This window comes from Schistocerca gregaria, chromosome 1, assembly GCF_023897955.1.
Source record: "Schistocerca gregaria isolate iqSchGreg1 chromosome 1, iqSchGreg1.2, whole genome shotgun sequence".
Taxonomy (NCBI): domain Eukaryota; kingdom Metazoa; phylum Arthropoda; class Insecta; order Orthoptera; family Acrididae; genus Schistocerca; species Schistocerca gregaria.
In genome coordinates this window covers 229,168,107-230,321,539 of record NC_064920.1, presented here as the reverse complement: position 1 = coordinate 230,321,539, position 1,153,433 = coordinate 229,168,107, and the positions used below count along the sequence as shown (strand labels likewise).

General features: G+C 42.4%; 5 protein-coding genes, 2 non-coding genes and 2 pseudogenes across 11 annotated transcripts; 5 read left to right on the top strand and 4 right to left on the bottom strand.

Moving 5' to 3' along the window:
* The first annotated feature begins 71,002 nt into the window (after nt 1–71,002).
* LOC126289065 (5S ribosomal RNA) lies at nt 71,003–71,120 on the top strand (annotated as a pseudogene).
* Nucleotides 71,121–421,096: 349,976 nt separating this feature from the next.
* Nucleotides 421,097–422,044, top strand: LOC126338161 (WD repeat-containing protein 82-like). Its single transcript, XM_050001528.1, has one exon. It carries the CDS (start codon nt 421,097–421,099, stop codon nt 422,042–422,044), a length of 948 nt encoding a protein of 315 aa, XP_049857485.1.
* A 63,129-nt stretch (nt 422,045–485,173) lies between these two features.
* On the top strand, nt 485,174–516,092 carry LOC126338145 (probable maltase). The gene is made up of 10 exons (XM_050001527.1): nt 485,174–486,386; nt 486,533–486,709; nt 486,799–486,956; nt 487,322–487,447; nt 488,156–488,385; nt 502,753–502,957; nt 507,561–507,735; nt 508,605–508,791; nt 511,031–511,180; nt 515,828–516,092. The coding sequence occupies exons 1-10, from the start codon at nt 485,864–485,866 to the stop codon at nt 515,907–515,909; spliced, it is 2,013 nt and encodes a 670-aa protein (XP_049857484.1). The 5' UTR covers nt 485,174–485,863; the 3' UTR covers nt 515,910–516,092.
* A 12,946-nt stretch (nt 516,093–529,038) lies between these two features.
* LOC126338093 (uncharacterized) lies at nt 529,039–533,966 on the bottom strand. The gene is made up of 2 exons (XM_050001524.1): nt 533,458–533,966; nt 529,039–530,463 (listed from the first exon to the last, which is right to left on the bottom strand). The coding sequence occupies exons 1-2, from the start codon at nt 533,791–533,793 to the stop codon at nt 530,155–530,157; spliced, it is 645 nt and encodes a 214-aa protein (XP_049857481.1). The 5' UTR covers nt 533,794–533,966; the 3' UTR covers nt 529,039–530,154.
* A 21,956-nt stretch (nt 533,967–555,922) lies between these two features.
* On the top strand, nt 555,923–1,005,906 carry LOC126338067 (spastin). Of its 2 annotated transcripts, XM_050001523.1 has the most exons (9): nt 555,923–556,598; nt 945,316–945,486; nt 952,379–952,609; nt 965,129–965,295; nt 967,541–967,732; nt 973,725–973,982; nt 985,177–985,367; nt 989,533–989,726; nt 1,002,095–1,005,906. In XM_050001523.1, the coding sequence occupies exons 1-9, from the start codon at nt 556,097–556,099 to the stop codon at nt 1,002,256–1,002,258; spliced, it is 2,070 nt and encodes a 689-aa protein (XP_049857480.1). In that variant the 5' UTR covers nt 555,923–556,096; the 3' UTR covers nt 1,002,259–1,005,906. The 2 variants fall into 2 exon arrangements, with proteins under 2 accessions (XP_049857480.1, XP_049857479.1); XM_050001522.1 differs by lacking the exon at nt 952,379–952,609 and having other exon boundaries at nt 556,139–556,598.
* Trnat-ugu (transfer RNA threonine (anticodon UGU)) lies at nt 647,453–647,526 on the bottom strand. The gene has a single exon. It is a non-coding gene; the product is annotated as a tRNA-Thr (tRNA).
* LOC126287726 (5S ribosomal RNA) lies at nt 702,170–702,287 on the top strand (annotated as a pseudogene).
* Nucleotides 826,474–826,548, bottom strand: Trnat-ugu (transfer RNA threonine (anticodon UGU)). The gene has a single exon. It is a non-coding gene; the product is annotated as a tRNA-Thr (tRNA).
* Nucleotides 1,002,069–1,049,556, bottom strand: LOC126338109 (mediator of RNA polymerase II transcription subunit 29). 4 transcript variants are annotated; one of them, XR_007565100.1, is made up of 7 exons: nt 1,049,245–1,049,553; nt 1,042,827–1,042,888; nt 1,042,665–1,042,749; nt 1,036,214–1,036,415; nt 1,023,381–1,023,547; nt 1,006,073–1,006,202; nt 1,002,165–1,002,252 (listed from the first exon to the last, which is right to left on the bottom strand). XR_007565100.1 is itself a non-coding variant. In XM_050001526.1 (5 exons), exons 1-5 carry the CDS (start codon nt 1,049,425–1,049,427, stop codon nt 1,023,540–1,023,542), a joined length of 540 nt encoding a protein of 179 aa, XP_049857483.1. In that variant the 5' UTR covers nt 1,049,428–1,049,554; the 3' UTR covers nt 1,022,349–1,023,539. The 4 variants fall into 4 exon arrangements, 2 of the variants coding, with proteins under 2 accessions (XP_049857483.1, XP_049857482.1); XR_007565099.1 differs by lacking the exon at nt 1,006,073–1,006,202 and having other exon boundaries at nt 1,002,069–1,002,252; XM_050001526.1 differs by lacking the exons at nt 1,002,165–1,002,252; nt 1,006,073–1,006,202 and having other exon boundaries at nt 1,022,349–1,023,547; nt 1,049,245–1,049,554.
* Nucleotides 1,049,557–1,153,433: the final 103,877 nt, after the last annotated feature.

Sequence of the window (1,153,433 nt, the reverse complement as noted above, 5' to 3'; positions counted from 1 at the left end):
TATGTGCGGAAAGTGGACCCTTTCGTTTTCCTTTAATACGTCAATAGTCGCAAAGGCCAGCAGCACTATTGCTGTTGTTTTGATAAAACAGCTTTACGACTAGAGCCCCGCTCACCTTGTCCAGATCCGCGTTGACTGTCTGCAACTTGTAATACACACTCATGCTAGTGTTTCAACCCTGCGTCGCCGTACCAGTACCTGCGCGTAACGGAAAGTCAGGACATTAACACTACCAACAACGCAAATCCTGCAGTGTACGGTCTGAACATTATTCCTACATACTTATTTGGATACGGTGTCCGAAAGACCATTGATGACCTGCAGGCGTCTAGAACGAAATTAGAATTGTATATATACCTTGAGCTGCTGACGGGCGTTGATATATATTAACGGAGACAGGTGAAAATGTGTGTTGCGACCGAGACTCGAACCCGGGATCTCCTGCTTACTTGTCAGACGCTCTATCCGTCTGAGCTACTGAGGGCACGGAGGATAGTGCGACTGCAGGGACTATCTCGCGCACGCCTCCCGCGAGACCCACATTCCCACCTTATATGGCCACACACTACCTTCGTAGTGTCCCTACCCAACACACTCATTACTCGTGGAAGACAGTTTACCAAGTCCCGTAAGAGTTCGGGGAACATGTGTACATCTCCACAGAAGAAGGACACATAAGGAGAGAATGTGGGTTTCGCGGAAGGCGAGCGCGAGATAGTCCTTGCAGTTGCACTAGCCTCTGTGCCCTGGGTGGCTCAGCTGGATAGAGCGTCTGCCATGTAAGCAGGAGATCCCGGGTTCGAGTCCCAGCCGGGTCACAGATTTTCACCTGTCCCCATTGATACATACAGGGTGTTTCAAAAATGACCGGTATATTTGAAACGGCAATAAAAACTAAACGAGCAGCGATAGAAATACACCGTTTGTTGCAATATGCTTGGGACAACAGTACATTTTAGGCGGACAAACTTTCGAAATTACAGTAGTTACAATTGTCAACAACAGATGGCGCTGCAAGTGATGTCAAAGATATAGAAGACAACACAGTCTGTGGGTGCGCCATTCTGTACGTCGTCTTTCTGCTGTAAGCGTGTGCTGTTCACAACGTGCAAGTGTGCTGTGGACAACATGGTTTATTCCTTAGAACAGAGGATTTTTCTGGTGTTGGAATTCCACCGCCTAGAACACAGTGTTGTTGCAACAAGACCAAGTTTTCAACGGAGGTTTAATGTAACCAAAGGACCGAAAAGCGATACAATAAAGGATCTGTTTGAAAAATTTCAACGGACTGCGAACGTGACGGATGAACGTGCTGGAAAGGTAGGGCGACCGCGTACGGCAACCACAGAGGGCAACGCGCAGCTAGTGCAGCAGGTGATCCAACAGCGGCCTCGGGTTTCCGTTCGCCGTGTTGCAGCTGCGGTCCAAATGACGCCAACGTCCACGTATCGTCTCATGCGCCAGAGTTTACACCTCTATCCATACAAAATTCAAACGCGGCAAGCCCTTAGCGCCGCTACCATTGTTGCACGAGACATTCGCTAACGATATAGTGCACAGGATTGATGAAGGCGACATGCATGTGGGCAACATTTGGTTTACTGACGAAGCTTATTTTTACCTGGACGGCTTCGTCAATAAACAGAACTGGCGCATATGGGGAACCGAAAAGCCCCATGTTGCAGTCCCATCGTCCCTGCATCCTCAAAATGTACTGGTCTGGGCCGCCATTTCTTCCAAAGGAATCATTGGCCCATTTTTCAGGTCCGAAACGATTACTGCATCACGCTATCTGGACATTCTTCGTGAATTTGTGGCGGTACAAACTGCCTTAGACGACACTGCGAACACCTCGTGGTTTATGCAAGATGGTGCCCGGCCACATCGCACGGCCGACGTCTTTAATGTCCTGAATGAATATTTAGATGATCGTGTGATTGCTTTGGGCTATCCGAAACATACAGGAGGCGGTGTGGATTGGCCTCCCTATTCGCCATACTGTGACTTCTTTCTGTGGGGACACTTGAAAGACCAGGTGTACCGCCAGAATCCAGAAACAATTGAACAGCTATGCAGTACATCTCATCTGCATGTGAAGCAATTCCGCCAGACACGTTGTCAAAGGTTTCGGGTAATTTCATTCAGAGACTACGCCATATTATTGCTACGCATGGTGGATATGTGGAAAATATCGTACTATAGAGTTTCCCAGACCGCAGCGCCATCTGTTGTTGACAATTCTAACTACTGTAATTTCGAAAGTTTGTCTGCCTGAAAATGTACTGTTGTCCCAAGCATATTGCAACAAACGGTGTATTTCTATCGCTGCTCGTTTAGTTTGTATTGCCGTTTCAAATATACCGGTCATTTTTGAAACACCCTGTATCAACGCCCGTCAGCTGCTGAAGTTATTCATATATCATTTATTCCTACACGGTCGTGTCACGTTAAAGTGAGCACCTGACAAAAGCCTGAATAACCACCTTTTGTAGCGCCGATCGGTGCGAGAAGTGCAGGAAGAGGAATTTCCCGAAGGTACCGAGAGGTATTTGAAGCCTTCCCCTCCAGTTCCGTGGCTAGCTACGACAAATTTCAGGCTTGGTTGCCGAAGAACGGCAGTCAGCATGGGTGCATCAGCCAGACGCCTGCTGCAGAGGTCCATGTGTGGTGTCACCGCCAGACACCACACTTGCTAGGTGGTAGCCTTTAAATCGGCCGCGGTCCGGTAGTAAACGTCGGACCTGCGTGTCGCCACTATCAGTGATTGCAGACCGAGCGCCGCCACACGGCATGTCTAGAGAGACTTCCTAGCACTCGCCCCAGTTGTACAGCCGACTTTGCTAGCGATGGTTCACTGACAAAATACGCTCTCATTTGCCGAGACGATTGTGTAGCATAGCCTTCAGCTACGTCGTTTGCTACGACCTAGCAAGGCGCCATTATCAGTTGCTATTGATATAGTGAATTATGTACCGTCAATACCGACATTAGTCATTAATGGATTAAAGTTAACTATTCCACCAGCTACATCCGTTTTTCTAAATTCTAATCTCCTTGTCCTGTTCCAGACCTCACGCCAGCCTGCGTGAGCTAAAACGCGTGCCTTTCGGCCTCCTCTAGTAACACGGTGTTGGCTCTCCGGCCAACCACAACATTGGCGACGAGGCAAAACCGCGTTCTTCTCTAAACTGCCCTGATTTACTTGTGTAATGTCTTCGTCACAATCTCCAGATGTACTGTCCGAATTTTATCGCTTACAGAATCAGCAGACGCAGGCCTTACTGGATGCCCTTGGACAGCTCGTCGAGGGTCAACGTGCGATGCAAAACGATGCGGCAGCAGACGCTTCACCGCTAACTTTTCGGCCTTTTGATGCTGCACTGGAAAGCTGGACGGAGTGGTCACGCCAATTTGGATTCCATCTCGCCGCCTACAGAATTCAAGGTAACGAGCGGCAGTCTTTTCTCCTTTCATCCGTCGGGGTACAAACGTATCGTGTGATAGTCAAATTATTTCCCCGCTGCGACGTAGCAACTCTGTCCTACGAAGAAATTTTGTCTGCATTAGAGGCATATTTCAAACAATCAGTCATGTAGTTGCGAAAAGATATACCTTCTTTCGTACAAAACGTACGGCAGGTCAGACTAATCGGGAGTGGGTTGCAACCTTGCAAGGCCTTACTAGGGATTGTGCTTTTGAGTGTCAATGTGGACTCCCTTATTCAGATACTATGGTACATGATGCAATTGCACAGAACGTTTCTGATGATCGTAAATCCCTCCCTTCAACAAGTGATGGACATATTGGATCGGCAGAACACTTGACTTTGCTCAGGAATCATTTGAAACTTCGCCAGCAGTGTGTCAGGTTAACCGGTCCGCCGGGCGAGTTGCACGGAGCAGTAAACAGCCCTCGCGCCCGGCCGCGCCGCTGCCGCCAGGCTCTCAGCCACGTGTGCCGTGCCGGCACGCAATTACAGTGATCAAATCATGCCCACGGTGTGCTACTAAACATTCGCGTGAGAATTGCCCGTCACGCCAATCTATTTGCTTTTATTGTAATAAAAATGGACATGTTCAGAGTGTTTGCCAGAAAAAGCTCAGATCTGAAGCTCAAAACCGTTCCAGGCCCTTTGCTTCACGCCGGAATCGGAATCGAACCAAGGATACTCAGGCTCGCGAAACTTCGCCCATGGAAATTCATGTAATTAATTCCACTCCGCCCAGTGCCACTCTCTCTAACAGTGACTGTGTTCGTCCCAAAAATACTGTGCGTCGACATCGCCGGAACACCCGTCAAGTCGCAAGGGATTATGTACCAGTGTCAGTTCACGTTGCACGAGACAGTCGCTCTTGTCGTCAGCAGGACAATAAACTTTTTGTAGACTTGGACATTAACGGCACAGTGATACCATTCCAGCTCGATACCGGAGCTGCAGTTTCACTGATCAATCGAGACACTTACAAACTGCTGGGCACACCTCTGTTGCGTGCCGCAAATGTTAAGTTAACTAGCTATTCAGGACAAGATATTCCTGTGTTAGGACAGTGCAGTCTTCTTGCAACAAACAAAGGACAAACAAAACATGTGTCATTTTACGTCCTTCGTTCTTCTTCTGCAGTGAACTTATTTTGTTTAGATTTATTTCAGTTGTTTAACTTGTCTATAGTAAATCAGGTCCTATCAGTGAACCAGACTGTGCTTTCAGACAGTGTTTCTCGTCTATGTGAAGAATTTTCAGACATTTTTGCACCGGACCTTTGTTGCGCTAAGAACTGTAAAGCACATTTGGAACTGAAAGTAAACGCGCAACCGAAATTTTTCAGAGCGCGCAATGTTCCCCACGCGTTGCGTGATGAGGTCGCAAAAACATTACACGATTTGGAATCATAAGGTGTAATTGAACGTGTGCAGGCTTCTCTCTGGGCATCCACCTTAGTAATTTTGCCAAAACCTTCCGGAAAGTTGAGACTTTGTGTGGACTTCAAGGCAACAGTGAAACCACAACTAGTGATTGCAACTTTTCCTTTACCCCGTCCGGAAGATATTTTTCACACACTGTGCCCGGGTAAATATTTTTCGAAGTTGGACCTAGCAGATGCGTACTTGCAAATACCAGTGGACGAAGAATCTCAGCGCGTTTTGGTGGTTCACGCGCATCTTGGGTTGTATCAATTCAAACGACTGCCATTCGGTTGTGTATCCGCCCCTGCATTGTTTCAGCAATATCTACAAAGTACACTCCTGGAAATGGAAAAAAGAACACATTGACACCGGTGTGTCCGACCCACCATACTTGCTCCGGACACTGCGAGAGGGCTGTACAAGCAATGATCACACGCACGGCACAGCGGACACACCAGGAACCGCGGTGTTGGACGTCGAATGGCGTTAGCTGCGCAGCATTTATGCACCGCCGCCGTCAGTGTCAGCCAGTTTGCCGTGGCATACGGAGCTCCATCGCAGCCTTTAACACTGGTAGCATGCCGCGACAGCGTGGACGTGAACCGTATGTGCAGTTGACGGACTTTGAGCGAGGGCGTATAGTGGGCATGCGGGAGGCCGGGTGGACGTACCGCCGAATTGCTCAACACGTGGGGTGTGAGGTCTCCACAGTACATCGATGTTGTCGCCAGTGGTCGGCGGAAGGTGCACGTGCCCGTCGACCTGGGACCGGACCGCAGCGACGCACGGATGCACGCCAAGACCGTAGGATCCTACGCAGTGCCGTAGGGGACCGCACCGCCACTTCCCAGCAAATTAGGGACACTGTTGCTCCTCGGGTATCGGCGAGAACCATTCGCAACCGTCTCCATAAAGCTGGGCTACGGTCCCGCACACCGTTAGGCCGTCTTCCGCTCACGCCCCAACATCGTGCAGCCCGCCTCCAGTGGTGTCGCGACAGGCGTGAATCGAGGGACGAATGGAGACGTGTCGTCTTCAGCGATGAGAGTCGCTTCTGCCTTGGTGCCAATGATGGTCGTATGCGTGTTTGGCGCCGTGCAGGTGAGCGCCACAATCAGGACTGCATACGACCGAGGCACACAGGGCCAACACCCGACATCATGGTGTGGGGAGCGATCTCCTACACTGGCCGTACACCTCTGGTGATCGTCGAGGGGACACTGAATAGTGCACGGTACATCCAAACCGTCATCGAACCCATCGTTCTACCATTCCTAGACCGGCAAGGTAACTTGCTGTTCCAACAGGACAATGCACGTCCGCATGTATCCCGTGCCACCCAACGTGCTCTAGAAGGTGTAAGTCAACTACCCTGGCCAGCAAGATCTCCGGATCTGTCCCCCATTGAGCATGTTTGGGACTGGATGAAGCGTCGTCTCACGCGGTCTGCACGTCCAGCACGAACGCTGGTCCAACTGAGGCGCCAGGTGGAAATGGCATGGCAAGCCGTTCCACAGGACTACATCCAGCATCTCTACGATCGTCTCCATGGGAGAATAGCAGCCTGCATTGCTGCGAAAGGTGGATATACACTGTACTAGTGCCGACATTGTGCATGCTCTGTTGCCTGTGTCTATGTGCCTGTGGTTCTGTCAGTGTGATCATGTGATGTATCTGACCCCAGGAATGTGTCAATAAAGTTTCCCCTTCCTGGGACAATGAATTCACGGTGTTCTTATTTCAATTTCCAGGAGTGTATTTGTGCGTCGGTCCCTACTGCAGCAAATTATCTGGACGATATTGTGATCTCCGGAAAGACGGAAGAAGAACATTTGGCCAATCTCAGACCATTATTTCAGGTCTTGCAACAAAATGGTCTTCGCTTGCGGAAGGACAAATGTGTGTTTTTTGCTCGGGACTTGCCATACTTGGGACATGTACTCAATGCCCAAGGCATACATCCCAGTCCAACGCACCTTCACGCCATACAAGACTTGCCGTCGCCGCAGAATTTGAAGCAGTTACAGAGTGTGCTGGGAAAAATAAACTATTATCATAAATATATTCCGCATGCCTGTTCCATTTCAGCTCCGCTTCATCGCTTACGCCGTAAAGGTGTTCCGTTCGTCTGGACGACGGAATGCGAACGCGCCTTTCGCCAGTTGAAATCGGCGTTGCTTTCCAATACTTGCCTTACGCCATTCGATCCACAGAAGCCACTTTTGTTGATGGTGGATGCATCGGATTTCGGGATCGGTGCTGTGCTTGCGCACAAAGATGGATCCCAAGGTCGCCCTATTGCCTTTGAGTCCAAATTGCTCTCGTCTGCGCAAAGAAATTATTCACAGATCGAGAAAGAAGCATTGGCTCTCGTATTTGGTGTTACAAAGTTTCATGACTTCTTGTGTGGTCGTCACTTTACCATAATCACAGACCACAAACCTTTGACATCGCTTTTTCATCCGAACAAGCCTGTACCTCCACGTACAGCGCAGAAATTCATTTTCCTCTCGCAGTACCGCTACGATATCTTGTATCGGTCCACTGCTAAGCGCGGAAACGCCGATGCGTTGTCCCGCTTGCCTGTTGCTCAGGATAGAGCATTCGATTCCTCCGACCTTGCTTGCATGTTCATTGATGCGGAAACCGATGACGTGGTCGAATCGTTTCCGATTGATTTTCGTCGTATAGCTACTGCCACAGCTGCCGACCCTGTCCTTGCTCCCGTTCTGCGTTTTGTTGCTACGCAATGACCCTTGTCAAAGTCACGGATCGGGGACCCGTTGATTCGCCGATTTTTTGCTCACAAGGAGAGACTTTTTGTACGACGTAGTGTTTTGCTGTTTCGTTCTGATAATGATCAGTCCAGGGTGGTGGTACCACGTTCGTTACAGTCCTCTGTCTTACAGCTTCTCCACCAAGGACATTGGGGTATAGTGAGAACGAAACAACTTGCTCGTCAGCACTGTACTTGGTTCGGAATCGATGCCGCGATTACGAATATGTGTTCTTCTTGCATGGTGTGTGCCGAACAACAATCAGCACCACCGCGGAAATTCTTTGCATAGCCAAAAGCCACTTCCCTTTGACAACGCTTACACATCGATTTTGCTGGTCCATTCTGGAATGCTCGATGGTTGGTTGTGATAGATTCATTCAGTAATTTTCCTTTTGTTGTCCGGATGTCTTCCGCGACGTCATCTGCCACCATCCAAGCGTTATCCGCTATCTTTTGCATTGAAGGTCTTCCACAGACTATTGGTTCCGACAATGGCCCACAATTCATGTGCGCAGAATTTCAGTCATTCTGCAAGGCCAATGGTATTCAACATCGGACGTCCGCGCCGTTTTCGCCACAGTCATACGGTGCCGCTGAACGTTTGGTCAGGACTTTCAAGTCACAGATGTTGAAGTTAAAGGAGTCGCATTCTCGGGAGGACGCGTTATTGCTCTTTTTGTCCTCGTATCGCTCTCAGCCCCGAGATGGTCGCTCGCCGGCTGAGTTGCTCCACGGTCGCCCTCATCGAACCTTGATGTCTTTGCTACATCCGCCGCTTCAGGTTCATGTGCAGCGGCAGACACCTGCTTTTGCTTCAGGCGACGTTGTCTACTATCGCCACTACCGAAGTTCATGGCGTTGACTCGAAGGGCGCATTCTTCGCTGCCTCGGACGCGCTATGTATCTGGTTTTGGGGGCCTCTGGTGAGGTGCGCCGGCATCTCAACCAGCTGCGCCTCTGTCGTCGTACGGGATCTGCCGCTCGCCGTCTGCTTTCAGCGACGGTGCCGTCCAGTCAGCGCCCCGGGGACCCATCTACTGGCTCTCCTCAGCCCCAGGTGTTACCGACGCTGCCTTCCATTTTGCCCCCTGACGAAGCGCCGCCGCCACCGCCGCCGCCGCCGCTGCCTATTCGCCCGCCGGCGACGCCCGCAGTGGACGCGTCGCTGCAGCCGACGGGCGCCTCCCTGGGTCAAGCGCCGCCGGTCGCTTCCCGTGACCAGTTGTCCTCCGACATGGAACTTTTGCCCGCTCCGGACCATATGTCGTCTTCGCCCGTCAGGTGCCACGGCCCGATGGAGGTCGACCCTTCGGCCCCTCCAGTCTCTCTACAGGCGCATACACCGCATGTTGGCGTGCACCCTGGAGCAGGTTTTCAGGCGTTTCCTAGCTCCCCGCGTCCGAATGGCAGGGTGCGGGTGGCACAGCCCCGCCTCGTCGAATACATCAACATGCGGTCCTCCCCACGGCGGGCGGAAGCCTTATGCCACAACCGTACGCCGATTTGCGGGGGAGGAATGTGGTGTCACCGCCAGACACCACACTTGCTAGTTGGTAGCCTTTAAATCGGCTCGGTCCGGTAGTATACGTCGGACCCGCGTGTCGCCACTATCAGTGATTGTAGACCGAGCGCCGCCACACGGCAGGTCTAGAGAGACTTCCTAGCACTCGCCCCAGTTGTACAGCCGACTTTGCTACCGATGGTTCTCTGACAAAATACGGTCTCATTTGCCGAGACGATAGTGTAGCATAGCCTTCAGCTACGTCATTTGCTACGACCTAGCAAGGCGCCATTATCAGTTGCTATTGATATAGTGAATTATGTACCTTCAATACCGACGTTCGTCATTAATGGATTAAAGTTAAGTATTCCATCAGCTACGGCCGTTTTTCTAAATTCTAATTTCCTTGTCCTGTTCCAGACCTCACGCCAGCCTGCGTGAGCTAAAACGCGTGCCTTTCGGCCTCCTCTAGTAACACGGTGTTGGCTCTCCTGCCAACCACAACACCATGAACAGCAACATTCCTTCAATGTTCGTTGAGGAGACACTGTTGACTGTCCCCTGTTTCACTTGGGTGGTCAGTTGCTCAACAGTTGCGTATCTCTTTGCCCGTGCACATCTCCGTAGTCGTCGTTGATCCCTTTATCTATGGCCTATGGCGCTGGTTTTAGATAGCGCCATTTTGCCGTGCTCAAAACACTTTAACCACGGTGGCACACGAACAGTTTACAAACGTAGCCATTTTGAACATGCTTCCAGCATTGGTCCAAAAGTCAATGATCATGACCTTTTGGATATAAGAAAATCTGGTCCTTTTCCACATTACGACAACAATTTCACTGTTTCTCCGCATCCCCTCGACAAAATTGGGCTCCTATACGATAAGTAGTTTTCGGTTTTCACTGCCTCAAATAGCCAAAGTTTAATTACAACCGCCATGTATTTTGAAAACTCATAATTGGGTTCAAAAGCTGTATATCTATGAAAACTACCAGTTTCGACCAATAACATGCCATATTAGAGTTCGGAAAACGACATAAATTACAGGACATGTGTTCAATCACGATCATTGATGTCTAAGACACCTTTGTACATTAACTGCATCAAAATTATAGAATGCAGGAAAGTACCTGACCTATACAGAAGGCAAGATGTTGACAAAGTGAACTTAGCTACTATGCCAAATGTTGATTTTTCAAAAAAAACTAGGTTTTTACTGCGGAAGTCTGTGGATCAGATGTCATTTCGGTGATCCAGATTAACGTTTTCCTTGGTTCCCTGATTCGCTTAACGCGATGCCAAGATTTCATTCCCCTCTTCGAACTTATGCTCCATTTACAATGACCGCATCGTCGATAGTGCATTATGCCCTGAGATGATAGCGGTTCAGTGCATAGTGAATTAGAAAGACGACCACAATGTACTCCGCATACGCGATCCACATGAACTTATCAAAAATTCGATACTGCAGTGTCTGTTAGCGTAAGAAGTACGATGCAATTTTCATCCAGATATGCATACTTGGCTGAGGGAACATTACATCGTACTGTTTACAAACACAGGCACTGCAATATCGTACGAGGGGTATTCGGAGAGTAAGGAACGATCGGTCACGAAATGGAAAATGCAGTGAAAATCAGATGAAGCTTTGCATAGATTTGTTGTTCACTGTGCCTAGTACGCCCGTCCATCGCATCATGTCGCTCTTTTCAATTCTGATCTCGCAGTGAGAACGTAAAAAATAGCGTCTCCCGCTAAGTATGAGGGCCTCGGGGAAGGATTTCGCCTGAAGCTATGCAATCCACATTACATAACTGTCATGCGGTTCGTTCTGCACGACAATGCTCGGCCGCACTCTGCAGGGGCAATGGAGATGCTCCTGCAGCGTTTTCGATGGGAAGTGCTTGGTCACCAACAATACAGTCCGTAATAGGCTACCCCTGAGGTTCATCTCTGATCAAATGAACCGCTGGATATTAAGACAATATTTTGACACAGACCACGAGCTGCAGTCCAGAGTAGAAAATTGTCGAAAAGCAAATGGCTCTGAGCACTATGGGACTTAACATCTGTGGTCTCAGTCCCCTAGAACTTAGAACTACTTAAACCTAAGGACATCACACACATCCATGCCCGAGGCAGGATTCGCATCTGCGACCGTAGCGGTCACGCGATTACAGACTGAAGCGTCTAGAACCGCACGGCCACACCGGCTGGCGTCGAAAAGCACTGGCGGCTGTCTTCTCTAACGAGGAAATTGAAAAGTTGGTACAACGCTACGACATATGTCTAAGTCTGAGCGGCGACTGTGCAGAGAAGTAGCTGGAAGGTGTAGCTAACCGTTGCAAATAAAATAGTTTTGATTTTCACTGTGGTTTCCATTTCGGGACCTATCGTTCCTTGCTTTACGAATAGCCCTCGAATTTATCCGTCGATATCAGACTAGTGAGTTTCGATAAAACGGCCTCACAATATTGGAATTACATTACGAGTGTAGGTTACTCACATACGAACGACGACATAGATAAGTTTGGGTCTGCCCGTGAAGCTTGCAGGGATAGCTGGAAATGTTGAGGCGACCACTCGCGAAAAGAGGGAATCCGGGTTCGAGTCCCGACCCGGGACAAATTTCCAATGTCATCATTCCATTCTACAGTTGGAGGTTGCCATATTCGCAATTGCAAATACATTTTACCAACCTACTGAATTAAAAAAAATCGATAATCGCTTTCTATGTCTATAGTGGAGGAGCAGTTCAGTAGAGACGCCTCTACAATCGTGAACGAGACACTGCGGCTTGTGCAGATCGTACAGTCGAGCGAGAATTCTGGAAGGGCCATTCGAAACTCAGGTCGTACGCCTATCTTCATCTGACGGCAAGGAGTGTTGGCAGCATAGAAGATGCCCGCCCTATTGGCATATAGCACAGTGACGTCATTCGAATGTTCAGTTGTTACCGTCATGTACTAGTCATTGCAGATCTTCCCCGTAGTAGTTGCGCGCTGTTAACAAAACCAGCTGATGACCGATACCAACAAATTATGGCTCGTTGGTATCGCGAGAACGATGCAACAGCACTGCGCGTTGTCTACTTGGATGAACTTGTGAGGGCTAAGTCGACGCAGACAGTACGAACACGCACCTGTGTCCACGTGATACATTAGGCTTCTCGCCGTCCATTACCAGCTACAGTACATATCCTCCAGCACTATGGTATGCGTGCAGTGTCGTATCAGTAACCGATTCCTCACGCGAGAATGAACATTTCGATTTTTAAGTTAATTTAAATGTCTCAGCTGCTATTAACAATTATCAGCTTCAGAACAGAATACCGGACTACTAAGGAGGAGTGTGGTATAGCCTGATTTCCTTGACACTTCGCTCAGTGAAAGAGGGATCAAAGTAAGCGCTCACGTGTCTCGGCTTATCCGTAGACACTCGACCGTTTCTGAGAAACGGTGGTCAAGGATATCGAGCTACTTTATATGCCTTTTAGCGCGTATTAGTTTAATCGAAGCTTCACACTTTTGCGCTCGTGTTCGAAACCTGATTACTTTATTTATTTTTGTTTTTCATTTATGTACCCACGTCCATAGAACATTACTGCACGAATTTTTTTTAATGTACGAGGGTCACTCCAAAGGAAATGGACACTTTTTTTTTAATCCATCTTTTATTCTACATGTTTGAAAGTTTTACAGTGTGTAGATACATCCTTTAGGAACAATATTTTCATTTCTCCACACAATTTCCATCCCTCTCAACTGCCTTACGTCATCTTGGAACCAGTGCCTGTATACCCGCACGGTAAAATTCTGGACCAACCTGGAGCCACTGTTTGGCAGCGTACACAAGGGAATCATCATCTTCAAACCTTGTAATACGAAGAGAGTCTTTCAGTTTCCCAAAGAGATGATAGCCACACGGAGCCAAGTCAGGATTGTAAGGCCGATGTGTCAGTGTTGTCCATTCGAGTTTTGTGATCGCTTCCATGGTTTTTTGAGTGACATGTGGCCGTGCATTGTCGTGCAACAGCAAAACATCCTGCTTTTGCCGATGTAGTCGAACATGACTCAGTCGAGCTTGAAGTTTCTTCAGTGTCGTCACATATGCATCAGAATTTATGGTGGTTCCACTTGGCATGATGTCCACAATCAAGAGTCCTTCGGAATTGGAAAACACCGTAGCCATAACTTTTCCAGCAAAAGGTGTGGTTTTGAACTTTTTTTCTTTGGTGAATCTGCATGATGCCACTCAATTGATTGCCTCTTCGTCTCTGGTGAAAAAGGAGGGAGCCATGTTTCATCACCTGTCAGAATTCTTCCAAGAAATTCATCTCCACTATTCTCGTACTGCTCCAAAAGTTCGCTGCATACCGTTTTTCTTGTTTCTTTGTGAGCCACTGTCAACATCCTGGGAACCCACCTGGCACAAACCTTTTTTAACGCCAATACTTTCAGTATTCTGCAAACACTTCCTTCTCCTATCCCAATGTAGAGTGACAATTCGTTCACTGTGATGCGTCTGTCAGCAGTCACCAATTCGTTAACTCTCTGCACATTGTCTGGAGTGTGTGCAGTACGAGGACTGCCGCTGCGAGGACAATACTCAATATTGCCGTGCCCGCTTTCATCACGTAACCTGCTTGCCCACCGACTAACTGTTCTGCGATCGACAGCAGCATCTCCATACACCTTGTTCAACCTCTTGTGGATGTTTCCCACTGTCTCGTTTTCACAGGACAGGAATTCTATGACAGCACGTTGCTTCTGACGAACGTCAAGTGTAGCAGCCATCATGAAGACATGCTGTGACGGTGCCACTCACGGGAACAGTTTGAACTAAGTTTCAAAACAAGCGGGAAGGATGTATCTACACACTGTGAAACTTTCACACATGCAGAATGAAACTGTATTTTTACAAAAATAGTGTGCATTTCTTTTGGAGTGACCCTCGTATGTTTAAACAACGCTGTCATTTGTCTGCTAATTGCCTGTGATTAATGAATTGAAAAAAGAAAATGAATGTGAAAATTATTTGAGATTGTTTTCAGTGAACTTTCTGTACTGTACCTTGGTTAATATACAACTGCAAGCCATAGTTTTCGGAAAAGTCATCCATTATGCGTGGTTTGCCGCGAAATTATTGGAAGGCGTTAAATCTTCAGCAATGTTAAAGGGGTTTCTTTCTCGAGTGAGTTTCATACGAAGAAATATCCCTGTGGCAGACCTGCCTTCACGTGATGCTCTTCGTGTTTGGGATTTCTGTGTTTCCAAAGTTTTTGCGATCAGGATCATCCAAGGGAATGCACCATATATTTCTGTAGAATAAACATAATAATGAAATATATCTATTAAAATAAGACTTGAGAAAAGAATTAAATATAGGAATATTATAATTTAAAAATATTGTAACCCCTTAAAATATCAAATACACATATTAATAAATTTTATTCACTTATTATGAAATCCAGCTGTAATTTTACAATTAATAAAACGCTCTTGTATCTCCTAATTTGATAAGCAACATTCGTGTAATCATGTGCTACAGAAATGGGTAAACAAATGAAACTAAAATAAGACAAAAACAATAATCTGTTTTCGACACGGGGCGCAAAATTGTAAAGCCACGACTCTACCCAATGGGCTAGCACTTCGAGCGAACTTGTATGCTAAAAATCATATGAATTACAGCGGAAACTAGGCTACGGCGGAAACTACGCTACTAGCATCTCTCTTATGCGAGTAGCGCGAAATCTGAACAGACATCATCTTTCAGATGTAAAAACACGCCTACCAAATTGCGTTTATGTCGCACAACTCCGTCTTGGGGTAGCGATGTTTTTCAGTCGGTGCATTTATAAGGGTAGTACAATTTATGCACCTACTGGTACACAGTAGGAAACTTGATTCGTAACTTGCCCCATTTGTAGATGCTTAGAAAATTAAATGTAGTGTTTATTTTTCTCCGAATTCGCAGTCTTCAAAACATATACCATAAACAACATCCTGCGGTTGGGGATGGCCTTGTTTAAACAATTTTGTAACTTACTGTTTAGACTATAACAAATAAAATCTCAAAAGTAGTACAATTTAGGTAACCCTCCCCTATCTGTAGATTGGTGTATGATTTCGCGATTCGATATGTGGTCGCAGTGCTACATGCCGTACGTGGCGGATGCGCTGTGTGGCAACAGAACCGTCGGTCTGCATCTCTGCACAGCATATTCACAGGCTATTAATACTGCCTCTTAATGAATGATTAAATATCGCTACGCTATAAAAAGATGCTCAAGGGACGAAGTTTTACTACCACTACGTTCTACTTCTTGCGCCAGAACGAATATTGCTGTCACGGTATAAAAGACCGCTCGCGTTACTAAGGAACTCTATATCAATTTCATAGAGCGAGGCTGATTTTGTACCCTACACCAAAAGCTATCAGCTCATTATACGTTGACGAGCAGTTAACTGCAGACTTATTCCTGTGCTCCCTCGGGCAATGTCGTTTACGAGAGATTAAAAAAAAAGATGTCGCACAAAAGTTGTTGTTTGAAAAGCACATTCTATTAGTGGCGGTCACCTTAAAAATAGGACCCAGTTGAGTCACAATCGCCGACTTTCTTTAGCTTGGAACATTTATGGATCTCGTTTCCCGTGAGGCAGCACAATAACTCTGTCACCTTTGATTTACGGCGGGGAGCAAGAACACTTATATAACATATGCTCGTCGATTTCCAATTGAGTTGATCGGATTTGTTGAAACCTCTCAAAGCGGAAGGACACGGTCCAAGATCGAGAAACTAACACGAAATGACAAATATCAGCAAGCTCGTTTCTTTTGAGCAGAATCGGTGAACAGCTTGTTCAACTAATGAATTACTCCTAAAACCACCCTCCAGATCTGTCGATAAGTGTTTACTGGCTCTTGCTATAGTGCTTTCTGTAACGACTGAGACGTCATGAACATGGAATTATAATTTTAATTTTTTTCACTTTCTGGAGCTATTATTTTGGTTCCAACAGATTCCATAGCCTCCAGAAATTTTTAACGATAATATTTTACCTCAGTGGCGACCTTTGAATGAAGTAAAATTGCCCTTTACTTTGTTTCTATTAATATACAGTTAAGGCTGTTAAGTCATTTTGAAAAGTATGGCAACCACAGCCCATCACAACGGCCCTACGTGGATCATCGTCCTTGAACAAATCACACCAAAGATGTAATAGTGTAACCTAACGTCCTGCAGATCTGTTGGGTAACTATTTCGCTAGATAAATCTGTCATGCCTTTTATTGTGAAGTCCAGTGTGGCCTGTCTTCTATCATTACACTATTACATGCGTGATTTGATGAATTTTTTAACACTGACCCACATAAGGCCATTTTGATGGCTTTTACTCTGACGCATTTTTGCAAATGGCATCACAGCCGAAAATGCAAATCCATGGAAGCAAAGTAAAGAGAAGTTTTACTTCACTATGTGACAACCAATGTGCTAAAATGTTGTCATTCGAGTAGCTTCTTGTTGTCCCTTATTAAATGTTTCTATTTATTCCACACATACCACGATCGTGAGATCGGTGGACTAGATGTTTCTTCACATCTCAGGCATATCTCCTTAGTTTCACTTTTCACTGCAAGTATCATTCGCATATTCTGCTAATGTAAAAATTTTGCATCCGAATGCCAGTATTCTAATACTTGCAGTAACAGCAGTGATTTTAAAAATTTTCTGCATCTGCTGTTATTACTGGTTAAAGTATATCTGTAGGCAGCTGCAGTGGTCTGACATTACCTGGCTCTTTGCCTAGAAGCTCTGGCAACGAATAAAAGCTGCTGCTACTTCCGACGTCCAATATGTTTTGCACGGCAACGATAATTCCAACTCTCATGCTGCACAATGTAGCCTTTATCAGTGAATTAATAACTAATTTGCCTTTATCTATAAGTATAATTAGGATTATCTGGCAGGATCCTAGAGGAACAGTACTCACGAAAAGGCAGGATCTTTCCCCAAGTGACCTCTTCCTGGACAACTGAATTGTTCCAATGACCTGATCGAGCGGAACGAGGCAGTGGTAGTTCCTCTTGTTTATTTCATTTGCCGCAGCGTCACTTGTGTGAAGTTACCCTCAGTGTTATAGCGGAATTCGTTCCTTGGAAATGCATGTCAAATGCAATTTCTATCACACAAGTGTGTGGTTACCGCATTCGTGTCATGTATACTGGTCAAGAGGAAACCAGCTTGCTACGTAATGGAAGTGGACACGTTCGGTCTAATTTCCCGCGGGAGGGTTTTTGTATTAAAGGCGTCATTACTGCAGCGTCGCAAATTGACTGTTGCTGATCTTGTTCCTTTCACTCCCGACGTCAGACCAACTTCTTCTTCGGATCATAATGAACAAAAAGTCGATTCTGATAATCGTGTAAATTAATTTCCGCCTTTAGCCCCGCGATACGTTTAGAATCCTGTTGCCCCCAGGACAGAACCTGTAACGGTGACAAACAAACGACGTCGCACTCACGATGGTGAGAGTGAGGATTTGACTGTGCCTTCTGTCCCTACCTCCTCCGCATCGATTGTTTTCCCTGCTCCTCTCGATGCTACGATACCTCCCGTCCGTGATACGGTGAATGGCGAAAAAGTTCTCTCCAGCATCCCTCCTGCTCGTGAAGTGGCTCCTGAGCTGCCTCCCCTCCCCCCCCCCCCCCCTTCGTCTTTGTGTCCTCTGTTACAGTCTGAGACGATGCGATGTCCTCCTGCTCCTTCGTCTTCAGCCACCGACGGTTTCTTGAATTTGCAACCTACAGCAACTCCCGACGAGCATAAAATTAGCGACCAAGTATCACCTATTGCAGTGGCAGTTCCACAGAATGCTTACGCCTTAGGGACTGGACCTGCATCATATTCCGAGGGGCAGGAAGCTGTGCCTATGAACCCTCTCACACCTCCATCTGCAGAGGTCGCCATGCCACGTAGCCGACAGAAGAAGCGTATACAATCTGACCGTTCGGTGGCACATAAGAAATTTAAGAAAAAGGTTGCGATGACGGGGGTTCTGGTCCCCCGATGTTGATTCATCTGTGGACTCCGCAGTGGACCTTCACGCTCAGCTGTCTACCCAATTCCGCTCGGCACGATCCGTACATTCCCGTATATCTGTGATCAATGACCCAAGCATATACTTTCTTTTCTTTAAATATTGATCGTGTGGAATCAGAATTGCGATTGGCTTTGCTGCGTCAGTTCATTTATGACTGGCTTCGTTACGTCAGTTCATTTATGATTCATGCGCAGGTATTTCTGCTTACCTGATTTCGTGTGATCTTTAATGTAGTATCTGAATAGAAGGCATTCCTACTGCTGAGGTGGAAATGTTGGATTATGGCAGCGGCATCGGTTGTTAGCTTTTTAATCTTACGTTAGCTCTTTTATATGTCCCTTCTGGCACTGGTCGCACAGTGGATCTTTCGCGTTTTTATAAAAAGGAAATTGTTTATGTATTGCGTAAGAGACCTACTGGTATTCAGTAGGGGGGGGGGGTTATTTTAACTGTGTGTTGTGTCCTGCAGCTCAGTCTCCAACTTTTAATTTCTCTCGTGAATTACAGGAATTGGTCCGCTCTTTATTCCAGAAAGACGTCTGGATATGTAAATGCCCGACGTTAGTTAAGTTTACCCACTTCACTGCGACTTCTAGTATCAGTTTAGATAAATTTTACTTACCAGACTGTCTGCACGATAGTATTCTTAATATTGAAGTCATCCCAGCTTCCTTTTCGGAACACTGTAAACTACAACTCTCAATCTTGGACGGCAACCGGCCAAATTGTTTCGCACTCCGTAGATGTTAAACGTCGATCACCTAGCTGATCTCTCTCTCGATGTCGTGATCCGAGCCGTGAGGGAGCGTTCTCTACGGTCTACTGGGAAATACTCTTCCATTCTTGACTGATGGACACTGCTGGCAAAACCGAGCCTCAGGCAAACTTTGATACTTCCGTGCTGCCAAAGCGCGAGACTTTCGGAGAACTTACAAATATTACTAATCCATCGAGCATGAAATTTATGCTTCTGCAGATCACGCCCCTCTGCGAATTATGGATGTTAGACGTGTACAGGCAAAATTTTTGACCTTCAAGAGAATACAAATGAAAGGCTTGAAATTGCGATCCAAGGCACGTTCATTGGTGACGGAAGAACTGACTTCCTTATATCATTTGCTTCGGTATCATACCCGACGCCGACGCGTCGACATATCGTAATGGCCAAAGCTGATACAGTGCGTGTCTTACAACAATACTATAGAAACATCTTCGACATCGACGAGTCCAGTGAAACGTTTTACGATCCACTAGTCAGCATCTTGGATACGATAATTGCAACTGAACAGAATGTAACGCTCTTAGCTGCCTTTCAGCCTGAGGAAGTTTACAAACTTGTTGTGGGATCGCCTTCTCAAAAGTCCCCTGGTCTGGATGGACTTTCCAAAGAATTTTACGTGTGCTTTTGCCCGTTGTTGGGTGCTACCTTTACGTCCCTTTTGAATGATGTGTTACAGACCTCATTCAAAGTGGGAAAAATTGTTTTAATCCCGAAACGCCTTGGACCAGCTGCCCCCGATAGCTTTCGCCCAATTGCTTTGTTAAACTTTGACTAGAAGACTGCCCCGAGAGCAGTTAATAGTAGGATGTGGGCTCTGATGGAGAGGATTGTTGCATAACATCAAAGCTGTGTACCTGGTTGTACCATTCTTACCCCTGTAATCGAGTGTCCTGACGTGGTTTCGGTTAGTGCTGTAACGTTCGCTCCTTGTGCCCTTGCTTTTCTAGACTTCGATAAGACATTTCATCCCGTTAATCACGAGTTTCCGCTTCGGATTTTGGTGGCAGTTGGTTTTACTGTTGACGCAAGGCGAGTACTTTCAAATCTGTTTACGGGCGTTTCACCTTCGGTGGTTGTTAGTAGCCAAGTGACGTCTCCGATAAATATCAGTCGCGGAGTGCCTCAAGAAAGCCCGCTGTCAATGACTTTGTTTGTGTTGTCTCTGCTGCCCCTATTTCGGATGCTGCCATCCCAGCTGAAAGGTTGGACGCTTTCCAGAGGGACTATAGCTGTTCTTGTGTACGCAGATGACGTGATGTTTCTACTCCGCAAACCTGCTGAGATACCTCGACTGAAGGCTGCAATCTATGATTATTGTCGGATTTCAGGTGCGCTAAATAATAAAGGTAAAAGCAGGCTTCTTACTTTGCGAGGTTTTGATGACGCGGTTGTTCCGTGGGATACTGCAGTAGATAGGCGTGTGTCTGTCGGTTTCATCACTGACCGGGGTCCACTTAAAATGGCGACGCTCAACTGGAAGCCTCTTACGGAAAAAAATCAGGGAGCGATACTAGAACATGAAACTCTACTCCAGAAAGTCCATATACTGGATACATATGTCTTATGCAAAGCTCATTACGTGGCCCAAGTTTTTCCGCTTCCCTCGATGATGCCAAAGAAACTACAACTGTCAGGTCGTTTCTTATCGAAAAGGTATATGTTTCGCTTACGGTATGAGGTGGTCACTTTCCTTTTTTTTTTGGGGGGGGGGGGGGGGGGGGGTTGGCCTGGCTAATATACGAAAGAAGACGCAGATGCTATACGTATGACGTACTGTTTTGACGATGACTCAAGAAACTCACACATTCAGGTCTCGTTTATTTCTCTGTGTCCGTCCTGCTAATCTTGTAACCTCTATTGATATTGTTGGCATAAATTATAAGTGAAAACACATTCGGTGAGCTATTTAGGGGCTGACATTTTACGAAGACCCGCCCTCACCATGAAATTCCTAAAGACTCGTTGGAAAGCAGTTCCTTGCCCGAATCTCGCTGAAAGAGAATTGCCGCAAACAACCTGGACGACACTTTGGTTGAATATCAGTATTCCGATTTTGCCGATGCGGTGGCGTCCTCGTGGTACAAGGTAGTAAATAACTTGATTCCAACGAACGAGCGACTTTTCCGTATTGGGCTTAGCGACACGAATTTATGTAGTCGTTGTACGTCTAAAGATACGAGACGACATTGCTTTATTTGTGGCGGTCATATGGCAAATTGGTCTTGGATTAGGACACAATTGGCCTGCCTTACTCGATCGTCTGAGACTTTATATACCACGAACATCATATTGCGCCCTGATTCTTCCTTCTTTCCACGGTCGAAAACCCGTACCGTTATGTAGTTGCTGGGTTACTTCGCTCATTATGTTCTAGAAGGCGAGGGGGAGGTCACATGAACTTCATGGAGTACATGATTCCGGCCTATTGGACATTCTTGTGAATGCCTCGATATCGAGACCTCTTCGCCAACATGTTGAATCTTATTTTCCGTCGGCAATGTGTTGGTTAATTTAATTTTTCTGATGATAGGTGTTTTCTTTGTTATCTATGTTCCCATCTGATTTGCTTCGACTTGCTCTCTCTTAGTTTCCCTGCTCGTTTTGTTTTGTGTTTTGACTCGGTATCGCTCCAATTCTATTGTAAAATGTGTATAAATGAAGTATATACACATGAGCGTATACAATCGTTGTAATCAAATTCGAATTTTTCTTAGTTTGCTATTTAGAATATAATCTAATTTCGTTGTCCTTCTGCTTTTCGATTCCATATAAAAACTAAAATAATAAATTTAAGAAATAGAAAATAAAATTAAGAAAATATAAAAAACTATATACAAATTATTGATACATATCACGAGAGCTTTGTGGTGGTTTGTCGGCTATGTTCTCGGTTTTTTTCCATTCTCTTTTTATTTATTATTCTGTTATCAAAATTAATCTTTTCTCCTATTTGCAGCTTATATTACATGATTATTTCACTATGGCCTACTGAAGTTTCATGATGGTACCACGTCACTCTGATGTTTAAAAAAAGTGGTTAGCATACTGGACTCGCATTCGGGTCTGGCTATCCTGATTTTGGTTTTCCGTGATTTCCCTAAATCGCTTCAGGCAAGTGCCGGGATTGTTCCTTTGAAAGGGTACGGCCGATTTCCTTCCCCATCGTTCCGTAATCCGAGATTGTGCTCTGTCCCTAATGATCTCGCTGTAGACGGGACTCTGAACACTAATCTCTTACTCCTCCTTCTTCTACTTCCAACCACTTCTCTTTTTACCAAATTTCTGTAGTTCTCCCACCTCAGTGTTCCACAGACAATAAATTGTAAATGTAACATCATTGTGACATTTTCTAACAGCTTATGTCAATGTTGCAGGTAAATAATGTAAGATATTTTCGCAAGCTTACTTGCGCAACTACACAGTTGTTTGTACCGAGTCAGCTGCCAGCTCGTATTCCAAGCGCTGTTTACCTGCTATTCTTCCCAAATTTCACAATTTTCTTGCTTTATACTTAATAGGCTCAATCTAGATATAGGGAGGGTCAGTGAAGTGAAATGAAAAGACGACAAGGATTTCCGATGAGTATAGGATAATATGAAAAGCAGCAGAAAACGGTACAATGCGAGTAGGATTCGTTATGAATAGGAAGGAAGGGCAGAGAGTGAGTTATTGTGAACAGTTCAGTGATAAGATTGTTCTCATCAGGATCGACAGCAAACCAACATCGACAACAATAGTTCAGATATACATGCCGACGTCGCGAGCAGAAGATGAAGAAATAGAGAAAGTATATGAGGATATTGAAAGGCTAATTCAGTACGTAAAGGGAGCTGAAAATCTAATAGTCATGGGGGACTGGAATGCAGTTGTGAGGAAAACACCGGAAGAAAGGATTGCGGGAATTTATGGGGTTGATACTAGGAATGAGGGAGGAGAAAGACTAATTGAGTTCTGCAATAAATTTCAGCTAGTAATACGGACTACCTTGTTCACGAATCACAAGAGGAGGAGGTTACTTGGAAAAGGACTGGAGATAGGAAAGATTTCAGTTAGATTATATCATGGTGAGACAGAGATTCCGAAATCAGATACTGGATTGTAAGGCGCATCCTGAAGTAGATACAAAGTCAGATCACAATTTAGTAGTGATGAAGAGTAGGCTGAAGTTTAAGAGACTAGTCAGGAAGAATCAATGCGCAAACAAGTGGGATACGAAAGTACTACGGAATGAAGAGAGACGCTTGAAGTTCACTCCGGCAATAGATACTGCGATAAGCAACAGTTGGCAGTTCGATTGAAGAGGAAATGACATCTCTAAAGAGGGCAGTCACAGAATTTGGAAAGAAAAACATAGGTCCACAGAAGGTAACTTCGAAGAAACCATAGTTAACACAAGAAACACTTCAGTAGAGCGACGAAATTCAGGATCATAGAAATACAAGTCACTTAGGAATGAAATAAATAGGATGCGCAGGGAATGGCTGCACGAAAAATATGAAGAAATCGAAAAAGAAATGGTTGTTGGAAGAACTGACTCAGCATATAGAAAAGTCAAAATAACCTTTCTTCTTCTTAGCGTGCCTGTCCGATTCGGACGTTGGCGATCATCATGGCTATTCTGTCTTATCAGTTGCAATGCGAAACAGTTCTTCAGAGCTAATATTAAACCAAGATCTACGTTGTCGATCCAGGAAATTCTTCTTCGTCCCGAAGGTCTCTTTCCCTCGATTTTTCCTTGCAGGATACGCTGAGGCAGCTCATATCTTTTTTAATTCCTCATGGAGTGGCCAAAATATTGTAGTTTGGGACACTTGATAATGTTGATCTGCTCTGGGCTTTTGTTAACTCGACTTAGAACCTCGACGTTTGTCACTTTTTGAGTCCATGATATTCTCAACATTCTTCTGTATAGCCAGAGTTCAAAGGCTTGGAGTCTGGCAGTGGTTGCCTTTGTAAGGGTTCATGTTTCTACAACATACAAGACAACTGAGAACACATAGCAACTTAGGAACCGCATTTCTGTGTTCATGGTAAGATCGTGACTCCTGAAGGCTGAACTCATCGAGTTGTAAACACTCCTCGCCTTTCCAATGCGACACTTTATCTCCTGCAAGTTGTCCCACGCTTCGTTAATGATGGTGCCCAGATACGGGTACCGTGAAACTCGCTCAATGCTTGTGCCACTGATGTACAAATTCACACCTTGAATGTTCTTCCTGCTGATGATTATAAGTTTTGTTTTGTTTGTGTTGATGTCCAAGCCATATGTATTGCTTATCTCAGAAATTTTGTTTATCAGCTTCTGCAGCCCTTCCATTGCATCCGCAAACACCACGGTGTCATCTGCATAACGAAAATTGTTGAGTGTGGCCCCATGCACTGAGATTCCTTCTCTCAGGTCAACTAAGGCTTCTTTGAATATGTGTTCTGAATACAGGTTAAAGAGTATCGGCGATTTTATGCAGACCTGCCTGGCGCCACGTCGTATTCTCACTTGTTTTGATTGGTCTTGACCTAGTCTCATGACTGCAGAGTGGTTCCAGTATAAATTGGAGTCAATCTGCAGTCATGAGAATAGGACAAGACCAAACAGCCTTTGGCGAAATTAAAAGCAAGGGTAGCCGTTAAATGCAGGGGAGGGAGCGGGTAAGTGGAAAGAGTACACTGAAGGCCTGTATCAGAAGGAAGACTTGTCTGATGACGTGATAGAAGAAGAAATAGGGGTCGGTATAGAAGAGATAGGGGATCAAGTATTTGGATCAGAATTTAAAAGAACTCTGGAAGATTTTAGATCGAGTTAGGCAGTAGGGAGGAATAACATTTCATCAGAATTTCTAAAATCATGTGTGGGGGAGGGGGGGGGGGGGGAAGTATCAACAGAACTACTATTCACATTGATGTGTAGAATGTATGAGTCTGGCGGTACACCATATGACTTTCGGAAAAACGTCACCCATACAATTCCGAAGATTGAAGTACACTGCAAACATCGCAACACAACAGGGAATAACAGGACAGTGTGGAGTGGGCATTCATTTGTCACACTGGAAAAGCACACACACTAGTTCAGATAACTACTCAACCCTCTTCTGGGTAATATTGCATGTAAATGAAAACACACAGACACACATACAACCTGACATATTTATCAATATTTTACTAATACCTTGCTTACTTAACCGCAACCATGGTATTATATGCTCTCTACATGGAATTAGACGTCAGTTATTAGAATTTTTGAATGTCAACTTATTATTCCGTCGGTTCTTGGTAGAACAACATTATAATAAATGAAAAGCAGTATACTGCTTATGTTCTACAAGATAAATGTTTTAAGTTAACCAGTTTTTTGCTTACAAAGTTAAGCCAAAAATCGGTTAACTCAATAAATTATCCTGTAGAACATAAGCAGAATAGGTTTATTAAACTTAATGGGCGGTAGTGTATATATCTGATGCGAACAAACTGTCAGACTTGACCACAGTTTTCTCCCATTTGATTGGCCGTTTCGAAAGCCGCTAAAATGAGGGTCACGAGGTTTTGAATAGCGTAAATTCTTTACGCGGACCCACAGAAAGTAGGCCAGCGGTGCCCAATCTGGTTATCTTGGTGGCCAGCCAAATGTCCAACTGTCTTCCCCTGCCTATACACTTGTCAGCAAGAGCTACACCCAGATTCGTTCGAGCAATGTTGCTGAAGCGGACTGTGGTAATAATGTGTCGGCTTGCCATTAATAAAGCGTACTCAGATTGCAACAACTGGCGTTAAAATTTCACTCTCTTCTCCACCTTAAGACACTTAGGCCCGAGAGCTCAAAGCTAGTAGTGTTTTCATATCATTCTCCTACAGCAAACACGTTTTCGGCTACTTTATCCTCCTTCGAAGTTTGTAAAGAAGCTTTTATTCATCCGAGAGATTTAGCGCAGGTGTTGAGATACTGGATTCTATCCCGAAGGAATAAGATTCACATTCCCGCATGAGCAATCCTGATATAGCTATGTCGCGGTTTTATTAAGTGATTTGACGTGAATGGCAGAATGATTTATGAAACAGACCTCAATCGCTTGCTTCCTTCGCCTGCCTCCAGCTGCGCTCGTTGGTTGTCCCCAACCACCTCTACATTGACTAGCCGTTAATCTTAAACCTTCTTTCCATCATTCCTTCGGCTCTGGCCTATCCATATTTCTATTATCAGATCTGCTACCAACTACGAAGGTGGTTAACAATCAATTTCTCAGTTTAATTTTTTCATCTGAAGTATTTGCCCATTCTTTGTGAAATTAGTTTATTCCAAGCAACCATTAAATCTAAAACAGCCGTATTTTCGCTCCACTCCCTCTATCTAATGAAGTCGCACAGCTGGAGGTTGTTTGATTCTAGGATATATCCGGTGTCAACATGCGCTATGCTTGTTTAGCTGCTATGGTAGCTCAGGACATAATTATTGCCTGCTTTGTAGCCTGTTGGTATGACTATGGGACTGAAACAATTCCCTGACTTCTACAAGTTTTTGGTACAAGGCAAGAAATGTAGACATCACATGTATGTGCAGATCTCATGCAATCGCTTACGCTACATTCGATGACATTCCAGATCGACATGATTAATATACCAACCATCTGTGGGAAGGACTTGAATTGCACAACAACGGCAGTGCAACTGAAAATACCATGCCGAGGAGGCGAGGCACTGGACACGGAGGGATGCAAGTAAAACGTTAACAAAGTACACAGTTTTTATGCTGGCTTCTGGCCAATGGTTGCTAACATAGGCATACGCACGTTCGATCGACGATGTTCCTGGAAAAGGCTACTCTTACTAAGATTATAGACATTCTCTGTTGGGAAGCATTGATTTACGTCCATGGAACCCATTTCTCCTTTCCGAACAATGTACTCCCCTTCCTGTTTCACCAAAGCTTTGCACTGGCTTAGTTTTATGTTCTCGCTAGTCAAATGCTTCTCACATGTTGTTCACTTCCGGTATAAAACAATCATGACAGCAACTGAATATCGCTCTCAACATCCTATGCCTTTTGGCAGGTTCCTGATACAACTGCTGTCTCCATCTGGTCCTGTTCCAGGCCAACTGCTTCGTAGTCTTCTCATTCCTGTTTGCTTCTGTCCTTCCACTGCACCTTCAATAGTTGTCAGAATTCCTTTTCCTCAAAGCATGTGTTTCACTCAGTATACTTTCCTTTTCTTACCCAGGTGTAGGAGACATCTTTATTTCTTTACCCTTTCCAGTACTTCACTGTTCTTCACTTTATCCACAGAAAGCCACATCTCGATTGCTTCATTTTGGTCTTTTTATTTCCTCTTCAATGCCCAGAAATACGGACATCAGATACTTATGCATGGAGTCGCCTTTGCTACATTCGATAACATTCCAGATGTGTGTGTGAGATCTTATGGGACTTAACTGCTAAGGTCATCAATCCCGAAGTTTACACACTACGTAACCTAAATTATCCTAAGGACAAACACATACACCCTTGCCCGTGGGAGGACTCGAACCTCAGCCAGGACCAGCCGCACAGTCCATGACTGCAGCGCTCGGCTAATCCCGCGGGCTAACATTCCAGATCGACAACGTTAATATCCCATCCGTTTGTTGGAAGGACTAGCAACTTAGAACACTTGCGGTGCGTTCAGAAAAACACTGAGTACAATACATGTAACCGAACTTTTTCTTAAATTCCCTGCTTAATAAGTATTTCTTTTTCTACGAAGCTTGATTTGCCACTGCATTTCTTGATTTTGTTTCTTTTTTCCTCCTCCAGTTACCAGTCAGCATGCTCGCCAAATATCTGTACTGTGCAACTTCTCCCATTTGTCCTTCTGTTTTTTTCACTTTGATATTTTCTTTTGCATGTAATCTAGTCACCTTAGTTTTCATTGTGCTGGTTTTCATTCCGTCCTCTTGCAGTCTTTCTAGAAGTCTGTCAACAGTTTTTGAAAAGAGATTGTGTCTGCCACCTGTCCCTACTTCTTGCTTCTCTTTTAGTATTAGCGTCTTCATTATCAAGTCTTCGGTATACATATAGAAAATAGAGTTGCTGAAGGACAACGGCCCTGTCTTACTCCTCTTCCGTTTACAAACCAGCTTTTTACCATGTTTTAGCTTCGTGGTGTCTTCTGCCTTGTGTCTAACTCCTTAATTCGTCTCTTATCCTTCCACTTCACCTTCTTCAGTTTTGGATATTCATCTTCTTCTCCCATGTCACTCGGTCAAAGGCCTCTTCTAGATCTAAGAACACAAACTGATCCATTTGCCACTTCCTATATAGGAGGGTAATCCCAAAAGTAAGGTCTCCTATTTTTTTATAAGTACATAGACTTGTTTATTTCTACAATGGTTTACATAAAAATGGTTCAAATGACTCTGAGCACGATGGGACTTAACTTCTGAGGTCATTAGTCCCCTAGAACTTAGAACTACTTAAACCTAACCAACCTAAGGACATCACACACATCCATGCCCGAGGCAGGATTCGAACCTGCGACCGTAGCGGTAGCGCGGTTCCAGACTGTAGCGCCTAGAACAGCTCGGCCACACCGGCCGGCGGTTTACATCAGTTTACAGCTTGAAAATTTAGTTATTTTTCGACATAATCACCATTTCTGTCGATGCATTTTTGTAGACGAATGTGGCAGTTTTTCAGTGCCCATGTATTACCATCTCGCCGCCATGCTGTTCAGATAGTTATGAACCTCTTCTTTCACCTCGTCGTCGGAGCTGAATCGCTTCCCAGCCGAATGTTCTTTTAACCTAGGGAACAGATGATAGTCACTGGGCGCCAAGTCAGGGCTATAGGGTGGATGGGTGATTATGTTCCACAGAAACTGTTGCAGGAGAGCAACGGTTTGCCGAGCGATGTGTGGGCGAGCGTTGTCATGGTGGATGTGTACGCTCCTGCTCAACATTCCTTTTCTCCAGTTCTGAATTGCCCGTTTGAGTTTTTTCAGAGTCTCACAGTAGCTGTCAGCGTTAATTGTGGTCGCAGCGTTTCATCTCCGACGACGAGATGAAAGAAAACTGCAACAGCGTCTACAAAAATGCATCGACAGAAATGGTGATTATGTCAAAAAATAGCTAAATGTTCAAGCTCTCAACCATTGTAGAAATAAACAGGTCTACGTACTTATAAAAAATAGGAGACCTTACTTTTGGGATTACCCTCGTATGTTCCACCAATCATTCTAACTACTCCAACAGCGTCTCTTGTACCTCTCCCTTTTCTCGAACAAAACTGTTCTTCCCATTTGTTCTCTCCCAGTATGCAGTTCAATACGCTCAGCATAATTTTCACAGCATGAGAGTTGACGCTTATTGTTCTGTATTCTGAGTGTTTGATGGTACCTGATTTTTGGGGATTTGAAGTAGGTACCTGATTTTTGGGGATTTGAACCATATTGTCTTCGCATAGTCTTCTGGCCATACTCGTATATCGCTTTATACAAATGTGTCATTTTTGCGGTGTCATTCACTGAAATAATTCTATAAAAGAGAATCTAGTCCAGTAGATTTACCTCTCTTCATTTCCATAGCAGCTGTTTCTACTTCAAAGGTCGGAATTGATAGTACGAGCCTTGTAATTTCCACGATAACTAGTACCCGAGAGCCGTGCCATCACATTCCTTCTGTCGTCATCGTTTAAAAAGCGATTTCCCCCATTACCTACGTAAGGAGTCGAATGAATTATTCCCCTGCATCCACAGAACCTATGATGTGTCGCGTGTGCCAAGGACTGAAAATGCTCCATTGGGTTCATAACAGCCCAGCTGCCTACTGTGACTGCCTGAGACACTTTTCGAACAGCAAGTTGCGAAGATCTCTATCCTTACCAAGATATAGTATTCACACACATCTCCGACCCAAATGCTGATTTGTTGTCTTTGTCATTTGGGCCAAGATTGTACAACTCGGTGGGTATTAATTCCCAAACTAAATTGTTATACTCTCATGCCTAATGAAACCCTATATATAAAAGTAAAAAGTGATAAAAACAAGAAACGAAAATAATAAAAAGAAAGAACATAATAATTGTAATTAATGATTTCTAAAGTTCTCCGCAGTAGGAATAGTTAGTTCGTCAAAATATGATAGATGACCAAATTAAGTTCTCCTTCCGAACGTTTTGTACGTAACAAATCAACAAAAATAGTTGAATACTAATTGCTTCTGCTATTGGTTAGTCACGTAGTTCTAACATCTAAGAATAAAATCTAAGGCTCATCTACGAGAAGTGCTGATGCTTTGAAGGCTTGCACTCCTAAACTAAGAGCAATACAAATGTCACCTGCGGCCGACGGTAGATTGCAGAGCTGCACAGTACACTATAGTGGCAGGAAACTGTTATTTGACAAATATTTTTCTGCTGCATTGCTTACTGACTAGCCTCTTACCGATATGAAAGTGTTAAAGATATATTAAAATAAGGGGAAGACATTAAACTGGGGATAATCGTTACGTAATCCTATTGTCGCGTCCCAAGCGTGGGTTTTGCGAGGGATTGAGCGACACGGTTCGTAAACGGGAATTAGCCGGTTGACCTAATTGAGAGGGAGACTTTTGATCTGGCTAAGATGTTAAATTCCCTGGTGTGAAGGTACAAGGCTAGGATGTTGGTAGAAGTAAACTCGTATGGACGTTATAAAAGTTCTAATTTATTCATAAAGAATACAGATCACCCTAACTGCGTAGTGATTGTACCTACAGAATAGCCAAGCCCATTACAGAGACGGTGACTGACTTCCACCGTTCTGGCTGCCTGATAGAACTTTCCAGCACTTTGCTGCCCACACTAGCACCCTACGTCAGAGTCCCGCGGTCGCTGCCTAAACGCTCATCGGCGACTATCTCCAACTGTCTGCCTGCAGCCCGCCCTCAGCCCAAGTCGGCTGCTACTCACGCTGACTACCGTCGCTGCCTAAACCCGAGAGAGAGAGATCCCCGGAGCGGCGTGCCTCCGAGTTTTGTTAGCTCTTCCCCTTCGAACCCGCCAGCGCTTGGCATGACGTAGCGTCGAGTGCAACTTTTCCTTATTAGGGATTGTTTTAGTATTAACTTCAGTATTTTTCTTCAGAAGCTGGGTGGAGGGGTAGAGGGGCCTCTCCCTATATGGTCACGCACTGCGTCCTGAGCCCTTCATTGGCTCCTCATGACGTAGTGCGGTCCCCACCTAGGGCCCTCTTTCTTTCTCTCTCCGCTCCCAGACTTCTCCCTCTAGCCAAGAGTGTTGATACTGTAAGTTATTGCTTATTAAGGGACCTGCCCAGAGCGCCCTTTTTATCTTAATAGCTGAGTCTGCTTCCTTGCTTATCACGCGCAGCTGCCTGGCCGCTTGGACCGCCGCCTCGGCTATCTGGCTGCGTCGTTATCTTTTGTGACCCTCTGACACGCCTGGCGTCCCCTGTTAACTCTATCTCCCCGTATGATTTCTGGTGTATCGTCTGAGAACAACTGCATTTAGACTTGGCTTTTCTGGGGTTACAACACTATTCAAGTACAATCTGTGCTAATCGTGTTTTTGAATAACGTAGGCTGTGCCTACATCAGTAATAGACTAACTAATAGCGTAATACCAAGCGCAAAAATATCCTAGTAAGTTGAATTTAGATTGGTTCAATTTCTATGTAACCTACATAACAAAGCTTTCAAGCATGTTTTCCAACAACATGGCGGTACAGTCATGGGACTACGCTAACTGGTAGCACAAGAAACCACCAGTAATCCGTAGATGTCAATCAGTCCAAATAAAAAATTAATACTGCGACGTGTTAAATATCAGGAAACGAGATGTTAGAGATGACATAATACTTAAAGCTTTTAAACTCAATTTCCTTAAAATTAGTGGAATTCCAAACGGCATTTCAAACGTGTTACTGTTCTGATTAGGAACGTTTGAAATAACTGAAACAAATAATATCTACAAATCGATCACATCATTCATTCAATACGCTTGGATAAAATAATTTTTTTGTGAATATAGAGATTCTGCAACAATATTTGGATTCTCGAAGCTTTGTGATGATTAGGAATATTCTTGCTCTTTGTAGTATGTGGCGTCTCTCAGAACCATTTCGGGTCTATCATTCACAATCTCTGGGGTAAAAAAAATTCTTCGAACAAATGAAGTTAAGCCTCGATTCCAATTCTTAACTGATTTCAGCACAAAGGCTCTCATAAGATAAATTGAGTCTGTTTGTGTCTTGGAGATCGTTCTGTGCAATTACTAAGAATAATGAACAGCATAATTTAAGAAATCTTTTTGCAATGAACTAAGTCAATCAGAAAAAAGACTCAAAGTTTTTGGGAACATCATGCTCATAAAAAAGACGAGGTAGCCTGCAATAAACATACTAAAAGTACTGTTTAGTTCAACGTATTTTTCTGTGGTGTGGTATTAAATTAGCAGATTGCTAGTAGCACACACATTCTATTCACTGCGCAGCAACTTTAACAATGGATTCCAGTACATTCCAGAAATGTAGTGCAACAAAAGAGACCACAGCCCCTTTCATGTTTTGTTACAAAGCCGTGGAGGTTTCACTTAAATCGATTTCTGCGTTAAAAGCAGAATACTACTACTCATTTACCATTCCCAAAAATGTAGCTTAAGTATCAACAGTGACGAATTATAATAATATTACGTAAAATTCATAGCCCCACTTTCGAATCGGAGAAGAATCACATGATCACTCTCACACTGTTCCATACTCAGTTAAATGTCGTGTTTCGAATTCCCGACTCTATACAGCCACCTCGGTGTAAATGGATCCATAATATCAGTAACATGTATTTCTTACAAAGACAGACATGCTGTCACTATGAATAGATCTAACTGAAGTGTCTGAGAACACTACTACCTGTAATTCGCCCTCGTAATTCGTCCTTTACGCTTAATGAAACATAAAAGTTACAATTTTTTTAAATAGGCATTGAAATTGCCTCAGCTGCAATTATTCACGTTTGATAGTTTCGATCAGGTTTAATGATCGTCTGTGAACGAAATAACGTAGTGACATTTAAAAATTTAAAATTCTTGAAATTAGATCTAATTAATCACGAGTTGTGAAAAGTCAATTTAAAAAATAATATAGTCATAAGCAGCAAAGTAAAAGGATCAGCCATATAGTACACGAGTGACAACATTCAGTGACATCCAGCATTTTACTTAACTTATTTTGCATTATACAAACCATGTGTATTGGCGATGGGTAGGGGAAGGAGGAAGGTGGGAAAGAGAGAGAGAGGAAAGGCATTTATATTATGCCATAGTAAAATGTAACAAAGGTATTACATAAAAGATGTAATGCAATTAATTCCAAATCAAGAAGCAATTTGGATAATGCACCTGATATTGATACATGAAACATCTTGTTAACTGCATAACTAAATTAAAACATTGATCTAAAACATTGAGTGCATAATGTTTTACAAATTTTGTTGTTGCGACATTTCCCATTACAATTTGTCATCCATTACTAAAATTTTGGCAAACTCTCTACACGTGTTTGGAAAAACAACAAACCCTCTTTGACCACCAACGTTCTTGTATATCAAACTTGCGTCCTCAGCATCCTTTTGTATGCATCGGAAACATGGACTACCTATGCCAAACAAGAACGTCGCCTTAACGCTTTCCACATGCGGTGCCTGAGATCCATCCTCGGAATAACGTGGAAGGACCGAGTGACCAACGAATCAGTGCTATCTAAAACTAACTGCAACAGTATTTCAGCTACCTTGAAGCAGAGACGACTCCGATGGCTGGGGCACGTCCACCGTATGGATCCTGACAGATTACCACGTGAGGTGATGCTTGGAGAGATCCATATAGCCAAAAGACCTGTAGGACGTCCTGTATTGAGGTTCAAGGACTCCTGTAAATGAGATATGGAGAGCTTAGGAATCGACACAAACAGATGGGAGGCACGGGCTAGCATGAGACCAGAGTGGCATGATGATATATCATCTGGAATGTCGAAGCATGATGAAGGCTTGTTAGACAGATTAAGGCAGAAAATGCTTCGCAATCCTACCACTGCTCCTGCCTCAGGAGCCAGATACACTTGTGACAATTGAAGCAAGAGATGCCGTGCTGCCATTGGCTTGACAAGTCATATGAAAAAATGCAACCCATAAACACACAGACACTGCAACAATCATCTACCAAGATGTCGTGGCCAATATATATACTAAAATTACCAGTTGTGCACTTTTGAAATTTAAGCAGCATGACGAAATGTTTTGTTGTTAACCTAGATTTAAACCTGTGTGGCTGAAGATATCGTCTTGCGAAAACGTTTTGCAGATTTGAAACTATATGTGTGTGTATGTTTCAAATCTTTATGAATCGTGTTGCTTTGTTCTGTATCCAACTGCTTCAGTCTTTCAGGCGCCTGCACCAGCCCAAAATTTGTGTAGACTACAGAAAAAGCCTCCCGAAAGCGATACCAAAGCAACAGTCGTGCCAAAAATGCTGTTGTACTGTCTGACAGAAGCGAACAAGTCCGGCCCACCCCGCTGTTTTGAAAGTCAAACATTTCACTCAAAGCTGGCAACGTGTTACAGGAAGCAGCCAACAGCTTATAAATAAGTATGAAGGCGACAATAGGAAAGCTAGGAGGATAGCCTTAATAGATGAGCACGATAGCCCTTAAAGTTCTCAAGAGTGTTATTTTGCATCAGAATAAAGCACTCACGTAGGCAAGTTCCGTCATCAAGATTGTGCAGCCACTAGGCAGTAGAGTCTGTGTTGCACTGAGACATCCGGATAGATTACAACTGTGGAACACATCGCTGCTCGAACCCAGACCATTGGCGTATATTGCCGAACTCCACAGATGATCTATTGCACTAGGTACGCCGTTTAAAAAATTCCACATCTGTCGTAATGTCTTTTATTATTATTATTAGTCGTAAAGCTCCCATGTGGAAGACGCTAAGTAAAGCTGGTTCACTTTCCGTTATTCTTGGTCTTCTGGTTCTTTTTATTTGCCCACCAGTTTTTCATTGTTGCGAAAATTTAGTTCTTCTTTCTTCGCTCCATTTTGTTCCGGTTCTCGGTGATTTTGTCTCTGGTTTAACCTCCCACTTTTCAACTTTTATTCTAAAATTGTTCCTTGCAGCTATTTCTTCTTTAGTAATTTTTGCTAATTCCAAATCTTTTTTAACTTTTTGGATCCATTCTCCTCCATTAACAAGAGAATCTACGTATTTTACAATTCTTTTTGTTAATCTGTGTTCAGGAAGTCTCATTATGTGGCCATAGAATTTAAGTCGTCTTTTCCTCATGTCTATCTCTATGTTAGAATATTCTTCAATTTTTGATGTTTTCTGTAATCTATATCCATTCTCGGTCCATCTTGGTCCCAAAATTTTTCTAATTATTTTTCATTCTTCTTTCTTTAGATTTTCTAGATCAGTTTTCCTGTTTAGTGCCAAGGTTTCGCTGGCATATAACATTGATGGTTTAATGACTGTATTGTAATGCCCAATTTTTGCATTTAAAGATAAACATTTTTTATTATAGAGGTTTTGCACTAATCCTAAACCTTTACGAGCTTTTTGTATTCTTTCTTGTTGTGCAAATTTTTCCGAGATAATTTCTCCAAGATATTTGAAGTATGGTACTCTGTTGATTTCTCCGTATTTTGTTTGTAATTTGGAAATTTCTAAATTTGTTGTTGTAAACACTGTCTTTTCAAATGATATCTGTAGGCCGACTTTTTCTGCACATTCTTTTAGAATTTCTACCTGTTTTATAGCCATCTCACTAGAATCTGCCATTATTGCGAGATCGTCTGCAAATGCTAAGTAGGGGATTCTTAGGTTATGTTTCTTGGTTCCTAATGAAATTGGTTTCCAGCACTTTTCTTCTTCAAGTTTCTTCTCCCATTCTTCCATGACTCTATCCAGAACTACATTGAACAACAAAGGCGACAACCCATCACCCTGTCTAACCCCAGTTTTTATTTCAAATGGTCTTGAAAGTTTTCCCATAAATTTCACTTTGGATTTTGTATTTGTTAACGTCTGTTGAATGATTTTCTGTATTTTCCGATCCAATCCTTTTTCCTCAAGAATCCTAAATAGTGTGGGTCTGTGGATTGAGTCATATGCCTTCTTGAAGTCGACAAAGACATACACTGTAGGCTTGCCTCGCATCTTCCTTATCCTTGTGATTAATTTTAGGATTAAAATTTGCTCTGGGCATGATCTGTTTGGCCTGAACCCAGCTTGGAAATCTGAGATTTTGGGTTCTAGCATTTCTTGTGCTCTTTCAAGAATACAAGCCGATAAAATCTTATATGTGACAGGAAGTAGAGAAATTCCTCTGTAATTATTTACATCATGTTTATCCCCTTTTTTGTGTAATGGATGTATTAAGGCACACTTCCAATCTTCTGGGATTTCTTCGGTGACCCATATATTTTGAATAATTCCTACTAGCTCCTTTCTTGAATTAGGCCCTAGATTTTTGAGAAATTCAGCTACAATTCCATCCTCCCCGGAGGCTTTGTTATTTTTTAGTTTCTTTATGTGTTTGATAATTTCTTCTTCTGTTGGCGGTGAGGAATCTTTTTGCTGCGGGGCTTTGGTGTTGAATATTGGGAGGGTTTTTGTTGGTTCTGGACAGTTTATCAGTTTTTCAAAATATTCGGCTAATACTTCACAGTTTTCTTCATCGCTTAGTGCTAAATTCCCATCTGGTTTTCGGAAGCAAACATTTTGAGGGTTATAACCTTTAATTTGGTTTGCGAAAGTTTTGTAGAATCCATGTGTATTATAGTTTTTAAAATCTGTGTCTATTGATTCTAATTGTTGGATTACATATTTTCTCTTCTCTTGTCTGATAATTTTATTCGAAAGCTTTCGTGTTTCTAGAAAGTTCTGGTGATTCCCCTCATTCTTATTTGAGCTATATTTCTCGAAGGCTTTTTTGCGTAATTCAACGGCATTTTCACATTTTATATTCCACCACGGATGTTTGGGTTTCTTCTGTAACGGTATTTTTTCTTTGGCTATTTCTGTAATTTTTGTCTTGAATTTTTCCCAGTTGTTTGCAGGAGAATTTTCCCATGTTTCTATTGTTTCTGAATCTGTTAGTTTCTGTAGATTAAATTTTGGTACTACCGGTGGTGTTTGCGGTGTTTTTCGTTTGGAGTGAATTGTACTCGAACCCTGGTGAGGTAGTGATCAGAGTCGATATTTGTGCCTTTCTTAACTTGGATATCTCTGATCTCTTTTTGGAAGTCATAAGAGATGGCTACATGGTCGATATGAAATTCTCCAAGTTGGTTTATAGGGGATCTCCAGGTCTTTTGTTTGCTAGGTTTCTTGTTGAAGGAGGTTGAGCTGATTTTCATGTTGAACTGTTGGCAGAGTGGGATTAGTCTCATACCGTTTTTGTTGGTGAATCTGTGTGCTGGATATAAGCCAACTGTCTTCCTAATTTTTTTTTCCTTGCCAATCTGTGCATTGAAATCTCCAAGAAGTACTTTGACGTCGTTTCTTGGTATTTTAGAGATTTCAAGTTCTAATCGTTCCCAGAATTTGTCTACAGCTTCTCGGTTCTTCTTATTTTCAATGTTGCACGGTGCATGGACATTAATTACGGTGTAGTTTTTATTCTTATTTTTAAACCTAAGAAGCATTAGTCTGTTGTTAATGGTTCTTACAGACTTTATAGATTTAACTGCGGATTTTTCAACAATAAAGGCCATACCAAGCATGTTCGCCCCTCTACCAATTTTCCTATTAGTTCCACTTTTGAAGATTCTGAAGCCATTGTAATCAGTGGTTTGATCATCGGGGAACCTTGTCTCTTGTACTGCTAGGATTTGGATTTTCAGTTTCTTTAATTCTTCTGTTACAATATGTAATTTTCCTGGTTGTATCAGTGTCTGTATGTTTATTGTTCCAATGTAATTTTTCTTCTTGTTTTTGTTTTTGGGAAGTTTTCCAGAGTGCTCCGACTCACTCATAAATCGTGGAGGCACGCGGGAACATCCAGCCACATGGCTAAGGATAAGCTCCCAGTCTCTAATTTTGTATCAAGAGGCTATACAAGGAATGTACTACAGAAAATTCCGAATTGCCTTCGAAGAAAATACGTAATTTTTTGCTATACGCTCGCTGTGTGGCCTCTTGGCTGCTAAGCTTCCTGGTGCCAGGGATCAAGCAAAATTTGAAAGATTTATTTCAGTTGTCGTTCGTCGTCTTACTCATAATGTTGTTGTCATAACCGTCGGAGCGTGTTCCTTTCGCAATGAATAGGCTCCATAAGAATACACTCTGAGATGACAAAAGTCATGTCATGCCAGATGGCGGTAGTATTGCGTACACAAGGTATAATAGGGCAGTCAGTTATGTTCTAGGGTCAATAAAGTTTAAAAAATATGACGCATTGACACCGCTTGTTTGCAATAAATAGGAAGATTCTCCACCAAAACCAGTCTTGCCCTGAGGAAGGTCGTTGTAACACATGCAAAACGTTGGTTTTAGTTTATAATTAAAGTATTTTATACAATGACGCGTTACAACACCGTTAATAACACTGTCCCAATAGCTGGACGTGCATCTCAAAGTGCATGTCAATACCTCGGTATTGTTATATAACATAGGGTGACCAGTATTCAAACAATGTTTGGCAATAGCAGATCTACTTCGCTGTTGTAATCGTGTGTGCCGTTTATGCTCTGACCAATGCATGCTGTGCCACAGCTTCAAGGAATGTGATATACACCCGACTTACGCAAACCAAGGTCATCCTTAACAGAACCCGGAAAGCACCCTAATTTTAGATGAAGGTCGGGAAACAAATTTCACATCGTTTTTCCGTAAAATACGACCGATCCTGTTGGAAGTGCTTCCTACGTAAGGAAAAGAGGCAGTAGACTTCGGCGTCGACTCAGTATTATCATCAGTCACCCGATGCACAATGTAGCTTCAAATGGACCAGCTCAGGTGGCATAGTCTCAGTGTCGGAAATGAGATGTACCCTGTGTATCACGGTACGAAGTACCCCATCACGCTGGGCGGATGGTGACAACTATCAACTCGCAAATACACACATCAGAAAAGTTTTGCATCAACCCATTTCCCAGAACTCCTGAAGACAGACGTTGACTGTGGATATTGTATCACAGACAGTCCCTTTGGCTGTTCAGAGATATCACTAAGCCCGCCCAAAAATGTAAACAACCATGCATGAGCAGCGCCTATTAGACGGAGGGGGTCCGATACCCGATCATTTGCAGTCATTTCACCAAGGAGGTGCATGGCTCGTATTGTCTGTAGTTCAATTATGCCTAGACGGTCAATAACGCGGTTCGATCGCGTCCGCATTGTTACTTTGTGCCAGGAAGGGGTCCCAACAAGGGAAGTGTACAGGCGTCTTGGAGTGAACCAAAGTGATTCTGTTCGGACATGGAGGAGAGACAGAGAGGCAGGACCTGTCGATGATATACTTCGCTCAGCCCGCCCAGGGGCTACTGCTACAGTGAATGACTGCTACCTACGGATTATGGCTCGAAGGAACCCTGACAGCAACGCCACCATGTTGAATAATGCTTTTCGTGCATCCACACACAGGACGTCGTGTTACAACTCAAACCGTGTGCAGTAGGCTGCATGATGCGCAACTTCGCTCCCGACGTCCATGGCGAGGTACATCTTTGCAACCACGACACCATGCAACGCGGTACAGATGGGCCCAACAACATGCCGAATGGACCGCTCAAGATTGGCATAACGTTGTCTTCACCAATGAGTCTCGCATATGCCTTCAACCAGATAATATTCAGGGACATGTTTGGAAGAAACGCGGTCAGGCTGAACGCCTTAGACATACTGTCCAGCGAGTGCAGCAAGGTGGAGGTTCCCTGCTGTTTTGGGATGGCATTATGTGGGGCCGACGTACGCCGCTGGTGGTCATGGAAGGCACCGTAACCGCTGGACGATACGTTAATGCTATCCTCCGACCGATAATGCAACCATAACGGCATCATATTTGCTAGGCATTCGTCTTCATGGACGACAATTCTCGCCCCCATCGTGCACATCTTGTGAATGACTTCCTTCAGGATAACGCCATCGCTCGGCCAGAGGCCAGCATCTTCTGTAGACATGAACCCTATCTAACATGCCTGGAATAGATAGGAAAGGGCTGTTTATGGACGATGTGACCCACTAACCACTCTGAGGGATCTAAGCCGAATCGCTCTTGAGGAGTGGGACAATCTGGACCAACAGTGCCTTGATGAACTTGCGGATGGTATGCCACGACAAATACAGGCAAGCATGAATGCAAGAGGACGTGCTACTGGGTATTAGAGGTACCGGTGTGTAAAGCAATCTCTTCCACCATCTCTGAAGGTCTCACTGTATGGTCGTACAACGGGCAATGTGTGGTTTTCATGAGCAACAAGGGCGGAAGTGATGTTTATGTTGATCTCTATTCCAATTTTCTGTACAGGTTCGGGAACTCTCGGAACCGAGGTGATGCAGACCTTTTTTGGATGTGTGGTTAAGTCAGTGCAGGTACGTTTCCGGAAAACCGCATGTCCTAATGATCCATCAACCTTCCTCCTAACCAAAACATCAAGAAAGGGCAGGCCACCTCCATCGTGAAACGAAAGTTCGGGTAGGTCGAATTCAGATATTCTAAAAAGGCTTTCAGATTCTCCCTACCATGAGGCCAAACAACAAAAAAGGCTTCGACATATCTGAAGAAACAGGCGGGTTTCAAAGGCACCGACTCGAATTGACGTCCCTCGAAGTCTTCCATAAACAAATTTGCAATCACAGGAGACAACTGGCTACCCGTCGCAACTCCATCTGTCTGCTCGTAATACTGGTCACTGAATAAAAGGTAAGTGGATGTCAACACACGTCGAAAGAGATTAGTTAATTCAACACCAAACCTTACCTCAATTAACCGCAACAAATCAGACAGAGGAACACGAGTGAAGAGAGATACCACACCAAAGTTACTAAAACATCAGAGTCATTCAACAGCATTCCATCCAAACGACGTAAGAAATCAGATGAGTTCCTAATATGATGTTCACACCGACCAACTGGTGGGCTTAAGAGACAAGCAAGATGCTTGGCTACACGATATGTCGGAGCGCCGCCGGCCGCTGTGACCGAGCGGTTCTAGGCGCTTCAGTCGGGAACCGCGGTGCTGCTACCATCGCAGGTTCGAATCCTACCTCGGGCATGGATGTGTGTGATGTCCTTAAGTTAGTTAGGTTTAAGTAGTTCTAAGTTCTAGGGGACTGATGACCTCAGAAGTTAAGTCCCATAGTGCTCAGAGCCATTTGAACCATTTTTGATGCTCTAACAGAACCTAGATTCATCCGAAAAAATGACGTTTTGCCATTCGTGCACCCCGGTTTGTTGTTGAGTACACCATCGCAGACGTTCTTGTCTGTGATGCAGCGTCAAGAGTAACCGCAGCCATGGTCTCCGATCTGATAGTCAATGCAGCAGGAGACGTCGTCGAACTGTTCGAGCAGATGGTTGTTGTCTTGTAAATGTCCCCATCTGTTGACTCAGGGATCGAGACGTGGCTGCACGATCCGTTACAGCCACGCGGATTAGATGCCTGTCATCTCGACTGCTAGTGATACGAGGCCGTTGGAATCCATCACGGCGTTCCGTATTACCCTCCTGAACCCACTGATTCCATATTCTGCTAACAGTTATTGGATCTTGACCGACGCGAGTAGCAATGTCGCGATACGATAAACCGCAATCGCGATAGGCTACAATCCGACCTTCATCAAAGTCGACCGAGCGAGGTGGTGCAGTGGTTAAACACTGGACTCGCATTCGGGAGGACGACGGTTCAATCCCGCGTCCGGCCATCCCGATTTAGGTTTTCCGTGATTTCCCTAAATCGCTCCAGGCAATGCCGGGATGGTTCCTTTCAAATGGCACGGCCGACTTCCTTCCCCGTCCTTCCCTAATCCGATGAGACCGATGACCTCGCTGTCTGGTCTCCTTCCCCAAAACAACCCAACCCCCCCCCCCCCCCGCCCATTATCAAAGTCAGAACGTGATGGTACGCATTTCTCCTCCTTACACGAGGCATCACAACAACGTACCAGGCAACGCCGGTCAACTGCTGTTTGTGTATGAGAAATCGGTTGGAAACCTTCCTCATGTCAGCACGTTGTAGGTGTCGCCACCGGCGCCAACCTTGTGTGAATGCTCTGAAAAGCTAATCATTTGCATATCACATCATGTACTTCCTGTCCGTTAAATTTCGCGCCTGTAGCACGTCATCTTCGTGGTGTAACAATTTTAATGGCTAGTAGTGTAGTTACATCGCTCTTTAAATGAGTTATCTTCCATAAATCACAATAAGTTCATGTCAGCACATTACCATCGTCAGGTATTCTGTAAACAACACTAACACACCACACACAACGAAAAAGGAGAAAGCAACATACGTAACCACAACTTATCTAGGAAACAAAATAAACAAATCCTTCAACAAAACCAATATTGTCTTTGCATATCAAAACAGACACAGCCTCGAACACAAAATCTACAAAGGCAACTCGACAGTTCCCATTCATAACAATCCCGGCATTTTTAAAATTTTCGTGTAACAGATGTCACAAATTATGAGCATGACGAACCGCCAGACACTTCAACATTAAATAGCACACCAGAGACAGTGAAAAGAACCCATCCACATTCTTTCAACATGTGTAAACAGAAAAATACGACATATAGTCCATAAACGAAGCACTGGGAATCCTCCATGTTACGCAAAATGGAGCAATAATGAACATCTTTGAGTTCACATGGCACACGACAACCGTCTACATTTACTCAACGAACAAACCGACACCAAATACAACAAATATTTTGGAAACTTTGTTGGCATCATAAAAACTAAATAACTAAGTAACACACATCTACACTATGTGATCAAAAGTAAACGGACACCTGGTTGAAAATGACTTACAAGGTCGTGGCGCCCTTCATCAGTAATGCTGGAATTCAGTATGGTGTTGGCCCACCCTTAGCCCTGATGACAGCTTTCACTCTCGCAGGCATACGTTCAATCAGGTGCTGGAAGGTTTCTTGGGGAATGGCAGCCCATTCTTCACGGAGTGCTGCACTGAGGAGAGGCATGGACGTCAGTCGGTGAGGCCTCGTACGAAGTCGGTGTTCCAAAATATGCCAAAGGTGTTCTAGAGGATTCAACTCAGGTCCCTGTCCACACCAGTCCATTACAGGGAGGTTATTGTCGTGTAACCACTCCGCCACAGGCCATGCATTACAAACAGGTGCTCGATTGTTTGAAAGATGCAATCGCCATCCCGAAACTGCTCTTCAGCAATGGGAAGCAAGAAATTGCTTAAAAAATCAATGTAGGCCTGTGCTTTGATAGTACCCCGCAAACAACAAGGGGAGCAAGCCCCTCCACGAAAAACACGACCACACCATAACATCACCGTCTCGAAATTTACTGTCGGCACTACACCCAACGGCAGATGACGTTCGGACGGTGTTCTCCACACCCTGTCATTAGATCGCCACATTGTGTACCGTACTCGTCACTCCATACAACGTTTTTCCATTGTTCAGTCGCCCAATGTTTAATCTCCTTACACCAAGCGAGGCATCGTTTGGCATTTACCGGCGTGATTTGTGATTTATGAGCAGCCGCTCGACCTTGAAATCCAAGTTTTCACACCTCCTGCTTCAGTGCCATAGTAATTGCAGTAGATCCTGATGCAGTTTGGAATTCTTGTGTGATGGTCTGAGTAGATGTCTGCTTATTACACATTACCACCCTCTTCAACTGACGACGGTCTCTGTCAGTCAACAGACGAGGTCGGCCTGTACGCTTTTGTGCTGTACGTGTCCCTTCACTTTTCCACTTCACTATCACATCGGAAACAGTGGACCTAGGGATGTTTAGGAATGTGGAAATCTAACGTAGAGACGTATGACACAAGTGACACCCAATCACATGACCACATTTGAAGACCGTGAGTTCCGGAGAGCGCCCCATTCTGCTCTCTCACCATGTGTAATGACTACAGAGGTCCTGATATGGAGTACCTGGCAGTAGATTGCAGCACAATGCACCTAATATGAAAAACGTATGTTTTGAGGGTGTCCGGATACTTTTGATCACATAGTCTATTGTAACAGCATAAACACTATACAACGAAGATATAACACGAATAATTATCACAAACCATAACAAAAATATTACGTAAAAGTAAAAATAAAATATAATAATCTCAACAGAAATTAGACGAAATTTCTGGTAAAAAACATAATCAGAACCAACCTTAAGAAAATAATCAAAACATAACCGAATTTCCGCACATCACGTACTTCTAGTGCTAACTATGGAAACATGTAATATCGCAGATCCATTGGCATCCACGCTGTCAAGAGGGAAAGTAACTAATCTATAACTGACTAATCTATATCTAGAAATCTGATATAACAGTACGTCTACAGCGAACGGCTAGGTAACAAAGATGTCCAACAAAGATAACGTATGGCAGCATCTAAATTACCTGTAAGGTAAAAATACCTACCGAATGAATAATATCTTTACGATCATAGTTACAGTTTCCAATATCACGTGTTAATGTATTTACAAAAAGCCTGACGACGACAGTATGCCGAAATGAAACTCTAAACAGGTATAACTAGCATATTATTGTCATAATCATGTCCTAACAAGTAGTGAGGTTTTGTAGAAGTACTTTACAGAGTCGTTCATATTCATATATGGTACTTCTTTGTATTGTCTTGAATAATTTGAAATAAAATCAAGCCGCTTCTTATAAAAATATTCAATGAGTAAGAGAGGTATGCCATTTAAAATATTTATTAAACTTTTACATCACAAATACTATAACCCAGTTGTGCAAAACAATAATAAACGGAGCATGGAGTACAGTAAATTAGACTCTAAAAAAACAAAAGATTCAGAATGGAATCAAACTTTACAGTAAATCAGACTTCAAAATCAGTAATTAATCAGTGTTCAAATTTATATTCTGATGAAAGAACATCTACGTCTTTCACTACAAACAGCATAGTGAACGCATTATTGTGGCCAAGATAGATACGAAGCCCACACCTACTACAGTAGTACAAGTTTATATGCCAACTAGCTCTGCAGATGACGAAGAAATCGAAGAAATGTATGATCAAATAAAAGAAATTATTCAGATAGTGAAGGGTGACGAAAATTTAATAGTCATGGGTGACTGGAATTCGGTAGTAGGAAAAGGGAGAGAAGGAAACGTAATAGGTGAATATGGACTGGGGCAGAGAAATGAAAGAGGAAGCCGCCTGGTAGAATTTTGCACAGAGTACAACTTAATCATAGCTAACACTTGGTTCAAGAACCATAAAAGAAGGCTGTAAGAGAATAATTTCAGTTATATCAGTACGTGTTTTGTTTTCTTTAAGCGTTCCATCTGAAATGTCCTTACGTAAATCTGTGGTACGCATACCACCATTTGGATACCCATGACGTAAATAGTCATTTTTTCCTCGCTCTATTTACGAGTGCAACAGGAAAGGAAGTAACTAGCATTGGTAAGCGGGACCTTCCGCCATGCACCGTAAGGTGGCTTGCGAAGTATGAAAGGACCAGGTGTACCGGTATGAAATGAGCGTTTTTTGTGAAAATGAACATTAATTTGGAATTGAAAAGTAAAAACCTTTTATTCAAAGTACTGACCATTGCTTTCTATACATTTTGACCACCTTTCTGGCAATTTATGGACACCACGCGAACAGAAATGTTCGTCTTTTGAAGCAAACCAATCAGACACTCAAATTTCGACTTCTTCGTAGGAATCGAAGTGTTCCTCAGCCAATGCGTGTCCCATTGATGAAAACAAATGGTAGTCTGAAGGGCCAAGTTTGGTGAATACGGCGGGTGGGGTAGCAGCTCCCAGCCAAGTGTTTTGATTGTATCCTGAGCCAGTTTTGCTTTGCGTGCAGGTGCATTGTCGTGTAAAAAAATTACTTTACCATATCTTCTGGCCCATTATGGTCTCTTTTCGATCAATGCATAGTTCAAATTAATCATTTGTTGTCTGTAGCGATTAGTATTCACAGTTTCACCGGGTTTTAGAAGCTCATGATACACCACACCTTTCTGATCCCACCAAACACAGAGCATTGTCTTCTTGCCGAATCGATCTGGTTTTGCAGTCGATGTTGATGGTTGTCACGGATTAACCCATGATTTTTCCCGTTTAGGATTATTAAAATAAATCCATTTTTCATCGCCAGTAATAATTCTATGCAAAATTGATTTTCTTACATGTCTCTGAAGCAAAATTTGACAAATGTTTTTTCGGTTTTCCATCAGTCTTTCACTCAATTCATGTGGCACCCATTTTCCACACTTTTTGATCTTTCCCATAGGTGTCAAACGATCAGAAATTGTTTCTTGGGCAACATTTATGATTGCCGCCATTTGCTTCTGACTCAAAGTATCATCTTCATCCAATATTGCATACAATTCGGCGTCTTCGACTTTTTTGGTGGTCTTACATGTTCTTCATTTCTTAAATCAAAACCATCATTTCTGAACCGTTGAATCTTTTGCATGTTGCTTCTAATAGAGCATGATCACCATATGCCTCGACAAGCATTCGATGCGACTCTGCAGCACCTTTTTTTTTTCAAATGAAAACAAAAAATTAATGCTTTCCGCAAATCATCACTTTCTGGTACAAAATTCGACATTGTTAACACGATGAAAACATATGATGTTCCATGACTTAATGTATACTAAATATCTTTGACAGATGTCATACCAACCAAACATAAAAAAATTAAGGCTCGTTCACAACAAATGTTCCCTACCGACACATTCGTATCTTAACACTCATTTCATACCTGTACACCTGGTAAATGTAGATGCACATGTACATTTATACTTTCACCCATATCAGTTTACGCTTCTATTCTTTTTCGCCCTGTATACAAACTTTGCACGTGGTCGCCTGAAACGCCCCTCTCTACTTGGCGCCCCCAAGCCGTTGCTTGTGTCTTATGCGCCTCAAACCGGCCCTCACTGTGACGACGTTTTGCTGTTGAGCTTGTTTTTTGATGACAAGCAGAGAGAGAGAGAGAGAGAGAGAAAGAAGAGAGCAAAACTTGGGGGTAGCACATAGATTATTCCTGTTAAAAGCGCCAGTGTGTCCGTCAAACTTAACTTGTGTGGGACACTGTGGAGTAATTTAAATTTTGTCAGTGAAAGATAAAAGCTAATACGAGCACAATGGGAACTGTGAATGCTGATCGGCTCGCTTCACCCCGAGTAGATACGAGCGATATTTTTGTCGTTATGTGTTTAACCCGCTCCACGCCCATCCTATTGGCAGCTCGGTAAAAATAAGTCTCTCTCTCTTCTACGAGATAATAATCGTACTTTTCCTCGAACTAGTTCTGGAAGCTTCGTCTCCCTCTGGTGTATAAAGAGAAGGATTCATACCTTGGCCCTTACCAGCACTGGCACCCGGGAGCATCGTCCGATACATACGTGTTCCATCTGTAACGAGCGTTGATGACTAAGACTTGAAGCCCACACCCACACGAGTTATAATGAGCACCGAGTCCGGAATGGCGAGCGGCATCGCGATTGGCAAGAAGCTATTCTTGGGTGCGTTGACACAGTTGCGAAGCAGCTATGACCCTTTTCCTGCCCATCTAACCGCTGAAACTGACCGCTAAATTTAAGTTCCGTTACGAATTCCGCTTGACGGATTTATTGAGGCATAACATTCCGGCGCAGTAACATATCAGAACAGAAAATAGGGCAAGCGAAATTATATTTCAAAGAATAATAGCGGCGTCTGTAACATACATGCGAGGGATGAATAAATGGAAGATCTCGGCTGTCAACAGTGGCTAGCGACAAGCTGATTCTTTTGAGAAATTGTGCGCAGTAAAGTTTCAATAAAATCTCACGAATAAAGTATTTCATTTATATCCATGTTCTTGTTGTGGTCTTCAGTCCTGAGACTGGTTTGATGCAGCTCTCCATGCTACTCTATCTTGTGCAAGCTTCTTCATCTCCCAGTACCTACTGCAACCTACATCCTTCTGAATCTGCTTAGCGTATTCATCTCTTGGTCTCCCTCTACGATTTTTACCCTCCACACTGCCCTCTAACACTAAATTGGTGATCCCTTGATGCCTCAGAACATGTCCTACCAACCGATCCCTTCTTCTAATCAAGTTGTGCCATAAACTTCTCTTCAATCCAATCCTATTCAACACTTCCTCATTAGTTATGTGATCTACCCATCTAATCTTCAGCATTCTTCTGTAGCACCACATTTCGAAAGCTTCTATTTTCTTCTTGTCCAAACTAGTTATCGTCCATGTTTCACTTCCATACATGGCTACACTTCATACAAATACTTTCAGAAAAGACTTCCTGACACTTAAATCTATACTCAATGTTTACAAATTTCTCTTCTTCAGAACCCTTTCCTTGCTATTGCCAGTCTACATTTTATATCCTCTCTACTTCTACCATCATCAGTTATTTTGCCCCCCAAATAGCAAAACTCCTTTACTACTTCAATTGTCTCTTTAATTTTCCTGTAGGCAGTATCTATCTTACCCCTAGTGAGATAAGCCTCTACATCCTTACATTTGTCCTCTAGGCATCCCTGCTTAGCCATTTTGCACTTCCTGTCGATCTCATTTTTGAGACGTCTGTATTCCTTTTTGCCTGCTTCATTTACTGCATTTTTATATTTTCTCCTTTCATCAATTAAATTTAGTATTTCTTCTGTTACCCAAGGATTTCTACTAGCCTTCATCTTTTCACCTACTTGATCCTCTGCTGCCTTCACTACTTCATCCCTCAAAGCTACTCATTCTTCTTCTACCGTATTTCATTCCCCCATTCCTGTCAATTGCTCCCTTATGCTCTCCCTGAAACTCTGTATAACCTCTGGTTCTTTTAATTTAGCCAGGTCCCATCTCCTTAAATTCCTACCTTTTTGCAGTTTCTTTAGTTTTAATTTACAAGTCATAACAGATAAATTGTGGTCAGAGTCCACATCTGCCCCTGGAAAAGTCTTACAATTTAAAACCATTATATAATCTATCTGAAACCTGTCAGTATCTCCAGGCTTCTTCCATGTATACAGCCTTCTTTTATGGTTCTTGAACCAAGTGTTAGCTATGATTAAGTTGTGCTCTGTGCAAAATTCTACCAGGCGGCTTCCTCTTTCATTTCTTTGCCCCAGTCCATATTCACCTACTACGTTTCCTTCTCTCCCTTTTCCTACTACCGAATTCCAGTCACCCATGACTATTAAATTTTCGTCTCCCTTCACTATCTGAATAATTTCTTTTATCTCATCATATATTTCATCATCTGCAGAGCTAGTTGGCATATAAACTTGTACTACTGTAGTAGGTGTGGGCTTCGTATCTATCTTGGCCACAATAATGCGTTCACTATGCTGTTTGTAGTAGCTTACCCGCATTCCTATTCTCCTATTCATTATTAAACCTACTCCTGCATTACCCCTATTTGATTTTGTGTTTATAACCCTGTAGTCACCTGACCAGAGGTCTTGTTCCTCCTGCCACCGAACTTCACTAATTCCCACTATATCTAACTTTAACCTATCCATTTCCCTTTTTAAATTTTCTAACCTACCTGCCCGATTAAGGAATCTGACATTCCACCCTCCGATCCGTAGAACGCCAGTTTTCTTTCTCCTGATAACGACATCCTCTTGAGTAGTCCCCACCCGGAGATCCGAATGGGGAACTATTTTATCTCCGGAATATTTTACCCAAGAGGACACCATCATCATTTAATCATACAGTAAAGCTGCATGCCCTCGGGAAATATTACGGCCGTAGTTTCCCCTTGCTTTCAGCCGTTCGCAGTACCAGCACAGCAAGGCCGTTTTGGTTATTGTTACAAGGCCAGATCAGTCAATCATCCAGACTGTTGCCCCTGCAACTACTGAAAAGGCGGCTGCCCCTCTTCAGGAACCACACGTTTGTCTTGCCTCTCAACAGATACCCCGCCGCTGTGGTTGCACCTACGGTACGGCTATCTTCTGTATCGCTGAGGCACGCAAGCCTCCCCACCAACGGTAAGGTCCATGGTTCATGGGGGGGGGGGGGGGGGGGGCGATTCTTTTATTCAGTTAAGTTATTGTTTTCAAATATTTGTGCTGACTACATGTTTGTTTACTTGGCCATTGACACGGTTTAGCATCCTTATCACTGTTTACTTGCCGTCCAGGTTAACGAAATTTTACTGTGAAACTTTACAAAAGTACATATTTTAAAAAATGGTTCAAATGGCTCTGAGCATTATGGGACTTAACATCTGAGGTCATCAGTCGCCTTCAACTTAGAACTACTTAAACCTAACTAACCTAAGGACATCACACTCATCCATGCTCGAAGCAGGATTCGAATCTGCGACCGTAGCGGTTGTGCGGTTCCAGACCGAAGCGCCTAGAACCGCTCACATTTAAAAGTCCCGAATTTTTTCAGTGACGATACTGAGATATGCACTATCAATTTTTGCAGTAATAAAGGACAACAACTTCAAAAATTAATATATGAATCAGTACAACATAAAATTAAAAAACAAACCCCATATTGTTTACATACTGTAGTAAGGCGTTAAAAAATTAATTTTATGTTGTATTGATTCATATATTAATTTTTTTAACGCCGTACTACAGCATGTAAACAATATGGGGTGTTCGTAAAAAAGTTATCCAAAATTAACCTTTAATTGTGAAAAAGGCAAGTAACTTACAGAAATTTTTGATACAGCACTGGTTGCAGTATATTTTCAAGTTTTATTCCAACCTAACACTGGTAGTTCCCGACGTTCCCGCTAGGTGGCATGTGTAAACAATGAGTTATTCAAACAATCACCATTTAGTCGTACAACGGTGCAGAGCATACGCAGTGTTGTTTATGGTTTCATGAATTTAGATCCGCTACTCCAGTTCAGAGACAATTCAGGACTAAATATCGCATCCCATCACCTCAAAGACAAACTTTTGGTAATTGGTACAAATGTTTCACGGAAAGTAGATGTGTATCACATACGACGCCAAGTCAGGGTCAGCCAGCTGTCTCTGATGCAGCAACTGAACACGTTCGGCAGTCAATTTTAGCTAGATGTGCTTCAACAGTATCTAATACCTCAACTACGACAAGATATGGGCACAGAACTTATTTGTCCTTAAGATAGCGCGCCACCACATTACCATCGCGAATTGCAGCGTACCTCCGTGGGTACTGCATGTGCCGTCTTGGACAGGGCGTGGGGGAACAATTCCTGGCCACCACCATCATCTAATTTAACCCCGATGGACTTCCAAGTATGGGGTTACATTAAAGGCAGAGTGTTTGTTAATCCGCCTCCACAAAAAAAAAAGGTCTTGCTTAATAGGATTTGGCAGGAAACTGATTACATATGGGACATTTGTTGTGTTACAAAAGGTGGCCACATTGAACATTTGTAAATAAAACTTGAAGATATAATGCATTCAGTGTTGTATTAAACATTTCGGTAAGTTATTTATGTTAAGGATGGCCCTTAAATTTATTCCATTACACTTTCACGGAAATTCACGTAAACTATGGTAAAGGGACACAACATTGTTCACTTGCTCAAATAATTATTCACGTTTACCTGACTACCGACAACTTTTGAAGCACATTTGCGATCAGGAACGTATTCTCGATCTTTATCTGAGCCACAATTGTTGACATCATCCACGGATTTGTGCAAACTATCTCTGACAAGTATTTTCCTGACATGAAGTTCCAAAAGTTACTACTTCTGGAATGCATGTTTTTGGTACTTACCACTTCATGAGCACACATCCTGACAATGCTGCCGCTATTGAGGATCTGAAAGTGGACATAGAGCTGCAATTTCTCAGTTTGTCGTGGAATAAGCAACCAATATGAATCAAGCAACTCACGTATCATGTTTCTCATCGACTGTCCCTTACTATTGTTTGCAACCGATATCTTCAAAAAATGTTCAGATGAGTGTGAAATCTTATGGGACTTAACTGCTAAGGTCATCAGTCCCTAAGCTTACACACTACTTAACCTAAATTGTCCTAAGAACAACCGCACACACATGCCCAAGGGAGGACTCGAACCTCCGCCGGGACCAGCCGCACAGTCCCTGACTGCAGCGCCTGAGATCGCTCGGCTAATCCCGCGCCGAATCCCGCGCCCGATGGCTTCACTTGATTGTAACGGATTCTTCTAAAATCTTTGGTTTGGCTCACGTTAATGCCAAACCCCCCTTCTAACGTCATCCACCGATCTCCAATTAAGCCATCGTCTCAGTCTTTTCTTATCATGTCGTATACAGCAAAGAGCTTTAGTTAGCCTACCACGCACTAAATTTTCATTAAAGCTATAATTACATCTTCCACTCCACTTAATTTCCTAATTCATTTCTTTGATTTATTTGGGGGAGGGGACCAAACAGCGAGGTCATCAGTCATCGGCCCCATCGGATTATGAAAGATGGAGAAGGAAGTAGGCTGTGCCCTTTTAAAGGAACCATCGCTGCATTTGTCTGAAGCGATTTAGGAAAATCATGGAAAACCTAAATTAGGATGAGCGGACGAAAATTTGAACCGTAGTCCTCCCGAATGGAAGTCCAGAATGCTAACACTGCGCAACCTCGCTCGGTCATTTCTTTGTTTTTATGTCTCTCCTTGCAATTTTAAAGATGAATGCTAAATAACCCTTGGTTTTTGAGTGGTTTTCACATACTGTGAAAACTGCATGTTAAACAGCCCTGTCAATTCTTGCTTGTTTTATTTAACTCGCGATTCGATCCTCGGAAACTTTCGGGATACATTCAGTAACTAGTATCGATATGCAGTGAAGACTCTCGTGAGTTGTGTCTGTCTGAGGCACTGCCGAGTACCATGTTTACCTTCAGTGAGTTTCTTACGCTTCCAACCAAGGAGAGGGTTCGGCGGTTAGCTTGGGTCATATTTTCGAGTCTCAAAATAGTTGGTTCCGGGTGATAGTGGGAGGAACTGTGGAAGTTTAGCAGCGGAGGCAGCAGGTCGGAGATTTGGTGAGATCATTCCATTTATTTCCAATGTTTGCTAATAATCAAGGTTTTTAGTCACTCAATTCGTGTGATGTTTGTATCTCACTATTCATTTTTCTATCATTTTTGTGTCGCACTGTTTATTTTGCTATCATTTCGTGTGCTTAACTAGAGATGAATTCTGGAGGTGAACTGAGATTTAGGCACTAGGTGTTGCAGAGGCTCAGCGCCTGTTTTTTTTTTTTTTTATGGTACCAAACTGCTGAGGTTATCGGTCCCTATTGTCACGGTTCGCGCGGCTTCCCCCGTCGGAGGTTCGCGTCCTCCCTCTGGCATGGGTGTGTGTGTTGTCTTTAGCATAAGTTAGTTTAAGTTAGATTAAGTAGTGTGTAGGCTTAGAGACCAATAGCCTCAGCAGTTTGGTCCAATAGGATTTCCCACAAATTACCAATTTATCTGTCCCTAGGCTTGCACAGTATTTAATCTAACTTAAAATAACTAACGCTAAGGACAATACACACACCCATGTCCGAGGGAGGACTCGAACCTCCGACGGGGGAAGCAGTGCGAACCGTGACAAGGCGTCTGAGACCTCACGGCTACCCCGCGCGGCTCAGCGACTTTGTGTTTTTCGTTAAGATGGAAGCTGGTTACAGGATCATATTGTAGTCATTCAGTATGAAGTATTAGGCTCTCTGTTCTGTCATTCACTCCTGCAGTTTAGGTTGTTATATGCTTGGGTAGAAATCCCATATGCAGGGTGAACCAGCTGCGCGTGCATAAGGATTTAATGCAGCCCGCTACGCTTTCAGATACAACAATGCAGATTTTCACATTCTCCCGCTCACTATGCGCAAATTATTGTTCCTACAGAAGAAACGAACATGACCTTTTTTTAGGAAATTTAATGTAGTTGAATTTTGTTCTGGAGTACGTTTTCACTAGAGGCTGTAGTTCTCGAATTATTCAAGAAAAACGTACTAAAGTTACGTTCAAGCATGTCTTTGTTGAATAACTCGAAAACCGAGTCCTCCAGCGAATAGGTATACCAGTACAAAAATATCCTTTCATTTTTCTGTAGCACTAATAACTGCACGTAGCGAGCAAGACAATATGGAAATCTCACATGCGGTTTTGAAGGCATAATACTTAAACATTTGTGATGGCTAGAATTTCGATTATTGTTTCGTGTGTACTGAGAATCCCATGTGGCTTGGATCCACTGTTGTTTGACTTGAAGATAATACAATTCTTAATTTATTTGGCTTTACAGTTCCTTGTTTCTGCTTTTGTACATGACTTACTGCAGTTTTATATGCATTTATGGTGTATTTCTTGTCTGACCCCATTTTGTGCACACCTATTCCAACCATTCCTTTCTTGCCGATTCGATGGTTACAAATGGTGAAGAGAATGAAATAACTCAGTTCAAATACAGCTTTCGCATATTAATAAATATCCCTTTCTCGCCAACTGTAAATTTCATGTGCGGGGGTTGGTTCTGAAGCTGATTGCTGAATACAGGGTTGCGGAAGTAGATTTTCTCTACATAGTGTATATTTTCATGTCTCCATGAAATAGCTTGCACAGAGCATTGTACTGATTGTTTCATCATTTCGTAATAACTCATACAAATATATCCTTTCGAGTCACGTCGTTATTCAGTTGATTTGAAGAGGTGTTATCAATAATTAACCATCTTCATATTAAACCATTGTGATTGCAATTGAGGGCCACGATCTCATTGCGCATTTTCAGCTATAAGATATACAGCTATACACTCTATAGTTCTGATTAGATCTTAAGAGTGATTTTCACGGTATTTGATGTTCAAGTACACAAACTATGCGTGCTAATTACTAGTTGCGCTGTTTATTACAAACTGGTGCTACGGTCACTATTTACGTTACAAAATTGGTTATTGGGTCATGAGTTCATTGATTATGAGGCATAGTTTCACTAAATCAGGGTCTAAGGACAGTACAGTCGACTATGTCAGCCCAGCTTCTAAAGAGTAGGTGCCTACAACTGGTAATACACAATGATTATAAACTTTCTTTTAGTCATATCAGAAGTTCAGTTTTGTAAACCATATGAAGACCTCGGCTGTAAAGAGCGATAAAGGACGAACGCTTTTTTGAGAAATTGCAAAACAAATTATCAATAAAATCTCATAGTATATTTCAGTACATCCATCGTAATTTTTTGTCAATATAAGTCATTGTTTTCAAATGTTTCTAGAGTAACGACATATTTTTAAAGTAGTAATTGCTGTCCAAAAATTTATTCTTAAAAATACGTCAATGTGTACTTAACATAGTTTTCTTACAAAATGAATGCACTTTACATGAGTTACCATTGAGTTATCCCTGTTTACTTGCTGAGTAAGTTTACGAAACATTACTGTGAAACATCTAAAAAGTACAAATTTAAAAGGTTCGAAATATTTCAGTTTATAATGCTAAGATCCGCATTACTACGTTTTGAAATAATGAAGTATAACGACGTCAAAAAGTAACCTATAACACTAAGGATGTCACGTAATATTTCTGCTATCATACTATCACGTAAGTTCACCTAAAAAATGGTAACATAAAATTGTTTACTTGCTTACAACTTTACTCACAGTTACCTTCTTAGTAACAACTTTTGAAGCGCATTTTCGTTGAGGACCATTTTCAGGATCTCTGAGTCGTAGTTATCAGCATCATCCAAGGCATTCGTGCAAACCTTGACACGAACCCCGCTCACGTTACAACAACTGGCTCTCATGTTTTGGCACTTACCACTGTGTACACACACACGGCTTGACAAAGTTGCCTTTAGCGGCCATCTGAAATTAGAGGTAGAGCTCCCATTTCTCGGTTTATCGTGGAACTGCCAACTAATATGAACAAAGCACTCCATCTGTGCGTTACTGTTATTCACAGCCGAGGTCTTCATATCTGGTTTACCAAAAACTATTCCTCCTAGTCGTTATCAGTTGCCCCAACTCAATAAGTCAAGTAGTGCTGCAACACCATTGTTAATTTGTACTAGTTTATTTTCGATGTGTTCGTTGTAGGTTGTTAGACGGATATCAAACGTGAATGATAAATAGTACAAATAAGAAGACAATATAAGCTTATCAAATGTGGCGCTACACAAATGGTTCAAATGACTCTGAGCCCTATGGGACTTAACATCTGAGGTCATCTAGAACTTAGAACCACTTAAACCTAACTAACCTAAAGACATCACACACATCCATTGCTGAGGCAGGATTCGAACCTGCGACCGCAGCAGTCGCGCGGTTCCGGACTGAAACGCCTCGAACCGCTCGGTCACAACGGCCGGCGGCGCTACACAATAACATAGATGGGTATATCGGATAACTAATGAAGAGATCTGAATCGAATTAATGGAAAAAAGAGATTTGTGACTCAATGTGACTAAAAGAAGAGATCGGTCTGACACTTCAGTTAATCCTGTCGTATGAAACGCTCAAACAACTTACGGGAATGTAGCTAGATGATTTCTTCGATGACAGTCGATATTTCGACAGGAGCACACCCTGTCATTTTCAAGGCACAAATGCAACGAGAGAGCGTTGTGCTAGGAAGTTTAAAACCTCGGTTATCTGGGCTACGCCGACCAAGGACGACAAAATGGCATGTGCAAAAAGACAAAACACACATTACGGACAACTAGCGCCACCACAAAGCCAAAGATGACCAACGTCAACGTTAATAACAGTATCCCAATAGCTGGAATTTCGCGCTAGAATCTCTCTGTAAACATAGCAGTTCAGATTAAATTAACAAGTAACCCTGGTCAAACAGCAAAGGGATGGAGATAATGCTACGTGATAATTAATATTCAGTGTTGATAACTCCATTAGCTTCTGGTGGAAGTGTTTTGATTAAAAATGCCAACTTGCATCATTTACAGGTGTTCTATGCATTCTTGATTATAGTCTCAAGTATAAAGGAATCACATTTCATTCGTGACTGGACTCGTTCAGGTGATACTTTCTTTTATATAAATGAAATTTAGTTGCACTGATTACTTTTAGTGGAGTGGTTTTTTATTTCTGTAATTTGACTGCATATTTCCAATCTGCACAATTCGGAGTGAGCTCTGGTTGAACGCTGTGAGAAGGAAATATGCCAAGCCGTCCAGAGAAATTAAATATGATCTCACAATTTTTGGTAACAGAACCTAAGTGGAACATCAGTTTCGTCATTCCGTATTAAGCAAGTGGTGGGTTACGAAAGCAGCCTTCTTAGTTATTTGGAAAGTATAACAAAAAGAAAGTTACATTACAGATGCCAAATGCGTCGTATTACTTGATGAAATATGCCCTTTAAAACCAGAAAACATCTGAAAATGCCTCCCTGGCACTGCTATTCACTAAAGCACTGTAATACGTACTATTTAAAACAACTGCTGCGTGGACACTACAAAAATTAAGAAGAAGAAGCAATTGCGAACAGTAGTCTACTAAAGTTCGCTGAAATAGCAGGGCCGATCTCAAACTAATGTAATGTGTAAGTCTAGAGGGCCACTTCCATGTGTTATGTGCTTGTCTTTCAACATATGGTGTATTATGGTACTACACGACCACGACATTATTCCACTTGGCCCCCATGGACGTTATCGGAAACAAGATGTGATGTTACGCTGAACAAGTGCAGTGGTCATAATTTTATATAACTATATCGAAGAACAACGATCTTATTGTGATAAAATTATTTAAAAGTAGTCTTGATTGCAGTCGATGTTAACTTTTGATCCGATTCGGCCTTTTAATTACGGGCCACGATCAGAGTTTGCACTGTAATAACAAAAGTAACAGTGCTATATTACATAGAGAAGCCAAACTTCTAAAAGTATACTCTATGTACCATTACCCATCGCCGTCATCCAGATGGGTAATGAAGCATCGTTTTAGAGTATACTTTCACAATATTGGCTTCTCTATGTAATATAGCACTGTTACTTTTGTTATTACAGAGCAAACGCTGATGATGGTCCGTAATTAAAAGGCTGAAACCGGTCAGAAGCTAACATCCACTGCGATAAAGACTGCTTTTAAATAATTTAAGTGCAGCGGTGACTAAAGAAAACGCATCACAATGTGAATGATTTCAAGACAGCTGTGCATATACGAGGGTCACTCGAAAAGAAATGCACACTATTTTTGTAAAAATACAGTTTTCACTCTGCATGTGTGAAAGTTTTGCAGTGTGTAGATAAATCCTTCCAGCTTATTTTCAAACTTAGTTCAACCTGTTCCCGTGAGTGGCGCCCTCACAGCATGTCTCCAAGATGGCTCCTACACTTGACGTTCGTCACAAGCAACGTGCTGTCATAGAATTCCTGTGCTGTGAAAACGAGACAGTGGGAAACATCCGCAAGAGGTTGAAAAAGGTGTATGGAGATGCTGCTGTCGAACGCGGTACAGTTAGTCAGTAGGCAAGCAGGTCACGTGATGAAAGCGGGCACGGCAATATTGAGGATTGTCCTCGCAGCGGCAGGCCTCGTACTGCACACACTCCAGACAATGTGGAGAGAGTTAACGAATTGGTGACTGCTGACAGACGCATCAGTGAACGAATTGTCACGCTACGTTGGGATAGGGGAAAGAAGTGTTTGCAGAGTACTGAAAGTGTTGGCGTTAAAAAAGGTTTGTGCCAGGTGGGTTCCCAGGATGTTGACAGTGGCTCACAAAGAAACAAGAAAAACGGTATGCAGCGAACTTTTGGAACAGTCCTGACCTGGCTCCATGTGACTATCATCTCTTTGGGAAACTAGAAGACTCTCTTCGTGGAACAAGGTTTGAAGATGATGACTCCCATGTGCACGCTGCCAAACAGTGGCTCCAACAGGTTGGTCCAGAATTTTACTGTGCAGCTATACAGGCGCTGGTTCCAAGATGGCGTAAGGCAGTTGAGAGGGATGGAAATTGTGTGGAGAAATGAAAATATTGTTCCTAAAGGATGTATCTAGACACTGTAAAACTTTCAAACATATAGAATAAAAGACGGATTTTTTTTAAAAAAAATAGTGTGCATTTTTTTTTTTTTTTTTTTTTTTTTTTTTTTTTTTGAGTGATCCTCGTAATATCATCTGGTTCAGCGTGTCCTCGTGAAATATCAAGATAAGAACTCACTCACAGGTGCAATAATATTTCGGTCGAGAACAAAAGACGGCAAAGCCCTGCCTATTGCTTGCACAGCTCTCTGTCGTATCTATGTCTTGAAAACGGCGAGGTGCTCACCTGTCGAAGTATAGGCGGTCGCCGAGAACGTCACTCGACTGCATTGCTGTAAATTGTTTGAATGGGAATCGGGTGATAGGACACACCCTAAGACATCTAGGATCGTCACTTTGGTAAAAATTGTAGAGGGATACTAAGGCTTCACTATAACATACAGATTCAGGTGGATGCAGGCTGCAATAGTTATGCAGTGGCGACCGGGCGTTTACGAGATAGACCAGAGTGCAGAGCTGAGTCAACATACAAGAGTTGTCCTGAAAGTTAAATCCGGTTTCCAAATGGAAACAACGGTGGAAATCAGAATTGTTTTACTTGTAACAGCTAGTTACACCTTCTACCCACTTCTCCGATCCGACTTAGACATTTGTCGTAGTGTAGTACCAACTTCCCAACACCGTCGTTACTGAAGGCACCTGCCTGTGCATTCCCCCAGTTCTCTATGCTAGTTGTCTGTGCTCAAATGTTTTCTTCATAGCCAGCAGTTCATATGAGCAGAGACGAAAATCAAAAAGAGCTGTATAGTGGGTGACAAACACTTCCAGTCGAAAACGCTCCAAGAGCGTCTTCATTGCCCCTGCAATGTGTGGCCCAGAATTGTCATGAAGAAGTAAATGCCTGACAGGTAAGTTATGTTGGCTGTGTGAAGTCTGGTGAAATCTCTCGGCAGGCTGTCATTTTTGGCGGGAGACACTATTGTTCTAGGCATCTTTATGGGCTTACTATGCACTCAAAACAGCAAAGTGCAACGTGACGCTATCGATGGGCGTACTGGCTCTGCTCGACACAGCTCTGCAAAGCTTCATCGGATTGTCATTGCGGTTTCCATTTCGCGACCGATCGGAGCTTATTTTCTGGACACCCCTCGTATTTTTGGACTGAAGACTATTAACAACAACAACATAACAACAGATTATGAACGTTTTATTGGAAATTGGTTTTCGAGCCAACTTTTAAAATTATTGTTTCAAGGTACTTCAGGTAGCGTGTATCTGTGTTGTAGGAATCAGCATCGCGTTATCAGGCATTCGTCTGGAACTCCATCTCCTTACCTCAAGTTTCTTTTAATTCTTAATTTTTCATTATCTGATGACAGCTAATACGAGCTGCAGCGCTGACGTATAAGAGGTGAAACCGAGCAGCACCGATGAGATTTTTAAGCGATATTTCCTCAGTGTTCTGATATAAGACAGCAGTTGCCTCTCACGTGACTCGTTACAGAATAATACGGTGCTGGCCGCTGTGGCCGAGCGGGTCTACGCGCTTCAGTCCGGAACCGCATGGCTGCTACGGTCGCAGGTACGATTCCTGCCTCGGGCATGGATGTGTGTGATGTCCTTAGGTTAGTTAGATTTAGGTAGTTCTAAGTCTAGAGGACTAATGACCTCAGATGTTAAGTCCAATAGTGCTCAGAGTCATTTGAGCCAGTACGATGGTGCGGTTGCAGTCGCTTCGGGAGCAGTTCAGCATAGCGCTGATGTGGCGCTTCCAATCCATGCAGTGAACCCATACATGACATGCAGAATGTCAACACTTCCTCAGTAAACGTATCCATACTACTTGAATGACTGTTCTTGGACAAGTAACTCTGCAGGATAAAGAAATCCAAGACATAACTGAACATTACTGAATGCAAGCTTCAAGACTAAGAGTAAATTGGATGTACAGCGAGTGAATGGAACAAGTTTGTTTCCACGCAAGACGCACATTGCGTGCAGTCGACACGTGCAGATATTTTCAGTGCAATACAGGTACAAGAATAAATAGAGGCAAGAAACCAAACGAAATGCAGTTAATCTGTAATGAGCCACAGGGACCACGTTTCCCATAAAACAAAACCCCGAAATTTTATAGGCGGTGTTACGGTTCACGATGCATATTCTTCAGTGTACTATCATAGGCGTCAATGCCCAGTTTCTCAAGTGTGTTAGTACTGACTTGGTGAAACTGACTCAAAATGTTTCTCAAAATCTACGAATACTATACAGAGTCGGAATTGATATTCATTTGTCTATTCTATAAATTGCAAATTATAATACGAGGGTAGTTTGGAAAATAAGGAACGATCGGTCGCGAAATGGGAACCACAGTGAAAAATCAAAGGTGTTTTCTTTGCACATTTAGCTATGCCTTCCAGGCACTTCTCTACATAGTCGCCCCTCCGACTTAGACATTTGTCGGAGCGTTATACCAAATTACCAATACCATCGTCGTAGAAGGCAGCCGCCTGTGCTTTCTGATAATTCTCTACACTGGTCTATAGTGCGTAGCCTGCACCTAAATGTTGTCTTCGTATCTGGCGTTTCATGTGAACAGAGATGATACTCAGGACGAGCCAATTAGGGCTGCGTTGTGGGTGATCGAACACTTCCCATCGAAAAGGCTGCAGGAGCATCTTCACTGCCCCTGCAGAGTGCAGCTGAGAATTGCCATGAAGAAGGAAGTGCGTGGCAGTTGTGTTAGGTGGGCTGCATTCACTAAGGCGAAGCCTCTCCGCGGGCCCTCCTACTTGGCGGGAGACATTGTTGTTCTAGGCACCTTTACTCGCTCACAGTGCGCCCACAACTGAAAAGAGCTCTTGATGGGATCGACGGGCATACGAGAAACACTGCCCAAAACTCTGTGAAAAGCCTCGTCGGATTTTCACAGTGGTCTCCATTTCGCGACAGATCGTTCCTCATTTTCCGAATAGCCCTCCTATATCTACTTCAAAAGCCAGAGCGTTTTCCTTTGCGCGAGTAAAATCTCACATTTCTTATGTGCTGTTAAAGACAAGGTTTAATGAATAAGAGACTGATAAGCCAATAGTTTACGTTTGGCATGTCTCCTTTTTGGTGGATTAATAATACCTATAGAGATGTTTTTGTTTTATACTATACAAATATATTTGTTAGTTCCTATTGTGTGATTTTTCCTCCAGCTTCAATCATTATGAAAGGGCTTTTTTTTTCAGAGTGGTAGCAATTCTGCGCGGAATAAATTGTAACAGGAAGAAATAACAGCGTAGTTCTATTAGATAATTTTCAAAGGACTAGTGATCAGTCGGAAACTAGTATTTAATACTAAGTAACGCAGTTTTTTTTTTTTTTGTTTATTGGAAACATCATTTTTCCGACATGCTGTATAGTGGTGCTCGCAGATAAACAGGTCCATATTTCAGGAAACCCTCTGCCGAAATCCTGCCAGAAAATACAGATTAACGATCTTGTCATGCGGCGGAACAGTCTCTCGCTCATTACGACAGTAAATCCTACTGCTGCTAAGACGCCTGGAAAGCAGCCAACAAGTAGCGCGCCTTTAATCAAAAGTTATTTTAAAGAGTCGTGTCCGGCGTCCTTTCTGCATTTCTACGCTTGTGTGTCCAGAAATATGTGCCCAGTGATTTGCCGAGCTGTGGAACCAGTAATATGAGACAATTACTAGATCTGTTTAAGAAAATCAGCAAACTTTCCTCGTGTGCGGTTTTTACCTCATTTACAACCCTCCCGCATAGACGAGTTGTCTGATGCGCGGCTGTGCTGTACTGTACCATTCGGACGTATGTGGTTCGAACTGTACTGCCTTCGTCGCTGACTCTTAATAGCGCTTCCAGACCAGGCTCGAATCAAAACGGTGTGCCCCACTTTGCAACGGCGGTAGTAATCGATAGGCCGCTGGAATTCTAATAATGACCCACCGACTGTGTAAGGCGACAAAAACGGTTCTATTTGCAGGGGGTTAGTTTAGAGACTGAGGGAGATTGGTGACAAAGATCACCACTAAAACAAACAAACAGCAGTTTTAACAGAAACAAACGAACAAATCCTAGTACGACCCACTCTGAAGGTTCCACACAAATTTAATTATATTCCGGGCGGTTAAAATTAAAATGTAACTATTCACTGAGGTCCAGTATTGGTTGTAATTATGTTATGGTAGCGAAACTAGATATGCTAATGCGTTCATGCTGAACCGGTTTATGCTGACAAAAAATAGTACCAATGTTAGTCGCCAGGTGCAAATCTGGTGCTATTAACATCTCGTCTCAGTTTCAGGTGCTCATACTGAACAAACTGTGTAAGTGGCGGTTAAGAATAAAAATAACATTATGCCTTTCTCAGTTGTTTGACCTTTTCTGTCCACGTCCCATTTTTAATCCATTACATATGAAAATATTTCAATACGTCTTTCCTGCATTCACAGTGTCGTATATTCACCTGGTGGCCAAAACTGGAACTGTTTATTTCACGCCGCTTTGAGTGGCCGCGCGGTTTGAGGCGCCATGACAGGGATTGCGCGGCACGTCCCGCCGTATGTTCGAGTCCTTCCGCGAGAATGGATGTGTGTGTTGCTCTTAGCATAAGTGAGTTTAAGTAGTGTATAAGTCTAGGGACCGATGACCTCAGCAGTTTGGTCCCTTGAGAATTCACACACACACACACACACACACACACACTTTAATTTCACCGTAAATCAGTTTCGCATTAGCGCATTAAAATATCTATCAAGTTTCTCTGCCATACGATAATTATAGCTCACTTTGGTTTCTGGTGGCTCCTGACATCATTGAGAAATAAAGGGCCGGTCGATGTGGCCGAGCGGTTCAAGGCACTTCAGTCCGGAGCCGCGCTGCTGGTACGGTCGCAGGTTCGAATCCTGCCTCAGGCATGGATGTGTGTGATGTGCTTAGGTTAGTTAGGTTTAAGTAGTTCTAAGTCTAGGCGACTGATGACCTCAGATGTTAAGTCCCATAGTGGTTAGAGCCAATCGAACCATTTGAATGTGAGGGTAGTTTAAAACGAGGAATAAAAATTCCTTGGAACGTTCCAAGGAATCCCACGACCCTCGGTTTCCACGTACGCGCTTTACCGCTAGACCAACAGACTCGACATATACAGGGTGTTTCAAAAATGACCGGTATATTTGAAATGGCAATAAAAACTAAACGAGCAGCGATAGAAATACACCGTTTGTTGCAATATGCTTGGGACAACAGTACATTTTCAGGCCGCCAAACTTTAGAAATTACAGTAGTTACAATTTTCAACAACAGATGGCGCTGCAAGTAATGTGAAAGATATAGAATATAACGCAGTCTGTGGGTGCGCCATTCTGTACGTCGTCCTTCTGCTGTAAGCGTGTGCTGTTCACAACGTGCAAATGTGCTGTGGGCAACATGGTTTATTCCTTAGAACAGAGGATTTTTCTGGTGTTGGAATTCCACCGCCTAGAACACAGTGTTGTTGCAACAAGACGAAGTTTTCAACGGAGGTTTAATGTAACCAAAGGACCGAAAAGCGATACAATAAAGGATCTGTTTGAAAAATTTCAACGGACTGGGAACGTGACGGATGAATGTGCTGGAAAGGTAGGGCGACCGCGTATGGCAACCACAGAGGGCAACGCGCAGCTAGTGCAGCAGGTGATCCAACAGCGGCCTCGGGTTTCCGTTCGCCGTGTTGCAGCTGCTGTCCAAATGACGCCAACGTCCACGTATCGTCTCATGCACCAGAGTTTACACCTCTATCCATACAAAATTCAAACGCGGCAGCCCCTCAGCGCCGCTACCATTGCTGCACGAGAGACATTCGCTAACGATATAGTGCACAGGATTGATGACGGCGATATGCATGTGGGCAGCATTTGGTTTACGGACGAAGCTTATTTTTACCTGGACGGCTTCGTCAATAAACAGAACTGGCGCATATGGGGAACCGAAAAGCCCCATGTTGCCGTCCCATCGCCCCTGCATCCTCAAAAAGTACTGGTCTGGGCCGCCATTTCTTCCAAAGGAATCATTGGCCCATTTTTCAGATCAGAAACGATTACTGCATCACGCTATCTGGACATTCTTCGTGAATTTGTGGCGGTACTAACTGCCTTAGACGACTCGTGGTTTATGCAAGATGGTGCCCGGCCACATCGCACGGCCGACGTCTTTAATTTCCTGAATGAATATTTCGATGATCGTGTGATTGCTTTGGGCTATCCGAAACATACAGGAGGCGGCGTGGATTGGCCTCCCTATTCGCCAGACATGAACCCCTGTGACTTCTTTCTGTGGGGACACTTGAAAGACCAGGTGTTCCGCCAGAATCCAGAAACAAGTGAACAGCTGAAGCAGTACATCTCATCTGCATGTGAAGCCATTCCGCCAGACACGTTGTCAAAGGTTTCGGGTAATTTCATTCAGAGACTACGCCATATTATTGCTACGCATGGTGTATATGTGGAAAATATCGTACTATAGAGTTTCCCAGACCGCAGCGCCATCTGTTGTTGACAATTGTAACTACTGTAATTTCGAAAGTTTGTCTGCCTGAAAATGTACTGTTGTCCCAAGCATATTGCAACAAACGGTGTATTTCTATCGCTGTTCGTTTAGTTTGTATTGCCGTTTCAAATACACCGGCCATTTTTGAAACACCCTGTATATAGATAGTTCCTGCATAGGTTCTCATGAGTGAGTTGGCGAGTATCAAAATATATGACATAAATGGCCGTATCTTTTGACTGCATTGACTTAGAAGTTTAAATTTTTCACGCCGCCAAGGGACCGTAGATCTTAGTACGTGACATAAATTTCAACTTGAGACCACTACTCCTTCCTGAGAAGAAGGGATCTTAACAACCAGACAGACCGAGGACCACGTAATTTGGTCCCTTCCTCCCTCTTTTAAACCAACCAACCAGACAGGCAGACAGAGCAACAGACAGACGACGGAAATCGGACCGATTCTATAAGGGGACCATTCCTACCGATTGAGTTATGGAATCCTAAAAATGGATATAATGAGAGATTATAGGTTCACAATATCCAACCAAAGGCAGTCTTCACTCTCCTTATGCACTCCTAAAGAACAGTACATGAAAAGAAAACTTATATGAAGTGCACAGAAAGTACACAAATCGATGCAAATTTACTTGCATTATAGAAACGCTAGTACTGTACTGAATACAGAATGTTATAGGGAATTTGCTTAAATTAGAGAGAAAGAGTACTGAGACACAAAATACCGATCCAGGTGACAAGCGTGGGAGGTCACGATAAAATCTTTCCACATGGATAGTGTCGTTAGTCTGTGGACGTAGCGGGAGAAAATCGCGTTCGCCATACGAATCTAGCGGCGGGAGCACGTGAGCGATATTGTCGCGTACTGTTCCAGGTGGTGAATATCTAAACTGTTACTAAAGGCCGGTCAGTAACTGCCTGCAGCAAAACGCGTCCGCGACGGACACGTAACTGCATCCATAGGTCGGCATCTAAGCTGCAACCGAATAGGATTGGGGCGTAGGTAGTCCGACCTTGAGACATCGGAGGCGCCACCCTCAAACCATTCGAGGAGGAGGGGAAAAAAAGAAGCCCCATTGCTAGCTTACGAGGAGGAGCAGGGGCCAAAATCTACCTGCTGTAACATAGGGGCGCTGGCCACATCTTCCACCGGCAGAAATTTCTTTTTCTGGTTCAGTCCCAGTTGCCGGAAAACCAGTCAGTCCTGTGCCTCCACATGGTAGAAGAAGGAACCGTTTAAAACTTACGGAGTTTATAATGGTTGCCGTCATTTTGAGTAAATTTATAACTTCTCTCAAAATCGCCACAGCAGAAATCTGTTTCCATACTTCGGTTCCTCAGCACTTAAATAATTTCTCCTTCCTCTCGAAATTTAGCCGTTATTAAGTGGTTAAACTGCAATTGAAAATTAAAGAAACCCAAAATAAAATTAGCATTAAAATGACTGCATTGGTTACTTGTTCATTGGTAAAGGGTCCTATATCTACGAGGCGTGTTTTTTTAAGTAAGTACCGTTTTGAAATTAAAAAAAGACGTGCTAAGATATCTCAATAATTTTATTTTTGCATGGAAGCCTGTACCTTAATCTATGCTCTGACGCCATTACAGTCTGATTCTTCCTTGTTTACGTTGTGTACTGTGTGTTTAAGATGCCTCCGATAATCGTGAGTCCCGCCGACTGTGAAGTACGGGCTGTTATAAGATTTCTTAGTGCTAAAGACCTAAATGCGATCGATATTCATCGTGAGACCTGTGCAGTTTACGGAGCAAACATTATGACTGATGGAATGGTAAGAAAGTGGGTGAGAGTATTTAAAGATGAGTGCACAAATGTGCATGATGAACAACGGAGTGGGCGTCCTTCGGTCGTTAATGAAGTGGACAATAAAGTGAGAGAAAACAGACGCTTTACGATTTCCTCCTTGCGGGATGACTCTCCTAACTGAGCACGTTAGGTACCGAAAATGTTGACGGATGTACACAATACCAAACGTTTAGACAGTACATTGACTTTCCTTGAGCGGTACCACAAGGACGGTGATGATTTCTTAAGCCAAATTGTTACGGGCGATGAAACATGGGTGGTAAACGTCACACCAGAATCAAAGCAACAGTCCATGGAAGTTGAGCAAGGACATCGTTTTGCTGCAAGACAATGCCCGTCCGCATGTGGCGAATCAGACCAAAGATCTCATCACATCTTTTCGGTGGGAAACTCTAGATCATCCTCCGTACAGCCCCGATCTTGCGCCCAGTGACTTCCATCTGTTCTGCACTTGGAGGAACACCTGGGCCGTCAGCGTCTTCAAGACGATGACGAAGTCTAAACAGTGGTGATGCAGTGGTTAACAAGTCAGGCGGCAGACTTCTATGAGGAGCGTATTCGAAAACTGGCACAAAGTTGTGACAAGTGCCTAAATATTGACGGAAATTATGTAGAATAGTAGATTAAGGTACAGGCTTTCATGTAAAAGTAAAATTATTGAGATAGCAAGTCTTTTTTAAATTTCAAAACGGTACTTGCTTAAAAAAAACACGCCTCGTACATCCGTGTATACATCTATTCGCAACAAGATACATTTTGGGGTGTGGCGAACGGTACTTTGTTTCTCACTGTGACTTCCCCTTTTAGGTGACCATATCATTTCGATTTTTGTAAATTATCGATGTGTACGTCAGAGAGAGAACACGTAATCTTACAGTTGAACAATCTTTGGTCTGGTTGGGGCAAACACTTTGCCTCTGTGCAGTCTGATACATTCTTAGCTGAAGTGTGGTAGGTGAAGGGCGTCTTCTGTAGTGCTGTCTTCATGTGTGGTTGAGTGTGTTACATGATGAAAGATTTATTGTAAAGGACAGCAAGGATGAATATGATACATAGGTTGAAAGGCGAAAAGAGTATAAATTTTGAACTCTTTTTTACTGCAGGACTGCGCAGATACACTCCTGGAAACGGAAAAAAGAACACATTGACACCGGTGTGTCAGACCCACCATACTTGCTCCGGACACTGCGAGAGGGCGGTACAAGCAATGATCACACGCACGGCACAGCGGACACACCAGGAACCGCGGTGTTGGCCGTCGAATGGCGATAGCTGCGCAGCATATGTGCACCGCCGACGTCAGTGTCAGCCAGTTTGCCGTGGCATACGGAGCTCCATTGCAGTCGTTAACACTGGTAGCATGCCGCGACAGCGTGGACGTGAACCGTATGTGCAGTTGACGGACTTTGAGCGAGGGCGTATAGTGGGCATGCGGGAGGCCGGGTGGACGTACCGCCGAATTGCTCAACACGTGAGGCGTGAGGTCTCCACAGTACATGGATGTTGTCGCCAGTGGTCGGCGGAAGGTGCACGTGCCCGTCGACCTGGGATCGGACCGCAGCGACGCACGGATGCACGCCAAGACCGTAGGATCCTACGCAGTGCCGTAGGGGACCGCACCGCCACTTCCCAGCAAATTAGGGACACTGTTGCTCCTGGGGTATCGGCGAGGACCATTCGCAATCGTCTCCATGAAGCTGGGCTATGGTCCCGCACACCGTTAGGCCGTCTTCCGCTCACGCCCCAACATCGTGCAGCCCGCCTCCAGTGGTGTCGCGACAGGCGTGAATGGTGGGACGAATGGAGACGTGTCGTCTTCAGCGATGAGAGTCGCTTCTGCCTTGGTGCCAATGATGGTCGTATGCGTGTTTGGCGCCGTGCAGGTGAGCGCCACAATCAGGACTGCATACGACCGAGGCACACAGGGCCAACACCCGGCATCATGGTGTGGGGAGCGATCTCCTACACTGGCCGTACACCTCTGGTGATCGTCGAGGGGACACTGAATAGTGCACGGTACATCCAAACCGTCATCGAACCCATCGTTCTACCATTCCTAGACCGGCAAGGGAACTTGCTGTTCCAACAGGACAACGCACGTCCGCATGTATCCCGTGCCACCCAACGTGCTCTAGAAGGTGTAAGTCAACTACCCTGGCCAGCAAGATCTCCGGATCTGTCCCCCATTGAGCATGTTTGGGACTGGATGAAGCGTCGTCTCACGCGGTCTGCACGTCCAGCACGAACGCTGGTCCAACTGAGGCGCCAGGTGGAAATGTCATGGCAAGCCGTTCCACAGGACTACATCCAGCATCTCTACGATCGTCTCCATGGGAGAATAGCAGCCTGCATTGCTGCGAAAGGTGGATATACACTGTACTAGTGCCGACATTGTGCATGCTCTGTTGCCTGTGTCTATGTGCCTGTGGTTCTGTCAGTGTGATCATGTGATGTATCTGACCCCAGGAATGTGTCAATAAAGTTTCCCCTTCCTGGGACAATGAATTCACGGTGTTCTTATTTCAATTTCCAGTAGTGTATTTTGTGGGAATGATTATCGTTCACTTGCTCAGCGTTGAGAGAAAGACCACCCCACTTCCCTGAGTTATGCATTTACACGTCTACTGATTAAGCTGTTTAGTTTTTATAGAAATTTTCTGTTAATATTGTACCTTTTTTAAGTCATTGTCGAAAGTGTTAAGCGTAGGACTGTCCAGACCAACGTTATGTGTGAAGATCACGCGAAATTTCATTCTGTGTTTTTTTTAATACATACTTCATTCTAAACTCCTTCTCTTGGAATATCATTTCACAGGAATACTTACTCTCGCATCCCATCGTTTAAAAAAGGCTTATCATTACGCATTACCACAGTGCACCACTTCGTATGCAACAGTCTGAATAGTGCTTGGAAATTTCATTTAAAAACAGAAGTCTAGCGTAGTCGCTGGCCTGCTTGCTGTTTGCTTTTGTACTTTCGTGAAATCTGCAACAATGCTGCCAGACACGAGCCAAGTGGAAACTTTGGTTAGGGCCCGATAATTATTTTACTTCAGTTGCGCATTTAATATAGAGACAGGTTGGATTCAGACCAGTTGCAGTTCAATTTAGGTTCTGTTCAGTCAAAGGTTAGCATACGAATTTCAGTCAGATAACAGTTTGTGAGTACATAGTTTTGGCAATCCGTAAGATTTTTATACTGTGGGAGGTAAATCTGGGCGGCTAGATTTCATACAGAAACACACGGTGGGGAACTTCCACCCCTTTTCTTGTTCCAGTCACGTATAGTTCGCGGGAAGAACGATTGCCGGTAAACCTCCGTGCGGGCTAGAGTCTTTCTAATTTCACCTTAATGGTCTTATTATGAGATACATGTAGTAACAATATATTGGTTGAATCTTCTAGGAACGTTCACTCTCTGATTTTAGCAGTAGACCAGAGTGTGACGCGCCAACAGCATTGCCGCAGTGGCAACACCGGTTCCCGTCCGATCACCAAAGTTAAGCGCTGTCGGCCTGGGCTAGCACTTGGATGGGTGACCATCCGGTCTGCCGGGCGCTGTTGGCAAGCGGTGTGCACTCAGCCCTTGTGAGGCAAACTGAGGAGCTACTTGACTGAGAACTAGCGGCTCCAGTCTAAAAAATTGACATACGGCCGGGAGAGCGGTGTGCTCACCACATGCCCCTCCATATCCGCATCCAGTGACGCCTGTGAACTGCGGATGACACGGCGGCCGGTCGGTACCGTTGGGCCTTCATAGCCTGCTCGGGAGGACGCAGCATATGCCACGAGCTTATTTATAATGTTTCGCGCTTACTACATGCTGCGTTCTGTGTCACGGTATGGTCTACTGTTACAATTCCGACACTGCACGTTCCTAGAAGACTTAGATTAAATTAGATTTACTTTCATTCCAATTGATCCGTAGTGAGGAGGTCCTCCAGGATGTAGAACATGTCAGAAAAACAATGATACATAACAAATATTTACAACTCAAACAAATAAGCGAATGTACCATTCCACAGGTCCCAAGTGCAATGATCATCATTTTTTAATGAACGTCATATGAAAGAATCATTTTACAAACACTAATACACGGAATTAAAAATAAAAACGTTTTTATTTATTTATAAGGTAATAAACATGTAATACAATAACTATAATACTTATTTACAATGAACACATTACTGCTATGAAGAAGTTAGATTGTAGTTACACACACACACACACACACACACACACACACACACACACACACACACGCACGCACGCACGCTTATCACTTATTTACAATGAACACATTACTGCTCTGAAATTGTGCAGAAGTTATATATACAAATCAATTGCTTCTACTGATAAATTTATCAATGGAGTAGGAGTTGGCCATCAGTAAATCCTTTAGACTTCTCTTAAACTGAACTTCATTGGTTGTTAAGTTTTCTATGGCTGCTGGCAAGTTATTGAAAATGTGTGTTCCTGAATAATGCACACCTTTTTGTACAAGAATAAGTGACTTTAAAGCCTTGTGGAGATTATTCTTATTTCTAGTATTGATTCCATGAACTGCTGCTACATACATCTCACGAAAAGACCATTAAGGTGAGTATCCCAAGCTGACGAGCAATATTCAGGTACTCGTCGAACTAGTATTTTGAAAGCTGCTTCTTTTGTTGATGGACTACATTTCTGAAGATTCTTCAAATGAACCTCAGTCTGGCGTCTGTCTTACACGCGATAAATTTTATGTGGTCGTCCCACTTAAAATCACTCTGAACGCATACTCCTACCTATTTTATGGAAGTAACTGCTTCCAGTAATTGTTCTGCAGTTGTGTAATCGTACAATAAATCTGATATCAAAGTCCTCGGTCACTGACTTCTATTAGCGCCTTCATTAATTTGGTGGCCTATGTTAGGCACACAAGCTTGGTCGGCCGAACACGTTTCGTTACAGAATCCTGGTGGTGGAAGATATGTTCGCCTCCAATATCGGCCGGCACGGGGAGAAGTGGTGACGTCACTGTTCACGCTCAAATTCCAAACGTCGTCGCAGCATACCATGAGCGAATTACCCCTCTGACTGTTCTCTGCTTTCCGTGCTGAACGCGGCGTCATTGCCTCTGTGCTCCTTGCCAAATGCTTCTATCTCTACTGAGAGCCGGCGTTTTGGCCGCTATGAAATATTCATCATCCGATTTTAAGAAACCTATATGCTGAAAAAATTTAACTTTTTTTACAGCTTGCAGTCTGATAGCTTCGCTCGATAAAGGACTGAATTTCTTTTAGTCATTCGCCATAGTTACTTTCCTGCAAACAGATTAAGAAAAGCATTTCACTAATGTTTAAAGAGTTTGCAGCGGTAAAAACGCGTTGTGTAAGCTTTGTGTTTGTTGATTTTAACTCGCATATTGTCGTATATGAAATATAGATAGGATATTGAACTTTTATTTAAAATTGAGAGCAGAACGGTATCTCGTTCCAGTCTTGAGTTATTGGTTTTTACTGCTTTTGAATCATGTTTTCATAACAATTGTCATATTTCATAAGTGGTTCAAGATACGGAAACGAGGCATATATGTGGTATGGAAATACTTGAAACTCTTCGATTCTCCGAGATAAAATGACTTCAGAAATCAGCGAGTATATTACTCCAACAGATTCAGTCTCTTTTTGTATAATTATGTTGCAATATAGGTTGTAATGTATTTGAAACACATTTAACAAAAGAATAAGAGCGACAAATAACTTACAATCTAAACCAATAAATATCATTTAAACTAAAATGGGCGTTATTAATACACTTTTTTACCCTGGTCTCCAAAACAGTTACCAAAAACTACTTTAAGCAACACCAAATTTTATCAATTTGTCGGTGGAGGACCCCAACTCTCCTTTTGTTAAGCGATATTCCAGTCCCCCAAACCCTCTCCCCGCCCCCCCTCCTCCCCCTCTGACCGACTTCTAGAATCGCCTCTGTAAGGAAGTAACTCATCCTCAGCAGAGATAGAGTTGGCGGAAAGGGACGCATAAACGCCGGCCGCGGTGGTCTCGCGGTTCTAGGCGCGCAGTCCGGAACCGTGCGACTGCTACGGTCGCAGGTTCGAATTCTGCCTCTGGCATGGATGTGTATGATGTCCTTAGGTTAGGTAGGTTTAAGTCGTTCTAAGTTCTAGGGGACTAATGACCACAGCAGTTGAGTCCCATAGTGCTCAGAGCCATTTTTTTTTCTTTTTGGACGCATAAACGTATCAATAACGCTTAAGGAAAACCCAGATACAACGTTTAAACACATCCTCAGCACCTGGGGAGTGGCAGAGCATGCCATGTTTAATCGTCCACAGCTGTCATACGATCAGAAGGAGAGAACCGAAGAAATTTCTCTCCTCAGAAGAAAGTATTGCACAGTAGTGATCGGAATAACTGAGCGAAGACATCAGTTCCGTCGGTTACTGGAATACAATCACCTCATTCGGTTGTAGTTTCACAAATAAAAACTAAACTCTGTTGGAACAGGCTGTGAAGGCCCAACGGTACTGACCGGCCGCCGTGTCATCCTCAGCTCATAGGCGTCACAGGATGCGGATATGGAGGGGCATGTTGTCAGCACACCGCTCTCCCGGCCGTATGTCAGTTTCTGAGACCGGAACCGCTACTTCTCAGCCAAGTAGCTCCTCAGTTTCCCTCACAACGGCTGAGTGCACCCCGCCTGCCAACAGCGCTCTGCAGACCGGACGGTCACCCATCCAAGTATTAGCCCAGCCCGACAACGCTTAACTTCGTTAATCTGACGGGAACCGGTGTTACCACTGCGGCAAGGCTGTTGGCAGTTTTACATATAGGTAGAATTATGTATTCATTCTTTTGAGTGAAACCAGTCTGTCGGAGCAGCTGAATGACTACAGTCGACGCAGTTCACTGTAGTTTTGACAACTGACTGAATTACTCCATCTTTCTTTTCAAAAGTAACCAGTCTGTAGTTCTTCTGTCAACTGAGCCACGTGTATCCATTCATTCAACTGAAACCGCTCTTTGGTGTTTTAGTTCACTGAGTTATCCATTCATTTTTGTGAATGAAACTGGTATGTAGCACTTTTATTAGTTAAACTGAAGCACTGGTATACAGCCGAGGTACACATACCCACGGAGGGGAGTTATGTATATACATATAGTGTAGAGAAGACACTGAATGTCCGCCACAATTCCAACTCTCAGACTGACTTTGAGGCAATGGCTGCCACCATAACTCCCCAGTTTTCAATCATGAGGGACATCAACCTACTGGACAAAGGTAGTGCGATAAGGCGTTGCAGATCGTGCGTCATCGACCAACGATATCCATCCCTCCGTGAATCGCTTGTGCCGCGCCTTGATCCTTGGAACGGACATGAACTGATCTCCGTGCTCTTGTGCCATCCATTGGTGAATTTCCGTTCCCCGCATTCCTTCCACTGTCAGGAAACGCGCTGCACCCCTTTGCTCTTGGGCACCTATATTTGAAGATCTCAAAAGGAACCACCACAAAGCCATTCTAGGTATTAAATTAATTATACCCTTGTTATTTAATAATCTTCGTCAACCTAAACGTTCATAAATAATATTAGACAAAATAATCCAGAAGCATCCTTTCCGCTTATTTCACTGCCGGCTTCAGTTATCTGTATATTTCAATATTTTGACCATGCTGGGTGTCGTATTTTTGGCTGATTTCAGTGCCACTTTCTGACACCCTATTCATCTAAATCTATATTCCAAAATCCAACTTACAGTTTGTGGCGAAGAGTATTTTGTGTACCCCTGTCTCTAACCCCTTTCCCGTTGCAGCCGCACATGGTGCACTGAGAAAACTATTGCTAGCAAATCTTCGTACCGGTTTTAATCTCTGTAATTTTAACTTCATCGTATTATCGTGAAATATATGTCTGAGGTAGCAATATGTCTTTTGTCTCTTCAATGATTGTTTTTTAGGAGCAAACACAACGTCATGCGCAACGCCCTTCTACATCACATACTTTTGCCATTAGCCTGTCCTTTCTATGTACACTTACGTTTACCCTAAAAATCATACTGCTGTCAGTTTTGAATGTTAGCTGCTTCCGTGCCTTACAGTGCATTCATGCAAAAGACTGTACCAAGAGACGATGCTGGATTTATAGCTACGAAATTTCGATTTCGTCGGAATTATAAAGTCTGAATTCTTTACTCGAGATATATCAGTCAACCATAATTTACTACTGAACAATTTTGAAATGGCTGAGCCAGGAAATTCGCAACAAAGGAGTACAGCTGCGATAAGGTGTTCACGAATCATTTATCATGACGACATGCTTGGCCACTCAGCGTTGTCAATTCGAGAGTGTCGAAAACTAAATGACTGTCTTCCCTCAGCCGCCATAATTCCCAGAGTTCGACCCATGGGACTCATCCAAAACTAAAATCATTGGTTTGCTAAAAGTACGATGTTTCTACACTATTGATGACATTAAGGAGAATTCGTAATTGGCACTGGAACATTTCAAAATAAGTTCTCCAGGAGTGTATGGTGAACTGGAAACACCAGTGGGACAACTATTGGAATTGAGGAGGAAAATACCATGTGTTCCACTCAAACCTCCCTGATTTCAAAGACCTAGGGGAAAAAAACCACAGTAGATATGATAATGAAGAGTGCGCCACATTGTAGAACATCTCAAAGAATCAACACTCCTGGAAATTGAAATAATAACACCGTGAATTCATTGTCCCAGGAAGGGGAAACTTTATTGACACATTCCTGGGGTCAGATACATCACATGATCACACTGACAGAACCACAGGCACATAGACACAGGCAACAGAGCATGCACAATGTCGGCACTAGTACAGTGTATATCCACCTTTCGCAGCAATGCAGGCTGCTATTCTCCCATGGAGACGATCGTAGAGATGCTGGATGTAGTCCTGTGGAACGGCTTGCCATGCCATTTCCACCTGGCCCCTCAGTTGGACCAGCGTTCGTGCTGGACGTGCAGACCGCGTGAGACGACGCTTCATCCAGTCCCAAACATGCTCATTGGGGGACAGATCCGGAGATCTTGCTGGCCAGGGTAGTTGACTTACACCTTCTAGAGCACGTTGGGTGGCACGGGATACATGCGGATGTGCATTGTCCTGTTGGAACAGCAAGTTCCCTTGCCGGTCTAGGAATGGTGGAACGATGGGTTCGATGACGGTTTGGATGTACCGTGCACTATTCAGTGTCCCCTCGACGATCACCAGAGGAGTACGGCCAGTGTAGGAGATCGCTCTCCACACCATGATGCCGGGTGTTGGCCCTGTGTGCCTCGGTCGTATGCAGTCCTGATTGTGGCGCTCACCTGCACGGCGCCAAACACGCATACGACCATCATTGGCACCAAGGCAGAAGCGACTCTCATCGCTGAAGACGACACGTCTCCATTCGTCCCTCCATTCACGCCTGTCGCGACACCACTGGAGGCGGGCTGCACGATGTTGGGGCGTGAGCGGAAGACGGCCTAACGGTGTGCGGGACCGTAGCCCAGCTTCATGGAGACGGTTGCGAATGGTCCTCGCCGATACCCCAGGAGCAACAGTGTCCCTAATTTGCTCGGAAGTGGCGGTGCGGTTCCCTATGGCACTGCGTAGGATCCTACGGTCTTGGCGTGCATCCGTGCGTCGCTGCGGTCCGGTCCCAGGTCGACGGGCACGTGCACCTTCCACCGACCACTGGCGACAACATCGATGTACTGTGGAGACCTCACGCCCCACGTGTTGCGCAATTCGGCGGTACGTCCACCCGACCTCCCGCATGCCCACTATACGCCCTCGCTCAAAGTCCGTCAACTGCACATACGGTTCACGTCCACGCTGTCGCGGCATGCTACCAGTGTTAAACACTGCGATGGAGCTCCGTATGCCACGGCAAACTGGCTGACACTGACGGCGGCGGTGCACAAATGATGCGCAGCTAGCGCCATTCGACGGCCAACACCGCGGTTCCTGGTGTGTCCGCTGTGCCGTGCATGTGATCATTGCTTGTACAGCCCTCTCGCAGTGTCCGGAGCAAGTATGGTGGGTCTGACACACCGGTGTCAATGTGTTCTTTTTTCCAATTCCAGGAGTGTATTTATCATCAATACACCTCTACATGTGAACCATTTTTAGCATTAAGTATATCGAGTCTATATTCAATTTCTTGCCACGTTCTTTGTAACATTTCCTGTTATTGTGGCAATGTAGGAATTCGTCCACTTTGATCACATGTGCACAGTCCTTCACGAATCTCCACATGAAGAAATCAAGCGGCTTAATGTCAGGTGAATGTGGTGGCCAGGCAATGGGTCCTCCATGTCCGATCCAACGATTGGGGAATTTCCTATCCATGAACGCCAACAGCCGTTGAGCAATTCGGCGGAGCTGCATCTCATTGAAAAATGATGTTGGGTTGCAAGTCTTGTATCTGAGAGTATACAAACTGCTCAATCCTGTCCAGATACAGATTTCGACCTGTGTCAGGTAATTATCAATGCAGTGCGGAATTGTAGCAGTTGTTCGTGCTCAAGTGAAGTTCAACCATTGAGTAATGGTTGAACTGTGTAAGCATTCACTTGAGCACGAACAACTGCTACAATTCCACACTGCATTGATAATGACCTGACACAGGGCGAAATCTGATCTGCGTTGTGACTATAAATGTCATATTAAAGCAACTTAATTCCACGACAGATTGCTGCTCTATCCAACCCAATATAACCACACTCGTTGCGTGCACCTACCCCATGGAGGGCAACCTGAAAATGTTTTTTTATTTTCATAGTGGTCTCCATTCCGCGACCGATCGTGTCTTACTCCTACATTGCCCTCGTATATATTCTTCGAGTCACTATATGGTGTATGTCGGTGGGAACATTGCACCACTACTAGTCGGTTCATTTCCTATTCCACACCCAAACAAAGCGAGAAAGAGAGGTACAATAGTGTAATAGAAGCTCTTGGAAAATTAATTTGGAATGCTTGGAAGAAGGGCGGCATAGTTCTTACGAAACCCCGTAGGAAAAATGTAAGGAATATTTATTCGGGGAACGTAGTTGACAGTGACAGAACAGTGTTAGGAAAAGAGTGAAGGGGACAAGGGGACAGTACCAGCAGGAGAGAAATAACAAGAAGAAGTAAGTGGAAGTCGGTAAAAGCTAGTGATGATGATGATGAGAGAGAGAGAGGGAGAGAGAGAGAGAGTCCATGGAAACAACAACGAGGAAGACGGAGATAGCAACAGTGAGAAGAGACAGCAACAGTGGAAAGATATTCGAGAGGAGAGAGTAGTAGTAGCACAGAACTGAGGAGATTGTGGCTGTGTAACAGGAGACAATGACAGAGACACAAAAAGATAATGAATTTGAGTCGGGCTGAATCAGTGAGTGAGAACGGGCAAGGCAGCGTGGATGGGGATGAGCGGATTATGGCGATGGAGTAATGGGTGTGGCCGAGTTACAGTTAGGGAAGCTTGCGGAAGTGGGAGCTGAGGTGCGTATTAAAAAGAACGCGAATATTATTGCATGCCAAAATTTTTGGAAAAACTTTAAAGGTGCTTAGGAAGGTGGAATAAATCAATCTTTTCATAAACACGAGTATTTAATTATAACAAAAGCTATACCCGTATTTTAGTTGTGAATAACCGACATTTTTCGGTATCTGTTTGGCCTCAGTGATAACAGCTATTTGTGTTTGTTTACTAGTAACCGAGTAAAAACCGAATTATGAATTAGTCATAGGAGCGGTGCTAAATGTTTTCGTTTTTAAATACATCACTGTAAAATTTGCATTGGTTTCAAGCACAGCTTATTATAGAAAATCGAAAAAGCGACCAGTGTTATTTTAAAACAATAATAATAATACTTTTAACAAAACAGACAACACTTGCTGCCATCTGCTGTGCATGGTAATTTCTCGTTGTCGTAGCTGGACATCTATTGTATTGCAGGCTGGCACCAAGCCTAGTCTGAAACTATTTTTACGGAGTGACGTAGCAATGACTTGCTTTAAAAGATTAAAGATTTGTTTGCCATTTCTATGAAATAATAAAAGAGGAAGGCAACATATCATCTACGCCACCATGAAAACTGCGATAAGCAATCACATTACGAAAACGGTACACTCCAACCCAGCGGCCCGTCCTGTCCTTACAACAGCAACAATAAACCAACAATTACTATTTCTAAAGGCATCATTATTACTAACACTAAAATGAAAATTGCACCCTACAAAAACGCGGGTGCCATCAAGCAGATTGGTACAACCAACGCCTTTCGGTTTATTTTTCGCGACGCTTACTCCAGTGCTGCTCTTCACTGAAATCGTACCTTGAAAACAGACAAATCACCACGACAAAATAGAATTCTTCTACCACATTTCACTCTCTACCACTGACTGTTCGTAATGCCCAAATAATGATATGTTCACCGATTAAAACATGATTTTCGAGTAGTTTCCAAAAATTCTAATTAATAGAAGAATACTGGTGATTTCTTGTAATATTCAAGCACTTATCACTTTTCGAGCAAAGCAACGAACGACAAAGTTTTCTTTTGTTTCCGTTTAATATTTTGATTCTGTGTAAAAATTCTTCAACTTTTGTTCGGTTTCTACGTTTATTACAGGAAATAATAGGAATAAAAAACAGAAAATCAGTTATTTCAGAAACCTGTTATTTAGTCACGTTCAAGTGATGTGCAAAAATACCTATATAACTGGAAACCGGTTGTTTCAGCGATAATCGCCATCCCTAGCTTCATGGTTTCCTTCTGGATGTTCTCTCGGGTTCCTATTTCTATTTCATGGACAATATCTCGACCTCAACCTGGTCGGAGTGCAGGCAAGGAGTACGCACAACAAAACTCGCAGCAAAAACGCGCCGATAGTGGTTTGCCCAACAACGGTGGATGCATTTGGGATGAATTCTGGTTTTGCCCACTATCACGATGACCGTTTCCGCTTGAGGAAGATCCGAGGAGAATGGACGTTGGCAGACTGCTTCCGTCATCGTTATACAGGCCTAGCTCCTCGCGTGATGATATGGAGTGTCACTGGGTACACAACGCGGTCACCTCAGGTATGCGTAGGTGATAATTTGGATAGTAGCAGTAACATTTCTGACGTGTTGAGGCCGGTGCCCATAATCTTTTTTCGAGATCTCTGTCACGTTATTTTTCAACAAGATACGGCAAGACCGGCGGATTTACCACCCACTGAAAACATATGGTCATGGGTCGCGGAGAAACTGGCACGGCACCACACGTCAGCCTCTGTGATTGATAAACTCGGAGTTCAATCAGCACGGAATGCCGTACATGTATATGTTATACAAATTCAGTTCGACTCGATGCTGTAGGAAGTCTACGATCGCTTAATCAGAGATAAACCTTTGCCTCACAAAGGTCGATAGTAAGTAGAATCGATTGTTAAGTGCCGCGAGCGCTAAGTGAGTGAATATGTAAGTAGTCTGGGCATAGCAGTCGGTCAGAGAGCATATCGTGGTTGGAATGGCGGGAGAAAGTATCCCGTGATGTCGTATCGGCTGAGAGTGTCCCCACCGCCGCAAGGTAAAACATTATCCCGATTCATGACAAGTGATATTACTGGCGAGTGTTCAGAAGTTTATAGTCCGCTGAAAATCCGCGTTCGCATCAGCCGCGCTGGCCACACTGGACTGTAGTCCCGATTGTGTGTGCTAACAACTGATCAAAGTGTGGCGATATACCAAAGTATTGGTCTGTACTGAGATTAACCGTAACGACTTCCAAAACAGCTGAACGCGATTAACCTTTGTCTGTTAGGTCACAGTCACGTAAAAATTAGAACTCAGGCTGCTATTCGGTTGCTAACAATCGACAGTGTGTAATCGTATAGATATTGTGTTGTCACTTCAAAGTTGGTGATGCGAATCGATACCACAGACTTTACCGACGAGGGCTCACTGCAGTCCACAACGACGTATGGGAGGAGCTCCTGAACACCACACCTCCCCTATCAGCCCTGCAGCGCCCCACACACAGAGCATGCCAGAGCTGGCTCAGTTCAAAACCCTTGCTAGAGCAGTTAACATCACCGTGTACGACCAGTGACTAGTTAAAACTTCTCATGAAATGTACCTCATAAATGTTGGTTTTTGTACTGCAAGAGCGTAGTTTGTTAATTAGTGCATCGAGTGATGCATTCTTACTCCATGACAGAAGCAAATAACTCCTGTGGCAAAATTAAGTAAACTTTCATTCATTTAAGTAATAAAGTTAACTACACTACTGGCCATTAAATTTGCTACACCACGAAGATGACGTGCTGCAGTCGCGAAATTTAACCGACAGGAAGAAGATGCTGTGATATGCAAATGATTAGCTTTTCAGAGCATTCACACAAGGTTGGTGCCGGTGGCGACACCTACAAAGTGCTGACATGAGAAAAGTTTCCAACCGATTTCTCATAACAAACAGCAGTTGACTGGCGTTGCCTGGTGAAACGTTGTTGTGATGCCTCGTGTAAGGAGGAGAAATGCGCACCATCACGTTTCCGACTTTGATAACGGTCGGATTGTAGCCTATCACGATTGCGGTTTATGGTATCGCGACATTGCTGCTCGCGTTGGTCGATATCCAATGACTGTTAGCAGAATACGGAATCGGTGGGTTCAGGAGGGTAATACGGGACGCCGTGCTGAATCCCAACGGCCTCGTATCACTAGCAGTCGAGATGACAGGCATCTTATCCGCATGGCTGTAACGGATCGTGCAGCCACGTCTCGATCCCTGAGTAAACAGACAGGGACGTTTGCAAGACAACCATTCTACACGAACAGTTTGACGACGTTTGCAGCAGCATGGACTATCAGCTCGGAGACCATGACTGCGGTTAACCTTGACGCTACATCACAGACAGGAGGGCCTGCGATGGTGTACTCAACGACGAAACTGGGTGCACTAATGGCAAAACGTCATTTTTTCGGATGAACCCAGGTTCTGTTTACAGCATCATGATGGTCGCATCAGTGTTTGGCGACATCGCGGTGAACGCACATTGGAAGAGTGTATTCGTCATCGCCATACTGGCATATCACCAGGCGTGATGGTGTGGGTGCCATTGGTTACACGTCTCGGTCACCTCTTGTTCGCACTGACAGCACTTTGAACAGTGGACGTTACATTTCAGATGTGTTACGACCCGTGGCTCTACCCTTCATATGATCCCTGCGGAATCCTACGTTTCAGCAGAATAATGCACGGCCGCATGTTGCAGGTCCTTTCTGGATAGAGAAAATGTTCGACTGCTGCCCTGACCAGCACATTCTCCAGATCTCTCACCAATCGAAAACGTCTGGTCAATGGTGACCGAGCAACTGGCTCGTCACAATACGCCAGTCACTACTCTTGATGAACAGTGGTATCGTGTTGAAGCTGCATCGGCAGCTATACCTGTACACGCCATCCAAGCTCTGTTTTACTCGATGCCCAGGCGTACCCAGTTCTGGGTACTGATTTCTCAGGATCTATGCACCCAAATTGCGTGAAAATGTAATCACATGTCATTTCTAGTATAATATATTTGTCCAATGAATACCCGTTTATCATCTGCATTTCTTCTTGGTGTAGCAATTTTAATGGCCACCGGTGTAATATTTCATGTGTTCTAGTTCAATGTGCAACCTCACTTGGCAACCAAACAACTTCCTGTTGTGGCCGGACAAAAATTTAATAGGGAGTGTTTCAGTGCCCAGATGTTGGAAGTTGGCACAGGATACTAGCGAAGTGCACGTGCGCAGTCAGATTAGTGTCCCAGCGATCACACAAATGTGACCAGCTCTCTTTCCTTTGAGCAGGATGTCCGTTGGTTAGCGTCAAGCCTGCGGTGTCCAACAGAGATGAAATTTCTTTTCGCCGGCGCGTGGCGAGCGCAGATCCTGTTGCGCGGGCCCGAGTGTGACGTCACGAGTGGGCAGATATTCTTAGCGGGAGCGGGCGGTCTGCCACGTGGGCACGGCTCGCCGGGGTTTGCACCACTGCTGCCGTTGGCCAAACGACGACTGACAATGGCCATCTGGAAAGCTTCCCTCGTCACGCAACGCTGCCGGCTGCTCCTACGCCACACACTATCCGCGAGAAATCGTGGGTCCCACACAGTACAGACACGTCTGACTGGCTGCTTCTCATTCCAGTCACCTATGGGAGAAGTTGCCAATTTTAATTGGAGGCAAAACCGGACAACTCAAATATTTATTGATATTATTATTCACAGCACATTACACAATACATACATTGTAGCTCCTACAAGACGCGATATTCACTGTAACATCCACGAGATAAATTTTAGCTACAGTGCAACGAGAGGAAATTATGCCTGTAACAGTTATAAACATTATCTATTCGACATATGAAAAAATAGTGAAAACGATGATAAATATTAATTATTTACATAATACTCTATGATGTAACTGGACATATCGATGTGTATCATACAAAGACAATGATAATTGTAAATTCCTTTTATGATCTGCGTTTGTCTTCCTCTGTTTTTACCTTTTGTAGGTTGCGGACGCACATCAAACTGAGGTCTGTTAAGAAATTGTGATCATTTGTTAATTATTACTTGAGAATAGAGTTTATTATTATTATAAATATGAGTGGATAATTATTTGTAACTTTAATTCCTCTCTCAGTAAGCGTTATTTGTGTTAATTATTTCCTTCCGCTGCAAGGAGCGCAGCCATTGACGATAGCGATTTGTCTGTGTTTTCCTTACAAAAAATCAAACGTTTGCTTGATGAAGTCTAAATAGTGCACAATACGAATGTAGAGTTTAATAAGCGTTTCAAATACTTATCTTATTTGCTCTAACAATAGAAAGACTCTATCAATTGTCTGCCGCCATCTTAACAATTATCTCAGCGGCAAATTCAAATTACGCAACTCTGCAGACATAAATGCCGAACGTAATATAAATGTGTAAAAATAAATGTGCACCGGTGGTCCTGAACTCATTTTAATGAAAATGATGCGAATCAGATTGGTTCTTTAAAAACAGTGCTCATAGCACGATCCTTATAACAAACTTTTCTAGCTGATGTATGGAGCCGAAATTAATTACGCACGAGTTGCGAAGAGTATTGTTTCAGGTAACATACGTCAGTGTTGTGCGCGGCTTATATTCGGTGGTTTTAATGATCATTTTGCTGAAGATGACTGTTTCCATCATAATCAATAGTCGTATAGAATCTGTTGTATAAACTATGATTTAGTGACACCTAACTTACAGACAACACTTTAGCACAACGTTACCTTGGAGTTCGTTAGCAACTTGAACAAATCTTTAGCCGGGAGAAAAATCATTTTGTAATTACTCATTGTACTAAAATAAGATTATCATTTTCATTTACAAATTAGTTACATGCCAAACCACTGAATAACACAGCGAACACCACATCACGCTAGCTAGATTTTGAAGTTATACTTCTTTTCTGACTTCTCGGTATTAACAAGTTCTTTTCCATTGTCAAATCTGACGAATTTACCAAATTCAGCACATTTCATACGGTCGTTAAATTTCACAAATAGCTCAGCTTTCACCATTTCCACTTTCAGTCTGTTTCTTTCATTGCTGTAGATATTTAGCACCACACTGAAAATCCTGTCTGCAAACGCATTGAACGGTGGCTCTGCTAGCACACGTTGAACGACTTGCAATAAATTCTGTGCTATGCATCTCTTAAAAAATGTCACCCATTTGTATGAAATTTTTGAGTCTGGTAAGTCCTTAATGAATGGCAAGACATGATTCAGTGCACATATTTCAGAAAATAGTTCATAACCGTTTATCTTCATGTTGAAAAAACCTATTTGTTTCATTATGTTTGCCGTCCGGAGTGGCCGAGCGGTTCTAGGCGCTGCAGTCTGGAACCGCAGGGCCGCGACGGTCGCAGGTTTGAATCCTACCTCCGGCTTGAATGTGTGTGGTATCGTTAGGTTAGTTAGGTTTAAGTAGTTCTAAGTTCTAGGGGACTGATGACCAAAGAAGTTAAGTCCCATAGTGCTCAGAGCCATTTTTTCATTATGTTCCCCATTGTAAGGGATTCTTCAAGATGTAACTGAGAGCTAAACTTGAAAATTGAAGCTTCACTGAAGTCAAACCATTTTTCTAGTTACTCAGAATCCTAGTATAAACTTGCTCTGCTTCTCCAACAAATTTTGCTTGTTCATTTTGCAGACAATTTTTTAGCTCTTGTAATACCTTGAATATGAAGAAACTATTTCTTTGTCTATTAATAATTTCTGGAATTTCAGGAACACAGAATATATTTCAGTTATCTGCATATAATCACTTTCCACGTGTTGTGTGATTGTATTAAATAAATGCATAGCATCGTGGACAAAATAAATCTAAATTTCTGGGAGTGTTTTCATAGTACACTTCACTGTCGTTTTCATGGGCTACATACGCCCAAGTAAGATTGGCAGTAGTGTCTTCACCAGGGCCGTCTTTAACCTACTGGAGGCCCTGGACAGATTGGGATAACGGGGCCCCTATGACCTTGACAGAGAACTACACTCCTGGAAATTGAAATAAGAACACCGTGAATTCATTGTCCCAGGAAGGAGAAACTTTATTGACACATTCCTGGGGTCAGATACATCACATGATCACACTGACAGAACCACAGGCACATAGACACAGGCAACAGAGTATGCACAATGTCGGCACTAGTGCAGTGTATATCCACCTTTCGCAGCAATGCAGGGTGCTATTCTCCCATGGAGACGATCGTAGAGATGCTGCATGTAGTCCTGTGGAACGGCTTGCCGTGCCATTTCCACCTGGCGCCTCAGTTGGACCAGCGTTCGTGCTGGACGTGCAGACCGCGTGAGACGACGCTTCATCCAGTCCCAAACATGCTCAATGGGGGACAGGTCCGGAGATCTTGCTGGCCAGGGTAGTTGACTTACACCTTCTAGAGCACGTTGGGTGGCACGGGATACATGCGGACGTGCATTGTCCTGTTGGAACAGCAAGTTCCCTTGCCGGTCTAGGAATGGTAGAACGATGGGTTCGATGACGGTTTGGATGTACCGTGCACTATTCAGTGTCCCCTCGACGATCACCAGAGGTGTACGGCCAGTGTAGGAGATCGCTCCCCACACCATGATGCCGGGTGTTGGCCCTGTGTGCCTCGGTCGTATGCAGTCCTGATTGTGGCGCTCACCTGCACGGCGCCAAACACGCATACGACCATCATTGGCACGAAGGCAGAAGCGACTCTCATCGCTGAAGACGACACGTCTCCATTCGTCCCTCCATTCACGCCTGTCGCGACACCACTGGAGGCGGGCTGCACGATGTTGGGGCGTGAGCGGAAGACGGCCTAACGGTGTGCGGGACCGTAGCCCTGCTTCATGGAGACGGTTGCGAATGGTCCTCGCCGATACCCCAGGAGCAACAGTGTCCCTAATTTGCTGGGAAGTGGCGGTGCGGTCCCCTACGGCACTGCGTAGGATCCTACGGTCTTGGCGTGCATCCGTGCGTCGCTGCGATCCGGTCCCAGGTCGACGGGCACGTGCACCTTCCGCCGACCACTGGCGACAACATCGATGTACTGTGCAGAGCTCACGCCCCACGTGTTGAGCAATTCGGCGGTACGTCCACCCGGCCTCCCGCATGCCCACTATACGCCCTCGCTCAAAGTCCGTCAACTGCACATACGATTCACGTCCACGCTGTCGTGGCATGCTACCAGTGTTAAAGACTGCGATGGAGCTCCGTATGCGACGGCAAACTGGCTGGCACTGACGGCGGCGGTGCACAAATGCTGCGCAGCTAGCGCCATTCGACGGCCAACACCGCGGTTCCTGGTATGTCCGCTGTGCCGTGCGTGTGATCATTGCTTGTACAGCCCTCTCGCAGTGTCCGGAGCAAGTATGGTGGGTCTGACACACCGGTGTCAATGTGTTCTTTTTTCCATTTCCAGGAGTGTATTTTGTTAGAATAGACATAGATAAGCGATGTTCTATGTATATTTTTATTTCTTTACAGTCGCATTAAATGAATAGACAATATAATATAACCCACAAAAGTAACTCTTAAAAATCTACGTTGATTGAAGAGGTACCCTTCCAGATTTGAGATGGGTAAAATCGTTTACACTTCTTCAAAATCTATATTTTTGAGCATATCACATTCTATGGACATCAACGATAAACTGGTTTATCTCTCTTGAAACACTGTACTTCGTAATTCATTTTTTATTCTTGTCTATTTGGAGAAGGAGCGTTCCGCACTGCAGTTGGTTACCATCACGCTTAAAAAGATTATCATTGCGATTTTTGCATTTGGAATTTTATCTTCAGTTTTATTTTCTTTCAAAACGTGATATATTTCCAATATACTATTGCTTCCTCCATTTTTACTACAAACTATTTTAAAGTATTCTGTTAACTGCAGACATTCCGTTTCCAACGCTTGCTTGATAAGGTCTTCATAATAAATTTCAGGAAATTGTTTGCAGCTTTGTCTCGCCTCTTCGGAATTCAAAGTCTTCAAGCGAAAAAATAAACCAAAACGTAGACTAATGTTCTCAGATGAACTCAGCCGCTGTTTTAGATGAACGTTTAGGGTATCAGTTATGGGAAGAAAGGCTTCTACTTTGACTTTCTCTTTTCCATTCAGTTGGACTGACGGTGCAGAGCCATCAAGAAAACTCTGGCGAGAGCTTCTACGTTTTGTTGTTTGTGATAGGTCCTTGTAATCAGATTCCGAGTTTCTTTCTTTGCTGGACGATTCTAAGTCATCAAATTTATCCCTGAGGTTAATGATCGAATCTTCAAGTGAAGTGAACAAATTAGTTGCAGCGGGCAGTGTTCTTGTATCTTTCTGAAGATGGTTACTAGTTTTGTCTATTGTTTCCAATATTGAGCTCCAAATTTCGATTAGCGTAATAAACTCTAGCTTTCCCATTTTTCTGGACAAACTGAGGGCTTCGTCTCTAGTTTATCTTGCCTGTTCTGTATCTTCTGCGATGCACATCAAAGTTTCTATAATTTGTTTATGACTTTTATACAAGGCACTTACTACATCAGGTTGGGCTGACCATCTGGTTTGTGAAAAACTTTTCTTGAACCTAAATTTGTCAATATATTCCATCGGTGGTAGAGCTGTACGCTTTATGAACCATTTCAAAAAACTTTGTTGCCTAGGGTGACCATATTTTCTGGGGACAAAAGTGGGACTTTCATACATTTTCTTGGCCGAAAGGTGGACAATTTTTATTTCTCATTAAATATCACTTTTAATGTTAACATTTCTTCTTCCTCTGCAAAGACAGCCTTCACTGATATTTGTGTGTGTGTGTGTTTGTGTGTGTGTGTGTGTGTGTGTGTGTGTGTGTGTGTGTGTGTGTGTACAAAACCAAACAAAGAATGGAAAGACTGGAAAAAAGTACATTTACAGTTTTCAGCAATTTACTTATTAAGAAATGTAACATTTTTAACACGGAATGTAGAAAGACATACAGTAACAATCACTACCAAAAAAAAGTTCTTCGAGAACACAAGGAATTTATGGTTTTGTGGATTCCACACTGCAATCATATTTCTTCGAAGATGAAATTTCATTCAGCAACTCAGGTTTGCCTAATAGGTATGAATAGCAGTCAGTGCAACTGTATTTACTGAAGTTTAAACAGGTCAGTAAAATACACATAACGCTCCTCACCGTAAATCTACTCGTCTCATCTGTCCACTGTGCTGATAGTAAGATGAAAACTCTTTCAACATTTGCATTGTGGGCAGGGACTGAAAAAACGTACTGCACTATATAAGCTATTCTCTGAACTGTTCATTACAGTGGCAAGATCTGAAAAACTTACACCATTTTTCATGTGCCATCTACTGAGTCCATTGTTCACTGTCTGTTTCCACTTGTTGTTTTACAAATGACTGTATATGAACTATTTCATCAAATTCGAGGCTGTCATATATTAGAATGCCTTTTTCATTTAGCCACATTAAAGTCTTTTCAACCTCTGACCATTCTGGTGGTTCTGTGAGCATCATCCATGAGAATACAGAAAACTCAGCTATTCCCTGTAACCATGAGGATAAATAGTCTACTGAAGCATCATGTTGTTGTTGTTGTTGTTGTTGTTGTTGTGTTCTTCAGTCCTCAGACTGGTTTGATGCAGCTCTCCATGCTAATCTATCCTGTGCGAGCTCCTTCATCTCCCAGTACCTACTGCAACCTACATCCTTCTGAATCTGCATAGTGTATTCATCTCTTGGTCTCCCTCTACGATTTTTACCCTCCACGCTGCCGTCCAATGCTAAATTTGTGATCCCTTGATGCCTCAGGACATGTCCTATCAACCTATCCCTTCTTCTAGTCAAGTTGTGCCACAAACTTCTCTTCTCCCCAATCCTATTCAATTTTTCCTCATTAATTATGTGATCTACCCACCTAATCTTCAACATTCTTCTGTAGCACCACATTTCGAAAGCTTCTATTCTCTTCTTGTCCAAACTATTTATCGTCCAGGTTTCACTTCCATACATGGCTACAATCCATACAAATACTTTCAGAAACGACTTCCTGACACTTAAATCTATACTCGATGTTAACAAGTTTCTCTTCTTCAGAAACGCTTTCCTTGCCATTGCCAGTCTACATTTTATATCCTCTCTACTTCGACCATCATCAGTTATTCTGCTCCCTAAATAGCAAAACTCCTTTACTACTTTACGTGTCTCATTTCCTAAACTAATTCCCTCAGCATCACCCGACTTAATGCGACTACATTCCATTATCCTCGTTTTGCCTTTGTTGATGTTCATCTTATATCCTCTTTTCAAGACACTGTCCATTCCGTTCAACTGCTCTTCCAAGTCCTTTGCCGTCTCTGACAGAATCAGTGTCATCGGAGAACCTCAACGTTTTTATTTCTTCTCCATGGACTTTAATACCTACTCAGAATTTTTCTTTTGTTTCCTTCACTGCTTGCTCAATATACAGATTGAACAACATTGGGGAGAGGCTACAACCCTGTCTCACTCCCTTTCCAACCACTGCTTCCCTTTCATGTCTCTCTAACTGCCATCTGGTTTCTGTACAAATTGTAAATAGCCTTTCGCTCCCTGTATTTTACGCCTGCCACCTTTAGAATTTGAAAGAGAGTATTCCAGTCAACATTGTCAAAAGCTTTCTCTAAGTCTACAAATGCTAGAAACGTAGGTTTGACTTTCCTTATTCTTTCTTCTAAGATATGAAGCATCATAAAGCGTTGATACTGCCATGTCAAATTTCTTAACAGACTGGTCATCACAATCATTCAGCAGTTTTTTTTTACGCTTAGTGGTACAAAATGTTCATGTTTCCTTGAATTTAGACTTGTCAAAGCTTTATTTAAGACTGATAATGCTTCACATGTGGAATTATTCTGTTTCTCAACGCTCAGAATGGATTGTTGGAAAACACTCATTTTAGAATGTACAAATAGTAAATAACATTCATTTATAGAATCACTGAAAAAACTCTTTAAGATTGCAGGGCACTTTGAGTTATACTGTGACAAAAAGTAAGATTTCAAAGGTTCATACATTTTCAAGATCCTTTCTATGGCTGCCAACAATGAAAGCCACCTTGTTTTGGAAAAGGAAAGTAAATTTTTGTAAGTGCCACCAACAAATTCACAGAATTCAGTGAGTTCTGCAACAGGAATAGAAAAAATATGAAAATGATTGTACAACTTCATGACAATGCAGTCAATGTCAACAGGTAAAACATCACAAGCGCTTTGAAGTGTATTATGAACAACATGTGCTGGACAATCTATGCCAACAATATTAGAGTTTTTTAATTTTTCTTTCAGATGTGTGAAAACATTATTACCCTCTTTCTTCATTAACCCCCCAAAATTACTGTTACCATTGTCTGCACCAAATGCAACACACTTTGAGATGATACTGAATGACTGTATAACACGAGAAAGATAATTGGAAAATACTGAACTATCACAGGAAAAATTTTCTGATGTCGATGGTTGCTAGCATCAGTAGATATTGAAAAGTATTTTGCACTGTTTACAGCAGCTATTACCTGTTTCTGGGAATGCGGAGCTATAACATTGTTGATAATTCCTTCACACTTTGTTCTTCCACACGAAACATTTTCTGCAATCTTAGAATCAGGAAAAATTTTATTTTTTAGTTGAACACTGCAGTCATTAGAACAATAGCTTTGGTGGTGTTTAACAACATGGAATGACAGGGTTCCTTCTGCGGCTACATTTTTCTGTTCCTGTGTATCTGAAGTTACAAAAGATCTCGTCATTTTTTGCGAGGAACCTGCCGATCGAAGATTCTTCATGTTTTTCTCTGATCCCATATGATGCTTGAGATCTGCAGCACCACCATTCGACACAGATACAGAACAGTTACATATGTTACATTTTGCTGAACAGTCATTGTCTGTAGCAGTGAAGCAAGGAAATTTCCTCTGAAGCTCTTCCTAAAACTTTTATTTTCGTTTCGGTATCGCCACGACGTGCTAGCACTTCACGAAACTGAGTGCTGACAACAATGGCAAGCAAAAGCAAAGAAAATAAGAGTACGCAACAATTATAGTGCTTAAGCTGTACATTATCAGGGGGTACCAACGTACGGAATGTCAGTTTCAATTGATAGTTTATAAAATCAACACTAAGAAAATATTTTAACCACTTTGTAAATGTCTGAAAATAATCCTTGAAAATCGAGACAAATTGCTTGTGTTTTAAAAAAAGTCGGATCAAATTTTTGAGCCTCAAAAACGGGACAATCCTGATTAATCGGGACGTATGGTCACCCTAGTTGCCTCTGATACACACACAGCACCTTGGACACCTAGCAAATTTAGTGAATGTCCCGCACATGATACGAAGATGTCAAATTCACATTTCTCCTTGATTCTTGCTTGTAGACCGGTGTACTTCCCTGACATATTTGAAGCATTGTCGTAGCTTTGTTCACTGCAATCTTTTATTGGAACATCATGATTCTCTAAAAAGTTCAAGATGGTTTCCGCTAAATACTCAGATTGATGGTCTTTAATAAGTATAAATTTCATGAACTTTTTAACTGGAACACCGTCTTTTACGTATTGAATTATAAAAGTTAGCTGGACAACATGAGACAGACAATATATTTTACTAATTTAACTTCAGTTATAATTTTTTTGAGGACATGTTTTCCCATTACGTCAATAAACTCATTACAGATATTCTCTGATAAATAAGACGTGTTACCTTTCCCAGGATTCAGAAATGGGTTGAATTCACTCAATAATTTCACAAACCCCAAATAATGTCCAGTATTGGAAGATCCTAGGATTTCATTGTCTCCGCGAAATGAATGCCTTCTCGGTGCCAGAAATTTTACAACAGCTACAATCCGTTTAAGTACACTTGTCCAGTAAATCACTTCTTTTTTATGTTGAGATAATAAGTCTATATCTATTCTGCCAACCGCTTTACTTCCTGCCACACAAGTCATCATTGATTGCCTATGTACTAGGCTATTTTCATGTGTTAAAAGTGTGATTAATGTCCTTCCAGTCATTACATCTACTCGGAGAGCATACATTTACATCAGAAGGATTAAACAAGCAACATGAAAAACAAAATACAGAGTTTTTGGAAGGTGAGTACAACAACCAATTTCTTTCGACGCTTTCGTTGGTCTTTAATTTGCAAATGAATAATGTTTTTTTTAAATATCTAATTACTGATTTATTACCATCTTTGTTTGTTCTGGATGCCTCGAAAAAGTCAGAATCTTTATTTTGAAAATATACAGGTCCCATACGAATCAAAATTTCCCGATTTCTTTCCATCAAATGTTCATGAAAATAATCACCGGGATTGCGTGATATTTCTTCTGGGTTGGAAAACTGTTGTTGAATTAACACAGTTGTCGGTGTTGAAGTCACCGTAGTTGTTGCACTTTCGTCATAGGGACGGTCGCATTCTGATTCAATCTCTTTTCCTAAATTGGTAGAAATCTGAAATTCGTGTGCATGAACATTAAAAAATTCCCGCAATTTGTGATCGACACGACTCATCATGTGGAAGGTTTATTATTTGATTCCTGCTTACAGAAGTTGCTCCGTTTTCAAAATAAATTTGAATTTCGTTAATAAATATCGGTTGTCGTGTGGTGATCTGGCAGGAATTAGGGGGACCATATCGATCGTGGCTCTCTGGGCAAGCGCCCACTGTGAAAGCGTGGCTAGAAAATGGGACTTCAGCAATCGCCAGTTCCCAAGCAATCTATCCACAACAGAATAAAAGAGTCAAAAACCGTGTAGGGACATGCCGGGGCACTCTGATTGCGGGACCTGAAAAAAGTTCTTTAGCTCACTCACCTTCTTCGCGTTTGATAAAACGCATTAAATATCTTAACCACTAACGATTTAACATCGTATGACAGTAGTTTTAGTCCATGTTTCACAGTATTTTGCAGTACATGCATGTGACAATGACCTGCAACAAGATGTGGTGCTTCAAACGATTTTTTTTTACTCCACGAAAACAGATTAGTATTTCTCGTAATTGACGGAACACTAGTTCCGTTGCTGAACTGCTTCTTCCTCACTACTTCTCTCTGGCACGAAATACCTTTGGGCGCAGTAGTTTCTAAACACATCCCACACCTTATCAATATGAGTCTTGGTACTGGCATGAGATGCCTTACCACTTTCACCGAGTCGTATTACATGTAAAACATATATGGCGTGTTTTACAATATCCGATATTTTGTATCGAAAGCCACCCCGTAATGTCTGTTTCTTGTAGCCATTTGTCTTTGAAATGGCACTCACAGTGCTGTTTTTAGGACGCTGCGTTTGAGAAGCTCACTATAATTCGATGTTGTATACATACACATATCACTCAGTCATTACAATGCCGTTCTTGAACTCTTCAGTTTGAACTAAACGCCTGTTGTGACGTTCATCTAATACAGCCACGACAAAAATACTTCACTACATCAATCAGCTGCGCGCAACAATGGGTATATTTGACGCGTTCACTTATTCGACAGCGGTATTCATTTTAAAATTAGGTCTTTATTGCGAGCATCGATAATAAAATGAAAATGCGACATTTTCACAGCCTGTTGTGTTTGTTGTTTTTTGCCGTTATATAATATAACTGTGCAGTAGAACAAATAGGTATAAACAGTTATTGTTGTAACTCTGCTTTATTGTCCACGTGGAAGGGACATGCAGCCGTCATACGAAAATAGAAGCTTTTATAGGCCTGTCTTTCATAGTTCGTTCTTAGGAGCGGTCTTCAAATGATGTGACGACAGTGTACAATGATGGACACTGCGGTGTAATTAAAAATACAAAGCCTCTTTGGCACGGCTTGTCGAAAAAATGAAAGCGCCAACTTGTATTAAAATACATTGGAATGTGTGGCGTCAAATCCACAATGCTACCAACTTGTGACACAAACTGATACAAAATATTGAATCAAAGAATAATCAAACTGAAAAGTTTCGCTGACTCCATTTTCATTATTTGGCTTCCGTAAAAAATTTTAAAAAATGATATTAATAAATATTAATTTAGCCTATTGTAATAAGGTCCAGAAACCGGACTTCTGACGTCCGGTCGGGACGTTCGATCAGATATCACAGCTTTTACTTAAAAATCGGAGCCGCGCGGGATTAGCCGAGCGGTCTGAGCGCTTGAGACATGGACTGTGCGGCTGATCCCGGCGGAGGTTCGAGTCTTCCCTCGGGCATGGGTGTGTGTGTTTGTCCTTAGGATAATTTAGGCTAAGCAGTGTGTACGCTTACGGACTGATGACATTAGCAGTTAAGTCCTATAAAATTTCACACACATTTGAACATTTTTTTAAAAACTGGACTGTCCGGTCTAAAACCGCAGAGTTGTAATCCTGCCTGTGGGGCGCGAGAAGAATGGAGGTATGCATTTGTCCGTGCTTTAATTAGTCTACTTTTGTCATCGCGGTCCTCGTGGGAGAGATTCGTAGAGGGTTGCAGTGAGAGAACTTCAAAATGTAACACATGATTATGGTAGCACATAAACTTTTATTGAATGCTGCACTTCTTTTGAAAATCACACAGAGACAAGACGGTTTCTGACCATAGTTACCAAGTGTCTGTAAAGAACGGTCGGAATGCACCTCAGCGATAGAAATCCGTTGGTTGGTCACCGAGCCGTTCGAGAATCGCTGTGTGGACGTCCTCGTGGCAGGAATGGGAGAAACCGACCGGTTAAAGCCGATACCGGTATTTTAGTTCTCAATAATAGGTACTTTTCGGTAATTTTTTTGTTCTTGGTTATAACAGGTTTTTTATTTTTACTAATAATCGGATAAAAAACCGTAATATGAATTAGCTATAGGAGTAGTGCCAAACTTTTGGTTTTCAAATATTTTTTTTTAAACGGCAAGTAATTTTTATTCGAAAAATTTCCTTTGCGTTTTTACAGATAATGGGGAAAGTGATCAGTCCTATTATAATAACAATGCCGACAGAATCGACCAACAAACACATAGCATAAGAAATGGTACAGATTTGCTGAAACAATAATGAGCCTGTTACCATGAGACGTGGCCTATAGATGCTACGTGTCGTGCAGTGTGCCCCATCTGATCTAGAACGTCATGCTAACATCTTCGGATATTAGTTGTATTTCACAGTGGCACCATCCGTAGTCTGGAAGTATTTTATGAAGTAGGGTACCAGTGAAGTACAATTCCCCAGTTCTTTTAAAAGTTTAAGAACGGACGAAACCACAACAAAGGAGAAAGCTTGTAACTTCAAAATTCATTCACAGTTTGGAATAAAAATTGAAGGTAGCTGAACTGTTGCTTATGTCTAGTTAATATTATCAGTTTACCTTCCATTCAGATGGCTGTTGCACTCAGCGACTGTTATATTGACTTGTAAATAATACAGTTTAACTACCAGTCGTCGTTTTTAAATTTTATTAGCAGATCTAGATTTCAGCTAGAAACTAGCCAATGCACTATCATTTTTGATCAATGTATGTAATGCCCGTTGGTCGGGCTTCATCCACAGTTCATTCAGTATTCACAGTATTCTTTGAGTATTCACAGTTCATTGAGAATGGCTAGTTTCTAGCTGAAATCTAGATCTGCCGATAAAATTTAAAAAGGACTGATAGTTGACTGTATTATTTACAAGTCTAGTTAATATCACTGCTTCTAGCCAACGGACAAGTTAACGCGAAAAATAGAGTTCTTCAACTTCAGTTTTCACTCTTTAACAGTGACTATTTCTAATTCAGAAATAGTGATTCGATCATCGATTACAACATCATTTCCGAGTAGAGGTTCAAAACGTTAGAATCAATAGCAGAATACTACTGATCTTTCGTAGTATTCAACCACTTATCACTTTTCGTGAGAAGCAGCGAAAGGCAGCGACGGATTAGGTTTACTTATTTAATTCACTAATTTGATTCTATATACACTCCTGGAAATTGAAATAAGAACACCGTGAATTCATTGTCCCAGGAAGGGGAAACTTTATTGACACATTCCTGGGGTCAGATACATCACATGATCACACTGACAGAACCACAGGCACATAGACACAGGCAACAGAGCATGCACAATGTCGGCACTAGTACAGTGTATATCCACCTTTCGCAGGAATGCAGGCTGCTATTCTCCCATGGAGACGATCGTAGAGATGCTGGATGTAGTCCTGTGGAACGGTTTGCCATGCCATTTCCACCTGGCGCCTCAGTTGGACCAGCGTTCGTGCTGGACGTGCAGACCGCGTGAGACGACGCTTCATCCAGTCCCAAACATGCTCAATGGGGGACAGATCCGGAGATCTTGCTGGCCAGGGTAGTTGACTTACACCTTCTAGAGCACGTTGGGTGGCACAGGATACATTCGGACGTGCATTGTCCTGTTGGAACAGCAAGTTCCCTTGCCGGTCTAGGAATGGTAGAACGATGGGTTCGATGACGGTTTGGATGTACCGTGCACTATTCAGTGTCCCCTCGACGATCACCAGAGGTGTACGGCCAGTGTAGGAGATCGCTCTCCACACAATGATGCCGGGTGTTGGCCCTGTGTGCCTCGGTCGTATGCAGTCCTGATTGTGGCGCTCACCTGCACGGCGCCAAACACGCATCATTGGCACGAAGGCAGAAGCGACTCTCATCGCTGAAGACGACACGTCTCCATTCGTTCCTCCATTCACGCCTGTCGCGACACCACTGGAGGCGGGCTGCACGATGTTGGGGCGTGAGCGGAAGACGGCCTAACGGTGTGCGGGACCGTAGCCCAGCTTCATGGAGACGGTTGCGAATGGTCCTCGCCGATACCCCAGGAGCAACAGTGTCCCTAATTTGCTGGGAAGTGGCGGTGCGGTCCCCTACGGCACTGCGTAGGATCCTACGGTCTTAGCGTGCATCCGTGCGTCGCTGCGGTCCGGTTCCAGGTCGACGGGCACGTGCACCTTCCGCCGACCACTGACGACAACATCGATGTACTGTGGAGACCTCACGCCCCACGTGTTGAGCAATTCGGCGGTACGTCCACCCGGCCTCCCGCATGCCCACTATACGCCCTCGCTCAAAGTCCGTCAACTGCACATACGGTTCACGTCCACGCTGTCGTGGCATGCTACCAGTGTTAAAGAATGCGATGGAGCTCCGTATGCCACGGCAAACTGGCTGACACTGACGGCGGCTGTGCACAAATGCTGCGCAGCTAGCGCCATTCGACGGCCAACACCGCGGTTCCTGGTGTGTCCGCTGTGCCGTGCGTGTGATCATTGCTTGTACAGCCCTCTCGCAGTGTCCGGAGCAAGTATGGTGGGTCTGACACACCGGTGTCAATGTGTTCTTTTTTCCATTTCCAGGAGTGTATCTTGCAACTGAAGGAGATGAAATTTTTGAATCTTTCTTCGATTTCTACGTTTATTACTGGAACTGTTGTTGTTGTGATCTTCACTCCTGAGACTGCTTTCATGCAGCCATCCATGCTACTCTATCCTGTGCAAGCTTCTTCATCTCCCAGTACCCACTGCAACCTATATCTTTCTCAATATGCTTAGTGTATTCATCTCTTGGTCTCCCTCTACGATTTTTACCCTCCAGGCTGCCCTCTAATACTAAATTGGTCATCCCTTGATGCCTCAGAACATGCCCTACCAACCGATCCCTTCTTCTTTCAAGTTGTGCCACAAATTCCTCTTCTCTCCAATTCTATTCAATACCTCCCCATTAGTTATGTGATCAACCCATCTAATCTTCAGCATTCTTCTGTAGCACCACATTTTCGAAAGCATCTATTCTCTTCCTGTCCAAACTATTGATCATCCACGTTTCACTTCCATACACAATCCATACAAATACTTTCAGAAACGACTTCCTGACACTTAAATCTATACTCGATGTTAACAAATTTCTCTTCTTCAGAAAAGCTTTCCTTGCCATTGCCAGTCTTCATTTTATATCCTCTCTATATCGACCATCATCAGTTATGTTTCTCCCCAAATAGCAAAACTCCTTTACTACTGTAGGTGTCTCATTTCCTAATCTAATTCTATCAGCATCACCCGACTTAGTTCGACTACATTCCATTATCCTCGTTTTGCTTTTGTTGATGTTCATCTTATGTCCTCCTTTCAAGACACTGTCCATTCCGTTCAGCTGCTCTTCCAGGTCCTTTGCTGCCTGCTGTCTCTGACAGAATTACAATGTCATCAGCGAAGCTCAAAGTTTTTATTTCTTCTCCATGGATTTTAATTCCACACCGAATTTTTCTTTTGTTTCCTTTACTGCTTTCTCACTATACAGATTGAATAACATTGGGGAGAGGCTACAACCCTGTATCACTCGCTTCCCAACCACTGCTTCCCTTTCATGCCCCTCGACTCTTATAACTGCTATCTGTTTTCTGTACAAATTGTAAATAGCCTTTCGCTTCCTGTATTTTACTCCTGCCACCTTCAGAATTTGGAAGAGAGTATTCCAGTCGACATTGTCAAACGCTTTCTCTAAGTCTGCAAATGCTAGAGAGGTAGGTTTGCTTTTCCTTAATTTTTCTTCTAAGATAAGTCGTAGGGTTAGTATTGCCTCACGTGTTCTAATATTTCTACGGAATCCAAACTGATATTCCCCTAGGTCGGTTTCTACCAGTTTTTCCTTTCATCTGTAAAGAATTCGCGTTAATATTTTGCAGCTGTGGCTTATTAAACTGATAGTTCGGTAATTTTCACATCTGTCAACATCTGCTTTCTTTGAGATTGGAATTATTACATTCTTCTTGAAGTCTGAGGGTATTTCGCCTGTCTCATACATCTTTCTCACCAGATGGTTGAGTTTTGTCAGGGCTGGCTCTCGCTCGGCTATCATTAGTTCTAATGGAATGTTGTCTACTCCCGGGGCCTTGTTGCGGCTCAGATCTTTCAGTGCTGTGTCAAACTCTTCACGCAGTATCATATCTCCCATTTCATCTTCATCTACATCTTCTTCCGGGTCCATAATATTGTCCTCAAGTACATCGCCCTTGTATAGACCGGTTGTTTCAGCAATAGCCCCCATCCTTATCTCGTCGCCGGGGCCGGCCTGTGTGGCCGAGCGGCTCTAGGCGATACAGTCTGGAACCGCGCGACCGCTACGGTCGCAGGTTCGAATCCTGCCTCGGGCATGGATGTGTGTGATGTCCTTAGGTTAGTTAGGATTAAGTAGTTCTAGGGGACTGATGACCACAGCAGTTAAGTCCCATAGTGCTCAGAGCCATTTCGTCGCCGGTAAATCTGCGAATGCTGTGAATCATTTCTTCGATTACCTGGCCATTGTGATCTGTGATCGATGTTGATAGCCTTACTTTCCAGTCAGCATTGCCCACGTCTGTGCAGCCTTAGTCAAATTGTTGGTACCAAATCACTGCGGCAGGATGTGACGTGGTAATTGGCCCATACGAGGGGCGTTTGAAAAGTCCTTGCAAAGTCCAAGAGTTGGCACCACCGGCGCGTATCGCGGTCGTGTTTAGTTAGTAGTCACTTTCGAAAGAACGCACACCAAGTTTCAGCCATATTGGTCTATTTCTTTGTGTTTGGCATTCGTGTGAATCAAGAAAGTCGAGTGATTGTCAAAAAATGGACGAAAAAGAATTTCGTTTGGTGATTAAACATTGCTTTAGGAACGGCAAATCGCCTCAGGAGACTAAAGAGAAGCTTGATAAACATTACGGTAACTCTGCACCTTCGATTAGAACAGATTATAAGTAGTTTCAAAATTTTCGGAGTGGTTATGAGGGCACATGTGATGCTGAACGTTCTGGACGCCCTATGGAGGTTACGACTCCAGAAATCATTGATAAAATCCATGATATGGTGATGGATGACAGAATAGTTAAGGTGCGTGAGATTGGTAGTGCTGTGGCATCTCGAATGAACGGGTACATAATTTTTTTGCATAAACATTCGGACATGAGAAAGCTATCCGCAAGATGGGTTCCGCGATTGCTCACGCTTGACCAAACACGGAATCGTGTGAAGTGTTGCAAGGATTGTTTGCAGCTGTTCAGAAAGAATCCGCAGGACTTAAAGCGTCGTTTCGTCACTGTGGATGAAACATGGAAGCGTTACTATACTCCTGAGACCAAACAACAATCAAAACAATGGGTTACCAAGGGAGAATCTGCACCAAAAAAGGCAAAGACCATTCCTTCGGTCAGAAGGGTTATGGCGAGTGTCTTTTGGGATTCGCAAGGGATAATCCTATCGACTATCTGGAAAAGGGTAACACTATCACAAGTGCATATTATTCATCGTTATTGGACCCTTTGAAAACCGAGCTGCAAGGAAAACGCCGGCGATTGGACGGCAAAAAAGTTATTTTCCATCACGGCAATGCACCAGCATACACCTCAGTTGTGGTCGCAAAATTAATGGAAATAAGATTTCAACTCGTTTCACATCCCCCCTATTCTCCAGACTTGGCTCCCTCGGACTACTATTTGTTACCCAATTTGAAGAAAGGGCTGGCAGGACAAAGATTTTACTCAAACGAGGAGGTGATTGCAGCAACTAATAGCTACTTTGCAGACTTGGACAATTCCTATTATTCGGTAGGGGTCAACAAATTAGAACAGCGTTGGACGAAGTGTATAAGTTTGAAGGGAGACTATGTCGAAGAATAAAAAAGGTTTACCCCAAACATGTAAGTAGTTATTATTTTTGCACAGACTTTTCGAGCGCCCCTCATATAACGCCAGAATTTCACAGTAAACCTTTGTGCAATCCACACGTTTTGCCCACAAGAATCTCACTGTACCGCGTGCTTCAACTATGGAGTGTCTACAGTTGCCGCGCTATTTCTCTCCCACATTGTGATGCATCTGTTATATCACAGCTATACTGCGTCATGCAGGATGATTAATCGGCATCAGGGCGGGGTTTCCTCCTCCTTCTTGTCCAACTGACATAGTGCTCAAGCTCCACTGATCGCAACGACGATTACAAGTTTAATTACATGCCGTCCTTGCTTTCCGTTTTCGCAAGTCGTCTGTGACATCTTCAGTACGTCGTACGTGATATGCGTGTGCACGAGTATCTCTTAATGAGACACATCTGGGACCGTGGTGACAGTCTGTGAGCCAGTTATTTTTACACGCTTGTAGGTATCTGGAGAACGATGTTTATTGTTTACAGTCGTAAAGTGCCTCGTAAGACAAATATTTACGTGTTTCTGGATACATATCAGCCCAGAGACCTAGATCTTCGATCGTACTGTCGGAACATTATTTATCACAAATCTACACTGGCAATTCTAGTCTAAACAACTAAACGATGACCTGTTCTTCTAGCCGAGAGTCACAGCAGATATGGGGAGCTTGTGTATCCAGGGCAGCCACTGGTCACACCCGTGATGACGAAATGGCTTTATTTGCCATTTTCGCAACGTCACTCACCATATTTTCTCATGTCTATTTTAGCGAAATCTGTCGTTTTTCGCGTAGCTACGGAATGAGTCGACGAAGCTGCACTTGCGTAATTCTTCCATTAACATGATATTCGTGTTTCACCACCTTTTTTTTAGAAGTGTTATGTATCGTTAAATTCCTTTTCCCCTATCTGTGGTCTCCATTTACTTATAAACTGCATTTCGGAAGGATTCTGAAGGCATCGTCAAGAAGTTTAATCAACACGTGGAGAAGCTCACGTCAAATACAAGCTGCTATTTACGGAATGGCTTGCCTGTCAGAGTATACCATCAAAACACCTTGCGTCTGCAGGAGGAGGGGTTATTTGTGCTCCGCCAACCTTTGCTGTCCATAGTTAAATACGGTGTGGCATAAAATAACCAATTTCTTCTAAATATTCTTATTATTTCAGAAAGTCTCTTTTAATGCCGTTGAAACTTACAGCTATACTTAGGCAGAACTTTGAAGGCGTCTCTTACCTGAATCATTTGCAACTGACACGTTAATAAGTGGGTGTAGAGGGTCGACAAAATCTTGATTTTTTATCTTACTGCGAAGAATCTGTTTTAAAGAACTAGATTATAAGAAACTAAAACACGACTTTTCAAAAAAAGTGCTAGTGTACATTGTATTTCAATTCATTGTTTAGTTATTTAAACTAATGTCACCGGACAGCTAATTATTTATCCCGCTGCTATTCGCGTTGACTACGGCCAGTAATTTTAACTATAGATACACTGGAATCTCTGAACTGTATTTAACAATGAACCATTGCGTTACGCTGCAATCAATTTTCGAGTCATTTTCAATAACTGCTACTCTACAGACAGTGGCACAATCAACAGAAAAATGCGAGCCAGTGATCATTGTCGGTATCAAATCAGTAAATCAGTCTGGATGATCATGAGTAGAAACCGTACGTATAACAGCTGCACAAACAACGTCACGATGTTGTCTTCGCTCAGTGCCACAGTACATATCAGTACTGATATGTACTGATCAGTAGAGTACCTCCTTACCAACACAGGCAAAACTAGTGTTATCACCACCTCAAGAAGACGGTGAAAGGAAAATTATTATATCAGTTGTCATTATCATTTCTGTGAACAATAAGCTTATTTTTTCATTAGCAAAAGTACGATCATATGGGGCTTACAACGAAATTTGTTGATTGTATTGGCGATTTATTTGTATTGTATTTGTCGTGGTTGGAGGGCCGTCAGTAGGTGCAGGAACAACTTCTGGCTTGCCACTGGAAATTGTGTTAGAAATATAGAAGTTCATGTTGTATATTAATGAAGTGGCAGACAGTATTAAAACTTTTCCCAGATGATGCAGCTATCTACAATGAGGTATAGTCTAAAAAAACTTAACAGATGTTCAGTCTGATCGTGTTAAGATATCAAAGTGATGGAACAACTCACAAGTTAAGGAATGTAAATTTGTTCACTTCACAAAAAGAAGAAACGTTGTGTCCTATGACTACATCCTCCCGCCGGAGGTTCGAGTCCTCCCTCGGGCATGGGTGTGTGTGTTGTTCTTAGCATAAGTTAGTTTAAGTTAGCTTAAGTAGTGTGTAAGTCTAAGGACCGATGACCTCAGCAGTTTGATCACTTAGGAATTCACACACATTTGAACTATGACTACATCATCAATGAGACAGTATTGGAATCAATCTCTCTTGATTCATAGTGATTACGCGACAGTGACTGCTTAAATATTTATCAAGGAAAATCGCCAAACAGCCGTATGTTTTGAGAAATTATTTTATTTAGACAACCAGTTTCAGCATCTCATTAATGCCATCTTCGGGCTCCTACATATTCCATGTGTAGACAGTCAGATACATCGGTACCTGCGTAACGGAGCCATCATCTGGATTTCGTGAGCTTGTTTCTGGAGTGAAAAACGAATTCACGGAATGCAGATATTGATGGCTCTAGTTATGCAAGTATCAATATATCTGATTGTCTGGACATGGAGTGCATAGGGGCCTGAAGAAGGCATTAATGAGTTGCCGAAACTGTTTGTCTAAGTAGAATAACTTCTCAAAACATACGGCTGTTTGGCGATTTTCCTTGGTAAACAATTTTAATCAGCCAACCGATACAAATACTTGGGTGTAACAATTTATACTGATATGTAATGGTATGATCACATTGGCTCTGTTTTTGGTAAACCATAAGGTGGACTTCGGTGGCACCACACCAAAACCGGTGCTAATAGCATAGGCACTTAGGGAACAAACACGACACAGATATGTAAGTCCACGGTATTGGTGATAAGTTGAGAAAACCGTCCCGAAACACCTTTGCTACAAAATACCACTGTTTCCTGCGCATGTACCCCGATATCAATATGGGATATGATCACCATGCACACGTACACAGGCCCCACAGCGGGTTCGCACACTCTGGATCAGGTGACCGAGCAGCTTCTGGGGTATAGCCTCCCATTCTTGCACCAGTGCCTGTCGGAGCTCCTGAAGTGTCGTAGGGGTTTGAAGACGAGCAGCGATACGTCGATCGAGAGCATCCCAGACGTGCTCGATGGGGTTTGGCCACTCCAATTGCCTGATAATATCTATTTCAAAGTACTCCTCCATGATGGCATCCCGATGGGGCCGTGCTTTATCATCCATCAGGAGGAAGGTGGGACCCACTGCACCCCCGAAAAGGCGGACATACTGGTGCAAAATGACGTCCTGATACACCTGACCTGCAACAATTCCTCTGTCAAAGAAATGCAGGGGTGTACGTGCACCAATCCTAAACCCAACCCTCACCATCAAATCACGACCTTCATACAGGTCCCTTTCAAGGACATTAAGGGGTTGGTATCTGGTTCCTTGTTCACGCCGGATGAAAACCCGACGAGAATCACTGTTCAAACTATACCTGGACTCGTCCGTGAACATAACCTGAGACCACTGATCCAATGACCATGTACTGTGTCCTTGACACCACGCTTTACGGGCCCTCCTGTGACCAGGGGTCAGTGGAATGCACCTTGCAGGTCTCCGGGCGAATAAACCATGTCTGTTCAGTCATCTGTAGACCGTGTGTCTGGAGACAACTGTACCAGTGGCTGCGGTAAGGTCCCGAGCAAGGCTTCCTGGCCGTCTGCGGGCACTGATTGTGAGAAATCAGTCTTCTTGTGGTGTTGTACACTGTGGACGTCCCGTACTGCAGCGCCTGGACACGTTTCCTGTCTGCTGTAATCGTTGCCATAATCCTGGGATCACACTTTGTGGCACACGGAGGGCCCGTGCTACGGCCTGCTGTGTTTGACCAGGCTCCAGTCGCCCTAGTATTCTACCCCTCGTAACGTCATCAATATGTGTTCTTTGAGCCATTTTCAACACACAGTCACCATTAGCACGTCTGAAAACGTCTGCACACTTACTCGCTGCACCGTACTCTGACATGCACCAACACTCCTCTGCGTATGTGGACTGCTGCAAGCGCCACCGTGCGACGACCGCAGGCGAAATGCACCGCATGGTCATACCCCGAGGTGACTGAAACCAGCAAACTACCCAGCAGAGCGCTGTTTCACTATGTATCAGCATTATCCTTAATTTATGAGCATGGGTGTACTATCTGTGTACAAAGGAGGTTGCTTACACAACACTCCTAGGATGTTTCTCAAGTGCGTGGGACTCACTCCAAACAGAACTAATACGGGATGTGCAGCGTATACAATGAAGGGCAGCTACGAGTGGTCACAAGGTTTTTCATTCTGCATCTACATCTACAACTACACTCCACAAGGCACGTCACGGTGTGCGGCAGAGGGTACTTCGTGTACCAGTTGCACTTCTCTATTTCCCTTTTCCAGTAACCTATGGTTAGCGGGAAGAGCGATTGCTGGTAAGCCTGCGTGTGGGTTTGAGTCTAAAAAAAATGCTTCAAATGGCTCTGAGAATTATGCGACTTAACTTCTGAGGTCATCAGTCGCCTAGAACGTAGAACTAATTAAACCTAACTAACCTAAGGACATCACACACATCCATGCCCGAGGCAGGATTCGAACCAGCGACCGTAGCGGTCGCTCGGTTCCAGACTGTAGCGCCTAGAACCACACGGCCACTCCGGCCGGCGTTTGAGTCTCCCTAATGTTATCTTGATTGTCTTTTCGCAAGATATGCGTAGGAAAGAAATGGTTCAAATGGCTCTGAGCACTATGGGACTTAACATCAGAGGTCATCAGTCCCCTAGAACTTAGAACTACTTAAACCGAACTAACCTAAGGACATAACACACATCCATGCCCGAGGCAGGATTCGAACCTGCGACCGTAGCGGTTGCCGCGGTTCCAGACTGAAGCGCCTAGAACTGCTTGGCCACACCGGCCGGCTATGCGTAGGAAGAAACAATGACGTTTTCGCGTTTACTGAATGAACCTGTAGCGAAACGCGCTGCTGTTCTTTCGATCTCCTCTGTGTTCTCCATCAGTCCTATTTGGTGAGAATCCCACACTGACGAGCAATATTCAAGTATTGGCCGAACGAGTGCTTTGTAAGCTACATTTCCTGGGGATTCTTCCAATAATTTTGCCTGGGACCTGCGTTACTCGCGATTAATTTTGTGTGGTCATCCCACTTCATATCGCTCCACATACATACCGGGACTCCTAGATATTTTATGCAGGTAATTGCTTACAGTGATGGTTCTGCAATCTTGTGATCATACAGTAAAGTGTGTTTCTGCCTATGTATTCGCAATACGTTACAATTGTGTATGTAGAGGGTCAATTGTCACTTCCTGCACCAAAAGCCAATACTCTGCAGGTCCTGCTGAATTTCGCTACAATTTTCTAGCGTCGACACTTCTCCGCATACAACAACATCATCATCCGCGAGAAGATCCATGAAGCTTCCGACGTTTTCTACTAGTTCATTCACCTATATTGCGAAAAGTAATGGTCCCATACACTCTCTTGGGGCACGCCCGAAGCTACATTTACGTGTGAAGACTTCACGATGATATACTGTATTCTGTTTGCTGGTAGAGTGTCCCAGAGATGCTGAAATGTTCTCCATCAGTCCTATTTGGTGAGAATCCCACACTGACGAGCAATATTCAAGTATTGGCCGAACGAGTGCTTTGTAAGCTACATTTCCTGGGGATTCTTCCAATAATTTTGCCTGGGACCTGCGTTACTCGCGATTAATTTTGTATGGTCATCCCACTTCATATCGCTCCACATACATACCGGGACTCCTAGATATTTTATGCAGGTAATTGCTTACAGTGATGGTTCTGCAATCTTGTGATCATACAGTAAAGTGTGTTTCTGCCTATGTATTCGCAATACGTTACAATTGTGTATGTAGAGGGTCAATTGTCACTTCCTGCACCAAAAGCCAATACTCTGCAGGTCCTGCTGAATTTCGCTACAATTTTCTAGCGTCGACACTTCTCCGCATACAACAACATCATCATCCGCGAGAAGATCCATGAAGCTTCCGACGTTTTCTACTAGTTCATTCACCTATATTGCGAAAAGTAATGGTCCCATACACTCTCTTGGGGCACGCCCGAAGCTACATTTACGTGTGAAGACTTCACGATGATATACTGTATTCTGTTTGCTGGTAGAGTGTCCCAGAGATGCTGAAATGTTCTCCATCAGTCCTATTTGGTGAGAATCCCACACTGACGAGCAATATTCAAGTATTGGCCGAACGAGTGCTTTGTAAGCTACATTTCCTGGGGATTCTTCCAATAATTTTGCCTGGGACCTGCGTTACTCGCGATTAATTTTGTATGGTCATCCCACTTCATATCGCTCCACATACATACCGGGACTCCTAGATATTTTATGCAGGTAATTGCTTACAGTGATGGTTCTGCAATCTTGTGATCATACAGTAAAGTGTGTTTCTGCCTATGTATTCGCAATACGTTACAATTGTGTATGTAGAGGGTCAATTGTCACTTCCTGCACCAAAAGCCAATACTCTGCAGGTCCTGCTGAATTTCGCTACAATTTTCTAGCGTCGACACTTCTCCGCATACAACAACATCATCATCCGCGAGAAGATCCATGAAGCTTCCGACGTTTTCTACTAGTTCATTCACCTATATTGCGAAAAGTAATGGTCCCATACACTCTCTTGGGGCACGCCCGAAGCTACATTTACGTGTGAAGACTTCACGATGATATACTGTATTCTGTTTGCTGGTAGAGTGTCCCAGAGATGCTGAAAAATCTGACTGGAAGATGCTTGAAGAAAGATTCGAACTACAACGCGGAGGCCTATTTGATAAGTTCCAATAATCAGTACTACGTGAGGAATGTAGACATGTATTACAGTCTCCAACGTTTCACTCCCGTAAAGACTGCGAGACAAGATTAGACTAATTGCAGCGCGAACGGAGGCATTTAACCTGTCATTGTTCCTGCGCTCCACACGGGAAGAAGCTCTGGAAGAGGTCAGATGTGAAGTACCCCGCCCGTGTACTTCACAGTGGTTTGCAGAGAGTACATGAAGATGTAGAAGGACATTGCCATGACCTGTAATGTTAATAGAAACTGAAATAGTGTGTTAGATATGTTTCGCATCGCTCAGTTAATCACTAGCAACTGATTGTATGACCCTACTCGAAGCAATCTGTGCGTGAACGTGCATAAATCAATAAAACTGTTTTTGATATGTATTTTGTAAAATAGCAGGAATGGTAACAGCACCTGAGGAGCCGGGTGCGCCGCTTCGCTGTGAGTATGAAATGAGAAAGTAGCAGCCCCCGCAGTCGCCTCTGCCGAAAATTCTGCCAGAATCTGGCGTTCCTGGCACCGAGCCCCGCGCGTTCATTTGTTACTGCAACAACAAACATGAAAGCAGCGTCGCGACTACGTAACGGCTCAAATGCGGCACGTCCGGTGTTGGCCCTTTTGCAATAAAGCGTGCTATCCTGTGGCGCTATGGCGGCGAAACAAAGCTCGGTGTCCATTACAGCGTATACTCCGACATTCTCTGTGAGGAAATAAAAAGAAGCGTGTTTCATGGTTACATTCGGACAACATTTGTGAAGATGAACACAACTAATCGCCCACATGTCTGAAACAGTGCGATTTAAGCGTTAGCTACCAACGATTTTCAAACATGTTGATGTCAGTGCACGTTGATTAATACTGGCCACTGTTTTTCAAAGAATTTACAAACATTTCCGTGCACTGCTTAGAAAGCATATGGACGACCGTCACTTAGGATTTGGCCGTTCACTTCTTGTGCACATTCATTCATTGCAAATACACTGTCCTGTCCCGTTAATGTGACCACCTACAGTGAGAGACGTCCAGGAAGATGGTTAATGAGTGTCTCGAAAGTACCGACACGGATGTGGCTCCATGCCGACTTCAGCGCAATGGTCAGTTGCGATGGGTTTCTCGGTTACGTATCAATGAGGCCCGCCAGGTTGGCCGTGCGGTGTAAGGCGCGGCTTTCAGGGCACGAATTTGTCCGGCGGGTTTGTGTCGAGGTCCGCTGAGCGGGCCAGTCTGTGGATGGCTTTTAGGCGGTATTCCATCTGCCTCGGCGAATGCTGGCTGGTTCCCCTCATTCCGCCTCAGTTACACTATGTCGGCGACTGCTGCGCAAACAAGTTCTTCTCATACACGTACACCACCATTACTCTACCACGCAAACATAGGGGTTACACTCGTCTGGTGTGAGACGTTCCCTCGGGGGTCCACTGGGGGCCGAACCGCACAATAACCTTGGGTTCGGTGTGGGGCGGCGGAGGGGTGAAGTGGACTGCGGTAGTCGTCGTGGGGTTGTGGACCACTGCGGTTGCGGCGGGAACGGTGCCTCTCCGTCGTTTCTAGGTCCCCGGCTAACATAACATACGTATCAATGGCGCGAAAAGTCCGATCGACGCGGTCGCACGGATACTCGATTGGGTTTAAATCCGAATACTTCAGTGGCCGGGGGCGTACGGCAAATTCATCCTGGTGCTCTTCGTATCAGGCATGTGCACTGCGACCTATATTCAAATGGTTCAAAGGCCTTTAAGCACTATGGGACTTAACATCTGAGGTCATCAGTCCCCTAGACATAGAACCACGTAAACCTAACTAACATAAGAACATCACATACATCCATGCCCGAGGCAGGATTCGAACCTGCGACCGTAGCAGCAGGGCGGTTGCGGACTGAAGCGCCTAGAACCGCTCTTCCACAGCGGCCGGCTGCGATCTGTGTTATACGTTGCATTGTCCTGCTGGTAGATGCCATCGTGGTGAGGAAAAACAAACTGTATGTATCGGTGAACATGGTCCCCAAGGATAGATCAGAATTGCATTGATCTATTGTGCTTTTCATAACGACAACTTTACCCTGGGAAGGGGCCGTGAAAACATTTCCCAAACCTTAGCACCTCCTCCTCCAGTCTGGACCCTTCTGACGATTGCAAGCTGTCTGCTTTCTGACGTTTCACGCCGGTTGAGCATAAAACGTGATTCATCTGTAAAGGCCACCTGTGGCTACTCACTGGACTTTCAGTTGCAGTACTGGCGTACAAATTCCAGCATTCGTCGCTGCCGAACAGCAGTCAGCTAGGGTGCGTGAACCAGAAACCTGCTGCGGAGGCCCATTCAGACAACGTTCGCTGAACGACCATTGAGGAGACATTTTTGGTAATCCCTTGGTTCATTTGGGCAGTCAGCTGCTCAGCAGTTGCACGTGTGTTCGCCCATACGCATCACAGGCAGTCGTTCACCCCTGTCAGCTATAGGCCGTGGTGGAACACAATTGCCGCGGCGCCGGTTTTGGTTAGTGCCATTTTGTGATGCAGTGTATAATTTAATCACGACGACACGCGAACAGTTTACAAACGTAGCCGTTTCGGAAATGCTTCCACCGTTCGCCTAACATCTACATCGTACTCAGCAAGGCGCCTAATGATGTCCTTTTGGATGTCAGTTTCCGCATTACGACGACTGCACTATTCCTTCCCTACCGCCGTCCAAGACGCTTTAAATACACTGCTAGCCATTGAAGTTGCTACACCAAGTAGTGACTGGCGTATTGTGACGAGACAGTTGCTAGGCCACCATTGATCAGACGTTTTCAATTGGTGAGAGATCTGGAGAATGTGCTGGCCAGGGCAGCAGTCGAACATTTTCTGTATCCAGAAAGGCCAGTACAGGACATGCAACATGCGGTCGTGCATTATCCTACAGAAATGTAGGGTTTCTCAGGGATCGAATGAAGGGTAGAGCCACGGGTCGTAACTCATCTGAAATGTAACTGTTCAAAGTGCCGTCAATGCGAACAAGAGGTGACCGAGACGTGTAACCAATGTCACCCCATACAATCACGCCGGGTGAAACACCAGTATGGAGATGACGAATACACGCTTCCAATGTGCTTTCACCGCGATGTCGCCCACACGGATGCGACCATCATGACGCTATAAACAGAACATGGATTCATCCGACAAAATGATGTTTTGCCATTCGTGCAACCAGGTTCATCGTTGAGTACACCATCGCAGGCGCTCCTGTCTCTGATGTATCGTCAAGGGTAACGGCAGCCACGGTCTCCGAGATGATAGTCCATACTGCTGCAAACGTCGTCGAACTGTTCGTGCAGATGGTTGTTGTCTCGCAAACGTCCCCATCTGTTGACTCAGGGATCAAGACGTGGCTGCTCGATCCGTTACAGCCATGCTCAAAAAATGGTTCAAATGGCTCTGAGCACTATGGGACTTAACAGCTGTGGTCATCAGTCCCCTAGAACTTAGAACTACTTAAACCTAACTAACCTAAGGACATCACACACATCCATGCCCAAGGCAGGATTCGAACCTGCGACCGTAGCAGTCGCGCGGCTCCGGACAGCGCGCCTAGAACCGCGAGACCACCGCGGCCGGCTACAGTCATGCGGATAATATGCCTGTCATCTCGACTGCTAGTGATACGAGGCCGTTTGGATCCAGCACGGCGTTCTGTGTTACCCTCCTGAACCCACCAATTCCATATTCTGCTATCAGTCATTGGATCTCGACCAACGCGAGCAGCAATGTCGCGATACGAGAAACCGCAATCGCGATAGGCTACAATCCGACCTTTATGAAAGTCGGAAATGTGATGGTAAGCATTTCTCCTCCTTACACGAGGCATCACAACAACGTTTCACCAGGCAACTGCTGTTAGTGTATGAGAAATCGGTTGGAAACTTTTCTCATGTCAGCACGTTGTAGGTGTGGCCACCGGCGCCAGTCTTGTGTGAATGCTCTGAAAAGCTAATCACTTGCATATCACAGCATCTTCTTCCTGTCGGTTAAATTTCGCGTCTGTGGCACGTCATCTTCGTGGTGTAGCAATTTTAATGTCCAGTAGTTTACCTTCCACTGCTAGTGCTGTGAGTCGTTATTTATAGCACGTTGACTTCGAGCACAGGTATGGTAGTATTAAAGTGACTGGACCGTGTAGTATTAGCGTTCTTAGATATTGGGTGCCTGGTGGTTCGTGTTTTGATTGGCTGATGCAAGTCTAGATGCAGTTTTCTCTGCGGGGACGCTAAGGAGAGGAGAGAAGCGAAGATTTTGGGGAACTCTGGTATCAGATTCCGAGGCGTACGGGCTCTCCGGTTCACTCTCCAGCGGAGGAAGACGATGCCATCAAATTCGAAAGGGTACAGAACGCTGCCTTCAGACGTTGACCTCGACCTTCGTTTGGTAAGCGCTGCTTCGCTGGATAGTATATATGGAAGTTTGAGTGGCCGTTCTAGACGCTGAAGGGATTTTATGGAGAGCCATGATTTAGTCAGTTCTACGCCAATGATACCGTTAGTTCTTTTATTTGATTCGCGATTGGACGTATTTAAACCATCGAATGAATCGTGTTTACACGTTTCTGCAACGTTGCTCATACAGTGCCAGGTGCAGGCCAATAATTTCTTGCTTGTCTGATATACGTCCCCTTTATATAACAAAATCAGTGCAAATGTTTCTAAATCTGGCAGAAAACCTTGTAGACAGGGTAACCACAGCCGTTACTAACCATTTTGTGGATTAAGAAGCCGCTTCAGCTATATTCAATCTTTCTATCATCAGATCACAAACGGTTTCGTGCCACTGAAAACAACATCCTCAGGTAGCTTCAGTATAACAATGAATCATGGCAGACTAACAGATTCCAAAATACCCACTAATATGAAAAAATTTAAAGAACTTTTAAAAGCATATAAGGTAGAGAACATTGTACTCACGTAACTCAGCCGGACACAGGGATCCAATAGATGGTGGAACCTAAACAAATTACATCTCGGTAATCCTCTGATGACGATGAAGTCCCATACTCCTTAACAGAGCGTAGGGAACGATGTGGGAGACCCGCACCGCCGTACTACGCAAGATCGTGGTGGAGGTGGTTTGCCATTACCCTCCTCCAACCGTAATTGGGATGAATGATGACGATGACACATCAACACCCAGTCATCTAGAGGCAGGTGAAAAATCCCCGACCCCGCCGGGAATTGAACCCGCGACCCCGTGCTCGGAAAGCAAGAACGCTACCGCGAGATCACGAGCTGCGGACATAACAGGAAGGTAGATAAAAATCCATATGGTCTAAACAAATTACTTTCGTTAATCTCCTGGAAACAAGTAGGTACATAAAATCCATATGATATTATCTACAGACATATGTATGCTTGATTTTTTTCACGCTTGCGGAAACAATCAGTCGCTGCCTAGGCGTTGACAACTGAACACGTGTAAATGATAGACGTAGAATTTTTTGTTGTGAGCAAAATGGCAGAAAAATGGAATATCATTATTGCAACAAGTTTTATTTTAAGTAGAAACAATCCCAAGAGGCGACAAGTGCTTGGAGACGAAGCAATGGGTTCCACAAATATAAAATAATGGCACAACTGCTTCAAAGATGGGCGATCATCAGTGAAGGACGGAACACGTTCAGGTAGACATCCACAAATGATGTTGGTATTGATCACATAAGGACCCAGGTGATGCAGAAAATACGAATCACAACCAGGGAACTTGTGGACGAGGTTAAAATTAGTATTGGATCCATTCAGTCCATTTTAACGCAATATTGGGACCTCAGAAGGATCTCTGGAAAAACTGTGACGAACTTCGTTTGGAAATAGCACAGGACATGCTGGATACTGTGAACAGTAATACCAGCTTTTTTAACTCAGTGATCATTGGGTGATGAGTCTTGGGTTTATGGGTACGACACAGAAACAAAGTTCCAGTCATTGAAGTGGAAGCATCCATCATCCCTGAGACGTAAAGAATCGAAGCAGATCCACTGCAATGTGTAAACCGTGCTGACAGTCTTTTTTTAACTAAAAAGGTGTGACCTGTCACGAGCATGCCTCAGAACGGACTACTATCAATAAGGAATACTGCCAAGATGTCCTGTATCGCCTTCATAAAGCAGTGAGCCATAGACAGCCGGACTTTTTGCCAGTGGATAGTTGGCACCTTCACCACAATAAAGCACCCGCTCATTGTTCACCATTAATTCAGAGGTTTTTGACCAGAGACAACATGGCTGTGGTTTGTCAGCCTCCCTGTTCCCCCGACCGAGCACCGAGTCACTTCTGGCTTTCCCCTAAACTGAGAAAGACTCTGAAATGGACCAGTTTTCCGAACACGGAAGACATTGTGCACAATTCGACGGAGCAGCTGCAAATCGAAGCTTTCTAGCGATACTCGTAGCAGTGGCAGCAACTTCGCGATACGTGTGTGTAGAAGCTGAAAGCGACTACTTTGAAGGTGAATCGTGTCAAACAAGTGTATTTGAATAGAGAATGGTTTTATAAATAAAAGTATACCTTTTGGAGAGCCCTCGTATAAGTTGAGCAGAGAATAGAAATAATTTGGGCTTACCAATAAACGTTTCCAGTTAAATCCGTGGCGCAGTAAGACGTGTAATTTGCCTCGTGCGCTTCATATAGCCAAGAATGCGTAGATTCAGGCTTCTGCTGTGAGCGTGTCTTCGCCCGACGCTGCGGAGGCTCCGAGAAACAAAGACGAGATGTCTCCACATTGCACAGTGGTGTAAGGTTATTTTACATGCAGGCATAATTCATTTGGCTATAGAACACTGACATGATATCAGTTGCAGACAAAGGACTACATAAAAAATAAATCGACAGATTCTGGAGACCGTGTAAAGGGAGATTACACTGTTAATGTAAATAAACGTTACCACTGATACATTCGTTGTTCATTTCGTCCCTTCCTTGACGCTTCCGTGGTACCGCACGTGTGGTCGTGGTCAGAACCCACAAGCACCTGGCGATGTACGGAGCTCCAGACAAATTACGAAACATACATCCGCCGATTTAATTCTTCTTCCTCTTCTTCTTCATTTTCTTATGCCTTTGTCTCGCATCGGTGCAGGGTCGGCTTCGTTATTTACAGATTTTTCGTGGCTAATGTAAGGGGTGGCCGGATGCCCTTCCTAAGCACTTATTTAAACTATGTGAAAGTAAGAAGTCATAATTACTGAATGACGGTATTCAGAGTGTTAATAAATGCAACATAATATATCTGTTTTGAGTATATTGTTACACAGAAAAATGAATTATTACTATACATTATGAATGAAAACACACAACACTGGTGCCATACACTACAATATTTATTATTTATTTCACAAACCCTTGTTCGGCTGTTACGCCATTGTCAGGTACAAAGATAAAATGTTCACCAAGAACCGACGGAACAGTCGATCAGTGCAATTACCATACACAATTGTGTTATTAAGTACCTTTATAGGAGAACCAAATAAAGTGGCCTACTGTTTCTCAATACTTTTGAACCTAAAACATTAAATACGTTCAGTATTAAATATATAATTCTTAAGTGTTCAGAAAACTGTCCTAAGTTCACACAAAAATGAACGCAAAATAAATGACTGGCCACTTGTTCACAAAACAAAAATTCATACATAAATGAATACAAAACGTGTTACAAAAGATGGCACTTCTGCCGTAGGCTACGTCTTCAGCTAATTATAAAAGACTTTCTTCTGTAGATCTGTAATGTACTTCACTAATTTCTTCATATCACCTTTCTTCTTCTCCTTGTTAAGAGAAATTTCCTGACATTTACTTCTGTTTGAGGTAGCCTGAAGTTCGTATTGGGAAAAAAGGGTACTGGCATTCACTTACGTAACTGTAGGGGCTTCGAGTCCTCCGATATAGTACTACTGCAGTGGTACTCACCTGAAGATGGCCATAAGACTCTGCGCCGAAATATCGCGGAAGGACGTTACTGACATCCGGCAGTTCTCCCGTGTTTTTATGGAACAATCAGTACGCCGGGAAAACTTTAAACGTCACATACTTGCCTTTTCTTTTCTGAACAATATGGCATACTGAAAAGTAATCTAGCTTACCTTCCTTTCGTTTTTTTGATTTACCGCTATTATTTGAAACTTCATGTTCTGAGCTGCTCATTCTGATATTAACTGCGAAATAGTTAAAGTTCACAACAGAACTCACAATTGGTTCAGCATGATTCCACGCCGGTCACACATTTATTTCTCAAACGTCACGGCTTCTGGAGTCGTCCGCTATTAGAAACAACCCATTTTAGTTCCAATCGATGAAAATCAAAACCGACAAAATCTGCACATTTTATATATTTGAGGATTTATCGTCTTTTAGTTGTAAGCGATTCCATTTAAGGGGCGATCGAATGCCCTTCTTGTCGCACCCCCTTGGTGGCGAAGTCGCCTAACGCTGTTAACATTTTCTGCTTAAATACCTTTACAGCATTTGGTTTCAGAATAGTGGAGCACATAAATTTAAGGTACGAAAGATCTGATTTAGATTCTCTTTGTAACGCATACAAAGAGATTTACGAACAATCGCTAGGTCACGCTTCTAATTTTACTGAAGTGCATGTATGAAACTACACTCCTGGAAATGGAAAAAAGAACACATTGACACCGGTGTGTCAGACCCACCATACTTGCTCCGGACACTGCGAGAGGGCTGTACAAGCAATGATCACACGCACGGCACAGCGGACATACCAGGAACCGCGGTGTTTGCCGTCGAATGGCGCTAGCTGCGCAGCATTTGGGCACCGCCGCCGTCAGTGTCAGCCAGTTTGCCGTGGCATACGAAGCTCCATCGCAGTCTTTAACACTGGTAGCATGCCGCGACAGCGTGGACGTGAACCGTATGTGCAGTTGACGGACTTTGAGCGAGGGCGTATAGTGGGCATGCGGGAGGCCGGGTGGACGTACCGCCGAATTGCTCAACACGTGGGGCGTGAGGTCTCCACAGTACATCGATGTTGTCGCCAGTGGTCGGCGGAAGGTGCACGTGCCCGTCGACCTGGGACCGGACCGCGGCGACGCACGGATGCACGCCAAGACCGTAGGATCCTACGCAGTGCCGTAGGGGACCGCACCGCCACTTCCCAGCAAATTAGGGACACTGTTGCTCCTGGGGTATCGGCGAGGACCATTCGCAACCGTCTCCATGATTCTGGGCTACGGTCCCGCACACCGTTAGGCCGTCTTCCGCTCACGCCCCAACATCGTGCAGCCCGCCTCCAGTGGTGTCGCGACAGGCGTGAATGGAGGGACGAATGGAGACGTGTCGTCTTCAGCGATGAGAGTCGCTTCTGCCTTCGTGCCAATGATGCGTGTTTGGCGCCGTGCAGGTGAGCGCCACAATCAGGACTGCATACGACCGAGGCACACAGGGCCAACACCCGGCATCATGGTGTGGGGAGCGATCTCCTACACTGGCCGTACACCTCTGGTGATCGTCGAGGGGACACTGAATAGTGCACGGTACATCCAAACCGTCATCGAACCCATCATTCTACCATTCCTAGACCGGCAAGGGAACTTGCTGTTCCAACAGGACAATGCACGTCCGCATGTATCCCGTGCCACCCAACGTGCTCTAGAAGGTGTAAGTCAACTACCCTGGCCAGCAAAATCTCCGGACCTGTCCCCCATTGAGCATGTTTGGGACTGGATGAAGCGTCGTCTCACGCGGTCTGCACGTCCAGCACGAACGCTGGTCCAACTGAGGCGCCAGGTGGAAATGTCATGGCAAGCCGTTCCACAGGACTACATCCAGCATCTCTACGATCGTCTCCATGGGAGAATAGCAGCCTGCATTGCTGCGAAAGGTGGATATACACTGTACTAGTGCCGACATTGTGCATGCTCTGTTGTCTGTGTCTATGTGCCTGTGGTTCTGTCAGTGTGATCATGTGATGTATCTGACCCCAGGAATGTGTCAATAAAGTTTCCCCTTCCTGGGACAATGAATTCACGGTGTTCTTATTTCAATTTCCAGGAGTGTATCAGCGGTATCAAAATTTTGTAATGCTCGATCGTTTACCGCTTGCTGCTGGAGATGTTGTTCAGGCTGATGTCACACAGTTTCAGGAACTAGGCGCCATCCCATGGGTTTCGATCATTCAATTGGCGACGCCTATGATTGTCACTGAAAAAACTAACGGGTCTTTGCGTATTTTTGGCGATTTTGAGGCAACTATCAATGCTCAATCAAACATTGAGATCTGTAATGTGCCATGCCCAGAGAATTTGTTAACCAAACTAGCCGGAGAACACTATTATTCAAAAATTGTTTGGCAGGCCGGAGTGGCCGAGCGATTCAGGCGCTACAGTCTGGAACCGCGCTACCGCTACGGTCGCAGGTTCGAACCCTGCCTCGGGCATGGATGTGTGTGGTGTCCTTAGGTTAGTTAGGTTTAAGTAGTTCTACGTTCTAGGCGACTGATGACCTCAGAAGAAGTCCCACATTTCTCAGCGCTATTTGAACCAAAAATTGTTTTGAAAGACGCTTATCTAAAATTATCCATGGATTTTAATACCTACTCCGAACTTTTCTTTCGTTTCCATTACTGCATGCTCAATATACACATTAAATAGCATCGTGGAGAGGCTACAACCCTGTCTCACTCCCTTCCCAACCACTGCTTCCCTTTCATGTCCCTCGACTCTTACTACTGCCATCTTCTTTCTGTACAAATTGTAAATAGCCTTTCGCTCCCTGTATATTACCCCTGCCACCTTCAGAATTTGAAAGAGAGTATTACAGTCAACATTGTCAAAAGCTTTCTCTGAGTCAACAAATGCTAGAAATGTAGGTTTGCCTTTCCTTAATCTTTCTTCTAACACAAGTCGTAGGGTCAGTATTGCCTCACGTGTGCCAACATTTCTACGGAATCCAAACTGATCTTCCCCTAGGTCGGCTTCTACCAGTTTTTTCCATTCGTCTGTAAAGAATTCGCGTTAGTATTTTGCAGCTGTGACATATTAAACTGATAGTTCGGTAATTTGAGGTTCACCGATGACATTGTAATTCTGTCAGAGACAGCAAATGTCTTGGAAGAGCAGTTGAACGGAATGGACAGTGTCTTCGAAGGAGGGTATAAGATGAACATCAACAAAAGCAACACGTGGATAATGGAATGTAGTCGAATTAAGTCGGGTGATGCTGCGGGAATTAGATTAGGAAATGAGACACTTAAAGAAGTAAAGGAGTTTTGCTATTTGGGGAGCAAAATAACTGATGATGGTCGAAGTAGAAGAAGAGAAATTTGTTAACATCGAGTATTGATTTATGTGTCAGGAAGTCGTTTCTGAAAGTATTTGTATGGAGTGTAGCCATGTATGGAAGTGAAACATGGACGATAAATAGTTTAGACAAGAAGAGAATAGAAGCTTTCCAAATGTGGTGCTACAGCAGAATGCTGAAGATTAAATCGGTAGATCACATAACTAATGAGGAGGTATTGAATGGAATTGGGGAGAAGAGGAGTTCGTGGCACAACTTGACTAGAAGAAGGGATCGGTTGGTAGGACATGTTCTGAGGCATCAAGGAATCACCAATTTAGTTTTGTAGGGCAGCATGGAGGGTAAAAATCGTAGAGAGAGACCAAGAGATGAATACACTAAGCAGATTCAGAAGGATGTAGGCTGCAGTAGGTACTGGGAGATGAAGAGGCTTGCACAGGATAGAGTAGCATGGAGAGCTGCATCAAACCAGTCTCAGGACTGAAAACCACAACAACAACATATCTCAAATTTCTGTTAGACTGCGAATTACCACAGTTAGTGGTCTTAAATACGCCATTCAGCTTGTACCAGTAATAGTTTACCGTTTTGGTTTGCTAGTGTCCCAGCCATATTCCAGAAATACTTAAGCTCTTGTTTCACGGTATTCCACTTTGCGTCAATTATTTGGATTATGTCATTGTAACAGGGGGTCGCATGTGGAACACCACACTAACCTTAAATACCTTTTCAAATGGCTCTTGGATAACACTGTGAACTACAAAAGTGCAGTTTTTCATTTTTTAGCTGGGGCACATCCTCAACAGCAAAAGTATCACTCCCACGAGCGATCACGTTGACACAATAACAAACATACCTTCGTTCGCTAACCTCGAACAGTCATTTCTCAGCAAAACGACATGTTGTGCAAAGTTTTTACCCTAAGCAGCGCAAATCGCATACCTACACAATCAACTGCACAAAAATGGCGTCAAATTTGTGTGCTCAGCTTCCTGCCAAGTCTATTCAACACCTTAAGGATTTCTCAAAGCACTGCAATACAAAATGCTACATACACTGGACCTGCGGTTGACGCTCACAACAGATGTGTCCCAGTAAGGGATTACGATGGTTTTGTCCCACAAATTGTCGAACGACTTTGGAAGACCAATAGCCTTTGCCTCCAAAACACTAACAGCGACGCAACTACGCTAATCATAAATTTCGAAGGCGGCTCCAGCAATAGTTTACGGTATAAAGAAGTTTCATGTGCATTTGTATGGCAGCAAATTCCACTTATTAACCGATCACAAAATATCGATTTTTGGGCACCAGTCATAGGTCACGGAAAACACAGCGTAGCGTCCACAGTGTTGGGCATTATTTTTAAGTGGGTTTAACTACGAAATTCACTTTTGCCCAACATCTCAATGCAGACGCTACATCTCGCCTTTTCATTGTCATTGACACAGACTTCGATCGCCAGGATATGGTTTATTTCAGGCTCGATCAGCACCTACCACAAACTATGGACCAATTCCTGCTGATAGAATGCAAGACTTAGTCCTGTGCAAAGTTTTGCCAACAGTGCAGTTCAGGTGGCCAGAGCACATATCAGACCATGCAGACTGCCATTTCGTAACTATTTTGTGATGCGTCATAGGCTCAACACCACAAACAGCATCTTAACATTGGCCACAGACGATTCTGAATGCCCCCTTTCCAGCCCTGCATCCTCCAGTTTCTCCATGCCACACATTGGTGGACGACGTGCATGAAGGCTTTAGTCTGGAGGCATGTATACTGGCCCAGTATTGATGCTGAAATCGACCCCATGTGCCGCTCCTTTCGTGCCTGAAACCTAAACCATGTGGTCTCAGCACAACATTCCTCTCAATAGCCACTCCAAGAATACTCATAAGAGGGTTGAAATGGCTCTGGGCACTATGGGACTGAAAATCTGAGGTCGTCAGTCCCCTAGACGTAGAACTACTTAAACCTAACTAACCTAAGGACATTGAGCCGTGGTCGGCTCACGTTAATGCCGTTTCTCCTTTTGGGCATTTTGTCACCATCGAGTGGCGTTATTCATCCCTCAGTTACTATCTGAACGAGTTGCTCACTTGCCTCGGTCAGTGGCAGCAGCAGCGTTTATCGATACTAGTACTGCTGTAACTTCTTTGGTGTGGCAGTTATATTTCCGTGGCATGGTTTGTGTGGGGCAGTTGGTCGGTTGCGGCGGAGCAGCGAGGAAGTCTCTGAGGCGTGTGATCGAGCCGGGGCCACTGGCGGCGATCACGCACCGTTGGAGTTGTGTGGCACAAGCTGCGAGAACTGCTAAGTTCGTCGGCCACCGCACCTGTGTACTGGAGTTGAGTAATCTGTGAACCTGCCATGACAGCTCAACCGTTGTGACATCTCTTCGTTAATTGCTGGTTGTTGCATCCTGGGCTGTCCCCGCAGGCAGCAACGTGATGGTGCGTTGGAGTCGGCGAAATTTTGCAGTCGTCTCCCTGTATGGCGTTTAACCTTCGAAGTAATTATAATTTATTAGTGAAGTGCACCAGCAGTATCTTCTGCCTTGCGGCCGTTAACGTTCCGGTTACGTGCCCTGGTCGTTAGTGTAGTTTTGCAGCAGTGTTTTTTTCCTCGCCTTGTTGATGTTGTCCGGTACGGTGCGTAGTTCGTAGTTAGACAGCCTGGTGTTGTTCTCTTCTTCTCTTTGAGTGTTTATTCTGCCTTTACTGTGTTTATACGCCAATTATAAAGACACAATCCTGCTGTGATCCTCGCCTTCACTGGTATCTTTGGTTGTGATGCTGTTGGTCAGGTGGAAGCGAATTGATTAGGCAGTTGGTTGGTTTGTCAGCCATCCGTAGGTCGTGCTGCAACCCGGTTGTTTAGTGTTACGCTTGGCTGTCTGTGTCACCCAAACTGTGGTTCGAGTTTCCTGACCAGGCCGACCCTTGGAACACTTCTGAGCACCACTGTTAGTTGTTTATGATCGTCATTTTATTTGGTCGCAGGTACTGAGCCAGGCTTTCAACCGTGTATTAATATTGTCCCTTTTATGTTCAGTATATGGCCTTCAGCCGAATTTCATGACAACTTTAAAATTAGGCCTTCAGCCGCGTTTGTTTCAGAGTCTGTGGCTTTAATGTGTAAATCCTTGTCTGTAACGTTTCTCTTCAGTTATTTTGAATTCTTGAAACGGCCTCCAGCCGTGTTCTGTAAATGTTTAACTTGAGGTTGTCTCTAATTATTCTTGCGTAATTGCTTGGGCCTTCAACCGACAATATACTTCAATCACAAGATACTTCAAGTTTTCTTCTTTAAAGTCTCTCTTTTATTATGAAAAAAAATTTTTTTAATTGGTCTTTCAGCTGAAGAATTAACTTGATCTTCCTTAGTATGACCTTTCGCCGGAATTTTTAAATGCTTGGCTTTTAAAGAATTTCCTTAGCTGATCTGAAATATTATTTCGGCTTTTAGCCGAGAAGATATTGAAATTTTTAAGTAAGGCCTTCTGCCGTTACTCTAAATCCTGGTGTTTTAAAAGCAATTATTTAAACTTATTCTGGAGAAGTTAATTGGGCCCCCAGCCGTGAATTGATCTTTGTTGTTTTAAAGAGAGAACTGTGCATTGGTTTAAGGAATAAAGTTGTGTGTGTTCTTGTATAACTAGCAGTAATTGACCTTGACCCCTTTCCACAACCTGATCTGCTCTGTCCTGCGAAACCAGATTTCAGACATCACACACAGCCATGCCCAAGGCAGGATTCGAACCTGCGACCGTTGCAGCAGCGCGGTTCCGGACTGAAGCACATAGAATTGCTCTTCCGCAGCGGCCGGCCCATAGGAGGGTGTATACACTGATTTTGCCAGACCATTTCAGGGAGCTATGTGTTTCTGATGATGGTCGATGCTCTCTTCAACTTCCCCTTGTGACATGGATGTCGTCCACCACTCATGCTATCATATCATCCGTGTGTGACAGCAGTCCACAGTCCACATCATCGTAGTTTGAGGCTTTCTGTCAGTGCAGCGCCACTGAGCACCTGACCACCATCCCCTTGCACCTAGCTTCCAACGTAGAGGTCAAGTGGATGATTGGGATGTTTGAAGCTAATTTTTTAAAAAGAGGTGGAGCCCCTCCAGGCCTTTGCTAGCTTGATGACCATCACAAAAAGTTCTATTGTCACCTCCACACTGTAGGCTTCACAGGATGCAGGTCTGTGATGTTGTCTGTATGTCTGGGCCTGATCACCCACTAATACAGTCTCGTCTAGGAGAGAGCTGACAGAAAGCGATTGAATGGTAGCAGCTTTAAGGGCAGAGAGGAAAAAAGCGCAAGGGCAGGTACCACAGGGAAAAAACCCTCTGTGGGCAGGTAGTACAGTTGATGGGTTTACGCCAGCGGCGACAGTTCATGCTTAGGTCTTTGCAAATGTTAATGGAGTGATTACCTTTATATTTGGTATCTGACGAAGTCAGTGTACCTATAACATACTAAGCGGTTACCTGAGTGGTCAATTTGACTATAAAATTGGCCATTTGTTTTCTGGAGTTGTGTGAGGTATGTTTATATCACGTGTATTTGGCTTCCCTTTTTAAGCCGTCTAATTTGCTTTATGAGAACAGCTGCTGGTGCCAGTCAGATTTGCTGTAATACAGAGGTTCGCCAAGAAAACGTTGTTTGTGTGCTCAATTTAAACCTGCAACAGGTATTAATTTTCCCTATACAAAAGTGTTTTTGAGCGGTTATACTTCAATCTGTGGTTGTGATCATAGTTCGTCAGATTCAGGATGAAGAGGTTGTCCGAATGTCTTTAGTTCCTGTACAGTCCTCCATGAGAGTATCACTTCAAGCTCAGACGTGTAAGGCCTTGCTGGCGACATTGACCGAGGATCGTTCTACAGCTTCGTCACAATGCACCAGTCCATCAACGTCAGCAGCTGTTTGATATCGCAACTGATCACAATCTCATGACCTGCCACCGAAACCAGCTTTAGCTGTGACAGCAGTCACCAACAGCATCCCCACACCATCCTAGCGGCCACCTTTGACAAGTAACCTGACATCTGGCAACTACCCACCGTTCTTTGCCACCAACTCACTCGTACAATCTATACGCTCATTACACATTCGAAAGCAAGCATATGAGTGGACCAGAGTGTGTCCAGAAGAGACCATGCCGCTCTGTCTCTTGGCGAGAAGACCAGTCACGCCTCCCACATCAGCCATTCTCGACCCTACGTGCCGATTAGAGGGGGGATATACACTCTAAGGATAGAAAAAAAAAGACACCCCGCAAAGGAATTATCCGGAAATCGGTAGATGTGATGAACATAACAGACAAACATATGAGTACGGTTACAGAAAAATTGGATAATTTATTCACGAGAATGCTGCATTGTGCTGTAGGGCCAGCCGGAGTGGCCGACCACTTCTAGGAGCTTCAGTCTGGAATCGCGCGATCGCTACAGTCCTGCCTCGGGAATTTATGTGTGTGATGCCCTTAGGTTAGTTAGATTTAAGTAGTTCTAAGGGACTGATGACCTCAGATGTTAAGTCCCATAGTGCCCAGAGCCATTTGAACCATTTTGTGCTGTAAGTGTGCCCCACATAACAACCAAAGGGGTCCTGCTATAAAATGAAATGGTATCCCAGGCCATCGCTCCTGATTGTCGAGCAACAAAAAAATGGTTCAAATGGCTCTGAGCATCAGTCCCCTAGACTTACAAACTACTTAAACCTAACTAACCTAAGAACATCACACACATCCATGCCTGAGGCAGGATTCGAACCTGCGACCTTGGCAGCAGCGCGGTTCCGGACTGAAGCGCCTATAATCGCTCTTCCACAGCGGCCGGCTGTCGAGCAACAGACAGGTTGGCATCACACCACCGTCTGTGGCGTCTCCAGACATCGCCCCGACCCGGAATATTATCAACTGGAGTAGAATCTCTTCAGTGATGAGTCACACTTCGAACTTAGCCCTAATGACTAGCAAGGACGTGTCTGAAGATGCCATGGACAGCAGCAGAGTTCCAACCTGAATGTTGGTCGCTTCACAGCCCAACAGCGAGGAGTGATGGTTTGGGCTGCTCTTTTCATAGTAGGGCGTCTTTGGTTGTCATTTGCGGCACCTTTACAGCACAGTGATACGTCGACGATATTATACCCCTCGTTTTCTTGTCCTTCTGGGCAAGCCATCCTGGGCGTACATTTGAGCAAGATATTGCCTGTCCGCACACGGCGACAGTTTATATTAATTGTCTTTGTGATTGCCAAACTCTATCTTTCCCAGCAAGGTCGCCGAATCTCCTCCTAAATGAGAACGTTTGGAGCATTATGGGCAGGGCACTTCAACCAGCTCGGGATTTTGACGATTTAACTCGCCAATTGGACAGAATTTGGCACAATATCCTTCAGGAGGACGTCAAACAACTCTGCCAATGAATGCCAAGCCGAATAACTATTTATATAAGGGCCAGAGGTGGACCAACACATTCACTTGCTCAATTTGTGAAGAGTTTTCCACTTGAATTAATCTCCAATTTTTCTAAAATTGTAGTCATTTGTTCAAAGAGATTTCGGGCTTGAAGCCGGTCGTCGTAAACTTCATTGCACGATATTTCGGATGAACAACTGCCAACAATCTTCAGGTGAGCCGAACGAGGACTGACGAAGACGTTGTCCGCTCCATCTTATATAGTGCGCTGAAGGTACTGCCGCGTTCGGCTCACCCGAAGATGGCTGACAGTTGTCCAGCCGAAATATCGTGCAGTGAAGTTTACGACGACCGGCTGCAAGCCCGAAATCTCTTTGAATAGTGGATTCGCTGGGAAAATTTCAAATTGTAGTTATTTGTTTGCCTGTACAGGAACATCACATCTACTGAAATTTCCTGGCAGATTAAAACTGTGTGCCCGACCGAGACTCGAACTCGGGACCTTTGCCTTTCGCGGGCAAGTGCTCTACCAACTGAGCTAACCGAAGCACGACTCACGTCAGGTAATCACAGCTTTACTTCTGCCAGTACCTCGTCTCCTACCTTCCAAACTTTACAGAAGCTCTCCTGCGAGACATGCAGTTCGAGTCTCGGTCGGGCACACAGTTTTAATCTGCCAGGAAGTTTCATATCAGCGCACACTCCGCTGCAAAGTGAAAATCTCATTCTGGAAACATCCCCCAGGCTGTGGCTAAGCCATGTCTCCGCAATATCCTTTCTTTCAGGAGTGCTAGTTCTGCATGTCTCGCAGGAGAGCTTCTGTAAAGTTTGGAAGGTAGGAGACGAGGTACTGGCAGAAGTAAAGCTGTGAGTACCGGGCGTGAGTCGTGCTTCGGTTAGCTCAGTTGGTAGAGCACTTGCCCGCGAAAGGCAAAGGTCCCTAGTTCGAGTTTCGGTCGGGCACACAGTTTTAATCTGCCAGGAAGTTTCATATCAGCGCACACTCCGCTGCAGAGTGAAAATCTCATTCTGATCACATCTACTGATTTCCGTCCCATTCGGATAATTCCTTCGTGGTGTCTCTTTTTTCTGCTTTCTTTAACGAAGCGCCTAGCATCCAGCGCACGATAGTCTTATCGAGTATTCATATGATTTTGAAACGCATCACTGTTTGTTTTTTAGAGTTTTGAACACATTCTAAGTTGATTTCTGACCGATTCGTAAGTCAAATTTTGAATATGTGCATAGTGTAAGTGATGTTTCTACGAAGGGAATCCCCGTTGATCTAGGAATGAGGAAATGTCTTGCCTGTCTCTTGTCTGTACTGGTTTTATATTTCCTACATTTAATCTTATATTACACAAAAGAGAATGTTATTACCCAATAGACAATTAAGAGTGGCAAATTTTCTGAAGAGTTCTTGTTCTCTGATTACAAATAATCCCATCCAGTATTAACTGCGAGTTTTTTTATTTAAAAAAATGGGGGGTTGGACGTCAAATCAGTCGACTAAGAGCAGGATAGGCACCACAGGGGATTTAAATTTCCACTGTCCTGAATGTGTACGATGGCTTCCATTACAAAATATACACGTTTGTATTCCACAGAGCGAAATACAGTGAAGTGCGATAGAAGAATGCCGTGTGAAAAGGCGTGGCACTGCACTTGGGCACACTTAATTTCCTCGAACACATTTGTTTTACATATCAAACTCTTCAGAAATATGCGCTCTACATATTTTTGAAAAATTAGTTTTTTTTAAATTTCTGACATCCTATCTCTAACGCCTGAGGAGGGGGGGGGGGAGAGGGGGAGGGTGCCATTATCAAGTTTTTGCCACGCTTCGGAAATATCGTAGATCCAGGGCTGTTTGGACTATTGTATTGTATTAAGCTGGGGACCTAGAAACGGAGAGGCTTCGTCCCGCAGTAGCCCTCAATGGTTCACAACCCCATAACAGGCCACATCAGTCCACCCCACCCCACCCCACCCCTAATCCAGGGTTATTGTGCGGTTCGGCCCCCAGTGGACCCTAACCTGGAACGTCTCACACCAGACGAGTGTAGCTCCAAATGTTTGCGTGGTAGAGTAATGATGTTGTACGCGTATGTAGAAACGGTGTTTGCGCAGCAATCGCCGACACAGTGTAACTGAGGCGGAAACCAGCCCACATTCGCCGAGGTAGATGGAAAACCCCCTTAAAAACCATACACGGGCTGGCCGACACATCTCGACAATAAATCGCCGGGCGGATTCGTGCTGGGGACCGGCACGTCTTCCCGCTCGGGACTACCTTGTTTTCAGTATTGGTGTACACTGAATGTGCAGCGACGGCGACACTTCCTCTGTTTATGGTTTACACTTCTCTATCGGGAATGGACAGAAAAGCTGTTGTCATTTTCAGAAGAAATACAATAAATGAAACACAACGTTAAAACATATTGGTTTACTCCAGTACTGAATTTGTTACATGCGTGATAGATTTTTTTTTTATTTCCTAAAAGTGAAGAACGAAATTTTATTGCGGACTCAGAAGAATAAAATAGGGACTGACTGGAGGATCTTACATGCAAAATTTTTTAGGAACTGACGTGCTGGTAAAGTATTCTCTTGTTCTGTAATTTCCCGAATTATTTTGCCATTCGTCTCAAGTTACGAAACCAGACATGGGTTGCCTAAGATGTCCAGAACTAAAATATTACGTCAAGTGAACAATTTCCGGACTGATTGACACTTGCATTTTAGAGTAAGTTACTGAAATAACGAGCAGGTGTGGATTCGCGTTTGCTCGTCTCTGGTGCATTTCACCGCAGACAGAAGTTAACAGGCGTCTCCCTGAAGACTGCAGTGCCAAGCGGTAATGCAACCCGCCAGTAAGTCGTGCCAGCAGGAAACTAAAAGAAACATGTAAACAGATCAAAGCCAGCTGTTCTTCCTTCGAGAATATTCCACGGCAAATTACACACTGTGTAACGATTACATATCCTATTTAAGTCAGTGTCCATTAAATGCGTTAGCTGATTGTACAAAGAATGGGAAAAATCTCAGAATGAAAATTCAGAAACTAATTACTCGAAGTGACAAAACGTGAGCAGGTAGCTCAACTTCAGTGGCAGGTGCATTAACCACTGCGCGATCCGAAGGAACAGATACGACGCAAAATCCGCAGCTGTTATAAATTGTGTGTCAAGTCAAGGTGGAGAGGGGAAGAAAGGAAATAGAAGGGATACTGCTGTCAGCTGCACCGGAACATTACACAGAATCAGTAGCGACTAGTGAAAATGTGTACCGGACCAGGATTTGAGCCCGGGTCTCCTGATTGCTACGCAGGTGGATTAACCACTGCACCATCCAGGACACATTGTTGCCACACCTCCACGGACTATCTCAGCACGCCTCACAGCCGATCCACATGCCCATCAAGTGCCGCCTATCACTTGATTGGCCTAGCTGGGCAATGGATGCACCTTCTTCACTGCGGATGCGCAAATACGTCCGACCTCCTGTGGGAATCTCAGAGTATGGAATACGGAGGATATGGACACGGACTGCACTGAGTCCTGGATGGCGCAGTGGTCAATGCACCTGCCTAGCAAGCGAGAGATCCGGGTTCCAAACCCAGTCCAACACACATTTTCACTCATTGCTGCTGATTCCACATAATGTCTGAATGGATCGGACAGCAGTGATCCCTTACATTTCCTTTCCTTTCTTGAAAATGGTTCAAATGGCTCTAAGCACTATAAGACTTAACATCTGAAGTCATTAGTCCCTTAGACTTAGAACTACTTAAACCTAACTAACCTAAAAACATCACACACATCCATGCCCGAGGCAGGATTACATCCTGCGACCTTAGCAGCAGCGCGGTTCTGTACTGAAGCGCCTAGAACCGCTCGGCCTTTCCTTTCTTCCCCTGTCGACCTTCACTTCACATATAACTTCGTAGATTTGTTTCACTTGTCACTATTTTGGTAGTCTAGCGGCGCCAGCATGTTCCATCAGAGGGATCGCTGCCCTCTGCAATAAAAAAAAACTGAGTTAAACATTCCATGAAGAACTTGAAGGGGGAGTCATGTGATGTCCGCCCAGACCAAATGTGGAGAGCAAAAAAACAAAAATGGGGTAAAGTGCTTGCTGGAAACCAAGAGGTTGTGGGATCGAATCCCTGTCGGATCACGGATTTTTCAGTCTTAGTTTTAATCCAGACGTCACCTCTCAACGATGAGAGTTGTCGCCGGAAAAGACACGTGGTTCTGATTCTGTGTAAAGCTGTAGGTCCCCTTTCCCCGGCTGCATAACTGAAGGAGCAGATGCCATGAAGAGTATAGTGCAAGGAATTCGCGTGGAAGATCTGTCACGGCCTATATTTCTCCTAAATCTCAAACGTTCGCGGAGTCGGATGAGTTGGTTTCGTATATTGAAGAATTTTGGTTTAGTGATGAGAAATGTGATGTAGGGGAGTAATGTGTTAATGCAATTGGGTAGAAGCCAGTGAGTATGCAACCTGATCATAAAACTGATATTGCCACCAATCCAGTCTGTTTCTGATGAAATAAAGAAGAGCATATCATGTGTGATTGTTACAGAGTTCCATGTAAGAGAGAAAAACGATCAGAGAACCGTCAGATGTTTTAAGTATAATCAGGAAGGACGTTTCGCGCGTGAATGCAGAAAGGGACGGAGTGGAGCTAGTGGTAGTTGATGCCAGAAGTAAGTACAGTGGTGCAATAATACTGAGGCGTTAATTAGAAAAACGCATGAAGTCGGACAAGGGTCAGTACTACTCTGCCTTTTATTTGTTCCACTACTCGTGGCGAGAGTCTGCCCGCTTTTAGACTCCGGAAAACTAGTATCAACATCTTGTGCGTATGTTCAAAGCTCCATGGGTTCGGAGGTCTCATTTACTTTGTTGTAGTGTCAATGAGGAGGTTATCCCAGTGGCAGGAATGGTTGTTCTTTGTGTTAAAATTCATGAATTGAGTTGGCCTATTGAGGGGCTCGCTATGCGTGCCATTATCGGCGGTGATTTCCTAAAGAAAACCGGCTGTCTGTTACATTATGCTAACGCTGCTGTCCAGTTTCAATTTCGTCCAGTGTTTAAATTTTTTTGGTGCCAACATCAGTGTCGACCGAGAATGTATAACTTTCAGGGTAGCAATCCCAAGTTTGAAACATCACGTTCAGATCCGGAGCAAAGTAAGGCCTTTTAAGGGTCTTAGAACATTTTCCTGAGATACTTACGGACAATTTGGTGGTTACGGACCATATTGAATATACCTTTCAGTTGCCTGATAAGATTCCTGTAAGTTAGTCTCCGTATTGACTGCCTCCTCCTAAGTTGCGAGAATTAAGAAATCTGGTGGATAAGATGCCTGCTGATGGGGTAATTAGGCCGTCTTTATCTCCTTATGCTTCACCTGTTTTTTTTAGTAAAGAAACCCCATGAACAAGGTCATAAGCCAGTAATGGACTACAGGGCATTCAGTCAACAGGTTGTGTCTGAATCGGTTCCGCTGCATGATCTACATAATCAGTTTTGCATGGTTTTTCTGGTGCTAAGTATTTTTCTAAACTTGATTTGAATCAGTCGACTGTATTCTTCTCGAAATGGAACTTATTCGAATACAGCCGGTGCCTTATGGTCTTGCTACGGGAACTGCCGTGTTGAATCGTTTGTGGCATGCTGTGTTGGGCGATATGAAGTACAAATGTGTGTAAAACTATCTTGACGACGTTGTTATTTACAGTGGCTGTTCTGGGGATCATTTGAGCCATATTGCTAAAGTACATGGGCGGATCCGTGAGGCGAGAATTACGGTCAAGCCTTTTAAGGTTGATTTGGTTGCGTAAGGAAATTTCATTTTTGGGTCATATAATTTCTGCTGAGGGAGTCCGTATTGACCAGCAACGAACTGTAACCGTGCACAGGTTATCTGCGCCCAAAAGTAAGAAAAAGATCGCGAGGTTCGTTGAAATGGCGAATCTCCTTCGAAAATTCGTTCCGAATTTTATGCAACTGGCTGCTCCATCTAATCATTCGCGGTGCAAGCTTTTTTCTGTGGGCCTCCGCAACAGGCGTTATTTGAGGCTTTAAAAACAGCATTGGCTAACGCTCCAGTGTTGGGTGTTCCAAATTATGATAATTTAGGTTACAAACGAATGCATCGAACCCGGGGATTGCTACAGTTTTACAGCTTGAGGAAAGGAGAGAGATAAAACCCATAGCTTATGCCAGCTGGGCTCTATCTCAGGCCGTAAGGAAATACTCTGTGCACGAGTTAGAAAGCTTATCCGTCTTGCTTGGTCTTGAAAAGTTTAAACTCTTATTTACAACATAGGCCGTTCTTTATCAGAAATGGATAACCATACGTTATCCTGGGTGTTGGCTAGTCTGGGGAAATTCTGGAGATGCTATCAAAGCATTCAAAATTTAAAAAAATATAAGAATAATGGAAGGGGTAGATAATCACAAATCATGTAGACCATTGTTTCAAAAAAGGATGATCCTGCCACTTCCTTGCATATATATATATATATATATATATATATATATATATATATATATATATATATATATATATATATATATATCCAATTTTTGTCTTGTATCATAGCTGTGTATTGTGTGATTTTGAGTGATGAGTGGTAATTTTGTATGTAATTTTTACTTTAAATACATTTATTCTATTTGAGAATAAATGTATTTAAAGTAAAAATTACATACAAAATTACCACTCATCACTCAAAATCACACAATACACAGCTATGATACAAAACAAAAATTGGATGTACATGTTCAAAGCGCCAACACAAAGTTATCATCCTAGTATCAAACAATACAATGCCTTACCAGATACTACTAAACACATACAAAACATTGGTCACTTCAAATCTAATTTGAGGTCGTACTTGGTTGATCACTGCTTTTACACAGTAAATGAATACCTACAAAAATAAATTTTTCTATGTTAACCCAAAGTAGTCTCATACAGAAGAACATTTGTATATTATATCTCTGTATATAGCGTAATAACATTTATTTGAGTATTCATCATTAATTGATATATTAATGTGTGTTATTATGTACAAAGATACATTATATGTAAAACTGTTGATATTAACATAAAAATCCAAATATCTCTTGCACATTGTGCAGCTGTAGATGAAAATGGATCAATCAATCAATCAGGCATATTTGTTTTCAGGAGCTCTTTGTAAACAACTGAAATATTTCTAGTATGTTTTATTGTTAGTTTGGAAGTCCACTGTGGAAACTAACAGTAGGAGTGTAGATCATGATTGTTTATTTCCTGGTGGAAAGCATTTGTTCCAGTATTACTGACTCTGCTGATTCCCATCATGGGCATGTAGTAAGTAATAATTAAATTATGATGTGCAGGATCAAAATTTCGCTTATATTATTACAGATTAGTAATTTAAATTCATAAATGCAATATATAAACACAAATTGGAAAAGAGTACTTAATTTGCCTTGTTGTGGTACTGGCTTATATCTTCACATATGAAATATCAGACGGTGGGCAGTAAGGGGTCATTTTCTTGCAGTCGGTCAGATTTGTTTCATATATAATTTGGAAAAGGGGAGGGACTTACAAGAGGTTCTAAATATGTTGTTCTTGACAGACAAAGATAAAGAAACATTGTCTGACATATTTGATGCATGTCAGGAGCTGGAATTTGTAATTGTTCCACCAAATGATGGTGAGGGCACTGATAAAGATGATGCAGAAGGACAACCCACCACTGTTGCTGCTTTAGAGAAGAAGGCTGTGGGTCAAACTGCAGAGATAAGAGCAGTAAATACTTACAGCATTGTTGAAAATGTTACATCTTTATCCACTCAAAAGGAAAATCCCTGCTGTTACAAATCACGATGGCAATCTTGAGTTAGGAAAACAAGACACTGGATAGAACGAAGACTAGACTCTTCACAAAAATTTGAGGTATCTTGTGATTCTACGCCTGATATAATAGAACATCTCTGCACATCGAACTCAGCTCCAGTAGATATGTTTGTAAAGTTTTTGATGCTGATTTGGTTGAGATTCTGATGAGAGAGACAGTAAAATATGCTGTTCAAAAGGGACACAACATACAAATATGTAAAGATGACATCTACAAATACATCACTATTTTGCTGTTACCTGGATACTGTAAGGTCATGCATAGACGTATGTACTGGGAGACCAGACCTGACACAAACAATCTCCAGAAATAATTTTGACAAAAGTCATAGATTCTTCCATGTCAATGAAAATGACAGCATTGAAAAAGAACATAAAGTTTACAAGGTTCGTACATTAATTTCATGTGTAAATAAGAAATTTCAAGACATCATAGAGCCTCTAGGGTCAAACTCCTCCTTGGATGAGGCCATGGAGCCTTATTGTGGCCACCACTTGGTGAAACTGTTTATAAGAGGCAAGCCAATTCATTATGATTTTAAATGGTGGTGTTTAACAACATCTAATGGATATCTCATCAAATTTGAGCCATATATTGGAGTAAGTCAAAGAGATCCCCATAAGCCACTGAGATATTCTGTTGTTGAAAAGCTCTGTGTGGGTTACATCCCTCAGAACTGCACAGTGTACATTGATAATTACTTTAACTCTTTCCCCCTACTTGAATGTCTTACTTTATAGGGAATCAAATCCATAGGAACCCTGAGAAATGACCACTTGGCAAAGATACCCATGCCAGATATAAAGACGGCACCACGCAATACTAATCATTTGATACAGAGAATTCTATCACACTTGTAAGATGGAATTACAATAGTCAAGTGACTCTGGGAACAAATCTATTGGATGAAGGTGTATTAGGTGAAAGTACATGCTTGAGATGGAGTAGAGAATCAAGAAAGATATTTTGGATTTGAGGTCCGCCAGTTATGCAAAACACCGTTTTTCTTTAACACCCAAACATGTTTCGGCACCACTGTGCCATCCTCAGTGGGTTTCCTTTTTATTTTGCACTTTACATTTGATGAATGTGAAATTTACAGATCCCTTTTATGTTGTAGCTTGTCATAGTTTTCCGTGGCCAGCACTCTCATTTCCCGCATTATGTTGACGTGTAGTGATGCACACGCAAGTATAGCCGGTTTTATCACAAATATCTTGATGAAAACACTTTTCCACCTCGCCAAAACACAGTATGATCACGGTTTGTTGTGTGTCCCAGCCCAGTCGATGTTCACCGCGATCATACTGTGTTTTGGCGGGGTGGAAAAGTGTTTTCATCAAGATATTTGTGATAAAACCGGCTATACTTGCGTGTGCATCACTACACGTCAACATAATGCGGGAAATGAGAGTGCTGGCCACGGAAAACTATGACAAGCTACAACATAAAAGGGATCTGTAAATTTCACATTCATCAAATGTAAAGTGCAAAATAAAAAGGAAACCCACTGAGGATGGCACAGTGGTGCCGAAACATGTTTGGGTGTTAAAGAAAAACGGTGTTTTGCATAACTGGCGGACCTCAAATCCAAAATATTTTTAACTGCAAACACGGCCAATACAAGGAGCTGCACATCAAAAGGATGAATATAAGAATCAAGAAAGGTTTCCATACCACAGGTTCCCTTGTACAGGGGTATAATCACCACATGGGAGGGGTAGATCTTTTTGACAAAATACGTCTTCTATACCACATTTGAATCAGATCAAAGAAATGGTACTGGCCAATAATCAGGTTCTGCCTAAATGGTGTTATTAAGAATATGTGGATCCTATAACGGCAGCTAAATAACAATGTAAGCTTACTGGAATTTATCAGACATATTCTACTTTCAATTCTGACTTTGTCCAACATTGAAAAGCCAAGAGGTGTGATGCCAAGATTTCTGTCACAGGTGCAAGAAGATATAAGATTTGATAATGCTGGAGACATAATTCATGAGCCGAGCATGCAAAGATGATGTGAACAGTGTGGTAAATGCACAAAATTTCACTGTGTAAAATGCCATGTGGGACTCTATCCAAAGCACTGTTTCATTTTGTATCACCAACACTAAGAAGACTTTAAGTTTTCTAATAAACAATTATTTTTGCCATTTGTCCTTTATTATTACAATGTCTTACTTTATTCATGTAATGCAGTAAAGTTATTTTGTAGATTCTACTACATGAAATTGCCATTTATACTTCATGTATAAATAAATAATGTAACGTTAAAATATAAATGAAATGAACATTACAATAACTGGAAATTATTATTGTAATCTTTCTTCATTTATCCATGTAATAAATGATAATCACAAAAATTCAACATATTACTTGTGACAAAATTGTATAAGGAATCCTACCTCTTACTGCCCATCGTACTATATATCATACCTCAATAATTTTACCCCTTACTGCCCATCATATGATATATCATACATTTAAAAAATTATAAATTTAAGGCCACCATCATAAATTAACATTAATAACATGATTATTAATCCATGTGGGTAGTGGATCTGAAATTTTATCAAAATCTAAAAAATATATTAATCAGATGAAAGTTGTCAGTAACCAGGGTAAGTGAAAGCACATGTGTAAGGTTTGTTATGTCATTAATCCCCAGTGTCTCATATGAAAGGGGGGGGGGGGGGGCAGGGAGGTTTGAGCCATACACTCTGGCCTTGTGACCAGAGTAGTTTCTCTCTGGTTACTGATGGTTGTCTGTTGTTTAGTTTCTATTAAGAGATTTTAGTCTGAGGGTCTTTGACTGGAATACTATTTAAGTGCATGTCGATTGCCCTCGAGTCCTTCTAGTTTGGTTCCATGGTGGTGCAAGGACTCTCTACAAGGGGGCAGGTCACACGGCTGCTGGCAGAGGGAGAGAGTGAGCAGACAGTGCAGTGAGGGAGAGTTGTCTGCTGTGACTCTGAGGAGCCAGTGTAGTTGCTTTGTAAGTGTGCAGTGAGGGTACTGTACTTGAGTCTGAGAGGCCAATTTGCACTGGTGTTCACAAACAGCAGTGACCATGAGTTGGTTTGGTGGGGAAATCTTTGGATCGAGGTAGTCAGGTGGATGCACTGTTTCTTCATTTATGAAAAGCACACACATGCTTATTGCCAAAAGTTTGATCATGTGGAATGACTGAACTGAGGACTTCTTGGTAGGGAGGATGCAACATGTTATCTTGGATGGAGAGCTATCATCAGATGTATAAATATCTCTAGGTGTGCCCCATGGCACTGTTTTGTGACCCTTGCTGTTCTTGTTGTGTATTATCGATCTTGCAGACAATATTAATAGCAACCTCAAACTTTTTGCAGATGATGCAGTTATCTGTAATGTAGTAATGTCTGTAAGAAGCTGCCTAAACATTCAGTCAGAGCTATATAAGATTTAAAACTGGTGCAAAGACTGGCAAATTGCTTTAAATGCTAATAAATGTAAAACTGTTCACCTCAGAAAATTAAAAAATGTAGTATACTATGACAGTAATGTCAGTCACAGCTGGAATATGCCAACTCATACAAATATCTAGGTATAATACTTTGTAGGGATATGAAATGGAAGGATCACATAGGGTCAGCTGTGGACAAAGCAGGTGGTGGACTTCAGTTTGCTGGTAAAATACAGGTACTGTGAAAGTGTAATCAGTCTACAAAGCAGATTGCTCACAAATAACTTGTGTAACAAATTCTAGAATACTGCTCAAGTGAGTGGGACCCATACCATATAGGGCTAACAAGGGATATTGAACGTATACAGAGAAGGGCAGCACAGATGGTTTGTTTTACACATGGGAAAGTGATGCAGAGATGCTGAAGACACTGAACTGGAGGACTCTATAAGATAGATATAAACCATCACGAAAAATCTACTAACAAAGTTTTAAGACCCAACTTTGAATGATTATCCTGTGAAAGAGTGCAACCCCTTACATACTGCTCACATAGACATCTTGAGGACAAGATTAAAATAAATACAACATGTACAGAGGCATTCACTCATCCTTCCTGCACCCTATATGTGAATGAAACAGGAAGAAACACTAATAATGGTTCAGTGGAACGTACCTTCTGCCATACACTTCAGTGCTTTGCAGAGTATAGATGTAGAAGTGAGTAGCTTCTGCAGTTTTTCTAGACCTCTCAAAGTCATCTGATATTACAATGCACCACAACTTCATTACGAAACTGAAGTGGGCACATATTGTGGAACCAGCCCATGGCAGTTAAAACTCATAGCTACAAAAAAGAGAGTGAATAGTTGAACTTGCATAAAATCATATTACTCAGAAAGATTTTAATAAGTATAGTGTATCACCGGACTTCATTATGTGATTGGATTTGTTTTTGCACTTCATAAATGTGCTGAAACCAACCAGCCCACATCACAAGTACATTATATTTACAGATGATACACACATACTAATGTTGAAAATGACTGAACAAAACTTATGGAATGAAACCAAAATATGCACCTCACACATTACAAATTGATTTCTGGCAATAATCTAATAATTAATACATAAAACAAGTTACTATGAATCACCACACAGTACAGAATAAACATCCATTAACCCTAAATACACAGAGTTATTCACCGGAAACAAAGAATACATAAATGCTACAAAGTTTTTTTGGAGGATGAATCCAAGAGAATCTGAGATTGGCTCAGCATACAAAGTATGTAACAAATAAACTGAATATCACCCGCTGCTATATAAAACTTCTCTGAAGTGGCACATCAAGGGAAATAATTAAAAAAATGTATACTTTGTACAATAGAGCCCCTACTGTGATGTGGAGTAATTTCTGGGTAAAGTCAAAAGCTATTCAAAGTTGTTTCATGGCCCAACAGGAGGTTGCGTATGCCATGGAAAGTACAACAACCAGAAACTCATGTAAGCCTTTATTTAAAGAACTTTTGAGTCTTTCCGTTGCCCTTTTTTTTATATTTTTTACAAGTAATGTAGAGGCAGAGAGAGAGAGAGAGAGAGAGAGAGAGAGAGAGAGAGAGAGAGAGAGAGAGAGAGAGAGAGAGAGAGAGGGGGGGGGGGAGGTGTGTGTGTGTGTGTGTGTGTGTGTGTGTGTGTGTGTGTGTGTAGCTCAACAAAGGATTTATTTTGAAACTATCAAGTCTTTTTTTCTTCTTTTGTGTGTGTGCTTTTGACAACTCAATACTTCTGCTGCTCAGTGAGAGGCCCCCTTTACTCCTAAACTATTTAGTGATAATAACCAGCACCTGGGTATTCAGTACTCACTCATGTAACACAACAAAAAAACAGGATATGACCATCCAACACTAAAACAAAAAGCCACTCCCAGCAGAAAACAAGCTATACAACTACCTTGTGGCATCAAAATATCAAAGATATTTCAGCTGTTTTGTTGTTAATGCCTACCTACTTCAGAACCATTATTATGGTGTAGCTAAGTACTCATTGTCCACATGCACTCAGTAAGTCAGTAGGTAGTTCAAAACACCTCCTCAGTTTATGAGAAGCCACAGGCTCAGCTGACTTAACCACACTAGAATTATAAACAATTCAGTGATCATCCACCTAGTTAATCTGTACTAATGGTTGAGTAAAAAGAATTGCCTTTAAAGTGCAAAATATCTGAAGTACAGTAAAACAACAACAGCACTTGATTGTTCTTTAAATATGAACCCTGTACTAAACTACAGCCAGCCTACATTAAGAGATTTCTTAATGTCCAAATAAACTTGAACAGCAAAACATGCACAAATTACAAATACCAAATCATTTAGACCAACCAGCTGTTTCATAGCAAATATGCTCAGTAATGCTGACCAGTCACACAATGGCATATTATAGTGTAACTGTCCTTGTACTTCTGCTGTAACCAGGCTGTCGGACACACTACTGCTTTAAACAGCCTTCAGGCATCAATCCAACCAATGGTCACCATTTTTTGTGAACACCAGTGAAAATTAGTCCCAGAGACTTGTGTTTAATACCCTTGTCACCTTGTGGCGTATCCTTGCACCACCACGAAACCATACTTGAAAGACTCGAGGGCAACCAACATGCTGTGCACACTTAAATATTCTTCCAGTCAAAAACCCACAGACCAGCATTTCAGATCAGAAGACTAAACCACAGTCAATCATCAATAACTAGAGAGGAACTACTCTGGCTCAATCCTCCCCCCCCCCTTAAGATGAGACACTTGGGGTTGGTGGAGTAACAACCTTTACACTAATGCTTTCACACACCCTTATTACAGACAACTTTCAGTTTGTTAATGTATGCTCTCATTACCTTACCACCAGGTGTTTCTTGATCCACGAATGTGACTGGAGGCAGCATCTTGATGACCTCATATGGCCTCAAAAAACATGTCATCATCTTTGATTTAACCTTATTGGCACTTTGCTCTGTGCCCAAATATTTTTCAAATGTACTAGACTACCAATGTGCAGAGTGATGGAACACTGACCCTTGTTGTGATCAGGCAGCCCTCCCTCCTCTGTGCACGCAGGATGTTGCTCCTAGCCACCGCCAAATTTCTTTTAAATAGTCTGGATGCTATTATTGACCAGCAAGATGTCATTAATTGGTCAGACATTAGACAGCAGTGAATTAATAGTGAAGGCAGGTGTTGTCTGATGTGATTCGTGACATGCAGTATTCATTGTAAACGTGAGCCGTCCAGTTGATTGGGCCCATCGAGTTTGACTGTTTGAATGAAATGTGATGAGAGCAGACTTGAAGCTGCGATTGACATGTTCAGTGAAGGTCAGCTGTGGATAGTACAGTGTGGTCACGACATGGTGGATGACACTCCCAAAACTAAAGCTTTTAATATCTCTGGATAAGAGTGCCTGATCATTGTGACCACTAACACCTGAGGTGTGCCAAAAATTGAGCAGACCTTAGACAGATGTCTCCTTATCTTGGAAATACTTGCTTTACTTACCTCAGCTCAGTACAGCCGATAAAAACACAAAAAAAAACGAAAATTTAAGCTCCTAGCTTTCGGAATAAATGTTCCTTCATCAGGGAGGAGAGAGGGGAAAGTAAGGGAAGAAGGGAAAGTGGATTTAGTTACTCACAACCCAGGTTATGAAGCAACAGGGAAAGGAAAACAGGGAAGGTAGCAAGGATGGAGGCAATGAAGAATGTGGACCATATAGGTGATCTAACTAATTAATGGAAAATCTCATATAAAGATGTGAAACAATTACTAACAAAGAGATAGAGGGGCTGGCCAGTACTTACCTCAGCTCAGTACAGCCGATAGAAACACAAAAAACAACCGAAAATTTAAGCTCCTAGCTTTCGGAATAAATGTTCCTTCATCAGGGAGGAGAGAGGGGAAAGAAAGGGAAGAAGGGAAAGTGGATTTAGTTACTCACAACCCAGGTTATGAAGCAACAGGGAAAGGAAAACAGGGAAGGTTTTCCTTTCCCTGTTGCTTCATAACCTGGGTTGTGAGTAACTAAATCCACTTTCCCTTCTTCCCTTTCTTTCCCCTCTCTCCTCCCTGATGAAGGAACATTTATTCCGAAAGCTAGGAGCTTAAATTTTCGGTTGTTTTTTGTGTTTCTATCGGCTGTACTGAGCTGAGGTAAGTACTGGCCAGCCCCTCTATCTCTTTGTTAGTAATTGTTTCACATCTTTATATGAGATTTTCCATTAATTAGTTAAATACTTGCTTTACTCAGAAACAACATCAAGAAAATGCATTAAAAACCACCAACAAACATCTACATCCCTGCTTAGTGTGTGAGAGGTGTTAATAAAAATCTTATCCATGGGTGTCTCTGCTGTCTCAGAATTCAATTCTCCCTTTCTTAAAATGCATATTCTTTGACGCATCTTTTCAAAAAGCAAGAATTCTCCAAGCACTTGAAAGTACATACAACATTTTCGACTGTCAATAATAAACTGATTATTGAAAACAGCTGATAATGCAAATATACATCAGGAACGTACATACTGACAAGGTAAAAAAAACTGGAAATCGGATGCATAAATTCCATGAAATGAAAAAATTTCCATTACTTTTCTATCACATCTCATATATTTAAAAATTATATTACTTAAACTAGGAGGATACAATATACAATTTCCTTTAGTTTTGTGTGTATTCCAATCCCATAAATAAAACTCAAGATGTTATAGAATAGAAAGAAACTTCCACATGGGAAAAATATATTAAAAACAAAGATTCCAAGACTTAACAAGCGTGAAAGCGCCAGTAGACAGGCACAATAAATAAAACACACACAGAATTTCTAGCTTTCGCAACCGACGGTTGCTTCTTCAGGAAAGAGGGAAGGAGAGGGAAAGACGAAAGGATATGGGTTTTAAGGGAGAGGGTAAGGAGTCATTCCAATCCCGGGAGCGGAAAGACTTACCTTAGGGGGAAAAAAGGACAGGTGTGTGTACACACACACACACACACACACACACATTTGTAAAGGCAAAGAGTTCGGGCAGATATACTAATTATGGGAAGTACCTGCGGTACAATGTATAAGAGTGCCACCATGCCAGAAGTGCATTACATCAGTGTGGCTGATAGAAAATCATCTTGTTGTTTTTGGAATACCCACAATTTTGTACTTTTCATCTATAATCATCATCTGGTTGTTCAACTGATCCATTAAAATGTGCAATGAATGTGTTTAATGCTAATAAAATCCCACATCTCTGCAGTAGCATTTTGTATAAAGTGATTGCTTTCTCATTTGTTTCTGCAAAATAACAAAGACAAACAAACATATCAATGATTAGGTCACACCACACACTGAAAGAGAAACTAAGTTGGAAATAAGTTTCCTCTGTGTCTTGTGTGAACTGATGCCATCATAAAAGGCACTCTCAAGATTAATTGAAGTACAATGCTAACCAAATAGACAAAGTGATAGCATGGGGTTAATTTCTCTTATTTGTATACTTTAGCTGTTCTGCAAAAGTCTGTTGTACATGTTGCTCATTCTGTTGTTTCTGTGGGCAGATAAATGGTGTTGAGTAGACTCATACTGTTAGCATGAAATGTACCACTTTATAAGCATAACTGATTGTACAATATAAAACACACATGTTAACACCATAAGTACACAGCATAGCATCTCCAAAAACAAGAAGAAAGATGGTATTATGCACGTATAATGTTTACAATATATGATTTTATGTGTCTGTATTGGTCTGGGCATGGCACCACAAAATCCCCTCCCCCACTTACAATAAAGGGAAGGATGAGGTGGGAGGGGAGGGGGGGCAGAGTGCTTGGCTGTAGTGAGAAATGGGAGGTTTGCCATTGTCGTTACTTGGTAATGGTGGCTCGTTATCGAATTCTTCCAAGAAAGAAGAACAGTTGGAATGAAGATCCACTTTGGCTGAAGTGGATACAAATGTAGATTCCTCTGGATTGAAGCACTGGACCAAGACCATTGTTGGTTTGTTGTGAACAGGACAGAGAATGTTTGGTCACAGTGGTGGAGCACCCTGTGGAAGCCTGAATAGAGTTTTTGAATTGCTGAGCAAATAGTGTCATTGTAGAGTATCACATGGGTACAGCCCCTCAATTATTTATGTACAGAAACCAGCCATATGCTGTAAGCTTGAGGCGGCGGCATACAGATATGAGCTATACATTTTGTCCTTGTCAACCAGAGACTGTAACTTCTATGTTGCCACCATTGCAGGTGGCAAGAGGAAGTCCACAAGGAGCATCAAACATTCACCATATATTGTTTTAGCTAGGAAAGATTTCATCTTCTTTGTAAGTGGTCTAGATTCTCAGTACTACCCACAGTAATGATTCAATCCAATGTGAATCATGACACACCAATGAGGCCTCCAGAGTACAGTGCCCACATTCAACCTGACCATTGCTTTGATGGTGATAGGCTGTAGTGTTGAAACATTCCACACCATTCAGTGTATACAGTTCAGTGAAAAGATGTGATTAAAACTACTATTCCCTGTCATTCATTCTTGGCAATGGTCACTTGAAATGAGCAATCCATACATTAATGAAAGAAAATGAGGTAGACTCGGCTGTCATGTCCTTTAAGGGTACAGCTTACATCCATTCTGTCATCCTGTCAATTGCCAACAAAATATATTGGAATTCATTCAATTCAGGTAAAAAGTCGACCAAGTCCAAGTGAATGTGTTGAAAACAGCCTTTTGGCATGTTAAATCTACCCTGTGGTGGAAAGATGTGGTCCCCTGTCTTGCTGGGTTTGCGGGCAAGACAGATGCATGTCCACTTTCTGCAACCAGCTTTCATCCCTAGCCAAAAGAAGTGCTCAGTTACTAGCTTTGTGATGGGCTGAGCAGCAGAATGCAATAGGTTATGAATACTATCAAAGATGAATCAGTGGAATTTTCCTGGAACCAAAGGGCAAGGCCTGCCCTGCAAGGTATCACACCAAGGCACAAGTTAGTGTTGGGAATCTGAAGGTGTTCCAGCTTCAAACCAGTGCTGGTGTCTTCCAAGAATGCTGTTAACTGCTAGTATTGTGCTTGTTCTGCAGCTAATTCCCCAAACTCAATCAGTGCACTAAGTGTGAGAATATGTGCCATAAAGTCTGAGACCACATTGCCCACCCTGTTTATGTGTTGGATGTCAATTGTAAATTGTGATATGTAGTCAAAGTGTCTGAAATGACAGGGAGAACTGTTCTCAGTTGGTTTATATATTGCATGAACTAATGGACAACAGTTGGTAAAAACTGTACATCTCATTACATCTCTCCCTTACAAAACGCCAATAATTAATGCTCTAAAGCTGACCATAAATGTAGTGTTTCAGTCAGCTTATGTGAAAAGAACCACACGGGTTACTGGATGCTGTTTAACCATCTGTTTAATCACTTTGAAAGCACATAGCATTTCTGTTGCCCAAAGTAAAGGATGTTTCTCATTTGGAAAGGGCAAGTCAAAAAGAACATTACACTTTTGGAATGATACACAGGGTGGAGAAAAATTGTGTCATGAAATTTCAACCCTGGCTAGCTGATGCCAGTAGGAACCAAAATCACTAATTTTGTGTAAGTCAACAACGCACAATTTTTAAACTATGGAAACCTTGGTGCCATGGACTCCGATTAGCTGCGGGATTGCCTGTTGCCGGATGCTCTGGACAATGCAGGACCACGAATGCTTTGCCTGCCTGAGACCGCAATGTAGCCAAGGCGGCCCGCATGCTCGGCAGCAGAGTGCCAGCCTTCCTCTCTGGGGGCCTGGGAGCAAATCCGCCAGGGTCCCTACACATCCATTGTAGTTTCATGATAAGATGTACTGGGAACAAATCTGCCAATAGCTGTTAGTTCACATACAGAAAGTCTTTTAGAAATTGTGTCAGCCCTGAAAAAGGCCTTTTTTTAGCTAGGACATTGTTTACTTATATCAGGTGATAACACTGGCAACCCTCTGACACAACACAAGCTTGGTAATGTCGAACGGTGTTTTGCTGAACTCTTTCAAATATTTCTGGTATTACCCTGATGTGACTGGCAGCATGTTGAATGTGATCCGTTAATTACTCTTTTGTTTCTAGGTGGTTCACATTGCGGTGGGTAAACTAGAACTTCGAAGAATCCCCACTGGAAAAATTCCGGTGATGTGAGGTCTGGTGATCATGGGGGTCATGTCCTATGAGCACTTCTGCCAATTACCCGGCCGTTGAAGAGTTCATTTAAATATCTGTGCACAGCATGACTGTTATGTGCAGGCGCCCCATCATACTGCAACCCCATGCGTAGCCGTATCTCCCGGGGAACATCTTTCAGCAGACTGGGTAGAGTTTCTTGCAAAAAGTGTAGGTAATTTGCCCCGCTAAGTTGAGGAGGTAGACGGACCAGCCCAATCAGATCGTCACCCACAATGCCTGCCCAAATATTGACAAAAATCGTTCCTGGTGTCCATGGACGTACATGACATGAGGATTTCCCCTTGCCCAGTAAGAAACATTTCGAGCATTCTAAAAGCCATCTCAATGGAAGGTGCACTCATTGTTAAGCAACACAATATTGGGGAAGTTGGGATCTGATGAAACACTTCGCAGAAACCACCAGCAAAACCCTAGCCTGTGTTCATAGTCCACTACAGGATTTATGTCTTGGACAGGGTGGAAACTAAATGGATGCTGGGTGTCATCCCTCAAAACCTCTCAGAGTAGCCGATGAGTGACCTCCACATCATGTCCAACTGCTTGAGTACTTGTAGGTGCTTTCTCGAAGCACTTGAGAACAGTCTCTTCAAATGCAGCACCCCATTATGTTCGAGGTCTTCCAGCATCACCATGATATCCCAATAATAAGCGTGTTTCGCCAAGTCGTTGGTGAATTGCGTAAACATTCGCGGGTGTGCCTGGTGTCTTGCTGGGTATCATTCCTCATACAGCCATCAAGCTTCATGCACATTACTATCGGCTAGTCCATAAACAAAAACCATATCTAATTGTTCTTCAAATGAGTACAGTACAGTACAATACAATACAATACAATATGCTTACTGTATGACTAAATTGCAGGTGATCTGTGTGTGCTCTGAAACAAAGCTTATGTGTGAATGGCTCTGATGTGAGGTGAAGACAAGCAGCAAGAGCTATTCAACACTTCTGCGTATCACATTGGAGCAGTGAGGGACATTTGTATGTGTGAACCGACAACCACAGCACTGCCTGTCAACCGATGAATGGCAACAGGGCAATCCCACGGCCAATCGGAGCATGTGGTGCAAAATTTCTTAAGTTCAAAAATGGTGCACAACACTAGTAATTTTGGTTCCTACTGGCATCAGCTATCCAGGGTTAAAATTTTGTGACACAATTTTTCTCCACCCTATATAAATTTCTTGAAATAACTTACAGAATTAGTAGATATCATGTTGTAGCAAACAATCTCAAGTTTGATTCATGTAGTCCATCAGCATCCAATTCCATAACCAAGTGTGCCTGTGAAGTGCACAGTTAAAAAGGCTACTTTCACTGGTGCAGAGCATGTTCACTGTGTGTTTTGGTTTCATGAAACGAACTCTACAACAATTGTTTGCTGTAAATTTCACACTAAATTTGCTAAAGGACCTCCAAGCAGGCCTACAAATTACCCTAGACCCAAGAACTTTGTTGAGATTGGTTGTTCACTGCAACATGATAAATCAGCAGGTCAGCTGCATGTGTATCTGGATATGATTGAAGATGACTGAGATGGAATGGCTTACTACCAACAAAGTGGTGCACCACCTCGTTTCCTCAAACAATTTTGAGGTTCCCTTGATAATCACATCCCATATCATTGGATTGACCATGAAGGGGCAACTGCATGGCACCTTGCTCCCTTTCTCTGGGGCTTCATCAAAGGCCGTGTGAATGTTTCTTCCCTAATAAAAAGTTTAGCTGACTTGAAAAATTTAATCTACACTGCACTTGCACGAATTATGCCTAATTTGCTGTAATGAGTGTGGGGAGACATTGCTTACCAGTGGGATGTTTGCCACATCACTAATGATAGTTATATTGAAGCAAAATGACACTTGACACTTTTTTGTGAAATTTGTTGTTTGCTACAAAGTGACACATCTACTGATTCTTAAGTTATCTCAAAAATTTCTATCTCACTCCAAAGTAGTAAAGTCCCTTTTGATTGACCCTGTATTTTTATAGCCAGGGTTGTTGGTTAGTAGGGTGTAGATCTCTGCAAATCACATTTAAGTACCTGGCAGAGGGTTCGTCAAACCACCTTCACAATTCTCTTTTACTCCAATCTCGTATAGCGCTCAGAAAGGTTGAAAACCTATATCTTTCCATACGAGCTCTGATTTCCTTATTTTATCTTGGTCATTGTTCCTCCCTATGTAGGTCAGTGTCAACAAAGTATTTTTGCATTCGGAGGAGAAAGTTGGTGATTAGAATTTCAAGAGAAGATTCTGTCACAACGAAAAACACCTTTCTTTTAATGATGTGCAACCCAAATCCTGTATCATTTCTGTGACACACTCTCCCATATTTCACGATAATACAAAATGAACTGCCTTTCTTTGAACTTTTTTGATATACTCCATCAGTCCTATATGGTAAGGTTCCCACACCACACAGTAGTATTCTAAAAGAGGACAGACAAGCTTAGTGTAGGCAGTCTCCTTAGTAGGTGTGTTACATTTTCTAAGTGTCCTACCAATAAAACGCAGTCTTTGGTTAGCCTTCCACACAACATTTCCTATGTGTTCATTCCAATTTAAGTTGTTCATAATTGTAATACCTAGGTGTTTAGTTGAATTTACAGCTTTTAGATTAGACTGATTTATCATGTAATCGAAGTTTAACGAGTTCCTTTTAGCACTCATGTGGATGACCTGCTTAATAAAATTTATCATCTCTGTAAACCTTCTGACTTCCTGGACCATAGTAGGCCTACATGCCAGTCTTATTAGCTCAGTTCTCTCTTCTGTCAGGATCATCCTGAGACGTCCCAAAAATGTCACCGACCGCTGGCATAATTGATATGTTTCCTTTCTCAACACAACATCAAATTTATTCAACATATTAAAGACCTGTTGTGGGTGCTCTTACTGAGGTGAATATGAAAAAACTAACACTTTATCCCAGTAAGGGAAGCTTGCCCAGAGTGGAATCACATCTGCACAGGTTTTCAAACTGATTTGTACAAAAATTTGAACAACCCAAAGGGTATAACAATCATCTTTGTAATATCCTCTTTAGCCATACGTATCTATAACTAAGCTTTCCACAGTCTATCACACTAAAGACTGAGGCACTTACTAATGAATGAGAGAAATCCTTTACATTCAGTATAGGATACAGGTTGGGTATAGTCTATGCACTGAGAGCTTTCTAGTCTCCACACATTTGAAATGTACCATCCATTTTGGAGACTAAATATATCAAGGAAGTACATGCACTGTTTGAAGGGTGTATGCTGCTCTTTTTTAATAATTCTACATGGCACTTTTTGCTACCTGTAATTCAGCAAGGGTTAGCTGCCATGTTTGTCAAAGACTACTCATCCTTTGGTAGTGTCTACCCTGTTCAGAGTATCACCCTTATTTATTTATTTATTTATATATTTTGATACAACATCAACTGATTACAAAAAAAAAGTTTTTTTTTGTTCCAGTCTTCTGGATAAGTCAGAGCCTTGCTTACTAGGGTTACATATTATTGGCTGGAACTTTTATCTACACAACTTTTTCTAAATTTAGTTGAGAGAACAGAGTTACATATGTGGACTATACATAAAAAGATTGTTATTGCCATACTTGTATTTTAAATTCTTCAAACAAATTTCTGCATGACTCCCTGGCACATTTCTTTCCCATAATTCTAAGTGACTTCTTTCGTAAGATAACTACACTTTTCATATTACCTTTACTGCTGGATTCCCATACCTATATTCCATAGCTTAGATGGGATTCAAATAGTGCAAAATATATTTGCCTCAGAGTGGTGATGTTACAAAAAGGTGTCAGTTTTCTTAGGACATATATGGTAGTACATAGCTTTTTGCAAATATCATTCATATTATCAGACCAGTTTAATTCCACATCAAGTGTCAGGCCAAGAAATTTGGTCGAGTATTGTTTTTTAATGTATTCGTCACCCATTAAGATTTGGTTTCCATGAGTTTTTTGCCTCCCAAGATCAAATTCAATATACACAGATTTATTTGTGTTTAATTTTAGTTTGTTTTCCTTCAAATACTGCAGAATCAAGCCTGCTGCAGTATTGGATTCCACTTCGAGCTGCAAATAGCTTGGATTGCAGCATATTAATGTGGTATCATCTGCATATAAGATAGCTGTTGCATGGTTTATTATGGACTGAATATCATTAAAATAAATAATAAAAAAAGTGGTCCTAATATTGACCCCTGTGGAGTGTCAAAATTTAAGTCAGTCATTTTTGATTTGTATGCTCCCTCTGTAGTGCTAATAGACACCAACTGGTTCACATAATTTAATTGTTCCTTCTAATGAATATTTACTTACATTTACAGAATTAAAATTGAATGTGCTTCTTACGTACATTGACACACCCCCACCTCTGATAGCAGATCTGCAAAACTTATTAGCTAGTACCATGTTTAGAGGTTTAAAAAATTCTTATTTGGCATCAGATAGCCAGTGTTCACTAATACCAAGCACGTCAGGCCTAGTTTCATTTACAAACACGTCTAATTGTTCATATTTCTTGCTCAAGCCCTGTACATTCCGGTGGATTATTTCAAAGTTTCTAAATACCTTGTTGAAGATTTCTCTGCTTTACCAACTTAAATAGGGATTTATCTCTGGCATGGTGGGTATGGAGTTGAGAAGCATTAATCACACACGTGTTGAAGTTCCTGTCACAGAGTGCACTGTCACCAACCTGTGATGTTCCATTACCACTAGAATAATTTTGTTATGAAGAGGAGTTGGTGTCACCATCAATGATCCCATTTGTTCAATGCATTACGTGGGAAGGAGGCATTATGTAAGAAGAGGTTCCAGGACAATGAGGACATGAAATAGTTTGTGGGAAATTGGTTCACATACCAAGATAAAGAGTTTTTTGGAGCTAGAATAAAAAAGCGTGTAGCCTGTTGGAACAAGTGCATAAATGTTCAAGGAGATTATGTTGAAAAGTAGAAAAAGTATTGTTTTGTAAAAATAATCACTTCTTTCTCCAGACCAATTTGTCTCTTTAATTATTGAATGACCCTCGTAATTTCATATGCTTTAAGGTTCATATGTGGCCCATTCAAATGCCCTAAGAAAATCATCAGGTGGATTTGTTGTTTAGGTAAGTTGCATAATCTTAGAAATAAGACCACCGTTAGCAGTCTCAAAGTTGCAAAAGGCAGATGGTGACAGGATTAGATGGCTGATAAAAGAAGAGTTCTCTCTGATGTTACACGGTAATGCAGAATATTTTGCTGTATCATCAATGAAGTCGTCAACTGAAAACACAGGTCCCAATATGGTGAACCATTGTTGTGGTTGTTCCAGCAGGAACTGTGGCAGTTTAGGTAACACATGCTACACAGTGGGTCCAACAAATGTAACTCCATTGATTGGCAGTTTGTATGATCTTTCTGTGATTGTCGTAATCAGCTTTCTGGAGCAAACATGCCGTTAAGCCCTGAACAAGCTCCAAAAGCTGTTGCTTAGGTGGAAGATAGTTGAAGCATGCATTACATTGCAGAAGTGTTGTGGACTACACCTACCATGATTTCCAAAACCGTACAAATATACGAGGAGACTGGGGGCTTTGGAAGGAGAACAGGAACAGGCCCAAAAAGAGCAACATCAGAGAGAGGTGATCACTTCTTACAAGTTCTGACAACCGCCACACCAACGCTATTGAAGCACAACATCGACTGCGTCAGGTTCGAGGGGTCAAAGTTAGTGAGAGAACCATTCGAAGAAGACTGGGAGAATCCAATCTTTAGCACAAATGACCTGCAACAGGTCCAGAACTCACCAGAGAGCATTGCACAGCTCAACCACGTTTCACAAGGCAACATCTTGCCTTGACAGTACAACAATGGGATCATGTGTTCAGCAATGAGGCTCACTTTGATACCGTCAAACAAATCTCTTCTAGTGCAAGCTCTTTGCTTTCCATATTTTGGGAAGTAGTAGTATGGACCAAAAGAAAAAAAAAATGTCCAATAAACATGTGCACAAAAATGCATACCTTAAAAGTTATGAGCACTTTTTCATTTCAAAATAGCAAAAGTGAACAAGTGCTCATAGCTCGTAAGTTATGCATTTTAGGGCACATGTTTACTGGACTTTTTTTCTTGTTTTAGTCCATACTACCACATCTCAAAATATGGAAAGCAAAGAGCTTGCAGTAGAAGAGATTTGTTTCGCAGTATCAAAGATCAAGAATTACTCATAGACCCCAAGTTTACTTGACTTCTTTGTTTCAAATGATTATTCCTGTTATATCCTTGAATATTGACTATCACTTCTAGAACATCCTGTATATGAGTAGGAGGCTAGAAATTTCACTCTATGCACATACTACATAAAAACTTTGATCAAGTACTTCTTGGAAAAAATTTAAGATCAAATAATTAAGACTAGAACACTAAATTTTACCTTCTCAATAGCTTCACTGGAGAAGGTCACCTCTCAGTTCCTGCATATGTACATCACATAGATGTAAAAATAAAGAGCAATGCAGTTCGTACATATGAATATTAAGTGGATGCAAATATAATATATAAAAAAAAATAAGGAAGCACAGAACTGTGTTCATACATCATGTATTGTAGATCTCATCAAGAAGGCGAACCTCCTCTTACATGGAAATAGTCAAGGTACTCATTAACAAAAGAAAAGCAACACTTAGAAGCTTGATCTGTACATTCTGTTAACCCTTGCAGACCCAAATTATTCCCAGCCATGGAAAAAATATCTGTTCATTGTAACAGGTAAAAACGTGTGTTGTGATTTTGTCTGGAGGGTAACCTTGTGTAGAAATGAAACATGGAGGACAAACAGTTCTGACAAGAAAAAAAATAGAGGATGTGTAATGTGGTGCTACAGAATAATGCTGGAGATTAGATGGGTAGAATGGATTACTAAAGAGGATGTACTGAATTGCATTGGGGAGAAAAGAATTTATGGAAAATTTTGACTAAAAGAAGGAATTTGTTGATAAGATACATCTTGAGTAATCAAGGAACTGTTAGTTTGCCAATGGAGGAAACTGTGGGAGGTAAAGATTGTTGGGGTGTACCAAGGTTCAGCTGTAGTAAGAAGGTTCAAATGCATGTAAACTGTGGTAGTAATGCAAAGATCAGAAAACAAATTAACTAAATTCTGTAATATTATGTTAAGACTAAAAACTTTTGCTGCCCCGTTAAGGAAATACAGAGTATATGGTCAAACTCAGGACCTGGATGTGCTAAATTTTGCAGAAAGACCATTCAAATCTAGGACAATATATATGTAGCAGTGAACTACCTTGATCAATCGATATAGCCAAGACTTCATGGAAAATAATAAATAAATTTCGCAAAGTCATTCCAAAGCCAGAAACTGAAATTGTAAACTTCAGATATGTAGGAAACATACCAATGCAGTCTGCAACATTTTTAGTAAATGAAGACTGAGAAATTATTATAAACTATGTTCTGTATGCCAATAGTTTTAATTATTTACCTTTCCTTTAAATTCTCGAGAAAGCTATTTTGATTTTTCTATGTGCTGAATCTTTCATTCTGAGACAAAGATATCTTAATTTTCTTTCTATCTCACTTCACCATCCCTATTACTTCAACCTCTGCATTACCTTTTTCAGGTTTTCTAGCTTCCCTACCACAATCACATTTCTGACATTCCACAATCCATGTCATAGAATGTTACCTGTCTGTTGGCTTTCGAGTCTTTTTCTCATGATCATCTCCTCCACCATTGCTTATAGAGAATTGAACGTGAGGCTAATTTGAAATGTTTTGCAATTGGGGAGATCATCATGACACATTTTCAATTACAAGCCACATTTCCTGCTGATACACATCATGTGTCTTTAATTCAGTAGTTACAATTGCTTTCTGCTTCCCCCTGGCACTCATCAGTATTGATTCCTCCACATTTAGGAGCAGTTTACCCCTGGAGGCAAGAGGGTGCCCTGAACCTCTATTCACTTTTTGAGCAGGCTGTTGGCAGAATGAGAATGACTCTTTATGCTGTAAGTCCCCAGCAGCGACAATTGACAATGTTTATATCAAAGTCTAAGACCTCACTGGAATCAGATCTTGGAACCAGAACCTTTGGCTTAGTAGTCAAATATTGTATCTGTGGATGCTACTCACAGATCTCTCTCTAAAGTACACTTACTTACAGTCTCCTCCAACAGACTTATCCACTCTCACAACCAGTCAACAGTTACTGCTGCTGTATTTGTTTAGCCTCCCACTGTTTTCATAAATTTAAAATCTGTTCACTGTAAGTAACAAATGTAAGAGATAAGCAAGAAGCAAAAGGTGAAAAATTGAGTCTAGTGCCAAATAACCTCACATGCTACCACAGTACACACTGATGATTTATGGAATCAGTGACCTGAAGCATGGCCATTCTTAATTATAGACACCTCAATATATGCAATAACAGCTTATCAGGTTCATATTTACAGTGTGTTTTTCTAGTTATACATCACATTGCATTACAACCAGAGTTTCGTATGATTCTTCTGCATCACTTTTGTGTAAAGATTTAATTGATCATAAAATTGTTGAAAAATTCCTGAAATCCTGTAGTTGCAAACAGGTACTTTCATAACAACATCAGTTTTCACATTTGAAAGTGTTATTCAAGCTGCAAAATGATATAACAACAACTTATTGTATTTTATTTTAATTTCTTGCTGAAGAATCCAGTCATTCATTCATTTAGTCAATCATTAATACACTGTCTTCTATTGATCCCATCATCAAGCAGAGTTCTGAGAGATGCGCAGAAAGTCAGGTTATACATTAACTGGCAGAAGCTATCACTGCTGGCTACTTCTGTAAAGTGTACTCACAAGAAATTATGACTAGCATTGATTGACTCAAACTGATAATTATGGTGATTACATATAGTTTACTTTGTATAAGTATGTTAGGAGAACAATAGTTACATTGGAAGAGGCTACTACTAATCCTTATTTGCTACTCAAACTGGCAATCTGTTACAGACTTTTGCACCAGAATATAAAACTTCTTTCTGAACCCTTGAGAGGAATGCACAGCCTATATGGGAATTATTTCCACTTCTCATACTCCACCATCCATTTTGGTACTCTTTATCCAGCCAGTGCTTGGTTGGGACTGATATGGTACATCTCCACTAATGCGTGGAATGAAGATACTGAGTCACAGATAGGCACAAGAAAAAGACTGTCACAACATAAGCTTTTGGCCAACAAGGCCTTTATCAAAAATAAATTACAGATACACACACACACACACACACACACACACACGCACACGACTGCAGTGTCTGCCAGCTAGCAGCAGCAGTGCATGATAGGAGGGCCAAGTGGGTGGAGGTAAGGAGGAGGCTGGGGTGGAAAGGTGGAGGGAAAGCAGAGTAGGGGTGAGGGATGGTGAAGTGAAACTGGGGAGCATGCAGGGGCGAGGTGGAGAGAGGTTAGGGCAGCTAGATGCAGTAGGGAGGTTAGATGAAGGGCAAGGGAGAGAGGGAGAGTTAAGGGGGGGGGGGGGGGGGAGGGGGGTAACGGAAAGCAGAAAGGGAGAGAAGAGAATAGATAGGGTGCGTTGGTGGAGTAGAAAGCTGTGTAGGGCTGGAATATTCACTGATGACGTCTTTGTGATCTGGATCGAGGGTGAGGACACCCTGTCCACGTTTCTCCAGAACCTCAACAGCTTCTCCCCCACTTGCTTCACATGGTTCTACTCAACCCAACAAGCCACCTTCCTAGACGGTGACCACCACCTCAAAGATGGCTACATCAGTACCTTTGTGCATATCAAACCTACTAACCATCAGCAATACCTCTACTTCAACAGCTGCCACTCATTCCATACTAAGAAATCCCTTCCACACAGCCTAGCCACCTGTGGTCATCTCATCTGCAGTGATGAGCAGTCCCTCTTGAAATATACCAAGGGTCTCACTGAGGCCTTCACAGACTGTAATTACCCTCCCAACCTTGTACAAAAATAAATTTCCTGTGCCTTATCTTTCGACTCCCCAACCACCTCCCAAACAAAGTCTCGCTGTCCGAACACAGAGAAGCATTCCCCTCATAAATCAGTACCACCCAGGCCTGGAGCAACTGAATTACATTCTCCACCCGGGTATTGACTACCTCTCATCATACTCTGAAATGAGAAATGTTCTGCCCACTATCCTTCCCCCCTCTCCCACAGTGATATTCTGCCATTCACCAAACCTACACAATATACTCATCCATCCCTCCACAGCCCCTGCTCCCAACTCCTTACCTCATCTCTCATATCCTTGTAATATGACCTAGAAAGACCTGTCCCATACACCCACCCAGCACCAACTGCTCCAGTCCGGTCACAAACATCAGCTATCTTATCAAAGGCAGGGCTACCTGTGAAACCAGTCATGTGATCTACAAGCTAAGCTGCAGCAACCGTGCTGCATTCTATGTGGGCATTACAACCAACAAGCTGTCTGTCCGCATGAATGGCCACTGACAAACTGTGGCCAAGAAACAAGTAAACCACCCTGCTGCTGAGTACCCCACCCAACACAACATTCTTCACTTCAATGACTTCTTCACAGCCTGTGCCATATAGATCCTTCCCACCAAACCAGTTTTTCTGAAGTGTGCAGGTGGGAACTCTCCCTGCAATATACCCTACATTCCTGTATCCATCCTGGCCTCAACCTTTGTTAGTCATTATCCTCACCCATCCAGCCCCTTCCCTGTTCCCATTCCTGCACTACACAGCTCTCTATTCCACCAACGCACTCAGTCTCTTTTACTTCTCTCCTTGATAGCAACCCCCCCCCCCCCCCCACACACACACACACACTCTCTCTTTCCCATCATCAACAGCCCACCTGCAGCACCCAGCTGCTCCCCCTCATCCCTGCATGCTCCCTAGCAGCACTTCACCATCCCCCACCCCTACCCTGCCATCCCTCTGCCTCCCTGGCCCAGCCTCCTCGTGTTTGTGTGTGTGTGCGTGTGTGTGCGCTGCCTGTCATCTATTTTTGATAAAGGCCATTTCAGCTGAAAGCTTATATTGTTACATTATTTTTGTTGTGCCTGAGTAGCAAATATACTTTACATAATATTGTTACATTCCTTCCTGGATTTTCCAGTGTGTAGAATGAACCATACCTGTTCATAGGCCATTATTAGGACTGGGGTCACCAATTGCACAGAAATTTTAAAGCTATTACCTGGAAAAGGAACCAGGGAAGCTATAACGATATTGCCAATTAACTCTCAAACAAGAATTGAGATGAACAGGAAAATGTATGGAGCATCCATTGAGCATGCTTTTGATGGGGGATACTATATAGGGAACTGAATAAAACTGGAATATATTGGAAAAAATATTTATTCTCACTTTATACTAAAACCAGACTACAAAATAGATATCAGCATTACTAAGAAATAGGCGAGGATGTGAACATGTGTAAAATCTTAGTTTGATTCTGACACTTGTTTATGGGAATTTAGATTAAGAAGAACTGACAGTGACAACCAGGCAGGTCATAGTGTCTTGTAACACAGGGTATATGGAGAAGTGTGAGGAGGTAGAAGGTAATGTGTTCTCAGCCTTTATAATCATAGACAATGAAATTAACTCACAGCTGATCAAAAGCTTAAAGCAAGCCAAAACTGCAGATTATTTTAAAGCAAATAAAAGAAAAAAAACATATGGACATACTGTATATTCTTTAGCTGAATGTAATTTTTTATGATGAAAGTATTTTCTTTTAAACTCATAAATTGTCGTCTATTTCAGAAGAAATAAAACAATATTCATAATAATCTATCTTGATTCCTTTTTTTTTATATTATGTAAACCAAACATAGGCCTATATCACACAGAAATGCAAAAAAAAATTAAAAAAATAATCACAGTACAGTAAAAAAAAATCGTGGTTTGTAAACCTTTGTGTCGATAATATCTATGCATACACCAAAGAATTTACACTCACTGCATATTTTCCCTAATATATTACTAACTTGAGAATCAAAACAATTTTGCAAATCACCAACACTAAAGAAAATTATATTTGTTTTTTTTTTTAAGTTGACTTTTAGATTGTCAATATTGAAACTTGCCCTTTGCCATATCGATAAAATTTTGTACGCCTACGCCTACATTAAACATATCATTTCCACATCAAAGGCCTGAAGTGTCATCTTCATACATTGTAACGAAGGTATCATTTTAAATGTATTTTGGAAGTTTCTGACATAGCGATTAAAAAGGAATGGGCCAATTATTGATCCCTAAGGCACACTGAATTTTTATATTCCTGATCCTTGATGTGTAACTTTTTAATGTTTCTGAGTGTGACTGCAGTACACTGCCCCCTTATATATATACACAGGGTATAAGAAGATGCAGAAGTTTTCCACTGATGCCATCTCTGGCCAATTTTGACAGGAGTATCTCATTATTAACCCTATTACAAGCCTTTGATATATACATCTACATCTACACATATACTCTGCCGACCAACATGAGATACATGGCAGAGGATACGTCCTATTGTACCAATTATTAGGATTTCTTCCTGTTTCATCCACTTATGGAGCATCGGACATCATAACAATCCTAAAACGGTGGGATGACTCTTAGCAGCTACGGCGAGGGTGGGCTCTATGGTCCCTTCAACACTTTAAGGATTCAACTGTGGAGCTTGACACCGCCTTAACTGGCGAGGCCTCCAACTCCCATCTAAAACAATTCATGATGACCCTGCACACTTGTTGCAAGGGTGGGCACTGTGACCATCCTAAGTACAAAACAGATATTCCAAGGATGGACTTATTCACTAAGGTGTAGGCATATTCATGTGAAAGAAAACTATAAGGGCATCACACTACCTATGTGTGTGGTAATTTCATTTTCCACTTTCATGTAAAACACACCCCACAGTACTGAATCAAAATTTCTGATAAAACCAAACACAATTTGACAACAGACACTACAGGCCACAGTGGAATGGATCAGACAGGAATACTGGAAGAGGATGGAGACATGCTCTTCTCTGCCATGTCACATCATGTGACCTGTTCCCATGATCTCCGTAGCATGATGAAGCTCCCGACATAGTGACAGCAAGTCACTTTTGTATTCGGTCTACATCCTTGCAACATACGCACCAGATACACCCTTGTTTACCACCTATGCTACATGCTTGAACTTTGTTTGGTCTTTGACTCTGGTTTCATTTCACATAGCAGTACAGTGGGTTTCCTCATGGCTTGCAGTAATTCATGTTGTTCTTTCTTTGCAAAACTGCAGCCAGGCAGAAGTTTGTGCCATTCAACGAACTCTTAATCTGTATCGAACCTGTAATGTGTTTTTGTTCAAATAAGGGGAACGGAAGAGCTGTTCTAGCACCTGTAATCTTTTTCTCAAGTAGAAGCTATACAAATTTTGAAACCAGTTTAATTTTTCTGCTAAAGCTCTTGTGGGAAGAATGATTGTTCAAATTCCTCTGAGTGTGCAGAGTAATTATTCTAATCTCATCCTCATGATCCACATGTGAGCAATACATAGTATATCCGTAGAGTAATCAATTAAAGCAAGTTCTTGAAACTCCATTAGTAAACTTTCTCAGGATAGTTTACATCTGTCTTCAAGAGACTGCCATTTCAGTTCCTTCAGTATCTATGTGGCGTTCTACCATGGATTAAACAAACCTGTGGAAATTTGTGTTGCTCCTTTCTGTATACATTCAATACCCCCTGTTAGTCCTGTCAGGCACAGGTCCCACACAGTTGAGCAATATTCTTGGATGGGTCACACGAGTGATTTGTAAGCAATCTCATTTGTAGACTGATCACAGTTCCCCAGTATTCTTCTAATAAACTGAGGTCTACCACCTGCTTTACCCATGAGTGTATCTATGTGATTGCTTCATCTCGTATCCCCACAGAGTGTTACAGCCAGGTATTTGTACAAGTTGGCCAACTCCAACAGTGACTCATTGATTTTATAGTCATAGGATACTATGTTTTTTCATTTTATGAAGTGCAGAATTTCACATTTCTGAACCTTTAGAGCAAGTTGCAATCTCTGCACTGCACTGAAATTTTATCAAGATCTGACTGAATAGTTATGCAGTTTCTCTCAGATAGTACATCATTATAGATAACTGCATCATCTGCAAAAGCCTGATTTTACTATAAATATTGTCTGCAATGTTATTAATGTACAACATGAACAACAAGGATACCAACACACTTCCCTGGGACACACCTAAGGCTGCTTCTACATCTGATAATGACTCTCCAGCCAAGATAACATGCTGCATCCTTCCTACTTAAAAGTCCTCAATCCAGTCACAAATTTAACTTGATACCACATATGATCATATTTTTGACAATAAGTATATGCGCAGTGCTGAGTCAAATGCTTTTTGGAAACCAAGAAACACTGAATCTACCGGATTGCCTTGATCCAAAGCCTTCAGCATGTCATGTGAGAAAAGTGTGAGTTAGGTTTCACATGATCCATGTTTTCGAAAACCATGCATTGAGGATGTCATTCTGTTCAAGATACCTCATTATGTTTGAGCTCAGAATATGTTCTAAGTTTCTACAACAAATCCATGTCAAAGATATTGGATGGAAGTTTTGTGGATCACTTCTGCTACCCTTCTTGTAGACAGGTGTGACCTGTGCCTTTTTCCAAGAACTTGGCATGGTGAGTGAGCAGAGGGGCTAATTCAGCATCAAATTCAGTATAGAATCTGACAGGGATTCCATCAGGGCTTGGAGCTTTGTTCAATTTTAATTACTTCAGCTGTTTCTCAACACAACTGACACTAATAATTATTTAATTCACCTTTTCAGTATCTGGGGCAGTTCTCATGGGTTTTCCTTTGCAAAGGAAAATATGAAAATGGAGTTAAGCATTTCAGCTTTAGTTTTGCTACCCACAATTTCAGTTCCTGTCCCATTTACTTGGCTCTGGACATTAACTTTGGTGCCACTAACAGCCTTTACAGATGACCAGAATTTATTTCAATTTTGTGAAACGTCATTTCACAATATTCTACAATGGTTGTCACTGAAGGCACCACACATTGCTCTCTTGACAGCACAATGTGTTTCATTCAGTGTCTCTCTGTCTATAACCTTATGCTTTGCTGTACACCTACTAGGCAGTAATCTCTTTAGAAGTTGTTTTTTTTTTTCAGTGAGTGTATACCATGGAGGTTCCCTTCCACTATGAACTGTTCTGCTGGGTACATGTCTATCCAGTGCGGGGTCAACTAGAGCCAGAGTTCCTATAGATGCTCCTGATCTGAGCTGAAAGTTTCAAGTTCCTCATTGACAGACGACATTACTGATGTTTTCTGTACTTTTCTGTTGTTTTAATTGTCTTTTGTGCTTCGGTGACATTGTTACCACAACCACATCATGGTCACTGGTACCAGTTTCAGCATGGACATTCTCAAAGAGGTCAAGTCTATTTGCTGTCTTTAGATCCAATATAGTTCCATCACGAGTTGAGCTTCTATCTATATGTTCTAGGAAGTTTTCGGAGAAGGCTTTTAGTAAAGTTTCACAGGGTGTCTTATCACACCCACCACTAACGAAACTGTAATTTTCTCAATTAATTGTTGGATGATTAAAGTCTCCACCAATGATTACAGCATCCAGATTATTATATCTAGGAAAATTCCAGTTACTTGCATGCCTTCATCAATTTTGTCAAGAACTTTCAGAATAAATTGTAGTGCTGCTGCCATGGTGCTATGGCCACTTCGAAAACGATGCTGGAGATGTTGCAGGAGTTTTACAATCGTCAATCATAGAGTTCAGAATTACTTTTTCAATTAACTTACTAAAAATGGAAGCAAGTAGTCTGTAATTTTCAACTAATTGTTTACACCTTTTTTGCACTGAGGTTTAGCAATTGCTAATTTTAATATGTCGGGTACCAGTCTTTCTTTTAAGGCACTATTTATTAGTTGCATTAAAGGATATGCTAGATTATTTTGGAATTGTTTAAGTAAAAATGGAGAAATTTCATCCCAGCCAGTAGATTCTTTGTTTTTACATTCTCTGATGAGCTACAAAATATCCTTGAGTTCCACTTTGGGAGATGATCAGGTTCAGAGTTGGCCTTAGAATGATTTCCAACATGTACTTTATCTGCAGTACAAAAGTCAGTTTCTATATCTACAAGAAAGTCTTTAAAAATGTTACTTATAACCTGAGGATTGGTGACAATATTGTTTTTAGATATTGGTATGTTGGTGTTTGTTTTTAGTTTTGCTTTATTGTCTCTTATTTCATTTACTTTGGACCAGCAGGTCTTTTAGATACAATCCAAGTCTTGTATTTTTAAGTTAATCTTCTCAGCCTTCAATCTTTTGACTTGCTTGCGAAACTGGTACTTATATTGTTTGTATTAATCCCTATGCTCCTCGTCTTTGTCGCTCTTTCTATCATACACATTTCTTCCATTTTTTCTTTCAGTTCTCTAGTAAAATTATCAAATTCTACAGGTCTTGACTGCAGTGCCTTATTCTTACTTATATGTATCTTTCTGATAGGAATAGACTTATTTAGATGAAAAGATAATATACCTAGGAAGACATCCCATGTATTATTTCTCCTTGGGCTTGTAATGCTAAATATTGAGATTCCTGACTAAGGCTCTCTCTCAGTTTGGCTATTTTGGTAACAGAGAGAGTTCTTTTGTATTCATAAATTTTGTTTTAATTTATACCATGACCTCCCTTTAGTACTAATATTAGGCCTAGATGGTCAGAGATGTGACCTTTTACAACAACAGCTGTAACAATAACCTCACAGTTGGAAATAACATGGTCTCTAGAGCTTCTACATCTACATCTACATCCGTACTCCGCAAGCCACCTGACGGTGTGTGGCGGAGGGTACCCTGAGTACCTCTATCGGTTCTCCCTTCTATTCCAGTCTCGTATTGTACGTGGAAAGAAGGATTGTCGGTATGCTTCTGTGTGGGCTCTAATCTCTCTGATTTTATCCTCATGGTCTCTTCGCGAGATATACGTAGGAGGGAGCAATATACTGCTTGACTCTTCGGTGAAGGTATGTTCTCGAAACTTCAACAAAAGCCCGTACCGAGCTACTGAGCGTCTCTCCTGCAGAGTCTTCCACTGGAGTTTATCTATCATCTCCGTAACGCTTTCGCAATTACTAAATGATCCTGTAACGAAGCGCGCTGCTCTCCGTTGGATCTTCTCTATCTCTTCTATCAACCCTACCTGGTGCGGATCCCACACTGCTGAGCAGTATTCAAGCATTGGGCGAACAAGCGTACTGTAACCTACTTCCTTTGTTGTCGGATTGCATTTCCTTAGGATTCTTCCAATGAATCTCAGTCTGGCATCTGCTTTACCGACGATCAACTTTATATGATCATTCCATTTTAAATCACTCCTAATGCGTACTCCCAGATAATTTATGGAATTAACTGCTTCCAGTTGCTGACCTGCTATTTTGTAGCTAAATGATAAGGGACCTATGTTTCTATGTATTCGCATCACATTACACTTCGCTACATTGAGATTCAATTGCCATTCCGTGCACCATGCGTCAATTCGCTGCAGATCCTCCTGCATTTCAGTACAATTTTCCATTGTTGCAACCTCTCGATACACCACAGCATCATCTGCAAAAAGCCTCAGTGAACTTCCGATGTCATCCACCAGGTCATTTATGTATATTGTGAATAGCAACGGTCCTATGACACTCCCCTGCGGCACACCTGAAATCACTCTTACTTCGGAAGACTTCTCTCCATTGAGAATGACGTGCTGCGTTCTGTTATCTAGGAACTCCTCAATCCAATCACACAATTGATCTGATAGTCCGTATGCTCTTACTTTGTTCATTAAACGACTATGGGGAACTGTGTCAAACGCCTTGCGGAAGTCAAGAAACACGGCATCTACCTGTGAACCCGTGTCTAAGGCCCTCTGAGTCTCGTGGACGAATAGCGCGAGCTGGGTTTCACACGATCGTCTTTTTTGAAACCCATGCTGATTCCTACAGAGTAGATTTCTAGTCTCCAGAAAAGACATTATACTCGAACATAATACGTGTTCCAAAATTCTACAACTGATCGACGTTAGAGATATAGGTCTATAGTTCTGCACATCTGTTCGACGTCCCTTCTTGAGAACGGGGATGACCTGTGCCCTTTTCCAATCCTTTGGAACGCTTCGCTCTTCTAGAGACCTACGGTACACTGCTGCAAGAAGGGGGGCAAGTTCCTTCGCGTACTCTGTGTAAAATCGAACTGGTATCCCATCAGGACCAGCGGCCTTTCCTCTTTTGAGCGATTTTAATTGTTTCTCTATCCCTCTGTCGTCTACTTCGATATCTACCATTTTGTCAACTGTGCGACAATCTAGAGAAGGAAGCACAGTGCAGTCTTCCTCTGTGAAACAGCTTTGGAAGAAGACATTTAGTAATTCGGCCTTTAGTCTGTCATCCTCTGTTTCAGTACCATTTTGGTCACAGAGTGTCTGGACATTTTGTTTTGATCCACCTACCGCTTAAATTGATTGAAGTGATTTTAGTTGGTAGATCTCCAAACAGATCTTTTGCACCTTACTAATAGAAACAGTCTTTAAAGCATTTGCTTTATTGAGAATCTTATAGACAAGAGTTTCACCCTAATAGTACCAATTTCACAGTGCAAATCAAAAGAATACTTTTTTTACCCAGGATATATTTTCAGAAGATTCTATTAAGTTATTTCTTCTCAGGTACATAGCCACTCCTCCATCTTTATGGTCAGTACAACAGTGAAAACCTAGATAAGCAATAATTTTGGATTTTAAACAAGTGTATGTTATCTGCAGGTTTTCCTAGGTCACTTCAAGTACATTCCAAAAAGGTTCCTTCACCAAGAGCCCAGCCAACCACCTAGCCTGTCCTCAAAAAGTGTACTTATGTACTCTGTGTGGATATATATGTACTCTGTATGGGTGTATATTTTTAAGCTACTTACTTTTATTATATTATGATGAAAAAACCTGTATCACTGTAAGATGATTCCTGGGTGAATGAATGAAAAAATAAATAAATGTATAACAGTTCTGAGAAAAGTAAAATTAGTTTGTTTTGTCAGAACATTAGGGGTTGAAAACAAGTAGACAGGCTTGTATACATCTAGAAGATGCGGAAAATTCTGAAGTGATAGAAGTTCTTTGCCTCTCTGAACACCATGTAAATGCAGGGATAAGGAAGTTAAATGTCAGGGATTGGAGAATAACATAATTTTTGCGTAGAGTCAACATGAAAAGAGGAGGAGTTGCATTGTATGTAAAAGTTGGACACGAAGTCAAAAATATAGGTATTGTGTAGATTAGAACCTAGGATCATGTACTTGTGAGTTGTTACTGCAGAATATGTGTCTTGTAATTATAACAAACTATACGTCCCCTCCAAGAAACTTTCAGCAATTTATGATAAATCTAAATTTATTATTATTCAATGTGATTTCAATACTTAATTTTCTAAATTGTGTGTAATTTGATTATAAAAAAATTATCAGGCAGTGCTCATGCTGAAGTAATTAAAGTGTACTTAGTTGTTAATGGGAGGCAATGGCATGGCCTTGCCGCAGTGGATACGCCGGTTCCCGTGAGATCACCAAAATTAAGCGCTGTCGGGTGTGTCCAGCACTTGGATGGTTGACTATCCAGGCTGTCATGCGTTGTTGCCATTTTTCAAGGTGCACTCAGCCTTGTGATGCCAATTGAGGAGCTAGTCGACTGAATAGTAGCTCCGGTCACAGAAAACCATCATAACGACCAGGAGAGCGGTGTGCTGACCACACGCCCCTCCTCTCCGCATCCTCAACTGAGGATTGGTCCCAATGGGCCACTTGTGGCCTGAAGACGGACTACCAATTGTTAATGGATTATCTGACAATGATACACAATAATGAGTAATCAGTGTAGCACTTTACAGCTCTGAGGCACGTTCATACAAAGCAATGAGGCTTACTAATGATTCCAGGAGACAGTGTATTGAGAATAAGTTGAAAGAGGCATTATGGAATGAGGTACATATGGAAATAAAATTTACGGTTGAAATCATTATGGGATGTTCTACAATCTAAATATTAGGAATGAAAATGGTAAACATACCACAGGAGTTTTTCGAAATCATATGTGTACTGATGTAATTTTATATTAACATTCTAACCATTCCAGTCAACATAAAAAAATCATTTTTTAACTTTACCATTAATAGGATATTGAAGCTTCCACTGTCAGATTTTGATCACAAAACAGAATTTGATGTCATCAAATATATTGCAAAAATAAGCAATTATCCTGAAGATCATGTATGTAACATTTACAATAAAATTGCAAAGACAAAGGAACAGGAAATAATAAAATTTGGGACTAATAAAGTTAATGACAGCAACAAGAAGTTTGTTATGTTGCCCTATCATGGCACTATTAGTACAAGGATAGGCTCTACTTAAACTACTATTTTCAACTGAAAGTAAACTTGGTTATTTGTTGGCTAATAATATACTAAAAACTAATATTCTTCAGGAATCAGGAATATAAAAATTACAGTATACTGACTGCAAAGACTGTTATGTGGATCAAACTGGGAGAAGGCTTGAGATTAGGTTTTGTGGGTGTGTGACGTTAGAGAGGAGGGATAAAGATGAAAAATAAAATTTTGCTGCCCATCTTGTTGACACTGGGAATGGCCCTCTTGCTCTGACCTTGCAACTGAAGCTCCTGCATAGAGGTGATACAGGCATATTTTTCGATCTCCCTGAGGAGATGGAGATATTTTATTACCAGAGATCTCCTCATACCGCTTTGCTCAGTGAGCAGCTGGCAGTAAGAAGCATCCAGTTTTAAAAGCTTTTCAAAAGCCATCTCATTAATAAAAAGAAAGGGCTTTTAAATGTCTAAAGAGGGACACACACCACCTCATAAATACTGCTCTATTAAGTGCAAAGTGACGGCTCATTGAGAACAAAATTCATAGAACATGAACCAAACCATTTTCCCAGTAACCACTGACAGTGTATGTGTCTGCATTACTGTTAACATCAAACCAGATTACATATGTTTCTATATATGTACAAACATAAGAGTTTATAAGTCATTTTGTAATTGCATTTTCCATGAAATCAGAACAATGGTTAATAGTTGTAACCATATACAGTATGTTACTTTCATAATGTAAGCCAATATGGGCAAGATAATTATGTACTAATTCTGTGACATATACTCATAACATGTATCTTGTTTTTTAATATCACAACTGGTTTTAGTTTTTATAAAAGAAAATTTAGTAGTACTTTAATTTGTGCCACTTGCAGGTGGACCTTTCCTCATGTTTTAAAATAACTATGGATATATTTTAATAGTTAAACAAGATGTTGCAATTTTCTGTATTTTTATTATATTTTATCTTTTCAATAATTTAAAAAAATATAAAACAACTGTCAGTAATAACAAGGGCCCTAGTTACGACTGAAATCACATTCCACGGTTATCTGCATGGGAATGTAGGTAGCAAGCCCAGTTTAATTGGTGTTTGTTACCTGTAACGTCAAGTGGTATGGTGTGCTATTATATTTTTGATAACTCATCAGGACTTGGATACAAAGGTACGTAAATTTACACTGTACAAGTTGATAAGTTGTGATATAGTTTTCATTTATAGTTTCATGCCTGGATCTCATTATGTTCTTGTGTTCATGTAGCACTGAAGGTAGTTACAAAGTAGCTGAAATTGATCTGCAATAAACAGATTAAAAACTTATGACAAATGCTGCCCTTTCTCCCATCATGGACTTCAGTTTCTTGTTTACTGTGACAAATACACCACCTCCATTTCCCATTAGCTTGTGCTTTTGATATACACTTAAATTTTCTCCACAAATCTTACTGTTATCAACTTTGGAGTTTAACCAGCTTTCTATAGTTGGTAATATGTAAGCTTGCTTTTCTGGAGCGTTTAGAACTCTGACACTTTTCTGCAAATGCTTCAATAATAAGTTTTAGGGCACCTGTAGTTATCTGGACTGAATGAAGAGTCACCTAATCTTAAAAAAAACCTGTTGTGCACGGCACACGCATATCTGCCTCTGATGTGCAATGCGCACCTCACCCATTTATTATATGTGTAGTAAAACAAAATTTGTGACTAGGTTGAGTATTTCTTGGAAGGGAGGATGCAGCATGTCAACTTGGATGGAGAGTCATTGGCAAAAGTAACTTCTAGTGTATGCCAGGGAAATTTGTTGGGACCATAGTTGTTCACGTGTATAGTAATGTCCTGGCAGATATTATTAATATAGAGGTTTGAAGTGGAAGGATTGCATACGATCAATTGGCATCCTCAAAATTTTGTAGAATTAAATTTCTATTATTTGAGATATGGTTGTTGTCACATTTATGGATATGTTCATTTGCAGCACTGTTATTCATACTGGCAGCATTCATGAAGGAGGTGTTGAAATCATCCATTGTGATACAACCATCACATGAATTATTTTTGTTCACATCTTTATTTCTACCCAAATGAGTCTTGATAACAGTCCAGGTTGCTCTGCATTATTTTGGGACTTATTAACATAATCATCATTTGCCTTGCACTTGCTTAACAGAAATCAGTAACAGAGTTCTGATCCTTTGTAGGTCAGGTGTGAACCAATTATGCACTGATGTGAGACCATGTTTCCTCATAGTTCCCTTATTTTTTCTCATTACTTTAGGGCAGCAAGTTTTAAATGTATCTGACAATGCACTGATTAATAATGTAAATGCTTTTTCAATATGATTACTTTCCAGCAGAATGTAATTCCAAATTGTCATCTTTATTTGTGTTCTGTAGTTATCAATGTTCTCTTCATTCAAAAGCCTAATGTACTTAATGTTATTTGAGACAAATGCTGGCTCTTTTGTTATCAATTTTAACCAAATACCTTTATAGTCAGATAAAAAATGAGTATTGAATAGCCCTAGTTCATACCGATTTGTATCAACATTTGTGATTACATTATCAAGGCAGGCAGACTGTCTTGTTGGGTTTTCATTAATGCAGTGCAGGTCATGTGATCTTAGCATATTCAGAAGATTGAGTTGTTTAGGTGTGTTCTGCCTTATATCAATATTCATGTCACCAAAAATTAAAATCCTATATTTAGACCACTTATCGAGGTGTAGTATCAGTTTCTGTAAGGCCAGTGCAAATACTGCAACATCATTATCAGGTGTGCAGTATACAGACACAATTATGAGTTTTAACATGGGCAGTAACATTGTTGCTATTTCCAGTACATTTTCTATACAGTAATCATTAACACTAAGGGCGCTGTAATCCAAGTCTATACTACTACTAACATATATAGAGGCTCCCCCATAGTTGTGTGTTGGTCTACAATAACCTGTTACTAAATCGAAGCCTGGGGGTACATACAACTGCAGTTGGTCTTCACTTAACCAGTGTTCATTGATACATAATATAATATTCTTGTTCACTCCTAACAAAAAACTCAGGTCATCAGTTTTGTTTCTTAATGACCTGATATTTATATGTACAAATAATAACGAGTCATCCTCACAAAGGGGTAGGTCTGGATTCCTCTGTAGCAGTCCACTTTGCTTGTACATTCTTCTTGCCTGTGAAAAACAAGACTATATTACCTGCTTCAATCAATCACTGTTGCATCCAGGTTCTGTTACTAGAACGATGACAGTACATTATAATCAGTGTTCTGTCACTGTCCACCAATGTGTTTCAAATAAATATTATTTGTGTCATGTTCACCTGTTGAGCTTCTATTTTTTTTTTTCTTCAATTGCAGGAATTCCATAAAATTTCAGGAGAACTGCTAGAAGTCGGCAACTTGCAGGGGAACCTTCATCATCATCGTCTTCAGATGTTTACTGTCAATAGTGCCCCTCTACTTAAGACCTTGACAATGCAGTGACTCACAAGTACACTGTGCATGTACCCATGGGATTTTGCAAGTGCTTTGCTTACTGCTGTGAAATCTCTGCAGACTGTTACAGAAAGTTTTATATTAAGATAGTAAAGGAAAAAAGAAAAGTGTATCTCTGATTTAGACTAGGATATGGTGGCAAAGGAAATCTGGAATGCCTTTTTCAGGGAATCACTTAGGTATTTTCATGATACGGTTTCAAGAATGCTGAACTTGACTTCTAAACCCCACTTCTCTGGAATACAAGTCCTATATCCTGTGACAGTCAAAAAATAGCAAAAACATTGGATTTGGATCAAGCTTATCATGATATACCTTGGGAGAACACATTAAAGTTGATGGTTCACAGCCATTTGAAAGGGAGTCTGTTCACTTTACATATTCATAAGGAATTGGAGAAAAAATAGTTTTTTGAGGGAATATCTTCACTTCATATATTCATTATGAATAGAGGGAAAAAAGTATGGCAAATTTCAAGGACACCACAATTACTCTAAATAAAGTCACTGTTACACCAATTATAACAAATGTTTGAATACTGTGCAATGTATTTAGAGCAAATAGATCACTTAATGAACTTATACTGTAAATATATTAAAAACAAAGATTCCAAGACTTACCAAGCGGGAAAGCACCGGCAGACAGGCACAATGAACAAAACACACAAACACACACACAGAAATACGAGCTTTCGCAACCGGCGGCTGCTTCGTCAGGAAAGGAAAGAGGGAAGGAAAGGGAAAGATGAAAGGATGTGGGTTTTAAGGGAGAGGGTAAGGAGTCATTCCAATCCCGGGAGCGGATTGTCATACAAGTTGGTTTCCAGAAGAACAAATCACAACTGTAGAACATGGCACTGGTAAGTACACCAGGGGCATAATGGAAAACATCACAATACAGTTGGACACACTGTTAATTACCTTGATGACAAGCAATAGGGATCAGGCATTACTGTGATATTCGAACAGTTGTTTCAGATACCTGAAGCGGTTTATCCACATGGGACATATGGGCACTCGGGTTCCCGCAGCTGCACCACTAACTTTTTCCTGTAAAAATAACTTGTTAATGGTTTTGAACTGAAAATAATAGGGGTTATTTGTCCATGTCTGTGCAGTATTTTCAAAGCATTAGGAATAATATATCACTGATGTAAAATTGTGTGTATTTTACAATATTTGAAGAATTCATTTCATTGTAATTCTGCTTAACTAAATCACGTCTTATGTAGTACACTCTAGCATGCGTTTCATGTATGTGATCTAGACTGCTCTGGTCTAGTATGTATTTTATGTATGTTTCATATACACTGTAGTCTATAGCTCACACAAAACCCAGGAACATTTTATTTTATGTAGTGTTGCCTTTGGCAAATAAAAGAAAATTGCAACAACTAGAGTCTAAGACAGTCAGTACACCAACATAATACTTTTCAGGCATTAAAGATAGATATAGCTAAACCTACACGTAGAAACATAGTGTAGATATGAATATTTACCATTACATGCACATAATATATTACTAAATGTATCTAACAAACAAAAATTGCTAAATGGAAAGGCTTTCTACACGACAGAAACTCAAGAGCAATGATCATGGCTTACTGAGCCTGCAGATTATAGTTCCATGGCATTGCTGCTCAGTTCATGCAAAATGGAATCGATGGGTTCAGGAGAGCAATACTAATTGCCCCATGAAGGATCTCAGTGGCTCCACACATCTAGTGCCCTAGAGATTATTGATTGCTCGGTCGTGCTGGATCGTAGAGGTGTATCATACAAAATGGGTTTGTTGATACCAAAATAAGTATCCTCAGGACAATGTGATGACATCAGATGTACAGACTGTTAACACAGTGAACACTGTTGTGACTTCCACTGATGCCGCAGCAGAGAGTAGTGTGTCGACAGTGGTGCTTCTTAGCCCTACGACTAAATTAGATACAGGACATATCGAGGATGTCCAGTTGTTGTGTTATTAAAAAAAAAAAAAAAACTGTTTCCGAACAGGCCCTGAAAGCTCAACATTACCGACTGGGCACCATGTCATCCTCAGCACTTAGGCATCAACCAATTAAGATGCAGAAGTGCATGTGACCTCCCACCTGTTATCAGTTTTTGTTATACGCTGACGGAAAAAAATCGCTACACCAAGAATGAATTGTGCAACAAACGAAAGTTGGTAGGGGTATTTCTATATCTCAAGAATGATGTCCATTCAAATTTCGTGCCAGTTGTTTAAGAGTGGTGCTAATAGCATCTATACAAGGATACAAATAAGGTTTGCTTTAAATACGTGGATTAACTATCACGAACACTAGTTACATTTGAAATTGGACATAGTGAGTAGAGTTTAGTTAAGAATGCTTATAAGATGACACAGACGCCATTATCAGCACCTAACCAAGTTTGAACGAGATTGTCTAATACGGCTACGAGAAGATGGATATTCCTTCTGTGAAATTGCAGAAAGGATTGGCACGAATGTAGCCACTGTATATGACTGTCGGCAACAATGGTCACGAGATGTATGGTTGCAAGACGAAAGGGCTCTGGACAGGCATATGGCATGTGGCATTTTATACACAGAAGACCATGTATTTGGCATATAACTCTGACGCATCTTACTGCATTTGTACTAGCAATTTGAGCAGCAATTGGCAGCACAGTGACAAAACAAACTGTTACAAATCGGTTGTTTTAAGGACAGCTCCGAGCCAGATGCCCTGCCCTGTAGGTACTAGCTCATTACCAGTAATGGGCGTAAGTTGGTTAGACGGAAGTCAGTTCAGGAAGCAAGATTCCGTTTAATATCCTGTCAACATCGAGGTCATTATAAACGGAGCACAGGCTCGGATGGTGTTAAGAATGGGAAGGAAACTGGTCGTGGCCCTTCAAAGGAACCATCCCGTCATTTGCCTGAAGCGATTTCGGGAAGTCTAAATCTGGATGACGCGCGTATCGACCGTCATCGTCCTGAATGTGAATGCAGCATGGCCAGTTGAGGGCGTGCCTGATTGCCGTTAGCTGCCACCTACGCCCTGCCTCCCTCGCACAGTGCAGAAGTCCTGCTTTTACGCCGGCCACTGTGGCAGAGTGTGTGATGTTCTTAGGTTAGTTAGGTTTACGTAGTTCTAACTCCAGGGGACTGATGACCTCAGATGTTAAGTCCCATAGTTAGAATTATATTATAACCTTCAGCTGATGACGGACGTTGATATACAGTATATCAACGGGGACAGGTGAAAATGTGTGCCCCGACCAGGACTCGAACCCGGGATCTACTGCTTACATGGCATACACTCTATCCATCTGGGCCACCGAGAGCTCAGTGGATTCTCACCTTGTATGTCCACACACTACATTCGTAGTGTCCCACCCCAACACACTCATTACTCGTGGAAGACATTCTTATCACGTCCCGTAAGAGTTCGGGGAATATGTGTGGATCCGCACAGAAGAAGGAGGTCATGGCCGGTATTGCCAGAACTATGTCCGAAATAACAGACACCATATCCATATAAGTATAAAGTCCCATAGCGCTTAGAACCATATGAACCATTTTTCCCGCTTTTACTGTAGCTGGTATGTCATGTGGGAACTGACATATCGCTGTTGGAGAGTTGCGGAACTACTCGGTTAAAGCATGTTTCCCACAGAGGAAGCAGTTGTAGTTACTAACTGTTGTCACTGCGAAGAAACGCAGCTTAGCAGAAGAAAGAATTTGTTCCACCCAAAAAGTAGTTTTCTATTAAGTTTTAAGTGTTTTCATTGCCTTTGAGAAACAACTCGAGCACACGTTGAGAAATATTCCAACTTCCATCTTATGTCACTGATGTTATTTGACGAGTCCCGTACAGTAGTGAAATCTTTCCTCCAATTTGTGAATGTCAATAACAGGGAATATGTAACTGTGGAGGAGAAGGTATATGAGTGTCTGAGGAGAGTGCAAAATGAACGTCTTTGTAGCAAAATCATGAAAAATGTTGTTTGAAATGTAATAAGTTACTTCTTACAAACCCGTATATTTCTAACAAAATACAAGACCTAATATCGAAAAAGTATTTTTCCCGACTTTTAATAGCTATTGAGAGATTAGATCAGTTAACAATATGTGAACAGCAACGTTCTGAAGTGCTCGGAATTGACTAATTATCCGATGTACCAGGTGATCAAAAAGTCAGTATAAATTTGAAAACTAAATAAATCATAGAATAACGTAGATAGAGAGGTACAAATTGACACACATGCTTGGAATGATATGAGGTTTTATTAGAACCAAAAAAAAAATACAAAAGTTCAAAAAGTGTCCGACACATGGCGCTTCATCTGATCAGAATAGCAATAATTAGCATAACAAAGTAAGACAAAGCAAAGATGATGTTCTTTACAGGAAATGCTCAATATGTCCACCATAATTCCTCAACAATAGCTGTAGTCGAGGAATAATGTTGTGAACAACACTGTAAAGCATGTCCGGAGTTATGGTGAGGCATTGGCGTCGGATGTTGTCTTTCAGCATCCCTAGAGATGTCGGTCGATCACGATACATTTGTGACTTCAGGTAACCCCAAAGCCATAATCGCACGGACTGAGGTCTGGCAGGCCAAGCATGACGAAAGTGGCGGCTGAGCACACGATCATCACCAAACGACTCGCGCGAGAAGTCTTACATGCGTCTAGCAATATGGGGTGGAGCGCTATCCTGCATAAGCATCGTACGTTACAGCAAGTGTTTATCAGCCAGGCTGGGGATGATGCGATTCTGTAACATATCGGCGTACCTCTCACCCGTCACGGTAGCAGTTACAAAACCAGAATCACGCATTTCCTCGAGAAAAAAAGGCCCGATAACGGTATATGTGGTAAATCCAACCCATACCGTAACTTTCTAGTCGTGCAATGGAGTTTGCACGACAGTCCTAGGATTTTCGTTTGCCCAAATTCTGCAGTTGTGGGCGTTGACAGACCCTCGGAGCGTGAAATGAGACTCGTCGGTCCACAACACGTTACTCAACCAATCCTCATCTTCCGCCATCTTTTGAAACGCCCACACCGCAGATGCCCTCCGCTTCACTAAATCGCCAGGTAACAGTTCATGATGCCGATGGATTTTGTACGGACAGCATCGGAGGGTACGCCTCAGTGCCAACCAAACAATAGTGTAAGGAATGCCGGTGCGACGTGTGACTGCACAAGCGCTGACTTCGCCGTGCGTAGACGAACCCGTTAGTCTCCATTTCTTCCTGAACTGTCTCAGCAGCATTAGCCTTGTGCTCGGTCGGCCACTACGGGGTCTATCGTCTAAACAACCCGTGGCTTCTAACTTCGAAATCATTCTCGCCACAGCTGCATTTGTCAACGGACCTTTACTCGTTCGAATCCCATTCTTATTGCGATAGGATCGTAACGCTGAACTAGCACATTCCCCATTCTGATAATACAGCTTCACTAAAAGCGCCTTTTCAGGTAACGTCAACATGCTGCGACTGCTGGCGCATCTGATTCTCTCTCTCATTACAGCTCCTTTTATACACGATTGTCATGCGCAGTCACTGACGTTTTGCTGTCTAGCACCATCTGTCGGCCTTTTTTTGGTTCTAATAAAACCCCATGTCATTCCAAGCATGTGTGTCAATTTTTACCTCTCTATCTACATTATTCCGTGGTTTATTAAGTTTTCAAATTAATACTGACTTTTTGATCACCCGGTATTTTCGATTTCTGGGTAGTGGCCAGTACCAATGGACTCCGAACTTGACGAGATGTACTGAAACTAGACTTGTAGGGCGATGATAAATACCATGCACCACTGGCGACAAGTTGCTCCCTGCCTCCCATCTGACTTCGTGAAAAGCTAGTAGCGGAAATTTCACGGCATCAAGAAGTTCTGCGTCTCTTCTGGGAAGTGACGCAAGAGGTTCAACGAAATCTGCTTCGGCTCTTTGCATCTACATGTATGACCTCACGAGTGGAAGGGACCTTAGCGTCAGAGAACAAGTCGTTACTCTATGTGCTGACTTTCGTCGTGATCCAGCGCAAATTTCGTGTCAGCAGGTGCACGGAGATGACGATGAATAATACGCCAGTCAAGCTTCAGCCGAATTGCCTCGCTACATTGAGGGAAGGCCAGAGAGCACATCGGCTGATTTGCAATCTTTCTCAAAACTATTTTAAAGAAATTATTTTAAAAAAATGTCTCTTTCGGATCTTCCAAGTCCATGATGAACGTCCTATGTTTTCGTTAACAGTAATAGATGACGAGCTATTTCGAAATTAAGTAACCCAATACGGGAAATTCGAATAGCTTTCAAAGAAAAATAATAGTCGATGCGAGATGTCATACATTGTTGCGCACGAAATGTAGCTAACAAATTGATTTTTTTTAAACTTTGGAGGGGATTTTACACTGTCTAGCCATGCTGGTAGATGCTATCGTGCCGAGGAAAAACAAACTAGATGTAGCTTTGGACATGTCCACAAGGATAGATGCGTACTTGTGTTCATCCATTGTGCCCTCCAGAATGACGAGATCAGCAAGGAATGCCACGGAAACATTCCTTAGATCATAACGCTCCCCCCTCCGGTCTGGACTCTTCCGATGTTTTTGAAGGGTGTGGGCTTTCTGGCGTTTCACGCCGATGGAGCATAAAATACGATTCACCTGAAAAGCCGCCCGCGGTGGCCGAGAGGTTCTAGGCGCTTCAGTCCGGAACCGCGGGACTGCTACGGTCGCAGGTTCGAATCCTGCCTCGGGCATGGATGTGTGTGATGTCCTGAGGCTAGTTAGGTTTAAGTTGTACTAAGTTCTAGGGGACTGATGACCTCGAGTGTTAAGTCCCATAGTGCTCAGACCCATTTGAACTTTTTTTTTTTCACCTGAAAAGGCCACCTGCTGGCACTCAGTGGGACTTAACATCGGAAGTCATCAGAACTACTTAGACCTAACTAACCAAAGGACATCACACACATCATGTCCGAGGCAGGATCCGAACCTGCGACCGTAGCAGCAGCACGGTTACGGATTGAAGCGCCTAGAACCACTCGGCCACAACGTCCGGCTACTGGATTGCAAATTCCAGCCTTCATCTCTGATGACCAGCAGTCAGCACGAACCAGGCATCTGCTACGGAAGTCCATACGCAGCAACTTTCGCTGAACGGTCGTTGAGGAGACACTGTTAGCAGCCCCTTGTTTCATCTTGGCGGTCAGTTACTTGACAGTTGCATGTCTATTCGCTCGTACGTATTTCGACAGCCATCATTGGCACCTGTCATTTACGGCCCGTGGTGCAATACAGTTCACTCGGCACCAGTTTTGGCTAGTGTCCCTGTGCCATGCACAATATACTTCAACCACGGCAGCGCGCAAACAGTTTACTAACTTAGTCGGTTCAGAAATGCTTGCACACTTGGCCCGAAAGCCAACGAATACACCCTTTTGGACGTCAGATAAATTTCTCCGTTTCCTCATTACAACTGCACCGTTTTCCACGTCCCCCAACACGCTTTATATACCCTCCACTGCTCGTGCTACCACATGCCGTCTGTGAGTGGTTATTACACGTTGACCTCGAACATATGCGGTGGTCATATTAATGTGCCTGGACCGCGTTTTATCTACCTCCACTCTCGAGAAATGTATTATGTAGAGCGCACTCACTTCTTCCAAACCACCACTATACTTCAGAAGTAAATTAGTCATAGCATCCATCATAGTTCATAAATGGTTCGAGGTGTCGAAACAAAATTTTGGCAAATGACAGCATGCAATGAGGGGATTATTTAGTCGTTAATTTAATTTGCGAAACTCTCTAACTATAGCGATATAGAAATAACTTAAGTTCTTTCCAGTGGCATAATATAAATTATTTAAGCACCATGCACTACCGTAGAAAGGAGAATTTGTGTGGGTTTTCAGAAACATAAGTGAGGAATTCACACATTTATTTTTATACCGACAATGAACTTTCTCATAAGTTATTGACGTCTTGTCCTCAACTGCTTGTTTAATAATGCCTTCGGTTTCAGTACTCCTCCACTGTTGCAACTGTATTGCCATGTTAGTGATGTTAAAGTTGTAAAACTGTGCTGTGTTTTGGCAAAGGAAGGCCAATTTAACATGGCAACAAGAGAAATGTAGGCGAGACTTCCGCGCAGAACAGAAGCCATTGCTCTCGCTAGCTGTAGTGTGACAAAACATTATAACATTAAACTATATTACATTAACAGGACCAGACTCGTTAACAGGGATTAAATACAGGGAGTGAAAGGTGTTAACAACTTGTACAGAAATCATACTGCAATTATAACTGTCAACAACTTGTACAGAAATCATACTGCAATTATAACTGTCGAAGGGCATGAAAGGGAAGCAGTTAGAAGGGAGTGACACAGGGTTGCCCCTGTCCTCGATGTTATTCAGTCTGTACAGTGAGTAGGCACTAAAAGAGACCAAGGGCAAATTAGGAGAGGGAATTGAAGTTTGACGTTTGCCAATGACAAAAAAAAATGGTTCAAATGGCTCTGAGCACTATGGGACTCAACTGCTGTGGTCATTAGTCCCCTAGAACTTAGAACTACTTAAACCTAACTAACCTAAGGACATCACACACATCCATGCCCGAGGCAGGATTCGAACCTGCGACCGTAGCAGTCGCACGGTTCCGGACTGCGCGCCTAGAACCGCGAGACCACCGCGGCCGGCAAACAACGAAATTTGGCGAATAAATTATTAAATAATTAGGTGATTCGTGGATACACGTGGAGTGAAATTTAATAGTACACAGCTCCCACCTCTGGCAGCCAGAACCATTCAAATCTGATTAGAAATTTAGTAGAACTAAGCTTTGATGATGCACATGCGTATATGTATGCTGTTGCAACTATACGCCAGAGGTCAGCAATCGTAGCAGCTGGCGACTGGTGGGAACTACTCTCTTAGAAGCCGTGACCATATGTTCTCGGTCATACTGCCTAGGGCGACTGTCAGCACCCTTTATCGAGGTGGGTAAGGACAACAAGGACAACACGTAGTCTTGCAACATCTTGTTGAAAGCTAACGTCACAGAAGCCATGAAAATGCGTCACAACAGAGGTCTCAAGATGTCAGCAATGTAACATTTGACGTACAAATTACCATCCCTCCGAAACAAAGGTGATCGTGTTGTATATCCATAAACCTGTATACCCATACCACCATGCCAGTGCGGGTTGCTTATGGCAATGACGAAAGCAATCTGACAGCGTCTCATCACAGCCTGCACATACGGATACGTTCACTGTGATTCTGTATGCAGAACTGAGATTCTGAACAAACGATGTCATGCCACTCCTATCCAGTACAGTTGTTGAGAGTATCGTGCCAACAAACATCTCTGTGCTGCTGCGTTAAGGGAAGCAGCAACAACGATCGCTATGTTGACAACCCGTGGTGTTCAAGGTGTCGTCACATTGTCCCTGTTAATATGTCTTGTTGAAAATACACTGACAGAAAAAAAATCGCAACATCAAGGTGTTGTGCGACATAAACGAAAGTTGGCAGGTGTGTTCCTACATCTATTCAAATTTCGCGCCAGTCGCATAAAAGTGCCGCTAGTAGCTCCACTATGAGGATGCAAATCAGTTTTTCTTTAAATACACGTTGTAACGGTCGTGAGCGTTAGTTACCTTTGAGATTGGACGTGGTGAGATGATGTTAGTCAAGAACGCCTATAAGGCGACAATGGTGTCATTAGCAAAACCTGAGTGTGGGGTCGTGTAATAGGGCTAACAGAAGCTGGGTGTTCCTTCTACAATATTGCAGAAAGACTTGGCAGCAGTGTAGCCTCTGTTCGTGATTGCTGGTAGTGGTGGTCACGAGAATGTATGGTCGCAAGAAGACTAGGCTCCGGATGGCTTGATGACACTAACGAGAGGGAAGACTGCTGTTTTTGGCATGTGGTTCTGGTGCATCGTACTGCATCTGCAGCAGCAATTTGAGCAACAGTTGGCAACACAGTGAGACAACGACCTCTTAAAAAGTGGTTGCTTCAAGGACAGCACCGAGACTGACACTCCATAGCGTGCATTCTACTGACCCAAACCACCTTCACTTGGGACTTCAGCGGTGTCAAGCGAGAGCTCATCGGACGACAAGGTGGAGGTCTGTTGTGTTTTCTGATGGAAGATGGTTCTACCTCGGTGCCAGTAACGTCCGTGTGTTGGTTAGAAAGAGGCCAGTTGAGGGCTTGCCACCAATCTGTCTGCATACTGGACACACTGGACTTACACCTGGAATTACGGTCTGGGATGCGATTCCGTGGCTATTCCACGCAGCCTGACTACATATTTGTACGCGAACCTGCTGATTCGACCTGTTATGTTTCTGTTCACGAACAGCATTCCAGAAGGTATTTTCCAACAGGATAACGCTCGCCCAGATACCGCTGTTGTAACCCAAAATACTCTACAGGGAGTCGACATGTAGCCTTAGCCTGCTCGATCGCAAAGAGCTATCTCCTATCGAGCACATATGGGACATCATCGGACGACATCTCCAGCATGATCCACAAACCCCATTAAACGTCCCCGCATTGTCCAACCAAGTGCAGCAGTCATGGAACTCATCTGACAAACTGGCATTTGGTGCCTGTACAACATAGTGCATGCACGTTTGCATGCTTGCATCCAACTTATGGAGGTTACACCGGTTATTAATGGATTATTAATGTCCTAGCATTTCACATTCCCAATGGATTATCAGGCGCTTGCATTAACCTGTCATCTTGCAACGTTAATCTCTTAAATGTGTTACCCAAACAAATATATTCCCGTGATTTCATTGCCCTACAGTAATCATTTTTTGCTGCTGCGATCTTTTTCCCGTCTTTGTATTTTAACAGCTATTGCACCCCACTAAATTCTGGATGCAGGGTACACATCAGTTACGCTAAAAATATGGTTAAGGTAATTTTTCAATCTGTCAGTATTAGGTAATGCGGTGTGAAACTGTCATTTGTGCGATATTCAATTTATATAATCTATTTAACACTTCTGCAAAATGGTGCAAATTTTTGCAAAATATTGGGTTACTTTAGCCCGGGCGAAGCAACCCCATAATGTTTCTCTGATGTGCAAAAGATGTCTAGAACAATAAAATGTTGAAAGATAAATTAGCATTCGGGCAATATGGTATAGTTTTATACGACGAAGAAGAATATTCCGAAACTTGGACTGATGTGAGTAATGAGAGTGCTGACGTGAAATGTATGGGAAAGAAAAAGTCCTACTACAAATGACTAGAACAAAAAGATAGACTATTTTATCCTTGGGAGGATTTGATAAGAATAATCAGTCCAATATGACTAACAAAACATGGCTATTTTCAAGTATCAGAGCTTCAGTAATTTGTGTAAGAAGGCTCATATGCATACCGTACAGTTTTCTAAACATATGCTATAATCTCTTCGCGTATAGTTACCACAGTGCAAAATGTAACTTGAAAATTAATTGGTCATTTGACGAAATGTGCGACACTTGTATATTTACTGTATCACTTTCCAAATGAATTTCAATATTCCCTGTCCTTGCATTCAAAATTTAGCTTTTTATTTGTTCCTCGTGTTCCTGAATGTCTACGCTACGTATATTCATCGAGTTGGCTTTGTCCCAACTTCATATTACCACATTTTCATGAAGAATTGACTGGGGGGGGGGGGGGGGAATCAAAGTAACCGAGTGCAGGTAACATTGGCCCATATTTATTATGGTACAACAGCAACAAATATGATGTATTTTGTTTAATATCTTTTTTAATTGATGGTACAAGTCTTTGACGGCACTAGAAAAATGTATTTTAAATTTTCTTTCTGTCCTTTGTTTTCCTGTCACACACAAAAAGACAGCCAAAAACTGGGCCAAAGTAGCGCCAGTTTACGAAAACGCACTCGATAATCTTTTCACAGATACAGAATATATGGACTTCTGAAAACTCTGTAAGATTCATCGAGTGTATTTTTCCTCGTTTTACTACTTAGTTAGAGGGGATTAATCGAACCTAGTTTGTGCAGTTGCGTTGAAATGCTAACAGTTTGCCTATCCAAATATATAGAACACTGCAGGCCTCTTTGAAGTTGGTTGCAAGATGCCTTTACGATGTTGCAATTCTAATTCCCATGAGTGTACATTATAATTATACACCGAGGTGACAAACGTCACAGGATAGTAATAAACACACAGACAGAGGGCTATAATATAGGGTACACGTGATGTAAAAGGGCAGTGCATTGGCGGAGCTGTCATTTGTACTTTGGTGATTCACGTGAAAATCTTTCCACAATAATTATGGCCGCACGACGGGAATTAACAGCCTTTGAAAGCGCAATGATAGTTGGAGATACACGCATGGGACATTCCATTTCGGAAATAATTAGGAAATTCAATATTCCGATATCCACAGTGACAAAAGTGTGCCGCGAATACCAAATTTCAGGCATTATCTTTCACCACGAGCAACGCAGTGGCAGATGGCCTTCACATAACGACCGAGAGCAGTGGCGTTTGCTTAGCGTTGTCAGTGCTGACAGAGAAGCAATACTGCGTGATATAACCGCAGAAATCAATGAGAGACGTACACGTACGTATTTGTCAGGACAGTGCGGCAAAATGTGATGTTAATGTGCTATGGCAGTAGACGACGGTCGCAGATGCTTTTGCTAACTGCACAATATCGCCTGCAGAGCCTCTCCTGGGCTCGTGACCATATGAGTTGGACCCCAAAACTACTGGAAAACCGTGGCCTAGTCAGATGAGTCACGATTTCAGTTGGTAAGAACTGATGGTGGGGTTCGAGTGTAGCGCAGACACCACGAAGCCACGTTGTCAACAAGACATTTTGCAAGCTGGTGGTGGCACCATAACGGTGTGGGCTGTCTTTACATGAGAATGAACGGCTCCTTGTTATGTTCGGCTACTTGGAGACCATTTGCAGCCATTCACGGATTTCATGTTCCCAAACAAAAATTGAATTTTATAGATGACAATGCACCATGTCACCGGACCACAATTGTTCGCGATTGGTTTGCAGAACATTCTGGACAATTAGAAGGAATGATTTGCACTACCAGATCGCCCGACATGAATTCCATCGAATATTTATGAGACAATATTTTCCTAATTAAGACTGTTACAAAGGCAGCAGGACTCAATATTTCTGCAGGAGACTTCCAACGACTTGACTCGATGACACATGGAGCAGCTATATTACGCTGCGCGACAGGAGGTTGGACATGATATTAAGTGGTATCCCATTGACTTTTGTTACCTCAATGTAATTCATTACAGAGAACTATCAGTTCGTTAGACAACCCACTCATGATGGTAGTGTAATTGACCACTTAGGGTGTGCAGTTACTAACAAAACATTAACTACAATTACTAACAAAAAAGATTGTAATAAAAATCCTGCAGTTTTCGTTATAACGTCAAATTTATTTCTGGAGAAGTGCTTCCCACGTGCAAAAAAAAAAAAAAAAAGAAAAAAAAAAAGAGGTTCAAACGGCTCTGAGCATTATGGGACTAAACATCTATGGTCATCAGTCCCCTAGAACTTCGAACTACTTAAACCTAACTAACCTAAGGACATCACACACATCCATGCCCGAGGCAGCATTCGAACCCGCGACCGTAGCAGCAGCGCGGTTCCGGACTGAAGCATCTAGAACCGCTCGGCCACAGCCGCCGGCCATTTTCCTCGTGGAAAGAAAGCATAAAATTTAATTTTCTGAGTGGAGCAGCTGTCTGACTGTACGGAGCAGTTCATTCACCGATTGGAGCAGGAAATTGCTGCTCAACAGGTGACCAACAAAACGACCGCAGAACAAAGCTAGCGCTCGGAGTAAAAGTGGATCGACGACTCTGGAATTTCGCACTTTCCCTCAACAAAACCTTGGTGTACAGCGAGTGGTGGCTGCTGGCGTGGTTTCCAGGCGAAGCAAAAAGAAGACGTACTGTTCACCGGCGCTGAGGTTCAACGCCGCGTATGGAATTTACTCGACTCGCCACTTGATAATTATGTCAACTCTACAGTCGTGGAAAATCAGTACTGACCCGTAAATTTTCCTATCCTGTTACTAGAGTTCAAACCATGAATGGGAAAAATCGACCGGTTAAAACAGACACCGGTATTTTTTACTTATGAACAACCGGTATTTTTCGATATTTGGTCTCGGTTATAACAGATATTTTTCTTTTTTACTGAGAACCGGGTATAAAACCTATTCGAAATAACTAAAGAAAAACAACGCTACAAATTTTACACTAAAAGCTTATTATTTGTCTGCCTCTATGAAATAATAAAAGATAAAGGAAGTTATGGCAAGAGCAGTAAATTAAAAACTTAACAGTTCATTAATAATTTATAATATCAATAGAAATTAGCTGATCTCTGCTTGTTCTACATAATATGCCTTTAGATGCTTTCGTCCTTTTGAAACGTAGGACTTAACACGAAAAATAAATTTATCCAACCTCAGTTTTCTCTCTTAGCACTGACTCTTCGTATGCCCAAGTTGTGATATGATCGCTGATTACAGCGTGATTTTTAACAGAGATTTAAAAAATTAGAATCGCTTAGAGAATATTGGTGAATTTTTTTGTAGTATTCACATCCTCATTACTTTTCGAGAAAGGCAGTGAACGCTAGACGGACAAAAAGTACTTTCATTTATTCCTATTTTATTTGATGTATTGATTCTATGAATCTTGAAACATATGTCAAATTATGAGGGAGTAGTATAATGTTTCAAACTTTGGGCAACGTCTATATTTATTGCTGAAAATAGTAACAATAAAAAACCGAAAATTACTTATTTCAGAAACCGGTTACTTTGAGAGATTTTAAGTCAGTTTGAAGTGGAGACGAAAAAAAAAGGTGAAAACGGAAACTGGTTGTTTCAACGATAACCGCCATCCCTTATTCAAACGCTTCTCGGGGGATTCAATTTCTGCTGAACTATAATACGTGATCAAACCTTTTTCATACCATATCTCAAATTTTTTGTAAGTGAATCATTTGTTTAGGCATTATAAAATGGGTTTACTTTAATAACTTTTCTAATGTCTTCACACCCTTTTTTGATTTCCAAAAACACCTTACGCGTTTCGACATTCAGTCATTTTCAAAGGCAGTTTCATGGTTGGTTAGTTGATTTGGGGGAATGACCAAACAGCGAGGTCATCGGTCCCATCGGATTGGGGAAGGATGGGGAAGGAAGTCGGCCGTGCCCTTTCGAAGGATTTAGGGAAGTCGCACAAAACATAAATCAGGATGACCGGAAGCGGGTTTGAACCGTCGTCCTCCTGAATGCGAGTCCAGTGTGCTAACAACTGTGTCATCTCGTTCGGTGCAGTGTTATGTCAATCGCACAAAATTGTTCCTTGGATACAGTGCATCATGTGAACATTCTCTATCACGAGACAAGTGAAAATGACGGAATGTCGAAACGCGTAAGTTGTTTTTGGGAAAAAAAGTATGGCCAAGACATAAGAAACGTTATTAAAGTGCATCCAAATGGCCTCTTCGTCTCACAGAAGTTTCATGCCAATTGCAAAATGGGTTTATGGACCTCGGCTTTTCAGTTACATGACTGTCACCCAATATCTGCTTAAAGTTTTATTTGAAATTAATCATTAAGGAAAGTTAAACACTTCAACGCCAGTTTTAGATTTACAGTTTACTTATTTCGGCAGTTTTGGTTTTACTCATTTCATTCCACAACCGAAAATAGGGCTGCATTTTATCTCTTTTCACAAAACTTAACTGAGCGGAGCCAAACTAAAAACTTAGTTAACTGAAACGTCTTAGCGAATTAAAACTGTTTGACCGAGCGGGACTCGAACTCGGAAACTTCGGGGGCAAGAACTCTACTAACTGAGCTACCCGAGTACGACTAAGTACCATGTCTGCACAGCTTTCCTTCCACCAGTACCTCATCTCCTACCTTCTAAACTTGACAGTTCTCCTGCATATGGTTCAAATGGCTCTAAGCACTATGGGACTTAACATCTGAGGTCATCAGTTCCCTAGAACTACTTAAACCTAACTAACCTAAGGACATCACACACATCCATGCCCGACGCAGGATTCGAACCTGCGACCGTAGCGGTCGCGCGGTTCCAGACTGAAGCGCCTCGCCCACCATCGGCCGGCTCTCCTGCATACCTGGCACAACTAGCAAACCTGGAAGAAAGCATATTGCGGAGACATGCCTTAGGCGCAGCCTGTGTGAGTGTTTCCGGCATGAATTTTCTCTCTGTAGCAGAGTTTGCGCTAATTTGGAACTGCCTGGCTGATTAAAACTGTGGAAACTTACGAGGGCAACACGAGAAGTGCCATAACGCGATTTCCCAGAAAATTTGCTCAAAGGAAGAGGACTAGGAAGTGAACACGTGTCTCGTATTACCCGTAGACGCTCGACCGTTTCCGAGAAAACGACCGTCAAAGTTTTCGATGTAATTCAGGTGCCTTTCAGTACACTATACATCAGCGCGCCTGGTGGCGTAGTCGCTAGTTTCTCTCACTTTTGCGTTCCATGTTCCAAACTCGATTACTGTTTCTATTTTTATATTTCTACCCGTGTCCATGAACGTTATTACAAGACTGTTTCTTATCAAGTTAGGGGATAGAAAGGCGTTTTATTAATTGTAAATTTACAGCTGGGTTTCACAACAAATGTCATGCATTTATTATACGTTCCCAAACACACTGACGGGAAAAAATTGCAGTTCCAAAAAATAATTTGTGTAATTTCGGCAACGCATCTGTCTAGGTAACATATTTAAGTGATTAAAATTGCACGATCACAGGGCAATGGAGGCGCGAGATACATAAGTCATTGTGAATGTGAAATGCTGGTACGTTAATAACCAGTGTTACCGCCATAATGTGTGATGCAAACGTGCGTGAAATCTGTTGTAGAGATGCCGGATGTCAGTTTGTGGGATAGAGTTCCATGCCTGTTGCACTTGGTTGGCCAATACAGGGACGATTAATGCTTGGCTGTCAATGACGCTGGAGTTGTCGTCCGATGATGTCCCATATGTGTTCGATTGGAGACAGATCTGGTGATCGGGTAGGCCAAAGCAACATTTCAACACTCTGTATAGCACGTTGGCTTACAGCAGCGGTATGTGGGCGAGCGTTATCCTGTTGTAAAACACCCCCTCGAATACTGTTGATGAATGGCAGCACAACAGGTCGAATCAGCAGATTGACGTACAAATTCGCTGTCAGTGTGTGTGGGATAACCACGAGAGTATTCCTGCTGTCGTATGACATCGCACCCCATACCATACATCCAGGTGTAGGTCCAGAGTGTCTAGCGCGCAAAGAGTTTGGTTGCAGGCACTGAAATGGCCTTCTTCCCACCAACAAACCGCCATCACTGGCACCGAGGCGGAACCATCTTCCATCAGAAAATAAAATAAACCTCCACCCTGCCGTCCAATGAGCTCTCGTTTGACACCACTGAAGTCGCAAGTGGTAGTGGTTTGGGGTCAGCGGAATGCACGCTACATGGCATCTAGCTGGGAGCTGTTCTTGAAGTAACCGATTTATAAAACTTTGTTGTGTCACAGTGGAAGCAACTGTTGCTCAGATTGCTGCTGCAGACGGAGTACGATGCGACAGAGCCATACGCCGAACAGTATGGTATTACCTCTGGGTCGTGCCACCTGGCCGAACGGAGCCCGCTCTTCTTGTGACTGGTCATTCTCGTGACCACCGTTCCGAGTAATCATGTGTAGCGGCTACATTTCTGCCAAATGTTTCCGCATTAGCGAAGAAGGAATATCCAACTGCTCTTAGCTCTGTTACACGACCTCATTCAAATTCAGTGAAGTGTTGATAGTGGCATCTTTGTCGTCTTAAAGGCGTTCTTGGCTAGTATCAACTCACCACGTCCATTCTCAAAGATAACTAACGCTCACGATCGTTAATGTGTGTATTTAAAGCAAACCTAATTTGCATCCTGTTACTGGCACTACAAGCGCCACTCTCACACGACTGGATCGGAATCTGAATAGACACCATGTTTCAGATGCCGAAACATGTCTACCAGCTTTTGTTTATGTTGTAGCTACTCCTTCTTGGAGTTGCGATTTTTTTTCTGTCAGTGTAATATATGAGGTGCGACAATAAAGTAATGAGACTGATTTTCTTTGCATGATGTGGCAGCCCTGCAGGCTTGCGTAAGCACAATATCTTCGATCTTGGTCTACAAGCTGCTTCTACTCCAAGCGGCACATCGATGCAACTGCTCAGTCATGAGTTGTGTTGTAATAAGTTTACACGTGTTTGTGTCTCTCTTCATGGAAGTGGAACAGCATAATATTGCGCAACGGTATGCCATTTCTTTTTGCGTTACATTGAGTGAAAACGCGACGACACCTTACAGTAAGCTTCAGAAGGCTTTTGGAGAGGTTATGTCAAGAGCTCAAGTTTTTCGTTGGCATAAAATGTTTAAGAATGTAAAGGCATATCTCACTAGGGGTAAGATAGATACTAGATACTGCCTACCGGTACATTAAAGAGACCTTTGGAGTAAATAGAACCACTTGCATGAATACCAAGAGCTCAGATGGAAACCCTGTTCTAAGCAAAGAAAGGAAAGCAGAAAGGTGGAAGGAGTATATAGAGGGTCTATACAAGGGCGATGTACTTGAGGACAATATTATGGAAATGGAAGAGAATGTAGATGAAGATGAAATGGGAGATACGATACTGCGTGAAGAGTTTGACAGAGCACTGAAAGACCTGAGTCGAAACTAGGCCCCGGGAGTAGACAACATTCCATTAGAACTACTGACAGCCTTGGGAGAGCCAGTCCTGACAAAACTCTACCAGCTGGTGAGCAAAAATGTATGAGACAGACGAAATACCCTCAGACTTCAAGAAGAATATAATAATTCCAATCCCAAAGAAAGCAGGTGTTGACAGATGTGAAAATTACCGAACTATCAGTTTATTAAGCCAGAGCTGCAAAATACTAACACGAATTCTTAACAGACGAATGGAAAAAATGGTAGAAGCCGACCTCGGGGAAGATCAGTTTGGATTCCGTATAAATGTTGGAAAATGGGAGGCAATACTGACCCTACGACTTATCTTAGATTAAGGAAAGGCAACCTACATTTCTAACATTTGTAGACTTAGAGAAAGATTTTGACAATGTTGACTGGAATACTCTCTTTCAAATTCTGAAGATGGCAGAGGTCAGATACAAGGAGCGAAATACTATTTACAATTTGTACAGAAACCAGATGGCGGTTATAAAAGCCGAGGGACATGAAGGGGAAGCAGTGGTTGGGAGGGAGTGAGACAGGGTTGTAGCTTATCCTCAATGTTATTCAATCTGTATATTGAGCAAGCAGTAAAGGAAATAAGAGAAAAATTCAAAGTAGGAATTAAAATCCATGGAGAAGAAATAAAAGCTTTGAAGTTTGCGGATGACATCGTAATTCTGTCAGAGGCAGCAAGGGACCTGGAAGAGCAGTTGAACGGAATGGACAGTGTCTTGAAAAGAGGATATAACATGAACATCAACAAAAGCAAAACGCGGATAATGGAATGTAGTCGAATTAAGTCGGGTGATGCTGAGGGAATTAGATTAGGAAATGAGACACTTACAGTAGTAGATGAGTTTTGCTATTTGGGGTGCAAAATAACTGATGATGGTCGAAGTAGAGAGGATATAAAATGTAGACTGACAATGGCAAGGAAAGCGTTTCTGAAGAAACGAAATTTGTTAACATCGAGCATAGATTTAAGTGTCAGGAAGTCGTTTCTGAAAGTATTTGTATGGAGTGTAGGCATGTATGGAAGTAAAACGTGGCCGATAAATAGTTTAGACAAGAAGATAATAGAAGCTTTCGAAATGTAGTGCTGCAGAAGAATGCTGAAGATTATATGGGTAGATGACGTAACTAATGTGTAGGTACTGAATAGAATCGGGAAGAAGAGGAATTTGTGGCACAACTTGACTAGAAGAAGGAATCGGTTGGTAGGACATGTTCTGAGCCATCAAGGGGATCACCAATTTAGTACTGGAGGGCAGCGTGGAGGGTAAAAATCGTAGAGGGAGACCAAGAGATGAATACACTAAGCTAATTCAGAAGGATGCAGGTTGCAGTAGGTACTGGGAGATGAAGAAGCTTGCACAGGATAGAGTAGCATGGAAAACTGCATCAAACCAGTCTCTGGACTCAAGGCCACAACAACAACAAGATGGCATTTTCAGGAATTACAAACTTTATACTTCTCATATTCTTATAATTCGTTCTTATACAAATTTTTATATCTTTTATTTTACTGTTACGTTTATTCTTTAATAAGATTTGGTACATTGCCTTGGGTGATACCGGACGTAGAAACAATCGGAGCTGGGAATGCCACCATGACATCTCTGGGCAAACACATTCACCCACTGGGATTATATACAACGCTGCTACAGAAAAGGTGTCCTTTCCAATTGGGCATACCTTATAGTGTAACAGTTAATAGGACATCGTACGCTGTGCCCAGCGGATGGAAGCAGTAGATCAGTCACAACAGTTTATGTGAGAAAACTGTGAGAAAAATTCAAAGACTCAGATGAACTAATTGTGAAGAAGAACTTAACGCTTTGTTCAGAGAAACTTTTGATTCACCAGCATGACGACGGCTAAAATAAGAAAGAGGAAAGCCGTAAAATAAAGAGAGCCTGGATTTCCCCTCTGCAATGACTGATAGCAAGCCGGAAACCATGCCTGCAGTGATGAAAGACTTGCAGGAAATGTCGCTGTGGGCTCATAACTGCGGACTCGATTCACAAATGGTTCAAATGGCTCTGACCACTATGAGACTTAACATCTGCGGTCATCAGTCCCCTAGAACTAAGAACTACTTAAACCTAACTAACCTAAGGACATCACACACATCTATGCCCGAGGCAGGATTCGAACCTGCGACCGCAGCAGCAACGCAGTTCCGGACTGAAGTATCTAGAACCACTCGGCCACAATGGCCGGCCGACTCGATTCAACTCACCACCAGTAATGTAGGGCAAATCTTTGACAGAAACAGCATCAAACAGCAGTCTGCTGAAAGACCCAAAAGGAAAACCAAAGCAGCACACCAGGAAGCGGCTAATATTGACACGACAGCTGCAAGAAAATTTACTTAAATCATTACGAGTACATCGTTATCTCACTCGGATCATTGTTCAGATTTCTTCTGCATATTAGTGGTGACTGCACGTAATCTAGACTCTGAATACTTCGTGTGTCTTAAATCTGGGTCAAGACTTTCAAGTGGACGCCACTTCGGCCAACTTGCGGACCTCTAAGCTATACCAGTCATACCGTGGAAAAGGGTCCTATAGTTTATGGCGGAATCTGAACCACGCGTCGTTCCTGGTGACTCCTCTCATTTTTAAGAGGTGAAGACTAGATTTATGAGAGGCTGAAAATTTCCATGGTCCGACCCAGATTAGATCCTGCGACCTCTCAGTTACCAGGCATGTGTTGTGCCATTAGATCATCTTTTCTTTTCCTTTTTTTTCTGTCCTGTTTTTTAATTGGGTCTCCACCCTCGCCTACAGCCCTTCCTTGCCCACAGCAAATGTGGCTTGATCGGTCTGACTTCAGCACCATTGTCACTATATTTGCATCTGTCCATAGTGAAATAATAACATAGAAACCTTCTGAGTTGGAGGTTTTAGCCCCCACTGTTGAAACTACAAAAGGAGAAAACGCTGTCGTTCTACCGACTTCAGAAAGAAATGAAACTCCTTAGTCGAAAACGACAAACTAAAAAGTATGCACGTACTGCTTTGGACAAAATAAAATGCATTTCTTCACACGTGAAGAGAAAATGAAGTCCTTTTTTGGAAAATATGGAAGAAATTAATCGTATTTGCATTGAAATAATTTATTTCTTCTAATTAAATAAAAGCAACTTTCCGTAGTTGATAATTATGAAAGATTTAGCTTCCAAATGAATAAAAGTCACTTTCCTTTTTTGTTGGGAAAGTTATGAAGATGCTAGCGGTCCGCCCCGGCTTCGCACGAGTAATATTAAGTATCTAATTACGATCAGACGACATGATTGGCATAGCGTACTTTGTTTGGGAGCCACGAATAAAATTCAGAGACCAACGTTCAGTAACTGAAATACCATCACTTTCATATAAATTTACGCGATGTAAGCAGTGGACGTCAGGAAAGCTGTCTGGAGGCATGACTCTAGTATGTTCTGTATATAATTGACGTTTGAAGTGACATCTCATGGCAATGATGGAAACACAACCCACGTAAATATTGTACATGGGTGCATATACATGTGTGAGTGATAAGTATGTAACGGAAGCTGACTGTGGTGGCACAACTAAAAGGAAAAATAAGGACAAACACACATGATCTACATGATTAGCTCGTGTTACGGCACTCCTCTTGTGAAGCTTACTACGCCCTGTGATACATTAATGAGAGTCATTGCCGCAATTCTTTGTCGTGGGTTCTTTATGGCAGACTCCTTTACTGTGCCACGTAAAGAATCGTGTCCACATCTAAGTTTGATACAAGGAAAAAGTTGAAAGTTGAGTCATCTGATGCGCTGCTGACACAACATATATATGTAAATGAAGCAAAGTTTCTGAAGCTGCTGAAGTAATTTTACGGAAAACATTTCATTTATAGAAGAAATAATTGAACACCTCACGTTTTGGGTTCGCATGTTTTTCGATGTTCAGTTGTACTCTAACGATTGCAAGGAAGTTATTGGTTAAAAATATCTGATCATTTCAATTGTACGTCTGACTTCACAGCCTGATGATAGGTGAGACTATCTTTTCGTTATTGGTTATATTCAACATGAGTCTTCAAAGTTGAGTAACTCACCGTCTGGTGTTCGAAGAATTTGCAGTGAATAAGGGTGCGAATCGTGACTGGTAACGCAAGAGAAGCAGAAATTGGCAATCTGAAATTGTCATCATATTGCGAAATGACTCTCTCAACCAACGGTATAAGTATTTCGAAATTTCGGGTAGTCATCTGCGAGAAATTTCTGAACCCCATAAAGAAGGTCGTGCTCATGTCTGTAAGATCTTTAAAGGCCTAAATCTCTGTATCGCGAGTGGAGAAGCATTCGCCACGTTCATGTTAAATTTGAAAGTGTCCAGACACAAAATATCTTTCACCCCACTATGCAGAGCCGCGCGGTCTAGGGTGCCTTGCAACGGTTCGCTCGACTCGCACCGTCGGAGGTTCGAGTCTCCCTCGGGCATGTGTGTGTGTGTGTGTGTGGGTGGGTGGGTGGGTGGGTGGGTGTGGGTGTGTGTGTTTTGTTCTTAAGTTAGATTAAGTAGTGTGTAAGCCTAGGGAGCGATGACCTAAGCAGGAACTTACCACAAACCACCGCCACTGCGGAAAGTTGTATACTGAGTCATCTTCTGCACTGATACAAAAATTTCTTTACGTAAACGAAGTAAAGCTGCATCCCATACTACGTTTTATTCTATGCATAGGTAATTAAAACCCGCAGGTTTTGGACTCACATGTTTTTTCGTTATTCAGTTGTTCTGGAACGATTGCAATTATCTGCATGTCCCTAACCAGTGATCCAACGGGCAAATGGGAGCTGCAGTGTAATGTGGAAACCGAGCAACGTCAATAAGTGAAGCAACCAGCATTCGATCCCACCCCAAACGCTCTACCTCGAGACCATCACACGAGAAACAAATCTGGCTACGATTTCTGCTGTCTCAATCCTACAGTGTTCCCTTGAGTTGTGGTGGCTGTTCGCTAGATGGCAGTCCAGGACGCCTACTACCGGGGGCAAACGTACCTCCGCCCATCATCACTTAGCTAGCAGGCTGAGAATAAAGTATAGTGTAGTCAGGTGTTTCCATATGAAGAAAAATGATTTATAAGTCGGTACAACGTACGTTTTTAACATGGTCGGAAATGGAACTCTTTTATGACTACTTACAAGTTGTCAATCGTCTTGATAAATATTAAAAATATTCCATATCTCCTGGTCTAGCCCCCTCTCCCTCATCCCGCCCTACAAAGTATGGTATGAGTGTCCTTGGTGGCAGTTGCATGGTTTTACACCTTACCTTTAATTCATCATAATTCAGATAATTCGTAAGAAATTTTTAAAAACTGAATACAAAACTCTTTCGCGTGAATCAGTGTATCTATCAGTAAAAAGCGGATCAAAATCCCTACAGCAGTTGCTGAGATTAGACGACGCGGTGAAGCGAGTTTAATTTATACATAGAGAGACGTAACCATGTAGTTAATGAGACTAAATTGAAGTTCCTCTAACCAGCTAAAATATTCCATCTGTAGTGTACAACAACAGAACACAGAAACACCAGGACAGCGAATAACACGTGTTTGAGGTTTTGTTTCCCTGTGAATAATTACCTTCGGTATTTTTCCTTGATTGGCTTCTTCTATTCTTCACTGACCACCAGGCCCAACAGGATACAGATACGTACAATATAGTACTAAATGTTATGTGGCAGGTTATTAACACTGCCCAGATCGTTAAATAAGATGAATTTGTTTGTTATAGCTACCGGGAGCCAGGGTTTGGTATGGGTGACCAGGGACAGGAACAGAGAGGGGGGGGGGGGGGGCGGTGAGAGGTCACTTTTTGTTGGTCTCCCCCTTCCCACCCCCACTACACTTGCCATCACACACACTTTTAACGTGCCCTGTGATTATATTAACAAAAGCAATAAAATAATTAATATATTTTTGATATGGTAATAATTCGATTACGTCAGTACTTAGTACGCCGCTTGGGTCTAACATCCAAGAGACTGCATTTTAGAGAAACATAACATGTGAAAAGTATTCGAAAATCTGAGAACAACATGCGTCATCCAGCTACTTTAAGAAGTATAGTGGTAATAAACTCTCACAACTTTGACAACGTCATAATTTGCACGATATAAAATAGAAGTGGGCCCTCAGCATTATCAGTATTTCACTTAGCACAGTCTAACAGTGTCTTTTGGACGGCCGAGTAAAATGTTATAGCGTCCACTTGCTGTTAGCATGGGATGCGTGGGCGGTAGTTCCGGGTAGTGCAGAATGTGGAATACGGAAAACTTAGTTTTACCATTTATTAATAAAGACGGTGCGACAATGCATTACGCGTGTCTGGTAACCCGTCAGCACTGTGTCGAGAGTGATACATGTTCACAACTGGCCGATCTCAGACTGACTGCTTTTCGTAGCCGGTGGCACATTGCATTTACCGTCAGCATTCCGCGTGATAAGCGAACAGCGTGGCGACTCTGGCGCTGTCCGCTACGGCCGTACAATTGTGCCGTTACAACAGCGACTGAAAACACAGATCCGTAGGCTACAACTTATGCCACCGCGTTATTTGCTGTTTTCCTATAATAAACTTCCTTTGTTTTGTTGGTACTATTTGTGGATTTTTGAACCACGTCTTATTTGGTGTTATTGCAGGTATTGTCAGACTGGGATTGAGCATCTTCACCTGTCTCGAAAGTTGCCTGCCACGTCGTAAGACCATACATGTCGTCAACAGTAGCCTTTAAACGTAGCTTGGGATTTATATATAGAACCCCCTTGTCACTTTCGAGACTCTTTAGTTTTCATGCTCAGATAAAAAAAAGAAAGGTTATCTACAACTTGTACAGAAGTCAGACTGCCATTGAAGAACGTGAAATCGAAGCAGAAGGGAAAATTTCAAAAGGCAATTAAAGTTCAAGGAGAAGAAACCATTTTTTAAATGGTTCAAATGGCTCTGAGCACTATGGGACTTAACATCTGAGGTCATGTCCCCTAGAAGGTAGGTGTACTTGAACGTACCTAACCTAAGGACATGACACACATCCATGACCGAGGCAGGATTCGAACTTACTACAGTAGCGGTCGCGCGGTTCCAGACTGAAGCGCCTAGATCCGAATGGCCACACCAGCCGGCAACTATAAGATTAGCCAACGACGTTGTAATTCTGTCAGATAGCAAAGGACTCGGGAGAGCAGTTGAAGGTAATATATAGCGTCTTGAAGAGAGGTTATAAACACGCGAGGTGGCGCAATGGTTAGCACAATGGACTCGCATTCGGTAGGACGACGGTTCAATCCCGCGTCCGCCCATCCCGATTTAGGTTTTCCGTGATTTCCCTAAGTCGCTCCAGGCAAATGCCGGAGGGTAGCTTTGAAAGGGCACGGCCGACTTCCTTTCCCGCCCTTCCCCAATCCTATGAGACCGATGACCTCGCTGTCTGGTCTCTTCCCCCAAAACCACCCACCCCACCCAGAGAGGTTATAAGATGAACATCAACAAAAAAAAAAAATAATGTAATGCAATATAGTCGAATTAATTGGACGATGCTCAGGAATTATGTATGAAAAAAGACACTGTAAGTAGTGAATGAGTTCTGTTATTTGGGCAACAATGTAATTGATTACAGCTGAGGTAGAAAGGATATAAAATGCAGACTGGTAATAGTAAGAAAAACATTTTTAACAAGAGAAATATGCTGAGCCTGGACATACATTTAAATGTTAGGAAGTCTTCTCGGGAGGTATTTGTCTGCAATGTAGCTTTATTTGGAACTGAAACGTGGACATTAAAACGGTACAAAGAAGTAGGGAATAGAATTTTTCGAAATGTATTGTTACAGAAGTGTTGTCTAGCCAGTGGCGTGCCATAGCATCACGCCAGATGTTGAGCATGTGAGAGCTGATCGGTTAATTAACGGTAATTCACCGAAGCGAATTAGGGAAGAGAAGAAATATATGGCACAACTTGGCTAAAAGAAAGTATCGCTTGGTAAAACACATGCTGAAGCATGAAGGAATAATCTGTTTGGTAATGGAGTTCTACCGTGTATAAGGAGAGGGAGGGAGGAGGGATTAAACATTGCAAAGGGAGAAAAAAGGTTGACTACAGTAAACACGTTGAACAGATGGGAGCTGTAGTAGTTATACAGAGGTGAAAAAGCTTTCACAGGATAGATTAGCATGAAGAGATGCATCGAACCAGTTTTCAGACCAAATACCACAACATGGGGTAAGAGCTAACGAAAGTTGCTTTTTGTTTAGCCTTTGGATTCCATTTGAACACGTCTGTTCGCGATACATACAAAAGACGTCCAAAATTCCTATTCTTTTTTCACTCTTCTTACGACGTTGTCGAACCAGAGAGAACGAAAACTGCTAGTCCGCATCGAACCACACATGGTCGCACGCCAGTGCAGCAGCTAACGAGGCGCAGGTACAGAACTGGTGTCTCCCTCACAATGTGACACCACCGCGTGCCGACCATGCTCACAAGATGAGGCCTCAGCGATGTCGTGAACAGGCGGATGCGCTATTCTGACCTACCTACGTTTGGGCGCTCGTGAGTCCTATTCACAGTGGAGATGTTCGGACAGTGGCGTTTGAAAACTTGCTCTACCGCGCATGCGCAGGGTGGACGGTGCGAAACCGTCACACTGATACAAAGCGTCTTACTTTCCTCATAGATGGTCGCTCAAAGTAAATGCTAGTTGCAACGTGGAAGTTACTTTGCACGAAGAAAAGAAGTGACCGGAAATACGATAACTTTATTTCCCGCGAACTCATGTCATTTCATCCAAATCCACATGGCAATTTCAATGTGCAATATCATGTGATGTATCCGCAACGCGGAGTTCACATTTCCTGTTTCACGTCTGTAGTTCAGCCGGCGGTAAGTTGATCCCTGACAGTTGCAGTGCGCTGGGCGCGACACCTTCGCGGGGTAGAGAGCCTGCTAGAGAGCCTGTATAGGGAGAGAGTGGCCAACCGGACGGTACGGCGGCCATTTTTCTGCCAAACTGCGGGCGGGACTTTTGAATGGCCGGTAGTGGAGGGCACACTCACCGAATCAAAAGCACAAGACAATATGGGGAAATCATTCATTAAATGCCTTTGTTTATAAGAATAGTGTGTTATAATAATTTTCACACAGCCAATTTACAGGTCTTGGTTCAAATGGCTCTGAGCACTATGGGACTTAACATCTGAGGTCATCAGTCCCCTAGAACTTAGAACTACTTAAACCTAACTAACCTAAGGACATCACACACATCCATGCCCGAGGCAGGATTCGAACTTGCAACCGTAGCGGTCGCGCAGTTCCAGACTGAAGCGACTAGAACCGCTCGGCCACATCGGTCTGCTGATTTACAGGTCTGTTTTCAAATTTAACTATGTATATTGCAAAGTGATTTATATGTAGTAAAAAGCAAAAACGACTTACTTCGCATAGATAAGAGTACTTGGTTGGTTTCCGCAAGGCTCCTGTTTGATTTATGTCAGCCCTGTTGACTGCGACTGCCCACAGCATTCGTCTTTCTTCATTGCGTGGAAATGCTAACATGCGAAATCTACCTTCGCCTCTATTGGAACAACCAAATGCAGCACAACCTCGCATCGTTTACGAACGTCTTCAGAACGAATTACAGATGTCAAAAACAATACTGTACAATTACTACGGCATTTACTTCAAACATGTAGGCCTACCGATTTCATCAATAACGCTTCATTATTTCAGCTCAAACGCTAATTACGTACTAAAAAGACATACAACTAAATCGAACATGCATGCACAACGCATAACAAGTCTCTCAATAATTCAAATACCTTTTAATCATTTCCAAAAGTCGTCTGAACTTCAATTCAGTTCAAACGCACGGCGAACATAGGAAGCGCGAGAGACGTTTGGCGCCATTTTCTGCCAAAGCTAATCAACCAATCACGTGCAACTTCACCTATGGCCACTGCCTTGCTGGGTGCGACACCTTCGCGGGGCTACCTCAACCAAGCATCTCTATGGAAACGCCTCAGTGTTGTCACAGTATTGCAGATGGCTACTGTTAACGCCAGCAGCGGTTAGCGCTTCGTAGTTGAAAGCTGGCAACTGCGCTAAGAACTATTAGGTAGCTACTTAACGCCGTCTTGACTATGACACTGGGCATTTGTCGGGGTTTTAAATCTGCTGTTATGTGTGTCCACAGAGAAACAGAATTGAAACTAAAGAAAATGGACACATTTACTGTGTATGTTTTATGAATAAAAGTCCATCAACTGTCTGTCTTTCAATTTTTATTTCCTATACGCACTTACGAGGAAAAGCTCCACAATGCCACTCGCGGCATTTTGTTGCGGTCTGGTGCAGCGGTCATATCACGTAACTCAATAGGTGACTTTTCTGTAACGTATACCACGAAATGGGCTCTCTGGGACACCTATGTTTAAACCGAGATTTATAGCAAAAATCATTTGAAATTTTTAATTTACGCTGTATAACATTTACTTTTACAATTATTTAAGTGTTGTTTAAATGCTTCTAGTTTATTTTACTGCGCTAAACAAAGCCTGCAGCATTTTACTATTCATCACACAAAAGCACATAATTTTGTGTGGTTCTTTTAAATAGTACACATAAATGAACTGTTAGGGTACTGAATTTTACATTCTGGAAAATTATACAATCTCTGTAGAAAATAAACTTCCGAATAAAACTAAATTCCAGGCTTTAAATTTGCGCATATAAATTCCACCCGATAGGTACAAAAAGAAAGTCTGTCAAATTGACATTCATTGCTGGAAACTACATTTTTCTTATCACCACTCAGAACACATTCGATTTTAACAGACACTTTAAGTATTTCATTGTATAAACAGACAGATCTTCGATAGCAGAACTGTGTCCACTGGCTAATGTAACATCGTCGCTTTTTTTTTGTTTTAATCTATATCACTGACACCTTCCTCTATAGACCAACTAACAATTTCATCAAACTAGGGAAAGTTAAAACTGACACATTCGTGCGAACACATTTTGAGCTATACGGCACCGTACTGAAGAAAACTGGTACGTAATTTACGAGGCGTGGTCTAAGGAGACTCCAACATCCATCAATAACACGTGTCAACAATAAACACAGAAGGCGATAGCACAACCGACAGCAAAACATCGTAGGCTTGCCAATTTAAGGAGGGTACAGGGAGTATAGAAGCATACCACCAGACCTCTTGTTTTCGCTATTCTGAGGGTGACTTGTAAAAATTTTGCTTAAAAAAGCTGGATTCGGTATTCAAATCTCCACGGTCAAGTGTTGAAGCGGAAATTACGTTTTGATCATCCATGGCTGTCTATGACGTCCCAGTTCCGCAATTGAAGTGTAGATCTTTGCTTTGTGGCTTTGACGACTCGAAAATACTTATTTTGCATGTCCAGAGGCGTAACCATCTTATTTATTTAATTATTGACATGTTTTGCCGGCCGAAGTGGCCGTGTGGTTCTAGGTGCTGCAGTCTGGAACCGCTGGACCGCTACGGTCGCAGGTTCGAATCCTGCCTCGGGCATGGATGTGTGTGATATCCTTAGCTTAGTAAGGTTTAACTGGTTCTAAGTTCTAGGGGACTAATGACCTCAGAAGTTGAGTCCCATAGTGCTCAGAGCCATTTTTTATTCACATGTTTACATCCTTTGTGAGCGAAAAAAGGAAGTGCAAATTAACTGACAAATTAAACAGAAATGTGCTTGTTTTGAGAATAACCGAACCTGAGTGAAGCAAAATGTGTAATTTATGATACATCGGTGTTCTTATTTCCACCCTTATGTGGTTCAAACAGTGGCCCTAACCTATCACTAGTTGGCCATACACGGTCGGATTTCCGCGACCTGCTAGAACCACGGACCAGTTGCGGACCTGACCCACCAATCTGAGGTCCGTATTTCCCCACTCCCAGCCCGTCAGATCCAGCTCTCCGTACTGTACGGAGGCCGGGTCCGTTCGTGTGTGGGGGCAAATCGGCAGCTTTTCGTGATATCCCGCCGCGGATATATCCCAGGACTGCCGTGCATGCGTTACAGGCCAGAGGCCACGGGTCATTAACTGCAGGAGTCGCGACTGTGTCTCGTTGCAAGTACGAGTACAGTGCGACGTTTTATAGGAATTTCGTTTATTGTAGCACATTTTCGCAATTTGAAAGTAGTTTATATATTGGAGAGGAACTATGAACGATGCTAGGAAGAAAATTGTGGCAGGCGCTGGCTGTTTGAGACTTTGTTAAGTATATGCATAATAGCCTACATGAACTTAGTACAAACAGTATTTTATTGGCGCTCATTATTGTGTTGCTGTATACAACCCATCCCCCTCTTTTACTCCTCTTTCTAGGGAACCACACCTTTCTGAGATCATTTCAGAAATTATTGAAGGTATTTTAAATGCGTCTTTACAACTACAACAAAATGCGTATCTTTGTCATCAAATAAAACATCATCAGTGGTCTGTAATGAAACATTTTTACACTCTAGCTAGGTTTCTGCACCTAAAAACAGTTCGTTACAAAAGATGTTTATGGTACTTAAGATATATTATATGAATGCACAGAGTCTGTCCTTTCAGACACGTCCGAAAGAACTGAGACCACTAGGATTCCGCAGCTGTGTTCACAATATAGAGGGCGTTACAAAAAGGCACGGCCAAACTTTCAGGAAACATTCCTCACACACAAAAAAAGAAAATATGTTATGTGGACAAGTGTCCGGAAACGCTTACTTTCCATGTTAGAGCTCATTTTATTACTTCTCTTCAAATCACATTAATCATGGAATGGAAACACACAGCAGCAGAACGTACCAGCGTGACTACAAACACTTTGTTACAGGAAATGTTCAAAATATCCTCCGTTAGCGAGGATACATGCATCCACCCTCCGTCGCATGGAATCCCTGATGCGCTAATGCAGCCCTGGAGAATGGCGTATTGTATCACAGCCGTTCACAACACGAGCATGAAGAGCATTTGGTACCGGGGTTGCGTAGACAAGAGCTTTCAAATGCTCTCATAAATGAAAGTCAAGAGGGTTGAGGTCAGGAGAGCGTGGAGGCCATGGAATTGGTCCGCCTCTACCAATCCATCAGTCACCGAATCTGTTGTTGAGAAGCGTACGAACACTTCGACTAAAATGTACAGGAGCTCCATCGTGCATGAACCACATGTTGTGTCGCACTTGTAAAGGCACATGTTCTAGCAGCACAGGTAGAGTCTCCCGTATAGAATCATGATAATGTACTCCATTGAGCGTAGGTGGAAGAACATGCAGCCCAATCAAGACATCACCAACAATGCCTGCCCAAACGTTCACAGAAAATCTGTGTTGATGACGTGATTGCGCAATTGCGTGCGGATTCAACATTACCTTCCTTCAATTGGGCCAACTGGCGGTGAATCGAGGAAGTACAGTACATACTGACGAAACTAAAATGAACTCTAACATGGAAATTAAAGAGTTTCCGGACACATGTCCACGAAACATCTTTTCTTTATTTGTGTGTGAGGAGTGTTTTCTGAATCTCTGGCCGTACCTTTTTGTAACACCCTGTATACAAATTGAAGGTGAAGAAGGGGAGAAAGAGGATTACTCCGCGTAATGTCCCGACGCATTAGACATCCTTCCCTCCTTCATCTTCAATTTACACTTAAGATGTATGAAATTAGAATTATATGAATACCTTCAGCTGCTAACTGGCATTGATATACACTCCTGGAAATGGAAAAAAGAACACATTGACACCGGTGTGTCAGACCCACCATACTTGCTCCGGACAATGCGAGAGGGCTGTACAAGCAATGATCACACGCACGGCACAGCGGACACACCAGGAACCGCGGTGTTGGCCGTCGAATGGCGCTAGCTGCGCAGCATTTGTGCACCGCCGCCGTCAGTGTCAGCCAGTTTGCCGTGGCATACGGAACTCCATCGCAGTCTTTAACACTGGTAGCACGCCGCGACAGCGTGGACGTGAACCGTATGTGCAGTTGACGGACTTTGAGCGAGGGCGTATAGTGGGCATGCGGGAGGCCGGGTGGACGTACCGCCGAATTGCTCAACACGTGGGGCGTGAGGTCTCCACAGTACATCGATGTTGTCGCCAGTGGTCGGCGAAAGGTGCACGTGTCCGTCGACCTGGGACCGGACCGCAGCGACGCACGGATGCACGCCAAGACCGTAGGATCCTACGCAGTGCCGTAGGGGACCGCACCGCCACTTCCCAGCAAATTAGGGACACTGTTGCTCCTGATGTATCGGCGAGGACCATTCGCAACCGTCTCCATGAAGCTGGGCTACGGTCCCGCACACCGTTAGGCCGTTTTCCGCTCACGCCCCAACATTGTGCAGCCCGCCTCCAGTGGTGTCGCGACAGGCGTGAATGGAGGGACGAATGGAGACGTGTCGTCTTCAGCGATGAGAGTCGCTTCTGCCTTGGTGCCAATGATGGTCGTATGCGTGTTTGGCGCCGTGCAGGTGAGCGCCACTGCATACAACCGAGGCACACAGGGCCAACACCCGGCATCATGGTGTGGGGAGCGATCTCCTACACTGGCCGTACACCTCTGGTGATCGTCGAGGGGACACTGAATAGTGCACGGTACATCCAAACCGTCATCGAACCCATCGTTCTACCATTCCTAGACCGGCAAGGGAACTTGCTGTTCCAACAGAACAATGCACGTCCGCATGTATCCCGTGCCACCCAACGTGCTCTAGAAGGTGTAAGTCAACGACCCTGGCCAGCAAGATCTCCGGATCTGTCCCCCATTGAGCATGTTTGGGACTGGATGAAGCGTCGTCTCACGCGGTCTGCACGTCCAGCACGAACGCTGGTCCAACTGAGGCGCCAGTGGTAATGGCATGGCAAGCCGTTCCACAGTACTACATTCAGCATCTCTGCGATCGTCTCCATGGGAGAATAGCAGCCTGCATTGCTGCGAAAGGTGGATATACACTGTACTAGTGCCGACATTGTGCATGCTCTGTTGCCTGTGTCTATGTGCCTGTGGTTCTGTCAGTGTGATCATGTGATGTATCTGACCCCAGGAAAGTGTCAATAAAAGTTTCCCCTTCCTGGGACAATGAATTCACGGTGTTCTTATTTCAGTTTCCAGGAGTGTATATCAACGGGGACAGGTGAAAACGTGTGCCCCGACCGGGACTCGAACCCGCGATCTCCTGCTTACATGGCAGACGATCTATCCAGCTGAGCTACCGAGGGCACAGAGGATAGCGCGACTGCAGGGACTATCTCGCGGACGCCTCCCGCGAGACCCACATTCTCACCTCGTATGTCCACACAATACATTCGTAGTGCCCCAACCCAACACAATCGTTACTCGTGGAAGACATTCTTACCAAGTCCAGTAAGAGTTCGGGGAATATGTGTACATCCGCACAGAAGAAGAAAAGAAGGTCATGTCCGGTGTTGCCAGAACTATATACTTATATGGATATGTGTCTGTTCTTTCGGACATGTCTGAAAGAACAGACACCATATCCATATAAGATGTATGATGTCAGAAAATGGCGTAAACGGAGTCTGCTTGCATGTTTTTCATGTATTCCCTCTTCTGGCAGTAACAACCCTTTGGGCCACAGTTTACTGTCTAGAAACGTTTCATTTTTTTCCATTGTTTTTTCTTTGGCGTTCAAGTGTCAATTTCCACAAAAAACGTATTTCATAGTACAGTTGTATACGTTTCTCGATTGGTCATTGGTCCCCTCCTTTTCACTATATGAGGGTTGGAACTTAAATAGTGGCAACTATTTATTCACAACCGATACAAAGGAGTTACATGTTTGATCCTGTTACTGTCCTTCAAAGTAGTCACCGGCGTTGTGTAGAACCCGTTGCCAGCGATGTGGAAGGCGCAGTATACCGCTAGCAGTGCCTGTTCTGTTGATGGTGCGAAGGGAGCGGTCTAGTTCCTGTCGAATCTCTGGAACAGTGCTGAAGCGAATGCCACGAAGTGGTTCCTTCGTCTTCGGAATCAAATCAAAATCATGAGGACTTAAGTCCGGGGAGTACGGTGGATGGTACAGTACTTCCCAGTCCCATCGACCGAACAGAGCAGCCATAGCTTGCGCTGTATGAGCCCGCGCATTGACATGCAAAATGATGGGTGGGTTGCGCAGAAAGTGTCGACGCTTCTTTCGCAAAGCTGGTCACAGGTGATGCTCCAAAAACGAACAGTAAATACTGTCCATTGACGGTCTGCCGTGGAGGATCGTAATGCGTTACGGTAACACCAATGAAGTCATACACGAGAGTCACCATAACTGTCACCATACTGGAGCTCTAACCCACTTTCGACTTTCGCGGCGACCCATAATGACGCCATTCGTTGGATTGGCATTTCAGTTTTTGCTCGTAGGATGTGTCCATGTCTCGTCCAGTGTTACGAAACGGCGTAAGAAAGCCTCTCCTTCACGCTCAAAGCGCTCCAAGTGCGTCTGAGCAGCGTCATAACGCAACCATTTCTGCGGGACCCATCGTTATGCAATTTTTAGATGCTCCAGCGATGCGAAGCACAGTCGTATACGCTAATCCGGTTTCGTGGGCTAGCTCACGAATCGTATGGCGTCGATCAGTCCTCTAACGCGGCAACAGCATGCGCTTCTGCTTCAGAGACGCTAGGACGACCTGCCCGATGCATGTCTGCCACAGTTTGCCGACCTTCGTTGAAGGCTTTGCCCAACGTGCAATTGTTCTGTACGGCAATGCCGATTCCCCGCACGCCTCTTGAAGATCTTGATGACACTGTCGTACTGTACGACCTCTGGCACATTCACACTTGATCCAACACCGTTGTTCCTGTTTCGAAAACATAGTGACCGTTGAGTTCGATCGCTCGCTCACAAGTGACTGATTCTCTCGATTGTGCGCTCGCCGGTGACGTGGGACGGGCGAGTCCATTTGCTCGGAGGTAAGGTAGGCATGTCAACAACGTGTGCTATCAGCGACAATAGTAGATTCCAGTGCATAGTGTCTCCACAGCAGTGTTGCCACTATGTAAGTTCCAATCTACACACAGGGTGTATCTAAAAGAAACATGACATTTATAAAAAAAAAAATCATAATTATCATGTTATTTGAGACATGTGCTAGAATAACGTACTGTTGGAAAGAGTTTTACATGGGGCACTGTCTAACTGGCTTCTGGAAGTGCAGTAATTTTTAAATCAAAGGATTACTGAACGATGGATCGGTTGCACCGGATCAAATGATTCAACATTACATTACTGGCCTCCAAGGTCACTAGACCTGACTGTTCGTGATTATTTCTTGTGGAAGTTTATACAAGACTTTTTTTATGTGCCTCCATTACCAAAAATGAACTGAAACATGGCATAACAGTAGCTGTGGAAGCTGTAACTCAAGGCATGTTCGCTGCAGTGTGGTAACAATTTGAATACCGCATTGATATATGCCGTGCATCTCAAAGGGGGCATATTGAACACCTATAAAAATATATGAAAAAACTTTTTGAGTTTCCAGTTCATGAAAAAACAAAATTCATTGTATATGTTTATTAGTTTCAGAGATTTAGACGTCCCAATTCGCATGATTCTTTGTCGTACACCCGGCACTACATTTTGAAATTTCTGGATAGCAGCCCTGGTCGCAACTGCATTTTGCAACAATCTGCAGACCCTTTGGTCAAGGTTGCTGTCACTAGGTGATACTGCATATTAAACTGTCAGTGACTATCTCACACTTTTCAGTAGTGGAAAGTTCTGGAACAACCTTCACTTAGCCCTGGGAATCCAAATCTACATCTACGTCTGCGATTCACATTTAAGTGTTTGGCAGAGAGTGTAGAAAACCACTTTCAGATCAGTTTACTCTCGAACAGCACGTGGCAAAAGTGTGCACCTCAAACTATTTTATCACATCTACATCTACATTTATACTCCGCAAGCCACCCAACGGTGTGTGGCGGAGGGCACTTTACGTGCCACTGTCATTACCTCCCTTTACTGTTCCAGTCGCAGCCGGAAAGCCTGCGTTCGCGCTCGAATCTCTCTAATTTTACATTCGTGATCTTCTCGGGAGGTATAAGTAGGGGGAAGCAATATATTCGATACCTCATCCAGAAACGCACCCTCTCGAAACCTAGCGAGCAAGCTACACCGCGATGCAGAGCGCCTCTCTTCCAGAGTCTGCCACTTGAGTTTGCTAAACATCTCCGTATCGCTATCACGGTTACCAAATAACCCTGTGAGGAAACGCGGCGCTCTTCTTTGGATCTTCTCTATCTCCTCCGTCAACCCGATCTGGTACGGATCCCACACTGATGAGCAATACTCAAGTATAGGTCGAACGAGTGTTTTGTAAGCCACCTCCTTTGTTGATGGACTACATTTTCTAAGGACTCCCTCACTGAATCTCAACCTGGTACCCGCCTTACCAACAATTAATTTTATATGATCATTCCACTTCAAATCGTTCCGTAAGCATACTCCCAGATATTTTACAGAAGTAACTGCTACCAGTGTTTGTTCCGCTATCATATAATCATACAATAAAGGATCCTTCTTTCTATGTATTCGCAATACATTACATTTGTCTATGTTAAGGGTCAGTTGCCACTCCCTGCACCAAGTGCCTATCTGCTGAAGATCTTCCTGCATTTCGCTACAATTTTCTAATGCTGCAACTTCTCTGTATACTACAGCATCATCCACGAAAAGCCGCATGGAACTTCTGACACTATCTACTAGGTCATTTATATATATTGTGAAAAGCAATGGTCCCATAACATTCCCCTGTGGCACGCCAGAGGTTACTTTAACGTCTGTAGACGTCTCTCCATTGATAACAACATGCTGTGTTCTGTTTGCTAAAAACTCTTCAATCCAGCCACACAGCTGGTCTGATATTCCGTAGGCTCTTACTTTGTTTATCAGGCGACTGTGCGGAACTGTATCGAACGTCTTCCGGAATTCAAGGAAAATAGCATCGACCTGGGAGCCTGTATCTAATATTTTCTGGGTCTCATGAACAAATAAAGCGAGTTGGGTCTCACACGATCGCTGATTCCGGAATCCATGTTGATTCCTACAGAGTAGATTCTGGGTTTCCAAAAACGACATGATACGCGAGCAAAACACATGTTCTAATACTCTACAACAGATCGACGTCAGAGATACAGGTCTATAGTTTTGTGCATCTGCTCGACGACCCTTCTTGAAGTCTGGGACTACCTGTGCTCTTTTCCAATCATTTGGAACCTTCCGTTCCTCTAGAGACTTGCGGTACACGGCTGTTAGAAGGGGGGCAAGTTCTTTCGCGTACTCTGTGTAGAATCGAATTGGTATGCCGTCAGGTCCAGTGGACTTTCCTCTGTTGAGTGATTCCAGTTGATTTCTATTCCTTGGACACTTATTTCGATGTCAGTCATTTTTCGTTTGTGCGAGGATTTAGAGAAGGAACTGCAGTGCGGTCTTCCTCCGTGAAACTGCTTTGGAAAAAGGTGTTTAGTATTTCAGCTTTACGCGTGCCATCCTCTGTTTCAATGCCATCATCCCGAAGTGTCTGGATATGCTGTTTCGAGCCACTTACTGATTTAACGTAAGACCAGAACTTCCTAGGATTTTCTGTCAAGTCGGTACATAGAATTTTAGTTTCGAATTCACTGAACGCTTCACGCGAAGCCCTTCTTACGCTAACTTTGACATCGTTTAGCTTCTGTTTGTCTGAGAGGTTTTGGCTGCGTTTAAACTTGGAGTGAAGCTCTCTTTGCTTTCGCAGTAGTTTCCTAACTTTGTTGTTGAACCACGGTGGGTTTTTCCCGTTCCTCACAGTTTTACTCGGCACGTACCTGTCTAAAACGCATTTTGCGATTGCCTTGAACTTTTTCCATAAACACTCAACATTGTCAGTGTCGGAACAGAAATTTTCGTTTTGATCTGTTAGGTAGTATGAAATCTGCCTTCTATTACTCTTGCTAAACAGATAATCCCCCCTTCCTTTTTTTATATTCCTATTAACTTCCATATTCAGGGATGATGCAACGGCCTTATGATCACTGATTCCCTGTTCTGCACTTACAGAGTCGAAAAGTTTGGGTCTGTTTGTTATCAGTAGGTCCAAGATGTTATCTCCACGAGTCGGTTCTCTGTTTAATTGCTCGACGTAATTTTCGGATAGTGCACTCAGTATAATGTCACTCGATGCTCTGTCCCTACCACCCATCCTAAACATCTGAGTGTCCCAGTCTATATCTGGAAAATTGAAATGTCCACCTAAGGCTATAACATGCTGACAAAATTTATGTGAAATGTATTAGAAATTTTCTCTCAGTTGTTCTGCCACTAATGCTGCTGAGTCGGGAGGTCGGTAAAAGGAGCCAATTATTAACCTAGCTCGGTTGTTGAGTGTAACCTCCACCCATAACAATTCACAGGAACCATCCACTTCTACTTCACTACAGGATAAACCGCTACTAACAGCGACAAACACGCCACCACCGGTTGCATGCAATCTATCCTTTCTAAACACCGTCTGTACCTTTGTAAAAAATTCGGCAGAATTTATCTCTGAAGTCAGCCAGCTTTCTGTACCTATAACGATTTCAGCTTCAGTGCTTTCAATCAGCGCTTGAAGTTCCGGCACTTTACCAATGCAGCTTCGACAGTTTACAATTACAATACCGATTGCTGCTTGGTCCCCTCATGTCCTGACTTTGCCCCACACCCTTTGAAGATGTTGCCCTTTCTGTACTTGCCCGAGGCCATCTAACCTAAAAAACCGCCCAGTCCACGCCACACAACCCCCGCTACCCGTGTACGCGTTTGCGGCGTGTAGTGGGCTCCTGACCTATCCAGCGGAACCCGAAACCCCACCACCCTATGGCGCAAATCGAGGAATCTGCAACCCACACTGTCGCAGAACCGTCTCAGCCTCTGATTCAGACCCTCCACTCGGCTCTGTACCAAAGGTCCGCAGTCAGTCCTGTCGACGATGCTGCAGATGGTGGAGCCCTGCTTTCATCCCACTAGCGAGACTGGCAGTCTTCACCAAATCAGATAGCCGCCGGAAGCCAGAGAGGATTTCCTTCGATCCATAGCGACACACATCATTGGTGCCGACATGAGCGACCACCTGCAGATGGGTGCACCCTGTCCCTTCATGGCATCCGGAAGGACCCTTTCCACATATGGAATGACTCCCCACGGTATGCACACGGAGTGCAGATTACGCGCTTGACGTTGGAGTTCCCAACTACCAGTATACCAGTAAACCCACCCTCTGCGACCGCCCGGATCTTGCAGACTGAGACCCAACCTCTGGAACAGGACAAGCAGCCATGACCGGCCGAAGATCAGTATCAGCCTGAGACAGAGCCTGAAACCGGTTCGTCAGACAAACTGGAGAGGCCTTCCGTTCAGCCCTCCGGAATGTCTTTCCGCCCCCTGCCAGACCTCGAGACGACCTCCCACTCTACCACAGGTGAGGGATCAGCCTCAATGTGGGCAGTATCCCGGGCAGCCACAGTCTTAGTCCGATCAGGGGATGCGTGGGACGAGCTGGCCGTCCCCGACAAACCCCCATCCGGACCCCCACAGTGATGCCCATTGGCAACAGCCTCAAGCTGTGTGACCGAAGCCAACACTGCCTGAAACTGGGAGCGAAGGGATGCCAACTCAGCCTGCATCCGAACACAGCAGAGAGCACAAACAATTCGATACAAAAGTTAAACGGCGGCGGAAGGAGACTACGCGATTTTACACTATTCACGTACTAAAACGCGATGCTACAACTCTCAAATACTATAATACGCCCGAAATTTATGAATTAAACAATGCAAGTACCAAAAACACACAAAGAAATTAAGAATTAAACTAAGTAACAAATAAGTGAGCTAAGAGTATACGACTTTCTGCTGGCAGCTACTTATCCAACGACAGCAGCGACACGATGGTCATTACTCCCTACGTAGACGGGAGTCAGCAATATGTTTTGGCATTCGAAGGAAAAAGTTTTTGATTGAATTTCGCGAAAAGATTCCCCTCCCCCTCCCCCACCCCCCGCCATCATATCCGTGAAATTATCTCTACTATTTCGTCAATGTCTTCCCTCGATACTATACAGGCAGGATCCGTTAGTCGGGCTTGGCGGTCTAGAGATAGAGTACGAGTCTGGAGATTGTAACATCACGGGATCGAAACCCAGACAGATACCGGAAATTTCCTATCTGCTTTTAGCCTAGCCTTTAGCTCTCAACGATGTGAAGCTATGCCAGGAATTCCACTTCAAACTATAGGTCTCTTTTCCGTTGTAGGTCTGCTGGGTTAGGCTAATGGCACGCAACTCGTTGAAGTGGCGTCCAGTTGAAAGTGGCGTCTTCATTGACTCTCAACCAATCATGCAGTACAAAGTTTGCTTGAGGACCCCTCACTGCGCAGCAGTACAGGAGAAGCGGGCGAAGAAGCACAGTGTAGGCGGTCCCTTTAGATTTGTTGCACCTTCTGAGTGTTAGCGCAAACGCAGTCTTCGTTTGGTGTTTCCCACATTTCCTATGCGATGGCTATGATCTAACATAGTCGTAGCTGCAATCCCTAGGTACGAGGGTAGGCTGCAAAGTAATCTCACATGCTTTTTTCCAATTTATTTATTTATGAACATAATATCGTTACAACAATACATGAACAGGAAAAAAATGTAATTTTGAATAGCTGGTCAATATTTAACATAATCGAAATCCTTTAAAAACAGAACTAAATAAAAACAATCGAAATGTGTGACAAGTTATTCACAGAGAGCTTTCTGGCAACAATTCTAAAAAAATCAGTATGAGTTATGAAATGTAAACAAAATTGTATTAAGTGTATCAGATAAGGAACTAACTGCATTTTGGAAAACATAAATGAGGAAAGAGAAACAAAAGGGATACTTCAAGCAAAATTATTCACTGTAACTGAAGCGTCCTCTGATATCCGTACAATAACGCAACTGATAGTGTCAGCAAAATGATCGCTGTACTTCGGTGAATGGTGCAGTCGTTGATGACATTCCCTCAGGTAGGCCATGTACTGCACGGCGTCACTGAGTTATAACTCAAAAATGGCGAAAGCAGTGTGTCCCAGTAGCCGGGCGACGGCGTTGCGCTTCGTTCTTGGGTGCAGTTTACAGCCAGGAAAGAGAATCCACAGTGGTGTCACACTAGAAGGTGCAGTCTGGGTGATAATCGGCATAACTCTCATACTCTCCGCACCTAGCGGCACGCTATACGGTGGTCTCTGGTGTCGGCGTCACCACACGGGCTGCATTCGTCCGTCTGGCTGAGGTGAATGTCTGCTGGTCGCTGCTTAGTCGGAAAGGTGTCATTGACGACTCTGTACCACAACGAACTGATGTCCGACGGCAGGAATGGGTTGTTAATATTAGCTCATACCTGCTACTTAGAAGCTACATTAAGGAGAGGCAAACCTACGTTTCTAGCATTTATAGAGTTAGAGAAAGCTTTTGACAATGTAGACTGGAATACTCTCTTTCAAATTCTGAAGGTGGCAGGGATAAAATACAGGGAGCGAAAAGCTGTTTACAATTTGTACAGAAACCAGATGGCAGTTATAAGAGTCGAGGGACATCAAAGGGAAGCAGTGGTTGGGAAGGGAGTGAGACTGGGTTGTAGCCTCTCCCAGATGTTATTCAATCTGTTTATTGAGCAAGCAGTGAAGGAAACAAAAGAAAAATTCGGAGTAGGTATTAAAACCCATGGAGAAGAAATAAAACTTAGAGGTTCGCCGATGACATTGTAATTCTGTCAGACACAGCAAAGGACCTGGAAGAGCAGTTGAACAGAACGAACAGTGTCTTGAAAGGAGGATATAAGATGAACATCAACAAAGGCAAAACGAGGATAATGGAATGTAGTCGAATTAAGTCGGGTGATGCTGAGGGAATTAGATTAGGAAATGAGACACTTAAAGTAGTAAAGGAGTTTTGTTATTTGGGGAGCAAAATAACTGATGATGGTCGAAGTAGAGAAGATATAAAATGTAGACTGGCAATGGCAAGGAGAGTATTTCTGAAGAAGAGAAATTTGTTAACATCGAGTATAGATTTAAGTGTCAGGAAGTCGTTTCTGAAAGTATTTGTATGGAGTGTAGCCATGTATGGAAGTGAAAAGTGGACGATACATAGTTTGGACAAGAAGAGAATAGAAGCTTTCGCAATGTGGTGCTACAGGAGAATGCTGAAGATTAGATGGGTAGATCACATAACTAATGAGGAAATATTGAATAGGATTGGGGAGAAGATAAGTTTGTGGCACAACTTGACTAGAAGAAGGGTTCGGTTGATAGGACATGTTCTGAGGCATCAGGGGATCACCAATTTAGTATTGGAGGGCAGCGTGGAGGGTAAAAATCATAGAGGGAGACCAAGAGATGAATACACTAAGCAGATTGAGAAAGATGTAAGTTGCAGTAGGTACCGGGAGGTGAAGAAGCTTGCACAGGATAGAGTAGCATGGAGAGCTGCATCAAACCAGTCTCAGGATTGAAGACAACAACAACAACAACAACAACAACAAAAACAACAACCTGCTTCCAGGCGACCGTTGGCCTCCGTATTTCCAGTTTGTGCGCTGGTGGACAGCCTAGGAGAGCTTCATAGATCCGTCGAGCTGATGTATTCCGATCTGTAGTCGCCTCCATGGGACATCTTGAAGGGGATGCCCACTATTGAAATTGGAGCGCATTGTGACTGAGGCCGGTATCGATCCAATATGGCTGCCGTTATCCCGTCCGGGTGTTTGGTCTGCAGCGTCGCTGTTCGGTGCATGAGGAGTGCCGTGAACTTCCGCCGGAAGTCGATCAATCCCAGCCCCCCCGATTCACCGATTGAGGACGCAGGTGGTAGCTAGCATTTTGAAGATGGAGTGTCGCCACAGCAGCCAGTAAAGTGCTTTCATAATCGAATTTCACAGAAGTTCCGGGGTGGTCAGCAGCTGGGCGACATACCACGCCTTGGCGAGGATCGCCGTCTTAATGACCGGCTCTGTCTGGTGGAGGTTCAGACGTCGGTTGGCGTGGCATCGGCACAGTCCCCTGATGGTGTTGAGTAGTCGCTTCCACGTGAGGGTCTGCAATTTCTGAGGGCAGGCACACACCTGCACTCCCAGCAATTTGTGCTCCCGAACAATAGTGTACCACCTTCGTTCGTCATCATGAAGGTGCAGCCCAAGTGGAAGCAGGACAGTTTTACGTTGGTTAATTGCAGCTCCAGATGCACGTACATAGATGTTCAACACTTGGCGTGTGAATTCTATGTCTCTCGTGTCGGCCAGAAAGACGCCGACGTCGACCGCGTTGGGGACGCGGCGGAGACTGATGTTGTGAAGACGCACTCCACTGACTGCATTTCCCAAGGCCCTCAATAGCGGGTCGATAGCCAGCACAAAGAATAACATCGATAACGGGCATCCCTGACCTACAGAGCGGCAGCCGGCCGGAGTGGCCGTGCGGTTCTAGGCGCTACAGTCTGGAGCCGCGAGACCGCTACGGTCGCAGGTTCGAATCCTGCCTCGGGCATGGATGTGTGTGATGTCCTTAGGTTAGAGCCATTTGAACCATTTGAACATAGCGGCGTATCGGGATAGAAGGGGTACAGTATCCATTTATTGCCACCACAGAATTGGCACCTATAAGTATATTCCTGACTACTTTGATTAAATGTAGTCCAAATCCAATTCTTTCGATAAGGCGAAACAGGTACACGTGACTAACGCAGTCAAAGACACTAGCGAAGTCTACCGAGAGTATGCCAATCCGAAACCTGTGCACTGCCGCGTATGTAACGATGTCTCTGAATGTCGATGCTGCGTTGAAAATGGTCCTTCGAGAAACGCCACACGACTGGTATGGGCTGATCACTTTGTTCATGACTGCTCTTAGTTTGGAAGACACACACCGCGTCACGAGTTTGTAGTCGGCGTTTAACAATGTTATTGGTCGCAGGTCTTGTGCTCGACATCTACCTTGCACCTTGGGAATTAAAACTGCTCGACCTTTTGAAAATGGACTGAGTACATCACATCCACTGAGTATTTCATTAGCTAGTTTAGTAAAATGTTCACTAAAAATGCCTCAAAACGCCATATAAAATTCAAATGGGAGTCCGTCGCGTCCCGGTGACTTTCCTTTGGGACCCGATTTTAGAACAGTAGTGATGTTTTCTGGAGAGAGTTCTTCTACCAATTGCTGACGATCCGAGTCATCGAGGCTACAGAAGAGGTCGTGCAATAGATCACGCGTGGTCGCTGTGTCATCGTCGAGGGCACTGAAGATTGAGGTAAAATACTCAGTAAGGTGCGCGAGTGAGTTCGCCTCCTCCATCTGTCACCAGACACTCCACGCGGTTTCGTTTCGCCATTCTCTTTTCCCTTGCGAGGTGGTATATCGAGGCATCTTAATCACTTAACAGACTAGTGCGGCGACTACGTACCAACAGTCCTTTCGATACTTCTCGAGTGCGAACGAAATGACCTTGAGAAACGCGCCAGGTGGCACGTGGAACCTACCTTTCCCCTCTATACGGGTTTGCAGTTTGAAAGCGTTGCGTTCATGCAGTGTATTTTGAGCAGCGGAGATATGGAGATGAGTTCTAGTGCTATGTCAACAGCGTGCTAATATTGTAATTTTAACTGCCGAGAAAGTTACTCATAGTCCTTTAAAGCATGATAATGGTGACGATAGGTCAACTGTAATTCGAACGGTAATAAATTTTCGTAGTTGTTAAACCTGGCAAAGCCATAATCGTTGGTGAAACACGCAGCGCACGTCCAATCACTGCCGCAGACGATAAACATCGCTTGATTCAAAATGACCGGCGAATCACTGAATCGTGTATCGCAACCATATTAGAATATCCCAGGAACGTATCGGCTCCATTATTGAACAATAATAATATTGCAACAAGATAACGCTCGTCCAAACACCTTGCGCGCAACTGAAGAGGCTCTGCGAAACCTTAGGTTTGAACCGATTCCACATCCCCCTTACTCCCCCGATTTTTTCCTAGAGATTTATATTTTTTCCTCTACTCAAAAGAGACCTTAGGGTAATCACTACATCTGCTGTCAAGTCCTGGCTTCGAGAAAAGTCGGAAGCATTTATCACTGACAGAATGTAAAAAAAAACATGTTTCACTTTTAGAGAAATGTGTTAATCTTACCGGTAACTATGTTTAAACATAGATATATTATTTTGAAGCTAACGAATTGTTCTTTAAGACACTTTTTGCCTGATCTTCCTATTTGCTTTTGTTCGTATTCTACAAGCATGTGCGCATTACTTTTCCGGCTACCCTCGTATTTAGTTAAATCAACTATATTTCAGTCTCCGTTATTTATCTCGTAACTGAAATTTAACGGAATTAAAGTACTCATGTGGAGGGCCTCACACTTATTATTGTCTAGGGCCCACTGTCACGCTTCACACCATGTACGTATCTCATCTAAATCATTTTTTACCTGTTTATATGTTCTGATGACTTTACTTGACCTTGACGACAGACGACGGTATCATCTGCAAATAATTCGAGGCGGCTCCTCATATTGTCTCCCACGTTATTTAATATATAGATTGAGAAGAGCAGAGAGGTTCAAACATTTCCTTGAGAAACCCTACCTATAACTTCGGTATCTCTAGATGGCTTTCCGTCAGTTACTACTAAGTGTGACCTTTCTGACACGAAATTACGAATCTAGTCACACAGCTGAGACAATATTCCATAGGCGATGTGCAGCTGCTTGTGAGAAGCGGTGTGGAAACGCTTCTGAGAACAGAAACCGCTTGGTAAAACAAGCAGGTAACTGACACGCGATCCGCCGGAGTGGGAGAAAATGACTAGCGCGGGGCAGCTGCAAAGATTCTCCAAGGCAGGTGCACGTGCAACAGGGTGTTTATTCAGTCCGTACACCACCGAGAAGCGGGAAGGCAGCTGTTTCGCTCGGCCATCTGCTAGTGCAAGCGAGAAAAGGAAGATGAACCTGTCGCTCCTAGAATCTGAGCTACAGACAATTTCAATATACAATTCTTATTAACATCGAGAAAGTCTATGATGCTGCCCAACTACAGATTTAGCGTTACCAAGTGCAACAGGAAACAATGTGATTTTAAGAAGCTATACCATAACATCTTTTGCTTGGTTTCGGGCTGTTCGAAGTAAATTAAACCTTTTTCTTGACGCAGCGCGCATTTGAGTCATTCCTTGCAATCGTGACAGAGGCGAGCCCAGAACATTTCCGAAACAACGTCCAATCTTTTCAATTGAGAGCAACAAGCAGTCACAGAGTTACGATCTTGTCTGGCTGGCAAGACTGCACAGTGTGTCAAATTAGGGATGGTTCAAATGGCTCTGAGCACTATGGGACTTAACATCTGTGGTCATCAGTCCTCTAGAACTTAGAACTACTTAAACCTAACTAACCTAAGGACATCACACACATCCGTGCCCGAGGTAGGATTCGAACCTGCGACCGTAGCAGTCGCGCGGTTCCGGACTGAGCGCCTAGAACCGCTAGACCACCGCGGCCGGCTTCAAATTAGGGAGATGGATACTGTCTTGGTCCAGTTCCAGGCTGTTAAAACGTCGGTCTACAGAATAAATTGCGTGTTGTTTCATCGCGTCAAATGCAGGCTCCAGGTCACATGATATCCAAACAAGACAAAAAAATGACCTTCAAAACACATTTCCTTCAGTCTTTACTATGCAAGTCGACATAGATAATCAGAGGCCGTGAAAATAATGTAATAAACCATTGTCATGATCAGATGTGTGCGCTGCCGTAGCTGCGCGACTGAAAATATAGGTAACTGGTGAATGCCAGCAACACCAGTTTTAGAGATGACTACCAATATAATATTCTAAACGACAAAGAAAATAATCAATATCATTGCTAAAAAAATCCATATCTCACAGCAAACTAAATCAAAGACTTAAGCTGGAAGACAATCTTGTCTAGTTTTGCAGACACATACTGAAGTTCAATGTTGCGATCAGCAGCTTGCACGTTTATAAATGATTTAATGCAGGCAGCTGCGCGGCGTCGCAGAATAAAACTGGCTAACCATTCCTACTGCCAGTACTATGGAATAGTTGATACTGCCATACGCCGAACAGTAGGTTGCAAGAGAACTGCAGGTTTGTGGGAACGGATAAAGTTGAAGTCGGCGGTATTGTTCTCAACGAGTGTTAACTAAATAAACACGAAGAAAATAATGTACATGAACATCAAAGCGCTTCCAGTGTCCAAGATAAGAACACTGACATGGTTTGTACTGATACACTATTTCTTCAACGAGGAAGAAAATTCTAAAAATAACTTTAAACAATAAATAATTCATGAAAAACAAGAAATCTTCAACAATAAATGGAAAAGAGAAAAGTGTTTCCCATTTGTAATTTTTATTTGCATATTATATTTAAAGTCAATGTAAAAGTTTTGCAATTTCTGTTGCTGAATAAATTCAGTTTAAAAAGATACATTTTTTTTAAGTTGTCATCTCAGTTGACTGCAATGAGGGGGCCTTGTTTCGATTCCCAACCGGATCGGAGATTTTATCCGTTCGGGGACTGTGTTGCGTTGCCCTCATCATAATTTCAAAATCATAGACGCGCAAGTCGTCGAAGTGGCATCCAATAAAAAGACTTGCACTAGGCGGTCGAACTGACCCAGATGGGATCTCCCGGCCAATTATGCCATACAATCAATGCATTTCACTATCAGGTGTAATTTTGTGAGCAAATAAAGTGCTGAATATATGTTAAGCTGAGTTTTTATTAACATTGGAATTTTTTGCTCGTTATTCTTCTTAATATCCAATAGGATTTCTTAAACGGATGTAATTTTTTCTATAAACATTTTTAATTTTCACTGTCAAGCAAACACGATTGGTATTGTGTGATTAAAAACAGCTCTTGCAAATATTTTCTACTCTTATTTCCTAACTCGCTGGTAACGGAGAATTTAATCATATGAAGATGACATTACAGATTGTTAACTCAAAACCGTGGCATCTATATTTGCATCAGTGTACTAGTTTAGCTTTTCGGTGTCAAAGTCTTCAAAAACATAATGAGTGGATAACAATAAACCATTTGATCCTCTAAAACTTTTGTGTACTCCTTGCAGAAACATGTAACGTACGAGACGTCCTAAAACTCCTCGAATCAGTAACATAAAAAATGGCAAATTCAGAGCCCTGACTCCTATTGGGTAGAACGTTGCGAAGCCCCGTGCACCAGAGTGCGAGTAATAAACTTGTGCAAATATGGAATCAATGATCAAGAGAAGTACTTCGGATTTCAGCTCTCCGTATGGCCAAGAACGACCAAAAATTACAGAATCGACGATTGATTAGTAAACAAGATAAAATTGCGCGAAAGCCAGGTGGCTGGTCTTCAGTGCGATTTTCTGGTAATGCTATTTCGACGGTATGCAATGAAAGCCTCGTAACTCCGTTTAGTTAAATTTTGCAGGTGAAGCAAGAACGGTTCCTTAAAAAAAATAATATACAGTGATACAGAACGTTGCTACGTGTGTAGTTGTACAGTAGAAACCTACTTATTGACAAATTATAGAAATCCACACAATTACAAATCTCTCTTTGCCGGCTAGTGTGACCGAGCGGTTCTAGGCGTTTCAGTCTGGAATTGCGCGACCGCTGGTTCGAATCCTGCCTCGGGCATGGATGTGTGTGATGTCCTTAGGTTAGTTAGTTTTAAGTAGTTCTGAGTTCTAGGGGACTGATGACCTCAGATGTTAAGTCCCATAGTGCTCAGAGCCATTTGAAATCTCTCTTTGACTATTGATTTACTAGTTACATGAATTACGAGCTTTTCATTACTTACCATCGATTTGTGTCAACTAACATCCGATTAACTATGCACGAAGACAATAGCCAAATTCAGTGCATCATTTTGATTTAAAACAACCTCGTGCGAGACAAATTATTTGATCAGTCGCTCAGAATTTAGACTTTGCAATACAGCATACAAGGACAGAAGGCTTTCGCTACTTATGGTGGCTAGCACAGGACATGTGTCACGTGATCACTCACGGCAAGCAAGCCATAGTGCCTCATCGACAGATAACGCGACTGCCTGCAGGGTCATTCTCAATCGGCTGCGGGAAGCGAGCAAAAGTACAGCACGATACAAGATACAGGAACGCCGAGTGAAGTACCTCACACATTTGAAATTTAAAGAGATTCCCAAAACGTCAATAACGGCGCAAAAGACATGAAGAGAATGACAGACGCACCGGAAAGAAACCTCCAACCCCAGAAACTGGCATTCCAGGGCACGAGCGTGAATAGAGAGAGATCCGCCAGCGCAAGATCTAGAGTCAACAAGAGATAACCAACAATACACTGGATCTGTTCACGATACCCCCCTGGGCTGCTTTCACAGTGGCAGCGGCAACGGTCGTCAGATGCCGTCGCCAGAGGCCGGCCGATAACATCGGCCGACGGCTTGGGCACAGCACAGAATAAAGAGTACCATAATGGAACCTCGGCTGCAATCCATGAGACAAAAAGTCTGCCTTATTGAAACCGCTATATCTTAAGCCAAAGGCGATCAGATATGTTTTCTGTATTTTATTAATTATGCATTTTAACTACTGTGCTTACCTACGAGTCAACAGCTGTTTGGTGCACTACTAAAGTTGGAAAAATGATAATGAGCAGTAGTACGAGGAAAGACCATACAGGGAAGTAATTGAGCAGTTTCCCACAAAGTGGCTGGTAGCAACACATAAGAAAAATGAGTTTTCTGATTTTCTTGCTCTAAACAATAGAAGCTCATTAAACGGTAAAAAAATACTGTATGTGAACGAAGCAGAGGTTCTCCGTTTCAGTTACAAACAACTTGTTTTGCATTTGCACATTTTCTTCACTACTGTTTATTAACACCTCTCATTCGATTCTGACGAAACTAATTGGCGCACATAACTTATTTATTTCGTATCTTATGGTTTCATATCTCAGCTCTATGACAATGTGTCTGTTTTTTCCATATTGGCCAGAGTTACTGTCATACTTAATTTCTAAGTAATCCGCTACGGTCGCAGGTTCGAATCCTGCCTCGGGCATGGATGTGTGTCATGTCCTTAGATTAGTTAGAGTTAATTAGTTCTAAGTTCTAGGCGACTGATGACCTCAGTAGTTAAGTTGCACAGTGCTCAGAGCCATCTGAACCACTTTCTAAGTACTCTGGAGCATAAAATTTGAAGAATTTGCAGTTAAAACCGTTGTCGCTGGCTACTTCACTTTTAGTTCATTGGCGCGCCAACCGTGCATCGTACAAGTAGATGCACATTTCTCAAATTAGTCATTAGGATTTATTTTTGTACTTACTGTTGGAAGAAGATGACGAACCACCAACAGTTACGTAATCGGAAAGCTGAAACACATTTCATATTTAGGACAAAGCTTGACAAAAGCTTCTTTGCAACACTAGTCCATCAGTCATTATTTATTAAACGAATATGATTCATATTAGGTATGCGCCTAATTCAAAACGTTTGTATAAATTAAATTTTAATGCAGCCATTTAAAGTAATACCTACGTGTTACTTTCAGGTTGACGACATAAAAGAAATTGACAGTATTGATGAAACTCCTGCAGTGTGTCTCGGAACAGCTGTTTCTTTTGGCAGTGAAGTTAATTTATCAGCTCAAATTTCCAGAAAAAAATTAAGAATAAAATGAAATTGCTATAAAGAAAAAACCGATGTTTACAAAACGAAGCAGCTTCATTGTCATCTGAAGTTAAAGGCAGTGATAGTTCACAGCTTGCATATGTAAACAGTAATGAATCTAAAAGCTTACATGACTAGTTTTTATTAGATTTTATAGCAAAATGTTGAAATGTTTGTGAGTTCCTAAGGGACAAAACTGCTGAGGTCATCGGTCCCTAGACTTACAAACTACTTAAACTAAATCACCCTAAGGACAACATACAAACCCACGTCTGAGGAAAGCCTCGAACCTCCGGCGAGAGGGGCCATGCGATTTTATAACATTTATCACAACTTGTTTCATTAGCGTTACCTTTAGTAAAAGTTTTCACTTGGTCGGTTAAATTACTTCCGTTTCGGTCTCGCGGTTCTAGGCGCGCAGTCCGGAACCGTGCGACTACTACGGTCGCAGGTTCGAATCCTGCCTCGGGCATGGATGTGTGTGATGTCCTTAGGTTAGTTATGTTTAAGTAGTTCTAAGTTCTAGGGGATTGATGACTACAGCAGTTGAATCCCATAGTGCTCAGAGCCATTTGAACCATTTTGAACTTCCGTTTCGTAAGAACGTCCAGTTCGAGCCGTGGTAATAAACAGTTATCGTTTCGGTTTTACTTGGTTTCAATATGGCGTCGAACGCAACGCTTGACTTCCTACACATCAAAGGAACAGGTCTACGCTTTCCTTTCTGTATACTGCCTATTCCGTGGTCACGATACCACGACGCCTCTGTGTTCGAAGGCGAGATCTGCACTCTGGTTTTTGCTATTAAAATGACTCCGAATCCATGTGAATAAAGCTACATTTGTCTCGAAAACTACATGGCGAGTACTGTACACTCCGCTCTCAGTTATCGGAATAACCAAAATAGTTTTACGAATATATGTGATAACAGGAAAAACGTTCTCTTACACACTCGAGATGATTGTAGACGAAGTTGAAAAGCAAGTTTACAAACACTTTTTTCTGCTGTAGTTATTTACAGTTGTACCGACATAGGCCTATGTGAATTGACATTCAATGACTGTCATTCAGCATACGTGTGCAAAAAAGAACCATAAAGTTAAGAAGAAGCTAGTCTGAACACCTAAAGCACTGAAAAGTGGAAACAATTAGTTCATCCCGTTCGCAAATCACTTTATATAACAAAATCACCCCCCTACTGCGATGAAAACGCCATTTAATCCCACCCTAGGCTAAAATCTAATCTAATTCATACTTAGAATCGATTCCAACCGAACCTAATCTCCTTAACCAAAAATGGTTCAAATGGTTCTAAGCACTATGGGACGTAACATCTGAGGTCATGAGTTCCCTACACTTAAAACTACTTACCTAACTAACCTAAGGACAACACATACATCCATGCCCGAGGCAGGATTTGAACCTGCGACCGTAGCAGCCGCGTGGTTCCGGACTGAAGCGTCTAGAACAGCTCGGAAACAGCGGCCGGCTCTCCTTCTACATCTACATCCATACTCCGCAAGCCACCTGACGGTGTGTGGCGGAGGGTACCCTGAGTACCTCTATCGGTTCTCCCTTCTATTCCAGTCTCGTATTGTACGTGGAAAGAAGGATTGTCGGTATGCTTCTGTGTGGGCTCTAATCTCTCTGATTTTTATCCTCATGGTCTCTTCGCGAGATATACGTAGGAGGGAGCAATATACTGCTTGACTCTTCGGTGAAGGTATGTTCTCGAAACTTTAACAAAAGCCCGTACCGAGCTACTGAGCGTCTCTCCTGCAGAGTCTTCCACTGGAGTTTATCTATTATCTCCGTAACGCTTTCGCGATTACTAAATGATCCTGTAACGAAGCGCGCTGCTCTCCGTTGGATCTTCTCTATCTCTTCTATCAACCCTATCTGGTGCGGATCCCACACTGCTGAGCAGTATTCAAGCAGTGGGCGAACAGGCGTACTGTAACCTACTTCCTTTCTTTTCGGATTGCATTTGCTTAGGATTCTTCCAATGAATCTCAGTCTGGCATCTGCTTTACCGACGATCAACTTTATATGATCATTCCATTTTAAATCACTCCTAATGCGTACTCCCAGATAATTTATGGAATTAACTGCTTCCAGTTGCTGACTTGCTATTTTGTAGCTAAATGATAAGGGACCTATCTTTCTATGTATTCGTTTCAAACCAGTCTCAGGACTGAAGACCACAACAGCAACATGTCCGAAAGAACAGATACCATCTTCATTTTTGCAAAATAATCAGTCTTCTTCAGCATAGACAAACACAAGTCTGTGCTACATAGAGATAGCTAACGAAGTCGATACCGTTGACGTTGCTGTCGAAGAGGGCGCGGCGCTCATGTCCGCTTCACCTAGGTGCCGCTGCTGTCGCGTTATCGTCACGAAGGTAGGTCGGTCAGCGTGCAGTTGGCCGACTCCTCATAGCCGTCCATTCTGTGTCGTTTCCGACGGAGAAGATCTAACAAAGAGCTGTGCGTTGTGCATCAACTAGAGGTTTACTATTGAAATTTGCAGACAGTACTTTGCCGAATATTCAGACAACTTATTACTTCCTGTCACATACGTCTCGCGAAATGACCGCAACGTGCAACTTCGAGAAATTAGAGCTAATACAGAGGCTTACAATCATTCTTCCCACTTGCTATTCATGAACGGAACAGGGAAAAAGGGATCAGTTAGCAGTACCATAAGTACCCTCCGCCGCACACCGTTAGGAGGCTTACGGAGTATTAGGGTACACGTAGTCGGGAAGGGAGAACGCACTTACACGGCACGGATGATATAAATTTTTGTCTGCCCTTTTACCATGACACAGATTTATGCAGTAGCTATATACCGTCAATATAAATAGAATGTGCACATAAAAAAATTAAGTACTCAGCACCGTGTTTATGTGGCAAACTGATGTGGTAATGTTGCTCGTTTGACAGTCATCCCTGGCTACAACGCAATCATACAGCCAAGAAAAGATGACCTAGTAGGTAGTGTCGGAAGTTCCATGCGGCTTTTCGCGGTTAGTGCTGTAGTATACAGAGAAGTTGCAGCATTAGAAAATTGTAGCGAAATGCAGGAAGATCTGCAGCGGATAGGCAATTGGTGCAGGGAGTGGCAACTGACCCTTAACATAAATAAATATAATGTATTGCGAATACATACAAAGAAGGATCCTTTATTGTATGATTATATGATAGCGGAACAAACACTGGTAGCAAGTACTTCTGTGAAATATCTGGGAGTATGCGTGCGGAACGATTTGAAGTGGAATGATCACATAAAATTAATTGTTGGTAAGGCGAGTACCAAGTTGAGATTCATTGGGAGAGTCCTTAGAAAATGTAGTCCATCAACAAAGGAGGTGGCTTACAAAACACTCGTCCGACCTATACTTGAGTATTGCTCATCAGTGTGGGATCCGTATCATATCGGGTTGACGTAGGAGATAGAGAAGATCCAAAGAAGAGCGGCGCGTTTCGTCACAGAGTTATTTGGTAACCGTGATAGCGTTACAGAGATGTTTAGCAAACTCAAGTGGCAGACTCTGCAAGAGAGGCGCTCTGCATCGCGGTGTAGCTTGCTCGCCAGGTTTCGAGAGGGTGCGTTTCTGGATGACGTATCGAATATATTTCTTCCCCCTACTTATACCTCCAGAGGAGATCACGAATGTAAAATTAGAGAGAGTCGAGCGTGAACGCAGGCTTTCCGACAGTGGTTCTTCCCGCGAACCATACGCGACTGGAACAGGAATAGGAGGTAATGACAGTGGCACGTAAAGTTCCCTCCGCCACACACCGTTGAGTGGCTTGCGGAGTATAAATGTAGAATGTAGAATGACGTATCGAAATATAACATAAAGAAGGAATTGGCGCAAATAGCTCTGAGCACTATGGGACTTAACTTTTAAGGTCATCAGTCCCCTAGAACTAAGAACTACTTAAACCTAACTAAGGTAAAAACATCACACACATCCATGCCCGAGGCAGGTTTCGAACCTGCAACCGTAGCGGTCGCGTTGTTCCAGACTGTAGCGCCTAGAACCGCTCGGCCACCTCGGTCAGCTGAGGAATTAAATTTGTATCTAAAGGTACTTTTACGTAGCTGATAATAATTGCATACAGTCTACACTACAAAGCGGCAATGTTTCCCCGCAACACTAACGGGAGTCACATGTCGCCAACGTTAACCGACAACGTCTGCGGCAATAGATTTCCGAGGCATAAGTGTTTACACGGGGCAGAGTATATCCGCGAAATGGATGAAGATGAGTACGGCTTTTCTGCATTTGCATTCCAAAAGGAAAAAAGTTTGCCAGACAAAGATAAATCTGACTTTGTGGATGCGTTCTATTTCAAGCAAGTGTTTCTGAAGGTAACTCTGCAACTCATGGTTGAAATGGCTCTGAGCACTATGGGACTGAGGTCATCAGTCCCCTAGAAGTTAGAACTACTTAAACCTTTCTAACCTAAGGACATCACACACATCCATGCCCGAGGCAGGATTCGAACCTGCGACCATAGCGGTGGCGCGGTTCCAGACTGAAGCACCTAGAACCGATCGGTCACACTGGCCGGCCTCATGCTTGATACACACTTTTTACAGGATACTGAAACACGATTAAAATTTATCTTAAAATCAACTTTCCAAGAATTAGTAAGACCTAAACCAGTATGAATGATTGTATACCAGTTCACAACTTGATTAACTACCACACTTCGGTTTTTTGGTTACTGATGGTTCATATACACGTTTGATATACTTCGTTAAAGTACACTTCTCACCAATATGCCGCTTAATACCAGACATTACAACGCTTTGGTGGAACGACTGCACGAATCAGAATTATAGTTTTAGTGTTGGTCACAAGTACAGTGAAAGTTGGTTCGTTAGTTAGTTAGTGACATGTTGCACAGATCATTTGAACGAGCTTTTTACCGAAATGATGTGAAACGAGTCAGTTTATAAGATATGTACACACAATTAGTGTCAGCATTAATGAACACATTTTTAGTTCTACTTATGCAACTACGCTTAAACAGGTTTATCTTTTTATAGACCACCCGTTAATAGAAATTTGTTTATCGAATAGGAGGAGCCGACCGGGATAAATGATTTTAGGTTATATTTAAAACTTGCTTCGCTACCTGACATTTCAAGTGACTGGGCAAATGACCAATAACTTTTCATTGTTCATATTGAACTCCTTTCTGAGCCACTGACAGCTTAAATAGAGCGCAATAACGGTCATTTACTCCTCCAGTGTTACACGTGTGGACAACACTGTTCGTCTCCAACTGTGATTGATTATTAATGAGAACTTTCATTCGCGGATATATGTATTGTGACGGCGCAGTTAAAATGCCTAGCATCTTGAAGAGGTACCTACATGACGTCCGCGGGTTATCCCCATATACATTTCTTTCTGCTCGCTTTTGTGCAATCACTTCTTTCTTCCTAAGTGGTGGGTTACCCCAGAAAATTATTGCATAAGACTTCGTTTGTTCTCAAGACTAGCAGTTATACGACGAGCAAAAGCAGGTAAATTACATTGTTTGAGAAGCTCAGTAACGTGCTTCTTGAAGCTTTCATCAATATGTACACCCAAAAGTTTGGAGCATTCGGTCCTCTTTTCTGACTCTTGTTCACGAGCTACATCACTGTTTGGTATGGATGTTTCTTGAACAGAACTATGAATTTCATAAACACGATACATCTCCAACCTGTGTTATGGGACGTGAAAAGTAATGTATACGAAAATAATAAATAAAAAGACGACACTTGGCAAGTTGCACCCTGTTAGCGTAGGCAGGCGAAAGCGTAAACATACCGGAGGGCAACGAATTGGAGTGTATAATGGTTCGAATCCATTCAGATTGTAATGAAACACGAGAATTGAGATAATCACTTATTATTGGCAATTAACAATCAAAATATACATCTTTGCCGTTTACATGGCGTGCGCGGGCGACTAAATAAGGACAGTCGCTCGACCGACAGCCCATTCACCACTCTCAAATCTCTCGCCGCGAGGAGTGTACTGTTAGGTGCCCTTGGAGGAGTAGCCCTCTTGTACAAATACCTCCAGAGAGGGCAGCACGGTCCAGAGACTCGGTGAAACGTAATGGCCGCGCACAGTCCATGAACACGAAATACACGTTACGAAGTTTAAGAGAGCTTGAAGACTTATCCGACGCAAAATTGAATTGTGGCTCACTGTTACAGATCGTCTACTGCGACGGTAAGCAGCAGGGACTTCCTTTTCAAACTGCTGTCTTTGTATACGTTACTTTCTCCGTGAACATAGATCTACGTATGAAATATATGTTCTTATGTTTACATTCTTGTTGGCAACAAACAAATCTAACGTTTCTTAAAAACGCGCGCCAACTTCTCGAAATGCGAGATAATATTGTTTCAGCATGGGTTTCGAAAAAGACGGTCATGTGAAACCCAGCTCGCGCTATTCGTCCACGAGACTCAGAAGGCCATAGACACGGGTTCACAGTAGATACCATCTTTCTTGACTTCCGCAAGGCGTTCGGTACAGTTCCCCACAGTCGTTTAATGAACAAAGTAAGAGCATATGGACTATCAGACCAATGGTGTGACTGGATTGAAGAGTTCCTAGGTAATAGAACGGAGCATGTCATTCTCAATGGCGAGAAGTCTTCCGAAGTAAGAGTGATTTCAGGTGTGCCGCAGGGGAGCGTCATAGGACCGTTGCTATTCACAATATACATAAATGACCTTGTGTATGACATCGGAAGTTCAATGAGGCTTTTTGCAGATGATGCTGTTGTGTATTGAGAGGTTGTAACAATGGAAAAATGTACTGAAATGCAGGAGGATCTGCAGCGAATTGACGCATGGTGCAGGGAATGGCAATTGAATCACAATGTAGACAAGTGTAATGCTGCGAATGCATAGAAAGATAGATCCCTTATCATTTAGCTACAAAATAGCAGATCAGCAACTGGAAGCAGTTAATTCCATAAATTATCTGGGAGTACGCATTAGGAGTGATTTAAAATGGAATGATCATATAAAGTTGATCGTCGGTAAAGCAGATGTCAGACTGAGATTCATTGGAAGAATCCTAAGGAAATGTAATCCGAAAACAAAGGAAGTAGGTTGCAATACGCTTGTTTGCCCACTGCTTGAATACTGCTGTGCAGTGTGGGATCCGTACCAGATAGAGGTGATAGAAGAGATAGAGAAGATCCGACGGAGAGCAGCGCGCTTCGTTACAGGATCATTTAGTAATCGCGAGACCGTTACGGAGATGGTAGATAAACTCCAGTGCAAGACTTTGCAGGAGAGACGCTCAGTAGCTCTGTACGGGCTTTTGTTAAAGTTTCGGGAATATACCTTCACCGAAGAGTCAAGCAGTTTATTGCTCACTCCTACGTATATCTCGCGAAGAGACCATGAGGATAAAATCAGAGAGATTAGAGCTCACACAGAAGCATGCCGATAATTCTTCTTTCAACGAACAATACCAGACTGGAATAGAAGGGAGAACTGATAGAGGTACTCAAGGTACCCTCCGCCACACACCGTCAGGTGGCTTGCGGATTATGGATGTAGATGTAGATGTATCTCTGTACATAGATCTACGTATCAAATATATGTTCTTACGTTCACATTCTTGTTGGCAACAAACAAAACGCGCGCCAACTTCTCCAAATGCGAGATAATATTGTTTCCTCGCTTTGGTTACGTGTATTCGGACTGCAGCGCCCTCGGCGTGAGAAAGACTGAGTGTGTAGGGGGGGGGGGGGGGGGGGGGGTAAGCATTTACTAATGAGAGCAGAGGTAATATTCGCGGAAACGAAGCTGACACTCCACGCCGTGGCTGATGGGACGGCCTGTAAATGGAAAACGCGTTTCTGGTCGCTCTAATCAGCCACCGCGCGGAGTATCAACTTAGTTTGTGTGTGTAGTACATTAACGGCGCGGTCGTACGAAATATTTTCCACGGTTGGAGGTTAACATCGGCAACACCTCGCCATACATGGCAAGTTTCTACAACAACCTACTCTATCTGCAATATTGCCCGGTCATTCTACAACATTGCTGGTGCATTACAGCCATGTTAACGGCAACACTACGGCGGTCACCCATTTCCGCAAAACACAGCCCGTGTGAAAGCATTTTAAGCATATCCTGCCTTCGAGGAGAGGTGTAACTAAGAAATTTCAAGACGTCCAATTAATTGACATTTTAACGCGCCTTCAGCCACCAATGCCAAAATCGCGATGAGCGAATTTTGTGCTGAAGCAATACCTCGGCTTCAACAGCTCCTCACATTCCGATTATACTGGATGGAGACTTAAGCTGCGTCCTGTACAAACAAGGGCAGAGGCAGAACCTTAAATCTTAGTAAGGGATTGTAAACTTCAGCTACCGAACTGCGGGTACGTAGCAAGTCAGAAACCCCAGTACCATCGCCTGTGAGATATAAAGTTTCATTAGCGAGCAGTTCAGACAGAATTTACGTTCAACAGTTTCTTCTCGACAGTGGGCACTGTTGCTTTTCCGATCACTCACAATAGGATTGTACGAACTTCTCCGCACATATTTGATTTCATACTAACAGTAGTGTAATAAAAACTCTGGTGCACAAGTTCTTACACTTTGACAACTGGAGCGACATTAGCGCTCCAAGCGGTGAGGAAGCACACGGTCATATGCGTCGTAAGGATAAACTTCTTTATTATTTTCTATTTAATTAACGGAATAGAACTTATTAACGTTCCTTGCGTTAATAAGTTTCCAAGTGAAATGAATTATCTTGAAACACATGTAAAACAGCCGAATCACACTGATTCAATGGACAAGTCACAACTTATTCATGAAGAAAACTTTCGAATATGTATGTATTTACAGGTTATTCCACTGAAAGCAAGAGAATATAAACACATTTCGTGTATGAGAAGCAAATATTTCTATTGCTGTCTGTAGGCAGCATCATAGGCACTTTATTTGACACTTGTTTCTTAAACATTTCTCGGAGGCCAATGATTCATCCTTACTTACATTTCACTTGACTTTCTAAAACACGAAGTAAATGAAATTACTTTTGCTTCAAAAGCGAATTTGTTGCCGATTCTTGCCGTTTGTGGCTCAGATACAATAATTGGCACTTATGCAGTTTAGGAGTTACATGCGCTGTTCACGAGAAAAGTACCTATTTTTTGAAGGAAACGCGTATTTCTGAAGATATAAGCATATATATGGACGGAATCTTCACAGAGTTCTTTACCCTTAGGTAATGCTTACAGTTTAATACATCCTAACCATGATAGCTATTGTTGGCTTTGCATACTGTTGCATATGGTATATGTCCCTGTTGCTTGTCAAGTCCCATAGTGCTCAGAGCCATTTGAACCATCCCTGTTGCTCACAGTTATGTATCTTGATCAGTGCGCCCAACAACCTATATTTTTCTGTAGAGGCTACCTGTTTTGAAGTAGCGTGTGTTACTGTGTGTGCCAAAATGGTGAGAAATTTTGCAGATTTGAGTGACTTTGTAATGGAAGATTTATACGATGTTACGGAGAATACCCTAAGCTCCATACAATGGGCTAGGCAACAAGGTCCTTTGAAGAACGATATAGTTTGTGAAAATGGAAATTGTGTTGGATACAACGGGATGAATCTGGAGAAAACTAGAGGGAAAGATGGTGAAATTTGGCGCTGCTCCGTTGGCAGGGACTATAGAAAGAAATGTTCAATCAGGAAAATGTCATTTTTTGCTGGCAGTCATTTAGATGTTTCTAAAATTTTGCGATTGCCTTACATGTGGGCTTTCGAACTCAGTAAGCAAAGGTTTTAAATGAGGGAGCCCAAAATTGGTAGTGAGCACACTGTGGTCGATTGGTGCCAATTTTGTAGGGATATCTGCCATGAATATTTATTAATTGAGCCAATAGTTTTGGGTGGCCCTGGCCATACTGTTGAAATAGACGAGAACTGCATCGTCAGGAGAAAGTACCATCGAGGTCATACGGTGCGGGAGCAATGGGTCTTTGGTGGTTATGACGTTGAGACAAAGCAAAGCTTTATAGTTGCTGTGCCACGACGTGACGCCACCCTCTTGTTGCCAATTTTGCAACAGTATGTTTTAGCTGGAACCACAGTAGTTTCTGATTTGTGGCAAGCTTACAACACCATAGGTAACTTGGACTATAATAATCTGACCGTTAATCATTCGCTTTATTTCGTCGATTCGTTTACAAACGCCACCACAAATCACGTGGAGTCACCCTGGCAAAAAGCTAAAGAAAAAAATAAAAGGCGTTTCGGAACTCACCGTGCTATGCGGAATAACTACCTGGCGGAATATCTCTGGCGTCAACGTTTAGGGGAGAATCCATTCCACAATTTCATTGAGCATGTTCGAAAAATAATTCTGCAAATTAACTTGAGGTAGCTGTTTTTACCTAATCTGTGATTCGAGCTTTAATGTATACCTATGCAAAATAAACAAATTTGAATTTTTAAGGAAATTTTGTTATTAATTCCATCTTCTATGCAAAAAAAAGTTTTTGAAATTCCGTGCATACATATGCAATACATCATTTTTGATAAAAAAAATTTGAAACATTAAATTGATCTTTTTTTGCATCCATATGAAAATAAGTACTTTTTTGGTGACGAGCGCATCAGATATAACTGTAACACAATTTTTGAAATACTTTTTTTTTTGGTATTCGGTGCATATATATGCTTATATCTTCAGAAATACGCGTTTCCTTCAAAAATAGGTACTTTTCTCGTGATCAGCGCATGTAGCCCCTAAACTGCATAAGTGCCCAATAATTCGTAGAGCGAGTTTCTTCTGTGTTGGGAAACTGTTTTATTGCTTTTGACGATTTATGATCACGTGTGTGTGGTTTTCCCTTAAGGTGGAGCTGTGGCTTATTTGTTACGTTAAATAATGAAGGTATTATGTTCCGTATGTGTTTCCTACGTTCTACATTCACTTATTTGGCTGCAAGTGTAATGAAACAAATTCTGCTTTGACGTCTTTCTATAAAAGGTCAGATCTTCTAGTGTTTACTAACAATATTTAGTCAAGCCTTTCGCAACAACAATGGAAGGATTAAGTAACAATGAAAGTACAATTAACATCAGTATTTTTTTTCGTTTTCACTCTCTGAGAAACACATGCATGTAACTGAAGAGAATAATGAAGACTGATTATGTCATTTAAATTTATAATTAATATTATCAAGAAAACTGTGTTAGAAAAAAAGCCAATGAAAAACTGACTTCTTCATCTTCTGTTTTCGCGTAGAGGGAAGACAAAAACTCATTATTTCTAAAGAAGCAAGAACTTCACTTCTACACACATACAACATTTTGATATTGTTAAGAAGAAAAACTTTACGCTAAAAGGAAAAAACTGCAAGTTATAAATAAGAAAAATCACTAATTTAGATAACAGAAAGATCTTAAATTTGAAATATTTTTTTTCGTTTTGAGAATAAAAGATTTATTTTAATGCCATGAAATGGCGGAGAATGCCGGTTCACTGAAACACAAGAAGAAAAATCGGTGAACTGGTTGGCGTCGCTGGCTACTAACGTGGTAGACCCAGATTTGGTTGCCGCTGATCACCTGAAATTTTTCTTTTGTGGAAATGTCCGAAACGTGAACTCAGAAGCTGCTATATAAAATATACAGCGTGGCGAAGGAGAGAGGCGTCAAATAGCTGACAGCACCACGAGAGTTTATTTTATTTCGAGTATCTGCTTCCCTGGCAAAATCCCTATACGTTGTCCGATTTTCATTACGCACGTACCGTTAACAAACTCAACCTTGGACATGTTTTGCAAAACACCTTTCTAAAGGCAGTGCGTACAACGATTTTTTGATTCTGTATCCTAAAGAAGGGAAAACGATTCGAAAGTCCGAATTTGTTTAGTTGCTTTTAATGCGTTTCATATGGGGTATGTTAAGGAAAAAGAAGTAACCGAAAAGAAGATTCTACACTAAAGCACTAACGAATCTTTCTCATTTTACAGTTACGCGACGTTGTATTTACAACCTAATTAACACGATGGTTTCAGCACCAGACCTCGACAGCAGAAGCAGAAGTTAGGAGAAGCTATGTACGATAAGATCGGTCAGATGTGAGTGCCATTTGTAATTAAAGTCCGCGATAAGAAAAACCGATTTTATTGAATCCAATAATTATAAACACCAGGAAGCTCCAGTGAACGTAACGTCTTCATATTCAGAACATAACTGTAAGAAATATATATATATATATATATATATATATATATATATATATATATATATATATATATATATATGGACCATTCAGTATTTAAAAAAAAAAAAAAGAGAGTGCGCTCTATATCACAGAAATCACCCACAGTGAAACAGAATAAGAATCATAAAACCGCCTGTTTATCCACATTTTTTAAAATTCTGATCGATAGTTTGGTCAGAATAAAGTATATTTTTAACCTTTTTGTAAATTGTTAAGAATAAATAATTGCTAGGAGGGATATAGAATGGATGTTTTTCTTCAATCCCTATCTGAGTACAACAGAACGGAGAGCAACATGCATTCGGGAGGAAGGTTCAATCCCGCGTCCGGCCATCCTGATTTAGGTTTTCCGTGATTTCCCTAAATTGTTCCAGGCAAATGCCGGGATGGTTCCTTTCAAAGGGCACGGCCGACTTTCTTCCCGGTCCTTCCCTAATCCGATGAGACCGATGACCTCGCTGTCTGGTCTCCTTCCCCAAAACCAACCAACCAACCAACCGAGAGCAACATGCGCCATGAAAAGCGAAGTATGAGTATGTCGATTAAAAATAGATAAATGATTCAGTGATGAATGGTAATTTTAAAAGTGAAATAAATTATTAGTGAAAGAATAAAGCACAACTGGTGAAATATAGATGAAGATTAATTTAATGGCACTATTTGTTGCATAAATGTATCGATTACTTTCTCAGATGAGTAAATAAAATATCAAATAACTGGATTCGTGAACAACTGCGCACCGAACAAAGGTTGCGAGCGAGGCCAAGGTGTGGACAGCGAAACGAACACAACTACGCGTATACTCTGCCACTTAATGCGGCACGGCGCGGGAAAAGTGCGAGTAAAAGCACCCAACAACGTCGTTCCACAAGCAGCAACTGTCAACCTGTAGGCTCGGCATTCGGCGAGCACTCTCTAGGTGCTCTGCGAATGCGGCAGCGTCTGGCGCCGCCCTGTTAAGCACGTGTCGCTCGCCCGTGTGGTCGAATCGACAAGCACAGACAGATCTGGCGAGTGGGCTGGGAATTTACGCGGACGTGAGAACCGGGGAAGTCGGTACATAGAGCCTCACGATTGCTCTAATGTGATCTGCGCACGCACACGCATCGAGCAACCGTGATCGACTTCGCACAGTCCTCACACCCGCGCAGATTTTCACAGGCCACACGCTAAAATCTGTCTCCGGAGACAAATCGTAGCAGGTGGACCGACCTTAATAACATTTTTATTTTGTTTTTATTTTTTTATTTTTTCAACCTTTATTTTTTCAATATTTTTATTTCTTCCCCTCAAGGGGGAAGTAGTGCTTGTACGCACTGTTCTCTAATTGGTTTAGGAATAGAAATTCTGTTGTGACACGGTTTATTTAATCATATAAAAAGGGGGAGGGGAACTAATTTGTAGGACAGCTCAGATTCGCCTTACGGCCAGGAAAACGTGGAAAAAGCCCTGGCCACAGCTATTTAACATGCCACCTTATTTCGCCGATTTGAGGGCGGCCTGCACCTGCTCCGCGACCTTGGCCGACAGCTGTTGGGTGACGAGTCTCGTCACAGCGGCAGCAATCTCGGCCTGTAGGTTTTTGTCCAACACCATATTTTCTCCTTTTGTCACGGCAGCTACTGGCTGTTGCTTCTGAGGCCGGTTACCCCCTCCACCGCCGCTGGCGGGATCTTCCGGCAGATCGCGTGGAGGGGAAGCAGCCGTTGCCGACTCGCCTTCGCCTTGCGCCGGAAGACCGTTCGCAGGTTTGCCGCGTCTCTTCTTCCTCTTCCTCCTCTTCTTGGCGTCAACGTCATCATCAGCACTCGCCTGCTCTGCGGTTTCGTCCTGCGGCTTCTCACTATTTGCCTGCTCCGACGTTTCGCCCTGTTTCTCCCCATTAGGAATGTCATGCTGCGCGGATGCTTTCTGCGCCAGCAGAACGCACGGAGGTTTGCGCAGTCTCCTTCTTCGTCTCTTCTTCGCGGTTACACACTGAACGCCGCAATTCTCCTGCTCCGTGCTATTTTCGTCCTGCGTCTTCTCGCTACACTCTAACTGCTCCGACATTTCGTCGTTCTCTTCACTGGAATCCGCCTGGTCCGAGCTTTCATCTTCGTCAGCAGCAAGAGTGCGGTCTTGAAATGCCTCGCAGCCGCGCCAACTTGCAACGTGCGGCCCGCCACAGCGCGCACATGTCGGCTGATCCTCTTTCTTCAGGGGGCAAGTGCGACTGTCGTGGAATCCGGCGCATTTGACACATATTGCCCGATTGCGACAATATTTTGCCACGTGCCCCTCTTGCTGGCACTTAAAGCACTGAGGTTTTGGATCGAACTCTTCCGGAAGAGGCTCCACCGTAACTTCGAAGCCCAAGAGCTTAGTCAACTCGAAGACTTTGTCGGCGTCCTTCCTCCGCCGCGAGTCCTCACCCGTGTCAACGGCCAAAATAAAAATCGGCGGTTTCTTTTTATTTGTTCGGTTATGCAGTTTGACTGCCACATCCCCGAATCCTTCGTATAGCAGTCCGTCCCGTACACCTTCTTCGTCACACAGCCACGGCAAACCTCGGAGCAGCGCTTTAACTGGCTTCGTCTTCTTCTTCGTCGTCTTCACTTCTTCAGTCTTCTCTTTCTCTTCAGTCTTCTCAATCTTCTCCCTCTTTTCAAACTTCACCTTCTCCAGCTTTTTCTCTTCCCCGATCTCCGGTGCAGGGACAATGTATTTGGCTATCTTAGGCTTGACGGCTTTGTAGTCGTACATGTTTTTTAGCTGTAACTCCAGCAATCTGTCACCGTCCAGACACTTAACAGTGAACTCAAACACCGCCTTAAACCTGAGCTCTTGATGGAGGTCTCGCCATTTTTTGCCCTTGCATTTTATGTACAAAGGTGGAGCGGGAGTTTCCATATCGCGGTTGTTCTGTGCAATTACCTTCCGATCTTTCGTCATGTAAAACCCATCGTCCGTGAAGACATAACAGGCTATGTCTGTTTCATCACAGTCGTCGCTGCTGTGGTAGTGCTCCACAACAGAACTGCAAACTTCACCATTTGCAGGTCCCTTTGGTTTGTTCGACTTCTTTCCACGTCTTCCGCGTCTGTTCTTGCCCATGATGAACACTTAACTGTTACAATTTCTTCTTCCGCTGTCAGTAAAGCAAGACTCATCTACCGACTTCGCTCGCCCAATTTGAACTGCTCAACACGTGTGTCCTGGGGCAGTGGAGGGGCAGCCTCGGCTTCCGTCGGATTCTTTCGTTACTGGTCGGCTCGGCTGAAGCGACGCGCGCACGATGCCAGGGCTGTTGCCAACTTTGGCGTCAAGCGCGGGCAGACTAAAAAACTTCCGACATCGCGCAGTACACACATTTCAAATCTGTGCAAATTTCTCATCTACACTATTCGATTTGTCTACGCAAATGTGATGTGGAACGACCTTATTTCACAGGTCTGTCCACTCGTCCGATTAATAAATAATAACTATTCCATAATGAATGAAAACCACCTCCTGAATCACAATTTTGTTTAATTAATGACGACTTGTTTCAATCTGAGTGTAGAAAATTATACGCATACCTAAGCTGGGAAAAGGAAGAATGAGAAGCTACAATATAAAAACTACGTAAGTGAGCACCGACCATGGTGCTACAAATAACACGAAAACATTGAACTTATTCATACCCAGTGTTGCAAAGAACAAGTTGTCAGTAGTGATAACAATGCAACATAAAACTGCCTCAAAAAAGTACTGAGTATGCAATGGGAGATGTCTCGTAGTCAAACTACGTGACTTGTGTACAAGTCACAGTAATGACCAGTACACTGTTACACTGTAAATAAGATTCTTCCATCAAAACAAACATTCAAGAAAATAAAAATATTTCCATTAAAAATAGTCAGGACTATTTAAGATAAAAATGGCGAGAGGATTCCGGTTACAAAAATCATTATAACACATTAGCAACTGACAATATTACGTGTTAAGGAAGGGATTACTAAATAAAGCGCCCTATACAAGCACCAAATTATCGACCTACCTATCTTTTCGTGGCAGCCTACACACGACACCTCCCGATCGACTGCACTCTACGATTGCAATGCCACCCTATTATTGTTATTTCTATGCTTTCAGTACACTGAGTTAATGTTTCACGAAATCCTGCTTGGTTTTGCACAGAAACAAAAACGGTGGTTTGCCTCGAATTTTAGAGGTAACAGGACGAAAAAAGCTGGGAGAAAGCAGTGGCAAAGAAGTGCCTAGCGCAAGGAAAGAAATTCATCCACGCTCTGTTACTTTAGCAGTTGCGAACCGACGATTTACGTAATTGTCTAAGAACGGATGAATCACGCACTTCGAAGCTGCTAAATATTATCAAACCATTCTTAATGAAAAATAATACAGTCATGAGAGAAGCCGTAGACCGCGAGAAGTGGCTGTTAGCTACATTAGGTTACCTGGCCTCTGGCAGAAGTTAGGACCTCAAATTCCGTGCTGTTGTATCCCCACAATAGTTAACTGAACTGATTCCTGAAACCAGCAACGTGATTTATAGTTGACTGTAAAAATACGTCATGGTAAAGCAAAATAAATAAAACGTTGTTGATTTATTAATGTATTTAGCTTAAAAAATACCTGTGAGTTTAAGAAACTCAATTCAAATTCTAAGAAGGAAGACTGCATATGGTGGTGGTGCACATAATCTAATAAATCCAATATCAGATACATAAAAAATGAAGCATCTAGCAATTGTTAGAACTATAAAAAGCCGGCCAGGGTGGTCGTGCGGTTCTAGGCGCTGCAGTCTGGAGCCGAGCGACCACTACGGTCGCAGGTTCGAATCCTGCCTCGGGCATGGTTGTGTGTGATGTCCTTAGGTTAGTTAGGTTTAATTAGTTTTAAGTTATAGGCGACTGATGACCTCAGAAGTTAAGTCGCATAGTGCTCAAGGCCATTTTTGAACCAACTATAAAAAATTTCGCCTTTTTGCTCTTCACAACAGAGGGTTTCGATATACTCTGGGCCTTTTTTTTTAACAATTATAACAATGAAGAAAATATATTTTATGAATTAAGGTCCACTGAATATACATATTTCGATTCTTAGATTTCGTTTCCTCTAAATATGAAATAACTCCTAAAAACAGAAATACAGAAGCTCCACGGACTTTTATTGTCTCTATGTGCCACGCGAAATCATTATGGATTAGACAAAAAAATGAAAATATTGCTTCATTTCTCGCATCTGTATTACTATACTCTTTGCATTACGTGTTCCATAAACGTCTACAGTCTTTAAGTTTCTCAGTTCATAGCTGTTGCTAATAATGTTTCGTAAAGTATGTAGGGCTTAAAATTAATTGTCTGAGGAGGTAACTGGAACAGGTGATCTTACTGATGCTGGGCGAATTTTCTTTTCCTTTTTATATAGGTAGTATTCGTAATTTCGGGGTACATGGCGTGATGACTTGTAAAACTGTTTCTTTTCTACGTCATTTCGATTTGAAAATATCAGTTCTTTGGCCACCTCTATAAGTTTTCTACTAAAAACTTAGCTGATTTTCCTATGAAGTCTTCATCGTAGATCAAGGCAGTTCTATTTTCTACGTCTCTTCACTCGACAAAATGTTTAAAGCTTTAAAATTTACGTATTTCTTAGCCGAAAAAGTTAGACAGCAAGTATTTGGCGTAATTCACTCACGGGCCTGCTTAAGGTAATATATAATTATTCTTTTAATGTAATACTTTACTTACATATAGGGTCTCTTTCATCGTGACTATTCCAGGTGACTTGCTGTCCAGAAAAAATAAAAATAAAATGTCTGAAGCAAATGTATAGCTAGCAGGGGAACATTATCATAATAGCGTTTCTAATCACTTTGTTAGCCACGAAGATATGAATAACATTGTCGTTTTAAAATAGCGTCCTATATCATTTGGTAAGACTTCTTCTGTTAAAGACTTATTCAAAAACGCATCACTGTGTGCCAAACGCGTAAACATGACATAATTACGAAAGTAAAAGTGCAGGTACCTATCTGTGGCAACGTAACTTGTTCACTTGCTGGAGCAGACAGTAAAACAAAATAGAAACAAGCAAAATGCAAGCACGTCATTTATTCAAGAGAACGTAGAAAAGCTACACATATATGAACAATGTAAGTTAGGACAGGAATTGCAATATTTTATTAAGGAGTACATGTAGATGTAGTACAATCCAGTGGTACTTTCAACTCTGAAACTGGAAACTGTTGACTGAATGACAACGTGCATTTGCCTCGTTTTCCTTTGTTTACTGTCGGCTGCATCAAGAGGACTAGGTTAGGTCTACCCTAGGTATCTGCGCTGGGTGTTATGTAGTACAGTCAAAACCAATGTTTACGATCACGTTGGTTAGTGTCCCTCTGGTAGTGTAACATTTGCTTCACATTTGCTTCGTCGCTTTTCGATAAAACGTTATTTGGAGGTCAAGAAAATGGGACAGTCCGATGTATCATATGAAGATAATGGCAATTAGGGGTTTGTTTCACTAATTTAAATACTAAAGGTAAGTGACGCGATTCGTCGTGCGCAATCGCAGACGCACGGCATTAAAAGGGGACGCACAAAAATTTGTGGAAAAAACGCATGTACGTATGGGCGTCCCATGCCCACGAACTGCCTTATTACACAAGCCGTCTGCTATGAATCCTCTTTGCTTGGGTGCTTGTGCTGTGTTTGTGATGAAAGGGCGACCGAAAAAGAAAACGCAAAAGCGACTGTAGATAAAGTATATAAACAGAGATAAGACAATGTGTTGACAACGTTTGTCTGAAAATTTCGAATAAAATTTTGTTAGCTAGTAACTGGCGACTTGTCCTGGTAACTTGTCCTTGACTTGGAGTCACAATAATATATAATGGCCGTAAAGTCATTATTCCCAATTTTAATAATAATTTATTGTTGACCTGTAGGGCGCATCGATGTGTTAATTCTCACTGCTTTCAGACCATAGCAATATGCCTGTGGAATAGGACATGGTATGTAGTTATCAGATACTGGTATGAAGTTACTCTTTCGAATCTCCTATTATACATGAGTTTCCTGCAGATATATTCAGTGTGTCCACTCAATGGAAGTTTGCAGCAGACAGCGATACCCAGTAATTTCTACGTGGTTCACGGATGTTTTTGAGTGAGTCTGGATGCAATACGCCGATTTTTTCTTCGTTTATTTTCATCTTGGTTATCCGACTCATAGTAACATGTTTCTCTAAGCGGCTCACCTGGTTTAGTACCAAGGTACATGAATAAAAGAATTTTAGGCGAATTTTAACACTGTGACGAATAATTTCTGTAGATAATATCATAGCATAAGTGCGTCATAATACTAAGCAGACCATAGTGGAATAGAAAGTGAAAACAAAAAGTATTGTGGTAATCTGTAATACGTAAAATATGGTTCAATAAAATGGAATTACGGAACTTATCCCTGAAATGTTTGCAAAGACAATTTTGTCAATTAATTATAATTTGTAGTTTTTTAAAAAAAAATACCGCATAACCATGTGCACATAACCTTAATACTACATTCAGTCAAAAATTAACTTTTAATTTCTTCCCTTCTCGAAAAGATAGTGCATGCAGGAACCTTGAGATTGCGCGGCCTGTAGCATTTGCAATAAGGATGGTATTGCCAGATTCAATCGGGACCGAAGTACTAGTGGAATAAAAAAGTCCGCTAGACAGCGACCTGAACTAACAATCACAAACTCGGTTGACAACTGTTTCCGACTCGAAGTTTGACTTAGTATTCAACTATTGACAAGTTATTCGAAATCGTGAGTTTGAAGAACTAGTTCAGGGAAGTTGTCTACTAGCACATTGCCATGGTATAGTTGGGTTACCGACCACCTTGGGGCCATTTACTTTTTTTCAATATCCTACTTTAGTTTGCTCCACGCAAACTTGTTAAGTGCAAATAAAGTGAAAATATGGCATTTTAGTACCTTCTTAAACTTTTTTGTGTGAGTTACGTTTGAGACACACGGCCCCTGAGTAAAGGTACCAGGTGTGTCATTTGCTATGTCACTAATAATTTTAGGTTTGTACTCCTGTCAGTTTTTTATTCCACAGCATTATTTATGTACAGTTCCATTATTGCTTTCCTGCATTCTTGCTACAGTCTTTATTCAGTGTTGTTTGCTCCGTAACAAAGTGGTATTGTGGCAGACGAAAATGTCTCGTAGAAGTTACGAAGATGAACGAAGGCATGTACAGCAGCTTTTAGATGAAGTTATGTTCATAAGTGATGGAGATTGTCTTTATTTGGTGATAACTGAGGCGAATTTTTACCAGAGGACACGAGAAGCGAAGCAGGAAGTGCTGATGAAATCACATCAGTGAAGGTAGGAAGAAGTTTTATGTCCACATTCAGTCTAAGAACCATACTTCACAGCTGTAAAAACCAGGCAACAAAGCACCTCAAACCGTGTTAGTGCAGTTGGTTCAGGTTCAATTGAATTAAGTGTAATATCAGAAAGTTCTGAAGATGACACACTTGGAACAAATTCGAATGAGATTATCTAGGGGCCAGTTCCGTATATAAATATGAAAAACTTTACATTTATTCATTCCAGTTCTGGTGTAAATGCTTCTGTTGCACTAACTCTCAAAGGCAAAACAAAATACGATTTCTTCAAATATTTTGTAACTGATGAAATTTTAGAATATGTGACTCAACAAACTAATTTATAAGCAGCCAGACGTAGGTGTACAGTGTGCTACGAAAAAATGAAGAATGAATTTGGACAAGAGGAAGCTGCCAAGAAATGTAAACTAACTGCAGGAAAATGTAAGACTTGTGACTCATATTTTTGCGTAGTGGTTTTTCATAAAGCACAGAGCATAGAGGTGTTAGAGAAACAAAGTGGAATGACCCAAATTTTACAGTTTTTCTTGTTGCAAATAGAGTTGAAGAATGTGATAAAACTGTGTAAGTAATCTGTTAAACTAAATAATAAAAAGAAGAAAAGACCAAAACGACTGAGCCATGTGAGTTATATCTCACGAATGCAAATGCACGCTCCTGTGAGTTAAAACTGCTCCACGGAGCTTTAAATGAAAAAAAAGTCCTTGAATTGTATTTCAAATGGTTTAAATGGCTCTGAGCACTATGGGACTTAACATCTATGGTCATCAGTCCCCTAGAACTTAGAACTACTTAAACCTAACTAACCTAAGGACAACACACAACACCCAGCCATCACGAGGCAGAGAAAATCCCTGACCCCGCCGGGAATCGAACCCGGGCGCGGGAAAATTGTATTTACTTAACGTGGCAGTCAATGTGCTAGAGTTGGTAGTTTATGGTAAGTGAGAAAAAACACGGCGGAGTTCAGTGACTGGAGAATGCGCTGCGCATGACTTTGTTTTTTGTAATTGTAAATGGCGACTCCTGGGTACTTCTACAAAATCCTTGAGTATATTCACGATAACCCATCACAGTCTTGACGATTGATATTCGATGAGAGTACATTAAACTTGTATAACCTGTTGTCAAATATCAAAGGTTTACAATCAATTTTTCTGCCGTTGGTACCCATGCAGTTTTGACGAAATCCTTGAAACCTTGCGTGTCCTATTTAGAGAGATCCTCCAATGCAGAATAAGAAGCTCCGCGGGTTTCTCTTCGTAACAAACTTTCTGGACCAAATGCATGTTTTTTGGGTTTATCTTCAGCCAGAATCCGGGTTTTTTCCTGTAATGATAAACAATGAAAAAGGATGTTTAGAGTCTGAAACTGTTCTCAATATTTTGCAACTGTTCACAATTGTTGTCCCTAAGTCTACCGAACTCACAACACTTCAGTGTTTGTCAATATTTGTTGGAGCTTGTCTTCAGTGAGGAGATACCTTAAAAAGTCGGGACATGAGACAAGTGGGCAGAGGATGTGGAGGGGAATCGTAAATTTTAGTAGATATTCCCTTATATTATGAAATTTGTACCCGGTACAACTACACTAAAAGGCAACGTACAAGCTTTCCTTGCAGTTTCTAATTCGAGGAGTTGACTCTTCAACGTGTCACATTGAACACTTAACCTAGACTTTTGGCTCTCGATTAGGCTTGTGTGAATGTTGTGCGCATTTTAAATTTTCACTGAAACATTTGAAATTGGAGCGCATCTTAGCGCCTTTAGCTACAATGCTTTTCTCATAAGACACTGACACGGCTAAACAGCGCATATTTTGTAAAATTGCAGGTGTTTGGAAACAGACAACTGGAGTAATGATACAGCTGTAAGCTCCATGACGTTTGCAGTTCTCATTTGTAACCGAGCAAGGTAATTTACTGATACGTGCATATTTGCGCATGTGCAGTATAAACAGTTTGCAATGTTTTTCAAAAAAAAAGTTTCTTTATTAGGCTTCCTGGATGACTCATAAGTTCATCGACAAAATATCCTTAACATTAAAAAACAATCTATCTTTATAGGATTAAGAAGACTCGAATGCTCAACAAAGAACTAAATGTTTTGCGATTATTGAGGATACTAAATTTCAAAATAGAGGGTCCAGTGCTTAGCCTTGTCAGTGTAAATGAAATATGGCGAAACTAACAGTTTGCCGACTTTCATATTATCGATATATAGCGTATTCCTTTACTTTATTAAGGATTATCCGATAGTGATTGCCCATACATGAGGAACTCGTAGGCATTTTATTTCTCTAGAATTATATTTGGCTGCCCATTTTACAGACAGTAAATGAAAGTGGGCCGAAGGGCACTATGATCTTAACGCAGGTTGTAATTAAAAGATCCCAGATGATGGGCAACAATGAGTCTTCGGCGGAGAAGCACAGAAGACGGCGGCTGTCTCTCGACAGGTAGACACTACGCAGGCTCTGAGAAAGCTGCAGACATTAATGGCTCTGTGTCTCGGCAGAACACGGCAGGCGAGGTGTGAGGGTTCTAAAAGTGTATCTTGCCCAACAATATATATAGGGTGTACATAAAGTCTGGGAACACTTTGTTGTTTATTGCACAAGAACTAAATATTGTATAGAAATCATTTTGAAGAGCAGCCCTGAAAGTTTTTTTTTTTTTTTCATGTGTGCCGCCACAGAATAGTGTGGTAATTTGCCGATTGTCAGTGCTAGTTGCAAACATGGCGAGTTCTGGTGCGGAGCGAGCTGTCAGTGTGTTGGAGTTCGACAAATGGCCTCACCGTTCACTAGATCTCACTCGGCGTGACTTTTTTCTGTGAAGACGCATTAAAGATGTGGTGTATGTACCGCCTCTACCACGTGATTGATGTAGCATAGGTCCGGAAGAGAGTGCGGGAAGCTACTGCCAGAGTCAGCGATGTTTTTCTTGGACGGATATGGCAAGAATTCGATTACAAACAGATTGTAGGGTCTCGAGAACAGGCTGAGGAAGGATTAGTTTGAAGGTACTAATAGTACGGTGCAGTTAACGGAAGTACTAGAAGTTGAAACCCCCAAATACCCAACAGTGTGGAGTCAATCTGATACATGTCTGTAGTTATGGGTTTAAACAAATGTCTCATCCACGAAAGAAGTGGCTTACATGGCGCTTGTCCGACCAATTCTTGAGTATTGCTCGTGAATCTGGGACACACTGGATACGATACTGCAGTGCCTGTGTTATCCCGAAATACGGTGCATGCATGCTTGTTAGAAGGAAATTTGCATTGTAATTCAGAACAACACAGGCACTACAATGAGCCGACACCGGGCAAACGAATTTCAAGTGAAGTATCTGCCCTGCACAAGATTGCACATAATGAATGTAAGAGTACAGATTGTAGACACATGATCGACGACATAAGGAAGTTTGGGTCTAGCCGTGAGTCGTACTCGGATAGCCAACTGGCGTTTTGTACAGTGGAGAATAATTAGAGATATTGGGTTGAGGCTGTTTACACTCAACTAGTTGAAGAGAAATAGCGATTGTGCTGACTAAATCAAAATCTGTGAATGTTATCGTTCAGGTGACGTATTTAACTGGACTATCAAATCCGCTTCAGATCTTAGCATAAAACAAGAAAGCCAAAACCTGTTTCCGAAACTCGGTTTTCTTCTTTCGGAAGATGTCGCATGTGAACGTAGTGTGTGAAAGCGGCCGAAACCACGATACAAGTAGCACGTTTTGTAGCGGTAGACGTTTGGCAACGTCACTCAGGGAGCGATGTCTGTATTATTGAAGATCGGAGCTGCACCATTCGGTATGTCGATTTCATTTTCTATTTTTGCTAAAAGTTAACAAATTTTGTGCAGGAATAGCTCAGACGAGGACCAACTCATTCTTTTATTAGCGCTACGAGAAGAGGATGTTTGTTGCCTGTATGACACCAATATGAAGAGAGAAAGCTTAGAGGAATACCATAGACTGTGTACCGAACTGGTCTAATAATTTTTTTTTTTTTTTTGGGTACTTTCGTATCTCAAGAGAACGTTTTGAGATAATGACTTGCTACTGTTGCCACTCAGATATGAAGTTCTATTTCATTATATAGTGCTCCAATATTCAGCATTCATCCTGTAAAATTTATAAATCATTCTTGCCAGTTTTTGTCTTTCCATAACTACAGACACAAGAAGTCACGCTTTCATTTCAAGTAGAACCTTCTGCTGTTTACAAGACAGTAAAGCAAGTGTACATTAAAATTTGAAATTATTTGAGCAGTGTGATCACTGAATCAGCTAAGCCTGTCGTAGCTACTGACATGTATCCTCAAGTATTTTCTCGTAAAGCAGTTAACTGCACTGTAAGCTGTCGCATTTTCAGAATGGGGCAATATTGTAGACGATTAGCAGCTTTACTTTCGAGTAGCTGAACACCTTTGAAGGAAAGAGAACCAACCGACACCTCTGCGGAACTATATTCAATTTCTAATTTTTATTTTTGCGTTATCTGTACATAATTCAGAACGTAAACTCTTTACTGATTGCTAATTGCACAAATTTTTGGGAGCGTTAGCAAAAGTACAAGGATATTTCTTATAATATTGGGAATATTGCTTTACTCTGCACTAAACAAAAGGACAATATACCTAAAAATTAAGGTTTTTAAGACAATCTTTAATCAGTCTGGCAGTAAGAAAGTAAACGCTCCCGCGTTTATGTTCGCAAAAAGTCCTTTGTTTATTAACATTATTGTGTTCGTTGCCTTCTCGCTTGCAATGCGATGTCCGTTTATGCCACAGTTAAGTCGTTTGGAAAGCGATGGTAAAGTGTGTCGTCGGTTTTGCACCACTTGACTCCTGCACAGGCAAACAGTATCGTGTGGATCGGTCATTGAAGGTACATTAACGCTTAGTGTGATGTAGCAAATGAAAGTAGCAGCGTTAAGAGTAACGACTTTTTTTCAAAGTACTGTGTGCATAATCAAACAGTAAATCACAAAAATATCAGTGTGAGGAGAGTACCACTAGTCATAGCTGTTTATTAATATAAACTTTACAGGAGAAACAAGCAGTAGACGCTTCTACCAGTTACCGTATAGCATAATTTTCTCGCCGTGAAAGTTCTCCCTTGGGATGAGATTACAGAAAACTGTGTAATGAAAATGAAGAATGAATGAATAACATTGAAGTTTCATAGTTATGACATAGAAGTTATTAATTCTTCAACAACTGGACAGCGACAGAGAAAATAAGTTCTTTGAGGACGGTAAACTGACAGCAGTTGTCGGAAATAAATTACTTTGCTGTACAGTAATTTCACATTAGAAGATGCGATAGTGATCCCCCGTTTCATCAATCAAGAATTGAGCCTGAGACGCTTTGTTCAATTTTTTGCAGAAGACAAAATACGAAAATATTGAGTGTAACTTCACTGCCTCTCCTGTGAAATAGTCGATATTCCGATGCAGTAGTTACACTGCGGTAGCTTTGAGGTTGTTACGTTTGATAATCTGCCATGAGCTGATAGTTCTCGCGTTCATCCATAGGTGGCAGGTCGACAGCAGATACCGAATCTTACGGGCCCGCGAACCTGCTGGCGATTGCCCTCCGCGCGTACATTAGCGCAGACAAATTGTAGGCAATGAAAACTTCGTCTGTGCGAACTTGCAATTCCAGTAACTTCATAATCTAAGAGGTATCTGAAAGTGTATGGAGTTCTGTCAATAATTATGCTTCTACTATACGTTTACACATGTAGCAACTTTATCACTTTACATTATTTCTTATGAAACTGTTTTTGCTTCATCTGCAAAATTTAACAAAATCGAGTTACTAGGATTTCACTTCCAGCCATCGCTATGTTTACGTAAAACTTCGGCGCGCTTCGTTCTACTATTGTTTTACCGCTGCTCTCCTAGCAAAAGGCTTCTTCACTCGTTCAACAGACGTTTCCCTCCAGTTCCCATGAGCCCAAGAGCCCGCCCTACCTGGGAACGGGCCTCGCCTTAACGGTTTCTGTCCTTTGTCCGTGGGAAACACGGAGCTCCCCTTCTCCTGCCCTGTCCTCTCCCAATACACTGCTTTAGCCCATCTCGCACAGCACCACTGCCCCTCTGCAAATTGCCAGATCTACCCACTTTGCGCTCAAGAGCAGTATTTGGTGTTGTGCTCCACAGTAGGTGCTCAAAACAACGGTCGACAACACAACAAAAAGAAAGTATTACTTCCGGAAAAACAGCAGTAAACGAAGAGAATATGGCAAAATAACCTCGTTTTCCAAGATCTCAGGAAAGTTTTACAAAGTTTGTCCGGAAATAAATGATGCTACAGCATTATACACCACTGACAAAAATAAGATGGCATGCACCAATGAAACAACAAATGTAAGTGAAGTACACAAAGTTTACTGCGAACACTGCTCTGCAGATTTCATAGGACAGACTGGTGGAAACTTTCAGCAATGCTAAAATTTATTCGCGTAAATTCAAGACGATGAGGTTACCGACTTCGCAGATTCACTTACTAGATACGTATCTCACTAAAATATATGCATAATGTGGTCTGAAATTAACAAGAATGCGTGTGCCATACACTAATATTTAATAGTCTAATATCACTCGTATGGTTATACTTCCAAAGATAGCGAGTAGTTTTATGGAAGAATCTTTCTACGTATTTTTTGCTTGACGTTGTGGCGTATATATTGTGCTGTGAATGACAATACGTTATGTGATTCTATTTCTGGACTTCATTTACGCTGCTACCCTGGTAAGAAACGCTCCTACGTATCCAAAACAAATTTACTTGTAGTCATTAGACGAAATGTCATCGTGATCCCTACTGGAAAGATACTTAGGGAGCTATAGCGTAAGATCAGTCACTAACCCTGCTTCTTGGAATTTTATAGGTAAACTTAAGCGGTGTAACTCGTCTTTAGTTAACCGTCTGCCAGTTCAGATTTTGCAGCATACCCATGACGCTCTCTCGTGAGCAAAATGAAACTGAGTATTCGTCCATCCCCTGCTAGTCTTATCTGGTAGTGTTCCCGCACACCTGAGCAATATGTCAGGATGGGTCACAAGAGTGTTTGGTAAGAAGCCTCCTTTGTAGATTTAGTTTTCTCAGTAACCTCTCAATGAACAGAAGCCTACTACCTGCTTTTCCTACGACTGAGTCCATACGATGATTTATTTTGTAATTACACAAATTTACACACAGATATTTTATTAGATTTGACGGACTGTACTTAAATTTGTCCATGTAACATGAAATGTTTTGAGAACTGCGACTGTATTTTAAATCTGTTACTGAGGCTCAGTATGGTAAACTGGAAAAGATAGAAAAAGAAAGCACATATTTCTAATATGTTGTGGAATTAGATACACGTCCTAATCTCCTCCTCCCCCGTACCTGCCCTATTCTCCCCTCCCCCCCCCCCTCTCTCTCTCTCTCTCTCTCTCTCTCTCTCTCTCTGTCTCTCTCTCTCTCTCTCTCTCTCCCCCCCTCCCTCCTCCCTCCCCCGTCCATACTCTACTCTCCCCCCTCTCTGTCCACTTTCTCTTTCCATCTTCTCTCCCCCCCTCCATCTCTCACCTTGAGGACAGTCTTTTGTTACTGCAAATTCAGAGTCTATAGTATTATCCCAGGCATAAGACGATAAGCTAGAAATACACCTTCCCTCTTTTTTTGTGGAAACCAACTCATAGAAAGAAATCAAAACGTTGTGTATACAGGTGACACGCACGTAAGCATCCTGTCTGATCACCTGCACCCATTAATGTCCACTGTGCATTCCGACAGACTTGGGCAATTCCTCTAGGCGTGCAGTCCGAAACTGTGCGACTGCTACAGTCGCAGGTTCGAATCCTGCCTCGGGCATGGATGTGTGTGATGTCCTTAGGTTAGTTAGGTTTAAGTAGTTCTAAGTTCTAGGGGACTAATGACCACAGCAGTTGAGTCCCATAGTGCTCAGAGTCATTTGAACCATTTTTGGGCAATTTCAGCAGGACAACACGACGCACCACACGTCCACATTGCTACAAAGTGGCTTCAGGAACACACTTCTGAGTTTAAACACTCTCGCTGGCCATAAATTTCCCAGCCATGTCTTTTATTGAACATGTCTGGAATGTCTAGCAACGTACTGTTCAGATGAGATCTACACCCACCCGTAGTCTTTCAGGTCTATGGACAACCCTGCAGGATTCATTATGTCAATTCGCTCCAGCACTACTTTAAACGTTAGTCGAGTCCATGCCACGCCGTGGTGCAACACTTCTGCGTGCTCGCAGGGGCACACGATATTAGGCACGTGTAGCAATTTCTTTGGATCTTCGTTGTGTACATGTGGGGGAACATTGTTTCTTAATGGGTGAAATGCCGCGCTATCGTAGTTAAACTATCTGAGATAAAGGGAGCACACACGCACCTTTCGGATCTGCAGCTTTCCGCATTCACAGTTAAACTATGGATATTGCAAAAAGCGGAATCCATATCCTACAAAAAAACACATTTTTGCAGCAGAGCATTTTCTTTCTCGTCAGTTCAACAGAAAACCTGTACATTGGTAGTTTAAAAGAATAGTGTCTGAATGTTTCGTAGAGTATCGTTTAAAATTGGAAGTAAATCGATCAAATACTTCTTGATATTTTAGGCAACGTTTCCCTTTTATATAGTACATACTTGAAAAACCGCACGTATTCAAATGCAACGTTGTCAGAAAAAGTATCCAGTCAATCGACTGATTGATTTTCGTGTTTTGCAGGTATAAACATATGCAGACTGAATTTTAATACATGAACATTACTACTGCTTATCTTTTTACTAATGTTTTATTAGCTAATTGAATATTAGTAAAAAAGTGGTTTAAGTAGTAGTAATTATTTCACAATTGAACTACTCTGTCTCTTGATATGATAGTTAAAAGATACTACTATTGGAGTTTGTAAACATTTTGGAGGATTGGAACATATAAAATAATTTCCAATTTTAGCACCACTTATAAATCTTATCAGTATTTCACTTCATTTTGTGCTGCTTTTTTAAGATATAATTTCACTGTTAGGAACTGCATCTCCTGCAAAAGATTTTGATGTTACTATTGTCTGTAAGGCCAGCAACGTACCACGCGAAGAGACCCAGTACACCTCGTATCGGCACACTAAAATTGCCTCTACATTTGTCAACGACGCTTCACACAATACAATTTGCTGTTTTCTCCCTACCAAGATATCCTCAGTCCAATCACAAATTTAATTCCATGTATGCTGCTACCGTCATTACATGTTAAATGCAATTGTTTAAAATGTGTAATATTTAGAATTAAAATTAAAAAAGAATCAAAAAAGTTGTTGAATTCAGTTTTACTGTACTCAAGGTAACAATCGAAGTTTGTGGATTGTACTCTCAAGCGCGTATCAATCTCTTTCTAAATATACTCAGATGTTGAGGCAGAAAATCTCCTGTATTGGTGGAATGTATCGGGATCTGACTGTAAACTCCCATGCAGTGTATTAAACTCCCCAAACGATACAGAGCGAGGGGGCCCAGTGGTTAGCACACTGGACTCGCATTCGGGAGGTTCTCCGTGATTTCCCCAAATCGCTTTACGCAAATGCTGGGATGGTTCCTTAGAAAGGACACGGTCGAATTCCTTCCCCATTCTTACCTAATCCTATGGGACCGATGACCTCGCTGTTCGGTCCCCTCTCAGAAATAAACCAACCAACCAACGAATCTCAAAACAATTCCAGAATGAGATGTTCACTCTGCAGCGGAATGTGCGCTGATATGAAACTTCCTGGCAGATTAAAACTGTGTGCCCGACCGAGACTCGAACTCGGGACCTTTGCCATTCGTGGGCAAGTGCTCTGCCATCTGAGCTACCGAAGCACGACTCACGCCCGGTACTCACAGCTTTACTTTTGCCAGTATCACGTCTCCTACCTTCCAAACTTTACAGAAGCTCTTCTGCAAACCTTGCAGAACTGGCACTCCTGAAAGAAAGGATATAGCGGAGACATGGCTTAGCCACAGCCTGGGGGATGTTTCCAGAATGAGATTTTCACTCTGCCAGGAAGTCTCAAAACAATTGTTTCCTAGAGTGCCCGCTGAAGTAGTACACTTTCAGAAAAGTATGCAAGATCCTCTCACTTCTAAACTAATACTGTTACTACTCAGCTTAGCCGCGGGTCTGTAGAGGGGGGTATAGGTGACGTACCGCATAACTGGTCAGCATTTCCACCCGGAATTTGCAAGTGTAAGACGGACCTTCCTTGGTCCGCCTTGGTGGGTCGTGTCGTCAGATTTCCTCCTACCTGTGCGCGGTGCAGCTCTCGTAAATGTCGTCCCGTGCAGATTCTTCATTGGCGCATTGGATGTCTCTGTCGGTGGCAGCTAATTATCTGAAACTGCTGTGGATCAACTTTGCGCTATCTGTTTACTCGAAATTAACATTCAGAATGCCGTAATATCACTTTTATTCCTATTAGATCAATACTGAAACACTATCACAAACTACTCGTAACCGAGAGCATGGCTGCCATAGAACAACACACGAAGAGCTCTTAACGCCGACTGCCGATTTTGGCGCGCAGTCCGTATCTCTTACTACTTTCGTCACAGTTCGTTGATTTCCGATCAAGTTCGTACTTACTAAGGTATGCATTTGTTAATGAACGGGTATGAATTTTAACGAGGCAAAATCATGATAGTTTTAGACATCCAGAGGCTCCTCCTAGTATTCATGTTGTCATTAATGTCTTTAATTATTAAATATAAATAAACAAAATCGGTGACTTTGGCGCCAAGATGGCGGTACTTCCCGTCATGTTCATTTCCCAGGCTAACGCTTGTTGCTAGGGTCCAGCCTACTGCGCGCGACATATGGTCGCTTCGTCACCTAGCCAGCCAGCGTGGGAAATGCTCTCCGACTTCTGGCTGGCTACGGCCTACAGTACTTCCTAACTATCGTGAAAACGTCAATAAGAGATAATAATTTATTAAAACTGGTAAAAAGTCTTCCTCACGTAAGAGGCACCTTATATCAAGTAGGTCAGCTGTACGTCCGACTCCATTGTTGTCTGATCTCTGCAGAACGCCACCACACACCGCTGAACAAATAACTTTTACTCACGACACTACAGCGTTGGCTCGTGTTTTGAGACCAGGAAACGTCCTGCGCGTTTCTCGCCAAGGTGCGCTCAGGCCGTGGCCAGGGTTAAAGCCACTGCTCGGGGTAAACAAACTCCAGGTTCGAACCCCGGTCTGGTACAGATTTTGTATCATGGCTGCACATCATTACATTCTAGGTTCAGTAAATCCGAATCGTATGCACAATTCTGAAGGTGGCAGGGGTAAACTACAGGGAGCGAAAGGCTATTTACAATTTGTACAGAAACCAGATGGCAGTATTTTATGAGTCGAGGGACATGAAAGGGAAGCAGTGGTTGGGAAGGGAGCGAGACAGGGTTGTAGCCTATCCCCGACGCTATTCAATCTGTATATTGAGCAAGTAGTAAAGGAAACGAAAGAAAAGTAGGAATTAAAATATATGGAGAAGAAATAAAATCTTTGAGGTTCGCCGATGACATTGTGATTCTGTCAGAGACAACAAAGGACTTGGAAGAGCAGTTGAACGGAATGGACAGTCTTGAAAGGAGGATATAAGATGAACATCAACAAAAGCAAAGCGAGGATAATGGCATGTAGTCGAATTAAATCGGGTGATGCTGAGGGTATTAGATTAGGAAATGAGACACTTAAAGTAGTAAAGGAGTTTTTCTATTTGGGGAGCAAAATAACTGATGATGGTCGAAGTAGAGAGGATATAAAATGTAGACTGGCAATGGCAACGAAAGCGTTTCTGAAGAGAAATTTGTTAACATCGAGTATAGATTTAAGTGTTTGGAAGTCTTTTCTGAAAGTATTTGTATGGAGTGTAGCCATGTATGGAAGTGAAACATGGACGATAAATAGTTTGGACAAGAAGAGAATAGAAGATTTCGAAATGTGGTGCTACAGAAGAATGCTGAAGATTAGATGGATAGATCACATAACTAATGAGGAGGTATTGAATAGAATTGGGAAGAAGAGGAGTTTGTGGCACAACTTGACAAAAAGAAGGGACCGGTTTGTAGGACATGTTCTGAGGCATCAAGGGATTACAAATTTAGCATTGGAGGGCAGCGTGGAGGGTAAAAATCGTAAAGGGAGACCAAGAGATGAATACACTAAGCAGGTTCAGAAAGATATAGGTTGTAGTAAGTACTGGGAGATGAAGAAGCTTGCTCAGGATAGAGTAGCATGGAGAGCTGCATCAAACCAGTCTCAGGACTGAAGACCACAACAACAACATATCTGATGCACTGATACACGTACGTTGACGTTGCAATCGCGCTGCTCGCGGCTGGTATATTGAATCTCGCTGCTCGCCGGGTGCCTTGCATTTAAGCTGCTTGTGGTGCTGGGACGGCGAAAAGCGAGAAACAAACTGCTCCGATTTTCAGTTGTTAAAACTCTTGTCGGTATGTAAGACCACGCCACGTCGTTTTACGAATTTATCTTGTCCTTAAACACACTGCTTTTCTTGTAAAAAAAAAAAAAAAAAAAAAAAAAAGCCTATCTTCCGTTTCGCGTGTTTTTAGTTCCTAACGTTTGTCAATAGATTTTTGAAAAACAAAATATACGGTTAAAAATCTGATTTTTCTATACATGGTAGCGCAGCGTTGCCACCCACATCCACTTGATTTGCGAATCTACATGTACATCATTCTCCGCAAGCCACCTAATGGTGTGTGGTGGAGGGTGCTTTTTGTACCAGTAACTGAACCCTCCAACGTGTTCCACTCGCGAATAGCGCGTGGGAAGAATCATTGTCGTTACGCCTCTGTATTGGCTCTGATTTCTCGAATTTCCTCCTCATGGTCTACGTGATGCACAACACCAGTGGGTTTGTTGAGCATCTCCGTAACGCTCTCGTGCCGACTAATCTTGGACCTTCTCTCTCCCTTGTATCCGTCCTATTACGTAGGGACCGCAAACAGACGAAGAGTACTCAAGAATGGGTCGAAGAAGCGCCTTATAAGCCACTTCCTTCGTGGATAAGTTACATTTCCTTAAGATTCTTCCTATGAATCTGAGTCTGGTATCCGATTTTCCCCGCTATTTGCTTTGTAAGGTCACTCCGGATAGTTACTCCTAGATATTCTACGGCAGATACTGCTTCCGCAGGTTTGTCCTCAATGGTGTAGCTATGAAGTAGTGGATCCCTTCCCTGTGCGTGCGCAGCCTTTTACAATTATTTACGTTCAAGGTCAGCTGCCAGGCCTGCACCATTCATCAATTCTCTGCCGGTCAATCTGGCAAATCGTTACTATCTTCTGGCGTTGATAGTTTGTTACAGATAACCGCATCATCTGTGAACAGCCTTGGAGACCATCCGACGAATTCTACTAGATCATCAATATATATTGTAAACAGTAACGGTCTTGTCACACTTCCTTAGGGTACACCGGAAATTACCTGTATATATGTCGATATTTTTCCTTTAAGAGCGACATGACTAGTTCTGTCTCCAAGGAAGTCTCGAATCCTGTCGCAAATCCGCTCCGATACTCGATAAGCTAGTATTTTTTCATAAAATGGCAGAACGGGACGGTCTCAAATGCCTTCCAGAAGTCATCAACCTAAACGTCATTGTCTACGGATAGCGGAGATTTTCCTTCTCCAAGAACATCGTAATTCTTGAGCATAAAACATGCCCCATAATTCTACAACAGATTGACGTCAACGATATAGGTCTATAATGGTGCGCATCTGCCCTACGGCTCTTCTCAAAAACGGGAATGATCTGCACTTTCTTCCGGTCCCTAGGTACCCTTTGTTGCTCTAGCGTACGATAAATTACTGCTACAAGAAGAGCAAGTTCTTTCGCATAATCTTTGTAGCATCTTACAGTTATCTCATCTGAAGTCTTTACACTGCTAAGCACTTACAGTTTTTTCTGTTCCCCTATCGGGTAACTCAATATCTGCCGTTTTGACGATTGTTAAGTCGGAATCTTATAATGAGAAAGTTTGACAGCGGGTAGTTTACTGTTAGAAACATCTTCCTCCATACATTATTGCGAGTAAAATGTAGCTAAAAAAGTACAAAAAGTTTATGAAATGTTAGTGACACTGACATGTTTCCATTCATAAGTTATACAGGGTGGAGAAAAATTCGACACACATGGGCCCCGCAGTGCCATTCCTCACATACTAGCGATACGAAAATCTCTCTCCCGTGCATATTGGCGGCAGTAAGATTGGCAATCTGGTAACACTGTAGTCACATGTACGGTAACTGTCTCTGTCAGCGAACCGGAGTACTGCTGTGCAGTCGGTAAATTAGTGCTGCTGTACAACCGGTGGAGTGGATAGTCTTTTGGGTTAGCATGCAAGGGGTAGAGAGTTCGAGTGTCGGTTCAGGCGTTTTGTTTTTGTTTTTAATCGCAATTTCATTCTGCCATACAGTAGTGTAGTATAAACCGTATCTGAAGCCACACTTATCCGACAGTGTTTTGTAACGGCCAAGACAACGAAAACGCAGTCAAACAAGACAGAATTGGACAGTAGAAACAAATGATACGGTGTAAGTAGGCTGTTTAGGTTTTTTTTTTTACTGGTAACGCCACGTAGCGCTCTGTATGAAAATCACTGACTGTGCTGTGGGCAGGCTGTGGCTGGGTGGCATTGTTGTAATATTTGCTATTGTAGTGTTGGGCAGTTGGCTGTTAGCGGCGCGTCGCGTTGCGCAGTTGGAGGTGAGCCGCCAGCAGTGGTGGATGTGGGGAGAGAGATGGCGGAGTTTTGAAATTTGTAAGAATGGATGTCATGAACTGCTATATATATTATGACTACGTTGTTTGTTTTCTATTAAAATCTTTCATTTGCTAACTATACCTATCAGTAGTTAGTGCCTTCCGTAGTTTGAATCTTTTATTTAGCTGGCAGTAGTGGCGCTCGCTGTATTAGAGTAGTTCGAGATTTTTGGTGAGGTAAGTGATTTGTGAAAGGTATAGGTTAATGTTAGTCAGGGCCATTCTTTTGAAGGGATTTTTGGAAGTCAGATTGCGTTGCGCTAAAAAATATTGTGTGTCAGTTTAAGCACAGTCTTGCACAATTTTTCCAAGGGGACGTTTCAACGGCATAGGGCAGAATAACTATAAGGGCAATATCAATTTCTAGATGCTAAAGATGACTAGTTACCCAACTCAACAGCTACTACTCATTTTTACTACACTTAATACGTCCAGTCAGGTACAGCTGCCCATGGAGCTTCAACACGATACCACAGTTCATCAAGAGTAGTGACTGGCGTATTGTGACGAGCCAGTTGCTCGGCCACCATTGACCAGACGTTTTCATCAGGTGAGAGTGTAAGAGGTCCATGATTAAAGAATTTGTTGCTAGCGCACTCGAGCAGTGTAATTTCGATGGATTCCTTACGCGCTGCTTGCAATATGTAAGCTAAAGAGAATCTGAGACCAAAGAGCAGTGTTGACTGCAGTGGGAACTGTGTGGTAGTAGGAGTAAGTTGTTGCTGGCGAGCAGTCTGGTGTATCGTGTTGGCCGGGTCGGTCGTGGTGGAGCGATGGCGGAGCCTGAGCGTTATAGTATAACGTAAATGCAGCCTCGCACATATGTAGTATTGTTACATCAAGTCCCATGTAAATGTTTCTAAAAAAATCTCTTAATAATAATCTTTCTTATAAAAAGTAACTTTTGACAATCACTCATCTCAATTTAAAGAATTTACTAATTTCCCCAATCCATGGTCATCCCGATTATTGAAAAGAAAAATCAGTTCTTTCTTTTTATACATGACAAATCTATCGGCCAGCATTGCACTGAGCTGTGCCAGAAAAATTTCTTATAGGAGCAGATATATACACGTTATCCGGCGACCTAATTGAGGTAAGATTTTTCAGTTTATTCAGAATGTATTTTCAAGGCCATGACGCAGCACTGCTGACGTCCAAAATTTACCAGTTTAAATTAACAGTCAATTATTGAAAGGTTATAAGTGAGCGACAATTTTATTGAGACGTTTGTCACATTGTATTATTGGTAGGTCACGCTAAATGTCAATGCTATACATATTTTCACTGTTGGGTAGTTACGCTGAATGAGAATATTATTTATATTATTTTTTGCTGTTGGGAGGTTACGGAATAAATCTGTTGCAAGCTTACACTAAATGTGAATGATATAAATAATTGTTTTTACTGTTGGGAGGTTACAAGAGATCTGGAGAATGTGCTGGCCAGGGCAGCAGTCGAATATTTTCTGTATCCAGAAAGACCCGTACAGGACCTGCAACATGCGATCGTGCATTATCCTGCTGAAATATAGGGTTTCGCAGTGATCGCATGAAAGATAGAGCCACGGGTCATAACACATCTGAAATGTAACGTCCACTGTTCAAAGTGCCGTCACTGCGAACAAGAGGTAACCGAGACGTGTAACCAATGGCACCCCATACCTCCACGTCGGGTGGCACGCCAGCACGTCGATGAGGAATACACGCTTCCAATGTGAGTTCACCGCGATGTCGCCAAACGCGGATGCGACCATCATGATGCTTTAAACAGAACCTGGATTCATCCGAAAAAATGACGTTTTGCAATTCGTGCACCCAGGTTCGTCGTTGAGTACACCATCGCAGGCGCTCCTGTCTGTGACGCAGCGTCAAGGGCAACAGCAGCCATGGTCTCCGAACTGACAGTCCATGCTGCTGCAAACGTCGTCGAACTGTTCATGCAGATGGTTGTTGTCTTGCAAACGTCCCCATGTGTTTACTCAGGGATCGAGACGTGGCTGCACGATCCGTTTCAGCCATGCGAATAAGATGCCTGTCATCTCGACTGCTAGTGATACGAGGCCGTTGGGATCCAGCACGGCGTTCCGTATTACCCTCCTGAACCCACCGATTCCATATTCTGCTAACAGTCGTTGGATCTAAACCAACGCGACCAGGAATGTCGCGATACGATAAACGGCAATCGCGATAGGCTACAATCCGACCTTTATCAAAGTCGGAAACGTGATGGTACGCATTTCTTCTCCTTACACTAGGCATCGCAACAACGTTCCACCAGGCAACGCCGGTCAAGTGCTGTTTGTGTATGAGAAATCGGTTGGAAACTTTCCTCCTGCCAGCACGTTGTAGGTGTCGCCACCGTCGCCAGCCTTGTGTGACTTCTCTGAAAAGCTAATCATTTGCATATAACAGCATCTTCTTCCTGTCGGTTAAATTTCGCGTCTGTAGCACGTCATCTTCGTGGTGTAGCAGTTTTAATGGCCAGTTGTGTAGTTCTAAATCTAGGGGACTGATGACCTCAGATGTTAAGTCCCATAGTGCTGACAGCCATTTGAACCATTTTTGCAGGCTGCAGGTGCTGTAAGAGAATAATGAAAGGGCTGCTGCCCACGCTCGTGCAGCACATGCGTTGCGAGACGCGCTTAACCTTGCTACGCTACATGCACCTCGCTGGGATCTTGCCGTGTGACCTCCAGACCAGCTTCCTCAGTGCCTGGAGTATGGCAAGTCCGTGGATGACCTCTGTCACGCGATAACTGAAGGACAGACCCTCTCTCCCGAGGGCGAAACTCCATACGACGAAACAGTTTTATCTGGATGACGTCGGCCGAGATATCTAGCCGCGTGTTAAAGAGCGGTAACGCCAGTCCAGTTATCAGACGCACCAAGGACCAGAAGCATATCCACACATTCATCGCTCGTGTATGCCGTAAGTCTGCCACACTATTTTAGAATAACACAGGAAGAAGATACGGTACATGTACGAAACATGGAGTTTGGCATGGGCGCTAGCAACTAGTCCCTGTCTGGTGAATAGCGCATTAGTATAAACACGTATTAGTCGCAGCAGGCTATTCCAACTAACGTACAATATACAGTACAATCACCAACAAATTTTACATATTCACATACACCTTTACCTTTAACCCAAATGAATACAGATTCGTTAACAGAAATTTTCCTCCTATTACCAGTATACAATGACAAGGAAGAAGGAGAAACATATGCAGATTTACCAAAATCCTTATTAGCCAATTCAGAAATATGGTAAGTGCGAAAGGCAATAATGTCTCTGTCAACAAAACTTTCAAGTCCAGCAACACTTGGTACTCCAGTACCTCCTCGAACAATGGCTCAAGGAGGCAACAGCATGTACGTTTTTGTTCTGCATGATTCATCCTAACACTGCTAACTGTGCTGGTCCCCTAAGTGCAATTGACGTGATGTTCCCACATTTCCATCGGTGGTGGTGGTGGTGAAAGGGCAGATCTTGCCCAGAACAAATTTTCAACCTAAAATCCACAATTCGTCACAGACTTACAAACTCCAAAGATATAGTTGTAACATTTATAGATTTTAAAAAGGCATTTGACTCGGTTGATAGGGAAACACTAGATAAAGTGATCAGAGAATTTTGCATGAAATCTAAATCAGCAAACCTTACTCGTGAAACGCTCGCAAACACCACATCAAAAGTAACGTTTTGGGGTGAAATATTGAAGGCATTCAACATAAAAACAGGTGCAAGTCAAGGTGATGGTCTTTCTCCAGTCGTCTTTAACTGCTTACTAGAGAAAATAGAGAATGGAATCCAAAACTAAGGGAACAGAGGCTATCACCAATCATATTGGGAACTAAAAACAGAGGTACTGAAATTCACTGTTTAGCATTTTCGGAAGATTTTGCCATTCGTTTTGAAAACCTGACAAATGCTCGAATACAAATCAATCTCTTACAAGAAATAGCCAACAAAGCAGGTTTAAGAATATCTGAAGAAAAAACAATTATGACAAATATAAAATATGCCCTGGAGCTCCTAACAACGGATATTGGCCAAATAAAGAGGGTAAATTTTAAATATTTGGGAGAAATTATCCAAGGAAATGGCTTATAAAAATTCGCTGTAGAAGAAAAGTACATAGAATGGAGAGCTTATGGAATAACTAGGAATGTCTACAAAAAAGGTGTCTGTCTAAAAATTTGAAGATACAGCACTACAACCCAGTAGTAAAATCAGAATGTGTCTATGCAAGTGAATGTTTAGTGCTGAACCACAAATTGTACAAACTTAAAGTCCTCGAAAGAAAAATCATTCGAAAAAATGCTTGGGCCACCAAAAAATACAGAGGTATGGAAATTAAGAACCAGTGAAGTAGTTTTCGCAACATAGAAAACATAAACGAAACACTATGAAAGAGGCGACTGCTATTTTTCGGACACTTATACAGAATGAACAGCAACAGGTTAACCAAATGGATTTTTAAATATCTTTGGGACAATAAGTCAACAGGAGCCTGGATTCAAGAAGTTAGGAAAGATTTGGAAAGAAACAACATAAGTGAAAAAGATGCAACAGAAAGAGAATTTTCAAGAGAAAGTTCTAAAAATGGAAATATTCCAAGGCAGGACGAGGAAGACTTTACTGTGGATGGACTATAATAAAAGCTTCCAATATTGTACCTAATTCTTTTGCAGTTGGAGATGAAAAACGGCAGATGCTACAAAGTATAATTGCAATTATAGATGTTTTTATGCGTAAATTTGACTTATACGCTACTGTAGTTCTGAGAAAGTGTAGTACCACAAGGTGTAAATAATTACATGCTTCAGATCGACCCTATCTCTACTTTGAAAGACCTGTGCATAGCTCTTACGAATAGTATTTATTTTAAGGTATTAATGTATAAAACCAAGGCTAAAAGCAACTTCGTTTTTTTTGTCCTGACAGTAGAAATCGGCGAATTGTCTGTTTAAAATTGTCACTCATAGCTGTGGTTATTGAATTATCACAACTGTCTGCGTATAGGACCCGAGAAACGCAGTCAAACCAACGGCACATTATATAAATCTTTTTCACTCGATTGTGTTAAGCCACAATTAATCATTTACGAACCAGGCGATACAGTATGCAGTACTCCTTTAATTGCATGTTTCATTGTTTTCGTTAGTTAAATAGCGAATGTGCATTCCTTTGCGCTACTTCAGTGCTAGTTTCTGAACTCAGCCGTAGAGCCGTGACGTCACAGCAGGCGTTGTAAGGCTTCGTTTCTAGGTGGCGTTGGTCATTCACTGCACTGCAGTGACCTTGGAGGAGCCAATCGCAGCTCAAGCTTCGGGACTACGGTAATTGTTATGCGCTTCCGAACGTGTTCAGCTGGTAGCACAACAGAATAATTGATTGTATTCTCTTCTTATCTGCACTGTCTATCGTTTACACTTCACATCCTTGCAAGGCTACACTCGACACAAATACAGGAAACACTTCGCAACACTTAAATTTATATAGGAAGAAATTTATCCTTCAGATATGCATTGCTTGCTATTGCAGTCTGCATATCACATATCTATTTCGTCTGTCTTATTTTTCTGCACAATAGCAAAACTCATCTGCTATTTAGAGTATTTTAATTCCTAATCTAATTCCAGCAGAATCCCTTGATTTTATTCGACTACATTTCATTACCCTTGTTTTACTTTTGTTGTTTATAACTACTTTTCAAGAAGCTACTCATTGTGTTCAACTGCTTAAAGTCCTTTGCTGTTACTGACATAAGCATAGTGTCGTCGGCAAACCTAAAAAAAATTATTCTTTTTCACTGAACTTTAATTCCCTTAATAAACTTCTCCTTGCTTTTCCTCACAATTTGCTCAATATGCAGACTGAATAACATCTGGGATAGCCTACGACTCTCCCTCCCTTTTCGACAACTGTTTCCTGTTCCTATCCTTCAACTGCAGTCTCGTTCCTGTACAAGTTGTAGATAACCTCTCTCTCCCCCAATTTTACCCCTGCTACTTTCAAAATTTTAGGACGTATTCCAGTCATCGTCAAAAGCTTCATCTACAATGACAAATGCTATAAACTTTGGTTTCTCTTCCTTTAACGCATCTTCTAATTGAACCAATACTATCAGTATTGCCTACATTTTTGCGACAACCAAGCTTCTACCAGCCTTTCCGTTTTTCTGAAAACAATAGGTGGTCTCGCAAAAGACAGCGTCAAAGAATGGAAACCGCTGCTTATACAGTTTCCGTTTCCTGACTTTCTCCTCGTTTTTAAGAAGAGGAACATCATCAATGAGAACACAAGTGCCAAACACGACAGCATAAGAAAGAGTTTTACCTAAGCTTCAGTCCGCTTCGCCATACCAGCAAGAATATGGAATAACCGGAGGCATCTTCCATGAAGACATGGTACATGGACAATACGAATAGTGCTGGTACATGTGTTAACCTGCGCATCTCTTAAGATCAGAGTGATAGACCCTACCACATCCAGAAGACGACAGAGACCTGAAACACGTATTGAAACATACTGAATTTGATCCACAGAAAAGAATGAACTGTAGAAAAAACGTTTTACCTAGAAATAAATTAACTACGTTCATTTCTTATCATGAATGACCTTTTAATGTCATAATGTGAATGTTAATTTACACTTTCAAGTGATAATATTGCCTCCAATGTAAAACTATTTAAAGATAAATAAGAGGTTCGAGTTGCCCTCGTGTTGTGCAGAAAAAAATATGGCGCTTCAAACTCCATGAACAAATGTTTATTAACAAGGAAATCTCATTCATCTACAGGTGATCTTCATCAATTATCCGTTGTCCAATACAAAGTCATATATGGTAAGGAAACACAAGAACATCAAAACTCGTATTGAAGTGCAACTTGAGAAATGCTAGGGAAACAATATTTGTTTAATTCGTTCAAGAGCAATTATACTCTTCACAAAAAATTGCGTTAAGGGGCAAAGACTTTGTATTATGAACTAAAGCAAGAAAGAACTCTGAGCCTGTTAGAATTTTACAGATCGATTACATCAGAAAATTCACAATGTTATTTCGAGCTAAGATTTCTCAAAAACATTCTGAGCCAGCATCGCTGGACACCAGGTGTAGTGTCAAGTGGCGCATTGACAAAGGAAATTCTCACAGTCAGAGGCGTGAACGAAAAATTCACGACTTGCTGCTGAGCAAAATGACTAAAAGCGGAGAACATACCATCGACATGTAGTGCTAACTTGATAGCCGCCTTAGCGAAGTAAGAATACACATTTCTTTTAAAGTGTAAGGAGATTTTATACATTATTATTTTATGAAATAAATAAATATTTTGTTTCGTGTTGAACACCAACAGCCGATCACCAGCGGCAACAAGACATCATCGTTATTTATTATTGTAACTGTAAAAAGAATATAAAAACGTAGATGAATTTTCTTTCTAAATGTACATTCTTCTTATTGAACCTAGTAACAGCAGGTGGTCTGTTTCATGACTTAAGAGTAACTACGTAATGATAGTAAAGTTTTCATGTTTTCTGCCGTACATTTTTTACTGTTGCTGTACTGGGACAAAGACGTATGAGCGCGCTGCACGAATAGTAGACAACATCCTCCGTATTTAAAGTAGTTTGTTGTGGGCTTGGTCGCCAATCGGTTGTGCAGAGTTAGGGCATTCTTATTAGAGGCATAGTAGCGAGCAGTTGAGTTCCAGAGGAGATCCGATATTTGTATATCTGGGAGAAATTATCTAGAGTACTTAATTACGGAGATGAAAACTTGTTTGTAAAGATATTTTCTTGACTGGATCGATGGATAAGATTTTTTGAGGAATATTTGATGGTAACCAGTGCACACGTAAGAATTAGATGTTTGTCAGAATTATTAATTGAAGGAAATCTTTGTCCCTTAGATAACTAATAACATTCATAAGGGTTAATGTGATATCTTCGTTTCCATTATGCTTCAAATAACCCAACTTCTTTAAATATCTGTAAGTATTGAGTGAATTTCTTAATTTTTAGTCTTTTTTTTACAATAAACTGAGTTTAATTTTTGAAGAACGCTTTTCTTTAACGTAAAACCCTCCTCTATCATCCTTAGTATAGTTTTAAATATTTTGTTGTATGTGCATTGCATTTTACGCCATACGCTGCTACACATTACTTCTGCCATACAAAGAAAAGTTTAATAATGAGTAGATTTTTTCCCCTTTAACTGCTGCACTTGCTGATTCCAGTTTCCTTTCGAAAACGTTACTACACCAGATACAGAAATAACATGCTGTGCGAGAGTTAAGACACTTTTCTTTCAGGAGAGATCTCACTCTGCACTCAGATGAGAAAAAAAGTATGTAATCAGAGTTTTCAGGTTTGTGCTAAGTAAGCAGATTAATTTACATTGAACAATGTAGGTTGTGTTCAATAATTATTTTCTTCCGCGTTGAACAGATATTTCAAGTCAGATATGCGCTTCATGTTTCATAACTTTCGTAAAGTACTTCAGTATTTAGTTTCACTTAAATAGTTTTCACAAAGTACACAGTTTCTTTTGGGATTTAATTAGATTGATTTTCATTATTTCAAATTCAGCATTTCACTATGATTAAAGTTTCCGGAATCCAACAGAAGCTGTTGAAGTTTGATTCGCTGAGTAACGGAACATCGGAGACAATCGCAAGGTTTTGTGTAGACATTTTAAGACAACTGCAAATTCCATTAGATAAATAGTTTTTTTTGTGGAGACAATACCAATACCACTAATAACTTCGAAGGGCTTCATCGACGCGGCCAGCGGAATGCGTTTCGCCAAATTAAAGAATAACAAGGAATTGCATGCCCCTGCCCATATTTTCCACAGTACTATACCAAGCTCATCGTCATCAAATATTTACTTAAACGGTAAGAACAGAGAAACTGAACAAGTTCTGGTTGCACGTTAATGCCATTCATCAGGCTCTTCTGTCTAACTAAAAAACAAAAAGGCTGCCGTTAATGCCCGCAAATGAGAGAATACTTAAGCTTTGGATTCTAGGAAAACAATTTTTGACGTCGAAGACAGGCCACCTAAAATAATTTTTTTTCAGTAGTCCGATCAGTGAAATTTAATTCATTTTTCTGCATTCAAATTCGGCTCAGTTTGACAAAAATACACCCCTGAAAATTGAAATAAGAACACCGTGAATTCATTGTCCCAGGAAGGGGAAACTTTATTGACACATTCCTGGGGTCAGATACATCACATGATCACACTGACAGAACCACAGGCACATAGACACAGGCAACAGAGCATGCACAATGTCGGCACTAGTACAGTGTATATCCACCTTTCGCGGCAATGCAGGCTGCTATTCTCCCATGGAGACGATCGTAGAGATGCTGGATGTAGTCCTGTGGAACGGCTTGCCATGCCATTTCCACCTGGGGCCTCAGTTGGACCAGCGTTCGTGCTGGACGTGCAGACCGCGTGAGACGACGCTTCATCCAGTCCCAAACATGCTCAATGGGGGACAGATCCGGAGATCTTGCTGGCCAGGGTAGTTGACTTACACCTTCTAGAGCACGTTGGGTGGCACGGGATACATGCGGACGTGCATTGTCCTGTTGGAACAGCAAGTTCCCTTGCCGGTCTAGGAATGGTAGAACGATGGGTTCGATGACGGTTTGGATGTACCGTGCACTATTCAGTGTCCCGTCGACGACCACCAGAGGTGTACGGCCAGTGTAGGAGATCGCTCCCCACACCATGATGCCGGGTGTTGGCCCTGTGTGCCTCGGTCGTATGCAGTCCTGATTGTGGCGCTCACCTGCACGGCGCCAAACACGCATACGACCATCATTGGCACCAAGGCAGAAGCGACTCTCATCGCTGAAGACGACACGTCTCCATTCGTCCCTCGATTCACGCCTGTCGCGACACCACTGGAGGCGGGCTGCACGATGTTGGGGCGTGAGCGGAAGACGGCCTAACGGTGTGCGGGACCGTAGCCCAGCTTCATGGAGACGGTTGCGAATGGTCCTCGCCGACTCCCCAGGAGCAACAGTGTCCCTAATTTGCTGGGAAGTGGCGGTGCGGTCCCCTACGGCACTGCGTAGGATCCTACGGTCTTGGCGTGCATCCGTGCGTCGCTGCGGTCCGGTCCCAGGTCGACGGGCACGTGCACCTTCCGCCAACCACTGGCGACAACATCGATGTACTGTGGAGACCTCACGCCCCCCGTGTTGAGCAATTGGGCGGTACGTCCACGCGGCCTCCCGCAGGCCCACTATACGCCCTCGCTCAAAGTCCGTCAACTGCACATACGGTTCACGTCCACGCTGTCGCGGCATGCTACCAGTGTTAAAGACTGCGATGGAGCTCCGTATGCCACGGCAAACTGGCTGAAACTGACGGCGGCGGTGCACAAATGCTGCGCAGCTAGCGCCATTCGACGGCCAACACCGCGGTTCCTGGTGTGTCCGCTGTGCCGTGCGTGTGATCATTGCTTGTACAGCCCTCTCGCAGTGTCCGGAGCAAGTATGGTGGGTCTGACACACCGGTGTCAATGTGTTCTTTTTTCCATTTCCTGGAGTGTATAAAAAGCATGGAGAAGAAGAATAAAAGTGTCGATTATTGAAATAAGAAATATATTATTCGACTCTCTAAGATGTCTAAATAAAAGAATGACCATTAATTTTATTGGGATGCAAACCAAGATGAATTTTAACAAAAGCCCCAACCAATAAATAATTAATTTGATTTCGAAATTTGAGGAGACAATGACTTCCTATACCATAGCATTTGATCACTTAGAGAAACGGCCTGTTCTTTTTAATAAATATCAAGTATTTAACTGGATAACGTTGTCTGAAACCCAAGATAGTGCGATGATTGGAAACACTGTTACATACCTGGCTATAAATGGTGAGAAGAGCTCAGGCGACAATTCCTTTCAGGAATCGGAAGAGCTTTTCAGAAACTAAGCGTGACTCATAATACTGGATGTCTAAACACTTTAAGGGAACCGAAAATCCTGAACGCAAATGCCAACATTACACGAGTGTTTGTTTTCAATTACGGCACACAACGCCACTGTGGAAAGATACATTTGCGCCGTTTTCGGCGCATTGAACTGGTGAAAGAAATCGACTGCTGCCAGGGACTGTCGGATCAATCTTACAGTGCCAGTTTTTAACTACAAGACCACTTGGATTGAGTTTCACAAATACGTAAATGAGAAAAAGAAAGACTTGATGAAAAAGTGAAATCTTTCGGAAAATATGGCGTACCAACAACTTCGGCCGCAATAAATTCTGTGCAGTGTTCTAAATAAAAAGTAATTAAATTTTTTACTTCATTTCTGCACCTGCATCTCAGAGAACCCCGAAAGGTCCCAGATAGATATGGCAGTCCTGGTTTAATTTGAAATCACGTAATCTGGCAATCCTATCCATATAATTGAGTTCGCAAAGTTCTGTGTACACTGATTTTTTTCTGATTCCAGTCTCTCAGACCTTTTCGGGGATTGTGTGTACGACTTAAACTCTGTATCATACTTTCGCTGTCTCTTGAACGTCTCATTCCTCCACTACGTCCCTTCCTCAAATCATGCATCGTTCCATCGACTTCACACTTGTCACGGATTGCTGTGAAGGTGGTGGTGCTCCAAATTCAACTTACATTCTCTGTTTTCGTGTACACAAGTGTAATGTGCTGCGAATACATAGAAAGAAAGATCATTTAGCTACAATATAGCAGGTCAGCAACTGGAAGCAGTTAATTCCACAAATTATCTGGGAGTACGCTTAGGAGTGATTTAAAATGGAATGACCATATAAAGTTGATCGTCGGTAAAGCAGATGCCAGACTGAGATTCATTGGAAGAATCGGAAGCAAATGCAATCCGAAAACAAAGGAAGTAGGTTACAGTGCTCTTCTTCGCCCACTGCTTGAATACTGCTCAGCAGTGTGGGGTCCGTACCAGATAGGGTTGATAGAAGAGATAGAGAAGATCCAAAGCAGCGCGCTTCGTTACAGGATCATTTAGTAATTGTGAAAGCGTTACAGAGATGATAAACTCCAGTGGAAGACTCTGCAGGAGAGACGCTTAGCAGCTCGGTACGGGCTTTTGTTGAAGTTTCGAGAACATACCTTGACCGAGGAGTCAAGCAGTATATTGCTCCCTCCTACGTATATCTCGCGAAGAGACCATGTAGATAAAATCAGGGAGATTAGAGCCCACACAGAAGCATACCGCAATCTTTCTTTCCACGAACAATACGAGACTGGGATAGAAGGGAGAACCGATAGAGGTACTCAAGATATCCTCCGCCACACACCGTCAGGTGGCTTGCGGAGTATGGATGTAGATGTAGATAACTTCAGCTTCCATTCCGTTCTTCAAACCATAACGAAGTTTTTCACTGCCTTCTAAATGGTTACCACACCATTTCTAACTGCTTTAACTAAAGAAAGGTTCGGTTTCAATTAGTGTATACATCAGTATGGAACATCTTGTATCTGCGCTTCAGTGTGTAGAAACTGGTTTTAGCTGTACTGAACGAAACGCTGAGATCACAACATAGCGGTCCACTTCAAAAGTTCGCCGGCGGAGACTGTTGTCGTATAAAACAAACTTATCTCTGTTTTCGTCTCGAAGTCCGTTGCGGCCGACGCCCACCCAAAGCTGTGTATACTCTCTGGCGCCTGGACAGCAGCTTCCTACAGTGGTGTTTGTGGACGTTTCTGGTTGTTCAACGCCACAACGGTATTGGGGGCGGCGGGCTGCGTTTACACTACGCGAAGAGCAACCCGCAACAATTTCACGAGAGACGTCTTACGTAGTGTAAAGGCACCTTAAGAACTGGAGTCGTCTTATACTGCCCCCTAACGATTCGTAATTTGGTTTTCTCCAGAATTTGTCCTGCTGTTATCACTGTGTCAGGGGTGTCCCCTCCCCCATGGGAGGGTATAGGCCAGGTAGGCACCGGTCTTGGACGTCGAGAAGAAATGGGACTCTGGATCTCCATCGGTGCTTGTGTTTTCGGTAAACATAAACACACACACACACACACACACACACACACACACACACACACTAAGAAAAAGAGAGATTTACATGTAATCCGAGGACACTGAACGAAATCAAGGTGCACTGTCGCTGGCATAGAGTTTAGTTCGTTGTTGTTCACTTGGAGGCAGGGTCGCCAACCGTAGTGGAAATCTGCAATGTTTAGCAGAGTTTTTTGACCTTCGCGCCCCAGCGGCGAAATTCTACAACTATTAAAAATGTATAGATAATTCAGTACTACGTTAATTTTAATACTTTGGTGATTTACAGATTTAACATGTACTGTGCTTGTTGCTTACAGTTTAATCTGCACGCATTAAAACTCTTTCGGAGATGGATCATCTGATGACCTATGAGACGATAACATTTAAGATTGACATAGACTGAATGATGCCGCCGACAGTTGGCAGTAATGAACGAAACTATAAATTAAAGCGCCAATTGACACACGAGACAATAAAAAATATTATTAAATCAGTTCATTAGAACATGCCATGTGAACTGGACGTGTGTGAACTGGATATAGCAACATTAAAGCAATAAGGCTACTAAACAATTACTACTACAGCTGGCTGCTCAACAATGCGGAAGAGAGAGACTGCTGGGGTGCACTTGTGCGAGATGAGAAAAAAACTGAGAAAACAATTATGCGAAAAATGGTTAAATAAAGTGATAGCGCAAAGCGAAATGCAGAGTGAATAATACAGTTCTAGGCGAAAAACGATGCGACTTCATGAACCACTTCGGAAGCTTGAGGCACAAGACAAACATGAAAGCTACGGACCATATATGAAGTACGGTATTTGTCACATAAGAAGATATTTTTTAATTCATACCACTCAGACCAAGTGTTAGCTAACACTTGGTTTAAGAATCATGAAAGAAGGTTGTATACGTGGAAGAACCCTGGAGATACTAAAAGGTATCAGATAGATTATATAATGGTAAGACAGAGATTTAGGAACCAGGTTTTAAGTTGTAAGACATTTCCAGGGGCAGATGTGGACTCTGACCACAATCTATTGGTTGTGACCTGTAGATTAAAACTGAAGAAACTGCAAAAATGTGGGAAATTAAGGAGATGGGACCTGGATAAACTGAAAGAACCAGGGGTTGTACAGAGTTTCAGAGAGAGCATAAGGGAACAATTGACAGGAATAGGGGAAAGAAATACAGTAGAAGAAGAATGGGTAGCTCTGAGGGATGTAGTAGTGAAGGCAGCAGAGGATAAAGTAGGTACAAAGACGAGGGCTGCTAGAAATCCTTGGGTAACAGAAGAAATATTGAATTTAATTGATGAAAGGAGAAAATATAAAAATGCAGTAAATGAAGCAGGCAAAAAGGAATACAAACGTCTCAAAAATGAGATCGACAGGAAGTGCAAAATGGCTAAACAGGGATGGCTAGAGGACAAATGTAAGGATGTAGAAGCTTATCTCACTAGGGGTAAGATAGATACTGCCTACAGGAAAATTAAAGAGACCTTTGGAGAGAAGAGAACCACGTGTATGAATATCAAGAGCTCAGATGGCAGCCCAGTTCTAAGCAAAGAAGGGAAGGCAGAAAGGTGGAAGGAGTATATAGAAGGTTTATACAAGGGCGATGTACTTGAGGACAATATTATGGAAATAGAAGATGATGTAGATGAAGACGAAATGGGAGATACGATACTGCGTGAAGAGTTTGACAGAGCACTGAAAGATCTGAGTCGAAACAAGGCCCCCGGAGTAGACAACATTCCATTAGAACTACTGACGGCCTTGGGAGAGCCAGTCATGACAAAACTCTACCAGCTGGTGAGCAAGATGTATGAGACAGGCGAAATACCCTCAGACTTCAAGAAGAATATAATAATTCCAATCCCAAAGAAAGCAGGTGCTGACAGATGTGAAAATTACCGAACTATCAGTTTAATAAGCCACGGCTGCAAAATACTAACGCGAATTCTTTACAGACGAATGGAAAAACTGGTAGATGCAGACCTCGGGGAAGATCAGTTTGGATTCCGTCGAAATGTTGGAACGCGTGAGGCAATACTGACCTTACGACTTATGTTAGAAGAAAGATTAAGAAAAGGCAAACCTACGTTTCTAGCATTTGTAGACTTAGAGAAAGCTTTTGACAATGTTGACTGGAATACTCTTTTTCAAATTCTAAAGGTGGCAGGGGTAAAATACAGGGAGCGAAAGGCTATTTATAATTTGTACAGAAACCAGATGGCAGTAATAAGAGTCGAGGGGCATGAAAGGGAAGCAGTGGTTGGGAAAGGAGTGAGACAGGGTTGTAGCCTCTCCCCGATGTTATTCAATCTGTATATTGAGCAAGCAGTAAAGGAAACAAAAGAAAAATTTGGAGCAGGTATTAAAATTCATGGAGACGAAGTAAAAACTTTGAGGTTCGCCGATGACATTGTAATTCTGTCAGAGACGGCAAAGGACTTGGAAGAGCAGTTGAACGGAATGGAGGATAGGGGAGAAGAGAAGTTTGTGGCACAACTTGACTAGAAGAAGGGATCGGTTGGTAGGACATGTTTTGAGGCGTCAAGGGATCACAAATTTAGCGTTGGAGGGCAGCGTGGAGGGTAAAAATCGTAGAGGGAGACCGAGAGATGAATACACTAAGCAGATTCAGAAGGATGTAGGTTGCAGTAGGTACTGGGAGATGAAGCAGCTTGCACAGGATAGAGTAGCATGGAGGGCTGCATCAAACCAGTCTCAGGACTGAAGACAACAACAACAACAACAACCACTCAGACAATGGATACTACTACTATTGCAGTGTTATTGTCATTGAAGTTGTACTTTATGAATTTGAACTTCAAGGGGAGCTGGAACGATGGAAATGGCAAAATTAATGTTTTTTGATTTTTTCATTATAAAATTATTTGGAGTTTTCTGAATAAAACGAATCAAGTTTCACCCTTGTAAGCGAATTCTGTGTTTTTTATCGCTGCGAAGTTGACACGCCGCGTAAGCGGTTGTAGCGACTTGTTGTGTCACCTCTAACTGCGCTGCTCGCTGGCTGCAAGCAGGATATCTTTGCCGAATTAGACAGTGTTTTCTTTTCCAACGTTGTATAGCTTTATCTCTGTGACAAGTGGCTGCTCATATCGGTGAGCATAAACGCTATACTGTGTGTGTTGACTTGTGGAGTTTGCTTTGAATTGTTTAGCTGTTCAATTTTGCGTATTTGACGAATTTTGCTCGTACCTGTTTCCCACATTTGGTTTGTGGATATCAATGTGCCCCGTTTCAGCAATCGAGTGTTTCAGAAAAGGCGCTGTGAGTGGAAGAAGGAATCTTTTGTTGTTTCGAAGGGAGATGCTGCTCAGACTGCTTCACATACTACTCCAAATGAAAGTGATAGAACTTCATCCAGCAAGAAACTTTGTGACACCGAAGAAAAATTTGAAAACTATGAAAGTGACAGTAGTGATGTGAATGAAATAATTAACATTTCCTTTCTCTCTAATATTTTGAAACATAACTTATCAGGCCAAGATGCAAAGACAGAGGACTGAAATTGAAAATAACTTCACACATTGGTCTGGCATGTAAAATGTTATTGAAGTGTAACAAATGTGCTGCAGAAGTTTCGTTTTCTAATTCTAACAGTATTCCTCGTAGTGGTAATAGTGGAAAGAAGGTGTATGATATAAATGTTAGGCTAGTGTATGGCTTGCGTTGCATTGGCAAGGTCAGTGCTGCAAGGAAAATGTTATGTGGAATTATGAACTTGTCAAAACCACCAACCAAGTTTGGATTTTATAATGAATTGGTGGGATCTTCTGCTGAAGATAATGCTCAAGCAACTATGAAGAAGGCAGTTGAAGAAGCTGTGACAGATAATGAGAATTCTAGAGATTTAACTGTTGCTTTGGATGGATCATGGCAACATAGAGGTCATAAATCTCTAAATGGAGTTGTCAGCTACCAGTAGAGACAGTTGCAAAGTAATTGATGTTGCTGTTCTCTCAAAACATTGTAGATGTAAGGGCAATACCAAGGATGAACATAGTGAAAGTTGTGAAGCAAATTTTTACGGCACGAGTGGAGCGTTGTAAGTAGAGGGAATGAAAACAATTTTTTCCAGATCACAGGAGTGGTATAATGTACGATACACTATCTATCTAGGAGATGGTGATCGTAAGGGATATAAAGCTGTAGAGGATCTCAAACCTTGTTGTTGTTGTTGTTGTTGTTGTTGTTGTTGTTGTCTTCAGTTCTGAGACTGGTTTGATGCAGCTCTCCATGCTACTCTATCCTGTGCAAGCTGCTTCATCTCCCAGTACCTACTGCAACCTACATCCTTCTGAATCTGCTTAGTGTACTCATCTCTCGGTCTCCCTCTACGATTTTTACCCTCCACGCTGCCCTCCAATGCTAAATTTGTGATCCCTCGATGCCTCAAAACATGTCCTACCAACCGATCCCTTCTTCTAGTCAAGTTGTGCCACAAACTTCTCTTCTCCCCAATCTTATTCAATACCTCCTCATTAGTTACGTGATCTATCCACCTTATCTTCAGTATTCTTCTGTAGCACCACATTTCGAAAGCTTCTATTCTCTTCTTGTCCAAACTAGTTATCGTCCTTGTTTCACTTCCATACATGGCTACACTCCAAACAAATACTTTCAGAAACGACTTCCTGATACATAAATCTATATTCGATGTTAACAAATTTCTCTTCTTCAGAAACGCTTTCCTTGCCATTGCCAGTCTACATTTTATATCCTCTCTACTTCGACCATCATCAGTTATTTTACTTCCTAAATAGCAAAACTCCTTTACTACTTTAAGTGTCTCATTTCCTAATCTAATTCCCTCAGCATCACCCGATTTAATTTGACTACATTCCATTATCCTCGTTTTGCTTTTGTTAATGTTCATCTTATATCCTTCTTTCAAGACACTGTCCATTCCGTTCAACTGCTCTTCCAAGTCCTTTGCCGTCTCTGACAGAATTACAATGTCATCGGCGAACCTCAAAGTTTTTACTTCGTCTCCATGAATTTTAATACCTGCTCCAAATTTTTCTTTTGTTTGCTTTACTGCTTGCTCAATATACAGATTGAATAACATCGGGGAGAGGCTACAACCCTGTCTCACTCCTTTCCCAACCACTGCTTCCCTTTCATACCCCTCGACTCTTATTACTGCCGTCTGGTTTCTGTACAAATTATAAATATCCTTTCGCTCCCTGTATTTTACCCCTGCCACCTTTAGAATTTGAAAAAGAGTATTCCAGTCAACATTGTCAAAAGCTTTCTCTAAGTCTACAAATGCTAGAAACGTAGGTTTGCCTTTTCTTAATCTTTCTTCTAAGATAAGTCGTAAGGTCAGTATTGCCTCACGTGTTCCAACATTTCGACGGAATCCAAACTGATCCTCCCCGAGGTCTGCATCTACCAGTTTTTCCATTCGTCTGTAAAGAATTCGCGTTAGTATTTTGCAGCCGTGGCTTATTAAACTGATAGTTCGGTAATTTTCACATCTGTCAGCACCTGCTTTCTTTGGGATTGGAATTATTATATTCTTCTTGAAGTTTGAGGGTATTTCGCCTGTCTCATACATCTTGCTCACCAGCTGGTAGAGTTTTGTCATGACTGGCTCTCCCAAGGCCGTCAGTAGTTCTAATGGAATGTTGTCTACTCCGGGGGCCTTGTTTCGACTCAGGTCTTTCAGTGCTCTGTCAAACTCTTCACGCAGTATCGTATCTCCCATTTCGTCTTCATCTACATCATCTTCTATTTCCATAATATTGTCCTCAAGTACATCGCCCTTGTATAAACCTTCTATATACTCCTTCCACCTTTCTGCCTTCCCTTCTTTGCTTAGAACTGGGTTTCCATCTGAGCTCTTGATATTCATACACATGGTTCTCTTCTCTCCAAAGGTCTCTTTAATTTTCCTGTAGGCAGTATCTATCTTACCCCTAGTGAGATAAGCTTCTACATCCTTACATTTGTCCTCTAGCCATCCCTGTTTAGCCATTTTGCACTTCCTGTCGATCTCATTTTTGAGACGTTTGTATTCCTTTTTGCCTGCTTCATTTACTGCATTTTTATATTTTCTCCTTTCATCAATTAAATTCAATATTTCTTCTGTTACCCAAGGATTTCTAGCATCCCTCGTCTTTGTACCTACTTTATCCTCTGCTGCCTTCACTACTACATCCCTCAGAGCTACCCATTCTTCTTCTACTGTATTTCTTTCCCCTATTCCTGTCAATTGTTCCCTTATGCTCTCTCTGAAACTCTGTACAACCCCTGGTTCTTTCAGTTTATCCAGGTCCCATCTCCTTAATTTCCCACATTTTTGCAGTTTCTTCAGTTTTAATCTACAGGTCATAACCAATAGATTGTGGTCAGAGTCCACATCTGCCCCTGGAAATGTCTTACAACTTAAAACCTGGTTCCTAAATCTCTGTCTTACCATTATATAATCTATCTGATACCTTTTAGTATCTCCAGGGTTCTTCCACATATACAACCTTCTTTCATGATTCTTAAACCAAGTGTTAGCTATGATTAAGTTGTGCTCTGTGCAAAATTCTACTAGGCGGCTTCCTCTTTCATTTCTTAGCCCCAATCCATATTCACCTACTATGTTTCCTTCTCTCCCTTTTCCTACACTCGAATTCCAGTCACCCATTACTATTAAATTTTCGTCTCCCTTCACTATCTGAATAATTTCTTTTATTTCATCGTACATTTCTTCAATTTCTTCATCATCTGCAGAGCTAGTTGGCATATAAATTTGTACTACTGTAGTAGGTGTGGGATTCGTATCTATCTTGGCCACAATAATGCGTTCACTATGCTGTTTGTAGTAGCTTACCCGCATTCCTATTTTCCTATTCATTATTAAACCTACTCCTGCATTACCCCAATTTGATTTTGTGTTTATAACCCTGTAGTCACCTGACCAGAAGTCTTGTTCCTCCTGCCACCGAACTTCACTAATTCCCACTATATCTAACTTTAACCTATCCATTTCCCTTTTTAAATTTTCTAACCTACCAGCCCGATTAAGGGATCTGACATTCCACGCTCCGATCCGTAGAACGCCAGTTTTCTTTCTCCTGATAACGACATCCTCCTGAGTAGTCCCCGCCCGGAGATCCTAATGGGGGACTATTTTACCTCCGGAATATTTTACCCAAGAGGATGCCATCATCATTTAATCATACAGTAAAGCTGCATGTCCTCGGGAAAAATTACGGCTGTAGTTTCCCCTTGCTTTCAGCCGTTCACAGTACCAGCACAGCAAGGCCGTTTTGGTTAATGTTGCAAGGCCAGATCAGTCAATCATCCAGACTGTTGCCCCTGCAACTACTGAAAAAGCTGCTGCCCCTCTTCAGGAACCACACGTTTGTCTGGCCTCTCAACAGATACCCCTCCGTTGTGGTTGCACCTACGGTACGGCCATCTGTATCGCTGAGGCACTCAAGCCTCCCCACCAACGGCAAGGTCCATGGTTCATGGGGGGGGGGGGGGGGGGAGGTCTCAAACCTTATGGCAATGAAATTCACATTAAAAAACAGGAGTGCATTGGACATGTGCAGAAGCGCATAGGGGCTCGCTTGTGCAAACTAAAGCAACATTAGGATCCCAGAAGCTTAGTGATGGTAAGACCCTTGGAGGAAGAGGGAAATTGACAGATGAAGCAATTGATATATTGCAGAGGTATTGAGGGTGTGCAAAGAGGCAAAATACAAGAAGCATTGAGCATATGAGGAGAACAGCATGGCATTATTTTTTCATATTACATCATTAAATGAGCACCCAGAACATGCACTGTGCTCCACAGGTGATGACTCATGGTGTAAGTATCAATCAGGAAAGGAATATGCCCCTAAAAACAGTTTGCCAAATGCTGCAATTGATGTAATTAAGCCCATATTCGGAGATTTATTATAGCCAAGTTTATTGGAAAAGTGTTTACATGGGAAAACACAAAATCCAAATGAAAGTTTAAATAATTTAGTTTGGATTATGATTCCCAAAAGAGTGTTTGTACAGTTAAAAACATTGCCTTTTGGAGTGTATGATGCAGTGGCAACATACAATGAAGGAAACATTATCAAATGTGATGTGCTGAAACTTTTAGGTTTCCAACCAGGACACATCATTTCACAATGCGCCTAATTGATGAAGAAAGACTGATAGGTACATTTAGAAGATACAAAAGCCTACAACATGCAGCAAATTAGAAGAAAAGCCCAGTGAGAAGGAAACTAACACAGGAAAAAGAAGAGGGTGCTAATAATCCATCATATAGGGTAGGAATTATTAAAAAACTTTGGAAGCCAATAACTGTAACTTTAAAATTTTCATTTTTGAGGAACATTTTCTCAAAAACTACTAACACAACATCAATGAAATTTATACACAATATTGTTTACTTCTTTTCCTTCATTTTTATAACAAATTGTAAAAAAATTGTATAATTCAAGAGTTGTAGAAGAAAAGTGCTAAATTTTAGAGAAAAAAAGCATCATGTTTAAAAAAATTGTAAAACATGAAGCAATAAATATTTCTTAACATGGCATTATTCACTGAACATGTGGTCCAAATTTCAGAGCAATATGTTTAATGGTTTTACAAAAATGTTCCTTCTACTTGCTAAAATGAACATGGAGGAGATGGTTTTTTCCGGCACCCCTTAAAGCCAGGTTAAGAATCCATACCTATTGTAAACATGGACGTATGTATGTGCGTTTGAGTGTTTGTTCCACATCTCCTCCTAAACCACTGGATTGATTTCAGCCATACATGGTACTTAGTGTCAGGCAACAATCGTTGTGCAGGTAAGAATCACCTACCTCTCATAGTTCAAGATGTATGTCCTCATAAACATTGATATGTGCGAAGAACTGCATCATTGTGCGTAACGTTTAAATTTATTGCATCTTTGCTACTGACTATACTAGAAACATTTTGACCGTATCCACATACACCGCTGTATGTGCCTACAAAATAAGTGTGTGGCACATACAGAGGCGGACAATAGTATTCAGACACAGGTTACATTGCGTGTCTCACCGTCAATTGTGACTGATGCATACACGGAATGTGTATCTGCGTATGTGCCATAATGCAGGGAATATTTCAAAAGAGATCGTCTATGCGAATGTCACCGTACCCTCTACCTGGAACGATTAGTTCTGTGTTACCATCACAGGCGTGTGTTTCACTAGGAGCAAAAATAATCAAACACCGCCCCGCTTCACCAAGTTAACCGCAATCTGAAGGAACAACTTGGCGGTAGCAAGCAGTTAGTGTACGCAAGACAGCTGACTTGTACTACAGGAAAGCACAGGTGTCGCCAAAAAAGACCAACGTAGAGCCATGCCCCGTAAAGGTAGGGAAACGACAATGGAAGTGCGAAGGCTTGTTGGCTGCATAGTGAGAGAAAATAATATGCAAAAATAGGCAACCGAAGCCGAAAAACATCATTTAGTATCGTCCAGAAATGGAAAGAAGAAAAAACTCTCGTCAGTCGCTCACGACAGAGGCGTCCTCAGTAACTCACGAAGGGGGACAAGAGGAAGATCAAATGGTGAAAAACTACTCGCGAACAACGGCCCCTGCTATAGCTGCAGAACTGGCAGTAGGCATTCGTACCGAAGTTAGTGTCAGATGCCTGAACAGTGCTGGGTACAATGCCAGAGTGCCAAGGCGCGAATCGTTCGTCAGTAAGTGTAATGCAAAAAAGCGGATAGTTGTTGCAGAAGAATTGTGTTCGCAGGATGTGAGCTTCTGGTGCAAGATACTGTGAAGTGATGAATGCAAATTTACTTTGAGCGACGTGGATGGCCGCAATTTAGTGTGGCGTCAAGTAAACGCAGAGTGGGAGCTCAAAAATGTGCAAGCAACCACCAAACATGGAGACGACAGTGTGATGGGATGCATGTCTTCCAGAGGTGTTGGCGAGCTTGTCTTTATTGAAGGCACCATGGAAAAATTTGTCTATCTCGATATACTCGAACAAAATCTGGCGAAAAGTGCTGCGAAGTTCGATCTTGGATGTGACTTTTATTTCCAACGAGACGATGATCTTAAGCATATGACTGAAATTGTCGAACTGTGGATATTATACAGCACGCCTCATTAAACCACCGCAGTCCCATCGAAAACATCTGGAATGAACTGCAAAACGAGACTACCCAAACATCATGTGAGCAGTTTGACACATTTTCGTGCATTGATAGAAGACGAATGGGTGAATATCGGTTCGGATATATCGAAAAGGTTGTTTACTCCATGCCACAAAGACTGAGGGCTGTAATACAGAGAAAGGGACTCATTACCAAATACTGACTGCTGAGTCTCTGAATAATTTTGCCGTTATATATTTCGATTTTTTTTATACATAAGGCGTGTTTTGTTATTTGTTGTTCTGTATATATTCAGATATTATTTATGTCAATATAGTAGGAGCTCACTATACACATTTGTAAAGAAGAAAATATAAGTTTTGAGTTAAAAACACATTTAAGGTTTACTTCTCTGACTACTCCCAGCGCCTGAGTACTTTTGTCCCCCTCTGTAGATCCGGAGATATGCCCATAAATACTGATGTGCGTGAAAAACTGCCACATCACGGATGACGTTTGATAGGTTTATTCCTTACCACTAAGACACTTCTACAGCCGAGTCAACTACAGGAAAGCCCTACATCTGGTCGCGCTTTTGACAGATTTCAACAGCCAAGTGCAAACGGCGGAAGCGAAAACAATAACCGTCTACGCGGCTATGAAGAAGCGTTGCTGTAGAGGAGTTTACAAATGGCGTTGTAGCTCCTGGATATCTAACTAAAAATATTGATTATAATCTAGTTATGAGCGAAATAAACATTAAAGAGAATTTGTATTTAGCATACTATTTTGCTTAATTTGGATACTGTGCCTATGTATTTGTACGTAACGCATATTTCCTTGTGTGACTGTTTCATAATTTCAACGATGTTTTTACGAATTGGTGAGAATGAATTTTTTCAGTATTACAATAACAAAGTTTATATTTTTGCTTTCGTTTCTAAGTTGGCAAAATGAATACCTGGGAATTGCTGAGTTGTCAGCTAGTGAAGTGATATCAGGTGTTCCCCAGGGAAGCGTCCTGGGACCTCTACTGTTCCTGATCTATATAAATGACTTGGGTGACAATCTGAGCAGTTCTCTTAGACTGTTCGTAGATGATGCTGTAATTTACCGTCTAGTAAGGTCATCCGAAGACCAGTATCAGTTGCAAAGCGATTTAGAAAAAATTGCTGTATGGTGTGGCAGGTGGCAGTTGACGCTAAATAACGAAAAGTGTGAGATGATCCACATGAGTTCCAAAAGAAATCCGTTGGAATTCGATTACTCGATAAATAGTACAGTTCTCAAGGCTGTCAATTCAACTAAGAACCTGGGTGTTAAAATTACGAACAACTTCAGTTTGAGAGACCACATAGATAATATTGTGGAGAAGGCGAGCCAAAGGTTGCGTTTCATTGGCAGGACACTTAGAAGATACAACAAGTCCACTAAAGAGACAGCTTACACTACACTCGTTCGTCCTCTGTTAGAATATTACTGCGCGGTGTGGGATCCTTACCAGGTGGGATTGACGGAGGACATGGAAAGGGTGCAAAAAAGGGCAGCTCGTTTTGTATTATCGCGTAACAGGTGAGAGAGTGTGGCAGATACGATACGCGAGTTGGGATGGAAGTCATTAAAGCAAAGACGTTTTTCGTCGCGGCGAGATCTATTTACGAAATTTCAGTCACCAACTTTCTCTTCCGAATGCGAAAATATTTTGTTGAGCCAAACCTACATAGGTAGGAATGATCATCAAAATAAAATAAGAGAAATCAGAGCTCGAACAGAAAGGTTTAGGTGTTCGTTTTTCCCGCTCGCTGTTCGGGAGTGGAATAGTAGAGAGATAGTATGATTGTGGTTCGATGAACCCTCTGCCAAGCACTTAAATGTGAATTGCAGAGTAGTCATGTAGATGCATGTAGATGTAGTGTAAGAGTTTGCATAGGAATACAGAACACATAATTTATGTCAATATAAGAGGAGCTCACTGTTACAGTATATTATTACCCCAGTTTTCAGACATTTAAACCAAAGAAAGACAAGAGTATGTTGGAGTGGTTGATATGAGATTTAGTTGGTTAGTTACGGCTTATAAATTTAGTTCCATTTCAGTGCAGCATATTGTAGAGACACCTAAACTCAGTGTAAAGTATTCAACAACTGCAAAAATCCTAACTTGTTGTTCGGTGTTGAATAAGTTACTGTGGAGGAACAAACATTGGAAATGCTGAGAGACTGTAGTGAGAGGGACAAAGAGCAATCCAGGCTAGTTTGTGTGAAATTTTACAAAATGTGTGTGTGATACCTACAAGAGGTTTCCAGTAAACATCAGTTTATACAAGAACATGTCATTTGTGAATCCAAAAATTGGCCTAACCCTCATACGAAGTATGTGGTACAATAGATCTTCATTAGAAGTATGAAAAGGTCGATGAACACGAAGCCGTAGAGAGTTAAACAGACTCGAGGTGTACTTTAGAAATAACAGAAAACGAGGCGTTAGGCTCATAAAATAGTGTCGAATTCTGCAGTACACTGGCTGAAAAAGAAAATGAATAGTATGTGTTCTCGAATAATACTAGTTTTGGCGTGTGGGAATGCAGATGTCGAATGAGGTTTCTCCATGATGGCAGACATTAAAGCTAAAAAACATAATAGCCTAGACCAGAAACACTAAATGACTTGTTAAGAATACGACTGGACAAGCAGATCAAGCTCCATTGTTGTATTGCGTACCCACATACTGAAGAACATATTTTTATGTTTGAAAAGCGTAGTAGTCGTTCTCTAACAAAGTCGAACAGATGTAGTAAATCAATAAGAAAATTGAAATTGTCTTCGAATGGCTCAATAGTGTAGCTCACACCTTCAAATAATAAATAATTTCACTAAACATTGTATTTTCTTAAATCTGATTCGTGACTGACAGCTAAAGATAATAAAATGTTGTGTCGAATAAAATATATAAAACATATATTTATATCTGCATCTAACTAGTCTCAGGACTGAAGACAACAACAACAACAATAATATTTATATCCAGAAAGTGGAAGATTTATCATAATTCTAGTAGTCAATCATACGGGAAAATCCCCATTTCATCGCTACCTCGGAGAGCTGTCCACTGTCGCTCATGCGCCGACTATAACACGACGTTCACACTCAATTAAATCTTGATAACCTTCCATTGCAGCAGCACTAACCGATCGGACAGTTGTGCCAGACACTTGTTGTCTTACACAGCCGTTGCCGACCGCAGCACCGTATACTGCCTGTTTACATACCTTTGGATTTGGAAATTTGTGGTAACGTCTTATGGGACCAAACTGCTGAGGTCATCGGTCCACAAGCTTAGGCACTACTTAATCTAACTTAAAATTACGCAAAGAACAACTCACACACCCATGCCCGAGGGAGGACTCGAAGCTCCGACGGTGAAGCGGCGCCCAAGTATTTGAAAAGGCATGCCAATACCAGTTTCTTTGGCGTTACAGTGTAAGTTCTTAACTTTATAGTTACGGTTCCTTCCACAAAAGTATGTCATATGTAAGTACATATTCAGATGTCACATTCAGTTCATTGCCTTTAAGTAGGGAAGTTTCACGCTGGGCTTTAGTGGAGAATCCCATGCTTTGATCTCCGCAAGGTGGCGCACTTGCACCCCCCCCCCCCCCCCCCGAGATCTCTCTTTATTCTAATGGTGCTGACTAGAGTAGCCAGAGTAGAGGATTACCATCCCATGCATATGCGTGATGCCGTGAACGGGAATGGCGTCGCATTGTGTTCAGCAAAGAATCACGTTTCTGAACTAACCCGGATAACCATCGTCACCGAGTATGGTGGTGACCTGTGGAGAGATCCTGGTCTACCGATCTGTTGGGGAGGTACTACAGTGCTACTCCCGGCGTTATGATGTGTGGTGGAATCAGGTATGGCTTCAGTAATGATTGCCAAATGGTAGGTCATGGACGTGAGCCGTCCTCTTGTGTTACTTCTCATGCCACAGAATCGTGTGCAATTTATGAACAAGACAGTGCTTGTCCACGCATGTCGAGTGCATCTATGAACTGTCTGCGTGATGTGGGGGCTACTCCCGTAGCCAGCCAGATCCTCAGATCCGTCTCCAATGGGACATGAGGCGCACCAGCTCGGATGTCAAACTCCCTCCCAGTGCCAGTATGCAGAATATCAAGGGCCAGTTACAACAGTTGTGGGTCAGCTTGCCTCAGGAGAGGATGCAATGGCTTTATGACATCCTTTCCAATTGAATCAGTGCCTGCATCCAGGCCAGCGAAGGTGCAACCTCAAACCGATATACAAGATCACATGCTTAGTTCTTTGTAACCTCGACTCGATGTTGTAATCACTGAAACAACATCGCATGCCCTCTCAACCCACAGAGTTTCATTTCGTTTCCTTTTCCCCTTATGGGTGTTTCAGTATTTTTTCCCCCTCAGGCGGTAAATCTAGACAGGTATGTTTTGACTTATTTACACTACTGGCCATTAAAACTCGTACACCAAGAAGAAATGCAGATGAAAAACGGGTATTAGTTGGACACATATATTATACTACAACTGACATGTGATGACATTTTCACGCAATTTGGGTGCGTAGAACCTGAGAAATCAAGTACCCAGAATAACCACCTCTGGTAACGACTTTGATACGCCTGGGCATTGAGTCAAACAGAGCTTGGATGGCGTGTACAGGTACAGCTGCCCATTCAGCTTCAACACGATACCACAGTTCATCAAGTGTAGTGACTGGCGTATTGTGAAGAGCCAGTTGCTCAGCCACCATTGACCAGATGTTTTCAGTTGGTGAGAGGTCTGGAGAATGTGTTGGCTAGGGCAGCAGTCGAACATTTTCTGTATCCCGAAAGTCCCGTACAGGACCTGCAACATGCGGTCGTGCATTATCCTGCTAAAATGTAGGGTTTCGCAGGGATCGAATGAAGGTTAGAGCCACGAGTAGTAACACATCTGAAATGTGACGTCCACTGTTCAAAGTGCCGTCAATCCGAACAACAGGTGACCGAGACGTGTAACCAATGGCACTCCATACCATCACGCCGGGTGATACGCCAGTATGGCGATGACGAATACACGCTTCCAATGTGCGTTCACCGCGATGTCGGCAAACACGGATGCGACCATCATGATGCTGTAAACAGAACCTGGATTAGTCCAAAAACATGACGTTTTGCCATCGTGCACCCCATCATCGCAGGCGCTCCTGTATGTGATGCAGCGTCAAGGGTAACCACAGCCATGGTCTCCGAGCTGATAGTCCATGGTGCTGCAAACGTCGTAGAACTGTTCGTGCAGATGGTTGTTGTCTTGCAAGCGTCCCCATCTGTTGAGTCAGGGATCGAGACGTGGCTGCACGATCCGTTACAGCGATGCGGATAAGATGCCTGTCATCTCGACTGCTAGTGATACGAGGCCGTTGGTATCCAGCATGGCGTTCCGTATTACCCTTCTGAACCCACGGGTTCCATATTCTGCTAACAGTCATTGGATCTCGACCAACGCGATCAGCAATGTAACGATACGATAAACCGCAATCGCGATAGGCTGCAACCCGACTATTATCTAAGTCGGAAGCGCGATGGTACGCATTTCTCCTCCTTACACGAGGCATCACAACAACGATTCAGCAGGGAAAGCCGGTCTACTGCTGTTTGTGTATGAGAAATCGGTTGTAAACTTTGCTCATGTCAGCACGTTGTAGGTGTCGCCACCGGGGCCAACCTTGTGTGAATGCTCTGAAAAGCTAATCATTTGCATATCACAGCATCTTCTTCCTGTCGGTTAAATTTCGCGTCTGTAGCGCGTCATCTTCGTGGTGTAGCAATTTTAAAGGCCAGTATATTCAGAAGAAAATTCCCAGTTCCCATTAAACAGTAAGTTGACAGTGTATACTACCAATACTTACTTATGGAAGGGAAGTATGGACTTTAAATGCCCAAATAGATTGAAAACTGAGGGGTGCCCAATGTGCACTGAAAAAGATGTTCATGTTCTGTACCCAGAAGAAAGGCGCTGTAGACAAACAAGCGGGCGAGAGCAGTATATGAGCGGAGGAGGTGACAGTGACTGTTACGAGCGCTGGAATGAAGAAGAGCTGGGCCTATAACGAGACGAAATGATGGGGAATCATCTCTGGAAATTCTGTATTAGATGCCTCATTATAAAAAGAAGACCAATCGGACGATGCTCTGTGAGTTGAAAGAATACATGAAGAAACAAGCAGGAAAGAATTGGAAATGTATAGACTAGATGGAGGAGTCCAGCAGCGGGGAACGATAAATGGCTAATAATAATGATGATGATGATGATGAATCAGAGGATTATTTTGTAAATTTCTATATTCTCTATCTCGAGCAGTTGAGCAACTATATACGGCCTGCCTGCCTTGAGTATGAGCCTGTTGAGTAGAAAGCCTTACCTTTGTGTCCCATAAACGGTCCCTTAGACAGGTGCAGAGATCTTTTATTTACTTCTGCAATATCATGCAAACCCTTTCTCTTTAGATACATACATCTACTCAGTAGCCCGTTTGCATAACTATAAGCAGAGGAAAAAAGCAGTTAATCAACTAAATTCAAGGAAAAAAAATTAGTCACCCCTAGAGAAATCATTACACACATCAATTAATGCCGTGTAATGCCGCCCCTGGACTTGCTAACCGCTTGCACTCAAGTAGAAAGTGAGTCCACGAGGTTGTGCAGGTCTGTCACATCCAGATTAAGCCTCTCTCTGAGGATTTCATCTCGCAATTCCACCAAACTGTGGGGATACTAATTTCGGCGTTTTACCCCGTTTTTCAACATGTCACACAGTTTTTCTATGACGTTCAAGTCAGGTGATTTTGCACGCCTATCGAGGCGTAATAGTGTGAGGAAGCGTTAAAAAACCATTCTTCCAATCCAATGAAATTTGATGTTGTCGTCTTGAAAAATACGGTTTATCAATAGCATACTCACCAGGCAGATCTTGACTGTGAAACGTCCCCTTAGAAAAATTTATACACGACACGACACGGCACAGCCAGTGATTTTTCATACAGAGCGCTATGTGGCGTTACCAATAAGAAAACGTAAACAGCCTACTTACAACTGAAACGCAACACTTGATCATTCAAAATGTTTAATCGAACATACTGATTCGTGTTACTGGTCACCTCATTGAGAGGCCCAATTTATCATAGGGAGACACCCCAAAAACATTGCAGACCCACCTCCAACTTGAACCTGACCTATCACACATTCAGAAGATTAAATGCTTCATTTGGCCTTCGGTGCACTCGACAACACCCGTTTCTTGAATATAGGCAAAAACGTACTACGTCAGACCATATTACGTTTCTCAAATCAGTTACTGTCCACATTAAATGATTTCTAGCCCGTTGAAGATGCGCAGCTTCATGTTCCTGTGAGAATAATTCTCTCTTTGCAATATGACCGACTCCAAATGTCAAATGAAGTTCCCGTTCCAATGCTCTCTCGCTAACATGTTTGGATGGAACTTAATTCACTGCCTGTAGCAATTCCTGTCGGATTTGGAACCGATTTTGATTTACGAATCGTGAAATACGTCTCCGGTCCCTCTGTCAGGATTCTTTTTCCGATCGTATTCCTACGCGTTTCGTGGCCACGTATTACACCACTGTTTGTAGAGACTTTGAACAGTCCACCACGAAACAGCAACAAATCCAGCTACTTCACTTATCGAATGGCCGTGGACACGACCAAACACTATTGCTCCATATTTGCCACCTGTCACGCCCTTACATTTACCTATGTTCCTATACAATGTCATCTTGAAACATAAATGTCTCACTCATCTACTTTCTTATTCTCAAGTAGAGGCAGCGGTTGAGCTCGTGACTGGACCTCTGCGCCGTCGGTAGAGGCTTAGACTATTCCTCTGTGCTTGCTTTATATGTGGAAAATGCCCACTCTTAATGCAGAAAATAGAGTATAACCATTTGCTTTTATTGAATTATGTACAGTCGTTCTCTTACATCCATCTCCCTTCATTTCTTCTTCTTCAGTTATGTTACTAGGCAAGCAAGCTTAACGTGAAACGAATTGTGAATTTGTTTTCATATGACGGAGAAGTGGCGTCATGTCGTAAAACTAGAGGCTGTAAGCTATACGACATTGTTTTTATGAGTCGTGTAATCTGAAGGCTAGTTACGTGATAAAGTGCACTGCTCATACATGTCTGCATTTGTAGAGTGTATATGCTGAGGAATACAGGCACCTTATAACAAACGAAGAAAAGGTTGCTCTCTTGTATACAGTTTGCACAGCAGCACATATTTCATATCTTGTTAGTGAAATATACAAGGAGTAAGACCACTGTAGGATTTTCAAAACATAATTTTTATTAGCTTAAAAGATGCTTTGAGCCTTCTAAAACCTTAAAAAAAGCTGTTCTATGGAATACCGACCTCCTGCTCTAGCGCCTCGGATGACCCGAAACTGCCTTTCTGTGACAACTGGATACCCCCCGCAATGTCTGGGTATAGTTAGAAGCATTTTATTACGTTATCTTGGCATCAGCAAGCGTGAGAACGTGTACGAAGACGACAAATGTTAAGCTTTGAATCTAGATTTTTGTGTGCTGTATTAAATTTTGATAGTTTATTTCTGATCTTATACTAAGCAGTTTTGTCTGTAAAGTAAGAGTGAGTGGTAAGAAAGTGTACTCGGTCAGAAAAGGTACGAAAACATCGCATGCAACTTGGTGCCGAAACAGTATGTCATCAAAGCGTTCAGAGAATGTATACGAAGCTCAGAGCAGTTCGAAAGGAGTCAGCGTCTCTGCTAAAAAATTGACAGGCAGTAATCAGGATTTTGATGTGAATTAAGGATTGCGCTATAGGATTGTAATTTTTTGCCGTGTTCTCTATTATTTCTCAACATGTTAAATGTAAAATTTGTGCAGTGAAGATATCACGCTGCTGGAACGAAGTTTCCGACGCTTAGGCTTCACAGTACTTATTGCTTGTCCGAACTGCCCAGGCGTTGTTACGCCAAATAATAAGTTCATACGAAACATATATGAAATCAACCGTCGCTTAATCCTAGCAGTGCTAAACGGAATTTTAAAGTTTTGTGCTTTCATGGAATTCCTATGACCGACTTTTCAATCGTTCTTTGATAACATACGTGCATGCGATTTCGATAGCAACAGGAAACGTTAGCGACAGCCCCGGTCATTTGCATAAGCCCCGCCCATTTACCCCCCTCCACACCTACCCCCCGCCACACCCAACCAGTCGCTAACGTTACGTGATAGCAACGGCAACAATACGACAAGCCAGTTCTGAAATAGCAGATGAATCGTAACAGTTTTCTAAAAGTAGAATTTTTTCATTTTCTCATGTCTATAAGACTTTTCAAAACTTCAAACGGGTTTTTTCTCGGGATATGATGTTTCAAAACAGCACGAAACATAACTCGAACGATTTCAATATTTTTATTTTAAAATTTAGCCACAACTATGAAACGACATTTCAAATTTAACAACGTCGGAGATTTATCGATTAGTTAATTTAAACAGTATTTGTTAACAAATGACTGCCCCTTTTTTTAGTGAAAACCGAACAGTCACTGATTACACAGAAATCAATATTTTAAAATCCCGTACTTGTGTATCTAGCTATGTAGGTTACATAGATTTTTTTCTTTTTTCCACATTCAAATTGGCACCATTTATAGTGCGTGCCGCTCTTCGCCTCAAATTCAGCATGTCTCGGAAGAACTGGTGCAGTGTCGCCATTTTGTAATATTTTCGGACAAAATTTTTTTGTAATGTACTTATGTACAGTATATGCTCAAAACTACCCCGAGTGTTATTTCTCTATCACCTTTGCTTCCGCCCAAAAAAACTGTCAAGGAATTCAAGTTGGAAATTACATTCACAGCAAATAAAATCTCACAATGAGCAAGTCTGGTGCCGGTAAGACGATGGAAGCACAGCATTCGTTGGATCATTACAGTGGAGAGTCGGGGAGAAGTGTGTAACATGCCGCCTACATACCTGGAACTTCAGGATAAAAACGTCTTCGTTATTGTTTTAAGCCATCATTCTTTTGACTACCATTAAGCAGTACTCCATCACTTCTACATCTACCTATACGTGCTACTGGAGAGTGCAAGACTGAGAGTATTTTGCAGGGGAAACTGGAGTAGACTGAGGGGTGGGAGAAGACGGCTAATCATTTAGATAAATTCGCCATTAACACCACCCAACCCCACCCAATTTTTTAAAGGCTCGACTCCCATGAATCAAACAGCAAGTTTTTCACGCATTTCAGTGTTTATGTTGTCATATCTCCTGAACTATGTGTCGTACAAAGACATAATATGCAGGTACATTCAGTAGTACATACGAATACGGTCTGCGGAATTTGTTACTGATAGAGTGATTAGTAAAGAAGTACACTACTGCCCATTAAAATTGCTACACCAAGAAGAAATGCAGATAATAAACGGGTATTCATTGGACGAATATATTATACTAGAACTGACATGTGATTACATTTTCACGCAATTTGTGTGCATAGATCCTGAGAAATCAGTACCCAGAATAACCACCTCTGGCCGTAATAACGGACTTGATACGCCTGGACTTTGAGTCAAACAGAGCTTGGGGTGGCGTGTACAGGTACAGGTGCCGGTGCAGCTTCAACACGATACCACAGTTCATCAAGAGTAGTGACTGGCGTATTGTGACGAGTCAGTTGCTCGGCCACCATTGACGAGACGTTTTCAGTTGATGAGAGGTCTGGAGAATGTGCTGGCCAGGGCAGCAGTCGAACATTTTTGTATCCAGAAAGGCCCGTACAGGACATGCAACATGCAGTCCTGCATTATCCTACTGAAATGTAGGGTTTCGCAGGGATCGAATGGAGGGTAGAGCCACGGGTCGTAACACACCTGAAATGTAACGTCCACTGTTCAAAGTGCCGTCAATCCGAACAACAGGTGACCGAGACGTGCAATGAATGGCACCCCATACCATCACGCCGGGTGATACGCCAGTATGGCGATGACGAATACACGTTTCCAATGTCCGTTCACCGCGATGTCGCCAAACACGGATACGACCATCATGATGCTGTAAACAGAACCTGGATTCGTCCAAAAAAATGAAGTTTTGCCATTCGTGCACCCAGGTTCGCCGTTGAGTACATCATCGCAGGCGCTCCTGTCTGTGATGCAGCGTCAAGGGTAACCACAGCCATGGTCTCCGAGCTGATAGTCCATGGTGCTGCAAACGTCGTCGAACTGTTCGTGCAGATGGTTGTTGTCTTGCAAACGCCCCCATCTGTTGACTCAGGGATCGAGATGTGGCTGAACGATCCGTTACAGCCATGTGGCTAAGATGCCTGTCATCTCGACTGCTAGTGATACGAGGCCGTTGGGATTCAGCAAGGCGTTCCGTATTACCCTCCTGAACCCACCGATTCCATATTCTGCTAACAGTCATTGGATATCGACCAACGCGAGCAGCAATGTCGAGATACGATAAACCGCAATCGCGATAGGCTACAATCCGACATACACTCCTGGAAATGGAAAGAAGAACACATTGACACCGGTGTGTCAGACCCACCATACTTGCTCCGGACACTGCGAGAGGGCTGTACAAGCAATGATCACACGCACGGCACAGCGGACACACCAGGAACCGCGGTGTTGGCCGTCGAATAGAGCTAGCTGCGCAGCATTTGTGCACCGCCGCCGTCAGTTTCAGCCAGTTTGCCGTGGCATACGGAGCTCCATTGCAGTCTTTAACACTGGTAGCATGCCGCGACAGCGTGGACGTGAACCGTATGTGCAGTTGACGGATTTTGAGCGAGGGCGTATAGTGGGCATGCGGGAGGCCGGGTGGACGTACCGCCGAATTGCTCAACACGAGGGGCGTGAGGTCTCCACAGTACATCGATGTTGTCGCCAGTGGTCGGCGGAAGGTGCACGTGCCCGTCGACCTGGGACCGGACCGTAGCGACGCACGGATCCACGCCAAGACCGTAGGATCCTACGCAGTGCCGTAGGGGACCGCACCGCCACTTCCCAGCAAATTAGGGACACTGTTGCTCCTGGGGAGTCGGCGAGGACCATTCGCAACCGTCTCCATGAAGCTGGGCTACGGTCCCGCACACCGTTAGGCCGTCTTCCGCTCACGTCCCAACATCGTGCAGCCCGCCATAAGTGGTGTCGCGACAGGCGTGAATGGAGGGACGAATGGAGACGTGTCGTCTTCAGCGATGAGAGTCGCTTCTGCCTTGTTGCCAATGATGGTCGTATGCGTGTTTGGCGCCGTGCAGGTGAGCGCCACAATCAGGACTGCATACGACCGAGGCACACAGGGCCAACACCCGGCATCATGATGTGGGGAGCGATCTCCTACACTGGCCGTACACCTCTGGTTATCGTCGAGGGGACACTGAATAGTGCACGGTACATCCAAACCGTCATCGAACCCATCGTTCTACCATTCCTAGACCGGCAAGGGAACTTGCTGTTCCAACAGGACAATGCACGTCCGCATGTATCCCGTGCCACCCAACGTGCTCTAGAAGGTGCCAGCAAGATCTCCGGATCTGTCCCCCATTGAGCATGTTTGGGACTGGATGAAGCGTCGTCTCACGCGGTCTGCACGTCCAGCACGAACGCTGGTCCAACTGAGGCGCCAGGTGGAAATGACATGGCAAGCCGTTCCACAGGACTACATCCAGCATCTCTACGATCGTCTCCATGGGAGAATAGGAGCCTGCATTGCTGCGAAAGGTGGATATACACTGTACTAGTGCCGACATTGTGCATGCTCTGTTGCCTGTGTCTATGTGCCTGTGGTTCTGTCAGTGTGATCATGGGATGTATCTGACCCCAGGAATGTGTCAATAAAGTTTCCCCTTCCTGGGACAATGAATTCACGGTGTTCTTATTTCAGTTTCCAGGAGTGTATATCAAAGTCAGAAACGTGATGGTACGCATTTCTCCTCCTTACACGAGGCATCAAAACAACGCTTCACCAGACAACGCCGGTCAACTGCTGTTTGTGTATCATAAATCGGTTGTAAACTTTCCTCATGTCAGCACGTTGTAGGTGCCGCCACCGGGGCCAACCTTGTGTGAATGCTGTAAAAAGCTTATCATTTGCATATCACAGCATCTTCTTCCTGTCGATTAAATTTCGCATCTGTAGCACGCCATCTTCTTGGTGTATCAACTTTAACGGCCAGTAGTGTAAGAAACTAAAACGCCATGGCAGATGCAACAGTTTTACTGCAGGAACAATGAGAACATAGTGAGCGATACACTTTTTTCCTTCTATTATATTTTTTTGTGGCTGAGGAGGAGGGAGGTGCGAAGGGTTCAGCGAGGAAAAAAGTTTCGTAAAGGTTTCAAATTATATGTCAACTGCAAAGCTCGTTGGAAATTGCTGTGTTCTCTCGTCGTCAAATACTAGGTGAATATTTGCGCGCTTCAAGTTACTCTGACTTAACATACACAGAGACTGGACTCTGTAAAAAATTGGACTGTGAAGAAATTGGGACTTGATACGGCCGCTGATGACCGCGCAGTTGAGCGCCCCACAAACCAAACATTATCAAATAGGGTTCAAATGGCTCTGAGCAGTATGGGAGTTAACTTCTAGGGTCATCAGCCCCCTAGAACTTAGAACTACTTAAACCTAACTAACCTAAGGACATCACACACATCCATGCCCCAGGCAGGATTCGAACCTGCGACCGCAGTTACAGACTGTAGCGCCTAGAACCACTAAGCCACCACGGCCGGCTGAGAAGGTATAGTCTGTCCAAACTGAAACACGGGCAGCACCCGTGGTATGAGAATTTACATTTCCTGGAAGAACGCTACAACTGAAAGCATGGCTTAGAATCAATTTCCCCTCGAGCAGTACAGAAGAGTGTGCAGAGATTTAGATAGATTCTGAACATATGCGTATCTTCTGTTAGTATCATTAGATACTGAAAACTGCAATCCATATAGTGTCAACGTACTTTGTGGAAAATAACACTACTCGGGCATCTCTGCGCACTGCGTTGGTAGTGATTCGTAAGGCGCGCCGCGGAGCGTCAGGTAACTTGGGAAACACACTGTAGTTGCTTCTTGTGATGTAGTGGGGTGGATAGAGGGCCTGTTGTACAAACTCCTGTTAGCAGCTGGTTAACCTCTAGTATCGGAATAGCGCGAGAAACGCGTTGTACCAACCTGGAATAGCGCCTAACCAGAATATAAAATCTGGGTAACTTAACATGCGATTTCGGGCCCAGTTTTGACGATGGCAAGATTAGTGATAGACTCAGACAGCGTCTACCGAATTTTGATAGAATTATTTGTCAGAATGAAGAAGGAGAAGGTAGTCTCAATTACTTTGAAAAATATGAAGATTCCGGATTTATAACTATATTTCGTCCATTGAAGGAAGGCGTAATCCGTCTTTTCGATCTCATCCGTGTGAGACTGGAGCATATGACTGACAGATGAGAATAGTTCTGTATTTCGAGCACCTATTGTTTATCTGCAGTAATATGCATTTGATTTCAGTACTTTGTTAATCATATACTGTCGTGTTATTTATATAAACTAACGACAATTCATGCCAAAACGGTCTCGTTTATTAGCCCTGTGTTACAGTATTGTAAAGAGCTACGGTACTTAGTTTTATCTAGCAAATGGCTGGTTCAAATGGCTCTGAGCACTCATCTGCATTTCTTCTTGGTGTAGCAATTTTAATGGCCAGTAGTGTACTTAAACCTAACTAACGTAAGGACATCACACACCATCCATGCCCGAGGCAGGATTCGAACCTGCGACCGTAGCAGTCACGCGGTTCCGGACTGAAGTGCTTAGAACCGCACGGCCACTGCGGCCGGCTTTTTATCTAGCAGACAGAGCCAAAACAGACATAATCATGTCGATAAGTGGCACCACTCCAGGGCGCTATTTGTATTAACGCCTTTTTCATTTGTGTATTCGGCAACAAATTTATGATATTTAATGTAAAAAAAAAGTTTCAGAGCACACTAATGTTCCGAGTTGACTCAGCCACATCTGTAGCAGAAAATATTGCTCACTCTTCTGCCCTTGTGAGAACAGCTTGCACATGTTTTAGTGAAAATGTTAGGACCACAGGCCCATTGCTGTTTCAGAGCAACGAAATTGGCTATCAGCTAGCATTAGTAACATCAACATGTAAATTATTTGTTCTTTTTTTTTTTAAAAAAAAAGTTGTTGAATATAGCTATTGTGATCCTCAGTTATTAGTGCTACCCTTAAGCACAACCGTATCTACTGTATTATAAAATAATAGTTATCTGTGTGTTGTAAGGGCATACGTACTTGTCATTCTCCTAATAGGAATTTTTAGTTATTGAATCTACATAATCATAACAGTGGAAGGAATGGCTGGCAAGTTATGTTTTTAAATTTCTGTTGATCTGTCACATAAAATGTCTCATGTCATTCTTTTCTTTCTTACAGAAACGAGTCTGTTGCACCAATGAACCAGCCACTTCTGGTGATTTCCTTCTGTCCATTGGAGATTTCATTGTCACTAGCAAGGGAACCGAGAGCCGGATTATTAAAAGGATGTGTACGACACTGAACAACAAGCACAAGGAACAGTTTTGTTAAATATTTTAGTTCTCTGATGTAATTAAATGAAAATAAAATAAATGAAAGTACATCGATTAATATATTTTTATACGGAAATCATTTGTTTTATTTTTCCAATCCTAATTTTGAGGGTTATGCTCTTCTTCTTAGCCAGTACAGTTCTTCGTCCCTTCTCTGGTTCTACTTTTGTTTTCTGGTGCTACTTTTAAAGCATCACCATCACCACCTGCAGCTCTGCTAACTCTTTCACATTTGAGAACGGGTATTTTTATTCTGAAAACAAAGTTGTCAATTTTAAGCTGAGATCATTGTAGGAAAGGAGGAAGAACACAGTGTAGGCGTCACGTCTCCAGTCACTTCCCTTTTCCTCCCTGATTAAACACAGCAGCTAGACAGGACTGTAAAAGCTAAAATTATGGATGAAATAGTCACTGTTCCTCAAACAGTTAGGGTGAGATACAATAAAAACAGCCTCAAGTTTGGATATTAGCCATAGGTAGAATTCTACTATAGCAGAATAAAAAAGAGTGTGGTTGCTTGTTCATTGCAAATTATTGCATCTTATTCTTCATATATGTCCCCAATATAGTTATTAATAATCATCACATTATAGAAACAGGAGTTATATATGCCCAAGAACTGCTAAAATGGATACATAAAGATTGTTTAACAATTTAGCAAAGGCACTTACTGAAGAACGCCCATTCCTACTGTAATGAATTGATCGTTCAAAAAAATGTTCAAATGTGTGTGAAATCTTATGGGACTTAACTGGTAATGTCATCAGTCCCTAAGTTTACACACTACTTAAACTAAATTATCCTAAGGACAAACACACACACTCATGCCCGAGGGAAGACTCGAACCTCAGCCGGGACCAGCCGCACAGTCCATGACTGCAGCGCCTTGGACCGCTCGGCTAATCTTGCGCGGCAGTTGATCATTATAAGATGTAAATACAACAGCAAGGTAGCCAGCAATATCTCTCAGAATTGTCAGTGAATCACCCATCTCGGAGAAGGTTTTTGGAGACTGAGAAGACCAGCTGTTTTACAAAGCAGACCGCACTTCACCGTTGCCACTATATTAGGCATCTACTTACAATTGATCATCTAACATACAGCTACGTTTGATGGAATATTTTGTTCCCTAGGAATGTTACATTTGAATCGAACTGAATGTGCCATCCTTCTTTTGACAACCTTACCACATTGTGTATTTTACTGTACACAACTACAGTCCATCTATGGGGCATCACCAATTTGTAGCCTTTGCGACCTCATCTGGTCATAATATTTGCGTATTTCTTTCTTCAACGAAATAGGAAATATCGTGCATTTTTTGTAGGTGCTTTGCCGTTCTATGTGAAGTTTGTTGTGAACTGAAACCTGTATACGTTTCCCCACGCTTTATTCGGAAATTTAGAAAGATCGTTTACTGATCAAACAACAAATACCTGATCCTTTAACTAATTTCAAGACAGATCGTTATGTTATTCATATAAGTACCTTACAAGCTTAGTTAAGTATTTTGCACTAATGTTTTCACTGCAAGAGACCTCATCAGTTTTCTTTTCTACTGCGCTCTTAAACTCATCGACCAGCCTGTAAGCACCCTTAAGACATTAGTTTTGCAATAAGGGACGATTATCGCTCATGCTAGGCACGCTGTTTCTCCAGATGACGTCTAAACAAATATGAATTGATATATACGAAAATACCCAGCTTGCTCTTCAGTCGTTGCTCACCTAACTGATGGGAATTCCAGGACAACTAGGGGGGATACAATGGCGTCGTAGAATATGCTCCAGGTTAAGGTGTGGCTAGCCTATTGCTCGATTAGCTATCCCTGGATTTATCCTGAGACTGTACAACTGGCCCTTGTCCCAATCGCCTGTTCGCTTTACATATAAAGGAGGGAGTCGGAGGTGCGTTCCCTGACGCGGTGTTGGGGCACTTGTGAGGAGCGACATTTATGAGGAGACCCGGCTGAACAGGGACACCAAACAGGTAGCGCACCACAGTTCAATACTGCTACGGACACCAAACAGGTAGCTCACCGCAGTTCAGTACTACTGTTGTAAACACGTGGCAAACGCCAAAAGGCATGCAAAAGAAACGGACACTTCAATTTTTCCTGTTTACACCGAAGAAGTAGGGCCGCTGTTCAATCAAGGATACGACATCGTCACATCACTGCCGTCACACAGGAGTGCAAAACGATCTCTGCAACGCATCAGGCAAAGAGCATGTGATCTACGCAAGATCCGACCGATGCTGCAGGAATATTTGTGCAAGAATATCATTTGCTAATGAATGATTGGAGCGAATTTTTACTTGCAGATGACGAAGAGGACCAAATGATAGGTAGGATATTGGTATTCGCCAGCGAAAGGGGAAAATTCTGTTTAACAGAATGCAATTCGTTCTTTGTCGATGGAACGTTCAAAAGCTCCAGAATGCAGTTTGGACAGTTATTTATTGTTCATGCCGATATTTCTAGTTCTGAGGAGAAAACAAACGCAGTACGCCTTGCTACCCAATAAAAAGCGAGAAACGTACGATCGCTTTTTCACAGCTGTTAAGAGCAACATACCTGGATGGAATCCTATAGCTATGATGATGGATTTTGAAGCTGTAATTATCCAATCAGTAACACATTTGTTTCCTGATGCAAAGATTAACGGCTGCGACTACCATTTCAAACAGTGCTTGTGGAGGCAAGCGCAGAATTGCGGCCTTGTTGCTGCCTACAAGGAAAATGAAGAAATTCGTTTTCACATAAGATTGAGTTCCGCTTTGGTTCACATTCCCCTGGATATGTTAGATGATGGGTGGCTATGCATTCAGGAGAGCACGCCAGATAATAAAAACGGCAGAAATTTACGACTATTTTGTTGAACAACGGCTGGATAATGAAGACTGCCTAGGGATGTATGGAACCGCGCAGGAAGGCGTCACCGCACCAATAGTGTTTCAGAAGGTTGGAATCGGAGAATAAATTCATTAATTTCGAAGGTTCATCAAAACTTTTTACTCCTTAGTAAAAATTCTCAGAGAGGACGCAGAATATCATGGGCACCAATTTGACCGACTAGTTTTAAATATAGGTGGGAAAAGAAGAAAGAAGTCCGCAATTAAGGCAGATGAGATAGTTTCTAAGCCCCTAACAAGACTCCAAGTTGACGGCAGTATAAAATCATTTCTTACTTACAGAAATTACAATGTAAAGCAAATGGCTGAAGCTATAGCAACACTTGTAAATATTGAAAAGGGGTTCAGTTCACGCCGATCGCCCCATTGTAAAAATTGTAAATAAATAATCATCTTGTAAATAGAGACGAAGAGAGACTACCTCCTCGTGGTGTTCCCTGGAAACGTCACAAAGTCGGCTAAATGTCTGTTGCAAATGGGAAAAGATTCACTAAACAAGTCTGAAAAGTCACAGCTTTTCTAACAATCACAATCAGTATTTTTGTGCAGAGAATGTCAGAAACAATGTCTGTTTGAGTGAACATGGAATACATCTTGTTTCAAGACATAAATAGCATTCCTTAACGCTAATTGTTAGCAGGACTCACATTAGACCTCAGTACACTTCCCTGCGTGGTATGGGAAAATTGAAGTTTATTTCGAAATAATTAAAAGAAAAAGTTTCTACCGAGAACCAAATTCTTTAGTTGGCTCCTCTTAATACATGGTAGAAGCTTGTCACTCCTATGATATCCGATTTTGGGTGAGGGTTTGAAAGATGGAAAACATTTTCGGTTTCTATAGTTTCTGTAAAATACATCGTTAAATATGAGGTTGAGCGAAAAATATGCCCCATGTAAGATCAATCACAACAAAAATTCCAATGAAAAAGGCTTTACGCATAACTGTGCTGCAACTAGTGGTTGATATGATGTCGTGGGGGCAAAATCAGATCCGATTTCTAATTTGACTAAGGCCACTCTTCCCTGCCCAAAAAGTTCTGAAATAATGTAACCTGGCTACACTGGAGGAATGTGAATGTCCCCTCGAGAGCTGCTCATGACACTCCGCCCTACCACTGTACGAAAATATGCGAAGACACGAATTTTGTCACCTATTCGAACTCGTTTATCCTTTCACTCGGCTGCTAGAGCGAAATGAAGAACCGTGACATTCAAAAAATGGTGCTACCAACTAGACAAAATGTGTTGCAAAAATCACACAATGTGGCATGAAAACTGTTAAAATTTTTTAAGAAGAACATTTGACTATAATTCTTCGTCATAATCAGTTTCAGATATTAGCGATTACACCTGTTCTGTCTTTGTGGTCACGTGAGCCTTATTCACGCCATCTCTACTCCTGGGTGAGACGACACTTTCGGATTCGTTTATAAAGTTGGCAAAATAAATATGACTATACTAAAACAAAATTAATACATCTAGGCACAATATAATAAAAGGCTCTTCTGTTAACACACAAACAAAAAATTACAAAATTAATTTATTAAAAAATGTTAAGCCTTAACATTGACATGTTGCCCTGGTCTCTCGCACCGTTACTTGCCCCTAGGAAGAGAATAATATCTGGGTGCCTCTGTACGACCCCAAGCCTCTGACTGATCCCATATTAGATGTTCAAGTGCAACAGATCTGTCGCATACTGTACACTGTTTCTATAACTTCACCTAAGTTTCTCGAGAGAATCACTTCACTTCTGTCTCATTGGTAACTAACTAAGTTCCCAGAGCATCCCTGTTACACTTACATATGGTTTACACAGACCTGTTAGATCCAAGCAGCGCGATTCCGCACGATGTATGCTGTCACTCACAGATACCTGGGAACACACCTGCCTTCGATTCGCCTTCCCTGCTACTGATCAGACGTGTTCATTTCATTTAACATCGCTTCTTGATATCAACCCTCGGTAAACAACTTAACAGCCCTTAGTTCTAACTGTAATCAGATGTTAGCGCCTGATTTCTCCTGTTTGCTGACACAGTTACGAAAACTGAGGCGACAATTGCCACCAACATACTTTATGAATATTGCTTTATTGCATCCAGCAAGCATTATAAAGCTACATAAATGCCGACATTAAAATCCGCTCCAATGTTCTAAATTCATCGTAACCAAACAAATTATAGAAAAAAAATTGTGAGCAATAATCATAGCGTGATTTCCAACATATCTGTAGTCAAAGTAGATAAATAAATGAACAAATAAATATTTTGCCCATATTTTCCATCAGCAATAAAAATTCACATAAAATTTAACAAAGGCAAATTTTCCAATTGGAGTACCAAGAAGACAAAGTGCAGCATACGGAGTTACCATGTTAACTTTAAGAAAATATAAATGCTTTTGGGTACAATACTCCAAATAAATCTACCACAACTATACACATTAATGACACAAGAATGCCTTTGGCAGCGTACTCCAAATAAATCTACTACAACTACACACATTAATGACACAAAAATGCCTTTGACAACATTGGTGATAATCTATTTATCTTTCAAAGTGTAAACAAAGGCCAAAAGTTAATGAACTGCAAATTTTCACTTACAACAGAAAACATGGAGAAAATATACTCAATGACAAAGCTCAGACAGTGGCAGTGGACTTTTTAGAAGCTTCTCAATCATACTAGACGATACATAACAACTTTCAGTGCCCTCTATTTTTTAGCTATCGAAATTATGAAAAACTGAACTCAATGGCCTAACCACCAAACCGATTCATCAAAAAATAAATATGCCGAAGTCTATGTAATATGTAATGAGTTTTCTTCAATAAGTCTAAGTTCAAGCGAAAAAGCTCTAAAGGTGTATCTGATCGCATATATGCGTCTTTTTCGTATCATTGATTCGCAGTTTAAAACCGGTAATGATCTTTGATTTACAAACCACTGGAGTTCTACACGTGTACGTGCTCTGTACTGTTTAGTTTTTTGTTTTATTGTTTGAATCCTATCCAGCAATTCGAATTTATGTTTAAATGGCCCTCAATGTTTGCTTTAACCAGAAAAAAATTTACTCCACCTGGAGACGATGACGAAGAACTGTGTAAAGTTATTTATGTTGTCTCAAAGTAGTTTTCAGTGTGTTTTTATACAACTACATGAGTACGTTTTAGTCCCCTCCCGTTCTGCCTACGCGGGTGCCACAGTCACGCAGCTTCTGAAAGCCTTGGAGGCTGGAGCAGAACACCTGGTTTCCTGGAGGGTGGCTCCGGCTTCTGGTAAGTATGAAAAGAGTGGAGAGCAGGCAACATAGCGCTCCTCTGAAGATGACCTTGGCAGGGGCAGCTGTGGTTAGGGGGGGGGGGGGGGTGTAGCACTGTAAGGCAACACCAGCTTGTTCTCGCTATTCTCTGGCTTCGCACCCTCCGACGCTGAATATCTCGCTCTGGCGATCGCTTGACGGTTTGCAAAACCGTCTCACCTGCGCGTTCCCGGCAATGAACAGATTGAATTCGTTGCATAATTCGCAGCGCTATATCTTTTGTTTTTGTCGTAGTTTCCTGACAACGTGGAGCGCTATTTGTCAAGCAAATAGGCAAAATTCTTTTCTCGTTCTGTACAAGATATTCACTAAAATTATCAGCAGTCAAATATGTGAAGAGATTGGATTTTAATCAGAAAAAGAATCTAACAGGCTGTAGAGGTGGGTTTAACCAACACCGACTCAAAGGAAGGCCTCGGGGCTTGTTCGTGACGTCACGTCAGGTTGGCACGGCCAGCGCCAGGTCTGTTGCAGGCATGCTCATGATGGTGGTGTCTCCCTCTCTGACACAGGAAAATGTGAAACTATTGGCGGTAGTTGACCAACACACTTTGTTCTGAGAGATTTCTGCAATCAATTCATTGTGCAACTCCACATTTCTTAACAAATAGTGTACTCGTGAACTTAAATTTCCGCCTGTTTTAAGGATTGACATACAAAAACTTCGTGGTCCAGCAGCAACAAAATTCGTGCTTCTTTACCTTATTTGTAAATCTGAGGAAGTTACGTTTGTACTTGGTTGCTTTTACAAGAAACTGTGAGCATATTGGTGCTCTTCTTTAGGTATCTTGGTTGACTAAGGGGTGGGGAGCACTGAATGTTAACGAAATATCTTGCGATTGTACACGTTTGGGGATGGGGTGGGGGACAGAAGAAGAGGCAAAAGAGAGATACTTGTTTTATCAAATAATTTTTTTTATCTTATAAAGTTTCTCCTTTCAGTTGCAAGAGGGGAATAGTTATCTTTTCTAATGTGCATGTTTAAAAAAGTTTAAGATCAGCAGTATTGTCGATGTATGAAGCTATTTTGTTTCCTGTTTAGAATTCCTTTCGTTGAAAACGACTGTAATCTAATAACTGGCAACAGTTGGACATTTACACAGATACATTAGTTCACATTTCCAGTGACGATGTCAAACGAAAATAAATAAATAAAAGTAACGAGTTCATTGTAAGGGGGTTGGGGTAAGTTTCGATAGCAAAATAGATCAAGTAAATATAGTTACTTGAATGTAAAATTTCCGAAGCTTGCAATGGGGCAAAGTACCTTCTCATACTGATCTACGTTCGTTTCGACAGGATTCAGTAATACAGAACTATGATCTTCATTTGTAGCTTTACGATAGTAATAAAATCTTTCATCTAAATAAAACTGCAGAATCCAAAACCGGTGTGGCCGAGCGGTTCAAGGCACTTCAGTCTGGAACTGCAAGTTCGAACCCTGCCTCGGGCATGGATGTGTGTGATGTCCTTAGGTTAGTTAGGTTTAAGTAGTTCTAAGTTCTAGGGGACTGATGACCTCAGATGTTAAGCCCCATAGAGCTCAGAGCCATTTAAACCATTTTTTCTCCAAAACAATACCAAATATTTTGTCCAAAAATAGGAGATTTTTAGTGATAAGCAAGCCCAGGCGTTTCCACCTGCAACAGACCTGGCGTTCGCCGTGCCTAGCTGAGGTGACGTCACCAACAAGCGCCGAGGTCTTCCTTTGAGTCGGTGTAGGTTTAACTCAAGGGACGATCTGCAAGTTGTTAATCAAGTTATAGAAGGAGCAATGAGTACGAATTACCGTTTTGCTACGAATTCATAGATTTTGACAAAACTAGAGTTTCAGCAAAATCTGTAGTAACGTCATTGAGAAATAGGTTGGAAATTACTCTGAGGGACAAGAAAACTAACATATGGATCAGATAAATTACTGCAGTGAAGTACGTGGTGATTACTGTAAATAGAATAAAATTAAGGTCAACTAAACCTCTAGCCAAACAGTTGGGTCGTAGGTGAAACAGCGAGAGACACAGAACTGAGAACTGAAGCAATGACCTAACGTCGGGGGGTGGGGAGCAATAGATAACAATGGAAAACATGCAGGAGCAATATGGCTATATATGGCTGAAGACGTGCGTCGAGGGGGCTTTTGTTCAACAGTATATGATACGGATGAATATGATGACGAAATGATTGTATTATAATGAAACAATCACACACATATCGTTTATACATTTTTTTCGGAAGTGTTATCGTTAAATATTTGTATCTCTACCGTTTCTGAGATGAGAGCAGCAGTAGTATCGAAGCTAGCCGCTTATTGTCTAACATTCTTTCTTTCGTTTCTGAGTGTACGGTAAAGAAGCTGAGTCGACAGTGACCTGGATAAAGGTGGGGGAAAACACAGGGTTCATAAAAGCTCTCACATGAATCACGCCAGTGAAGCATCCATAAAACATAACATGTTGCCAAGACCGGTTTAGGGCCCAAGCAACACAAGCCGTCACTTGGAGCGCCAAGAAGTGAAGGGTGCGAGAGGCGAACAACTGTATCATTTCTGAGTGAGGCCGGGTTCCCGGGTTCGATTCCCGGCGGGGTCAGGGATTTTCTCTGCCTCGTGATGGCTGGGTGTTGTGTGATGTCCTTAGGTTAGTTAGGTTTAAGTAGTTCTACGTTCTAGGGGACTGATGACCATAGATGTTAAGTCCCATAGTGCTCAGAGCCATTTGAACCATTTTTTCTGAATGAGGACTTAACCACAATTTCTTAGTAGCGGTGGCTTCGGGTGCCAATCAGAGTGGGGCGCCAGAGCGGTGAAAGATTCCTATACAGTGCGTACAACAATTAGTAGCCAAAACTGAAACTGGTAAAATAGCACGTGGAAAAGGGAGGGAGGGGGGGGGGGGGGGCAGAGAGAGAGTGCCTAACGATACGATGCTTGTGAGGAAAAATGGTCTCGAACGGGCCCTGCATCTTGTCAACAGAAAAATAAAAAGGTTTTTACGTATTAGACATGGAGTTTGGAAAAAGTATCCTATATTGTTACAGGAGATAGTTCTGGTCAAAACTGAACATAAAAATGCTATAAACATACGAGGTCTGTTCAAAAAATTCAGGAACATTCGTAATTTCGCGCCAACGGTGTGTTGGAGCGAAATGCGGTTAGGATCCCTGCACACGCCTGTGTTTAATCTGCAACTGCCAAAAGTCTCATTGTTGTATGTCTGTGCTGAATCAAGTAGAACGTTGTGTCGTGCAGTTTCGAATTTCGAGATGGCAGGGTTCAAGGAACAACGCGTCTACATGAGTGCTTCAGTCGTACTCGGTGTTACGAATGGTTATCACCGTTTAAAAATGGCCGGACGAAACTTAAAGGTGACCCTTCGACATCTTCCCACGACACTCATGTCAGAAACAACGAAATTGAGCGTGCCAATCGAGGATTGACTGTCGGAGATATTGCAGAAGAATGTGACACTTCAGTTGGATCATGTCATGAAATCCTGACACAGAATCTTGGAATGCAAAGTGTTGTCGCCAAGTTCGTCCCATGGCTCAGGAGTCCAGACCAGAAAGACCTTCGCCTGGTAATCTATGAAGAGCTTTTGGACCGCCTAAATGAGGACGAGATGTTCCTTAAGAGAATCATAACTGGTGATCAGACGTGGGTCTACGGTTATGATGTTGAGACCAAGCTTCAGTCTACGCAACGGGCTGGCAAAAATTCTCTAAGACCAAAAAAAAGCTCGACAGGTCTACATCTACATGATTACTCTGCAATACACATTTAAGTGCTTGGCAGAGGGTTCATCGAACCACAATCTCACTATCTCTCTACCATTCCACTCCCGAACAGCGAGCGGGAAAAACGAACACCTAAACCTTTCTGTTCGAGCTCTGATTTCTCTTATTTTATTTTGATGCTCATTTTTACTAATGTAGGTTGGGCTCAACAAAATATTTTAGCATTCGGAAGAGAAAGTTGGTGACTGAAATTTCGTAAATAGATCTCGCCGCGACGAAAAACGTCTTTGCTTTAATGACTTCCATCCCAACTCGCGTATCGTATCTGCCACACTCTCTCACCTGTTACGCGATAATACAAAACGAGCTGCCCTTTTTTGCACCCTTTCGATGTCCTCCGTCAATCCCACCTGGTAAGGATCCCACACCGCGCAGTAATATTCTAACAGAGGACGAACGAGTGTAGTGTAAGCTGTCTCTTTAGTGGACTTGTTGTATCTTCTAAGTGTCCTGCCAATGAAACGCAACCTTTGGCTCGCCTTCTCCACAATATTATCTATGTGGTCTCTCAAACTGAAGTTGTTCGTAATTTTAACACCCAGGTTCTTAGTTGAATTGACAGCCTTGAGAACTGTACTATTTATCGAGTAATCGAATTCCAACGGATTTCTTTTGGAACTCATGTGGATCACCTCACACTTTTCGTTATTTAACGTCAACTGCCAGCTGCCACACCATACAGCAATTTTTTCTAAATCGCTTTGCAACTAATACTGGTCTTCGGATGACCTTACTAGACGGTAAATTACAGCATCATCTACGAACAACCTAAGAGAACTGCTCAGATTGTCACCCAGGTCATTTATATAGATCAGGAACAGCAGAAGTCCCAGGACGCTTCCCTAGGGAACAACCGATATCACTTCAGTTTTACTCGATGATTTACCGTCTATTACTACGAACTGCGACCTTCCTGACAGGAAATCACGAATCCAGTCGCACAACTGAGACGATACCCCAGAGGCCCGCAGCTTGATTAGAAGTCAAAACCATAGCGATAGTTTTCTTTGACTTTAAAGGATTAGTTCTTTATGAATGCGTGCCGTAGGGACAAAGTGTTAATCGATGGTACTATCGGGACGTGTTGCGAAGCCTGCGATAAAAAGTGAGAAGGAAAAAATGGAAATGAGCGTTTTGCGTCATTGGCCTTACGGGCAGGTCCGGCCGCCTTGGTGCAGGTCTTATTACATTCGACGCCACATTGGGCAACCTGCACGCCGAATGGGGATAAAATGATGGTGAAACACAATACCTAGTCCCTGAGTGGAGAGAATCCCCGACCCAGCCGGGAATCGAACCCGGGCCCGTAGGACGGCAATCCGCCATGCTGACCACTTTTTTTTTGTTCGATATAATTTGTTGCGTTTGGTCTGGGCGGACGTCTCAAGACATCCGTTTAAAGTTGATCGTTGATTCCTTGACTCAGTTTTTTTTAATATATATTTTTATTACAGAGAGCACGCAGCTGTCTGACCGAACACGCTGAGCTACCGTGCCAGTTTTTTTTTCCGTTGTTGATCGTTGTATTTGGTCATTGCGGACGTCACATGACATCTGTTCGAGTTCGTTGTTGATCCTTGCTCTCAGTTTCTTATTATAGAGGCCAACCAGCTCTCTGGCCGAACACGCTGAGCTACCGTGCCGGCTCCACTCAGTTATCGTGGCGGACCGTGAGAAGGAAGTGTGGCGAGACAATTCATGGCTCTTGCGCCACGATAATGCACCCGCACATTAATCCCTGTTGGTGCCTGACTTTGTAAGTAGGCTGTTTAGGTTTTTATGCTGGTAACGTCACCTAGCGCTCTGTATGAAAATCACTGGCTGTGCTGTGTGCAGTCTGTGGCTGGTGGGCATTGTTGAAATAGTCGCTATTGTAGTGTTGGGCAGTTGGCTGTTTACAGCGCGTAGCTTTGCGCAGTTGGAGGTGAGCCGCCAGCAGTGGTGGATGGGGGGAGAGAAATGGCGGAGTTTTGAGAGCGGATGATCTGGACGTGTGTCCATCAGAGACAGTAAATTAGTCATACTGGATGTCATGAACTGATATATATATATATATATATATATATATATATATATATATATATATATATAATGACTTTTGAGCACTGTTAAGGTAAATACATTGTTTGTTCTCTATCAAAATCTTTCATTTGCTAACTATGCCTATCAGTAGTTAGTGCCTTCAGTATTTAGAATCTTTTATTTAGCTGGCAGTAGTGGCGCTCGCTGTATTGCAGTAGTTCGAGTAACAAAGATTTTTGAGAGGTAAGTGATTTGTGAAAGGTATAGGTTAATGTTAGTCAGGGCCATTCTTTTGTAGGGATTATTGAAAGTCAAACTGCGTTGCGCTAAAAATATTGTGTGTCAGCTAGGTGTTGATCAGAATAGGTAAAGAGCGAAATGTCTAAGTACGTTCAGTTCTGCTCTGCTGTTTGAAAATCAAATAATGTAAGAGGTTTATCAGCACAGTCAAGCATTAATTTTTCTAAGGGGACGTTTCAACTTTTGCACAAAACACGAAATCAATGTTCTGCCTCATCTTCCGTAAGGACTTCATTTATTTTCAAAGTTGAAAAGCCCGTTGAAAGAACGAAGATTTGCAACGTTAGACGAGATAAACGAAAATTCGCAGACGGCGCTTCGCATAATACAGCAAGAGAGGTACCAAGAGTGCTTCCGGAAGTGGGAACGGTGTTGGGAGTGATGTATCAATTGCGGAGAAGACTATTTAAGAGACCGTGCACAATGGTAAGAGCACGGTCTGTGTGCGGCGAAGAAATTGAGAGTAATGAAAAGTTCCAGGCCGTAACGAAACGGTACTCCGTGTCTCGTGGAATACTCGTTACCCGGTAACGAATACAAACGAAATGCAAGGGCCCTGTCGTACATGTGCGTGACGTTCCTCCTGTTGTGAAGCAGTGAGCGCGCGAGCCGCTGTGAGTCACAGCTAGCAGCTAGCTCTGTGAGATCGTAGGAGCGGAGCGGGCCGAGAGCTAACGAGCTCAATAGCTGGCGATTGACGCGGTCGGTTCGCCGCTGCGCTACCAGACACCGCTCTCTGGGCGAAGGACACCGCGGCGAGAGATCCAGGGCACAGCAAACACTGCACGGCGCCGACTGCAAACTCGCAGAGCCTGGTAGCGCCGAGCAAACACGCTCTATCACAGAGTGTCACGCGTCACAGTAGCTGACGATCCAATTGCGTCAATTCTCTGGTTTCTTCTTCAAATCTACTGTACATCGGTACGTATGCGACAGCATGCGTATCTAATATGTTCCAAAACGCCGCTCATAAAAACAGGATTTTCCGGTGCTCATACCTCGGTGATAAATACGTAGGGTCTGGATGCTCCTTCGGCTAGGGACGATTTCTAGACCCAACAAGAGGATCGTCTTAGTCCCACTATCCCTCGGTACACGTCAAAGTATGAATATTACACACTTCCTCCTGCTTAGACAAATCGGACAAAGGTTGGTTCTTTTAGCATTTGTGATATGGTCTATGGTGGGTTTGATGGGATTTACACTATGTGCTCAAAAGTATCCTGACACCCCCATAAACATTCGTTTTTCATATTACGTACATTGTGCTGCCACCTATTGCCTGGTACTCCATATCAGCGACTTCAGTAGTCATTAGACATCGTGAGAGAGCAGAATGGGGTGCTCCGCAGAACTCACGGTCTTCGAACGAGGTCACGTGATTGGGTGTCACCTGTATCATACGTCTGTAAGCGAGATTTCCACACTCCTAAACATCCCTAGTTCCACTGTTTCCGATGTGATAGTGAAGTGGAAACGTGAAGGAGCACGTACAGCACAAAAGCGTACAGCCCGACCTCGTCTCTTCACTGACAGAGACCGCCGACAGTTGAAGAGGGTCGTAATTCGTAATAGGCAGACATCTATCCAGACCATCACACAGGAATTCCAAACTGCATCAGAATCCACTGCAAGAACTATGACAGGCTGGAGGTGAGAAAACTTGGATTTCATAGTCGAGTGGCTGCTCATAAACCACATCACGCCGGTAAAGGCCAAACGACGCCTCGCTTGGTGTACGGAGCGTAAACATTGGATTATTGAACAGTGGTAAAACGTTGTGTGGAGTGACGAATCACGGTACACAATGTGGCGATCCGATGGCAGGGTGTGGGTATGATGAATGCCCGGTGAACGTCATCTGCCAGCGTGTGTAGTGTCAACAGTAAAATTCGCAGGCGGTGGTGTTATGGTGTGGATGTATTTTTCATGTAGGGTCTTGCACTCCTTGTTGTTTTGCGTGGCACTATCACAGCACAGGCCTGCATTGATGTTTTAAGCACATTCTTGCTTGCCACTGTTGAAGAGCAATTCGGGGATGGCGATTGCATCTTTCAACACGATCGAGCACCTGTTCATAATGCACGGACTGTGGCGGAGTGGTTACACGGCAATAACATCCCTGTAATGGACTGGCCTGCACAGAGTCCTGACCTGAATCCCATAGAACACCTTCGGGATGTTTTGGAACGCCGACTTCGTGCCAGGCCTCACCGATCGACATCGATACCTCTCCTCAATGCAGCACTCCTCGAGGAATGGGCTGCCATTTCTCAAGAAACCTTCCAGCACCTGATTGAACGTATGCCTGCGAGAGTGAAAACTGTCATCAAGGCTAAGGGTGGGCCACCACCATATTGAGTTGCAGGGTTACTGATGGAGGGCGCCACGAACTTGTAAGTCATTTCAGCCAGGTATCCGGATACTTTTGATCACGTAATGTATGGAGGGAGCATTAGTTCATGGGGGGGGGGGGGGTCCTCGGAAAACGCCCAGAAAGGATTTCGTTACTACGTTTTCGCCGTCACCGACGAACCGAAACTCAACAGAGGATTCTAAGACGACTATGTATAGCAAATGGATGAAATTTTTACGATATATTGCTGAAATCCTGATCTCGAATTGCCTTAAAAATTTTCGTCACATTTTTATCCATTTCCGACATACAGACGTTCAAAGTTACTCTACTTGTACATGTAAAATCCTGTGTGCGGCGGAAACATAGTTTATAAAGTGACGTAACCCGGAGAAATATGCTGTAAAGTGTCTCCGTTATCATCTTGGAACTCAGTTGTAGTAATGAAGCACATGCGAAGTATTTTTGCACGTAGAATAAGGTCTGAGGTGTAAAATTAATTTTGCCTTATTTCAGTTTTACGCAAGTAATCTATCTAAATTTCACTGACCAATATATTTCATTTCATATGAGTGATGTGTCCTGCTGCAGCAGGGAAAAGAAGGGAACCAGTGGTAAAACTCTTCTATTGGAGCACAAAAAATGCGAGTGTGTTCCTGTTTATTTAAAAGACTCTGAATGAAAAGTGAGTTACCAACTGCCTCATTCTACCGTCCTCATCTCCTTTAAAGAAATCAAAAAAAATTTTGGCTTGCGAATATATTCGCGCTTTTTTATTCCGAGGGAGAAGAGGACAGTGCCAGTGGCAAAGAGACTGAAAACTAATAAAGACTTGAAGGTAGAAGACAGTGGTTGTGTAGTAGAAAGACGAAAGAAGACAATGGCAGTGCGAGAGAAAGACAGGGAGACAGTGGCAGCGCAACATGGTTGACAGACAGAACAGTGCTAAGAAGAGAGTTGGGCCGAATGAATGAGTGAGAGAGGGCAACTGGGAGTGGATGGGTATGAGCGACGGGCAGCGATCAACTTATGTGTGTGAGTAAGTTACAGTTAGGGGAGCTTGTGGCCGTTCGAGGTGAGTTGCGTGTTTAAGAAAAGCGCGAATATGGTTGCCCCCGAAAATTTTTGAGAAACATTTTAAAGATTGTGAGGAAAGTAGAATGAGGTAGGTGGTACCGCATTTTTCAGTCATAGTCTTAAATAAATAGGTACTTATCCTAATTTTTTTGTGCTCCAATAGGGGCATGTTTTCGCTGGTCTACGTATACAGTGTGAGTGAGCCGACTAAGACAGTCCACGCAAAATATATCCAGAGTGAATACGTCGATGTGTGGTTTGCTCCAAGTCATAGCGGACAATATGGCGAATTTCCTGACGTTTGGAATCAAATTATACCGTTTATAGTTACGACAGCGACTTTGTTTTATTTGTAATGGAGCTACAATACATACTTTTTCTGGCATTGTAAAGAAGCGCCTACGGGAACTTCAGCGACAGAACAAATGATTCAAATGGCTCTGAGCACTATGGGACTTAACTTCTAAGGTCATCAGTCCCCTAGAACTTAGAACTACTTAAACCTAACCAACCTAAGGACATCAGACACATCCATGCCCGAGGCAGGATTCGAACCTGCGACCGTAGCGGTCGCGCGGTTCCAGACTGTAGCGCCTAGAACCGCTCGGCCCCCCCTGGCCGGCAACGACAGTACATGTCTGGGACTTGATGAAAGAGTATCGCCGCAAACCACTGAGTCGCCGTCAGAAGATATTCCACAAACGGCTGCCCTGTCATACCAAATGTAAGGAAATACGCAGCTCACGTAAGGTACGTGTGTTTACTATCAAGTGTCGTACCAAGTGCTCAAAATGTTGACCTTGAGCATTGCTACACGCTATAAAGTGATTCTAGAGCATCGATACTGCACGTTAAACTTCATCTGGAATTAGCAGCAGCATATGCCTGTGTTAGTCGTCAGTGTTTAATTGTCACCACAAATAAAAACACAGTGGTGTTAAGTTTGGTGAGTGTGCCGTCCATTTTGAGTTTCCTGAACGGCCGTTCTAGTGCTCTCCAGAAGTTCTCATAAGAGAGTCTGCAATTAAATGTGCGGTGTGGTGGGACATGCATCATGTTGGTATCACATCGAGTGTCTTATGTCCAGTGGGATTAATGCCAAGAATTGCGGCAGTAGCAGATGTTAAGAACTCGAGAAACTTGAGTGTTGTTTTTATCCACCTATTCGACCCAGCCGCTGTGGTCGAACGGTTCTAGGCGCTTCAGTCCTGAACCACGTGGCGTCGGGCATGGCTGTGTGTGATGTCCTTAGGTTAGTGAGGTTTACGTAGTTCTAAGTCTAGGGGACTGATGACCTCAGATGTTAAGTCCCATAGTGCTTAAAGCCATTTGAACCATTTTTTCTTCGACCCACCGTGGATGTTTATCTAACGGTTAGTGCATGTTGTGAAGATTAACTTGCCCATGGTTCGTAAACGATGCTTCTTTCTTAAAATTTCGCCTAGATATTCCTCATCACATTGCACTTTTCGTAGATCACATTCGGGAAACTGTAACCAATTCTGGAAGTCATCGACATGAAGCTGTAGATGCAGCGAAATGAGAACGGAATGACATGTGGTGGAATGTAGTGTTCGCAGATCACCCATTTGGTTGACCCCTCTCGTGATTCCGAGATGCCTTTGAGTGACTTTTGCATTGTTAGTTGCTACTGCTAAAATGTTAGTTTCATTTCTTTCATCAGTTGTTCTTGTTTTTCTTATCGTATTTTATTCTCCACACTTCCAGTTTTCAGAAATTTTCATTTCTTAGGTTTGCAAAGTTGCTGAACTGCTATCACGCTTTCGTCTGAATCAGCTGCACAACGATTGAGATTCACGATATCCAGTTTTATGGCGCTATACGATAAGCTCGTTGATTCGAAAAAAGCGCATGGAGCCTGCAGATGGCAAACTGAATTGACAAAACTGGTTGCTTTCGAAATAAAATACAATATCGTGAAGTGTACGGCTGTTGGCAAAGTCTATTGAAATGTCAAGTACGTACCAGCCGATGACCCCTGGCCATAACGGAACGACAGAGATTTTTACCTAATAGTTTCTTCTCAATCGTTTGAGAAATATCATATATCGGCTGGGGGGCCCGTGGCTTCCTGTTTGGCCTCGAGAATTATGGGTTAGTTTAAGAGTTCCCGCCCACTAGGCTGTGACGTCAGACGTCAAACAGGACTCCTGACTGGCCACAGCATGTAGCATTCGAGGAACTTCGTTTGAGCAGTTGCCACCGGGCTTGTGCGCAGGCGCAGAGCTGAATTCGCGTTTGAGCAGTGGCTTCTCGCGCTTCTAGCTACGTGAAGCGTGGCTGTTTGCCGTATGAGCAGTAGCAGCTAGTAGCCAGATGCTACCCGAAAAAGTTTTTCTGGTGGGCCCAAAATGCCAGATTCGTGCATCCGCAGAGCAGTCTGAGTTCTAGTGAGGGGGAGGGGGGGGGGGGGTCATTCCCCACTTGACCCGTGTATGTGTCGTGATATTGCTGTTCTCTCTTCTTATTTAGCTGTGACGTCAAATGAAAACAAAACAGATTTCTATGGCCGGGAGCCATTTAGTGAATTAATGTTAAAAAACTACTCCCGAACTGGCCATGTAGGCCCAACGGTACTGACCGGCCGCCGTGTCATCCTCAGCTCATAAGCGTCACTGGGTGCGGATACGGAGGGACATGTTGTCAGCACACCGCTCTCCCGGCCGTGTGTCAGTTTCTGAGACCGGAGCCCTTACTTCTCAATCAAGTAGCTCCTCAGTTTGCCTCATAAGGGCTGAGTGCACCCCGCTTGCCAACAGCGCTCGGCAGACCGGATGGTCAGTGAATTAATATACATTCCCGTAATCATGGAAGACTGAAATAAGTTAGTAGTTTCCATTTTCTGATTTTGTATTATCTCCACGTTATTAACAATCAACCATTAATTGTCTTAATGATGTTATTTTTGACGGTTTGGTAGAGAAATTTGCTTCCATTAATTTTTTCCGCCGAGAAAGTCGATTTATTTGAAACGATGTGTTTCATTTCACACTATTGGTCAGTTTCAGTTTCGTTCAATTTCAAGAGCACATTTTCATTTTCTGTCAGGAATGTCATTATACCATAATAAGGAACCAAAGAAGAGATAATAAAGTATTGTACTCCAAGACAGTTGGTGTCCTGAAAACCACATAGAAAATTCACACACTGCACTTCGCGCTGTCAGCAAGAGGCGTACCGAGACTGCTTCCGAAAGTGGAAACGGCATTAGGAGCGGTGTATCAATTGTGTTGGGTAGTATTTCGAAGGATATCATGCACAGTAAGAAAAATGTAAGGGTAGGAAAATTTTGTGGACAGAGTTCCGGCATTTTTTAAACAATCCTGGTATACAAGGGTAAATCTAAGAAGCCTCATGAAATGAGATGAGCACTTTAAATCAGTTTTAGGGAAGGCTAATGGAGGACTGAAATTTGTTGGAAGAGTTCTGCGAAAATGCAATGTTTCTGTAAAGGAAATTAAGTAGGTATGACAACAGACATCAAACGATTTCAGAGACCCATTGGTAGGATAGTAACAGGCCGCCATAACTGATGCGATAATGTAACAAGAATTCTCAGGGAAAGTAAATGACCATCGTTGGAAGAAATACGACGTAGTTCTCTTGAAACCTTGTTGGATAAATTTAGAAAACCTGTAATCGAAAAAGGATGTGCTACCATTATGCTACCACTATCGTTTATCTTACGAGGAGATAGTGAGATAAAGCTGAGACGTAACTGTTTAGTCACATGTCGCTAAGCGACAGTAAATAAATTCTTTACTGTTGTATTATCCTAAATTTTGTGGGTGGAGGAACAGGGCTTGTGAAGACTGGAATTTGAGGTTGCAACACTTCCCATTGCTGGTGTAAGACCTGTATATTTCTATTGTCTATTGTCAAACCACAATTAATGAAAGATTTTTATATTTTATGAATAGGATTAAGTAGGAATAATCAATATTTGTCATGTTGGAAATAATTGTGGTAGCAAGAAATGCCTGCACAAAAGTATTGTTGGCAGGAGAGACCGCACATTGATTAATTTTAAAAAGGACGCGAGAGGCCGCGTATGGGTACATTTTAAGAAAAGAGCGGGAAAGACTGCGCATTGATACATTTTGTAATGGTAGCAGGGATTGTCTGCACCAGAAAGCATTGTTGGCGAGAGAGACCGCACTTTAGCGTTTGTAGGAAGTCAGTAGTAAGCGAGATGTGAAGCGAGTCGGTAGCAGGTCTGAAGCGAGAGGTTGAGAGCAGCGGTGTGTCTGCCAGCCACAAGCTATGATTTACAAGAGATTATAAGCGGATGTACACAGACATTAGCTAGCTATTATTATAAGAGGAACTAATATTATTGAATTACTTTTTTGAGAAACTCAAAACTATTGAAGGTATGTTTGCGCAATGCTAGTTGTAAGATTATTGTAAAACGTAAGTCACATTTGAACGTTTGTAAAATCATTTCATTCAGAATACAATTAATTTTGCCATCAACGTAAAACTTTGCAAAATTTTATTGTTGTCAAGAAAAAGTTTAACTATGAATTACGTAACGTCAGTCAAATTATTTAAAGAATAATGCCAGCTTTGCTATTAAAGAATAACGCCAGCTTTGGTAATAAATACAGCCACTTATTGTGACAGCCCACCAGCAGCTAATAGAGTATAGTAAAACAGAGTAAGTACATCATGTCGCAGTTCGATGCAGACAGTCAGATGGCGATCCAGTAACAGTAAAAAAGGTAAGGAACAGTTTTGGGTTATTGCAGGTAACGACTGAGGGCCACGACGACGACACATTCTATGTTTTATCGAAATAATCAGAAAATCACTTGGTCAGTTGATTGGTTTATTGGAGGGGACCAAACTGTGAGGTCATCATCGGTCTCATCGGATTAGGGAAGAATGGGGAAGGAAGTCGGCCGTGTCCTTTCAAAGGAACCATTCCGTCATTTGCCTGAATCAATTTTAGAAAATCTTGGAAAACCAAAGTCAGGGTTTGAACCTTCGTCCTCCCAAATACGAGTCTAGTTCAAAAATGGTTCAAATGGCTCTGAGCACTATGGAACTTAACTTCTGAGGTCATCAGTCCCCCAGAACTTAGAACTACTTAAACCTAACTAACCTAAGGACATCACACACACCGATGCCCGAGGCAGGATTCGAACCTGCGATCGTAGCGGTCGCGCGGTTCCAGGCTGTAGCGCCTAGAACCGCTCGGCCACATCGGCCGGCTGCGAGTCTAGTAACATAATTTATAAGTTGTATTGTTTACATTTGAAGACTCCGTTGATCTTTGTCACTGTGGCTCGCACTTTGATGGTCACTACCGTTGAGGCCTGAAGATGACGCTTCGGTGTCGAAACTGGTAGTATGTTTCGAATGAACGACGTTGGATTGCTATACAGCTTTGGGTTTTAATTATCATTATTCAAGTAAATCGAAGTGAGAGTCTGTCCAGTGTCAACTGCTAGTCGGTTTACGGAAATACAACAAAGGCCTACTGAGAAAATTCTACGGCCTTCCCCTGATTTTTGGAAAGTGCGGTTGTCACGATGACAAAATTTGCGAATTCTCCACTCCAACAGGTGCTGTTTGGGAGCGGTGTGGAACGTAGAGAGAACGCTATACTTGGTGCTCAGGACCACGTGTTGACGGTTTGTCGCAGAGATTTCGGGAGGTGTCCGGCCGGAGCCTGGCACTTCTTCCGGTGTTTTTTTTTTTTTTTTGTTATGTTTTTGTGTGTGTAAGAGCCACGTTTAGCGTTTGCGCTGGTTTTCCTCTGTGCAGCGAACAATTTGTGAATTTATTCCGCAATGTGAGTTTGCTTTTTACAGTTAATTTTTAGTACTGGGATCGTGAGTCGATATTCTCCAGTGTTCTTGCATCTGCGAGCTGTGCAGACTTGGAAAAGTCGTTTGACTTTTGAGCAGCAGTATTCGACTAGCATTCAGGTGCTTTTTGTATTTATACCATTCCTTCAGTATTGATCTGAATTTGTTCGCACTATTGATCCAGGTAACTTTTTTTGTAATTTCGCATTTATTAATTTTTATCCTTGATAAAGAGAATTGTAACTGTAGTTTACCTTAAGATGAGAAACATTTTTGAAGTTCAATAAATGAATATTTAATTTTTGAAGGCCTAAGTATCATAATTTTTGTCTTGCAACTGCCTGATGAGGTGACCGTTTAATCTTTTTATACACTATAATATATGACTGAATTGTGGTCTCGCTCTGTCGGCGTTCCAGTGTAAAACAGGTACCGTTACTAGGAACATTTTTGATTAACCAGGAGAGTTAATTATTTCGTTTCTTCTTTACGATTTTTTTTTGTTTCGGCTGCATTTTGCAGTGAGAAGCGTGAGTGTTTATCATTGCCAAAGTTATTCTGTCGTTATTTAAACCACAAGATGTAAAATTAGCTTTGTGAGTTTATCGTGTTTTGAGTTTGCAAGTGCGGCAGGCAGCTTGCACTAACTGTTGCTGAACTTCGATTCAAACGCACCACCACAAACAATACATGATAAAAACGTAAATACAGTAGAGTCCCGTTAATCCGAACTAATTGGGACCGGACCTTCTTCGGATTACCGATTTGTTCGCATTAGCCGGAATTACGGTGACGAGTTTCTAGAATGAAGTATATCAAGCAGATAGCTCTCGCTTCCCGCGCACAGGGTCCCGGGTTCGATTTCCGGCGGTGTCAGCGATTTCCTCTGCCTCGAGATGACTGGGTGTTGTGTGTCTTTCATCATCATTTCATCCTCATTAAGTCGCCGTAGTGGGGTTAAAGAACTTGTGGAGCGGCGGCCGAACCGCCCCGCGAGGGGTCTCCCGGCCACCAGTAGCATACGCTCATTGCAGTAGGCTCACCATGGTAACACATGGGAACAAGTGTGGGAACAATGGCTCACTCTCAGTTCCTGTCCTTGTTGTGCGTTGTTGAGGCCTTTGTAGTGTCTGAGGTCAGTGCCCTGCCAGTTGGCTCGCAAAGCTCTTGGTTACGCGTAGCAGTTGTATTCGTTCAGGTGTCATGGTGTACGTATTTTCGTCATAAGTAAACGGAAACTGCATACTTTGAAGCGGATAGAGAATGGTGAGAATATATATAAACTGGCAACGCCGGCCGCGGTGGTCTCGCGGTTAAGGCGCTCAGTCCGGAAACGCGTGACCGCTACGGTCGCAGGTTCGAATCCTGCCTCGGCCATGGATGTGTGTGGTGTCCTTAGGTTAGCTAGATTTAAGTAGTTCTAAGTTCTAGGGGGATGATGACCACAGATGTTAAGTCCCATAGTGCTCAGAGCCATTTGAACCATTTTTTTTTTTTTTTTTGGCAACGGAATTGGGTTTTGGAAAAGCAACAATTTGTGATTGGAAGAAGAACCGAGTGAAGCTTGAACAGTCCTGTGCAACGTCTTCGGGAAAAACACTCGAAATTTGGCAGACTTTTAAACAGTACCAGTACGATAAAGTGGATGAAGCTCTTTTCCTTTGGTTCAAATGGTTCAAATGACTCTGAGCACTATGGGATTGAACTTCTGAAGTCATCAGTTCCCTAGAACTCAAGTTAATGAATGGTGATGAATCTTTTAGTGCGAGTACAGGTTGCTTGGATAGATTCAAAAAACGTGATGGAACCTGTCAGCTAAAAGTTACTGGAGAGAAGCTTTCTTCTGACCATGATGCAGTAAGGAATATGATAAGAGAGGGAAAGTATTCTCCCCAACAAATTTATAACGCTGACGAGACTGGCCTTAACTTTTGGGCATTGCAAACAAAAAGCCTGGCATCAAAAGCAGAAGACCATGCCCCTGGTTGTAAAATGTGCAAAGATCGTGTGACTTCATTAGCGTGCAGCAACGTTGCTGGTAATCACAAGCTGCCTTTAATGCTTATCGGCAAATCTGCTAGGCCCAGAGCTTTTAAAAACTGCAACATGAAGTCCCTGCGCGTATATTATCGCAACCAGGAAAGAACATGGATGGATGGTAAGCTCTTCAAAGAATGGTTTCACGACCAGTTTGTTCCCGCTGTTCGACGGTTTTGTGAGGAAAATCATTTGTCTCCCCGTGCAATCATTTTGACTGATAACGCGCCATCTTACCCCAGCACTGAGGAATTATGTGAAATTGTGTCAAAGTGCTTGCCGCCAAATGTCATACCACTTTTTACAGCTGATGGACCAGGGCGCATTGCAAACATTAAAACTGATTTACAGAAAACAATTTTTAAGAATGCCGATCCAAGATGATAGCATTCCTTTAGTGGACAAAACTGTGGACATCTCTTGCATTTCAGGACAACATAGTCGAAAATGAAGAGGAAAATCTTCTACAAATGATACAGACAATCCCTCGATGTGAAGAAGCTAGTGAAGGAGACGTTGGGAACGGATGGAGCATGTGCGAAGAACCTCACTGACGCTGATTTAGTACTTGCTGTGACTCAAGACCAGGAACAAGTGGACTTCTGTGACGGAAGTGAAAGTGAGCCTGAAAGCTGGAGCCACACAGTGAGGCAGCAGAAGCCATTGAGCTCGCGCTACGTTATTTGTAGCAACAGCCCAATTCTACACCTGCTGTTTTGATGTTTATGAGACGATGGCGCAACTGTGCGTCATATAACAGACTGTCTTCATTACGCTACAAAACAATGACTGAGTTTTTGTCATCTAAAAAGTTGGGATAAAATGTCTGCTGTATTTCAGTGGGTTTGACTGCTTTTCTTTCATTGTTATGCATTGTTTAAACCTAATGTTTTCTTGCCAATTTTTCTAATACGTGTTTACTATACTGTGTAAATTAAAATAGTGAGTATGTACAGCAGTTTACCGTACAATTTTCCATACTTAGACTAACATTTTTCATGTTCGGATTAACCGAACGTTCGGATTACCGTGATTCGTATGAGCGGCACTCTGCTGTATTACAAACCTGAGAGAGATTATCGCACGTACTGAGGCATTTAGACATTCATTTTTCACTTTCTCAGTGCGCGAACAGATCAGAAAAGAAAATCGATAGCATGACGTACCTTCCGCCGTGCACTGTGGCTTGCGGATTGGTTCGCTGTAACAGGTAACTTCATATGATGCGAGATGGGAACACTCGGTGGACCCAAGAACGTAGTCAAACGTGATCGTTTTGTTGCTCCAAGTGCTACGGTGCGGTTAGGCATAATTTTGCATGAGTGCACCGATCTCCAAATCTCCAAACACAATAGACACACCTGTCAATGTTATTTTAGCACTGTAGTCTTTCCCCATTTGCGTTTTTTCTGGGGTGCATTCGGCCCTGACTTCATTTCTGTGGACGACAATGCGCGACCGTATCAAACAACGCTCTTGAAACGAGAGGATATTCGATGAATGGACTACTAGCGTGCCCGTCACCCTGTCTTAAGTCACATCGGACACGCGTAGGACGCGCTGTGGAGACGTATTCACAGAGTAACATTGTCTGTGACGTATTGCAGCGAGTCTACACCCATCAACGACTATCCAGCAGTTATCAACCTCGCTGGTGGATGAATGGAATGCCGTGATCACCAGAACTTCTTACCTACTTTGTGGCCTGCTTAAGAACAGTTGCAGAGCAGTACACAGGTCCGTGCTGATTACACATCCTATTAAGAGCCATGTCCCACGTTCTGTAACGTCCAGGGTATCGTGGTTTCAGTACAATTATTGTATTTAAACAGAAGTTTGATTTATGATCGTTTCATTGCATATTTCTTTCAGTTCTGTATGATACTGCAGCGGTTCTTTATACACTCCTGGAAATGGAAAAAAGAACACATTGACAAGGTGTGTCAGACCCACCATACTTGCTCCGGACACTGCGAGAGGGCTGTACAAGCAATGATCACACGCACGGCACAGCGGACACACCAGGAACTGCGGTGTTGGCCGTCGAATGGCGCTAGCTGCGCAGCATTTGTGCACCGCCGCCGTCAGTGTCAGCCAATTTGCCGTGGCATACGGAGCTCCATCGCAGTCTTTAACACTGGTAGCATGCCGCGACAGCGTGGACGTGAACCGTATGTGCAGTTGACGGACTTTGAGCGAGGGCGTATAGTGGCATGCGGGAGGTCAGGTGGACGTACCGCCGAATTGCTCAACACGTGGGGCGTGAGGTCTCCACAGTACATCGATGTTGTCGCCAGTGGTCGGCGGAAGGTGCACGTGCCCGTCGACCTGGGACCGGACCGCAGTGACGCACGGATGCACGCCAAGACCGTAGGATCCTACGCAGTGCCGTAGGGGACCGCACCGCCACTTCCCAGCAAATTAGGGACACTGTTGCTCCTGGGGTATCGGCGAGGACCATTCGCAACCGTATCCATGAAGCTGGGCTACGGTCCCGCACACCGTTAGGCCGTCTTCCGCTCACGCCCCAACATTGTGCAGCCCGCTTCCAGTGGCGTCGCGACAGGCGTGAATCGAGGGACGAATGGAGACGTGTCGTCTTCAGCGATGAGAGTCGCTTCTGCCTTGGTGCCAATGATGGTCGTATGCGTATTTGGCGCCGTGCAGGTGAGCGCCACAATCAGGACTGCATACGACCGAGGCACACAGGGCCAACAGCTGGCATCATGGTGTGGGGAGCGATCTCCTACACTGGCCGTACACCTCTGGTGATCGTCGAGGGGACACTGAATAATGCACGGTACATCCAAACCGTCATCGAACCCATCGTTCTACCATTCCTAGACCGGCAAGGGAACTTGCTGTTCCAACAGGACAATGCACGTCCGCATGTATCCCGTGCCACCCAACGTGCTCTAGAAGGTGTAAGTCAACTACCCTGGCCAGCAAGATCTCCGGATCTGTCCCCCATTGAGCATGTTTGGGACTGGATGAAGCGTCGTCTCACGCGGTCTGCACGTCCAGCACGAACGCTGGTCCAACTGAGGCGCCAGGTGGAAATGGCATGGCAAGCCGTTCCACAGGACTACATCCAACATCTCTACGATCGTCTCCATGGGAGAATAGCAGCCTGCATTGCTGCGAAAGGTGGATATACACTGTACTAGTGCCGACATTGTGCATGCTCTGTTGCCTGTGTCTATGTGCCTGTGGTTCTGTCAGTGTGATCATGTGATGTATCTGACCCCAGGAATGTGTCAATAAAGTTTCCCCTTCCTGGGTCAATGAATTCACGGTGTTCTTATTTCAATTTCCAGGAGTGTATATTGGTCCAAGTTTCATAGATCTACGTTACTTGACAATGAGAAATCATGCGGAAGTTACTTTCGTCCTTAAGTCTTGCAAATGCGTGTATAGGGTGACTCAGGAGGAAAGGTACAAGCTTTGAGGGATGATATTCTTGGTGATTCTGAATGAATAGCTTAAAATGAACATACGCCCTTTTCTTAACTGTATCCGACATACAGCTGTTTGAAAATGACGGGTGTCAGTCGCTTGTCCTTCTTCGCCAGCACTCACATCTGAACGCAACCCCAGCGACATTAGGCTGCGTACTGTTGTCTTTACTAGACTACTGGCCGTTAAAGTTGCTACACCAAGAAGAAATGCAGATGACAAACGGGTATTCACTGGACAAATATATTATACTAGACCTGACATGTGATTACATTTGCACGCAATTTGGGTGCATAGATCCTGAGAAATCAGTACCCAGAACAACCACCTCTGGCCGTAATAACGGCTTTGATACGCCTGGGCATTGAGTCAAACACAGCTTGCATGGCGTGTACAGATACAGCTGCCCATGCAGCTTCAACACGATACCACTGTTCATCAAGAGTAATGACTGGCGTGATGTGACAAGCCAGTTGCTCGGCCACCATTGACCATCCGTTTTCAATTGGTGAGAGATCTGGAGAATGTGCTGGCCAGGGCAGCAGTCGAACATTTTCTGTATCGATCGTCAGGTGATGGTTGAAGTGGTCACTGCAGCAAATATCTACTGATACCAATATTGCTGGCCCCTGTTTTGATCACAAGCGAGGTAGATTATTCCTAGACGTCGGTCGGGGCCTGAAGGTAGCGTAGTAAAACGCTGAAACTGTTTGCCCGATAAAATAAGGATGGAAATTCACGGCTGTAAGGCGTGTAATTTGACAACCTCCTCGAAGGAGGAACATCTCGCTCACATTTTACATGCGTGTGCTCAAGTAAGGGTCGATTCAATCCAAGACAGGCTCGCTTCCATGAATGAGCTCAGATTAAGTTGTCTACAAGAGTTGTAAAATTCATTTCAGAAGGTGGACTTTTTGAACAGCTTTGTGAGGAAATGTACACAATTAAACAAAACAGATCACAGTGATTCATTTACTATTACCTAAATTTGTCGTTTTCCCAACTGTTTACTTCAGTTTCCTCGGAAGCTGTTCAGAACAGGACTACTTATGTTCATACGATTTTTTTTTTGTTCAGGATCACTTGTGCTGTTACCCTTCAAATCACGTACCTTTCCTACTGACTCACCCTGTATAATCCTTATTACATGTATGAAACTAACTGCGTTTCGTTCAATGTCTCTTACTACGTCTTCAGTTTCGCTCGACTTCCTCAGTTACGAGAAATTTAGACACAACAGAGCGACTGTTCGGCTCTTGCTAGTGCTCATTTACAAATCGTCTCTTATTTAATAACGCGAAGAGCGTTTCTTGGACATCCCTAGCTGCTGTTTGCTACACCTACTGGAAATCAGTGTGCTAATTTCTGCATGGGGCGAGAACTAGAGCTGGCAGCCGAGACGACAACGCCCTATCGCCAATCGATTGGCGCGTTGCGGGAGAAGGAACCGCCCAGCCGCATTGCTGGCCAGAGACGCACGTCCTTGGTGGCCCGCATGAAAAGCTGTACCGCCCCACATTCTGTTCACTTCTTTCTCCTCATGCAATTTGTCTTGCTCACTGGACCAGCTAAGGAAAAATGCTTCTACATACAAACTTTTAAGATCCAGATGATTGTTAACTGATTCTTCTGCCGTTTTAGGGCAGAACGACAAAAGCACAAAATTTTGTATGTTCTACAGTATTACTTTATTTCGTTAACTACCTTTCACCATCATCAGATTGTAATAGTTACAGCCTGATGGTGGCCTTGTCAGAGAACAACCGGTTAATGAAATAAATTAATACACACACAATATTGAGCTTTCATTTATATTTCCTGAGTTGTATTTTAAGTGTATGTTTCGGCCTTTTGTGTTGTGTTCTACAGTGACACATCTACGCTTACATACAAACTACGCAAGCGGCTGTGGAGTGCATGACAAGGGCTACTTCCTACCACTGAGAGTCATTCTCCTTCCATTCGCAAATAGAGCGAGGGCCGAAGATGTCATACAGTGGAGAAGGTTAAACGGAATCACTGAGAGCACTACGGCGTTTACACCTGCACTTACATGCACTTTCGGTGAAAAGTTTTGGATCATCCATGATAAAAGCTGTATACTTCACTTTAATGTTCAAACACCTTGTACAACCTAAATAGACGAACACAATAAGTATGTCCTCTCTATATCAGTAAGTTCAGTAGAACATGACACAAATTTTAGGCTTATCAAAGTACCCACCATTTGCCCTCAGAACAGCTACACAAACTCTTAGCACTCTGTATATAAGATTTTGCTGTGTTTTTGCAGATATTACAGTCCAACACGTATGTAAATTACTTCGTATATCTGCAGCATTAGATTACCATAGTTTTCTGACGTCCCTGTCAATTTCATCCCACAACAGATCAGTACGCTTTAAGTCAGGTGACTGCCTTAGCCAAACCATATTCCTCAGTTCTCCACAACTCTCTTTTCTATTGACATATCCTCTTCAAAATTTAGAAACATTTTTGGGACAATTGTCCTGCTGCAGAACAAATCCACGACCGATAAGTCTTCTGTAAAATGAAACTGCATTGCTAATCAGTAACATCCTTCCTTCTTTAATGTTCCATTAATTATCTCCAGATCACCGACTTTATCGCTCGCAAAACATCCCCACACCATGACTGATCCTCCACCATACTTCACCGTTAGCGTCACACACTGACTTCTCATACGTTCTCCACGAAGTCTACGAGCAAACATGTGATGATGGCTTCTTTCAAACTTAGATTCGTTCGTGAATAAGACCTTTGGCCATTGCTGCACGCTCCATCTTTAATGTTACTGTACCCACAGCAATCTTATCACCATATTTTTTTGCGTAATAAGGGTTTCTTGGTCGCTATGCACCTCTTTAACCTTTGTTAACTAAGACGGCGTTGCCCTGTTGAGACATAGGCTGGAGCTACTCGCATACTATTTACTTCCACGCGAATTCCAGGTGCAGTCAGAGTCTTCTGACGTTTACTCTGTACACATCTGAACTTATCTTCCCTGTACGCGTATGATGCTACTCGGGGTCTTCCAGATCGCGAAACACTTGGTTGCCACCAGTTTGCATGATCCGCTGCAATGCTTACACGACTGTAGTTTGGACTACGCCAACTTCTGTTGGTATTGTCCTACTAAACTAGTCATCCTGATGTAGAGCTATAATTGCTACACGTTTGTAGTTCCAGTCTTCTGCTTCCGTCCCATTAGGTGGTAATATGGTATGAATCTGATGAGGTATGAAAACACAGTACTAGATGCACAGATGTTCTCTAAACTAATGTAAACTGATTGCTACAGAGACAGCTGAAGGGATGAGGCTTATTCGAGTGGAACCGTCGTAGGTAAAGAAACGTTTGAGTTGTTGTGGATACTCATCAGTGTCCATTCGTGGAAACAATCAGTCAAAAATACAACCGAAGCGCTTAATCTTTGAATGTTTATACTAATTTTGTTATCATAACAGGGATAAGATAGATAAATCAAAACGAAATCCGTGTTTTAAACATAGATACATAATTGTGATACGCGATCGAAAACTTTTGACTGGCAGTGTATATACAATTCTGGCCATTAAAATTGCTACACCAAGAAGAAATGCAGATGATAAACAGGTATACATTGGATAGATATATTATACTAGAACTGACCAGTGATTACATTTTCACGCAATTTGGGTGCATAGATCCTGAGAAATCAGTACCCAAACAACCACCTCTGACCGTAATAACGGCCTTGATACGCCTGGGTATTGAGTCAAACAGAGCTTGGACGGCGTGTACAGGTACAGCTGTCCATGCAGCTTCAACACGATACCACAGTTCATCAAGAGTAGTGACTGGCGTATTATGACGAGCCAGTTGCTCGGCCACCATTGACCAGACGTTTTCAATTGGTGAGAGATCTGGAGAATGTGCTGGCCAGGGCAGCAGTCGAACACTTCCTGTATCCAGAAAGGCCCGAACAGGACCTGCCACATGCGGTCGTGCATTATCCTGCCGAAATGTAAGGTTTCGCAGGGATCGAACGAAGGGTAAAGCCACGGGTCGTAACACATCTGAAATGTAACGTCCATTGTTCAAAGGGCCGTCAGTACGAACAAGAGGTCACCGAGACGTGTAACCAATGGCACCCCATACTATAACGCTGGGTGATACGCCAGTGTGGCGGTGACGAATACACGCTTCCAATGTGCGTTCACCGTGGTGTCGCCAAACACGGATGCGACCATCATGATGCTGTAAACAGAACCTGGATTCATCCGACAAAATGACGTTTTGCCATTCGTACACCCAGGTTCGTCGTTGAGTACATCATCGCAGGCGCTCCTGTCTGTGATGCAGCGTCAAGGGTAACCACAGCCGTGGTCTCCGAGATGATAGTCCATGCTGCTGCAAACGTCGTCGAACTGTTCGTGCAGATGGTTGTTGTCTTTCAAACGTCCCCATTTGATGACTCAGGGATCGAGACGTGGCTGCACGATCCTTTACAGCGATGCGGATAACATGCCTGTCATCTCGACTGCTAGTGATACGAGGCCGTTGGGATCCAGCACGGCGTTCCGTATTACCCTCCTGAACCCACCGATTCCATATTCTGCTAGTAGTCATTGGATCTCGACCAACGCGAGCAGCAATGTCGCGATGCTATAAACCGCAACAGCGATAGGCTAAAATCCGACATTTATCAAATTCGGAAACGTGATGTTACGCATTTCTCCTTCTTACACGAGGCATCACAACAACGTTTCACCAGGCAACGGCGATCAACTGCTGTGTGTGTATGAGAAATCGGTTGGAAGCTTTACTCATGTCAGCACGTTGTAGGCGTCGCCACTGGCGCCAACCTTGTGTGATTGCTCTGAAAAGCTAATCATTTGCATATCACAGCATCTTGTTCCTGTCGGTTAAATTTCGCGTCTGTAGCACGTCACCTTCGTGGTGTAGCAATTTTAATGACCAGTAGTGTACTTCGAAAACCGCCATGAGGTGCTTCGAAGTGAGTACTTAGCATGGCACCACATGTTTGTTTTCTTCCGATATCAATCACGTATGGAACGAGCAAAGAATGACTGCTTAAATGCCCTAGTACTCGCGGTAATTAGTTTCACCTTGTCTTCTGGAACCCCAAGGCACCTATACATAGGTGGTAGAAGAATATCTCAAGATTCTTCACTTTATAATGGTTCTTTAAAATTTGTAAGCTTTCGAGGGGTAATTGGTATCTATCATATGGTATCTATCATCAAGCTCCTGCCAATCCAGTTTTTCAACATTTCGTGACACCCTCCCGTGACTCAAACACAATTGTGACCGGAACTTCTTGGCCTCTTATACCTTTGTGCTGGACTCGAACTCGAACCGAGAACATTTGCCTTTTGTGGGCAAGTGTTTTACCGAATGAGCTATTGAATAAGCGCGAGTCGGTTGATCTCTTTCCAGCGAAAGGCAAATGTTTCAAACAAAGATATAATCTTCTACGAAGTTTCAAGTCAGCGCATATTCCGCAGCTGAGTGAAAATGTATTCTTAGAATTGTGACGTTTGGACGGCTCTTGTTTGTATACGCCCAATATCCCATGTTAGTCCTATTGATACGGACAATAAAAAACTGTCTTTTTGTGCCCTGATTCAGTGTTTTTGTCTATTTCGGTGTTATTTTTTGCCGATTTTGGTGCCATTATTTATCAAATTCAGTGATTTTTTTTCACTTTCAGTTGTATTTTTTTCCAATTTCGGTGCTACTTTTTTCAGTTTTAGTGATACTTTTTGTTAAATTCAGTGATATTTTTTACCGAATTCGCTACTTTTTGCCAACTTTGGTGATATTTTCTGCCTATTTGGTATTATTTTTTCAATTTTTCGTGTTATTTTTTGCGAAATTCGGTTTTATTTTTTACCACATGCGGTTCAACCTTCTTTTTGCGAGACTTGGTGTCATTTTGTTTTTTGACAGATTCGGTCTTACTTTTTTTTGACAAACTTCGTCTAACTTTTTACCAAATTAAGTCTTTTTGCATGTAAAATCATTAGTTCGTACAGAGCTCTTGGCTGTCTAGTGCGGATCTTTTTAATGATTTTACATGCTCGCTAGTAAATTGTCATGTAAAATAGTTTTATGAGCAGAAAATGTGTGTATAAGTTTTAATCTATTGTGCTAGATATACAGAGAGGTTTGGTTTAATGATATTAACAAATATGTACATATGTTTTAGCATATTTGTGCTGGATGTGCACATAGACTTGATTTAACGTTAATATTTCCATTATTCTTAAGTTTAAGCGCCATTATGAATACCTGTCAATTGTAAACTTGAACTGTACACCGTTATATCACTTCATGTATTCTCCTTTATTATACAGGGACCTGAAGATGGCAATATTGAGTAGCAGGAACTGTTAGCATTTGAGGTATAAAATAAAATAAACCAACACATAAGTCTGGTGGTAAAGTTTTTTGAATAAAAAAATATCAAAATCTGGCTGGATTTCCGAGTAACTTTTTTCAGATAATACTTCATTAGAGCTAACTGCAGCATCTGCAAAAAATCTGAGCTTACTTCTAATAATGTGTACCAGATAATTCATATACAATATAAACAACAAGAGCTGCAAAACAATTTTTTGGAACCCGCCTGAATTTACTTATACATCTGTCAAAGGCTCCCCACCGAAGCCAAGATAACATGCTACAACCTTCCTAACAAGAAATCCTCAATGCAGTCACAATATTCGTTGGACACCCCAAGTAATCAGACTTTTGCTGATAAGTTGGTGTGGTATCGAGTCAAATGCTCTTCAGAAATCAAAAAAACCTCCATCCACCTGATTGTCTTGACCCATAGATACATACACTAACCGAGCAAAAGCATCAGGACAGCTATTAGTGAGCATCAGTATGGGGTGTGTCCAGCGTTCGCCTTTATGACAGGGTGAAATCTGCAGGTGACACTGTCAGTGGTGTGTCTGGATGTCTGTGGGGTAATGGCAGCTCACTCTTACTCAAGAGCCGAAAAAAGAGAAGGTGGCGGTGTAGGACGATGGCGTCTGGTACGAAGTCGTCCACAAACCATTGCCTCACATTAGCTGCTTTATCATTGTCTCAGAACAGTTCATATTTTGTACGTAGTACATAATGCTGCAAAATATGTTCATATCCTTCCGCATTTAGCGTTTTATCAAGCACAATAAGAAGTCTACGTGATAACCGCTAAAACACCCTTATCCCATAACACGACCTCCCCCGTACTTCTCAGTTGGCACTACACGTGATTGCAGGTAATATTCTACAGCTATTCGCTAAGACCAAATCCTATCATCGGATTTCCACAAGCTATAGCGTAATTGATCAGTCCAAAGCACTAATTTGCTATCATCCACTGTCCAGTGGCGTCGTTCTTTACACCACCTCAAGCGTCGACGACCACAGAAACATGAGGTTATGAGGAACTGCTCGACCATTGGTCCCTATTCTTTTAAACTCCCGACGTACAGTCATTGTGCTAGATGGACTGCTGCTAGCATTGTGGAACTCAGGAATGATTTCTTCCGCTGGTTTCACAGATTTTTACAGTCGTCCTCAGCAAAGCTTAATGGTTCTTGTCCGTCAGTGGATGATCTCTGCCTGGTCTTGGTTTAGTTGTGGTTATACCTTCACGTTTCCACTTTACAATAACAACAGTCGACTTGGACAGCTTTAGAAGGGTTGAAATGTCCCTGATAGATTTGTTACTCAGGTCACAGCCAGTGACTAATCGACTTTGAAAGTCAGTGAGGCTCTCCTTACCAACCTATTCTGCTCTTACTGCATCACTGCTGACAAAGCAATACATACTTCCGCCTCTCTTCATATCTAGTAGTCGATTTCCCATTACGTAGAGGTGTCCGGATATTTCTGATCAGGTAGTGTATATTCTCTGTCCATGCCTGCGTATTTAATCGATATGACTGGGACAATCATATATGTTGACACTGTGTGTCAACATCAATCTTTAAAGCTACCTTTTACTGCGCCAAATAGAAATTCTGCTGGAATAATTTTGAATCGCCCAGCAGTCATTCAATGACAAAAGTTTTCCATACTCTACGGTTTAAAATTGCTGCTCACCCCACCCTATAGGAGCGATCCTATCGTACTTCCCTGGAGCAATGCTTGCGCTGTCTATATCTGTTATGAGGACTCGCCTCCAAGGCAAAATGCTGCGTTTTATTGTTCAGAAAGTATCTGAGACAGTCACATATTTGACAAGCCATTGCATATGCTTGGACCTATGTTAACAGTTCAAATGCTAGGGGTATGGATTTCAGCTCACTTGGCATTAAATGACCTCGAAAAGTACAAATGTTAGTGTGAGTCACTTACATTCAGGGGAAAATGTCAATGACCTTTGACCTTGAATGCAGTACATAATCATGTATGATGCTATTCCCCTCCCCTTACTATCTCCCATCCATTCTTCTCCCCCCTCCTCCTCCCCCTCCTCCTCCCCCTCCTCCTACTCCCACTTCCATAGGTGAGCAGTGTGATTTAAAAATTGGCTGGGGAATGAGCTCAGCCTCATGGGCGATTCAAGAAGTCGGACACGGGGGGAGGGGGGAGGTAATGTCGGGGGCGGGGCAGGGTTGGGGGCAATGGAATATCGCTTAATAAAAGTAGAGTTGGGGTCCTCCACCGACAAACTGGTAAAATTTGGTGTTGCTTAAAGTGGTTTTTGGTAACTGTTTTGGAGTTCAGGATGAAAACGTGTCATCAGAATGTGCGTGCCCGGGAAATTAATACGATTTCACTCAAATGTTCGGCGATGCCGAAGTTTTGTCTGGGGTCAGCAGTTTAAGTGTTGGTAGGCATACCTAGCATATTTAGCTTTCTCGATTATTGTAAGTGCTACTCGAACATTAATACACTTCCAGTGTATATTAATAAATAATAAGAAGCCCAATTTAAGTAAAATGATATTTATTGGTTTAGATAGTAAACTATTTGCCGTTCTTATTCTTTTGTTAAAAGTGTCTGTAATACATTGCAACCTATATTGCTACATAATTACAAAAAGAAAGGGTTGAATCTCTTGTAATATATCCGCTGATTTCTGGAGTCATTTTATCCAGTGTAATATGATACCCCTTGCCACGGCGCCTGCTCAGCCCAAGTGATCACCAAATTTACGTCACTGGTCTCCAACTGATGCCTTCCTCCATCCCCTCTCTTTGCCCCTTCCCTGTGCCAGTTGTGTAAGTCTTGCCACTTGTGTTTTGTATATGATGGTGAAAGGATCAAATAGGTAAGAAACGAGGGCTGCTGTGCATTTGATTGCCTAGTTTCATATACATTTCAAGAAAGAACTTTTTAACAATGAAGTACGACTTAGAAATCGTAAGGAACCTGTGCTCATACCAGACAATGTTATTAGCATGTGATACCTATATTTTTAATACTTAAGCAACTGACACCACAGCTTGGATAGCACAACAGTAATTGCAAAATTTGTATTTAAACAAACACCACACTGTGTAGTGTGCCCTCTCTCACTGAAGAGTACCGTGATGAGAACATAAACATTTGTGTGAAGACAAAGAGGGCTTCAAAACCAGCAAAACGAGCAACGGAGGAATGTAAATGAGTGTACCTTCATACATAATGACTTATTGTTCCTACTTGAGAGTACCACAAAGAGTAAAAAAAAAAAAAAAGGTTCAAATGGCTCTGAGCGCTATGGGACTTAACTTCTGAGGTCATCAGTCCCTTAGAACTGAGTACTACTTAAACCTAACTAACCTAAGGCATCACACACATCCATGCCCGATCCAGGATTCGAACCTGCGACCGTAGCGGTCGCGCGGTTCAAGACTGTAGTGCGTAGAACCGCTCGGCCACTCCGGCCGGCAAAACAATAAATAAGAGGCGGTAATACGAAGAAGCGATATTAAATTGGACGATCATGCAAGTCAGTCTTATGGAATGCGAATGAATGACTTAGATTTGTTGGAAGGGTTCCAGGCAAACGCAGAGCATTTGTTAAGAAAACTGCATACAAGGTGTTGTAATCGTTAACAGGTTGGTACAGCCGTAACGAAAGTTAACAGAGATGCCCGTGGAATTTAAATGGGACACTCTGAAAGAAAAGTGACGTAAACCCTATTGGATAAATTTAGAAGATCACTATTGTTAATCAGCATGGTAATAGTTTCAACAAGAAAAAAGAAAATGTCAAGTTAAAAGGGGAGTTAGAATGGAAAAAAGTTTAACATTTTCGGATTTTTATCTCATATAATTTGCAATTTTCCGAATAAAATGATATGTATATCAATTATAAACTCACATGGGAAGCATTTTATTTTATTTTTTAAATATAATGTATACTGGTTGAAAATGTTAAAAAAATTTTACGTTCATTACTTCAAAATCTAATAAAATCGGTAATTTTTATATAGAAGACTGTGGATTGCTGTATTATATAGGTCATGTCCAAAAGCCCCCCCCCCCCCCCCCCCCCCCCATGAACCATGGACCTTGCCGTTGGTGGGGAGGCTTGCGTGCCTCAGCGATACAGATGGCCGTACCGTAGGTGCAACCACAACGGAGGGGTATCTGTTGAGAGGCCAGACAAACGAGTGGTTCCTGAAGAGGGACAGCAACCTTTTCAGTAGTTGCAGGGGCAACAGTCTGGATGATTGACTGATCTGGCCTTGTAACATTAACCAAAACGGCCTTGCTGTGCTGGTACTGCGAACGGCTGAAAGCAAGGGGAAACTGCGGCCGTAATTTTTCCTGAGGGCATGCAGCTCTACTGTATGATTAAATGATGATGGCGTCCTCTTGGGTAAAATATTCCGGGGGTAAAATAGTCCCCCATTCGGATCTCCGGGCGGGGACTACTCAAGAGGATGTCGTTATCAGGAGAAAGAAAACTGGCGTTCTAGGATCGGAGCGTGGAATGTCAGATTCCTTAATCGGGCAGATAGGTTAGAAAATTTAAAAAGGGAAATGGATACGTTAAAGTTAGATATAGTGGGAATTAGTGAAGTTCGGTGGCAGGAGGAACAAGACTTTTGGTCAGGTGACTACAGGGTTATAAATACAAAATCAAATAGGGGTAATGCAGGACTAGGTTTAATAATGAATAAAAAAATAGGAGTGCGGGTAAGCTACTACAAACAGCATAGTGAACGCATTATTGTGGCCAAGATAGACACAAAGCCCACGCCTACTACAGTAGTACAAATTTATATGCCAACTAGCTCTGCAGATGATGAAGAAATTGAGGAAATGTATAATGAGATACAAGAAATTATTCAGGTAGTGAAGGGAGACGAAAATTTAATAGTCATGGGTGACTGGAATTCGTCAGTAGGAAAAGGGAGAGAAGGAAACATAGTAGGTGAATATGGATTGGGGGGAAGATATGAAAGAGGAAGCCGCCTGGTAGAATTTTGCACAGAGCATAACTTAATCATAGCTAATACTTGGTTCAAGAATCATAAAAGAAGGTTGTATACTTGTAAGAATCCTGGAGATACTAAAAGGTATCAGATAGATTATATAATGGCAAGACAGAGATTTAGGAACCAGGTTTTAAATTGTAAGACATTTCCAGGGGCAGATGTGGACTCTGACCACAATCTATTGGTTATGACATGTAAATTAAAACTGAAGAAACTGCAAAAAGGTGCGAACTTAAGGAGATGGGACCTGGATAAACTGACAGAACCAGAGGTTGTACAGAAATTCAGGGAGAGCATAAGGGAACAATTGACAGGCATGGAGGAAAGAAATACAGTAGAAGAAGAATGGGTAGCTCCGAGGGATGAAGTAGTGAAGGCAGCAGAAGATAAAGTAGGTAAAAAGACAAGGGCTAATAGAATTCCGTGGGTAACAGAAGAAATATTGAATTTAATTGATGAAAGGAGAAAATATAAAAATGCAGTAAATGAAGCAGGCAAAAAGGAATACAAACGTCTCAAAAATGAGATCGACAGGCAGTGCAAAATGGCTAAACAGGGATGGCTAGAGGACAAATGTAAGGATGTAGAGGCTTATCTCATTAGGGGTAAGATAGATACTGCCTACAGGAAAATTAAAGAGACGTTTGGAGGTAAGAGAACCACTTGTATGAATATCAAGAGGTCAGATGGAAACCCAGTTCTAAGCAAAGAACGGAAGGCGGAAAGGTGGAAGGAGTATATAGAAGGTTTATACAAGGGCGATGTACTGGAAATGGAAGAGGATGCAGATGAAGATGAAATGGGAGATACGGTACTGCGGGAAGAGTTTGACAGAGCACTGAAAGACCTGAGTCGAAACAAGGCCCCGGGAGTAGACAACATTCCATTAGAACTACTGATGGCCTTGGGAGAGCCAGTCATGACAAAACTCTTCCACCTGGTGAGCAAGATGTATGAGACAGGCGAAATACCCTCAGACTTCAAGAAGAATATAATAATTCCAATCCCAAAGAAAGCAGGTGTTGACAGATGTGAAAATTATCGAACTATCAGTTTAATAAGTCACAGCTGCAAAATACTAACGCGAATTCTTTACAGACGAATGGAAAAACTGGTAGAAGCGGACCTTGGGCAAGATCAGTTTGGATTCCGCAGAAATGTTGGAACACGTGAGGCAATACTAACCTTACGACTTATCTTAGAAGAAAGATTAAGAAAAGGCATACCTATGTTTCTAGCATTTGTAGACTTAGAGAAAGCTTTTGACAATGTTGACTGGAATACTCTCTTTCAAATTCTAAAGGTGGCAGGGGTAAAATACAGGAAGCGAAAGGCTATTAACAATTTGTACAGAAACCAGATGGCAGTTATAAGAGTCCAGGGGCATGAAAGGGAAGCAGTGGTTGGGAAGGGAGTGAGACAGGGTTGTAGACTCTCCCCGATGTTATTCAATCTGTATATTGAGCAAGCAGTAAAGGAAACAAAAGAAATATTTGGAGTAGGTATTGAAATTCATGGAGAAGAAATAACAACTTTGAGGTTCGCCGATGACATTGTAATTCTGTCAGAGACAGCAAAGGACTTGGAAAAGCAGATGAACGGAATGGATAGTGTCTTGAAAGGAGGATATAAGATGAACATCAACAAAATCAAAACGAGGATAATGGAATGTAGTCAAATTAAATCTGGTGAAGCTGAGGGAATTAGATTAGGAAATGAGAAACTTAAAGTAGTAAAGGAGTTTTGCTATTTAGGGAGTAAAATAACTGATGATGGTCGAAGCAGAGAGGATATAAAATGTAGACTGGCAATGACAAGGAAAGCGTTTTTGTAGAAGAGAAATTTGTTAACATCGAGTATAGATTTAAATGTCAGGAAGTCGTTTCGGAAAATATTTGTATGGAGTGTAGCCATCTATGGAAGTGAAACATGGACGATAACTAGTTTGGACAAGAAGAGAATAGAAGCTTTTGAAATGTGATGCTACAGAAGAATGCTGAAGATTAGATGGGTAGATCGCATAACTAATGAGGAAGTATTGAATAGAATTGGAGGGCAGCGTGGAGGATAAAAATCGTAGAGGGAGACCAAGAGATGAATACACTAAGCAGATTCAGAAGGATGTAGGTTGCAGTAAGTACTGGGAGATGAAGAAGCTTGCACAGGATAGAGTAGCATGGAGAGCTGCATCAAACCAGTCTGAGGACTTATGAGCACAACAACAACAACAACAATGTCCAAAAGAGAATGGGCACCAGGTTGAGGAAGTTGAAACAAAGTTTGAGAGACAAGAAACGTTCTGAAACTTCCTGGCAGATTAAAACTGCGTGCCGGAGCGAGATTCCAACTCGGGACCTTTGCCTTTCGCGGGTAAGTGCTCTACCAACTGAACGACCCAAGAACGACTCACGCACCGTCCTCACAGCTTTACTTTCGCCAGTACCTCGTCTCCTACGTTCCAAACTTGCATTTGCCCGCGAAAGGCAATGGTCCCGAGTTCGAGTGTCTGTCCGGCACACAGTTTTAATCTGCCAAAAAGTTTCATATCAGCGCACACTCCGCTGCAGAGTGAAAATCTCATTCTGAAGAAACGTTCTGATAGTGAAAACATAAGAGGCAGGGTGGCAGACAAAATGTTTGATGAACTACAGCAGTATTATGGGATGGCCATTGGAAATAATGCTGAGAATTTGTTGAAAATGAAGCAGACAGTACAGGCTACCTTCTTCCACAGACTGTCAACTGATGAAAAACCAGTACACCACCTTTGCCCTCCTGGACCTGATTCATGGTGCAATTACCGCAATGTCTAGTACTCAAACAGTTTATACAGCCAAAAACATTTCATCCCAGCAGCGGTCATGGATATCATAAAAGCTGTTTACAGAGGCCTGGAAAATCCTGAATTACTGCAGAAGTGTCTGCATGGTCAGACTCAAAATCCCAATGGGTCGTTCCATAATCTTATAAGGACATGCTTACCAAAAAATGATTTTGTTGGAATGAAGACACTAAAGTGGGAGGAGTGGTCAGTGATGCTTTTATTGCTTTTAATGGTGGCTACACTGGAAGGGTGAAAGTGCTACAGCATATGAGAATGAATCCTGGAGCAAACAGCATCAGAGAACTTGAACGGATGGACAAAGTTCGCATTGATAGAGTATGAAGCACAGTTGGCCGCTAAGGAGTCCAGAAAGAAGAAAACAAGAAAAAAACTTGGAAAAAGATCAAGAGGATGATGTACAGTATGGTACAGTGTGCTTCTGAGACTGAAAATAAAAAAAAAAATTAGCGTATATTGAGTTACAGTCTTCTGAAACTTTGAAAGCTGTTCCCGAAAATTTACATTTTCTGTTGCATTTTTCCCGAAATCTCAGAAACCACTTCGGGTAGAGTATTCAAATTTTCAGAGAGTAGTAACATACACATCCTGACTCTGCTGAACTTAAAGAAGAACACAGTGTTACGTATAATTGAAAATATTTAGGATAACGTACAAAAAAGTATACAAAATTTTAACTGTATAGTTAAAAACATTTATTTCGGAAAGCAGTGATTGAAATGCAAGTATCGTTGTTTTTAAGACTGAGAACATACTGTTTAATGTCCTGTAAAAGTTTCATGTCAATGTCTACAGTGGTTCCTGAAATACAAAGAAGCCAAGTCACTAAATTTAACATTGTCGGGATAGGGCGCTCCAACTGCACTTAAACGTAGTCTGGATTCCCGTACTGGTGTAGACGTTTGCTGGAGTTAATAAAGGGAGAACCGCAGCGGTTGTGACGAGGTAAAGACTTCAGACGTTCGTGCGTCAGCTACATGTAATCTCTGGCCGCATTCTGGACATTCAGCAAATGAGGGTGAATTTTTGACAATGCCAGCTACTCATGCTGGGGGAACGTCAGGAGAACCAGCAGGAAGTACGCCATCAAGTGCCCACAAAAGCTCCAACACTTTAGTATTCTGCCATGTTCTTCTTCTTCTTATTATTATTATTACTTGCATAAGTACCTGTGTTGAACAGCTGTCTCTTTCGTCTACGTCTGTATAAAGTGCATTTTATTTCCATTTTCATCCTTATTTTGACTCTTTGTTACTATGATAGTCTGCGAAGTGTCAAGAGTATTTTCAGACATGTAATCGTAGTGGTCATTATACAAAATCTGGTGTAATCACATTTTATGAGCCACAAAGTGGTTTGCTACTCCACGAATAACGTTCCAAAAGTGGTTCATATTTTTAAAAAGTTAAAAAAGGTCCGGTAAAGAAACCAGTCTAAAATAAATCATTGTTAGTTATCTCCATAACAATAGATAGCAGATGTACTTAAAATTTATAACACTGGAAAATAGCATCTTTCTATGAATAATAATTACGCAGAAAATAAAATTTTGTCAACGTCTCGAACCGTCATAACTGAAAACGAGAATAGTGGAGCAAAGTCTCATAACATGCTCGCCTATTGTCAAGTCAGGAACCAGAGACTAGCGTTAACATAGCAGCTTCCAGCGGCGGCTTTGCTACACAAAGGACCCCTAAATCCACTATAAGCCGCTAAGTCCACACACTACGATCCTACCGTAAGCCGGGTGGCGGTTATTGGATTCCAGCGAGCTCGGCAGTGCCTGCAGCAACGAAGATATATTAGAGGACAAGCAAACACGTTAATCCCGCCATGTTTGTAAATATACCTGTCCTCTCTTTGTTTAATTGCAGTCTTTCCGTGTTCTCTCTCTCTTCTCTCTTCTCCCGTTCTACTGCGTAACATTCTATGTCCCGTGTCTGGAAAGGTGGAGCATTTATCATTTCGTTATTATAGAAAGATGTAGAAGAAGTGCCGGACAGATTAAAACCGCTCGCCGGCTCGAAACCTCAACACTTGACTTACACAAACTGTAGACCTATTCTTCGCGCGCTCTGGAGGAAATATTACACGCATTACAGAACAAACTTTTAAATTAACACACGCATCATTGCACAGTTCACATATCATGACAATCGTTTTTCGCGTTTCTTGTCTATATTTTCATTGTTGTGGTGTACACTATAAGGGTCAATTTCTTAAAACTTTTTCTTGAGGGACAGGAACTCCGTTTTCAGTGGATGTAGTTGTCCATATATACCTTAGCCTCAAATGGAGTTGTGACTTTTTTTAGGTCACAAATCGTAATGTGGGGTCCAAAAAGTATACCATTGTTTTAGCCATGAAAAGTAATTTATTTTAATTCGACCAGAAATATGTTGTTGTTGTTGTTGTCTTCAGTCCTGAGACTGGTTTGATGCAGCTCTCCATGCTACTCTATCCTCTGCAAGCTTCTTCATCTCCCAGTATCTACTGCAACCTACATCCTTCTGAATCTGCTTAATGTATTCTTCTCATGGTCTCCCTCTACGTCTTTTACCCTCCACGCTGCCCTCCAATGCTAAATTTGTGATCCCTTGATGCCTCAAAACATGTCCTACCAACCGGTCCCTTCTTTTTGTCAAGTTGTGCCACAAACTCCTCTTCTCCCCAATTCTATCAATACCTCCTCATTAGTTATGTGATCTACCCATCTAATCTTCAGCATTCTTCTGTAGCACCACATTTCGAAAGCTCCTGTTCTCTTCTTGTCCAAACTATTTATAATCCATGTTTCACTTCCATAGATGGCTACACTCCATACAAATACTTTCCGAAACGACTTCCTGACATTTAAATCTATACTCGATGTTAACAAATTTCTCTTCTTCAAAAACGCTTTCCTTGTCATTGCCAGTCTACATTTTATATCTTCTCTACTTCGGCCATCATCAGTTATTTTACTTCCTAAATAGCAAAACTGCTTTACTACTTTAAGTGTCTCATTTCCTAATCTAATTCCCTCAGCATCACCCGATTTAATTCGACTACATTCCATTATCCTCGTTTTGCTTTTCTTGATGTTAATCTTATATCCTCCTTTCAAGACACTGCCCATTCCGTTCAACTGCTCTTCCAAGTCCTTTGCTGTCTCTGACAGAATTGCAATGTCATCGGCGAACCTCAAAGTTTTTATTTCTTCTCCATGAATTTTAATACCTACTCCGAATTTTTCTTTTGTTTCCTTTACAGCTTGCTCAATATACAGATTGAATAACATCGGGGAGAGTCTACAACCCTGTCTCACTCCCTTCCCAACCACTGCTTCCCTTTCATGCCCCTCGATTCTTATAACTGCCATCTGGTTTCTGTACAAATTGTAAATAGCCTTACGCTCCCTGTATTTCATCCCTGCCACCTTCACAATTTGAAAGAGAGTATTCCAGTTAACATTGTCAAAAGCTTTCTTTAAGTCTACAAATGCTAGAAATGTAGGTTAGCCTTTTCTTAATCTTTCTTGTAAGATAAGTGGTAAGGTTAGTATTGCCTCACGCGCCCCAACATTTCTGCGGAATCCAAACTGATCTTACAAAATTATAAAATTTGTTATTTATGAGTATAAAAATTTGTGGAAAGATAGTTTTACAAAGGGGTGGGAAGGGGAAGCGCGGGCTTGGTAGTTCTGCCAGGGGCGTAGGATCACCTCGGCGGTGGTTTCTCGTCTTCGTTGATACTAAGAAATCGGCAACCTCTTTCACGATGTGACACGTCCACACACCACGCCATTGCCAAGACGTGGGTCAGTAGCGGATGGTCACATGACACGGGGGCCAGATTTTACACCATCAACAGCCCTACATAACGAATAGTATGCTTTTTAATGGGGAGTCTATTAATGTATTTTTAAATATGTGTCAAGAACTTTAGTGATTTCTTCCCGACGTCAGAATACTACAAAATGTTCATACCATATGTTTCGTTAGGCAGTTATTAAATGAAAGCCTTTCAGTGACCACTCGTTGTGTAATTTACCACAAATATGCATTTTACTCGCTTCCTTGCTTGCAGTGGGTTGTGCCATTTGTTTTGTTTTGTCTGACTGTCGCTTGTTCCATTGTAGAGTGACTTCCATCACAACTCGTCACGACGATTTAATCAATGTCTGGAATTTTTTTTAGTATAATGGTATGGCTAGGATCCCCCGTCGGGCAGACCGTTCGTCGGGTGCCGGTCTTTCAATTTGACGCCGCTTGGGCGACCTGCAGTCGATGAGGGTGATAGGATGACGATGAGGACAACACAACAGCCAGTCCCTGGCCGGAGAAAATTCCCCGACCCTGCCAGGAATCGAACCCGTGCCCAGAGGACTGACAATCCGCCATGCTGACCATTCAGTTACCGGGGACGGACACTGTCTGGAATGACGCACTATACATACTACCTTGCAGATGGGGATGCGGATGGGACACGCCAATTCTTTGCTGGACGTTACCGTGGGAGGTGCTTACCTTGTGCAGGAACGTTTGTGCGACTACAGGGACACTCACGAGACTCAGTGTTATCTGAGAAGACAGTTGCAGATGGTGGAAGACCATGCGTTGTACAATAGCTTGAGCTTGAAGGATGGGTTATTCATACCATGAATGAAACTCCACTAAGTATTACAAACAGAGGTGTGAGAAAGGGAGACTTTATTACATGACGATCTGGGACATCTTTTGTGATATTTAAATCCTTGATACATTCGACTCCTGTACCCAAGATCGATGTTCTGAGGGAGCGTACCCAAAACGGTTTTGACCAGATACGGGAAACACCAAGAGTTTTGCACAGTGCACAGCACAGTCTGGTGTGCAGGTTCAGGGTGTACAACCAAGCAGGAAGTGGTCATTTCGAGCTATTATTGTAAATATAAACGTGTTTGGTGAACTATGAGTTTTAGCCATGAATAATGAATCCTTTCATACCTCTCCAATGAAGGATTTTCGGGTCCATGTTCATGCGAATTATCTTTGCAATGTTTTGATATCAAGAATAAATCCCTAAAGTTTTTGATAGACGTTTCTATATACCATATTTTGTCCGTTGAGCACACTTCAGTTGATTGCCCGCCCCCGGTAGCTAAATGGTCAGCGTGACGGATTGTCAATCCTCTGGTCCCGGAGTCGATTCCCCAGGTGGGTCGAGGAATTTTCTCCGCCCAGGGACTAGGTCTTGTGGTGTCCTCTTCATCATCCTATCATCCTCATCGGCTGCAGGCTGCCGAAGTGGCGTCATATTGAAAGACCGGCAGCCGGCGAACGGTCTGCCCGACAGCGAGCGCTAGCCATACAATGAAATAAACTAAAAAAATTCAGTTGATAAGTGGATCTGGGTTTGAGTTTGAGAGTGGGGAACAGTTTTAATCGGTCAGAGACTTTCATAGCAGCGCATAGTGCAGTGTACCAAAGAAATACTCTTCAAGATCTTAGTAACTTACAGCCATGAGCAGTTGAATCACACAGTTTCGTGAGAGAGAGAGAGAGAGAGAGAGAGAGAGAGAGCGCTCCGGGCCAGTCGAGTGGAAACGGAGGAACGCAGGACATGCAGGCCGGCGTTATCACCTCAAGTCGTGGCCAGCTGACGTATCTACTGTAGCGGGCATTCCATCTGCCGTCGCTTCAGTGGGAGCCTTGAGTATCTCGATTCCTGGAAATCCGCCGCTGACACAGTCAACTACTGTGAAGAACAATGTGGCGATAACAGAGATCGTCGTTGGCTATCACAGTTTATAACAGCGGATAGACGAGACACTGAAACAAACAACTGCTCAACCACCTTCTCATGGCAGAAAACACAAGCCACTACGTCACATATGCAGCTCTGCTCACCGCACGGCAGGTGACGCAGAGGGTAGACACGGTACAGGTTCAAATGTCTCTGAGCACTATGGGACTTGACTACTGAGGTCATCAGTCCCCTTAACTCAGAACTACTTAAACCTAACTAACCTAAGGACATCACACACATCCATGCCCGAGGCAGGATTCGAACCTGCGACCGTAGCGGTCGCGCGGTTCCAGACTGTAGCGCCTAGAACCGCTCGGCCACCTCGGCCGGCAGAAACGGTACGGGAACAATGCGATTGGGAAATGTTACATGGACGGATGAGAGTGTGGTACACTGCTGGCCATGAAAACTGCAACGTCACAAAGGATAGCAAACAGCGAAGATGAATAAAATAATTTTGTGTATTAGGCCGTGTTATAACGAAAAACTAAAAACATCTAAAATACCTAAATTTCGACCGTCTTGTACAAGGGTCCTGTTCAAAGGCACTAATTAATGGATTCTGCTGACGGTCTTCCCCTGTATACTGTCTTATTGCGACTGTCATGTGGAGACGAATGTCACATTCTGGGATGCCATTGGGTACTCGAAGTAAATATTCATCTTTTGGATCTGCAGCTCTTGTCTTTCTTTCCGTGTTTCCGGTTAAATTGCTGGATACAGCTCCACCTTATACAACACATATCACCACAACATACAAACAATGACTACGCGAGCTGCAACAGTGCAACAAGACACGCACAGAACAAAATGGCACATACTCAACTACAATAACAAAACTTGTCATGTACCTTCTGCGTTTCTTGCCTTTATGTTTTCTTTTTCTTTAAAGACAAAGAGAAAAGGTGAAGCCGTAGCCCAACGTAGATCCTGCGCCTTCCGTCATGTATTTTTATGTTGAAATGTTAAAAAACATAAGTTGTTTTTCCTGTTTCTCGGTAAGAGGAAGCACTCGCTCTCTGCTAATGAACGAAGGTAGAGGCACTTTATTTTAGAGCGTAATCAGAGAAAGCCAGTTTAGTTATGTGGATAAGTGAAAAGTCTGTATTTTTTATGTGCATCGAAGAAAAGAATTAGTATTATTTTAATAACTGAAAGATTATATGAGTCGTTATTCCAAGTAGTACTGTAATAAGAAGAACTGAAGGCCACCTGTGTACTTCGGAATACTCACGAAGACCTGATTAAGGCAACATGGACACGGTCAAGATTTTGTAGGTGGATACGGCGATCGGACGTAGTATTATTAATTGGTAAGCACAAATCTACAGGAAGGAAACGAATATTTCGTCCATGCAGAACTAATATGAATTAATATGAATCCATTTACCGGCATAGCCCAGCTTATCGTGCTTGTCCCAGTGTCGAAAAAATAATCTCGTTAATTCCATACATTTTAACATTTTTTATTTATTTTTATTATATTATAAACTGCGCACAGAATAGGCAACATATTGAAGAAACAGAGACTTCAAATAGAATACAAGACAGACAACACAACACAGAAAAAACTCATGACACAAGAGACACTCGCAGATAAATTCAACATATCAGGAAAATATGAACTCACATGCAACACTTGGCAGTCAGTATACATAGGAAAAACATGCAGGAACTTTAAAACAAGATACTGAGAACACCTCAGAGCTCTTAAAAAGTAACAGCACCCATAGCACATTTGCTGACCACCTAATAGCCCATAACCACTCCCCAACTACAATAGCATAGATTTAAAAACACTGAAATGCAGCCACAGTTTGTACCACAAACTAACAGTAGAAGAGAACTTCCACATACAAAAAGAAATTGCAGAAGGCAAACAAGCTTTCAATGAGAACCACTCTGTAAACTCTGTAAAGGCACATTATTTAATGCATTAAAGGAACTTTACAGAAAAGGCAACACACACAGCTAAAGGAGTTTACACACTCACTCACACACACACACACACACACACACGGAGAGAGAGAGAGAGAGAGAGAGAGAGAGAGAGAGAGAGAGAGAACAAAATTGAAATTCAGAGCCAAATTCTCTCGGCAACATCGACATCGTAAGAGACTTGGGGATACGCAGCGTGGAAAAATAGTTGACAAAGCCGTCATCAGTGGCAACAACAATGACTGCTTTAACCCGGCTGGTTATCGGGCATCGAGTTGAATTGACCCCGGATGATAGGTACGGCTACGTCATTCAATGCTGCTTCAGCTCTGTGCCACAGTTTATCAGTCGTAGTATCTGGTGAATGTCGTGGCTCTCTCGACAATTCAGGGCCAGATGTTTTCAGTGGGTGAGAGATTTGGGAAGCGTACTGCCGTGGGCAACGGCGGAAATGTCTTCTTTATCGCGGTACGGCAGGGCAGCATGGGCAAAATGAGGTATTGCATTATCTTGTTGAAAGAGAACGTCACGGGTATAGTCATCGGCCTTAACTCAGAAATGTAGCACTTGCTATACAAATTGCCAGCACTGCAAACCATTGGTGATCGTGTTGTGTACGCAGAATCACGCCATAGTCTCACACCAGGTATTATGTAAGGCCCATATGATCAGAAAGCTAATAAGGAGATATTAAATCGAAACGGATAGAAATGAAATGATGGCATAACTTGACTAAGAAGAAGGGATCGGTTGACAGGACACAACCTAAAGCACCAAAGAATAGAGGGAAGTGCGAAGGTTAAAAATGGCAAAGGGGGCGCAAGGTTTGAAGCAGGTTAGAATAAAAGTAGTTTGTAGTAGTTATGCAAAGACTTGCAAAGGATAGGCATATGTGGAGACCCGAATCAAAAGAGAGAACGGAGACCACAACAACAACAACAACAACAACAACAACAACAACAACATGATTCGTTACTCTGCTATCTCTCAGCCGGCCAGTGTGGCCGTGCGGTTCTGGCGATGCAGTCCGGAACCGCGGAACTGCTACGGTCGCAGGTTCGAATCCTGCCTTGGGCATGGGTGTGTGTGATGTCCTTAGGTTAGTTAGGTTTAAGTAGTTCTAAGTTCTAGGGGACTTATGACCTAAGATGTTGAGTCCCATAGTGCTCAGAGCCATTTGAACCTCTGCTATCTCTCTATATAGGTTAGTTATAGTTTTGTTCCAGCTTGATGTTCTCAAATGAGATGATCAATTTAATTTAACGGAAATTGACAGTGTTGAAATTTTTCACCAAAAAGGCAGCCATCGCCAGAGAGAACAACACATCATTTAAATGGTGGGAATATGGCCTTAATGACGTAGTGCTATTGTGTATGTTATGACCACGTAGTATGCTCAGTAAGAAGTAATATGTATGCTACTAACAAATTCCCGAGCCAATTGCCATCAACCACCATCAGTCAATATTATTTAGCGAGGGCAGTATCAAACGGGATCGAAGTCCGATAGCACCACTGATCAGAGACGAACGACCAAATCATTCGCAATAATTTCTTGTACGTAATAATAGCAGGACACATTAAAGTGATCAGCATCTAACCTCATGGCCGCGATTTTCTAGGAGCAATGACAAATTAATGTCTGAAAGGAGAGAACGTTCCGCTATTACATCTATCCACACTGACCTGCCCACTTCACCGTCTCAACCGTGGCGATCTGAAAAGATGGGAGCTGGTACAGAAACATGTAAATATCCACGCTAGGGGAACTTATTAGTATGAATAATAATAGGATTTTTTTACTTTTATTTCACGTTTAATTCTAAGAACATAACCCGCGAACATCTAAACGGTTACAATTCCTCACTAAGACAAACAGAGGAAGAAGACAGGACAAATAGGCAAATCTATGCCCTTACCAAAAGGCAAAAGAAAACTTTCATCCATATGTATCGCTGATTTTCTGGAATATACTATTAAGATTACTTTTACGTTATATGGTTCTTGAGTTATAAAGATTTACGTAGGACTTTCAGCTATTCAAAAAATGAAATAAAATAAAATAAAATAAAGCACACTTACGAGCGAAAAACAGGTTCCTACTGAATATTACACGAAAGAAAAAGTTTTTATATAAACTAGTACTTCAAATAGCAACAACGTGTTCTTTCGAGAAATAAGATTTGCTTAGCTCATGGACGTGTGCCGTGTCTTCAGTCCATCTGTAATACAGGGTGTTTCAAAAATGACCGGTATATTTGAAACGGCAGTAAAAACTAAACGAGCAGCGATAGAAATACACCATTTGTTGCAATATGATTGGGACAACAGTACATTTTCAGGCGGACAAACTTTCGAAATTGCAGTAGTTACAATTTTCAACAACAGATGGTGCTGCAAGTGATGTGAAAGATATAGAAGACAACGCAGTCTGTGGGTGCGCCATTCTGTACGTCGTCTTTCTGCTGTAAGCGTGTGCTGTTCACAACATGCAAGCGTGCTGTAGACAACATGGTTTATTCCTTAGAACAGAGAATTTTTCTGGTGTTGGAATTCCACCGCCTAGAACACAGTGTTGTTGCAACAAGACGAAGTTTTCAACGGAGGTTTAATGTAACCAAAGGACCGAAAAGCGATACAATAAAGGATCTGTTTGAAAAATTTCAACGGACTGGGAACGTGACGGATGAACGTGCTGGAAAGGTAGGGCGACCGCGTACGGCAACCACAGAGGGCAACGCGCAGCTAGTGCAGCAGGTGATCCAACAGCGGCCTCGGGTTTCCGTTCGCCGTGTTGCAGCTGCGGTCCAAATGACGCCAACGTCCACGTATCGTCTCATGCGCCAGAGTTTACACCTCTATCCATACAAAATTCAAAAGCGGCAACCCCTCAGCGCCGCTACCATTGCTGCACGAGAGACATTCGCTAACGATATAGTGCACAGGATTGATGACGCCGATATGCATCTGGGCAGCATTTGGTTTACTGACGAAGCTTATTTTTACAGTACCTGGACGGCTTCTTCAATAAACAGAACTGGCGCATATGGGGAACCGAAAAGCCCCATGTTGCAGTCCCATCGTCCCTGCACCCTCAAAAAGTACTGGTCTGGGCCGCCATTTCTTCCAAATGAATCATTGGCCCATTTTTCAGATCCGAAACGATTACTGCATCACGCTATCTGGAGATTCTTCGTGAATTTGTGGCGGTACAAACTGCCTTATACGACACATCGAACACCTCGTGGTTTATGCAAGATGGTGCCCGGCCACATCGCACGGCCGACGTCTTTAATTTCCTGATTGAATATTTCGACGATCGTGTGATTGCTTTGGGCTATCCGAAACATACCGGAAGGGGCGTGGATTGGCCTCCCTATTCGCCAGACATGAACCCCTGTGACTTCTTTCTGTGGGGACACTTGAAAGACCAGGTGTACCGCCAGAATCCAGAAACAATTGAACAGCTGAAGCAGTACATCTCATCTGCATGTGAAGCCATTCCGCCAGACACGTTGTCAAAGGTTTTGGGTAATTTCATTCAGAGACTACGCCATATTATTGCTACGCATGGTGGATATGTGGAAAATATCGTACTATAGAGTTTTCCAGACCGCAGCGCCATCTGTTGTTGACAATTGTAACTACTGTAATTTCGAAAGTTTGTCTGCCTAAAAATGTACTGTTGTCCCAAGCATATTGCAACAAACGGTGTATTTCTATCGCTGCTCGTTTAGTTTGTATTGCCGTTTCAAATATACCAATCATTTTTGAAACACCCTGTAGTTTTACTGCCATTCCTTCAGACTGAGTGATAAAGAGGGAATTTTGTCAATTTGTCCAGTTTTTTGCTGGAAGCATTAGCGGTAGTATATTTGTTATCTACTTTTTTCTTATAGGGAATCTGTTTTGCAGTCAGTCTTTTTCTTGTAGGTCTCCTTGAGACATTGCATGCAAATCTATGTTCGTTAAAGACAGCTAATTACATTTCTGAATTATTCGGTATGGTTATAATTAAACTTTAGCAACTTGAGTCAGCGTAGACGTAAAACTATTTACCGTATGGCTACCCAACGCTACACGAATGATATAATCAGACTGTACGCTGCAGAATTTGTGTTGTTAGTAGCATTAGTGTCTTGATATGTCGTTAGGCGCTGGTATTGATATGGCAACGTAGGGTTAAAATAGAAGTGTCAGTTGCAGACAGTCAACATGGGACTGGACGAGGTGAGAAAGCTATTTTACCGCAACAGCTGCAATACTGCTGCGAGTATCGACGCAATAAAGGAATCCGGAGTGGTCCCTTGTTCGCACCCGGGTTGAAGAAGACGATTCGCAAGTTCGAATTAACTGGCGATTTCGGATTTAGGCCTCGGAGAGCGCAGTTATTCCAAATGTTACTGTTGCCATGGACGCGTTCTACAAGCAGTTCACGAGCTGTGTCAAACAACTGAAAATTCCATCGTCCACCGCTCGAAAAGCGCAGCGAATAATTGTGCAACGGAATCTCTAGTACAGTTCCAGGTAGTCGTGGATGCAGACGGTCGTCTCCTTGAGTAAATATTTGTAACCTGGAACGTAAACATCGTTCCTGTGAAACACAACATGAAATGTTGAGTGCTGTTGACAAGGGATTTCAGATCGATTCCGTATTTCTGGATTTCCGGAAGGCTTTTGACACTGTACCACACAAGCGGCTCGTAGTGAAATTGCGTGCTTATGGAATATCGTCTCAGTTATTTGACTGGATTTGTGATTTCCTGTCAGAGAGGTCACACTTCGTAGTAATTGACGGAAAGTCATCGAGTAAAACAGAGGTGATTTCTGTCGTTCCCCAAGGTAGTATTATAGACCCTTTGCTGTTACTTATCTATGTAAATGATTTGGGAGACAATCTGAGCAGCCGTCTTAGGTTGTTTGCAGATGACGCTGTCTTTTATTGACTAATAAAGTCATCAGAAGATGAAAACAAATTGCAAAACGATTTAGAAAAGATATCTGAATGGTGAAAAAATTGGCAGTAGACCCTGTTGTTGTTGTGGTCTTCAGTCCTGAGACTGGTTTGATGCAGCTCTCCATGCTACTCTATCTTGTGCAAGCTTCTTCATCTCCCAGTACCTACTGCAACCTACATCCTTCTGAATATGCTTAGTGCAGTCATCTCTTGGTCTCCCTCTACGATTTTTACCCTCCACGCTGCCCTCTAGTACTAAATTGGTGATCCCTTGATGCCTCAGAACATGTCCTACCAACCGATCCCTTCTTCTGGTCAAGTTGTGCCACAAACTCCTCTTCTCCCCAATTCTATCAATACCTCCTCATTAGTTATGTGATCTACCCATCTAATCTTCAGCATTCTTCTGTAGCACCACGGTTTCCTTGTCATTGCCAGTCTACATTTTATAGCTTCTCTACTACCATCATCAGTTATTTTGCTCCCCAAATAGCAAAACTCCTTTACTACTTTAAGTGTCTCATTTTCTAATCTAAATCCCTCAGCATCACCCGAGTTTATTCGACTACATTCCATTATCCTCGTTTTGCTTTTGTTGATGTTCATCTTATTCCTCCTTTCAAGACTCTATCCATTCCGTTCAACTGCTCTTCCAAGTTCTTTGCTGTCTCTGACAGAATTACAATGTCATCGGCGAACCTCAACATTTTTATTTCTTCTCCATGGATTTTAATACCTACTCCAAATTTTTCTTTTGTTTCCTTCACTGCTTGCTCAATATACAGATTGAATAACATCGGGGAGAGACTACAACCCTGTATCACTCCCTTCCCAACCACTACTTCCCTTTCATGTCCCTCGACTCTTATAACTGCCATCTGGTTTCTGTACAAATTGTAAATAGCCTTTCGCTCCCTGCATTTTACCCCTGCTACCTTCAGAATTTGAAAGAGAGTATTACAATCAACATTGTCAAAAGCTTTCTCTAAGTCTACAAATGCTAGAAACGTAGGCTTGCACTTCCTTAATCTAGCTTCTAAGATAAGTTGTAGGGACAGTATTGCCTCACGTGTCCCAATATTTCTACGGAATCCAAACTGATCTTCCCCGAGGTCGGCTTCTACCAGTTTTTCCATTCGTCTATTTTTGCAGCTGTGACTTATTAAACTGATAGTTCGGTAATTTTCACATCTGTCATCACCTGCTTTCTTTGAGATTGGAATTATTATGTTCTTCTTGATGTCTGAGGGTATTTCGCCTGTCTCATACATCTTGCTCACCAGATGGTAGAGTTTTGTGAGGAGTGGCTCTCCCAAGGTCGTCAGTAGTTCCAATGGAATGTTGTCTACTCCGGGGGCCTTGTTTCGACTCAGGTCTTTCAGTGCTCTGTCAAATTCTTCACGCAGCATCGTATCTCCCATTTCATCTTGATCTACATCCTCTTCCATTTCCATAATATTGTCCTCAAGTACATCGCCCTGGTATAGACCCTCTATATACTCCTTCCACCTTTCTACTTTCCCTTCTTTGCTTAGAACTGGGTTTCCATCTGAGCTCTTGATGTTCATACAAGTGGTTCTCTTATCTCCAAAGGTCTCTTTAATTTTCCTGTAGGCAGTATCTATCTTATCCCTAGTGAGATAAGCGTCTACATCCTTACATTTGTCCTCTGCTCACCCCTGCTTAGTGATTTGGCATTTCCTGTCGATCTCATTTTTGAGAGGTTTGTATTCCTTTTTGCCTGCTTCATTTACTGCATTTTTATATTTTCTCCTTTCATCAATTAAATTCAATATTTCTTCTGTTACCCAAGGATTTCTACTAGCCTTCATCTTTTTACCTACTTGATCCTCTGCTGCCTTCACTACTTCATCCCTCAAAGCTACCCGTTCTTCTTCTACCGTATTTCTTTCCCCCATTCCTGTCAGTTGCTCCCTTATGCTCTCCCTGAAACTCTGTACAACCTCTGGTTCTTTTAGTTTATACATGTCCCATCTTCTTAAATTTCCACCTTTTTGCAGTTTTTTTAGTTTTAATCTACAGGTCATAACCAATAGATTGTGGTCAGAGTCAACATCTGCCCTTGGAGATGTCTTACAATTTAAAACCTGGTTCCTAAATCTCTGTCTCACCATTATATAATCTATCTGAAACCTGCCGGTATCTCCAGGCTTCTTCCATGTATACAGCCTTCTTTTATTGTTCTTGAACCAAGTGTCAGCTATGATTATGTTGTGCTCTGTGCAAAATTCTACCAGGCGGCTTCCTCTTTCATTTCTTAGCCCCAGTCCATATTCATCTACTACGTTTCCTTCTCTCCCTTTTCCTACTTCCGAATTCCAGTCACCCATGACTATTAAATTTTCATCTCCCTTCACTACCTGAATAATTTATTTTATTTGATCATACATTTCTTCAATTCCTTCGTCATCTGCAGGGCTAGTTGGCATATAAACATGTACTACTGTAGTAGGTGTGGGCTTCGTATCTATCTTGGCCACAATAATGCGTTCACTATGCTGTTTGTAGTAGCTTACCCGCATTCCTATTTTTCTATTCATTATTAAACCTACTCCTGCATTACCCCTATTTGATTTTGTGTTTATAACCCTGTCGTCACCTGACCAAAAGTCTTGTTCCTCCTGCCACTATACTTCACTAATTCCCACTATATCTAACTTTAACCTATCCATTTCGCTTTTTAAATTTTTTTAACCTACCTGCCCGATTAAGGGATCTGACATTCCATGCTCCGATCCGTAGAACGCCAGTTTTCTTTCTCCTAGAACCAAAATAATGAAAAGTGTGAGGTCATCCACATGAGTGCTAAAAGGAATTCGTTTATCTTCGGTTACAGGATAAATCATTCAAATCTAAAAGCCGTAAAGTCAACTAACACCTAGGTATTACAATTACGAACAACTTAAATCGAAAGGAACACGTAGTAAATGTTGTGGGGGAAGACAAACCGAAAACTGCGTGTTATTGGCAGAACACTTAGAAAATGTAACAGACCTACTGACGAGATTGCCTACACTGCGCGAGCCCATCATGTTTTGAAATACTGCTGTGCGGTGTGGGATTCTTACCAGAGAGGATTAACGGAGTACATCCAAATAGTTCAAAGAAGGGCAGCACGTTGTGTATTATTGTGAAATAGGGGAGAGAGTGTCACAGAAATGATACAGGATTTGGTCTGGACATCATTAAAAGAAAGGCGTTTTTCGTTGCAACGGAATCTTCTCACGAAATTTGAATCACCAGCCTTCTCATCCGAATGCGAAAATATTTTGTTGACACCGACCTACATACGGAGAAACGATCACCACGATAAAATACGGGAAATCAGAGCACGTACGGAAAGATATAGGTATTTGTTCTTTCCGCGCGTCTACGAGATTGGAATAATAGAGAACTGTGTAGGTAGTTCGATGAACCCTCTGCCAGGGATTTAAATATGATTTGCGGAGTATCCGTGTATTTGTAGATGTAAATGTGGATGTAGATGTACGCAATTAACACTTTACCCACACATGCGGAAACTAATATGTGTTTCTTTCAATTGTTTATATGTTATTTCTTTTTATTTCTGTTCGTTATGTCCTTACATATGTTTCCCCGAAGTTTTATTTTCCTACGATCACTCGTTTTTCATGGAGGCCCTCTCAAGCAGGAAAGTTTAATTATAGCCACCCTGTACTTTACAAGCGTTGTTCAATAATTATGATTACATTCAATACTGATTGAATGCGGTGGCTCTAGAACACCACGACATATCCTAAGACACAAGTCTCTCCATATTGTGCAGTTTTCATAAATTGCTTTGTCAGTCCGCTACAATTCACGGAGTATCAGTGTTGGATTCAAGAATGATACGTACGGGCGGTTACACATTTCACAAAAGACGATAACTCAGTCAAATTATCTGCACCGTAAAAGTTCTTTGCATTATTCCTTGCATCGGCCAACAGTAATCAAGTTTTCTCTCGACGGAGAATAATTTTCAACTCGCTACAGTTTATATTAAAAGAATTTTGCGTCTCTTACAAAGGGCGTTCAAAAAGTTTTGAACAGTCGTCTCTAATGAAACTTTTTGTGAACATACTTGGAACACTTAGCTATAAGGTGGTATATAAAAGTATTTTCTTTTATATACAGGTGAGTCACAATGGACCGTGAAGTAGATGTCAGGTTGCGACAACGGTCACTGTTGGAGTTCCTCTTCGAGACCGACGATGGCTGTGGCACATCGATTCACAGGAAGTTGCTCCCTGTTTATGGGGACACAGTGGGTCGCAGCAGTATCCAGCAGTAGTTGCAGAGGTTTAAAGAAGGTGTTTTTCTCTACTGGACAATCCACGATGCGGTAGACCATTGACGGCCGGCAGTGAGTGATGTGAATAAGGAGACCATTGACCAAATCATCCAAAATGACGGATGTGTGACGATACGACAGCTTGCTGACAAAAATGTTCAAATTTGTGTGAAATCTTATGGGACTGAACTCCTAAGGTCATCAGTTCCTAAGCTTACACACCACTTACCCTAAATTATCCTAAGGACAAACACACACAACCCATGCCCGAGGGAGGACTCGAACCTCCGCCGGGACCAGCCGCCGAGCGACTCAGCTTGCTGAAATGACTTGTTTGTCAGTCGGTAGTGTGGTGTCACCGGTACAGTCACTAGGGTACAGAAAAATCTGTGCACGTTGAGCGCCTAGATTATTGGCAAGAGAAATGAAAACGATGAAGAAGAATGTGTGCGAGGGTCTCATTAAGACCTTTACTGAGGAGTGGAAACAGTGTTTTGATGGCGTCATTACCCAGGATGAAATGTGGTTGTTTTTGTCCGAACCTGAGAGCAAAACCCAATCCATGGAGTGGCGTCATGCGGGTTCCCCTCGCAAGAAGAAACCAGGACTTTTACGAACAGCAGACCGAGAGGTGATGGCCTTCTTCTTCTGGTATCAATGTGGTGTCATTTTCATTGACTTTTTGGAACTTGGCTCCACAATTAACCGGGACCGTTACTGTCACTGGACAAGTTGCGACGTGCCATCAAGACCCACAGACCACAGCTTCAGGTTCAGCTCATCAGACTGCACCATTACAATGCCAAACCCCATTCAGCCATTATGTCGTAGGAGCAAATCAGGGAAATGGGTTGGAAAATTGTTCCTCATCCTCCCTACACTCCGGACTTGGCTCCGTCTGATTTTTACCTCTTTGGTCGTCTGAAGGCCCACTTGCGCGGCAAAACATTTGGTAGAGAGAAATACCTTATTTCCTGTGTCAAGCGATGGTGTAAAAGTCAATCCCCAGAATTTTATCAAAGTGCATTTATATCAGGGAAAGTACGTTGGACCAGATGCGTCACAAAAATGGTTCAAATGGCTCTGATTACTATGGGACTTAACTTCAGAGGTCATCAGTTCCCTATAACTTAGAACTATTTAAACCTAACTAACCTAAGGGCATCACACACATCCATGCCCGAGGCTGGATTCAAACCTGCGACGTAGCGGTCGCGCGGTTGCAGACTGTAGCGCCTAGAACCGCTCGGCCACTCCGGCCGGCAATGCGTCACAGCTGATGGAAGCTACATTGGGTAGTCTCAATGATAGCTAAATGTTCCAAGTACGTTCACAAAAAAATTTTATTCTCCTCCTGCAAAAAATAAAAAAATTAGAGACGACTGTGCAAAACTTTTTGAACGCCCTTTGTATTTATTCACATCTGGTCACACATCACATTTGCACTCAATACATTCAGCATTCTCTGTTGATTTAGAAAAACACACTTTCTCTGTGAAACTTCTAACTTCTTCCTGGGCACTGACTGTTTACATACTTTACAGGAATGCTGCGGGGTGACGTCTCGAAGACCACCGATATTTCGGCGGGTGAAAACCCCTGCATTTTCAAGGCACAAAAAAAGAAGAATCTTGTTTGACTGGCAATTTAAACGCGGCGCTAAGCCAGACAGGAAATCAAAAGCCGTACAGAAAGACACTACACAACTGAACTTTCGCTACAACGCAACCAAGTATGATTAACGTCAGACATTATTGACAGTAAAGCTCAGTCCTCTTGTTGTTTGACCTGGGAGAGAACAGGAATCCAAACAGAATTTAAACAAATACCTCCCGTCTCTATAGGATCTCTTAGTAATTTAATCTCAACAGCTTCCATAATAACGCAATCCCAGTAAGTGGACGTGCACGCCCGGATCTCTATGTTACTGTATTCCATCTGACGCACAATACCTAGGCAATGTTGTGCAATCGTATATTTCTGGGTAGTCGTAAGCGTGTGTGACGCTTATGCTTCATACAACGAGGTTCGTCCCAGAGTATGCAGACACAATAGCGCCTTTCTTAGCAATCATACACAACCGCTCACTTCTGAAAGGTCTGTTCGGAAAGACTGGAAAGTAGCACAGGTCAAACCAATACTCAAGAAAGGAAATAGGAGTAACCCATTGAATTGCAGACCCGTATCACTGACCTCAATTTGCTGTAGGATTTTGGAGCATGTACTGTACTCGAACAATGTGAATCACCTTGAAGAAAATGACGTATTGATACATAATTAACGCGGATTCAGAAAATATCGTTGTTGTACAGCACAGTGTTGTCGACATGGAATCTCAGATAGATTCCATATTCCTAGATTGGGAGAAGGCTTTCGATACCGTTCCTCACAAGCGACTATTAATCAAATTGCGTGCATATGGAGTATCGTCTCAGTTGTGTGACTGGATTCGACATTTCCTCTCAGAGAGGCCACCGAACGTAGTGATAGACGTAAATCATCGAGTAGAACAAAAGTGATATCTGGCGTTCCGCAAGGTAGTGTCATAGGCTCCCTGCTGTTCCTGGTTTTAGGTGATAATCTGAGCAGCTCCCCTTAGACTGTTTGCAGATGACGCTGTAATTTAGCGTCTAGTAAAATCCTCAGACGATCAATTCCAGATACAAAATTATCTAGAGAGAATTTCTGTATGGTGCGAAAAGTGGCAATTGGCACTAAACAAAGAAAAGTGCGAGGTCATCCACATGGGTACTAAAAGAAATCCGATAAATTTTGGGTATACGATAAATCGCACAAAATCGTCAATTCGACGAAATACCTAGGAATTACAATTACGAGCAACTTAAATTGGAAAGACTACATAGATAATATTGCGGGGAAGGCGAAACAAAGACTGCGCTTTGTTGGCAGAACACTTAGAAGATGTGACAAACCCACTTGTCCGTCCTCTGCTGGAATATTGCTGCGCAGTATGGGATACTTGTCAGGTAGGATTGACGGAGAACATCTAAAAAGTGCAAAGAAAGGCAGCTCGTTTCGTGTTATCGCTCAATAGGGGTGAGAGTGTCACTGATATGATATGCGAGTTGGGGAGGCAGTCACTGAAACAAAGGCTGTTTTCTTTGCGGCGAGATCTATTTACAAAATTTCTATCACCAATTTTCTCTTACTAATGAGTAAATATTTTGATGACACCCACCTACGTTGGGAGAAATGATCATCATAATAAAATAAGAGAAATCAAAGCTCGCACAGAAAGATTGAGGTGTTCCTTTTTCCCACGCGCCATTCGAGAGTGGAATGGTAGAGAAGTAGTATGAAAATAGTTCGATGAACCCTCTGCCAGGCACTTAAGTATAAATTGCAGAGTAACCATGTAGATGTAGATGTTGATGTGGCCTTTAACGTTCTAATGGCTTGACAGACGTACGACGTGGCACAACTAAAGGGATGCGGTAGGCACACGTCCTACTCAAAACAAGATCAACCTCAACATCTTTTTGCGAATACAGCCTGCACAAAGCAAAAACAGGAGCTGAAAATAACAAAAGGCTTAAATTATGTCTTCTGTTAACCTTGGGTAGAGAGCTGTAAATGCTGCAACAAGAAGAAGGGAAGTGTAGATTGCAACATCTCGTCAACGATGAGATAATAAGAGGTGCGCTGTAGTTCGCTGAGGCTGACGGAAGATAGTACCGTTGCGGTTTTAAGGATTGTTAATGGCATTTGCCTGTGGTGATTTAGGGAAATCGGGATAGCCAAACGAAATTTTAATTCAGCTTCCTCCTAACAAAGTTTCAGTGACTTCATATCGGCACTGCATAGTTGGGCGATACCAGACAGCAGTATGACATTTGTTCGTATTGCAGCAGTCTGAGTAGATGTTGCTTAGGCCGGCCGGTGTGACCGAGCGGTCCTAGACGCTTCAGTCTGGAACCGCGGGATCGCTACGGTCGCAGGTTCGGTTCCTGCCTCGGGCATAGTTGTGTGTGATGTCCTTAGGTTAGTTAGGTTTAAGTAGTTCTAAATTCTAGGGGACTGATGACCTCAGACGTTAAGTCCCATAGTGCTCAGAGCCATTTGAACCATTTTGCAGCAGTCCACAGACACACCACAGAATTTTTCTCTTTGTGGAAACGAATCGAAAACCACACTAAATGAGCAACCACTAGGCAGTCCAAACATTTGTCGAAGCGATAGCACGTAACGCTTGAACGTTGCTGTAGGTAAGGCAATGCAAGGACAATGTGCGTCATGCGAAGGACAAAATTTGTAGCGGAGTGAAAGTTCTCTCAGTGCCACAGAAAGCTCTCTGCGAACAGGAGAATGACCTTAAGTGTTCATTTCGTGTTAGTCACCTTGTCACTCAAGTCCGTGGAAATATAGAATAAAAAATCCGGAAACCCGGATAAGTCCAAGTCGGACTTGTGCACCGAGGGTTCCATACAAACTTGATTATAATTATTTATTCATCCATCCCGGCAATCGAGCATCTCTAAGATTTTTATCTGTTATCGATATCGATACTCGCAAGATATCGATCCCGGGAGTTTCAAGACTTTCAAGATTTTTTTATTTTAAGTTTAAATTTTTTAGTTAATCTCGTGTTGGCAATTGTAATTTTTCATTTATTTTATTAATTTTGGTCTTACATTAACGTGGTACACAAACTGGCAATTGCAGATGCGTTGACTTCGTCTACTCTCGTCCCTATTGCGATTACTGGTAAGATTTGACGGATATCTCCAGATAAGAAAACAGTGCAGGCCGCCATAGAGCTATTGTTGTTAGACGAATATCGAATTGTTCTATGGAACGCTTCAATGGAAATTTTATGGGATATCGCAATATTGTCTCAAACAATGGAAGTGCAATGCTGCATCATTTACCTTTATTACTGCGGTGTCTAGGAAGTTTGCTTAGATTGATGACCTTAGCAGTTAAGTCCCATAAGAATTCACATTCTGAAGTCTGCTTACTAGGTTCGCCAAACATTCAAACAAATCGTATTAATGAGTTTTATTACAAAATGAAAATTACTATACTCAACTTTCGCAATAGCACAGATCTGTCGCAAGCTAAGGACGACATACAAAATAAACAATTTCTTCTGTATAGACAATTCCCAAGGCTGTGATACGCAGAGAGTAAAAGCGAAGTAGCTAGAGTTGACGCTGCTATAGAACTCGTTAATCCTTAAGATCTAATTGATCTGGGACGTCACCAGTCGTTCGTGCCGTTATGTCCTCTTCGCATAGGGGCTGCTAGGTCCGGCCAGCTTGCGATTGGCTGACTTCTCACAGCCTTCTCTTATCCGTCGTTCCCGACTGGCGTACCAGCACTTGACTGTATGCCGTAACAATTACTGTGCTCTGAAACATTACAGATGCTGCATGTGTCGTAGGCACAGGCTGTCAGCCGGGTAGTCGGAAGGCCTTTCGCCACTCACTGTTAGGTGGCAAAGGCACCGTTTTCACAGTGTCAAGTGAATTCATTTCACTGTAGGTCAGCCAATTAGCACGAAATATTAGTGAATTATATACATAAACCTTCCCCGTGAATCAGTCTACCTATCACTGAAAGCCAGATCAAAAACACTATAGTTGTTCCTGAGATTTTTGACAGATTAAAAATGTAATGGCAGAAAATGTTTTTTTTAATGAGATGCATAATTCTTCGGACTTTTTTTCCATTTACTTGCGCTGTGAAGTTTTCCTACTTGCTAAATTTCATGACTCTAGTTCAATGGGAAGCAGCCTATACGTTCTGCTAACAAAAAACTGGAGCATTTTTGATTGCATTGACTTGAAAGCTTATATGTTTTATACCGCTAAGGGACCGTAGACTTTCGTATCTGACATAAATTTCAACTTGATATCTGTACTCGTTCCTGACAAAAGAGGTCGTCACAGACGGACAACAAAGTGATCCTATCATCTACATCTATGTTATGGGTACTCTTCAAACCACTCTTAAGTGCCTGGTACAGGGTTCATAGAAACCACCTTCACAATAATTCTGTATTATTCCACTCCCGAAAAGCGCGCGGAAAAAAATGGCTCTGAGCACTATGCGACATAACTTCTGAGGTCATGAGTCCCCTAGAACTTTGAACTGCTTAAACCTAACTAAGTACATCACACACATCCATCCCCGAGGCGGGATTCGAACCTGCGGCCGTAGCGGTCGCGCGGTTCGAGACTGAAGCGCCTAGAACCGATCGGCCAACTATGCCGCTTCAGATTATCTCCTAAATCATTATATACGAGGTGTGCTCAAAAAGTAAGGTGACTTTATATTTTTGTGAACAAATATTTATTTATTCATCAATATTCATGTTGTTCCCTTCAAAGAAATCCCTCTCAGATACAATACACTTGTGCCAACGATTCTTCCAATCTTCGAAGCACTTCTCTTCAGCTCTTTTTGTACAGCCTTGAGTACTTCCAGCGATGCAGATTTTATTTCCTCAAACGCTGAAAATCATCGTCTCTTCAGTTATAGGAACAGGAAAAAGTCGCAGGGTTTCATATCCGGTGAATATGGTGGCTGAGGCATGATTGTGACGTTGTTTTTGGCCAAAAAACCTCTCACAAGCAACGACGAATGAGCAGGTTCATTGTTGTGATGCAAAAGCCAATAATTGTTTTCCGCAATTCTGGACGTTTTTTGCGTATTGCTTCTCACAAACGGCGCATAACGTGAAGGTAAATGCTCTTTATTGACAGTATGACCTTGAGGCAAAAATTCATGATGCACTAAGCCACGGTAACTAAAAAAAAATAGTGAGCAAAACTTTGACATTTGATCGAACTTGGCGCGCTTTTTTCGCACTTGCCTTCGTTGGGACGATTGGGCTTCCGTTTCGACGTCATAGCCGTAAACCCATGTTTCATCACCAGTTATGACCCATTTGAGCAAATCAGGATCATCATTGACATCGTTCAAGCGATGCTCATGTGACGATTCTTTAGATCAAAAGAGAAGTTTTGGAACAAATTTCGCTGACACACGTCTCATGCCCAAAATCCGAAAAAATTGCGTGACACGAGCCGACCGAAATGCCAACATCTTCAGCAACTTCTCTTACGGTAACCCGACGATTTTCCAAAACAATTTTCATCACAGCTTCGACCTTATCATCTGTTGTTGTTGTGTTGGTCCGTGCAGATCGAGGTTCGTCATTCGGATCTTCCCACCCATCTTGGAAGAGCTTGTACCACTTGTAAACACATTTTTTACTTAGAACAGACTCACCGTGTGCCACTGTCAACATTTCAAGTGTTTTAGAGTACTTGATTCCATTTTTCACACAAGATTTGATGCAAATCTTTGTTCCATTTTTTATAATAATCGAAAATCGCCGAGCACGCTAAAACACGTCTAACCTTTCTATCTGTCAAAAACAAACGACGTATGCTGTACACTTGAAATTGTGAACATATCGTTCAAATGGCTCTGAGCACTATGGGATTTAACATATGAGGTGATTAGTCCCATAGGCTTAGAACTACTTAAACGTAACTAACTTAAGGACAGCACGCACATCCCTGCCCTAGGCAGGATTCGAACCTGCTACCGCAGCAGCAGCGCGGTTCTGGACTGAAGCCCCTAGAACCGTTCGGCCACAAAGACCGGCTGCGAACATACGTTCGGGACATGTGTACCAATATCAAAAAAAGATCGGTAATCGAATGTACGTTGTCTGCGCAATTTGAAAAGTCACCTTACTTTTTGAACAGCCTTCGTATATAAGGAACAGCAGATGGACTGTAACACTACCTTGGGGAACGCCAGGAATCACGACTCTCCATCATTTATAACGAGCTGTGACCTCCCTGACAGGAAACCACGAAACCAGTCTCATAATTTCGACAATATTCCATAAGCACGCAATTTCACTACAAGCCGCCTATGCAGTAGTGTCAAAAGCCTTTTGGAAAATCAATTTGAAATGCCTTGTCAATAGTGACCAACACTTCGTATGAGTAAAGAGCCAGTTGTGTTTCACAAGAACGATGTTTTCTAAATCCATGTTGACTGTGTGTCAAAAGACCGTTCTCTTCGAGATAATTCATAATGTTGGAACACAGTATGTTCCAAAATCCTACTACGTATGGAGGTTAATGACAAGGGCCTGTCATTTAGTGGATTACTCCTACTACCGTTCTCGAATATTGGTGTAGCCTGTGCAGTTTTTCAGTCTTTGGGTACGGATCTTTCGTCGAGCGAGCGATGGCTCTGAGCACTATGGGACTTAACATATGAGGTGATTAGTCCCATAGACTTAGAACTACTTAAACGTAACTAACCTAAGGACAGCATGCACATCCCTGCCCGAGGCAGGATTCTAACCTGAGACCGCAGCAGCAGCGTGGTTCTGGACTGAAGCGCCTAGAACCGTTCGGCCACAGAGACCGGCTGCGAACATACGTTCGGGACTGGAGCTATTGCATCGGCATGCTCTGAAATGAACCTAAATGCTATACAAGCTGGACGGGAAGACTTGTTTTTATTAATTGATTTTGATTGTTTCACTACGCTGAGGATACTCACTTCTAAGTTATTCGTCTTGGCAGATGTTCTTGATTCGAATTCTGGAATATTTACTTCGTCTAATTTGGTGAAGGAAATATTGGAGATTTTGCATTCGTTTGAATCTGGCATGCTTTTTTCGTTGTTTCTGCAGCGGGTGCTCTGACCCGTTTTGTTTACCAAGGGGGAACAGCTCAGTTGTTTGTTAATTTATTTGGTATAAATCTATCAATTGCTGTCAACTAATATTCACAACCCCATTACTACAGCTAAATGTCTTGAAGATACGTTAGGTAATTAAAATGTTTTAGTTATCACTCTGAAAAATAAAGTTGGGCAATTATGTATTTATTTACTTCCAAGTAAACGTCTGCAATCCTGGTACATAATGAAATCTGTGCGGCACAGTACCGCAGCACGCCGCTAGAAAAGCCAAAACAAAATAGCGCAATCCACTGATAAGGTGGGGTATCTTGTGGTAATTCGTTTCTGCATTTGAAGAGGAACAGCCCTGCAATAATGCATGCCGATTTGCTGGGAGAATACTGCAACCGGGCATCCTCAAATGGCACTGTGGTTAGGTGGTGCAGAGCTTTGCATTGTGGTCAAACATGTCTGAATAATGAACGAAGTAACATAACATCTCTTTGTGAAGAACCTGGAATCACAAGAGCACTGGAAGACTGGAGTACCATAATCGAGGCGATCGTGTAAACAGCGAATATCGGTCACCGACCAGTTCTCAATATCTTGCAGGACATTTCGAACCCAGGTTGTGACGTGTCGGTAGTAGAGGTGGCTAATGGAATCAGAAATCTACGAAAAGATAACAGATTAATAAGTTTATTTAAACTATATAAGTTAATAATCGATATATACATAGCTTTGTATAGTTGTAGGTTCTTCTGTGGTGCTCAGTTATACGCACACTAAGACAAAAAACGAAGCACACGAAAGAAGAATCCCTTCACTTCATCGCTACCTTGTGCTTTGTACCATCACTCGTGCATCGACTATAACACCACGTTCGAACTCACTTAAATCTTGATAATCTGCCATTGCAGATGTAGTAACCGATTTAACAACTGTGCCAGACCCTTGTCTTACATAGTCGTTGCCGACCGCACCACCGTATCTGCCTGTTTACATATCACTGTATTTGAATACGTATGCCTATACCAGTTTCTTTGGCGCTTCAGTGTAGTTCGTGCCATTGGCTAGTGTGAGCAACGGAAATCACCCCCACCATACTGGAAAGGTGATTCCGCCCACTAACAAGGGGTTGTTGGCCGTTTTTTTTAAGACTCAAGAGTATCTTGTGCCTGGCGCTTACTCTCAGGTGTCACACTTATTCGGAATGTAGTTTCGATGTAATTTCAGGTTGCCTTACGAAGATTAAATGTTGATTAAAGCTAGGAAACAACTTCCTTGTCTCAACTACGTGTATAGAAATGTTTTTGATTTATCTAGCAGTATTTTATTATTCTTCATCCAATGCATGGGCTTGTAATAGTGCTTTGTTTCTATCCCAGATCTGACAACATGACTTCAGCACTTTTGTGTGTTAGCTTTAGTGATGTCCCCTGTGCCTAATTATTAATATGTAGCAGTTCGCTAGGCATTAAATTCATTGGAGTGAGAGACTGCAATGAAATTTTCGTAATATATACAGATTCATATGACTTGGGTGACGATCTCTGGTGCTTTGTTCAAACCGTGAAAAGTTCTTAACCGTTCAGCAATTGCTCTCAGCAGTTTATTAGTAGTATTCGTATGTGTTATTTTTTGATTTTGTCGCCGTTTCACGTCCATTTTTCCCGTATTATGAGCTGGTCCAGATGTTTGTTGATCGATCACCATGTGCAACGAAAACCATGTTTTTTCTGTTGGACAGCAATTCCATTCGACAGAGCAAATTGTCCTGAATAAAAAGAACCACTGCATGTATGGAGGTGCTTCCAATACTCAGAACCTATCAAATTTAATAATTTTTTTCCAGAAGGTTCTGAACTGAACTTCGGTCTAGTGTTGCTTCCTCTCTTGCAGGTCATGAAGATTCCCTAGTCTGGGATCGTGGGCAGAAGCTTTCTGGGACTCCTTTCGTACGATTGATTACGTGAGCTGTGGGACAGAATTAGTCTACCGTTAGAGATTTCTGCAGTCCGTACGCTAATCATCTCATGGGATGTACCAGCTGATATTTATCCTCGAGTACTAATTAACGACGCCCAACATGTGTTGAGAGACCATTCTCAATTCAAAAATCCATATCGTGTCAGGAGTGCCTGTGGAGTAATCAAAATTTGACAGAAATAAACCTACATTTACTCATGTACATTGTTCTCCACCCCCCCCCCCTCCCCTATCTCCCTTCCTTTATCTCCCTCCAAAAGATCATTAGCGAAAGCATTCAGAGTCTTAAAGAGGTTAATTTAGTCAGACAGATTTTCAGAAAAAGTAGTACTGTTCCGATGTGTAATATAATAATCCCACTGTGTGAATCTTCACTGTGCAGTCGTAGCTAAGCCTTGACAATATCCATTGCTCAGTTCAAAAAGACATATTTTTCTAAACTTCTGGCCGGCCGCGGTGGTCTCGCGGTTAAGGCGCTCAGTTCGGAACCGCGTGACTGCTACGGTCGCAGGTTCGAATCCTGCTTCGGGCATGGATGTGTGTGATGTCCTTAGGTTAGTTAGGTTTAAGTAGTTCTAAGTTCTAGGGGACTGATGACCACGTATGTTATGTCCCATAGTGCTCAGAGCCAGCCATTTTCTAAACTTCTGGGCCTCATAACAAAGTTTGCTACTGGGATTCGAGACATTTCATACACAATTAGAGCTAACCATAAGAAAGAATATCGGTAATAACTCCCTTCCTTTGTGAGACATTAGTTTATTTATGTCGAAAATTTGTTAACATCGAGTATAGATTTAAGTATCAGGAAGTCGTTTCTGAAAGTATTTGTCTGGAGCGTATTTGTATGGAAGTGAAACATGGACGATAAATAATTTGGACAAGAAGAGAATAGAAGCTTTCGAAATGTCGTGCTACAGAAGAATGCTGAAGATTAGATGGGTAGATCACATTACTACTGAGGAGGTATTGAATAGAATTGGGGAGAAGAGGAGTTTGTGGCACAACTTGACTAGAAGAAGGGATCGATTGGTAGGACATGTTCTGAGGCATCAAGGGATCACCAATTTAGTATTTGAGAGCAGCGTGGAGGGCAAAAATCGTAGAGGGAGACCAAGAGATGAACACACTAAACAGATTCAGAAGGATGTAGGTTGCAGTAGGTACTGGGAGACGAAGAAGCTTGCACAGGATAGAGTAGCATGGAGAGCTGCATCAAACCAGTCTCAGGACTGAAGACCACAACAACAACAACAGCAACAAAAGTTTATTTACATAAGACCATGCTACATGGCAAAAAGAGATAATTTAAAAGATTAAAGTAGCCGTCGTAAGGAGGTAGATTTTGGCCCACTTAATTATTGAAGCTCGTAGGAACAAAGACGGCACAGCGTCCAACGATTTCGGGTAAAGTGCAGCCGTTAATAGCAACAACTGGGAATGCATTACGCCAAGGCAGACTCGCAAAAGTATGGGCCTAGCTATCGGTTGCATGTTTCTTCTGCGTCCGGTGGAGACACATTGAACATTTGTGAAAGATAAAAGAATTTCGACCCTACGTGTGACTGTAAAAGGTACCAAAGATATCTGAGTCTGTGTGAGAGAGGTACTCTTCTGAAATCGGATGATTTTTTGAAGATAAAAACTTTTTAGTCCAATGCATAAGCTAAAATTGATCCTATGTTTCTATGTCCATTTATGCAGAAGATTTTGTTTTGTGAAATATGCTGTATCTTTTCGAAGCGCCCTCCATAATCTACTTCTTGTTAGCTTATAGTAGAAACGTAAATGCATAAAGGTACGTTTAATGCTCCAACGAAACGGAGTGATTAGAAACAAACCACAACCTCTGACGAGGCACTTTGTAAAGGAAAGTATTACCCCTATATTTTTCTTAAACGATTTAGGGAATACTATAGTGAGAAACGTTACCTATCAAATCATAATGACATACAAAGTCTCGATATTGTTTATATATACTTTATTAATTAAATTATACGATGAAAGAAGATCTACTTCAACGTTGCTTGGTTGATTCGGGCTGGGGACCAAACAGCGAGCTCATTTTAGTCGCATCGGACTAGCGAAGGATGGGGAAGGAAGTCGGCCGTGCCCTTTCACAGGAACCATCCTGGCATTCGCCTGAAGTGATTTAGGGAAATCGTGGAAACCTAAATCACAATGGCCGGACGCGGGTTTGAACCGCCGTCCTCCCGCATGCGAGTCCAGTGTGTTAACCACTGCGCTTCCTCGCTCGGTCTGCTTAAGTGTTTAATTGATTTTGCTCTAGTCTAGCAACGGCCATATTAAGCATTATTTGCAGCGATGACACCTTGCTTAAAACGCTTCTCTCAGACACCTCGCACTCTTTGACAAGTAAAGAAAGAAAACGAGTCCTAACCTATGCAGCAGGCTGCTTGGTGACAACTTATGTTACGTGTTACGTAAACAAGCCAGTGAGAGAAAATAGACTTCCCAATGGAACAAGATGACCTTTCTCGTTTTCCGGGGACAAGGCCGTCACTGCGAAGAATATCGCAAGCAGTTTGCTCTGATATTCTGAGCGCCGTCGCTGTTTGCAGAGCCCGTTGAAACAACAGTTGCACTCGTGTTCTCTTTAAGACTCGCCGCAGTGAAGCTGCATCTACGATCTGTTCTGAAGAACTTTAAACGTATTTTTTTTTCTACAAGGCTAATTGTGGTACCAGACCGACGGAATGAGCATTATCTACAACCGCATTTATATTCTTCAAACCACTGTCAGCTACATGGCGGAGGAATCTCCCATTTTACCACTTCCTGTTCCATCTTCACGAGGGAGAATAATTGCTAAAATACCGCTGTGTACACTGTAATTTGTTTAAGGTTATCTTAGCAGCCCCACGGGAGCGATACGTAGACGACTAAGACTAACTGAAAAACCCGTACACGGGTTTTCATTTTACCAATTTTCTATTAGGAACGGAAACAGAAAATGAACAGTTTGTAGTGTAACATCGACAAAATTTCATTTCCAAGTGTTCATGAAAACCTCTTCGAAACTATGAAACAGTTGTCCAAAGAAATACGCATAATGTACAAATGTATAAGTACAGCATCGAAGTTTTTTGTAAACGTCTCCATGGCAACGCCTCTTCATGGGTCTATAGACGGCCATTGTTCTCGCTTGTATCCATTTGCGCTTCGCAGTTGAAAGCTGTTAAAAGCGCTGCCAGATATCAGGGATTTCTTCATTTGGCTTGACTGCAGGAGTATTTTAGTAGTAAATAATAAATGTACTTGTATGAAAACATACGTACGATGCGACAATTTTTCATGCATCTCAGTGTTTAAGACGTCGTATCTTTTGAATATGTGTCGTACAACTTGGTTTATTAGATACCAGTCATGGACTGTACGGCTGATCCCGGCGGAGGTTCGAGCCCTCCCTCGGGCATGGGTGTGTGTGTGTGTTTGTCCTTAGGATAATTTAGGTTAAGTAGTGTGTAAGCTTAGGGACTGATGACCTTAGCAGTTAAGTCCCATAAAATTTCCCACGCTTTTTTTGTGTAGGTTGAAAGGTGGCTACACTGAGTCACAGCGCCAGAGATTTCGCCAAAGAGTATTATTCAGCCGCCTCCACTAGCAGTGCTTGTTGAGAAGTTGCTGTGGGCAGTTGTAGTTCTGAGGTAGCCGTAGTTAGAGTACTAGTTGTGAGCATGTCGTGTGCAGTTGTTCTGTTGGGCAAGACACCAGATGTTGTTGGATTGGGGATGTTGTAATGATCAGAGTTTATTTTTCGTCAATATATATGAAGATAAAGAAAATTTTTTATTTCTAATGTCTTAAATAACAATGCCTCTGGGCCACAGGTTCATTCAACAAAGCATCTGGCTTGTGTTCATGTATTAGAGTGTAATCCTGGTGGCCGGCCGCGGTGGTATCGCGGTTGTAGGCGCTCAGTCCGGAGCCGCGTGACTGCTACGGTCGCAGGTTCGAATCCTGCCTCGGTCATGGGTGTGTGTGATGTCCTTAGGTTAGTTAGGTTTAAGTAGTTCTAAGTTCTAGGGGACTGATGACCTGAGATGTTAAGTCCCATAGTGCTCAGAGCCATTTGAACCATTTTTGTAATTCTGGTTTCTATATGCAATAATAGTATTTCTGTTTTTTTCTTTAATTATTTCATTGTAAATGGCGTTTAAAGCATCTTGTCATATTGAGGAAGAACCGTGCCAGATGTGTATGTTAAATTACACTTCCACACATAGAACAGCTACACTTAAGCTTTCTTGTTTCGTAGATTTTATAGTTGCCGGGGACTTAATTAATTAATTGTGTTAACGGAAATTTCCTTTCATTCTTTGTTGTTATTCTATACAATCAGATTGCGGAGTAATATTAGTCAGGGCCAACCGGATACGAGACTGCGTAATCGGACAAACAGCGACTAAAATTAAAATTATTAGCATTTTATTTAATTAAGCCCCCGTGCACGTGTCGACCGCTGCTTCGGATCGTCCCTTAGAATTTTTTTGATAGTAAAAATAGCAGACAGCAGTATTGTTGTAGTAATTAAGAGTTTAGTAATTGTAGTCTATATTGCATGTGTAGGTTTGGTAACTAAACATTTGTATTTGTCTTGCCATTCTTTTAATGGTATTTTGGCAGAATTTAATTTTTGATGGCTTGTATACGGGTTTGACAATTTTGTGCAACTGTGAAGATTTTAATTGTTCGTTAGGCGTGTTTGTCGGGACGCATTTCGTGTGAATGGTATTGTTGGTGATAAAGTGTTATATTGTGTGTAATTTTCGTATAGGGACGAGTTTTGTATGTTTTGTAAATGATTACGCGATCGATGAAAAAGGCAAAAATGATGGATAGTGAGAATGACGAAATTGTTAACATGGCGAACTCGCCAACACATGAAAACAGTATAATGAAGTTGGAAACAATTTAATAAGTCGGGAAAATAGTCCGGAACCAGTTCAAAATTTTTCACAAGCAAAAAATTTTCAGAATTCGAGATTAACAACAGAAGATTCTGGAATAGTATCGAACACAGATAGCTTTACAGCTATGACGAAAGAAATTGATTTTGCGGGAAATGTTAGGGGTGAAAAGAGTTTCAAACCAGTTAATATCGAGCAGTTGATGAGTGCAATATTAAATTTGGGATCTGAATTAAAAACAGTTGGATCACAAATAGGAACAATTAAAACTGATATGGGAACAAAGGAAACACGGTTAGACTCACTGGGATCACAGTTAGGATCTGAATTACTAACAGTGGGATCACAAATAGGAACAATTAAAACTGATATGGAAACAAAGGAAACACGGTTAGACTCACTGGGATCACAGTTAGGATCTGAATTACTAACAGTAGGATCACAAATAGGAACAATTAAAACTGACATGGAAACAAAGGAAACACGGTTAGACTCACTGGGATCACAGTTAGGATCTGAATTACAAACAGTGGGATCACAAATAGGAACAATTAAAACTGATATGGGAACAATGGAAACACGGTTAGACTCACGAATAGGGGCATGTTTCAAAAACATGAAAGATGAATTAAAGAAAGAAATTAGAGAAGAAGTACAACCGATTTTGAATGCTCACAATAATAGATTAATTTCAATAGAAATCAGACAAAAAGAACAGGATAGAGAACACGAAGAAAGAGATCGCGTGATAGTACAAAAGTTTTCAGAGTTAAATTTACAACGTGCACACGATAAGGAAGAAATATTTGAAACAATCGAGGAATCGGTACAAGACGACAGAATAAATAACCTAACACAACAGTATGAACAGTTAACTACTGAATGTGTCAATACTGAAACCCGAGTCGCGGCACTTGGTTCAAATGGCTCTGAGCACTATGGGACTTAACATCTGTGGTCATCAGTCCCCTAGAACTTAGAACTAGTAAACCTAACTAACCTAAGGACATCACACACATCCATGCCCGAGGCAGGATTCGAACCTGGGACCGTAGCAGTCGCGTGGATCCGGACTAAGCGCCTAGAACCGCGAGACCACCGCGGCCGGCAGTCGCGGCACTTACGGAAGACGTAAATAAACAGAAAGAACGAATAGGTGACTTATCGGAAAGAGTTGAGGAGATTTCAGATAAATTGACAAGTCTTAGTTTAAATGGAGACAGAGATTCAGATGATACAGCTCCATTGCCATTTGCAGAAACCGAAGAGTACCAGAACATAAATAAACATGTTGAAAATCAGGGAAAATTTAATGAACGCGTTAAAAGGGAATTTGAAGTTTTACGAAAGCAAGTCAAACAAATTGAAAGCGAAATCGTAGGAAAAGACAACAGAAGAAATTTAGAATCACAGGTAGCAGAGGGCTTTGAAGAAAATAATTTATTTCATTTACGAGAAGCAACAAGAGAGCGCCAGGCGCGCGAACTTGACAATAATCGACATTGGGACGGGGACAGACGAAGCAGGTCTTTGTCGCCACGAGGCGAAAACTTTGACTATATACACTTTTTAACTGTTCGGAAATTTAAGATCTTTCGCAATTCTAAGAATGACATACATCCATGTTCATGGTTCGATCAATTTATGTACGCACTTCCACCAAATTGGCCACTAAGTCACAAACTGGAATTTATGTGCGGCTATTTAAGTCCTCAGGGGATTCACTACACTAAGTGAATATGTGCCGTAGCGTGCACAGGGCCCCGAGCTGCAGTGGTGCTACTTCCCTTTTAGTTTTCTGCACCGCTGCCTACTCTTTTACTACACTTTGTATCTATCAAAACAACTCTTCAACTATCAATCTATCTAGAGAGACGGTAAAGAATAACCGGATATGACTATTTTACCCAAAAGTGATTTCGGAAATTACCGTTTGGATTTACTGTATCTTCAGCAGCATTCACTAGTAGTTTAAACGAAATTTTCCCTGTTTATCTTCGTGACAATACTACTTTGTATGTTGACGATATTCTTATTGCTAAACGTTCTTGGAGTGAGCACAACAAAATTTTGGATTCATTATTACATATTTCTGCAAGAGTTGGCGTTACAGTGAACTTGGAAAAATCTGAATTTGGTCGTTCTCAGGTGAAATTTCTTGGTCATATTATTTCTACAGAAGGTATTTTTTCTGATCCAGAGAAACTAGACGCTATTCGTAATTATGCTTTTCCTACTACAAAACGTGATGTTCGTAGTTTCCTTGGTGTCTATAATTTTCTTAGACGCTTTTCCTACTACAAAACGTGATGTTCGTAGTTTCCTTGGTGTCTATAATTTTCTTAGACGCTTTCTAAGATTGAACGATTTGGCCACACCTCGTTTATGTGAACTATCTGGAAAGAATTCTAAATGGTGTTGGGATGAGGAAGCTCAATCAGAATTTGAACAACTTCGTGATGCTTTAGTTGCTGCTCCACTTCTTTCACATCCGAATTTATCTAAAGATTTTTGTTTGGCGACGGACTCATCATGCAAAGGCCTAGGTGCACAGTTATTTCAAGAGACAGAAAAAAAACGGCGTTGTAGTACAGAAAACTATTGCATTTGGAAGTCGTGTTCTCTCTAAATCAGAAAAGAATTATTCGATTACGGAACTTGAAGCCTTGGCTGTTGTTTGGGCTTTCACAAAATTTCGCATATTTTTGTATGGGAGACATACTAAGGTTTACACCGATCATCGAGCTCTGGAATTTCTTATGTCAACAAAATTAACTCATAGAAGATTGTCACTATGGGCGCTGTATCTATAGGAATTTGATTTTAGTATTGTTTACATCCAGGGTTCTTCAAATATTATTGCTGATGCTTTATCACGTGCACCTATGGGTTTGAAACAAAGTGCTGAGGAGGACTGCAAAGAAAACAATTATTGTTTGATGTATATTCAAGGTGTTGCGTTTGAAAATTTTATTTCGTCTTCGCTCCAGGACATCGCTAAGGAGCAAAACAAGGATCCAATCTGGAAGGACATTAAGGAGAAGTGGAGGAGAAAGGAAAGTGTAGCGATTAGACAGTATTATTTAGTTCGCAATGATATTCTTTTTAAACGATTCCTGATGAGTGGGTTAATAAATTGATTTGGTATACACATTTCAGTTATTCACACTTTGGTTCCAGAAAATGCTTTCATAAATTACGAGAAAATTGCTACTTCAGTAATATGGAAAAACGTATTCGATCTGTTCTTACCAAATGCAAATTATGTCAAAAGGCTAAGCCGCCAACTATTTCTCGCAGAGCACCGTTGTTTCCTATCATTCCAGCGAAATTAAAGGAGATGGTTGCAGTCGATTTGTTCGGTCCAGTGGTTCGTTCTACTAATGGTTTTGCGTACATTTTGGTAGCAGTGGAATTGACATCAAAATATGTGTGTTTCACACCTTTACGCAAAGCAACAGCTCGTTCAGTATCTAATGCTTTCATCAAACATTTTCTTAAAGAAGCGGGACATGTTGATAAGGTTATATCAGATAATGGATCACAGTTTCGCTCTAAAATTTGGCTTCGTACTCTACGGTGTCGTAAGATTAAACCAATTTTCATTTCACTTTTTCACCCTCAATCTAACGTTTCAGAGAGATGGATGAAGGAAATCAATAAATTGTGTCGACTTTATTGTCATCAGAATCATAGAACGTGGGATCAGTATCTTCATATTTTTCAAAACATTCTGAATGAACTCCCTAATGATTCAACTGCTTTACCGCCTATACTGATATTAAAAAATAAAGCACTGACAAATCGCATTTCTGAAATCGTTCCATTTCCGCCTTCACGAAAACTGCGGCATTCTGAAGTTGTCAATCTGGCTCTACAAAATATTGCATCTGCGGCTGCTAGAAGAGAGATATCAGCTAAACGTCCTGGTCGTTTAAAAATCTTATCAGTTGGTCAAAAGGTGTTAATTAAGTCTCACCGTTTGTCTCACAAAGGAAAATGCTTGTGTCGCAATTTTTTTCTGTTTTTTAACGGTCCATATAGAGTTCGCAAAATTATTCATGATAACACTGTCGAAGTAGAAACTCTTAAATCTCGGCGCTCTAAGGGAATACATCATATATCGAACGTTAAAATTTTTGTGGAATGACGTACTTCTGAGAAACTAACAGTTATACGTAAACACAGGAAGAGTACAAGGATTCCGCGCCGTGTTCTGGCGGCGGCACACACTCAAACCAACAGTCAAGTCTGCGCGCCGCACAAGGCAGTCGTTGACCGCAAACAATTACTTCTTACATCGCACGTACCTACAGCTGATCGAGCGCTCAGTGCGAATGCACTGACAGCCGTAAACAAATACACAGTCTAATTTCTCTGATTCAATTCAGTATAAAGCTATAGTGACTTCATAAATTATTTTATTAACTTTCAGTTTTTTTCGGGATACAGTTGTATAAAATATTTAAGAACTTCAGGTAAATTCTGTGTGTGTCTGACGTTAAGAGGACTTGCTATCGAGAAAATTTCAGGAAGAATGTAATTTCGAAGAAGAAAGTAATAAACTAAAAAGGTAACTATTAATTGAGTTTATTTTTCAGGAAGCATATTTCCACTTAGGTACGTACTTTAGACGTAACTTGCTGCTCGCAATTACGTGATTTATACTTTGTGTTAACTGATTTTGACAATGACTGGTTAATGAACAGGGTTGTTACTTATGTATATTATGCTTCGCTTGGCTGCTCTGCTTTTTCACTGACGTCACATTTTTCATTATGTGCCTGCTGTGCCTATTAATTTAAATTATAATTGTCACCCGTTTAGTCGTGCTGATATGGTTATGTATGTAAGTCATGCTTTGTGATTTATCTCCTTGCGCCTTCATGTTTATTTATTAAGATTACATATGAACATTTATTTGCTTATGCTGATATGTTGCTAATGACCTGTTTATTATGTAAGGTAAGATTTGCTGCTCTGCGTATGGATTGCATATTACACATTTCTGTTTTGTTGTCATAACTACTCTTTAATTTGGTATATAGAAATGCTGACATACGGTGTACGAACATGGAGTTTGGGTCACACCATGGTATTAATTAGAGATTGTTCGCTTGGCAGAGCCTCGTTGTAGGGATTGTGCTACATCCATTTGTTGACATTCTGTTTTCTACTGGTATATTTAGTCGCTATTGCATGTTTTGCTTACGCTCAGTGCTTTATATTTTAAGATAAAAAATGAACTGCTATAATTCTACGAACGACATTGGTACAAGAAACTTCATCGAAGTCACATGAGCTGGAGGTTTTATGGAAGCTGTATAAATTTATGCTAATAGGAAGGAAGCTAACGATATGACATACCAACACTAGGTTCAGACCATTGACAGTTATTACACTGCATTCTTCGTGAGCAATTGAAATAGCAAATGACACTTGACACAAGAAATACTTCACATGTTTGCTTCTGTTTTGCCCTGATCCTTGAAGTGGTGTACGCACTGTCAAATATTACGATCATTCACACTCCGTACTCGTCCTTACTTACTGAAAGTTATTCAAACTAAAGGCTGTTAGAGGTCATGTATGTATTTCTTTTATTTAATGATGGACAAGGTAACCAAAATGTATTTTATAATTCATAATGAATAGAAGATTTGGGTCAGACGGATTACACAGAGGTTGTGTGTGGACATTATGTCTTTGGATTGTATGGGATGATGAATTGAAGTTTGCACTAGGATTTTATCTGTACTTGTTCGAGGAGACTGGCTAGAGGAAAGAGTTGTTATGGAAGTGAAATGATATTGGCGATAAGGTTTATATGTATCGACATATTGAAGAGATATTATTGAGGTATTGAGACTGTGTGAAGTTGATGATAATTGGAGTTCTGGTGGACAAGAGGTCAGGTAAATGATATTGATGATAAGGTTTATATGTATCGACGTAAGAGGTATTATTGAAGAATTAAGATTATGTGATGCTGATGATTATTGGATATTTGGTGGATAAGAGGTAAAGTAAGTGAGGAGCATTCATTTTTTTTGTTGGTTTATACGGAACAAGGAGGATGAAGATGGCAGACTAGAACACTCAAGTGGAAGGAAGATTGTCTACACACACACTTTGTTAAATCAATAAGCAGTATATACTTTTTTTTGGAGAGAGGAAGTATTTTCATATCTTGGCACACTGACAGTTGTTCAGCAACCGTATATTTTGATTTGGTTTGGCAAACATTGGTCTTGACATGATGACTATGACGTCGACTAACTATTATTGACTGTTATACATTGTTGCCACTACTACTTGATACACATATTGAGCATCAAATTTTGACAGAACTGCATTTACACAGTTAACACTATTCAATTACACAGTAGTACTTAAATGTGGATGAAAGATGAGTGAGTGTGTTTTGTGTGTTTTCCTTTCCTAATCCCAAATAATTGGTACCGATCTATCTCCTAAATATTATTTTACTTGTTTGTTGTGGCTTGCACCGACACCCATAAATATTATAGGTTTACTGACATTTGTGTATTTGTAATAGTTAATATTACAATTATCTGATATCATTTGTGTGTTTATTATAATTTCTATGTTTAGTGTAAGAGCATTGATAATAATTTTGTAAAAGCAATTGTGTGTGCATTGAAACTGTTGTTCGCGCTTGCATCTGTTCAACATTGATGGGTGCCACTTGGAAATGTTTAATTTCTGCTGATAAACTCTGATGAACTGTCTAAATAGTGATAGTGAATATTATGGACTGTTACCTGCACCTGTTCAACATTGCTGGGTGCCTTTGATGGAACTGCTTCTACTGAAATAATGTCACTTGTTGGTGTCTGCGCCTGCTCGCCATTTTTGGGTGCCACTGTTGGAGCTGTTTAAATACTGCTGATGAAATGTCATGAGACTGCTATTTGCACCTGTTGACCATTGCTGGGTGCTACTGTTGGAACTGTCAACTACTCTGAGGAGTCCTACTTGTTTATTGAACTATGAATGTATTTTATGTGAATATTTGTATAAACTGATTTTTTGTGTGTTTACTGTTTATGAAATGTTATGAGACTCTTACCTGCACCTATTCGTCATTGCTGACGCTATTGATTGAATTGTTTAACCACTCTGACAATACTTGTGTAAACTATTATGTAAAATCATACATATGTAAGCATTTGTATTCCTTACTGCATTTTATATATTACGTTATTGAAGGGTCAGTGCAAAGCCAAAATTTATTTAGTTATGTGGTATTTACTTATTTAATATTACCTTTTATTTTTGTCTGTATTTTTTTACGAATTTGGTGGTATTTTCACCACCAATGCTGGCAAAAATACCATCAAATTCTAGCCCTTGGAGGAGAGGCATACGAAAGGTGGCTACACTGAGTCACAGCGCCAGAGATTGCGCCAAAGAGTATTATTCAGCCGCCTCCACTGGCAGTGCTTGTTGAGAAGTTGCTGTGGGCAGTTGTAGTTCTGAGGTAGCCGTAGTTAGAGTACTAGTTGTGAGCATGTTGTGTGCAGTTGTTCTGTTGGGAAAGACACCAGATGTTGTTGGATTGGGGATGTTGTAATGATCAGAGTGTATTTTTCGTCAATATATATGAAGGTAAAGAAATTTTTTTATTTCTAATGTCTTAACTAACAATGGCTCTTGGTCACAGGTTCAGTTAGCAAAGCATCTGGCTTGTGTTCATGTATTAGAGTGTAAAATGGTTCAAATGGCTCTGAGCACTATGGGACTTAACATCTGTGGTCATCAGTCCCCTAGAACTTAGAACTACTTAAACCTAACTAACCTAAGGACATCACACACATCCATGCCCGAGGCAGGATTCGAACCTGCGACCGTAGCAGTCGCGCGGTTCCTCACTGAGCGCCTAGAACCGCTAGACCACCGCGGGCGGCTATTAGAGTGTAATTCTGGTTTCTATGTGCAATCATAGTATTTCTGTTTTTTTCTTTAATTACTTCATTGTAAATGGCGTTTAAAGCATCTTGTCGTATTGAGGAAGAACCGTGCCAGATGTGTATGTTGAATCACACTTCCACACACAGAACAGTTACACTTATGCTTTCTTGTTTCGTAGATTTTATAGTTGCTGGGGACTTAATTAATTAATTGTGTTAACGGAAATTTCCTTTCATTCTTTGTTGTTATTCTATACAGTCAGATTGCGGAGTAATACTAGTCAGGGCCAACCGGTTACGAGACTGCGTAATTGGACAAGCAGCGACTAAAATTAAAATTATTAGCATTTTATTTAATAAGCCCCGTTGCAAGGTACATTCTACAGCATATGTGGATATTGTCTGCGAAATATACTGCGAATATAGTCAGTAGCAAAGAAGTAATGAATTTAAATGTCGTGCACAATGCGGCAGTTTTCCATGCAGCTTAGTGTTTATGACATCATATCTGTGATACCATGATATAATTTTGCAGGTGCATTTAGCGGCGTATGTGCATAGTGTCTACGAAATTTATCTAAAATTAGTAATAAAGATGTTATAAATTTAAACGTCATGCGTGATGCGGCAGTCTTTCACGCATGTCATATTTATGACGTCATACCTCCTGTGCTACGACTGGTAGGTAGTTCTTAACGCCACGGCGATTATTGGCTGACCGTAAGAGATATGTGTACCTAATTTGGGTGAAATCGGTCCAGTGGTTTAGGCGGAGATGTGGAACATACGTAGATATTTATAAAATGGTTGAACACCCCACTTAATAATGTTTCTTAAACCTTTGTAAATATGCTTTCACAGCATCGCTTGTGTCTATCTTCAAGCGTCTGCCTCTACTCTGTGACAATTCCTGCTGTCCTTTTCTGTGTGCAGACGTTCAATATCCGCTGTTAGGCCTGTTTGGTGTGGGTCCCACACACTTGCGCAATATTACAGGATAACTATCAGACCCGCTTGTTCAGAGAAGCTATAGAAATACATAAACACAAGAACAGCTTCAACAAGAAAGAAGAAAGTCTCAATGTAAAAGGATCGTGTCTTCCCGTGCTGCCGCCCGGGACGGACTAAGGCGCTGCAGTCATGGACTGTGCGGCTGGTCCCGGCGGAGGTTCGAGTCCTCCCTCGGGTATGGGTGTGTGTGTTTGTCCTTTGGATAATTTAGTTTAAGTAGTGTGTAGGCTTAGGGACTGATGACCTCAGCAGTTAGGTCTCATAATGTTTTACAAACATTTGAGCATTTTTGAGCTTCCCGTGTTGCAGCGAACGACCGACGCAGGTGACAAGATCACCGCAACGGAAATGACCGCAGAGAAGCCCTTGGACGTTGGCGCGGCAGGTACACTACTGGCCATTGAAAGTGCTACACCAAGAACAAATGCAGATGACAAACGGGTATTCATTGAACAAAAAAATGGTTCAAATGGCTCTGAGCACTATGGGAATTAACTGCTGTGGTCATCAGTCTCCTAGAACTTAGAACTAATTAAACCTAACTAACCTAAGGACATCACACACATCCATGCCAGAGGTAAGATTCGAACCTGCGACCGTAGCAGTCGCGCGGTTCCGGACTAAGCGCCTAGAACCGCGAGACCGCCGCATTCATTGAACAAATATATTATACTAGAACTGAAAGTGATTACATTTTCACGCAGTTTGGGTGCAAGGATCCTGAGAAATCAGTATCCAGAACAACCGCATCTGACCGAAATAACGGCCTTGATACGCCTGGGCATTGAGTCAGACAGAGCTTGGACGGCGTGTACAGGTACAGCTGCCAATGCAGCTTCAACACGATACCACAGTTCATCAAGAGTAGTGACTGTCGTATTGTGACGAGCCAGTTGGTCGGCCACCATTGACCAGACGTTTTCAGTTGGTGAGAGATCTGGAGAATGTTGTGGCCAGGGGAGCAGTCGAACATTTTCTGTATCCAGAAAGGCCCATACAGGACCTGCAACATGCGGTTGTGCATTATCCTGCTGAAATGTACGGTTTCTCAGGGAGCGAATGAAGGGTAGAGACACGGGTCGTAACACGTCTGGAATGTAACGTCCACTGTTCAAAGTGCCGTAAATGCAAACAAGAGTTGATCGAGACGTGTAACAAATGGCACCCCATATCATCACGCCGGGTGATACGCCATTATGGCGATGACGAATACACGCTTCCAATGTGCGTTCACCGCGATGTCGCCAAACACGGATGCGACCATAATGATGCTGTAAACAGAACCTGGATTCATCCAGAAAAATGACATTTTGTCATTCCTTCACCCAGGTTCATCGTTGAGTACACCATCGCAGGCGTTAATGTAATGAAGCGTGAAGGGTAACCGCAGCCATGGTCTCCGAGCTGCTGCAAATGTCGTCGAACTGTGCATGCAGATGGTTGTTGTCTTGCAAACGTCCCCATTTGTTGACACAAGGATCGAGACGTGGCTGCAAGATCCGTTACAGCCATGAGGATAAGATGCCTGTCATCTCGACTGCTTGTGATACGAGGCCGTTGGGATCCAACACGGCGTTCCGTATTATCCTCCTGAAACCACCGATTCCATATTCTGCTAACACTCATTGGATCTCGTCTAACGCGAGCAGCAATGTCGCGATACGATAAACCGCAGTCGCGATAGGCTACAATCCGACTTTTATCAAAGTCGGGAACGTGATGGTACGCATTTCTCCTCTTTACACGACGCATCACAACAAAATTTCACCAGGCAACGTCGATCAAGTGCTGTTTGTGTATGAGAAATCGGTTGGAAACTTTCCTCATGTCACCACGTTGTAGGTGTCGCCACCGGCACCAACCTTGTGTGAATGCTTTGGAAAGCTAATCATTTGCATATCACAGCATCTTGTTCCTGTCGGTTAAATTTCGCGTCTGTAGCACGTCATCTTCGTGGTGTAGCAATTTTAATGGCCAGTAGTGTAGTTTGCGGCGGCGAGCATGGCTCCTGTCCACCACCAACAATGGAGGGTGAAGCTTTGACAAAGCCTGCCACTCGTGCTGGCGAAACGCCAGAAAAATCATCAGACGAACGTCAGCCGTAGAACCCGAGACTGAAGCCAACAGGCAGTTTGCATTACAGGACAGGTCATAGGAGTGTTTTGTAAACAACCTCTTTTGTAAGCTGACTGCATTTTTCCACTATACTTGCAGTGAACCACAATCAGACCTATTACTTGGTCTACGCGACCATTTTATTTCATATCCCTACAAATTCTTACACCAAGCTATTTGTACGAATTGACAAGTTAAACAAAATTACATGTAAAGCTTTACCAAGTGACCAGACTAAAAATACTTGTAGATAGTAAGCGGATTTGTAAGGACGATCAAAAAGTTCCATTTGAGGACGCTGCTGCAGACTACACTCCTGAAAATTGAAATAAGAACACCGTGAATTCATTGTCCCAGGAAGGGGAAACTTTATTGACACATTCTGGACTGTACGGTCTTACAACGGAAACTTTTTGATCGCACCTTATAAATTCGTATTCAGTCCCTCAATGGGCATAATGGTATCGTAACATAGGATAACAGAGAGATGGCCGAAATACTGAACTGACTATTCCGTCATTGTTTTATCGCGGAAGAGCGTCGTACTGTCCTTCCTTTCAATCACCACACGATGGCAGGCATCGAGATAAGTGATCGCGGAGTAGAAAATCAAATAAATCCGCTCGGTAGTGGGAAGGCAAATGGACTGCATGAGATACATGTGATGTTCTGCAGAGATTATACGAAAGAGCTTGCTCCCGTTCTAACAGGAGTATATCGTAAGTCTCTGGAACAACGAAGAGAGCCAAAGAAACCAGGTCATCGTCGTTTTGAAGAAGGATCGTCGGACAGACGTGCAAAGTTATAGCATTATATCTTCGAAGTCATTCTGTTGTAGAATTATTGGTCAAATTCTGTGCTCATGCGTTATGGCATTTCTGGAGAACGAAAATCGCCTCTATAAAAACAAACTCAAGAGGACGTCGTTATCAGGAGAAAGAAAACTGGCGTTCTACGGATCGGAGCATGGAATGTCAGATCCCTTAATCGGGCAGGTAGGTTAGAAAATTTAAAAAGGGAAATGGCTAGGTTAAAGTTAGATATAGTGGGAATTAGTGAAGTTCGATGGCAGGAGGAACAAGACTTCTGGTCAGGCGAATACAGTGTTATTAATACAAAATCAAATAGGGGTAATGCAGGAATTGGTTTAATAACGAATAAAAAAATAGGAGTGGTAAGCTACTACAAACAGCATAGAGAACGCATTTTTATGCGCAAGACAGACACGAAGCCCACGCCTACTACAGTAATACAGGTTTATATGCCAATTAGCCCTGCCGATGACAGCAAAACGAGGATAATGGAATGTAGCCGAACTAAGTCGGGTGATGCTGATGGAATTATATTAGGAAATGAGACACTTAAAGTAGTTTTGCTATTTGGGGAGCAAAATAACTGAAGGTCGAAATAGAGAGGATATAAAATGTAAACTGGCAATGACAAGAAAAGCGTTTCTGAGAAGAGAAATTTGTTAACATCGAGTATAGATTTAAGTGTCAGGAAGTCGTTTCTGAAAGTATTTGTATGGAATGTAGCCATGTATGGAAGTGAAACATGGACGATAAATAGTTTAGAGAAGAAGACAATAGAAGCTTTCGAAATGTGGTGCTACAGAAGAATGCTGAAGATTAGATGGGTAGAGGTGTTGAATAGGTTTGGGGAGAAGTTTGGGGCACAACTTGACTAGAAGAAGGGAACGGTTGGTAGGACATGTTCTGAGACATCAAGGGATCACCAATTTAGTATTGGAGGGCAGCGTTGAGGGTAAAAATCGTAGAGGGAGACCAAGAGGTGAATACACTAAGCAGATTCAGAAGGATGTAGGTTGCAGTAGGTACTGGGAGATGAAGAAACTTGCACAGGATAGAGTAGCATGAAGACTGCATCAAACCAGTCTCAGGATTGAAGACCACAACAACAACAAAAACAAACATGCGTTCTGTGAACACTGATCTTGCGAAACACAGCTCACACTGTTCATCCATGAAAACCAGTGCGCGGTAGACTATGGAGCCCAGATTGATCCCGTGTTCCTCGTCTTCTGGAAGCCGTCCGATACTGGTCCACTGTCGTTCAGTGAGAAAAATATTGGCTTACCGAGTATTGCACTACATTTGCCACTGAATTCCGGGTTTTCTAGGAAATAGAATCCAATACGTTGCTCTGATCGGGATAAAATCTATGGATGTAGAGGTGATTATAAGGGGCACTCCGATGAAAACGAGACGAACATGGCGCGAATGTTGGTAACGCAGGTAGGTGCGTGTATAGAAGTGCCCCCTACTGGGAATCATGAAGGAACCCAGCGAACGTTCACCGCTGTGCCATTTAAAGTGCTGGACGTGTGGTCAGCGACTCGCGTATGTTTCCGACTTCACCATGGAGGCCGGGAAGGAGGAATAACGAGGTGTAGTGAGGTTTTTGGCTACGGGAGGAGCGTGAGGTAGTGAAATTCACGTCCGTATGTCTGCCGCATATAACGAACACAATACCTCATGTGCGCTTTTGTATGCGGGGAATAAAAGATTTCGAGAAGTTTGGGTGTGATTGAAAGACAGTAGTCGGACAGGACAGGCTCATCGTGTCATTAACATCATTTTCATTGCTCCGGAGGAAGGTGGGAGATATTCGGTTCATGCTGGGCATCAGTCATGACAGAGCACCGGACTTTCCTGAAGCTCTGTGCGCAGGGGGTTCCCCAAAGCTTGACGGAGAAGCGGAAATTGAGCAGAGTGTCGACATCATTGTAGCTCCTGGAACGGAATCACGATGAACAATATCATTTCCTGTCCCTTATTGTCGCAGGAGATGGTGTCATATTTTGAGTCAGAGAGCAAGCGTCTTACCACGAATGAAAGCCAAGGATTCACTGTACCGTGGATTTCTTTTCAAAGAATTTTCTTAAAAATTTATTTTATTTACTATCGATTCATCAAGAACATTAACATACACTCCTGGAAATGGAAAAAAGGACACATTGACACCGGTGTGTCAGATCCACCATACTTGCTCCGGACACTGCGAGAGGGCTGTACAAGCAATGATCACACGCACGGCACAGCGGACACACCAGGAACCGCGGGTTGGCCGTCGAATGGCGCTAGCTGCACAACATTTGTGCACCGCCGCCGTCAGTGTCAGCCAGTTTGCCGTGGCATACGGAGCTCCATCGCAGTCTTTAACACTGGTAGCATGCCGCGACAGCGTGGACGTGAACCGTATGTGCAGTTGACGGACTTTGAGCGAGGGCGTATAGTGGGCATGCGGGAGGCCGGGTGGACGTACCGCCGAATTGCTCAACACGTGGGGCGTGAGGTCTCCACAGTACATCGATGTTGTCGCCAATGGTCGGCGGAAGGTGCACGTGCCCGTCGACCTGGGACCGGACCGCAGCGACGGACGGATGCACGCTAAGACCGTAGGATCCTACGCAGTGCCGTATGGGACCGCACCGCCACTTCCCAGCAAATTAGGGACACTGTTGCTCCTGGGGTACCGGCGAGGACCATTCGCAACCGTCTCCATGAAGCTGGGCTACGGTCCCGCACACCGTTAGGCCGTCTTCCGCTCACGCCCCAACATCGTGCAGCCCGCCTCCAGTGGTGTGGCGACAGGCGTGAATGGAGGGACGAATGGAGACGTCTCGTCTTCAGCGATGAGAGTCGCTTTTGACTTGGTGCCAATGATGGTCGTATGCGTGTTTGGCGCCGTGCAGGTGAGCGCCACAATCAGGACTGCATACGACCGAGGCACACAGGGCCAACACCCGGCATCATGGTGTGGGGAGCGATCTCCTACACTGGCCGTACACCAATGGTGATCGTCGAGGGGACACTGAATAGTGCACGGTACATCCAAACCGTCATCGAACCCATCGTTCTACCATTCCTAGACCGGCAAGGGAACTTGCTGTTCCAACAGGACAGTGAACGACCGCATGTATCCCGTGCCACCCAACGTGCTCTAGAAGGTGTAAGTCAACTACCCTGGCCAGCAAGATCTCCGGATCTGTCCCCCATTGAGCATGTTTGGGACTGGATGAAGCGTCGTCTCACGCTGTCTGCACGTCCAGCACGAACGCTGGTCCAACTGAGACGCCAGGTGGAAATGGCATGGCAAGCCATTCCACAGGACTACATCCAGCATCTCTACAATCGTTTCCATGGGAGAAGAGCAGCCTGCATTGCTGCGAAAGGTGGATATACACTGTACTATTGCCAACATTGTGTATGCTCTGTTGCCTGTGTCTATGTGCCTGTGGTTCTGTCAGTGTGATCATGTGATGTATCTGACCCCAGGAATGTGTCAATAAAGTTTCCCCTTCCTGGGACAATGAATTCACGGTGTTCTTATTTCAGTTTCCAGGAGTGTATTTAATCACACTATGTTAGCATGGAAGTAGTTGCCAGAGAGTAACTGATGAAATGATAACCAAATTCCTTTTAACAAATGGGAATTTTATTCACTTTAATAGTGCCTAAAATTATTTTTTAAAAGAAACAGATTTAAAATTATAATCAGAAAGCACCCACTAAATATCAAGTTACAATTTATTCAGAGGCAGAAATAAACAAATTTTTGACTGTATGAGCTTTCGGGCTGAGAACCTTGCCGCTCCCTTTTGGCACGGCCATTTTCACGACCGACTACCACAACCTCTGAAAGATTACACGGGTGCAAATCTGCAACACACCAGATTACTTTAAACTAAAAGTTTTAACAATTCACACAAGTACATAAACTATGCATCCCATAGGAGGGATGGAAATGGTACAAAACACTAAAATTAACAGATTAACTTGCCACCGAAGGGGCAACTTGATTTTAACTTCTAAGAAAAGTCTTATGGTAGAAGGGTGGCAACTTTATAAACTAAAATGACCATTTAAATAAAAGCCTATGAAATACAATCTTATATGAAATTATACAAGGTTGGCCAACGAGTTCACATGCTCTACAGTACACATATACCGCCTCTCGAGATGATAGGCAAGATAAAAACATATTTCAGGAATTAGGCCGTTACACTCCAAGCAATTAATTCGTTAACACACTGAATCCGACAAACATGGCAGAGGCAGCTACTAACGTACGGCAGATTGATAGGCAGATTACCGAAGAACCCGAACGGCAGGTTGCTCTAACCCGCCCCTATTCCACAAGGGAAAAATGGACCACCCAATTCATAAATAAGCACCTTCCCGCGGGTGGGCAAACGGAGAAGAATAGTGGGACGATCCCAAAACAAGGCGGCTGGTGACCTCGCCAAGAAAATAAGTAGAATTTAACATGTAAATGAAACAACATATCAACAACCACTTAACTTCTAATAAACTGCGATTTCTGGAGAAGACGCTGCGTGGGAAGTCCGCGTGTGAAGGAATAGCAACTTTTCACCGCATGCAATTAGAGAGGAAAATCGAATTACTCAGAATAAGATAGAAATATGAGAGGGGGCTCATGCCATCTCTCATAGCCCCTAGGCCATTTTAGATTGTAATTGGTGAGCGGTTGGCTCACTTAGGAGCAAGGTAGTGAGTCAATCGCCCAAGAACAATCTTGCAAACTGACTCCACATGCCGCACTCTATAAAAAAATCACTGCAACTGAAAAATGCAGCTCATAGAGGGAGGATTATTTATGATGTAGCCAACTTCACCTTCTTAATATGGAACTCTAACACTCACATCACACGTCCATACCCAGGGAGCTCCTTCGAAACACCGATTCACACAGACATTCACGCTCTAAATATGGCCCGGGCACGTGAGCCAAATATGGAGCAGTTTATTCTTTACAATCAGAGTTGGAGTGCTCCGCAATTAAATGTCCAAGATGTTACAACAATTTCAATCATTAAACTAACCTGAACTCAATCACACAATATAATATTTAAGTTAACAATCTCTTTGTGAGCTTTCAGAATCTAATTACAACCTCCGATTCATTCTGTCTTCCTGCAGCAAGAATAACCTATACAAAATGTTCCCTGAACTGATGGTCCATTCACAATGACATTGGTGGTATCTGCTTCAGTTCATGGGGACTTCAGGCACACTGTTTGCATACACACAACAAAAATTCAGAATACAAAAAAAAAAAAAAAATGGTGTAGAGAACAATACAGTAATTTGTAATTTGTGCGCCCTACTCTATCACTTACATAAGAATTACAGTGCAAATTCACGAACACATACAAGGTATAACACACATTACAAAAACAACACTAGAGAAAGAAATTTAAGGAAAAGAAACAAAGTTCATGGGGTGTCAAGTTGTGCTTGCACATTGCACAATGTCCACGACTGTGCTCAGAATGAGGCACTAAATCACATTGTTAGAAATATTCGAAGCACTTCACAAATTCGTTAGTTTCTCTGAGGGGGTTGGTATGTTGTGTCATATGCATTGACGCACGTGGTCCATGTCTTGAGCATCGGACGGGGGCTGTTGGGGTGGGGCCACAGTACTGACATCACATAGGGCTAAACGTCGGCTGTTGTTGCTACGTTGTTGCAACAGCGATAGGGTGTGCTGGAGCATCTGCAGTACTCTGTTGAGATTGCAGCAGGACCCACGCATATGATCACGGCAGTATGGTAGGAAGACACAGTGATAAGCTCTCCCCACGTCGATTAATTGTCTCTGAGGTCTACTAGTTGGGATACATCACTAGTCCAGGTCTCTTCTCTCCCTGGACAGTATTTTACGTTTCCCAACATTGCAGTTCGACAAGGGATGATGGCACGTGGAGTGACTCCACAAGTGTGTGAGGTCATCCAGACAGGATCGAACTAGGAGCGACGATTGCTACAACTGCTCTCTAAGTGAGAGGAGAAGTTAGAAATGAGACAATTCATTTGTTAGAGTCTGTGGCACGATACTGCTTTGTGTATGCAGATCGGCCAATGCTAGTGAGTTGTAAAAACTCAAATAGGTGATTATATCGCGTCCCTTTCTGACCTGAGGCACATGAGGCGCAGGTTCTGGCACCTTATGTGATCTTCGTGTACTCACGACAACGTGGTCTGCCGCAGGGAATCCCTCCAAACGGCTGCCACGTCCAGAGCTGGCTGTTGCGTGCTGGTCGCGTGTCAGTGTCAACGGCCAGCCCCACTTTCGTTCTTGGCCCTGCGAGGATCCCGCCTAATCCCTCAGGTATACGGCCCGGTGACCGTCAGCTTGTAGGACCGGACCCTCTCGCGCCCTTCTTGTCAGGTGGCAGGCTGTCGCTCCCCTTCTTGCAGGTAGCCGATGACCTCTTGTTTTTGCTCCGGCTGGCCTCTGCATTGCCACGATCCCCGTCATTTGCACAGTTCTTACAAAATCTTATGGCTAACTTTTCCCCATGACCTTCTATGTTATAATAAACTTACATAACGATACATTGATGGTCTGTCATTTCAGACACTCTAATTTTAATTTTATACTTATTTATCTGTAGCTATCAATATAACAAAATCTTGGTGTATCTAATCTAGACATGGAACTAATTTATTTTGATATTTGTGTAGAGACCGATCTCCGTACTGTACATGATGTGTGACAACTGATGCTATGTAATGGATGAACAACTAAATGTGCGGGCCCGTACTAATATTGCTAACACTTATATAGATGACAGTAGACATGCTCAAGAATTAACTACCATACGCCAACGATCTACGTTCTATGTCTTTTGAATAAGTTATGTTATTATGCAGGTCGAAGTTTTACTGAGCTATAAAGAACATGCAACTATTCTACGTTCGCTCGCCGGTCGTCGCTCCATCTCGGGTCTGTGATTTGGTGACCTGAAAAATAGCATCCCAACAGGCGCGCGCCAAACAACACTTGCGGTAGAAAACTCCCACAATATTAAGGATCTAGTTATTGTTAAATCCTAAAGTTTAACTTATCTTAGTATATGGTACTCTCCTTTGTTTTTAACCTTATACAATACTCTTAAATAATTCCTGTTACGCTGAGATGTCTCGCTCCTCGCCGCTATTGACGACGACAATGATGTTCGCGCCGTACGACACGGCCTCCGACTTCTCACTACGCCTCACTGAAACTCCAGAGACTGGGTTAGCCGTGGCTATATAAGACAATAAATTTATAGTTGCAACTTCTTTTTCTATGTGATGCTGTTTTAGCGATCAAAGGGCACCTTTGCAGAGGCAATGTAATATGACCAAGCCAGGACTGGTTCCTGTTGACGATTCAGTCGCCCACCGCACGCCAGCTACACAGTATGTCACGAATCTCCAAGTATAATTCCTTGGTTATTCATCTGTGACAGTCACGAGCAGTACACTAAATCGCCAACCAGCACATTGGCATTGTAGGCTTTATGCCCGCAATTTTACCGTCTCAGGCACCATTGGAGTCAAACGCTCCCAGGTTCACTCCGACTTGCAAGACAACGATGCTGGCGCATCTCTGTAAAAACTATACCACCCATATTCATCCTCGAAATGACGCAATATCCCACAGTCTTCCAGTGCACTGCAAGCATTGGTATGAGCGTCTCACGAACTGGTTGTAGTCGCTATGGAGCGTATCACGACTTCTCAGAACGCTTCTAAGGGCACGTTCTTGTATGCTCCCGTTTGTGCGACATCTCCTCACTCATCATTATCAGTCAACATGGACACCAGACAGGTAAGGACAAAAACATTGCTCATGGAAAGGTAGTGTCTCCTACTCCATCGACATTGGAAGTCGCGAACATAGACAAATAAGGATAGTAACAGTAAATTCTTATGCGAGACAACGCAGCGTGTTAATACTTTAGCAATCTTAATCTATAAATGCAACGATTATTGTTCCCCGAAGAAAGATTCATATATTTGCCTGTTCTGCTATGTACACCACTTACACTACTACTATTCCACGAACTCCTTTATGTGAGAGATGTGGTGGAGTCCTATGGACTTCTTTCTTTTCAGCGTCTCCAATTCATAAGCATTGTGGTGAGCTGCTCTCCTTATACGGTACGGGCCGTTGTAAACAGAATAGAATTTTTGTCATTTCATTTTTTGTTTGTTAGGGAGACGGAAAGACTTCACGAGCACCCTTTGTCTAATTTGGAAGTGTCGTAGACGAGCTCCCCTGTCGGCCCGTCTCTTCCTGACCTCTGCTGCAGCCCGTATCCTTTTGAGAGCCAAATCCACTATGGCTCGGTACTGCGTTCGCGCCCTTGGTGAGAAGTTTACGACCTCGGTCAAGTCCTTAGGAATCCGGTTTTCCAGTACTGTAATGGGTGCCAATTTTGTTATCCCATGTGGTGCCTCATTGATCACCTCCTGGAAGTCTTTAAGGAAAACGTCCCATGTCGTGTGCTGTTTGTTACAGTACAACCGGCACAAGTTTCCGAGTTCCTTGATAACCCGTTCTGCAGCATTCGAGCTCGGATTGTGTGAAGATATAAAAATGGGATCAATTTTATATCGACGCAACGTCTCCTTCCATGTTTTTGACTTTAACTGTGGCCCGTTATCAGAAACAATTCTACTCACATGACCAACCTGTGGTAGGAAATCCCGGATTAGGGCTCGTGATACAGTTCGTCCTGTCGCCCTCTTCAGTGGCGTAAAGGTAACGTATTTGGACGTTAGTTCAACAAACACTAATACGTAAGTATATCCTCTTCTTGTTCTTGGCAAAGGCCCCATCAAATCTGTTGCTGCAAATTGTCTTAATATGGTCGGCACGATTGGGTATAATGGTGCCTTTTGGCAGTCTTTACACACCGACAGTACCCTCCGAATTCGACGCTCCATGTTTCGAAAGTAACACATGGTCCTTAGCTTGAGATTGCACTTGCGTGGTCCGAAGTGTCCATAGCTGAGGTGAGTATGCCATATAACCTTGTTTATTAGGTGTTCAGGGATGCATACCTCCCCCCCCCCCATTCAGTGTCATTGGATAATTTCGATGGAAAATTATGCCTTTCCGCAAGAGGTAGAACTACCTGACGGTGGAGTGTCTTCTGTCTATCCATTCCTGTTTCAATAACACTAGGGCAGGGTCCTTGTCTTGCTCCTTCTTGGTGTCCTGCATACTACAAGTAATAAAATTTTCAAAGGCTACTTTCTGCATATAGAAAAGGCAGTAGTGATTTTCCTCCAGATCTTCTTCCACGTTGTGCTCAAATCAGATCGGTGACCGTGATAAGGCGTCTGCAATAATGTTCTGACTGCCGGGGATATATTCTATCGAAAAATTGTACTGCTGCAGATATGATGGCCACCTAATGAGCCGCCTGTGGTTAAGCTTTGCAGTCATCAGGAGCTCGAGTGCCTTGTGGTCTGTGCAGACCCTCGTCTTGCGACCAAACAGAAGGTATCTGAATTTTTCAAACCCCCATACAATAGCCAGCGCCTCTAACTCGGTTACTGAGTAATTCCTCTCACTCTTGGCTAGTACTCTGCTATCAAACGCAATTGTCTTCCACACCCTGTTTCCTTTATGTACATAGTCTTGGAACACCATGACACCTAGACCTGAGCATGAACTGTCCGTTATTATGCAAAGCTCTTCTGCTAAATTAGGGTGTGAGAGGGTGGGTGTTTGTAATAATGCGAATTTTAATACTTTCCATTCGGATTCGGCCGCCTCATCCCATTCCCAAGGAATCTTCTTTCCTGTAAGTTGATGCAACCTAGGACTGCTCTGAGTTTTGACATGTAAGAACCCCCTTAACTGCTTCTTTGTCGTAGGAATGGGAAACTTTTCAATCGCTTCGATCTTTTCGGGATTTGGCGCAATGCCCTCACCCGTGATGATATGTCCTAGAAATTTGACAGAAGGCGTCCCAAAATTCGATTTTTCGATATTGATAGTCACTCCGTATTCCTTGAATGTCGCAAGGAGTTCACTGAGGACCGCATTGTGCTCTCCCCAAGATTTCTCCGCGATCAGCAAATCGTCCACATAGCTGGTGACATGACGTTTCAAATTATCGCTTAGTATGCCGTCCAGCCCCAGAATGAATGCGGCAGATGAAATGTTCAAACCAAATGGTAGACGACGAAACCTGTAACATCTTCCAAATGCTAAAAAGGCTGTGTACTGTCCGCAATTTGGATGGAGCTCGATCTGCCAGAAACTCGATTTTAGATCAACTGATGAGAAGGTTGATATTCCATGGAAGTTTTGTAAGAGTTCCTTCTAATCGTTCCAGTCTGTCTGTTTCGGGTTCTATTATGGTATTCATTTGTCGCGAGTCCAAGACTAAACGAATACTACCATTTGCCTTCTCGAATACTCTCAATGGGGTTATTATAGGCTGAAGCCGTAGGTTCTATTATTCTTGCACTCAGCATTCGCGTAATTTCAGCTGCTACTTTCTGTCGATATGCCAAGGGGATTGGGTAGGGTGGCACACGAAACTGGTTGTGCGGACGTACACGGAATTCATATTGGAAGTTCTTTATTGATCCTGTCTTGGGAATGAAGACCTCCGCATGTTCTACTAGTAATTTATGAAGTTCTTTGCGGTGGTCGCACCTTATATTCTTTATTGTTTCCACTTTTCTCCTATTTTCTCCTTTATTTCTCCCATTATTCCGACTTCTTTCTCATCCGTGTCCTCTCCCTTACCCGCAACGTCGAGCTGTTCTTCCTTTCTGTCTTTCAGACACGCATAGTTTATCCGTACACAGTTAGACGGTAGTTGAGCTGGGATCAGCTGGTCGTCGAACTTAATGCGGACGGGATTCCCTTTCTTCAAAACTACTTCACCTCGTCCTAGATAAACTATCGCTTCATGTTCATTTAGGAAGTCCGTTCCTATTATCATGTCGATCGCCAGATTTGGCACGATCCAGAAGTTAGACTCTATTTTGTGTCCTTGGCAGGAGAATTTGAATGGTGGCTACACTGAGTCACAGCGCCAGAGATTGCGCCAAAGAGTATTATTTAGCCGCCTCCACTGGCAGTTGCCGCTGAGAAGTTGCTGAGGGCAGTAATAGTTCTGAGGTAGCGTGATCTGTGCTTGTTGAGACGTCGATAGAGTACTAGTTGTTCTGTTGGGCAAGACACCTTATGTTATTCGATTGGGGATGTTGTAATGATCAGAGTGTATTTTTCGTCAATATATATGAAGGTAAACACATTTTTTTTATTTCAAATGTCTTATGCCTCTTGGTCACAGGTTCAGTCAACAAAGCATCTGGCTCGTGTTCTTGTGTTAAACTGTAATTCTGGTTTCTATATGCAATTATAGTATTCCTAGTTTTTTTCAATTACTTCAGTGTAAATCGTGTTTAAAATATCTTGTCTTATCATGGGAGAACCGTGCCAGATGTGTACGTTAAATCACACTTCCACACACAGAACAGTTACATTTGTGCTTTGTTGTTTCGTAGCTTTTACAGTTGCTGGGGACTTAATTAATTAATTGTGTTAACGGAAATTTCCTTTCATTCTTTGTTGTTATTCTATGCAGTCAGATTGCGTACTAATATTATTCAGGGCCAACCGGTTACGAGACTGCGTAACCGGACAAACAGCGACTAAAATTAAAATTAATTGCATTCTATTTAATTAAGCCCCCATGCAAATTCCAGTCTCGTTTGTTGGGTGACCTCCGTACATTTACCCGCTAATGCCCCTTTTATTTTGGTTTTATTAACCGATAGGACAGGCCAGTCCATCTCCTGAGAGCACCTCTTGTATGCTGCTTCAGATATTGCTGTTATGTAGCTTCCACTATCTATTATCGCATTCATACTCTTTTCAGCTATTGCTACTGCCGATCCTGTCGAGGAGTTGTTTTATCTTCTTCGAGCAGGATTTCTGATAAATCTTCGTAATTTATCATCCGTAGTTGGCCAGATCCGAGATTACGTGCGAAATTCCGGCGGCTTGTGTTCGCACTAGTCTGGCGTCAGTCCCTTGTTAAGCTCCCCCTCCTCTGACGTGCATTAGGATTGAAACGTCCCCTTAGAAAAATTTATACAAGACTGTGCTTAAACTGAAACACAATATTTTTGGCGCAACGCAATCTGACTTCCAAAAATCCCTACGAAAGAATGGCCCTGATTAACATAAACCTATACGTTTCACAAATCACTTACCTCACAAAAAATCTTCGTTACTCGAACTACTGCAACACAGAGAGCGCCACTACTGCCAGATAAATAAAAGATTCAAACTACTGAAGGCACTAACTACTGATAAGCATAGTTAGCGAATGAAAGATTATTAAGAGTACAAACAATGTATTTACCTTAATAGTCATAATATATATATATATATATATATATATATATATATATATATATATATATATATATATATATATATATATATATATATATATATCAGTTCATGACACCAATTCTTACAAATTTCAAAACTCCGCTATCTCTCTCCTCACGTCCACCACTGCTGGCGGCTCACCTCCAACTGCGCAACGCTACGCGCTGTTAGCATCCAGCTGCCGCTGCCCAACACTACAATGGCAGACAACAATGCAAACTAACCACAGACTGTACACGGCACAGCCAGTGATTTTTATACAGAGCGCTACGTGGCGGCGGCGTTACCAATAAAAAAACCTAAACAGCCTACTTACAGGATTTGCGGGTCTAGTTTCAATCTCCTGGCTCCACTGTTGTCCTTGGTTTCGCTCTCTCCAATTACGGTCGCTTTGCCGTTCGTTATTCCTCCTATCCCAGATTCCTTGTCTAGATTGACCCTGCTCCCTGACGTTCTGGTTTCCGTGTCTTTGGTTTCCATAACCTTGAACAGCGTAACCTTGACTTCCGTAACCCTGGTTTCCTAACTGACCAGTGCGATTATGCGATCTGTTGTCGTCTCCTCTTCCTGGCCCGTGGTATTTGTTACTTTGCCCCTCCATCCTGTCCTTTGCGTCTTGTCTATCAAAGACTACTTCGAGTTCGCGCAATAGACTCTTGAATGCTTCTATGTCAGATCCACACTTCCCGACAAGTGTCTGTTGGTACCTAACTGGCAATTTGGAAAAGCAAAATTTAATTATTTCTCCGTTGCTATATGGACTATCTAAAAATTGATTCTTCTTGAGTAAATCATCAAGAAATTTGGTTGCGCTCCTATGCCCGGACACTTCCAGCTCAGGACAAGATATTATTTCCTCTTTAATCCAGTCTTGCGTTTCCTTTGACCAGTAGGTCCGCAGGAATGCACCAACAAATTCCTGATAAGTCCGACACGTTGCTGCCACACCTCGCATCTTTTCCGCGGCTTGGCCTTCGATGTGTCCACACATGAATTCTAATTTTGCCTGGATTGGCCATGATGCCGGTAATGAATTTGTAAACTGCATCACCCAGCTCTTGGGATGCATCGACCCTCCATTTTCTTTGAACTTGTGGAATTTTAGTATCGACAGGAAGTTACTGTGATCAAAATCCTGTCTGATCCTCGCACTGGTGTTGTCACTCGTTTCCGATACTTGCACGTCTGCTGAGTGTCCTGTTCTAGCTTGTTGATAACTGTGATGTGCTACCTCTGTATCACAGTGGAAGTGGCACTCAGAATTCACTCTCCTAAGTGGGCTACAATTATTGGAGCTATTACTCGCTGTTTCTGCGTGTGCATTGTTAGTTCCGCACTCGGTCATTGGACTAGAGCACGGCGGGCTTTTCCTTGAAGACACAATTCTGTGTACTCCATCATTGGTATCCGAACGCGCAGTGCTCGTGTGCCGGTTTTGCTCTAGTTTTGCTATCCGACTCTCTACTTCTTCAATTCGTTTCCTGGTGTCCGCAACCGCGATATTACCTTGAGTTTTTAAGAACGCTAGGGATTTTGAGTGGGAACATTCCATTGGAACTACTGACAGCCTTGAGAGAGCCATTCCTGACAAAACTCTACCACCTGGTGAGCAAGATGTATGAGACAGGCGAAATTCCCTCAGACTTCAAGAAGAATATAATAATTCCAATCCCAAAGAAAACAGGTGTTGACAGATGTGAAAATTACCGAACTATCAGTTTAATAAGTCACAGCTGCAAAATACTAACGCGAATTCTTTACAGGCGAATGGAAAAACTAGTAGAAGCCGACCTTGGGGAAGATCAGTTTGGATTCCGTAGAAATGTTGGAACACGTGAGGCAATACTGACCCTACGACTTACCTTAGAAGCTAGATTAAGGAAGGGCAAACCTACGTTTCTAGCATTTGTAGACTTAGAGAAAGCTTTTGACAACGTTGACTGGAATACTCTCTTTCAAATTCTGAAGGTGGCAGGGGTAAAATACACAGAGCATGTCCCTCGACTCTTATAACTGCCATCTGGTTTCTGTACAAATTATAAATAGCCTTTTGCTCTGTGTATTTTACCCCTGCCTAGATCAACGATTTTCAACCTAGGGGTAAATTACCCCCCCCCCCCCCCTTCCCCCTCCCGAGTGGTAAAATGTAATGTTCTGAGGGATGAAAAAAAGGGCTCAATTGTGTTTCAGTCACGAAACTAAGTTATTTTCAACAGATCATTAGTGTTATAACTATTTTTTAAGAGTGTAATATTGACTGACCAACGGAATTGCAGTGGTAACACCGGCTCCCGTTAGATCACCGAACTGAAGCACTGCCGGGCTAGGCTAGCACTTGGATGGGTGGCTGCATCCACTCAGCACCTGTGAGGTAAACTGAGGAGCTACTTGTTGAGAAGCAGCGGCTCCGGTCTCGTGAACTGACATACGGCAGGAGAGCGGTGTGTGGACCACATGCTCCTCCATATCCGCATCCAGTGACGCCTGTCGGCTAAGGATGACACGGCTGCCGATCGGTACCGTCTGGCCTTCATGGCCTGTTCGGGCGGAGTTTAGTAATATTGATTACATAAGTCAACGATAATTACTTTTTTTTCAGAAGCTACCGTTAACGTATGACATAATGTTGTGGGGCTACGGCTTGTGAAACAAATATATGTACATCTTCCTCGTATAGTTCACCCACAAGAAACATTTTTTGTACTTTGTACGTGCGGCATTCTGTGTCGAGCTGCCGGAGTTGGGGAACGTGTGTGCCTGAGGTGTGCTTACTTGTGTGAATGAATGGTGTGTTTTTCCCTTACTTGTCTCGACAAAGGCTGTGGCCGAAAGCTTATGTTTAAGTGTCATCTTTACGGTAAGTAGCAATGTACCGTTTCCTATATTGTTGATATTCCAACCTAGAGTTCCATTATTATTAAATTAATCCATGGCACTGCTGAACATCATTATTCTCTGTGTTATAGGCTGTGTGATTTCAGCTAAGCCCAAGCAAATGGCCCGTTATTTATTGTGGGAGCAAGGTGAGGTGGTTTTCGTCCACAATGAAGCACGTGCCAGCGGTCGAGAGGCTACATGGATTCACAGAGATACGTACCCTACGGACAGTATCACCCAAGTCACGAAACCTTTGTATCCATTTTTCGGCGTTTGTATGAGCATGCAACTACCCCAATACAAGTTCCAGACACGTGGGCCGCCAGCATGCAGCAAGCCAAATGACGGCGTTGTGCACCCTGCATGAAAACCGACATTGTTCTTACCATCTCCAACGTGTGCAACTGATATCCCTCGACGAGAAAGGTTTTGACGCTAATGACAATACACCATCGTCATAATGGAATCTCTGCCTGTTTTTTACTGGTGGAGCGACCGTGTGCTTTAGCAATACGACAGGTACTGCAGTTGATGCATGTTGGAGTACCAGCCCTCTTTCGTATCCTTGCTCATCAACACCTCATCATCATCTTCCCAAAGAGACAGACAGGACGAGGATGCCGTTGTGTCTAGCTACCTTAATTGCTGGAGTTAATCTCTCGTGGTTTTTGTTATGGAGGGATCTGAAAAATGTTGTGTGTGCTGAACCAATTGTGATGCGCAGACCATTGAACAGCGTGTCTGGTACTGTTCTGCTACAGTCTGGAACATTCGAAAGAGTAGGGCAATCCATGATGCGGCGAGTGATCGCTTGCGAGGCATCCTATGGAGGAAACTTTGAGCATCTTTTATAACATGCGAAAACCAATGTCATGTCATTTGTAGTGTAGTGTATCAGTGCTAATTGCTTTATTACAGATTAATTGGCCTTTTCCAGACACATATTAACTTGAACTTTTTTGTTCCTTTTGCTGTGAGGAATCACCTTCTGAAGTTTGTTCCCTTACTTAATACGCACGTTCTATGTACCCAATAACTCCACAATGTTAGCAGCGTGATTTATCAAATATAGTCACATGACTGGCCCATGGCTGAATAGTTTACAACTGCATGTTCGTTTGGCACTGAGCAGAGAATGGTTATTGAGGAGTGCCAGGGCACTAACTACAGGGGCCACGTAAAAAGGTAATACCTGAGGAATAGAATACAAAATACGCCAAGAATAAACAAAAACTGAATCTTTCAACAGTGCAAATTTCCCGTTGTGCATAAGTTAAAGCTTCTAGACTACGCTTCAGCCTCTCTGGATACGTGAAACTATAAAGCTATTCTGGATATGTAACACACAAAACAAGTGCTCCTATGAAACTTACTGGCAGATTAAAACTGTGTGCCGGACCGAGACTCTAGCTCGGGACCTTTGCCTTTCGCGGGCAAGTGCTCTACCACCTGAGATACCCAAGCACGACTCACGCCGTCTCCTCACAGCTTTACTTTCGCCAGTACCTCGTCTCCTACCTTCCAAACTTTACAGAAGCTCTCCTGCGAATCTTGCAAGACTAGTACTCCTGAAAGAAAGGATATTGTGGAGACATGGCTTAGCCACAGCCTGGGGGATGTTTCAGAGTGAGATTTTCACTCTGCAGCGGAGTGTGCGCTGATATGAAACTTCCTGGCAGACCGAGTCTCGGTCCGGCACACAGTTTTAATCTGCCAGGAAGTTTCATATCGGCGCACATTCCGCTGAAGAGTGAAAATATCATTCTGGAAGCGCCCCTATACATCAGAGAATCCTCGTCAGTACTCCGAACATGCGTTGTATCTTATTATGATTAGCATCTGATGCTGATCAAGGTCTATGACGCTACAGTTTTCACAGAAACTGTCTAGATACTGAACGTAGTAAGATTTTTCGAAAGCCTATATAGGCCTCATTGCCACTATACTGTGGTTTATCATGCTGCACTCATCTCGAGCCTTTTCATATTACGACGTTCTGCGCAGCAGCTGCGCTGTTACGTGTGTCGGTATCTTGAACTCCAACTCCCAGTTCCTTGACCTGTCTGCTGAGCCTCATTATCATCTGTTTCGCTGTAGGTTTTACAACACTGTATAAACGACACGTACCAGTTGCTGTTTGTGCTAGTTAATACGAACAGTTTCAACAAAATGCTATGCTTATTGTTTGCAGGTACTTTTTAGTGATCCTCGTTTGTTACTCAACGCGTGTAACAGATAAAGGAATGTTCTCGTGTATCCTTCACGCTCAGTTAAGCACTTGTACTGATTGTCAACACGGGCTACTGTATGTGATTTCGATCGATATCTTATGGCGTAACTGTATGCCTACTCGTAACTACATCTACATATTTAGCTGCCGGCCGCTGTGGCCGAGCGGTTCTAGGCGCTTCAGTGTGGAACCGCACTGCTGCTACAGTCGCAGGTTCGAATCCTGCCTCGGGCATGAATTTGTGTGATGTCTTTAGGTTAGTTAGGTTTAAGTAGTTCTAAGTCTAGGGGACTGATGACCTGAGATGTTAAGTCCCATAGTGCTTAAAGCCATTTGAACCATTTCAACATATTTAGCTGTTCTGTCTTGCCGGTGGTGCTCCTCTGGACATCAGACTGAAAATGACGGCAAAAAAAGAGAAAACAGAGTCATTAACCCCGGCGCCGCTGTACGCCCACCTACTAGCACATGAACGGCTTAAACCTAGTAAAAACTTTCTGTGTACCACACAGAGTTTGACCTTTACACCACAACGGACAAGACTGCTTCTGTGGAAAGACATAACCGTGCCTCTCATGACTGCCCAACATCTACAGAAGGACCTCTTCCGCGCAACACTGTAGAGTAAACGACCCGGAAGTCTCACAACAGAATGCTCTCTGATGTTGCAAGGTCCAAAGTAAACTTGTGGACATACAGACACTGTGTGACTGGAGACCTGCATACTGCCACTCATCTCTTGCAGTGTGAACTGCATTCAGTTACGGGCACTATGAAGGATCTACCCACGACTAACCCAGTTTGCTCCGGAGTGGGAAGGAGCGCCTGGTCCCCGGCACCAATCAGCCCGACGGACTTGCGTCGAGGTCCGGTGAGCCGGCCAGTCTGTGGATGGTTTTAGGCGGTTTTCCATCTGCCTCGGCGAATGCGGGCTGCTTCCCCTTATTTCGCCTCAGCTACACTACGTCTGCGATTCAAAATGGCTCTGGGCACTATGGGACTTAACGTCTATGGTCATCAGTCCCCTAGAACTTAGAACTACTTAAACCTAACTAACCTAAGGACATCACACAACACCCAGTCTTCACGAGGCAGAGAAAATCCCTGACCCCGCCGGGAATCGAACCCGGGCGCGGGAAGCAAGAACGCTACCGCACGACCACGAGCTGCGGACTGTCAGCGATTGTTGCGCAAACAAGTTCTACACGTACGACCAGCATTACTCTACCACGCAAACATAGGGGTTACACTCCGTCTGGTGTGAGACGTTCCCTGGGTGGGTCCAACGGGGGCCGAACCGCATAATAACCCTGGGTTAGGTGTGGGGCGGCTCAGGGGTGAAGTGGACTGCGGTAGTCGTCGTGGGGTTGTGGACCACTGCGGCTGCGGAGGGGACAGAGCCGCACCGTTTATAGGTCCCCGGTTAACATACAACACAATACAATACAAACCCATTTTGCAGTGGACGTGGCCAACTTTTGATCAAAGACGACTGAATCCAAAACAGTAACAAAAAAATGGTTCAAATGGCTCTGAGCACTATGGGACTTAACATCTATGGTTATCAGTCCCCAAGAATTTAGAACTACTTAAACCTAACTAACCTAAGGACATCACACAACACCCAGTCATCACAAGGCAACAGTAACAAATATATGTATAATGTAACCTTCTTACTAGAAGAGTTTATTTGCCTAAATCGCAGGCTTCTTGAGATCTGAAAAAGTATTATCAAAAATTACAGTGTAATCGTTATAAAAAGAGGTTCTAACACACGTGTGACATACCATCTACATACACAGACCACTGTGCCACTGTAGTGCACTGGCATTAAGTCCTGGACAGCCGGCCGGGGTGGCCGAGCGGTTCTAGGAGCTACAGTCTGGAACCGCGGGACAACTACGGTCGCAGGTTCGAATCCTGCCTCGGGCATGGATGTGTGTGACATCCTTAGGTTAGTTAGGTTTAAGTAGTTCTAAGTTCTAGGGTACCGATGACCTCAGAAGTTATCCTGGACATATTTCTGAACAACTGTAACACAAGTAAAAACGGTTATGAAAAATCCAACGTCAAAATTACAAAATATATTATACCCGAGGTGAACGTAACTCGTTGAAGAAGATGCTCCACTGTAGCGTTATACGTTATACAATGTTCAAACATCGTCGACAGAACTGACTGTGGTCCTTTCATACAGAGCCGAGAGGAGGTTCTGAATCAGAGATTCAGACAGTTCGGTGACCTTGTAGGCTGCAGATTCCTCGGTTTGTGCCGTGGGGTGGTGGGTTTTCAGGTTCCGCTTAATAGCCACGGGTTCAGTACAAACAGGAAGCGGCTACACTAGTAGCAGAGGCTGTGTGAAGGGAACTGTGTGGTTTTCTGGGTTAGAGAGTCTCGGGAAAGAGCAAAAAGGGTTTCAGTATGCAACAGTTCAGGTCTAAAATTGGACAAGGGTTGACGTAGGAGTCATAGGTGTTTAGTAATCAACTATCGTAGCAGTGTTGGGAAAGAAACTGAGCTGCAGACACTAGTAGAGAGCGCTGAAGCACAAATCGTTATAGGTACTGAAAGGTGGCTGAAACAGGGAATAAATTCAACCTAAATTTTTGCAAAGAACCTGACGGTGTTTCCAAAGAATAGATCCAATAGTGTTGTTGGTGGTGTGTTTTTTGCTGTTATAAGCATCCTATCTTGTGCCAAACTTGAAGTAGATAGATCCTGAGAGTTAGAATGGATAGAGGTTGCATTTGACAACCGGAACAAATTCATCAGCGGCGTTCAATAAGTAAGCCAACCATTTTTTTTCCTCGGTCGCTTTCACTAGAAAAAAAGTTGACTTTGCTGTGGGACATCGTCGAATATTCCTACTTCAGCTCCTAAGTTTCATGAAGTTGCAGTAAACGACAGCATTATACGTAGCCTTCATAATGGCATCTATAACGGAGGTGCGATTCAAGCAGATAACTGTCATAGAGTTTCTTTTGGCGTACCAGAGTATCGCTGGTATTCATAGGCGCTTGCAGAATGTCTGCTTAGACCTGTTAGTGAACAAAAGTACAGTGAGTCGTTGGGCGAGGCGTCTGTCATCATAGCAACAAGGTCGTGCAAACCCGTCCGATCTCCAGCGTACCTCCCGGCCGCACACGGTTGTGCTACCCTCAGGAGAGTGAAGAAATTACTACAACGTGTTCGTCGCCACAGAAATGCAAACGAACTTCTCCTTCTCCATAACAATGGGAGGACTCATACAAGTCTGCGCACCGGAGAGGAACTCACAAAATTTCATTGGATTATTCTTCCACATCCACCGTACAGGCCGGATCTCGCACCTTCCGACTTCCATCTGTTTAGCCCAATGATGGAAGCACTCTGCGGAATGCAGTACATAGATGATGGGTAGACTACTGATGCAGCAAGACGTTTGCTCTGATGTCGACCAGTAGAGCGGGAGAATGAAATTTTCGCTCTACAGTGGAGTGTGCAATGATATGAAACTTCTTGCCAGATTAAAATTGTGCGCCAGATCGAGACTCGACCTCGAGACCTTTGCCTTTCACGTGCAAGTGATCTACCGACTGAGCTATCTCACAGCTTTACTTCTGCCAGGACCTCGTCTCCTACCATCCAAACTTCACAGCAACTCTCCTGCGAAACTTGCAGAACCATCACTCCTGGAAGAAAGGCTTTTGAGGAGACATGGCTTATCCACAGCCTGGGGAAAGTTTCTAGAACGAAATTTCATATCAGTTGCACACTCCCCTGCAGAGTGAAAATTTCATTCTGGGGACATCCCCCAGACTGTGGCTAAGTCATATCTCGACAATACCCTTTCTTCCAGGAGTGCTAGTCTTCCAAAATTTTAAAAGGTAGGAGAAGACGTACTGGCGGAAATAAGGCTATGAGGACGGTTTGTGAGTCGTGCATGGATGACTCAGTTGGGCACTTGCTGCAAAAGTCCCGAGTTCGAGTATTGGTATGGCACACAATCCTAATCTGCCAGGAAGTTCCAGTAGAGTGGTACTCTGCAGGTATAGAGCCCCTCCCAGTACTGTGGAATAACAGCGTCGCACTGAATGGAGATAGAATTGAAAAATAGGGCTTTGTAGCCAAAAGAGTGGGGAGTAATATGGTGTATTGGAAGTCTGAAAAGAAAACTGCTTTCAGGTAAAAAAAGTATAGCATTATTTATCGAACGCCTCTCGTAATTAGTTCCTTTTACCATCCTCCAGACTTAGCTGATACAATCGCTGAACAGTTCAAAGAAGACTTGAATCTCATTTCAAATAGACACCCCATTCATACAATTATATTTAGTAGCGACTGGATTTGTTGGCGAAATTACGCGTTTAATGTCGGCGGTAGACATAAAGCATCGTCTGAAAACGTAGTAAATGCGTTCCCCGAAAATTATTTTGAACAGTTATTTCAGGAGCCCACCCAACATACGGGGAGGTCAAAAAGTCTGTCCGCAGTGCCGTATGATTGTTAGTCACGCGTGCCGTATGATTGTTCGCTTGCCTGAGTTACTCCCCCAACATTCCTCTGTTTCGTTTATCTCAGCCATGGTCAGTAGTATCGTTGGTGTGTGTTATTACGAGTTGGCGTGAACGTTTATTCCTTTGTTCGTTTGTTTCGTTTTTGTCACTGTTAAAATGCTAACCATTGAAGAACGTGTTTTTAGTCGACCAAGTGTTCAAAGCTGGCGGTAAATACACAGTTTCAGTTCGTCAAACATTTAATTCAGTTTTCCCGGAGACAATACTCCCACATCGCGATACTGTGCGAGATTTGACTAACAAATTTAGCAGTACGGGTTCAGTGACATGCACCGAGAAGTGGTCGTCCTAGCGTTTTGTCTGAGGATATACTACTCGATATTTCCGATAAAACGTCGATGAGTCCGAACAAGCCAGTAAGAAAACACGCCCAGGAAATCGATGGTAGTGTCGGAACGGCCCACACAGTTGTAAGGAAAAAATTACAACTTTTCCCATACACTGTTGTGAAAGAACTGAAAAATACTGATCATCCAAAGAGACTGTATTATTGTCAATGGTTCAAAAATTTCGTTCAACAAAATGGAAGGGATATTCTTGTTGTTATTGTTGTGGTCTTCAGTCCTGAGACTGGTTTGATGCATCTCTCCATGCTATCCTGTACAAGCTTCTACAAATACTTTCAGAAATTACTTCCTGACATTTAAATCTATACTCGATGTTAACAAATTTCTCATCTTCAGAAACGCTTTCCTTCCCATTGCCAGTCTACATTTTATATCCTCTCTACTTCGACCATCATCAGTTATTTTGCTCCCCAAATAGCAAAACCCCTTTACTATTTTAAGTGCCTCCTTTCCTAATTTAGTTCCCGCAGTGTCACCCGATTTAATTCGACTACATTCCATTATCCTCGTTTTGCTTTTGTTGATGTTCATCTTATACCCTCCTTTCAAGACATTGTCCATTCCGTTCAACTGCTCTACCAGGTCCTTTGCTGTCTCTGACAGAATTACAATGTCATCGGCGAACCTCAAAGTTTTTATTTCTTCTCCATGGATTTTAATACCTACTCCAAATTTTTCTTTTGTTTCCTTTACTGCTTGCTTAATATACAGATTGAATAACATCGGGGATACGCTACAACCCTGTCTCACTCCCTTCCCAACCACTACTTCCCTTTCATGTCCCTCGACTCTTGTAACTGCCATCTGGTTTCTGTACAAATTGTAAATAGCCTTTCGCTCCCTGTATTTTACCCCTGCCACCTTTAGAATTTGAAAGAGAGTATTCCAGTCAACGTTGAGAAAAGCTTTCTCTGAGTCTACAAATGCTAGAAACGTAGTTTTGCCTTTCCTTAACCTATTTTCTAAGATAAGTCGTAGAGTCAGTATTGTCTCACGTGTTCCAAAATTTCTACGGAATCCAAACTGATTTTCCCCTAGGTCGGCTTCTATCAGTTTTTCCATTGGTCTGTAAAGAATTCGCGTTAGTACTTTGCAGCTGTGACTTATTAAACTGATAGTTCGGTAATTTTCACATCTGTCAACACCAGCTTTCTTTGGGATTGGAATTATTATATTTTGAGGGTATTTGGCCTGTTTCATACATCTTGCTCACCAGATGGTAGAATTTTGTCAGGCCTGGCTCTCCCAAGGTTCGAATCCTGCCTCGGGCATGGATGTGTGTGACGTCCTTAGGCTAGTTAGATTTAATTAGTTCTAAGTTCTAGGGGACTGATGACCTCAGGTGTTAAGTCCCGTAGTGCTCAGAGCCATTTGAACAACGTGTATCTGTGTTTCTGGACACGGAACCCCTAAGGGGGTGAAAGAGGGGATGAGATTTTTCTGAAAATTTGTATTACGAAAGGATTTTTGAAGTTAAATCTATAATAATTTAAATTCGGCTTCTCAGTTAGAAATAAAAAAAAAATATGTGTTTCACTGTTTTTGGTAATTCAGCCCCTATGGTGGTGAATTGGGGGATGAAAATTTTTATGGAAATATTTCACTGTGCAAGCATTTTTGAAGGTAAATATATGAAAATTTGTATTTGGCTTCACTGCTAGAAATAAATCATGCACATGTTACTAGTTTTGGAAATTCAACTCTTAGGGGGGTGAAATAGGAAGTGAAACATTTTATGAAAATATTTCATTGTGAAACTTTTTTTAAAGTTAAATCATTGAAAATTGATGTTTGCTTTCTCGATTAGAGATGAAAAAAACGGGTTTCACTCTTTTTGGAAATTCAACACCTAAGCGGGTGAAATAGGATTAGACTGACTCACTGACTCTTCGCCCAACCCAAACTGCTAAGGATAGAAACTTGCAGTTTGGATAGGTTGTGGATCTCATGCTTTAGACACCGCTTAAGAAGGGATTGTTACTCTTAAGGGAGTTATGAAGCTAGAACTACGAAAACAGGTATTTTGTTTCTCAGTCAGAAAGTAAAAATCACGTGTTACAGCATTTTCAGAAATTCAGCCACTAAGGGGATAAAATACAGGGTGAATTTTTTTAAAAAAATAATTACTTAAGAACTACTAAAAGATTTTTAAGGCTACATCTGTGATAACTGGTATTTGATTTCTCAGTCAGCAATTTCAAAAAAGGAACTTATCATTGTTGCTGGAAACTGATCCCCTGGGAAGGGTGTGCAATAGGTGGTGAAAATTTTTAAGAAAACAATTCATTACATTAACAAAAAAGTTAAAGCTAAATTTATGAAAATTGGTATTTCACTTCTCGGTTAGAACATAAAAAAATATTTCTTGGAAGATGAAAGTTGCTATGAAAATATCTCCACAAGAATGCAAATGGCACGATTAAAGAAAACTTTGGACTCCAGCTACCAGAATCGACTTTTGGTCAGCAGTACATTCGGAAAAGATTATGTCCATACGGCCTTAATTAGTGTGAAAAGTTTATAAGGTGTTGCAATTTGTGAACAACATAAAAATTCGATTAAATAAAAACAAAAAAATCTATGCGGGCGAAGCAGCGGGCGCTGAACTAGTAACTTTATAAAGTGATGGTATTCACTCTAGCTGTTTCTCTCAGCTCTTAGCCTTGTTACCGGTACTTAAAGCGATGTCTAAAATACGTCTCACTGTATTATTTTATCAGTCTAGTATTAATACTTCTTAATTTTTTATTTTATTCATTTTAGCTAATACATACACTCATATTTCATCTTTTAATATTGCTACTAATGCACAATACTTATAGTACTTAACTACCGCTTAATCTTTATGACTTTACATGGTGTTTGGATATTTCCGTTACAAAATTCTAAGACTGGTAGAGGGACGTGGGTACATAATATTTTGAATAGGAAACTACCGTTTCCGATCTATGGCGATTTCAACTCAAATGTGTAATACGTTGACGAGTGCCGAGGGAATTATATAGATCATGGTATGAAATAGGATAGACAAAATGACATATACTACGTCAGATGGTCACCAATTGTGGTCGTATGCAGTGTTTAAATTACGAGACTCGTGTAGAGACAGAGGAAGATCTGCTGGCGCGAGAGCTGGCCTCTATACTAGAAACTGAAGAGACACCAGGTGGGATGGAGAGTGTGTACCAGAGTATGCTCCGTAGATACTATGTCGGTAACAACTGGTGGTCGCTACATCGAGCCGCTGTTGTAATGCTTCAGCACTGTGCTCTATGTCCAGTATACTGAGTTCTGTTTTTGTTTTGGAATAATGTAAACATGTAATGTTTAAGTGTTATTACAAACAACTGCACATAAGTGATAAATGGATGTTTCGTTGTTTCCTTTCGAATTGCTACCTAATAATTGTGCTGCGTCACGCCTAATTCAGCTCCTCAAGCAGAAATGGATGAGATAAACAGCTGAATTGAAATGGCACGTTTCCGAACTAGAGGTCCTATTCAGAATATTATCACAGTCTAATATAACAGTCGCGACACTCACTGCTGTAAACGTTGTTACCGTTTGATAGCTGGAGCGACACTAGCGCTCCAAGCGGCGGGAAAGGAGAACTTCAGATGCGTCGTAAGCATAGTGTTTGTTTTGCATCCCTTTCCTACGTGATTTACGAAATATTTGGATTATTTTTAGCCTTCAAGAGTTTGTGTAGTATCAGAAGACATAGATGTTTCTAAAAATGATTCTAAAATAAGCACAAGTAGAGATAAAACTCATGAACCCAGTGGCAAGTTACAACACATCCGTGAAGGAACACTTGTGACATTGGATAGAACTGCAGCTTACCACGTTGATACCAACGAAATATAAACACATAGATTCACTCATAAGAAGCACAGAGATGTACCTCTACATGCAAAAGGGATCGACACCACATTTGTCGTTCCATAGCTCTACTGCGTTTTAATTATTGTCGCCTGTCGCCACTAGTACGACCTTCATCTACATACTCTTCTAAGTCGGACAAGCAACTGCCAAATAGTGGGAGAAATGTATTGTGAGTGTAAACCCAAGTCCTTAAAAGCCAATAACACTGTCAGAAGTGCTGTCATATGTTAAATTTGCCATCAGAGACTTTTGTATTTAATGACATATGCACTAGTTCATGAGTATTGGAGAAATGCTGTATCTTCTGCTTTAAAAGGTGGAACATATTGTCACTTGTCCCACATTTTATTTGTATGCCTTCCACATACGTCTGTAAAGCACACACTGATGGAAATATAGAACGTTCCGACAAAACCTGTATGCCTGAGTGCTGTAATGTAATAAATTTAGAGCAAACAGCTTAGTTTTGTCTTTCCATCTTGCAGATGGCATGCTAATCTAGTTTAACAAGCCAAGAGCACCTTTTTTTAAATATTGGGATCCTGTAGTCTTCAAAATTTGTTTGCCCTTCTTCACTTGATCTTTCTGATACAGTTTCTGTTGCTGTCTGTAGTTAAAACGATAGGCACTTTCCTTGTCCCATAACAGTTTTGTATGACGTCTAGCGATCTGCACACTCTGATACTCCACACGCTTGTTCTAAACAGGAGTAACCGCACTTAATTTTACCACTTCATCCTCAAAGCAGGTATATGTTGACGATTCAGATGTATGTGGCACTGATATATGGAGAGTTAAACTGGTTGCTTTTGTGGCACAGGAGTGCTTTATAGAACTAGGCGGATTGTCGAACCTTTATGGCAGTCTCCTCTTCATCACCAGTCGAGATGGCGTATTTAGAATGTCAAACAATGTGGTTAACTGCATTCCACACGAGTTTGTTACTGTCTGCATTCACGAACTGGTTTCGTTCGACATGTAGCAGACAAAGCTTAACATTAGTTTTAAGGTAAACAGGGTCGTTTTTCATAATATCTTCTCGTTTGCTGTTCACTAGCCAGTTTCTGGTCCTAAAACGAAACATTAATCATCAATATATATGTAATTTGCAAGCGAATCCTTATGATGCAGTTTATTAACATAATGGTATAAACCTCTCGGGGTCCTTAGGAAACCTAAAAAAGGCATCTTCTTGTTGTTGTTGTTGCAATTGATTTGTAAAACCATTGTACAAACCAAAATAAAGAACTACTATTCGCTTTCGCTTTCACGATCTCACTGAAATCAAGAGTTTAACTAATTGGCCGCTTGGCGCGCTGCTGGCGCAGTAGGCAACAAAATCGAGACGAAGTGTCGCGACTGTTATGTTAGACTTTGATAATATGTAGTCACTTCCCTCTGATGTTGACGCTCACTAGTTGTTACCTGTCACTCGTGGATCATCTACGCTGGTTTGTCTTAACTAAAGTCTTTGGAGGGAGCAGTGGCTCAGTCAATGAAAAGTGGTGGTGGCTGAGTAGACAGTGTGTGGCGAGGTCTTGAACGCAAAGACTTCTATTCTGTTCTGGCTTCAGTTCTGTTTGGTAAATGTGTGTGGTTCGGTGTCGTAAGCGATGTGGCTGCTCTGACCGACGCTGAGAAGGAAGGAGACTACACAGAGACTTGCTAATACTATTTGTCTGTTCACGAGTGCCGAAAGTTTGGTAACATTTGCTGCAAATGCCAGCTTGGCAATCCATATTAAAGTGATGGATTTTTGTCTGTAACTGTTTTGCGTCGTTACTTAAATGAGTAAATGTGTTCTTCATTCACCTAACATTTCTTTGAATTGCCGTTGGTCTCAGAATAGTTCGTAAATGAGGTCTTTGCATTGCCATGTAATAGCCACCACACGATCCTTGTAACAATTTTTATCAAAGTCTAACAATCTATTGGTTATGACCTGTAGATTAAAACTGAAGAAACTGCAAAAAGGTGGGAACTTAAGGAGATGGGACCTGGATAAACTAACAGAACCAGAGGTTGTACAGAGTTTCAGGGAGAGCATAAGGGAACAATTGACAGGAATGGGGGAAAGAAATACAGTAGAAGAAGAATGGGTAGCTTTGAGGGATGAAGTAGAGAAGGCAGCAGAGAATCAACTAGGTAAAAAGACGAGGGCTAGTAGAAATCCTTGGGTAACAGAATAAATATTGAATTTAATTGATGAAGGGAGAAAATACAAAAATTCAGTAAATGAAACAGGCAAAAAGGAATACAAACGTCTCAAAAATGAGATCGACAGGAAGTGCAAAATGGCTAAGCATGCATGGCTAGAGGACAAATGTAAGGATGTAGAGGCTTATCTCACTAGGGGTAAGATAGATACAGCCTACAGGAAAATTAAAGAGACCTTTGGAGATAAGAGAACCACTTGTATGGACATCAAGAGCTCAGATGGAAACCCAGTTCTAAGCAAAGAAGGGAAAGCAGAAAGGTGGAAGGAGTATATAGAGGGTCTATACAAGGGCGTTGTACGTGAGGACAATATTATGGAAATATGGAGGATGTAGATGAAGATGAAATGGGAGATACGATACTGCGTGAAGAGTTTGACAGAGCACTGAAAGACCTGAGTCGAAACAAGGCTCCCGGAGTGGACAACACTCCATTGGAACTACTGACGGCCTTGGGAGTGCCAGTCCTGACAAAACTCTACCATCTGGTGAGCAAGATGTACGAGACAGGCGAAATACCCTCAGACTTCAAGAAGAATATAATAATTTCAATCCCAAAGAAAGCAGGTGTTGACAGATGTGAAAATTACCGAACTATCAGTTTAATAAGTCACAGCTACAAAATACTAACGAGAATTCTTTACAGACGAATGGAAAAACTGATAGAAGCCGACCTCGGGGAAGATCAGTTTGGATTCCGTAGAAATGTTGGAACACGTGAGGCAATACTGACCCTACGACTTACCTTAGAAGCTAGATTAAGGAAGAGCAAACCTACGTTTCTAGCATTTGTAGACTTAGAGAAAGCTTTTGACAATATTGACTGGAATACTCTCTTTCAAATTCTGAAGGTGGCAGGGGTAAAATACAGGGAGCGAAAGGCTATTTACAATTTGTACAGAAACCAGATGGCAGTTATAAGAGTCAAGGGACATGAAAGGGAAGCAGTGGTTGGGAAGGGAGTGAGACAGGGTTGTAGTCTCTCCCCGATGTTATTCAATCTTTATATTGAGCAAGCAGTAAAGGAAACAAAAGAAAAATTTGGAGTAGGTATTAAAATCCATGGAGAAGAAATAAAAACTTTGAGGTTTGCCGATGACATCATAATTCTGTCAGAGACAGCAAAGGACTTGGAAGAGCAGTTGAACGGAATGGATAGCGTTTTGAAAGGAGGATATAAGATGAACATCAACAAAAACAAAACGAGGATAATGGAATGTAGTCGAATTAAGTCGGGTGATGCTGAGGGAACCAGATTATGAAATGAGACACTTAAAGTAGTAAAGGAATTAAGCTATTTGGGGAGCAAAATACGTGATGATGGTCGAAGTAGAAAGGATATAATGTGTAGACTGGCAATGGCAAGGAAAGCGTTTCTGAAGAAGAGAAATTTATTAACATCGAGTGTAGATTTAAGTGTCAGGAAGTCATTTCTGAAAGTATTTGTATGGAGTGTAGCCATGTATGGAAGTGAAACATGGACGATAAATAGTTTGGACAGGAAGAGAATAGAAGCTTTCGAAATTTGGTGCTGCACAAGAATGCTGAAGATTAGATGGGTAGATCACATAACTAATGAGGAAGTGTTGAATAGGATTGGGGAGAAGAGACGAATGTGGCACAACTTGACCAGAAGAAGGGATAGGTTGGTAGGTCATGTTCTGAGGCATCTAGGGATCACCAATTTAGTATTGGAGGGCAGTGTGGAGGGTAAAAATCGGAGAGGGAGACCAAGAGATGACTACACTAAGCAGATTCAGAAGGATTTAGGTTGCAGTAGGTACTGGGAGATGAAGAAGCTTGCACAGGATAGAGTAGCATGGAAAGCTGTATCAAACCAGTCTCAGGACTGAAGACCACAACAACAACAACAACAACATAACAGTCGCGACACTTCGTCTCGATTTTGTTGCCTACTGCGCCAGCAGCGCGCAATGCGGCCAGTTAGTTAGACTCTTGATTTCGGTGTGATCGTGAAAGCGAAAGCGAATAGTAATTGTTTATTTGCTGCATCTTTTGGATTTCATTCATTACCAAGTGATACGAAATCAGTTGCATTTACTTACACACCTTACCATCATGAAATACAATATATAATTATTTATCTGCTGGTTATTGTAAAGATGCCACAAGGCCATGGAATTATACATGTTCAGTCTTGGAATATTACAGTGAACTCGTGTCTTCAGTATGGCTCTCTCTTCAATAAGAATTTATTTTCATGTGGCACAATCATTTAGGTGGTGTCAAATCGCTTGCAACATTTTTAGAAGACGTGTTACTGGTTCCTGAAGGCGGAAGGCGAGTTTTTGCCGAGCTCTTCGGATCAGCGCTTACTATGGCACATTCCATGCAGTGTTCTAAGAAAGTTCAAAAAGATTCTTTGTAGAAAAATTATGTGGGTTGACTCAGAAGTAATGCCTCCACCTTTGTAGCTCTTAAACAGTTGGCAGCATTGGTATGCGGAAGGTAATGAATTATTGCGCATCCTCTTCTCTACAGCTCCAGTTGGCAGGAAGCCTTAGCATTCAACGGTTGTGTTGTTACAGTGTAAAATATAGAACCGTGTGCAGACCGTTGGTCAGTGCGATTTAAGCAACGTACAGTCATTGAATTCCTGACAGCAGAAGGTGTTACCCTGTAAGATGACCAGGTTTCACGGACTTTACATGAGCTTGATCCATAATAACAGGACGATACAGTATGAGATCCCCAGAATATAATAATTATATATCAACAAAAGGCAATTGCAGTTAATTTCACGTACCAAAAACTAACAAAACAATCTCTACCAATGTGGACAATGGCATGGAACAAATAAGCTAAAGCAAGACGCATTTTGGAGATGAACTGAGCAGGTGGTTAACGATATCGTAAAACTCCCATTTACCAAGAGAAGCAACTTCAGTGCAGAAAGGGATAAGGCCATAACAATACATTATTCCTTTTAATGTAAATAAGGCCAGGAGTGAGGGTAAGTGGCTGCACGTCATTACCAGGGCTAAGCTGTGACCCAGCAAGAAACATAAAAATGTATTCACCTCTAGCAAGATAGCGATTGGCTGAAGCCATACTTGGCGACGCAGATGCGACACAGTGGGGAGATCCCCATTATATAAAACCATTTTGAGGCCTTAAGGCTCGATCTCTTTCTCTCTGATCTCGTGGTGTACCGCACAAGTGTGTGGAAATAAGCGAGGGCATGAAGAGCTTTGCTTTCTGTGAAGTGAGGACGATACGCTTCACGTATCATGGCGACAGACAGCAAAGCAGTAGTTAATTATTCCTGCAGGAATTTTTGCAGGCAAAAAATTATGCATGTTGCTCCAACCTATAGCGAGTGTGCAATAGCCATTATTTCGACTAGGGAAAGATTAACATTCTACGGAACGCAGGAAAGTTGCAACTGAGTGAATTCAGTCAAGGCCGCAGTAGGGAATTAGCATTTCAGATCCAGCACGGAGACAATGCCATTGCAGATGCCGCTTGGGAAAGTACCATTGCGCATTGGGTCACAGTAAATGTTGAGACTAGATTTTGCTCACTCCAACTTGCATACGCTTTGACCATTGAATATTAAAAGCTAGGATACTAGCCTACCCTCACATTGAATTCATGAGAATTTTTTCATTGGTTCAAAAAGTAAATTTATTCTCCACCAAATCAGACTATTGACCAGCTGTGATAACATAGATTTAAATGAGCTGATGAGAATTTTTAATAATCATTCTTTCCTGTGATAAAAATTTTCCGTGTGTAGAGATAACGATTTTAGTAATCGTCTTTTCAATATGTCCAAGAATTAAATATTTTGTTATTAAGTGTCGAAGGTAATTAAACATGATTGTTGTTTATCACTTGACACTTGAAAGCAACAGCTGATATATTATATGTCGAATAAAAAAGGGAATAGCTGTTTGTCTTCCTAGAATAGACCCCAAACTTTCACTTTTATTAATTCATACATTCTGATGAAGACGTTGAGAGAACTGTGAGACTGTGGTTGCGGAAACAGAGTCGACTTATTGTGTGACAGCTTCAGAAAACTTGTTCATCGTTACCAGAAATGTGTCCAATTGGCTGGTGATTATGTAGAAAAGTGAATATTGCTAATTAGAGATCACATTCTAAGGATTATTTCTGCATTTTATTTACTAAAACTTTCCTGTCCAAACCAAATTAACGAAGGTGGAGGCATTAGTTTTCATTCAATCCTTGTATAAATTACAGTGTCAGGCAAACGTGATGAGTGCAACTGTTTGGCCTATAAGGTGGAACACAGAAAACTTTTTACGAGCAAGTATTAGTTCTCTTTGTAAGAAGCTTAGTCTTTATTCTGATATATGTAATCTAAATGCCCGATTTAACTGTTGCGCTTAGTAAGTTGTCTGTATTAAGTTATTTGTAAAATATTGTCGGACTGCATTATAATAGTAATATTATGGGTCAGTATTCATTTTCATTAGGGCCGATTCTTGCGATATTTCAGTGTCCTCTAGGTTCAGTTCCAGAAAAATAACAAATGCATGTTATAAGCTAAAATGGCAGCAATACATAAAAAAAGCTTTCATGCTAGCTTGGTGCTTGACCAAATTTTTGTTGACCAAATGATGATGCACTGTCCAAAATCTCTGTAAATATCGATCCTAGTTCGTTATCTATAAACATTTCATTAACGTTATTGGTGGCACATGGTTTCTTCTCCACTGACATAACACACATCAGTACTCTGTACTTGCTCTTCTTCCTTTCCATTGTAAATACGCCGGTTTAGGGTCCATGATCTGTGAGATATTGCATGAGTCGCTTTTTTTATTCGGGAGTTTCATTCTTTCTTTTACATCAGCGCGAGTAGACTCTCCTAACCGTGTGTGTAACACACTTTCTTAGACTGAAATGCGCGCTAGCGTTGTGAAAGGTGTGACAGATAGCACCCAGCCGTTCACACGAGGTAAGTGCTGAGAGAAGACGCAATGATAAGGTTCTCCACAGTCGCTACCTCTTCATGTTTCTGTTCGTCACATCAAACGCTATTTTCTGTCTCGCATAGGCTGTACTGTCAGAAAACTGCCAGCTGGCGTTACTGGCTGCAAGGCGACAGACTGTTGTAGATGTCCCATCGCCTGCAACGTTCACTGCTGCTGTGTTTAGTTCCTCCTCTTATCTCATGACATGCTGAGACTCAACGCCGGTACTGAAGCATATTTATTTTGGTACTCCCTCTTTCCCACTAAAAATATTGTAGTGCTTTTCGGTTTCTGTAGCATAAAGCTCAGCCTCCTTAGCAGAGCAGTCAACGAGTCTGGCGGCCATGCAGAGGACCTGGGTTCACTTCTCGGTACTGGGAGGAATTTGTCTTTGGTGAAAAGCCTGGAATGGGGTGCATTCAGCTTCGTGAGGCTAATTGGAGAGCTGTTTGAATGAGAAGTAGTGGTTCTAAGGTCTAGAAAGCCGACAACCTCCAAGAGAGCGGTCTGCTTACCCCAAGCTCCTCCGTCAAATGACGCCACATGGAAGGTGATGCTACCCCTGCTGATTGGCGTCGGGTGATCCTCGGGACCTGATCGCGAAGTTGCTCTTTATTTGAATAATAAGGCGTGCAAACATGATTCAACGTTATCGCTCTCGGTGAGAACAGCGATGATAACCTCGTTATTGAACGCCCGTAAACTTCTTTCTCGGTGAGAACACTTTTGGCTACGTGAATCTTAAAATTTTATCAACATGTTGAATGCTTGATGATATTTCGTGAGTTCACCCGGCTCTTCGACCACATTTGGTTACGATGGCTTATTCTTTTGTAACCTCTTGGAAACAAATTCGTGCTTCAGATATTGCATTGTGAAGTTTTCTACGGTGCGTGGAATGATGTCGATAACTGCTGGTACCACGAGAAAAACCTTTTTATTTATGTTGCTGCACGCACTTAAACGTTCACTTCTTGTTATGCTTTAAGCTAGCTAGCTGAACGCCTCGCGTGTAACATATTCCAGACTACAGTGATTGTTTTGCTCGTCAGGCCGAAGACAGGTGTGTTGCAGCTCTTAACGCTAGTCTAGACCCGGAACGATGTTTTCACAACTGGAGGTATAGCGTCGTCTCAGTCAGAGCCCGAAGTTGCTCCGACTGAGCAATAGAGAATGAGGAAAGTCCGGAAGACGCGTGGTCCCTTCGAATCCTACATATCGGTTAGACATCTGTTGAGATAATTTTTGAAACGCTAAAGATGTTGATAATCAGTTTTAACTTTCACGAGTAGTCATTTTTGGCCTCATAAAATAGCGAACAGTGTGTTATCGTAGTCTTATTAACCACTGAGATGAAGGTATGAAATAGGTTTTGTTCAACTGAAATTACGTAATGTTTCTTTCTACATTAGCAGTTCTAGATGACTTCTGCTACTCTTTATGCATGCTCAGCTAGTTCTTCATTAACAATAATCAATGTGCACCTAAACATTTACAAATTAATAATGTTACAGTAGTAACTATTTTATAAACATTAAATAGTCTTCATGTGTCTTCCTACACCTGGTCTACACCAACTTGGGTTCCATTGAATGCCATTGAAATTTTCATAAGAGCAAAATACCATTGATTTGAGTATCTCCAGTCATTGAGACGCATTGAATTCCTAAGAGCAGCATAAAATCTCGGGTCGGTTTAAACGACTCATAGTTATCAGCAGGAAGAACTAATTTTAAGTATATTTGTATTATCCTACGAAATTGTTTCATCGCTGGGTTACATATACACACGTAGACGTACGTATTCTCTGTTCCTGTAACTTGGATATTTTTGCATACATTTATATTTACAGGTATTAATGTACATGTAAGAGCCAGAGCACGAACGTATGTGCTCAAGTGCACGAGATATAGCCAGATATATAGAGATATAGAGGTCATTCTAATAATCTTTGTGGTATCATGTTAAATGATAGCGGGTGTTAGACTTTGCCATACGACCGCGAACACAGAATATATGTACTGCCTGACAAAAATAGTGAAGCACCCAAAATAAATGGCTGGATGTCTTGTACACATCCTCGGCAGCCATGTAAATTATTAGAGCAGAGCATGAGCTGTGTGAGGTAGAACTGCCACTAGAGTGTATGTTTTGTTGATGTTTAGTGTTGCTATCAGGCTTGGTAGGATATCTGAGGGATGTAATCATCTGGGTATATTGAGTGATCATTGTGAAGGGTGCAGGAATGCCACGTACTTGTGTGAGACAGCGTTATCAGTACCTGACAGAGTTTGAAAGGGGCTAGATCTTGGATGGGTCACCGTCTGGGTCTGCGAAGTTCGGTTGGTAAGTGGGGTGCACCCTGCCCTTGTAAGGCCGATTGAGGAGCCTCTTGATTGAGAAGTACCGGTATAATCACGATTTTTTTTTAATTCATATGTGAGCGCATTCGGATGTGACAATGGCCCAATGACGGAGATCATGGGAACGCGAGGGCAGGTATACCCATTGTCAAGGTTCGACTTGACTACTTCTACCAACACAACAGAGGATCACTGTATTCTCCACCAAACATATCAAACACCTACACATCTGCTCTTGCCATCCGAGAACAGGCAATGGACTCTCTGCGACATTCTGTATCATCCCGCACCAGTGGTCGGAGATTAACGGTAGCAAGACTAGAGAAATGCTGCCTCATGCATAGGCTGCCGTTAACACAACACGAGCAGCTGGGTTTGCAGAGGTGCTGTGAGCGGAAAGCATGTATATGGATTGTTGACGAATGCCGTCGGACTGTGTTCAGTGATGATTTGCGGTTCTGCATGATGACGATCTTAGGCGAGTATAACTGGGCAGAGGCCTCGTTATTTAAATATCATGAAGAGGCATAGCAGTGCTACTCCTGAAGTCGTGGTGTGCGGAGCCATCGGGTACGACTTCAGGTCACGGCTCGTAGTGACTGAGGGAACTCTGACAGCGCAACGCTACGTCACAGACATCCTGCATCCTCAAGAGTTACCTCTCATGTGGCAGTACTGTGGTGCTATGTTTCAAGAAAATGGTCGGATACATATGGCACGTGTCTCAATTCACTGTCTAAGTGCTATTGAGGAACTCCCGTGAGTAGCAAGATATCCAGACCTGTCCCCGACAGTACGTGTGTGGTATCATGTAAGACCTTAACTCCGTCACAGTGTCAGTACCTAGGATGTCAACATCAACAACAGCTATTACAACAGTTGTGGGCCATCTTGCCTAAGGAAATGATACATCGGCTGTTGACACCCTTCCCGACCAAAGCAGTGCAAGCATCCAGGCCAAAGATGGTGATTATTCGTAAATATGACTCGATTTTGTAATAACTGCAATCAGTCTGTGAAGTCTCACTTCGTTTCCTGTCCCCATTCTTGCAGTATGTGTGATAAGAACTTCCTCGCCGCTCTTTCAAAAAATTGTCATAAATCCGGTATGTGTTTCAACACAACAAAAAATATTTATTTTTCGATCACATACTCAGTTGAAGCACTTTTACACGAGTAACCTGCAAATCTGTACAAACTTCAAAGTATCTGCTTCTCTCTATGACAAAGTTTACTCTATCACGCATTTTTCTTCAAATTGCGTCTACTCGTCGCCTCCTACGACAGTGCTGTAGGTAACTCCAGGCAGCACACTCGCCGGAAGCTCTGATTTAGTCACGAGCTAACCATATCCTCTAGCTAGTATAAATTGTGTGTGTCCTTTGGTAGTCAGATCTGGAAGTTGGACATATGCAGAGATTGAATAAGAGTCACTAACCGTTCTTTCCACCAACCTGTCGTCTTCTAAAGTTTTGTCCCCACCGCAGAAGATAGCTCGTCGGTTGTGGGATCTTCTTCGGCGGAGGCTGCTATACTGCCTACTTGAACCTGTAATTGTGCTTTTTATTGGATGCCACTTGCCCAGATTAGTCTTCGTATCTACAGAGGGCAAGATCTGTAGTACTGACAATGATGGTATGCGACACTTCTCATTACTGTATCCTGTTTTGTTATATTTCAAATAATCACACATTTTATACTGTCTTCTACAACACTCGACATATCTTTCTTACTTCAAATGTTGACGGTGTTGAGACGGCAACCAGCCACAAATTCATTTTAAGTTCCTTTATTTAAAAGGTACAGTTTCCGGTTTCGAATTATTACGATTCATCATCAGACGGCTTTCATGCTTTCATTACAAAATGTGCTGCGATTTTTACTGAAAAGTTATCGTGAAATGTCGGTTTGGAGTACTTGTTTTCATAGTTTTCTTGCAGCAGACAACGTTTGTAGTTTTCACCGCTTTCAGATCATTGCACACATAAACTTGCATATTGAGCACTTCAGATTTGTCACGGAATGCATTTTCATCACATTTCTATCGTTGCACACGTAAATTTGTATCACTGAGCACTTCAGCTTAGTCACAGAACAGACTTCTAACATGCACCGCATGTTTTGATAGATGCGTAGTGATTACAAACAAATGAGTGTCAAAGATGCTTCTGAAATAAATAGTTAAACGCACATGTTTAACTTATCAGAATATTTTAACGATCTGAAGATGTATAAGCCAAACTGGTCCTAAAGTGTAAAGAAATCTATGTGAACAAGACGGACTTCTGAAAATGAAAGTGCCGTTGTATGAGTATCTGCAGACAAATAGTGTATTTCGAGAATGAACTTTCACTCAGCAATGGAGCTTGTGCTGATATGAAACTTTCTAGCTCGTTAAGGACCGACTGTATAACGCAGTTGGGCTTAGATTTACACAGAAAATGATCTCAGATCAATCTGGACTCGGTGAATAAACGCATATATAAACGTTAATCTCAGACAATATCGCTGTGAACTAGTGTAATCTTTGACTGGCGAATCCAGTTCACAACCTGGTGATATTACAAAACAACGCTTTTGTTTTGCGCAAATATGCGTTGCAAAAGCATAAGTTGTTATTAACATGAATGTTTCCTGCAAATACGTCAAAATGCCACTCTCACACTGGTTAAACTCGAAATATTTATTTTGATCTGCAACGTTAGGTTAGGTTAAGGAAATCATCGGCTATGTAAGTAATGGGTGGAGGTAATAACTGATCTCGTAGTAATTCTTGGAGACGACTCGCAATTAATGTGGTTAGTTTAATCATTATCGACTATTAGTGGCAAAGCGAGAGAGGAAAATTCAGGGTATTTGTAGTGAAAAGGTAAGTACGTGAAATATGACAGCAGCCAATAACAACTGAACGTCTCTGACAAATTTCGAAGTTCGAACAACAGTAACTACATAATTCGTCTTAAATTGAACTAATATAACAACTACACCTAAGCTGATGCAGAAAACTACGGTGAAGTGGGGATAGGTGTTTTTATGAACATTGATCCTCTCTGATCGGCGTTTCTTCTTTGTTACCTCATAGTTGTGCTGCGTTGCAACTACGAAGCGTTGTTGGATTGTGCATATATTGTTTGATATTCAGTTAAGCTTGCTCTGAACATGAAGTTAGTTGACCACGTTGTCCGAAGTTTTAAGGTAGCGAAAGTATTCCGAGAGAATACAGATAAGATAAGTAGCATTGACTTTTCGTCGAGTGGAGACACATTGATTTCCTGCAGTGAGGATGATCAAATTGTGATATATGATTGTGAGAAGGGGACGCAGGTAAGGACAGTTAACAGCAAGAAATATGGAGTTGACCTCATACATTTTACGCATGCTAAAAACACAGCAATTCACAGTTCAACTAAACTAGATGATACTATACGATACTTATCCCTTCATGACAATAAGTATATTCGTTACTTTCCGGGACATACGAAGAAAGTTGTCTCGCTATGCATATCCCCTGTGGAAGATACTTTTCTCTCAGGTTCGTTGGACAAAACATTGCGGTTGTGGGATCTTAGATCACCGAACTGCCAAGGACTTATGCATCTATCAGGAAGACCAGTTGCAGCATACGATCCTGAAGGACTCGTCTTTGCAGCTGGGATAAACTCTGAACACATTAAACTGTACGATTTAAGATCATTCGATAAAGGGCCATTCATAACTTTCAAACTAAGTCAAGAAAAGGAGTGTGACTGGACTGGACTAAAATTTAGTCGTGATGGGAAAACAATTTTGATATCTACAAATGGGTCAGTTATCCGACTGATTGATGCCTTCTACGGGACGCCGTTGCAGACGTTTACCGGCCATTTAAACAACAAAGGAATACCCATAGAAGCGTCTTACAGTCCAGACTCGCAGTTTATTTTCAGTGGTTCGACGGATGGCAGAGTTCATGTGTGGAACACAGAGACTGGGTATAAAGTTTGTGTTCTTAATGCAGATCACCCGGCTCCTGTCCAGTGTGTGCAATTCAACCCGAAGTACATGATGCTTGCTTCTGCATGCACAAATATGGCATTTTGGCTTCCGACAATCGATGAAAATTCTTGAATTTGTTGTGCATAGTGCCTGTAAGAAGATAACGACGTATGTATTAGGTGAAATTTGACTCGAGTGTCCGGATACTTTAGAAGGGAAGGCATTAGTAAAGTATGTCGAAATATTTTTGACAGTAAAATGACGACGCTTTTCTGTGACGAAGACTTGGAGTGTTTAATTCCAGGGTAATTGAATCGAGGATAAATGTTTCTTAAGATTGTTATATGAATAAGAACGAAATTTTACATATGACTTAATGTTTTAATGTGTAGTTTAAATTTGTAATGTGCATTTTAAATTTGGAAATACTTTCATATACTTAATAGATGGTACTATGAATTTATGTGCTCTGCTCTTAAACACACGGAAAAGATGTGGTTTTTCAGTCCTAATATAAATAGAGTACCACATTTAAACTGTGCTTCCAGATTACTTTCTAAGACTTGCACCTTTCAGAGCAGATGGAAAGATTTCATATGAAGGATGAATCAGAATGCAGGATAAAACTATGATGCGAAACTACGTCTAGACAGTGTGTTTTTGTCATGAGTTAAGTTTGCGTCTAGTGGTGGCCAAATATGGTGGGCGTTGATGAATCTTAAAACAGGTGCAATATTATCTCAGTGTGGTACACTTATCTTCAAGCTGTTTTAAAGAGAAATGATATGATGTGCTGACTGCAAGATGCCACTTTGTGTGTGCATGTGTGTGCTGTGTTCTTATTAAATTCACAGTGCCCCTTTTCTAACTTTAAATGGAAAGCATTACACAGTTGTTAGCCTATTAATCAGCATATAATAACGAAAACTCAAATGATTATCTAAGTAATGGCTTACATCAAACAATTAGGTCTATCTCCAGGCAAATACAAATTTCGATGAGTAATTTGTGACTTCTCCCTGACTAATCTTTATATTTTACGTGACTGAGGACGCTGACTAGAAAGCAGTTACGGCAGGTGGTGAACCAAATGGCTGAGATTGCTAGTTACGAAGCAGTTGGGAGAAGTGGTCAGCCACTCATTGATTTCAGACTTCTTTTTCCATGTCACCTGTAGCAAAATGGTCAGACACAAATCAAAATTCAAATGAATATTTTTGTGTCTGAACCAGTTCTTCCATCCTTGTGTTGCTTCATTAACAGCAAATTCATTAGAAAAATGCTGCCATATTGTAGTACAGGGTCTCTTTCCTTTCAGATATATTTGTGTTGTAAATAGAACTTTAAATATTTTATTATTCTGTTGTAAAATGTTTCGGAAAGCGTTGTGAACATACAATGGTCCTGTGTATAAGATTTACATTTTGCTATGTTGCAGTGTCACTGTTCATATGAATTATTAAAATGATTGACACAGATTCTGCAGTGTCCAAATTCAAGGAAAAACTAAGTTATAACAAACACATTTTTAAAACAATGTGATATGACTTTCACTTCATAAGTACAAAGCCTTAACCCTACAGTTTGTAATATGTGCTTTCTGCTTATGTTGTAATTTTGTCTGTAATTTTGATGACCCAGGAAAGGGGCATGTTTCACATTTACTGTACCCAGAAGACAGTACCACAGTATGAATATGAGTTGTAAAAGATCTGTTACAAGTGCACCATTGGAAACGTGTCTGTAATTGTTACATTGCCATTACCACAGTGTCAACTTTCATTGCTTCAGATTTCTTTCTGTCACTGAGAGTTTCATTATTGTAATTTTTTTAGAGATCTAAATAACTTTTTGATAACTATCTTAGTGTTCCCCTCCCTGCCCTCCACCCCTCCCCCCCCCCCCTGGCACACACACACACACACACACAAAATCAAGGTTTGTTAGCTGTCTCTTGTGCTGAACTTTTATTACATTCTCTCTTTTTCTCAAGTTCTTGTCAAACCGTTTTGAACATGTCATACATTAATTGTAGATTTAGATGCTAGCTAGTGTGTGAAGTTAGTGTCTTAAAACTTTGTTATACATGAAAATACCTGTAGTCCTCCTCTCATTCCTGGCTGTTTTGTGTAGGGCAGAGATACAAAGAAGAGCCAACTGTTTTTCTCTCTATTCGTTAGTTCAGACCCTTTGTACATGTCATATAGTATGTAAACATATAGATTATAATTTCATTTCATCAAACTTTAGGTCCATGGTGTTTTCTTCCACTATGATTTATTTTTTTCTACGTTCGCACTCATGTACTGTGTGCAGCTATATATATCAGTGCTCTGTTGTTGCTTTTTTAAGGTAGTGGGTGACAGGAAATCTGTGTCCTCCTTGTCATTTCTTTAAGTTGAAACTTTCTGAAAATGGTTAGAGAACTGAGCCAGTTCCACTGTTGTGTGTGTAACATGGGAAGTAAAGTTTTTACCATGGTGTCTGCATATTGGACGAATTGTGTAGGGCAACATTTAGGTTATTTAGGCCTGTTTAGAGTTAATTTAATATTAGTCAGCATAAACAGCTTAGTGAAATAAAGATGCAGTTATTGGGCCTAATAAATCTGTGACAATTACAAATCTAATCCCAGACATAAGGATATTTTCTGACAATCATACTAAACTTAATGGAGAGGATGAACAATTGTTAAAAATTCAGTAATAAAATAATGCACTAAACTCTCTCTGTTTGTTTGTTTGTGTGTGCATGTATTTGTGTTTGTTTTCTAGCTGTGTATAATAATTCAATAGCACTGACTTATTTGATCTACTAGCTAGATATGTCAGATGGTTTCTGTAAAAACAAAAAGGTTCTTAGTTGTCTACTTTCTTCATCCCTGTTGTCTATTGTTCAGTTTTTGTCAGTACTGAGAAAAATAAATTAACTAATTCTTGTACTTGAACAAAGTAATGTTGTCTTTTATAGAAAATGCAAATGTGAGACTTTTAGCTGTGATGTTATAAAATATTTGCATTTATAGTGTACTCTAACTTATGTGAAGTATATGTATCGTTATTAATGCGAATATAATTTTCCCAAGAATAGTTGTGCATCTGTGGAAAATTGTAAAATTATCCCTAGTTTTGGTGGCAGTAATGTTTCATGAATATGACATTTAAGTAATGTGGTACTTATGTCCAATATTTTTATGTCCAACGCTCTCTATATTTATGTTATATAGATTTCCGCTTTGTAAGTGATATGCATTTGGCAGAAACGATCCCACAAGTGTAATTTACAGACTGTAGCTTTTATATTTTCTTCTCTTGTTTTCCGTTTTGTGCCACAGTACCATGCATTTTTTGTTGTTGCAATAGAGCCTAGTTTGAGTTGTTAGAGTAGATACTCATTAATAAGACGGGTTTGTATTTAAATGAGTCTGTTCATTTCTGTTCATTGTTTCTCATGCTGCTTGATAGAACTGTGTGTAAGAATACGCAGAATTATCCACGTTTAACATTGATGCCTATAACTATATTGTTATAGATTCACATTTAGTTTAGGGTAGAAGTAGCAGTGGTGACATGATTCAGCAAGCACCACAGGGTTATTTAAATATCTCAGTCATCCTTAAATCGCATATTTTAGTTATATAAAACATGCATATCATTTGGCAAATTAAATAATTTTTCTGTCCATAATTTTATAATTTTCACATACTCATAACTGTATGTTGTATGTTCTTCCATTATTAAATTCATGGAACACATGTTATTTTGCAAATTTGTGTACAATGGATGTAAAATATTACAAACATAGTGCTGTTCTGCTTAGGTGTTGGTGGCATTTACTACTGCTTTATTTAAATAGAAACAGCTACAAAACTGAAATAAATTCACAAAAGTAAGTTTGAAAATATGATTTTCATTGCATTTCTTTTAGTCTGTCTTTATTTTGTCTATTTACCTTCACTGTTCCCATTCTTATTTCACTTCCCACAAGCATGCTCTATAGTTTTATTTTATATTCGCGCTCAGGGGGCTCTAATCTTGATGTTTCAATAGAGAACAATTTTGGGGGGGGGGGGGGGGGTGAGGGTGGAGGATGGGGCGACGCGATTCTGACACTACAGCTTCTGTAACAGAATCCTGACTTGCATGTTGTATATCTGCCTGTAATTAAAGGTTACATTCAATTAAAACTGCGTGATGTACTGCTGTCACAGTTCACTTTTACTATCGTTCTTCCCAGCTCAACGTAAACATTCTCTCCTTCGTCTCCATTTCCAGTGTCATCAACCACATGACAAATATGTTCATTTGGAGTTAGAGACATCTCTTCATTTATCATTTACTGATGTGAATGAACTGCAACCTTCAGTGTTATTTAAATCTCTATCAGAACAAAAAGTGAACAACAACATAAAGAATAAATTTGTAAGCTACTTTTTGTGCACCAAATTTGCTTCAAAAAATTTATCCTAGCGTATTAAAATGCATGTAAACCACATCCCACAACTTCGGGCTGACAACGTGCATCGTCATCGTAGGGGTTGGAAATAGGAATAAAGTATGTCTTCAGGACTGCAACTAACTTCTGTCCATTTTCTGCAAAAACAGGCCTGACGATATTCCCGACTCCAGTTTTAAGCATTTCCATAACAAGTGTTGAGCCGGCCGATGTGGCCGAGCGGTACTAGGTGCTTCAGCCTGGAACCACGCGACCGCTACGATTGCAGGTTCGAATCCTGCCTCGGGCATGGATGTGTCTGATGTCCTTAGGTTAGTTAGGTTTAAGTAGTTCTAAGTTCTAGGGGACTGATGACCTCAGATGTTAAGTCCCATAGTGCTCAGAGCCATTTGAACCATTTCTGAACCAATAAAAAGTGTTCACGCTGTTTTTCTCCATTTTACATAGCACATATAATTACGAACAGATGGAATGTAATAACTGTAGAGCGCATCCTAACAGTACACCTTGTCATGCATAAATGCTTTGTCGCTCTTCTTCGTAATATTATCACGACACCTTTCCAGTCACAGTTTGCCCCTATGTTCAGAGAATTAAAGGCAACAGTATCTTCTTCCTAGACTTTTTTCTTTGTAGTAGCAAATCTTATCAGTGCTTTTTTGCCCTCTGTTGTGTCTTTATATTGACCTAATGCGATTTCGAGAAAAAATACTTTCCAGCTGGGGAAAAGTCTGAAGATCACATCTTTTTTCTGGCTACTTCCTCCCATCTTCTCAACATGACACCTTCGATAATAAATACAGTGTATTTACGACGTAGAGTTAATATTTGCGGTCGAAGTGCAATTATTCTTCTTTGCAGCTCTTGTATTTCTTCCGTGTTTGCACTTAAAATTGTTGGATTCAGATTTCGCCTTTTATACAAAACATAGTTTTTTATTGTTACCCAAACATGTTTCAGCAACTCTGTGCCATCATCAGTAGGTTTTGTTTATTGGACAATTGTAAAAGTGGACACATTTTAGGTTGTAGCAGGTCTAAGAAAATAAACCTAAAGGCCGTTTTTAATTGTTTCTGCTCCTACCTTGACTTTACATGATGTGGTCTTACAGGACCATATGTATGGTGTCGTGCACTGATAGCTTGTCATTTGCAAACCAAACTATGTAAATGTGAATTTTATGAGCTAGGTAACATATCCCTTGATATTTTTTAAGTTTGATATTTGACTCAAAGGTGCCTACAACCCTCTTCTGTAACAGTGCAAAAGCGAGGCGACATTACCCTCAGTTTCGGCGACGTTTCAAACAGCAAGATGTCGACACATGCAAGAAAAAAGGTCACAGTTCAGGAGGTCACGTGAGGTGGAAGATATGTAAATGATGTCACATTGGCACAAAATTTCACCACAATTCAGTCCATTGCACCATGGACGTGTCACACAATGGAAGGACGTCACACCCCCTCTTACGAAAACTTGAGCATTTTTTTTTAAGCCTATGCGATGGAGGTCAGATACGCGACTCCCAGCTTTGAAATCACGCGGTTTTCTTATGGGTGCTAAGAAAAATATTTGGAACACATTCCGCTCAGAATCAACAAGAAAATGGCTCGGGGAGCAAGATAATGGGCGTCAATGAAACCACCCCTTCCTTTGAGGCATTGATTTCCACACATTTTGTAGCCGAAAACGACAGTTTGCAGTCCTATGAGGAGCAAGTTGATGTTCTTCTCACCTTTAACACTGCTGACCCACTTCGGATGATTCACGCCCTAAGGACATTCTGAGCCTGCAACCCCTTTCGTTGTGATCACACCACTTTAGAATTTAGTGTGGCCGCAGTTTTGCTCTGGTGTACAGGGTGGAACCACTAAGGACTGTTCAAAAGTACTCGACGAAATTTGAATTCGATGCAAAGCAGGAAAGGGTGCTTTTGTTTTTTCAGCCTTTCTGTTGCGCACACTGCTGTGGCGTGATCACCAGGGGCGGGGGAGGGGGGACGTATGCGACACAAGCATGAATAAAATGGAAAAAGCGTCCCTGTAAGGTTCCTCCAGTTTGGTAACACCGTCGACGCCACCCGCGCACCTTGAAGGATTCCTAGGTGTCTGTAGGCACGCAATGCCTTGGCACCTTTCAGCTGACGCCCAAACCACCAGATGTCAGACACTCAGATCGGTACCAAACGTTGTGTGTCGATAGAGTATCAAACAAAACGCCTATTTCGTTTGTGCTGTGTGCTGTCGTCCAGTAGAAGATGCGTAAACGGTAATGAATAGCAATACCAGAACTACAGAGCATAGGCAAACCGTACTTGTGGAGGGTGAATGGGGAGGTATGTGGCAGGTGAGCTGGTAGAGCGTCAGATTGTTATGCTAACGGTCCCGAGTTACTGCCAGCACGGTAGCTCAGCGTGCCCGGTCAGAGGGTTAGCTACCCTCTGTAATAAAAGACTGAGTGAACGGATCAACAAAGAAACTGAATGGCTGTCATCGGACGTCCGTCACGAACAAATTCATCGACCAATATAAAGCAAAATGAGGCCTAAAAAAAGGTTCAAAACCCACTGATGGAGATTTTTTTAAAACAGATTACAGGTGAAACTTACATGGGAGAACATTTTTCTGCCACGTAAAAGGACGTTTCAGAGTTCGTAGCAATGTTCTTCTGACAGTCTGCTTTTGCTTCATTAGTTGAAAGTAACAAACCTGTAGCGTTCATTTGTATAGATAACACCACATCTATCTACAGACATGTACTCTACAGGTTTGCTACTTTCAACTAATGAAGCAAAAGCAGAATGCCAAAAAAAAAAAAAGCCATTGCTACAAACACTGAAACGTCCTTTTACATGGTAGAGATGGTAGAAAAATGTTCTCTCATGCAACAATTTAATGCTTAATCAGTGGGTTTCGAACTTGTGACCTTCAGTAAGACGATTTGACGCTATTCCAACCTTTTTTCTTTATTTGGTCGTAGCGGACGGACCTTGACATCCGTTGAAGTTCGTTGTTGATTCTTTCACTCAGTTCTTTATTACAGAGAGCAGATAGCTCTCTGAACGAACACGCTGAGCTCCCATGCCGAATGGCCAACTCCCCTACCAGAGATCTGCACATTCAGAGATCACAGATATGGTTTCCCTATACTCCGTAGTTCTGGTGTTACTTTTAATTACCGTTTACACATCTTCTACTGGACGACAGCGCACAGCACGAACTAAATCAGTGTTTTGGTTGATACTGCATTGACACACAATGTTTGGTACCGACCTATGTGTCTGACATCTGAAGGTTTGGGTGTGAGTGGTACTACACTGCTACTCTAGCGCCTGTTAGCGAGCATGCAGAATGTGAGGAGTTCTCAACTGAAGGGGTGTCGTAGAGGGACCCTTTGCCATTTTATTCAAATGTGTAAATGACGCAGCAGGAGGGTGCAAAACAGGACGGCTGAAAAAGCATGCAGAATCTGTAAAAAAAGTATTGCGAACAATATTTTGTTGATGTGACTGTATGTTGCAGCACACTCACACTGTGCATACTCAATGGTGGGGAGATGTGACCTTCAGCACGCGCCAAGCACCTGTCGCCTGCGAGCATTCATCCATGCGGGATCGTTTATTCGAGGAACCCTGTCGAGTGAGTCGGAGTAAGCACAGAATGCAGTGGACATGATTGAACAGCAGTATGCCATCAAGTTTTATGCTACCTCATGGGGTACTTGGCCACCAAGGGGCCCCAGCCTTTGCAGCATCTTTTTCCTTCTGTGCTGCATGTCTCTCCTCTTGCTATTCTTTTTCCCCTTCCTTGGGGAACATGCCTCGGGTGTTATTGGGAATGTTCCGCATTGTCCATCGCTAACATAAGGACAGCCTCATCTCTTTTTTTCATTCCCTTTTCCTTTCTTTGTTTCCCTTATCGTCTCGTTCCTCCATATTGGCGTTTGAGGTTTCTCTTAGTCTTCTTCCTCCCTGTACGCTCCAGATGGATGGCCCACATGTCTGATGCATAACAGGTGATGGATAAGATGCATAACAGGTAACTGGATAACGTGTTATTCCCAGCCCTGGGTCGACAGGTAGGTTTTGCACATACTCCCTGGTACGGGCCAGTCCCAGGGAGGGGTGACAGCCTGAGCTGCTACTTTCCCAGATTGCCAATTGTTCCCTCTGTCAGTGGTTCAAGAGGTGTGAACTGAAGTGTGAACAATTACCTAAGGCGAGTGTGTTCCCTTGTGAAGGGGGCCCCCAGTTGGAAGGAATGTGCCATCCAAGACGCTGACAATCATAGGGGATTTTCTTACAATGAGCCAATCATCTTCACAAACAATGTCTGTGAAACATAAACGGAATGAGGCTAGCGATCCAAAGACCTTTCCAGCTGCACCACAGTTCCTCATGGGTTCATGTACTGTAGACAGTCCTTTGCAATGGCAAATCCGTTTAGTATTCAGAAAGGTGTTGATATAATTGTGGGCCCTGTGAAACCTTGCTCTTGTTTATGGAATGGAACTTTGCTTGTAGAGACTATTTCTGATCTCAAGCACAACAAATGCTTACTGTCTTGCTTCTCCATAGCTATCCTGTTCGTGTCAAGGTTCATAGAAAAATGAATTCTTTCCGTGGTGTTATTTACACTAGGCTGCTCGACGGTCTGACTGAGGCTGAAAGCCATTCATACCTCTCTGATCAGGGTGTCATTGCCATCCATTGGGCGTTGAAAATGGTAGATTCCTCCTTAGTGCCCACCTGCACTCTTTTCCTCACCTCTGATAGAATAGTGCTTCTGTCCAAGATCAAATCAGGCTTTGAAATTATCGCAGTCTGACCGTACATTAGGAACTCGATGTGATGCTACTTGTGTGATCATTTCAACCACACTAGAATGTATTGTCAACAAAAATGGTTCAAATGGCTCTGGGCACTATGGGACTTGACTTCTGAGGTCATCAGTCCCCTAGAACTTAGAACTACTTAAACCTAACTAACCTAAGGACATCACACACATTCGTGCCCGAAGCGGTCGCTCGATTCCAGCCTGTAGCGCCTAGAACCGCTCGGCCACCCTGGTCGGCTATTGTCAACACCCAGCCCAACATGTAACCTGTGGTAGGGATGCACACAAGGGTGATCGGCCGCTGCCTTCTTCCCACTGTATCAACTACAATGGTGGCTATGCCGCCTTTTCTCAGGGTTGTCCCGTGTATCTTCATGAGCAGGCTGTCCAGGAAATCTGGGTAAAGGAACAAGTGCCTTACCCAGTCACTCACAAGTTGCAAATCCTGTGTTCTCTCGTGTGGCACTTACAGTTCTGGCCACCTCTCGCTACATGAAGACATGCGACCTCAAATTCGGCTCTGAGTTTGTGAAATCGCCCAGTGTCAAGGTAGCATCGCCATCCCCTCACTCAGCTGTGCAACAAGCCATTAAACTCTCGCCTCAAGGGGCGAGTAGGCTGGAAAGGACGGAAGAAGTACACCAGTGAAGATTTCCTGGGTCCTGCCAGCACACCAACATCTGAGTCTTCCTCTCCTAACCAGAAAGGCTTGAAGAAGCCCAACAAAGGGAAACAGTCTACTCCTTTGTCAACTCAAAGATCCTCTTTGATGGTGTTGCCATGTGACACCTTAGCCCAGACGGCCTCCTTGTCGCTGGTGTGCACCAACAACCGTTTTTCTGCATTGGACTCCACAGACTGACAACACAAGCAAGCCAATGCTTCTGTGGACCTCACTGAGCAGGATCCTCCTGCTTCTGTGGCCTGTAGCAGCGAGTCTTCACAGTCTTCACCTACTCGGCAGGCACCGAGGTGACACCCCTCCATTTCTTCCTCATCATGACTCTCCTCCACTAGCACATTCGTGACCTTTGGTCCCACGAAGAGTATTTATGGCTGTTTTTAGCATTACAGTGACCCCTTGCACACTGCCTTCAGGAAACAAATTTGAGTCCTCACAACTGCTTTGAGCTTTCACATTTCTTCCAGGTTCGTTTTGACCTTCCCACTGAGTTCGGCATTCCATCTCATGGGGCCGTCATGCTGCTCATACGGGATTACGATCATAGCCAACCCATGTCCCTGGCTATTGTAGTTCGCCTTTTCCTTCCTCACCTGACATTTTTCCTCCTCAATCATTGATGTCACCAGGGCAGACTTCCTTCAGCTTACCGGGCATCTCTCTCCCCCATTTCTGTTATTCGGCGACTTTAATCGGCATCATCCCCTTTTGGGTTCTCACAGAATCTGTCTGAGAGTTGCTCTAGTGGCTGATCTTAATCGACTCAACCTCTTCTTCCTTAACACTGAAGCACCTACATTCCTTTCCGACTCTTTGCACATCTATAACCGTTTGGACCTATCCTTCTGCACTGCCCAGCTTTCACATCATCTTGAGTGGTCCATTCTTTCTTACACCTACTTGAGTGACCATTACCCATATGCTATCCATCTGCTGAGTCCTACCCCACCTGCGTGCATACCCAAACGGCAGCTTACTAAGGATGGCTGGCAGCTTTGCTCCTCCATAACGACCTTCGAAGACCAAGATTTCCCCAGTTGCGATGACCACGTGGAATACCTCACAAATGTTATACTTACTGCTGCAGAAAGTTCCATTCCTCGCACTTCCTCTTTACCACGCCGTGTCCCAGTCACTTGGTGGACTGAGGCATGCCGCGACGCAATTCGCGCCTAAAGACGTGCTCTCCGCTTTTTTAACCATCATCCTACAATGGCAAACTGCATTCATTATAAACAGGTTTGTGTGAAATTTTGTCGCATTTTTTGGGATAGCAAAAAAGCTAGCTGGACTCACTCACTTGTTCTTTTAACAATTCCATCCCTTCCACTGTCGTGTGGGCCAGCCTCCTATGGCTCTCTGGGACCAAGATCCTTTCCCCAATTTCTAACCTGACAGTAGCAGACGATGTCGTCTTGGACCCTGTTGCCATCTCCAACACGTTGGGCCGCCATTCTGACGAAATTTCGAGATCTCCCAACTATCATTCTGCCTTTCTCCATCGAAATGAGCAGAGGAGGCTCGGGTGATACTCTTCTATTCTCAGAATGGTGATTGCACAAAGCCGTCTTTACTATGAGAGAGCTCGATCATGTTCTCAGTTCATACCGATCGTCTGCCCCAGGACCAGACACTATCCACATTCAGGTGTTGCAGCATCTATCTCTTGTGGGCAAGCACTTTCTGCTTCATACGTACAACTGCATATGGGCAGAGGGCACCTTTGCCGGATATTGGAATGAGGCCACTGTCATTCTCAAAACGAAGCCCAGTAAGGACAAAAACCTTCCTTCTAGCTACCGCCCCATCTCTCTCACCAGCTGTGTTTACAAGAAGGAACATATGATTCGCGCATGGCTGATACAGTGGCTCGAGTCTCGCAATTTACTAACGACTGGACAGTGTTGATTTAGAGCACCCAGTTGACCATCTCGTTGCTTTGTCCACCCATGTCCTTAATTGTTTTTCTGCAGAAAACCCAGACTGTGGCCGTGTTTTCCGGTTTGGGAAAGTCCTACGACACCTGCTGGAGAACTGGTATCCTCCATACTCCTTACACCTCGGACTTCTGTGGCCGCCTGTCCCATTTCCTTCAGGAATTTTGAAAATACCATGTTTTCAAGGTTCGTGTGGCTTCTGCGTTGTTGGACACCTTTATCAAGGAAAATGGTGTGCCTCGTCTCCGGCTCTCTTTTTGTTGACGATTTTGTCATCTAATGCAGTTCTCCACAGACCTGTCTCGCTAAGCGGCGTCTTCAGCGATTTCTTGAATGTCTCTGCTCCTGTATGAATTTCTAGCGGCGCAGTTGGTTTCACCCATAATCTTTACATCTTGGGTCTGTTGCTCTTCCGTTCATTGAAACTACGAAATTCCTGAGGTCATGCTCAATAGGAAACACTCTTGGTCCTCCCACGTGTCTTACCTGGCAGCCCACAGTACATGGTCCTTCGATGTCCTAAGTGTTCTCAATGATACTTCCTGGAGTGCAGATCAAACCACCCTCCTCTGTTTGTCTATTTGAAACTACTATGGGTGCTTTGTTATTGTGTCTGCATGTCCATCCCTCTTACACCGTCTCAACACTATCCACCATCAGGGTATCTGTTTTGCCACTGGGGTCTTTTACACTGGCCCCAGTGCGAGTCTGTATGCTGAAGTTGCTGAACTACCACTGTGTTACTGCCGTGACTTTCTCCTGAACAGGTATGCATGCCATTTGTCTGACATGCGTGGCCACCCATCGTATGCGTGCTTCTTCGATGATTCCTTTGATTACTGGTATGGGGCACGTCCTTCTTCTGTGTTACCTTCTGGAGTCCGCTTTCGGCACTTGCTATAATGGCTTAACTTCACACTACCTGCAACTTTCCCGATGGGTGTGAACCCTTCACCACCTTGACTTCGTAAAGTGGCCCATGTTAACCTTGGTCTTTATTCACTTACTAAGGACACCACTCCAGCCTCGCTCTGTCGCCTTCACTTTCACGACCTTCGCATGGAACCTCGCGATAGTATCTTAGTGTACACTGATAGCTCTCAGACTTACCATGGTGTCTGCTGTTCCTTTGACAATCGGGAAAATCGGGTACGGAGACGTTGGCCATGATTCACCAAGTTTTCTAGGATGAAACTATAGCTTTTAAGTGGCACAATCTCTTCAAAGATGGCCGAAAGACTGTGGAGGACAAGCCTCACACTGGACAGTCATTGATCTCAAGAACCGTTGACAATGTGAAATGTGTGTGTGAAGTGTTGAATTCAGACTGTCGGTTAAGTTTATGCAAGGTCGCAAATGCAGTTGGCATTGATGACTATGCACACCATTAGCACTGAAGATTTGGTGATGCGGAAGATCTGCCCTAAACTCGTCCCGAATGGGTTGACAGATGACCAAAAGCAGAGGCGTCTGTCTGCTTGCGAAGAATCTCTGCAATGCATTGAAGAAGACCCCGGCTTTCTGGACACCAGAATCATGGGAAACGAAACTTGGATATTCGAATACGAACTAGAAACAAAGCGACAAAGTTCGCAGTGCCACACTGATACATCAGCTCGTCCAAACAGGCTCGAATGTGCAAATTCAGAGTGAAAGCCATGCCATTATTTTCTTCTACTCCTAGGGGATTGTCGACTCCAATTTGTACCTGAAGTGCAGACAGTGAATGTTGATTTTACCTAGAAGTGCTAAAAGGACTGAAGAGAAGCCCCAAATGGGTGAGGCCAGCTATCGCCGGAAGTTGGAAATTGAGTCAAGACACTGCCCAATCACACTTGCTCTAAGGTCACTGACTATGTGACGACAAACGGCATCGCGGCGATTCCCCAACACCCTTACAGTTCCGACTTTGCACCAGCAGAGTATTTCCTGTTCCCAAAAGTGAAATCCTCCCTCAAAGGACACCACCATGGGACCCTAAGTGTCATCAAAGAAGATTGCACACATGCGCTTGAGGACCTTCTGGAATCCGTTTACCTGGGAGCCTTTGGGTCGTGGAAAAGCCGTTGGGAAATGTGTGTCGTAGCTCAAGGGCTGTGCTCAGAAGAAGTTTGAGGCTTTGTACAAATATCTCAAACAAATCTATGTTTCCGAAATTTTTCCCAATTATTTTTATAAATGTATGGGAATCAACCCTAAGCAAAGGGGTGGTATGATTCGAGCTCTTTATGCCACGCCCTGACGCCTTTTCGTTTCTGTTCTGAGAAGCGGTGTGTGTGAATTATTTTTCCTCTGCCACCCATAAGAAAACCGCTTGATTTCAACGCTGGGCGTCCGAGTTCGGATCTCAATTGCAGAGGCGTCAAAGAAGGGATGAAATGTGGGTAAGGGGGGTGCGCTACCTTCCCATCATGTGAAATGTCCATTGTGTCTTTAGACAGATTTGTGGTGAAATTTGGTGTCAGTGTGACATCATTAACTCACCTTATACCGCACATGAAATTCTGAGTTAAGGCTTTTTTCGCGTATGTCGACGTCTTGCTGTTTGAGATGTTGCTGAGGCCGAGGGGGATATTGCAGGGCGCCACGCTTTTGCGCCATTACAGAAGAAGATTGTTGTTACCTTTGAGGCAAATTTCAAACTTCTGCGTCGCAATGCAGACAAATATGGGGCTTCAAAAAAGCGACAATTTAATTGTGTTGCACACTGCAGGTCAGCACTGAAACTTGCTCGGTGGATTCAAGTTCAGAGTTACAAAATAGAGCTAATTCCCAGACAGAGTTAAATTTCCTAATTAAGATCAAAATCGATCCCCAGTCAGCGATGTCTATGTAATCGACCCTAAATCTGTGTGTCCTGCTGGGACTCGTACCTAGGACCTTTGCCTTCGGTGGTTAAGTGCCGTAACGACTGCGCTGTCCAAGCACACCTCACCAACCCTCTTCACTGTTTCACTTCCATTAGTGTCTCTGCAAAGGGTCTAGGTTCGCATCCCTTCCCGGTATACAGTTTCAGTCTTCCAGAAAGTTTCAGTTTATTTATTCTGGTACTGTGTGCATGCAACTGCTAAAATTCACTTCCTGTCACAACACACATCGTCTTTTTCAATTAAACCATCATGGTATAGAGTGGGGGTATATGTTTCTCATCTGTTTCTTGCTTACAATCAGCATTCGACGTGTGCATACACGCCCCACAAGGACTTTTAACTTTGGCACTGATGCTGTAAACTAACAAAAGGGCCAAGAAACAGCGTCACAGATAAAATTCGTGTGATACGTGCAGACAGGCAAGACATCTGTTTGTAAGCGAGAAGCAGAAGTTTGAAGTGGATAAAACGCATATTGTATGGTGACAGGATCCCATTTTACCATTTACATACACAGTTACTATGAATGATATATTCATAAATATCAGTGTGAATTATACATAGCCATTTCATGCAGATTCTACTACTTCAATGTGAATAACGAAACATCACTCTGCAATGCTGGCTCTGTTATTTATGTAAATGCGCATAACATGCAACTACAAAATTGATTTACGTTACCCTCGTCCTAGTTTCATTATTGACATTCGTCTTTTTCCGCACTTTTATGCATGATATATTTCCTAGTATTAATCGCACAATTCATAAAGGGAGTCTTCATTTGGCTGGTGGAATCACTTGTTTTGGCTTAACTTGTGGAGAAAACCATGAGTTGCGGTCGTTTTACAGCATGTCGGAGTCCGCATTTCGCCTGCATCCATTCTTCCGTCGTTGTGGCTTCGGTTGAGTACAAGTCTTTCCAGTTAGAACTGTGTTTTTTTATGAGTATTTGACGTGTGCTTCGTGGTCCTTGGTGTTTGGCAGGGGCGTCTGCATTCTAATGTCATCTATTTCTATGAAGAAGGTTTCTTTCATCAGGATGAAAGCCAGTCTTGAAGGCTCAGTCTTTCAGATTCCCAGGATTCGTTTGATATAGCGGGATTTGATTTTCTCCAATGCTACGAGGTCATTGACTTTTAGTATATCCCAGATTATGTGGATTCCATGAGTTCCTATTGGTACTATCGCCGTTTTAAACAGTGTCATTGCCTTTTTTATGGAGAGTTTCTGAAGCTGTTGAATGTTTTGCTCTTTCATTACATGGGCATTGAATGACGCCAGAGCTGCTTGCAGAGTAACTCAAGAGATATTTGTATTTTGCTACCACTTCCAGAGGTTTATTTTGAAGGGCAGGAATGTCTTTTGGTGTGACTCTACCACCTTCTCTAAAAACCATCTGTTTGATTTTGCTGTGGTTTATTTGCACGTCTCTGCGCGGGATTAGCCGAGCCGTCAAAGCCGCTGCAGTCATAGACTGTGAGGCTGATTCCGGCGGAGGTTCGAGTCCTCCCTCGGGAATGGATGTGTGTGTTTGTCCTTAGGATGATTTAGGTTATGTACTGTGTAAGCTTAGGGACTGATGGCCTTAGCAGTTAAGTCCCACAAGATTTCACACACATTTGAACCTATTTGTAGGTCACTCTCTAGGGACCATAATGTAAGTCTGATTAGCACACTTTGTAGCACTTCTTTATTTTCTGAACGTATTACCACTTTGTCCGCATAAAGTATGAGCGTTGCTGAGCTGGCCATAATGAGAAGTGTGGCGTCTGCTGTCATCATGTTGAACAGAGTCGGACCGGTCGGGTTTCTTTGTAGTACTCCATTTGTTTGCGTTAAATTCTGCTGACATTGAAGTCTTACAGTAGGATAATGTTTATTGGGCGACCAATGCCATTGGCCCGTGGCCTCCGCCGGAAGGAAGGTAGCGATAAAGAACTGTTCACCTGCTCCTTCCTCGTCGTTCGCAAGCATTCTTTTCAGCTGCCTACACCAGGGTGATCAAAAATACGGCGTGGGCCGCTTCTGACTCACCAAGGGATTGTGTTAACGGTCGGCGCTTGATCGGAATTTCTTTGAAAGTTAGATAGATAGATATTCAGCAATCACAGGCCCTGCAGACCACGCGCTGCTTCCACAAACTGCCTCCATCCTTTGTGCGCGGTTCCACCAAGTGTCTTCAATTCCCAGGATTCCTAGGTCCTTCGCCAGGTCTTCCATTCAGCGCTGTCTTGGTCGTCCAATGGGACGTTTGGTGTTTGGTTTCCCCGCTAGTGCCATCTTCGCATGTCTTCCATCTGGCATACGGGCTACATGGCCCACCCATTGTATTCTTTTGCTCTTTATCTTCTGTAGGATAGTTGGTTGTCGCATCAGATCGTAGATGTCCTCGTTTTTCTACCTCCTCTATTCTCCGTTATCTAAAACTGGTCCCCATATCTTCCTCATTACTCTTCTTTCAGATATTAATAGTTTGTCCCATTCTCGCTTATGCTCCATGTTTCTGAACCGTACATTATACTGCTCGGCATATCAATGTGTTGTAGGTTTTCATCTTAGTGTTCACTGGGATCAATTTAGTGCCGAGCGTCTCTCTGAGGGAATGCATGCATTTCGTTCCTTCTGCTATTCTTTCCTTGATGTCCATTTTTATGTTGTTGTCCGTGGTAAACCAAGATCCCAAGTATTTGAACTGGTCTACTCTCTTGAACCTTTTGCCATCTATCTCAAGAAATTCTACTTGCTCTTGTCTTCTTCCTAATTGCATGAACTCTGTTTTGTCTCGATTCACTTTGAGCCCTACCTTCTGTGCATTATTGTCCATTTTCTAGTACATTTCTTTCAACTCGTACTTTGATTATTTCTTTGAAAGTAGCACGTGATTATTCCCACTCGTTCATCTGAGGGAGGTAGCTTTGAGTATTACCTTTATTAATTCATAAATAGCAGAGATGCTACCAGGAGCCCTCTGCCTGCAACTGACTGTGACATTCTGGTCTTGTTTGCTATGTTATTATTTCAAGTTTTCTTTCTTTCGAATACTTGGTAACATTTATCAGTCTTCTTTTCTTCGAGGACAGAGAGTGAAATATTTCTGAATGAGAAAAATAATCTTTCGAAGTCTTGTCGGACAAAGGATGTCTGTGGATACTAGCTTTCTTGGCTGATGTTGCTCTTCATTTGAATGAACTGAATGAAAACCTTAGAGTGGAGCACAGCATTACCTGCGATCTTTGGACAAACGTTAAAGCTTTTAGATAAAAACTGTTACTTCGTGAATACAGACAGCTACGGTGTATCTCATTTGAAAAGCCAGCCATGTTTATCAGTTGCAAAACACAAAGACCGTTGCGATGTTGCAATTTGTCAAAATTCAAGTGGCTCTGAGCACTATGGGACTTAACTTCCGAGGTCATCAGTCCCCTAGAACTTAGAACTACTTAAACCTAACTAACCTAAGGACATCACACACATCCTTGTCCGAGGCAGGATTCGAACCTGCGACCGTAGCGGTCGTGCGGTTTCAGACTGTAGCGCCTAGAACCGCTCGGCCACCCTGGCCAGCCTGCAATTTGTCGCTCAACAGCACAGGAAAAGAGAAAGAGAGAGAGAGATGGTTTATGTGACTAAAATTCTCTAGTTAAAATACACTAATGTCCGCAAAAAATAGAACATCTTGAACGACTAGAGACAGGACGTTCATATTCACAGGACATGTACATTAGTATGTTCTGCAGAAAAGATAAGCATTTGAACTACCTCAGCCAGCGTGTTGAAGGTGAACATCGATACCACGCGCAACACTACCTACCGGTAAAATATGTCTGCGGCTCTCGTTGCTATAACCCGAAAGTAATAGATTAGTGTGACTTACTTGAGCTAACGTGCAGGATGCCTCGCAGACGTACGCACGGACCGTACACTCAAATCAGTGAGTTTCAAAGAGGGCGCATTATTGGCATGAGAGAAAAATATGCATCCATCCAGGAAAATGCTCCTTCTGTGGGACGTAGTGTTTCGGCAGTGTAACGGATGTGTGCAGAATGGTTCACGGAAGGACGTAGAACATGGAGAGATGGACCATGTCGCACCATACAGACCAATCCCCGAGAAGATCGACACCTCATCCGAATTGCATTGGAGGACAGAGCTGCGTCCTCCTCAGCTTTGGCGCAACAGTGTAACACATCGTACACTACGAGGAGTGAGCGTCCGTCGCCGTTTACCACGGAATGGGTTATGTACCCGTAGTCATCTTCTCTGCCTACCTTTGACGAATGTGCATAAACATGCTAGATGACAATGGAGTATGGAACGTGACTGGGGACAGGAATGGCATCACATAGTGTTTTCGGACATATTTGGGATCTACACTACTGACAATTAAAATTGCTACACCACGAAGATGACGTGCTACAGACGCGAAATTTAACCGATAGGAAGAAGATGCTGTGATATGTAAATGATTACCTTTTCAGAACAATCACACAAGGTTGGTGCTGGTGGTGACACCTACAACGTGCTGACATGAGGAAAGTTTCCAACCGATTTCTCATACACAAACGGCAGTTGACCGGCGTTGCCTGGTGAAACGTTTTGTGATGCCTCGTGTAAGGAGGAGAAATACGTACCATCCCGTTTCCGACTTTGATAAAGGTCGGATTGTAGCCTATCGCGATTGCGACTTATCGTATCGCGACATTGCTGCTCGCGTTGCTCGAGAGCCAATGACTGTTAGCAGAATGTAGAATCGATGGGTTTTGGACGGTAATGCGGAACGCCGTGCTGGATCCCAACGGCCTCGTATCACTAGCAGTCGCGATGACAGGCATCTTATCCACATGGCTGTAACGGATCGTGCAGCCACGTCCCGATCCCTGAGCCAACAGATGGAGATGTTTCCAAGACAACAACCATCTGCACGTACAGTTCGACGATGTTTGCAGCAGCACGGACTATCAGCTCAGAGACCATGGCTGCGGTTACCCTTGACGCTGCATCACATACAGGAGCGCCTGCAATGGTGTATTCAACGACGAACCTGGGTGCACGAATGGCAAAACGTCATTTTTTCCGGATGAGTCCAGGTTCTGTTTACAGCATCACGATGGCCGCATCCATGTTTGGCGACACCACGGTGAATGCACATTGGAAGCGTGTATTCGTCATCGCCATACTGGCGTAATGGTATGGGACGCCATTGGTTGCACGTCTCGGTCACCTCTTGTTCGCATTGTCAACACTTTGAACAGTGGGCGTTACATTTCAGTTGTGTTACGACCCATGGGTCTACCCTTTGTTCAGTCCCTACGAAACCGTACATTTCAGCAGGATAATGCATGACCGCATATTGCAGGTCCTGTACGGGCCTTTCTGGATACAGAAAATGTTCGACTGCTGTCCTGGCCAGCACATTCTCCAGATCTCTCACCAATTGCAAAACGTCTGGTCAATGGTGGCCGAGCAACTGGCTCGTCACAATACGGCAGTCACTGCTCTTGAACTGTGGTATCGTGTTGAACCTGCATGGGCAGCTGTACCTGTACACGCCATCCAAGCTCTGTTTTGTCTCAATGCCCAGGCGTATCAAGGCTGTTATTACGGACAGAGGTGATTGTTGTGGGTACTGAATCTCAGGATCTATGCACCCAAATTGCATGAAAATGTAATCACATGTCATTTCTAGTATAATATATTTGTCCAATGAATACCCGTTTATCACCTGCATTTCTTCTTGGTGTAGCAATTTTCATGGCCAGTAGTGTATTTGTTTGAAACTGATGGCCGCATTTTGGTTCGCCGCAGACAGGGGCAGTGGGATCACAGTGACTATTCGCACAAGATAGCCTACATAGTGCCAGCTCATGGCCTTTTGGTGCGTGGTGCTATTGGGTACAACCACAAATCACGGTTGGTGCGTGTCCAGGGCACTGTGACCATTGTGACGCACGTGAATGACTTCCTGCGACCGTAGTGACACCTTTTCTGCATTACACCCCAGACGCCATTTTTCAGCAAGACAATGCACAACCACATGTTGCTGCACGAACACGTGCCTTCTTGGTGTCACAGGATGTCAGCCTTTTACCCTGACTCGCCAGAGCACCAGACTTGTCGCCAATCGAAAATGTGTGTGATATGGTGAAACGACGGGTGCAGTGTGTGACCCAATGCCAAACGCCACAGATGAACTGTGGAACGAGGTGAATGCAGCATGGATGGCTATTCCACAGGACGCCATTCGCACCTTACACGCGTCGATGCCTTCACGAAGGGACAAGTTATAAGGGCGACGGCTACTAGGCAACAGGACACGTGCTGAACCGAGGTGGCTGAAATGCTAATCATTTCTGCAAAACATATTAATGTACATGTCCTGTGAATATGAACATCCTATCTCTAGTCTGCCGGCCGCTGTGGCCGAGCGGTTCTAGACGCTTCAGTCCAGAACCACACGGCTGCTACGGTCGCAGGTTCGAATCCTGCCTCGGGCATGGATGTGTGTGATGTCCTTAGGTTAGTTAGGTTTAAGTAGTTCTAAGTCTAGGGGACTGATGACCTCAGATGTTAAGTCCCATAGTGCAGAGAGCTATTTTATCTCTAGTCGTTCAACATGTTCTGTTTTGAACATGAGTGTACTACTGATTGCTGCATTTCTGCAATTGTGTTACCACAAATAAAAAGTAGTGTCTCTGTATTAATGGCATTCGGAACAAAAAAATCCTAATTGGCAGTTAGAACCAGTGCGTTGGAACGCTCTTAATAAATTACTTATTTTCTACTTTATCTTACTATTTTTTGCAATAATGAAGTGGCCAGCGTAGTTCTGTGGTATCAGGAATACCATCCCAACTTTCTTGGGTGCAAATAAGTTATGTAAAAAAGAGAAAAAGAGATACTTCGTTTCTTGTCCTCGTGGCGAATGTGAGATGTGCCACTTAGAACGTTGTCCACCTCCACTCTTCATATGAGTATCAACAGACCTGCCAACTGTACGTTTACTACTGATCAAGATATGATCATATGGAGTATCTTCGCCAACATGTACCTGATTCGATGAATATTTGATAGAACCCAGTACGTTATACCTGATGCCGAATGTTCCACAGAAACGAAAGTAGCATCGGCTGAGCCCCAAGGAGCGTAAAAGGACCATTTTTCTCAGCATACGCCCAAAAAATGTATCAGAAAGGATCAGCGGTATTGTAAGATTGTTCGCTGACGAAGTTGTTGTGTACATGAAAGTATCTTTGTTGGTTTATCTTAAGAAATTGCAGGAATATGTGAACAAGATTTACATCTAGTATAGTAACAGGCAACTCTCCATTAAGCTTGGATAAAAGTAAAATAATGCCCATAATAAGATTAGTGATGAACATCTTGCGTTCGTCAGATAGTGTAAGTGTTCAGGGATAATACTAAAAAGCCATACGAAATGAGACGAGCATGTAAAATCAGTATTAGGGAAGCCGAATTAAAGTATTTGATTGAGGGTTCTGGAAATACGGTTGAGGGGCTGAGAGTACAAGTGGTGCAAGTAACATCACACAAAAAACTAATATATTCTCGCATTTGTCGAGCTAAAGTGTGAATCTCTTCAGAGTAAATGAAGTACAAGCGATTTCCTACATAGTTCTGCGCTCTTTGATGGTAAAGTTCAGGCTCTAGGCCAATGCCTGTATTTAGAATACAACTAGTACAAGTGAACTGGTGGACAGAAGGAAAATTGCTGCTATCTTTAATGAAGCTTCAGTTATGCATTTTTTAAAGTAGAGTAATAGCTTAATGTGTTTGATTTTAAGACTACTTATAGTAATACTGAATGCATGTTTAAATACACTTTCTGTTGCAATAGTGGATGTAGTTCTTAACGTAAAATCAACTTATGACACAACAGATCACAAGCTCCTTGAACCTGTGCGTACGTATATGGAACGTGTTAACGCAAAGAAACACTTGAAGTGTGTATTTGTTCCCCTAGATAGAATAGAAACATTGAAGAAGTTCAGCACGTAGTTTTCCGCAGAGGAAATGAAAAGAGAAAACTTTCTTTCAATTACAGTTATGGATGCCGTAGCAAAGTTGCTAAAGACACTCATGAAAACAAAATACAATGTAGGAATACTTGTAGGACTAGAATCAGCGAAGAAAATCCGCCAACAATGCAGTTCAAGTATTCATTAAAACGTGATCTTGAGTTTATTCAAGCGGATATTAGCAGGCATAACACTGATCGCCCATCAGTACCTCTTCTGCAGCATTTGCAAGATGAGTATGCAATAAAGTTTGATAAGTGGAAAAAATCTGGAAATAATGATCTACGTCCCTCCAATTTATCATGGATTCTGTAACAATATATCTCATTCCCAGACAGCATTTACCACGGATGTAAGAAGGAGGAGTGGAGAAATAAGAGGATATACTCAAGAAAGGGCGACTAGGAAGACTGAAAAATGGACGACACAATAGTAGAGCATCACGAGTGTTGCCCAGAAGAAACACCACAGTAGGGTACGATTATGGTTCTATAGACACTGACTGTGAAGGAATTGTAGAAAATGGCAATGAAGAATCATGTGTTCGAGCCACACCAATAAATTTTCGTTTAGGTAATTTTATTTTAGTTGCTATGCCTATTGTTTTCAGAATTCTTTATTACTTTTTAATTAATTACGCAATATTCTTGTTTTACAATGACCATGTATTGTACTACAAGTACCATGTGTGTTGTAGGAAAAAGTATTCAGAATAAAGCACAGTAAAGAAAATGTTTTTGCACTTGTACCTGTTATACTCCAGAAAGTTTTAAGATGCAAGGAGCATAAGTATTTTTAATATCCTATAAAAAATAATGCAGTAGCCTCACAACGTCGAACTATACCTACAGCTATACACAGACTAACTGACCATTCGAAAAAAATCTGATGTTTCGATAGTAAGTCATTTGTAAACAGCCATTTAACTTTGGCAGTCATTTACTCAGTTTGCTTCAACAAGCGCTTGTACTCTCATTCCCTCAATTCATCTGATAGGGAATCGCGTCCAGGACGCTACTGCCAGGAATTCTAGAGTATTGTCCCTGTTGTTGGAGTCCTTATCAAGTAGACATGACGACAGATACCCATTGATTGCGGAATATCGGCGATAGGATCATGAAAGGTCTTTATGATCTATACGAAAGTGTAACAGAAATACTCGGGGTACTGAATCGTTGGCAGAAAGACGACGTAGACCTCGTGAAACCCTATTGTGTAAATTTGGAGAACAGTCGAATAGAACAGAAAATGGATAATATGGGTTCGATGTTCCATCCGTCATACACTGTACAGTGGCCTGCGCAGTATTTGTGTAGGTGTAGATAATGTAACGCGGTCTGGATACTTCGCGTTAAAGCGCCGTTTCCGCTAGGGGGAGTTGCGACCGCTTCGGATCGAATGCGCATGGCGGGTTAAGGACGAGGGCTGGTGTACCCGCCAGTCTTGCTGTAATTTTTTAGGGGGTTTCCCACATTCTATTAGGTGACTACCGAGCTGGTACCAAAGTCCCGCCTCACTTACATGTTAAGCAAACACTTAGGAAACTGTGGCTCACCGCCCACTTTCACATGTATAAAACAGCACGCAGACGTATGAGGTATACGTTGTTGTTGTTGTTTTGGTCTTCAGTCTAGAGACTGGTTTGATGCAGCTCTCCATGCTAATCTACCGTGTGCAAGCTCCTTCATCTCCCAGTACCTACTGCAACCTACATCCTTCTGAAGCTGCTTAGTGTATTCATCTCTTGGTCTCCCTCTACGATTCTTACCCTCCACGCAGCCCTCCAATGCTAAATTTGTGATCCCTTGACGCCTCAGGACATGCCCTACCAACCGATCCCTTCTTCTAGTCAAGCTGCGCCACAAACTTCTCTTCTCCCCAATCCCATTCAATACCCACCCAATCTTCAACATTCTTCTGTAGCACCACATTTCGAAAGCTTCTATTCTCTTATTGTCCAAACTATTTATTGTCCATGTTTCACTTCCACACATGCGTACACTCCATACAAATACTTTCAGAAACGACTTCCTTACACTTAAATCTATAGCCGATGTTAACAAATTTCTCTTCTTCAGAAACGCTTTCCTTGCCATTGCCAGTGTACATTTTATATCTTCCCCACTTCGACCATCATCAGTTATTATGCTCCCCAAATAGCAAAACTCTCTCCTCATAGCCACAATATCCTAACATTGTTAATACAGAACTTGCTTTAAAAATGTTCGCATATAAAAATTCTGCTCACTACACCAAAATCGATATCCCAGGAAATGAGGTTGGCTCATGTGTTACAAAATAAACAGATGAGCCAGCCACTTAGACACCAATAACAAACATGCACACCACAAGCACGAATACTGTTGAGTCCTTCCAGCGGCGAAAGAAACCATACAGCACATGGCTGCGCTCTATCTTGGGGCCCATCATAAAAGCACTTCATCTCGGCTGAGTGGCCGGAGGGGGGGATTGACACGGCCGACTACCTCGCTGGCTTTACTGGCCACAACTTGTCCCCTGTACGACATGGAGACTGCAGACCTGTAATGAAGTACGGAAACACTGCCAATTCCCGCAGGCGCTATAGATTGGCATCAATGTAGGCAGTTCAACGTATCATCCCCCCCCCCCTCCAAAAAAAAGTCGCAATTTCCTATCTTACATCTGACCCTAATTCTACCGCGTGTGCAGGCATTCACTAGGTATCAATATTATCTAATGTGCTAAGAGAGCCCATAAAAAAAAATACTAAGAAAAGCCAGTCAGAGTGTAGGTTCTCTTTCCGTAATCAGACCCTCAATAACATATTTCAACATACAAGCCATCATATTATTTCAGTGTCAGTTAGGCAATTAACTCCAAATGGTGAAAAAGGTGGTGGTGGTGGTGGTGGTGGTGGTAGTGGTTGTTGTTGTCGTCGTCGTCGTCAGTCCTGAGACTGGTTTGATGCAGCTCTCCATGCTACTCTATCCTATGCAAGCTTCTTCATCTCCCAGTACCTAATGCAACCTACATCCTTCAGAATCTGCATAGTGTATTCATCTCTTGGCCTCCCCCTACGATTTTTACCCCCCACACTGCCCTCCAATACTAAATTGGTGATCCCTTGACGCCTCACACCATGTCCTACCAACCGATCCCTTCTTCTAGTCCAGTTCTGCCACAAATTCCTCTTCTCCCCAATTCTATTCAATACCTCCTCATTAGTTATGTGATCTACCAATCTAATCTTCAGCATTCTTCTGTAGCACCACATTTCGAAAACTTCTATTCTCTTATTGTGGAAACTATTTATCGTCCACGTTTCACTTTCATACATGACTATACTCCACACAAATACTTTCAGAATCGACTTCCTTACACTTAAATCTATGCTCCATATTAACAAATTTCTCTTATTCAGAAACGCTTTCCTTGCCATTGCCAGTCTACATTTTATATCCTCTCTACTTCGACCATCATCAGTTATTTTGCTCCCCAAATAGCAAAACTCCTTTAGTGCTTTAAGTGTCTCATTTCCTAATGTAATTCCCTCAGCATCACCCGACTTAATTCGACTACATTCCATTATCCTCGTTTTGCTTTTGTTGATGTTCATCTTATATCCTCCTTTCAAGACCCTGTCCATTCCGTTCAACTGCTCTTCCAAGTCCTTTGCTGTCTCTGACAGTTACAATGTCATCGGCGAACCTCAAAGTTTTTATTTCTTCTCCCTGGATTCTAATCCTACCGCAAATTTTTCTTTTGTTTCTTTTATTGTTTGCTCAATATAAAGATTGAATAACATCGGGGAGAGACTACAACCCTGTCTCACTCCCTTCCCAACCACTGCTTCCCTTTCGTGCCCCTCGACTCTTATAACTGCCATCTGGTCTCTGTACAAATTGTAAATAGCCTTTCGCTTCCAGTATTTTACCCCTGCCACCTTCACAATTTGAAAGAGAGTATTCCAGTCAACATTGTCAAAAGCTTTCTCTAAGTCTACAAATACTAGAAACGTAGGTTTGCCCTTCCCTTATCTTTCTTCTAAGATAAGTCGTAAGGTCAGTATTGCCTCACGTGTTCCAACATTTCTACGGAATCCAAACTGATCTTCCCCGAGGTCGGCTTCTACTAGTTTTTCCAGTTGTCTGTAAAGAATTCGGGTTAGTATTTTGCAAATGTGACTTATTAAACTGATAGTTCGGTAATTTTCACATCTGTCAACACCTGCTTTCTTTGGGATTGAAATTATTATATTCTTCTTGAAGTCTGAGGGTATTTCGCCTGTCTCGTACATCTTGCTCACCAGCTGGTAGAGTTTTGTCAGGACTGGCTCTCCCAAGGCCGTCAGTAGTTCTAATGTAATGTTGTCTACTCCCGGGGCTTTATTTCGACTCAGGTCTTTCAGTGTTCTGTCAAACTCTTCACGCAGTATCGTATCTCCCATTTCATCTTCATCTACATCCTCTTCCATTTCCATAATATTGTCCTCAAGTACATCGCCCTTGTATAGATCATCTATATACTCCTTCCACCTTTCTGCTTTCCCCTCTTTGCTTAGAACTGGTTTTTCCATCTGAGCTCTTGATATTCATACAAGTTGCTCTCTTTTCTTCAAAGGTCTCTTTAATTTTCCTGCAGGCTGTATCTATCTTACCCCTAGTGAGATAAGCCTCTACATCCTTACATTTGTCCTCTAGCCATGCCTGCTTAGCCATTTTGCACTGCCTGTCGATTTCATTTTTGAGACGTTTGTATTCCTTTTTGCCTGCTTCATTTATTGTATTTTTATATTTTCTCCTTTCATCAGTTAAATTCAATATTTCTTCTGTTACCCAAGGATATCTACTAGCCCTCGTATTTTTACCTACTTGATCCTCTGCTGCCTTCACTACTTCATCCCTCAGAGCTACCCATTCATCTTCTACTGCATTTCTTTCCCCCATTCCTGTCAATTGTTCCCTTATGCTGTGCCTGAAACTATGTACAACCTCTGGTTTAGTCAGTTTATGCAGGTCCCATCTCCTTAAATATGCACCTTTTTGCAATTTCTTCAGTTTTAATCTACAGTTCATAACCAATAGATTGTGGTCAGAGTCCACATCTGCCCCTTGAAATGTCCTACAATTTAAAACCTGGTTCCTAAATCTCTGTGTTACCATTATATGATCTATCTGATACCTCTTAGTATCTCCAGGATCGCCCGCATCTCGTGGTCGTGCGGTAGCGTTCTCGCTTCCCACGCTCGGGTTCCTGGGTTCGATTCCCGGCGGGGTTAGAGATTTTCTCTGCCTCGTGATGCCTGGGTGTTGTGTGATGTCCTTAGGTTAGTTAGGTTTAAGTATTTCTAAGTTCTAGGGGACTGATGACCTAAGATGTTAAGTCCCATAGTGCTCAGAACCAGCCATCTCCAGGATTCTTCCATGTTTACAACTTTCTTTTATGATTGTTGAACCAAGTGTTAGCTATGATTAAGTTATGCTCTGTGCAAAATTCTACCGGACGGCTCCCTCTTTCATTTCTTAGCCCCAATCCATATTCGCCTACTATGTTTCGGTCTCTCTCTTTTCCTTCTGTCGAATTCCAGTCACCCATGGCTATTAAATTTTCGTCTCCCTTCACTATAGCGATGGGAAAAGCCCATACCGGTATTTTAGTTATGAATAACCGCTATTTTTCGGTGTTTGTTTGATCTCGGTTGAAACAGGCGTTTTTATATTTTTTATTGATAATCAAATAGAAACCCGAAACGTCAATTTTTTTTTTAAATGGAGTAATTTTCTTTCGTGAAATTGTCATTGATTTGAAATTTTCTGTTATAATAGAAAATGGGATAAGCGATCTGTGCTATTTTACTAACAATGCCGACAGAAACGAGCAACAAATACATGGCATAAGAATTGGTACAGCACTGCTGAGACAAGGTACCCGTTGCCGTGTGTCGTGGCTCAATGTACGCTTGTATGTGGCGTGTGCAAGAGTAACAACCATCTGGTGTATACGGCAGTTTCTCGCTGTCGCCTATGGACATCCGTTCCACTGCAGAATGGTACAACTCTAGACTGTAAATATTTTTACGAAGTGACGTAGTAATGAAGAACAATGCTTCATTTGGTTTAAAATATTAAAGATTTGCATACAATTTATATAAAATAATAAAAGAGGAAAGAAATTGTGGTAACAGTACTAAATTAAAAACTTAACAACAGATCATTCATATTACATATACAGTAAAAATAGAAAGTAGATGATCTTCTGCCTGTGTCTACATAATATGCCTTCCCGTGCTTGTAGCCATTGAACACGCACAAATTAACACGAAAAACTGAGTTCTTCAAGCTCAGTTTTCACTCTTTAGCAATGGCCATTCGTAATGCCCAAATAGTGGCATGATCCCCAATTACAACATGAATTTTGAGCAGAATTTCCAAAAACTACAATCGATGTTGTAGAATACTGGTTATTTTCTGTACTAATCAACCACTTATCACTCTTGCTAGAAAAGCAGCGAACGCTGGACGGACTGTTTTCTTTTACTTGCCGGTTTAATATTTTGGTCTCATGTTTCTTGAAACTGAGACTGTCAAAATTTTGAATCTTCCTAATTTTACGCTTATTGCAGGAAATAACAGAAATAAAAACCGAAAATCGGTATTTTTTGAAACCGATTATTTTCATAAATTAAACGGGCGTGCAAAACAGCTGAAACCCGTTTGTTTCAGCGATAACTGTCATCCCTAATATACGTATTTCGTCCCGGGATAGCGGTGTAATTTACCGTCTAGCAAGGTCATCCGAAGACCAGTATCAGTTGCAAAGCGATTTAGAAAAAATTGCTGTATGGTGTGGCAGGTGGCAGTTGACGCTAAATAACGAAAAGTGTGAGGTGATCCACATGAGTTCCAAAAGAAATCCGGTGGAATTCGATTACTCGATAAATAGTACAATTCTCAAGGCTGTCAATTCAACTTAGTACCTGGGTGTTAAAATTACGAACAACTTCAGTTGGAAAGACCACATAGATCATATTGTGGGGAAGGCGAGCCAAAGATTGTGTTTCATTGGCAGTACACTTAGAAGATGCAAGAAGTCCACTAAAGAGACAGCTTACACTACACTCGTTCGTCCTCTGTTAGAATATTGCTGCGCGGTGTGGGATCCTTACCAGGTGGGATTGACGGAGGACATCGAAAGGGTGCAAAAAAGGGCAGCTCGTTTTGTATTGTCACGAAATAGGGGAGAGAGTGTAGCAGATATGATACGCGAGTTGGGATGGAAGTCATTACAGCAAAGACTTTTTTCGTCGCGGCAAGATCTATTTACGAAATTTCAGTCACCAACTTTCCCTTCCGAATGCAAAAAATATTTTGTTGTGCCCAGCCGACATAGGTAGGAACGATCATCAAAATAAAATAAGAGAAATCAGAGCTCGAACAGAAAGGTTTAGGTGTTTGTTTTTCCCGCGCACTGTTCGGAAGTGGAATGGTACAGAGATAGTATGATTGTGGTTCAATGAACCCTCTGCCAAGCACTTAAATGTGAATTGCAGAGTAATCATGTAGATGTAGAAGGAGACAGAAGGGGCCTCCTGCCACCCGTTAAATTAACCATGCCAAATCCGTTAAAAACCAAGGCGAATCTGCGTCGATGCGGAACCTTCCTCGTGAATCACTCTATTTATTAGTGAGAAACGTATCGAAATACCTACAATAGATCCTGAAGTTATCCTTATGTACAGGCAGAGAAACGTCGGGATGATCGTTAATTATCATATGTATACATATATCTCGGTGGTAACTTCTTGCGAAGTGGCTACCCAGTGTGTTGGTGCTAAACCATATGTTTCTGCATGGAGCTCAATGCGACGTCAGTGACTGGAAACTTGGTTCTTCCAGACGCTTGCAACGGAACTTGCTGCTGGACAAGGACGTGCAGCTAGATGCCCTTGGCCGCGCATTAGTACTCGTGGAGGCCAGCATATTCAAGGAATTCCGTTTCCAGCAACGCGAGTACCTGTACTCCGGTTTCCTTTTCACGAAGGTGAGGTAATCGGCATGTCTTTGGAGAAATGCACTATCCTCGTGACGTCAGTCCTTCTGTTAAATGTATGGTGATGCGTGGAAGTCGCCTGTTCGAAAATTAGATGCAATACGATTCCAGTCAACCTCATGGCTCGAAAGGCAAGAAGTACTGGTGAGAAGGGGGGGGGGGGGGGGGGGGGCTGGAGACTTGGTCTATAAGAAACACACACGGTAAGCTCCCGATGATCTGGGCTAATTCGAACCCGAGACTACACGGACAACCCAGAAATGCAAATGCTTAACATGTGTGAGACTCTGCACAAATGGACCATAGGAAAACTGTAAGAACAAACTTCGCCACTAACTATGTATAAAAATCGATAACTAACTAAAAATTGCTCGTTTTTTGTGTATTGCAGTAAAATCAACAAAACAAAGCAGAACCTCACACCCCGAAAACATTACATAAAAATGGCATAGTACAAAGAAATACACACATGAAAAGAGAAATCATTTCACGAGACATGTCGTGTAAAATATGAATAAAAGAAAATCGTGACTGCTAGCAGAAAAGTTATTTATAAGCAAACCAGTGTTTTCAGAGGCACAAGCTTTTAAAAAAAACATTTACAATGGACAAAATCAAATCAAAGTACCAACGTTTTTACCGGAAACTGCTCGTGCTGTCTACTGTTAGTATTTGCAAAACATACTGTATGACACATTTGAAAGTACTCTGCATTACTTACGCGTCACTCGCCGAAAGCTGAAAACTTATTTACAGGAACTACACTGAAAATGCGCAATATTTCCTATCGTTTGCTTTCCCTCCACTGACGGAAAATAATCAACCATCTTTCCATTCAGTTTTCTCCTCTAACGACGGCTCTCGTATTTCTAGAGAATTAATATATCGGCACAGTCCAATGGATTTTGTCTTACATTCTACACTGAAGCGCCACTGAAGCGCCACTGAAGCTGGTGTAGTCAAGTGTATTCAACTACAGAGATATGTAAACAGGCAGAATACGGCACTGCGGTCGGCAACATCTACATAAGAAAACAAGTGTCTGGCGCAATGGTTAGATCGATTACTGCTGCTACAATGGGAGGTTATCAAGATTTAAGTGAGTTTGAACGTAGTGTTATAGTCGGCCCACGAGTATGGGAAACAGCATATCCGAGATAGCGATGAAGTGCGGCCATAGGACCTTGAGTTTGAGGAATCCGTTAAACATCAGATCTCTGACATCGCTGCGGCCGGAAAAAGATCGTGCATGAACGAGACTAACGATGACTGAAGAGAATAGGTCAACGTGTCAGAAGTCAAACCCTTCCGCAAACAGCTGCATATTTCAATGCTGGGCCATTAACAAGTGTCAGGGTACGAACTATTGAACCATTGATCGAGGATAATGGAATGTAGTCGAATTAAGTCGGGTGATGCCGAGGGAATTAGATTAGGAAATGAGACATTTAAACCAGTAAAGGAGTTTTGCTATTTGGGGAGCAGAATAACTGATGATGGTCTACCATTGATCGGAACATAATCGATATGGGCTTTCGGAGATGAAAGTCCACTCGTGTACCCTTCATGACTGCACAACATAAAGCTTTACGCCTCGCCTGGGCCCGACTGTTGATATAAAATGTAGACTGGCAATAGCAAGGAAAGCGTTTCTGAAGAAGAGAAATTTGTTAATATCGAGTATAGATTTAAGTGTAAGGAAGTCGTTTCTGAAAGTATTTGTGTGGAGTATAGCCATGTATGGAAGTGAAACATGGACGATAAATAGTTTGGACAGGAAGAGAATGGAAGCTTTCGAAATGTGGTGCTACAGAAGAATGCTGAAGATTAGATTGGTAGATCACATAACTAATGAGGAGGTATTGAACAGAATTGGGGAGAAGAGGAATTTGTGGCACAACTTGACTAGAAGAAGGGATCGGTTGGTAGGACATGGTGTGAGGCATCAAGGGATCACCAATTTAGTATTGGAGGGCAGCGTGGAGGGTAAAAATCGTAGGGGGAGGCCAAGAGATGAATATACTATGCAGATTCAGAAGGATGTAGGTTGCATTAGGTACTGGGAGATGAAGAAGCTTGCACACGATAGAGTAGCATGGAGAGCTGCATCAAACCAGTCTCAGGACTGACGACGACGACGACGACAACAACAACAACAACAACAACAACCACTACCACCACTACCACCACCACCACCTTTTCCACCATTTGGAGTTAATTGCCTAACTGACACTGAAATAATATGATGGCTCGTATGTTGAAATATGTTCTTGAGGGTCTGATTACGGAAAGAGAACCTGCACTCTGACTGGCTTTTCTTAGTATTTTTTTATGGTCTCACTTAGCACATTAGATAATATTGATACCTATTGAAAGCCTGCACACGCGGTAGAATTAGGGTCAACTCCCCCTCGCGGAAACGGCGCTTTAACGCGAACTATCCAGACCGTGTAACATTATCTACACCTACACAAATATTGCGCAGGCCACTATACAGTGTATGACGGATAGAACATCGAACCCATATTATCCATTTTCTGTTCTATTTCATTGTTCTCCGAAACATAATCGATATGGGCTTTCGGAGATGAAGGTCCACTCGTGTACCCTTGATGACTGCACAACATAAAGCTTTACGCCTCGCCTGGGCCCGACTGTTGATGACTGGAAAGATGACTGGACGGACGAGTCTCGCTTCTAATTTTATCGAGTGGATGGACGTGTATGTGTATGGAGACAAGCTAGTCGTAGGTTGTGGCAGAAGTGATGATACTTTCTGCAGGACCTGACCATCATTTTGCAGGACAGTGCACAAGCACGACAGTACAAGCTGTTACTGATTTTTTTGACTGAGGGTGCTGCACTCCCCTGACTTAAGCATTCGTAAGCTCAACTTGATTTCTAAACTGAAGGTCACTCTTCACGTCATTCGCTTCAGAACTGCTACAGATTCGTCAGGCAGTAGACCTCGCCGCTCGAACTGTCAAGACAACTGGCACTGCTAAGAGTATTCTACTACTTTCACATCGCTTGCAACGGGTTACACACAATACTGGTGTCTACTTTGAAGGTCAGTATAACTTTGAAACACGTTTCTATATCGTAAGAGCTGTAAATAAATAGTTGGCACTATTAAAGTTCCAACCGTCGTATCCTCCCATTGTAGCAGCTGTAACCGATGTAACAACTGCGCCGACACTTGTTGCCTTAAATAGGCGTTGTCGACCGCAGCGCCGTATTCTGCGTGTTTACATATCTCTATATTTGAATACGCATGTCTATACCAGTTTTACTGACGCTTCAGTGTAATAACCCATGTATTCGTACTTTTATTAATAAACATTGATGCCGCATGGAGTCAGATACTTTTCGGAAGTCAAGAAACACTACACCTATGCGATTGCCTTGATCCATGTCTTTCAGGACATCTCGTGAGAAAATGACGAGTTGGGTATCGCAGTGGCAAAGTATTAAAAACCCATGTTGGTCGCCATGGAGAAGGTCATTATGTTCGAGGACAGAATATGTTCGAGGATACCACAAAGAATTTATTAATTCGTGGTCGAATGGAATTTATTTGTAAACGTAACGCTTCGTCTCCATCAGCGAAACACACTCGTACATTCGGCTGAATGAGGGAGAGGGCGGTGGGGATCAAGGCTTCGATCGACTGCACTGTGACTGAAGGGACGTTTCGTAAAGTGGTACATTCGCTGTAGACCAAGGAAATCACCGATGGCCCGGAGAAACAATTGTAGCGTCGTGCAGTCATTACCTACACAACATAACAACAGCGGCCTCTGAGGGCATCAGGTGAATGACTTATGATTCAGCTGCTGTTCATCAGGGCACGTAATGAACAAGTGCGCAGCACATCCACCTGCGCATCTCCCGCTGCTTCTCCGTGCATTTCAATCGTCATTGTATTTTCGTTTACTCACAAGGTGACAACAATTATTTTTACATTTGGTCGACATTGTTGACTATGCGAAAGTGAAGCGCTGCGTGGGACAATTGGCGTGAATAACAAGGAACATCTAAGTAGTTATAATACGTTGTAAACAATAAGTAGTGTCATTAACTCGCAGGTTGGTTTCAACTAGGGATGCAAACATCATTATGATAAACATCCATGCATAGATACATTGATGTTCTGAAAGAAACATCGATGAAAAAGGACCGATTTATCGAAAGCGATAATCTTACAAATCTTAAATGTGAGCAGTATTTCTGACCGTAGTAGGTTAGGTACCTTTGATAAAATGAAATACAATTGCAGTTTTATATTTTTATTATTAACTTTTAAGAAAAATAAATAAAACTGTAATTGTATTTCATTTTATCAAAGGTGGCAGGGGTAAAATACAGGGAACCAAAGGCTGTTTACAATCTGTACAGAAACTAGTCGCCAGTTGTAAGAGTCGAGGGGCGTAAAAGGGTAGCAGTGGTTGGGAAGGGAGTGAGACAGGGTTGTAGCCTCTCCCCGATGTTGTTCAATCTGTATATTGAGCAAGCAGTAAAGGAAACAAAAGAAAAATTCGGAGTAGGTACTAAAATCCATGGAGAAGAAATAAAAACTTTAAGGTTCGCCGATGACATTGTAATTCTGTCAGAGACAGCAAAAGACTTGGGAGATCAGTGGAACGAAATGGACAGTGTCCTGAAAGGAGGATATAAGATGAACATTAACAAAAGCAAAACGAGGATAATGGAATGTAGTCGAATTAAATCGCGTGATGCTGAGGAATTAGATTAGGAAATGAGACACTTAAAGTAGTAAAGGAGTTTTGTTATTTGGGGAGCAAAATAACTGATGATGGTCGAAGTAAAGAGGATATAAAACGTAGACTGGCGATGGCAAGGAAAGCTTTTCTGAAGAAGAGAAATTTGTTAACATCGAGTATAGATTTAAGGGTAAGAAAGTAGTTTCTGAAATTATTTGTATGGAGTATAGTCATGTATGAAAGTGAAACGTGGACGATAAATAGTTTCCACAATAAGAGAGTAGAAGTTTTCGAAATGTGGTGCTGCAGAAGAACGTTGAAGATTAGATGGATAGATCACATAACTAATGAGGAGGTATTGAATAGAATAGGGGAGAAGAGGAGTTTATGGCACAACTTGACAAAAAGAAGGGACCGGTTGGTAGGACATGTTCTGAGGCATCAAGGGATCACAAATACAGCTTGGAGGGCAGCATGGAGGGTAAAAATCGATGGGAGACCAAGAGATGAATACACTAAGCAGATTCAGAAGGATGTAGGTTGCAGTAAGTAATGGGAGATGAAGAAACTTGCACAGGATAGAGTAGCATGGAGAGCTGCATCAAACCACTCTCAGGACTGAAGACCACACCAGCAACAACAACTTTCAAGAAATATAACTTTAAAATTTCTAGTAGTAAAACGAAAATAATGGCATTCCGAGGAAAATATGCAGTCAAATTAAAAATTGTTTTGGATTATTCAGCTTTAGGACAAGTCTCTCAAATCTCTTATTTAAGCTGTGCTGTAAATTTTGATTTCGCCTCTGATATTGAAAATAAAATACACAAATTCCAAGCTGTCTGTGGTACAATTATCAGAACATTGGGTCATAAAGTACAAAAAGAGACCATCGCGAAATTTTTTAAAGAGACGGCGGTTCTCGTATTATCCTATGTAATCGGAAACTGGTGTCTGTTCTTCGGACACGTTCGGACATGTCCGAAAGAACAGATACCACGCATTCATATAAATTATTCGCCTAGGTGGGAAATGGATCCACTTTCTTCAGTGCAGACGCACCAGGACATCGGACCTCCTGCGGGAATCTCAGAGTAGCGACCATGGAGGGAACGAACAGGGACTGCGTGTGGGTGGTGCCCGGTGGGAATGTGAGCCGGCCGTGGCGCGTGCCGCAACTGTCTGCTCAGTTGCGATAACACTGGCTCCTGGATGGCGCAGCGGTCAACATACCTGCCTACTAAGCAGGAGATCCCGGGTACGAATCCTGTTTCGATACACATTTTCATTCGTCGCCGCTGATTCCGCGTGATGTCCCGAGGCAGCTGACATCAGTAATCCCTTCCCTTTCCTTTCCTTTCTCCCCCACCCCCTCCTCCCCCTCCACCTTCAGTTTACGTATAATGTATCACAGCTCCGAACTGCGCGTGGTGTCTGTTCTTTCAGACATGTCCGGAAGAACAGACACCACACTTTCGTTTAATTCTTCTCAGATGCCTGGTGTGATAGTACGCTATTACTTTTTCCACCCTCTGTACTGCCATTTATGCAAGAGACCTACGGCTGAACATGGACTCCAAATCGTAGTCAATTTTGACTTTTTTCGAATTAACAAGATATTGCCGAATGTGGAAGTGGCGACAGAAAGAATCCTTGGATCGACTGGAAATCGAAAAATTGGACCTTGCAGTCTGACACCCACGTGCCACCTGCTAAAAACTACAGGTGTTGGACAAAAATATGGAAACACAAGTGAGAAATGCATACTTCAAAATTAATGTAGATGCTAACCAAGCCTGCAGGTTGTGCTGTTGTATTTGTCAATAAACTTCACCTGTGCAATGTGGCTCTAAATGGCTCTGAGCACCATGGGACTTAACATCTATGGTCATCAGTCCCCCAGAACTTAGAACTACTTAAACCTAACTAACCTAAGGATATCACACAACACCCAGTCATCACGAGGCAGAGAAAATCCCTGACCCCGCCGGGAATCGAACCCGGGAACGCGGGCGTGGGAAGCGAGAACGCTACCGCTCGATCACGAGCTGCGGACCCCTGTGCAATGTGTTCAACACGTTACAATTGTCAGTCGTCTTCAGAACAGTGTTCTGTGAGTTGTGAGTGCGTTATGTCGGAGCTAAGTAAGTTCGTACGTGGGCAAATTGTTCGTGGTCGTTTGGTAGTTGCTTCTGTAACCAAAGGAGCCAAAGTGTTCGGTGTTTCAAGAGGCACAATATCGAAGATTCGCAGCGGATACAGAGAAAGTGGAAAAACGTCACCTACTATGTCAGAATGCAGACGAAAGTGTGTGTTGAGTGATGACGACAGACGGTCACTGAAGAGGGGTGTAACGAAAAATAAGAAGACGACATCTGCAGAAGTAACTGCAGAGGCGGCCGCAGTGGCCGACCGGTTCTAGGCGCTTCAGTCTGGAACAGCGCGACCGCTACGGGCATGGATATGTGTGATGTCCTTAGGTTAGTTAGCTTTAAGTAGTTCTAAGTTCTAGGGGACTGACGACCTCAGATGTTAAGTCCCATAGTGCTCAGAGTCATTTACCATTTTTACCGTAACTGCAGAACTGAATGTCGCACCTGTCAGCACCAAAACAACACGAAGGGAACTCCATAGGCAGGGAACTACATGGTGACTGAAATTCAAGAGCCGGCCGGTGTGGCCGAGCGATTCTAGGCAATTCAGTCTGGAACTGCAAGACCGCTACGGTCGCAGTTTCGAATCCTGCCTAGGGCATGGATGTGTGTGATGTCTTTAGATTAGTTAGGCTTAATTAGTTCTAAGTTCTAGGGGACTGATGACCTCAGATGTTAAGCCCCATAGTGCTCAGAGCCATTTGAACAATTTGAAATTCAAGAGCACTCATCAGTAATTCGATCGCCAATAACCGGAAAAACAGGTGCTGAAGCCACAACACTTGGATTGTGGCGCAATGGAGGAAAATCATTTGATCGCATGAGTCTTGTTTCATACTGCTTCTAACGTTATCTGAGCTTACGTTCCGAAAGTGAAACATGGCGGTGTTCAATGATGATTTGGGCAGGCACGTCTTGGTATTCCATGCCCCCATGATTAATCTGCAAGGTCGCATAACTGTCAATGATTATGTGACCATTTTGCGTGATCAGCTCCACCCTATGGTAAAATACTTGTACCCCAATGATGAGGATGTGTTCCAAGAAATGGAAATGGAAATTTGTGGTAAGGACTGTGGGACCAAACTGCTGAGATCATCGGTCAGTAGGTTTACGCACTACTTAATCCAACTTAAACTAACGTACGCTAAGGACAACACACACACCCATGACCGAGGGAGGACTCGAACCTCCGACGGGCGCAGCCGCGCGAACCTTGACAAGATCTCCCTGACCGCATTGTGTTCCAACACAACAGAGCCCCTGTCCACAAAGGTCGCATCCTTCAGGATTGGTTTTGTGAGCACAAGGGTGAATTTTCGAATCTCATCTGGCCATCACAGTTATAATATTGGGCCAGTAGGGTCTACTTTGGAGAGAAGGGCGCGTGATCGCTATCCTCTTCATCACCGTTACCCAAACGTGCGGCTATTTTGCAGGAAGAATGGTATAATATTCCCTTGAAAAGTAAACAGGACCTGTATTTCTCCATTTCGAGACGACTAGAAACTTTTTTGAATGCCAATGGCTTACCAAGATCGTATCAGGCATGGTAATCTATTGCCTTTATTGCTGTTTCCAAATTTTTGCTCGACCTTGTACTTCCCATTCCCATTCCATTCGCACGTGGAAGAATAATCAAGAGCTAGAAGAAACCACTGATTCCATCAGACTGTCGACAGATACAAATATTTCATCCTCTGTTTCCTCTGCGGCAGTGTAAATAAGCACAGCAATAGTTTTAACATGCAATAGTGGTTATCAAACTTGTAATTTTTCATTTGAAGCGATGGTCGTTGCAACACTATAACAACTTCATCGATGTCTTTACCTATCTTACTGTAGTTGCCAGCATTTCCGCAGGCTCAATACGATTTGAAGATACTGCTTTTTGTGTCGTTGCTGGCTGAAAGTAAAATGATAAAAAGAATGGCTGTGGGGTTAATTAAACTGTCTGCGCCAGATTCTCAATTAGCTGGAACAATTGGTCTGACGTGCTAGCCTGCTGTTGTCCCTACCATTGTGGTACAGGGCTCTGTTTCGTTTAGCAGGGGTTTCTGGCAGTTAAATAAAACATTTTATGTGAAGCAACAGGGGAGTACCAGAAGAAGCGCACATCTGGTAAAAATTCGAACATGTGGCTCATAATCACAAGAAATGTGAGGTAGCCTGTTACATTCTAACAGCAGTTTCTCCACACATAATCCAAAGTAACAACTTTACAGGAACAACGTCTTACTACAAGTCAGTACAAATTGATAAAACTAGCTGAATACTTGTTAATGGGTGTTAATAACGCTTCAAGAGAGAGAGAGAGAGAAAGCAAACTGAGAGCTACACTGAAAATAATTAATAACCAAGACATCTGCTCTGGCCGAAGCCTAGGCAGGGGCAGCATAAATTTACTTATCAAGGAAGCGTGGATAGCATCATTGCACCTATTGATCAAGATGCTAGTGGAGGCGTCACTAAGAAATGACGACCGAAATTATCACGATCCATATTATTGAACAAAGGCAGTACTAACACGAGCTGCACGATCCTTAGGGGCTACTGATTATAAGAAGTTTGCAGACAGACATGAAAATGGCACAATCACACGTATTATTGCTGGTCACAAAGTTGCTTCAACTAAGAATTGTGACTGATTGGGGTTGCAAAGTATCTCACTTCAGTTCTGACATTTCGAACGCCACACCATAGTAGGTATCTGCCAGTCGGAGGAGGATCCCATGGTGGCCGTTATGATTTGTTCTGGGCAGCGATACGAGGTGGAATCCCAAATTTTCGGGACTGGTGCTGCCATCTGGAAAGTAGGAGTATTAGATCTTTGCACCGCTAGGTGGCGAGGGCTGCATATCTGATGAGTCAGTGTGCAGAGTGGCAATCACCTGGGAGGACGTGTTGCGTATCCATAGTGATTTCCGTAATACTCTGTGTTTGGTGTGTGGCGATTTTGTATCAAACTCTGTGCGAAACTCGGGAAAAGTGCTACGGAGACCCTTGCAATGATTCAACAAGTGTTTGGGGGAAAGAGCATAAGCCATACACATGTGTTTGAGTGGGATGCTCGGTTCGGGGCCGGCAGTACAGACGTCGAAGGCCCTTTAGCTGCACAACGCCAGACATTGCTGCCAAACTTTAACAAATGGTTCAGGCATATCGACGTCGAACCATTCAAGACCTTGCGGATGAAGTGGGTATTGGTTATGGGACATGTCAACGAATGTTGTCTGATGAATTTGGCATGCACTGTGTCGCCGCAAAATTTGTGCCATGGATCTTGATGCCGATCACAAGGCACTGTGTGTTGAAGTGGTCACGGACCTTCGTCAGACCGCATCTGATGATCCAACCTTCTTGTCATGGGTTATCAGGGGCACCGAGAGCTGGATTTATGGCTAAGATGCAGAGACAAAGCGACAATCGTCCCAGTGGAAGAGCCCGGGCTCTCCAAGACCCAAAAACGCGAGACAGGTGAAGAGCAAAGTGAAGAGCATGACCATCATTTTTTTTATACCAAGGGAATTGTGCACAAAGAATTCGTCCCACCCAACCAAACAGTGAATTCCACGTACTACTGTGACGTTTTGCGATGGCTCCGTGAAAACGAGCTGCCACGACGGCCTGAACTTTGGGTCAAGGGCATTGGCTGCTGCATCGTGACAATGCGTCCTGTGACACGTCCTTGATCACCGGGACCTTTTTGGCAAAAAACAACATGGCGGTTGTACCCCACCCACCTTACTCGCCAGATTTGACACCTTGCGACTTCGCGCTATTCCCAAAACTGAAACTCAAGTTGAAAGGCCGTCGGTTCGACACTCATCAAGACTCAGGACTGTAGAAGCATCGCTGGCGGTGATGAACACCCTCAAAGAACAGGACTTCCAGGAAACGTTTGACCAGTGGCAGAAGCGCTAGGACTAGTGTGTACGTGCAGATGGGAACTACTTCAAGGGTGATGGTTACCATTAGTCCAAAGGTAAGGTTTTCAGCAGATGGCAGGACCATTCCTGAAAGTTTTGGATATCACCCCATAGAGTGAATTCTCAGCTCAGACGCTGGAGTGATTGAAGTGGAGACAAATCCGTAAAGAGCGGGTCGGTCTGGCTTCCTTATATCTCGCAGTGGCGATGACTCGAAATTTAAAGTAGAAGTTTGAATGATATTTCAGCCATTTGACTGTACAAACTTCTTTGCTTTGCATTACTGTCATGATTTCGGCCTTGCTGAGTATAATTACACTTCGTCAAGTGAAGTATCCCGCCATAAAACATGGCTGGAAAACATGTTTGCTGCCTGTGTGCCATACATTTAAGTGATTTTGTGCTCATCCACACACTGGGATACACAGTTGACGACGACTTCACTATTATTCTATCACAAGTGAGAAATTAAGATTTTTTTGGGGAATGCTTGCTTCAAAATCAGGAGAGAGGTGTTCCATCATGAAAAATCGATTGAAATGAAAAGCAGAAATTTTCCTCTTTCTACATAAAAAACTACCTTCATTATCGGATTTGACGCACTTTTGTTTATGTAAAAATGTTTTTGCAGTAACGAAATTGCAAGTTCCTGGATCTGGCACATTGCTGAAATGTCAAATGTGTCAACAGCCCAGAGCAGTATGGAGTTTTGTGAAAGCGTGTGTACTGGCTTAGTCCTGTGAATTCAGAATGGAGAGATTAGTTCTATTATGCAATGCACATTATACTACTTACAAGAGTTTGCATTAACATTAATGTAGTACATTTTCTCTGTGTGTATTGCAAGCACCACAAAGTGGAAAAGAAACAAAAGGTATGATTTTTTTTTCAGAGAAGTGAGTTCACATGAGACAGTCTCAGGTGTAAATTAACGATCTTCATGAATCTTGGTGAAATGTAGAGTAGTCAAAATAATGCAATATGTGTTTTTCGTTTCTGTCAAACTTCACTTTAAAGGTGTGAAATAAGCTCCATAAGGTAATTTGGCATATTAGGTATAGAGGGTGTGTCTTCAAAACTATAATATATAAATAATGTGTTACATACAAAAGTTTTATGGGATTAAAAATCTTGACAACTGTATAATGAACTTCTGTAATAATTTGAAATTTCCCAGGCCACTGACAAATTTAAAAAAAATAAGCCTTTTGTTATAACATAAATTAATGAAGCTTTCACTCAATTTAATGAAATACCATTTTTGGGAAATAAGCTGTGAGAACGAGCTGTTGAAGTATTTTAAGTGTACCTAGTTAAAAGATCTAAATGTCCATTTTATTCTAATTATTTGCTTTACTTATTTTTTCACATTTTAAATTGTTATTTTATTTTTTTAAATATTTATTTGTTTTTTAGATTACCATTTCATGTATGTATATTTTGTTAATTGGAAATACTAAGTAATTCATTATTATGATACAGAATCATTACAATAATGATAATATGTAAAGATATGCTGAAAACATAACTATACACATAACTATGCACATAAAATGCATATAAAATGCACGAAATTTCCGCCCATAATAGATACAACGGACAACACAATACGATACAATTCGCAAATTGTGGCAGGCGATCCTATAAATATCATAATTTGTGTCAGGACTTATTATGGGCTAGTGACTGCAGTTTGATTATATTGTTTGCCAAGTGGAGATTGACATCATAAACATTCAACCAAACGAAATACGAAAGTCTTAACACAATGTTCTTCCAGAATCGAATGCCGCATACCTCCAATGGCTGTCCTGTATTGTCAAGCATTTTGGAATCAGCAGATGGACAAGTTCCTTGTGCTCAGTTACGACACTCAAAATGATCCTTTCACACTGACCATCACAAGAAACTAACAATAATACAGATTTTCGTTCTGCACATTATTACAAATGTTGATTACACAGTTTTCAAGAACGTTAATTTCATTTCAGTTTTTATGTGAAACACATATTTTATATGTCACGGTTTCGAAGTTATTTCCTCTAAAACTAATATGTCAAATTACCTTTCGAGATGTGATTCACTCCTTTAAAGCGAAAATGGGCAAAAACGAAAAAACAACCTGCCAAGTTTCGTCTACACTGTTCAGTTACACCTTAGAATGTTCGCTTGTCAGTCAGAGAAAGATCCACAACAAATTTACAAAAAGTTTATAGATAACGACACTAGTAACGAATAACGAACACATTTTAGCGGGTATGTGTACCGACAATACCGAATACAAACGGTACAAAATTTAGTCGTTACTGTTACAGCCCCAATCCTGAGCAATGCAAGCAGCAACATCGTGAAACTATAAACGGCAGACCACTGCTGTCGTCGTCATGTGTGGTAGTCATTTCTCCTTCTTGTACAAGGCATAACACGATCTTCTCACAAACAACCAAATGTGATTTCTGAATGAGAAACGCGCTGTATAACCTGTCCTTATGTAAGGATGTAGGGGCTGTGACTCCTACGACGTTGTACAGTTATATTGAAAAGCTAACTATCTGCTTATCCAAGAATTAAATGCATAAAGTTAATCTGACGTATTGTTGCACGCCAAATTCATAGTGTTATATTTTTTATGGTCAGCTGTTTACACCAGAGGACGTGTCATGACTATTTTTGATAGATTCCAAAAGGATCCTAACGTAGCAGTGTTCACCAGCTTTTTATGCATGATCAGAAGTGTGCTATTGTCAACGGTGGTTACCCTGAGGTATAGAAATGGTATTTTGTTTGTCCTGGGAATTTAAAGTGAATTTTGAGGTTCAGTGGTTCGTTACCCGGGACGGCGAGTGTTTTTCAAGAGACAAAGGAAATGGGTTCAAAAATGGTTCAAATGGCTCTGAGCACTATGGGACTTAACATCTATGGTAATCAGTCCCCTAGAACTTAGAACTACTTAAACCCAACTAACCTAAGGACATCACACAACACCCAGTCATCACGAGGCAGAGAAAATCCCTGACCCCGCCGGGAATCGAACCCGGGAACCCGGGCGCGGAAGGAAATGGGAGTCGTGCCCCAGGGAAGCTTGCATGCGCTGTTAATCATTGGTACAGAAACGTTCCTCGAGCGTAGACGGGATTCCCTCGATAGAAGAAGATGAGCATTTCGTGGAACGCAATTGAGGTAGTTCGTGATTACTTTAGGATTAAAGGAAACCACTCATCGAAAAGCAGAAGCGTTGAATCGTCGACAGGTACACAAAAAGACGGAAAACTTGCTGGTTTTCAGAGGTATCCTTTGAGGAGCTAGAGTATACAACCGCACAAACACTCTCACACACACGTGATCTGACACCACACAAAAGCACACAAACACACACACACACACACACACACACACACACATATATATATATATATATATATATATATATATATATATATATATATATATATATATACCATGTAGGATCATAGGGATGCATATGCATATTTGTGAATGAGTGTGAGTGTGTGTTTGTTTGTGTACTGTAGCTCGTCAAAGAATAACTCCGAAACCTAACAAGCTTTCCGTCTTTTGTGTGTGCCTATCGACGACTCTGTGCTTCAGATTTTCGGTGAGTGGTCTCCTTTAATCCTAAAGTATTTAAATCCTTCAAGAACTTTCCTCCAGCATTTATTGAGATAATTTAGAGGATGTGCATCTGCAATGGCGTGTAAATTGATCCTGCTACTCGTTCAAAGGTTTTAACGTTAGCTGCATTTGGACACTGAAATGTGTAAATGGTAATACGTGAAAATGTGTGTTGGACTGGGATTCTAGCCCGGATTTCCTACTCTACACAAGCGGTCACCTTAACCGCTTTAACCACCCGAGCATGCTTCCCTACCGACCCAAATTCCCAACCAGCCTGTAATTCACTGCTGACGTAGTGACACCTCACGACGAATCCTTTACTCGCAGTCCCTGATTCTCGGAAACATCTGGTATGATGTGCATCTGCAATGAAAGGAGGGATAGTTGGTCGTAGTCAACTTACATACACTGACGAAAAAATCATAACACCAAGAATTAATTAATGTAGAGTAATGAAATTTCGGTAATATGTTTGTCTAGGTAATATATTTAAGTGATTAACATTGCAAAATCGTAGGTTAACGTAAGTGCGAGATAAGTCACTGCAAATGTAAAGTATGGTACATTAACAACCTGTGTAACCGCCAGAATGTTGACTGCAAGCATTCAAACGTGCATGCATTGTGTTGTACAGGTGCCAGATGTCAGTTTGTGGGCTGGAGTTCCATGTCTGTTGTACTTGGCCGGCCAATATAGGGACATTTAATGCTTGTTGTGGATGATGCTGAAGTTGTAATCCGTTGATGTCCCATCTGCACAGATCTAGCCAAGGCAACATGTCGACACTCTGTACAGCATTCTGGAATACAACAGAGATGTGTGAACGAGTGTTATCTTGTTGGAAAATACAGGTTCTCTGGCCACCAGCTAAAACACGATCTTTGCTTGATAGTGACAAAGAAGAGCTCGGACTACGGGAATCCTAGGTCTATCAGACATCCCATCAACGTGGCAAAGTATAAACGGTATAGGGCAGACAGTGTATACTGTCAAAGAGAACTGCCGAGAATCCCAAAGGCACCCCAGATTGCAGCAACCGAAAAAGTTGGGAGTCACAGAATGTTGCCTATCGGAATCATACGGAATGAATTACGACCACACTAAGATTCTGGCACGTATATTCAACTTCAGGGACTATGTCATTGGAGAATCTATTGAGATTCGAGTAAAGGAACCGCTGATCAATCGTGACAGTAAATACATCCTTAGTAAGGCTTGGGAACCGGCATCTGGTCTAATTAAGAATGGGAAGGATATATTCCACAACGAACTGACGTCAGGGGCAGGTGGAGAAACAACAGAAGTGCTGCCAGCACGCAGTACTGAGTGCGAACCTAGGACGGAGTGTTGGTGGATGAGTGGGGGGGGGGGGGGGAGGGGGGCTATGAGGCTGTGCGCGGATAGCGTTTAGGACGGCAGATCGGAGGACGAGGGAAGGGAGGAGAGATAAAAGCATCACACCAGTCCCCAAGCAGTCATGAGCTCAGTCCAAGCACCCATACAAACGCACTGCTGCTGTTGCATGCTGTGCTGCTGAGACTGAAAGGTGTGCTGTCGTGTCGTAACACAGGATAGAGGAAGACAGGGGATTTGAGATCAGTCTGCAATTTCCGAGAGGTGAGGAGCAAATGCAGAAAGACGCACTCACAGTGAAGGCAGGCTGATGAGTTGAATCAGCGCCAGACACTTTCACAGGGCACCTACGAGAGGCACGGGTTCTAGGACTCAACGGGATACTTGTAGCAGGAGACTCTTGGAATTCAATGGTCTGATTAACACTATTTATTTGCGATCAGACTAACTACTACACTGCAGGCTAATTCTGAACATTAGAAAAAGCAAAAGAGGCAGCTGGTTGCACAACAGAGGTCAGTATCTGAAGCCACAGGGTGGGTGCTAACAGAAGTACTGAACACTAGCAGCACGTTAAGTACAAACTTGGAGCAGCACACCAAGGAAGAAAAGCAGACATGTCAGAGCTTACTGAGGCTGGACACGAGCTACACAGAGTCGGCGCCCCAGCGCTCTCACAGAGAACTCTCTCTCTATCACTCAATGCAAAAACATGGGTTTTTAAAGAATCGGGTGACGTATGTTTTTCCCTTCCCATAGTCGACCCACCAATTAACTGGCACTTAACAAGCTTCGACCAGTTTGGCGAGTCGTTCTCAACCTCTGGGACGCCTCTGGCCAACCACATTTAGAATCCTCCCTCACTCCTACGCAGGAGGCAGACAAGCTTCTGGTTATTACCTTAACAAACTCCATGTTTGGTATTAACAGCAACTCTAGCGATATCTCCATGCTATGGAAATTCTTGGGTTTCCTTATCAGGTTCTCCCAATTGGCCTAGACCCTAAGCCCCAATGCTCCGGCTGCCAGGATGAAGACCATGTGGTGAAACACTACCGTAACGCCTGGTGAGCATGCCAATCACACCTGTAACAGGGGCAGAGACGAAACAATGATGTGTGCCCGCAGTGGTGGGCCCCATGTTGCTAACTGGCAAGGCTGTCAAGCTTTCTCAAGCGACAGCCAGACCAAGGGCAGGATGGCGATCTCAACCACTCTGCCAAAGGAGGAGACGATGTCAAATGATAGGCCCAAAGCTGGTGCAGCAGAGAGGAGAACCAGCGGCAGGTCTTCTGTCCGCGAACGGTTGCAGTACCCCGTCAGCAAACAGGAAAAACTGTTGGGTTAAAACTGATACCAGTATTTTATTTCTGAATATCCGGTATTTTTGGGCATTTCTTTGGGCTTGCTTAGAACAGGTGTTTTTTTTATTTTTTACTAATAACTGAGTAAATAACCGAAATATCAGATAGCCATAGTTGCAATGCAAATTTTTTTGTTTAAATAAACATTTTTACAAAAACGAGTAATTTTTATTTGTAAAATTTCCATTACTTTGAAACATTGCATTATAACAGAAAATGGGAAAATCAATCAATGCTATTTTAATAACAATGCCTACAGAAACCAAAACGTGGTGTAAGAATTGGTAAAGCATTGCTGAGACAATACTGTACATGTTACCACATGTCACAGCCTATTAGATGGTACATGTGTGCAAGCAATGTAGAAGACTTGCCCCATCTGGCCTATATGGAAGTTTCTCACTGTCGTCGTCAGACATCAGTTGTATTATAGAATGGCACCGTTCCTAGTCTGTGTGGTGGCGTAGGCTGTCGCCAGCAAAGATCTAGCCCGAAGATCGATAGTAGGCGCTCAATCACGAGAGAGGCCAGAGACAGACTAGCAAGCAACACTCCGCCAACGCCCCCTCTACCGCAAGTGTTTAGACTGCTGCAGCTGACTGGAGGGTCTCAGTCACTAGCTCACTGATGGACAGACTCGACTCACTACTCCAAGCTGCCATCTGTCATTTATTCACGGAGCGGCATAGTTCAGCACAGACTACGCCAGTACATAGCATCTAGCTTTGTGTCTCTAGCAAGATTGCCGATATCATCTGCAAGAGGACTATTCTTACTGAACTTGTACCACAACACATCTATTCAAGATAAGCAGGTTTCCTGTTCTTTAAAATAAAAAACCGTATTAATCCACATGTGCATTTGTGTTGTCGAAAGAGTATACCGATGACCCATAACATCCTCTCCCTTGCCTTCCTTCCTGGTACAAAACTCTACAGTGGCTACCAAGATACTACAGTCTGGGAGTGTGTTGCAAAAGTGCAGTACTGGTAATATACAATGTTAAAACGGAAGGAGCCACAACAAACTTGTTAAAACGGAAGGAGCCACAACAAACTTGTGACATCGTAGGAGGAGAAAACTTAAGACTTAACAATTCATTCATAGCGTCCATTAAAAATAGAAAGCAGCTGGTCTGCTGCCTATGTCTGCATAATATGTCTTTATCTGCTTGGGGCCTTTGAAAACAGACAAATTAACACGAAACGTAGTTCTTCAACCTCAGTTTTCACCCTTTAGCACTAACTATTCATAATGCCCAAATAGTGGTACAATCCTTAATTACAGCATGATTTTTGAGCACAATGACAAAAACAAATATGATGATTTTTATAGTATTCAATCACTTATCTTTTCCGAAAAAAGCAGCGAAGGTGGACGAACCACATTTTCTTTCATTTGCCTAATTAATTTAATATTCTGATTCTATGTATCTTGAAACTGAGTGAGACAAAATTTTTCAATCTTTGTTGGATTTCTGCATTTATTACAGAAATAATAGGCACAAAAAACCTATAGCCAGTTATTTTAGAAACCGGTTGTTTTGAGCGGTTGTAACATGTTTAACTGGCGTCGAGAAAAACCGATATAACCGAAAACCGGTTGTTTCATAGATAACAACCAACCCTACCGCAAATGGAAAGGCGGAAAACGCTGCCCACGACCGCGAAGATGCAACAGAGGAAGCCGCGCGGTCATGAACTGTGCGGCTGGTACCGGCGGAGGTTTGAGTCCTCCGTCGAGCATGGGTGTGCGTGTTTGTCCGTAGGATGGTTTAGGTTAAGTAGTGTGCACGGTTAGGGACTGATGACCTAAGCAGTTAAGTCCCATAAAATTTCACACACATTTGAACGACTTCAGGCTCACCTCACTGCGCGCTGCCGTTGGCGAGATAACTGTGGCCTTCAAAGGAGCCATGGCGGCAGAGCGGCAGCATTCAGGACGGTACTAACTGCAAAGACGAGGAATCCTGCTGTCAGCTGCGGCAAACGTACACGACCTCCGTACTGAAGAACGAAACGAGCCCGCCCATACCACCATCTCATCCATGGAGCGCGAGAACAGAAACGACGCAGGGTTTTGCACTATCCCCACCACTCGTACCAGCTCTAATCAAGCGACCAGTGAAAAGTCACAACTGGAAGAGCAGTGGGAAAGCGCTATGTTTCAACAGCGCACTTGCAGAGTAAGTTAGTTTCCAGATTGCAAACAGCTGGTTTTTGTTGACCAGCTAAGGCACTGCTGCTTCTCTGAAAATTTGCGTACTTATGCGTGGTAAAGTTTCCTCTAAAACTTGCATTTACCGCGAGAATTGTATTTGTTTCTGAAAATTATGAGTATTGTCTTTTTCGTATCGCTGTATAGTGAAATCAGATAACCTATGCGTGTATGAAGTGAAATCTGAACTTCTAGAATAGTTTTACCAGAAATGTTTGGTGTAGTTTACAGTGCATTCGTAAAAACAAGGCCTATATCGTGAATGCTATCAAATGGACGTCAAATAAATTACATGAACAGCAGTTGTTTTACCATCATAACGACTGGGAGAGCGGTGTGCTGGCCCCAAGCTCCTCCTATCCGCATCCTCCTCTGAGGATGACACGGCGGTCGGATGGACCCAGTAGGCCACTCGTCGCCTCGAGACGGAGAGTGCAGTTATTTTACACACATTGTAAACAAGTTGTTATTTTCGTCGTAATGTCTGACACAGTATTCACACGTGGCATGGTACACACTATTATTCTCTTGCTGATTACAAGAGGGTAATAGGAAGGGTTGATCGAATAGAGTGGTGTCTGTCTCAAATGACTAAAGCTATTGATGTATTAAAAAATAGGTAAGTTGGAAGAAGGCCAGTGAGCGGAGTAATGTTCCAAAAACAACTCTTATGAGTGTGTCCAACATGAAGTACAGCACATCTGAGCAAGCAGCAAAAGCGAAAAGAGCAGGTCATACACTTTTGGGTAAAGATCTTGTAGAAGAGCTGCTTTAATGTTGTCTTGCTGTGGAAGCTTCTTTCTTCATGCTTATGTGCAATGACTTGTGATGGATGGCTATACAGCTGGCAGAGGTGACATTGAACATCCTTTCAAAGACGAAATTGCTGCGAAAATGTGGGTAGTTCTTAAATGACACAAAACTGAACTGTTAAAATAAATCTTACGGGAATATTCCATGGCAGCAAAGAAAACACACAGCAATTCTACAGCCTTCTGGAAGATGTTATATTATACCTAATTTGCAATTAAATTATCTACAATTAAAGGCGTCTTCTGATTTTGTTTAGTGTTATTCTGATTATTTGTACTTTGCATCCGATTCTGGCAGCTATTTTTGGAACTACCTAATTGTGAAGTTTTAGAAATGTCTTTCATAATAACTTTTCGTGTATTTCCTATTACTAAAGCGCTATAGTGCATAACATTATAAAGTAAATATTACTTGCTTTTAGAGCATTTTTTACTCTTTCCTATCTGTTAAGTAAAAATGAAACGGGAATCCGCTTTTAAGCACTTTTGTTCCTAAATGTCATTGCTGCTCGTTCACTCACAGCAATTTAAGCTGTAGTCTTAGGTTCCTGACTGAGGTCCGCCAGTCACGATTACCTCCTTCTTTCACTTCGGTATCTATTCTCTTTTCCTTGTGTTTCCTTTCCTTTTTTAGTGTGTTTCTTCTCCTCTTGTTTTGCCTCTGTATGTGCGCATTTGGAACTGCGTTAGGCCTGTGTCTTTTAGCCGTTCTCCTTGTTCGGCGTCCGTCTTCGTCCCTTCACCGCCTGTGTTCCTGTTTCTATGCGCTTGGGCGCTGATGACCACGCTGTTTAGCGCCCGTAAACCTCAAACACACACACACACACACACCTGACTGACCACACCAATGCAAATCGCAACATAGTCGAAAAAGACGGTCAAATATTTGTGACAAGTAAGAATACAAATATCATTGCTGGTCTCAGAATCCGTTACAAACGTAGATTTAAAAAAATGCATACAACGAGCGGCGAACCTGTAACTATTGACACATCCTTATGAAGCCCTTAACGACGCGGCTGTACTGAATATGATGCAGAGGCATCAAAGTTACTGCCTATGTTGAAATCTCCTGATGACTTTTTTCGCCGATGCATTGTCAACTGATATTCAATTGTAAGAGATCCTAGCAATGGTGATATGTTTGTGATAAATCTTCAGTACGCCAAAAACAACTTAAGTAAAAAAAAAAAAAAACGAATAAAAATGGGGGTGATTGACCTTCCAGTTCTGACTTTTCATTGGTCGCTTGGTTATAGCTGGTATGACGTGGTGGGGATAGTGCAACACTCTTTGTCGTTTCAGTTCTCGCTACACGGAGCGGAAAGGGTGGACGAACCTAACGACCAGGAGACGCCTGCCTTCACCTTCGCCACCCAACCGACAGGCCCAGCCACCAACAACTTTGTCACTACAGTCACACCGACTCAAACAGTGCATAACATCCAGTGGAGGCAGCGTGATGGATGAAACCTGTGGCAGAATACTTCGGTGGTGTGCGGACATTTGCCATGCTGGACATTTGCCACGCCGGACATTTGCCACGATTTTACCTGCTCCGAAGGGTTGGGTCCTTTGTCTCCCCTTCCACCTCCTCCTCCTCCTCCTCCTCCTCCTCACCTGCCACCCGACCCGCAGGAAAGGTACTTACTGAGCCTTTCCACTGGTTTGCTTAACATGCAACCAGACTCTCTTTGGATTTTCCGCCACATGTCTAGAGAGAGTTCCATTGTGGAAACTATTAAATGCATCTCGCACTGAAATCTGCACCAACATTTGAGCCTCAGTAAAACTTCGCCAATCTTGGAGATTTTGCGTTCGTCTAAATTATACTTGCCTTTTTCGATGCTCCTGCAGTGGCTTTCTGTTGTGTTTTGTGTACCATGGGGGATCAGTTCTGTCTCTTATTAATTTATTTGGCATGAATCTCTCGAGTGCTGTCGATACTATTTCTTTCAACTTAAGCCACATATGGTCTTCACTTACATAGTTTCGAAGGATTGGAGACTGTCTCTTAGAAAGACGTGAACCGAATTTTTAGTTGCTTTTATAAATATTAATATTTCTCGTTTAGTTTTGGTGAATTTCTTTGTTACAGAATTGAGCCTCACTACGACTGTGTGTTCACTAATCCCTGTATCCGTTGTGATGCTCAGGATTATTTGTGACTAAGAGGCCAAGTGTGCTTTCATAACCATTTACAATTTGAATGGTCTCGTGAACTAATTCTTCAACATAATTTTAAGAAAGCATTTAGAACAATTACGGAAGTTGTTTTCTATCTACAATCTGGTCTGAAAATGTATTTCTGTCAAAATACGGAAGGTAGATTGAAGTCACTGCCAACTGTAATTGTGTGAGTAGAGTACCTATTTGTGATGACACTCAAGTTTTCTTTGAACTGTTCAGCAACTGTTTCATCTGGGACCGGGGGTCGGTAAAAGGAGCCAGTTATTGATTTATTCCGGTTGTCGAACATAACCTCTGCTTATATTAAGTCACAGCAACTATCTGCTTCAATGTCGCTTGTGAGCTGGAACACACATTACATTATTTTTCCTTAAGTTGTGCTTCGTGTTTCTGTTGTAGAGCAGATCATTACAATTACAGCTTTTCCCTCCAAAACTAAGAATGCTTTCTCTGTGATCCTGTAAATACCAGAGCTAAACAACGTAGAACAGCAACGTACGTTACTAGCATAGCATTCTGTATTACTTCATTTCCTTATTTCTAACATTTTAAAATTGTATGTCGACTTTAGGTGACATGTCAGTCATAGATATTCTTATCTCTATTTAGTGAACGTATTTTAAGTCATGTTTTGAACATTGTCCCGCTACACTTTATTAACTAATGTTTCAACGCAAGGGGTATCGCATTTTAGAGAGTAAATTAATATGGAGTATGTCCTTCTTTCCAAACATTCACATACCCATTTCTTCTTTCCTTGTTGTCTTTTGGGCATGCAGTTGTAGTAATTAAAGTAGGTACAAATGCAGTGATCAAAAAGATACGATTAGCGTACATTCGCATTCTGTTTACATCGTCCCTTTCTTGTTGTTCCCATGGCGATGGACTGTTTCTATCACAATCAGGAAGCGTGAAAGGAAGCTACCGTACAGACAGAGGAATCTATATTTATACTTGGCAGAATTAATTACGTACTGACATAATCGTCGGTATTGCTTTCGTTTCCCAAAAGTTATAAATATTTAGATTTCGGAAATGAAGCTCTGTATTTGGCCAAGATGTCGAAGAACAAGGTCCCTCACGTAATGGCTGTATCGAGTAAGATGTGGAGACGGCGGTTTGAAAGCGGACGGAAGGAGTACGAGGAAGGGCGTTCCTTACCTGAGGGATCGCTACCTGGCGAAGGGGCAAGGGTGGCAAATGTCCGGCGTGGCAAACGTCCGGCATTCACTTCGGCATGTCGAACAGTCGCCCGAGGTGCCGTCTCGGAGGGATACCGACCCACGCCAACGGAGCTCCCCCACCAAATCGGCCGCCAGCGACGGAAGGGCAGCTACAACCAACCTAGGCCTGTTGCTGTGCCCGGTCAACACTGACAAAGCACAGTACGAAGGCCACCAAGGAGGCCAAGAAAATTACACTTCTGCCTTCCAAAACTTAGTGGAATTTTGGAAACTGTTTTAATCACTCGAGAATGCCTCTGTTATGAATAATCAGAGTTTGCCACGATTTCTGAGCGGAGCCTTAGCCGTGATGAAAAGAAAACCACAATATTTTCGGACTTTTTGCGGTTTTCTCCAAATTCTTCGAAAACTAAGCATTTAATCGAGAAAACAAAGGCAGGGCATTAAATTCTGCATAGATTACCAAAACTTTGTATTTGATTATATTTTCCTGCAGAAAATCTGCGTCATAAAACGATAATTTTTCACACTTATTTCGAAAAATACTCGTTTCGTCGCTATAAGGCATACAGCATTTGAAACTTGGCCATTTTAACGCATAAATTCTTGGGAGAAAAGTTGTAGAACAACAAATTGTGGCCGGTTGCTGTAGTCGAGAGGTTCTGGGCGCTTCAGTGCGGAAGCGCGCGGCTGCTACGTTCGCAGGTTCGAATCCTGCCGCGGGCACGGTTGTGTGTCATGTCCTTAGGTTAGTTGGGTTTAAGTAGTTCGAAGTCTAGGGGACTGATTACCTCAGATGTTAAGTCCCGTAATGCTTGGAGAAATTGAACCATTTTTTGAAAAAATTGTGTTCACAAAAAGTCAAAGAAAGTGACAAAAACCTAGCTGGTAACAAAATAACGCCGTTATTCATTTATATGTGAATCTCATGGTTAACGACTTACTTCAGCTTTTTGTTTTCTATTCAATGGCTTTTTCCAATATTCAGTTACTTTTATTTTTGTTACTTGTGTATAATCCCTGTCCTACACATTATCAAGATAACAGTTCCGAAAACTGTGAAATTAGCAGGATAATAAAGGACAAAAGATTTGTTTACTGAGGTAATGGTGAAAAGAAATGTGTCACGTTTATTATTGTTTTATTAAGAATAAAGAAAAGTAATTCAAGTAACTTGTTCTTGAGTTACTTATGATTACATAAAATTATATTAAAGTAACACAATAAAACAAAGTATATCGACTCAGCCTAAAATTAATTTTCGGTTATGTACAATGTTCTTTTTAATTTTACAGTATCACCTCTTTACATACTTGGAGGATAAGGATCCAAATAACACAACTGTAATTCTTTCATTTCTTCTATATCCACATCCTTCGTGTGATCTCTTCTTCCTTCTTCAAAAATGACATTATCTATGTCGCATTCAGCTGAAACATTGGTACAGGATTATCCTTTGCATATTTTGCAAATGGTAGTACACTTAATGCCGTTTTTTCTTCAGGGACAGCCTCCATGGCATCCTGTCCCACATGCACAGTAAACAGTTTCCAAGAGTTCCACTGGTGCAGCTTGTATAGACAGTAGTAGATTTGCAAAAGGCCATATTTTGAAGTCTTCCAGCTCCACAATAGTAGGTTATTTTTCCAAGCTTGCACTTAAAATATGTTCTCACGGAATGCTGCCGGGAAGCTGCTTATGTAGGTGGCAAAAAGGCTAGGGCGAATGATAACTTTGACATACATTTTTCAAAGACATAATAGCGAAGCACATTTAATGGTTTCGTTTATCTTCGCAGTGTTATCAATCCCATAGGCGGTAATACTGGAATTGCTGAATATCGCCGGTCGGGGTGACCGAGCGGAGTGGCCGTGCGGTTCTAGCCGCTCAGTCTGGAACCGCGCGACCGCAACAGTCGCAGGTTCGAATCCTGCTTCGGGCTTGGATGTGTGTGATGTCCTTAGATTAGTTAGGTTTAAGTAGTTCTAAGGGGACTGATGACCTCAGAAGTTAAGTCCCATAGTGCTCAGAGCCATTTTTGTTCCAGTAGCGTATGGTTCGCGGGAAGAACGACTCCCGGAAAGCCTCCGTGCGCGCTCGAATCTCTCTAATTTTACATTCGTGATCTCCTCGGGAGGTATAAGTACGGGGAAGCAATATATTCGATACCTCATCCAGAAACGCATCCTCTCGAAACCTAGACAGCAAGCTACACCGCGATGCCGAGCGCCTCTCTTCCATGAGTCGGCCACTTGAATTTGCTAAACATTTCCGTAACGCTAGCACACTTACCAAATAACCCTGTGACGAAACGCGCCGCTCTTCTTTGGATCTTCTCTATCTCCTTTGCCAACCCGACCTGGTACGGATCCCATACTGATGGGCAACACTCAAGTATAGGTCGAACGAGTGTTTTGTAAGCCACCTCCTTTGTTGATGGACTACATTTTCTAAGGACTCTCCCATTGAATCTCAACTTAATTTTATGCCAAATAGGAGGAACAAAGTTAGAACTGGTGGACGGTTTCAAGTACTTAGGATGCATATTCTCACAGGATGGCAACATAGTGAAAGAACTGGAAGCGAGGTGTAGCAAAGCTAATGCAGTGAGCGCTCAGCTACGATCTACTCTCTTCTGCAAGAAGGAAGTCAGTGCCAAGACTAAGTTATCTGTGCACCTTTCAATCTTTCGATTAACTTTGTTGTATGGGAGCGAAAGCTGGGTGGATTCAGGTTACCTTATCAACAAGGTTGAGGTTACAGATATGAAAGTAGCTAGGACGATTGCAGATACTAGTAGATGGGAACAATGGCAGGAGGGTGTCCACAATGAGGAAATCAAAGAAAAACTGGGAATGAACTCTATAGATGTAGCAGTCAGGGCGAACAGGCTTAGATGGTGGGGTCATGTTATACGCATGGGAGAAGCAAGGTTACCCAAGACTCATGGGTTCAGCAGTAGAGGGTAGGAGGAGTCGGGGAAGACCAAGGAGAAGGTATCTAGATTCGGTTTAGAATGATTTTGAAGTAATAGGTTTAACATCAGAAGAGGCACCAATGTTAGCACTGCATAGGGGATCGTGGAGGAATTTTATAAGGGGGCTATGCTCCAAACTGAACGCTGAAAGCATAATCAGTCTTAAATGATGATGATGATGATGATGATGACTCCACTTCAAATCGTTCCGTACGCTTACTCCCAGATATTTTGCAGAAGTAATTGCTACCAGTGTTTGTTCCGCTATAATATAATCATACAATAAAGGATCCTTCTTTCTATGTATTCGCAATACATTACATTTGCCTATGTTAAGGGTCAGTTGCCACTCCCTGCACCAAGTGCCTATCCGCTGCCGATCTTCCTGCATTTCGCTGCAATTTTCTAATGCTGCAACTTCTCTGTATACTACAGCATCATCCGCGAAAAGCCGCATGGAACTTCTGATACTACTTACTAGGTCATTTATATGTATTGTGGAAAGCAATGGTCCCATAACATTCCCCTGTGGCACGCCAGAAGTTACTTTAACGTCTGTAGACGTCTCTCCATTGATAACAACATGCTATGTTCTGTTTGCTATAAACTCTTCAATCCAGCCACACAGCTGGTCTTATATTCCTTAGGTTCTTACTTTGTTTATCAGGCGACAGTGCGGAACTGTATCGAACGCCTTCTGGAAGTCAAGGAAAATGGCATCTACCTGGGAGCCTGAATCTAATATTTTCTGGGTCTCATGAACAAATAAAGCGAGTTGGGTCTCATACTACCTCTGTTTCCGGAATCCATGTTGATTCCTACACAGTAGATTCTGGGTTTCCAGAAATGACATGATACGCGAGCAAAAAACATGTTCTAAAATTCTACAACAGATCGATGTCAGAGATATAGGCCTATAGTTTTGCTCATCTGCTCGACGACCCTTCTTGAAAATTGGAACTACCTGTGCTCTTTTCCAATCATTTAGAACCTTCTGTTCCTCTAGAGACATGCGGTACACGGCTGTTAGAAAGGGGGTGGGGGGCAAGTTCTTTCCCGTACTCTGTGTAGAATCGAATTGGTATCCCGTCAGGTCCAGTGGACTTTCCTCTGTTGAGTGATTTCAGTTGCTTTTCAATTCCTTGGACACTTATTTCGATGTCACCCGTTTTTTCGTTCGTGCGAGGGTTTAGAGAAGGAACTGCAGTGCGGTCTTCCTCTATGCAACAGCTTTGGAAAAAAGGTGTTTAGTATGTGTAAAGGTGTTTACTTGTGTCTTATGCCTTCTTTGTTTCGTTATACCAGTTACTTTCTGAGCGTGTTTTACATTTTATAACATCATCATTTAAGACTGATTATGCCTTTCAGCGTTCAGTGTGGAGCATAGCCGCCTTATAAAATTCCTCCATGATCCCCTATTCAGTGCTAACATTGGTGCCTCTTCTGATGTTAAACCTATTAATTCAAAATCATTCTTAACCGAATCCAGGTACCTTCTCCTTTGTCTGCCCCGACTCCTCCTACCCTCTACTGCTGAACCCATGAGTCTTTTGGGTAACCTTGCTTCTCCCATGCGTATAACATGACCCCACCATCTAAGCCTGTTCGCCCTGACTGCTACATCTATAGAGTTCATTCCCAGTTTTTCTTTGATTTCCTCATTGTGAACACCCTCCTGCCATTGTTCCCATCTGCTAGTACCTGCAATCATCCTAGCTACTTTCATATCCGTAACCTCAACCTTGTTGATAAGGTAACCTGAATCCACCCAGCTTTCGCTCCCATACAACGAAGTTGGTCGAAAGATTGAACGGTGCACAGATAACTTAGTCTTGGTACTGACTTCCTTCCTGCAGAAGAGAGTAGATCGTAGCTGAGCGCTCACTGCATTAGCTTTGCTACACCTCGCTTCCAGTTCTTTCACTATGTTGCCATCCTGTGAGAATATGCATCCTAAGTACTTGAAACTGTCCACCAGTTCTAACTTTGTTCCTCCTATTTGGCACTCAATCGGTTTATATTTCTTTCCCACTGACATTACTTTCGTTTTGGAGATGCTAATCTTCATACCATAGTCCTTACATTTCTGATCTATCTCTGAAATATTACTTTGCAAACTTTCAATCGAATCTGCCATCACAGCTAAGTCGTCCGCATATGCAAGACTGCTTATTTTGTGTTCACATAACTTGATCTTACCCAGCCAGTCTATTGTTTTCAACATATGATCCATAAATAATATGAACAACAGTGGAGACAGGTTGCAGCCTTGTCTTACCCCTGAAACTACTCTGAACCATGAACTCAATTTTCCGTCAACTCTAACTGCTTCCTGACTATCCATGTAAAGACCTTTAATTGCTTGCAAAAGTTTGCCTCCTATTCCATAATCTCGTAGAACAGACAGTAACTTCCTCCTAGGAACCCGGTCATATGCCTTTTCTAGATCTATAAAGCATAGATACAGTTCCCTGTTCCACTCATAACACTTTTCCATTATTTGCCGTAAACTAAAGATCTGGTATGTTATTTTAAATTGCGGGCAACCGCAGTCAAACTTCCACGATTCTGATGAACGATCCGCAGTGGCTGAAAAATATTTTTATTGAGAAGTCACGACCGGTTTCGCGTCAATTGAAGATGCATCCTCAGGTGATGGAGATTCTATTTTATAATTCATATTGGAATGGCAACTGCCTTAGAGCCACTCACTGTCATTCACGTCCAATTATAAAAACAAGAAGGCTAAAATTGATAGTCTATGCTTAAAATGCAGGGGACGGCATGGAACCGTACCATGAGCAGAAACGTGGCTTAGTGGTGGTACGCAAGGTAGTTCTGGCCGTTCTGTATGTTTTACTGGTGGCGTCAGAGGCGACGGAAACGAAACCGCTGCTGTAGAAAGCCTGAAGTGTGCTGGGCGACTGAACATGAATTAAAATACTTAAAACATACGTAGTTTTTATGGAACATTCCGTCGTTTCTTGAAGGAACAAAGACATACTAATAACTTCAAGGCACACAATAATATTTATTAAACAGCTCGTTATCAACTGGCTTTCGGCTTCTTAGGCCATCGCCAGTTAACTTGATATTAAACAGACAGTTCGAATACATAGAAAGAAGGATCCTTTATTGACTGATTATATGATAGCGGAACAAACACTGGTAGCAGTTACTTCTGTAAAATATCTGGGAGTATGCGTGTGGAACGATTTGGTGGAGTGATCATATAAAATTAATTGTTGGTAAGGCGGGTGCCAGGTTGAGATTCATTGGGAGAGTCCGTAGAAAATGTAGTCCATCAACAAAGGAGGTGGCTTACAAAACACTCGTTCGACCTGTACTTGAATATTGCTCATCAGTGTGGGATCCGTACCCGATCGGGTTGACGGAGGAGATAGAGAAGATCCAAAGAAGAGCGGCGCGTTTCGTCACAGGGTTATTTGGTAAGTGTGCTAGCGTTACGGAATTTGTTTAACAAACTCAAGTGGCAGACTCTGCAAGAGAGGCGCTCTGCATCGCGGTGTAGCTTGCTCGCCGGGTTTCGAGAGGGTGCGTTTCTGGATGAGGTATCGAATATATTGCTTCCCCCTACTTTTACCTCCCGAGGAGATCACGAATGTAAAATTAGAGAGATTAGAGCGCGCACGGAGGCTTTCAGGCAGTGGTTCTTCCCGCGAACCATACGCGACTTGAACAGGAAAGGGAGGTAATGACAGTGGCACGTAAAGTGCCCTCCGCCACACACCGTTGAGTGGCATGCTGAGTATAAATGTAGATGTAGATGTAGAACTTTAGCGAGAATTCGTAGCTGTATAAAGAACGTTGTATACAGATACGGCATTTTATGACTATATCGATACAAAACACAAGCATAATGTAGTACCTAAGGAGAAAGTGAAAAAATAAATTTTATATTGAAGTATATTCAAATATTAAAACTATAACACCTTTGTACAGAATTACTAGACTGACTGTGTATGAAAAAATGATTCAAATGGCTCTGAGCACTACGGGACTTAACATCTGAGGTCATCAGTGCCCTAGAACTTAGAACTACTTAAACCTAACTAACATATGGACATGACACACATCCATGCCCGAGGCAGGATTCGAACCTGCGACCGTAGCAGTCACGCGGTTCCGGACTGAAGCGCCTAGAACCGCACGGCCTCCACGCTGAGCATGAAAGGAATTGGAGACTCTAAAAGAAAGGTTCCACCTTTACAGAACATGCTCTGATATTCATATGATGTGAAATGTGATGTTTCTATAAAGGCACTAAAGGCATAAGACTAACATTACTTGAAATTCTGGCCATTAATAAACACCAATCAAAGAATCCTGACCTAGTCCTTAATGACCAAACTCAGTTCCATTACTCACCATTATTAGAGCAGCAGCAGCCAGTTATTATTTCTCTCAACACTGGATATAACTGTTCCACACCCACATTCCTTAGACTCCCCGCCCCCCATCAGTTTGTCGATATGACATAGCAGCCTTTGCCATTACTCACTAGTACAAAAATGTTTGCCTATACATTCATATAGTTTTAATATTTGAATATACTGTAATATAATATTTATTTGTCCAGAGTCTCTTCAGGCATTGCGTTTTATATCAATATAGTCATAAAATATCACATATCTTTGTACATCATTCTTTTAACAGCTATGAATTATCGCTGAAGTTGTGTGGTCTGTCTGTTTAGTATTAAGTTATCTGATGATGTCATAAGAAGCCGAAAGTCGGTTCATTACGAACCACTACATAAATATTATTGTGTACCATTAATGATGTGTGTATAAGTTATTAAGATCATGTAACAGTATAGAAAAAACTGAGTCCCATTTGTAATACTGAAAGTGGATATTTAAATTGTAAAATATTAATAAAGCCTGAGTGGTAATTCAAATTCCGTCTTTCACATATATAATACCATGTTAGTAGAAAGACGCAACAGGATAGTCTGGGAAGGTAAAGACGTATGATAATAAAATAGTGCCTAATCTACTTAAACAGTCAGACTTCGCTAAAAGGCGCTTGCGTAGCAGGGTAGAATCAGGGGATCTTTTTAGAGCACGACAAATCTCCACCTCCTCTAAAACAAGTGTAGTGCCTTTGCTTTCGAAACGTGGTACGTGCATATTCTTTCGGATGTCGGTGATCAGGTGGCCAGTTTCGCGGAAATATTGTTATTATCCGAGTCCAACTGATTTCAGTAACGGTGTCACAAAAGGCTCGCTCAAAACGCGCCAGTGAAATCGGCTTACAGCAGAAACCAGTTTTGTTGTTCTGTTCTTGAAATGTTGCTCACCACTCTTACCCCAGACTGTACTGATTTTTTTTTTTCGAGAAATTTTAATTTGTTAAGAAATCGGAACCAGATACCTCCTAATCTGCTATTGTGCTGATGGTGGGTCATATCATCAAAGCTTTTGGGCTGAAGGAATCGGTTTCACTTGGAGCCTTGTCTTCGCTTCAAATCGCAAATACCAACGCACATCAGAAGCAAGCACTGAACATATAGTGTAGCGATTGCTGATTATTAAATGCTCTTAGAAATATTTCTCTATTTTTTCGGATTCTTGTGCATATTTGCAAGAGGAACAATTTTAAAACTGCAACGTGGACCTGAAGTTTAATTTCTCATAACTCTGGTACATCATTGGCTTCCCAGTAAAAGCTAGTTAGCTGCTCCCCGCCACTTACTATGATTGCAGTCACATACAACATTAAGCTTTAAAACACACAAAATTTATATTGTATATTTGTATCTTATTGTTAGAAATGTCTTACGATACACAGTCCTTACACTGACTTCTAAGGATTTATGTCAACATACGGAAAGCACAAACTTCTTCCGTGAATAAATTCTTTGTATATGACGTGAAACAATAAATTATTGCATCTAGTCAGGAGCAGCTATCGTTACGGCCATACGAGAAAAATTACACATTGCATTCTGAAATCACTTTACATCGTACATCCAGCTTTTTTTTTTTCTATCGAAATGAATAGACTGGTCGTAACTAACAACAGGATTCCAGGATTGTGTCTGCTTGTTCCGCACATTAAATAACGTATGTCTAATGAAATTCGTTATCACAACAAGACATTACGGCACAAATCAATAGTCAAGCAGTTAAACCGACTGGTAACCTAAAATTCCATTCACGAAATCTTACAGGATTTTTTTAACCGCTAATGCTACTCGAGAGATTTTGACGAGATAAGCAGAACAATTAAATGACATTGGATGAAAATCTTTAAAGCAGGATAGGTTAACAGATTCTAGTAATGCAGGACGTACTGTTGATGACCCGATAATTTGATGGGTAGTGGCTTCTAAGGATTTTAACGTCAACGTTAATAAAATTGCTGCCGTTTTCCGTCCGCGGTGTTGGCAACCCTATCGCCGCTCTGTGACGTCAATAGCGGCCGTATTTCGTCAGATTCGAAGAGTAAGCCGTCTCAGTGATCCGGGGAGCGCAAGCCAAGGCGGTTGTGCGTAAACGCCGCAGTTGGTTATTGTGAATCTATAGTGGTGTGTTGGAACAGAAATGGCAACTGAAATGGAATCTGCTTCTGATATGAATGATGCTGGCACACAGCTTTTGGAAGAAGAAAAACGTCCTACTGTTTTGCCGTTAGAAACAGCAAAAAAAGCGAAACCAGCTGGCGCTGAGCAAGACGATGGAGCGACGGAAAAGCTAGTCTCGAATGAAAAAATTAACTCCAATAAAGATGCTTCCGAAGTAAAGTTCTTGTCGGCAGATTCACAGAATGGAGACGCGAAGATTGACATCGAAAATCTAAAGCTAGCTTTCACTGGGATGACGAAAGAAGAATTGATGAAATTTGCAAATGACCCTTTTTGGATCCGTTTGAGATGGCTGCTTTTCGTCCTGTTTTGGCTTTTATGGGTAGCTATGCTAGCAGGTGCGATTGCGATTATTGTGATGGCCCCGAAGTGTGCACCACCGGCTCCATTGAAATGGTGGGAAGAAGGGCCGCTGTATGAAATTTACGTCAGGTCATACAAAGACGGTGGCGTGGACCAGGATGGTATAGGGGATATCAAAGGTCAGTAAAAAAAAATGGAAATAAATTCCTGAGGACTAACGACTTCTATTGCATATCATATGTTACAATAGGGGCGTGTCCCCAGGCTTTTAATGGTTGGTTTTAGTAAAGATTTGTGCCTAATGAACACCTGTATCACATTGCAGGTGTGACTTCAGAAGTAAAGTACGTTGACGAACTGGATAGCACAGGCATAATTTTATCATCTATTTTCAAGTCAGAAAATCAGGATCCCGATGCTGTTGAAAGTTTCACAGAAGTAGATCCAATATATGGGTCACTGGAAGATTTTAAAGAACTCCTATCAGCCGTTAAGAACAGGAGTGAGTACTGGATTTATGGTACATTTCTTTTGTAATGTAAAAGACTACTTTCATAATGTGCCACTCCACTGACTAATTGATTTTTTCAGGTTTGCACTTGGTACTAAATTTTATACCGAATCACACCAGCAAGAAACATCCTTGGTTTATTGCATCAGAAAATGGTAGTGACATCTACAGTGATTATTACGTGTGGGCTCCAAGCAAAGGACAGAATGATGATGGAGAAATACCACCTAATAATTGGGTTAGTATCGGAAGTTGTCAGTTATCTAGTTGTTGCTTTTAAAATTTTACATTAGTTCCTTACCTGTAATATTTACATCCGTTTTGCATTGCTGTTGGACATAAATTTGTAAACTAGAAGTAACTTACATTAACTGATGATCCTGTAATATTTTATTTTGATGTGACTAAAAGCTGAAATGTTTCACACGGTTCTTTGTGTGATGTGTAAGTACAAGCAGCATATAGTTTCAGATGTTGCCATATAAACATGTGAGATTTTTCTTATAGTGTACTATAAAAATTACTCTAAATTACAGATTAAATGGTAGACCTCTTCTTAATGACATACTTTGTAGCAGTACAATATTATTTGTTTACGGATAGGTCAGCGTTAATGGTGGATCAGCATGGGAGTGGAGCAGCAAACGAGGAATGTTTTACTTGCATCAGTTTGGTAAAGATGAGCCGGATCTAAACATGAGGAATCCGAAAGTTGTTGCTGAAATAAAGGTAAGGTCTAAATGGAGTAAAGTAGGCTGTATTTTGTACAATTTTTAAATTACACAACTTTGCCTTCTTGCCTTGCTTAGGGCCCAGTACAAATGTTTGCATTTGTGGGAGTGAGTGAGGGTGGCTGCTTTTTAAATATTCTTTCATCAGTTAGATATGGTGAACAGGAAGCACAGAAAATTGTATGAAAGGTTTTATAAATAACACTTCAGTCATTTCCAAAGATACTCATTATGTTATTGTACAGATGTTTCTCAGCTGTAGTTTATATACAGCTTCCTGCTTTTTTTCCCCTACCTTTCTAAGCAGGTAAGTCCCACACCCGCCCCCCTCTCTCTCTCTTTCTGTCTGTCTCATGTGCCCCCATTTTTGTTGTGTGTGATTAATTTTTGTTCTTACCGTATAATGATTCCATCTCTGTTAATTCACCCGTGCCTCCTATCCCTCCTCTGTTTTCACTTTTATGCATTTACATCACTAATTTTATTTGGATCTCACGTTTTTTTCTTTCCAGTGTAGTTCCACTTTTACTTGTGTGTCATAACAGCTAAGGGTTGGTATCATTCTATAATTTGGATATTTGCTTGTAGCTGCCTATTTCTCTGCAACTTGTATCTTGCTGTTGATCTAAACTATGGTCCTCTTAATGATTGTTACTGATAGAATCATTGTGAAAGTTGTTACTTTGAAGCCACATTTTTTTTTTAGAAAGTGCTGCAGTTCTGGTTGGAACTTGGTGTTAGTGGATTCCAGTTAGAAAAGGTGGAGTTCCTGCTAGAAGATGAAGAGCTGAAAAATGAAACTCCATTACCTGTTCCAAGTGATGCCACCCATTTAGACTGGGACTTCTACACACACCTCCATACAACTAATCTTCCTGGGATAGTTGATATACTCACTCAATGGAAGGAAGTCATTACAAGTTATGGTGATGACAGGTATTTATTACTCTTGTTTTGATTTCTGTGCCCCTGTTCATTGTTAACCTATTATAAGATTGTTCCCATTTTTACATTGCTGCTGTTCACTCAGTTTTACTTTATACTTTATGCATTTTTCTTTGAAACTAGTTGTTGTTGTATAAGGACTAATATACGAAAGATGCCTGAGAATTGCAGTGAGCATGGCATAGTTGTTTTGCATATCTTCTTCAACCAATCTTGTATCACAATTTTGTATATGTGTCTGTGGCAATAGTTTATTTGCACTCCTACAGACAAGTACTTTTTTTCCCCCATAAATCCCTAGATAGCTGAAAATCTAGTTATAGGGGAACACTGGGGACTGAAACCTAAATCGTTAGTCTGTAGTGTTTGTTGCTGTATTTTAAGGTTGAGTAATCTTGGGTATTATATCCTTACTGAGTCTGTTAGATCAGCAGTCCAAAACAGAAGCACCCCCCCCCCCCCCCCCCCTGGTTGGCCCAGTTGGTAGGCATAATATGCAGTATTATTGTGGTTCGGAATATTGGACATTAAAGATGCTTCTGCTATGGTAATTGATATTTCGTTGCAAGCAGAAAAAGTGGTTCAAGGAGCGACAAGCAATGCCCACATAAACGTGAGAGAATTAAAGCTGAAGAAAGACTTCATTAATTTTTACATTGATCTGTAGTGTAGGCCTTATTCAATCTCACTTTGCCATATTTAATGCACTTCATATCCCAAAACGTAAAACTACATGGGAAATTCAGAAAATTTATATTAGATAAGTCTCCAAACATTTTGGTGCATATTATGTATATAAATGTTAAGTAACTCTGAAAATGCTAGGTGATCCAATACTTAATGTTTAGCAAAACATAAGTGATGAATAAAATGAATGAATTAATGAATGAATAAAAGGGCAAGCTAATGTACATTTTCTGAATTTCCCATTTAGTTATAGGTTTGAAACAATGAAGTGGATTAAATATGGCAAAATGAGATTAAATAAGGCATACACTACAGATCAGTGTTGCACCTCAACTGAAATTTCAGGGGGAGTCCAATACCAGACATAAGTTTCTCTATGTTGGTTTTATGTATTTGGTGTAATTTATCTATAATGTTGTCACTTATAAAATTTAGTTCTGGTGGCTCAATGGATCTGAAAACTTACCAACTCAGTTGTACCAAAAATAGCAATTTGTTCCCCCTGTCCGCTGCTCGTGGTCGTGCGGTAGTGTTCTCGCTTCCCACGCCTGGGTCATGGATTTTCTCTGCTTTGTGATGACTGGGTGTTGTGTGATGTCCTTAGGTTAGTTAGGTTTCAGTAGTTCTTATTTCTAGGGGACTCATGACCACAGCTGTCAAGTCCCATAGTGCTCAGAGCCCCCCGCCCCTTTTTTCTGCTGATGCTGGCCTGCACCCACACCCTCTTTCACCTCCTTGCTGCCAGAGAAATTTCTGGAGACATACTTACACCCATGATAAAAAAAAATAAATAAATATTTCCACGAAGTCAGCACTTTTCTATGGTGCCATAACTTGCTACCGCAGACTAATAGTGTGCCAAAGTCTTTTATTCGGGTATACACACAAGAAAATATCTGTATATCCTTTTAACTCTGCATTAATCAGTTTTTAAAACATTGTCATCGTCGGTTGTATGTTACCATTCCTCATTTCAAATACAACAACAGCAGCAAACAGATATCCAGCGGCTCTAGTGTGCAAGAGACTGCCAAGGATATCGATAATGTCTTCATTTGGCATATGATATTGGTATATCCTTTTCTCATGTCAAGCAATTTTTCGGATGTTTTGGCCATGAAACATGAGGCAGCAACATTTGTGTAGCAGTAAAATTTGTTCCTGACTGTTGAAATTCAACTAGAAATGATGTCACATGAACATTGCTCACATATTGCTAGGTGAAGTCAACAATACAAAACTTCTGAAGCAAAGCAGCTTACAACAGGTGATGAAACATGACCATACAGGTATGACATTGAAACAAAGGCCCGCTTGTCCCAATGGAAACTGCCTGAAGCGCCAGGACTGACAAATTTGATCACTTTCAAAGGTTATTCTCACTGGTTTTGTAGACTACAATGGGATAGTGCATCATTTCCTGTGTTATGGTCGTACTAACTGTTAATAAAGAATACTATACCTGTAAGTTAGGTGCCATTTGTATGAAGCAATCCAAAGAAAACGACCAGAACTGGGGCTAAATGACTCTTGAAACTGTATCGTGATTATGCTTCCACTTGCATTTTAATACTTGTTTGTGATTCTTTGGCAAAAAGCAAAAGAATTATTTTGCCTCGCTGGACATAGCCGCCCTGCAACGTTCTATTTCAGAGGCTGAAGGGAACCAGTTAAGGATGTAGTTTTGACACCATTGATGAGATAAAAACAGAATTGCTGATTGAGTTAAGCACCATAATGAAAAGTGAGTTCCAGAAGTGGTTTCAAGATTGGAAAAAGTGCTGGCACGATCATTTATCTAAGGTGGATTACTTTTCAGAGGACAAAGTTGATGTTGACGAATAGATTCTTGAAGATAAAAAAATTCCCATTACTTTCTAACCACATTGCGAAATTTTGTATTGATGGTTGGAAAAAATTAAGTGCTTGCTGTTACAACCACCTTAATGTAAAAGTTGCTATAGTCCAATACAACTTCATTTACAGATAAAAACACTTAGTGTGCAGGGGATAAAATACACACAAATATGTAATGACAAATGTAACAGCAGATTTTTTATTTTCTGCTTTTGCTGTGTCTTATTGTTTGTTATTGAGCTATATACTGCAGAACTCCATACGCAAGTAAACAGAAAGTAATGGAAAATAAAGCTATTGGCTTCCATGCTAATGTGGGCTGCTGGGTATGGAAAGATCACTCAATCATCTCAACCAAGACTTGACTTTCCCATTTATTAGCTTCTATCTTTTAACATAACCTAGACCTCTGGGTACACTGCAGATTGTCACCATAATGTAGATTCTGTCTGAGATGAAATCATTAATATTGGAACACAAATAGTGCAGAAGTGTTGTAAATATAGACCAGTAAAAGCAACACATGTAAGTGCCAAAAACAGATAATTAAGGGCAATCCATGCAATAAGTCATTTGCATTTAAAATAAGGGAAAGGCAGCCACTCACGTATAGTGGACTGATGGGTGGAGTAGAGAGAAACAAAACGAGGAAACAGTCACACTAGCTTTACAGCTCTTGCTCTTTTCCAAGCAAAAGTAAACCCCCTTTACACACTGCAACCAAACATGATGCATGAAGTATCTTTCTAGAATGTAGCTAATTTCCCTAACACTTGTAACGTCTGTGTTTGATATACAAATTTTGAAATTTTAATAATGGCTGCAGTGATTAAAAACAATCTAAACACCATCTTCAATATAATCATGTTTCACAGTTATGTGTGAAACTCTGAAATAAGAAAAAGGGAGTAATTCTTTGTATACTGATACCAGCAAACCCATCAATGCTAGGCTGGCCAGATGTCCCTATTTTGCCAGGACTGTCCTAGTTTTCACATACATGTCTTGGTGTCCCAAGAAAATCAGTTGGGATATGTAATTGTCCCAGTTTAAACAAGAAACAAAATACTTTCAGTAATATTTGTTCCTAGTTTCCTAGAAATAGAACATTATAGAAATATATATTTTCATCACATTTGGTGTAACTCTTCTTATGCCTAAAGAAAAGTGGGTATTATCTGCTTTCGCTTCTAACATGCCGACCTGCCACTTGGCCCTCGAGTCAAATAAAAACAAAACCAAAGGATATATAAAAGAGCTTCAGTTAACTTAAACCATTTCTCGTAACAAGGCTGTTGTCATATTAAAGTTAATTTGTGAAGAATGGGAGTGACAAGACTTGTGTTAGCAGTGCTTATTGAATATTGTTTGCCATGTACGCATCCTTGCCCTAACAGTCTGAAATCTTAAATTATAGTACAAAATGTATAACTTGTACCTGATTGCTGATAGGTAATCTTAAACACTAATTGATATTACTAAACTGTACCTAAGTATCTAGTAAGTGATTGAACATTGCTAAAAATATAGCCAGGCTATTACAGTGAAAAAGTACATATCAGTCTCTTTATTTCCCAGGAAAATAATTTCATTTATGTGTAATGTACCTACAGTGTCCTTTCTACAATGAAGAACCAAAATCTTGGTAGGCCTAAACTTGCATAATATCATGTAGGGCCCCCATGAGCACGCAGAAGTGCCACAACACGACGTGGCGTGGACTCAACTAATGTCTGAAGTAGTGGTAGATGGAACTGACACCGTGAATCCTGCAAGGCTGTCCATAAACTTGTAAGATTACGAGGGTTTGGAGATCTGTTCTGAACAGCATGTTGCAAGACATCCCAATACGCTCAATAATGTTCATGTCTAGGGAGTTTGGTGGGCAGTGGAAGTGTTCCCCCAGCCACTCTGTAGCAATTCTCGATGTGTGGGGTACCGCATTGCCCTGCTGGAATTGCCAAAGTTTTTCGGAATGCACAATGGACATGAATGGATGCAGGTGACCAGGCAGGACCCTTTCAGGGTCATATCTGGACGTATCAAGGGACCCATAAGCACACAAACTGCATATGCCCCAATCAATTACAGTCTCAATCAGCTTCAACAGTCCAGTTCTGACATGCAGGGTCCATGGATTCATGAGGTTGCCTCCATACCTGTACAGGTCCATCCACTCAATACAGTTTGAAATGTCTCATTTGACTAAGCATCATGCTTCCAGTCATAAACAGTCAAAGTTGGAGGTGACGGGCCGAGGTGAGGTGTAAAACTTTGTGTGTCGTGCAGTCATAAAGGGTACTCGAGTGGGACTTCAGCTCCGAAAGCCCATATTGATGTTGTTTTGTTGATGTTTGCATGCTGACTTTTGTTGCTGGCCCAGCATTGAAATCCGCAGCAATTTGCGGAAGGGTTGCTCTTCTATCACACTGAGGAAGTCTCTTCAGTCATCATTGGTTCCATCCCTGCTGGATCTCTTTCCGTCCACAGCGATGTTGAAACTCTGATGTTTTACTGGATTCCTGATGTTCACAGTACACTTATGAAATGGTCGGACAGGAAAAAGTTGTCTTACATAAACGTTGCCAACCACAGCACCATATTCTGCCTGTTTACATATTTGAATAAATACTAACAAAGAGATAGAGGGGCTGGCCAGTACTTAGCTCAGTACAGCCGATAGATACACGAAACAGAACAGAAAATTTAGATATCCTAGCTTTCAGAACTTTGTTCCTTCGTCAGGGAGGGGAGAGGGGGGGGGGGGGAAGGGGAAGAAGGGAAAGTGGATTCAGTTATTCACAACCCAGGTTATGAAATAACAGGGGAAAGGTAAACAAGGAGGGTAACAAAGATAAAGGCATGGGTGTCCGAGGGAAGCCAAAGATATTCTACTGTAAGTACTGTGCCAGCTTCAAACCAAAGAGGATGCATACAGAAGTAAAGAGTTATGTAGTATAAAGATAAACAACTATGTAGGATGAAAAGATGCGTGAATGGCTAAAGAGGAAAGGGAAAGAGGAGATGACTTAAGAGTAAATGGGAGTGAGGTTGTTTAACGTAGGTTCAGTCCAGGGGAGGGTGGGATGAAAGGATGTGTTGGAGTGCAAGTGCCCATCTCCGCAGTTCCAAGGGACTGGTGTTGGGTGGGAGAAGCCAAATGGCACGTACGGTGTAGCAGGTTCATAGAATTAAGCTGGAGGGCAAGCTCCGCTACTGGGTATTGGACATCTCCTAGGCGGACAGTTCATCTGTGCCCGTTCATGCGCTCATCCAGTTTAGTTGTTGTCACACTGATGTAAAAGGCTGTGCAGTGCAGGCATGTCAGCTGATAAATGACATGTCTTGTTTCACATGTGGCTCTGCCTTGAATTTTGTATGTTTTACCAGTAGCGGGGCTGGAGTAGGTGGTTGTGGGGGGGGGGGGGGGGGTGCATGGGGCAGGTTTTGCAGTGAGGTCAGTTACAGGGGTAGGAACCACAGGGTAGGTGTTATGGGAATATTGTGGGGTTTGACAAGGTTGTTACGGGGGTTGGGAGGGGTGGGGGGCGGTGACGACGAAAGGCACATCTGGTTGGTGTTGGGAGAATATTGTCAAGGGATGATCTCATTTCAGGGCTTCACTTGATAGCAGAGTAATTTGTTGATGTATTCGAGGCCAGGATAATATTAGTTGACAAGGGGGATGCTTCTGTGTGGTCTGGGGGTAGGAACATTGTTGTTGGATGGGGAGGAATGTATTGCTCGGGAGATCTGTTTGTGGACAAGGTCTGCAGGATAGTTGCGGGAGAGGAAAGCACTGGTCAGGTTATTGGTGTAATTGTTGAGGGATTCGTCACTGGAGCAGATACGTTTGCCACGAATACCTAGGCTGTAGGGAAGGGAGCGTTTGATGTGGAATGGATGGCAGCTATCAAAGTGAAGGTACTGTTGTTTGATGTGGACAGAGGTGTGCATGTGAGCTTCAACAAGATGAGTCAACATCCAGGAAGGTGGCTTGGGTTTTGGTGAAGGACCAGGTAAAATTCAGATTCGAAAAGGAGTTGAGGTTATGGAGGAAATTAAGGAGTGTTTCTTCACTGCGAGTCCAGACCACAAAGATGTCATCTATAAACCTATACCAGGCCAGGGGAAGCAGCTGTTGAGTCTTCAGGAAAGCCTCTTCCATGTGGCCCATGAAGAGGTTGACATAGGACGGAGCCGTCCTGGTTCCCATGGCCATTCCCCTGATTTGTTTGTAGGTCTGGCCTTCAAAAGTGAAGTAGTTATGGGTGAGGATGAAGTTGATAGGTGTGATAAGGAACGAGGTTTTTGGAAGATCTTCGGGTGGGCATTGGGAGAAGTAGTGTTAAAGGGCAGAGAGACCATGGGTGTGTGGGATGTTTGTGTAAAGGGATGTAGCATCAATGGTGACAAGAAACGTTTCAGGTGGGAGGGGAGTGGGATTGGATTTGAGGCGTTATAGGAAGTGGTGTGTGTCTTTGATGTAGGAGGTGTTGGTCTACCAGAGCTGTGATATGTCCTGTTGGGGCTTTGAAGGCTGCCACAATGGGACACCCAGGATGGTTCTCTGAGTGGATTTTGGGTAATAGGTAGAAGGAAAGTGTATGTGGCTCAGGTGGAGAGAGGCGATCTGTGGAAGCTGTTGTGAGGCCTTGTGAGGGACCTTACATTTTCAGGATGACCTGCAGCTCAATCTTCTTGGAGGGAATGGGATCCTGGGTAACAGCTTTGTAAGTTGAGGTGTCGGAGAGTTGACACAGTCCTTCTGCCACATACTCCACACGGTCAAGTACCACAGTTGTGGAGCCTTCATCCGCCGGGAGGATGACAATAGAACTGTCTGTTTTCATTTCCTTAATGGCACGGGATTCAGCTGGGGTGATATTGGGGGTTGTCGGGATGATCTTCAAGGAGGACTGGGTGGCAACACTGGATGTGAGGAATTCCTGAAATGTCTGCAAGGGATCGTTTTTGGGGAGGGGAGGAGGATCCCTTCGAGAAGGCGGTCGGAACTGTTCTAGACAAGGTTCAACACTGGGTGTAGTATTTGGGGCTGTGTTTGTGTGGTGAAATGATATTTCCAGTTGTGGTCCCGAGTGAATGCGAGGAGATCTTTAACCATGGCAGTGTGGTTGAATTTAGGGGTGGGGCTAAAGGTTAAGCCTTTTGATAGAACAGATGTCTCTGGAGGAGAGAGGGATCTGGATGACAGGTTTAGAAATGAATTGGGACTGGTGATATGTGGCATTCGACTGTGGTTATAGTTGAGATTTGGTCTGTGTGGGGTATTTGCTGGGATTGGGAGATTGAGTAGGGTGGCTAGGCTAGGTTTGTTGGCTATGGGGGAGGGGGGGGGTTGTTGAAGGTGCTATTGTGGTTGGTTTTTGTGAGGGATAGGGAGAGGGATCCCCCTTCTTAGGTGTTGCACTAGTACTGTGGATAGTTTTTTCAGGTGGTGTGTGGTATTGAACTCAAGTTAACAGCTGGCTTCTAGGATGATGTTCCTGAGTGTGTTCTCCAAGCACGGGTTTGAGAGTTGGAGGACTCTGAAGAGAGATAGGGGCTGTTGGGAGTGGTGGTTACACGAAGTAGTGTAGAGATTCAGGACAGGTTAGGTAAGGGCTAAGGATTGAAGGTTCTGGAAGTCCAGGAGAGTCTGGTAGAAGGAGGGATAGCACCCAGAGATGGTAACTTTTAAGGTAAGTCCTTTAGGGGTAATTCCAAAGGTTAGGCAGGACTGGAGGAAAAGTATGTGGGATTGCAGTTTGGCTATGGTGAATGCATGTTTCCAGAATGAATGTAAATAATGTAATATAGGATTAAGGTACATAGTGGGTAACTGGTGGGTAGGGAAATTAAATAAAGTTAAAATAGTAATAATAATAAGAAGGAATAAAACAAGGAGGGAAGGACGAGAGAGAAAATGTGTTGGTGATGTTCAATACCAAAGGAAGACCACTAAATAAGAAAAACACTTCACGGAAAACGGCGAATAACGAATGTTAAGACTATGGAATGTTAAATAAATAATGAGAAGGGAAAAGTAGGGATAAAGGTTGACCAGATCAAGCAAGTATGTCCAGATCAGGGGAAACAAATGCACATTGCTAAGAAAAAAAGAAAAAAATCGCGGGTAGTGCAAAACTGTCCCAAAAAAATTGCCTGTGGCAGAGTAAGATAGCCAATGGCACAAAAAGATCACCAGCAACACGATACAGACTGAAATGGACGATACTGGTAGGTGTGGAATATATATTTGAATGTGCATGCCTATATCCGTTTCTTTGGCACTTAAGTTTAATTCGCAAAATAAAGATTTATTCTTGCTATGGGTATTTCAGCTCCTGCATTGGCATAGACCTATTGTCGATTTCAAAATATCATAACTGACAGTTAAGTGTAATTGTAGTACAGTGTCCTCTGAAATCTAGTCAGCCTAGGCAATGCTTCGCCATTACTAAGTGTGTATGGGAATTGGATATACATCCTAATCTGACTCCTTTTCCCTCTCTCTCTCTGTCCATTTCCTCCTTCCTCTGGTCCACCTCCTCTTCCCCTCTCTTTGAGCCTTTTTAATTCGTGTTGCAAAGGAAACCTTGGCCGGAAATCAGTCACTTAAGATGACTAGGTAAATGGGTTGGGATCATTGGTACATGAGGTGTGATAGACTTCTCATTCTGCTAGACACGTGAAGAGAGCAGCTTCAAAGACAGTATTTCATATGGTTTTAATCTGCAAGTGGGTAGGATTACAAAGTTTTGGGTGAATTAGATCCCATAATGGTATTTTAATCATAAATTGATAAGCTGTAAGTACAATTTCCTGTTGTCTGTTAAAATCTGTTCTTAGGAATAAAATGAAACAGTGCATTGTTGTGCATGCAAATGAGTAATGTGGTGGTAAACTTCTTGCATAAAGAATTGCAGTATTGATGATGATATGAAAAAGATAGACCATTACTAACTATATTTTGCAAATGTTGAGTCCCAGACGGGCATAACTAAATACTGCTAAACAAATAAGCTTACAGCCAAAAAGCCTTCTTCTGAATTGGCTAATTATAGCTCGCCTAATATAACCTCGTGTGTGTGTGTGTGTGTGTGTGTGTGTGTGTGTGTGTGTTGTCACTGCTCGGTAAGTAGATTTTTATCTATCGAATTAATTTTGTGAAAAATTGTTTTTATTGTTATGTTTTATGAATTTTCTTTACTTTTAGATTTCACAAAACCATCCCATTGCCCTCAGCCCAGTTTATTCCATCCTTTTCACTCCCCAAACTTTGGCTCTGTTATCCAGTTCTCCTTATGACTGCCCGATGCTTGTGCTCGTACATTTCCTACATCGTTTCCCTAACCCCACTCCTACTCTGTGGATCCCTGCTCCCTCTATCTGCAACGGTTCAGAAAAGTACCCCTTTACCTGGCTAAAACTCAGCCTCACATCCTTTTCAGAAATGCTGCCTAAGCCATGGAATCCCTCCCCTCCCCAGTGGCTTAACCATAAAAGTTCCCTTCACATGGACACCCCATTGTACATCCACATGGATACTCTGCAAATCACATTTAAGTGCCAGGCAGAGGGTTCATCAAACCACCTTCACAATTCTCTATTATTCCAATCTCGTATACCGTCCTTCCGTATGAGCTGATTTCCATTATTTTGTCATGGTGATCGTTCCTCCCTATGTAGGTCAGTGTCGACAAAATATTTTCGTATTCAGAGCAGAAAGTTGGTGATTGGAATTTCGTGAGAAGATTCCATTGCAACGAAAAACGCCTTCCTTGTAATGATTTCCAACCCAAATCCTGTATCATTTCTGTGACACTCATCCCATATTTTGTGATAATACAAAACGTGTTACCTTTCCTTGAACTTTTCCGATGTACTAAGTCAGTCCTTTCTGTAAGGATTGCACACCACGCAGCAATATTCTAAAAGAGGATGGACAAGTGTAGTGTAGGCAGTCTCCTTAGTAGATCTGTTACATTTTCCAAGTGTCCTGCCAATAAAATGCAGTCTTTGGTTAGCCTTCCCCACAACATTTTTTGTGTGTTCCTTCCATTAGAGGTAACCATCCTAGCCTTCCAAAAATACCAGGCCCATAGTCTGGCTCAGGTTCATTGATGATATCTTTGTCATCTGGACATGGAGCCAAGAGATCCTATCCTCATTGCTTCACAATTTCAACACACCTCCCATTCTTTTCACCTTGTCCTCCTCAAACCAACAGGCCATATTCCTGGATATTGGCCTCACACAACTCAGTCCTCTGCCGCCCCCCCTTCCCCTCTCAGAATCAGCTACAAAGGAGCTCTCTTGTGCCACTCATCACTCTGAACTACAACAACTGAATCATATCCTTTACCAGGGCTTTGTCTCTCATCATGCCCTGATATGAGAGAAACCCTACCAAAAATCCTTCTCACCCCCTCCAAAAGTGGTACAGTTGCCCACCCAATCTGCACAACACCCTAGTCCTTCTCTAAACCTCTCCCATTCCCAACCCCTTACCACAGGGATCACCTCTCTGTAAAGACAGTTAAAAGACCTGCACAATTGACTCACTCAAGCATTTCTTGTTCCACTCCTATCACAGGCTTATCCATCCTACCCCATTAGAGGCTGAACCACTGGAAAAAGCAGCCATGTTGTATGTATTTCAACTCTGCTGCAAATGTTGCACATCTCTTTAGGTCTGTGTGGCTATCATCCATCTGTCCACCAGGATGAATGGTCATCCACCAGACTGTTGCCAAGAATAAGACTGACCACCCGGTGGCACAGCGGTAGCTGATCGTAACATGCTCCATTTCAATAGCTGCTTCACAACTTGGGCCATCTGGATCCTTCCTTCCACTACCAGCTTCTCTGAAGTACACAGAGTTCTCCATAGAACATATCATTCACTCCCATAATTGTCCTGGCCTCAATCTCCAGTAGCCCAGTGTCTCCACCCCTTCCAGTCAAGTTTCTCTTCCTTCAACCTGTCACCCTCTCCCAAATTCATGTCACAGTGCCACCTTCAGTGTGCACTGCTTACCAAGGTTCAGACAACCATGCATCACATGCTTAGCCTGTGCACATGGCACCCCTCCCTTCCCGCATTCCTAGCCAGAAATCTGGCTGCCTCCTGCTAGCCACCCACCCCCTACCCCTGTCCACACCTGTGACTACAGAGGCAGTAACCTCACCTGACGCAACGTATTTCACCTGCCGAAATGCCTCAGAGGCTGTGTGTGTGTGTGTGTGTGTTGTGTGTGTGTGTGTGTGTGTGTGTGTGTGTGTGTGTGTGTGTGTCAAGTTATGCCTTTCAGTGAGTGGTCTCCAGTAACCCAAAAATATGTATACAATTTTTTTATTTTGTAGTTTGCTTGGATAACAGAAAGTAAAATATTCCCACATTTTTTTTTTTTTTTTTTTTTTTTTTTTTTTTTTTTTTTTTTTTTTTTTTTTTGCTATTGTAGGTTATGCTTGTATATCAGATTTACCAAGTCAGAATCTGAAAATACAGCTAGATACTCAAAATATTAAACAAGTAGATACCAGAAACAGAATCAAACACTTCCTTCTGGTCTTAATATGTACTTAATAAGCAACAGTACACTGTATAATTTTTTTATAGGACAGTACAGTGGTGCATCACTCGTTGCCTACTAACAAAATTCATCACTAAAATTTGCCAGCTGTTCCTCTTAATTATGTTCAGTAGGTGTCACATACTGTACCTGATTTTCCATTGGGTTATTGGACAAAGAATAAGCATAACCATCTCAACTGTGGTTTTTTCATAAAGTGTGATATTGCCCCTCCCCTCTGCTGAACCCTAGAATGTGGTGACACTGAAATATTACATAGAAAAGTACTAGATTTGTCATAGCGAATGTTCACTCTGGTATTAGTTATTTTCTCTTCTTTACCTTGCCATTTTAGTTATTTGTAAATTCAGGAATGTTATATAAGAGGAAATTTAAATGATTAATGGAAAATCTAATACAAAGATGTGAAACAAATACTAACAAAGAGATAGAGGGGCTGGCCAGTACTTACCTCATGGTGAAGAAACACTTCATAATTTCCTCTATAACCTCAACTCCTTTTCGAATCTGAATTTCACCTGGTCCTTCTCCAAAATGCAACCCACCTTCCTGGATGTTGACCTTCATCTTGTTGAAGCTCACATCCACACCTCTGTCCATATTAAACCCACAAACAAACAACAGTACCTTCACTTTGATAGCTGCCATCCATTCCACATCAAACACTCCCTTCCCTACAGCCTAGGTATTCGTGGCAAATGTATCTGCTCCAGTGACGAATCCCTCAACAATTACACCAATAACCTGACCAGTGCTTTCCTCTCCCGCAACTATCCTGAAGACCTTGTCCACAAACAGATCTCCCGAGCAATACATTCCTCCCCATCCAACAACAATGTTCCTAGCCCCAGACCACACAGAAGCATCCCCCTTGTCACCCAATATTGTCCTGGCCTCAAATACATCAATAAATTACTCCACCGGGGGTATGACTTTAAGGCAACCCCTGAAATGAGATCATCCCTTGACAAAATTCTCCCCACGCCACCCAGAGTTGCCTTTCGTCACCCCACTAACCTCCGTAACATCCTTGTTAAATCCTACAATATTCCCAGACTACCTTCTCTACCCAGCAGTTCCTACCCCTGCAACTGACCCCGCTGCAAAACCTGCCCCATGCATCCCCCTCCCCCCCACAACCACCTACTCGAGCCCCGTTACTGGTAAAACGTACAAAATTCTAGGCAGGGCCACATGTGAAACCACACATGTCATTTATCAGCTGACATGCCTGCACTGCACAGCCTTTTACATCGGTATGACAACTACTAAACTGGCTGAGCGCATGAATGGACACAGACGAACTGTCCGCCTAGGAGATGTCCAATACCCAGTAGCGGAGCATGCCCTCCAGCATAATTCTAGGGACCTAGGAACCTGCTCCACCTGATGTGCCATTTGGCTTCTCCCACCCAACACCAGTCCCTCTGAACTGCGAAGATGGGAACTTGCACTCCAGCACATACTTACATCCCGCCATCCCCCTGGACTGAGCCTACGTTAAACAACCTCACTCCCATTTACTCTTCAGTCTTCTTCTCTTTCCCTTTCCTCTTTAGCCATTCACGCATCTTTTCATCCTACATAGTTGTTTATCTTTATACTACATAACTCTTTACTTCTGTATGCATCCTCTTTGGTTTGAAGCTGACACAGTACTTACAGTAGAATATCTTTGGCTTCCCTCTGACAACCATGCTCCATCCTTGCTACCCTCCATGTCTTCCTTTCCCTGTTGCTTCATAACCTGGGTTATGAGTAACTATATCCACTTTCCCCTTCTTCCCTTTCTTTCCCCTCTCTCCTCCCTGATGAAGTAACATTTACTCCGAAAGCTAGGAACATAAATTTTTGGTTTTTTTTTTGTGTATCTATCCGCTGTACTGAGCTGAGGCAAGTACTGGCCAGCCCCTCTATCTCTTTGTAAGTATAAGAGGAAATTTGGGTGTTTTGATCACTGTTATGTGTATATACTATATGACAAATTATGAAACATACTAGGACTAGAGGAAGCCATAATGTAATAATTTAGAGCTTTCAGTGGTATCTTCCTGAACAATCTATGGATGCCATAGTAGTTCTGCAATTGATTTGTTGTCATTCATGAGTTGACAGTAATCTTGTTTAACTGTTATTGTTGTCGAGAATTGTAATACAAAGTAGTGTATCTCAGAAATTATATATCCAGTCTCTTTCAAGCACTGTTTTTTAACAGGATTCTTATGGTCAAAGGAAATGCATCAAAGAATGCACTGCATCAATACACTAAAAATAATGGCACAGATTTAGTGGATTTGGTTCAGCCGACAGAAACTTTCTCTCTTCTGAAGGAAGGATTTACTGCTGATGATTTGAATGACATCGTGAAGAGAGTTTTGGACAGCAGTAACACTGGAAATATTGGACGTCCTGTCTGGCAGGTACTGATAATTACTTTATAGATGCTTATTTTTTTCTCTGAAGTTAATAATCTGCAGGATATCTGCCTGAATATAATAAAGCATAATATCTGTGTTTCTCGAGTCATACTGCTGGAGCTTGAATGTAATATTATCAAATCACATGTGAAACATCATCTATGACATAGCCAAGTGTAAGGTTTTGTCAACTCATAAGATGTTTCAGCAACAAGTTCTTTACTAGAGAGAGTACTATACGACAGGATACACCCTTCCATTTCGTTGAAGACCTACTGTTTCGCATGAACTTAAATCCATATGCTCCTTGGAATTTTTTACATGCACAATATGGCAAGAAATTCTGAAGTGACAGCAAAAATTATGAAAAAAATCATGTGGTATATACCAAATCTAAATTACTGTTAACCATATAGCCAATTCATGAAGAGCAAGGAATTTTATTACAGGCAGAAATGTTAAAAATATTCACTGTCAAAAACTGTCTTGATCACTATTTATTAATTTATTACGGTCCCTGTAATCAATTATGATAGACTGTTTTTGATAGTAAATATTTGTAACACATTGATCACTGTTCACTCCCACAATTTGTTTAAAAGTAAGAAATGTTTAACCTTCCTTTTTTGTGGTTAAGGATGTGGGTGCTACTATTTGGTATCACAGTGGTCCAGAGGTGTCCTATTTGTCTTATTGTTAAATATCATGTTTATCTTTTGGTAATTTTCTATTTGTGTGAAGGCTTCAATATTCACCTTGTATTTAAATCTTGTCTAAAGTGAGGTGATAACTGTCATTTAATTGTAACCTCACAATGGAACTGTCCAGTCACATGTCAAAACCTGCCCTGAAATTAATTTATTTGTTGTAAAAATTTTCCAAGAACATAGTTTGTCAGGCAGTTGGATAACTGTACACCCGTGCCATAGCTGTAGCAGACAATGCATGCGCAACTCGGTGGGCACATATCTTTGGTTGATGGCACATTGGTAAGCAGATAACAAGGCAAAATGTGATGTTAATTTATAAAGTGGATTTCAGTTTCTTTTGGTAGTTTTTGCCTAATAAAATTGTTCAGTTACAATTTGCTCTAATATGCTACTCATTAAATGTAGGTAATAATTAGCAGTTGCCTTTGCCGTGTCACTGCACATGGGATTCACATTCAGGAGGCTGACAGTTCAAATCCCTGTCCCACCACGCAGGTTTAAATTTTCTGTGATTTTCCTAAATTGCTCCAGGAAAATGCCAGGATGGTTCCTTTGAAACAGGCACAGCTGATTTTTCTTCGCTATCCTTTTCTAATCTAAGCTTTTGATTAGTCTGTAATGATCTTGTTGTTGACAGGAAATCAAATTCTGATCTTTCTTCCTTTAATTTTATTTCTGTTTCCGTTGTCTATGCTTCATAATGGCATCTGTCTTCATGCAAGTCCCAAAGTTTCACAATCTGGGATCCAGTTAATGTTGTCAACCTTGACAAGATGAAATACAATGAAACATGGTATGCAATTGAAATTGCTTAATTTTTCATAAGACTTACATATGTGTTATTTACTAGTTAATTTCTTGGACATTCATTCCAATGATGTCAACATTGAGGGAAAAGGAAATAATCCAGATGATTCCACGAGTTGTGATCTCTACAATGATTGTTGTGCTAATTAAAGTCAGGAACAACAATACAATACCTCCCTGTCCAAAGAAAACATGTACATTAATAACTTTCTGTGAGAAAAAAGATTGTAACTTTTTGGTTAAACGAAGGAGAGACAAAGCACTTAAATGTGCAAGGCCAGTTACATTTAATAAAATCTGACTGTTTACATGAAGTAAAAATGTGCCACAATGAAAATTGAAAAAAAATGTGAAAGAAAAAATATTCAAAAGCTTTATAAGTGCTTGTGATAGTAAATGCGCCATATCAAGGGAGATCTAAGAGACTACATGATCTGAATTGTGAGATTACCATTTCCAGGCTTCCTTGGCCTCGTTAAAGAGATTCAGGAAATTATCACAAGTAAATGTCACTAATAGGTGACAATATGGAGAAATTTGTAGCTGACATAAAGATGAAGCTCCTTATCTCCTAAAAGCTGAGTATAAAGCCAATTGGCCAACTTTTGTGCAGTTCACACTTTTATGATCTTGAAATAAGTCAGCTGCCTTGCAGTCGAATCCTGTGACACACTGGTATACATGAACACCAGTGATAAACATCCCTGGAGTTCTCTCTCTCTCTCTCTCTCTCTCTCTCTCTCTCTCTCTCTCTCTCTCTCTCTTTCTTTCTCCAAGAACATCAAGGTAAATTATGAGAAAAAATTAAAACAAAGGGTGTTTATACTTCCAAAAATCTTGTAACTGATGCAGCAAAACCTGGAAAAATAGAAGAAAATGATTGTCAATGTTACATCCAAAAGTCTTCATAACATTTACAGAAAATAGTCATTGCTTTTGGTGGACTCTTGGCCTGAACACACCACCACCTTTGTCCATAAGAGGACAATGAAGACCATTAATACAATTGGATTCTACCTGGAAGTAATGGTGTGTTTCGGCTCCTCAATCAAAAAGTTTTTCAGCAGTGTAACAAATTTTTCAGAAAATTGTCAGTATAATTTCCAATAGCTCTTTCTCATTTCAGTTTTATCATCAGAACAGTATTGTTAGATTTGTCATTTCTGCTTTGTCAGTTTGCATAACCACATTTTATAAAATTGATAAAGTATATCTAGTACACAGCACAATATGCAGATCAGTGGCCATTGTCATTCCAAACTGCATTCACGATCTGTCTAAATAAAACTAGTAGTTACTGTGAAATGCCTGAATGCATTAATTTTTCTTTTATCAGATGTGCCTGACATAAGGAAGAACAGTGCTACAGGAACTGTTATGAACTATTTAATATCCACAACTTAGTCCTGATTGATGGAAGTCGTCTGTAATGGAACATCATACACTGCCTTGATTTTCTTTCTTTCCCCAGCTACTCACATGTATAACAATAAATCTGCAGCAGTTTAGCTGTTGATATGAAGCGGAAGTTATGCTAAAAATTAATGATTAGAGACATTTTCTTTATGGTTTAAGCGTCCAAAATCCACATGTGTGCACTTTGGACTTGATGCTACATGGCATATGCCCTCTTGTGATGCTTGCATCTGCTTATTCACTGATTTATGTCCTAGGCAGGAAGGGCTGTACAAATAATTGCTAGAAGTGATCCTTCATGTAGCAAAAACGAGTAGCTTTAACACCTTTAGAAAACATTTGCCATGCATCTTATCAGCTAAAATTTTGACACTGTATAGGTTTTGACATATTGGATTGAACCATTCTCTTGTCAGATTTTAGCAGAAGATGCAGTAATCTGTATAAAGTACTATCTGAAAAAAGCTGCACAGATATTCAGTCAGATCTTGATAAGATTTTCAACTGGTTGAAAGACATGCAACTTCCTTTAAATATGCAGTAATTAAAAATTGTGCTCTTCACAAAATAGAAATCCTATGATGGCAAGAACAGTGTCTGTGTATGTGCGGATGGATGTGTGTGTGTGTGTGTGTGTGTGTGTGTGTGTGTGTGTGTGTGTGTGTGTGTGTGTGTGTGTGTGCGCGAGTGTACACCTGTCCTTTTTTTCCCCTAAGGGAAGTCTTTCCGCTCCCGGGATTGGAATGACTCCTTACCCTCTCCCTTAAAACCCACATCCTTTCATTTTTCCCTCTCCTTCCCTCTTTCCTGACGAAGCAACTGCCAGTTGCGAAAGCTCGTAATTCTGTGTGTGTCTTTGTGTGTTTTGTTCATGTGCCTGTCTGCCGGCGCTTTCCCGCTTGGTAAGTCTTGGAATCTTTGTTTTTAATATATACATTTGAATTGATTGATATGTAGTTGTGCATGTTGAGCAAAGCAATGAGTTTTTTTTAAGTGGAGTACTGAACAGTACATGTCAATATAATTTGAAGGAATATTTCTCTCAGCTGTGCTGGTAAGTCTCTGTTGCTTGGTCATGTTAGTCTTCCTTCTGTTTCCTTTTATTCAAGAGTTTAAAATTGATTTAATACTTAACATTCTTGTAACAAGAATGCAGTTCTGATAACCTCAACTAGTTAAAGAGCAAGAGAATCAATATATAAAGTTACACCTAATCATGAGTGCCACAGGGACCTACATAGATTAGATAACTTAATAAAGAAAAAATAATTGTGACTAAATGGGTTATTTATTATATTTCCTGTGCATCCAATAACCATCTATGCAGTTGTGAATTATGAATAGTATTCTTTTGGAGGAAATTATTGGATTTTATTCCTTGTAACACACTGCTCTGTAGTCCACAGATTGCTGCAGAATCTTTCAAATTTGCAAAATACTGCTTTCTTCAAAAGCTGTAATATATTGTTGCTGTAGCCTTCTTAGGCCAAAGAGAAAGGGTATTTTCTTTTGAATAAAGCCCAATAATTTTTCAAATATTTCTTCAGGCTATGAATATAATAGATTTTAGCAGGTGTTGCGACTGAATGTTTTTTCTCTGCTCTCAGAAGTGGATTTTACATATTATTGATAACATTGTTTAAAATGTATGAAAATGAAAATTTCTTTGACAGTTATCGGGTGGACACAACGAACGTATTGCTACACGTGTTTCGAGAGAAGCTGTGGATGGCCTTACCATGCTTGTTATGCTTTTGCCGGGAACACCAATTACCCTGTATGGAGATGAATTAGCAATTGAAGGAGCAAGTAACATATCAATGCCCTGGAACAACTCGTCACAAACCGGTAAAATTACAAATAATGTATATTTTTAATTTTATCTTTGTGGTGTTTCATAGTTAAATCCTTCCTTCGTATACAAAATAATACACACAACAAATATTGTGGAATTCTGATTTACTAGTTAAATTTCTAGTATCTGCATTGTTGTACTTTACGTAAATGAAGGAAATGTTAAAATAGGAAATGTGAAAGAAGGTTGAGTTATGTGCTATCTTCTTTAATCCAAAAGTTCTGAAACTCAGTCCCCACTAGTCAGTCTTACTTTATCATCTCATTTGGTAAGTCTCTCCTGACATGGGGTTCTGGGCAACTTTTCTGTAAGTCTCCTTATTTTCTAAAAGTTTATTCTGCTTCAACCCTTCTGCTCATAAAGATTGCCCATTTCCTTAACTCTTATGTGTTTTCTCCTGCCATTGCTTGATGATTAGATTTTTTATCCATCCAATTATATTTTCAAAAATTTATTACTTTTGTTGATAAACTGCACTTTTGGTTGAGTACACAAAGACAAAGTGACTGGGCTTTACAAAGCATTTGTTGAAGTGGGCTGGGCAAATACTGTGCTGAGTCTATTCCACTGTGTGTGGTAAGTAGTGAACAAAGAATCTAAATCTGAACTGTAGTATCTTTACTTTGATAATATGACCAATGAAATTTTAGACAGGCATTATACACCCGTTGCAGTAATTGTGAAATATTTGTCTCCTCTCTAAATATTGCAGAAGTAGCTCAAGTCGGTAGCAGCCAAAGACATTTTGCAAAAAACATTAAAAGCACTGTGCTTCGTGCCATACAGTTCTGTTTGCAATGAAATTATTTAAATTGTTATTGCTGGATTGTTGTTAAATACATAAATACTTTACTTTACACAGGGTCTTCACAGGCATCTTCTGCAGGTGATACTGGTAGCATTAGTTTTGATACCATTGCATCATCTCAGCTGACTGATAGTCACTTGAACCTGTATAAAGACTTAGTGAAACAGCGTGAGTCGCCATCTATAATGTATGGCTCCTGTGACACTTCAGTCATAAATGGCACAGTGTTTGTCATGACAAGGTATGTTAACTTATTTTCACCCTTTTGATCTGAAAAGCATTTATTTAACTTGCACTATATTAACATACGTGTTTTTTATTTGTTGCTGCATTAGGATACGGTACGTACTTTAATTTTTGAAAGTTTATATTTGCTTTCACTTCATAAGGTAAAGCTGCTCAAATTTTAAATGCCAGTTAAAGCAGGGCCAAAATTATATTTTAATTGAGAAAGACAACTGTTTGAGTTATGTAAATGATATTACTTAGATATCTACTCATCATGTAGAGAAGACATTGAGTCGCAGACAGGCACAAAAAGCCCTTTGTGCCTTTCAGCTTTCAGTCCAGAGGCCTCTTCTGAACAACTTGCATGCAAATGACCAGTCTCTGCCCATTGTGGCCAGAGTCATAACTGTGCTTAATGGGAGCAACAATCAGGTTTTGGGGACAAGGCGGTAGCTTGGGTCAGAGGGTGGGGGGGGGGGGGGGTTAGTTGGGTGGGGGGGGGGGGGTAGTGTGGCTTCTCAGAGCATGCAGGGATGAAGTGGAACAGCATAGGGACTGCTAGGTACTTTCAGGAGGTTGGGGAACGGATCAGAAAAGGAAGGGGAAAAGGACTAGAGGGTGTATTAGTGGAATAGAAGGCTGTGTTCTGCTGGAATGGGAGCAGGAAAGGGGATAAGTAAGCAGAGGACAGGGACTAATGAAGGTTAAAACCAGGGGGATTACGGGAATGTAGGATATATTGCAGTAGAATAATAATGACAATAAACAATATGTACAAAGAACTCAAAGAATCTACAGGAATGACTTTTTCTCCTTAAAACAGTAATTACATCTCACAATTTAATAAATAAATGGCTGGATTGAGAAATCGTTAAAGACAGTAACTAAACAAGAGATACATTTCTTATGAATTCGTTGACAACCAAGGGATAAACAACAGTCCTTAACTTGTGGGAAAGTGGGTTTATGTGCCATAATATACACACGCGAGACAGATCATTCGGGTAAGGGGTGAGAAAGAAGAGGAAGTGGGAGAATACAAGGTCTACCTGTCAGGAGTCAAAGCAGGAATAGCACAGTGGGGTGTAGGGCTTTACATCATAAAAGAAATGGAACCCAGCGTAGTTGCAATATGGTATAAAAACGAATTACTGATGTGGATAGATTTGACAGTGTCTAGCAAGAAAATTAGGATTTGACCAGTGCAAATAAGAGCTTGACTTCATGAAACAGTTCTGGGTTAACAGCAGCACTAACAGTTGAAGGCAGGTACTCATATTCAACATGCACTCAGTATGTCAACAGCCAGTTCACAAAAACCTTAGTTCAAGAGAAACAGGGTCAGCCTTTTACTCATCCTAAAATTATAAACAATTCAGTGATCATCCACCCAACTAATCTTTACATAATGGTAGAGTAAAAGAAACTCTGATTAAAGCACAAAATATCTAAATACTGTAACCAAGCTGTAGTTCACATGTATGCTTCCGCCTTTTAGCCACCAAACTAAAAACAGTCACCACTGCTTGTGAATACCATTGCAAATAGGTCCCTGAGACTCATACTCAGTGACCAAGCTGGCTCCACACAGTCACTATGGACAATACGTTCTATGCCAGTGTGTAAAATCTTAACCATTCAAAGGCTTGATAAGTTTTACAGTTCTGAGGGAAAGTATACTGTTGCTGAACACAGTGTGTTTAAGCAAGGAAAGAGTGTATTTTTAACTAGGAAATCTGAGGGCGGGAATTATTTTCTTTGTCTGTGTATACAACCTGCAGTGGTTGTGTATGTGAGTTGTGCTTGTGTGAATGAGTTTTGTACTTCAGGAGGAGGCCTTTTTGCAGGAAGCTAAAATGTACAGCAGTCTTTCCATTGTGCAGGTCTAAGACTCAATGTCTCCTCTATATGGTGTGTAGCAATCTATCCTTTTATGATATTGTTGTTTTCCTGTCCTGTTCTTTCCATTGTTTAATATGACTTAGTGTGCTAATGGAAACCAAACACAACTAAAATATTGCAAAGTTTGAGCTGGAGCAGAGGTATGAGCAGCGGAACGGGACAGTTAACAGCTTCACATTATTTCTGCCCATATCAAAAGAATGTTTAAAAAATATGTTATGATTCTGAGTGTTCAAATGAAGTTACTGTAATTTGAAACTGGTTGGTAGATTTATTTTTAACAAATGATTATGCAGTAATTCAACTGTAAACAGTATGCTTGATTTGTTTCTGTGTTTTTGCTGTTTCAGAATTAAAAGTGGCAACCCGGGAATCTTGGTTGCCTTCAACCCCAGCAGTAACAATGTTACTGTCAATTTGAACAGCATTGATAACATATCAGAAGAACTGACTGTGCAGTTACAAAGCTCTAATTTTGTGCATGATACTGTCAGACTGAAGTAAGTAATGCCTCATTATTATCTTAAAGTTATCATTTTACTAATGAGGCTGTGTCTGTCCATGGCTGAGATGTAAATGTTCCTCCAGTCACTGTAGGACTGCCTTATATTTGGGTTAAAGTAACATTGACTGCAGCTCCAGTGAGTCAAGTAGTAGGGATTAGCCATCAGCTAATAAGTTGTAAAATTTGAAATTTTCCTGGCGAATCAGCTGTTCAAAAAGATTTCAGGCTTGCAGCAGGTCGTCGTAAACTTCATTGCATGATATTTCAGCTGGACAACTGCCAGCCATCTTCAGGTGAGCCGAACAAGGACTGACAAAGACGTTCTCCGCTCCGTCATATATAGTGCGCTGATGGTACTGCCGCACATGTGTTGCAAACGCAGAGACAGGACCACACCACCCAGTGACAGTGCACTTGCTGGTGTAACTGGAAGACTCAGCTGCTGTCTGTATTGTTGCTGGCTGCAGCTATCTAAGTCCTCTGGCGTCTTCGTCTTGAGCAAATTTCAGAGATGACGGGATTCCACGCATTATTCAATTGGTAACCACTGTCACGGTTCATTAGATTTCCCACAATGCGTACTGCAAACTAACTGGGTTGTAGTAGGGGAGTGCAATGTTGATGTTCCGTAAAACACTCGTCCACTATACACGTTGTCTGTCCTATACAGGCCATACCACATTGGCATGGTATTTTGTTAATTCCCGCCTTCCGCAGTAACAAATCATCCTTCACTGATCCCAGCAAATCTGAAATCTTAAAAGGTGGATGAAAAACCACTTTCACATGAAAATTATTAAGAATCTTCACTATTTTGAAGGAGATATTTCCAATGAAGAGAAGAAAAGCTAGGGACTTGGCTGGTGTGTTCTCCTCTTTATCCACTTCCCAGTTCCTGGCTCTAGTTGAGACGGCCCTGTTAATTTGCTGGGTCGAGTATCCATTGTCTCTGAACACTGTCCTTAAATGTGTAAGTTCCTGAAGCAAATTGTCTGTATCTGACACCGTATGTGCCCTTTGCCTAAAGCTGTTAAGTACTCATGGTTTGGGATGGGTGATGGAACCTTGAAGAATGCAAGTACAGATCAGTGTGAGTGGGCTTACGATAAACAGAATGTCCCACTGAGCCATCACCCTTCCGTTTAACCAGAACATCCAGAAAAGGAAGGCAACTATCTTTCCCTAGTTTCATAGTAAATCGAATATTCTCATGGATTGAGTTAAGATGATGAAAAACTCCCATTAACTTTTTTTCTCCATGGGGGCCACACTATGAAAGTATCTTCGACATATCTCCAAAAACAGTTGGTTAACAGACTGCTGATTAAAGTGCTCTCTCCTCAAAATCCTCCATAAAAAGGTTAGCTGACAGAGGGCTGCCCGTGGTGACACCGTCAGACTGTTCAAAATATTGCTGGTCAAACATAAAATAAGTTGAGGAAAGAGCATGCCAAAACAAACCAGTGATGTCTGATTCATACTGTTGACCAATTAGTGTCAAGAAATCTGCAAGAGGTACTTCTGTGAAAAGGGAAACTACATCAAAGCTCACTAAGAGATCCGAACTACTTATGTGGAGAGCCCCCAGTCTGTTGATAAAATCAGCAAAGTTCCGTATATGATGTGAACATTTGCCAACAAATGGTCTCGGCAAAGAAGCTAGATGTTTGGCTAAATCATATGTGGGTGCATCAATATTACTCACTACAGGCCGTGAAGGCAGACCTTCTTTATATACTTTAGGAGAATATTCGATTTACCATGGAACTAGAGAAAGATGGTTGCCTTTCATTCCTGGATGTTTTGGTTAAACGGAAGAGTGACAGCTTGGTAGGACATACTGTTTATCATACGCCCACTCACACTGATTTGTACTTGCATTCTTCAAGGTTCAGTCACCCATCCCAAACCATGAGTGTACTTAAAACCCTTGTGCAAAGGGCACGTATGGTGTCGGATGCAGAGAATTTACCAAAGGAACTTCCACATTTAAGGACAGTGTTCAGAGACAATGGATACTCGACCCAGCAAATTAACATGTCCTTCTCAACTAGAGCCAGGAACCGGGAAGCAGATAAAGAGAACGCGCCAGCCAGGTCCCTAGCTATTATTCCCTTCGTTGGAAATGTCTCCTTCAAAATAGCAAGAATTCTTAATGATTTTCATGTGAAGTGGTTTTTCGTCCACCTTCTAAGATTTTGGATTTGCTGGGATGGGTGAAGAATGATTTGTTACTGCGGAAGGCAGGAATTTACAAAATACCATGCCAATGTGGTATAGCCTACATAGAACAGACAACATGTACAGTGGAACATCAACATGGCACTTGCCTACTACAACCCAGTAAGTCTGCAGTTGCGGAACATTGTATTTCCGACAGACTTTCAACGGAGTACAACAAAACTTCAATTTTGGCAACGGCAACAACTTTTTGGGACTCCATTATCAAAGAATCCGTTGAAATATGCATTGCAGGAAATCTAATGAACTGTGACAGTGCTTACCAATTGAATAATGTGTGGAATCCCGTCATCTCTGAATTTGCGTGAGACGAAGGTGCCAGAAGACTTAGATAGCTGCAGCCAGTGACAATATTGACAGCAGCTGAGTCAGCTACCAAGCCCGAAATCTTTTTGAACATCTAGTAAGTTATTTCGCAAATGAGCTATGCTCACTTTGTTGCCTGTTCTTTTAGTTTCACCCAAAGACTGGTCAGGTGTGGCTAGTTTAACAATGGCCCTCAACCACTGCAATCTGTCAGTCACGAAGTTATTTGATTCAAACTGTAATGAGTAACTTCTACATCCGAATGTTTGTAATTTATTGAAACTGAACTGATAGATGAGAATTACAACAAACTTGCAACATTTCCATATGATACGGCTGTTGCAGTAAGTATAACTTCTTTATTTTAAAAGAATAAAAGTGTGAAAAATGATGATTATAACCAACTCTAGAATACATTAGGTATAGTGCAATGGATGCTGCTGTGTATAATTAAATGGCAAGTGGGAATTTTAATAATCTCATAAAGAATGTTTGATACCATTTTTGCCTGTAGCTGTTATCAATAATATTCACTGTATACTAAGCAAACAAGTTAGACATTTAAATTCCATTTAATGCACTAGCACCAAATGTATGGTGTCCTGAGGTAGGCATGTTCCACGGAGATTATTGCAGGTATTTATCCAGGTTAAATAATGCCATAAAGAACCAATGGTAATAATGTGTGGATTTGGCTGCATTGGTGTTTGTCTTCTATTAGATAAAACTTGCAGAATGCATTTCAAACCACATGGTGATGCTTAATCACAGCATATTCTTGCATTAGCCTAAAAATAAATTTACCAAAAGGCTTTCTTAAAGCATATACTGTGGGTTCAGAGCTGTTTGTTTCAACTTATATAAAGGCAAAAAGAGCAGTTTAATGGACTTTTTGGTGCAGCAGCAAAAGAGTGAAGATAATTTCCAAAGTGAATTTTCTTTGTAAAAGTTGATGGCAACGTAAGTTCTGGATCAAGAGTGACAGTATGTATCTGCAACAACTTGTTGCTATGTAAATCTGACATCTTTTCTCAGTGTCACTTGTTACTACGATTATGTATATATAATCTCTATCAAATAAGAGTGCACAAAAATGTAGCTGTCAGTCTTTGCAGTAAGTGTTATGTTCTGATATTCTTCTAACTTAATTTTAAATCCATCTGAAAAAAACAAATTTATGAATATTTTTATGTCCGGTACAAAAATGACCAGAGAAGTTAATGTTTTGTGCTAAAACTGAAGCAGCACACAAAAGTAGAACCCAGCATTTTAAATGTATAGTACAGCGTGTTTCCCAAAAAAAAGTGTATATTTATGAAACTTGGGAAACACATTTAAGAATCTCTCCCGTTTCAATTACAGATGTTCAATATGTTCTCCATTAGTGACACGAACAATATCACATAGATACTTGAACTCTTTATGGTAGAGTTAGTGCATAAATCTTATCCTTAATGAAACTGCACAGAAAAGAGTCAAATCCGGTGATCGTAGAGGCCAGCTGAGAAGTACTAAGTCACCAGCTGTTTGATGACCAATCCTATGGCTCGGCAGTGTTTGATTCAGCTATCCAATCTTGTTGAAAAATGAAGTTGTCCTTGTTCAGGCTAGGAAACGAAAAATTTTGTAACATAGCAAGATACTGTTGACTGTTAACTGTGTGGAGTAGCTACTTTGCTACAGGTGGCAGTAACCAAGCAGACAGAAGGCAGTGACATCTAGTGGCAATGAATATAAACCAGACAATGTATTTGTTCCTCCAATAATCAAGCTGTGGTGCAGCAATCTAAGTTATGCCAATATAATACTCTGTAATGCATATATTCCTTTTGAAACACCCTGTCTATTAGTACACTTTTTTTTTGTTTTGCTAAGATACACATGTACAGAACAGTAATTATTGTGAGAAATTCTGCATTTCTTTGGTAGTACAAATCAAACAAATTAATTTTATGGCCACAAAACTGGCTCTAAATGACACTCCAGTGACTTTGTCCAACCCAGGTAATGTTCTAATATTGTGGTGGATTCAAATGAATTTGTGAACGTTTCTGGAGTATCCTGATCAGCTAAATGAGACCTTTTTCTTTTTCAGGTCAAAGATAGATACTGATGAAGTTCCATTGCCTGCAAAAGCTGCATTGGTTCTCAGTTTTGTTCCGAAGCTGACCTCCTAAATGCACACTGACAACTGTCATTAAAACAGTGGATTTTAATTTATTTGTACACTAGCATAGTATTTAAAATTTGACCTGCTCTCAGTATTTTAATAACTGTAACACATGTGGTGAATGACTTCATGTAGCCACTTGAGATTGTCCATAAACATTGGCATTTTTCAGCTTGGCAAACTAATACAAGACTGCAGTTGTTTTTTATTTCACAAATCATTTATGAAGTTGAGGCAAAGCATAATGGAACATGAAATAATGACCTATGTCTAATTATTTTCAACGTCTATATTTCGACTAAGATAATGCCATTAGTGTTGATTTTAATAGGGCATGTGAGGGGGTCCTCTGTTGGCTGTTGGAGATATCCATTTGAAGCTGTGAATCAGAGTTCCATTTACCATCAATAGTGACAATGCATTGGCTGAATGAGTAATGTGTGCTTCCTTTTCTAATGTCTGATCAGTTGTTGATGTGCATTTAGTGCACACTTGAACATTCACAGCCTAAGTCCTGTTCTGACTTTAAATTGTTTTGTGGGTGGGCACTCTCGGGTAAATTGGAAATGAACATAGGAAGCTTCGTTACCATTGCCCTTAGGCTGCAAAACATTGAAGCAGTTATTTCTGGAATCACCTCTGAGTTTGGAACACAAGGATGCAGTTGATCAAAGCTTTCTGAGCATAAAGGTGCACTAGGATGCAGCTGAGAAAGGCTTTCTGATCATTCTATGAGATGAATTGACCACCCAAGTTTCTTCCCTTATAAATTGTCAGTGATGGGCAAGAACTCGGTGCAAGAGATTTTATTGCTCGGCAAAATACATGTGAACAGCAGATTGAAAGTTGTATCATGACACACTGGTGTTATTCAGTGCTAAGGCACACTTTCATCTGTCTGACTGCGTGAATAAACAAAACTTGTTGTACTGGTGTGCTAGAACATCACAAGAGGCCTCTGTAACAGCTGGGTGTGGATTGTGAAGAGTGTGAATCATTCATCCTTTTTCCTGAAAACACGTAGAGTAACTCAGCCATGTGCCAATGTGATTGAGAACTTTCTTCCCCCAATATTAAACAAATTGATGTTGAGGATGTATAGCACCAACAAGATGGGGTCACGACACACAGTGTGAACAGCAATGAGTGTTCGGTAGGAAAAGTTCCCAGCACACCTGATCTTGAGGGGTGAATGGAACACCCACCCAATTTAGCTACTTGTTACTTTTTTCTGTATGAGTATTCTAAAATCCAGTGTTTATACTGATTGTCCAAAGATCCTTTACACTTGACGTGTATTCAGCACCAGTCATGTGGAAACAGTAAGGAATTAAAATGATAAATATGAGTTTTTGTTTTATTGACATTTGACGTCAGCAGTTTCGGTTGCCATATCCGAATCCTACTTGATAATGCTGGATGGAATGCAAACTACTAAATGTGTAAAGGTATGTGCTTGTGCATAAACTTAACTCTTCTGGCGCTGTGGCTTTCTGTTTTTTATGAGCAACGGTCAAAGGCTGGATCTGGAATAGAATCTTCTGTTGTGGAGTGCAACTAGGTATGAACACTGGAGATGAGGCCCAGAAATAAATTGATTAATTAATTAGATCACCATATAAGTAAACTGATGATTGATTGAACAACATTTTAAAGGAAGAAAGAAATTGAAAACTTTCTTTCCATAGTATGGAGATAGGATCATAATGCGTTCTGTTTGAAAATATTTTGTAGTGCACTGCACCTGCAAAAATCCATTGCTGAATGCCACCACTATACAGTGAGTGGTTGTCTGTATCACTTTCATCCCATTTTGAACCTTGCGAAAGACATTCCTGCTGTGGAGTGTAAATCACTGTCATTGCTGAACGCACAGAAGCTGCAGGTAATACAGTGGACAAAGTGTTGTGTGCAGACAAGCACCTTTAGATACACTAGTCAGAATATCACAGTATTGATGAGAACGTATGATCTTCCTACCATAATATGATAAATGCTGTTCACATGTGGGTGTAAGGCTACCAACAGAGGCCTATCATAGCATAGCCTTAAGGATATTAGCATAGCTTAAGCCATGGACATTTTGTAATGTGGATGATCAGCAATCTATCACATAATATCAAGGTATCTGGATTCCTTACTAAATAATATCTTGTGGATGTGGATATATCAGAATTCAGGATAAGGAGCCAGGGATGGAACAGTATCTCATCTGCTGACTTGTGACTTGCAATCTGTACAACAAATGTATCCAGTATAAATAATTATAATTGTCTAAAATTACTTAAAGTAGACTAAAGGTAAAACAAAGATGTGATATTCTGGGAGGTACAAAAAGGTACCAGGACACGTGATACGGGGAAAAGATGTAGCAGATGAAGTAGCCTAGGAAGCATGTAGAAGAGGAAATGGGATTTGGTGTGCTGTTACACCTAATTTGTGCATGACTATTGAGTGAACACATTTTTCTCTTGATGGTCATTAAAAGTTAATGGGACTTAGTGATAAAACTACTCCCAGGGAAGAGGGAGGATCACTAGTGAGTACAAACGCACCAGAAATTCAGACAAGAAAGCAGGACACAAGTGCCTCAAATGTATTTTTTGCAGTAAAGTGAGTGAAAGTCATTTCAAAAAGTTACTATATCTGGAAAGGTTCAGGGGTATTTTATGGGAATCTGGGAGACCCCAAGGAACTCCTATTTTGCATAAATTGCTGTAGTCATTGCTCAGTGTAGAGCAAGGATCATCCTATTTGTACAGTTAAAATAGAAGTAAGAACTCATTGCCCTCAATATCAACCATCAAAAGGAGTACATAGTGGTACAGACACAAGGAAAAATTACAAAATAGTTACTCAAATAACCAAAGTATCTTGCACAGAACATTCATCAAATTACAGGTGTGTGTGTGTGTGTGTGTGTGTGTGTGTGTGTGTGTGTGTGTGTGTGTGTATACAGTAACTTCTCGAAAGAACAGAATACTGTTGCTGACCGTGCAGCTTTTCCCTGGAATAAATGACTAACTGAAACCCTCAGCTGCCGACAGGTGTTGTTGATATACCTCGATGTGAACAGCTGAAAATGTGTGCCCCGACCAGGATTCGAACCCAGGATCTCCTGCTTACACGGCAGATGCTCGATCCATCTGAGCCACCTAGGTCGGGGCACACATTTTCAGCTGTCCACACCGAGGTATATCAACACCTGTCGGCAGCTGTGGGTTTCAGTTAGTCATCATTTATTACAGCAGTATGTCACCACTACAACGGTTCTCCAATAAAAGGAGAGTGTAGACTAAAGAACTGAGAATATGGAAGAAGAAATCTATATCGAGCAGATGCATCCCCGAAGTGGAGTTACGCGCACGTGGTTTGGAAACATTGTCTCCTAGGACACTTTCCAACAGCCTGGACTTGCCATAAAGAATGGATAAAGACAAATATTGCAGCTATAATATACTGATAAACCAAAACGATACAACCAATTGCTTGATAGTGTGTTAGTTCACCCTTGGAACACAATACAGCAGCAATTCTGCACAGCGTGAATTCAGGTCTTTGGTAGGCTTCAGGAGGTCCGTGGCACCAGATGTCTGCGCACACATCACACACATTTCCTGTAAATTACAGGATGATTGGCAGACATGGTATCTGACTGCATCCCCAATGTTGTGCCTTAGATTACTAATACACATCCCATGGAAGCCCAGGTGAAGGTCCCGCATTGTGTAATACTGTCCCCCACCAGCCTGGGTTTGTGACATGTTGCACATTTTGAGCAGCTTTTTGCCAGTATGATTGTATCCAGACATAATCATGGACATGATTAACAAGAAACATGCCTCATCTGACCAGGCAACACATTTCCATTGATACACAGTTCAGTCTTGATAATTGTATGCCAACTGCAATCACAATTGATGATGTCGCGTTTTTTTTTTAAAGCACCTTCTGACCGTCACTGCTTCACGCAAATACTCTTAGTGTTCCATAATGTGTAAAAGATCCAGAGTGGAGAGGTTTTAATTACTAATTGAAGAATGAGGAAACGTGTAACCACTTTTTCTCCATTAAATATGATCTGTTCATGGCATGAGAAACAGTCACTGGACCATAACAAATAGAATGTGGCATACATGCTCAAATACCAACAATCTTTTTTAATTGTAAAATTGTTATAATAAAATCTCACTTCAGGAACAGTATCCTGATCCTTGAAGAGACATCATGACTTTTCTACTGCAACCTGCACAGATAGTCCCAAATTAAAGTTACCATAGTGCAGCCAGGTATAAAGACTTGAGCAAATGGTCAACCACTGTTTCAATGTAGGTTCTCAAAACCATTAACATCATAAGCCCATACCAATGTGGATTCAAATAGTATCCTTCAAACCTCATTAATTTAATCTTACTAGTGACCACCTTACAAGTGTTGCCTATGTTATCATTTGGCAGGTGTTTATCACTTGGAAAAGATGTACGTCACCATTTGGATATACTGCATCCTTTGTCAACTTGCAAATTTGGTTTGAGAAGATGTCTGCATGTTCTTATTAAGTCCTTCCTTGGAAGATTTTTTCCACTACCTAGTCAGTCATTCCCTATCAGACTTCTTCATTCAAGAAAATCTGGTCCTCCAAGGCAGTGTTCTAAGTATACTCAAATTTGCAACAGTGATCAACACAATTTCATCTCCATAAGGATTTCTTCTGCATACATGGGTTAAATACCACAAGTTTCTTTTTATTCTGTTAATTAGTGCTGTACTAAAACAGGTTTTAGACTGTCTACCTCAGATTAAAATGTGAGCATGAAAGTACTACTGTCAAATATTTGTAGACCATCGCTGTAACCACTGCAACCCTAAAACTACTTTTATAGTAGTTACATTCTTTAATCTGACTAAAATCCATGTAACACACTTTTATTCCACTATGTTTATGTAGGTCAATAACGGGCGTGCCAAGCACCGTACCTCACAGGGCACCGTTTTTAATGTTTCCCGTTCTGAATTTGTCTTGCTTCTGCCGTAAAATTTAGTGATGTAACTAACCCTCTATTGTTGAGATCCCATCCATTGAAGGGAAAATGCCATAGTATTTTAATTTCTCCAGTAAAACTTTATGATCTATACAGCAAAGATAAGATCCCAAAAATAACAAAAGGGTTGTTTTTACTATTTAGTTGTACCTGAACGAAGCTTGAGAGGTAATAGGGTCATTTGTCCATACAGAAGCTGTAATCAAAACCTGCCTGATATCATGAAAGGCTATTCTTGGATAGCTGGGTCAATATTCTGATTTAGGTTACCTTCTCAAAACTTATGAGTGTGCATGAAAGGGGTAAAGGAAATGAAGTTATCTAGAAGTACTATATTTAAAAAAAGGAAAAAAAGTTCAGATATCCAGCCAGATCTTTGATGTGATTTGACAGTGGTTAAACAATGTGTAAAGCTGTTTAAATATTCATAAATAGACAACTGAGCACTTCACAAAATATAAAACAAAACAAAAAAATCTTATGCTTAAAATATAAACGAGTCACCATTTGAATCGGTCAGCCCATACAAATACATGGATTAGTGGGAATGGATATGAAATGATCACTTGAGACATTGGCTGTGACACACACAATGATGGATGTCAAATGTCAGGCCACGCCACAGCCTGAATCTGCGGTGGCCACTGCAGGCCATGTGACAGTCAATGTGTTAAGCTCAATCATAAGTACAGTAGGTGGCACACTTTGGGTCACTGATAATATACTAGGAAAACATTGTCAGATTACATAAAGAAATGGCTTATAAAGCACTCACCTGGCCCATTGTATAAAAGTGCTAAAGTGTGCAGGACCTATATCAGCCACACAGGATTAGCCGAGTTGTCTAAGGCGCTGCCGTCATGGAATGTGCGGCTGATCCCAGCAGAGGTTTGAGTCCTCCCTTGGGCATTGTGTGTGTGTGTGTGTGTGTGTGTGTGTGTGTGTGTGTGTGTGTGTGTGTGTTCGTCCTTAGGATAATTTAGGTTAAGTAGTGTGTAAGTTTAGGGGCTGATGACCTTAGCAGTTCGTCCCATAAGATTTCACACACATTTGAACAACCTATATCAGAAAGAACTATTTCTTGATAGTGAGTATACAAAGAAGAGTGACAGCTGGTCTCAGGTTTATTTGATTTGCAGCAAAGTGTAAAGGAAATTCTGAGACACCTAAACTGGTAGATAGTTATAAGATGTCATCTTTAGAGAGTCTGTTTAGTCTTTACCAGTATTAAGTGACAAATATTCTAAAGCCTCCTACATATTGCTTACATTAGGACTGAAGACAATAATAGACTGATTGAGCACATACATAGGCTTTTAAGCAGTCTGCTACCATCGGTGCAAAACAGTTACTGGATCAATAAAAAAGGAGTTAAGATGGTGACTTTAATGCTTCAGTTGTTCTACAGTCTCCCACACTCACCCACTTGAGTGCAATGCTCAGAACATTCATACAACCATGTGAAACAGTCAGAAAAGTCCTTTGGGATGTTGTTAAACTCACACGTCACATTGACTTGAATGCCCAGTTAAGTCATCAGTATGTTGACCTTTCATGTGAATTTCTGCACCTTTGTCGTTTTAAGGTAGGTTCTTATTGATAATACGAAGTCTGTGTCGGGAGTTAGTGTTATTTATGTCCATCAGTCGGGCTTAGACTCCCTGCGCAGACAGTCGGATTGTGGCCGCCGCCAATCCATTTGCGGGTGCCGACCCAGGACTGCGCCCACCCCGGTGTTGCACCAGGTGGAGGAAGATGCAGAATCCGGTGGAGTGTTCTCTGTGGCCATCTGGTCCCTACCAGTTTCTACTGGGACAGCATCTTCAAGGAGGGCACTGAAATCATCTTCAAGGAGGCCATTGAAATTCGTGTAACGGACAATCTCATAAACCAAGACACAGGTTTTCAACTAAGCAAGGCATGGCAACCATTACTTAACTCCATCAAGGAGTCACGCCACAAGCGGACACAAGACCCTTCTATGACGGCCGCAGGGGACACTCCACGAGATTCTGCAGACCTGGGTCGACTGTCGCAATTGAAGCATTGGCGGTCGCAAACTGAATGTCAGCGGATGTGACAGGTAGTTCGGCAGCTGCAATCGGACCGTTGGTGCAAGGAATCGAAGTCCAGCTGATGGACATAAATAACACTGACAATGAGCAAACAGACCATTCCACCTGAACCACCTAATGATGGCGGAAAGGTTATTCGCCGAAATATCATGGGACTGGCGGAAAGGTTATTCGCCGAAATATCGTGGGACTTCAACGATCTCATCCGGCTGGACACCCAAGAGCCCCAAGGTGTACATTGATGGTGGTAGAATCATTCTGTAATCAGTTAGATATGCCAATTCTTGAAACTCGCTCAATAGCATTTCATGAAAAGAACATCTCCATCCAGTGACTTGAGTTCATGGAACATTTCCAAAATATTTTCATATAGATTGAACATACCAGTAACAAATCTAGCAGCATGTCTCCAACTTTCTACAATGTCTTTCCTACTGACTTGTTGAGAATCCCAAACACTCACACAAGTTGTGTTCAAGAATATGCAGTCTCCTTTATAGAAAACTGCACTTTCATAAAATACTCCAAATAAACTGAAGCTGGCCATTCACCTTTCCTAAACAAATCTCATGTGCTGGTTTTATTTTATATTGCTACATTTAAAACAGCCTGCCATTCATCACACCAAACAGAAATCCTGTTTCCTCTTGTGATCACTCAATAACAAAGCTATCCTGTACACTACAGCATCATCAGCAAACATCTGCAGATTTCATTGGAAATTGCTGGGCTGATAGGCTGTGGTTGATGTCTAAAACCTTCTCCTAACACTTCATCTCCAACTGTGGGAGACATCTTCAGAGGTAAAGTGACAAACTGTAACTAGATCTTGAGGGAGCACCAAATATACAGGGTGGTCCATTGATCGTGATCAGGCCAAATATCTCACGAAATAAGCGTTGAACGAAAAAATTGCAAAGAACGAAACTTGTCCAACTTGAAGTGGGAAACCAGATGGTGCTACAGTTGGCCGCTAGATGGCGTTGCCATAGGTCAAACGGATATCAACTACATTTTTTTTAAATGGAAACCCCCCCACTTTTATTACAATTTCGTGTAGTACGTAAAGAAATATGAATGTTTTAGTTGGACCACTTTTTTCGCTTTGTGATACATGGTGCTGTAATAGTCACAAACATTTAAGTACTTGATATCACGTAACATTCCGCCAGTGCTGATGGTATTTGCTTCATGATACATTACCTGTGTTAAAATGGACCGTTTACCAATTGTGGAAAAGGTCCATATGATGTTGATGTATGGCAGTCAAATTGCGCGAGAATCGGGAATCTCAAACATCGGGGTTGAGAATGCTACATCAATTGCACCCGTACCATATTTCTATGCACCTGGAACTGCATGGTAACGACTTTGAACGTCGTGTAAAGTTCTGCCACTGGGAACAAGATAAATTACGGGATGATGACAGATTTTTTTGTGCATGGGTTCTATTTAACGATGAAGCATCATTCACCAACAGCGGTAACGTAAACCAGGATAATATGCACTATTGGGCAACGGAAAATCCATGATGGCTGCAGCAAGTGGAACATCAGCGACCTAGGCGGGTTAATGTATGGTGTGGCATTATGGGTGAAAGGATAACTGGCCCTCAATTTTTCGATGGCAATCTGAACGGTGCAATGTGTGCTGATTTCCTGTCTAACGTTCTACTGACGTTACTACAAGATGTTTCACTGCATGACAGAATGGCGATGTACTTCAAACATGATGGATGTCCGGCACATAGCTCATGTGTGGTTGAAGCGGTGTTGAATAGCACATTTCATGACAGGTGGATTGGTCAATGTATCACATTGGAACAACCGAAATAAAATGTTCAAACCAGCCTAAGTTCTGTATTTTAATGTAAAAAACCTACGTGTTGCCATGTTTCTGACTATTAAAGCACCATCTATCACAAAGCGAAAAAAGTGGTCCAACTAAAACATTCATATTTCTTTATATACTACACGAACATGTAATAAAAAATGTGGGTGCCCACTTTAAAAAATGCAGCTGATATATGTTTGACCCGTGGCAGCACAATCTAGCGGGCCAACCATAGCGCCATCTGGTGTCCCCTTGCCGGCCGTGGTGATCTAGCGGTTCTAGGGGTGCAGTCCAGAACCACGCGACTGCTATGGTTGTTGTTGTTGTTGTGGTTGTTGTTCTTGTTGTGGTTGTTGTTGTTTTGTTGGTTGTTGTTGTTGTTTTGTTGGTTGTTGTTGTTGTTTTGTTGGTTGTTGTTGTTGTTTTGTTGGTTTTTGTTGTTGTTTTGTTGGTTTTTGTTGTTGTTTTGTAGTTTTTGTTGTTGTTTTGTAGTTTTTGTTGTTGTTTTGTAGTTTTTGTTGTTGTTTTGTAGTTTTTGTTGTTGTTTTGTAGTTTTTGTTGTTGTTTTGTAGTTTTTGTTGTTGTTTTGTAGTTTTTGTTGTTGTTTTGTAGTTTTTGTTGTTGTTTTGTAGTTTTTGTTGTTGTTTTGTAGTTGTTGTTTTGTAGTTGTTGTTGTTGTCTTCAGTCCTGAGACTGGTTTGATGCAGCTCTCCATGCTACTCTATCCTGTGCAAGCTTCTTCATCTCCCAGTACCTACTGCAACCTACATCCTTCTCAATCTGCTTAGTGTAGTCATCTCTTGGTCTCCCTCTACGATTTTTACCCTTCACGCTGCCCTCCAATACTAAATTGGTGATCCCTTGATGCCTCAGAACATGTCCTACCAACCGATCCCTTCTTCTAGTCAAGTTGTGCCACAAACTCCTCTTCTCCCCAATTCTATTCAATACCTCCTCATTAGTAATGTGATCTACCCATCTAATCTTCAGCATTCTTCTGTAGCACCACATTTCGAAAGCTTCTATTCTCTTCTTGTCCAAACTATTTATCGTCCATGATTCACTTCCATACATGACTACACTCCATACAAATACTTTCAGAAATGACTTCCTGACACTTAAATCTATACTCGATGTTAACATATTTGCCTTCTTCAGAAACTCTTTTCTTGCCATTGCCAGTCTACATTTTATATCATCTCTACTTCGACCATCATCAGTTATTTTGCTCCCCAAATAGCAAAACTCCTCTACTACTGTAAGTGTCTCACTTCCTAATCTAATTCCCTCAGCATCACCCGACTTAATTTGACAACATTCCATTATCCTCGTTTTGCTTTTGTTGTTGGTCATCTTATATCCTCCTTTCAAGACACTGTCCATTCCGTTCAACTGCTCTTCCAAGTCCTTTGCTGTCTCTGACAAAGTTTTTATTTCTTCTCCATGGATTTTAATACCTACTCCGAATTTTTCTTTTGTTTCCTTCACTGCTTGCTCAATATACAGATTGAATAACATCGGGGATAAACTACAGCCCTGTCTCACTCCATTCCCCACCACTGCTTCCCTTTCATGTCCCTCGACTCTTACAACTGCCATCTGGTTTCTGTACAAATTGTAAATAGCCTTTCGCTCCCTGTATTTTACCCCTGCCACCTCCAAAATTTGAAAGAGAGTATTCCAGTCAACATTGTCAAAAGCTTTCTATAAGTCTACAAATGCTAGAAACGTAGGTTTGCCTTTCCTTAATCTAGCTTCTAAGATAAGTCGTAGGGTCGCAGGTTCGAATCCTGCCTCGGGCATGGATGTGTGTGATGTCCTTAGGTTGGTTAGGTTTAAGTAGTTATAAGTTCTAGGGGACTGATGACCACAGCAGTTAAGTCCCATGGTGCTCAGAGCCATTTGAACCATTTTTTTGGTGTCCCCCTTCAAGCTAGACAAGTTTTGTTCTTTGTAGTTTTTTTGTTTGCGCTTATTTCGTGAGATATTTGGCCCAGTCACGATCAATGGACCACCCTGTATAGATGGTGTAGGGGCACCACATTCCATGATATTATCTCTGTTAATGGCAGCATTCTTACTTGAAAGAAATTATCATTCTTAAAGTGTAACATTGACATCCAAATTTTATCTAATGTCACACGTTACTCTTTACTGTTCAAACTATTGGGGTGTTTACAAATCTATATGGCTTCTCTATACATAAATACATACATGCATGCATGATAATGCAATGTTTTTGAGAATACACTCCTCTCACTAAAGTTTTTCATGAACACCCTCTTAGTAAACATGTTCCACTACAGCCGATTTATCCAGTACCAGTATGAGCCAGTCCACAACTACAAGGAATCTTATCTACACTCACCGTTGCCAAAGGGTGTTTTATATCTTTTACTGATGTTGAGCATTCTTTTATCTTGGTGGGGGTCTGAAGGTAGTTTCCACACATACTTGCTCAACACTTTCCCAATGCACTCTATAATCGTACTAGTGAATAGAAGGAAAACTTTCCCTTTGGGCAGCCATTATTCTTTATTGATTCCTATTTTCACACTTCCCTGGGGTACTCCAGATGATAATCCTAATTTGTGATGAACGCTTGACATCCAAGACAATGTACTGGGTTCTAGCACTTTAGTCTTCAAGCCACTCGCATATCTCAGAACTTATTCCATATGCTCTGACTTTTGTTACAACTGCAGTGGGGCACTGTGCAAAACCTCATCTGGAAATTTAGGAATTTGGATTCTACCTACTGTCCTTTATCATGGTAGCAGAACATCATGTGAGAAAAGGGAAATTAGAGTTCCAAGCTAGTAATTCTAAATTCATGCTGATGTGCGGAAAGAAGCCTTATATTTGAACTTAGAACGTGCACAATAATTTTGCACAAAACTGACAGTGATATTGCTGCATAATTTTGTACGTCTGTTCTTTTACCCTGCTATATATGGGAGACACTTGCACCTTTTATCCAGTTGCTTGGGACCCTGTGCTGAACATGACACTCATGATAAAACAAGTCAAGTAAGGGGCCAGTGTCAAACTGTACTCTGTTTAAAATTGGGATTCCAAGTATCTTAATCACTCCTCCACATAAGCAATGCCTATTTCTATGTCCTTCATATGCGTGTCTGTGCAATGGTCAAACAATGGTGTGTCTAAGATTGTTATGTATGAGCAGGCAGTTTTTAATGCTGAATTTAAAAACTTCAGCTTTTCTTTGGCTGTCTTCTATTGCCACTCCAGACAGGTTGCCAACTCACTGAATGGAAGCCTTTGACTTGTTTAGGGATTCTGCGTAGGATCAAAAATTTTTTGGTTTCTCAGAAAGATCTTTTGCTAATGCATCATGTTGGAAGTTATTGTATGGTTCATGTGTCGATTTTGTACACCCACAAATTTCTACTAACTTTTGCAAGTTGGCATTTCTGTACTTGTTTTTTGTAAACAGAAAATGCAACTCTCATTTACTCGGTATTTTCTGAATTTTGTTAGTAAGTCACAGTGGGTCTTTTCTGTGCTTAATCCACTTACTCAGCACATAGTTCTCCAGAATGGACTTAAAATAGTTTAAACTCTGTCCTCAATTTCAATACATCCATCATACAGAAACTCAATTATCTCCATTCAGTGTACGTAGAATGTTAACAACTGCTTAGTTGATCTTTCTACATAAAAGCTCTCCTAACCTTCTTGATGGATTTATTACTCTAGTAACCAATGCTGCTATGGTGTGCAGAATATGGACTTATGATTCAGTTTTTGTTCTTTAGCAGTAAAATTGTTAAAGTCCTGAGATACGATGCAAAACATTGGCAATTACACTGGATTGTTTTGTATGGTGAGCAAACTAGCAGACAATGAAAAACATGATTGCCTGAATGTTTACTAAACTGTGAAACACATGGTGACTCATCTCCAGTCAGTGAATTGCAGGTCCAAACTTCATTATCAGACGATTTTCACTGGCTTCTCACTCCAATTAAGTCAGAGACTGCAAAGCTGGATACAAATTATTGACAAGTTATGTCAGCTAAAAAGTGGGTATCCTTTACATTCTGTCAGGTAGCAATGAGACAATTTTGCTTGTCTCTGGTATTTATTTCCTATTTCAACTGTTTCTACATATAAGATAATTCCTGCTATTTGCAGTCCCATAAATGAAGCTTTCTAACCTTAAGGTAAATATAAGAAATAATATCAATAAAAATTACCAATGCAATGTAAAAATATATAAGAGCTCTGCTATACTAAATCAAAGATCCAGGTTCTGGCTCAGACAACCCAATTAGGGGCTACTAACTGCCATGTCATTCTCTGCCAATGGTGTCATTTGGGTGTAGTATGGATGGTCATGGGGTCAGCACACTGCTCTCCCAGCTGCTGCTGGATTTCTTGACTTTGGAACCATTACTTATCAATCGAGTAACTCCTCCACTGGCATCACAAAGCTTAGTGCATGTTGCTCCTGTCCTCCTGCCAAGGAAATATCCCTGGCAGTTCTGGTGGTCAATCCCAGGTCTTCCGCAAAACAGCCAGATGCACTGAGTTGTGCAGGCACATCGTCTTATAGGGTATTTGATATCATGTGCTTAACAGTTTGTTAGATGGGTGGTAGCACAAAGGAGGGAATGATTTTTATTCATTTCATTAGTATAATGAAGTCTCATAAAATGATAGCAAAAATGTGACATAATTACAAACACTTGAAACATATTTCATGATAATGATCAGATCTTTAACATATTTTAATTTCATATTAATCTATATACCTGTTTACTCTCAGACATTTATTTTTCTGCCTTATCTTAAATAAATTAAATATTAAGTATATGAAAATATCTATAGTTGGAAATAAAAACTATAGCAAAAGTGAAACTTCCTGGCAGATTAAAACTGTGTGCGCGACCGAGACTCAAACTCGGGACCTTTGCCTTTCGCGGGCAAGTGCTCTACCATCTGAGCTACCGAAGCATGACTCACGGCCAGTACAGGTCCCGAGTTTGGGTCTCGGTCGAGCACACAGTTTTAATCTGCCAGGAAGTTTCATATCAGCGCACACTCCGCTGCAGAGTGAAAATCTCATTCTATAGCAAAAGTGTTTGTACCACAGTATCGGAATGTTTTGTAGCGTTTGTGTCGATAGTTATGGCGGAAGAAGATGGAGAGGGCTGAATAATTTCAGTTTGCTGGTTTGTTGTGGTAGAGGGGCTGTCAAAATTGCCCATATCTGCCTGGAAGAACACTTCATGAATTTTAAACTGCACTATGTTCTGTACATGGTTATTGTAGGTTTTCAATTTAAATGCCACATAATCAGAAAATATGTCACGTGGTGACTTTTTTTCTTGTTGTTTGTAGCTTGTTTTCTGTTTCTGATGGTGTCAATTATATTTATGATCATGTTCAGATCAGCAGCAGCTTCATCATATGCATCTCCTTTTCTACACTTATTCTTCTTTCTTGGAGGTTCTTCTACATCCCCTACTTGTACTTCATCTGATGGAGGATATTCTGTTTGTAAGACAATTTCATTACTTGTTCCCTCATCTTCAGACCCATCCAAACTTGTCACATCTATATCAAGCTCTTCAACTGTGTTCTCCTGAGAATGAAAAGAAAAAAAAAAGCTTACAAAATCTGTGTCATTTAAAGCTAGAAGCATTATTTTCTACATAATATTAACATACCCATAATATGATGCAGCTGTGGCACCCCACAATTAGTGGATCACTTTGCTAGTATATATTTAAGATTTGTAAAGAATTCAACTATTCATTTATTTAGAGTAACATCGACAAATATACCTTGTTGCTTCAGTTTCCCTAACATGCATATAAACCACTAAAAATTGCACATGGCACTGCGGAACTTCCCAAAATGCCTTGGAGTTGTGATGGGAAGCACTGTGGAACAAATCTGTGGGGTTGCCAGTGCTTTTATCGTTTTCTGTACACAATTGTTGGTTTGAAAAAACTAATTTCAGATGGTAGGGATGAAAAACAAATCTTTTTCGAAACCCATAGAGTGCTACGTTTTAGGTATATTATATGGAGGCCTGACTAAAAGGAAAAAGTAATTTACCAGATGTATTCATCAGCGAGCACTCACTTGATTTCTGCTAATATTTATCAACTCCATACCCAGGAGAACTCGGTGAAGTTGTGACGAATGTGTGTTCAGCTATGGAATGAGAAGAGTGAGCACAGTGGTAGAGGAACATTTAGAAACAGTAGATGAAGAGATGGAAGATGGAGAAAATCTGGTTTCCAGTAGCTGTCGGGAAGGAAGATGCTCTAATGGATCATTCTTGCCTTCCAGATCTGTGCCTCAGTCATGAAAAAATAAAAGCATTCACATCTCATTGTTCATGTAGAATAACTGTATTTATTAGAATTGAAGACCACAACCAGAGATGTTATTTGGTAAACTAACAATATGGGGTGTCCTTCCTAAACTATATGTATGAAAGGATTGACTAAATTACCCTTCTCCAAAAAGCAAAGAAATATTCTGTACTGGTTGGTATCATACAGATGGCAATAAGTACTAATACATACAAAGAAAATTACAATGTACATTGTTATAAAGACAACATTAGTACTTTGTAGGGATTCCTCTTCTATGTCATGCTTCTGTTAACGTCTCTGCAAAAGTGTTTAAGCTGTTTTGGTAGTCTGAGGTAATATTCTGCCATTCATTGTGTAGACAATATTTCACAGCAGTCTTAACTTTGTTTTCTGACCATTTGCACGTGTATTCCAAAGATATTCAAGTGGATTATGGTTTGCATTCTGTGCTGGAAATTTGAGGAGTATGGTACAACAACCATGGATGCTGTATGCTTAGGTACAAATGGCTCTGAGCACTATGGGACTTAACATCTATGGTCATCAGTCCGCTAGAACTTAGAACTACTTAAACCTAACTAACCTAAGGACATTACACAACACCCAGCCATCACGAGGCAGAGAAAATCCCTGACCCCGCCGGGGAATCGAACCCAGGCGTGGGAAGCAAGAACGCTCCACGACCATGAGATGCGAGCTGTATGCTTAGGGCCACTGGCTTGCTGAAAGTAGAAATATGTGACTAAAACCAAGATAGCAACACTATTTTTGCAGATTTGCCTTTAGGATATTTAAATATTGACATCTGCGTTACCTTCAACAAAAACAAGTTGTCCGCCACCAGATGCAGCCATACATCCCCATACCGTAATTCCTTGCCCACCATTCTTTGCTGTGTGGAGATTGTGTATGGGATCCTCCTCCAACATTCTTTACTGTGTGTGGGATACAGCTCAGTATATGGTCGTCGTTCGCCCGGTAGCTGAGTGATCAGAGCGACAGACTGTCAATCCAAAGGGCCCGTGCTCAATTCCCGGCTGGGTTGGAGATTTTCTCCACTCAGAGACTGGGTGTTGTGTTGTCCTAATCATCATCATCATCATCATCATCACCATCATCATCATTTCATCCCCATCGACGCGCAAGTCGCCAAAGTGGCGTCAAATCGAAAGACTTGCACCAGGCGAACGGTCTACCCGACGGGAGGCCCTTGTCACATGACATTTCATTTCATATGGTCGTCTTCTCACCAAAAGTCTGTCATCATTTATTGGTAAATGATGCAGGCTTTGGTGTGGAGATGGCCAAGTATTGAGCTGTAACCCAAACACATCCAACCCACAGTAACACACGATGATGGAGGGATATGGAATGGCTACATCTTATGAGTTGGCCAACTTGTTTTTGTTTAAGGTAATATAAATCTATATCAGTATTTAAATATCCCAGCAAATCTACAAAAAAGTGTTGTTAGCTTGGACTTAGTCGCGCCTTACTACTTTCAACAAGACAACTGGCACTAAGCATACAGCTCGAATTTTTCGTCTATGGTTGTTGTACAGAATGCCCCATGTTTTCACCTTCCAGCTCAGAGAACAGACATTGATCCACTTGAACATCTCTGTAATAAGCTAGAAAGACTGGGCAGAAAACATAAAATACGAAGTATGACCGCCCTGTGATAACGTCGACACCATGAATGCAAGGTTATTTAATGGCAAAATACTACCTCCAAGACCGCTAATCAGGTTTAGTTCATTCCAAAGAGCATAATAAAAGTGATACATAGAGGAATAATACTTTCAGAGTACAAACATCGTCTTTACACTTTTTATGTGCGCTGTAATTTTCTTTGTATAATGAATACTTTTTTGCCAGAATATTTAATTACTTGCTGCAGAAGGCTAATTTAGCTAATCCATTTACATGTACAGATTAGGAAGGAAACCCCCATACTGTTAGTTTGCCAAATAACATCTCTGGTTGTAAACTTAAGCTCTAAAAATACAGTTATTCTAGGTGAACAACAGAGTATCAACATTTTTTTCACGACTGTATATTGTCGAAGAAATTTGCTGTGATAACTAATTCACACACTGCTTTAACTCGTACAATGGACGGATCAAATGACAAGGGAAGTACTGCTGAGCATATGCTCTGCTACTGACGTTTTAAATACATTTATAATTCTGTGATTAAAGAAAATAAATACTAGAGTACTGTTCGTACAGATTAATGAATTCCCTCACCTCTGAGCACCTGCCTTTTGTCCATCCAACTTTATCGAGTAGGAATGACATCGATTTGAAGGCAAACCAGCCGGAACGGTACTTCTTGCCTGCAGGCATTCCCGAGGTTGTGGCCTCTTTCCTTCTTTCTCTCCTAAAGGAAGCAAGTAGGGAGTTAATTTTCTTCTTCACTTCCTCAGATGGCACTTTAAGTGCTTCGGCAATTTCTTGCCAAGCTTCATTTTTTCTGGTGTGCATTTTAAATTCTGGATCTTTTGGATCCCACAGGCACCTGTGGTGTCTGTACTCTTCAATTAATAGCATTACATCGTCTTCTAACCACTCCATCGCTAACATCACTCACATCACGTTCAATAACGAAAACAAAGGAACACCATAGCACGCGCGAAAAACAACAGACTGCGAATGTTGTGAGTCGCAGCCGCCCGAGCGCCGAAGTGGAGGGCGTGCAAAATTCCTGTTATGACGACGCTAAAAGACGACAGCTAGCCCTAACACGTGAGAGCACGTCCGAAACTCCGTTTGTTCCAGCTCGCCTATTGTTTACACCCAAGAAAATGCTCGTTCGCTCGCATGTAAATGAGACATCATTCTGACGGAATGCCCAAACTTGTAATGTAACATTTCCATCTGCACTGATTCAGTTCTCTGTGATATCTCATTCTGATAGCAAACATACTCGTAATAATGACGCGTTTTGCTTAACTTCTGAGCGCATGGACGTATAGCACATCGTCACATACAAGTCATTCACTGTCCTTACTTTTGGCAACATAGTATATTTTTGTATGCGAAATTTAGCCAGATCTGAAGCTGGATTGATAACTTAATTACAGGCAAAATATAGCACGTTACTGAGGACAAACTTACAAAAAGGCACATGTAATTGCAGCTGTACTCCAGGGAATTTTGATAAGATTACTTTCCTCAGTATTGCATGTTAGTGACTTGTCTGGTCCTCTGTCCATTCTTGAATTTTTGTAATTATTTGCCACGCCTTCCATCACTGACAATATTTGTTAATGTGATAAATGCTGAGCCTCAATGTCGTCTGGACTTTACATTAAACTTTAGGTCCCACTATGACTGGCTCGGTCAGTCAGTTAAAAGGTCAAAGACTGGAAGAAGGCAAAGGCATATCACTTGCAATGGGACTATTCTTAACAAAAGTACTAGGGCGCTAGAGCTATTTTGGTTGCGACTATAATTTAATCAAAGTCTCATCTTTTAAGATGATTCACACTAAAATAGTTTAAGACAGATACATATTTTTTGCCAGACAATTCTTTCTACAGTTTGTAATGCAAGTAGCCTCTTACTAGAAGCTTTCTTATGGAGATGAAGACATCTACTTGTATAAGCAAAATCAAACTTTTTGTAAACACAATCAATGGAAACTACAGATTGGAATATCAACAATATAAGGAAAATGATAAATTGCTACTTACCCCAAAGGTAACGTGTTGAGTTCCAGACAGGCACAATGAAAATACTGTTACACATTTAGCTTTCACTGAAAACCTTCACAAAAGAAAACACTCTCTCTCTCTCTCTCTCTCTCTCTCTCTCTCTCTCTCTCTCTCTCTCTCTCTCTCTCTCTCTCTGCCACAAATGGACTGTACACTTTTGTCACAGTGCCACAACAAAGCATAATTTCATTTGTAGTTTTCAAGGAACGTTGTGTACATGCAAATACACTATCTGTCATTGCCCAGCAACACTTTTAACTGTCGTCAGCAGCAGTGGGCATTAAAGCATTTTGTATCTACTGGGAAATCACTCTCAGCTGTGACATGCACAGCTGTCAATTGATACGATAACACTGTAGTCATGTGATAAATGATAAAGAACACGCTGCTTTAATCAGAATGTAGGTTTTGTCATACCATTCATAGAGGTGTGTTCTTTAAGCCAATATGAGAATGATTCCCATTTGTTGTACTTGATGTCTCATCAATTTCACAACAGAGATTGTGGTCCAAACTGAACTCTTGTATAATGAGAAGTGACAGCTTTTAAATAAATGATGAAAATATTTGCACAGAGCACTAACAGGAAACAGAATAGGCAATGAGTTGGTGCATCATGCTGTGAATAGAATAAGAATCATGTACTAAATTTGAAAATACTGAGGCCAAAAAAGCTGCATTAGACATGCTGCTAAAAAGAACTGATCCATTGTTTCATGTATTGTACTGGATCGAAAATGGGACAGTACTGATGGGCTTCTCATATGTTGTTGTTGTTGTTGTTGTTGTCGTTGTCTTCAGCTTCTCATATAGTTCACTGAAATTCAGTAGATGCTATTGTGTGCTTGTGGGAAACTGGATAGTCCTTCCAAAGAATTGACCAACATGGATGTGAGGTGTTGGTGCCTGTGGTCCACTTGCTATTCGTCTTGGTTCCCAGCAACTGCAACATATAAATTCATGCCTGAGCCACTGCATCAACATGCAGCAACTGTTGATTGGCAACTGCAGCACAAATTAGGAACAATGCTGGGCACAGAGTGTTGACTTCTCCATTAGGAACTGTTTGCTAGACATGCTCTGCAACCAAGGGTACTATTCACTGTGCTTCTCCCCACAACACATCATACTGCAGCCACTGATTATATAGTGAAGGACATATCTTGAGAGCTGAATAAAGTAAAGTAGTGTGTAGTGATGAGAGCAACTTCTGCTCAGCATCAGTGATGGTTGTTTATGACTGCAGTGTCAGCTAAGAGGGAGTCAACTACTTACTTTTTTTCAGGTGGCACCAGTCATTCCTGAGTTGGTGCATCACAGTACAGGTAGTTACACTCTACCCTCTTTCCTGAGGAAACTTTGAATGGTGGAGCTTATGCTCCAGAGCACCATCTATTCAACTCCATTGCCATTCTCACAACAGTAAGAAGTGTTCATGCATCCCAATAGCCTAAGGGGTGTTCATCAGTGTCCTTGGTCAGCATGGTCATTAGAGGTGTCCTCTATAGAGTGTCTGCAGAACATGATGGAACAGCATATGTTCTAATTTTCATCACTCTTGACAAAAGGCATAAGAATCTGTAAGCTCAAAAGATGATGTCATCAAACACTTCTATGATCCAGCTATATCTCTTGATCACTGATGATATCAGTCAACATTTTTGTGGTACTCTCTAAACACAACTGGAAAAGTAGATTGTTGTTTGAGGAACCTTTATAAGATTTTGAAATTGTCGTCCAGTACAGTGGAATACAAATATGGGATTAATAAACTTACATTATTATTTAAAGCACACCTCTCTCTCTCTCTCTCTCTCTCTCTCTCTCTCTCTCTCTCTCTCTCTCTCTCTCTCTCTCTCTCTCTATTTCTCTTTCGTAATTTTTCTCATGTGAAGTGTATGATATTTGCATAAAACTTCTTATTTTACCATAATTTTAGGTTGTTTATTTTTATTTCTACTTGCAGCATGATGTTTTGTACCAAATCAATTCCACCAGGTGTCTGAATCATTTGATACCACTGATCCCTCCACTTAAAATGTTTTACCTTTCATTCACTACATCTGCAGGTTTGTATGAAATCTGTCATGCTATTTCAAAGATTTCCACTTAATGGTAACATATTTTTGGTTTCCTAATTGTTTATTTAATGACTATTAACATACTTTGTATTTATTACCAGACTGCTTTTGATTTTTATGGGGTGGCTGTTCACTTTTAGGCAGCCTTATGGAATTTAAATTATTTGTGCTTTCAAGACCAAAGTTAGATTTCTAGTGCCTTCTATATGTTTTTGTTGATCCAAAAGTCTTACTTCAGTCCAGTCATATGATCAAGTTCTAAGGTGAATCCTGCAACTTACAGCCTTCACTTTCATTAATTATTTCTGTGGCATCAACTTGAAATCCTAAGATTAACCACACATTTCTGTAATAGCATAGTGATATTGGAGATGACTGATGGAACAATAAAGGCAGTATCAAAAAAATCACTCTCTCTATTCTTAATAAAGAACTTTCAAATATAGCATTTGCCCCTACTCTGTGTTATTAACTAAACTGGACTGTAACTGGTAATTTTCAGCTGAGACTATTGAGTGTGTCATACAATTTTACAAGCAGACAGATTAAGACTGATGCAACATCTTTGTTCTGACTGCATTTATCCTATTACATTTTATCAGGACTTAAATACTACATACATACATACATACATACTGATAGGTTATAATTAAAGTGCAGCTATTCAGAGATCCAGTGTAGCTGCAACTATCATATGACAGCGTAACTTTGCAGATTTTCTATGCGTTAAAGTGGACCAATTTATGCTGGGCAAAATCATTCCAATTTTGTCCACCACGTGCAAATTTGGCACTGTGAATGCAAGAAAGACATATAGAAATGTTTCCATATTAAGACTAGGACATGGGCAGAAAATGTCAAACAAGTGAAAAAGGCATAATGTTGATTCTATTATTAACCACCACTTACATAATTTGTTCAGTACGAGCACTGGAGATGTCGACGAGATTCTGCACCCATAAAACGATGTGAGCAGCAGTTGCTTGCAGCAGTTCTGGTGGAATCTGAGCAATGTTTTCCTATATACTGGCCTTCAGATCAGGTGGAAACCAAATGTGTCCCCAGTAAATGCATTCTTTCAGATTTTACCAGAGCCAAAAGCTTCATGTGTTCAGATCAGGTGATCTTGCAGGCCATGCATCTAGAAAACCTCTGTAGATAACATCTGTGGAAGGTTGCATTAATCAGATCTTTCATTGGGCGAACAACATGAGGTATTGCCTCATTTTGCATGAAAAGAATGGTTTCTACACAGTTGCGCTCTTCGAAAGCAGGAATCGCATTCCGCATCTCGATAATGTGCAGATGTCATGGTACACCAGGGCCTCTGGTTGTATTTTCTTCAAAGAAGAACAGACAAACAATAAAGGTGCTTGTGAATCCACACCACACAGTAATATATGGTGAGTACAGAGACTCTTTGTGCACTACACGTGGTCGAATAGTCCAGCAAATTTGGCAGTTCTGTGCCTTCATTGCCTCTGAAGTGTAAAATGTGCCTTGTCACTCCATATAATATCATACAGCCCCATGTCATCAACTCCACTCCATGCCAAAAGCTGAAGAATAATTTCAGAACATTGGTGGGGATCATGAGGTATCAGTTGCAGCATGTCTAGATCTTGTATAGATATCAGTATAAAACAGACTGAAAACTTTCAATACTGTTGACCAAGGAATGGAAAATTCTCGTGACATTGCACAAATGCTAGCACTACCCAGTACACATGCTTCATGGTCAGTTCAGCAACTTCGTCAGTAACTTCCACTGAGATAGGATGCCTTCCTCTTCCAGATGCCACACCCGGCTCACATGTTTTCAAGTTTCCCTATCATAATCTTTAAACTGTTTAATGACATCGGGTCTCTCCTAAGATCTTCCAGTTGGTGATATTCTCTCAATGCAGCACTATAATTGCTGATGCTCACATATAACAGTTTCGTTAACAATGTCCAGTCTCTCTTCTCGATAGCCATGCTGTTCACACATGTCATGGCTTGCCAAATGACAGTGTGGATGCCATACCATGATGCTGGCAGTGTACACTGCCAGATTTGCACATGCTGGCCAAAACTTGAACAAATTTTTTTTCAGCACAAATTGGTTACACATTAATGGATTAAAATATTACCAAGTTTATCTCCCATACAAAAATTATGGCCCGCATTGGATGCTATGAGTAGCTATACTTTAATAACCATCTGGTACAATAAATGCACCACAAAAGATAACAGCATATGCTTTACAGGTACATAAGAGTGCATTATACAGGGTGAGGCAGCTAAGTCATAACACCCCTTGTACCTCCCCAACTGTAATAGATACAAAGATGCCATTTGGACAGTGAATTGTAGGGACAGGGTCTACTTGAATACATGACATGTCATGTATGTGCTATTTTTTATTACAGAGATAGGAGGCCATCTTTGGTTTTTTAAATGGAACCCTATGTTAAATTTTAGCATAACATGATGGGCTTAAAAAGACTGTTTCAAATATGTGTATCATAATATTTAGGCGAATAGTTTTTGAGACACCGATATGTTCTCGTATCGTGTTCACCCATTGAAGCGACGTTGTCCAATGCGACCTTTCCTGTTGTCCAGAGTCCATGATAAATGTTGCAAGTCTGTCCTTACACAAGCACGCCCATTTACTCGACAATAGTAATATATACTGCGATATTTTGTGCAAAAGTTAACTGATGTCGCGCACATATTATTCAGTTATTTGACAACTGTGATACCAAAATAGTAGACAACATATAGTATTAAAATATTACAAGATGTTAATACATTTTAAGTAACAGAAATACAAATGTAAATGAGGAGGCCCTTATTGGTCACAACTGTTTTGTACGAATTTGTTTTTTATTTGCAAATATTTACTGTTGATCACAATACAAAGCAAATACACACAAAGATGCAAAATATATGCTGTACATGATACAAAACTTCACTGAAGCATGTGCTCAAAATGCTTCCCCTCTGCTGCAATGCACATTTTTAGTCACTGTTCGAATGATTTGTGAACGGCTGTGAGGTTGTCATGTGAGATATCAGCACACGCTTCGATGATACGTTGCTTCATATCATATGGTGTAGTTGGTATTTGAACATACACTTTATGTTTCACTGCTCCCCACAATAAAAAAATCAAGAGGTGTCAAATCAGGAGACCAGGCTGGCCACTTTACTTCAGCATGTCATCCTATCTAACAATCTGGGAACTTTTCATTTAACAGCTCTGTAGCCACACGGGAAGAGTGAGCAGGACAGCCATCATGTTGGAACCACAAGCAATGACGCATAGTTAGTGGTACCTCTTCCAGCAAAATGGGTAGAACGTTCGCAGGAACTGTGCATAGTTGTTGCCATTTAGTATACCCAGAATGAAGTACAGCCCCACAATGACATTTCCGACGATGATGCACCACACATTAACACTCCACAGTTGCTGATGCTGTAGCTGTTGAAGCCAATGAGGTTTCTCTATTAACCAGTAATGCATATTATACAAATTCACATTACTATGGTTGGTGAAAGTTGCTTCATCAGTAAAAAGCACCTGTTGAAAAAATGTTGGATCATCTTGTAGGCACTGCAGAGCAAACCGGCAAAATTCCTGGTGCCATTCAAAATCCACACTGGAGAGTGCTTCATGTAATGAGGGGTGAAATGGGTGAAATCTATGCTGCTGCTATATGTGTAGAACACTTTTCTGACTTATACCACATTCCCAGGCGATACGTCGTGACGGAAACAGTAGGCTCATTATGCGCCAACACTAGAACGCCCTCTTCATGTACCTTGCCAGTTGCAGTTTTCTGCCCTGTCCTCTGTATGGAATTACGTGATCCCAATTCAAGTAGTTTCTTGCAAATACGTGCAAGACGCTGGCGCATAGGGCGCTCATGATCAAGATACAGCTCTCCATGTCACTTTATTGCTCTAACAGCATTTCTTCTGCTTTCACCATACACTAGAAGCATATCTAACTTTTCTCCATTGGTGTACATGTCTGCTCCAAGAAACTGTGATGGAAATGCAATGTCTCATTACCCCAGCAGCACATTTATACCCTTCTCTCCAGCTACCTCGTGCGTCACCTTGTGGTGTTATCAAGAAGCAGGAAAACAACGCCTTCCCTGTTAAGCTCCTCAGTGGCCAACAGGAAAGGTTGCATTGGACACCGCTGCTTCAAAGGATGAACACAATATGAGAACATATCTGTGTCTCAAAAACTATTTGCCTAAATATTATGATATACACATATTTGAAACCATCTTGTTGTGCTAAAATTTAACATAGGGATCCATTTATATATAAAAAAAAAAAACCAAAAGAAACAAAGATGGCCTCATATCTCTGTAATAAAAAATAGCACAAACATGAAATGTGTGTATTCAAGTAGCCCCTGTCCCTGCAATTCACTGTCCAAACGGCATCTTTGTATCTATTACGGTTGGGGAGATACAAGGGATGCTATGACTTAGCTGCCTCACCCTGTATATTTTATGTTGCAATTTAACATCTAACAATATTATGAAAAGGGAAGTTGGTACTCACCCCAACTGTCACAATATGTTAATCATCCACGCTCCACATCACTGGACATTCAACTCACAAAATCCAAGAAGAGTCTGTGAGTGGGTGTGGCAGTACTTTCTGAATTTAGATGTAGCAGACCTGAAAAATCTTAAAAAGTGAGTACAAGAGAAACTTTACCAGAGACTTGGTCACAATGTTTTGAGGAAACCCATGTTAAGAGCACTGAGAAGATATTTAGAGAGCAGAAAGTAATAATGAATAATTAAATCCTTTCTTAAATGTATTTCTTCAGCCTTCTAAGACCTGTTTCCTATAGAAACAATCAAGAACACAACTGAAGAAAAGTGGAGACAATGGACAGGTGTACATAAAAGACCAGATGAACCAATAGTGTAACTCCATTATCACAGGTATTGTAGGTATAGCTCAAATAAAAACCTTAAAAGTGCGATAAAATTACTGAAATTGGTACTATCAGTTTCTTAGTTGACAGGAGTTATCTTTGTGTTGCAACAAATGACCAATGGTTGGCAGCTTCTTGTTGCAGCACAGGAAAGGAAGTAATGTCAGTGCAAATATGGAGTCACTGATTTGTCGACTTGCACCGCATAGTAGCAGTGATCCGTGATACATTTTTTTTTTTTTGGGGGGGGGGGGGGGGGGCAGTGGAGCTGTTGAACCTGTGAAAATGCATCACTGGATGAAAGCACAGTATATTGTTTCATGTGAGCTGCTGCACCAAGTGCATGAGTTGTGGAAGATGCTCGGCACCTGAGCCAGGTACATCAACAGTGATGAACAAAACCAGTGCCACAGTGGAAGAGCTTGTGAAGGAAAACAAGCATATTACTGCGAGCAAAAGAGTCACTTTTTTGGATACTGGTGTTGGTTCAGCACACAGTATTGCCCATGATGGGCTACAATTCAGTAAAGTGTCCTCAAGATGAGTGACATGTCAGCTGACTGCTGAATTAAGAGATTGTTGAATTAGTGTCCGAGAAGAACTTTTGCATCATTCCCAGGTTGAAGGTAATGGATTTCTGGACAGAACTGTTACAGGAGATGAAACCTGAGTGAAATATGACCAAACTGAAATGAAAAGATTGAGCAAGATGTGGCACCATAACTCTTTGCCCAGACAAAAAAGGTTTCACATTCAGACAAAAAGTTAAACTCATTCTCTTTTGGGATAAAAGATGGGGGTGGGGAGCCCTGGAGGAGGGGGAGTCCTAGGCCTGGAGATACAGAGTACTTCTAATATTTTGGAAGATGAATAGCAATGTGTAAGTAGTCTTAAAAAAGTTCCAGTTCCAAGGCTGTTAAAAACCTGCATATTACTGACTTTTAAATCTTTTCTTGAAAGAAAAAACCCTGACAACACTATATTTTTTCCTTTCCCTGAGAGCTGGGGAGGGCAAGCATGGCACCTCCTTGCCCTGGAGCATGGGCACCCTTGCTTCTGACTGCAGCTGTTTTGTTGCAACACGACAATACTCATTCCCATACTGCCCATTCAGCCATAGTAATAATACTGGAGATGAAATATTTCTGTCTCAAACACCCACCTTACTCATCAGCCTAGCCCCAGGTGACTTTTGTGTGTTGAGGTGGCTCAAAGAAGTGCTATGAGGCAAGCATTTCAGAAGTAATGAATAAAAGAAAAAACTGCATTGTACGAGTGGCTACATTTACACCCAAAAGAAGTCTTCTCATGAGGTATTCATGCATTTCTGAAACAGTGAAGCACATGCATTACACTTCATGGGGATAAATTATGTGTCTATAATTTTTATAGATTGACTTATTTCCATAATAATAAATAGTTAAAGTTTAATTTGAATAACTCTCTTACAAACATCCAGTCTGTTACATGAAAGGCAAAAGATATTTACCAAGCAAAAAGGGAAAAAATCAAGAAAAAAGTAAAACAACACAGAACATTTCAACAAAGCAAATAGTATTGTGGTCTGAAATATCAGCAGTGGTACAAGTGCTAACATGTGAAAATTATTGGCTGTCAGTTTCAAATACTATTCCCTCTCACTGATAGTAAACACTGCTTCTACCATTAAACAATCAAATTGGATTTACTCTGACCCTAATTACAACATCAAAAAAAATATTGTTTTCAGAAATAAAAGTCCTAAGGAGATTTAAAATATCAGTTTTAATTTTTTTTTTAATTGTAATTCTTTGGCTAGTATGATAGTGTTTCTAGCTGACTGACATGTCATATCTATCCTTGAGATATCTTTAAATGCAAATTTTATGCAGTGTGTCATCAGCCAGTCCCTGATTCTCAACCAAATCTACCAGAATGCTCAGTTAATCTTCCACAGAATCACCAACCAATTAGGATCTCAGTTAATCTTAAACAAACTAGCCATTCTTAATACAAGAATTGGGAATAAAGCAAAAACTGAACCTATGGAGACTTTAAAAAGACTTACCTGTTGCAAGTGTAATGAATTTATTGGCCAATCATCTCAAAAGTGGAACTCTGGAAAACCAGTTCCCCAACCAAGAATTTTGAATATGGGCATAAAAATTCTACAGTGGAATGTTAAATGTCTCAATTCAAAAAGGGAACACTTTTATGTGTGTTACATGACAAAAAATTTGCGTTGGCAGCAGTTCGCAAAATCAGGCTTACATTAGACGTGGATTATACAAGATGAAGAAAAAATGCAGCACTTGGAGATTTGTAAGCGATTCCTTATTCCAGTTCAAGACAAAAGTGTATGTAGCAAAACATAGTCCCACCAATAGGTTTAATAGGAATGCAATTTTTAAAAAAAGAGGCCATGGCAATGTTGTAACCACATGCAGTGTGGTCAAGAATAGGTAGCATGAAATCTGCACTATGCCAGAGTTGTCCCATTAGCCCAGAGAGACGAGGCAATGGTGTGGGGAATGGAGATACAGTCTCACTGATGTTCGTGGCAAACTGTCCCCTCACCCCTCCCCCCTCTCCGCAGTATCAAATTATGTACATTCACACTCTCACTGTGCAGTATCTTGTGTATTTCTTTCTGTTACTGTTACCATTACTTAAACATTAAGACATAACATGAACTTCTTATGGATGTAAATGACTATTCATTTTGTCTATGACACAAGTACAGTCATTAGGAAATGATAGTTTGTATAGTAACAATGTCTGTATCCATTGGGGTACAAAAAGTGAAATAGGTAGGCTACACTTGATTTCACATGGTGCTGCGCACAATAGTGCCATTCTCTGTTTGATGTCCATGCTTAACTTCACAGAGCTGGTACACATACGTACGAGCAACATTCACTTTAGTGAAGATGTACAAAGGGCCACCTTGCATTTGCAAACACTTCACCACTTGTTGGATCACACTTTGCTGGACCCTATGCATCACATCTGCATCTACCATTGCATGCAGCATGTATGCAAGCTATTAGGTTGTGTATGTTCATTGGTGGAGTGCTATAACCTTGTTCACTTAAGTGTCTCAATAAATATAAAATCAATGGATGAAGGTCCAGGGAATGCGGAGGCCAGAACATTGGATTTCCATGCTCAATCTATTTCCATTGAAATGCTTCATTTAAATAGCTACACATATTCATTACAAAGTTTGGCAGTGTGCACCATGATGCTGAAACAATTGCTGTCATCAAAACTCCAAGTGAAATGTTTTGTAATGCGTCAGGCAATATATTGCAAAGAAACAAAGGATGCAGGGATGCATTCAACTTGTCTAGCAATAGGTAAGGGCCTAAAGGCATTCCTTCCAAGATTCCAGCCCATAGGTTAGTGCCAGAGAGCCACATTCATGGGTGACGTGTGGGTTGTGTTCCAAGCAATAATGGCTGTTGTGGAGGTTCAAAATATCTTTGCAAGTAAAGCTATATTCATCAGTCCATATCACATTATTTATAAAATGTTCATTATATTCCACTTGATGCAAAAGCAAGTCACAAATCTGTATTTGTCGAATGCAGTCTTCTAGCTGCTGGTGTTGAATTAACATGTGATGACATGGATGCAGTTTCTCATCATGCAACACTTCAGCAACTAGTCTTTAACACATCTGGAACTGACTTGCAATATTACAGGTACTTAGCTAAGGTAATTGGTGAATGGTTTCAAGAATCATGTCCTCTGTTTGTGGAGTTCGTCTAGTCCTTGGACATACTCTGTCCATTACTTGTGGAAGGTGTTGCTCCAAGCATCAAAACCATTCTTATCAGGATGCCGTCTTTGAGGGTGCCATGCAGCATATGTATGAGAAGCAGCAGCTTGGTTATCAGGTGCACCCAGCAGCAAAGTTATATTGATGTATTCATTATTTGTGTACTCCATCAGGAAGCCACCCTATATGAACTGGACGATTAGTTGTGATTGTGCACTGTGTGGTTAATAAACACATGCATGTATTTTACTGGATCCCACTGCCATGTGATAGGCTATTGTCGTGTGAAAATCCTGCTTACAAACAATGAGAACTTGGGAATGGTTGCCTAAAAAATAAAAAAGGAATCTGACAATGATTCGTATATCCATGGCTGATGTGGGTTTGACGTCCCATCAGTCTGAGTGAGCTGCAATTACTGGTAAGGTAGTGCGGGATGATACACATTCCTCTGTACATTCCAATGCACTGCACGACTTGACAGTTTTGCCAGATCCTTGTTTTCATACATTTTCCAAAATGCTTCTGATCTGACTTTGCTAGATAAACTTTTGTCTTTAATCTGGATGAGAAATGATGAGACGACCTCAAAGTGCGGCATTTTTTCTTCACCCAGCACATATAAAGGAGATATGGTTATTTGATCAGACAGAAGGGATGGCAATTTCGTTCTTTTCATCTACAATTGGATCCTATAAAAGTATGTGCAGTTACAGAATTTAAACTATGCTTAGGGGTGACAGCTAATATTAAAATAAATAGAACTTTTTTTCCCCTCTGTATCAGTCTGAAGACTACTGCATAGCCACCAATACTGTGAAGGTTTGTGTGTTTTAATAAGTGTATTACCAAAACCTATCACCATATATGATGACAGATGCTCATGCTACAGTGTGGGGATGTGTAACTTCAGATAAAATTGGGTGCAGATGGATAAAAATCATGGATGACTTTAAACTGGTATTTCTTAACAATGGTTTCCCAATTTATACATCAGCTCCTTGGAGGAGAAGACTTGCCACAGATGTTCCCTTTGGATCTGGCTGTTTCAGTTTGGTATTATTTTGTGCAGTTTAAAACAGTCCTCTGGGATCAGATCATTGTGCTACAGGTAATTTGTTAAAGCTAAAAACAGAAATTGGGGCCACTGTCTATACAAATACTATATGAAAAATTGACAGGCCAGACAAGACAAAATATAAAAACATATAAGTAAATTAATTTAGAGTAATAGTCTCTGACCAACAGCTGACAGCTCTCTACAAGAATATCACAAATGTTATCTACTATGCAGCAGAGGACCTTGTACTTAAACAAAAATCAGTCAAAGAAGTTAAAAAACCATGTTTTGTCTGATGGAATGAGGATCTACATCTATACTCTGCAAACCACTGGCAAATGTATGGCAGAAGGTATCTCCCATAGGATCACATATCAGAGCTTCTTCTCATTCTACTTGCATATGGAGTGTAACAACAATAATTGCTTAAAAATCTCTTTGTACTCTACAGTTAATCTAGTATTTACTTTGTAGTCCCTGTGGGAGAGATACATAGGGGATTGCAACACATTCCTAAATTACTTACTTAATCCTGATTCTTGAAACTTTTTAAGCAGGCTTTCACAGGATAAATGGAATCTATTTTCAAGCATCTTATAGTTCAGGTTGCCCAACATCTAAGAGATACATCCTATGTATCAGAAAAACCTCTGACCATATATGCTGCCCTTCTTTTTAGAAGTCCTCTGATAGTCCTATTTACTATGGGCCATACACATATCCAAGGTGTGTTGCACATCTATTTCATAAGCACTCTCCTTTATAAACTGGCTCCACTTCCCAGTATCCTATCAATGGACTGAAGTCAGCCACCTGCTTTACCTACAGTTGAGTCATGTGATCATTTCATTTCATATCCTTGCATGTTATAATACCCAGGTACTTGTATGAGTTGACTGAGTCTAATTGTGACTTATTGATTCAGTAGTCGTAGCACACAATGTTGTTTTTTTCCCTTTCATTTTCTGATGAGCACACTTTCGCTTTTCTGAACATCTAAAGCAGGTTGCCAATCATTGTGCCACTCTGCTATCTCTTCAAGATCTGACTGAATATTCAAGCAGGATTTTTTTGGACAGTTTTTCATTCTAAATAACAACATCATCTGCAAAAAGATGTGAGGTTATTATGAGTGTAATTGCAAAGGTCATGGCACTATTTTTTTGTCTCAAAAATGGTAACAAATTAAAAAAATTCTGCAATATGCAAATGGAAGGTTAGTTCATTTGTAAACATTACATGTAGGGAGATGGATGCGCACCACCATAAAGATACAGCGTGAGAAAAAAAGATGAAAAAGCTTCTTGTTGCAAATGTGTGTTACTGACAATTGCAAGAGGACACAGTAGTAAATTACAAACCATGTCCAGTCCATGGCATCAGGAGTCTTCCCAAGAAACCACAGTAAAATGACATGGTGCTAGATAGCAGTCCTTTCCAGGAGAACAAAGCGTGAAGAGAGAGAACAGTGTGAGTCGAGCAGCCATTCGGGATGGTGAAGGACTAAGTGGACATGTTATGAAACTTGTCATGTGAGAATCGTTGCCATAAATGAATTTTGGGCCAGGGCCTATGAGCCAAAATTGAAATGCCAGTCCATGGAATGGCATCATCCAGGTTCACCACATAGGCAGAAATTTCATCACAATCCCTCTTCTGTCAATCTAATGGTCATCATAGCCTATGACATTAGAAGAGTGATTTTGTACAATTTCGTTTCACATGGACAAACTGTTGATGCAGTGCACTGCTGTTGCACCTTCTTGCAACAACACCCACAACAGGCTATTTGGGAGAAATGTCCTGAACATTTACAAATGCATTAATTCTCCAGGACAACATGAGAATCAATATGGCTGTGTTTGTGCAGAATTTGTTCATGTGATGGGGATGGGAAGTATTGGAGCATCCACAATATTTGCCACACTTTTCAGTTTGCAGCTTTGACCTCATACCAAAACTGAAAAAGCCATTGTATGGAACATGCTTTTGAACACATGAAGATAATGCCAGAGCAGTGACATGTGAGATTTGACAATTCACCTTCCACAATGCTGGTAGTGTGTGATGGGTTCATTAGGAAACTATTTTGAGGGACTCTACGTTGCCATAGGTTCATGTTGCTGGCCTGTACTATTGTCTACTGTTGCAGTCAACAGTAAAGCATATTTGAAATGACAGAATTTGTTTTGTCTCTTTTCTTGCACTGTAACTTTATGGTGGTGTGTGTGTTCACCCACCTCTTTATATGTAATGACTGCATATGAACTAACCTTTCATTTCCATGTTGTTTAATTTTTTATTTGCAAGGGTCGCAACATATTCTCTGGGCATGCCTTAAGTTACATCTACATCCCTCAATGACTTCCCATCAAAGATAATATACTGTGTCCTCCTTACCAAGAAATCCTCAATCCAGTCACAAATTTCATTTGATTCCCTACATGGCCTTACTTTCATGAATAAGTATTGGTGTGGTAGTCAATCAAATATTTCAGAAATAAAAAACAAAATGCTATATCTACTTTGACTGCCTTGATACAAGGCTTTCTGGGTGAAATGTCAAAAAAGTATGAATTGGGTTTCTCATGACTGATGTTTCCAGAATCCATGCTTGTTGGCATTGAGGAGATCTTACTGTTCAGATATCTCATTAAATTTGAGTTCAGGACTGTACAACGAATGGCTGTCAAAGATATTGGATGCCGCAGTTGTGATTGAGGAACAGAAAGCAGCACATACGGAAAACTGCCACCACTTTAACTTTACTTCTTGCATGCATTATGAGCAAAAAGCTGTGAAACGAAAAGATGCTTACGAAAGTGTATAAAATCAGCTGAAGGAACTTCTGTAGTTCCCTAGATAAGCCAATCTTTAATATAAAAATGTGGAAAGAAGGTCAACAAATTTCTAAATTGGAATGGACTGAAGAGTTTGTGGATACTATCACTCCTAGTAGCATAAATCCAAGCCTTTATCATCTCTGTTTGCTATAGGTTCTTTATTATGTCCTACTAGTGCCTATTAAGATGTCATTTCTGTCTTGGATTTGCTTTTCTAACAGTTTTAGTTGTAATTTAACAGTGACACATAGGAGTACAGTATATGATTACTGATGTATGGGTTCACTTAATGTGATAAGAAAGTGGCATGATTATGTTATGCCGAACTGTGACGGCAACGCCACAGTACTGCTGCATCTGTACACAAATCTGTATTTTCTGTTTTATATTCTGAGAATTGTGTATTACAGGTTTTTTTTTCACTGCTACAAAATAATTTTCACAAAAATAATTGTAATTGTGGAAATAAACCAAATAAATCATAATTACAATATTACCCTGTAGCAAGCTACTGAATACCACAAGTCAGTTACACCAAAATACTCAGAAAATATCCCTGAACAATCTTCATACTTTTGTCAGTGGAGCTTGGGTTCACTCTATAAGGTAATGCCAGAGTTTAAAGACTTGAAAAGGTACACAGAATGCAGTTTCAGTGCATCAGAACACTGGTTAAGGACATGAAATCCACTCCTGCCAAATTCTTATTAATCGAGGCATGTGACATGTCTTACACATTAAAAGAAATCAAACAATGGAAAATGCAGGATGCAATGTAGCAATATTATGAAAAGGAAAGTTGCCACTCACCATATAATGGAGATGCTGAATTGCAGATAGGCACAACAAATGGGCTGTCACAAATAAAGCTTTTGGCCTGTAAGCCATTCGTCAAAAATAGACGACAGACACACACTCATGCAAACACAACTAGTACATGCATGACTGCAGTCTCAGGAAACATCAAAAGAAAGATGCTTATGGCATGTTGCATTCTAAAACAACTATCATATAATAATCACCTTGTCTACCAACTCTATCACTCTTTGATGACAGTAAGAACACCAAACAAAATCTGTGATCAAATAATTTATGAAAGCTGCAACAATATACACTCTTATGTCTCTAGAACAAAACTAATGCCCATTTATAAATGCAACTATTTGCACTTTTGCAGCCTATAGCCTTTTCTGAATCTACTATCTGTAATGCTTATGAGATATTCAACTCCTGTCTCAATGAGGTTCTTTGTTCAAAATGGGAACAGTCATGTCCTGAGCAAAACGAAGAAGCTAATGCACAGATGAAAGAGGCAGTCTCAAGAGTGGTCACCCTTAACATTGACCAACCCCTCTCAGAATGTTAGAAGATAAATGTAACTGGTTCAGTTTGTACAGAGGTTGAGGCTATGCAAAAATACAGAACCAACTTTCAGTGTAAAGCAATTACCACTACTATCTGCATAAAACCAGGGCAGGTTGAAAACTTATTTACATCAACTTCATCTAATAGATTCCCCATTCTGTGATTGCACTTCTATCCCAAAAAATGGTTCAGATGGCTCTGAGCACTATGGGACTTAACATCTGTGGTCATCAGTCCCCTAGAACTTAGAACTACTTAATCTTAACTAACCTAAGGACATCACACACATCCACACCCGAGGCAGGATTCGAACCTGTGGCCGTAGCAGTCACGCGGTTCCAGACTGAAGCACCTAGAACCGCACGGCCACACCGGCCGGCACCCGTATCTCAGAAGACATTAGCCACATATTACTCTCATGTTCCAAATACAAGGTGCTGTAAGAACTTTTCTTCAGAAGATGCTAAAGAATGACATTCAGCAGTCAACCTCTATCAAAGCTCTCTACAATATGTACTACCTTTGAGTATATGGTGTGACTGAAGAATTTATAATGACTTGTCAATTAACCTAACTCTTCTTCACATTTATGCTGTTCTGGCAGAATGTAAATGATTAACATTTGTTACTTGTTAATGGAACTCCCATCCAAAGCCAAATAATTAAAAAGGAACTGTTCCAGCGAATCTAAGCATTGGTTATACTGATAATTTTCACATTAAGAATGTAGTTTGAATAAACACCAATAGTATCATTTCAGTTTTAACATCTGTTTCATTTCTTACGTGTACTTTGACTCATTCCACATCCCTGAAGATTCTCCACAGTAAATAAACGACTGAAGTTAATGCAGCTCTGAACTAAACCTTAGAACCAGTCATTCTTTAGTGTCCCATAAGTTACTGAATGTCTTTCAGCCTCTGTCAACAGAAAAGGAGATATTTGTTTTAATACACAATTTGGCTGTAGCTTAATTTTGGGCTACTCTTTCCATTATAGAAGAAGTCATGCTAAAGGTAGATAATACTTTATAATAAAGTATATATATGTTCACTGATGGATTAAGCAACTCAAGTTCCATATCTTCAATTTTCTCTGATTATGCTTTTGTAATTCACTTTGTAAATGAACTCACTATGTGAGACATTACAATCTCGAAGATGAGCATGAAATATTAATGTACAGAATTCATACACCACCATTTCCCTCATTCTTTGTTACATACAGCAAATGGGATCACCCCTTACAATGTTCATATACAAGGAACTCTTCTCATTTTACAGTAGTATGAAGTAATAGTGCCCCTTTTCCACACTGAAGAACAATGTAAGCTGAGAAAATAAGGATGGCTGCAGCCAATGTGCAGCTCTGTGCTAAAACACTTGGTAGTTTTTGAAGCTCAAGGTTAATTTGGAGAGTAAGTCCATGGGATGGGTAAGAAGATGTTAAAAACAAATCCTGTAAGACAATTCTGTGCTTATACACTACATTTTCTGGGTTGGAATATTCCACATTGAGTTAAACTTGGAATACCCTCCATTTTTCTTCCAGAAGTCCCTATGGCAGGAGTTGTATGAATTCCTTATTTTTCTTCTGTGTGAGCAAATTCCTCCACATCCACGAAAATGGAAGGAGAGCCTAAAGCTTTTAGGGACAATAGATATATTGAACTTTATGTCACTGAGGACTTTCTTTTGTGGATTAATTTGATTTACAACATTCTTTCCTAAAATAATCCAAAGGAAAAATTGGGGGCACTTTTCAATAATTAAAATTTTATTGTATGTGCTAATATTACTATGGATTAACCTCTTCGGTTTACAGGTACCATATATGATACCTCACTTTCAAAATTTTCCATATACTCAGAGCACCAACAATGTCACAAGTGGTACTTCATGCAGAGCTTGAATGACAATTGCTCCAAATGTTACCACTTTGCTGACAGATGTCAGCTCAGTGTAAAATGTAGCATGTGAGCTTCTGCCATGCTGAATGGGGAAACGTAGGTACACAGAATGTTATTTCTTCAGTTTTGAAGCTAGGTGAAATTTCGACTCTAATGAAGTAGATACCTCCAGAACTCTCTGATTTTCAGTTTCAAGATAGTGAAGACACATTTGAAATAAACGTCAGATGTATTCAGGAAAATAGTAACGCTTCTTGGGAAACTCAAGATCCGAAACATGTGAGTCAGCTACAGCAACATTTTAAACCATGAGGGAGAAGAAATGAATAGGCTTCTTCCAGGTAGTTTAGAACTCTTCCAACAACACTTTTTGTTTTAATAATGATGAGCTACACTGTTGAGATAATAGACTGTAGAAATTAAGGATGTTTTTTCTTTAACAGCTTTTCACAAACACAAGTTATTAAACCACAGCCAATGTCTAATCATAACATTTGGAAGCTATTTGAATACTTTTAAGACCATCTAAAAGTCATTCTTTTGTGAAAGTAGTGAGTTTGCTAATTTAAGGGTTGTAGAACATCAAGGGAAATCATTTGATACCAATTTGGGTGAATAAATTTAATGCATGAGAATTCTCAAGGTAGAAGACGTTTCCAGAAACAGGTTCTTCCTTCTTCAAGCCATACATTGACATATACACTCTGCAAACCATGAGGTGCATGGCAGAGGGCATGTCCCATTGTACTGGTTATTAGGGTCTCTTCCAGTTTCATTCCCTCATGGAGTGCAGGAAGAATGACTGGTTAAATAGAATTTCTCAGGACAGTTTACATCTACCTTCAAGAGCCTTTCAGTTCAGTTCCTTCAGTACCCCTGTGATGACTCTCCCACAGATTAAACAAACCTGTGAGCACTTGTGCAGACTTTCTCTGTACACGTTCAATATCCCTTGATAGTCCTTTTTAATAGGGGTCCAACACAATGAATAATATTCTAGAACCAGTCGCACAAGTGATTTGCAGGCAATCTCCTTTGTAGACAGATTGCACTCCTCCAGTATTCTACCAATAAACTTAACTCTGTCACCTGCTTTACCCACTACTGAGCCTATGTTATCATTCCATTTTGCATCCCTACAAAGTGTTACATCCGGGTAGCCATATGAGTTGGCCAGCATCCCTACAAAGTGTTACATCCGAGTAGCCGTATGAGTTGGCCAATTCCAACAGGGAATCATTGATATTATTACATTTCTAAACATTTAATGCAAATTGCCACTCTTCAAGTAACTTTCAAATCTTATAGAGATCTGACTGAATATTTATGCAGCTTCTTCCAGATAGTATTCCATTTTAGATAATTGCATCATCTGGAATAAGTCTGATTTTACTATTAATGTTGTCTGCAAGGTCATTAATATACAATATGAACAGCAAGAGTCCCAACACACTTCTCTGGGGCATACCCAAAGTTACTTCTGCATCTGACTATGACTCTCCATCTAAGATAACATGCTGTGTCCTCCCTACCAAGAGGTACTCTATCCAGTCATAAATTTCACTTGATATCCTGTATGATTGTACGTTGACAATAAATGTAGGTGTGGTACAGTGTCAAATGCTTTTCAGAAATCAAGAAATAAGCATTTCAGCTTTTGCTTTGCTATGCTCAATTACAGTTCCTGTCTCATTCACTAGGGACTAGACACTAACTTTGGTGCCACTAACAACCTTTACGCACGACCAAAATTTCTTTGGGTTTTCTGAAACATAATTTGACAATACTCTGCTACAGAAGTCATCGAATGCATCACCCATTGCTCCAAACACGCTTAATTCAGCATCTCTCTATCCACAGCCCTAAGCTTTGTTTTACACCTGTTATGCAGCAATGCTGACTCTCATACGGATAGGCAATATGATTGTGTAATGTGAGATCTATGCTAAATATTATTTGAGATCTTCTTTGAAGACCCCCACAACCTATCTACATTTGCACTGATGAACAAGTTATCGCATGTCACCAGTGGGTTTCAGAAAAAAGGTGTTATGGACTACATCGTTTAGAGTGGATGTGAGCGAACATAATCTTCATACAAAAGCCGATCGCTCAGTTCAGACTGATTCAGAGGAATAGACTATTCAAATGGAAGCTGCAGAAATGCCAAGACAGAGAACAGTGGCCCCAATACCACATATGGCTGCGAGAAACAGACTGCAAAGCATTTGCCTGCAAATATGTTAAAAAAGCAGAAAAACAGATCAAAGTGCTGACTCTCAGGCTGCAACTCAACTCACTGACACTTGTGAATTATTTCATTGTTTTAACAATGGTATAAATTGCTTCAGCAGATTTCACACAGCTGTAATTGTGCATATGAATGGCAACTGCATAGCTTAAGACCCGAATTATCACATATGGCACTTCCTATTAGGACCTTCTTATCACAATTAAGTTTTTTTTTTCCTTTTTAATACTGTACATCATTTCTTGTATTTCTAAGACAATAAAAAAATGTTTTGTTTTCATGTCTACGTGTGTGCAGCTATTGTTGTGAAGAGGTTAATCTGTCATTATTTACGCAGTGTGTTGGTAGCTATTTTATTTTGTTATAAAGTTTTTTAACCCACCAAGCGGCAAAACAATCGAGAAGGTAATTTGCGGTGAAATAATGCAACACAACACTAGTTTAAACAAACAATTTTTGAGGAACACGGGCGGGGTTACTGTGTGAATTTTCTGAATAACTTTTGTAATGATCATAGTTTATTTACTTTCATTGTATAGGACCGTACTGACACACAGGCAAAGAATAATCCGCTCAACCCCATAACTGGAGTTGCATCACTAAATTAGTTGCATGTATCCCATTTCACAATGGAAGCCTCTGTTTTATAAGTTACGCAGAGTCAAAACAGACGAAATTCTCGCTTTTCCAAACCTCCCCCTACTCCTCCTCCACAGATGCAATGGCAGTCAGAGATGTTCTTCACGAAGCGTCCGAAAGGAATTTATTTGTCTCTTTGGCTAAGAATCTGAAAAAAATGCATTTTCGCTTCTTTGTGTCGCTTGATAAATGCTTCTCGCACTACAAAATAATGTAAACAATTCACAATAATTTAATATCTGTGTTCACTGCCTTCTTGATGGGGTGAAGCAATTGTAATCATCTCGCGGGCCGTGATTTTTCGAATGCCGCTAAAAACGAATGGTTCGTCTGCCATGACGTCACATTGCAGCATGTCGTTTAGTGATGGCGGACGGATGCAGCGGAAAGGCGCATCTAAGTCCCCGAAAAAGTCGCGGAAAGTCGAGGAACGAACTGTGAAGCAAGACTATACATCTGTCCATAAAAGAAATTTATATTTTGTGTCTTTCCCTTTAATATTTTTATTCAACGTCGTCCGGTCGTTAATTTATCAGCTGTTCGTAATATTTAAGTACTTATATGTCAATACATCCAAACTAGTGCACCGTCCAAAGACAAATTCGAACTGCAAAGTAGAAATAGTTGTCGCGACAAGTGAAACAGAAGCTCAAGACAACCCACAAGACATGTCGCAGCTTGCACATAAACATCCAACAGGACCGGGGCCTGGGCCAGGAGATCCTCTGTTAGCCAAGCAGAAGCATCATCATCGAAGAGCTTTCGAGTTCATCTCCAAAGCTCTGAAAATTGACGAGGAGAATGAAGGTAAGTGAAAAATCCCAGTATAGTGTTTAGTAATTTGCTCACTTTTGCCGTGAGTGTCAGAAAGTTAGGTTAAGTGTCGGTCAGTGTTTGTTTACGCTGAACATATGACAACTACAAACGTCATGCCATGTCTTACCACATGGCAATCGAGACAGCGTATCTTCTCGCCCCTATTTATGCATGTCGGATACGGAGGTTTTTCTATTTATCCAATATTTGGAGTATAATTGTTTAATCACACTTCGGTGTAGTTTTTATCTTCAGACTTGCACATCCTTGAATAACGTTAGACTTACGGCAAAATATTGCTGATAATTGTCAGTGGTGTTTTTGTGTTTATTTACCCTGTGACAATTCGTGTGCATGTTAAGGGATACAGTGCGATGTTTTCGCGGAAAATTATTTACACGAATAAGTACTGTAATTTTATAACTGTTTGGGATATATCAAATGCTTTTAAACGCTGTTTTATTTCATTTGTTAGTAGAGCGAAGTAGGTCCAGAGACAGGTTTATTATGGGGATTCTCTGTCCTGAATGAGACGCACATATATTTCTCAATACAAATTTCGTTGTACATTGTTGATAACTACTGTCTTTAATGCAATGAATATACCATATAATTGACTCTAATAAACGTTAGGGATATATTCGTACGGGCTACGAAGAGTAGCTACCAATTCCGATGTTTCTATTAAAGTTGTGTTTGTATGTGTACATAAAAACGTTGCAGTTCTTTGACATTGTCAACGAACTATGCCAGCTCTTTCCGCAAATTTTTCTGTTTTTAGCCCAAAAAGTAACTCAGTAAGTCTGTAGATACAGAGCGGTGTATTATTTCCTTCGGGAGTTTGACTGTAATCACACTAAGGATTGTGTTTATATTATGTATTAACGAACGCTGTACTGACAGTGAGGTTCTTTCCTTCTGTTAGTTACATTCACTTGTGGTAGTTCCAGGCCATTTTTGATCATCTTGGCGTTCGTCGTACTTCATCGTTTTTCTGCACGAAATGACACAAAGTAGGCACTGTAGAGTTGCGAATGACAGTTGGAAAAAAAATGTTTCGAGAATATGGTAGCCTTGGTAGGATTAAAAAGACAGCCACGACTGGAATATAAATTTCCACGCAGTCTGTTGCGTACAGATTTAACAATCGTTAATTTTCAAACGATAAGAGCGTGAAGCAGTAAAATATAACCGTGAACGGCGAGCAAGCATTGTCGTGTGAACCAGAACATAGCGAGGCAATCCGCATTAAATGACTATCAAGAAGCCCTGTTTACATCTAAATGTTTATTTTACAGTTGACCAACAGCGTTTTTTCCACGAATTGCTTTACTGGTATACAGTAAGTCAAAGGGTACAGAACTTGGACGAGGGCTTTCCAGAATACTTGTCCAACGTCCGCCGCAACTGTCATCACAGTTTATCTCGTTTTCTACTTGTATCACTCACTCACTTTCTTGAAGAGCGCGTTGTTTGGAAATTCTGTTTTGAAAATCCAGTACTTTGGAGCTGTTTTTCATTGAGCCGCTATGAAGGCGTGCTTGGGTCATCGGACGCGAAAAGCAAATCGAATTGTTGCGCCAGTGCTAAGAGTATGAGATTATACATAGAATTTATGATGCATCACACACATTCTGCGTTGGGAGACGACCTTGTATTGGCAGGTGCTTAAATGACAAGTGACATGTAGTTATAAATGTTTAAGTTAGTGTTTAGTCTAGGCCACAAACATCCTTCTGTATTTCTCGTACTTCACTAATTAAGGAAGAAAATGTGTTTGAGAGAAGACAGTTTTCATATAAAATTACTTTGCCCGCTGCAAAGATTTCAGCAAGAATAGTAGAGGAAGAGGAAAATTGTTAGGCATTTGATATAGGTCTACGAATTGGCGACACATTAAATATTTGGGTGATTTTTAATGCATAAATGGGAAATAAACAGAGCAGAATTGAGTATTGGGGTCTTTATTATTCATTGCAATAGCCGATGGCAGCATCGTTTGATTCACGAACTAGTCATAACAAGAAAACCAGTGGTTATCAGTCGAGGCTCGAATTTTTGTTAAACCCGTTTCGTCGCTTAAATCATTCTCAATAGTTCGATCACTGCTTGCCTGTGGCTGTGTGAGTATGCAGAAGGACCTGCTTGAGAATGGATTTAAAGTGTAGCAGTTGGTTCAGCGGTTACAATGTACGTGAGTTTTGATGGCCTCTGTTGTCAAATTAAGTGTGCTCACTTGTGCCAACAATATGGCAAATGTAAAGGTGCAGTATCAGACGCAGTCGTTAATGGGTTAATCAACAGTTCATTGGAAAACAAACATGGTAAATTACGAAAAAAAGCAACCTTTGTTGCAGTAGCATAATACTGTCACAGTGTCAAATCAAATTCGTCGTGCTTATGGAACTGAATATACGCACGACAGTCTAGGTAACACTGCGGTAAGACAAAATTAATTAGTGACAAATTTCCGCGCTGACGGTGTCGTCAGAATGGTAAATCAATGTGAATGTACTCGCATATTCTGGAGCATGGCGGTTCATATCTCTGTTCGACAGTTCATAACTATAAATGCGAACATTTTTAGGTTAGGCTTTACCGTGACTGTTACTGACATTAAATGAAACATCAAGTTCACTGTTACCAGTCACCGTTTTATTTATTTCCACGACGCGTTTCGAAGGTTTAAACCTTCATCATCGGGTGGATTTACTTTAGTTCAGTATTACATTTGTGTGTGTGTTGTGTTAGGATTTTTGGAGGAACTTGTGACACTGCCTTCAGTGGTCACAGGTTCCTTTTGCTGTCGTAACACATCACATGTATACTGCCACATTTCTAAACAAATATGGGACGCCACACAACACACACACAAATGGAATCCTTACTAAAGTAAATCCACCCGATGATGGAGGTTTAAACCTTCGAAACGCGTCGTGGAAATAAATAAAACGGTGACTGGTGTAACAGTAAACTTGTTGTTTCATTTAAGTTCAGAACTAGCTTTTCCGTGGTTTCCCCAAACCACTCAAGTAAAATTCCAAGTACTATCTACTTTCTTTCCAATTATAATTCGTTCTTAAACCCTGTCTTTTTGAAGTCTTCAAAATCGGAGTAGATTAAGAGACTCCGACTTTTTTGGCGATAATTAAATGATTGTTTGCAATCCCATAAGCCGTATGGAGCAATTTTCCAAACCATTGCCGTTTTTAAGGCAATGCTTGCTACACCGTTCATTCTAACTCATTTGACAACTTCGTGAAAGAAGTTTCACCGAGATTTATGACATAGGCAGTAGAGCTGTGCTACGGAGTTTACTATTTGTTGGCTAACAAATATTTTTTTCTGAAAGAGTATATGCTGGAACAAGTGACTTGTTTACACGTACTGCCCGCGCAAAACCAAATTGACACTGGTGAGGTGTCTGACGGGAGAAACTCTAAATGGGAAACCCCTTAACGAAAGCTTCTATCGGCCACCGAGGTTTTGGTTTTAAATAGTTTCTCGAAATTGGCGAAAGCAAAAGCAAAGATCATCTGCTTACTCTGAAAATGACATGGTAAGTTTCCTGACCACAGAAAAAAAATGTCGTGTGTGTGGGGGGGGGGGGGGGGGGGGGGGTGTCTAACAGTACAGTTCTCAGTTCTTGTAGGGATCGAAAAACCTGGGTTCGGTTTTTTCAACGCCAGTTTAATCGGACTCTTAAAACCTCTCAAAGTAATCGGTTTCTTATATAGTGGATTTTCGGTATTTTATTCCTATGATTTCCTGTAATAACGTAGAAATCGAGCAAAGATTGGAAAATTTTGATTGCTTCAGTTAAGAGATAAATAGAATCACAATATTAAATAAAATAAGCGAATAAAAGAAAATTTAGTCCATCCACGGTTCGCTGCTTTTTCCGAAAAGTAATAAGCCCTTTACAGAAGAATCACGTTTTATGCTCCATCGGACGGATCGCCGTTATCGTGTACGGCGTGAAATATCTGAAAGCGTACCCTGCAACAATCGTCGGAAAGGTCCAAGATGGACGGCATTCCCGGAATCATTACGTCGTTCTTGGAGGCACCATAGTGAGACCCAAGCATGCAGCGCGGACAGATGAGAAGCGTGCAGGAAGAGTGGCAGTGAGGTTCTGGAAGGCACCATCAAGAGGGTGGAGCCATGACGACTCCGGCGCCGTGGCCAGCTGAGCAAGGTTTCTCGGTTGAGGGTTGTTGGGTTGTTTTTGGGGAAGAAGACCAGACAGCAGGGTCATCGGTCTCATCGGATTAGGGAAGGACGGGGAAGGAAGTCGGCCGTCCCAGCATTTGCCTGGAGCGATTTTAGGGAAACCACGGAAAACCTGAATCAGGATGGCCGGACGCGGGATTGAACCGTCGTCCTCCCGAATGCGAGTCCAGTGTTTACCCATAGCGCCACCTCGCTCGGTTCCTCACGGTGCGAACAGCCCGATCGAAGTGGTCCCATAGATTTTCGATTGCGCTTAAACCCACGGGGGTTGTCCACAGGACTACGATAAGTTCATCTTGGTGCCCTTCGAATCACACATTTAGACTGCAAGCTGTGTGACACGTTGTATTGGCCTGCTGGCCGATGCCATTGTGCTGAGGAAAAACAAACCGCATGTATCAGTGGACGTTGTCCCCCAGGGAAGGCTGCATGCTTACGTTGATCCATTATGCATTCTAGAATGACGAAACCATTCAGGGAACGTTCTCCGGCCTGTATCCCTCTGACAATTGCTGCAGGGTTGTTTGCTTTCAGACTTTCACGCCGCAGACGCCAACGGTCATGAGTGACGGAACCAGCTGCCTTTGCAGAGGCTCATCTGCGGCTACGTTCGCTGAGCGGTTGTTGAGGCATTACTGGTGGTAGCCTCTCGGTTCATCTGAACGGTCAGTTGGTCAACAGTTGCACGTTTATTCGCCAGTGCACATCTACGCTGCTATCGTTCACCTCTGTCGTATATGGCCCTTGGTGCACCACATTTTCGCCGGTTTTGGATTGCGCCATTTCGCCATCGAGTACAGTTTACAAACGAAACCGTTTCGGAAGTGCTTCAACTCTTGGCTCGAAAGACAGTGATCATGGCCTTTGGACATAGGTAAATCGCTCCGTTTCCTCATTAAGACAACGACTGCAATGTTTTCTGCTTCCCAGTGACACTGTTAATGCAGCCACCTGCTGTCTGTCACATTAATGTGACTGGACCGTGTAGTTCCTTCGAACAACGAATTGGCGGCAAAAAAGCAGGACTTTCTAGTTTTCAAAAAGGGTCGTCAGACATGCAAATATCTATAGGCCATCGTCGATGTCAGTTTGTGGCAGTGGTGGAATAAGTTTATACTAAAGTGTCATGACTGTTTTGAAGGCTGAAAACCCCTGTGAAAATAAACATGGCTTCCCCAAACATATATATTTCAAACCCAGTCCGCTCTGTTCGTCCACAGAACTCAGATGAGGATAGACATCGGTGCCCAGTTTACCGTATTCCTTGACTTTCGAAAGGGCCTTGATACAGTTCCACACTATCGTTCAACGAATAAAACACGAACTTATTGAATGTCGGACCCAAGATGTGACAGGATGGGGGACTACCTCTCCGATAGAACTATCTCGTTCTTAATAAGACAAAAGCAATACATGCAAAGATAATTTCAGCAATACCCCAAGGAAGTGTTATAGGACATCTACTGTTTAAAATTTGTATTGATGATGTAGTGACGAACGTGTGGAGCTTAGTTAGACTTACCAGAAGACTAGCGAATTACAGGAAGCTCTGCGGAGGATCGATGACTTGCAGGGACGGCCAGTTGACCCTGAAAGTAATTTTTTACACATGAATAGCCCAAGAAATCCGTTAATGTTATATTATGATAGGATTCAACCGTAAAATACCTAGAAGGAACCCTAAGGAACGATATAAGGTTGACTTACCCTGTAAAACTACAAGCAGGCAAAGGATAGCACAAGCTGAGATTAATTTGAAGAATTTTAAGGAACTGTTATTCACCCATGAAAGAAATGCGTTACAAACAAATTGTAAGATTCTTGCGTATTGTTCAGAAGGCTGCGACCGTTACCAGGTAGCTTCACTAGAAGACAGAGAAGGTTCAGTGAAGAGCGGCACGTTTAGTCACGGGATCGTTCAGCATGCGCGAGAGCGTTACAGAGATGATACAGTAAAAAAACATTAAAATAGACGTTGACATCACGGAGAGGTTTACTGTTGAAATACCAAGATTAGTCGATCAACATATTACGCCAGTGACCACTGCGAGGAAATCAGAAATTATAGTCTTACGCAGGTTAATGGACGGTACTCCTTCCCACACACCATTTATGAATGGAACAGAAATACCTACTGTCACAGTACTTAACGTGTCTTGCGGACTGTACATGTAACTGTGGTAATGTCTCTGACTTTTCGTTTTTAATAGAATGTCAAACGCTCGTATGATTTTTATACTGTTTTTGTAGTACTTGAATCAGGGATATCATTCCACCTCCCGTAAATTTTGTATTATCCATGCAAGGATGCCACCGTGACACACGTTGGAGGCATCCGGTTTTTAGACACACTTGCACTCGTTCATGAACTTCTCTCATCATTGGCTTAAGATCTGTGGGTAGCAGAAATGAAGTCGTTGATCCAGGATAAGACTGCTTACATATTTAGCATTGAGTGGCAAGTGACCCATTTGTCCGATGTTACAATTGGTTAGCCGTGGCAGACGCGTTATTTTGATATTCGTGACAGCATAAAAAAAATGACTTTCAGTTGAAAAAATTGTATCTTGGAATTTAAATAGTATTACTGTAATTTAAAATGCCCTTGAAACTTCTTGGTAGATTAAATCTTTAGTGCGGACCTATACTCGAACTCAGTTGTAAACTGCCAGGAAGTTTCATATCAGCGCATACTCCACTGCAGAGTGAAAATATCATTCAGGAAATATCCCACAGGCTATGGCTTTGCCATGTCTCCGCAATATCCGTTCTTCCAGAAGTGCTAGTCCTGCAGGTTCGCACGAGAACTTCTTGAAATTCGGAAGGGTGGAGATGAGGCACTGGTGAATCATAATGCAACGAACAAAATGAGATTTTAAAAAATCGGTAAATCACTTGCCCGGAAAAGGCAAAGCTCACGAGTTCGAGTCTGTCTGCACCCATGTTTTAAGCTGTCAGGAATTTTCGTATCGGCGCACACTCCAGAACAAAGAGAAAATTTCATTCTAAAATGCCGTTGTTGATACCCTAGGTTACAGTGAATAAAATTTGTAGTTAGTTACTTCCCTGGCATGGCTCTAAATGACTATTATCAAAGACCAAATAAATAGAGAAAAGGAAAAACAAAAACACATGGCGGAAAAATACTAGATCCGAGAAAGGCATGTTGAAAGCTGGTCTTTTTTTTAATTCACGATCCTGGTTGTGGCAAGAATCGCCGTTATCGCTACCATGAAATTAATAATTTTACATTTCTGAGCGCTTAGAGCATTTGGCAATATTGGCACTACTTCGAAATCCTGTCAAGATATGACTAAAAATTTGCAGTAGTTCACGACGTCATAAGCTCAGGTGAGATGACTGTGTGAAATCTGACGAGGCGTAACAGGTGGGACGACGTTAACTGTACGGGTTTTGGTGTGTGGGCGCTGCTTTCCGTTACCACATGTTCTGGTGGTGGGACACGAACTACGACCGGACATCCGGACGGCAGCTTTTATTTTCCGTTTCTGGGTTGATGACCGCTAGTAAAACTCTAGTTGAAATTCAGATAACACACACAATGCTTCTAACACACAGTAATTTTCCCTTGCTGCAGCCACAAACGGATTAGTACACGAAGTCGCTAATATTGGTACAAATAACCCTCCATTCCACCACCATGCACTATACTGTGACTTGCTTAGTTTTTGTTAGGCTTATCTCTGTGTACAGAACTACTGTAGCCTACATTTATTTTCACTGTCTTACAGCAGATGATGCTGTAATTTACCGTCTAGTAAGGTCATCCGAAGACCAGTATCAGTTGCAAAGCGATTTAGAAAAGATTGCTGTATGGTGTGTCAGGTGGCAGTTGACGCTAAATAACGAAAAGTGTGAGATGATCCACATGAGTTCCAAAAGAAATCCGTTGGAATTCGATTACTCGGTAAATAGTACAATTCTCAAGGCTGTCAATTCAACTAAGTACCTGGGTGTTAAAATTACGAACAACTTCAGTTGGAAGGACCACATAGATATGATTGTCGGGAAGGCGAGCCAAAGGTTGCGTTTCATTGGCAGGACACTTAGAAGAAGCAACAAGTCCACTAAAGAGACAGCTTACACTACACTCGTTCGTCCTCTGTTAGAATATTGCTGCGCAGTGTGGGATCCTTACCAGGTGGGATTCACGGAGGACATCGAAAGGGTGCAAAAAAGGGCAGCTGGGATGGAAGTCATTACAGCATAGACGTTTTTCGTCGCGGCGAGACCTTTTTACCAAATTTCAGTCACCAACTTTCTCTTCCGAATGCGAAAATATTTTGTTGAGCCCAACCTACATAGGTAGGAATGATCATCAAAATAAGAGAAATCAGAGCTCGAACAGAAAGGTTTAGGTGTTCGTTTTTCCCGCTCGCTGTTCGGGAGTGGAATAGTAGAGAGATAGTATGATTGTGGTTCGATGAACCCTCTGCCAAGCACTTAAATGTGAATTGCAGAGTAGTCATGTAGATGTAGATGTACTGTGATCAAGCTTTTTTTTTTCCTCTACAATTTTTACTCCCAACACCTCCCTCCATTACATATTCACGAATATTTACTGCCTTAGGATGTATCAAATCAACTGAAACCTTCTTTGAGAGGTGTGTCATAAATTCCTTGTCTCTTTAATTCGATCCAGTACTTCACTACTTACCCAATCCACACACCTAATCTTCAGCGTTATTTCAAAAGCTTCTATTCTCTTCTTTCATGAGCTGTTTGTCATCGTGTCTCACTTCAGTACAAGTACTTTCACAAAAGACTTCCTAACACTTAAATCTGTATTCGATGTTAACAGAGTTATCTTCTTCAGAAACTTTTTCTTGCTATTACCAGTGTACATTTTGTATCTTCTCTACTTCGGCCATTGTCAGTTATTTTGCTGCCCAAATAGAAAAAAACTATCTACTACTTTCTCGCTTCCTGATCTAATTCTCTCAGCATCACCTAATTTAATCCGAATACATTCCATCAGCCTTGGTCTGATTTTGTTGATGTTCGTCTTACACCATTATTTCAAGATACTGTCCATTCTCTTCAGCTGCTCTTCCAGGTCATTTGATGTGTCCGACAGAACTGCAGTGTCTTTAACAAACCTCAGACTTTTTATTTCTCCTCCTTGGACTTCAATTCATGCTCCAGAATGTTCTTTGGTTTCCTTTTTCAGTGTACAGAGTGAATGACACCGGTGACGGGCTACAACAGTCTCACTCCCTTCTGAGCCACACCTCCCTTTCATGCCCCAAGACTCTTGTAACCGCCGTCTGCCTTCCGTACAAGTTGTAAATAGCCTTTCACTACCTGTATTTAAGTCCTGCTACCTTCATAATTTCAAAGAAAGTATTCCTGTCAACATTTTCAAAGTTTTTCTCTAAGACTAGAAACGCTGTATAAGTAGGTTTGCCTTTTCTTAACATATAGGGTCTGTATTGCCCCGCGTGTTCCAGCATTTCTCAGGAACCCTAACTGATCTTCCTCGGCTCGGCTTCTACCAGTTGCTGAATTCTTCTGTAAATAATTCGTGCCAGTAATTTGCAACCATGACTTATTAAATTGATAGTTCAGTTAAAAACACATATATGTTGGCATCTTCCTTCTTTGGAATAGGAAACGCTATAGTCTTCTCGAAGTCTGAGGGTATTTCAGTTGTCTCGTAGAAAGTGGAAAAGTTTTGTCAGTGTTGGTTCTCCCTAAGATCGTCATAATTATCAGGAAATGCAGTCTTATCCAGGTACCTTATTTCGACTTACATCTTCCAGTTCTGTGTCAAATTCTTTTTGCAGTATCATATCCCTCCCTCATCTGTTTCCTCTTCCTTTTTCACAGTATATAAATAAGGCAGAAAACAGCCATTTCTGTGTTTTATTCTAATTATTATTGACGCCGATCACTTCCTTCACAAATATCTGATGATACAGAGACAGTGAATTGCCTGCGTAGCCTGCTACTCCGTAGCGATTACTCCATCCAGCCAGTACATCGTGAAGTTCTGTTCCTGTAGGTACTTAGGTTTCCAGTCGATTAAGCACGCTGAATGCGTTCTGTGTTCAGCTAGCAGATTTTCCTTCTGGAGCGTTAGGTCCTGCGGGAAGCTCCATTGTTGGTATTGTAGATAACGTCTTCGTTTCAGTAAGGTGCAAAGCACATACATGCTTACACACTGAGCTGACAAGTCATCGAATATCTCCCATACCTTGTCTAAACTCCTGTCTCCCGGCGTAGTGCAGCAGCGTGACGTGACATGGACTCAAGAAGTCATTAGAAGTACCTTGCAGAAATATTGAATCGTGCTGCCTCTATAGCCGTCCATAATTGCAAAAGTGATACCGGTGCAGGATTTTGAGCGAGAACTGACCTCTCAATTATCACCCATAAATGTTGGATGGGATTCATTTCGTGCGATCTAGCTGGCCAGATCATTCGGTCGAATTGTCCACAATGTTCTTCAAACCGATCGCGGACAATTGTCACCCATAAAAATTTCACCGTTCTTTGGGATCATTGAGTCTATGAATGGCTGCAAATTGCCTCCAAGTAACTGAACATAACGGTTTCCAGTCAGTTATCCGTTCAGGCGGACAAGAGGACTCGGTCCATTCCATGTAAACACAGCCCACACCATTATGGAGCCACCACCAGCTTGCACAGTGTCTTGTTGACAACTTCGGTACACTCGAACCCTACCATCAGCCCTTACCAACAGAATTCGGGACTCATCTGACCATGCCACGGTTTTCCAGTCGTTTAGGATCCAAGCGCTATGGTCACGAGTCCAGGAGAGGCGCGCAGAGATATGCTGTTAGCAAAGAGAGTCGCGTCGATCTTCTACATCTAAATCGATACTCTGCAAATCACTGAGACGATAGTCCATGAGCTTTTCTTCGAGGTAATTCATAATGTTCGAACACAATATATGTTCCAAATTCCTGCTACATATCGGCGTTAACGATATCGGCCTGTAATTTAGTGGATTACTCCTATTATCTTTCTTGACTATTGGTGTGACCTGTGCAACTTTCCAGTCTTTGGGTACGGATCGTCGAGCGAACGATTGTGTATGATTGTTAAGTATAGAGCCAATGCATCAGCTTACTCCGAAAGGAACCTATTTGGTATACAGTCTAGACAAGAGGACTTGGTTTTATTGATTTAAGTGGCTTCTGCTGCCATAGCCCATTAACGCCAAATTTTGCTTCAATGCCCTAACGGATATGTTCTTCGTACATCCCACATTGATTTCTATGGTTATTTCACACATTGTTGCTTTATATCAGCAATGATAGCTCCACGCAAATGCCGCTGCTCTCGGTCGTTAAGTGAAGGCCGTCGACCACGACGTTCACCGTGGTGAGAGGTAATGCCTGAAATTGGGTGTTATCGGCACAATCCTGACACTGTGGATCTGGGAATATTGAATTCCTAAACTATTTCCCAAAATGGAATGTCTGACGCCAACTACCATTCCCCGTTCAGAGTCTGTTAATTTCAGTTGTGCTGCTATTATCACATCGGAAACCTTTTCATATGACTCACCTGAGTACACTTGACATCTCCGCCACTGCATTACCATTTTATACCCCACGTACGCGATATTAAACCATCTGTATATGTGCATATTGCTATCTCATGACTTCTGTCTATCAGTGTATTATTACGCGGGAACCTCGTTGCCCTAGCGCTGACATCTGGTATGCGATTCCACGAACTTTCGGAATACCTCTCTCACTTGTATGATTGTGTTAAACCCTTAACGTAAGATTATAACTCTTAATGAGTAGATTTCAACATCATTTAATTTTTTAAAAATTTGTTCAACAATTATATGAAACATTGAAAATAAAATTTTGGTTTACCTTTGAAGCCAGTAGATAGGCAGCCCGACACGGGGACTGTGCATTGTGCGCTGGGTTAACCGTTTGGTAATATGGACAAATGTCCATTGGGCGGCAGGGAAGTCGGGTGTCTGAACTAGAGATGGGCAAGCTCGTTCATCCTTGAGGACTAGTTCACTGGTGATCGCCCCTTTTGGGAACCGTTCATTTTTACTCGTTCACCGTTCATTGGTGCTTGGTATACGGTTCTTATGAAAAATTGAACATTTGTAGCATAGGTGACGCAAGATGGAAAGCACTAAGAAGGGGCACTTGCCTCCACCCTGGAGTAGAGTTTTTATTCGTAACAGAATTCTCATACACTTGTAATTTTCGTGAGTCTGTAAAACCTTTCGTTTAGCCAACTGTAGTGTTATGTGGCTGATCGCAGTGAAATAAGGTGACGCACGAAAAACCGGCCCCGAGTACAGACTGCTCGCCAGTTACGCACGATTTGTTGACCGCTACGAGCAGGTTAGTTAAACATGCAATAATTAGACAGTGAAGAAATTAATAAGCTAATGCAAACAACAACTTTGAAACAATAGATGAGGATTGGTAGGCGACAATGAGCACTCTAGTACTCGGGGCGATTTTCCGTGCGCCACCCTGTACCACTGAAGTAATATTGTAGAAGTTGTTATATTCTCTTTACAAATGTGTCACCAGACACTCGATTAAAGAACGCGGACCTCATAGGCTGTAAGTCGGCCTGCCTTCCATAGCAATGAACATGCTCTTTTACCTTGGATCAAAAAATGACGGAAAATGGCCACTCGTGTGTGCCGTGCCGATTTCCTTTGCATGTGTAATTTAAAAAAAAATCTTGCCTTTTTACAAGTATTTCTTCTGCTATTTATCGAAATATTGAAGTAAGCTGATGTGCTGTTTTGTTACGGTACTTGAAAAAATGTATGCATTACATTGTACGTAATTTTATGTAATGTACATAATTATATTGTCACCTATGATGGAGAAACATGGACAATGACGGAAAGGGACTGGAGCGGACTGCAAGCAGGGGAAATGAAATTTCTCAGAGCAGTTAAGGGAAAAACAAGAATGGACAGAGTAAGGAATGTAGAGATTAGAAAGGATCTTAAACAAGAGAGTATGAGAGAAGAAATTGAAAGAAAGAGATTAAGATGGTATGGGCATGTTCAGAGGATGCATGGGCAGAGACTCCCCCAAATTATGGAAGAAATAAAAATGGATGGGAAAAGACCTAGAGGGCGCCCAAGAACACGGTGGAAAATGGGAGTGAGAATATCTGTGACCTGGCAGCAAGTGGAGGAAGAAAAGTGGTGGGGGGACCGAGCCAAATGGAGAGGACTCGTCAGGACCCAGACCCGGCAGTAGCTAGAGCGGGATTCGGATATAGACATAATTATAAAATACATTTTAATTACCGGTCATGGATGCTGAATAGAATACGAAAAGAACCGGATGTTCAGAGTTGAAAAAAGGTGTGAAATAGGCCTAGAATGGGCGTGCGCAGGGAACGAAACGAAAAACTCTATACCGAACTATGAGCAGTCGGCAGTGGTCTTGCGACGAGTGGCCAGGCGAAAAAGAACGAGTCCGGCCGAGCAAGACCGAGACAGATGGGAGCGGGACCGAGGCTGGAACGAGACCGGCAGACGTGCCGTTGCGGAAACGAGACCGACAATTTCCCGTTCCCGGGAACTATAAGTAGATAGCCGCGACGGAAGTGAACTATGAAAGACCGTTCCTTAGAATTCGTTCATCGCTCGTTTCATTCATCTTGATGAACCGTTCCTTTGGACCCGTTAGTTCGCGAACGCCTGAACAGTATACTGCCTCCTGTTGGCGGCCAAATACAGACGATCAAATTTTCGTCCTCTCGAAAGATTCGAGGCGGTTACTTCCTGAGTTGCGCGCCACCGCACAAGTACGTCATCAGCGTGTGCTACGGAAGATGGTGGCATAGTGATAAGACCGTGGGCCTGATTTAAATTAGCTGGCGTTTAGCGTTTAAGGCGACAAGTACTGTCTATAAGCAACCGTCGCGGCGCTCTACTCTCCGGGACGATAGAAAAAAAACTATCTCTATCTCCTACAACAATTAGGTAAATTTTCAGAAATTTACGGAAGTAAAAGATTTATATGGTGTCTTCGCCATGCTCCGGTTTACTTCCGTCGCAGATTGTAAGGTAACACTAAACTTTCCAGTCATCTCCTATTGCAACTGCTGACTTGAAACTGGTACGTACAGTGTTTTGAATAGCGTCACTGACAACGGAGTGGACTTGGACGATACTGGGCTCTCTTTGTTGTACTGCTGTGTCGTACGTACGGACATACTAACTCTAGTGACAGTGCATATTGTGTCAGTAAACCACGACTGTGGCAGCGGTAAATAGTTACAAGATTAAAAAGCAAAAATCGGCGCGTAGGACGAAATGGGGCACTCTAATCTTCAACTAGCAAGAAGCTGAACCGTTCAAATACAGTGATTTATAATTTCGTTACATTTGGCACTCGAATGGGCAGATCAGAAAATATGCACTCAGTGGAAAATTATCTGAGGCATCGAAACTGTTACTTTGGCGCAAAGCAAGGGGCACAAACTGTGTTTCGTGGTAACTTGTTGCTGGTTTACGGTTTCCAGCAACTGCCAGACTTGTACGACAAATTTTGTCAAATGACAGTTATGTTGCATTCGAGAGTTAATTGCCTAACTGACACTGCAGAAACTTGTTCTAACACACAAGTAGGCTGGATTTGAGTTTGCCGAAAATATGTCATGGACTTCAGAATGTGATAAATTTACCTTCAGTGATGAGAGGGAGTTTAATTTATATGGGCCGAATAGATGTCAGTATTATTGACACGAGCTAAGAACAGAGCAGTAGGCAAGAACGAGCAGAGAGTTTGGTGGTGAAAGTGTTAAGATTTGGGCAGCCTTCTGCAGTAATGATAAACCATGCATTGCTTGGAGGAACGCTAGAATGAACTCTTAATACGTACACAGAGATGGGAAATACAGAATGGGTTATTATGTATGAGGACCTAGGGGACGAAAGTATGTTTCAACAAGATAATGCATCTGTTCATGTTTCTGTTCCAACAGAAAAGTTAATTGAAGATAAACATATGTCTTGCTCTTGCTCGCACGTATTCTGGATTCAACCACGTGGAAAACCTTTGGGGAATACAAGCAAGACGCGTTTATCGCAACGGAAGGCAATTTGAAGCGGTATGTGAGCTGAAGAGCGCTCTACGAGAAAAGTGACCGCATTCAACAGAGCGTTAAACTCTTCCTTCATTTGGTCTCGCTGTAGGTTCTAATTTGATGATTTGTCACAGAAATCCACTTTTATAGCCACCTATTCCACCATTTGGAGTTAATTGCCTAACTGACACTGAAATAATCAGATGGCTCTTATGTAGAAATTTGTTCTTATGGAAAGAGCACCTCGCAGCACATGACCTGCTGAGATTTCTAACAGCTGATGTGTGCCTTACACTCTGACTGGCTTTTCTTAATATTTTTTTTATAGGCTCACTTAGCACGTTAGATTATATTGACGGCTAGTGGAAACCTGCACACGCGGTAGTGATAGGGTCAGATATAAGATAGGAAATTGCAACCTTTTTTTGGGGGGGGGGGGATGATATGTTGAAATGCCTACATTGGTGCCAATCTGTAGCGCCTGTGATTGGCAGTGTTTTCCCACTTCATTACGGGTCCGTAGTCTCCATGTCGTACAGTGGACAAGTTGTGGTCAGTGAAGCTAGCGAGCTAGTCGTCCGTGTCATTCACCCCTCCGGGCACTTAGCCGAGATGAAGTGCTTTTATAATGCGCCCAAGATAGAGCGCAGCCGTGTGATGTATGGTTTCTTTCTCCGCAGGAAGGATTCAACAGTATTCGTGCTTGTGGTATACATGTTTGTTATTGGTGTCTAAGTGGCTGGCTCATCTGTTTATTCTGTAACACATGAGCCAATATCCTGGGATATCATTTAGGTGCAGTGAGCCGTCTCTTCACATGCAAACATATTTTAAAGTAAATATTGTATTTACAATGTCAGGATATTTGTGGCTATGAGGAGAGTGTAGGGGTGAACGCGAGCGTGTTTATAAGGGGACCTGTTGACTTTGTAACGAAAGTTTTGTATTATAGGTTACAGAAATTCCTATTTCAACATCATAAAGACTGGACATATCTAGTTAAGAGTATGCGTTATATAGTGCAAGACTGGTGGTGTGTAAGAGTTAGTTATGACAGTCGAAAATAGGGGCATCTGGGTAAGAGGCCCTCCGCTACACTCACTTCGAAGTTACTATCTTCCTCATTCACCTGCCTCGCCCCACAAACACCTTCCTCCAGTCCTCATCTAATTTTGTATGTTGTTTTTGTTGACTTTAGATGTAAAAGGAAGCAACGTAATCGAAAACTCGATATGTTGTGACAAGAACTTAAGAGATATCAAAGTACTTGGTAACTGAACCACGCAGGGTGTCGATTTTGATACCTAAGGGAGAAAAAATTCGGTATTAAACAGTTTCGATGAAAATGTTTACTTTTACATGACTCGTTAACAGTGCAGCGAAGCATGAAGTGCCCTGAAACTTCACGACAAATTACAGCTGTTTGCCAAATCGGGACTCGACCGTACGAAGTTACTGTTCAAGGACGATCCTTTAAAGATGCGTGTACACTAGCGAATCAAGCAGCCCATGTTCCGATCGGCTCGAAGGTGTGTATTACGAAGTCTGTTCAAAAAATTCCAAACATTCGTAATTTCGCTCTAATTACTTGCGGTTGGCATTCCTGCAAACGTCTGTTTTTAATGTGTAACTGCCGGAAGTTTCATTGTCATTTGTGTGTTACTTATTGTTGAATGCTGTATTGAGTAGAAAAAGTTGTGTTGCACAGTTCGCGATTTTCGAAATAAGAATTAGAGGAGGAGGAGGTAGAGGAGAAATGCTTTCGCATTAAGTTCTGCGCGAAACTCTAGAAAATCTTTACAGGGGCACACCTAATGATGCAGGAAACCTACGGTGTAGAGCCCGTAAGCCGTACTAGATGTTATAGGAATGGTTCACGCGGTTTAAAAATGGGCAGACGGAAGTTAAAGCTCAACCTCGTACAGGCCGCCCTTCGACGTCTAACGACAACGTTCATGTCTGGAACGTCAACGAAATTTTGCGTGCCAATCGAAGACCGACTGCCCGAGAGATTGCTGAAGAATGTAACATTTCAGCTGGATAATGCCGTTAAAAACCTGAACAGCATCTTAGAATGCATCGTGTAGCCGCCAAGTTCGTTTCACGGCTTACGAGTCCAGACCAGAAATACCTTCGCCTCGAAATCTGTGAAGAGATATTGGGTCGCGCAAATGAGAACGAAACGTTGCTTAAGATAAACATAACTGCTGGTGAAGCGTGGGTCTACAGTTAAAATGTTGAGACCAAGGCTCAGTCTTCACATTTGGTCGGGAAAGGTTATCCAAGACCGAAAAAAGCTCGTCAAGTCAGATCATATGTCAAAGCTATGCTGATAGTTTTCTTTGACTTTGATGGATTAGTTCATCGCGAATTCGTGCCACAGGGTCAAACTGTTAATGTATGGTTCTATCGGGACGTGTTGTGGCGCCTACAAGAACACGTGAGAAGGAAAGGGCCTGAAATGTAGCGAAACAATTCCTAGCTCTTGCATCGCGATAACGCACCAGCACATTCATGCCTATTGCTGCCTGACTATCGCACAAAAAACGAAATCACTGTGCTGCCACATCCTGCGTACTCTCCAGACCCGGCCGCTGCAGGCTTTTATTACCAAAGCTGAAAGCCCCGCTGAAAGGACGAATATTTGCAACGGTAGATGAGATAAAAGAAAATTCGCAGACTGCGCGATCCAGTAAGAGGCGTACCAGGAAGTGGAAACGGCGTCGGGCGCGGATTATCAATTGCGGAGGAGAGCATTTCGAGGGATACCATGCACTATAAGTAAAAAGTAAGCGCAGAAAAATTTTGTGGACAGTTTTTCGGAATTTTTTGAACAGACCTCGTATGGGCCGTGAGATACCCAAAGTTAGAGCACTGCCCGTCCCGGTCCAAACACTGATCTGATCTGTACGGAAGTTCTACTTATACGCCATCTCATAAGATGTCAATGGGATAACGACAGCGCAGGTTTACTCGATCGGTGTTGACATACTATTGTTTGACGTCCTTGGCCGTAATGTAAGGCCGCGCTTCTCAACTTTTTTTCCTTTGGTGCACGCTAAAGTGCGTTACAAATTTTTGCGACACCTCTACATGTTATTTTTTCCCTAGATGTAAAAAAGGAAATACATAAAATATACATTTTTATTATGGAACTACTATGAGATAAGAGTTTTACAATTTTATTACTCAAACTATTGCCGATAATTTTGATATTAGATGTATGGAAGATAAGCACACCAGTGTGTCGCGACACAGTGATTTAACGCTGTCTAAGGTATGTATCTTTTCTCCTAGGGCATGTACCTTTCTTGCAGGAAAAGTCTCTCTCCACCACAAAACGCCTCCGTCTCTGTGTCATTCCTCCACCACCACCCTCCTCCTCCTCCATAAAAAGTTTTTATCGCCAAGAATTCTTCGACTTTCAGTAAGTACACAAACTTTGAATTCGTCTGTAAATGGTCGTAAAACGTAAACGTACTGTGGTAGTTGGTTTGAGCTACAGGGCTAAGGCGCAGCAGATGGTAACCTGCGATATCGGCGCACGTGTCCACTGCAAACGGGGCCTTGGCCCAAGTTGTCCACTTATCCTAATGACCCGTGACGTCGTCTGCAAGTAAAGCGCTCCCAGCGGTGGGCAGCACTGCGCATCCTCTGCGCTAGGGGCGTAGTCTGTACAGGATTAAAAACGGCGCGCGTTACTCAACGTACTCCATATTGAAATACGATGGTTAGCGAAATCAGCAGTCAAAATGTTTCAAAAACCACTAAAGTATTTTTAAAATTGTTTGTGTTTCTGGAAATTCAACCTCTGAGGGGTGAAATGTTTTATGAAAATATGTCATTCTGAAAGCATTTTTAAAGCTAAACTTTTGAAAATTGGCATTTGGCATCTGGGCCACAAATGAAAACATACGTGTTTCATTGGTTTTTGGAAATTCAACTCCTAAGGGGGTGATTCACTGACTCAAGATCGCCCAGGCCATATCATCTAAGGACAGAAACTTGAAATTTAGAGAGTGTGTTGCTTTTATACTGTAAGTATCGTTTAACTCTATTGGGCGCGCGTGGTAATTTCTGTCCACGTGCGTGATCAATCGCATCCTGACGCGCGCCACCTGCCATTGTTTATATATCCAGTACCTACCCACGCTTCACAGCAGCAAGCCCTCAGGGGGGGGAGGCACACACACAGAGAGAGAGAGAGAGAGAGAGAGAGAGAGAGAGAGACAGAGAGAAGGTACACCACTGGCCATTAAGATTGCTACAAGACTAAATGCAGATGAAAAACGGGTATTCATCGGACAAACATACTATACTAGATCTGACGTGTGATTACCTTTTCACGCAATTTGGGTGCATAGATCCTGAGAAATCAGTACCCAGAACAACCACCTCTGGCCCAAATAACATCCTTGATACGCCTTGGCATTGAGTCAAACAGAGCTTGGATGGCGTGTAAAGGTACAGCTGCCCATGCGGCTTCAACACGATACCACAGTTCATCAAGAGTAGTGACTGGCGTATTGTGATGAGCCAGTTGCTCGGCCACTATTGACCAGATATTTTCAATTGGTTAGAGATCTGGAGAATGTGGTGGCCCGTACAGGACCTGCAACATGCGGACGTGCATTATTCTGCTGAAACGTAGGATTCCGCAGGGATCGAATGAAGGGTAGAGCCGTGGGTCGTAACACGTCTGAAATGTAGCTTCCACTGTTCAAAGTTCCGTCAATGCGAACAAGCGTTGACAGAGACGTGTAGTCAATGGCACCCCATTACATCACGTCGGGTGATACGCGAGTATGGCGATGACCCATTATGATGCTGTAAACAGAACCTGAATTCATTCGAAAAAATGACGTTTTGCCATTCGTGCGCCCAGGTTCGTCTTTGAGTACACCATCGCAGACTCTCCTGTCTGTGATGCAGTGGCAAGGGTAACTGCAGCCATGGTCTCTGAGCTGCTGGAAACGTTGTCGAACTGTTCGTGCAGATGGTTGTTGTCTTGCAAACGTCCCCATCTGTTGACTCTGGAATCGAGACGTAGCTGCACGATCCGTTACAGCCATGCGGATAAGATGCCTGTCATGTCGACTGCTAGTGATACAAGGCCGTTGGGATCCAGTACGGCGTTCCGTATTACCCTCCTGAATCCACCGATTCCATATTCTGCTAACAGTCATTGAATCTCGACCAACGCGAGCAGCAGTGTCGCGATACGATAAACCGCGATCGCTATACGCTACAATTCGACATTTATCAAAGCCGGAAACGTAATGGTACGCATTTCTCCTCCCTTCACGAGGCATCACAACAACGTTTCACCAGGCAACGCCGGTCAACTGCTGTTTGTGTATGAGAAATCGGTTGGAAACTTTCCTCATGTCAGCATGTTGTAGGTGTCGTCACCGGCGCCAACCTTGTATGAATGCTCTGAAAAGCTAATTATTTGCATATCACAGCATCATCTTCCTGTCGGTTAAATTTCGCGTATGTAGCACGTCATCTTCGTAGTGTAAAATTTAATCGCGAATGTTTTGTCGTCTTCAGTCTGAAGATTGGTTTGAAGCACCTCTCCACGCTCATTTATATTGTGCAATACTACTGTAACCTACATCAATTTGAACCGACTTACTCTAGTCTAACCTTCGTCTCCTCCCATAATTTCTACCCTCCACGCTTCCCTCCATTTGCGAAGTTTTTGAGTCCTCGATACCTCAGGACGTATCCCAACAACCGATCCCGTTTTTTAATAACGTTGTACCATAAATTACTTCACTGCCCATTTGGATTCCGTAGCACTCGATCAGTTGTCCGATCACCTCTATGATCTCCGGCTTTCTTCGATTGCACCATATTAGTCTTCGATTCTTTTATTGTCTGAACTGTTTACTGTACACGTTTCACCTCCATACAAGACTGCATTGCAGAAAAATACCTTCAGAAAAGAACTTAATTTCGATGTAAACAAGTGTGTCTTGTTAGACATACTTTCCTAGCTTTTTCTAATATGCATCTTGTATCCTTTCTATATCAGCCAACGTCAGTTATTTTGCTGTCCAAATAGCAAAACTCATGTGCTACTGTGTCTAATTACCTAATCTAAGTCCCTCAGCATCGCCTGATTTGATTCCTTCTCTTCTCCTTTCGATGATACCCATCCCTTCCCAAGACGCTCTCCATTCCGTTCAACTAATTTTCCAGGTCCTTTCCCGTCTCTGATAGATTACAATATCAGCGGACCTCAATTTATTTCTTGTTTCTGAGTTTTAACTCCCATTCCAAATTTTCTTGGTTTTCATTACTGCTGGCTCAGTGTGCTGACGGAACATTGCAGTTATTGCTTCCCTTTCATTTCCTCGAACCAATCCTTGCAACCTTCAGAATTTCAAAGAGTGTATTTTAAAAAAATGTTCAAATATGTGTGAAATCTTAGAGGACTCAACTGCTAAGGTCATCAGCCCCTAAGCTTACACACTACTTAACCTAAATTATCCTAAGGACAAACACGCACACCCATTCCCGAGAGAGGACTCGAACATCCGCCGGGACCAGCCTTACAGTCCATGACTGCAACGCCCAAGACAGCTCGGCTAATCACGGGCGGCTGCAAAGAGTGTGTTCCACTCAGAAGTAGACATTATCAAAAGCTTCGTTTAAAAACCCTTTTACACTATGGAGAAACCAAATTACGAATGAGTCAGTGACGTCAATGATCAACTGGTTGTGCCGATCGTGGAGCTATAAAATACTTTGTATGATGAATACTGCACATGCCCAGAAAGAGGGAAGGGTGGCAGAGTCTGCTGACATTGGAAGTTAAGCAGTTCTCGCCGCGTTTAATCATGTTGTAGAAAAGGACTTTGCCCCTTTTTAATATTTCTTTTGTTTGATTTCTTTCGTAACACATTGCGAAGGTTGCATGACGATTTGATACTTTTCCTGCTAGTTTTCTCACGTAGGGAAGACCAGATATCTGAAAACAAAAGATACTTCATTTTTAAAATACCTGGACGAGGATATGAACATAAATAGATAAGGTTAGAAAAATAGGTGGTTTCTGATGTTGTTATAACGGGAAGAGAAAATTATGCGGACATGAAGAGGATGGCAGAAGACCGGACAGCCTGAAGAACTACCATGTGAACCTGCCTTTTGGCAGAACACATGATGATCATGATCATGATGATGATGATGATGGTTTGCACTTAGCAAGAAAATAAGACACGAATGATAAATTAAAAAAGCGTAATGTATTGCCTTCTAAGATCTAGGCATATTAAGAAAATAGGTGCAGCATATTTTCATAGTTTCTAGTAAAAGTGCATCCGAAAAAAATTGTATGATGTTCATACACTTTGCTTCTTCCATATAATCGCCATCCCGTTTAGTGCATGTGGTGAGTCGTGGCACAGGCTTCTTTATGCCTTCCTCGAAGAACTATCTCGCTAGTTCGTTTCCCCACTGCAGAACCTCCTCCTGCGCCTGCTCGACCGTTCCAAATTTGATTCCACTCGTGTGTGCTTTCAGGGAGGTGAAAATATAACAATCTGAAGGTGCCAACCCAAGGGAATACGGGGGGTCTTCGAAACATCCCACTCAAGAGTGCCTTGGTGGCTAAGGCTGAGTGTGGGCGGGCGCTGTCGTGTAACAAACGGATCATTGTGCATTGATGGTCTCCCTTGAGGCAGAATTCGACCAAACTGATGCATTTTCGGTCCCAAGACACTGAGGCCATGACTCTTTTTGCTCGAAATTGTGGTTTTGAGTTTTTTGTCAGATGGGGAATTGGTGTGACCCCATCTGTGACGACTGTCTTTTTGTCTCAGGCGTATAACGAGCCACCCACGTGTCATCTCCTGACGCGATAGAGCCCAGAAAATCCTCAACTTGTAGTTAAAATCACGTAAGAAATTCATAGGGACAACCAATCCGATTTTTCCTGTGCTGCTCTTGTCGGCTGTTTCGGGACCTATCTTGCTCACTGTTTCCATTACCCCAGTGTTTTTGCGAGTGTCTCGTGTAAGTGTTCAAAAGAGTTATGGAAACATCGCAGAAATTTCATTCACCTGCAACCGGCGGTCTTCACGAACAGTGTCCTCAATTTTTTACAGCAATCAAAAATAGTAGGTCTTCCACTCAGTTTCTCATGAATATTTTTGCCCCTCCACTAAACTCCATACATCACTTAAATCTTAAGCCGCGAGGTGACTTTTCTGTAAAGTACACCACGAGGTGGGGTCTCTGGTTCCTCTATGTTTAAACCGATATTTAAGACAAAAATTATTTGAAATTTTTAATTTATGCAACATTTATTTTTACAATTATCTGCAGCATTTTACCATTTATTACACAAAAGCACATAATTTTGTGTGGTTTTTTTACATAGTACACACAATAGATTGTTAGATTACTGAATTTTATATTCTGAAAAATTGTGCAATCTCTGTAGCAAATAACTTTCCAAATAAAATTAAATTCCAGGGTTTAAATTTGTGCATAAAAATTCCAACCGATAGGGTCAAAAAGAAAGTCTGTGGAATTGACATTCATTACTGGGAACTACATTTTTGTTATCACCACTCTGAACACATTCGACTTTTAACAGACACTTTCAGACTTTCATTGAAGAAACAGGCAGATCCCCACCACAGCTTACCTGAAGTTCTCCCCCCGAATGATACTCTTGTTCGATAGCAGAACTGTCATCACTGGCTAATGTAAAATCGTCGTCTTTTTCGTTTATTTCTTCATCTATATCACTGACACCTTCCTCCATAGACTGACTAGCAATTTCATCAAACTCGGGAAAGTTAAAAATGACACATTCGTGCCAACACATTTTGAGCTATAAGGTACCGTACTGAAGAAAACAGGTACGTAGTTCACGAGGCGCTGTGTAGGAGACTCCAATACCTATCAGTAACACGTGTCAACAATAAACACAAAAGGCGATAACGCAACCGACAACAAAACATCGTAGGCTTGGCAATTTAAAGAGGTTAGGGCGAGAATAGAAGCATTCATCCACAACTGGCCTTGGAGAGCGAGTTCGAAAATTTTCGCTCTGTCTGAGAGACGACACCTCGTGAGTTAAGGGTTAAACACATTCGTTCTGTTCATAACACTACTGTAGACTGTTTTGATTCGCGAAAAAATTTCGCCAAGTGTTATTCCTTCCGCGAGTTGTCGGAGTTTCTTACCGACATCTTACACGCAACTGGAGAGCTATAACATGAGTTTCCGTACTACCGTGTTCCTGCGGTACTAGCTGAGGTCAGGGGATCCCCCTTCTACCACTTAAAAACAGATGATCACAGCCTTTTATGGTCATAGTACACGTACTAACAGACTATTCCACTTAGAATTTGATATGTTTCTGTATATTAACTTGAGAAAATAAATGTTTCGTAATATTTGAAAGTCAGTTTCCCTATTCTTTCCATTTACAACGGTGTGGAGGATATACCATACGCCTTTGTCAAGAATGTCCACAATGAATGTGGCTTTGGTTATTAACAAACTGTATTATCGTTGCTAAGTCTTTAATGTTGTTAACATATTGCAGCTGTTGTAAGAAACACGGTTCCTCATAACTTATTTTTAACATCATAATAGCACTCCAATACAGCGCGATTTTGGCGCTGATGTTTAAACCAAACTGTTACTTGTATCCCTGTGTTCGATACTTTGAGTTCCATTCATATCACTAATCTAGCTGAACAAAAGCTAACCAAGAAATGTTGAAACTAAATGAGGTTGAATGAAATAAATGCAAGAATGAAGCTGTCCTAGTGTAGCCGAGAACCGAAGATTCTCGGAAATGGTTTTACTGCGAAAGCTCTCCTTTCAAGATTTTCAGGTACGTAACTGTAGGAAAAGTAACTCCTACATATGAAAAATACACGGAAGCTCGGTAGGTGGTGGGTATTGAGGAAGACAATGATAAACATGCTTTATTCGAAAAGATCTGTGTGCTAAATGAAACTCTGGAGCTGTTACAGAAGAGTCAAGAGTTCTACATCCTCAAAAACCTTTCCGTGGAAAACGTTTACAAACGGAGAAATAATGCGTAACAAAAAAAATTATCAAAAGGGCAACGGCACTTCCATGTTGAAAGAGTCTTAGTACACGAGTCGTTCATGGGCTGATGCTGGAAACAAACGTACTTTGAATGTCGATACAGTGGAAGCATAATCATGCATCGTTGTAATTTGAATTTCGAAACATGCAACTACTTTACCAAAACATTGAGGGCAGCAAAAATTTGTTGAGAGCTTTAATTATCAATAATAAAAATAATTTTAATATCTTCTGAGGGATTTTTATTTTGTGTTTTCTCTCATCTCAGCAAATCCTTTCGCCAGGAAATGTTCCGTAATTTTGTCAGTTTGATCTGGTATCGCTAGTTGTGGCAAGGCAGTCTCAGTTGCCCGTGGGTGTTGCAGCAACCTCATTTAACACGAGCAGTTGATGGAGACAAAACTACTCCTGTAAAAGCGTACTTAGTATGTTCAGTGCTATTCCTCGTAGCACAGCACCGAGAGGGGGGGGGGGGGGTACTTTATGCCCGCCTTTTGAAAATATTGCAATCTAATCAGTTAAGTTATATTTTAAAATTTTGAAAAAAATATTTGTTTATAATGACTTATTCTGGCAGATTAAATAAATGTTTTAAATTTTGCAGTTAAATTTAACGAAAAATTTAAGTCTCAATAGTAGAGGGTACGTTCCCCATTGTATGTCAAATTCAATGTTTCCAGGTTCAGAGCCTTACTTAGACATCAATGTCTCTTTTAAACGCTAACGGCCTTGTCGCAGTGGTAACACCGGTTCCCGTCAGATCACCGAAGTTAAGCGCTGCCGGGCTGGGCTAGCACTTGGATGGGTGGCATCCGGTCTGCCGAGCGCTGTTAGCAAGCGGGGTGCAATCAGCCCTTGTGAGGCAAACTCAGGCGCTACTTGATGAGCCGGCTGGTGTGGGCGAGCGGTTCTAGGCGCTTCACTCTGGAACCGCGCGACCGCTACGGTCGCAGGTTCGAATGTTGCCTCGGGCATGAATGTTTGTTGTCCTTAGGTTGGTTAGGTTTAAGTAGTTGGAAGTTCCAGGGGACTGCTGACCTCAGATGTTAAGTCCCATAGTGCTCAGAGCCATCTGAACCATTTTTGGCTACTTGTTTGAGAAGCAGCGGCTCCGGTCTCGGAAACTGACTTAACGACCTTGAGAGCGGTGTGCTGACCACATGCGCCTCCATATCCGCATCCAGTGACCCCTGTGGGGTGATGATGACACGGCGACCGGTCGGTACCGTTGGGCGTTTATGGCCTGTTCGGGAGGAGTTTAGTTTTTAACACACTGCAGAGTAAACGTCAACATTAATGAACTAAATTTCCTTTTCAAAATTTATTGCGGCAGTCAGGAATTCGGTAATATACGATATTGAAAGTGAGTTGATTGTGTTAAGTGCGTGCTGAAAAGTATTTTTAGGTTCTCGACTTAACTTACACATTAGTATCTCCTTAAAAAGTATGTTACTAATGCAATTCACCAGCAACTTCTCTTTTGCAATTTGTTTTCGTGTGGTCATAAATGCGCGTTATGAAAAACGCCTTAGTATCACTGTAGTTAATACTTTGAAATTGCTGGAGTGTTGTTAGTCGTTGTTAACACCGCTCAATTTAGTGCAAGGCTTTGCTCTCCAGGCAAAGTGCCCAACCACACCATCAGATGTTTATAATTAATAATGGCTCGTACGTCAGTTGTGGCGTGCTGTAGGACGGAAACACCGGCGTTAATGACGTCATCGTCCGCACACCTGCGCTCCACAAGACACTCTCCGTCCTCAGTGTATTCCGTTCCCTGTGGCGGCTTCCACGTGAGCATCGTGTGTTAATGAGAGCGTGTCGGCGGTAGGCTTCCCGGGAGGGCGGATCCGCAATTTGCGAAATTTGTTAGTCGCCCCCCGGTGCGAAATCCCGCGTCGTATATCAGCGCGTGCGAACCTTTATGCGGTCGCTGGAAATCTGCGTTGGGGCTGTGGTGTGGGAGCTGTTATTTCCGGGTCCTGCCGTGGTGGGTGCGCGCGCGCTAGCTAGTCGCTCGCTACCTGTGTGGTGGCCGCCGGCAACACATCTGCACAGAGCGCCGCTCGCCGGAAATGGCGACCCGAAATTACCGAACGGAGAGCCCTGCGGCGGAGCGGAATAATTTGTGTGGCTTGGCCAGTTTCGCTGTCGAGAGCGGGCTACACGTATAGCATCCATTTAGATGCCCCTAATTTTATTACGAAACTATTTACATTACGAAATGTTATCTGCGTAATTAACATCACGAGTGGTGATCCTGCTCGTCCATGTCCGAGTGCTTGTTTTAAATCCATTATTCAATTAATAGTTGTTTGGATGATAGCCGCCCGCTGTGGCCATGCGGTTCTAGGCTCTACAGTCTGGAACCGCGCGACCGCTACGATGTGTGTGACGTCCTTAGGTTAGTTAGGTTTAAGTAGTTCTAAGTTCTAGGGAACTGATGACTTCAGAAGTTAAGTCCCATAGTGCTCAGAGCCATTTGAACCTTAAGCTCTCTCCCAGTGCCAGTATGCGTGATATCAAGGACCAATTAGGGCAGTTACGGGCCAGCTTGTCTCAGAAGATACGGCTTCGACAGCCTTCCCAGTCAGGGCAGGTGGGGCTGAAGAGTCAAATAAGTGGGCTCCCAATGCCATATTCTTTGTAAATCTGACTGGTTTTATAATCACTGAAATAATATCACATGCTTAATATAACACGCCATGTCAACCCGTGAGGTTTCATTTCATTTCCTCTTCCCCAAATGGGTGTTTCATTTCTTTTGCCAAGCAGTTATGTTCATCCTCGTACGCGAGCATGTACACGTTGTAGGCCTACGTTTGCAGTAAACATTAAGTATGTCATCCAAATATTTATCGCCTTTTTATTGGTCCTTCAGTTAGTTTTAAATTCTTAGCGTACGTTTTTTGTTATTAAAGTCGTCACACACTGCACTGCGCATGCAGTTTGCGGCGTCTACAAATATACTTAAAATTATTTGCTCGCTAAGAGCCTTTCAAATATCACACGAGTTTCATAAAATGGAAATAATGATTTCTTCATTTATTTTTAGCGCTGGAATAATATTCAGAAATTTCTGTTACAGAGAAGTATGTGAGCGGTACTAATTCTGAAAGAAAGAGAGACCAATTACACGGTCACCGGAAATAGATTCATTTGCCAAGAACTCAAGGAAAGGCACCTAATGTCAGTGGACAGCGAGGGGGATGGAGGGGGGGGGGGGGGGAGAGAGACGACGACATGATAACGCCACTTATGCGAAAAAATGTTTTCGAACCGGCACTGGTGGTTGTGTGTCAGTCAGTTTCAGAGGTCTGAGGGAGGTAAGGGTAAATGACGCATTCACATGGATCTAGTAGACGATTACAGTGCACGTCCCAATCTTTGGACTGGTGACATTTTTTCCTTACCTAATATTAACTTACACATGTGGAGGTCGTTGTTCCTTAGAACTAACAGTTGCCTGAAGGAAAAAGAAAATCCTTACTTTGCCAGTTTGTTCATAGAATTCCGAAATATTCGCTATTATAAGGAAAGTTTGCCTTTACTTTCACGTACACCGCTACTTCCGTAATTAAGACCTGCACCAGTTGTGGCAGATACTTATATTGAATCTATTGTGCAGGAGTTACCATTTTATATTCCTCCGCCACATTCCCCTCTTTAACTGGGAAATGCTGCGCAATACGATTGTAATTCAGATCAGCGTCCGCCTTGGAGAAATGCTCGCAACTCACAAAGTTTGCCATTCTTCTGTGGCTGTCAAACTTTTGTTGAATTCAATTCACATTTCAGTAGACTTGCAATATTGGTTTATTTCACAAAGGCTGCTGAAGGCGCAGAGTGTAGCCTGCTCTGCAGACACGAAGTAGTTGGTTGGCGTAGGATGTAGAAAGAAGACCCGCCATACGGATGGGAAAAGTAAACACAAAAGAACTGCATGCGATAAATGCAGTCTCTCTTTCTCTGAACAACCGCCAATTTTGCAGGCGATACGTGCATTCTCTCTCCCTCTACCTTCTTCCTCCCTATCTCCAGTGGGAGACAGCAGAGCTTTCAGGAACATACATTCAATTTTTGATATTTGTCATTGGGGCGTCGACATCCATTTCAGTTTGGTTGAAACCAGCACAGGACGTACGTTTTATAGGTTGTCTGGTGAATTATTCTGCCAGTGAGTGAACTTAGAAGATAACATTGTTGGCGCCATAAATCTGTGTTTCTTATATACTGTTGCATTAGAGATAAGTTGAATACTCGCAGCTTGTTATTCCAGCGTCAGCTGTAGGTGGGATTGCAAGACCTGCGCGACGTTTGCGATAATTTTCTAGGTCGTCTCAAGCGTATGAAGATAAAGGAGTCTATTTTGTTCTGTGTCGCGTGCATGTATTTTCGTTGTCCAGGGAATTTGTGTGTTAACATTACAGCCTGTTGGAATCGCACGAGTTAGTGAAATTTTCAGGCGGCGTGATGTTACAAATATGACAATTTATGTGAATACTTTAAAGGGAGGAAAGTTTTCAGCAGTGTAGTAGTTAGAAAAATGACTGTGTCTGGATTGGTTGATCCCTTGTCGACACTGCTGTGAACCTATTAAGTCTACAACTTTGCTTCCGCCGTTTTGCAACAGATGGCAGAAGCGGCAAGTGGGGTTCAGGTGGTTGGTCATAGGTGTAATACAATAAGCTTAGGCATCTGTAAACATAATGCCATAAAAATATTAGTCGATTTGTAATTGAATCGTAAGGCTATTCTCGATTAAGTACGTCAACTTAAGTACCCATTTCACGCCATTTACGGGAAGTTGTAATTTTCTTCTTTAACATGAAGAACTCTGCGGCTGTGGCTCTTAAAAAGCTGTGTAAGACCAATGGTGAGGGAACTATTAGTGGAAGAACGTGCAGAGAATGTTTTCAACGTCTTAAGAACGATGATTTTGATGTCGAAGACCGGCATGGCGGTGCAAGACAAAACGTTTTCGTAGCTACTGAAACAGACGAAGACAGTCATAGGACATCATTATCGAAAGGAATTTATGCGTTCGAGGCCAGTGCTGAAACACAAACGGCCACAATACAGCGGTAGACAGGTAAAGGTAATTTTGCAGCAGGTCAGTACTCGACCCCTTGTCACAAAACGCGTCAAAATATACATGGAAACGTTGAAATGAGACGTCTTATCCCACCCACCGTTTATTCCATACGTTGCCCTCTCTGATTACCACGTTTTTCGATCAGTGGCATACAGTCTGGCTGACCAGCACTTCCGATCATATGAACAAGTACAAAATTGAATCGATTCATGGATCCTCACAAAAGACACCCAATTCTTCCGCCACGGGATTCGTATGCTATCCGAAAGATGGGGGAATGTAGTGGCCAGCGATGGGCAATACTATGAATCATAATTTTTTTGTAAGTTTTTCACAAAAAAGCTCCGAACTTCGAGAAAAAAACGGCGGAAGCAATGTTTGTAGACCTAGTATACACGAAGGTTGGAACGTTAATAGTGGCAACTATTTATTTACAGCTCGCACAAAATAGGTACGTGTTTCAAAGTTTTACTAACCCTCAAAGTAGTCACCAGCATTGTGTATAACCCGTTGCCAGTGATGTGGAAGTCGTAGGATACTCTTAGCAGTGCCAGTTGCGTTGACAGTTCGAACGGCGCTGTCTATTGCCCGTATGAATTTGTAGCAGTTCTGAAGCGAATGCCGAGAAGTGTTTCCTTCAGTTTAGAAATAGAGTTGAATTTACGAGGGCTAAAGCAAGGGCAGTGCATTAAATGGAATAGCACTTAGGAGCCCCATCAGTCAAACAAGTCAGTAACAGCTTGCACTGTACGTGCTTCAGCATTGTCCTACAGAATTATGGGCAGGTCCTGCAGAAAGTGTCGTCACTTCTGTGTCTATGGTGTTAATTTTTGGAACACAACCTACGGCCAAAAAGGTGTGACAGTAAGCTGATTGTTAGTCAAATCATAGGGCGCTGTATGGATACAGTACCAGCTTTCACAGCGTGCAGTTCCGCAGTATGTTGCTTTACGTAGTAATGAATGTCTTCAGTCGGCAACGTTTAGACGAAGCCTCCCAGCCATGTGTTACAGAGTCAGTGCAGAGCGTAGAGACTAGCCAGAGCGGCCTCCAAGGCGGTCTGGATTCCGTTCTGGATTCGGCCATTCTAATTTAGGTATACCGCGGTTTTCCTGAACAATGGCGAGCCACGCCCCGTTCTTTTTCGAGGCCGCCTCCCAATATAGCGCCGTCTCAAATCACCAAACTGTCTCACTTCGTTGGATGCCATGATGAACAAGTAAAAAGAAGTATAAAACTATAAGCAAATCTCAGTTAATTGACGAGAGAGGTTGAGACATTCTGACGTTATGTTAGAAGCTTTGAGAAATTCTCAGAGGAACAATTCTGTACAGATAATTTTCAACATTGAAACTCGCTTCTTTCTTCACTGCTAGGAAGGGCGATGCGGTTCTGGGTACTTCGGTTACGGGACGTAATACTGCGATATCATAAGAGGTTCGACTTTTTCGTGTTTACAAACTAGTCATTGACGGCGCTAATCAGAGATGGCAGTTCTATTGTTTTAAAATTCATTACATATTGACCCCACGACTCATCTTAGATTAAGGAAAGGCAAACCTACGTTTCTAGCATTTGTAAACTTAGAGAAAGCTTTTGACAGTGTTGACTGGACTACTCTCTTTCAAATTCTGAAGGTGGCACTGGTGAAACATAGTGAGAGACACGATATTTGCAATTTGTACAGAAACCAGATGGCGGTTAAGAGTCGAGGGGCATGAAAGGGAAGCAGTGGTTGGGGAGGGAGTGAGACAGGGCTGTAGCCTCTCCCCGATGTTATTCAATCTGTATATTGAGCAAGCAATAAAGGAAACAAAAGAAAAAAAACCCGAGTAGGAATTAAAATCCATGGAGAAAAAATAAAAACTTTGAGGTTCGCCGATGACATTGTAGTTCTGTCGGACAGCAAAGGACTTGGAAGAGCAGTTGAACGGAATGGACAGTGTCTTGAAACGAGGATATAAGATGAACATCAACAAAAGCAAAACGAGGATAATGGAATGTAGTCGAATTAAATGGGGTTATGCTGCGGGAATTACATTAGGAAATGAGACGCTTAAAGTAGTAAATCAGTTTTGCTATTTGGGGAGCAAAATAACTGATGATGGTAGAAGTAGAGAGGATATACTGACAATGGCGAGGAAAGCGTTTCTGAAGAAGCATCGAGTATAGATTTAAGTGTCAGGAAATTGTTTCTGAAAGTATTTGTATGGAGTGTTGCCATGTATGGAAGTAAAACGTGGACGATAAATAGTTTAGACAAGAAGAGAATAGAATCTTTCGAATGTGGTGCCACAGAAGAATCCTGAAGATTAGATGGGTAGATCACATAACTAATGAGGAGCTAGTGAATAGAGTTAGAGAGCAGAGAAATGTGTGTCACAACTTGACTAGAAGAAGGGTCGGTTGGTAGGGCATATTCTGAGGCATCAATGGACCACCAATTTAATATTGGAGGGCAGCGTGGACGGTAAAAATCGTAGAGGGAGACCAAGATTTGAATACACAAACAGATTCAGAAGGGTGTAGGTTGCAGTAGGTACTGGGAGACGATGAAGATTGCACAGGATAGAGTAGCATGGAGAGCTGCATCAAACCAGTCTCTGGACTGAAGACAACAACAACATATTGTTAAAATAATGACAGCTCAAAAATTGTCAGAGTAGTTCTATTACAGCAAATGTTTAACCCTCCTAATTTTTGTTGGATAATTCTTTACGATTTTCGTAAGGGCTTAACATAACAACACTGCTTTGAATCATTTCTTTCACCTTCGCTTCAGCGTTCAGGAAAGGCAGTTCACAATTTGTTTGCAGGATGTTGTCATGCTTTTTTTAAGAAAAACACAAATGCCGTTCTCAACACGACCTAAAGGGCTCGAAAGTGGAAGACATGCATCCTTAGGGACAACAGAGACTACAATTGTTTTTCACGTACATTTAGTTCTCAAAAAGATCATTTGCCTGCGCGGTCCAGGATCAATAGAAACTAACAAGTGCTCGTTCGTGAAGCACTTTCCAGGCTAAACTGTCGGCTTCTTCGATTACAGCTCGCAGCTATTGCCTTAGATGATAGAAGAAACTGTTAATAGTAAATGACATACAAAAATGTGCCATAAGTCTTTGATGAAATCTATAAAAATAACCTAAAAGGCGAACAGTAAGCTACTTCTGAGTGTTAAATAGTATCCTGCACTCTACGGGGTTTGACTGTGGTGAGTCCCCAAACCATCGGAAGGCTTCGACTTGGGTTGCCGCCGTCGAACCCTGTCATGAGGGTGACTGATTTTGGTGTGTGCTTTCATTCAGGCGCCATAAATCTTGCGCTGGCCGCTTCGTAGCTACCGGATGGATACAAACCACAACCGTTGTAATACGGTAAAACGTCCATGAAGTGATACTGATTTGCGCAGCTGCGGATACACACACATCCCCACCACGCGGCAGGCCCCACTGAAGCGCCGGGACCTTTATAAACACGAACGCCGAACATCTCGGCACCACACCTCTGGAGCTTGTTCTGTCGCAGCTGGCGTGATGGCTGTTGCATTTCTGGCAGGGAAGAGCGAAACAATATTAATTTATTGTGAATCTGCATGGAGCACCCCAGTAGTGAGAGGCTAGGGGGCTCAACGAAATCAAGCGCCACAATAGTGAGACGTAAGGACACTCCCGACGATATCAAACATCCCGATGGTAACAGAAAACCATTACATCCACGTCGTTGTTCCTGAATCGCGCTAAACGTGGCTTCCAATCAGACATTGAAACGGCTAACCATGTTGTACCGTACAATCAAATTTTTAACGCTAAGGGAAATATCGAACATGAATATCAACCGTTGGAACACAGATTTGCATTAACATTGCAAATGAAATATGGAATCACATGCGTCGGTTCTTAAATGTAAAATTAGGCACACTTGATATTTATCGATTACAGCGTCACCTATAACGAGTGGAAAAGAATTGCTTGGGTAAATTGTACGTATTTTTTGACGTAGAATATGCAAAAAGTAGAGGGTTCCCACATTTTTAAATCACGAATTAGATCTCGCCCAGGTATGAGAGGTGGTTGGGAGGTGGCCAACTGCAGCACAGACAGATGTACCTATTATTAATCTTAATTTTTCACTTGGAAAATTTTTTTCGTACCGTGTGAATTTTTCGTGATATTTATTGGCTCAAGTTAAAAGAAACAACCTGTACGAGGTCTGTTCAAAAAATTCCGAAACTTTGCCCACAAATTTATTCTGCGCTTACGTTTTGCTTATTGTACATAGTATCCTTAGAAATACTCTCCTGTAAAATTGATACATCGCTCCCAACTCGTTTCCGGGTGCAGTCTTGGTACGCCTCTTACTGGATCGAGCGAAGAGCAGTCCGGGAATTTTCTTTCATCTCGTTTACCGTTGCAAATATTCGTCCGTTTACCGGGGTTTTTAGCTTTTGAAATAAAAGCACGCAGGGGACTGGTCTGGAGAGAATGGAGGATGTGGCAGCACATCGATTTCGTTTTTTGTGGGATAGTCTGGCAGCAACAGGAATGAATGTGCGGGTGCGTTATCGTGTGATGCAAGAGGCATGAATTGTCTCGCCACATTTCAGGCCGTTTCCTTCTCACACTTCCTCGTAGGCGCCGCAACACGTCCCGATGGTAGCATCGATTAACAATTTGACCCTGTGGCAAGAATTCGTGATGAAGTAGTCCATCAAAATCAAAGAAAACTGTCAGCATGGCTTTGACATTTGACCTGACCTGGCGAGCTTTTTTCGGTCTTGGTGGAGAACCTTTCCCGACCCAATGTGAAGATTGAATTTTGGTCTTAACATTATAAACTGTAGACCCACGTCTCACCAGCAGTTACGATTCTCTTAAGCAACATCTCGTTCTCATTTGCGCGGCCCAGAAACTCTTCACAGATTTCAAGGCGATGGTCTTTGTGATCTTGACTCACGAGCTTTGGGGACGAACTTGGCGGCTACACGATGCATTTCAAGATGCTGTGTCAGGCTTTTAATGACATTATCCAGCTGAAATGTTACATTCTTCAGCAATCTCTCGGACAGTCGGTCTTCGATTGGCACGCACAATTTCGTTGACGTTCCAGACATGATCATTGTAGTTAGTCGTTGAAGGGCGGACTGAACGAAGATCATCTTTAACTGCCGTTCACCCATTTTTAAACCGTGTGAACCAATTCGAACACGGAGTACGTTCTACTCATACAGCATTGAACAATAAGTGACACACAGCGATGAAATTTCCGGCAGTTACACATTAAACACAGGCGTGTACAGTGGTGCCAGCCGCATTTCGCTCCAACGCAACATTGGGGCGAAATTACGAATGTTCCGGAATTTTTTGAACAGACCTCGTATATACCGGGTGGATCACAGTTAATAGCGAAAACCCACACTTGTGGAAGTACACGGAGGCAGAAGCAAAAAGGTTCCAGTAACTGTAGATCCACAAAAAAATACCCCTTACGAAACACTTCAGAATGTTTATGAAATATCGTTCTAGTTAGTACAATGTATTTGAAAAGTAAACTATTGTTTTAAGTCCGCATGTAATCAGGCTCAAATTCTAACTAGGAAAGTATTTGGTACTGAAGTCAGCGGCGGCTTCTGTTATCGCATAGTTTCACTACGTTCAGTGCCCGCCCCCGGTAGCTGGATGGTCAGCGTGACGGATTGTCAATCCTGCGGGCCCGGGTTGAATTCCCGGCTAGGTCGGGGAATTGTCTCCGCCCAGGGACTGGGTCTTGTGCTGTCATCATCATCATCATATCATCCTCATCCACTGCAGGTCGCCGAAGTGGCGTCAAATTGAAAGACCGGCTCCCGGCCAACGGTCTGCCTGACGGGGGGCCCTAGCCATGCGATTAAATTAAAACTATGTCCCGAGTTCACTCACTATGTTCAGTTTTCACTACTAATTACAATATGTCCATTTACAAAATTTGGGATTGAGTGCCTCCAGCGTCCCTTCTGAGCTTGACGCTCCCCAAGCGGCCGCTAGTGTCTATTGGGCCTTAGTCACGTCCTGCATTCGACAGTTAACGCAGAACAGGGAATCAGCTATCATAAAGCGGATACAGCATCGAGATTTCATCTGTAAATACAAATATTAAAAAAACTAGGAAGATTTTTCTGTTCAGCAAAAGTGACAAAAAGCAGATTTCAGAGTACTTGACGGCTCAACACAAAAGTTTTGTCTCAAGTGCAGATAGTGTTGAGGATCAGTGGACAAAGTTCAAAACCATCGTATAATATGCATTAGATGAGTATGTGCCAAGCAAGATCGTAAGAGATGGAAAAGAGCCACCGTGGTACAACAACGGAGTTAGAAAACAGCTACGGAAGCAAAGGGAACTTCACAGCAAACATAAACATAGCCAAAGCCTTGCAGACAAACAAAAATTACACCAAGGGAAATGTGTGAGGGGGGCTATGTGAGAGGCGTGAAAGTAAAAGTAAAGATCTATGTACAGATTTGGCAGAAAATCCTAAGAAAATGTGGTCTTATGTCAAAGCAGTAGGTGGATCAAAACAAAATGTCCAGACACTCTGTGACCAAAATGGGACTGAAACAGAGGATGACAGACTAAAGGCAGAAATACTAAATGTCTTTTTTTCCGAAGCTGTTTCACAGAGGAAGACTTCACTGTATTTCCTTCTCTAAAATGTCGCACGGATGACAAAATGGTAGATACCGAAATAGATGACAGAGGGATAGAAAAAACAATTAAAATCGCTCAAAAGAGGAAAGGCCGCTGGACCTGATGGGATACCAATTCGATTTTACACAGAGTAAGCGAAGGAACTTGGCCCCCTTCTTGCAGCGGTGTACCGTTGGTCTCTAAAAGAGCGTAGCGTTCCAAAAGCTTGGAAAAGGGACGTCGAACAGATGTGCATAACTATAGACCTATATCTCTAACGTCGATCAGTTGTAGAATTTTGGAACTCGTATTATGTACGAGTTTAATAACTTTTCTGGAGACTAGAAATCTACTCGTGTCTAGGGTTTCGAAATGACGATCGTGTGAAACCCAGCTCGCGCTATTCGCCCACGAGACTCAACGGGCCATAGACATGGGTTCCCAGGTAGATGCTGTGTTTCTTCACTTCCGCAAGGCGTTTGATACAGTTCCCCACAGTCGTTTAATGAGAAAAGTATGAGCATATGGACTATCAGACCAATTGTGTGATTGGTTTGAAGAGTTCCTAGATGACAGAATGCAGCGTGTCATTCTCAATGGGGAGGAGTCTTCCGAAGTAAGAGTGATTATAGGTATGGTTGTGACAATGGAAAATTGTACTGAAATGCTGGAGGATCTGCGACGAATTGACGCATGGTGCAGGGAATGGCAATTTAATCTCAATGTAGACAAGTGTAATGTGCTGCGAATACATAGAAAGAAAGATCCTTTATCATTTATCTAAAATATAGCAGGTCAGCAACTGGAAGCAGTTAATTCCATAAATTACGTGGGAGTAGGCATTAGGAGTGATTTAAAATGGAATGACGATATAAAATTTATCGTCGGTAAAGCAGATGCTAGAGGGATATTCAATGGAAGAATCTTAAGGAAATGCAGTCCGAAAACAAGAGAAGTAGGTTACAGTACACTTGTTCGCCCACTGCTTGAATACTGCTCACTGGTGTGGGATCTCTACCAGATAGGTTTGATAGAAGAGATGGAGAAAATCCAACAGACATTACCGCGCTTCGTTACAGTATCATTTAGTAATCGCGAAAGCTTTACGGAGATCTTAGACTCCAGTGGAACACTCTGCGAGAGAGACGCTCAGTAGCTCGGTACGGGCTTTTGTTGGAGTTTCGAGAACACACCTTCACCGAGGAGTCAAGCAGTATATTGCTCCCTCTCTCGCGAAGAGACCATGAGGATAAAATCAGAGATATTAGAGCCCACACAGAAGCATACCGACAATCTTTCTTTCCACGAACAATATGAGACTGGAATAGAAGAGAGCACCGATAGAGGTACTCAAGGTACCCTCCACCACACACCGTCAGGTGGCTTGCGGAGTATAGATGGAGTGATGCCGCAGCCTTCGTTCATTGTAACGGAGAGATCAACCAGGCAACGGGCGAGAATGTCGCAACATACGTGAGGTAAAAGCTTCGGAGAATGCTCAGGTCACACGTCATTCTAGCTTCCTTTTGGTCGAGTGTTATGGAAAAGTGCCAGTGGTTTTTCTGTTGAAGGGAACTTGTCCGGAATGTTGGGCAACACTCCAGCGAGAAGTTTACGTGGGCATCGGCGACGCTGTGTTAGGCTCCGCAATCTGCATACGTTAGCTCACGTTAACTGCCGCTGGTCCCCTGTGATTCTGGCAATGACTTAGTGAATTTGAGTCTCGCAGTCTGAAATACGTTCCTGCCTCAGGACTCTTTTCACAGCTTTGAAACTCGTAGATTTAACGGACGGAGCTGTGGCAGGATTTATTTGCACTCGGGCGTAAACTAGGGTAATTTTAATTACGCGCCACTATAAAACTGCGCGTTGTGTTCAAAATTGCTACGTTCCTATCAGATTAGAAATAAATACGCGAGGAAACAGTGGTTTAATATATTGATGAATCTCCTAAGCTAGGGAATGCAGAACACTGGAGCATAGGAATTAATCTCCAGATGGCTGTGTTCATTATTCAGTTGACTGATTTCGGAATAAAATTACAACGAAGTGTATACCCTTAGCTGCGTACAGGCGTTGATAAAGACAACGGGGACAGTTGAAAATGTGTGCCCCGACCGGGACTCGAACCCGGAATCTCCTGCTTACATGGCAGACGCTCTATCCATTTTTTTTTTCCATTTTGTTCGGTATTTTTCGTTACGTTCTTTCTGGGCGGACGTCACAAGACATCCGTTCAGGTTGATCGTAGATTCCTTCACTCAGTTTTTTTTATTACAGAGGATAGCTAAACCCTCTAACCGAACACGCTGAGCTACCGTGCCGGCTTCCATCTGAGCCTCCGAGGACACAGCAGATAGTGCGACTGCAGGGACTTATCCTTGGCACACCTCCCGTGAGAACCACATTAGCAACTTATTGTCCCGCACTATATTCAAAGTGCCTTTGCCCATTATATTCATTACTCGCGGCTTTACTGCTGATTCCCGTCAGCGTTTGGACCCTGCGCATCCGTACAGAAGAAGAAGATGGTCAAATGGCCGGTGAGCCGTATGAAGATCGTATCTGTTCTTTTGGACACGTCCGAAAGAACAGATACCATCTTCATATAGATTTCGGAATATGTAAAACAGCCATTTGCCTCTATCACTTATAGATTTGTCAAAGGGCTTTTGCTTTTTATTTTGAAAGAGAAATCGGAAAAACCTCCAGTTGTACATAGTTCATCTTTTTTTGAGTGTGTATTACGTAGCAGAGAAAGCAAAAGCAACTCTACCGGAGAAAATATTTTTCCTTAGTGTCCTGTTACTGCATGAATTTGTCTTTCCTTTAAATAGTAGTATATAGCCGCATCGTACACTGTGGTTCAAAGGGTTACGGAGAAATCGAAGTAGCCGATAGTGGGATGTCTTAGTAAAACTGATTTTGGATAGGAACTAATAGTGTAGGGCAGAGAGTGAAATTGAAAGAGTATTACTTGTTTGCATTTATCATTTTTGCGCGTTTATGGTACTAATTTGTGTTGTGTTCCACAGTACTGTACTGTATGCTCTAGCATAAAATATGCTTCCTCTGTAACGAAGCAGTTGCGTTAACTGCATTTAGTGTACCGGAATACGATCGACCAGTTTTTTGAAAGAAGACTGTATCTGATGTCGAAGTTCTTTGGATTTTTCATTTAAGATTGAGGTAAAGTATTCTCGGAATTCAACAATATAAACTCTTAAATTTAATGACTTGTTAATGACATGAAAACCCTGATTCCACCTTAATACAATAAGTGAGTTGGAGGTATATTCAATTTTTTGGCATAATTATTTCAGAATTAATAGGGAAAAGTATTTGACCCACGTATCACTCTTACTACCTTTGATTAAAACTTGGGGCACAACCATGAGAGATGCTATAACACCACACTAAAAAATTGAAAGCAATATTATCATTTGTTGGGAGCTGAAGGGCCGATGAAGACCTCAAATATGTTACCCGTACACATCTGCGATAATGGAGTATCTCAGATTAATAAAAGCGTTGCCTTTATCTCCTGTAGTTGGTTCTGATATAATGTATCTTCTTCGTACAGGCCTGTTTGTGTACGACAGGATCAAGTGCTTCGTCCGTATATTGTTAAAAGTGCAGGCTTTCACATACTCTATTAAATTTTTCCTACAGTTTGTGACCGATTTGCTTCACATCGCACTACACAGTGCTGTTACAAAGATTGCCGTAGAACTTAAGCATTCTTGTACAATCCTGCAAATAATCGATGCGCACGCTCGAACATGAACACATTGATACGCTTGCACAAGCTACAGACCGTCAAGCATGCTTGCACAAAGTATCTGATGACACTTGACAGTCTTGCAGTTGGCTTTTTCCTATTAAGCCGTTGATGGTTGCAAGGGCGACATGGTTGAGTTTCCCCCTTCCCGGCGAAGAAAAATCATTCGGGAATAACGTTTGTCGTGAATCCTTATCTTTTTTAACAGTTTAATCACGTTTTCCAAAGATGATTAATTTGCCTCATTTTGCTGTCAGCAGTTAACTTTTCCGGAAGATTTCAGAATATGTTCCGAAGTACTGGACTTTATGATATTCTCTGAAAGAAGACCTTATTTGAGATTTATATAGCCCCTAGGCTGGACCTGTGATGCTAACGTTACCTGTTGATATTTTTTGGTAAATAACCCGAAAAAGTAGCAGTTTAGACCAGTTTTCGAACTAAAAGTCTATGAAGCAACTGTTGTATTCACCATATGCACTTGACGTCAAACATATAAATGTGGCAGGAAGTAGTTGCTATTACGAAATGGCTAGCTTGCACGCAGCAGTTATACAGCTTTGTCAGAAGGTCAAAAGACATAGGTAACACATATGGCAACCAAGATTCACAATAGTTTACAGTGGTACACACTTAAATTTTCTCTTTGCAGAGTAGTGTCCGCTGATTTGAAACTTACTGGTAGATTAAAACTGTGTGCTGCACCAGAACTCGAACCCAGGAACTTTGACTTTTGCAGGCAAATGCTCTACCAACTGAGCAACCCGGACACGACTCGTGAACCGTCCTCACAGCTTGACTTGCGCCAGTACCTCATCTCCTACCTTTCAAACTTCACAGGAGTTCTCCTGCCTGTAAGCTGGTTGAGCACTAGTCCAGGAAGGGCAAAGGTCTCTGGTTCGAATCCTAGTTTCAACCTGCCTGGAAGTTTTACTATGACTAATTCTGTAATACTTCACTGGAGCATGAAAATTATGTATGGCTATATAGACCATTGTTCACTTTCAGTAATCTGTCCTTAAACACTAGTTTGGTCGTAGGTCAAACTGAACGACGACTACAATAGTTTGTATGCTCTCCAGTTAGGTTCCTCTCGGTGGTGACAGTGGAAGAGTCATGTGTTGAGGAGGCACCGTCTGACCGATTGTTTAGTGGAGCTGTGTGTCTGCTTATATTTACGTTTAAAGGTGGGATGTCCACTGCGAACTATTTGGGTAACGCCAGGCAAATGCGTAACTTAAACTTGGAGATTCGACAGTTGTATATGGTCAGCTTCAATCTTGGAAATGTCAGTTTTCTATTGCTGTTCATGATTATAAGTGACACGTACGTTCTTAAAGCGTCGTCAGTATTAGGAAAATGAAATGATCGTATGGCATTTATTGGCCGGGATATCCCCTTCGGGGCTCGGCCGCCGTATTGCAAGTCTTTTTAGTTGACGCCACTTTGGCGACTTGCTTGTCAGTGATGATGAAAATGATAATAATCTCCGGCGTTTTGTGTGCTCAGATTTAGATGAAATGAGGTATGCAAGAAATCGGTTTTCAGCGTAATCGAAGCCATTTCAAAATGCCGAAATTCCATTAACTATTCATTTAAAAGTTATGACAGTTTTGCCTACCTAAGTGCTACATGTTTGAGCCGGTGTCGAGGTTTGAGATGTGGATGTTGGCTAACTCGTATCAGATGTCCACTAAAAAGTTAAGCAGAATGAGCCCGTATTTAAATAATTATGTCTAAGACTTTAACGATTATAAGGTGGCGCGGACCACAGCATTACAACATGTTTTATTTTCAATTTTTCTGTATAGACTGCAGCGTAGATAGCCTGCACGTAAATGCAGCCCTGCTCTTAAATAAAGCTAAATTACATGCCCTTAATTCCTTTTCCGAAGCACTGAAGCGCAAGTCGACCGAATGCGGAGTCCGTTTTACGATGAAACTGTCTGCAGCTGCTGAGGCAGTGCCAAGATGACTCAAGCTGTGCACTGTGAATATCTTCCTGTAAACAGATAGTGCAACAAGACTCTTTTACGCCACTGTCAGCAGAGGTGGTACAGGATGCTTACACAACTGCATTTTCAATCGTGATTGGAAAAGTACAGTGTGGGGTAGTAGTCAGTTTTTCATTAATCTATGTACACCTTAGTGCACACATTTCTTTCCTAATTAAGACTGTTTTATTCTTAGACGCGACCTCGTAGCCCTAGATCTTGATTATGCTGCGACTCTAACGTGCAATCTGGTGCAATAGGTATTTGTCGCAGACGAACGTGCTGATCGGAATACTCTCAAGTCAATGAAACTAATGCTTCTCTCTCTCCATGATACTGCTGCCTCCCCCCCCCCCCCCCCCCCTTATGAACTAGTTCTCTCAAGTTACAGGAATTTGAAGGAAAAAGAAAATTTTCACGAAGCAGTCAGAAAGAAATGCCTCCTACTTGTGTTCTCTTTAATTAAGTTACATTCATAATGAAGAATTAGGCCCACTTCCGCAAAAGCTGCTTCTACAGCCCACTCCAGTAAAGCGTTCAGTATAGGGGAGGAGGCCTTTTTGGTGAAGACTGTGACTGAATACGAGACTGTCCTGTTTTTGAACTTGAATCTGAGAGGGGTCGATGGGTACCGTACAGATATACAGGGTGATTCAAAAAGAAAGAACAGATTTCAGCTGTTTATTACAGACAGAGTATGAAAGATAGAAACACATTGCGCATGTTAGTGCGTGGAGGAAGGTTCGAAATACACATTCTATGTTCGCGCAGACACTACTATGTACTCAGCATGAGCACCTTGCGTTGCTGGGATTTTATTTTTTTTCCACACCCGAATCAACAGGTCCGTGTGTATTAATAGTCGGCAAATCATCGAGTAAAACTGAAGTGATATCAGGTGTTCCCCAGGGAAGCGTCCTGGGACCTCTGCTGTTCCTGATCTGTATAGATGACCTGGGTGACAATCTGAGCAGTTCCCTTAGGTTGTTCGCAGATGATGCTGTAATTTACCGTCTAGTAAGGTCATCCGAAGACCAGTATCAGTTGCAAAGCGATTTAGAAAAGATTGCTGTTTGGTGTGGCAGGTGGCAGCTGACGCTAAATAACGAAAAGTGTGAGGTGATCCACATGAGTTCCAAAATAAATCCGTTGGAATTCGATTACTCGATAAATAGTACAATTCTCAAGGTTGTCAATTCAACTTAGTATCTGGGTGTTAAAAATTATGAACGACTTCAGTTGGAAAGACCACATAGATCATATTGTGGGGAAGGCGAGCCAAAGGTTGCGTTTCATTGGCAGTACACTTAGAAGATGCAAGAAGTCCACTAAAGAGACAGCTTACACTATACTCGTTCGTCCTCTGTTAGAATATTGCTGCGCGGTGTGGGATCCTTACCAGGTGGAATTGGCGGAGGACATCGAAAGGGCGCAAAAAAGGGCAGCTCGTTTTGTATTATCACGTAATAGGGGGGAGAGTGTGGCAGATATGATACGCGAGTTGGGATGGAAGTCATTAAAGCAAAGACGTTTTTCGTCGCGGCGATATCTGTTTACGAAATTTCAGTCACCAACTTTCTCTTCCGAATGCGAAAATATTTGGTTGAGCCCAACCTACATAGGTAGGAATGATCATCAAAATAAAATAAGAGAAATCAGAGCTCGAACAGAAAGGTTTAGGTGTTCGTTTTTCCCGCGCGCTCTTTGGGAGTGGAATGGTAGGGAGATGGTATAATTGTGGTTCGATGAACCCTCTGCCAAGCACTTAAATGTGAATTGCAGAACAATCGTGTAGATGTAGATGTATTGAACCGACAGCTTCAACAATTCGATTTCGCAGCTTTTAAAAGATAGCTGCCATTGATGGGACGAAGACCGTCTAACTTGTACTACCACAGAAAAAAATAGCAAGATGTGAAGTCTGATGATGTCTTGGGAGGCCAAAAGCATCGAACAAGATCTTGTTCACGTCTTCAAATCGAAAGTTGTGGGATGGTGTTGTTCAGATAAAACGCCGTACTCAAGTGAGGCGCCAAGCGTAAAAATGAAATCATTGGAATCTTCGTAAAGTTGAGCAGACAGACAGTTTTGCAGAATGTCCAGAGATGACGTTCTTGCACAAAACACATTTAGTTTCGGTGGGTCACTTTCATGTTCGACGAAGACGCCGTGGTTTCATGACCCCACATTCTTACATTATGGCGGCTTGCTTTACGCGATAGGCGATACGTCGATTCATCCGAGGAGACGTGTCTTTCAGAAAAAGTATCCTTTTCACTATCTTGGATAGCTGAAGTGCAAAATCCATACCTTCTGTTACGGTCACCGGGACGCAATTACTGCAGTAACTACAACTTGTAAGGCTTCATACGGAGGCGTCGTTTTAAAACACGCCGCACCGTTGTTTGAGGATGTTAAAGTTCCTGGCCTAACCGTCGTGTAGACTTCCGATGGCTCCATGTGAACGCATCTCGGATACTCTCGACATTTCAATCGGACGTGCGTGGTCGACCTGTGCTCTTACCTTTGCATATGCAGTCAACTTCAAAAAAACTTTTTCATGCCGGAAGTAAATCTGCGTGTGCCGAATGGCTTCTTGTTGAACGGACGGCGGAATGCACCTTGCACTTGAACAATGGATTGACTTCGCGCAAAATGTTTTTCTTGTGGTGTAGTCGTCAAGTTGCTGCAAACATCACAAATTGTTCAAATGGATCTGAGCTCTATGGGACTTAACATCTGAGGTTATTAGTCACGTAGAACTTAGAACTACTTAAACCTAACTAACCTACGGACATCACACACATCCAGGCCTGAGGCAGGATTCGAATCTGCGACCGTAGCAGTTGCGCGGCTCCGAACTGAAGTGCCTGGAACCATTCGGTCACAGTGGCCGGCAACATCACCACTGCTGTGTTAAAACTTTGAACCGTCCTCTATCCAGTGACACGCGTAATGTTTTTCTATTTTGTATAGTTTGTAATAAACAATTGAAATCTGTTTTTTTCTTTTTCAGTCCCGAGGTACTTGATCCTGTTTCAAGGTGGGAAAAAGTGGACAAAGATAGTGATTATATTGAAAAGTGATAAATTAATGTTAAATGTTGTAACTGTGTATTGTTAAAAAAAATGTGAGGCACTACTTTGTGACTGATTCTGAATTAGTAAGAGAACACTGCGCCTTGAAAAAGTTGCTTTGAATTGTCGCTACGTACACTCCAAAAGTCTGGAGTTGAATCATCTGAGAGTGGTAGCATTCTTACTGTCAACTATTATTTACTTCACCTCTGGTATTGGATTCTGTGAAAAGGGGAATTTGCACCACTGTTCGGAGGTCTCGTTAAACCCCGAAACTGGCTGAATAAGTCAGTACAAATTTCAGGAGGCGGCTAAGGTAGCCGCTTCATATAGGCAACATTTCCAGTAAAGAACGGAGATGTTCAAACCGGGACAAATTTTACATTTTTGTTCGTTATCGTGGGAGTTACCTTGCTGGTTAAGATAATGCTTGAAGCAGCAATCACAAAAAAGGCGTACAGCTTCAGCACTCACCTGTGGGCTTGTTCTTGACTGCTACAGTCTTCCCAAGGCTGAAGCAGTATAAACGCCTTGGACTGGCCTGAGGCTGACGTTTATATTCTCATACAACTTGGCACTTTCCTATGTTTGCCATCCGGTTTGCGTAGCTCGGCGAAGGACAACTTGCATAATACCTGGTCCCAGTGTAAGCAGTTCTGACTCCAAGCGAGAAAGAGTTTCGGATGCTGTTAATGAACTATAGACTGAAGTTTCATCCATTTTTAATTGAGGGTACATCAAGAGGGTAAAAAATATACAAAATTTTAATGTCTAGAGGAAATATTATGTAACAAAACTGTTAAAGGTGCACTGTCCATGAAGCTTTCGATGCTGTGATATTCGGAAGCGGTGTTCAGATTGCCGCATGATGAATATTGTTTTATAGACGTTGCTGAAAATGTCGTCCGTTTATGTTACTGCACAACTGGCGTATGTGTTAATCGTGTCCGACACGCTCAAAACAACCAAGTGTTACGCGAATAATGGGTGGAGCTTCAGCTAAACGGTGCAACATGTCTTATGGAGTGTCTATCGATGTAACGAGCACCAGATTCTTCATCTACCGACACGAAAAGAATTGAATAGGAGAGAGTTCGCAAGAACGTGATGGCCACGATACTAGACAACCCCTCCCAATCCGAAAATGGCGGAAACATTGTTTAAAGTTTCTCCGAAATCAGTGGTATCATTTGATGGGCCTCGTCATGCTGGAACTAAACGATCCACTTACATTGTGAGCACTCCTATGTTCGACGACAACGTGCAGCAACCACTCAGACGGCAGATGGTAGCACTAGCAATGGAGGGGTGTATAAAGCGTGTCGGGGGGACGCGGAAAACAGTGCAGTCACTGTCGTAATACGAAAACGGAACGACTTACCCGACGTCCAAAAGGGCATGGTCGTTGGCTTTCAGTCAAAGGGTGGAAGCATTTCCGAAAAGACTAAGTTTAACTGTCCGCGCGTGCCGGAGTGTTTAAAGTACATGGCAAATTGGCGCTATCTAAAACTGGTGCCGAGGCAATAGTGTGGACCACGGGCCATAGATGACGGGGGCAAATGACGGCTGCAGAGACATACGCGATTCGGGCGAATAGACGTGCAGCTGTTGAGCAACTGACAGCGCAGATGAACCAAGCTGCTAACAAGAGTGTCACATCAACGACCGTTCAGCGAACGTTGCTGCTTGTGGGCATCCGTAGCAGGCACCTTGCTCATGCACCAATGCTGACTGCTGTGCATAGGCGACGAATATTCACGTCAGTACCGCAGTTAGAGGTCCACTGAGTGGCCTTTTCAGTTGAATCACGATTCATGTTCCATAGAATAGGAATGTGTGAAACCATCGCCCTGCAACAGTCGTCGGAAGGGTCCACCCTGGAGGCGGTTTGGGGAATGTTTTCGCGGCATTCCATGGTTGATCTCGTCGCTCTGGAAGGCACATGGGCCGAACACTGGTATGCATCTATCCTTGAGGACCATGTCCACCTATCTTGCTATTAGTTTTTCTTCAGCACGATGCCATGGACCAGCAAGACAATGCAACATGTCTCACAGTTCGCAGTGTACGTGCGTGGTTTGAAGAGCACCAGGATGAGTTTGCGTTACTCTCCTGGCCACCAAACTTCCCGGTTTTTAACCCAATCGAGAGTCTTGTTGCCCTTCGCAGCAAGCCACGCTAGGTTTACATTTCAGCAAGATAATGCACGCCCACAAACGGCGAGAGTTTCTACTGTTCGTCTTCGTGCTTGCCAAACCCTACATTGGACAGCGGTCACAGAGTCTCCTTTCAATTGGGAACGTTTGGAGTATCATGGGCAGGCCCTTCCAACCAGCTCCGGGTTTTGACATCTAACGCGTCAGTTGGACAGAACTTGGCACGATATCGCTCAGGAGGACAAAATTCAAATTCAAATGGCTCTAAGCACTATGGGACTTAACATCTGAGGTCATCAGTCTCCTAGAACTTATAACTAACTACGTAAACCTAACTAACCAAAGGACATCACACACATCCATGCCCGAGTCTAGATTCGAACCTGCGGCCGTAGTAGCAGCACGGTTCCGGACTGAAGCGCCTAGTACCGCTCAGTCACAGCGGCCGGCTCAGGAGGACGTGCAACAACTCTGTCAATCAGTGCCTTGCCGAATAACTGCTTGCTTAATGGCCAGAGGTGATCCAATGCGTTATTGACTTGTTCAGTATGTGAAACTCTTTCTCTTGAATAAATCATCCAGTTGTTCTGACACTGTAATCATTTATGTGGCTGTAACTGTACGTTGCATTTATCGGTTTCTGTCCCCTCGGATATTTCCTTCGTGGTGCGTAGATTTTTTGGGCTTTAGAGTGTTGGTGATAAACTAAACGGAGGATAGTTACAGAAGTTTTCTTTCTCACCCTTTTTGAAGATTATAACAGCACTTAAGCATTTCTCCACTCTTCTGGATGGAAATAGATGTTCCAATTTCATTAGTTCCTTGCCATAGTTACTTGCTGATCGTCATACCGCCCACACAAGATGATTGCGCGATATAAATTCCCTCTTGAACTTCAGTCTCACGAAAAGAAAAAGAGCAAAACCCACATCATTCATTGCTGTTTCGCGTATAAGTTGTAGAACGGCGTTAACCCGCTACATTACTCTACAGTGCCAACATATGAGTTTTTCACTATTAAAGACACGGCAGAAGCATCAGCTCCGTTTGGTATCGTAACTCGTTAAAATCGTCGTTTTGGAGGATTTATTTGCCTCCAGAATATTTGTGGCGGCCAAATTATGTGGACTACAAAAATACTTTGTGGAGGAGGTCGGCATCAGAGTAACAGATTAGTAGGGTAAGAATCCACTTCGACAGTAATGACAATTTATTTATTAAGTGCACGACCGATTTCGGAACCGCCTCTTCAGGTCCTAATGATTAACTAAAACAATAATAACACGCGTGGCTGTCGATTACATGCTCCACTGGCTGTTCGTACCTACCTCACACACAGAGCGACGTGAGCTTCACTTTCCATACTGACTGACCCGACCGCCATGCACATACGATTTTTTAAATTGTTAGCTCCTTTGGATGGATCTGTTATGCTCTGAAACCGGTGGTGCAGTTAATAAGAAAATTCTCCTCACAACTGGTGCTGACTCTTACTTTAAGAATCCGAAGGACCTGGGGAATAGAAATTCAGCGCAATTCACTCCGATAATTCCCTTGTACGGCATAATTTCTTAGACTTTCTGGCCAATGATGTATACGATACATTCTGGGAGTTGATGTGCGCTCCTTGGTAGGTATTGTAGCAAAGTTTCACTGAATGAGAGATAAATTACAGTCGATGGATCTGGTTCGCCAGTAAAAAAGTGTTTCATGGTTGAGCACGAGACAGGTGATAGAGCTCGTTGAAACGGAGAGAATATCTCCTCTTTTGAAGTAAACTTCACGACTGCTGACGGGGGATCGTATCACGGGAAATGCGGCGCCGGACACGACACGGCACGGCACGGCAGGGCGTGTTGCCTGTCTCCCCCTCTTGCCATCCATTCGCTACACGTCTCACGTGCGGAGACACAACATGGCGTATTGATCTGCTCACGCACGCACGCCACGCGGGAGCACGCTCTGCCGCACCTGTTGGTCCCGCCACGATCGGAAACACGCTGCCCGCGACAGCCATAGGACGATTGGGTGATAAATATCGTGTAGACGTAAACATGTGTATCACACTCCACTAAAGCTAACACCTGTGGTCCCTGTATCATTATGTTGTCAAATTACACTACTGGCCATTAAAATTGCTACACGAAGAAGAACTGCAGATGAATAACGCGTATTCATTGGACAAAGATATTATACTAGAACTGACATCTGATAACATTTTCACGCAATTTGCGTGCATAGATCCTGAGATATCAGTACCCAGAACAACCACCTCTGGCCGTAATAACGGCCTTCATACTCCTGGGCATTGAGGCAAACAGAGCTCGGATGGCGTGTACAGGTACAGCTGCCCATGCGGCTTCAACACGATACCACAGTTTATCAAGAGTAGTGACTGGCGTATTGTGACGAGCCAGTTGCTCGGCCACCATTGGCCAGACGTTTTCAATTGGTGAGAGATCTGGAGAATGTGCCGGCCAGGGCAGAAGGCGAACATTTTCTATGTCCACAAAGGCCCGTACAGGACCTGCAATATGCGATCGTGCATTATCCTGCTGAAATGTAGGGTTTCGCAAGAATCAAATGAAGGGTAGAGCCACGGGTCGTAACACATCTGAAATGTACCGTCCATTGTTCAAATTGCCGTCAATGCGAACAAGAGGTGACCGAGACGTGTAACCAATGGCACCCCGTACCATCACGCCGGGTGATAAGCCAGTATGGCGATGACGAATACACGATTCCAATGTGGATTCACCGCGATGTCGCCAAACGCGGATGCGACCATCATGATGCTGTAAACAGAACGGGGGTTCATCCGAAAAAATGTTATGCCATTCGTGCACCCAGGTTAGTAGTTGAGTAAACCATCGCAGGCGCTACTGTCTGTGATGCAGCGTCATGGGTAACCGCAGCCATCGTCTCCGAGCTGATATTCCATGCTGCTGTGCAGATCGTTGTCGTCTTGCAAACGTCGCCATCTGTTGACTCGGGGTTCGAAACTTGGCTGCACGATCCGTTACAGCCATGCGGATAAGATGCCTGTCATCTCGCCTGCTAGTGATACGAGGCCGTTGGGATCCAGCACGGCGTTCCTTATTACCCTCGTGAACCCATCGATTCCATATTCTAACTGTCATTGGATCTCGACCAACGCGAGCAGCCATGTCGCGACACGATAAACTGCAATCTTGATAGGCTACAATCCCACCGTTATCAAAGTTGGAAAAGTGATGGTACGCATCTCGCCTCGTTACACAAGGCATCACAACAACGTTTCACCAGGCAACGCCGGTCAACTGCAGTTTGTGTATGAGAAATCGGTTGGAAACTTTCCTCGTGTGTCAGCACTTTGTAGGTGTCGCCACCGGCGCCAACCTTGTGTGAATGCTCTGAAAAGCTAATCATTTGCATATCACAGCATCTTCTTCCTGTCGGTTAAATTTCGCGTCTGTAGCACGTCATCTTCATGGTGTAGCAATTTTAATTGCCAGTAGTGTAGATTCTCTGCGGGTGTCAAAAATATGTTCTCGCCAGAGTTCTTTAATTGTTTCGAGAAGCTTGAATTTTGCGGGAATCAGCTCTAAACTTACCGAGTAATACCATCAGAAATGTTAAACACACTGACCTAAGTGTTTTTCCCATTGATTACCAAAATATCTAATTCAGCAAAAGGCATTTAATACGCGAGGCAGACGGAAAGATGTGCACTGGCCTGGAAGCAATACGGCATTTGCTCTGATGAGCCTAAACGTCATGACCACATGCTTAATAGCGTGTTGATACATCTTTGAAACGCACTACAGCTGCGATTAGTGTTGCAAAGATTCGAAACGTGTTTGTCAACTTTCCGAGGGTATGCGGCACTACATGACAACAAACAGCCACGTAAATTGTGGTTTGTGGTTATGGAGCGGACATTTGATGGTGTACTAGATGTTATATATCGGGTTTGGATCAAACGAATTTGCTGGAAAATACATGGTCAGTTACTATTACCATCTGCGAGAGCTCGCGCGCGTATATATAATATATATATATTTGTGTGTGTGTGTGTGTGTGTGTGTGTGTGTGTGTGTGTGTGTGTGGCGCGCATTCGTGCTGCAAGGTTGTCTAATGACCAGGAAGGCGCTTCGCGTGCCGCTCGTGTGGTTTAATGCTGTTCGGCCGCGGGCGTGGCGGAAACCGCTACGCTGGCTGCATCCTGTCCGCGGGCGGAGCCCCGTGTGCGCATTCATCAGAGACGCCGCAGGCTGGTTCCCATCTCGTGGCGCCAGGACAGCTTCCTGCGCGAAAGAGGAAACCTTCCTGTGCGGCCGCGATCCCGCTGAGTGGTCGTGTGTGAAAGGGGGCGCGACGAGGCTGTCATGGTCGCTGCTTCTGTTTAGAACTTAGGCGCTCAGCTGTAGGAATTACACATATATATTATACTAGAACTGACATGTGACTACATTTTCATACAATTTGGGTGCATAGACCCTGAGAAATGAGTACCCAGAACAAACACCTCTGGCCGTAATAACGGCCTTGATACGCCTGGGCAAACAAAACTTGGATGGCGTGTACTGGTACAGCTGCCTATACAACTTCAACACGATACCACAGTTCATCAAGAGTAGTGAATGGCGTATGGTGACGAGCCAGTTGCTAGGCCACCATTGACCAGACGTTTTCAGTTGGTGAGAGGTCTGGAGAATATGCTGGCCAGGGCAGCAGTCGAACATTCCTGTATCCAGAAAGGCCCGTACAGGACCTGCAACGTGCGGTCGTGCATTATCCTGCTGAAATATGGGGTTTCACAGGGATCGAATGAAGGGTAGAGCCACGGGTCGTAACACATCTGGAATGTAATGTCCACTGTTCGAAGTGCCGTCGATGCGAACAAGAGGTGACCGAGACGTGTAACCAATGGCACCCCATACCATCACGCCGTGTGATACGCCATTATGGCGATGACGAATACACACTTCCAATGTGGGTTCACCGCGATGTGGCCAAACACGGATGCGACCATCATGGTGCTGTAAACAGAACCTGGAGTCATCCGAAAAAATGTTTTGCCATTCGTGCACCAAGGTTCGTCGTTGAGTACACCATCGCAGACGCTCCTGTCTCTGATGCAGCGTCAAGGGTAACCCCAGCCATGGTCTCCGAGGTGCTGCAAACGTCGTCGAACTGTTCGTGCAGATGGTTGTTGTCTTGCAAACGTCCCCATCTGCTGACTCAGGGATCGAGTCGTGACTGCACGATCCGTTACAGCCATGCGGGTAAGATGCTTGTCATCTCGACTGCTAGTGATGTGAGGCCGTTGGGATCTAGCACGGCTTTCCGTGTTACCATCCTGAACCCACCGATTCCATATTCTGGTAACAGTCATTGGATCTCGTCCAACGCGAGCGGCAATGTTGCGTTACGATAAACCGCAATCGCGATAGGCTACAATCGGACCTTTATCAAAGTCGCAAACGTGGTGGTCGCATGCTCCTCCTTACAGGAGGCATCACAACAACGCTTCACCAGGCAACGCCGGTTAACAGCTGTATGTGTATGAGAAATCTGTTGGAAACTTTCCTCATGTCAGCACGTTGTAGGTGTCCTGTCAGTTATATCTCGCGTCTCTAACCCGTCGTCTTCGTGGTGTAGCAATTTTAATGGACAGTAGTGTTGGTTATTAGAGGGCTACGCTGGCTCATTTGAACAAGCATGGCGAAGCGAACTGAATCGCGACCCGTTGAAAGGAGCACTGGCACGAGGCGCTGTGCGGAAATGACTGAATAAATACATATGATTATCTGCGTGGTCGCTCGTAGTTCTACGGAGCTATTCCTCCCCTCTCTCTCTCTCTCTCTCTCTCTCTCTCTCTCTCTCTCTCTCTCTCTCTCTCTCTCTCTCTCTCTCTCTCTCTCTGCATGCCACGGACACTTACTGCGCAGCACTGCCGTGCAGCCGGCGTTGGTCGAGCACTGCGCTTATCTCCCATTCGGTATTGTCACTTAGAGGTCAAGTGCAGGTTGATCGTATGTTCTACTCCTGTAATTTCTGTAGTTGGCTTGTAGCTTAGATCGCCGCAGCAGCCCTACTGTCCTACTCGCATTGTATTGTACTGCATGGAAACTACCCAAAACGATTTTCTAGCTCCAGACAACCATCAAATTCCCCGAGATACGGGTTTTTGTGTCTCTTACAATATTTAGTTCTTGTTGCATGACACGTCTTAAAACTGAAACTAATTTATGTCAGACTACCCTCTTCGCCACGGCTTCACAGGTGTACACATTTGGCGCATAAGTACCACACATCTCTCTTCCCCTCTGTGTACTTATCTTCCTCGCCACCCCCACTACCCCATCTCTCTGCCCACCTCATCATGCTACTTCAATCCGTCCATCTTCTCCTCCCCCACCTCTATGTCCATATGCCCATCTCCTCTCTCTCTCTCTCTCTCTCTCTCTCTCTCTCTCTCTCTAAATGTATCTCCCCCCCCCCACCTGTGTCCGTGTCCTAAACAACTTTGTCTGTCCATCACCACCTCCACCTCTTCCTTTTCTACCTCCCCACTACACCTCTACATCTCTGCCACCTGCATCTCCCCCTACTCCGTTCTCTCCATATCCATCTCCTTTATCCTATTCTCTCTCTTCATCCATCTTCTCCTTCCCATTTTCTTTTCGTGCCCCCCCCCCCCCTCCAAAATACATCTGCTAATGCCCTCTCCAATTATGTCATCCCCCCACTATACCCTATTCGTCACTTTCTACCCTCTCCCAATCAAGCTCGTCCTCCCTGTCTCTCTATCCATATTATCCCCATATCTGTATCCCTCCTCTCCTTATCTTCCCTGTCTGTCCATCCACTCCTGCCACTGCACCCTCACAACAGGTCCATTTTATTGGGCAGTGTACATGTTAGGTGCTTGAATACAGTTTTTTTCCCTTTTGTGTAGACTGTACAATGGAGCACTCTTTACACAGCATGCCTGTTGTGAAGGGCAGCCTATATGTTGTGTTGTCAAAAGATTTTTTCACCTTGATGGATGCCTGTCAAAGTAGGGTGGTGAGGCACATTCTATTCCCACACAATCTGCCTGTCATGCAGTGTAGCCTATGTGTCAGGGACTGGGGGAGAAAACATTTTTACACGTATCTGTGGTCCTATTAGTGCTAGTAGGTTATAAACTTCACAGTGCTGATACTCGTGGGACCTGCTGTTTCTGTGCTGTATTTGGTTGAAACAGGTCCAGGGGTTTGGAAGGATATGCTGGACACGCACGCACACGCGCACGCGCGCGCCTCTACCTACCTTTTTTAAAGTAGACTTTTGTGAGATAATTGGCCTCTGTTGTCAAGTGCATGCGATTCACATTTTTCAGTGTTTCTGTGACACTCTGACAAACCTGTGACCATTTGTGCTGCCCTTATATTTGTACATTCAATATCCCTGTTAGTATTATTTGGTATGGATATCCATACCCTTGAGCTTCATTTTAAGATCTGATGCACAAGTGTTTTGTCATCAGTCTCCTGAATGTTCAGTGACTTTTCACAAGGTAGTTTCAGTGCAGGACACACTTCCCTGCAGAGTGGAAGTTTAATTTTCGAAACAGCTCTTAGCTGTGTCTAGACCTCTTCTCTGCGACATCACTTTTCCCAGGAGTGCCATTTATTGTAAACGTGTACTCCACCGACAAAATTTCCCAGGTTATTCAGTTTCGTTTGTCAGGATTTCAATGTAAATGACCTGTGGTCTCATTGACTCGGTACTCCCTTCATTTTCTATTCCCCTCGATCTTCGTATCTGTATTGCACTATAGATACCTGCACAGGAATGCAAATGTCAACAGCACGTGAGTTTTCTATGGCACAAAACTTGCTCCATTCACTCCCAGTAGTTCGTGCTGGAACAGTAATGCCTATTTTAGTCTTCACCCTCAAGCTTACGTCCAGTACTGCTTCGGGTTTGTTTTTCCACGTTGTCAGTGATGACCAAGAGTTGGCCACAATGGGCCGCCTGTAGTGGGTTTACACATTGTCCTGCTAGAATTTCCCAAGTCCGTCGGAATGGACAATGGACATGAATGGATGCAGGTGATCAGACAGGATGCTTACATAAGTGTCACCTGCCAGAGTTGCATCTAGACGTATCAGGAGTCCCACATCACTTCAACTACAAACGCCCCACACCATTACAGAGCCTCCACCAGTTTCCGTGGCCCCCTGCTGACATGCAGGGGCCATGGATTCATGACGTTGTCTCCATACAATTTGAAACGAGGCTCGTCCGACCAGACAACATGTTTCCAGTCATTAGCAGTCCAATGTCGATATTGACGGGGTCAGGCGAGGCGTAAAGCTTTGTGTCGTGCAGTCATCAAGGGTGCACGAGTAGGCTCCGAAAGCCCATATCGATGATATTTGATTAAATGGCTCGCACACTGACTTGCTGATGGCCCAGCGTTGAAATCTGCTGCAATTTGTGGAAGGGTTGAACTTCTGTCACGTTGAACGATTCTCTTCAGTCGTCGTAGGGCCCCTTTCTTGCAAGATCATTTTCCGGACGCAGAGATGTCTGAGATTTGAGGTTTTACCGAATTCCTGATATGTACGGTACATTCGTGAAATGGTCGTGCGAGAAAATCCCGACTTCATCGCTACCCCGGAGATGGTGTGTACTATCACTCTTTCGCCCGCTATAACACATCCTTGAAAATCACTGAAAATCTTCATAACCTGCCACTGTAGCAGCATAACAGACCTAACAACTGCGCCAGACAGTTGTCTTATACAGGCGTTGCCGACTGCAGCGCCGTATTCTGCCTGTTTACATATCTCTCAATACGCATTCTTATACCAGTTTCTTTGGCGGTTCAGCGTAGAAGCTACACCTTCCACCTACTTCCCAACATAGTCGCCGCTCCGACATAACACATGTGTTGTAGCGTTGTACTAACATTTCTAATACCCTCGTCATACAAGGCAGCCTCTTGTTCTTTCCAACAATATTTAGCGCTGGACTGCAGCTCATTGTCTGTTCCAAAATGTTATTCTTCATAGCCAGCGGTGCTTGTGAGCAATGAAAACCAGAGAGAGCCAAGTCCGGGCTTATCAAACGCTCCCCGTCGAAAACTCTGCAGGAACGTCTTCATTACCCCTGCACTGTGCGATCGAGAATAGCCATGAAGAAGGAAATGCATGACAGTAATGTTTGTGGGGTTGCATCAAATGGGCTAAATCGCTCGGCAGGCACACATCGTTGGCGGAAGACAGTATTTTGTAGTCATGTTTACGCGCTCAGTGTGCGCTCCGAAATGAGAAAAGCGACGTGATGCTACCTTTGGGCATACTGGACACTACCCGCCACATCTGTACAATACTCCATTGGACAGTGGTTTCCATTTCGTGACCGATCATTCCTTACTTTCCGAACAAGCCTCTGCTGATCTTACGCCGAAGGTTTAACACAATAAGCAGCGAGTAAAATTCAAAAACTGTATGTCTTGATGCAGCATACTTAACGACGCGCAAGTTATCCAAACTGTATTCAGCCTATGTTTGAAAATGGGAGCATGTAGCTACTTCCAATAAATTTTGCATTTTTTTTCAAAACTTTTCGAAACATTTCTCTATGATAGCTGAACAAGTTAATGAAAGGAAAAAAAAAATCGCTTGCTACATTTTTGCCGTTCATATAGCAAAATTTCGCCGCCGGGTTTGATGTTTTAATTTATTCTCTTTACTTCAAACTCGCGACACATTTTGTAGACAGTATCCACATACACCACTGAATGCACATGCGAAATTATATCATTGTCTGATACGTAGTTCAGGAGATGTGATGTCGTACACATTGAGATGTGTGAAAAACTTTTTCTTAAAACGGAGGGCAAGTATCCCAGACTATACCCATCCAGTCTGTAGGTGTTTCATACATGGGAGTTTAATTAGAATCGGTGCTGGGATTACTGGTTATCATTAATCAGATATTTAGGTTGTACCTGAAACTGCTCTCGTATTTAATTTTAATTTGGTTTTGGGGAAAAAAAGTTAGTTTCAATTTTTGCGTGCAGGAAACAGCTGGCGGTGCTGTTAGCCAGACTTGTCGGCAGCTGGTGTAAAATGAGACCGCTCCCGGTTTTTGCCGGGCTTTGCTCGAAATGCGCCACGTGCTCGCAGGGAATATGCGGGGGAGTGTTTCTGGCTGGGCCCCGGGCACAGTGTAATTACTGTGGGGTTGGGGGCGGGAAGGGGGAGGAGCGATTTTGCGCCGGCTGGAAGTGCACAGCGAAACGAGGCTGCTACCGCCTGTCCGTCACCTGCTACATTTCAAAATAGCGGCCTGAACGCTGTGGTAATCACCAGAGATGTGCTGCGAAGGCATTCCTTCTATGACCTGCTAAGAAGGGGATAGTCAAACTGAATGCTGCTGATCTCGGAACTAGCGATAGTACGGACTCATCTGTTGCACATCCGACATTTAAGTTTTTGTCACGTGTGGACGGAAAGCATAGCGCACAGCTCTGCACAGCACCCTGTATGTATATCATTCGTTTTTCTGTTCTCCTATTGAGGCTAGGTTCTTGGTTCTGGAATGAGAAAATACACAATTGTCTGAATTTCGATTTTAAAAAATCTCTAAAACTAAAATAATGAACGCGATAATGTAAGAATTGCCATAGTATTTGACATGGCGTTGAATTCTAATACGACCTTGCTTCCGAATTACTTAATTTTTTGGCACGGTACTGTAATAAATCTGTGATGTCTTGGTAGCATCATATCACGCGATGGAAGTTCCAAACTAGAAGTCTTAAACAAAATAACAAAAGGATCTAGCTTCTTCCACCAAGTACGAAATCTAATCTGGGACAAGGAAGTCCCTCAAAGAGCCAAAGCTACAATCTGAAACCGCGCGACCGCTACGGTCCAGGTTCGAATCCTGCCTCGGGCATGGATGTGTGTGATGTCCTTAGGTTATTTAGGTTTAAGTAGTTCTAAGTTCTAGGGGACTGATGATCTCAGAAGTTAAGTCCCTATAGTGCTCAGAGCCATTTGAGCCATTTGAGCCATTTGAAAGTGCCAAACAACCATGTATAAAACGTATCTCCTGCCAATCATGATGTATAGTGTAGAGGCCTCTGTCATAAATAAGAGGGTAGAGAGTCAAATACAAGCATGTAAAATGAAGTTCCTTAGGTCAGCTCTTCAAAAACTAGGAGAGACAGTCAGGAATGATTGTGTAATGAGAGACCTGCAGGTGACATTGACTACAGAGGAGAGAATGAGTGCTTTGAGATTGAAGTGGTTCGGTCATGTGAAGCGAATGTACCCGACTCGGACTCCACGCTAGTGTTTGGAGATGGAGGTACGAGGAAGACCAATTGGGCGGCCAAGAAACAGATGGACAGACCAGGTTAAGGAAGATCTCAAGAGGAGAGGAGTAACGTGGCATGTAGTGGAGAGAAAAATGCTATACCCGGACAGAAACCAATGGAGGCATATCTTTCAAAAACTTCCTACCCGGCTCGCTGGAAGGAGATGATGATGATGATGATGATTGTAATAAAAATTTAGACGCATTAGTGAAATGTTGTTAGCAAACAGGAAAGTGGTATGTATCGCTTATTTGTTTATGATTAGAATTCTGCTGCAGAATCTCGCAAGATCAGAAAGAGAGGGAAGTATTGATGGGGGAAATGGAAAAAAAGAAAGGGAGAGGAGGAGATGAAGATTAGGACGTACATCCAATTCCCATACATATTAGAAAGTTGTGGTTTCTTTTCTTTCTTTTTCATTTAAGCAGACGGAGCCACAGCAAAGCGTGGCTGGATACAGCTAATAGACAAACTATACAGCTAAAGTAAGATATCAGGGTTAAAAGGCTGCAGCAGTGTACAAAGACATCAGTGAGTGGTAGCATGCGTTTCACTGAGACTAAACATAATGCGCTGTGTAACATGTGACAGCACTAGATCCAGCCTACCCGATGACAGTGCGAAGTAGACGGAACCAAATTACAAGGGGTTAGTAGATTCAAATACCTAGGATCAGTATAAGCTGGGAGCTGTAAACGAGGAGATTACTCATCGGCTAACCGTATTAGCATTGAATAAATCGCGGACGCTCACTGGAATCTTGTATGCTAGCTTTAGAAAAGTGCCTGTTTGAACCTAAGGCAAAGAATAAAAAGCCTTCATTAGGTCAACAGTGACAATGTAGTGTGTTGCGGCGTGGGAAGAAGACACATGATCAAAGAACCGAATTTAGTAGGGTTGCGGATGTTGAGGTTTTCGCGTGGAGTTACCGTTAATGACAGAATTGCATTTTTTTTTTCTGTCGAACGCTTCAGTACTTTTGAATGAGTCACAGTTTGTTAACCACAAGTTCCGTGAGCGAGGACATGATACGGACGGCAGTGCTCGACATCACAGATGCTTGGACGCCGAATTGCACGAAGTTCGCTAATTGACAGAGCAGATAATCAACGCTACGAGTAGTCGTTAATACGCACAGCGTTATCCACAAATATACCGTATAATAGTCAAAATTGGTAAAGTAAACAAACTTTCGGGTTGTCGTGTCACTCAGTCCCGTGCACTGTGAATTTAACAAATAAAAACATAAAATTAATGTCTGTTACTGATTGTAGCTCTATGCATAAGCCATCTGTAACTCCATTTAGTTTGATTTCTAAGTTTCGTAAATTAATTTTTAGTGTGTGAGAATCACATTTTCCTAGCATGTTCCAAAACGCGATTTACAGCGTTAGGGTCACAGAAGGGACAGTTACAAGAAGACAGAATATATGCTGCGTCACGGGAATAAGGGAAGAAGTCACGTGGGTGGTGCCTGTGTGTGCTTCCCGGCCGCGCCACGTACATTGATTTACCGAGGGGACTTAGTCATCCCACTCTAGTCATTCGACTCTTCAGGCAGCTGTCGGAGAGTACCACTGCGTTGCTTGAATTATAAAATTGTTTCGTTTTTAACAATAACATCTCGGGGCCAAGATGCTTCTTTCTTGATACAGGCTATGTCAATACAATCATTTTTCATCTATTTGTTGACCGTCCGGGACAGTACGTTACTCAGTCGTTTTGCTGTACTGTTTTTTTTTCAATAAAAGTGCTTCTTACGTTTATCGTAAACTTTCCGTCTTAAGGTTACCAGTGAACTGATGCTGAAAATCATCTGCAGTAGCGGAGCTGTCCATGATTACCGGTTTCGGCGAAACTAAAGCCGCCGTCATCGGATCTTGGGACACATACAGGTTACATAATCACCATTGTTTGCCTTGGTCTTAGGACACATACAGGGTACAACATCAAGGCAAACAATGGTGATGTAGCCTGTATATGTCCTAAGATCCGATGATGGCGGCTTTAGTTTCGCCGAAATCTGTCATCATGGAATAAAAAAAATTCCTGCTATCTTGGCTACCAGTTTATTGTTTTACAAGGATCTAGATGGCTTCCACATGAGCACAATGTTCTCTCTACAAAACTCAGCAGTTTGGTCCCATAAGTCCTTACCACAAATTTCCAATTTTTCAAGTGCATTGATAATTTATTTTGATGTTGTGTGTCGTTGTAATGCATCGGTTATAATTATGAGGAACAGTTTGTAAGAAGTGCCTCACATAATTAAGAGTTCAATGTTCTGAAGTTACCTTCTCGATTAGTAAGTCACTGCTGAATATTCTAGTGAAATCACAATGGTTTCTTACACTTACTTGAAATACCCCTGTCTATTATACAGTGGTCGAATGAATGTCTTGATGAAACTTAGTGTTTTGTTTTCAGCCGCGGAGGATGTCTTCAAGGGGGATTGTGACTGCATACCCTAGTTCGCTGCTGACAAAAGTAATATTGAGTTTCCGCGATCTCCTGCGCAGAGTCGTGACATCCGTTGGCTTGAAAACCACAACGCAGTTGGCCGCTGTCCCATGGCGGAAGACCAGTACTCATTTTCTTCCACACCGGAATTCAAATACAGTTCAGTGTCACACCTTCCATCTACCGATTACAGAATCTCTATAGCCCCTATGTAAAGCCATTCATAGTATCCAACTTGTGGCTGCTAGTACCTTGAGTCCGTGCACTCGAATCCGGTGGTCTCCTGGCTGCAAAGCAGCGTGCCAGAACAGCTGATCTGTTTTTCCATTCCTGCAGTTGCCCTTGTCTTTTTACAGTTGTTTTTCGATTGTTGTTTTAGTAGTAAAATAACATTTCACCAGAGCTGTAGGATAACCTGTAAATTTCTTCTTTTTCTAGCGGTTAGCGGGCATCCTCGGCCGATTTCAGGTGTCGTGTATCTTTCGGGTGGGTTTGTAGATTACAGCGAAATTCCATTTCGTCAAGATCAATCTCTATGTACGTAACATTCCATGTGCGTGGGTTTTCGATGTACCGCTTGTTCAGGCTAAGATACTGTTCCTTGATGACTAGCATATTGAAGAAATATGCTCTGTCGTCCACCTCCTCCTTGTGTATAGGACACTGAATCTTTCGCATTAATTTCACTGAGATGTTAAAGTAAATGACGTAGTTATTCTCTTCCAAGTCTAACAAAACGTGTCATTCACGTAAGGGAACCACCATACATTGTTTATTGTTCGCAGTTCCGAATGCGTATCCCTCGAATTTTTCCGTGAAGAAATTTTTTATCACTAGGCTGAAAGGCACATCTCTAGCTACGCTATCAGTCGCTTCGTTAGACCCATCGTTTACTTCGAAGTAATGGACACGGAACTATGTTTTAACAGTTCTGCAATATCACAACAGAAAAATTTGATTCTGCTGTTTATTTAACATAAACGTACCTCATCTTCTATGTTATTGTCATTACTAAAGTACCTGGGGTGCTGCACGTAACGCTTGTCATTAGAGCTTTTTCCAGGACGAATGTTGACGTTAAAATCCATACATATTATACAACAGGTATAGATTTAAATGTTAAGAAGTCTTTTCTGAAAGTATTTGTATGGAGTGTAGCCATGTATGGGAGTGAAACATGGGCGATAAACAGTGTGGACAAGAAAATATCTTTCGAAGTGTGGTGCTACAGAACAAAGCTGAAGATTAGATGGGTAGATCACGTAACTAATGAGGAGGTACTGATACAATTGGGGAGAAGAGGAATTTGTGGCACAACGTGATTAGTAGAAGGGATCGATTGTTAGGACACGTTCTGAGGCATCAAGGGATCACCAGTTTAGTATTGGGGGGAAGCGTGCAGGATAGAAATCGTAGAGGGAGACGAACATATGAATACACTAAGCAGATTCAGAAGAATGTAGGTTGCAGTAGTTATTCGGAGATGAAGAAGCTTCTACAGCATAGAATAGCATGGAGAGCTGCATCAAACCAGTATCTGGCCGAAGACTACAACAGCCTACCTATCATAGTTCGGGAGATACGGCATCATAGAGAGTGAGATGCGTGGAACAACTGCCGCATCGTGCATGACGTTCAAATTTATTACTTCTGTGCTACTCTTTCCCCAGTAAATTTTGCAGACCGTATCCACATATGCCGCTGAACGTACTGACACAAATATCATTGTACGACACACAATTCAAGAGATAAGACATCTTCAATGCTGAGATGTGTGAAAAAATGCCGAATCGTGCTTAAATGGTAATAAATTGTAATTATTATTAAGACACTCCTACAGTCAAGTCTACTTAAGGAATCCCTGGCACTGTCAAAGCAGTAGCCTGCTGTAGAGCCTGAAGATGAGTTGCCACAGAGAATTTTACAAAATCACGTTGTAGGCGCGCGAAACAATTCCTCCCAGTGTACAGCAACTGTCAGGTATCATCTCATGCCGATGCTGCTACATAATTTCAAAGGTGTTTTTACGAATACATGAAAATGAAATTTATTCGACATTGCGCTACAGTTAATTTTTTGTTCTTCTTTCTGATTGGAAACGGGCAAAATGGTTATCCGGGAAGTGCCGGGTTTCTCATCCTTAGTACATTTAAAATTACTTCACACTTGACCTCTTTCATTTGCCGCTACTGTGTTGGCACATCGGCCGTTAATGTGTCACGCGGGGAGTGTTGGAAGTGGCTGCCGCAAGGTATCTCGGAAATGTGAGATGCTCTGTAGTTTTAAGTGATGAGAGACTCAACTAAGGCAAGATACGCATTTTGTAGCCCTGAATTTAAACTTAAATCCTATGTTGAACACAACCTCGTCGTGTGTTTTGTATCAGAGAGAGCGGTGGTCAAGAAAATGGTGCAGAACTAAAATCACAATATCTTTGTTCACGGCTATTAAAGTTAACCTTTACGAGCATACCCAGCAGAAAAAGTTCAGCCTCAGCGCTAAAAGCGAACTGTAATTTCTCGCTGTCATTGGTTACCTGCAATTATCCTCGCAAAGGTTAAAAGAGCTGCCGCGTTACCTGCCGATGAGCAGTTCTCGTTGCAGATTACAGGCTAAAAAGGCTTCAAAGGCAGATTCCAGACGAAAAAAGCATATGTAGAAAAATGCCGGCCGGTGTGGCCGTGCGGTTCTAGGCGCTTCAGTCTGGAACTGCGTGACCGCTACGGTCGCAGGTTCGAATCCTGCCTCGGGCATGGATATGTGTGATGCCCTTAGGTTAGTTAGGTTTAAGTAGTTCTAAGTTCTAGGGGGCTGATGACCACAGATGTCAAGTCCCATAGTGCTCAGAGCCACTTTTTTTGTAGAAAAATAAGAGCAAATAAAAAAGACAATATGACGATGAAAATGATGCCGGAATGAAATACAAATAATAAAATTACATTTAAACCAGGTAATTGAATAAAAATGGTAATCAGACTCTCCTGTTTAGATTCAGAAATTTAAACGACCTTAGACTAGATTCGGAGCTATGATTCAACATAGCCGATTAATGCACTAACCAATGCGCTAAAGTGCAACGCTCAGCCGAATTGTTACATTTTTTAATATAATCACCCAGTCGCAGTGATCAGTTGAAACTTTAGTAACTGTTTCACGCAGTGTAGTGCGAAGCTTATCTAACGCAAGCTGATCTGAGATTTTGATAAGTTCAGAAGAACGCGAAATCCCGAAGATGGGCTAAAATTTACAGACGCGCGAAATTTGGCACGTACTTCGATGCGAGATGCCTTTAATAGGTTCCACAACGAAACATTGTCTCGAAATTTGGTAGAAAATCCGAAGAAATTCTGGTCGTATGTAAAGTACACAAGCGGCAAGACGCAGTCAATACCTTCGCTGCGCAGTGCCGATGGTACGGTTATCGACGACTGTGCCGCTAAAGCGGAGTTATTGAACGCAGTTTTCCGAAATTCCTTCACCAGGGAAGACGAATGTAATATTCCAGAATTTGAAACACGAACATCTGCTAGCATGAGTTTCTTAGAAGTAGATACCTTAGGGGTTGCGAAGCAACTCAAATCGCTTGATACGGGCAAGTCTTCAGGTCCAGATTGTATACCGATTAGGTTCCTTTCAGATTACGCTGATACTATAGCTCCCTACTTAGCACTCATATACAACCGCTCGCTCAGCGATAGATCTGTACCTACTGATTGGAAAATTGCGCAGGTCGCACCAGTGTTCAAGAAGGGTAGTAGGAGCAATCCATTTAACTACAGACCTATATCATTGACGTCGGTTTGCAGTAGGGTTTTGGAGCATATACTGTATTCAAACATTATGAATCACCTCGAAGGGAACGATCTATTGACACGTAATCAGCATGGCTTCAGAAAACATCGCTCTTGTGCAACGCAGCTAGCTCTTTATTCGTACGAAGTAATGGCCGCTATCGACAGGGGATCTCAAGTTGATTCCGTATTTCTAGATTTCCGGAAAGCTTTTGGCACCGTTCCTCACAAGCGACTTCTAATCAAGCTGCGGAGCTATGGGGTATCGTCTCAGTTGTGCGACTGGATTCGTGATTTCCTGTCAGGAAGGTCGCAGTTCGTAGTAATAGACGGCAAATCATCGAGTAAAACTGAAGTGATATCAGGACTTCCCCAGGGAAGCGTCCTGGGACCTCTACTGTTCCTGATCTATATAAATGACCTGGGTGACAATCTGAGCAGTTCTCTTAGACTGTTCGCAGATGATGCTGTAATTTACCGTCTAGTAAGGTCATCCGAAGACCAGTATCAGTTGCAAAGCGATTTAGAAAAGATTGCTGTATGGTGTGTCAGGTGGCAGTTGACGCTAAATAACGAAAAGTGTGAGGTGATCCACATGAGTTCCAAAAGAAATCCGTTGGAATTCGATTACTCGATAAATAGTACAATTCTCAAGGCTGTCAATTCAACTAAGTACCTGGGTGTTAAAATTACGAACAACTTCAGTTGGGAGGACCACATAGATAATATTGTCGGGAAGGCGAGCCAAAGGTTGCGTTTCATTGGAAGGACATTTAGAAGATGCAAAAAGTCCACTAAAGAGACAGCTTACACTACACTCGTTCGTCCTCTGTTAGAATATTGCTGCGCAGTGTGGGATCCTTACCAGGTGGGATTGACGGAGGACATCGAGAGGGTGCAAAGAAGGGCAGCTCGTTTTGTATTATCGCGTTATAGGGGAGAGAGTGTGGCAGATATGATACACGAGTTGGGATGGAAGTCATTACAGCATAGACGTTTTTCGTCGCGGCGAGACCTTTTTACGAAATTTCAGTCACCAACTTTCTCTTCCGAATGCGAAAATATTTTGTTGAGCCCAACCTACATAGGTAGGAATGATCATCAAAATAAAATAAGAGAAATCAGAGCTCGAACATAAAGGTTTAGGTGTTCGTTTTTCCCGCTCGCTGTTCGGGAGTGGAATAGTAGAGAGATAGTATGAGTGTGGTTCGATGAACCCTCTGCCAAGCACTTAATGTGAATTGCAGAGTAGTCATGTAGATGTAGATATGTAACTCAGCATCGCATGTTGTGCGGAAGTATTCAGTAGTATTTAGATAGTGTGGTGTGTGAAACGTATGGTTTCATTAGTGTGTGTGTGTGTGTGTGTGTGTGTGTGTGTGTGTGTGTGTGTTTTTGTGTTTTTGTGTGTTTTTGTGTTTTTGTGTGTGTGTGTTTTTGTGTGTGTGTGTTTTTGTGTGTGTGTGTTTTTGTGTGTGTGTGTTTTTGTGTGTGTGTGTTTTTGTGTGTGTGTGTGTGTGTGTTTTTGTGTGTGTGTGTGTGTGTTTTTGTGTGTGTGTGTGTGTGTTTTTGTGTGTGTGTGTGTGTGTTTTTGTGTGTGTGTGTGTGTGTTTTTGTGTGTGTGTGTGTGTGTGTGTGTTTTGTGTGTTTTTTGTGTGTGTTTTTTGTGTGTGTTTTTTGTGTGTGTTTTTTGTGTGTGTTTTGTGTGTGTGTTTTTTGTGTGTGTTTTGTGTGTGTGTTTTGTGTGTGTGTTTTGTGTGTAGTACTGTTATCATATCATGTATGATGCAACCTCAAATAAGTGCTACAACAATGGTGTGGGATCCAAACACTTCAAGAAATATTCCCAGACATGCAAATGGAAGTGCACTGTCTAATTCTTGTGGCATTTCGGCATTGACGAACAGTTCGGGCGTGACGTTGAGGTCTCCGTTCGAAGTAAAGCAGCTCCAACGCGGAGAGTGTCGACAATCCAGTAATTTTAATCAGACTGTAGTACCATATAAGACATTGAATAAAATAGCTTTTCGCGATGTAAGAGGTATGTAACAAATCGCGGACAAGTTAATGGCTTTCAAGGATACTTACCAATAATTCATGTAAGTGATTCAGGTTAGTCTCCGGTAAATTCTGAAATAAAGTTCTCCTCTTTTGTGTTTGCATTCAGTATCCAAGCGTAATGTTGTTGTACCCACAAGCTCACCATACCGTATTTGATAGTGTCGTGTTGTTGAATGGATAACAGACTCCAGGAAATGTATAAAGTTATACGAGGGTGAGTCAAATGAAAATGTTAAATATTTTTTTAAACATTATATAGTGTGTAGAAGTGGTACAAAGCTGTACCACTTTTCAACATACTCTCCCCCAAGCTGAATGCAAGTCCTCCAGCGCTTAAAGTGCATAAATTCCTTTAGAAAAAAAAAAAAAATCTTTTGGTAGTCCGTGCAACCACTCGTGCACCGCGTGGCGTACCTCTTCATCAGAACGGAACTTCTTTCCTCCCATTGCGTCTTTGAGTGGTCCATACATATGGAAATCACTTGGGGCAAGGTCTGGTGAGTATGGTGGATGAGGAAGACACTCAAAATGCAGGTTTCTGGTTGTTGCAACTGTTGTACCGGCAGTGTGAGGCCTTGCATTGTCATGTTGCAAAGGAACACCGGCTGACATCAATCCACGTCGCTTTGGTTTGATCGCAGGCCGCAGATGATTTTTTAGGAGATCTGTGTATGATGCACTGGTGACAGTGGTCCCTCTAGGCATGTTATTGTTGTGATCTTCAGTCCTGAGACTGGTTTGATGCAGCTCTCCATGCTACTCTATCCTGTGCAAGCTTCATCATCTCCCAGTACCTACTGCATCCTACATCTTTCTGAATCTGCTTAGTGTATTCATCTCTTGGTCTCCCTCTACGATTTTTTGTATTGCTCCAAAATGACGCGTTTCTCGTCCCAAAAGAGTCAGCATAACCTTCCCTGCTGATGGTTGTTTTCGAAACTTCTTTGGTTTTGGTGATGAGGAATGGCGTCATGCCTTGCTTGCTTTCTCCGTTTCCGGTTGGTGGAAATGAACCCAGGTTTCGTCCCCAGTAACTATTCTTGCAAGGAAGCTATCACCTTATTGTTCAAAGCGCCGAAGAAGTTCTTACAAGCATCAACACGTCGTTCTCTCATTTCAGGAGTCAGCTGCCGTGGCACCCATCTTGCAGACACTTCGTGAAACTGGTGCACATCATGCACAATCTGGTGTGCTGACCCATGACTAGTCTGTAAACATGCTGCAATGTCATTCAGTGTCACTCGGCGGTTTTCCTTCACTATGGCTTCAACTTCTGCAATGTTCTGTGGAGTCACAACTCGTTGTGCCTGACTTGGACGAGGAGCATCTTCCACTGAAGTCGCACCATTTGCGAATTTCCTACTCCATTCGTAGACTTGCTGCTGTGACAAAGCATGCATCACCCTACTGAACCTTCATTCGTCGATGAATTTCAGTAGGCTTCACACCTTCACTACGCAAAAACCGAAGGTGCAAGTCGCAAGTGGGGCGGCCATCTTTATACGGATACTGCGACGGTATGAGTGCATCTGCACTATGCTGCCACCTACAGGCCATTCTGCATGCTGTTTGTAGCACGCTTAGGCCGGTATTACACTATCAAATTTCTTTGTCAAAGATATTTGATGGTGTCATAGGGAACTTTGTCAAATGTCGTCCAATATTTGATCAAATCTAGGGCCTCGCTGTAGATTTGATCAAAGACGACGCTTGTCTTGTGCTCACTGCAATGTGACATCGCTGCTGCATCGCTGCAGCATTCTGTCATCTGTAGTGTTTTTATATACGATGCCGGGAAATAAAATTGGGGTGTGTGTGTGTGTGTGTGTGTGTGTGTGTGTGTGTGTGTGTGTGTGTGTGTGTCGACAACTACAGAATTAAGAGATGTATGAAGCTGGTGAGGTGCATTACAACGTGAGGCACCCTGAATACAAAAATAGATTAAGAAGGTTGGAGACCTAACCTAACCCAACCTAACCCTCTCCTGTAGCAAGGAATCGGAGTGTTACAGTGAGCTTGTCGTCCGCAGATGTAGCAGTTCTTTAGTGAGTATTGTGCTTTGTGATATGAGGATACACTTCACTGTGCACATACTGAAATGTATGCTCATCCATTCTTAAGTAATTGATGTACGACTCGACGTCCCCCGCTATAAGCTCACGTAACAAGTTATGTTGAATGCTTTTATCGTGTCGTTGTAAAACCCACGGCTTCACCGAAGTATGTTTCCTTCTTTTCCCCCGCTTTTCTTCCGCATGTACACACATTGCAATTGTGGTACATGCAACTGCAGCGGTTAGTAACAAGTTGCTGTTGTCAGTCATCTTGAACTTTGACGAAAAATATGATGACAGTGTAAGACCCCTTCTAGCGCTATGTCAAAGATCTTTGTCAAATATATTTGACGGAATATTTAATCACATCTTTCATCAAATCTTTGACAAAGAAATTCTATAGTGTAATACCGGCCGTACCAACTTACAGGATAACGGCGCGAAATTACGATTTGTTATTACAAATTTAAGGTTTTCATTTGACTCACCCTCGGTTGTTCCGGAGGACAGTAGTTAATAGGAGCATGTAAAGAATTCCGCTACGTCTGGTAAGTATTGTAGCCTTTGTGAAGGCGTACGAAGAAAAAACCAGCCAGTGTTATTAAAATCATGCGGTTGGATTTGGAATTAAGCATTAGCGAATACGAATCGGAGCGACAGGCCATTTACTGCCGTCGCTCCCGTGCTGCAGCCTGGCTCGTAATAAACAGCAAGCCGATGAGAGAGTCCGTGCCGATAGGCGGATTACGACCGGGGCTCGCGGAAACTGCTTAATGTCTGCTGAATTTCGGTGGAAACAATGTTCGCAACTCTGGGTTATAGCAGTTTAATTCCTGCGGCCGTTTACATGAAGACGGGGAGAACATGCAATGAAAGTCTGTCGGTTCCGACTGGATCAATATGAGAGTCAAGGTGAAGCTGTTACTTTGTTACCTGGCCAATGTCGTTTGCGGGGATGGGGCAAACTGCCGCTCCTAAAGGCATAAATCTGTAAACAGTGTATGGAATGAAATTCCCTGCCACATCATAACTGTGCCGGATCTTTGCCTTTCGCAGGCAATGCTCTTGCCGTCAGAGCTATCAAAGTAAGATTAAAGACCCGCCCTCACAGCACAGGTTTACTTCCTCCAGTCCCTCTCTCCTGCCTTCCAACGTAAGGGTCAGCAAGAGAGGGCACTTGCGTCACCCCCCCCCCCCCTTTCCTTACTGCGGTCTGCAATATTATGATGATGATTATCATAATGATGAAGTCCCATACTCAGTGACAGAGCGTAAAAGAATAGTGTTTTTATTATTTTCAGAATACTCGCAAACTCCTAGAACTGCATTCGTAATTCTCTGTCAAAGAAGTAAAACAGAAGTAAAACAGAAGTGGTGACATCTGTCGCTCCCCAAGGAAATCTTATACACCTGTGGTGCTCCTAATGCACAGAAACGATTTAGGAGACAATCTCAGCAGCTGTTTCAGACTGTTTGCAGATGTTGCTGCCATTTACTGTCGAGTAAAGTCATTAGAAGATAAAAACGAACTGCTAAATGATTTAGACAAGATATCTGTAGGCTGCAAAAATGGCAATTGAGTTTAAATAATTAAAATTGTGAGGTTACCGACATGAGTACCAAAAGAAATCCATTAAATTTCGAGTACACCAATAAATCACACAAATTTAAAGGCAGTCAGTGCGACTAAATTCCTAGGAAATGACGAACAACCTGAATTGGAACGATCACATAGATAATGAGTGAATGGCGTGGGGAAGAGGCGCCAAAAATGCCTTTTTTCTTCTTCTTCTTAGAACACAAATTGTAACAGATCTACCTAACAGATTATGCTTACGCTACGCTGTACGTCCTCGTCTAGACCAGAGTTTCCGAAATTGTTTTCCGCGAACACAGGCGTTCTGCCGGAAGTGAATAAGTGCTCCGCGAAAACCTATTCATAACATGGCCTTTTTTTCTTCCCCTTGACATTTTGACGATACTTTTTTAAAATTGTATTATGATTTCTTCGTTATTAGGTACCATTTAAAATTGAAGTAGTCGCCCATTTAAAATTGAAGTAGTCGCTTAAAGAAACAAGTTTTCTCGTTTTTTTTTTCCATGTTACTAACATTCAAACTTAAAAGGTTCCGCCAGAGGAAAAGTTTGGGAGCCCCCCGGTCTAGAGTATTGCAGTGCGGTATGCGATCCGTACAAGGTGCGATTGATGGAGTTCAAAGAACTCCAGCGCGTTTTGTACTCTCGCCAAATATGGGAGTGTGTGTCACGGACATGATACACGATTGGGGTGGCAATCATTAAACAAAGGCTCTTTTTCGGTGCATCGAGATTTTATACGAAATTTCAGTCGCCAGATATCTCTTGCGAATGCGGAAACACTTCATCGGCGCGCACCTACATACGTACGTCCCGTACAAATTGATCCGCTTGTCGCCGGCCGTTCTTGACATTACCTGGAGATTATAAATCGTTAAGTTTTACTAATATCAGTGTTAGTTCTCATAAGTTCTCAACCCTATTTTCATACTTTTCATGAAATTTCGAAGATATACATACGTAAATAAATACAAAATTTCTTTGTTTCTAACATTTGTTTATTTAACTCTTTTGGAAAAATAATCAGTTACGAATTGCACTTTGAAAAGCCGGTCGGCATTATCCGGTTTAGTGTTGGGTGTCGGAAAGTGTAAAAATGTTAATATTTGTCTGAATTGGTTGTGGGACACCGTTTTGGTTTCGTTCCTATTATGTTCAAATAGATCGTTCCTAATATATAATTGTACGATATCCTCGACGCTCTGTCTACCTTTGAGAAATATGTTTGGACCCGGAGATCGTTCAGATTTATTATTGGTCCTCGGTAAATCAAAGTCTGACCACTGTGCACTGTGCACGCTATGTTTGCCAACTGATTCGAATGAATAAGAGGAAGAACCTCTTATTCATTCGAATCGGTTGACAAACGTAGCGTCCGCCGAATTCTTCTAGGACGTATTTCACTATCTTCTGACGACAATCGGGCAAGTCGTCCGAAACTTGAGACAAGACGTGAAATTGCTCACGCTTAACAGATGTCATCTGTCCGGGTATATCACATTTTAACTGAAGAATTATAAATGGAAAAATTATCTGCAAGATGGGTGCCTCGACTCTTGACGCTGGATCAAAACCGCATGAGAATGGACATATCGGAAAAATGTTTGGCCCGTTTTAGGAGAAACGAACAACATTTTTTGCGCCAGAGACAATACAACAGACACAGCTGTGAAAACATGCGGATTCTCCGCCACCAAAGAAAGCAAAGACAACTCCCTCGGCGCAAAAGGTCATGACATCAGTGTTCTGGGATGCGAGGGGGATTCTGTTTGTAGATTATCTCCCCACTGGGCAATCAATTACTGGAGAATACTATGTTAGCCTCCTTGAGAAATTGCAACAAAAGATACAAGTCATTTTCCATCAAGACAATGCGCGCCTGCACACATGTGCCGTCACCATGGCAAAATTACACGAATCAAAGTATGAATTGTTGTCACACCCGCCTTATTCACCTGAAAATTTTTCTTGGTGGACGAAGATTTACTTCAAACGTAGAACTGATATCCGGAGTTGAAAACTATTTTGAAGGCGTGGAGGAAAATCACTTTTCGAGATGCGATCAAGGCACTGGAACATCGTCGGACCGAGTGCGTTAATCTACAAGGAGACTACATTTAAAAACAAAAAAAGTTTCAATGAGGTAACTACTTTTTTCTATTCCGTTCCGAGAACTTCTCAAACCACCCTCTTATATTTGTCAAATTATTGGTCGTTCTGACATTACTTGTTACTATGATCATTCGCAGACACGTTAGCTGTAGCTTAAAAGTTAAACGAGTAAAATGTTAGTGCATAGGCTTCAGCTGCCGACCTGTATACCATGCGATTGTCGTTCACAACGGAGCCGTCGCCACTATCGTTGTCCTCTGCACTACTGCACCACCATTTATTTTGTGCGTTGTTCCCACATCCGCATTGAATCGGGGAGTGAAATGCGTACGTTTTGGTAAAAAGCTTCATTCATGTTGTCCAGCAGAGCGTACATCCTGTGGCGTAAGCGGATCCTGTCGACGGTTTGCCACGTTTCCTGGCTAATGCCCACGCGATTTCTCCCCTCCTGATGTAGCCGCAAATATTTCAGGTTATAGTTAAGAATATCAACTAAATTAAATTCACTGAAGTAAAGTCAGTTTACGCCATTTTCCTTAATGTTTCTGTAAGAGGAGGACTGATTTCTGTGTCTCCCACAATCAGCTGATTTCAGCGCCTATGCCCATTTAGAAGTGATACTTACTTAGAGGTAAGTTAAAAAAGTATGTATTCAATCGCATAAAGACGGCTTGACAAAATGTAGGCTAGACAGGTATTCACATCCAGATTTCTTGTTTACCACGAGCAGTGGCCTTAATTACGCCGTGCAAACAACCAGGAGAAAGAGGGGGAGGGGTTTGAAACACTTTTGCGGAGTGACTCTTCTGCAGAACTTGGAGTTCTTGGTGAGATAAGCGGCTTGTGGAGGGTAGCATAGAGGCACACTAAGCGTTTGTGTGCGATAGTCGAAGACATGCGTTACTAGGAATTAGTTATGCCGATAGAGGCTGGATTGGAAAGTGACAATTTGGAGTAGTGAGGTGGCAAAGCCAATGAATGTGAAAGCAATTATGTGCTTGGAATGTTCTTGGGCTCCGCAGAAATGTCAACACATTTCATGTCTGCACAGATGACAGGTGTAAACTCACCAGGAGTCGGAGGCACTTAACGGGATAATTACGGAACTAAATCGACAGATGTAAAGGTAATATCCAGAGTACCGCAGCGAAGTGTGATAGGACCGTTACTGTTCACAATATATATAAATGACCAAGAAGAAAGCGTCGGATGCTCTTAAAGGCTATTCGCAGATCATGCAGTTATTTATACCAAAGTAGCATCGCCGGAAGCAGTAAGAATTTGCAGAACGACCTGCAGAGAATTTATGAATGAATGGTGCAGACTCATGACAGTTCACCCTGAACGTAAATAAGTGCAACGTACTGCGCATACACACGAAAAGAAATCCAGTACTCTAAAGTTACACTGTTGATGACACAGTTGGAGACAGCGTCTGCCATAAAATATCTAGTGGTAAGTATCCAGAGCGACCTTAAGTTGAATGACCATATAAAACAGATAGTGGGAAAAGCAGACACAAGACTCATTCTTCGGAAGAATCTTAATGAAATGTAACTCATTCACGAACGGAATGGCTTATAAGGAGCGTGTTCGCCCCGTTCTTGAGTATTGTTCACCTATCTGGGGTCCCTATCAGGTAGGACTGATAGAGGAGATTGGGAAGATCCAACTAAGAGCCGCGCGTTTCGTCACGGGATCGTTTAGCTGGTGAGAGCGCGTTACGGAAATGCTAAACAAACTCCACTGGCAAACGTTACAAGAGAATTGTTGTGCGTCACGGAGAGTTTTTCTATTGAAATTTCGGAACAGCACTTTTGAGGAGGAGTCAGACAATATATTACTTCCCCCTACATACATCTCACGTATTGACCACTTCGAGAAAATTCGAGAAATTGGAGCCAATACTGAGGCTTACCGACGATCATTCTTCCCACGCACTATCCACGAGTGGAACAGGGTTGCAGGGATCAGATAGTGGTACAGAAAGTACCCTCCGTCACACACCTTTAGTTGGCTTGTGGAGTGTGATGTAGTAACGCAACGAAGAAGAAATGTGGTACTGTGGGTATCCACCTGGAGTTGCGCTACGTATAGGACGGTTCTTCGTCTAAAGATCAGAAGATGGCTTCAGTACGAATCGTGGGACACAACGTCACGAACAACAAATGTGAGAGAGTTGGGAATCGTAGAAGACTCTTCATAAACGAAATGGCATTTATACATATATGCTCTATATACAGGATGTTTATAAATGAATATCGGGGTTTTAACGCTTTATAATATTTATTATAATAAACTTACAGTTGTAAATCGTATGTCAAATGAAAGAGCAAATCAAACAGTTTTACCAAGAACCTTATAAGTGTTCAGTGTGAGCACCATTTGTCACACGGCACACAAAAGTCTATAGCCGAGTTATTCCCAAACGCTGATATGTGTGTCTTCGGTGATGTAGCAACAGCTGCTTCAATCCAGTTTCTTAATTCAGGGAGGTCTGCTGGTAGCGGAGGCACCCACACATGATTCTTGATGAAGCCCCAGAGGAAAAAACCGCATGGCGTTAGGTCGGGTGAACGTGAAGGCCATGCAAAGCAAGCTCTGTCATTGGGCCCCCTGCGGCCTACCCAGCGCTTGGGTACAGTGAAGTTCCACCAATCGCGTCCTTCGCTATGACAGTGAACATTTATAAGGATCTTCGTAAAACTATTTATATTGCTCTTTCATTTGACATATCATTTGTAACTAAGTTTAATGTAATAAATATTATGGAGCGTTAAAACCCCGATATTCGTTTATAAACACCCTGTATTACAGTACTGCGCTTAAATTGGATTCGAAATTTCATTCAGGTGTTATACCTGACGGGAAATGAACAATGAAAGAAATCCTATTATTTTCGGGCGGAGCATACTCTCTGCAGAAAAAGAAAAATAATCTCGGTTACATCGGAACTTGAATCTTGTCAGTATAAGATCTAACATGAAATAAAGAGTAATTTATGATCCGTGCACCACATGAAAGCAATGAAGTGTGGGGCATATCTTTAAGAAATTATTACTATCTGTAAAAAAAAAGCTTTATTTTGTACTCCTGTTGCATTTTATTCTTATTAAAGATGTGCATAACAATGTTTGAGAATGCGCTGTCTAATTATTAAAGAAAAAGATCTTTTACAACTCTTGATCTTCTGGTAATTAATTTCATCAGTCATAATGGATTTCGTCCCCAGCTCGTGGTCGTGAGGTAGCTTTCTCGCTTCCCGCGCCCTGGTTCCCGGGTTCGATTCCCGGCGGGGTCACGGATTTTCTCTGCCTCGCGACGACTGGGTGTTGTGTGATGTCCTTAGGTTAGTTAGGTTTAAATAGTTTTAAGTTCCAGGGGACTGATGACCATAGATGTTAAGTCCCACAGTGCTCAGAGCCATTTGAACCATAATGGATTTCAGTTGACCAGCTTCATTCTGCAGCTCGATGCATTGGGGACTGTAGACAATTTGCGTGCACTTCTCACTAATGGAACGGTCGAACTCTCCGAAAAAATTGCTACACAGTGTTCCTCTACGGAAGGGGAAACATAAGAAGGTAGGCAGAGTTGTATGTTTCATTGTTGTCTGCGACGTTACGTTATCGCTACGGTTATTTATCTTGTGTGATCGCCGTGGTTAACTGACAGCAGTATCTGCAAAACCACTAACCACCTCAAATCTGCGTTGCGAGCGGAATTATCGTTATGCAGGAAGAAAGCGGAAAAATCGTTATTTGTAACAGGCTCCTAATACTTTAATATTAACGGAATAAATTTCCTAACTGAATCTACGATCATGATAGACTTTTGCGAATAAAGCTGTCTAGATCGCGAACGGCTGAAAGCAAGGGGAAACTACAGCCGTAATTTTTCCCGAGGACATGCAGCTTTACTGTATGATTAAATGATGATGGCATCCTCTTGGGTAAAATATTCCGGAGGTAAAATAGTCCCCCATTCGGATCTCCGGGCGGGGACTACTCAGGAGGATGTCGTTATCAGGAGAAAGAAAACTGGCGTTCTACGGATCGGAGCGTGGAATGTCAGATCCCTTAATCGGGCAGGTAGGTTAGAAAATTTAAAAAGGGAAATTGATAGGTTAAAGTTAGATATAGTGGGAATTAGTGAAGTTCGGTGGCAGGAGGAACAAGACTTCTGGTCAGGTGACTACAGGGTTATAAACACAAACTCAAATAGGGGTAATGCAGGAGTAGGTTTAATAATGAATAGGAAAATAGGAATGCGGGTAAGCTACTACAAACAGCATAGTGAACGCATTATTGTGGCCAAGATAGATACGAAGCCCACACCTACTACTGTAGTACAAGTTTATATGCCAACTAGCTCTGCAGATGATGAAGAAATTGAAGAAATGTACGAAGAAATAAAAGAAATTATTCAGATAGTGAAGGGAGACGAAAATTTAATAGTAATGGGTGACTGGAATTCGAGTGTAGGAAAAGGGAGAGAAGGAAACATAGTAGGTGAATATGGATTGGGGCTAAGAAATGAAAGAGGAAGCCGCCTAGTAGAATTTTGCACAGAGCACAACTTAATCATAGCTAACACTTGGTTTAAGAATCATGAAAGAAGGTTGTATACGTGGAAGAACCCTGGAGATACTAAAAGGTATCAGATAGATTATAAAATGGTAAGACAGAGATTTAGGAACCAGGTTTTAAGTTGTAAGACATTTCCAGGGGCAGATGTGGACTCTGACCATAATCTATTGGTTATGACCTGTAGATTAAAACTGAAGAAACTGCAAAAATGTGGGAAATTAAGGAGATGGGACCTGGATAAACTGAAAGAACCAGAGGTTGTACAGGGTTTCAGGGAGAGCATAAGGGAACAATTGACAGGAATAGGGGAAAGAAATACAGTAGAAGAAGAATGGGTAGCTCTGAGGGATGTAGTAGTGAAGGCAGCAGAGGATAAAGTAGGTACAAAGACGAGGGCTGCTAGAAATCCTTGGGTAACAGAAGAAATATTGAATTTAATTGATGAAAGGAGAAAATTTAAAAATGCAGTAAATGAAGCAGGCAAAAAGGAATACAAACGTCTCAAAAATGAGATCGACAGGAAGTGCAAAATGGCTAAACAGGGATGGCTAGAGGACAAATGTAAGGATGTAGAAGCTTATCTCACTAGGGGTAAGATAGATACTGCCTACAGGAAAATTAAAGAGACCTTTGGAGAGAAGAGAACCACGTGTATGAATATCAAGAGCTCAGATGGCAGCCCAGTTCTAAGCAAAGAAGGGAAGGCAGAAAGGTGGAAGGAGTATATAGGTTTATACAAGGGCGATGTACTTGAGGACAATATTATGGAAATAGAAGAGGATGTAGATGAAGACGAAATGGGAGATACGATACTGCGTGAAGAGTTTGACAGAGCACTGAAAGACCTGAGTCAAAACAAGGCGCCCGGAGTAGACAACATTCCATTAGAACTACTGACGGCCTTGGGAGAACCAGTCCTGACAAAACTCTACCAGCTGGTGAGCAAGATGTATGAGACAGGCGAAATACCCTCAGACTTCAAGAAGAATATAATAATTCCAATCCCAAAGAAAGCAGGTGCTGACAGATGTGAAAATTACCGAACTATCAGTTTAATAAGCCACGGCTGCAAAATACTAACGCGAATTCTTTACAGACGAATGGAAAAACTGGTAGATGCAGACCTCGGGGAGGATCAGTTTGGATTCCGTCGAAATGTTGGAACACGTGAGGCAATACTGACCTTACGACTTATCTTAGAAGAAAGATTAAGAAAAGGCAAACCTACGTTTCTAGCATTTGTAGACTTAGAGAAAGCTTTTGACAATGTTGACTGGAATACTCTTTTTCAAATTCTAAAGGTGGCAGGGGTAAAATACAGGGAGCGAAAGGCTATTTATAATTTGTACAGAAACCAGATGGCAGTTATAAGAGTCGAGGGACATGAAAGGGAAGCAGTGGTTGGGAAGGGAGTGAGACAGGGTTGTAGCCTCTCCCCGATGTTATTCAATCTGTATATTGAGCAAGCAGTAAAGGAAACAAAAGAAAAATTTGGAGTAGGTATTAAAATTCATGGAGACGAAGTAAAAACTTTGAGGTTCGCCGATGACATTGTAATTCTGTCAGAGACGGCAAAGGACTTGGAAGAGCAGTTGAACGGAATGGACAGTGTCTTGAAAGGAGGATATAAGATGAACATTAACAAAAGCAAAACGAGGGTAATGGAATGTAGTCAAATTAAATCGGGTGATGCTGAGGGAATTAGATTAGGAAGTGAGACACTTAAAGTAGTAAAGGAGTTTTGCTATTTAGGAAGTAAAATAACTGATGATGGTCGAAGTAGAGAGGATATAAAATGTAGACTGGCAATGGCAAGGAAAGCGTTTCTGAAGAAGAGAAATTTGTTAACATCGAATATAGATTTATGTATCAGGAAGTCGTTTCTGAAAGTATTTGTTTGGAGTGTAGCCATGTATGGAAGCGAAACATGGACGATAACTAGTTTGGACAAGAAGAGAATAGAAGCTTTCGAAATGTGGTGCTACAGAAGAATACTGAAGATAAGGTGGATAGATCACGTAACTAATGAGGTATTGAATAGGATTGGGGAGAAGAGAAGTTTGTGGCACAACTTGACTAGAAGAAGGGATCTATTGGTAGGACATGTTTTGAGGCATCAAGGGATCACAAATTTAGCATTGGAGGGCAGCGTGGAGGGTAAAAATCGTAGAGGGAGACCGAGAGATGAGTACACTAAGCAGATTCAGAAGGATGTAGGTTGCAGTAGGTACTGGGAGATGAAGCAGCTTGCACAGGATAGAGTAGCATGGAGAGCTGCATCAAGCCAGTCTCAGGACTCAAGACAACAACAACAGATCGCTTAATGTTTTCATTTATTACAGCTGCCTTCATTATCTATGTAACTAATAATAATTGAAGTAACATTGAATTAGAGCTGTTAAGTATAACGATCCCCGTCGCGGTAAATAAACAAGTAAAAAAAAAAGTTAAAATGCACCCACAAAAACCTAGAACCAGTAAAACAAGTTCAGTGTCGATTGTAATAGAGGATGTCCTCATACAACCGTTAAGCCTCACGCCCGAGATTCAAGTAACAATGAACTAAGGAAAAAGGAATAGAGAATAGATCACAGTAACGTTAGAAACATGCAGTTACCTGTTTATAAGAGATGCTAGATGTTACGGCCATGGCAAACCAGGCATCGCTGACCCCCTGTGATGAAGTTAGCAGCAACACGCTGTAATTCTGCAAACGTGATTTTGTTAATATTTCCAGTAATACTTCGTTTAAGATAGTCCATTTTGTGAAAATTTTCAACATACACTTTGCTTGTTAGTGTGCTCCATAAATAACCACACCATGTTAAGTCCGGGGTCTTCAGGGCCCAGAGGCCTCTTCTGATAAATCTGTCTTCAGGAAACACGTTAGCGATGTGAGCTTTACTTACGACGTTTGAGCTGTTCCTCTATCTTGATGGAATACTGCGTACAGCTTCTCTGCATCTGTTAATAAATTGTGCATAGAAAAAGTCAAAGATCTCTCGATATCTGCCGCTGTTTAAGGTGTAATTGAAAAAATATGGGGCTAGTAATGTGCATGCCGGATAATACACACCAAACATCTATCTTCTCAAAGTGCAGAGGTTCTTCATGCGAACTATGTGGGTTGTCCTGTGACCACTATCTACAATTCTGGGAATTTACATAAGACAAATGAAATCAGGCCTCATATGACATGAAGTATAAGGGTTTTGAGTAACCGTTAGCAGTTGATGTTAACAGCCAGTTACAATAAAGAACTCTCCCTTTTCCTTATTCTGTGATTTCAGCTCTTGCACTAAACCAACACGATAGGCTTTTAATTTCATATCTTGTAGTGCACGATGTAAGAGATACACCAGCCTGCTATTATAACCTCCTTACCGACTTGATATGCTCAATAATGTTCATGTTTGGGGAGTTCGGTAGTCAGCCGAAGTGTTCCAACTTAGAAGAGTGTTCCTTGAGCCACTCCGTAGCAATTCTCTACGCGTGAGGTGTCGCAGTGTACTGCTGGAATTTCCCAAGGCCGTCGGAATGCACAGTGGACATGAATGGATGCAGGTGATCAGACAGGATGCTTAAGTACGTGTCACCTGTCATAGTGATACCTAGACTATGAGGTGTCCCATATCACTCCAATAGCACACGCACTACACCATTACAGAGCCTCCACCAGCTTGAACAGTCCCCTGCTGACATGCAGGGTCCATGGATTCATGAGGTTGTCTGCATACCCGTACACGTCCATCCGCTCGATAAAAGTTGAATCGAGACTCGTTCGAGCAGACATGTTTCTAGTCATCAACAGTCCCATGTCGATGTTGACGGGCCCAGGCGAGGCGTAAAGCTGTGTGTCGTGCAGTCATCAAGGGTACCCGTGTGGGACTTCAGCTCCGAAAGCCCATATCGATGATGTTTCGTCGAATGGTTCGCACCCTGACACTTGTTGATGGGCCAGCATTGAAATGTGCAGCAATTTGCGGAAGGGTTGCACTTTCTGTCACGTTGAACGATTCTCTTGAGTCGTCATTGGTCCCGTTCTTGCAGGATCTTTTTCCGCCCGCGGCGATGTCGAAGATTCGATATTTTACCTGATTCCTGATATTTACGGCACACCCATTAAAAAGTCGTACGGGAAAATCACCACTTCATCGCTACCTGCGAGATGTGTCCCATCGCTCTTGCGCCGACGTTCAAACTCACTTAAATCTTCATTACTTGCCATTTTAGCAGCAGTAACCAATCTAAACTACTGCGCCAGACACTTGTTGTCTTATACTCGCGCTGCCGACCGCATCGCCTTGTTCTGCCTGTATTTGAATACGCTTGCCACAACAAGTTTATTTGGCAGTTCAGTGTACATGCGAATTCTGTCTGTAGTTTACAGGGTCCCTCTGTGTCGCTCGCCTATTCCTCTGTAGTTCTGAACGGATCCTACAACCATCCATTTCTTGTATAGATCTTTAATACTCCTGGTCGTGAAGAGTTTCCTACCAGGATAATCACTTGAAAATTTTATTTACATTCCTTTGTGGTGCCTGTCCTTGTGTAACATTTCCGGATATCAATTTGCTGTCCTAAGGCAAACTGCCTCCCATTTCTGTAACAAAGCTAAGATTTCGAGTAACAGACAACTTTTTAAGTTATTTAAAAAAATATTAGTGGGCTGTTCAACTTCCGTTAACTTTCTTTGAGTGTGCCAATCGCTAATTAGGTGCCTATTACTGTTTTTATGATTAAAATAACGCCGCGGATATCATTTTCTGACGAGTTTGGGCTATGTAGGTGTATGGCGAAGTAGAGGTGCGCGATTGATGTGAACAATGGAATGCGAGCGATAATAAGTAAGTATTGACTGTAATTGTCGTTTGTTTACTGCGTTCGCATTAAGTGGTGGTAAGTTACTGTGGAGCCAAACTACTGAGGTCATCGGTCCGTAGGCCTACACATTAGTGCATCTAACATAAACCATCTGACGCAAAGGACAACACCAACACTCAAAGTCGGTGTTGACAACACACACACACACACACACACACACACACACACACACACACACACAATGCCGGAAGGACGACGCGAACCTCCGACGGGGAGAGTCGCGTGAACCGCAGCGAGGCGAACCGCGCGGCTACTTCAAGGGTCTCGCATTAAGTACGGCTTTCTTTCGGTGAATTTACTGTAGAAAATAAATCTTGGAGTCTGATTGTAGCTCTAACGACAATCTAAAGAAAGTAGAGTGTTAACACATCTGAAAAAATTAACTCAAAGTCCAATTAAAATGTGGCTGGACATGAAATCAAAAAAGTCATTAAACGATGCAGTATGTCCTGGAAAAAATGTTATTAGTAAATATAATTATGAAATACAAATATCCTCCAGTGCTGCAATGAAACACTTTTTTCTGTACGTAAGTAAATTTGTCTCCTTAATGAGCCTCGTGGAAACTTTAACATGTTGATGTTCATCAAAGGAAGTTGCACCTTACTTCAGATTTTATATTGATTCTTCTGTGATTTATCATTATAAGTAATTATAAAACTAAATGATTAAACCATTTTTATTTATCTTCGATGTGAAACTTCCTGGCAGATAAAAACTGTGTGCCCGACCGAGACTCGAAATCGGGACCTTTGCCTTTGGCGGGCAAGTGCTCTACCATCTGAGCTACCGAAGCACGACTCACGCCAGGTTCTTACAGCTTTACTTCTGCCAGTATCTCGTCTCCTACCTTCCAAACTTTACAGAAGCTCTCCTGCGAACCTTGCAGAGCATCTGTAAAGTTTGAAAGGTAGGAGACGAGATACTGGCATGAGTAAAGCTGTGAGGACCGGGCGTGAGTCGTGCTTCGATAGTTCAGATGGAGCCGGCACGGTAGCTCAGCGTGTTCGGTCAGAGGATTAGCAGCCCTCTGTAATTAAAAAAAAAAAAACTGAGTTAATCGATCAACAACGAACTTAAACGGGTGTCTTACGACGTCCGCCCCGAGCAGATACAACGAAGGAAAGCGAACAAAATGAGATTTAAAAAAATGGTAGAGCACTTGCCCGCGAAAGGCAAAGGCCCCGAGTTCGAGTCTCGGTCGGGCACACAGTTTTAATCTGCCAGGAAGTTGCATATAACCGCACACTCCACTGCAGAGTGAAAATCTCATTCTGGAAATATCTTCGACGTGCTAGCTAAGTTTCTCCAAACAAAACATTTTTATTCGTTTTGTAAATAAAAACCTACTTTCCTTGCTGCAATGTATTTTATTTGTTCCAGAGGCATTTTGCTCTTTACTTTAAGGTATCTTCAGTGGAATAGTTCTTCGCGTTTATGGTTGGCATCTGCGTTTTCTCTCCTGTGGTCACATGCTGGAGGTCGCACTGTAATTTCACTTACGAAATATAATCATGTTTTCATTTTACCAATTGTTTCCCTCACAATTTTCATACTATTTGTCTTTACTACTGTGGAGCACTGTTAGTTTTCTGTCAAATAGCTGTAGATATTTTACCGAAAACAGTGATTTGAAGTCACTACCACCGTGTTTTCACTTTGTTTCATCCTCTTGCCAATCAAAAACGCTAAGGACCATTCCGCTGCCTTAAAGTAAAAGCCGAAACGCTTAAGGAACAAGTAAAATATATTGCAGGAAGGAAAGGCAGTTTTTATTTATAAAACTAATATTTCTGTGCTTACTGCGGAAGATGGGCACGCAAACAAACTTGTTAAAACATTTTTGTTGAAGCAGCGATAATACGTTTGATTCCCGTCTTCACTTCACAACACCCACAACGTAAAATTTACTGTTACGAGTTAACGATTAACTTCCGATAAATCTCGTGTAAAGTAAAGCTTTAAAGTTTAACGAAGTAAACTTTTGTAACAACGGATTACCGATTAACGAAGTTGACTTTTTGATTAACGTTGCCCAACTACGGTTTCACCGCTACTGTTATTGGTTTACCGCAGTGCTCAGAGACGGTTATTGAGAAACAAGGGCTCAGACGGCGCGGCGCAGTAGAATGGCGAGATAGCGATGTTACCGGAAGGCTTAGCCGGTGAGCAGAGAGTATGAAAGGAAGGTGGACACAAAGCGTTTCCTCGGCCAGGCAGTTGCCCCTCCCCCCACACCCCCGGTCTGCAAACAGCGCGGCTCGGCCCCACCCCATCCCAGGCCCGCATCGATCCCAGGCCCCTGGCGCCGGCGCCGGCGCTATTTGCACACCGGAATGCGCTTTGCCCCGGGCGCTGCCGGCACGGCCCGCCTCCGCGGTTTCGTTCGGCCCAGATGGTCGCACCGCAATTTCTATGATGAGCTTAACTTCATCACGTGGCTCCCCAGCGGTTGACTGAACATGTTGATAAACACTCCCCCCGTCAGCCCGTCTCGCACGGCCTCTAGAGTTCGCACAAAATAACTCAGCCTGTACGTGCGCAGACGGTGCGGCAGGGGAGGGAACGGCGTTAGTGATGGGGGCTGCGTTGCAAACGGCCACTGCTCTTTAGGGGAAGTGCATGTTGACAGCTGAACCTTACACGCATACGCATGTCTCGTGTAACTTGGAAGTTGCAGCTGACGAGTCTGCAAAACATCGTATCAAGGTTCTATGTAAGGAAAATTAAAGAGACGTTTGGAGAAAAGAGAACCACTTGTGTGAATATCAAGATCTCTGATGGAAACCGAGTTCTTAGTAAAGAAGGGAAAGCAGAAAGGTGGAAGGAGTATATAGAGGGTCTATACAAGGGCGATGTACTTGAGGACAATATTATTGAAATGGAAGAGGATGTAGATGTAGATGAAGATGGGAATGGGAGATACGATACTGCGTGAAGAGTTTGACAGAGCACTGAAGGACCTGAGTCGAAACAAAGCCCCGGGAGTAGACAACATTCCATTAGAACTACTGACGGCCTTGGGAGAGCCAGTCCTGACAAAACTCTACCATCAGGTGAGAAAGATGTATGAGACAGTCGAAATGCCCTCAGACTTCAACAAGAATATAATAATTCCAATCCCAAAGAAAGCAGGTGTTGACAGATGTGAAAATTACCGAACTATCTGTTTAATAAGTCACAGCTGCAAAATACTAACGCGAATTCTTTACGTGAAGAATAACGGCTACTCCAGCAGCCATCGCACCGCTCTGGGGGTCGCTGACTGCTGCCGCAAAGCGGAAGTGTGCTGCTGAGTCGCTCCTTGAGTAGCGGTTATTCTTCGTGTCACTGTTCCCTTTAATACACTACTGGCCATTAAAACTTCTACACCAGGAAGAAATGCAGATGATAAACGGGTATTCATTGGACAAATATATTTTACTAGTACTGACATCTGATTAAATTTTCACGCAATATGGGTGCATAGATCCTGAGAAATCATTGCCCAGAACAACCACCTCTGGCCGTAATAACGGCCTTGATAGGCCTGGGCATTGAGTCAGAGCTTGGATGGCGTGTACAGGTACAGCTGCCCATGCAGCTTCAACACGATACCACAGTTCATAAAGTGACTGGCGTATTGTGACGAGCCAGTTGCTCGGCCACAATGAACAGACGTTTTCAATTGGTGAGAGATCTGGAGAATGTGCTGGCCAGAGCCGCAATCGAAAATTTTCTGTATCCAGAAAGGCCCGTACAGGACCTGCAACATGCGGTCGTGCATTATCCTGCTGAAACGTAGGGTTTCGCCGGGATCGAATGGAGGGTAGAGCCACGGGTCGTAACACATGTGAAATGTAACGTCCACTGTTCAATGTGAGGTCAGTGCGAACAAGAGGTGACCGAGACGTGTAACCAATGACACCCCATACCAGCACGCCGGGTGATACGCCAGTATGGCGATGACGATTACACGCTTCCAATGTGCGTTCACCGCGATGTCGCCGACCATCATGATGCTGTAAACAAAACCTGGATTCATCCGAAGGAATGACGTTTTGCCATTCGTGCACCCAGGTTCGTCGTTGAGTACACCATCGCAGGCGTTCCTGTCCGTGATGCTGCGTCAAGGGTAACCGCAGCCATGGTCTCCGAGCTGATAGTGCATGCTGCCGCAAATGTCGTCGAACTGTTCGTGCAGATGGTTGTTGTCTTGCAAACATCCCCATCTGTTGACTCAGGGATCGAGACGTGGCTGCACGATCCGTTACAGCCATGCGGATAAGATGCCTGTAATGTCGCCTGCAAGTGATACGAGGCCGTTGGGATCCAGCACGGCGTTTCGTATTACCCTCCTGAACCCACCGATTCCATATTCTGCTAACAGTCATTGGATCTCGACGAACGCGAGCAGCAGTGTCGCGATACGATAAACCGCAATCTTGATAGGCTACAATCCGACCTTCGTCGAAGTCGGAAACGCGATGGTACGCATTTCTTCTCCTTAGACGAGGCATCACAACAACGTTTCAGCAGACAACGCCGGTCAACTGCTGTTTGTGTAATCGGTTGGGTTTTTTGCTCATGTTAGCACGTTGTAGGTTTCGGTACCGGCGCTAACCCAGTGTTAATGCTATTGAAAGCTAATCAGTTGCACCTCACAGCATCCTCTTGGTTAATTTCGCGTCTGTAGCACGTCATACTATAATTATTGGGCAAAAAGATGTCGACGTCTCGGAGACGTGCATACCAGAAACACAGTATTTAAATTGTTCGTTAAAAAACAGTTTTTGTTAAATTTCCTTTTAGCTGTATGCATTTGATCCAGCTTAACTTCATTCTATATATTATTCAACTGTCTCAGCAAAAATATTTACCAGCTCTGCATTATTCTAGTTTGCATCCCAAACAATCTTTTACTCTACTCATTTTTGTAGTTCTTAGCAAATGACGCCGATACGTGAGAGCGATGGATAGTATTATTACCAGAACCCTTTTTTGTCTGCCAAACTTGAAATCCCCATGCAGCAATCAAAGACTGGTGTGCAGTGAAATAGTTAATATTTAACTATCTTCCAAATTGTCTGTGGAAAGATGACTGCCTCAAAAAGCAATCTTTGCACTTCCGCCAACAAATTGTTTTGCCTTCGGTTTGGATGCCGGATCAAAGATCCGTCTGCAGTGACATAATCTCCGAAAAGATTTTCGAATTATGCTTAAACTTCAATCTTCAAGCGCTTTTGGACTGAGTCAACAAGCGCTGTGCCCATCAGTTTCAGCGTCTTCATACGCGGTACGTGGCTCAAGTCTTTGCGTACGACCTGGAGAAGGTTACGAATGTCAGTGGGATCATCCTAAATGGCGACGCCATTTGTAGAGAATTTTTACTTCAACAGTAAAGTTCACCAGGTGTATGGAACTTCGAATTTGCAGTGTTCATGCTAGCTTTATCCAGTAATAAGTGTTCAATGCTACTTAGATCACTATGGACTTAGCTCAACTCAATATACAGCAGAACGGAGATCCAGTTTCACAAGTAACACAGATTTTCAATTACTAATGTACGATCTCGGAGAGCCCTGATCCATTCAAATTGGTAGTATTGATCTGTGTTGCGGTGGTTACGCACATCTGCCAGCGTCTAACAGTAACGTGATGACTTGTCTTCAAATGGTTCATATGTCAGTTGCACCAGAACTGTTCCTTATATTGCGAATTACCGAAGTATTTCAATTACGCTTTGCCAGTTCAGTTTTATAAAACGTACACATTTACGACTCCACTGATTTAAATAAAACTGAAGTACTATTTTAAGCTTCGTGAATACCTTATTGCTTGTGAACAACATTCTAATTTCAAAAGAAATAAAAAGAACCTCCATGTTAAGAACATGTTTTACAAAGGGCGTTCAAAAAGTTTTGCACCTTCGTCTCTATTTTTTTTTTATTTTTACAGGAGGAGAACGAAATTTTTTGTGAACATACTTGGAACATTTAGCTATACATGGAGCCTAGTCAATGGAGCCTCCATCGGCTGTGACACATCTGGCCCAACATTCTTTCCATGCTGTAAATGCACTTTGATAAAATTCTGGGCATTGACTTTTACACGATCGCTTGACACAGGAAATTAGGTCTTTCTCACTATCAAGTGTTTTACCGCGCAGGTGGGCCTTAAGACGACCAAAGAGGAAAACATCAGACGGAGCCAAGTCCAACCCATTTGCCTGATTTTCTCCTGCGCCATAAGGGCTGAGGGGTTTGGCATTGTCATGATGTAGTCTGATGAGCTGACCCTGAAGCTGTGGTCTGTGGGTCTTGATGGCACGTAGCAGCGTGTCCAATGACAAACAGTAACGGTCCTGGTTAATTGTAGAGCCAGGTTCCAAAAAGTAAGTGGTCTCCTTATTCACATCACTCACTGCCGTCGATGGTCTACCGCATCGTGGATTGTCCAGTACAGAGAAATCACCTTCTTTAAACCTCTGCAGCCACCGCTGGATACTGCTGCGATCCACAGTGTTACCCCCATAAACAGGGAGCAACTTGCTGTGAATCTATGTGGCAGAGTCATCGCCGGTCTTGAAGAGGACCTCCATCACCGACTGTTGTCGCAACCTGACATCTAAACAGGGTCCTTTATAGCTCACCTGCAATTAAAAGTAAATACTTCTATACACAACTTACAGCTAAATGTTCCAAGTATGTTTACAAAAACTTTTTCTCCTCCAGCAAAAAATAAATTAGAGGCGACTCTGCAAAACTTTTTGAACGCCCTTTGTACTAATACGAGTAATATTCCGTCATCAGACACGGTATTTTTATTTTATAATTACTATCCAACGCGTTTCGGAGGTAAAACAGCTAAGGGTAATACTTAGGAAATAAAAATATTGTGACTGAAGACAGAATATTATTAATAAAATATATCCGTAACATCGAAGTCACAGTCACATACAACCCACGACTTTATGTCCATTAGTAACCTAAAAATGAACTGCAATTGGCATGGCGTTACATTCAAGAAAGTCCATTTGCGAAGGGGAGAGAGAGTCTCCTCAAAATTTTAAAGCACTGAGGATTAAATTTCGGTGACTTCACATAACAACTTATAAACTAGTACTCCTTGCATTATCTCGAAAATTTGAAGAAAACTGAGAAGAGGATCTTTCCCCTTCTTTTGTAGAGATTTAGCGCTCTTGTTAGATAGTCAAGAATACTACTGGAGCAAGGAAAGTGAAGGTATCGTATCACGACGGTTTCCCGATAAAGTAAACGTCCTGGATGTGCCTCGACACGTCGTAACTTCAGTATTTTGCGGACAGTCGTATGGGATGCGGCATTTGGCGAAAGGTTTCTAGACACAGCTCATCGACATTCAGGACGTATCCGAGCTGGGGGCTGCAGCGAGTGTGTCCGTGCCATTGATTTCCCCCTTCTGTGAGAAAGTAGCGCGTAACCGATCGCTCCTGGGGGAGCGAAGTGGCCACCGTCTGGTCCCACAGGAGCGATCCGGGCAGGCGTCGCAGGCGCAGGTAGGAGCCAGGCGACCTGCGAGCACTAAACACGGTTCTGTGGAGTCAGAGGGTGGCCGAACTGGTTTATTCAGCCGCTTCAACTAGACTAGGAAAGCAAAAGTACAATTATTATATTCTATATGAAGATAGTAACTGTTCGCGAAAGAACTGATACCATTGATGACCGTGCAGCTTCTCTAGAGTAAATGATAATTAATTGAAACCCTGAGCTGCGATGGGGACAGCTGAAAATGTGTGCCCCGACCGGGCCTCGAACCCGGGATCTCCTGCTTACATGGCAGACGCTCTATCCATCTGAGCCATCGAGGACACGGATGAATAGCACTATTGAGAATTAAGTGTTATCGAAGCATAAATCTCCTAATTTTCGTACAATCTAGTGTAATAATGAGTGAATGTACAACGTTTACATCTTGAATGCCAACTTCTTGACGGTTTGAATGCAGTACGTTATCGCGGAGGGATAGCCATCCATAGAAGATGATGTAATTTCTGGAATATCCACAGAAGTCTTAGCAGCTAGCACTAACTTTGATTTTTTGTAGTTATCGTATGATGAAGATGATGATCAGGCGCGAAAACACATGGAACGAGTGCAAAGACCGGAACAATCTGATAAAGCAGACAAACGTGAGATTTGGCACATAACGAAACGTAAAAACACAGCTCTGGTGCGGTATATCTACACTTATACCCATCTCCATATTGTGCAACCTATTGTGAACTGCACGACAAGGGATACTTGCATTTTTGGCTCTTCATGAGTCGCATCTGCAATCAATTCTCAGAGAGAAACCTGGAATGACAGTATATGGAGATGTGACAGAACAACAACATTGTCCATTTAAAAGTAAAACGTAGGCCGATTTCAACTTATTAGTAAATACAGTGAAAACGTGGCCGCCAAGTATCTGTACAGCCCATTTTAGAATTCTGTTGGTGTATGGCATTATCAGTTTGGACTAATAGAGAACATAGCGTGTATCTGAACAAGAAGTCCGCCGCGAGTAGTTCAAAATGGTTCAAATGGCTCTGAGCACTATGGGACTCAATATCTGAGGTCATCAGTCCCCGAGAACTTAGAACTACTTAAACCTAACCAACCTAAGGACGACTCGCACATCCACGCCCGAGGCAGGATTCGAACCTGCGACCGTAGCGGTCACGCGGTTCCAGACTGAATCGCCTAGAACCGCTCGGCCACTTCGGCCGACTCCGCGAATAGTTACAACTGCTGTTGGCCTCTCGTGAGAGAGCACAAAAGTATTGAGACATACGACATTCGAAGACGTCGCCTTACATCTCACGAAAATCTCCTTAGGACATAAAAACATAAATCTAAACATCTTCAGAAGTTTGCACATAAGATTATAAGAAACAATTCTTCCCTCTTCAAAGTGTTAATGAAACTGGGAAAAGCTTGAATATTTATGGTGTAGTAAAAAAATACTATGCCATATTCTTCATAGTAAACTGCAGAGTATAGCTGCAGCTGTGAATGCAGCAAATTCACATGAATTAATAAATTCACAGCGCTGAGTTGAACAAATGCATCCCATAAAGTAAAGCGAGCTGGACGAATCGGCCGTGTGATAACATTACTCAGATATAAATATAAGTCTCGGTAAATATTTGAAGTTCTTTTGAAATTGTACGAGGGTAATCCCAAAAGTAAGGTCTACTATTTTTATAAGTACATAGACCTGTTTATTTCTACAATGGTTTACATCAGTTTACAGCTATTTTTCGACAAAATCACAATTTCTGTGCATGTATTTTTGTAGACGCTGTGGCAGTTTTTTTTTTCCCAGCCCGCCGCCACCTTCGCGGTTTTGGCGAAGAAGAATGCCGCCACTGGCGTGATTGTTGCTTGGTCATAGGTGTGAAGTGGTATTCCCAGGTTTCGTCACCCGTAACAGTTCAGCCCTGAAAGTTGTCCTGTTCGGGTGCAAGGCGGTGAAAAAATGCGCGGGAAGCATCAACTCGTTGCCGCATGTGGTCCTCAGTCAGCATGCGTGACACCCATCTTGCGCACACCTTCCGGTAGTTCAATGTTTCCGTTAAAATTCTGTGAGCGGTGATTCGGGAAACACAGGAATCAACGTGCAGAGATCATCCAGGGTGAACCGCCGATCTGCACGCATGTTCGCTCAATCTTCAGCACTGTCCCCTCTGAATTTGACAGTCTCCCGCTCCTTTGTTCGTCGTGAATTTCGGTCCGACCAGCTGCTAACTCTCTACACCACTTACGAACATTTTTGACATCCATGCACGACTCATCATACACTTCCGTCAATTGACGATGGATTTCAAACGGGTCAGTGCCCTTTGCGCTCAAAAACCGAATAACTGCGCGCAGTTCGCACTTGGCGGTAACAATCAACGGGAGATCCATTCTCAACGGCTGCCAAGCCAAGGCTGAGCGCCTCAGCGAGGCGTACGCATGTTTACACACAGCGCGTGAAGCACTCTTCATAACAGTATGACCAAGTGCCACACAGAGTTGTGTACTTATAAAAAAATAGGAGGCCTTAATTTTGGGATTACCCTCGTAGTAGAATGTATTTTTATGTTCACTGTATGAAAGAGTCTAAGGAATCTTAGTACTTTTGAGATTTCATCGCGTCCAGTCTTTCTCTCTGAATGTACGAGGGTTGTAACTTCAATAGTGGTAACTATTTATTCATACAAAAGAGTTACGTGTTTGCACCTGTTACTGTCCTTCAAAATAGTCACCAGCGTTGTGTAGAACCCGTTGCCAGCGATGTGGAAGGCGTAGTATACCGTTAGCAGAGCCTGTTCTGTTGATGGTGCGAATGGAGCGGTCTACTGCCTGTTGAATCTCTAGAACAGTTCTGAAGCGAATGCCACGAAGTGGTTCCTTCATCTTCGGAATCAAACCAAAGTCACAAGGACTTAAATCCGGGGAGTACGGTGGATGGTACAGTACTTCCCAGTCCCATCGACCGAACAGAGCAGACACAGCTTGCGCTGTATCCTCCCGCGCATTGTCGTGCAAAATGATGGGTGGGTTGCGCAGAAAATGTCGCCGCTTCTTTGCAAAGCTGGTCGCAGGTGATTCTCCAAAAACGAACAGTAATACTGTGTATTGACGGTCTGCCGTCACTGGTGACTACTTTGAAAGACAGTAACAGGTGCAAGCATGTAAGTCGTCGTATCGGCTGTGAATAAATATTTGCCACTATTTAAGTTCCAACCCTCCTATGAAGCAAGTGTAGGTGGCATAAAAGTAGTAGTCTTATTGCACTGGGGGAGGGGGGGCGATGTGAATGGAATAAGATAATCTCCGATGTGAAGAAATAGCGCTCCAATAGCATCAAAAACAATTTTTAACGCAACTAGAGTGCTTATTTTTCACATCGGCACTCTTCTGAAACAGTTCCTGAAGATAGTGAACAAAAATCTGAATGACAAGATAGGTTTTTGCGGTGGTCGCAGGCGTTTGAGGGAAAAATCTGAGATCATCGGGACTACTAATAGAAACTGCAACGTTTAGCTTCACCACGCAGTTTTGACACAACTGCCATGTCGCTGGCGTTGACAGAAATGGAAAAACAGGAAAGTCGACATGAGGTGTTCCGGACAATTCCAGTATGTGACGAAACGGAACAACGGACCCATCAGACAACTTGTATTGTGTCACTTACAAGCAGTTACCATCGTTAACAAAGTGGTTATCGCCAGGCTTGAATGTGCGTCGTTTTCCTTTAAATTCTTGCTGTAAGGAGGATAGACAGGTAGGTAGCTCGCTGACGTATAGAATATCCAATAATAAATAAATATTTAAATGTACAGCTCTTAAACCGGCAGTATATTTACAATATGCAACCTATATTGTTATAGGCTCGTACATCGATATATGTTCCGTTGATATAGGTACATCGAGAACAGAGAATGATAATTTTTTTAATATCGATATATCAGATTCCTCACATTTTTAGAAATATCAACAGTCCTACTCCGCACGTCTGAGTTCAGACCATATTTCGAAAATAATTCTGGAGGAGGACACCATAACAGTCTCGGCTGCCAGAGACTTTACTCTCGATGGCAAGCGAGGGCGATCGAATGGTGACGGATTTTTTCGGCTTGATGCGGGTAGAGAATCGACCGGATTAAACGTGATAATTTTCAGCCGAATGCCAATTACGTATTCGCGGGATGAGAAAAAGTTGAAAATTAAGAACTGGGTTTGTTTCTTCTACAAGCTAAGACTTAGCTAGCAGTGGCATAAGATTTCATATAAATACTGGGAAACCTAGAGGGGTTGTTTTAAGGCTCCTAATCGGAAAAGGTTTCTTTTCCGCCCACATTGGTATCTTTGCTTCGCGAAGTGGTGTTGTTGTTGTTGTTGTTGTTGTGTCTTTAGTGGATCTGTCCACTTTAAGTGACTGCAATGATTGCGTGTAGAGTTTAGTACCGTATTTGTCTTTTTAATTAAATGCGAGTGTAAAATCTTGTGCCAGTACATCCTCTCGAATAGCAGTAAAGTGGCCGCCGAGCTTAATTTCGACATCCGGCGGTCGCATCAACAGTCTCTCTCGCTCTCGTACCACGAGACACCTTGGACAGGTATGGGATTTAATCCAGGATTTTGGCGCGAAGTGTAGTGAGTATGAACACAACAGAAATTTGTGTTAGCGACCTCAACTGAAATGAAATGTCATGTGGCTAGGGCCTCCCGTCGGTAGACCGATCGCCTGGCTTAAGACTTTTTGGTTGACGCCACTTCGGCGACTTGCGTGTCGATGAAAATGATATGATGAAGAAGACTGTGTGTGTGTGTGTGTGTGTGTGTGTGTGTGTGTGTGTCGTTTATCTCTAAGAAAATAAAGCTGGATGTTCTACAGACAGCCCCTCACTATGTCCCACTGTTCCTATTGCAAGCCGGCCGGGGAGGCCGAGCGGCTCTAGACGCTACAGTCTGGAACCGCGCGATCGCAGGTTCGAATCCTGCTTTGGGCATGGAAGTGTGTGATGTCCTTAGGTTAGTTATATTTAAGTAGTTCTAAGTTCTAGGGGACTTATGACCTCAGAAGTTAAGTCCCATTGTGCTCAGAGCCATTTTTTTCCTATTGTAACAACATACTTGCCCAGCGGTAACAGTTAAGTGTGTGACAGCTAGATAGCTAGTATATAGATGTTATAGTCTGAACCACTTATTCGTAGATTCTGATCTAACGAGGGTGTGAGACGTAATCTACGAAAACATCCTTTGAAATTGTTGTGGATTTTTGTGACTGTACAGATTTCGACTGTAATTATCTATCTGAATGTGTATGATCACGTTTCGAATGAATTTCATGTTTCCAAGGTAGGCCTAACTTATTCACAGTAAGTAATTTCTAGATCGATCTGTAACATGAATCTTTAATGCTGTCAACTTTCTGTTAAAACGCTCTCGAAAGTTATAATTCTCATGTAGTGTGTATGTAATACTGTCCTGCGTTTACGGCCGCATTCAGCATCTTAGCCTCAGTGTTCACCGTGGTGTGATTGCGTGACGACTCGATAAGAGAGTAACTCCGAATATAGCAGTTGTAATGGAAATATGTTAAGAACTGTACTATCATAATTCCCGAGTTTGTGTACATGATAAAAAATGTTGCATGCCATTACGTAGACGAATAATTTCAATGAAGGTCGGTACCAGCTTCGCGCACATAGCAGTATACACGATTTCGAGGGAACGAAAGCAAAGCTTTCAAGACTATGGTAACTTCTACCCAGCCGCAGAGATGACATAGTTCTTACACTTGTGTGTACTGGCGTCACTCTATTATCGCATGACTTTGCTGTTCCAGTGGAATGACTGCCTTGGGATGTACTTCATTTTGACAGAAATGTTTTAACTATATTTTTTGTACTGTTCGCTAACTGAAGTTGTTGATTTCAGTGAGTAATGTCTTATCTCCTTAAAATTGTTGCGAAGTGTGGCTAGTTCATAAGGAAGATGGGGGCCATTAAAGATGAAGCATAGTGTCGGATAGGCAGCATTTTCAAAGCCATTAGTGATATAGGGAAACCGCTTAAAACGTAAATGTGAAAGGCAGAACAGGGTTTAGAACCGCCGTCATTCAGAGTGCTCCACGTTACACGATTTCAACTTTTATGTGTTCTCATAGTGCACAGGATCCCTGGGATGTCATTCATGCCACTTAGTAGGGAGATAGCGTCAAGTAGCCTGTTTGAGAATACTTAGCGTAAGGCAGAATCAAGGCGTTCGTGTACACCGTAACTGACGAGAGACGAAGGATCTCAGAAGCAAAGATAAGAGGTGAACTTTATGATATTCGGAGGACGGGGGCTGAGGAGCACTAATACTTTGATGAGTAGTAAGATAGCTAGACCAGTTTTATGTGCCTGTTCGGCTACGCTCATAAGAAGTTAAAAGCAGAACATTTATCATAGACTATTATTAGAGACTGTAACTTGCAGCAGTGAACTGTTTTTGCGTCACAGTACATAAGGAGACTGCTGTAATATATTTTCGATGTGTGCGAATTCTCTTACAGAAAATCGTTCCCCTTTTGCAAGATATCCTTTCTTCATACCTAATATTTGCCAGGGGGTCGTACGAATTTCCTCTCATATTTTTGATTCATGCTGATGGGATGTGTAGGACACGAATAGGACTTAAAAATATGTAAACAGGGTCACTCAATTTGCAACCTTTTTCAAGAAAATAGTCACAAAATTTTAGGCATGTTTATATACGTCGTACGGTCGCTGGCATTCAAGGAGTTGCAGCGGAACCAGTAAGCGGTTAGTTTCATAATCGCGGTATCTCTGGAACGAATCTAGCTTCCAGTGCTTTTTTTTTTTTTCATTCTTTCCCTGTAATACTAACAACAAATAAGTGCAGTACCCGACAGAATTATTTGACGATAGAGAACCGTTTAGAAACGTAAACCAAGTTTATTTTGCAATACAAATTGAAAAAAAACACATGCAAAAAATTCGGCCCTTCTTACATGCGTTGTATGTCACAATTATTGGTTGCCATGTTTCTACGAACATCATCAGCCTGATTCGTGCAGTGCTCTATAGGTTACACACTATACTTTCCACAAATGTAGTTAGAATGATATAAATAATATGGCTACACTGATGTAATTGAAAGTTGTCGTGTATCTTGTTTTAGTACCCTTACGAAAAAAATTTTCTCCTCCTTCCAAGAGAAGGATTTTGAAAATTACAAACGAATCATTAAATATTGATCATCTGCACAGCCATAATAAAACTTTTTTTAATTACGTGGAAATAAAAAAAAATGCACTGGCAGTGAGATACGATCCAGAATCCTCACAGCCCCGAGTGGTTCTAGGCGCTTGTCTGGAACCGAGCGACCGCTACGGTCGCAAGTTCGAATCCTGCCTCCGCCATGGATGTGTGTGATGTCTTTAGGTTCAAGTAGCTAAGTCCCATAGTGCTCAGAGCCATTTGAGCCAGAATTCTCACGCTTACGAAAAATCACTTACTTGGTCGTGCGATCATACAAACTACATAAGCACGCATAAAATTTTGAAACTCGATTTTCTCAAAAAACGGTTAAGACTTGCGTCTTTCTGTTTCCTCATGATGAAGTCGTAGTCGTGCTTTGCACACCCTGTCAATATGAGTCAAATCGATGAGAGGAAATTCGTACGATTCCCATGTTAGCTACAATACTTCATTCAAATAATGATATACAGGAGGTACATAAAATTCGGGAACACTTTGAATTATTTATTGCCCAACAACCAAACGTTGTACAGATGTCATACATACGTCATTTTGAAGAGAAACACTGAAAGTTTTATTTTTTTTCATGCATACCCAACAGCGTAGTTTGGTAGTTTGCGTATAGTCAGCGCTAGTCGGAAACATGGCGAATTCAGGTGCGGAGCAAGCCTTCTGTGTGTTGGAGTTCGACAAAAACAAATGAAATGGCCTCCCCGATCATCAGATCTCACTCCGTGTGACTTTTTTCTGTAGGTACACATTAAAGATCTGGTGTATGTAGCGCCTCTACCACGTGTTGTAGCAGAGCTCTGGGAGAGAATGTGGGAAGCGACTGCCACATTCGACGATGCCATGTTGGGACGAGTACGGCAAGAATTCGATTACCGTATTGACATCTGCCGGGTCACTCATGATTCGCATATCGAATGCTTGTAAAAAATTAAAAAGAAACCCTTTCAGAATTTCTCTTCGAAATTCAGTGTGTGGCATCTGCTCTGTTGTGCAATAAATAATTAAAAGTGTTCCCAGACTTAACGTATTCCCTGAATTTTCTGTAGCCCATTAATTACAAGACATTTCCGGATGTCTTCTGTTCGTAAATACGTAATCTGTTCTGTCTAAAGTAGTATAAAAGGAATGGTTTGGGTAAAGTCCTCTAAGGCTGTAGTGTATGTGAGCGTGAGATTGCCACCTCGTCACAATTTGGAGTGTGCTGAATACGCTTGTGAACCTTTTCGTGCGAAAGTTTCCAAGGTCCCCTACATCATTAAACTTGGCGGTAGGCAAGAAGCGGAAAATTGTTACTTGGAGGCATTCAAAAGAATAAAACGACATGGAGGACCTTGCTCACAGCTGCGACTGGACACTGGGTAACACGTAGACCTTAACATCATTTCTTCATTGTATCTAAGCAAAGTCATTGTTTCCTTAGTTGAGAAGGCACTTGAACATGATGCGGAACAAACGTGTTAAAGCAGCGTGTTTTTTTTTTTTTTTTCTTCCAAGCACGACATTGACTTTGTAGGGTACATTTTTAATGTTTGGCACGTATTCTCGTGAAACTGCTTCACAGATAGAAAAGCTAAATTTGAAAGTGAGTTCCATAAATTCCTTCTGGGCGACTCATCGTAATCCAGAGAAGATTTTTTTTCCTGTGTAACGCTGTTGCTTATTATGTGTGGAACTACTGCACGTTTATTCCTATAATTAAGAGACCTAGACGTCATGGAGGTCCAAAAACTGGAAATATTTTTTTATTTGATAAAATTAAGATTTTTCCTAATTCTGTAAATATTTCTGTATAGTACCTCATCATTTTCGTGTTTAAATGCCTCCGTAAAACAGATGCGGCGCGTGAATGCCTTGCTGCCACACTATTTTCAACTACAAAACCTTGCCTACAATGTCTAATTATTTAATTTTGCCGCCGACTATTCAATAGAAACTCGTTTGTGTAATACCCTTCAACATATTGGCCATGCTATGAGCAGGGATTTATTGTAATCGATCTTTCTGTTGATAGAAGTAGGTTACTTGAGTCTACTTACGTTTTTGTTGGCTTGACAGCTTTTAAAATTGGTGTGCTGGACGCCACAATACGTTTTATTGCTGGAGTAACAAGCAAATTAGAAACCATAAGCAGAAAAGGCATCAAAACTGAGAACACCATGAAAAGTGGGCTGCTACGACTGGATAGGCAACGTTTCGCTGAAGCTGAAAAAGCTGCTAAAAGCATGAGAAAGGAGGCCAGAATAACAAAGAAAAGACAGAAAACCAAATAAGATGTAAAGGACACTCAAAGTCAACAGGATTATGGAGTTGGAATATTTTGATGTGTTCAGAAGACAAATGACGTGCAAATCTTTAATGTTAATGTCCCTCAACCGACGTGTTTGCATGCATACGTCTGATTATCTCATCCAGTATTACAGCTACAAGAACGAAATATAAATGAATAATAACATGGAGCTTGCCACGTATTCAGAAATGTATTAAATGTATAAAACGGGCATGTAATACATTGGTAAATTATTGGAAGAAAAATTTAGTTCTGGGAAAACAAAACAACAAATTAGTTAATACTCATGGAATACTGTTCCAACACATTAGTAATTAAAAGAATAAAATTTGTTTTTACCTTTTATTTTTAGTACTATGGTAGTACAGTGTACCTAAAATCATAATTACGCGTAATTTAGTACGTAAGTTAAAATTCAATACACGCTCGACTATGTATTCCACAGTTTTTTTTCCATATCGATGGCACTATATACTAATTTTATGGTTTAAGTTTCATTCCATTGTCTTCAGTTTTTAAATTTCAAAATACTAGTAAAAACTACTGTGCATGACGTCTAGGTACTCCTAAAGTAGTATGAACTCGGCAATAAATGGTCAACATCTAGCCATACTTAAATACACATTAATTGAATAAAACCCTTGCATACTCTCAGCATGCTTTAATCGTTAACAAACATCAGTAATGTTGACTAGGGAGCGAACACGCATGTATCTACATTAAATAATGTTGTATCGCACGTGCATTTAACTTGGGACGTATTTGTTGATTCGTAAATGAATATTAACCCGAAATCAGTGACATGCTGAATAAACATCTGGTTTATTCGCAATTCTCGCTGTTAAGAACCACCTACCTTCAGGAGATGTGATAGCATAAACAGTGAGATGCGTGAAAAATATCGCATTATGCATGAAGTTTTAATGCATTGTTCTTTACTACTAAGACACTTCACAACCCAGTCAGCTTAAGAAAATCTGACACCTGCCAGCGCTTTTGAATGGTTCAACTGCAAACCACAAATGGTTACAGGCAGAACGGTAGCGCTATTTACAGGCATTGCCGTAGGGACGTTTACAAAAAATTTGAATACCGTGCTTAACACATTTATACGTTACGCATATTCCATTGTACGACTGTTTGATAATTTCGACGGTGCTTTCAGATATGTGGCCGGCCGAAGTGGCCGTGCGGTTCTAGGCGCTGCAGTCTAGAACCAGGAGACCGCTACGGTGACAGGTTCGAATCCTGCCTCGGGCATGGATGTGTGTGATGTCCTTAAGTTAGTTAAGTTTAACTAGTTTTAAGTTCTAGGGGACTAATGACCTCAGAAGTTGAGTCCCTTAGTGCTCAGAGCCATTTCAGAAATGTGTGGAAATGCTTTTTTCGGTATTACGCTACAATAACAGTTCATGTTTTGTTTTCGTTTCCCAAAGAAAACGGTATGTAACGACCCTGCCTGATCGTAATTCAGTAAGAGCGTCAATAACAGTAATACTAAGCGACCTAAACATGTAATCAATATTACCTTCTCCCAGGTGGAAGACGCACGCACTCGATATTGGCATGGTTCAAGTTCATACATTGTGGTTTGTATATCGCAATATCCTTCTTTATGATACCAATTTCAGAAGTTAACTGTTCTTAGTAGCGTAATTCTGTCCTTCTGTGCATCGTTTTCATGTCTTCTTCTTCTTCTTCTTCTTCTTCTTCTTCTTCTACCTGCCTGTCTCTTGCTTCCGCCATACTAAGGAGTGTTTGTCAGGGATAGGATAAACCACTTATACGGCGGTGTAGGTTGGGGTCCTAGGTGTCAAACACTGCAGCCATTCACCCTGATGAACGATCGTTTGCGAGTGATCGAAAGAAAAGAAAAACAAATAAGTTCCTTGTGGTTGACAAGAGTATTGAAAATTACATTGATTTGAAAACGGCATCATAGCGTATGGTGAGTGGTATGCTGACAGTTGTAGGTTCAATTCCGTTGGGTATATTTTTCATGTTTATCGAAGCGACTGCGGAGATCATTATTTTTATTTAATTAATTGGTTGAAATATAGTTACTATTTTTAAGTCTTTGGCACGTCATTTTAATCATGTATTAACTTTTACATTTGCTTTCATTTCTTGTTTCCTTTTATTTGTTTTTCATTTGGAGTCTTTGTGCATGTAATTGTAAACAATTTATGTATCAATATTTCAACTTTTGAAGGTACCAATCTATCGGACATTATACGAAGGACGAAGTAATCTATTTATATAGGCTGTGGAGTGATGTCAAACATTTATCCTTCCTTACTGAACGTGCCTTTTATTGAATGGTAATTGTAATACAAACATTTAAAACATAAATTCTCGCACCATGGACAAAACAAGGAAGACGGAGTTTTAAATGAAGGTGTCGTCATCGGAACAAAATTAAAGCAAAATGAGTAATACAGTATAAATACCGAATAAAATAACAGGAACAAAAATATCAAATAACAAAAAGTAAGAAGTCAAATCGAAGATAGTGAAAAAATTATATTTAAACTAATTAATTAAACAGAAGTAATAATCGCCGTCGTTTCGATAAAGATGTAAAGAAACGCACTCAGTGGGATTCGAATCCACAACCTTCAGCATATTAGACAAATAAATTAACCGATACGCTACAACTCCGTTTTGAAGTCTCTAGTAGATCACAATAAAATTTGATTTTCTGTCGATTGTTCGCAAAACGAGGGTAAATGGCTGCAGGGTGTGGTACCTGGGATCCCAGCCTTCCCCAAGGCATAATGTGCTTTCAAAAAAATCAATCCAATCCGTGAGAAACTGTCCTTGTTATTAGTCTATTATTATATTTATGTTTTTTGCAATTTTATCGTTAGCTTAACTGAAGAAAAAATTTTTAGTCCTGCAATGATTACTATAGCATGTGCACGAGATTTACGTCGTTACACCAGAAACAATGTTCTCAGTTGTTTGTGGGCTGTGGCGTGTAGGACACTGAGTAACCACGGTTCGTCTACGCCGCGCGTACTTCGTCCTTGGAATGTATCGTGTTATCTGAGTCTTCGCTGAGATGCCATGACGCGCAAAAGCGCACTGCGGAAACGCAAAAGCGCTTGTTGGAGACTTACGCCCAGCTTACACTCCTTTTTTATAATATTTAACGAATGGTAGTAAAGAATCTAAGTTTTGCGTCAAACATTTTCGCTCTTGTTACTAACTTCATTTGCTGTTTAACTCCCAACAATCCTTCCAATGTGTAACTACGTGTCAGCGTTCAGATCGCGTGCATTTGAAGCATTTCTGGTCGACAAGTTACTTTCTATATGTATCAGCGCGTTCCTATTCAATTTCTACGCACCCTATAACAAGGCAGTATTATCACGAATTTCGTCACATTCCATGGTTACGTTACTATATTGAAATATCTATCGCTTTTTTTTAATCTAAATTTTCAAAATTGCATTCCCTAACAATGAAAAGCAGGAACGCTGTGGAATACAGTCGTAGAGGTAGCCTGTTGAATGAGATTATGATTCCTGGTGTTTGTTAATTACATATCCTTGTAGTCCACGAAGCACTGTGTAATATGTCCATTGGAAGTATCAACAAGAAATTTTATTGCTTCCCGTTAATGGTGGCAGTTAAATTCTTACCTAAATGTTACTGTGAAATTGGAGTGCTGTAAAATGCTCGTGATAATGTATTTTAAAGTGTATTAAAAGCTGGGTAGCAGACCAGTCCTTCGAATGAATACTTCTCCTCATTGCTTCGTAAACACTACGCTATTTACATAAATAGTAGCAACCGATTTCTTTGTTGATTATGAATATGTTTCCGTGGTATTTTTCAATATCCACCCTCTCTGTTCTTTACCCATTTCCTGTCAGTTATCACGATGACTGAACCCATTCTCGAACAAACTGATGCGTATTTCTAAATAATCGAATACAGTTAAAACTATTGGCATCCGGCGCAGAATGGTCGATGACTTTAAAGAACAATGGATGCTTGGCAGGAAAAGTTTAGTTAAAAATATTGAAGAATCGAACCCTGTGAGTTCATGAACCTTGGCAATAGCTGTTGTTGCTCGGACTCCGTGCCATTCACGGACTCGACGTCAAGAATAATTATAGCAAAATACGCAGTGCGGCACAGGTGGTGGTCGGTTCAACGGACCTTGCTTCCTGCCATCGCCTGCCGGCACCAGTCGATACTCCAGTTTCTCATACTGCGGATTATCGGTTTCTCTTGCGTGGTTGTACCTTCTATTCTTGTATGCAGAAAGCGTCATTGATGAAAATCAGCCAACATTTGCTATCTATTTGAGTTCGCTTATTGATTGTCGACACCCATTGTTGCAGCTGTGTTGGGTTAAAGCTTCCGATCTTGGTATTCCCATCTGTATGTGTCGCGTAAAAAAACTCCTCACGAAAAAAACTGCGAGGAGACTTGGTAAGTTACACACACATCTCGTCCCTCGCTAAGACCATTGCGTAAAAAAAAACTGTTGCATTGTCAGAAGAGATTACATGTTCTGGTAGACAAAAATGGTTCAAATGGCTCTGAGCACTATGGGACTAAACTGCTGTGGTCATCAGTCCCCTAGAACTTAGAACTACTTAAACCTAACTAACCTAAGGACATCACACACATCCATGCCCGAGGCAGGATTCGAACCTGCGACCGTAGCAATCGCACGGTTCCGGACTGCGCGCCTAGAACCGCGAGACCACCGCGGCCGGCTCTGGTAGACACAGTTCTGCTGCGGTACTGATAACATATGCATAACAGTGTGGGAGTGAAATGACGCAGCAACTGGAAATGTAATCCCAAGTTAGGGCACGTGGGACAGTAAGATACTCCTGGGCAGGATGTCTTAATTCCACACAGGTTCACAGTGAAATTCGGGCGGTATATGGACCAAATGCTGTGTTGCATCGTGCCGCAGCGAAATAGTGCCAACAATTTGACCAAGCACAGACGTGTGTGGTGATGTTTGGGAAGGAAAGACATAGTGACCGCAGACGAAAATCTTTAGAAGATTTGTAGGAATCGCAGATTTTCGGATGACGACGACGTTCACACTGCGGTTCTCTACTGGTTCAGTAGTCAAGTACTGGGTTTCTGCTGTCGAGGAGCTGAACGATTGGTAGAACGTTCAGACCGTAGTTTATGAAACTTTCTCGAAAAGGACGTCGCCTTCCTTCCAAGGTTTCCCATTTCATTTCCCGAAGCACCTCCGTAACACTTACGTGTCTCCGTAACACTTGTGTGTTGTTCGAATCTACCGATAACAAATCTAGCAGCCCGCCTCTGAATTGCTTCGATGTCTTCCTTCAATCCGACATGGGACTGATCCCAAACACTAGAGCAATACTCCAGAATAGGCCATACCGGCGTCCTATACGCGGTCTTCTTTACGGGTGAACCACGTTTCCCTAAAATTCTACCAATAAACCGAAGTCGACCATTCGCCTTCCCTACCACAACTCTGATGCTAGATCCATTTCACATCACTTTGCAACGTTACGCCCAGATATTAAAACGAATTGACTGTGTCAAGAGAACGCCAGTAATACTGTATCCAAACATTACATGTTTGATCTTTCTATTCATCCGCATTAACTTACATTTTTCCACATGAAGGGCTAGGTGCAGCACACCAACTGGAAATTATGTCTAAGTCGTCTTACATCATCCGACAGTCACAAAACTTCGACACCATACCGTACACCACAGGCCCGCCTCATCCGCTAAATCATTAATGTATATAGAGAACAACAGCGGTCGTATCAAACTTCACTGAGGACGCTTGACGATACCCTTGTCTCTGATGAAAACTCGCCGTCGAGGACAACATACCGAGTTGTATTACTTAAGAAGTCTTCGAGTCACTCGCATATCTGTGAATTTATTCCATATGCTCGTACTTTCATTAAAAGCCTGCAATGGGACACCGTATCAAATGCTTTCCGCAAATGTAGACTCTGCCTGTTGCCCTTCATCCATGGTTCGCAGTATATCATATGAAGTGTTGCATCTATATTTCAGATACTGTCAGATGCGTGTCTCTTTGAAGTGTAGCGTGGCAGTCAATAAATTACTCGGCTTGCCCTATTAATATTTGACGAAGTTCAGTTTTGCAAGTCCCCTTGTAAGTGATTGAATTTGAGTGGAAACAGTGCTTTTACATATACTTATACAATTCTCAAAGGAAGTAAAAATCTCAAAACGACATGTTAGTTTGTAATGGTTCGCGCTGTTAAATGTCGTAAATACTGTTCATTAAGAAATAGACCCACAAAGCGGCATGTAATGGTACGGAAGGTGTCCAGAGTAATGTCACGACGAAACCCCATCATCAGTTGATGTGATGATTTTAATACAGATTTCGCAAAGTTTCTCCAAAACCATTCCTTGAGAGTACTGCTGCCATGCTTGGCATAAGGCCACGACCGGCACAGTGCGTCCTTTTTCAATACTGACCTATCTCACCCTCGATGGTATTTTGAACTATCCATCACACGTTCCCCTCCAGAGAGGGGTCGAATGCCCTGGGGCTGAAGCAATGCACGTTCCATTTCCCCCTCTCCCCACTACTCCACCCTTTATCCGGTGAGAGGCGAGGGAGGGGGTGCCTCCCAATAGATTTATTGCATTGGACTACCCGATACAGTCAGACCGTTACGGATAACGGTTATTTTAATCTCGTAACCCGGCAGGAGAGAAGTGAGAAATATTCTACATCTACATCTACATCTACATTCCACTAGCCACCAAGCGGTGTGTGGTGGAGGGCACTATACGCCCCCCCCCCTCCCCTCCCTGTCGGAGGTTAGAGTCCTCCCTCGGGCGTGTGTGTGTCGTCCTTAGTATAAGTTAGATTAACTTGTGTGTAAGCTTAGGGACCGATGACCTGAGCAGTTTGGTCCCATAAGACCTTGCCACAAATTTTGCATCCAGTAACGCCAGCATCAGGCATGAAGTTTTAATTGTTTACCTCTTTACTACTATCATGGGCGTGCGAATGTTCCAAGAATCGGCGGTAGAGGAAGTATTGGTTGTTCACAGTACTGCAGAATTTGCTGTCGAACTACTAATTTAAATATACACAACGAAATACTTATTTTTTGCGCTTGGCCACTTTCTCTTTGCAGTAGTTATTTATGTTCCCATCCCATTCAGTGTCGTGTCCTTCCCGCCGTAATTTGCACCCACTGGACGTACTCAACTTTTAACATTTTGCCCCTTGCAAGTTCCGTCACCTTTTTCGACAGCATTGCCACTCCATTGCTTTTCTCATCGTCAGGAAAGTTAATAGCGTTAGCGTCCACTCTTCACGCTTGTCCGCTAAGGCAGTTTGCATGATCACTTCAAATGCTTGACTTCGAGACTGACTGGCCCTACTTTCAGGTGCGACATGAGTGTAACTAGCGATGTGACGAAGTTAGTTCCCGGGTCTGTGATTCGCTTTGTTAAGTAATACGGTGGGATAGTTGTCGAAGGCAGTAAGGAAAAAAAGTGGGAGGGAGAGAGAGAGAGAGAGAGAGAGAGAGAGAGAGAGAGAGAGAGAGAGAGTGTGTGTGTTTCCGTTTCATTTCCATGTGCCCTTCAATGTCGTGATAAGATTAGAATTTTATTTTTATTTGATGCGTTGTCAGATTTATAAAGGATAAGTAGACCAGCTGTCAGCGTCAGTAGTCTGGAAGGTAATGTATTCAGCATCGTTGAAGCAAACTGAAAACACGAAATACGCATCGCAGAATCCTTATTTATCAGGACGCTGTAGATGTTATCGTTTAGATGCTTTTTCGAAAATTGAAATCCACGAGTTGTGAAGTCCTTTCATGCGTAGCTTTATGCGAGTACATAATTCCGGAAATGTATGGACGTTCGATACCCACAATTTGTTCCTCCCATTTGCCGTTTGTCTTGTCCATTCCATCAAGTACAGTGCATCCACGGAAGAAGGGAGAAAGGGGGGGGGGGGGGGGACCTGCCTGCTCTGAAATACTGCTGTGCGAGAGCGGTTTTTACGGAAGAGTGCATCCAGAAATCCGCGCGGCTGGCTACAGCTCATCCAGCGGATTGTGGCCAGAGCCTGGTCTACTTTTGGCGTCGCGCGGTCGCGCCATCTCAAATATTAACCTCTGCCTCTGGCGGCAATCGATGCGACTTTCAGCGCCGCCAGCTGCGAGCTATCTCCGCTGCCACCGCGGTTACCTGTCCTCAGTCGAACAAAAGCTTGCGGAAGCCAAAGCCGCCTCGGGAGAGAGGGCTGGGGAAAGGTCCAACAAGTCGTAAAAACTCTGCGAAATGTATAGAAGCACAAAGCGCGGGAACGTTTGAGGGCTCTCATTGTTTCACTGTGATTGTGAGACACTCTCCGGGGGTTACTCACGGCCCTTAATTTGCTAACTGCTTTGTACCTTTTCATACCTTCTTTTAATAAGTCATGTTTAAGTGGGAAGTTTGGGCCCCAGAAATAACTGTAGACAGGGCAAGTTCTCGCATTCCTGGCAGGTTAGCTTGTAATTTAGCTGCGGTAGCCGGCCGGGGTGGAAGAGCGGTTCTAGGCGCTACAGTCTAGAACCGCGCGACCGCTACGGCCGGAGGTTTGAATCCTTCCTCGGGTATGGATGTGTGTGTTGTCCTTAGGTTAGTAAGTTTTAAGAAGTTCTAGGACACCGATGACCTCAGAAGTTATGTCCCATAGTGCTCAGAGCCATTTGAACCATTAGCTGCGGTAAATAGTGGTGTGAAGCTCGTTTCACACGAGTTTTATAATAATAGTGTAAATGGAAAATGTACATCATTTCCACAAATTTTATTAGAACTGATGTCTGTCATTGGTATGAGACATAACCTTGAAAATCATGAACACACTTTTGTAATATTTGTGACATGAAAAAAAAAAAAGCAATCTCCGAATGTCATTCTGAAGAATTTCGTGCCATGCTGCCGTAACAAGTGTTACGCAAAGTAATAGCGCAAGTGAGCCGAACTGCAGAAGGGCATATGACGCCAAACTATTTCGCAACAACACCTAAGCTCTATAGAGTCTGAAGGTTTAGGGTTAGATCCCCAGCATAAGCAGAAGTTTTAATTTTCATGTAATTAATGGAAATTTCGCAACAGTGTAGGCAATTGCGCGAGTTACTCTCGGCCTTGGGTTTCAGTTCCCAGGCCCCCTATTCCACAGGTCTCTCGTCCTAAGGCCTTAGGTTCAAGCCTCCTACCGCAGGCCCTAGGTTCCAGCCTCCTACATTCAGGCCCTAGGTTCGACCCCTGCATATGTAAATATTGTAAATTTCACGACAACGCGTAGCCTCTGTTGCCACAAGTAACTATCATAATTTCACGTAACAAAACGACGTCATTGTCTCAATTTCACAACAGAGTTTAACATTCAAAACTCTGAGGCATGTAATTTCACAACAACGTTTGGGCTCGGGGTCTCCGAGGTCACCTCACACATCATTCTGGTGTGGAGAGGTATATAAATCCTTCAGTGAGACCATGTAGCTCATTTCAAACTGCTGCTCCGTAACAGTAAGTACATGCTAACAGAGTATGGTTTGCAAAGTATAGATGTAGGTTTAGCTTCAGATGACTGCGAGGTAACATTGGGAATTGGAAATGTTCGTCGTAATACGTAAGTGCAATTTACCGAGATGGAGTGCGTTAAACTGTGCGGGAAAATGAAGTAATCAGTAAGTTCATACCAGAGTACGCTCCATCCAGTCTTCCTCCAAATATCATATTCGGCAAGGCGGCCACTATGATTGCCATCTAAGGAGCTCCTACATTGAAGTTATCGTCAGAAGGCATTTTGCTCTCTGTATAAAATTGAGAGATTTTCGCTGATTTGTTGTAACATTTACCTGAAATTACAATATTTACTTTCAGCATTAGAGTAGCAGCATTGTTGTGAAAATTGTGATATTTACATATGGAGGGGTGGAACCCATGGCCGGGAGGTCAGATGGCCTGGGGTTAGGGGTTATGACCCTAAGAGGGGATAGTGACTGGAGTGGGGGCGGGCTGGGGGCTCGAACCTAAGACCTGGCAGCTGTGAAGCTGAGAGTAACTCGCACAATTGTCAACATCAAAACTTCCTGCAAAATTTCAGTTAAATTACATGAAAACTAAAATATTCGGACATACTGGGGGTCTAACCCAGAATCTTCAGGTTCCAGGGCTCAAGTGTTGTTTCGAAATAGTTTGTGATGTCATATGCCATTGTCCACTTTGGCTTACTTGTGCTATTATAGTGCATAACACTTCTCGTGGCAGCGAGAGGGGGAGCGGCAGTGGAAGTGGGTCAGGTTAATTAGGATGTGACTTTGGGGAGCAGGTGAATGACCTTTCCTCCTAATCACGCTGAGTCAGCTCAAGAGATTGCTGGCTGGAGGCTGCTGTTAAAGCATCCAGGACTCGATCTATGGATGACAAATCACGGGATGGGTCATGCCAATCAAGAATGTGTACCTTCCACAAGATGTGTGTGGTGTGAACTTGAGTGTGAGGTCTTGGCTTCATCCTTCTGAAATATGCCATCTTGTAACCTGGTCATGTAGGGTATGACAACAGGAATTGGAGCGGTGTGTGTTAAGAGGATTGCTACTTTCCGTGACCCACAAGCAGGTGGTCTACGGACAAGTTAGCGTCGACCTAACCGCCACAAACAGGAGTAAAACTAGCCGCTGAAAACCAGAGTGCCACTCAATATCCGTCGTGCGATTTTATGGGACATTGCGTCGTTGTCTGTGCTGTGACTACAGCGGTGAGCTACAAATTGCAAGTGGAGGTGTCAACCTAGTTTCCAGCAATCCATACATGACGGTTCTTCGAGGCACTCTGTCTGTAACCTCCACCCGGTTTTCAACTGTTGTCATTTGTCAATTCGTCGTGTTGTAGACCTTCTGGAAGTGCATATAGTCCAATCTTCTCGTTCTTTTGTCATCGTCACCACGCTTCCTGCTGTCACTGAACTACAGACAGCTGTGTGTCCTTACGAAGCTTCCATGTGCCTCACACCAGAGCTTCGACCTTTCTGAAATTTCCGAAAGACAGCTATACGCTGCAAGTGCGCAGTGTTTTGGTTGTGTTGTTGCGGCGTCCGCCTGTAAACTTCGATACTTCAGACGCACTGAATTGCTGTCATGTGTTCTACATCTACGTGGATACTCGGCAATTCACATTTTAAGTGCCTGGTAGAGGGTTCAACGAACCATTTTCATACTACTTCTCTACCATGCCACCCTCGAATGGCACGTGGGAAAAAGGAACACCCAAATCTTTCCGTTCGATCTCTGATTTCCCATTTTCCATTGTGATGATCATTTCTCCCTACATAGGTGGGTGTCAACAAAATATTTACGCATTCGGAAGAGAAAGTTGGTGATAGAAATTTCGTAAATAGATCTCGCCGCACCTTTGTTTCAGTGACTGCCACCCCAACTCGCGTATGTATCAGTGGCACTGTCACCCCTATTGCGCGATAACACGAAACGAGCTGCCCTTCTTTGCACTTTTTCGAAGTCCTCAGTCAATCCTATCTGGTAAGGATCCCACACCACGCAGCAATATTCCAGCAGAGGACGGACAGGTGTAATGTAAGGTGTCTTTTTAGTGGGTTTGTCGCATCTTCTAAGTGTTCTGTCAACAAAGCGCAGTCTCTGTTTCGCCTTCCCCACAATATTATCTATGTGGTCTTTCCAATTTAAGCTGTTCCTAATTGTAATGCCTAGGTATTTATTCGAATTGACAGCCCTTAGCTTTGTGCGATTTATCGTATACCCAAAATTTATCGGATATCTTTTAGTACCCATGTGGATGACCTCGCACTTTTCTTTGCTTAGTGCCAATTTCCACTTTTCGCACCAGCCAGAAATTCTCTCTAGATCATTTTGTAATTGGAATTGATCGTCCGATGTTTTTACTAGACGGTAAATTACAGCGTCATCTGCAAACAATCTAAATGAGCTGTTCAGATTATCACCTAGATCATTTATGTAAATCAGGAACAGCAGAGGTCCTATGACACCTTGCGGAACGCCAGATATCACTTATGTTCTACTCGATGATTTACCGTCCATCACTACGAACTGTGACCTCTCTGAGAGGAAATCACGAATCCAGTCACACATCTGAGATGATACTCCATATGCACGCAATCTGATTAATAGTCGCTTGTGAGGAACGGTATCAAAAGGCTTCCGGAAATCTAGGTATATGGAATCGATCTGAGATCCATTGTCGACAGCACTCATTACTTCATGGGAATAAAGAGCTAGCTGTGTTGCACAGTAACGATATTTTCTGAATCCGTGTTGGTTATGTATCAATACCATTATGAATCACCTTGAAGAAAATGACTTAGAGTACAGTACATGCTCCAAAATCGTACTGCAAATTGAGGTCTGTAAGTCAATGGGTTACTCCTATTTCCTTTCTTGAATATTGGTGTGACCTGTGCTACTTTCCAGTCTTCAGGAGACGGTACAAATAGCGGTTTTCTGCACTAAAAATAAACTTCCATAAGGATGGAATTCTATTCAACGTACCCCACTGTTGTCTGGGTTTGGTGGAGTTCGGTTGAGGGGTTCTTGACATACGAGGGCATTCAATAAGTAATGCAACACACTTTTTTTTTGCCAATTTTGGTTGAAAAATTGCGGAATTGGTAGTGGGATATTGGAGAATATTCCCGCTCCTGCCCCTGTAGTTTCTTGTAGTTTCGATATGTGGCGGAGCCATACGTAGCCTTCAAAACGGCATCTTTAACACATGTGCGTTCCAAGCAGAGAGCTGTCATTATTTTGGCGGAAAACCAGAGCATCGTAGATATTCATAGGCTCTTGTAGTGTGTCTACGGAGACGTGGTAGTCAACAAAAGCACGGTGAATCGTCGTGCGAGGCGTCTGTCATAATCGCAAGAAGGTCGCGCAAATCTGTCAGCTCTCCTGCGTACCGGCCAGCCGGCCGCACACAGCTGTGACTCCTACTATGTTAGAACGTTCGGACACACTCATTCGAGGTGAATGACAGATTGCAGTGAAACATCTCGCAGCACAGCCTTACGCCTGTGTTACTAGTGCTGACACACCAATCGCAAGTGTATGCCCGCCGGGTTCCTTGCCGCAAAACGTAAAACTATAAAGAAAAACGGAGGACCATGTGCGCGGAATAGCTTGCGCATTACGAGGCTGATAGTAACAACTTTGTGTCGTATTTAGTCACAGACGATGAAACATGAGTTCATAACTTAGAAAGAAACGGCAATCCGTAGAGTGGTACCATGCGGACATACAGGCCCTTGCTATAAGGTGGCGAAAGGCCGTCGCATTGAACGGAGATTATAGTGAAAACTAGAGTTTTATGAATGAGATTTTCACTCTGCAGCGGAGTGTGCGCTGATATGAAGCTTCCTGGTAGATTAAAACTGTGTGCCGGACCGAGACTCGAACTAGGAACCTTTGCCTTTCGCGGGCAAGTGCTCCACCAACTGAGCTCCCCCCGGCACGACTCACGACCTGTCCTCAGAGTTCTACTTCTGCCAGAAGAATGGGGAATAATATAATGTATGGAATTGTGGATGAAACAAACTAGCTTTCAGAAAATGTTGTATTGTATTGCATTGCATTGGATTGCATGGAACTGGGGATCTAGAAACGACGGAGACGGTTAGTCCACGCCGTAGCCCCCAGTGGTTCACAACCCAACAGGCTACAGCAGTCCACTCACCCCACCGCCGCACCGAACCCAGGGTTATTGTACTGTTCGAACCTAGTGGACACCCCGGGAACGTCTCACACCAGCCGAATGTAACCCCAATGTTTGTATGGTAGAGTAATTATGGTATACGCGTACGTGGAGAAACTGTTTGCGCAACAGTCGCCGACATAGTGTATCTGAGGCGGAATAAGGGGAACCAGCCCGCATTCGCCGAGGCAGATGGAAAACCGCCTTAAAAACCATCCACAGTCTGGCCGGCACACCGGACCTCGATACCCATCCGACGGACGGATTCGTGACGGGAAGGAGTGCGCTACACCGAAAGGCTAACCGGGCGGGCTAAGTATTCAATTACTTGAACGCCCCTCGTAACAATTTAGCTTTCCGCCAGTATATGTCCGCGTGACTTGCTAGTTTGTTATTGAGCCGCCAACGACGTCGCGAGTAAGACAGTGACTTAAACACTGAATTAATTCTGGCCTCTCTGAAGTTCTAAAATGCTAGTTTTATGAAAGACATGCATGGGCAGGAACGGCAGTGTGCATCACAATTCGCATGGTATTGATTCAGTGATCTGGTCTCCGGCAGAAAACGCGTGGTGGTTGCTGCTATTTGAATTACGGGAGTCACCTAGTGAATGTTGGTGATTTGTCGAAAAATATGTGAAAGGCCATAGGTTACAGAATTCAGAAGGCAATCGAAAACTATAGCATGGAAATCTGAGAGACCGATAACTGTGAGCTGCGGCTTGCTGACGAGAGAGAGAGAGAGAGAGAGAGAGAGAGAGAGAGAGAGAGAGAGAGAGAGAGAGAGAGAGAGAAGCAGCAGCAGCTATGAGACACCGTGAAGAAATAAATACGTGTTTTTTGTCGAAAATTGACGTTGAGAGATTTTGGCCTCGTAAAATAGGATTTAATTGTAACAAATTATAATAAAAAGCAATATCAACAGTGGCTGGTTGCTGTTTTTACTTCTTTGTAAGACTTAACCAGCAAATATCAAAACAGAAGCCATCCAGCAACACACGGCACGGCCCGATCTGATCACTTGTGTGATAGTTGAGTCTGCTACTTGAACACGTTTGCCGTTAAGAGCTTTATTAGTAAACAGCTTTTGGAACATGGTGTTAACTGAGACGACTTAATATGCGTTAGATTTCAGACGCCAACGAACATAAGAAACCGCTGCTGTCGCGTGGACGTCAATAAATGTGAGCAACAATAGGTAATCAAGACTATTCGCCAAGGCATTGCAGCATGGAGCACTGGACAGGAAGAAAGAAGGATCGTAAGACTGACAGAAAAGGTTGGGAGAATAAAACTAGGTCTCTTTGTCGATCCCGTTCACTCTCGATCGATTCAGAGCAGCTATCTGTACTCATTCAGTTACTCATGCCAGACTCGTACTTAAGGACTGTCGTACAGCAAGGCCTTAAGGAAAGTTTCCTTCTTGTAAGTTGCTGGAAAGTATTGAAGAGTCATTAAGGCGTGATAGACCGACCTTAAAGCAGAGTAGACTCGAGGTTCGACATTATCACGGAAATCACGGGGAGTTATGCCTGTGACGTAGTCAGAGAGCTCGGCCTTAATTACCATGTCACCGTGATTAATTATCCCGAGAGGGAATTTATAATCCCACCTTTATACTGTTGTGTAAAATTTGCGAGCTTTAACGTACTTTAGTTTGCTTTAATCAACCAACTTGTTAATATTCATTTAATCAACCAACTTGTTAATATTCATAACATTAATTTTGTCGTGTCCCGCGGCTGTATTCAGTATGACTGTCAGGTGTGTCTTGTCATATTAACAAATGTAAATCTACTTGATGATAGAGGTTTAAACCTTTGAAACGCGTCGAGGAGATAAACAAACAGCGACTGGTAACAGTAAACTTGTTGTTTCATTTTATATCATTATATTAATCGAAACACTTTTTTAATTATTTAGACCCGCCAATTTGAAGCAGACTTCGTACATAGGCTTTCTATAAGGAGGAGAAAAAACACTCTTGGGCAAAAGACTTCTTTCACCTCTTTACATAGCTGTTAGTGTTAGAGCTCAAGGCTATCAGTTTCAATCAAATTTAGTAGTGGAGGTTTAAGGTACGTCTTAAGGCGGAAAAGTGTGAAGTGCAAAAAATAATCCGAAAGGAGCAATATTAGTGACAAACGCACCGGAGTCGATAGACTGATTACTAGTACCGATGACATTTAAGTCGCTGGAATAAGAACTTTCAGAACTTTCGAGAAGCTAATACAAGCGACGAACAGCTGAAGTGTTGCTAACCGAAAGGTCGGTTCACACAAGATTGTATGTATTCTTGCTACTAAGAAGGGATGAAGTTTTGCGGTGGTAAAGTATTTTACTTTGCCTCTCGTTACTGTATGTCAAAAAATGTTTGATTTTGCACTGCAGTATGAAAAGGTCTCATTCCTTTTCGTATGTAGTGGAAAATTGGGATAAACACCGCCAGCGTGCAAGGCACGGTAATCCAGTAGTCGACTGTGAAAACCCTAATTTCCAACATAGCTTATTGCAGTAACATTGCATGTCGACCCTACATTGTAACCTCCACTATCCCTTCGTTGTTTCGCCATCCAAACTTCGAGGGGAAAAGTAATAGTTTTCGCTGACGACCTCAGGGTGAAGAAGTAAACTCTAGAGTGTTTCTATCATTGAGCCTATGCTGATTGCGGTACCCTCTTTCTTCCAAAGGTGAAACTGTGAACGAGCAGTTGTGAGAGGAAAATTCTGCGCTAATTGAAGAGGAAAATAAGCAGCAAATTGATGGAGAGAGTGAGAGTTGGCTGCAGTTAGGATCACGGAATCTGTAATGAGAAAAGTTTTTTAGATAGTTTCTCACGTGAAATGCGGACAGAATTTTGTTACACTGGTAATTGCACTTTCGCGAGAAACTGAGATGTTAATCGGCTGAGAATTTAAGGATCCATGGAGACCTTACAATTGGGCATGATAGTTAAAAATCTGTTCCAGATGAGGACTCATCGTCTTAAACATTAGAATTAGATAGTCTTAACATTCTTTCATGTTTGACTCAAACCATCTTTCTCTATCACTGATGTTTCCACGTACGTTTTTTCGAACAGCGCTATAAATGAAGATTGCATTCCTTAAGGCAGGGTAAGCGACGGTCCCTCCCTTTACAGTCCGTTCTCCCAGGGGCAGTACTTCCACATCCCCTTGCCAGAAATTCCGGTTCTCGGAAATCATAAGTTGATATGATGAAAATGTGAGTTAGATCTAGAGACGTCCTCAGGCACATCAAGAATCAACGCGACTGCTCGCGATAAACGGAAACTTCAGGTCTAAATACAGGTCTGGCACAGATTTTGTGTTAGCGCTACATTGTAGGTTCAGTAACTCTGATCTGTGTGCACTGATATCATTTAATCTCCAGAATGAGATTTTCACTCTGCAGCGGAGTGTGCGCTGATACGAAACTTCCTGGCAGATTAAAACTGTGTGCCCGACCGAGACTCGAACTCGGGACCTTTGCTTTTCGCGGGCAAGTGCTCTACCAACTGAGCTACCGAAGCACGACTCACGCCCGGTACTCACAACTTTACTTCTGGCAGTATCCGTCTCCTACCTTCCTTGCCCGCGAAAGGCGAAGGTCGCGAGTTCGAGTCTCGGTCGGGCACACAGTTTTAATCTGCCAGGAAGTTTCATGATTTAATCTCTCTGCATTTCTGTTGACTGTATTGCGTTCAATCATTAATTTCATTTTATCGCATTTGTGTACTTGATTAATGATAACAAAATTGCTGACACTGATAATTTATCTCGTCTTCGCTCTCGTACGTCTTTAAATCCTCTAACGACATCGAGACTGTACAGATCACTAAGAGAAAGAAAAACCTTTTGGTATATGTTTTCTTCGAATGCAACTTCTTAAGTACTCTGTACACAAGAGACTGCAAAAGCGTATGAATGGGTGAAGCCGTATCCAGAGTTAACGCCGGACACGACGGAAGGAACTACCAATGTTCTCCTGCCGCCGCCATAACTACAGAATTTCTTAGCCTGTTGTAATAAGTAGTTGTGTATTTAAGCCGATGAAAAGTAACAATTTTGATTTAGATGCAGTTTTTGTTCTCATCTAAGAGATTGATGGCTGTTTGCTGGCGTTAGACCAAGTGTTCAAAAGGCTTAAACATCGCGCATAATGCCGTCTTTGTTCATAAATACTTGCAAAGCACCTCTTGTGTTTTCGTTTACAATTTTTTTTTAAATTAGTTATTAGACTCTACATTTGATACGCCGTGCACCTGCGTTGCTTAAATAGCCGTTTCTTTTCTGTTTCAGGTAATACACATGCAGACACCAAGTTGCTTAGTTTGTGACGGAAAGTTTTTTTAAGTAACAGAACCGTAAGTACTTAATATTTATAAAATTACACACTTCATGTTTAACAATTAAACTACGCAAATCACTATGCACTGCGGAAAGTAGGTTTTTTTGTCTAAATAACCTACCTTCTTCTCATTATCATCGTCGTAATCATTTTAATTCGCCACCGTGTGAAAGACGCCCTCATGACTACATCCTGATTTCTAGGGCGATGACCAGTTCGTTCTGTCAATACAGGTTTCTGATCCGTTCCAGTATTCATAACGCTCTCTCTCTTATATGATAATCTTAAAAGATTTCATTACTGGGAAGAATGATTAGCTGATATTAAACTCTGAAGAAAGTAGTCGCTGCAAGATAATACGTGAATGCACTGCTTCCAAGTAGTAGAGATGAAGGCGGATGTATAAAATAAATTAAAAAAAAAACAACGGTTTGGCTTCACAGGGCAAAGAATGGTCTTCTTCGCACCTTTTTTAAGACTTTCGTTTTTCCACTCCAGTAAATTGAAATCGATGTCTCTCTTAAGGAAAATGTTCTCATTAGTGGAATCGTAATTCAATTTTGCAGGTCAAACAATTTTGCAGATGGTGAGACAATTTAGAGGTGCAAATTTGGCGCATACTTTTCCCTTCTGCTTCGGTCTCCACGTTGTCGTCCACGTTCACGTAACGCGGGTCTACAGCAGACAGTCAAATCATTTCTTTTTCGTTCCAACTCGATAATGAATGCAGCAGGATTCTTTCGTCGAAGTAAACTTCTTTCAGTCGGACCAATTAAGTTCCGATGCCCACCTCACTACAGTCGTTTTAGGTAATCATGCTTTTCAGTTAAGTCTTGCACTTCTTATTCTATTGTGTCAGTGTCATTAAATAAATCAGTATTGTCTTACCTAGTATTGTTTTCACTTTCTTCTTGATTTATTTTTTTAACCCAACGCCTGTGCTGTATGATAGTCCGTGAAAGATAATGTTATCTGCACTTCTTGCAATTTTGTCTCTGTCTAGAATGTTTCTTTGTTTTACGCATGCTTCGAAGAAGCAATGAACTAATTAGGTTTAGCTGCAGTTCTTCCTTAAACGGTTCTTAACACCATCGTACGTTTCTTGATCTCCCCATTCATTGCCGTCACTTATTTACCGTGGAGGTGTAGATCTTCATGGTTTCAAACATCTTAATCAGTTTTACGATCTGGATGACTTTCTCAAGGTCTGCATATTACACGAAAGTATCCTCATCTTTCATTATTTTTTGAAGCTATTACTAGTGCCTTTACTCTTTTTTAATTTCTCACATTTGTCCACCAAGCGAGATGGTTTTGTGGTTTAGGTAATAATGAATTCGGAATGAGAGAGGTTCAGATTCACGACCATCTATACGGCTATGAGTTTTATACAGGAACTGTATTTAGTGAGAGTCCAGCTGCACAATGTATTGGTGACAATTAAAGTTGGGACCGGACCGGGACTCGAACCCGTATTTCCTTCTTTATGCGAGCCGTCGCCTTAACTTCTTTGCTATCTTATAGTCGCAGTTGTTTCTATTCCTTCAGACATGCATTCATTCATACATGTATGTGTGGTATTTCACTCCTAAAGACAAGGGTGGGAGTTTAATTATACATCTGTACAAGAATCACAGTATGTATGCCTGTACAAGAATCACAGTATGTATGCGAGTATAGGATGTAGACATAACGGTGACTTATGGAAATTGGGGTCTGTCTGGCGAGCATGTTGGGATAGCTGAAGCTGCATGCATGCGCACAGAAATGCTCTGTATCAATGGGCATTGCTTCGATCCTACTTGCAGAGTTGGACAGCAATGGCGACTGTGGATAAATTCCAATGCTGCATATAGGGTGGGTGTTAATAACACACAATCTGTAATTGTTTCGCTGTGCGAAAGAATTCTTGAACACAGCGTCGTGGTAAAAGCTGTATGTATTCTTGACTAGTGGCCCACCCCACCCCGGATTCACATGTGTTGCACTAAGTATCTACGGGTTGACACCTTTTCTGGCATAGTTGTAATTTTCTTATTGGCCATTGCGTAGAGTTAGATTAAAATTCAGAGAACAACCAGCCATTTCAATAAACCTCAAACGATATCACACCCAGTAAACATTAAACCCTTACCAATAATGTGTTTTTATCAACCTAGTGTGTGGTAGGTTCTACATCATGAGTTGTTTAGGAAGTCTTGCACCGTCTTCTCAGTAGCAGCAGCTCGCGCCAGCCTGGCGCTGCAGTTGAAGCGTGTGTATGGATGATTCCGAGGAGTTCTGCCATTCACCACTAAATCGCAATGACATCGTTTTCACAGCGATGGGAGACATTAGTTCATCATAGTTCAGCCATTTTACTCAAAATATTTGTAAATTATAAACACAATCCTTCGTCGTGAAACAGTGTCTGTTAGTATAAGGGTAGTTCAAAAAGAAAACGAAGCAGAGCCTGGAATGCGCCAACCGGTGATAGGAAGGCAATATCGTGGCGTCTGTAAGGTGTGTGGTTCCGACCAGAGCGTGGAAGTTCACAACCTGTGTCGCTAGAGGGCACGCGTGCACGTCACGTGACTATACAGAGCTAGCAGCAGCAGCAACAACAACATGCATTAACAACGTTGCCTGTCGCATTGCAAACAGTGACATGGAGACGTCAATAGAAAAGCAAAGTGGTGGTGCACGTTTTATGACAGCAGAAGGAGCAGGAGGAACGGACATTCATCGACGAATGTCACAAGTGTACGGCGAACACTTCATGTCCCTTGTAAGGGTCAAGGCGTGGCACAAGCGTATCAGGGAAGGATGGGTGTCGTTAGCCTATGATGCACGATATTGAGCAACACAGTGCATTGTAGATGACATCGTCCAGCTGGTGGATGCACTCATTAGCCAGGACTGCCGAGTGACAGTAAAAGCCATAGCCGCTGAGGTCGGATTGAGCGTCGGAAGTGTTCACACCATCATGAAGGAACGACTGTACATGCACCAAGTGTGTGCCCAATGGGTGCCCCACAGTCTTCAACCACACGAGGAAGCATGTCGAATGGCTCACTGTCTTGCTCATCTGCAGCGCTATGCTCGGGAAGAGAATGCGTTTTTGGCTCGATTGGTAGCTGGAGATGAGTCATAGTCGTGGTGTCATCACTTCGAAAACGGCAGTGTATCCAGTGGAAGCATCCAGGATCACCACCACCAAAGAAAACCAAGGCCATCCACACGAGTGCAGGAAAGGTTATGCTGACGCTCTTCTATGACCAAGATGGCCCCCTTCTGATTCACTTCCTGCAGCACGGACAAAAGTGAATCCCCAGCGTTACTCTCAAATCTTGACCAGCCAAGCGATCAAATCAAAACGACCAGGCAATCTTACCCGTGGGGTCATTACGCTCCACGACAATGCAAGGCCTCATACAGCCAACACAGCCTCGGCATTCCTGCAGAAATTCAAATGGGAGGTTCTCGGCCACCCTCCATACATTCCAGACCTCTCTCCTTGTGATTGCGCCCTTTTTGGTTCCGATGGAAGGGCTCTGAGGGGCAAACGATTCACCTCGGCGACGACGTCCAGCTGTACGTGCGGAACTGGTTAACATCGCAGCCCCGGGAATTTTATGAGACCCATATTTTGCACCATTACAGAGGAAGGTTGCAAGCATCTAGGAGACAAATTTCTGCGTTGCAGCGGGAGACAGTTACGTGATTTCAAAAAACTGATACTTTAATTCTGTTGCACAGTGGGGTTAGGTAGCTTGCAGGATTAGATTAGTTTTTCGTTCCATAGATCCGTGCTGAGGAGATACTTGTGGATGTGGAACATGTCAATTTTTAAAAAAAATTTTACTAAGCTGAAATAACAATACTAATAGTATGAGTATGTACAATACATCATTTGTTTCTATTAAAAAATTCGTCAATGGAGTAGGAGTTGACCACTAGTGAGTCTTTCAGACTCTTTTTAAACTGATCTTTATTTGTAACTAAATTTTTTATGTTTACGGGCAAATTATTGAAGATGAGTGTTCCTGAGTAGTGGACCCCTTTTTGAACTAAAGTAAGTGCTTTTAAGTTCTTTTACAGATCATTTTTGTTCCTGGTATTGTATGTATGAACTGAGGTGTTTGTTGCAAAAAGAGATATATCATTTAGGACAAATTCATTAAGGAGTAAATATACTGAGAGGCAGTAGTTGGTATACCCAGTTCTTTTAAAGAGGTTTCTACAGGACGCCCGTGAATTTACTCCACAAATAATATTTATTACACGCTTTTGGAGTCTGAAAACGTTTGTTTGACTTGAAGAGTTACCCCAGAATATTATACCAAATGACATTATGGAATGAAAGTAGGCAAGGTATGCAAGCTTTTTCATTTTTATGTCGCCTAATTCAGCTAACACTCAAATTGCAAATAGAGATTTGTTAAGGCGTTTCTGCAGCTCTGTGGTGTGTCCTCCCAACTGAATTTATCATCAATTTGTAATCCAAGGAATTTAAGACTGTCAACCTCTTCTACCTGCTCATCTTCATACTTTATGCATATGCTGGGTGGAAACCTCTTAAAGATTCTGAATTGCATATAGTGAGTATTTTCGAAGTTTAATGTCAGTGAGTTGGCTTTAAAACATTTATTAATATTTAAAGAAAGTATTTGTATGGAGTGTAGCCATGTATGGAAGTGAAACATGGACGATAAATAGTTTGAACAAGAAGAGAATAGAAGCTTTGGAAATGTGGTGCTATAGAAAAATGCTGAAGATTAGATGGGTAGATCACATAACTAATGAGGAAGTATTGAATGGGATTGGGGAGAAGAGAAGTTTGTGGCACAACTTGACCAGAAGAAGGGATCGGTTGGTAGGACATGTTCTGAGGCATCAAGGATCACCAATTTAGTATTGGAGGGCAGCGTAGAGGGTAAAAATCGTAGAGGGAGACCAAGAGATGAATACACTAAACAGATTCAGAAGGATGTAGGTTGCAGTAGGTACTGGGAGATGAAGAAGCTTGCACAGGATAGAGTAACATGGAGAGCTGCATCAAATCAGTCTCAGGACTGAAAACAACAAAAAATATCCATGAAAATATCATTAGCAGATCTTCGTAGAACTACACTCGACATACTATTTATTGCAATTCTTGTGTCATTTGCAAAGAAAACGAACTCTGCTTCTGGCAGTCTAACTGATCAGAGATCATTAATGTACACAGGAAAAAGCAATGGCCCTAAGATGGATCCTTGTGGGACACCACATGTAATTTCTTCCCATTCTGATGATGACTGATGATTTAATTCACTAGTCCCTTGCACTGACACCCTTTCTTTCCTGTATGACTTGAACCATTTTGCAGCACAGCAGCAAGGATTTTGAGCTTAACCGTGTCTCTCGAGTAAAAGCATGGCTGGATAGCCTGATTCAGACGAATTTGATATTGTAGCAGAGCAGAGTATTAATTTAGGTCAGGCAATAAACGTTTACGATTAAATGTTTCGATCAGTGCGTCGCGTAATTCGTCTCGCGTTGTGCACAACGAACGCTAACAGAGCGAGGATTGTGACATCGCGCCACGCGACGCCATGGAAGCTCTCAGGCACACACTGACGGAACGATTCAGCGTGCTGCAGAAGGAATTGTGGTTGCAGTGTTAGATTATATAAATATAGGGGGAATAATTAGAATGTGCCGTGCAGGACGGGACATTCTACTTACTTTAATAATTCAGGATAACGAAGCGAAATTTTCGGCAAATTATAGTACACAGAGCGATACGTTATTTTGTCAACCGAAATATTGAAACAGGTATGGTTTCTTTTAATGGAGCACTGCACCTTTGCAATGATATTCGAGAGCTCTTGAAAAGGCGAGTGCAGAGTTATAACGCTTGTTAACATTGGTGTTGCAGGCTTTGCACAAAAAATAGCAAAGTGTACTTTCTCAAATAGCGATACGAATTATAAATTTGGTGTTCCTAGTTAGATTTTTAATGTTTCATATGAGGTCCGGTCTTAATTAAACAACTTTATGATTACATCTGATATAAAAGTAAAATATGATTACTTCCGAGTGTAAAAATTTTGTTTATAGCTCTTCTTCGAGGATCTCCAGCCCTCTCCATCAGTAAACTACGCAAGCCCCCCAGCACTTCTTGGGCAAGTAGCGGAGTTGGGAGAGGGGGGTTAGTGAATCTTAAACGGTTTTTTTCTAAGCGCAAATTTCACTGGACACAGTTTCCAGAATACCCGTGTACACTGTTCATCGCGGTTTCGGAGACACACAAATCTGGAGTGCAATGGGAGCGCCATCTGACGGAGTATTATGTTCAAACACGCACTCGCGGTCACATTCCTACTATACCCCGACTAGGTGACAAACCTGCCATTGCCCGGGTATTTATTCTGCCAGTTTTCTCGCAGAAAAGGAAACAGAACATGAACTATATTTATAGTGTAATATCGAAAAAAATTCATTTCCATGTATTCGTGAGAAGACATTTGTGAAATTATGCAACAGTCGTACGAACAAATACGCCTTATATACGGACGTATAACTACAGTAACCAAACTATGAAAAGAAATATGCAAAATACAAATTGTCTCTAATGTTTACTCAATTCGGATCTAGATTGTGAACAGTATTTCTACTTACATGTCAAGGCAGTCGTGCGCAGCTGCTTCACGTGCCCACAACGTGATTTTGTAAACGTATCTATGACAACGCCTCTTTGTTGCTTATATAAGGCTATTGTTTGCGCCTACAGCCATTTGGGCTTCGCAGTTCAAAGCTGTCAAAAGCGCTGCCAAGTGTCAGGGATTCCCTTACGGTGACTCTACTGCAGATGTGACTTAGTAGTAAAGAATAAATCTATTAAAGTATTAAAGCTTCACGCGTGAAGGTGGCACTTTTCCACACTTCGTGTTTGTGACGTCATATCTTCTGAACTAGGGGAGACTGGGGCACAGTCAGTATTTGTTAATATGAAATCTAGAACTGCCAGGATTCCGTCGTAATTCTGTACATGTAGCCCCTACACTCTCAGAGCATTTTGAAGGCTGTGAGAAGTAGGCCTAAATGGCTGATGATGCTGGATCATTGAACTTGTGACTCTTATGTTTTACCATCTTCCTCTGCAAATTTTGCCACGTCTTTAGTAAAGATTTTTCCTCCAATCGCAGTCTATCTGTGGATTTTTTTTTTATATTGTTGCTCACTGAATCCCATGCAAGTGCTCAGGTTGCCCCATGGTGGGGGTAGAGTGGGCATTTTCACATCACTTTGCTGTCAGTTATTGTTTGTGTAGTTTTTATCTGACAAAAACGTATAAATTAATATAGAAATGGTATAGGCCTCCTACATCACAAAAAAGAATCTACAAATATCTAATTTCATCACAAAATATTCTAAAACAAGAAATGTGCCCACTGCGCTCCAGTGCCCCCCTGTGTGTCGTCCAGTGATGTAAATTTGTAGGTACACTCAGCGGCATAAGTGGATAATGCATGCGAAATACGTTGCGTATAGAGTTAGTAGCAAAGAAGTAATAAATATAAATGTCATGCGTTTTTCACGAACCTCACTGTTTGTGACGACGTGTCTCCTGAACTCGTGGCCTACGACAAGTACAGGCCCTAGTGCAGGGCTGTGTGATGTCGGCAAATGTAGTGTTCGTAGCCAGAGATAAATACTTACTAAAGCCACAGGCATACATATCTATGTCAAAGCGCTTTGGTCAATTCTTTGTCAGTGTTATATGGAGTCTTTTAGGAAAGATCTTTGATAAGAGTTAGAATGAAGCCATTGTTTGTCGCTTCGCTTGCTTCAGTGCATTTAAGCCATAAAATGATGTAGAGGTTGGGACAAGTAAAACTGGACTGTAGAACAGTTCCAGCGTACAAAGAAACACGGCAGAGAAAGGAAATACAGTACTGACGTGACTGTAGCACGTTTAGGACTTGGTCAGCAGTTTGCTGAAGACGGATCGAAGCTGGACTGCTGGAATTGCTGCAATCTCATGCGAATTATTCTGCTGCAAACTATGAGTTGCGATAAAAGTTACAATCGAGGGCTCCCCACACCAAGTAATGGCACAGTGACAGGTCAGGTGGTTTGGGTGGCCAGTTAGCGCTGCGACCAAACTGACCTCTGCTAACAGCTCTGCCAAGCGTGAAGATTGTGTAAATGTGCTCAAAGATTCGGCCGGCTCCATCTAGTTGGGCTGTGGTTACATGCATACGTTCACGTCTAATCGTATTCACTCGTCCGTGCCACTTTTATTTGTCCGATGCTGTAATTTGGTGCGTGGCTACAACCACAGTGATCGTTGCAAAATACGAAAAAACCAACTTCTTCAAACCATGAAGCACGCCGACTACAAAAACCCTAATAAGTGCTTGATATCGTACAAAACATACACCACATAAAATACTTCTGTCAATATTTCCTTATGATAACGAGAATAAATTTCCTAAAAGCGTCATATAAAGCGTGAAACCATACGTAACTAGTGCAGTGTTTCATTATTTAAATCATGACTGACACAGGTGCTGGCTTTCCAAAAACTACGATCGTGGTGAATGAAATTAAGAAATAACATTTCTTAAATGAGTATCGTGTTCGAAAATATGAAGGGCCACTTTCTTTAGGGTAGACTGAAATATTTGTTCGTCCCTTCTCGAATAATTGTCATTGTTCTCCACGCCCTCGCACTGTAGCTCGCGAAGCAAATTTTGGTGAACACTTCGAGCTTCTCCACTCGCTATCCGTGGTTTCACCCACATTTCCATTTCTCTCTTATCCAGCAGTGCGCTCACCACCAACATACATGCTAAGCATCCGCTCCCGAACAACTTTGTATAATAACTCTAGTGAAGTAGTTTGATCCAAGAAGTTTCACGAAGTCTTTGACGAAGCATGCGTTTGTGTCTGCCAGCTGTTAACACTACGTTAGTGACGTCACATAGACGTACGCTTAGGCATGTATTTATCGTAGGCCAGACGTACGCTTAGACCTGTATTTATCTTAGGCCACGTCCGGAACTTTGTTTGGTATCATGTCATAAATTTGTAGGTCCATTAAGCTGCATATGTGGATAAAGTTAGAGAAATTTATTGCGAGCAAAGCTAGCAGTACAGAAGTAACCAATTAAAACGTCGTATATGACGCGGCAGTTTTTCAGGCGTTTCATTATTTCATATCTCGTGAACTATAAGTAAGTGGTTGTTACACCCACAGCGATTGTTGCCAGACTGCAAGAGATGTCTGTACTAAGTTTGGATGAAATCTGTCATCCAATCGCAGTTCTTTCTCAAACACCACTCGAACGACGTGTTGCCTGTTACGTAGGTACGTGCCGCGCCTTGTGAAGCGTGGCCGGCTGTACGTCTGCTGACGTTGCATTCCACCACTGCTGTCTGTTAATCAGGAAGTACTTCCAATCGTAGTATACCAATAGGATTTCTTAGACTGCACTATTTGCTACTTGTTTCGATTATTGCTTATGTTAAGAGTTTGTCTCTTACGGTATTCGCTCTGGACTGAGTTTGCTTACCTACAAAGACCTTATTACACTGATAATCCAGAACATTATGACCACCGACCTACTGTCGGTATAAATCTGTTCAGGCGATAGCAGCGTCACCTGGCGAGGAATGATTGCTAGTCAGACATACGCACGGAGCATGTACTTTCAGTGAGCGTGTTGTCTGTGTATAGAATAGGGAAGGCGAGCGATCGATTTTATCTTGACTGAAGGCATATTGTGATGGCCCGGAGCCTCGGCACGAGCATTTCGGAAACTGCACGACTTGTCGGGTGTTCGAGGAGTGCTGTGGTGTGTTCAACACGTGGCGAAACCAACGTTAAACGACGTCCAGATGTCGTGGAATTGGCTAGCCACCCCTCATTACAGATGTCGGACGTCGTAGGCTGGGCAGACTGGTAAAACAGGACTGGGGCGGGATTAAGATCACACTTTAATGCTGGGCACAGTACATGTGTGTCTGAACACTCAGTGCACCGAACACAGCTCAACGATGGGCGTCCGCGCCCGATCACCCATGGATGTGCCAATGTTAAGACCACGACATCGGCAACTATGACTGAAATAGGCACGTCACTATCGACGCTAAACGTCGACAAGTGTACGAGCCCAGTGGCTGAGCGTTGCATCGTGTGACTCCCGATACCTTCTTCATCATGCCGATGGGGTGCGCGAATCCGTCGTCTTGTAGAGGAACAGCTCCTTGACGCCTGTCACATGTACTGCGGTACAGAGACAATCCGGCGGCGACTCCATTATGCTCTGAGGACAATTCACGTGGGCATCCATGGGTCCAGTGGAGTTCGCGCAAGGAACCACGACGGCCAGGGAATATCGTACACTGGTTGCAGAACACGTACATCCATCCATGACGACCATGTTTCCCGACATCAGCGGCATTTTTCAACAAGGTAATGCGCTACATCACAAGGTCAGGAGTGTGATCGAATGGTTCGAGGAACACAGTGGCGAGTTCCAGTTGATGTTCTGACATCCCAACCTGCCAGATCTGAACCCGGTCGAACACGCATGGGATGTGACTGAACGTGGCATTGGAGCTCATCGCCCCTGTCTCCGGAATTTAAGGGAATTAGGTGACTTTGATGAGCAGATGTGGTGCCAACTCTCTCTAGCGATGTACCAAGGCAAAATGCTCCCATGTCACAGTGCGTCGTCGCTATTATCCTGGCCAAAGTTGGACATACCGGCTATTAGGTAGGTGGTCATACTGTTCTGGCTGATAATTGTACGAGCCAGCTGTGTACTGCGTGAACTTATTAGTTACCGACTCGCGTCAATGCTGAGTGATGCTGTACTTGACGGGGGGAGGGGGGGGGTCACTTCCTGAGAACGACTGCTCCGTTGCAAGCCTGCAGGCATTTCAGTTGCGTGAGGTGTGTACCCTTTCCTCCCTCCCTCCCTGGCGTGGTGAGAACATGAGAACCTGCACAGGCCATGGGTGGAGCGGTGCTCGGATAAAAGGCTTCTGCTTCACACGCGATCGCCCTGGCAGCGAAGGGTGCGCTCCCCACGTAGCGGTTCGCACCGCCTGCTGGGGACACCCGTCCACGTGATGACAGCTGCCCGTTGCATAACACAGAAATTCCGACTAGCCTCAAACTTCAGCCGCTGTAACTGATTATACCGTACGACCCGCTGCGTTGTAAACGATTATCATATTACTTTCGATCTTCCAATAGACACAGGTTAGACACGTTGATACATCGTTTATAAACAGGTATCCATTTCCCCCCCCCCCCCCCTTTTTTCAGAGAATACTACCAGTTAAAATAGTTTGTTAACTTACTTAAATTATTTAATAGTGCAAGGTGTCTCGACTCTGGGGTTTCTAATGTGGTGTTTTATACATAACAGGGTGGTCCATTGATAGTGACCGGGCCAAATATCTCACGAAATAAGCATCAAACGAAAAAAATACAAAGAAACTGGTCTAGCTTGAAGGGAGAAACCAGATGGCGTTATGGTTGGCCCGCTAGATGGCGCTGCCATAGGTCACACGGATATCAACTGCGTTTTTTAAGTAGGAACCCCCATTTTTATTACATATTCGTGTACTACGTAAAGAAATACACTCCTGGAAACGGAAAAAAGAACACATTGACACCGGTGTGTCAGACCCACCATACTTGCTCCGGACACTGCGAGAGGGCTGTACAAGCAATGATCACACGCACGGCACAGCGGACACACCAGGAACCGCGGTGTTGGCCGTCGAATGGCGCTAGCTGCGCAGCATTTGTGCACCGCCGCCGTCAGTGTCAGCCAGTTTGCCGTGGCATACGGAGCTCCATCGCAGTCTTTAACACTGGTATCATGCCGCGACAGCGTGGACATGAACCGTATGTGGAGCTGACGGACTGTGAGCGAGAGCGTATAGTGGGCATGCGGGAGGCCGGATGGACGTACCGCCGAATTGCTCAACACGTGGGGCGTGAGGTCTCCACAGTACATCGATGTTGTCGCCAGTGGTCGGCGGAAGGTGCAAGTGCCCGTCGACCTGGGACCGGACCGCAGCGACGCACGGATGCACGCCAAGACCATAGGATCGTACGCAGTGCCGTAGGGGACCGCACCGCCACTTCCCAGCAAATTAGGGACACTGTTGCTCCTGGGGTATCGGCGAGGACCATTCGCAACCGTCTCCATGAAGCTGGGCTACGGTCCCGCACACCGTTAGGCCGTCTTCCGCTCACGCCCCAACATCGTGCAGCCCGCCTCCAGTGGTGTCGCGACAGGCTTGAATGGAGGGACGAATGGAGACGTGTCGTCTTCAGCGATGAGAGTCGCTTCTGCCTTGGTGCCAATGATGGTCGTATGCGTGTTTGGCGGCGTGCAGGTGAGCGCCACAATCAGGACTGCATACGACCGAGGCACGCAGGGCCAACACCCGGCATCATGGTGTGGGGAGCGATCTCTTACACTGGCCGTACACCTCTGGTGATCGTCGAGGGGACACTGAATAGTGCACGGTACATCCAAACCGTCATCGAACCCATCGTTCTACCATTCCTAGACCGGCAAGGGAACTTGCTGTTCCAACAGGACAATGCACGTCCGCATGTATCCCGTGCCACCCAACGTGCTCTAGAAGGTGTAAGTCAACTACCCTGGCCAGCAAGATCTCCGGATCTGTCCCCCATTGAGCATGTTTGGGACTGGATGAAGCGTCGTCTCACGTGGTCTGCACGTCCAGCACGAACGTTGGTCCAATTGAGGCGCCAGGTGGAAATGGCATGGCAAGCCGTTCCACAGGACTACATCCAGCATCTCTACGATCGTCTCCATGGGAGAATAGCAGCCTGCATTGCTGCGAAAGGTGGATATAGACTGTACTAGGGACGACATTGTGTATGCTATGTTGCCTGTGTCTATGTGCCTGTGGTTCTGTCAGTGTGATCATGTGATGTATCTGACCCCAGGAATGTGTCAATAAAGTTTCCCCTTCCTGGGACAATGAATTCACGGTGTTCTTATTTCAATTTCCAGGAGTGTATGAATGTCTTAGTTGGACCACTTTTTCCTGTTTGTGATAGATGGCGCTGTAATAGTCACAAACGTATAAGTACGTGGTAACATTCCGCCAGTGCGTATGGTATTTGCTTCGTGATACATTACCCGTGTTAAAATGGACCGTTTACCAATTGCGGAAAAGGTGGATATCGTGTTGATGTATGGCTGTTCTGATCAAAATGCCCAACTGGCGTGTGGTATGTATGCTGCTCGGTATCCAGGACGACGACATCCAAGTGTCCGGACCGTTCGCCGGATAGTTACGTTATTTAAGGAAACAGGAAGTGTTCAGCCACATGTGAAACGTCAACCACGACCTGCAACAAATGATGATGCCCAAGTAGGTGTTGTAGCTGCTGTCGCGGCTAATCCACACATCAGTAGCAGACAAATTGCGCGGGAATCTCAAAAACGTCGGTGTTGAGAATACTACATCAACATCGATTGTACCCGTACCATATTTCTATGCACCAGGGATTGCATGGCGACGACTTTGAACGTCGTGTACAGTTCCACCACTGGCCACAAGAGATATTACGGGACGATGACTCTTTTGCTCGCGTTCTATTTAGCGACGAAGCGTCATTCACCAACAGCGGTAACGTAAACCGGCATAATATGCACTAGCACTATTGGGCAACGGAAAATCCACGATGGCCCGCATGTCGTGGTCGTGCGGTAGCGTTCTCGCGGGTTCCCGGGTTCGATTCCCGGCGGGGTCAGGGATTTTCTCTGCCTCGTGATGGCTGGGTGTTGTGTGCTGCCCTTAGGTTAGTTAGCTTTAAGTAGTTCTAAGTTCTAGGGGACTGATGACCATAGATGTTAAGTCCCATAGTGCTCAGAGCCATTTGAGCCATGTTTTGAAAATCCACGACGGCTGCGACGAGTGGAACATCAGCGACCTTGGCGGATTAATGTATGGTGCGGCATTATGGGAGGAACGATAATTGGCCCCCATTTTGTCGATGCCAATCCAAATGGTGCAATGTACGCTGATTTCCTACGTAATGTGCTACATATGTTACTACAAGATGTTTCACTGCATGATGTACTTCCAGCATGATGGATGTCCGGCACATAGCTCGCGTGCGGTTGAAGCGGTATTGAATAGCATATATCATGACAGGTGGATTGCTCGTCGAAGCACCATACCATGGCCCGCACTTTCACCGGATCTGACGTCCCCGGATTTCTTTCTGTGGGGAAAGTTAAAGATACTTGCTATCGTGATCCACCAACAACGCCTGACGAAATGCGTCAGCGCATTTTGAATGCAAGTGCGAACATTACAGAAGGCGAACTACTCGCTGTTGTGAGGAATGTCGTTACGCGTATTGCCAAATGCATTGAGGTTGACGGACACCGTTTTGAGCATTTATTGCATTAATGTGGTATTTACAGGTAATCACGCTGTAACAGCATGCGTTCTCAGAAATAAGCTCACAAAGGTACATGTATCAGATTGGAACAACAGAAATAATATGTTCAAACGTACCTACGTTCTGTATTTTAATTTAAAGTACCTACCTGTTACCAACTGTTCGTCCTAAATTGTGAGCCATATGTTAGTGACTATTACAGCGCCATCCATCACAAAGCCGAAAAAGTGGTCCAACTAAAACATTCATATTTTTTTAACTACTACACGAATGTGCAATGAAAATGGATGGTCCTATTTAAAAAAAAAAAACAAAAAAACGCAGTTCATATCCGTTTGACCTATGGCAGCGCCATCTAGTGGGCCAACCACACCGCCATCTGGTTTCCCCCTTCAAGCTAGACAAGTTTCGTTCTTTGTAGTTTTTTGGTTTGATTCTTATTTCATGAGATATTTGGCCCGGCCACTATCAATGGACCACCCTGTACACAGGGTAAACCACAACTCCGATGACAAACCATGAGAGGTTTTCCAGAGTTACCTTCTGAGTTCATTGTTATAAGGAACCCACGGTCTGTGGCGCTCGCTACTTACTTAATGAATTTCGTTTGGTTTCTTGCCCCAGTTACCTTTGCATCGTGTCGTCGTGTTTGGGACTGGACTACAGGATTCAGAAAGAAAAGTAGTAGTCGGCTGACGTAAGTGAGAAGAGGCCACAAACAAGTAACAGAGGGGCAGAAAGGAAGATATTTTTTTGTGTGTGTTAGCCTAGAAACACACAGAAAATGTAAAACAGCCTTTGCAAATCAGGGAAGCACCAGTAAACAATACTGGACTGTTCATAGTAATCGCCTTTCCTCCACGGGATTATGAATTTATTAAGGAAGAATAGAAAGGACAAATAGAAGTTTCGCCGCTCAGCCGCTGTGGGTTCTTCTTCGTAAAAAATGTGGGGAAACAGCCCTGAGAAAGAGGTGAAACATTTTTGTTCATGAAGGACAGATTAGAATGCAAAGGGCAACGTGTTCAGCAGTTCTCACCGAAAGAGTGTGTGGTATGCAGCCGGCACGCAGAACGATCCGAAACCAGACAGCATTGAAGAGAGCCTGCGTCGTAGTACGCTGAAGAGTTGTGTGCGCGTTAGTTTCATTGAATGACTGGTATGGCTTCACACACACTCACACACACACACACACACACACACACACACACACACACACACACAAAATATATATATATATATATATAAAGTTCCTGCAGTCAACCTTACAGGGAAGACTGCACCGACCTCTCCTCTTGCTTAATATTGTGGGCTGGGGGACTTCCCCGCTCTTGGGTCGTCCACTCTGGCGCCACGATCAATTCTGTGTTGGGTTGTTTCTATAAACTATATGCTTGCGAGTACAAACATTATATCGACTGTACCATCCGATGGTCCTGTATTTCAGCAACGCATCGGTGCGTCAAGAATTCCGAACAGAATTGATTGTAAAGGGGAGATTTGCTTGTTTAGCTTTCCAATTCATTAAAACTCCTCGCAGCTGATCCGTGATTGCGGCCATTGGATCTTTAACTCCCCTCCTATATGATTCTGTGATTGGATTTTGCATCAGTTGAAGAGTTCGGTACTCCTTCGTTGTAAAGGACGGATTAGTTTCCTATCTTGGCATGCGTTGTGGCGTTTCTGCGGGGAGAAAGGTATAACCCATTTGGTAAAGCGTTTGCTTAGTCTGCTCGTCTGCTGTGAACACACAAAGTGGTGTTCACGTGCAAATTTGATTAACTCACATAAGATTCTGGGATAAGCGGACGTAAATTGTAAGGGTACAGATATCTATATCGCTACGAGATGATCCAGTTTCAGCCTACCTATCTGCGCTGAATCCAAAATCACATGGGATGCGGAGATGCCCCGTCGCTAGCGAGTGGGGTTCGATTTGGCAAATAGCAAATAACTTGGCAAGATCGGCCCATGGAGTGAGCGAGAACGAATCGGGTCCCGGTGCCTGGTGGCGCGAATAAGAGCACGAAGTATTTATTTCACGATGAATTTTGTGCAACGTAAAATTAGCTTTGTGTTATTTCGATCTAAATTTTATTGACCCACAACGTTCTCTTCGTAAGAGTGAGAAGCCCTGCTGTAGGGGGGAGAAGAAGGGAACCAGCGGAAAATGCGAATTTGCTTCTGCTTATTAAAAGACTGATTGAAAAGTGGGGTATCAGCTGCCTGATTCTACCTTCAACAGCACTTTAAAAACAAAAAATTCCAAAACTTTTGGTGTGCGGGAGCACCCTTAACAATTTTGGCATGCGAACGTATTCGCGCTTTTTTATGCTGAGAGGAGAAGTCAGGAGAAGGAGACAGTGGCAGAGACAGCGAGTAAGAGACGGAAAAATAATAGAGTACTGGACGATAGTAGTGTGTGGTCGTGGTATAGAAACATCGAAGGAGACAGTGACAGTGTGAGAGAGAGTGGCCTCGGTGGTAGTGAAACATAGTTGACAGTGACAGAACAGTGCTAGAAAGAGAATGAAGGCGACAATGCCAGTGGGAGGGGAATAAAGATAAGGAGAAGTGGAAGTGAATGAGAGATAGTCTATGATAATGACAACTAGGAAGAAAGGTGTAGTGACTGTGAGAAGAGATTGCAGGTGTAATGAATAAGATAGTAGCAGAGAGAGAGAGAGAGAGAGAGAGAGAGAGAGAGAGAGAGAGAGAGAGAGAGAGAGAGAGAGAGAGAGAGACTGTGACCGTGAGACAGGAGGCAGTGATACGTGGAGAGACATAAAAAGATGACAGTGAGTTACGCTAAAGGAGTGAGAATGGACAAGTGGAAGTGGATGGGTATGAGCGAGTTACAGCGATGGACTATTGGGCGTGATAGAGTTACAGTTAGGGGAGATTGTGTGTTAAAATTATTGCGAATATATTCACATGCCAAAATTTTTGGAAATTTTTTTAAAGGTGCTGGGAAAGGTAGAACGAGGGCAGCTGGTACCTCACTTTTCAATGTCACCCAAACAGGAACATATCTGCCTTTTTTGTGCTCTGATAGGAGCATTTTTCCGGTGGTTATTATGCTTGTATGTCCTTGCCATCAATAAATTGTGTGCCTGCTATTTTTGTTATTCGGTACAGAACACATTAAATTGTGCTAGAAATTGTAATTCTGTACTTCATAGTAGTTTTAAACTGATATATCAACGCTTTGAGTCCACACAGGCTACATCTACACCACACACAAAATAATTCTCTCCCGCTTTCATTTTTGTGGGTCGCTTCCAGCTTTTAGGATTCACTAATTGCTGAAACAATTAGTCGTCTGCGAAAGGCAGGGTCTGTGTGTAAACCTAGTTATTGGAAGAGATCGACGAAGTCTATTGTAGGAAGCGCTACGTTCCCTGACCTCACTTGTCTGGATTTCTTTGTCTGGGGGCATATGAAGCAGCTGCTGTATGAAACCGTTGTGGAAAGAGATGATGTACTCGTCACTAGAATTGTCATCGCTGGTGCCATTGCGGACATTCCCAGAATCTTCGAACGGACGCGACAGTCAGTGATCCGACGATGTAGCGTTCATAGTCGCGCATTCGAGCAGTTCCTGTGATCTACACTGCTGTAATTAGCACACCAAACAACATTCTGTGGAAATCATTCCTAACTTCATAAATTGCTCTCAGGGGCCATATATATCACAACGAAATATATTTGTTTTTGACGCGTTCTGCCTCCTGTATTAATTTGAACCAATAGTTTCGGAACACCTTGTATATACACTCCAGGTAGATTTTACAAGTATCGGTTGGGTAGCGTGGAAGATAAAACCATGAAATACACACACACACACACACACACACACACACACACACACACACACTTCGTAGGTCGTTCCCTTCGTTTCTTTAAGGGAATACATTTTCCCGCATAGGTCTCCCTTAAATTTTTGAGTTAACACTTTGTTTCATAATTTAGAAACAAGTTAATTTCTTTCCCTTGGATACTATCAAGCTACATCACAGTGTTATATGTATAGCGTGATATATTCCACACATCCGTATGGGAAAGCAACGTGTGATGGCGTCCCTAATAAATGTTCCGCACAACCATAATAAATACGAGTGCAGTTTCATTAGTCGTGGAATCCATGTATAAAAAGGAAAAAAACGCAACCATTACGCAACACATCAATTTGAGTTAGTGTAACTAATAATGTGAAAACGCACATGGCGTGTTTGTACGAAACTATTTGTTAGGGATCCTCATATATTCCTTCCTCACCCCACCCCACCCCTTACAGTGGTGTAGCGTGATAACGACCAAGGGGATAAAATTAACTAATTGCTAAATTATGAAGTAAAACGTTTATTTCAAAGTAAAGCAACAGCCTACCCAGGAAAATGTCTGTCCTCGGAAATTCGCAGCGACTATTAGAGTACAAAAGACTGTTTTTAGTTTCCATTTCTGCCGCCGGTAGGGATTCGTCCGACTACGCACGTCCGATAGTCAGCTTACTTATTTGTCCTGCGACCTACCCCCAAAAACTTGCTGGTGTGACCCTGAACACGTTGTACCGCTAACAAGTGTGGTGCTATATATAATGCACCAGAATTTCATAGATTACTGTTATATTCGCCTCTGTGGTCCTACACGAGTGCGTGAGTAGTAGGAGGTTTTACGTGCAGCAGAAGTTCCCTCTTTCGGAATGCTTCAGTGTTATCAAGAAATAACGATTCCCAGATGTTGCCAGATACCGTGGCAGTGCAGAATTTGTTTGGAGAAACTGCCAGCAAAGCTCCCATGAAGCTTTTATTATTAGTAATGACTGTGAAAAAGAAAATGGATCCATGCAGTTTCGATGAGTTACGGTTTTAATATCTGGAAGCTCTTCGCAGAAGGAGACGAATTTTTTCCGGGAACTGTGGGACGATCGCCAGCACACGCTCATGTGTGACGTGGCAGCATGATGAGTTGGCCCGGAAAGACCATCCTTTCCTGGAAGAGGTGCGAACAGAATGGAAGAGGTGCGAACAGAAGGAAAGAGGAGACTACGCCTTGAATGCCCCGTGTCTGCTCGCCCGCCAAGCCGCAGTATCGACCTCCTCCGACGTGTGTGTGTGTGTGTGTGTGTGTGTGTCACTGCTGCTGCCCAGACGCTCAGCTGTTCGTTAGCGGCTGCGCAAGCCCAGACTTGCCTCTGACTCACCACATGCACGGTCAACAGCTGTTCACAAGACGCAGCGTCTAGGGTCAGTGTCGGGTGATTGCCCGATATTTCTGTATTCGCTGCTGATAGTTATATTATTTTCGTTCTTCCACTCCTCGGTTGCGCATTATTTGACATCTCCAGACAAAATGCAGGGTGTTAATTTCAAACCTCCCACATTTCAAGAGAGAAAAGGAGGAAAAGAAATAAAAACTACAGGCGAGATTTTCATGAAATTGCTCCAAATGCCGCGGAAGAGCATGTCAAAGAATTTATATTCCTGCATCAGACGTGTCAACTATTGCTGCCGTTCTCTGCCCTGGAGGCAACATGTATTACGCGGAAGCCACCGCATTTAGAGAAGCAGTAAAATGCGGCGGACTCTGTAGAGAAGCTGTACGCTGATGATAACAGATTACCTGAATATACTGTCCGCCTGCGTAGCGATAGCGTTACCGCTTACCACGCAGGAGGCCCGGGTTCGATTCCCGGCGGGGGACTGGGTGTTGTGTGTCCATTTTCATCATTGAGTCGCAAGTCGCCAGCGTGGCGTCACCTAAAAAGGACTTGTAATACGGCGGCGAACTTACCCGAATGGAGCCTCCCGGTAAACAATGTCATACGATCATTTCCATTTACCTGTGGCGATGACGAATACACGCTTCCAATGTGCGTTCACCGCGATGTCGCCAAACACAGATGCGACCATCATGATGCTGCAAACAGAACCTGGATTCATTCGAAAAAATGACGTTTTGCCATTCGTGCACCCAGGTTCGTCGTTGAGTACACCATCGCAGGCTCCTGTCTGTGATGCAGCGACAGGGGTAACCGCAGCCATTGTCTCCGAGCTGATATTCCATGCTGCTGTGCAGATGGTTGTCGTCTTGCAAACGTCGCCATCTGTTGACTTGGGGTTCGAAACTTGGCTGCACGATCCGTTACAGCCATGCGGATAAGATGCCTGTCATGTCGGCTGCTAGTGATACGAGGCCGTTGGGATCCAGCACGGCGTTCCGTATTACACTCCTGAACCCACCGGTTCCATATTCTGCTAACAGTCATTGGATATCGACCAACGCGAGCAGCAATGTCGCTATACGATAAATCGCAATCGCGATATGCTACAATCCGACCTTTACCAAAGTCGGCAACGTGATGGTATGCATTTCTCCTCCTTACACGAGGCATCACAACGACGTTTCTCCAGGCAACGCCGGTCAACTGCTGTTTGTGTATGAGAAATCGGTTGGAAACTTTCCTCATGTCAGCACGTCGTAGGTGTCGACACCGGCGCCAGCCTCGTGTGAATGCTCTGAAAAGCTAATCATTTGCATATCACAGCATCTTCTTCCTGTCGGTTAAATTTCTCGTCTGTAGTACGTCATCTGCGTGGTGTAGCAATTTTAATGGCCAGTAGTGTATTAGACGTTTGAATACAAATAAACGTACGGGCAGACAAGTTACTAGTGTGGAATATTAGCCGGCCTCCTCCTAGCAAACAGATCTGTGTTCTCTGGAGTCTACGAACTGTAGAAGCAGCAGTACACTTGAGCAGTCTGTGTGTTACCGGTAATGACTTTCTGTCATGGTCGCTTTGCCGAAGTGTGAAATGCCAGAGGGAGCTAATATTCCCCGCTGAAGAAATATAGCAGCCATTTAGCCGGCGTGGGCGGAGCATTAGTCGCGCCCCTGAGCCGCGGTCACTGCCGAATCGGATTACGTCGTTAACGAGCAGCTCCAGTGGCCAATCTCGGCCCGCCGCCGGCTGCCCGAGTTTGTGTCCCCCATTAGTCCTGCTCCCTGAGGCACTCCTACCTAATGCACCCGTCCATATACTCCTCCCGGCGTTGCGCATGTGCACTGTCTGTATTGCCACACGATTAAAACAATCACACAGTCACAGTTGCAGGTTGCCTGTCTAAATTCTTTCATGAGCAACGAAAACGTTATTTTTCGGTATATTATAAAATTGACGGAATTAAAATATTTAAAAATCTGTCATCTACTCATCGGTAGGTATGATCTTCCGTTAAAGGTTTAACACGAGTGCTACAGTGAGAAAATACCAGGTGATCAAAAAGTAGTATAAATTTGAAAACTGAATAAATCACGGAATAATGTAGATAGAGAGGTACAAATTGAAACACATGCTTGGAATGGAATGACATGGGGTTTTATTAGAACCAAAAAAATACAAACGTTCAAAAAATGTCCGACAGAGGGCGCTTCATCTGATCAGAGTAGCAATAATTAGCGTAACAAAGTAAGACAAAGCAAAGATGATGTTCTTTACAGGAAATGCTCAATATGTCCATCATCAGTCCTCAACAATAGCTGTAGTCGTGGAATAACCTTGTGAAGAGCACTGTAAAGATTGCCCGGAGTTATGGTGAGGCATTGGCGTTGGATGTTGTCTTCCAGCATCCCTAGAGATGTCGGTTGATCACGATACACTTGCAACTTCAGGTAACCCCAGAGCCAATAATCGCACGGACTAGGTCTGGGGACCTGGGAGGCCAAGCATGACGAAAGTGGTGGCTGAGCACACGATCATCACAAACGACTCGTGCAAGAGATCTTTAAAGCGCCTAGCAATATGGGGTGGAGCGCCGTCCTGCATAAACATCGTACGTTCCAGCAGGTGTTCATCAGCCAGATTGGGGATGATGCGATTCTGTAACATATCGACGTACGTCTCACCCGTCACTGTAGCAGTTACAAAACCATAATCACGCATTTCCTCGAAGAAAAAAGGCCCGATAACGGTAGATGTGGCAAATCCAACCCATACCGTGACTTTCTCGTCGTGCATTGGAGTTTCCACGACAGTACTATTATTTTCGGTAGCCCAAATCCTGCAGTAGTGGGTGTTGACAGACCCTCGGAGTGTGAAATGAGCTTCGTCGGTCCACAACACGTTACTTAACCAATCGTCATCTTCCGCCATCTTTTGAAACGCCCACATCTCAAATGCACTCCGCTTCACTTAAATCGCCAGGTAACAGTTGATGATGCCGATGGATTTTGTATGGATAGCATCGGAGCGTACGCCTAAATGCCAACCAAACAGTGGTGTGTGGAATGCCGGTGCGACGTGTGACTGCACGAGCACTGACTTCCCCGTGCGTAGACGAATCCGCTACAGTCTCCCATTTCTTCCTGAACTGTCGGAGCAGCATTACGTCTTGTGCTCGGTCGGCCACTACGGGGTCTATCGTCTAAACAACCCCGTGGCTTCGAACTTCGAAATCATTCTCGCCACAGCTGCATTTGTCAACGGACCTTTACTCGTTCGAATCCCCTTCCTATTGCAATAAGATCGTAACGCTGAACTAGCACATTCCCCATTCTGATAATACAGCTTCACAAAAAGCGCCTTTTGCGGTAACGTTAATATGCTGCGACTGCTGACGCATCTGATTGTCTCTCTCACATTACAGCTCCTTTTATACAGGATTGTCATGTGCAGTCTCTTACGTTTTGCTGTCGGACGTTTTGTGAACGTGGTCTTTTTTTTTTTTTTTTTTTTTTTTTTTTAAATAAAACCTCATGTCATTCCAAGCATGTGTCAATTTTTACCCCTCTATCTACGTTATTCCGTGGTTTATTAAGTTTTCACTTTTTGATCATCCGGTGTATTCATGGTGGTCAGAAACAATCCGAAAAGCTTGTAAGGGTGTTGCTGGGAAGGTTGTGCTGAGAAATAATTGTTAAGAAAAGAATTAAATACATTGCGTCGTTATTACTATTGAAGCTAGTCAGTCAGGCTGTTGCACGTGCAAATTCAAGCGACCCGCCGATACATTTTGTCTCAGTTGTTGTCATAGCGTAGATGATAGCGCACGAGACTGCTCAACCGTTGGCTCGGGTTCGATCCTTACTACCATTTTTTTTATCGCTTTCATATTTGGTTTTAAGAAACCAAAAGAGGAAAACGCCTAGCGTCAATCTCTGGCGGGCCGCTTGAATTCGCGCGCGCAATGTGCTGGTTGGCTAACTTCAGCGCTAATTAACTCCGAAACGGCGCAGTGTGTCGAATTTTTTTTAACAATTATTTCTCAGCACAGCCTAACCTCAAACTCCGTTACAAGCTTTTCAGACCATTTCTGACTACCCTGCATGTGTCTCGAGGCAGCATAACCCACGGCACATGAATTATACAAACTATACTCACTTAGTATTTGAGAACTGAAAGCACTTCGCGACTTCCGACAAACTTTACACGGAATGTCAAATCTTATGGAAAAACTTTTTCTTGCCGACACAAGTCACAAAATAATGAAAGAAAAGTTGTTTACCGCCTACTAAATTTACGCTGTTTACGCAGTAAACTTCAACATCAGGAGTGACGTTTTAGCTTATTTCTTCGTATACTAATAGCAGTTCGCACCACATTTTCCAGATAGCTTCCATGTATAGCACTGAATGTACCTGCAGAATTTTACCATTGTACAACGCACAGTTCCGGACACGTGATGTCATAAACGCTGCGATTTGTAACAAGACACACTCGGATTTCATAGAACAGAGCGTTTATACTGGTATACATGGGAGTCCAATTCCTTGAAGAACCTAGGTGGGGGGGTTTCTGGTACGTATTAAGCTGGGCAACGTTAGTGTCGGCGTAAATGAATTAGTATCTTTATTGTGATTGCCTTTATCTTCGGTCTCCCTTTTCCCGTTTCATGTTATTTGACAAAAGTATCCTTTTGATTTTTCGTACGTGTGCATCTACACCCATACTCCGCAAACCACCGTATGGTGCGTGGCGGAGATTACCTTAGTACCATTATTACACATTTCCTTTTCTGTTCCACTCATAAATAGAGCGAGAGGAAACGACTGTCTATATGCGTCCGTACGAGCCTTGATTTCTCTTATTTTCGTAGTCCTTAACACTCAAACAGTACTCAACAATGTGTCGCGTTACTATCGTATGTGCAGCCTCCTGTACAGATGAACCACACGTTCCAATAAACCGAAATGGACCATTCGCCTTCCCTACTACAGTTCTTAAATGCACATTCCATTCCATTTCATATTGCCCTGCAACGTTACGCCTTGATATTTGACATGACTGTGTTAACCAGCACACTATTACTACCGTAGTCGAACATTGCAAGAGTGTTTTTCCTACTCGCGTGCATTAACTTACATTTATATACACTAACAAGGGGACCCTCCATACTGTAAATCACGGATTTTGATGCGATTCAAATATATTGTAGAGGCACTTACCCTGCGTACGGTTTTCTAGCGACGGGCCTTGGTTTTTGAGAAAATCGATTTTGGAGTTCATTGCGCGCTTTGTATACCCGTAACATTACACACATTCCGAGCAAGTCAGCGAAGCGCAGCGGTAAAGGTTCAGGGCTACAGCTCTGGAGATACCGTTTTTGAATCCTGCTACTTTTTTTTGAATCTACCATTTTTTTACATTTTATTTCAAAGAGTATCAACAAACAGTGTAAGGTGTGCGAAATTATAAAGATATATTCAGTTGTTAATTTTTTTCTATCATACAATATTACAAAATCTTAATTTTTCATCGTCCACATTGCTTGATGTGCCAGAACAATATTGTGGGTGATACTTACCATAGACAACCGAAGCACAAATTTTCGCAGCACCACGCGCATTTTGTGAAAGCAATCGGGTCTTGCAGGCGCACGATTTCTTCGTGAGCGATATCGGGAAATACAATTATTTGCATTCAAACAGTTTTCTCTTTCATCCACTAATTTCGATGCGAAGCATGGGTATCCAATCGTGCTTTCAAAATTAGGTGCGCCGAATTGATGTAGGATTAGCGAATGTAATTTTATAAAATCTTTCACAGAAACGATCTCTTTGTCTTTAATCAGGTCGGAAGCATTCTGAATAATTTTCGTGAAGATTTTCACCTGTCGGTAAAAATAAACATCGCAGGGCCTGCAATAAGGAGTGCATTTTGGTGGGACCACTTTCAGGGTGCAGGTGCTCGCTTTCCTTTCATCAGTGAATAGAGGATCGTATAAAACTGAATCGGTTTGCCGTCCCCACGAATCGATAGTGTACAAAAAAAAATGTTCTGTCCCACGTATGGAAGAATTACAGAACGCAAAAATTCTTCGTACACCAGTTTCGTGAACTTCCCGGATTTCGTGCAGGACACTACTACATTTCTGTATTTCCCAGTTAATTCGTCTACTCGTTTTTGAATGTTAGGATCAAATTTTCCGGACGGCTCTTGCATACATAAAAAACATATGGGAGCAGGATTCGAACACGTTACCTCTAGCGCGGTAGCCGTGAACCTTTACCGCTGCGCTACGCTGACTTGCTCGGAATATATGTAATGTTAGGGGTATACAGAGCGTGCAATGAACTTCAAAATCGATTTCCTCAAAAACCAAGGCACGTCGCTAGAAAACCGGGTAGGCAGGCACCCAGCGTAAGTGCCTCTACAATATATTTGAAGCGCTTCAAAATCCGTGATTTCAAGTATAGGGGGCCCTCTTGTAAGGGTGCCATTCATCACACCAAGTAGAAAGAAATTTTATCTAAGTCGTCTTCTATTCTCCTACAGCTACTCAGTGACGACATCTTCCCATACCTCTCTGGATCATTAGCAAGCAACTGTGGAATGCTTCTTTCCCTGTACGCCGATTTAACTATGTAGAAAACAACAGCGGTCCTATGACACATCCCTGGGGCACTCCTGACGATACCCTTGCCTCTGATGAAGAGTTGCTATTGAGGACACCATAGTTTGATCTGTTACTTAAGTCTACGAGCCCCTCACATACCTCCGGAAACTATTCAAGAAAAACGCATTTGAAGGTCACTCTTGTACATTATCCTTTTACAATAGGAAAACTGTGGCCTCCAGTAATAATGCATCCCAGAACAAAATTTAACTGCATTAAATTTCCTACAAAATGGTACTGTTAATTTTTCTGTAAGACTGATAGTTCGAATGTAGTGAGTGAGAGAATCTGAAAACCTTGCGCATTGTATTTGAAGGTGTTGCGGGTTGCATAAAACCCAGTTGTAGAGCCAGCTGAAATGCCGTGTATATGACCCTCGGCTTGCTAAAGTATTGTAATTCAATTCTGTTAGTTCTTACCTTCATTTATGTTTGAACCTGTATAACTGAAAATATCAGCTCACCAGTGCAAATGCGGGTAGTGTGTGTTGTGTGTCTTGCTTGGAAAGAAACTTCTTCTTTTCACTAGGAGTTCTTGTTGTTACCAACAGTCATGTCCACTTTACTCTTTACCTTCAAATGCATTCAGCTCTGCTCGGTTCTGTTTTTCCGGTGGTGTTATTATAGTTACACATTGACTATGGGGTGTAGACAAGATTTACTGATAAACCTTACAAAAGTTGCAGGCGAAAAAAAAGTAATATGGTTGCAGTCAGCACAGTATCAGCACAGGGTACAAATGCGGTGCCGCGCCTCTATTGCTTTCACTGAATCCATATAGGAGGCTAATATCGGCCAACTCTCGAGCGGTAAGGCTAGCCGTACTGCTGTGCCTGGTTATTAAAGTACAACAAACACTGCCGGAAAAGTAGATTAGAGACAGATCCTATCTTTACTGAATGCAAGCGTGAAGGCGAAGAGTAAAGTGAGAATTATTGTCACCAGCAATTACCGTGAGCCAACGGCCTTACCGCAGTGGTAACACCAGTTCCCGTCAGATCACCGAAGGTAAGCGCTGTCGGGCTGGGCTAGTACTTGGATGGGTGACCATCCAGTCAGCTGAGCGCTGTTGGCAAGCGTGGTGCACTCAGCCCTAATGAGGCAAACTGAGGAGCTACTTGATTGAGAAGTAGCGGCTCCGGTGTGAGGAACTGACATACGACCTGGAGAGCCGTGTGCTGACCACATTCCCCCCCGTATCCGCATCCAGTGACGCCTGTGGGCTGAGGATGACGCGGCGGCCGGTCGGTACCGTTGGGCCTTCCAAAGCTTGTTCGGACGGAGTTTAGTTTTTAGTTTTTTTTGTAGCAATTACCGTGAGCGAATGAAACAAATTTATTTTCAAATAAGCCAAACGAAGCATACCGCCGACATGTGAAATGCTATGTAGGTTTTGACCACTGCGCGAATTTAGTTAACTCTTTTGCAATCCTTTCCATATAGACCTAACATTTATATCTTTCTGTGGCTCCCTGCACAGTCCGCAATTTCGCCCTTGGTCGAAAACTTTATAGCACTAGCATTTTGGATGTGAAGAGGGCGGGGTTTCCAACAAATGCCTTCAACCATCCATCGATACGGCGGTCGTGAAAGGGCTTGAAGTCATCTCGATTGTTTAATGGATGACAGACTTTTAAAGTCTTAATAGTTTGGTCCAGTCATTGAGTTCTCATTCTTCACCGACGTATTAAACAAAAAACTGCTTCAAATGGCTTTGCGCACTATGGGACTTAACATCTGAGGTCATCAGTCCCCTAGAATTTAGAACTACTTAAACCTAACTAACCTAAGGACATCACACACATCCATGCCCGAGGCAGGATCGAACCTGCGACCGTAGCGGTCGCGCGGTTCCAGACTGAAGGGCCTAGAACCGCTCGGCCACTCCGGCCGGCCACGTATTAAACATCTTTTTTTGATTTCCATAGTTTTACATTATGACCAGTTTCTAAAGTTTTTTTTCCCTACAAGATCGGAATCAAGACTGTATTTCCTCTATCATTAGTAAAGAGCACAGTATTTATTATACGCAAGGTATAGATGCAAAAACAAGACATTCCCATGACGCCATTAAAACTTAAAACAATCCAAAGCATCGGCATAGCATAAATCATATGCCCCTCCTAAAAGTGCTGAGCTGTGTTTTTTAATTTCTAAAAGTTTGCACTTTTTTTGTATGTGATAAGTTTCGTGGAATCAGAGCCGTCAGAGATTGCGTGTTCGGCGTGGCTTTCGGCGTCCATTGCCAGCGAAAAACTCGTTTTGGTTCTCGTTAAAGGCAAATGTTGTCGATAATATGTCCCATATTCCAAGCGTAACAGCAAATTAGTCGGGCGCTACTTTCATATAAAATTTATTGGCGGTTTTCTGTCAGTTACGTAAGTATTAACAACGCGGCTATTTGGCAGTAGTCATAGCTGATGAAGAATTTCATTAGGTTTGATTTTGTGTCGCCGCTAGTAAGCATGGTTCAGTTGAATACATCACCAGAGTAATTTGAGATTGCTCTGTGGATTGCGAACATAAAATTAATATTTTGGCTTCATCGTTGTTTATAACGAGAACAAAAAAATTACCTGTTTCGAAACAGTTTTTTACTTTTTCCGCTCCCGCTTTCGAAACGCTGGAAATATGCGGCATCCTTACTTGCGCAATAATCTTCGTATTTTGGAGACTAAGCTGTAACTGCACCGCAATTTTCGGTCACCTGCTTCATTTTTTCATCGTTGATGATTTTATCGTAGTACTTTCTCTTCAGGAGAGTGAAGAACTGTCTGTTACCCTTTTATCCAGAAAAGCTGAAAAAAACTGCTTGTAATACATTCGTGATGTTTCAGGACAATTCTTCTTTTGTGTTTTGTTTCTTCATTTATTTTTGTAGTACTGAAAATGGTTCTTAGCACTATGGGACTTCTGAGGTCATCAGTCCCCTAGAACTACTTAAACCTAACTGACCTAAGGACATCACACACATCCATGCCCGAGGTAGGATTCGAACCTGCGCTGTAGCGGTCGTGCGATTCCAGACTGTAGCGCCTAGAACCGATCGGCTACCCAGGCTGGCTTGGTAGTAATGACTGACTGAAATTTTCCCCGGGTGGTTGCTGTATATTCATATATTCCTTTCTGTCTGCTTTATACAGGAATTGTCATAAATAATAACGAAAACTGCTACAAGCGAATGTATACCATAATAGGAAAAAGGACACATGTGTCCGCAAACGAGATAATTGCGAATAACAGCATATTAACATCCACTGAAATATTGTCCTAGTTACTGCAGAAGTAATTGAAATACAAACTTTTCGATTGTCTCCATTTAATTCGGCTCAAATTTCACAAATTGCCTGTGGTTGGGGAATGTGGATTGTGCCTGACGGGCGAGACGCACATGCTACTGCTAAGGTAAGTCGACATTTGACGCACAGTATGGTTCAAGGTCGTCGAACAGGTCTGTACCTTGACCTCCTAGATCATCTGATGTAAACCCTACGAATATTTCTGTCTGGGATCATTTTAAAAAATGTTGTGCACAGCACTCCCATCTATATAATTGAAGAACAGGAGCAACGAATTATGTTGCCTTGTCAAGCTTTTCGAGATGATCCGGCTCTTGCAAATAAATCGTAACTCACTGCAGAGACTAGTGTTCGTTAAAATGCGATGACAAGACGTGAAACACCTCCTTTAGCAGGTAAGAGAGCACAGCATATAGTAATGTGCTGAAACAGTACTATACTTCTTGTTAAGGTTGGCCATTGGTAAAACCTGAGAGCAGTTTGATGGGAAATTATCTAAAGGTTTACATCTCATTTAAAACTAAGACGATATTCCAAAATGATATTACGGGGAGATTGTAGCCATACAGGGTGAAAAGTATTTAAACCGACAAACTCTGGGAGGCTGCAGGGGACATCAAAACAAATATTTTTCCCTATTGTCATTTTTTCCTATGAGGATTATTTAAACCGATGGAAGCCGTATTACGCTCTTCAGTTGTAGGCAACTGCTGTCCACCAGTGTAGTAGTGCATTGTCTCTGTTTACTAGTGGAGCGGTACACCTGGCGTGGGTACACGAGCTGCACAGCGGGTTTATCAACAACATCCGAATCGCCGTATCCCGCATCATACGACCTTTGCTGCTGTGTACGTGGCCGAGCGGTTCTAGGCGCTACAGTGTGGAGCCGCGCGACCGCTACGGTCGCAGGTTCGCATCCTGCCTCGGGCATGGATGTGTGTGATGCCCTTAGGTTAGTTAGGTTTAAGTAGCTCTAAGTTCTAGGGGACTGATGACCTTAGATGTCCCATAGTGCTCAGAGCCATTTGAACGATTTTTTTCTTGAACATTCACAATTCTCATGTTTGGACTGGGGATAACCCACATGCCACAGTTACTAGCGCTCATCAAGTGCGGTTCTTCGTTAATGTGTGGGTCGGTGTTGTTGGGGACTGTTTAATTTTGCCGTATCTGCTACCTAGAGCATTAAATGGCAGGCACTATTACAATTTTCTCGTCAGAGCATTGCCAGAATTGCTGGAAGACGTCCCGCTCCCTACAAGACAACGCATTTGGTTCCAACACGAAGGGGCACCGGCACATTTCAGCCGTCGTGTGCGTCGATTCCTGGACCGACGGTTCCCAGAGACGTGGATAGGCAGAGGTGGTCCTGTACCATGCTCTGCTCGATCCCCAAATATGTCTCCTGGACTTTTTTGTGTGGGGAGAGATGCGCAACCTTGTTTCTGCAACTCCTGTTGCATCAAAAGAGGATCTGGTTTCCTGGATAGTAGCAGCAGCATGAATAATTCAGGGTACTCCTGGGGGTTTTTGCCCGTGTCAGACAGAACATGAACCGACGGTGTTACCTTTGTTTACCTGTCAATAGAGGCATTTTTGAAAATCTACTGTAATTGAAACTGGGTTGTGTTAATCTGTTGTTTCTTGGTCATAAAAAATGGAAAAGTGTTTGTTGGTGTAATTGATTGCCGCCAGAGAAATCTTACTGGTTTAAATACGCCTTATAGGAAAGAAATAACATTAGGGAAAAATATTTGTTTTGATGTCCCCTACAACCTCCCAGAGTTTGTCGGTTTAAATACTTTTCACCCTGTATATTAGCAACCATCTCCTTTCCGGTGGCTTGCTTGTGGACTCATATTTACTGGAACGTTTTTGCTTCTACGAGGGGCGTTTAGTAAGTGATACAACGGTTTTTTCCGTCAATTAAAAAGAAAATTCAGAATTTGTTGTGGTGCATAGTGGAATATTCACACTTCAGTCCCTGTTGTTCATTGGACTTCCCATAGGTGGCGGGAGTAAACGTAGCCTGCAGAATGGTGGTGCGTTCGAAGCAGAGAGCTGTCAGTGAGTTTCTTTTGGCGGCAAACCAGTGCACCACAGATATTCATAGGCGCTTGCAGAATGCCTCCGGAGGCCTGGCAGTGAAAAAAGACACGGAGAGCCGTTGGACGAGACGTCTATTATCGCAACAAGGTCGCGCAAACCTGTTCGATCTCCTGTGCGCCTGCCGGCCGCAGACAACTGTGACTCTCGCAATATTTGAACGTGCGGACACTCTCGTTCGAGGTGATTGACGGATTACAAACAAACACTTCGCTGCTCAACTGGACGTTTGACAAGTCTGCGCGTCCGAGAGGAGCTCACAAAACTTCAATGGACTGTTCTTCCTTACCCACGCTGTAGCCTTGCTCTCGCACCCTCCGATTTCCAGCTGTTAGGTGCAATGAAAGATGTATTCCTCGGGAAGCAGTACATGGATGAGGCTGAGGTTATTGATGTAGCAAAGGCGCCGGCTCCGAAGTTGATCAGTAGAGTGGCATGCGGGCATACAGTCCCTCCCAGTAACGTGGCGTAAATCCGCCGCATTGAACAGAGAGAATGTTGAAAAATAAGGCTTTGTAGCCTTATAAACTCTTGTATAAAACGAACATCCTTTCAGAAAAAAAATGTTGCGTTACGTATTGAACGCTCCTTTGCCTCGATGCGTATGAATTTGTTTGGAAAGAACTTACCAGAATAGTGTAACGCTTGTTTCTCTTTTCTGGAGTATTGTCTTTAAAAAATGCTTCTTAGTAAAACTGGTTCATCTGTGACGTACGCAGTGAAATGCTACCCTCTTTTTATACTATTAAGTTCTTCTATTTGGTAACTATTGTGCAAATGAAAACACGAATTAAAGTTACCACATAAACAATTTCTTCGGATTACGGACTCGTTCGATGGTGGCTAGAAATGTACGCGTCGCGTCGGTTACATTTGTTTGCTGCTGTCGATTCGAACGTAAGCATTTATCGATGTTCGACACAGTGAACCAGTGGCCGACGTCGGAGACGGATGTATGACAGCGCAAGCAAGAAATCTGGAACTGCAGGATGCCGGTAGATGAAAGGCGGGCTCGCCGCTTTCAAGGCTTCGATCCCCTTCCACGTCCAGTTCGCTGACTCTATCTGGGCCAGGGCCACGTTTACTGGTCCGCCGTGCCAGTGACTTATTTCACGTTTACAGTAACAGCTGCACATGGTGCATTCATCACGTCTGATGCATGACTGCGACTGGACAGTGACATACACTATGTGATCAGAAGTATCCGGACACCTGGCTGAAAATGACTTGAAAGTTCGTGGCGCCCTCAATCGGTAATGCTGGAATTCTATATGGTGTTGGCCCACCCTTAGCCTTGAATGACAGCTTCCAGTCTCGCAAGCATACATTCAGTCAGGTGCAGGGGAACGGCAGCCCATTCTTCACGGAGTGCTGCATTGAGGAGAGGTATCGATGTCGGTCGGTGAAGCCTGGCACGACGTCGGCGTTCTAAAACACCCCAAAGTTGTTGCGAAAACACCCCAAAGTTGTTGTACAGGATTCAGGTCAGGATTCCATGCAGGCCAGTCCATTACAGGGATGTTATTGTCGCGTAACCACTCCGCCACAGGCCGCGCATTATGAACAAGTGCTCGATAGTGTTGAAAGTTGCAATCGCCATCCCCGAATTGCTCTTAAACAGTGGGAAGCAAGAAGGTGCTTAAAACATCAATGTAGGCCTGTGCTGTGATAGTGCCACGCAAAATAATGTGTGCAAGCTCCCGCCATGAGAAACAGGACCACACCATAACACCACCATTTCCGGATTTTACTGTTGGCACTACACACGCTGGCAGATGATGTTCACCGGGCATTCGCCAGAACTACACCCTACCACTGGATCGCCACATTGTGTACCGTGATTAGTCACTCCACACAACGCTTTTCCACTGTTCAATCGTCCAGTGTTTACGCTCCTTACATCAAGCGAGGCGTCGTTTGGCATTTGCCGGCGTGACGTGTGGCCTATGAGGAGGCACTCGACCATGACGTCCAAGTTTTCTCACCTCCCGCCTATACTTGCAGTGAATCCTGATGCAGTTTGGAATTCTTGTGTGATGGTCTGGATAAATTTCTGCCTATTACACTTTACGACCCTCTTCCACTGTCGGCTGTCTCTGCCAGTCAACAGACGAGATCGACCTGTACGCTTCTGTGCTGTACGTATCCCTTCATGTTTCCACTTCACTGTCACATCGAAAACAGTGGGCCGAGGAATGTTTAAGAGTGTTGAAAGCTTGCGTACAGACGTATGGCACAAGTGACACCCAATCAGCTGACCATGTTCGAAGCCCGTGAGTCCCGCGGTGCGCCCCATTCTGCTCTCACGATGTCTAATGACTACTGAGGTAGCTGATACGTAGTACCTCGCAGTAGGTAACAGCACAATGCACGTAATATGAAAAACGTATGTTTTGGGGGGTTTCCGGATACTTCTGATCACATAGTGTAACAGGAACTGAAACATAACTGTTCAGGATATCTGTTTAAAGTATTATTTTACAAGGACGCATACCCCAAATAACATCAAACTGTGATGGGAACTATAGTACTGATTCTGCATAATTCCTGAAGTACCTTATCACTGTAAGACTAAGAAGAAAGGGATTATTCAGTACGCTCTAGACTACAGAAAGTAAGTGTTTGAGAGTAAAGTAAAAACGCAAACTAATATCTAAAAACAATCGTGCATAACAACTAATTTTTCAAACGCTTTGAATGACATTCAAGCTTATGATACTTCAAGGTAAGAAAATTACACATTTAGGCGTGGAAAGCAAGCAGTGTGTCCCAAGAGGAAAGGTCAATATTCAGGGATATGACAGGAAAGATCACTAGAAACAAAAAAGTTTAGTAAACATGGGACTTCAGTAACGGAGATGTTCAGACAGTATCGAATATGAACAAGTGCTCCTGGCTATTGAGGTATGCATTTTAGAGCCCGTAATTACTCGAATAATCGTTCCTGTCATATCCCTGAATATTGACAATTCCTCCTGGGACACGCTGTATGTCTATACCAACAAGTTTTCGCCTAATTGTACCCCCATAGGGCAACAACTGACTAGCATTCATGAGGACGCTAGTATGCGAGAAACCAAACCTTGAGTACCTCATACTACTATGCAGATCAGTTTGACAATTTGTTTTTTGTTGCTTTCAAACTCGAGAAAAGTTTGATGCAGCTATCTGTGCTACTGTAGCACGAGAAAAAAATTTCATTTCGTTAATTTTTGTGCCTTCATCCAGTCTAACCCGCATACTATATTCCAGCTTTGATCTCCCTCTAGAATTCCTCCCCCCCCCCCCCTTCCATAACCAAGATGGCTACTAGTTAATAACTCAGGATGTGTCCCAACGGCCGGCCCCTTCTTTTATTGAAGTTACACCATGAGGCTGTTTCATCGCCAGTTCCATTCATTACCTACTATTCGATCTATCCGGCTAATCTTCTGAGTTTCAAAATGTTTTGTTTCTTCTTCTTGCCGTAACTGATTATTGTCCTCGTTTCACCTCCGTATAAGGCTTCACTTCAGAAATGACTTCCTAACATACAATTTTACATTAGGTGTTAACAAGTTCATCTTGTTTTGGAAACGCTTTTCTTGCTATTGCTAGTCTGCATTTTATATCATCTCTACTTCGACTGTCGTCAGTTAGCATGCTGCCCAAATACCATAGCTCATCTACGGCTTTCAGCCTCTCTCTTCCTAATCCAATTCCCTCTCAGCATTGCCTAATTTAACTGAACCACATTTCATGACCCTTGTTTTACTTTTATTATTGTTCCTGTTACAACATCTCGGTTGACCTTAGCGCAAATTCGTAATGTAACTAAAGAAACAGCACGCAAGAATCTATTCTTTGTATGTCCGCAATCCAAAGGGAGCGACAACGGATCTTACCATTCGGTAACTATATGGCTGTGTGTCTAATTTAGAATACCTAGCAGATTAAAAATCGAAGTTGACCTGTGTCTGTTTGCCTTGATTATACTTTTCAGTATTTGAATCAAGCAAACGTATTTAACTGGTAGACGTGTAATAGCTCGGGCATTGAAATTTACATGCACCGTAGTATCGCTGTTCTGGTCAATGTACACATGCGTAAACAGCGATTATATTAGTCGTACCACACCCGGCTGGCGTTAGCAGGTCGCTGCCGGGATTCTGGTAGATGCTACGGCCTCGGATCGAATCCGACCGGCGGAACGACGAGGGTCGGTGTCCCGGTCAACCTAGATGTGGTTTTTAGGTGGTTTACCACATCCGGTTCGGGGAACAGCGGGCTAGCACCCACGTCCCGCATAAGCTAAACGACTAGCAAACAGTTAGAAACGTTCTCACACTTCCAGCGTAACTACACTCTGACAGATGGGGTAAGTAAATTGCCCGGGACTGGAAAGGCATTAGGCCACCGTCTATCATTAACAATGCTAAATACTATAATAACGATGACGGCCCTATGTAGATACGGGATGAACGCAAAAGAAGAAGAGACTTACCCTTTCCCACAAAAGAAATATTATACTAAAGTTTCAATTTCATTTAAGTACTAACTTTACTCGCAAAAGTTATGAATTGCAGTTATCTCCACGAATTAGATCAGGGTTAGTCAAACTGTTTACTTACTGCCACCTATTGTATCTCTGTTAGGAATAAAATTTTCTAACAGCCCATTGATTTACAGTAATAATTACTTATAAGATAGAAAAGTAACTTTAGGGTATAAAATTTATAAAACAGAGCTACGGCAAGTTAAAGCATATAATAATTAATTACCAAATACTCGAGACTGAAATTTTATGAAAACTAGTGGGCGGTAGGGACCAGTTTGACTACGACTACATCAGACTGTCTTTTGCTACTCCCAAATTCAAATAACCGACATCTACTGAATCACGAGTCAGACACAACTTACCCAAGAATGGAAAACGTCAGACGTGTGTCGACGAAATGTCGTAAAATTGTATTCGTTAATTTTCTTTTCTTTTTTGTTCAATTTTGTACCCCTATTTCCTTTCTTCCTGTACCTTTGTCTTTTGAGACTAAAGTTTAATTAGAATATGTATGCGAAAGATTTTAATATAATTTTGACTTCATATTTCCTTGAGGACAGTGCCGGTTTGTTAGTACAACTAACTACTTAATGACAAGGCCAGAATTGATTCATTTCAGCACTTTTACAACGATTGCTTGTAAAAGCGCTTCACAGTCACATTATCCCTAACAATTTAACATTGATGTAAATCTGTACCACTTTGGCGTTGTCATTTAACTAGCGTATTATCCCTATCTTGATTCCGGAAGTTGGCGGATACTCGAGTCAGCTTTCCACGAAGTGACTAATAGCATTGCACGCTGTACTGTTTAACAGTTCCCAAATACTGCAATGAAAATTGGAATTCGATAAAATAACCTTCTTGAGGGCAAATATGGCTTTGTTAACAATTCGATCTTGGTGCTAATAATGACGTGCATGTTATAGTGAGTTTGCTCTGGAGTATCACAGCAATACTCAAAACAACTCAGTAAAACCCTCATATACCACGAAGCAAAAATCATTTCCACTCGAAATGGTTCTGCGCAGGATCACTACTACGCGCCGGAACTAATCTGAACTAAACCCGATCCAAATATTATTCTGTCCACAGCGATAAAGTTACGTTTCAGTTGTTGCCAACAAATAGTTGAGTTATGATCATTGGAGGTTTTACCAACCCAACATTCTTCTTATACAGTAACCTTGAACTAACAAATAACTTCAATTCCTTTCATTACCAAATGGTAAACGAACGGTATATGGCAGCAGCTCTAGGAAGCCGCAAAAACTTGATTTAGATAACTTGTTTTAAACCAACCTGACGGCCTTTCAGTAGTAACCCGAAGCCGAAGTCACACGCTGCGTCTTTCTTTCATGATTTATTTACAAAGTGTTTTAATAACACGTGATTAAAAACAATTTATTTTAAACACGCCAACCCTGAGTAGTATTCTGGCAGGACACACACAGAGACAGATGAACAAAAAGGCTTCGCGAAAATAGTTTTGACGGAGCCCTATCAAATTGACCTTTTATTGGTGTGTTACACGCATTAAATGACATTGAACCTATAATTGCTTTCCACATGAAAGAGAGCGTTCTTTCCCACTATCTTTTCAGTATTTCGTCTTACCTGATCACCAAGAGAATTCTTGTCGGTGAGCTTCCGCATAGCTTCTTCCACAGTTCAAATGGCTCTGAGCACTATGGGACTTAACTGCAGTAGTCATCAGTCGCCTAGAACTTAGGACTATTTAAACCTAAGGACATCACACACATCCATGCCCGAGGCAGGATTCGAACCTGCGACAGTAGCGGTCTGGCGGTTCCAGACTGTAGCGCCTAGAACCGCTCGGCCACTCTGTCCGGCTCTTCCACAGTCAGCCAACATTGTGTATTTCGACTTTCCATGATACCGCTTAACATACGAGTTGTAAAAGTTTTGACACAGATTCATGTTGAAAACAACGTTGGCTTTATTTGCGTAGCAGAATATCACGACTGATTCTGGCACTCAAGTGATTTAGACCTGCGCAGGAGAGAATTCCTCGAATAAAATCTAACACTTGAAAGGAACTTGTTTAAAATCGGGGAATCTCTGGCGTGTATACATGTAAAGTGTTCAAATCAGAGGGGCCGTAACGATTGTTTTACACATTTAATAATGTCTATGCTCGGGATAATTATACAAAACCAAAGGTTCTCCGTTATAATAATGTGTATTCGCTGAATTAAAACGTTGACTTGAGATTTTCTCCCCCCCCCCCCCCTCCCCCGTCCTCCTTCCCCCCTTTGTATTCCCTTTTAAAAGAGTTCCGTGAAATTTTGCCGCCCCTCCATCCTCGTTTTGAACTCACATAATTAATGGACGCCCCCTTAGGAGGCGCTTCTGAAGCTGACTTACAAAACTTCGATTGGGCAACTGGACAGTGCCGAGATAGAAACCGTACTGGTCTCGGTCCGGTAATTAGACTAAGCGTAGATCAAAACCTTGCTGCCCTAAGACCCGTACTGAAGTTCAGGAACCATTAAAACTCTACAAACAAACAGTGCTTTGTAGCAATTAATTCACTGCGTCCGACGTTATATGCTCTTTGCCGAACCGAGTTTCAGCGTAGCTCTATAGAATCAGCACCAACAGCTCGCGGCATACCCCCCACCCCCCCCCCCCCCACCCCAACTTCTCCCCTTCCTTCCATCTACATCAATTTTGTACAATTTACATCAAGAAATCATTGAGAAATTACCTGAACCTTAAACCCATATTCTTATTCTTGTCTCCGTACAGTTGATCGGTGAATAAGTTTGGGCGTTATGTTTCCTCTCCTCGTGACGAACTCTTTGTAAATTTTGGCCGTTTACGTGATCTTCAAAGTCCTTTGCCTTCTCTGATAGAGATGTCATCGGCAAACCGCAGGTTTTTATTTCTTTTTCTTGAACTTCATAATACCTTATCCAAATCTCTCCTTGGTTTCCATCAGAGCTTGCTCATTGTACACATAGAATAATACTGAGGAAGGCTTGCAACCCTGTTCTCAGCTACAGCTTGCCTGACATGTCATTAGACTTCCACATAATAGCAATCTAGTTTTTGTACAATTTGAGAATAACTTTCTGCTTCCTGTATTTTATTTCCTTCTACTTCCGAATGTCTGAGATCGTATTCCAGCCAACATTGTCAACAGCTTCCTGTAAACCTACTAACGCTATGTACACATGTTTGCATATCTTCTCAGATAAGTGACAGAATCAGTATTGTTTGGTGTGATCCTGCATTTATCTGGAACCCGAAATGAGCTTCCCCGTGTTCGATTTCTATCCTTTTTAAATTTTTTATTGTTCTGGAAAGTAATTACCTCCTCTTATTCCGCAACTGTAGTAATTATTTGGAAACCAATTTGGTTTTTTGTTACCACTACCTGTTTGTACCGTGAACGCCATTTTGAAACAATTAAGAGACTGCTTACCTCCACGACGCAAGCCTCATAACCACTTGAAAATGTCCTTGGTGGTGGAAACCGGTCGAGGTATTAGAATACAAAATTTCAACTGGCGCTGTTATTGGCTTGCGTGTCTTAAATATCTTTCCCGTCTTCCCCTCTTCTCGTAGTAGTGGCCTGCCGCCTGAACTCTTAATATCCATAACAGATGCTTCTCTTTTCTCAAAAGGTTTCTTCAACTTCCTTACCGGCGGCATCTATATTCCAATAACCATAGCTGCTTGTACAGCTCAAACTTTTTACTCTAGCCTTCTCTGCCTTGCCATTTTACATTTTTTTTGTCGCTCTCATGTTTGTTTGCGCTTTATTTATCGCATTCTATAAATTTTATTCCTTCGTCAGTTCACCATCTCGCATGTTACCAAAAATTTCTACTAGCCTCTTGTATTTTTGATTGCCTGTCAGCTGCCTTCACTAGTTTCTTATAGCGTAATATGTGCCAACGTAAGAAACAAGGATTTCATTAATATCGGTGCCCCCACATTACACATATATTTAAAACAATCTGTTTCAAATACCCTAGAGAATGAACAATAAGGAATATAAAGGAAAAGATCGCCTAGAAAATACAGTAGATAAAATGGAACGGAAAGGGCATTCTTTGTGACAAACAAAGTATACGGAGTGCTATAAAATTCCCCGAAACTTCTAGGACCTGTAGAGAAGACTGAGTAGCTAATGGTTTCAATTGAAACCCCCATCCGACGACGTTACAGAGCGTCAAAGTTATGTATATACAGGTTGATTCCGTGTGACGTAACAAACATTCTACGATGATTGAGAAGGATGAATCTTATCAATTTGATATAGGGGTCTCTGTACCGGAAACTAACGAGCCGAAAGTTAGAACCGAACATTATTCTGATACCTCTGACAGTATACATGTACCAGTACTGTTGTTGCTAAGATTGTTGTGTAGGCTGCTTTCGGAGTCGGTAGTATGGACCAAAACAAGAAAAAAGTCTAGTAAATATGGGCTCTAAAATCCAAACTTAAAGAGTTAAGATCTGTTTCACAGTAGCGAAGTGCTAATAGCTCTTAAGGCATGCATTTTAGAGCCCATGTCTACTGGACGTTTTTTCTTTGTTGTGGTCCATACTAAAACGTCTGAAAGTTTCATAGCTTACTTTTTAGCAACGACAGGAACAACACATGTATTCTACAGTGCGAGGTATCGGAACGGTTTTCACTTGTGACGTTCGACTCGTTGGTTTCCGAACCAGTGAATCACCCTATATATGCATATATTGATCAGCCAGAACATTATGACAACCTATGTAAATCCGTCCAGGCTATAGTAGCGTCGCCTGGCGAGGAATAACTGCGTCAGGCAACCGCGCGGTGTATGTAGTATCAGTAAGCACGCTGTCCATAGGTTGTGATGGTCCAGAGGCTAGACACGAGTATTTCGGAAACTGCACAACCAGTGTAGGTGCTGTGGCGAGTGTCTTACACGTGTGGCGAAACCAAGGTGAAATCACGTGCAGAGGTCGTGAGGTTCGGCGGCCAGTCCTCAATTAGAGATGTCGGACATAGTAGGCTGGACAAATTGGTAAAACAGGACAGGCGGCGAACTATGGTGGAACTAGGATCAAACTTTAACGCTGGGCGGAGATAAAGTGTGCCTTAACACACAGCGCACCGAACATTCCTAACGGTGGGCCTCCGCAGCCGACGATCCATGGATGTGCCAGTGTTAACTCCACGACATCGGCAACTGCGACTAAAATGGGCACGTGCTCGTCAGCACTGGACGTTGGTGCAGTGGCAGAGCGTTCCATGGTCTGATGAATTGCGACACCTTCTTCATCGTGCTGGTGGGTGGGCGCGAATCCGTCGTCTTCCAGTGAAACAGCTCCTTGGCATGTGCACAGCGAGAGGGAGACAAGCTGGCGGCGGCTCGATAGCGTTCTGGGGAATATTCACGTGGTCATCCATAGGGCCAGTGGAGCTCGTGCAAGACATCGTGTCGGCCAAGGAGTGGCGTACGCTGGGTGCAGACCACGTACATCCCTTCATGGCGATAATGTTTGCCATAGGCAGTGGCCTTTTTCAACAAGATAATGCGCCATCCGAGAACGCCAGGAGTGTGATGGAATGGCTAGAGGAACACAGTGGCGAATTCGAATTGATATGTTGGCCGCCCAACTCGTCAGATCTGAACCCGATCGAACATATCTGGGATGTGATTGAACGTGGCGCCCGCGTGACCGCTACGGTCGCAGGTTCGAATCCTGCCTCGGGCATTGATGTGTGTAATGTCCTTATGTTAGTTACGTTTAAGTAGTTCTAAGTTCTAACGGACTGATGATCTCAGAAGTTAAGTCCCATAGCGCTCAGAGCCAATTTTTGAACGTGGCGCAGAGCTCATCCCCCCCCGGAATTTACGGGAATTAGGTGTCTTGTATGTGCAAATGTAGTGCCCATCTTCCTCCATCGACCTACCAAGGCCTAACTACTTCCATATCACAACGTGTCGCCGCTGTTATCCTTGCCTTATGTGGACAGTTAAGTAGGCGGTCATAATGTTCTGGCTGATCAGTGTATAATTACAGTCGCTGGCGCATGTAACTTTGACGCTCTGTAGAATTGTTGGATGATGATTCCTGACATGGGATGCAATTCAAAACATTGTCTACTCAGTCCCTCTACAAGCCCTAGAAGTTTGTAAAGGGAATTTTAGAGCAACCTCTGTAACAAAGATCTCTGTCTTAAAACACAAAACTGTCATTATCAAACAATGGTGAGGCTTAAAATGTTGTATACAGCAGGAACACTTCAACTAACAAAATTTGGGAGTCTTTCTAAAAGCTAGAAAAAGTTGAAAGAAGAGTTGTAAGGAAAATACTGGGACCTAGAGCTCGATAAGCAATAGAACTGTTAAATACAAATTAAAGATCAGACAGAGATCTATTTGAAAATAGAAAAGCTAACTGGTGTGATGGGCAAAAGAAGATACTGATCTAAGGACAGGCATACCGAACAGGTAATAATATACTAACCAAGCAAATCAACTTACTAAACAGCTACAAATCCAAATCCACGCTGGTTCACTGAAAAAGGCAAAGATATGAGGAACTCTGGAATTAGTCGGCGTAACACAAGAGAATACGCTTTAGAGAAGCAACACAACAGGCAGGAATTAAAGAAAGGAAGATGGTTGCAAAAGGAAGGAAGTGGACCTACCAAAAAAATAAGGAACGAGACACACTGTGGGGGGAGGAAATCGGGGAGCAACGAAATTTAAACACAAAGTAGCGAAGCCGAAGCTGATTTATCGTACCCTCCAAAAGGATTATACGAATAAATAAATAAGCAAATAAATAAAAAATAAACCAATCAGCGCCACCTACGGGGTGTCTGAGAAAAGTAATGAGACTGGAAACATTGCTAGGGTCTGGCAACACTGTGTTCTACTTGTGTAGACTGGTGTGTTTATCACTTCCAGATGATCAGCCCGAGTTTCAGCTACGTACATCCATCACGTGATTTTTGAGAACGCTATCAGTGTAGTTGTGTTTTTGTTTTGTGTTAAGAAAAGGGAACAGCGGCATTTAGAGCAACGTTATACAATCAAGTTTAGTATGAAACTGGGGAATTCGCAAGTGTGTCCTTTGAAAAGTTGTAACAGGCCTATAGGGAATATTCCTGACCAAGAGCACAAATTTTTCGCTGGCGCAATTCATTTTAGGATGGCCGGTAACACGTTGAAACCGAACCTCGCTTAGGTAGACCTTCAGCCTCAAAAGTCGACAAAAACGTCGAACATGTGCGACCTCTTTTTGAGATCAGAACGACGTTTAACAATAATGGTGATAGGTGATCTGTTAAACTCAAAACACTTTCACTCTACATCAAATTTTGCCGAAGATTTGCACACGCGAAAGGTTTGTATCAAAATGATGCCGAAAAACCTCGCAACTAAGCAGAGGGAGAATCGAAGAAAAGCGTACGTTGATCGTCTTGAGAGGACTGCAAATGACTGTCGTGTCATCACAGGTGATGAAACCCGAATTTTTTTTTTGTACAATCCTGCTTCAAAGTGAGGAGTGGCATACAAAGACATCTCCTGGACGGACAAAAAGGTCGAGTGAGCAAATTAAAGATCAAAACAATGTTGATTCGCTTTTCTTACAGTAGGGGGATCGTGCATAAAGAATTTGTTCCTCCACGACGAAGTGGATACCAAGTGTGATTCTTCAGTTTCTCCCGGCGTATTTCTTGCTCGAACAGTCCACGGGTGTACAGCCAGTCCTTAGTGCCCAACGGGCACAATATTTCAGCAAAGAAAACGAACGGGCGACCAGTGCGGCGAGGCAATTACACCGACACCACCACAGACGCCGACGCCAGCGTCTCAGCGACCGCCGACGCGCGGGCGCGGACCGCGGAGACAACGCCTCGCAGGGGGAGGGGATTTAAGACTGCCGTCCGCCCTCAGGAGCTCCAGCGCACCTGACGATGGCGACATGTCTGATCGCCGATATATTGTGCCCGTTGGACACTATGGACCGCCAGTACAGCCGTGGACTGTTAGTGGATACCAAGTGTTTTACCAAGCCGCCCTTGAAAGACTCTGTAATAGGAAAATCTAGTGAGAGCGGCAGATAGATGTATGCTTCATCATGACAACGCCCCATGTCATATGGCCACTTCCATCACTGAATTTTTGACCTCAAAAGACATTCCTGTTTTTCCAGTCCCCTTATTGATTTGATCTGAGTCTTTGTTACTAAATTGGAACTTTTTTGAAAGGACGTCATTTTTGGACTCTTCAGAACATTCAAAAGAATTTGACCGACGTGTTAAAGGCCCTGCCAGTGGAGCCATTCAGCGCTGCTACGAAGACTGGGGAACAAAGACTCCGCCGGTGTATAGCTGCCGAAGTGAACCACTTTGAAGGGGACAATATTATTATTATTATTATTATTATTATTATTTTCCACTTTGGTAGATAAAACATCAGTCTCATTACGTATCTCGTACACTTTGTATGTGTCGGGCTGAGTAGGTTGTTTCGCTCTGAGGAGTACGTTTAACATCCGTATTAGTAGAATGGGAAGTGAGTAGTGCTATGAGGAGAAAGAGCCACTGCTACTGTGTCGTTAGGGGGTCGCGCTTTGTTAGCGAGAGTGAAAAAGGCGCTGCGCAGCGCGCTCGTGCGATGTGCCATCTCGGGCCCGCTTTTGAGGAGCCTGCACAAAGCGCGTCAGCCGGACAATGGCGCCCTCCAGTGTGCTGTGCCCGGGGCAGGCACCGCTCTGTCTTCCCGACGACTGATGACCACCAAGTGGCGTCCGCCCACAGCTCAGAGCTCTTTCTGCCTGAACCAGCTGCTGGAAGCGCGTACCGGCGCTTGATCTGAATGCCTGTCAATGAGGGTTACCTGCAACCTCTAACAAGGGCAGTAAATTATACAGGATTTCACGTAATACATCCGCTTACCGAAAAAATATTACGTACCAAACTCGAAGGAGCAAGCTGGACGCCTCGGAGTGCTGCAGATGGTGTACTTAGCGATCATGTGGTCCTCCACGTGGTTGGACAAAAAATATGGAGCCACCGAAAACACATTACCATTACCGTCCTTAATATTGTGTAGGAAAAACGTTGACATTGAAAACAGCTTCCAGGCGTCTCGAAATTGATAAATACAGCACCTCTATGGTTTTCAAGGTACTCTTTGTGGTGTACGTAGAGCGAGGTGACAAGGCAAGGTTTGGTACCTGTATCTACATCTACATAGATACAACCCAAGCCACTGTACGGTGCGTGGCGGAGAATACCCTGTACCACTACTAGTCATTTCCTTCCCTGTTCCACTCGCAAATAGAAACAGGAAAAAAGATTATCTATATGTCTGTGTATGAGCCCTAATTTCTCGCCGCGCGGTTTGAGGCATCGTGCTACGGTGCGGTCGGCTCCACCCGTCTCAGGTTCGAGTCCTCCCTTGGGCTTGGGTGAGTGTGTTGTTCTTAGCGTAAGTAAGTTTAAGTTGGATTAAGAAGTGTGTAAGCCTAGAGACCGATGACTTCATCAGTTTGGTCCGATAGAATTGACCATCTACCTACCTAAATTCTCGTATCTTATCTTCGTGGTGTTTACGTGCAGTGTATGTTGCCGGAAGTAGAATCATTTGGCACTCAGCGTCAACTGCCGATCCTCTAAATTTTCTTTACAATGTTTCTTGGAAAAAAGTCGCTCTTCTCCAGGGATTCCCATTTGAGTTCCCGAAGCACCTCTTTAATATTTACGTGTTGTTCAAATCGACCCGTGACAGATGTAGCGGCCCGCCTCTGAATTATTTCCATCTCTTCCTTCAATCCGACTGGGTGCTGTTCCCAGAAACTAGAGCAGTACTCAAGAATAGGTCGCAACAGCATGACGTTTGGAGTCTCCTTTACGGATGAACCACCCTTCCCTCAAATTATCCCAATATACCAAAGTCGACCATTCGCCTTCCCTACCAAGTTCTCACATGCTCGTTCCATTTCATATCGCTTTGCAACGTTACGTCTAGATATTTAAACGATTTGTCTGTGTCAAGCAGGACACGAGTAATACTGTGTCAGAACATTACAGGTCTGTTCTTCCTACTCATCCGCATTAACTTTCATTTTTGTACACTCAGAGCTAGCTGCCATTCATCACACTAACTGGAAATGACGTCTGTCTTTTCTCGTCCTACAGTCACTCAACTTCGACGCCCTACCGTACGTCACGGCATCACCAGCAAATAATTGCAGATTGGTGCCCATCCTGCCCGCAACATTATGTATATAGAAAACACTACTTACGAAGTCTTCGTGGCACTCACATGTCTCCGAACTTATTTCGTATGCTCGTACCTTCGTTAACAGCCTGTAATAGGGCACCGTGTCAAATGCTTTCCAGAAATCGTCCATTGTTCGCAGTATGTCATGTGAGAGCTGAGTTTCACACAAGTGATACTTCCTAAAACCATGCTTATTTGGGGACATAAGTTTCTCTGTCTCAAGAAAGTTGTATTATATTCGAACTGAGAATATGTTCAAGGATTCTGCAGCTAACCGAAGTTAGGGATATTGGTATGTAATTTTGCAGGTATTGTAGGTGGTGTACTTGGCGGTCATATGATCCTATACGGGGTTTGACAAAAAAATGGAAACATCGAAAACACAACACATTAACGTTCTTAATTCTGTTTAAGAAAACCGCCGACTTATGAAACAGCTTCCATTCGTTTCGAAATGGATAAATACAGCTCCTACATGTTTTTCAAGCCAATGGCCTTGCCGCAATGGTAACACCGTTTCCGATCAGACATCGAAGTTAAGCACTAGTCTGGCTGAGCTAGCACTAGGATGGGTGACCATCCGGTTCGCCGAACGCTGTTGGCAATTCGGGTGCTATACGCTGTCGGCAATTCGGGTGCTATCAGCCCTTGTGAGGCAAACTGAGGAGCTACTTGATTGAGAAGTTGCGGTCCCGCTGTTGTAAATTGACATACGGCCGGGAGAGCGGTGTGCTAACCATATGCCCCTTCGTAACGCCTTTAGGCTGAAGATGACACAGCAGCCGGTCGGTACTGTTGGGCTTTCATGGCCTGTTCGGGCGGAGTTTCGTTTATATGGTTTTCAAGGTATTCCTTGCGGTGTCGTCCGAAGCAGCACACGCAGCGCCGAATAAGAGACGGTGGAGACGCCACGTCTAGAAGTTTCCGTACTCCACGCCATCATCTCGTCTACAGTGATCTAATATTTTACATGTTACAGTTTCAACGTAGCTCCTCCAAGAGTAAAGCTAAGAACCCACCTTGTACCGACGAGTGTAATTTCGTCCCGTACTACAATTTTATACAATTCTTCTTGTAAAATAGTTGCAAGACCACCTAACGAAGGTGACTGCGATGGCGAGGACAGATGCGACAATTCATCCCGTGCTTACAAAACCAGTTCTGGACGATACAAGCAGTGTGAACAGGGGCCCGGTCGTCTTGGAACACGGCATCACAATTGTGGAGCAAAATATTGTGCCCTGGGATGTCTCTGGTCGGGCGAAATTGCCACATAATTCTTGGCACTAAGGCGATCTTACATAATCCCCACGGACTACCACGATATGGCTGTCCATACCACCATCGACCCTCCGCCTTGTTTCACACTTACACGGAAACTTTTGACCAGGAGTTAGAAACACCGTGAAAAAAGATTCATCCAACCAAACGGACTTTCTCCTCTCATTGTTCCTTAGTCCAGGTTTTATGGCTTCCGGCCCATGTTTTTCTGTAATGGGTATTTGCATCACAAAGGAGTGGTTTTGGAATTCCAGGTCGCCGTGCAATTATCTGCTTATGGAGCTCCCTCAGTGTTCTGCTGCTAACAGGGTTCGCGAGTGCGACATTCAGATCTCCAATAACTTTTGCAGCTCTTGTTCTCCTACTTATCCTCATAATCCTCTTCTATAACTTCTCGTCATGATGACTCTGTACTCACTGTCGCCGGCGTTGTGACTTGTGGTTGTTTGTCCGCTTTCCCTGTGTGCGGTACAAATGGTTCTGATCACTGTGGGACTTGGCTTCTGAGGTCATAGTCCCCTAAAACTTAGAACTACTGAAACCTAACTAACCTAAGGACATCACACACCCATGCCCGAGGCAGGATTCGAACCTGCGACCGTAGCTGTCGCGCGGTTCCAGACTGTAGCGACTAGAATCGCTCGGCCACTTCGGCCGGCTGTGCGGTAACATCTTCGATACAGTGCCTCTTGAAATACCAAACACTTCAGCTACCTTGGTTACGGAAGCATCCACCATATTAGCGCCAGTAATTTTCTCACGTTCGAATTCGCTTAGCTCCTACATAATGCGATCACAATTACAGCGAACAGCAGTATAATCACGACTGACACTTCCAGCGTATTGAGAACATGGGTACAGCTGGCGTTCTTGGTCAAAAACAACAGCTAAATGGTTCAAATGGCTCGAAGCACTACGGGTCTTGACATCTGAGGTCATCAGTCACCTAGTCTTCTTCTTTTGCTAATGCCTGTATCCCGCATTGTGCGCAGGGTCGGTAGGGTTAAGGACGGAATTGCAGGGTTAATGTTTAGTGGTGACCGGATGCCCTTCCTGCCGCCACCCCATACCCCCAGCTGTCTGCGTCTAGTGTAAGTCGTGAAATAGTGTGAATGTGTTACAAATGTCTGCGAGTCAGGAAACTGAGGCGGGACGTGGGGACCAGCCCGGTATTCACCTAGTAGGATGTGGAAAACCGCCTAAAAACCACGTCTAGCATGGCCGGCACACCGCCGTCGTCGTTAATCCGCCGGGCGGATTCGATCCGGCGCTCCTACCCGAGTCCAGGAAGCAGCGTGTTAGCGCTCTAAGCTATCCTGGCGGGTATCAATCCCCTAGACTTAAAACTGCTTAAACCTAACTAACATAAGGACATCACACACATCCACGGCCGAGACAGATTCGAACCTGCGAGCGTAGCAGCAGCGCGGTTCTGCACTGAAGCGCCTAGAACCACTCGGCCACAGTGGCCGGCGTTTATGCTCAATCAACATCCTCCTGTGGAAAGCATCGCCTTCTTACCTACTTGCAGGGAATCCTTGATTAATTAGGAAATGGTAGGATGTGGATAAGTGTTATAGTTAGACTAAAAATGGCTTACGTTTATTATTCTCAGAATATGTGCCGACAGCAACCTTCATTGACAATAAATCCGTATCAATAGAGAACTGAACCAGAGATGTTAAGTCTCCACATAAAAACTTAGAAACAGGATTTAAAGTAAACCTACATTTATACTGGGCCGGAGACAGTGTGTGCATAAATAGTTTGCCATACTAGAGAAAAGGAGAGTACTGAACCTATGAGATTGTGATCGAGATGACAAAGAGGCTAAACAAACGTAAACGTAAAACCCTGGCGGGCCAATCGGTAGGGATCTCATCCTCTACCACCATTGGCGTCATTAGATGCGGTATGGAGGGGCGTGAGGTAGGCATACCGTTCAGTTTCCTCTGTGTCGAGGTGGTAACATCTCTCGTCTTGCATATTCCACAGTGACCTGTTCTCAACCGTCAGTCTAGCCCCATTTCACTGGGATCCGCCCGGTCGGCCGGCTGTGTATGACCGTGCGCGGCCTACTTGTTCGTGTGTGGTTGACGTGTACCAGTGCCGCTATGTGTCCTGGGATCAGTCGGCCGCGTGCGGTCGTATACGGCTGTCCAGCTAGTCGGACTAATAAGGTTCCAGTGGACGCCCAGCCTGAGATGGTGGCAGCTGTGCTCCAGACTTTAATGGCCTCAAAGACGCTGCGCTTATATGACCTTTCGACCTCAAAAAAAATACTGCCATTGCTAGGAGCAGACGACAAAGATTGTCTGTAGTGGCATAGCGAACTGACCACGGCTTTTTCTTATTCATGTCTAGTCGTGAAGACCCCTGCATCCCTGCCCTCTCACAGTGTGGGAAAGAAGCCGGTCGAAACTGTGTATACTTTTTAATGCTTGCCGCCATTTTGAGAAATTTATCAACTTCTCTCTGGAATATGGTTATTCCAATGTCATTCCTATGCTAATTTTTTGTAAGAGGTTAATTTTTAACTGAAATATTAGGGAGCTCGAAATAAAAGTAATCGCTCCAAAGTAGTCGGGTTGCTCATTTACAAAAGGTCTCAAATGTGTAATTAGATGGACGAGTTACTATTTTTAATACTTCAGAAGTAAGAGAGACAACTCATTGGTTGCTTCTTTCTTTATTAGAGGCCTTGAGCGGGTGCACTCGTACGGCGTGAGCCGGCACATGGCGATTCTGGGGAGTGTAGATGTGTTACACAGTAGTACACCAAAGCAGTGAAGTGGTATGCATCTGCCAGTCACTTGTGTGGGATCTGCACATTAAGATGAGTAGACATGGAAGCATGAGGAAATGAAAGAAGAGAGCTAATCGCCCGATTTGTTCGGGTATAGACACTGTCCAACGTGGCCACCGGGAATGGTGTACTAGTCGCAGCCTTGTAACGGAGTGTAAGATCAGTGGTCGGAAAAAGATCCCATGCGATAGAGACGGGGGATGAATGTCGCGGCGTGTCGGTGACAGTCAGGAGTGACTGCTATCTGTAGGTGCAGGTCCATCTCAACCAACCTGCGAGTGAGTATCTGCGAAGGGAACTACGTGCAATGAGTATGTGGAGTCTGATAACTGCCATAGGGCAGTATTCAGAGTGGCACATAAAACTGCACTCTTCATTGGGTCAAACAGTGCAGAAAGTAGGCCGTAGTCGACTGGACGCGTGTAGTGCGGTCTGACGTGTCTCGGTTTTGTCTCAGTTCAAATGTAGCAAGGTGTCGACTGCAGCGATAGCCTAGTGAAGCGTTTATCCCATAGTGTGCAGGCCAGAGCTGGTTCTGTGATGTTTTGGTACTGTTCTGCGCTGCTATTTCTACGTTCTCGGTGGCCAGGTGTTGCCCTTTCTTGTAAAATCGCGAACATGGTATGATCACTCCCTTTTTCAAATTTGGAAACAGCTGTGTTAACAGGGATGCGTACGAACACTCACGCACCCTACTAGACCTCCACTCAGCCGCTAAATCCACCCATGCCACAACCCCATGAAAAATGTCTGGAATTATTTAGGGGACAGCGGGTGAAATGTAGCAAAGAACCTCTCCTCGGGATCTCTTCATCAATGAGTGGCTACAGCTGGATATGGCAAATCTCAAGAAACTTGTCGACTACTTCACACGGAATTGAGAGCGTTCTCAAGGCTAGATGTGGTGCTACATGGTGTTCTCGTGGAGTGATAAAATTTTTAATCGGATGTGCTTAATAGTTCACATGATAGTGAACGTTGAAATTGTTAGCGAGGCTATCTTCAGTGTGAAAATGGCGTGCGTTCTAAGATTTGGTGTTGTCTGAGCTACATAAACTGCGGCGCAAAAGATCTTAATTTAGCTAGAGGACAGCTGGCTCATCCAGTATTACGAAAGTGATCAGCCAACCGCCATTTTTGAACTTACTGTGCCGTGTCGTTTCCAGTCTGGTATTCGTAATTTAGTAGTGACAGTTTGAGACATGATACGTTCGCAGTCTTAGGTTTTGTTCACTTGAGAGTGATTGTATATGCTAATCTCAGAAAGAGAGCGAGGGGGCAAATATGGTGTCATCTCTCTTTTCCAGCTTTTCTGCATTTTATACATATTAACTACGGCCAGCTCATAAAGCAAATAAGTGCGGTGGTAATCGTGTTGAGCGCCTTAAGCTAATAAAACAAAGGCAGAAATGTTAATAACAAAGCTTATTAATATCGAGAAACCAAACAAAACATCTTGACAATCTCTCCCCTATCCTACTACATAAATTTTTAACAAGTAAATAATGGTTTGCTACCTCGAGGAGTGCCAGTCGTGTACTGATTGTGAGTACATGCACTTTTAAACTGCTGGGTGTTGCTGTTTTATATGTAGATATTCTTAAACTTGTTATTGTTTTTCTTCTGTAGCGTCGTATTACATTTCGCATCTGAAGTTCTCTAACAGTTGATATTGGGTGAGGTGTAGAGCGCCCAGTTCGCCTTAAATACAGGTGGTACAAAAACTTCTTTCAGGTGTAGTTTACCATAACAAAATATTAATATTTATGTTATTTTTCTTCCTTGTGTCAATCCGACACGGGAGAAATTACCGTATGTATGTGTAGGACACTTGAAATATTGCAAGAACCAACAAAGAACAATTGAGTTGCGGCATCCGCCAACAACCGGAACAAAGAGAGGAACAGATGCTCATGTTCATATCTTACGCACAAGTTCGCAATGAGATGCGATTTTACACAATATTTACTATAGTTTGTAAATTTGTATCTTCTTCAGCTGTTTGCAATTGCCGATCATTGGAAACGGGGGACTGCTTAGATCTACATGACCTGGAGCACCTGCTCCTCCGCATTCGCAGATTGATATTTTCATATATACCACTAGGCTGAGATATTGGGAAGTGGCCCCTATCAACGGGAGCACTCTCTGTCATGATCGGGCAATGTCACACTTGAAGAGTAGGTTCTAAGAGCAATAGTACTGTAAACTTGCTTTACAGAGCTCCCAGGCGGATTATCTTTTGTTTCTTCTCCACACATGAAAGTGTCTCTCCTTACGTTGGTTCCAGTGATGTGTGCAGTCAAAGGAAAACAACAGAGTCGGAAAGATTACTGCAAGTACTTTTATATATTTCATTTAAACTTTGCCTGTATGCCGCTAAGGAGTCTAATATAAAAAGCATACGCTTGGCTTTCAGAGCAGTTTATTTGATATTTATTCATCAAACGACAGCAGAGTAAATATTTATTTGTCACACACCACACCAGCAGACGCAAACTTCGGTAACGCACAGTGATAAAAACGTGAAAATGGTTCAAATGGCTCTGAGCACTATGGGACTTAACGTCTGAGGTCATCAGTCCCCTAGATTTAGAACTACTTAAACCTAACTAACCTAAGAACATCACACATCCACACCCGAGGCAGGATTCGAACCTGCGATCGCAGCAGCAGCAGCGCGGTTCCGGACTGAAGCGTCGAGATGCGCTCGGTCACAGCAGCCGGCGATATGTACGTGAAGCACGGAATATTTGTCAGAAATTGGTTATGGCGTGAATAAGAAAGAAATTATATATGAGGACTGTTTCCACTTTTTTATCAACATACATGAGTAATAAAGTTACAGAAGTTGGACATAACAAATCATCGTCGGTTTGGTATAAACTGCTGGAAACAGGCGTCGGGAATTCGTCTTTCCTCATACGTCAAGTTCATTTGTCTACAGCTGTCGTCTGCCTATCTTCAATTAGGTGAACAATTCATTTCTTACTCACCTCTTGAAAACCAGCAAAAAATAAGTAATAGTGTCTCGAGCTTCACAAATGTCAGTTACAGTAAAAGGACTAAAACCGCTACGAGGCCTTTGAACAATGCTGCGTCCTTTCGTGTTATTTGCGGTTTCATTGCAAAGAGAAAGTCAGTGACATTTTGTCAGAGAAACCGGCGAAACCGAAACAAAGGTGCCTTTCCGATGAAATTTACATTAATATTGTTGTGTAGTTATTTTGCCTCGCTTTTTTATAATTTCATCATCGAATGGAATTCGATAGATAGGTCAAACTGTGAGCTTGTGATATGTTTACTGTATCACCAAATATTTTACATTTTTGTGTGGATGCACGTAAATGCTACAGTAATGCAGATATTAAAGTTGGAACGGCAGTATAAATTTGTCTAAATGCGTCCTGCTGCAAACGGTTGGCGATGCCATATTTATGCACAGTATTTCTGCCACATATGATGGGAGCGCTGGTGCTGTACTGGACTCCAGCTCGACTCTACATGCTGTTAGCCCTACGCCTCAATTTGTTCGTGGCCTTTTATAACATTTTGTAATATTGTCGATGAATTTTACTCGAATAAAGAGCGGTTTGTCAAAGACAATAGTCTTGTTTAAAATATCTTGAATCTTTCGTCACTATCTGGATAAGTATCGGATTATTATTGTTTTTCGGTAGCAGTAGCAGAAATTGGTCCCGAAATAGACAGTTGAGGCACACAAAAGCTCAGCGCTCTCTCTCTCTCTCTCTCTCTCTCTCTCTCTCTCTCTCTCTCCCCCTCCCTCCCTCCCTCCACTCCCCCGCCTCTCTTCACCCTCCTATCTCCTCCTTCTTCTGTGCAACATTTCTGAGATACGTGACCGCATGTGACGGAATCGTAATTGCGTGCTACGTCATTATTCATCTGTTATGAGGGCTAGATCAAAAAGTTTTCGTTTGAGTGCGTTGTTGCAGCGTATTATCAACCCAGCGTGACTCCGATTGTGGTGGGGGGTATACGACCATCGAATTGAGGGCATGGAGTTAGTGTAGCCTTCGACGGAAACTTTTGGATCGCCCCTTATATAAGAGAGGCACCGGCCTTGCTGCAGTGATAACACCGGTTCTCGTCAAATCACCAAAGTTACGTGCTGTCGGGCTTGACTACCACTTAGATTGGTAACCGTCCTATCCGCCGAGCGCTGTTGTCAAGCGTGGTGCTTTCAGCCCTTGTGAGGGCAGTTTAGGAGCTACTGGATTGGGAAGCGTCGGCTCCGGTCACGGAAGCTGACAAAGGTCGGGAGAGCGGTGTGCGGACCACCTGCGCCTCAATATCCGCATCCAGTGACGCCTGTTGTGTGAGGATTACACGGCGGTCGGTCGGTACTGTTGGGCCTCAAAGGCCTGATAGGAGTTTAGTTTAGTTCTTATATAAGGGAAGGGCTCACTCTGTGTCAGAGCTTTTGTTGTCCTGTATGACATCGACTGTATACCGGGTGATCAAAAAGTCAGTATAAATTTGAAAGCTGAATAAATCACGGAATAATGTAGATAGAGAGGTACAAATTAACACACATGCTTGGAATGACAAGGGATTTTATTAGAACCCAAAAAATACAAACGTTCAAAAAATGTCCGACAGAGGGCGCTTCATCTGATCAGAGTAGCAATAATTAGCGTAACAAAGTAAGACAAAGCAAAGATGATGTTCTTTACAGGAAATGCTCAATATGTCCATCATCAGTCCTCAACAATAGCTGTAGTCGAGGAATAATCTTGTGAACAGCACTGCAAAGATTGCCCGGAGTTATGGTGAGGCATTGGCGTTGGATGTTGTCTTCCAGCATCCCTAGAGATGTCGGTTGATCACGATACACTTGCGACTTCAGGTAACCCCAAAGCCAATAATCGCACGGACTGAGGTCTGGGGACCTGGGAGGCCAAGCATGACGAAAGTGGTGGCTGAGCACACGATCATCACCAAACGACTCGTGCAAGAGATCTTTAAAGCGCCTAGCAATATGGGGTGGAGCGCCGTCCTGCATAAACATCGTACGTTCCAGCAGGTGTTCATCAGCCAGATTGGGGATGATGCGATTCTGTAACATATCGGCGTACCTCTCACCCGTCACTGTAGCAGTTACAAAACCATAATCACGCATTTCCTCGAAGAAAAACGGCCCGATAACGGTAGATGCGGCAAATCCAACCCATACCGTGACTTTCTCGTCGTGCATTGGAGTTTCCAAGAGAGTTCTAGGATTTTCGGTAGCCCAAATTCTGCACTTGTGGGTGTTGACAGACCCTCGGAGAGTGAAATGAGCTTCGTTGGTCCACAACACGTTACTCAAGCAATCGTTATCTTCCGCCATTTTTCGAAACGCCCACACTGCAAATGCCCTCCGCGTCACTAAATTGCCAGGTAACAGTTCATGATGCCGATGGATTTTGTACGGATAGCAGCGGAGGGTACGCCTGAGTGCCAACCAAACAGTGTTGTGTGGAATTCCGGTGCGACGTGTGACTGCACAAGCGCTGACTTCCCCGTGCGTAGACGAACCCGCTACAGTCTCCATTTCTTCCTGAACTGTCTCAGCAACATTACGCCTTGTGCTCGGTCGGCCACTACGGGGTCTATCGTCTAAACAACCTGTGGCTTCGAACTTCGAAATCATTCTCGCCACAGTTGCATTTGTCAACGGACCTTTACCCGTTCCAATCCCCTTCCTATGGCGATCGGATCGTAACGCTGAATTTGCAGATTCCCCATTCTGATAATACAGCTTCACTAAAAGCGACTTTTCAGGTAATGTCAACATGCTGCGACTGCTCGCGCATCTGACTCTCTCTCATTACAGCTCCTTTTATAGACGAGTGTCATTCGCAGTCACTTACGTTTTGCTCTCCAGCGCCACCTGTCGCACATTTTGTGAACTTTTTTTTGTTCTAATAAAACCCCTTGTCATTCCAAGCATGTGTGTCAATTTTTACGTCTCTATCTACATTATTCCGTGGTTTATTAATATATACTGACTTTTTGATCACCCGGTATATGCCCGGCGGGCTGTTTATTACCTGCTTCAGCGATCTGCTGTGAATGGCAGTTGAGAAGCAGCATGACAACAGATATCTGGCTTTGTTCATACAATGTAGTCTGTAAAGTTGGGTGATTCGTCTCTGAAAATTAAGGAAATAAGAGTTAGAAATAAAAATTCTTTTACTGGCTCCAGAGTAATCATTCTTAGCTGCAACACACTTCTGATATCGGCTGTAAAGCGTTTTGAAACTGCCAGCAAACCAGTCTTGTGGAATCGCCCGAAGCGCCGCGGATAACCGTAACGTCCTCGTCCTCGACTTCCCCGCTCAACGCTATGTGACTGTTCACCACCCTCCGTATTCTCCAGGTCTGGCGCCGGAAGACTTCTTTATATTTCTGAACCTTAAATTAGCCCTGAAAGAGCTATGTTTCGGAGATGTTGCGCGAGCTCTTCGACAGAGTCGAACAGACTAGCAGAAGGGCTGATAGTGAGGAATGTTGGCCGCAGTATTTACTTTTGAAAATGTCTTCACTATTTCTGAAGATATTCAACATCAGAGGAAATCCCTCCGAAGAATTTCAACAGATACTGGTTTGAGGCTTTCCAGCGATCATACAATACTGAGAAGCATTCTACAAAATCGAGTGGCCGGTTATACCAGCACATGGTGTTCACTGCATCTGGTTCACAACTGAAGCACACTTCCAGCTGAATGAAATCGTGATTAAAAAAAGCCGGCGATTTTGGGGATTCGAAAGTTCTCATTTGTGTGGACTGTCCCAAAATTACCGTTTGGGCTGCGGTATGGAGCAGACACATTATGGGCCCTTTTTAGGGTCCAATTTGTCGCCCTCGTAGTAGTTGTTGAAGAATTGGGCAGGCACATAGTTTCATGGGAGATAGAGCCCGACACAATTTACTGGCACCCGATACGACTTCTTGAGACTATTTTTTGTGGACACATTGTAATACACGCTGGACGGGATTGAATAGTCAATCTGTGTGGCAACTGAATCCACCGTTTGCGTTGAGACACCACAAGACGTGATGATAAAGTTCACTGTTAGAAAGCAGCACTCCGGGATAGTGAAGAGCAATCGCAGAGAACGACTTCGTTTATGCTTGCTGTTAAGATGGTGATGGTGATTAGTGTTTAACGTCCCGTCGACAACGAGGTCATTAGAGACGGAGCGCAAGCTCGGGTTAGGGAAGGATTGGGAAGGAAATCGGCCGTGCCATTTCAAAGGAACCATCTCAGCATTTGCCTGAAACGATTTAGGGAAATCACGGAAAACCTAAATCAGGATGGCCGGAGACGGGATTGAACCGTCGTTCTCCCGAATGCGAGTCCAGTGTGCTAACCACTGCGCCACCTCGCTCGGTGCTGTTACGAGCTGCACAGCTTACAGTACAGTATGGAAATCAGTAAGCAGCTGTTTCGAAACTCCCGTCTAAAATTCTAACTGCTTCCGCAATATTCAAATCGTTTGTGACATTCTTTTGTAAATCTTTCCACGTTATTTAATTTTAATATCACGAGGCATATATGTTTGCATAAGAAATTACACGTTTACGCTGATTCATTCATCGCTATTTTGAAATCGAGCAATAACGGCGTATAAATAGAAGCACTGGATGCAGTTAAGATTTTCAAGTGGGTATGCAAAGCCCCTCGGAACATTAGTGAAGCATTTGCAGGGGGTGCTCGTAATTTTTAATTAAAGGCGGCAGCTGGGGATGCAAAGGGCTGTGACGATATTGAATTTTAACTGAAGCAGATAGCCGGACCACGGCACTTGCTATTATTTAATAAGGTCTTTTCTGTCGAGGGGTAAACAAGTTTCTGGCAGATACGATAGAAGGAAGAAGTTCAGTTGACTGAATTGCCAATGTGAAGCGAGCAATTGGCTAGGTGAAGTTGTAGCTCGTGTCGCCGTCCGAGCAACACAAACCAAATCGACTTTGTGCGCAAGAACCCTCTAGAAAGGGAAAAAATATCAGAAGTCTGTAATTATCCTTCTTTCACGTTCGCTATATTTAGCATACATGGTAATGAATCTGAAGCAAGCTCACATTTGTGCTCGAAGTTACTGACAGGACCACTGCGACCAGGTTCGTAAATATGTAGAGAAAGACCTTGGACAAACTTATTAGTGCAAAAAAAGAAAAACTCAAAACACTAGACGTTGAGAACTATTTCTCATACGTAGTTTTAGGCGCGTCTGTCACCTTGTCATTGGAATTAAATACACCCTTCACTTATGGCAATGCCAGGCACTGATCGTTAAAACATCTTGTTGCAATTGGGAAGTGCTTTTTCGAGATTTTTTGTAGGCATCTCTTTTATAAGAGGGTCATTCCGTGTCATATCAACACGATTTTGAACGAAAATTTATCGTGACCTCTTTAAATGCTCTTGAGTATTCTGTTCTACCGTCTATTGAAATGATATACCTTTGTAGATTAATAATTCTGGTCTACTGTGTGTCTCTCTTCTTACATCTCGCAATTGGAGTGACGCAACGGCGGATCCCACCCGGCTACTTAGCCACCATTATTTTTTTATTATTATTCTGGTCTGTGCACACATTCCAGCAAAGGATCCCCCCGCAGCTCTCACGATAAGAAAAAGATACATTGCGATAAAGCGTTTTTCTTTCAAGACAGTGATTTAAAAGCCGGTATTACGCTGGTTTTAACGAGGTAGTAACTGGAACATTTTATGGCTACTTACAACACTTAATTGTTCTTCTAAAATACTAAAAGTACTGCATACGCCTGTTATACCATCCCTCCCTATCCAAACCCCCACCCCCGCCCCTTTGCAAGCAGTCGTATGGGCGCACTGTTTTCCAGGGGTACTGTTTACATGACCCATCGTAAAAACCTAAATCCTTCGATCACTTAGTATTTACGGTTTAGTTTGATCTTTTGTGACTGCAGTAAAGTACGTAATTGTAACAATTTTGTACAGTTATGGAAATACGTATTCATACAGTAGGTGGTGATTAACTACGATGGTGTGTTAGGATAGTAAATCACCCACAGCGCCGATACGAATAAGTACGATAATTAGCGTCAGATAACCATGTTCTCGGTAATGAAGCTTCCCGTATGCCATGACTCTATTCTGGGAAAATAAAATATGTTACACTCCGCACGGTCTACGACAGGGCAAAATGTATTCATACTGCAGACTACTTTCAACCAAACAAACGGTTGATGCAGCCCCGGAGTGCATGCCACACTTGTGTAGTCGTGTGGCGGCCGTGAAGCAACAGCACGTCGGACGTGGGTACCGTGGAACAGCAGAATGGGCCGCAAGGGGAAGGAAACTACCATTGAGGAACGAAACATAGTTGTCGCCCAATATCTTCAACACAAGTCGTATGCTGAAATTGCGAACATCATAGGACGAAGCCGAGAGACTGTGCAATCTAATCATTAAGCGACATAAGGACAGACGTATTAATTAATAGTGAACGACACGGTCGTCCACAGAAGCTTACAACAAGAGAGACCAGAATGCTAGTAAGAATCATCAAGAAAAACCCGAAAACGACAGCGTCGGCACTATCCGCATATGTACAGGACCACTTACGAAAGGACATCACTCCAAGGGCAGTTCGTACCATTCTCAATCGTTCGGGCTACAGAGCCAGGGTCCCGAGACGAAAGCCCTACATCAGCAAAAAGAACAGGAAGTGGCGGATGGAATTCGCGGGACAGCATGTATCCAAGACAGCAGACTTCTGGGATACTGTATTGTTTAGTGATGAAAGCAAATTTAATGTCGTGCGCAATGATGGTAGGATCTTGGTCTGGAGAAGACCGAATACAGACCTCGACCGAAACAACATTCAACCCACGCTGAAGCACGGAGGTGGTGGAGTGATGGTATGGGGCTGTATGTCAGCCTCCAGTGTCGGAAAAATAGTGTTTGTGGGAGGTGCCATGGACAGATTTGTGTATATAAACATTCTCAAACAGAACTTACAACAGTGTGTTGACGCATTGGGTCTTTCAAGAAATTATTACTTCCAACAGGACAATGCTCCCAAACATACGGCACAAATTGTCCGGCTGTGGTTGCTCTACAACACTCCACACACTCTTAAAACACCAGCTCAGAGTCCGGATCAGAATCCCATCAACACTTGTGGAGTGAGCTGGAAACACGAGTGAGAAAACACGACATCTGTAGTAAGGCCTCTTAGAAAGAGGCTCTCCTTCGAGAATGGGAAGGTGTCACGTCGGAAACTACAAGAAAATTGGTCCATTCCATGCCACAGAGGTTGCGAGAAGTAATACATCCGAAGGGTATGCATACGAAGTATTAAACATGTTCTGGCTTTGTTAGAAGTGTAATTTTCTGTTGCTGTATGCATACTTAATTCCCAGCGCGGTAGAGAACTTGGCAGACATTTTTGTATTTTGGTTTGTAAAGGCTTGTTCATTTTCGTTCTATATACCAGTATAGCTGCATTGGCGACTGGCCAGTGTGTATAGTGCATATCCAATTCGTGTTTTTGGTTTCGTATTCTCAATAAAGGCAGTTTACTTTTCCACGCTCTAGTGTATGAATACTTATTTCCATTACTGTATATCGTTATGAGTCAGCGTGTCAACTGGGATTCCCTCGCGGTGAATGCGGGTGAGAAATTTACTTCATTAGAACACTTACTTCTGCGACTGCTGTTTATTAACAAAGCAGCAGTGGCCAACTACCGTAGACTAAAAATTATCACCTCGTAACGTACGCTCAGAGCAAAACTAAAGTGTACTTTGCGGATTCCTTCACGTAAACTTGTAAGTAGTAGTTCTTATTAATCGTTTGACTTTGTAGTAAGAATTCTTGGTGCACTATGCCTCCAAGAGGTATAAAATCAACATTGAGAGACTATCCTTGCGTTGCGGAGCTAAGGCTATCAGTAACGAACGACACTGTTCGCCACATTTTGTAATGTCACGTACACCAAACTATAACATACATAGACGCAGCAGATGCCGAAAACCATGTCTCGTTTGGTAGAAATTCGGTCAAAAGATAAGTCATTGCAATTGTAAAATGCTGGTACATAAATAACCGGTGTAACCGCCAAAATGTTGAATGCATACGTGCACGCATTGTGTTGTACATTTTCCCGATGTCGGTATGTGGGGTGGAGTCCGATGCCTGTTGCAGTACAGGGACGGTTAATGCTGCCGCTGGAGTTTTCTATCGATGATGTCTCACATGTGCTCCATTCGAGACAGACCTGGTGATCGATATGACCAAACGTGTCGACACTCTGTAGAGCATATTAGGTCGCAACAGCGGTATGTGGGCGAGCGTTATCTTGTTGTAAAATACCCCCTGGAATGCTGTTCATGAATTGCATCACGAGAAGTCGAATCACCAAATTAACGTGCAGGGATGCATGGGATAACCACAAAAGTGCTCCTGCTGTCATACGAAACCGCCGCATCCCAGTTCATAACTGCAGGTACAGGTCCAGTGTATGTAGCACGCAGACAAGTTGGTTACAGGCACTCATCTGGCCTTCCTGTAACCAACACACGGCCATCACTGGCACCGAGGTAGGACAAGCTTTCATCAGTAACCACAGCAGACCTCCACCGTGCGATTCAGTGAGCTCTCGCTTGACACCACAGAAGTCGCAAATGGCGGTGGTTTGCCGTCAGTCCAATGCACGCTACAGGGTGTCTGGCTCGAAGGTGTCCTTTAAATAACCGATTTAGTACAGTTCGTTGTGTCACTGTGGTGCCAGCTGTTGCTCATATTGCTGTTGCAGATGTGGTACGATGCGCCAGAGCCTTACGCCCAATACGATGGTCTTACCCCTCTGTAGTGCCACGTGGCTGTCCAGAGACCAATTATCTTGCGACAGGACCACCACTACCAGCAATCATGTACAGTGGTTACGTTTCTGCCAATCTTTCTGAAGTATTCCAGATAGAACACACAGCTTCTCGTAGCCCTATTATCCGAACTCGTTTAAACTGTGGTGTTGATAATGGCGTCTTTGTTACCTCAAAAGCATTCTAGACTAACATCATCTCACCACGTCCTGTCTAAAAGGTAACTAACTGGCTCTGAGCACTATGGGACTTAACTTCTGAGGTCATCAGTCTCCTAGAACTTAGAACTACTTAAACCTAACAAACCTATAGACATCACACACATCCATGCCCTAGGCAGGATTCGAACTTGCGACCGTAGCGGGTCATTTATATGGCACAACTCCTTGTTGGTGTTCAGCTTTTTTCCCGTCGGTGTATACAGACAGTGGAAGTTAGAGGGAGATGGTGAGAGTGAAGTCTTCACTACATAGAGAGACTGGATACAAGGATTGAGACCAAAATTTTTGGTGAGGAATGCGGCATGAAAATTGAGGCAATCTTTTGAACAGAACAACATATTCGCCTTTTTCGTGCTTCGACAGGAGCATTTTTCACTGGTAATGTTTGCGCGTGCGAGGTGTAACAAAACACATGGCCAGACTTCAAGGAAATTTTCTCACCCGTAGAGGACAAGAATGTTAAGCTTAGTTTTAATGTTAGAATTCAGTTTCTATGTCTTCACTACATTAAAAAAATCTTTTTCACTTACAAAGAGCTTTTGCAATGAAAAAAGGAATAAATTACCAAATTAGTATAATTAATATTAATAACAACTCACGGTTAGCCGGCCGTGTGGCCGACCGTTTCTAGGCGCTTCAGTCTGGAGCCGTGCTACTGCTACGGTCGCAGGTTCGAATCCTGCCTCGGGCATGGATGTGTGTGATGTCCTTAGGTTAATTAGGTTTAAATAGTTCTAAGTTATAGGGGACTGATTACCTTAGATGTTAAGTCCTATAGTACTCAGAGCCATTTGAACTCACGGATAGCCACTAAAACAACAAAAACATAATCTCCTCACCACTGACATTTCCATTAAAAAAAAAAAAAAATTCCCTCCACTACGATTCCCCCTTTTACCTCTGAGCATCTCTGACCACACACAATAACAGACGCACCAATACGACATTCGAAAGAATATCGAATTGCAAACCGACAGCTCAGTATAAATGTAAAACGGCCGAAAAACATAGGACAGTTGGCAGCAATGTCAACAGTAAATACGTGCAACCATTAAGGGTTTTTTAACCTTTACAGCGAAAGAAAAATGTTCATGTGATTCGGTAGCAAACGTCGAAAATCGTACATCCCGGTGTACGCAGGGCGGCGAGATAAAAATGCAGGGCTACACTTACGTGATAACATCACAAAAAATAACAAATAGAATTAAACTGTAATTTAACCTTACAAAACTTTCTTTTCATGAAGTTGTTTCTTACCTAAGACTAAGAGAATAATGAAGAAATTACAGTGTGTTTCAAAAAGAATGACCTGATTTCAAAACTCCATATTTATTCATAAAAGTGTTCTACAAACACGGGATACTACGCTGTTTGCCTAGCGGCAGCACCAGCATCTAGACGATAGCGAAATTCGTCGTAAACTCTACACAAAGTAGGTGCTTTTACAAAAGTCTCGATGGCTACTGTTCTGTTACTCACTTCTTCCATGTCACAAGGTAAAGGAGAGATGAACACACTTTCCATCAGATATCTCTACAAGAAAAAAAAAGAAAAAAAAAACACACACAGGGTCTTGTCTGCCGATCTTGGAGGCTAAGAATGCAGAGCTGACTGTCATTGAATAACTAATGTACGTAGTTATGCCCGTGTGGTGGAGTACCATCCTGCTGGAAAATAAAGTCATAGGAGTCGTTCTGTAGTTGTGGAAAAAGCCAGTTCTTCAGCATTTGAACATACGTAGCTCATTACACTCACTGTGTTTTACTCAAAAAAGAAGGGACCATACCCTTCTTTATGAGAAATGGCAAGAAAAACGTTGAATTTAGGCGATGCCTTTTGTGCTCAAAAATGTGACGAATCCCCCATAGGCGCTCGTTATATCGGTTTGCTTCACTGCTAACATGAAATATTGCTTCTATCACTGGTTAATCGCGGTAAAAACGTACCGTCTTCCCCGTCCTCTATCAGAGCATTGCTGAAGTCTAATAATTTCCTTTTGTCACCAATCCGAAGAACTTGCTCTAATAGCTGTATGGTTTATATACCAAACGACGCCTTAACACTAGCCAGACAATCGTATGAGGCATTGCCAGTTTTCTGCATGCGCGGCGAGTAGGATTTAGTGAAACATTTGCCGAGTTCCTTCCACCATGCCATCATAAGTGCGGGGTCGACCTGGACTCCTACCTTGTTGGGTGCAAAACGCCAGAACGCCGTCGAAAAGTAAGCTGGAACGAAATCACGGACATACTGTTTTACAACGTCTTGTGTTAAGCGGACGCCGTCTTACTTCTGAGTGACTCCGAACTGAGAAGACGCATTGAAGGCGATTTTTTGAAACTCTAGATTACGCCCATTCAAACAACACCATTTCCTTGTTGGCGGGTACCATGTTCCGTAATTATTACCGAGCAGAATCAGGTGATTCCTTCTGAAACATGCTGTACAATGAAGTAATATATATTATATGCACACAACAAACACATACGCTGAAACGTCCCCTTAGAAAAATTAATGAATTATTATGCTGATAAACCTCTATGTTATTTGATTTTCAAACAGCTGAGCAAAACTGAACGTACTCAGGCATTACTCTCTTTACTTATTCTGATCGTCACTAAACTGACACACAATATTTGTACCGCAACGCAATCTGACTTTCAAAAATCCCTACAAAAGAATGGTCCTAACTAACAATAACCTATACCTTTAATGAATCACTTACCTCACAAAAATCTTCGTTACTCGAACTACTGAAGGCACTATCTACTGATAGGCATAGTTAGCAAATGAAAGATTTTTATAGAGATCAATGTATTTACATTAATAGTGTTCAAAAGTCATTATATAATCTCAGTTCATGATATCCAGTATTACAAATTTACTCTTTCTGGCGGACAGAAGTCGACATCGTCCGCTCTTGAAATTCTGCCATCTCTCCCCACACCCACCACTGCTGGCGGCTCACCTCCAACTGCGCAACGCTACGCGCTGTTCACATCCAACTGCCCAACACTACAAAAGCGAATATTTCAACAATGCCAACCAACCACAGACTGCACACAGCACAGTCAGTGATTTTTCATAAAAAGCGCTACGTGGCGTCACCAACATAAAAACCTAAACAGCCTACTTACAACACGGCGAGCAAAACAAAATAGGCCCGAAAAATATTTCATGCACCTTAAAATAGGCAAAATAACTTGAAATGGTCAGTACCTGGGGCAACCTTATCTTATGGTGCACGAAATATTTTCTGGGTCAGTTTTATTTTGACCACCTTGTATTAGGGACCACTGTTGATGCTTCTTAAATAAAAAAGAAGCGAAACGTAGGTGGCACAAAAACAAACACTTTATTTGGTTGCATACATAAAAGCTGTGGTGGTGGTAGAAGATGAATGTGAATGCTGATAACTAACTGTTAAAGTACCTATGCGTCTCCCTATATATACACTCCTGGAAACTCAAATAAGAACACCGTTAATTCATTGTCCCAGGAAGGGGAAACTTTATTGACACATTCCTGGGGTCAGATACATCACATGATCACACTGACAGAACCACAGGCACATAGACACAGGCAACAGAGCATGCACAATGTCGGCACTAGTACAGTGTATATCCACCTTTCGCAGCAATGCAGGCTGCTATTCTCCCATGGAGGCGATCGTAGAGATTCTGAATGTAGTCCTGTGGAACGGCTTGCCATGCCATTTCCACCTGGCGCCTCAGTTGGACCAGCGTTCGTGCTGGACGTGCAGACCGCGTGAGACGACGCTTCATCCAGTCCCAAACATGCTCAATGGGGGATAGATCCGGAGATCTTGCTGGCCAGGGTAGTTGACTTACACCTTCTAGAGCACGTTGGGTGGCACGGGATACATGCGGACGTGCATTGTCCTGTTGGAACAGCAAGATCCCTTGCCGGTCTAGGAATGGTAGAACGATGGGTTCGATGACGGTTTGGATGTACCTTGCACTATTCAGTGTCCCCTCGACGATCACCAGAGGTGTACGGCCATTGTAGGAGATCGTTCCCCACACCATGATGCCGGGTGTTGGCCCTGTGTGCCTCGGTCGTATGCAGTCCTGATTGTTGCGCTCACCTGCACGGCGCCAAACACGCATACGACCATCATTGGCACCAAGGCAGAAGCGACTCTCATCGCTGAAGACGACACGTCTCCATTCGTCCCTCGATTCACGCCTGTCGCGACACCACTGGAGGCGGGCTGCACGATGTTGGGGCGTGAGCGGAAGACGGCCTAACGGTGTGCGGAACCGTAGCCCAGCTTCTTGGAGACGGTTGCGAATGGTCCTCGCCGACTCCCCAGGAGCAACAGTGTCCCTAATTTGCTGGGAAGTGGCGGTGCGGTCCCCTACGGCACTGCGTAGGATCCTACGGTTTTGGCGTGCATCCGTGCGTCGCTGCGGTCCGGTCCCAGGTCGACGGGCACGTGCACCTTCCGCCGACCACTGGCGACAACATCGATGTACTGTGGAGACCTCACGCCCCACGTGTTGAGCAATTCGGCGGTACGTCCACCCGGCCTCCCGCATGCCCACTATACGCCCTCGCTCAAAGTCCGTCAACTGCACATACGGTTCACGTCCACGCTGTCGCGGCATGCTACCAGTGTTAAAGACTGCGATGGAGCTGCGTATGCCACGGCAAACTGGCTGATACTGACGGCGGCGGTGCACAAATGCTGCGCAGCTAGCGCCATTCGACGGCCAACACCGCGGTTCCTGGTGTGTCCGCTGTGCCGTGCGTGTGATCATTGCTTGTTCAGCCCTCTCGCAGTGTCCGGAGCAAGTATGGTGGGTCTGACACACCGGTGTCAATGTGTTCTTTTTTCCATTTCCAGGAGTGTATAACGATCAGACAGATTAAGGGAGGAAAGCTTTACTTGTGCGTGTGTGTACTACAGAAGCAGCTACCTCTGCTGCATACCTCCGTCCTGCAGCGGTCCGGCCCTCTGTGCTGAGCCCCCATTAGCCAGAGCCGGGGCTATTCCGATGCGAGAGGCGGGAGACTCGTCCCCGTCCTCATTAATCGCAACCGACCGGGCGACCAGCGGCGCTTGCGACTTCCGGATAATTAAACGCCACGATTTGTGCCGCTCCCGGCGGCCGAGTTCGCTTTGCGGACCAGGGAATCGCTTCGACGGCGATCCCGTAAAACCTGGATTATCTGACGGCGCTTTCTGCAGATGCCGGTCGTTAGTTTTGACGCCCCGTGTTTCTGTCACTGCAGAGTTACTTCTGCTTGGGAGGTAAGGCTGCGAAAGAGAGCCCAAAATCAGATTCGCATCTATTTTGTACTGTCAAGCCGCCTGACCTTAGCGGTTTACGCTTCTTTTGCTAGTCCGTTTCGGTATTCTGTGTCGTTCTACACTGATGTTTTATCGAGGATACCTGTAGATCAGTTTTTCGTTAGTGAATGCTTTTAAGGGGGTTAGGACGTCAGACGGGCCTACTTGGAGCAGGAGAGGCATCTCAGGACATTTTAATTTCGACTGCCTATACTTTTACAAATAAATTCATAAAAGAATGAGATTTTCACTCTGCAGCTAAGTGTGCGCTGATATGAAACTTCCTGGCAGATTAAAACTGTGTGCCCGACCGAGACTAACTCGGGAACTTTGCCTTTCGCGGGCAAGTGCTCTACCATCTGAGCTACCGAAGCACGACTCACGCCCGGTACTCACAGCTGGTAGAGCACTTGCCCGCGAAAGGCAAAGGTCCCGAGTTCGAGTCTCGGTCGGGCACACAGTTTTAACCTGCCAGGAAGTTTCAAATTCATAAAACTTTGTCAGCATGACCAGGAAGGATTCAGAATTTTTTTTAGTTGAAATTTCATCATTTTTTCACTTACTACTGGCTGCATTTGTTGCTATAGGTACACTTTTCTTCATAAGTAAGAGAGATTCTTCGATGAATTTTGCACAGCCGACAAACCATACTCACGGGTGTATGAAACTCTAGAATTTTCCAAATCTATTAAAAACTGTGGTAAAAATTGAGGTAAGTAACTAGAAAATTTGTGTTTCTTCTAAACATGAAGTTTAAAATATAACAGCTCATTCGTTTTTTCATAAATGAAATAAATTCTAGAGTTTCATATACCTGTAAGTATGGTTTATATGCTGTGCAAAATTCATTCAAGAATCTCTTTAACTTATGAACAAAGCGTACCTATAGCAACAAATGCAGCTATTAGTAAGTGAAAAATAATGAAATTTCTCACGTAAAAAAGAACATTAATTTGTTATGTTTTCGAACTTCCACTGCAATGAGTGTGAATCCTGAATCCTCCTTGGTGATGCTGACAAAGTTTCATGAACTCAATTGTAAAAGCATAGACACTGGAAATTAAAATGTCCTGTGATGCCTCTCCTACTCAAAGTCGGCCCGTTTGACGTCATACTCCCCTTAACTTTCCTGGTCCCACCCTGAATCGACTTGTTCGTATCCACTTCTGCTTCAATTTATGACCCTTCGTTGACCACACTTAACGTGCGTACTTCGAAAAGTGAATAATTGTTTCTCCAGAAATTTTTAATCACATTTCATTTCAATCAACATAGTAAATAAAAGTATTTTGTAACACATTTTGGTATCTCAGCTATTGTTATTCGTAGTTGACGTTCAGACTGAAATATTTCTTATTGTTCCACAAACTTTCCTATGCATTCAGAAAATCCAGATTTGAACCAGCCACAAACGTTCTCTTTCAGTTCGTTGTCGTTTCCTTAACACTTTCCGACAAAAAATCCTTCGATTTGGGAAAAAGAGTGTGACCACTAAGGACCGAGTCCGCGCTGCGAGTGGCTGTTTAAAAGAAATTGCCACTTAAACTGCCAAAGCAAATCCTTCGTCAACACAGCAGAAAAGGGCGAGCGTTTTGAAGAAACGCAGAGCTACTGGTCAACAATCCACTCCGTCTGGACTTTGAACGGCACGACGCACTTCGTGGGTCTGATAGTAGGTAACTGCAATGATTGTTGGCACAAAATTATTGGAAAATTGTGGTAAGGTCTTACGGGAGCAAACTGCTGAGGTCATCGGTTCCTAAGCCTACACACTACTTAATCTAACTTAAACTAACTTACGGTATGGACAACACACACGCGCACGCACACACACGCCCGAGGGAGGACTGGATTCTCCGACGGACCGTGACAATGGGCCTCAAAGCGCCCGGCTCTGTAGGCATAAAGTTCATCTGTAGGACACTCTTTCGCTCCAGAAACACTGTGGCTACAACGTTTTTGGTGGTCACTGTTTTGTTTGGCTATTTTCAGTTTTGTTGGGAGCCGTGAATGATGGCAACCATTCGCTGGCGTTTTGTTTCTGGACTTTTCGTTAGATGAAACCCCGTTCTCGTCACTGGCGACAGTATGATGCAAAAACATCGACAAACGTGTCGCACAGAGTGTGAAATATCAGTGAAACTCCCATTCGTTGCTTTTTGTGTTCAACTATCCAAATTCGAGGTACCTGGCACACACTTTTCTATAGCCCTAATGACCACTAAAGTCTATCGTATACATGTCTGCACAAGCACCCCGAGCACGGAACTGTCAACTTCTTCAAAAAATGGTTCAAATGGCTCTGAGCACTATGGGACTTAACATCTATGGTCATCATTCCCCTAGAACTTAGAACTACTTAAACCTAACCAACCTAAGGACATCACACAACACCCAGCCATCACGAGGCAGAGAAAATCCCTGACCCCGCCGGAATCGAACCCGGGAACCCGGGCGTGGGAAGCGAGAACTCTACCGCACGACCACGAGATGCGGGCTGTCAACTTCTTTGTTAGCCCTATTACACGATGCATCTAACGTGTGCAAATTTCCATCCAGCGTCCCAAAGGAAACTACTCGGAACAGCAGGCTCGTTTATTGTGAAAGTTGATATTTAGGTAAAGCTGCTATTTACTCAACCAACTTTCTCCTCAGAATGCGAAAGTATTTGTTGACACCGACCTACATAGGGTGAAACGAACACCACAATAAAATAAGGGCCTGGCTGTGTGGCCGAGTGGTTCTAGGCGCTTCAGTCTGGAACTGCGCGACTGCTACGGTCTCAGGTTCGATTCCTGCCTCGGGCATGGATGTGTGTGATGTCCTTAGGTTAGTTAGGTTTAAGTAGTTCTAAGTTCTAGGGGACTGATGACCTCAGATGATAAGTTCCATAGTACTTAGAGCCATTTGAACAATTTTTTTGATAAAATAAGGGAAAGATATAGGTGTTCGCTCTTTCCGCGCGCTGTAGGAGATTGGAATAATATAGAATTGTGAAGGTGGTTCGATAATTCCTCTGCCAAGCACTTAAATGTGATTTGCAGAGTATCCATGTAGATGCACATGTTACACCTTCTGAGGTTTTCTAGTTTCATATTCAATATACAGTTAAAGCTCTTTTGTGAGCTGTCATGAAATTACATTATTATTACACAGAATTATGGACTTTAGTGTTCGTTTTATGTCGTGCTGCAACAAGAAAAGGGTTATCTTTCTTTAAGTTTCACGGCATTGTGGATGTAGAGGATGCAGCTATCTAAGCAACACTTTCTGTGACACTGGTCGACGTAATGCCAGGAGTAGGAATTAGGTTCGATACTGGCTGGGATGAAGGGATTAAAGCAGGCACATATACGCCTTTTTAATAAAGTAATTGAGGTCCGAAGATCTTTGTTTGGATAAACTGCTGTCGATTCTACATGACAGGATTCGATGTGACTCAGTTATGAGGGACGTAGCAAAAGCTCGCTTTATGCACTCTCATCATGCCTGTGACACTTCTCTCTTTCTCTCTCTCTTTTATCTTTTTTCAACGTGGCACAATAGTGCGACCGCAGAGATGAAAAAGACTTTCACAGTCCTTACTGGTCTAACCGACACAACAGCTGTTCAGACTCTTGTGACTGTTGCCTCAACAGTATCATTCCTGGCGAGCTGAAATAGTACAAAAGATACAGTCAAATCAAGAAAATGCGGTACTTTCATCAGTTGAGGTGATGCGTGCACACATGGAAAGTAAAATTATATCCACATTTACATAAAACGTATAAACTCAGAATGAAACGCTTGTAGACGTACATTTTTACGGCACAGAGTATTATACGATCATATAAACACACATTTCTTTGCCGTTTCCCTCAGTAGGCACGCTTATTTATTTATTTAATTATTTTTGTTCAATTCCATTTGTGCTATAAGAAGCTGCCAGTAGACAAACGGCTTTTCTAAACAGCTATACAAAAAATAGAATTTTCTTTTGTTGTATTACTGTATTTATTAAAAAATATTGAAAAATGTGTAGAAAATCTCGCATGATATGGCAAAAGAGCCCTCGAAAGCTCACGTATTGTCTCGTATGCTGATCACAGGAGAAAACTAGAACAAGCAGACAGTTCGAAAAGCTGCGCCCTGCGCATGCTCGTATACTCCACCTCCACCTCCATTGCATTTGCACGAATTCACGCGGAAGAGAACGGCTGCTATTTCTCCCCAGATTAACTATGTGCTAAAATTGTACCTTTAACCGTTCTCCCCTAGATGGCAGGCCGTCTGCAGCTGACTTGTACACTTTAGTTGCGCCCTGTAATATTGGTTTGACAATATGATAACGAGCTGATCCTGGAATTTAAGGAAAGCAAAAGCTCAGTACACCACCAGAGGAGCATGTATACTCTTCGAATTTTCCCTCGAACCTTTGTATGAGTTTGTCAGTCACGACTAAAGGTCGGCCGGATAGTCCATCATCCTGAATATTCCTTCGTCCGCCAATGAAAGTGACTCATTTTCGAACTGAGCTTCGTACATCACATTTTCATAAACATTAGATATGTACGTGTAAATTTCGACAGGGCGGAACTTTTGTTACATTCAGAAACTGTGTTACACGACGAACCTCATTCTTTCTGCGATCGTAAATTTCTTTTTAAAGTCGCACAGACAAACAGTAAGCGATCGTCCCCGCTCGCTATTAGCGCCGTACTGGCGCCAACGATTAGAAAGGTCTATTAGCGGCGGCGGCGGTGGCGGAGTGTGTAAGGGGAGAATTGCGCTGTCTTGATATCTTTGTTAATCGAGTTTGCACTACCTAATAAGAAACTTCACTAAGTTCTTGTTTACATGATCCCATATTAATATTATAAAAAATCAGTAACTGCCGTAAGGAGCTAAATAAATATAATCTCTTTTAGGCGAGTCACTCGCATGATGATTGGTCTGTGGGGCGCTCAACTTCCTGGCCATTAGCGCCCGCACAAAGCCCAATTTTTTCTCAATCTAGTTTTTACACATGATGATGATGATGATGATGATAACGCTAACACCCAGTCCCCGGACAGAGTAAATCCCCAACCCGGCCTGAAATCGAACGCGAGACCCATGATCCAAGGGCAGCAACGCTAGCCACTAGACCACGGGCTGCGGACTCGCATGACATTTGTCAAGTCGATATGATAATCATAACATCCATCATTTTCATTAGCGTTATATATCGTATATAACAATTGGGCATCTTCGTTCAGTCGGTCATTTTCTAGCCTAGGCATTAACATGTGGATGTACAGTGCTGGGTTTCCACGTCCGGTGTTTGCCTGAGCTTCCACGTCCGGTGTTTGCGTCCTGGGTGATTTCTGTTTTGTGGGCATTAGGTCGTGGTCTAATGCATGTTATTGTGGGCTGCGTGCCATCTCTTAATGCTGAAGTTGTCCTCAGAAGCTGTAATGAAGTACTTATGTAATTTTCAAACTCACTTTTGTATAGTTACTTATAGAAACTTGGATTTGCTGAGCTTCTTTATTTTTGAAAACTAACTTATTGCGTCACCATAGCATCTAATACGTATCTCTTAAACACTGGAATACTAAATGATCCGCACATAAGCAAGCCTTAGAACAGAATCCAATTCCCATAAAACAGAAAGCAGCAAGTGCATCCTTACGATGCGTATTGCTAATTCTTCTAATGCGTAGTGGGCTTAATGAGTCTCACGTCGACGTGATATGGTTATGTGAGAGAAATTAAAGTTTAGTGATAGTCATGAAGCACTTGGTGCTTGTTTCAGCATGTCGAAGTTGTGTTGAAGTAAAACCAATTTTCTGGTACTGAATTCTGACCTGATGCCTGGGGACTGTTGCAGGTCGTGTTACATCTATTACTACCAATGTTTAAGTGATTGCAGATGTATTCTGTTCAACAAACTAAGGCTATTGTCGAGCTATGTTATGTTGGCATCTTAGTAAGCAAATATGTTTCTAATGGTAACATGGTAGTATATTACAGGGTGTTACAAAAATGTACGGCCAAACTTTCAGGAAACATTCCTCACACACAAATAAAGAAAAGATGTTATGTGGACATGTGTCCGGAAACGCTTAATTTCCATGTTAGAGCTCATTTTAGTTTCGTCGTCCACCTACGCTCAATGGAGCACGTTATCATGATTTCATACGGGATACTCTACCTGTGCTGCTAGAACATGTGCCTTTACAAGTACGACACATGTGGTTCATGCACGATGGAGCTCCTAACATTTCAGTCGAAGTGTTCGTACTCTTCTCAACAACAGATTCGGGACCGATGGATTGGTAGAGGCGGACCAATTTCATGGCCTCCACGCTCTCCTGACCTCAACCCTCTTGACTTTCATTTATGGGGGCATTTCAAAGCTCTTGTCTACGCAACCCCGGTACTAAATGTAGAGACTCTTCGCGCTCGTATTGTGGACGGCCGTGATACAATACGCCATTCTCCAGGGCTGCATCAGCGCATCCATGCGACGGAGGGTGGATGCATGTATCCTCGCTAACGGAGGACATTTTGAACATTTCCTGTAACAAAGTGTTTGAAGTCACGCTGGTACGTTCTGTTGCTGTGTGTTTCCATTCCATGATTAATGTGATTTGAAGAGAAGTAATAAAATGAGCTCTAACATGGAAAGTAAGCGTTTCCGGACACATGTTCACATAACATATTTTCTTTCATTGTGTGTGAGGAATGTTTCCTGAAAGTTTGCTCGTACCTTTTTGTAACACCCTGTATAACTAAGTTGCACTTACAATACAAATGAAACTTACATTAACGTAATAAAATCATCTGTTCCAGTTAATTATGTTTGCGACATTGGAAAAACTTTTGACAGTTTGTTTCATATTATTTACTGTCTGACATTTCAACATTTACGCGACAATACCTCCCGCACGCTTGAGTCGTGAAAAAATGTACAGCTAATTTCTTAGCCTCTCCTGGCGATTCGTTGTCATCTCGTAGATCTGGTCGCTCTTAGTGGTCCCTGTCTTCCCAACGCTGTGTTGGGGGACCGCCGGTAGTGTACCCAATTCTACGAGATGACAAGGTATACAGTTGTACTACACCACTCAGATTCAGCTCCAAACCAGCTGATATGGACTTAGTCTCTATGCCATGAGACAGTTCTCACTGAACTGTGAAGCCGTCAGAAGAGGATGTGTACCTCTGGTGCAGAGCAAGGAATCTTCGTCCATACCTTCCATCCTTGCAGCACTTCAGTCCATTGCTAGTTCGCCCCAAGCTACTTCTCCTTGTGGTTACGGTCTCGCAGAACTGCTTGTCCTGGGAGTCCCAAACTTTTGATGTGTAGGAACGGTTGAGAATACCAAAGGTATTTTTTCACGTGGTACAAGGTCTGGTTTGGACAATGCGTGTGTGGCAACTTAAGTTTATCTTGGTGTGATTCATCTTCATGAGAGTCCTGCTGTACTTCAATAATACACTATTATTGAATAATCGATGCAGCTGTTTTATTTTGGTGCTTAATTAACATGATCGATTTAAAAGTGTACAATTTTATCTTCTGACTTGCTAATGGCTGTCGAGTTCAAACGAAAGTGATGCTAAACGAAACTACGCTGAAAATTAATAGAATTACTGTAAGCATAAAATACACCAGTGTTTGTCTTTGCCTAGTGAGAAGAGCAAACATACAGTGACCCAAGTTATGTCTTTCAAACGAAAACGTACATCGAGCACAGCACATTCCTAGACTTGCAGTTAGACCGCAGTAAGCAATGTATCCAAGTGGATGGGCCTACAAAGGCAATCCTATCTTTCTCCCCGTTTTCTTACGGGTGCTGCAAGTTCAACTGTAATATATATTACCTTTGTAGCGCAAATGAGCGTTCCGCGTGCTACGGAACACTCTTCCAGTGACCCAGATGGACACTGGCTCAGTGCTAGCGTGTCGTCATCTGACCGCTTCCTCTTGCCGCTCAAGTCTTCGCGATAAGGACACTGTGCGCGCCGGCCGCGCCAGTATGAAAGGCCAACTCCGCCGACGGTTTCGCCCGCTCGCGACGAAACTTGCAGCTCAGAACTCGAAGTAGTTGTCGAAGTAAAAGTATCGGCGTTTTGTTCCATGTAACTGCGAAACTGAAACCGATTCACATTGTCTCGATATTTTACATGTATTACTTTCAGCTTGACGTAATCATTTGTAACCAAGGATAATTCCATAAATTACTCTCATACGCACTGTACAGAATATACAGTCATTTAACGGAGAGAGAGAGAGAGAGAGAGATACCAGCTGTCGTGAATGTCTATTTCCAGCACCGTCCGCCAGTCTCAGAAACTCTGAATTTGGTTGTGCGTATTGAAAAAATGCTGTTCCAGGGATAAATATTACACTGTGCAGAACTTTCGCTGTCACCACAGAACCATGAAGGTTTGATGACCACTCTGACTTTACTTCTAGAACATGTAAGGGTACCAATATCGATACTGTTGGACTTAATCGAATCTTACAATAACTTGTCTCTACTGGTTCCTGTGTCACCAGTGGCTGGAGTGTATGGGTGAGCGCCTGCAGAAAAGGCCGGTAAGTAGCTACTCTCATAAATCCGGCTAATGGAGTGAAGAAGAACGAATAGGCCGAGGTTCCCGTTGGGGCGAATAAAGGCGCGAAATACACGGCTATTTTGAATGATTCGTTCATTTTCGAAGTTACATATTTTCCTAAATATTAAATGCACAAATATGATGGATGTATGAACAGAACCGTAAGCGCAGCGTTTTCATCGTGCCCATCAGTCGACGTTCAGAAAGCAGTGCCTTGAAGAAATGGCGACAAAGGAAGAAAAAGAGCTTTCGTATGTTGGCATATGAGAGATGTTTGTTACAACAGTGGAGCGTGCATTCAGAAGGAATTATGGAAAAGAACCGACTTGTAAATACATCATTTTCAGTTGGTATCGACAATAAACAGAAAAGCAGAAAAGTGCTCGATTGATCAAATGCACCGGAAACAACTGTGGATAAGGTGAGGGAAAGTTTCATAATGTAAAGAAAAAGAAAAGTGCGGTCCGCGCAAGCTACGGACCTGAAATATGAAAATAGTGTAAGTGCAAGATTTTGCTACGGCAGTTATATCTCAAACAATACAGCCTGCAGCTCGTGCAACAATTAAGAGAGAGATTGTGGTCGGAACTTTTTGCATCACAATGAAGGAAGCACTTAAAGGTTGAACATGAAACTGAAAACGAAGCAGCCCTCCAGTTGTCTATAAAGGTTAATCGCCACAATGTGACTGCGTACATGGACTAGATTCGCTGAAGGTTCATGTTTTCTGTGCAAAATCACAGGCAGATCTCGTATGGGCCGTTTTCCTTCCATGGCAAAACTATGACGGTTACTTCTTACCTTGATATGTTGCAATTGTGATTGTATTCGCAACTGACTGCTGATTCCGAGAATTTCATCTTTCAACAAGACGGGAGACAGCCCCCCCCCCCCCCCCCCCCCCTCCTCTCATTGGATCGTAGATGTTCGTCGCTACCAAACGCATCCGCATTGCTGGATTGGGCTTAATGGTGTTTCCCTTGACTCCACAGGTCGCATTGACTTAACGCTTCGTGACTTTTTCCTTTGGTGGTGTTTACGTAGGCCCACGGCTAAGAACACTGGCACACTTTGGAGAACGCATCAGTGCTGCTGTGATGAGCATTGATAGTGCATTTATTTGAGTTAATTACACTGAAGAGTGGTTGTAATCGATAGAGAGGACGCCTATCTCATAGGCACAAGGTTATGGACTTCATCTCAGTGATAGAGTACTTCGAGACTAAGTTGTCGGGATAGGCAGTCTACCCATCATCTGATGCCGAGTCAAATGGACAGCCAACAGGTCGAGCAATGGAACATTCCTTTGCAGTATATGGTAATGATGCAGCTAATAGTACTGTCGAGCGACGGGCAAAGAGAGCTGAAGCATCGGGAAGTGCAGAAACTGAGCACCGTGATCGGCCACACACGGCCTTATACACACAGTTCAGACCTGTCGCCCTCTCATTTCCGCCTGTTTGGGCCACTTAAGGATTCTACATGTGAAGAGGCACTTCGAAGATGAGAAGGGCGTAAATAATTCAGTGAAAACTTAGCTGCGAGCCCAGAATAAGAGATTTTGCCAACAGGAATACATGCTTTTACACAACTCTGGCGTTAAGGTCATAAAATGTCATGGACACTGCTTAACAATAATAATGTGTCCTGTCGCAGGGCGGGTAATGTAGTAGATGTAAAAGAAATATCGATTGATATCGTCACCACACGCCAATTCTTAAGAATAAATACATAGTGAGCGAAAGTAAATGAATTCAAAGCAGCCAACCAGTGGCAACTAAAGGTGGTTTTATCCAACCTTTTACCATGGTTTCGACGTTTATAAACCCGTCTTCTTCAGAACGCCATATAACAAAATTTCACATTGGAAGTCGAGATAATCAAGCGATCTGACAATGTTTTGACTGTTTTCAGTTTGATGTCCATGTATTTAGAAGCAGCCTGAGAAAAATATTGTACGACATTATGTACTGAACGACCGCCGTAGAGCATCTGATAAAACATCCAGTTCGGTACTCGAAATACTTTGGTCGATTAAGAAGTATTACTCAGTGCGTGCATGCAACGAAGATGGAACACCAGCTATATCTAGTTGTCAGTCCTCTCGTGTATAAGGAGACGAAAAAGTAGGCAACTGTAAACATCGCGGACTCCGAACTTGTTAAAATACACATATCCCTGTGTTAGGTATCCAGGATTGCTGTGACAGATGGTCTACGGGATGGCTTTAAAACTCATCGAGCCTCCTGCACTGAACAGTTCCCTCATAATTTTGCCGTCTAATCATACGAGCGTAAGAGACGCTGTTACTAATAGCCACGATGTCTGGAAAGATACGAAGTTAACTACTGAAATTTTTGTTGCTTAAATCATCATTGGCAAATTGAGGCCCGTTGTCGGGGTTTTAAATAAAGTGCGCTGCTGGTTTTGGCGTAGGATGTTGTTCACATTTTATGCAAGGAATCCGCTGTTTGCACCAGAGTTTGCATCACCTTTTAAACTGTTGTTTTTCATGTGTTCGTGCCACACTGTCGGTGGCGGAGGCAGACAAGAGGTAAAGCTTCTATCGATGTACCGTGGGCCAAGGGGATTTGTGGAGCGGCGATATCGACCCGGAGCGCTGCCCCAGGTCACGGTTGGTCAACTAGACACGACAGGGCGCCGGTCCCCCGTCGGGTCACAGGGGGGCGAGCAAGGGGTCGCCTCGTAGAACTCAACGAAATTGTGCAAATTTACTTGTGCCGCCAGTCCGGTCCGTAAGAGGATGGTAATCCCAGAGGCTGGGTCTCGGGAGGCAGGCGTGTCTGGGATATAGTCTCAAAGAGCAGTGCCAGCACCACAGCTGCTGTATAGCAATAAAGTGCTGGTCTACCCTAGTGTCGAGAACTACCGAGGTAATTGTGTGCTGCCCGAGCTGCACCTGATGGTAGACACCTCATTCTGTTTGAAAGCAGTCCATTAGGTTGGTACATAAGTTCGTAGCGTTTATGTTTTGCATGTTGGCATTCCAGTTGCTATGGGTTTATTTAGCGTTTGTCATTTTTTATTTGTAGTTCACTGTTGCTGTCTGAGTTAAAATATTGTAAGTTTATCATTTGGAGATTGTGACTGGAGCTGTGGACACTAGAAAATGGATTGCCAATTTGAGAAATCGGAGCATTGCCGACATATTCTTCTGTCTTGAGTTCTGTATAGAGGAATGACGGCAGTATAGGTAGCCAGAAGCATTTGCCATTGGACAGAGCACGGAAAAATAAATTGCTTTCGCGTTTTGAGTGGATCCTTTTGACATTAGTGACACTCCACGTTCTGGAAGACCTTCGGGGTTAGACGAAGATCAGTTAAACTCATTAATCAACATCGAAGCTCGTTTGTGTACTCGAGAACTGGCAAATGTGGTAAACTGTGATCATCCCACCATCGTGCTACATTTGCATTCAGTAGGGAATGTCCAAAATCCCGATGTGTGAGTACCACATGCTGAGACGTCTTGCAGATGCAGTCCAATGACGTGAAGTTTCTCTACGATAACGCTACTGTGAGACTAACAAGAAACACAATATAGGAGTTGGGTTGCGAAGTCATTCGGAACGCGCCTAAAAGTTACTTATCCTGCGCCCTCAGATTTTCACCTTTCCCGCTTTCTATCGAACAATCTTGAAAGAACTCCTTTTCTGGATCGAAAAGGTCTCCGCTCATGGCTCGGCTAGCTCTTCGCCTCAAAACCACGTGATTTCTACAGTCCCTAAATCGGAACGGTGTCGGCAGTGTGTTGTAAATAGTGAAGGAGAATATACTATACACACACTACGAACTTCTCGCTAACCCAGTATATTATTAAACTGTTGGTTTTCCATGATTTCCGTAAATCACATCGGGTAAATGCCGGGGCGGTTCCTTCCGATGGAGCCGATGACGTTGCTGTGTGGCCGCCTTCCCCCAACCAACCTACGTTCCATACAGCTAGAAGGTGCACGTACGCCGTTGCAGGTTGCCTATCCAGCGGCTCATAGGGGCAACAAAAATTTATCAGTCTCATATAATTACTGTCCGAAATATTAAACTTAAAGTGCTGTCAGAGTGTATTCTTTAAGAGGTATAATCTTTCATTAAAGGTTTAACACAATAAGTGAAGCATTGAAAGTAGAAAGTGTAAAAGTGTTGTGAGGCAGCGTAAGTCATTGCGCGCAAATTACCCAGATTACATTCATCGTGAATATTTCAAACCCACACGAATTTCTTTATGAAACCCCTTCACGTAATAATGAAGGAAGAATGTTCATCACATATTACATTGCAGCTGGTAGTGCAGTAAAACTTTTAACTTCGTCCTCAACGTTTCAATTTATTTCTTCTTCGCTACAACTCTGTTCGGACACATTTTGCAGATCGTATCCACATATACCACTGAATGCACCTGCCAAATTATACGACATACAGTTAGGGATACATGATCTTCTATTCGTGGGAATTCGATTCTGTAAAGAATCGGGGTGGGAGGCTTATTGGCATTATTCAAAAATCCACTTGTAAATTTCATGAACAAACGTACTCGCCCAATACGAAAATAGAATACGCTTACGTAATAAGTTGAGAGTGGTGTGTGTGTGTGTGTGTGTGTGTGTGTGTGTGTGTGTCACAAACAGGTATGTCGAAGTAAAATGCCAGTGTACACGCCAGTAACAGAGTATACGTGATTGTGAGTGTTAAATTTCCTACCTACTGTCAACATATTAAGGATCTGTCTTGTGTTTCAGATTAAACATGTGGTTTTTGTAGCACAAAACAGGTTGTCACAGTTGTTAAAGTTTTTGTGTTTGCTAAGTAAAAAGCATAGAAATCGTGGTCTGTCGATTATATTTTATCCAGTCGTGTCTTTGGTTTTCCCGTTCACCACGTACGCAGCACGTAGGTGAGACGAACAGTGGCTGTATCCTAGTAGATCATATTTTTAAGTTACAGTGACTTGGCTCTCTATTACAGAAGACGACAGGAAAGTTATTAGTGTGCTTATTATGCTGACTGTTGGAGGACGATCTTGATATTTTATGCTGGTCAGTATTCCATTGGCAAACGTCAGAGGTGAATTAGAATCACAGACCATGCCGTGTCATACGATGATGCGTCATGCAATAGTGCGTAGAATAGCTTGTGCAGTTCATGGTATCCTGTAACATTCCAACACTAATCCTTCCATTTTTTTTATATTATTCCGTTAGAGACGAGCTTCACCGTTAAAAGACGTGAGAAGCAGCCCGTCAGTAAGCACTATCGCTCTCGTAGACAAACTTCCAGCAAAGAGATCCTGCTTTCCCTGGCTGACGCAGTTGGTCCTCGGCGCAATGATCAGTGGCTATTGGTATGCAACGGCAGTTAGAGCGTGAATTTATTCCGCTGCCGTCTGGTACCAAAACCTCTACGAAGACGACCACTTTTGCAAGTCACGTCTGTAGAGGTATTCATTTCCCAGTTTTTCTAGCATATTTCTCGCAGACAGCGGGTGCTTCAGTAGAGGCAGTGTTTTGTAAACTGGCGTCGTTCACGTTTAGACTTCGCACAAAGTGAACAGTACGACCTATGTGCCCTACTTATCTTCCATTTGTTCCAGCTGCAGATACGATTAAATAACGAGCACACATCTGGGGCGCTACAGCGGCACAATTCGGTTGAACATCACATCTTTTGCCAATGATGGTACTCACTTATATGATACTGGTGCTATTTATTTTTTTGTATTTGTGTTAAACGTTCAGCGCTCTATAGCTAATTCTGCTGATTCTTTGCCAGTTTCAGATGTTTTAAATTTTACTGTTCACGCAGAAATTCTCTGTAGGGGTATTTGCACTGATGATGTACTTAACGATTTAAACAACCACCAAGACACTCAGTGTTACTTCAGTTCTGCGTCACTTCTCTAAAATTTTATTTGAACTGTTCTGGAGTGTTACCGAGTTCCTTATTTACATCGGCCTTCTGTTACGGGAACTAACTAATTTATTCATAGTATAAAATGAGATGTACAGAGCTGTATTCGTTCTTAAGAAAATTCCAGAGGCTTGCCCAAAATCCTGTTCACTGTATTAAATGTTTGGTAGATCCTGGATTGAAGTGCTTAGAAAGTCCAAAGAAGAATGAAGTGCTCCGTCACAGATTCGTTCAGTAAGGGCGGGAAGGTCGCGGAGATGCTCATGCAGACGCTACAGGGGAACGGTTATGCAACGCGGTATGATTTACTGTTAAAATTATGAGAGCGTACGTTCCTATAAATGACAACCATTAAATAGGGTGCATCAAAAAGAATCATTCGATTTAAAAATAATAACTATTACGTTATTTGAGACGTGCTGAACAACGTGCTGTTCGAAAGCGCAAACTCTTAAGTTTTACATGGTTCCTGATAGGTAGCAGCAGTGTGTGCTCACTTCACTTCTGGTGAAAATGGAGTTTTCTGTTCCACGTTTTGTGCAGTGCAGATCAGTGATAACTGGTCAGCGTCACTTCCGTACTCCTATAGCATAGAGCATTAGATGATGGCATAAACAATTCCGAGAAACAGATTGTTTGTGTAAAGGCAAATCGCCGGGCCGTCGCCAAGTGTCTGAGACAGACGTCGAACGCATCCAGCACACCTCCACAAGGAATCCGCAGAAACCCGTTCGCCGTGCAGCTCGACAGTTCAGCATGCTCCCGTTGTCCGTCTGGTGTGTGTTGCGTCGAAGTTCATACATGAAATCATACAAAATTCAGCTACTGCAAGCAACATTCCATTTGAATGGAAAAGCGAACCTTCATAATGTGAGAATATGGAGTACGCAGCGACCACATGAAGTTGTACAACATGACAGGGAGTCTCCAAAACTTAATGCGTTATGTGCAGGTGTACGATCCATTTTTCTTTGCCGTCAACACTGTTACGGGAAGCACATATCGCGATATGCACGAGAACTTCCTTTTCTCAAAGTTGGCGATTGATTCGAATGACAATTGCCATCAGGATGGGGCACCGCGACGTTGGCATCTGGAAGTGCGGGAATTTTTAAATGAAAGGATTACTAAACGATGAATCGATCGCACTGAAGCAAATGGTTCAACCTTACATTACTAGCCTCCAAAGTCACCGTACCTGACTGTATGTGCGTATTGCTTGTGGGGGTTTATTTTATGTACTTCCGTTACCAACAACCACCACGAATGAACTGACAAGTCGCATAACAGCAGCTGTGTATGCTATAACTCCGGACATGCTCCCTGCAGTGTAGCAACAATATGAATGCCGCATTTACATATCTCTAGGGGGGCGTATTGAATGGCTATCAAAAGCCATGGGGAAAAAAACCTTTTTGAGTTTCCCGTTCATAAAAAAAACAAAATTCATTGTGTATATTTATTAGATTCAATATAGTCGTGCCAAATTGGATGATTCTTTGATACAGCCTGTATTATTTGCTCCTAAATATGTATCGTGTAAGGACACTAAAGTTAAAAATAGAGACTAGATCTCGGAGGGAGGGTAAGCAGTAGTAGTCCTTTACGCGCACTGTTCGTGATAGGCAGAGGAAAGGATTAAGTGACAGTTCTACTCTATGTACCCTCCGCTAAACACCGTAAGGTGCTCTGCGGATTATAGATGTAGGAGACTGTTGCAGTCTAATGATTCCTCTCAAACTTAACGTATTCCATTCCACATAGTAAGTCAAACGCCTGCCTTACGTTTAGGTGTAATTGATCCACACTCTATGCCTTCACGCCGGACCTCAAACATGCAGGAGCAACACACATTCATTTGTGTGTGTCTACTGACGGATTACATAGCTTTGTCCGGTTACTTATCCTCCTGATTCCGTCGTTTATAAACGTCGATGGCCGTATACCTTTACAAGGACGGCATGAGGATATGATTTCTTACACCTTAAGGTTCTAGAAGGTACTGCGTACTTCCAGTTGTTTCAAATATTCCGGAAGTATTTTAGAGACCATTTGTGTTCTATTAGAGTTACCTAAATGTTATCGGTACGCTGACCATTGTTGGTACACTTAACACCAAAACTGTGTATTCGCAACCCTATCGGTCGTGCATCGTTATTATTCCATTCCGCGTCCATCCCCAACCAGAGGGCTGCTCGAACTGTCACAACCTCTAAGAATTTGTTTCTGTGTAGTACATCCTGCATGTAGCAATAATGACATTCTTCTAGGCGTCCCAGTATTACCACACCAAACACCTCAACCAGATGTGTCCAAAACTCGTGGAATTTTTCCTACGAAATTCCAAATAATACGGTAGCCAAATGAGTTTGCGCTCTCTCTCTCTCTCTCTCTCTCTCTCTCTCTCTCTCTCTCTCTCTCTCTCTCTCTCACACACACACACACACACACACACACACACACACACACACACACACACACACACACACACACACTCTGTACTAATTAAGTTTCACATACCTGCAACCTTCATTTCTTGCTCCGATGACATTTTGTACACATGCCACGGTCGTCGTCGTCGTCGTCAAGCGCTTACAAGGACCTTTCGGATCCTGAGCGAATGTTTAAACGGCCGTGACATGTCTAACGTTTTGCTCTGACCTTGTTGGTCGAACATGCAGTCCTTGCCCCAGTGGCGCGCAGTTGACACAACGATTCACCTTTTGTCAACTTGGGGACATGCGAAGAACCTTTTGACACGACGACCTTGTCATTTTCGCAGTCGAAGCAGATATTCCGACTGTGCTAAAGCGGATGGGCGAGTGAATGCAAACAGGTGTGGGCGTTGCGCCACGGAAGGGACCTCTCCCTGGAACTTGGCGCCGCAGCTCGGTCCACAGCGTGCGCGCGTGCTTTGGTAGCCTCGCGGACTCGCAAGGCAGACGGCAAATATGAACAGGTATGGCGGCCGCAAGGTGAAGCTCTTGCGGCAACAGCCCACCTCTCCGTGCGGAGTTATGCAACGCCTTCGTGGATATTGTAATACAGACTTCCATTTGAAAATACAATATTTTTTATTGTCAGTAAGTAATAAATTCCAACACAAAACATTTTTAATTAGTAATAAGTAAGAACGTAGTTCACATAGCGGATAAAGCAACCATACATGGTGATAGTAGTAGTAGTAGTAGGTAGTAGTAGTAGTAGACGAAGAAGAAGAAATATGCGCCTTCATTGGCCGATACAAGTTGTCTTTTCAGTGAACAAACTGAACTCTCACCCAAACCTCCAGACGTCAGACACTCAATCCGCGCCAAATGTTGTGTGTCGATAGAGCGTCAACCAAAACTCCGATATGGATCGTGCTGAGAGCTGTCGTCCAATAGAAGGAACGTAAACTGTAATTAAAAGTAACACCAGAACTACAGAATACAGGAAAAGCGTATTTGTGAGTTCTCAGTGTAAAGATTTGTTGTAGGTGAGTTGGTGGAGCGTCAAATCGTCTTACCAATGGTCCCGATTTCGAAACTCACTACTGTCGATCTTTTTTAAGTGTACACGTGCAATTGTTGTATGGGAAAATATTTTTCTGACATGCAAGAGGATGTTTTGGAGTTTGTTGCAATATTCTTCTGGCGGCGTGTTTTAGATTCGTTAACTGAAAATAGCAAAAATTTAGAGTACATTTGTATACATAGGTGTGGTGGTATTTATACAAATACACGATATAGGTTTGCTACTTCCAAACAACGAAGCGAAAGCACGCTGCCAGAAGAACATTGCTACAAACTCCGAAACGTCCTCTTGCATGTCAGAAAAATATTCTCCCATACAACAATTTCACGCGTAAACTGTTGAAAAGCATCACTTGCAGCGGATTTCGAACTCGGGACCTTTGGTACGATGAACTGACGCTCTACTATCTCACCTACCAGAGACCTAGACCTAGACCTAGACCTACACCTATACATTCAGCGCTCACATACATGCTTTTGCTGCACTCCGTAGTTCTGGCGTTACTTTTAATTACCGTTTACGCTTCCTCTGTCCGTCCCATTAGCTGAATGCTTAGCGCGTTGGATTGCCACACACGGGGGCTCGGGTTCGACTCCTGGGTGGGGAGGGAGGGAGGGAGATTTTCCTTCCCCTCAGGGGCTGGGTGTTGTGCTGTCCTTATCATTTCATCCCCATTGTCGACCCGCAGGTCGTCCAATGTGGCGTCGCACTCAGTAAGACCTGCACTTGGCGGCCAAACTTCCCGTCGGGGAACTCCCTGCCACTGTCGCCATAAGATCATTTCGATTTTTAAATTTTTTTTTACACATTTTCTACTGGACGACACCACACAGCACGAACTAAAACGGGGTTAAGGCTGGTACTCTATAGACACACAACATTTGGTACTGTTTATTGTTCAGCATTTAAATGATACCGTCGTTGTGAATCTTAAAGTGTCTTGGTAGCTTTGAGACAGTGACGCTCAGCGTCTAAAATGCGACGGGCATGTGAGTGTTCTAGTGTCTCTGTAGCTCTTAAGGCCGCCTGACGTTCTGCATCAAAGTTCCGTTGGACGCGAGACAGCTCTGACGTTTGTTGTTGCATTCAAGTAACTTAACGCAGTCTGAGCTCTCGTAGAACAATGCGTTAAATCAGATTTAACGTTTGCGAGATTTATTGTAACTATTAAAAATATGGTTCTCAGGCTTACCATCCGATTTTGTTGTCGCATCTCCACAAAAACTCTCCAGCAATGCCAGGCGGTATAGTAACTCAACATCATAAGCTGCGCGCAGAATGATATTGGATTTGCACTGTCACGGAATAATCCACAAAGACTGAGTCGCCGACCATCGGGCCAGCGTATTCCACTCACATACAACGCAGTTAAAAATATTAATAATACCCAAAAAGATATTACTTTCTTAAATAGCCTGTGCTGTTTCTCAGGGTTGAAGCTACCTCTAAACCAAATTTCATCGGAGTAGGTTGAGCTGTACAGTCGTGAAAATCCTGACAGACAGACTTACTTTCGCATTTATATCAGTATGGATACAATGGGTGGTTTTTTACAGGCCGTTTCAGAACCCATCGTAGGTTTTTATAAAATTAGAGAAAATGTCTTTTCCGATTGTTCGTTTATTTTAATCGCTTCACATTTTGTTTATGTGACACATCCGAAGAGAGCTAATGTTGTTCTACGCTGTTTTGAGTGATCATTCTTCTGATTTGTTTGATGTGGTCCGCCGCGAATTCTTCTCCTGTGCCAACCTCTTAGTCTCACAAGGGACCCCTTGAGTGCGAGGACGCAAAAGGCCAATGATTTTTACGGCATTAGATGCCCCGCATATTGTCTACGATGCAGCCACAATATCGGTAACTAAAGGCAAGAGGTTGCGGTACTGGAGGTATACAGTGGTGGATGATACCACAGAGCGTAGTTGAAATGCTTAGTAGACGCGTAACAACATCGCTAGTGGTGGTGATACAAAGCAAAGCAATGGCAACGATAAAAATCAAACATTTTATTATACCCATAAAAACAGCTGACAAAGTTGACATTTCGTCAGAAAGTTACCCAAGGAATTTCGCATAGTGAGAAAGTGAAATATTAGTGTTTCTGCAAGATGAGTCGGTGGAATGTGTGGTGTCTTAAACGCTCGACGGTGTGGACAATAAACGTGAAGAATACGATGATGATGAAGATGCTGATGCTGATGATGATGATGATACGTGCCTAACAAGAAAAAGTTATATTGAAACAGGTGCCGGCCGCGGTGGTCTCGCGGTTCTAGGCGCGCAGTCCGGAACCGTGCGACTGCTACGGTCGCAGGTTCGAATCCTGCCTCGGGCATGGATGTGTGTGATGTCCTTAGGTTGATTAGGTTTAAGTAGTTCTAAGTTCTAGGGGACTAATGACCACAGCAGTTGAGTCTCACAGTGCTCAGAGCCATTTGAACCATTTTTTTTTAAACAGGTGCCGAGCCATGTAGTTCATCATCCTTGTCGGACAGCGAACCATAAATCCCGTCTCCAGTGAAACGTAGTAAATGACAGCCGTTTTCCAAGGAGCGGGTACTAAATATAATTACGTACATGGAAGATCATTCGCAGCATTGTAAAAAAAAAAAAGTTCGTTTTTTTCGCGCCTATTAAACATATTATCGCACTGTCTGCTGCTGCTCTTTCAAGATGCCCATTTTCACGATAAACTCCATGATAGACTGTTGGGCATTCAGTTGCCTGCTATCACATTTCATCGGTTTTATCACACCGCTACACCAATATTTTTCCTATCAAGACTGTTAACACCGCACTTTCAAATGAGCTTTGCTGAAGATTGAACTGGCGATCTCCCATTCGAGGGGTTTCTTGTCAGTGTAGCACTTGCAAACTACATCCTCAGTTACTTGCTGAATGCAGTCCAATCTATGTCTTCCACTACAGTTTTTAGTCTCTACAGCTCCCTCTTGTGGAAGTTATACCCTTATGTCGTAACACAAGTTCTATCATCCTGCCCCTTCTTCTTGTCTGTGCCTTCCATATGTTCCTTTCTCCGCCAATTCTATGGAAAACTACCTCATTTCTTACCTTACCAGTCCACCAAATTCTCAACATCTTCTATAACACCACATCTCAAACGCTTCGATTCTTTTCTTTTCCGGTTTTACCATTGTCCGTGATTCAATACCATACATTGCTGTGCTCTAAACTTGCATTCTCAGAAATTTCTTCCTCAAGTTATGTCTTGAATTTGTTACTTCTCCTGGCCAGGAGAAGTGCCTGTGCTAGTCTGCTTTTTGTCCTCGCTTCTTCCGTCATGCGTAATTTTGCTTCTAAAGTAGGAAAATTCTTTCACTTCTACTGCTTCATGGTCCTCACTTTTATGTTAACTTTATCACTAATATCATTGCTGCCGTTCTGTATCACTTTTGTCTTTCCTCGGTTTGCGTTCAAGCCATATTTTAGCTCAGCATAATGTTCATTTCATTCTGTATGACCTGTAATTCTTTCTTTCTTTCGCTTGAGCCTTTTTCTCCTGCGGATACGCAGGGTCGGCATGGTTAATCGGATGTGGCAATGTTAGTGGAAGGGGTGTCCGGATGCCCTTCCTGCCGCCACCCCGTACCCCCCAGGATGGAATTAGTGTACCCCAACTGTCTGCGACTAGTGTAATCCATGGAATAGTGCGAAAGTAATCAGATGTCTGCGAGCTGTGTAACTGAGGAAGGACGAGGGGACCAGCCCGGTATTCACCTAGGGGGATGGGAAAAACCGCCTAAAAACCACACCCAGGCTGGCCGGCACACCGGCCATCGTCTTTAATCCGGCGGGCGGATTCGATACGGCGCTGGCGCGTCTACCGACTAATTCTTTCTCGCGTTCAGTAATTATAGCAACGTCATCACCTAATCTTATCGTTCATATTATTTCAACTTGAATTTTAATTGTGCACTTGAAACTTTCTTTTATTTCCGTCATTGTTTCTTCTATGTACAGACTGAACAGTAAGAGCGAAAGACTGCAACTCTCTCTTACACTATTTTTAATCAGATTACTTCGTTCTTGGTCTTCCTCCTATTGTTCCTACGTAGTTCGTATGCATATTGTATAGTACCCGCCTTTCCGTATAGCTTACACCTATTTTTCTCAGAATTTCAAACACCTTGTTCCATTTCACATTGACTAAAGCTTTTTCCGGTTCTATACATTGAACAACAAAGTTGTAAGCTGCAGTATTTGTTTACTGACTCGTGCTTGCTGTATGATACGCATATATGCTGTATGATACGCATATATAAGTCGCGAAGGGACCATTGAGGATAAAATCAGAGAGATTAGAGCCCACACAGAAGCATACCGACAATCCTTCTTTCCACGAACAATACGAGAGTGGAATAGAAGGGAGAACCGATAGAGGTACTCAAGGTACCGTAGGTACCCTCCGCCACACACCATCAGGTGGCTTGCGGAGTATGGATGTAGATATAGTACTGCCATGGCCTGATGTTTACCTCAGCTTATTTTAAGACATGTGATTTTTGTCAGCAAGTAGCTTCCAGATAGTGTGTAACACGTATTAATTCCCACTGTAAAGCATCATACGCTACGTTCTGTGGCGGAAATCGTATTACAATCGATAGGCAATATCCTCTTTTAAATGCACGTGTTACTAACACCATTGTCACGGTTTACAGTACCGTTACGGATTTATTGCAAGGCGCTAGCCGAGTGGATGTATGAATTTATGTGGATTCGTTTGCCACGTATATGTGATGCAGTACATACATATGCCAGCTTCCGAGCGGTGTTTTGTTTAAGATTTAGCTGTAAATGGAGAAGACAACTGCAAAGTTGAAGTGCCACTCTGCCCGACTCTAATCATCCAGTGATTCCTGTGCTCCTAAACCATGCAACCGACCGAGGTGCCACACGCAACATGTGGTATTGGAGTACAAAGCCTCATTCAGCCATTTGTATTCAAGTTTGCCGTGCTTTCCCGAAATCACTTCTTCCAGTACTACGACCGCGTCTCAAGAAAGATCCCCGACCGCAGCTTTGCCCAAATTTTCGCAGTGTAATTTGTTGTCGGCAGGGCAGTCTACACTTTTTTCATTTTCCACATCGCTGACATAGTTCCGACTGTACTTTTTCTGCCCCTGCATATCATACCCTTCATGCAGACGCAACAGTTTGCAGATGGCAGCAGTACCTCGCCTATGTACGAGTAATTACACTGGTCCCACTAATGGGCTCGCCGTCGACATGATCCATTACGTGTGATTACGTTAAATCTTCCTTAACGAGATCGCCGCCTGCGTGACGTTAACGACTAAGAGGGAGTGATATATTGGAACATCTCATTTCCTAGCGTGTCTGTGTGCTCTTCCTTGAGCCATTGTCTACACCAGGATCAGGTTCTTGGAGGCGGCGGCTTCCTTCAGTGCGGCGCTGATGAGCCTGTATTTCCCTAATCCTTCTAAATGGGTTGTGGCCGGGAGCCTACATGGCTGCCTTACAGGGCCACGAATTTCCACATGACAGCCGGTGTTCCCATCATCGAGACAGACAAGTTTCTTGAAGTCCTGCCAGGTGGCAGCGCCTTAGAGAAGCGCTTTAAGCAGAAATGGGAAGTGGCCAATGAGAAAGTCTACATTCTGGTCTTAATTCTCATTGGCTGGAAAGTGTAGAGGTTAAATAATTCCGGGGAGCGGTCTGGAGATGATAAAGTCGAGGAGTCTGCAGTAAGTCTAGGGTTGGTGATACTTCGCGATCAATTAATTTTTTGTTTAGAGAGCCCACAAAGCATTCGAAAATGCCTTCCATGCACTGACATGGAATTTGCTCAGGCACTTTCATCTACTTTGAAAGGAGTCAGTGATATTATTTTCCTTCTTAGCCTGGATAACTTAATTCGAAAAGTCAGTTACATTTCATGAAATGAGAAATAATACTGTTTTACGGGGAAAGGACTCACATATTGTTTGGATTTATAATAACGCTGATTTAATTCATACGTCGAAGAGTAAGAAAGGAGCGGTTTTTTTTTTTTAAGTTGGTACTCCAGTTGCTACGGGTATTAGATTGTCATTTTTTATTTGTAGTTCACTGGTTGCTATTTTAGTTTATAGCTTCTCATTTGTCATCTGGAGGTATTGAGTGGAGCTGTGGACGCTAGAAATTGGAGTGCCAAGTAGAGAAATCGGAACATTTAAGACATATTCTGTTTGAGTTCAGTAGAGGGTGACAGAAGCAGAGGCAACCAGAAACATTTGTGCCGAATATGGGGATAATGCCATTGGCGCAGCATGTTAAGAAAATGTATTTCTCGTTTTAAATAGGATTTTTATGACATAGTGACTCTCTGTGTTCAGGAAGACCATCGGGGTTTGCTGAAGATCGTTTAAACGTATTAATCGTCAGTGATCCAGGTCAGTGTACTGAAGAACTGGTAAATATGATGAACTGTGATCATTCCACCATCGTGCGACATTTTCTTGCAGTGGGGGAAGTTCAAAAAGCGAGTGAATGAGTGCCGCATGCTCAAAGTGAAAATAAAAATTAGCGGGTGGCTATATGTGCACCTCCGCTCGTTCGCCATCACTTAGTTCATGATTGATGACGGGAAACTGTAATCGGAAACACCGATTCGTTAATGAATCGGTCCCAGTTTGGAAATTATTTAATGGGAAACATTTTCGTAACTTTTTAACTGCTCAGGGGCAATGATCTGGCTGATCGGGCTGCCAAGGAGGCCTGCAGAGAGCAGGATGTGGTCCAGTGTCTTATCCCCTTGCAGTCTGTCATCTCTGTCCTCCACAAGAAGTGGATGGAGTTGAGAGAGGAAGAATGGCGGGCGGTGACGGCCAATAAACTGCGGTTGGTGAAGTCAACAACTCGGCGGTGGCTTTCGTCCTGCCAGTTGCTCAGGCGAGAAGTAGTGACCCTCACGCGTCTTCGGATTGGGCACTGTCCTTTCACACATAGCTTTCTATTACGGCAGGAGGATCCCCCGTTTTGTGATGCTTGTGGTGTGCACATCTCTGCCCGCCACATTTTAACAGACTGCATTTTATACCGTTATGCGAGGGCAGAAGCACAAGTTGATGGGGAACTGCCGGTTGTTTTAGCTAATGATGAGAGGTTTTTAAAGTTTTGTGATGTGTCTGGACTGTGGCCCAAACTTTCAGGCTGGAGGTTTTAGTGTATTGCAAAGTGGCTGGCTCCTCCCTTTTTTCCTTGCGGTCATCCAGCCACTTCCATCCGCTATATTGTTTTAGCTCCCTCTACCTCTTTCTTCCTGTGTTGTCCATGTTTTACTGCTGGCGGCATGCATCGTCCCAAGCTTCGGTGCGGGTAGGCACACATTTTTCCAAACTTGTTACCTGTGTTTCACGTTCTGTTTCATCTTGCTGTTCTGAGTCTTTTCTTGACACCCATCTCAATCTGTTACTGAGCGGGCGCTGAAGACCTTGCCGTCGTGCGCCCATACAACCCTGTCCAACCATCACGCATATAAGGGGCGTTACAATTTCTCTGCGACTGTGGAGGATTAGCGAGCGTGAAATGTTTCGGTAAAAAGAGGCCTCGTAGCAGGGCGTGGACCCTTCGGCTAGCCGGAGGTGTATTCGGTAAAAGTGACGGACTTGGCAGAGGTTAATTGAAACAAATAAGTCATTTGTTTCTGTGCAAATTTGAGTGTAGTTTTTTGTGTGGCTTTCTCTCTATTGGCTTCTGTTGTGTTGTTGTTAATATCGGCGTCGGTTGCTAGTAATGACTTGGAGGCTGTGTATTGAACTGTTACGCGGTGTACGTATTCCAAACCAGTGGACGGATCTCGGGGCTGTTCTGATAGTCGTTAGGTAGCTACAGGGCTCCTAATTATTGACTTTGGAGTTGAGTGTAGTTTAACCCTGTCCGCACTTCAAAGCGAGGCTGCCTACCCTTATTTAGACTGATTTGCTAGCGTAGCATAACAGAGAATTAATTGGGGCCCGCTACTAAGCGTTTCTGGTTAACCGACGTAGCAGTAAATCCCGGAATTTGGCCCTCGCGCCGCACGTTGCTAACAAGAAGACAATACGAATTTCCCCTCACCGATTTTATTAATACTGGAAAATGTGTACGGAAGACTAAGACTTAATCGTAATGTAAACAAGAAGACGCAACTCTCAACTGTTTTTGAGAAAATCGATAATGGAACTTTAAGTCTTGGTTATATGCTTTTTATGGTCACTGGCATTTAAGAAGCTCGCAACCGAGCGAATAAGCACGTACTTAGATTAAGCGCAAGGTTTCTAGATCGAATCTTGCTTCTGGTGCTCTTTTTTGTAATTCTAGCAACAATTTTATTATTACTCTCCAAATTATTCTTCAATAATGGTTCATTTAGGATTTTCAAAATCTTTACCCAGAAAAAGGATGGAGAATTTTTTAATGCAGATTGGGAATAAAAACAGGCTTCCTGAGAAGTTTAAATCAGTCATTTCGTTTATATTATTGTATTTACATTTGTGACAAGTATAATTCGCAACTGACGTAGCGATGCACGAATCGTAGAAACTTCGAAAACAATAATTATTGCGACATACAGTTCATGTTTATGAATGTAAGCGTGGTTTTTTCAGTGTGCTTGTTGTAAAACACACTCGTTTTACATTCGTAAACGGTTCTCGGTCATCACAAAATTCTGCGGCTTATCATGCATATCGAAGCACATCAACGAATATTGGTGCAGGCGATTGATGGATTACGACTGATTGAATTTTTGTGCAGTATTCTGTAGAAGCGATCTCTCTATTCTGTTCGATGATGTAAGCGCAACTTCATAGTCGTTTTATGAGGTACTTCACCTGCCTGCAAAAATAACATCGCAGAGTTGAACCAGGGAGTACCTTTTGAAGTTAGTGCTGCACATTTGCCGACCCTCTACGTCTTATAAAGTCTCGTGTTAGAAACGCGGGTTCGTTTGACCTCTCAATACATCGAAGAGAAAAACAATTTGTTCTTCTCTCACGTACGGCTTCAAGGCGTCGTTACGAAAATTCTTAACGCTGTTGTGAGTTTGCCGGAGGATCTTATCGTAACGTTTTTGTATTTGCGTACGTACATTTATGTGGGAATGAAAAATAGGTACTGGAAGCGAAATTCGAGCTACACTGAAATGACAAATTTTCCAGTACCTCCTAATACGGCGTTGGACCTCCTTTTGCCCAGTGGAGTGAGCAGTTCGACCTGCTGTGGGCTCAACAAATCGTTGAAGCCCCTGTAGATATATTGAACCTCTGTAGCCTATATTGAGAAAGAGTTGCCGATGCAAAGTTTTGTGCACGAATTGAGCTTTCGATTGTGTCCCATAAATGTTAGACGGGAATCAAGCGGTGCTGTCTTGGTGGCGAAGTCATTCGCTCGAATTTCCTAGAATTTTCTTCAAACCAGTGGCCCTGTGATATGGCGCACTGTCAATCATTAACTTTCCATCGTTAAACTGCTGCAGATGATTTCAAAGTAGCCGAACATAACCATTTCCAGCCAGTGATCGGTTCAGTTGGACCAGAGGACTCAGTTCATACAATGGAAGCTTAGCCTACACTATTACGAAGGCCACCACCAGCTTGCACAGTGCCTTGTGCACAGTATGGGTCCATGGCTTCGTGGGGTTTGCGCCACGCTCGATCCCCATCATCAGCTCTTATCAACCGAAATCGGTACTCATGTGACCAGGCCGTTGTTTTCTAGCCGTCAAGAGACCAGACGATATGGTCACGAACCCAGGAGAGGCGCTGCAGGCGATGTCGTGCTGTTAACAAAGGCACTCACTTCGGTCTGCTGTCATAGACCATTAACGCCAAATTTTGCCGGACTGCCCAAACGGATACGTTCGTCGCACGTCCCATATCGATTTCTGCTGCTATTTTATGTAGTGTTTCTTGTCTGTTAGCACTGGTGACTCTGCCCAAGTGCCGCTTCTCTCGGTCGTTAAGTGAAGGTCGTCGGCCATCCCTCCGTGGTGACGGATAATGCCTGAAATTTGATGTTCTCGGCACACTCTTGACACGGTGGAGCTCGGAATATTGAATTCCCCAACGATTAGCAAAATGGAGTGTCCCATGTGTCTATCCCCACAACCGTACTGCGTTCAGAGGCTGTTAATTCACGCCGTGCGGCCATAATCACGTTGGAAACCTTGTCACACGTCTCACCTGAGTAGAAATTAGAGTTGCACCAGTACTCCACGCTTTTATTCCTTGTTTACGCGATACTGCCGCTATCTGTATATGTGCATATCGATGTTCCACGACAGTGTACAGCCCTAGCGCTTTCGAAACTAAGTGCTTACTTACGCAGCTGCGGACTCGTCCCTAGAATGCTACCTGTCATGCTAAGTAACTTGTGGCTGATGCTCGCCACAAATCTCTCTCCTGTGCCAACCTCTTCATCTCAGAGAAGCAATTTGCAATCTACGTCCTCAATTGAATCGATTATTATGAAAGGGTCGTAAGTCCATAAAACGTGATTTTGAGTTATTCAAAGAAAACTGTTAGATGTTTCAATGGTAGAAGATACGGAGTACTTGGACTTCTACACTCTGGTGTACCTGGAAACCATTAAATCTATATCTTCAAATCATCAATTTTTATTTTCACATTATTCAAATTATTATTTTTTATCTTGAACTCATGACCTTTTTGAACCAAATTAAATTTTAACATAATCATCATTACAGATAAGCGTTGTTGCAGCATTTTCTGTCATACATTTTCATCATCTTCAGCTCTTGTAAGCCAAGTGAATAAATCAATATAAAAGTTTTTGTGCTCCTCTGGGATGTACTGTTCCAGTTTTTTTTATATCGTTTATGTTAACTTTGTTTATAGGACATTTCACTCCGTGTGCTATGGTTGTTGGGAGTCTGATATTTGCTAGGAGTTTTAAAAGTCTGAAAGAGTTTTGAGTCAGTCCATCAATGAATGAATGAATGAATGATCGGGCTACCAATACCCCTGGGTTGTGGCTGCCATACTCAAACATATTTTACTGTGGAACACTGACGGTGACTCTCATTGAACTGTCTTTTCCCATTGTTTCTAAACTCTGGGAATTGCATTTACAGGGTGTTTCAAAAATGAGCGGTATATTTGAAACGGCAATACAAACTAAACGAGCAGCGATAGAAATACACCGTTTGTTGCAGTATGCTTGGGGCAACAGTACATTTTCAGGCGGCCACACTTTCGAAAATACAGTAGTTACAATTTTCAACAACAGATGGCGCTGCGGTCTGGGAAACTCTATAGTACGATATTTTCCACATATCCACCATGCGTAGCAATAATATGGCGTAGTCTCTGAATGAAATTACCCGAAACCTTTGACAACGTGTCTGGCGGAATGGCTTCACATGCAGATGAGATGTACTGCTTCAGCTGTTCAATTGTTTCTGGATTCTGGCGGTACACCTGGTCTTTCAAATGTCCCCACAGAAAGAAGTCGCAGGGGTTCATGTCTGGCGAATAGGGAAGCCAATCCACGCCGCCTCCTGTATGTTTCGGATAGCCCAAAGGAACACATGATCATCGAAATATTCATTAATTAAAGACGTCGGCCGTGCGATGTGGCCAGGCACCATCTTGCATAAACCGCGAGGTGTTCGCAGTGTCGTCTAAGGCAGTTTGTACCGCCACAAATTCACGAAGAATCTCCAGATAGCGTGATGCAGTAATCGTTTCTGATCTGAAAAATGGGCCAATGATTCCTTTGGAAGAAATGGCGGCCCAGACCAGTACTTTTTGAGGATTCAGGGACGATGGGACTGCAACATGGGGCTTTTCGGTTCCCCATATGCGCCAGTTCTGTTTATTGACGAAGCCGTCCAGGTAAAAATAAGCTTCGTCAGTAAACCAAATGCTGCCCACATGCATATCGCCGTCATCAATCCTGTGCACTATATCGTTAGCGAATGTCTCTTGTGCAGCAATGGTAGTGGCGCTGAGGGGTTGCCGCATTTGAATTTTGTATGGATAGAGGTGTAAACTCTGGCGCATGAGACGATACGTGGACGTTGGCGTCATTTGGACTGCAGCTGCAACACGGTCAACGGAAACCCGAGGCCGCTGTTGGATCACCTGCTGCACTAGCTGCGCGTTGCCCTCTGTGGTTGCCGTACGCGGTCGCCCTACCTTTCCAGCATGTTCATCCGTCACGTTCCCAGTCAATTGAAATTTTTCAAACAGATCCTTTATTGTATCGCTTTTCGGTCCATTGGTTACATTAAACCTCCGTTGAAAACATCGTCTTGTTGCAACAACACTGTGTTCTAGGCGGTGGAATTCCAGCACCAGGAAAATCCTCTGTTCTAAGGAATAAACCATGTTGTCCACAGCACCCTTGCACGTTGTGAACAGCACACGCTTACAGCAGAAAGACGACGTACAGCATGGCGCACCCACAGACTGCGTTGTCTTCTATATCTTTCACATCACTTGCAGCACCATCTGTTGTTGAAAATTGTAACTACTGTAATTTCGAAAGTTTGTCCGCCTGAAAATGTACTGTTGTCCCAAGGATATTGCAAGAAACAGTCTATTTCTATCGCTGCTCGTTTAGTTTTTATTGCCGTTTCAAATATACCGGTCATTTTTGAAACACCCTGTAAAAAGATCTGCCCACCAGTCCTTATAGATCTTAACAGTTTTGCTATCCTCAAGCTAGTTGCAATGAAAGAGTTCTTTTTATTGGCAGAATGAAGAAAAAGTTCAATATATTCCTTTGCAGTGTAATCACCAGTTTGTAGTAACTTTCTTCTTACACCCCCGAACACCGTATCAGAAGGTAGGAAAGAGTGCCCCTGGATAGGAAAGCATTGAAATGTTTTTCAAACGTACTAGTTACAGGAATGTTTTGTCCTTCGTAATTAATGTACGCTTCTCCTCATCTAGCCTTCTTTATTATGGTGTGTGTGTGTGTGTGTGTGTGTGTGTGTGTGTGTGTATCATGTCGTTTTCCTTTCGTCTTGTTATGGCTGTTACCTTCTTCATTTGAGTCCATGCTCTCTTTTCTGATTACATTGCCACTACTAATGAAAGATTAGACAACAACCACGCAAGATATGTCTTTCAGTGTGGTGCCAACAACAGATCATGAAATCGTTATTGGCAGAATTTGATTGTTATTCATGTAGGGACATAAACCGTAGGCTACTTCCGGTGATTTAAAAAAAAATATTACATAGAGCTAATGAGAATATGTAGTGTGAAAACGTCATGAGTCCTGGACTCGTACCAACTAACTAAAAAATTTGGAAACGAATTTCTTGGCTTTAAAAACAGAAACTCATGACGTTCTCAACACAGATACATGCATCTACAGATAGAGAATGCAAAAGTACTGAAATCGGAATTAGTGAAAAATTTGACTCGTGGCCTTTCCACAGTAACTGACTGAATTACATACATGTCAGAAATTTTCAGACTCTATTTTCTTGAAAGCGGTTGCGAGTTGCGTCTTCTAGTTTACATTGTGATGAAGTCGTAGTAGTGCCCTATACACCCTGCCAATGTGAACCAAATCGATGAGGGGAAGTTCGTATGGTCCCCTTGTAAGAGGGCATGGTTCCTAGCCACGGTCGCGAGTGTGACTTGGCTCGACGCTACGCAAGCTCCGAGGCACGGACGAAAGGAGCGACAAGCTGGTAAATGGACGGTCGTCTTCTGCTGAAAGCGACTGCGCCTTGAAGTAGATTTCTAATCATTAATGCGTGTCGTCGCGTGCTGGAAAAAGCGTTACTCCCCTTGAGCGCTGAGGCTTGATAGTGGCACCCGCTGCGTCCAAAGAGACACTCGGTGATCTGATTTCTCATCACGAGTAGATAGTAGCGCGGCGACCACGTCGCGCGTGGAGACCTGGATCGCCGTGGGAGCATGCCACGTTGCGACTCCATGTCGGTCATACCGAGGAAATTTGCCAGAATTTGAATTAGGAGAAATTCAGTGCATTGTACGAGGGGCTTCGAAAAGTAAAAAGTCTTCGGCCATAAAAAATATATTCTTGAGAAAAATTTATAATGAGCTGCACTTGAAGTGTTTATATGCAAAACCGGTATTAGAGTATACAACACACCGTCAGTGGAATCTGATACACAGGGCAAACAATTGAGTTGAGTCGTTATATATACAGCCGGCCGCGGTGGTCTAGCGGTTCGAGGCGCGCAGTTCGGAACCGCGCGACTGCTACGGTCGGAGATTCGAATCCTGCCTTGGGCATGGATATGTGTGATGTCCTTAGGTTAGTTAGGTTTAAGTAGTTCTAAGTTCTAGGGGACTGATGACCACAGATGTTAAGGCCCATAGTGCTCAGAGGCATTTGAACCATTTTTTTTGTTATATATACAGTTGTGTTCTAGAAACTGATATACGTAAAGTTGTTTATCCGTCTGTATCAGATGCCACTGACAATGTGTTATACGTCTGACTACAGGTTTGGCAAATAAACATTTCAATTGCAGCTCATGGTGTTCAGAAGTGGTTCTTTAATAAATACCTTTAAGGTGTAGAGCATCAAACATTCGAGATTTTTGCGTTAGAAAAATATATTGTTGTTGTTGTGGTGGTGGTGGTCCTCAGTCCAGAGACCGGTTTGATGCAGCTCTTCATGCTACTCTATCCTGTGCCAGCTTCGTCTCCCAGTACCTACTGCAACCTACATCCTTCTGAATCTGCGTAGTGTAGTCATCTCTTGGTCTCCCTCTACGATTTTTACCCTCCACACTGCCCTCCAATACTAAATTGGTGATCCCTTGATGCCTCAGAACATGTCCTACCAACCGATCCCTTCTTCTGGTCAAGTTGTGCCACAAACGTCTCTTCTCTCCAATCCTATTCAATACCTCCTCATTAGTTACGTGATCTATCCACCTTATCTTCAGTATTCTTCTGTAGCACCACATTTCGAAAGCTTCTATTCTCTTCTTGTCCAAACTAGTTATCGTCCATGTTTCACTTCCATACATGGCTACACTCCATACAAATACTTTCAGAAACGACTTCCTGATACATAAATCTATATTCGATGTTAACAAATTTCTCTTCTTCATAAACGCTTTTCTTGCCATTGCCAGTCTACATTTAATATCCTCTCTACTTCGACCATCATCAGTTATTTTGCTCCCCAAATAGCAAAACTCCTTTACTACTTTAAGTGTCTCATTTCCTAATTTAATTCCCTCAGCATCACCCGACTTAATTTGACTACATTCCATTATCCTCGTTTTCCTTTTGTTGATGTTCATCTTATATCCTCCTTTCAAGACACTATCCATTCCGTTCAACTGCTCTTCCAAGTCCTTTGCCGTCTCTGACTCAATTACAATGTCATCGGCGAACCTCAAAGTTTTTACTTCTTCTCCATGAATTTTAATACCTACTCCAAATTTTTCTTTTGTTTCCTTTAGTGCTTGCTCAATATACAGATTGAATAACATCGGGGAGAGGCTACAACCCTGTCTGACTCCCTTCCCAACCACTGCTTCCCTTTCATGTCCCTCGACTCTTATAACTGCCATCTGGTTTCTGTACAAATTGTAAATAGCCTTTTGCTCTCTGTATTTTACCCTTGCCACCTTCAGAATTTGAAAGATTATTCCAGTCAACATTGTCAAAGGCTTTCTCTAAGTTCTACGAATGCTAGAAACGTAGGTTTGCCTTTCCTTGATCTAGCTTCTAAGATAAGTCGTAAGGTCAGTATTGCCTCACGTGTCCCAATATTTCTACGGAATCCAAACTGATCTTCCCCGAGGTCGGCTTCTACCAATTTTTCCATTCGTCTGTAAAGAATTCGGGTTAGTATTTTGCAGCGGTGACTTATTAAACTGATAGTTCGGTAATTTTCACATCTGTCAACACCTGCTTTGTTTGGCATTGCAATTACTATATTCTTCTTAAAGTCTTAGGGTATTTAGCCTGTCTCATACATCTTGCTCACCAGATGGTGATTTTTGTCAGGACTGGCTCTCCCAAGGCCGTCAGTAGTTCTAATGGAATGTTGTCTACTCCCGGGACCTTGTTTCGACTCAGGTCTTTCAGTGCTCTGTCAAACTGTTCATGCACTATCGTATCTCCCATTTCGTCTTCATCTACATTCTCTTCCATTTCCATAATATTGTCCTCAAGTACATCACCCTTGTATAGACGCTCTATATAATCCTTCCACCTTTCTGCTTTCATCTCTTTGCTTAGAACTGGGTTTCCATCAAAGCTCGTGATATTCATGCAAGTGGCTCTCTTTTCTCCAAAAGTCTCTTTAATTTTCTTGTAGGCTGTATCTATCTTATCCCTAGTGAGGTAAGCCTCCACATCCTTACATTTGTCCTCTAGCCATGCCTGCTTAGCCACTTTGCATTTCCTGTCGATCTCATTTTTGAGACGTTTGTATTCCTTTTTGCCTGCTTCATTTACTGCATTTTTATATTTTCTCCTTTCATCAATTAAAATCGATATTTCTTCTGTTACCCAAGGATTTCTAATAGCCCTTGTCTTTTTACCTACTTGATCCTCTGCTGCTTTCACTACTTCATCCCTCAAAGCTACCCATCCTTCTTCTACTGTATTTCTTTCCTCCATTCCTGACAATTGTTCTCTTATGCTCTCCCTGAAACTCTGTACAACCTCTGGTTCTTTCAGTTTATCCAGGTCCCATCTCCTTAAATTACCACCTTTTTGCAGTTTCTTCAGTTTTAATCTACAGTTCATAACCAATAGATTGTGATCAGAGTCCACATCTGCCCCTGGAAATGTCTTACAATTTAAAACCTGGTTCCAAAATCTCTGTCTTACCATTGTATAATCTATCTGATACCTTAAAGTATCTCCAGGATTCTTCCATGTATACAACCTTCTTTTATGATTTTTGAACCAAGTGTTAGCTTTGATTAAGTTATGCTCTGTGCAAAATTCTAGCAGATGGCTTCCTCTTTCATTTCTTACCCCCAATCCGTATTCACCTACTATGTTTCCGTCTCTCCCTTTCCCTACTCTCGAATTCCAGTCACCCATGACTATTAAATTTTCATCACCCTTCACTATCTGAATAATTTCTTTTATCTCATCATACATTTCATCAATTTCATCGTCATCTGCAGAGCTAGTTGGCATATAAACTTGTACTACAGTAGTAGGCATGGGCTTCGTGTCTATCTTGGCCACAATAATACGTTCACTATGCTGCTTGTAATAGCTTACCCGCACTCCTATTTTTTTCAAATAATTGTGAAAGCTACTCCTGCATTACCTCTATTTGATTTTGTATTTATAACCCTTTATTCACCTGACCAAAAGCGTTGTTCCTCCTGCCACCGAACTTCACTAATTCCCACTATATCTAACTTTAACCAATCCGTTTTTCTTTTAAAATTTTTTGACCTACCTGCCCGATTAAGGGATATGACATTCCACGCTCCAATCCGTAGAACGCCAGTTTTATTTCTCCTGATAACGATGTCCTCTTGAGTAGTCCTCGCCCGGAGATCGGAATGGGGGACGATTTTACCTCAGGAATATTTTACCCTGGAGGATGCCGTTATCATTTAACCATACAATAAGGCTGCATGCAATCGGGAAAAATTACTCCTGTAGTTTCTCCTTGCTTTCAGCCGTTCACAGTACCAGCACAGCAAGGCCGTTTTGGTTAGTGTTACAAGGCAAGATCAGTTAATTACCCAGACCGTTGCCACTGCAACTACTGGAAAGGCTGCTGCCCCTCTTCAGGAACGACACGTTTGTCTTGGCCTCTCAGGTACCGCTCCGTTGTGGTTGCACCTACGGTACGCCCATCTGTATCGCTGAGGCACGCAAGCCTCCCCACCAACGGAAAAGCCCATGGTTCATGAGGGGAGGCTTCTAATGTTATCATAGATAAATTTGAGACTTGTGTTTCTAGGAAGATTTCTTTATATCAGATCTACAGCAATAAATCTTCGGACTTCGTTTTAAGAGCAAATAAGAGTGGAGGTTCTAAAATGAGTGAAGTAATGACTAGTGTATTTATAAGTGGGTGGCCTTCGTCATCACATCACTGAACTTATGCTTCACGGCGATAATAAACTGCTGAAACATAAAATCCACACAAACGTGTAATCAAGGGTACAGGACAGGTATGTCTAAATAACATTAACTCACAATTGGTGAGTATTATGATAATTATAATTGAAGACCAGTGCAGTACCCATTTTATATGTTAAGCATCGGAAGAAAGAAAGACGAGTCTGAAGGACTCGAATTTATGATTATTTATCTTACCAGAAAAGACGATGAAATTCTATCAAAGGTACATAAGTTGTTTTCTGTGAAGTGAACCTACACAAAATCGATCTTTTACATTAGTGATGATAATGTGTTGTTTGTGCTGTTTCTAGGAATATACAAACCCCTAAATTACAGCACGTACCCCCCAGTATGTACTAGAAACTGTTAGATTGTCGCCATTCCCTCTTCCAGTTAATGTTGATTTTTCACCACCCACAGTAAGTGAGTGGTTTAGGTAACTGAATGCCTGTGCGGTTATTCGTCTATTACTTTCCTTTGCAATTGAAATGGTTTGGTTAAGTTTATATGATTTATGTGGCGTTTGATGCAAGGCAGATAGTTGTACTGATCTATGTGTTTTCGTTCTGTTCCAGGTAATATACACATACGAAAACCGCACACACATTTTGCTGTGCGTATGACTGTAAATGTAGCGGGGTAAGTACTGAGTATTAATGAAACTATTAAAAAGGGCACACTTAGTATACGAGGGGAAGGGGGGAAATTGAGCAAAACCTATGTGCGTTACAGCAAAGAATAGATTTTAGACGTAGACCATTCACTCATTCAACGAGAATTTTGCTTTAGGTACCACAGATAAAGATAAACTCAACAGCGCAACAGAAGTCGTTGCAAATGGATTCTGCCTTTACTCTGCTGTCTGTTTGTCATGCTCGATCTATATCCTCCATGGTCCCAGTCCAGATCTGTTTCGCCAGTGTTCTACTCCCATATACCGCATTGGAATTCAGTTTGTCACTACATATTCAATGGTAGATAAGCCTAAAAAAAATAATAGACAACCCGTCCAAAAAGACATAAATACCATTCAAAAGACTGTAAAGTTTATAATACAAGAAGAACAAGAAAACACACTCAACTTTCTAGACATATGCATAAGAAAAGACAATCACTAATTCATATTTGATATACAGGGTGTTACAAAAAGGTACGGCCAAACTTTCAGGAAACATTCCTCACACAGACAGACAGAAAGAAAATATGGTATGTGGGCATGTGTCCGGAAAAGCTTACTTTCCATGTCAGAGCTCATTTTATTACTTCTCTTCAAATGACATTAATCATGGAATGGAAACACACAGCAACAGAATGTACCAGCGTGACTTCAAACACTTTGTTACAGGAAATGTTCAGAATGTCCTCCGTTAGCGAGGATACATGCATCCACCCTCCGTCGCATGGAATCCCTGATGCGCTGATGCGGCCCTGGAGAATGGCGTATTGTATCACACCCGTCCACAATACGAGCACGAAGAGTCTCTAAATTTGGTACCGGGGTTGCGTAGACAAGAGCTTTCAGATGCCCCAATAAATGAAAGTCAAGAGGGTTGAGGTCAGGAGAGCGTGGAGGCCATGGTATTGGTCCGCCTCTACCAATCCATCGGTCACCGAATCTGTTGTTATGAAACGTACGAACACTTCGACTGAAATGTGCAGGAGCTCCATCGTGCATGAACCACATATTGTGTCGTACTTGTAAAGGCACATGTTCTAGCTGCACAGGTAGAGTATCCCGTATGAAATCCTGATAACGTGCTCCATTGAGCGTAGGCGGAAGAACATGGAGCCCAATCAAGACATCACCAACAATGCCTGCCCAAACGTTCACAGAAAATCTGTGTTGATGACGTAATTGCACAATTGCAACATTACTTTCCTTCAATTGGGCCAACTGGCGGTGAATCGAGGAAGTGCAGTACATACTGACGAAACTAAAATGAGCTCTAACATGGAAATTAAGCGTTTCCGGACACATGTCCACACAACATATTTTCTTTATTTGTGTGTGTGAGGAATGTTTCCTGAAAGTTTGGCCGTACCTTTTTGTAACACCCTGTGTACAGAAAATCCACAGGAAGTGACACAATTGGAATTAGCATGCACATGAGCACGCGCCTTTTTGTTGTTGGCCCACTTTCATTTGGAAAGCGGAAGTGGCGCATTTGGGAACTGAGAGTCGGCATTTCGCGATCGAGGAGTCTCTTCACCCTCAACGGGGGACACTGTGATATGCAGTTTCCAGTCACGGAATAACCGGTGCGATATTTCTCGATGGCATAGTGGCTACGGAACGGTACGTGAAGATTTTGGAAGATCCCCATTATCCGAAGTGACCCTGATTTCGACAAGAAGTAGTTTATGCAAGACGGTACTCGGCCCCATCGAAGCGGGAGAGTGTTTGATGTCCTAGAGGAACACTTTGGGGACCGCATTCTGGCTTTGGGGTACCCAGAGACCACTGGAACATTACTAGCCGCCGTTTTTTCCGGATATGAATACACGCGACACCTTCGTGTGGGACTATATTAAAGACAAGGTGTAGAGAAAGGTGCCTAATATGACACACACTTTTGTAAACCCATTTGAAAGACCTAAAAGTAAGCGCAATTGCATTTTTTATGACGGTAATAAGATCTTGCATTATTTAATTTTATCATACAATTATCGTATTTGTAGTAATAAACAATCTTTCAGAGTAGTTATTAAATCTTCACAAACAAGACATTTCGTAGAAATGAGATCAAGGTTTCCTAATATGAGACAGTAATAATATTTTGCTTTAATTATTTTATTACATAATAGTGACATATGAATATACAATTTTTACATGTTCATACATTTCTGTTGTTCTTCACTCATTTCACACTACTTAGGTTCATATTTACGACATCCGGGGCAAACAAAATTGTCTTCTGTGACACCGCAATCTTCATGAGCCCAGCGATAACATTTCTTGCACTGTGCCCATTTCTCCCCGTGTTTGCCTTCAGGGAAGCGCCCGGTACAGAACAGACACTCTGCCTCATCGTCATCACTGCTGTCTGAATCCCCACTGTCATCAAGATGGACATCGGATGCCGAGTCACTAGACGATTCTTGTGCTTTAGGTCTACGATTGGAAGATTTTCCACTCTTCTCTCCAAATAACTTTCCCGCTGCTTTCTTAGCTTTAGCCTCTGATTTCATCTGTTTAGATTATTGCAGTTGCTTCACATAAGGAGTTGAAGTTAGTAACGCAGCAGAGCACGAACGCGATGTTTGATCTATTTGACTAACTCCAGGTGGTTTTGCGATGTGTGTTAGAGGTCTGACGTCTGCCGGGCTGATAGCTTGACCATCACCATCAGTAATTCCATTTTCGTTTTCGGCACCTCTTCCTTGAAGAGCGTTAGCATGGCGATGAACTGAAATTTTGTTTCAACCACTACGTACTATGTCCGGCTCAACTATGGCGTCCTACTCGCTGTGTCGTCGTCTGGCACGCAATAGACGTGTTTAAGAAACTCTCCACCAGGGTGCAACCCCTAACAGGAGCACAGTTGGGGTGTCTCATTTTAGGCAACTATCGCATAATAGGCACCTTTCCTCTACAGCAATAACCAAAAACCATTACAACGCTGAAAACAGCCGTTCATGAGGTCATCAACAGCATGGACTTTAAGACACGCGGGTGATGCAGAATTTCGTTGTTTGTCTGCGCCATATCAACAACAATGGTGGAAGGCGTATCGAACATGTCATAACCTAAATCCGAATATCTGTAGTGACGTTTACAAGGTGAATAAAGTGCGCGCACGCCGTAGTTTGTAACTAATATACGTTTTTTCGTATAGTTGAATAATTGTCACCCGTAAATACACAGTTACCTAGGGTAACACACATATAACGAACTGCAGGAAAAGAAAAAAATATAGATCAAAAGAACTACTAGTAGCAATGTTGGCAACACTACAAAACACAATACACACACGAGTGTAAACAGTGAACAGTGGTGAACGAAACTGTGCTGTGTAAAAACTTTGTTCTGCAGATCAGCCCAGTTATCAGCGCGTAACGAAGAAAGAAACCAAAGATGTGCCAGCAGACGGAATTTCCTGATGTAGGTGGGAAACCAAGTAAAAATTACCCTCAGTAAAAACCAACAATTTGTTAAAGAACTGTTTTTTGATGTAGGAAACAAATCAAATTGTAAATATCTTTAATTACAGACGACCGATGATGCCTTATTTCAATAAAGCGAAACACATCTGGTGAGAAAAACATTCATTTTGCTGTAGTTGTCACGACGGAACAAAAGCACCCCACGTATAAAGAAAACACACAGAGAAGCAGGGGGGATGCATCGAGACTTAAAAGGAGCCAGGTACGTAATACGGTAAAATGGAAGTGGGCCGTTGTTTACAGCGGAGTGTAGAGTAGCCTCGTTGGAGCCGTACACGGGCAAAAAGCGCGCGGCCAGACGGCAGGCGGCGGCGGCGGCTGCGGCTGCCCTAGACTCTGCAGCCGACATTGGCGGCTGCCCTGACCGCGGACGTGACCCAGGTACAGCGGCGGCCACACTCGCTCATTAAACCGCGCGCTTCCCGCCGACACGGGCTCCTCATTAAACTAGCTGCGCTGCGCAGTGCCGTCGATGTAGGTCGATCACTGCACTCGCTATCGTGCCCATCTCGAAATGGCTATTGTGCCTGAGATTGGTGTGCTCCCGTGCGAGCGGACGGCGCGTTTAACTGCAGCTGCTGTAATTGCCGTGGTTACTGTGCGGCTTAGATTGCTACTGCCGCCCTACTGTCCTGGTCGAAAACCCTACTGTCCTGGTCGAAAAGCACTGTACCACGTGGAAACTGTCACACGTTTCGCCGTCTTTTCTGTTCTAAAGCTACGTACTCACTCGGCGAACCAGTAACAAGGGAACCTCCCCATCGCACCTGCACCCTCCCCCCCCCCCCCCCCCCCAGATTTAGTTGTAAGTTGGCACAGTGGACAGGCCTTGAAAAACTGAACACAGATCAATCGAGAAAAAAGGAAGAAGTTGTGTGGAACTATGAAAATAGAAGCAAAATATAAAAACGGAGTAGTACATGCGAAGATATCCAACATCTAGAACAGCGCAAGCTCAGGAACGCCGTGGTCCCGTGGTTAGGTGAGCAGCTGCGTAACGAGAGGTCCTTGGTTCAAGTCTTCCCTCGAGTGAAAAGTTTACTTTCTTTGTTTTCGCAAAGTTATGATCCGTCCGTTCGTTCATTGGCGTCTCGGTTCGCTGTAATAAGTTTAGTGTCTGTGTTTTGCGACCGCACGGCAAAACTGTGCGATCAGTAGACGAAAGGACGTCCCTCTCCAATTGGAACCGAAAACATTTGATCGCAAGGTCATAGGTCAATCGATTTCCCCACACGAAAACACGTCTGATATGATCTATAAGATACTGGTGACGGCATGTGTGTTACATGACAGGAATATGTTGTCGACCCACCTAAATTGTACACTTAGCGAATGGTAAAAAGATCCTTCTAACTTGCCCGATTTAGGTTTTCTTGTTTAGGTGTAGGGCCCCTTACTACGGCGCAGTTGCAGGTACCTCGCATCGGACGGACGGACGGATAATAATTGTCTGAAAATAAAAAATTAAACTTTTCACTCGAGGGAAGACTTGAACCAAGGACCTCTCGTTCCACAGCTGCTCCCACTAACGACGGGACCACGGCGCTCCTGATCTAACACTATCCTTGATGTTGCATATCTTGCGCATGGACTACTCAGTTTGTATATTTTGCTTATTTTTTTCATAGTTCCACACAACATCTTCCTGTTTTCTCGATTAATCTGTGTTCAGTTTTTCAAGGCCTATCCACTGTGCCAACTTATAACTAAATCTGAGGGAGGTGCGATGGGGAGGTTCCCTTGTAAGAAGTGCGTAGCAAAGACTACGTAAAATTGTACAACACGTTAGGGTTTCTTCCCGTCCCATTCGCGACCCAAGAACGGGGACAATGACTGCTTAATTGGTTCTGTACGTGCTGTAATTTAGGGGTTTGTATATTCCTAGATTCCTCACTTACAACTGGTTCTTGAAATTTTGTAACTAGCAGGCTTTCTGTCTTTAGGCGACAGCCAATTCAGGTTTGTCAGCATTTACATAATGCTTTTCCATGAATCTAACAAACTTGTCTACAGTTGTAAAACTACTGTAGGCTACTGTAAAATACCATAAATAAGCGTAGACTACGGTAGCTTACATAGTAGCTTTGGTTTAAGGTTTTGCCCGCGTTACCTATACTTCAGGTGTGTTGCATACCGCTCGGGCGTTACCTCATAACGAATGCTTTCTTTATGAATGCAGTCGGTGTCTTACTAGGTTCTCCTAAAAACCAGAAGCGATTATCTGTAGAGAAACTACATAGTTGTCCTCTCGTCTGTTACTGAAAAATAAACGGTAATTCTAGCAAAATCGAACTTGTCAATGTTTATTTCAGGTTCTATTCGCACATTGTTGATGTATAACGTGAAATAGAGGGATGATGTAGTAAAAATAAAGAAAACAGATTTTCAAAAACGCAATTTCCTAGACGAAAAAGGTAAAATAAAAAAATCGCAAGACCAAAATATATCAAACTTAAATACTTCGTAGGACTGATGTAAAATATGTTTCTGTCATTCATAAACAAACTTCCTGTTTGTCAATCGCAACAGGAAACTCTCTTCTTTGACTATGATGAAGAAAGTTCTATTCAGTAAAAAAAATGCATAAAAAAGAAATGCTTTGGTTACATAAAAGTTCAGAAGTCAAGTGATCAACTAATTATTATTACTTGTAAACTTACTGCAAGGACATAAAGTATACAATGGGCTAACACTGAATAATGTGTGTTTTAATTATGTTCAAAATAAACAAAGAATGAACAGAAGACGTCGGCTCCCAGTTTCTGTCTTAAACATTCATTTAAGTTTCTTTCCCTACCAGTGTTACCAGTACTACAGGTAATCCTACCATTAATTAGGTCGTTCATGTAGTGTTCCGAAATTACCGAACTGTAGTTTGGTAGAGTGCAATTCCTCTTCTGATCACCTGTTATCTGTACACATTCAGTGTGCCCTCTTAGTCCAATTTCGTATAGGATCCACACACTTGGGCAATATTCTAGGACAAGACAACCAAGAGATTTTTAAACGGTTTCCTTTGGTTATTGACTACATTTTTCCAGTGTCCTGCCAGTGGATTGTAGTCTGCTACCTGCTTCACCCTCGTGATCATTCCTGTTCATATACCTACAGATGGTTGCTGCCATGTATTCGTACGAGTTGTATGATTCTAATGGTGACTTACTAAATGTTTAGTTATTGTACACACATTTTCTCTGTATTACGAGAAACCAGGACTTAAGTCGCCTACACCTATTGACATAAATCAATGGTAAAGTTTGAAAATTTGTGCCGGACACGGACTTTATCTCGGATACTCTGTTTCTCTAGAACTGTTGTCTTCACTGCCTCGGCCATCTTGGTACGCTTTCCGTCCAACCCAAATTCTCAACCTGTCGCGCAAGTAGCGCCCCCATCCGTTATCCTCAGAGCTCGTAGCATTCGCTGAGTCCCGCATGGCTTCGGAAGATATGGTGCATCTACATCTACATCTACATGACTACTCTGCAATTCACATTTAAGTGCTTGGCAGAGGGTTCATCGAACCACAATCATACTATCTCTCTACTATTCCACTCCCGAACAGCGAGCGGGAAAAACGAACACCTAAACCTTTCTGTTCGAGCTCTGATTTATCTTATTTTATTTTGATGATCATTCCTACCTATGTAGGTTGGGCTCAACAAAATATTTTCGCATTCGGAAGAGAAAGTTGGTGACTGAAATTTCGTAAAAAGGTCTCGCCGCGACGAAAAACGTCTATGCTGTAATGACTTCCATCCCAACTCGTGTATCATATCTGCCACACTCTCTCCCCTATAACGCGATAATACAAAACGAGCTGCCCTTTTTTGCACCCTTTCGATGTCCTCCGTCAATCCCACCTGGTAAGGATCCCACACGCGCAGCAATATTCTAACAGAGGACGAACGAGTGTAGTGTAAGCTGTCTCTTTAGTGGACTTGTTGCATCTTCTAAGTGTCCTTCCAATGAAACGCAACCTTTGGCTCGCCTTCCCGACAATATTATCTATGTGGTCCTCCCAACTGAAGTTGTTCGTAATTTTAACACCCAGGTACTTAGTTGAATTGACAGCCTTGAGAATTGTACTATTTAACGAGTAATCGAATTCCAACGGATTTATTTTGGAACTCATGTGGATCATCTCACACTTTTCGTTATTTAGTGTCAACTGCCACCTGACACACCATACAGCAATCTTTTCTAAATCGCTTTGCAGCTGATACTGGTCTTCGGATGACCTTACTAGACGGTAAATTACAGCATCATCTGCGAACAGTCTAAGAGAACTGCTCAGATTGTCACCCAGGTCATTAGTATAGATCAGGAACAGTAGAGGTCTCAGGACGCTTCCCTGGGGAACACCTGATATCACTTCAGTTTTACTCGATGATTTGCCGTCTATTACTACGAACTGCGACCTTCCTGACGGGAAATCACGAATCCAGTCGCACAACTGAGACGATACCCCATAGCTCCGCAGCTTGATAAGAAGTCGCTTGTGAGGAACGGTGTCAAAAGCTTTCCCGAAATCTAGAAATACGGAATCAACTTGAGATCCCCTGTCGATAGCGGCCATTACTTCATGCGAATAAAGAGCTAGCTGCGTTGCACAAGAGCGATGTTTTCTGAAGCCATGCTGATTACGTGTCAATAGATCGTTCCCTTCGAGGTGATTCATAATGTTTGAATACAGTATATGCTCCAAAAACCCTACTGCAAACTGACGTCAATGATATAGGTCTGTAGTTAAATGGATTACTCCTACTACCCTTCTTGAGCACTGGTGCGACCTGCGCAATTTTCCAATCTGTAGGTACAGATCTATCGGTGAGCGAGCGGTTGTATATGAGTGCTAAGTAGGGAGCTATAGTATCAGCGTAATCTGAAAGGAACCTAATCGGTATACAATCTGGACCTGAAGACTTGCCCGTATCAAGCGATTTGAGTTGCTTCGCAACCCCTAAGGTATCTACTTCTAAGAAACTCATGCTAGCAGATGTTCGTGTTTCAAATTCTGGAATATTTCATTCGTCTTCCCTGGTGAAGGAATTTCGGAAAACTGCGTTCAATAACTCCGCTTTAGCGGCACAGTCGTCGATAACAGTACCATCGGCACTGCGCAGCGAAGGTATTGACTGCGTCTTGCCGCTTGTGTACTTTACATACGACCAGAATTTCTTCGGATTTTCTACCAAATCCGCGCTGAAAGTACCTGGAGCCGTCCTTGCTCATACTGTATGTGTATATGACGTTTCTGTTCTGTCGAGCAGAACGGATATTACATATCGCTGTAGAGATAACCGAAATAAACATATATATATATATATAATATGTGTGTGTGTGTGTGTGTGTGTGTGTGTGTGTGTGTGTGTGTCGCGAGCTGTCGCCTTGAGCTGGTACCTAGTCGTTTGACTGGCCACACATACATCTTCTTCCTATAGGAAGTCCTCTAGCTGTCTGCAGACGATTGTGGTTCCAGCACGATGGAGTCCCAGCTGACTTCAGTCGAGAAGCCAGCAGTGGATAGGGCTGGGCGGCCCAGTTCCCTGGCTACCGCGCTCTCCCTATTTAACAAGCGTGGATTTTTTCTTTCAGGGTCGTGTGAAAAGCCTGGTGTACAAGAGTCCTGCCACATCTGAAGAAGATCGAGGTGCCCGCCTGTATGTTGCTGCTGGACATGTGATCGACATGTCTGACGTCATTTCTGATGTCATTTGTTTTTACATTCCTTTTCAGTTTCCTGTGATTCGCACTGCTGTACAAGCTAGCGTTGTAATGTGTCATTACCACACACACACATTCCTATACGAAATCTGTTTAGTTAGATCCCGTCTACTTGCCATTATATTTTTGACATATAGTTTAGGACCACCCAGCCTGCAGTCTTTCGTTTTGTAAAGTGCACAGTTTTACATTTCTGGACATTTAAAGCAAGTCGACAACCATCATAGCATTTAGAAATCTTCCCAAGCACTGACTGGATACTTTCCTGACAGCATTTCGTTTTGGATAACCGTATCATCGGCAAAAGTGCGACATTACACATAGCTAAGTTGAACGACTTCTCGTGTTGGTACTAACACACCTTCGTATTAAAAAGTGTGTGTGGGAGGGGGGGATGCGAGCACTTTTCACGAGCAAGTTTTTAAACAGCGCACATTTCACTGTTGAGTATAAGACTCATTCTCGAACCTTCGTTTTATGCTGTGGCTAAGCTTTTCACCGCAACATTCCTTTTGCCAGGAGCGCTATGTCTTACAGCAAAGTATTCAAGACAGCTTCGGTGATGTTTGTGACGTACGGTACATGTAGAATTGAAGCTATGTCGAAGAGGTGTGAGCCATAGCATTGGTAGCTCAGCTGGTAAGACCATTATCTGCAAAGGCAAAGGTCTGAGATATTCACGGTCCAGCACACAGTAATGTCAGGTATTTTCAAAAACCTTTACCTTTTTTCTATCTTCTCCATTCTAAGAATTTCCACGAAGTTTCGTGTTTCCGTGTTGAACAAACCGGACGTTCCGAGAAGAATAAGTCATTCAGGAACGATTGAAAGCCACTAAGAAAACATCAACAAAAAAATTACGACCCAGAATAGTGAAATAAAGTACTAACGTAATTGTCACGGCCACTTTTGTGGTAAGCAGTTAACAAACAGTTGGCATGGTGTACCTGTGAAGTCAAGTGAATGATCTCGAAATAGGAGTGTCAGAGCTCTATGAACGAAAGAGAACTCAGTTGGGAAACCAGTATGAAACAAGCAAGGGAAAGTTGAGAGTTGAAAGGACTGCACAGAGGGGCTGTATAAGGGAAATTAACTTCGATGCAGTGCTATAGAAAGGGAAGAGGAAATAGATGATCATATCGGAGATACGATAGACACGGCCAGAATAATTCGACAGAGCGCTGATAGACGTACGTAAGTCGAAACAAGGCCACCGGAGTAGACAATATTCCGTCAGAACTAATGATATCCTTGGAAGGGGAGTGGTCAACGCAGCCTCTCCAGTAAAGCTGGCTATAGATACTAAGTTTTCATGGTGTAGACACGTTATTGTATCTCCACGGAGGCAATTAAGTCACGGAGACACGTTCTGCGGGCCCATTGTTATGCTGGGTGTCGATAGTTTCGTTTGGTTGTTAAATAGCTAGAAAGAATTATTGCGGAAGTTGCCGCAGTTTTTGCGTATTATGTGCTGACCTCGATTACGTTGTTCGTAGAACCACAGTGATAAAAAGTTCGGTCGTGCCGCGAGAGATTGCTTGCGTCCGCCGCGATCGCAGTAATTACTCGCGCACGCAGTTTTCTCTGGGAGCTGAATGCACACCACACACCGATGCTCCTCGACTAGGAGTTGCCGTTCTTTGTATCAGAATCTCGTAGCTCTCATAGCCAAAAAATATCTCCTGCCTTCTTTTCAGTGCGGTTTCCAACATTGTTTGTTAATTCTCTCTGGGCGCTGGGTGAAAGTTTATTTCTGGTCTAATAGTTTTCTCTTGTTGCTTCTAATTTCCGTACGAGTAATCCGGATTTGTTCTTCTGCGTAGTTTCATCCTGTGAAGGCTTCCTCGCATTCTATTGTGTTTTAGTTGGTCAGTATTCAGGGTGAGCATTAATAAAGCCGGCAAACTGAAGGGACGGATTCTTGACTGGAAGTAAGGAGTAAAGGTCCTGTGAAAATGTGTCTGGAAATGCATCGTTGCCACGGTAGGCCGCGCTGACGAATGACAGTAACTCTGACCACGTGCCGTGTGTTCCTAATGTGTTGCAGGCCGTGTGATTGACGCAGTATACTATAAGCGGCACAATGGTCTGGTAATCATGTCGGGAACAAGCCGAGATGGTGTTTGTGCACGGCCAAGCAGATGGAAATGGTCGAGAGGCAGCACGGCTATACTCCCACAGACACCAAACATAACACACAATATTTCAAACCTGTTTTGGGCGTATGTGTGATCACAGGGAGCCGGCGAACTGCGCGTACACCAGATTTTGAGGACCAGGTTGTACAGAATATTGGGACGAACCTTGTAACAAGCTCCAATTGGCCCGTCAACGTACGCCGAAGTACGATTATGTGTATACTGCATGACAACCGCTACCATCCCTGCCACCTACAACTAAAGCAAGAATTATCAGCAGCGTATTTCCCTTTACGGGTAAAAATTTTGTCGATGGTTTTTGCACCAGAACATCATAATTAAGGGATTTCTGTGATCAGTCCTCTTCACCGATGAAGCTGCATTTACCAGAACTGGCATCATCAATCTGCATACTCGTCCTGTGTGGGCTACAGGCACTCCTCGGGGAATGGTTCAGCATCGTTTCGGCATCAATGGGTGGGCAGGGATTCTTGACGACCACGTATGTGGACCTGTTGTTCCACAACGCCTCGACGGAGGAGCGTACCTGGACTTCCTGGGGAATATTTTGCCTGCGGTGCTTAAAAGTGTGCCTTTAGCAGTACGTGATGTGTGGTTTTTGCCTAACGGAATACCGACCCACTTTCGCAGTAGAGTTCGGTGAAACTCAATATCTTTCACGGATGTTGGATAGGACGCACAGGCCCTGTAGTATGGCTTGCTAGATCACCAGACTTCACCCATTGGATTTTTTCGCCTGGTGGAATCTGAAAAGCGCTGTGTATGCTGAACCGGTTCCTGACGTGCGGACCCTTCAAAAGCGTGTTTGCGACGCCTGTGACGCCATTCGGAGAGAGACCAGAACGTGCGAAAGAGCGCGACAATTGATAGTGCGACTTGTGAACGCAGTGGAGGCCACTTCGAACGTCTGTTGTGACATGGATGCGATGCAGCTCTGTACTATGACCGGCAACGATTTGTTGTCGCTTCAAGCACACCTTCCATTTCCGGACTCTTGTTCATCACATCTTTTTTCCTCGTGTTCCAGTCGGTAATCTGTCCCTGCAGTTCATCGGTTTTGTTAATGTCACCCTGTATATTCAGTTGCTTTTCTGCTTCAATTTATGGCCATCCATGTGACCCTTATTCTGTAACTTCATACGCCTAAAGTACCTGCTGTAGGCTCGATCTCTGATATACGCAACGAGACAGAAAGCTAAATTTTATTTGGAAACGGGGTAGCAGTAACAGAAAGAGCAGCAGGTATATTAAGTCTGTATTTGCCTCATCAGCGATGAGGGTCTAAGCGTACGGCGGACTTTCCAGGCAACGTTTCAAGGCCTTCCTGGGGTAGATATGCTTGCTTTCTTTTTATGCAGCCTTATGCAGTTTGGCTCGCCTTCCATTATCCAATTATAGTGAGATGTATGTATGTATGTATGTTGTCGGTCAGCTGAGTTTACTGAAAAGCCAGACTTGTGTGTGACTGCGGGAGTTATTCCAATTAAGTCATTGGGAAACAATAATGCGAGAAGTCCTCCCAGGAGGCAGCACTTACAGGCAGGTGCTCTTAGTGGGGAAAAGGAATGACAAATATGAATGCCCGCGTTTAAATCAAAAGCTCCCCCCCTCTCCCCCCCCCCCTCTCTCTCTCTCTCTCTCTCTCTCTCTCTCTCTCTCTCTCTCTCTCTCTCTCTCTCTCTCTCTCTCTCTCTCTCTCCAGATGGCCCACAAATGACTGCATGAATGAATCAACGGCGATGGCTCCGCTTGCCATGCACTTTGCATTTCTATTTCCTGTATTTCTCTGCTGTACTGCGGTAGTTAACATCTCAGACGGTCAGGCAAAAAACTTTACCTTTTCTCGCTAGCGGCTGTTCGTTAATCCTTCTCGACTTAAATTCTATATCAGTGACGTACTGAGCTTAACTGAATTCGGTTTTGTGTATATGCACTGTAGCGTAATCTCGCTCCGATGGCAAAACAACTGTGAGGTATACTACAGACAGGTGAACATGAGTCATGCGCCAAGTCTCGAGGGGTAGCCTTGACCGACCTAGCCGAAAGGACATAACCACCACAAGGCCGTATTTGCCATCTGTCAATCTGACAACAGTTGACGGACGTCTAGAATTCTTAAAAGTTTGCGATGATAAGGCAAAACAGCTGTCAAATTACGACGATAGACAAATGTCAACATGCTTTCAACTCTGGAGACTGTGTGTAATAATAATAATAATAAAAAATTTGTTTTTGTCGAAATACCACGAGTTTCAACGACATACTGCTGCAGGGCGCAAAGAATTATTTCGCCGTCGAAATTAGTTATCTTGCGACGAATTGTGAAATAATTAGCCATTTGTCGGTGTAGGATCTTATTAGATCAGCACACAAGGGATTCTATCTGCGGCCTAGTATTGCTACTTCAGAAGATGTTACACTAAATCGAGAAAAAAAATACCTGTAACGTAGCGTTGTTTATAGTGGCTAGAGTGTGTTAACACTAATATGTTGAAGGCAGTTAATCAGGTAGCAACATGCTTTTCCTTTTTTATAGCGTGAGTTAAGTGAGACGAGAAGACGGCAATATTGGCTATAGAATATCTGCACATACTTCCTTTGGACATGGACAACCTCGCCGTCCTGTTATGCTGAAACTGAACAAGATGTTGACAGTAGTAGTAGTAGTAGTAGTAGTAGTAGTAGTAATAAGCGTTTGTCCCATGCGCAGGCTCCTCATCTCTGTGTAAATATTTACTTAAGTTTCAACTTGCTTGTTGTTGTTGTCTTCAGTCCAGAGACTGGTTTGGTGCAGCTCTCTATGCTACTCTATCCTGTGCATGCTTTTTCATCTCCCAGTAACTACTGCAGCCTACACCCTTCTGAATCTGCTTAGTGTATTCATCTCTTGGTCTCCCTCTACGATTTTTACCCTCCACGCTGCCCTCCAGTACTAAATTTGTGATCCCTTGATGCCTCAGAACATGTCCTACCAACCGATCCCTTCTTCTGGTCAAGTTGTGCCACAAACTCTTCTCCTCCCCAATTCTATTCAATACCTCCTCATTAGTTATGTGATCTACCCATCTAATCTTCAGCATTCTTCTGTAGCACCACATTTCGAAAGCTTCTATTCTCTTCTTGTCCAAACTAGTTATCGTCCATGTTTCACTTCCATACATGGCTACACTCCATACAAATACGTTCAGAAACGACTTCCTGACACTTATATCTATACTCGATGTTAACAAATTTCTCTTCTTCAGAAACGCTTTCCTTGCCATTGCCAGTCTACATTTTATATCCTCTCTACTTCGACCGTCATCAGTTACTTTGCTCCCCAAATAGCAAAACTCATTTACTATTGTAAGCGTCTCATCTCCTAACCTAATTCCCGATTTAATTCGACTACATTCCATTATCCTCGTTTTGCTTTTGTTGATGTTCATCTCATATCCTCCTATCAAGATACTACCCATTCCGTTCAACTTGCTTAATGTAGTCAAATCTTGCACTCTGCAGTTCTTACTCCTAATACTTCCTTCAAGTATCAAATTAATCCTTGAAGGCTTAGGATGTGTCTTTATCAACTGATCCCTTCATCTAGTTAAATCACGTCATAAATTTGTATCTTCCCCAATTCGATAGAGTATTATCTGCTCCTCAGTTATTGTGACCTACTCATACTTCTGTAGCATCATATTCAAAAGCTTCTATTCTCTGCTTGTCTGAACTGTTAATCTTTGCCGGCCGGAGTGGCTGTGCGCTTCTAGGCGCTAAAGTCTGGAACCGCGAGACCACTACCGTCGCAGCTTCGAATCCTGCCTCGGGCATGGATGTGTGTGATGTCCTTAGGTTAGGTAGGTTTAAGTAGTTCTAAGGTCTAGGGGACTGATGACTTCAGAATTTGAGTTCCATAGCGCTCAGAGCCATTTGAACCAATTTTTGTTAATCTCTGACGTTTAACTACCGTACAAGGTTACCCCGCATACAAAAAATACCTTCAGAAAAGACTTCTCCACTTTTAAATACATATTCGATATCTTTTTCAGAATTAGTTTTCTTGCTGTTGTCAGTCCGTTTGTTATATCCATCTATCACCATAAGTTATTTTACGCCCAGTATCTCATTTCCTAATATAATTCCCAGACCATCAGTTAGCTACGGTACGAGGGTCGCAGTATTTAGTTGTGGGACATCTTGGAATAGTTCCGGCACTATGCGTACTCCAAAACGGCCTTTGTAATGGAGGTGCGTTCCAAATAGAGATGCCATTGTGTTCTTTTGGCGGAAAACCAGAGCATCGCAGATATTTATGGGCGTTTTCAGAAAGTCTACGGAGACCTACCTGTCAGTGAACAAGAGCACGGTGGCGATGTGTCTGTCATCATCGCAGCAAGCTCGCACAAACCTGTCAGATTTCTCACGTGCCAGCCGGCTGCACACAGATGTGACTCCTGCAATGTTGGAACGTGCGGACACTCTCATCACAGTCAAGCAGCTCGCTGCTTTGCCATGACACGAAAGTCGGTGCACCAGAGAGGAGCTCACAAAACTGCACTGGACCGTTCTTCTTTATCCACCCTGCAGTTCGGATTTTGCACCTTCCTACTTTCATCCGTTTATCACTGTGAGGGATACACTTCACAGGAATCAGTATGTGTCTGTTACGGGGATGTTATTGATGCAGCAAGACGTTGGCTCTTGCAACGACCAGTACACTTGTACCATGCGGTCATACAGGCCTGCCCAGTAAGGTGGCGTAAAAGGTCGTTGCATTGAACCGAGATTGAAAATAGGATTTTGTAGCCAAAAAGAGCGGGGAATTATATGCTATATTGTAATTCCTGCTGTCAGGAAAAAATGTACTGTATTACAAATTGAACTACCCTCGACCATTACCAATGCGTCCTTTTATTATTATATTGATCTTGTAACTTCTTTTCAAGGCGATATACATACCATTCTATTGTTCTTCCACATCCTTTCCCGTCTCTAAGGGAATCAACTGGTCATGGGTAAACCTTAGAAAATTCTCCCAGAATTTCATTCCATTTCCAGATTTCTCTTTTGTATCCTTTATTGCTTGGTCAGCTTATAGACACAACGTGACCGTTAGAATAGTGCTCTCACACTGTGCTGTAAGTTATTGCCTGCCTGTCTTGCTCATAGAGTCTTATGCGTGCAATGTTGCTTATGTACAATTTATAATCTTCGTCTCCTGTTTTATTCGTGATAAGTTCAGAATTTCAACGAGTGTATTCCCTTCACCATAGTGAGAAACGGATTGTAGCTCTTCCTACATCTTGTTTAAAATATTTGATGCAGGAGAGTCGTCCTTGTATCGTAGCTTAGTGTAATTTCCTTTGTGTCACACCTAATTTACGTATATTTCTTGAGCACTTTAATTCAGCTGCTGTGTGACACCTGTCTGCCTGTCTGTCTGCCAGCCTGCCTGCCTCATAGTATAAAGGCTTTCACCACCAGATGACATAGCTTCTTGTAAACCTTCCGGGATGTAAGGTCGTGGTCCATGAAACTCTTCAGCTCCTAACGTTTCGTCCAGAGCTGCGCTGGACATCTTCAGAGTCGGCAAGGCTCACCGGAGGAGAAACACCCCTCTGAAGATGTCCAGCGCAGCTCTGGACGAAACGTTAGGAGCTGAAGAGTTTCATAGACCACGACCTTACATCCCAGAAGGTTTACCAGAAGATATGCCTTGCCCTCATAAATGCGTTTGATAGTGGGTTGGAAATTATTCTTGCATGCATTATATGTGACGTTCCTTTACATTTGTGGATAATGTTAAGATACTTGGCGTTACTGGGATTCCTTAAAGAGAGTATTTGAGAATTCCGTGCCGTAATTGCAGGAGATATTCAAGACATCAAACGACGCTTGGTGCTATGTACGCTTGAAGTTTCCCCTCAGTGAATATGAAAGCGCAACCTACTTGTATATAGATTCGTTTTCTAGACTTTGGACGAGTCTTTCACGTCGCTGACTGTATATCTTAGGAATGCCGGCTTCATAAATGGTCTTGCAAACGGGAGAGCGGATCCGAACTATTAACGAAGGATAACGCGAAAGTTTTTTGCCACCATGCATAAATGAATAGAAGCCATGTCCATGATAAATTAATACCGTACCGACATGCGAAAAGCGTACTTAAACTATTACGTATAAATCTTTGACTTTTAACGAAAATACCATGGAAGGCCGTTACTTAGAAAATGAACGGCAACTCTCTTTTTATGTTATAAATGCGAATGGAGTTTTAATCTGAGCAACGAAGTTAGCTCTGCGATAAGAACGTAGTATTACAGAAAAATGAGATACGGCCATAGGAAACCTTTTTTAAAGAATTTTTTTTTAGTTTTAGGTAGTGGAACCTACAGTTTTACTAAAGTCTGTTGTATCGTGTTATTTGGTAAAGGTAGCTTTAGTGATTTCAGAGGTCAAGTAGCAACTATTATATCAGGGATAATACGTGTGCTCTCCTGATTGACCTCGCATTTTATTTCGACCATTAATGCGGGATTCAACTTGGAAGATACTTATCACATATGAAAATTGAAGAGTTTTGTATCAAAGTTAAACTGCAGGTCGTGGTAAGTTATCTGGTTCTTTTGGTTGGCTAAAGTGAAGAATATACCATAGGACAGTTGTGTTCTAACCAACCTTAGGCCTGCTAACGGCTTTGCGAACATTACGCTCATGTTTGTTTGAACACCATCTAGATTACTTAAGGGTTAAATCGGTCACAGTTTTAGGTGGCCTATCTAAGCGATTGCTCAGGCAACAAAAATTTCGTAGTATTTTATTTAATTATTCATCAAATTTAAAAATTCAAAATTCTGTCATAATTTTCTCATAAACAGATACTATCTTACGTTAAAGGATTGACACAAGGAGCATTAAAGTTAGAAACTGTGTGTGTTTTGTAACAGCGTAACTAAAAGCGCGCAAATTACGCAGACTACAGTAATCCAGTATTTGAGAATGTGAGCACTCACCGACTTCCAGGTAACATCATGTATAATTTCGAATGTTTTCTAAACGTTTTTCGCCTGTAGCCCCATAAAATAATGGAAGGAGTATAGGTTATCGCTTACTAAATGTTCGTCGTTCATGGGGTAAAAATTCACCATGAAGGTTGACTTTTGATTTACTACTGCCAATTTTGCAGACAGTGTCATTGTACGACGCCCGTTTTACGAGAAAAACTATTTAACAAAAATGTAAATAGTTCTCAGTATCGTTTGTACAAATTTTTATAACATTTTTTAAAACAATATTGTGTGGTAGTCTTCGTGTGAACTTATGCTGAAGGGGTTCGCATACTTCTGGTTTTGTCTCCTGTACTAGTCTAAGGGTGATTAATCTGTAACTAATGAAGTAACATAATAACGAGATTAAAATTTTCGATCTACAGCGGAGAATGCACTGATATGAAACCTGGCTAATTAAAACTGTGTGCCCGCTCGACATTCGAACCCGGGATCTTTGCCTTTCGCGGGGGAGTGCATTATCCACTGAGATACTCAAGCCCGACTCACGACTCATCCTCACAAATTGACTTCCACCGGTACTTAATCTCCTACCTTCCGAACTTCAGAGAAGCTCTCCTGCGAAACTTGCAGGACTAGCACTCTGGAAGAAAGATTATTGCGGAGGCATGGCTTAACCGTGTTTCCACAATGGAATTTTCTCCCTGCGAAAGGCAGAGATCCCGAGTTAGAGTCTCGGTCCGGTTCACAGTTTTAATCTAATATAATTACGGTTTTGCATTTTCAGCTATAAAAGTTTTACATGCGTAACGTCCAATATTTAACAGTATCGGTTGTAAAGTAATCAGACCTTTGATCCGTTTTATACATGAGAGGTCAACGCTTTAAAGAATTTAGAGTGGAAGGAGGAGGAGAGGTTGCTGTTACTGCCCTAATAGATTTGGTTCTATTGGAAATAGCATGACTTGGCAGTTCTCTGCGCTTCTTTTGTGATGAACATATATTGTAGGTAGACTATCTGTGTATCTTACACCGAACAAACAAAGCAATAACAGATTTAATGTGGCCAAGCTTTAGAGCGTCCAAGTCACGTGCCACGACAACGCACAGTTTCTTTACAGCTTCGACACTAACAAAGCGTAGATTTAACCAGGAAGCCTAACCAGCAAGGACCTATTTACGAATTGTTTTACAGTCTCTAAGTAGGTGGCCATTCTTGCACACCGTAGAGATTCAAAGCAGAATAGCACGCAGAGGCCCCGAAGACGTCGACAGACACAGTAGAATTTGGTTCCACACTGACCACAAGTACTGCTACCTGGAAACAGAACTAACAATGATGTTTGCGCTAGAAAATACCTCAGTGGCTGTGGTCGCCGTTCTCATTACACATTCATATTAAATTGCTCATTCACTGCAGCTGAGTTCAGTTAAAGATCTACACTTTCGGCCATTGATATTGAACATTTTGGAGGCGGCTTAAAAGAGAGAGAGAGAGAGAGAGAGAGAGAGAGAGAGAGAGAGAGAGAGAGAGAGAGAGAGAGAGTCGAATTTGCATGAAGTGTTGGACAGGGCGGGCCAGAAGTCACGATCGGAAATGTTTAATGTTGTATTCAATGATGAAGCAAAATGAAAGGGAAAATGTACATCAAACTAGCAGAAATAGTATTTAACAGAAAAAGATACATGCAAGAAAGAAATACCACAGAAACAAATGTTCTTACAAACTCTTACGTATTTCAAACTCTCGCTGTAAGCTGACCATCATTCTCGGCGAAGAGTTGGAGTTGTCTTTCGCCCAGATATAAACATAACGAGATCGAGAACTAAGATACACAAATCGAGAACTGAGATACACAACACATTCATATGTCATCACAACCTGACGGCAAGCCACCAATGTTGCAAAGCTGCAGGTGACTTCTCACTCGAATCATTTCACTTCATTGATGCCGTCGGGTCGAAATGAACGATAACCGTCTTTCTTCAACCAACGACGCATGGTGGTTGTGGGCTTCTCTGTTGATTTTGCTGTCGAACGTGGCAGTGATGCATTTAACCGTTCAGTGGTTTCGTTAACGTTGTCATGTCTCATGGGTTTTCCACTGCGTGGTGCATCTGTCATAGAAACAGTTGCGAAGGCTTTTCTTTCCAGTATTCGAAGATTGAGCACCGTTAGAGCTTCTTTCTTGAATTGATTAAAAAATGTTTTCCATAATTTCACTGTGTGGCTCTCCCGTTCGTTCCTTTCCACGCGCCCACACGCTAAGTAGTAGTTCTCCAGTTGAGAATGTGCTTGTATCTGCCACTAAACACTACTGTTTGCAATGATACCACCTTGGTAGGAAAGCAGAGTACGATCACATGGGGTAGTATTCGTTAGAAGACAAGAAAAGAACACAATCCCGTGCTGTATTTTTATAAAGTGACTCTTCTATTGTTGTAATTTGACGCATAGCAGTTACCGCATTTATTGTTGTAATTTGAGTGACCTCTACCAGAAACAGACTTGACACGGGCAAGGAACTATTTTCAACCTAGAATATATTGCAAGATCGATGTAACTGCGAAACTGTATGTTAAGTTACTTGAATACTTTCCGATCCTGACTTCTGGCCCGCCTTTTACCTGCTTGAATATGCAAATGAAAAGCATTTGAACGTAAGCACACCAAGTAGGTAGGAGCAACTTTATCTACATTCTGTATATAATCATTGATTAGACACAGGGATTATAGGAAATGAGTCCTGACGTATGTTTTATTTGCAATAGTTAGCTACACCTCACAGCTGCTTTTCTACGTAGCCGCCGCTCCGATTTAGGCATGTGTCGTAGCATTGTACCACCTTTCTAATACCGTCACCGTCGTCATATAAGGCAGCCGCCTGTGCTTTCTGCCAATTCTCTACACTCGTCTACAGCTCGTTGTCTGTGACAAAATGTGATCCTCATAGCTAGCGGTTCATTTGAGCAGAGCTGAAACTCCGGAAGACCAAATTACGGGCTGTATTGTGGGTGATCAAACACTTCCCATCGAAAACGCTGCAGGAGGATCTCGTATATTGCCCCTTCAGAGTCAGGCCGAGACTTGCCATGAAGAACAAAACGCATGACAGTTATGTAATGTGGGCTGCAGGAAATCAGGCGAAATCTCTCACCAGGTCCTCATACTTGGCGGGAGACATTATTTTCTAGGCATCTTTGCGTGCTCACTATGCTCTCAGAATTGAAAGGAGCGGTTTGCTACGATCGACAGGCATACTAGAGACTCTACCAAACACATCTGTGTAAAAAGTCATCCGATTTTCACAGTGGTTTCAATTTCGCCACCGATCGGAACTTACTTTCCGAACAGCCCCCGTAGTAGCACTGCCCGGCGCTAAAGGACCCGTAACGGTGTGGATGACAGCCCGTCCTTTATTTGATCGTGTTTGGAAACTGCGTTTGTTGTATAAAAAGTGGAGTAGCATAAGTAATGTAATGTTATCAAGGAACTCTCACAACAGGAATAGATTTTCCGCTCATGCTTTTAATTTCTTCGTTGTGCGCTATCACCGTTCAAATGTCACTAACCACCTACCTATTACAATTTCTGTTGCGCTGACATAAAAGCGACAGTCTTTCAATGGTTAACTCTCAACCCGCGCTTCGATATGCGTACAGGCCGACGAACCGGTTTGTTCTAAATAGTCGACACATACTATCCCGTAGAATTTCAAATAGAAATATAATACTCTTCTAATTCGCTACGCGGAAACATCTGAAAAACTTGGCACCAATTCGTACTTTCTTTTTGGGAAACTTTTAAACCTCGTGTAAGTTCAACTCTGAGCACGGATGGAGGAGGCCGTGGTTTTGACTCAATTTGTTGTTGTTGTTGTTCCTCTCCCTTCTCTCGTCGTCGACGGGGTGTTAAATGCTGATCTTCCTTCCTTGTCCTGGTTCTCCACCTGTTGTTACGTTCCCTGAGCTGTGCTCAGTCTTCCCGAGCTGAAAGATAATCCGCGAGGTATTGTCAGCAGAAATTAGTACGGCACGGCGGCCGCAGAGTCAGCGCAGACAGGGCCCCATTAAACGGTCGCGCCGCGCCGAGTCTGCCCCACTCCACTCCATTCTACTTCGCGTCGCCAGCGGCAACAGCAGCAGCGGGCGACAAGTGGCGACGCGCTCCAGCCGCGGGCCCCGGCCGCCGGCGCCGAATTGAATTTCCGGCCGCGGCGCCTGCTCGGCTGGCCGCTAATAATTGCGCTAATTGCCGCGCGCCGCGGGTCGATCGCGTCGCCTAGGGCCGGCGCGCTTACGGACACTCTCCCGCAGGCGCCGGTCACTCGTACGTAAAACAGATATTCGTCCCCTCATTGCTTATCAAAGTGGCAAACCTGAAAGGAGTGACGCGTACAAGAGGCTGTTTTCAAAGTGTGCAAGATATACCTACCTAATCTTTTACGGAATACTGCCATGGTTACGACTTGGTATGCACACTGCAGGTTTTAGCCAACGCAACCCGTCGTCTCGCAGCCTGTCCCAAACGGTTATTTGTCGGGAGTGTAACTTGGTGGCCAACCCGGTCGGGTCTGCTCGCGTCCATGGCCCGTTGCTTCCCGCCGAGTTGGTTTCTCGCCCAGCCTGCCTGTATAGGGTTGTCAGGCGTCCACCTCTAGGCTGCGTTCACACTGCCGGCCGGGCCGGGCCTGGCCGACGCGTGCATTCACATTGCGCGCCGCGCCGAGCCGGGACGGCGAAATGGGGGAAAATCCACTTCTCCGATTTTCATGTTTTAAAAATCCTTAGCGGTATATGAGACTTCGACACATCGTTTTATGGACTTATTTTTCCCTTAGAAGCATTACTTACGTCTTGAAAAAGTCTACTTTTCGTTTCACGTGATTTCTTAGTTTCGTAACGCTTCCCAACCGATTTTGAAGAAAGTATGCGGCTAAAAAATCTGATTTTTGTACACGTGGTAGTGTAACACCTTAGCTTCGTATTCAATCATTTATCTTTTCATATTTCGTAACAGTCATTGTGAAATGATGCTATTTGTCAACGTTGTGCACTTGATTTACAAATCTTGTAGTGAAAAAGTTATGTAGCGGGTAGCTTATTGTTAGATCCGTTTTAGACCATACATTGTTACGAATGAAATGTAGGTAAAAGTACCAAAAAGTTTTTGAAATGATGATAATACTGATATCTGTCTCTGGTCACAAGTAATGCTAGCTATTCAGTGGCGTCAGTGCCGCGTCCGCAAGCCACGGAGTTTGTGCGGTTACGGCTTGGCTTAGTACATGTACAGGTAGAAGTGTCAGTGATAAATTTTGATGTAAAACTAATCACATAAACAAACTGGAGATTTATGATACGTTTAGTGCAGAAACTGAAGCGTAATTCTGTAGTCTCGTTGTCTACTTTGACAGAAAAAATAATGGAGAGTTAATGAAACTACTGTAGATCGACACAGATGTGCGTTTCATTGTTCTTCATTGTTTTTTTTTTTTTTTTCCTTCCTTGGCGGGCTGCGCTGCACTGTCAAGGTAATCCCCACTCTTTGGCTAAATGGCTGTTAGTTGCCGGAGGCCAAATAAATAAATTTAAAAAAATCCTCACCCTTCGACACCTGATAAGCAAGTCAGTAGAAAACGCAACTGCAGTCAACAGTTGCTCTCCTTTAGCTAGTCTGTGCTGTCGTGTAGAACAATGTCTTCACTCTTTTATTGGTATCGTTTTGAATCTGCAGTAACTGTTCGAGGTTTGAAGTACAGAAAACTAAGAGATTATGGATTCAGCCCATAAATAGCGACAGACATTTAGGAGAGTTTTTTTTTCTTCTTCTTTACATGAAGACCTTAAAAACGCCAGTTTTCTTTCTCCTGATAACGACATCCTCTTGAGTAGTCCCCGCCCGGAGATCCGAACGGGGGGCTATTTTACGTCCGGAATATTTTACCCAAGAGCACGCCATCATCATTTAATCATACAGTAAAGCTGCATGCCCTCGGGAAAAATTACGGCTGTAGTTTCCCCTTGCTTTCAGCCGTTCGCAGTACCAGCACAGCAAGGCCGTTTTGGTTAGTGTTACAAGGCCAGATCAGTCAATCATCCAGACTGTTGCCCCTGCAACTACTGAAAAGGCTGCTCCCCCTCTTCAGGAATCATATGTTTGTCTGGCCTCTCAACAGATACCCCTCCGTTGTGGTTGCACCTACGGTACGGCTATCTGTATCACAGAGACACGCAAGCCTCCCCACCAACGGCAAGGTCTATGGTTCATGGGGTGGGGGTATGCATAAGTAAGGTCCTGAATCTTAACATCAATAATATGGTATTCTTTATCGAAAGTGACATCTACTATTAAGACTGTGAAAAATTTTAGAACATCTGGTATAAACATTTATTACGTACGATTTTTTTTCAAAATTATAAAATATAAAGTAATTGACTAGACTATATGTTCTCACGTTGTGGACATAAAACAAAACACACTTTGGTATTGCGAGGGCTAAAGCGCTCTAAAACGGACGGGATAAGTCGCCACAGACTGCTTGTCAGTAGACTATTGTGCGCACAGTGCTAAAAATGCGTAGAGTGCTAAAAGGAAATCAGCACTTCTTGCTTGCGGCCGTTGCATTATGTGCCGTAGCCGTGAACAAACGGAAAGAGGACACCATTAATTATGGGCGAATAAAGCAGATGAGCAGATGGGAGCCAGTGACAAGCTTGACATGTATTTCTCGTCAGCACTGTGAACACAGTTTTTATTTTCTTTTGTTTCCTCCAATGTTGTCTGCGTCATTCAGTTTTTTACCGTACAGTTTATTTCGTTTAATGATGCATCACGTTTGTTTCTGTTGTGATATTCTTCACGTCTTCAGATCTCAGTTACGACACTCAAGTGTTCTATGCATCATGTTGCCATATTGTCTTGTTTCCTCTCGAAAGGACTTTGTGAGAGGACCACGGGACCTATGAAATGGAGACCTACAAACGTGTTGAAGGCACACGCGTTAGTAAGTGCGTCCCAGCCAGACTTCACGAATTTTCCCTCGCCTGAAGAGAAATAATTACTAAATGACTAAAGTGAAGCAATATTTAATTTTTTTGATTCTAACATGTATGTCATGCCGTGATGCATGAACCTTGTAGTGGTCGCGAGATAAAAAGTACACGAAGATAACACTAGTAGAAAATTATAAAAGGACATGTACAAGGGGAAAAGCTCTTTTGCGCTATTGTTCTCTTTTATTAGGTCTTAAGTGGAATTGAGCTGCATTTACGTGTGTTAACTGAATGCCCATCAATACCGTAAAAAATATTTTGTGCCATTAAGAGTACTTCATTTGAAGAACCTCTTTCATTTTGGATAAAAAGAAAAGATAAATTTCATTCTATGTTAGTGAGACAACTAAATACGCAAGCTTTTTGTCTGGCTCGTGATTATTTCAAAAGCCATTGTGCTCGAAATTACTGGTTGAATAGCACATTAATTTGAACCTGCAGTCATTTATTTTTCTCGGAGTCCGCATTGTCATCATTCGCAACTTTTACGATAGTAACAGAGCTCCAACAAAACATGAAGGCCACACTTACCCATAACTCTACCGCCAAAGACAGTTTTCAGAAAAATTTTACGTAACATTTATGGTTCTTGATTATCAGACTCAGAATATAAAGTCAATTTCACGCTATCACAGGCGGTAATGTTATGAGTAACTGCTTCGGCTTTATCGGTAGCACATCGTATGCCCTTTCACGCACGGAATGCTGTAGACTTCAATTTCGTGCAACATTAAGCAGCAGGGTGGGGGTGGCGAGTTCAGGCAGTCTGCGCAACTGCGCGGACTCCTGTTGTGCGCCAAAACTAACGTGTAAATATGCATTTACTACCGGAGGTATGCTCTGCAGTTTTCATACGTTCTGAATATATTGTAATGTACAGCAAAATAAGAGATTTTTTTTACACATGCCTATACGGCCGTTACGTGGGCAAAACATCTCCACAAAAAAGTAAGTTTGATATCTGTGAATGAATGATGAGCCGGTAACAAATATTAAAAAAAAAAACACTTTAAATAAAATTTCTATGCTTTTTAATGTACTTTCTACCGGTGCACCCATATTTGCCGAAAAATTTATTTTTTCCGCAATGTACATAAATTTGTAATCATCATAACTTAAAGATTTATTTCCTGTAGGTAAAGCTTTTTGTTTAAGGTAGGTGACGATACCCCCGGAGATTGGGTCAGTCGGTTGTCTCACAGTTACTCAGACCTGCGTTCGTATAGCTGACGTGGCATAGAGAATAGTTTCATACAGTTGTTCCATTTGTCTAATCGACTGTATGAAATAAACAATCGAATGGCCAATCGGTTCTTCAAACCAGTTAGTTGTCCCATCACTAAGCAAAAGTAACCAATGAAACGAGGAAAAACGTATGAAAATTTCCATCATTTTTCGTATGACAGTCCTAGCTGTCACACAAAGTGTAACTGTTGCTGACAGTAAAATAGCTAATGGATACAGAAAAAAACATCAGATTAATATCTCCTTGCCCGTATTCACAAGATTAACCGTCAAATGACCCCCTTTAGTTCACTTACGTAGAACGAAAATTTACTTTTGTAAAAATGTGAAAAGCAATCCACGTAGTGTGTAGTTCAGCTGTTGGTCTTGCGGAATTGCTTTTCTTTGGTTCATTTTTCATAAATTATTTGTCTACACATCACTATTCACGAACTTAGCGCTTTTAGTGCTTTATTATAAAGCCTTTTTAATACGAAAGTTTTGAGTACGGTGGAAAATCTTCACTTACTGTTAGTGCTAGTATCTTTCAATCACCTCAGGCGTTAGATTGTAAAGAAATTATTTATTGTTCACTTGGTGCATCGTGTTTCTTGTTGCTGCAGTTAATGGCTGAGCAGTATTCCTCAGCAGAATTTCTTCAGTCATACCAATTGGAAATTCCAGAGAAACTGCATCGTCAGCGTATGAAGGGTTGGCGGGGAGAAGGCTAGCGGGAGGGAAGGGGGGAGGGGTGAAATTGTGACTCTACGGGATGCCCAATGTTGAAACATTGAGTCACAATTGTGTGAACCAAATTTACAGATAATATGTTTGCACATGATTCATGGAGAAGAAATAAAAACATTGAGGTTCGCCGAGGACATTGTAATTCTGTCAGAGACGGCAAAGGACTTGGAAGAGCAGTTGAACGGGATGGACAGTGTCTTGAAAAGAGGGTATAAGATGAACATCAACAAAAGCAAAACGAGGATAATGGAATGTAGTCAAATTAATCGGGTGATGCTGAGGGAATTAGATTACTTAAAGTAGTAAAGGAGTTTTGCTATTTAGGAAGTAAAATAACTGATGATGGTCGAAGTAGAGAGGATATAAAATGTAGACTGGCAATGGCAAGAAAAGCGTTTATGAAGAAGAGAAATTTGTTAACATCGAATATAGATTTATGTACCAGGAAGTCGTTTATGAAAGTATTTGTTTGGAGTGTAGCCATGTATGGAAGTGAAACATGGACGATAACTAGTTTGCACAAGAAGAGTATAGAAGCTTTCGAAATGTGGTGCTACAGAAGAATGCTGAAGATTAGATGGGTAGATCACGTAACTAATGAGGTATTGAATAGGGTAGGGGAGAAGTTTGTGGCACAACTTGACTAGAAGAAGGGATCGGTTGGTAGGACATGTTTTGAGGCATCAAGGGATCACAAATTTAGCATTGGAGGGCAGCGTGGAGGGTAAAAATCGTAGAGGGAGACCAAGAGATGAATACACTAAGCAGATTCAGAAGGATGTAGGTTGCAGTAGGTACTGCGAGATGAAGCAGCTTGCACAGGATAGAGTAGCCTGGAGAGCTGCATCAAACCAGTCTCAGGACTGAAGACAACAACAACAACAACAACAACATGTTGGTACATCTTGACCAGAGGTGATCTTTCACAAATACTTACACACTATACGGTACCGATTTTCCCCCTGTAATTCGGCGTGATCAAGAAGCAGATCAAAAGTCACAATAGTAGATTCATGTAGTCTGGCTGTGTACCGACAGTCACTAAAGCATTGTTAGATTGACATTCTCACTCTGTCACGCAAATTGAAGTAGCGTAGCAATGTGTGTGTTTCTGCACCTGCTCTTTTTTTTTCTTTTCTTTTTTTAAAAAGAGCTCAGTAACAAATACGTACTCCGCTGCAACATTTGGGCATGGCTCACTTCTATTGGGTTCACATTTATGCACTACATTGAGATACCGGAGCTAGTCACGACCAGGACGAAGGGATACAAAACAACAGTAGGAATCCTTGGTTGTGTGTTAATTGCATCTGTGTATCTTCAGTCTTCGTTATTATGCAAACGTTATTAACGTACAAATACAGCGTTAGGAAATCGGTCTTTCTACTTCCTGCCTTCGTATCAGTGCCTTGCTCAGTCTCGAGCTGGTTATCTCCACATACGAAGTCGCCAGCCTGTACTTGTTACGTACGCTTCTTACTACGGTTACGCCCCGAGATGACAGCTGTCAGAGGGGCGAACACGCTCAGCGCGAGTAACCAAGTCCCAGCTGCTATAGTCCGAACCACGAACGATGGCGAACGGGGATAGCAATGTTGCCGGTTCCAGGCGACGGCTGCGGTATGCACATATACGTTCTCCCCGTTTGTAAAAAAGTATGTGCAATGCAATTTATGTCTCTCGCTTACTTGCGCAGAATTTGTCGCTTATCAGTAGCATCAGCCGTGATAACTCGTAACAAATGGAATAAAAATTCACCAAATAACTCGAATCATCACGTTTAATGCTCGCATTGGCTACGACATTCAGAGCAGAGCGCTGAGAACATTGCTAAACGCTCTTTGGGTTTCAGAACGTAGATGCTCAGAAGCAGCCTGAATTCGACCGCAATCGTTCCTGACTCTACTCCAACCATAACATCCGTCTGATCTATATCACTACACGCCGACCAAATTAAGTATAGACCTTTCACTACTTGTGTTGGACCTAGTCTGATTCTCGGAACTTGAATTATTTCCTTGCAAGTGTGTGGTCCTACGAAGCTCCCATTGCCGTTACTAGAAACAGACGGGCGTCTTTACATAGCAGCCCTGTGAAGCCTCTGTACCAGAGCGGTATTTGAAACCTAATCATTGTTTTCATACAACAAAAAGCGACACCTTTTGTCACAAGGTCGGTTAGTTATCGCGATAGCCTTGCTGAGATGCTCAACAAACTCGAATGGCAGACGCTACAAGAGAGGCGTTGTGCATCGCGGATAAGTTAGTGTTGAAAGTTGGAGAGAGTACTTTCTGGGACGAGTCGGATAACGTAATTCCTCCCACATACATCGCGCAAAATGATCTCGACGAGTAAAGTCGAGACATTAGAGTTGAAACAGAGGCTTACAACATTTCTTCCCACGCGCTATTCTTGACTGGAACACGGAAGGAGAGATTGGTTATGGGTACTAGATGTATCATTCGCTACACACCGCCAGGTAGCTTGCGAAGTATTGATGTAGATCTAGATGCTGATGTAGACTAAGCAGACTGAGAGTGGTTTTGTTTTTAGGCTAGTACACACACACACACACACACACACACACCAGCAAATGTTTGGGCTGTTCCCCAATCCCAATTCTACCTCAGAAAATACGATGCACAACCAGTTAAAATACGGTAAAACGTACAACTAAGCTCACACGATTTCCCAAGCTCACACGATTTCCCTCCGTCGGGTTAGCTATGAAGACAGGAAGGCATTTGGCCACTAATACTTTAGAGACGGATCCCGAATCTCAAGGCATGATGTTTTAATTTTAATACTTGTGGCAGACAGTATCCACATATACTAGTGAAGGTACCAGTGAAATTACGTCATTGTATGGCACATAGTTTTATGTTCTCCAATAAACCATTATCTGTTCACCTCGAAGCAATTTTCCCTCGCAGTAGCTCGTGTTGGTATCGCAGATATGTTGTAATGAAACCGTTTACCCCGAGATTACTTTAACCCAGCGATTGTTAAACTTTTTTGCTCAGGAGCCAATACTGACCCTGTAGGAAGCCACCTCGTGTCGCACATGTACCAATCTTATTATGGTAACCTATGTAAATTAGTAATTGAGGAGTTTCCAATAGATTAGCCATGATAAGGAAATGATAAGTTGGCTGATTGTTAAAAGTAGACACCATTCGGAACTCTTCTCGTCGACCGTGATCTGTTTCACACTGCTGCCAACCTCTGCGGTCTAACCATTACGACACTACAGTTGCGTGCTGAAGTATTGTTTGTTTTACTATGTGTGCAAATTACTTTGATTAATAACAGTATTGGTACTTACATTTAAATTCACTATTGATTGAACTACGGAGGAAAACGGATTGGAACACAACAAATAATAGAGGACGTAGGTTGCAAGTGCTACTCAGAGACGAAAAGGTTTGCACAGGAGAGGAAGTTTTGGTGGGCCCCATCAAACCAGTCAGAAGAGTGGTGACAGACACACACACACACACACACACACACACACACACACACAACTAAGTATGAGACACCATCACAAAAGTTCGATAAGTGATCTAAATGCAAGTTTTCCTCCAGTCATGCCGGCCGCGGTGGTCTCGCGGTTAAGGCGCGCAGTCCGAAACCGCGCGACTGCTACGGTCGCAGGTTCGAATCGTGCCTCGGGCATGGATGTGTGTGATGTCCTTAGGTTGGTTAGGTTTAAGTAGTTCTAAGTTCTAGGGGACTGATGACCACAAATGTTAAGTCCCATAGTGCTCAGAGCCATTTGAACCTCCAGTCACTGCGTTATGTTACAACACAATTAATTCAATGTTCCTTGTTGCAAATAAGTATCACTTTTGAAGATGATCAGCTCTGCAATGCACTGTCCCGTCACTATCTTACTTCAGTCAAAATTTATACCAGAGCACCTGATCAACGAGTCGTGGTCGTCCTCCGTCCGTGCGTTGTCAGAAATTGAAGACAAACAATAAAACTTTCTCTCTCTGTCTCACACCCTCTAATCCCACAGTGACCGCGCTACTTACCTCTCTTCCCCTTAAGATAAGCAGCCAACTTTACGTAGTTCATTGGCCGAATTCACAAGCGTCCATTGAAATTAAGCACGTCTTTAAATATCACTGTATCTGTATAAACTTTTGTTTGTTACTGAGCAGGAAAGCTGGTCTCTTCGAAAGCTCATAACGTTAGTTTCAGGTCTTGGGTTCGCTGTTAGGTGCTGCATGCGTTATAAAACGAGCCTGAGCACGGCATGCCGCAGGAGTGCTTCATTTTGGCCGCAGTTCGACGACCACTGCTTTAAAAGAGATGGTAGCCGCTAGCCTTCCAGAAGGGTGCACCACGTGTGTGTGTGTGTGTGTGTGTGTGTGTGTGTGTGTGTGTGTGTATGTATGTGTATGCCCCACCCCCTCCCTTCTCCTTCCCAGCCACTCATCTGTGTCGGGTACGAGATTTTTTTTGCTTGGCTGCAAGTGCGCAGGTGTGTCTCGTGCCCTATTTGACAGTGAGCTGTGCAGTGCCTGACTGCAGAAGCTGGAACACGTTGTGCCGGTAGCACCGCTGAGCTCGACCCTGCTTGAGATGATGGCACGGGGACCCGGGTGGCCTCTCGAGGAACGCTTTCTCGCCTCGGGAGTGGAGTGCTGTTGCAGCACAGGTCTCGTGGGCGGCCCACTACTGCGCAAGCGCAGCCACGCGGCAGGGCAGAGTTGGGTAGGGCTGTGCAGGCCAGAGCGGAGCCCCCCGTGCTAGCCGCCGGGTTACACACGGCCAACTGGTTTATCGACCCACCTGTTGGCGGCGCGGGCGACTTGACGTCTGGACCGCACTGAACCAGCCTTCATGAAACCCGGCACGTTGTCCGTTTCTTGCTGCGTCACCACAGGACGGTTTACTGCAACTGTTTTCCACGGCCGTAGTCGTCTGCGTGCGCAGCACACGAACGGCTGCTCGCGAAGATTCACCTGTGGACGGCTTCGTCAAACCCTGCCTGAAACAGCGAAGCAATCTGTGATATCGGGCGTAAACAGAAAGAAAAAACTGAAACTTTCAGAGTACCATATGCTTTGCTGCCTTCCTCTTACCTGGACCGTTATTTGTTGTGAGATTCAAAGTTAATGGAGAAATTTGCTAATCCTGTTTTTTTCTTTTGCTCTTTACAGCTCAGACTACTAAGTGCAACTTAAAATAAATCGTTATATACGTTTTGTGTTTTGTTCCTCAATTTCAAGTACGTATTCAGTCGATTTTCCACTTCCTGCGTTTTGAAATGTTCCCGCTACCTTGGGAAGGATTCCAATTACTATCGATGTTAAAGGTTGCATCGAATAGTAATATCGACACTTACTGAATTAAGCACACGCTTCTTTGTTGCTGGTTAAGGAATACTTAACCTAAATTGCTTTGGATGTAGGTTTCTCCGCTAGGAAAGAGAATCCTTGGTCTTACTGCAGATGGTATTCCTATATGTGTATGTTGCAGTAATAAACTGCAGAATTATTGAGTCATCGATGTTCATTCACGAAAAATACAAAACTTTTTCATTGTCCAATCGTTCTATCCACACCCGCCACGTGCATTGAACTGCCGTTAGAACTTCCCTCCAAAACCCATCTCCTCCAAAGAACAAACAATTGACAAAAACATAAACATCTTTGGAAATGGAAGATTAATGATTTAATCACAAAATTAATATCGATAATTCTGTCACAATAGAAAATGCAATAAGATTTGATTAACAATTGGCATAAAACAAAGTAGACATTAAAATCTGCATATAATTTGCATAAAAACGAAAGTAGACACTAATATCTGCACATAGTAATTGGAAGGTGGTTCCATTTCAGTTTGCAGCCAAGCTAACAGTGGAAGGAAAATAATAACAACAAAAACCTCAAAGATCAGCTCTTGAGTTCTTAACTCCTTTGGCCCTTCTCCATAGAAGTTTTTCCCTTTCTTTCGCGCACGCACTTTTATATGGACGAATCAGTGAAAGTGGACAATTCATTGGATGGATCTTCAGTTATATCTTTTCTCACTACACAGCCCAAGCACGTAAATTCCTATGCTGTCACAATACGGACCTCTTTCCAGTTATTCACATTAAGGACTATCTATTCGCGTAAGGAGGTGCTTCGGTACCTGCACCTTGCGGCCGATGCTGTTAGTTGCCAAGGTGAACCGGGGCGCATGCTTTCATACGCGGAGTCCACAAACCATGTTGCGCGCGTGGAACACTACTGTCAACCTTCAAAGTTGGCAACGTTCCAGCTTCTCGCAGCCGATGTGCAATGGATCGAGTCGATCCTGAAGCGAGAGATCAGCAAGGGATCGGATCTTATCAATTATGTTCCTCTCAAGGTAGTTTTAAAGGCTGAGATGGCACAGCGATTGCCTTACTGGACCCGCATTCGGGAGGACAACGGTTCCTATGTGCGTACGGCCATCCAGATTTAGATTTTACAGATTTCCCTAAACAGCTCGAGGCAAATGCCGGGATGATTCTTTTGAAATATTCCAAGCTTGTGCTCCGTCTCTAATGACCTCGATTTCGACCGGACTTTAAACTGTAATCTTCCTCCCTTCCTGAAGGTTTTAAGTCATCCCCAGTTTGCATAAATATACGGGATGCTCGATGAGTTTCATAACATGAAATCTAACCAAGCAGTCGAAGATGACAAAGAATTCATTAATGGGAGAGTCGTTCAACAATATGTCATTCAGATTTGGGCTGTCATTGCTGTAAAACTAATCGGCCTTCTTCGGCCCATGCGCTCTGTTGCATGGCGGCGTTTATCTAGTGGTTCTGAATCGGTAACGGGGGAAGTTTTCATCACTAGTAGTTTGCTAACGAGGGGAGGAAAGGAATTTGGTGATCATCTGTGCAAGACGAAATACCAAAACTTTCCTCAGTGTTTGAGTGAGGGCATGACAGATATGGGAAGTGGTCCGCTGAGTGAATAGAAATGTTAACCTGTCGACGTCCATCGTGGTGGAATTCCAGCATGCTATTTTCCAAGCCCGCATTCCACTTTTCTCTCTCTTCCTTCATCTTCGCAGTAGACTTCACCACCTCCGCTATCCTCAACCTACATAAAACACAAACACTATTCACTGTTAATTTATAAAACTTACTTTCCGATTTCTTGATTTACAGTATAGTGTTTGATGTTCAATAATTGTATTCCACATTGACTTTACATTAGTTTTTCATGTTTATTTGCATTATCAATAGCAAAACGGAAGTGTTTTCTGCATGCTCTGCGTATTCCTTCTTTTTTCCATTTAGCGATTCGCACTAACTCTGTGGAGGATACGTACCAGTTGTTCTTGGGGTAATATCCGGCCAGACAAGAGCCTTTACTAATGTTCTTGAGGGACTGCTGTTGTCAGATTGCTTGAATTCTGTTGTGTAACTGTGTAGCGGTCGTAACTGTAATGAGCTGTTGGAAAGTAGAGCGTTTTGTTTATTACAAGTGATCACGCAGCGAAAGAAAGGGAGAGGGTGGAGGCCACTGCAGACCACACCCTGCGTCTAGGGACATGAAAGGGGCCACTGGGGTTGATTCCCTCATACCACCACCACCACCACCACCACCACCACCACCACCTGTGTTCCCTTGCTCAGAAGAAAGTAGCTGACCGGTTTAGAATTCAAGCCACACACTTGCGCATAGGCTATTTTTGCTGACAATGTAGGAGACAAAAATTTCCTCTACCAGTCCCATTTGAACAGGTCACCGCCGTTTCTGGTTACGAATTACTAGGATTTATTGCTATGTGTCAGAAAGCATTGTCTTTTAAGGTATACATTAACACCACACCACCTCCTCTGCTGTTAATAAATACTTTACTTTCCGCTAACGGGTAAGTTCATAGAACATCCGCAGGTGACAGGTACCTAAGACATTGCGGGGTGCTTTGGTGCACATGAAAACAGACAACAGTAGCGTAGGACCTTGCAGACTGCTTTGTTGCATTGCTGCACATAAAAACAGATAACAGTAGCATGCGGTTTTATGCCAGGTTCCATGATACAAGAACACTGTCAAGTACAGATACCGTTGTAGCATAAAGAAGGGCTAAGCCTAAGGTAGCGTGTTACACCTCGTACTGTCCACAAGCAAGTGTCGTACAAAACTTAGAGTTCGTGTACTTAGCGGAAAAGCACACACTGCCGAAACTGTTTGAAAACACTTTGCAACCTGATGGTGTCCGATAAACACAACCTATAATGAAAATAAAAGAATTTCTTAACCTTAGGACGCCTAATGGGGGGGGGGTTCGTTGATCCCATAGTTTTTTCTGTCCCCTGCTTTTGCCCAAGTAACTTTCATACTACATATTCCATTTGAGTTATTATTTGTTGGCTATTTTATGAAACGTTAGTGTCAGTATATTTTATAGAAAATTCCTGCTTTGAAAGAAAAAATAAATAAACTTATTATGGGTCCAACAACGCCCCCCCCCCCCCCTCCCCTTAGGCTTCCATGCTATAGAAAATTTCCCTTAGTAGGATTTCGTATTTCTCATCTCGACAACAAAGCAAGTTAGTTTCGTGTTGGTTGGTATTCTTGATATTCACAACAATCGGTTTACTTTCAGAGGAAGTGATTGTTGATGTCAGTCAGCTGTTATTTATCTTGTAAACTTGCAGTGAGTTGTGGAGTTCCCAACACGTAGACCTCCAGTAACTTAGGTGTCCTACACAGCAAAAACTAAACCAAGTAAAAACTTCCTGATGTTGTCAACAATGCACCAAGATAAAGGCACTGTTGGAGGAGAGAAGAATAAAACCGAGGTAAACGCATATTATAATTCCACTAAATGTGGAATTGACACCATTGATCAAATGGCGCGTATGTACACCTGCAAGAGGGGAACAAAGAGAGAGCCTCTATCTGTATTTTACCCTCTCATCGACATTTGCGATATCAGTGAGAGCACCATATTCATCCAGCAACATCCAAGATGGAATGCGAAGAAACACACAAACGGAAACTTTATCTTCTGCAAGCCGGGATGGGACTAGTGAAATTGCAGGTAGAAGAAAGAAGTGTCAATGCAAGAGGGTTATCTAACCAAATTGTTTAATCATTGGAGACTATTCTACAAAAGAAGTGAAACAGAAGCAAGTCAGCCTCCTGCAGGGAAAGGTCGGTGCCATATTTGTGTAAGAAAAGCTAAAACAAAGAAGCAGAAGTACAACAATCTAAGTAAACCAAAACAGTATTGTGGACAGTGTCATAAACATGTGTGTAACACACATTCAGGAAAAAAAAATTGTGAAGTGTGTCTCTTGCCTTGAAGTTTAGGACTCAGAGTAGTCTATTGTACATGAACACATCTGTATTTTGTATTGTAATATGTCAATTTTTTATTCACTCAATCCAATATTTATAACAATTAACAACATTATTAATCCGATGCCTTAGTTAAAATACATAAACGCCCCCTGCGGGTTCGGGGGTTAGAATAGGCCCGCGGTATTCCTGCCTGTCGTAAGAGGCGACTAAAAGGAGTCTCAAACTTTTCGGCCTTATATGATGGTCCCCTGTTGGGTTTGACCTCCATCTCTCAAAATTTTTCCGAAGAGCGAGCCGATTGGGGAAGGGCGCCTTACTTGGTGCATTGTGTCCATCTTGCGATCAGATCTTTCGCCAGCTTATACACCGTTGAACTGCAGTCCTGTCCGCTCTCCATCTCTTGGGCATGACTCTTTTTCTGCGTGCAGATAACACCTTGCACTGTGCAGTGACTCTTTCTGCACCGACGGCGACCATGGACCACATGTTACCTAACATCCAGCACGGTAGCCAGTCCGTTTTGGTGGGGCCGCCATGTACCCTGTTGGTTGTAGCCCCCTGACAACACAGGGATCGCTCTACTGATGCCTGCGCCGTTAACTCCCCACGTATGCCAAGGAGTAGATGCCTATCCTCCTGGGGTATCGGGACTCCCGGCAACGGCCATCTTGACAGGTGGCTCTTGCCGTGGCTGGGTGGCGCCCGTGGGGAGGGCCCTTGGTCGGAGTAGGTGGCATCAGGGCGGATGACCCGCAATGAAGCGTGGTACATCGTCTCTCGCTGGTGGCCAGCCGCCAGCAGTCTCTAAGCGTTCTCGGGCTCAGTTTAACGCTCAGAAATACGATCCGAAAACGTTCCCCTCCCTGGCCACACCGTGGGAGGAACGTAAGTCTCAGGATGGCAGTAGCAGTTATTCGCCCCGCTTCTTAGTTTGTACAAGGGTTGATGGGGGAGTCTTTTCTCTCCACAAAGCCTCAGATCTTCGTCGAGCATTTTGAGGACAAGTTTGGGGAGGTGGAGGGCTTGTCAAAAATGCGCTCTGGGTCAGTCCTGATACAAACGGCATCATCTGCCCAGTCACGACGGTTACTCGCTTGTGACAAGTCGGGGGATGTTGCCGTTACGATCACACCCCATAAGAGTTTAAATATGGTCCAGGGAGTTATTTACCATAGGGATCTTCTTTTGCAGTCTGATGAAGAACTACGCGCCAATTTAGAGCGCCGAGGTGTAAGTTTCGTCCGGCGCGTTCATCGGGGTCCGAAGGAAAATCAGATTGCTACCGGTGCCTTCATCTTGGCCTTCGAAGGGGATACATTACCGGAAAAAGTCAAGGTGATGGTCTACCGATGTGACGTTAAGCCCTATATCCCTCCCCTGATGCGGTGCTTTAAGTGCTGGAAGTTTGGCCATATGTCTTCTCGCTGCACTTCCAGCCTCACATGTCGAGATTGCGGACGCCCATCACATCCCTATACTCCATGTGCCCCGCCTCCCATCTGTGTCAATTGCGGGGAGCACCATTCACCTTGCTCGCCAGACTGCCGAATTTTCGAGAAAGTTCGTAAAATCATGGAATACAAGACCCTGGACCGACTAACCTATACTGAGGCCAAGATGAAATACGACCGACTCCATCCTGTGAGAATGACATCTTCCTAAGCTGCTGCTACAACACCTGTGCTAGCCCCGTCTGTTTCTCCAATTGTGGCCGGATCGACGAGTAGTACAACTCCTCCTGCCCCCTCGCCAGTGGGGGGCTCTACCCACCGGGTTGCTCCTGCGCCACCTACCTCAGGAGCAACACCATCCCACCCATCGGGGACGTCCGTCCCCACTTCTAAGCCGGAGAAGTGTCCAACTTCTTAGACTTCTCACGCTCGCAAAGGGTCCCTTGGGTCCCTCCCTTCCCAGGTTTCCGCCAGCGAGAAGCCTGACGACCGACAATGGCCTATGTGCCCGCAATCAGCTGGTCGTAGGGCTTCACGATCCTCCTCCATCCCGGAGACAGAATTGGTGAAGCCCTCCCAGCCGGTGCGACCCAAGGAACGGCGTGAGAAACCCAAGAAGAGCTCTCAGCCCAAGGAACTCGCGGTGGCAGCCATCCCACCGCAACCTTCCAGCTCTGCGTCTGAGGATGCGGTGGAGATTCTGGCGTCCGCTGAGGACCTCGATCTCGCCGGTCCATCAGACGCCATGGAAAGCACTATCACAGGTGCTAAATCGGAGGCAGCAGGTGACCCAACGGCGTAATCTCCCTTCCCAGTCCCGTCAAGCCTTTCTCAGCCATGGACAACACCATTCTCCAGTGGAACTGCAACGGTTTCTTCCACCATCTAGCTGAGCTCCGCCAACTTATCAGCCTTCACCCTTTCCTCTGCATTGCTCTGCAGGAAACTTGGTTTCCGGCAATGCGAACCCCCGCCCTCCGTGGCTATCGGGGTTATTATAAGAACCGGGCGGCTTATGAAAGGGTGTCTGGTGGCGTCTGCATCTATGTCCTGAACTCTCTTCACAGCAAGTCTGTACCTCTCCACCTCTCCACACACCTTTAGAGGCTGTCGCTGTTCAGGTGTGGACGCCACAGGCTGTTACCGTCTGCAGTCTCTACCTTCCACCAGGTGGTGATGTCGCGCAGCATGTCCTGGCTGCTCTGATAGCCCAATTGCCTCCACCTTTCCTGTTACTGGGCGACTTTAACGCCCATAACCATCTCTGGGGTGGGTCAGTGGCAACAGGTCGAGGCGCCATCGTTGAGCATTTATTGGCGCAGCTCGATCTTAAATGATGGTGCCTTCACACACTTCAGTGTGGCGCATAGCACATACTCCGCCATTGACCTTTCCATCTGTAGCCCTAGCCTCTTACCATCTGTCCAATGGAGAGTGCATGACGACCTGTGTGGTAGTGACCACTTTCCGATCTTTCTGTCACTGCCACAGCGTCAGTCTTCTGGGCGCCCTAGCAGATGGGCTATGAATCAGGCTGACTGGGACTTGTTCTCCTCCACTGCCGCTATTGAGCCTCTCTCTGACGACGCCATTGATGCAGTGGTTCAATCGGTCACCACGGGCATCGTTACTGCCGCCGAATCTGCCATTCCCCGTTCTTCTGGGTCCCCTCGGCGGCGGACTGTGCCTTGGTGGTCGCCTGAGATCGCTGAAGCGATTAAAGCTCGCCGGCGGGCGCTCCAGCGTCACAAGCGACATCCCTCAATCGACCACCTTATCGCCTTCAAACGGCTGCGTGCGCGAGCCCGCTGCACTATCCGCCAACGCAAGCAGGAGTGCTGCGAGCGGTATGTGTCCACCATTGGCCTCCATGTCACCCCATCGCAGGTCTGGGCCAAGATTCGCCGCCTCTATGGCTATCGGACCCCTGTCAGTGTCCCTGCGCTCTCACTGAATGGAGCAGTTTGTACTGACTCCGACGTCATTGCAAACCGCTTGGCAGAGCACTTTGCTATGACTTCCGCTTCTGCCAACTACCCCTTGGGCTTCCGCTCCATTAAGGAGCGGATAGAACGTCGGAGTCTTTCTTTTCGCACTCACCATCCTGAATTGTACAATGTTCCATTCAGTGAGTGGGAATTTCGAAGTGCCCTCGCCGCTTGTCCTGATACCGCTCCTGGGCCAGATAGCATCCACTCTCAGATGCTGAAACACCTTTCAGTGGACTGCCAGCGACGCCTCCTCGATCTTTACAACCGCATTTGGGTCGAGGGTGAGTTTCCGTCGCAATGGCGGGAAAGTCTTGTTGTCCCCATTCTGAAACCAGGGAAGAACCCTTTGGAGGTGGACAGCTACCGTCCCATTAGCCTCACCAACGTTCTTTGCAAGTTGCTTGAACGGATGGTGAGCCGGCGCTTGAATTGGGTCCTGGAGTCTCGGGGCCTTCTGGCTCCGTCTCAGGGTGGGTTCCGTAAAGGCCGATCCGCCGCCGACAATCTGGTGAGCCTGGAGTCGGCCATCCGTAGTGCCTTTGCCCGCCCTCAGCATCTGGTTGCTGTCTTTTTCGACATGTGGAAGGCATATGATACGACATGGCGTCATCACATCCTTTCTACGCTTCATGGATGGGGTCTTCGGGGCCCTCTGCCGATCTATATCCGCAATTTTCTGTCGTATCGTACCTTCCGCGTGCACGTCGCGGCTTCATATAGTTCCTCCCAAGTCCAGGAGAACGGTGTGCCACAGGGTTCTGTTCTAAGTGTCTGTTTTTAATAGCCATTAACGGGCTCGCTGCGGCTGTGGGACATTCTGTCTCCGCTTCGCTGTATGCTGACGACTTCTGCCTTTACTACAGCTCTATTGGCATTGTAGCTGCTGAACGTCAGCTACAGGGCGCAATCCGCAATCCGCAAGGCGCAGTCTTGGGCTGTAGCGCATGGTTTTCAGTTTTCGGCAGCCAAGACCTGCGTTAGGCATTTCTGCCGGCAACGCACTGTTCACCCGGAGCCGCGGCTTTATCTTGACGGCGAGCTTTTTTCAGTGGTGGAATCACATAGGTTTTTGGGGGTGGTTTTTGATGCCCGGTTGACTTGGCTGCCTCATATTCGGCAGCTTAAACAGGCGTGTTGGCGGCATCTAAATGATCTGCGATGCCTGAGCCACACCAGGTGGGGCGCCGACCGATCTACTCTCCTACGGCTTTACCAGGCGTTGATCCAGTCCCGTCTGGACTATGGGAGTCTGGCTTATGGCTCAGCATCCCCATCTGCGTTGCGGCTGCTGGACCCAATCCTCCACAGCGGGATACGCCTTGCCACTGGTGCCTTCCGGACCAGCCCTGTGGACAGCATACTTGTGGAGGCAGGTGTCCCTCCACTGCGGTTACGACGCCAACAATTACTGGCTGCTTATTCTACCCATGTTTTTAGCTCGACGGGGCATCCAAATTATCGTGTCCTGTTCCCGCAGTCAGTCGTCCGTCTACCAGAACGTCGGCCCCGGTCGGGTTGTCCGATCGCCGTACGCGTCAAACAGCTTCTCTACGGGCTTGGGTGTTTCCCTGTACCACCTCCTTTCCGGGCCCCTCTGCGTACACCCGCATGGTGTGTGCCTCGCCCTTGCCTTCGGCTCGACTTGGCACAAGGCCCGAAGGACTCAGTCCCTCCGGTGGCCTTCCGACGCCGCTTTTACTCCATCCTGACCACGTATCAGGGCTCTGGCGTTGTCTATACCGACGGTTCGATGGTTGCTGGTCGTGTCGGTTATGCACTAACTCTAGGGGACCATTCTGAACAACGTTCGTTGCCGGCTGGCTGCAGTGTTTACACTGCTGAGCTGGTCGCCATCTTTCGTGCCCTAGAGTATATCCGCTCCTGCTCAGGTGAGTCCTTCGTTATCTGTAGTGATTCCCTGAGCGGTTTACAAGCTCTCGACCAATGTTTCCCTCGTTCTCGTCTGGTGATGGCTATCCAGGAGTCCCTGCATACTCTTGCCCGTTGCGGCAGATCTGTGGTCTTCGTTTGGACCCCAGGCCATGTTGGGATACCCGGAAATGAAACTGTTGACCGCCTGGCGAAAGAGGCCCCTAGTGCACCATCTCTGGAGATTGGCCTCCCGGCGACTGATTTGCGGGCACTATTACGCCGCAAAGTTTTCGCTTTATGGGACACTGATTGGCGCAACCTGCCCGTGCCAAACTAACTCCGCCGTATCAAGGAGACGACTACTGTGTGGCGGTCATCCATGCGAGCCAACCGCAGGGAATCAGTCGTCCTTTGTCGGCTCCGCATTGGCCACACCCGACTCACGCACAGTTATTGACTGTGTCGTGAGGATCCCCCTCTTTGTCGTTGTGGGGCGTCCTTGACGGTGGTCCATATTCTGTTGGAGTGCGCCCTTTTAACTGTGCTCAGGCAGACTTTTGCGCTGCCTGATACGCTCTCTGCGCTTTTATCTGACGACTCTTCCATAGCGGACATAGTTCTGCGTTTTATTCGGGCAGGGGGATTTTATCGCTTAATGTAAGTGTGTGTTTTTGTGTTGATTCTGGCCTATGGCCTAAGGTTTGTCTGATTTTTTTTTTTCTCCGGTCGTTTGCTTTTCCCTTTTTGTTTGTATGGTCGGCCAACAACCGCCACACTGTGTGATTTTAGTTCGTCTTGTCTGGTCTTTGTCTACGTTTCTCTTGTTCTGTGTCGTCTGTCTTATCGTCTGTTGCTCGTTTTTATTCTCTGTGGGTGTTTTTAGTATTTGGAAAAAGGGACCGATGACCGTGGCAGTCTGGTCCCTTTAACCCCCACAAACCAACCAACCAACCAAAATACATAAACCATTTTGAAAGTTGTAATTTTTGGTCGGTATACTTATTTAATATCTGTGGGCTCGCCGAACCCCACCCCCTCCCCTTAGGCATCCAAGTTACAAAAAAAGGCTTGGGCGTCCAAGGGTTAACTGTAGCTGATAAGTTGTAGTTTACACATACTGTTAACAGCTGTGGCAGCACATGCATAAAATTTTTAAATATTTGAAATGTATTCGTAGTTGCGAATATGAATAACTATCAGCTATATAAGGAAACGGCGACACTGAAAATTTAAACAGGCCCAGACTCGAACCCAGGTTTCCCGCTTCACGCGATCGGTCGCCTTGACCGTTTTCTGTCCCTGCACGAGTCACGCCAGACCCAGACTTCCCGTATGTCGTCGTTCCTGCGTCAGAACCTGTACTTCTACACTCGTTATGTAATTCCCGCACGGGAGAGGACACTTTAATTGAAAGGCGCTACCTGGCATCGGCGGGTAAATACGATACTGCAGTGCCTAGGCATGTACGTCCGAAGAAACATCGCATCGTTCTTCTTAACAACACAGGCAGCGCAATATCGTAATTACTGAATACTGTTTCCAGTCGTCAGCGATGAGATATTCCTGATGATTTGAACAGTTAAAGATATTACGAATCTTTAGTCGATTTTAGATGATTTTCTTTCCTCAAAAATATTAGAAGCTAACTTCGTAGACATCGCCCGAGAGAGTCTTAAGACTTCACTGTAAACTTCTCCGGTTATCGGATTGTTACTCTTTTCACTGCATCGGTGAAACTAAATGATAGTGAATGAAGGGAGTAAAATAGATTAAATTGTTCCATTGTGTTACAGAGGACGTGGTGTCTTGAAACAATAATGTACGAACTCAGTTTCATAATAGATGGGTTATCTGCGAAGGAATGCTGTGTTCAAAAACGCGGGATTGTTTAATTTCGTGGGCTCGTTTTTGTTGCGCTCCTATTCCTGCCCATTAATAAGCTTGGCACTGACGAGTGATTCGGACGTATAGTTTCTCTGTTTATATACTTCACCGTTCAAATTTAAGAGTGTAGTAAGTTCTTGCCATCTGATTTGGTCAAAAAGGAATAATAATAAATTTTGCGCGAAGCAGTCCTGCGGAACGCCCGTAGGTATGTCAATAGAATTCAGGGTAAGCCTATTCCTTTTTGGCATTTCGTTGCTTGTTCGTGAAGTTATAGCCTGGCCAACATAATTGGAACTAACAAGCATTTACTAATTTCCATCTACAAATCCTAGAAGTCTGTAATAGGAATAGTGAAACATCCTGCGTCAATTTAATTAATGTTCAGCAAAGTCCATGTGACATTTGCTCCTGGAAATCTACCCAGTGAGAACGGTATAACAAACCAAGAAGTCACGCCATGCAGCAAATAACTATTTCACCTCCGAATGAACTCATTACGGCGTCTCCTAAATTGTTTCCTGAGACCGAGGTAGTTTCCGGTTGTAGTTCGCCGGATAATTAAAGTTTCTGCGTTTGGTAATCGGGCGACTTTCACTGGTAGTGTAAACAAGTCGCGTCTGCTAATTAGAGACTAGTACGCTGTGCTCCGTTCCTACAGAGTTGGGAAATTTCGTGAAGTTGGTTGTCGTAGTTTGCATGTTTCCGCGAGCAGAACTCTCCCCACAATATACGTCTTTGCGAAAAAACGCTTTTATGACCCGTAAACCTGCACTGTGTTAACTTCAGATAGATGGAACACGTAAAGGCCACTTTGCTTCGCCAATGAAACAAAGTTGGACAATACTTCGCAGCGTCTTATTTATTTATGACAGTGTCGTAAACGAGGAAAGTATACTATGTGCTATTTTGTCAAATACTGACAATATCCTAAAACTGCGGCTGTTATTTGATATGAAATGTTGATAGCATATAGCAGTAACCAAACACAATTTGGTTTTGGTTTACTTAATTGAAAAAGCGCCAACGCCGATTCAAATTCATACGCTCACCATCAGACGGCTTACTCGCATATATGAAAGCACGTGGACTTTGGTTTAAAGATGAATTGTCGTGAAATGATCGCCTGAAACATTGGTTTTTATCACCTTTGCGAACGAATATCATTTAGGCGATTATTCATGCTTTCGCTGGCACTTGCTTTGATACTCATTACTACTCACCTACAGATAATTTTATAAAAGAACTACGAAATAACATATTATTATTTAGCTATCATTGCCAGAAACGAAACTATCCACCAGGTGTACCACGTTCAGCAATCTCCGTAAATAGAAGCTTATCACAAATCAACTTTTCTCGTCCTCCATATAATGAAGAAAAAAAACTATTTGCAGGCATTCTTGCAAAGCGAGACAAGGATGTGGCTTTTTATCACGCACACTTTCTCTTTGTTAGATTGACGACACTGTTAGCGGAAAACAAAGATCAACCGAGGCATTAAAAAAACACTCTCGTGTTCGCTGACGACCAAATAATTTTACAAGAGAGCGAGGGCTATCTGCAAAGAGCGTATAGATATACAAAGACTAAAGTTTTTAACATTTCTTTCAAACACACAAAGATTATGAGTTTTGAAGGAAAATACCATGGGCTTTCCAAATGGTCATATTTTTAGGAAAAGTTTTGCACGTTAATCTCTTCGGTTGTGACATAAGCTATCAGATTGGAGACGACATAAAATATAAATTGAATAAATATTGGTGCAATACACAGAAAACTGGGTAATTTCCAAGAATGATTGCCTCTGGAAGTTGCGGGGCCAAACGATACATATCTAGCGTGCGATCCCAAATCGATCACAAAACTTTGGTGGCGAGCGTTATAATTAATTATTTGTGATCGTCATTTTTATCTGTTTTCCGTCGTTCCCTTAGTTGCTGTAAGTTGCACACCTCCGCGAATTAATGGCAAGAAGGGAATTGTTCCTGTAGCGTACACATCACATGGACTATCATATGACAACACCGACATGTGAGGTAAGTCTTCTCCTTTGTAATTACAAGTATTTTTGTAACGATCTTCTTTTGTCTTTGCTGTAGTGACCACCGTAAACAAACTCATAACGCCCGTCACCTGAGTCGCGTGATCGATTTAGGATCGCATGTTCGATATGTATCGTTTGGATCCAGCTACTTCGTGAGGCAATCATTCTTGGAAATTACCGAAAACTGAGTGCAGGAAGAAACAAAAATAAAATTTTATCAACATTTGTGGACATTAAGAAAACCTGGACGGAACACGTGTACGAATCATCGAAGTGAAGTCTACAAAGTGGTCAGACACAAGTCCGAAAAGTTTTTAAGGGTGTTACAGGGTGGGTTGTACCTAGAAATAATTTTTAAGGAAAGATTTCGATGCGCTCCGCCGTTTTCGAGTTAATTAGCATTGAAGTTAGCCAACCAGGCCGTTGCGCAAGCAAATTCAAGCGGCGCGCCGGAAGCGGTGTCGCCTAACGTGTTCTTTGTTTGGTTTCCTAAAACCGGACAAGAAAGCGATATAAAATTGGACATAAGACGGCAGTAAGGATCGAACCTGAGCCAAAGGCTGAGCAGAATCGTGTGCTGTCGTCTACGCAATGAAAACAACTGACACTAGTTGTATCTGGCGGGCGCCCAGCGGTCTGATTGGCTAACTTCAACGCTAACTCAGAAGCGGCACAAAGTATTGGAAGGTTTTCTTGGCACTTGTTTCTCAGCACAACCTACCTTGAACACCCTTAGAAGCCTTTCAGACTGTAATGACAATTAAATCGAAATCCTTAGCTGGAGACAGGTGTTGATGTACATCAATGGGGACAGTTGATAATGTGTGCCCCGACCGGAACTCGAACCCGGGATCTCCTGCTTACATGGCAGACGCTCTATCCATCTGAGCCACCGAGGGCACAGAAGATAGTGCGACTGCAGAGACACATCCCTTGCACGCTCCCCGTGAGACCCACGTTTCCAACTGTCCACAACCTACATTCGTAGTGCTCCTACTAGATATTTGCCCATTCACTCATTACTCGCGACAGACGAAACTGCCGGGTCCCGTAAGAGTTCGGGCAGAGCGTGTGCGTTCATCAGTGATGTGTGTTCCTATCTGGTAAGAATCCCACACCGCGCAGCAGTATTCTAAAAGAGGACGGACAAGATAGTGTAGGCAGTCTCCTTAATAGGTCTGTTATATGTTCTGAGCCAATAAAACGCAGTCTTTGTTTAGCCTTCCCCACAACATTTTCTATGTGTTCCTTACAATTTAAGTTGTTCGTAATTGTAATACCTAGATATTTAGCTGAATTTACGGCTTTTTAGGTTAGACTGATTCATAGTTTAACCGAAGTTTGAGTTCCTTTTAGCACTCATGTGGATGACCTCACACTTTTTGTTATTTAGGGTCAACTGCCACTTTTCGCAACATTCAGATATCTTTTCTGAAGCTTTCTGCAGTTTGTTTGGATCTTCTGATGACTATTAGTCGATAGACGACAGCGTCATCTACAAACAACCGAAGACGGCTGCTCAGATTGTCTCCCAAATCGTTTATATAGATAAGGAACAGCAAAAGGCCCATAACTCTACCTTGGGTAACGCCAGAATTCACTTCTGTTTTACTCGATGACTTTCCGTCATTTACTACGAACTGTGACCTCTCTGACAGGAAATCACAAATCCAGACACATAACTGAGACTATATTCTATAAGCACGCAATTTCACTACGAGCCGCTTGTGTGGTACAGTGTCAAAAAGCCTTCTGGAAACCCAGAAATATGCAATCGATCTGAAATCCCTTGTCAATAGCACTCAGCACTTCATGTGAATAAAGAGGTAGTTGTGTTTCACAGGAACTATGTCTTCTAAACTCATATTGACTGTGTGTCAATATACAGTTTTATTCGAGGTAATTCATAATGTTCGAACACAATATATGTTCCAAAATCCTGCTGTATATCGACGTTAACGATATGGGCCTGTAATTTAGTAGATTACTCCTACTACCTTTCTTGTGCAACTTTCCAGTCTTCGGGTACAGATCTTACATCGAGCGAACGGTTGTATATGATTGCTAAGTATGGGGCTAATGCATCAGCATACCCCGAAAGGAACCTAATTGATATACGGTCTGGACCATAAGACTTGCTTTTATTAAGTGATTTAGGTCGCTTCATTAGTCAGAGGTTATTTACTTCTACCTTACTCGTGTTGGCAGCTGTTCTCGATTCGAATTCTGGAATATTTACTTCGTCGTCTTTTGTGAAGGCATTTCGGAAGGCTGTGTTTAGTAACTCTGCTTCTGCTGCACTGTCTTCAATGGTATCTCCATTGCTATCGCGCAAAGAAGACATTGGTAGTATCAAGTCTGTAACGTTATGAGACAGTCACATTCTTTTGAAAAGAAGACTCACTGACACCGAAATGCGTCGCTTTGTAACCGTAAAGTTGGGGCTGCCTCACACTGGTGTGTGTGTGTGTGTGTGTGTGTGTGTGTGTGTGTGTGTGTGTGTGTGTGTGTGTGCGCGCGCGCGCAGTGCTGTGTTCGCTCTTAACAGTTCGACTCCTCGTGTATCGTCCGTGCGTGTTTTGTTTAGCAATTCCCGGGCTTAGGCGTCGAGGACACCGGACGCTTTGGAGCCAGTTGCCATATGTGACAACGGTCACCTCTGGAACTGGTCTCGCCGTATTAGCTGGGAACGGCACGGTTGAGAGTCAGCTAGCGCGGCGCGGCTTCTCCAGTAGTACCCCGAGCTAGGTGGCATACTGAGTAAGACACTGGACTCGTATTCTGGAAGAGCGTTGTTCTAACCCTGTCCTGCTTTCATAATGCTTGTTTACTTGGTTCCCATGTATCACACCACGCATCTGCCCGAGTGATTCATTCATGAAAGCTACGACGGGCTTTACACTCAAACGATTTAGACGTCAGTGGCATCTTGGCGTATCGCGTACATTCCTTTCAATTTCACAAAACATTTGCAACCTACAGAATCGTACATACATACATCCCTTAATAGGGCAATTCATCCCGAAGCACCTCTTGCACCATCTCTAAGAACTCTGCAACAATTGCGGCATATCTTTGAAATACAGTTAGCACAAACCCAGGGATCCCGGCGGAGGTTCGAGTCCTCCCTCGGACAAGGGTCTGTGAGTTTGTCCTTAGGATAATTTAGGTTAAGTAGTGTGTAAGCTTAGGGACTGATGACCTTAGCGGTTAAGTCCCATAACATTTCACACACACTTGAACACACCCAGGGAGGTGGTTCGCTGCTTTATCACCAACATCTGTGCGAAACTTAATGGTTGTATTTGTGATTATATGGTTCAAAAGGCTCTGAGCACTATGCGACTTAACTTCTGAGGTCAATAGTCGCCTAGAACTTAGATCTGATTAAACCTAACTAACCTAAGGACAGCACACACATCCATGCCCGAGGCAGGATTCGAACCTGCGACCATAGCGGTCGCTCGGCTCCAGTCTGTAGCCCCTAGAACCGCACTATGTGATTATACTTCTTACGAACTTTAGACTTCAGCGTAATTGTTCTACCTGCCTCCTTAACCGGCGCTACAGATGGGTGCTCAACCATGCGGTACCGAGTCCGAATGCTGACGTTGGTAATAGTTTTCATTACTAGAATTAGATCGGTAAGTAGAGGAGATATGCTCTGATCATCTGTTTGTGAGCATCGGTAGACCTGGTTGAAATTTAAAACCTCTCCACAGGTTATTAGGGTCGCATGCATAATATACTTCTTAAACCTACATTATCATTCCGTAGTTCAAACTCAAATGCTTGGGATAAACAACACCTAAATACTTGTATTTCCACGATAGTTCTTATTTTGTCTCGTGTTATCACGTTCGTCCTTCTCCTGTAAGTGGCAGGAAACAATTCGGATGTAACTCCCAGTTCCATGGGAATCGTTACCTATGCATCAGCAAAACAAACGCAACACTGCACAAAGTCGTTATTTTCGTATGGGGAATCTTGATTTAGTTATAACTGAACCATGCACTCTACTACTACATGATTACACTGTTTCATGTTCTCTGTTTCATTATAGGAATTATACAAAACTTTTAAATGTTGAGTTTAAAGACAGAGCTTCTCTTCATAAAGTCACAGTCGGTTTCTTCCACTATCGTGCATCTTGAATTCGACAGAAAGTTAGAACAGGAAAAGAACTTCTACTACCGCATAGTTGCTTCACATCCCACCCCTGTACGATGTATAAAAAACATTGAAGGCTTTTTTCTGAAAAAAAAAGAAAAAAGGCGAAGCGGAAATTTGAAACGCGCACTCACACAATTCATGCGCATTGAACTGCTCAGAAAACCGGTACATGCCAGACATTCTGGTATCTTCGGTATGAAATACACGAAACTATTCGCAGCGGATCTACAGGTATCCGGAGTAGCTATGTCTGCTCACAATTGAATTCCTCTGAACTGACACGGTATACAGTATACTGGGTTATCCGAGTACAATGGTACAAAAATAAGCTGATTTATTTTTCGCTTGAAATCTAGTACACGCGTAAACAACAATCTGCCGCGATTGAGAACCATACATTTTTTTCACTGCCCACTATAGATAGATGTTGCTTCCTGTGATGTAATGCGGCAGACAGAAGTTGGAATTGCCTGTTCGTTCACCATTTTGCAGACCTATGAAGTAGAGAAGTGACACAATGTGACGACCTGTCTTCCCCCACGATTCTAACCTCCATTTCGCGTTTTCTTCCTGTAACACCCCAGAACACAATTTATCCCATAATAAGGCTCTACTGCAGTTGCATGCAGTACATAGCTTTAATACCTGTTTTTGAAATATGTTATTCAATAATGTACATTACTGTTTTTAATAATCAGCAATTTTTCCGCCACCTGCAACGCGGTAATTGTTAGGCCTAGAGGAAAAATTAGTAGGACATTTTTGTAGGAATTAAACCTCATTTAATTCTGTACCGGGAAATGTTTTCGCAAGGGGCTGTGGTTTTGAAATGGTCAAGAAACACCTGAAAGGGTGACCTCTAAACGCCTCCACATTCTCACGCTTACAACCACCGGTCACGATATTTAGCATGTTGTTCATTACTCTCCCCTCTACCACAGTACAAGAAATTTGCGGCTACACGTATTTTTTACCCTAATTTTTCTTCGTTGACTGGTTGAGAAGCTGTTATGTGGGCATCGGCTCGGTGATTGAGAATTCTGTGTTGTCATTTTTTTAAATAGAATTTATTTGTAATTTGTATCTGTGAAATTTCTGATTCATAATTTCGTTTCTCTTTTGCAAAATTTGTGGTTTGGAACTTGCAGATCTTAGTTTGTTACACGACAAATAAAGAACTGGCACAGCAATGAAACGTTTCACAAAAATAACTGGTTTTAGCTGACACCTTCAGGTCATGGTGAGAAACGGTGGTTAGTTATACTTCAATGTTACATGTAAGTTGAAAGTGCGGTTAGTTATATGTAACATAAAAATATGCCACAATATCTCATCGTGGTCTGAAGACTAAGCACGACGGCTTCAAAGTTTCATTCGTATGAAATGATTCGTTGTTATAGTAAATAAATATTTTAAAAATATTTTCAGTTGGTTTTTGTCTCCACATCAAGGTGAGGCGATGCACCATCTGACTACTGTTAGCGTGAAATATCGTCACTAAAGAGGAATAAATTTGAATTTTTCTATCGTTTCGGTACCGCTTCTGCCCATTTTCCCAGAAGATTGTTAGTTTCATCATCACCTCTACAGCTGCACAAAACTCTCTATTCCAATCCATTACAACTTAATGTATATCAGCCGTTTCAAGGGGATTCAATGAAAACAATTCAGTTCAACTTGTCAGTCATCTACCGCTATGCCAACACCCTACACACGTCATGTTATCTTGGATCTGTACCCAAGTGCGTTTCTTGAGGGAAGTCATTTGCCTGAGTAGACTGTTGTTTTATTTTGAAATAAACACTTTATCTAGTCGCTGGATTATGAAATAATTTCGCCTCCTTGGGCACTGTCAAACATCACCAGAGTAAAAATAATAATGGATAGAGCGTGATGTGTTCCACAAATCCTTGTGGAGAAAGTAACATACAGTAGCGTTCCTAATAAGATTTTCGCACAACCATAGAAGTTATGGGCTCAACTATGTAAGACGTAAAATCCAAGTGTAGAACGAAAAAAGATGCGGTCATTATGAGTATTTTGTCACTGTGCCTGCATACAACATAGAAAAAAATGTTAGTAGAACGGTGTGTATACGCGCTAGGAAAACGAGGGAATCTGGGAAAAATATGGGATTTTTAGAATTCCGAGAATTTTTCGTTGTTTTAGTTTCCAGTTAAATATTTGTAATTTTGACTGGTCATAACTGATATTTTTATTGTACGTTAGGACGCTACTGCAGCAATAAAACGTAAACGAGAGAATAATATCAATGTAAATCTATAGTTACAAAGGAAATGCGCCGTTTATAACAACAAAACACAGCGCAAATGGTTCAAATGGCTCTGAGCACTGTGGGACTTACCTGAGGTCATCAGTCCCCTAGAACTTAGAACTACTTAAACCTAACTAACCTATGGACAACACACACATCCATGCCCGAGGCAGGATTCGAACCTGCGACCGTAGCGGTCGCGCGGTTCCAGACTGTAGCGCCTAGAACCGCTCGGCCACTCCGGCCGGCGAAACACAGCGCAAGTAAAATAGTGTGCAGACAACAAAATGTGTCAAAGGCTTCAGGACGAAGACAGTGCAATACTCCATAACAATCAACTGCTGTCATTGAGCGTGACGTTATAACTTTATACTTCTAAAGGGCCCCACACACTTGCGACGGATCACAGCGTCGAAATCACACACAATCTGATGGATCGCATACTGTTTGTGCACGCAGTTGGGCTGCCTGTCTGGTTATTAGGGGGTGCGTGGCATAACGGCAGTGACCTGTTTCTCTGTGGCTGTGCAGTTTTTCTTTTTTTCGGTTTGCACACTTTGAGTAAGAAACTTACGATAGAATTTAAAGTTATCCAAAAACTACGAAGTACTCTGAGAAATTAAGTGGAAGCCGAAGTTGCCATTTATATTAAGAAGTAATACAATATAGGCCCTCCGATTTTGCAGTGATTTAACATTTCGACGCTTTTGCTATAGAAGTGGAATTGATGGGAAGTTCATAGTCGTGATACAATGGGTTCCCTCATGATTTTGAGATTTCTTTATGAAATAATTATACGCATTATTAAAGTTCAACTTCTAAAGAGAGTGACAATAGCAACTACTGTAATGTCAAGAGGATATTTTCATTTAAATGTTCGGAGAAAGTATATTACGCAGTTACACTAAAATCCATTGTCATTTCATACAAAATAACTCTTCTTTGTACAGTTCATTACCAGAGTATCGGTAATCAGTAGTGCTGCTATTGACATCATCTTTATAGACACATCGCCGCGCAGGGTAACCAAGCGGTCTGATGCGCCTTGTCATGGTCCACGCGGCTCCCCCCGTCGGAGGTTCGAGTCCTCCCTCGGGCGTGTGTGTGTGTGTGTGTGTGTGTGTGTGTGTGTGTCCTTAGCGTGAGTTGAAGTTAAATCAAGTAGTTTGTAAGCTTAGGGGCCGATGACCTCGGCAGTTTGCTCCCATAAGACCTTACCACAAATTTCCAAGTTTCTATAGACACATCGAGTAAACTGTGAAAATACTTCCAGTTGAAATTATAAGACTACTGAACAAAAAGATATTGAGGGCTAATAAACGTAAAACGAATTGTAGTGGCACACTGGGAAGATGTACACGTACCATTTGGCGTCAGTGAAAAATGTAATATATTCTGCAGAGCTACTTACAGTGGTCAAGAAAAGCATTTCAAAACAAGTTTAAGAAATTACGTTCGTTTGTTATAAATTTACACAGTGACGTTCATAATACTGATGGAAATTACTTGGCAAATAGCTCGTGTGTGGGTTTTCAAGGCGAGCGACCGATTACAGGCGATGTCGCATTCGACGGATAGCTGCGATCCGTCGCTAGTGTGTGGGACCCTTAACAAGTCGCGGGAAAATATTGTGAATGGTTGTTTGGGAAGCGTTACCTTCAAACTAAATGTCCGTTTACGCAAGATGAAGCATATTACGCATCACGGAGCGTTTGACTCTCATTTAAAACGTAACACTTTGAGGACCAACCACATACAAAAATGTCGGATCCAAAAGACCAGCCATTTACGCCATTATTTAAAATTTGACAGGCACGTTTGTGTTCGATTTATATTAAAGGGTAACACAACCTAAAAAATACCCACATTATATGTGAAAGCTTAGCTTTTCTTGAAGCTATACTGTACATGTTTTAATTTAAACCATGAACGTTTTCTGTTTGTGTGTTCGCGCAGTTTGACAGTGAAGTGACTCGGCTGACGGTCATGTGTCCTACGCTCTGAATATTTGCTGTCATTGGCTGGCAAGCTAATGTGGCACGATCTATGATTGTCTGGCAAAAGCGCAACGCAATCTCTATATCAGTGCTTCGGAAGCTACCGTGCTGTATTTGGTGGGATTCGTATTTATACTTTCGTAATACAAAAATATACAATGTACGTGTTGCCACACATCAAACGTCTTTCCAAAATGCGTACTTTTTTGGTGGGATCTATTTCCCAAATCGCCGGGCAGTTCGACTCCCGTGTATAACAGGTTTACGATGCAAAGGATTGATAAGTTTTACACCTCTGAGGGAAGGTATACTGTCATTTAACACGGAAAAATGTACTTTTCAACCGGGGAAGTGTGCTTATTAACTGGAAAATTGGAAATTTTTCTTCTTGTCTATGTAAACACCCTGTGTAATATAAATACTATTTTCAGTAACTCCTAATCATATACAGAATGGTGTGTTTCCGTTATAATAATTACACCTAGGTATTGTATTGTGTAGTATGCTGGCACAGTGACATAATTCGCGTAAGGGTTGCATTTTGTTCCATTTTACTTTAGACTTCGTCTGAGGTAGTTCCAATAGTGCCCGACATTTTATATCCCTTTCCACCCTGAGAGAAAATTTCTTAAAAGTTTATCGGTTGGGTATCAGTTTCTATACTTTATGACAACTGGAATTAGGTAAAAATACTGAAAAAATTCTCAGTGCGATAGTCTGCTCAAGAAGTCGTTAGCATGATCTGGTTACTCAAGATACAAACATTTATAATATCCGAAAGGCACTCCATGCCTGTGTTCTAACAACTTACATAGGTTAAATGAAACATCTCAATCTAAAATCATGCAGGAATTTCTGAAACAAACTAAATATAGAAAAACATATTTTGTTTATCTTGGTGACGCAAGGCTTTGTCTTTTCGTTGGAGTTTGAAATGATCTGCTGTGTTCTGGTGGCTACAATAGTCAACAATACAACTGCAGAACAGAAACTGTGAACCCACAGAATCGTTGCAGTCCAGAGTTACACAGGAAAGTGATGTTGAGCCACTGCAAATCTGAAACTGAATCCGCACTATTGTGCTGGCCAGGGCGGAAAGGGATATGGGATTAAGATCAGAATATTCACAGCATACTTATCCTGAAGAAGGAGAAGAAGAAGAAGAAGAAGAATACTTAATGATTGCATTGGTTTAAGTCCGAGCAGGATATGGTGGCCGATGAGCTGTGGGAGCTCGGTCACTTCTTCGGAAGGGCAGACTTAAACACTGCCCGCTTTTCCTCGGTTGGCGACTTGCTGCCGAGGACAGTCCAGGTGCATGCCCTGTAGTATTTCTCTAACGATTTACAGAAATTATCTGGTAAAAAAAAGTTTGCTTCATCATGACATGCCTATCATTCCGTTACTGTCATAGTTATTGAGATATTTGCAATTAAGTAAGCCACTACGCGAAATTCGAAGTTAGCAATGAAAAACAGGGTCCCTATCATTTTGCGTTTGTGCATATTACATATTTGGCTGCGTGTGAAATTTAATTAATATGTTGAATTTTTCCGTAGACTTTGGTGAAATTCTCCATCTGTCACCAATCTCGAGAAAACTGATCTTATGTCGCACAGTCATTTGCGACTGCGCGCGACAGCAATAAATCCAGCGCCTGACCACAACCCCCCACCACTACCGGTCTCTCCCGCGTCTACCGGCCACGTTGTTCTTAGCGCAATCTACCAATAATATTAAAATCAACACCTTGGTTCATGTTCATGGCTGCTTGAATATGGCGAAATTCGAAGAAGTTTGTAATGAAAAATAGGGGTCGATTTTACATTTGTGCATATTGCATAATATGTTGCTGCATATGAAATTTAATTAACATGTTGAATTTCACTTTAGACTTTGGTGGCGTTCTCGATCTGTCACCAGTCTCGAGAAACTGATCGTAAGTGGCACGAAAAACAGCCCCGAAAATCAGACTCACATCCGCCGTGAACTACATCATCCAAGGCCGGCCGAGGTGGCCGTGCGGTTCTAGGAGCTGCAGTCTGGAACTGCGAGACCGCTACGGTCGCAGGTTCGAAACCTGCGTCGGGCATGGATGTGTGTGATGTCTTTAGGTTAGTTAGGTTTAACTAGTTCTAAGTTCTAGGGGACTAATGACCTCAGAAGTTGAGTCCCATAGTGCTCAGAGCCATTTGAACCATTTTTTTTACAACATCCAAACATTGCGGACGGCTGTGCACTCGTCACCTTGCATCACTGGAACAAGGCCGCATCGCGAGTCCTCGGACCACTCAACTCGCCTCCAGTAATGTCAAGTTTCTGTGTTTGACCAATTGAAGGCATGCAGCTTCTATGTGCTGCCTTGAGAAATGGACTTTTGCGAGGTATCTGAATGCGAGTAACCATTGGGTGCATTTTCCTTCGCAATGTTAGCTCGGCAGCTGTCTGGCTGAAATAGAAATGGATTCACCGACGGCAGCAATTACTGTCTGCTTAGAAACCGATTGTCGTCGATTATGTGCCACAATCGTCTCCGATTCATACTAGTTAGAATCTTTTACGACCGCTGTTATGACATTGTGTTATGTGGCCGCGAGCGGTACACCATTCGTTATAGATACGTTGGACAGCGCACGTTGGTATACCAACAAATCTGACAGCTTCATTCACGGTGTGGTCGTGGGCATGTTCAGACATGGGAACTCCTTGCCTCCTCAAACTATCTTAATGCCTTGAAAAAAAAAAAAAAAAAAAAACATTGGCACATATAAACCACTTCAGTATCACAACCTCCAACAACAGTGGAGGGCCATCGCTTGGTGGCAGTTCTGCAGTATCTACGGCGTCCAGTATTCTCTTTTAAGGGGCGCCAAATACACTCTAAGCCTCTAAGCCAAAAAGATGATGCACCACCGAAGAATTATCTGAATGGAACGGAAATCGGTCTTCAGTGCTGAGCCCCACTTCGAATCTAACCCCAATGACCAGGAAAACGTATGTGGAGGCTCCCCGGATAGCAGTGGCAAACCAGTGTGATTGTTGCCTGCCATACCCACCGACAACTAGAACTGGTGGTCTGGTGTGCCATTTCATTTCTCAGCAGGACATCGTTGGTTGTGATCCGTGATACTCTTATAGGGCATCGATACGTCGACGATATTCTACGTCCCGTTTTGTCGCCTTTCATGACAAGCCATCCTGGGCTTGCATTTCAGCAAGATAATGCCCGCCCGCAACTGGCGATAATTTCGGATGCTTGTCTTCGTGCTAGCTAAACCCTACCGTGGCCAATGAGATCACCGCCTCTTTCCGTATCTGAGAACGTTTGGTGCATTAGCCATGGCGTTCCAACTCGGGATCATGGCGATTTAGTGCACCAGATGGACAGAGGTTGGCACCATATCCCTCAAGAGCATATCCAACAACTATATCAATGCCAAGCCGAATGACTGCTTGCATAAGGCCCAAAGGTGAACCAACGCAAAGTGAATTTGCTCAGTTTATGAAACTACTCCTCGTGAATAAATCACCCATTTTTTTTCTGAAATCACAATCGCTTGTTTGTCTGCGCATGTACATAGCATCTACAGATTTCCGTCCCAGTGGGGAAAATACATCGTGGTTGAGTTTGTTTTGTCTTGTGAGCTTATGGAATACCTGTGATACCGAGATGTACTTCACCACTTCTGGGGTTAGTGCATGTCACACACAGGTGTCAGTGTCACATAGCACTGCATATCGTAGCAGAGCGTGTGCGTTACTTCTCAAAATAAGTTGTTTGAACAACTCTGTACTTCAATTATTAAGCTGATATATCGATAGCAGCTGCTGGAGTAATAGTTGAAAGTTGAAGTTTGTCCGTGTCGATAACGAAAACTGTATAAACACCTCGCTTCACGGAACGTCGTGTAGGGTTCAGTGTCGTTGCATATATAATAGTTTTTTCTTCTTTTTTTACCGCGGTAGTTTTACAGTTAGACGTTAATCTCTGTACGTTCACGTAAATGCTATGTTGAAACACTTGGAACCTCTAGCATGGGGATAGAATTTCGTGTGACCTTGAAACAGCAGTGAACACGAACCCTTCGTGTTGAAGCTAATTGCATTACCCGGTGTGCGCCTCGTTCCGGTGCAACATCGACTAGCAACTAGCCCTGATTGAAGCAGTATTCGACAGTATACGATTGAGCGACTTATCTGATGATTTCATCGTACCTCGACGATTACCGCGCAAACTTGTAATTACAGCGCTGACGATAGTAGTCGCTAAGCTGCAGCTACCAATAATAACAACACGTGTTTAGCATCGGTGGCAATTATTATTGTCAGTAATATGTGTATGTACATATGTTTTTAATAGCCTTGAGTCAATCTTCATAAGTTCAATGGCCCCATTGTGTAGAGTAATGTGGAAAGCGTACAAAGTTTGAAAAAGAAGTCGGTGATGGGCTAATGCGAACCTTTTGAGGTACAGAAAAACGTCTGGAATAAGTTTTATTGTGCAGTCATATCCCGATAAATTTTTTACAGCAAATAGGTTTTCAGCAGTTATGACGCCTTGGGATGGTTCAATGGCTCTGAGCACTATGGGACTTCATCAGTCCCCTAGAACTTAGAACTACTTAAAGCTAACTAACCTAAGGACATCACACACACACACACACACACACCCATGCCCGAGGCAAGATTCGAACCTGCGACGTAGCAGTCGCGCGGTTCCGGACTGAAGCGCCTGGAACTGCTCGGCCACCCCGATCGGCTTTTGTTGATCATTTTATCTTCATATTTTCTGTGATGTGAATATATCTCTAGTTCTTCCATAAAATCCATTTTGTGTCCTTCATTTTTTCGGTTGAGTACTTCGACATATTGTTCTGTATTATGTATGTGTGTGGCTATTCCTGATATCGTGTGCCTGTTACGTGTGTAGGCTTTAATGTGCTCTGCATACCTGGTGTTGGAATTTCGGCCTGCTTTTCCTGTGCAGAACTTAGAGACAATCTGTTGCTACGTATCATTCACATAAATTGATGATGATGATGATGATGATGATGATGATGATGATGATGATAGTACAACACCTAGTCATCTCGAGGCAGGAAAAATCCCTGACCCCGCCGGGAATCGAACCCGGGATCCCGTGCGCGAGATTTATGTTGCTGATTTTAAGGTACTGGTACATATATTCGTTAACATAATTACTAAGAACAATCTACCAGGTTTCGAAAGTAGTAAGTTTAGTAAGCCTTGAGAAAATGCTTCTCATGTGATATTCTGTGTTCTAAAAGTATCCAGCAACATCCTGATCAATTTCTTGATACAATAATCGAAGAAACAAATACAGATTATACCCAATAACATAATGACAAGAAGTTCAAAATTTGGTTCAGTTATTACTGAAATATTTATAATCATCTTGTGGTGCAGATCTTGTTATGTCCTTGCTTGCTACGAAAATAGGATGAGAAGTTCCTCCTTATGCCAGACACTTTTTTCTGTTTTGTTTCATCCATACATGTTTCAGCGCTTTCGTGCCATCATCAGTGGGTTTAATTTTTATTTTTAACTTACATAATGCTATTGTCCATTTATTCTGATAGCTGTTCTGCTACACAATATACAACTTGTCATAGTTTTGAAGTTGTGGTGCGTTCGCCTGTGTTGTTGGCGAAGTAAATAGGCTTACTTCGTGACCTATGTTCGCTTGGCACTGCACTTTTTCGATTTCTCAAAACATGGATGGAGTTTTCGCTGCAATGTGTGTACATGCGGAAGAGAAGCGGGGGAAAAAAAGGAAACATAACTGGGTGAAGCCGTGGGTTTTACGACGACACGATAAAAGCATTCAACAAAACTTGTTACGTAAGCTTATAGTGGAGGACGTAAAGTCTTACATCAATTACTTAAGAATGTATGAGAATACACTTCTGTATGTGCTCAACGAAGTGTATCATCATATCACAAAGCACAAAATTCACTTAAGAACTGCTGCATCTGCAGAAGGCAGGCTCACTGTAACACTCAGATTGCTTGCTACAGGAGAGGGTTGGGTTAGGTCAGGTCAGGTCTCCAATCTTCGTAATCTTTTTTTAATTCGGCGTGCCTCACGTTGTAAAGCGCCTCATCAGCTTCATACATCTCTCTTAATTTTGTAGTTGTCGGCAAACACCAATTCTATTTACCTGCAATGTTTATAAAAACACTACAGACGACAGGATGCAGCGATGCTAGCGCTCCATGTGGTAACATGTCACATTGCGGTAGACAGAAGACAAGCGACTTCTTTGATCAAATCTACAGCAAGATATATCAAATTTGGACGACATTTGACAAAGTTCCCTATTACACCATCAAATATCTTTGTCAAAGATATTGGACAAAGAAATTTGATAATGTAATACCGGCCATACCTACGTATTTCCTGATATGTCCACGCTTAAGGGGAAAGAGCAGTAATAGCAGCCTCCCCGAGACAGAAAGACTAGTGGAGTCCTGCAGGCGCGGGTAATGAAGCGCGACCGCGCTGCTGCTGTCAACAATAGCGGGCCAGGCCTCCAAACCCGCGCCAATTAGCGAGCCGGCCTCTCTGACACCGGGGCTGACGGGCGGTCGCACACGCTCACGCCTCATCACCAAAGCCGTGGCCGCGGCCGCACAAAAGCCCCGCCCACACAACGGACTATTCACCACTGCAGAATGCCAGCTGGGAGTCACGGACCGGAAAACTGATGGCCAATTACCTCGCATGCTACGGCCCGAGTTCCAGGCATGGTTGGAACAAAAATTACGTGATTACAGCTGCGGCTGAGTTTCGAATAGCACTAGTCTACCCTGAGTGGCAGAAGTCACGGGATACCTCATAATACCGTGTCTGTCCTCCACCTGTCCTGTACAGTGCAGCAGCTCGACGTGGCGTGAACTCAACAAACCTTTGGAAGTCTCGTGCACAAATAGTGAGCCAAGTTGCCTCTACAGCCGTCCACAATTGCGATAGTTTACTCGGTGTAGGATTTTGTGCATAACTGGCCTCTCGATTATGTCTCATAAATGTTCGATAGGATTCATGTCGGGCGATCTGGTGGCCAAATACACTACTGGCCATTAAAGTTGCTACACCACGACAGACGCGAAATTTAACCGACAGGAAGAAGATGCTTTGATATGCAAATGATTAGCTTTTCAGAGCATTCACACAAGGTTGGCGCCGGTGGCGACACCTACAACGTGCTGACATGAGGAAAGTTTCAAACCGATTTCTCATACACAAACAGCAGTTGACCGGCGTTGCCTGGTGAAACGTTGTTGCGATGCCTCGAGTAAGGAGGAGAAATGCGTAACATCACGTTTCCGACTTTGATAAAGGTCGGATTGTAGCCTATCGCGATTGCGGTTTATCGTATCGCGACACTGTTGCTCGCGTTGGTAGAGATCCAATGACTATTAGTAGAATATGGAATCGGTGGGTTCAGGACGGTAATATGGAAGAGATGAAAGGCATCTTATCCGCATGGCTATAACGGATCGTGCAGCCACGTCTCGATCCATGAGTCGACAGATGGGGCGTATGAAAGACAACAACCATCTGCACGAACAGTTCGACGACGCTTGCAGCAGCATGGACTATCAGCTGCGGTTACCCTTGACGCTGCAATATAGACAGGAGCGCTTGCGATGCAGTATTCAACGACGAACCTGGGTGCACGAATGGCAAAACGTCATTTTTTCGGGTGAATCCAGGTTCTGTTTACAGCAAGATGATGGTCGCGTCCTTGTTGGTGACATCGCGGTGAACGCACATCGGAAGCGTGTATTCGTCATCGCCATACTGGCGTATCACCCGGCGTGATGGTATGGGGTGCCATTGGTTACACGTCTCGGTCAGCTCTTGTTCGCATTGATGGCACATTGAACAGTGGACGTTACATTTCAGATGTGTTAGGAATCGTGGCTCTACCCTTCATTCGATCCCTGCGAAGCCTTACTTTTCAGCAGGATAATGCACGATCGCATGTTGAAGGTCCTGTACGGGCCTTTCTGGATACAGCACATTCTCCAGATCTCTTACCAATTGAAAACATGTAGTAAATGGTGGCCGAGCAACTGGCTCGTCACCATATGCCAATCACTACTCTTGATGAACTGTGGTATCGTGTTGAAGCTGTATGGGTAGCTCTACCTGTACACGCCAAGCTCTGTGTGACTCAATTCCCAGGCGTATCAAGGCCGTTATTACGGTCAGAGGTAGTTATTCTGGTTACTGATTTCTCGGGATCTCTGCACCCAAATTGCGTGAAACTGTAATCACATGTCAGTTCTAGTATAAATATTTGTCCAAAGAATACCCCTTTATCATCTGCATTTCTTCTTGGTGTAGCAATTTTAATGGTCAGTTGCGTAATTCGCTGGAATTGTCCAGAACGTTATTCAAACCAATTGTGAACAACTGTGGCCCAGCGACAAGTTTGGGAACACGAATTCCATGAATGGCTGCAAATGGCTTCCAAGTAGACGAACATAACAATTTCCACTAAGTGATTGGTTCAGTTGGACCAGAGAACCCAGTCCATTCCATGTAAACTCAGCTCGCACCATCATGGAGACACCACCAGTTTCCACAGCGCCTTATCGACAACTTGGTTCCATGACTTCGTGGGGTCTGCGGCTCATCCGAACTCTAGCATCGGCAAACCATCTGAATTCGGGACTCATCTGACCACGCCACGGCTTTCCAGTTACCTAATGTAGTGGTTCTCAGACTTTTTCCTCTACGCCCCTTTTCATGTGGAAATACAGAATGAAGCCTCTCCAGGCTAAAAAAAAAATTTTCAAATGTGTGTGAAATCTTATGGGACTTAACTGCTAAGGTCATAAGTCCCTAAGCTTACACACTACTTAACCTAAATTATCCTAAGGACAAGCGCGCGCGCTCACATACACACACACACACACACACACACACACACACACACACACACACACACACACACACACACCCACCCTTGCCCGAGGGAGGACTCGAACCTTCGCCAGGACCAGCCGCACAGTCCAGGACTGCAGCGCCCAGACCGCTCGGCTAATCCCGCGCGGCTCTCCAGGCTATTTGATTAATTAAAATAGTCATTTATTTATATTTTATTTGCCTTATTCTCAGTTTTAGCAAATTCAGTACAGAAACTGGAGAACTTTCAACATTGCAGCGCGCCAGCAAACGCGATTAATTTAATGATTATAAAGAATCCGGGTCGGTTGCAAATAGGATCCGGATGCTGACCTAGATTTCGGCGCGGATAACCACGCCTTCTGCGGAACACAGTAAAACTACAAACTGCCTAAAGAGACATGGTCCAACATTAATACAGAGCACTCAAAAGAGCAAAAGACTCAAATAAAATGTAAAATAAACGGTACGTGTGTACCATGTCAATAGCTGTGCTTACTGACATTAAAGCCAAATTTTGCCGCACTGGTCCTAGCGGATACTACGCTCGTCCTACGTCCCATATTGGTTTCTGCGGTTATTTCGCGCGGTGTTGCTTCTCTGTTAGCACTGACAACTCTACGCAAACGCCGCTACTCTCGATCGTTAAGTGAAGGTTGTCGACCATTGCGATGTCCGTGGTGAGAGGTAATGCCGGAAATGTGGTATTCTCGGAATCTCTTGACACTGTGGATCTCGGAATGTTGAAATGCCTAACGATTTCCGAAATGAAGTGTCTGTTGCGTCTTGCTCCAATAACATTTCGCATTCAAAGTCTGTCAATTCCTATCGAACGGCCATAATCACGACGGGAAACTTTTCACATGAATCACATGAGTGCAAATGACAGCTCCGCCAATGCGCTGCTCGTATATTCTTTGTGTATGCGATACCACCGCCATCTGTGTATGTGCCTATCGCTACCCGATGACTTCTGTTATCTCAGTGTACTACGCTGGTGTTCCCTGGAAGGCCAAAGGAAGGAAGACTTCCGCATCCCGTCAATTTTGAGGTCAATAGAAACAGGGCACTAACTTAGTTCTGTAGAGAATTTTTGTGACATGGGGTCTGCCACGACAACTTCTTCATCTCAGAGAAACACTTGCACCAAACGTTCTCACTTATTTGTTCCATACATCCTAATCTCTGTCTGCCCTACCCATTTTTTTCTCTATAGGTCCCTCTTGTATCATGGAAGTTTTTCGCTATGTAATTAGTCCATATCTGCGGTGATAATACCGCCTGTTGAAACGTAAACAATATGCGGATTTTTCTGAAGTCCCTTAAAATCGAGAGACAATTTCCATGCAGCATTAAGATTACAGCCACTGTCTCTGTTAAAGCGGTAGTTGCATTTTGTCATCTCTACTCTCTCATTAATAAACGTAGAATTGTTTCATGAAAGAAAAAGTCTTACCCCGTCAACCTACTGGAACACCGCCATCAGAATGCAAAATAGTAACTTTAACCGTAACAGCGGCTATAGTCTTAATGACAGATAGAAGCACGGTTTCGACGATGGGGGAGCGTATGGTAGGTAGTTGTTCACGTTCCAACAGCCACCATTAACAACGCAGATACAGACGTGATCTCTTCTAACAAGTTTGTCAAAGCTCTGTTTGCGAACTGTCGTCGTTAAAGATATGGTTGAAATTAGTTATATACAGAGCGTAAAAAACAACGTACACAAAATTTTAGTGTCTATAGGAGATAAAAAAGAAACAGGTTTTTTATGTAAGAAGCGTCAGATATGCACCTTATCCCCCCTCGGCATCTACTAAGGTTTTGTCGCTAGCGATGTTCATAGATAGTGTTCAGACTGCCGTTCATATATGTATGTGTGCGTCCCCTACAACACACACATACACACAGCCGGTCGGAGTGGCCGAGCGGTTCTAGCCTTTCAGTCTGGAACCGCACGGCCGCTACTGTCGCCGGTTCGAATCCTGCCTCGGGCATGGATTTGTGTGATGTCCTTATGTTAGTTAGGTGTAAGTAGTTCTAAGTTCTAGGGGACTGATGACCTCAGTTGTTAAGTCCCATCGTGCTCAGAGGCATTTGCGCACGCGCGCACACACACACACACACACACACACACACACACACACACACACACACACACACACACACACACACAAGCGTGCTACGAAAAGAAATCAATAGAAATGAAGTCGGCAGAGCGTGGTGGCCACGGTATTGCCCCACCGCTCCCAGTCAAACACTCAGAGGAAAAATTGTCTGACATCAGCGGATGAAGCGTTTTGGGGCCTCATTTTGCTGGAACTGACTGCCACCGGGAAATTCTGACCTCCCTGGTAGCAATCTACAGAAAAAGACCGTCACATGGTCGTGAACAGTATCAGCCCACACATTTACGGTAAATATCTGTCGATGTACCACAAGAGTAGCCTTAGAATTTTCCAGTTCCTTGGGATGCCTATAGTGGCTTTGAGTATTCCTTCCCTTGTCGAGACAGCCTCGTCAGTAAACAAGAAACATGATTTGAAGTGAGGGATGTTTACAGTTTGGCCTAGCTGCCATTGGCGGAATCCCACGCGCTGAAGAAAGCCACCACCTGATAGGTCTTGGACCTTCTGATACTTGAATGGCTGCATGACCGTATGGTGCAGGACGTTCCACACACGCTTTGCAGTATTCCTTCCTTGGCTACGGATAGTGTGCTTGTGCGGGAACTGTCCTCACATCGCTGGAACGTAGCTTCGTCAGGGTGTACCGCTCGCACACTGTGAGGTTTGCCACTTTCCCGTCGGTCTCATCTAGAGGAAGTTGTTACATGAAGACATGTGACATGACCATAACCTCCGCAATGGAAATTGTCCTGCTGCCAGTCTGTTCCATCGTGCCTCCCCAAAAATGTGACACTTGTCACCGAAATAGGTTAGAGTGTAATCACCCTATGTGCGAGCTTCAGTGGAAACTTTCATGTAAAATGCGGTATAACATAAATCGTAATAATAATAATAATGGAACTATTTAGCCACAGACTTGGACACTGTTAACACTAATGAAAACTTATCGTTTCTAACAGAAAGGTGTATTTGTGTCGCAAGTCAAATTCCGATTCCACGTGTTGCATAGGAAGCAGTCAAAACAACTCTAACCGTTGATTCTACGAGGGTAATTCAAAAGTTCAAATGATTCAAATGGCTCTGAGAACTATGGGACTTAACATCTACGGTCATCAGTCCCCTAGAACTTAGAACTACTTAAACCTAACTAACCTAAGGACATCACATAACAACCAGTCATCACGCCGAATCCAAAAGTAAGGTCTCTTTTTTTTGTATAAGTACACAGACCTGTCTATTTCTACAATGGTTTTAGAGGTTGAACATTTAGCTATTTTTCGACATGATCACCATTGTTGTCGATGCGTTTTTGTTGACGCTGTGGCAGTTTTTGTATGCCCATGTCATACCAGCTCGCCGCCATGCTGTTCAGAAGATTATGAACTGGCGTGATTGCTGCTTGGTCTCAGGTGTAAAGTGGTATGCCCAGGTTTCGTCACTCGTGACAATTGAGTCGAAAAAGTTGTCCTGTTCGGCTGCAAGGGGGTGCGGAAATGTGCGGGAAGCATCAACTCGTTGCCGCATGTGGTCCCCTCTGTCAGCGTGCGTCGCACCCATCTTGTGCACACCTTCCGGTAGTTCAATGTCTCCGTTAAAATTCTGAGAGCGGTGCTTCGGGAAACATCAGGAACCAACGTGCAGAGATCATCCAGGGTGATCCGCCGATCTTCACGCATGCTTTGCTCAACCTTCAACACTGTCTCCTCATAAATTGACGGTCTCCTGCTCATTTGTTCGTCGTGAATTTCGGTCCGACCAGCTGCAAACACTCTACACCACTAACGAACATTTTTGATATCCATGCACGAGTCACCTTACACTTCCATCAGTTGGCGATGGTTTTCAATCGGCGCAGTGCCCTTCGCGTGTTCAAAAACTGAATAACTGCGCGCAATTCACACTTGGCGGTAACATCCAACCGGAGCTCCATTCTCAACGGCTACCAAGCCAAGACTGAGCGCCTCACCGCGGCGTGCGAATGTTTCCACACAGCGCGTGAAGCACTCTTCATAACAGTGCGACCAACTGCCACATAAACAGAGTTCTGTACTTACAAAACAATAGGGGACTTTACTTTTGTGATTACCCTCGTAAAGAAGTCCAAAGCCAAACCCTTAAAGGAAAGCTAGCGGGGAAACGGTGCACCTGTGACAACTGAGCCACATAAGAAAAGCGTTTGTTTTTACAACCTTTAATGACTCTACAAATTTACATTCGTAGTTTTCTTATACACTGTACACGTCGTTCGAAATTATGCAGAAGGAAAAGGTTGCCTGGAGTTGAGAAGCAGAAGGCGCGTAAGTCAAGAGACTACCTCCATCTAGCAAGTGGATGGTGCTGCTGGTATTTTTCATTATAACGCTGATATGCATTCTTATGTTTTCGCGGTATGTTTACATCTTGGAGAAATCCTGTGAGTTTGCCAGGGGTATGTTGTGTAAGTTCTCCACTATATATCGGCAAAAAGACTTGTTGCCATCTTTAGTTGGTCGCTGATTAGTGCTGTTCTCCTCGGATCTGTGTCCTGTATACGTTGGCCGTTACCCCTTAAACACTTCGGTTTTGTCGCTCTCTTATGCAGTCGCCGTGGTGGTGGTGGTGGTGGTGGTGGTGGTGGTGGTGGTGGTGGTGGTGGTGGTGGTTGTTTAGCGACGGCCGGCTGCGAACAGGGGTCTCCAGTCTTCACTATCGCCATCGGGTGTGGACCTCACTGCACGACTGCACGGGACTCTTCGCTTTATCTCCATTCAATGTAGGGTTCCAGGCCTGGCTCAGGCGTACGCAGCTATAGTTGTTAATAAGATCGTCTTGTACCCTAATTACAGTTGTTTGTTTAATCACGCAATTCTAGAAGGGGATTGCCTAAGGATCGTTGCTTTATTGTAATCTATTGTACGGCCAGTCTCTATACTATAGCAGTACTGATTTGGTGGGTTGGCGTAATACAGCGTGGCCTCTATGCTCTCTGCACCTCGTTTTCTATGGAGCGGACAGTTTCCTCAACGTATGCCTAGCCTCACTGGTGGGGCGAAGGGTGTGCCAAGTATTGGGAAGATCTTATGGGGGTCATGGTACGTGTACGTGACAGTAACACTATAAACTTCCAACACCAGTAAACATACGTAACTTAAGGTTTTCCCTCTTTAAACCATTCATAGGGAGTACACGGAAACCCGCTAGGGTAGCCGAGAGCGCTAACGCGCTGCTTCCTGGACTCGGGTAGGCGCGCCGGCCCCGGATCCAATCCGCGCGGCGGATTAACGACAAGGGCCGGTGTGCCGGCCAGCCTGGATGTGGTTTTTAGGCGGTTTTCCACATCCCGCAAGGTGAATACCGGGCTGATCCCAAGTGCCGCCCCAGTTACACGCAGCGCACACATTTGAATCACGTCCGCACTATTTCACGATTTACACTAGACGCAGACAGTTGGAGTACACTGATTCCGTCCTTGGGGGGGGGGGGGGGGGGGGGGGGGTACGGGGTGGCGGCGGGAAGGGCATCCGGCCATCCCTAAAACTAACATTGCCGAATCCGTTATAACCACGCCGACCCTGCGATCGATGCGGGACTATGGCGAAAGCGAAAGAATATACGGAGTACACGGAAAACCTCCTCAGTCCCAAATACGTATTTCCTTGCGATGCGCTGTGCATTTGAGCTCCTGTGTGTCCCATTTTGAAGTATAATCTGCCTATTTACTACATGTTTCCTTGCTTGGGCCGCGTTCCTACAAGGATCCTTGCGCGCATTACCGCAACCAGGGAGCTTCGCGCGTGAACGAATGTTGTTAATGTAATCACTGCTGAGCGGACATTGAGAAGTAGCAGCTCGGCCGCTTTGTAGCCGCTACGCTAGTGTGTGGCGTGAGCGCTGCGGCGCATGCAGGTGTATCGTGTCAGCCGGCAGTAACGCGAGCCGCAGCCGTAGCGGACACGCGAGAAACCCGCATGCCTCCCCGTCGCCTTGCTTCACTCCTTAGCGGCCTCTAGACTTTTGCCAGAGGATGGCGCCTCACCCAACACACCTGCTCCACCTCAGCAACTAATCCATCTCTGTGTTCAAATTCTTAACCATTCGTGATCGTGAACATAAATCTAGCCATTCTGTTTTAACAAGAGCTAAACTTGCTCTGTTGTGATTTCGAGTTTCACAGATTTTTTTAGCCAAATTCTTAAAAGTGAAGTGAGCATTTCGCCTTACACTGGGGTGACTAAAGTCGTGGGACACCACCTAATATCGTTACGGACCTCCTTATGCACAGCGTATTGCAGTAGCTCGACGTTACATAGACTTCACAAGTCATGGGAAGTCCCCTGCAGATATATTGAACCATGATGCCTGTGTAGCCGTCCATAATTGCGAAAGTGTTGCCGGTGCAGGATTTTGTTCCCGAACTGAAATTTCGGTTATATTCCGTAAATGTTCTATGGGTGGGCAAATCATTTGTTGGAATTGCCCAGAATATTCTTCGAACCAATCGCGAACAATTACGGCCTGGTTACATGGCGCATTGTCATCCATAAAAATTCCGTCGTTGTTGTTCAGGAACCTAAAGTCTCTGAATGGCTGCAAATGGATTACAAGTAGTTGAACAAAATCATGCCCAGTCAATGATCGTTTCAGTTAGACCAGAGGACCAAGTCCACACCAATTTGCACAGTGCCTTCAAACTCGAACCCCACAATCACCTCGCACCAACTGAAATCGGAACTCTGTGGACCAGGCACGGTTTTCCAGTCGTGTATCGTCCAACCGACATGTCACGAGCCCTGGTGAGACCCTGCAGGTGATATGCTGTTAGGAAAAACACTCGCGTCGGTCGCCTGCTGTCATAGCCCATTAACGCTAAATTTCGCCGCACTGCCCTAGTGGATATGTTCGTCGTACGTCCCACATTGCTTTCTGTCCGGGGGAGGGGGCTCGCCTGCTAACACTGACAAGTCTACGCAAACGCAGCTGCTCTCGGTCGTTAAGTGAAGGCCGTCGGCCACTGCGTTGTCCGTCCGTGGTGAGAATTAATGCCTGAAATTTAGTTTACTCAGCACACACATGACACTGTGGACTCAGAATATCGAATTTGCTAAAGATTTCCGAAATGGAATGCCCCATGCGTGTAGCTCCAACTACCCTTCCGCGTTCAAAGTCTGTTAACTCCCGTCGTGCGGTCATTATGACGTCGGAAACCTCACGTGATTCACCTGAGCACAAACGACAGCTCCGCCAATGCACCGCCCTTGTATATTTCGTACAGGCGATACTATCGCCATCTGTATATGTGCGTCACTATGCCATGAGTTTTGTCACCTCAGTGCACGAATTTCCACTATCATCTGTCACAGAGCTTCTGCCTAGAGTAAAAATACTGTATGAGTCATTCAGTAATTTCGTAATCATTAGAATATTAAGTCATCCTTTTTGTTGTGTTTTTCTCCGTAGTTTCCATCACCTTCTGTGGCCTTATGCCGACCTTTCATTGCATGACTTATGCTCTTGTCATTTTGAAAGCTTATCCGGAGTAGAGAATCACTAAGTAACCCAAACAGATGGAAGTCGAGGGCGCCAAGTCTGGTTTGTGGGGTGGATAAGGCAATAATATCCAACCGAATTTGACGTTGCGTTGTGTTGTTGTTGTTGTCTTCAGTCCTGAGACTGGTTTGATGCTGCTCTCCGTGCCACTCTATCCTGTGCAAGCCTCTTCATCTCCCAGTACCTACTGCAACCTACATCCTTCTGAATCTGCTTAGTGTATTCATCTCTTGGTCTCCCTCTACGATTTTTACCCTCCACGCTGCCCTCCAATGCTAAATTTGTGATCCCTTGATGCCTCAGAACATGTCCTACCAACCGATCCCTTCTTCTAGTCAAGTTGTGCCACAAACTCCTCTTCTCCCCAATTCTATTCAATAGCACCTCATTAGTTATGTGATCAACCCATCTAATCTTCAGCATTCTTCTGTAGCACCACATTTCGAAAGCTTCTATTCTCTTCTTGTCCAAACTAGTTATCGTCCATGTTTCACTTTCATACATGGCTACACTCCATACAAATACTTTCAGAAACGACTTCCTGATACATAAATCTATATTCGATGTTAACAAATTTCTCTTCTTCATAAACGCTTTTCTTGCCATTGCCAGTCTACATTTTATATCCTTTCTACTTCGACCATCATCAGTTATTTTGCTCAACAAATAGCCAAACCCCTTTACTACTTTAAGTATCTCATTTCCTAATTTAATTCCCTCAGCATCACCCGACTTAATTTGACTACATTCCATTATCCTCGTTTTGCTTTTGTTGATGTTCATCTTATATCCTCCTTTCAAGACACTATCCATTCCGTTCAACTGATCTTCCAAGTCCTTTGCCGTCTCTGACAGAATTACAATGTCATCGGCGAACCTCAAAGTTTTTACTTCTTCTCCATGAATTTTAATACCTACTCCAAATTTTTCTTTTGTTTCCTTTACTGCTTGCTCAATATACAGATTGAATAACATCGGGGAGAGGCTACAACCCTGTCTCACTCCTTTCCCAACCACTGCTTCCCTTTCATGCCCCTCGACTCTTATAACTGCCATCTGGTTTCTGTACAAATTGTAAATAGCCTTGCGCTCGCTGTATTTTACCCCTGCCACCTTCAGAATTTGAAAGAGAGTATTCCAGTCAACATTGTCAAAAGCTTTCTCTAAGTATACAAATGCTAGAAACGTAGGTTTGCCTTTTCTTAATCTTTCTCCTAAGATAAGTCGCAAGGTCATTATTGCCTCACGTGTTCCAACATTTCTAGGGAATCCAAACTGATCCTCCCCGATGTCCGCATCTACCAGTTTTTCCATTCGTCTGTATAGAATTCGCGTTAGTATTTTGCAGCTGTGACTTATTAAACTGATTGTTCGGTAATTTTCACATCTGTCAGCACCTGCTTTTTTTGGTGTTGGAATTATTATATTCTTCTTGAAGTCTGAGGGTATTTCGCCTGTCTCATACATCTATCTCACCAGATGGTAGAGTTTTGTCAGGACTGGCTCTCCCAAGGCCGTCAGTGGCTCTAATGGAATGTTGTCTACTCCGGGGGCCTTGTTTCGACTCAGGTCTTTCAGTGCTCTGTCAAACTCTTCACGCAGTACCTTATCTCCCATTTGATCTTGATCCACATCCTCTTCCATTTCCATAATATTGTCCTCAAGTGCATCGCCCTTGTAATTGAGGTTACCTTGTAAATTGAGCCTTGGCGTTGCGTTACCGGGTTCTAATACTAGTCGTGCTAGACCGAACACGTCTGAAAGTGTTCTTGAGTTGCTTCTTGGTCTTCACCTAAGCCTTGGAATTGTTTGAACCTTTCGATAACACACCCAAAATACTGTCATCAACACTTTGCCAGCTGAGTGAGTTGCCTTGAATTTTTTTATTTTTTGGCGATTACGGATGGTGTCGTTTGACAGTCGTTTTGTTTTCGCCATGAAGTGATGCAGCCAAGTTTCGTCGTATCTAACAATCTGTGACAGAAAGGCATGTATTGACCTCAAACTGCTCCCACAGTTGAGGTATGTAAGGAAACAGATATCGATAGTATACTTTAAGGATCGAATCTACCCTTGCGCTTCCTTGCTACAGCGTCTGAGGATCGTTCCGTCCGGCGTGAAAATTGAGCATGAGCAAGCCTGCCGGGCGGATCCCGGGAGCTCATGCTCCACGCATCGCACGTAGGAGCGAATTGTTTTCTGGAAAAATTTTGTGGTAAGTTCCTATGGGACCAAACTGCTAAGGTAACCGATCCCACGGCTTACACACTAAGAATCTAATGCTAAGGACCACACACACACACACACACACACACACACACACACACACACACACACACACACACACACACGAGGGAGGACTCTAATTTCGTTGAAGCTCAGTTTTGAATTTCGTATAGAGGGAATTGTTACGTGATGAAAAGGCGATCTTACAGCAACTAACCTACAATGGTAAACTCATAGAGACTAGTGATAAAAGAGTTACTACACTTCTAGAGAGATTGCAGTCAGAACCACTAGGAACGAGTGATTCGAATTTAAAGCAGAATAAAACTGTATAGTTCCAAGTTTTTCGCATGTTACAATCACTTCATTATTAATAACAATATTTTGGAAGGGACAGAATCATACAATAGCGTGGGAGAATAGATAGGGCATGCATATTAGGTCCATCGTCAGAACTTTCATTTATTGGCGCCTGTAAGTAAGCTACCCCACTATATCTGGCTACTTTTTGATGCCTAATTTTTCCATCCCGGCAGACAATAAAATAGAGAGCCGGCTTACAGGTGAAACAGCTTTTCTTTGAATTTAGTGGTCTGTTCTGAGCTTTGGTGAAACCCGTTGTGAGCAAACTTTTGAGTATCCAAGAATCTCAATCATTCCACACGCTCTACTTGCCGTCACGGAAGTCAGTTTTTGAATCGTGACATGCCTGTCTGCACTAATAATGGCATCTGCGCGATCCACCAGGGTTTGAGACGACGTCCCGAACGTCGCCGGTCATGGAACTCATTTTGCAAACTTCCTGACGCGTTAACACTCTGTAGCCAACGCCCAACACTACTCCTATCGTTTGCGTCACTACTGTAAACTGCGCACAGAATTTATGGATGTTTACCACGCTTTCAATTTCGTCAAACAAACATTCAATTACAGCACGTTGTTTGTAACAACTGTTTGCGTAGACCCCACGTCGATAGTTCACTACGACTCTGCCATTTGCTGGAAAGTGCCGACCACGCCCGACAGCGCTTAACTTCGGTGGTCCCAAGGGAACAGGTGTATCCACTGCGGCAAGGCCGTTGTCATCCCAAAAGAAATCTCTATTTTTTTTTGTAACTACATAGACATGTTTATTTCTACAATGGTTTTATCAGTTTACAGCTTGAACATTTAGCTATTTTTCTACATAATCGCTATTTCTGTTGATGCATTTTTGTAGACGCTGTGACAGTTTTTGTATGCCCATGTCCTATCAGCTCTTCGCTTTGGCGAAGAAGGATGCCGCCACTGGCGTGACTGTTGCATGGTCTCAGGTGTAAAGTGGTATGTCCGTGTTTCGTCACCCGTGACTATTCGGCTGCAAGGCAGTGAAGAAATGCACGGGCAGCATCAACTCGTTGCCGCATATGGTCCTCAGTCAGCATGCGTGGCACCCATCTTGCGCACACCTTCCGGTAGTTTTTTCCGAAAGCCTTAAGCACATTAAAGGTTAGGAATCAGTGGTTCTCTGCTCCCTATCCCATCCTTGTCCAACTGAACTAGCGTCCGGCCATGTGGATGTGACGATATGCTCTCACCTTTCTTGTCCTAATTCTCAGAACGTACATGACCGCTACGGTCGCAGGTTCGAATTCTGTCTCGGGCATGGATGTGTGTGATGTCCTTAGGTTAGTTACGTTTAAGTAGTTCTCAGTTCTAGGGGACTGATGACCTCAGATGTTAAGTCCCATAGTGCTCAGAGCCATTTGAATCATTATTTTGTTATTTAGAATTAAAGTAGACACCATATAAAGTAAGTTCGCATCCCTATGTTCACTGTGTGGCTGAATTGACAGCTATCGCGGATGACCCTACTTAGATTCAGTGCCTGAATTCATCTAGTGCAAAGTTTCTCCACTGGTGGTGGTGAAATGTAGGAGTAATTTGTTACATGTTGACTTAGAAAGAGCTTCAGTGTGCAGTAGTGTACACAGTATGTGTACTCTCTCTCACACAATTTTCTTGCATGTACCAGCTTCCTTACAGTTCCTGGCAGTTACATACATCTGACTGATAAAATGGACGGTTAGACCTTATTATACTGACCTTATTATACTGACACACTAGTTATGTAACGCCCGCAGCTCGTGATCTTGCGGTAGCGTTCTCGCTTCCCGCGCGCGGGATCCTGAGTTCGATTCCCGTCGTGGTCAGAGATTTGCCCTGCAGCGTGTTGACTGGGTATTGTTGTCATCTTCATTATTATTATCATCATCATCATCATTATTCATCCCCATTACGGTCGGAGGAAGGGTAATGGCAAACCATCTCCAGTAGGACCTTGCCTAGTACAGCCGTGGGGGTCTCCCGCATCGTCCCCTACGCTCCTCGGAGTATGGGACCTCATCATCATCATCAGCTATGTAGCAGGGTGTAATCTATTTTAGCAAAGCATGAAATAATTTCGTATATCGGGAGGAAGGGTTCAGAAGAGCAGAACTAGGTATTCAATAGATGAAAAGTTCGTTTGAGAGTGATTAGCAGCTTATTGGAGGAGAATACGTTGAAAATAGCACATACAGCGAACCATCTCGTCATCCAGTAGAAAACAAACAGTCTTGATGTGAGGAGACAGTGGGAAATCTTAACCGTGATGACCATGTCTAATCATTGCCATAATTTTTGCAATTGTCTTGACCACGGAGTCTTGTTACTAGACGGACAGTATTTTCTTCCGTCCAGTTGATATTACGTTTGCAGATACTTTTTTCTTTAAACAATTACTTCAGATTACAATTAAATGTGTCCGCAGTTGCGATGGCTGCTGAAATTATACCTATGTGAAATTATCAATATTGCCGAATTTCGCTTCGCCAAATTTCAGAAATGTGAGCATTTTTTCGAAGTAAGAAAGCTGACGAAATGTGATACTAGCCACGAGCTAAGTAATCTTGAAGCACAACAGATGGAAACAAAACACCAGCTACCTACAAAAATTAGAATACACTTGTTTACAGTGAGCTTAAAATGGCTTGTGTATACCTGATCATACAGCCAACTCATAATCTTAAATACGTTTTTTTTGGATGACGTTATATTCGTAACACAGACGTGACCTTTGTTTTGTTTGTTACTTTTAAGAGTAGCGTCCCTAACGGCGCAATTCAAAACCCACATTCATGGCCAAGGCAAGACAAGAAACGAGCGACTTCTGGGTAGCGATGTACATACTAAGCTTTGGCGAGGCAGAAAAACAAAAGGAGCAGCACTTTAGGAAGTAGCGGTGTCCGGAAGCAATCAATAGGTGAAAAGTTCTTTAGAGAGTTATCAGCAGCGTATTGGAGGAGAATTTGTTGAAAATAGCACTTACAGCGATTAGTGTTAAAGGAACCAGCTCGTCACCCACCGAAATTAAACTGGGCCTACGCTTGTAACAATAAAAACGCCAATACAGCCTATTGAGGTAAACGACCATTTAAGTTTAGAAAAATTACATATGCCACGAGAATATGAAGTAGAAAAAAGGACATAAATTTATAGTCTTCAGTAATGAAATAGTAATTCACTTCATTTTAAGTTTTGGTTGTTTTTGTTGCCAGCTTCAGTTTTTATCACTCAGCATATAGAGCACAGTCTGACTAGAAAATACGTAAATGAGACGTAACCTATAGTTACATTGTAGTTGTTTGCTGCATGTAAGCACTGACTTAATAAAACGTGCTAATACAGTAGACTTATTAAAAGTCTACGTCTGATCGTGTGATTTATCTGTAAAGTATGGGAAGCGTAGCTTACGGCAGCAGTAGCTTTTCATATGACTAACAGCGAATTCAGCTTACATTTCTCTTATAGGCAAAGTCTGCGATATTATGTTTCGAACTTTTATCCAGTTTACTGGATCTAGTCATAGAACGCCGTTTTCTTAAAGTGAGTTGCTTCTGAATAACAAATTTTCCCTTTTAGAGGAAAACACCAGTGCGGGCGGGGTATTTCTTTTTTCATTTACTTTGTTGTTGTTTTTTCCGTTACTAGCGCGACCTTCTGGAAGGCAGGGCTGCTATCGCATTCTTTCCGTTACGCTACTGAACTTTCGCGGGCGCTGTGTGGAGAGAAATCCAATACTTGAGTGGTTCGCGACGGGTAGGCGACGCAGTTGCGGTGGGACGTGAGTAGCGATTGAGACTGGATCCGGAGACCACAACTTAGCGACGTAACGCCGCCCGCTCCAAAGACAAACAAAGATCTCGATACGGATGGCTTTCAGGGGGCGCCTGGCTCTTATTTCTGGCCGTTAGGCGGAGGAGATTTCCGCTGTGTGGCCGCTGGGCCTGGCTAACACACCGGGGTCCCAGAAGACAAGCAGTATCGGGAAATAGCTTGTTGACGGAATTGGAAACGACGTTGCTAGGAACTTTTCCCTTCTCTTGAAATTAACACATACTCCCGCTGCATCTGTAATTCAGTAATGTATAAGGTAAGATATTTCATCATCAATAACAGTACAGTACGGGAGAAAGGTAATACCTAAAACTGATGGTTCAAAATTTCTGTAAAAATATGGCATTTCAGTCTTTGATAGCTATTTTTTATATACAGTGTGATCAAAAAGTCAGTATAAATTTGAAAACTTAATAAACCACGGAATAATGTAGATAGAGAGGTAAAAATTGATACACACGCTTGGAATGACATGGGGGATTTATTAGAACAAAAAAAGAGATCACAAAGTGACCGACAGATGGCGCGTGAAAGATCTCTTGCGCGCGTCGTTTGGTGGTGATCGTGTGCTCAGCCGCCACAAATCGTCATGCTTGGCGTCCCAGGTCCCCAGACCTCAGCCCGTGCGATTATTGGCTTTGGGGTTACCTGAAGTCGCAAGTGTATCGTGATCGACCGACATCTCTAGGGATGCTGAAAGACAACATCGGACGCCAATGCCTCACCATAACTCCGGACATGCTTTACAGTTCTGTTCACAACAGTATTCCTTGACTACAGTTATTGTTGAGAAATGATGGTGGACATATTGAGCATTTCCTGTAAAGAACATCATCTTTGCTTTGTCTTACTTTGTTATGCTAATTATTGCTGTGCTGATCAGATGAAGCGCCATCTGTCGGACATTTTTTGAACTCTTATATTCTTTTTGGTTCTAATAAAACTCCATGTCATTCCATTCCAAGCATGTGTGTCAATTTGAATAAATCACGGAATAATGTAGATAGAGAGGTACAGTTTTCAAATTTATACCGACTTTTTGATCACCCAGTGTATAAAATAGCAATGAAGCACTGAAACGCCTTTTTTATTTACCCTAAAAAACGATCGCGGCAATCCCATTAAGACAATAATGTCTAGTTTTGACAAAATTTCTGTGTGTGCTTATTGGTCAGAACATTAATTGGAAATAGCATATTATAAACTATCGAATAAAAACTACCAGGAACTGAGCAAGGTGGCACAGTGGATAGCACAAAGGATTCACATTTGGAAGGACGACGGTCCGGCCATGCAGATTTAGGTTTTCTGTGATTGCCCTAAATCGCCCTAGGCAATTGCCAGCACGGCTTCGTTGAAAGGACACTGTCTATATTCTTCCGCAGCGCAAAGAAAAGTACTCCATCTCTAATGATCTCGTCGTCGACGGGACGTAAAGCGAGAATCTTTCTTCCTTCAAAAGTATCTGAACACTTACTAGTGGAGATTTATATGGAGTGTGTCCACTGTCCTCCTTTATGACGGCTTAAAGTCAGCAGGGGACACTCCGTGAGGTGTCTGAATGTGACAGCTCGTTCTTCCTGTAGACACGAAACGAGAGAAAGTAGTGATGTTAGTCGCTGGGATCTGGAGCGAATTCGGCGTTCTGGCTCATCCCAGAGGCGTCCCATTGGGTTCAGATTGGCTTTCTGTGGAGACCAGTCCGTTTCAGTAATGTTATTGCCCTTAAACAGTTGGCTCACAGATGCTACTTTATGACAGGGTGCATTGTCGTGCTGATTGTAACAATTAACGCATTAGAACTGTTCCTCTGGTGCATGCACTACACATTGGTATAAAATGTGTTCCTACCCGTCTGTATTTAGCGTATTGTTCAGCAAAATAAAGGGACCACATTGCAGCCACGGAAAACAGCCCCATACCGTAACACCACCACCTCCCTATTTCACTGTTGGCTCTACACATAATGCAGATAACGTTCTCCAGGCATTCTTCAAACCCAAACCCTCCCATCTGATTGCCACAGGATATATCTTGATTCATCATTCCAAATCATTCACTTCGTCATCCACGGCCCAGTGGCGTCTCTCTTTTTGCACCACCTGAAGCGTCGCTTAGCAGTAACTGCAGAACCTTCCGTTGATTTTGTGCCATTTCTTACAACCACCGTCCGAAGTCACTGATCTCTCTTGTCCCACCCATTCTGCTGTTACTGCTTCTCTGCTAACAACACGATTCCCCCTGCCTCCTTTTATCCTGGCGATTCTGCTTCTTGTGAAATCTAGTGGCCAATTTCGACATTACGTATAAGTGCAAGCGCAGTTTTGAACATAGAATGCATTTGCCTAAGTGCTAGAGTACAGTATCATTTGCTCTACTAGTAACCTCTGATTTTACTACTAAAAACATCAGACGACTTAACTTAATATGCCTACTTCCATTCACTGATGCAATATGTAATTACTTTCTGGAGCAATTCGACTCCTAAACACAAAATATTCATCACACACAAACTTCTTGTACGGATAATAGAGTAAACAGCCAAAACATTATGACCTCTTCCCACATCGTGTTTCGATGCCGCCTGATGGTGTAGCGGGGGCGTGTTGAGGTAAACTCCTCCCGCACAGGCCATGAAGGCTCAAAGGTACGACTGGCCGCCGTGTCATCCTCAGCCCACACTCGTCACTGGATGCAGATATGGAGGGGCGTGTGGTCAGCACACCGCTCTCCCGCCCGTGTGTCAGTTTCCGAGACCGGAGCCGGTACTTCTCAATCAAGTAGCTCCTCAGTTTGCCTCACAAGGGCTGAGTGCACCCCGCTTGCCAACAGCGCTCGACAGACCGGATGGTCACCCATCCAAGTACTAGCCCAGCCCGACAGCTCTTAACTTCGATGATCTGACGGGAACCGCCGGCCGCGGTGGTCTCGCGGTTCTAGGCGCGCAATCCGGAACCGTGCGACTGCTACGGTTGCAGGTCTGAATCCTGCCTCGGGCATCGATGTGTGTGTGATGTCCTTAGGTTAGTTAGGTTTAAGTAGTTTTAAGTTCTAGGGGACTAATGACCACAGCAGTTGCGTCCCATAGTGCTCAGAGCCATTTGAACCATTTGACGGGAACTGGTGTTATCACTGCAGCTAGGCCGTTGGCCGTTTTGAACTAAGGAAAGTGTATAAGCGGAACATAGACGAATGATTAGTAATTCCAGCGACGATACGGTCCGCGAAAGAAAGAATCGGCAGACATACGCGTTTTTGATAAAGGGCAGAGCTTGTGCCGTTTTTCGCCTGGGAACGAGTATCTTAGAAACGGCGAAGATAGTTGGCAGTTTGCGTGGTACTCTGGTGAGCATCTATGGAGTGTGGTTCAATGACGGTGAAACGACTAGGCGATAGGGTTTTGGAAGTCTACGCCTCACAAAGAAGGTAGAGCTCGGAGGCTTGCCCAATCCGTAAAGTAGAATAGGCGGTGATCGGTCTGACAGTGCTGGTGTAGGTGTCAGTGTTTCGGAGCAACTTATTGAGCAGGGCACACTGTAGCAGACCACGCCTATATGATCCCCTGTCGATCCAATTACATCCTCAAATAAAATTGCAGTGGGCTCGGGATCATGAAGATTGGATCTTGGGTGAGTGGAAACGAGTCGCCTGGTCGGATGAATGTTGTTGCGCCAGGTAGATTGTCGTGTCCAGGTACGCCGTCAGCCAGGCGACAGCTACTCGAAACATGCACCACGTTTCGGACGCAGGCTGGCGGGGGCAGTAGTATTATGTTACAAGTGACATTCACCTTAGCTCTCATGGAATCTGGGGCAGTTACAGATGCCACCACGGCACTTCTGGACGGCGTGAATATTATTGCGCACAGCCTGCAACCATTCGTGCCTCATGTCTTCGCTGACACTGGCATCTTCTAACAGGATTTCTGCCTGTTGCACAAGGCTAAAATAATGATACAGTAGTTTGAAGGGCATGATAGATAATTCAGGTTGATGTCTTGGTTAGCTAATTTGCTTAATTAGAACCCAGTGGAACACATCTGGGCGCTATGGAACGTCAGCTCACAAATCATTGACAGGTATAAGGGGCGTTCAAAAAGGAACGAATCATAGTCTGGAATGCGTAAACCGGTGGTAAGAGGGTAATATCGTGGCGTGTGTAACGAGGTGCGGTTCCGACCAGAGCGCACAGCCCGTCGCTAGAGGGCGCGCGTGAAAGTTACGTGACTACACAGCAGCTTGCGTCTGTTGGCTCGTGAACAACACCGACCACTCCTGTCCTGTAACGTTGGTGGCGAGAAATGCTGTCTTCACGCTAACATGCGGAAAAAAATGAATGGTTGAGCCCCAACGAAACAGCAACTCGCCGTGAAAAGACCTACGCGCACCCACAAAATACAGTGTTTTGCATCTGGTGGAACGTTGTGGTGTACTACGAATTGTTTCTTCGAAGTGTAACCATCACTGCTGACATTTGTTGTCTACAACTAAGACGTCTTCTGGACGCAATCCGAGAACGACGACCAAGAAGATTGAGTGAAGTGATGCTACTCCCATAACGCCCGCCCGTATTCTGCTAGACTGACAAAAACACTACATTTTCCACTCTCTAACGAACAACCTTCAAACAACTTCCTTTGAGGATGAAAATGCGCTCCGAACATGGCTCGACGAGTTCTTCGCCTCAAAAGCACGTACTTTCTACAGTCGTGGTATCGAAAAATTACCCAGCGTTGGCAGACTGTTATCAATAATCAAGAAAAATATATTATTGAACACGAAAGTCTCAGTTATGTCTTGTGCTTATTAAACTTACCGGAAAACACTACGAGCTCTTGCACCAACCCAATACATAGCCTACTAACAACCTCACGATACATTTTCTCTTGAACGATGCTTGTTTAGAATCACGCACAGTTTGCAAATATAGTAGCATTCATCACTAGCATCGAAGATGTTCTGCCCTGTCAACAAGTTAATTTGGCCCTTGCGCGGGAAGGAACAAAGTGTGCAGGCATAAAAAAATTTGACCACTTCCAGCATGAATTAAACGTGCTGGCCAATAATTAAGGCTTTAAAAACGAATTGAAATTATTTTCGCTTGACAGTTTGAAGTGCCGAGCAAATAAAAAATGCGTTTTGTTTTATGGATAGTGTTTTATGGGTATCTTTGGTAGAAATAAGAATGAAATTGCCTTAAGTGATGTATCTTGTCTGTAGTTGTTCAAAAATGGTTCAAATGGCTCTGAGCACTGAGACTTAACGTCTATGGTCATCAGTCCCCTTGAACTTAGAACTACTTAAACCTAACTAACCTAAGGACATCACACAACACCCAGTCGTCACGAGGCCGAGAAAATCCCTGACCCCGCCGGGAATCGAACCCGGGAACCCGGGCGCGGGATGTAGTTGTAATCATAGTGAATACATATGACATTTACATCGATATATACATTAGCCCTCGTAATCGGGGATGCGGAACGTACTCAAGTTAACGGCAGCGTCATGGCCATCGTGACGATTAATGATTGTTAAGTCGTTATCTTGCGATAAATCAGCTTTGATTTATTGCTGGATTGTGGGTTCTTGATTACTCTGTACTTCCGTATGATTCTGGACAAGTGAAATTCACATCTTTATAAATACTACCACCAAAGATAATGTTCATAGACAATACTGCGTTGTTCGTTAATAATGCCTCAATTTTGTGCAAATATTATAGCTGGGTATTAATATGTTCTCACTTTAAACAGGAACTTTATAACCTGCTTCTATTGATAGGAGCAATAACATAGAAGTAGGATTACCAGTGGATCAAAGGAGAGATAGTAATATATTTATTATAATATAGTTGGCCATTACAATAACATGCGGTATATTTGTTATAACAAGAAACTGAAGAATGTAACTTTGATTCGAGTTTATCTGGTTTAATGTCAACCGAATTAGTCTCTGACCTATTCTAAGAAAGGGCAGGAAGAAAGAGAACTTAAAAGCTGCATTTGAAAATTATCATATAGGTAACAGAGATGAAGAAATACAATGTGATGGTTTGACTGACGGAATTTGGACGACCGAACCGTGGACCGCTTCAACTATTAAAATTCCCACAAGCACCCGCAGACTTCGGGAATTCCTCTGAATTCATACCAGCTTCGGGACACCCATTCGTAAACTGCCTGGATATATACGATTATGAAAATACCAGCTTCTGATGTACCTAATAGCAGTACACACAAATCATTCAATGTCTTTTCGTTTAGGTATTTATTTACTTCACAACTTACAGAAAAACTCGACTAAGTAACAGTGTCACGCACAAGGATGACAGTTACTCATATAATTACTCTTAGAGCAACGAGGACACTGTTCTTAAAAACCAAAATGGCTGACCGATTGCCGCATTTTTTGATTCAGTGTACAACTATTTAAATTCACAAAAGTTTTCTAAAAAAATTATATGCTAAGTGATTGGCAGCGTACGATGTTCAAAATAAACGTCACAAATTAAATCTCTGAATATATCCGTTTCTGAATGGACGGTCTCTATGTAATAGGTATTCAAGTAGTGAAATTTCGTTGACATTTTAAAAGAATTGAACGGTCAGAGTGTAGCCATTTTTTCATAGACATGGATCCACGGAATATGTAAAAAAGTAAACTAACGTAGCTTATAACTTTGTAGTTTTGAAGGGCTTTCTCGTATTGATTTGAGACGATTTTATGGTAGTCACGCGTCCCAAGTTATCATATCTTTATGTTAATTATACATTTGTGATCGTTTGATGTAATTTGCGAGGCTAATGGAAGGCAGATGAAACCGAAAAATAAAAAAAAAGTTTTTGCCGGTTTGTTTGTTGCAGCGTGATAGCGGTTAGTGTTCACGCTGTTATGAGATTCTTGAGTTTCTCCCGGCGTATTTGATAATCAAAATATCCACGGGTGTACTGCCGGTCTGTAGTGTCCAACGGGCACAATATTTCGGTAACCTGATGATGGCGACATGTTTGATCGCCGAAATATTGTGCCCGTTGGACACTTTAGACCGGCAGTACACCCGTGGATATTTTGATTATTCACGCTGTTAGTTTGTAGAGTTTTGTGACAATCATCGGACTGCTTAGCTGGGTGGTAACGTGCTAGCGTACCGCCAGGGCTCGATTCCCGGCCGGGTTGGAGAATTTATCCGCACATGGACTGGGTGTTATCATCATTTCAACCTCAATACCGGCGCGCAAGTCGCCCAATGTGGCGTCGACAGAAATGAGACTCGCACTTGGCGGCTGAACTTCCCTGGACGGAGCTTCCCGGCCAAGGACGCCATACGCTCATTTTTTTATCAATCATAAACCTTATTTTGGGTCCCGTGCCTCAGTAGGTTAAATCGGAACTCTTACAGGATCACTTTGTTGTCTGTCTGTCTGCCTGCCTGCCTGCCTGCCTGCCTGCCTGCCTGTCTGTCTGTCTGTCTTTATGTCTGTTAAAAACCCTTTTTCTCAAGTAAGGGTAGACGTACCAGGTTGAAAATTATGTCACATATTAAAGTTTTACAGTCCTTCGGCAATGTAAAAAATTGAAGTGCAATCAAAACATACGGCCATTTCTGTCACATGTGTTGACAATAACAAACCCACTTAACAAACCCTACAGCGTACTTCCCATTGCCGTAGAATCATGAAATTGGCAAGAAACAGGTTTCCACATTACAAGTAAAGGAAAAAAATCCGTTAAGTGTTGATATGTAGTAAGGTCAGGCGAAAAAATGTTATTTTGTTATGACTTCAAACTTGTGAATTAAAACATTCTCGAAAGTCGTGAAATTTCCGGGACCCATATCGTGCCATTATCAATTACGATAATAGGCAAAAATCTAGAGAATGGATAAATTGAACTGTATGCACATATAATTGTGTATGGAACCCTCAGATTGCACGTTCTACTCGCACCTGCCCGGTTTTTTTTATACCAATAACGGCCTAAAGTCGACATTTCATTGCTATTTAGTTTCCTTCCCATAAGCTTAAAACCACGCACAGCGCAGCTAATACAGGCCCCCAAAATTTTTGACTTACTCATATAATTTATAATATTTGTAGCTGCCGGATTATGGACACCGATCACTCCCCCCCCCCCTCCCCTCCCCCCCACACACATTTTTTACTATATACTTTTACTATCGCATAGGACAAAGCCTTCGACGACATGATACGAGCGGAATTCGATTAAATAGGTGTAAGAGAACAGCACCTATACTGGTTTTGGATTACAGCAGAAGCGTATGTCTTCCATTTGCTGACAATTCGCGATCGTTCCTCAGCATTGCACAGCAGTTTCAATCTTCGATTAAATTCGTAATTCATGATGTAGAATTTGTCTTGACATCTGTACATCAGTCATTGTGTCGTATTCAGTTTGCAGCTGGTGATGGGATCACACAGTGTTAGAGCGAGAGGTTTGTTAAGATAGTGAAAATAAACAGTGGACATTCAGTGGAACACACAGGATTATGTGCGGACTCCACAGCCGGTAGAATGCGTTGAAAGGTTGAGATAGGCGCCTCGCGTAGGCAGTCGCCTCGTATATCGGGTTTCGGCGGTCTCAGGCAGGTCGTAGAAACGGCGGGCCGCGTTAGCGTTAGCTCCCGACTCCCGACACCCGACAGCGCATGGCGCAGCGTGCTCGTGAGGAAAGCCGATGATCCCGTCGGGAAATCCGCTGACCTGGAAATGGGCTCCCCAGCCAGGAATGCTCCGCCTAGAAGCCGAGGTCTGGAGGATGTGGGCTCACGGTGACACACCGCTGCTAGGGGGCGTAACTCCCGCACCGAACTACAGCGCATGTTCACCAAACAGCTGAGGGATCCCCTCAGTACATTCTGTGATCAGGTGCTGCGACTACATCTGTTCTCTGCAAACTACTGTGAAGTACATGGCAGAGGGTACTTACAATTGTATCACTTGTTAGAGCTTCTGCTCGTTAAATTCGTTCGTGGAGCACAGGAAGAATGATTTCCTATAGGCTTCTTTGCGAACCATAATTAGTCTAATCTTGTCTTTGTGATCGCTACAGGAGGGATAATAGGGTAGCTGCAGTATATCGGCAGATGTCTCACTTAAAGATCGTTCTTGAAACTTTGTAAATAGGCTTTCACTGGATAGTTTCCATCTGTTTTCGAGCGTGATCCAATTCACTCTCTCCAATATCTCCATGATTTTCTCCCATGGGTCAAACAAACTTTTGATTATTCGTGCTCCCCTTTCTTCTGTAAATGTTCAGCATCCCTTCTCCTGTTCGTACAGGTCACTCACACTTGAGCTGTTCAATGCAGCCTAGTCGTCAAATACGAGGGTTTGTCAATTATTATCCGCAAAATAATTATAGAATTTTATTATAATCGAATAGGAAACTTACAAGAGCATCATTTTTCGACACAGTCTCCTTGGGTTTCAACGCACTTGGTCCAACGTTGTAGAAGCTTCCGGATACCCTCACAAAAGAAGGTTCTCGGTTGAGCTGCGAGCCAGGAATGCACTGCTTCTTTCAGTGCTTCGTCCGAGGCAATTCGACGGCCCCTTGATGCCTGTTTGAGTGGACCAACAGTCATGGAAGGGGCAAGATCGGGACTATATGGAGGATGATCCACTACTTGAAATTTGAGTTTCTGAAGCGTTCCAGCAGTGTGGGCAGCAGTATGCGGGCGGGAATTGTCGTGCAACAACAAAACACCTTTTGACTGCAGTCCTCAGCGTTTGCTTCGAATTGCAGGTTTTAGCCTGGCACTGAGCATCTCACTGTAACGTACACTTTCTATTGTTGTGCCCCTTTCCCCTTAATGTTCCAGTACTGGACCTTGTGCGTCCCAAAAAACTGTAAGCATCAGTCTTCCTACGGACGGTTGAGTCTGAACTTTTTCTTGCACGTCGAATTTTGATGTTTCCATTCCCTACTCTGCCGTTTACCCTGCGGCTCGTAATGATGGATCCATATTTCGTCACCAATAATGATCCTGTCTAAGAAGTTGTCCCCTTCGTTACTGATGCGATCCAATTGTTTTTTGCTGACGTCCAGTCGCGGTTGTTTGTGCAACTGTGAGACTTGTTTTGAGACCCATCTTGCACAAACTTTATGAAACGCCATTTCTTTTGTGGATGATTTCGTAGGCAGAACCGTGGCTAATTTGCCGATGACATGCCACTTCCTCAATAGTTAAACGTCTAAGAGAATCAGTTTACGCGAACGCTCAATGGTTTCTTCATTTGTGGCGGTAAACGGTCGTCGGGCTCCTTCATCGTGCGTAACACTTGTGCGACCATTTCGGAATTTTTCATCCATTCGTAGACACACTGTTGTGGCAAAACACTGATCCCGTACTGTACCGAAAGTCTTCGATGAATTTCGGTCCCTGATACGCCTTCCGTCCATGAAAAACGGATCACTGAACGTTGCTCTTCTTTGGTGCAAATAGACAGCTTATCAGCCACGATTAACAGCACGGAAGCGATAACGAAACTAACTTAGCAGCTTGAAAATTGCAAAGAATTAGCAACAAATAAACAAAGCATGCATTATCGTCGTAAAACGACAGTACTAACAAAATAAACAAAAATATAACTAAATTGCGAATAATAATTAACTTACTCTCGTTTTATGTCTCTATGCTCGTTGTCAAATATGTTGAGTCTAGGAATCCTGCGTTCTCGGTTCGCTAGACAAACAATTCAAACAAATGTTATTACTGAGTTTTATTACAAAAAAGTTAATGACAATACTTAATTTTGACGGTACTTAATTTTGACGGTACTTAATTTTGACGGTACTTAATTTTGACGGTACTTAATTTTGACGGTACTTAATTTTGACGGTACTTAATTTTGACGGTACTTAATTTTGACGGTACTTAATTTTGACGGTACTTAATTTTGACGGTACTTAATTTTGACGGTACTTAATTTTGACGGTACTTAATTTTGACGGTACTTAATTTTGACGGTACTTAATTTTGACGGTACTTAATTTTGACGGTACTTAATTTTGACGGTACTTAATTTTGACGGTACTTAATTTTGACGGTACTTAATTTTGACAATTACACTGATGTGTCGCAAACAAAGGGCGACATACAAAATAAGCAGTCTCTTCAGTATAACAATTCTCAAGCCTATGTTACATAGAGTGTACAAGCGAAGTAACGAACGTCGACGCTTCTATCCAAGTCGCTAGTCTTGAAGCGGCGATTCAACTGGAGCGTCACCAATCGGCCGCGGCGCCTAAGTCCTCTTCACATAGGGGCCGCTGCTGTCACGTTGTCGTCTTGGAAAAGGGGTCGGTCAGCGCGCTTGACTGTACGCCGTAACATGAGCAATATTTCATGACGAGTCGCACAAGATTGTTGTAAGGGATGTCTCAGTGCTCACGTCGATTTTGGCTGATAGGCATACCGATTCTGGACTGGACGGCATTCGGACGGTAACTTTTTTGTTGTCCTTTATAGTTAATGAAGAAATTAAGAGCTTTTTCCATCACTAAGTGTGGTAAGTTGCGGTTGATCATTTAATATCTATAAACTTGCCCAAAGCCAGATTCAGTGCAAAAAATATGCCGTCTTCTTAAATCTTACGAATATTAATACAATGTAGCCTGCGGTTGAGTTTTCGTATTCAGTTATAAACCAGGACTAGGAAAGGGAGAAACATCAACTGTTTGACTGTCGGCATTGCTGTATCTGGTAAAAATTACAATGATATAATGATATAATGGTAAAATAGATACTCATACAATAATCTAGAACCTATATATAACAAGATTCTGTTAACTATTACATGTAGAAAATGTTTAGTTATCTCCAATAACAACTCTGACCCTGATTCATCAACAGTCTGAATATCATCTCTGATTACTACACGGTCTTACATTGTAATTAAGTCCTTCAGATAAACAATAATAAAATCAACCTAGCAGTCGTAATTACTTCGAAAAATAGTTAAGGCCGTTGAACATTGATGATGATGATGATGATGATGATGATGATGATGATGATGATGATGATATAATAATAATAATAATAATAATAATAATAATAATAATAATAATAATAATAATAATAATAAATCACTAATTGTCTTTCAAGTACTTCTGTCTGTTGTTTATCTAAGTCAGTTTGTATCGATCACTAGAAAGACCTTTTCGGTTTGCTACTGGAATAGAACTATGGAAAACAGTTAAACATGTATTTTCATTGAACACAAGTTTCACATCTTTGATAATTCTTGTCAGTCAGCTAGCCCACCATTCATATACAGTGAATAGCTGCAAGAGTATGCTCGCTAATACCATAGTATCAGCAACGTAATCAATACTGTCATCTGCTATTACTATCAGTCTGGACATTGATCTGCGTAAGATTCCGATCAGCAAGGTAGCAAAGGAAACGAAGAAATGAAAAATAAACGCATTATGACAGTTTATTATATGCTAACACAGCTACTGTCGTTACGTTAACATTCTATCATAGAACTCCTGCCTCTGTGTGTTAATTCTTTACCTACATTTACTTACTCGTATTACATTTGAAAAGAGTCATTATCTTGGTATTTAAATTGTTCATAAACGTTCTTGTAATTATTTTTGTCGCAAGATATGCTACGAACATATACTAATAGTTTTTCAGATTACGCAAATGAGATCTGAAATAGAAATAATTTTTGCAATTTTATTCTTTATAAGTTACTCTTCCATGTACGGTTTTCTTTCCCTTTTAATATTAAAGGAAGCAAACTTCGCACAGAGGTGGCGTTCATAAAGAACAATATTGCACAGGTTTTTTCCATCTTAGGTCCCGCTGATAATAGAAACTCGCCTATCCTATGTATAGATTTTTCGTTACATTTGCTTCCTTTGTAAACTTGGATATAAAGCTGCTCTGACTTGGAAGTTTTTCCTTCAGTGATGCCAGTAAAGTTTCCCTCTAACTACGAGCCAACAGAACAATATTTGCCAAACCACTGTGGTTAGTGTAGTGAAAGTGTTTCAGAATACTGGCGGTGCACTGTGACTGTCATTTGACGTAAGACACATACACAAAAACGAATTCGCTTGTTAATCACGCAGTAATTGCCAGGACACCAGCAATGATAACAATTTTACTTGAATGTTACTTTACGGAAAACAAAGATACGGTACCCGCTCTGAAAATGTGCAAACGAGACAAGGTTACGTGTATAGTATTGATTTATCGAGATGAACTGTAGAGATCGCAATCTTTGTCAAGTTTTATGTGAACAGATAGGTGGCTTCCGGTTTATCGCCATCATCGTATACTGAATCTCCCCCTCCCCCCCCCCCCTTGCTCACTCCCCCTCATCTCTCTCCCTGTGTGTGTGTGTGTGTGTGTGTGTGTGTGTGTGTGTGTGTGTGTGTGTGTGTGTGTGTCAACAATAGCCCCAAGATAAAATTTACTATAAAGATACGTAAACTATATATTAAATAAAGGGTTGTACGTCTTACTATGTCAACAGATTCTGGGCAGAATGGTTATTTTTCTAATGATAATTAAGTGCTCACCAAAATGGTCATTGTATCAGAAAACATCTGACTGTGTAAGACGAGTAAATAAGATTGTATCAATGGCTTCACTTACTTCGTCCAAGCTGTCGATCCTGCTCTTACGAAATTAATTCGTAAACTTTAGATACTAACGAAAGAAAGACTTTCTAAAGGCAGTGGAAATAGTGTTGCAGCGTCCCTCTCGTTAGCAAAGATTCGATAATATAAAAAAGGTAACGTACGAGTTTCAATTTTCGGCTTGGAGTTTCTCCTTATGCGACTGCACAATAATGAGCATCTACACGTACATGAACAGTCTCCAGCACATAATATAATGATGTACTTGTGAACTGCCCAATACATAAAAGTATTGTTTAGTTCTGTGAATGAACCGAAGTGCTGAAGCTGGCTGCTTTATTAACGCGAACGTCATAAAGTGTGTGTAAACCGTGGTATAGGCCAATCTGAGAGAGAAATTACCCCGGGGACGTAATAAACTTCCGCGGTAACCAACTGCTTGCTAAACCCTTGTGCAATATAAATCTGCACACACGATCCACCATATCGACCAAACAGTTTCCCTCATCCTTTATGCCACAAGGCACTTCTGTTGCATTTCATCATATATTAAGACTAAATTAATTGCAACATAACATCACATACTTACAAGTTTACTTTCCAGAAATGCTGTTGGAAGAGCAGGTGCGGATATGTCTCCGTCGATACATACGAAAAATGGTGACAGAATAAATGTAAGAGCAAACAAAAATTTTGAAAGATTTTTTTTCCGAGTTTCAGCGCTGTTAGGGAAGAGCGGGATTGAAATCCTATTCTATCAATCGTCCTGTAAGTTTTCGTAAAGGACCCAGTCGAATGCCAAGATGGCTCATTGAGGAAGATCTCGGCCAATTTTCTTCCAGTTTCATCTCAATGTTGACTTTCTATCTCATCTCAAATTATTGCACTGTCATCGTAATATTAACATTTTTCTTGTTGCCAGGTTCAAGACTGGTTTTGGCCGTAGCTCTGTGTTGGGCACAGCCACTAATGTCTTGAAGTTGACTTTCGTTCTTATAAACTCCATTTTTTTTAAGTAGCTTGAATGTCTCTAGTTTCTAGTAACTGTGAAATGAAACCACTCTCAACGGAGAATAGTGTGTTTTATAAATTTCAAAGTGGCACGCCATTCTAACGGCCGCAACAACAGTTTGGAAATCTCCCTGTTCAGTATGTTTTTATTCCACCAATTTATTTTGAGATCTACAAAAGATTTACGCCACTCAACTTGTGTCACGTAGATATCTTAGTCTGGCGGCGCAAAAAAAACCACCTTACAAAAATGATTTTTTCGGCATCGTAAGCAGGAAGGGTGTTCACTGGAATATTTGGAATATTAAGTTGTGAAGGATAAAATACGGGGAATGAAAGGTAGGTTAGATACTACTTGTACAGAAAGCAGAGTGTGGATGAAAGAGTTGAGAAAATGAGAAGTAGGCAGTAGTTTGGAGGGGAGCACGTCAATGTTGTAGCGTATCCCCAATGTTGTTCATTCAGTAAAATAAGCAAACAGTAAAGGAAAAGAAAGAGAAATTTTGGAAAGGGGAATTGTAGTTTAGAGAGAAGAAATAAAAACTTAGAGGATTTCCAGTGACATTGGAATACTGCCAGAGAAGGCAAAGGACTTGGGAGAGCAGTTGATCGGAATGGATAGTGTCTTGAAGAGAGGTTGTAAGATCAATGGCAACAAAAATAAAACTGAGGTAGTAATTAGTCGAATCAGATCAGGCAGTGTTGAGTGAAGTAGGGTGGGAAATGCCACTAAAATATCAGATTTTTGCTATTTGGACAGCGAAATGACTGACGATGTCCAAAGTAGAGGGGGCATAAATGGTAAGAAAAGCTTTAATGAAAAAGGATAATTTGTTGAGATCGAAAATCAATTTGTGCTAGGAACTTTTTTTTTATGAACGTTTTTTTTCTGGAGCGTAGTGTCGTACGAGAGAGAACAATACTTTTTGAAATATGGTGCTACAGACGAAATCCTAAGAAACGTGTGGTATTAAAATGAAGAGGTACCGAAATGGAGATAGAGTAGCTTAGTGGTGCCACTGGGCTAAAAGAAAGGGCAGATTGATGGGACACGTCTTGGGACATCAAAGAATTGGCAGATTTGGCAATTGAGGGTAGTGTTTAGCGTGTAGGGGAGGGGGGGTTAACATTGCAGAGGGTGAGCAAGGACTGAATACAGTAAGCGGGTTTAAGTGGGCGGGTGTTGCAGAGGCTTTTACAGGATAGAGTAGCGTGGAGAACCAGTCTTTGAATTGCCGATTGCAACAACAAGCAGATGGGTGTTTAGAATCGATCAGTCATCGCGTGAACCGATTCCTTGTCGCTTTAGAATTAAAGTAACCATTGCAAAATCCAGAGCTATGTGGGGCAGCTTTTATTTGAATGGTATTTTTTTCCCTGTTGTGCTTCGGAGTTACACCGTTCATCCAGTGATGATGCAACGCAGTGTCGCGTGAGCATTGAAGACCAGTCGCTTGTGAGCCTGACCCTTTATGCTGCATGTAGCTCGCCTATTGCCACACTTCCATCGCAATCTGCGTGGGACTCTCAAACAACCAACTCCGATGTAACTGCTTTGGCTGTTGCGTCATGTCTCTGAAGCGACTCTGGCGCAACACTCCTCTCGTTTTGTGTTGTTTCATAGTAATGTCTGATTGAGACCAAGCGGTTTGCGGCAGACTGGCTGAAGAAGTGGGGAGGCATCCGTGTTCGTGTACTTCTTGGTGAAAAATTATCAAATGAACATAATCGTCCAGAAATACTTCACATCAGCCATTCCCACACAACATTACATCCCAGCCTACGCTTGTATTTCTCGACTTGAAGACCAGGTACACTGGGTGGAAGGGTAACATGCCATTTGCAAGTATCTGCAGTCCACTAGTCTTTTGTCTACTTCTGTAGTCAGCAGAGTATTGTCATAGAACACAGTCGAAAGAAACATTTTTTATTAAGTCCGCTGCAAAATCGACAAATAATTTCGTCGGCTCAGAGGCAAAGTGCACCATTGTTAATTGATGGCAATATGATGCTGGCAGTCTTTACATCTGCGTACTCCCATAATTTTTCATTTTTTAATATAAAAAGATGTTGAATTGCAGTAGAAATATTTATTATGTATTGAGTCTAAATTTGTTCTCTCTCCCCTACCCCCTTGCTTCTTGCCATTTGCCTTTGTGGAAAAAGTTTAGATGAACGTCCTTAGGCAATGTTTATGTAAGAGTTACATGTACGTTGGCGTTTCACGGTTGTCAAAGATGTTTTCTTTCCACCTGCAAAATAGCGATATCTAGCGTCTGCCCCCAAAGTCATCTTTCTGCATCCAATTGACAGTGGCGCCTTCCGCTAAAAATTCAATGTCACTTGTAACGAAGCCTATTAAAGGCTTTACTTTACCGAAGTATGCGATACCCTCCAAATTCAACCAGTTTAACATGTGTTTATGTTATAGAAAAGTTATTGTGTATGTTGACAATGATTGCATAACATGTCTCCATAAACAGTCAACCCACTAAATTATGCTGAATAACTGACCTACACAACAGTTAATATCACTTGATCACTGATACAGCAAATGTCATCATGTAAAAACATTAAGTTCATCTTAAATAATTAATATGAAGTACGAAAAATAGTGGACAACTTAGGTATTTTGGATCTCTTTAAATAAAAATCACCAAGTGAAACCTATTTGTTCACTAGGACCGTTTTCACTCAGTATTCACGTAAACACTCCTATTTTAGACGAAAACCAATGTAATTCTTAATAATTCATGTTATTTACTTATTTATGCAAATTAGAGAAGTCAATTGACAAACTTCTAAAAAAACGGCCTTTTTATAATAAAGAATTATTCTGTAACGTCAACAAATCTGTCTGTCATATTAATAACCTGTTAAATTATGTCACTCGATATAAATTAATAACTTTTCAGCACAAATTACGATAACAGATGTACATGTGACTCATAAACTATCTCTTTTTAGTAGTTCTTTGACAAGGTTATAAATGCAAGCAGCAAGAAGGGTCGGGGGCGGGTCTGAATGTCACTTTGGTAAAGTGTATGTGTTATTGTTCGAGGTGGATAAACATTGCAAAGAACATGTAAAAGAAATGCTACTTTGTGGTGTCATTGTCTTTGGTGGAAAGTGGAATTAAGATGGCCACCAGAGTAATAAATATTTGAAGTTTAAATATTTGTTGGTTTCGCTCATTATTTATCATCAAAAGCACATCAAAAACACGGGACCTCATCTTTTTACCCCTAGACAACAAGATTTAGAGACAGCATTAGCATCGAGACCCAGCAGCGATCCAGTAAGCAGCAGCGATTACCACAATGCATTTTAATGGCGCCAACCTAACATCAAGTGCTAACAAGCTCCGTAAATGGGAGTGAAATAGTGCGATTATAGCAATATCTACGACTAGGCGACCATTATACACTCGACCTCGTGAAAACATTTGTGCGAGCGGTCGCTGCAGGATATCGTAAAAACTGTCTCGTAACATACTCTGTGTGCGGACGGCCTTTGTGGACAAAGAACGGGCAATGCGGCCGGCGTCCAGCTGCAACCAAAAGTCGCATCGCGTTGCGGTGGACCAGCGGACAACCAACCTTGGTGAAACCGGGCGTCATCCCCCCGGTAGCAAGCCTCTCATTGCTCGGTAGGTTTTTTCATTACGGCTGAGACGGCGACGCTGAGGTGTCGAGCGACTCTGCTGAGTGCCGCCTCATCTCGTGTTAAACAGACGCTCGCTCCTCTTTCACGGCGTCCTCGAGACTCGGGCGATAGCCGTTTGGCTGAGTGCCTCTAGTGAGTGTGGCTGGCGCCCCACTCGTGGCCCCTGCACTAGAGATAGGCAGACCCGCGCACCACACAGCAAGAGGGCCGATCCTCTCCTCTCCTCCACTGCACTCCCCGCCCGCCGCCTTCCGTACTTGCTTCCGCTTTGTCCCGCCGAGTGCGGTTCACGTTGCTATTGTGCTGCGGTGCCTCTCACAGAAAAAAGACATACTAGAGAAACTCGCTGAAAATAACAGGCCTTGTCACATTCCATTTTGTTACGGCAACGGGGCAATAAAGAGCGCCAATGAAAATTGTATTAGCGTGGGCACACTACTTGCTATGGAACGATTTTAAGTAGTTGAAATTTTACAGTGATAGATTTTGCCGAAACCAGTACACCACTTGATGTCCAGCATTCTGTCATAACGACTTCCGCTGCGTAAAATATTGTGTCTTCAAGTAGGAACCTTCCCAATGACAACATTTTTTCTGTTTCAAGAAAAATGGGCCGGCCGGAGTGGCCGAGCGGTTCAAGGTGCTTCAGTCCGGAACCGCGTGACCGCTACGGTCGCAGGTTCGAATCCTGCCTCGGGCGTGGATGTGTGTGATGTCCTTAGGTTAGTTAGGTTTAAGTAGTTCTAAGTTCTAGGGGACTGATGACCTCAGAAGTTAAGTCTCGTAGTGCTCAGAGCCATTTGAACCATTTTTTTTGAAAAATGGGAACTCTAGCCTAATTAAAATAAAGAAGAGTTTATTGAGATGCTTACAGACACTACAGATATCTATTTAAATTGTGAACTTTAGAATTTTTGTGGCAGATAGAGACTTTAAACTCTGTTATTGTCACAATTTAATTATTGAGAAAATTATCAGAGTTTTTAAAACTAAGTTTTATACGGCAAACGCAGTGTGATACCCAAGTTGGTAAAGATCCGTCGCCGAATCCGGTATTTTATTTATCAACAATCGGAAACCATCACTCGTTAAAAACAATGTTTTGACCTGCTCATGGACACCACAGAAAAGTACACTGTTTGGGAGCTTCACATTTCCCACGTGCTTTTTCGTAAGCTACAGACACATTAAATCATTTTGCTACCACTGCGGGAAGACAAACTTTGTGATGGCTGTCTGCAGACAGTACTTAGCACTTCAATGTCGCAAGTTCGGACCTTAAACGTAAAATGCCATTTAATTTAAATCAGACTGTAGGAGAGTTCAAAGGCTGGCGGTTAACACTAGTCTCATCTACATCACTACTCTGCAATACATACATACATACGTGTTTGACAGATGACTCATAGAACCACTTTGACTCTTTCTCGACCGTTTCATTCTCCAATAGTACATAGGAAAAATTAATTAAATCTTTGCGTGCGGTCTGTTATTTCTCTAATGATATTACGATGATCATTTCTCCCTATGTAGGTGGGTGTCATCATTTTCGCATGTGGATCAGAACGCTTGTGCTTTAATGATTTCCACCAAAATTCGCTGCTATTTGAATGACTTATTTGCAGCATAACTCTGCTAAATGAGGAAACTGTAAAGGTGTGAATCTGCATTCACGAAAAGTTCAGTTGATCAGTGTGGAGTGTGCACTGAAGACCATAGGAGAGCGAGCGCGAATCACGCAATACATCTTGCGGTAAAGCTTATCTTTGAAGAGATGGAGGAAGGATTAAAAACGTGTTATGGGCAGTTCCTTCAAGTTTTGTTGTCATGGTTGGAGGACTGTTCATCGCAGTGTGGGTAGTGACCCTGAATCTTTGTCTGTCAAAGGATTTTTGTCAACACAATGTTTCAGTGAGATTCATCTCATTTAACAAGACTATAACTTTTATGTAAATGAAGATACAATCTTCGGGTACATTTTTAACTTAAGTGTGGGTCTGCGGAGGTTTTAATTTCAAAAGAACCTTTTCATTTTACTAGCTTATCTTCATCTTGGTTGTATACACAACATATAGTTAATTTTTAAAATTGTGTTTAGGGCCAAAGTTTTCATTTACCTTCCACATACGCCCAGTGTTCCCTCCACCGGCCGTACGACGAACAGCCAGGCGTCAGTCGAAGTCGTCCCATACATGCCTGACTTACTGCATTCATTGCTGATGCTGTGCGGCTTAAAGTTGATGCAAGCCACATAGACATAGTCTTAGACAAATTTCCACTGCGAAATAGCTGAGACAGCTAATTTTTTTTTAAGAAACACTGTCTGTTATGTGTAGGCGTCAGTGCGTTTTGTGCTCCGTCCTGTAGAAACACGAAATTTGCGACATTATCTTGCAATTGTGGAAAGCCAACATTGGGTAACGAACGAACAAGCGACCGACCTAAAGTCTACATTACTGATGCATCATTTGTTTCTAAGTCTCTTAGTTATTTGGTTGAAAAACGTTGTGGAGAAGAAAGATGCTGCAGTATTTTTGTAATATATCAGGGATGCAATATTCCTGTACTATGAGCTATACATTAAAGATAAAGCCACAAAAGACTGATACCGCACGTATGTGCTTCAGGGAACAGAACGCATGTCTCAGGACAGGAGTCTGTACGCCCCAATCCCATAGCGCGAGCGAACACACACACACACACACACACACACACACACACACACACACAAGCGCGCACGCGCGCTCGCTCTACGGTTGGCCATGAGTTAAACTCTCGCGTACTTGGAATTTCTCCTCAGGCACACATGCAGTACGAAGTTTAGGAGTTGGTTGCAAGCCAATAGAACATACGAAGAGGTGATGGACGATGCAATTAAATCAGGGAGGCAGTGAAACTAATTTTAATTGATACGTTTCGGATATTGAAGTACGTGGCGATTAGGTAGAAGGCAGTGGAAACGCTGTCCTCGCTGCCTCTTTAGAAGATCTGTGTAGCATTGCATTCTGCGTGTGTTGATTTCCGCGATGCCCTTAAATCACTTGTGGGACATTTATTTACCAACAATATCTAAAACAACTTCAAAAGTCTGATTACTTCAGTAATGTGTTAAGCTATTTTTTCACGCATCTCAATGTTTATGACATCATATGTGCTGAACTATTTGTCGTACAAAGATTTAATTGTGCTGTTACATTCAGTGGTATATGTGGATACTGTCTGCAAAATGGGTTGTGAATAGAATTGGTAGTAAAGAAGTAATAAATTAAAACGTCATGCATCACGCTTAAGTTTTACTGTTTGAACAGCAAAACAGTATTCAGCGATAACGTTTTTCCTTTTATTATTTTGTGGGTGGTGCCACAAGGTGTTTAAGGTTTCTTGAAGTCGCTGAGTGATCCCATTCTTTAATACTGGGTGAATATAATGCGAGTAATTTGCGCTCCTTGTGTTACGCAGTCTCACGACATACGTACAACTACCCCTACTGATGTCGTTTTATGCAACCAGCACTACGTCTCAATCGGGAACATTATCCAGACAGGCGACAGCCTCGTAATCCATTTAAGTTCCCTCTCAGTGCTTTGGGCAACTATTAATAAGCGGAAATCATACCATAAAAAATAAAGGTGACGAGTAGCCATGAGTTTCACGATATTTTTGGACCAGGATGTAACTTACTCCTGTCGTACTTATCCAAGTGTGTCCAATCTTTCTTTGTGTAATTAGTAATCTAGTTACACAGGTTTTCGATGTTTATGCGTTCATTCTGGTTACAGTAATTACTCATTCATAAATGGTTCAGAAACGACGCCTTAGGAAGGTTGTTTCACTATCGGAAACAACGAAATTAACAGGAGATACCAAATGGGAAGCGTGGAAGTAATAACTCTACGGTATATAAGCCAATGAAAAGGTTGATATATAACTTACTGCGTTAATGTGCTAAATTAGTTTCCCAAACAAAATTCGTACAGTGGGTCTGAGAAGTCTTCGTATACTTGACGAATTATTTTACGACATTTTGACAAGAAGCTTCGCGTCTTCAGAGCGAACTGGGCTAAAATATTGTTCTATCATGTGGGGTTGCATAGAACGACATCGTTATGGGCAGCTGACTCAACCTGTGTACGCAGTTTGTAATTGCAATACTTGTCTTGCCATGATTAACCTTATTATGCCTCTTGATGGGTAGTTTCTTACAGCATTTCAGTTCGGGCAGTAATTATGAGAAGAACCGAAAAAATAATTTTTGTCGCCCCTGTAAACCGTGAGGCAGGAACCAGGAACTGGGACCGGGTAACGGGGCAAGTGATTTAGCCGTTTAGTGATAATTTTAGATGCGACGACTTTGCCTTCGCAAATACACTGAAGTGATAAGAGTCATGGATAGCGGTATGGAGGTATTAAGATGACGGTGTAGTATCGCGTATACAAGGTATAAAAGGGCATTGGATTCTCGGAGTTGTTATTTCTATTCAGATGAATCATGTGAAAAGGTTTACGACGTGATTACGGTCGCGCGACGGGAATTAAGACTTGGAACGCGAAATGGTAGTTCCATGAGAGATTCCATTTTGGAAATCACAAGGGAATTCGATATTCCGTGATCCACAGCGTCAAGATTGCGCCGAGAATACCAAATTCAGGCATTACCTCTCACCTTGGAAACACAGTGGCCGACGGCCTTCACTTAACGATCGACAGCAGCGATGCTTGCATAGAGTTGGCAGTGGTAACAGGCAAGCAACATGGCGTGAAATAACCCCAGTAATCAATAGGGCACGTGCGATGAACGTATCAGTGAGGGCAACGTGGCGAAATTTGGCGTGAAATGGCTGTAGCAGAAGACGGGTGTGCCTATGCTAACAGCACGATATCGACTACAGCGCCTCTCCTGGCCTCGTGACCGTATCTGTTGGACGCTAGACGACTGAAAAACTGTACCTGGTCAGATGAGTCCCGATTTCAGTTAAGAGCTGACGGTTGAGTTCTAGCGTGGCGCAGACCCCTCGAAACCAGACCCCCAATTTGTCAACAACGCATTGTTGCATGCTGGTGATTGCTCCATAATGAGTGTGGCCTGTGTTTACATGACTGGCCCGTTGACTGGAAATTATGTTTGGCTTCTAGGAGACCATTCGCAGCCATTGATGAACATCGTTGTTCCCAAACAACGATGGAATTTTTATTGATGACAATGATCCATGTTACAGGACACAGTTCTTTGCGATTGGTTTGAAAAACATACTTTACAGTTCGAGCGAATGATTTGGCCACCCAGATCGCCCGACTTGAATCCTATCGAACATTTTTTTGGCACTTAAGCGACAGGTCAGTGCTTAAAATCCTGCACTGGCAATACTTTCGCAATTATGCTAGTTTGAGGCAGCATGACTGACAAAGGAAACTCCCATCGCACCCTCATCAGATTTAGTGGTAAGATGGCCCAGTGGAGAGTCCGTAAGAAGCTGAACATAGATAAAGAAAACAGAAAGGAGGTATACTGAATTGTGGAAAACAAGCAAAACAGAGACAGTGAAGAGTCCAAGAACAAGAAGTGCAATGTAGACGCCCAAACCAGCAACGCCGTCTTGGTTAAATGGCGAGCCGTGTTCAAAACTCCCTCGCGGCATTTTTTTTTTTTTTTTTTTTTTTTTTTTTTTTTTTTTTTTTACAACTTTGTGAAAAGTTCGCCCGATCATTCAAATGTTTGTTTTCTTTCTGTAGTCTTGACAGTTGTCATACTATACATTGGGTATAGAAATGAGTCATTGGCAAGAATACGTTACGGTCGCAAGTAAATGTGATGAACAGTGACAGCAGGCGAGATACCACATAATTTCAAAACGTAAGGCAACTTCAAAATCGTTAAAAACGTATGTTTTGACAGACCACAGAGAAACTGTGAAACTGTCGCGTTCATTTGTTGCAGCTTATGTGGTAAACCATTGTGTGCTTATCATTTCCATGGGGGTGATCACATTCATATTCATACGAACACCTGAATCGGTCAAAGAGGCACATCTCCCTCCCCAGGCGTCCAAATTAGGTGCGTCGATAAGAGCTTCCTATCATACGACACACGTACTGTCACTAATCCCATATACGACATACCAAGCGTGTTTCCCTGTGGAGGATTCGGTTGACTTTTCGCCTTGTCATCAAACGTTTGCGGTTCCCACTCAAAAGCCACTTCCTTTCGGCTGCTAATAGAGTAGCTGTGCAGAATCAAATGTCCCTACACCTTCCTGTTGCAAACGGACGTTACTCCACGACACACACATACAGTCTTGAATACAGCGAATAATAATAATAATTATTATTATTATTATGGTGCTGATGGTGGATGGTAGTGATAGTCTGGGGGAAGTTCGACAAGGCTCACCCGCTTGGTAGTCCAAAACCATGACCACTTAACCACAACGGCGTTACTGTTACAATCTGCTCTACATTGCACTTCTTGTTCTTGGAGTGTCCACTGTTTCTTTCTTCCTTCTTCTTTTTTTTTTACGGTACAGTAGAGTACACCTTCTTCCTGCTTACATGCTTGATCTGTGTTCAGATTTTGACGGGATATCCACTGGGCCCTCTTACACTAAATCTGAGCCGGCCGGTGTGGCCGAGCGGTTCTAGGCCTCGGGCATGGATGTGTGTGATGTCCTTAGGTTAGTTAGGTTTAAGTAGTTCTACGTTCTAGGGGACTGATGGCCTCAGAAGTTGCGTCCCATAGTGCTCAGAGCCATTTGGATCACTAAATCTGATGGGAGTTTCCCTTGCCTTATTCCTGTAGGGGACCTCCAACGACTTGTCGAGTCAGTGCCACGTCGAGTTGCTGCACTAAGCTGGGCAAAAAGGAGGTCCGACACGATATTAGGACGTATGATTTGACTTTGTCACATCGTTACATATGGCAGAACTGATTTGATGCTTTCAAGACCTGACTATCGACTTCACGGCAGGGCCGGTTTAAGATAATTTGGAATAAAAATTTCTGATAACATGTTTTCGCGCAGCGTAAATGGGTGGGAAGTTGCGAGGTCCATGACAGCGTGGGACACACAAAGTGTTCTATAGTGATGGATTGTTTCTGCTTTAGGAAGTTGCCCTTCTGTATCCTGATGGAAAATGTTGTTGTAAAGAGCGAGACGGGAGCGAGGGATTTTTCCTTTAAGAGGGAGTAGCAGTAATGTGTTAGGTCCCTCCCTACCTGGGTGCGGCCGCTCTCCTAGGGGAGCGACCGGGCCGTGGCTGATTCAATAAGCGGCCCTACGCCGGTAGGAGCCGTGAATTATGCATGCACGCACCGCCTGCTGTTTGTGCGCGCGCCGCCTCTACACCTGTTGTCGGAAGCACGCGGTGCTCACTGCTACGAGCCTCTTGTGCCCCAGCGGTCCCTACCAATTGCTGCTACCAACCTAACATCCGCCACGCCCACATGCGACACAACCTGGTGAAAACTCCCCAGCTTACATTTTACGCCAGAAACGATTTTGATTCCCCGATCAATTATCGGTTTATCGAACGTCACGTATTTTACACGAATACTCGCTGTAAATCTGCTCTTCTGATTTCGTCAGGTCTCTAAGCGACATTATCAGTGCCTTCGAAATGTTTTTAATAGAGAGAGAATATTCAACAAGAGATTACACGTGATCACTAGCTGAACATTCTAACACTCCGACGTTTTTGAGAGATTTAATGACTACAATCCCTCCGAATGTGTAATGACACGTTCCTATTTCTATGCACAGAATTAGGGAATATTTGATAATCTACCATAGATTACGTAGAAGAGTTTTTGTCAAGAGGGGGTGAGAAGCAATGTGGTACAAGTGATATTTCCCAGAAAAGCGAGATAAGTGCATCTACGATGGTTGGAACTTAAATAGTGGCAACTATTTGTTCACAACCGATACAAAAGAGTGACATGTTTGCATCTGTTACTGTCCTTCAAAGTAGTCACCAGCGTTGTGTAGAACCCGTTGCCAGCGACGTGGAAGGCGTAGTATACCGTTAGCAGAGCCTGTTCTGTTGATGGTGCGAGTGAAGAGCTCTAAAGAGCCTGTCGAACCTTTGGAACAGTTCTAAAGCGAATGCCACGAGCTGGTTCCTTTATTTTCGTAATAAAATCAAGCATCACGATGGGTTCCGCATGACTTGACGGAAATGCAGAAATGGATGCGTTACGACGCACTTGGAGCGCTATGGGCGCGAATGAGAGACTTTCTTACGCCGTATCGTAACACTGGATGAGACATGTGCTACATCATACGAGCCACAACTGAAACGCCAATCCAACGAATGGCGTCATTATGGGTCGCCGCGAAAGTCGAAAGTGCGTCAGAGCCCCAGTATGGTCAAAGTTATGGTGATTCTCGTGTACGACTGTGATGGTGTTATCCTAACGCATTACGTTCCTCCACGGCAGACCGTCAGTGGGCAGTATTACTGTTCGTTTTCAGTGCATCACCTGCGACCAGCTTTTGCGAAAGAAGCGGCGACACTTTCTGCGCAACCCATCCATCATTTTGCACGACAATGCGTCGACCCATACAGCGCAAGCTGTGGCTGCTCTGTTCGGTCGATTGGACTGGGAAGTACTGTACCATCCAAGATACTCCCCGAACTTAGGTCCTTGTGACTTTGATTTGATTTCGAAGATGAAGGAACCACTTTGTGGCATTCGCTTCAGAACCGTTAGAGATTAGACAGGCAGCAGACCCCTCCATTCCCACCATCAACAGAACAGGCTCTGCTAACTGTATACTACGCCTTCCACATCGCTGGCAACGGGTTCTACACAACGCTGGTGACTACTTTGCAGGGCAGTTCAAATGTGTGAAATCTTATGGAACTGCTAAGGTCATCAGTCCCTGAGCTTACACACTACTTAACCTAAATTACCCTAAGAACAAAGACACACACACACACCCATGCCCGAGGGAGGACTCGAATCTCCGCCGGGACCTGCAGGGCAGTAACAGGTGCAAACATGTAACACTTTCGTATAAGTTATGAATAAATAGTTGCCACTCCTTAAATTCCAACCCTCGTAGAATATGGTGAGACGTGTAAAATCGTTGTGGCGAAGAGACACAAGGGCAATATCACTCTATGGTGCCCCATGGTGAACGAAAGAAAGTAGCTATAGTATGTCGGTAAAAGCTATTCATGTAGGCTTTTACAGACTTATATGTTGTATATTGTCCAAATAATCTTTTTATGATTGATGAGAATAGGGAATTCACCCAGGTTACGAAACATTTTCAGTAATGGGATAATGCATTAAACATTATTCTTTCTTATGTTGTTTCACTATTGTAAGCCACAAAAGGCATGGTGTCCATGCGGCAGAACAAAAATGTTTTTTTGATAGCTCTAAATAACAATTTTGTTGTAACTAAATCAATAACCAATAATAAAGTATTATAGAGAAAATATAAATCACATTCTTCTTAATTTACAATATTTTGTAAGCAAAGGGATACAAGAACATCCAGACTTCTACGAATTGTGGTATAAAACTTGGATTGGCCTGTTATTCCAGCAACGCATCCCAGTAGTTATCGGAGTACTGCCTTGACGAGCTGTGTTGGGAAGACGTTGGAACGCATGGTCAACCGCCGCCTGGTTTGGCTGCTCGAGACCGGGCAGCTCCTTAGCCCCTCTCAGTGTGGCTTTCGGAGATGTCGTTCCACTATAGACAACTTGACCCTGCTTGAGGCGGCCATCCAGCAGGCCTTTCTACGTAACCAGCATTGTCTAGGGGTCTTCTTTGACATTAGTAGGGCGTATGACACTACTTGGCGCCGCCTTATCCTCAATCAACTCCATGAGTGGGGCTTTCGTGGCCGTCTCCCCATCTTCATTCGGTCCTTTCTTTCTCACCGCCTCTTTCGGTATCGGGTTGGTAATGTGCTATCGGATTTGTACGTGCAGGAGAATGGCGTTCCTCAGGGCAGCGTTTTAAGTGTCACCCTCTTCGCTGTCGCTATTAACAGTATCACGTCCACTATCCGGAGTCCTGCCCAATGCTCCTTGTTTGTGGACGATTTTGCTGTTTTCTGTTCTTCCTCCAGTCTTGTCACTGCTAGTCGGCAGTTGCAGCTTACGATAAAGCGCTTAGAGGCATGGACTGCCAAGACGGGTTTTACCTTTTCTGCAGACAAATGTGTGTGTGTTCATTTAATCGTTCTCGGCGTCTTTTTACCTCCCCTGAATTGCGTCTGAGGGACACCGTTCTTCCTTTTAGAGACACTGTGAGGTTCCTGGGCCTCACTTTTGATCCCAAGTTGTCGTGGTTGCCTCACCTTAAAGACCTCAAGGTGCGGGCCCTGAAGGCACTGAATATTTTGAAGTGTCTGAGCCATCGGTCCTGGGGAGCAGATCGGGCGCGTCTGCTGCAGTTTTATAGGGCTTTCGTCCGATCGCGTCTTGACTATGCTTGCACCGTGTATGGGTCAGCAAGGCCTTCGTATCTGAAGATCCTTAACGCAGTACACCATGAGGGTATCAGGGTGGCCACTGGTGCCTTCCGTACCAGTCCCATCCCCAGCCTGTGTGCTGAGGCAGGGGAAGCGCCGCTCGCCATCCGGCGGAAACTCCTCATGGTGCGACGGGTGTGTCATTTCCTTGCCTGTCCTACCTCCCCTGCGTACCCTACCGTTGCCCGACCGCCTATGGAACGTCTCTTTTCCAGTTGTCCCAGGGCAACAAGACCATTTGGGATTCGTGCCAAGCATTTGCTTGAGTCCCTTGGTGTGGAGCGTGTGGCCCCCCAACGACAAGGTTTTACTCGCCTGCCTCCCTGGTTGCTCCAGAGGCCCAGCATCCTTCTAGACTTGTCGGAGAACCAGAGGAACTGCACTCCGGCGTTTGTTTTTACCTCCTTATTTTACGATATTTTAAACCAGCATCCGGACCATGTACCTGTATTCACAGATGGCTATAAAGAGGGGGACTCTGTTGGTTGTGCTGTTGTTTTCCCTGATCGAGTCGTCAAGTTACGGCTTCCTGCGGCGTTTACCATCCTCGATGCCGAATTGTTTGCAATCTTGCAGGCATTGGAGCAGATGAGATGTGTTACCAGTCTTAAGTTCCTCATCTTCTCTGACTCCCTGAGTGCCCTTCAGACCATGCAACACTTGTACCCAGCGGATACGGTCGTCCAGAACATCCATGATGCCCTACTCCACCTGCAACGGCAGGGGAAGGAGGTTTCTTTCTGCTGGGTGCCGGGGCACGTGGGTATTAGGGGAAACGAACTGGCGGATGTGGCTGCCAAAGGTGCATGTTCCCTCCCTCACGTTGTTGAATGTGCCGTCCCCCTCCATGCTGTAACCTCCCTTTTGCGTTTTCGTGTTATGCATCAATGGGAAGAGGAGTGGTTGGCAGTTTCTGACAATAAGCTGCGTCTGGTAAAGGCCACTACGCGATCATGGCGTACGTCCTACCAGTCAGACAGGCGGGATGAGGTTCTCCTCACTCGCCTCCGCATTGGACACAGTCCCTTCACGCATGGTTTTTTACTCCGGCGGGAGGACCCCCCAATCTGCAGTGCTTGTGGCGTCCAGATTACTGTCCGCCACATTTTACTTGACTGTCTTTTATTCTCTGACCAGAGGGCGGTGGTTTCTTTGCCAGCAGATTTGCCCTCTATTTTGCAAGACGACGCAGCGACTGTAGTTAAGGTCTTACGGTTTTGTGTCCTGTACAATCTGTTGCCTCGGATTTTAGGGAGAAGGTTTTAATGTGCTGCTGGGTGACTGGCTCACCCAGGTTTTAGGTAAGAGGTCCGCCAATCACGATTACCTCCTTGTTTCCCTTCGGTATCTCTTCTCTTTTCCTTGTGTTTCCTTTTTTAGTGTGTTTCTTCTCCTCTGTATGTGCGCATTTGGAACTGCGTCAGGCCTGTGTCTTTTAGCCGTTCTCCTTGTTCGGCGTCCGTCTTCGTCCCTTCACCGCTTGTGTTCCTGTTTCTATGCGTTTGGGCGCTGATGACCACGCTGTTTAGCGCCCGTAAACCTCAAACACACACACACACACACACACACACACACACACACACACACACACACACACACACACACCGTTATTCCAGCACGAGAGTTACTTCTGAAACCTTGTGAGCTTCAGTTTTTTCAAAACCACAAGATGTGTACTTAAATCTCTTTGCTTCTGACCCGTCATTGATTATTATAATTTGATTTACGCTTGACTGCGGCATTTTCATAATGAATGAAGACACTGGGAGCGCGAGCCGCAAGAACGAAGTTGGAGTGACACAATCATTTATTTTGGCAAATAAAATTATTTTGACCAACAGAAATGTATGGGAACACAGCTACAAGTAATTGAAAAATATCTATTACAAACTCAAGATCTGCTTCTTGTTTCTGATACTAAAAATGAAATAAAGCACCCGGAGCTTGTAATTAAAGTGCAGTTACTCACGGAGGTCCAGTGTGGGCTGTAATTATCGTATGGCAGCGAAACTTAGTAGATACCCTAATGTGTTAATGCGGAACCCATTTACGCTGAAAAAAGAATTAGTTCCAGTTTTGACCACCAGGTGCAAATCTGGCACTGTACGCTGTTTATATGACGGTATGACATCCACACTGTCATTTGACAAGCTGTAACGTGAGTGAACTGTATGGCTATCGAGGCGGGAGACGGTGCATTATTTGTCAATCTTGTATGTGAACGGCAGTAACTACAGTGCTGCTCTGAGAGAGTAGGGCCGACCAAAAAATCTGAGAGGAGACTCTGTCATTAAATGGTTTAAAGGAGATAACAATAAAATTAGAACACACGGTAGAGGTTGGTGTGGCAGCTTGAGGAGGAACGCATCCTATCCCGGTGGAAGTTACTGACAAGGTTGCAGCTGCTGTAACTCACCATGCAGCACGTGCCCCGGGTAGAGTCACGAGAATTGTCCGCCCCATGGTCAAAAGTACGGAAATTTTGCGCTCTGTTTCACACTGGTATCTGTACAAGATCCAGACGGTGCAGCAACTGAAACCCCATGACATTATGAATTTGCTCTTTGGTTTCTAGCTGTGATCGAAGTTGGTAACATGTAGCTGGGCAATATTCTGTGGAACAACGACACCCATTTTACCCTACAGGGTGCACTGAATACATATAACTGCCGAATTAGCTACTCTTATTGTGCACGAAGAGCCAGGACAATCGCTGTATATGACTGGTGCGGATCACAGGCAACTTTATGTTCTCAATCCTTTCTTCGTAAGAGAATACTCCCAGAGGGCCTGTAGTGTATACCGTGATATCTGCACGTTATTGAGACTTTCTGATACAGCACGTATTTCCTGCTTTGGAAGAACGGCAACTGTGTGGAAACCACTGTTTACATGCAATGTGGATCAACAACATACGTCGCTTGCCCAGTGAAAGATCTGATAAATACATTCTTCTACAAGCGTATTATCTCCAGAGTTTTCCAGATGCGTGGCCTACAAGATCACGTGATCTGAATGCATGTGACATTTTGCTCTGGGGATATCCTGAAATACGTTTACCAGCGACACGTCCGGTCTCTACCCGATCTTGAGGCCATTATACAGATACATGTTGCTCTGATTCCACTGGAACTGACGCGAGCATTTGTTGATGACGTCATTTTACGGATGCAGTATCTCGTCCACTTCCTCGGTGCTCATCTTGAGCAAGTTGTATAAGGGCCGGTTTATAATAAAATCAACATTATGTCTTTCTCAATCGTTCGAACATTTCTGCCGAGTCCCGTTGCTAATCCACTGCATACGGAAATATTTTTATACGTCTTTCTTGCATTCACAGAGCCAGATTTGCAGTTGGTTGCCAAAATGGGAATCAGATTTTTCAGCGTCAATGGGTCCCGCATTAACGCATTAGCATATCTACCAAATTTCGCTGCCATACGATAATTACAGCTCACGTTAAATTATAACCACTCGATAGTAATACGCTCTTCAAGCAGAGTTTTTCGCGATTTGGAAAAGGCCAGTGAACTTTGATGGGAGTGTTGTAGTGCAGTCATATTACCGAGTGATCGTCAGGCTGCTGGCGGCGCTGCCGAATGCGCTCTGGAGTCGGCCGGCAGCGTCTCCTGGCAGGATGGATATGGCGAGCGGTGAGTGTCCTTCGGCTGCAGAGGTGGATATCCGGCGCTAGCGGCGGTGGCAGTTAGAAGTCGAGTCCCAAGGCCATGTTTGATATCTCTACTCCGGTGTCTCCAAGAGAATTCTCCGTTATACAGTCTCACAGCAAAGTGTGTCCTCTGCTCTCTCTCTCTCTCTCTCTCTCTCTCTCTCTCTCTCTCTCTCTCTCACTCACACACACACACACACACACACACACACACACACACACACACACACCTCTTCACGATCTCTCCTCGACCGAGACCAATCGGTGTATGGGCAAAGACACACAACAACAAAAATTTTTGCATCACCTCGGTTCCGAAACCTCTACCGAAAATTGGAATAGAGATAAACATAAAAATAATTTCCGGCCATTTCATTGCTTGTGAACACCACACATTGCATGTTGTACCACCGTGTACAGCGACACCATCAGAGGTGGTGGTCCAGATTGCTGTATACACCGGTTCCTCTAATTCCCAGTAGCACTACCTCTTGCACTGATGCAGGCCCGTATTCGTCGTGGCATACTATCCACAAGTTCATCAAGGCACTGTTGGTCCACATTGTCCCACTCCTCAACGACGATTCGGCTTAGATCCCTCAGAATGGTTGATGGGTTACGTCGTCCATAAACAGCCCTTTTCAATCTATCCCATGCATGTTCGATAGTGTTATTGTCTGGAGAACATGCTGGCCACTTTAGTCGAGCGATGTCGTTATTCTGATGAAGTCATTCACAAGATGTGTACGATTGGGGCGCGAGTTGTCCATGAAGACGAGTGCGTCGCCAATGTGCTGACAATATGGTTGCACTATCGCTCAGAGGATGACATTCACGTATCTTACAGACGTTACGGCGCCTTTCATGACCACCGCCGGCCTCTGTGGCCGAGCGGTTCTAGGCGCTTCAGTCCCGAACCGCGTGACTGCTGCGGTTGCAGGTTTGAATCCTGCCTCAGGCATGGAAGTGTGTGGTGTCCTTATGTTAGTTAGGTTTATGTAGTTCTCAGTTCTAGGCGATTGATGACCTCAGACGTAAGTCCCATAGTGCTCAGAGCCATTTGAACCATGACCACCAGCGGCGTACGTGCCCCACACACACACACACATAACGCCACCGCAAAACAGCAGGACAGTGTGTCTAAGGCGTTCAGTCTGACCGGATTGCCTCCAAACACGTCTCCGACTATTGTCTGGTTGAAGGCATATGCGACACTCATCGGTGAAGAGAACGTTATGCCAATCCTGAGCGGTCCATTGGGCATGTTGTTGGGGCCCATCTGTTTCGCGCTGCATTGTGTCGTTGTTGTAAAGATGGACCTCGCCATAGACGCCGGGAATGAATTTCCGCATCATATAGCCTATTGCGCAGAGTTTGAGTCGTAACATGACGTCCTGCGGCTGCATGAAAAGCATTATTCAACATGGTGACTTTGCTGTCAGGGTTCCTACTTGCCATAATCAGTAGGTAGCGGTCATCTACTTCAGTTGTAGCCCTTGGGCGGCCGAGCGAGGCATGTCATCGACAGTTCCTGTTTCTCTGTATCTCCTCGATGTGCGAACAATATCGCTTTGGTTCACTGCGAGACGCCTGCAAACTTCCCTTGTTCAGAGCCCTTCCTAGCACAGAGTAACAATGCGGACGCGATCGAACCGCGACAGTGTGACAACACGAGCCGTGTACCTCCTTCCTGGTAAAATGATTCGAACCGATCGGCTGTCTGGTCCCCTCCGTCTAATAGGCGCTGCTCATGCATTGTTGTTTACATCTTTGGGCGGGTTAAGTGACATCTCTGAACAGTCAAACGGACTGTGTCTGTGATACAATATCCACAGTCAACGTCTACCTTCAGGAGTTCTGGGAACCGGGGTGATGCAAAGCTTCTTTTTTATGTTTGTAGTACTCTGTCACAGAAATGGATGAGTATTTTTCTCTGATAGTGGGTATGACATATTGTACAGGCGTAGACTGTAAGGGATTTTTGAGGAGCAGTTCATGTAACGACGCTGTGTCTGACTTACGAAGCACACAGACTGGCAGTTCATCGGCTCAGATTCGACTTCTGCTGTTGCCATTATTTTGTATTTATTCTTCGCAGTGTTAAATTATTAATTATAAAATTTAAATATACTTAAATCACGTGTTGGTTGTGCAGTTGTATGCATGACTTTTCAAGATTTGTAAATAGTGGCTATAACATCTGGCGTGTCTCACTCGTCGTTTTCACTGGATAAGTATGAACCCTGGATACAACATACACACAGTCTTGGCAACATGTCCACAAATTTCTTTACTAACGCCTTACGCAGCTGAAGCCTCATACCGATATTTACATTCTGTAGACCTTCCAGATTGCGGGGACGTTGATTTCCATGTTTGACCTGCAGTTCCAAATAGTACCAGACATTTTCTGTTGGTTAGGGTCGGATGATTCAGTGGACAGGTTGAGATGTGATTGAGTGCCTGAGTGTTCTTCATGGCAGGAATGATAGTTGCAGCACTTTGAACCCAGATGTTATCTTGGAAGACTGTACTGCACATCATTGTGAGTAATGTTCTTCTGCAAGGTGCCAAACTCCAGTTCCCTATTGCAATGACCACTCAGAAATTGATTGCGATGTGCGTGATTTCACTAACATCACGAGCTCTTGTAGGGTTGGAAACCAATTGTCATTGAGAAGACCCATGTACGATCTGTTTGCGTCTTCTGTCCTCTTTACATGCATGTTGCATGCCTGCGAGTGGTACACTATTCCTTGTAGACACGTTGGACATTCCCCACTGATACAAGGACAACTCCAGTTACATTGTGGTCAAGGGCTCGTCAAAACAATACCCTCCCTTGCTGCCATTATGACACGACTCAACGTCGCTCCATCTTACTACGCCGATTTGATACACACAACTTCACTGCCATGACATCCATCAGCGGTAGAGGATCACGTGATCAACTGGTACCAGTTTGTCACGATCTACAGATTACCAAGGCAACCAGAGGGCTCTTTTAAGAAGGGAGACTAGTATACACATCAAAAAAAGTTTTGCATCACCCCGGTTCCCAGAACTCCCGAACATAGACGCTGGCTGGATATTGTGTCACAGACACAGTCCCTTTGACTTTTCAGAGAGGTTACTAAATCAGCCCACAGATGTAAACAATCATCTATGAGCAGCACCTATTAGACTGAGGGAGTCAGACACTCGAACTTTCCCACTCTTTCCACCAGGAACGAGGTACACGGCTCGTGTTGTCTGTAGCTCAGCCATGCCTAGGTCAATAGCGCGGTTCGATCGCCTCCGCATTGTTACTTAGTGCCAGGAAGGGCTCTCAGGCTTTCCAGGCATATCAAAGGGAACGAAAGCTATGTTGTTCGGACATCGAGGAGATACAGAGAGACAGAAACTGTCGATGACATGCCTCGCTCATGCAGCCCAAGGGGTACTACTGCATTGGATGACCGCTACCCACGGATTATGGCTCGTAGTAACTCTGACAGCAACGCCACCATGTTGAATAATACTTTTCGTGCAGCCACAGGACGTCGTGTTAAGACTCAAACTGTGTGCAATAGGCTGCATGATGCGCAACTTCATGCGCGACGTTCATGGCGAGGTTCACCTTTGTAACCACGATACCATGCAGCGCGGCACAGATGGGCCCAACAACATGCCGGGTGGACCGCTCAGGATTGGCATCACGTTCTCTTTACCGATGAGTGTCGCATATGCCTTCAACCAGACAATCGGCTGCTGTTTTGGGGTGGCATTATGTGGGCCGACGTATGCCGCTGTTGGTCATGGAAGGCGCCGATTAACGTCTGTATGATACGTGAATGCCGTCCTCCGACCGATAGTGCAACTATATTGGCAGCACATTGGCGGGGCATTTGTCTTCATGAACGACAATTCGCGTCCCCAAAGTGCACATCTCGCGAATGACTTCCTTCATGATAACGACATCTCTCGCTCTCGACTAGAGCGGTCAGCATGTTCTCCAGACATGAACCTTATCGGACATGACTGGGATCAATTGAAAATGGCTGTTTATGGACTACGTGTCCCACCAACCACTCTGAGGGATCTACACCGAATTGCCGTTGAGGAGTGGACCAATGTGGACCAACAGTGCCTTGATGAACTTGTGGATAGTATGCCACGACGAATACAGGCATGCATCAATGCAAGAGGATGTGCTACTGGGTATTAGAGGTACCAGAGTGTAAGCAATCTAGACCACCACCTCTGAAGGTCCCGCTTTATGGTGGTACGACATGCAGTGTGCGGCTTTTATGAGCAATAAAAAGGGTGGAAATGATTTTTATGTTGCACTCTATTCCAATTTTCTGTAGAGGTTCCGGAACTCTCGGAACCTAGGTGATTCAAAACTTTTTTGATGTTTGTATTGTGTCCAGTGAAGTTAATGTGAGGCTGGCAGAGCGCGGGCTAATCGTGCCTCCGCATCAGTGAGTGCCCTACATAGTCCCGAGGTGCCTAGTGCCTGATGAACTTACGTCGCCCTACGGTTGGCGAGATACGGCCCACAACCATTGCGCATTGTGCAGTACACTACAGGTTTACTAATACCGCAGTCTAATATATACAGTCACGACACTCTCGCTGATTTTTGTTATACACCGCGGCAACAGCGCCACAAGCGGTGGAGAAGCTACGCTGCTGAATATGGTATTCAGTAAATGTAAGCAGTATCGTTTATATTCATTTTTAAAATGATTTTACGAAATGCAGCATACGTAGCGCAATCAATTGCGTTAATAGTAGCAAGAAGACGCCACATTTGTCATTACTCAGGTTTCCTAAGGACCCTGAGAGGTATGAAACATCACACTAGATCGCTATTTAAGATTTTTTTCTAAACTGTATTGAATTATTGAATTTTTCTTTTTTAGGAGCAAAAATGGTTAATAAACAGTAGAAGACAGGACCTGCTGCAAAAAGATGCCCTTTATTTGCACAATAACGTGAAGTTTTGTGCGTTACATTTCGAGTCAAACCAGTCCATGAGCGCGGAAAAGAAGAGATTGGTATGGAATGCAGTTCCTACGTTATTTGACGTGAGAAAATTGACATACAAAGGTGAAAGTGTTACTGCAAAAAACAATAAAACTGTCTCCTGACACAGAAGAAACAGCTACCACAAGTGTTCCTACACGAGAGACATATATAAAATCACTACCAACGGAATCTGCAACACAGACATCTTTTGAAGATGAAATGCTTAGATTACATGAAATTATTCAAGTGTTGGAAAATCGTGTGAAATGTAAAAACGTGCAAATCATTAGACTTGGTACAAAATTACTACGTGACAAGGAAAGCGCCCATCGTAAGAATAAACTGCAACCACTACGTCACAGGACACAAGTACAAAAGGACAAGGTCATTTAAAAAAGTATTGGTTCCAAGTACTTGAAATAAAGATGCTCTCTATTTATTGATAAGCCAAATCAGCATACCATGGAAAACGTGGTGCGAGATAGAAAGATGAAACTAAATTATTTGCACTTAATTTGTTGTATTGTAGTACTCAGGCATACAGTTTTGTATCACAATGCTTTAGCATTCCATCAGTACGTACTTTACAAAGGTATGTGGAAGATATACAGTTAAACTGTGAGATAAATAATAACATATTTCATCTTTTAAAGCAGAAAATGCAGCATATTACAGAAGCTGATGTAATCGTTAATTTGTCCATGGATGAGACGTCACTAATGGAAAATTTGATACATGACAGCTCTAGGAATCCTGTTACTGGATTTGAAGACATGTGTTTCATACGTACATCTGTGGTTGCCAATACTACATTAGTTATAATGATTAACGGCATCTTCTCAAATTGTAATCAGCCGTTAGTATATTATTCCTCCAAAGGACCAGTAGGAGCCACCCATCTGACGCGCCTATTTTTTAAAGTTGTCAAAAAACTCACAGAGATTGATTTGGACTGACATTCGTTAGAATTTATTTTCGGTAAATGTACCAATGGGATATAATAAAGATTTAAAACAGTCATGCTTTTTATTGAGATAACCTGATAGCACAAAGAGTAAGATGGAAAATGTATTTTTGGAAGCAGGCTTCCTGCAAAGCAGAACGCAATGAAAAGTGACGTGTTGCTTCATTTTTACACAAGGAAGAGCATCTATATACTTCATATGTGGGACATACAGTGTGTATTCTCTTACCTACAGTGGAATAAGTGCGATTGTATGCTACTTCTTACATATTTCTTCAAGAATATGTTGCAGCTTATGTCTTCATTCAATAGTTCGTGCTCTGTTTACTTATATTTCACGATCATTTATGTCTCTCGCGGTTCTCCTCACTTGTGATGCAAAAATATACTAACTATTTTGTAAATTACGTACAAAACGAATTAAAAACAAATATTATTTTTACGTCACATCTGCCGTCAGAGGAAGGAGAGCTTTCTGGCCGCTAGGGGCGCTAGTGTCACTTGAATTGTCAAATGGTAACAACTCTCACAGCAGTGAGTGTCGCGACTGTATATATTAGACAGTGCTCATACTATCTGCTCCAATACAGCAAAAAACCGTTCGCTCCCTTGCATTTCTACTTCTCTCTCTGAACGTATATATTGGCAGTATTCTTTGTGTTTGGTCGTTTCGTTTGTAGTTCCCCAAACAGAAATGAAATCACCTTCATGATGGAAACAGTCTCATACAGTACACATTTCTTCATGAAAAGTTGAAGTCAGCCAGTGAAGCATGAAATAAAGATATCTATTGTATTAATTGGTGATCTTTGTGTCCTAAGGTGTTACAAAATTTTGCAAAGTTATTCCTTTATATGTGTGTTCGAAAGAACAGATATTACACACATAATAAAGGCAACGACGGCCAGTGATCCCTTCGGTGCTGATGCATACCAAGGTCGAACTCTTACGGGAATCGGTGAGATGCCGCGAGTAATGAAGCTAATAAGCAGGGGCGCTATATCAATTGTGTATGGTATAAGTTGAGAATTTTGGTGTGCTACGGTAGTTGTGTGGTTCTGGTGACCATTGTATCTAGATGGTGTAGTGGGCACCGCACCTGTCTACTAAGCAGGAGAGTCTGGTTTGAATCGTGGTCCGGCAAAAATTATCAACGTGTTCCATTGATATAAATCGATGCCCACTTACAGCTAATGTCTTTAACTCTTTAGTGCCTATATTCCTTTAGTTCTTCATATGGCGTAAAAGAGGCGATACCTCTGTTACGTGTTCTTGCTGCCTTTGCTCCTTATAAATACTTATCATCGAATTTCTTGAACCATGATGAATGCAAAAGTCAGGAATCTTTGACTTATGTACAATCAGAGGATTGTCTTCGTATTTCATGTACTGAATCCAAGCAAACAGACTTACTGGGAACGAAATAATGCCAAATATATTCACATACTACTGAGTGATCTCAGAAATTGAAGATAGAAAAGAATCTGTAGTTGTTGAAGTAAGCAGTGAAATATCTCTCTGGAAAAGTAAACGTTCCTAAGTATAAATTATCCAATTTGTTCTTGTGTAAGGCTACATTGCTGTTAAAACAAGGAATATTAGTGTTGGAATGAAAATAGTGAACTGTTATGTTGTACGTCGGAATTCTTTTTCAGGATGCTGTGCCCTGGGAGCGCCATTTACTGTATTGCAGATTCCGTGCACAATGCGACTGAGTCAATATCGGTGTGCTTTTGTGCGGGTTTCCACACCCCTCCTTCCATTGTGCTCGCAAGCTGGTCGATGCAGCCGCATCATGTCTCTCCTGCACCCCTCCCCCCACGTCAAGGAACTGGGGATGAACGTTGCTTGTCCGCGGGGGCGGTTGGTTTTTCTGATAAGGAAAAAGTCTTCAACCGAGAGAAACAACTTCAGTCTTTTCTCGTGGTCAGCGCTCCCCTTATATCCAATATAGGAGCATAGCATGCAGTTCCTCCTCCTTAGGTCTAAAAATTGCGGAACACTGGAAAACAGTCCAGACTACTCGGTTAGTAGCATTTTAGGCCACTTTTTTTATTTTATTTCGGGCTGTGGCATTTGGAATACAAGGCATCCACCGCTGGCGCAACTGAAGTATCTTTATTAACGCATTCGAATTTGGAATATGCTATTTCACGTTCAGGCGTAAACGCACTATCATAATATTTACCACATGGCACAACTTAGCTGTCCACAACTGTTGGCCACTCGCTCCATATGTAAATCAGCTGCGGTCTTGTCCTTCCTGCTAAAGTATTTATCGTGTTTCAGTCCACTTCTCCCCGCGGAATAACTTACCTTTCAGCGAATATAACAAATTTTGATTTTATAATGTTGCTATCCACAGTATGAATATTCATTGTTAAAAAAAACTCACTTGATACTGTATTTTTAGGTGCGCGTATTACACTGAAATTGCGAAATGTAACAATCGCCACGTGCGTTGACAGGCGTACATTACATTTTTAACTTTAATATTTTTCGCAATTCCCTGTATTGTACTCTTCAACATGATATTCAGTCTAATATGTTTTCATTTGATTCTGACATCAGCAAATATTTCTTTCGTGCAGGTGTTGTAAAATAACACACTTTTTCGATGCGATGTAACGTCTTTCCCACACCAAGTAAAACATGCATGAGCAAGACCAACCGTAGTAAGACAGGCGTTGAGATTTCGCGTCCACAGCCACGTAGATATTTGTTTTGTAAACAGTTAACCGAAATTGCTTACATTATTAGAAAAGTAGTTGAAGGTACTTCGTTACTTAGATTTTTAGTAGTATCTTAGAAACATTTGTTATATTTCTTTTCGTAACTAATAATATTGCACTACCGTATAAATCCGACACTTTCTTACACAAATGAGATTTTTTCGCTTCAGTTACACTTTATATTTTTCTCCCAACTTGCCTGCTTATATAGGAAATTTTTGTGTTAAGGTCTTAACGGGACCAAACTGCTCAGTCATCGGCCCTGTTTATATTGGGCTTAAAGTAGATATCCACATGGATTCATTAAGTATCACAGTACACTTAAGTTCAGCCATGTTTCTTTCAACAAATATTTTACATAATCACGGGTTCACTATCCACAGAAGAAATAGTATCTGCGTATAACCGTCATCCAAGATAACAAATTCGCGCAGTGACGCATAGAACTTCTAAATTAAGCAAATAATATCTCATTTACATCCAGTAATGTCAACTTTCTACCAATCAGCATATTGAAAAATTATGGTTGAGATTACGAGAAATGCTGGTATTGTATACTCCATTAAATCATGGTATTAAATACTATACTATTCCCTGGTGAACGAAGTTACATTTAAATATCTATCACTTACCCAAAATGAAGAGTGTTTTTCTGTGTGTCCGTTGGGTTGAGTTGATTTGGGGGGAAGAGACCAAACAGCGAAGTCATCGGTCTCATCGGATTAGGGAAGGATAGGAAAGGAAGTCTGATGTACCCTGTCAAAGGAACCATCCTGGCATTTGCTTGAAGCGATTTAGGGAAATCTCGGGAAACCTAAATCAAGATGCCGGACGCGGGATTGGACAGTCGTCCTCCCGTATGAGAGTCCATTGTGCTAACGACTGTGCCACCTCGCACGGTTTGTGAAGAAACGATTTCGTGCCCTACATACAAAGTGTTTTGATTAACGAGGAAATTTTTTAAATTTCTGGAGATTGCATGTAGCCAGAACAATTTGTGAAAAAACAGATTTGTGCCAGGCAAAAAGAACTCCGCATAAATAAAAGCTTGTCATTTTACGTACGTCATTGATATTTAAAGGTAACTTAGTTAAGGTGGTCATAATATACTAAACCATAGTTTATTAAATTGTACAATACCAGCGTTTCTCGTAATCTCAAGCGCTGAATTGTTGGAAGAATAATATTTCAGTGCGCTGATTGGTAGAAAGTTGACCTAATTGGATGTAAAGGAGAGATTATTTGTATATTTTGGAAGTCCTGTTCGTGAAACAACGAAGTTAACTTTTATCTGTTCCCCAGTATGAACCTATGATGCCGTAAGAGGTTTGCCTAATAAAACATGAGCGTCAGTTATTCGACAAAACTTACTACAAAACTCAGGACACCTATCCGATGAAAGCTAAAGACCTCTTGATTTGCTGTCGCAACACACATCGACTATAATGGCAGCGTGTGCTTCGTAGCATACTCACAAAGATGAGTTTTTCTCCCTAAATACGGGCATTCTGCGGGCGAACATGAAACTGAATGCGTGCTCATTTACGCATGGAACTATAGTAACAGCGTCTGTGCCGATTTCTACATCTGTATCTACACCGAGATGGAAAAAGTCACGAGATACCTCCTACTATTGTATCGGGCCTCATTTTGTCCGGTGTAGTGCAGTAACTCGACGTGGCATTGACTCAAGTCATTCGAAATTCACCGCAGAAATAATGAGCTATGCTGCCTGTATAGCCTGTCGATTACGTCCCATAAATGTTTGATGGGGTTCATGCCGCGCGATTTGGTTGGCCAAATCATTCGCTCCAATTGTACAGAATGTTCTTCAAACTAATCTCGAATAATTGTGGCCCGCATCGGCATTCCAGGAAACGAACGTGTCGATCGGATGGCCAAACAGGCCACCACTTCGCCGCCCCTGGAGCTTGGTCTCGTGGAAAGAGATTCCCGGTCAGCCCTACATCGCAAGGTCCGCGATGTCTGGAGCTCTGAATGGTCTGTCTTGAACACGCCAAATAAGCTCCGCATGGTAAAGTCCACGGCCGTGTGGAACTCATCCTTGAGGAGTACGCTTAGGGACTCAGTTGTTCTCTGCCGTCTCCGAATTGGACATACGCGGTTGATCCACAGCTATATCCTTCGCCGTGAGAATCGGCCCAAGTCTCGCTGTGATGAAGGGCTGACAGTGGTCCATCTTCTGATGGACTGCCCCCTTTTAGCCCCCTTGCGGCAGTCCTTTAATTTACCAGCTGCACTTCCCTTAATCCTAGGTGACGATGCCTCTATAGCTGACTACGTTTTACCGGTGCAGCTGGGTTTTATCACTCACTCGCTCTCGCATGACTCTCAGGCTACACCCACTCCAGCGACTTTTAATTGTGACGTGGATACCAAAATCGTGTATTTCATGGTAACAAGTTGTGTTGGTACCTCTATCAGCGCTTTCCACCTGGAGGTTCTTCGTTTGTAGTTAAGTGGTTGACCTTTTACCTGATCCATCGACCACTGTAGTTTGTTTTACTCTAGTCAACTATTTGCTCTGCTCCTTTTACGTGTCTTCTATTTTGTGTTATTGCGGTGTTCATTTTAGCTCTGTACCCGTCGGTGTTCCCTCCCTCTGGGTGCAGAGGTTACGATTTTACTGTATAGGCCTTTTACAAGTATGTCTGTTTGGAACAGGGGACTGATGACCTTGATGTTTAGCCCCCATCAAACCCCAAAACCAACCAATTGTGGCCCGATAACACGGCGCGTTGACATCTATAAAAACCCTGTCGTTGTTTGGGGACATGAAATGGCTGCAGATCTTCTCCTAGTAGCCGAAGTTAACCAGTTTGTCACTGATGAATTCATTTGGACCAGAGGACGCAGTCCATTCCATATAAACATAGCCCACACCATTATGGAGGCACTACCGGCTCGCACCATGCCTTGTTGACAACTTGGATCCATTGCTTCGTGTTGTGTGGGCCACACTCTCACCATGGCATCAGCTCTTACCAGCTGAAACTTGTTTTCCAGTGTCCAGGGTTTAGCCGACATGCTCAGGAGCCTAGGAGAGCTGCCGCAGGCTATGTGCTGTTAGCAAAGGCACTCACGTCGATCAGCTGCCATAGCCTGTCGACGTCGGATTTCGCCGCACTGTCCGAACGGATACGTTCGTCGTAGGTCCCACATCGATTTCTGAGGTTATTTCACCCAGTGCTGCTTGTCTGTTAGCACTGTCATCTCTACCGAAACGCCGCTGCTCTTAGTTGTTTATCCTTTCGGTTGCTGCGTTGTATGTGGTGGGACGTAATTCTTGAAATTTGCTATTCTTGGCGCATTGTTGACATTCTGACACCCTGGATCTCAGAATGTTAAATTATGGATCTCAAATTGTCGAATTCCCTAACTATATCCGAAATAGAGTGCCCCATGTGTCTAGCTCCAACTACCACTGCACTTTGGAAGGTGTTAATTGCCGTCGTGCGGCCATTATCACGTCGAAAACCTTTTCACACGAATCACCTGAGTACAAATGAGAGCTCCGCCATTGCACTGCCTTGTTATACCTTGTATACGCGATACTAACGCCGTCTGTGTCTGTGCATGTCGCTGTCCCTTTCCTTTTGTCGTCCCATTGTATATATATTTACATTTTAGAGTGAGCTGCCAATCCCTGCACCAGCCATCGAGTCTGTGTAGGTCTTACTGCATTCCTTTGCAGTTTCTTCGGCTTTTTACTTTCCTGCAGTCAAAAATTAAACAAGAGACCGAAAAGCAAGGTAGTGTCATAGGCCCTCTGCTGCTCCTGATGTGTAAAAATGATCTAGGTGATAACCTGAGCAGCCCACTTAGATTGTTTGCAGATGACGCTGTAATTTACCGTCTAGTAAAATCATCAGACGATCAATTCAAACTACAAAATGATCTAGAGAGAATTTCTGTATAGTGCGAGAAGTGGCGATTGGCACTAAACAAAAAAAAAGTGCGACGTCATCCACATGGATACTAAAAGAAATCACGATAAATTTTGGTTATACGATAAATCGCACAAATCTAAGGGCTGTCAATTCGACTTAATACCTAGTAATTACAAGGAACTTAAATTGCAAAGACCACATAGATAATATTGTGGGGAAGGCGAAACTGAGACTGCGCTTTGTTAGCAGAACACTTACAAGATCGCTTCCTAGTTTGACTGACATGTGGCCGTGCAACAGCAAAACATCCTGTTTTTGCCCATGTGGTCGAACACGACTCATTCGAGCTTGAAGTTTCTTCAGTGTCGTCACATATGCATCAGAATTTGTGGTACCTCCACTTGGCATGATGTCCATAAGCAAGAGTCCTTCGGAATCGAAAAAGACCGTAGCAATAACTTTTCGAGCGGTAGGTGTGGTTTTGAATTTTTTTTCCCTTGGGTTTATTTTGCATGATGCCACTCCATTGATTGCCTCCTCCGTCTCTGGTGAAAAATGATGGAGCCACGTTTCATCACCTGTCACAATTCTTCCAAGAAATTCATCTCCACCATTCTCGTACTGTTCCAAAAGTTCGCTGCATACCGTTTTTCTTGCTTCTTTGTGAGCCACTGTCAGCATCCTCGGAAACCACCCGGCACAAACCTTTTTTAACGCCAACACTTTCAGTATTCCGCAAACACTTCCTTCCCCTATCCCAACGTAGCGTGACATTTCGTTCATTGTGATGCGTCTGTCAGCAGTCTCCAATTCGTTAACTCTCTGCACGTTGTCTGGAGTGTTTGCAGTACGAGGCCTGTCGCTTCGAGGACAATATTGCCGTGCCCGCTTTCATCACGTAACTTACTTGCCCACCGACTAACTGTACTGGGATCTACAGCAGCATCTCTATACACCTTTTGCAACCTCTTGTGGATGTTTCCCACTGTCTCGTTTTCACAGCACAGGAATTCTATGACAGCAGATTGCTTCTGACGAACGTCAAGTGTAGCAGTCATCTTGAAGACATGCTGTGACGGCGCCGCTCTCGGGAGCAGGCTGAACTAAGTTTGAAAACAAACGGGAAGGATGTATCTACACACTGTACAACTTTCACACATGCAGAATGAGAACTGTATTTTTATAAAAATAGTGTGAATTTCTTTTGGAGTGATCCTCGTAGAATAGTATATTATTGCGGTCTTGAGCTACTTTTTTGCCGATATAAATGAGAACTTACTCCATCAAGTTAGGTAACGGGAGCTTTATTCCGTTGCTTATCTGCACGCAGAATAAAGAGCGCTCCCCGAGCTGGAGTATAATATACCCGCCGCCGTAGCCCCGCAGTCGCTTCTTGGCTGGCGTAATGAGGCGGCACCAGCTCCTTGGGACGCCAGTGTGTTGCGGGGAAGTTGAAGGGCTCTCAGACTCGAAGGGGTTTTCTCATGCGAGCCCTGCTAGCTCCGTTCTCAACTAAGGGGATAAGTCGTCCCACAGAAGTACCTTTAGTTTCGAGCAGCTGCTCCCAAGTTTGCAACATAGTAGATCCATTCGCTAGTGAATGGGCCTGGGGAACTTACTTCTTGCCTCTTTCCTGGTTACTCCTTTACTCTAAACGACACAAAAAACATTTCCGTAACTCCGTCTTTCGAACGGACAAATTTTAGTTGAGAAACTGATGATGTTTATTGTAAGATAAATCTCATTTGTTGTTTAGTCTCAGTTACACATACATAATTACATTAGATATTTTCGATTACTCAGAATAATCTTCAGATCAAAAGCAAAGTAAAATCAAATATGTACCAGGTATGACTCTTCAAGCTTTCCCCGCGGATATCTTGTAAATAGTCCTCACGGGTTTGCCGGCGGATCACGTAGTGGAATTCGCACAACATGATCCGGCGGCAACGCTTGAAGACTAAATATGTACCATCTAATATTTTACAATAAGTAGGAAAATTTGAAGGTATAAAACCGTAATGTCTTCCACTGCAAGTATTAAAAAAAAGCATACCATTTTTTTCGTTAAAATATTGAAGTATAGGCCCAGAACAACGGATCCGTAAGTAGTATAAGACATAAAGATCGTAAAACTTCAAGAGGTGGAATTATGCACAGGATCTAGAACTGCAGGAGTGTCACTAAATATTTAAAAAAATGTTAAAACGTAGAAAGTATAAACAGTAAAAAGTATGAAACAATAAATTATAAAAGTGGAACTGGTATTTTAACAGAATGTTTTTATACATAATTGACATTTTGCAATTTTTAGTATAAACACTCCCTTTTCGCGCCCATGATATTCCTACAACTATCCTCCCCTCCCCTGCCTTCTTTCCTCGCTCTCAAACCGCCTCGCTCCATTTTATAATTTTATTATTTTATGCCACTTAAATTTGACGGATCCTTTTTCTACACTGTTAGTATTTTAACGAGAATTTTTACGTAATTATATGGCCTGTAATTTCGGCAAAATCCGTACGTGAAACTCATCACCCCTCACTCCCCTCTTCCCTAATCAGCGTCACTTCATTTCCCCTTCCCCTCCCCTCGCCCCTTCTCCTTTCCTCCAACATATATCTATTTAAAACAATGACCGCAGTTGCAACACACCGTACTCTGATATGCGATTGTGTGTAGACAAGACTGGTTGCCGATGAAATTACTTACCTAAATTTTACATTTACGTACAATTCCTTTTTTCTACCTATTGTAAATATTAGATGGTACGTATTTAGTTTTACTTCTTTTTCGATCTGAAGATATCCTGAGTGATCGAAACATGTAATCCAATTAAAAATGTGCAACTAAGACCGAACAGTGAATGAGAGTTACCGTATATCAATACAGTTACTGAATTTCACAAGAGAAATATGTCGGCTATAGTTTGTCACACACACACACACACACACACACACACACACACGTATATGTACTACTAATGTCTATAAGAGTGCAAAATTCAGGTTGCCTATCCAACCGCTTATAGGGGGCAACAAATATTTGATTTACAGAATTTCATGTAGTTACTGATCAATTGTAATCTTCTGTTACAGGTTTGACCTAATAAGTTATGAATTAAAGTTAGAAACTGTCTATGCCTTACGCGAGCGTAAGTTACGCGACGGAAATTATACAAACTTGATTCATGAAGTATTTGAGAGGTGACGGCACTTAGTAAATTTCCAACAAGCTTTACGCATAATTTGAGTTTTTCAAAAGTATTTTCGCTGACATCGCCACTCATAATAGTGAAAAAAAGTTTATCGCTTAATAATCCTCGTTTAAAGGAAAAGTTTATCGCATTTTATTGCTTAATAATGCTAGTTTCGATAGTCTGTAAATGAATAATCTGAGACTAATGAAATCGACGTATTAAGTTTTACGTTTGCAACTACAACGTCAAATATTAATCATATTAACTTATTTTTATTGGTAAATACACTCCTGGAAATGGAAAAAAGAACACATTGACACCGGTGTGTCAGACCCACCATACTTGCTCCGGACACTGCGAGAGGGCTGTACAAGCAATGATCACACGCACGGCACAGCGGACACACCACGAACCGCGGTGTTGGCCGTCGAATGGCGCTAGCTGCGCAGCATTTGTGCACCGCCGCCGTCAGTGTCAGCCAGTTTGCCGTGGCATACGGAGCTCCATCGCAGTCTTTAACACTGGTAGCATGCCGCGACAGTGTGGACGTGAACCGTATGTGTAGTTGACGGACTTTGAGCGAGGGCGTATAGTGGGCATGCGGGAGGCCGGGTGGACGTACCGCCGAATTGCTCAACACGTGGGGCGTGAGGTCTCCACAGTACATCGATGTTGTCGCCAGTGGTCGGCGGAAGGTGCACGTGCCCGTCGACCTGGGACCGGACCGCAGCGACGCACGGATGCACGCCAAGACCGTAGGATCCTACGCAGTGCCGTAGGGGACCGCACCGCCACTTCCCAGCAAATTAGGGACACTGTTGCTCCTCGGGTATCGGCGAGGACCATTCGCAACCGTCTCCATGAAGCTGGGCTACGGTCCCGCACACCGTTAGGCCGTATTCCGCTCACGCCCCAACATCGTGCAGCCCATCTCCAGTGGTGTCGCTACAGGCGTGAATGGAGGGACGAATGGAGACGTGTCGTCTTCAGCGATGAGAGTCGCTTCTCCTTGGTGCCAATGATGGTCGTATGCGTGTTTGGCGCCGTGCAGGTGAGCTCCACAATCAGGACTGCATACGACCGAGGCACACAGGGCCAACACCCGGCATCATGGTGTGGGTAGCGATCTCCTACACTGGCCGTACACCTCTGGTGATCGTCGAGGGGACACTGAATAGTGCACGGTACATCCAAACCGTCATCGAACCCATCGTTCTACCATTCCTAGACCGGCAAGGGAACTTGCTGTTCCAACAGGACAATGAACGTCCGCATGTATCCCGTGCCACCCAACGTGCTCTAGAAGGTGTAAGTCAACTACCCTGGCCAGCAAGATCTCCGGATCTGTCCCCCATTGAGCATGTTTGGGACTGGATGAAGCGTCGTCTCACGCGGTCTGCACGTCCAGCACGAACGCTGGTCCAACTGAGGCGCCAGGTGGAAATGGCATGGCTAGCCGTTCCACAGGACTACATCCAGCATCTCTACGATCGTCTCCATGGGAGAATAGCAGCCTGCATTGCTGCGAAGGTGGATATACACTGTACTAGTGCCGACATTGTGCATGCTCTGTTGCCTGTGTCTATGTGCCTGTGGTTCTGTCAGTGTGATCATGTGATGTATCTGACCCCAGGAATGTGTCAATAAAGTTTCCCCTTCCTGGGACAATGAATTCACGGTGTTCTTATTTCAATTTCCAGTAGTGTAGTATTCCACTATGCCATGAAATGGCATTGTTGCAAAGAATGACATCTTGTTTTCGATGACCCCAAGCGCCTATAGTGCTTTGAGCAACCACACGCGGACTTAATTTTGTGTAGAATTTAAAATGGGAAGTTTCATTCATAACCCATATCGGTGGAAAATATTTTCATTCTTTGCCGTTTGGTTTACGTACGAGACTTTGACAAACGGCCACTAGACGACGCTTTTGAGGTGAGGTATTACAGTTTTAAAATTTGTTAAGTGGCAATTTCACGTGGCAAGAATGGAACTTCCACGTGAAAGTTTTTCATGTAAGACTTTGACCATGGTGACGGTGTAGCTCAACATTGCCTCAGATCTCGTCGTCCTATCCTCTGAACGATTTACAGCAATTTGTTTGCAGTGAGCAATCGATGAAATCAGGATAAACGACTGCAAAGTTCTCACCATTGGTCATGTCAGTATCAGCTATCACATAACAGGTCTGCAGGAGGTGTTGGTGGAAGATGGTGGGTTTCGGTGAATCAGAAGCCGCTCCGAAGCTGTACAAACCCTTTGTTGCATCCAGTAGTTGTAGTATAGCTCAGACCGACATCAGGTGGTGGCGGAAGGCTGGACTCGATCCACGGACCCTGACAGCTAAGCGTCGTAGTAGGATGCAGGCTGCTGCTGTAGTTTACGCGGTCCACGCGTAGGGATGTCAGTTCTTGCTGTAACAACCGGCTTTCGATTATAATGGTTTTTTTCCGACGCCAGTTTAACCTTACTGTTAAAATCGCTCAAAATAACCGGTTTCTGAAATAACATTCGGTTTTTTATTCCTATTGTTTCCTGTGATCAGGTTAGAAACCGAACAATAATTGAAACATTTGACTGTGTCCGTTTCAAGATACGTAAAATCAGATTATTAAATTAATAGACCAATAAAAGAAAACTTAGTCCGTCCACTGTTCCCTGTTTTTCTTGAAAAGTGACAAGTGCTTGAATACTACAAAAAATCGCCTGTGTTCTCCTATTGATTCTAATTTTTTGGAACACTTCAAAAATCGGGTTGTGATCAGGAATCTTACTACTGTTTGGGTACTACGAAAGGTCAGTGGTAAAGGGTGAAAACTGTGGTTGAATGACATTGTCTTTCATGTTAGTATGTCCATTTTCAAGGACTACAAGCAGATAAACGCATATTAAATGATAATTAATCGAAACCTCAGCTGCCGACAGGTGGTGTTGTTATTCCTCGATGGGGACAGCTGAAAATGTGTGCCCCGAGCGGGACTCGAACACGGGATCTCCTGCTTACATGGCAGACACTCTATCCATCTGAGCCACAGAGGACACAAATGAATAGCGCGACTGCAGGGACTTATCCCTTGCACACTTCCCGTGAGACCCACGGGAATCGTCACCTTAGTGTGCGCGAGTAATGAGTAGATGGGAAAATATCTATTAGGAACATGATGTATGCAGATTGTGGACAGTTGGGAATGTGGATCTAACGGGAAGCGTGCAAGGGATAAGTCCCTGCTGTGGTGCTATTCTTCTGTGTCCTCGGTGGCTCAGATGGATAGAGCGTCTGTCATGTAAGCACGAGATCCCAGGTTCGAGTCCCGGTCGGGGCACACATTTTCACCTGTCCCCATCGAGGTATATCAACAACACCCGGCGGCAGCTGAGGGTTTCAATTATTTGTCTTTTAGAGAAGTTGCACGGTCATCAATGGTATCTGTTCTTTCGAGAACAGTTAATATCTTCATATAAAAGCATATTATGTACACACAGGAAGCAAATCACCTACTGTCTACCTTTATTGAGTGTGAATGAATTGTTATTAAGTTTTTAATAATTTTGTTCCTCTTTTATTATTACATAGAAATGGCAGATAAATCTTTAATTTTTTAAGGAAATGAAGCTTTGTACTTCATTGCTACGTCACTTGGTAAAATATTTGTAAACTAGGGATGATGCTGTGGTCTCACCGCCAGACACCACACTTGCTAGGTGGTAGCCTTTAAATCGGCCGCGGTCCGTGTCGCCACTATCAGTGATTGCAGACCGAGCGCCGCCACATGGCAGGTCTAGAGAGATTTCCTAGCACTCGCCCCAGTTGTACAGCCGACTTTGCTAGCGATGGTTCACTGACTTCTACGCTCTCATTTGCCGAGACGATAGTTAGCATAGCCTTCAGCTACGTTATTTGCTACGACCTGGCAAGGCGCCAGTATCCGTACTATTGATATTGTGAATCATGTACCATAAAGAGCGACGTTCTCCATTAATGGATTAAAGTATTTCACCAGCTACGTCCGTTTTTCTCAATTCTAATTCCCTAGTCATGTTCCAGACCTCACGCCAGCCTGCGTGAGCTAAAACGCGTGCATTTCGGCCTCCTTTGGTAACACGGTTGGCTCTTCTGCCAACCACAACAGATGCCATTCTGCAATACAACGGATGTTCGGCGACGACAGCGAGAAGCTAGCGTATAGACCACGTGGGGGTACAGGCTTCTGTACCTCGGCGTCCAGGAGGTGATCCTCACTTGCGGACGCCTATGTCCGTGAGCGTCATGACGCAACGTTGGCTCAGTGTATTGCCGTAAGCGGGTTTGCTTTTGCGGCATCGAGCTCATCTGTCTAGGGTCGAGTCGTTGCAGACCAAACCATTGGGGCAACCGCTCAGTCTGGGACGTCTTGTCACCTTCCGCGCGGCTTATATGTGTGTGTGTGTGTGTGTGTGTGTGTGTGTGTGTGTGTGTGTGTGTCGTCCTTAGCATAAGTTAGTTTGTTAGATTCAGTAGTACGTTAGCTTACGGACCGGTGACCTCAGCAGTTTGGTCCATACGTCCTTACCACAAATTTCCAGTTTTTCCAGACCATTGATTATTTGTCGGAGGAAACATCGACTCATCTATCATCGCCAGTTTTCAACTGATTTACCGCCTAACGACACCTTTTTGTTCCCTTACGTCAAATAAAAATGCGTGGATAGCGATTTTCACAATCTGGAGAGGCTATGGACTCTTCCCAGAACTTTTTAAGAAGAACGATCATCAGAGCGGAAACAAAGTTTCTGGAGTAGACTCGAAAACATGCAAAGTGTATACATCAGTTTTAAGGCGAATATTTTGAAAAGCAACTTTTATGATTTGTATTGAGAAAAATGGCTTTGTTTGTTCTTAACCTTATGAGCCATTGGGCATTCCTAGTATAGGCATGTATTTTTCGTTTAAAATTAGTCAATTTCTCCGAAATTTTCAAGTGTACCTTGTAGACAAGCGTCGATACTACCCCTAGAACTTCCCTGTACAGCGGGCAAAACAAAAACATCTCAGGGGCAACGACGACGATGAGAAGGGAGAAAGGTCTTCCCTAAAACGATGCGAAATGATCGCAGTTTCCAATCCGAAGTATCAGCGCCGTTCCTATCAAGTTTAATAAGCGTCAATTGGAGACTAAAAGAGAGCGCTAAGGGGCAAAGTTCCACAACGGGATCAAAGTTGGAGGGCTGCCCCATAGCCTTTTCCGCAGTTTATTACCCCGCACTCTGGAAAGGCGATACGTCTGCAGCCGTCTCCCCCACCCTTCCATCAAGACCAACCTTCCGCAGCTCGTAAACGCGAGCGAGCTAATCTACTTCGCAGACCCACCTCTACGACAAACAGAGACTGCCAGAAAATGACTCGTGCAGTAACAATTAATCCCTCGAACGGTTTTTTGCGGAAACGAAGTTCTCTCCGCGTAAGGTAGTTTAGGAATTAGTTTCTGCGACATTGTTACAGAAGATTGTGTTTTTCGTTAATTATATTGAAATTCTTTAATCTTTTGATAGTACGTAATGAACTACTAACTAAACCTGGTGTGGCATGAAATAGGAAGTGCCACAAGAACCAGTACATTTGTTTTATGTCCAGTGTCGTCGTAATAAAAATGATGTTGAAACTTCTCAATTATTTTTTTTTTTTTTTTTTTTTTTTTTTTTTACATAAGTTAAAATAACTGAGACGATGAAACTTCTACATTATTTAATTCCGAAACTGCTGCTTGAAACTGAACATACCAAGCCCACTTTCTCTCTACTTATTCTTATCATTTTAACACTGACTCTCAAAATTATTCATGACAAATACAGCTCAAACGCAATGTGACTGATCAAATAATTAACACAAAAGAACGGCCCTGAATAAGAAGAAATCCTAACAATAATCTATACATTTCATAAGTAACTTACCTCACAGAAAATCTTCATTACACGAACTACAGGAATGCAGCAACCACAATAAAACCAGTTAAATAAAAGATTCCAAGTACTGTAGGCTCAACTACTAATAGACGTGTGGTTAGCAAAGAAAAGATTTTGTTGCAGAGCAAACAATGTATTTAGAAAATGTTATCTTAATCATGTGACAACCAGTTCAGTTGGTCAGAGTGGCTGAGCGGTTCTAGGCGCTACAGTCTGGAACTGCGCGACCGTCAAGTCGCAGGTTCGAATCCTGCCTCGGGCATCGATGTGTGTAATGTCCTTAGATTTGTTAGGTTTAAGTAATTCTAAGTTCTGGGGGACTGATGACCTCAGAAGTTAAGTCCCATAGTGCTCAGAGCCAACCAGTTAAAAAAGTTATATATCATAAGGAATAAATCTTCACGACAGATACACAATCAGACTGTTTATTCGCGCTAATATTGGAAACCTCCATCACTACTGACTACTCACTATTAACTTCCATCACTGTTGGCTATTTACCTCCAACTGCGAGTCCGACCAGCCACAGAGTCTCTTACAGAATGCACACATCGCTGACAGAGTTATTAATGCAGAGCGCTGTATAGCGCTGCCAACACACAAACATCCTACTTAACAATGTCACAAGTAGCGTAATGGATAACATCAATTTGTGCTTTACAAAGATCATATTACCGCTGAGCTAAGCACAAACAGTGCGCGAAATTTGACGTAGAACTCTTTCACTGTTAAGTTTTTATTGCAGGAGAAAAAAGTATTTTCCCGAGGATTGTTGAAGAAGAGTGGTGCAGTCTTCATTAAAATTACAATCTCTACTGTCACTGACACAGACTCGGAAAGATGTTGACTGTATTTGTATTCATTCTATTATGCTCAATTGCAGCTTCAAGTTTTAGGGAAACATAATGATTTCGCATATTTTCTGAGCCCATAGGAGTGGTCTCAGATCGCTGCTACCTCTGGACCACGGGGTCCCGGGTTCGATTCCTGGCCGGGTTGGGGATTTTCTCTGCCCTGATCATTCGTGACGGTGAATAGATTGGACTATGCACAAAATTGGGACTTCGTACGGGCGCTGATGACGGCGCAGTTGAGCGCCCCACAAACCAATCATCATCATCATCATCATCATCACGATTTCAGAGCGCGTACATGGATCTTCGAATTTTTTCTGTAGCTACACACCACTCTGCTATGAAACCAGTGGTTAATAACGAGATTCACACGCGGATCACTCAACAAAATAGATTTTTTTTCTCTTGGATAACACTCAATTACGCAAAAACATCTCCGATTTTGAAGTCAGAAATTTCAGAAAGGCTTCCTTTCGACCGCACCATTTATTCTGTAAATAAGGTCTTCGCAGTAATTTCAAATTTTTGCTTTCATTTGTTATTTCTTTATATATATAGGCTACTATCGCTAACTTCTATTTTTTAAACATTTTACAGTATCTGTGGATCATTATAGAGAGAAGGGAAACTGGAGGAGGACAGTTTTGTTGCGACTGTGCAGTGGTACAGATACTAACAAATAACTTTCGTGTAGTATTTATACGACCAGCATACATTACTTTACAGTTATATGCTGTAGTTAAAGGACGCTGCTGCCTACTGACAGTACGAACGAACGGGGAGCCACAGTAGTCGGCGACACTAGATGTTCGTTTGAGAAAAGAGGATTTCCAGTAGCGGCATTAACGTCCTCATTAAGGTTTCCCGTGGTTTCCCTAAATAATTTCTGGACGACTAGCCCCGGAGGTTCCCTAAAAGAGGGCGCGTCCATCCCAGTTACGTTGAGCTAATAATCTCTCCCACTAACGTCCTTCTCACCAGCACTATTTTAAAGGCCCATTGTAAATTGAAACTGACGATAAAACAGAATTATTATTAAATCATAACAATTAATAGGGAAGTTTATGTGAACGTGTTGTAAATAGTACAGCAAAATTCGGAAAGTGTTTGACACATTCCGCAACGCCACACGACGTATATGGCAAATATCCACACTGATTAGCAAACTGCTGCCTTCTTCCAATCTACGGCCTACTCGCTGCAGTAATCCATGCGTCGGATGGTAGCGTCTAACAGCAGCGAAGTCACTGCATGAAGTCACAATTTTGAACGTTCAGTAGCAAATCATTCCACATCGATCTATCGAATTCAGAGAGCATAATTATATTCCAAGAACAGGCGGGCAATAATATACTTATCTCGCGAAATGTTTAGAGAAATTAGAGCCCATACGGAAGATTACCGACTGCCATTTTTTTCGTTCATTCGGGACTGGAATAGGGAATGGTTTAATAAGATAGTTATAACAGAAACACCTTCCGCCACACTCCGTAAAGTGGCTTTCGGTGTATATACCTACATATTAATGTAGATGTAACATAACAATCACTATATTTAATATTACATTATCTGTTCGTACGTTAAAGGAAACGTAACATGACACGGCCGTGGTATGATATTGCCCTTCCCATGGGCTCTTCACTACGTAAGTCAGTGCCGATCGATTAGCCAACGTGCGCCTCCACTTAGATCGTATTGGAATGTACCAGCCAGCGTCAGATACCACTTTGAAAGCTTACATAAACTTTCTCTAACGGGGGAGCTCCCTGTCTAGGAGTACCATCTGTTAGATATGTTCGGCAAGCCACGCCGCTCCCAGCAGGCGGTGCCCACAGGGGTGGAGCAAGTCGAAGGGGGTCACGTTGCCTAGTGGCTACCCCCTGGCGCGGTGCTCGACAAGTTTTAATTACGGCTAACTCTCTCTCTCCCAGGCCACACAGCGGGGGCGAGATCGACCGGCGGTTGCCAACCCTTGATACCCCAGCAACATCGCCAATGAGTTGGAAAATCGAACAACAATTTCTTCTGTCTCAGCCACTAACTCGCACTGATTTACGGCGCGCGGGCAGAAACCTTGCTCTCGTTTCTTACTCCTCTGTTGCACGAAATGGTTTTACGAAAACAGAGTACTCTAAATCACAGATATCAGCACACACTTTATCGCTGGGCTTCTTATACACTACTTAGCCAAAAATCACCGGCAACTAGTTCATAGACACTACATGAACACATGCACTCATTCGATAAAGATGCACGCCGTTGACTGACTGAATGTAAACTGAGCTTTGCGTCCGTGCTGACATCTCACACTACTGATTTAGAAAGTTCTCATTGCAAGTGATTTACCATTCGATCTGTGAGTATTACATCACGCAGATGTCTGCGCAATGTAGAAACGAGAATGTGTGTCCACGGACGGATGTTGACCTAGGTTTTTTAGGAGACACCAAATGAAGTCGGTTTTGCTACGTATGGCACTAAATGTCATCAATTTTAATGCATGCATACATACATACATACATACATACATACATACATACATACGTAATTTCAGTAATAACTAGAGTCCTGATCCACCCAAACTATGATTCAGTAGTTTTGGTGCAGTACATAAATGACGCAGTAAATGGTAGAATTACCAATAGTATTAGTAGGAAAAGAACAATGAACTTGTGAGAGAAAATGGGAGCAAACTTGTTTTTTTTTGTTTTTTTGTTTTGCACATAATTAGAACCACACATCATTCAGCATTAGTATATAATGTATTTTAAATCCTCACAAAATATAAGTTATAAAAATTAGCGTAACGTTTGCGATCTTCTGCAACCTAAGCAATTACTTTTGATGCAAGTACAGCTTATATGCACAAACATAAAAAAATCTTTATAATTATTAATATTTTTTCTTTGTACTCAATGGAACATTCATCATCATGATCAAAGATAAGTTTCTTGTTATTATTGATGAGTGCGAAAGCTGCTTCTGAATAACAGAAACACAGTCAGCGAATTATTGGAGTAGTGTTCTATATGTTTTCGTGTTCTGTTACTTCAAATTATACTTTTTTGTTGAGGAAATTGTCTTTTTTATGCTTATTATTAAAGTTTCTTTGTTTTTTTTCCATTTTACTACAACACACCCTATATAGCGTAACAAATCAACAGTTTTTAAATAAACACTGAATTAAACATTGGCAATTTAAAATTTGGTATAAGTACTGTTTATTTTCAAGTAACAGACAGGAAGATAACAATGTAGAACAAAAATTTTGTGTGGGTTACACAGCCCTTCATATATCCTCACTCAGCTTCTAGATGGTTCACCACTTCCGGTTTGTAGTGGAATCTAGTAACACACTGAACGCTTCCGTGAACAAGCGATCGAAATGAGGTAACGCCATGTAGGTATGCAACACACCTAATATATACGTACCGCTGTTACGACCTTAACTGACCGATAGGTACGCAACGCACTTAAAGTATAGGTAACGCAGTTACGGCCTTAATTGACCAAGGCTACTGGGAAAACATTAGTTTACGCTTACTTTCGATAGTCTACGGTAGTGCACGGCAAATGAAAGCCCATAGGAGATGCATTCCGAATGAATCTATTCACGCCAGTGAATTTCACGTGGAATTATAGCTGTGATGAAAACCAACATTGTTGTTCTGGTCTTCAGTCGTGAGACTGGTTTGATGCAGCTCTTCATGCTACTCTATCCTGTGCAAGCTCCTTCATCTCCCAGTACCTACTGCAACCTACATCCTTCTGAATCTGCTTGGTGTATTCATCTCTTGGTATCCCTCTACGATTTTAACCCTCCAATACTAAATTGGTGGTCCCTTGATGCCTCAGAACATGTCCTACCAACCTGTCCCTTCTTCTAGTCAAGTTGTGCCACAAACTCCTCTTCTCCCCAATCCTATTCAATACCTCCTCATTAGTTACATGATCTACCCATCTAATCTTCAGCATTCTTCTGTAGCACTACATTTCGAAAGCTTCTATTCTCTTCTTGTCCAAACTATTTATTGTCCATGTTTCACTTCCATACATGGCTACACTCCATACAAACACTTTCAGAAATGACTACCTGACACTTAACTCTATAGTCGATGTTAATAAATTTCTCTTCTTCAGAAACGCTTTCCTTGCCATTGCCAGATTACATTTTATATCCTCTCTACTTCGACCATCATCAGTTATTTTGCTCCCCAAATAGCAAAACTCCTGTACTACTTTAAGTGTCTCATTTAATAATCTCCCTCAGCATAACCCGACTTAATTCGACTGCATTCCATTATCCTCGTTTTGCTTTTGTTGATGTTCATCTTATATCCTCCTTTCAAGGCTCTGTCCATTCCGTTCAACTGCTCTTCCAAGTCCTTCGCTGTCTATGACAGAATTACAATGTCATCAGCGAACCTCAAAGTTTTTATTTCTTCTCCCTGGATTTTAATACCTACTTCAAATTTTTCTTTTTTGTTTCCTTTACTGCTTGATGAATATACAGATCGAATAACATCGGCGAGAGGCTACAACCCTGTCTCACTCCCTTCCCAACCACTGCTTCCCTTTCATGTCCCTCGACATCCACGCACTATTTGGTACCAGTTGTCGGGTACTGAAATAACTCAGTGTTATTGGTAACGTATAAAGGATGTTGTCGTTGTATATGATTGCTTATTTGTGCAGTTTCATCCTCGCAGTGCTAATTTAGTTTCAAGCGGACGGGTTTGTTCAAATAGCGGAGTACAGTGTCGATGTCCCTCCTAGAGACATGCTGGCATGTGCATGTAATTGGCACACCACCTGCTGGCCATACAAAGAGCTGTGCTTACGATGCAATTACCTGCGCCATTAGGCTGCGTGTACAGGGTCGATAGGTCGCGAAATTACCTTTCGTGCTGCCGATAGTATTCGCCCTTTGTTGCTTCACGTTGGTGCGCTGCCGTGGCTTGCAGGGGTAGTGGAATTATTTCACATGTCGCTTATCCTATTTGTCCTTCGTCCTTGGTGTTTCCCACGCTCAAAACCGGCATTGTCTTCCCAATCGTTGATTCCATTTATTCGTTGAGTGTCTGCATGTAGTCTGGCTTGTCTCGTAAATCCCAGTAGCCGTTTCATTGGTGCCCGGCTTACTTTGAATCATTTCCAGTGCGGCAGCAGCGCTAATCGTATTAGTAGACGGGTAATTGTGTGACTTTCGAATCCGTGTCATGTAGCATATGCGATCTCACATAATAGTCTGACGCTCTTTGCATTCGTTGTTAAATTCTTCATCGCGCCGCAAAGTTTGATACTGACAACAGTTCTTCGGTCATTTGACGTCGGTTATATTCCGCAAATATATGGCGGGGCAGCAGTAATTTCTACGTTTGAAGAGATTAATAGCCCTTCAAAATGTGGAAATAACTTTTTTACGTTTTAGTATTAACTGAGCAACTTGTCGCCTGCTCTCCAGATTAGAGCTCGTGTGGCTTCGACTCGTTACTTCAAAGCCAAACTCAACGCACTTCGCCGTGAAGAAACATTTGAACCTTAGTGAGCTAGAGGGAATATAGTAGTCGTCCCTCCGTCAGAGAAAATTCACAGTAACATTTGTGAACAGCCTAAACCATTAACCCTTAAATGGTTCTAATGGCTCTGAGCACTATGGGACTTAACTTCTGAGGTTATCAGTCCCCTAGAACTTAGAACTACTTAAACCTAACTAACCTAAGGACTACACACACACACACATGTCCGAGGCAGGATTCGAACCTGCGACCGTAGCGGTCGCGTGGTTCCAGACTGAAGCGCCTAGAACCGCTTGGCCACATCGGCCATTAACCCGTAAGTGGTCTATGACACCACGGAGAATATTTTCACGTTAACACAACGTCTGACAGTAGCTATCAAGAAGCTACTTTGTCAGTACCTTTAAGCGATCATAATAAGAGTCGTTTGGTATAGTGTGTACCTGGCATTTTGACAAGAGCATTTCCGGTTACCTTAAAGAAAACAGTTTTAGGGTATCACGGACCAGCCGCGTACGCTGGAGTCACTTTTTGTTAGCTCCGCATAGGTTATTCCCTTGCGTATATATATACAGTAGTGGATTGTCTAGTGTTTGAACTGACGTTTTCTTGCTTGGTACCTTGTTTTAGTATTTTGTAAGTCTCGTTACTACATCAGGGCATATTCTTACAACGCAGAGGAGAGAGAATTAAATGCCGCTATTGTTTTCAACACAAATAAGAAAGAACAACTGAGGAGTTGATAATTCTTGAGGCAGCTTTCTTTTGCGCTTCTGAAAGACCGTCGTCAACAAAGGGCAACTAAGAAAAAACTTTGCCCAACAGATTGTGAAGTGGAATGAACAGTGAGCTCACGGCGGTGCGTGGACGACAAAATCGAAAACTAAAAAATCAGATATGTTTTTAAAAACTGGAAGAAATAATTTACATTGAATATTCTGTTATTGTGTGCCAAGACTTTATCGACAAAAAGTCCCACTGAATACGTGTATTACTGCGATAGCAGCTCTTATTTATAACGCTTTTTACCAAAATATGAAATTTTTCGTCTAAATGGATATATTAAAGTGATAATCACTTCCCTTAACTTAACAACACTTGCCTGTACAACAGTGTTTCCCAACCTTTCGTAGACCATTATCCCCGAGTGCAACGAGGCGTTAGCTAGCACCTCCCCCCCCCCCCCCCCACACATTATCACCAGCCTTAGCACCTAACTGTAGAATGAAAGACTTTGCTTGGAACACTTTTATTTGTAAAATCGTGACCGAAGTGAGTGTGTGTGTGTGTGTGTGTGTGTGTGTGTGTGTGTGTGTGTGTGTGTGTGTGTGTGAGACGAAGGAATGCATGATACATCGCAAGTACTAGCAGCACCTCCTTCTCAGATAAGAAAGCTAATTATCGAGAGTGAGGGTAGACACCTCCTACAAAACATACTCCTCTGCGTTGCGGCATTACCTTGACCCGCACGTTGCAACTCCATTTAAAATCAACCAGGTTAAAATGTGTGCATTATACTTACTGATTGTAAATTACTTGATTGCTGCAATCATTAATTCTGAACTGGCAGAAATTGGAAGACTTCAGACTGCTAATGCTTTTTGTCTGACCACAGACACTGATGATATAATAATAATAATAATAATAATAATAATAATAATAATAATAATAATAATAGAGTAGTGAAATGGAGTAACACAGACCTAGAAGCACTCAATACACTTACACGATCACAGTGCCACAAATATAGAATACATCACATACATTCAGCAACAGAAAGATTCACATTAAGCAGAAAGGAAGGAGGAAGGGGATTTATCGACATAAAAAACCTACATTATGGACAGGTAGACAATTTAAGAAAATTCTTTCTAGAACGAGCAGAAACTAGCAAAATACACAAAGCAATCACTCATATAAATACATCGTCTACACCACTGCAATTTCATAACCACTTCTACAACCCTTTAGATCACATAACATTAACAGATATGAAGAAAGTAAGTTGGAAAAAGAAAACACTACATGGCAAGCACCTGTATCATCTAACAAAGCCACACATCGATCAAGACGCATCCAACACATGGCTACGAAAAGGCAATATATACAGTGAGACAGAAGGATTCATGATTGCAATACAGGATCAAACAATAAACACAAGATATTACAGCAAGCATATTATTAAATATCCCAATACCACAACAGATAAATGCAGACTTTGCAAACAACAAATAGAAACAGTAGATCACTTCACAAGCGGATGTACAATACTAGCAAATACAGAATACCCCAGAAGACATGACACTGTAGCAAAAATAATGCATCAACAGCTTGGCTTACAACATAAACTTATGAAACAACACGTTCCCACACACACACAAGTATGCACCACAAAATGTACTGGAGAATGATGAATACAAATTATACTGGAACATAACCGTTATAACAGATAAAACAACACCACATAACAAACCTGACATCATACTCACCAATAAAAAGAAGAAATCAACACAACTAATCGAAATATCCATACCCAATGCAACAAATATACAAAAGAAAACAGGAGGAAAAAATTGAAAAATAAATCCAACTGGCTGAGGAAGTCAAGGATATGTGGCATCAGGATAAAGTTGACATTATACCAATTATACTATCAACTACAGGAGTCATACCACACACTATCCACCAGTACATCAATGCAATACAGCTACATCCAAACTTATATATCCAACTACAGAAATCCGTAATTATTGATAAATGTTCAATTACCCGAAAGTTCCTAAATGCAATATAACATTTACCATACAGTTAAAAGGAAGTCACGCTTGATCAAGGTCCATGTCACTTTCTACTTCTGACCAGACATAACGTCTGAGATACGAAAGAAATAATAATATATAGAGCGCTGTAGAAGCCATTATGTAGTTACTGCTGTGTCGTGCTGTCAATTAATTCATTTATCTGTAATGAAGCAATTTCTGGACTACTGGCAGCTACTATCTACAACTTGGAGAAGACGTTGTCCTGAGATATTTAAAATTTGTTATTTATTTGTCTCACTTTTATCGTCAGCGATGTACGGGACAAAGCATAACATATGTGTGTATTTGGTGGCCTATGTGAGGAACCCTAACCTCCTCCACAGTAATGCTACGAATTGAGAAAAAGTAATTGTTGGTGACTGATATGATCAATATTAGAGCCTCGCAAAATTGTTGTAATAGTAACGATCTTTTGCAAATAATTTAGTTTCATGGCTGAAACAAAATCGAATCTTTTAGTTTTTACCCCTCAGGCGGTAATTACCCCAGATTGTGAACCACTGCTCTACAATGTGTACAACAATGCAAATTAAAAGCAATGGAAAGAGTAAGGGTCTGTGAGATTAGTTGTATGTACTGAGAGTTGAGATTCCAGGCACTCGCGCACAGCCAGTTAGTAATTCTAAGATAAAGGTACGTATCTATTAGTGCTACTAATATGCACATGCTAAAAGTGAAGTTTACCCTTTCCTTTTTTGCATTCTGGGCCTCGTGTGTCTTTGTGCGAGGTTTTATTATTATTATTATTATTATTTGTATGTCATATGAGACCGGAATTTTTCCCCCCATTTACTGCGATTACAACAATCATGAGAAATCTCGTTAACAGTACAGAGGAGTCTCCCTTTACTGTTGCCCAGCTGACATTTTCTGTGGCTCTTCTTTCCTCACACTTTGGGCAATGATTAGTGTGTGGGAGTAAATACAGCGTTCCATCGTTGTAAGCACCTCAAACAGGACTTGTCTTATACCAGCATTACTACTTGTTCTGCTTTTAGGCCTTGTTGGGCCACTTCAATCATTTTCTGGTCATCATCTTCAGTAGGTTTTACTTCGGAGCTGCCCAGTGTCTCTTCATTTTTCTGATCTTTTTTTGTTTTTCCTCACCTTTAACTGACATTTTAATTGCTGGTCGTTTTTCTGTTTTAGGTTTAAATCTTATTTTTGTGTTTTCATTTTCTTCAGATTTTGTGTGTGTTTTCCAAGTCGTGCAGGATTGATTCTAGCCCCTTCATACCATTCCTGATTTCTTTTATCCATCCTACTTGTTTCTCTATAATTTCTCTTTGTAATCTGTTTCTGACGTAACCATAACCTTTTTTTGTATAGTAATGGGCTCCAGTTTGCTGTACACATTTTCGTTTGTCACTATCCATTATTCTCTATCTTCTTGATACTTCTTGTTTATACATATTAATTCTTCTCTCTACTTTTAGGATTTCGTCGATTCTGTTCTTCTGGGTGACTTTTGTTGAACCACCGTCTTGTAATTTTTAATTTACTTTTGACTGGTAGACATTTTTGTTTGTGGACCATGTTCATTTTTCAACTTTTGTCATATTGTTAGTTTGTCTTGCCCTGGAGGTTACTAGTCCAAATTTTATGTTATAATTTTTCTACGTATTCAAATTGTTTCGCTATTTTTTACTTTCTTGTTTTTTACTGTTCTTATAAATTGCATGGAATTTATTGCTATTTTGAAAACGAATTGCGCACACTGTCCCACTTTGGAATTCACCTTTAAATATTGGGGGAGTCTGAAATAAATATTTACCTGTGTATAGTTGCCTACGTGACACTACTCAACCAAGCTACTCACATTCATAATTAAACCCTTCGCAATAGTTTTTGCGGTCGCAGGCGATACAGATTGTTTACTTTAGCTTCTGTAAACGTTAAACAAACCTTGGGTTAGGTTCACACGTCTTGGATTTTCAAAATGCAAGTGCAACAATCTGAAGTTACAGTGTGTATAACAGTAACGTGCATTGTGTGACAGTTGTATACAGGGAAAGTAGAAGAATGTGAATGTAGTCCTATAGTGAGATATTTAAAAATATATTCGAAGAGTGAAATGAAAAAGTCACTAAAAGAAAAGGCGAGCCTAGTTCAGAAGGCTCTTTTATCGGAAGAGGGAGATATTAATTCGGGTTAATTATTCCAAGATGCCTTAGACTGACTCTGGAAGCAGCGGTATGGAGAGGAAGAATACAGAGTCAGACGAAGATTAGAATATATAAGATAAACACAAATAAAAGTAAGGCATGGCTAATAATGTAGTCGATTTGAGTCAGCTGATGCTGAGGGAATTACATTAGAAAGTGATTCTTGGATTGGTAGACGAGTTTTGTTATTGAGACGGTAAAAGAGCTGACGACAGGAAAAACTGGGAGGAGAAAAGCATTTTTCCTTAAAAATGCAAATATGTAACACATAAAATAACATTAAATGTTTGGGAGTGTCTTTGGAGAATATCTGCTTGGAGTGGGTCCTGTTTTCAAGCGAAACAATGACGATAAGCAGCATAGACAAGAAAACGTGACCTATTGAATCCGAGAAGAGCTGTCGTCGTCATTCTTGTCATAGTCAACAGTCCGAAGACTGTTTTCACGCGGATCTCTGTGCTCGTTTGTTCTGTGCAAGCGTCTTCATCTCTGAATAACTACCGCAACCTACATCCATTTGAACCTGCTTATTGTGTTCAGGCCTTGGTCCCCCTCTACATGACCCCACCCCCCTCCAAAACATACACATTGCCTTCCATCATGTAGTTGACCATTTCATGATGCTTCAGGATGTGTCCTTGGCTTAGTCTAGTGCGCAATATTTTTTTTTCGCCAGTTCCATTCAGCGCCTCGTTATTCGTTACATGATCCACCAACTTATAACACTCTGTAAAAGAAGGAATCGATTGAGGTAGCAAGGACTCGTAAATGTATTAATGGCGGGAAACGTGGGAGTCACAATTATGGCAGGTTTAAACGGTTGTAAGTCGCAGTAAGAATGCACATACAGTGGTCAGAATAAATATTCCATATTGTCGAAACTTCAAGACTGGACGTTGAGATCCAGAAACACACAATGATATCAATACACTATTTTCTTTGCAATGTAATTCTGGGGCATCCGTGCAGTGAGGGGCAGTATGTGCAGTCTATGGCAGTTGTCACCTGTAAACGTTGTAGTACATGTGCTGTGTATGATCACGGGAGCTGTGTTGCTTCAGGATGGTTTGGACAATAACGTACGATCAGAGGCTCCGTATAGTCGCTCCAATGGCGCAACGAATGAGACAGGCGGACGTCGCAGTGAATGTCGCTGTGAGCCGCGGTAATGTCTGTAGAATCTAGCGACATGTTCAGGTGTGCACTACCAATGTCTGCGTGTAAGATCAAATAGACACCCGTAACATAACGTGACAGGTCTACGGCGGCAGTTCCAAACAGCTACAGGTATGCAGCTGTCAACACAAATGATACGAAATAGGCTCCGTAAGCAGGAATTACGTGCCAGAAGACGTCTCAGAGCTCATCCCCGAAATAGTGTTCGGAGAATGGCTCGTGTCATGTCGACACGAAACCACTCTTTGTGGGCTGGGCAGCAGTGGGAAACACTCTTTTCTGATGAGATCGGTATCAGTCTCCACCCTACTGATATTTTTGTGTGGAGGCAACGAGGCCAACGTTCACATTCCAAATGTATCGTAGACCGCCACCCTTATCGAGGCTTTGTCATGTTGTGCGGTGAAATCATGTATGGCCTCAAGACATGGGGAGATCGACATTCTTGCTCACATTCTGGCTCCGTTTGGTGAGCATATTGAAGTAGTATTTACGCTGATGGTCGACAGTGCACGCCCTTATCGTCACAACCTTTTTGATGATTGTTGGTCTGTGGGACGCTCAACTGCACAGTTATCGGCGACCGTACAAAGTCCCAAGTTTTTCACAGTCCATTTAATTTTCACAATACAATCTAGTCACAAATGGTGGTGGAATGACGAGGACAACACAAACACCCAGTTCCCAGGCAGAGAAAATCCCCAACTCGGTCAGTAATCTAACCCGGGACCCCATGATCCACAGGCAGCAACGGTAGCCCTTAGACCACGAGGTGCGGACATCACAATCCTGTGAATACCTTCCTAGTGAAGCATAGAAACAATCAGATGGAGCAGCCCCCATACTTTTCAGATGTCAGTTGGATTGAAAATGTATGGACAATGCTAAACCGAGCGGTTGACAATCGTCCTGTCCCACAAGAAACCACACACAGACCGCTGTGGAGGAATGAAATAATGCCCGAGACTCTTACCTTGACAAGGAGTATGCCTAACCGCATTGGAAAGGATCTCCAGTTACGAAGAGAGCCAATTGATTCGGAAACAATTTGGTATGCATGATGACAGCGAGAAGAAGCTGTAGTGTCTGCAGTGGGATCATTCGGAAAGTCGTTGTTGTTTTTTGTGTTTAGCGAGTGGAAATGTGTTTACCTTATTTTCGTTTTATTGTGGCTGCATACAGGATGCTGATTCTTCTGGAAAACGAGAATTCTCAGGCTATTACATATTACCTGAAAAATGGGGAAGATCTCAGGAAATTTCAAAAATATCGTAGGGAATTCTGCATTTTTAACCTGTCACTGAAATTGAATTTTATTAAGTTTTATTAATTACAAATTTCAAATACTTTTCAAAGTGTGTTGATTATATTAATATTATTCCATTTAAATGATTGATGTTTAAAAACTGCTCGTAAACTGCTGCTTATGGCTGGTATATAGCTCAGCTGAGAGGGAAGAAAACACATTATTGTGGTATACCCCCCCTCCCCAAAATCATTATTGTTGGCATCCCCCTCGATCATCATCATTGTTGGTATACCCCCTGTTCATCACTATTGTGGTATACGCCCCTGTTTATCATTAATTTATCAGGGGATACCATCTTCGCCTTACACCTGGAATTCTCGTATTTTTTTTTTTTTTTTTCGTGTTTGAGCAGCCACGCAGGTATCTGACAGAACATACCCAGTTCTGTTTCCAGTTATGTCCAATATTGACAATAATGAACATACAAGACTTACTTTGACCACCGTTTGAAAAGACTAGCATTGAGGCTGCAGCATACCAGTCTTTGGAGTAAAGATTACAACAGTGACGATGGAAAATGAATGTATTCGTTAGTTAGAGGTTGTCTCAGGCGAAGGAAAGCAAGATAACAGTTGAAAACCAGTAGTAACACTCCCGAATGTGCACACTCTGCAGCTGCAAGTAATTGGTTCCACAGCAACTGCAGCACTGTAGAAAGAAATGGGTCATTCGGCGGGAACGAAGTGGAGGCGCGCACGGTCGAAAGTACCCCGTCGCGCTGGCAGATGGGCGCGTCGCCAAATGTTAGCGGATTCGAGAAGCGCGGAACTTGCACTCCCCCGGCGACGAGGGGCTCGGGTTTCGGCGCGGCCGTTGTCCCGGCAACTGCAGATCGATCCTGGCTGGCGGCCGACGGGCGTAGCGACAAGTCGCGTCGCGTCGCGTCGCGCCACGCCACGGACACGTGACCGCGCCACCTGCTCCTTGTCTGGGACGGGGGAGCCTTTGTCTCCGCAAATTGCTTCTCCCTCTACCCAGACACGGCTGAGCAACTTACTTAACATTGCTCCCTTCCTTGGAATAGTCATGCACATACAGGGCTGGAACAAAAATACGGAAACACCTCGAGAAATGCATGCTTAAGTATGGGAACACGTGAGGCAGTACTGACTCCACGACTTATCTTAGAAGCTATATTAAGAAAAGGCAAACCTACGTTTCTAGCATTTGTAGACTTGGAGAAAGCTTTTAACAATGTTCACTGGAATACTCGCTTTCAAATTCTAAAGGTGGCAGGGGTAAAATACAGGGAGCAAAAGGCAGTTACATATGGCAGTTACAAGAGTCGAGGGACATGAAAGGGAAGCAGTGGTTGGGAAAGGAGTGAGACAGGGTTGTAGCCTCTCCCCGATGTTATTAAATCTGTATATTGAGCAAGCAGTAAAGGAAACAAAAGAAAAATTTGGAGTAGGTATTAAAATCCATGGAGAAGAAATAAAAACTGAGGTTCGCCGATGACACTGTAATTCTGTCATCGACAGCAAAGGACTTGGAAGGGCAGTTGAACGGAATGGACAGTGTATTGAAGGGAGGATATAAGATGAACATCAACAAAAGCAAAACGAGGATAATGGAATGTAGCCAAATTAAGTCGGGTGATGCTGAGGGAATTAGATTAGGAAATGAGACACTTAAAATAGTAAAGGAGTTTAGCTATTTGGGGAGCAAAATAACTGATGATGGTCGAAGTAGAGAGGATATAAAATCTAGACTGGCAATGGCAAGGAAAGCGTTTCTGAAGAAGAAAAATTTGTTTACATCGAGTATAGATTTAAGTGTCAGGAAGTCGTTTCTGAAAGTATTTGTATGAAGTGTAGCCATGTATGGAAGTGATACATGACGATAAATAGTTTGGACAAGAAAGGAATAGAAGCTTTCGAAATGTGGTGCTACAGAAGAATGCTGAAGATTAGATGGGTAGATCACATAACTAATGAGGAGGTATTGAATAGAATTGGGGAGAAGAGGAGTTTGTGGCACAACTTGACTAGAAGAAGGGATCGGTTGGTAGGACATGTTCTGAGGCATCAAGGGATCACCAATTTAGTATTGGAGGGCAGCGTGGAGGGTAAAAATCGTAGAGGGAGACCAAGAGATGAATACTCTAAGCAGATTCAGAAGGATGTGGGCTGCAGTAGGTACTGGGAGATGAAGAGGCTTGCACAGGATAGAGTAGGATGGAGAGCTGCATCAAACCAGTCTCAGGACTGAAGACCACAACAACTACATGCATGCTTGAACATAAATACAGCTGCTAGCCAAGCCTGCGGGTTGTGCTGTTGTATTTAATCGCGAACTTCACCTGTGCAATGTCTTCAGTACGTTGCAAGTGTTAGTCGCGAACAGAACAGTGTCCTGTGTAATTCTGAGTCCATTATGCCAGAGCTCAGTGGTTTCTTTAAAGTCTGTACAGCTATTAGACTTGTTTGTTTTCATTGTTACATTTACACTTACGCTATCGTGATTTCGACTTCAAAGTGCCATTATCAAGTGTTTTAAGTGTCATACAGTGCCTAAGATGACATATTCTCGTATTTAAAACACAGTCAAGATTATTGGTGCTCGTATAGTAGGTGCTTCCGTAACGAAGGTAGTCCGTATGTTTGGTGTTTCAAGAGGCGCCTTACCGCAGCTTTATACCGCATACAGGGAAAGCAGGTAAAGACCTTACGCCAAGTCACAACGCGGACGAAGGCGTCTTGAGTGATCCGTGACAGACGGACATTCAAGCGGGTTGTGACGAAAACCAGGACAACGGATGCAGAAGGCACTGCAGAACTGTGTGTCGCACTCGCGAAGCCTGTCATCACGAAATCGAACACGAAGGGAGCTCCATAGGGAAGGAATTGCAGACCAAGCTGGAATTCCAAAACCACTCATCAGTGATGCAAATTCTTGTGTTAGGACAATGTGGTGCCGAAGCCATAAAGCCCAGACTGCGAAGCAGTGGAAGAGATATTTTATCTATTTTTGATGGAGAACACGGCAGTCGTTTTCGTAAATTACATTGTAGAAAACAGTGCAACCAGTCACAAATTCTTTTGAAATGCCAGAACGAGATTTTCACTCTGCAGCGGAGTGTGCGCTGATATGAAACTTCCTGGCAGATTAAAACTGTGTGCCCGACCGAGACTCGAACTCGGGACCTTTGCCTTTCGCGGGCAAGTGCTCTACCATCTGAGCTACCGAAGCACGACTCACGTCCGGTACTCACAACTTTACTTCTGCCAGTATCTCGTCTCCTACCTTCCAGACTTATGTAAAGTTTGGAAGGTATGTATGTTTTTTCAACGCCATATTTTCTGGAGTGTTAAAACCGCTCAAAATAACCAATTTTTGAAATAACCGAATTTCGCTATTTCATTACCCCTTTTTAAAATAACGTTTATTTAAAAAGAAACTGCCTCAATGGCTAATTGATATTTCCGTTTTAAAACCTGATTATTAATAAAAAAGTAAAAAAAAACATTGTTATAATAGTGACCAAATAAATACTGAAAAATAGAAGTTATTCTGGAATAAAATACCGATATGTTTTAATAGGTCGTATTTTTTCCGTCCTTGCTTCAACTCCCACCTTTCGTTTTTCTCAGGCTGTGATAGCTGCGTTGCCGGGTCACGTACTCTGAGCGGCGGAAGAGAATGATCTGACTTCACTTCGAAAGTCTACGTGCGTACATAGACGCACTCGATTTGTTTATTTACGGAAATGGAGTAGTGGACAAGGGTGATTCTTACATATCAACAAAGTTACTGAGTGCAGTACAGAAGACTGAGGCAATCCGAAGTGCGTGCCTGAGCATAGGCGTGGATTTTTGCGTTGACACTTCCTGATTTTTGCGTTGACACTTCCTGATTTTCGTGCCAAATGTTTCGAGTTAGTGAGCGTGGGCGTGCTTCGTAACACGAGGCACATCAGCAGAGTACGTAGTCTTTATCTAACTAGAAGTGATGTTGGATAAAAGGGACGTACGTACCTCGGTAGGGTTAATTAATGCCACTAAATTTCATTTGTTTCCGTGTGAATTTGAGAGTGATGTTTTTATATAGCTCTGTCGATATTCACTTTGAACTACATTCCTGTTTATCTGGTGATGAGAGTTGCTAGGAGCCATTTGGAGGAGGTATAGATATGTTAGGGGTGAACGTATTCCAGCCCTGGGTTGGATCTCGGAACCTTACCTGAAAGTAATTACATAGTTACAGAGATAATAATTAATCAGTTTTGAGAAGTATAATCCTGTCTCGGAGGTCAAAGCAAGGATGACACCCGTTCTTTAGATTGGTTTTTATATATTTAACAGTTTTCCGATTAAATGAGAGCAGTGAGTCGAGGAATTTGTATGACGCACGAAACATTGCCAGGAGTCTGTGTGTTCTGACCACGGCTGTGATTTCGCGCGACGCCACGGAAACGTCGAGGACGGACGAAAGGAATGTTTCAAGTTATCGGACGTAGAAAATAACGTGTATAAAGACCGCAAATTGAGGAAGGATATGCTCGCCTCTGACTGCGTGTAAGGTTATAATCTGCAGCAGTTAGCCATAATTATGTTCTGTTAGTTCCTAAGCCTTCATCTGTAAGTTGCGCTACTTTTCACGCCTCATAGATGCATCGCACTGATGAAATTCGTAGTACTCTCACTGTTCTGGTAAACCAAAATAAAGTACTTAATAAAACATTTATTTCAAACTAACCTTAATTCATTACTTGAGTCCTTCTGACAAAACTTTGCAAACTTTCAGTACCAAGATGCGTATCGATGTCAAATGTATTTGAAAAATGTGCATAACACTTCCGTATGAATCATTAGTTGCCAAAACTCGAAGGGTGTTAGCGAGTATTGTTGTAAATGGTAAACAGTGTCACATTTGTATTGATCTTACTAATTCTCGGATCAATTGTTTTTACTGTATATTCAAAACCGCGTTTACACATTCTGCTGAAATTCTGGAAAGCGCAAGGGAACGCATTTGTAAGGACAGAGTTCTTTCCTGCCAAAGCGGGAGTGCCGTACTCAATTCAGTTAATTTACTTTCGTCCATTCAGCGACAATGCTATGGGACGGAAGAATACTGCGGCAGACATTTCCAGGCAGCAGTAACTGGGAATGGCCTGTTGTTGCAATTCGCGTGGCCGGCAGTGGTACCAGGCAATATTGTGAGGCCATATTTTTTTGTCGGTAATATTTCGGAGAGCTCGTACGTTGGGTGTTTATTAACTTCCTAGTTTTAAATCTCCATATTAGTGAATTTTTTGACCTGGGACAAGTTGTGGAGCAAGAGAATATGTGTACTACACTACAGTTCAACATATGCTCCTGTGTTGTCGACCAGACAACGTAAACGAATAGGAATGTTATCAGTTGATTTCTGCAGGAAAGACACAGATATATTTCCGAGGACAACTGTGATCTTCGCCTCGAATTCCTCCTTACTGCCTGGGTTTGTTCGGTACACCCTTTCCGTGGCCAAACGCACACGAACTTGTGACAACGTGTGAAGCCGGTACTTCTCGGAGGCCACTGATGGGGTCCTCGCCGTCCCAGCGAACGTCCTGGAAACCGTTCGTTCAGCCAGTGACGAACGATGCCGCCAGAGTGATGTAAATGGCTCTGAGCACTATGGGACTTAACTTCTAAGGTCATCAGTCCCCTAGAACTTAGAACTACTTAAACCTAACTAACCTAAGGACATCACACAATACCCAGCCATCACGAGGCAGAGAAAATCCCTTACCCCGCCGGGAATCGAACCCGGGAACCCGGGCGTGGGAAGCGAGAACGCTACCGCACGACCACGAGATGCGGGCTCACGAGCTGCATGGCGCGTTGCTTTACCAGGATTACTCGAGAGGAGATCCCTCACTGCCGGTAAATTTTCTGGAGATCGCGCCACAGAAGGGCGTCGTCCTCGTGGTTTATTCACAACTGATCCAGTTGTCTTTAGCTTGGTGTCACAATTCTTAATGGTTAGGATCAAGTATGACATGAGGGCAATGAATGCCCCGCCACCATCGCTGAACAAGGGCTAAAGATCGCCAGACTTCAAACCGCGAATCGAACGGTCGCACTCTTGTAAAGTCTTTTGTCCCATCTCCTCTGTAAGAAGATGCTACGGACGGTCCAGGTATTCAGGGCTCCTGAAAAAAAAAAAAAAAAAAAAAAAAAAAAAAATTCATTGATAAGTGTCAACAATCTCAAAATTTACGGGCATTTATCACCATTATGTGAAAACAGACATATTTTTAATTTCAAATTCCTGTGCCTCAAAGCACTTAAAATAGTTTAAACAACAGAAAAGTTCGCTTGTTATTTGGCATTTACAATTGGAAAAGAACGAGACACGAAGCTTAAACTAAAAATGCGCCTGCGCAATATTGTTTCACATGTTTCTTTGTACTCTCGAGTAAATACGTATTTTCCGCAGTTTGGACGATACTCTTCGTATCATTTCAGTTTTCAGCAGTGAAGAGGATTTTCATTTTTCATACGTTCCTTGTGTTCGTTGTCAAGAACGATCCCTATGGATTTGGCTTTGGTTGTTAATAAGCAGTAGTCTCGGTACAGGGATGATAAGCGAGGGATTGTGTATATGTCTTGCCACTGGCGTTTAGCTGGGACTTTAAAGCCGTAAAAATGGCTGAGACTGGAAAGTAGACTGGGCCTCTGCAGATTGCCTGAAGCACTAACCGTATCATTTGTTGTTCACGACAGATATATAGCAGCAGTCGGCCTGACGTGAGCTATCTGGACACGGGACGCCGAATTAAGGTTTAGATAGAGAAAGACGAATTGAGCGCCAGCGCGGCACGCAGATACCTGTAGCGCTCCGTGGCCAGTCGGCGTTCACGTTCCTCGTGGCGCCGCACGGCGGCGAAGAAAGGAACTTCGGTCTCTCCAGCCTAGTGTCAACAGATGCCAAATGTCCTCGACTACGGGGGCATGATGCATAAGATGACAGCGGGAACGATCATTATTTTGAAAATTAAATTGAAAATGGTGAAACCATATAGTTCCTATTCTGTTAGAGGCGCCGCTGCTACATGTAATGACAACTTGGTAAAATTTTCGAATTAGACCTCTATGTTTCATCCAAGACGAGGTACTCTGTCAGTGCAGATGCGAACACCCTAACGACGACGCGATGATCAGAGCTGGAAGCTCTCAATTTCCAGTTTAAAGTAAATTTCTGGTCAACACTTTGTTTTACACTCAATCTTCTTGCGTGGTTTTACGTCTGCTCCTTACATAGTTAGAGGAATAATACGGTGCATAGTCAAAATTTTTGCATAATAACCACGCAGAAAAGTATACTCTCTGCGTCGTGTCATTTGCCAAAACCTCATTTCGATATCTCAAACCGTTTTGAAACATCAGGAATGTTCGCAATAACATATTACACTACTGGCCATCAAAATTACTACACCACGAAGATGACGTGTTACAGCCGCGAAATTTAATCGACAGGAAGAAGATGCTGTGATATGCAAATGATTAGCTTTTCAGGGCGTTCATACAAGGTTGGCGCCGGTGGCGACACCTATAACGTGCTGACATGAGGAAAGTTTCCAACCGATTTCTCAAACACAGACAGCATTTGACCGGCGTTGCCTGGTGAAACATTGTTGTGATGCCTCGTGTAAGGAGGGGAAATGCTTACCATCACGTTTCCGACTTTGATAAAGGTCAGATTGTAGCCTATCGCGATTGCGGTTTATGGTATCGCGACATTGCTGCTCGCATTGGTCAAGAATATGGAATCGGTGGGTTCAGGAGTGTAATACGAAACGCCCTGCTGGATCCCAACGGCCTTGTATCACTAACAGTTAAGATGACAGGCATCTTATCCGCAGGGCTGTAACGGATCGTGCAGCCACGTCTCGATCCCTGAGTCAACAGATGGGGACGTTTGTAAGACAACAACCGTCTGCACGAACAGTTCGACGACGTTTGCAGCAGCATGGACGATCAGCTCGGAGACCATGGCTGCGATTACCCTTGACGCTGCATCACAGACAGGAGCGCCTGCGATTGTGTACTCAACGACGAACCTGGGTTCACGAATGGGAAAACGTCATTTTTTCGGATGAATCCAGGTTCTGTTTACATCACGATGGTGGCATACGTGTGTGGCGTCATCGCGGTGAACATTGGTTACACGTCTGTCACCTCTTGTCCCCATTAACGGCACTTTGAACAGTGGACGTTACATTTCAAATGTGTTAAGACTCGTGGCTCTAAACTTCATTCGATCTCTGCGAAACCCTACATTTTAGCAGGATAATGCACGACCGCATGTTGCAAGTCCTGTAAGGGCCTTTCTGCATACAGAAAACGTTCGACTGCAGCCCTGGCCAGCACATTCTCCAGATCTCTCACCAATTGAAAACGCCTGGTCAGTGGTGGCTCGTCACAATACGCCTGTCACTACTCTTGATGAACTGTGGTATCGTATTGAAGCTGCATGGGCAACTGTACCTGTACACGCATCCAAGCTCTGTTGGACTCAATGCCCAGGCGTATCAAGGCCGTTGTTACGGCCAGAGGTATTTTTTCTGGGTACTGATATCTCAGGATCTATGCACCCAAATCGCGTGAAAATGTAATCACATGTCAGTTCTAGTATAATATATTTGTCAAATGAATACAATATATTTGTCAAATGGATACCCGTTTATCATCAGCATTTCTTCTTGGTGTAGCAATTTTAATGGCAAGTAGTGTATATAATTTGCACCAAATGCAAAATCATAGTGACACCTGGTCTTCGTTGCAAACTTTTTCGAATTTCGCTCAGTGTCAGATATCACTGTAAACATGACCGTTAACGAAATGATGGGCAGATCATAATGAATCAGTAATATAAAACTACAAGTAAAGCCAAAATGAATTTTTTAAGCGAACAGTTCCTGTAAAAATCTTTTTAGAAAGATGCAGGGCGTGCGCCTTGATTCTGGCATCGTCGACCGGCCAGGTGGCAGACAATGTTGGCCTTCCTTTCCAAGCAAACGAATCAATTCGCCCAGCGCTTTGGACGAAAATCGGTCACTGCGCAAAGGACACCGTATATTGCGCGGACTCTACGCTACGGCAGTATCTTCAAAAACTGGAGGGTATTTGATAGTAATTGGTATCGTGAGAAAACCAAGCACGACAGATCTTCACAGGAGAGTGTAAGTGGATAGCCCTGTTCGTTATCAACGTTCGTTCCCACATCCATGTTCGAGTATAATGACTTTTCTGGAGACTGGAAATCTACTCCGTAGGAATCAGCATGGGTTTCGAAAAAGACGATCGTGTGAAACCCAGTTCGCGCTATTCGTCCACGAGACTCAGAGGGCCATAGGCAAGGGTTCCCAGGTTGATGCCGTGTTTCTTGACTTCCGCAAGGCGTTCGATACAGTTCCCCCACAGTCGTTTAACGAGCAAAGTAAGAGCATATGGACTATCAGGCCAATTGTGTGATTTGTTTGAAGAGTTCCTAGATAATGGAACGCAGCATGTCATTCTCAATGGAGAGAAGTCCTCCGAAGTAAGAGTGATTTAAGGTGTGCCGCAGGTGAGTGTCGTTGGACCGTTGCTATTCACAATATACATAAATGACCTTTGTGGATGACATCGGAAGTTCACTGAGGCTTTTTACGGATGATGCTGTGGTAAATCGAGAGGTTGTAACAATGGAAAATTTTACTGAAATGCAGGAGGATCTGCAGGGAATGGCAGTTGAATTTCAATGTAGACGAGTGTAATGTGCTGCGAATACATAGAAAGAAAGATCCCTTGTGATTTAGCTACAATATAGCAGGTCAGCAACTGGAAGCAGGTAATTCCATAAATTATCTAGGAGTAGGCATTAGGAGTGATTTAAAATGGAATAATCATATAAAGTGATCGTCGGTAAAGCAGATGCCAGACTGAGATTCATTGGAAGAATCCTAAGCAAATGCAATCCGAAAAGAAAGGAAGTAGGTTACAGTACGCTTGTTCGCCCACTGCTTGAATACTGCTCGGCAGTGTGGGATCCGTACCAGATAGGGTTGATAGAAGAAATAGAGAAGATCCAAAGCAGCGCGCTTCGTTACAGGATCATTTAGTAATAGCGAAAGCGTTACGGAGATGATAGATAAACTCCAGTGGAAGACTCTGCAGGAGAGACGCTCAGTAGCTCGGTACGGGCTTTTGTTGAAGTTTCGAGAACATACCTTCACCGAGGAGTCAAGCAGTAAATTGCTCCCTCCTACGTATATCTCGCGAAGAGAGCACGAGGGTAAAATCAGTGACATAAGAGCCCATACAGAGGCATACCGACAATCCTCCTTTCCACGAACAATACGAGACTGGAATAGAAGGGAGAACCGATAGAGGTACTCAAGGTACCCTCCGCCACACACCGTCAAGTGGCTTGCGGAGTATGGATGTAGATGTGACAGTGCCTTCCATATTCGTACGCAATGTCTGCAGCGTTTCGTGCAATGTTTTCCTCTACGGCGGAACTGCACAGCTGCAGCTACAGTAGTTCCGGGCCAGTGCGAGATCTGAAATGCGATACCGCAGCCAGCCACCTGATACGAGCCGCCTCGATCTCAGAGTGGTCGCTGGCACATAGGCTGGGCTACCGTTGCATTTGCCACGGGGCCCCGAAGACGAGGTGCCTAAATCTCCCGAAAAAGAAATAAAAATTAAGATAAAAAATAGTAAAATCGACCAGTCAAGTAATATCTTTCCCTTATTAAAATATTTAAGCGTCCGCTGCTTCGCTAGCGTACACTGTATGGTCTGCGCAGAGTTTTATGTTGTTAAGAAATTGGAACATCTAACTTTTCACACTAATTACGGCCTTAGAAGCATGGTGTTTTCCGAATGTACTTCTGACCAAAAAGCGATTCTTGCCGCTATGGTCGGAGCCTTCGTTAATCCTGTCTTTTGAATTATTGTGGTGATGTTTCCATAAAGACTTTCATGCTTTGACACACATTTCTTTAGAAGTCAAATGCCAAATTTCAAGGATTTATCTTTAAATATGTTTAAATATAACGAAATATTTTCATAAAATTTTTTCGTCCCCTATTTCACCCACTGAGTTAAAAAAATCTCGTATTTTTTTATTTCTAACAAAGAAACGAAATAAAATTTTCAGACATTTATTTTTATAAATACTTCCATAATGAAATCTTACACTAAAAAAAAATTCTTCCCCTGGAGGTCGAATTTTCAAAAACACTGAATCACGTATTTTTTTTATTTCTAACCGAGAAGATGGAGCTTTAAAATATGCTTTAGTAGTCCTTCAATGAAGATTTATTTTCAAAATAAACTTTCACCCGCTCTTTCACTCGTATACAGGTTAAATTTCCAAGCAATGTTAAAAGCACTTATTTCTTCATTTCTAACCGAGAAAGAAAACACCATTTTCGTAGTTCTAGCTTCAAAATTACCTCAATAGCGACATATCTTCAAAAAGCCTTTCATCCCTTCGGTCAGAGGGTTAGCTGCCCTCTGTAATAAAAAACTTAGTTAATCGATCAACAACGAACTACAACGGATGTCTTACGATGTCCGCTCCGAGAAGATGAAAAAAAAAAAAAAAAAAAAAAAAAGCGGTTCTAGGCGCTCAGTCCGGAACCGCTCGACTGCTACGGTCGCAGGTTCGAATCTGCCTCGGGCATGGATTTGTGTGATGTCCTTAGGTTAGTTAGGTTTAAGTAGTTCTAAGTTCTAGGGGACTTACGACCACAGCAGTTGAGTCCCATAGTGCTGAGAGCCATTTGAACTATTTTTTGTTGGAATTCCGAAAAATCTCTTCTTAAATGATGCCCACAGTACTTATGTTTAATGCGCCGAAGGACTCATACACGAAACGAACGTAATGCGGGGAGTTAAAGATCACAGAAATGTTATATGCAATTAAATCTGAAATGATTTAAATTTATTGATTCGTTAAGTGAAGGTACTCTCACACATTATTGAAAGCTAAGTTGGTAGCGACAGGAAACAAGTGACTATAGTGAACGATTAATAACTTATCAGTTATAGAATTAAATTTTCACGCTACAGCGGAGTTTGCGCTGGTATGAAACTTCCTGTCACATTAAAATTGTGTGCCGAGTTCGAGTCTCGGTCCGGCACACAGTTTTAATCTGTCAGTTCTTGGGGACACACATGCCGTGCGAAGTCATGTACGAAAGATAGTGCTGCAAATTTCTTATCACCGAAATGAACACAACATTAAACAATGACGACTACAGTGTAATAACAGTACGATGCCATTTGATCGCCAAGGTTGCCAGCGAGAAGCATCAACATAATAGCAGCTCCAATTCCAGCTACCTCTACCGATTCAGTATTAGGAAGACGAGAAACCAAGAAAATAATGCTGCACTGCACTGGGATGGATGAGAATTGCAGTGGCACAAAGACGAAAGCTAACACACATCATTTAATTATACATCAGCAGAGGCAAAAAATTCAAATAATCGTATTATGTGTGCATGGAAAACATGTGTTTCAAGACACCACCGTGATACACTGGACTTGCCGAACGATGGCTAACGAGCGAATAGAGAGATCAGTTTCCACGGAAGCTTCTCGCAGTGAATGCATAATTTCTAGGGTTCCGATTTTCCCAAAATTACAAGATCTAGAAAATTCATACTCCTCGATGGTTATTTGCCTCAGACAAACGTTGATATACAGACTGGGTGACTGGTTTACAAACCCAATTACCATTGAATATACATAGACGTGAGAATTTATTATGCGTCCACAGAAACGTATAGTCGATTTGAAGCCTGAGTTTTGGGCGCCACTTTTTGGCGGAACTCAGATGTATATTACTGACGTACCTTTTGCTCTGTGGTTGTTTCGTATTTCACGGTTTTATTAAAATTTTGCTAACGGGAGACGAATACATTCATGATGATGGACTTTCGCTCTCAAAACTGATGCTGAGCAACTTGAGAGAGAGAGATCCTTGTAGTGTTGAGGACTGCGTCACCTGGGGACAAGTTGTTGAATCTCAAGGAAATACGCTGAAAGCAATGACTGCAGAATTAAGAAAACAATCCAGCGATGATAGGAGCGAAACGACACTGGGCGACCAGCACACGAGGATGTAGTGCTGCTGGAATTATAAAAAAGAATTGGCCAGGTGCGAGTAGAACTTTCGCACAGAGGGTTCTGTGCGAACTGTATATATAAACTGTTCCGGGAATCGAGGATCTCTACGATTTTTGCCTGTTATCGACAATGGCACTGGCAAGATACTGGTCTCAGGGATTCCAAGACTTCGGAGAATGTTGTAATTTCAAATTTGAAGTCTCATGAAAAAGGCAGAAGAAATATTTTTTCGTATAAGTACAAATTTAAATTTATCGGATTTTTTTCCTGTCCTTGCAAAGTGAAACCGTGCTTCTTGCCAAATTTCATGATTCTAGACGAACGGTTTTGATGAGCGAATTTGCAAACATCAAAATATGTGGCATAAACGACCGGATCTTTTGATTGCTTTGACTTAGAAGCTTCACTTTTCTACATCGTCGATGGTCCATAGACTTTAATATGTGACATAAATTTCAACTTGATACACTCACCCGTTCGTCAGGAAAAGGATTTTGAACAGCGAGACAGACAGATGGACAACTTCTTGTTGTGGTCTTCAGTCCGAAGACTGGTTTGATGCAGCTATCCACGCTACTCTATCCTGTACGAGCCTCTTTATCTCTGAATAACGGCTGAAACCTACATCCTGCTGAATCTGCTTACTGGCTTCATCTCTTCGTCTCCCCCTACGATTTTTACACCCCTCCCCTCCTTCCCACCAGTACTTAATTCATGATCTTTGGAAGTGTCCTATCAACCGACCACTTATTTTGGTTAAGTTGTGCCGCAAACTTCTTGTCTCCGAAATTTTTAACCAGTACCACCTCATTAGTTATGTGACCTACTCACCTATCTTAAACATTCTCTGTCGTAACACACTAAAAAAACTATTGTTCTTTCATTCTCTAGACTTCCTAATACTTAAATCTAGCCGGCCGGAGTGGCAGAGCTGTTCTAGGTGCTGTTAGTCTGGAACCTCGCGATCGCAGGTTCGAATCTTGCCTCGGGCATGGATGTGTGTGATGTCCTTAGGTTAGTTAGGTTTTAGTAGTTCTAAGTTCTTCAGAAATTATTTTCTTGCCATTGCCATTCTACAGCCATCGTCAGTTATTTTGCTGCCCAAATAGCAAACTACTTTAAATGTCTCATTTCCTAATCTAATTCCCTCAGCATTTGACTACATTCCATTATCCTTGTTTTGCTCAGTCATCTTATATCCTCCTTTCAAGACGCTGACCATTCTGTTCAACTGCTCTTTCAGATCCCTTGCTGTCTGTCAGAATTAAAACGGCATCGGCAAATCGCAAAGTTTTTATTTGCTCTCCTTGAACTTTAATTCCTACTCCAAATCTGTCTTTGGTTTCATTTACGGACAACTAAGTGATCCTATTGCGGTTTGGTTTTTACCGATTGTGGTATTTGGGGGGGGGGGGGGGGGGGGTTAAGTACGAAGGGAAAATGGAAATTTGGTAAAATTTCACAATCGGGAGAAAGATTGTTTTGAAAATCGTTCAGTTGTAAAAATACGCTGTCGCAGGTCAAAGATCAGTCTGTATTAGGATATAACCATGAGTTAATTGAGTATACCCAACGAAAGAGACTAAGTGTGAATGTTTCGGCTAAAGCTAAGTCGGAGAATCAGTCGTAAGTGACTTATAGAATGGTGTGCAAAAGCGAATCAACTTGCAATTTAAATTTATTCCTTAAAGGTGCTGTAGAGACTAAAAGACTAACCAAGAAACTAGCCTGTGTTTTGAAACGGTTAAGAACATGTACAGATTTTTTTTTGCTTACAGCACACTTTGGTGGTATGGTTTTTCTTGTTCCCTGAGTTGATCTAAGATAACACACTATCCAATGTGTTAGGCTGGCAGATAAAAACCACCTATACACTTAAGAGATTCATTGACTTCTTAAGGCTCTGACAAACATAATTTTTAAGAATAAGAAATGTGATAATCAAAGTGTGGCAATAGGTCTTTAAACATGGCCTTCTCCTTTTTGAGATTAGAGGTAAACCATACGAAAGAAGCAATACACCATCTAAGGCCTTGCAGTTTGAGATTATGGACATTTGCAGCTGCATATGGCTTCTTTAGGAATGGCTTTGACGGAAACAGACGTGGAATATTGGGGTTTCACATCCCACCATCTACAAGGTCATTAGAGACGTGTGCCAACTTGGATAGTAAAAGGATGGGTTAAGGAAATTGCCTGTATGGTTTCCAAAGCACTATCTCAGAAGTTACCTCACACCCAATTTTGGTGGAAATCTCAGATGATCCCAATCTAGATGGTTGGATGGATGGAGATTCCAATTGCTGTCATCTGGGATGTGAAACCAGTGCCTTACCACTGCGACATACCAATTGGTTGCTCTCAGAAGAGACGAGCATCGAAGGAAGGACTGCCAACATCTGTGAAAGATGGGCCTTTGAGTGCAAATTGCCTAACCAAGTAATTAAAGCAGTAGAGAAGCACTTTGACGAGCTTTGTGAGGACGAGCTGACAGAACCCGTAATGGGATGTAAATTACTAATAACACTTATTTATGAAATGTGGGGTAACATTATTTGCAAAAACACTGAAGAGCCAAAGAAACTGGTACACCTGCCCAATATCATATAGTGCTCTTGCGAGCACACAGAAGTGCCGCAATGAGACGTGGCATGGATTTGACTAATGTCTGAAGTAATGCTGGAGGGAGTTGACACAGTGAATCCTGTCCATAAATTTGTAAGAGTACGAAGGGGTGGAGATCTCTTCTGAATAGCAAGTTGTAAGGCATCCCAGATATGCTCAATAATGTTCATGTCTGGGGAGTTTGGTGGCTAGCAGAAGTGTTTAAACTCAGAACAGTGTTCTGGAGCCACTTAATACCAATTCTGGATGTGTGGAGTATCGAATTGCCCTGCTGGAATTGCCAAAGTCCGTCAGAATTTGCAATGCACACGAATGGACACAGGTGATCAGATGGGATGCTACAAAGTGTCACCGATCAGAATGATATCTAGACGTATCAGGGGTCCCATATGACTCCAAGCTGGTTAAGGCTCTGTACTGGTTTGGGGCGTGTGCAGTTGAACAGTCACCTGGTGACATGCAGGGTCCATGGATCATGAGGTTGCCTCGATGCTCAACACTATTTGAAATGAGACTCGTCCGACCAGACAACATGGTCCCAGTCATCAACAATCCAATGTCAGTGTTGACGGGCCCAGGCGAAGTGTAAATCTTTGTGTTGTGCTGTCATCAAGGGTTCACAAGTTGGCCTTCACCTCTGAAAACTCATATCGATGATGTTTTGTTGAATGGTTCATACACTGACACTTGTTGATGGCCCAGCATTGAAATCTGCAGCAGTTTGCGGAAGGGTTTCACTTCTGTCAAGTTGACAGTCGTCGTTGGTCCCTTCTTGCAGGATTTTTTTCCATCTGCCGAGATGTCGGATACTTGATGTTTCACAGGATTCCTGAAATTAATGGTACACTCGTGAAATGGTCGTACGGGAAACTCCCCAATTCATCGCTATCTTGCAGGTGCTGTGTCCCATCGTACATGTTCTGACTGTAACACCACATTCAAACTCGCTTAAATCTTAAGGACCTGCCATTGTAGTAACAGTAACCGATTTAACAACTGTGCCTCTTCCCCCCCCCCCCCCCCCCTCCCAATCCATTAATACACGCTCACCTTGAAATAGATTGGGTAGAAAGTTGAACGAAGGGTAGTGGTTTGAAGGGCAGAGGGGGAAAAAAGTGCCAAGGCAAGAGCCAAGGGGAAAAAACCTCTGTGATAGTTGGGTTGGATTGTAAGAGCAGTAGTGATTTTCTGGCTGTCTGCGACAGGTCATGCAAGCGTAGCCTTTGTTAGTTATGGCTGTAATGAGTATTATGCAAACGGATACCTTCAACATTGTGCAGTAGTGTTATTCAGCGGCTGCTGTTCGGTACCGGCTTCTCGGTCAGTGTCAGCATACCTGTAGCAGTTAGGTTCATTGTCGTTTAGTGTCTGGTAGGTCACCTATATCGGATTCACAGTGTAGGGTAGTGTTGGTGGTCCGTTTGCGTGTTATTGCATGAGCTTGCCTGTTTTCCTGTTGTAGCCTGTTGGTCGGCTTTAATAGCAGCAGACATATTCAGTCAATGTTGCTGATGTGCAGGGGCTTGTCTATGTTCTCACTTGTGGGTATATGTTAGCTTGCCATAGGTAGTTATGCCCTAGCTAGTAGAGTCTGTGCCAGACATAGTCGTCTTATAGAGGCATTGTCGACCGCTGTGTCGTATTCTGCCATTTATGTATCTCTGTATGTGAATACACATGCCTATACCAGTTTCTTTGGTGCTTCAGTGTAAATACCTGGTTTTAAGGAATCAAGTATGTTCTTCAACACATACGTAGCAATATAAACTTCTCTCGTACCTGCCACCTGTGTTGAAGTTTTCAAAAATGAAGTACTCAAGTTTTCTTGCTAGCTTTATTTAAAGCCACATTGATGTCTTTAACAGGATCTATGCCTGGTTCAAAAGCTAAGCGTTCTTTTTCCAAGCTAAAAATATTTTTTTTAAAGTTATTTACATTTACTGGTGAGTCAGGAATGGTTGTCTAGTTTGGAAATACTTTCTGTAGGATAAGTGTGCTGTGAATGATTACAGGCTTGTTGAATTGGCAAGAGAGTGTAACTCAAATATTGGAAAATGTTAACTGGCATAATTCGAAGCAGTATACCATACGCCTCTATAAAACATGCTCTGAAAACTAACTCATCTTTCAATGTAGGAACCACAAATGTTCTTCAGCCCACTACATGATATCCCATGGAGATCATGCAAATAAAATTACGGAAGACTAAATTGCACTTGGGTGCAGAAGCATTAAAGTAGGCCTATGTAAAAAAAATGAGAGCACGGACATTGATTTAAAAAAAAATTAAATAATGGTCCATTTTGCACCTACAGGAATGAAGCCCATTTAAGTAATATAAGAATTCGGATCATTAAGGAAATATTGTTTATTGGCAGTTACTGTTTTACATGGACACTGAAACTTAAGTACTTCTTTGAAACCATCTATTCAGTATTGGTTTGTCTTCCAATACTGTATTAGATATTATTTGACTTTCTGTGACACTATTCAGGTTTTTAATTAATTAGTTTTTTATGTTTTTTTCTGAACATAAGATTGCCATACTAGGTAAACAATGATTATCGTAAGAAATAATTCGATCTGTACATCATCACAATGTACCTTGGATAGTCTGAAGTATTTGTTATGTGCAATGAGGTAATGACAAATGGCTGCTTCACTTGAGGATAAGCGGGGAAACAATGGAAATGTTGTATTTTGCTTCAGCGAAGTATTTAAAATAAAATAGTGCATTTTCTTAAGTTCTTCTTTCGTATACCAGAATTTTGGTTTACGTCTGTGCTCCCAGTCTTTCACGACTGTACTTATGGCTCTGATTGTGGAATGAGTGGTTTTGTGACAAGAAAATCTACTGGGATCCACATGAGTTATGGTACTGAGAAGTTCTCGTAGTAGCTTTACTTCCCAAAGCAAAAAGTCAATTCATACTTTACAGAAAACATTTCACTGAAAAAAGAGAAAAAAAAAATTAAACTGGGAAGTTAAGCGGAACATTAAAAAAGCTGGACTCGGATGTTAAATAGAGCATTAGCAGTTTGATTGGCTTTATGGTCAGTAGAACTGATGTACAATTTTTGAAGTAATTGTAAGAATGAAGGGAAAGGCAGGTAATATACAACTTGTAAAAAGAGCCAAGAGGAAACAAATCCCTGGATTTAAAGGGAGTAAGGAAGGGTGCAGTCTTTTTTTCTTTTCTGTTCGACCTGTACTTCAAAGAAGTAGTGACAGAAAGAAAAGAAAGGTTGGGGACTATAATTAAAATTAAATATGAAAGGTTACCTATGGCATTGCTGTCATCAGTGAAAATGAGGAAGAATTACAGAAACTGTTGAATGTAATCAGCAGTTTGCCGAGCACAGAGTAGGGATTGACATTAAAGGAAAGAAAGAAAATAATGATAAGTGGCACAAATGAGATATGTGTCAACTTGTAACATTAGAATTGTACCTTGAATCAGGCTAAGCAAGAGTAAGATATTTTCTGCCTGGACTGTTACTAAATGTATTTATTCAACATGATCATGTCTGTCGGTTTATTATGCCATTCTCAAATGATAAGTATAATACACTCTGTTCTCAAAATATTGACAAAACTGTTTTCAAAACATCAATAACAGCCCAGGGGAGAAATATTGTCCCAAATAATTACAAGACTGAATGCAAGCAAACATAGTGAAAAAATTCTAGTCGTAGACTGGCATTGATACTTAATGTATGCATTTATTTGTTTGCAATATTCAAAGTTCTATCTTCCCATACAGTTTTTTCCCTTTACAGCTCCCTCTAATAGCATGAGTGTTAGTCCTTGTTGTCTTGACACTCATCATATCTCCTGTCCCTTCTTCTCATGTTATTCACATTCTTTTCACAGCCAATTCTGCGGAGAACCTCGTATCATGGGATATTTAAGTTAATGTCAGTACCATTGAGCATTTATGGCAGAAAATACACATCTGAAAGGCACCACTTGACTTGTATTTGAATGGCCATGTCAAGTAAATTGTTTTTCCTGTAGTAAAGAATACGTAACATAAACGAGTAATATGCACAGTAATTCCTTTCCATTTGCTGTAAGAAGTGAATTAAGACTTCATTTAATGAAATTGTTTTAGACAGTGGTTGTTACACAATGCACTGCATTTGAAATTAACAAATGGTGAAAACACCTGAGAGTTGTGAGAGAATAAATACCCTTAATAATTTGAGAGTAGTGTTCATAGGAATATAAACTTTCAGGTTTTAATATGAATTCATCTCAGTTGTATGTGCCTGTTGAATACTTCCAGTTGTTGCATGCGAATGAATTTAACGTAATGTGAAGAGAGTAAAGTGGTATTATGAATATTGTGTAAATGGTGTATGTGCACGTCCACATTTTTTACATTCATGTTTCTCATGTTCTAGGTCAGAAGGAGGTAGCAATCGAGCTGTACAAGAAGGGCATATCTGAGTTGGAGAAAGGGATAGCAGTAGACTGTCTAGGAGGGAAAGGTGAAGTGTGGGAAAGAGCACAGAGACTTCATGAAAAAATGAAGACCAACTTGGCTATGGCCAAAGATCGTCTTGATTTCCTGGGTATGTTTACAAACAAATGTTATGTGATATATATAACTGTGAAGTGACAAGTATTCAGTCCCCCTCAATAATTGTGTGACATATACTGTTCCTGTTCGTTGTGGAGTCTCTAAATGTAGTTTTCATTTAAATTTTTGAAAACATTGTTATATAAAACTACTGTTTTCTCACTATCAGTGATTTTTATAACACAGTAGTGAGAAAATAAACAAACTCATTAAAATGGTTTTTTGTTGTTGTCTTTGTCACCAAAAGGTCTTATTTTTGACGTTTTATAGCTTTGCCAGTCCTGGACCAGTTTTGATTTGTCTTTTCTGCTTTGTGGTTTCCATATTTTGTTATATCTGTTCACCCATAATATTTAACTATTTGTTTCATGATGTTCATCTTTTTAAATTGACAGTATAACATGCGTGTATTATTGTCTCCTGGTTGCTTCTTAGTTTGAACGGTTTCTCCCTGAATATCACTTCCAGAATTTTCATAAAATTTCTTTGTTCTCTGTTTCTTAAACTGATGTTGAACAGAAAGCCAGATGTGGAAATGACCTTTATGCACTACATTTTACTTACAATTTTTGTACCTAAGTTATTTTTTTGCTCCCAACCCCCACCCTTTTCTTTAAGTTGCATCTTTGGAATTATTTCATAGGTTATTTACAGTGTTTAACCTATAATATGATTTTACCATCTTGTGTGTGTGTGTGTGTGTGTGTGTGTGTGTGTGTGTGTGTGTTTTGTCGGCCACCTTTTGTTGTAGGCATTGGAAAGTCTCATTTTAAGACTTTAAGTAAATCCCAGTGACCAAAGGTTTGTGCAGTTTCTTTTATCAGAGCAGTCTGTACAGGAAACCTAGCCAAACTGGGCTATCAGGAGTAATCTATTAACATTTTATTGACTGAAAAGGCTGCTACCCCTCTTCAGAAACCACACGTTTGTCTGGCCTCTCAACATACACCCCTCCGTTGTGGTTGCACCTACGGTACGTCCATCTGTATGGCTGAAACACGCAAGCCTCCCCACCAACGGCAAGGTACATGGTTCATGGGGCATACCGTCTAGTAGTTTATTTAAAAATGATTTTCTAGTACATGGAAAGAGATTGCAGGTACTAGCAGATGGGAACAATCGCAGGAGGGTGTCCACAATGAGGAAATCAAAGAAAAACTGGGAATGAACTCTCTAGATGTAGCAGTCAGGATGATCAGGGTTAGATGGTGGGGTCATGTTACACGCATGGGAGAAGCAAGGTTACCCAAGAGACTCATGGGTTCAGCAGTAGAGGGTAGGAGGAGTCGGGGCAGACCAAGGAAAAGGTACCTGGATTCGGTTAAGAATGATTTTGAAGTAATAGGTTTAACATCAGTAGATGCACCAATGTTAGCACTGAATAGGGGATCATGGAGGAATTTTATAAGGGGGCTATGCTCCAGACTAAATGCTGAAAGGCATAATCAGTCTTAGATGATGATGAGATTTGGGTATAATAGTTCAGGGGAAAATACTACAGTATGATAGAAATAATGACAATGACAACAACAAAATTACTTATTGTACAGCTACTCTCACTCTGTGCACCAGCAAATTGTAACTTCTGTCGTCACGTTTAGTTTTTGTCTCAGATGACCTACCAGCATTCTGCTACTCACTATAAGTAGTGTTTATAATTTAATAATACGTCTGACAGTTTTTGCTGCTCACTTATTTTCAGCATCTAACCATGTAGTTGTCTTACAGTTAGAGGCAACATAGCAAATATATATGGAATTTTGTTGTGAATACATTAAGTGATGATACATTATTACAGTGTGTACTGTTATATATATATTTTTTAAATTGTTCAGCATTGAATTAATATTGTCACTGGTACAATTAATATGCATAAAAAAGGCATGAATTATTTTCTTGACGAAATAAGTCAATGTTTGGCATACCTGTATGTTCTAGAAGAAGAAGATGAGAATTATGACCACCCTGCAAGTTGGTGCACTACAAGAAAGGTCAAGTATGGGCAGTTGTGTAACATATTGGGTGTTGCCCATAGGGCTCTGTTTAGTTTAGGAAATGACCAGATAGATTAGTATAGTAAGTGGAATAGCTGATGATTTTTCAGGCATAACAACATTTCAACTGCTTAGTGATTAGTTTGCATAAGTGATGGTGTTTCAAGCTTTCTAGTTTAATACTTGCTTTTGTTGTTCATACTTCTCCCATTCCTGACATGCAATACACAGAGAATATGGTGTTTCAGTTAAGTTATAATCAGTTAATAATGTTTTAATCTGTGTTATAATATTTCTTTCAGAATGTTATGATGAAATCTATTTTTATACTCTTTATAGAGGTAAGTAGGTGACATTTGTAAAGCAATTGTGTACTGTACGATTCTCAAAGAATTTAGCAGTTTCCTAGAAAGCCATGTTATTTTAGTCTCAATTCAGTTGGTTTGTACTACACAATGCAAGTTTCAGTGATAAATCGGGATGCATGGAACAGCATGCATACTTGATATGTTAAAAAATGCGACGTATAAAAATGCAATTTTCTGGTGCTCATACCTCAGGTTCTGTTGGTGATCAGAAGGTAGGGTCATGTGTTTTGGATAACCCTTGGGTTAGGGAACATTTGTATAACCAACAGAAGGACCATCTTTGTGTAACTACCCTACATCACAGTGTCAAAGTATGAATATTGCACACTTCCCCTAGCTTAGGTGAATCGAGCAAATCAGTTGGCTCTTTTTGTGTTTGATGTGGTCTTTGGGGCACCATTAGTTCACGGCCAGTTTGTTGGAAAATCCCAAGAAAGAGTTTTTTTACTATGTTTTCGACTTCACCAGCGGGCAAGAAACACAGCTGACAAGTCAAAGACCGCCGTGCAGCAGATGGCCAAATTTTTTGTGATGTATTGTTGAGAGCCCAGCCTCGAACAATCTTGAAAATTTTCTTGATATCTTTACCCATTTCCAAGATACAGAGGTTCAAATTTACCCTACTTGTACATATAAAATATTCACCTAAAATTCGGTGTTGGGCAACAATGTAGCGACAGGCTGATGTAGCACAGAGAAATCATCCGGGAATCCCATGCTGTAGTATGAAGCACATACAGTTGTTTTTTGTTTTGTTATTATTATTATTGTTATTGTTTTAGCATGTAAAATGTTGTCTGAGAATAAAATTAATTTTGAGCGATTTCACATGTGAACTGCTAAATTTTAGTGATCAATGCAGTTTTTCTGCCTATCTGCAGCAAAAAAAAAAAAAAAAAAAAGCTCCTATCGAGCACAAAAAACGTGAATATGTTCCTGTTTATATATATATATAACACTAAACTGAAAAGTGGGGTGCCAGCTGCCTCATTGTGCCTACCTCAACACCTTTAAAATTTGCCCAAAAATTTTTGTATGCAAACATATTACCACTTTTTTATGCCAAGAGAGTGGCAGTGGCAGAGAGACAGGAATTTAATAAACACTGGAGTATAGTAGACAATTGTTGTTTTATAGAAAGAATGGAGGAGAGAATGAAAGTGTGAGAAAAAGAGATGGACACAGTGGCAGAGGAGCATAGTTCACAGTGGGAGAACAATGCTAGGAAAAGAGAGAATGAAACACTGGCAGAGGGAGGGAAGAAAGAGAAAGTTGAAGTGGGTGAATCAAGTGATAATGAGATACAGAGTGTATGACAATGACAGTGACAATAAGAAATATAGTGACATTGAGAAGAGAAAGCAGCATTGGGAATGGATGAATGAGATATGAGTAAGAGAGAACAAGAGGGAGATAGTGGCAGTGAGAGATAGTAGAATAGATGTAGGGGGCTGAATACAGAGATACATAGAGAGATAGTGACAGTGAGTTCAGCTGAATGAGTAAATGAGGAGGGCAATTGGGAGTGGATGGGTATGGCAAACTTACAATGATGGACCAGTGGGTGTGAATGAATTATAGTTATGAGAGCTTGGGGAAGTTTGAGGTGAGTTTCATGTTTAAAAAAGTGTGAATATGTTCACATGCCAAATTTTTTCGGAGAAATTTTAAGGGTGCTGAGGAAAGTAGAATGATACAGCTAGTATACCACTCTTCAAGTCGTGGAATCGGGTAGGCTTTCGGCAGTCCTCTTCAAGTGGAATGGTCTTGGGAAGTTCTCTGCCAGGTGCTACCAGTGATCTTCTTGATATTTATGTCCCATCTGTCTGGTGGTCTTCCTCTAGGCCTCCGATGCTCTCTCGGACTCCACTCCAGTACTAGCTTTGTCCATCTGCTGTCTTTTCTTCTCACGATGTGGCTGGTAAACTGCCATTTCAAGGAGCCTACTGTCTCTAAGATGTCCTCAACCTTCATCACGGACCACATGTCATCTGCCCTTTTCCTATCCTTTCTTGAATAGCCCAGCATTGATCTTTCCATGGCTCTCTGTGCTGTCCTAAGTTTCCCATTTGTAAATGAGTTCCTTGTCCATGTCTTGCAAACATACGTCAGCACAGGAAGAATGCATTAATCAAGTACTGTTTTCTTCAGATTTACTGGTATTTTTTATCTGAATTCTGTTGAATTCCTCCCAAATGCTTGCGAGCCAAGCTTGATGAGCCGATAGATTTCTGGCCTTACATCTGGCCAAGGTTGATATTCACTGACTTCTTCTAATGGACTGTCCTTGACTTTCACATCTTTTAAATAAACAGGAACATACTCTCATTTTTTTGTGCTTCGGCAGCAACATTTTCCCGCAGGTTCTTTTAGACTCTCATCTTAGTCTGAATACCATTATAGCAGAGAAAATTTTCAGCATCGTATGTTATAAAAATATTTCAATCAGCTTTTATTTGTTAAATGGTTTTGTGTAGCTTTCAGTGTTGCAGTATTTCATTATTTCCCATGTAAGCACTTATTTGACTCTTTGCTCTGTTCTCATCATTGAGTCAGAATTGGAAGACTGTGGTCAAACGATGTAAATTACTATCACTCTTTGCAGTCAACCACTTAACAGTAGTTTCACACTAAAGCGGTTACAATGTCATTTCTAGTTCTTTTAGGGGGGGCATATCAATACTGAGGGAATATAAGCCATTATGAGGCTCTGTCAATTTGTATACAAACCTGATCATTGATAGCTTGAAAATTTTCATGTATTTGTAAGTTCTTCAGTCTTCACTTATTTTTCAGGAGCTGTGAATGTATTGCAGAAAATTTGTTACACTCATTGTAGGGTGGATGGAGGTTCATGACTCCATTGCCTAAAGTTCCTTTTCAGAGAGGCAAAGAAAGGGTGTGTTGTTAGTCAAAACAGAAGATGCATTACCATTAATGTTTGTATGCTATAGTTTGCTACCCAGAATTCGTATAGATCAGTGAAACATCTTGAGGCTTCCAGATTGTATAATTTTATCTGTTAAAGTGTCTTGACAGGTCTCTCTTTGGGCACATATGTATACATTACATGAGAGTGTTTCTGTTCTGCTGTAATCCCAAACTGCAGATTATTCATATAAAGTACCTTCCAATGATTTTTATTTTAATAACCTTGCCAAGCATGCAGAGTGAAGTTAAAGAGTGTATCTACAATGAAGGAAATTAAAAAGAAAGCAGAAAAGAATTACTTTGTATAAAACCAAAAAAAGAGATGGTGCATTTCATCTGTTGGATGAGAAATATGTCATACAAAAATTGGAAAAGATTGTTAACTGAAAAATAGCTAAAGATGTTTCCTTTTATAAATTAAGAAGTTTCTTTCTGTAACTGAAATCACTTGCTGTGAAAGAATTACTTTGTGCTGTTTGATTTTAAAGCATCACCCTCTAAAGTGTTCAAACAGTTGAGAGTTGCCTGACCAAATGTTGTTTTTATATTCTGTGCAAAGATGAGTCTGATGCAGCTCTCCATGCCAGTCCATCTCTTACTGTGTCCAGCATCCACTTACCAGCAAGGTTGACTGCCATGTGGAGAACCCAGGATGAATTCCCAGTACTTTAAGGAGCTAGTTGACTGAGTAGTAATGGCCCTGGTCACAAAAACTGACAGTAGCCAGGAGGGTGGTGTGCTGACCCCTTGCCCCTCCATACCACATCCAATGACACCATTGACAGAGGATGACATGGTATTTGATCAATACTGCTGGATCTGCCAGGGTCTGTGAACAGTTTGTAGATATAGCCACTGAAACCACTTGTGCAACCTGGGTTTCCCTCAACAATTCCTCCCCCCCCCCCCCCCCCCCCCATCCCTCCCTCAGTACCATTATAGACTAAGCATTAAATAATGAATCTCTAATGATATTCTGTTATGAATATGGCCATGTTTGATGCATGTTTATTATTTTTAGATATTAACTTCACCAAAATACTTCTTCGCATACAGTAGTAATTCATTTCAATGTTCCATCTGCAGAATACATGGCACCTGTGTTAGTCAGTCAGCTAATTCCATTACCCTTGTAATAGTACCCATTGCAGATAAAATAGATTTTTATGTAAAACACTTTACCCAATTGCTATAGGCAGGCTGTGCAGATTACACAGAAAAAATAGGTGACAATTTTTTAAAATTTACTCTAACATTTTCATCGTGATGCAAATTTTCTGTAATGTATCTCATCTGTGGTCACTCGTAAGTATTAATGAGGAAAAATGAGGTGTGTTTTTACTTTCTTAGGTTTGCTAGTTAAATTTTTCTCTCCGTTTTATTTATGCATGCCATTTTTATTTTTTATCATAACTTGACATACAGTGTCGATAATAACACTTTCTGATGTCGCCAAACTCTTTTATTATCTTATTATTCTTATCACTAATAAATTATGTTGTCATCTTAATTTTTTTGTATTTCTTTATTTGCTGTTTGCATGTTTACAATAACATTTCAGTTTAAGTTTGATTTTCATTTGTCTTTTTAGTTGGGCTGGTACATCTGAAACAACTGGCAGTAACGCCAGCCACCACAGCTACCGAGAGGCCAGGTCGCAGTCCCCGAACACGGTTGGCCTCCCATCCTCCTACCACAGCTTTGGCCACTCCTGCCCTAGAGCCGCTTCTCAATGGAGGCCCTGGCATTGCCACAAGAGTCAAGCCCCCCATCGCCAGTCCCTCGCTGCCTCCCTCTTCTGGCAAGCCTGCCCCCTCTGAAGGTACACATCTGACTGAGGCAGAGCACAGTTTTACCAGGGCCACACCTCACGCTAGTGGAAATGTATAACCATGCTTAATATGCTTGTGCCACTAACTCCTGCATAGCCTTTCGTACAGCAAAATTCATTTAAGTAATACCCAAAAGTTGTTGCTGGGCTGTAAATAGTCACTTGAATGCGGCTGAGTCTGATGTGTCATTTGATATTATGCAAACTAAAATGATACATTAGAACTTATTTGAGATGGTACTCTGCTTGTCAGATACTCCAGTATAATTAGACAGTGATGTGTAGCAAGGCAATACTGAATCTGGTTGGCAGCTGTCTTTTCCACCATTTTTGAATGCCCAAATCCTTTTTTATAATTTTTACTTTCATAATTTAGTGTTGTGTAATAAAGTTCATTTTGTTTTTATTTTGGCATGTATTTATCTTCACATAGGTGGCTAATAGTAACTTACAACAAAGTTGCATCAGTTGAGAATTAGGATGAAATATAATTCGCACATTAGGATATATCAATATATCACGAAACAGAAGAGGTGCAGACAAACTGGCAGAAGCATAGAAAGAAGGAATGTTGAATAACTTAGCTTTTAGATAGGCTCCTTCTGCAGAGAGTGACACCCCCTCTTGCTGTCTGCTGGATATGCATCTCTCTCTCTCTCTCTCTCTCTCTCTCTCTCTCTCTCTCTCTCTCTCTCTCTCTCACACACACACACACACACACACACACACACACACACACACACACACACACACACACCGATAAAACAAAAAATAATTTTGCTACGGGGAAACAAACTGATATTTTCTGTTGAAACAGGGTGTCCCATGAAAGATGTGATGAAATACCAGAAAATGCATCCGATGACTTGTAGGAGGGGCCCTCAGTATATATAGTACTCAGAAGGAGTCTTTGTTTCAAAGCTAGGCAATTTATTTCTTTCTATGTACCTGTCCACTGCTCAGTGCCTTCCCTGTTTTGTGACCAATGATTTATCCTCAAATATGTACTGTAACCAATGAGGTATTTTGATGCATAAAGTTTCACAGTTTGCATGTATGAAACTTTCTTACCACTATACTTCTTTTTATAGGTGTTGATATTACTAATTATTTATTAATTTTTATTACTGTTGCTGTTAACTGCTATAAAACCATACCCTTCATGTAACTCAATATTTGTCACAGACAGAAATGCACAAAAAACAGTGCTTACTTATATTTTGTTGTAAAAACAGTCTTAGGTTTCAGATTTATAATTTATTACGTGTTTCACCTGGGCAGAGTTTCATTAGATAATCTGAAAGCGCACAGGGACAAAGCTGTAAATACTATAAAGACAATGTAGCAGATAAATTCAGAAAAGAGAAAAAGTATAAAATCTTTGGTATTCACAATAAAACTAATGCCATGAGGATAAGTCACGTTGATAGGAACACAAGAACATAATATTTTGGAAATACACAATAAATAAATGTCATTTGGGTGATAAATAAAACAGAATGAAATACATGTGTAAGAAATACGAGAGAGATGCAGTTAACTTAGCTACGACGACTAAAGCAGTCATAGTAGAAGAGAATACAATCATGCCTACGTGAAAATATGTGGCCCCCCATACAAGGCAGTGTCGCCGCTCCTTCTACTCTCGTAGGTGACACACAAATAACGTAGATGTAGCTGTGTTGACTAAGAAGTTAGTTAGTAGTGCAGAAGGAAGGAGAGGGCACTGCACAGTGTGGCATGATAAGCATAGTTAGTGATTATGGTTGAACAGAGAGAAAAAAAGAACATAGTAAAACTAGCATACATCCAAATGCCATAAAACTGGGTAACCAAATATCTAAACTATATGAATGTAATAAATCTAAATAAAAGAAACAGGTTGTACAGCAGATATAGTGAACTGAAAAGGGTTAAGGTCGGGATATTATTATCAATACTGCGATATGGAAAAGTTCAAATAGGGAGAGAATGTTGTCAAACTGTATGCACAGAAAAGTAAAGATTCGCTAGAACAAAGCAAACAGAAATAAAAGTAAGTAAGGGAGTTTCAGAGAAAGGAATCATCTAATGGTATAAACTAGACTCCAAAAGGTGGAGCACAGTTGTAATGTTATATATATATATATATATATATATATATATATATATATATATATATATATATTAAAAATAAAGATTCCAAGACTTACCAAGCGGGAAAGCGCCGGCAGACAGGCACATGAACAAAACACACAAACACACACACAAAATTACGAGCTTTCGCAACTGGCAGTTGCTTCGTCAGGAAGGAAGGAAGGAGAGGGAAAAATGAAAGGGTGTGGGTTTTAAGGGAGAGGGTAAGGAGTCATTCCAATCCCGGGAGCGGAAAGACTTCCCTTAGGGGAAAAAAAAGGACAGGTGTACACTCGCACACACACACACATATCCATCCGCACATACACAGACACAAGCAGACATATTTACAGGCAAAGAGTTAAGGGCAGAGATGTCAGTCGAGGCGGAAGTACAGAGGCAAAGAAGTTGTTGAAAGACAGGTGAGGTATGAGCGGCGGCAACTTGAAATTAGCGGAGGTTGAGGCCTGGCGGATATCGAGAAGAGAGGATATACTGAAGGGCGAGTTCCCATCTCCGGAGTTCGGATAGGTTGGTGTTGGTGGGAAGTATCCAGATAACTCGGACGGTGTAACACTGTGCTAAGATGTGCTGGCCGTGCATCAAGGCATGTTTAGCCACAGGGTGATCCTCATTACCAACAAACACTGTCTGCCTGTGTCCATTCATGCGAATGGACAGTTTGTTGCTGGTCATTCCCACATAGAAAGCATCACAGTGCAGGCAGGTCAGTTGGTAAATCACGTGGGTGCTTTCACATGTGGCTCTCCCTTTGATTGTGTACACCTTCCGGGTTACAGGACTGTAACCCGGAAGGTGTACACAATCAAAGGGAGAGCCACATGTGAAAGCACCCACGTGATTTACCAACTGACCTGCCTGCACTGTGATGCTTTCTATGTGGGAATGACCAGCAACAAACTGTCCATTCGCATGAATGGACACAGGCAGACAGTGTTTGTTGGTAATGAGGATCACCCTGTGGCTAAACATGCCTTGATGCACGGCCAGCACATCTTAGCACAGTGTTACACCGTCCGAGTTATCTGGATACTTCCCACCAACACCAACCTATCCGAACTCCGGAGATGGGAACTCGCCCTTCAGTATATCCTCTCTTCTCGATATCCGCCAGGCCTCAACCTCCGCTAATTTCAAGTTGCCGCCGCTCATACCTCACCTGTCTTTCAACAACTTCTTTGCCTCTGTACTTCCGCCTCGACTGACATCTCTGCCCTTAACTCTTTGCCTGTAAATATGTCTGCTTGTGTCTGTGTATGTGCGGATGGATATGTGTGTGTGTGTGCGAGTGTACACCTGTCCTTTTTTTTCCCCTAAGGGAAGTCTTTCCGCTCCCGGGATTGGAATGACTCCTTACCCTCTCCCTTAAAACCCACACCCTTTCATTTTTCCCTCTCCTTCCTTCCTTCCTGACGAAGCAACTGCCAGTTGCGAAAGCTCGTAATTTTGTGTGTGTGTTTGTGTGTTTTGTTCATGTGCCTGTCTGCCGGCGCTTTCCCGCTTGGTAAGTCTTGGAATCTTTATTTTTAATATATTTTTCCCATGTGGAAGTTTCTTTCTGTTTTATATATATATATATATATATATATATATATATATATATATATATATATATATATATATATATATATAAGAAGTTTGCTGTTGGCATAAATTTCAAAGTGAAAGATGCACAAGGCATTAATTTTAATGTGAGTACCCAAGATTTCATACTTACCTCTTTTCTGCACTTACACTGTTACATAGTCTTGATCGTATGGAATATGACCACGCCAGTTACTTATAACTTTGTTCTCCCTGTGTAGTTACAGATTATCTGATGAAGCCCTGCCTGGGCAAAAAACATAATGAATAAAGTACAAATCTGCAACATACGACTGTTTTTACAATCAGCTTATAAGAACGTTGTTGTACCAATCTGCCACCATGGAACAGAATAGTCTTTATGCTTAATTATAGGCTTTGGCAAGTGTTCTTTCATCAGTAATTGGGGAAGGAAGGAAAGGGAAAGATTTTTCAAAATTTATACTCTTCCTACATGTTAAGTTCACTTGGGTAATATATTCCTCCATTGCATTATATAATTGTATTTGACCAGAAATTTTTTTATCTTTCACTTTGTAGCATATCCTGATTTCTCTATATCTACATCTAGAGCTACTCTTCGTAGGTCACTTTATCGTGTGGTGGAGAGTACTTCGTGTACCACTTCTGCAGGTAGTTTTTTCTGTTTCACCACTCTCCCCTCAAAGAGGGGAACATCAATTGAGATGACCCGGTTAAAAAAAGAAATTCACAAATTGACTTGGCATCATCACAATGGTAAGATATCTTGCACCAAGGCTGTCAGTGAATTAACTTACCATAATGTTTGTCCTTCCAAATTCCCACTCAGCTGGTCCTGTTATGAGTGAATGTGCTATTCTTCAATGAATATTGAATTTGGAAATAGTGAGCATGATTCAACGTTGCCACATTGTGTGGTCAGTTGTGACAGATACAACCAGTCAGAATAATCATAAAAATGCACTCTATTGTTCATTGGTACATTTTGTCACCTTGAATCTATCACTAGATAATTCTTCTCAAGGGATAATGCCACACACAGACGTGATTGAGCATTGAAACACATTCTTAAAAGGAATATGGCAAACTGTTAATTGTTTAGTCCCCAAGTTAGTTGTAAGATAGCACTAATTTGATTAAGTAACAAAACCTTTGAATAGGTATTGGCTAGTTCAGATATGATTTGCACTTAATATTGATATTGACAGTGAATAGTTCAGATATGGTAGGTGCCCAATGTTGATAGTGACTAAGCTGAAATGCATATTTAGGTACACAGAGAAAATTGCTGATCTAAAAGATCACATTGCTATCATAATGTGCAGTGTAAAATAAAGCTATATATAATATGGGAAATGATTTTGTTAATTGGATTGGGCTGAGTAGATTTGGCTGATGTTAAATCCACAGCTTGTTATTAATGTACTCATTTGGTTCCCCATTGATCACCAATAAATAGTCATTACTTCGTTGATACAGCTAGTTGTGCTAGCCGGTGCTCTATTCAGCATGAGAGTGTAAAAACTCATGTAAGGTATAGAATCAGAGCTGTGTCTGGGAGAAATTATAATTCTGATTGAGTGCCTGTATCACACTTCTTGGAGAAGTCCGCTGCTATCTGCGAATGTACCATGCCATTCAGATGGCACTGGATGTAGACTTTCATTGACTTTTTAACCTGCAAAAGCAAGCTTTGCCTTCAGAACATTCTAGTTGTACTGAATTCTCCAATCACCATCATCTTCCAATCTGTATTAAAATTCATAACTCAGGCTTTAATTTTTTTTCACAGTTACCCAAACTTCCATTTTGCTGCAGTCTTTTACCAATTCGTAGTCATTATGCATGCAGTTTTGGTGTGTCAGTTTGTATGCAGTGTTCTGATAAATACATGTCCATCACAGATTTATGTGCTAGTATCCGTACCCATAACTGACCACTGTCTATCATTCTTTCTGTATGTGATACAAACCTTTTGTTTTTCTCAGGTCAGCAAAAATATTTCCTGTACATTTTATAAATTTCCCTAACATTAATAATTTTATGTGAATGTCTTAACTACTGAACTACTGGTTACACTACTACTAAATGAAACACTTGAAAATGTATCATTAGTTAGTGACATGGGTGCCAGGTGAATACGACAGAGGTATGTTTAACACTTCAAGATCAGATTACCAAGGAAGTGTCCCTTCTTGGCAAATCCAGGAAGTTTATTTTTGTGTTTACTAGACGTATATAAGCATGTTTGTTTTGTGTCCCTATATGTTTGGGTTTAATTTTTTTGTTTACTCTACATGTTTACTGTGATTTGCCACACCTAAACACACCACTTAGTAATGTTTCTGAAGGCTGCGGAAACATTCCCAGACTCTTTAACTTAATTATCTAATGCGGGTTGTGTGTTGATGCTTTTCGTGAAAAAGCTGATTCAAATCATGGTGGTGCAAGAAATACTGATCAGCTTTATTCTGCAAACAAGGCGTGAAGAGATGGTAGCGACGAGTCAGTCCTTAATCGCATAATTGTGAACCAACATCTTGGATTCAATCCTAAACTTGTCAACTGTCTGTTATTGATTGAGAGTACATGACTCTTCTGATGATCAGTTATCTTTTAGAGGGGGCATAAAGCCCGGCTGCCCTTTCAGTTCTGCTAGAGAGCTGTGTGATGAGAATAGCTTTTTCCCCTCTTCCAGTCATTATTAAACTTGTCTATAACAACATAGAGTAAAGCTAAACTGTAAAAGAACTTCTCATGTGTGCTGCATGTAGGTCATTTTTACAAAGTAACTCTGCCATTCTTTTTATAGCTGTGTAAGGGGACTTGAAGTTGTTTATATGGTCATTCAAAAGTAACTTTGACATTCACTTTTTTAATACCATGCAGGGAGGCAGGGTGAATTTTTATTTCGATAACAGTTACTTAACCATCAAGGGTTTAATTTTCAATGGGATTCCAGCAGAACTGGAAAATCTGGAAGACAAATCTCAGATTTTAAAATTGCGAGGGAGAATTCTGTCCTATACTTACCTTCAGAAAGTAACTGTCTGTCATGTGGTTGCTGCCCTCATTCTTACACAGCCGTGTTGTAGCATCTCCTGTGCTCAGTCAGCAACTGTATAAGACAATGTTTCTGTCTTGCAACAGCCAGGTCGACTTCAACATCACAATAGTCATGTTCCACGCTATGTTCAGCTGCATCTTGTTAAAACACATTTTCATCTATATAGTGTCGTTGTTGTTATTAGGCTATCCCAAATCTGTTAGCCTTCGTGATCATAGAGGTGTCATTGAATGTCATTTTATATTCATTTTCAAATGCATGTTTACCTACCACAAATTTCTCTGGGTAGCTTAGTTGCAGGCACCTCTGCTGTCGTGAAGTCTAATATTTTCTTGGATAACATAATTAAAGAAACTATAGAGACAAAAACTATGAAAGCAGCAAATCATTTTCATTCTTATTAGTGCAGAACACACTGTGGAACCTGACCATATTGAGGTTAAAGCTGATGCAGCACATGAGAGGGAAACATTGCCTTATATGTTGGTGAACTGAGTCCTGATGAAGTCATAACCAGTACCGCAGCAATCGGCAAAAAGGTCATGGATGTGTAACCAGTTGACGTGTCTGGAAGACCGAGGAGATTTTATCCACTTGTCGTCTTCTTAAAAAGGATCTACATTGAGGTGAGAAGAGTCATGGGATAGCAATATGTGCATATACAGATAATGGTGGTATCATGTAAAAAAAAGTAATAAAAGAGCTAGTGCATTGGTGGAACTGTTGTTTATACTCGGGTGATTCATGTGAAAGGATTTGTGATGTGATTATGACTGCACAACAGGAATTAATAGATTTTGAAATGGTAGCTGGAGCTTGATGCATGGGACATTTCATTTCTGAAATTTACGAAATTTAATATTCCAAGATCCACAGTGTGAAGAGTGTGCCGAGAATACTAAATTTCAGGCATTACCTCTCACCATGGACAGTGCAGTGGCTGACGGCCTCCACTTGTGACAGAGAGCAACAGCATTTGTGTAGAGTTGTCAGTGCTATTAGACAAGCAACACTACATGAAATAACTGCAGAAATGAATGTGGTGCATACAGTGAATGTATCACTTATGACAGTGCGATGAAATTTGGCATTAATGGGCTATGGCAGTAGATAACCCAACGCGGGTGCCTTTGCTAGCGGCACGACATTGCCTCTCCGGTTCCTGTGACCATATCGGATGGACCCTAGAGGACTGGAAAACTGTAGCCTAGGGTTGGATGAGTCCAGATTTCATTTAGTAAGAGCTGATAGTTTTACAGTGTGGTGCAGACCTCATGAAGCCAAGGATGTAAGTTGTCAACAAGGCATTGTGCAAGCTGGTGGTATGATATGGTCTTTTTGTTTACATCAAATAGACTGTGTCCTCTGGTCCAATTGGACTGATCATTGACTGTAAATGTTTATGTTCAGCTAGTTGTTCCCAAAAAACAACGGAATTTTTAAGGACAACAATGCATCATGTCACTGGGCAACAACTGCTTGCGATTGATTTGAAAATCATTCTGGACAATTTGGGCGAATGAGTTGGTTATCCAGATCGCCTGAAATGAATTCTATCAAACATTTATGAGACACAATCGAGAGACCAGTTCATACACAAAAATCCTGCACCAGCAACACTTTTACAATTATGGACGGCTATAGAGGAAGCACGCCTCAGTATTTCTGCAGAGGACCACCAACAACTTGTTGAATTGATGCCATGTCGAGCTGGTGCACGATGCTGGGCGAAACAATGTCCGACACTATGTTAGGGGGTGTTCCGTGACTTTTGTCGACTCAGTGTACAATCAGAAAAGTGTGTGTCTAATAATGCATCTCTTGGATTACATCAGATATAACCTTCCTTTAATGTAGACAATGGCTAAGTACTGGAAAATGCAATCTGAACCCCTGAATTTTGTGGAAAGGTATGCTAAGGAATGTAGATTGAAGGGAAGCTGGCAGACATGAAGATCAAAACACAAGAAGGCAGCAATAGGAAATTTGTTGAAACATGAACTCTGGAACTGGTAATGCAAAAAAAACTGAGTTGTGGTTCATTGTCTGATTTCCAAAAAAAGACTCTCAATAAGTATACGCAATTCCATCTACTGTTGCAAGCATCATCAATGTCAGCTTATTTAGAATAAGTGAAATTATTGTATTGCCCTGGCATTTAGTTCCTGTCCGCAACGAAGGTGAAATGGTAGCATTTCAGTGCAGTCTCCCTGTGCCCCCAACACCCCGCCAGCAAAGGGGAAAAAAAAGGAAGAAAAAAAAAAAAAAAAAAATAATCCAAGTGTGAATTTGATTTGGAATGTGGTGATTATTCTCATTCTGTTACTATGAGCTGTTATTGGTTCAATTAGTTCAGGCACTGAAGGAATCCTCCAAAGATGGAAAATGTTTCTGCCACACACAGTGACTGCCCCTTCAGTCAGTTAGTGTTTGAAGAGGACATCTGCATTATCTTGCACCACTTGTGAATTTTTGGGACTGGCTTGCCCCAGAGATAGGGTAGCTATAATTAAACTTTCCCTAATTAAAACTTTATAACTTGGAAAATAATTACCATACAAGTACCAAACTAGGTAGCATTAATGTCCAGAGTATGGGTTGCATGATTTTCAAGCGTCACAGCACCACCGCCAAGTTCTAACTATGGCCACCAGGTGCCGTGATCAGTCATCGTGATTGTAAGTTTCCCACATCTGACCAGTCACAGTGCACTTGTTGGCATGTCAACATGAGCTTGGACAAAAGAAGCAGGGCATTATTAGTGAAGCTCTATTATCAAAACAACAGTAATGCTGTAGATGCAGTTTGAGAGTACTGTCAACTGAGAGGATTACAGAAGGGTCCTTTTTCTCCACCCTCTGTGCGGAACGTAATGTAGTAGTTTGAATCAAATGGAGAACTGGGTGTCACTCTGGGAAGAGGCCGTCTACCAGTTGCACCACAGGTGGTCGATGCAATTGCTGTTGCTATGGCAAACAACGCTGTGTGCAATTCCCAATCGTCAGGCAATGCACATACTGTATCATGACAGTTGAACATCCTGTGGCACACTGAACGGAAGGTGCTTCAAACCATTCTCAAATGGTATCCGTACAAGATCCATATCACATAGCAGATTGCAATGTATGATGCACAACTCTCCACATTCTCGTGAGGGTTGAAGTTGATGACTATCCTTTGAACAGACAGAACTAATTTTTCTCTGACACGTGAGGGGAACACAAACTTGCTGAGTTCGGGTATCCTCGCCTCTAGTCACTGTGCATGGAGATACTCCATATGGTGAACATGTCACCGTATGTTGTGGCTTCATGGTTACATTCAACATTAATCTATTCTTTTTTGAACAGGTTGGTGCTCAAGGACCACATATGTACAGTGTGACTGTCCAATTGCTGTGATGTGCTTCACCAACATGTCATACCCACCCTACAGGAGACAGGCACATGGAACTCAACAGTTTTCATGCCAGTTGGGGCCCCATCGCTCGTGAAATTCACCTGTTTCTCCAAAATACTTTTGAAAATGATAGAAATATTGGCTGATCGTTTCCAAATGCTTGGCTAGCATGATCATGTGATCTCGCTCCCTGTGATTTCTGGTTGTGGGGCTACCTGAAGGACATGGTGTACCAGGGGAACATTCACACATGTACTGATCTGAAACTGAGTATATCAAGATAGGTAGCCAGCATATCTACGGACAGTGCTTTCTTCTGCTGTGCGGAATGCAATCCTGCGTTTTCCGACTCTTCTGGACACTGATGGGTGCCATATTGAGCCCATTTTTTTTTAGCAAGAGTGGCACGGGTATTTAATAGTATGAGCACCATAGTAGCACATGAAAAGTGTTTCAATTGAATTGATTCTGCCTTATTTCTCTTCCTCACATCCTCGACATTAATGCTACCAAGTTTGGTGCTTGTATGGTAATTATTTTCTGCATTATAACGTGATAAATAGGGAATGTTTAATTATAATCACCTGGTATTATGCACATTACATGTATCTCAGAAAGGTAACACACACACTCAACAGATACCTAATTTATGCTGCCTAAATTTGTTGTTCACCGTTGTGCTTGGTGATTAAATTTAGCTATGGCAATATAACTTGGAGACTTATGACTGGAGCTTTCCAAGAAATGCTTGTTAAACATTGGTGAAGGAAACAGAAAGTACAGGCAATGCAATGATACACTCATCCTACAGGTAGACCACAATTACTTGGAGATGGTTGGAGTAAAATAGCAGATTGAGATGCTGAAACACGACTATCAAAGCTTTTCATAAGAATAGATGAGAAACAACTGAACACTGTATTTGCTGGTGCAGTTATTTTTGTTTGGTAGTTGTTAATCTTATGCAAACAAATATTGTTAAGCAGCTTTCGATACTGCAATAGCACGATATAGGTAGTCTACTATTGTTTATAATAGTGTTTGTATGGTAACACTCTGCCTTTGAAGCACATGTAATGTTAGTAAGTGGAAGGGAACAAAATTTAAGGAATACATCATAGGACTACAGCTATAAAAAAGGGAATTTGTGAATAACTTTTGCTGCTGTCTGAACTGTAAACAGAGCAGAGGATGGGAAAAGATGAAAGTAGCTATCTAAATTTGAATACTGAGCAAGTGGAGCAATTACCTTCACATATTGGGCTTAATTCAAAAGCTGTGAATAGCTGTTTTTTGTGCCGGACTGAGGCAATATGTGGGAGCCACATCACTTGCTTCTTGTGATTACTGTTACAATAAAATGAGTGGTTTCAACACCTCCTATGAGGAAACTCAGGTAAAGTTAAAAATTGGTCACCGTCTACATACTTGCAAATTGCAATTATGTTAACATTAGTGACACCCAACTATCATTGCTGTTTGTGAGGTTTGGTTGATACATCATCATGGTCATGGCAAAATTGTTACAGCAATTGAAACACTTCACCTTGTAGTCAGAGTCTATCCAGAATTTTACCAAGTTTGATATCCTCTTTGATGAGAAAATGAATAATAATGCTTTGTGCAACAAGTGGCTGCACTTTGTACTCGTTTTTTTTCTTTTCTTTTGAGAAACATTTGCTAGAGAATGAAACTAATGCTTGCCAGTTCCATATTTATCACATACCCACGTCTGATCCATACCTACAGTGAGCACCCCCACACCATTATTGGCTCTTTCCATATCCATAGCATGCAGTTCTGGTCTAAATTCGAATGATATTTTTATGCTGTTATTCTGTTTATCATATCTTTGTAGCAAAATGTGCTATCAGTGAAAATAAAATTTTGTGTTGACAATTTTTGTGTTAAAGATTTGTGTAAATGACTTATTGAATTGGGTTAACTGAAGTAGAATTAAAATGAGGTAAGACAACAACAGTTCTAATGCTACAAGCTTCTCACCGTCACTCTTGTTTTTCTGGTTATCTGTTTTTAAGTCAATGAGTAATTACTGGTGTTTAGATTGTCATCTTCAAAAGTCTGATGGATGTTACCCCAGCCCCCTCCAACTTTAGTTTTATTGAGATTTGATTTGTTGGTAGCTGCGATTTTGCACCTAAATCATTAAAAATAGGTTTATTGAATGAGTTTTGAGATTGATGATTTTGTCATTCATATTTTTTATAGTAATTTTATTTTGTATTTGTTTTATACTCAAGTTAACAATTTACAATGAAAGACAAGAGGAAGAAATGAAGTAATGGATATCGCTGCTCAAGAAAGCTTAAACTGTGTTACAGCTCTCGGGCGGAAGCTCACCATACCTGCACGGAGGACAATTGGGTCTTCGGCTAGTAAGAGTCAGACGTTACCCAGAAGTATGGGGTCACGTTCACAGACATCATTAGGTTCATCAAGACCTGGGAAGCCTCAGTCCACACCACCTGTTGTCAAAAGACAACTTTCAGTAAGTATACAACTTAAAGAAATAAATTGCTTTGTATACCGTTGAATTTGATTCTTAATTGTGACTTTATGTTGTATGGCCAACAGCAAAGTGAAACATTGTGGATCAGCTTTTTTTCTGCCTATGCTATGCTGATAACTGTATTTACATGTATGATGGATTATAATTGTGGTCTCCTGCTGAGATGTGGGATGGCTTAGTCAGTTTACAACTATAACTACAACTATAACAAATGGAATATGAAATTCTTCTATCGAGTATGAGGAGTTGTCGGGCAGAATCAATTTCAGTTTGTGTTGTTAGTTATATGCCAGATCGGGACTCAGGACCAGGAGGATAGAGATGACAGTGGTCTGGGCAATGTGCTTAGATGGCTCAGTTCTTAAAGCACAGGTCTATAAAAGGCATGTGTATGAGTTTGAGCTCTGATCTGACACACACTATCTGCCAGGACTTTTATTACAGCTTAGAGTCTGCTACAGAGTGAAACCTTCATTTTGGTGAAACCAGTAGATACGTCTGATGTTATCTTTCAGCAGTGCAATAGCTGTTTCACTTGTGCAAGTATCAATTGTGCCTCACCTTGTTTGAATATATTTATATAAATTTTGCTTTGATGAAAATGCTTACCATAATATACGGGAAGATTTTCTTCAACATCAGCACCTTGACTTCAGAGGTCACAGATTCTTAATCAGTGTGCACCACAAGTGGTGTAGAAATTGTAACTTGGTATTGATTAACGTGGCACTGCAGTCGATCATTCAAAAAGTGCATTTTAATGGCTTCATAAAGGAAGCAAACATTCAAACAACCTAACTGATACAGTCAGTTGACTATTGTCACATCTTAAGCATGTCTACAAGATGATCGTGGGTGAGCACCACATAACATTCTTACAGTCTGTTTTTGAGCAACAAAGTCTTCTTTCTTAAATATAAGTTACCCGAGAACATTATTCCGTACGACATTATCGAATGAAAATATGCGTAAAATGTCAAATTACTGATTTCTCTCTTCCCAAGCTTTGCAGTGAGCGAATGTGGTTGAACTAAGTTTCCACTGTATTTATTATATCCTCTCCAAGTGCTGCACTTCTCATTGACGTAGTACTTCTAGATGTGCAGAATTGAATATGTCGTGTGTTTTTGAAACTAAGGGCGAGACCATTCACAAAAAAACTATCAGTGAAGATCTTTGTATACCATTTCTTCTGTTTCTTTATGTAGCCTTGGATTGATTACAACAGTAGTGTCAACTGCAAAAAGAACTAATTCTGCTTGTTGTATATTAGACGATAGATCATTTACATACATGAGGAACAATAGTGTAACTGAGATTGAGCCTTGGGAGCCCCATACGTGATAGCTCCCCATTCAGAATTATCCCCCAGACTATATTGATTGTATTATTAAGTACAACCTTCTGCATTCTTTTTGTTGGATATAACATTACCCATCTGTTGGCTGTATCATCAGTCCCATAATACACTGATTTGTATATGAGAATAGTGTGATTTGCTCAGTCATATGCCTTAGGCAGTCACAGAAAATACCAACTGGTTCTATTTTATTATTTAATTATTGTAAAATTTGGTGAGTGAACTTGTAAATGACATTATCAGTAATGCAACTCTATTGAAATAATAAATCACCTTCTCAAAAGTTTTGGAGAATATCAGCAATGAAACATATCGGTACTAATAATTTAACAATTACCATGCAAAATAACAATATTAACATTCAGTTATAAAGTAGAATATAACTAACCAACAACTTCCGTGAATTATGGTGGTCTCAGACTGCTGTGCACTGCTACATTCACTTGTTCATGTTTTTACAGTGATGCTCAACAGTTGGGGGTGCTTGTCCATGTAGAAAAAATTGAACATTCACAGACTGTATATGACATTTCCATTGAGTAAAGATATTTCTGTTGCAGCTAACTATTAATGTGCACAATAGTAGCCAGAGGGTCTGAAAGTGTTAAAGAGGAGTTTAACACTGGCATATATCAGTCTTCCTAGAAAAATGCCTTTAGTTAGTGATGCACAACATATATCAGATAAGACTGAACGTATTATATGGGAACAAATCTTTAGTATTGCATTGGAAACACCATAAAAACTAAATGAGCTTTTGTCTTGGAGACAATGTATAATTTTCTTAATTTCAGGAAAAGAAGTTGGTGATACAGTCATATGATTGAATTTTATGAGGATGTTCTTTCATTATTTGAAATATAGGGTCCAAGTAGCTCACCAGTGCGACGATACAGTGGAAGTGGTAGCGGCCCATCAGGTGGAAAGAGTACTCCATCACGTAAAACACCACCCCAATCCCTGAAGGGTGTTGACCCTAAATTAGCACAGATAGTGCTTGATGAAATTTTAGAAGGTGGTACATCCGTCCAGTGGGAAGATATTGCTGGTCAAGAGGTAAGACAAACGTTCTGAACTAAAATTTCCTTTTTTTTTAAAATTATGTACCGGTACATAAGAAATTGTGTCTTCAGGAAGTCTTTCTCTTCTCTTTTTTATTGATGAGTTGTTTTTTGGATATTTAAATTGTGATAAAGAATGATGATTAAAAATTTCAGTCAAACTTTTGTAGCCTGAATTTTTTTCTTTGTGTCTCATTTCTTTTTTTTTTTTTCTTTCTCTTTCTTTTTTTGTCATTTCAGTATGTTGGAAATTGTTTTGTTATAAAAAATATATAAACTGCAATTTTTCAAAAGTAGATTCAGATTAATAATAATAATAATAATAATAATAATAATAATAATAATAATATCCAAACAAATTCAAATAATATCACATCACAGCCAATACAGATTAAGTGTGGAATATACCAAGGAGACTCATTAAGTCCTTTCTGGTTCTGCCTTGCTCTGAACCCACTATCCAACATGCTAAATAATACAAATTATGGATACAATATTACTGGAACATACCCACACCAAATCACACATTTGCTATACATGGATGATCTAAAACTACTGGCAGCAACAAATCAACAACTCAACCAATTACTAAAGATAACAGAAATATTCAGCAATGATATAAATATGGCTTTTGGAACAGACAAATGTAAGAAAAATAGCATAGTCAAGGGAAAACGCACTAAACAAGAAGATTACATATTGGATAACCACAGCGACTGCATAGAAGCGATGGAAAAAACAGATACCTATAAATATCTAGGATACAGACAAAAAATAGGAATAGATAATACAAATATTAAACAAGAATTAAAAGAAAAATATAGACAAAGACTAACAAAAATACTGAAAACAGAATTGACAGCAAGAAACAAACAAGCTATAAATACTTATGCGATATCAATATTGACCTACTCACTAGGAGTAGTGAAATGGAGCAACACAGACCTAGAAGCACTCAGTACACTTAGTCGATCACAATGCCACAAATATAGAATAAATCACATACATTCAGCAACAGAAAGATTCACATTAAGCAGAAAGGAAGGAGGAAGGGGATTTATCGACATAAAAAAACCTACATTATGGACATATTAAAAACAAAGATTCCAAGACTTAGCAAGCAGGAAAGCGCCGGCAGACAGCCACAATGAACAAAACTCACACACACACACAGAATTACTAGCTTTCGCAACCGGTGGTTGCTTCTTCAGGAAAGAGAGGGAAAGACGAAAGGATGTGGGTTTTAAGGGAGAGGGTAAGGAGTCATTCCAATCCCGGGAGCGGAAAGACTTCCCTTAGGGGGGAAAAAAAAGGACAGGTGTACACTCGCACACGCACACGCACACGCACACACACGCACACGTCTGCCGGTGCTTTCCCACTTGGTAAGTCTTGGAATCTTTGTTTTTAATATATTTTTCCCATGTGGAAGTTTCTTTCTATTTTATTTACTACATTATGGACAGGTAGACAATTTAAGAAAATTCTTCCTAGAACGAGCAGAAACTAGCAAAATACACAAAGCAATCACTCATATAAATACATCGGCTACACCACTGCAATTTCATAACCACTTCTACAACCCTTTAGATCACATAACATCAACAGATATGAAGAAAGTAAATTGGAAAAAGAAAACACTACATGGCAAGCACCTGTATCATCTAACAAAGCCACACATCGATGAAGATGCATCCTACACATGGCTAAGAAAAGGCAATATATACAGTGAGACGGAAGGATTCATGATTGCAATACAGGATCAAACAATAAACACCAGATATTACAGCAAGCATATTATTAAAGATCCCAATACCACAACAGATAAATGCAGACTTTGCAAACAACAAATAGAAACAGTAGATCACATCACAAGCGGATGTACAATACTAGCAAATACAGAATACCCCAGAAGACATGACACTGTAGCAAAAATAATGCATCAACAGCTTGCCTTACAACATAAACTTATAAAACAACACGTTCCCACATACAAGTATGCACCACAAAATGTACTGGAGAATGATGAATACAAATTATACTGGAACAGAACCATTATAACAGATAAAACAACACCACATAACAAGCCTGACATCATACTCACCAATAAAAAGAAGAAATTAACACAACTAATTGAAATATCCATACCCAATGGAACAAATATACAAAAGAAAACAGGAGAAAAAATTGAAAAAATACATCCAACTGGCTGAGGAAGTCAAGGATATGTGGCATCAGGGTAAAGTTGACATTATACCAATTATACTATCAACTACAGGAGTCATACCACACACTATCCACCAGTACATCAATGCAATACAGCTACATCCAAACTTATATATCCAACTACAGAAATCCATAATTATTGATACATGTTCAATCACCCGAAAGTTCCTAAATGCAATATAACATATACCATACAGTTAAAAGGAAGTCACGCTTGATCAAGGTCCGCATCACTTTCTACTTCTGTCCAGACATAACGCCTGAGATAAGAAATAAATAATAATAATAATAATAATAATAATAATAATAATAATAATAATAATAATAATAATAATAATAATAATTGAAACGCTCTCACTGAATAGAAAACTAGATTTACAAGATATTAAGAAAATAGAGAGAAAAATTATTGCGAAAATTCTGGGACCACGATACACACAAGATGGATACAGACTGCAGACCATCAAAACAACTGAAAAACTATCAAATATTGAAAGTGACATCAGAAAGAGACGAATGAAATTTTATGGACACCTACACAGATTACCTGGAAACAGGTTAACTAAATGTCTATTGGACTATGTGACATCACTTAAAGCAACAATACCCTGGGTAACTGAAGTTAAGAAGGATTTGACAAAAGCAAAAATTGACATAACAGACGCATCAGACAGGGATACATTCAGAAGAAAAGTTGACAAGTGGAAGTTTACTTCAGAGACGGCACCAAAACCATACCGACCAAAGTGGACTGAAGAAAGGAAGAAGGCCTTTGGGGAGAAAATGAAGAAATATTGGCAAAACAAGAAGAACCTAAAGAAATATTGATATATCACCTGCTTATCGTTCTCTTATGGGGACATTCGCTAATAATAATAATAATAATAATAATAATAATAAATAGGAATTAATTTCTCCCTTTTGAATTTCAACCAATTTCTGAATGTGTGATAGAAACATCTCAGGAAAGAATTAATCCAGGAGGTGTCCTGAAAAGATGATCCCCTATCACTTTAGGCAATACAGTTTGTTCTGCAGATTCTAATGGGCCCAAATCTACATGCATAAGTGATTCTGGGCATTCTGAAAACCTCATCAAAATTCGGACCCAAAAAGGAATGCCTTCTTGGAACACTGAACACACATTACTTTTTAAAAACTGGAAAAATAAAACAGCTGTCAAAAGCTTTAGATGAACAAACAATATCAGTTTTGCCATTACAGGAAACACTGTTCTCAGATGACAAAACTGTGGAATACAAGAACCATCACATCTTTAAAGGTAAACTAGTAAATAGTTACCAACAATGTATTCCACATCTATGAATGGCATTTGCCATTAGTTGTTAAATGATGGACTCTGTGACAAATTTTTATTCTCTGTCAGAGAGACTGGCACTTCTATTATAGCAGTGTGGAAGCAAAAATTACATGCTGATTAACTGCCATGCTCCCATAAATAAAGACAATAAAAAGAATCCAGATAAAGTGGAATATTTTTGGGAAACTTTACAAATTGAAGTATCCAAAATCCCAAATGAAAACGGGAAAAATATTATTTGGGGAGTTTAAAGCTCAAATAGGGAAAGGGAAAGAATTTTGAAAAGTTGTGAGACTACCCAGCACATAAAAGAACCAACAGAAATAGTGAAAGATTGTCTGTTGCAAAACTTTAACTTAAAACTGACATCCACATATCCCAGAAAGTTCCCCAGGAAAGAAATAAAGCTTGGAGATCACCAGGTACAGATTTAGGAGAGCTCCAAATTGATCATGTTAGGATTTCAAATAGGAACATTAAAGAAATGGTGCACATCAAGGGGAAGAAAGGAGAAAATATTGAAACAAACTACTACTTGACGACAGTTAAGTTAAAATTGATACCCAAATGCAAGTATAGGAGCCAAAGAAATAAAACATTTAAAACTGACAAAAAGAAATTACGTACTTTCCATGACAAATTAAACAACTTGCAAACTATAGATGGGAAATATGACAGTGCCAGAATAATAGATGCTGCCATGTAAAAACCCCAATGGAAAAGAACAAGAAACATGGGTGGTGGACTGAAGACTGTAAAGATTGAGAGCATGGAAAAGACGGCATTCCACAAAGAAATAAGTTCATTATTTGGAATTCATAAAGCAAAGCAATCAAATGACAAAGAGATTTGGGATCTGCTAAGAGAAATTTCGAAAATTATGTTCTACATGATATTCAGGGCAGCTTAAAAAGAAAAACAACACAAGAAATTTTAAAAACTAAATTAGTGAAGTATGGACTGTTAAGTCTTATCTTTTAAAAAAAGAAAGCAGCTAACTTGGCATTAATAATACAGAAAACTGCGGATTATTAGCTGAGAAGATTAAGAAACTCTTCTATTGCAAGAAACCATTGATACCTTTTGACAAAGTAGAATCTGAAAATGTTTTTTTCTAAATTCAAAACCACCAGATAATACAGAAATTCAGAATATAATTAAAGCACTGAAAAGTAACAAGGCTTCTGGAAATGATTCAGTTGTGATGGAAATGTGAAAAAATGCCAGCGATTACATGATTTTAAGTTTTTCAGAGATCAGGGAAACAGAATGTCCCAGAAGAATGAAAAAATGCACTCTTACTTCCTTTACACAAGAAAGGAAATACGGTAGACATAAACACTTACAGAGGAACCTGTTTAGTGGCTGTTGCATATAAAATCTTCTCAAAGACCCATCAAATCGTTTGGAAGAGCGATCATGCAATCAGCTCAGTGAATAACAAGGGAGGGCTAGAAAGTGATTGTAAGGAATTATTGTCAAAGAAGGAAAGATCTTTTCATAACCTTGGTAGACTTCAAGAAAGCCTAAGACTGTGTAGTCAAAGAAACATTCTATACATTTGAAGAATTTGGTAAAGACAGAGGAACTGTGGAAATAGTTAAGGAAACATTTACAAAAACAAAAGTGTTAAATGAAATTCCTTGGGAAAATTTGAAACAAAAACTGGTGTAAGGCAAGCTGAGGCCTCTCATCATTGTTATTCAATTATGTTTTAACAGAAACAGTGTCCAGAAAATGGAAATTTCTTATCAATTAGCAAAGGAAATTACAATAAAAAAAATCACTCATAGTAAAACAAAAACTAACCCTACGACACTGCCTCTGTGCAGTGGAATGTTCAGCCCTCAGCGAAAAGGGAGAAACCTAGGAGTTGGAGAAAAAGGAAATACGTGGTCCGAGCAAAGTTGGCAGTATGTGAATGAGAAGAAGTAGTGAAGAAATCTACTCTCACTATCTGGTGCTGTCAGAGGAAAAAGGAGAATTTCATTTGATGATCTTTCGGTTCAAATGAACCCGGAAAGGCATACTAGTTACAAAAGCAGCAATTCTAGAAAGGCCAAGTTTCTCAAAAAAGGATTAGGAAGCTAAGGTATTTCCAGAAAAAGGTCAGAAAGCACATCAGGGTATGGGCAGATGAAAGCAGAAAAGAACACACAGAGAGAATGAAGAAATACTGGAAAGATGGAAATTACTTCACAAAGTCCCTAGATGGCCAAAAGTGAAGAAGAAGAAGAAGAATATTAAATAGGTATTTTGTATGTCTTCATTGCATACTTTGCTCCTGTCAATACTTTGTAAGTATTTTTCTCAGCAGAGAGTAAAATATATTTCTAGATTGAGACAGTTTACAGTCATATTTTTGCTCAATGAATTGCATGTGTCAAGTTTATATTATCATAGATTTTCAAAATAACACTTTTTTCTGCATTGTCAACAGGTGGCAAAGCAGGCTTTGCAGGAAATGGTCATTCTTCCCTCACTGAGGCCAGAATTGTTCACTGGACTGCGCACTCCAGCTCGAGGTCTGTTGTTATTTGGGCCTCCAGGCAATGGGAAAACACTTCTAGCTCGAGCTGTTGCCAATGAATGCAGTGCAACATTTTTCAGCATCAGTGCTGCAAGCCTCACTTCTAAATATGTTGGAGAAGGAGAAAAGCTAGTGCGAGCCTTGTTTGCTGTAGCAAGAGAGCTTCAGGTATAAATATCAAAATATTCCTGCTTCAGATTAAATGACAAAATTGAATTCTGTATTTTGATACTTATATGACACTGTTTTATATATAAAACCATCGGTTCTGGAATTAGGTTAAATACTTAATTCTTATCATGAATCTATTGTTGGGCTGTTGTACACTTTGAAGTGAGCTTTATCAGAACTTAACAAAAAATTCAGTGGTAGTCACTGTACTTGAGAAGTACTCACTGCAAGATCAACTTAAAATTAACTTAGAATTCCACCTTCTTTAGAATTTGAAAATTATTGTACATAATTTCTTTCTCTAACTGCGCCAAGCTCTTTTCTTTACCCATTATCGAAAAATATGAATGCAGTTGTTTACTAAATTGCTTGTTACAATCTGTTGGGCTCACCCTGATAATGAACAGTGTGGATACTATTCACATTATCAGTTCATTCTCCTTCATACACCAGACTGTTTTATGTTTTACTGTGCAGGCTTAAGGATATTTAGCAATGATCTCCTGGTTTATGGTAGGTGTTTCATTTGGTTAACTTCTCCCAGCAGGTAACACTGCAGTTTCACCGTTGTGTTAATATTAGAATACAAATAAGAGCTCCAAACTGAATGGTACTTAGTATTTAAGTTTTAAATATTTGTTTAGAAATCTGTTAAACAGAATCACTATTGTCTCACAAAACTTTATCCTCTCCAACATTGTTTTGTTACTGGTCAATTTGCAACAGAATTTTTTTTATAATACTATATTAAATATCCTTTTCAAACCTATTTGCAGCACTTACTTGTGACATAGACTTCTAGCACAGTTCATTAGCTAATGGGAGATCTTTGTCACCGTTAGATATGTTGGTCATATTGAAGTCGTACAAGACACAATATGCATGATGCTGTGGTCTATCCATTAGTTCACCACTAATTATATAGTTATTAACACAGAATAATTCCAAGGTGGTACCACAATGGACATCTTGTAGAGACTTTCCAAAAACTCTCCTTGATGAATGTGAAAAGTGGTAGTGTCTGCGATCGTTAAACCAAAATAAGTCTACAAGAATACCAAAATTGTTGGGAACTTGAAGTAAGGCAGTAGGTGATTTTTAAATGTGCCAGTATTTAATGATGCCAAAAAATGTAGTTCATTAAAGGCTACACAAAAAACTCAGTAAGTCATTAATTGTCCTAATATAGCAAATGTAGAAATGTTGTGTGCTTATGAACAACAAATTAACTTTGTGTGAAAACCACCACCACCACCACCACCATCATCATCATCATCATCATCATCATCATCATCATCATGTGCACCACCACCACCACCACCACCACCACCACCACCTCCTTTTCTAGTGCAGTACCAGTAGATGGTCAGTTCGAAAGGCCAATCACATTTAAAAAATGTTTTGAACAGCTGTATCTTATCTGCCAGTACAGATTTCTAGGAAATTCAACAGTGGGAAATAGTATCAACAAAAAAGATGTACTTTTATAATGAAGCCACTGAACATGATTACTTGAAAACACACACAACAGCTTTCAGCAGTGCTTGGCTGCATTTGTGCTTTTTAGTAAAATTTTCTAGACAAGAACTGACTTTAACCTACACACACACAGAATTACTAGCTTTCGCAACCGATGGTTGCTTCTTCAGGAAGGAGAGGGAAAGTCGAAAGGATGTGGGTTTTAAGGGAAAGGGTAAGGAGTCATTCCAATCCCGGGAGCGGAAAGACTTCCCTTAGGGGGGAAAAAAAAGGACAGGTGTACACTCGCGCGCAAGATTCCAAGCCTTACCAAGCGGGAAAGCGGCGGCAGACAGGCACATGAACAAAACACACAAACACACACACAGAATTACTAGCTTTCGCAACCGATGGTTGCTTCTTCAGGAAGGAGAGGGAAAGACGAAAGGATGTGGGTTTTAAGGGAGAGGGTAAGGAGTCATTCCAATCCCGGGAGCGGAAAGACTTCCCTTAGGGGAAAAAAAGGACAGGTGTACACTCGCGCGCGTACACACACACACACACACACACACACACACACACACACACACACACACACACACACAGACACAGACACAGACACAGACACAGACACAGACACAGACACAGACACACACACACACACACACACATATCTATCCGCACATACACAGACACAAGCAGACATATTTAAAGGCAAAGAGTAAGGGCAGAGATGTCAGTCGAGGCGGAAGTACAGAGGCAACGAAGTTGTTGAAAGACAAGTGAGGTATGAGCGGCGGCAACTTGAAATTAGCGGAGGTTGAGGCCTGGCGGATATCGAGAAGAGAGGATATACTGAAGGGCGAGTTCCCATCTCCGGATAGGTTGGTGTTGGTGGGAAGTATCCAGATAACTCGAACGGTGTAACACTGTGCCAAGATGTGCTGGCCGTGCATCAAGGCATGTTTAGCCACAGGGTGATCCTCATTACCAACAAACACTGTCTGCCTGTGTCCATTCATGCGAATGGACAGTTTGTTGCTGGTCATTCCCACATAGAAGGCGTCACAGTGCAGGCAGGTCAGTTGGTAAATCACGTGGGTGCTTTCACACGTGGCTCTCCCTTTGATCGTGTACACCTTCCGGGTTACAGGACTGGAGTAGGTGGTGGTGGGAGGGTGCATAGGACAGGTTTTACACCGGGGGCGGTTGTAAGGGTAGGAGCCAGAGGGTAGGGAAGGTGGTTTGGGGATTTCATAGGGATGAACCAAGAGGTTACGAAGGTTAGGTGGACGGCGGAAAGACACTCTTGGTGGAGTGGGGAGGATTTCATGAAGGATGGATCTCATTTCGGGGCAGGATTTTAGGAAGTCGTGTCCCTGCTGGAGAGCCACATTCAAGGTCTGATCCAGTCCCGGGAAGTATTCTGTCACAAGTGGGGCACTTTTGGGGTTCTTCTGCGAGAGGTTCTGGGTTTGAGGGGATGAGGAAGTGGCTCTGGTTATCTGCTTCTGTACCAGGTTGGGAGGGTAGTTGCGGGATGCGAAAGCTGTTTTCAGGTTGTTGGTGTAATGGTCGAGGGATTCAGGACTGGAGCAGATTCGTTGGCCACGAAGGCCTAGGCTGTAGGGAAGGGACCGTTTGATATGGAATGGGTGGCAGCTGTCATAATGGAGGTACTGTTGCTTGTTGGTGGGTTTGATGTGGACGGATGTGTGCAGCTGGCCATTGGACAGATGGAGGTCAACGTCTAGGAAAGTGGCATGGGATTTGGAGTAGGACCAGGTGAATCTGATGGAACCAAAGGAGTTGAGGTTGGAGAGGAAATTCTGGAGTTGTTCTTCACTGTGAGTCCAGATCATGAAGATGTCATCAATAAATCTGTACCAAACTTTGGGTTGGCAGGCTTGGGTAACCAAGAAGGCTTCCTCTAAGCGACCCATAAATAGGTTGGCATACGAGGGGGCCATCCTGGTACCCATGGCTGTTCCCTTTAATTGTTGGTATGTCTGGCCTTCAAAAGTGAAGAAGTTGTGGATCAGGATGAAGCTGGCTAAGGTGACGAGGAAAGAGGTTTTAGGTAGGGTGGCAGGTGATCGGCGTGAAAGGAAGTGCTCCATTGCAGCGAGGCCCTGGACGTGCGGGATATTCGTGTATAGGGAAGTGGCATCAATGGTTACAAGGATGGTTTCCGGGGGTAACAGACTGGGTACGGATTCCAGGCGTTCGAGAAAGTGGTTGGTGTCTTCGATGAAGGATGGGAGACTGCATGTAATGGGTTGAAGGTGTTGATCTACGTAGGCAGAGATACGTTCTGTGGGGGCTTGGTAACCAGCTACAATGGGGCGGCCAGGATGTTTGGGTTTGTGAATTTTAGGAAGTAGGTAGAAGGTAGGAGTGCGAGGTGTCGGTGGGGTGAGGAGTTTGATGGAGTCAGGTGAAAGGTTTTGTAGGGGGCCTAAGGTTCTGAGGATTCCTTGAAGCTCCGCCTGGACATCAGGAATGGGATTACCTTGGCAAACTTTGTATGTAGAGTTGTCTGAAAGCTGACGCAGTCCCTCAGCCACATACTCCCGACGATCAAGTACCACGGTCGTGGAACCCTTGTCAGCCGGAAGAATGATGATGGATCGGTCAGCTTTCAGATCACGGATAGCCTGGGCTTCGGCTGTGGTGAAATTAGAACAACATGCCACCCTCCACCTCAAAAAACTATCCAATCTCCTGGTTTCCCACCTCCGGAAAGGCAACTCACTCACCCTCCACAACCTTTCCAACAAACCTCAACCTCCTCTCATTGCACACAGACCCAGTCTCTCCATTCTACTCTATCTCCCACTTCCAGCTCCACTCTCCCCAACACCTCAAAATTCTAGTCAACACAATCTGGAACCACAACACCCCAATTCAGTAGTTAACCTTTCCTCCAAACCCCTCTCCCAATCCGAAACCTCTGTCCTATCCAAAGGCCTCACCTTCAGCCCCACTGCCAGGTTCAACCAAATTGCCCTTGTCAAATATTTACTGTCCTACACTCGTAGTCTCTGCTGGAAATATCACTTTGCCACGAATTAAAACAATCCTGATCCCACTCCTAATGATCCAACTCCCCAAGACACTATCCAAATTGAACCCTGCCTGCAACAGTTCCGTCCTCCATCACAGCGGGACCCACCTCCTCTTCCTCAAAATCACCCTCTCCAAACCTTCCAGGAATTTCTCACTGCCAGCCTTGCCTCTCAATCTTTCTTGAAAAACCTTAATCCTACTCCCAACATCACCACAGCCGAAGCCCAGGCTATCCGTGATCTGAAAGCTGACCGATCCATCATCATTCTTCCGGCTGACAAGGGTTCCACGACCGTGGTACTTGATCGTCGGGAGTATGTGGCTGAGGGACTGCGTCAGCTTTCAGACAACTCTACATACAAAGTTTGCCAAGGTAATCCCATTCCTGATGTCCAGGCGGAGCTTCAAGGAATCCTCAGAACCTTAGGCCCCCTACAAAACCTTTCACCTGACTCCATCAAACTCCTCACCCCACCGACACCTCGCACTCCTACCTTCTACCTACTTCCTAAAATTCACAAACCCAAACATCCTGGCCGTCCCATTGTAGCTGGTTACCAAGCCCCCACAGAACGTATCTCTGCCTACGTAGATCAACACCTTCAACCCATTACATGCAGTCTCCCATCCTTCATCGAAGACACCAACCACTTTCTCGAACGCCTGGAATCCGTACCCAGTCTGTTACCCCCGGAAACCATCCTTGTAACCATTGATGCCACTTCCCTATACACGAATATCCCGCACGTCCAGGGCCTCGCTGCAATGGAGCACTTCCTTTCACGCCGATCACCTGCCACCCTACCTAAAACCTCTTTCCTCGTCACCTTAGCCAGCTTCATCCTGATCCACAACTTCTTCACTTTTGAAGGCCAGACATACCAACAATTAAAGGGAACAGCCATGGGTACCAGGATGGCCCCCTCGTATGCCAACCTATTTATGGGTCGCTTAGAGGAAGCCTTCTTGGTTACCCAAGCCTGCCAACCCAAAGTTTGGTACAGATTTATTGATGACATCTTCATGATCTGGACTCACAGTGAAGAACAACTCCAGAATTTCCTCTCCAACCTCAACTCCTTTGGTTCCATCAGATTCACCTGGTCCTACTCCAAATCCCATGCCACTTTCCTAGACGTTGACCTCCATCTGTCCAATGGCCAGCTGCACACATCCGTCCACATCAAACCCACCAACAAGCAACAGTACCTCCATTATGACAGCTGCCACCCATTCCATATCAAACGGTCCCTTCCCTACAGCCTAGGCCTTCGTGGCCAACGAATCTGCTCCAGTCCTGAATCCCTCGACCATTACACCAACAACCTGAAAACAGCTTTCGCATCCCGCAACTACCCTCCCAACCTGGTACAGAAGCAGATAACCAGAGCCACTTCCTCATCCCCTCAAACCCAGAACCTCTCGCAGAAGAACCCCAAAAGTGCCCCACTTGTGACAGAATACTTCCCGGGACTGGATCAGACCTTGAATGTGGCTCTCCAGCAGGGACACGACTTCCTAAAATCCTGCCCCGAAATGAGATCCATCCTTCATGAAATCCTCCCCACTCCACCAAGAGTGTCTTTCCGCCGTCCACCTAACCTTCGTAACCTCTTGGTTCATCCCTATGAAATCCCCAAACCACCTTCCCTACCCTCTGGCTCCTACCCTTACAACCGCCCCCGGTGTAAAACCTGTCCTATGCACCCTCCCACCACCACCTACTCCAGTCCTGTAACCCGGAAGGTGTACACGATCAAAGGGAGAGCCACGTGTGAAAGCACCCACGTGATTTACCAACTGACCTGCCTGCACTGTGACGCCTTCTATGTGGGAATGACCAGCAACAAACTGTCCATTCGCATGAATGGACACAGGCAGACAGTGTTTGTTGGTAATGAGGATCACCCTGTGGCTAAACATGCCTTGATGCACGGCCAGCACATCTTGGCACAGTGTTACACCGTTCGAGTTATCTGGATACTTCCCACCAACACCAACCTATCCGGAGATGGGAACTCGCCCTTCAGTATATCCTCTCTTCTCGATATCCGCCAGGCCTCAACCTCCGCTAATTTCAAGTTGCCGCCGCTCATACCTCACTTGTCTTTCAACAACTTCGTTGCCTCTGTACTTCCGCCTCGACTGACATCTCTGCCCTTACTCTTTGCCTTTAAATATGTCTGCTTGTGTCTGTGTATGTGCGGATAGATATGTGTGTGTGTGTGTGTGTCTGTGTCTGTGTCTGTGTCTGTGTCTGTGTCTGTGTCTGTGTCTGTGTCTGTGTGTGTGTCTGTGTGTGTGTGTGTGTGTGTGTGTGTGTGTGTACGCGCGCGAGTGTACACCTGTCCTTTTTTTCCCCTAAGGGAAGTCTTTCCGCTCCCGGGATTGGAATGACTCCTTACCCTCTCCCTTAAAACCCACATCCTTTCGTCTTTCCCTCTCCTTCCTGAAGAAGCAACCATCGGTTGCGAAAGCTAGTAATTCTGTGTGTGTGTTTGTGTGTTTTGTTCATGTGCCTGTCTGCCGGCTATATATATATATTATTTTTTTTTCTCGAAAGTTTTTAGTTTGTATTGTCAGATTTAAATAATCTGAGATTTGCACTTCTTCCTTTCTTTTCTAAAGTATTTTAAGATTTTGATAGGTTCTAATAGAATATGTTGTTGCTGAATAGACAAAACTCCACCAACATCCCAGGATTGTGAAGTGAAACGTCACCACTGTAGATTTTCCACTTTTGTTTCGTAGCAAGGACTCAGTTGATATAACCACTTCAGTATGTTGAGATATCACTGCTTTGATTTTAGTATTAATTTTGATGTTTGGTGATCTGTCTCAGTAATCATATAAACAAATGATATGAGTTTTCTGTTTGTAAATGCTAAGAGGCTCTTTGGAAGCCTTTACTCATAATTGTGAATTTTTGGCTTCTACGTTTCTACTGTTAGATGATAGTTTCTTGTGTGTAGTATGAGCACATTTTTATAATTTACTGACGAGCCTGCTCCAATAACCTGACACTTAACTGATGCAGAGACAGACTCTTGAGAATGGTGGAAATGTTGCTTGTATGGCACATAATTCTGCTTTCGGTTGCCATGACCCTACGAGTTACAGCAAAGATTGCTGTCGACTCTCTAAAGGAAATAAACAGCCACCTCGCTAATGGGTCAGCAGTTCTTATATTGTTACTGAAACCTCCCTATGTTGATTATTTTCTTTATTTATTTTTATTCATCCAAGGATTATTTCACAATGATACAGGAATTGTGTTGGTAATACAATAACAATCAATAGCTCTAAACATAAACAGAACACATGAATTTTCTCTATGAGGATAGGTGGTTGGCTGTGGCCTTGATGAAGGAACCCCTGAAGTGATTTAGGAGTGCAATGGGATACCCAAATCAGGATGGCCGGACAGAGCATACCTCGTCCTCCTGAATATGAGGTCATTATCTTAACAGTTGCAGTGCTACATGTGATTGGTGTCTATTATTCAATTGCCACATGTGGTTGGTCTCTATTATATGATGATCTTTGATTTACAAACAGTTTACTTCAGATTACTTGTAATATAAAGCATAGCTTTCTTTTATTGCCAAACACACACACACCACACGCACACTTGATGATGACACCCACTGATGACTTCAGGGCCATGAAGATGCTGCTGTGCTCCTTTGCACTAAGTCCAGTATGTTTGGAAAACTGACTGCAGGTTTACAAACATTCGTCTATGCTCCATGTTTATCTCCTTATCCTTCCCGCTGTCCATCTGACCCCCCCCCCCCCCCCCCCCCCAATCCTCCCTTCATTATTAGTGAGAGGAGATGTTGAACTTAGGAGGTGACAAGACATTACTGGCAAGGGCTTCAGAACATAACATGTGATTTTCCTGTAAGAGCAGTAAACAGTGAACATGTATTGAAATGTAACAATGTGTTGCAATTAAACCCTTTCATTATTATCCACTACTCTGAGTCCTCAAAGTAATCTTTAACTGTGTAGTACGCACTACTTACTAAGAAAGTTTTAGCTGCCTTTAACAGATTTAGTTTAGCAATCAGTTTCATTTCCATGAACAGTTAATTACATAATTTTATTATGCACTAGAAAAAGCTGTTGTGAGTCTTCTGTTTGTTTTTCTTGGTAAACGTAAGCTCAAACTCTCTTGTGTTCCATGGTCGTGTGTAGAACTATCACTGAAATACTTATACTGTAGTGTGATTAAAATTACTTGATAGTTGATATCTCTCACTTACTGCTACATTGTTGCCACATCAACTGCTGGCAACTGCTTGGTTATAGGTGGAGCATTGTTAGAAGCGGCCACCAAGGTATAGGAGCTGCTCTGTCGACAGCTGACTTTGTGACCAGTGACTGAACTGCGGCAAACGACATGTTTTAAAGCTACGAAATGAAACTCTTGTGCTATCCTAACCACAACTTTGCAATGTGTGGTGTATCTGTGAGAGAACGGCAATCAAAAGCCCACAGCACAACTAAAATCATGATCGGTGTGTTTACGCCATTTAAGGCTAAACTCTATAAGCAAATGCGAAACACACAAATTCCATAATATATTCATTTGCATAACCATCTCCCACACCAGTAAAATAAAATTGTACTTTCTCACTGTCATTGGTTACCTCAAACTATATCTATACTTGCTACACAGGATGCCACTTTACTAACCAATGAGTGCTGTGACCCAAGCAGATTCCAAATGAGAAAAAGAATGATAAGAAGAAAAATAAGAAAAAATAAAGTCAATATGAGGATGAAAATGATGTGGAAAAGTATTAGAAATGAAATAAAATAAAATACGTATTTATGTCGGTTGATTGAAGAAAAATAATAATCAAAGTCTTTCAATTAATTAAAAAAAATTAAAAAATTTAAAAAATCTACTGACTGACAAGATTCAAACCTATGACCCTACACAAGCCAGGTTTATACACTCTTCCATAACTCTTCAGTGTGTGTGTGTGTGTGTGTGTGTGTGTGTGTGTGTGTGTGTGTGTGTGTGTGTTGGTTTTAGTTTTGGTGGTGTTATGAAGTATGGTGAGACAAGAAATATACTGGTCAAACCAAGTATTTGGGATCCAAAAACATCAAGAAAAAAAGCCAGAGTAGGAATCTGAAGTGAACTGACTAATTGTGGCAGTTTGGCAACAGCAAATGGTTCAAATGTTTCAAATAACTTCCGGGAATTCAGCCAGGTAACACTTCAGCGACCGCCGATATTTCGGCGGGAGAACACCCCGCCATTTTCAAGACAAACTGCAACAGACAGGTGGCGTACAAGCAAATTTAAAACCTTGGTTCTCGGACTGAAGCAGGAAAGATAACACACACACACACACACACACACACACACACACACACACACACTGAACACTAGTGCCACCAAAGATGACCAAAGTCGGAGCTATCGATAGTGAGACTATGAATTCGCAAGTGAGATAGCATTGACTCCCTCTGTTTTTTGACAAGGGAGAGAACTGGATTCCAAACAGAGTTTAAACAGAAACCTCCATCCCTGTTAACGAGGTTGCTCGCTAATTTAATCTCAACTGCCTCCCTAATAACACTGTCCCAATAGCTTGAAGTGCATGCCAATATCACGGTGTTATTATACAACATGGGGTGACCAGTATCCAAGCAATGTTCGACAATAGTAGATCTACTTGGCTGCTGTAATTGTGTTTGACGTTTATGCTCAGTACATCGGTTCTCCATGGTCCTGATAGTTTGACCAATATATGCCATGCCGCAGCTACAAAGAATACAATATACAAGGGTTGTTTTTTAAGTAAAACAAATATTCGGGTGGATCGAGTTCAGATGTTCTAGAAAGACATTCAAATTCTCCCTACCATGACGCCAAACAACGAAGGTATCGTCAACGTATCTAAAGAAACAGGCGGGTTTCATTTTATGGTCGCATCTGAAGTGTCTGATTTCACTTGGGATTGGTTGGACGGTGCCTCATGGACTCAAGCTGACTGGGAATACAACTCCATCACTGCCCGGCATTTGGCAAAGTTTGAACGTTTTCATTTATGATGGACTCAATTATTTTTTAGAATGAAGATAGTAGTGAAACTGACCTGTAATCCTCAATATTTTCTGCACTGCCTTTATTTAGTAAATGCACAACTAGTGCATGTTTTAGATACTGTGGAAAAATAACTGAACTGAATCGCACATTTATTATGTTTGTTAGTGAAGGCTTGTACGCTGTCTGTGCACCGTTTCAGAACAGACCGGAACCTCATCTATGCCTGCTGATTTCTTATTTTTTTGTGACAAATAAATAAAAACATCTATTTTTTATTTTTGTATGTCTTGCTGAACCTAAGTTCTGTTATGGGGAAACATTATAATTGCACTCACTACGTAATAGATTGTGGGCACTACATGTGTTTCTGGAAGATTTTGCTGCAATTTCTCCACAATACTATTAGGTATGATTTTATTCTTGAGTACTGTGAGCACAAAACTCAAATTATGTAAAAGAAAAGTTTTTGCTTTGTGGTCTGTTCGAATTATCTGAGCTTCTGTTTCCACCTCACGTTTTCATAGATATTGCATTCTGAATTGCAGGAATGTTTGCTTTTGTAATTACATTGGTTGATTGTTGTCTTGTTCACAGCCCTCTATTATTTTTGTGGATGAGGTGGACTCACTTCTGTCTGAACGCCGGGAGAACGAGCATGAAGCTAGCAGGAGATTAAAGACAGAGTTCTTAGTGGAATTTGATGGGCTGCCGTCCAATCCTGAAGAAAGGGTTCTGGTTATGGCAGCCACCAATAGACCACAAGAGCTGGATGAAGCAGCTTTAAGGTAAATTCATTTAAACCTATTGGTCATATAATTTTATCATGTGTCAAAGCATTTCAGTAGTTGTATACAAGGGACTCTCATAAGACCATTCAATACATATATTGTGATTAAGAAAATGACTGCAATGAACATTATGCAGAACTATGTGGAATTATGTATTTTGGAAGAGATTCTTAACTGAGATCTTGTACACAGTGGCAAGGTCCTAAGCCCATGTTTGAACAGCAGTCATGACAAGCTGTCTGTTAAACTCCATGATTTTTTGAGTAGAGTATTAGCAACAAAACTTTAGCATCAAAGGCATTTGTGAAGATATGCAATGGCAATAGCTGAAAACACCAATGTGTGGTATGAGAACACAAAAATGGAAATAATATATGTGAGATGCAAAGGGCACATTGATGTGAGAGGGGTGGGTTGGGGGGGGGGGGGGGCAGAATGAAAGGGGTGTGAGCAGTAGTATTAATAGAAATGGGAAACTGAAAACACCAGTAGCTGGTAGTGTAATGCTCTGGGAGATAAGACACACAGCTTTCTGAGTCTCTGTTGAATAAAGGCACAATCACATAGTGCAATAGTTATCAGAATACCACCAGATAAAAACTTGTATTGGGAAGTAGGGTGAACTTAATTTGTTGTTGTTGTTGTTGTTATGCTTCTAATTAAAAAAGCAAGTTCACTTATCTGTTTGCTTCATCTGCTTCAGGAACTGGCAAATGAGCCAGATAATTAGTCATCGTTCTTGGTACGTACATAAAGACTATCTGTGGAAGGTATGACAAGGCTGTCTATGAATCATAAATTACCTGTTTAGACATCACATACCTGCCATGACAGCTAAGAATTAACCAGTTTGGAAATTGTACTTGAAATTTTAATGAAGAGAGAGAATTCTGGAATAAGTCCTAAAAGGTGTTGTCTGCAGGCATTGCAATCTAATTTTGCCCTTAAACTTGTGGATGTGTCCACAAGACCCTTAGTGCATATGGAGGCAATCAATGTAGCACTCAGCACTTAGATTTGCAAATCCAAATTTAATGCTACTCTACAGTTTATTTATGTGATGTCTAACGAACATAACTGCCTTTTTCTCCCCCCTCCCACTCCTTCCTCGCTGTAGTTGAGTTGTTCTTTGCTGTGTATCTCATAGTATTCTCATACCTTCTGATATCCTCTCATAAACATATCTGACTAGTTTTTTTTGTTCACTTAATTTTATCTAACTTAACATCATCATTTAGTTTTAGATCTTTTCCCTTCATCAGCTGTCTGGTGTTCTCTTAGTTTTTTTCCTGTTTGTTCATCATTGGCCATGCAAAAGCTCAAGCTGTTTACCGTATAATTTTGTTAAAGCCTGATTTCTCATTAAGTTGATAGTTGCAGCATTTACTAGAACTTCAACACATTTGTTAATTTTAATTGGTATTCATTCTCTTGTACACAATTTTGTAGATAGCTGGAACTGGATGTGTGCCAAATGAGTTTTTTAAACTTATTATGGTAGTCACCCACTGGGATGTAGGCTTCCGAGGTGTGTAAAAGAACCACATGTATGAAATGATGAATATAGACTGTCTGAAAAAGTCTATTTCCTGCTAGCAGTTTGTTCACTCCTGAGTACATACTCTGTGATTAATTTTTCCTAATGCAGATCGTCTTCATTTCTTTGTACCTCTAATACTCCAACAATTGCCCACTTGTTATTATGTAGTTGTGCTTTCAGTTCAGTAACAAATCTACAGTACTAAGCATTCTATATGGAGTTTAAAAGAAGCATTTAAATGTTTATCATGATATTTGGTTTCAACCAAACTGGACTTGCCAAGATACGGGTGCAGAAGTACCGTGTCCAGTGTGATCAGTACACAGGCAATGTTATTCCAGTCCGCTACTTCCAATGTGCTTTAACCCAATTAGAGATACAGACATTCCAGAAACTCCAGCAAAGCATTAGAGCATCAGACAACCCTATTCATGGCACACTAGCCTGTCAGGCCTACAGTTTAGTGACACACTTACCTCTGCTAAATCATGGCAGCATGGGGCCCATATTAGTTTATGCTTATCTGCAATTGTTTCAAAATGTAAAAGGCCGATATCCACACAACCAGTTCAGACTGAGCTTGTGTTAGCAGTGGGTCAATGTTAGTCAGTTTGTTTTCTGTTATAGAAAGTAACTTGATCTTTCAGGAAGTTTGCAATGTCTACCATGTGGACTGCAGAGCTGCCTGTGTCTGTTCACAAAACTGAAGTCCCCTTGGATTGCAGTTACTTGCATGTGATGGTGTGAAGAGTTACGGTGCACAGGATGGGACACATTGTGGGACACACTTTATCTTGTTCACCTGCTGAGATCTGTTCTCCTTAGAAGGGCCCACCTAAATCTCCCCCATTCTGATGTAGCTACAGCTTCATGAGATTAGACAAACCTCTCTACCTACAAATTTAGTGCTGTGATAAACCGAAGTCCACTGGAGAGATGTATGTGGAGACACAGTACTTGATGTTTGTTGGATGAAGGATAATAAAATTTCTAGTACAGTTTTCCCTGCATGAACAGTTTGCTACAAACTTGACAATACTCTATCAAGTAGCTTCTTGCATGTGAACAGGGCACCTCTAAGGGTGTTGAATAGTGTTACAGCTACATTATGTAACCTAGGTGAAAACTATTCATTTGTGGACAACTTCTGAATTACCTGTTTTCCATCTCCAGCCTCTGTGATGAAGAGAGAGCAACAGTGTGCAGGAAAGATGAGTACAGGTATTTACTTCTCAGGTTCAATATTACTTTGATAGTAAATTAACATAGATGTCCCATCTGAAATAAAATAAAATATGTCTGACCACAGAACATCCTAAAGTGTCATACAAAAAGAGTGTGGATAGAGATCGACTACCTCACTTGTTGCACTGAATGTAGCTTTACATTGTACAGATCAACAAAGCAGATTTGCTTAAAGTTGTTAAATGCTGTGTTCAATGAGAGGATTAGTGTGGTGACTACTGCTTACTGAAATAGCTTGCAAAAGTTCGTGCTCATGGTACAGTAGGCTCTGAGGGTCCACATTATTGCTATGGAAGTTGACATTTTATGTTATCCATGCGTCTCGTGAGTGGCTATACACATACAACAAAATCATTTTTTATGTGAGCTTGGAAAAGTATCATCTGCTTGTGTGGCAGAGGTAAGATTTTCATTTGTCAAGAGGAAATCAACATGTAGGCTCAAATTGGTTTTACAGAAGAGAGAATAAACCATATGAACTGAAAAGGTGTATTTAATAATAAAATTATACCATTGTATGAAATTTATGTTTTTGTTCTAGCAGTTGAATACAAGGGGTATACCCTTTGACGGTTACATATTTTCACTAAGCTATCCCCCAATTTTCTTAATGTTCCATACACATCTACCATGCATGATAGGGAACCTTTCTGTTACCCAGAAGACAATTGGCAGATTAGAAAACACTAAATCGAGAATTCTTGCATCTGATAGCCTTCTTCGATGAAAAATCTTTTAGCCACGGAGACGAAATTAATTATAAGACTTGGAGAAGCAATGATGTAGAATTACTTCCTATATTAAGAGGACCTCATACTTACCAATATTTAAGTTAAGAATTTATTTCCTAACAAAGAACTAGTTCTTAGATGTGCAGATCCTGCAGTCAGTTTTAGCTTATGACACTGTGTTGTATATGCTCTTGAAAGCTGGATTACTCTCTACCATGAATGCTGTTGCTAAACCACACATAAATGGGAAATACTTTTATAGTTTTCACAGATTTACCATGTGAAGCTGCTGCTAATATATTCCTATATTTATCATATAGACAGGAGCTTTTTTTTACTGTGCTGGTTTATAGATGAGTCAGAGTAAGCTGATCCCTGACAGTTGCAGTGGGCTGGGTGCAGCAGCTTTGCAGGCCCACATCAGCCAATAATGTAATGTGATTTTATAAATGTTTCTATGACAACACCTCAATGCTGTCACAGCTTTGTAGACAGTTACTGATTTTTTGCCTGCAACTGTCAGTGCTTCGCAGTTGAAAGCTGGCAACAGTGCTGTGAGCTGTCGGGGATCATCTTATGCAGTCTCGATTATAGATGTAGTGCTTTTATAACACTGTAATGTACACAACAGAGTGTAATGTTCCAGACGTTTTACGAAGCGCATCTACGTGTGCCTGCCGGATCAGGAGACACGTGTCGTATTGCTGCGGAGGTTGCTTAGTAAGCACGGCAATCCACTGCGTGACGATGAGCTGCAACGATTGGCTACTATGACTGATGGCTATTCTGGAAGTGACCTTACTGGATTAGCAAAGGATGCTGCCCTTGGTCCAATAAGAGGTACAGTGCATATACACAGAGAAAGTCATTAAATTTATCTAAAGATCATAATTTTTGTAAACATTATCTTTAGTATCCTGAGAGTGGATCAAGATGAGAGCTGACACTGTTTCCCAGTTGTGAAGATGGCCCATCCAACTCATAATCCTGGTGCCTCAGAATACAAGTTGGATATTATCAGAAAAGAAACTCAGTAGAAAAGGACAAAGAACTCTGAGAAATAACTGAGAGTGAAAAATTATGTAGAATAAGAAATTACTATTGAATCCCACAAGTTACTAACTGTATTTTGTGCAGTTGTGCATGTAACCTGTGCAGCTAAGTGCCATGAGAATTATAAGTCCTGCACCTGCAGCAGAGTAATGCAGGTCCAGCTTCTAGAAGCTTCTCTGTCACCAGTCACATAGCCATGCTACCGTGACCCCGAAAGCACATTATCTCCCACTACATAGCATTCCAGCTGATGTTAAGTTATTCTTTGAAGCACACACATTGTGCAGTGTTACAACTCAAACTACTTGCTCTTATTACTCATGCAGCTGATTCACGACATCTCCCTACCCGAGGGAAAATTTTGTGGTCTTTGTCCTTGGAGGCTGCAGAATTTTTCTGTCAGTTACGTTACTATGCTCCTCATGAATTTCTTTTTTTTCCTCTTTGAAATTAAGTACTCCATGTTTTCTTATTCTTAGTTCATGGTGTGCTAAATGTCCAATTAACTTAGGGAATTTTCTATTTTATCCATGTGTCATCGTAATGCCTGTTTTGCACTAACACACTCTAAAACACTCATACTGAGTAAAAGAATTTTCTCTGACATAATTCTACAGCGCTTGCAGCTCATACATCAGTGTTTTGGAATTTATTGTTTGATCCTACTAATTTAAAATAACTTAAGATTTCTTGTGTCGCATTATAAAGACCTACATTCACCAAATTGTTTTAGTGTAATTTCATAAGTTGTAGATCCAGATGATGTACCACTGTTTGAACTGAAGTAAACCCAAATGTTAACATGGTAATTTGCATTACCATATGTGTTGCCACCATCCTGTAACTAAAACAAACCTTTCAGGCTATTGGCGTGTACCATCATCCACTTATTCCCTTTTAAATATTCTTTGGTGTGTTGCAGTATACAGGTCTTGTCACTGACTTTTTCTACCGGGTGGAACTCATTTGGAAGTTGGATCTTATCATAGCTTTCCTTATTCTAGGATTGAGACGGTGTGCGAAAATGTCTTGCACGCTGTGGCTAGGTCTCATTCGATCTTTCTCAAGTCGAGCACATAATCACAAATACAACAGTGGTGGTCTTTGTAAGATTCACAGTTTGTCACAAACTCTCCCAAACAACAGCTAATGAGATGTGTACCCAGTTGCACTCCGTGGTGTTGCATTAAATATGAATACAATGTATGGAATCAAAGTATCTAAATCAATCTGAGCTCTGTCTGTGTGTTGCCAATGTTCCAGTAAAGGTTCTGTATGGTTTTTCTTATGTTCTATTAGTCTGCAGATGGTAGTTAGTTCATTGAATTTTCTCTATGTGTAGTGTGGACAGTATGCCAAATTTTAAAATAATATTTTCTTCTAGCACTGTTGGTACAATGTCAGCATCTTATTCCATGATTAGAAACTTTGTCAGCATATTCTAAAAGGGAAAATTATGTGTTTGTTTAAGGGGATGCATAAAGTCTATATCACATCTTTGAAAGACATGATCAGCAGTTGTCATTTATTGTGTAGGCATTGTAGTTCTACTTGTGTAATTTTATTCTTTTGACAGATTTTGACCAATGCTGGTGAATATACCGTTGTATTTCAGCTTTCATGCCTTCCAAAATGTAATATTTCTTTATTTCTACCATATGTTCTCCCTGTTCCCTGATGACCACCCAGTTTTTTTCTTCTGCTTTTACTCTGATTCTGTGCAAGGTTGTCATTAGAGTTTGGCATGGTTAATTTAAGGGGTGGCTGGATGCCCTTCCTGTTGTCATCCCATTACGCTACCCCTGGTATTCCTACCTGTCGTAAGAGGCGATTAAAAGGAGTCCCTCCCCCTCAAGGGGGTAGTTTGCGCCTGCGTCCGGAAATGGACAGTTCAACGACTTACATTTGTGGTCATTTTGGTTTTTCGCTTATTCTGGTTTCTTCCTTCCTTTGTTTGTTTCCTTTCTTTGTTCTTCTCCCTCTCTCAATGTTTTCCTTACTTTTCACCTTGCCTTCTTGTCCACCCTATGGTCTCTGCCTCGGCATTTGAGACAGTCTGTCCTTTCTCTCCCTCTATCCCTTTTTTCCCCTGTTCTTCTTTCCTCCCTGTGCGTGCCAGAAGGCCGACCCACGTGTTCGTACGCATAGCCGGTGACGGGGTAAAGTGTAATTCCCCACCCTGGGTAGACAAGTAGGGCCCGTGCGTACCCCGTGGTAAAGGCCAGGCCCGGGGAGGGGTGATTATCCGAGCTGACACCTTCTGACCATGCCGATTGGTCTCTCCATCCATTTCTCTGGAGGTGTGACCTGAGATGTAAACATTCACCTAAGGCGGGAGCACCCTCTGAGAGGGTCCCCACAAGGAAGGAGCGCGCCATTGGAGATGCTTTCAATCATGGGGGATTCATCCGCAATGGGTTTCTCTTCTCCTCTCACAACTTCTGCCCAAAAACAGAAGCTTGACCAGCCACCAGTGACAAAAGTGCTACCATCTGCCCCAAAGTTCCTCGTAGTTTCTAGATCCGAGGACGGAAAGGATTTTTCATCTGTCAACCCTTTAGTTATTCAGAAGGGTGTAGATGCCATAGCCAGACCTGTCAAGTCTTGTACTAGGATGCCTTTCAGGCACAAAAACTCCTTAAAGCTACACTCCTGTACATGTTCCCTGTCCAGGTGGAGGCTCACTGCACTTTGAATTCGTCGCGTGGTGTGGTATCTACTGGATCACTCGACGGATTGACTGACGAGGAGATTGAGTCTTTTCTCACTGAGCAGGGCATGACAGCTGTCCATAGGGTCATGAAAAAGGTTGACAATGACCTTGTACCAAAGCGGGCTATGATGTTATTTGTGTTCGCCCCTATGTCCCAACACCTACGCGCTGCTGCCAGTGTCAGTGTTTAACCACACCCGCCAGTCGTTTCTAATGCGGCTAAATGTGTCACTTCTGGCAGACACACCCATGAGGGTGACTGACCACCTGTCTCCTCGCTGCATGAACTGTCAGGGTGACCATGCAACGTCCTCTCGCGACTGTCCCATCTACAAGGCTGAACACTGCATACAGTAAATTCGGGTCAAAGAGTGTCCACCTCAGCTGCTCGCAAGCTTTTTGCTAGCAGGAAGCCCACGCTGCTCCCAGCGGGGAAATACAGTACCATCCTCGCCTCTCTTCGGCCTACCAAGGAGGTATTGTTGCAGACATGCGATCTGACCTTTAGCGCTACAGTAATCCATTTGGCCAGTGCTAAGATTACCCGGTCAACGTCTCCTCTTTCTCCCGTCACCCCGACGACATAATCACCTTCATCAGCTTCTGCCAAGACTAAGACCCATAAGTCAGGCGCACGGGCCTTCAAGAAGGAACCATCCCCTGAAGATTTCTTACGTACCCCGAACTCCCAGCCATCGACCAGTACTTCGACTAAACGACCTTCCAAGAAGGCTCATAGGAAAAAAAGTTCTCCTTCTCCGCCGCGGCGTGTTTCTTCTCCTGCGCCACCCAGCGGTTTCCGCCCCAGGCCGTCATCCGTTTCGCCTGGACGTACCACTGGTAGCCGAACATCTGGCCGTTCACCAGTGGAGGAAGCTCCCTCTCCCAACCATCTTAACATGGTGGCCAATGAACCTATTGAAAAAATGGACAATGACTCTCCGCCTATTGATAGCGGCAGCAGTGCTTGCTCGAAGCCAGGCCCTCAGCGGCCTTCGAGGTGACCCTTTCTTGCTTCTCCTTCTCCTTTTTCTTTTTCTTCTTATGATGGCACTTCTTTATTGGAATATTCGCGGCATTCGCTCCAACCAAGAGGACTTAAAGTTGCTGCTACGCGTGCACTGTCTGCTCATAGTAGCTCTCCAGGAAACAAAGCTATGCCCATGCGATCGTGTTGACTTGGCACCCTATACCTCTGTGCGTTTTGACCTACACCCTGTGGCAGGTATTCAGGCTCGTGGAGGGGTTATGTTGATGGTCCGGGATGATATCTACTACGATCCCATCACATTGCACACTGATCTGCAGGCAGTTGCCATCCCAATTACTCTTCCCACTTTCACATTTTCTATTTATACTGTTTACACTCAATCGTTGTCTGCCGTTACTAGGGCAGACATGATGCAAATTATTGCTCAGCAACCTGCACCAATTTGGTTGACTGGAGACTTCAATGCCCACCATCCCCTTTGGGGCTCTCCAGCATCTTGCCCGAGAGGCTCCCTGTTAGCAGACCTTTTCAACCACCTCAATCTTGTCTGTCTCAATACTGGCGTACTTTTCTTTCGGACACAACTCACACCTATTCCCATTTAGACCTCTCATATGCACTACCCAACTTGCACGTTGGTTTGAGTGGTACGCTCTTTCTTATATGTATTCGAGCAACCGCTTCCCTTGTGTTATCCATCTCCTGCATCATACCCCTTCTCTATGCTCAACTAGTTGGAACATCTCCAAAGCAGACTTGGGGCTCTTCCCTTCCAGGGTGACATTTCAGGATCAAAACTTCACAAGCTGCAATAGTCAGGTCGCACACCTCACGGAAGTAATTCTCACTGCTGCTGAATCTTCCATCCCTCATACTACTTCTTCTCCACATCGCGAACCGGTCCCCTGATGGACCGCAGCATGTAGAGATGCTATACATGCTCGTTGACATGCTTTATGCACCTTTAAACGCCACCCTACGATGGCGAATTGTATTAATTATAAAAGATTATGTGTGCAGTATCGTCGTGTTATTAAAGTAAGCAAGAAAGCCAGCTGGGCTGCTTTCACAAGCTCCTTCAACAGTTTTACTACTCCTTCTTCTGTTGTCTGGGGTAGCCTGTGCTGGCTATCTGGCACTAAGGTCCACTCACCAGTTTCTGGCTTGACAGTTGCAAATGACATCCTTGTGGCCCCTGAGGATGTCTCCAATGCCTTTGGCTGATTTTTCGTAGAGGTTTCGAGCTCCACTCATTACCACCCTGCCTTCCTCCCCCAAAAACAGGCACTTAACTTCCGCTCCTCGAATCATGAAAGTTATAATGCCTCATTCACCATGCGGGAACTCGAAAGTACACTTGCTCGGTCATGGTCCTCCACTCCGGGGCCTGATTTGATTCATATTAAAATGCTGAAGAACCTTCCTCCTGGGGGTAAAGGTTTTCTTCTTTGAACTTAAGCCAGGGAAGGACAAGCACTTGCCTTCCAGTTATCTACCCATTTCCCTTACCAGCTGTGTCTGTAAGGTGATGGAACAAATGGTTAACTCTCATTTGATTTGGCTGCTCGAATCTCGATGCCTACTTACCAATGTACAATGTGGATTTCGTAGGCGCCACTCTGCTGTTGACCATCTGGTTACCTTGTCGACCTTCATTATGAATAACTTCTTGCAGAAGTGCCAGACAGTGGCTGTGTTCTTTGATTTGGAGAAGGCTTATGACACCTGTTGGAGTGCGGGCATTCTCCGCACCATGCATACATGGGACCTTCACGGTCGCCTCCCTCTTTTTATTCATGCATTTTTAATGGATCGAAAGTCCAGGGTACATGTGGATTCTGTCCTGTCCGACACCTTTCGCCAGGAGAATAGGGTGCCACAGGGCTCAGTTTTGAGTGTTGCTCTCTTTGCCATAGCAATCAATCCAATAATGGATTGCCTCCCAGCTGATGTATCAGGCTCCCGTTTTGTGGACGATTTTACCATCTACTGCAGCGCGGAGCGTACATGTTTCCTGGAGCGTTGTCTTGACGTCTTTTACTCCTGGAGTGTTGCCAATGGCTTCCATTTTTCTACCAAGAAGACGGTCTGTATTAAGTTTTGGCGCTACAAAGAGTTTCTTCCACTGTCCTTACATCTCCCATTCGTGGAGACAACAAAATTTTTAGGTCTTGCATTTGACAGGGAACTTAGATGGTCTCCACATGTGTCATATTTGGCTGCCCATTGTACCCGTTCCCTAAATGTCCTCCGTGTTCTCAGTGGTATGTCGTGGGGAGCAGATCGAACGGTCCTACACCGCCTATATTGGTCGATCGTCTGCTCAAAGCTGGATTACGGGAGCTTTGTATACTCCTCTGTACGGCCGCCCATCTTATGCCGCCTCAACTCTACACAACATCGGGGATCACGTCTTGCGATCGGAGCGTTCTGTACTAGTCCCATTGAGAGTCTTCATACTGAAGCCGGTGAATTGCCACTAACCTACCGGCGCGATATACTGCTTTGTTGGTATGCCTGTCGGCTATTATCAATGCCCGACCACCCGTCTTATCGTTATTGTTTTGACGACTCTCTAGACTGTCAATACGGGTTATATGTATCTCCCCTGCTACCCTCTGGAGTTCGCTTTCTCCGCCTCCTTCAGCAACTTATTTTCCACTCCCTGCAACCTTTAGAGTGGGCGAGAGCCAAACGCCACCTTGGCTCCAGGCTGAGGTTCACGTTCACCTTGACCTCAGCTTGCTTCCAAAGGAGGTCACCCCAGCTTCGGTATACCGCTTGCGGTTTGTCGAACTTCGTTCGAAGTTCATTAATACGATCTTCATTTATACAGATGGCTCTAAGACCAATGACGGTGTCGAGTGTTCTTTTATTGTCGGGGCACACAGTTTCAAATACCGGCTCCATGGCCATTGTTCGGCCTTCACAGCTGAGCTATTTGCCCTCTATCAGGCTGTTCTTTAAATCTTCCGCCACCGACATTCTGCTTATGTCATCTGCTCTGATTCGCAGAGCGCCATCCAGAGCCTCAATGATCTGTATCTGGTTCACCCTTTCATGCACCGGATCCAATGCTCTCTTCAGCAGCTGACGGTTGACAGCATTTTATCGCTGACGGTTGACAGCATTTTATCGCTGACGGTTGACAGCATTTTATCGCTATGGTATGCCACTTGGTCTACACTTAATGAAAACAAGCTTTGGGCCTTGAAACCTCTCCCCAGAGCTTGGACGACCTCTTCCTGCCCTTCTCGGCGGGAGGAGGTCGTTCTGGCCCGGTCACGCATTGGACACTGCCGATTCAGCCACCGCCATCTCCTGGCGACTGCGCCGACGCCGTTCTGCCCATGTGGGCAATTGCTGACAGTAGGCCACATTTTAAGTCCTGTCTGAATTTTAATACACTGTGCATTGATTTTGGCCTGCCATGTACTCTGGATGAAATTTTAGCAGATGACCCAGGAGCAGTTGCTCACGTTCTTCGTTTTATCCATTTGATAAACCTGTCCAAGGACATTTGATTATGCTGTTTCTTTTAATCCCCTGCCTGTTAATGTGCCTTTTATAGTGTTGTCCTTTTTAGTTACTGTTTTAACATTGTGCCTCGCAGTGCATTCATAATTTAGTCTGGGCGCTAATGTGTGCCCTAAACACACAAAAAAAAGAAAAAAAAGAAAAGAAAGAACCATTATGCCCCTAGGAGGGAATACATATATCTCAAGTGTGTACAGTGTAATTATGTGAAAGAGTGTGAAAATTTTCTGATTTTTTGCGAATAGTGTAACTGAGGTGGGAACGTACCACTCCAGTAGTCACCTAGTCAGATATGGGAAACGGCCTAAAAACCACTTCTAGGCTGACCGGCACATTGACCTTCATTGTTAATCCACTGAGCCGATTCAATTTTGGCCTGGCTCAGCCCTCCATCCAGGATGACGTGCTTTAACACATACTGTTATTTGGGTGGATTGAATCATGAAACTGCTTCAGAATTGCTTTGTCTGCGCAGATGTGCTTCCTGTTACTGCCCGTGCATCATGATTATGCATATGGCCTAGGGAACTTGCTCTCCCACATCTTAACTCCCTTTTTCCAGTTGGTTTATTATCTCTGTCACATACAACATCAGGAATGACTTTAATAAATCCATTTTCCCTGGCTACCGTAGCTGTTTCAGCGCTCTCTCTCTCTCTCTCTCTCTCTCTCTCTCTCTCTCTCTCTCTCTCTCTCTCTCTCTCTCTCTCTCTCTCTCTGGTCTTCTTACTTCATGCCTTTTTCCACTGCTCTTCATTTCATTAGTAGTTTTCCAAGGTTTCTTATTCTAGAGAAAGCACCTGCAACTTGATTTTTGAGTATCTGATCTGAGATATGACTTACCCAACTGGTTTGTGGTCTGTGCATACTGTGAATTTTCAGCCAAACAAATACAATCAGAAATGTTAGACTGGCCAGCAGATAGTAAGAATTTCTCATTCTACATTTTCTGGTCTGATTAATGTGACCATCTGTCGAAAAGCTGAATAACCACCTTCTGCAGAGAGTCAGTGAAGTTCTGGCAGAAACCAAGAGAGATGTGGAGCCATTCAGAGTCCAGTTCCATGGCCAGCTATGCTAGGTTTCTCAGTTGAGAATCCATGGCAGCACAGATTGATCGAGGTGGTCCCATAGATTCTTGATAGGGTTTAAATCCAGGAAGTCTGTTGGCTGGGGGAGTACAATAAGGTCATCTGGTGCCCTTCGAACCATTCACATACACTGCAGGCTGTGCAACATGTTGCATTGTCCTGCTGCTAGATGCCGTCTTGCCAAGGAAAAGCAAACTGCATGCAGGGGTGGATGTGGTCTCTGAGGATAGATACTTCTGGAATCCTGTCAAGGACTTGAAAAATCCACGCCAAACAGAATCTCTCTTGTACTTCGTTTGAAAAGTGGAATAACTTGCTATTAAACAGGTGGTTATAATTTTTGGCTCATCAGTTTATGTCATTGTATGCCATGCATTTCTTTTTTCATTATCAACGTACTTGACTGTGAGGTGGTCGTTTAACTTACTGGCCCTGGATTTTCTCTTTCTGTACTGTCATCACTTGTTCCACTTCAGACACCTTTGTGAGTGGCACTACTTCTGCTATCAGCACTTGACACTCCATCACTATACTTTCTTCTGTTATATTTAGCACACTCGTTTTACAGTGTCATTTTTTAGCACTAGCAGTGCTTTGGGTACATAATTTCCTGGTCTTAGTTCCTGTTTTGTAGTGGTACCTTTCAACACTTTTCTTACATTTACACGCACACAAAAGTTTGTTCCTCTCTGAAACCCATTATCAGTCCTTGCTCTCTTCCTATTTAGTCTCTCTTGGTATTCCTCCCACTAGGATATTTCCATAACTTCACTGCTCCAATGGCAACCAAATTAACATTGCCATTGAACCGGCTTTTGTTTTTTCACAGCTCCTACCCCTTCCACATTAGCATTTCACTTCTCAGCAATTACTACTACTGCACTTTCACTAAAATCTTTTTTTATGAACTTCTCTTTCTGGGAGCTATTGTTACCATCCTGTGTGTAACTCAATTTGCTTCCCATGAATCCATAAGCTTTTTGCACCATAATCTGTTAAGACATTCTATTTAGTTAGAAATCTCTTTGTAATGGACACTCAAATGACAGATCTACCTCTGCCCCAATAGTATGAACTCTTTGCTTCACTCCTTGCTACATGCAGTTCAGTATCTACAGCACCTTCCATCTTATCAACAGTATTAATGATTGCTGTTGCCCTAAAACCTTCATGTGGACCACACATCCAAATGTTCCACAAAACTTTTTTTAAACTAGACTTATTAGTATTCCACTATCTACCAGAAACCTGATAGGGTTCCATTTTATATTTCTGCACTACAATTCTATTGTTCTTGTTCATGCAGTCAACAAGAAATATTTTGCCCAACAAGGCACGATGCGACTACCCCATTATGCTCCCTTTCAGTTTTATGGCCTCTTATATTTCTTTTTTGCCGACAACCCACACTCGTTACATTGTCTTGCATAGTGGCCCCTCTTATTAAACATAAAACACGCACTTATGTGTCTTGACTCTGAGCACAGTGCGCTGCTCCCCAACAAAGTAGGTTGTGAGAATTTTACTGGTATTAGAAAGTCTGTTTCATTGTACCACCCTTCACCTTCACATTCTCATTCTATCCATCTGCATTTTCTCATTCTTATTAAGATAGATCATCCCCCCCCCCCCCCCTCCCCCCGCGGCGCTGTTTCAAGCCCTGTTCCCATCAACATGTATGACAGTCATCACTACATGCTCTAGCTTTCCACAGATATAACATGTTAGGCCTTTAGGCCATTTATAAAGGCTCACATTGATGCACCTCCGATGTGATCACATGTTGTCCTTCTGATGTTGGCTTCTTTCTAGAAGCTTCTGTTATCAGTCACGTAGCCATGCTACCCTGACAACAAAAAACAGTCTCCCCTGCTGACATTGTCACTCTTGCAGGTTCACATATTGTGCAGTTTTAAAACTTCAGCTACTTGCTATTAATACCTAAGGACACATTCACTACAGCATGATGTATAAGAAGTTTCTGGAGAATTGCAAATTGTGTCGTAAGTTACCAAGAAACATTCTTCTGGTTATAAACTTGTGTTTGGCAAGGTTTCATAAAAGGCTTTGTGTGCATTGTGACTCATTCTTCTACGTAATTGTTAAGAAAAAGGGAGAGGAGTGCCTCTCTCCAAATACTCTCACAACACCATGGGGTAGTGTTACTTTGTGCCCAACTTTTGGAAATATTATAATCTAGTCAAGTACTTTATATTTTAAAATTTTGAGAAAAAATATTTGTGGTTTTCAGTGAATTACTCTACCAGATTCCATAAGTTTAAATTTTTTAGCTAAACGTAACCCAAAAATTTAAGTCTTATTAATAGATGTCACTTTTCCCAGTGCATGTCGCATTCAATATTTTCGGGTTCAGGACATCACTTATACACTAACATATCTGTTAAAAATCAGATAATGGGAACTCCAGGTAGGAATATCAACAATGTAGGAAAACTCAGATTGCTACTTACCACAAAGAAGACATGTGAAGTTGCAGACAGGCACACTTTTTGACACAGTCTTTTTTAATTGTGCCTGCCTGCAGCTTGACATGTCTCCTTTATGGTAAGTAGCAGTCAGTCTTTTGCTGTATTGCTGATATCTTTAAAAAGTATGTTCTGAGTAAATGTAAGCAAGAATTAATGAAATTTGCATTTTTAAATTTTTTTTGGTGGTGGTCATAGTACTACACGTTATTGAAAGTGTGATGATATTGCCAAGTGTGTGCTAAAAGATATTTTCATGTTCTGGGCCATATTTACACATCACAACCGTCTTAAAAAGTATGTTGTTTATATAAACTGACAACAATTAATGAATTTGTGGTGAGCGTAAACTGTGCATTATTGAAAACGTGTTGGTATTGCGAGGGTTAATGTCTGGGATGTTAATTCCTGTTACAGTCGTTTTACCTTGAAATTTCATTCAAATACCAACACAAATCCTGTCTGCTTACAAAACAAGATCATCATCTTGCTGTGCTATTGTTCTTTTTTTAACCTAGAGCCACAATTATTTTTTATTTAATCTGCAAATAATCTTCTTCCCTCCATTTGTGAATAAAGAATGTCTTGTTCTTTCTTTGGTATATATTTTTTGGTACTTGTATCCACATGAAAGTTCGCAAGTTCTGTATTTTATTAGGTTACATTCATTTTACATATCCTCAGTCTTATATTATTTTCTGGCTGGTTCCTCTGTAATCAGTACTGAAATGCGCAATGTGTGCATATTTATTTCTTGTCTAATTATTGTAAGATCAATAATATGTTTCATCATTTATCAGTTTAAATGAAAATAAAGAATAGCAGTTAGGATTTACAAAATTTTGAACAATTTTTTTTCCAACCATATGATGTATATTTATTTATGCATCCGAAATGAGATTTTCACTCTGCAGTGGGGTGTGTGCTGATATGAAACTTCCTGGGAGATTAAAGCTGTGCCAGACTGTGACTCAAACTTTGCAGGCAAGTGCTCTACCGTTTGAGCTACCCAAGTACGACTCGTGACCCATCCTCACAGCTTTACTTGCCAGTACTGGCCTGCGCTGTGAAAGGTAAGTCCTGAGTTAAAGTCTCTGTCTACCATACAGTTTCAATCTGCCAGGAAGTTTCACTGGATATGTATCTTACAGATTGTGCAATTTTGTCATGGGACTATAAAAGATTAAAATAGGTAACAGAATGAGAGTTATCCAAAGTGCCAAAATGTAATAACTACAATGCTGCCCAAATGTTGGAAGAATTCTTACAACTACTGATAAGGAATGACTTGTGATAACTTAGAAAAATAACTAAATTGTGCAATACCTTTATTTCAGAACTTAACCCTGAGCAAGTCCGGTGTATGGACCCTAACAGTGTACGGAATATAAATTTTCAAGACTTTGTTGACTCTCTGAAGAGGATTCGACGCAGTGTTTCTCCTTTGAGTTTGTCAGCTTACGAACGATGGAATGCTGAGTATGGTGATGTTAGTCTGTAACAGATTTATGCAATAAATGTAACATAGCTTGCTTTGAATGTCACTTGGGATTTTAAGAAATCTTGATTATACTGCAAGATGTACAGGTGCATCACTAAAAGCAAGTACACATTCACGTCAAAGAGTTCCATATGTCCATCCGTATATTGTTGTTGCTGCTATTAACTTAAACGTGAATGGTACGAAAAATGAGTATTGTTAAGAATACACTGCTTTGTATTAAAAACTATTTGAAATAGTGAGAACTTGCCTGTTTTGTGATTGCCTTTTTTTTTTAAAAAAAAAAGTGTAGATTTAAGTTTACGGTGAAGACATTCATTTATAAATCCGTTGTACATACCTATTCATTTGTATATTTCATTGTTTGTGTTTTACTGTTGCCCAAGTGGAATAGCATATTTCTGAGTGGTGAAAAAGTTACATGATGATCTGATAGTTGATTCTATGATATACTCAGTTTTTCTGTACAGTATCAGTACACACTTAAAACATGTAAAACTAAAGATTTCATTTACATCTCAGTTCTGAGTACTGTGATCTTGAATGTAAGTCTGATAATTTTTATTTCTATAACATTGCCAGTGGTGCAGTTTAAAACGCAATCCTTCCCAAGTCACATCAAAATTTTGTTATGTGACTGAAAAATGCTTTGGACATAACTGAAGGATAAGAGAGATTCTTAGAAATTAACAGCATAATGTCTTAAATAACTTCTTTGTTTTACATAAGTCTAATAAGTTATAGCAATAGCAGCTGAAATGTGAGGCCTTGATTATACAATGACAAAATGTTAACTTTTAATGTTGTTACAAATATAGACTGTGATTTTTGAATTCTAAATTTATGCACAAATTAATGTAATTTGTGTTAGTTGCAGTTTACTTAGTGTACAATTTTAGTTAGCTAGGTAATAGAAAATCAGAGTTTTAGTCATTAATAACTTACTAGGCAAATATAATCTTTTTATGTAGTTTTATATTTTTATGTTGTGTTTTGCAGTGATTACTACCAAATTTATCACTTGCTGTCCAAATTGTTGTTTTGGCAACTGTAACAGCATTACATAATACTGAGTACAAATGTCCCCAATTTCCACTGTGAGAAACTACTGTTGCGCTGTCCATACAAAGCACCAAGTGTTCAATAACATATTTCCATATAATCATAATATTTTGGTGTAAAACACTTTGCCAGTCTTTCTCTCCCTTTCTTAAGTGAAGTGTAAATTTAAATAACAAGAAAATGCCATCTGTGGGTGGATGTATGAAATAGATGAAGAAAAATTAAGATTACTAAGTTTTTGTGTAACATATTGGTACTTTACAATTTTGTTTCTGCTGTTTCCGTTGCTTTTTTTATACAGTAAAACAAATGGAACTAACGGACTGAGAAACTGTGTAGTTATAGTGGTTATACTTATTGGAAAGAGTTCAGTTAAGGAAATTATTCATTGTTCTGACACTGATTAAACTAACCAGCCCTTTATGCCCCCCCTCCAACCCCCCACCCCCTTACAGAAATGTATATTGTGGAGATGTTAACAGACATAAAAGTAATCACTAAATAATGTTTACAGATGTAATTATTCTGTCAGTTGAAGATGATTGATTCTTTCTGTCACTGATTTGTTAAATTGCAACTTATGTACATATGAGAACCTAATCCTTTGTCTTACTGTACTGATGGAAGTAGTAGTTCACGACATTTCATGATATGTTAAGTGAAGGACTGACTAACTCAACCTCCTGCACACACCATGCTAACAAAAAAAATTCAGTGGTTGTCAAAATGAAAAGTTCAACTTCATTAGAATTTTGTAGTACTTGTTTGTTTGTTAAGAGTGAGTCTGTAACTAAACATATTATGACAGATGTTGAGAACTGTATGTGTTAATGTTCTTTTGCAGTCAAGTTCACATCTCACACTGTTTCATTCTTTTACTGTGGTGTAATTGAACACAATTCACTTGCTCAATATATTAAATGTAGAATAGTGGTGCTTAAATAACTGAAGTGAAATAATGTCAAATACTTCAATTAAAATTGCATAGTTTTTCTATTGCAAGAAAATTGAGAAAACATTAATTAATTCGATACATAGAATATACTTATGGATGTGACATTTACGTAAAAATGTGCAAGGAGATGCTGTATGGAATAATTTGTCATGCAGCCACTTCTTAAAATTTTTTTGAAGTTCCAACTCTTAAAGTTACAGTGCAAGCCTCTTATGATGCTTATGGTGTACTCCCTTCATAAAATTCTGAGGTTGATGAAGAAAGATAAAATAAATTGAAGCGTATGTAGGATGATAATTGAACAAGAACTAATGGAATGAACCAGTACTTGGTTGAATATGTTTGTTAGATATTTCAGTAAAAGACACAAATTTTTACGGGTACTTAAAAGACACTTTCACTTTGCATGTATTGCTAAATAATTTCCATGTATTCTCACAACTCTGTGATGCTGTGGTGCGCAACTACTAGATGCACTATGCAGTCGTATATAACAAAATTGCCTGGGCCTGAAATTCTAGTGTTGTTTTTTGTTTTGTTTCAAGGAAGACCTTTCTTTTGCAGTTTCACTATGCACAATGTCTGTCTTTGAGATGTTTCTCACATAAGTGATAATTTTTCTGCTGCCAAAGAATTTGTAAGGCAATTGCACATTTGTTTAAAAATCTTCTGTACTGTCTGGTAATGATCTCAGACAAATCAAAAATATCCAATAGGTCTAAAAATATTTGTAGAGCTTAATTTTTTTTATGCAACAGAATGAATGAAAGGAAACATAAACTTTGAGAAACTTAAGATTGGGATGGTTGTGCAATAAGGGAGAAAAGTTAAATCAGCCATTATGATATGTAGTGCACATGATATGTAGTGCACAGAGTTGCTAAGTGAGCCAAAGCTTTTCCCATTTAGAACATGTTCTTAGATAAGGTTTGGGCATTGTTTTTACCACACAGGTGAAAGGAAGATAAGTGACATGAAAAGTCAAGTCATTAGCAAGTTATGTGCTTGCAACTGTGAAATTTGTTACTATTAATATGTCTTTATTATGTTCTTTTCATCTGTAACTTGAGCTGTTCCATCCTTTAGCTATTTTTCTTCAGTGATGTAAAATGTCTTAAATTTTAATGTGTTTCTTAATCCCAACCCTCACATAATGCTCCCTCACTAAGAAATGAGAAAAGAGTCATTGCATTGTTGTATGGATACTGCGAAGCTAAGTACTAACCTCAGTCTAATGTGCTCAATCTTTCTTCCAAATTGTTATGTAATGTGCAGACTTCCTTCATTTGATCAGAATTGAAAGATAACAGACACCTGGATAGAAATATACCTTACAGTGGAGAAATGAAAGTTAAATTAGTAAGCTTTTTTATGGCATAATATTTTAGTCAGTAGTAGTTGGGCATTTTTAAATGATTTTGTCACTGATGTTAACAGTGGATTCCGTATGCTCAGTCAAGAATCTATTCTCAAGGCTTTAATGGATGTCATACACATGCATATAGTTTATAACTGTATTTTGATGTCAATGGTGGATGTGCTGTGCTGGAATTCAGCGTGTAAATATGTATTGTAATCATTTAACATTATTTTCACATGTTCTCCAGATGCATAAAAATGGGAAAAAATAATTTGCTGTTTACAAAGAAAAATGTGCGTGTGTTCCTTTTTGCCAATTGGTGTTAATATTGTCTTAAGTATTTATATCATACAAGTATACATGACTTTATTGTTGAAAACCAAACAAAAAATTATAAATTTATTTTACTCAAGTTAGAAAATAATATGTCATATTACTCAATTTTAAATTTGGTCCTCTTCAATGCTGGGTAAGTCCATCATCACATATAAGGTAATACACAGCTACATAAGTTTAAGGTAACCCAGTGAAATGTAGAGGTTTTGGGAGAGTAGGACCCTGGTTTAGCTGAAAATGACAGAAAATCATAAAGATTTCATAAATTAATGAAATACTTCAGGAGCAAAGACTTATAGGATCTACGAAAGACAAAGATTTCCTTTCAGATAAAAGAAAAATTCAGCAGCTTTCCGTTGTCGTTATAAAGCCTGAACAGAAATTCAAATCCACCGAAAAGTTATGCCTAAATATAGAAAGTTAAGGAAAATGTGGTATGACAAATAAGTGTTTTGGTGAAGGGTTTTATTTTAAGAGATTTTCCTTAAAATTTTTACATTTTGGCATAGCCTTTCTACAGGATGTGAATTTGTTGACTGTTCTATTGTTTAACGGCACCAGAAGATAATCACTGAGGCAGTCTGCAGCTTACACCAGTCATAGTTTGGTTAAGCCCAAATATAGTGCAATGAAATCTGCATTTGATATGTAATTAATACAGCCAGTGAGACATTCGAAATACTGGAAAAACCTGCTGCAAATGGACAAACTTGTGAACCTGAAATTTTGACTGAAAGTCTGGAGGTTCGCGTGCTAGGTAAGGATTTTTAGCAAGTGCTTAGGAAAGCCTCAGTGGGTAGTACAGGCAAACAACAGCACAGCAGTGCTATTGGTTAACATTCATCAGTTTCATTAATATCTGTTTTGTTCAGGAACATGCTTATAAATTAAATGCAATTTCACAGTGAGGTTCTATTTACAGGGTGAATCCATACTTTGTCACTGAGGTAGAGGGTTTGGGAAAGGAGGACCCTGATGTACCTGGCAAATGAGAGTCATAAAGATGTTGTAAATTAATGAAATACTTCCAGGAGGGAAGGACATTATAGATCCTGTGAATGACTCTGATGTCCTTTGAGATATTTCTACATATACTGGTATGAAGGGCCCCTGGTATCTGGCACTCCTTACAGAGTAATTGCGTATTGTTACATTTCCTGGCCCTTATTACACTGTGAAGCCAACTACACCGTGTTACTTTTGCATATGAGGGTTGTTGCATTACTCTGTGTTTCATGTTGTATTGGGGATTGCATATTAATAAAGTCTTTTTCACTGTTGTGAAGGTATTTTCACATTAATAAACAAAATTCAGGTAAAACATCCAATCGTGATGTCGTTTGTAATGAGCCTCTTATACCAAAATTCTCAGAACTACTTCACAAATTTTGTCAGCTGAGTTTGTCATGTTAGTTTGTCAGCCTTAACCTCCTTGCTTAGTTATTGTTGTATGGAAATGTAATAGTGCTGCTTTACTTGTCTTCAATAATATAGGAACTTATTTATGAAAGAAGCAGAGATGCAGAGTTGAAATAGCCACAACAAAAAGACTGTCACAAATAAAGTTTTTGCCCAGTAGGGCCTTAATCAAAAATAAATACACACACACACACACACACACACACACACACACACTCTCTCTCTCTCTCTCTCTCTCTCTCTCTCTCTCTCTCTCTCTCTCTCTCTCTCTCTCTCTCTCTCTCTCTCTCCCCCTCCCTCCCTCTAGCGCAAACGCAACTCGCACACATGACTGCAGTCTCAGACAAATGAAGCTGCACATTGCATCCTGGACTTTATTTTCCATAAACACATACAGTTGAAATGGATATCAAATTTCTTTTTAAAATCCCTATGCAGACATATGTCAAAAGAATGAATAAATCTGAATGATACTTCATTAACATTTCATTTGTTTGAGTAAACATCATAACTGTAGCCAACAAATACATACTGTTAAAGGACTTCAGGCTTATCCAAAATAGGCCGTTTGTGCTGAGAGCACCTATATTTGTGTCTGTGCAGGTATTTAAACTCGAGGAAGCTACTAAGAACATTGTGAAGACGTGCACTGTCCCTCAGCATGGTTTTCACCATGAAATGAAATAATGAATCTGCACAATATTTATGCTTTCCTCTGTTATTAGTCATTTGAAGTTTTTTTACCTGCAAGTATCATTGACTGGTAAGAGTACATAAGGATTCACATCATTCCTTTGGAGTGGTATGTAACACCAAAAGTTTGGGTTCACCCTGTATATATATATGGACACAACTGGTCTTCTGCCACCCTTCTGGGTCCGTGCACCCACGCCTCCCTGGTGTATGCCCCGGCCGGCTGTCTGCCTGGACTTGGCACGGGAACCCAAGGACTCGGTTCTGCCTGTGGCCCTCCGTCGCCGTTTTCTTGCGCTCCTCGCTTCATTTTCAGGCTGTGAGCCTGTCTACACTGATGGTTCCCTGGTAGATGGTCGTCCTGCCTACGCTTTTGCTCACGCTGCCCATGTTGAACAGTGCTCCTTGCCGGCTGGCTGCAGTATTTTTACTGCAGAGCTGGTGGCCATATTGCGCGCTCTTGAGCATATGCGTTCCTGCTCAGGTACGTCCATCGTCATCTGCAGTGACTCCCTGAGCAGCCTCCAGGCTATCGACCGCTGCTATACCTCTTCTCCTCTGGTATCCTTTATTCAGGAGTCTGTTTTTGCCATTACCCGCTCTGGTCGTTCGGTGGTCTTTGTTTGGACGCCAGGTCACGTTGGCATCCCGGGGAACGAACGTATCGACAGGCTGGCCAAAGGGGCGATCGACGCCCCCACTTTGGAGATCGGCCTCCCGGCTCGTGATCTGCAGCTGGCGTTGCGCCGTAAGGTGCTTGGGATGTGGCATGACGAGTGGCGTAGCCCGACTTCGCCGAATAAACTGTGGGCTGTTAAGGAGACGACAGATGTGTGGCGGTCCTCCCTGTGGGCTTCTCGCAGGGACTCTGTCGTCTTGTGTCGGCTCCACATAGGCCATACCTACCTGACGCATGGACATCTTTTGCGTCAGGAGGATCCCCCCCTGTGTCAGTGCGGGTCCCGGTTGACGGTCGCCCACATTCTGTTGGAGTGTCCCCGACTGCGCACCCTCCGGCAGTCTTTTAATCTCCCGGGCACGTTGCCTTTGGTTTTAAGCGACAATGCCTCCATGGCTGACGACGTTTTAAATTTTATCCGTGGTAGTCCTTTTTATGGTTCCATTTAGGGGGGTCCTGCCCCTTTCCCTTTCTGTGTCTCTTGTCCTCGAGTCTCTCATTGGTTGCAGATTTTAGTGGGTATTCGGATGGTTTACTCTTTCCCTTTTTTTGTTCTCATGGTCAGTCAACCAGTCTCCGGCCCTCTTCTTTTCTTCTGTTTCCTTCTGTCCGGTGTTCGTCTGTACTCTTCTTGTCTCTAGCGTTCGCTGCCACATTGGTGTTCTTTCAGTGACTGGGGAGAGGGGCATCTCCTCCCCCCTTGGGGTTTTACCTGCTCCGTAAATTTTCGTCTCGCCTGTTTTTGGAATGGGGGACTGATGACCTTAGCTGTTTAGTCCCCCTTAAACATCCCAACAACAACAACCACCACCACCACCACCACCACCACCACCACCACCTTAATCTTAAATGCATATTTAGTTATTGGGTCTGTTGCTGGGGTGTGAATTGCGAAGCAAAAATGACTTCAGTTTCTTTTTAAAACAATGGTTTAAAATTGAAAAAGTTTAAGACTATTAATGTTGTTAGGGAATGAGATTTTCCAGCTATTTTGTAGCCAAAATTTTTAGAAACAAATCATGTAACTGATTGAGGATGAAATCTTGTACAAATATTGAATATAAATGAGCAAGCTCTATTCATTCAAACTCTGTTCATTTGTTACCTAGGAAATCATCCAAAACTTAAAAGTTTCCTTATTATAAGAGGACTTATTAAGGAGCACGTCTTGTTTTTTTATGTTTTTTTTTATTTGTCTGAGGTAGTCATGGTGGGCTCCATGCTGTCCCAAGAAAATTAAAGCTGTGCTTGGTCTCCTGATCTGCAAAGAAATCAGGGGTGGCAAAGACTTTTCTGAAAAAGCCACGGGGTCAAGGAATACCAATGACCATAAGACTATAACAATAATGATACTTAACATCTGATCAACTTTTATAGTAAAACACACAATAAAAGCCTTCCTATAAATCAGATTTAATATGTACAACAGGAAGACTCTCAGAATTATAGTTTTTGGCCATTAAGGCCTTCGTCAACAATACACACACATACACTCATACTCACACTCGTGCTCACGCAAACATAACTCACACACACGACTGCAGTCTGTCGTGCCTGTCTGTGACTCAGAATCTCCGCTATATGGTGAGTAGCAACTGTCCTTCTCACAACATAGTTACATTCCATCCTGAATTTTCCATTGTAGAATTAATATGTTCTGGTTTTGGTAGAAGTTGAACTCTTCCTACAGAATTATCAACGAGTCAAGGGTTCACAGACTTCTTGCGGCTGAAGACCAGCTTCAAGGTAATTTATAAGTTAATTAGACCCTCACTTGCGGCAACCCTAGTGTGAGGTGAGCTTGCAGAAGTTTAAACAATACTGGCACATCAGACCAAAAACTGATAGCAAGATTCAGCATCAATGAGGAAGATTTAGGCATCAAAGGAACAGTACTATTACTGTAAGTCATAATGAACCAGGCAGGACTGAAATAGTTCAGGCTCTCCAGAAATATTGATTTTAAAGAAGTAAGTGATAATACTGGTGTTACTATTCAGTGTCCAAGAAAGAGAAATGTGATGCTGAGACATAAGAAGCTGTGCAACCAAAGGTACAAAAAGTGCAATACAACAAATTTGAGTAATATATACTTTCAAGCCGACTTTTTCATGTACTGGGATTTCTGCTCGTGAATAACTCTTCTTATAGCAACATCACTGGAATTTAAGTTTCTAATGAGATGGCATTGTATAACCAGGGTTCACTTTGTCAAAAGTAAAGATAGAAATTGAACCACAATGAGTAATACATATTCGGAGTAGTTCAACCAAGTTAGCAAGTGGCAATAAAGAATTTTGGCTACATCTACCAAGATACCATGGAAGCAACCTTGATGAACAACCCTATGTATCGTTTAGAGCATAGGTCGGCAGCTGTCCGTACATATTACCATCTCATGTCCTGCTAGTAGGTATTTAAATTTCTTAGAGTTGAAGACCAGCAATGAGGTAATTTATAAATTAACTGAACTCTCACAATGTGTTATGCAGTTTTTATCTTTTTAAAAATAGTTTCTAGATGAGATTCCTTGGTGTATATCTGTTCAGCATACTTATATCTCGTGAACTAATCCTCCTGTCGCTTCACGGTTGAAAGCTCACAATTGTAAATGAAAAGCACAATACTGTGTATTAACCAGTTTTTGGGTCAAAAGGCCATCATCAGTATTTAAGTCTGAGATGCAGCAGCAAAAAAAGTTAAAATTACAGCTTAATCTTTGTGTTTCACTTTAAGTGAATGTTAATCCTTTTTGGTGTAATTCTGCCCACACTAATCTAGTGGATATTGATTGCTCTTAATTAGTCATGTAGACTAATTAGTGGATGTCTGAAACCTACTCTGTGTGGTAAACTCTACCATTTAGCTGGAATTGCCCCTCCAGACATCGGGCATGAGATAGCTGCATGCAGAGAAACGTATGAGTCATCTACTTCCAATAAACACCTCCTTCACAGCTGATAGCAATTAAGGTTGTTGTTTTTTTTCCCCTTCAGAAAGTCATATTTCCTGTCCTGTTTTGTGTCTCTGGTTGATGTCTTGATCAACTGCTGTCCAGTGCACTGTTTCCACTTTACTTGTTGTGCATATGCATTAAAATAGGAAGAATACTTTAGTATTTCTACATGATTTAAGGGTATAAGAGCTGTGATCAAAAAGTAATAAAAAGTTTTTTTTAATTTTGCAGGTTTTATGCATCTGATTTTCAAAAGTTTTTATTATGTTGTTGGCACACTTGTTTCTGATGAATGTTTGCATTTTCAGCTGTTTTGAATATTTAGTTTATTGATGACTCAAAGAATTTGCATTAAGTATTGCTTGAAAAGTGGAATTAAGTGCAGGACCCATTTGAGATATTGATTGTGCTTTTTGGTGAATCTATTATGAGTAAGACAAGAGTTTGAGTGGTATAAATGTTTCAAAGAGGGTCGAGAGATGATGACGACGACTGTCCCTGACGCCCTAGCACATCAGTTACTTGCGATAATGTGGAAAATCACCATCAGAGAGGTTGCTGATCATGTTGGAATATCCTTTGGCTCAGGGCAAGCAGTTTTTCCAGATGTTTTGGACACGAAATGTGTGACATTGAGTAGACATCGCTCATAAATAACAGAATGATGCCAAAGAAGGTTCTATAACAGGTGATGAAACGTGTGTTTGGGTATGACATTAAAACACTGTCCCAGTTATGCCAATGAAGAGCCACAACCATAAAAAATTCAAGTTCGGTAACTTATGAAGATCCTTCTCACTGTTTTTGTCAATTACAATGGCATAGTGCATCACAAATTCCTGGCTTATGGTCAAAGAGCAATCTGAAGTAAATGACCAGAACTGCTTCAAAACCACTCGTGGAAACTGCATCTCGACAATGCTCTTGCCCACATATCAATGCTTGTTTGAGATTTTTTGGCAAAATACAAAACCGTTATCTTGCCTCACTCACTATGTTCACCGAATGTGGCCTCCTCTGACTTCTTTCTATTCCTGAGGCTGACCAGAACCATGAAAGCATGTCATTTTGCCTCCGTTCATGAGATAAAAACAGAATCCACTGAAGGAACTGAACACCGTAATGAAAAGTGAGTTCCAGAAGTGCTTCCAAGATTGGATAAAGCACTGGCACAAACATATCATATCTGAGAAGAATTACATTGAAGGAGACAAAGTTGCAGTTGATGAGTAAATAAAGATTCTTTAAGAGAAACAAAAATCCCTATTACTTTTTGAGCACCCCTCATTGAATGTGTGAAAATTAGTAACCAGATCTGTGGCAGCAACTAATGGCTTGAAGTCTTCATAAGTAATAGAATCCAGTATGGTGTCATTGATGGCAGGTGTTCATCAGAGACAAGGTATCACCAGCAGTGCCCCAGGGAAGTGTTACAGGACCGGTCTTGTTCTCAATATACATAAATGAAAATATGGATAGGGTGAGCAGCAATCTGTGACTGTTCACTGGTGATGAGTGCCTGGATTTTATGTAATATTGAATTGAGTAATATGTACATAAATATATAAGCAAAATTGGTGAAATATGAAACGAAGCAAGTACATGCAAAATTCATTTTTTTTTGCTAGAAAAGATATTTGACTAGCCTACCTATGACATTAGATATTTAATTGTTAATCAGTTCATATTTGTTACAAGATACTGAAGTACTAGCGTCTCCTATTCCAGCACTTGGAATTATAATATACATGCTTTTCAAATGTTCTTTCTGTAAATAAAGTTGTGCTACGGATAATATTCTCAGTGGGTTCTACAATTTCATTATTAAATAAGCAAGACAAAATAACAAGATTTGAGTACCAGAATTCTAGTTCAGCATAGATCCCAGTTTTTTGATAATGTCGGGAAGCCAGCGGAAGTGACTAGCAGTGTATGAAACTGAACTGAGCACTTTAGAACTGTTGACTGCTGACAAGGATTCACTCACAGTCACTGCACAATCAAAAGAAAATCCCTCCTTCACTGACTTCACAGCTTCACTCTGTTGCCCACCTTGTTATCACTGGCTCCAGAGGCTGAGGTAAAGCAGGTAGCTGCTACTGTTGCTTATAGCACTGTACACAGTTAGGACATTTCAGAAAAATCTGCATTGCCGACATCATTGTATTTACTTCTTTGAATTGATGTCTGTCCCTGCCACTCATTGCAATGTGTGAGCCAAATATGTAACATGCACTAAGTTTCTATAAAATACATTAAGTGATTTCTTTGCTATAAACATGTATGGAGCTGCATTTGTGTACATCAGTAGGACCCCCTCTTCTTTTATGCCATCCGGCTATAGTTTCTAAAGTCCATCATCGATGAATCTACCAAATGTTGAACTGTTTGTTGCCTCCAAAAGTTTACAATACATTAAATAGAGTTTAGATGCAGTCTTAAGAGTCCAGCCTGCAGCATCCATTGTCTCGTGATCAGAAATCCATGCAAGTGATTTGCCAATATCAGCCCTAATTTTCTCTAAAATATCAACATAGCAAGAATCCATGTAATTCACCTGAGTGGACTCTTCAGGAACATTGAGGCTGCAGTATTCCTGTCCGAAATATTTAAGTTCAGGTCCTAAAGTCTGTCCCAGGGTAAGTTCCCTGCAGCCAGTGCAAAACACATTTCTTTGTTAAATTTACTATAAATGATGTAGGTTGATCCTGCAGCTGTGTAAGAACAACTGTTTCTTTGAGGGTTTAAAATGAGTCATTGTTGTCCACATCAAACTCGTGTAATTTAGATTTGAGTGTAATGGGATTCAGGAGAGTATGACACATACAGAAATAAAACTCCCCCCCCCCCCCCTTTTTCGCTATGTGACGAAAAAGTAAAGTTAAAAAATGAAATTTACATAGTATACTGTGAAATATGTATTATACCTCAAAATGCGTAATTTAAAACTTTGAATAAGATTTTATTTTTAAGTGTCATTTATCAATATTTTAGTTTTTCTTATAACTACACACAAAGGAATAGAATATGTAACTACATAAAATCCAGACTTTACTGATGGCACTGTGATGTATGGGAAGATGTCCACATTGAGTGACTGTAGGAGGACACAAAATAATTCTGACAAAATTTCTAGTTGTTTAGATGAGTGGCAGTTTGCTCTAAATGTAGAAAAATTTAACTTAATGCAGATGAGTAGGAAAACAATCCCATAATGTTTGAATACAGCATTAGTAGTCTGCTTGACACAATCAAGTCGATTAAATATATATGTGCAATGTTGCACAGTGATGTGAAATGGAAAAAGCATGAAAGGTTGGTAGTAGAAAAGGCAACTGGACACCTTTTTTTTTTATTGGGATCATAGCTCATCTGTAAGGGAGACTATGTATAGACAACTAGTGTGACATGTTCTTGAGTACTGCTAGCGGCCTGGGTAAAGGACGACATCAAAGCAATTCAGAGGCAAGAGGTTAGTTTTATTACTGTTGAGTTTGATTGACATGTATTACGGAGGTGCTTTGTGAACTTGAACAGGAATGCCTGGAGGGAAGATGACTTTCGTTTCATCAACAACTATTCAGAAAATGTAGAAAACTGGAACATATATTTTGTATAAAGCCCAAGAGGATAAGATATGAGAAATTAAGGCTCTTATGGACTCACAGTAAGTCATTTTTCTCTTGTTCCATTTGTGATTATAACAGGAAAAGAAACAGCAAGTAGTGGTACAAGGTACCCTCATCCATGCACTGTACAATGGCTTGTAGAGTATGTAAACTAGTCACAAAGTCAGACTAAGCATGGGTGACAGATAGGGGTTTGTCATTCCATATTTTCTCATGCCATATCATCAACTGTAAGTAGCTGGCAAGATGTGCATGCCAGTTTCTCGGCATCCTATGATCAGATGTTTTAAATAGGAGTGAGATATGGAGAACATGTTGGCTAGGACGATACGGAAAAATCCTCTGTATCGAAGTAGGTCAGGACAGGAAGGCAGCATCTGGTTTCGTATTATCTAGTTGAAAGATAATGTCATCGAGACCTTGAAGACTGGGCGCAGCCACCATCCTTAAGTGAGAAATGTAACAAATACAGTTCAAATTATGGGCGATGTGAACAAGAAGTGATCATGGTGTGTACCCAAGAGTGTGCTGATAGTTTGTGTTGTTCTAGACATTGTTGCACCATTTGTATGGATGCTTATCTGGTAGCTAATGTTCTGTACGACATTGTACACAATGGTAAGGAGAGGTCAACTAGGAGAGTGGTGCACCAACTGTTGTCGCAAGAAAGCTGGACAGGAGCAGAAACGATTAGCGAACAAGTTAATACAACACACAGAAGAATTACTAACTTGCATTTCTTCAAATGTATGAAGACTCATTACAAATAATGCATCAAGAAATAGAGTTCAGCTCGTACAATAGCAACAACAATAATGCTGAAGCCGCGATTACATGGTGTCTGTGTGGTGTCCTGCAGCAAAATGGCTCCAAGCAAGTGTCGGCTGAGAGGCTGCAGCTGGCTGTTCTATATTGTGATGGCACAGGGCACTTGAAGTACAGAGCAGCAGAAGGTGTGTGGCTCAGTGGATGTGCACCACTGGGTCTGCAGGGTTCCGCACTACTGCTATTGGAGTTGGACGGAAACTTGTTATTCCGTTGTCAACTGGATATGCCAGTTGGATGGTATCGATACATGATACCGCACTGACAACCCAATTTCTTGATTCAAGGTACATGGCATGGTTTTACAGTTCTGCACAGTGAACAATATGTCTGTCCTGTATGGCACAAGTATAGCCCTCCTAACCCATCAATTCCATAACTGCACTACAGTTGTGGTATCCAGATCAGTGTGAGCAGCACCATTGCAGAATGATGGTAGCAATTTCGATAGGCCATGATACAGCTGCCATTGGATTCTGACAGATGCTGGTAGACATTTCCCATCATTAAAATAGGAACAGTTAAAATTCATATGCAGTTTATGAATGAGAAACCTGCTACATAATCTTTCCTTAAATACAGAATGTAGACAATGATACTCCTGAAAAGCCCATAATTTGATTTTTCAGGAATCGCAATCTGACATTCGTTGCATGCCACCTTCATGTTTGAGAAACTTAAATGGCCAGATATGTGGATGTAACATCAATACCCATCAGTAAAGCTCTAAGTAAGGGGTATACTAACACACTTTGGTAAGTGACTATTGAAATGAATGGTGGTAGTATCCATGTTGATCTGAGCTTCAGTGACTGAGAAACCATCCATCAGTTCAGTTGTAGACGACTGTTTTCCTTGCATGCGGGCTGTCTAATGTTAAAGTAATTTTTATAAAGTTTATTTAGTCAATGCTCACATAAATTAATGCCTCTACCAGTTTACTAGGTTACTCGGTATAAACAGGGCCAGTTTAAGACACAAGCCACTGCTTTGGGCACCAACTGAGAGGGGGCGCCGGAGGCACCACAACTAAGATTTCTATTCAGCATGTGTCACAATTAGTAGCAGCCACTTGGGGTGCCAAGCTGAAAGGGCCACCCAAGTGCAAGATTTGTATTCAGTGTGCATACAAATTAGTAGCAAAAATGGACCAGGATGTGTGTGGTAAAATGATGTCAAACTGCCTCTGATTGTATATATTCCATAATGACGTTTTAGTTGAAGGCTGTATCAGAAGTATTTATGGGTTTTTGATAATAACTAGCCAGTTGAAACCAATACACCCATTAAACAATGCCTGTGAGAACTGAGTACAACAAACTTTTTGTTAGAAGTAACGTGCCAACTGATTCTTTCTGCCAAGAACAGGGCTAATGGGACAATGTAATTTATGTTCCATCGTGCACCAAAGCAAACATCATTCAACAATAATAATCACTTCATACTCTCATTACTTCACGTACCACTTTTCTATTGATATCCAACATGGCAAAGAAAGAAGCATGAGAATACATTCATAAGCAGTCTGTGGCACATAATATTGTAGTCTTACTTCTCTAATGTTTATGATCAACTGCTGTTGTACACAGGACTTGTTTAAGACCACAAGATGCCTCTACTCACGTATATTTTTAAATTTATTTTACTTTCATACAAATGTGAAGATAATATCTAATACAATTTTATTTGATTAATTGAAGCAGTAGCTTGCATCATGCATGTAATGAATTTCCTCATCATAACAGTGACATGGGCCCAAAGAAAGCAGGTGTTGACAGATGTGAAAACTACTGAACTATCAGTTTAATAAGTCACAGCTGCAAAATACTAATGCGAATTCTTTACAGACAAATGGAAAAACTGATAGAAGCCGACCTTGGGGAAGATCAGTTTGGATTCCGTAGAAATGTTGGAACACGTGAGGCAATACTGACCCTACGACTTATCTTAGAAGAAAGATTAAGCAAAGGCAAACCTATGTTTCTAGCATTTGTAGACTTAGAGAAAGCTTTTGACAATGTTGACTGGTCTACTCTCTTTCAAATTCTGAAGGTGGCAGGGGTAAAATACAGGGAGCGAAAGGCTATTTACCATTTGTACAGAAACCAGATGGCAGTTATGAGTCGAGGGACATGAAAGGGAAGCAGTGGTTGGGAAGGGAGTGAGACTGGGTTGTAGCCTCTCCCCAATGTTATTCAATCTGTATATTGAGCAAGCAATAAGGGAAACAAAAGAAAAATTCGGAGTAGGTATTAAAATCCACGGAGAAGAAATAAAAACTTTGAGGTTCGCCGATGACCTTGTAATTCTGTCAGAGACAGCAAAGGACTTGGAAGAGCAGTTGAACAGAATGGATAGTGTCTTGAAAGGAGGATATAAGATGAACATCAACAAAAGCAAAACTAGGATAATGGAATGTAGCCGAATTAAGTCGGGTGATGCTGAGGGAATTAGGTTAGGAAATGAGACACTTAAAATAGTAAAGGAGTTTTGCTATTTGGGGAGCAAAATAACTGATGATGGTCGAATTAGAGAGGATATAAAAAGTAGACTGGCAATGGCAAGGAAAGCGTTTCTGAAGAGGAAAAATTTGTTAACATAGAGTATTTATTTAAGTGTCAGGAAGTCGTTTCTGAAAGTATTTGTATGGAGTGTAGCCATGTATGGAAGTGTAACACGGATGATAAATAGTTTGGACAAGAAGAGAATAGAAGCTTTTGAGATGTGGTGCTACAGAAGGATGCTGAAGATTAGATGGGTAGATCACATTTCTAATGAGGAGGTATTGAATAGAATTGGGGAGAAGAGGAGCTTGTGGCACAACTTGACTAGAAGGAGGGATCGGTTGGTAGGACATGTTCTGAGACATCGAGGGATCACCAATTTAGTACTGGAGGGCAGCGTGGAGGGTAAAAATCGTAGAGGGAGACCAAGAGATGAATACACTAAGCAGATTCAGAAGGATGTAGGGTGCAGTTGGTACTGGGAGATGAAGAAGCTTGCACAGGATAGAGTAGCATGGAGAGCTGCATCAAACCAGTCTCAGGACTGAAGACAACAACAACAACAACAACAACAACAACAACAGTGAGATGAAAGTTTTAGACCATAGCATACTTAGCCCTTGTACACACTGAAACTGACGAAGTGCCCAGTGCATTCCATTGGTAGGGATGAACAAGGTAACCATTGCTCCATGTTTTGTACATGGCTTGGCATGTAGAAAAACCTGTTGCCTGCCATTGCAAACCTAACCTGTATGCAGGATACTCATATAAATTTCAGTTATCACATCGAAATAATCAAGTTGTGCTTGTGAACTGGTTATGGTGTTAGTTTTTCTCTAAATCTTCACCCACCACAGTGACACATTTTGCCCAGCAACGTATAACTTGGCAGAATCTGTATTTTGGATTTGTAGATAATGTTTCACCTCATTGTTGTTCTGGAAATGCCTACCATGCGACGGTTTCTTAATTTGCCCTAATTTTATATCCTCAGCACTAAATTTCCGCTATTCAGCATGATGCTTGATGTTGATCTTTCCCCAATACATTTTTTTACCCTTTCTGCACACTGCACTTGCATCTCTCACATATGTGACTTGACAAAGTATAGACTATACTGAAAGAACTGAAATCAATTTGTCAGAAGGTGGAACAGGTGAATTGGATAAAGTTTTTCTTTTAAATAAGTAAACTTGGCACATACTACTTTTTAGGGCAAAAATGCTATTTGTGCAAGCAGAGGAACAAAATGCAGCAGGCATCCACCACAGGATAAATCTAGAATATGTGTGGTGCTGGAAATTTAGTGAACACTGAATGTATGCCATGAACACCATACAGAATTCAGTGTAATGTGGGTCAAGCTGTGCGAGATGAGCACAGGAAAATGGTTCTGAAGTCACAAATGATACATGCAAATTTCTAGCACTCTTTGGTGTTGATATTGGAAGCTTTGTGTACGTTGGGTACATTTTAATGAGGTCACATTAATACTTCTGCTGCATGTGGAGAAAGAAGGTGGGGACTTTAAGCATAAGTGCCACATGATGAAACATAGATTTACACTCTACAGAAACAAAAATGACATTACTACAAAGGAGAAACAACCACACAACCCAAACATGTTTAATATTCAATCACACTGCAACAAAAAGTTTATAGCTTCTGCTGTTTGGGTCAATGTCATCTTACTCAATTTCTTGCACCTGAGACTTCTTGTGATATCACATTTTGCTACTCTGAGATTGTCGCAGGCTGTACCAAACCGTAAGGATGCTGACTTGAAGAAAAATGTGAGGCATTATCAAGGCTATGAATTACATCAAAACAGAGAGACATGCTGCCTCAAGTATCTCTCTGCTATGTGACAATATCCAATTGTGTCCTGTCAACTCTACAATTCAAATTAGAGAAGACCCTACAGTCTGAATTTCATGCCTCTTTTTTTTAAGAATTGGCTTAGAGGATGACATTTAATGAAACAACAAGTTTACTGTTACCAGTAACAGTAAACTTGTACTTTATTTAATGTCAGTAACAGTCACGGTAAAGCCTAACCTAAAAATGCTTACATTTAAAGATGACATTTAATTTAAGATAAGAAGCCTAGGAAACTGACAACATGACATCACAGGCAAGCAGCAGATATTCTTGTACAGGGGAACAGGAAACAAAGTACACTGTTCTGTCTCAACAGCCAAGGAGATTTTGTTGAGAAACAATCAATGTGTGTATGTAGCATATGCAAATAACTCTTTCTGATATTCAACTTGTTTCAATTCCTGGCTGTCACGGATGATGGAAGAAGGCAACACTTCTGTCAACTGCTTGTAACCTGCCATCTGAATACAGAACTGCGAAGTACCAGCAGATTCCTGTCGTGTGTCATGTTGTAGAAAGGAAAAACATTTCAATTGATCTGTGAGTGATTATAACCATTGTATCATGGGCTATAGCACTGATTGAACCAGGGAATTATTAGATCAGCAAGAGAGTGCAATACTTAATTATGAGATGTCTATATGATCAGAATAATTGCTTCCTTTAAATAATCTATGAACTTTACAATCTGTCTCATGGATTTGATAAGTGGTGATATCCTACAGGAAACTGACAAGCATTGTAACACTATTCCTGAAATTCATTATCTTCCATCTTGTACATGTGTTTTCAAAATAGATGAGCTGCAGTACCTGTAAGTACACACAATTTCCCTGAAAACTTTATATTTAATGCTCTGTGGACGGAAATACATCGTCACATATGCAGTATTGAAGACCTCCCTCAAAGAAGGTTGTATATCAGATTTTTGACAAAGCCGGGTTATCAATGGAATAAAGTGGTACGCTACAGGAGATAAGCTACCATAATGAATGTGATGGAAGTTGATGTACGTTTAACTCCAAAGGATACTGTATCATTAAAAGCATAGAAAGGAAAATAGGTCCATCAAATTGGAAGCAGAATGCCAAGAAAAGTAGGGGGAATGGAAAATCTTAGGTTTCTGCAACTGGTAAAAATTGCTTAAAAAAGAAAAAGTTACATTAAAAGTGATACATACATGAACATTGTATATAATGTTAAAAATTGTTCACTGCAATAAGTTGCTTGGTCTGGCCACTGATTTGGGCAAAAACAACAACTTGACAAATACTTTTGTTCAACTTTTGCATTAATTGGAAAAAAAGGAGAGTAGAGATGTCGTGACTACATATGAATGGAAGTATGTTATATCTAACACTTGTTTAAGTCCACCTTTCATTACAATGGAAATGAGACAGAATGACTGTTGCTGTCAATGCTCTTGAAGGAATTATGGCATTTGATCCAAACTTGAAAACAAATAGTTACTTTCTTGTTAATCATAATGTCATCAGGTCTTGTCTAAAGACAGAAGAGAAATTCAGCTTAAAGTTAACATCCTTATACCTGTTATTATGTTCCCTTCATTGCATAAAGTGCTTCTTCTTCATCCTCTAGCGGCAGACAAAATGAGATACTTGTTGAATATGTGTGATTATCTTGATGTACAATACAGGGAATATTTATTGGAACTTACCTTCTTAGTGAACAGTACAACTATTTTTTCCTCTGTCCACTTTTTTCGTGTCCTTTACAGAACTAGTTTTATTTCCAACTATTTTGAACTTGGGTATTTTAAACACACTGTATTTTTTGTATGTCAGATAATATATTTTGTTAATACTTTACACTGTTTTTTGTCAATGTAACAGAAAATCAATTCTTTTTTGATATACAACATTATTTCACGATGTACTTTTACAGAATATGCATTGCTCTTACACAGAAAGCTACAAAAAATTAAGATAACTTTCTAAATATTGCATAATATGCTAAATACATGTTGCTGTTCTGTAACACATACTGCATCACTTGACCATACATAATAAAATGTATAAATAAATAGTATCAAAGGGAAAACAACCATTATTTTTACTTCCTGGAACATTATGAAATTGCGATATACAACCTTCTTTAATGGAGGTCTTCGTATGTCTATAAAAGTGAGTGCCAACTTAACACAAGCACACAATGCATCGTTTCAAGAAGCAAGTATGTAAAATTGTGCATTGAGGTGTAGGTGGTGTTGAACATTTTAACATTAGTTTAGTTTATGCTTAATAATTACCAGTTGGTTATAATCAAAGTGGAGCTACTCGCAGGGATCCAGTGTGGGCTGTAATTATTGTATGACAATGAAACTTGGCAGATATTCTAATGCATTAATGTGGAACCGATTCCCAGTTTTGGCCACTACGTGAAAATCTGGTGCTGTGAATGCAAGAAATACATACAGAAACATTACCATATATAAGAGATTAGGATCAGGATGTGAGCAGGAAAGGTTACACATGTGAGAAAGACAATGTTTATTTGATTATTAACCACCACTTATACAGTTTGTTCAATATGTGCACTGGAGATGTCGATGAGGTTGTTTAGAGTGCCGGAACTAACTTTTTTTCTCATGTACATCGGCACATTACAATATCTATCAAGTTTTGCTGTCACTTTTAGTAGCTTCACTTTAATTACAACCACCCAGTACTTGTTTGTCCATATGTAATATTTATCAGTAGTGGCATACCTGAGCAAATGAAATCAACTTTATTTGGAAAGTATCTGCACTCTCTCAATTTTATAAATAATACCTATTTTAAAATTTGGCAAATATATTACCTAATTTATTGGTTTCTGCTGCATCTCATTTTGTTGCTCAGCATTGCAACAGGTATAAATGAAGTAATGCATAACCAATATCGGGATGTCACGGATCTTTGAAATTATACAACAGAATTATCACCATTTTCTGCAACAGTCTCGAAACAGTTATCTTCTTCAGAAATCTGGAACATACAATGTAAAAGGCTAATGTGAGTGCGCAACTGAAAATTATTTTCTTTTGCATTCTAATGACATTTCATGGCTGCCATTTAGTTGGGTAAGATACAAAGTAAGAGGATCTTTAGCCAGCACACTTAGAAAGCTAAAGCTGGATTTGATATCCAGTTTAGGTAGAGATCACTGGCTGCTACCATTATGTGGTATACACTTGCCAAATCATGAACGTAGCGTTTGATCCCAAACAATTATAACAGAAACTGCTATGACTGACATCTCTTTTACATATTTGTCTTGAGAGACCTTAATATAATGAAGTGAGGCATTGCTACTATTACCCTACCTAATACATTACATCAAAAGTTCTCTGGTTTCTAGCTGCATCAGGTCGTTAAATTACATGAGCTTTCGACCAAGCACTTCTTGTCCATGGTCAAGTGATAATGCCTGCCAGAGGGCTGCTGATATGCCTCTTATATACATTGGCTCCTGACTGTGACGTCACTAGTGCTTACAGCATCTTCATATATACGTTGACATTGTGTTCAGTGTGCTTGCTTCAACTGCATGATTGCTGGATCCCATGCTGTGCTGACCTCCTGGCCACAGTCTCTATTTAGAGTGTGGCCTGCAGCTCAGCGCAGCATGGGACCCAGCAACTGCGCGGCTGAAGCAGGCACAATGAACACTGAGCCAACATATGCCCATATAAGAAGATGCCGTAAGCACCACTGACATCACAACTGGCACTTACTTTATATAAGGGACATACTAGCCGCCCACTGCAGTTATATCACTTGACCATGGCCAAGAGTTGCTCGGCCAAAAGTTCATGTAATTTAAATTACTTGATGCAGATGGAAACCCAAGAACTTTTTATTCAATCCTACTGTGGCAATACTCTGCTTTCTTACAGTCTGTTGCAGTATATAAAGCTAAGTATGTTAAGCAATACATTTTTGCATGGCTTACTGACTATATATACGTGTTAAATACATTGCTGATGTAAAAAGTGAAACATTTAGGAGGGGTGATTAAATAAAATGAAACTTTATTGGTTGAGAGGATATGTAAAGTTATTTCAGTGATTACAAAATTGAGCCAAATTTACAAAGAATTTGGCTGTATAAACCCACTTATCAGTATATTGTTGCACCTTTTCTGGCCTGGATGCATTCACAGGTTTGGTTGGGAAGGGTGTTACAATGCCATTGTCTCCTGCTCTGAGGCAAGCTGGTTCACAGCTGTTGTAAATGGTCCTTTATATTCTGGATACAGGCACTGGGGCAGAGTTGACATCTAAGCTGGTCACACACATGTTCTGTTGGGGAGCAGATCTAAGGATCTTGCTGGCCATGGGAATGCCTCAACATCATACAGACAGTACATACAGACACATACTATGAGTGAATGAGCACGTCTTGTTGAAAAATGGCACCGTGATACTGTTGCATGAGATGTAACATATGAGAACACCAGATGTTTGTGATGTACAATTGTGCTGCCTGGTTTCCCTCAACAATTACCAACCATGACATGGAATCGTGAACTCATACCCAATGGTTACACAAAACCTAATGCCAAGAGTAACAGCGCTGTCTCTCCAAAATGTTGGAAGAATGGGATATCTTCCCAGATCACTGCCGAACTTGCCGATGATGGTCATCTGGGGTAGTGCACAACCACGATTTATTGCTGAAAACAATGCAACTCATCAGCAGGTCCTGTCTCGTGATCGTAGCACCATTCCAAATGCAGCTGTTGGTGGTGTATGTTAATGACAATTTATTCATGGGATGGTAATTCCCTAGTCTGGCTGCTGCTTGTCTCCAACAATCAGTGTGCTACGACACAGAAAGTGGCAGTATGTCCACTACTTACTCTTGGATGGCAGGCATATATGTGAAGGGGGTTGCAATGTGTGTGGTGCACAATAAAGTGTCCTCTGCTGTGGCAGTCAGAACCTTGATGATGAGTATGCCTGCTCTCGCATTTCCATGCAGTCAAAAATAGGGCCACTTTCACACTGGAATGCCCCACAAATCAAAATGTGACATGATTCGACCAGCCGGTCAAATGAAGACCCACAATTGCGAATCTTTCAAAATTTGTCACATGCTGACACTGCAGTCTCGCACATCATCTCCTGTCCTTCACAGCGATCACTCCACAAATGATATATTCACGTCCTTTACATATCCTACCAGGTCTGATAACACAAAACACTAACAACTGTAAAACACTCTGGTTGCCATTGTACCTGTCTTTTACATACATACATACTGGTGATGTGTACTTGTATGAAATTACATTGACACCCAACAACAACTTCTGGATGCTTCACTTTTTTGTCAGGCAATGTATAATCAAAATATTTCAAGAAAAAAGTGGCATGTGCTAATGTTCTTGTGACTGACTTCCAAATAACAGACCAGAAATTCACAAAGCAGACCTATTGCACTACACTATGCAGCAGTTTTTTCCAAGCACTCGATCTGTTTCTGTCTACTATTTCTATGTTCTGTATATCAAACATTTTGAACTGGGATTTTACAACTACTGTCATAATCATACTGTTAGTGACAAACTTTAACAGATCTAGTGTAAAATAATGTTTAGAGAACATAAAATTTGCAAAACTTTTTTGCTTGTTATCAATAATATTGGCAGCAGGATAAAAGTGTTACACAACTTTCATTTGATGAGGTTACCTGATTATTTTTATAACACAGGAGTTTTTATTGTCAGTGAGGACAAAAAATAGCAGATAAATCTTGCCACACTCACTGACTGGGTCCAGAAAGTGATGTTTTGGACTATTCAAGGAATAAAGGAAAAAACAGAGACCCCAGCTTTTGTCAATGAATTTTTGACTATTTTATAAAAAACAATGCTTACATTTACATCAGTGTCAACCGACTGTGTTGTCTGCATTTACAGTAGTTTACATATTTTAACATTTTCAAACACAATTTTCAAAGTACACAGATTTCAATATGAGTGATTAATATATTTGTCTTTTATTGATATTTTTGATTACCAATACTAAAAGCTATCCATCTGGTTGTTTACAGCTCTATTCTGTAAACAATTTCTTTGTCACCCAGACATGTTTTTGAGTATTTAATGTACATTCTGCTGTCCAACTATGGATTGAATCTGCTTCACAGATTAATGACGAGGGTTGGTGAGCCAGCCATCCTGGCTGTGATGTTTAGGCAGTTTCCCTCATCTAACCAGTAGCGTAATAACATATAGGTGCACTAGGCACGGGCCTAGGGGTGGCACCTTAAGGGGGTTGGCATTTTTTGCTCTGTACTCATTTTAACTTTTTACATTTTTAAAATAATAGCACTTACAAATGACAAAATTTTTTAATATTGTTAAATAACTTGCAAGTTTCAATAAGCCTTAAGAATGAAATTCAACAATACAATCTTGGAAATATACCAAGGCTATCCACAAAGTACATTACGTTTTGGAATTAAAAATAAATAAAGTATTGGAGAATTTTTTTATTATGTACAGATGAAAGCCATACTTCAATACTACTTTTCTACATAGTTGCCATTTAAATTAAGGCACTTATCGTAGCAATGGACGAGCTTGGAAATTCCTTCGTCGTAAAATTCGGCCGTGTGCGCCTTCAACCATGTACTGACTGTCTTTTGGGAAAGAAAAGGTGTGATATTTGTGGATTTCCTGGAAAGAGGCACTACAATAAACTCTCAAAGATATTGGAAAACTCTGCACAAGCTCAGAAGAGCAATACAAAACAACCGCAGGGGAAAGTTGGGCTGAAAGATCTTGCTGATTCACGACAACGCCCGGGCCCACAAGGCAAATGCCACTCGTGATGTTCTTGAATCTTGTAAGTGGGAGTTGTTTCCCCATCCGCCGTACAGTCCCGACCTGGCACCGAGTGACTTCCACTTATTCCCAGCAATGAAGAAGTGGTTGGCTATGCAGCGTTTTGATGATGACACACAGCTTCAAGAAGAGGTAACCACGTGGTTGAAGGCGCAGGCGGCCGAATTTTACGACGAAGGAATTTTCAAGCTCGTCCATCGCTACGATAAGTGCCTTAATTTAAATGGCAACTATGTAGAAAAGTAGTATTTAAGTGTGGCTTTCATCTGTATATAATAAGAAACATTTCCAATACTTTATTTATTTTTAATTCCAAAACGTAATGTACTTTGTGGATAGCCCTCGTACATAGTTTACTTGGTGACTGAATGGAAATTTAACATGGGGTTTCTTCATGATTGTTGCACACATTTTGAAGTAAGCTCTCGGGACGGCAATCTACAATACAATGTTTGAAATTTTGTTATTCCGAGATTGTTGTCGGCTTCTACTCAAGCCTACTATATTTTCCCTGAGAAAATACCAAGACCACTGAAAAGCTGTGATAAACTAATCAGCAATTTCTTAAGTACTGTAACATGTGTGGGCCTCAGTATGTAAAACTTGACTCTACTTAAATTTCTTGTTGAAATTAAGGGGAAGTATAAAGTCAACACTCCATTGCTGTAATTAATGTGAAAGCTCTGTGGTGTTCAACATCTGAGCTTTGATTTAATGACACCTGTTTAACAAAACATGTTGATACTGAGAATGTTTTACATTTTTGAACACATTTATATGAAAAAAACATAAGCAGAATGTCTAATAATGTGTGAAATACACTTCACAACAGTTTAAAAAATTTATTTTTATTATTTACTTAGTTATTTTTTTGGCAAAAAAAGTATTACCAACTTTCCTTTTTCTCATTTATTTTGTTGCAGTCTGCACAATATCAAAGTTCTCACTCTGTGCAATTGAATAGTACGTGGCATTGAAAATTTCATATTCAATTTCTTAAATAAGCTTTTTTCTTCGAGGGAATGTTATTTTTATTTTATGTTGGAAGAAAATGTGCATTTGTGCGTAGACATAACAGCAGTGTTCACACAAATGACAACACACCATATCAACTGCCAACAAGACTACTTAAACTTTGTAGTCTGTCTTCTCTGCCCACAGAAACCACTAAAATGTTATACGAATAAGTAGGATAAGAGTCGATACAGCACACCTCACTGGAAGAAATTGCAAAATTTATTTGCTTTTTAAATTAGAAAGACAGTGTAAAGAATATTCAGAACATATTTGTGTTCCAGCTAAAATTCTGGCGACATGGGAAACAGAAGCCAGAATATGGACTGTCCCATTTTCTTTACGAGACAAATTCCAGCCGGCAGGTGCGCTTCTACTGTTCACTGACAACAGAGAAACAGATGACAATGAAATCAAATTATTCTGCATTGTTGTTCTTTCATAGCACAGTTACGTCGAGTAATCTGAGCTGGTCAGTTCATCGGTCCATATTTAAAGGAAAAATCTTTCTGCTTGTGTGCCGTGTTTAAAGTAGAAAGCTTTGTGTTCATGATTTGAGCTGGATACAGTCTTTCTTTCTTTCCTTCCTTTTGCAATTTTTTTCCTTTTGTTTAGACTGTTGGTTGACAATTTCGTAAGTGCCTTAACATGAATAACAGTGAAAAAAGCAAAAGTGCAAAATTAAGTGTGGTGGCATTTCGGAAAATATCAAAGGAAAGGTGAGAACAAGAAGCCAATGTTCTAAAAACATGTGGCAGAGTAGATAAATTTTTTGGAAAAAATATTGTTGGTTCGACTTCAAGTAGTATGGATGATATTTCTGGCACTGTAGCTATTGTAAAAGAAGTAAATACAGACAAAACAAAAGTTAAAAATGAAGAGCAAATTGTTCCTGATTTCGAGTTTCACAAAAACTAAGTGTTGAGTCAGACATTACAAATATAAATAATCTTGTTAGTATATGATCCTACAGAACAGTGTGTCAATGAATCAAAATTGTAATGGTGATTTTTCTAATTCAAGAAGATCAAAAGGTGATAAAACCAGATACTTGTGCAAAAATGTATTTTACCGTAAACTTTTAAATGGTGAATCAACTCCGCGTGATTTTCTAGTATACTCCTACAGCACCAGTGCTGTTTTTTGAGCTCCATGTAAATTGTCCAGAGGTAAGGCCACGATTGCTACTAATGGTATTGCAGATTGGAAAAATATTTCTAATATTTTATCTCATTATGAGAATTCACTTGAACACAAAAATTCTGAGTTATCACTCTTAACAAGAAAAAAGTCACTTGGAACAATAGATAACTGTCACATGTTGAGACAGAAAAAAATGTAACGGCACCGTGTGTTGAAAAGGGTGTTTGCAGTAATGAAGAAGCTAAGAAGTCGTGGACCTCTCCTACTTGGACACGTTGAACGATTCCATTCATTACATAATGGTCAATTTATGATGTCTCTTTAACTTATAGCCAAGTTTGATCCCTTTCTCGCAGTGCATATTGAACGATATGGAAATCCAGGACAGGGACATTGTTTATTTTTGTGAACTAATAGATGAAACTGTCTGTTGTTACAGAAGTTTATCTGTGTTCAATAAATGTTGTTGTAGCTAAAGTGAGGATTACAACAGTTTTAGGTAGCATACTGACAGTGAGAAAGAGTTTCTGAAGTGGAGAGAACTCAAAAACCAATAAACAAGAACCAAAAAGAAAGAAGAGCAAAGATATGATACATAACTTCCCAAACTATGTTTTGTTCTCTTATTCATCTACACAATCTTGGCGTCATTGGTACCATTTTTGATCTGCAATGGAAAAAAGTGATTTTGCAGGGCTGTATGTATCTGACTGTGGCAACCCTTAGATACACATCAACCCTAGCAGTTGCACACATTCCTAGATCGCTATGTCCATCTGCTAAGGCAGTGAGTTTTTTCTTCATGTAATGACTTCTGCTACATGCTACATGCTGTTGACTCTGCCATGTGACTGTATACCAGGATACTATGGTTGCTGGCTACTGTTTCAAAGAAGGTAGCTCGGGTTCCAGCACGGCTTCCCGCCAACCTAGCTTCGCTCCCAGTCTGGCTCATCTTCTAATGGCGTCAACATTGGTTTGGTCCTGCACCTGTGCTGTGATGGATACAGCACATGGCAACATGCTTGATGTCAAGACACTCAACATTAAAAATTCATGCACATTGTTTCCACATCTGCAGTGGAGCCCCGTGACTTACTGAAAATTCTCACTGCTAACATTCTGACAGGCATGCGTTTTGAGCCCACGTGGGTACTATCCGAGTCTGCCTGTCACCACTGTTAACGTGTGTGGTGGCTGTGTGACCTACGTTCCTGATCTTGCGTCTCAATATTTCCTGCGAGACAAAATTAATCCCACGCCTCATGCCAGTAGGAACTCATTATTGTGTTGGTGGATAATCTGGGATGAGGTGGCAACTTCTTGCAGTGACTCCCACTCTTACCACATGCTCCTTTATTTTCCTTAAAAATTAGCAAGTGACTTTCTCCAAGAACCGTTAATTTTTGACACTAATTTATGTTCCTTTTGTGTGGAGATTCAGCGTTGAAAAGTGTCATTTTTTTCTAACAATGGTAGGCATTGTTCTTACAGCACTTAACATGCCACATCTTGCTACCAAGTATTCAGTTTAATAAATCAGGTAGGGAAACATTCCTACAAGATGAAGACCCAAGCTGATTCAGATCGATTACATGAACTTTTACACGAAAATTTCAATGCACGTTCTATTAGATGATAGCACTTACATATAACTGCCACCAGAATATTCTGCATAGGTGACGTGAGTCTTGCTTGGGCCAGAGCCAGAGTTTGATAGTAATTTCCATAACTGATGCTGCTACTAAAGTAGTGAGCAACCATATTCCTGGTATACCACCTAGCTAGCACAGTTGAAAGACCATGTAACAGTAGTCAAAGCAACTTTGACAAGTTTCAATCACACAGTAGTTAGCCTTGTATGTAATGAGGAAAAAATTAACAGAAATGTAAAAAAAGTTTCACAGATACATGACAGGCTAGATAAGAGCTCTGATCACAAAAGACAGCATCCGACTACAATCACTACCATTAACAAACAGTAATACTTTTAGTATCAATATTTACAGGTTTAGAAAGAGAACATCAATTGTTAATTTTTGTCATAGTAAACGCACAGAAAGGAATACTGGAACCTCACATAATTAATCCAGTACATACAGTTAAACACTTAATTCAGGATGACATTAAAGATAAGACGTACCCAATGCTCTTGCAGATTAGAGAGGATACCAATTATTGTGCATAATTGATGTTGAGGTGTTTATGTTGGGCCATATATTAAACTATGTATTAAATGTCCCATTAGCTGCAAACAAACTTTAATTTGTAAAGAGTATCACCCCTAACTTCTGAAACTGATGGAAGTTAAAAATTATTCATGTTGCAATGTAACCAAGCCAATGATACATTATGAATGCTACATCATCAGTGGCATCAATCTCTTTGTTCACATAAAAAAAAATGAATGGTACATTCATGGTGTCAGTTGTGTCAATGATAGTATTTGCAGGTAACTGTAACTACTGTAAATTAAAAAAGTAAACAGTACTGTGAATTTACTCCTATTATCTCCTTAAGCTGGCTTGTTCGACTCCAGGTTTCCTACCTCATATTATTCAGTGGAGCATACTCTATGTCCTATTAAATTTTTGCATGCTTTTGTGGAAACACTCTGCATAATGTAACAGGATAGTTAAAAAAGTCTACTCATCAAGTAGTGGCAGAACACAAACACAAAAAGGTGCTGCCACTTGGTGATGAGAAGATTTTTTAATCTATATAGTTACAATAAATTTTCAAAAACTGAAAATTAAATTCTGCCTTGTAATACAAACCTATCATACAGTACAGAGCAATAGGTAAATATAAAGATGGAATCATGTTAGCAAATAAAACACAATCAACTACAATGTGTCATTCTGACAGTGGTATGTTGAGCACAATAGATTGGTTGGTTCTGTTGCGAAATGGTATTGTGCATCAAAGGAAAGTAGCCTATTGAAAACTATCCAGCTTAAAAGTAAAAGAAAAACTTGATTATGTTGTGGATCAAGAGACCTAGACCAGTTCCAGGGTTAACAGCTAAGATCAAGTCAGAGAGCCGCTAATTCTATGACCAGCTGTCTGCTGTTTGATTGCGGAGAGAACTGTTCATTTTCATGGCAGTTAAATCCTCACCATAGTAACTGGGAGACAAATCCTGATATCACAGAATATTTTGAAACTTGTCTTACCCTTTCTAACCCACACCTAAAGGGTAGGACCTGTCTGTTTCCAATATATATCCACAGTAGAGGACCATTCCTATGTATATGTAGGGATGTGTTCTTTTTAGCAAGTAAAAGATAAAAAATTAAAGAGTATTGTTTTGACAGTGGTATGCCACAAGCACCATGTACTGATTGGTCCTGTTGCCAGAGGAGGAAATAGTGCATCACCAGAAATTGCCTATTCCAAATCATCCAACATGCAAGTGGAAGAACAGTCTCAAGAAGACCTTTAGAGGCCTATTACAATTGCCGTGTTGAGGTTGGTTTGATTTGGTGGAAGAGATCGAACAGCAGTCTCATTCAATCTGGGAAGGAAGTCAGCCATGCCCTTTCAAAGGAACCATCCCGGCCTTGCTCGGTGCAGCATTGAGTGGCAATACAAATGAAGTTCTACAATTGATTCTTGGCTCACAGACACATAGTGAAATTGTCATATTGGAATGTGAGGATCTTGCAGGAAAAGGCACCAATACAAATGCCGCTGCAGACCCGAGCAAATCCCTGTCTAACAGGCGTCCAATATAAAACTTAAATCAGAACAAAAAGAGGTAGTGGACAAACAGCAGCCATACAGGGACAGTGGTATTGCATTGGTTCAGTGATAGTGTCAAGGAAGTTCCACAGTTAATTCTTGGCTCATTCTCATCTAGTACAGAAGTCAAAACAGAAGATCAGAAAAGACTGGGTCATCAGGTTCTAAATGATCCAGTGGTGATCCATGGATTCAGAAAAATATAAGACAATCAAGAGGTTACTTTGGTCAGAACTAAATGAAAATAGCATTTCTCATACTGAGCTGCGATAGGCTCAATAAAAAGATTCACACAATCATAGCTTTCGGCCATTAAGGCCTTTGTCAGCAGTACACACACACACACACACACACACACACACACACACACACGTGCAACTTGCACACACATCTGCAGTCTCAGAGAGCTGAAACTACAGTTCTCCGAGACTGCAGATGTGTGTGCAAGTTGCACGTGTGTGTGTGTGTGTGTGTGTGTGTGTGTGTGTGTGTGTGTGTGTGTGTGTGTGTGTGTGTGTGTACTGCTGACAAAGGCCTTAATGGCCGAAAGCTATGATTGTGTGAATCTTTTTATTGTGCCTATCGTGGCTCAGCATCTCCGCTATATGGTGAGTAGCAACTTTCCTTCGCTCATATTTTTACATTCCATCCTGGATTTTCCATTGTTTGATTTCTCATATTGGGGAGATAAACCATGGAGGCACTGCCTGATGAGTGATTCCCCCCCCCCCCCCCCTCCCTTTCCCCCTACACACAAAATATGAGTGTATAAACATGTCTGACAAATAGATCTGAAAGATCTTTCTTTTGCAAAGAGTTAAAAATGATGCCAACAGATTATAGAAGTTCTGTTTTTCTTATTATCACCTATACACTAAACCGAAGAGCCAAAGAAACTGTTACATCTGCCAGATATTGTGTAGGGCCCCTGCAAGCACGCAGAAGAGGCGCAATACAATATGGTATGGACTCGACTAATGTCTGAAGTAGTGCTGGAGGGAACTGATACCTTGAATCCTGCAGGGCTGTCTATAAATGCGTAAGAGTACAAGGGGTGATCTCTTCTGAACAGCAAACTGCAAGGCATCCCTGATATGCACAATAACGTCTGGGGAGTTTAGTGGCCAGCGGAAGTGTTTAAACTTGGAAAAGTGTTCCTGGAGCCACCCTGTAGAAAATCTAGGCGTATGGGTGTCGCATTGTCCTGCTGGAATTGCCAAATCCATCGGAATGCACAATGGATATGAATGGATGCATGTGATCAGACAGAAAGCTTACGTACATGTCACCTGTCACACCAACTGCACACGCCCCACACCATTACAGAACTTCCACCAGCTTCAACAATCGCCTGCTGACATGTGGGTCCATGGATTCCTGAGACTGCCTTTATAACCATACACATCTATCCATTCGTTACAATTTGAAACGAGACTCGTCTGACCAGGCAACATGTTTCCAGCCATCAACAATCCAATGTTAGTGTTGACAGGCACAGATGAGGCTTAAAGGTTTGTGTCGTGCAGCCACCATCAAGGGTACACGTCTGGGCGTTTGTCTCTGAGACCCCAAAAGCCCATTTTGATGATGTTTCATTGAATGGCTCGCACGCTGACACTTGTTGATGCCCCGCAGTTTAAATCTGCAGCAATTTGCACTTCTGTTATGTTGAACAACTTTCTTCAGTCATCATTGGTCCCATTCTTGCAGATTTTTTTCCATCTGCATCGATGGTGGAGATTTGATGTTTTACCGGACCCCTAGTGTTCATGGTACAATCGTGAAATGGTCGTACAGGAAAATCCCCACTTCACCACTACCCCAGAGATGCTGTGCCTCATTGCTCGTGCGTCGACTGTAACACCACATTAATACTCACTTGAATCTTGATAACCTGCCATTGTAGCAGCAGTAACTGATCTAACAACTGCAACAAGACACTTGTTGTCTTACATAGGCATTTCCGATTGGAGCACCTTATTCTTACTGTTTGAATATGCATGCCAATACCACTTTCTTTGTCGCTTCAGTGTAGTATCTAATACGGACAGTGTCTATATCAAGTCTGTCATAGTACTACAGTTTAAATATTTCACAAAACTAGTTGATTACAGATAAAATTTAGTGACTTGTCTCCAATTTTAGAAAATTTGTAGTTTACACACAATAACTATGTGCTGGTCTGATGATCTCTCGTGACATGTGAGCAGTGTATGACACTTCTGTTTTTTGTATCTAATATAGAAACAGTAGCAGATGCCATGATACTTGTATTTCTATTTGTTTAGTTTCAGGATATCAATTTGTACCATTTAAAAGAATAATTAGGCCTATAGATTTGTACTTTAGAAATGTGTCATTGCAGTTCAAATAATGTACATTTAACATAAATTATTATTTACTTGCATATCTAAAAGAGATAATTAATAAATTTCAAATTAAGCAAGTTAATAGATGCTCAAGAATATTAACCACAGTGTTTCAGTCTGCTGTTAACTTGGGCATCTTTCCTTCATCCTGTGTCTATTGGTCCAGAATTTGTATTGCTTTCCTTCCTATCCATTCCTTAACATTTTAGCTTACTTTTCCCATTCCAGATATTTCCTTTTTACTGACAAACTGCCTTACATACACACTACTGCACCTATGTAGTCACTCCCATTACACTTCATTATTGAACACTTAATTGTAACACAATTGTCAAGTTTACCAGTCACTCTATGATATTAATTACTATGAAGGTAAAAGTTCTATAACACTTCTAAAAAATAAACTAAATGGCTTCCTGTTCTCAATAAGGAAAAATAGCAAATAATTCAAATTTCAATGTCAAAACATACATAAAATTGTATCATATCTCTGATGCAGCAAGGAAAATAATTAGTTTCACTCTCCCATACCAAGATTCTGTGCAGCAGCCAAAAGAACATCATGGATTTCCTTTGTATAGCCAACTTGAGCTCGCACGGTTGCCAGATACTGTGGATACGTTAGGGAGCCAACATCCTGTGCAGGCAAAGGCTCTGTTCGTGCCGTAGCCACTGGTAAGGGAAGGTATCGCTGGCTACTGGACAGCTGGTTTAGGCATTCTATTGATGTCTTCTGTCAAACATAAACATTAATGTCTTTTATTTTCTAAAATTGAACAGTGTATTCATTAGAGAGTAGCAAATCTAGCAGCAATCTATTTCACAACATTCAGTATAAACTAGGTAGCCACTTTATCCGTAATTTTCTTTCTCACAACATTTAAATAAAGTGAATATAATAGAGGGAAACATTCCACGTGGGAAAAATATATCTAAAAACAAAGAAGCTGTAACTTACCAAATGAAAGTGTTGATATGTTGATAGAGACAATGAAAACAATAAAAAACACACACACAAATTTCAAGCTTTCACAATCCAAGGTTGCTTCATCAGGAAAGAGGGAAGTAGAGGGAAAGACGAAAGGATGTGGGTTTTAAGGGAGAGGGTAAGGAGTCATTCCAATTCAGGGAGCGGAAAGGCTTATCTTAGGGGGAAAAAAAGGACAGGTATACACTTGGACACACACACATATCCATCCGCACATATACACACACACACAGGCAGAGCCCCTAAGGTAAGTCTTTCCGCTCCCGAGATTGGAATGACTCCTTACCCTCTCCCTTAAAACCCACATCCTTTCGTCTTTCCCTCTACTTCCCTCTTTCCTGATGAAGCAACCTTGGATTGTGAAAGCTTGAAATTTGTGTGTGTGTTTGTGTGTTTTTTATTGTTTTCATTGTCTCTATCAACATACCAACACTTTCGTTTCATAAGTTACATCATCTTTGTTTTTAAGATACATTTAAATAAAGTTATATTTAATTTGTTAAAAAGATCAACATGCAAGAAGTAATACAAGGTACGTACTGAATATGACAAAACTGGAAAAAAGGCTTCACAGTCAATAGTACAAGCAGCACCAAGAACTGTATGTGTGAAAAATTAACCTACTTTACTACATACAGACACGAGTTATATGAGTCATGCCCTATTCTGACAGCTCTGTCCTTTGTATACATACTATCACAGCTTCTTAGGGAATCATCTGGTGCAGCACATAATTAGATACGAATCGCGTAAGTATTTCTGTATGTGAGAAGTTGGAAATGTATTATTCTTATGCTTGTTTCTACTGCTGATCAGTGCCTTTTTCCCTATGTTCACGATTGCTAGCTACCTTACATACCTTATTTTCTCGCATCACATGTAGTGAACATAATTTGGAATGGTACCAGTCCATTTATGGCACAATTTATTTCACATATTCTACAGCTTGCATGTCACCAGCAAGGAGCTGGGCAGACCTGGCCACAGGTGGGCAGGGGTGAGCAAAGAGCTGACGTGAGAGCAGTCTAGCAAATGGGTCATATTCTATGTGATACTATTGAATACACATGGGCAGGGATGTGCTGCCTGTGACTGAGCCACCTGGCAGATAACCTATACCAGCTGCATCCAACTGAGGGTGAGCTGAGGGGTACCCCCAACCTAGGAGGTATCACTGGAACAGCCTCCTCCACAGTTTTGAGAATGTTTAACATGTTGTTGTTGTTGTTGTTGTTGTTGGGGTCTTCAGTCCTGAGACTGGTTTGATGCAGCTCTCCATGCTACTCTATCCTGTGCAAGCTTCTTCATCTCCCAGTACCTACTGCAACCTACATCCTTCTGAATCTGCTTGGTGTATTGATCTCTTGGTCTCCCTCAACGATTTTTACCCTTCACGCTGCCCTCCAATACTAAATTGGTGATCCCTTGATGCCTCAGAACATGTCATACCAACTGGTATGTTGTGCCACAAACTTCTCTTCTCCCCAATCCTATTCAACACCTCCTCATTAGTTATGTGATCTACCCATCTAATCTTCAGCATTCTTCTGTAGCACCACATTTTGAAAGCTTCCATTCTCTTCTTGTCCAAACTATTTATCGTCCATGTTTCACTTCCATACATGGCTACACTCCATATAAATACTTTCAGAAACGACTTCCTGACACTTAAATCTATACTCGATGTTAACAAATTTCTCTTCTTCAGAAATGCTTTCTTTCCCATTGCCAGTCTACATTTTATATCCTCTCCACTTCGACCATCATCAGTTATTTTGCTCCCCAAATAGCAAAACTCCTTTACTACTTTAAGTGTCTCATTTCCTAATTTAATTCTCACAGCATCACCCGACTACATTCCATTATCCTCGTTTTGCTTTTGTTGATGTTCATCTTATATCCTCCTTTCAAGACGCTGTCCATTCCGTTCAACTGCTCTTCCAAGTCCTTTGCTGTCTTTGACAGAATTACAAAGTCATCGGCGAACCTCAAAGTTTTTATTTCTTCTCCATGGATTTTAATACCTACTTCAAATCTTTGTTTCGTTTCCTTTACTGCTTGCTCAATATACAGATTGAATAACACTTGGGAGAGGCTACAACCCTGTCTCACTCCCTTCCCAACCACTGCTTCCCTTTCATGCCCCTCACCTCTTATAACTGCCATTTGGTTTCTGTACAAATTGTAAATAGCCTTTAAGCCATAGGGTCAGTATTGCCTCACGTGTTCCAGTATTTCTACAGAATCCAAGCTGATCTTCCCCAGTTTTTCCATTTGTCTGTAAAGAATTCATGTTAGTATTTTGCAGCCGTGACTTATTAAACTGATAGTTCAGTAATTTTCACATCTGTCAACACCTGCTTTCTTTGGGATTGGAATTATTATATTCTTCTTGAAGACTGAGGGAATTTCGCCTGTCTCATACATCTTGCTCACCAGATGGTAGAGTTTTGTCAGGACTGGCTCTCCCAAGGTCGTCAGTAGTTCCAATGGAATGATGTCTACTCCCGGGGTCATGTTTCGACTTGTCTTTCAGTGCTCTGTCAAACTCTTCATGCAGTATCATATCTTCCATTTTATCTTCATCTACATCCTCTTTCATTTCCATAATATTGTCCACAAGTACATCACCCTTGTATAGACCCTCTATATACTCCTTCCACTTTTCTGCTTTCCCTTCTTTGCTTAGAACTGGGTTTCCATCTGAGCTCTTGATATTTATACAAGTGGTTCTCTTTTCTCCAAAGACCTCTTTAATTTTCCTGTAGGCAGTATCTATCTTACCCCTAGTGAGATAAGCCTCTACATCCATACATTTATCCTCTAGCCATCCCTGCTTAGCCATTTTGCACTTCCTGTCAATCTCATTTTTGAGGCGTTTGTATTCCTTTTTGCCTGCCTCATTTACTGCATTTTTATATTTTCTCCTTTCATAAATTAACATATATGTTTAACATATAGTGATATGATGTGTGATCAAAAAGTAATGATAATTTTTGTTTCTCTTACAGAGATTTTATTCATCCTTCAACATCAACTTTTCCCCTTCAAAGTAATACCTCTGATACAATAAATTTGTGCCAGGACTTTTTCCAATGTTGGAAGCACTTTTGGAACTCATTTTTTGTATGGCGTTCAGCTCCTTCAACAACCGTTTTTATCTCATCAATGATGGCAAAATGTCCTTTGAAGGTTCTTTTCAGCCTCAGTAACAGAAAGAAGTCACAGGGGGCTGAGTGCAGTGAATAAGGTGACTGAGGCACATAACAGTTTTGTTTTTTGCCAAAAAATCATTGGGATGTGAACAGGAGCATTATTGTGACAATTTCCACAAGTGGTTTTGCCACAATTTTGGTCATTTTCTACAGACTGCTTCATGCAGCTGGTGCATAACTTCTAGGTAGCATTTCTTATTGACTGTATAAGCATAAGGCAGGAACTCATTATGCAATACCCCATTGTAAGTGAAGAAAACAGTGAGAAGAACCTTCACATGTGATCAAACTTATTGCCCCCTCCCCCCTCCCCCTTGGCTCTTCTGGTTGTTTCCATTGCAACGAGTGGGCCTTTGTTTCGATGTCATACCTATATACATGTTTCATAATTTTATAATCATTTTTAGAAGTTTTGGATCATTGTTGATTTCATTCAGTAATTCTTGAGCAATGTCCACACTATGTTATTTTTTGGGCAAAAGTCAACAATATCTGAGAAAAATACACGTTTCATGCCCAAGGCATCTGAAAAAATTGCTTGGCATGACATAAAGGGTATGCCAACATCATTAGTAACCTCTCAACCTCTCTGATGGTGATTCAGTAATTTCCCAGAACCATTCTCTCTCCTTCTTCCACATTGTAATCAGTAATTGTTGTGCTAGGGCCTCCGGGGCAGTCACTGTCTTCTGTACCCTCTTGACCCTCTTTGCAACAACTCTTGTCTCACTCATAGTAAATTCGTCTAAAGCCCCAGCCAACATTTCAAATGCATTGCTGCACTTTATTCCATTTGTCAAGTAAAATTTAATGCAAATTCTTTGATCGATCTTTTCTGAAAGTAATAATTTGATGAGTATAATCTTTTCATCTGTCAACAACAAACATAAGCTATTTAAAACAGATGGAACATGTGGAACATGTGAAACAACACAATACTGTTTTTTAAATTGGATGTATAAAGCCCATTAAATTAAAAAAAGTCTTGTTATATTTTGATCACGTTTCTTACATAAAGGGCCATCACATGAAAATGAGATAGATGGAAATAGGTTAGTAAACTGTTTATTATTTCAAACGTAATTGTTAATATATTTAACTCACTGTGCGACAAGATGGAACCAAGACTGTACCCATGTGTACACCTCTTCATCCTAAGCAAACCAACGGCCATGAATGTCTTTCTTCTGGGCTCCGAAAATATGGAAATTGCATGGGAAGAGACTGGGACTGTATGGGGGATGTGTTATGGCTTCCCAACAAAACTACTGCAATGAAGTTGAAACACCCTTGGCAATACATGGGCCTGTCTACATTTGTGGCTGCCAATTTGCTTCAGACTCCCAAGCCCTCACCACAGTGATCATATCCTTGTAGATGAACCATGTGCATGACCTGTCCAATCCAGCCACTCAACATTTCCTAGATCAGTCCCATCACAGGCTTATCATATCCTACCACAGGCAGGGCCACCTGTGAAAGCTCACATTCGATATATCAACTCTGTTGCAGTAACTCCATGGCTTCTCACATAAGTACAACAACAAATCTGCTGTCCACAAGAATGAATGGCCACTACCAAACTATGGCCAAGAACAAAGTTGAACACTCAGTAGCATAATAAGCAATTACTGGTAGGTGCAACGTGTTCGATTTCAAAGACTGCTTCACATCAAGGGCAACCTGGCTCCTTTCCTGTGGTACCAGGTTTTATGTGCTGCGTTGACGGGAGTTGAGCATGCAGCATGACAGTTTTAGACTATTAACAGAAAATACTGTGAATTTGTAAATTTATTGTGCAAGATTAAGAAAGGGTTGTAACCTGTGTAACGGGCATAATTTTAGAAATGAAGGCACAGCAGAAGTACCTATCAGATAACATCACAGTGTGCTCTAGAAATGCATATTACATATTTCTTTTCCCTGTTGGCAAAACAAGTTAAAGGTAACAGAGAGCCAGTAATGTTGGAGGAACAGATGTTATGATGTGACAGTAACAACAGAACAACAAAATTTCTGCTAAATTAGTGGATCGTAGTGATAAATTGGATTATACACTACCCAACCGGTTTTGGTTGTTATGAATCAGTAACCCCTGTCCTCCATTAGTGGTTTTGTGTACTATCAACTTTCTATGGCACTTAGATACTACAGTAAATTCTGATGAGTTACACAAGCCTTTGTGTCTAAAATAGCTCGTAGCTCACATGTACACTGTGTACACCAATTTAGGCCCGTAAATACTGCGCGGTCACACTCCAATATTGGAAACTAAAGACAAACATGATGTGTCACAAGTAATGTCCGATATTCTGCTTGTGTGCCTGTCTCACAGAAAAATAGAAAGATACTTAACACCTTCACCACAATTGGTATGTGTTGTATTTAGTTGTCTAACTGAGATATTCACTGGAGTTTAAATTTGCCCTCCCTGACAGTATTTTAATTGTTCATTTAACTTATCCTTTATAAATTACAAAATCTTATCAATTCAGAAAGGGATCTTCAAATTCAAAAATCAAATATAGCAGGGGAAAAAAAGGTGAAAGCATTCAGAACTGAAGGTTTCTCGATCCTCCAAAGATTGGAAACAGTTCAGGAAAACAATGCTGAAACTGGACTGTTGTACAATAGTGATGTGGTGAGAGAGGAGGAGAAAACAAATCTGTGCTACAAGTATATCTCAAACCAAATTCATTAATATATTAGACAACTTTCAACATTAAAGAAACAAAACATTATATCTTTTAACTAATTAGTCACATAATAACAAACATACCAAGTGGAGTTCCATCTGATCACATATGGAATAAAATTCTTCTATACTCTTATCAAATCTTGGGGGCTGAACATCCACAGCTTTCCTGAAAGGATACAATATATTACAAAAATGTGTTAACACTACTAATAATAATTCTTTATTATTATATTCTATACTTACTGTGGCCCAACATCCACCAAATAATTCTGATGAAGAATTTGTGCTGCACTCTTTATTGTGAGCTGTGATAAACAGAAAAAAATCAGATGATTAGGACTCTTGCCATATGAAGCAACAACTGATATAAACATTTTATTGAAAACAGTTGATCTTGCAAGTTCTACTAAGCAGTATCTATCTACATAAGCTACACACCTTTCAACTGATATTTTACTGCTTCAGATGATTGTTTGGGAAATTATAAATAGTAGAACATGTCATGGTGCAAGAAATGAGACACACCATGAATAAGCAATCCATAAATTTTTATGAATGATGTTGAAACAGTTTTAGTGTATAAGACCAAGAGATAAATAGTATGCAGATATGAACCTTTGAGAACGGTGCACAGGAGCCATGTCAGTTTAACAACACCAATAAAATTTGTTTGTTTATGGACCAGTCACAACACCAGACATTATGTATGCCCTTATCAATTTAGAAAGGTGAGGGAATATGCGTATCAATTATGTGAACTTGAACAACTCACTTGAATACTCAGTTGTAAATAGACACACAGCAAGATTGAGAATATTTATAGTTTGGGGTCCTGTGCAATGAAAACTTCGAGGACTAACACAAGAAAGTAATCCATACTTTTCCTGCACTCTAAAAATCAGTGGACGGTATAACAAAACTGTCACCAACTATTCTTCCCAATGTAACTGCTCTCCTAAGTGCACTGCCCAAACAGTTAACAGAAGAACTGATGTAGGGATTAGTACAGTGAAAGAGTGTTACTAGCATCGACAATACAGTCAGCTGGTAGGGTAACATTCACAAAATCTGGAGATCTTGGTTTCAACCCCCAACTGTGTACAAATTTGGAAGTCAAAAGTGATGTCACAACACACGCAAACGCAGAATGATTTACACCCTTCTACAGTGAATCTGCGTAACATCATCTCAGTTATCATGCAGCATTGCGTTGAGTAATATATTTTAGGAATCAACAGCTACTACCACTGAAAAGCAAACTGCTTACTAATAGGATTTGTTTAGTGTCTTCATTTTATGGGGGAGTTTGCTGGAAAACTAGGCATATGGCAGGAGGTACTATGACTCCAAAAAAGCAACTTATAATAGGAGGCAGAGGGGTCGGCATCATGCTTGGCAATTCAGTTCCCGCATATTTTATTTCCAGTGACGATGGTGTTTACAACAGACAGGAGTGCAGACAAAAGTGATAGTATTTTCATTGTCCTGACACATATTCAAAATGTGGGAGATTTTATCTATATCAAGTGCCATGAGTCACTAATAAAGAGACATTATGATGTACCTCTCTGGAAATAAATTTTTGAGCACAGCTGCAAGTAAAGGAAGTCGTGCTGAAAAAGATGAGAAGAAAACTATGAAGCACACAAAGTAAAGAGTATAACACTGCATCAATGACAAGGTCATTTGATACTGAAAATTAACCATGGAAGAAAACTAGCCGCAGACTACTCAGGCACTTAGCAAAATCTGTTTACATTGGAGACATATTGCTATATACACTGCTCTGCCCAGAACTGCTACTTATAGACAAATGTGCAAAAAGGCCCTCAGATATTACTTCATGCCAGGCTGTGGCAATGAAGTGTTATTTCAGACTGACTACAAATCAGTTGTGTGTGACAAATCTGCATGTATCACTCTTACAAGGAAATGATGCCTCTGCTAAAAATCATGCTCCACTTTAACAACCATTATTGAGATACTGTTAGGCCTATCAGTCGAGGGGATTTCAAGCTAGAAGATGCCCTGCATCAAGGCACATGCCTCATCTGTTACAGACTACCCTACAGCTGCTGTCACCATGATGCTCAGAAAAGACAGGCTTGTCTCCCATCTAAGAGGTGGGAAAATTTTCGAACTCTTGTGCAGACATTTTAGGGCATCTGACATACGAAAATCACTAATCTCTCACTGCCTCAGAGTGTACCTTATGAGAATATGACATTAGGTGCTGAAATGAGTTTTGTAACACTGTCATGATTTGCAATTGCTGTTTCTTTTTAAGTTTGTTAATTATTTTTCAGAAACCGCATCATAGAACCTCTTACAACCACAGGAAAGTGCAAGTACTGCCATCTATATAACAAAAGTAAAAAGTAAACCTGCAGTGTCATGATAGTTCAGTCTGACATTTCAGATGGTTCATTTCATTTTACAGCAAGAAGGGGTGTTACTTTGGAACGTTGACCACTGCAAAAAACAGTGAGGGCATTGGAACATTCAGTCTTTACTGTGAGACGTAAGACCTTGAAGATCAGATGAACAGTGATCGATCACAGCTGATGATCACTATCTGCAAATTACTGCTGGCAGTTACCCAAAGGAGAATGCAAGAGAACTATATGCTACTGTTTTACAGTCAACTGGGAAGGCTGTGTTTGGTCTCTCGAGCCAACAACATACAAGACCAGCACAATTTTGTATGAAAAAGTGAGAAAACCGGAACTGGACTTCGATAAGTGCCAACAGGTTCTCTTCACCAGCAACTGTAGAATTTGCATGACACCTGATGATCACAGCAGAGGACCACGGAGATGCTGAGATACTAATGTGTGTCTCATAGGGTAATCAGAGATGTGAATCCATCATGTTAAGAAATGGTCTTACATGTGGATGCTGGACACTGAACAGTATTGAGGGCACTTTCAAGGCTGCTCCATGTCAGCATTAAATTTACTGTGGAGGTAGAAAAGGATCAACAGCTGCTGTTTCTAGATGTGGTGGTTATGATGAATGGTGTGAATCTGGCCCACAGAATGTATTGAAAACTGACACACATGGGCCAATACCTGCACAAACTTTCAAATCATCAGCCATATAAGAAATGAGGTATGATTAACACACCTATAACAAGTGTAAAATGAGCAGGAAAGCCACAGAACAAAGGATGTATCACCTGGAATTCGTTCTAAAGACAAATGGGTACTCCACCAGTTGCATATGAAGTGTCATGAAATCTAACATACAGTGAAGTGTAGCCTTTCAGCTATACATCCCATGGGTGACAGACCTCACACTGTGTGCACGTGGAAAAGCCTATGTTAGAATGATCAGATAATCCATCAAACATAAAAGACATTGCAGACTAGGACAGGTGGAGAAATTGGGTCAATGGAAGCATCTGATTCCACCATTGGCTTTGACCCGTAATGTAATGGTGGAAAACCAGTATAACATCACTAGGGCGCAGAGTTTTTGAGCGGGTTGCTTTTGTAGATGCCATGCTGATTTTGATGGTGCCCTCTGGTGGTGCACGAGTACATGTTGAGTTTAATGTGTCATACTGGGTTCCCTCGAGTTTTGGTTGTGATAGTATTATAATGGTTTTGAGTTTACATAGTTGGCGAGTAATGTGGGTTGTGGAAGTGTTTTCAGTGAGTTATTAAGTTTTTTTTTTTTTTGTTTATATGTTCGGCCTTTTTGTTAGGTCTAAATAGTTTGGTGTCTAATTTGTTTTACTGCTTTTTTGTTAGGTATGGATACAACAGTGAAGTTCACAAGTGTATCATTAAGTTTTGAGATAGGTGGTGATATGATGTCTCCCATAAATTTTCTGCAGATGTTTGGTCTCATGTTAGGTGTCACATTTGTGCCAACAAAATGAGAATGGCAAGACTTTGAGCGGCTTGGACCAGGGATGTGTATATGTGGCGCTGTTTTGCGATAATATCTGGCGGGTGATAACATGTGGTACGTGAATCATGAAATCTGGGTTGGCCACAAGGAATATTGTCTAGCTCACTTATTATTTTCATTTTCAGTCCTCTGTAAGTTTTTGTGCGTAAGAGATTGGTGTGAGTGAGAGAACTGTTTTGGATTGGTTTTATTTTTGACAAGAGATTTGCTCAGATTATGCCGAGTATAGGGGGAAGTTGGGTGGGCTGGGGGTGGTTGCTGAAATTGATGAGTTACAGTTTGGTAGGAGGAAGTAAGGGAGGGGCAGAGCTTTGGTTTGTAGATATGGGAGGCAGTTATTTCGAGGGGTGGGGTGTGCTGATTGAGTGACATTATTGTGTAATTTTTATTTTTTTCTGCATTTGTTGGCAGGTGTATTTGGTGATATTATTGTTGCCATTTTGTATACACTGGACGTAGTCATTTCCACCATGTTAATGATCTATGGCTCAAAGCAGAGTCAAATCAGACACTTCTTTAATGCTGTGAAATCAGACATGACAGAGAATGCGCAATGAATAATGAAACTCACTGACATGTATGTTCTAATTATGGAGAACTACAATGCCTCTTTGTTCAAGCAAACCAGAGAAAATTGTCACTGTGATAATAATATTAAAAAAAAAAAAAAAAAAAAAAAAAAAAAAAAAAAAAAAAAAAAAAAAAAAAAAAAAAGAAAGCCTCAATGTAAATGGATCCTGGATTCCTGTGCTGAAGCAAGTGGCCATTTCATGTAACAAGGAGAACCACAGTGCGACCCGGGAAAGGCGAGCAGGCATTGATGCGACAGTTAGATATAATCTCCAACTGCGAGCTCAACTTCAGTCCACTACCAGCAACAAAGAGTGAATCTTTGATAATGGCAGCCACTCATGCTGGCAAAACCTCAGAAAAATCAAAAAACATTGAAAATCCTAAGACAAATGCCAACAGGCAATACATCATGTGGTCCTGAAAGCCTCTGCAGCTTTGTAAGCGCATACTTCTGGAATTATTTTCCATTCTTCCCTGAAATGCAACAAACTAGAAAGAGGTTTGTCTGGCAGGTTCAGTCTTAAACCACTCTGTCTTAATAACACCTGACGTAATATGTTTGTTGTTTACAACAGTGACAGTACAAAAACAATTGGTAAAGAGTAGGCAAAGAAAGTGGCTGCATTTTTGGGCTTGGTATGCCTATGAGGGCATACAGAGCATATGAAAAAAATGGTGTATTACACAGATTGTGCGCCTGGCAGTTTGATTCAAATAGTTGTTTTGTAATGTTTCTCTAGGATCTTATAAAGAATGAACATGAAGGGAATTCCATTTCAAAAAGGTTGTAGAGGTAATGGGAGAGAAACATACTGGTTAAGGACCATCTCTGTACAATGCATGAAGTACAAAGGTTTCTGCTAATACTGCGCTTCTATTGCCCAAAACAATGGCTTTAAGCAGAATCCACACACACAAATAATTCCATGACTGCCCTATGCAAAGAAATACCCTTCTAACTGGAGCAGATTAAGAATTGTGGTTTCTCATTTAGATAAAACAAACTATACACTTCTGTATGAAATAGAATTTGGATTATGTAGGATGTGTATTATGCAGAAACGACAGACACTGCAATTTCTACTAAGCAAACAAAACTGATACAATGAACCACCACAGAAAAAGAAAACTGTAGCTTGAGTAAGAATGTCTGTTTGCATGTACTAAAATTTCATTTATCCAATTTACACCATGACTAAATGAATGAAACCTAAAATCTACAGATATGTTGTTTTGATCAAAAAATACAGTATTGTATTTCAAGGTATCTATCAATATACGAATTACTTGTTAGTTCTGTAACACTCTACATACCTTTACGTTTAATGAAAAATAAAAAAATAGAGATGCCCACTAATGGAATTCATATTTGATACAGCTACCTGTAAGTGAAATTATGTGAACACCGACATGCTCATATCTTTGGCACTACCTGGAAATTAATAAAGCATTAAGGGTAGGTAATGTAATTTCCTTCACAAAAAGCTCAAGAATTTGAGAATCGCCTAACAAAAAGAGGGTTTATTGTATGAAACATGATGTGATAAGAACGAATTCAGCACCTTAAGAAGGAAGAAAAGGTACTTATAATCAACTATAGCACAGATAAAAAAAGTTTGGCAGTCATAAAAGAATTACACGCACTCCTTGTAGATTCTATCAATTTTCATAATACACTACATAAACTTTAAGATGTTCCAAAGGCAAATCGATTTTCATTTACACTGCAGTGTTGACAGTATACGTGTCCTTTTCGTACATATAACAGTACCAAATGCAAGTGCTGATCTCGAGAAGCCATGTGATATTATATTGCTCCATATGAGTTTTCATCATTTAGCTGTTCATGATTTAACAGCAGCTACGTTAATTGCGCACTCCGGCGGAAACCAATCCCTGTAACATATACTTGTGACTGCGATGTAATATTTTTTACTACTTTATATCATTGTAAATAATGACAGTTTCACTAGTAACACAATTACGTTAACAACGGAGAAAATGTTACGGATAGAAGTGTTTTTGAATTTTTACATTCATCATTTAGCGCACAATTATATTTATCTGTGCGGTTCAATACCTCCACAACATAATCATAATATTAAAACATAATAAGCTTTACACGAAGGGGAAAACGTCTGTAACTATAGATCTTATACAGTTGTCTTACCGAAAGTGAATCTCTTAGAGGACCGATTAACATTTTCACTTTGGAAATATTATCTAGCCTTTCCTGGGGTTGTGTCAGAGATTGGGGTATTTGCTGTACTACTTGTGGATTCCCAGGCTGCTGTGGTCCCATCTGAGACATAGCTCCAGGCATCTGTGGTTGCATTGGTTGCATAGGCTGCATTTCTATTTTGAAAATATATACTAATCTTTAGTAAGACTTCCTTCCCCAACTACTAATGGCAACAGTTGAACATACACATTCACCGCTCTGAAAAACGAAAACAATCACACCAAAGATATTGTTAGAAATTATAACCAGTGATCACTGCTTATAATGGATGATAACAAAGATGATTTTGTTCATCCCCAAAACAAGGATGTTCACCCATGTTCTCGAACATGATACCGTGAAAGAACATTTCGATAGCATTTCTTGTCTGCTCCTTCACTTTTATAACTTTGCATTCATTTTGAGTCAACTTAAAAATTTAAGTATCATTCATAATTCCTTGAAGATGAAGTTACGGTATATCGCAGCCCAGAGAGAGTTTAATTCTAATTTTTGGTTAAGTATGAGAGGAAAATAAAAGAGAGAACACCTGTTAATGGAAATAATTCTGATTACGTTGAGACTTGTTTCTGGAACAGCACAACTATCTAACGACAAAGCTATCCTATACGAATTGTAATGAGTAAAAGTAAATTATAACTACGTATTTGTATGACAAGTCACTCAGGTACGGATGGTTGTTGCTACTCTTATTAGTTAGAGTGCAGGATGTTTTTATAGTATTTTATTTTATTTGAATCTGGGAAGAATACTATAAAACAAAAATGCCATTTGACAGTATTATTAACAAATTCATAGCAAAAACATTTTAGTGAAATTCTGCTTTGTCCTTTTCACTTACAAAAATAATGTAGTAATGCTGGTCGATTAATTTGTCCTTTGCTTATTTTTCACTTCAGCACGAAACGCATTATGCCAGTAGAACAAAATCTGGATACAATAGGAAAGGTAATTCACAGAAGTGTAAATCAGGCTCATTCTAATAGTTAAAAAGAATTAATTTTTACACAAATAAGTACGGTAGCTCGAATAAAGTAACTTAGTGATTGGCAGATTGCAGTCCTGATGTACAATTTTGCCAATGTGCTGCCAATCACACTTGCCAAGACCCTACATGTTCCCCCAAAATAGGCAACACACGAACGATTTGCTGGTTGCTGGTCCCTACCACTTGAGATGCTGAAACGTCAGTAAGTAAGCTATCTAAATGAGGTATAATAACCATAATCAAAAACATACCACCATATAGACATCGACACAAGCACATAAATACATTTTTGTGCTTAAGACACATTACATAAAATCTAGTGTAAATCTGGAATAACTTAGGTTACTAATTTTTGAAACGGGTAGATACCAAAAAGACAAAGGCCAAATTAAAGCAGCTTTTCTTCGAACTATATGTTTGTAATCAAGCTGATACCTGTCACTGCTCTTCCTCTTTAAACGCACTTTCAACTGGATGGCAGTTTCTATTGCTACTTTAAACTTATAGACGTGACTGAAATCAGCTGGAATAGTCTCACGCAGAAACAAAAAGCCTGAGTAGTTATTTTGATAAGGAAATGATTTTTTTGTAATTTTCTGCAAGAAGTGTGATACACAAAATACAATCTGCATTTATAGGGATGTGTCAATTAAATGAAGTCTTTTTGTGTAGACCTATGGAACTCTTTATTTCATTTTACATTATGGTTATTTATCTCCCTGTTTAAAAACGCAGCACAACAATTTTATATGTAAGTGTGAGGAAATAGATAATAAATTTCATTATGTAAATAATCTTTTGCAGAAATCTCTCTCTGGTTCATTTGGAATGTTCCTAATCACACTCAGCTGTATCTTCAACAATTTTTTATTTGTACTTATTCTTCAGAAGCATTTATCATCATCAAACACAAGAATTTGTAACAGTTTAACTCAATTATATATAAATAAATGTCCAGTTTCAATGCAGATGCTATTTGAGTTACCTATTTGAATGTTTTACATGTATGTTTCTCTTTAACATGTATACGTAATTATATTATTTTCACTGAAGTATATATTTGTACAATTTATATTTTAAAAATTCTCTGTTTAATATATTTAGTTGGATCAGTGTTTACTACACAGACTACCACCTGTGTACAGTATTATATTGTTTGTAATTGCAGGAGCCATATCATTTACTTATGAGATCAGCAGAAGTGGCCTCACAACTGATCCATTTGGAACACTGTGCTTCTTTAGGTTAAAATTAGAGCACACACTCATGACTGTATTGTAAATATTATTCTTTATCTATAAACACTGCTCTATTTTTCACATATGGTTTACAATGTCAGCGGGTTTGTATCTAATACTATTGTTCCAAGCTGTTGTAAAAAGTTGTTATGAAATGAACAGTCAAACACCTTAACTAGATCCAGAAATAATGTTGCTACTATATAATCTATAATGTTCGTTATTGTTGTGTTGATAGAAGCGGACTTCTACAGCAATTCTGTGCTGTAAAATAGACTGACACTTCAATATATGTTTTATCACCAGCTGAGGGAGACTTTCAAGCTGTTTCCCATTAGTACTAGTGCTGTGCTTGCGAAAGACCTGAAGTGTTTCAGTAGTTTTCGTCACAACTCAAGAAATCTCAGGTTCTGTTTAATTTTTCAATGACCTCACGATCTAGGAACTTCTGTTGATACCATCCTTATGATTTTACTTAGGCCCAACTGTACAAACGTTGCAGAATTTGACATTAGTTCAGAAACTGAACTCTCTTCAGGGCTCCGCTCTCTTGTATAACACTAACCTTGGATCCACCAAAGGAAGTTCAGTGTTGATCCAAGACAGCAAGAAACTTGCTTGGCAATACCACAGAAATTGGGCATTGACACGGTTATCATGCTTCGAATGCAGACATTAATTATACATCACAGATACCCAGTATGTATTATCGACAGTGTCGTATTTTGAAGATGGAGGACAGTAAACAGAAAAAGAACCAATCTTTGAAATAAAAAATCGATGAATTTACTACAACCAACAAGAAAAAGATGTAACTGTATTTTTGTAAATACATTGTTAATAAATTCCACACTCATTGCACTGTAACTCCTGTTAGCTTCATTTTCAGTTTGTTTTGAACTTTCTTTATAGCAAGATTTTCATCCCAAAGTTATGTGGGATGTGTTAACACATTTTTATTCACTTTGGTTAAGCTTAGAATCTGAGACTGCTTGCATGTTTAATGAAAACCATCAGTGAAGATTCTTAAATATCTCTGCACTTTTGCCACCAGGAGATATAGTAGGGATATGGGTACAGTTCACAGTGCCCAAAATACCAGGAAAATATGATATTTGATAAAATCCACAATGCATTTTCGTCACGTTATTTTCTTCTATAGGTATTTCGATGAATATTTTCTTCAGTTAGGCAATGCAGGTCGGTACTGTGAGGACAACTCTGCAAGCTGTTGCTACATATGTTTGAAGAAATCACCAATCACCATCTGAGAGCTTTCTGTAGCACTAAACATTAGTGGTAAAAGTAGCATTCATATTAGAGTCAGTGGCTGGTTTCTTTTCATGGTTTCAGCAGATTTGTATTCTTGTAACTTTAGTTATAAAGGCTGCACAGTATTTTTTTTCAAGCTTACATAATTTATCACTTAACATCAAGAATTAATTCGTCCTTTTTCGTCTTCAGCAGAAACATTGGAATACTCAGATATCTGCGAAGTAAATGGAAGAAAGCAGTATACTGTAATTCACATCATGTAAGTTTGTTGCACAGAGAATGCTGCCCAGCACAATGGCCCCGAACACTCGGAAAACGGAAAGACTGATGTTGTCTCAAAATGTATCATTGTTACAATTATCTTTAAGGCCCATAGAGTGGAGAAAGTAGTATCAAATGGAAAAAATTCCTAGTATTGAGCTGGATTTGAACATGAGTACCTTTATACAAGAGACCAAAATGCAAGTATTTTTTTATCTCATTTTGTTCGTTTTCGTTCGTTGTATCTGCTCGGGGCGGACGTCGAAAGACACACATTTCAGTTCATTATTGATCCAATAACTCAGTTTTTGCACATAATGAATGGCAACTTGCTGAACAAACTTACACATACTTTCTTATTTCTCCCTCTTTCATCAGTGCTCATGCAGTTACCATAGCAGTGTAGTCACTTGTTCGATATTTCAAAGATTAATAAGTGTTGTGTGGTTATTGCTATTAAAGCCAAGAGAACATATTAATAACAGACGTCAATCATTATTGGCGATTGTCAGAATCAACATAATAATTCTTCACAGCAAATATTTCGAATTTTCCTTCCTTACTCTTCTGCTGAGTGTCTGTAAAATGCCTCGAAATTAATCACATGATTTGAGAGACGGCTCTATGAATTTATTGTGAGATAAATTGTTATCTGCACTCATTATGTATATAGCCGATAAGTTCTTTAACCTAAACTTATAGATAAAAGAAAAAATTCCGCGCTTCAGCAGTGTGAGAATGGTGTAGCTACACATTTATGCGTTAATAACGACTTCTTCAGTATATCCATTTGTGTTTATGCAGAACAAAAGCGTTGTTTTTTAATGCCACTACATTGTAAACTGACGATTACGTTTAAAACTCACTTCAATCTGTGAATTTTCGCCATTTGGATTTGATCCTGCTTCACTGTGATGTAATCTGGGATTAACTTTTGTACAATGCAAGTTTCTGAGTTAAGCTAGATCTGAGGTCATTTCCTGTGTTACTGCAGTGTTCTAATATACTATAGATTGTAACAATAAAAACAGCTGTGAGAAACAGACTGCAGTAACTAATAAGTAAATAAAATAGTGCAGTCACAGTTTACTCCAAAACTCAAAGTTTTCGCTATCCCTATGATCCAGTGACATCCATTGGCACTATCTCCACGATGGGTCTTGCCAGTTTAATTGATTCTCGTGCTAGCAATTCCAGTCAGCTTAAAATGATTTATTTAATTTATTAGGTATTTAATACTTGATTAACTTTCTTTCTTGTTTCATCTGAATTTTATAGTCGCAAAATCTGGTAAAATTTTGATGTGTTATTTGAGATGTAAACAGGGACTGAAATGCTCATTTGAAATATCCTTGGCAAATGATCATAGTCAAATACTGTCCAGCTTGAGAGTCAAGTAATATTTTTTTAGGATAACATTTTCGCCTTTGATGGTTAGCTTTACTTAGTTATCACCACAAACGTTTATATATACATACATACTGGCACTGTGTGAGAACTCTTATTGGAAATTTGTTCAGATACAACAAGGTAGCCCTTTCCATTGATGCTTCCCGATTATAGTGTGGGTTGTCAGTTTCATTGACGAGATGCCCCAAACATCGATCTGTGCCTTATTGTAGAGGGGCTTCATAAGGATAATATGGACAACTTCTCAGTACCTCTGTCTTCTTGATGAAGGGTCATAATGCTCCTGGACTTTGTGCGTAAAGTCTGATAAATGATGAATGATATAGGTGGTGCAAAGGAGCGCTTTAGTAAGTTTCCTGATAATCCCACGTCCTGCAAGGATGTAAAAAATTATACCAAGTCTGTCAGGCTGAATCTCACTGGCCAGTGCTTATGGAAGTCTCTGTCTTTGTCTGTATGTGAGTCAGCTGTCTTGCTTCTTCAGTCCTGATGATTAGGTGCTTCATGTAATCATATTGAGTATGCTCCAACTGAAACAGGAGAAGTATATTCATTACCGAGGTCCAAAGGTTCAAAGTTACAGTCCTAATGCACATAAAATAAGCACATAATATCTTGCCTGAGACGTAAATGAAGTTTTAACTGACGCAGTGGACACATGACAAGAGTTCTAGTCTCATCACAAGGGTTCTGTAGCCAAAAAACGACGTTTTTAGTCAGCATTTTTCACAAACATAGCATTCTGATGTGCAGTCTCTGTATAGTGTGCACCTCACGCCTATACAGATATCCTGAAGTGGCAATGAAGTGACAAAAAGGGCTAAAAAGGTTGTAAACCTGTCAGAAACAAACTTGAAATGACTGCCAAAAATACATAAAAATGTAAAAGACTACAAATTTAGTAACATATTTCTAACAGCACGTTTGCTATTTTAAGATACAAGTCACAAGTCAGGCATTTACGATTAATAGCGATCGTTGAGCAAAGTATCCAGAAAAATATCAAGTAAACGATTTTTTATTATCCTTATATTATGTGTATTTATTTGTTGTTTATATGTGTCAAAGTAGATAAATGTGTCGAAGTACATAAATAAATGTCAAAACATTTGTTTTTGTAGATAAAGCTGCCTTTTCTTGCTGCAATCTAATTTATTTTCCCCAGGCACATTTCGCCTTTTTCTGGCTTTCAGGCATGTTCTGTGGGATACACAACGAAACAGTTTTGTTATTTTTAGATTATCAAACAGTTCAGGGTTTTTTATGTAAACAAGTAATTATTTACAGTTTGCTGTGATCTGTGTTTCCTCTCATCATGTCTGGATGTCGCACTAGCACTTTATTACCGAAAAATAAGCACAGTTTTGTATTCCAAACTTTTTTACACTGTTTACCACGTTTCGGCTTCTTTTGATTGTGTACTATTATTCCTTTTCCACTGGATATAACTATTTGTTTGAACACTGCGCTTTTAACAGCATAAATATTTTAATGTAATCCTGTGTTTCCTCCTCTTTGGTTTGTTTGCCAACCTAACGAAGGATATGTTCAAAAACAACTTCTATTCATGATGTTTATATCTGTGTATGTGTGTTTATGAGAGAGGGAGAGGGAGCCGAAGAGTGTGCCTATGGTTTTTTAAAATAGTGTGTGGGGGGTTGTGTTTCTTTTTATAGTATGTGTGTGTTGAATATGAATGTAATAGCTGTTAGGGAGTGCTTGAAAGCTTTGGTGGTAGCTGATTTGACTTTTGGTGTCAGTGTTCTGTGGAGGGGTTCATGGATAAGTGAGTGAAAAGGTGTTTGGTAAAGTTTCAATTTAACCAAAAATTCTTGGTCACAGAATTCATTATTATTATTTATAAATTTCTTCATTTCGTTGTATCTTAATTTCACGTGTCCATCTTCAGTAATTTGAAAATTCCATTTAGTTGTTAATTTCAAATATGTGTCTGTTAAAAGAATCTTAAACTCGTTGTTAAGCTCTATACAAAGATTTTCTCCATATCTTGTATTGCAATATTTTCATCAGTAATGTTATACAAAATATTTCCCTCTAGCTCGCTAATTTTTTAAACAAATTAGAATTACTTACATGATTGAGTTTCTTGAGTAAGAGCTCCATTTAAACAGTAAAAATTTTTATTAATAAAATTTAAGTTTAGTTTGAAATAGTAAAAATCCAACTCACGTTACAGAAATCCTGAAAGGTTTTTCCTTGGTAGTTCTTTCTTGCTTCTTATTTTCACATTCCAGTTTTTTTCTGATGCTGCTGATGTGTCACTTTTTTCTGTGATACTGTTGCCATGCCATCTTCTTCTGCTTGTAGTCTGATGAGCTGCTAAAGTAGCTGCCAGAGTTCTGATGTTCTCAAAGAATGCAGGACAGCAGATGATTTAGTAATATCTGTCGAAACCATTAGCTAAAGAACCAGCTTTGCCTGTATGGGCTAGCAAAAACCGTTTACAGATCGTACATATTGTTAATATTTTGAGTGACAAAGTTGATTCAATAACAAAAAAAGAGACATCTGTTAACAGTTTCCTGAACTAGGACTGTGTGTCAAGTTTATCTTTTGTGCAACAGAGACAAAGAAAACTGGTTTGATAGTTAGAAGCACAACACATAAGTAGTGGGAAGCATGATGAGCAAGCTCAGACAGCTCTGAGGCTTCCTAGAGGCAGGAGGTATGCAATAGCTTCTGCCTGCTAGCATATAGTAAAAGCTGAACAGATTGAGTTTTGTTTAGTTATCATCAAAATCTAACCGATTTTAAAATTTCAAGAAGAAAGCATCATCGGCATGAAAAGTACTATTGAGTCAAATAATAATAAATAAAATCGAATTCCGCTTAGAAATTGACAAGCTAAATTTTTCCTGTATATTTCTTAAAACGCCTTCCGAGGGAAATGTAAAAATTCCATAATATTTTAGATATTTTCATAATTATAAATTTTCACTTAATATCCTATGCTGAACATCATATGTCACATTTTTCTTTCCATACATGATAAAATATGCTATAGTGTCTGTAGAAATTTTATCATTAAAGGTTCCACAAAGTTTCATCTCTCTTTGTTTTTAATGGTAGCTATGTTCTTATATCGAGACATAGTTATCACATAAGTTGGACAACTTGTTATAGAATTATAAGGATTCTAATCAACATTGCCTTTTTTTATTTCGAGCCATAGTTATGACATAAGTTGGACAACTTGTTACAGAATGATAAGGATTCATATCAACATTGCCTTAACAGTTGTGTAACCAGTTTAATATCTAAAAAAGGTTTTTAACCCCTCAAATAATTATTTGATGGACCTAAGTTCCAGATTCCTTAAGGAAAAACTTAAAGTCATCTATTCTTCACATGAAGTTTGTGTAGTTTAAAATGATCAAATAATGATGAATCAGATGGTTGATTACTTTTTCGATTTGTCTGAAATGTAATGAAATGAAGTAATGCATATCAAATTCTACTGACTTATAGAAGTTTGGAATATCTAACTCAAAATTCTTCTTCTCTCTCAATGCAGAGAATTCACAGTTTGTAATTTATAAGAAGATATCAGAACTTGTGGATTTTTCAGAATATTAGCTCATTGTACAAATTCATAACTAGGTTTGTGTTGAACTGTAAGTACACGAATTTTCATAGATTCTACAACAATCCCCCCCATGAACCATGGACCTTGCCATTAGTGGGGAGGCTTGCATGCCTCAGTGATACAGATGGCCGTACTGTAGGTGCAACCACAGCGCAGGGGTATCTGTTGAGAGGCCAGACAAACGTGTGGTTCCTGAAGAGGGGCAGCAGACTTTTCAGTAGTTGCAGGGCAACAGTCTGGATGATTGACTGATCTGGCCTTGCAACACTAACCAAAACGGTCTTGCTGTGCTGGTACTGCGAATGGCTGAAAGCAAGGGGAAACTACAGCCGCAATTTTTCCCAAGGGCATGGAGCTTTACTGTATGGTTAATTGATGATGGCGACCTCTTGGGTAAAATATTCTGGAGGTAAAATAGTCCCCCATTCGGATCTCTGGGTGGGGACTACCCAAGAGGACGTCGTTATCAGGAGAAAGAAAACTGGCGTTCTACGGATTGGAGCATGGAATGTCAGATCCCTTAATCGGGCAGGAAGCTTAGAAAATTTGAAAAGGGAAATGGTTAGGTTGAAGTTAGATATAGTGGGAATTAGTGAAGTTTGGTGGCAGGAGGAACAAGACTTTTGGTCAGGTGAATACAGGGTTATAAATACAAAATCAAATAGACGTAATGCAGGAGTAGGTATAATAATGAATAAAAAAATAGGAGTGCAGGTAAGCTACTACCAACAGCATAGTGAATGCATTATTGTGGCCAAGATAGACACGAAGGCCATGCCTACTACAGTAGTACAAGTTTATATGCCAACTAGCTCTGCAGATGATGAAGAAATTGATGAAATGTATGATGAGATAAAAGAAATTATTCAGGTGGTGAAGGGAGATGAAAATTTAATTGTCATGGGTGACTGGAATTCGAGAGTAGGAGAAGGAAGAGAAGGAAACATAGTAGGTGAATATGGATTGGGGGAGAGAAATGAAAGAGGAAGCCATCTGGTAGAATTTTGCACAGAGCATAAGTTAATCATAGCTAACACTTGGTTCAAGAACCATAAAAGAAGGTTGTATACATGGAAGAATCCTGGAGATACTAGAAGGTATCAGATAGCTTATATAATGGTAAGACAGAGACTTAGGAACCAGATTTTAAATTGTAAGACATTTCCTGGGGTAGATGTGGACTGTGACCACAATCTATTGGTTATGAACTGTAGATTAAAAGTAAAGAAACTGCAAAAAGGTGGGAATTTAAGGAGATGGGACCTGGATAAACTGACTAAACCAGAGGTTGTACAGAGTTTCATGGAGAGCATAAGGCAACAATTGACAGGAATGGGTAAAGACAGTAGAAGAGGAATGGGTAGCTCTGAAGGATGAAGTAGTGAAGGCAGCAGAGGATCAAGTAGGTAAAAATACGAGGGCTAGTAGAAATCCTTGGGTAACAGAAGAAATATTGAATTTAACTGATGAAAGGCGAAAACATAAAAACGTAGTAAGTGAAGCAGGCAAAAAGAAATACAAACGCCTCAAAAATGAGATCGACATGAAGTGCAAAATGGCTAAGCAGGGATGACTAGGGGACAAATGTAAGGATGTAGAGGCTTATCTAACTAGGGGTAAGATAGATACTGCCTGCAGGAAAATTAAAGAGGCCTTTGGAGAAAAGAGAACCACTTGTATGAATATCAAGAGCTCAGATGGAAACCCAGTTCCAAGCAAAGAAGGGAAAGCAGAAATATTGGAACACGTGAGGCAATACTCACCCTATGACTTATCTTAGAAAATAGATTAAGGAAAGGCAAACCTACATTTCTAGCATTTGTAGACTTAGAGAAAGCTTTTGACAATGTTGACTGGAATACTCTCTTTCAAATTCTAAAGGTGGCAGGGGTAAAATACAGGGAGCGAAAGGCTATTTACAATTTGTACAGAAACCAGATGGCAGTTATAAGAGTCAAGGGGCATGAAAGGGAAGCATGGGTTGGGAAGGGAGTGAGACAGGGTTGTAGCTTCTCCCCAATGTTATTCAATCTGTGTATTGAGCAAGCAGTATAGGAAACAAAAGAAAAATTCGGAGTAGGTATTAAAATCCATGGAGAAGAAATAAAAACTTTAAGGTTCGCCGATGACATTGTAATTCTGTCAGAGACAGCAAAGGACTTACATTGTAATTCTGTCAGAGACAGCAAAGGACTTGGAAGAGCAGTTGAACGGAATTGACAGTGTCTTGAAAGGGGGCTATAAGATGAAGATCAACAAAAACAAAACGAGGATAATGGAATGTAGTCGAATAAAGTCGGGTGACGCTGAGGGAATTACATTAGGAAATGAGACACTTAAAGTAGTAAAAGAGTTTTGCTGTTTGGGGAACAAAATAACTCATGATGGTCGAAGTACAGAGGATATGAATTGTAGACTGGCAATGGCAAGGAAAGCGTTTCTGAAGAAGAGAAATTTGTTAACATCGAGTATAGATTTAAGTGTCAGGAAGTCGTTTCTGAAAGTATTTGTATGGAGTGCTGTCATGTGTGGAAGTGAAACATGGACGATAAATAGTTTGGACAAGAAGAGAATAGAAGGTTTCGAAATGTGGTGCTACAGAAGAATGCTAAAGATTAGATGGGTAGATCACATAACTAATGAGGAGGTATTGAATAGAAGGGACCGGTTGGTAGGACATGTTCTGAGGCATCAAGATATCACCAATTTAGTATTGGAGGGCAGCATGGAGGGTAAAAATCGTAGAGGGAGACTACGAGAGGAATACACTAAGCAGATTCAGAAGGATGTAGCTTGCAGTAAGTGCTGGGAGATGAAGCATCTTGCACTGGATAGAGTAGCATGGAGAGCTGCATCAAACCAGTCTCAGGACTGAAGACAACAACAACTGCAACAATTCTACCTTCATTTGGAAGTGATCTTTTATTTCAATTACAGCATCTTGTAATAAGCCCATCTAAGGATAGCATATCCAGCACTTGAAAACCATGTAAAAATCACAGGAAGATCTCCCTCCTATATGATCTCTTTATGGTATTTCAAAATTCCACCAAGCTTTCCAAGATTTCCAACCACTTAATTTTTTTGCTCTTAATTTATGCATTGTTAAGAATATTTCCTTCTCTGCTTATTTTACGAGCAAGAGAAGAAGTTGGTCTCATCAAAACTGATACTGAAATAAAAAGATGTTCAGTTTTAGATAAATGATTATCTCTTTTCTGTATGGCTATAAAATCAAATAGTTTTGCCCCATAATTGCCAAGCAATATTTTATTGTATTTGTCATCATACATTGGGTAATCTGATCATTTGGTATTAACAGTCCTAAAGCTCATGTACAGTTGGGCATAATGAAGATGATCCTATTGATCACCAATATGGATGTTAATTTCACTAACCTTGTAAGGAACACTAAGGTTATTTTTACTTTTTTACTTTTCTCCTGCACAGGGAATGAGTAAAACTGATAGCTTTCACTCTTGTTCATTTAATAAGGTTAAACTTTACAAGCAATTTCCAAAACAACTGTCACACTAGCGCCATTGAAATCAATCACATGACTGTTTTCATCAGTTTAGTTACTTCTAAATCATGAATTTTGTTGTGATCTGGAATATGTATGGGATAATGTGGTTAATGTATTAGTGGTCCACCAGATTCAGCATTAGTCTTGAATGAAGCAATAATATTAGTTTCTTTCTGAAAGCGATCAATATGCTTCAAGAACGTTCTATCAGCTTTACTAAAATTCATAGTGATTAATTCAGATGGAATAGTTTTAGGAACATTATTAGCAACTATCTTTTCATTAGCAAGAATAATTTGGCCACTTAATCCAAGGACACTTCCAATACTAACATTTATATCAATATACAATTTAACATCACCTTCGTTAATAACTAATTTAAAATTTCACCTACTTTGATGGAATATTTGGTTGTTCTGAGAGAGTAAATTTTTCTAAGCTTTTAAAAGTGTATTGTCTAACAAGACTTTCTATTGTCTCGCCATCACAATATAATTTATTATTTTTCAAACACATTTTTGGAGTTAAAATGTTATACAGAAGCCAACTGGTGCAACATTACTATAACTATCTGATGTAGGTACAGTCAATCGTTTTCTGAGATTAGATGACTTTCTGCTCATGTGAAATAGGTAACACATTTATTACTAATAAAAATACCAATTAAATGAAAACTTATTGGGAATCAATAATAAAAATTCCAGAGGCGAAATAAAACATAAGCATGGAAAGCTCTTGCCTAATTTTATTCAACATGCAATAATAGGACCAAGCAGATGTGTAAAAACAACATTAATTACTGACAATTATACTCTAGCATCAGTACACTTGAATTTGAATAAAATCAATCAATTATAAGTTTACTCTACAAGCTTAGATGAGTAAAATATCAAGGGTTTACAAAAACTTGTAAGAAAGAGGAACACAAAAATAATGGGAAGATCACTACCTTAATTGAAAATGAAGATGAAATCATACAACTGGATGAATGTCAAGATAAGTGGAACCTAAACATCTTTGAAGCAAGTACCTAAATTTAACTGATAGTTTTTATAGTTAATGAATAAAGATATATTCACTGAAGATGCTTCTGAAGAGCAAGCAATGTTAGATATGTTTAGGATTGCCACCGTTTATAAAGAAATAAAATTTAATAGGAGAAAGTATTTTGTATTCATATTTTTAAGCAAGAGGGCTATTGTGTTGTATTTCAGTATATTTTAGAGTGTAATATTTTTACGGCTACTGAAGTCTGTTATTTCGGAATTCCAATTCATGGTTCCTTGGAAACCCTCATAATTACATACACAAAATATCAGAGTCAAAAGTCAGAGCCAAAGAATTAAGATACGGAGCATATTCTAAAATGAGAAGACAGCAAGTTACTGATCTTATCAACAATGACTACAATAACATCAATGTCCGCCCCTGGTAGCTGAGTGGTCAGCACGATGGAATGTCATACCTAACAGCCCAGGTTCGATTCCTGGCTGGGTCAGAGGTTTTCTCCAATCAGGGACTGGGTGTTGTGTTGTACTTATTAACATCATTTCATCGCCATCGACATGCAAGTCGCTGAAGAGGTGTCAACTCGAAAGTCTTGCACCATGTGTACGGTCTATCTGATGGGAGGCCCTGGCAACACAGCATTTTACTAACAACAACAACTGATGAATACTACTGTACAAGAAATAAAACATGATGCAAAGGAACCAGGAATTTAGGATACTCCAAGGAAACAACAAGTTATTGGTCTCATTAACAATAAAGTCAATGGCAACTGCAGCAGCAGCATCAACAACAACGATAACAGCAACAATAAGGTGAATGAACTAAAAGCTAAAGAACAACAGATTTTTCAAATGATTCATATTATGTGTGTAAATTTAAATTTTGGGGAATTATATGAATTGTATTCAACAAATGATGCATATTGGTGTATAGCTGTTGATTACATTAAAAAGAGAAATCTATTTGATGACTTTTGTTGGAAACACTTAACATGAAGATCTTACAAATTACCTGAAAACATCATGACAGAATTTCAAGTAGATTTGAAATACATTCAAGACATGGTAATTCGTCTAAAAATTTTGTAACAGACTCTCTAGATGAAACAGACTGGAATAATATATCAATGTATCAAAAATTATTTGACCATTTTGTTAGAGAATTTTAAGGTCTAGTTAAATGAGATAACATACGAAGCTGTAATTGTGTGAGGATTTTGTAGGGGATTTGAAGACAAAATGTACTGGGTCATTTCGACAAAAAATATCTGAAAACTTTATAAGAGGATTTCAAGAAAAAATTGTTTGGAGTGATGTATCAAGTGATCAAAAATTACCGGAAGAAATTGTGAAAGAGTTTCAAGAGGAAATACAATGGGATCAGATATTAGTTGGACAACAATTATCAGAAGATTTTATGAGACACTTTCAAGACAAATTGGAATGGCATACTATATAAGTGTTTCTAAACGTCATCTGAAGCTTTTATGAGGGAGTTTCAAGATAAATTAAATTCGGAGGATATCAAGTATTGTCTTAAGATTTTATATTAGAATTTAAAGATGAAGTTTACTGGGATACGATATTCAAATGTCAAAATTTATCAGCATCATTCATTCAAAAAATAATAATGCCTTATGAAATAATGAAACAGCTTGAAGGCAGCGACAGTTCTATTTGTTTTATCGATGAAAATGAGCAATTTGTGAAAACGAATTGTAATCATAGATTTCATAAAGAATGTATTGGTAAATGGTTAAAATAACATTCTTCTTTTCCAATGTGCAGAAAAGATATTAACAGAACATAATGCTCAAAGTACATTTCTACACTAACTCAATCTAATGAAAAGTAGTTATATCATTAATCAGTCATTCAAAATACGGAAATAATTGAGACAGCAAACAATTCGTGTATTTCCTCTCATCTTCTGGAACAAGTTTATTGCGTTCAGATCATAATAACGTATTAAACGTTCTTCAGAATCTGGATGTACACTTCTAAAGTTACTCAGTAGTTTTTGTAGATATCACAGTCACCATCGAACAATCGTAATAGGATGAAGGTTGATCTTTTGTCTAATGTACAACATGAGGTAATAATCCACCCATTTCTCCATTTCTTTCACATATTATTACCATCAAACTGTGAATAGTATCTCTGAAGTATTGTACACTTTGATATTCGGTTTTGTTAAAATTTTCCTAGTGGGTTATTCCTCTTTCTTTCCATATTTTCCATGTTTTCGAACTGATGGTAAAACTTCTCCATTACCCAATTTCATGAGTTGTCAGCTAATTTCATTTTTTATTTTAAAATTATAGAATATAGACCTGATTCATTGGCAGATACTGGGATTTGGTTACATATTTGAAGGAATAAGCGAATTGTTTACCCGAATGTCACTGCATGTTTTTCCATGTTTTCTTCTAACATGGCCATGAATTGATTTTTTGAGGATTGGTGAAATCCAATATTTCACCAGCATCTGTAACTTTAACCAAGGAGCATTCTTTTCATCAATTATCACAAACATTTCTTTATTATTACATGATAGCTTCTAGTTGATGAAGTGGCTACTGAAGCAGCCTCTGGGCTGTGCCAGATCTATGATCAAAAACTATTTTAATTCCATCATATAATATGTTAAGTGTATGTAAACGAAGGTTGTTCTGTTTTCATTGTTTGTGAAAATTATTTGTATGCAGCAGTGCCAGATGAGAAGAGTAAAGGAATAAAATATTTGAACGATATTGGTTATTTGGGTATTCCATCAACAGGTGAAGTAACTCAAGTGAGTGATGATGTATTCTGAGAAAAAATATGACAATTCCTATTAACATGTAATCTTCAGCTGAATGGTGAGATAAGTGAAGAGATTTTAAATTTTATGAATGGGTCTAGATGTGATATGCATTAAGGAATTCTAGAACTAGTATGTGTAAACAGAATATAAAAATATGAAATGACACTACAAAGGAGCAAATATAAAAGCATTACAAGTAACAGAGCCAGCATTTCGTATATGCAAAAAATGTATTGATACACAGTTTGTTTGTGATAGCAATAATACTGATATTTTAATTACAAGTAAAAGGCGAATACAGAAAAATGGAATATATGCAAACTAATGTTCAAGAGATCTAGATGGTAAACATAAATGTTATATTATGTGATACTTTTTTTAAAAAATATCCAGCAGAAATACATTTGGATAGAAATGATGTATGTTACTTGGAGATTTATGAGAATTTGCGAAACTACAAAACAAATCTATTTTGAGTTTTAGTACATGGAATTGGTCATACATTAGGTTTGAAACATTCAGATGTTTATGGAGAAATAATATATCCCTACTATAATGTTTCAAGATGATGTCAATGCTATTCAAATCTTGTACTGAAAAAAATTTCAATAACACAATTTATGCCAAAAATAATACCAATTGTTCCATTATGTCATGTTAAGAAGCTCAGTCACTTATTATTCATGAGTGAAATTTTATATTTTTTTATCAGAAGTTGTTATGGACAGGTAATGTTATGAAATCTCAATTAATAACTAATTAATGTTTTTACCACAAGCTGTACAGAAGATAGATGGAACATACCAAAGACCAAGTGACAAAGCTGTGTTATTTGTTGGCAATATGTATATATGACACATTCATATTCATCACAATTACTCTTAGAATATTCAAAGCCACCATTTAGTACAGGATTACGTAAATACCTTGTATTAAATGGTACAGTAAACGCATATTAGGTAGAACATACATATACTTTAATGACTTTCCTAATCAGCGATGTGTGCATGTAGTTTTTTAAAATAATATGCATGGCACTATAAACAGACGATTTTCTGGATTGCCTACAGGAATAAATTCTGTGGTCAGATATATTAATGGGGTGTTGTATTTTTCAAAGATGGTACATTCTGTGAATACTGTGTGTTTACATTGGTTATATGTTGAGTGGCTTACTGTGGACCATACTGAGGTCTGAACTGTGTGTTGTTCCTCCATTTAAGTACAGCGAAGTGTAACATAAACAAGAGTGTCCTTTCACTGTAATCTTTTAGTAAAGCATTTCCAAGACAGTTTAGTGCAGTTAATCTCATTTAATCAAAATTCCTTTTCACTGTAATCATTTCAGTTAAGTATTTGTAAAACATTAACGTTCTGGTGGGGTTGTTAGTTAATCCACCCTGAGATTTTTTATAGGACATTCTGCAAAAGTTAGAATGTACTTTTCCACAGTAGTTGTTATGGGCAGCCTGGTAAACCAAGTTTAACATCTGAGAATTGGTTGGTTAGCTATTGGAAATAGTGGAGTTTACATTAGTAAGAGTGTCCTAAATCTGTTACTTATGGCTAGTGTCTTATTGCAAAACATATCAAAAGTCAGTGAGTTTGAATGTTATTCCATTTCACATTAGTGTGTAATGACTGTTCCTGCTCCATAATTAGAACAAGTAACTGCTTGCCAATTAATTTGGGAGCACATAAGCCTTATTGGTTTTCGAATTTCTGTAATCAGACTACTACCCAGTCGTTCAGTGCTTTGTTGCTTATCACCATATTCACAGACTGAGTAGATGTTTGTTTTTATTTATTTATGTTTGTCTCTTAAATGGTGATATAATGAAATATATTCTGTCCTCTGTAAAGTACTGCACTGTTACTAATTTTCTAAGGTTAGTTCTTAGTATGTTGTAATTCACATTGTATAGTACCTGCCCCATTCACCAGCCCACTCATGGGTGGCGAGTTCACACTGACATCCTGTCCATCAGGTTTTCCTGCCTTTTGTGGGACTGAATTGTATCTGTATAGCTCCTCCTGGTTCTGAGCTTATTTCACCAATGGATGTATTTTTTCTGACTCATAAGGATGTTAGCGTTTATTTAAATAAAAGATTATGCATGTTTTCAAAAGTGAATTATGCTTTCTTGCTTTCTGGCCCAGGCCTACCACACAACAGCATATCAAGCAGCTTTAGGATACCTACACAGAGTTCAATAAACTTGCAAAAAAGTAGTTAGAGGTGGCATAGATGATTTATCTTTATCTGCTATTGATTTGCAATGTATCGTCTCCATTGGTTCTGAAGGTAATATATATATTAAAAGGTGCATTCCAAAAGTTAGAAAATTTTAGTAGTGATGTGTCAAACTATATGAAATCTAAAAGTGTAAATATCGCAAAACTGACATGTCAGTTGATAATTTTACTTCACAGAAATACATAAAATGCATCGACAGAAATGGTGATTATGTCGATAAATAGCCAAATGTTCAAGCTGTAAACTGATGTAAACCATTGTAGAAATAAACAGGTCTATGTACCTTACTTTTAGGATTATCCTTGTAATTCAGGTTTATTATATATCTTTTCTGCCATGTCTTCAACAGTATAAACCCTTACAGGTTTTTCATTGTTGTTTTATGAGTTGTCCATTTACAAATAACAAAATTCAAATTTTATTAATAAATTTTTTACTGTCTAAATGGAGCCCCTGATGAAGAACATCAATTATCATTCTATTCTAATTTGTTTAAAAAATTATCGAGTTACAGCTAAATGTTGTGAATAACAGTACTGGATGTGAATATATCAATACTAGGTATGGAGAAATACTTATATGGAACTTAATAATGAGTTTAATATTCTTTTACCAGATAGATATTTCAAATTACTAACTAACTGGATATTTCAGTTTTTTGAAGATGGACAGGTTAAATTAAGATAAAATGCAAAGAAGAAATTGAAAAATAATACTAATGAATTTCATAACTCCAATTTTCTATTGTTGTAGCTCTTAATCACTGCTGTGTTGTCACCATGGACATTATTTTTACCCTGAGGGATGATAACCTTTTTCTCCCCCAAGTGCACTCAGCTGTCCAGTTACTACTAATAAAATATCAAAATATATAAATAAAATAGAAAATGTAAACTTATATACAAATACATGAAGTGGTTCATTTTCCTAATCATTTACTTATTTATTTTTCTTAGTGTTGAGGTGAATGATTTGAAAAAAGTAGGATCCTTTTGTAGGTTCTGGGTTACTTCTTGTATAGAAAAGATGGCATAAATCACAAAATTATGAGGGATTTAGTGATTTGTGAGATTTTTTTAATAGATTAAAATGAGCTAGAATCTATTCACTACCACTTTCGCACAACTGGTTGAAGAGATTGATACATAATTGCCGAGATGGTTGACGTCTATTGACCTGTCTTGCCCCATGCATTGAACTGAATTTTTCCTGCTCTCCCAACAGACAATGCTCATGTCCACATTTTCTGCATAGGTAAATCCCATTGTCCACTCAGGATCTGCTCCTTAGATCGTCACACACTAATTGACTAGCAAGTCGCAATGCACTCAAGGAATACCCAGGCAAAATGTAAGCAGATATAACATCATATTTTGCAACTACGCAGGGTGACTGCCACAAACAAGTCTCGGCCTGGAAAATTTTCAAAATACACTCCTGGAAATGGAAAAAAGAACACATTGACACCGGTGTGTCAGACCCACCATACTTGCTCCGGACACGGCGAGAGGGCTGTACAAGCAATGATCACACGCACGGCACAGTGGACACACCAGGAACCGCGGTGTTGGCCGTCGAATGGCGCTAGCTGCGCAGCATTTGTGCACCGCCGCCGTCAGTGTCAGCCAGTTTGCCGTGGCATACGGAGCTCCATCGCAGTCTTTAACACTGGTAGCATGCCGCGACAGCGTGGACGTGAACCGTATGTGCAGTTGACGGACTTTGAGCGAGGGCGTATAGTGGGCATGCGGGAGGCCGGGTGGACGTACCGCCGAATTGCTCAACACGTGGGGCGTGAGGTCTCAACAGTACATCGATGTTGTCTCCAGTGGCCGGCGGAAGGTGCACGTGCCCGTCGACCTGGGACCGGACCGCAGCGACGCACGGATGCACGCCAAGACCGTAGGATCCTTCACAGTGCCGTAGGGGACTGCACGGCCACTTCCCAGCAAATTAGGGACACTGTTGCTCCTGGGGAATCGGCGAGGATCATTCGCAACAGTCTCCATGAAGCTGGGCTACGGTCCCGCACACCGTTAGGCAGTCTTCCGCTCACGCCCCAACATCGAGCAGCCCGCCTCCAGTGGTGTCGCGACAGGCGTGAATGGAGGGACGAATGGAGACGTGTCATCTTCAGCGATGAGAGTCGCATCTCCTTGGTGCTAATGATGGTCGTATGCGTGTTTGGCGCCGTGCAGGTGAGCGCCACAATCAGGACTGCATACGACCGAAGCACACAGGGCCAACACCCGGCATCATGGTGTGGGGAGCGATCTCCTACACCTCTGGTGATCGTCGAGGGGACACTGAATAGTGCACGGTACATTGAAACCGTCATCGAACCCCGTCGTTCTACCATTCCTAGACCGGCAAGGGAACTTGCTGTTCCAACAGGACAATGAACGTCCGCATGTATCCCGTGCCACCCAACGTGCTCTAGAAGGTGTAAGTCAACTACCCTGGCCAGCAAGATCTCCGGATCTGTCCCCTATTGAGCATGTTTGGGACTGGATGAAGCGTCGTCTCACGCGGTCTGCACGTCCAGCACGAACGCTGGTCCAACTGAGGCGCCAGGTGGAAATGGCATGCGAGCCATTCCACAGGACTACATTCAGCATCTCTACGATCGTCTCCATGGGAGAATAGCAGCCTGCATTGCTGCGAAAGGTGGATATACACTGTACTAGTGCCGACATTGTGCATGCTCTGTTGCCTGTGTCTATGTGCCTGTGGTGCTGTCAGTGTGATCATGTGATGTATCTGACCCCAGGAATGTGTCAATAAAGTTTCCCCTTCCTGGGACAATGTATTCACGGTGTTCTTATTTCAATTTCCAGGAGTGTATAATATCTCGTAAACGACTCGCACTTGAATCCTGCAACAAAACACCACTAACATTCCAGTTTACACTCTTCTGAGTTTATTAATGTCAATAGGCATGGTTCCATTTAAAAAGGGTATGTTTGCTCAAAAATATACTTTTTAAGTATTGTTACAATCTGTTTATTGGGTAACGATACAAGCCCCTGATTACCAACCCATTCTGTAAAAACTGCACATCAATAGTAGTTTTCATTTCCGATATATTTGTGGTGCAAGTCTTAGGTGATTCACCTTGTACAATCAGCACACCCTACTATGGCAGGGAAAAGAATGGACCCACAAAAAAAATGCTCCTGCTGGAGAACATTAAAGGCGAATAAGTCCCTCTTTAAAAGAGTCTGACAGAAAAGTTGGTAACCAGGTGCCTCATTCGTTATTCCTCTCCAGAAATTTTGGCATGCGAACATATTCGCGCTTTTTTGTGCTGAAAGAGAGTAGCAGACAGACAAGGATGGTGGAAGAGAGGGGAGACAGTGTCAATTGGAGAAAAAGAGAGAGGAAACAGTGATGGTGGTAGAGAAAAAGTGGTAGTGAAAGAGAAAGAGAGATGTCAAAGAACAGTAGTGGGAGCCAGAGTGAGAGCAGATATTGATGAACAGTATGAGTGGAAGTAGCAGAGAAAGAGAAATGGATGGAGATAAAAAAAAGTGTGAGTAAAAGGGTGAGGAGGTAGTGGAAATGAAACATACAGATGAGAGGAGAATGTACTAGGCTTAGAGGTGTCTGAATCCTTGTAGAACGATGAACTTTACCGCATGGGAATGGGGGAACGTCATTTTGGATCGAAAATTTAATCACATGGCTATAGGAGCAAAATAAGGTGGACCTCTCAGAATTTTTGAGTTGCCAAATTATGGTGGAGACCGTGGTAGCACGAAAGACTGAAAAGGAGACAGTGTACGTGACAGAGGAGATAGAGACAATGTCATATACAGTAGTGTGAATCATTAGGAGAGGAAGAGGATTATGGGAGAGAGAGAAATATAGACAATGGCAGTGAGAGGGAAATGCTGAGTATGGAAGTTTAAGCACAAAGAGAGACTGAGTGGAAGAATTTAGAATTTTCTTTCCGTGTTAAAAAGAGTACGAATATGTCCATATGCCAAAATTTTTGGTGAGAAATGCCAAATGAGGCTTGAGACAGCTGGATCTCCGCTTTTCTGTCAGAGTGTTTTAAAGAGGAACATAGTCGCCCTTTTTGTATCCAGACAAGAGTGTTTTCCGCTGATACTGTATGCTACAGTCGTGCCATAGTAGTTAGTGCTTCAAGCTGTCTCTGTTAGGGAGGTCATAGCTATTTATACTTCTTACACTTCTCAGGGAGAGAGCTCTATCGAGAGTACCTCTACTTGGAAAGTCTATCTAAACTTCTCAGAAACATACTTCGCCACCTAAATATTTGTGAACGTGTGTAGACGGAACAGAGGGTGAAAGAACAAGCTCTTTTTAAGAAAAAAGAAGGAAAAAAAAGATAAGGAGATGATGCACTGGCGGAAGTACAGCTGTGACGACGGGTCGTGAGTCGGGCGTGGGGAGCTCGGTAGGTAGTGAATTTGCTAGAGAAAGACAAAGGTCCCGAGTTCGAATCTCGGTTCGACACACACTTCCAATTTGTCAGAAAGTTTCATTACAGCACACGATCTGCTGCTGAGTGAAAATTTCATTCTGAGTACTGTAGGTAGCATTTAGAATGTGTACACCTTTGCACATCTGTAAAATGAAAATCTGTTGCTGGGTAACATTCAGTACTGTGTTGTTCCAGCCTGTGTATTGTAACTTACTTCTATACTCCTTGGCGTGTTGTACACAAAGTGGTCGAGACATAGCCCCTCAAAATATTCCTATTCTTCGATTGTGTTCTTCCTGTGGTCATTCAGTATGTGAGAAGGATTCCTGTGACAATTCAATGGAAGTTTTGACTGTTCTGAGCATGCTCACTCTGGTTCATGTCAGCTGACATCGCAGTCTATACAATTTGGTTTTCTATCGAAGGAACGTATTCACGAGATGGGAGCTACGTGCTCTCGGCTTAACGTCCTGATAGATGAACGTAAGGTCGAAATTTTGACGCTAAGAGTGGACAACAGGCTGAAGAATAATATCCCGACATTCAAAAGTCCTCAAGTTACCGTTGATACAAGTGAGGGGCGTTTGTCATCCTTAGGTGATACCGGCTCAAAATATGACTGTCTCACCTCAATCTACATCTACGTCTTCATCTGCCTCTACATCGTAATTTGCATAGTAGGAGGCATTTCCCACTGAATCAGTTATGAAGGCTTCGTCCTGTTTATTCACGCATGAAGTACAGGGAGAATGGCTGTATAATGCCTCTGTGCACGCTCTAATCAAGCTAATTCTGTCCTCGCGATCCATATGGGCAGATACGTATGGAATTGTATTATATTCCAACATTCATCATTTAAAGTTGGTTCTTCAAATTTTTAAAGTAGGCTTTCTAGGGATACATTCCGTCCTTCTTCAAGCGTCTGGCAGCTCAGTTTGTTTAGAATCTCTGTGATGGTCTCCCACACACCCAACAAACATGTGACCCAGAAATACTGCATCTACCTGCTTGTCTCGATCAGAATGTCATGTGAGAAAAGTGTAAGCTGGGTTTCACAAGACTGACGTTCACACAATCCATGCTGATTGGCATGGAGGAGGTCATTCTGTCCGAGATATTTCCCTTCTGAAACTGTGGGAATGCTTGCTTGAGTTGCCTATTGGTATCTGGCAGCCTCTACGTTCTTCTACGATGGTTTTCATTTATCTGACAAATACGATACGCTGTAATGAAGAGAACATGATCGAATTCCCTTTCTTGTGTTCCCTTGCCCATGGTGTATTACTCGTTTGAGGAATTTCCAATGATAATATTGCTGCTTTTACGTATGTGTACCGAAAGATATCTGAGAAAAGACCAGGAGTTCTGCATATTCCTATTATCATCGTTTTCTGCTCTAGGGCTGTTTCAGAACGGTAATAAGTGCTTCCGCCGGAACTGTGGCCGAAATACAAAGGGCGATCAAAGCGTTTCTCTTTGAGGACCTTGCTGCACTGTGTACACAACGTAATGCGCCTCCAATACCGGTATACAGGTTGGTCCATTGATAGTGACCGAAATAAGCATCAAACGAAAAAACTACAAAGAACAAAACTCGTCTAGCTTGAAGGGGGAAACCAGATGGCGCTATGGTTGGCCCGCTAGATGGCGTTGCCATAGGTCAAACGGATATCAACTGCGTTTTTTAAATAGGAACCCCCATTTTTATTACATTTTCGTGTAGTACGTAAAGAAATATGAATGTTTTAGTTGGACCACTTTTTTCGCTTTGTTGTAGATGGCGCTGTAATAGTCACAAACGTATAAGTACGTGGTATCACGTAACATTCCGCTGGTGCGGACGGTATTTGCTTCGCGATACATTACCCGTGTTAAAATGGATCGTTTACCAATTGCGGAAAAGTTCCATATTGTGTTGATGTATGGCTATTGTGTTCAAAATGCCCAACAGGTGTGTGCTATGCATGCTGTTCGGTATCCTGAACGACATCATGCAGGTGTCCGGACCGTTCGCCGGATAGTTACGTTATTTAAGGAAACAGCCACACATGAATCATCAACCACGACCTGCAACATATGATGACGCCCAAGTAGGTGTTTAAGCTGCTGTCGCGGCTACTCCGCACATCAGTAGCAGACAAATCGCGCGAGAATCGGGAATCTCAAAAACGTTAGTGTTGAGAATGCGACATCAACATCGATTGCACCAGGAATTGCATGGCGACGACATTGAACGTCGTGTAGAGTTCTGCCATTTGGCACAAGAGAAATTACTGGACGATGATAGATTTTCTGCACGCGTTCTATTTAGCGGCGAAGCGTCATTCACCAACAGCGGTAACGTAAACCGGCATAATATGCACTATTGGGCAACGGAAAATCCACGATGGCTGCGACAAGTGGAACATCAGCGACCTTGGCGGGTTAATGTATGGTGCGGCATTATGGGAGGAAGCATAATTGGCCCCATTTTATCGATGCCTATCGATGGTGCACCTATCGATGGTGCAATGTATGCTGCTTTCCTACGTAATGTTCTACCGATGCCCTTATAAGGTGTTTCACTGCATGACAGAATGGCGATGTACTTCCAACATGATGGATGTCCGGCACAAAGCTCGCGTAGGGTTGAAGCGGTATTGAATAGCATATTTCATGACAGGTGGATTGGTCATCGATGTACCATACCATGGCCCGCATGTTCACCGGATCTGACGTCCGCGGATTTCTTTCTGTGGGGAAAGTTGAAGGACATTTGCTATCATGATCCACCGACAACGCCTGACAACATGCGTCAGCGCATTCTCAATGCATGTGTGAACATTACGGAAGGCGACGTACTTGCTGTTGAGAGGAATGTCGTTACACGTCTTGCCAAATGCATTGAGGTTGACGTACATCATTTTGAGCATTTATTGCATTAATGTGGTATTTACAGGTAATCACGCTGTAACAGCATGCGTTCTTAGAAACGATAAGTTCACAAAGGCACATGTATCACATTGGAACAACGGAAATAAAATGTTCAAACGTACCTACGTTCTGTATTTTAATTTAAAAAAACCTATCTGTTATCAACTGTTCGTCTAAAGTTGTGAGGCATATGTTTGTGACTACTATAGCGCCATCTATCACAAAGCCAAAAAACAACAAAAAATCTTACGATTAAACCTTTTCTGGCTTAGTAAATACAACTCTAAGAGACGTTTAGTTGAAACATTCACGGATTTCGGAAACTACACATATATTAAAAAAAAAGTTTTTGCATCACCTTGGTTCCGAAAGTTCCGGCACATGTACAGAAAATTGGAATAGGGATGATCATAAACATCATTTCCGACCTTTTTATTGTACATGAAAACCACACATTATATATTGGACCACCATGCAGCGAGACCTTCAGAGTTGTTGGTCCAGATTACTATACACACAGGCACCTCTAATACCCAGCAGCACATCCTCTTGCATTGATGCAAAAAAAAGTTCAAATGGCTCTGAGCACTGTGGGATTTGACATCTGAGGTCATCAGTCCACTAGAACTTAGAACTGTTTAAACCTAACTAACCTAAGGACATCACTCACAACCATGCCCGAGGCTGGATTCGAACCTGCGACCGTAGCGGTCGCGCGGTTCCAGACTGAAGCGCCTAGAACCGCTCGGTCATAGCGGCCGGCCATTGATGCATGCCTGGTTTCGCCGTGGCATACTATCCACAAGTTCATCAAGGCACTGTTGGTCCAGATTGTCCCACTTCTCAACGGCGATTCGGCGTAGATCCTTCAGAGTGATTGGTGGGTCACGTTGTCCATAAACACCCCTTTTTCAATCTATCCCAGGTTCAAGTCTGGAGAACACGGTGGTCACTCTAGTCGAGCAATGTCGTTATCCTGAAGGAAGTCATTCATAAGATGTGCACGATGGGTGAGCGAATTGTCGTCCATGAAGATGAGTACAACGCCAATGTGCTGCCGATATGGTTGCTCTATTGGTAGGAAGATGGCGTTCTCGTATCGTACAGCCGTTACGGCGCCTTCCATGACCACCAGCGGCGTACGTCGGCCCCACATAAAGCCACCCCAAATCAGCTGCACTCGCTGGACAGTGTGCCTAAGACGTTCAGCCTGACCGGGTTGCCTCCAAACAGTCGCCGACGATTGTCTGGTTGAAGGCATATGCGACACTCATCCATGAAGAGAAGCCGACCGTGGTGGCCGAGCGATTCTAGGCGCTACAGTCTGGAACCGCGCGACAGCTACGGTCGCAGGTTCGAATCCTGCCTCGGTCATGGGTGTGTGTGATGCCCTTAGGTTAGTTAGGTTTAAGTAGTTCTAAGTTCTAGGGGACTGATGACCTCAGAAGTTAAGTCCCATAGTGCTCAGAGCCATTTTTGATGAAGAGAACGTGATGCCAATCCTGAGGGGTCCATTCAACACGTTGTTGGGCCCATCTGCACGGTGTCTTGATTGCAATGATGATCTTCGCCATGGACGTCAGGAGTGAAGTTGCGCATCATGCAGCCTATCGCGCAGTTTGAGTCGTAACACGACGTCCTGTGGCTGTACGAAAAGCATTATTCAACATTGTGGAGTTGCTGTCAGGGTGTATCAGAACCATAATCCGTAGGTAGCGGTCATCCACTGCAGTAATAGCTCTTGGGCGGCCTGAGCGAGGCATGTCATCGACAGTTCCTGTCTCTCTGTATCGTCTTGTCCGAACAACATCGTTTGGTTCACTTCGAGACGCCTGTACACTCCCCTTGTTCAGAGCCTTTCCTGGCACAAACTAAGAATGCGGACGCTTTCGAACCACGGTACTGACCGTCTAGGCATGGTTGAACTACAGACAACACGAACCGTGTACCTCCTTGCTGGTGGAATGACTGGAACCTATCGGCTGTCGGACCCCCTCCATCTAATAGGTGCTGCTCATGCATGGTTGTTTACTTCTTGGGGCTTGTTTAGTGACATATCTGAACAGTCAAAGGGACTGTGTCTGTGATACAATATCCGCTGTCAATGTCTATCTTCAGGAGTTCTGGGAACCGGGGTGAAGCAAAACTTTTTTTGATGTGTGTATTAAATAATATTTTCGTAGGTGTATTTAACATCTTTGGATCTCAGTTTACAGTGTGACACAAATTTTTTTGGTGCTAATTCCGCAGGAGAACTTGCAAGAAGTTTAGAAAGTTGGAAAGAGGTACTTTGGAAATAGAGTTGTGAGGACGGCTTGTGTGGCGTGACCTGATAGGCCGGTCAGTAGGGCAGTTGCCTGTGAATGGCAAAGGTATCAGGTTCGAATCACGGTCCGGCACACAGTTATAGTCTGCCAATAAGTTTCACTGAAGTGCATAATGCTGAGGGTTACTTCCCACTGTACCATATATTAGGGTAGCTTCCAGTTCCATTCGTGTATTTAGCATGGGAAGATTGCTTAAATGCCTGTGTAAGCGCGGCAATGAATCTGATCTTGTATTCGCCGTCTCTGGGGGAACAGCCCTAGGAGGCACAAGTATATTATTAAGTTCTTCACTTAACACTGATCCTTCAAACTTGATAAGAAGGCTTTCATGGTATAGTTGGCATTTACACGTATACAATCGTTTGCCAGTTCAGGTTTTTCAGCATTAATTGTTGTGACCAAAGGTGAACGAGGTGGCACAGGCACTTCAGCATTAATTAAGTGGTCTAACAAGAGCTTATTTGTTTACACTACTTACAATATATAAAGATGAATAACATAAATACATAACTTTGTTATCTTTGGCTGTAGCTGCTCCACCCTGTCACAGTTCTCCAATACTGTGGATCACTTTCTATTAGTCCAGTGTTTAATCGCTTTCTGTTAACAGATTAGCAGTGTTGCACTAGAACCATCTATTCTCATTGATAGTCTTCAAAGGTCTGGGGCAGAGCCACTGGTCACTGGAATGACAGGCTTTACCTAGGTTTGAGATGGCGCAGGCTAAACACTTGTGTGCTATTCCTCCTTGTCTTCACTGGCTGATTTGTTGTGGCCTCTCTTGAAGAATCGGGATTGGCTGATCTGAAATCAGAATAAAACAGAAGAAGTGGTGATGAGCCCCCAATTAGGTTCTTATCGTTCTTTTTTTCTTTCTCATCTTCTTTGACGTCCTTCCAACGGCTGCTCGGAAGGCTCGTCTGTGGTCGTGGTTTCTTCTTCTTCTTCTCGGTATGTGTTGCAGAGGAACTCCTTCTCAGAAAGGCTCATTTGCAATGCCAACGACGTAGTCCCACTGTGCCAGGGTAAAAAACTGCCCTGGAGTTGCTTAACTTGATGGACTGCAGTGAGAGGAAATGGAGAAGTGTCTCTTGTTGCTCAGGAGTGAAGGGGTAGGAACGATGAAGGAAAGGAGGCTTGATCGGGAGCGTGAAAGGGTAGGGAGTGAGGAGACGGGAATAGGTTCCATCCTGCAGGGATGAAAGTAGTCTTGTCGAGCGCCAGTACTAAGCAGCTTATGCGTCGAAGAGGAAGGCAGGTTGGCGGTGGCGCTGCAATTCGCGCTCTGGGGAGCGACGACAGAGGGCAGTCGCAATAGCAATAACTGTCGAGCATTCCTTGCCTGGCATGTGTGCAGGTTAAACGTTAAAACGTCATTTCTGCTGAACCTTTTGGTACGGTGATATGTTTTATCTGACTAGCCGGATTGACCTCAGGTAATGTGGAGGCGATTGTCCTCATGCTGCTGCAGAAATAATTATTCTCGCAGCAAGATTGGCGTATGGTGATATAGAGGTGACTCTACTTCAGGCTGCTGCAGTAAAAATTATTCTCGCAGCAGTTCAAACCAACGTATGGTCGGCCTGTGTTGTAGTTGGTGGCCCAATTCCATGATGAACCTGTTGGGGGAATCCCCCGGATTCTGCCACGCTAGAATAACTCTAAGGTCCTCTGTGCAGCAGACGAGTTGCATATGGCCTAGGGAGGTGCAGAGTGAATTTCAGAGCCCGGTTCTACACTCTGTGTATGAGTAGGCGGCCTTCGCCCTCACCACGCCCGCGTACTCTTGCGCTGGTGGAGCGTAATGCCGTGGCGCGGGGGCAGCGATGACTATGGATTAAGCGGCAGATAGATAGCGCGGAAGCATCCGGCTGCTTTGCTTCTGACGTCTCGAATATGTGGGGCCCAGGTCGCCTTTGGTCGAGGACCACCCCGCAGTACTTCGCGATCTGTGAACGACGACCAAGCGGCTCAGCGAATGGCCTTTTGCGAAGTCACTGGCCCCTGGGCATGGATGGCGTCAGGATGACCCCTCTGCGTGGCGGCTGGACTCTCTGGCGAGGGGGCGACAGGAGCAGGCGTTTCTTCTTCTGCTTCTGCTTCTTCTTCTTCTTCTTCTTCTTCTTTTTCTTCTGGGATCAGCCCTATGGCTTTCTGAATCTCTGCAGAGGCCCACACTCAGCCCCGGGGAGGGGAAGGAGGGGGGAGATGATGGGTATGGGCTCTCTTCTTTGACGGTCTTCAGCTCCTCTCGCAGACCATGCAGCTGGTGGTGAACTTCGTCGACTTCTCTCTTCACGGCAGCCTCCTCTGCTGCTATGGCTACTTTGAGGGAGGCCACTGCATCGTTGGCGGCATCGGGCAATATGGCGCGCATGTCAACTTTGTCGGCCGCCACGTCTTCGCAGTGCGCTTCGTTGGGGGAGGGGGAGGGCAGTTGGTGTGTATGGTGAACCAATGTACACAAAACTCTAATTTGGAACGACGAATTGATGTTGCTGTGAATGGCATATACCAATTGTGAGAATAGGACAACGCGTCTCTGTGTCTTACCGAATGAAACGTTTTGTTTTAGGGACTCTTTGTGAAGGAAATGGAGAGATCGGACGTGTGGGGGAGGAGAGAAATTGTATTGTTGTGAGACGCCATTGCGGTATATAGTAATGTTCAAATAGGTTTTTTGCACAAAATAAAACCGAATAACTAACATTAAGTATTAAAAAATGTTCAAATGTGTGTGAATTCCTAAGGGACCAAACTGCTGAGGTCATCTGTTCCTAGACTTACACACTACTTAAACTAACTTATGCTAAGAACAACACACACACTCATGTCCGAGGGAGGACTCGAACCTCAGGCGGGAGGGGCCGCGCAGTTCGTGATATGGTGCTTCAAACCGCGCGGCCACTTCCCGCAGCTCAAGTATTCAAGGTGTGTATATCTGCATACCGAAATTAGTTAATTATCACGGTGCAAATATTACGAGGTGTAGATCGCCCGGAGGTGAGTTTTGGAACGATAGTGTGAAGCTGCATTTTCCACATTGCCGGCCGCGGTGGTCTAGCGGTTCTAGGCGCTCAGTCCGGAACCGCGCGACTGCTACGGTCGCAGGTTCGAATCCTGCCTCGGGGATGGATGTGTGTGATGTCCTAAGGTTAGTTAGGTTTAAGTAGTTCTAAGTTCTAGGGGAATGATGACCACAGATGTTAGGTCCCATAGTACTCAGAGCCATTGGAACCATTTTCCACAGTCATAATTCGTCGAGAATAAATTTTAACTTCTTAAATTGTTGGATCTATCATCGAGACTCATCAAACAACATAGCACACAGTTGTGTCGAACGAACTGCGTTTTAGAGGTTTTAGAGATTTCAGGTGGAGCAGATAACTATGAGGACATTGCGCGATATCGCCACTGCTCTCCTGTGGTATTTAAAACGAATGTTTTTATATTTTTCAGGTTTTCAGGAGACTAAGATGAAAGGAAATATGGAACTAAGCTAAACCAGTTAAAACAAATAACTAAACTAATAGTTAAAATAAAACCACACATAAAGAATATTTATCATTAATATAAAATAAATAAAGAATATTTTTAATTAACTAACCAATAATAATATAATATATTAAATATGTCTTGTTCAGTAGCGCTGGCGGCGGCCTCATCTTTGCGGCTCCAACTCTTAATGTAGCTGCAGCCACGTAATTAATGGAATATGCGCCGCCGCAGTTGGCGCACGTCGGTTTGCGTTGCGTGGCACCGTACAGGAGCGTGTGTCGTGCGCTAGCGGATACTTCAAGCACGCCACGACTTCTCGGCAAAAACTGGCCACGTGGCCGGGCTTCTGGCAGTGGTAGCAGTGCTATCCGCTGTTGTCACGGACTGCGTTGCAGCCAACTCGAATGTCTCAGTACGAGGGCTATGCTGAAAGTTTTTAGCAGCCCGTAAACCGTAAAGGGGAGGACCATGGGGCTGTTTTCATTCGAAAGAGCGATGTTTTTCGACCTTGGGAGGTGCGCGTGCAGCCCCTAGCTAGCGGTGATCCCCCCACAGCGCGGTAAGAAAGCACAGGCAGTGGTGAGTCAGAGACGCTGCGGGATGGAGCTGTCGCGCCGCGACTTTCGCGCCATGAATTTTTAAGATTGTAAAAGGGGTTTAAGTGCCGAAGAATGCCATTCTTCTTTGGTGCGTGTTTTTGGTGAAGCTTCCCTTCTAGGGCCGCAGTTGGAAATTGGTTTCGCGAGTTTTGGAGGGGTCGGCAGTCAACTGAAGATGAACCTCGTCCCGGTCGGCCAACAATAGCTGTGACTCCTGAAAACATTGATGCTGTGAGGAAAAGATCAAAGAAGATCCTCTTCTTACATTTTGCGACATTGAAGGGACCCTAAATATTGGATCAACAGCAGCACAGACCATCGTTTAGTCACTTAGGCCTTACTAAGACATGTGCCCGTTGGGTGCCACATTCCCTGGCAGAAAGCCGAAAGGAGGCGAGAGTGGACTGGTGTCGTTTCATGCTCGAAAAATTCAATGGAGGGAAGTCCCAGACACGTACAATATCGTCACAAGTGATGAAACGTGGGTCTGAAACGAAGAGACAGTCTTCTGTGTGGTGCTTTCCGGGGGAGGAACCACCCACAACGAAGCTCTGGAAAAAATATGGTGGCAACTTTTTCACAAAGATCGGGAATCTCACCTCTGTGGCCTTGGACACACGCCGTACAGTCAATGCGGAATGGTACGTGAACGATTGTCTTCCAAAAGTCATCGCCACATGGAAGTCACAGCATCCAAAGACTGAGCACCTTGTGCTGCATCACGACAATGAATCTGCCAGAACGATGGACTTTCTGAAGAAGGAAAAAGTGCGAGTGTTACCCCATCTCCCCTATTCACCTGACTGGCCCCCTGTGACTCCTTTCTATTCCCTAAGACTAAGGAAAAAATTCGAGGGCAGTGGTTGTCACCAGATGAAGAGGCCATTGCAGCGTACGAGAGTACACTAAGTGACATCCCAAACGAAGCTTGGACTGACACATTTTCTAAGTGGTTTCAGAGAATGGAAAAATGTATACATGCTAAGGGAGAGTATTTTGAAAAGTTGTGAACTTTTTTTTGCAAATAAATTTTTTTTCACACATTCTGCTAAAAACTTCCGGCATAGCACTCGTAACAAGGGAGCCAGGTGCTCCATGATGCCAGCGAGGAAGTGGGGCTTTCTCTTGTGTCCCTTTCCGTGTCGCGACATGTCGGGAAGTGTAGGCGAGCGAGACGAGCGGCAGCTCAGGTGTGATACACAGCAAGTCGAGCAGCAGAAGGGACTACTTCCTGGAGCGGAGCCCGGGTTGCCGCGACTTCAAAAGGCGCGCGCAGGGTTCCATGTAGTCAAAGTGAATTAAAAATTACACGTCGTCGTCGTATAGTGTGAGTGTGGGCGCAAAGTGGGGGAGGTCTGTGCAGTGGTACACCTGAAGGAGCTTTTTACAGCGCGATAGCAGGTGGTCGCAACGAACGCGTCGCGAAATTCGCTTTGCACATCACTGCACCACCGGGAACGTCTGCCAAAGTACCGCAGGTAGGACCTCCATCCAGCGGCAGAGGGGAGTGCGGCATTATACCTGTTGAAGACGCCGATGGCTGAACAGCTGATGCAGGCTCAGTGTCTGTGACTGACGTCGCTGAGGAAGCGATGGGCGCAGACTGCGGCAGCGACCTGCGTAGGCCTGCAGTGCAGTTTTCTGGGTTGCAGGCACCGTTTCTGAGACTTGAAAATCTACTGCAGGATCACAATAATCACGAGAACATAACTGGTTTTGGTGCCATCAATGGGTGCTTGATTTACAGCGAATGGCATAAAAAGTTCGGCCAGTCGTCTATGTGAAGCTGCCACATTCCCAGTTGTGAGGCTCATTATATACACCAGTGGTTCCAAACAGCTGGTCCGCGGACACCCAGGAGTCCGCGAGCTATGCCAGAGGGGTCCGCTAGAGGCTATTAGAATAAAAAATATATTTAATATATTTCGTATTATAACAGATTTTTATTGGGCGCTTCCTGCATGAGCAAAGCTTTAGCGAACTTCTGCGTCTAGCGTCTTCCTACATCTACATCTACATTTATACTCCGCAAGCCACCCAACGGTGTGTGGCGGAGGGCACTTTACGTGCCACTCTCATTACCTCCCTTTTCTGTTACAGTCGCGTATGGTTCGCGGGAAGAAAGCCTCCGTGCGTGCTCGAATCTCTCTAATTTTATATATCCCACACTGATGAGCAATACTCAGGTATAGGTCGAACGAGTGTTTTTTAAGCCACCTCCTTTGTTGAGGTATAAGTAGGGGGAAGCAGTATATTCGATACCTCATCCAGATACGCACCCTCTCGAAACCTGGCGAGCAAGCTACACCGCGATGCAGAGCGCCTCTCTTGCAGAGTCTGCCACTTGAGTTTGCTAAACATATCCGTAACGCTATTACGGTTACCAAATAACCCAGTGACGAAACGCGCCGCTCTTCTTTGGATCTTCTCTATCTCCTCCGTCAACCCGACCTGGTACGGATCCCACACTGATGAGCAATACTCAGGTATAGGTCGAACGAGTGTTTTGTAAGCCACCTCCTTTGTTGATGGACTACATTTTCTAAGGACTCTCCCAATGAATCTCAACCTGGTACCCGCCTTACCAACAATTAATTTTATATGATCATTCCACTTCAAATCGTTCCGCACACATACTCCCAGATATTTTACAGAAGTAACTGCTACTAGTGTTTGTTCCGCTATCATATAATCATACAATAAAGGATCCTTCTTTCTATGTATTCGCAATACATTACAATTGTCTATGTTAAGGGTCAGTTGCCACTCCCTGCACCAAGTGCCTATCCGCTGCAGATCTTCCTGCATTTCGCTACAATTTTCTAATGCTGCAACGTCTCTGTATACTACAGCATCATCCGCGAAAAGCCGCATGGAACATCCGACACTATCTACTAGGTCATTTATATATATTGTGAAAAGCAATGGTCCCATAACACTCCCCTGTGGCACGCCAGATTTTACTTTAACGTCTGTAGACGTCTCTCCATTGATAACAACATGCTATGTTCTGTTTGCTAAATCTCAGTTCAGCCACACAGATGGTCTGATATTCCGTAGGCTCTTATTTTGTTTATCAGACGACAGTGAGGAACTGTATCGAACGCCTTCCGGAAGTCTAAGAAAATAGCATCTACCTGGGAGCCTGTATCTAATATTTACTGGGTCTCATGAACAAATAAAGCGAGTTGGGTCTCACACGATCGCTGTTTCCAGAATCCATGTTGATTCCTACAGAGCCAACTGACACTAGCACATTCTAGCGCAAAACTAGAATTAGATAGATGCAAATAGTCCTGCTGTATGCCGTTAGATTACGCGCGCTGCCTCTTTGCAGCTGACAACTGACAGTCACTTTACACAGAAATTCGCATTTCAGACGACAATCGGCCATTGTTAATTTATTTCCAGTGCTTTCACAGACTGAATTGTTTACGAATTCAATATTCTGTATCAAAACAGTAGTGTTTGTAAAGCGTTGTTTTTAGGGGGAGCTACAGTTAGCGTAGTGAAAAATGGACCGTTGGTTAAAAAGTGGTTCGTTAAAACGAGAAAGGCCTAGAGATGAAGAGGAAGATAATGCATTTGTTATACTAAACTCCCAGATTTGAAGACAAAGATTTTGAGCAATAATCAGAAACTGAACAATAACAATGATGGCTAAATTGAAAAAGTTTTAATCTCAATATTTTTTCAATAATGAATATGTCCATGTTAGTACCAAAAATAGTAAACGTATAAAAAGACTCTTAACTTGGCTTTTTTATGTGCTTGATACTGTGATATGAAAAGGTACCAATGATGCTCAATGAGCCGGCCGCGGTGGTCTCGCGGTTCTAGGTGCTCAGTCCGAAACCGCGCGACTGCTACGTCGCAGGTTCGAATCCTGCCTCGGGCATGGATGTGTGTGATGTCCTTAGGTTAGTTAGGTTTAAGTAGTTCTAAGTTCTAGGGCACTGATGACCACCGATGTTAAGCCCCATAGTGCTCAGACCCATTTGAACCAGCCATTTTGCTCGATGAGGGGGTCCGCGAGAAAAATTTTGTTGGGAACACCTGGTATACACGATGGAAAACTTTGTCCTTCGTGTAGAACTTGGTTGCATAACTGGCATCTGAAGGAGGATAATAATTCTACTAGCGAAGCGTCGTAAATACGCAGTGTGCGATAGGTGGCGAGAATTAACGAATGGTTCAAATGTCTCTAAGCACTATGGGACTTAACATCTGACGGAGCGAGGTGGCGCAGTGGTTCGACACTGGACTCGCATTCGGGAGGACGACGGTTCAATCCCGCGTCTGTCCATCCTGTTTTAGGTTTTCCGTGATTTCCCTAAATCACTCCAGGCAAATGCCGGGATGGTTCCTCTGAAAGGGCACGGCCGACTTTCTTCCCCATCCTTCCCTAATCCGATGAGACCGATGACCACGCTGTCTGGTCTCCTTCCCCAAAACAACCAACCAACTTAACATCTGAGGTCATCAATCACCTACATTTAGAACTACTTAAACCTAACTAACCTAAGGACATTACACACATCCATGCCCGAGGCAGGATTCAAACCTGCGACCGTAACAGCCACGTGGTTCCGGACTGAAGCGCCTAGAACCGCTCGGTCACAGCGGCCGGCGAAAAATAACAACTAAGCACTTTCCCTTGAGTGAGAAACACGCAGATTGGACATCTGAGCCTCGAAAGTGTCAAAGTGACATTCACCTTCACTGTCCAACTGAGGAGAGAACGGAGCTGTTCGAACGTGTTTAACTCCATTTTGTTGGTAAAATTATTGAACTCCAGAAAAGGAAACTGCAGGCCATTGTCCAAGACGATTGCTTGCGGCGAGATTCTGTGCAACAGACAGAAACGAATGCGAGATACGTGTCCACTGGTCATCGGGGCTCATTTCGATGCGGAACTCATCACTGAAGATATTCTACTCCAGTCAATGAGGTTGCAGGCCGAAGATGTGTCTGGGGACAGTCCGGACAGCTGTACGATACCAACCTAAGTGTCGCCCGCCATACGACCCGACAACTAGGAGTGATTGTCTGTGGTGCGATTTCTTTTCATAGCAGGACTCCTTCGGTTGTCATCCGCGACACTCTTACAGGACATCAACGTGTCAACGATATTCAGCGCTCTGTTTTGTTGCCCTTCGTGGCAAGTCAGCTTGGGTTTACAGTTCAGCAAGATAATGCCCCACCTATACTTCCTACTGCTTGTCTTCGTGCTTGCCAAACCCTACCTTGGCCAGCAAGGTCCCCAGTTGAGGTCGTTTGGAAGATTATGGGCAGGGACCTCCAGCCATCTTAGGATTTTGCTGATCTAACGCTCCAATTGGACAAAATGTGGCACTATATCCTTTTAGAGGACATCCAACAACTCTATCAAGCAGTACCAAGCCTAATAACTGCTTGCACATAGGCCAGAGGTCAACCAACGTGTTACTGAGTTTAAGATGGTAAATCATCTATTTTTTCTGAAATTGTTATCATATGTTTGTCTGTACATGTACATCTCCGATTTACGTCCCATTCGGATCGTCCCTTGATGATGCATCGTTCCCCCCCCCCCCCCCCCCCCCAACCCCCATCTCTCTCTCCCTCTATTGTTTTTTTTTAGTGTATCTGGATCGCAAAGTGCTGTCCGGAGAACAGAGATACTTTCGCCGTTTTATGCTGTGATTTTTGCAGCTGTGGGCATCCCGATTCCTCATACGTACTCTGATTAATTATTGTCAGTGAAGTACTGAAAAAATAAAATGGTTCAAATGGCTCTAAGCACTATGGGACTTAACATCTTAGGTCATCAGTCCCCTGGACTTAGAACTACTTAAACCCAACTAACCAAAAGACATCACACACATCCATGCCCGAGGCAGATTTTCGAACCAGCGAACGTAGCAGCAGCGCAGTTCCGGACTGAAGCGCCTAGAACCGCTCGGCCAAACGGTTTGCTCAGTGAAGTATCTATATCTAAGTTAAATGGTACATTTCGACTGCAAATCTGTGCCACTCGGGATTAGCCGAGCGGTCTTAGGCGCTGCAGTCATGGACTGCGCGGCTGGTCCCGGCGGAGGTTCGAGTCCTCCCTCGGGCATGGGTGTGTGTGTTTGTCCTTAAGATAATTTAGGTTAAGTAGTGTGTAAGCTTAGGGACTGATGACCTTAGCAGTTCAGTCCCATAAGATTTCACACACATTTGAACCTTTTTCAAATCTGTAAAGATATAAACGGTTCTTGATTATTTCCCTGAGTATGACAGTCAACTCTACTTTCGGAAGAATTTGTTAGGTTTGTGAGTGACAGAGCGTTTAGCTGCTCATTTATTCGAGGAGGGCCGATCTGATTGAGCTAAATTTGCACTTAGCGTATAGCTTCGCGGCTCTTGCGCTTGCGTCTACACTTTATGTGCATGTTTCCGGGAGGAGCAGAAGAGGATTCTGAATGTGACATCATATTGATTTACATTTTCTCAGCCGGCCGGTGTGGCCGAGCGGTTATAGGTGCTTTAGTCTGGAACCGCGCGACCGCTACGATCGCAGGTTCGAATCCTGCCTCGGGCACGGATGTGTGTGATGTACTTAGGTTAGTTAGGTTTAAGTAGTTCTAAGTTCTAGGGGACTGATGACCTCAGATGTTAAGTCCCATAGTGCTCGGAGCCATTTGAACGATTTGAGCATTTTCTCAAAATTCCTTTTTTGTAGGACAGACTTTACCTTGGGAATCTTTTGCGGGTTCACTTCCTGTGTATGTCCTGACTGGTGGCAGTAGCAACAAGAGCCACTCGTGACTGGGCCCACGTATAGATATCCACTGTCAGCTGTGCAACAAGAGGCACATTACACCGAGGTGACAAAAGTCATGGGTTAGCGATATGCACATGTGCAGATTGTGGTAGTATCGTGTCGGTGGTCTCGCGGTTCTCGGCGCGCAGTCCGGAACCGTGCGACTGCTACGGTCGCAGGTTAGAATCCTGCCTCGGGCAGGGATGTGTGTGATGTCCCTAGGTTAGTTAGGTTTAAGTAGTTCTAAGTTCTAGGGGACGGATGACCTTAGAAGTTATGTCCCACAGTGCTCAGAGCCATTTGAACCATTTTTTTGGTAGTATCGTGTACACGAGGCGTAAAAGGGCAGTGCAATGGCGGAGCTGTCATTTGTACTCGTGTGATTTATGTGAAAAGGTCTCCGCTTGATTATGGCCTCACGACGTTTGGGAGATTTCAGTTCTGAAATCGTTGGGGAATTCAGTGTTTCGACATTCACAGTGCAAGAGTGTGCCGAAATACCACATTCCAGGCATTATATCTCTCCACGGACAACGCTGTGCCAGAAGGACTTTACTTAACGACCGAGAGCAGCGGTGTTTCCGTAGAGTTGTTAGTGCTAACAGACAAGCAACACTGCGTCTAATAACCGTAGAAATGAATGTGGGACGTACAACGAATGTACCCGTTAGAACAGTGCGACGAAATGGTAGCAGACGACCGACAGGAGTGCTTTTGCTAACAGCCCGACATCGCCTGCACCGCCTCTCCTGGGCTCGTGGCCATAGCGGTTGGACCACAGGCGACTGGAAAACCATGGCATGATCAAATGAGTTTCGATTTCAGTTGGTAAGAGCTGATTATAGGGTTCGAGTGTGGTAGAAACCCCATGAAGCCATGGACCCAAGTGGCACTGTGGAAGCTGGCGGTGGCTCCATAAGAGAGTAGGTTGCGTTTACATGGAATGCACTGGGTCCTGTGTCTAAGTGAACCGATATTTGACTGAAAATGGTTATGTTCGGCTACTGGGAGACCATTAGCAGCCATTCATTGATACGGTGGTATTTTTATCGATGACAATGTGCCATGTCACTGGGGAAAAATTGCTTGTGATTGGTTTGAAGAACGTTCTGGACAATTCGGGCGAATCATTTAGCCAGCCAGATCATCCGACATGAATACCATCGAACATTTAAGGGACATTATCGAGAGGTCAGTTCGGGCACAAAATCGTGCACCGGCAACACTTTGGCAATTATGGCCGTCTGTAGATGCTGAGCGGCTCATTATTTCTGCAGGGGATTGTTGAGTCCACGCCACATCGTGTTGCTGGACTACGCCGGCAAAAGGAGGTCCGACGCAATATTATCGTAGGAGGTACCCCATTCTAGTGTCGCGAAGGCTTGGAGTTCCTGAGATTCAGTCAGTTTTAACACATCAGTGAGAGCAGAGCTGCGATGCTTTAAAATTTGACCATGTATTCTGTTCCCAGTGCCGCGCGGGATTAGCCAAGCGGTCTGGGACGCTGCAGTCATATGGACTGTGTGGCTGGTCCCGGCGGAGGTCAGAGTCCTCCCTCGGGCATGGGTGGCTGTGTTTGTCCTTAGGATAATTTCGGTTAAGTAGTGTGTAAGCTTAGGGACTGATGACCTTAGCAGTTAAGTCCCATAAGATTTCACACACATTTGAATATTTTTTTCTGTTGCCAGTAAGATTCTGAATAAATGCGTCGCTAAGCACTTTCATCTTGATATGAAGGGTTATAAGTGCAGTTAAATTTACAATTTCGCATCATGCACTTCAGATCAATGATTCATCCCTTACAACTTTGATTACTATCAGGACTTGTACGAAACATCAGAAAAGAGCAACAGCTACATGATTTGACCGTCAAAAATGCATATACTTTCCGGACAAGTTCATCACACGGCACGGCGTAGGGCAAAGCTCGCGTCACAAACTAAAAATAGACGTTCCATTCCAATGAAAAAAGGAAGGAGTCGTGAGTCACCTGCGAGTTAGTAGGTTCCGAGCTAGGCTTTGTTTTTGTCTGCCATCTTATTTTTCATCAAAGGAACGGAACCTGGCCTCCAGAATACTGTGCTTCGATTATATTCTGCTGCTGGGCTTACTGAGCATCCAGCGTTCTGGCTATTGCCGTTAATAATTTTTGAATTTGTTGGCTCTGAAACTGAATAAGTGCAGTCAGTGGTTGCTCTTCTGTAGTTGCCATTTCATACACAAAAATGCTCTTCAGTATACGCTCTTAGACACAAAAAAAAAAGAAATACCGCGAAGGAGCTTCGCAAATTGATCATAGGCGCGCGGGGTAGCCGCGCGGTCTTGGGCGCGTTGTCATGGCTCACGCGGCTTCCCCAATCGGAGGCTCGAGTCCTCCCTCTGGCATGGGTGTGTGTGTTGTCCTTAGCGTAAGTCAGTTTAAGCTAGATTAAGTAGTCTGTAAGCCTAGGGACCGATTACCTCAGCAGTTTGGTCCCACAGGAACTTACCACCAAAAGCTGATCACAAATTGATATTCATACAGGTACCGACAGAAAATGCAAAATTGTGAACTTTGGCGGACGATGGATGAATTGTGACAATGCAGTGCACTTTAGCTGCCCAACTGCCAAAGATAGCAAACAGGGGACACATAGATACCAGGGCATAAAATCTTTGCGACTTCGTTCGGTTCACTCAATCGGACAGTAACTATGCCTCACAGTCTCGTGAACAATACATTCAGATGTTAGCATTTGAGAGAGGACGTGTACTTGGGCTCAAATAAGTCAAAAAATGGCTCAAATGGCTCTGAGCAAAATGAGACTTAACTTCTGAGGTCATCAGTCCCCTAGAACTTAGGACTACGTAAACCTAACTAACCTAAGGACATCACACACATCCATGCCCGAGGCAGGATTCGAACCTGCGACCTTAGCGGTAGCGGGTTCCAGACTGTAGCGCCTAGAACCGCTCGGCCACTAATGCCGGCTCAAAGAAGTCGGTTGGAGTAATCGGCGAATCGCTCGACATTTGAATAACAGCGACGCCACTGATCTACGATGTGGCAGTAACGCGTGAATCAACACATCAAGAAGGAATCCGTCGACGTAGAGAGACGACAAAACGTGAGGACCGAGCAATCATCAGAGAGGCGCTCAGAGTCCCCTGTCCTCCAGTGTCATCGATCCGACGTGCGATTGGTGCTTCAGTGATCACAAGGACCATTAACAAGTAGCTCACTGAAAGGGGGCGCAACTCGCGGTGGAACAACAAGCCCGTTTGTAGTGGTGTCTGGCAAATTCGACCTGGAATCACATTGACTGGTGACTGTCTTCAGTGATGAGTCCCGCTTCGAACTGAGCCGAGATGCCCAGCGAAGACGGGTGTGGAGACGAGCAGCACAGTGGTGGTACACCAAACTGACTGACGCCCGCCATACGGCTCGACAAACAGGAGTCATGGTCTCGAGTCTTTTTCATTTCATGACAGAACGAATTTGGTTGTCATCCGCGGCACTTTTATAGCACAACAGTACGACGGCGATATTCTATGTCCCGTTTTGTTACCGCTCATGGCAAGCCAGCCTGGGCCTACATTTCTGCAAGACAATGGCAGAGAGAGTTTTTACTGCTTGTCTTCGTGCTTGGTAAATCCTGGCTTGGCCATCAAGGTCACCAGATCTCTATCCAATTGAGAACTTTACGGAATATTACGGTCAGGGCCGTCCACCCATCATTGGAGTTTGACAATCTAATGCGCCAATTGGACAGGATATCCATCAGGAGGACGTCAAACAACTCTGTCAATCAATGCCAACACGAATAACTGTTTGCATAAGGGCCAGAAGTGGACCAACGCGTTGTTGACTTACTCCATTTGTGAACCTTTTTTTACTGAATAAATCATTAATTTTTTCTGAAACTGTAATCATTTGTTTGTTTGTACTTGTACATCACATCTACCGACTTTCGTTACATTTGGATTATTCTCTCACGGTGTTTCATTGTGTAGAGTGTGTAACGAAAAGATGTAGAAGTAGTACAGTTGAAAATTGTGACACTGCTCGAAAACTTTTTGATTAGGTTGATGTGTAGTCGTGGTCCATTGAATCGTCAGCCATCCCAGTCTCGTCGTGAGAAACGCCTTTTTTGTCCGAAGGTGGACGAGGTGGCAGAGAAAATTCAACATTACTAAATTGTTAAAACACGAGTACGTTTGTTTACATTATTTACAATACATCCACATGAATAAGGTAAATACATACACAACAACTTTGTTTATCCAGAGTAGGGTGGAAAATCCAGATACTCCAGAAATACTCTGCTAAACGCAAGAATACAAATCATTTGTTTTGGCACTAACAAAAAGCACTTGTTTTGCAATTAAGGGACTAGTATTTGCATAGAGTGTTAAAAAATCATTTTTTTATTTTCGTCTTAAGAAATTATCAGTAGTTTTCTGCACAAGAAAAAGTTTACTTAGAGGAAATTGTATCGAAGAAAGCCCCAAAATTAGAGGAATTTAAAAGTGTCTGCACACACGGCAATGCCCTCATGTCAAGCAGGCAGCTCTGTTAAAAATAAAAATTTGTTCTCACTTGTTTGTTTTTTATGACTTTTTTGTCTCTAATGTCTTATTGACACAAGATTATAACAGAAATAATTACATGGTTTCACTCAAAATCCAAATGAGAGTTTTAACAACTGTGTATGGGAACGGATACCAAAAACTGTTCTGGTAGGACAAAATACTTTGAAAATAAGTGTGCTGGATTCTGTGCTACGTTTCAGTGATGGTGCAGTATCAAGGTTTAGGGTTACGGAATTGATGGGAGCGCCTGGTGGACTAAATATGTAAAAAACTTTTATTGCCACTGACCGCAGGAGACTCTTCGAAGCAGAGAAGTCAGCGTTGAAAGGCACCAAAATAGTAACGGTAGGAATAAGTAGTCTCAAAAAGAAATAGGAGGGAGAACACCAGAAACGAGATTAATATGGATCTCGGATGCATTAATGTTGTGCAAATAGGTAGAGGAACAAACTTTATCTTCAACTCACCTGGAAGTTCACTTTGTTTTTTGTTCTCGTACACGTTGGTTAAAAATTATTAACGATACAGGGCTCAAATTTTGTGTACTGTCTTAAAAGATAGTTAATTAAAAAGTGGGGTATTCTTATGGTTCAAATGGCTCTGTGCACTATGGGACTTAACATCTGAGGTCATCAGTCCCTTAGAACTTAGAACTACTTAAACCTAACTAACCTAAGAACATCACACACATCCATGCCCGAGACTGGCTTCGAACCTGCGACCGTAGCAGTCGCTCGGTTCCAGACTGAAGCGACTACACCGCTCGGCCCCCACGGCCGGCAGTATTCTTATGACTTAATTTCGAAAATTAAAGACTTTTTAAAAGAGAAACTGTAAGTTGATTACCGAAATTTTTGACACTCGTTATTAAAATATTTTAATTTATTAAAGTAACGTCTTCCTAAAAGTCTACTTCAGCATATTGGTGTAAAGAACTTCCAGAAAAAAATAAACCCTCTACTTTGGTTTTATTTCGAGACGCTGAACATGAATAATTAACATGCTTTATTTCACTTGCAAACACAAAATACAATTTGGAAAAAAGTATGAGATCAAAAGCCGTACTTCGTATATCAAAGTGTTCCAAAAATATGTATTAAGATGTGGTAGGCTTTACAAAGGCTTAGCGTCTGAGCTGTACTATCTAGAAAACACGCAAAATTTTCAAGATTTCCAGCCGGCCTTGGTGGCCGAGCGGTTCTAGGCGCTACAGTCTGGAACCGCGCGACCGCTACGGCCGCTGGTTCGAATCCTGCCTCGGTCATGGATGTGTGTGATGTTCAAAATGGCTCTGAGCACTATGGAACTTAACATCTGAGGTCATCAGTCCCCTAGAACTACTTAAACCTAACTAACCTAAGGACATCACACACATCCATGCCCGAGGCAGGATTCGAATCTGCGAACGTAGTGGTCGCGCGGTTCCAGACTGAAATGCCTAGAACCGCTCGGCCACCACGGCCGGCTGTGTGTGATGCCCTTAGGTTAGTTAGGTTTAAGTAGTTCTAAGTTCTACGGGACTGATGACCTTAGAAGTTCATTTTTCAAGATTTCCGATTGTGTTCACGAACCAGTCCCCTTAAACTCAATAGTTGCTGTAGTCTACTCACCTTTAGTGGGTGTTCTAGGTACATCATCAGCCTCCGCATCATTAGCCTTCCACGTGAAACATCACTATCGTCGTCCATTTCACCACCAACGTCGTTTCAGTAGTACAACAGGAGGCGATACAAATTTCGTCAGCGATCATCATGCCCGCCCCTGGTAGCTGAGTGGTTGCCGGCACGGTGGCTCAGCGTGTTCGGTCAGAGGGTTAGCTATCCCCTGTAACAAAAACTGAGTGAATGGATCAACGTAGAACCTAAACGAGTGTCCTCGGACGTCCACCCTGAACAAATTCAACGAATAATATAGATAAAATTGAGATTAAAAAAAAAAAGTGGTCAGCGCGGCGGAATGTCATATCTAATGGGCCGGGTTCAATTCCTGGCTGGGTCGGAGATTTTCCCCGCTCAGGGACTCGATGTTGTGTTGTCCTTATCATCATCATTCCATCCCCACCGACGCGCAAGTCGCCGAAGTGGCGTCAACTCGAAAGACTTGATCCAGGCGAACGGTCTACCCGACTGGAGCTGCACGGCATTTCCATTTTTACCGATCATCATGCCGTAACCCTTCATCACTGTCATTATGCGATCAGGCATCTATGTCACTATCATCCACATCCGAACTACATGCAGTGTTTGCTGACATATCAAGGGGTTCAGACGTGTTGTCAACTTCACAATCTTCAGCAGTACAGTTATCGATTTCAATACATAAATCACACCAACTTCTTCTTCAACGAATTTAGCCAGTGCCGTCTACTATATACATTTTTGATGTTCTCCATCAGTTAGACACGAGCGTTAGAGCGTTAGGTTAAGAGGGAAGAAATTCACTATGATGTAATCACCGACCAGCTGCTCCACTCCCGGATGTAACGGTGCATTGTCAGTCAACGACATGGCCTTTGGCGGAAGACCCTCTCGCTCCAAATACCTTCTCACACTTGACAGAAAATCATCATGAAACCAGTTTTTAAAAATGCCACTGTCCATCCATGCATTTGTAATTTGTGGACAACAGGACTGATTAACATGTTTCAGAGCAATCGAATATTTTGATTTTCCTATCAACAGGAAAAGGGATTTGAATCTTCTGGATGCTTTGCTGCAAGTCTTAATTATAACTCGGTTCTAGGCGCTACAGCCTGGAACCGCGCGACCGTTACGGACGCAGGCTCGAATCCTCCATCGGGCATGGATGTGTGTGATGTCCTTAGGTTAGTTAGGTTTAGGTAGTTCTAAGTTCTAGGGGACTGATGACCTCAGCGGTTAAGTCCCACAGTGCTCAGAGCCATTTGAACCATTTTTTGAAACCCGTTACAAATCAAAAAGTGAGTCAGGAAAAAGAAATCAGGAAATTGGGGAAATTCCTTTAAACGTAAATAATGCAGTGTTCAAAGATAGGTCCTAAATTGTAGACAGTTTTAATAAGTTGGTTTTTGGTAAGTAGCAGATAATTTGTCTGATCACTTAAGGTGGCTAGTCAAGAAAAACATACAAAAACAATTCAGATTAATTTCAACACTCACTTTTTTGGTTTTTGTCATCTGTATGTTGGTCGACTTGCGGGACATGTGGAGATCAACTGCTACTGATGCAACTCATAACAGTTGATTTTCTATGGAAAAACTCGACTACACAGTGGCGTTCGAAATATAATAGTTGAAATTGCGAGCGGCGAAACCGCGAATGGCGGGGACGAAAAGAGCGATTGATCACTGGCGATCTTGCTGCCCAGATCGCCAGCGGTATGTCACTCGTGTGTTACGAATATGCTCTCATGTGACAGTGACATTAGCAAACAGTGACTGGGGCCAATGAGATACACAGGCCCTGTGGCATGCATCATAGCATGTGACACCAAAGTTTTACGAGCTGCAGCGACCATCTCAGTTTAATACCTGTAGCTGTGCAGTTAAATGCAGTCACTCTCTCGATAACACATGACGGAGTTACAGACTTTAGTGGATATCTTTCCACTGACTTACTGATTTTCCGCCTGGCCCCGAACGTAGCCGAGGGTGTGCGATATACACTCCTGGAAACTGAAATAATAACATCGTGAATTCATTGTCCTAGGAAGGAGAAACTTTATTGACACATTCCTGGGGTCAGATACATCACATGATCACACTGACAGAACCACAGGCACATAGACACAGGCAACAGAGCATGCACAATGTCGGCACTAGTACAGTGTATATCCACCTTTCGCAGCAATGCAGGCTGCTATTCTCCCATGGAGACGATCGTAGAGATGCTGGATGTAGTCCTGTGGAACGGCTTGCCATGCCATTTCCACCTGGCGCCTCAGTTGGACCAGCGTTCGTGCTGGACGTGCAGACCGCGTGAGACGATGCTTCATCCAGTCGCAAACATGCTCAATGGGGGACACATCCGGAGATCTTGCTGGCCAGGGTAGTTGACTTACACCTTCTAGAGCACGTTGGGTGGCACGGGATACATGCGGACGCGCATTGTCCTGTTGGAACAGCAAGTTCCCTTGCCGGTCTAGGAATGGTAGAACTATGGGTTCGATGACGGTTTGGATGTACCGTGCACTATTCAGTGTCCCCTCGACGATCACCAGAGGTGTACGGCCAGTGTAGGAGATCGCTCCCCACACCATGATGCCGGGTGTTGGCCATGTGTGCCTCGGTCGTATGCAGTCCTGATTGTGGCGCTCACCTGCACGGCGCCAAACACGCATACGACCATCATTGGCACCAAGGCAGAAGCGACTCTCATCGCTGAAGACGACACGTCTCCATTCGTCCCTCCATTCACTGCTGTCGCGACACCACTGGAGGCGGGCTGCACGATGTTGGGGCGTGAGCGGAAGACGGCCTAACGGTGTGCGGGACCGTAGCCCAGCTTCATGGAGACGGTTGCGAATGGTTCTCGCCGATACCCCAGGAGCAACAGTGTCCCTAATTTGCTGGGAAGTGGCGGTGCGGTCCCCTACGGCACTGCGTAGGATCCTACGGTCTTGGCGTGCATCCGTGCGTCGCTGCGGTCCGGTCCCAGGTCGACGGGCACGTGCACCTTCCGCCGACCACTGGCGACAAGATCGATGTACTGTGGAGACCTCACGCCCCACGTGTTGAGCAATTCGGCGGTACGACCACCCGGCCTCCCGCATGCCCACTATACCCCCTCGCTCAAAGTCCGTCAATTGCACATACGGTTCACGTCCACGCTGTCGCGGCATGGTACCAGTGTTAAAGACTGCGATGGAGCTCCGTATGCCACGGCAAACTGGCTGACACTGACGGCGGCGGTGCACAAATGCCGCGCAGCTAGCGCCATTCGACGGCCAACACCGCGGTTCCTGGTGTGTCCGCTGTGCCGTGCGTGTGATCATTGCTTGTACAGCCCTCTCGCAGTGTCCGGAGAAAGTATGGGGGGTTTGACACACCGGTGTCAATGTGTTCCTTTTTCCATTTCCAGGAGTGTATGTCGGGCAAGTGTGATGTCACGCGTTCGTTTCAAAGGGGGGGGGGGGGGGCGGTTAGTATTTCCCGTGGGCCCCGACGGCGGCGAGTGATATGTGAATGCTGCTCACGATCTGCACCAAACATTTCACGCTCGAGAAATTCTCGGTCCGCTCGAGTCGCTACGTCTCGATTTTAAATGCCGCCCTCCCCCCCTCCCCTCCTCCCCTCCCACCTCACCCCGTCCCCAATCCACCCACGAGCGACAGATGGCAGCGATCCGTCACAAGCGCTGTGCTACGGTTGGTTGCTCACCTCGACCCCGCCTTACTCGTGCGATTTGCCGAGCAATTTCGACCAGTATTACGAACGCAACTGTACCGAGAAATTCCGCTGTGGAAAAAGAACTGCTATGTCTAGCATCAGTGCCAGCCGATCTCCGCACCCCCGTGATTATTAAAAAAAAAAAAAAAAAACTTAAAAGAAATGGGAATTATAATTTATTAAGCTCGTTTTGAAACGCTTTTCTTTGGAACTTTAGGTCACTTTACAGAACATATTACAGTTTTCACTGACGCCAACTGAGTTGTGTATATCTTTCCAGTGTGCTAAAGCAATCCGTTTTTCATTTATTAGTCCACGACTCCTTTTTCCTTCATTAGTCTTCTAGTTTAACGGGAAATATTCACACGGTTTGTTTTGCATTCTCGGTGCGTATATTGAAATGTTGTCAATAGCAGTGCTGGTGATTATCGTAGGTTTTGTTATAAATTGTATGAAGGAAAGATTATATGAAATGAATGAGTGGCTTGAGTATAACTATATAATGGATTTGCTCTGAGTATTTAAATTGAAATGCACACATGATATTACAGTACATCAATGTGTTTGGAAATTAAAACCTTTAATAATGCCTGTAGTTGTTCCATTAATAACTAAAAATCATGAGATGGAGCCTGTGTATCGTGACTATTACTATGAACTTCCTATCAGTTCTACAGCACAAGCTCCAAGATGCTATTCACTTCAAAACCGTGGTGTGTATTTTGTATTACTTCTAATATAAATGGCAACGTCAGCCTCAACCTCACTTCCCAGAGAGGTTCGTGGTTCCCTCGTTACTAGAAATTCTAACGTTAAGTTCTCACTCAATGTGGACAGAGCGAAACGAAACAAAACCAGGCTTGATAAATAGACAAGTGACTTGCAGCCAGGCAGCCATATTAGCACACATCACACGCAATTCATCAGTTTGCGTGAGAATTTCAAGCAATCAGCGATCGATCGCTGCGATCTGCAACTTGCTCCTCACTCGTGCGACCTACGGACAGATTGCCCTATCTGTCGACTGATAGCTGCGACCCGCCGCTCATATGTGGTACCCTTTACACTTCTTGGAGGGTGATGTGAGAGAGGGGGCGTTCGTCGTCTCCACTGTCGGTTAGAGAAGCGTCTCCAGTAACCTGTCGTCCTTCGCATGCAGAACTTGTCGCTCTCCTGACGTAATACGCTATTCTGTCCCTTCGTCAGGCGCTTCTGTCTCATCTCATTTCTCAAACACGCAAACGCGTCGTCGATCCATCTGCAATTATCTCGAGCTCCCAGACGTCCGATCTTTGACTTTATTTGTCGCGTGCTCTGCCTTCTTGATGGTGTATCGCCTACAAGTGTCCACTGCTATAATTTTCTAGCAGAAACGATTCACTATCACTTCCAAGAGAAGGGCTCATAAAACACGGCTCCAGTTAATGACTTCTCAAAACAAAGCAATGCTGTATCGCAGTGCAGATATCTGTAAACAGAACCACCGAGTATAACAGGCACCGCATTATTTCGTTGCACTCTGTGTCAGTTTCCCATTTTGCTACCAAATTTGTTGTCAAATATGAAAGAAATGACACTACTGGCCATTACAATTGCTACTCCACGAAGATGACGTGCTACAGACGCGAAATTTAAACGACAGGAAGAACATGCTGTGATATGCAAATGATTAGCTTTTCAGATCATTCACACAAGGTTGGCGCCGGTGGCGACACCTACAACGTGCCGACATGAAAGAAGTTTCCAACCGATTTCTCATACACAAACGTTGACCAGCGTTCCCTGGTGAAACGTTGTTGTGATGCCTCGTGTAAGGAGGAGAAATGCGTACCATCACGTTTCCGACTTTGATAAAGGTCAGATTGTAGCCTATCGCGATTACGGTTTATCTTATCGCGACATTGCTGCTCGCGTTGGTCGAGATCCAATGACTGTTAGCAGAATATGGAATCGGTGGGTTCAGGAGAGTAATACGAAACGCCGTGTTGGATGCCAACGGCCTCGTATCACTAGCAGTCGAGATGACAGGCATCTTAACCGCATGGCTGTAACGGATCGTGCAGCCACATCTCGATCCCTGAGTCAACAGATGGGGACGTTTGCAAGACAACAACCATCTGCACGAACAGTTCGACGACGTTTGCAGCAGCATGGACTATCAGCTCGGAGACCATGGCTGCGGTTACCCTTGACGCTGCATCACAGACAGGAGCGCCTGCGATGGTGTACTCAACGACGATCCTGGGTGCACGAATGGCAAAACGCCATTTATTTGGATGAATCCAGGTTCTGCTTACAGCATCATGATGGTCGCATCCGTCTCTGGCGACATCGCGGTGATCGCACATTGGAAGCAGTATTCGTCATCGCCACACTGGCGTATCACCCGGCGTGATGGTATGGGGTGTCATTGGTTACACGTCTCGGTCACCCCTTGTTCGCATTGACGGCACTTTGAACATTGGACGTTACATTTCAGATGTGTTACGACCCTTCATTCGATCCCTGCGAAACCCTACATTTCAGCAGGATAATGCACTGACTGAATGCCCAGGCGTATCAAGGCCGTTATTACGGCCAAAGGTGGTTGTTCTGGGTACTGATTTCTCAGGATCTGTGCACCCAAATTGCGTGAAAATGTAATGACATGTCAGTTCTAGTATAATATATTTGTCCAATGAATGCCTGTTATATTCTGCATTTCTTCTTAGTGTAGTAATTTTAATGGTCAGTAGTGTAAAATAAAAGAAATTCTCTTCTTTATTCTTACTCCTACCTTGACGCAGCTCTCCACGCCAACCTATCGTGTTCATACCTCTTCATCACCGTATAACTACTGCAGCCTACGCCTATGTAATCTTGCTTACCATAGTCAAGCCTAGGACTTGTACTACAACAGTCTTCCCGCCACCTCTCCACGACCTTCACACATACATACCGCTCCCTCCCTCCTTTATCAAAATGACGATTCCTTGATGCCTCAGGACGCGTCCTATTAACTGATCCTTTCTTTTAGTCCAGTAGTGCCACAAATTTCTTTTCTCCCCTCTTCAATCCAATAACTCTTCGTTAGGTATGCCATCTACCCATCTAACCTCCAGCACTCTTCTCTAACACCACAAATCAAAAGTACTGTTCTCTTCTTGTCTGAACTGTTTATCATCCACGTTTCTCTACCATACAGGGCTACAATCAACACAAATACTTTCACAAAAGGCTTCCTAACACTTAAATTTACCTTCGACAAGGACAGAAGCTACATCAATGAATTAAATTTGCGCCAATGCTGGGAATGACTCCGGGTCTTCTGCTTATGACGGAGGTATGTTGTCTACTACACCACCCCGGCATTCTAGCTAGCATCGCTGCACGGACTATAATGCCCTCCCTAACACACACCTAGCCTATTATGGCTGCGGATTCCGCATGATGTCCGAAAGAAATGACACCACACATTCATAATCGTAGGTCCCAGGAAAATCCACACGATATAGCGGAAACCAATTTACAAGGCCGTTTTTCGATCAGTGTTTGGTGTGGCATGATCGATAACATGGTGATAGATCCAGTCATTCAAGAAGAGCGAATGATGAGACGTAATTACTTCCTTTTTTTTGGAAAAACCATGTGTTGAACGCCTTGACGAGGTTCCTTTGATCACGCAGACTGCAATGCGCTTCCAGTATGACAGAAGTAGTCTGTCACTCCCAGTTCTGGCGGCCATAACGATCTTTTCGCGTCCGGTGCAGGTTACACAGTTGATGCCACGTTACACACCTGAGCTCCTTATACTGAACGTCATTCCTCCACTACCCTTCCACTGGGGAACCACCAGAAGCTGTCCAAAGTCGCCAAGGAAAATCCCCCACATAGCTTAGGCAACTGATGACGATGATGTTCGGTTTGTGGGACGCTCAACTGCGTGGTCATCAGCGTCTGTACAAAGTCCCAATTTTTACACAGTCCAATGTTTTGCACAGTTCAGTCTAAATAATGATGATGAAATGATAAGGACAACACAAACACCTAGTCCCCAGGCAGAGGAAATCCCCAACTCGGCCGGGAATCGAACCCGGGACCCCATTTAGTCAATTGAGTTATCAGTGTTGGTCATGTGATATAAGCAGGAAGCCGCCTGCTATCTCTCTCAGCCAATGGTAGCGCAATAAAATGGTGGGAAACCCAGTGAACCAATAGGAAACGAGCTCTCCCCTCTAACTCAATTACCTCTTCATTTGAGATCTGAGCACCATGATGGAGAGGCTCAGGTTTTCTTTATAAACAATAGCAAATAAAGTACTAGATTATCAACATCTGTTTGTATACACTCATGCTCATAAATTAAGGATGACTGCAGAATGTGGTGCCACACAACGTGGCACTACACAAAACTGGCGCTAACAACATAGGCACATCGGGAACATACACGACACAGATCTGGAAGTCCACAGTATTGGTGATAAGTTGAGAAAACCGTCCCGCAACACATGTGCTACAAAACGCCACTGTTTCCTGCGCATGTACCCCGACATCATCATAGTATACAATCACCATGCACACGTACACAGACCGCACAACGGGTTGGCATACTGTGGATCAGATGGTCGAGCAGCTGCTGGGATATAGCCTCACATTCTTGCACCAGTGTCGTAGAGGTTTGAAGATGTGCAGCGATACGTCGACCGAGAACATCTCAGACGTGCTCAATGGGGTTTAGGCCTGGAGAACAGGCAGGCCACTTCATTCATCTGATACCTTCTGATTCAAGGTACTCCTCCACGATCTCAGCACGGTGGGGCCGTGCATTATCATCCATCAAGAGGAAGGTGGGACCCACTGCATCCCTGAAAAGGAGGACGTACTGGTGAAAAATGACGTCCCGATACACCTGACCTGTTACAGTTCCTCTGTCAAAGACATGCAGGGGTGTACGTGCACTACACCAGGCTTTACGGGCTCTCCGGTGACCAGGGGTCAGTGAAATACAGCTTTCAGGTCTCCTGGTGAATAAACCATGTCTGTTCAGCCGTCTGTAGACTGTGTGTCTGGAGATAACTGTTCCAGTGGCTGTGGTAATGTACCGAGAAAGACTACCTGCAGTACTCCGTGCCCGTCTGAGGGCACTGTTGGTGAGATATCGGTCTTTTGTGGTGTTGTAGACTGTGGACGTCTCGTACTGTAGCGCCTGGACACATTTCCTGTCCGCTGGAATCATTGCCATAATCTTGAGATCACACTTTCTGGCACACGCAGGGCCCGTGCTACGAGCTGCTGTGTTTGAGCAGCCTCCAGTTGCCCTAGTATTCTACCCCTCATAACATCATCAATATGTGTTCTTTGAGCCATTTTCAGCACACAGTCACCAATAGCACGTCTGAAAAAGTCCACACACTTACACGCTGCACTGTACTCTGACATGCACTAACACATCTCTGCGTATGTGGACTGCTGCCAGCGCCACCGTGCGGCAACGACAGGTCAAATGCACCGCATGGTCATACCCCGAGGTGATTTAAACCCGCAAACCGCCCACCAGAGCGTTGTTTCACCGTGTATGAGCATTATCCTTAATTTATGAGCATGATACCTCAACTCTTACGCGAGCCTAGTCAATTGTACTCTGTAGTCGAAGGGTTTGTAAATGAACTGACGGAAAAATACGCAACACCGAAAGGTTATTTATGTAGAGTAACGAAATTTTGGGAACGCGTTTGTCTTGGAAACAAATTTATATGAGTAAAACTGCAAGATCACAGGTTGCTGTAAGTGCGAGATAAGCCACTGTAAATACGCAATGCGGGTACATTGATAACTAGTGTAACTGCCAGAATGTTGACTACATCTACGCAAACGTAAGTGGATTGCGATGTACAAGAGCCAGATTTCAGTTTTTGGGATGGTGTTCCACGCCTGTTCCACTAGTTCAGGGGACGATTAATGCTGCTTGTGGATGACACTGGAGTTGTAGTCTGATAATGTTCCATTTGTGCGTGATTGGAGACAGATCTGGTGATCGAGCAGGCCAAGGCAACATGTTGACACACGGTAGAACATGTTGGACTACAACAGCGATGTGTAGGTGAACGTTACCCTACTGGAAAACACCGCCTGGAATGCTGTTCATGAGCCGGCCGCTGTGGCCGAGCGGTTCTGGAGGCGCTTCAGTCCGGAACCACGCTGCTGCTACTGTCTCGGGCATGGATGTGTGTGATGTCCTTAGGTTAGTTAGGTTTAAGCAATTCTAGGTCTAGGGAACTGATGACTTCAGATGTTAAGTCCCATAGTGCTTAGAGCCATTCGCAAAAAAAGAAAAAAAAAGTTCAAATGTGTGTGAAATATTATGGGACTTAACTGCTAAGGTCATCAGTCCCTAAGCTTACACACTACTTAACCTAAATTATCCTAAGGACAAACACACACACCCATGTCTGAGGGAGGATTCGAACCTCTGCCGGGACCAGCCGCACAGTCTATGACTGCAGCGCCTCTTTTTTCAGTAATCTTTATTGAACAAACTTACAGTTCATATATATGTGCACCATGCAAGAGTTCTTCAAGGTACCATTTAAAAAATATACAAATGAGTGTTAATTAAACAAAAACATTAAATACAACAAAATATAACATAGTCTGTCTTTCTTCCTTTTTTTTGTTGGTCGATGCATGGAAACGTGGATAAGGGTGTTGCATCATGTGACGGGTAGGCATGGCACACCCCAACTTTGAGGGGGATCGAGGAAGACGCTGCGGAGATGACCGGCAAATGGTTGTCGATAAGATGGTTTTCGGGTGAGGGTGCTATGCGTGGTCACAACTTTGTACCAGAAGTCAAGGACTGTATGCGGACCACTCTGAAAGAGGTATTCTAAATGCTGTCCTCGAAACCAGATTAGGGTATGGTGCTTGGGAAGAGGGTAGTGAAACGTCTGGGGCAACAACAAGCAATCCGGGGTTACCGTCGTTGGCGGGGCACGGAGGTAAAAGCCCACGATTCATTGGATGAGGAGCCATACGTTTCGTTTCAGGGGGCACGTAAGACGGTGCTCGTCGGTGTCTTCGAGCTGACAGTCAGGGCAGAGTGGGGAGGTGGCCAATCCTATGCGATATAGTGGGGAATTTACCATAGACTAGAAGATACCAGAGTACAGACACAGACGACGGTAAAAAGGGTGCATGCACACACCCCCAAAGCGTTCGCCAGTTAATGCCAGGGTGCTGTAGCTTAGACCGCTCGGCTAATCCCGCGCGGCGGAGCCATTTGATTTTGAATGCTGTTCATGAATTGCAGCACGACCGTTCGATTCATCAGACTGACGTACAGTTTTGCGGTCAATGTGTGTGAGATAACGACGTGAGTGCTCCTGCTGTGATATGAAATCGCACCCCAGACCATAACTCCAGGTGTAGGTCCTGTGTGCCTAGCACGCAGGAAGGTTGGTTGCACGCCCTCAACTGGCCTCCTTTCAACCAACGTACGGGCATCACTGGTACCGAGTCAGAACCAGCTTTCACAACACACGGCAGACCTCTGCCCTGCCCTCCATTGAGCTCTCACTTGGCACTACTGAATTGTGGGGCGAGTGAGGTCAGTGCGTCTGGCTTGCAGCTGTCGTTGAAGTAACCGATTTGTAACAGTTCGTTGTGGCCCTGCGGTGCCAACTGCTGCTCAGATTACTGCTGCAGATGCAATACAATAGGCCAGAGCCATATGCGAGCACGACGGTTTTACCTCTCGGTAGTGCCACATGCAGTTTAGAGCCGGTCTTCTTGTGACTGTACATTCCTGTGACCAGCGGTGCCAGCAATCATATACAGTGGTTACACTCCCACCAAGTCTTTCTGCAATATGACAGAAGGAACTTCCAGCGTCTCGTAGCCCAAATACAAGACATCGTTCAAACTCAGTGTGATGTTGATAATGGCGTCTTTATCGTCTTAAAGGCATTCGTGACTAACGTCGACTCACCACGACCAATTTAGAAGGTAACTAACCCTCACTATCGTTACAGCGTGTATTTAAAGCAAACCTAATTTGCATCCTCATACTGATGCTGCTAGCGCCACCCTTATGTGGCTGGCGAAAAAACTGAATCGACATCGTCTTTCAGATGTAGAAACACGCATACCAACTTCATGTCGCACAACTCCTTCTTCATGCTGTGATTTTTTCCCCGTCAGTGTAATAACAAGGATATATTAACTTTGTAGTATATTATTAACAATTTTTTGCAATACAATTTTTACAACAATATTTGTTATTATCAATGTTTTTCTTTTATTTCAAAATTTACTTGTTTCTCACAGTGTTTTTTACATAACTGTTTTTTTCTTATGTACAATAATTTGTGAAGCTAACTTTTTTGCAGTGTTTTTGTTGATGTATTTGAATAGCTATTTTTAATTTTAAATTATTTTTTATGATCTATTATGACGAACAGATACATCTATTTACAGTAAAGCTAGAAGAACCTATACTCTGCGTTTCTCATATGATTATTATTTTCAATGCATACAGAATTTACATTTCTTTCATTACATCGCGTATTTAGTTTGTTTGTATTAACAAGGTGCATAAAGTATTTACATTTCTTGCACTACGTCGAGCATTTAATCAATGACTTCTGAGCATGTATTTGTCCATGTACAAGACATTCATAAGAAAAGGGGAATAGCTCACCAGGTGAAGAAAATACCACACACATTCACTCGTGCACGCAGATATGTATACGATATTTTACTCGGTCTAAGGCGCTGCCGTCATGGACTGTGCGGCTGGTCCCAGCGGAGGTTCGAGTCCTCCCTCGGGCATGGGTGTGCGTGTGTTTGTCCTTAGGATAATTTAGGTTAAGTAGCGTGTAAGCTTAGGGACTGATGACCATAGCAGTTAAGTCCCATAAGGTTTCACACACTTTTGATATTTTACTAGCACACATAACGTGCAGACGTGTACGTTGTACACACAATAAATGTACAATATACGCACACATGGTGTGCAATGAGACATTCATACTCTCTCTATCTCTCTCTCTCTCTCTCTCTCTCTCTCTCTCTCTCTCTCTCTCTCTCACACACACACACACACACACACACACACACACAAATATACAACTACGACCGACGGGTCATCCACCTATCCCTCACACACTCGCACATTTACAGATAAATAGACAGCCACACAGTCAATCACTCCAATGAATCGTGCGAGTCTGGGGTTCTGATCCAATCCCCACAGATGAATCGTTTGCCGACACGACGGGACAGCCCTACTTTTAGCTGGAGTGCAGCATGTACCTCATGGCCTCTCGATTGACAAATTACCTGGCGCATCATATGTGATGTTGCGCCAGTGCCCTCGAGGAGACTCCTCTTGTAATCTTCAATAGTGAGAGCACCTCGGCCGCAGTTTCGGCGGGACCTATTGCTTGGCCCCGAAGGCTCAGTCCCACCTGACGTCCTCCGCCAGACTTTTCTCTCTGTTCTTGGCGAGTCTTGGGGGCTCAGACATCATCTACACTGATGGCTCACTGGTCGACGGTCTTGTTGGCTTTGCTTACGCCCACGTTGACCATACAGAACAACGCTCCTTGCTGGTTGGTTGCAGTGTATTCACTGCAGAGCTGGTTGCCATATATCGCGCTCTTGAACATATCCGCTCCTCTTTTGGTGAGTCCTACGTCATTTGTAGTGACTCCTTAAGCAGCCTACAAGCCCTCGCTCAGTACTTCCCTAGGCATCCTTTGGTATTGTTAATCCTGGAGTCTCTTTATGCCCTCTACAGGAGTGGATGCTCAGTGACTTTCATTTGGACCCCATACCATGTTGGGATACCGGGCAATGAACATGTTGACCGCCTGGCCAAACAGGCCACTAGTAAACCCAACTCTGGACATTGGCCTCCCGGATACCGATGTGCTAGCAGTCTTCCGCCGCAAAGTTTTCGCGATTTGGGACACTGAATGGCGCAACCTGACCACACCAAAGTAACTCCGTGCTATCAAGGAGACGACGAATGTGTGGCGGTCATCCATGCGAGCCACTCCCAGGGAATCAGTTGTCCTTTGTCGGCACCGCATTGGCCACACCCGGATGACGCACAGCTATTTACTGCACCGTGAGGACCCGCCTCTATGTCGCTGCGCGTCGGCTTTGACGGTGGTCCACATTTTGTTAGCTTGTCCCCTTTTAGCTGTGCCCAAGCAGACGTTTGCGCTGCCCTTTCAACAGATGACACTGCCATGGCAGGCTTAGTTTTGCGTTTTATTCGGGCACGGGGCTTTTATCACTTGATCTAAGTGTTTGTCATTTTTTGTGTTGAATCTGGCCTTTGGCCTACGACTTTAGACTGGGTTTTTTAGTGTGTTTCTAGGTAATTGGCTTTCCCTTTTTTGTCTCTATGGTCGGCCAACCACTGTCACACTCTGTGCGATTTTAATTCCTTTTGTCTGGTCTCTGTCTGAGTCTTTCTTGTTCTGTGTCATCTCTTGTCATCTCCATTGTTCGTTTTTATTCTTTGTGGGTGTTTGAAGTTTTTTGAAAACGGGACCGATGGCCCTAGCACTCTGGTCCCTTTAATCTCACAAACCAACCAACCAATAGTGAGAGCCTCTGAGGCCGCATGATGCATAGCCTTGGCCCGCGTCTGCAAGGCACCTGCGTCTATGTGGTATGCACACAACTGGTGTACAATGATATAAGATCTCCTAAATGCACAATCTGTGCGAACCATTCGCCTTGTCTTTCATCAGGCCGATCACCTTCTTGTTTAGAGATATTATTTCAACAGGATTATCGGCCGCATAGCCAGACATGTCAAATTCTTCGCGATTGGTTACTTCATACGGATCGCAGCCTTTCACCCAGTAGATGACACTCTCTGTATCCGTATAAAGTAGCCTGAGATCAGCGAATTTCGGCTTCACAAAGTCATAATGAAATCAGTACATGTGAAGCTTGGAGAGGTTCAGAACACACAAACCGACAGACATTTCTGGAACCTTAGCCATCTCCACAGCGATTATTCAGGTGTTGGCATATCTGAAATTTGGCCTGGCAACGTAATCTGTTGGGCCATTAATTTCGCTGTATTCTCTAACATTCACCATGATTTTTCCGAAAATTGTATTGTTCATTACATCGTAGAAATCGTTTTTAAAATCTCCCCTCGTGAGAGGCTTCTGTTCGGTGTCTGAATCAATGTACTCCTTCAACCAGGGACGCTGCTTGTAGGGGATTCCGAGGGTAATACTTAAGAGTTCCATCCTCAACCTTAGACATTGTAGGGAATTTCTATAGTGGATAAGATAACGTTGTTTACCCACCGGAGTTGTCAACAACTTTGGGATGGAACTATTCCGCAGTATAGGCGCTGATGACATAGAGGCAAGTCTCTCTGCTCATCAAGCGAATGGGCGGGGTTTCCGGGCTCCACCTGCAGAATATATCCATCACCAGCATCTTCGGTATTATGCTTGATCTTTTCCTTCAGACTGGCGATTTCCTCCTCAGGCAGCCATCGGAACCCTCCAGATGATGGACTGTGTTGCATGACTTGTCCATAGATGTTTATAGCCTGGTAAAGGAAGTGATTTAAACCGTCAGATGGCCTATACTCCTCCTCACCCTTTTTTTTAGGTTATTTCCCTTGGCGTACCTACCACACACTGACAAAGTGCCCAGGAATCCTACATTCAAAGAAGAGCAACGTATCAACATTGGTCAACAGTTCGATGTTGTCCTGTGTTTTCCTTAACACTGTGTCTCACGAAAGCCGCGATGCGACGAAATAGAAGGCAGGGTCCAAATAGTAAGTAGCCACTCACTCCGGAACTTCCCGAATATATTCGCAGGTGTACATCTGTACTCATATATAATTTGGCATATTCACCTAAATCAGGGATGCCGTAGGTAAAGACACGTCATTGTCGTTGTAGATACTTATCAGCGCCCGTTTATGCGAAAAACTCGTCAAATACACTAATGAAACGCTTGATCATGTTTATTAGCAGAATGGGATATGACTGAATGTTTAAAACGAAATCCCTGTTTTAACGACAAATCCATTATTGTGGCAGGTGATCGAAAACTTTTGACCGTTTGTGTATTTTTACTTGGTTGTGACTTGTTGCAGTGCAGCTGAAAGAGAGATTCTGAAGATAGCAATTCTATAGCCGAAACCGATAATTCTGTTAAAAAAACTTTCCAATGAAGAGAGTTAAGTAAAAATTATTCAGTGAATGTTTTGCATCGTGCTCGCCACAAGGTCGCTAAGGAGTTGTTGTGGTTGGGCTTATCATTCCTGCCTCCGTAGTGGCCGAGCGCTTCTAGGCGCTTCAGTCTGGAACCGCGCAACCGCTAGATCGCAGGTTCGAATCCTGCCTAGGGCATGGATGTGTATGATGTCCTTAGGTTAGTTAGGTTTAAGTAGTTCTAAGTTCTAGGGGACTGATGACCTCAGATGTTAAGTCCCATTGTGCTCAGAGCCATTTGAACCGTATCAATCCACCGCCAGTGCGGTTGACAACTGGCGGATGGTCGTTGGAGCATATGGACGTGCTGCAATACGTCTGCATAATGCATCCCATACGTGCTCGATGGAATTTAAGTCCGGGCAACAGGCAGATCGCCGAATATCCTCTCGTTCCAAGAGCTGCTCCACCCGCCGTCGCACATTGTCGTCCGTATGCACCCCTGAAAAGACGCATATTGGGAAGGACTGCAGCGTCATAGTAACGTTGACCACTGAGTGTACGGTGTTCAAAGATTTGGAAGTGAGCACACCCACGTGACTTTACATCTCCCCACACCATAACTCATGTTGTTGTTGTGGTCTTCAGTCCTGAGACTGGTTTGATGCAGCTCTCCATGCTACTCTATCCTGTGCAAGCTTCTTCATCTCCCAGTACTTACTGCAACCTGCATCCTTCCGAATCTGCTTAGTGTATTTGTCTCTTGGTCTCCCTCTACCATTTTTACCCTCCACGCTGCCCTCCAGTACTAAACTGGTGATCCCTTGATGCCTCAGAACATGTCCTACCAACCGATCCCTTCTTTTGGACAAGTTGTGCCACAAACTCTTCTCCCCAATTCTATTCAATACCTCCTCATTAGTTATGTGATCTAGCCATCTACTCTTCAGCATTCTTCTGTAGCACTACATTTCGAAAGCTTCTATTCTCTTCTTGTCTAAACTATTTATCGTCCATGTTTCACTTCCATACATGGCTACACTCCATACCAATACTTTCAGAAACGAATTCCTGACACTAAAATCTAAACTCGATGTAAACAAATTTCTCTTCTTCAGAAACACTTTCCTTGCCACTGCCAGTCTACATTTTATAGCCTCTCTGCTTCGAGCATCATAAAAAAATGGTTCAAATGGCTCTGAGCACAATGGGACTCAACTGCTGAGGTCATAAGTCCCCTAGAACTTAGAACTACTTCAACCTAACTAATACATCCATGCCCGAGGCAGGATTCGAACCTGCGACCGTAGCGGTCACGCGGTTCCCGACTGAAGCGCCTAGAACCGCACGGCCACTCCGGCCGGCTGACCATCATCAGTTATTTTGCTCCCCAAATAGCAAAACTCCTTGACTACTTTAAGTGTCTCATTTCCTAATCTAATTCCTCAGCATCATCCGACTTAGTTCGACTACATTCCATTATTCTCGTTTTGCTTTTGTTGATGTTCATCTTATACCCTCCTTTCAAGACACTGTCCATTCCGTTCAATTGCTCTTCCAAGTCCTCCCATAACTCATGGATCACCAAAAAGATCATGTACGACAATGCTGGACACTCCCTCACACGGCGAGATCTGCGCAGTTGGAGGATCTCTTTCCGGAGGAATTTCGGCTAATGGACTGGTTCTGCCCGTTCCCCCGACTTAAATCCGATCGAGCATGTGTGGGTTGCGTTGAAGAGACACACAGCAGCACGTCCGCATGTGCCAACAGCCATCCAGCAAGTGTCAGCTGCTGTATGGAGGAATGGAGCGTCTTACTACATACAACTCCTTATCAAACTTGTGCCCAACAAGGCACTATGTTGCAGAGTATGCACTGCACACATTGTATCTATCAAAACATGCGATGCATGTTAGAAATGTACTCTGAGGCAAATCTAAAGTGCTCAATGACACAAATTTATGTGTGCAACGATAAGAATGTGGTGAAAATTACTAACATCGTTTGTTGGACGAAAACTATGAAATCAAATACTCCAGGCCGACAGTTCACGACAACTAATCAATAAAATAACGCGTCACATGTTCTAATGAAAGTATGAAAGCCGTCTGACGATGAATTGTGTAAAGGATGAGCCAGACAGTAGGGGATTTCACTTTATTATATGAGCTTCCAAACGGTAACTTCATTTTTCCATTGCGGCTGTGGCGGTTCTTGCGTATCATCAACATGGACAAGTGCAATGAATATGGATGATACGATACTCCATGGTATTCTGCGGTTTGAATTCACTCTGTTTTTTAGCAGTTGCATTGATTTGATTTTGTAAATGATAATTACAATATTATGCACATGTATAATGCATTACTCATACTACAACTTCTGCCGAATAATTATTTTATTCAAATTGCACAAGAATTCCACCTGGCGTAGTGTAATAATGTTGACTGTAAGTTGTGTTCATATCACTAAAATTACAGATCGTACATCAGAGCTTTTATAATTTTTGTCTTCGATGGATTTAATTATTCTTAGCAAATTGATCATGAAAAGGAACCACAGAATACCACCCGCACACAACACTGACGTATGCTACCAGAAATATTTTTCTCCATGATTCGTGAGTAGTTTAATTTTGGCCTCACACATCAGCAATGAAATCTTGTTCAACAATAAATACTATCAGGACTGTTCTTAGAAAATGCAGTCTGATTAGATTAATTTTTTCTTTTATAAATAGAGTTCAGTACCACCGGTGCACATTTATTTCTTAAACACATCGGAATATTGTTTGCAGTTTCAAGTAATTTAAATTTGCCGCTGTGATAAAAGCTAAGATGGCGGCCAACAAAAGATAGTGGATTTCCTTTTTAATTAACTTTGCTCAATAAATAATTAATCATTTAAATTGATGCCACCAATAAAAATTATGAAATTGTTTTGCAAATTAGTTTAACAGAAACCCATGCTATTTTTAATTAGAAGTACAGACGAAGTTGCTATATAATCGCACCTAACAATGGCTGCGCTTCTTGCAGCTATGATAAAACAATTAATACAAAATTATAATTAAAAGAGCAAATGATTTTTTAATACTTAATTATAAATAGTTTCAACGCAATTTGCTCTACTTGTTTTTTTTACCAGCAAATGAACATATAAGTACAATAATTTTACATTAAATGTTTTTCATTCAACAGACCTCAGATCGATTTGCGTCTTGCTTCGGCGACGTACATCGGAAGAAGACGACAAAAGGGTACAAAACAAAAGAAAAGAATGACATAGATTAACAAAGAATGTGAAACAAATATTGTCTCTGTTTTACGTAATTATCATCTTTTTAAGAAATAAGTACATAATTGAATGAATATTATTGAGTTACGTAATTTTCCACACGTTCATATTCCACTCGTAATAAAAAATATGTATATCGTTGATGTTATATGGCCAAACCACGGTCGGCAGTGTTAGCTGCCTGTAAATTCTTTCGTCCCACGGTCTAGTAATAGGAAGTCAGCACCGAGGATTGGCGCCTTGATCACGCACCTCCCTCATGTGCTTATGAGGTAACGTCTTTCCAGGCGCTGCTTAGCAGGCATCGCTCTGGAAAGTTCCGTTGGCGCCCCCTCGGGCTTCTCGGTCCCTACCAATCAGGGCGGAGGAAGCCACGTGGTGCGTCAAATATGCCCGTCCGCCCGTCGCCGGGCGCGCTCTCTTGTCTTCTTGTGCTCTTGGACGCGCGCCCTCTAGCAGTGAACATCTTCCGCTTCTCCCGGCGCTGCGGCGCTAGGGACTTAGTTTTCTCAGCCGGCATGCCGCTCGGACTGGCCCGATTGGCAAACGCCAACTTTCGTTAGCCTCGCGAACTATGTTTCGCCAAACTCTATGCTCTGGCTCACCGTCGCCTCCCTAGGGTTTCACTAGTAATGGCCTTTGTCTAAATATTATCCTGTTTATTCCATAATACCCATCCCCTGCCCATACCCCCATCCTGTACAATTGTAAGGATTCAAAACCGGTAATACTACCTTTGGAATAAAGGAACTTAAAAATAAATTTGTGGCTGGTTGCTGTCGCAACACCATCAACATTTGTTTTCAAATAACACCGCGGTCTCCAACCATGTCACCATGTGACAGAATTGCATCCCTATTTAGCCATGACCTGGTGTTGGCCAAGCTTGAGCTCAGTTGTTATTTTGTTAAATAGCTCAGTTCTTACGTGCTGTTGAATTTAATGTAAGTGAGCCGTGCTGCAGCTCGCGTTGGTGCCGTTGCTAGGGTGGTATCGTTTAGTTGGAATAATTACGATTGTCGTCTTCTTCTTCTGGTCATTGGCGCCACTCCGTTTGCAAGTGAATGCAACGCTTGGCTGCCTGTCTCATCGATTGCGAAGTTTTGAGGGACTTTCCCAGGTCGATCTTTGGAGCAACGTTTGCCCCCCCCCCCCCTCTCTTGGTTTGGTCAGATTTGATGATTGTTTTTTTTTTTTTTTAAATAAAAATATTTCAGTGGCTGTACGTTCAAGTTTGAAGATGTTTAACTGGTTCTTAAAAGAACGCTATACAGGCCTTCAGCTGTGAAACAGTTCTTAAATTAATACTGTTGGGGCCTTCAGCCGAGAAATACACTCCTGGAAATGGAAAAAAGAACACATAGACACCGGTGTGTCAGACCCACCATACTTGCTCCGGACACTGCGAGAGGGCTGTACAAGCAATGATCACACACACGGCACAGCGGACACACCAGGAACCGCGGTGTTGGCCGTCGAATGGCGCTAGCTGCGCAGCATTTGTGCACCGCCGCCGTCAGTGTCAGCCAGTTTGCCGTGGCATACGGACCTCCATCGCAGTCTTTAACACTGGTAGCATGCCGCGACAGCGTGGACGTGAACCGTATGTGCAGTTGACGGACTTTGAGCGAGGGCGTATAGTGGGCATGCGGGAGGCCGGGTGGACGTACCGCCAAATTGCTCAACACATGGGGCGTGAGGTCTCCACAGTATATCGATGTTGTCGCCAGTGGTCGGCGGAAGGTGCACGTGCCCGTCGACCTGGGACCAGACCGCAGCGACGCACGGATGCACGCCAAGACCGTAGGATCCTACACAGTGCCGTAGGGGACCGCACCGCCACTTCCCAGCAAATTAGGGACACTGTTGCTCCTGGGGTATCGGCGAGGACCATTCGCAACCGTCTCCATGAAGCTGGGCTACGGTCCCGCACACCGTTAGGCCGTCTTCCGCTCACGCCCCAACATCGTGCAGCCCGCCTCCAGTGGTGTCGCGACAGGCGTGAATGGAGGGACGAATGGAGACGTGTCGTCTTCAGCGATGAGAGTCGCTTCTGCCTTGGTGCCAATGATGGTCGTCTGCGTGTTTGGCGCCGTGCAGGTGGGCGCCACAATCAGGACTTCATACGACCGAGGCACACAGGGCCAACACCCGGCATCATGGTGTGGGGAGCGATCTCCTACACTGACCGTACACCTCTGGTGATCGTCGAGGGGACACTGAATAGTGAACGGTACATCCAAACCGTCATCGAACCCATCGTTCTACCATTCCTAGACCGGCAAGGGAACTTGCTGTTCCAACAGGACAATGCACGTCCGCATGTATCCCGTGCCACCCAACGTGCTCTAGAAGGTGTAAGTCAACTACCCTGGCCAGCAAGATCTCCGGATCTGTCCCCCATTGAGCGTGTTTGGGACTGGATGAAGCGTCGTCTCACGCGGTCTGCACGTCCAGCACGAACGCTGGTCCAACTGAGGTGCCAGGTGGAAATGGCATGGCAAGCCGTTCCACAGGACTACATCCAGCATCTCTACGATCGTCTCCATGGGAGAATAGCAGCCTGCATTGCTGCGAAAGGTGGATATACACTGTACTAGTGCCGACATTGTGCATGCTCTGTTGCCTGTGTCTATGTGCCTGTGGTTCTGTCAGTGTGATCATGTGATGTATCTGACCCCAGGAATGTGTCAATAAAGTTTCCCCTTCCTGGGACAATGAATTAACGGTGTTCTTATTTCAATTTCCAGGAGTGTAGTTGAATTTGTTCTCATTAATGCCTCAAAATTAAGGCGTTAAAATTTTAATTAGACAATTGTATTCTAGCAGAGAGATTTTGATGATTGTCCTTTAAAAATATTTTAATAACTGTAATTGCAAGTTGAAGAAGTTAACTGGTTCTTAATGGATTGCTATCCAGGCTTTCAGCCGTGAAATAGTTTTTAAATTATTACTATTGGGGCCTTCAGCCAAGATGTAGTTTGACTTTGTTGTCATTAAGGCCTTAGCCGTGGAAAACTTATTATTTTATTGTCAACTTTTATTTGTTGTTGTTTCCCAATAAAGAGTACGTGATTGAAAAGTAAACTAACCAATTGTAATTGATTATGGCCCCGTCCACAATCGCATGCCAATCGTGCCTTTCTTGGTACCAAGTCTCAATAAGTGATACTTTTTATTGTTTTTGTGCTGGGTGTGGTTGTGACAGTTTCTAATTATGGATTAGTTTGTAACAAGAAATGAGAGGAGAATCGATTTTGATTTGTCCGACAGATTTATGGTACGTAAAACAAAAATGTACGCATTACTATAACAGCCTAATTACCTATCTACGGCAGTTTAACGTTAGCATTGGCATCCTTATTTGTAGGCTGCTAGAACTTTGTGGTAATAGTTCAATATTCCACAAGGCCGCAGAAGGCAAATATTAAATTAAAATCAGTGCATAAAAACACATTTGGATTTGTCTGTGTCACCAAAAAGTCGCATTGATCAACAAAAATATCTCGCAAAAGGCGATGGTTGCATTTCTTTGAAAACAATGCTCAATATTGTCTATCATTAGTAGCCCAAATGGCAAAATATCGTCCAATCTGGTCACTCTGATGGTACTCAATTATGAAAACTATTCCGACAGCTAACGATGGGGAGGGCTTTGTGTACATCGGAAGGGGTATGTGACGGCAGGACATTCAGCTCGCTCTTTTCTAAAAGATTTTTTCACTGCTTGGATTCGTCCACGCCGACTGCGCCCTGCATCTCTCCCCCTCCCGTTCGTCCAAAATCTATTTACGCTATAATAAGTGAAGCCAGCAATTCTATGCACAATTTAAGTCTTACAATATGCATGCACTCATGCACTTTCAAATAAGTAAACATGCAAAGCTAAAGGAAAAACATGCAATGTCAGAATTCAATATTTTGTTGTGATGCGTTTTATTTTATTTGAAAAAAAGTGTAAGAAGCAGTTTTTCCAAAATCTCTACCGGCTTGGGGTAGCTCTCGATTCGGAAGGCGAGGTGGTTGAATCCATCCGCCGGCAACACCGAAAAAGGTATTTTGTAGTTTCCGATTTTCAATTTAGGCAAATGCCAGGATTGTTCCCTTACTATAGGCCATAGCCAATTCCTTTAGAATCCCTTTCTTTACTGACGGATTCCAATTTCCTTAAAGATGCGGGCCCTTGTTTCAATGAAAAGAGCCGCATCGAAGATGAGCAGAGCTTCTCTTCGGAGACACCAGGCAATAAAAGCCACATCATAAATAAACATAAATCCAAATTCTCATCATTTAGGCTCTAGCATTTGTCTACTGGGACATTCTTTAATGCAGAAAATGAGCTTTCTTACTCTGCAAGAAATGATAAATGCATAATTAAATGAGGAAATTTGGGAAAGTGTCGGATCGAATGATTTTAAGGTACATTGCGTTTTTTCTACCAAAAATTGTTTTAGCTTCTCTGTCGAACATAGATCTCTTAATTCCAAAAGCCCTGTCGTTAATAATCGTGGTGTCCCAAAAATTAGCACTCGTCCATTCCTGATCATTTTCTAAGCTCAAATCCAGACTGAAAGAAGGGTGAAGGTAGACTGGAGAATGAGTGCTTCTTTGTGGTTTGCCAAAATACGGCACTCGCAAGTAAGGAGTTTATATTCCGCTTGTTGAAAACTCTCAGATCATTGCCGAATAAAATGGTTTATCATTCTTATGGAAATTTTCAGAATAAATGAAAAACATGACCTTATTAAGTAAGGTCTAATTGAACAAATCAGACGCTTTTACAAAATCGTCACTACGTCCATGTACACGTGTGGAGTTTGATTGCCCTCCAGTGATGAGAATACCGGAATGTACGCAATTAGTAATTCCCCTCCCTATTTCCGGGACGTAAGCACGATATTTCTACTTCTCCAGTTCGCTTTGAGGTGTAACAAAGTCGTATGTTTGTCATGTAATGCGGCACAGCATTGCTTTCGATTGTCAGTTCCGAGCAAAAGTAAACGGATGTCGACAACGGAGTAGTAACGTGTTCTCTATCAAGGGTACGAGTACAGTGTGATTACGAATATGTTCACGTCTGTTAACAAATAAAAAATCCGCGCGTTGTTTTAGCTTCTCTGTCGAACATAGATATCTTAATTTCAAAAGCCCTGTCGGTAATAATCGCGGTGTCCCAAAAATTAGCACTAATTCATTCCTGATCATTTTCTAAGCTCAAATCCAGACAAAAAAGGAGGAAGGGAGATTGTAGAACGAGTGCTTCTTAGTCGTCTGCCAAAATACGGCACTAGTAAGTAAGGAGTTTATAGTCCGCTTGGCGAAAATTCTCAGATCATTGTCGAATAACATGGTTTATAATTCTTCATGGAAATTTTCAGAATAAATGAAAAACATAAATCCTACTAGGTAAGGTCTACTTTAACAAATCAGATGCCGTCTTTTACATAATCCTCACTACGTCCATGTACAAGTGTGGAGTTTGATTGCCCTCCAGTAATGAGAATACCGGAATGTGTGCTATTAGTAATTTGCCTCCCTATTTCTGGGACGCAAGCACGCTATTTCTACCGCTCTGGACAGGTCTTCAGTTCGCTTTGAGATGTAACAAAGTCGTATGTTTGTCATGTATTGCGGCACAGAAATGCTTTCGGTTGTGTCAGAGTAAACGGATGCCGACAACGGAGTAGTAACGCGTACTCTACCAGGGGTACGAGTTCAGTGTGATTTAAGAAAATGTTCACGTATGTTAACAAACAAAAAATCGGCGCGTTGCGGTCATCCTGTGGAGTCTGCAACCCGCGCTGCGCCGCAGCTGGGCCGTGCCGAGGCCGGCAGCGACCGCGCAGGAAAGTTCTGGAAGGGCGCAGAGTGGTGGGGGTTGGGCCGCAGTGGTTGCAGCAGCGGCAGGGGCGGCGGCAGGGGGTGGGTGGTGGGGGCAGCCGGCGCGGCAGGGGACGCGTATCGACCCAGCGTGGCGCGGCGCCCCGGCAGCTGCCCGCACCCCCACCTCCAGCCCCGGACGCCCCGAGCGGGCTAACGCTTTGCACCGTGCGCGGCACCGCAGCGGGCGCGGCAACTTGTCAAAAGGCGCCGACCGGTCATCTGGCTCACGGATTTATGTCGCACCGCCAGTCATGAAATTCGTGGCGCACCACATCGCAGGCGCTCTGCAAGCGTGCTACACGCTCGGATATACCAATGATTAGCAGTTCAATGTAACCGCGAGAAGTATGCCGTCCCATGTAACACTTTGAGGATTATTACACTACTGGCCATTAAAATTTGCTACAGCACCATGATGACGTGCTACAGACACGAAATTTAAGCGACAGGAGCATTGACACAAGGTTGGCGCCGGTGGCAACACCTACAACGTGCTGGCATGAGGAAAGTTTCCAACCGGTTTCTCATACATAAACAGCAGTTGACCAGGGTTGCCTGGTGAAACGTTGATGTGATGCCTCGTGTAAGGAGGAGAAATGCGTACCATCACGTTTCCGACTTTGATAAAGGTCGGATTGTAGCCTAAAGCGTTTGCAGTTTATCGTATTACGACATTGCTGCTCGCGTTGGTCGAGATCCAATAACTGTTAACAGAATATGGAATCGGTGGGTTCAGGAGGGTAATACGGAACGCCGTGCTGAATCCCAACGTCCTCGTATCACTAGCAGTCGAGATGACAGGCACCTTATTCGCATGGCTGTAACGGACCGTGCAGCGACGTCTCGATCCCTGAGTCAACAGATGGGGACGTTTGCGAGACAACGACCATCTGCACAACCAGTTCGACGTCTGCACCAACATGGAGTATCAGCTCGGAGACCATGGCTGCGGTTGCCCTTGACGCTGCATCACAGACAGGAGCGCCTGCGATGGTGTACTCAACGACGAACCTGGGTGCACGATTGGTAAAACGTCATTTTTTCGGATGAATCCAGGTTCTGTTTACAATATCATGATGGTCGCATCCGTGTTTGGCGACATAGGGGTGATCGCACATTGGAAGCGTGTATTCGTCATCGCCATACTGGCGTATCACCTGGCGTGATGGTATGGTGTGCCATTGGTTACACGTCTCGGTCACTTCTTGTTCGCACTGACGGCACTTTGAACAGTGGACGTTACATTTCATGTGTTACGACCTGTGGCTCTACCCTTCATTCGATCCCTGCGAAACCGTTCATTTCGGCAGGATATGCACGACTGCATGTTGCAGGTCCTGTACGGGTCTTTCTGGATACAGAAAATGTTCCACTGCTGCCCTGGCCAGCACATTCTCCAGATCTCTCACCCATTGAAAACGTCTGGTCAATGATGGGCGAGCAACTGGCTCGTCACAATACGCCAGTCACTACTCTTGATGAACTGTGGTATCGTTTTGAAGCTGCATGGGCAGCTGTACCTGTACACTTCATCCAAGCTCTGTTTGACTCAATGCCCAGGCGTAAAAAAGGCCGTTATTACGGCCCTAGGTGGTTATTCTGGGTACTGATTTCTCAGTATCTATGTAATCACATGTCAGTTCTAGTATATTTGTCCAATGAATACTCGTTTATCATGTGCATTTCTTCTTGGTGCAGCAATTTTAATGGCCAGTAGTGTAATTCGCTGCTACAGATAAATCATCTTCAGAAGTATTTTAAAACTTAGTGTTTCACAGACATCTTAACAATTTCATACAAGGCAGTGAGGTTGGTTTAAAGATGTGAAGAGCATTAGTATCAGAGCTCAGATTCCACTTCATTTAGGATTTTTTGGTGATGGGATAAGAAGTGACAGCCAACAACATTATTTTTCTTGCGTTTATTGTTGCACAAATCATATTGTCGAATCTCTGTCCTAGTTAAATACATTACAATAAGAGTGTATAGAAACTGTCTCATGCAGAAATACTTAGATACACACAAAGATTTGAGAATACGCATAAATTTTAGAAAATTAAACAAGATTGCCATGTATAAATTTTATCTGCACATCAACGTAATACCAACACACATACAGTGATTGTCTCGCAAACACACGGCCATAAAATCGCAGAAATTTTCTCTGCAGTTCAGGATCTTATACTACCCTGCCTTGAAACTTTGTGTTTCTCAGACATCCTAACAATTTTATACAAGGCAGTGAAGTTGGTTTAAAGATGTGAAGAGCAATGGTACTGTGCTTTTCCGCCATAGTATCAGAACTCAGATTCCACACTATTTACGATTTTTCGGTAACGGGATAATAAGTGACAGCCAAAAATATTTTTTTTTTCAAATGGTTCAAATGGCTCTAAGCACTATGGGACTTAACATCTGAGGTCATCAGGCCCCTAGACTTAGAAATAAACCTAACTAACCTAAGGACATCACACACATCCATGCTCGAGGCAGGATTCGAACCTGCGACTGTAGCAGCAGCGCTGTTCCGAACTGAAGCGCCTAGAACTGCTCGGTCATAGCGGCGGGCCAAACATTTTTTTCCTTACGTTTATTGTCGCACAAAGTCATATTGTCGAATCTCTGTTCTAATTAAATACGTTACAATGAGAGCGTATAGACACCATCTCATACAGAAGTACTTAGATACACACAAAGATTTGAGAATATGCATAAATTATAGAAAATTAAACAAGATTGCCATGCAGAAATTTTATCTGCTCATCAACGTAATGCCTCGTGATGACTGGGTTTTGTGTGCTGTTCTTAATTAGGTTTAAGTAGCTATAAGTTCTAGGGGACTGATGACCATGGATGTTAAGTCCCATAGTGCCCAGAGCCATTTGAACCATTTGAACCATCAACATAATACCAACACGCATTGGCGGTTTACTCAAATACACTTGTCTCGCAAACACACGGCTATAAAATCGCAGAAATTTTCTCTACAATAGAAGATCTTATAATACCGCGCCTCAATATTTTTCAATATATACAGTGCCTTATATCAATATGACATTTACAATTATACATTTGCAACACATATGTATGAAAACTAGCTGGTCCTCACCCACATGCTGCCTTTTACATTTGTAGCAATGAGATACTGCACAATAGCTGTTACTAAAGCTCAAACCTGCACAAACATCCATAAAACAAGACGAATGCTTGTAATATTCAAGTTTCGCTATTGCCCCAAATAGCAGGGAAGCAGCGTAGTTCCAAAATCACGTGACTAGCCCTGTTTGATGTTGAGAACATGCGCAGTAGGTTATGCTCACTTCATAGCTATGTACTGTATACTCTATGGCACTTATCCCATTACCGAAAAATAGTTGTTTAACGTTGTTACCAAAACTCTCACAAAGCAAATTGACCGATTTAAGTCAGGTTTTTTATCGATACACTTGTATATATTGGACGGTCATATGTTATATGTTTTTAAAAATGCATGTAATACTTAAATACCTATACAAGGTGGTCAGAAACAGTGTGAAATGCTTCTAAGGAGTTTCATTGTAGGTTGTGCTGAGAAATAATGGTTAAGAAAACAGTTCGATACATTGCACCATTTCCGAGTTAATTTTACAATCAGTGGCCGTTATCCGCACAGTTTAGATGATAGCACATAAGACTGCTCAACCTTTGACTCATGTCTGATCCTTACTACCGTGTCCAGTTCTTGTACTGCTTTCTTGTTCAGATTTAGGAAACCAAACGATGGACCATTTACAAACCATTTACAGAACGAAGGATATGTCTGGCAGCCCGCTTGAATTTACGCGTGCAGCCGACTGATTGGCTAACTGCATCGCTAATTAACTCGTAAACGACGCAACGTATCAGATTGTTTTCTTAACAATTATTTCTCAGCACAACCTGTCCTGCAACTCCCTTACACCCTTTAATCACCCTTATATGTAATATATGAAGGGGGGACGTTGTTTCCAAAAGTCTCGAAAATTTCTTGACCGATTTACTTCAAGTTTTTACACGAAACTTTCATAAACATTCGGATGGACGCAGCCTGCTTATATTTTTACAATATATAGCATATAAATAATACATGTTATTACCAAAGATACAAAAAGATGCAGAGTGACGTACTTGAAATTTTTAAATGCTACTCTAATAAACATAATATATAATAGGGCACGTTGTTACAAAAGTTTCCAAAAGGTCTTGGCTGATTTACGTCATTTTAACTACGATATCCAGGCATTTAAACCATTATTTTTCTTAACAACAATTTCTCAACATAGTCTATCCTGCAATACCCTTACAAACTTTTCACACTGTTTCTGACCACGCTATATATATATATATATATGTTTCATTAGAAATATCATTCCGAAAAACTTAACCAGCACTATGATCTTTTCACAGACAAAGGATCACATAAATTTTCATGCTCCGAATCTATGGTAAGTTTATTTTATCCATTCGGCGCTTAATCGTCTTTTCTCTACCCTAATACACATTGCTGCTTTTTGGGTATGTTCATAATTTTGTTTATATTTACTCACTACTTTCATTACAACTCTTTTGTTATTCTACTACTTGTAGTGACATAATTTGTTTTTAAAATTATCTGCAGTGTTATCATCCATCGTTCGTAACAGGCTGGGAGAATAAACTTTTAGTTTGTGATGAGAATCAAACTGATGTGACAGATTTGAATCATGTAACACAGACATGCACTAAGTTCAAGGAAGCACCATAAGTGCTGTACAGGAAACTGATCTGGTTTCAAGGCGTTTTCCACTGCATACAAGCGATACTTCCTTAATCTATCGATTCGATTTAAATAAGGACAGTTTGGTAGCATAATACTTACAGACACTGATAATGAGATTTAAACTTGGTGCCACAAGTCCACGAGGATCAAGTTTCCTTATGGAGACAGCCCCGTTAGAATAACGTATTGTACATTTCAAAAATAATGTACAGGTTGATATTACTGTGGACTGTTTGATGCAACAACAATGAAGATTACGTCAGATGTAGTTGGAAGCTTGAGGAAGAAGCACATGTTTTTGTTTTTTTGCTGTGTACTCTAACAAAAGGTCGGCGAGACGTAAAATGAACCCTGCAGGGATTTCAAGTACTGTGACTGCTCAAGACAATAATAGGTCGTACATCAAGATCGAAAATTTCGCGGTAAAGCCCGACAGAAATCCACAGTGCGTTAAGTGAAATTTCTGGTGAGTTTGCAGTGGACTGTGGTAATCGTCTTCATGGTGGCCACATGGGCATAGACGACAAACCAAGGCCCGAAGGGCTAAAGACATCAGCAGATGAACGAAGTGTGAAACTTGTGGCAGATATCTTTGAAGAAGATCGCAGATCTGAAGCCACGGGAATTGCCCCAACATCAGTATTCCGTAGTCTGACAAATGATTTGAATAAGAGAAAAAATTCTGCGAGATGGGTTCCACACTGTTTGACTGCTGAAGAGAAGCAGAAACGTTTGGAATTGCAGTCTTGCTTAATCAACGATTCGATCGTGAAGGTGAAGGAGTCTTGTGTCGAATTGTCGCTATTTGTAAAGTGTGCGGCAGAGACTTAGAACCGGAATTGAAATCACAGTCCAATAAATGGAGAGCTACAGATTTAGCACGTCAAAAAATAAGTAAATAAAAATAAAAAATAAAAAAATAAAAACGTCGACGCGCTTAATCAAAGCTCAAGCGAATGATGATATTTGCTTATGACCACCAAGGAATCATCATGAGAGATAGAGTCCCATGCGTAACAAGTGTCACACCAGTGTATTCTCGTACCTCCATGCAAAACCTCCGCAGAAAAATGCACAAAACCCGTCCTCAGTTGCCCGATGCTGGGCCACTCATTCTCCACGACATTGCGTCCCCGCATATCGGCAGTGCTGTAGCCCAAAAACAGCAAATACGGATGGGAAGTGTCACAGCATCCTCCCTACAACCCCGACATGAATCCACAAAATTTAGGCTCGTTCCCGAAGTTAGAAAAAACATATGCATGGACATCTTTATCTTTTTCTGGGAGAGCTTTCTACCACCGCTGCCCGGGCCATTCGATAGGTGAACAGATATCGTGCCCTGGGTGGAATAACAGAACTTCCGAGACATTGGGATTCAACAGAGAGACTATACTGAAGGACTGTAAAGAGATATTGAAAGAAGTGTAAGTAAAGGAAATTAGTGTGCATTATTTATGAAATGTCCCTCGTACCACAACAACAACAAATCTGCTACAAGAAGTACACTGTGCTTTTAAACAATACTTTCCCCTTACCTAACAAGTTCTGCTTTGGTAGGACGCAATTACTTGGAGGCTATTAATTAGTTTATCTCCTACCAAGCTGGTTGAACATCTTCATTGGTTGCATATGGATACCTCTACGTAAATTAATTAACTAATGTACGTTTCTCAGTATTATTTGTAAACAAAACGTCAGAAAGCACAGGAGTGATATCATAGTAGATGTGCCGTGCACTGTCACGATTGCACAAAATGAATATCAGATTTACGTGTGGTTACTTTCCATCTCGCTTGTTCTTTGACAGTTATGCAGACTATAATAACGCCGCTGTTTACCTGATCGTAACAGCACGGTGGCACGCCATGGCAGATCGATACTACACGCCTGTGTTGCTATTTATGGATGTAACATTCGCTATGATCCACTGAAAACTGGGGCTTCTCACGAAATCAGTTCGTCGTAATAAATTAGTAACAGTAAAACCAAATGGTCACGAATCCACACCAGTACCAGCGTATTTTAGCTGATGGAAAGGTGGTGCTGAAAAGTAATCGTGTTTGTGGAATATTACAAGCAACTGACATGTGTTAAATCTTGTTGCGAGTGATTTCTTCGTTGAGTCACTCGTTTCAAGCTGTTTAGCTGAGCGTTAGACATTAAGAGAGAAAGGAATCTCTTCGGAACTTCTTTTATACTTTGTTCATCGTAGTCTAAAGAAACGTCCGCTCAACATTCTTAGTGACCGGTCGTAGGTCAGAGAGAATCTGCACCAGATGTGGGGCTTGCTTATTTGTCAGCTACTTCGTTATGACTCTTGCATGACACGCGAGGCACATTAAAGCGTTGAAAATGTTCGCTGTTTGAAAATGTTTGCCAGTCACCGCCTTATATGTTTAACTCACGAAATATCAGTGGTCAATCATTTTCTCTGACACGCCTGTCGTGCTCATGAAGTCTTGTCTTTAGTATGTGCTATGGAAATGTATGAAGTTACTCTTGTAGTGCCAGGCAGGCGCGTAGAACCATTAAAAAGTACTGAGAAACAGATTGTACTTCCTGTCTAACGAGTGGTATTTAGAAGAAAGAAGTCCATCGTTACCGTTACGACAGATTTTACAGATAAAATATAAGGATACTTGAGTTAATGTGTCGGGAGTGCTAGGAGCGCGTAAAGAAAAGGAGAACACAGAGAAGACGAGGAGACGACAACTGTGTGTCTTCGGAGAATGTAACAATTTGTGAAAAATTTTGTGCGGTCGAATGTACAACCAAGACAAGTGGATGGCTTCAGGGATGCGGTTGTTGATCGGTTCTTCTTCAGTGTAGTAATGACAATGAAAGGGTCCTGTAGCCACCTTTCATTAGTCCGGTAGCCCACTTTCACTGGCATTTCTCTTTCGTTTCCTTGTTTCACTTGTGTCATAACTCTCATAGTGGTGTGACTGGATGAATATGGTTGTGTGTCACGTTGCTAGACGGTGGCGTGTTCTGCTGCAGAAAGTCTGCGACAGATTCAGCAGCAGTTGTACAGAATAGTCAACTCTCGTAGTGGTCAAGTAGGCAAAGAGGTTTGCGCTACCTGAGAGAAATGTACCTGGGTTAGGTTGGTGGCGGAAATGGCATCTATGGGTTTCCCGGCCACGCGGAGCGTGGAGGAGGCTGGCAATGAAAAAGGGAGGCAGTCTGCCGCCGGTACGGGAAGCGTCCACAGCTGTGCTCCAGTCGAAGAAGGCTGAGTTAGACTGACCGCGTGGCGCGTTGTTACTTGGCGAGAGGAGAGCTGTTAGCTTTTGGTCTCGCTTTTCAACTCTGAAAGATTGCTGTGCCTTGTCGCACCAAGGAATGCAAAACTTTGGCAGATTTTACTTTTAGTACATTTCTATAGCAGACTTGGATCCGCCGAAAGAGCGCCACACAAAGATGTCGATAAGAAGTGAGCACTCGCTCCTGTATGAATGTCTGTTCATGATTGTGTGATCTGATATTGTTGCAACTTGGCCACGATACCCAGAAATTGCGTCTCCACAAACCACGTGCGCACGCGGGTGTACTGCGAAACGTGTACCGTTTCACGAGTTATTGCCATCAGTCATCAGGCAACAACAGTTTTATGAATGATTCACGCCAATGGTTTTAGGTGTAGATTATAACGGTGAATGTATCGATGCTATTCTTTAATGTTTTAGGAATTAATTTTATCAGGAATTGTGTACATGCCTCACATCGATATCTTAGGAATAAATGATTTTATCCACAATTTTCTCTTGCATTCCGAGGTTACGTTTTTTGCACCTAAGCCACTCGCTTCGTAGCTTTCCCGTTAGCACATCCAACGCGTTTCCTTACGCACAGTCCCAGTAATTAGTTTCCCCTTGTATTTTAAAACAAATGCTTTAGATTAAGTCTTATTTTCAGGAGTGTTGCTGGGAGCTGATCTTACGCACAGTGTTCATGCATGTTCTATTTTATATTAAATGTTTGATTCTCGTGAACAGTGCACATGCAATACTATTGATTACATCGCATCCCCTATGAGGGATATCAAAACGTATGCATTTTTATGAGTTTTTCGTATGTGATCAATTTAATTTATTTTCCGACTCGGCCAAATCTTTGATTAGTTGTATGGTTAGAATCGGTGGCGACCCTAATCTTAACGTAATAACCCGTAGAAACAGGTTAGTTACAACAACTCCAGTAGTGAGCTGGATTTCCCGAATATTTATATTACTGAACGGCTGAGTGCATTAAGTCATACGGTATCTCGCTAAATGACAGCTTTGTCGAACACTACGCTTCCCACACCATCACGTCTGCACTACCAATACAATCATGTTCGACAATTCTCGTGGGTACATTACATGTTTCCACCTCCCGCCGTATGAGGGTACATCCAGAATTGTCAAATATGATCGTTTTGGTGGGCCAAGTATTATGCTGTGAGGAGGCATAATGCTGCATAGGAGAACTGACCTCGAAACCAGTGAATGCAGTACGCTCAGCAGTCAATGTTATTGAGACACTGAACTCCTTCGAACTGTGCGTGTTTTCAGGGGTATATTCGGCCTTGACTTCATATTTAGGTATGAAAGTGGGCGACCTCATGGAATAACGAAGGTGCAGGAGCTTTTTGAACTACAGGACATTCGGCGAATGGACTGGCCTGTACATTCCCCCGACTTAAATCCATCGAGCACATTTGGGATGCGTTGGGAAGACACATTGCTGTAAATCCAAATTCAACAACGACCATCCCGCACTTGTCGAAAGTTCTGATGAAGGAATGGATCGCCGTGTCACAAGGCCTCGCTATCAGATCCGTTATAAACAAAAATATGTTGTAAACCGCCTCATCTTAAGTATAAGCCGCACCCTGAACTGAAATATTTTATAAGCATAAATCAAGAAAGGCCGGCCGGGGTGGCCGTGCGATTCTAGGCGCTGCAGCCTGGAGCCGAGCGACCGCTACGGTCGCAGGTTCGAATCCTGCCTCGGGCATGGATGTGTGTGATGTCCTTAGGTTAGTTAGGTTTAAGTAGTTCTAAGTTCTAGGGGACTGATGACCTTAGAAGTTAAGTCCCATAGTGCTCAGAGCCATTTGAACTTAAATCAAGTAAATTATGACTCTAGAAAGATTTTCTGATAACGGATGCAGATAAACGAATAAATTAAGTAGAGTAAGTCTTATATTATCAGTCACGGAGTAGGTTCCTCTGAATGGAATGAGATACCACCAAATTTCTGGGTTTAAAGACCTTAACTAACAGCATCCCGGGAAGAATATATAACATTTAAAATATTAGGGTATGTAATCCTAGTTTGTTATTTATATTTCATAGATTCAGTAAAAGAACCATAAAAAAATTTCACCCCCGCCGCGTGGCTTCAGATACAAATTTGTGTATGAGAGAAACCACGTGCGTGTAACGGTCAGCTGCAACTACCTTCAACCAATCTTTACACACTGTATGCACCTGCGAGTCGCGCATGTGTAGAAGCAGTGTGAATGACACACATAACACATAAAATGTGAAAAATTTAATCATCCGCTGAAAAATCGATTTGCTGTCGCGCGGTCTAGGGGCGTCTTGTCACGGTCAGCGCCCCCCCCCCCCCCCGCCCCCGCCGCGGTTGTTCGAATAGTCCGCCCTCGGGTATGGGTATGTGTGTCGTTCTTAGCGTAAGTTAGTTTAAGTTAGATTAAATAGTGTGTAAGCTTAGGTACCGGTGACCTCAGCAGTTTGGTCCCATAAGGCCTTACCACAAATTTCCAAAAATTTACAATTTGATGAGTAATACATCGTATGCAGTGACTGCTAATCATCATTTGAAGATAGCCGTAGTACTCGAGACTAGTTGGGTTCGGCAATACCATAACACATGAATTCGAATATTACGCAGGACCAGTCGATGTTATTATACTGAAAATGACCTGCAGATTCCAGTAGCTTATTGAGACCTGTCGCAACGGAATAACGCACAAATGGCTCTTTAAAAAAAAAAAGGAAAGGCTAATACTGTCGCCTATAGGACCGTATGAGGGAAAGAATGTTCTGGAACCTTTGTTTCTTACATACGTGATTCTTCACTTACAACATATTGTCTCATTTCTGTGTTAGTATTACACAGAGAGACGCAGTTCCGTGTGGGATAAATTCATTCTGGCTGAACCCACACACATTACACATATAGGAAATGTAAACTTGGCTGCAGTTCTGTCAGTGCCTGGGGACTGCCTCTCTTGTTAAGTGATCTCTCCAATCCATGAAAACACGTTACTTTTCATAGCGACCTGCTGTTGCCCCGCTGGAATTCTGAGATGTGACCAGTGAACGCCCCTTCGTTATGTTGGTTTGATGCACAAGTTCGTAGCGTTTTTCCGGGAGTTTAAAAACACAACAGATACACATAACAGAGATTTTAGTAATAAATAATATATTCCCCTTCACTGTTTACAACGCTGGGATAATTTTGAATTCCGCGACTCTAGAAGTCACTTAATTTTGCGTGGCCGAGCGGTTCTAGGCGCTACAGTCTGGAACCGCGAGACCGCCTCGGGTATGGATGTGTGTGATGTCCTTAGGTTAGTTAGGCTTAAGTAGTTCTAAGTAGTTCTAAGTCCCATAGTGCTCAGAGCCATTTGAACCACGTGAACTTAATTTTGAGGCGAAGAACTCGTCGATATATGTTCAAGCGCATTTTCATCCTGAAAAGAAGTTCCTAGAAGGAGGTTTGCTAGAGAGCGGAAAAGGTGAAAATCTGAGGGGGGGAAGGGCACGAATGGGTTTGTTCCACATTACTCGTCCAGTCAGTGTTTCTGCCACGTTCCAGGGGTCCGCATCCAGCAAAGGTTGCTAGGAGCTGTCATACTTGTGGTGTTTGATTTTTCGGCAGCACGGATATGCACCGAGTTTCAAGATGCTACTTCACTCTTGGTCACAATGTGTCGTGGCGTAGGCCGTTCAGCGCTTCGCCCCTGGCATTGTCGGAGACCCGGAGGGCTGGAGTGTGTGAAGTATGTCAGGGGTACTGCCCAATGATCTGCTTGATAAGCATATCGGGCAGAAGTGGCCTCCATTGTCTGGCAGCGACCGAAACAAAACTTTGAAAAAGTTGGAATTCGCACACCGAACATATTCAGGGCGCAGCAGTCATGCAGCTAATATCTTTCTCTTGCAGCAAGTCAGGTGATCCGAGAGGTTTTCATCCAGCCCCAAAGACAGTGAAAAATAAGCTACGAATAAAAACAAATTATTAGTAACGCGTGCTGGAGCTTATACTGTAACGGTCTAGTTAGATACATTTTATTACGTCTGGTAATACATTAATTTCAAAATATAAAGCTAGAAAAATGAATATTTAAGTGTTGCTGAGTGATGGGAAAAGGACAACAATAGGGAAAAATCATTTTGTACACGATTTTGATGCCGGCTGTTGTGGCCGAGCGGTTCTAGGCGCTTCAGTCTAGAACCGCGTGACCGCTACGGTCGCAGGTTCGAATCATGCCTCGGGCATGGATGTGTGTGATGTTCTTAGGTTAGTTAGGTTTAAGTAGTTCTAAGTTCTAGGGGACTGATGACCGCAGATGTTACCCATAGTGCTCAGAGACATTAGAACCATTTTTTTCAATGACCGCCCGTCACGAAGACTCAAGACACACTTTCGTCCTCGTTGTTGCTTAGCGGATAACGTATTTCCACTTTCTCTGTACGCGCTATAAATATAAGTGGTAAAAAGCGCTGAAAGTGTGGTTATTGGTGTGAAAGTTTGTGTGGCAGCAGCATTTATGTACTTAAGTTGTGTCTGGAAATAATGACTCTTGGAAAACAAAATTATCCAAGGTTAATCTATGATGGAATCTTGGTGTATCAAGAAAATGGTTATCGCAAGTGGCGTGGTAACAATATATTAACTCCATTTTATTGCATACGTCAGGAGCCCCATTTCTCATACTGTAATCTATGACTAGAGCACTACCACCGCTAGGCAACTAAGATGAGAACTTTTCTGATTAAACTTAAGAGGATGGGATTGATAATAAGTGCTACATTTCTGAGCATTCATGGTGGTGTCTGTTTGTTCTACACCCCTGGAAATTGAAATAAGAACACCGTGAATTCATTGTCCCACGAAGGGGAAACTTTATTAACACATTCCTGGGGTCAGATACATCACATGATCACACTGACAGAACCACAGGCACACAGACATAGGCAACAGAGCATGCACAATGTCGGCACTAGTACAGTGTATATCCACCTTTCGCAGCAATGCAGGCTGCTATTCTCCCATGGAGACGATCGTAGAGATGCTGGATGTAGTCCTGTGGAACAGCTTGCCATGCCATTTCCACCTGGCGCCTCAGTTGGACCAGCGTTCGTGCTGGACGTGCAGACCGCGTGAGACGACGCTTCATCCAGTCCCAAACATGCTCAATGGGGGACAGATCCGGAAATCTTGCTGGCCAGGGTAGTTGACTTACACCTTCTAGAGCACGTTGGGTGGCACGGGATACATGCGGACGTGCATTGTCCTGGTGGAACAGCAAGTTCCCTTGCCGGTCTAGGAATGGTAGAACGATGGGTTCGATGACGGTTTGGATGTACCGTGCACTATGCAGTGTCCCCTCGACGATCACCAGAGGTGTACGGTCAGTGTAGGAGATCGCTCCCCACACCATGGTGCCGGGTGTTGGCCCTGTGTGCTTCGGTCGTATGCAGTCCTGATTGTGGCGCTCACCTGCACGGCGCCAAACACGCATACGACCATCATTGGCACCAAGACAGAAGCGACTCTCATCGCTGAAGACGACACGTCTCCATTCGTCCCTCCATTCACGCATGTCGCGACACCACTGGAGGCGGGCTGCACGATGTTGGGGCGTGAGCGGAAGACGGCCTAATGGTGTGCGGGACCGTAGCCCAGCTACATGGAGACTGTTGCGAATGGTCCTCGCCGATACCCCAGGAGCAACAATGTCCCTAATTTGCTGGGAAGTGGCGGTGCGGTCCGCTACGGCACTGCGTGGGATCCTACGGTCTTGGCGTGCATCCGTGCGTCACTGCGGTCCGGTCCCAGGTCGACGGGCACGTGCACCTTCCGCCGACCACTGGCGACAACATCGATGTACTGTGGAGACCTCACGCCCCACGTGTTGAGCAATTCGGCGGTACGTCCACCCGGCCTCCCGCATGCCCACTATACGCCCTCGCTCAAAGTCCGTCAACTGCACATACGGTTCACGTCCACGCTGTCGCGGCATGCTACCAGTATTAAAGACTGCGATGGAGCTCTGTATGCCACGGCAAACTGGCTGACACTGACGGCGGCGGTGCACAAATGCTGCGCAGCTAGCGCCATTCGACGGCCAACACCGCGGTTCCTGGTGTGTCCACTGTGCCGTGCGTGTGATCATTGCTTGTACAGCCCTCTCGCAGTGTCCGGAGCAAGTATGGTGGGTCTGACACACCGGTGTCAATGTGTTCTTTTTCCATTTCCAGGAGTGTATATCGTGTCTCCCTACCACTTTCGCGCAACGACACTCTGAGCGTGTTTTTTTTTTTTTTTTTTTTTTTTTTTTTTTTGGGAATTAACTAGTTTGAACCTGGGACCTGTTGCTGGTAAGGAGACGCCAGACCACACATGACATGTAGAATTCAGAAGAGTTCAGTGAGACTAGCGATGATATAACCAAATACTTAATGATCTCAGCGTCAGCTCCACTGCACTCTGTGTAAAATAATCTTAATACTAACTAAATTTAGTGGAAGGGGTTCAAGGCTCTCCTATTTTTATTTAGCTGGTAAAATAACGTCGAAAAAGCAGTTACGTTCACCACTGGAAATTTTATTCTACTCTCAAAACATTGTTTATAAATTGCACTATTGATAAAAGGAAGTGTTTTAATACAGAATGGTAAAAACCACCTGCGTTCAACAAAAATGTGAACGAATATTCCCTGAATGGGTTTCCAAGTTCTACAAAGGATCGAAGGATGACCTATGCCATATCACATCTATGATCTAGGTTTCAATTAAGTTTCACAAAAGAGAAAAACTATCAAAATGGTCTACAGTGACCCTCAATTATCTTTAATTACTTATCTAACTTGTCGTAAATTACAGTGGCTGATGTGGCTTCTCAATAATTATATAACAGAAAAATCCTAGCGTTTCAGATTTTTACTTAAAGTGGCAAATGTGAACACCATGAGCTTTAATTTACGATCGACACTAGTATTACGCAAAAAAGGGGTATAACAGATGAGACTTCTGCAGTTCTGAGTGGAGCCTTATGCGCTCACAAATGCGGCATCGCGTGCGTTCATTACCTTGTCGGTGTTTGAGCAGCGTCAGGGCGGCAGCGGCCGGGGCAGCAGCCATCCAGCTCGCCGTCTCGGAACTAACTCTTAACTTCTCCTTACTATAATTTACCGAAGTTGGTTTTGAAAAAAACTATCTGGCTGTGTTTTCATCTGACCAATCAGCGTCTCAATGTTAACCTTAAGCTCCGCCTACAAAACTTCTGTCTATCCAATGAGAAACGTTATACTTTTCGTGGTGGGGAAATGTTTTTAAAGTTTGCAACGTAGCAGAGACGCGAAAAAGTCTCACACTAAAACCTGCAGCTGGTGTGGTCCTTTTAGTGTTATCGTAAGATCTATACTGTTCTTCTGGAGGGCTCTATCTTTTAACATGGGCTGGAGGGCGGTCCTAATGTAACAGACACGCGAAAAAGTCTCACGCTAAAACTTACGGGTAGTAGTCGCCCTTTTTGTGTTATAGTAAGATCTACACTGTTTTTCTGGAGGGCTCTAGATTTTAACATGGGCTGGGGGGTGGTCCTTGACGTAACAGAGACGCGAAACAGTCTCACGCTAAAACGTGCGGGTTGTGTGGCCCTAGTGGTTAGCTGGCGACGTGGGTGTCCAGTCCGTCCCTTATCGTAGGGCGTTCTAGCTTAACACGGTTCTGCTCTCGGCTTCTGTTCTCGTTTCTCCCCTCGGAACTGCGTCTGCCTCACGGTGGGAAGGTACGACATGCATTTAGGCATTCTTATGTTAGTCAGTGGTATTCCATTTGCTCACTCGTTACTCGTATTACTTTGGTTAATTTAATGTCACGATTTCTTCGGAGCTATGTGACATACTACTGGATTTGCTTATCATGTCAGGGTTTTCATGGAAGGTGTTGGATTTGCCTGACACCTTACACATTCAATTCCTCATGTGTTCTTTTCCTGAAACTGAGACTTTAAAAATTCTGTTTCAGGTTATTTCTATGTCATTTCCAAAAAGGATATTCTCATTTCTTTGTCAATAGTTTTAAATGATTTTGAGTAAATTCAAATTATCAAAATGTCGTTAGAAAATGTTTTAAAATCACGACAGTACAAGATAGTTGTAATGTAGTGAAAGTTAGCAAAGCCAGTAAAAACAGATTCAAAGTTATAGACGTATTAAACATAAAAAGTAAGGCCGCTTTGCTAAGGTATTTGCTATGAATTTTCTTTATATTAAGTTCACATATTTCAAGTAATAAAATTCTCATTTCTTAATAACAGTCAAATCTCAAGATGGTAGCCATTTTGCGACTTCATAATTCCACAGCCTGCATCCATCTTCATTTCAAGTAAGGAAATTCAGACAAATTTTATTTAAGTGGGTTCATTACGTACTGATGTAAAATAATTTCAGAAACAGTAAAATTAAACAAACCTACTTCCTCCTTCAGCGCCGGCGAGCGCAAACCTCCGTTGAAATAATATTTTTTACAGGGCGACTGTCGTAAGGTAAGATAAGAACCAATCTATAACGCAATGCTGAGCAGTGGATAGAACTGTAAGGTCGGCGGTGAGGTGATTCTGCAGTGTGTTTTCCTTTGCTGCGAGTCGAAATAAGTGCAAATCGAGCCACGTTATCCCCATATCGCTTTCGAAAGAGACGACCAAAATAAATTAGCAGCCTAAAATTACATTCTGTTAGATTACGCTTGGTCGCAAATAATTAAACGTCCTTTAAGTCAGCATAAACTTAACAGTTTTGAAGTGCAGAGTAAATGCCGATACTCAACAGAGCGGTAAAAGCTTTCTGTTTTGCTGGGAGAAGGGAGTCGTTTTTTGCTGGTACTGCGGAGGATACGCGATCGGTCAGACAGCAGCTTGGTTGCCGCAGAAAGCGGCCATGGTCTGAAATTTTCGGAACGCCGTAAGTCGACGAATCAAGTATTCTCCAGTGAAGTAAGCCGTTATTATGGATGTATCAAACATTTCAAGAGCAAACATAGTTTTCATAGAAGGTAAAAATTGCGATTTTAGTAGTTAAAAAGAAATACTTTCCCTGCTATGAAAAATTTTAAAAGTCCGAGTAAACGTGATTCGTGCACTCATAATTTAAAATGCGAATCGGTCACACGTTGCTATCGGTGGTTTCGGGTACAGGCTGTTCACGAATGATGCAATAGTATACGGAGACGTCGCGACGCTAGAAAATTGTAGCGGAATGCAAGAGGACTTGCAGAAGACCGACACTTAGTGCAGGGAGTGAAAAAGTGTAGCGTATTGCGAATACACAGACAGAAAGACCTCTTACTGCACGATTACAAAATTGCAGAGCAATCACTGGAAGCACATAAAATATCTAGGAGTATGCGCACGGAAGATCTGAAGTGGAACGACCACATGAAATTAATCGCGAGTAAGGTAGATGCCAGAATGAGATTCATTGGAAGAATACTCAGGAAACGTAGTCCTCCAACAAAGGGAGAAGCTTACAAAACACACGTTCGACCAATACTAGATTACTGCTCGTCAGTATGGGATCCGTACTGAATAGGACTGATAGAAGAAACAGAGAGGATACAAAGAAGAGCAGCACATTTCGTTACAGGTTCATTTAGTAAACACGAAAACGTCACGGAGGTACTCAGTCAACTACAGTGGCAGATGCTGCAGGAGAGGCCTTCTCCATCACTCCTAGAAGATTTAATCAATATATTGTTTCCTCCTTCGTATATCTCGCGAAAAGACCATAAGATAAAATAAGAGCGATTCGCGTCCACACGGAGAATTGCCAGCTATCGTTCTTCCCGCGAACCACATGCGACTAGAACAAAAGAAGGGGAAGTGATACTGGTACACGAAATACTCTCCGTCACAAAATATAGGCTGGCTTGCGGAGTATTGTTGTAGATGTAGATGTGTATGTATAATTTTACTCTCTGTTTTATCATTACATAGATAGTTACATGGTATATACAAGAGATTCTGTAACGGTTCATTTTTTTCTCCTCTTCTTTATCTGTAGACAGTCTGATGATTACCCTGGCTCGTTTAGATCGGTTAGCTGCATTTTGAAGTTATTCTGTGGTTGTTGTCGCAAGGAAATAAACGGAGAATGAGCAAAAGAATTTTTTCCAATTTTTCTGCGAAATACTACGAAAAATTAAATAAAAGTATTCCATATGCTGTAATGACATTATGTGCCGCTGTTTCATGTTGCGGGTCAGGTGCCCTAATTGGAAATGAGTGACTGATGTTATTACAACACGCGGACCTCAATTTTACAACCGAGGTGTGAAATGGATTGCTCGTTCACGTGTTAAATTATCATTTTCGTTTTAGCCCTTCCATTTATTTAGCGTGCGAGGAGATGTATGAAACTGCCACTGCTCACTATTAGGCACTGGATCGGAAGAGCGGCACAACAGGTACGTTCCGGTAATGGTCGTTTCTCATAACATGTGGATGCACGAATGCCGAGTGTCGGAACGATAAATTCGGGCGAGGAGATTCATAAAGCGATTGACTGTTTATTCACAGTAAGAGAATTTTGCGGCTAATTTCTCAAAAGCTTCAAGTTTCTGTAATGTAAGTTCTGTAGTTAAAATAATGAAAGTGAATGATGATGAAAGACTGGTTCCCATTAAGATACATGTAAGAAAGGGTTACATCTTATCGCCACTATTTTTTTAACTTGTATATCGAAGAGGCACTGAAATACGTTTCTATAAAATCAGGACAAAGAGAAAAGTGCTTATGAAACAGAGTTAGCCGGCATAGAGCTCGTCTGGCCCAAAGTAAAGAAGAATTAGGGACATTGAAGAGTCGAATTAGCAATATATTTGACGTACAGCATGAGTTAAATACAAACAAAGCTAAGAAAATGAGATTGCATCTATGACTACCTCCAGATCCTAAAGAATTCATCCTTCACTTGGGGTGTACTTTCTTATGTGGGTGCATGGCAATTCACAAACGATATTTTACACCACTCTACGTCTATTGTTAAAACTGCTATTCTAGGGCTCGCAGCCTCAAACCCAGACACATTAGCAGCCAGAGCCTTACTCACACAAAATGCCATATCCAGTTTGTGTCCTGTTTCACAGCCTGAACAAAAGATTGTGTACTTCTTGATATCTAGGGTACCAGTTTTTTCCCGACGGACTTCCTGCAAAGTGACAAGATCCATCTGGCGCCGAATACTGTTGTAAATTTTACCAAGAAGCACTCCATTTGTGTCAGTGTGAAACTGATGGAGATTACGCAAGAAATTTTTGAAATTTGGTGCAATACAATGATTTAAAAAAATTATCGGATATTTTCCCCCCATATCAGATTGGCTGATTGTTGTTTCCATAGGGCCTAAAAGACTGAGAAAGCGTATGCCACGTATCACTCTATTACTTTGTACGTTTTTAGATACCTATGCACACGAAGGTATAGTCAAACAGTGTAGCTGTGACCAAGTTTATGCATCCAGAGAGCACATCACGTCAGCTCCAGAACTCTTAGGTCAACATTTTGAGGCGAACTTTTCAAATATAGACAAAAGACAATTGTAAGCTTGGTGACTTTAAATCGACATCATTCACTGAGGAGTTTCGACTTGGCTCAGTGAGCACTTAGTGGTGCTTCAATCACATTCAGTATTCTCATAGGAAGCGAGCATGCTACTCGACATTAGGAAACTTATTTACTAATAGTCATCTTCACGCCTGGCAACTTAAGACAGGGAGCACTGCCGCTGGGCTGGAATTGTCTCTAGTTTCCCCTACAAGTTGTAAATTCTCTGTTCAAATGCAGAAGACGGAACGAGGCGGTGCAGTGCTAAGAAACTTGAGTCTTAAGGGTGCATGTTTGTTTGTCAGCTGCAGCTACTCCGAGAGGTAGTAATGTGTAGGCCCTAATATTATAGGGATAAACAAAAGAAAATGATTATGATCATGAAAGAATTACCAACCCAAACTGACTCGTAGTATTGTCTCAAAAAGTAGGTGCACAGCACACACTTCCATATAATTGAAGACAACGGGTTGCAAAGGAACTACAGGTTTCAGCATAGAACAGAATACGTATTCCTCTTCCGTAGCCTAGACCAGAGAAAGTAGTGACGTTGGGGTCTAGAGCGAGGCTGACGTTCTAACTCGTCCCAAAGGTATCCCACTGGGCTCAGGTCGGTACTCTGAGTAGGCTACTGTCGTGTCCACAAATCATTGTTTCACACAGGTAACATTCTCTAGGCAGATTGCCACAGTGTACAACATGATTCATCACTCAGAATCACTTGTTTCTAAACATCCATTGTCGGGTGGCATCGCTCTTTACAACATCTCAAGCGTCGCTTAACATCGACAACATACAGGGTGGCCCATTGAACGTGACCGGTCCAAATATCTCACGAAATAAGAGTCAAACGAAAAAATTACATAGAACGAAACTCGTCTATCTTGAGGGGGAAAGCAGATGGCGCCATGGTTGGCCCACTAGATTTCGCAGCCATAGGTCAAACGGATATCAACTGCGTTTTTTTTAAAAAATATAAACCCTCATTTTTTATTAGATATTCGTGTAGTACGTAAAGAAATTTGAATATTTTAAGAATGAGATTTTCACTCTGCAGCGGAGTGTGCGCTCATATGAAACTTCCTGGCAGATTAAAACTGTGTGCCCGACCGAGCCTAGAACTAGGGACCTTTGCCTTTCCCGTGCAAGTGTTCTACCATCTTTTTTTTCTTTTTAATAACATTAAATACAACAAAATATAACATCCTTTTTTTGTTTCTTTTTTTGTAATAATTTGTATTGAAGAAACTAAAAGTACATATATATTCACTATGCAAGAGTTCTTCAAGGTACCATTCCATTTAAACATATACAAATAACTGTTAGTTAAGCAAAAAAATAAATAAATACATTAAAAAGAAAAAACATTAAATACAACAAAGTATAACATATTCTGTCTTTTTGCTTTTTTAAATTATTTTATTATTATTATTATTATTTATTTATTTATTTTTTTTTTTTGGTCGATGCATGGGAACGTGGATAAGGGTGTTGCATCATGTGACAGGTATGCATGGTACACCCCAGCTTTGAGGGGGGTCAAGGAAGACGCTGCGGAGATAACCGGCAAAAGTTTGTCGGTAAGATGGTTTTCGGGTGAGGGTGCTATGCGAGGTCACAACTTTGTACCAGAAGTCAAGGACTGTATGCGGACCATTTTGAAAGAGGTATTCTAAAGCCAGTCCTCGAAACCAGATGAGAGTATGGTGCTTAGCAAAAGGGTAGTGAAAAGTCTGGGGCAACAACAGGAAATCCGGGGTTACCGTCGTTGGCGGGGCACGGAGGTGAAAGCCCACGATTCGTTGGATGAGGAGCCATACGTTTTGTTTCAGGTGGCACGTAAGACGGTGCTCGTCGGTGTCTTCGAGCTGACAGTCAGGGCAGAGTGGGGAGGTGGCCAGTCCTATGCGATAAAGTCGACTGTTAGTCGGGAACTTTCCATAAACTAAAACATACCAGAGTGCAGACACAGACGACGGTAAAAAGGGTGCATGCACACACCCCCAAACTGTGCGCCAGTTAATGTCAGGATGCCGTAGCACCATGGGGTCGCAAGGGTTGGACAGCATAAACAAACGATAATAATCTTTTGTACGGGGAGGACGGGCGACTGGAAGATCGGCCCGAACGTAGCTGAGTTCTATGAAACAATTGGCGACGTGGTACAATAATGGAGAAATAGGTGCCACATTGATCGGTGGATCGAGAGAAGGTGGTCGGAGGATATCTAAGAGACTGCGTGTTAAGGACGGAACCGTCCCCTGCCAGTGCCGCAACAGAGTGTGGACAAAGAGTGCAGAAGATCGTGCCCGCACGTTGACGAGTCCGAGGCCACCTTTTGCAGGAGGCAATGTTAAAGTGCTGTAGCGGACTTTGAAAAGTGCCCCTGCTGACACGAAATATCCAAAGGCTGATTGGATGCGGCGGCCAAGGAGTAACGGCATTGGGAGGATCTGGGCGACGTGTACCAGTTTAGGGGCTACATACATGTTGACATAGGACACACGTTGGAGTAGGTTTAAGTTACGGTGCACTTGACCGCGGACATGGTGCCGAATCGACTGCAAAAGCCGCCGGTATGCCAGGGCCACTGTGCGGTGTGTGGAGCTCGTAAATTCGATACCCAAGTAACGAAGGGTGGTACTGACTGGGCGTGGGGTCGGCACCATAGCCGGGAGGCCGCGCCCAATGTGCATCATAGCCGATTTACGGACATTAAGAATGCTACCAGAAAGACGTCCATACTGGTGGATCCATTGGATGGCGTCATTGAGTTCCGTGGAGGAGCAGGTGAGAAAGAGGATATCGTCCGCGTAAGCCCTACAGTGAAAAGTGTAGTCACGCAAAGTGAGGCCCTGCAGTCTAGAGGTAAGTCCAGTGATGAGGGGCTCAAGTGCAATGGCATATAGTAAAGTAGACATAGGGCATCCTTGACGTACAGAGCGGCGTATAGGAATCGGTCCTACAAGCCTCCCATTGACTTGTACCATCGAGACGGCGGGAAGTAGTAACCGGCGAATGGCATCGACAAAAAGTAATGGGAATCCCATACGTGTCGCCACCATGAGGAGGAATGGGTGTCGAACGCGATCAAAGGCACTCGTGAAATCGACGGATACCAGTGCTGCACGAAGGCGACAAACCGACGCCAGTGCAATGAGGTCACGGCATTCTCCTGGGGCTGTTTGTAAGGTGGCCCCACAACCACGTGCAGTCTGCTCAGGTGAAAGGACCGTAGGTAAGACGGTGCGCATGCGCGCTGCTAAGAGGCGTGCATAGATTTTATAGTCTTCATTCAGGAGTGTAAGGGGGCGATATGCAGAGACATGAGACCCTCCCTTCGGTTTAGGCACAGGTAGAAGAATGCCAGTGACGAATTCAGGTGGAAATGGGAAGGATGGAGTAAAGAGTTCCTGAATCATTTCCGTCCAGCGAGGAAGCATCAACGTGGTGAACGCCCGGTAAAACTCCACTGGGAGACCATCTGGTCCTGGTGATTTGTTCTTGGCCCCTCTGTTGATCGCATCTACTACCTCTTCTGCGGTGATTGCAGACATCATGGACGTTGACTCCGCTACGGTGAGTGTCCGGTCAGGGGAAGGACGGAGATCATCAGGAATGGGCGTCGCCATCTGTTCATCATCATAAAATTGGCGATAATGTTCAGCAAAGGCAGACACCACCGCCGCCTGTGTTGTGTGGTGCACACCATCGGAGGCCGTGATGTGGGAGACGAAGAGTCGACGTCGACGACTGTGGTCGGATGCGGCATGGATTGTGGATGGGGTTTCGTCGTGGAGGAGGTCTTGTCGTCGGGAACGCACCACGACACCATGCAGTCGTGCACGTTGAAGAGAGAGGAGACGAGCTTTGGTACGTTGTCGTTCCCTATGGGTGTCAGGTGATGGAGGGAGCGCATCGAGCTCACGGAGGACGGCGTAGTAAAAATTTGTGGTGTCTCGATGCCATGCTGCTGCTTCCTTGCCACATTGTATGAAGGCCTTTCTGATCGCAGGTTTGGCACATTTGAGCCACCAATGGAACGTGGATGTGTACTGCGGAAGGCGTCTTTCGCAAGACGCCCACGTAGTGGCAATACATTGTCGGCAGTGTGGATCATTAAGGAGGGAGGTATTAAGCTTCCAAAACCTCTGCTGCGCCACACTGACTGAGGTGGCAGAGCCAGGGAGCAAATGACGGCGCAGTGGTCCGAAAATGCAAGGGGCCACCGTTCAGCTTGGGCGACGTCATTGCCAAGGTGGGCAGAGACATATAACCGGTCCAGTCTGCTCGCAGAACGTGCTGTATAATGGGTGAAACCGGGGGTATTGCCATGAATTTTCTCCCAATCGTCCACTAGGTGAAAATCTTCGATTAAGGTGAGAAGCGCCGGGCATGGCGAATAACCAGACATTTGGTCTTGCGTATGGAGGACACAGTTGAAATCGCCTCCCATGATAAGGCGATCATAGCGTCCAGAAAACAGGGGCGCCACGTCATGTCCGAAGAAAGTGGACCGCTGCCGACGGTTTGTGGAGCCAGACGGAGCGTAGATATTGATGACGCGCTTGTCGAAGATGGTAACAGCCATGCCTCTTCCACAGGGAAGGATTGTCGTGTCCTTGAGTGGGATTCCTTCGCGTATGTAGAAAGCCACTCCACGCCCTGATTGATCACATGTGGACGTGTATGAGTCGTAGCCGTAGACTAATGGTAGTGTGGCAACGCGTACTTCCTGAAGAAGGGCGACGTCGACGTCAGAGGCCCAAAGCATGTCACATAGGAGTTGTAGCTTGGGTACAGTGCCGATCATGTTGATGTTCAGCGTGGCAAACCGATACGTTTGTTTCAGTGGTGGTGGACGCGCATCTACCATCACCAAGGCAAGTAAGAGGAGGGCACCGACAGGAAGTCCCGTCCCATCAGGTGCAGGGCCTCGCTTTTGATGTTAACAGGCAGCCTTGTCCGGCGGAGGCAACTCATCCGGAGGAGGGGGCGTATCTTCCTCAATCTCGTCGGCCCATGCTCCTATGCCATGGGTCCGTCCAATGTCCATGGGAATTGCGTCGTGGTGAGAGAGATCTGGAGTTGTCGGCGGGGAGACAGGCGTCTCAACCGGCGCACCGATCGTTACATTGTGCGTGGCGACCTCCATAGAGGTCCCGTCCTGCGAAATGTCTTGATCATCGTGAAAGTTGTCCGCCGACCTCTGCATGGAAATGTCGGTTGGTTGGGTGTCGTCTTCGTCGTCGCGGGTGGCGACGCTTTGAGAGCCCGTGGGTGAACGGCGACGGCGCTTGCGCCTACGTGGCGAGCGTTGTTTGCGCACGTGTTCCTCAGTGTCGGACGACGGCAAGGAAGAGCGTCGACCTGGTTCGAATGCGTCGGTGGGTACAATGAAATTGTCAAACAGGTGTTGTGAAGAAGTACTGTTCTCCTCAGCGTCCGGTGCGGGAGCCTGTTCGGCGGCAAGGTTGTCAGGTGGGACGTTCGCACCGTCCATAGGTGACTGGGACGGTGGGACGTGCCGATCGGAAGGAACGGGCGACGGACTGGACGAAACTGTAGACGTGGCAAGAGCCGCTGCGTAAGTGACCGGTAGGGCGGTCATAGTGGGTGTGACGGACGCTTCCGACAACGGGAGCTGCGCGACACGTCGTTGAATGCATTCAGACCGTAGGTGACCTTCTTTCCCGCAACCGGAACAGGTTCGAGGTTGGTCGTCGTACATTATAATGGCACGGCAGCCTCCGATACGTAGATAAGAAGGCACGTGTTTCTGCAACTCGATGCGGACGTGTCTAACACCGTTTAAAACGGGATAGGTCTGAAATTGTACCCATCGTTCGGCAACATGTTCCAGAACGTTGCCATAGGGACGGAGCGCCTCGATGACGACGTCTGCAGGTAGTTCGAACGTCAGTTCGAAGATCCTTATCGTCCGTGTGCCGAGACCTGCGTGATCGACGGTAACGGGTCCGACGTTGCCGTCGGAATGGCAGAAGCGCAGTCCACGTTTTGCCTCTTGAAGCACCTTGTCGCACGCCGCATCGTTGATCATTTTGACGTAGACGGTACTGCTAACTATCGACAAGTGGATACCAATTAGATCCATTGGTGGTATCTTAACTTCATCGCGAATAAATCGTTCTACCTCCAGGACATTGGGTGGGGCAAAGTCAGAACAAAAGTTGAAACGTAATGTCTTCTTCCGATAGTTGTGCGCCATGGTGGTCTATAAGGGAAAACGGCACTTACAGCGGCCGAAGTAAACACAAACACACCGTGCGCGCCGCGCCCGCAGCGCTCTGGCGCGTGACCGCCTCGCAGCACTGCCGGCGGCAGACTGTGACCATCTGAGCTACCGAAGCACGAGTCACGCCCGGTACTCACAGCTTTACTTCTGCCAGTATCTCGTCTCCTACCTTCCAAACTTTACAGAAGCTCTTTTGCGAACCCAGGCTGTGGCTAAGCCATGTCTCCGCTATATCCTTTCTTTCAGAAGTGCTAGTCTTGCAAGGTTCGCAGAAGAGCTTCTGTAAAGTTTGGAAGGTAGGAGACGAGATACTGGCACAAGTAAAGCTGTGAGTACGGGGCGTGAGTCGTGCTTCGGTAGCTCAGATGGTAGAGCACTTGCCCGCGAAAGGCAAAGGTCCCGAGTTCGAGTCTCGGTCGGGCACACAGTTTTAATCTGCCAGGAAGTTTCATGAATATTTTAGTTGGACCACTTTTTTCGCTTTGTGATAGATGGCGCTGTAATACAAACATATGGCTCACAATTTTAGACGAACAGTTGGTATCAGGTAGGTTTTTTAAATTAAAATACAGAACGTGCGTTCGTTTGAACATTTTATTTCGGTTGTTCCAATGTGATACATGTACCTTTGCGAAATTTTGATTTCTGAGAACGCATGTTGTTATAGCGTAATTACCTGTGAATACCAGTCAATAAATGTTCAAAATGATATCCGTCAACCTCAATGTATTTGGCAATACGAATAACGAGATTCCTCTCAACAGTGAGTAGTGCGCCTTCCGAAACGTTCGCACATGGATTGACAATGCACTGACGCATGTTGTCAGGCGTTGTCGGTGGATCACTATAGCAAATATCCGTCAGTTTTCTCCACAGAAAGAAATCCGGGGACGTCAGATCCGGTGAACGTGCGGGTCATGGTATGATGCTTCGACGACCAATCCACCTGTCATGAAATATGCTATTCAATACCGCTTCAACCGCACGCGAGCTATGTGCCGGACATCCATCATGCTGGCAGTACATCGCCATTCTGTCATGCAGTGAAACATCTCGTAATAACATCGGTAGAACATTACGTAGGAAATCAGCATACATTGCGCCATTTCGATTGCCATCGATAAAATGGTGGCCAATTATCCTTCCTCCCATAATGCCGCACCATACATTAACCCGCCAAGGTCACTGATGTTCCACTTGTCGCAGCCATCGTGGATTTTCCGTTGCCCAATAGTGCATATTATGCCGATTTACGTTACCGCTGTTGGCGAATGACGCTTCGTCGCTAAATACACTCCTGGAAATGGAAAAAAGAACACATTGATACCGGTGTGTCAGACCCACCATACTCGCTCCGGACACTGCGAGAGGGCTGTACAAGCAATGATCACACGCACGGCACAGCGGACACACCAGGAACCGCTGTGTTGGCCGTCGAATGGCGCTAGCTGTCCAGCATTTGTGCACCGCCGCCGTCAGTGTCAGCCAGTTTGCCGTGGCATACGGAGCTCCATCGCAGTCTTTAACAATGGTAGCATGCCGCGACAGCGTGGACGTGAACCGTATGTGCAGTTGACGGACTTTGAGCGAGGGCGTATAGTGGGCATGCGGGAGGCCGGGTGGACGTACCGCCGAATTGCTCAGCACGTGGGGCGTGAGGTCTCCACACTACATCGATGTTGTCGCCAGTGGTCGGCGGAAGGTGCACGTGCCCGTCGACCTGGGACCGGACCGCAGCGACGCACGGATGCACGCCAAGACCGTAGGATCCTATGCAGTGCCGTAGGGGACCGCACCGCCACTTCCCAGCGAATTAGGGACACTGTTGCTCCTGGGGTATCGGCGAGGACCATTCGCAACCGTCTCCATGAAGCTGGGCTACGGTCCCGCACACCGTTAGGCCGTCTACCGCTCACGCCCCAACATCGTGCAACCCGCCTCCAGTGGTGTCGCGACAGGCGTGAATGGAAGGACGAATGGAGACGTGTCGTCTTCAGCGATGAGAGTCGCTTCTGCCTTGGTGCCAATGATGGTCGTATGCGTGTTTGGCGCCGTGCAGGTGAGCGCCACAATCAGGACTGCATACGACCGAGGCACACAGGGCCAACACCCGGCATCGTCGTGTGGGGAGCGATCTCCTACACTGGCCGTACACCTCTGGTGATCGTCGAGGGGACACTGAATAGTGCACGGTACATCCAAACCGTCATCGAACCCATCGTTCTACCATTCCTAGACCGGCAAGGGAACTTGCTGTTCCAACAGGACAATGCACGTCCGCATGTATCCCGTGCCACCCAACGTGCTCTAGAAGGTGTAAGTCAACTACCCTGGCCAGCAAGATCTCCGGATCTGTCCCCCATTGAGCTTGTTTGGGACTGGATGAAGTGTCGTCTCACGCGGTCTGCACGTCCAGCACGAACGCTGGTCCAACTGAGGGGCCAGGTGGAAATGGCATGGCAAGCCGTTCCACAGGACTACATCCAGCATCTGTACGATCGTCTCCATGGGAGAATAGCAGCCTGCATTGCTGCGAAAGGTGGATATACACTGTACTAGTGCCGACATTGTGCATGCTCTGTTGCCTGTGTCTATGTGCCTGTGGTTCTGTCAGTGTGATCATGTGATGTATCTGACCCCAGGAATGTGTCAATAAAGTTTCCCCTTCCTGGGACAATGAATTCACGGTGTTCTTATTTCAATTTCCAGGAGTGTAGAACGCGTGCAAAAAATCTGCCATCGTCCCGTAAGTTTCTCTTGTGCCCAGTGGCAGAACTGTACACGACATTCAGAGTCGTCGCCGTGCAATTCATGGTGCATAGAAATATGATACGGGTGCAATCGATGTTGATGTAGGCTTCTGAACACCGAGGTTTTTGAGATTCCCGATTCTCGCACAATTTGTCTGCTACTGATGTGCGGATTAGCCGCGACAGCAGCTAAAACATCTACTTGGGCATCATCATTTGTTGCAGGCCGTGGTTGACGTTTCACATGTGGCTGAACACTTTCTGTTTCGGGCGAACGGTCCAGACACTTGGATGATGTCGTCTAGGATACCGAGCAGCATACATAGCACACTCCCGTTGGGCATTTTGATCACGATAGCCATACATCAACACGATATCGGCCTTTTCCGCAGTTGGTAAACTATCCATTTTAACACGGGTAATGTATCGCGAAGCAAATACCGTCCGCACCAGCGGAATGTTACGTGATACCACGTACTTATACGTTTGTGACTATTACAGCGCCATCTACAACAAAGCGAAAAAAGTGGTCCAACTAAAACATTCATATTTCTTTACGTACTACACGAATATGTAATAAAAATGGGGGTTCCTGTTTAAAAAACGCAGTTGATATCCGTTTGACCTATGGCAACGCCATCTAGCGGGCCAACCATAGCGCCATCTGGTTTCCCCCTTCAAGCTAGACAAGGTTCATTCCTTGTAGTTGTTTCGTTTGACGCTTATTTCGTGAGATATTTGGCCCGGTCACTATCAGTATATAGAAATCCTTAAAAATCTCTTTTAAGTGCCAAAACTGCTTTTCAACGAAGAACTTCAGATTAAAAAAAAATATTACAATAACATAGGCAGATTTCTCAGTAACTTGTCCTAAAAAAAATGAACATGCACAATCTTGTCTTAACTACAGAAATCGCAGCCGAAGTATTTGTTTCTTCCTTAGTATAGAAACATTGTTCATGCGCCCAGCCACGACAAGACTGTGGATCGACCCGCCCTTTGATAATGAGTCTTATTACAGCCTTCTACAAAATATGGATGCTTCACCTGGGTCTTCTTCCCCCGATGAAGCCGAAGAATCTTGCTTTTCCAATTTTTTTGAGGCGGCCTGAACTTTCAAAATGTCGTTTTCTGCTTCTTCACCTTCTTTACGGCTTGGTCCCTTTGAACCTTCCTATAAAAAGTTTTCGTTTTTAGTTTTTCATTCCTTATTTGTCATTCCTGTTTTTTTTTCCTCAGCTTCAAAATTATTTTGTGAGTGGAGGAGGTCAATAATACGGTTTTGGCCTTTTTCCTATTGATGATTTTTCGTCAACCACTGAAAGAAGCATTAGAAGGTTTGGTGACACGGAGAAAGACGATAGCGTACCAGAACTTACAGCAACCACTACCAGTCTTTCCGATATCATTTCCAAAGTCCGAGGAAAAGCTACCAATTTATCTTGAGGTTGTAGAAATTTTTCGGTTGTAGAAATTTTTCGGTGGTAGAAGACTGATAAACTTTATTTTGTAGCACACTGGCGTCGGGAGCGGCATCTTGAAATGTCTCAGCTTCTTATATTTCCGATAGTGCTGCCTTGCCTTGTAGACCTCTTTTTCCCTTAAAAGTGTGGTGCAAAATCGGGTTGGCCCAGTTTTACCCCACCTACTATAGTGGGTTTTTCCCCGAGTGCCAATCTGGCGTTGGAAAGTCAACATTCACATTCACATTATGTTCATCATACAAACATCGAAACACAATGAAAAGATATGCTTAGCCGAAATAACTACTTTCCTATTTCTTATCAGTAAAGGAAACAAAAGAAAAATTCGGAGTAGGTATTAAAATCCATAGAGAAGAAATAAAAACTTTGAGGTTCGCCGATGACATTTTAATTCTGTCAGAGACAGCAAAGGACTTGGAAGAGCAGTTGAAACGAGGATATAAGATGAACATCAACAAAATCAAAACGAGGATAATGGAATGTAGTCGAACTAAGTCAGGTGATGCTGAGGGAATTAGATTGTGAAATGAGACACTTAAAGTAGTAAAGGAGTTTTGCTATTTGGAGAGCAAAATAACTGATGATGGTCGAAGTAGAGAGGATATAAAATGAAGACTGGCAATGGCAAGGAAACCGTTTCTGAAGAAGAGAAATTTGTTAACATCGAGTATAGATTTAAGTGTCAGGAAGTCTTTTCTGAAAGTATTTGTATGGAGTGTAACCATGTATGGAAGTGAAACATGGACGATAAATAGTTTAGACAAGAAGAGAATAGAAGCTTTCGAAATGTGGTGCTACAGAAGAATACTGAAGATTAGATGGGTAGATCACATAACTAATGAGGAAGTATTGAATAGGATTGGGGAGAAGAGAAGTTTGTGGCACAACTTGACAAGAAGAAGGGACCGGTTGGTAGGACATGTTCTGATGCATCAAGGGATCACCAATTTAGTTTTGGAGGGCAGTGTGGAGGGTAAAAATCGTAGAGAGAGACCAAGAGATGAATACACTAAACAGATTCAGAAGGATGTAGGTTGTAATAGTACTGGGAGATGAAGAAGCTTGCACAGGATAGAGTAGCATGGAGAGCTGCATCAAACCAGTCTCAGGACTGAAGACCACAACAACAACAACATCAGGTAATATCTCTATTTGAAACATTGCTCCAAGAAGCGCCAACATAGCAGGAAATTTCAGCAAAAACATTACAGAATATTAGAAGGAAAAGGAACAGGCATCTGCTAATGACAGTTCTCAACAACTTCCCAAAATGGCGGCTGCTTGCAGTTATGAGCATTATCAAACCAACGTCAGCACCAATCAGGGAGATCTAGAGGTGCCTGGTTTGACCTGCATACACAGCTTTACCCAACTTTCCTCTACTGTTAGTCCCCCTCTGGTGACATCTATTGGTCAATTCCGCATTCTCGCGTACTGAGTTATTTCAATGGAAGTTTCTCAATTAAGTGACACAACAGAGCATTGAGTAATTAAAAATCTCGTCGAGGAAGTAAGTTCCAGTAGCGATGGTGTAAGGTTTGTTTCAAAAGGTACTGAGCCCTACAAACCAGCTTACCAGTGTGATAGTTTGCTTTTTAATTACCTTAGAGTCAACATTGTCTAAAATGATTGTATCAGGGGTTGTATCAAGCCAGTGAGTATGCTGGCTGACGTGATTGTTCAGTAATCATGTCCGATCAATCTAGAGCAATTCTTACTCATGAAATTACGAATGGTGAAAGAAATGATCGGTAAATGAATCTCACGGTGGCTCTGGTTTCAGTTAACGAAAGAACACGAATAGCGTTCGGTCGTTTCATCATCGAATAATCCTCTTCCAACCTCTCATATTCAGTTCCCGACAAATTCTCAAAACTCAAATAAATTTACTTGCATAACATGAAGAAATTGTAGATAAATTAAAAGTGATTAATACGAATATGTCCAATGAACGACGTTTTATTGGCCAGTTAGCTCTGCAGCCCATACGTAATGGAAATGTCTTTGGAACTTGTAACTACAGATAGCCCGGAGCTCATCGACAATGTCAGTGCAGAAAAGGGGATTAGCGATCATGATGTCATTACAGCAACTATGATTACGAAAGTTAATCAGTCAGAAAGGCTAGGAGAGTGTTTCTGCTAGATAGAGCAGTTAAAGAGTTGTTTGTCTCTCACTTAGTGAATTGACATCACTAGTTCCAGTAATGCACAGGAATTATGGACAAAATTTAAGCAGATTGTAAATCGTGGTCTGTAGAGTTACGTACCTAGTAAGTGGATAAACGATGGAAAACACCCGCTATGGTCTGATAACGGAATTCGGAAGATGCTGAGGTAGCATAGGCTGTTGCACTCTCGGTTCAAAAGAGAACGCAGAAATGACGACAAGCGATTGTTAGCAGAGATTCTTGCGTCTGTATAGATGTATACGCGAAGCATACAACTATCACCATCACACCTTAGCAAAAGATCTGGCAGAGAACTCGAGAAAATTCTGGTCCTACGTAAAATTGCTAATCGGATTTAATGCTTCCATTCAGACCCTTGTTGATCAGTTTGGTGTTGCAGCTGAAGATAGCAAAAGGGAAACCGAAGTTTTAAATTTCTCGTTCAATAAATCTCTCACACAAGAGAATCGTGCAAATATACTGTCATTTGACCATCGGAAGGACTCTCGCATGGACGACATAGTAATAAGCATATCTGGCGTAGAGAAACAACTGAAAGATTCGAAAGCAAATAATCACCAGGTTCGGATGGAATCCCAATTCAGTTTTACAAAGAGCACTCTACTGCATTGGTCCCTTACCTAGCATGCATTTATCGTGAATCTCTCGCCCAGCACAAAGTCCCAAGTGACTGGAAAAAAGCACAGGTGACTCCAGTGTATAAAAAGGGTAAAACAACAGACCCACAAAATTACGGACCAATGTATGTAACTTCTGTTTGCTGCAGACTCCTCGAACATATTCTCAGTTCGAAAATAATAAACTTTATTGAGACTGAGAAGATTATGTCCACCAATCAGCATGGTTTTAAACGTATGGCTCGTGCGAAACTCAGCTTACCCTTTTGTCACATGATATACTGCGAACTATGGGCGAAGGGCAACGGGCAGATTCCATATTTCTAGATTTCGGAGCCGGCCGCTGTGGCCGAGCGGTTCTAGGAGCTTCAGTCCGGAACCGCGCGACTGCTACGATCGCAGGTTCGAATCCTGTCTTGGGCATGGATGTGTGTGATGTCCTTAGGTTAGTTAGGTTTAAGTAGTTCAAAGTTCTAGGGGACTGATGACCTCAGATGATAAGTCCCGTAATGCTCAGAGCCATTTGAACCATTTAGATTTCTACATCTTCATCTACATTTATACTCCGCAAGCTACCCAATGGTGTGTGGCGGAGGGCACTTTACGTGCCACTGTCATTACCTCCCTTTCCTCTTCCAGTCGCGGGAAGAACGACTGTCTGAAAGCCTCCGTGTGCGCTCGAATCTCTCTACTTTTACATTCGTGATCTCCTCGGGAGGTATAAGTAGGGGGAAGCAATATATTCGATACCTCATCCAGAAACGCACCCTCTCGAAACCTGGACAGCAAGCTACACCGCGATGCAGAGCGCCTCTCTTGCAGAGTCTGCCACTTGAGTTTGCTAAACATCCCCGTAACGCTATCACGGTGCCAAATAACCCTGTGACAAAACGCGCCGCCCTTCTTTGGATCTTCGCTATCTCCTCCGTCAACCG

What these genes read in the sequence shown, in the direction of transcription:
- LOC126338161 (XM_050001528.1), top strand. Translation starts at nt 421,097, where the DNA reads ATGAAGTTAGTTGACCACGTTGTCCGAAGTTTTAAGGTAGCGAAAGTA.
- LOC126338145 (XM_050001527.1), top strand. Translation starts at nt 485,864, where the DNA reads ATGGCAACTGAAATGGAATCTGCTTCTGATATGAATGATGCTGGCACA. An exon ending in AAGTTGTTGCTGAAATAAAG is followed by an intron (nt 487,448 to 488,155) that starts GTAAGGTCTAAA and finishes TTTTTTTTTTAG; the next exon opens with AAAGTGCTGCAGTTCTGGTT. An exon ending in CATGATACTGTCAGACTGAA is followed by an intron (nt 511,181 to 515,827) that starts GTAAGTAATGCC and finishes TTTCTTTTTCAG; the next exon opens with GTCAAAGATAGATACTGATG.
- LOC126338093 (XM_050001524.1), bottom strand. Translation starts at nt 533,793, where the DNA reads ATGTTAGCGATGGAGTGGTTAGAAGACGATGTAATGCTATTAATTGAA. An exon ending in CAAAAGGCAGGTGCTCAGAG is followed by an intron (nt 530,464 to 533,457) that starts GTGAGGGAATTC and finishes TTTCATTCTCAG; the next exon opens with GAGAACACAGTTGAAGAGCT.
- LOC126338067 (XM_050001523.1), top strand. Translation starts at nt 556,097, where the DNA reads ATGCCGCTAAAAACGAATGGTTCGTCTGCCATGACGTCACATTGCAGC. An exon ending in TTGTCAAAAGACAACTTTCA is followed by an intron (nt 965,296 to 967,540) that starts GTAAGTATACAA and finishes TTTGAAATATAG; the next exon opens with GGTCCAAGTAGCTCACCAGT. An exon ending in AAGATATTGCTGGTCAAGAG is followed by an intron (nt 967,733 to 973,724) that starts GTAAGACAAACG and finishes CATTGTCAACAG; the next exon opens with GTGGCAAAGCAGGCTTTGCA.
- LOC126338109 (XM_050001525.1), bottom strand. Translation starts at nt 1,049,427, where the DNA reads ATGCAGCCTATGCAACCAATGCAACCACAGATGCCTGGAGCTATGTCT. An exon ending in CTCTAAGAGATTCACTTTCG is followed by an intron (nt 1,042,889 to 1,049,244) that starts GTAAGACAACTG and finishes TGTTTATCACAG; the next exon opens with CTCACAATAAAGAGTGCAGC. An exon ending in ATCAGATGGAACTCCACTTG is followed by an intron (nt 1,036,416 to 1,042,664) that starts GTATGTTTGTTA and finishes TATGTTTGACAG; the next exon opens with AAGACATCAATAGAATGCCT.